General features: G+C 46.7%; 2 protein-coding genes and 1 pseudogene across 3 annotated transcripts; 1 reads left to right on the top strand and 2 right to left on the bottom strand.

The window, feature by feature from the left end:
- Positions 1–204,791: 204,791 nt before the first annotated feature.
- On the bottom strand, positions 204,792–214,823 carry LOC147730619 (histone deacetylase complex subunit SAP30 pseudogene; annotated as a pseudogene).
- Positions 214,824–216,479: 1,656 nt separating this feature from the next.
- Positions 216,480–1,028,409, bottom strand: GLS (glutaminase). Of its 2 annotated transcripts, XM_086955380.1 has the most exons (18): positions 1,028,023–1,028,409; positions 951,053–951,149; positions 892,846–892,967; positions 833,481–833,610; positions 821,993–822,072; positions 801,715–801,878; positions 761,935–761,993; positions 724,473–724,505; positions 684,236–684,294; positions 632,520–632,586; positions 600,780–600,830; positions 585,398–585,574; positions 521,428–521,559; positions 483,673–483,765; positions 317,551–317,612; positions 306,078–306,154; positions 246,980–247,043; positions 216,480–217,904 (listed from the first exon to the last, which is right to left on the bottom strand). In XM_086955380.1, the coding sequence occupies exons 1-18, from the start codon at positions 1,028,274–1,028,276 to the stop codon at positions 217,748–217,750; spliced, it is 1,878 nt and encodes a 625-aa protein (XP_086811506.1). In that variant the 5' UTR covers positions 1,028,277–1,028,409; the 3' UTR covers positions 216,480–217,747. The 2 variants fall into 2 exon arrangements, with proteins under 2 accessions (XP_086811506.1, XP_086811507.1); XM_086955381.1 differs by lacking the exons at positions 216,480–217,904; positions 246,980–247,043; positions 306,078–306,154; positions 317,551–317,612 and adding an exon at positions 453,565–453,788.
- LOC147730618 (GPI-N-acetylgalactosamine transferase PGAP4-like) lies at positions 382,957–385,280 on the top strand. Its single transcript, XM_086958424.1, has one exon. It carries the CDS (start codon positions 384,063–384,065, stop codon positions 385,278–385,280), a length of 1,218 nt encoding a protein of 405 aa, XP_086814550.1. The 5' UTR covers positions 382,957–384,062.
- Positions 1,028,410–1,130,079: the final 101,670 nt, after the last annotated feature.

The following is a 1,130,079-nucleotide window of genomic DNA, read 5'->3' as shown; positions in this document are numbered from 1 at the left end:
AACGGGGATCGAGCAGGCCCTGGGTCCTAGTGCCTTCCACAGGGCTGGGGGGGGGGGGGCGCGGGCGGGAGAGGACGAGGGGGGCGGGAAAGGTCACGGACGTCGGGAGGGAGGCGGGAAACGTGGCGGACTTCGGGAGGGAGGCGGACTCACCTGGACTTCGTTCCGAGGCGGGACATGCTCTTTCCCCGGGGCTCCTCCTTCGCTCGGGAGCCTCGCAGAAGTGCCGGCAATGCCGGACCAGACACGGGGGCGTTCCCGGCGTCCCGTGACGTCGGCAAAAGCCAAAGAATGTCGGGAACGCCCCCGTGTCTGGTCCAGCATTGACGGACAGGCCCCTCGTCCAATGGCAAGGCTCCGTTTACGGAGCCAGCCAATCACGGACGAGGGCCGAACCAAAGCCACACTACGGTTCTCAACAGGATTTCGCCTGCGCGGAAAAGCTGCGCAGAGCGCAGCTTCCGCTAGGCGAAACCTAAAAAATGACTTGCCTTGCTTGCTACACGACTTCGGACATCCTCCTCACTCCGGCCTCCTCGGCCCCAGTAAATTACCTTGAGCGATCCTGGCATTGCTCTCATGCTGGTAACCAGCATGAGAGCAATGCCAGGATTTGAGGGAGCTGCTTCTCTCAGGGCTCTCGAGCACTGGAGGCCTGGGCTTTGTTTGAACCCAGATGTCTTAAGACACCTAGGTTCAGGGCACAAGTCCTAAAAAAAGAAGTGGGGGGGACGCTGTCACCGGAAGTGACGCCACGACCGGAAGTGACGTCACGAAAGGTGCCGAGCTCCTCGTCCCAGAGAGGCCAAAGAGTGAAGTCCATCTGTTTGGCAGGAGGGACGGCGTCCCCCCCGGTAAAATAAGTGGGGGGACGCCGTCCACCCGCGTGGTACCCCGACTCGAGCCCTGCCTAGGTTAGAGAAGTTTAAAATGTGCCAAAAAGGACATGCGCACTTTAAACTGAAGTTCACTGCTGCCACTAACAAGCAATGGCCCCGCCCCGTCCTGACACTCGATTCAGGACCAGAGGATGGGATATACAATGGTAATAAATTAACTTCATTACCATTTTATTTTTCATTCCTGGGGGGCATTTTGGGCAGTTGTGTGACACTCCTCCACTCTCCCGGAGGAGCTGCTCCTATCCCTCCATAACCTCTTTAGGCGCTCTGCTCCTTAGAAGCCCAAAGCTGCAGACTCTTCTTTGGACACACTCTATGCATAAATATGTTGCCTTTCCGCAGTGTATTTGCTGTGTGGGGTAACGTAGGTATTGTTGATTCACTGTATTGCTTGTGCTGACCGCTTCCTACACTAACTAAGCACACCTTATGCACGATGTATAAAGAACCGAGAGAGGATCATACAGTTTGCAGACAAAATTGTAACAAAAATGTAAAAACTCACTGTGAAACGGGAGTACTGCAAAAATCATTTGTATAGTTGAGGCTTTTCCCGCTAGTATGCTATCTAGTTAAATGTTTCTTTTGCTCTACACCATGCATTTGGTACGAAAAGTGGATGCCAGATAGGCTGCTGCACAACTTTTGTCACCAATGGATCATCTAACAGACCAGTGTTACTGCTCACTTTTATCAAGTCAAGTAAAATGAGTGTGCATTCGAGTGGTGCAGAATTTTACTTATGTTTTAATTGTTGAGTTTGCCTAATTTTCTAACTGTATATTATGTTGTAATGGGTCGTTTTTTGGGGCGTTTGTGGGCTTGTTTTATGGACTGGTGGGAGGTTTTTTGTTGTTAATTTCTGATATTACTGTAAACATTGCATCTAGCAGGCACAAATGCATACAGTCTCCCATACCTTGCAAAATACTTATACACCGTCTCTTTACAAGTTCAAAACTGCTCCAGTTTGCAAATGTGGGCAACATTTTTAGCTATCTAATTAGCTAAAGGATGCCACTTTTATTTTAGTCACAGGCATATTTTCTATCCCAGTCTGATTCTTTTTTTTAAAACTTTTTCTTAATAACAAAAAAACATAACTCCATTTGGCAGAATTGGCAACAATCAAGCACAGAATACAATATCACAGTCTGTAAAGCTAGCTTAGGTCCTGCATTGTCTACTTTCCACTAGGACAACCTATTTTCACATCATAAAGTAGCCTTCAGTTCATCCCAGTCTGATTCGGTGGTGTACCTGGACTGTCGTCCGACTTGCACTGGGGTTCCCTTTATGTGGGCATAGCACAATGTTTCAAGCCCTTGTGTTTCTTTTCACAACGTATTGTTATTGGCCAATAAATTAAAACCCAGGACCATAAACATGTTGTTATTTCGTCACCAGTGATGTGGAAACCCTGTTTCAAGCTTCAATACCATAGTACGATACTTAGGTCTAGATTTACTAATATTTGATTCAACACAGCACAGCAACCAAAGTTTCTGCACGGTCTTGCATCAAAGGGAGAGAGAAAAAATGTGTCATATTTTCTAAGATATGATGCATTATTTTCTCTGGCCCAGCGCCGGCGCAAGTTTGGCTGCTATACGAGAATGCACACAACCTTGCACCATAGTGTAGGGGTGTGTGCGTACTCTAAAGCATAGGTTTTGTACTGCAAGGGGGCCCTTTCAGTACAAAAACTATCCTTTAAGACTTAAGACATAAGAGTGCATGTTGGGCTGGCCAAGGAAAAGCACCCGGCCAGCCCGACATGAGCATTGCGCAGTTGGTGTGACTGACAGTTCTACTCCTGAGTCCTAACCCCAACCATGATTAATTTGCCCGAGGCACTAGGCAGCCGTGAACAAAAACTTTTGAGTTGTTACTTTACTTACAATTAATCTCAGCCCGTGGCAGTCAGCTGTCTCAGCCGTGGGCCGGTTACATCACATGACGTCAGCAGGCATAGGGGGATGGGCTGGGGTTAGGACTCAGGGCCAGAACTGTCAGTCACACCAACTGCGCAATGTTCATGTCGAGCTGGCCGGGTGTCTTTCCATGGCCAGCCCAACATGCACAATGTTAATCAGTCTCGCCTGTACGGTTAAAGAGCCGGGGGAGATAGAAGCTGCAGCCGCCCTCGGTCTCCTAATGAGCGACGAGTTGTCCTGCCCAGGCCAATCCAGGCGCTGCTAGGCAGAGAATGCGAGTCTGGGACTGGGCAAGTGCATGGAGCCTGGGGAGCATATTCATCAATCGCTGCATGGCTTGATTGTGAGGCAGTCAGGGCTGGACTGGAAATACCGGGCACAGAGCAATCCCCCGGGAGGCCTGAAGGGGTGGAGGCCGGTTTCCATACAGGGGGCCGGTTTTGTTACTGGGGCCGATTTTTAAAAAATCGCCCCCTAGCAACTAAATAGAAGGCCGTCCTGCTGCCAGGCCTGCGAGCGTCTGACATCTGTGCTGCTCTGCACAGCGCTCTGAACGTAGTGTGCACTCCTTCCTCAAAAAGCACAACTGTACCCGGGTTTACTTTCTAGTGATTCGAGGGGTTATGTTATTTATTATTCCTACATCAATCGTATGCTGAAGTTTCTTGTCGCTACAACAGAACGTGGTTGGCTAAAAGGGAAAAGAGTTTAAATTAACAAAGGAAAAGGAAGGGTCTCAGTGCCTTAAGGAAAACATCACATGAGAGGGTTGAACGGAGAGGCTAGAAGATTATTGGACTCCTGTGCTGCTGCAACCCGCAAACTTCACTGCGAGGTTTGGGAATGTGTAATATGGCCAGTGAATAAAAGGGACCTTCGGGGAAGGTCGAGATGGAATCTTGTGATTGATTGATAGGCTTTATTTTGGTATACAAATACCATAAAAGCAGTACAAAAAATACAATTTATAAAAATGTCATATACAATCTATTTACACACAATTGATAAAAGCAGGTACAAAAATTGATTAGACGAATTAAAACAAAGATTAAATTGACACGGAAAGCCTTCTGTTACGAATCAACCAAGCCCATTTCAAGAATTTTGACACAGCACATACAATCACAGGGGATGTGTCAGTCATTAAAATGCGCATTGCCACTATACACTGACGAATGCCCAGCAGTCTACAGAGTGGTTTAAGCCAACGGATCCGCGGGACCCGGTAGTCCGGGCATTCAAAGAAGATGTGGACAACTGACTCTACGCGAGTGGGACAGAATGCACAAAAAGGTGAAAGTTGGTGAGGCCCCTTCCAGCGGGCGACTACCTCCCCTACTGGTAAGGTCCCCACACGAAACTTGAAATACAGAGTGCGGTCAAACGGGATGGTGATAATGTCTAGATAGGGTTCATATGCCACCACATCCTTGATTCTCACATAGGCTACTGTTGTGTTGCAATGGCGTGAGTCTAGATGTAATTTCGCAGAGACCCAGTTCCAATACAACTTTTTAATAGTAGCCCTGCACTGCCCCTGGACACCCCGGTAAAGTCCACAAGTTTCACCAAGACCTCCTCCGCGATGCGGGACCCGCAAAGCGGGTACCGCGAGTTGTAGGTGCAAAAGTACACGGAGCAGCCCAGCAGGATGGTACACAGCACAGCGCAAAACAAAGAGTTTTGCCATGAGTGGGACGGGAGGGAGTCGTTTAGGCTTTAAAGAGGATTTGTGGCTGCCTGAGGCCACCCGGTGGCCATCAGGATGGCGGACCTGTAGTCGCAGAGGGCCTTCCCCGTCCCCTACCTTAGTCATCCACTCCTCCCCAGGCAGGCGGAGTCCCGGCGGGAGGGTGGGTGGCCCAGTGACGCACGTCCGGGACGGCAGGCAGGGCGAGGGGTATATAACTTCCCCTTGCCATCTTAGGAGCCTGGTTGCGGCTCCCGACGTCGCACGTCGCACAGCAAGGACACTCTTTCGGGACATCGCGGTGAGGTAGGCCTTCGGGCTGTCTTCCCCCCTCTGCCTACTCCCTCTCCTTGGAGGTTGAGCCGGGCTAGGCAGCCCGCTTATCGACGGGCGGCTGTGGAGGATGGGGCGTAGAGTCGGCTTGTGAGCCCTCCTGGTCGGCCTCGCGGTCGCGCCTGCAGTGGCTGGCCAGGCTTGGCCAGCCCGGCCAAGCTCGGCCTCACCGCTTGCGGGTGGGCGCCCTGTCGGTTGCGTGTGTTGCGACCCTCTGCCCGCTTCTCAAGCCCCTGCCTGAGCCCCGGGTCGTGCCCCCTCGTTGGACGAGGTGCTATGTGGCGCTCGGCCCCTCCCGCGCCCATCCAGTACGATTAGCTTGCTGGAATTACGCGCAGGCATAGGTCGTGTGGCCCGGGGGACGCCTCTTGTGCCACCAGTCCGGTGCCTGTAGACCGGGCGGCGTGCTGGGTTGCGAGCATGTTTTCCTCGTCGTGCTCCCTACCTGCACACGTTCACCACGAGAGCCCATGGGGCTCGCCGGCTCAACGGGGCGACGGATTGTCACTGTCTGCCCCCCCGGTCTGCCGTTCCAGTTCCCCTCCTGGCCTAGCCCTGCGTGAGGGGCCTGGGGGCGGCGCCTGGGAGCAGTGCCCGTGCCGGCGAGGGCTCAGGAGCGGGTGGGCCCCCGCGTCGGGCCAGTCGCATGTTCGCGCGGGCCCTGACGTGCTCACAGCGTACTGTTCGGTGGGAGAGCTGCTTCCAGGGCCCGACCTGGGCAGCGGCACTTCCGCAAAGTCATGCGGCGTAGTCATTGGGACCACAGGTTTGCTGGTGCACGATAGGATATGCCTCATGTACGGGTCGTCGGCGACATTAGTCCCGCGTTGATTTACGCCCCGGCACCCAACTGTTATTTAACCGTTTCGCAGCGAAGCAGCTGCAGTATGAGGTGCTCTCGAGTTGTAGAACCTTGAACCTCTCCGAGTTGGAAAGTCTGTGGCGGCCATGCTGCTCTGCTGTTAGGTTTCAGCCCCCTCCTCCCCGTGATGGCGGTGGGCGGCGTCGATCCCTTACCGCGCCCGCCGTGCCCCGCAGACTTTGCCTGGCCATATGGTCGGGTCACCGGGGTCGGCCTCTCCCTGAGAGACGATCTCCTTTTGCCGTAACTGAGGAGAGTGTAGTCCAGGGGAAGGGCCTGGCAAACCCCCAAGATCTCAGCCCTGACTCGATCAGGCCCCGTATGGTTTGCGCATCTGCCAGGTTCCTGGGTCCCGCTCCTCTTCTCCCCCGCCACGCACCCACGGCGGTAGCAGGCGGGGGCGGACCCTTTCGTGGTCAGTGAGAGGATGTGCCTTGGGGCCGGAGCGGTCAATGTGAAGCGGGCGGAACCGGGTCTGAGTCTCGCAAACGATCCTAACATGTTGTGTTCTGGGACACCCTTGCTCTCCCTGAGCCCAAACTGTGCATTTGAACTGTCCTGTGTACGAGTCTGTTGATATGCTGTAGGTGTCATTGCTTATATATGTACCAGCTGGTGCATGCACCGGCTGGCTTCACGGCGCATGCTCAGTATTTGGGGGCCCTAGTGCTGTGTAGCTTCCCGTACCTTCGGTTCTTCCAGGGCATGCAGGCCTAGTTAGAAGCTTTCTCACGTATCAATTTTCCTTTCAGGTGACGTCGTGCCCCCTTCTTTTCTCTTTACGCTTTCTGCTCGCCGCCCCCCCCCGCTCCTGGGCCCACCCTTCTGAGGTATGTATTGGGAGTGCAGGGCTATCTGTGAACAGCTGGAGGGATTGTGTGCAGCGCCCGTAGTAGCTGCGGCTGGCCGGGTACGGGCGAGAATTGGGGCCCACCTGCGGCCTCGCAGTTTGTCCTTTTTGCCAGCTCAAAGTCACTTTCTTTTGCAGGGAGAGAGCCCAAGTCTGGAATGGACAGTCAGGGATCACCCCCACTCTTCACCCAGATGTCCCAAGTCGATGACTCATTGCTAGGACCTTTCCATGATGCGCAGCTGAAAGCAGTTTTGGACTTGATAAAAGCTAAGGGGGTTGCTTGGGCAAGTGAACTATTGAATGCCAATAACCCCAGGGACTCCGGGGTTGGCGTGTCGCCTCCAGTATCGGAACACGAGATAATAGAGGAGTCCAGGCCTACCAGGTCCAAGCGAGTGCGGAGGGCTACAGTGAAGGACTTTCCCGCGGACCCGGCGCCCGCCAGAGTTAGCCAGAAATGAAATCGTGCACGCGGCCGTAACCCCTCCCTCAGCAGCCAAGGCAACACCAACCCCCTCCCCCCTCCCACCCCCGTCCCCCTCCGCCGACAGTTGCACCTTCCGCGGACTTTGCCACTTGTGACGATCTGGGTAAGCTCATGAACACCCTTGCTGACTTCATGGCAGAGGTCAGAGCTGGCTTACGGGCACCTATCCAGCCAGCGGGGGCAGCAGCTGGGTCCGTGGGGCTGGGTCGGTGGCACCAGCACCAACCCCTCAGGCTCCAGCCGACGCAGTTGTTTCACAAGTGTGGGGTGGGCTTCCTGACCTGGGTGGGACTAGCACCAGCAGCGCATTGAACAGCCATCCTCCTGCCCTCTGTACCACGGCGGTCCCGGGTGTCCAGCTAGGTATAGTACCTACCCCGCCCCCTGCTCCAGCGATACCCCCTGCTGCCCCTGCCCTGCCGACGCCACCTGCTGCGCATGTACCTCCTCCCAGCACGGCCACCCCCGCCCCGTCGGCAATAATGACCATGGCCCCCTTGCTGTCGGGCAAATGCTCTCTTGCATGGTAGGTACCTCTGGCTGCCAAGGAAGGCATCTGGTGTAGGGAGTTCATTGAGATTTTCTCTCTCCTTATGCTTGGAGCTGAAGGGGTGGACATCAGGAAAATGGGGGGGAGGGAAGAGGAGGATAAGAAGGTTCGCTTTTAGGCATGGCCTGAAAAATCCATCAAGAACTGGAGACAGGCTTTTTCCATTCTAGCGGCAGTCATTACGGAACGTTTTCCGGAGAAGGCTCAGGGCCTTTTTCAGTATGCGAGTGTCATAACTGAGGAGGCTGAATCCACTGCTGGCATGGGTTGGTACAGATATGATTGTGAGTTCGGGAAAAAGATGGCTGTCTGTCCAGAGTTAGATTGGGACCAAATGGAAGTAAGGCTTCGGATGCAGCATATGGGCAAAGGTAGGGCAGATGTGGTGGACAAAGGTAACTCTTATGATAAGAAGGTGGAGGCAGGTAAGGTCCTGAATCAGGAGAAAAAGGGGCAATTCAAACAGTCCTTTCAGGGGGGACGTGGTAGAGGGGGCCACCTCAGACAAGGGTACAGAAAGGGCGTTTCAGCGACTTGCAGGTTGTACAACGGAGTTAACTGCACGTGGGGTAAGGCCTGCAGATTTGCGCACCCTGCAGCAAGTGCAGCGGTTCCCATCCCGCCTCGGCATGCGACAAGCGCGATTCTGCAGCGGGGTCTGCCAGTAGAGACAAGTAACAGCCCTTCTCCAGATTGGCCTCCCAACCTCCGTCCCACCTCGCCTCCTCCTCTTCCCTCACTCCATCCCGCCCATGCTGCCCCCGTCCCTGCAGCGGTCCCAGCTCTTGTGGGTTCTGTCCAGTCCAAAGGCCCGTCTCCGATCATTATCCCTAGCCTCCTGCCTCTCCTGAGGAGCTATCCCAACGTGAAGGATAGGTCCATTTTGGCGGAAGGCTTTCTCGAAGGATTCAAAATCCCTTACCTGGGTCCCATGGTCAGCAGGGATTCTAAGAACTTGAAGTCAGCTAGGGACCTCCCGGAGGTGGTGTGCGGGAAGATAAGAAAGGAACTGGCTTTAGGGAGGGTGGCAGGCCCGTTCCTATTCCCGCCCCTCCCCGACTTTGTGGCATCCCCCTGGGTGTGGTCCCCAAAGAGGAGCCAGGGTCCTTTAGGCTGATCCATAATCTCTCTTTCCCCGAGGGAAACTCAGTGAATTCTTGGTTGGAAGAGGGTGCTAGCTCTGTTTCATACTGCTCGTTAGACATGGCTATTGACTTGATTAGGAGGGCAGGGAAGGGGGCATGGTTGGCGCAGGCAAACATAGAGGCAGCTTTTAGACTTTTGCCTGTGCACCCTGTGATCCAGCACCTCTTGGGTTTCAAGTGGGGAGGGGAATTCTTCTTTGACAAATGCATGCCCATGGGCTGCGCTGTTTCGTGCGCCTTTTTCGAGGCCTTCAGCTCCTTCCTGCAGTGGGCACTCTCTGTGAAATATGATGTCAAGGCTGTGTCCCACTATCTGGACGATTTCTTATTCATTGGAAGGGATGGTACTCAGAAATGTAGTGAGGGACTACGATGCTTCATGGATCTGGCTAAACAAACTGCCTGCTGCCCGCTGGTCCTTTGTCTGCTGAGGGAGCTAGCTAATAGGAGCCTGCGCTGCAACATTGAATTCAGGGCTAGGCACATTGCAGGGGTCAAAAACGTAGCAGCTGATGCTCTTTCTTGTTTCCAGGGGGACCGTTTCGGGCGGCCTGCCCGCGGGCGAGAGCAGAGATGACCCCCTTCCCACCGGCACTCTGGCGCATTTTGGAGTGGAGCAGGAGTTAAGAGCTTTGGGGGAGCGATCTTTGGCCCCAGGTACAAGAAGGCGCTATGGGAGTCACCTGGCGAATTTCAACAAAGCTGTTGATGACATGGGCCTGTCAGCATTGACCCTCGAGGACAGAGTGCAGGCGTTTGTGGTTTAGGCGAAGAAGCAGGGCAAATCTCACTTCTGGGCCTGTGGCCACCTGGCTGCTATCAGTAATGATGCTAGATTGAGAGGGGCTCGGGACCCGGCTAAGTCTTTTGTCATCAGGGCGGGTCTGAAGGGCTGGGCTAGGGACGAACCGAGGGTTCCTGACAAACGTTCTCCTATTGATTTCCCCTCCTTACAATCCATGCTAGACGTCCTTCATGCAGTGGCTCACTCGCAGTTCAAGGCGTCACTGTTTGCGCCGGCCTTTTGCCTAGCCTTCTAAGGAGCTTTCCGGAGCAGCAAGATAGTGGCGCGCTCCAGGAGCGAAAGCTCAGGGGACGCCCTAGGGCTGGCGGACATTAGCATAGACAAGAGCCTGACCATCACCCTCAGGAGATCTAAGACGGACCAAGTAAGTAAAGGGGCAGTCATTGTGTTGGATCCCCTCGGGGACCGTATATATTGTCCTGTGGCAGTACTGCAGGCCTATCTCGCCCAGCGGCCGGCTGTGCTAGGCTACCTCCTGATACATGCAGATCTTAGCCCGCATACTAAGTACCAAATGGACAAAATCATGTTGGCATGCCTTGGCAGGGCAGGTCTGTTGGGCCAGGAGAAGAAGTTTTCTAGCCACTCCTTCAGAATAGGGGCGGCTACTGTGACCTTCAAAGCGGGCATGCGCCAGCAAGTGTTCAAAATGTGGGACGCTGGGAGTCCCTTTGCTGCAAGCGAAACATCCGCCCGTGAGCGCCCAGTGGCGCCTCAATTGCTGTGTCAATTTAGTTGTTCTGTTGACATGGTGTGCAGTGTTTAGTCTGTGGTGCATGCTTTAGGCCTACAATAGCAGGATGTGTTCTGTGTTGTGCAAATGTTATGTCAATAAAAGTAAGGAAAGTGAATTGTGTCTTTTCTTTTTGACAGTGTCGCGAGTGTGGGTCTTGGGGCATTCGACCATCTCCAGGTTGGGGCATTGGGCAGCGATCAGGAACTGGACGCAGGGTTTCTCTAACACGGAATGTGTATGGTTGGGTTTCCCTGGCATGCGCTAGAACAGTCTTTTATAGAGAGTGAAGGAAGCGCTATCAGCAGTAGGGGCCCCACCTCAGCACTTGGTCATACACCTGGGGGGTAATGATCTCGCGAACCTGGGTAGGTCTACTTTATTGCAGAAGATGAAAACGGACCTTGGTGAAATCTGCAGATTAGTGGGGGAATGTGAGGTCTGGTGGTCAGAAATTGTGCCACGCAGGGTGTGGCGGGGCGCTAAGTCCTGTGAAGTAATGTACAGGTTTAGGAGAAGAATCAACAGCGCGATGAAAAAATTCACCCAACAGAGGGGTATGGGTTTCATCAGACATGTAATGATTCAGGACAAGATTAAGGGTTACTTCGAGGTGGATGGGGTTCACATTTCACCTGTCGGTCTGGACTTGTTCCTTTTAGACTTATGAGAAGCTCTGCAGAGCAAGGGTTGCAGGTAATTTAGGTAGCGGAGTGGTGAGGGGCCCGGACGGCGACTGGGGCCGCCGGCCGGGCTGTGGCGGAGTTACAGGGCGATCCGGAAGCAGAGAGGTGCAGCACTGTACTTCAGCGGGCACATAGGGGTGCCAGAGCCTAAAACCTGGAACCTCATGGGAGGTCCGGGAACCCGTGTCGGCACCCCAGTAGTCCTTCGGGCGGTTGAGTGCCTGTGCAACCGGGGGTTTGCCTAGATACTCCCGCAAGGGGCGTGAGTAGATTCATTACCATAATGGTGCAGCATATGGGTGGTTCGCCACGGTGCTGCTTGGCTCATCAGGCGGGCAGGTGGCAAGAATGCGGCCTGCCCTTGGATCGCCCGTAAGATAACCCACCATGATTACATAACATTGTATGTAATAAACCTGCAGCAATTTTCTCCAAACTAACACTGGTGTCTTGTGTGTTATTTTGCGGGATGTTTGGTTATGTTGCGGGGCGGGGGGTTCTGTTGACATGATGTGACAATGTGGCTGCCCGAGGCCACCCAGTGGCCATCAGGAGGGCGGGCCCGTAGTCGCAGAGGGCCTTCCCCGCCCACTACCTTAGTCATCCACTCCTCCCCGGGCAGGCGGAGTCCCGGCGGGAGGGTGGGTGGCCCAGTGACGCACGTCCGGGGTGGCAGGCAGGGCGAGGGGTATATAACTTCCCCTCGTCATCTTAGGAGCCTCTTTGCCGCTCCCGACGTCGCGCGTCACACAGCAAGGACACTCTTTCCCTCCCTACCTCTTACCCTGAGTATCAGTCTGGGGGGGCACCTGTTGGAACTATTAATGTGTACTTTTTCGTTGCAGGCGGAGTTACAGGGCAATCCAGAAGCAGAGAGGTGCAGCACTGTACTTCAGCGGGCACATAGGGGTGCCAGAGCCTAAAACCTGGAACCTCATGGGAGGTCTGGGAACCCGTGTCGGCACCCCAGTAGTCCTTCGGGCGGATGTGTGCATGTGCAACCGGGGGAGTTGGCCTAGATACACCCCGCAAGGGGCGTGAGTAGATTCATTACCATAATGGTGCAGCATGTGAGTGGTTTGCCCCGGTGCTGCTTGGCTCATCAGGCGGGAAAGTGGCGAGAATGCGGCCTGTCCATGGATCGCCCGTAAGATAACCCACCATGATTACATAACGTTGTATGTAATAAACCTGCAGCAATTTTCTCCAAACTAACACTGGTGTTGTGTGTTATTTTGCGGGATGTTTGGTTATGTTGCGGGGCGGGGAGTTCTGTTGACATGATGTGACTATGTTTATTTATTTTATTTTTTTTGAAAACCTTTATTGACATTTAAACCAAATACAAGTATGGGCCTACAACCCCGGGGGCCGGCCGCTAAGCAGTTAGATTAACAGAGAGCAATTTTAATCACATGCAGCACCCCGGGGAGCAGAATCTCCATGCTAGCGTACTCTTGGCCACTGAACAGCACAATTAGAAAAACAGGATGTAAAAGGTTTTCATTTTATAATAGAAGATGGACGGATCAAGTGCCGAACAATTTCCCAGCAGCGAAAATGGCAGGCAGAAGAGTAAACGTGTCAACAGTAAACAGTAATCGATCAAATCAATGGCGCTTAAACAGGATGTGAAGGATGTGAAGGAATATTACGGTCAATTCGCGCATGCAGTCACCTGCCCTAAGACCCAAAAAACACCACGAAAAGTGAGGCACAGATTTATTTATTGATTTATTTATTTATTTATTGGCATTTATAGAGCGCGACAAATACCCGCAGGCGTCTTGGCGCTAGTAATTTGCATAAATTAAGTTCGATGTTATTTGCTCCCGCAGATTGCCTTCGTTACCTGTATTTCAAATGGACTATTGGGAGAATAACCAGGTCTTAAGTCTCTTCCGAAACTGGATAAGTGTAGGACTTGATCTGATGTCTTGGGGCAAGGTATTCCAAAGTTTTGGGGCAGCAACTAAGAAACGACGGTCACCCCATGACACTGTTTTAGAGCAGGGAATCATTAGGTGATTACGATTAGAAGACCAAAGGTGACGGGAAGGTTGAAATGGGACCAGTTGGTCTGTTAGAAAATGCTGGCCTTGCTTATTTAGCGCTTTGTAGACTATGCATAGAGACTTGAATTTGATCCTATTCTGGATCGTCAGCCAATGGAGTTGTTTGATGGTGTCTGAAATGGCCGCAAATCTTGGAATTCCAGAGAGCAGGCGTGCTGCCGCATTTTGTACCGACTGCAACTTTTTCATAACCCTAGCCTGCGTATTTAAGAAAAGGCCATTACAATAATCCAGTGATGACAGAACCAAGGAACTAACCAATGTTTTTATGGCCGCATCTGGGAAGAACGATCTAATTTTTCTGATCATGCGTAATTTATGGTGGGCTGTAGAGGACACTTTGTTTGCATAATCCATGAAATTTAGGCCATTATCAAAGGTGACTCCTAAATTTCTAACCTTAGTCACCGGCTTTGGAAGTGCTCCGAATGTAGAAGGCCACTAATGGGATGACCAGTTTGGTGAGAGAGGTCCAAAAATAAGTACCTCCGTTTTTTCTGAGTTGAGTTTCAAGCAATTTGTAGCCATCCACTCTCCTATCTCCGTCATTCCATTTTGGAAGCGTTGGGCGACTTCCCCTCCGTCACCCTTAATGGCTAATACCAATTGCGTGTCATCCGCATATGAAGTTAGGCTCATCCCATGTGCTTTGATGACATTAGCAGATGAAAAAGCAGGGATTGATACCAAAGGAAACCCACTGCACTGACCCAGAAAAAGAAAAAGACAAAGACAAAGAAAGATAAGAGAAGAGAAAAAGGCCATAGAAACAAAATAAAAACGAAAGATCCCCTCCCCCAACCCCCCACCCTGCACCCCTGCAGATGACTACGGCCCCCCCCCCAGCAGTGTGCCTGTCGCCCGAGAACCAAACCCGAAATATAGAAGAAGAAGAGAAAAAAGAGAAAGAAAGGAAACCCCACCCAACGGGGAAGCGGAGGAGGGCGATAGTCTAGACGCTCCCGGTCTCTCCCCCCCGCCCTATCAAAGTGGCCCCCCTAAGCCAACACAACTAAAGTTGTCCACCATACAAAAATACCCCGGGGGGAACCACAAACCCCCCGCCCCGGAATCCGTCTGTTAATGAAGCAGTCCCGTTACCAATAGATCCATCGTAAATGATTCAACCCACAATCTCAGCCTTGGCCCCGTCTAACAAAGTTGCTGAGTCCCTCGAATAAGAAAAGCCACATCCCCGGAAAGTCAAAGTTCACACAGAGGCAGCCGGAGCTTGAGTCAGCAATTAGGAGAGGAATAGCAGGTCCCAACGCACACAGCTTGCACCAACGATGTCCCTCCCCGTCCCCGAAGCCAAGCATCGTTCCATCCGCCATGTTGGGAGACCGATTGGGGAGGGGGTGCGACTCGTTCCGACACAGATCAAAGTGTGGGCCAACAGTGTCCAGGATGGGGGAAGCAGCGAAATGCTCCGATAACTGTAGGACCGATGTTTCTGAGAACGTAAGAGAGTCACCAATCTCAGCACACATGATGAATTCCGTTTCTTCGGGGGCAGGCACAGCTTCCCGCACCGGGTCCAAACACACCAGTATGGCTTCTAACAGGGGGCAAGTCGGCTGCCGGGTCTCAAAGAGCAAGTCAGGGCTCGTTCCCGGTCCTATGATCCCATCTGTTGCCAACAGCCAATGGTTGACCTGGGCCCTCACCATCGCGTGAAGCGCCGCAACTTCCGCCATTACCATCCACAAGGAAGGGCCACATTGAGTCAGTTACGCCAGGTTCCATACGGCCGCAGGCATAACGATCCCCACGGAGAGGCCACCTCTCCGGGGCGGGATACGCCAGAGCAGAAACAGGCCGTGAGGGACGGGCCAGCAACATGCAGCAACGCGCGGCGGGACCCCCACCCCGGAGCACCAGCGGTGCTAGTGCCGGGCCTCCGGGCCGGGGCCCCCCGCGACGCAGCACCGCGCACCACCCGTCGCCTCACCTCAGGTACAGCACCAGGCAGCAGATGGTTGCAAAGTAGTCCAGAAAATTTTTCAAAAGTTCCAAGGACCGGACCCAACCACCCTAGGCAGTCCGTTGTTGTTCACTTTGGACCCGGGTAGACCAGCAATCGAGACCCCGGCTTCCAGTCTGGGTTAGGCCTCAAAACATTTTCGATGTTACTTCACACCAGAACATCAGAAAAATTCTGCGATCACACCATCGGGATGCAGACTAGTTCACCCACACGACTCCGGGGCAGGAGATCAGGATATTCGACTGGATAAGCGAGCGTAGGACGGGGGTCAGCGGAGCCGGGAGACTATGCGGCCATCTTGGTTGGTGTCGTAGCTCCTCCTCCGTGACTATGTTTATTGATGGGGCAGTCAGTGGAGGGGTGTGAGGGGTGGAGATGGTCTCGATGATGGGTGTTTCCGATGAAATGCACTGCTGTATTTTGTGAGGCTTGGAACAGGGACTACATGCTTTGGTGAATAACATATAGAAATCATAGTTTCATGCTGTTTGTTCACGTGTTTTTCTCCACAGTGCAGGGTGCTTTTAGTAGCTGGAATAATCTGCCTGTGAAACACTGCCACCATCTGCATTACCGGGGTAGGAGTAATGAGTCTTAGGAGTAGTAAAAGGACATTGTTCTGAAATGTCTAATGTCTTGATTAACGATTCAGCTGTTGTTGTTGAACAGGTACAATAGGCAGCAGTATACAGTTTGTTACACTTTGTGTTTTTAAAGTAAAGCTGCAGATAGTTACCTACCTTGGTACATGGGAGGAGAGCCTTAGGGTGTTGTCAGTTCTAGTGTGAGAAGCCCAAAGAGGACAGAGTCCGGAATTTAGGTTTGTGACCTGGGCAAACACATACGCAGCCAGGGGAGTCGTCAGGCTAGGCATCCCCACACTATGGTGCTTCTAAATTGGGTTGTGTGCCCCTAAGTGGGTGCTGTGCGCTCTAGGGAAGAGAGGGAGGGACTATTAGAAAGAACCTGACCCATGTTTCTAGCATCATAACTCGACGGAAAAGCATTGCTGTTTGCTAATAGTAGATTGTAATCTATAAACATTTATTAATCTATCTGCTAAGGCGGAAACATGCTTAACTCTTATAGCTACACATCTGCTTTCTGTGGGAAGCAGAATGGAGTTTGTTCTCATAAGCATTGGCTCCCTATCCCCCAACGCACAGTATTCAAGACGGCCTGCATAATTTTCAAGGCCCTGCACGATCGCAGCCCCAAATTCATTAAATGTTTTCTACCCAGGTACACCCCCCTCCCGCACTCTTTGTTCCGCCAGTCTCCAACTCTTGGTCACTCCGTCATTCAAGCTACAGTGGCAGGGCAGTTGCAGGTTCGCAACTCTGGCACCCAGACTCTGGAACTCCCTTCCATTTGAAATCTGATCTTGCAACAAGCTCCTGAGTTTTAGGAAAATGCTAAAAACATGGCTGTTTACACAAGTCCATGTGTAAGCCGCCCTAGGTCCCGGTACATGCTAAAGCTAGCGCCAAGAAACCACCCGGTGAACGTGCGCTCTATAAGAAATTAGTAACATAACATAAGCAGCTACAGTTGAAAAAACCCAAGAAGCCACCTTGATGCGCACCTTGAAAAGCGCCTAAAGGCTGAGGCCTGGTCGTAATTTTGTGATGCAGTTGTCTGGTGGGGCAGTCAGTGGTGCAGAATGTCGCTGAAGACAAATGGATGTAGAGGAAGTTCTGCGAAACGAGGTGGAGTCAGAAGTGGAGGGTGGAGTTCTACACCACAAGAGAAAAAGCAGAGGAACAAATGTTACCAGATAGGAAAAAATCTGGCCAATCACTCCTCTGCACTGATTAAAAGGACGGCTGTGCATTTCAGTTATGACCCCAGCCCATGGGCGATGCTGATGTAGGAACATGGTGCAGTAAAAGCAAGGCCCTGGAACTATGCAATTTTTCAGCTGAAGCGTGTTCCGCTTCCCACATTTACTAACACCTATATTTACACATGTGTGGCGAGTTCCAGCACCAGGGCGAAGATTTCTGCACAGAAAAGAGAGGGGTTTGTGAATAGCATTTTGATGAATGTAAATTAGTAGTACTTTACACACTGCAACATAACGTTTTGAATAGGTCCTTCTGTGTTTAGGACACTGTATAGTTTGTTTAACTGATGGCGGCGTTGGAATGCCACATTTACTGAAAGAAATTTGTAAAGTGCTCCAGTACAGTGCATCTTCCTGACACTATAAACTGAGTTCACAAAACACTAAAAAGCAGCTTGGTTTTGAATGGCAGTGATTTCATAATTCAATTCAGCCATATTTATGTGTTGTTGCTATTCCTTAAATCCAGTTGTACAAAACAGGATTATAATGAATTCCATACACAAGCCTGGGTATGGAAAGAAACATATACCCATGTCACATATGGGTTAATTTGAAAGAAATGCTGTGTATTGTTCCATCATCATTATTTACCAATAATTTCTGAATACATAAAGACTACGCCTCTACAAGAACTACTAATAGTAAGCTTAATTATGAATGCCTATATGATGTTGCAAAGATATTTAGAAAACAAGAATAGAAATCATTTGGTGGCTTGACAAATCAAAAAGTTTGAGAAGTCGCAGTGGTCACTGGGTGATAGAACGCAAAAAAGCAGCCTAATGTGGCATGGTGGTGATTTCGTGATTTAACTTGTACATATTTATGTGATGGTGTCACAACTTATATCCATTTGTATTACCAAATATGGGTTGTTACTACATGGGAGGTATACCTTACGTGGGGGAATACTGCTAAACATTAAGTACTCACATGCTGTCATTTTGTGGTTATTCTGCGTATGCAGACTTACTGGTGCTAACACCCCACTATAGCACATTTCCATGGACGATATGCAGGGGAAATTGAGGGCATCCCCTATGAAAAAAGGAAAACCATATAGGCGGTGGGTCGTAAATTGAGCTGCTGAAGGCGATCACAGCATCATTTCGCAGACAACCTTTGCTACCATTCTATAATCCTACAATGCCGCTCTTTTACAAAAATCAGAAAAGGTCGGGAGAAGTGCATACAAGAAAATAAATATACACCAGTGTGCAGGGGGAAAGGAAGCCCACTTGTAAATGATTAAACAGCTGATAGTCAGATAATTCACTGTAGAGAGGTCCTCTGTAGTGTAAAGTCAAAGAACTGTAATTCTGAATACACATTTTTTCAAAATGTTTGCCTATCATTGCCTGACCGTGTTAATATTTTATTTTTAAATTAACGCGTACAGGACGGATAGGACACTTTGCGGAATAGGAGAACACGGCTCTCCTTTTGCCTTCTGGTCGGAACTTATCACAGTTTCGCTTATCATTTACTCTAATATTGAATGGCGTTGATTATATATATTTCAAGGTGGACTCTTTTGGATTGTAGCAGCAGTGAATGAACGTACCTCTTCTACCTTGTTATAGCAAGGTGGTGAGATTAGGGGCAAATTGTGTTAAATAGAACTCTGGTACGAAGAATGTATTTGGCGATCAACTTTTTACATAGGTACGGTCTTATCGAAGACAACTCTATCAGGAACCTAGCCGACCACTAAAGTGGGCACACTATTTTGTCCACAATTATTTCGCTGCATGCCTTGACAAAGTCTAGGGGGAGACGAAACACGTGTTGGCATTTTTGTTTGGCTTTACCGCCAATAAGAAAATTAAAGAATCATGTCCTTTGAAGATATTCATTGATGTGGACTCTGCTTTTTTAGTGAGACTTGCAAATTTGGATCATCCTATTCTTGTCAAAGAAATAAATGCATGTAGTGTTGATTTCATAGACCTAAGGCCTTTACAGTGGCCGTTTCTGTTAATATTTTGGTAAATATAAGGGTGTGCTGAATATCTCTTTTACAACTGAAATAATTTTATTTTTAAAGAAGGATTTGCAGGATTACAGCCACAAATGTTTGGAGGTTGATGTCGTCACCAGAGTCTGAAGAACAAGTGCTTTGTTTCAAACTTTGTATTATGCATGCTCCTCCATGGCCGTCTTGCTAAGTATTCTGGTAACCACCTAACAAAATACTGTTAAAGCATGGCGGTATTTTTCTCTATGCAGGTTTACCTCAGCATTCTGCTTTTCAGATTGGTTAGAGGGATAACCTGCAGTACAAAAGTTTGTGCTCCCAGTTACTGTATTTCTTACCTCTTTCTGATGAGTCTTCCACATGCAAACCACAACAGGATTTTCTTGGCAATAAATGCTGGGTAAAATGTTCAGAAATTTAGCACATCATGTAATAACGAATTTAGTGCAGAAACGTATTTCCACTCAATTTGCAATGACCTGTAGAATAATGTTGTAGTTGCTGGCCCTATGTGAGCTGATTACTGAGTCTTAGCGTACTCTCCCACGTGCAGTGTTTTTCCACGCTGATTGTGGAACCATTTGGTAACTGCAAAGTGTTTGGAAATGAAATTGAAGTCTTACAGTACATTTCAGATGTTCCAGTCACTAGCAATAACATTTGAGTCATCAGGGGGGCCCAGGTCTTGACAGTGCAATGCTGCCCGAAAATTTCAGCTGCATTGATCCTGTTTATTAGCTACAGGGCCATAAAGCTTAGATCCACTGGGACCAACCTTGTAGTGTAGCTCATCTTTAGGTCGAAGCGGCTGTAAGGATGTCTATGGGTACATATGATTGGATAACTTGGTGCTCTTTAAGGTCATCATCTACTATTTACTGTGCTTTACAAGTTAATACAATTGAATATGTAATGAAAAATGTGCTGAAAAAAAAAACCCTTTTGGTCTGTCTGTTTCCAAATTTTCTTGTGGGGAGAACCCCAAACCCCAGTAAGATTGGTCGGGCTCGCTCACTCCCTAAGCGCCAGATGGGGCTGTTCTGGAAAAATTTGCCAGGGGTGCTTTCAGTTCCCAGTCCGGCCCTGACACTCACACTCTTAGTAGTGCAGAGTCACTGCACTTCAAAGTGTGTGAGTGTTTATATAGCGGTCAGGCAATGATAGGCAAACATTTTGAAAATCTGTGTATTCAGAATTACAGTTATTTGACTTTTCACTAAAGGACCTCTCTGCAGTGCATTCTCTGCCTATCAGCTGTTTAATATTTTCCAAGTGGGCTTCCTTTCCCCCCTGCACACTGGTGTATATTTCTTTTCTTGTATGCACTTCTCCCGACCTTTTCTGATTTTTGTAGCAGAGCAGCATTGTAGGATTATAGCATGGTAGCAAAGGTTGTCTGTGAAAGGATGCTGTGATCACCTTCAGCAGCTCAATTTACGACCCACCGCCTTATATGGTTTTCCTTTTTTCATAGGGGATACCCTCAATTTCCCCTGCATATCGTCCATGGAAATGTGTGATAGTGGGGTGTTATAACCACAAAATGACAGCATGTGAGTACTTAATGTTTTGCAGTATTTCCCCATGTAAGGTACACCTCCCATGTAATAACAACCCATATTTGGTAATACAACTGGATATAAGTTGCATCAGAATCACATAAATATGTACAGGTTAAATCAGGAAATCACCACCATGCCACATTTGGCTGCTTTTTTGCGTTTTGTGTTCTATCACTCAGTGACCACTGTGACTTCTCGAACTTTTTGATTTGTCCAGCCGCCAAATGATTCCTATTCTTGTTTTCTAAATATCCTTGCAACATTATATAGGCATTCATAATTAAACTTACCATAAGTGGTTCTTGTAGTCTTTATGTATTCAGTAATTGTTTGTAAATAATTATGATGAAACAATACATAGCATTTCTTTCAAATAAACCCATATGTGACATGGGTATATGTTTCTTTCCATACCCAGGCTCGTGTATGGAATTCATTATAATCCTGTTTTGTAAATCTGGATTTAAGGAATAGCAACAACACATAAATATGGCTGAATTGAATTATGAAATCACTGCCATTCAAAACCAAGCTGCTTTTTAGTGTTTTGTGAACTCAGTTTATAGTGTCAGGAAGATGCACTGTACTGGAGCACTTTACAAATTTCTTTCAGTAAATGTGGCATTCCAACTCCGCCATCAGGTAAACGAACTATACAGTGTCCTAAACACAGAAGGACCTATTCAAAACGTTATGTTGCAGTGTGTAAAGTACTACTAATTTACACTCATCAAAATGCAATTCACAAACCCCTCTCTTTTCTGTGCAGAAATCTTCGCCCTGGTGCTGAACTCTCCACACACGTGTAAGTATAGGTGTTAGTAGTAAATTTGGGTAGCGGAACATGCTTCAGCTGCAAAATTTGCCTTGTTCCAGGGCCTTGCTTTTACTGCACCATGTTCCTACATCAGCATCGCCCATGGGCTGGGGTCATAACTGAAATGCACAGCCGACCTTTTAATCAGTGCAGAGGAGTGATTGGCCAGATTTTTTCTATCTGGTAACATTCGTCTTTCTACTTTTTCTCTTGTGGTGTAGAACTCCACCCTCCACTTCTGACTCCACCTTGTTTTGCAGAACTTCCTCTCCATCCATTTGTCTTCAGCGACATTCTGCACCACTGACTGCCCCACCAGACAACTGCATCATGAAATACGACCAGGCCTCAGCCTTTAGGCGCTTTTCAAGGTGCGCCTAAAGGTGGCTTCTTGGGTTTTTTCAACTGTAGCTGCTTATGAGAGCAAACTCCATTCTGCTTCCCAAAGAAAGCAGATGGGTAGCTATATGAGTTAAGCATGTTTCCGCCTTAGCAGATAGATTAATAAATGTTTATAGATTACAATCTACTATTAGCAAATAGCAATGCTTTTCAGTCGAGTTATGATGCTAGAAACATGGGTCATGTTCTTTCTAACAGTCCCTCCCTCTCTTTCCTATAACGCACAGCACCCACTTAGGGGCACACAACCCAATTTAGAAGCACCATAGTGTGGGGATGCCTAGCCTGACGACTCCCCTGAGGCGTCTTATGTGTGTACCCAGGTCACAAACCTAAATTCCGGACTCTGTCCTCTTTGGGCTTCTCACACTAGAACTGACAACACCCTAAGGCTCTCCTCCCATGTACCAAGGTAGGTAACTATCTGCGGCTTTACTTTAAAAACACAAAGTGTAACAAACTGTATACTGCTGCCTATTGTACCTGTTCAACAACAACAGCTGAATCGTTAATCAGGACATTAGGCATTTCAGAACAATGTCCTTTTACTACTCCTAAGACTCATTACTCCTACCCCGGTAATCCAGATGGTGGCAGTGTTTCACAGGCAGATTATTCCAGCTCCTAAAAGCACCCTACACTGTGGAGAAAAACACGTGAACAAACAACATGAAACTATGATTTCTATATGTTATTCCCCAAAAGCTTGTAATCCCTGTTCCAAGCCTCACAAAATACAGCAGTGCATTTCATCAGAGACACCCATCATCGAGACCATCTCCACCCCTCACAGCCCTCCACTAACTGCAATATCAATAAACAAATCCTCTTTAAAGCCTAAACGACTCTCTCCCGTCCCACTCATGGCAACGCTCCTTGTGTGTTTTTAACACCTGATTCCACCTCGACCTTCCCCGAAGGTCCCTTTTATTCACTGGCCATATTACACATTCCCAAAACTCGCAGTGAAGTTTGCGGGTTGCAGCAGCACAGGAGTCCAATAATCTTCTAGCCTCTCCGTTCAACCCTCTCATGTGATGTTTTCCTTAAGGCACTGAGACCCTTCCTTTTCCTTTGTTAATGTAAACTCTTTTCCCTTTTAGCCAACCACGTTCTGTTGTAGCGACAAGAAACTTCAGCATACGATTGCTGTAGGAATAGTAAATAACATAACTCCTTGAATCACTAGAAACCCGGGTACAGTTGTGCTTTTAGAGGAAGGAGAAGTGCACACTACGTTCAGAGCGCTGTGCAGAACAGCACAGACGTTAGACGCACGCAGGCCTGGCAGCAGGACGGCCTTCTATTTAGTTGCTGGAGGACCATTTTTAGGTCGAGGACCGAAGGCTGGCTTGCCAGCCGGAAGTCAGAGAATTATTGTCTTTGAGTGTTTTGAGAAACGGGGCTTGAACCCGCCTCTCTCATCCATTGGCTGGCTTCTTAAACAGAGGCCAGCCATTGGAGTAGAGGGGCGTCACTCGAAACAAGCTCCGTCTCTTTTGGATTCGGGGGCGTGTTGGTTCTGTTCTTTCCACTTTTAAGACACACCCCTTTTGGGGACGGCCAAACACGCCCGAATCCGAAATTTGCGGAGCTTTGCGGCCGCCATTTTGCCTGGAGAGGTCCTGCACTGGGATGCGTCAGCAGCGTGTTGTCCTGGGCAGCATGGATGTCTCCTCTCTCTCTGTGGCCTCTGGCAGTGGTGATGTCTCGGCAGTTTGTGGCCCTGCACAGCAGAGATGCCGTGGCGGTCTGTTAGTTTCTTGGCAGTAAGGATGCCTTAGCTGTCTGGCCCTTGAGGAGGTGTGTTTCAGCAGTATGTAACCCTTCACAGCATGGATGCTACGGGAAGCTGTGACCCCCTGGAGGCCTCCGCAGTGTGTGCTCCTCGGCGGAAGTACTGGACATCCGACTCAGGCTCCTCAATGGACCCCGTGGCCCTGGGGTGCTGCAGTTTGTTTACAGTCTGTGCAGGCTTTGGGAAAATACGAGTTCGTCACTGGCCCTCGCCGGAGCCTCATTGGTGTGTCACTGTGAGGAAATATAAATGTTATGGTCAAGAAATGTTCCCTAACGTGTACCCCACCGTCTCCATGTACGAGCTTAAAGTGCATGTAACTTCCCTCCTGTGCCAGCTATGAAGACGCAAATACATTTGCGTCCAACGTTAACATGTCCTCTTTCAGATCCACCATGAATGGGTCGGATTTTCCGTTCCTAAGTATGCCTTGCCACCGTCTTTGTATGGTGCACTTTCACGTATTCCTGGCTCTGTGCGAGCTAGGCCCTGTTTTCTGTCATCGAGCCTTTTCTTTTTCAAAGTCATCTCTGCCTCCTGAAACTGCAACGTGGGATGCCCCAATGAACTCTGTCCTACTCCCTGCGAGGCGAGCGGGGCCTGGCTCGGCCTGCTTGCCTGCCAAAGACAGTATTTTACCTTCACGTTATCAGCATAGCCAAGCTCAGCTTCCCGAAAACACATTCCAGTCCAGCAGGATAGATAAACAACCCCTCAGCTGCAGAGCAAAGGGCCCGGCCTTTCTGTCTCCATGCAAGTAATTCATAGCTCCCGTTACCATGGTAGGCCCATGCCCCCCTCGCTTTACACACAGACACGTAGGCACATATGTACGCATTCATAGTCAGTATAGGATAGCCTCTGCCCAAGAGACCTTTCCTTTTAGATAATATGGTTCCCAAACATCAGATATCAGATATGATATAGGAACGAGTTGATCTGACATGCCAGACTTCTGTCTCTTTCCTCTAGTGTAAATGTCAAGTCCCCTGCACCCTCCAGCTTCACGTCAATCACACGTCATGCAGCTGCGCGCGCATCCAGACCTCAGATTTCTGCTGACATTGCAAGATTTCTGCTATGTACCCACCCACTTGTGACACTTTTATGTGACGTTTCTAGCACACACCTCTGTGTACGCCCTAGTTCTCGCCTTCTGATTACGTATTGCTAACACGTGTGTGTTCTTATCTCATTTCTCTCAGCTGTTACGCCTTCTGTATTGGTTAACATTGTGTATTAGGTATAAAAGTTATGTATTGTCAATAAAGTATGCTCTATCCCTTCCTGAACCCCAGTGGTGTCAGGAACCCGATATCCGGTTCAAGAACCATTCCTTTTTAAGGAATAAAACCCCTAAGAACTCTAACACCACGGACTCTGCGTCTTTCTTTCCGATTGAGTTATTTTTTATAAGTACCTACCTGCATAGAAATTAGGACGGTAATTAAATATTTACCACATTAATTTGGCGCCCGAATAGGGACCCCTCCCCCACCCCACGCGCCGGTTGGTGCGTTGCAGCCTTTGCCCCCTGCCACAGTCAAGACGGACAACTACGCGTACCCGCAGGATTTCCTGTATCTCCCTCAGGCCTACGGAGGTGACGGAGACTGCGATCAGCACCCAGACGAGGCGGTGAGGAGTGCGGAGGATCCCGACCAGAGCCTAGCCGAAAGAAGCAAGGTCCGAGGTGTCAAGAGGCCCACCAGTTCCAAAGTATTCACGTATCGAGTCGAGTCGAGTCCAGTCCGGTCCAGTCCAGTCGAGTTTTCCGAGGCCTTCTGTTCCGTGCTTCCCGGTGAGTACCGTTGCTGGGGACGCATCTAGACGGGTGCATTATTATGTATCCGGTAAAGACGGGTTTGGGTACACAAACACGGTCTGCACTGTTTTAGACAGTGTATCTGTACTGTTTAGCAGTATATAAAGTATTCAAGGTTTCGATTTTTTGTTGTCGTTTTCTGGAATTCAAGGGTAGTCCATATGTGTTCAAAATGTTTCATGTGATTAATGTCGTGGTATGAGTGACTGTTTGATGTACATTACTGTGTTTTTGTATAACTAGCTGTGTTCAGAGTAAGTAACAAGTATCGAGTGCCCAGTACCAAGTAACAAGATGCCGTTATTCAATAAATTAAGACAATTAGGAACTAGGAAAGGGATATTAGAGGAAGAAATTCCTGTCCCACCTAGGGACACTCCTGGAAATTTTATGTACCACAAGCATGGCCTCGATGCCATACTGTACCTAGACTTATGGGCTGATTATACCAAGCACCTAGAAGAGAGACACAGGTGGCCTGTTACAGGGACATGGGATGCCGAGTGCATCATGAGAATAGAGGAAGCGCTATGGAAAAAGAAAGCCAGACAATCCCAGAAAGATGCCATAGAATTGTGGCGTAAAGAATCGCATAAACGTACAGAAAAAGCATTCCGAAAAGCCGAAAAACATAGAGAAGAGTCAGATGAAGTCCGAGAAAACGAATTAGTTGCTGAAGGTATCCGAGTACAAGCAGAACAAGTAGACCGCATGCGAAACACTCTTGCCAATGGCATGTATTTAGTGACCGAGGGTTTGCCTAAGGCCACTCCAGAAATACCGAAAGATCTGCCGCCACCATTGGTTCCAACTAAAGTAAGTCACAGGACCACCAAAGACATATTCCTTGCTTCCTATCTAGACGATGTAGCTCCCGCTTACACCAATCCACGTGCCCACGTACCGCCTACTGACGGTGACGGTGGTGGCAACCCACTTCAAGACAATGCCCAGCCCGTACCGCAACAAAGTTCCCCCGTTCGACATCCTGCACCACCTGTTCCTCCACCACTTCCTACACCTAAGATTAATACACTGAATCCGTTTGGGCCTGATCCTGGCAAAAGACAAGTTCAGTTACACATACAGACTCCACAGACAAACCATGCTCAAGCCTCCGCTTCGGGAGGTGCGACAGGAGGTTACCAGACCCCGCCGCAAACACACAGATTAAACAATAGGGACCTAGTAAAGCAACGTACACCCCGAACACCAAGTTACGACATGCTTAAAGAACCCCTTTCAATTTGCAGATACGATCCAGTACCCGGTAAAGACGATAGAATGTTGTTAGCATCACTACGCTTACGAAAAGTTACAGATTACTTAGTGTTATTTCCAGGAATGACTGAATACCTAGATAGAATATATCATTTTATCCAGACTGGGGAAGATCCTGAAAGTATTAAAGAGGCCCTGGCTCACCAGAAAGCTGACACTCAAGGTTGTATATTACGCTTCTTCATAAATTGTTTAATAAGAGAACGAGACAGGCCTGGAGTAGACAAGGACGAGATGGACGCACTAAACAAGTGGGGTCAGAATATAGCCGATGGAAACCATGATAAACAGAGTTCTATAGCAAGTATGTACAAAAGAATCAGAAAAGCAGTAATAGAAATACATGAAAGAAAGGAACAAGAAAAGGAAGGAGATAGCGACAGGAATGACTCCTCCGAGGAGGACGAACCAGAGGAATCTGACACGGCTAAAGAAATGATAGCGTATGTGGGTAAGGGAAATTACCTTAAGAAAGGCATTCGTCCAGAAAGCAAGAGAGTTTTTCTCTCTGGCATCTCAAAAACGAGTTCTCCTGAATATCTGTTTCAGGTTACCGATAAAATTCTTCAAGAACGAATGGGGTACCATGTACTCAATTCTATGGATGAACAAGAACTAGCCCGGTCAGCAGTACAATGGGCTGACAATCCTAGCACATATAATGATGATACAGTAGCACAGACATTTTTGAATCTTTCCCCAGACGAGCAGAAGTTAGCTGGTATGTACATGATTCAGCATCTCATCACGTTATACAGACATCAACATTCTGATCCAGGTCCCTTACCTGATACATTAGAAGCACTACTTATGAATAGATGGAGAGGCCTAAGTACTAAGTTAATTAAAATAATTCTAGAACAACGGCAGAGATATAACGCTTTCTTAGGCCCACAATATGTTTCAGCTCCGCCCCCAGAAAGAAAAATGTTTCATTTTGACAGGCAGAATCCTTTACGAGAAGTACACCCAGTTATGAATGACGATAATACCCTAAGACGTGTGTTTGTGTACACGCCTTTAACAAAGTTGGAATTGTTAGAAATGAAGAAACTAGTACCTTGTCACGATAAAGACCCTGCAGGTTTTCACCGAGAAATTAAAGACATGTTACTCATGGGAGATTACACGTATACGGATATTATGAAATTGTTAAAAGTACTGCTGCCCACAGGCATTTACGAGAAACTCAAGGAAAAAGAATGGGAGGTGGGAGATAAAAAGATTATTTGGACTGAAATAGAAGACGAGGAAAAAGGTCGTACTCCAGGGCTAGGCCTTGGAGAAAAAGCTAAAGCATTACCAGGATTAATAGTACTGGTCTTGCCAAGATTATTGACAACTAAAAAGGAAGACTGGGACGCAATCTCAGCCTGTAAACAGAAACACGATGAAGATACTAGTGACTTCTATTCAAGATTCGAGAAATGTTTCATTATTAATAGTGGCCTGAAACCAGGTAGCGAGTCATACCCGCACCTTTTTGTAACAAAATTAGTAGAGAATTCCCTGACACAAGTTAAGAACCGTGTATATAAAGTCGAAAGTACATGGCAAGCAAATACGCCATCCCAGATGTTACAAATGTTACAATATCACCAGAACAGAATTGGAGAAGAACAAGATCACGAACAGAGACGTATGAAAGACACGAAAATGAAAATGCTAGTGGCCCAGTCGGTTCCAGCCGACGGTCAGAAAAAGGGTGTGACCCAGACCAGTAATTCAGCAGCTCCTGTCAAAGGGACATGCAACTATTGCAAACAACCAGGTCACTACGTAAACGAATGTCCAGTCCTGAAACACAATATATCAACAGGTAAAACTAAAGAAAGACCACGTCAGCCTAGACAAGACCAGGTCCAGCAACAGACTTCACAGAATATACAGCCTATGCATGCTCCACCACATACAGTACAGACCGTAGCGGTATCACAGCCACAGCCCATTGCCGCGACGCAGCAAGTCTCACAACAGATGTACCAGTATGCCCAATCTGATTATCCCGATTATCAGCGATACACATGAAACAGCCTAGAGAGGGAGGTTGGCTTGCCTCTTATTGAGATTCCTGTAGATCAAGAGGGTCCTTATGTACATAGTCAAGTATTGGGAAAAGACAGAAAGTTTTTAATCGACACAGGGGCAAGTCGCACAACGATCAGTCATGACGAAGTTCCAGGGGCACCCCTCTCAGGCTCACAGAATGTTTCCCTTGGTTTTTCAGGACAACCTATTGTAAATGAAGTATCAAAACCTGTCCCCCTAGCAGTAGGTCCATTATCACGTGTTACAGACCTGTTACTCACGAAATCATGTCCAGAAAACTTGCTAGGTATCAAGACACTGAAGGCTCTAGGAGCAGTGATATGTTGTTCTCCGGAGGGAGTTAGACTTTTTCTACGTGACTTTAAGGGTCACTATGTACTACAAGAGTTTGATGTCAGATTGAAAAATGTACCGAAACACCTGTGGGCACAAGGCCCAACCGATGTAGGTTGTATGCACATTACACCATACCGTGTTACACTCAAACTAGGAGTTGTATTACCCCGAATCAGACAATACAAGTTACCACCCGATGCTGTAGTGGCTTTACTGGAAATCATTGAAGAGCTCATTGCCCAAGGAGTGGTCGTAGAAACCGACTCCAATATCTGTAATTCCCCTATCCTTCCGATTCTTAAACGTACTGATCCCAATGCACCGCCTGTATATCGGCTGGTGATTGATTTACGAGAACTGAATAAATGCATTGTACCACAGTATCCTGTGGTTTCCGACATCTCATCATTACTGACTGCTATTGATTCAGAAGCGACGTTCTTTACTGTAATTGACCTCAAGAACGCCTTCTTCAGTGTACCCATTGATCCAGAGAGCCAATATCTCTTCGGATTCAGTTTAAATGGCCGAAGCTTCAAATTTTCACGCGCACCTCAAGGATTCACAGAAAGCCCCAGCATCTATAGCCAAGCACTGAAAAGACAACTTGACTGTATCCAAATGCCAGTTAACACTGCCCTACTACAGTACGTCGATGATCTGCTGATCACCGCACGAAGTGAACCCGAATGTGAACAAGCATCACTGACAGTTTTACATTTTCTGGCTGACAAGGGACACAAGCTGTCTCCTTCGAAGCTACAATTCTGTGTTCAGCAAGTGGTGTACCTTGGGCACTTGCTGTCCAAGTGGGGAAGACAGCTCACACCTGATCGAGTTCAGTTAATTGCACAGTTACCACAACCCAAGACACAAAAGGAAGTGCGGGCCTTTATAGGCCTCACCTCGTACTGCAGACAATGGATTCCTCAGTATGCATTTCTAGCTAAACCACTGATACAGTTGACAACACAGGAGGCAGCGACTTCGACTGTCCTCCCTTGGACTCAGGAACATACACAGGCTTTTGAGGAATTAAAGAAAGCTTTATGTCAAGCACCAGTTCTAGCGACACCATGTTACAGCAAACCTTTTACACTTTTTGTTACAGAACGTGATGGTACAGCGTTGTCTGTCCTCACACAAGATCAAGCAGGTTCACATAAGCCTTGCGCTTATTTTTCAAGTACATTAGATCCAGTGGCCCAGGCTCTGCCTGCGTGCTTAAAATCAGTTGCAGCGACAGCCCTAGCAATCAGACAAAGCGACTCAATAGTATTAGGACATCCATTGACAGTACAAGTTCCATATTCTGTAGAAGTCCTGCTAAACCGAACACAGACTCAACACCTGACTATAGCACGACTGACAGGTTATGAATTGACGCTATTCCAGCCACACATAGAAATCAGACGCTGTAACATTCTAAATCCTGCCACATTGTTACCCTCGATTATGACAGATTCAGCCCCGCATGATTGTATAGAGATCATTAATGCAGTAACAAAGCCCCGACGAGACTTAACAGATGTTGCACTGACAAATCCAGACCTGACACTTTACGTGGACGGTTCATGTATGAGAACAAGCACAGGAGAATTAGTGGCCGCATATGCAGTGACCCATGAAACTGAAGTCAAAGAAACACACCGTATTGATGTACTGTCCGCTCAAGCAGCAGAGCTTATCGCTCTGACCCGAGCCTGTATACTAGCCAAGAACAGAAATGTTAACATATACACAGATTCACGTTATGCTTTCGGAGTCGTACACGACTTCGGAATGTTATGGCAAGAACGAGGTTTCTTGACCTCTCACGGTGCCAAGATCCAACACGGTCCCCTCATTCAAGCACTGTTAGAAGCAATACATCTGCCTTCAGGCATATCCATCATGAAGTGTAAAGCACACACTAGAGTTACAGATTCTATTTCCCAGGGTAACGACCTGGCGGACCAAACAGCAAAACATACAGCATTGACTCACACCCAGACAACTGATGTGACAAAGACAATAGTACCGACACATTGTATGACAGTTAGGGATCCCACACTAGATGTAATTGATATTCAGACACATGCTACTCCAGACGAAATCAAGAAATGGACTGAACTAGGAGGGATCCAAACAGATCAGGGATGGGTGACAAAAGGGAAATCTACATGGTTTCTCCCCGACTCTATGGTTCAAGTCATAATTAATACAGCACATAGTCCAGCATACTTGGGAGAAAAGGCTATGTTAGACAGTTTACAGAATCTCTGGTACAACAAACATTTACGAGCAGCAGCAAAACAGAAAGTGCGTACTTGCATGATCTGTTGTCAGTTCAATCCAGGTAAAAGCGTCCCTGTAGAGCAAGGTGGATTTCATCCTCCCGATCACCCTTTTGAAGTCCTCCAGATGGATTATATCCAGATGGAACGTTGTCGAGGATTCAAGTACGTCCTCGTAGTTGTTTGTGCACTTTCCCGTTGGACCGAAGCATATCCAGTCCCAGATTACACTGCCCCGACCACTGCCAAGCAGCTGGTTCGAGAATTCTTCCCACGGTACGGCTTGCCTCGTATCGTGTACTCAGATAACGGACAGCCATTCTCATCCGAGCTCATGAAGCAGGTTTCACTCCTGCTAGGATATCAGTGGAAATTCCATTGCGTCCGACACCCCGAGGCAGCTGGCCTTGTAGAGAGGCACAACCAGACACTGAAAACACGCCTTGCTAAAATATGTAAAGAGAAAGGGGTCGACTGGATAGTCGCCCTGCCAGTCGCACTATTCTATATGAGAATGGTCCCACATTCGAGATCAGGACTATCCCCGTATGAGGTGGTCTTTGGCCGGCCACCAAATATGTGGGGGACGCCCATGCCTAAGAAAATAACCGATGTTGACTGTAATATGCTGACAGATTACCTTGCTTCCTTGATGTCTGCACTCCAATCATGTCGTTCACAGGTTGCTGCAGCCTTTCCCGACAACACTGATGTGAAGCCACACAATGTCCGTCCCGGGGATACTGTCCTGATACGCAATTTCGATAGGAGGAGTCCGCTGGAGCCCCGTTGGCAGGAGCCGAAGCTCGTCCTTCTGACCACGAGGACTGCAATCAAGGTTGAGGGCCATAAGGGGTGGATTCATACGAGTCACGTTAAAAAATGTAATGAACTATTGCCAGAGACTGACTCTTCCACCCCCTCAAAGGACTGCCCAGATTCTAGTGACTCTAAACTTCCCATGGTAGAGAAAACTTCGCAAGAGGAGTATAAATCAAAGTTGCGGTCTAGCAAGTCAGACAGTTTAATTGTTTAAGTCCTCCCCTAGGTGAATCGGTTAAATAGTTTCTGACATGTATCCCCTAGACCCCAATAGAGAGAGAGATAGAGAGAAACAGATCAAGAAGCAACGATATTGCAAATCTCTCAAAAGTTACTGTATTGTTACCTTATGGATCATGTTTTCTTTAAGTCTTACGATTATTGTCACAAGTGTAATTCTGCATATCTATTTTCCTATTGCTACACATGCACATTCTTCTTCTAATGACACTGCCGAGCATTCTTTTAGCGAGTTACCCCCTCATGAGTTGTCCTACCGACTTGCGCTGCGCAACAACACATTCATTAGTATGTTACATCACTCTCATCAGACCAGCAACGCTACAAATTGTTGGATATGTGGCCGACTCCCTCCCTACCAGAAATACAGGGGAGTTCTGCCCCTCTTCCCGTACCCGTTCACACACAATGGTTCATGCGGAGCATGGTTTAGTTTGATTAATTCCTTAGATTCAAATTCCGTAGTTTATCAGGGTAACTGGGTATGGGGAAACCTGAACACAGTTTTGCATAGAGTATGTTATCCTGACAAAGAGGGACTTCCCAAAAGGACAGGGACTGATCTAGAAAATGAAGTATATGGATTAGGAAATTTTTCACTTAACCTCATGATTCTGAATGTTGAATCTGAAACCGAGCCAGACTTGCCCACTATGTCAGTACTACCAGTCAAAGGTGAATTATGTGTCAGAAAGAATGGTTCAGTACACCTGGGTCATAGTAAATGTACTACTGTGGTTGAATTTAGTGATAAGGGCAAGTCCACATTCAAAGCTACACGTCATTCCTATTTCATTTGTGGTCAGACAGCATACATACGTTTGCCTCTAGATTGGGATGGGACCTGTTACATTGGATTCCTACTGCCACCTGTTTTCCTAGCTCCACCTGATTATCATAGAAATTCCCGTCTAGTTCACAGACCCAAAAGAGATCTCCCAATTGTCGACTATACTGAGACAGCATGGGAACAGTACACAGATTTCAATAAAGGTTTCTTTCCCTATTTAGGTGCTATTTTTAATAGTAAGTCTATCCGTCACTTGACCAGAACTCTCAAAGCAGTAGTGAAAGAGACTACTTCCGCCCTAGGTAACTTGACTGAGGAACAGTCTGCTATGAGACTTGTCGTTCTTCAAAATCGTCTTGTTATTGACGTCATACTAGCCGATCGAGGAGGAGCCTGTAGGGTCCTCGGGTCAGCTTGTTGTGTTTTCATTCCAGATAATGCTGTCCGTCCGTATATAAGGCTATTACACGTCTCCATAAGATAGCTAGTCAGATACATCAGAATCCAGGCACTTGGACTTGGTCCGGTTGGCTCTGGACTACTATATCAGCTTGGGGATGGAAAATACTGTCACTCCTTGGAACAATACTACTTATAGTATTCAGTTGCTGTCTATGTTTACAATGTGGGCCAGCGATTTGCGGCTTGTGCGCCACATCCTGCATTCCCCATTCAAGTCAACGTTCTAAATCCCGTTTGAAAAAGGATGAGCAGATGATGCTAACTACACAAATAAATGGATTAATGAAGATTGATATATCATGAAGGGTCTGTAGGGAACAAGGAGGGAATGAGGAAATATAAATTTTATGGTCAAGAAATGTTCCCTAACGTGTACCCCACCGTCTCCATGTACGAGCTTAAAGTGCATGTAACTTCCCTCCTGTGCCAGCTATGAAGACGCAAATACATTTGCGTCCAACGTTAACATGTCCTCTTTCAGATCCACCATGAATGGGTTGGATTTTCCGTTCCTAAGTATGCCTTGCCACCGTCTTTGTATGGTGCACTTTCACGTATTCCTGGCTCTGTGCGAGCTAGGCCCTGTTTTCTGTCATCGAGCCTTTTCTTTTTCAAAGTCATCTCTGCCTCCTGAAACTGCAACGTGGGATGCCCCCATGAACTCTGTCCTACTCCCTGCGAGGCGAGCGGGGCCTAGCTCGGCCTGCTTGCCTGCCAAAGACAGTATTTTACCTTCACGTTATCAGCATAGCCAAGCTCAGCTTCCCGAAAACACATTCCAGTCCAGCAGGATAGATAAACAACCCCTCAGCTGCAGAGCAAAGGGCCCGGCCTTTCTGTCTCCATGCAAGTAATTCATAGCTCCCGTTACCATGGTAGGCCCATGGCCCCCTCGCTTTACACACAGACACGTAGGCACATATGTACGCATTCATAGTCAGTATAGGATAGCCTCTGCCCAAGAGACCTTTCCTTTTAGATAATATGGTTCCCAAACATCAGATATCAGATATGATATAGGAACGAGTTGATCTGACATGCCAGACTTCTGTCTCTTTCCTCTAGTGTAAATGTCAAGTCCCCTGCACCCTCCAGCTTCACGTCAATCACATGTCATGCAGCTGCGCGCGCATCCAGACCTCAGATTTCTGCTGACATTGCAAGATTTCTGCTATGTACCCACCCACTTGTGACACTTTTATGTGACGTTTCTAGCACACACCTCTGTGTACGCCCTAGTTCACGCCTTCTGATTACGTATTGCTAACACGTGTGTGTTCTTATCTCATTTCTCTCAGCTGTTACGCCTTCTGTATTGGTTAACATTATGTGTATTAGGTATAAAAGTTATGTATTGTCAATAAAGTATGCTCTATCCCTTCCTGAACCCCAGTGGTGTCAGGAACCCGATATCCGGTTCAAGAACCATTCCTTTTTAAGGAATAAAACCCCTAAGAACTCTAACACCACGGACTCTGCGTCTTTCTTTCCGATTGAGTTATTTTTTATAAGTACCTACCTGCATAGAAATTAGGACGGTAATTAAATATTTACCACAACTGGGCCAGCCTGATGCCTGCCCTTCACGGGTGCATGGGAGGTCATCTGGGTATCACGAGCCCACCTCACGGCCTGGCTGTGTGAAGTGGGGTACCCGGCCTGTCCAAAAGGGTGGCCGAGAAAGACCCCCGGAGAGGAGATGGAGCACCGGCCAAGGAAGCAAGGAGGGCGAAGGCCCGCGAGTGCTGGGATTTAAATTCATGCACCACAAAGAATGTCTCTCACAACCCGCCTGTGCCTAGTCAAAGACTCCCTTTAAGGCGTGCCTTGTGCGAATGACTGTTCCAGCGCCTTACTCCATAGAACACGACGGATGGTGGCCGTCGCAGTGGGGGCTCGCCAAGGTCCCAGTAGAGGTCCGAGCCTGGAGCACGCAGCACTGTGGACGACAGACCGCCGAGGGGTCCGCTTCTCAGCAGCGACGGTCTCTGCGGCTTGTCCTGGGCAATCAGGGTGCGAGATTCGCTCTGAGGGGCTGTCTTCGCTCTGGGGGATCTCAGAGGAGGAGCCCCATAAGCAGTGCGCAGTCTTGAGAGCCGGTCTGGCTGCGGCCGTCCGTTTCCAGGCACTGGGATGCAGGGTGGCGTGCGCCGTGCTTCTCGGCTCCCTGCCGCGGCCTGCCCGGGCCCCGCGCGAAGCTCCAGGTGACCCCTGTGCCCTCGCAGGCGGTCGCTCCCTCCACGCTGCTCTGCCGCTCGCCTGCCTGCCTGCTGACTCAGCTGCTGCCTGGCCGCTCCCTGATTGCCGAGACCTCCGCTCACCTCCTCCACGCCGCTGCCCTCCGCATCTTCCTCGGGCTCGCCCTCTGCCCGCAGCCTGCCGCCTCTGCCCCCGCTCCTCACCGGCCCCGCTGCCCCGGTCACCTCCGTGCTTCCTGCCGCTTTCCCGCCGCCGCTGACCCGTAGCTCCGCCTCCCCTCCTCTCCCATTAGTCCTCCCGCCTCCCGCCTCCCGGCCGACCCTCCCTCACGGCTCCTACTTAAGGGGTCCCTGCCGGGTCATTCACTGTGACCCCTGTGCCCTCGCAGGCGGTCGCTCCCTCCACGCTGCTCTGCCGCTCGCCTGCCTGCCTGCTGACTCAGCTGCTGCCTGGCCGCTCCCTGATTGCCGAGACCTCCACTCACCTCCTCCATGCCGCTGCCCTCTGCATCTTCCTCGGGCTCGCCCTCAGCCCGCAGCCTGCCGCCTCTGCCCCCGCTCCTCACCGGCCCGCTGCCCCGGTCACCTCCGTGCTTCCCACCGCTTTCCCGCCGCCGCTGACCCTTAGCTCCCCCTCCCCTCCTCTCCCATTTGTCCTCCCGCCTCCCGGCCGACCCTCCCTCACGGCTCCTACTTATGACGCCCCCTCAGCGACCGCGCAGCGGACGCACGCAGCGGGAGCGCCGAAGGTGCGCCAAAGGTAAGCCCGTCTGCGCCGTCCGCGCCTGGACCGCGCCCAGTGCCAGGACCCCTGGCCCCCGCAGACCCCAGCCCACCCGCCGGACCTACGACGCCACCGAACTCTACGCACTCAACGCCGGAAGAACCCCGGGGTGCTACCGTGCCACCCCGAGACGCACCCACGGACCCTTCTGCTGCAACGCCTGCAAGTTCACCTGCATACGGACCTGCACCACTCCAGCACTGCCCAAGACCTCGACGAGCAACAGCAGCAGCCACCTAAAGTGCATCCTGCTCAACACCCGCTCCGTCCACAGACACGCGTCGAGCTCTGGAACCTGCTTGACACTACTTCACCAGACGTCGCCTTCCTCACGGAAACCTGGATGAACGCCTCTTCAGCGCCCGACATCGCCATCCCAGACGGATACAAGATCATCCGAAAGGACCGCATCAACCACACCGGAGGAGGCATCACCATCGTCCACAGGAACACCATGCGCATCACGACCAACACCGACGACACCCTCGCAACCGCCGAGCACCTGCACTTTCAGGTCCACATCAACCCCAAGACCAACTTCAGAGGCACCCTCATCTACAGACCCCCGGGACAACGCACACAATTCAGCAAAGACATCGCCGACTTCATCAGCCCGCACGCCCTCTGCTCCGCTGACTACATCCTCCTAGGGGACCTCAACTTCCACCTGGAGAACAACAACGACCGCAACACCACCACCCTGCTGGACAACCTCGCCAACCTGGGACTCAAGCAGCTGGTGACCACCCCCACCCACTACGCCGGACACACACTCGACCCCGTCTTCTCATCCAGCAAGGACATCGCCTTCAGCCACGCCACCGGACTCCACTGGACGGACCACAGCTGCGTCCACTTCAGCTTCGGAAGGACCACAATCCACCACCACCAGCAACAGGTTGCACGCAGGAGCTGGAACAAGATCACAGCCGACCAGCTCACGACCTCCCTGAACATGAACCCTCCCACCAGCACAACGAACCCTAGCCAGGCGGCCACCAACCTCACGAGATGGATCAGCGTCTGCGCAGACGAGCTCGGCCCCCTGAGGACCCCGCCTAGCAGACCCGGCAGCAAGAAAGCCCCATGGTTCACAGACGAACTCAAGAGCTCCAAGAAGAACTGCCGAGCCCTCGAGAGAACCTGGCGCAGAGACCCAACACCGGACAACATGACTGCCCTCAAGCTCGCCACCCGAAAACACCACCAACTCATCCACGCCACCAAGAAAACTGCATTCAAGGAACGACTGGACAACAACGCACACAACAGCAAGGAACTCTTCAACATCGTCAAAGAGCTCTCCAACCCCAACGCCGGAAATAACGACATCACCCCTTCGCAAGACCTCTGCAACTCCCTCGCCTCCTACTTCCACAACAAGATCGCGGACATACACAACAGCTTCAGCACTCAACCGACGAACGCCACAACCGAACCACCGCCCCCCACCACCACCCTCCGCGCCTGGACTCCGATCAACACCGAAGACACCATCCGCACGATGAACTCCATCCACTCCGGATCTCCGACCGACCCCTGCCCTCACCACGTCTTCAACAAGGCCGACGCTGTCATCGCACCCCACCTGCGGGACATCATCAACACCTCCTTCGACACCGCCACCTTCCCGGAGAGCTGGAAGCACGCCTAACTCAGCGCCCTACTCAAGAAGCCATCGGCCGACCCGACCGACCTCAAGAACTACCGCCCCATCTCGCTGCTCCCGTTTCCTGCAAAAGTCATCGAGAAGACCGTCAACAAGCAGCTAGCCGCCTTCCTCGAGACGAACGGATCCCTCGACCCCTCGCAGTCTGGCTTCCGGGCCAACCACAGCACTGAGACCGCCCTGATCGCAGCCACCGATGACATCCGAGCGCTGCTCGACAACGGAGAAACAGCGGCCCTCATCCTCCTTGACCTCTCCGCGGCCTTCGACACTGTCTGCCACCGTACCCTAGTACAACGCCTCAGCAACGTCGGAGTCCGGGAGAAGGCACTGGAGTGGATCATCTCCTTCCTCGCCGGAAGGACACAGAGAGTCCTTCTCCCTCCATTCAGATCTGAAGCCACCGAAGTCATCTGCGGCGTCCCTCAAGGCTCCTCGCTCAGTCCAACCCTCTTCAACGTCTACATGAGCCCCCTCGCAGACATCGCACGCCAGCATAACCTCAACATCATCTCCTACGCCGACGACACCCAGCTGATCCTCTCCTTCACCAACGACCCCGCCACCGCCAGAGCCAACCTTCACGAAGGGATGAAAGAGGTAGCCGAATGGATGAAGAACAGCCGCCTGAAACTGAACTCGGACAAGACGGAAGTCCTCATCCTGGGATCCTCACCCGCCGCTTGGGACGTCTCCTGGTGAAGCTAGGTCCTGCTGGCACATACCTCCGAGAAGCGTTGGCAGCAGCATGTATGCTGCTCAGAGGTGCATGCCATGATGTCACAATAACGGAAGACCACCGGTCTAGAGAGATTACTGCATGAGCGTGGAAAACAAATATTACAATCCTCCTTTTAATACAGAACACAATGCTAACATTAATAATCGCATGTTTTATTCTTATCATGACATGTATTTAAACGATGAGAACACGTACAGCAGCACCATATTACTCCGCGCCCCCCTAAAATGGAACATAGTGAAGCAAGACAACATAATAATCTAAATTTCATGCCTCATCTTTGATCTCGTTTACCAGTAATTTGTTAATGTGTGCTTCACAGAAGTTAAATAGGTCATAATTGTTATGGTGGATATGAGCTTGTGGATCACACAATGACGCTATCGCCATGTGGGTCTGCGAACCAAGATCACACCAGAAAGTGCAATCTGAAAGAAACAAGTAGTGATAGATTCCTTACCTTAGAATTACCCCAGGCATCAGACTGGATCCGGAAAGTTTTTCATCAGCAGCACCCCTGCGCGTCGGTAGGTGTCGTCGTGCGGATCCGCGTGCGTCGTTGGCACCGGGATGATGTCGCTGAAGTTGCTTAGACGCGCCCACGCGTGCTGATGTCAGTTCTGTACACGACTTTCTGTGCCAGGAACGTAGAGCCATGAAAGAAACTGACCAATGGTGCCAAGAAACTAGGGCCCTGAAAGGGATGACCTTAACCCTAGAAATCAGCACGCAGAACGGGGAGGATGGATGGGGCGGTAAGGAATCTATCACTACTAATGTTTCTTACAGATATATCATTACCAAAGGTAAGTAACTTGTGCATCTGAAAGAAACATGTAGTGATAGATTCCTTACCTTTGAATAGATACCTCAGCAATACCAACCCCGGTGGGGGGTCTGCGAACCAAGATCACACCAGAAAGTCCTGACGAACAAAACTACCAAAGAAGCCGTCTCTCCGGACTTGGCTGTCCAGACATTAATGCTTGATAAACGTGTGCAGCGAGGCCCACATAGCTGCCTGACAGATATCATGCAAGGGGACTCCCCGTCCCAAAGCAGAAGTGGCTGCCGTCGTCCTGGCAGAAAGGGCGCGCAGCCCCACTGGAGGCTTTTTTTTAGCCAATGAATAACAAGCCTTAATGCACAGAACGACCCATCGAGAAATGGTCCACTTATGCTCTGCCCGTCTTTTCTTGGCGCCCACATAGCCAACAAAGAACTGGCCATCCACCCGGAACTGTTGTGTGCGGCTGAGGTAGAATGAGAGCGCACGTTTTGGGTGCAGACAGTGGAGCCTCTCTTCCTCTTTAGAGGGATGCGGAGGCGGAAAGAAGGTGGGAAAAGAGAAAGGCAGTGACAACCTTTGGCAGAAAAGATCGACGAGTCCTTAGAACAACTTTGTCTGGATGGACAGAGAGAAAACGAGGTTTACAAGAAAGAACCTGGAGCTCACTCACTCTTCTTGCAGAGGTGATGGCAACCAGAAAAGCAGACTTTAAAATGAGAAGATGAAGAGGACAGTTGTGAAGTGGCTCAAAGGGAGCACACATCAGATAGGTCAGAACCAGGTTCAAGTCCCACTGAGGCATTTTGAAAGGAACAGGAGGGAAAAGATGAATAATGCCTTTTAAAAATCTATTTACAACCGGGGACTTGAAAAGGGAAGGCTGATCTGGAAGCTGTAAAAAGGCTGAAATGGCAGAGAGATAGCCCTTAACAGTGCCCAGAGCAGAGACCTGCTGGGCCAAAGAAAGGAGAAATAGAAGGACCTCTGAAAGAGGGGCAGAAAGGGGGTCCACAGCCTTTGCTGTGCACCATGCCCTAAATTTATTCCACCTGCAGGCGCATACAGTTTTTGTGGAGGAACGCCTGGCTGCCAAGATAACATCACTAACTTTGGGAGGCAGGTCAAAAGACATCAACTGCCACTGCTGAATCTCCACACAAGGAGGTGGATGCTAGACAGGTTTGGGTGGAGGACCCTCCCCTGCTGCTGCGACAGAAGATCCTCCCGAAGAGGCAGTCGGAGCGGGGGATCGATCGTCATGCTGAGAAGCTCAGGATACCATACTCTTTGAGCCCAGTCCGGAGCCACAAGAACGACTTGGGTCCAGTCGCGCTTGATCTTCTTCAGCAATCTGGGTTGAAGTGGTATAGGCGTAAAGGCGTATAGTAGACCGCAACTCCAATTGCGACGAAAAGCGTCGAATAGATCTAACCAAGGCTCTCCCCACTACTGAAAGAGACCTCGGCCACGTCCGAGTTAAGACGCCATTCGTGAGCCATCATGCACCGGCGGCTGAGTTTGTCCGCCCTGCCGTTCAGAGAACCTGCCAGATGTTGAACCACCAGGGAAATTCCCTGTAGTTCCAGCCGTGTCTAGAGACTCAGAGCCTCCTGACATAGGGTCCATGACCCCACCCCACCCAGTTTGTTGCAGTACCACATGGCGGTGGTGTTGTCTGTGAACACCTGCACTACTTTCCCTACAACAGAGGGAAGGAATGCCTTCCGTGCAAGTCGGATCGCCCGGAGCTCCAGAAGGTTAATGTAAAGTCGGGACTCCGCCGGAGACCAGAGACCTCTGATCTCCACCTCTCCCATGTGGCCACCCCATCCCAGAAAGGACACGTCCTTCACAACTGTGTGTTCCGGTTGGGGAATTGAGAGAGATCTGCCATTGACCTAATCGCAATTCGTGGCTACCACTGCAATTGTTGTGCAGTGCCCTCCGATATCTGGACGTGATCGGACAGGCTGCCATGATGCTGTGCCCACTGGAACTTCAGGTCCCACAGCAGAGCCCGCATATGCCATCTGGCATGATCCACAAGCAGGAGGCCATCAGGCCCAGTAGACGGAGGGTCATCCTGACTGAAACCGGGATAGATGCTGAAAGATCAGAATCATAGCCTGAATATCCCGGACTCGCTGCTCGGGAGGATAAACCCGAAACTGCGCCGGGTCTAGAACCGCTCCGATGAAGAGGCACTTCTGAGAGGGAATCAGGGGCGACTTTGGCACTTTGATGGAAAACCCCAGCAAATGCAGGAGGTTAGCCGTAGTTTGGAGGTAGAAAATGATTGCTTGGGGCGAACCCGCCTTCAACAAACTGTCGTCGCGATAGGGGAAGACTGGATCCCGTGATCTGCGCAGATGAGCTGCGACCACTGCCATCACTTTTGTGAACTTCCGAGGGGAGCTGGTAAGGCCAAAGGGGAGCACAGTAAACTGAAAGTGCTCGTGGCCTACCCTGAAGAGCAGTTAACGCTGGTGGCCCGGCAGGACGGGGATGTGGAAATATGCGTCCTGCAAGACCAACACTACCATCCAGCCTCCAGGAGTCGTCTCGAAGGGGAGGGAGAAGCCCCTTCGGACAATTTTCAGCACCCACTTGTCAGAGGTGATGTTGCGCCAGTGGGGGAGATGATGTGGTATTCAGCTGCGCACTGGCGTTTATGGCCCTGAAATTCAAAACTAGGATGCTGCAGCGGTGGAGGTGAACTGGCCCGCCCGCTGGCCGCCTGACCTGCTTCAACGGTTCCCACGTGCACGGCTGTGCTGATTTTGCTGCTGCACCGGCCTGTGGCTCTGTAGCAAACCTGGTGGGGCACCCCTTCCGTGGCCACGAAAGGAGCGAAAGGCGGAGTAGGCCGAGTGGCGGACAGGCCCAAGGACTTGGCCGTGGCCCGGGAGTCCTTAAAGCGCTCAAACGCACTACCTGCCTTATAGCCAAAAAGGCAAATGCCATAAAAGGCCATGTCCATCAGAGTGTTCTGGACATCCCCTGAGAAGCCAGTTTTCCTCAGCCAGGCATGGCACCTAAGCACCACTGTCGTGGAAATCACCCTGCCCAGTGAGTCTGCGTGTCAAGCCAACAACGTGTGGTGAACTTAGCTGCGTCTCTCCCAGCCGCAACAGCCTGGGAGAGTACTGTCCGGGCCTCCTCCGGACAGTTAGGCAGCACCTGCACAACCGTGTCCCACACAGAGTGGGAATAACAGCCGAAGAGGCATGCAGTGTTCACCGACCGCAGCCCTTAGCTGGCAGATGAAAACAGCTTCTTGCCAAGCTGCTCCAGGTTCTTGGATTCCCTATCCAGAAGGGCTGAAGGGAACACGCTCTGGGAAGTCGAGGCTTGGACAAACAAGCTCTCAGGGGTGGGTTGTTGAGAGAGAAAGAGCGGGTCACCTGGAGCCAGGCAATGGCGTTGGGCCACGTTCCCTTGTGTTGGGCCTGTGTCAGGTGCCCAAAAGGACGTCAGACAGTGCTTCATTAAAGAGCAGCAAGGGCTCTGAAAAGGTTGCGCCGGCTGGAGCACTTCTGTCAGGAGGTTAGACCTGATGGCCACTGTAGGGAGTTCGAGGTGGAGGGCCTCAGCTGCCCTATGCAACACTACTGTGTAAATGGCTCCCTCCTCCGTAGCCACGGTAGGAGGAGACAGCATGCCAATGTCAGGTGAGGTGTCAAGACCACTGGCATCCCCCAAATCCTCTGCCCAGTCCAGATCATAAGCACACTCTTCTGCAAGTGGGTCCTCAGACCCCTCCCAGTCCTCCCCTTCCTCTGAAGTCTGTGTAACAGGCTGAAAATAAGGAGAATGGACATAGGGAAAAAAGGGCCCCATCGGCGTCGGAATCGGCACTGAGCATCGCCGATCCGGCACTGTGTCCGGTTCAGGGCTGAAACTAAGAACAACGTCATCCCAAGGAGTGGGCAACGTCGGTGGCGGTACCGGTGGGGTCTACATCGGTGGAGGTGGTATTAGGTCAACCGGGGTCCTGCGGCATGGAGCCTGAGCCACCGGCGACGCCGGGCCAGAGCTGCCTGCAATAGAACGACAGGTCCCCCAGTAAGGCCCGTGGGGTCCGTAGGCACACTGGCAGGGCCAGCAGCCCAAAGAGTCTGGCCATGGCAGCAAGAAACTCTTGCACCTGAGCAGGCGTTGATGAGGGACCCGGAAAGGGCTGGTAGGCTTCAGCCACGTCACATGAGGGAAAGTTGAGGAGCAACGATGTTTCTTCGACTTCTTTTTTGAATGCTTCGACTTACCTGATCCCGAGTGCGAAGACTTAGAACCAGACCGGGACCTAGAGTGGCGCGGAGCCGACTGTCGGACTTCCAGCAACTTTCGGGACCGCCCGCGCAAAGTCTTTGGCACCATGGCCCCGCAGTCGGGGCACAACTTTGAGTGGCGGTCGCGCCCCAGTCAGTAGAGACATCATGCAGTGACATTCCCCACAGTTCTTGTAGCCGGGCTTCCCTATGACACCAGGTTTCAATCAACTCGAGAAAATGAGACAAAAGGCCTCGAAAAACCTAGTAAAAAAGTGACTGGGTACTAGATCTTCCCGGATCTGCGCTTGCTGGCACGGAAAAAGAAAGAACCGACGTCAGCGCACATGCGCCCGTCTAAGTAGCTCAAGCGACGTCATACCGGCATCAACGATGCACGCGGAGCCGCACGATGAAGCCTACCGACGCGCAGGGGTACTGCTGACGAAAAACTTTCCGGATCCAGTCTGATGCCTGTGTAATGTAAATGTAAATGTATTGGCATTTATATAGCGCACTACTTACCCGTAGGGTCCCAAGGCGCTTCGACCGCTGCGAAACCCTTCCTGGCTTCCCTGAGAGGTGGTCCCTTAATGGGTATCTCCAGGGTGAGGCCAGGCATCCCCGGCGGTCTGGTGGGGCCGTTAGTGAAGATGAGGCAAGCTAATGCCCAGAGTTGCCGAGTGTGATCGCTGATCAGAGTGGGCACCGAGGCGAGAGAATTATCGAGTCCGCTGACCCTGGTCCAGAAACCTGCCGCGCCGGGAATCGAACCCTGGTCCCGGGCCGTCCTCTGCTCTCGGGTCTGCCGCCTCTAACCAGTGAGCCACACTACTTCACTGGGGGTAATTCTAAGGTAAGGAATTGAACACTACGTGTTTCTTTCAGATTGCACTTTCACATTGCTATATCAACCTTCTTGCTTTCTCAAATTGCTTGAAATAGCATAATTTGCCAATTATTTTTTCAAAATTTTCTCAGGAGGAGAACCCCCACACCAAACCCACTTATCTCGCTCAGGCTCGCTCACCGCGGTGCATTTGGCCACAAATGTTATGCCTCACCACTTTCAAAAGACACCAGCCGCCACTGCTACCCACCCTAAAGCCTAAAAAGCCACCCAAATACCCTTACCCACTCTAAAAATACCCCTGCAACCCAAATATCCTTGCACACCCTAAAAACGGCCTTCCAAGGGAAGTATAAAGCTTATGTATATATATATATTTTTTTTACTTACCTGTAAAATACTTACATATGCGTTGTAATGGCATGCATGTTAAAGGTATATGCATGGTAAACGTTTGTGTGGTAAAGACATGCGTTTGTAAGGATGTGTGATAATGGTATCGCGTGGTAATGGCTGGGTTGTAAAGGCTGTTTTGCCCCTTGTCCCACCTATGGAACGACCCCTTGAAGCAAAGTAGTGTTACTTTTGGAAGCTTTCCTACATAAATCCTTGTTTGCTTTGGATAGTAAACAATCCCAACACTTTAAAGCAAATTAGCACAAAGCATTAGTAAATCTGGTCCTTAATGTCTTCCAATGCACCTCAAAAACTTGGAAAAATGTCCTGGTGAAAATAATATTGGGAAAGGGCTTGGTGATTTTGGAAACTTTGTTTATAAAGTAGTTTCCTTTGGACTGTGCACAGTTGCAGACTGCGATGAGGTAACTGGCTCAATGGAGGCCCGTGCGAAGGTTACTTGCCATGGACATTAATACTTTCTGAAGGGCACGTCTCCCGGAAAAGACTACCAAGTGAATACGTTTTCGCTTCTGGGAACTACTGCTGCATGTAACCAAGAAATCACAATGCAAGCTTTAACTTATTTTTAAAGAGGGTACTGCTGGATATTAAATAGCTGGCAGGGATATATATCATCCTTTTCGCATTACGACTGTGGTATCTAAGCCGATATTAAATAGGATACGTTTTCTGATGCTATACTTGTTTCATCAAATCAAAGAGACTGGCATAGCAATGTGTGCATTGCGGAGCCAGGGAATTTATAGGAAAATAAAATGGTTAATGATTGTTCTGAAGTACTGTTCTAATTAGCTATTATTGCATGTTTGTAGTCTTATGGACACAGTAGACTTTTTTTGCCTTTATATCTAACTGTGCAGTGATTAATGCAGAACTGATAAAGAAGCTTGTTTTCAAAGGTATATTCTGCTTTACCATTGGTCCTTTATACAGATTGCACCTTCTGAAATGTACTTAAATTGCCATCTTGTACAGTATGTCGTGAAGTGTATTAATTTGACCTTCTTCTTTCCAAAGTCCCAGTGAGTAGAATATTTGCATGTGTTTCAAATGAAGTCACAACGGAGCGGAATTATCAACACTTCGACCGATGCATTCCCAAAAAGTGATACACACAGGCGCGTGTAGATAAAGTATTTACTTTCCAGCGAAAAACTTTTTTGTGGTACAAAGAAGCCCTAACATGAATGCAAATAGTGCTTTGCACTACATTTTATTACTTTAGGGGATTTCTTGTGGGTGGTTGATGGGTGTTCCCACGCTACCATCCATAGTTTTTGATGCAAAGCCCTATCTACTGCCAGTGGTAGACAGGACTTTGCCCCCAAAAGATAACGTGGCCTTGAGGCAGGCGCTTACAAGGAGAATTGTGTTTATTCATCTAACGTTTCACACATTGCATGTGTGCTGCACTGTTCAGCACACATCCAATGTCGGAAGAGTAAAAAATTATTTCTGATAGATACTTTGACTGTAGATTCTTCGCTTAAGAATATCCTTGAGGCTCCATACTGAATCTGGAAATATATTTTTAGAACAGTGCTCCTGCACGACGCCAGGTGGCATTGTATTGCTCTGCTTTGGCTCCACACTGCCTCGTAAGTAATGGAGCAGCGCCGCATATAAGCACCAGCCCTGCATGCAGAGTAAGTATGGGCGAAATTTGTGAATTGGCGGTACGCGAATTGGTGAGAAAGCAAATTTGCGATCTGCAAAATCTGCAAATTTGTGCGAATTTGCGGGGTTTTTTTGCGTGTTCAGAGGTTTTTTTCCAGCGCAGCTACCGCAAACGTACCCATGCTGTCGTACATGGGCGCGGCCATCTTGTTTTGAGTGTTCCCGTTGCATATTTCCATTTTCGGGCACTAGTTGCATGCTCGCGTTGTGCATTTCCTACGTGCGGGGCGCAATTGTGTGTTCGCGCCCGTTTTTGCGTGCCAGCGGGGGAAATATCGCGCAAACTTACCCACGTGGTCGCAATGGGAGCGGCCACTTGTTTTTCATTCATTGCTATGGTTCTGGGCATGCTTTTTCAATCCTCCTTTAATCTTTGTAATCCTTTGTTTGTAGGAACTTTTTATTTACTTTTTTACTCATTATCTATCTCTTTATTTTCTACATGTATATTTTGTGTTTTTTTCTACTTTTGGTTACTTTAAAACTACGTTTTTAAACTCTCTTTTCTTTTACTTACTTTCCCTATTCTTTCTTTTTTTATTTTCCTCTGTCCAGGACCATGGCAGAGGGAGCCGTCAAAATCCTTAAGGGGAAGGGTCCTGCACCCCGTAGCCGGCTCCCTTGCGGGCGCATAAGGGGGAGGCAGAACCTGCCCGGGAGATCTTTAGCGCGGTGGAGGTGGCCCCACTAGTTTTCTTTGTCCAGCGCCACCTCCCCAAGACCGTCGCGGGTACGGGCTCCGGGAATGTCGCCAGCTATGGGGGAAGGTGTGCCGGGCCATGTATCGGGAGTATGGGGTCTGGCGTACCTACAACCAGGCACGCACCGGTGGTCCGACATCCTGGACCGGGAACACGACCTGCTCGACCTGCTTGGTGTGGAGATCCCTGGGCTTGGTGAGTACTAGTAGTTATTTGATCACTACTTTGTTTTCTCCTGCTCTGTGTTATGAATGATATTGCAAACATTTCTTTTTTCCGGAGAGCAAGAATGCTGCCGATTACATTGCAGGTAAATTGTGTTTCAAAAGCTTCTGTGATTGCAGGTGCTCGCCTACTCACTGGCAGTGCTACTATGCTTACTTGTTTTCAATTGTGTGCTCATTTGGCCTGGGTGATTATGTATGAGTGTACTTTACAGAAGTGAGTAATGCTAGACACTAGAGATTACATTGCAGGTAAATTTGTTTCAAAAGCTTCTGTGATTGCAGGTGCTCGCCTGCTCACTGCCGGTGCTACTATGCTTACTTATTTTCAATTTTATGCTCATTTGGCCTGGGTGATTATGTATGAGTGTACTTTACAGAAGTGCGTAATGCTAGACACTAGAGACTCAAGTCCAGTCCTTCCTTTGTACTCCTGCTGCCACTAAGAAGAGATGGTGGTGGTGGATTGATAGTTTGAGTATATTATGACTGGTTATTTAGTAGGAAACTTTTTACTGGTCTGCAATCATGATGTACTGTGTCTGTCGCTTCGCGTGCTGCGGAGTGCTTCCTGCCAGTCCTAGTAGAACCTTTTTGTAGTTGGTTTAGTGAGTTACATAACTTTCCAAGTAGACGGTCCGCGAATCCAGCAATACTAATATCCTAGTAGACCACATCAGGTCAATAAATTTAGTGCAATTGTTGTCTATTTCCCCAAAATAATTTGTTATTGTTTTTTTTAAATGTTTGATTTAGCTGACAACAATCATCCATGTTTGTGTCTTTCTTTCATGTTGTACATCAGCTCCCCCCAGGGTCAAGAGGACAGAGGAGGAGATAGCGGCGCCAGCAGAGCAGGAACAGCATGACCAGGATAGGTCAGCCGAGGGCTCCTCTACTGGCCACAGTAAGTTTTCCTGTTAGTATTATTAATTATACTTCCCTATCTTTTACAGCACCTATTTATTCCAAACGTTCCTCATAATTCTAATTTTTCCTAAATCGTCTTTGATCTTCTTGTAGACTGTTTCTAAATTCTTATCCTGCCTCTACTATGACTCTCTGTGCTACTACTAAATTATTATTATTAGTCTGTGTGTGTAGCTAGCTAAGCTTGCACAGTTGGCAAAAGGTGTTAAACAAAACTACTATTCAGCACCAGCTGTAGGCACTGAGTGCAGTCCTCTGGGTTGTCCATAATGTCTATTGAAGTCTTCTCAATGTTTATGCTTTGACAATTCCCAACAATACAATGTCAGTGGCCACCAAGAATAAGATACTAGTTTACTTTTTGATTTGATATGAGGACATACTACTACTGTTGCAGGGACTATTCTGCACATACAGTGTCAGAATTCGCCCCAAGGAGGCAGGGCGCCGCAACACCTTCTCTATCAGCAGAGCACCGCATAACATCAGCAAGCCTCCGAGGCTCGAGAACACAAGACTAAATTTCCCGGCTTGCCGAGAAAAGTGTCACGTAAGTGACGCAGAGCACGCCGTTCCCGGAAATAAAGACCGCGCCAGAGACATCGGCAGCGCCGATAATTCAGGATACTCTTCCGTTATGGGCGGTAAGCAGTGGATGCGGTAAGCACTTGAATTCTGTTTTCCCTTGAATCCTGGGTTCCTTGGACCGAACCCTTTGTGCTCCAGACTTTCGTACACTCACATAGCGTGTGCCACGAACTCCCCGGGCCTCTCTCGGCTGAGAGAGCTGTTACCGTCTGAGTGCTTCAGATGAACTTTGGTAAATTCTGACCGGGGATTTCTTCAGTTACCTTTCATGGCGTTGTCATGCAGCGTTGCCCTGAGGATATATCGATAGCCGGGATTAAGGGTGTTTTGACTTGTGACACTGGCATAGAGGCGTTCAGGCTTCTAGTCCGCAGACTACGTTAAGGAGGAATTAACCCTGTCTGCTATATATGTTTTTCTCCACAACCTTGTTTATCTCTCATCCAAGCAGGAGACACGAGTGAGGGGTATCAAGTTCGAGGGATTTTGTTACAGCTGTGTGTTCACACATAAGATGGTATGTATGGAGAGTTTTGAGCTTATAGCATAGTTGTTCTTGTAAAAGGGTTCCATGCATGTCTTTCTGTTTTTTTATACAGTTGAGCAGAATCCATGGTACCACCTCGTATCTCTTCTCCTCGCACTAGTCTCCATTATTTTCCTTTACAGGTATGAGGATGTATGCATATTAAGTGCCTTGTGTGTAGCTAGTGGGTGTGCTAGACTCAGGAGGGTACGGGGGGATTCGTTCTAATAGCTTGTTCTTTGTCGTTGCAGATCTCCCTCCCTGCTGTTCCCTTCCTTTCCTTCCCCAGTGAAACTGCCTTAGTGGTCTGTGCTCACCTTCAGATATTGGGGTCGTTCTTCGGGGGAAGGTACAGGTGTTTTCAGCACAGCTCCGAAGAGACATGAGGCGGAGCCTGACATACAGAACTATGGACAAGAAATAGGGCATTGGTGAAATAGGTGATGTTAGACTTTCCAGTTTCCACATACCTCAGTCATAACAGAAGTTGAACCCCCAATCTCCTTACACTGAGACTAGCTAGTGTGTCAGAGTCATTATTTAGCTCCCGAATGCAGCGATGATCCCCAATGATTATACAACCCAGAACATAAGACTACGGAGTCAGAGTGCACTCCCGACCTCTCAGAGTGACGGAATCATGCTTGCAAATTGCAAACCCTTTCGCTCACTCACTCCTGACCAAAAAGCACAGAGTTTATGTAAGTTTTAAAGCTTTATTAAAAGTAAAACAACTAGCTCTGTGTGTAATCAGTAGTCAGTACATTACATTTCAATTGTGCATTATATAAAAAGAAAAATGTATTACAATCACATTCATTCATATAAGGTAAACGGTGAAGTCTTTCAAACTGAACAGTGGCTGATTTATTTTACACATTAATTGTGGGAGACCCCTCACCTGGTTGGAACTTAAAGTCTTGGTGGTGATGATGACGACTCCGAGTAACATCTTGCTCTTGTTCGTACTCGTAGAAGGGAAGCTTCTGTCTGTTATGAGAAAAATAGTGCGTGTTAAAAAGCAAGCATTCATCAGTTGTGCCAAAAAGTGTAGCTTCTTATCATGGCTAAGCATAAAAAAACCACCTTACCCTTCCGAAAGGGGAATTTTTAGTTTAGACTAGAGAGTCACAAATAATTACATTTGTTTTGTAACATATTTTTTCATTCCTAGACAAAATAGGGAGTGGTGTATGGCCTGTATTTTCTAGGCGTGACACCATAGGCGCAGCCAACCACCAGAGCCGGGGCCAGCACGGAGGCGGTCACTCCAGGGGCGGATGCAGTGCCAGCAGAAACTGCTGTGGGGGATGCGACGGTGGTGGCGGGCAGTGGTAAGCTTAAGCTATTATATTCCTTCCTTATTGAGATTGCAGAGTAGGCTTGCTGCAGGGGTGTATATGTTGTACAGTACAAGTAAGTACACTTTACTGTTAAGAAGGCTTACAAATGTAGAACTAAGTTTTTGTCAACCAGGTAGAACTTAGAACTGAAGACAGTCACCCTTGACTTCGCATTAGCATTAGCGGCAGGAGTTGACGAGTAACCAATGGCCTACTATAAATTTGACTTCAACTCAGCTGTGAAAGTTTTATCAAGAAGCCAAGTCAGATCAGAGATAAACTTGATGGATGGGATGAACGAAAGGGAAAGAAGGGTGTAAGGAAGGACGAGCGAGTGAAATTAATGACTGCCAAAGAATGAAATGTGTTTTGAATGCAGGCACAGTTGGCTGTGAATCTGATGCATGGCCGGTTGAAGGCTGAAGCAAGGATGGGTGGAAAGAGAAATAAAAGAGGACTGCCTGGGTGGGTGAAACACAAAATGTATGTGTGCGCAATATATCCTTTGGTGCAAATTCAAATGCAAGTCAAGCATGGATGCATGGCTGGCGGCTTTCAAAAAACAAATAAAAAGGGTGTTTTTTTGCTGAGAAAAAGTAAGGGTTGTCCATTAAGAAGAATGATTGACATTTACTTTGAATGGATGTATTCCTGGATGGTATCTTCCTTAGATAGCATAGGTGTATATAGAGTAGACAGAGTAGACGGTCACTGGATAAAGACTAAGAGTGTTACTTTGAAGAGCATGTAACACCGCACGTCCGTGCCAGAGTAGCAAAGCAGAGGAAAGTAGAAGTTGTAATTTTTCAGAATACTCCCTTGACTAACAGTAGTTTGCAAGCACAGCATATATTGTGTATCTAAATTGTATAGTTCACATTATCAAGTCAAGTCACAAGTGCTTTCCTCCGGCGATTACGGGGACCACTCACTACCTCTGTTAATAATTTTTTTATCAACTCTGTCATACATGTGTGGCCTATCGGTGTTCACTCAATCAGTAAAAACAAAGCACTTAAAGTCATCCCTTATATAAGCAAATATCCTGTGAAGGGATAGATGATCATATTATCTTCTTCATTTTCCATTTGTCAGGGGCAGGGCAGGGTGAAAGTTAAATTAATTGAGCAGTAGCCCTTGTATGGACAGTGCCACCCCATAATAGAAAAGTAAGAGCTCAATCACCTGCATGTACTGGACTGGTAACAGTAACGCAAGTCTGCGTCATCATGGCTTGCGTCTGTTTTTCTTGGGTGCAAGCTGGCTGCGCTGGCATTATGCCGACTTCCACAAGTTTACGTACTAATTTCGCAAAACAAGAGAGAAGAAGACTGGTGTACTGTCTGAGTCTAATGTAGTGAGTCCATGTAGTGCAAGTAGAATTCCTGAAACTCCCACTAATGTTAGAGCAGAGGCCGACGAAGTTGGAGGTTCGATAGATACATGCCACACAAATGTTATGTACTGTGCTTGCAAGTTGCTAGTGCTACTGTGACACAACTTTCTGTTGAATTATTTTGTGTTATTCTTAAAGAGTATTGGACTTGGTAACAGTATTTTTCTTTTTCTTCATCTAGATACTCCTTCTTCTAAACTATCTCGGAAGGAGTTGGCTATCCGGGCCAGGCGCCGGAAGCTGGAGGCAATTGTCGCCGAACATCGGTGGCTGGTGGCCCAGGAGGAGGAGGAAGTGGACATCTACAACAGCTGCATCCTCCTCCTCTGCCCCTGGGTCATACGGTCAGTGCAATCCTCCAGCGGTACAGCACCGTGGTCTGGCAGCCACCCACCGCCGCCGAGCAGCGACAACAACAGCTGCCGCCCACAGTGCCTGCAAGGCAAGGATGCACCGTTTGTCCCTAAGAGTGGCCTACCTTGAGCAGCAGGTGGCCCAACTGTCGAGGCAGAAAGCCCTGCTCAAGGCCCTCCGTCGAGAGCTCCGCGACCACCTGGCCACAGGACACCGCCAGCGGAAGTAGATCATGGAGAGAGACTGTCCCTTGCCCCTTTTTTAAAGACTTTTGGGGGGGTGGGAATTGGGCGTTTGGGTTTTTGGACTTATGATTTCATGGACATTGGTTGGGGTTAGGGAGGAAGGTGGGCTGGGTCTTGCGGGATAGTTTATTTTTGTTAGGGACAAAATTATTTATTTTCTATTGAAACGTAGCATACACGTTTTATGTTTTGTGGGGGAGGCAGGGTGGGGCTAACTCAACTCTACGTTTGTTTTCTTAAAACTTAACTGGCTGCTTGTATCTAATTGTCTCCGTAATCGCCCAAATTGCTACAAAAGTGCCACTGACAGAGTTAGTGAATTCAATTGTCTTAGTACTTTACTAGTACTACCGTCAGTCCCTCCTCTCCTCCTACTCCATATTCTTCCTCCCACAAAATGCTTATCTTACCTGTCATTAGAATTTGAGAATAGGGCTAGGCACAGGGCTGGCTGCATGGCAAATGGCGATTAAGGTTGGCAATGGAATCCTGGATGGATGAAATGGCATTGTTGTAGTGGTAGTAGTAGTGGTACACACTGGCAGTAGCAGCATATGAAAAAAAAGAAAATGAGATATTGAGTGGCCTGAGAGGAGCGATAGTACAGTACACAAGAACAGTGCCATAAATTAAATTGTAGCCTAAGCAATGCTAAAGTATTCAATCAAAAGTTTAGTTAACTAGTACTTGCATGGATTATGGCTACTACAAGAACTAGTACTGAAGGACAAAGCAGTGTAAACTTTAGTCACATGTAGGAGGAGGTTGTTGTTGATGAATTCACTCGATGGCGGATATGAAATTCTGAAATGATTTGCAAATACTCATGGGTGTGTGTCAAGCAGAATAGGAACATATCCTCGGATTCCTTCACCTGCCTTTAAATTGATTTTCTGTTGCTTTGACCTTATCCTCCCCAGCAAGCGTGTGGAATTATTGCTGTCATTTACTCACACACCTCAATGAAAACCACACAGCCTGGAGGAAGAGGTTTTAGGGTTTGAAAAATGCATGGGGTTGGGTGGTTTTGGGAAAGTTTTTTGGAGAGAGAAAAGGAAAACACAGCATGGAGAAACAACAAATGAAGAAAAACAAATCTACAATACAACCATATCCAAATCTGTTAAGGGACTTAAAGGAAGTGCATGCATGAATTTGTTTGCTAAGTGGACGGTTAGGTTAATGAAAAGTAGTACTACTTATACTACAACTTACTAACTAGTACTAAACAATTAGACAGTACAGGGCTGCAAGAATTACGCAATTTCACTTGCATATCTGTCCTCAGAGAGAATAAACACTTAGTAGTACATTACACTAGTCTTACAAATAGCAAAGAAACTTATGTAATAGCTGTAGGGATGAATTTGAAGCAGAGAGCAAACGCACTGAGTCGCACACTCATAGAAGTTCGCAAGCAACAATAACATTATTTAAAAGATAAGGACTAGTGAAGTGGATACTGTAACTGTATGTTGTAGTTGTCCTGGTCAAATTGGGAAGTTGCATGCATCCAGCTGTTCCTCTATTTCGCGGTACTCCTCCATTCCATTGGGCGCTCCGTCGATCAATCTTGGTGACCACACTGTCCACTGCCTGCCTGGTGAATTCGAAATTGCGGATTGCGATGGTAAGTAATGTGTTTCCCATCGCACAGGGTAAGTGCCGGCCTGTAATTGTCGATGGAAAAACAGAAAGGGAATGGATATTAAGACACCCCGGAGGAAAAATATATGGTACAGTGTGTAGTTCAAAAATAACACTTTCACTTTCAGAGGCAACAGTATTACATACATGCATCATTTCTAAAGTGCCTATTCTGAGTCTCTGTTTCCAGGATATGAATTAGCACACTGCAAGCCAGGGCCATGCAAACTGTCAAGGCAGGCACCACTGAGGGAACCAACCTCCATGTGGCATACCTCTTGACACAGACTAGACAGACATGTAGTTCTGCTGTGGTTGTTGTTGACTTGTTTACCTGTTTGCCACTCACGAAATGGCCATAGTTCTTCCGTAAACCGACGATGATGATCCATCCATCCCAGTGAGTGACTGTAAAGATATTATGTATCTTTGATCATCGAGACTCATCATCATCATCATGGTATTGGCAAACTCAATGTTGTTCATGCAGTCACAGTCTACACACAGTGAGTCCAAGGACATTTTCCATGTTAAAAAATATGACGTAGTTGCCCCTGCAGTAGAAGTACAATTTGCATTAAACAAGGTAAAAACACTAGTAGACTTGAGCATTTATTGTGTAAAAGATTAAATAATAACAGAACACACAGGATTCATTTCATGCACAACAAACAAACAGCAATTGCTTTCATCCGAGCCAGACAGCCAGTGTTGTCCAGTGCATGCCATCTCACCATTCATTCATGCATTACCTGTTCCACTTTTTGTCAGTAATTCCAGTCCCACTTCTTTTGAGGGGACTCGTCTACGAAGCGACAGTTTCTTGATTCTGCGTAATCCAGCCATCTGCCTTGAGGGAAATGGATAGGGGGAGTCAGAGGAGGAGGATAGAGGAGCATGACTGAGTTGTGTGAACTTGTGAACTTCAGGAATGCAGACAGCAGCACCTTCAAATAGGAAATAAGACGAAGACAGTGCTGTGGTAAAAGTTGCAAAACATAGAAATACACACAGGAATAAAAGTGAATAAAAGACGAAAAAAAAGAAAGTCAGTATTTCAGACCTAGGTGTCAGGGAAGTAGAGCTCGTCCTCAAAGTCTGTGGATTGAAACAGGAGTAGATCAGCTAACAGAGAAGAACTTCCGTCACCTAAGTCGGTGTCCTCTTCTTCCTGCGTGGATTCACGTATTTTGTAATCTGGTGGTATGAAGTGCTGATTCATCTTGATCATTGTTAACCTCTCCACATTTTTGGGCAAGAGGCAGGTCCTTTTTGAAGTTACAATGGCACGAGCAGCACTGAAAACACGTTCAGAAGACACGCTTGTGAGTGGGAAAGACAAATAATTCAGAGCCAGCTTGGTGATCAGTGGACATTGACCCCTTTTCCCATACCAATACAGCATATGGTTGAGATCAATGAAGACCTCTGTTGGGTCATCAGATAGGCCTGCACCATCCACTCAAGGTCATGCAGGGGTGCTCCACTTTGCGTACCATCTGTGGCCTTTGCATCAACACTGGAACAAGCAAAAACCCTTGAGTTATCCAATCCGCATCCGACAATATTATGGCTGGGCCTTGTGCAGGTGATGATAATGATATGGTTGCCGGTGTCGGTAATGGCTCTGAGGGAAAGTGACTGCCTTCGGTCACAGAAGTGGACCTTAACGCTGAATGGCCTGCTGATTCAGTAGTACTTGTGGCGGTTCCTTCAATTTCCTGCCGCTCTTTTATGAACCGAGTGGCTGACAGAGCTAGCCAATGTTTGTACTTTGAAACATCTGCTTCATTAAAAGGAATGAATGTGTTGCTGGCCAGTGCCTTTTTGTACTGTGGTTTCAGAATAGTGACACAAATGTAATGTTGTTCACAATGTATTCCTTTAAGCCTTGCATTGTCAAGTAGGCGGGTTAATAAGCTCTCGGCCAACTGATATGCGTCTTGCTTATCAGCATCATCTTTGAACGTTGAAGACACCGCCTTCAGTTGGTGCTCTAGCATGCGCATCAATGGGATAGCTTTGCCCAAAGTACAGTCCTCCTTGCTGACTTCACACGTGAAGACCTCAAAAGGACAAAGCATGTCTGTCAGGCTTTTAACTAGGTCCCATTCCTCCACCTCTAGCCTCATGTCTTTCATAGAAGCACCCCGTGCATTAAAGACATACTCATTGATTACCAAGGACTGCTCAAACAGATGCTCAAGCGTGAAGAAGGTTGAGTTCCAACGTGTTGGCACCTCCTGGATGAGTCCTCTGACTGGCACTCAGCGGACACGTTGAATGATCCTCAGCTGCTTCCGGGCCTTAAAAGAATGGCGGAAATGTGTGCAGATTCTTCGCCAGGTGGTCAGTAACTTGCTGACTGTGTTTCCTTTTTTCAAGAAATCTTGAACAACAATGTTAATACTGTGCGCCAAACACGGCACTCTGAAATAGCCACCATCAGACATGGACCTAACTATATTTCTGCCATTATCTGTGGAAACATAACCAATCATGCGCTTTCTTGGATGAAGCCATTCAAAGACCTTACTGTTAAACTCCTCCAAAATGTTTACAGAAGTATGAGATTTCTCCATGGCAAACATGGCTACTGTTGCATGTTTCCGAGTAGCTTGAAAAATTGTGGCACTGTGACCACCTGCAGCTATCTTGTCTCTAACCCCCGCAAAAGAGACCCAGTGTGCGTTGATGCACATGTTATCAACGGCTTGGCAACTGATCCACATGTCTGTTGTCAGGTGGATAGTGTGAACAGCACTCTTCTGCAAAGCTGCCCCAATCCCCTCCAGCACATCTTGATTTTTTTTTTAAATCTGTTTATTATTTTCCACCGCAAACAACTTACATAACAGTCAAATATATCCATATTGGCTCTTCAATCTCGCTTGCGTAGTGGTAAAAGCATACAACATGTGATAATACAATTAGGGAAATAGTCCAGTGTACGTATTGTGCCAACTTCAATTAACGGACAAGCTATCCCAATATTCTCATCACAATACCAACACACTCAACTGCAATGTAGATATGCATGTGTTGCAAAGTCATATAATAACAATTCAAATTATTCCACTCCCCCACCTCCCTCCCTCAACCCACCCACCCTCACCGGCGTGTTTTAAAAACAATAGAGCATAGTCCCATAATGATAATAATAATAAATGGAAGCAAACAAAATATACAGGGTACTATACAGACAACAATGTAGAAGTACATGACTACAGCAAGGGGAGGAGCACACTCTCACGTTCCAATATCTTGTATTGGCCCATTCACCTCCGAGGTTCCATCTCCTGCATGCTCACTCAGCTCTGAACTACAGTCCGCATCCATAGTTTTCAATTCTGTGACCAGGGCTTCCCATGCCCGGGCTGCTTCCAGTGCCTTATCCTTGTGGGACCTTTGAGCCTGCTGCATGCGGAATATACTCTCACTCTCCGCCCATGTAAGCAACGCAGCCCTCCATCTGGTAAAGCTGGGCCCTCCTGCTGCCTTCCAGTGAGCTGTGATTTCCCTTTTGGCCAGCACCAATCCCAAATCTAGGAATTTACTTGTTATTTTTTTCTTGCTAGTGTGGGGGAACCAATGCAGTAAGCAGGTACCCTTGTCCAAAGAAATATGCCTCTCCGTAACATTACCTAGTAATACCACTATATCCTCCTAGTATGTATCTAATTGTGGGCAATCCCATAGCATATACAAGAGGCCCGCATCCACCAGCAGACAGCCGGGGCACCGTACTGTGTCGACATGAAAAGATTGGTTGATCTTTGCCGGGGTGAGGTAGGCCCTGTGCAGTATGAAGAAATGAACCAATTGGAATCTGGCATTCCTAGTGCTTTTCCAAGCCCTCTTAATTATTTGCGACCAGGCCAGGTCTGGTATGTCTTTATCAATATCTGTCGTCCATTGGTCGCGTAGTTTCTTTAGAGGCGCCAACCCCTCACCAAGCATACGTCTATAAAGGCAGGTGACGGCCTTATAGGTGCCCGCTGCCATTACTACATATTGACACGCCGAGCCCACCGGTGGTTCCGAGAGGCCCCCACCCCAGTACTTTTGGATGGCAGCTATCAGGGCTGTATGTATTAAGTAATGACCCAGCGGGAGCCCGAATCTCTCCTACAGGTCACTGTAGGGCAATAGAGCGCCATCTTCGTATAGGTCTCTGTTAGACCTGTCAGCCTTAGGGTGGTCACACCTACATTTTTTACCTTATTGCCTCCCATATTTACCTTACATTTTGTTGGACTTAGGACTCTGGGCGCCTCACCACTGCTAAACAGTGCAGAGGTGCGGGTGCTCTCCCCTAAAACCTTGTGAGTCTGGCATATCTGCCACAAGCCACTGCTACCGCAGTAAGGCTAATCCTCCATAGGCTAATATTGGGAACCTCCCCTTATGGGATAACTTCTGACAGACACCTAATAAGTCTGTCATGTTTGGTCTTGTTGGACTCGGGCGGGGAACCCTTTCCAATGATATATAGGGTTTGGGCATTACAACGCTAGGGATCCCACTTTTATAAAGTGGGCCTTTTCCTGCCTACACTTAGATTAGGCTCTGCAGAATCCCCCTCCCCTCTGCATACTGATAGCCTGCCTGGGTTGGGAGGTGGGAGTGGTGATTCACACCTTCTTCCCTGGGATGAGCTGTGATGGGCTGCCTGTCTCGTCAATGTGACAGCTAGATCAGGGAAGGCAGGGAACATACCAGAACTCCCTGGACTCTTCCAAAAGCCCCTGCCCCCAGACCCTTCCAGAGACTTCCACCACTTTCTAGCCCCTTTGAGCCACATTTTAAAGAGTCTTCAACCTTTTAAAGATTGCCTTTTTGGGACTGCACCCTTTTTAAGCTAAAGGAAACTACCTGTCCTTGGACCACAGCATTTTAAAGACTGCCCTTTGGAACAGCAACAACACTCAAGATTTGCCCTGCAACGCTGTGCCTGCCCTCAGCACTGCTTTACCCCGTGATCCTCCCGAGGGCTCTGTGATTGCCTCTGCTTCTGGCGCAAGCCGACTGAAACTGGCCCTGAGGTCACCGCCACTTGGACCGGAGCGCGCTGTGTAGCGCTGAGAAGCGAAGCGCTGCGTGGCAGGAGGCTCTGTCGTTGCCCCGGACTTGGAGGCACTGTTAAGTGCTGTGCTAAAGGAGCGCTGTGTGGCCGTGACCCCCACCCGTGCAGCGCCTGCTGAGCCTGAGACCTCAGGGGGAGAGGAGCCTCGCACCCAGGCCCGCAACCACCACCCCAGGTAACGCCTCAGTGCAACCAGGCTGCTGCGAGGGGACGGGGTGCGGGTTGGCCGGGTACCTGGATTGTGAGCTATGTGCTTGACTGGGAACCGTCCTTCACTGACCGGCCTGCGGTGGCATAATTACTTGGTAATTGACACTGGGCCATTTTTTAGCATTGCCAGCAGCGCCTGGGCAGCCGCACTTCCTACGCTGGGAGCATCATTTCTATGAGAGGCACAATTATTACGCTACAAGGGAACTTTGGCCTAAGAACCTTCCCCCAGTGAATTTTGACCATAAGAACCTACCTCAAGTGAACTTTTGCCATCCAAGGACACTGTGAGAAAGACATTACCAGCAGGAGCCCTTGGCACACCTGAGCTTTTGGTTATTTGATCAGGCCTGGGAACTGGATTCATTCTTATTGGTTATTGATCTTGCTTGGAAACTGGAATCCTTTTTATTATTGATCAGGCCTGGGAACTGGATTCATTCTTATTGATTATTGATCTTGCTTGGAAACTGGAATCCTTTTTAATATTGATCTTGCCTGGAGCTGGATTTACCTGCTTTTGGTTCTCGCATATCTTTTAGATAAAAAATTCTTATTCTTATACAAAACTGGTGTGGTGTTCCTTTTGTAAGTGTTTTTACTGTGTCATCGCCGTTGTGTGTTGCACATTGCCTCTGAGGTGCCTTTGCTGCTCTACGCCAAGCTACCAGGTCGGAAGCGGTGGTCCCTACTTGGACTAGGGTGCATAACCCTGCCAACTAGAGACCCCGGTTCTAACAGTCTCCTACTACTTGCAGCCCAAGAGCTTCCCACTCTGCAAGGGCCGACCAATCCACGCCATGTGGAAGGGCAGTACACATACCTAAGGGTATCTCCGGGGCATAAGGGCGCTGCATCTTAATCCTATTGTGGTACTGTCTCCAGCAAAGCCTTAGAGTATGTTCCTCAGTGGACAGTGAGCCCAAGTGCAATAGTATAACAAACGACAGCACATGCCGGGGTACATCCGGTTTAAATTCCTGCTCGGGGCCTCTGAATTCCAGCGCCACTGCTTGGAACTATGCAGCCAGATAATAATGTAATTCGAAGTCAGGGACTGTGAGTCCCCCCTCCGCTCTCGGGCGTATTAACGTATCTAGCGCTACTCTCTGTCTCCCATTTCCCCAGATAAAACTACCCACCATAGTTCGGAGCGGTCTAAAATAGGCTGCAGTTTTCCAAACCGGCAATGTTCGGAAATAATAAAGTAGCCGGGGAAGTGCCACCATTTTCAGCAAGACTATCAGACCTGCTACTGACAATGGCAAGGTTCCCCAAAACTGCATGCTAGATTTAAGACCACGCATCGCCCTGCCAATATTCCCATCCAACAAGTCTTCCTGAGCATGATAAACATCGTACCTAAATAAGGAAGGCAGTGGGGTTCCCACTTAATGCCATGCATAGATGTAGGCGGGTTGTGTGTAGGGTCGACCGAGAAAACACAGGTCTTCGCCCAGTTGACCTTAAGTCCAGAGATTTCCCCGAATCTATGAAGCAAATCTTGCGCCCCCTCTAAATCATTCTCCGCGTCCTTTAAAAACAGCAAAAGATCATCGGCGTACAACGAGATAAAGTGCAGCTGTCCACAGAGTCCTAGGCCCCAGAACGCCCTCCTCAATCTAGCATTGATAGCCAACGGTTCTATGGCCAAGGCAAACAATAACGGGGATAGTGGGCATCCTTGACGCGTACCAGGGCCCACTGGATATGAGGAGGAGATAACCGTTCCTACCTTCACTCTGGTGCTCGCTGACGAATAAAATATTTCGGTCCAGCGGACATAGCCCTCCCCGAGACCAAAGCCTCTCATAACAAAAAACAAATAGGGCCATTCCAGACCATCAAAAGCTTTTGCAATATCCACGGAGAGAATTGCCGCCAATTTATCTCCATCGTGGTCACCACCTAGTATACGTATCAATCGGCGCACGCTGCCCGCGGTATTACGAGTAGGAATTAAACCAGCCTGGTCAGGGTGCACCAGACGAACCATGTGCGGGAGAAGCCGAGCGACCAAAACACGACTCAAAATCTTATAATCGGTGTATCGGGCCTCTAACTTAACCCGCGTAAGCCCACCCTGTGGGTGCTGGGTCACAGGGCAGGCGCGGGTTCGTGGGCGTCAGCCTTGCGAGTGGTGGCCGGGGGCATATTGTATCTTGGAGTGTTCTTGTCCGAGTCCGCGACGATCTCATGGGAGCGTAACGTGCTGCCGGTGTGGGAGAAGGTCCAAAAGGACGTTAAAACCTGGTCTCGAATGCCCCTTACCATCTATGGCAGGTCCGCGATCTTTAAAATGGTCACCCTTCCGCGCCTCCTCTATCAATTGCAGAACTATCCGCACCCAATCACACCCCAATGGTTCCGGCAGGTCAATTCCATTCTGGGCCGCTTCTTGTGGGCCGGGGGTGCTGCTAGAGTAGCGCTGCGTACATGTTTTATATCTACGTTTTGTGGTGGCCTAGCTACATCAGACATCCTCTCATATTACCAGGCCTCTCATCTGTTGGTCTTAAATGAATGGTGGTATGGGGATGGAGGTGACCCGGCATATGCTCTGGAGCGCTTGCTGATGGGGAATAATACGTTACATACCATCTTGTACTCGGCCGGGCTCAAGAGGCGGCTGCCGTCAGCCACGCAAGTGGTTTATGCAGTTTGGAGACAAGCGCTGCGCTGCATGGGTTGGTGGGGAAGGTTGACGGCGGAGACCCCATTGTGGCATAATGGACGACTCCCCGCGCTGGCCTCACTGACGGGGTTTGGCGGGTGGGACTCTATAGGGATTTCCTCGCTTGGAGGCGTTATGTCCGGTGTGACTCTTAAGTCGTTCCAGGAACTACGGGAAGAGTTCCACATGCCTAAAACTCAATTCTTCAGATATCTACAATTTCGTCACGCACTGGCGCCTAGCCTAATTGGGTTGGAGTCGCTGCCGGAGTTCAGCCCCGTGGAAGCAAAGGTTTTCATGGGTGATCTTGGGGATAAAAAGGTGTCCCGCATCTATCAGACGCTGGTCACTCACTGTTCCTCCTCCCTGCTTCCGCTGAAGGACGCCTGGGAAAAGGACGTAGGGCCCCTGGATGAAGATGACTGGAGGGAGGCACTGGAGTCCCCACGTGGGACGGCTATTGCGGTACGACTCTGACTAATCCAATTCAAATATTTGCACAGGGCGTACTATACACGGGAGCGACTGTGGAAAGCGGGCCTGATTGAGTCCCTGTAGTGCCTGCGGTGTGGAGCTGAGATAGGTTCCCTGATACATACTGTGTGGTCGTGTGCTGGCTTGAATAGGTTCTGGAATGGTGTTTGGAGTTGTTTGTCGGAAGTGCTGGGCTGGGATCTCCCCCGCACTCATCGTCTGGGTCTCCTTCATGTGTTAGAGGGTGTAGGTGGGAATATTTACAAGCGTCACCTTTTGCTGTTGGGCCTAGTGGTGGCCAAGCAGGACTTGGCACGAGCGTGGAAGAATGAGCAAGCCCCCCCCCTGAGTGCGTGGAAGGCTGGACTGGATTATTTTATGGGGTTGGAGCGCCCAGTGTTCAAGGCCTGAGGTTGCCCCCGGAAACATTACAAAATCTGGAAACGGTGGGCAGATTACAGAGGTTTGACTATGGATCCCCCAGAAGAACCTGACGACGATCTGGATTTGGGTGATGGACACCAGGCCTAGAGTGGCGCATTCACCTGGCATACAGACAGCACTTACAGGAGGCTTGATATGATTGTGTGTACAGGGCTATGGAGGGATAAGGGGTGGGTAGTGGGGTTCTGGGTGGCTGTGGGAGGTCGGAGGGTTGGGGTGAAATGTTTCTTTTATTGATTGGGCTACAATGATATATATGTGTTGATAATTTGCAGTGACCTCCTGATTGTGAAGAACTGTACATGTGCCTTTACCTGATCAATCAATAAAATTTGTTGTGAAAAAAAAAAAATCTTACAATTGGGGGTGAGCATGGACTGAGGGTGATATGCAGCAGGGCCAGTAGGGGCCTTCCTTGGCTTAAGGAGAGGGATAATGACAGCCTCCCTAACCGAGGCCGGCAGGACTCCCAACTCCCTAGCCTCCTTAAAACCCAACAATAACCTGGGGGCAAGGATGTCTATATAGGTCGAGTAAAACTCGATGGGAAGGCCATCGATTCCTGGAGTTTGGTTTTGCGCCATGTGTTTAATAGCGCATCTAATTTCAGACAGCGTAATGTCTTGGCCAAGGGAGACAGCCTGCTCCGCATCCAGGGCGGGCAGCTCAAGATCGTCCAGAAAAGCACGCAAGTCAGTTTCACCAGCCTGCAGTTGGCTATCATACAAATCTGCATAGTAGTCGCGAAATCGTCGGGGAGTCCAACATCAGAATAGGTATGCTTCTAGGGAGGGGGTCGGCCAGCCACACCAGCAAAGTACCCACCTTATCCCTTTCGGCATGTGCACGAGCTAAGTAAGCCCTACAGTCAAAGCACCTCAAGCGCTCTACGACTACCGCTACAGCTTCCTTAGTTCTCAAAACCAGGTCTCGCGCCTCAGAGTTAGTTGAGTGGGTGTGCACAGCTTCCCTAAGTGTTTTTTTTCTGTGGAGACAATTTCATGTAATAACATCTTCCGCACTGCCACCCATTTAGTAATGCACAAGCCCGGATCACCACATTAAAGGCGTCCCACTCTAGAGCAGTCGTCGTAGCTGTGCCCTCATTTTCAGTGAAGTATCTCTCCATACCCGTTTCCAGCTCAACGCGGAAGACCGGGTCTTCTAGCATCTCCAGAGGGAATCGCCAGGACGGTACAGCTGGGCGCTCGAAGGCCCAGCAGAAACTCACCAACAGCTGGTTATGGTCTGAAATGGTACGCGAGAGATACGTTCTTCAGGGTGTTGTGCCCACCACACATCTATAAGTCCCCAATTATCTTGCCACTGCGATCTAACCTTTGATAGTTTATGAATTGGGGCGTCAGGTAACAGGGGCTGAGATGTATCCATGGTCACGTCTACTATAGAATTAAAATCTCCCCCTAGCAATACGGGTTTGTGAAAAAGGCTGCCAGTGTTTCGGACATGTGGGCAAAGAAAGTTGCCTATTCCACATTAGGAACCTTCATACTGCAAAGTGTCACCTCTCGTCCGTATAGGCGTCCCAAAACCACCACATAGCAGCCCTCAGGGTCTACCAGCTGGTCAAGCATCTGAAAAGGAACCCCCGCTCTGACCCAAATCAAGACCCCTCTCGCAAAAGCTGAGTATGTAGTATAATAAAGCTGCCCTCACTACATACGCTGCAATGCTAACCCCTCCGATTTAGTCAAATGTGTCTCCTGTAGGAACACTATCTGCGCGCCCCTGTGTACTAGATAGGAGTGGGCCTCATATCGCCGTTGCATGGAGTGTAAACCTCGCACATTCCAAGTCATACAATTCACATCAGGTAATGGAACCATAATCTGAGTATAAGAGCATAGGAAATCGCAGCTCCCTCCAAGACACGCCGGTAAGTACCAACCCCCAATCAAACCTTTCCACAACCCCAACAATCCCAAACCCACCCTTATCACTACCCTCCCTCCCCAGAACAGGCACTAACATAGTGAATCCCATCCAAACTGACCCCAACAATCGCCTTCAGAAGATGGCACAGGTGTACTAACTGGTTACCATCTGGTGGGGTAGGATAGAACCTAGCAACACAACAACATCTAATCCACATCCCCAGCATCAACCCCTTACCAAAGTCCAAACCCCTCAAAATGAAGGCAACAGCGACCCCCAGTCAATAAGACAAAGGTTATGTAGTAACCAGGCGGTCCCCCCGGCCCTCCAGAGTCCCAGACACCCCATGTCCCAGTTGTGCGCCCCACAGCGACTCAGAAAGTGTAGAGCGATAATCCCAACAGGAAGAGTTACAGAGCCTACCTTGTGCATTATGGAGCGTCCACCATGTGGTCCGCTGTGCCTGGCATCACCTCGGGAAGAATCTGGCTGCCAGATTCGGACAACTCAGTCTCTGTGTCCTCAGTTTCTATTTCCGAGCCTGTGGATGCCACTTGTACCGGCACTTCATCTCCAGCAAGGACCGCAACAGCCTGCAGTGCCGCCAAGCGCTCCACCTCTGAGACAGCAAGGGGCCCCCAGGAATCGAGCGCCGTTTCCGAGTCCAGCGGGACCGACAAAGTCGCTGCTCTTTTACCGGTTGCCGCGAGGGCATTACAGCCTCTCCCCTGCCGGCTCGGTATTCATCCAGCCAAGTCCAGGCCTCCTCAGGGCTATTACAGAAGTGGGTTTTGCCGTCCAGAATAATCCGTAATTGGGCAGGGAACATCAAAGAATATTGCAAGCCTGCATCATGGAGCGCACGCTTGAAGCCGTGGTTTGCTGCACTTCAAGCGTGTAATCTGGAAACAAGGTGACATCGCTATTATCCACAGTATAGGGGCCCGAGGTCCTCGCTCTGTGGAGGAGCAGGTCCCTATCTCTGTAGTGAAGGAGCCATGCCACTACCGGCCGAGGAGGACGTCCAGGATCCGGCGGGCGCGCCGGCACTCGGTGGGCCCTTTCCAGGGTATAGAACTGTGACAGACCTTCCGGCGCGACCACTTCTTGGAACCAGCGCTCTAAGTAGGCCACCATATCCGTTCCCTCAATCAGTACAGAAAGTTAATAGGGGTGGAAGAGAAGGCCGCCCCTATTGACTTTCTCTACTGATGAGGGAAGATATCCCGAAACCCAGGCCATGTCCCGGGTCTAGTGATCGGGGGAATAACAAGTATCTACTTGCACCTACATAGGTGAACCACTTACGAACTTTCAGTAATTCTTCGAACTTCAGGCACTTCACATACCAGAGTGCTTAGGGGCGACCCGGAGGAGGGGCTAGCGGTATCCGGTCCATTGCTGTTTTTTCTACATAAGTGCTCCCATGAGCCTCCCAAGCTGACGAGCTTCTGGACGACGCACCTGCGTGCTGGGCAACAAGGCCTATGACGGTTACGACGCGGCCTTCTCTTCCACCCCTATTGACTTTCTCTACTGATGAGGGAAGATATCCCGAAACCTGAGCCATGTCCCGGGTCTAGAGATCGGGGGAATAACAAGTATCTTCTTGCACCTACATAGGTGAACCACTTATGAACTTTCAGTAATTCTTCGAACTTCAGGCACTTCACATACCAGAGTGCTTAGGGGCGACCCTGAGGAGGGGCTAGCGGTGTGCAGTCCATTGCTGTTTTTTGGACAATTTAGCATGGTCGGCTTTCAAGAGTCCCAATTCTGTCACCACTTGTGCAATATCCTGTTGGAGGACCGTTCTAGTATCTGTTATGGCCTGCAGGATTTGTTCCACTTGGTGTTGTGGTAATAATCCAGGCGGAGCAGTCTCCGGGTCTCGTGGCCCCCTCTCCACACCCGGCTCCATGCTGTCTTGGCAGGGACCCCCCTGTCTCCCCGGGGCTTCCCCATGGCAGGACTCTACAGACACAGCCCAGTCCAGAGGGAGGGGCACCCCCAGGCACGCCCAAGGCAGTTGGCCGCTGCATCCCCCGGTAGCAGGAGATAAGAGGCGAGTGGGCGCTGTAGCAACTCACATGCGCCGAAAGCCAGAAAGGGCAAGGATCAGGCAGCGCTAGTCCAGCAAAGCCACGAGAAGTGAGGCTCTCAAACTCCAGTGATGTCAGCAGTTGCAGTCCCAGCGGGCGGCACCACCAATCAGAGCAGCCCAGGCAATAAGTATCCAACGTGGCTCCCCTCCCAGTTGATTTATTGTTACCATCAAGCTGCTGTGCCCCCACACATTACAAGCCAATCATGCCCAGTGCGCTGTTCGCGGGTTCCAAGCACCACAGGGTAGAGGGAGCCCAACTGTAGATACAATGTCCGCTGCTAAACAGGGTTTTGAAATGCACCCCTTTCAGTGGTGACGCAGCCACAGCAACTCGCTCAGGAGTATTCCAGGGTTAACACCGGACACCTCCACCAACCGATCCGCACCAGTGTTCCAGGTCCAGCAGCCCACCAGGCGATTCCCCCAGGTCCCCGCAGCGAGCCCCGCAGTATCGTCCATGAAGGGGGGGAGAGGAGGGAGAGGAGAGGGCACGGTCGGCAACACCGCTCCCACACAGCCCCCCTTCCTTAGTTCACCTCAAAGGAACAGTCTGGGCTTCCAGTGGTAGCACCCCCCCAGGGTTGCAGCCGAGACTGCGTTGTCGTCCTCCACAGGTCACACCAGAAGAGACGGCAGGCCGAATCCACCACTGTTCATCCCCCAATGAGGCCCAATGTCAGCGTCACATCTCAGTGTCCCCCGCTTAGTTACGGCAGAGCCTGGTCCGCAGCCCGCCATCCGGTCCACATCGAACCCCGCAGTGATCTCCGCTCCGCCGCGGAGAGACAGGGGGAGGAGGGAAGGGAGAGCGCACAGACAGCAGCGCCGCACTCACCGGTCCCCCACCGCAAATCACTATCGGCAACAGGTTTAACTTTTGAAGATAGGCGGCCGTGATCCAGCTGAGGCGTGCAATGCTCCGCACCTCTCTCCAATCCAAGGGCCTCCGACGTGCCGCAGGCCGCAGTACAGCCCCCCCCCCCCACACGCCAATCGGCCAGGCTCAGCTCGCTCTCGTCCGCTCACCCCACCGCAGTCCACCACCGGCAGTCAGTGTGACTCCCACTGGGTATTGGCCGTAGTTCCTCAGGGGCGCACAGCGTCCCGCAGATCTCTTCTATTACCAGGCTGTCGGTGCACCGCAGGGCAAGCCAGCCCCCACACGCCACTCGGCCGGGCTCAGCTCCAGCACAGAATCGCGGCCCTCCTGGCTCAATCAGAGTCACTGGAGGGTCCCCACGCCTCCCCCAGAGTCAGGAGTCGTAGGGTCTCAACCCCCAGTTCGCCAGACTATGCCAGTCTGCACCCGGCGGGGCTCCATTAAAGGGGTTGCATCCTTGGTGCCGCCATCTTGAGCGGCGGCAAAGTCCTGATCCGGAAGGCGCCTCAGGTCTGCAGAGCGCTCAGAAGGCCCCCCCTTCCACAATTTTTGCCAGGGCAGCTGTCATAGCCCCAACGCTCGGGCGGGGGCCGGTTTGGGGGCACCAGGCAGCCCCAAAAACCGGAGAACTAGAGGGGTCGGTGCGGAGCTAAAGGCTCATGCTTCCTCAGCCATCCACTCTTAAGCCACGCCCCCTCCAGCACATCTTGATGTAGTGCTGGAACCGCAACTATGGCAACATAGGACCGGCTAGGAACCTTCCATTTAGGGCAGACTGTTGCCACAAATTTTAGAAAACCCACCCCTTCCACAAAAGAAAAAGGGAGAAGGTCCAGCGCTAACATTTTAGCCAGCATTGCATTATAAAGACGTGCCGTTGGGTGGTTGCGTTCCAATGGCCCCTCCGACCAAAACATGCTTTTAATGGTGGTCTGGACCATTTTCATATGTGATGAGGATGAGGACCTCTTCAACCCAGTTAGGCTCATTAATGTACTTTTTCTCATTGGTGTTTCTACCAGACTACTGTGCCTCCTTGATGTTGCTGGGGTAGAGGAGGGTGTGGGCGCTACCACTGCAGTGCTGCTGTCAAGGGTACGGTATGTACCAGAAGAAATGTCTCTCTGTTGTTCACCATCCCCCTGCACGATCAGCTCCTCCTCATCATCAGATGCAATATCAATGTCTACATTTGGATTTGTACTTTTGGCTTTCCGGATGTTACTTAGGTGCGCCTCCTACTGGATAATGTGATGCTTTATTAGATGACCTCTCTGGCCTCCGGTACCATAGTTGGTACCAAGCTTACCCCGACTAACTACTGCTTTACAAATCGAACAAAGGACTAGGTTTTCCGCCTTTTTGCTAATACTAAAGAAGTCCCAAACTGGGGAATGGAGATTTCTGGTGGTGGTGGAGGTGCTACTTTCAATGCCAGAGGAAGTGGAGGATGGGCGTGGCTGAATTTGACTCTGTTGTGCACTTACAGCACCACTACTTGAGGTAATGGAGGTGGAGCTGGATGGAGGTCCCGGCCGGCCCTTTTGATAAGAAAATATGGAAGCTGTAGGTTGTGTTGGTGTAGTAGTTACCTTTGTTGGTGGTGGTACCAGTGCCACGCCGCCCACATCCCGCTCAGCATAATTTTTGGATAGGGTAAGAATGTTTGTATGCTGCATGCCCGCTGGGGCTGGAGTGACCACTGTGATGACTGGGTCGTCATCGTCAGACTGTTCATCAGCAGCAGAATACACCACTTCTACTTCTTCTTCGTCATCACCCATAAGTGAAAGTCTTGCGGAAACCTTCCTTTTAGCTAGCTTTGTCGGCTCATGGCGTGCCTCCCTCTCAGACTGCAATGGCGGGTGCCATTCAAGATCTAGATCATCAGAAGGAAGGGGGCTTGAAGAAGAACTTGTACTAGCCCTCCTTGACCTTTTTCTTGCTGGGGATCTGGAAGACAATGAATCATCAGGAGGAGTGGCTTGCTCAGATGATACCTCCACTGGAATCTCGATTTCCTGATGTGCCCTTACTTCTGGAAGAACAAGCATTGTGGGCATTGTGGGCTCTACTTGCGCCTCTACTTGCACCTCTACTTGCGCCACTCCTTGCGCCTCTCCTTGCACCACTCCTTGCGCCTCTCCTTGCACCACTCCTTGCGCCTCTCCTAGTGTCACTCATTGCGCCTCTCCTAGTGCCACTCCTTGCGCCTCTCGTTGCACCTGTGGTTGAACACTCGTCAGATGAGTTACACCATGCGTTGATTGGATGCTACTTTGCGATGAGTCAACGCCAACATCACTGGTCGATGGTGAAACACCAATTAAAGAGGCTACCTCTGCGGCACTCATGGACTTGGGCCTAACTTGGCATGGTGTCACTGAGACCAATGAAGCGGAGGTGCTGCTCCCCGCTTGGTCCCGGCGGCCACCGCTGCTGCAGGCATAGTTTTGCCCCCCCAAAAAAGTGTCTGTCGGCACACCAGTCTCCTTGGTAAGTGGCGCCACTTGCTTCTTCTGCTCCTTCTTACTGGCAGTGGCACTGGCAACTTTCTTGGTAGAGGAGCTATGGCCTCCTTTCTTTGGGCCCATCTTCTTCAGATGTCAGAACAGCAGGACGCAGTTGCACGAGTTTCAGAGTTGTCAGTGGCCACCACACGTGACGTCACGTGACGTTGTGCACACACCGCAGCAGGACTTCTTCCTGGCACTACAACAAGCGATTATGATGAGGATGATTCCTGGTTGTCAGTCTTTGTGCACCTAAAGCAAAGAAAGCCAGAGGAACATCAGTTAAATAAATGTTGCATCTGTCATGCTTCAATTAATATTTGCAACTAGGCATTTATTATAACACAACACATCCAAAAACGAAAAGGCACTAAATAAAAATTGCAATTCTAATCCAAAATGGATGTTTAAATTAATAGAAGAGAGACCACACAGAGAGAGTTGTTTCATGCACCACTGAGTACCACTGGTCGTAATGGATGAAAGCAAGGCAGACTGGGTGCAGGCCTATAGCACAAAGCACACTGCCTGGCTTCAAAATGGCCCCTAGACCTCCACCCACATGGCCAGGCCCTGGACCAGGCCTCAAAATGGCCCCCACCCACATGGCCAGGCCCTGGACCAGGCCCCAACAACACCCAAAAATTCAAAATACACATAAAAATCACCCCAATCCAAAGGCATCCATGCCCTAAATGATGTTTAAAATCAAGAGAACACACAGAAAGACCTGGCACATGTACCACTGACTACCCCCAGGCATAATGGATGAAAGCAAGGCACACTGGGCATAGGCCCAAAGCACACTGCCTGGCTTCAAAATGGCCCCTAGACCCCCACCCACATGGCCAGGCCCTGGACCTGCCTCAAAATGGCCCCCACCCACATGGCCAGGCCCTGGACCAGGCTCCAACAACACCCAAAAAATCGAAATACACACAACAAATCATCCCAATCCAATGGCATCCATGCCCTAAATGATGTTTAAATTCAAGAGACCCCACAGAAAGACATGGCCCATGCACCACTGAGTACCCCTGGGCATAATGGATGAAAGCAAGGCAGACTGGGTGCAGGCCTATGGCACAAAGCACACTGCCTGGCTTCAAAATGGCCCCTAGACACCCACCCACATGGCCAGGCCCTGGACCAGGCCTCAAAATGCCCCCCACCCACATGGCCAGGCCCTGGACCAGGCCCCAACAACACCCAAAAAATCGAAATACACACAAAAAATCTCCCCAACCCAATGGCATCCATGCCCTAAATGATGTTTAAATTCAAGAGACCCCACAGAAAGACATGGCCCATGCACCACTGAGTACCCCTGGGCAAAATGGATGAAAAGCAAGGCAGACTGGGTGCAGGTCTATGGCACAAAGCACACTGCCTGGCTTCAAAATGGCCCCTAGACCCCCACCCACATGGCCAAACCCTGGACCAGGCCTTAAAATGGCCCCCACCCACATGGCCAGGCCCTTGACCAGGCCCCAACAACACTCAAAAAAATCGAAATACACACAAAAAATCACCCCAATCCAATGGCATCCATGCCCTAAATGATGCTTAAATTCAAGAGACCCCACAGAAAGACATGGCCCATGCACCACTGAGTATGCCTGGGCCTTCTGGCTAGTGTGGCTTTAGCACGCACCCCAAAATAAAAAAAAAACCTTCCACATATAACAGTGAGCTACTCAATAACATGCCATAAATGATATGTAAGTTGAACAAAACTCAGAAACAGTTTTCCATGCACCCATGATAACCCTAGGCCCACTGGATACTGGATACTTACTTGTAAAATCTCAAATCCAAAATTGATCCCCCCAAATACAAATATCCAGCAGCAGCCACAAAGAGTAATCCTTCCAGCTCCAGATCCAAATGAAAATCGACCAGGACATGGACAAAGCACTGGGAGGAGCCCGCTAGACAGTAACAGGAATTTAGAGACTGTGGGGCACTTCCTCCCTCCCACCCCCCCAAAAATGGACTCCTTGCACAAAAAATGCAGCCAAATGTCAATCTGAGGAGTTATTCTGATCCAAATCATCAATTTCAGAAGGTTTATGCTGCCAGCAATAGATTTCTTGTGCAGAATTGCAATTTTTGCTATTTCGGGAAAGGGAGCTGTTCAAATCTCCCGCCGGATGTCAGCTGCGCCGCGCATCTACGTGATCGCGGGTCCTTATGACGTATTCGCGTTCTGAACGTCTCCCAGTGCAAAATGGCGGGACGCTATGACGTACTCGCGGTCGAAAAGTCTCGCGCGATCACGCAGCAAAATCGAAAATGGTGAAGCGTACGCATACCGGGAGGAAAACAACTCGGCGAACTCAGAATCACGGTAAGTCAACGCCGCGAGCACGAGATTGTATTTTTGAAGCGCGACCAAGCAAAAAAAATCCGCCAAATTTGCAAATTGCAAATTCTTTGACAATTTTGCGCGGTTCGCGCACCGCGAAATTGTCAAAAATTCGCTAATTCCACGAGCGGAACGGATTTTCAGCCCATACTTAATGCAGACGTCAGTTCCACTCTTTCTGTGCATTACAATGCAGACCAGGAGCTTTGCTCACAATTTAGTTGGTTTTCTGATGACTTCTGATCTGACGCGCCCTCATGTATCTAAAGGTGATCTGAAAACTGACTTTGCTGAATACAGGAAGAAGTGGTGTCTTTCACGTGGTTTGGTTCCAAGTCATGGCCCTAGGCTCACTTCCAAGCCTGTTCCAGTTGCAGCGCCCAATCAGCATTGCACTAAATTCCTCTAGTAAATCAGAGTCCAAATGCAAGCAGGGGTCTCCATTCGGGTTACTGCACATGTCGGACCCTGAACCGATGTAGGCTCAAGCTTGACCGGCATAACGCTACCAAATGACAAAAGCTGGTCGTCATGCAGCCTGACTCTAACCATGTGCCTCGACCACGTTCTAAATATTAGCAGATACTCCATTATCTATTTGGTTCTGATTTTGATCCTGTACCAGAGCAGGGTGATCCCCAGGATGTTAATGGTGGTGAATGGGATAGCTTTCCCCACATTACACCTATGAATTCCTTGATTTGCAGAATGCTAGTAGCCTCTCTTCAGACAGAGTTTGGCTCTCCATGTGGACCCCCAGTGGAAGAAAGTGATTAATTTGAAGTGATCGTTTTAGAATTATAGCTGCGCATAGAGAACAATAATAAATGCTTTAAATTTAGCATCCTCTTCCTCCTTTTAATGATGCCCTCACAGATACTTTGATTGCTACTTGATCGAAACCATTTTCTAGCCAGCCTGTGAATATGAAGGTGGTCAGGGGTCATAGACCAGCCCCTGATCACCAGATGTTCTCACAGAGCACCCCAATGCAGAGAGCTTTAAAGTGCAGCCTCCGACCAGTAAAAGGAATGCAAACTCATTTCCAACTACTCCTCTGCATAGAAAATCGAAGATTATTGATGCTTTTGGAACACAAGTGTGTTTTCTTTCACCAGACTGGCACTGCAATCTGTGATCGTAGTCTACATGCTGGGTAGCTACATACATGCCCCTTGGGACATGGCTTGCGAGATCTTGGTGGCAGGCTTTTAGAAATGGGAATCTCTAATTGGCAGAGATAGTCACCTTTGTCCAAGTAGGAACCCTTCCTTCTAGTCAGGGTAAGGGCGTTACACACTTTAGATAACCTCTGTTCACCCCTTTAGTAGCTTGGCACAAACAGACAGCCTTATCCCAAAGGCAATTTGTCAAGTATTTGTACCCAAACACACAGTAACACAGTAAATACAACACCAATGGACACCACACCGGCTTAGAAAAAGTATCTTTATGTAAACCAAACAAGACCAAAAGAACAAAAACCCAACATACATCTATCAAAATATGACCTTTAGAACAGTTATTTAAAAAATAGCACTTGTAGAAACAGATCGCTCCAATTGAGGCTATTACTACATTGTGACAGGCATTAATCCACAGTATGGTGCCGACCACTAGGTACACGATGTCAGGCATGGAGTCATATGGACCCCAAACAACAGTACCTTGGAAAGGAAGTCTTCATGCAGGGGAGGTGTCAGTGCTGAGGTGAATCCGATTCCCTGGTTGCCACGGGGAGGCAAGGTGTCAAGTCCGTGAGGAGGCAAAGCGTTGATTCCAGGACAGGGGAAGTTGGCGGCAGCAGTGAGGCATCGGTTACGGTGAGACGATGCGAAGTTAAATAGTTTGTGAAGGCACCCTCATCAGTTATTTGCTCCGCGCTAACAAGATGTAGGTGCTGGCAGTGACAGCGTTGGTGTGAGCGCTGGCATCGGAAAGGTTGATAACTGCAGGCGTCGACGGGCTTCGGAGGTGCATTGCAGGTGGGGCTGTGCGTCACTGACCTTCACCAGCGGTGCCCCTGGCCTCAGTGCAGGTCCGGCATCACTGGTGGTGGGGGAGTTGTTTTTCTCGCTTTGCAGCACCAACCACACAATTCTCAGGGCCCAGAAACAAGAATTGGCGCCCTTTTTAATACAGGAGTCCACAGAGGAGTTCAGGGCTGGTAAGTGGGTTCCAGGTGAAGTCTTTCTTTCCCTTAGACTTAAACAGGAAGCCAGCAGGCCAAGCCGTCAACCAAATGGCCGCACAACATTGAAGCTCCGGCCTCCGATTCCCACATTCGGCGAATAATGGCGTGTTAAGTCCACCGCTGATCATCAGACTGCCACTGATCGTTGCCAGAAACTGCAGGGCTTCCAGTTGATGCCAAAAATCGGGGCATGGGGCACCGCATCAAACTAATCAGGCTCCAGAGGAGCACTGCGGAGGGTGTGCTGAGAGGTCCAGCCCGTCTCGGAGGCCCTGTAGAGACAGGGTCTTTCGGCGAGCCTGAGGCTGGGGTCACCCAACTCCGCTGGGCCCTCCTGCCCTGCCGTGGTGCTTACGCCCTCCACTACTTGCGCAGCAGAACTTGATGCCGCTTGGAGCGAGGGACAGACACCCGCAAGATTGCCTGGTGAGTGGGGGTTGAGGGGACTGAGAGTCAGGCCTTTCTTTACCCGTTCTTTGCCCGGCTCGGTCTCTTCGTGACCGAGGGCCTATTTTGAATAGCCGGTCCCTCTGGCCTCTCCCCCCCTGTCCCCTGCTCCCTTCTTCACCTTTGGCTGGCGCGCTCTGGTTCCCAGACGCCGGGTGGGGAGAGACGGTCCTGGCCAGCACCTCCACTCCGGAGATAACCACAGAGGAGACGTGAGGGCCCCTCCTTTGATTCTACCCAACAGGGATTATACTGAACACCTGGGGGGGCAGGTGGAGCCCCCCTCCTCTACCCTGCCACAGCGGTCCGCACATACTGCTAACGCCGCTTTCCTCCTGTCTGGGCCTGAACTCTCCTTTCTTGGGCCTTGGTGAGCCCCGGCTGCCGCGTGCCGCCTCGCTCCCAATCCCCCATGCATACACCCTGGGGAGAGGTGGTGCCTGAGGTCAGTCTGCCGGCTGTCTCTCGACCCCCCCCCGGACACTGAGTTCGCTTATGTGGCACGATGTGTGAGGGTGTGGTTGCGCATGACTTACCGGTCGGCATTTGTCTTTGCGTACCCCTTCACTACACTGCTACGAACGATGGCTTGGGGTGACCACAAAAAACGGCGAATAACCTTTGAAAACTCAGACACTTTAGAACGATCGTCTCGATCCTTGAATTGCTCCGGTGCTTTGAACCAGACAGATCTTCCAGTGGGAGAGGGGATGGCGGCCATTATGGCAGCGCTCTGGTTTTCGCGGCCTGAACGACCGGCTCGACACCCTTACTTCTCGGCTGGATGGAATGGGGGAACGGATTGACAGCCATCACATCTGACTTGGAGAGGGGGAGCAACGTTTATTGGATCAAGAGAACCAATGCCGGGATATGATACGCCGTTTGGAACGCATGGAGCGCCTGCTGAAATCCATCACTATAAAGAATGAGGATTTGGAAGCCAGGTCCCGCAGAAACAGCTTTAGCATAGTGGGGCTGGCGGAGTCCACCAACATGGGCCGGCCTGAACCTTTTATCGAGGGACTGTTGAAGAAACTGTTCGGAGCCAAGAACTTCTCCGGTACATTTGTGGTGGAGAGGGCACACCAGTCTCTGGGTCCATGTCCTCCGCCTGACGCCCCACCACATCCTATTGTGACTCGATTGCTCAACTACAGGGACAGAGACACAGTACTGCGCCTTGCACTGGAAAACTCTCCCGGGAATTATAAGGGGTCGGTCCTAGCATTTTACCCAGACCACACGGTAGTGGTCCAAGAGGCTCGTGGTAAATTCTTGGAAGCGATGCATCAACTCCGCACCCTCGATTTCAAATGCGCCATGTATTATCCTGCACGACTCAGTGTGATGGTGGACGGTAAGCCTTGTTTCTTCGACAATGCCCCGGACGTCCTGGCCTTTTGTAAATAACACGTGAGTGAGGCCCGTCAAAGTCCTGCTCACTCGTCCAGGTGACCATCAGCTGGCCCCCAGTGCTGAACTCTTTACTGCGGACAGTCCTGTTTATTGCCGGGTCTGGCCCCTTATGCGCTGTTGCTTCCCGCCCTAATGCTGGAAATTATCACGTTGCTCTTTGCTGTTGGGTTTCTGTTTTTTCTTTATATATGGCATCTTTATTCTGATCCATTTTACAGCAAGTCTTTGGTCTGGTTGGTTTTTCCCATTTAAATGTAGTGAAAATGCTACTGTTAAATGAGGGACTCACTGCCTATTTCACTTTTCAATACCCCACTGTAAGGGATGCTTTACAAACTGCTGTATTGTTAAATGATTCAAGGATATCTTTCAGTAGTTTGGGCATCGGCTGTCCGAGGCGTTGCCCGCCCCCTCAAGATGACTCCCAATCTTTCTTTTGTGGGATTTGTTCTAGTTTTTTTAATTTCTGGATTTTCAGGGAGGGATCCAATTCTCGTGGTCCTCGGTCTCGGTTGTGGGTGAGAGTCAGTGAGTTGAGAAATATGTAGTGTATTTTATTTTTTATTGATTGTTGGTGTGCATATTATTTTTTTTGTAAATCTATGTACGAGTTCCTAATTCTGATTGCCTCCACATGGAGAAATGTATGCTGGGTGTGCACACAAGTAACATGTCCATTGACATTTTTGTATATTTTCTTTTCTTGGTCTATTTCTGCAGGTGTTTCTCATGTCGACTGCCTCTACATGGACAAAAATGTGCTGGCTGTGTGCACATAAGTTGTGTTCTCATTAGTTATGGCAGTAGCCCCCGCGGTGAGGCTTAATTTGCTCACGTGGAATATCCGAGGGCTTAATAACCCAGGCATATTTATTCCAGGCATATTTAAAACAACATGAGGTCAAAATAGCTTTTCTACAGGAGACCTCCCTTCCCCTTCAGGGTTCCCCCCTTTGCTGATTCCTGGGGTTCTAGCAGTTCTTCGCCAGCTATATTACATATTCCCGGGGGGTTTGTACTTTAATTCACAGCTCCCTCCCTTTTACACTGCAAGACAAGGCAGCAGAGCTGCAAGGGCGTTATTTATTGATCAAAGTAACACTCCTGGGGCAAACGGTCCTCCTCCTAAATGTCTATGCCCCAAACACAGACGACCCAGACTTTTTTGACAACCTACATACCCTACTGAGCCACTATGATTTTGATATTCTCTTTTTAGGGGGGGACCTCAATCTCTGGTTTAATCACGCCCTTGACTCTTCAATCTGCATGTGACCCCCAAGATCCGGTCTGGCGCGGTGTTCAGCGAACTGATCCGCTGCCTGGACCAGCGCGACATTTGGCGTAGGCATCACCCGCTAGCGCCCGGTTATACGTTTTACTCAGCAACCCACTCTACCCACACTTGCATAGATTATGTTTTTGCTGCAGCTGCCGGGTGTTGTTGGGTTGAGAGAATGGACTTACAGCCCCATACACTGACAGACCATTCCCCCATAATTCTACGTCTGAACGTCCCGCATTCAGCTGGGTGGGAGCGTAGATGGTCTTTCCAGCCTCAGCTCTACTGGACGAGGTTTTCAGCTCAGAAGTCCAGGAGGCTATTACGGAATACTTCCACCTTAATACCGGCTCAGTGGCCCATTACTCCTCTCTATGGGATGCCTTAAAGGCGTTTATTCGGGGAATTGTCATTTCTAAACAGGCTTGCGTGTTGCGCGTTATCCGCGGTAGCCTAGCTATGGTGGAAGCCGAATTGGCATCCCTGGACGAGTCGTCCCCATACCCGCAAATACAGATTGCAACGCCCTCCTGTTGAACTTCAACGAACATGCCGACAGGGAGGCGTCACTCTTTGGGAAATATCAACAAGCTCGGCGAAAGGGCGAGGGCGAACAGCCCGACAGGAAGTTGGTTAACCTGGTGAGCCCACCGAAAGGGGCTAGACATATAACATCCATTAAATGACCAGATGACCAGATGACTACTACCTCCAATATTGTGGTGGAATTGGTGGCCTACTACTGCTCCCTTTATTCAACTACCTTCTCGAAATTTTACACAGCACATGTCATATCTACAGGAAGTGGCGATGGTCTGGCTCACCAAGCTCAGGCCGATTTTTTGGCGGACCCCTTTAAGGTTGAGGAGATCTCGCTTGCCATAGACACACTCACAGGTTCAAAAGCACCGGGCCTTGATGGGCTTACTAAATCTATAAGGATAGTCTGGCACCTAAACTCCTGGAGGGGTACGCTGAGGCACTGGAGTCGAGTGTTCTCCCCCACTCTATGCGAGAGGCAGCTATCTCCTTGTTACTTAAACCGGGGAAAGACCCCACGCACTGTTCTTCCTATTGTCCCATTTCGCTCATTAATTTTGACAATAAAGTTCATGTCTAGATACTCTCTACTCGTCTCTCCTTACTATTAGACCAAATCAGTGGTGGCTGGTGACATTTGAAAGTGGTGAGGCGTAACATTATTGTCTTACTGCACTCTTATAAAGCAGACAAAAAGTCAGACATCCAGCCTCCTCCTCTTCCATTTCGCTCCGGACTCCTGCCTGTCCTCTTGCTTAGTGTACCTCCTTTCTCTGCCTCTTATTTCCCACCTGCCCTTGGAATGCTTGTGCCACCTGCTGCAACAGCAGCAGTGCTAGCTCTCTGCCATCCCTTGACCTCATGCTTCCTAGTCAAATGTTCAAGCTTGTACAGGACATTCAAGGGTGTGAGTGATTGACTTTTAAGAGATAACTATTGCCTCCTGCAGCCAAGGACATCAGAGAGCGCACACTTCTGTCTGTTGCCAAAACTACCCTTGTAATAAGAATGTGCTAAGTGCTAACTCACCTCACCGTGGGTGAAAGTGCACTTCCATCTACTTATGTGAGCAGAGATGAGTGAATCCCAATTCTCTGATGAGAGCGATCAAAATCTATGAATGTTTGCTACAATGGATAAAACACCAGGCAGAATTGAAACCCCTGATCTTCATACCACATACTGTTTGAGAACAAACATATTGGTCTGCCCTAACTGCGCACCTTTTCCTGTAATGCAGCTCATGAACAGTATTTAAGCAATAACCATGCTGCCTTGCCATTAGTCCGTGTTTTTCAGAAGGCTACGAAGTGTTGCATTCTACAACATTCAAGCGCGCACATGTAGGAGAGTAGGATCTGCTTACTATGGTTACCCCCACTTTTTGCTGGTGTTTTACTGTTTTTCAACTTTAGTCTGGCTGGGGCCCTGCTATCCAGGACCCCAGCCTAGCTGCTTCCTCTCTAAATTGATTGCATGTACTTTAGGTACACTCCTGATTGGTTACTGGGTTACACTTGTGAGTCCCTAGTATATAGTACCTTAGGTACTAAGGGCAATAGCTACCCCAGAGGCCTACCAGGGTCTGAAGCATGTATTATGCCACACCTGGGAAGCTTTCCAAAATGGCATCACAGGTCTGCTACTGCAGCCTGGGTAAGGTGGTGCATGCACCCCTTACTAAGATATATGTTATCTATATCTACCTTTAATTACTGACACATATAAATCCTATAAGTCGCTCCTATGGCAGGCCTTATCAATCCTGAAGTGCTTGGTTTTGTGTGAGAGGGTGCCCATGCATGAGCAGGATCCCTCTGCAGCTTTCGGAATCTATTCTCTGAGGCTGTTCTGTGATGCAGTCAGACCATATACTTTTATTGAGGAAAAAACAAATAATCCAGAGCACCATCAGCGATACATTAACACCAAAGTATAAAATGTGTCAAAGTACAGTCGGAAAAGCATAGTAATCATATCCATTCAGGACTCGGTGGTAGGTCCCCCCTGAAAATCAAAACACAATCAACACTACATGATACAATGACATAGAAAAGCATAATATACAAAGGAATGACAGCCAGGTTATTTCAGTTGGGGTCTTGGCGTAGGGGTCTCGAACCATCCATTGTCTGTGGTGGGGGAGCTACAAATCTCGCCCCTATATACATTCCATTTTCCCCACTTTTTATCCCATTTTTTGGGGCACCTTCTGAGTTTGTAAACAGTTTTTTTCAGCAACTGTTGCCCTATCCATCTCCAGCGTCCATTCCACCACTAATGGACGGTCCTGAGCACCCCACTTCATCGCTATCAAACGTTTTATAAGGAGACAACCCAGGGCCAGCCATTGGAGTTCTATCTCCGTCAAATCTGTCGCCCCCCAAATATTGAGGAGACCCCCCCTAGATGTCATTGAGATCCGTTTCCCCAGTGCCTCCGCCATTTTGTTGGTCGCCCTGGTCCATAGGATTTGAATTATGGGGCATTCCCACAGGGTGTGATGGAAAGTATCAGTCAGGCCGCAGCCCCGTAAGCATAGGTCGGTTAAACGTCTACCAAGTTTGGCCAGTAGTGGACCTGACATGTATGTCCTATGTAAGATTTTGAGTTGTATCAAACGGTGACTAATTGCCGATTCCCATGGGGACATCAGCGCCGTTTGCCATTCCTCATCCTCCAAGTGGCCCACCTCCCTCTCCCACTTGTCGCGCAGGCCTGAAAGGAGTCAGGCAAATTATTACAGAGTTTGCGGTAGGTGCAGGAGATGGCCTTCTTTAGGAATGGTTCAGAGAATAACCTATCCTCAATTGGCGAGGCCTCGGGGAGGGAAGAGAGGTCACGTACATTTGTAAGGATAGCATGTTTGGTCTGGAGATATCGGAAGGCCTCCCCTTGTGAGAGTGAATGTTTCTGTTGTAAGTCAGAGAAGGATAGGAGTGCCCCCTTATGTAGTAAGTCTCCCAGCGCGGATATAGCGATGGTGTCCCATTTGTCGAAGCCCAAGGGGAAACAAAGGGAGCCCAGGGCCTGAGAGGACCAGAGAGGAGTAGCTTTGATGAATTTGTTGGCCCAGCCCAGGCTCTTAGTGGCCCGGTGCCAGTTGGTCATTCCCCCTCAGGTCCAGTCTGGTATCTCTCCAAATGGAAGGCCGGGCTTGTGGGTGACCCATGGATCCAGGAATTTGTGGCCACTAGTTGGGTCGCCCAATAGTACAGACGCATGTCAGGGCAGATCAATGCCACCGTCGTACCACCTCTTGGTGAGCTTACGAAGAGCAATACGTGGAGCTTTCCCGTCCCACAGCAGTAAGCGCAATTCCCCCTCTAGTGTGTTGAAGAAAGAATCTGTAATAGGAAAGGGGCAGTTCTGGAAGCCGTATAAGAAGCGCGGAAGTGCTAACATTTTGAACAGGGCGACCCTGCCAGGGAGGGACAGAGGCAGTGACCTCCAATGAGAAACATCCTCATGCAGTCGCTGCAGTGGGCCTTTTAAATTATGGTTGTAAAAGATTTTCGGATCCGGGGAGTGACATAAATCCCAAGGTATTTAAAACCGTACTGTGCCAAGTGAATAGAGTAGCCCCGGGGCAGGATAGGTGGGGGGCCATGTAACATGTATAGGACCGACTTTGACCAGTTGATTGCGTAGCCGGAATATTTCCCAAAATTCGTAACAACATGAAAGAGGCTGTTGATGGAGGTGGTCGGGGATGCCATGTAGACTAAGCTATTGTCTGCTTAGAGGGAGATTTTGTCAGTTATGTCATCATTCCACTGGAGGCCCCGAATAGAGGCATCTGTAATGACCCAGTAAGCTAAAGGTTCCAAAGTGCAGTGGAAATAGCCGGGAGGTATGGCCATTGACTCATACTTGTCCCAGTAGGTCGGTGTACAACAGCCTAACCCACTGAATGAATTTAGGGCCAAAGCCGAATCATGTGAGGACAGCAAATAGATATGTCCATTCGATTGAATCAAATGCCGTTATGGCGTTGAGCGAAAGGATTGAAGTAAGAAAGCCTCAGCAAGGCCTACCAGTGCAAGGGGTTCGCCCTTCTCTGCACAGAGTCCTCGGACCATAAGAAGAAGTTGGCACAGAAACTGGAAAATATAAAAGCATAGTTTATTAAACTTTGAAAGGTGGTACTACAGTCCACACAACACCCTTCAGTATTGCATAGAGTAGCACACCGAACTAAAGCACATGGCCCCTTTTATACACAAAGAGGGGGCTCAAAATAAGGCGGTACAAACATGGGGCATGATTTATGACCATATAAGGACATTTCAGAACACAATCGATACATGGGTGGAGTTAACGGTTCTTGAGACCCCCGAAAGCACATTCCTATCTGATACTAATCACTAACAGATGTGGTCTCTACTGGGCATGCGCTAACACACAAAGGGTGCTAATTATAGCCTGTTTTGGGCAGATTCCAAGTGCAGTTAACAAGGAGGTAGGGCAAAACTCATGGCGAGCACATGGCAATGTATGGCATACAAAATGGCCCCACAAATACAAAATTGAGTCGGTTCAATTGCGACGACAATGGTCAAATACAGCATGTCTTCTGCTAATGCTTAACCTAATCGCTGTTGATTTACAAGCTACTTCATATCAGCTACTTCTTTATTTAAACTATTATGCATCTTGATTTTTGCAACATTTCTTCTGGTCGGTATGCAAGCAGTAATACACATAGAACATATCATCGGACTACACTGGATACACACACAACATGTAAAGATTTTTGCAATTAATATACGTAGAGCAGTCAATACTTTCCAGCACCAAGCAGAGATTAAAGTCCAGAACCATCCTGCAAGAGTCCACGTACCATTCTCTATGTGGAGTTCTGCAGCGATCTTATGGAGTTTATTGATCGCTTTATACACTGATGGTGTGTGATCTGGATGAACACACAGCAACTACTACATATAATGCGACATGCACCACCTCTATCTGCTAACATAACATCCAGAACCATTCGGTTCTGTAAAGCAACAATTCTAGCAATTTGCAATTCTTCATTGAGGTTTCCTAGGGCTACAGCTGCTTGATCTGTAACAGCTTCTACAACTCGAGTTAATCGTCACACTTTTCTACTATTTAATGCATCACCTACAAAAAAGAACAATCCTAAATTAAATTCTATATACTGTTGTAGGCTAGTGTCTGTTTGATCTACATCATCAGTATTCAAGGTCCTCTTATAACGATTTACAGTAATATTGCTGAATAGTTTAAGATCTCGATGATATAATGGAGGTGCCAGAAACACAGGAGGCAACAAAAATGATACATAACACACTCCGGACCACCCAGCTGGTAGTCGGTAATATCCACGATTCCCACATACAAAATACGTGTTATGAGAAGCTAAAAAAGTACTATTATTTAATCCATCTATATTCAAAACAGTAATACAATTACTAATCTCAACAGGAATATGTCCAATGCTCTGCACACATAAATCTGCTTGTGCCTGAGTGACAGAGATAACAAAATGTTCACTTTCAATAGAGTCTCTTGTGTTGGTGAAAATATATGGCGTTGAAATATTGTCCGTTCGATATACCACCCACTGCCATTTAGTTCCATTCACTTGGGGATACCCATCTTTGTCTTGATGACATTCTTTATTCAACCGGAAAAGAAGTCTGCCCACTGTAGGCTTCCTAATTGCAAAAAGAAGGGTATACCAGGCTCGACAGGAGCCAATATGCAAAAAAGGGAGAGGTATAAACGGTGTTCCTCCCTTCTTTTGATGTGCAGGCATCATCCCACAAATCCAACAGTTCATAGCATTTGTAGCAATATGGGTATTGGGTAGCATCTGAATAAAAGTGTTATTAAGGTAGGATTGCCGGTGCTTCAATTCTTGATATGGGAGCGTGAAGAAATAATGCTCCTCAGGTGTCAGTGTAGTAACAACAAACAGCTCACGAGCAGGAGTTGTCTCCTCAACAGACCATGTTATTGTTGCCACAATCACCAAGACAATAAGCCCTACCGCACAAAAAATCGTCTTCTTTTCCATTTTTGACGAAAGCACAAAACAAATTCTTCGTGAAACTAAAGTAGTTGTCAGAGCTCTTACCCCTGGGCAGCCGTTGATTTCTTCACCACGGGCCAAGAAGGGTGTCACTACTCTAATGCAGGGCTGATCCCCCCCCTTGCCAAATCGGCTCTCCGTGTCACTAACCCAGGGACTACTCAGACAACTTTCACAATACTGCAGGCTCTTTTCTTGGCCTCAAATTATATCTCGTTGCTCCAGAAATTGTCGGGTCCGGGAAGAACTCCTCAGATTCGTCAGGTATCACAGCACAGCCTTTCTCCGCAGTCAGAACCTCTTGATGATCGGTCAACACAGCTGGCTCCACCAAAGCAGAATGCACTCTCCGGCAGTGCACACCATGGATCCAGTTCTTCTGATTGGTGACTCGAACCGCTGTCCTCGTAGCGAGCAACACTTGCTCAAGCCTGCACCCCCGTGGTTCCAGACTGCTCGACCTCTCAAAGGACTTCAGGAGAACGAAATCACCAGGTCGGAGATCATGGCCTTCACCATCTGTCAGGGAGTGCTTCCCGAACCTGTTGATGAATAGAAACCAGGTTATTAGTTAATTGTGCAAAATAGTCATTCATTAAGACACGGGGTACATCACACACAGAACTTGGTTTAGGAACTCCCCAGATATTCATGGGCCTACCAAACAGAATCTCATAAGGGGTGAGACCTGTTTGAGAATGAGGCACTGATCTAATAGACAGCAATGCCAGTGGCAACGCATCTGGCCAAGTCAGAGAAGTAGAAGCTTGTATCTTACCTAATTTCAGCTTCAGAGTAGCATTGTATCTTTCCACCAATCCTGCTGATTGCGGGTGGAACTTATGTTTGATCCCTAATCCTTTCAGGACATACTTGATAACGTTCCCTATAAAATTAGGTCCGTTATCACTCCACAAAAGTCTACAAACACCATAACGAGGAAAAAATCCCTTTAAAGGCATCTTTGCCGTAGTAATTGCAGTATTATCCTTTGTAGAGTACGCCTCAATCCATTTACTGAAGGCACATACCACCACCAAGACATACTTCAGATTATTGCAGCGTTCAAGCTGAATATAATCCATCTGCAAAACTTCAAAAGGTGCAGTTGGTGTAGCAAACCCTCCTGCTGGAGTTCGTGTCCCTTTTCCAGGATTGAATTGCAAACAAATCATGCAGGACTGTACTACTCTCTTAGCTGTGCTAGCAATTTCTGGATGCTCCCAAACTTGCGTAAGCAATTTCACTATTGCTGAAGCTCTAACATGTGCTAGCCCATGTGCCATCTGAACCATAGGTTGTACAAAAGCTATAGGCAACTTCCATTTATCCATCTGTTTGTTTCATCAACAACCTTCATCATCCAACTCTCCATCCTTACACCATTGCTCCCGTTCTTTATCAGAAGCGGTCCTCTGTATTTCTAATACTTCTTTCCTAGCATCATGCCACCGCTCAGCTTGTGACTTCACTGCATACATGGAAGTAGTGTCAGGCTGCATCGCAGTTTCACGTGCCACTCGAGCAACAAAAGCATTTCCTTGTCCCACCTTATCAGTCACTCTCTTGTGCGCACTACATTTCACTATAGCTATTTTCTTTGGATGTGTTAATGCAGTCAAAAGATTATGCACTAGTTCTCCGTGCATTATCTGCATCCCGTGTGATGTCAGAAAACCTCTTTCGTTCCAGAGCAGGCCAAAATCATGCGCCATGTATAAATGTTCACACGCAAACCTGTGCTAAGCTCACATGCCCGTGTCAAAGCTATTAGTTCTGCTGCTTGAGTTGACTTCTGTGGTATGCCAGCTGTCTCCACTATCGTGTGAAGCGTAGTAATTGCATATGCGGCTGAAGTTGTACCATCCGGTAACTTCACACAAGACCCGTCAACCCACAATTCTCCATCTACATCTGGAAGGGGCGTATCTTGAAAATCAATACGACCCTTTGTCTGTTCCTCAGTCAGGAAAATACAATCATGTGTTTCTTATGCCTCAGGCTGAGTCACCGGAAATGGCAATAGCGTGGCTGGGTTTAGTGTTGCACATCTCTTCAATGTAATATGAGGGGCTAACAACGTCAACTCATATCCTGTTAGACGAGCGCTTGTTAAATGCTGCACCTTTGTTTGATTCAAAAGGGCATCAACAGCGAGGGGGTACCAGCACCAACAGCTTATGTGATAAGACTATTGCTTTACTCTGGCATATTGACACAGCTGTTGCTGCGACCGAGCAAAAACATCCAGGCAACTCTCGAGCAACAGGATCAAGCACTGCTGAAAAATATGCACAAGGACGTTGCTTATCACCATGTGTCTGCACCAAAACTGACAATGCACCTCCATCTCTGTCGTGTACATACAATGTAAAGGGCTTCGTGTAATCTGGAGTACCTAACACTGGTGTTGAACAAAGGGCTTGTCGTAACTGTCGAAAAGCATTCTCACATTCATCTGTCCATGGAAGGGGTATTGGAGTGTCTTTTGTCAAAAGGGCTAACAAAGGTTTAACAATGTATGAAAATCCTAATATCCATTGCCTACAAAAGGAAGTAAGACCCAGAAATGCTTGAACTTCTTTCTGTGTAGAAGGTACTGGTTTGTCTAAAATTGCCTGAGTGCGATCTGATGTGAGTGGACGTCCCTCCTTAGACTAAAGGTGACCTAAGTAGGTTACCTTTGGTCTACAATACTGCAATTTCTTTTTCGATACTTTGTGATGATGTGAAGCACGGAAAGAAAGCAAGGACAAAGTGCATTTTTCACATTGTTCAGGGGTATCGGCTGCCAACAAGATATCATCGACATATTGTATGAGTGCCACACCTTGGGGCAAAACAAAAGAATCAAGTTGTCTCTTTAATGCTTGGCTGTAAATACTAGGACTCTCAGTATAGCCTTGAGGAACTCTACAAAATCAATACGATCGATTATTCAAAGTGAAACCGAACAGATATCAGCTGTCAGGATGAATAGGGATCGAAAAGAAAGCGTTCTTCAAGTCTATAACAGAGAACGTAGTTGCAGTAGGTGGAACTAAAGTAAGAAGTGTCGTGATGTCAGAAACCACTGGGTATTGTGGCACCACTATCTTATTCACTTCTCGTAAGTCAATTATGAATCGATAAATCCTAGTGTCAGTGTCTTTCTTCAGAATTGGGAGAATCGGACTGTTACAAACATTAAATAGAACTTCTTCAACAACCCCAACTTCAATAAGATCTTGTACAATTCGTGTGAGTGCTTCCTCACCCTCCTGTGAAATTCTATATTGAGGCAAACGTGGTAACACAGCTCCCTCCTTTACACTAATTTGCACCGGTGGAATAACCATCTGTCCCACATCAGTATCTGAAGTAGCCCACAAAGTGTCAGGTAGGGAAGCTAATGCAATATCTTCTTTAACAAGACAAGCTCTTTCCATTACAGGGTAGTTGTCATTCAAAATCACATGTACTCCTTCAGGGGAACATCTTATTGTGGCTCTAAAATACTTGAGCATATCAAGGCCCACAATATTATCTGGTGTATTTGGGGAGAGCGAAAACGGGCATGGTGCAGCAAATTTGTCAACATGAAATGCAAGTGGTTGTGACAATGGGCTATGGGAAGGTGTTCCATCGAACCCTATCGATGTAATCGTTAAGCCGGACAGGGGAGCCCTCGGAACCAATTGTTTAGACATAGGGCTACGAGTAGCTCCTGTATCAACCAGAAACTGATCAGTAGAACCCAAAACATGTGCTGTAACATAAGGACCCCTCTGATCTACTGGAACTTCAACTGATTCCTTACCCCATCCTACGCAATCCTATGCATAAGCAGAATCATGTAAATCAGGCTGCGCATAATCAGACATCTGGTATTGGTTGCGCCTGTCAAAAGTATTGAACCCATTTTGTACCCCCACATTAGAATCAAACCTAGCGCGATCGTTCATGTTGCCCCTAGGACCTGAATATCCCCGACGACGGGCATAGCGTTGTGAGCGCAACAATCAATGGACACTCATTGCCCAATGGCCAAATTTCCTACAATACGCGCATTGATCAACAGCTAGATTCGAACAAGTGTAGGAAGAACCATAAAATCCTCGTCCGCCTCTATCATTACCTCTAGGAGGTGGACCATAAACCTGAGATAACATAACCTTTGTTTTTAATTCCTTAGACTTTTTATCCTCACTACCCTTCGCTTCTAATTCCTGACGCTTGTAATATTGAAGCCTGTAGGTCGAGAGGTGCTGAGAAACAAAAGTTAACACTGGTGTGTTTGCACAAAAGGTAAAATAACTTAAATGACACAAAGTCAAAATAGGCTAACAGAAAATTGCTGATTAAGTCCTATCAGCCCACCTGATGGCGGAGCCTCATCATGTAGGACTTCCGAACCTTGGTCAATGTGCGATCGCCCAGTTGTATTTTAGCAACGCAACACTAGACCGCAGTACGGTCACCGCCATTGTTCGTAGAACAGGGGGGCTGATATGTGCAGTGCAAAAAATAAATCAAGTGAAGTGTCTTAAAATGGCTATCGAAGCAAACAAAGACCTTTAATAGTGTTTGCCTGGATGTCAGATTAAAAGCTAGTGAGGTGACAGTGTGAAAGAATCACTGTCTATATTGCTTGGTAGAAATCCAAAAAGATCTATGTAGGGCCAACATGTTTCTGCCTTTCTGTGAAAAGTCACTGGCATTCGTCAGGGCCAAGCTCTTATCTGCTACTGCAAAAACACTATCGTATGTGCTAGAATAATTACAACCAGAAAATAAAATAAGAGTGATCATTCAAGACCATCCTACCACATCTTCTTAGTTTTGCTCTGATGATGCAATATGTCTTTCCTGTACAAAAACGAGAAAAGGGGAGAGAACCATGTGGAAATTGCATGTGCATGATCCTCAGTATTACATCTTCAACAAGTGCTGTTTGGAAGGTACTATAATTGTGCAAGACCAGTGTTAAATCAAGATAAACTCAGACTAAACCATCACTACTTTATGATAGTCACATTAACAGTGCATTACGTTATGTCACCACAAGTCAATCAGTATACAAAAAGGTTAAACACTTACCCATCAATGTGTGGGAAGTAGCCTCACCTCACCCGGCAACTGCTCGGACGAATAAGCCACCGCTTTAAACATATAATGACAGTCTCTGTAATGGATGCTTGTCTTCAGGATTGGACCTCAGTGTACTGTTTGGAAACCCACTTATTTTCCAATCTGTCTAAAACATATCCCCCACCAGTGTCCCAGATGGCTGCATTCAACGACTAGGGCATATGACCTCCTAAAACTATATTCATGTAAGCGCTCCAAAAGTTGTACAATGGCACTTATTATTTGCCCATGACAACAGCTGTGTAATATTATTGTTTTAAACCAGTGGTAAAAGACCCCACGCTGTTGTCAGTACCTCAAGTGGTGTCAAAGGGCCGACCTACAAATCGTATACCCCCCTATATCCAAACGCCCTGGTCCCTGCTTACCTGTCCGTCGGTACCTCGCGGCAGAATCTCGAGCCGAAGGGGAGGCACCGATGGGCAGGTCGGACGTCTACTTATCTTACAGCTAAGTGGCCAATTGTGTTCAGCTGGTCCACTACGTCATCTCAATGCGTACGCGCGGTGCAGAAACACTACACCGCGCGCATGCGCACTTCCTTCTAGTAGTCCGACGCGCATGGGCGTAAGTGAGTTAGTTTACTTAATCTAATGCGCATGCTCATTAGCGATATACTAGCGCCGCTAGGCGGACCGGATAGCAGGGCACTATCGCCAATGCTCGCGCCTGCGCAAATAACTAGATATTGAGCACTGTGCGATGAGAATGAAGCCACAATTGTGTTCTTTGCAAAAAGCGCGGCGGCGCAACTGATAAATAGACGTCCGACCTGCCCATCGGTGCCTCCCCTTCGGCTCGAGATTCTGCCGCGAGGTACCGACGGACAGGTAAGCAGGGACCAGGGCGTTTGGATATAGGGGGGTATACGATTTGTAGGTCGGCCCTTTGACACCACTTGAGGTACTGACAACAGCGTGGGGTCTTTTACCACTGGTTTAAAACAATAATATTACACAGCTGTTGTCATGGGCAAATAATAAGTGCCATTGTACAACTTTTGGAGCGCTTACATGAATATAGTTTTAGGAGGTCATATGCCCTAGTCGTTGAATACAGCCATCTGGGACACTGGTGGGGGATATGTTTTAGACAGATTGGAAAATAAGTGGGTTTCCAAACAGTACACTGAGGTCCAATCCTGAAGACAAGCATCCATTACAGAGACTGTCTTTATATGTTTAGAGCGGTGCCTTATTCGTCCGAGCAGTTGCTGGGTGAGGTGAGGCTACTTCCCACACATTGATGGGTAAGTGTTTAACCTTTTTGTATACTGATTGACTTGTGGTGACTTAACGTAATGCACGGTTGATGTGACTATCATAAAGTAGTGATGGTTTAGTCTGAGTTTATCTTGATTTAATACTGGTCTTGCACAATTATAGTACCTTCCAAACAGCACTTGTTGAAGATGTAATACTGAGGATCATGCACATGCAATTTCCACATGGTTCTCTCCCCTTTTCTCGTTTTTGTACAGGAAAGACATATTGCATCATCAGAGCAAAACTAAGAAGATGTGGTAGGATGGTCTTGAATGATCACTCTTATTTTATTTTCTGGTTGTAAATATTCTAGCACATACAATAGTGTTTTTGCAGTAGCAGATAAGAGCTTGGCCCTGACGAATGCCAGTGACTTTTCACAGAAAGGCAGAAACATGTTGGCCCTACATAGATCTTTTTGGATTTCTACCAAGCAATATAGACAGTGATTCTTTCACACTGTCACCTCACTATCTTTTAATCTGACATCCAGGCAAACACTATTAAAGGTCTTTGTTTGCTTCGATAGCCATTTTAAGACACTTCACTTGATTTATTTTTTGCACTGCACATATCAGCCCCCCTGTTCTACGAACAATTGCGGTGACCGTACTGCGGTCTAGTGTTGCGTTGCTAAAATACAACTGGGCGATCGCACATTGACCAAGGTTCGGAAGTCCTACATGATGAGGCTCCGCCATCAGGTGGGCTGATAGGACTTAATCAGCAATTTTCTGTTAGCCTATTTTGACTTTGTGTCATTTAAGTTATTTTACCTTTTGTGCAAACACACCAGTGTTAACTTTTGTTTCTCAGCACCTCTCGACCTACAGGCTTCGTTGTTATTGAAGTAGTTACACAGGGGGTATTCGCCTGTCTGGTCGTTAAACACCTCCCTCGGACCCTCTCTTACGAGTTGTTATTATATTGTACTGAGCAGCTTAGGCTGCGGGTCCTTGTTTCACTATTTAGCACCACACAGCGAATGTTGTAGTGCAATCTAGCTCACCCACTTTATCTATTTAGCTGTCTGTCTATCACAGTTCCTCATCATGGAGGACTTTGGTGGTCTAGCATTTGACGATGAGGATCTTAACACCATCCTGAGTAACAACCCTAGCATATTAGATGATTTACCCTCCACCTCTAACCCCACGATAGAGGATGACTGGGTCAAACTTTTTAACCTGAAAAAGAATCACTCTCGTATTTCTTTACACGGTGTGATTATGAATGAGTACCTACATGGCAAATGTGCACCATCAGGCTTGATTGTCACTACGGCACCACAACTTTTTCTAAAAGATGAAGAATTCCTGAAAAATTGGGCATTGATAGCATGGAGATGCACTCGCGACTGGCTGATTTTAATCATCAAAACAGCGAAAAAAACAGCCGATGCCTTATTGATAGAGATCCAAGTCTTGGAGGGCCAAATTAATGCAGCAATTCGGCCCGTGATCTATAAAAAGAACTTGGAAGACGCAAATAAAACAAACAAGGAATATTATGACAACATTCTCTTGAACAAAGTGGAGAAGTTTAAAAAAGACTTGGCACGTTTTTCTATGGAATTGGCTTATCCATATTTGAACGACTCCTATGTAGCTCCTTCTACCAACTCCAAAGGGAAAAGATATGGATCGAATTACTCTTCTTCGGGCTCGGATTCGGGCTCCAGCGACCAAGGGAATTCCAACACAGGCCCTAATATCGGGACACGTGGTGGGGGCTTCCAAAGAAGACCCAATAGAGGCCGAGGAGGGCAACAATATCCTAACCCTGGACAATGGTGGCCCCCAGGACCATGGAATTATCATCCTGGAGCAATGGGACCCCCCACCAATGGGTCACCCTATGCCCATATATCCTCCCAATCCATCATTCTACTATGACCAGTCTTTTTTATGGCAGGGCCGAGGCAGGAACCGCGGCAAAAGGAGAGGCCAACAAACTGTGAATTGGGCTCCGCAGTCCAACAAGCCAGGCCCATCAACAGGAGCTGCGACCTAGTGGTGAACTTGAGTTCGAGGACCATCACACCTATTGAAAACATTGTTTTGAACAAAGGGTTGGGTTTCGTTCCTACGAATACAGGCGATATGTTCAAATTGAGGTGTGAACTTGAAAGCTTCTATAGGAAAATACGCTTGCATTTCTTTTTCAAAACACCCAATCCTAATACGAACGAGACAAATATGTTTGACCAAGGTGAACAGAATACCGGCCTCAGACCTAAATCGACATTTACACCTCTGAACCAACAAGTACCAGCCAATGTCATAGCCTTTGAACAAGCAGTGACACATGAGGTGATGAACACTGACCAACGTCGCAAGACTTTTCACAACATGTCCAATGTGGAGAAATCAGCACTATCGACCTTGGCAAATGATAGATCTCTCATTATCAAGCCCGCTGACAAGGGCGGAGCCATAGTGCTACAGGATACCAGTGCTTACCATCAAGAATGCCTAAGACAATTAAATGACACCAAAGCCTATCGCCGCCTCAATGAAGATCCTACTCCAAGAATCTCGAATGACATCAAGAGTCTGGTAGAAGAAGGAACAGTAGAAGGCTGGATTACTCCTCATGAAACGAGATATTTAATTACAACACATCCAGTCATTCCTTATTTCTACTGCCTGCCTACAATACACAAGGCCCAGAGGCCGCCCCCTGGAAGGCCTATTATTTCGGGTATAGGTTCGTTACTCGAGCCTTTATCTACGTTTGTAGATTTCTTCTTAAAACCCATTGTGAAAGAAACACCCACGTACTTGCAGGACACTGGGGATGTGCTCAGACTTTTGGCAGATGCTGAGTTCAACGTGGAGACAGACCTATTGGTGAGCTTCGATGTCGAATCGTTGTATACCTCTATCCCGCAACAGGAGACACTGGATTACATCAGGAACCTCCTCGAGGCAAGACAAATAGACACAATAACACCAGTTGCCTTCATAATGGAGTGCGCAAGGATTGCCATGATGGAAAACTTTTTTCAGTATCAAAACGATCTTTATCTCCAGGTCTCAGGGACCTCAATGGGGAGTGTCTTTGTGCCTAGCTTGGCAAATTTATACATGCACCAATTCGAACTAGATCATGTATTGAACCACAGTAACCCCTTCATCCATCAGGTGGTACTGTGGAAAAGATACATTGATGATATCTTGGTGATCTGGAGAGGGACAGAAACGGAGGTATCGTCCTTCCACACATGGTTAAATTCCAGGAATCAGTTTCTGAAGTTCACCATGGAGAGCAGCAACGAAAAACTGGCTTACCTGGACCTCCAGATTTTTCCAGCAGAGGGAGGCCTACAAAGTGAACTTTTCAAGAAACCGATGGCACGCAACTCACTGTTGTCATTCCAGAGCTTTCATCCTCAATCGCTCCGTGAGAATTTACCTGTAGGCCAATTCCTCAGAGTGAGACGGAATTGTTCGTCAAACATCTTATACGAGCACCATGCTAAAGAACTGGCACTCAACCTGAGAGATCGGCACTACCCCAATCATCTAGTACGCCGAGCGCGGAAGAGAGCCTTCAACAACAATCGGGAGGCACTCCTGCAACATAAGAGGTCAGAGGCGACAAGAGATCGGATGACCATGGTACAAACTTTCACCACATCCTCCAATCAAGTGAAAAAAACCATACTGAAGCATTGGAAAATTTTAAACACAGCAGCAGGTGCAATACCTCGCCCGCTGTTTGCATTTAAGAGAGGACCATCCATTTGGGACAACTTGGTTCATACCAGACCACGCAGCGAGATGAAACAAACCACTAACACTCTCTGGAACAGCAATCCAGTTCAAGGCCATTACCCCTGTGGGAGTTGTGCTGCCTGCCCTCAGACACGTAAGACCCTGACAATAGACATTGGCACTAACAGACCATGGAGATTAACAAAACATACAAACTGCAACTCAGAAAAATTGATCTATCTGATCACTTGCCCCTGTAAGAAGCAGTATGTGGGCCACACAACGAGGATGATTAAGTCTCGCATCAGCGAGCATAAAAGCACAATCAGGTGCAGGAAGCAATCTACAGGCCTCACCAACCACTTTTTGGAAGCAAATCATAAAGCTGAGGACTTGGTCTGGGTAGTGCTGGAACAGCCACACATCCCGTCACACATCGCTGATGTCTCTCACTTCCTTTTTGTTAAGGAGCAACGTTGGATTTATAGATTGAAATCTGATGTAATTGGACTGAATGACAACATTCCTTGGTTGTCTATCTGAGTGCAACATTTGTCATTGGGAGCTCTTTATTATCACAATAAGGTATGCTAACCTGTTGAGACTGAGATTTCCACAAATCCGTGGCGTTCATTTCATCTATAGGGCGCCCTGTAAATCACTTTTCAGGTTCTAAGCCCAGTGTCCACCGACACATACATGTTGATTATAATCTACATCTCCATCATCAATTTAATGCCCTTTGATATATGTCCAGGGGTCATGATGGGCTAGACTTCGTGACCCCACTTGCTCCCCCAACACACTCTCAGTCACAGCCAATGAGGCCATGCTGTATAATTCCCACTAACTATGTAGTCAATGAATTGGTGGGTTTTGATTGGCTAACATCGACATTTTCTGCCAAACAGAAAAGGGTATATTTCCCAATTTGTTGACAGTTGCGCCGCCGCGCTTGTTGCAAAGAAAACACTCGTGGCTTCATTCTCATCGCACAGTGCTCAATATCTAGTTATTTGCGCAGGCGCGAGCATTGGCGATAGTGCCCTGCTATCCGGTCCGGCTAGCGGCGCTAGTATATCGCTAATGAGCATGCGCATTAGATTAAGTAAACTAACTCACTTACGCCCATGCGCGTCGGACTACTAGAAGGAAGTGCGCATGCGCGTGGTGTAGTGTTTCTGCACCGCGCGTACGCATTGAGATGACGTAGTGGACCAGCTGAACACAATTGGCCACTTAGCTGTAAGATAAATAGACGTCCGACCTGCCCATCGGTGCCTCCCCTTCGGCTCGAGATTCTGCCGCGAGGTACCGACGGACAGGTAAGCAGGGACCAGGGCGTTTGGATATAGGGGGGTATACGATTTGTAGGTCGTCCCTTTGACACCACTTGAGGTACTGACAACAGCGTGGGGTCTTTTACCACTGGTTTAAAACAATAATATTACACAGCTGTTGTCATGGGCAAATAATAAGTGCCATTGTACAACTTTTGGAGCGCTTACATGAATATAGTTTTAGGAGGTCATATGCCCTAGTCGTTGAATGCAGCCATCTGGGACACTGGTGGGGGATATGTTTTAGACAGATTGGAAAATAAGTGGGTTTCCAAACAGTACACTGAGGTCCAATCCTGAAGACAAGCATCCATTACAGAGACTGTCTTTATATGTTTCGAGCGGTGCCTTATTCGTCCGAGTAGTTGCCGGGTGAGGTGAGGCTACTTCCCACACATTGATGGGTAAGTGTTTAACCTTTTTGTATACTGATTGATTTGTGGTGACATAACGTAATGCACTGTTAATGTGACTATCATAAAGTAGTGATGGTTTAGTCTGAGTTTATCTTGATTTAACACTGGTCTTGCACAATTATAGTACCTTCCAAACAGCACTTGTTGAAGATGTAATACTGAGGATCATGCACATGCAATTTCCACATGGTTCTCTCCCCTTTTCTCGTTTTTGTACAGGAAAGACATATTGCATCATCAGAGCAAAACTAAGAAGATGTGGTAGGATGGTCTTGAATGATCACTCTTATTTTATTTTCTGGTTGTAATTATTCTAGCACATACGATAGTGTTTTTGCAGTAGCAGATAAGAGCTTGGCCCTGATGAATGCCAGTGACTTTTCACAGAAAGGCAGAAACATGTTGGCCCTACATAGATCTTTTTGGATTTCTACCAAGCAATATAGACAGTGATTCTTTCACACTGTCACCTCACTATCTTTTAATCTGACATCCAGGCAAACACTATTAAAGGTCTTTGTTTGCTTCGATAGCCATTTTAAGACACTTCACTTGATTTATTTTTTGCACTGCACATATCAGCCCCCCTGTTCTACGAACAATTGCGGTGACCGTACTGCGGTCTAGTGTTGCGTTGCTAAAATACAACTGGGCGATCGCACATTGACCAAGGTTCGGAAGTCCTACATGATGAGGCTCCGCCATCAGGTGGGCTGATAGGACTTAATCAGCAATTTTCTGTTAGCCTATTTTGACTTTGTGTCATTTAAGTTATTTTACCTTTTGTGCAAACACACCAGTGTTAACTTTTGTTTCTCAGCACCTCTCGACCTACAGGCTTCGTTGTTATTGAAGTAGTTACACAGGGGGTATTCGCCTGTCTGGTCATTAAACACCTCCCTCGGACCCTCTCTTACGAGTTGTTATTATATAGCTTGTAATATTGAGCCATCGTCAGGAGAGATGCCGGAGACGAGGTGGTCCAAGAGCTTTCACTAGCTTTTAAACGGCTAGGCACTCCTGGTAATAGATTTGTAACGTATTTATCTACAAACAAATGTCGGCCCGTATCGTTCGTTAGCGACTGGCCACTAAAATCATGAAATGCTTCCTCGAAACGCGTGAAGAAATCTGAAACTAATTCATCTGTCTTTTGCTTACACGATGCGAAAATAGTCCAATCAATCTTTTTAGGGGGAATAATAGTTTTTAACTTAGTATTGCAACAGGAAGATCTAAAATCAACTGACATGGCTTTTTCGCTGGTTCACTATCCTCATTTTCCGTCTCTATCTCCTTCCATAATGCCCCATACGCTGCGCGATCATCAACTTTACGCACGGATCTCCACATATCAGGCGGCAATATTAGCTCAAAGAATAAATCAATATCAGCTAACGTCATGGTACAAGAATTTATGGCTACCTCAACTTCCTCATAGAAAGTTGCTGGATTTTTCCGTGGGGCAGGCAATGCAGCTTTAAGTGCCATGACATCTGCCCTATTCCAGGGAGTATACACCCAATTATAAATAAAATAACCTTTAGCATCTACAGAGGACTTATTATCACTTGTACCCGCTCCCTTAGGAGGAACATATAAAGGCGCAGCCTCTCGCATAGGCTTTGCATGCACTATTGCGGTCTTATCTGTTCCAAAGATAGATGATTGTTTCCCGCCGAGCGAATCCGTCCGTGCATCTGCATCTGTTTTCCGTTTCTCCTCTTGCATATGAAGCGCCTCAGTTCGTAGTTTGAACAACCGTCTTATCATATCAGCCACCTGGGGGAGAGTAAAAAGCCCATTACGTATTTGCTTACAATCGGCTGCTACATCATCAGGTTCTAAAACACCAGAGACTTTCCGAAACATGTCAACAATTTCTTCAGCAAAATGCTCGATAAAATATAATCGCTCTCTGTCCTGCCACCCCTGTAAACTATCTAAGATGTTAGCAACAGTTACAGAATCACGAAGTGCTTGACGAGCAGTCTTTCTAAGTTCTGCCGAACGTTCGACCGACAGTATAGAGCGAGTATCTGGTTTTGTTCCATCTGCACTGGAATCGTCATCTTCGTCAGAAGGAGCGGACGAAACGGCATACGGAGGCGGAGGATGATCTAGCAATGAGAAATCATTAAGGACAGGATAAAGAGGTTGCCGAACAGCATATTGGCCACATATCTGTAATCTGTGCCCCTTCTTCTGTCTCTCTTCCAATTCTTTCACTTCTTTCTTCTTAATTCTAGCGCTTTTTCATACACATTCTTCCGTTGCTCTTTCTCAATCAGCGCTTGCTAACGTTTCTCACGCTCACGTACTTCTTTCACCCACATTCGTACACATTCAAACATATCTTGTCTGGATTTCCGCTCAAACATACACTAATCCACATATTCAATCTTTCGCATATCAAATGACCCATACATTGGCCAACGTAACTCATGATCCAGACGAGTTTATTTCCTCCACAATGTGCTGTACATTATAGAAGAAAGACCATATTTAATATACATCTCTCTATTAGACATCCCTTCTGGGGGAGCCGGTTGCTATTCCTCAAGTTTTAACCGGTTATTTCCACAAAAGCAGCACATCCTACGAAGTGCGCTAAGAGCAGGCATGCCAAAAATAGTGCAAAATATGCAGTATTATAATCAAAGTAGCACTTAAGGTATCTTTAATACGATGTGCCGTTCAAATCACAATCGCAATTTTAGAGAAAAATCTCCTCATTACCTGCCTATATGTGTTGCAACACATATATTCCACTTACACATACACATCATAACTAGTCATGCCGAACCAAAATTGCGACAGCAAGCGTATCCTAAAACTGCCTTGCCAATCCCAGGCTTCCAAAACCCACAGCAAGTACCGTACAACGGTTCTTACCAATCACAGGGCGTCCAGATTCCAACTGCCAACAGAAGAGATCTCAGTCGAGGACCGGCACCACCTGAATGGTCAGATCGGAAAGAAAGGAACAATGCCTTGGATGCCAAGACTTGGGTCTCTTCTGGCAGTGATCACGTCTGCGGCGAGATTCCAATCCTTCGTCATGACCACTCCTTCGGGCATCCGAGTCGCCTATGAGCCCCACGTGTCAGGGGCCAATTGAAGTAAGCAAGCCTCAGCAAGGCCTACCCGTGCAAGGGGTTCGCACTTCTCTGCACAGAGTCCTCGGACCATAAGAAGAATTTGGCACAGAAACTGGAAAATATAAAAGAATAGTTTATTAAAACTTTAAAGGTGGTACTACAGTCCACACAACACCCTTCAGTATTGCATAGAGTAGCACACCAAACTAAAGCACATGGCCCCTTTTATACACAAAGAGGGGGCTCAAAAGAAGGCGGTACAAACATGGAGCATGATTTATGACCATATAAGGACATTTCAGAACACAATCTATACATGGGTGGAGTTAGCGGTTCTTGAGACCCCCGAAAGCACATTCCTATCTGATACTAATCACTAACAGATGTGGACTCTACTGGGCATGCGCTAACACACAAAGGATGCTAATTACAGCCTGTTGCTGGGCAGATTCCAAGTGCAGTTAACAAGGAGGTAGGACAAAACTCGTGGCGAGCACATGGCAATGTATGGCATACAAAATGGCTGCCACAAATACAAAATAAATTCGGTTCAATTGCTACGACAATGGCCAAATACAGCATGTCTTCTGCTAATGCTTAACCTAATCGCTGTTAATTTACAGCAGGATTGCGGCCCCCTCTTGGATATATGACACCCTGCCTAGTAGGTTAATGACTCTACGGAGATTCAGGGCCGTGTTGCGGTCTGGGAGGAATCCCGACTGGTCAGCGTGAATCAGTGAGGGAAGTACCGTGAGGAGCCGTGTTGCCAGGAGCTTGTCTAGCACCTTGGCCCCTGAGCTAATTAACGAGATTGGCCTGTATGAGCTACAATCCGTGGGCGGCTTATTCGGTTTAGGGAGGACCACTATGGAAGCCAGTCTCTGGTCGAGCGGTAAAGTGCCTCTATCGCAAATCTCCTCGAACATGTTTTTCAAGTGGGGAGTAATACCTAAGGCCGTGGCCTTCAGGAACTCAATTGGGATTCTGTTAGGACCCATGGCCTTACCGGATTTAATCGCAACAGACCATATACTCTTAGTGCATTATAACCTCGCGGTAAATGCTAACTTTGGATTGCCTGCATGGAAACATGTTGTGTTTGGTGTCAAACACTCTGGAATCCTACCCCTCCCACCAGTCCTGTCGGCGGGGGTAGAATTCCACCCTTCTAGAGGGAGAAGACATGTACACACCTAACCGGTAATAGTTTAAAAGAGCCCCAGCATCACAAAAGGGATGCTGCAGCCACAGACATGAGTCTGACCTCCTGCAGCTGGACGAAACTCCAGCAGGGGAGGCCTGGATAATAGGTTTCCTGTTACAGGGAGGTGTAACCACCTCTCATACAGGCTTTAGTGTATTGGGGCTGGGTGGGTGCATTCAGAGAATGCTTTTCAGACAGTGCTGGGGGCACACTTGGTGTCCCTGTGCATACCCCAGTTCAAACCGGTTACAGGGGCACTCAGCCCCTGCTCTGGCACGAAACTGGACAAAGGGAATGGGTGTAACCACCCCTCTTCCCTGACCCTCCCATAGGTGGGTTCCCAGAGTATGTCCAACCCCCTAACATAGTATAAGTATAGGAACCCAGTCCTTACGACTTCAGATTACACCTGAACGAAGCTCTGCAACATGTATCCTGGAACTTCGACAATCTATTTCAACTAGAAGACGGAAGACTCTCCCTTGGGGTCAAGGAGTGACTCCCCTGTTCAAACAGGCACCAACAAAGGATCTTGCGGGTCTGGATTTCCAAGGCTTCTGCCGGATCCCAACAGATTTGTAACTCGGGACATGGACTTCCAGACATTTCAGAGGCTGACACGAAATCCCAGCAAAGCTGAGACCGGCAGCCCTCACAAGTGATGTGGAACCGGAACTCCTGGACACTGTGCACATTTGCAAGTGCATAGACTTCCCGAGCTTTACCAAAGTTGTGCATTGGGCTACTTGTAGTCCAAGCCCCGAGTACCATTTGCACTGAAGATTGTGGGCCTACATGCCACAAGTGTTCCGTGGGCCCGCTTCTAGCATTTCCGCTCGAGGCTTCTTCGCAATCCCTGGTCCGTTGGGCTTTCCTAGTTGTTCCAGACGTGCCCTGACTCCCCACCAAGTGGTGAGTTCCTCAGACCTTGCTGGTCTGCACCAAAGCCAAACTTTGCTTTCTGCGTGGGTTGCTGTTGCCAATGCTTGTTGGGTCCAATACGGATACCGACACAGCAGCACTCAACATCCTTCATGGGACAGCTCGAATCCAGCTCCTGGTCATCATTGACGCCTTCTGGTTCTCGTGGCTGAAGAGTCAAGCCTAACCTTCTTCATCTGAAAGCATACGACATTAGTGGGTATCCGCTCATCGCCTTCCTGGTCACTGGCTAGTGATATGGTTTGGTACGCCCCTAGGGCTCAACGTATATTGTGCTAATTTTACTGTGTGCTAAATACGTTTACTATATATACTTTTGCCTATAGCCTCATAAAGAGACTAGAGGGATGTGTTTAGAATAAATACATATATTTTATATATATATACCTGGTGTGGTTCTCCTTTCATTTGGTCATTCATGAGATTATAGACTGGTAAAACAAGCTGCTTTACATTCCTTCAAGACTTAGCCTTAAGGCTGCTCTCCACAGCTACCACTAGGATAGCTTTCTATATAGGTTGTCTTTAAACCTAGCTTCAATAAGGGTTGTTTGAACTGGTGCAAGGTGCCCACTAGAATAGTGGACAGCATATGCCAGGCCAACTTCTCACAGCGCACGGTTCCCGTTGACAAAGATCAATGGGCTGGGCACGCTGCCCGATGATTGGTGGGCAGCGCCTGGCACGCTCTCTCCAAGGCTCCCTCAGCCACCCTCCCGAAGACTACAAAAAGCAATGTCATAATCACAGTGACTGTCTTTTCAATTGGCAAGCTGCACACAAAGACAAATTGACAATTCCCTGCGATGAGGCAACAAATGTCGGAGAGTTAGTAATGATTTTAGATTTCATTTTCCCCCATTTGTGCTCCAAATCATTTGTTGTCACTGATTACTCACCCAACTTTCAGGCTGATGCAACACTTGGGTGTGTGTGCCAGCGGCTGCGGCGGTCCATCTCCCACCCTCCTTCTGTGAATCCTGGGGGTGGGGAGGAATGCTGGAACTTTTCAACCCTCTGCCTTGCGTATCTCACTGTAAACAGTCTCCCAGCCCGGAGGCATGGCAGCCTGGAACATGCTTCCTTATGAAGCGAGGAAATGGCGCCTCCAGTAAACACCGACTCCTTGGGTGCTGGAGCTCCTGTTCCAATGTCCCAGTAAGGGCCGAGGCTTTGGCGGGGAGCTGCTCTCTCCCAACCTCTTCTTTAGCGTCTGCCCCTTTAAAAGCATGGCACTGGCTGGCATGGTGCAAAGCGGGCCGCAGGCACTTGACTTGGCTATCCTCTCCTTAATGTCAATCTAAGAATGCAGCAGTCTTAGATTGACATTAAGGAGAGGATAGCGTATTCAAGTGCCTGTCACAGGGTGCGGCCATACCCGAGGATGTCCTTCACTCTAACCGCCTCCCTCAAAGTTCCCGTTTCAAGGCCAGTGACTGAGACGAAAGGAGAAGGATTCTGCCAGAGAGAAGCCCCAGCAGTGACACCCCAGGGTATACCTTTTAAGCCGCGGCCGGCATACTCGCGGGAGGGAGGGGGTGGGTAATGAAAAAAAGTTACCTACCTTAACGCCGGTACCACTCTGCCTCCGATTCCGCTCCTGGCCGCGTGTTCTGGATCCTGGAGGAACAGGAAGCAGCCAGCAGGCAGCCTCCCTCCCCTACCCTAAGTCAATCATAACGCTGCAATGGCTACCAGGCCATTTTCTCTATGTAGGCTGCATCCTACAGCCTACATAGACATAAAGGGGGAGTGCGCATGACTGCTTTGTTTGGCCATGGTGTGGTATCGGGTTCCCAAGGCCTACATGCTCCGTAGATAACCCACGATGATTGGTGGGCAGCGCCTGGCACGCTCTCTCCAGGGCTCCCTCAGCCACCCTCCCGAAGACTACAAAAAGCAATGTCATAATCACAGCGACTGTCTTTTCAATTGGCAAGCTGCACACAAAGACAAATTGACAATTCCCTGCGATGAGGCAACAAATGTCGGAGAGTTAGTAATGATTTTAGATTTCATTTTCCCCCATTTGTGCTCCAAATCATTTGTTGTCACTGATTACTCACCCAACTTTCAGGCTGATGCAACACTTGGGTGTGTGTGCCAGCGGCTGCGGCGGTCCATCTCCCACCCTCCTTCTGTGAATCCTGGGGGTGGGGAGGAATGCTGGAACTTTTCAACCCTCTGCCTTGCGTATCTCACTGTAAACAGTCTCCCAGCCCGGAGGCATGGCAGCCTGGAACATGCTTCCTTATGAAGCGAGGAAATGGCGCCTCCAGTAAACACTGAAAGAACTGTTGGCACGGAAACTGAAAAGTACAAAGAACAAGTTTATTAAGACCCCATGGGGTGGTGGTACATTCCTACAGCACCCTTCGGTAATGCAAGAAGTATCACACCGAACATCGGTGTGACTCGTTCTTTTATACAATTTACAGGTAATAAAAGATAGGCGGTACAAAGTTACAAAGCTTTATGTACATATATGGTCATTTTTGGAACACAGCCAACTCATGGGAGGGGTTACAACCCCACTGGTCAGTTTGGCGGCACATTCCTGAGAGGTGACTGGTCAGTTGATACTGCACATGTGTGGGCTTGACCGTTACTAAAAATAGCCTGTTGCTGGGCAAACTCGAGTGGTCAGTGGCACGGACAACGGACTAAAGGGCATGCTGGCCACGAGGCCGCTCATGATCTAAGATGGCCGCCGTATCGTACAAGATGGCGTTTTCTAATATGGTCAAGATAAGAAGAATAACGTGTAGCAAAGCTAAGCGCTAACCCGGCCATTGTCAAATTACGACAGACGACCCTTTTAGCGTTTAGCTGAAGCTACCTCATAGTGGACATAGTCGGGGTGTTCGTCTTCAATATCAATTAACATTATTTGAGCCACTTCTTTATGAAGCATCATTTTGTTTTGAGCAAGAGCTCGCCTTGATGGAATGCAAGCCGATAAACATATGGAACATAAGGCTGGGCCACATTGTATACATAAACATATGGAGAACAGTATCCCAACAATGATACATAAAATCGTCAGCAGTTTCCAACCCCAAGTGGTAAGCATAGACCAGAACCACCCTGAAAGAGTCCACGTTCAATTGCCTGGATGTATCTCAGCCGCTATTTTATGCAATTTCGAAATGGCATCATAAACAGATGGCGAATTATCAGGTACGTATACACAGCAGCTGCTTCCGATGATTCTACATGCCCCCCCACGGTCAGCTAGAACCACATCTAGAACCATTCTGTTCTGAAGCGTAACAATCCTAGAAATCTGAAGTTCTTCGGTAATGTTTCCTAATGCAATAGCAGTATCATTGGCTACAGCCTCAACAACACGGGTCAATCGTCGTATTTTCCTGCTATTCAATGCAGCCCCCACAAAAGAAAACAGTCCCAAATTAAAGTCCACGTACTGCTGCAAGGCAGTATCAGTCTGATCGATGTCATCTAAGATCACAGCACGCTTAACACGATTCAGTACAAAATCATGGTAAAGGATGTAATCATTATGGTACATTGGTGGGGCAATGAAGACAGGGGGCAATACAAAGGATACATAGCAAGTGCCTAACCATCCCAACGGGAGCTGATGGTAGCCTTTTGTTCCACAAATAAAATACGTATTACGAGATGCCACAAACAATATGCCATTCGGGCTGTCAAATGTAAGTGTAGTGTTGCATTCACTTTTTCCAACCGGGATTGTACCTTTATTACGTATGCACAAATCAGCTTTAGTTGCAATAACATTAATAACATGTGAACTGGATACATTAATATTCCTTTGGTTGCTGTAAATACGAGGTGCAGAAGCATTGTCGGGGCGGTACTCCTCCCATTCAAATCGAGTACCCTCAGCTCGTGGATACCCATCCCGGTCATGGTAGCAAATTTTATTCAAACGGAAAAGCACCCCCCCTTTTGTTGGCCATCGCAAAGTGAATAGAAGAGTGTACCAGGCATTGCAGGATCCATTATGCGAAAACGGGAGTGGAATGAGTGGTGTGCCCCCTTTCTTCTGATGACCAGGCAACATCCCACACACCCAACAATTGGAAGTATTTGTCATATTATGAGTATGATGCAGAATCTGAATAAAGCTATTGTTCAAATAAGTCTGTCGGTGCCGTTCTTCATGGTAAGGCAGAGTGAAGTGAAAATGTTCAGATGGAGCCGGGGTAGTTGGCAGCAAATGTTCACGTACAGGCACCACAAGTTCCACTACCCAGGCTATTACCGCTATCACCACAATTGTCAAGACAAACAGGATGGCACCAAGTATTCTTTTATCTCGTGATGCAGAAAACGCCATAGTTCAAAAAGTTCACAATGTCTCTCTCAAATATATACCTAAAAAAAGAAAAATACGGTGCTGAGCTCCGAGGTAGCCGTTGTTTTCTTCTCTGGGGTCAAGACGGGTGTCGCTACTCTTGGCAGAACTGATCCCCCCCCCCCCTTGAGATTCCCGGTCTCCGTTTCACAAACCCCAGAGCGGTAACCAACCAGTCTCGAAAACCAAAAAAATCTTCTCCTTATCGTGGCCGCAGATCGTACCGCTGTCGTCCAGAAACAGTGTGGTCCGGGAAGGCTCCCTCGACTTCGGCCGACGTCACAGCTGGGCTCTTTTCTTTATCCAGAATCTCCTTGTAGTCAGTCAGCATGGTAGGATTCACCAGGTCCGGAGAAACACGCCGGCAGTGAGTTGAGTGTATCCACCGCTTTCTGTTGGTCACCCGTACAGCTGTTCGGGTAGCCAGGAGGACCTGCTCGGGGCCACGCCACCTCGGTTCCAAGCTGTTCGCCCTCTCAAATGACTTGATCATAACAAAGTCCCCAGGACGGAGATTGTGAGCCTCTCCAGTAGAATTGTCAGGGAGCGCTTCTCGAACCTGTTGATGAATAGAAAGCAAATCATTTGTTAATCGTGCCAAATAATCGTTCATCATTATGCAAGGCACATCATGTATCAATCGCGGCTTAGGCACTCTCCATATATTCATAGGCCTTCCAAACACCACTTCATACGGTGTGAGGCCTGTTCGAGAGTGGGGCACTGATCTAAGAGAGAGCAATGCTAGCGGCAAGGCATCCGGCCACTTCAATGACGTGGACGCCACAATCTTAGCTAGTTTCAGCTTCAACGTAGCATTATACCGCTCGACAAGACCTGCTGACTGAGGGTGGAACACAGCATGGAACTTCTGCTGGATCCCCAACCCCTTCAGCACATACTCCACAATTTTCCCAACAAAATGAGGCCCATTATCGCTCCACAAAAATTTGCAAACTCCGAAGCGAGGAAAGTACTCCTTGAGCAACACCTTAGCTGTTGTTAAAGCTGTATTATCTTTCATGGGGAAGGCCTCAACCCATTTGCTAAAAGCGCATACCACCACTAGGATATACTTAAGGTTATTGCAGCACTCAAGCTGGATGTAATCCATTTGGAGTACCTCAAATGGTGCAGAAGGTGGAACGAACCCTCCTTTCGGAGTATGGGTCCCTTTTGCAGGATTGTGTTGTAAACATATCAGACAGGTCTGCACTACTCTCTTGGCTGTATTGGCAATCTCGGGATGCTCCCAAACTCGTGATAATAATCGAGTGATCGCAAGAGCTCCCACATGTGCTAATCCGTGAGTCATCTGAACCATCGCTTGCAAGTAAGCTGCAGGCAATTTCCATTTCTCCATGTCTTTGCTTCTCCAACAACCCTCATCGTCTAGCACCCCATCTGCTGCCCATGCCGCAAGTTCTGCTTCAGTCGCTGACTTTTGGATATCTAGTATCTCCGCTCTAGCATCGTACCATCGCTCCGCTTGTGATTTTGTTACGTACATGGGGGAGTCAGTTCGGGACATAGCTGTTTGTCTCGCTATACTGTCCGCAAAAGCATTTCCTTGGCCCACTTTATCAGTGATCTTTTTGTGGGCACTGCATTTAATGATCGCTACTTTCTTTGGGCAAAGCAACGCGTTTAGGAGATCACGCACTAGTTCTCCGTGCATGATGTGTACTCCATGAGAAGTCAAAAACCCACGCTCTCTCCAGAGTAGCCCGAAGTCATGTGCTACTCCGAAGGCGTACCGGCTGTCTGTGTATATGTTCACACATAGGCCAGCACTCCATTCGCAGGCTCTCGTCAAAGCTATCAGCTCTGCTGCCTGAGCTGATTTTTGTGGTATTCGTGCTGTTTCTACCACTGTCTTAAGTGTCGTGATCGCGTATGCTGCGGAAGTCATACCATCTGGCAGCCTCAAACACGATCCATCAACCCACAGTTCCCCATCCACATCTGGAAGTGGCATATCCTGTAAGTCGACACGACCCTTTGTCTGTTCCTCGGTCAGGAAAACACAGTCATGATGTTTTTCTTCCTGACCCTCCTCAACCGGATAGGGCAATAAAGTGGCAGGGTTCAGGGTAGCGCATCTTTTCAGTGTGATATGTGGCGCCAGAAGTGTGAGCTCATATCCTGTCAAACGTGCACTCGTGAGATACTGGGTTTTCGTCTGATTCAACAGGGCATCAACTGCATGGGGAACTAACACCAACAATTTGTGCGATAAAACTATTCCCTCACTCTGTCGTATAGCTATCGCTGTTGCTGCAACTGCTCGGAAGCACCCAGGTAACCCTCGTGCTACAGGGTCAAGAACCGCCGAGAAGTATGCGCATGGCCTTTGTTTGTCCCCGTGTGCTTGCACTAACACTGATAACGCGCACCCATCTTTCTCGTGCACGTACAACGTGAAAATCTTTGAATAGTCTGGTGTACCTAACACGGGTGCAGAGCAAAGGGCCTGTCTCAATTGTTCAAAAGCACCTTGACATTCATCTGTCCCTTCAAGGGGCATTGGTGTAGTTTTGGACAGTAACGCTAACAAAGGTTTGACAATATGTGAAAACCCCATGATCCACTGTCTACAGAAGGACGTTAATCCTATAAAAGAACGTACATCTCTCTGTGTGCGGGGGACTGGTGTATCTAAAATTGCCTGGATTCGATCTGATGTTAATGCACGCCCCTCCTTAGACAAAAGATGACCGAGGTAGGTCACCTTGGGTCTACAGTATTGGAGCTTCTTCTTCGAGACTTTGTGATTATGCTGAGCCAGAAAGGAAAGTAAAGCAAGCGTACTCTCCTCACATTGCGCATAAGTGTCAGCAGCTAATAGAATGTCGTCGACATACTGGATAAGGGCAACTCCAGATTGCAATTGAAAGGAATCAAGCTGTCTCTTCAAAGACTGACTGTAGATACTCGGACTCTCAGTGTAACCTTGAGGAACACGACAAAATCTATACGATTTATTATTTAACGTAAAACCAAATAAGTATCTACTATCGGGATGGATAGGAATGGAAAAGAACGCATTTTTCAGGTCGATGACACTAAAGGTCGTCGCCGTTGGGGGGACCAATGTAAGCAATGTTGTGATATCAGACACCACCGGGTATTGGGGAATGACAATTTTGTTAATTTCTCTCAAATCAATAATAAATCGATATACCTTGTCGTCAGTATCTTTCTTAAGGATTGGAAGAATAGGGCTATTGCAAACATTATAGGGGACTTCCTCCACTACCCCTGCGATGATCAGATCTTGGACAATGCGTGTCAAAGCAATTTCACTTTCCCTGGATATCTTATACTGCGGTACACGTGGCAAAAGCGCTCCCTCCTTTACAGTAATACGAATAGGTGGAATGAGCATCTGTCCCACATCCGTATCCGAGGTCGCCCACAACGTATGAGGGAGAGAGGCTAATGCTTCACATTCTTGTATAGTAAAAAATCTGTCTGAATCTGGATAATTATCATTCAAAATAACTTGCACTCCCTCCGGAGCGCAACGTATCGTTGCTCGAAAATATTTAAGCAAATCAATGCCCAAGATGTTATCTGGTGTATAGGGCGACAGCAAAATTTGACCAAAACTAAAAAATTTGTCAAGACAAAGTGCAAGAGGCTTCGATAATGGGCTGGGAGTGGGTGTGCCGTCAAACCCAATACATGTAATCATATCGCCAGACAGGGGAGCCCTCGGAACCAAGTTTTTAGACAAAGCGCTACGAGTAGCTCCTGTGTCGACTAGAAACTGATCAGTAGAACCCAAGATGCCCGCTGATACATATGGACCACTCTGATCTACTGGCACTTCAACTGATTCCGTACCCCATCCTACGCAATCCTATACATGTACATAATCCTGATGCTCCACATTCTCGCCCTCCGATATCTGGTACTGGTTCCGTCTATCAAAGGTGTTACGCTCATCCTGGCCACGGCCCCTCTCCTCAAACCTGCTACGATCGCCTCCGCTACCTCTCGCCCCCGAATAACTTCCCCTCGACCGTCCACCTCCACGACCACGCTGACTACGCTGCTCACGAAGTACCGGGCAATCATCAGCCCAATGCCCAAACTCCTTACAATAGGCACATTGATCCTCCGCTATATCCGTACGCCCGTACGACGCATTACCCCCTCCTCGTCTGCCTCTATCATTTCCTCTAGATTGCGTTCCCCGAACCTGCACCAACATCACCTTTGTTTTCAATTCCTTTGCTTTCTTATCAATACTTTCCTTAGCCTCCAATTCCTGTCGCTCATAATACTGATACATCAACAGGGGGGTGGTGTGCACACCGAATTTATCCAATTATTCCATATTTAAGCAACTAAATGCATTGCGTGCGAGACCGGGCCGTGCATTTTGCCCAGATGCACCGTAAGTTAAATCAGTGAGGTGGGGAGCGCTGAGTCACGCCCCGCTCCCGGTCGCACTGCTAGTAGGATTATCAGATCCTAATCTCATCTCACAAGTCTGTTTCTCAAAGTTAATCACGTTTTTTTAAACTCATATAGTCCACATTTTATCCACAATATTTCATCTGTTTATCCTTTTGTCTATTTTGATCCACCTTTTTCGATAAGTGCATTTTGTTGTGTTTCACGTAATCCCGGGTGCTCATAAGGCCTCGTCGAGAAAATAATCACTCCATGCACCAAAAATTTCAAAGCAGCCATTCTTTAATAGAACCCAATGCATTTCGGGCAGATCTTTCGCCCTTCGTCAGGGGTTAGCTGTTAAAACAAATTACAAAAACGCCATTACCTCAGTGTTCTCTCATGTACAATATACTAAATATACACGTCTGTGAATCTATGTAGCACTTTTCACAATTCAAAGGTGTTACGCTCATCCTGGCCACGGCCCCTCTCCTCAAACCTGCTACGATCGCCTCCGCTACCTCTCGCCCCCGAATAACTTCCCCTCGACCGTCCACCTCCACGACCACGCTGACTACGCTGCTCACGAAGTACCGGGCAATCATCAGCCCAATGCCCAAACTCCTTACAATAGGCACATTGATCCTCCGCTATATCCGTACGCCCGTACGACGCATTACCCCCTCCTCGTCTGCCTCTATCATTTCCTCTAGATTGCGTTCCCTGAACCTGCGCCAACATCACCTTTGTTTTCAATTCCTTTGCTTTCTTATCAATACTTTCCTTAGCCTCCAATTCCTGTCGCTCATAATACTGAGCCATAGTTAACAAAGAAGCAGGGGTCGCCGTGGCCCAGGAACTTTCACTTGATTTTAATCTTTTGCCAATCTCCGGTAGGAGATTAGCCACATACTTATCTACGAACAAATGCCTACACGTATCGTCTGTTAACGATTGACCACCGTAATCATGAAATGCTTCCTCAAAGCGTGTAAAGAAATCTGACACCGTTTCATCTGACTTTTGTTTGCACGAAGCTAACATGGTCCAATCAATCTTTTTAGAAGGAACACGCGTTTTTAATTTAATCAAAATAGCCGCCGGGAGGTTTAGAATCAACTCACATGGCTTACATGCAGGTTCCCTATCTAAATCCGCTTCGTTTATTTCTTTCCACGTTCCCCCAAGTATTGTTTCATCATTATTTTTACGAATTAGTCTCCACATGTCAGGCGGAAGAATTAACCCAAAAAACAAATCTATATCAACCAGAGTCATGACACAGGACGAAATAGCCCCTTCAACCCCTTCATAAAATGCTGCCGGGTTTTTACGAAGGTCAGGCAAAGAATTTTTCAACGCCATAACATCTGCTCTATTCCAAGGCGTATACACCCAATTATATATAAAATACCCCTTCGCATCCTTCGACATTTTATCATCATCTGTACCCTCCCCTTTAGGCGGAACATACAAAGGTGCGGCTTCACGCATAGGCATAACATGCACGTTAGAATTCTTATCTGAACCCCGGAGAGAACACTCCTTAGCCTGTCCAGTGGTCTCCGGCCCGGACTCCTTATCCTTTTTCCGCTCGTCCCGCAACATGGACGCCTCATCCCGCAGCTGGATCAGTTGCTTATAAAAGGCATCGACATCTGAAAGATCAAATACACCTTTATCCAAATTCTCACGATGAACTGACACAGCCTTAGGTTCTAACATGTCCGAAAATTTACGAAATGTAGTAACAACTTCATCAGCTAAAGTAGTCAAAAAATACAACAATTCTCGCTCTGTCCATTTACCCCTTTCAGCAACAACTTCAGCCAGAGTAACAAAATTTGTATTCACTTTACGGGCCCAACTACGCAAGTTCGCGGCTTTCTCCGCAGAGAACCTGACACTGGACTTGCTCCCTTTTCCCGACTTATCCTGTCCGTCATCGTCCGAGTCCACTGTCGGAGCCGTAGGTGGAACGTACGGAGGCGGCGATCGATCTAGTAACGAAAAATCATCAATTTCATTATTAAGGACAGGATAAAGCGGTCGACGAATAGGGAATTGACCAGTCGTTTGCAATTTACGTTCCCGTTCCTCCCTCTCTCTCTTTTCCTGAGCCTCCTTTTCCTCAAGCTGTAAAGCCTTATCTCGAGCAGCCTTGCGCTGCTCTTTGTCCGCCAAGGCAACCTCACGTTTCATTCGTTCACGCACCGCTTTCTCCCACATTCGCACACAATCAAACATATTGTGTCTAGACCTACGTTGGAACAAACACTGCTCCACAAACTGAACCTTTCGCAAATCGAACGACCCATGTAGTGGCCATTGCAATTCAGGATCGCTTTTAGTGTATTTATGCCATAATTTGCTGTACATTATAGGGGGAAGGCCAAATTTTATGTACATCTCACGATTTGGAGTTCCTTCTGGGGGAGCCGGCTGTGATTCCGCTAACCTAATTGAGGTACCATTTCCAAGACAGCACATCCCTCGGAGTGTGCTTAAAACAGGCATGTTCAGAAAATATCACGAAAGCGTGATACCGTATAAACTGGCACTTACAGTACTTCACACAAATGTGCCGCTCAGAGGAAAAAAAACAAAATTAGAGAAACATCTCTACATGCCTGCCTATGTGAAGTGCACTACACATAAGATTCAAAGGTCACAAAGTCACAAATGTTAGCTAACTCAAATCATAGACACAAATCATAGAACTTCGGCAAGCGTCCGAAGACTACCTTACCGATCACAAATCATAGAACTTCAGTAAGCGTCCGTAGACTACCTTACCGATCACAAATCTTACCCAATTTCAAATATCCAGATTCCAACTGCCAAGGTCTTTAATCAAATCAGCCAAACAGGCACTGCACAGCAACGCAGACGATCAGATCTCAGTCGGGGACCGGCGCCACCTGGAAGGTCAGATCAGAAGGAAAGGAAGAAACACCGTGGGTGCCAAGACTCGGGTCACTCGGTGGCAGCGTACGCGACCATGGCGAGTGTCCAATCCTTCGTCACGACCTCTCCTTCGGGCATCCGAGTCGCCGATGAGTCCCTTCGTGGTCGCCAATTTGTGGTATCGGGTTCCCAAGGCCTACATGCTCCGTAGATAACCCACTTACACTGAAAGAACTGTTGGCACGGAAACTGAAAAGTACAAAGAACAAGTTTATTAAGACCCCATGGGGTGGTGGTACATTCCTACAGCACCCTTCGGTAATGCAAGAAGTATCACACCGAACATCGGTGTGACTCGTTCTTTTATACAATTTACAGGTAATAAAAGATAGGCGGTACAAAGTTACAAAGCTTTATGTACATATATGGTCATTTTTGGAACACAGCCAACTCATGGGAGGGGTTACAACCCCACTGGTCAGTTTGGCGGCACATTCCTGAGAGGTGACTGGTCAGTTGATACTGCGCATGTGTGGGCTTGACCGTTACTAAAAATAGCCTGTTGCTGGGAAAACTCGAGTGGTCAGTGGCACGGACAACGGACTAAAGGGCATGCTGGCCACGAGGCCGCTCATGATATAAGATGGCCGCCGTATCGTACAAGATGGCGTTTTCTAATATGGTCAAGATAAGAAGAATAACGTGTAGCAAAGCTAAGCGCTAACCCGGCCATTGTCAAATTACGACAATGGGGCCGACCAAACAGTCAGTACCCACAACAGTGGGCTAAGCCATTGCCCCCCTGCCCGCGAGCCCACCCGCTTTCCCTCAACCAGGCACTCCAGGAACTTCTGTTTCTCCACTGCGAAAAGGCAGAAACATAAAATGGTAGTTTTACCATTTTATGTTTCTGCCTTCTTGCACTGCGAGAAAGCAGTGCGGCAACGCCCAAACGCCCCTATGGAGGATCCGCCACTGGACCAAATGTTGTCCCCATTACAGTCAGGTTTTATACCCCATCGCTCCACTGCCCTCAATCGCTCCACTGCCCTCAATCTTCGAACAGTATTTTCGGTTAATTACTGCAACGAGCCCACTACTCAGAGGCAGTCGCATTATTAGACGTGGAGAAGGCCTTCAACTCCCCCGAGTGGCCTTTCCTGATTGTGACATCACGCAAGCTTGGCCTTCCTTTTAATTTTATAGCCCTCATCACCCTGCTATACTCCTCTCCCACGGCCCACATCCGGGTCAATGGCTCCCTGTCCCCTCCCATTCCAATTACGCGTGGCACAAGCCAAGGTTGCCCTTTGTTCCCGCTATTGTTTATTAGAGCAATGGACCCCCTGGTCAGACATCTCCAGAAAAACACTTGTTTCGAGGCCTGCAATTCCCAAATGGTCTGCTACTAATGTCTTTGTATACAGATGATGTTCTGCTCTTCGTCCGCTACCTCAAAAAGAACCTGCAACTGCTCATAGATGAAATCGAACGGGTTGGCTCCATGTCAGGTCTTAAGATCAACTGGGGGAAATCTGTGTTGTTTCCCATCACGGACACAATTGTGGCGGACAAGACGGAATACCCCTTATCGGTAGCTAGGGAGACCACTAAATGCCTTGGAGTGCATCTTCATAGGGACAAATGTCAGGTTAAACAGTTGAACTGTGGCCCTGCTGTAGACCAACTCACCTCGCAGGTGGAAAGATGGATAGAACTGCCTCTCTCCATGGCTGGTCTCATCACACTTATAAAAATTAAGGTGCTACCTCATTTTCTTTATTTGTTTCGCACCATACCCATGCCTCTCACGAATTTCTTTTTTTGCTAGACTACAAGGCCGCCTTATCATGTTGATATGGGCTGGTCGTAGACCCGGGGTCGCCTGGGACACTCTGGGACACTCTCACACGTCTATATGCGCAGGAGGGTTTGCAATTCTGGACCCTCAACTCTACTTCTTGGTGGCACAGGCCCAATTTGGGCACCATTGGTTCCATCCAGATGATCGTATACCATACACAAAACCGGACAAGGAATAGGCTGCCCTGACTCCTCTGGCATTGCTGCTCCCCGGGGGAATCCCCCTTGACTCGGCCCTTGGCTACTATGTGTTGGGATTGTCGCAAGCTCAAACTGTTATTCAGGTCTGGCCCTCTTTAGTCACCTGCCCTCCTACTCACCCACAATTTGTTTCTTACCCTTACCACTGAAAAGGGGGTCCTAGTTACTCTCTCCAAATTGGGCTTAGATACATTTGGCTCCCTATTCCCAAACGGGCAGGCACGTAAATTGTCTGCTTTAACGCAGCTCCCCGGGTTGACTGGAGTGTACTCCCTTAATGTGGCTCGACTTCAGGGGACACTACGAGCCGAGTTTTCCACCTTACCCAGCCGCGTAGCTAGGGGGGGGGCGAGGGGGGCGGACCGCCCCAGGCGGCACTGTTTTGGAGGCGGCAAGGCCTTAGTGATTTATTTGGGGACACTCACTGTCTGACACTTTGTCAGTCAGTGTCCTCAGCCACTAAATAAATGATTAAGGCCGCCGCAAGGGGCCACCAGTGCCGTGCCCTCGCCGCGGCACAGTTTGATCAAGTGCAAGCAAACTCACCTGCTTGCAACTGCTGCCTGCAGCCACGCACGTTGCACGCATGGGGGTGTGGTCGCGACCGGGTCACTCCGAAGCCAGGCTGCATAATCATGGCCGAGCCGACGCTTGCCACTGGGGCAGTTGCCGCGGCCACACTGAGGCTGCAAAACCGTAAGTTACTGATAATTACATTTACCTAAAATAGCCATACAGCGCGCAGCTACCATAACACCAGTAACTCACCTCATGTTGTTTAGATACAATGGGAAACAGGGTAGGAGTGTCTGTGGGGTATAGTCCACAGGGAGCGATCAGAAGACGGAACAGACGTGTGATGTGCCAGGAAGTGGTGAGAATGCAGGGGTGATAGGGCAGGCTGAAGCCGGCCAGGGAGAGACTGCGGGGAGGCAGGGCTGGAACGAGTCGGACATACATAGAAGAGGGTGTCATGGGGAAGGATGAGTGTAGAGCAGGGTATGGGTGAGGGTCGGTCTTCGGGGAAGGGTGGCATGGTGGGCAGGAATAGGTGGGAGCAGCTGCATTGGGTGGCTGGTGGTACAACAGCTGGGGTGGTGTAGCAAGAAGTGAGGAAGAGCACGAGTGGATTGTCACAGCTGTCGGGTGCCAGTCCTTAACCTGCTTTACAAAAATGTTCAGTACCAGCCTGTTCTTGTCTTCTAATGCCTGCCTATTCTTGCGCCATTACATATACTGCTGCTGGGGGGCAGGCTTTGAAGGGGCAGTAGTGGGTACAGGGTAGGAGCAGATGTCCCAGCAGTACGGATGCCAGACCTATCCCCCCCTCCCCCTTTGTTGGAAGTCTTTGAACAGAATCATGTTTTGTGCGATTAATAATCCTCCCACCAAGGGGAGCTGGAGGGTGGAGGTTCAGGAATGCCCTGGCCCGGCACCGCCATTACCATCCACTCTCACACTCGCCCATTTTCTCCCTCCAGCTGGGGCTGTCCGAAGAGTGCTCTTTGTTTTATTGTGAGTTTGGAGCCGGGTTGTGACTGTCAGGGAAAGATGCTTGTCGGGGCGGCGCCAAAGGGCCCTTGGTGTCCAGGGGCTGTCAGTTCTCCCAGAGTGAGAGTTGTTGTGGCAGTTCAAAGCTGGCACCTCTGAGCTGCTGCACAGAGCTCCCACATATTGTAAGCACGTGGCAGACCCCCTTATCTCTCCTGCCCCTTGTGCCGCTGCCTCCCTTGACCTGTTGACTCTTTGTTTCTCTCCTGTCACACTATTCTGACTGCTGTGAATTCGCTCTCACGAGTGCCCACAGACAGCTAGGTTGTACAGTTCGCTTCTTACCCTCCCCGTACACGGAATTCCACCCGCTCACGCTCCTCATTGCTGACGACACCGGGTCACACCTGGTCACAAAACTGTATAAAGCGTGTTTGGCGCTTATGGTGGGGCAGGATCGGGGGACTCGACAGCGGTGGGGAGATGACTTGGGACAACCACTGACCGATAAAGAATGGACCTATTGCCTCGAGCAAACTCACAAAGTATCGCCCAACCACAAACATAAATTGCTTCATTTCAAATTAGTCAATAGGATTTACATAACCCCTCGACATTTGGCCACGTTTGACCCTTCCAAACCCACTAACTGCCCCAAATGTAATGCATTAGACGATGATTTTGTGCATATGGCTTGGGCATGTCCCCATATTTTGGCATATTGGCAGGAGGTCTTTTCCACACTTGCACAAATAATAGATACTCCTGTTTTACCTTCCCAGAAACTGGGGCTACTGGGGCTGGTTAACAGCATCAAACTGTGCTATAGGCAGTTCGCGGCGATAGAGTTACTCCTGGCTGGCTAAATGCAAGATCGCTGTCCTATGGGGGGCAAGGTCTCGTCCTACCAGAGCTGCTTGGCTTCGGAACCTGGATTACTGCAGCGTACAATCTGAGTTATACACTACACTTCAACCCCCAACCTCCAGGCCCAGGTTTATCGCACACTCTTGCAGTGAACACTCCTCGCTTCACAAGCTGCTTCTACCCAAACTGCTCCCCCAGCTGTAGATTGACTTACAGCCTGATGGGCGCTGCTCTTCGCCATGTTTTTGTACTGACCCCTCGCATCCCAGCACACTCAGCAACATTTCAATATAGTCAGCTTTTGTATTGTATTTTGCATTAGCCATGTATATTAATCCTCCATGTAATGGAACTCACTTTTTCCCTCTTAATTATGCTTTGATAGGTTTCTTTCATTTAATGTATTTTTAGTGGATGTTATGATTGTATCATGATTATTATATCCGTATTGGCTTCTTGAATTTCCCTGAACACATCATATCTCTTTGTTTTTCAAGTGGAGGGGCTTTTGTACTGTCTGTTTTGTGTATTGTGGTCTATAGTTTTCAATAAAAATCTTTAAAAAAAAAACTGGAGGCCAGCACACACAGGCACTTGGAGATTTAACTTCAAGTAGGTTTCACTGCAAGGTTCTAGTCTCTGTCCTCTCTGTGACAGAAGAAAGCTAATGCGGGCCAACCCAACAAAGCACACACAACAAAGGGGCAGTACTCCTCGGTGCAGCTCTACAGCACTTCATCTTGGCAGAGGTTCCTCCTGAGTGCTGAGTTCTCTTTGTTTTCTTTGTAGCAAGGGTCTCTGAGCCCAGTCCAAACCATTTCTGTCCTCTCTGGTGCAGCACCCCTAAAGGGTGTGCAGACAGCGTTGTGCAGAGGTGATATTGCCCATTCAGATGCTAGTGAAACTTCTCCCACCACTCTAAATGCCACCGTCCAACCCAGCTATGAGTGACCCAGGAAAGGCAGTGCACACCCCAACCCCCTTGTGGCTTACTATAGTGAATGCATATCCCAACTTCTGTCACTCCAAAACCAGTCTATACACAAACCAGCAGAGGCACACAGAATGGTTAAACCAGAAAATGCCTGCTTTCCAAAAGGGGCATTTTCAAACACACAATTTAAAAACCATCTCCCTAAAAAAAATATATCTGATAGAGAAATCTAGCCGCAGGTTCCTTAACTTAAAATATCCCCCCCGGCATCAGACTGGAGCCGGAGAATTTTTTCTCAGCAGTAACTCTGCGCTCCGGAAGATGGCGTTGCATGGCTCTGCCCTGACGTTATCCAAAGACATGACGTCAGTGGAGCCATATAAGTCCCACTGGCGTCAGTTTCCTTCTTTTCCGCTTCCCATTGCGGATCCAGGAGAAGCAGTTCCTCTGGCCTGGTTCTTGTTTTCAGACCTTCTTGATGCCATTTAGCGCCCTGTAACAGTGTGCTATGCCTACGGTCTTTAAGTCGTGTGGATCCTGTATGCGGCAGATGTAGGTGATGGATCCGTATGAGATCTGTAAGTGGTGATTGGGACCAAAGTTTCTGCAGGATCGTTAGATGAAGTTGTCCCATTTGGAGTATTTGCGCTGGCGGCCCCATCTTGAGCTGGGGTTCCTGTTCGGGCCCTGTCATGGAGTCATTCCCGCAGACGTCGCTGGCCTCATGCTGGTAAGTACAAAAAGACGTAACTGAGGTCGCCGGCCTCTCATAAACGCAATGTCGAGGCATGCTGCTCCCGGTCTTCACTGGACACGGGTCCTCAGGAGTCGAACCCCGACCTACCCACCATTTCTAGGTGCTGGGGCGACTAGAGACCATATGGAAGCCTATTCTTGGGCTTTGCCAGCCATCTTTGGGTTACCCCCTCTCCCTGGCGCACCCGCAGGACCCACAGATGGGGGTAGGGACTCAGGTCGGGTCTTCACCGGCTGGTTCACCCTCGGTGCCAATCGACTGTCCTGGCTCCGGATCCCGGAGTCGCTGCGACGTCAGGACACTCAGTCAGGCGTCCAGCCCTTCTGTGGTGTCTCCGCACAGCCCTGTGAGGCTCCCTGCGCCAACGTCGGATGTGGCTGCAGTGCAGAGCTTAACTCAGAGTCGACACCATTCCTCTCACCAGATCCCCATTGCTGTGGAGGTCGAGTCGATGCCGACCCAACCGCCGGGTGGCCGAGACATCTTCGGTGGTCATCGACATTGGGACTACACTGGTTCCGTCCCCTTCTGCTTCTCTGTTGGTGGAAGAGGATGAGGCCCCTGAAGGTTTACTACTATGGAGTCGCATCAATGCTCCTCTGAGCAGGTGCCCCAGGGGCCTTTGGTCGCCCTCGGTCTGCAGTTTCTCTACAGTCTGGCTGAGGGGTTAGCCTCCAACCATCCCCTACGGATGACTTGTTGTCGCCACTTAGAATGGCACGGAGGCTATTTCTGCATTTGAGAGGGCTGTTCACACAGCTGTAGGTCTCTTACAGATGCAGCCTCCCTCGGTCTCTCTGCCTTCTGATCCCTTATTGGATCTACTTCACAGAGGTGGAGACCTTGCTGCCTTTTAGCGGGTCCTTATTTAACACCCTTCTTGAGACTTGGGTGAGACCCTCATCAGGAGACTCCGTGGATCGTCCTATTGCACATCATCATTGCCCGGCTCCAGGTGACCCGGTATGGTTGTCCCTCCATCCTATGGCTCAAGGGCTGGTTGTTCAGGCAGCCTTGGCCTCTGTACCTTCCTCTCCTCCCCTCTTGCTCCCTCCCACTCGGGAGTCTCCCTGGTTGGAGTTGTGTGGCTGCGATGTCTTTATGTCCACCAGTTCAGGCTTTCGGTCTCTGAACACATCTTGCGTGTTTGCACAACCTAACTTTGCCCTTTGGGACTCAGTCAAGCGTCTCCTTCCATCTCTTCCAGAGGGCTCTCAAGCTGACCTGGCTCGGCTGCTTCATTATGGGACACCTGGTAAAGGCATGGTTTTCCATTTGATCGGCCATGGACACCACTGTCTCTGTGGGTCGGGCTATGGCCAGGTTAGTTGCTCTGCATCGCCATGCCTGGCTACGCGATGGCAGTTTCCCTGAAAATGTTCAGGTGCATCTTAGGAATCTGACCTTTGATGAGGGTCACCCTTTTTGAGAGTCATGCTGACTCAGCGGTCCAACGTCTCTTGTCTGCGTTTTCATGAATTCTGTGGTTTCCAGTCCTTGTTGTGGACTTCTACTTTTTGTTGCAGTAGTGTCTCTGTTTTTTCTGGTATTCGTCTCTGGGTTCAAGACGTTATTCCCTGGACGTACTAATTTGCCCTTGTTTGGTACAGTTAGTCAGCTGTTACTCCATTTCTTTTTGATTCCATTGTCTATGAGCTCTTCTCAAGAGGTGTCCCTTGCTTTTTATAGGGATTAGACATACCCTATGTGGGGTATTTGTTGGCTATTGTATAGCTGTTCATCCTTGCAAGGGCATTTTCGAAGTCTCAGGCGGAGTCTTCTTCGGATGGTTATCCTCTGTCCTCTGTCCCTCTGGGGAATTGTCCTATGGATCATTCTGTAGGCTTCTCTGTTCGTTCCGTTCTTCCTCCTGTTGTAGGACATCCCCTCTGGTGCGACTCTCAGGATTGACTTTGTTCTCTCCTGCGGGTTATGCCTGGTAGACTACGGTTGGTCCGTAGCACTCTCACCCCGGCGTGTTCTTTCAGCTTTTCGCTGTACTCTTTAAGCTATGTTGGCTGTCTTCGACGTTAGCCAGTGTCCCTTGTGGGCATGTAGTACTGTCCCACTCCAGAACAGGTCTTCCATATTCTGTGCGGGCAGGACATGTGAGTACACACTGGGTATGTTTGCTGTCACAGGGTGCCTGTGGCGTACCTTGTGCCACTGACTTGACTGTTTTCTTTCTGGAAGTATTGTCTTTATATAGTATCTGTATATAGCTAAATATACATTTTTCTGTCACTCTATGTGTGTGCATTACTAACTCTTTGCTCGTTAGTGTAGTGGTCAGTATCCCCGCCTGTCACGCTGGAGACCAAGGATCCTTCCCCGACGGGCCGGCTGATATCGGTTTTATATGTTTTGACATCGTTATGTCCCGCTATTTTTCACACTGGTGCCATTAGTACCTATTGTGCAGCCTTCTATTATTTAGAACATGCTATTCGAGATCCCCTTGTCTTGCCCATCTCAGAATATTTTCGTATATATTGTATATGTCTATCCGTCATGGGATGTACACACAACGAGAGGGCAAGCATACTAGGTTTTTCCTTTCTGCAGGGGTTTTGCCCCAGGTCTGTGTTTTTTTCTCTTTCTCTCTCTCTCTCTCTCTCTCGCTCCCTTTCTCTCTCTCGGCCGACGCATACGTGCTGTTGATGCTTCATTTCATTGGGCTTTGCATTTGTGTGGTGTGGTTCTCACGGTACAACCTGCCTGCTTTTATGGGTACCTGTCACTACATGACATCTTGTGACATCCACTGTTGTGCATGCTCAGTTGGATGCTTTGACTCTGTCATACTATTTTGACCCTTCTCGGGGTTGTTATCTCTTGCAGATCTATGGGCTCCTGTGCTTAGTTCACTGCTTAGTTCACTGCCTCTTGCAGTACTTTATGGACTATCTTCCATTATGCACTGACCATTTTGGTTCTGTGATTCTCTTCCTCCCTCTGGCGGATTGTGGTGCCTTTGCCTCCCCTTGTTCTGTTTCCTTACAGAGCATACTGGTTCTGGTGCCAGCCACGCTGGCATTGCTGTCCCCACCATGTTTTAGTCAATGTTCATGATGGGTTAGTTCTCTTTGGAACTTGGTTGGTTTCAGTTGCAGACCCTCCTCTACTAGGGTATGACTTTCGTATCTATTTTAGGTTAAGGAATCTGCGGCAAGATGTCCCTATCAGATGAACGAGTTACTTACCTTCGGTAACAATGTATCTGGTAGAGACACAGTCTAGCCGCAGATTCCTTAATGCCCAGCCGTCCTCCCCGCTCTGCGAGGGCCTTTTCAAGTTGGGTTCATACCCACTTGTCTTCTTACAGATGGCTTTCGCCTTCTTTGCCGGGTGGTCTACTTCACCTCCATCGGGTCAGGATGTCTCATTCTGTTTTATATGTTGCTTCTCCACCCAATCTCGCAATTGGGTGGTGAGTTTATATTTAATTCCACGCTTCTTCACCCATGTTCTTCCAGTGTGGAGGTTACTCATGTTCTTCCACCCTCCCACCCTCATCCATTTTTACCCGTTTCTTTTGGGTCTCATTGACTATGTTACAGTCACTTGGTTTGGGGATCTATTTGACTATGCTATAGTCAATAGGGTGCATAGTTGAACATTCTCTATTGTTACAAGACATGCGGTAATTACCATGAGTCAAGTTATCCAAGTCTTGTTGCCCTTTACAGTTACATTCTGTGGTTGCAAACTGCCCTATTGTTTGTCATGACATTAATTTCCATTTTTTTAAATTTATTTTTTTATTTTATTTGCAAGGAAAAACAGCATATACAAAGCAAGGGTTTCAGAAGTTACAAAGTAAATACATTCATCCAAAACAAGAAGATTTAGTGATAAAATGAGAGTGCAATGCTGACAAAGCCTTTACCTAAATCCACTCCGTAATAGGGGCCCATATCTTTTCTCCCATAACCCTCCTCCTTATTCCTTTAGTTTTATATATAGCCAATTCCAAATTATACATAGACAAAAGTCTTTCACGCCAATGGCTCAGTATTGATCCAGTCTTTAGTGATGCACACCCGTATTACAGCTATACAAATAAACAAGAAACATTTTGTAGCCTTGGGCCTTGGCTGATCAATAATTCCAGAGCCACACCCAGTCAGTACTAACTCACCAGTTATACTAACCGTATGCCCCAAAATCATGACCAGAAACTTTTCAATATGCAAAATAAATTCGGAAAGTCTAGGGCATAAGAAAAACATATGGTGCGCGTCTGCGGCATATAAACCACACATGTTACATTTTGTACCTATGGTCAAACTCCATTTAGAAACCCTACTTGGAGTGTAGTATAAATCGTGTATGGCCATGAAGTATTGTGAGCGGATCCTCCCTGTAATAAGAACTCGGTTGGCCAATGTTATAGATTCCAGAATATTAACTTCAGATATCCCAAGCTTAATTGCCCATTTACTTTTACAGTTTTTCAGATCATCCGGAAATTCTTGAATCAAGCAGGAATAATATAGGCCAATTGGTGTCTTTTTCAACATATATTCAATAATGGGAATTCTTATCATTTGATGTTCAGATACAGAGTTTAACGGCTGTAAAAAGATACGTATTTGAAGAAATCTTAATAAATCATTTTTCGATAAGCCAAAATTACTTTGTAAGTCAGTAAAATAAACTAAATGTCCCTCTTTAAACAGATCCCCTAAACAATACATTTCTTTAATCTTCCACCTAGTCGCAGTTTGGTCGTGAAAGATATGGGGTAATAAATCGGATGCGATAAAAGGAGTATGTATTTTTAATTTTGAGATCCCCATGTGATGCCTAATCAGTTTCCAAACTATATAAGCAGCTGTTAGAATCTTAAATTTAGTTCTCTTGAAGTAGCTGGGTTCAATTATCTTCAACAAACATCCCTTTATCTCTTCACCCATCGCCCGCTCGTAAATAGATGGAGTATTACACATTGGAATTTAAGCTTTATCACCAAATAGTGGACTGATAAATTGTAAAGCAGCAGCTACATAGTAAGATAAAAAATAGGGAAAACTCCACCCACCTCGCTCTATAGGGAAAATCATCTTTTTATGAGCGCTACGTTGTTGTTTACATAATATCAAAGGAAATTCAATGGGAATTGTGCGAAACATATATAAAAATGTAGGTAATATCAAATTTTTTTTAGGACATTGGCTCGACCATACAAGGATAGGTGAAGATGATCTACTCTTTGTAATATCGCACTGGTTTTCACCAGTATGGGATTGAAGTTTAATTCTGGGATTTTGGAGACAGGAAGTGATATCTTAATTCCCAAGTATGTAACTTCAGGAACGGTTACTATAGTGGTAGGAAGGTTACCACCAACGTATAAAGTCTGAGTTTTGGATAGATTCAGCTAGTATCCTGAGAAGGACCCAAACTGTATAGCTAAATCACAAATGGCGGGAATTGCAGTTTCTATATCTGTTGTAACTACGACTATGTCGTCTGCATAGGCTAAGTATCGATAATCTGTTTTTGCTAAATGAATTGGGGCCAGATGTAGGTATCCAAATACCAGTCGGTAACGGCCGAAAATACCGATTTTCGGCCGTTACCAACCGGTATCTGGATACTGAGATGTAGGACCACCTAAAATACAGATTCGGTAATTTTACCGAATCAGTAATTTTACCGATTCTGTAAAATTACAGAATCTGTAAAATTACCTAATCTGTATTTTTAGATGTAGGTAGCACTGTAATCAGTGCTACAGGGCTTTAAGAATTCGTTATTTACCACCAACTAGAAGTTGGTGGTAAATAATGAAAAGCCTTGAAAAAGCATTTTTTTTGCTTTTCAAACACTGCCATGTTGCAGACATACATGCCCTTAGGGGCATGTATGTCTGCAACATGTGCACCCATACACGATTGAGGGGTGCAACAGGGTGTCAAAGTGACACCCTGCCACACTTCAATGTTTCCCTCAATTACCGAATCGGTATTTACTGATTCGGTAATTGGCATTCATTCCTTTGGGCCTCCAGGCCCATAGGAATGAATGGCAATTACCGAATCAGTAAATACCGATTCGGTAATTACCGATTCTTCCCGATTCGGTAATTTCAAAAGAGAAATTACCTACTTCCCATTTACCTACTCCTAAATACCGAATCGGTATGATTCGGTATTTAAGAGCAGGTAAATCGAGATTACCTACATCTGGCCCTTGGTTTGATGTTTACAGCCAAATTCAAACGATTTAAAAAGGGGTCTATATAAAAAGCAAATAGTAGGGGTGAGCACGGACACCCTTGCCGTGTACCGCGCGTAATCAGAAACGAAGAAGCTATTTGTCCACCCAACCGTATAGAGGCAGTGGGAGAGTGATACATAGTTTTCAAAGCAGTTAAGATACTTGGGCCAAATCCCTTACTGGTCAGAGAATCCCACATGTATGCCCAGGCAACCCTGTCGAATGCTTTCTCAGCATCCAACGGGGTTACCCCAATAGAAGAGCCAGTTGCCTGAGCCCAATCCAAAAATGTATTTAAACGGCGAATATGATCCGCCGTGTCTCTAGAGGGAATAAACCAGTGTTGAAATTTTGAGACCAGTGGTACGATAATACTGGACAGACGTAAGGCCAGAATCTTAGAATAAACCTTACTATCCCGTTAATTAATGATACGGGCCTAAAGGAAGATGGTAGCTGGGGCGATTTGTCTTTCTTAAGAAAAACAGTGATGATGGAAGACTGCCATGAGGGTGGTGCCTTCCCCATTTGGGCTTCCAAAAAAAGAGTAGTCAGTTCTTTTTTAAGAACAGTACGAAAAATTCTAAAAAAATCTAGAGGGATAACATCTGGTCCCACCGCTTTGCCTGAAGCTAATGACATTAGGGATTGCTCTATTTCTTCCCAAGTAATTGGGGCATTTAATTGTGCAGACTCCTCGGGTTTCAAGATGATATTAGGTAAGGCTTCACTGAACTCAGCTACCCTTCCTTCAATACCACCAATAATATCCTCCGTGTATAATTCATGATAAAACTCATGGAAGACCCCCAGTATTTCCGAAGGAGTGTCATATAATTGGCCTGAGTCATCCATGATTTTATGTATCCTTGCGGAAACCTCCTTCTGTCGCAATCTCTTCGCTAGCAGTCTCCCCGAGTTCTCTCCCACCTCGTAAACTTCGGATCTGAAGGCAGCAATTTGTTGAGCTAGATCTGTGGCAAAGCCTTGATATATTCTTACTTTCTGAATAGCTAAGTTTTTTAAAATTAAATCGGTATTTAATCCTCTACTGCAAGCCGCCATCAACTGAATTTCAATATCTCATAGTTTGCCCAGCTCAATATCTGCTGTCTTTCACATTTCCCGTTGTTTGTGAATTGAGTAACTAAGCGATTCTCCCCTAACCCCAGATTTAAAAGCACCTCACACCATCTCAATTGATGCTGAACCTTGATTAATTAAAAAAAACTCAGGGATCCACTTCCCCATATATTCAATGTAAAGGGGATCAAGTAATAGTTTACGCTCGAAAGTCCAAGGCCTCGGAGGTGAGCTAGAGTTGATATCTAAATCAAAAATAATAGGGTTGTGGTCTGAGATTACTTTGGGGAGAATTTCAAACCTAACATTTTTGTCAAAGTTTATAAAACCAGCTGTTACAAAGAAAAAGTCAAGACGAAAATGTCTCTGATGCGGGGCAGAATAGAAAGTACTCCCCGGAGCACCACCTCCCTTTAAATAACCTATGTCCACCAACCCAAATTCATCGATAATCCCTTTAATAGCCTTGAATAAATTTTTCTTCTTACCACCATATGATTACTAGAGATGTCAAATTGCCCATCCAAATGCAGATTAAGATCCCCACATAGAATTAGGGGAGACGGCCACAATGCTAATTCTATACTTAACTGATTCAACATATCCGGATCATCTGAGTTAGGGCCATAGATAGTACAGATAGTCAAAACTGTAGCTTCAAGCCGTAATTCACTAATTACCCACCGACCCAAGGGATCCTCTTTAACACGTATGCTTGTACCTCGCCCATATCTTATTAATATCGCGACTCCTCTTGTGGTTGTACCCTGTCGAGAACAGCCAATTAATTTAAGACCTAGATCTTTAAACCAATTCCTATTCTTCCAGGCTTTATGAGTTTCTTGAGTACACAAGAGGTCAACTCTCATAGTTTTCAAAATTTGAGCCATAATGCCCCTTTTCCTATCATTTAGACCACAGATATTCCATGAACATATTATAAATCTACCTATTTTCAAGACGGATTATACGAAAGAAGGTCTCACAAAAAATACTTAAATAGACCAATAAAGCAATTAAATGACATGATTTAACAAGATCACAAATTTGTACTGCACAAAATATTCCTTCACTGTTTTTCCTTGCCCCGCCCACCAGACCCCCCCTCCCCTGAGAACCCATCCAACCCACCCTAGAACCCAACCTTCAACCCACCCAAAAGAGACAGAGGGACTGACAAGTCCCCATAGTTGAGGGAAAGAGAAGCTGACTGCCCCCTACCGGTCATCCCTACCCCCAAAAACAAAGAGAAATGCAAGTAAAAATACCTAAAGAAACATGGCAAGATGGCGGACGTAGCGTTGTCCGAGTGAGACAGGCTCTCTGCTGCTCCTCATCGGCATACCCCCCCTCAGGGCTTTAAGTGGGATGAAAAAACTGGGGGGTCTCTCAAAGGGGCGTGATCAGTGTAATTAGGGGCGTGGCTTTAAAACGCTTACGCAAGAAATCTCTGTTTAGCATAGTGTGCCACCCAGATTGTATTTTGCGGTTTCTGTCAGTGCATCCAGATATGTGATAAAAACAAGTCACATCATACTTACAACAAGTAAGGACTATTGGCTTTGTCAATGGTTATTAGTTGCATAAGATAAATAAGCTGCAACTATGGCTTGTTACATATAATATTGAAAAAGCTTCCACTTAAAGCCCTGGTGACCCTACCATAATATTGCTGCTCTTTAAAAAAGAGAAGGGAAATCCATAAAGAACATTACTCTTTAAAAGATTTCCTTCCCCCACAGCGCTCACCTGGCATGACGTCATGCCGCAACTTTTCCACTGGTGAGGAGTGAGCAGTGTGAGCAGCGCACATGACGTGCCTGCTGTCTCGAAACTGGTCTCTAACGGGCTCTGTTTATGCGCCCTGGCACTTTTTTACGGACTGCTGTCAATGCAGTCCGGGAAAAAACATGGACCACCTGTACCAGGGATCAAAACAGAGCCCGATAGAGACCCTTTTCGAGGCTCCCTTTAAAAAACTGCTGGTGCTCAGACCCCTTGAGACCCGGCCCACTTAAAGCCCTGCCCCCCCTCGTCTATTTGACTTGATAACTTGAAGAAAACTTTTAACGAACGGCTCCTGAGTCACTCGTAATCACCGAGGGATGCTGAATGATTTACTTTGTTGTCAGCGGCTTCAGCAGACGCGACAAACTTACCTGTGTTTTGTGCTTCGTTCTGCCCCACAGCACTTTGTGGATTTTCCGCCAAATTCCAGACGCTGCGGTGGTTCGCCGCTCTCACAAGTGCCTGTAGCTGCAACGGTCACGGATTTCTGGCTTGATTCGAGGAAGGCATCTGCAGGGTTCACGGGAAACCCGGAAAACCAGTGCTGGATCGGGATCCCGTTTTTAGGTTTCGCCTATTATCATTCGCTTGCGAATGTAATAGGCGAGAATTGAAGTGCTCCATCGACTCGTCAAACCACTGTGTTTTTTTCACAGTGCATGTGAGTCACATGACCACAAAAGCGGGTCACGTGACCACACAAGCACGCGCATCTCCCTAATCCGCCTACCTCACTTCTCCTCCCCTCGCTCGCATTCCCGGCCCCCCCCCACCAGGGGCTTCAAGGCTCCCTCCCACAGCCCGCACTAATTACCCAAAATCTGATTACGTGAAGCCACCTAGGGGAAAAAGAAAACACGAAGGCAGCTGCAATTTTCACTTAGAATACATTTCACTCGTATCGCGTTTCCTAAAAAAAATGATCGCAGATACAGTTGCTGCAAGACAAACGAAATTAGTGTGAATAACACTGAGTTTGCGAACTAATTAAGAAGCCGCGTTTGGCATCGCGAATACACGCGAACACATAAAGGAAGAAGCTGATATAAGTAGAGTTCGTGAAACAAATAGGTCATTGCCATATAGCCGCGACTCTCGTCCGTCCAAACCAACTCTCCACTGAAGGCGAGTTTTCAAAACAAAGGAAAAGCTTTTATTTACATCTAGCCAAACATTCACGCCCGCAATCGGATGGCCAAGCAGCCACTCGGTTTCGAAAGCAGTTTTCCTAATCTGTGAAACAAGTCATTTTGCTCAAAGACTTCAAAATCATGTTTTCAAAAGACATCTCTCTCTGTCCCCCGCCCTTACCCCCACCCCCGTCCTCCTAGCTAAAGCGTGGATCACATCACTTTTCCCCTCCCCAAAGCAGTCCGAAAAGAACCAGTCAAACCGACTTCGGTTTGCGATCCAAAGTAACGTTCGCGATAATGTCACTTTCTTCGGACCCCGTCCCAGTTCGTTGCCGCAGAAAGGACGATTACGACTTCTGTTTACGGAATGTCGGTGACACCAGCCTGCAATCGAAATACTGGCTTGAGGCTTGCTTTGAGAAGATACTGATAAGACCGACAGATGTTCAGCTTTCTTGGACGCAGGATGTAGGTTTCACAAGAAGCACTGATCATCGACCCTCCCGCCCGCCCATACTCACTCAAAATCTCAAAGATCTCCAGGGAAACATACATAATTCACTTGTTAAACCCAAACCTTTGTACATGAACGGAAGAAAAGCATCACCGGGTAAAGAGAATACGCAATTTAAAAGAACGCTGCAAAACAAGCACTGCAGAACACTGATTTATCTGCAGAAGCGTTTGGAAAGGAAGTGATAAGGCGGAAAGAATAAGTGTTTCTACTATGGTCACTGTCCCGCATAGACTCAAGGGGAGGATACGATAAGCAGACACGGAAACACACAGATAATAACCTTTTTTCCTCTCCCGAGCCAATGGGTCGCATGATTATACAGCGACACAAGCCCATTTTCATGACCAACATTTTTGGTAAAAAAAACTGGACGTTACAGAAGAGATAAATAACTTGATATCTAAAATAAATAAAACGAGCAAATGGCCAAATCTCTTGTGCCCCTGCTTAGGAATTTCTGGTCAACAGAAATCCTCACATATTGACCTGCAAGGGTTTCATGTGTCAATCTTACAAACTTCTTAAGTGAAGGCGTAAGTCAGATACATGTATGTACATCTTTCTCCCTCCCCAGAAGTAATCCGCCTGCCCACGAAGCCCGAAGGACCAGAAACATTCGGAATTAACTGACCAAACTTTCTGGAAACTAACCAACAAAGCAGAACACACTTGGCATTGTCAATAACAATATATAAATATAAAATGTCATTCACAAAACCAATAGCTCCAACTTTCCAAATGCGAAACCTATTGGCAACGCCAGTGCTTGTTCTTTTTGCGCTATACAAGCAGGCTCCATGCCACCAAAGAACACCACCAGCTCTGCTACGACTGGCAGAGGGAAGGACCTATGTACTCGGGACACAACGGCAACAATAACATCTTCTATCCCAGTAACGGCTCCCCCTGGTGTGCCTGTTGTAGTCAGTGGCAACACAGACATGGACGCTCTAGAGAATCAAGTAAGTGCTAACGCCCCCATTGATGATGCAGTGATTAACAGTTCGGCTCGAAGAGCAAGATCCTCTTCTTTGGACTTGGGCAATCCGGCAAAAAATACCGGTAAAGCAGATGATATTAATCCCAGAATACCAGGCATGTTTAAAAAGAAAGCTCAGCTTAAGGGCAAATCTCCTGCGCCAGAAGTAATAAATCATATTGCTCCCGCTTTGCAACCTCAACAATCTGTGACTGTACAACAGAAAACGATGGAGGTATTAGTTAGTAAGGAGGGTCAAACATTTTTACAGATGGATATTGTTTATCCTGGCCAAGGGATTTTGCAACAAGTTATTTCTGATGCAGATTCTGGGGACTCTGCCAGTAAATTCTATTCAATGTCTGATTTATCCAATTTATCAGGCACTGATAGCATCGATAATGACTGGGCTGATGATAGGAATTTGACTACCTCTGCTCCACTGGAGAAAGACAAGGTTAGCTCTGTGGGAGTCAATACGGTTCGAAGGGTTTCTCTCTCAACTTGTCTCCCTATGACACGAACATCTCCTACTCAGCATTTTGTAAATGATGGGTCCCCTCTCTTGGCCCCCCCTCATTTCGAATCCGTCTCCTTTGGTGAAAATGGTACAACTTCATCACTCAGAGAGTCTGCATGGCTTGTTGATAATACTGCTGCAAATGTTGATGAAAATGATGCCCAGCAAGGGAATCAGACTGCATCAGAATCTGAAATTACTCTTCAACAATTCTTTAAGCAATCACATTATATCGTGAAGAGACAAGGGCAGAAGCTTTACGGATACATGGGGCGGTACGTAAACTTCAGAACACAGTACGTCGGATTACCAAGTCAACGAGTGAACTGACGACACGGGTTGCTGAAGCTGAAACCAGAATTTCTACAGTTGAAGATGAAATGGTCCAACAAAAGTCGGAAGTGGCTGCATTAACTGCCCTTAGTGATGATATTAACTGGAAGTTAGTTGACTTGGAGAACAGAGGAAGAAGAAATAACCTTTGAGGTATTCCCGAAGGTTCCGAGGGAAGTAATATTCGGCAGTTTGTTCAAGAGTTATTCTCAGAAGCATTTCCTGACTTAACTCAATGGGACTGGGAGCGTGAATTGCAAAGAGTCCATCGATTTCCCTTTCATAAACGTACTGGCAGTAATTCTACAGAAGAGAAACCTAGAGCAATTTTGATTTGCTTAAAAATTTTCTTCTACGAGAAATTCTATATGATTTAGCTAGACCTGATCGAAAGAGAAAGGGATCGGGCTTTGAGTTTTTTGTTCGTCCTGATTATTGCCAGCGTTGGCATTTCCGACAGTTGATACCCCAGTTTCAAGCTAAGGGACCGTAGCTTTTTTGTTAAATTCTTTCAAGTTAAAAGTCATTTATAAAGAGAAAATGTCTTTTTTGTTTCAGAGATAGCAGCTAAAAACTATCTAGCTACATTAGGTTAATAGCTTGTCTTGTCTTTGACTTATCTTAGCAAATAGAACAAATGGTAATGATGTTATCTCTCTTTTCACATTCATGGCTATAGTAATGATGTTGATATGACATTCATTTCCAATGATGTTTTGCCTCATTGGAGAGCATGGTTCTTCGCTTCTGCGAAACTGTTTCTAGGGGCGGGTACTTTGTTTTTTCCCTTCTGTCCCTTACAGTATTTAAGTATTCTTTCTCTGATTTACATGGTGATGTTTCTCATCATTCTATGTTTTTTGTCGTTGTTGTTTAAATACTTTGTTTTTTTTGGCACACTGTTCCCACATTCTCACAGTTTTTGTGGTGGCTCCGGTTTGCGGCGCGGAAAAGTTTCAACGTAGAAAACTGACATCAGCGCGCCGGGAGGGACTTATATGGCTACACTGGCGTCATGTCTGTGGATGACGTCAGGGCGGAGCAATGCGATGCCGTCTCCTGGTGCGCAGAGGTACTGCTGAGAAAACATTCTCCGGATCCAGTTTGACGCCTGGGGGGATTTTCTAAGTTAAGGAATCTGCGGCTAGAGTGTGTCTCTACAAGATACATCTTTACGGAAGGTAAGTAACTCGTTCGCAATTAAATTCTGAGTTCAGGGAGCCTGAACTGAATTTTTCAATCTTGTCCTTATGGAAAGTTATACTTGTAGGATGTTACAAAGCAACTTCCATGTTAGCCTATCGAACAGATAGTCTTTCAATAGTGTAAAACGAAATTGGTTGTATTTTATTTTATTACCAGGATATGCGACACACACTAGTACATATCCTACCTTTCACATACATTGCAGCCTTCCCATGGGGGTACCTTGTGCCTACTTGAGGGGCGCTTTACATGTAAGAAAATCGAAGGTTAGTGCCTGGCAAGTGGGTGCACTTGCTAGGTCAACATGGCAGTTTAAAACGGTGTGCAGACACTGCAGTGGGAGGCTTGAGGCACATTTAAAGGGCTACTCAGGTAGGTGGTACAATCAGTGCTGCAGGACCACTAGTATAATTTGATTTACAGGCCCTAGACATACACAGTGCACTGTTGTAGAAACTTACCAGTAAATCAAAAATGCCAATCATGACACTTTCCCTAGGAAGAACTTGTACTTTGAGACTGATCAGCAGTGTCAAAGTGCCCAAAGAATCTAAGCCAGCAAAAGAGAAATCCAGCATACTATCAAAAATATTGGAGGTAGAGGCAAAAACTCAGGGGAAATGACACCAAGGATGCCAACCCCAATCTAGAGCACTTTAAAGTGCAGCCTCCGACCAGTAAAATGAATGCAAGCCCTTTTTCAACCACTCCTCTACCTGGGGAATCGAAGATTATTGATGCTTTTGAAACACACATGTTTGTTTTCTTCCACTAGGCTGGCACTGCAATCTGTGAACCTAGTCTACATCCTGGATCGCTACGGACATGCTTCTGGGGACATGGCCAGCAACAGTCTTCTAAGGTAGTAATGCAGCAGACAACTCAGTCCTTTGAAGATTATGGATGCAGATCGGTCAGGCAGTGGGCCGGCCAGCAGAGACATCAGTCTTCCAACTCCTCCTCCCCTGCTACAGTGGCCAATAAACAGATTTAGTTTGTCCTGACTGGTGCATTCCCAAACGATGGGCCTAAACAATGGTTCAACATTTCCTCCCAGGTTGATGATCAATCAAGTCTGATAGATGGGTCTTTGAAAAGAATGTACTTTGCTTTTTCTATCCTCTCCTCTCACAGATGAACACATTTTTCGGAAGATCATCTGCTCATCCTCCTACAGGAGGTGTGCATGCTGCTTCATAAAACTGCCATTAAAAGGGTACCAGTCTCAGAAAGATAAAGGAATTTTACTCTCACTGTTGCCTCAGGCCTGCACCTGTAGGAAAGTGTCCCTTTTTGCATGGCTACCCCCACTTTTTGCCTGACACGTGATGCAGTTTGGTTTGGTGTGTCCTGGCTATCTTCCAATCAGGTTCCCAGGGCCTGTGTTCATTCCCAAAGTTGTACCTTTGTACCCCCAATTTGGCACACCCACTTGTGAAAGGTACCATGGGTACCAAAGACACTGTAACCAGGGAAGGCCTCGGGGGCTGCAGCACCTATTGTGCCATCTTTAGAGGGCCTGTACCTTAACACCCACACACTGCCATTGCAGGCTGAGCGTTTTGGTGCAGAGAAAAGTGAAGCGTAGACACAACACATCCTGTGTGCCATGTCTGCAACCCACTGTCTGGGGCCTATGTAAGTCACCCCTCAAGCAGGGTGCACTAGACTCCAGGTAAGGGTACAGTGTCATGAGCCAAGTACCCCCACAGTGTCTACTTTGGGAGGGAGGATTGGTGGGCATACCAAGCGAGGAGGGGAGAGGTTTGCCCACCTTTGTCAACTCCACCGCTTAGGTGGTAAAGGAGCGGTGAAGCCCACATCTGAGGCCCCTCCATCTTGGAGATGAGGGGACCCAACCAATTAGGAAGTGGATCATGCCCCCCAATCACTGGAGGGGGGGCATAATAGAGAGTGTACCCACATCAAGGAAGGGAGCCATTGGTCCCGACCTGCATACCCCTGTAACGCTCCTAAATTTAGTATTTGGGGCGACCCTGAACATAGCCTCCTCGATTCGAGACAAAAATAAGGCGGACCAAAGAGCTGTGCTGACCCAGGAAGGTGAGGACACCTATTGCTTTGGCCCTACCCTAGCCCTACCGGACTGTCCTGACTTCAACGTGCCTACTGCAAGAACCCCGGTGAGTCCAGCAGCCAGCAACTCTGAGAGCCCAGAGGAAATGCTCTGCACTCATCTAACAGACTATGTCTCCTGTGAGCACTACATTTGCTCAAGCCAAGACTCACTCACAGAATCCAGATCCAGGCGGCTCCGCGATTCTGCACCACTATGTACCTGACACCCCCAGCCCGAGTTCGAGTAGCCCAACACCATGAGGAGGTTTCTCCAGCGATCCTGACTTGGGAGCTGGTGATCCCTGCCCTCCCTAAAGTCCCAAGACCGGTCCAGCAGCCACCGCAACCGGATCTGGTAAGAAGAACCCGATGCCAAAAGACACCCCTGCACCCAACACCCCACAGCCTTGTGTGGCCCAACTAATGGTGTCTAGGAATCCATCAAAATTCCAACTTACCTCTCCAGCCAGTGGTTGCCTCCAGGAAGCCTCCCCACCTGACCCTGCAGCGTTTTTACCGAACCGAAGATCTCCATTGACATCCACTAGGCCCCCGATGTCACATTGGCCCTCTACACCTGGCTGTTCCTGTGCCGTTCGTAGTGCAGTTCCTGTGCTGATTGTTGGTCCCGCAGTGCTGACCTTAACCCTAGGAGCTTTGCTCCCACAGCCAAGTGGCCTGCCCGTGAGCAGTCCCTGACCGGAGGCCCAGTTGGCTCACATTGTGCCTCTGCACCCGGCTGCCCCAGTGACGCTGATGGTGCAATTTGAGTGCCTACCTAAACCTTGGTCCTAACCCCCAAAACATCCACTCGTAAGTCGATTACTTGCCTGTGAAATCAATAATTATTTTTCTCCCATAGGAACCAATATCTGAAAGAAACAGTTAGTTATAGATTCCTTACCTTAGAATTACCCCCAGGCGTCAGACGATCTGGAAAGTTTTTCATCAGCAGTACCCCTGTGCATCAGTAGGTGGCATTGGTCGACTCCATGTCCGCCATCAGTGTTGTGGTTGCTGGGATGACGCTGTGGAAGTTACTTAGATGCCGCCCTCGCGTGCTGATGTCAGTTCTTTCTTTTTCTGCACAAGCAAGTGCAGATCCCAAGAAAGCGGTACCCCAGTCACTTTTTTACTGACTTTTTGTGACTTTTGTTGACTTCTTTTTGAGTCTTACATTGACTCCTGGTGCACAAGGGATGCTCGGTTTCAAGACCTTCGGTTCCTGTTCTCGACTGATGTCGGTGACGGATCTGCACCGCGTGTCCCTCTACTGCCTGGAGTGTGACCACGACCCCAAATCGTGCTCCGGCACGACAAAGGGTACGGGTGGTGCCACTTCTGCTGCTCCGCGTGTGGAGCCTTCAGGGTCGACTCCGCCTTCCCGGGAACGGGAGCGACCCTGGCTGGGGGCCCTAGGCCTCAACGCCGGTGGCTATGGCCTCGGCTCCACAGGGCCCTTCGGATCCAGGCCTGGATCCGGATGAGTGCTGGTTGACCTCGTAATGCCTCCACCGGTGCCGATTCCACCAGCTCTACATACACAGCCGGCATCGACCCTGGCTTCCACCCCGATGTGGATACGGAGCCAGATCGGCTTCAACCGATTCCGGATCCGGCACTGATGGGTACTTTTGTACCTGCATTCCACCCTGGCCATTTTCAGCCAGTTTGGCAGCTAGAGGAGGGTGAAGAAGACTGGGAGGGGTCTGAGGACCCTCTAACTGCTCAGCTGGAATACGATCAGGACTGGAGAGAGGTCCTGGGGGATGCCAGTGGTCTGGACAACCCACCAGACCTCAGCATATTGTCTCCTCCTACCGTGGCTACGGAGGAGGGAGCGTCTTATTCAGTGGTGTTGCATAGGGCGGCCGAGGCCCTACACCTCGAGCTACCTACTGTGGCAGTCAGGACTAACCTCCTGACATAGGTGCTTCAACCGGCAGCAAGCTCTTCTGAGTACCTTCTGCCGTTTAATGAACCCCTCACGAACATCCTTTTGGGCACCTGGTCCATCCTGTGGATAGGAAGGTTGCCCGATGCCATGACCCGGCCCGGGCGACCCCACTTTCCTCTTCCAACACCCCTCCCCCGAGAGCTTGGTAGTCCAAACCTCAGCATCCCAAAGTGCATTCCCTACCCCACCACCGGACAGGGAATCCAAGAAGCTGGGTCAGCTTGGGAAGAAGTTGTTTTCTTCCTCCACCTTAGGGCTGCGGTCAGGGATAACACTGCATGCCTCTTGGGCCATTATTCCCACTCTGTGTGGGATACAGTGGCGCAAGTGCTGCCTTAGTGTCCGGAGGAGGCCCAGGCCGTGTTCTCCCATGCTGTTGCCGTGGGGAGAGACGCAGCAAAGTTTGCCATCCACTGTGAACTGGACACTGCCGACTCACTGGGTAGAACAATTTCAACATCGGTGGCGCTTCGCCATCACGGCTGGTTGAGAACGACTGGCTTTTCTAGGGATGTCCAGAATATCTTGATGGCCGTCACCTGTTTGGCGACGAGGCAGATAGTGCGCTAGAGGGCTTCATGGACACTCAGACTACGGCAGAGTCCTTGGGCCTCTCTACCACGCTCCCTGCGTGGTCTGCAGTTCGCCCCTTTCCTGGACACAGAAGGGGTGCCCCAACATATTCCTTTCAGAGCTACAGTCCAGCGCAAGCTATACAACCTCTGCGCGGCCGGGGATGTGGGAACCACCGACGTGGTTCTGGGGGCCAGCAGGCGGGCCAGTCCCCCACGCAGTGCTTAATTTGTGCTGGTGCTTTCCGGTGCTAAGCACCAGCACTTATTTTTCAGGGCCGGGTCTACACGGGGAGTCTGCTGTTAAGAGACTGGCCAAAGAAAAGCAAACAAAAGAAAACCCCAGGAGCTGTTTCGGGCTGTACGTAACCTGAAACTAAGCACTGTCCAAGTGAATGTACAATGTCCCCCCATGTGTGAACACGGCGAGATTTACTCGCCCGGGAGCCACAAGGAGGTGTTGTACCATCAGGATGGTGTGTGTGGCTTTTTACAATGCCTATGTATTTACTTCCTAATGTGACAGTTTAAGCCCTCTAGCCTAGGGCGGGGTGCACACAGCACGGGAGCCAATACATTTTGCAAATGAGTATTAGTTTATGTCAATTGAAACTGAAATATTGAGGCTTTTTTGGAATATTAGCACTTTTCCCTGACCGACCCATAAACCACATCGAAACAGTGGGCCCCTTCCTCTACAGACATGCCTGCTCCAGTACCTTCAGGGAGAGCTCGCGCTGTTTAAAACTGAAAAAAAGAAACGAAGCACTGAATAATTGATGAAGCAAGAGAGAAGCGACTTTTTTGTTGTTGCAGATTTACATAGCGGGAAATCGACCCGAAGGTATTGAAGCGCTTTACACGAGCACCATTTACAGTACACAGTGACACATTTGGCAGCACTGCTATCAGTGCTGCCAAATGCCCACTCCTTTGGAGCTGAGGTGCGTCTTTGTGGATTGGAGCCAGGCTGCAGCCCCAGACAGTACGTCTTCATTGACCGGATTGACTGTCTCATGGGAGAGCTGGTCATCTGCATTATGTATGTGAAAATAGATAGCAGCTAACACTTTACAGCATTCATGCTGTAAAGTGTAAAAAATTTGTTGCCATTGTGTAGTTTGGTATGGAGATGCCATCCGAAGATGGTCTAACTATGCTCCTGAGCTGGCCTCCTTGCACATTTAAAGTGAAGTTTGCGTAAAGGTTGGGGACGGAGGCCGCGAAGGCAGCGTGCAGTTTCCACTTGAAGGGGATGCCTGCCATTCCCTGGTGATTCAGAAAAGGGGGGTGGTGATGAACAGAGTGTCTGAATTGAGCAGACCACTCTTACCCAGTCCAAAGATCAGGGCTTGATCCATCACCGTTATTTATCTCACTGCCCCATCCCAGCTCAGAACCTGGCTATATGCAAATCAGTCTGTCCCTGGCCCAGTGCATCATGGGAACAGGGCAGACTAAACTACCAAGCCAATTCTTCACCAGAAAGGAGACAAGCTACCGGGGACCGGTTTCTGGCATTTCAGCCGTCTTCGGCCCGGCTTGCTTGAATCCTGATGGAGCAGTGAGAAAGGGACTCATGTCTGAGTATACCCTGCCACACCTATAGTGGCCAAAAACGATTCAGAAAAGGGGGTGGTGATGAACAGAGTGTCTGAATTGAGCAGACCACTCTTACCCAGTCCAAAGATCAGGGCTTGATCCATCACCATTATTTATCTCACTGCCCCATCCCAGCTCAGAACCTGGCTATATGCAAATCAGTCTGTCCCTGGCCCAGTGCATCATGGGAACAGGGCAGACTAAACTACCAAGCCAATTCTTCACCAGAAAGGAGACAAGCTACCGGGGACCGGTTTCTGGCATTTCAGCCGTTTTTGGCCCGGCTTGCTTGAATCCTGATGGAGCAGTGAGAAAGGGACTCATGTCTGAGTATACCCTGCCACACCTATAGTGGCCAAAAACGATTCAGAAAAGGGGGTGGTGATGAACAGAGTGTCTGAATTGAGCAGACAACTCTTACCCAGTCCAAAGATCAGGGCTTGATCCATCACCGTTATTTATCTCACTGCCCCATCCCAGCTCAGAACCTGGCTATATGCAAAACAGTCAGTCCCTGGCCCAGTGCATCATGGGAACAGGGCAGACTAAACTACCAAGCCAATTCTTCACGGAGGCCGCGAAGGCAGCGTGCAGTTTCCACTTGAAGGGGATGCCTGCCATTCCCTGGTGAGCGAGGAAAGGAGGGAGGGAAATGAGGTTAATTTAAAATGATGTGCATATATATATTACTAGTGAGACACCCTCATGCGCGTCCTCTGGGAAGCCGTAAGTTTTCAGACGGCAGATAAGCCCCCAGCCCTGTGTTTGCTGCCACCGTACATGGGGGCATATTACCAAGCAATAGCGATAAATATCGCTATTGCTTGGTTAGAGACAAAAATTTACAGCTGAGCTGCGGCGATTTTTACCGCAAATAAACCTTGGTATTACCAAGGTTTATCGCAAATGCGATAAAAATCGCCGCAATGCATGAATATCGCTGAAAAGTCCGCGATATTCATGCATTACCGAGCTAATGCTCTTATCCATGTTATCCACCTTCCATTGGATAACATGGCTAAGAAATACTCAGGGCAGGTGTTATCTTTTGGAGATATTTTGAATATCTCCAAAAGTTGGTAATAGGAGATAGCGATGTTAGCGACTGTTTTCAGTCGCTAACATCTTGGCACGCCCACTTTGCATGTCATTAGTGATAAATATCACTGACATGCAAAGTGGGGCCCAAGATGGTCGCTATCTCCTACTAGCTGTCGCTAACTGGTGTTAGCCACAGCTGGGTAATATGGAGATAATTTTATCTCCGCTTTCTTGGCTTTTAAAGCCAAAAAAGGGGAGCTCAATCCCCTTGATAATATGCCCCATTATGTGCTCAAGGAGTTAAAACAACAAGCCTGTGCAAACATCTCGCCCAGCTCCAACCCCCATTGCCCCCTCTTTCCAGCTGAGAAAACGAATGGTAAATGACGTTTCCCTCTTTAAAATAAGGAAAGCAGTCCACATGTTTTATGAATGACATTCATTAACACTGGTGCAATTGGGGATAACTCTGACCTACATCATAGTGGTTTCTCCTGTCGGACTGGCTCTGAATGGGGAATAACACCATAAAGTAGAACCCAGCTCCTTTGATGGAACAGACTTCAGAAAAGAGATTTTTTTCATCCTAACGCGTGACTCAACATCTTTCAGTGATTTAAGAATAATATAATTCTGGAACAGAATGCTAAATTAATGAATCTGCATATGAAATGATTCCTACGTGTTAGTGTGTAAGTAATTGAACTACAATGTTTTAGAGCTCTCGCCCCCCACACACCGGGCCTGGAAGTAGAGGCCTCTTTGTTTCCACGGATCCCATTGGGTCTGAAAGGTGGAAGCCCCGTGGAAGTCTGAGCTGAAAAATAATGTTTTATAAGTAAGCTGATTGACAGGTGCTGACCAGTTGGTTTAGGGATCATTACAGGCTTGTTTCCAATTGCTTTTCCAGGTTTTGGACATGTAATATCTGCAGCCCTTGGTTAGTGCATCGCATCGGCCGCCACGAGAGAGTGCAATCACATTCCTAATTATTAGCGCCTCACAGAAAGTGAAGAGTAATTAGTTTTGAGGTCTGCGTGCTGGTGCAGCTGGAGCAGGAAGAAACAAGAACGAGCACAAAATGTAGTAACGTCAGAGTGGTAATTTCCAATGGTGCAGCAAGTGTATTGGCACCAGGACCCAGGAGTATGAGACCCCCCTGATCACAATTAAATAGCTGCTTTTTACTACTTAACCGGAACCTGTGGCAGGGGGCAGGTAAGCGTTCTGTTAGGCTACTGCGTAGAGTACACAAAGGCAGATGCAACACTTAGCAGTCACTTGTAGCTGGGACCCCTTGGACACTTTTAAAATACTCTGTCCACTGGTGGCCTTTCCCTGCTCAATCTATGGGACAAAACACTAGCCAACGATAGTTATCGTCACTTACTTCACTGAGGAATAATTGTAAATCATGTGTGTTTAACATGGCCGAGGGTGCAAGGGCAGTATTTAATTTGAGCCGGTGGCTCCTGGTGGGGACTACCAGCCCCTATTAGTGGGTAGCTGCGCTTATTTTTTCCCATCAGGTATTTACCGACCACAAGACGGGAAAAAACACAGCTTTGAAAGACTAGGGAAGAGAAAGATGACGGAGGAAGAGAAAGACAGGAAAACATTCACAAACAGAGAAAGCCGGGGCCTTTAAGAATGAGATAAAAGGGCAGGGAGTGGCTGATAGTGAATTAAAAAGACATGAGGTGTATTAAAGACCATCAGCCTTGGAATTTGGCACGCCGACATTTAATTGCACCGGCCTCGGGAATCTGAGCTGAGTTTTGAGCACCAGCACCTTTTCTTTTACAAATGAAGCACTGCACTCACAGCCCCATCTGCAGCAGCCTCCAAACCTTCCTAATCTGACCTTTCCGGCCCATCAAACGCCAGTGGGCAGCAGGATTCACCATCACCTCCCCACTGGCGCACCATCACATTGGGTAGGTGGGTTTTGCAGATAGTCCAAAGGGGCTACTCCCTCCCCTTCCAGATTATCCCTCCAGCCATGCCACCCCAGTACCATCGCACACCCTGGATCTTCTGGTCCTTCTCCAACAGGAAGTTACAGCTCTCTTGACAAAGGGAGCCATCGAGCACGTTTCTGCCCCAGACAAAGGTCGTGGTTGCTATTTCCATGCCCAAGAAGGGCAAGGGGCTACGTCCTATCTTGGATCTCAGGGACAACAACCACTTTCTCCGGAAGAAGTTCAAAATGTTGACCCGGGCTTAGTTCTTGTCTGCCTTCGACCCTGGAGACTTGATGGTAGCGTTGGACTTGCAGGACGCTTATTTTCACATCCCCGTCCTGGTGGCCCACCAGCGTTACCTGCGGTTCATGGTAGGCCACGTTCAGTTTACTGTGCTCCCCTTTGGCCTTACCAGCGCCCCTCAGGTGTTCACGAAAGTGTTGGCGGTGGTCGCAGCTCATCTGCACAGATCACGGATTCCAGTCTTCCCCTATCTCGAACGATTGGTTGTTAAAGGAGGGCTCGCCCCAGGCAGTCATCTCCCACCTGCAGACTATCGCCGACCTCCTCCATCAACATACCGAAGTCACACCTGACCCCCTCTCAGAAACTCTTCTTCATCAGAGTGGTTCTGGACACAATGCAGTTTCGGGTTTATCCTCTTGAACAGCGAGCCTGGGATATTCGGGCTATGAATCTGATCTTTCAGCCTCTATCCCGGGTTTCGGTCAGGATGACCCTGAGGCTGCTGGGCCTCATGGCCTTCTGCATCCAGCTGCTCGATCATGCCAGGTGGCATATGTGGGCTTTGCAGTTGGACCTGAAGATCCAGTGGGTGCAGCATCGGGGGAATCTGTCCGATTGCGTCCAGATCTCAGAGGACACTTCACGACAATTTCAGTGGCGGCTCACGAACCAGGATTGGGTCAGTGGCAGATCCCTCTCCCTTCTCCAACCAGAACACACAGTGGTGAGAGATGCATCCCTTCTGGGATGGGGCGGCCATTTGGGAGAGGTGGAGATCAGAGGCCTCCGGTCTCCGGCGGAGTCTGTGCTCCACATCAACCTTCTGGAGCTTCAGGCGATCCGTCTTACACTAAAAGCATTCCTTCCCTCTGTTTGGGGAAGAGTGGTGCAGGTGTTCACGGACAACACCATCGCCATATGGTACTGCAACGAACAAGGCGGGAAGGTGCCGTGGACCCTATGTCAAGAAGCCCTCTGTCTCTGGACATGGCTGGAACATCAGCACATATCCCTGGTGGTTCAACACCTGGCAGGTTCGCTGAACGCCAGGGCGGACGAACTCAGCTGCATGATGGATCACGAATGGCGTCTTCATTCAGAGGTAGTGCAAGGTCTCTTTCAACAGTGGGGGGAGCCTTGGTTAGATCTATTTGTACTGTCAGTAACTCCGCACATTGGAATTTCCAAGGCGGCACTCGCTAGGCGACGCTTTTCGTTGTGAGTGGAGTTGCGGTCTTCTCTACTCCTTTCCGCCTATACCACTTCTGCCTAGAGTGCTGAAGAAGATCAAGCACGACTTGGCCCAAGTCATTCTTGTGGCTCCGGATTGGGCATGAAGAATCTTGTATTCCAAGCTGCTCAACATGGCCATCGATTCCCAGATCTGACTGCCTCTCGGGGAGAATCTTCTGTCGCAGCAGCAGGGGACGGTCCTCCACCCGAACCTGTCCTGCCTCCACATCCTTGCATGTGAGGTTCTGTATTTCACGACTTTGTTCGTGTTTGTCTGCCATTTTGCGACTTGCCTCCATTTTGTGTTGCCCTCACTCAGGCAGCACAGCCAGCCAGGTATTTCTTTGTCATTTCCCTGCATTCACATACTAAGTAACCTTTTCGCCTCTATTTACAGGTCTAGTGTCAGGGTCTGACCGAGCACAACAATCCATGTCTCATTAACTAATCCCCGTCCAGATTATCTGTAGGTTCGCACCATTCTTTCCTGAGGCTATCTTATCTGCTGTTCTTTGCCATTTCCTTTATGGACTCTCTGATTCCACAACTGTCCTTCTTAAACATACAAATGTGTTTCTTCACGTGCAAGTTGGATTGTGTGGGTTCATTTGCGAATAGCTTAAAGGGGTTGGGTAACAAATACAGCCGACAACCACGTTTGTTTGAAGTTACGTAATACTTTGCTTTCCGAGCCCTTCACATTTGTCTGATTTGTATGTCTTGGGATTGTTCATTGTGGATCTCAAATGTATATAAACCCGTGTGCCACGGAGTTCGAGAGCAGTCTCCTTTGAACATACTCTCTGTACTTCAGGGACAACTGTGCTGGCTGCAGCTAATAGAATACGATCTTCTACGCCAACGGAGTGTCCGGTGTCTCTGTTCGACCAGGCAGGAGAACTCGAAGATTTAGGCGTACCCTGCGCCGCCGGGCCCTTAAGGCTCCGGTTCTTCAATGGACGCCCCACGTGGGGCGGCTTCAGTGGGAGCAGGTTCAGCCTGAGGATTGTGAGGAGCCCCGCAAGAAATTCCGGGGGAAGCGCACCACATGATTGGCCCCTGCATGTCAGAAGTGGACCGAAGGTCTTTACAGCGCGGCTTCCCCCTTTTTGCTGACGGCTGCTGACGACTGCTTCCCTGACTGCCGCCCTGCCTTGGTCCTTTTGGTGATAATTGCTATTGCGAGACGGTGGACGAACCTCCGGTGGTGTAAGAAGACACTTAGTTAAGTATTTGGTGAGTCGCTCTCACAAATTTGTTTTCTTTCTGTTTTGGGTTTCTATTCGGCTACTGCAGTGGCCGAAGCCAAGGGGTAAGTACGTTTGTACAGTGTTATTGGCATTAACCCCTTGATGATTGAGAAGAGACCAGTGAAATAACGATGCCTGGTTTCAGTAAGTTTAAACGTTGGTGTTGTTGTTTTTGTAATAGGGATTCCCAGCTGGAGGACTCTTGTCCGATCCCTCCGGTTAGAACTCCCACTTATATTCGAAACATGGTATTGGCCCCATTATTTTTAATAAGACATGGATCCAATATACTAAAAAGGATGGTGTTCAGCAGTGGCCACAGAATGGTAGCTTTGATACTGATATATTAGATTATTTAGAAACAAGTCTATTTAAAAGAAAAGCCCGGCCGGCAATGTTTGACTCTTTCCGCCTCTGGCAAAAAGAAGCCAAACAGAGAGAAATAAAGCAAGCAAAAAGGGATAGGAAAGTGCAAGGTATGACGATTACGCAGGCTGCCCAACAGTTTGTAAATAATGAGTCTGATTGTACGATGGAGATAACGGAAAGACAACATCGTATGGCGATAGATAGGTGTTGTCCGGCGTTGCCTATTTCCCCTCCAGAGAAGAGTAGGGATCCTGAGGAAGATCCTTTAATGGCCCGCTTATTGAGTTTACCTCCACCCTATGCACAAGGTGCTACTGCACCCCCGTTAGCACCTCCCGCTCAGCCAGTTGCCATTCAGTTGCCGATTGCCCAGCCACCTGCACAACCGATCATTGCTGCTTTGCCTGTTCCTATTCTCCCACATTTACCCCTCCCTGTACTTCAGCCCCCACCTCCTCGTTGTCAACTTCTTTGCCCCTGCAATCTACTATGCATCCGCCGGTGTCACCTTCCACTTCCCTTATGTCACCTGTTCTATTAAGTGATACCCCGACTACGCATAAGCGACTGGTAGACGCTGTCTCAGGTTTCTTTTCTCCTTTACTTGGATCGTTAAATATGTCTCTGGCTCTTTCTCGACGGCAATCCCGTCGGGAAATTCCGCTTTCAAACGAGAAAACGGTGTTGGGTTCTCTCGCTCGCAGATGGATTAAGGAAGGTGCAGTATATAGTGCACAAGTTATTATGAGTTCTTTCCGCCAATGGACGAGCCTACCCAGAGATATGTTTTCAATGTTATGTGTGACACTCTGGTTAAGGAATGGGAGGACAGGGAGTGGGATACAGTTCCCCCGGATTTGTTGAGAGTTGAGGCTGATTTTGACAAAGGTCTTATAGTAGGACCAAATATCGAGGAGGCTATAAATGCGCTTGTTGCTTTTAGAACGATGTTCTCTTCCTTGACTCTTCCAGAATGTGATCCTATTGTCGGTCAGGTAAAGCACTATCCGATGCGTGAAGTCCCTCCAGTATGGAGAGACGCAGTAGGTGGCGCCCATCCCGTACCAGCCCACTTTCAGCGTGTATGGGTTCATGTCCCATGGAAAAGGTCTGAAGTTTTGGCTCTTAAACAGACTCTGCCGAACCCTCTCAAAGACACTACAGGTTACTATAAAGAATTGTCCCAGACGGTTGGGGCTTGTGTTATGAACTTAGCCGATATTGATATGTTATTTGGGAACGTAGTCCCGCAATCCTTATGGGCTCGGATTCGTAGAGAGGACCAGGCAGCAGAATTAGGTGGTGATTGGGCTGCTATACGCGCCGCAGAAGCAACGCAAGTGGGCGGTGCGAAGCCCAATGTTCTGATTACGGAACTCCCTGGTAAAATCATTAATTTAATGAAGACAATGATGCCCGCAGTACGAGTAAATTGGGATAAGCTGGCTGCATGTAAGCAAAAGATAGATGAGAGTGTCTCCGATTTCTTTACTCGTTTTGAGGAGACATTTATTGATCACAGCAGACAGGACATGACTACTGAGGGTGGCCAACTTTTGTTTGTGGACAAGTTTGTATTTAACTTACTTCCCGAGTTATCCAACAAATTGAAAAGTTCCGAGAGTTCATGGGCTGGTTCCTCTCCTGCCCAGATATTAGCCACTGCACAATATTATGATAATAGGGATAAGGTGGAGAAGGATAAGCAAGAGAAGAAGAATAGAGATCTGAAAACTAAGGTCCTTTTACAACAGGCTTATCCCCCACGTTTCGCTCAGCATCAGTTCCCCCAGCCTAGGCAATTTCAGAAGGTATTTCAAAAACCTGAGCTTTTTGTTCCACGACATCTGTTGGGTCCTAACCAGTGTGCTTATTGTAAAGAGGATGGCCATTTTAAGAACAGTTGCCCAGTTCTGTTACAGAGTAGTAATGAGATGTCTGTTCCACGTGGTTGCTGTGGTTTTCTGTCACCTTCCAGGGGTAGAGGAAGAGGTGTATTCCTTAAAGAACAGCGTTCTTTCCCGCCTCAGAATGCTACGAATTATTTCGATCAATAGAAAGCTCAGTCTGCACAATACTACACTGATGATTGTTATGTGGACAATGGGAACGAAGATTTCCACACTGAATAGGACAGCCATAGACAAAGTGAGGGAGTTGTATCGATTGCAGTAGACCAGAATGGGCCTTATGTTATTGTCAATACTATGGGTGTTCTAGAACCATTTATTTTGGATACTGGTGCGACAAGAAGTTCTATCATTCATTCTAAACTCCCTGGGGCACCTTTGTCTGGCTCAATGAATACATCTGTTGGATAATCCGGTCTCTTGCCCACTGCCTATCACAATTGGTCCTTATAACTTAAAGGCTCCACTTATTTTGACAGCTAGTTGTGGTGAGAACTTATTGGGTTTGGATTTGTTGAAAAGGTTGTATGCAACATTACATTGTTCTCCTTCTGGTGTGCATCTCACACTAGGAAGTAAATTGACTTCATCAATGTACTTGTCCCGAGACCAATTTCCACCTGAGTTGCTTTCTCTCCCTGAAAAGCTCTGGGCTACAGGCCCAAATGATGTGGGCCGTCTTGAAATTCCACCTTATGTTGTTACACATAAGCCGAATGTCAAATTGCAAACGTATTCCTCAGTACAAAATAGTGATGGTGAGAGAGCGCTTTTGGCTATTATTTATGATTTGGTTCAGAAGGGTGTGGTTGAGGAAACAGGAGGAAATGTGTGCAATAGTCCTGTATTGCCGATTCTTAAAAGAACAGATCCTTCCCAGCTCCCTGTTTATAGATTTGTGACTGATCTACGCGAAGTTAACAAAATTGTTGTCCCACAGTTTCCTGTCGTCCCGGATATCACAGCCCTGCCGACGATGATACCTGCTTCGGCAGCTTGGTTCTCTGTGATTGATTTGAAGAATGTTTTCTTCAACATTCCCATCGCTGAGGAGAGTAGGGATATTTTTGGCTTCTCTTTAGGAGGTCGAAGTTTCCGATTTAAAAGAGCACCACAAGGTTATTGTGAGAGACCCTCCATTTATAGTCAGTCTCTTAAATCCCAGCTTGATACTTTCCCTTTGCCTTCAGGTGCTACCCTTATTCAATATGTGGACAATTTGTTGGTGGCTGCTGATTCAGAGGATGCTTGTAAGGACATGACTGTTGTACTGCTGCACCATTTGTCTGATCTCACTCATAAGGTGTCACCCTTCAAGTTGCAGTTTGCCCGCCAAGAAGTTACCTACTTAGGTCATCTCTTGTCGAAGGAGGGAAGGTGTTTGACCCCAGAACGTATTCAAGCTATTGCACAAGTGCCTGTGCCAACTACACAGAGAGAAGTGCGTGCCTTCTTGGGCATTACCTCTTATTGCAGACAGTAGATCCCCAATTTTTCTTTATTAGCTAAACCTTTGTTAACACTTACATTGAAGGATTCCCCTCATCCAATTCCTTGGACTGAGGAGTGCCAGAAGAGTTTCTCTGACTTACGTACTGCTCTGTGTTCTGCTCCTGTGTTGGGTACCCCAGATTATAGTAAGCCTTTTAGGGCCAGATGTAGGTAGCCCTTTACCGGTCGGAAACGGCCGAAAATACCGATTTTTGGCCGTTTCCGATCGGTAAAGGGCTATTGAGATGTAGGGGCATATTTTCGGAAATTTTACCGAATCGGTATCATTACCGAATCGGTAATTTTACCGATTCGGTAATATGTACCGAATCGGTAAAATAATTACCGATTCGGTAATATTTACCGATTCGGTAAAATTACCGAAAATGCAATGTAGGTAGGCAATGTATCTTCTGCACATGGCTTACAGAATCGGTATTTTACCATGGAATACAAATCCATGGTAAAATACCGATTCCGGTGTGCATGCACATGTGTGCATGCACACCTATGTCATGTGACAGGCAGACCTGCCCTTAGGGCAGGTATGCCTGCCACATGGCACCTGTGCCTGTTTTGGGGGTGCCATAGGGTGTCAAAGTGACACCCCCTGCACCCTTGTGAATTCTTTAATTACAGATTCGGTAAATACCGAATCGGTAATGCCTAATCATTCCTATGGGCTTCAAAGCCCATAGGAATGAATGGCCATTACCGATTCGGTATTTACCGAATCGGTAATTAAAGAATTGTTAAGGATTCGGTAACGAATCCAGATGTTGGGACCTACATACCATTTACCGATTTTGAAATACCGAATCGGTAGGATTCGGTATTTTAAAATCGGTAAATGGCATTTACCTACATCGGGCCCTTAGTCTCTATGTCTAAGAGAGAGGGTTGTGCATTGTCAGTCTTGACTCAACCGTTTGGAGATAAACAGAGGCCATGCGCCTATTTTTCAGCCACCTTAGACCCAGTAGCTAAAGCATTGCCTAGCTACCTCAGAGCTACAGCATTCGCAGCAATCTCTATTCACCAATCTGCTGGAGTAGTATTGGATAACACACTTACTGTTATGGTACCACATGCAGTAGACACTTTGTTAAACAGAACTAAAACACAACACCTCACAAGTGCACGTTTATCTGGATATGAGCTAATGCTCTTGGCAAGTCATGTACATATTAAACGATGTAACACTTTAAATCCAGCCACATTGTTACCCCTCCCAGATGAAAAACATGCTCAGGAGCAGCATGATTGTCTTCTCCACACAGAGGAGGAAACGAAAGGCAGGATTGATCTGAAGGATACACCAGCTAAGGACCCGGATGGTATCCTATGGATAGATGGGTCCTGTTTCAAACTCCCTAAAGGGGAAACAATTTCAGCCTATGCTGTTACTACCCTGCATACGATTGTTGAAACAGCACGGATTAGACATAATTCAGCCCAGGCAGCTGAGTTAATAGCCTTGACCAGAGCGTGTGTGTTGTCAAGAGGGAAATGAGTGAATGTCTATACAGATAGCCAATACGCCTTTGGCGTGGCTCATAGTTTTGGCCACTTGTGGAGGAAGAGAGGATTTCTTACATCTCATGGAACGAAAATACAGCATGGTCAATTGGTGACTGACCTTCTTGAGTCGCTTGCTTTGCCTACACAGATAGCAATCATAAAGTGTAGCGCACACAAGAAGGTCACGGATGATGTTGGTTGTGGAAATGCTTTTGCGGATGAGGTAGCAAAAACTACAGCTAGAGATACCACAAGTCGCATGTATGTTGCGGGCCCTGCAAATTGGGTCAGAGAAGCTGGAATGTGTGAGGACACAGTAGAGAGAGGCTACAGAGAAAGAATTGGCATGGAAAGAAGGCATGGGAATGTTAGATGCAATGGGATGTTGGACGGAGTTGTCAGAACACCAGCATTGGCTGTTGCCAGACACCTATGTGTTGCCTGTAGTTACTATGGCACATGGTCCAGCCCACATCAGTGCAAAGGCTATATGCAATGTTTTGGCTCCGGTATGGCAGAATGAAGGTATTACGAAGTATGCGGAAAATGTGGTGAAACACTGCATTATTTGTCTAATGCATAACCCAGGAAAGGGAACCCCAACGCCAGCAGGTCATTTTGCTCCCCCGACACACCCTTTTTAAGTCTTGCAAATTGACTATATTCACATGGATCGGTGCAACAACCTCAAGTATGTCTTGGTGGTGGTATGTGCTTTCTCCCGATGGATAGAGACCTATCCTTTCAAGGATAACACTGCTTTATCAACTGCTAAAATTTTGCTTAAAGGGTTCTTCCCTAGATTCGCCTGCCGTAAATTGTCTGGAGTGATAATGAGAGTGAATTTGTGGGCCAAATTATGCAAAAAGTGTGTGCTGGTCTTGGTATTAGACAGAATTTCCATGCGGCAAACCATCCCCAATCAGCGGGTTTGGTAGAGTGCTATAATGGCACTCTCAAGCTCAAATTAGCAAAAATTCAGGCCAGCACAGGTCTCGCCTGGCCTGACGCTTTACTTTTAGCTCTCTTGTCTACCAGGACCACTGTGAATTCTTGAGTGGGACTTAGCCCCTACGAGGTGGTTTTCGGACGCCCAGCAAATATCTGGGGAGTCCCTCGTCCAAAGAAGTATTCAGACTAAGCATGTGTGAATTTTGCGAATCTGGCGTTCGCGAATTTGCGTATTTGCGAACTCGCAATCTGCAAAATCCGCGAATTCTCGCAAATTTGTGGATTTTTTTTGTGTGTTCGCAAGGGTTTCTGCCAGTTCGCGAGGGTTTTGTACCAGTTTGCAATTGCGAAATAACTTGCCGGCTCGCAACAGTCGCGACTATGTTGTTTCTACGTCTGGTTCATCATCACAGGTTCCCAGCACCCTCTGTTTCACCACTGCCACCCTCTGTTTCACCCATGCCACCCTCTGGTACATCAATGCCACCCTCTGGTTCATCATCACTGTAGATTATGGGGGGGAAAAGCAAGCACACCTGCCCTGCTTCAACTGACATGAATTAATTTGGGGTTGATTTATTAATGTGTCACTGTTTTAAAATTCCAGTCTGGCACCTGCTTCCTTATCTGTAATTTGCTTTCTGTTGCAGTGCAATTTTTTTTCCAGGACCTTTGTGGCCTACTTGTAGCTATTCTATGAGCCTGCTGTGAGGGCCAGAGCAGGGTCATACAATTGTTGCAACTAGCAACTGAACTCTGGAGGGGCCCAAGTCAGGAAGCACTACAGGGAATGGTTCATAATTATGAGTTTGAACTTTTGCACCTGCTGAGTGCTTTCACTTTTGCAAAACTCGTTTTTCTGCAATTTTGCGGGATTCGCGGGGCGCGAACGTCCGCAAGATCGAATTCGGAAGCCGCGAATTCGTGCGAATAAGCGATTAGTTTTTTTGCGGCGTGTTAGTTCACAAGGTTTTGTGCGTTTTAGCGAGCCGCTTGTAGCGCAACGGCGCGAAGTTACCCTCACGGTCGTTCACGGGCGCGGCCATCTTGTTTGCATGACGTATTTCCGTTTCCGGGCGCGATGTGTAATCTCGCAAAGTGTGCGGCTCGCTAGTACAACTTTGCGTGTGTTCGCGAGGAAAATCTCGCGCGAACTTACCCACGCGGTCGTGAACGGGCGCGGCGATCTTGTTTCTCATTCATTGCTATGGTTCTGGGCATGCTACTTCTATTCTCTCTGAATCTCTGCCATCCTTTGCTTGTTTGAAGTTTTTTTGATCTATTTTACTTATTTTTCTAGCTCTATATTTTTGTGTTTTCTGCTACTTTTGGTTAATTTTAAACTACTTTTTTAAACTCTTTTCTTTTCTTCTCTTCCCTATTCTATTTTCTTTATTATTTAGCTTCCTTTCTGCCCAGACCATGGTAAAGGGAGCCGGGAAGCATCCCGAGAAGGGGAAGGGTCCCGCACCCCGTGCCCGGATCCCGTGCGGGCGTTTGAGGGGGGAGCAGGTCGCACCCCGGGAGATCTTCAGCCCGGAGGAGGTGGCCGCACTAGTTTATTATGTTCAGCGCCGCCTCCCCAGGACCATCATGGCAGGCGGCAGGATCGCTAGCGGGTACGGGATCCAGGAGCGCCGGAAGCGGTGGGAAAAGGTGTGCCGGGCCATGTACCAACACTCTCGGGTCCGGCACACCTACCACCAAGCCACCCACCGTTGTACGGATCTCCTGGACCGGGAACGCGATCTGCTCGGCCTTGAGATCCCCGGGCTTGGTGAGTAGTAGTAGCTATTTCTTTACTACTCTGTTTTCTCCTGCTCTGTGTGTTATTATATTGCACATTTGTATTTTTTACCAAGAGCAATAATGCTGCTGATTACATTGTAGGTAAATTATATTTCAAAATCTTCTGTGCATTTCAGGTGCACTGCTCTCCTTCTCAGTAGCGCTGCTACTATGCTTATTTGTTTTCGATTTTGTGTTCATTTCATTGGCCTATGAAATTATGCATGAGTGTAGTTTAAAGAACTGCGTAATGCTAGACATTAAGGGTCAGATTTTTAATTACCGGCGCATCCCTGCTAAGTAGCAGGGATGCGCCAATAATTGTGCGCCACGCCACCACCACCCATGGTGCGCCGTATTTACAATGCGGCGCACCATGGGCCCAAAACGTCACCAACGCGTTACGCATCTGTGCCGTAAAGGCGGCTCATTGCTGGAGTTGCGTCGCAACGATGGCGCAGCTCCAGCAATGCTCTGGTGTGCCCTATCTCCCCAATGCTGCGTCAAGCCATACGTCTGCTTCAAGCAGGCGCAGGGTTTGAGTCACGCATCATTGTCCTCAAAGTGTAGATTTCCCACAGCCACTTTTAGGATGCGTTCCTGCGCAGGAACGCCCTCCCTTGCGCAGGAACGCCCCCTGATGGCGCAAGGCTTTACAACGTGATGCATCTCCCATATGCGTCACGTTGTTAATATACGCCGCACCATGGCGCCTCTTTTGTTCTGCCGCTGCGTCACAAAATTCACGCAACAATGGAGCAAAAGAGCCGCAAGGGGCTTCTAAATCAGCCCCTACAGACTCAAGTCCAGTCCTTCCTTTGTACACATGGCGATAAGAAGAAATAGTGGTGGTGGATTGATAGTTTGAGTATTTTAATGACTGGTTAATGTAGTAGGAAACTTTAGTGGTGTCCCTGATCTGCAATCACGATGGACTTTGTCTGTCACTTCGCGTGCTGCGGACTGCTGTCTGCCAGTCCTAGGCAAGCCTTTTTAGTACTTTGTTTAGTGAGTTACATAAGTACTTTCCAAGTCGACGGTCCGCAAATCAAACAATACTAATAACGTAGAGGACCACATGAGATCGGTCAATATATCCCGTGGAATAGTTGTCTATTTGCTATTTCGCCAAAATATTTTGTTATTGTTCTTTTGAAATGTTTGATTTGGTTGACAAATATCATCCATGTTTTCTGGTCTTACTTTCTTTCATGTTGTACATCAGCTCCCCCCAGGGGCTAGAGGACACAGGAGGAGGAGGCTGCGGTTCGCCAGGATGCAGGCCAGGATCAGGCAGGTGAGGGCTCCTTTGCTGGCCCGGTAAGTTTTAATTTTAATATAGAGTACCTATTTTTTCCTAGCGTTCCTCATTCGATTTTTTCTAAATCGTCTTTGATCTTCTTGTAGACTGGATCTAAATTCTTATCCTGCCTCAACTATGACTCCCTGTGGTATTACTAGATTATTCTTATTAGTCTGTCTGTGTAGCTAACTAAGATTGCACATTTGGCAATTCCATTGGACTCCCATTCTAGTCAGCAATAGCTCTATGCACTGAGTGCAGTTCTCTGGGATTGTCCATACTGTCTTTTCAAGTCTTCTAAATGTTTATGCTTTGACAATTGCCAACAAAAAAAGGTGAATGACCACCAAGAAAGAATAAGATACTACTTTACTTTTGGTTTGGATAGGAGGACAATCCATTCTACTACTGTTGCAGGGACAAATCTGCACAAACATAACTATGGACACTAAACAATGCATTGCTTAGCGTATCAATTATAATAGGCGCTGTTAGACTTTCCACATACCTCAGTGAGAACAGACTTTGTAGTTGAACCCCCAATCTCCTTACTGACTAGATAGTGTGGTAGAGTCATTTAGCTCCCAAAGTCACCGATGATTGTTCCCCAATGATGATTAGATTATCCAACGCAGGACAAGAGTACGGAGTCAGAGTCAAGAAGTGTCAGAGCCACGGACTCATGCTTGCAAAAATTCCAAAACCTTTAGCTCAGCCACTCTATTCTGGAGGACCAAAAACCACAGAGTCTATTTAAGTTTAAAAGCTTTATTAAAAGTAAACACCTTTATTAAAATCAAGTTTGTCATAAAACTAAACGTTTAACTGAAAATGGAAAATTGCTTAGTGCTGACGATTAATTCGACACATTTCTTGTGGCTGAGCTCTCACCTGGTTTGAACTTGATCTTGCTCGTGTTCTTAGAAGTCAAGCTTCTGCCTGTTAGGAGAAAAAGTGGTGCGTGTTAAAAATAAAAAGCAAGCATTCATCAGTTGTGCCAAAAAGTGCAGCAAGACAACAGCCTTCCCTAGAAAAAGGGACATTTTTACTTTAGAGTAGACAGCCACAAATTATTACATTGTTTGCTGTTTTTTTAACATTTCTTTATTCCTAGACCAAATATTATATAGTAGTGAGTGGTGTATTCTAACATTCTTGAATGTACTTTGTAGGTGGAACATCTGGTGGCGGGGCCAGCGCGGAGGTGGTGGTGGTGGTGGATGAGGGGAACACTTCTGGGGAGGATGCCGTGCAAGTGCCGGACGACACCAATGTGCCTGTGAGGGTTCACACGGTGGTGGCGGGCAGAGGTTAACTATATATTCTTTACTTATTGAGATTGAAGACTGCAGAGTGTGCTATCTGGGGCTCTGGGAGGGGGAGTAGGCGCACCAGCAAGTGCAAGGAGCCTGCGCCCGCTATCTACACGGGTGTATTATAAATCAACCAGGTAGTAGCCTCCTCTAAATGTACTTCGACTTAGCTGTGTAGTTTTTGGCGAGAAGAATCCCAATCAGATCTGAGATGAACTTGATGGATGGGATGAACGAAAAGCAAAAGAAGGGTGTAAGTAAGTGTTGAAGGACGAGAAATTTAATGATGACTGGCAAAGAAGAATGATATGGGTTTGCTTGGTCCCCGAGGTGGCTGGGAAGGAAAGAATATGGTATGGTGCATGGCTGGGTGAATGATGAAGCAAGGATGGGTGGAAGGAGAACAGCCTGGGTGGATGAAACAGAAACTGTATGTGTGCATATACTTTGAATGGACGGATGCCTGGATCATGGTACTATCTGACTCTTAGATAGCATATGTGTATCTAGAGAGAGTAGACGGTCACTGAATGAACTAAGTGTTACTTTGAAGAGCATGTAACACCGCACACGCACGTCCGTTCCAGTGTATGAAAGGCAAGGAAAAGAAGTTGTAATTTTGTCCAAATACTACCATGAATAGTAGCAGTAGTTTGTATTGCAACTGCAAGCACAGCAAATATCTGGTTCTTATGGTGGACACTCCCTAGCTCTCTTAATAACTTTAGTTTAGTAGTAGTAAGTCATTCATGTGTGGGTGTATCACTGTTCACTCAATAATAAGCAAAGCATCTAACGTCATCCCATATGTAATCCAATACATCCCATGTGAAGTGATAGATAATCAGATTATTTAGCTTTTTCATTTTCCTTTTCTAGTACTCATTTGCACTGTAGGGTGAAAGCTAAATTAATTAAGCAGTAGCCCTTTTAACAGAGTATTCTCAGTGCCACCCGTAATAGAAAAGTAAGAGCTTCACCACCTGCATGTACTGGACCGGTACAGTAATGCAAGTCTGTCTCACTCATCATGGTGTGCGTCTGTTTTTCTCGGGTGCAAGTTTACTGCGCTGGCATTATGCCGGCTTGCATAAGATAACGAACCAATTTTCCTAAACAAGAGAGAAGAAGAAGAATAAGACTGGTGTACTGTCATAGTCGACTGTAATGGAAGTCCATAGTGCTCGTAGAATGTGTTCCTTAAACTCCCACTAATGTTAGAGCAAGGATGAAGAAGTGGGAGGTTAGATAGATACTGTCCTCAATAGTTATGTACTGTGCTTTCAATTTACTACTTTTACTGTGACACAACTTTCTGCTCAATCATTTTGTGTTAATCTTAAGGAGCATTGGTTACAGACTATGTCTTTCTTTCTTCATATAGTTGCTCCTTCCAAATCAAACAGACCATCAAGGAAGGAGCTGGCTCGAATGGCCCGGCAACGGAGGCTGGATGCCACTGTCGCCGAATATCGGCTGCTGGTGGCCCTGGAGGAGGAGGACACGCAGTCTACCGGTACAAAATCCACTGGGACAGCTAGATCCTCCTCCGGGCCCCCACGGGCTGCCAGCCAGCGCAGTGCTCCAGCGGTACGGAGCCGGGCTACCAAAGCCAACCGCCACCGCTGAGCAGCAAAGACAGCAGCTGCCCCCCACAGGAGTCGCAAGGCACGCCAGCACCGCTTATGCCTCAGAGTGTCCTACCTGGAGCAAGAGGTCCTAACGTATAAGACCTTGGTGGAGGGCCTCCGCTCCGACCATGCCACCCTCCGCAAGGAGTATGATGCCCTGGCCGCAAAAGTGAACAGCAGCCTGCCGTAGTGTCCCTTGCCCCTTTTTTAGAGACTTTTGAGGGGTGGGAATTGGGAGTTGGGTTGTTTTTGGGACTTTTGAAGGACAATCGTTGGGGTTAGGAACGGTCTTGCGGGAGATAATTTTGTTAGGGCTACAAAAATATAATTTTTGAAACTTTATCTGAGCATACCTGTTTTTTACTGCTTTTGAGTCTGGTGGGTGAGGGTTTAACAGAAAGTTTGTGTTGCTGAAACTTAAGTCTGTGTCATTTTCTTCCTTTAAGTGTAAATGGCTAAATGTTTTCAACACTAAGTGCCTCTCACAGAGTAAGTGAATTCAAGAGTGCTAGGACTTTAGTAGTACTACTGTCAATCTCTCGTCTCTCCTAATACTCCATTATAATACTACCTCCCACCAAAAGCTTATCTTACCTGTAATTTGTGTTTGAAAGTAGGGCTAGGCCCAGGGCTGGCTCCACGGGAAATGGTGATTAAGGTTGGCAATCCTGGGCAGATGAAATGTCCTCATTACGGTGGTACTAGTGGTGTGACACAGTGGCAGTTGCATGCCTATGGAAAAAAAGAAAATGAAACCTGGTTTGTCCTTACTGTAGCATTACAACGGTACGATAGAGAATATAGCAGGTGACAGTACACTAGAACAGTGCCACAATGTAGCCTAACAAATGGTAAAGTATTGAAAGTATAACTAGTACTTGCGTTGAATTTCTTTGACATTGGCTACTACTACAAGAAATAGTACTGAAGCTGAGTAAGTCTAGAATATATCCTCAGATTCCTTCACCAGCCTGTTGCTATGACCTTATCCTCCCCAGCAAGTGTGTGGAATTATTGATGTCATTTAGTCACACATCAATCAAAACCACACAGCCCGGGGGAAGAGGGTTAGGGTTTGGAAATGGATGGGAATGGGGGTTTCTTTTTGGGTAGGTTTTGTTGAGAGAAAAAAAAAAAAGCACAGCATGGACAAACAATAATTGAACATAAAGAAATCTTTGGGCACAAAGCTAACCCTAAATCTTTTACGTGACATAAAGGAAGTGCATGCACTACTGCATGCATTGTTACTGAAAAGTAAGTAGTACTTTCGACAACCGTGAATGACAGAATGCGACAGTACAGGGATACATTAAATTAGGTTTAAAAAATAGCCGGAGTAAAACCTATAGAATGGCTGTAGGGATCAATTTAGAAGCAGAGAGAGATCCAAGAAATGCTGTCACACTCATAGAATAAAACAATGGATACTGTATCTGTATGCTGTTGTAGTTGTCCTGTTGAATTTGGTAAGTAAGTTGCACGCATCAAACAATTCCTCTTATTAGCGGCACTCCTCCATTCCAGCTGACGCTTCGTCCATCAATGTTGGTGACCAGAAGACACCCTGTCCACTGCCTGCCTGGCGGATGCTGAATTGTGGCTCACTAATGTGAAGCCTGACTCCATCCTTTTTTTCCCATTGCACAGACTGAAACCCGGCCTGTAATTATTGACGGAAAAACAGGAAGTGATATTAGAACACCACTGATAAATAAATATAAGGTGTGTACGCTGTGTAGTGCAAAAAGTCACACTTTGAGTTTCCTAATAGACATTAGACAGTTCAATATTTTTGAAAGTGCGTACTCTGTCTGAGTCTCCTTTTGAAGGATAAATAAGTATAGGCAAATTAATTTAGCGGATCTTTCCCCTCAAGCTAGGTGTACTGTAAACTGTATTTTAGAACAAAATTAGACCTTCCCAGCAGAGCTCCCACCCAGACCCTTATTAAAGCCAGTTGCAAAAATGTAGAAGACCCCCAATCAGATCTCAAAAAACGAGGCCTAGTAGAAAACTGGTGACAAAACGTACTTTGAAAGTAAAAGTAGGCCCAAATACCCCCTTATCCACCGTGGATTGTATTCAAACCACTTGCAAGCAAGCAAAAGTATCCATACCCAGCATCGCTTCAAGACTCGCAAACCCCCCCACCCAAACACATGCAATACAAATACTACTAACCCTAACGAGCCCTAAGTTAAGAATAGTGGCAAAGGCTTTCTTTAACTATGCCAAATCCCCCCTTTCCCAAAATGGATTTTCTTCAAATCACTTGCAACCAAAATTACACATTTCCACGAGTGCTCTAAGACCCCAGAACTCAGTTGCAAAAATCTAGAACACCCCGAAACACATGCAATCCTGCTGCTAGGGCTAACCCTAACGAACCCTAAGTTACAAAAAGTGCCAAAAGGCTTTTCCTTATAGATTTTGTCCAAACCACTACTATCCGGTATTAGACCTTCCCAGGAATGCCCCAAGACCCGCCAACCCACCCGCAAAAAGCACAACACCCCCTAACAGCCAAAAAGGAAAATCTCATACTTACAATATTTATCGCCTTCGGTCCAAACGCGCTGTGCAGCTAGGTCATAACTCCCGTTTTCTACCACGGATTTCCTGAAAAGCAAATGCAATCAAGATTAGACTGTCCCATCAGTGCTCCCAGACCCCAAAACTCACCCACAAACACCCGGAACTCCCCCAAAGAGCACCTCAAAGGCAAGCATGTCAGCAAAAACGCAAAAACAAATTCCCTTCCGATTTGGTCCAAACCACTTTTATCCGGTATTAGAGCTAAGCATGGGCAAATTTTGCGAACTCGCAATCCGCAAAATCCGCGAATTCTCGCGAATTTGCGGATTTGTTTTTGTGTTCGCGCGGGTTTCTGCCAGTTCGCGAGGGTTTTGTACAATTTCGCAAACGCGAACTTACCTGTTGGGTCGCAAGTTTTGCGAACTTGTTGTTTCTACGTGTCCAGCCTGTTTGGGACACTCTTCTTCATCACTGCCACTCTCTGTCACCACTGCCACTCTCTGACTACTCATGCCACCCTCTGGCCCACCCATGCCACCCTCTGTTTCATCACAGCACCCTCTGGTTGTCCAGTGTACATTATTGTGGCAAAGCAAAGCACATCTTCCCTGCCTCAAGTGACCTGAATTAATTTGGGGCTGATTAATGTGTCACAGAATATTTCTTTAGCTGGCACCTGCTTCCTTAGTGCTTCCTGATTAGTGATCTTTTGCACTTGCTAAGTGCTTTCATTGTTGCAAAATTAGTTACAACACCTGCCCTGCCCCAACTGACAATAATGAATTAGGGGCTGATTAATGTGTCACTGGATTTGAACTTCCAGCCTGGCTCCTGCTTGTCTCCCTTAGCTGTAATTCAGGACCTTTGTGGCATATGTGTAACTATTCTGAGGGTCAGAGCAGGGTCACATAATAGTTGCAAGTAGGCAACTGAACTCTGGAGGGGCCCCTCAGGAAGCACTACAGGAAATGGCTACTAATGATGAGCTTGAACTTTTGAACCTGGTGAGTAGTTTCAGTTTTGCTAAGATCGTATTTCTGCAATTTAGCGCTTATTCGCGGGGCGCGAAGTTGAACTGGGAAGCCGCGAACTCACGCGAACAGTGCGAGCAAGCCATAAAATCCGCTGCTCGCGGATTTGCGGATTTTGCGGGAAATTCGCGAATCTCGCGGATTGAGAATTTACCGAAAATCCGCAAAATCCGCGAGCGGAACGGATTTTCCGCCCATACTTAATTAGAGCTTCCCAGCAATGGCCCCAGAGCCGTCAACCCAGGCGAAAACTAGTAGAAGACCCCCATACAGCCAAAAAGCAAAAGTACAGAAATGGGGACTTAGTCATTTTCTTCGATCCAGAAAAGGGGGTGGTGATGAACAGAGTGTCTGAATTAAGCAGACCACTCTTACCCAGTCCAAAGATCAGGGCTTGATCCATCACCGTTATTTAGCTCACTGCACCATCCCAGCTCAGAACCTGGCTATATGCAAATCAGTCTGTCCCTGGCCCAGTGCATCATGGGAAAAGGGCAGACTAAACTACCAAGCCAATTCTTCACCAGAAAGGAGACAAGCTTCCGGGGACCAGTTTCTGGCATTTCAGCCGTCGTCGGCCCGGCTTGCTTGAATCCTGATGGTGCAGTGAGCAAGGGACTCATGTCTGAGTATACCCTGCCACACCTATAGTGGCCAAAAATGATTCAGAAAAGGGGGTGGTGATGAACAGAGTGTCTGAATTAAGCAGACCACTCTTACCCAGTCCAAAGATCAGGGCTTGATCCATCACCATTATTTAGCTCACTGCACCATCCCAGCTCAGAACCTGGCTATATGCAAATCAGTCTGTCCCTGGCCCAGTGCATCATGGGAACAGGGCAGACTAAACTACCAAGCCAATTCTTCACCAGAAAGGAGACAAGCTTCCGGGGACCGGTTTCTGGCATTTGAGCTGTCGGATAGATTGACTCGAGCGACCCCGCTCTACGTTGCTGAAAAATTGGGTAGTTTGTGGACAACTAAAGGCTTCGAGAAGTGGGACCTCATTGGCATCAGTAAGGTCGGAGATCTTTAGGTCAAAGATAGGATCAAGACCTTTGAGGAATTGCAAGCAGAATACGCGCTCAGCGTTAGGGAGTATATCCGTTATATGCAGATCCGACATGCACTTGGTTCGGTTTTCCCGGCCGGAACCTTGATCCCGGAATCTTCTCTTCTTGAAGATAGGGTGCTCGACGGACACGTCCCGGATAGCACTATTTCCCTAATATATAAAAAACGTATTAATGATCGAACGGATCTACTCCTGCAGCTTCGGGAAGCTTGGACCGGTGATGGACTGGAGCTGGATGATGAGGATTGGCACGCTGCGATATCTTCTACTAAAGAGGTCGCGATTCCGGCCCGTCTCCGGCTGGTGCAATTGAAGATTCTACACTGTATCTATATAACAGGTCCCCGGCTGCTGCGTATGGGTTATTCTGTGGATGGGTTGTGTAAGGGTGGGTGTGGTAGGATGGGTACCTTCCTCCATATCATATGGGAGTGCCCTGATGTGGTGTTATTTTGGAACCGTGTGCATGCTGTCATGGAGGAAGTTACGGGAGTCTCGTTGTTGCCTGAAGACCGACGCTGTTTACTGAATGTGTGGGAACCAAATGATTATAATGTGGCACAGATGCAATGGGCTACCCTTGGGAATATGGTGGCTAAAAGGGACATAGTGCAACTGTGGGGGTCCCAAAGAGCACCTACGGTCTCAGCTTGGAAAGAAAACATGGACTGGTGCATGTTTAGGGAAAAAACTGTGTATGTCGCACGTGGCAGACCCAAGAAGTGGGGGAGAATATGGAACCAGTGGAACCTATATCGTGGGGAGATCTGTACTCCTACTTTTGTAGATATCCTGGAAATGTCGCAGTACCCATAGCATGACATTCCTTGTACTGTGTAGATTCTTGCTGATGTTGTGATTGCTTGCTTCCGGCCCCTCTAACTCCCCCCCGCCCACCCTTCCCATGGCTTCATCTACTGACATTTGCATAACTTTCTCTTGATACGGCTCTCCCCCTCCTGGAAAGGACACTCACCATATAATCCTTTTTTGCCTCGCTGTTTTTTTTGGTTTGTTTTTTATTGTTTACTTATATATGTTTAAAATACAAAACCTTAATTTCATCCTGTGCAACATCATATGTCTTCAAGAACAATATGCTGCATCGCTGCCGAACCCCCGGGTTGTCGGCTGAAGAGCTGTGTATCAGTGTAATATCATGTTACTGTCTCGTTTTAGCGACGGCCGGCCCCTGTGGTTGTAGGCCCGCAAATGTATTACTGCAACTGTAAATAAAGGTTTTTCAAAAAAAAAAAAAAAGAGAAAGAGTAAAAAGAAAAAAGAAAATTCACAAGTGCCCTGGATAAGAGAACAAAAGCCGAGCTCTACATATAAAGCTCAGTAGAGCCACTATTGTGTCAGGATTTGCGTAATGGCGCCTACAGAACTACAACTCCCATAAAGATAGGTGTGGAACAAAGTCTATATATCTGTGATGTCCACTAGATGGCGCTGTAATTGATTACTCTTTGGAACCTGAAAGAGAGAGTGTGGTCGTGTTCCCTGTTTCGGGAGCTTTATTCCAGGATCAAAGATTTGGGAACCTGTAATTTTGCTGGAGTTCTGAGTGGCGAGATCCTCACGTTTTGCCAAAATAGACTTGGGGAAGGCTTTCCCTAATTGTTCTTTCTGATCGCGAGCGGCTGCCGCGAGGAGAGAAATGCGTGTCATCCAGGAAGACGCCGGGTTTGTGTAACGGCTGTTAAAGAAGGCGTTCCTGTGTTCTAAGGAGAATTCCCGATCGCGAGCGGCTGCCGCGAGGGAAGATCCCCGGTTTCTGGGTGCCCGTTGCAAGGGGCGCTTTTACTCCGAACTTTGTTCTTGCTAGAACGCTTGTCAGCGCTGAGAAGTTCTACTGTGCCTTGGTATTTACCGCAAGCGGCTGCCGCGAGGTGGAAAGCAGCTGATACTGTGACTATTTGGGTTGCTGAAGACTATAATACTCGCGCAACCAAATTTATGAACTATACAAATCTTATTCAAGGGAAGCTGGTAAGCCTCGGATGAGGAAGCATTATTTTGTTCTATTTTTGTTAGTGTTCCATTATTAGTTGGGCCCAGCTAGGAATACTAAATCGAATTCTATTTTTTGTCCTTGGATGAACTGGAAGTGCTTATAAAGATACTATCAAGAATTCCTGATCTTCAGTGTTTTGGAACTGAGGTTTTGGCAGTATCATAAACTATAACCACTGGGTTACTGGAGAAAACTATTATCTACTCAAGGGAAGCATTCTAGGGTATGTGTGGTGAAGGTTTGGCCTTTTGAATGCTTTGCTGAAGGTTGTTGAATAATTAGTAACACGTGGTTTTCTTACAGGGAGCACTCTGATATAGAGAAGTATCTATGGTTTAGAGGAAAGAGGTCCCCTCCTGATTTAATTGGTATGTATCGTTCCATTAGCGAGACTTGAATGAGAGTAGTCAGAATTGATGTGATAATCCTCTCTTTCTTGTCATTTCAGCTATCCCATCCGTTCCAGACCCCTTCCTTACCTTCCCTGATTTATCCCTCGCTTGATTACCTTTACGCTCTGTGTTATTTGTACAGTCAGAGTGTGGGGAAATCAGGAGGTGGACCCCTTTCGGCATCACCCTGATCTTGAGGTTTCCAGAATCGTGACAGAATCAATTACCCAAGAAAATAGTGAACCTCCCGGTCAGGGTGTGCTGAAAGATGACTACACTCGAAGAAGTGATGCAGGCATTAGTTCTTGTTCAGCAGGAGTTGGTGAATTCTCGTGCAGAAGCTACTGCTCTTAAGGAAAGGTTCGATAGGCAGGCTAGGAACCCTTTTGATGCTTCAGCAGGTGTACCACAGGTTACTGTGCCCCCACCGATACCATTGGCTAGTCCGGAGAGATTTGCAGGGGACCCTCTTAAGATTCAGACATTTTTGACGCAGATAACCTTGCATTTTTCGTGTAGGCCAGCTTCCTTCCCTAGCAATCATTCCAGGGTGGCTTTTGCGATATCTTATATGACGGGAGAGGCCGCAGATTGGGCAGTCCCTTTGGTGCGCAAAGACGATCCTTTGTTGACAGATTGGAATGCATTCCGAAGGGAGTTTGATAGACGGGCTACCACCCTTAGTGCAGATCGTGATTTATTGGGGTTACGTCAAGGGAGAAAGGATTTAATAACATATATGACAACCTTCAATAGATTGGTGGGGGAAACAGCATGGCCCGAAGAGAAAAGAATGGCACTATACTACCAGGGGTTGAATGAAGACATGAAAGACGTCCTGGCACAGATCGATCCCCAGCCTACGAGTTGTTTAGCATTGATCAATCTGACCTTGCGTTTGGATCACCGTCTTTCTGAGAGGGGTGGTGAGCGAAAAAGAGGTGGGCGTTCATGGAGTGGGTATGAGGTGGAGAGTGTTAACCATAACAGAAGAAGTGTGGCTCAGGGGTTAGAGGCGGCAGACCCGGAAGCTGAGATCGGCCCTGGACCAGGGTTCAATTCCCCGCCTCGGCGGGTCTTGGGCTCAAAAATTCCACAGACTCGATAATTCTCGCTCCGGTGCCTTCTCAACTCACGGGTTCACACTCTGCGACTCTGGGCAATAGCTTGCTTAATCTCCACAACGGCCCCTCGCGGCGGGATGCCTGGCTTTCACCTTGTGGATACCCTCCCGGGGTTATCTCACAGGGGAATACCAGGACGGGTTCCCTAAGCAAGCGCCGGGAAACCCTTTGTGGGTAGCTGTGCGCTATATAAGCTCAAATACATTTACATACACATAAGAAAGATTCAGGTCCTGAGGCTATGGAAATAGGGGCTGTTCGTCCTCCATTGACCAAGGCCGAAAGAGAGAACAGACGTGCCCTTGGTTTGTGCATGTATTGCGGCAAAAAAGGGCACTATGTGCGAGAATACCCTGCTAAACCCCAAAAAAGGGGTTTGTTTTTCCCTGCCAAAAAGATGGTTGCAGTAGTAGCGGAAAACACCTAAGCTTTACAGGAGGCAGATGAGGGGGCTGAAAGAAGGCCTACACCCCCTAAGGAATGGAGGATACCGTCCTTGGGAGTAGTGGATAGAATGGAAGCAGTGTCTCATGTAATTTTGCCCATGTATCTGGGGTCAGGACAGCAAAAGGTATCTGTGAACACTATGGTGGATTCTGGGGCTACGGGAAACTTCATAGACAATGTTTTGGTGCAGAAGCTAGGCTTAAAGAAAGTTCCCACTCACCTACCTAAGCTGGTGTTGGCAGTGGATGGCACCCCACTTAAATCAGGCCCCATCGTAGAACATACAGAAGCGTTAGAACTGACTCTTTGTGGACAGCCCTGGGATCATGTAGAATACATTGTACTGAATATGATTGAGGCTCCGCAATATGAAATCATCCTAGGGATGCCGTGGTTGTGGAAACACAATCCTTTGATGGATTGGAAGTTAAAAACGATCCAGTTCACTTCGGAGTTTTGTGTATCCGAATGTTTGCAGGAGAATGGGGGATCACATACTCTATCCTTGGCACAGAGTTTCAGGGTGGCCACTGCAGCCGAGAAAGAGGTGACTCTGCCAGTAGAATACCATCAGTATCGAGCAGTGTTCAGCAAAGTGGAGGCTGAAAAGCTTCCACCTCATCGCGACTATGATTGTCGAATTGATTTGGTGGAAGGGTCCAAGATTCCTACTTGTAGGGTCTATGTGTTGTCTGATGCTGAGACGAGATATTTGAAAGAGTATTTAGAACATCTGTGCTCGTTGGGGTTCATAAGACCATCACGTTCCCCAGCGGCATCGCCTCTTTTCTTTATCTCTAAGGCAAACGGTGAGCTGCGCGCTTGCATAGATTTTAGACAGCTGAATAAGATCACGATTAAAAATCGTTATCCTCTTCCACTCATCCCCGTCCTGTTAGACCAGGTGAAGGAGGCCAACATATACACCCGGTTAGACCTTCGAGGGGCGTATCACCTGGTACGGATTCAGGCCGGAGATGAGTGGAAGACGGCGTTCAAGACGCGCTTTGGGCTCTTTGAATATCTGGTGATGCCGTTCGGGCTTTGCAATGCCCCTGCGGCGTTTCAGTTCTTTCTTAATGACATTATGAAAGAATACATTGACCGTTTTGTTGTCATCTATATCGATGACATTCTGATTTATTCCGATGATCCATCTCAGCATGTCAGTCAGGTTATATTGATCCTCCAGAAATTGCAGGAACACTGCTTATACTGTAAACTCAGTAAGTGTGAGTTTGGAGTGACTGAAGTGGAGTTTTTGGGTGTGATCTTGAATCCTCAGGGGTTTAGGATGGCGGATAGAAAAGTGAAGGCAGTACAAGAATGGCCTGTTCCTAGGAGTGTGAGGGACGTACAATGCTTCCTAGGGTTCTCCAATTACTATCGGAGATTTATAGCCCATTTCTCGCAGCTAGCCTCTCCAGTAACCCGGTTGTTGAGAAAGGGTGTTCCCTTCTGCTGGAACTCGGAAGCAGGAGATGCATTTGACCAGCTCAAAAAGGCCTTCTGTTCTGCACCCATTTTGAGACACCCACAATCTGATGTTCCATTTGTAGTGGAAGCTGATGCTTCGGACATCGCCATTGGAGCAGTCTTGTCGCAAAGAGATAAATCCACCGGTCAGCTGCACCCTGTTGCCTTTTTGTCCAAAAAATTGAATCCTGCAGAGGTGAACTATACAGTGGCAGAAAAAGAACTGCTGGCCGTAAAGAGGGCCTTTCAGGAGTGGAGGCCTTACTTATGGGGGGGTCAACATCCTGTCACTGTATTCTCGGATCACAGAAATCTGCAATTTATGAAGACTGCTAGGCACCTTTCACAACGTAAAATGCGTTGGATGTTATTCTTCGCAGAGTACGATTTTACTATCACTTTTCGTCCTGGGGCCGACAATCGAAAGGCAGACTCTTTGTCCCGCCAATTGGATCCGGGAGTGTCGTCAAAGGGAGAACAGTTGTCGATTCTACCTCCCGAGAGAGTGGTGTGTGCTACCTCAGTTGAGATGTTTCTTGAAGCCGTCCGTGGACAACGTTCTGCATCACAATGGCAGGTTTGGGGGGGAAAAGAAAAACAACGTACTCTGAAACATGGATTGCCAATGCGGAATAATGCCTTGTATCTTCCCACGCATGACTTGCGTCTGATGGCCTTTAATTGGTGTCATAACGCCATGGTGGCAGGACATCCGGGACATACCAAAACCCTACAGGCGCTACAGAGACAATTCTGGTGGGAAGGAATGATGACTGATGTAAAGTCTTGGATTGGTCAGTGCGAGATTTGTGCAAGAGCTAAGAGTGAACAAACCAGGAGTAGGGGATTGTTGATGCCTCTACCTACCCCCTCTAGACCTTGGCAAGTGTTAAGCATGGATTTCGTGCTGGGACTACCGTTGGATAAGGGTTGCGATGCCATTCTCGTAGTGGTGGATAGCCTGACCAAAATGGGACATTTTATTCCATGTCGTAATCTCCCTACAGCGGCTCAAACAGCGCAGATGTTGTTGACTGAAGTGGTACGGTTGCATGGTATCCCAAGGGTCATCATTTCGGATCGAGGACCGCAGTTTGTTGCCAGGTTCTGGCATACTTGGTGCAAGGCTCTACAAGTGACGGATGCCTTGTCTACGAGTTTTCATCCCCAGTCTGATGGCCAAACAGAGAGGCTTAATCAAACACTTAAAAAATATCTGAGATGCTACGCCGAAGAGGCTAAAGATTCCTGGGTCTCTTTGTTGTGGCTAGCCGAATTGTCCTATAACAACGCATGGCATAGTTCTACTGGGGAATCCCCTTTTCGGGCCAATACGGGTTATCATGCTGACATCTTGCCTGTTACTATTCCTAGCGATGTGCATAACCATCCTACTGTTGCTGCCAGGATGAAGACTTTGTTGAAGATCCATCGTCGAATACAACAGCATTTGGAAAGGGCCAAAACCTCATATAAGAAGTGGGAAGATCGACGCCGTCAGGAGGGTCCAGACTACAAGGTGGGGGATAAGGTGTGGTTGTCGACCAAAAACATTTGTTTCTGCTACCGCAGTATCTTCCATCCTAGGTTCATCGGACCATATGAAGTGCTGCGTGTAGTGAATCCTGTGGCATACAAACTGAAGTTGCCAGCATCCTTAAGAATACATCCGGTATTCCATTGCAGTCTTTTGAAACCCGCCAAAACAGGGAGGCGTCAAGCGGTCCCTCCAGTGCTGAGAGATGGCCAGCTGGAGTATGAGGTGCGTCGTATCTTGGACTCCAAATACCAACGGGGGAAGCTGTGGTATTTAATATAATGGAAAGGATACGACTCGGAGGATGACTCCTGGGAACCCTGTACTGAAGTACATGCCCCTCTGGCGGTGCGAAGATTTCATGCTCAGAATCCTGGGAAGCCCGGTGCTAGAAGGCGCCGTTAAGGAGGGCATACTGTCAGGATTTGCGTAATGGCACCTACAGAACTACAACTCCCATAAAGATAGGTGTGGAACAAAGTCTATATATCTGTGATGTCCACTAGATGGCGCTGTAATTGATTACTCTTTGGAACCTGAAAGAGAGAGTGTGGTCGTGTTCCCTGTTTCGGGAGCTTTATTCCAGGATCAAAGATTTGGGAACCTGTAATTTTGATGGAGTTCTGAGTGGCGAGATCCTCACGTTTTGCCAAAATAGACTTGGGGAAGGCTTTCCCTAATTGTTCTTTCTGATCGCGAGCGGCTGCCGCGAGGAGAGAAATGCGTGTCATCCAGGAAGACGCCGGGTTTGTGTAACGGCTGTTAAAGAAGGCGTTCCTGTGTTCTAAGGAGAATTCCCGATCGCGAGCGGCTGCCGCGAGGGAAGATCCCCGGTTTCTGGGTGCCCGTTGCAAGGGGCGCTTTTACTCCGAACTTTGTTCTTGCTAGAACGCTTGTCAGCGCTGAGAAGTTCTACTGTGCCTTGGTATTTACCGCGAGCGGCTGCCGCGAGGTGGAAAGCAGCTGATACTGTGACTATTTGGGTTGCTGAAGACTATAATACTCGCGCAACCAAATTTATGAACTATACAAATATTATTCAAGGGAAGCTGGTAAGCCTCGGATGAGGAAGCATTATTTTGTTCTATTTTTGTTAGTGTTCCATTATTAGTTGGGCCCAGCTAGGAATACTAAATCGAATTCTATTTTTTGTCCTTGGATGAACTGGAAGTGCTTATAAAGATACTATCACGAATTCCTGATCTTCAGTGTTTTGGAACTGAGGTTTTGGCAGTATCATAAACTATAACCACTGGGTTACTGGAGAAAACTATTATCTACTCACGGGAAGCATTCTAGGGTATGTGTGGTGAAGGTTTGGCCTTTTGAATGCTTTGCTGAAGGTTGTTGAATAATTAGTAACACGTGGTTTTCTTACAGGGAGCACTCTGATATAGAGAAGTATCTATGGTTTAGAGGAAAGAGGTCCCCTCCTGATTTAATTGGTATGTATCGTTCCATTAGCGAGACTTGAATGAGAGTAGTCAGAATTGATGTGATAATCCTCTATTTCTTGTCATTTCACCTATCCCATCCGTTCCAGACCCCTTCCTTACCTTCCCTGATTTATCCCTCGCTTGATTACCTTTACGCTCTGTGTTATTTGTACAGTCAGAGTGTGGGGAAATCAGGAGGTGGACCCCTTTCGGCATCACCCTGATCCTGAGGTTTCCAGAATCGTGACATATTGCTGGTCTGGTGCGATAGATAATGACATGGATATACTCTTGGGGACATGATGGGAGGAGTACTGTTGTGTCTTGCAACTCGGGAGGAAGCATGGGAATAAATGGACGAGGAGGAGGGGGAAAAGTGGACACGCTGGGGCTGGGGAGGCGACAGAGAGGTCATGGAGGCTGATGGGGGGTGGACAACCGCGCATCCCCACGAATGAGGGAGAAAGTTCAGGAGGTATGAACGCCCTTAGCAGCCCTAGCCTCAATCACCGTTAAGAAATCCTGCCTTTGCACAGGAGTCTGCCGCAGGGGAGCGGCGCCTGCGCCTCAGCCTCGCGAAGATTCATGCCTTCAGAGACCAATGCCCTCCACAGATCCAGCAGCCACACAGCCAACTAGGGGCCTGCCTGCGCCTTCCAGGTAATAGCAATCCTCCGTTTAGCCAGACCCAGAGCGAGAGCCAGAAATGTATTCACAATCTTGTGAGTTGAGTTACGTATTGTGACTCCCAATAGGAAGTGGAGAGGTTCCATGTCCACCCGCCCATCTGCCGCCGCCGTAAGCACAGCAGCCACCTCCAGCCAGAATACGCGAGTGGTGGTGCAAGTCCAGACCATGTGAGTGAAATCAACTTCCTGATGTCCGCAACTAGGACAGACGTCCATGGCAGTAGGGTACATGTGTGCCAGTCTTTGTGGGGTGAGATATGTATGGTGAAGGTGTTTATCCGGGGATCATCCAGTCTAATGGAGGTATATATGGCTGTTATGGCATGACACCAACGGCCATGCGTAAACAGAGTGTGCAGTAAGTGCGAGATACCAGGTTCTGCCCCATCAGCATCCCAGGACTGCAAGGACAGGCGAGTCAGTAGGGCATACAGTAAAAAGGAGCCCTGTGGCACTCCGTATGATTCCACTAGGCTCAAACATCAACAACTGTGAGTTGGCGTACATATCTCTCCATTTATCCAGCCCGCTCTCCCTCCACGATCCCAGCTCCGGGCGCCCATGGCATGTATATGTGACGGGGAGTAACTCCAAGGGCAGACAAGGAGCGTAAGGCAGTGGTTGGCCGTTAGGGGTCATGTACCTAACCCAGTGCCCTCGGGCTGAAGTCATCAACAGATTGCCCTGTCGCTGCTAGGTCGGCGTAGCCGTTCCCTAGAGCCACTCTGGAGCGTTGGGATATCCCAGGTCACGGCGCCAGCGATCAACTCAGTGAGGTTGCTCTTGGAGAGCCACCGCATTGGCCACTGTAGTTGTGCCACTGCGTAATACCTCTCGTAATTTGGCGTGCCCAGGCCGCCGTATGACAGCGGCAAGTATAGTTTATGGAGGGCCACCTGAAACCGTGAATCACCCCACATCAGCGACACCAGCAAGGACTCCAGGTCTCAGAAGAGTTTCCGGGGAAAGCAATACGGGAGTACGCAGAAAAATATAGGAGATGGGGAAGGACTAACATCTTGGATATTGCTACCCGACCCATTGGAGACAAAGGGAGGCCTTTCACGCGAGCGTGAGGTCGTGCCCGCTCGTGTGATAGCTCCGCCTAGGTTCCCGTCCATCGTGTCCGATCCAAAGTGATAAACCTGTACCCTCAAAGTATTTAAAGGTTTTAAATGCCCTCTTCAATGGAGTAAGCGGCGCTACCTGCCTTTGCGCTGGTGTCATAGGTGTCAAGGGGAACACCACCGATTTTTCCCAGTTAATCTGAAGTCCAGATACGCCCGTGTGATTGTTTAAAAGGGTCATGATGGATTATAGGGTCTCGGCCTCGCTGTGGAGGTAAATCAGCTCGTCATGGGCATACAACAAGACAATCTGTCATTGCTGGCCAACCCGTATACCCCAAACCCTCACCTGCAACCGTAATTGACACGCTAACGGCTCCATGGCTAGAGCAAAGAGGATTGGCGAGAGGGGGCAGCCGTGTCATGTCCCCCTCGCTATGGTCAAAACCAGTGAATAAGTGCGGCCTTTTTTTATACCCTAACCTGCGGCCCGCGATATAATAGTCGTAACCATCGCGATATGGGGACCTATGCCAAACCCTGCCAGGGTCGCCTCAAGGTAAGCCCTGCTTAAGGTGGCAAACACATTTTCTATGTCAAGCGAGGCGATCCAAGGCTGTTCTTCCCCACCCCACTCCCACTCCAGGAGCGTGAATAACCGCCACAGATTCAATCCCGTACTGCGGCCTGGAATTAAACCATTCTGGTCCTCATAGACCAGTAGAGGGACAGTAACTAGTAGTCTGTTGGCTAGTAGTTTCCACAGGATCTTATAATCGACGTTTTGCATCGACAAGGGATGATAAGAGTCCATGAGAAGGGGGTCTTGGCCAGGTTTAGGTAAGATAACCAGCGTCCCCTCTCTCATGGTGGGCGGTAACTCACCTGTCTCAAAGGCCTCAGCATACACCTTAGCCAGCCTAGGCGCTAGCTGGGCAGAGTAGGTACAATAGAATTCTGCCGGCCACCCATCAACCCGGGTATCTTGCCCGATGGCAACTGACAGATAGCATCCGTAATTTCTTATCTAAAGCAACGGGCTGTTCCAGGGCGTACCGGTGGGCTGGGGTGATCTGTGGGAGCTGGACTCCCACCAAGAATTCCTGAATGGGAGCAGGGTCGGGGGGGGGGGGCAGGGCTCTGTACAACGCGGTCTAGTACTCGTAAAAGGAGAGATTGATATCTGCCTGTGTGTTCACTAGGGTCCCAGCACTTGTGCAGATGATAGTAATGGGAGGCTGGGCTGTGTCGGATCGTAGTAGCCACGTCAGGAGCTTCCCGGCGTTGTCCCCCTCTCCGTGTCTACGCGCCAAATACGTTTTGTAGTCCAAGGCACACAGATTGTCCATCGTGTTTTATATGCTAATTGAGCCTGGGCAAAGGAGGGGGCGAGCAGGGGATCAGTCGGAATGTGCTGCTCATAACTCTGGATTGCGGCCTCGTGGGTGTCTAGCGCTGCAGTCAGGGTCTTAAACGCGCCGTACGTGGTCTTAATGGCATGGCCCCAAAGAACAGACCTGAAGGCATCCCACTCCACCCCCACCAACGAGGCAGTCCCCTCATTCACCTCAAAGTAAGTGGTAATGGACTCCAGTAGGGTGGCCTGGTAGGAGGAATCAGCGAGTGCAGCGAGTGCAGCCCAGGCAAGCCCCAAGTCGAGATCGCAGGACGTTGAGCACCCCAGGTCAGGTGTAAGGGTGTAAGGGTGTAAGGGTGTATGGTCAGAAAGCTTGCGCACCAAAAACCCAGCATGTACCACACTGTGTAGAGAATTGTCAGAGCAAAACACTATGTCAATCCGTGTATGTAAATCATGAAGTACAGAGTAATGGGAGTATACGCGCATCTGCGGATATAGCCTGTGCCATATATCATATAAGTGTATTTGATGCGCCCATTCCCGCATATGGTGTGCCAGTGTAATAAATAGTGCCCCTGTGAGAGTTGGGCGGGAGCGGTCCAAGGCAAAATCCCATACATCATTAAAATCACCTCCTCAGTATGTGGGGACTGTGGGGTCCATAAGTAGGGAGGGTGGGAGAAGTGGCAAGAAGTTGGATTGACCCGAGTTTGGGGCATACAGGGAAACCAGTGCCAGGGGGGAACCATTCAGCAAGCCCTCCACGGTTACAAAGCGGCCCTGCGGGTCAACCCTGCTGTGTGTGATTTGTAAAGGAGTCCCAGGAGCCACCATGCAAACCCAGCTGAAGCTAATTTGCATGACGACTTTGATCTGGATTTGTGTGGAATCCTATAGGTGTTAAGCTATTGTGGCTGTTCCCACCTCATTACTCCACTATGCCTGTATTACCAGGATTTGAAGTTACATGATGCCGTGCCATTAAGTGCTGCACTCGCTTCAAATTTCGATGTGCAAAAATTATCAATGCTATTGTTTGTGTTGCACTGTGTTCCGTGAGCCCCCCTACAAAACCTTAGCATATCTAGGCTAGAGATTCTAATTTGGGGGAAGGTTAGTCTTAGTTCACAGCACAGATCTTACCTCCAAAACTTCCTTACATCATATGTTGTGCTTAGGGGCATATTTACTAAAATATCACACAGCAAATCACCTTGCTGTGCTGTGTGACAGGAAAAGGGCAGGAAAGTGCTGTATTTAACATAATACAGCGCAATCCTCTCTTTTCCCAGTGTTGACACACAATGGGCTGACTAGTGCCAACGCAGGCACCTTTGCACCATGGTACAAGGTTGCTTGCTTGCATTGTAAGCAGGATTATTTCTGTGCAGGAAGGGGCACCTACCAGCACAAAAACAATCCTCTGAGAAATGTTCTTCTTTCTATGTGTGCTGCAGAATGTATGACACATAGGAGAGGAAGTAGCGAGGAGAAATAAAGAGGTTTCTCATCGTCATGCCTCCCATGGGAAGGAATAGCATTCTGACGTATTTCCAGCCTACCAGTATTGGTAAATTTGGGAATTCTTCAGAATCCATTGGTGGAGGCCTGGGAACACCCACGTTTCATAAATGGAATGCTTTCCCAAGGTAGAGTAATGCAACTCAGCGATTTGCACTGTGTTGCGTTATTCTGGATTTATCAAGCCACTCAGGGCAAAAAATGGTGGACGTTCGTGGCCTGCACCCCGTTGTGCGGTGCAAAAGGGATAAATACACACCTTACTCTCCTGATACTATTTCAACTCAGTTTGTCATAGCTGCATTAATATAGTGTGCTCCAAGAAATAGCTTTACATTTTTGGGCATATCTGACATCTGCAGACTGTAGTCTAGAACCTAGATTATGAGTGACTTCACAATAGGGATTGTGTTCCCAGAGTCCAAATATTCAATAGTTATGTTAATATGTTTTGTATAGCACACAGCTGCCCCAGCAGAGAGGCGTCCCAGCGCACGGTTGACCGGCCTTTTTGTGTTATATGCTGAACCTAGTGTTCACAGCTAACCACAATCTTGGTCTTGTTTTCTTCACCTCCCTAACAAGTTTTATGTTCCTACTCCACATAACGGCCATACCTCACAACCTCTTTCTGCCTTAAAAACATAAGTGATAGAGAGCTAGGGATTAGTTTGGAACAATGAACAAATTACTTACCTTTGGAAACGCATAATCTTGTAGAGACAATATCTAGCTGCAGATTCCTTACCTTTGAATTTCCCAGGTGTCAGACTTTATCTGGAAATTTTTGCATGAGCAGTACCACTGCGCTCTGTCGGGTGGCTCTGTCTGGCTCCTCGTGATGTCACCGGCGTCGTTTGTGACGTTGACGTCACCTATATAGGTGCCACTGAGGCGTGCGACATCAGTTCGTTTTCACTTTTTCCACTCCAGAAGCGCAGAGCCATTAAGTGAACTGACTTGTTTGTCAAAACCAGTGCCCAGTAAAGGGGAGCACCATAGCCCTATAAATGAGTCTGTAGAGTGGGGAGACATGGGTGGGCCCGTAAGGAATCTGCAGATAGATATTGTCTCTCCCAGATAGTGTGTTACCTAAGGTAAGATCCTTGTTTATCTGATAGAGACTTCTCGTTGCAGATTCCTTAACTTTTAACAGATACCCATGCCACACTTCCTGGCGATGGACTGTGGACAGATTTACTAGACTAAAAGGTCCTGCAGGACCGAACAAGTGAAATTCCCTTCCCTATGGACCTGACTGTCAGGCTGTAGTGTTTCGCAAACATGTGCAGTGAAGACCACGTTGCAGCTTGGCAGATGTCCAGGACTTGCCTTCCACGAGCCAACACTGTGATTACAGTCTTTGCCCTAGTGGAATGGGCTTGAAAGCCCTCAGAAGGGAGCTTCCTAGTCAGGGCATAGCAGATTGTAATGCAGATAAAAACCCAGCGTGAAATGTTTTGTTTCTGCACTGTCCAACCTTTTTTAAGCTCCCACATTACCCACAAAGACATGATCATCCACCCGGAACTCTTTTGTGTGGCCACGGCAGAACAACGATGCTCTTTTTGAGTCCAGACGGTGGAGACGCTCCTCTTCCTTAGAGGGATGCGGTGGAGCATAAACAGTGGATAATGTGACTGACTGACCCAATGAAATGGGGTCGCCACTTCAGGTAGGAACGAGGCACAGGCGCAAAACACTACTTGAAACAGGAATATCAAATGGTACAGAGGCTTGGATGACAAAGCCTGCAGCTCGCTCACCCTCCGGGCAGATGTTATCTCCACTAGAAAGGTAGTCTTGATGGTAAGTAGCCGGAGGGGATAATTGTCTATTGGCTCAAAGGAAGCACACATGAGATATGTGAGAACCAGATTGATAGCCTACTGCTGCATGATAATGGGCATAGGGGGAAACATATTTACAAGCCCTTTCAAGAACCTATTTACAATAAGGGGAATTGAATAAAGATGGTTCGTCCGGCAGGCGCAAGACAGCAGACAGAGCAGAAAGATAGTGCATGAGAGTACCCAAGTCAGAGCCCTGATGAGCAAAGGTAAGAATAAAAAGAATATTAGATAGAGAAGCAGATAGAGGGTCAATAGACCTTTCTGTACAATATTTTGCACATTTTTGACAACAGCAGGCATATACCGTCTTAGTGGGGGCCACCTGGCTGCCAAAATGACATTACATACTTCGCGAGGAAGGTCGCTGCTCAATCTGCACATAAGGAGGCGGAAAGTTGAAAAGTTCGGGTGCAGTACCGTCCCCTGCTGCTGTGATAAAAGATCCTTCTGAACGGGCAACCTGATCGGAGAATCGATGCTCATTTGGAGAAGCTGATGTAAATAAATAATTTACTCTCTTAATTTCTATACAGGTAAGTACTTAATCAATAATAACTCAGATCGGATGAAAAAAGACAGAGTCCGTGGTGTTAGAGTTCTAAGGGGTTTTATTCCTTAAAAAGGAATGGTCATGGCCAAGATATCATGTTCTGACCACCACAGGGGTGTCAGAAGGGATAGAGCGCTAACATTTTATTAACAGTACATAGCTTATATACTTATTGTACACCATTGGAAACAGTATAGAGGGCGTAACAGCTGAGAGAAGACAAGATAACAATATACACGTGGTACAAGTGCGTAATCAAGAGGCGTGAACTAGAGGTGTGTGCTAGAATTGTCACGGGTAAGTGTCACGAATGGGTGGCACTAACAGAAAATGTTGCAATGTCAGCAGAAATCGGAAGCTTGGATGCGCGCGCAGCTGCATGACGTGTAATTGGAGGGGTGCAGGGGACTTGACATTTACACTGACGGAAAGAGACAGAAGTCTGGCATGTCAGATCAACTTGTACTTCTATCATATCTATCATATCTGATATCTGATGTTTAGGAACTAAGCTATCTGGGCAGAAAGGTCTCTAGAGCAGAAGCTATTCTATACTTGCTGTGGGTGCGTGTATAAGCGCCTGAGTGTCTGTATGAGAAGCGTGGGGGCATGGGGCCTTCCATGGAAGCATGGCAACAGAAGCTATGAATTACTTGCACAGAGACAGGTCGGCCCTTTAGCCCTGCAGCTGAGGAAGGATGTTTACTGAAGCTAGCAGGCAGGAATGTATTTTCGGGGAGGGAAACAGATAACTCGAAGGTTATAGTCAATCTTGGCAGGCAGCAGGCTGAGCTGAGCACGGAGGGCCGCGCTAGAAGTAAGTCGGAGTTCACGGGTACAGGGGCAGCCTGGGCAGAGATTCTCGGAGTCAGAAGCCAGAAAAGGAGGCTCGGTGGCAGAGATTCAGGGCCTACTTCAGCCAGGGCTGGAAAACATAGGAGTACACTACAAAAAGACGTTGGCATAGCATACTTAGGAACGGACCATTCAACCCATTCATGGTGGGTCTGAAAGAGGACATGTTAACGTTGGACGCAAACGTATTTGCGTCTTCATAGCTGGTACAGGAGGGAAGTTACATGCACTTTAACTCGTACATGGAGTCGGTGGGGTACGCGCTAGGGAACATAACTTGACCATAAAATGTATATTTCCACATTCCCTCCTTGTTCCCTACGGACCCTTCATGATATATCGATCATCATAAATCTATCAGTTTGTTCTTGTAACATGATTCGTTCATCTTTCTTTCTTTGACGATTTGAGAGACAACTGGAATGTTCGATGCAGGAAGTGGCACACAGTCCACATATCGCCGGTCCACATTGTAGACACAGGCAGCAACTGAATACTATGACTAGGCCAATACCTAGGAAGGATAGGATCTTCCATCCCCAAGCTGTTAACGTTGTCCAGAACCAACCGGACCAAGTCCAGGTGCCTGGATTCTGATGTATCTGATTTGCAATTTTATGCAGACGGGTAATAGCTTGATAGACAGATGGTGCGTTTTGTGGGATGAAAACACAGCAACTTGACCCGATGACCTTACAGGCTCCACCTCTATCTGCCAAGATGACGTCAATTACAAGACGATTTTGAAGGACAACAACCCGTATAGCAGATTGCTCCTCTGTTAAGTTACCTAAGGCGGAGGCAGTTTCATGTACTACAGCTTCAAGTGTTCTGGTTAATCTGCGTATTAATTTACTGTTTTGAACAGGTCCTAGAAAGAAAAAGAATCCTTTATTGAAATCAGTGTACTGTTCCCATGCCGTTTCTGTGTAGTCGACAAGTGGAATATCTCTTTTGGGTCTATTCTGTACTAGATTCGTATTTCTATGATAATCAGGGGGAGCTAGAAAAACAGGTGGCAGAAGGAATGCAATATAACAGGTACCATCCCAATCTGGAGGCAAACGTATGTATGCGGTATGACCGCAAACAAAATAGGAGTGACTGATAGCTTTAAAAGACGATTTACCATGGTCACTGAATTCGACCACAGTAGTGCATTTACTATGACCTACGTGTACTGAACCTTTCTTGCTAACACATAGTTCACCTGTGACTGGTAATACTAACATATGGGGCAGAACTGGAGCCGTCTCGGATTCAACAGTGAGGATCATAAGGCTAATTGTGTAATTACCTAATCCATATACTTCATTTTCTAGATCAGTTCCTATTCGAGTGGGAAGTCCCTCTTTATCAGGATAACAGACATCGAGCAGGACTAAGTTCAGGTTTCCCCAAACCCAGCCCCCATCGAAAACAGCAATATCAGGATCTAAGGAATTAATTATTTTAAACCATGCTCCACAGGAGCCATTGTGAGTGAACGGGTACGGAAAGAGGGGCAGAGCTCCCTTGTAATTCTGGTAGGGAGGGAGTCGGCCACATATCCAGCAGTCGGTAGCATTATTTGTCTGATGGGAGTGGTGTAACATACTAATGAATGTATTGTTGCGCAGCGCAAGTCTGTAAGAGAGTTCGTGTGCAGGAAGTTCACTAAAAGTGTGTTCAGCAGAGACATTGTAGACAGATTGTTCACGCCTGAGAATAGGCCAATAGATAGGTAGCAGAATACTGGCAATAATAATTAGAATACTTAGGAAAAACATTATTAACAACGTCACTATACAGTGACTACGTAGTGATTTACAGTATGTAATTCTTTTGACTTGTCTCTCTCTCTCTCTATCTCGATCTAGGGGATACATGTCAGAAACTATTTAACCGATTCACCTAGGGGAGGACTTAAACAATTAAACTGTCTGACTTGCTAGATCGGAGTTTCATACGATATTGTTCTTGGGGAGTCTTTTCTCGTTCGGATACTGTAAAGTCTTTTTCCTCAACACAGTCTTTGGTGGGGGTGGATGAGTCTCGGTCAGGTTTCAGTCCAGAGAATTTCTTCACATGACTCGTGTGGACCCACCCCTTTCTCCCCTCTATCTTCACGGCGGTCCTCGTGGTGAGAAGGACGGTCTTCGGTGCTTTCCAGCGGGGCTCCAACGGATTTTTCCGGTCGAAATTCCGGACGAGTACCAGGTCCCCAGGACGGACCTCGTGTGGCTTTACATCAGTGTTGTCAGGAAAGGCTGCGGCAACCTGTGAATGACATGATTGGAGTGCAGACATCAAGGAGGCAAGGTAATCTGTCAACATATTGCAATCAACATCAGTGATTTTCTTCGGAATGGGCGTCCCCCACATATTCGGTGGTCTGCCAAAGACCACTTCGTATGGGGATAGCCCTGATCTTGAATGGGCGACCATTCTCATGTAGAATAGTGCCACTGGCAGGGCGACTATCCAGTCGACCCCTTTCTCCTGACATATTTTGGCAAGGCGGATCTTTAGTGTCTGATTATGCCTTTCTACAAGGCCTGCTGCTTCGGGGTGTCGGACACAGTGGAACCTCCACTGATATCCTAGCAAAAGAGAAACCTGTTTCATCAACTCGGACGAGAATGGCTGTCCGTTATCGGAATACACGACACGGGGCAAACCGTACCGTGGGAAGAATTCACGAACCAACTGTCTGGCAGTGGTCGGAGCAGTGTAGTCTGGAACTGGGTATGCTTCGGTCCAACGGGACAGAGCACAAACAATTACAAGGACATATTTGAATCCTCGACAACTGTTCATCTGGATATAATCCATCTGGAGGACTTCAAAAGGGTGATCGGGAGGATGAAATCCACCTTGCTCTACAGGGACGCTTTTACCTGGATTGAACTGACAACAGATCATGCAAGTACGCACTTTCTGTTTTGCTGCTGCTCGTAAGTGTTTATTGTGCCAGAGATTCTGTAAACTGTCTAACATCGCTTTCTCTCCTAGATGTGCCGGGCTATGTGCTGTATTTATCATGACTTGAACCATAGAGTCAGGGAGAAACCATAGAGATTTTCCCTTCGTCATCCAACCTTGATCTGTCTGAATCCCTCCTAGTTCAGTCCATTTCTTTATTTCATCTGGAGTAGCATGTGTCTGGATATCAATTACGTCTAGGGCGGGATCTCTAACTGTCATACACTTTGTCGGTACTATTGTCTTTGTCACATCAGTAATCTGGGTGTGAGTCAGTGCTGTATGTTTTGCTGTCTGGTCTGCCAGGTCGTTACCCTGGGAAACGGAATCTGTAACTTTAGTATGTGCTTTACACTTCATGACTGATATGCCCGAGGGCAAATGTATTGCTTCTAACAGTGCTTGAATGAGGGGACCATGTTGAATATTGGCCCCATGAGAGGTCAGGAAACCTCGTTCTTGCCAGAGGACTCCGAAGTCGTGTACAACTCCGAAGGCATAACGGGAATCAGTGTATATGTTGACATTTCTGTTCTTGGCTAGAATACAAGCTCGGGTCAGAGCGATGAGCTCTGCTGCTTGAGCAGACAGTGTGTCAATACGATGTGTTTCTTTAATTTCAGTTTCAGTGGTCACGGCATACGCGGCCACTAATTCTCCTGTACTTGTTCTCATGCATGAACCGTCCACATAAAGTGTCAGGTCTGGATTTGTCAGTGGGACATCTGTTAAGTCTCGTCGTGGCTTTGTTACTGCATTAATTATTTCTATACAATCATGCGGGGCTGGATCTGTCATACTTGTGGGTAACAGTGTTGCTGGGTTCAGGATGCTGCAGCGTCTGATTTCTATGTGTGGCTGGAATAGTGTTAATTCATAACCTGTCAGTCGTGCTATAGTTAAGTGTTGAGTCTGGGTTCTGTTTAACAAAACCTCTACAGAATGTGGTACTTGAACTGTCAACTGATGACCTAAAACAATTGAATCACTTTGTCTTATTGCTAACGCTGTTGCTGCTACTGACTTTAAGCACGCAGGGAGTGCCTGGGCTACTGAATCCAATGTACTTGAGAAATAAGCGCAAGGCTTATGTGAACCTGCTTGATCTTGAGTGAGGACAGACAACGCTGTACCATCACGTTCTGTAACAAAAAGTGTAAACGGTTTGCTGTAACATGGCGTTGCTAAAACTGGTGCTTGGCATAAGGCTTTCTTTAAGTCTTCAAAAGCTTGTGTATGTTCCTGAGTCCAAGGGAGGGCAGTCGAAGTCGCTGCCTCCTGTGTCGTTAACTGGATGAGTGGCTTGGCTAGAAATGCATACTGGGGAATCCATTGTCTGCAGTACGAGGTGAGGCCTATGAAGGCCCGCACTTCCTTTTGTGTCTGGGGTTGCGGCATATTTGCAATTAACTGAATGCGATCGGGAGTGAGCTGTCTCCCCACTTTGGACAGCAAGTGACCCAAGTACACAACTTGCTGAACACAGAATTGTAGCTTCGAAGGAGACACCTTGTGTCCCTTGTCGGCCAGGAAATGTAAAACTGTCAATGATGCTTTTTCACATTCGGGCTCACTTCGTGCGGTGATCAGTAGATCATCGACGTATTGCAGTAAAGCGGTGTTAACTGGCATTTGAATACAATCTAGTTGTCTTTTCAGTGCTTGACTATAGATGCTGGGGCTTTCTGTGAATCCTTGAGGTGCGTGTGAAAATTTGAAGCTGCGTCCATTTAAACTGAATCCGAAGAGATATTGGCTCTCTGGATCAATAGGCACGCTGAAGAAGGCGTTCTTGAGATCAATTACAGTGAAGAACGTTGCTTCTGAATCAATGGCAGTCAATAAGGATGAGATATCTGGGACCACAGGGTACTGTGGAATAATGCATTTATTTAATTCTCGAAGATCAATCACCAGCCGATATACTGGCGGTGCATTGGGATCAGTACGTTTAAGAATCGGAATGATGGGTGAATTACAGATATTGGAGTCGGTCTCGACGACCACTCCTTGGGCAATGAGCTCTTCAATGATTTTCAGTAAAGCCACTACAGCATCGGGTGGTAACTTGTATTGTCTGATTCTGGGTAATACAACTCCTGCCTTGAGTGTAACGCGGTATGGTGTAATGTGCATACAGCCTACATCAGTTGGGCCTTTTGCCCACAAGTAATCTGGTACATTTTTCAATCTGACATCAAATTCACGCAGAACATAATGACCCTTGAAATCCCGCAGAAAGAGTCTAACTCCCTCCGGGGAACAGCATATTATAGCTCCTAGAGCCTTCAATGTTTTAATTCCTAACAGATTTTCTGGACATGATTTTGTAAGTAACAAGTCTGTAACACGTGATAATGGACCCACAGCCAGGGGAACTGGTTCGGATACTTCATTTACAATAGGCTGTCCTGAAAAACCAAGGGAAACATTTTGTGAGCCTGAGAGGGGTGCCCCTGGAACTTCATCATGGCTGATTGTAGTGCGACTTGCCCCTGTGTCAATTAAAAACTTTCTGTCTTTTCCCAATACTTGACTGTGTACATAAGGACCTTCTTGATCTACAGGAATCTCAATAAGAGGCAAGCCACCTTCCCTCTCTAGGCTGTTTCATGTATATCGGGAATATTCGGGATAAGCGGACTGGGCATACTGATACATCTGTTGTGAGACTTGCTGGGACGCGGCAATAGGCTGTGGCTGTGGTATCGCTACTGTCTGTGCTGGAATCGGAGAAGCATGCATAGGCTGTGTATTCTGCTTATTTTGTGAAGTCTGATGCTGGTTATGGTCTTGTCTAGGCGGATGCGGTCTTTCTTTTGTTTTACCTGTCGCTATGTTATGTTTCAGAACTGGGCATTCGTGTACGTAGTGACCTGGCTGCTTGCAGTAATTACATGTCCCTTTAACGGGAGCTGTAGTGTGACCTGTCTGGGTCGCACCCTTTCTGTGACCGTCGGCTGGGACCGTTTGTGCTACTAACATTTTCATCTTTGTGTCTTTCATGCGTTTTTGTTCCTGATCTTGTTCTTCTCTAATTCTGTTCTGATGATATTGTAACATTTGTAACATCTGTGATGGCGTGTTTGCTTGCCATGTACTCTCGACCTTGTACACTCGATTTTTAACTAACGGTAGGGAATTCTCGACTAACTTTGATACAAAAAGATGCGGGTACGACTCGCTACTTGGCTTGAGGCCACTATTGATAATAAAACATTTCTCGAATCTTGAATAGAAGTCACTAGTATCTTCATCATGTTTCTGTTTACAGGACGAGATGGCGTCCCAATCTTCCTTTCTAGTTGTCAATAATCTTGGTAGAACCTGTACTATCAAACCTGGTAATGCTTTAGTTTTGTCCCCAAGGCCTAACCCCGGGATCCGTTTCTTTTCTTCGTCCTCTATTTCTGCCCATGCAATCTTTGTGTCTCCCACCTCCCATTCCTTTTCCTTTAATTTCTCGAATATGCCCGTGGGCAATAATACTTTCAACATTTTCATGATGTCATCATATGTGTAGTCTCCCATCAGTAACATGTCTTTGAGCTCTCTGTGGAAACCTGCAGGGTCTTTATCATGGCATGGTACTAGTTTCTTCATTTCTAACAGTTCTAATTTAGTCAGAGGCGTGTGTACATACACGCGTTTCAAGGTTTTATCCTCACCCATAACAGGGTGCACTTCTCGTAAGGGGTTCTGACTTTCAATACTACCCCCGCATTGCATGTGGTACATTTTCCTTTCTGGAGGTGGGGCGGGAACGTATTCAGAGCTCACAAAGGTATTATATCTGTGTCGCTGTTCTAGAATTATTTGAATTAATTTGGTGCTTAAACCTCTCCATCTATCCATGAGTAGTGCTTCTAGTGTTTCGTGTAAGGGACCGGGATCAGAATAATGTTTTCTGTATTTGATAAGAAGGTGCTGAATCATGTATACACCTGCTAATTTCTGTTCGTCGGGGGAGAGGTTCAGAAATGTCTGTGCTAAGGTATCATCATTATATATGTCTGCATTTTCGGCCCATGATACAGCTGATCGGGCTAGTTCTTGTTCATCCATAGAATTGAGTACGTGGTACCCAACTCGGTCTCGGAGCCTTTTATCAGTTTCCTGGAACTGATGCTCAGCAGAATTCGGGTTTGTTAAGGCAGAGAAGAAAACTCTCTTGCTCTCTGGACGGATACCCTTCCTAAGGTAAGTTCCCTTACCTACATATGCTATGGTGCCTACATTTCTTTCGGATTCTTCCTGTTCTTCTTCCTCCTCGGAGGAAGCCTTTTCTTTCTCTTTCTGGTGTACTGCTATCACTGCTTTCCTAATCTTCTTGTACATGGAGGCTATGCAAGTCCCCTTGTCGTGTTTTCCTTCAGCTATATTTTGACCCCACTTGTTCAATGCATCTAATTCACTCTGATCTGTTCCAGGCCTGTCTCGTTCTCTTATTAGACAATTTATGAAAAATCGTAGTATCAGTGCTTGCATGTCAACTTTCTGTTTCTCCATGGCATCCTTAATACTGTCAGGGTCTTTCCCTGTCTGAACAAACTCATATATTCTATCTAGACGCTCCTTCATTCCTACATAGCATAACAAGTTATCAGTGGCAGATCTTAACCGTAATGATGCCAATATCATTAAATCGTCTTTTCCGGGTACTGGATCATATCTGCAAACTGACATGTTTTCTTTTAATGCGTCAAGGCGGGATGAATTAGAGGAGTGGGGAGACCTGTACGTAAGAGGACTCTGCATACCTCTGAGATTGAATCTGTGAGTTGGTGGCGGGGTCTGAGGACCCGCGGTCGCACCTCCTGAAGCGGAAGCTTGTGCATTACCTCCCTGTGGAGTCTGTATCTGAACTTGAATTTGTCGTTTAGGTGGATCAGGCAAACGTGGTTTCGGTAGGTCAGTTTTGAGTACGGGAAGAGGCGGGGCTGGCGGAACAGGGGAGGTCTGTTGTGGTACCGGCGGAACATGACCTGGGGGTGGAGTGCCACCTCCGTCCCTGTCAGTAGGCAGGGCACGAACAGGCAGATTGGTGTAAGCTGGTGCTACATCCTCTAAGTATGAATTTAGGAATATGTCTTTAGTAGTCTTGTGCATTACTTTAGTTGGAACTAATGGTGACGGCAAATTTTTCGGTATTTCTGAAATGGCGTCAGGTGTACCCTCGGCCAAAAGATACATGCTGTTCACTTTGCTATTTCGGATGCGATCTATTTGTTCTGATTTTACTCGGATTCCTTCAATAACTAATTCGTTTTCTTGGGCCTTTTCTGATTCTTTAAGTCTGTCTTCTCTACGAAGTGCTCTTTCAGCACGTTTATGTGATTCCTTACGCCAAAATTCTATGGCGTCTTTCTGGGATTGTCTGGCTTTCTTTTTCCGTAATGCCTCTTCTACCTTTATGATGCACTCGGCATCCCATGTTCCGTTAACTGGCCATCGGTATCTTTCCTCTAGGTGCTTTGTGTAATCGGTCCATAATTCTAGATACAATATGGCGTCTATGCCATGTTTATGATACATGAAGTTACCTGGAGTGTCCCTAGGGGGGATAGGGATTTCTTCCTCTAACATCCCTTTCCTAGTTCCTATCTGCTTTAACTTGCTGAAAAACGGCATTGTGCCTACTTGATACTGAAATGCTCGATCCTTGATACCTAATTCTGAATTTAACTAGTTATACAAGAAAACACAATAATGCACATAAAAACAGTCACATTCATACCACGACATTAATTACATGAAAAGACATTTGAGACATAGATGACTACCCCCTATATCGGATGTACTGCTAAACAGTACAGATACACCGTTGTAACAGTGCAGAAATTCGGAAATTCGGAATACTAGATATACTGCTAAACAGTACAGATACACTGCCTAAAAACAGTGCAGACCGGACTTGTGTACCCAAACCCGTCTAGATACGTCCCAGCAATGGTACTCACCGGGAAGCACGGAAACAGAAGGCCTCGGAAAACTCGACTGGACTCGACTCGGAACTTCGGAAAACTTCGGGAAACTTCGGAAAACTTCGGAAACCTGGTGGGCCTCTTGACACCTCGGACCTTGCTTCTTTCGGCTAGGCTCTGGTCGGGATCCTCCGCACTCCTCACCGCCTCGTCTGGGCACTGATCGCAGTCTTCGTCACCTCCGTGGGTCAGAGGGAGATGCAGGAAATCCTGCCGGTACGCGTATGGTCCTTCTAACTGATGGCAGGGGACAGAGCTTGCAATGCGCCAACCGGCGCGTGAGGTGGGGGAGGGGTCCCTATTCGGGCGCCAAAATGATGTAAATAAATAATTTACTCTCTTAATTTCTATACAGGTAAGTACTTAATCAATAATAACTCAGATCGGATGAAAAAAGACAGAGTCCGTGGTGTTAGAGTTCTAAGGGGTTTTATTCCTTAAAAAGGAATGGTCATGGCCAAGATATCATGTTCTGACCACCACAGGGGTGTCAGAAGGGATAGAGCGCTAACATTTTATTAACAGTACATAGCTTATATACTTATTGTACACCATTGGAAACAGTATAGAGGGCGTAACAGCTGAGAGAAGACAAGATAACAATATACACGTGGTACAAGTGCGTAATCAAGAGGCGTGAACTAGAGGTGTGTGCTAGAATCGTCACGGGTAAGTGTCACGAATGGGTGGCACTAACAGAAAATGTTGCAATGTCAGCAGAAATCGGAAGCTTGGATGCGCGCGCAGCTGCATGACGTGTAATTGGAGGGGTGCAGGGGACTTGACATTTACACTGACGGAAAGAGACAGAAGTCTGGCATGTCAGATCAACTTGTACTTCTATCATATCTATCATATCTGATATCTGATGTTTAGGAACTAAGCTATCTGGGCAGAAAGGTCTCTAGAGCAGAAGCTATTCTATACTTGCTGTGGGTGCGTGTATAAGCGCCTGAGTGTCTGTATGAGAAGCGTGGGGGCATGGGGCCTTCCATGGAAGCATGGCAACAGAAGCTATGAATTACTTGCACAGAGACAGGTCGGCCCTTTAGCCCTGCAGCTGAGGAAGGATGTTTACTGAAGCTAGCAGGCAGGAATGTATTTTCGGGGAGGGAAACAGATAACTCGAAGGTTATAGTCAATCTTGGCAGGCAGCAGGCTGAGCTGAGCACGGAGGGCCGCGCTAGAAGTAAGTCGGAGTTCACGGGTACAGGGGCAGCCTGGGCAGAGATTCTTGGAGTCAGAAGCCAGAAAAGGAGGCTCGGTGGCAGAGATTCAGGGCCTACTTCAGCCAGGGCTGGAAAACATAGGAGTACACTACAAAAAGACGTTGGCATAGCATACTTAGGAACGGACCATTCAACCCATTCATGGTGGGTCTGAAAGAGGACATGTTAACGTTGGACGCAAACGTATTTGCGTCTTCATAGCTGGTACAGGAGGGAAGTTACATGCACTTTAACTCGTACATGGAGTCGGTGGGGTACGCGCTAGGGAACATAACTTGACCATAAAATTTATATTTCCTCAAAGCTCTGGTTGCCGGACTTTCCTTGCCCAGTCCGAAGCTACAAGGCTAACTTGGGGCAAGTCGTTCTTGATCTTCTGAAAAACTCTGGGCAGAAGTGGTATGAGTGGAACAGCGCACAGGAGGCCTGAGCTTCACACGCGATGAAAGGTGTTGCCAAGTGATAGCTGTTTTGGAAACTCCAGTGCGCAATACTGCTGACATTGAGCATTCTCTTTGGAGGTGAACAGATCTAACCAAGGCTCTCCCCACTGTTGAAAGAGACCTTGCACCACCTCCGTCAGAAGACACCCTTCGTGATTCGCTAGACATTGACGGCTGAGTTCTTCCGCCTTGGAGTTCAAAGAACCTGCTCGGTGTAGAACCTTCAGGTTCATGTCCTGCTGTTCCAGCCCTGTACATAGATGTAGGGCCTCTTGACAAACGACCCAGGATCCCTCCCTGCTTGTTGCAGTACCACACGGCAGCAGTGTTGTCTGTGAACATTTGCACCAACTTCCACTTGACGAAGGGAAGACATGCTTTCAATGCTAGCCTGATCACCCAACCGGTAGCACAGTGTGCATGGCCTATCTTCCACCACAGGTAATGCCTGTGGACTGGCAGGATGGGGGTGTGAAAATACACATCCTGCAAGTACAAAGCTACCAGCCAGTCTCCTTGGTCTAGTGTAAACAAGACTTGAGCCAACATGATCATCCTGAATTTCTTCTTTTTGAGGAAGAGATTGACGGTCTAGGGGTCCAGAAAGTAGCGGGAGTAATAACCACTGCCTACTTCTGAAACCTGAATCTTCTCTATAAGTACCTCGGCCAGAAGAACTGTAACTTCCACTTGGAGTAATAAAAGATGATTCTCTGCCACTAGTTCTTCATTTGGCGGTAAAGGGGGAGGAAAAGACAGAAAAGGAAGACAATAGCCACCGCAGATGATCTGCAAGACCCATTTGTCCGATGTTATGGACCGCCAACAGAGGAGATGATGTTGAATTCTCCCTCCAACTGGACTGGCATGGTCGTGCAGAACCAAACTAGGAATGCTTGGAGGCTGTAGCTGCCAGGTGCTTGGTGGCAGAAGGCTTCTAAATACCATTCTTATGTGGCCTGAATGTACAGAGTCCACGTCCTTGCACAACTTGGGGAGTCTGTGTCGGATGGTGGCTGGGGTATGAATGAAAACACCTCCCATTGCCTCGAAAGGGGCGAATGGCAGTCTGGGTGTGAGGTGTTACAGAGAGGCCCAATGATCTGGTTGTACCACAAGATTCCTTGAAGCCCTCCAATGCTGAGTCTGCCTTCTCTCCAAAGAGACAAGTCCCATCGAAGGGCATGTCCCTGAGGTTGGTATGGACATCACCCAAGAAGCCAGATGTACTTACCCAGGCATGGCACCGCAAGGCCACTTTCAAGGAAACCGCCCTACACAGAAAGTCAGTCTTATCTAAGCCGCACCTAATGATGAACTTTGCTGTATCCTCCCATTTTTCAGTGCCTGTGAGAGCAGGATTTGGGCCTCCTTCCGGGACCTGTGACGCACAAGTTACTACTTGTGTAACGATATATCTGTAAGAGACATTAGTTAGTGATAGATTCCTTACCTTAGAATATCCCCAGGCGTCAGACTGGATCTGGAAATTTTTGCGTAGCAGTACCGTTGCATGTCGGTCGGCGTCGTCTGCGGCTCCGCGCCCGTCGTGGGCGCCGTGATGACGTCGTCGGAGTACTTAGACGCCGCCTCCGCGTGCTGATGTCAGTACTTAGACACAGCTTTTCTGCGCCAGAAACGCAGAGCCATGCTAAAAACCAACACTGGTGCCAATGAAACTAGGGCCCTGAAAGGGGATGACCTTAACCCTAGATATCGGTTCGCAGAACGGGGAGGATGGGTGGGTCGGTAAGGAATCTATCACTAACTAATGTCCCTTACAGATATATTGTTACACAAGTAGTAACTTGTGCATCTGAAAGAGACACGTTAGTGATAGATTCCTTACCTTAGAATAGATACCCCAGCAATACCAACCCCGGTGGTGGGTCTGCGAGTTGGTCATCCACCCGGAACTGACGTGTGCGATCCAGATAGTACGAGAGCGCACGTTTTGGTTCCAGATGGTGGAGCATCTTTTCCTCTTTCGAGGGATGCGGAGGCGGAAAGAAGGTAGGCAAGGTCATGGACTGCCCGATGTAGAAGGCTGTGACAACCTTGGGTAGGAAAGAGGGTCTTGTACGTAACATAACCTTGTCCGGATGGACAGAAAGGAAAGGAGGTTTAGAGGATAAGGCCTGGAGCTCACTCACTCTCCTGGCAGAGGTGATGGCAACCAGGAAAGCAGTCTTCAGAGTAAGAAGGCGGAGAGGACAGTCGTGAAGTGGCTCAAAGGGAGCGCACATCAGAAAAGTTAGAACCAGGTTCAAGTCCCACTGAGGCATCACGAAGGGAACAGGTGGAAACGTGTGTGTGATGCCTTTCAGAAATCGATTTACAATAGGGGACTTGAACAAAGATGGCTGGTCAGGCAGCTTTAGGAAGGCTGAAAGGGCAGAAAGGTAGCCCTTGATAGTGCCCAGAGCAGAGCCCTGCTGGGTAAGAGAAAGAAGGAAGAGGAGAACCTCAGAAAGAGGGGCAGAGAGAGGATCCACAGCCTTTGCTGTGCACCATGCTACAAATCTGTTCCACCTGCAGGCATATACCGACTTTGTGGAGGGACGCCTGGCTGCCAGAATGATGTTACAGACTTCAGGAGGCAAGTCAAATGGCCTCAACTGTCGCCGCTCAATCTCCAAGCATGGAGGTGGAGACTGGACAGGTTCGGGTGGAGGACCGTCCCCTGCTGCTGCGACAGAAGGTCCTCCTGAAGAGGCAGACGAACCGGGGGATCGACTGACATACTGAGTAGCTCGGGATACCAGTACCTTCGTGCCCAGTCCGGAGCCACAAGGATGACTTGTGCCCGGTCACGCTTGATCTTCTTCAGCACTATGGGCAGAAGTGGTATAGGCGGAATGGCGTACAACAGACCGCAACTCCACTCTAGACGAAAAGCGTCACCGAGCGAGTGCCGCCTTGGAAATTCCAATGCGCAGAACTGATGACATTGTGCGTTCTCTTCGGTGGCGAATAGATCTAACCAAGGCTCTCCCCACTGCAGAAAGAGACCTTGCGCCACGTCCGAGTTCAGACGCCATTCGTGATCCATCATGCACCGGCGGCTGAGTTCGTCCGCCCTGGCGTTCAGAGAACCTGCCAGGTGTTGAACCACCAGGGTCACGCCCTGATGTTCCAGCCATTGCCAGAGGCGCAGAGCCTATTGGCAGAGGGTCCATGACCCCAACCCGCCCTGTTTGTTGCAGTACCACATGGAGGTGGTGTTGTCCGTGAACACCTGCACTACACTTCCCCGGACAGAGGAGAGGAATGCCTTCAGTGCTAGACGAATCGCCCGTAGCTCCAAAAGGTTGATATGGAGCCGGGACTCCGCTGGAGACCAGAGGCCTCTGATCTCCGCCTCTCCCATGTGGCCCCCCTAGCCCTGGAGGAACGCGTCCGTCACAACTACGTGCTCCGGTTGGGGGAGGGAGAGGGATCTGCCGCTGACCCAATCGCGCTACGTGAGCCACCACTGCAGCTGTCTCGTAGTGCCCATCGAGATCAGGACATGGTCAGACAGGTTGCCCTGATGCTGGGTCCACTGAAACTTCAGGTCCCACTGCAGAGCCCGCATCCGCCAACGGGCGTGATGCACCAGAAGGATGCAGGAAGCCATCAGCCCCAGAAGCCGCAGCGTCAACCTGACCGAAACTCGGGATAAAGGCTGAAAGAGTGGAATCAGAGCCTGTATATCCCGAACCCGCTGTTCGGGTGGGTAAACCCGAAACTGCGCCGAGTCGAGAAACACTCCAATGATAAGGAGCTTCTGAGAGGGACACAGGTGTGACTTCGGCACATTGATGGAGAACCCCAGCTGGTGCAAGAGGTCTGCCGTCGTCTGGAGGTGGCTGACGACTGTCTGGGGCAAGCCCGCCTTCAACAACCAGTCATCGAGGTAGGGGAAGACTGAAAACCCCTAACCTGTGCAGATGAGCTGCGACCACCGCCATCCCTTTCGTAAACACCCGTGGGGCGCAAGTAAGGCCGAAGGGGATCACGGTAAACTGAAAGTGCTCGTGGCCTACCGTGAACCGCAGGTAGCGCCGGTGGGCCGGCAGGACGGGGATGCGAAAATAAGCGTCCTGCAAGTCCAACACTACCATCCAGTCTCCTGGGTCCAGGGCAGCTAAGACCTGAGCCAGAGTCAGCATTTTGAACTTCTCCTTCCGGAGGAAGCCGTTGACGTTCCGTAGGTCCAAGATAGGGCGTAGGCCCCCTTTGCCCTTCTTGGGTACCAGAAAGTAGTGGGCGTAGCAACCACACCCTACTTCCGGCCCAGGAACGCGCTCGATGGCCCCCTTGGCCAAGAGGGCCGAAAATTCCTCCTGCAGAAGCCGCAAATAAACCCCCGATACGCAATGGTGTTGCGGTGGCATGGCTTGAGGGGTCGTCTCGAAGGGGAGGGAGTAGCCCCTTTGGACGATTTGCAGCACCCACCTGTCCGATGTGACGGTGCGTCACATGGGCCAGCAAGCATGGACTAGGAAGGTTTTGAGGTGGATGCTGCAGGGGTGGGTGTGGACTGGCCTCGCCGTGGACCCCGACCACCGCCACGGCGGTTTCCACGTCCGCCACCGCACTGGATGTTAGTCTGCGACGCGCGGCTGGCGGCACGTGTGTGGCCGCCCCTTCCTTGGCCACGAAAGGCACCCATTTGCTGGCGCGGGGCCGAAAGGCCCAAGGACTTGGCCATAGCCCTGGAGTCCTTAAAGCGCTCAAGTGCATGGTCTGCCTTGTCGCCAAAGAGGCGATGGCCATCGAACGGCATGTCCATAAGTGTGTTTTGGACATCGGCCGAGAAATTGGCGGACCTCAACCAGGCTTGACGACGAATCGCCACCGTCGTTGACATCGCTCTGCCCAGAGAGTCGGTAGTGTCCAGCCCACACCGGATGGAATACCGTGCTGCATCCCGGCCCTCCATCAGGGCTTGGCCGAGTCTAGTCCGTACCTCCAACGGGCAGTTTGGCAGCACGTCCGCGACCGTGTCCTACAGAGAGTGGGTGTAGCGGCCTAAGAGGCATGCGGTATTAACGGACCGCAATCCCAAACTTAGGGAGGAGAATATCTTTTTTCCGTAATTGTCGTACCTCTTAGATTCCCGTTCGGGGGAAGTCGACGGGAATGCGGTCTGGGAATTGGAGGCCTGGTGGGATGGGTAGACAGAAAGCAAGGGTCACTCGGAGCCGGGCGGTGGCGTTTGGCCACGTTCCTATCCACAGGCTGTCCTGTGGCGGGCCTGGACCAAGTGCCCAAAAGAACGTCTGACAAGGCCTCATTAAACTGCAGCAGAGGCTCAGCCGAGCTTGACTGCGGTTTAAGGACCTCAGTGAGGAGGTTAGTCCTCACGGCCCGACGGGGAGCTCAAGGCCCAGGGCCTTGGCTGCCCTCATCAGCACCACGCTATAAGCAGCCCCCTCCTCCGTAGCCATGCTAGGAGGGGGGACAAAGCCAGTGTCTGGCGTAGGGTCCAGCCCACTGGCCTCCCCATGCTCTCCTGTCCAGTCCACAGAAGACTGACACTCACGTGCCAGAGGGTCCTCAGACCCCTCCCAATCGTCCTCATCACCCAAAGCCTGGTACTCAGGCTCAAAGGATGGGGCCGGGTCATTGAAATAAAAATCTCCCAGTGGCATCAAGAGCAGCGCCGCTCCGGCGCCGGGCCCGAAACGAGGACAGGACCAGGGACGACGTGGTCCAGGGACGGTGACGGGGGCGACACCCTAGGGGCCGGCGTCGGAGAGGTCGTCAGGTCGACCGGCGACTACCCGGATCCGGAACCGGACCCAGTGGGACCCTGCGGCGTCGGGACCGAAGTCGCCGACGGCACCGAGGCCGAAGCCCCGGACGGCGCTGGTGCTGAAGCAACCGGCCCGCATGGGGACCCAGTCGGAACCGCTTGGCCCGAAGGCGCAGCGGAACCCGACGAAGGAGCGAGCGACCTCATGGCCATGAGGAAGTCAGCAATCTCCCCCGGCGTCACGTCCTGCCCAGGGACCGGCGGGTGTGGAGCCGGCCGCGACACCTGCGGCTCCTTCTGAGCCGCGTGGGCGGTGTCGCCCGAACCCCCGGCCGCGTCGCGTGAGCGTCAGGGGGAGTCACAAGAGCGATGGTGCCTCTTCGACTTCTTGTGCCTCTTACCTGAGGACTTCGAGCCCGAAGACCGATGACGACTCCCGGAACTGTGGGGGCTCCGGCCCCGCAACCGGTCCCTCAACCTCCTTTCGGACCGGGACCTCGAGCGGCGCGGGGCAGACTTCCGAAGCTCGAGTCGCTTAAGGGACCGCTCCCGTCTAGCCTTATACGTCAGGGCCCGGCAGTCGGAGCAGGACTTGTCGTCGTGGTCCAGGTCCAAACAGTGCAGGCGACGGGGGTCGGTAACCGACATCAGTCGGTTGCAGTCGGCGCAGGGCTTGAACCCGGGCATCCCTACCGGCACCGTCGGAGTCGATAGACTTCGAAAAATGGATCAAAAAGGATCTCAAAAGATTAGTCAAAAAGTGACTTGGGTACAACTTTTTCCAGATCTGCGCTAGCTGGCACAGAAAAAAGAACTGACGTCAGCACGCGGAGGCGGCGTCTAAGTACTCCGACGAATTCATCACGGCGCCGACGACGGACGCGGAGCCGCAGACGACGCCTACCGACGCGCAAGGGTACTGCTACGCAAACATTTCCGGATCCAGTCTGACGCCTGGGGATATTCTAAGGTAAGGAATCTATCACTAACGTGTCTCTTTCAGATAGCACTTGCGCAACTGTTCCTGAAAGTGTGTACGAGAAACAGCCCAAAAAGCATGCAGTGTTCACCGACCACAACTCAAGGCTGGAGGAAAAAATATCTTCTTCTTAAGTGCATCCAGCCTCTTGGATTCCCTGTCCGAGGGAGCGGAAGGGAAAGAGCCATGTGATGTGGAAGTCTGAACTACCAAGCTCTCAGGAGTGAGGTGCTGGCTGAGGAAACTTGGATCACCCAGAGCTGGACAATGGCGGCATGCTATTGTCCTGTTCACAGAAGCCCCTGTGCTAGGCTTGGACAATCTGCCTAGAAGGACATCTATCAGTGCTTCATTAATGGGCAAATGGGTTTAGATGAGGAAAGCCCTGGTTGAAGCTCTTCAGTCCGGAGATTAGTCTTGTCCTGCACTGAGGGCAACTCCAGGTAAAGGACTTCCGCTTACCTCCTCACCACAATTGCATAAGATTCTAACTCCTCCATAGCCACATTAGGCGGATAGAGCATATCAGTATTTGGAGATGTGTATAGTCCACTGGCCTCTCCAAGCTCCAAATACAAGTCTAATTCCTCACAAGGAGCATCAAACTGGTGTTCCAAAGGGTCCAGAGACCCCTCCCATTCTTCTCCCACACCTGAAAACTCCTCAAAATGAACATGCAACAACATAGAACCTCTGCGCTCCGTCGGCGCCAGAGTCAACTTCGACCAATGTCAATGCCAGTTGTTAGGTATTAGAATGGGTCTGATTCCTCTGGTGGGTGCTGGCGGTGTAAGCTTTGGCACTACTGGTGCCGACCCGGTATTGTATCCATGAGACCCCACTGGCACCGAGGCTGGAGCTGTCAGCGTGAAGCCTTTTCCGACCCTGCGAGGCCGGAAGGAGCACCGGAGGGGTCGCTCACACCAAATGCGCAGCTCATGGCCTCAAATTTTTTTTTTATCTGAGTGTGAGTCTCTCCGGCTCCCAGAAATGTGGGAAGGCACAGAGTCGGACCTGGCAACGATTTCAAAGAAGCGTGCCGGGCGTGTCAATTTTCCCCATCCCCACCAGCGCGGTTGACGAACAACAGACAAGTGGAATCTTAAGTCCGTTTGGAGAGTCACACCACCACACACTACAAATGAAGTTGGTTTTATTTTGTAATGTTCTAATCGAGTAATTCACGCACATCAGTTCCATAATATGTTTGCAAATGCTTGCATGTATTCAATGAATATGTAATTCTGGCACTCGGCACTAAATGGCATATTTTAATGCATGTGTTTCCTTAAACTGCTTTGCTATTCAAATGTGTTGAATTCAAAATCAATGAACATTATATTAAAGTCAGTTTGGACTTCTTTGTCTTATACCTCTTTCTCCAGTGTCCCAAGAACCGTGAGTGTGAAGAAGAGAACTAGGGGCTCCTGGAGCGGTCCCACGACCTTCTCTCTCTCGATTGGGCACAGGACCTCCAAGGAGTAGTGCTCAACAGTGTTGACTGCCGGGCCACAAGGAGCGTCATGGACCGCTTCCGGAAGGCCTAAAGCGTCATGGCCCGGAAGTCCGAGCATGACTTCTAATCATGAGCAAACAATATTTGGATCGGTTACCAACATGGTGCAGTGACAGGTGTGACATGGCTTGAAACCTACCCGTCCAAAGGTCATCCCTTGACACACAAAATAAATACTTTGCCAAAATGTCAAAAAAAGCCAGCCAAAAAGACACGGAGGGGTAGCTCTTCTCCAGATCAATGCTAACTGGCGCGGAAAGAAAAGAACTGACGCCACGCACTTAGGTGGCGCATATATAGGTGACAGCGACATCAAAACCAACTCAGATGCCGTCAACGTCACGCGGAGCATGACAGAGCCACCCAATGACACGCAGGGGTACTACTCATGCAAATGTTTTCAGATCCAGTCTGACACCTGGGAAATTCAAAGGCAATGAATCTGCAGCTAAATGTCTCTATCAGATATACAGTACTAGTAAGTAAATATCCTAGAACAAGTAAATACCCTAGAACATCAATAGCTTCTAAGACTTGCTGAACATGATTTATCATAAATGGCCCTCTGCAATGGAGTGTGCCTCACTCAGAACCAGTATCAGAGTTTCAAACAAGTGGTTAAATGGGCTTACTGATTGAGGTGAAGCGATTCAGCTGTACACAGAATTGCTGAGAGATAACCAGGAGTAATGTAAAAGCCATACAACTGTTGGAAAGCTAAAAAGGGTTACCTCACTAAATGCATCAGCATAGGATCAAAACAAGCAAGGGAGATCTTAAATGTCTAACATGAACTCACCAGTCCTTGCAGCCTATGACCCATCAGAATTGTAAGGGTCTGCTGGTAAACAAAATATGGAAAATCATTGATTAAGTCCACTTTGAGCTAAGGTCCGAGGAGGAGCTTCATTCTTCAGCCAAAACCTTGAAGCATCTAATCTGCTTGTGGAGCTCTGCTTACCTGTATGTCCGAGACACCTTTCACTTTGCATTTTTCAGGAATCCTGTAAATAAATCAATCATTACGTCTATTCTTAAAAATCTATTGGGTGACTCAAAAGTCCTGTCTAACTAAAGTTATGTCCTCATATTACCATTGCCCACCAAGATCAGTGAAAAGCAGCAGGCAACCAAGCTGTTTGAAGGCTATGTGGAAGAAAACAACATTCTTTGTCACCAAATGTTGTTGTTTAGACCCAACAGTCACATTACATTCTTGGGGGCTAACATCAAAGAACAACTCTTGCTGCCCCTTAGTGAAAACAAGAAATCATCATGCATACTCTCAGACATTTCTGTAACCAATGCCATTATGAGCTACAACATTTTGGTGATTCGAGCAGTGAGGTGGAATTCCTGGACCCACACTGGAGTAGATTCAGTTCTTCCTCTTTAACCACAGTCAGCAAGTTCTATCAGAGTAAGTGTAATCGTCATCCCATAAAGTGTCTTGCGCACTATCAGAACGATTATATCTCTCTTGTCTGCTTTTAAACTGGTACAACCACCCTTTGACCCAGCATCTGTAGCAATATCTAGGAAAACCTCTAAAAGTAAGCCAACGGCATGAAGATTACATTCTGGATTAAATCCTGGTACTTTGTGGAACATTAGCCAAAGCGCCACCCGTCGAGTAACTATCTATTCAAAGGTGGACTATAATCCATGTAGAAATCATTTTTCATCCTCATAGTCAATATGGAGGTCAAGGGCACTTATGATCTGATTATGGAGTGGAAATATTAAAATACTTGTTTACCACACATTGAGAGCTTCATTGACATGCTACAACTGCTGCGAAACTGGTTTCCCAGATTTTTCCTCCCCCTTGGAATACCTGACCATATTAAACCAGCATTGAAAGTACTGCATTTTATTTGTTTGTATACTCTGGTACAGCTTGAGGTACTAACACCCTTCAGAGGGAAACATAGGGCAAAAGGTAACTACAAACACTACCTATTATTTATATAACAGGTTCCTGTGTTCTGCCTTGGCACACCTAATTACCCACATTGGCATTGACTAGATGCTAGAGGACTGTATTACAAATTAATAACATCTCTCTTCTTGATTTTAGATATCCCCTTTGACCTGCAGAAATCAGTGCTCAACAGAGTGATGAGTCAAAACAATATATAATTGATATTTTAATTTATAACGTGCACTAAAACCCAAAGGTGTTGTATTCCGATTGGGAGGAGAAGAGAAAGGACCGAAGAAGATAAAGAGAGTTGTGTTAGATACGTTTTACTTATTGAACAACCATGTTTTTAGAGATTTACGGAAGGAGAGCAGATCAGACTCTTTCTTAAGAGCAAGTGGCAAGGATTTCCAAAGCCTGTTTTTGACTGGTATGACTGGGATTCTGCCAAACAGGGCCCTGGTCACTGTGCGTTCCCCCTAAATTTGACCATGATCTGTGAACCCATATATGGTGCACGCCAATGGGGTGTCGGCCTCTGATCCCTCGATTCCAGAGGTTCTGTTTGCCAGTAGCCACGCATGACACAGAAATAGCAGAACAAGAATATCATTTGGCTTCAAGATGAGCAGTCAACCAGCGATCCATGCATGTTATATTGAATGTATTTGGGTCTCTTTGTCCTCTGTATAAAACAAGTAACTTACCTGTACACTGTGGTTCTCCAGTCTTTCATAGATTCACATGCTTGTATCTTCCCCGTCGTCATGTTGGGAGTCTCGCAGTAGTTAGAAAAGTAGTACTATAAGAGTACATTATAAACCACCAAAGGGAAAGGAAATCATTAACATTTGCCGTTAATCAAAAGAGAGGTAGAGGACTAGTTAGCTAGTCCATATCCCCAGGGATAATATGTATTATCAATAAGGCACAGCTTTCCAAACTTTTCATGTTGGTGACACACCTTTTTGTTAATTTCTTTTCAGGGACACGGTAACGCAAGTGAGCTAGCCCGTACCACCCACAACACCACACACAACCCACATACATAACCCCACATACACACCCCCACACACAGACACAACCACACACACGCAACCCCCCACACACACAACCCCACACACTACCCCACACACACACAACCCCACCCCACACACACAACCCCCCCTCCCCCCACACACACACACCAACACACACACACACTGCCACCCACCCCCAGATAATGTACATATGTTTTGTATGGATCTGAAGAAAACCCACATGGTTGGTAACAGAGCATGAACAGGAGATTTGCACATTTGTGACATTACATTTTATATAATTACAATCATGTTACATTCCACACATATTTACAATTTTATACACAGTGAGGTCAACTCATTTGCCCAGAATCCCACATTTTAAAGTTAAGTGCCAGAACGGAATTAAAACCAAAAGTCCCAGATTACCAGGTCACCAGTTTCGGCACTAGACTAAATCTCTGTGGTCTAGAATCCCAGAATGTTGCATGTTCTTGGAGGAATTCTGTCTCGTTAAACTCTGCTCTTCATGGCCACACTTTTGATCTAGTATCTTGGCTTCTGCTGGGTTTGCTTTTCCACACAAAACTCAAGCCTATTCTTGCCACCCAGTGGCCTAATGAGCTGTTGCATCTCGTGTTTCTGTACTTTGCCGAAAGTGGACACCTTCGGTTTTGCAATAGTTAATTTATAAGTGCTAGTGGACGGGTACAAAAGTTTATTGTGACACCTGAAGGTCGCTCGGTGGCTGTATTGGTTTGGTCCCCGTAACCTTTCTACATTTGAAAGCCGGGGTTCAGGCATCACACACCCCATGGCGCTTAAATAGCAGATCTGGCATAATTGGAGGAAAGCGGAGTCTGGAATCATCCAGTGTGCAGTTATGTGTCGACACTGTTTGGAGAAAACTGCAATGCTTGTGCTTAGCTGCGTTCTGAGCAATCCCACACGAGAGTCAATAAATCCCGAAATATTTGCGATGCTGCTTTTTAGGACTGCCCCCAAACTTTCATAAATAAGCACCTTTTGTCACAGCAATTTTCTCCTTCTTTTTGCCGGTGCGACACTGTGTGTGCGCTTTGTTAAACACTCTGTGAACACACCCCGGACTGGATTCCTAAGAGCCCCAACCTTCACTCATGTTTTTTTTTTAGTTTTGTTCTTTTAACCCGGCGTATTGCAATGACAACCTTCCACCACTTTCCCCGCCAAAGAGATGCTTACCTTTGGGACACAGTTTACTGAGACTGCCGCTGAGACTCTGACAATGCCCCCACTGAGCCTCGTTATAGCTGAATGAAGCTTCTGACCACGAGGCTCCATGAGGCTTCGCTGCTACTCCGCCTTGCACAACTTATTTATTTGTTTTATATAGCGCTGGCTAGACCCGGAGGTATCAGAGCGCTTTACATGAGGTTCCACAAAATTACCAGATTACATCAGTTCCAAATTACATCAGTTGCTAGACAAACAATTACAAGAGCATAGAAGACGAGATAAGTGAGGTGTAGAGTGGAAGGAGGTAAGGGTAAAGGGGTAGGAGAGAGATATGGCAGAAAGATGGAGGAAAGTCTGCCCAAAGTCCGGCTGGGTAGGTGACGGCCGAGAGGGAAGTCCCAAAACCCATCTCCTCCATAGCTATCAGGTAGCTCGACCGGGCATTGGTCAAATAGCTAGGTCTCAATGGGAAAACATTTAAAGAACAAGGAGGACAAAATAAATGGAGCGTAGAGGGGAGGTGGCAGGGAAGTTGAGAAAGGGAGGACAGGGGAAGAGACAACAAGGAGAGACGTAATAAGTCTGTCTAAAGGCCGACTGGGTAGGTGACGACCAAGGAGGGAATCCCCGACCTGTCTCCCATATAGCTAAACCAGGTAGCTCCATCGGGCATCAGACAAAATAGCTAGGTCTCCAATGACGAGGGAAAATTCACAGATAAGCAGGGTGGGGACTAAGGGCCAGGACAGGAGAGGGCAGAGGTCAGTAGCAGGAACGTGGAGAGGAGTAGAGCGGGGAGAAGGGAGATACAGCGGAGTGATGAAGGAAAGTCTGTCTACCAGCAGGGTAGGTGACGGCCGAGGGGGAAGTACACAGCCCATCTCCTCTATAGCTATCAAGGTAGCTCCACCGGGCATTGGCCAAACTGCTAGGTCTCAACGGTCGGTGGCAAGTTCGCAGATTCAATGTCTTGATGGGTGAGCCGGATAGGGGATATGCTTGAGGACTGGTCGATGACCAATAGTAGTAGCACAACGTGGTAGAGGACCACTATGGATCTGAGGGGGTCGCTGATGTCTTGAGGAGGTGCCGGTATTTGGTAGGTTTTCCGGTGTGGTTTCTGGTCCCGTTGCGTTCTGTGAGAACCTTGGTTTAACCATTATACTGCGTGGAGTTGGTGTCCCCTGATAGTCCTGTGTAGTGCACTGTCTGTTGTCTGTGCAGTTCCCCAGCTCAGAAAATTGTGTGTGGCCTGCCCCTCAGTAGTCACTTCCAGGCAAGCGTAGTACACACCCAACTTCCCCGTGGGTACTCAATACGCGGGTGATGGATAGCGCCTCAGGAACTCAGTTCATCTGGCAGGCGCTGGGAGGCCTCATTCTAAAAATATCAGTAGGGAGGGAGGTTGCATTCTGCCATCACAGGGACACAAAGTAGCAATTGGAAATCCAGCCAGCACTCCGGGAGTTAATCAGGCAGGACCCAGCACCAGGAAATGTGCCTATTTTTAGGTGAATGTGAACACTGTGCACAGGCTTTTGGCAGTCACTCAGTGTGAAGGGAGCCAGAGGGTAAAGTGGACAGTCATACTGCCTGCCCCATGCTGTATGCTGGGGAGAGTGGAAGCGAGACATCAATGTTAAATTAACAAAGCAATAGCTGAAGTCCGCTGACCAAAAGCCCGTCTATTCATGTGTAAAAAGGTATGATATTTTTGAAAAAAACAGAAGGTGAAACAACTAAACCTGTCTCAAAGAGCAAACTTAAAAAAGAGATTGTCTTCAGTGCAACAAAATGGGACCTGGCATCCCCGTAAGGCAGAAACAAAAAATTGTGAAGAGCCACTACTATAGAGTTTTGGCAAAACATTCGTACATTGTCCAGTAATTGGCAGTGCTTTCGACGTTGGAATTCGTGTTTACGCGCACACTCTCGATCTCGTGTTGAAATTAAGTGCAATAATACTTTATTTCACATTTAAAACAAACAGCAAATATGTATAGCTTCAAATATTTTGAATATTAAATTAACCTACAAGAAAAACATCTGTTTATCAGTATTTTTCCTACATTAAAATGTCCAATTCCAGTTTAAAAGACAAATAACAAATCATAACATTCTGTGAAGTATGATAAATTAGGCCGCTAAACAAATCTGAAAGAGGAATTTTCATTTCAAACAATCAACCGTCAGCCAAACACGCAATCAATAAAGAAAGGACAGCTAACAATCACATCGATAATAGGATTAAAAAGATATATACTGTGTCCCACTGAGGCCTAGTGAAGACCGCCCGTGTAGTTTATGTGTGTGTTCCTGGAGCTTAAGTAGTAAAGCAGAGCAGCAGGCCTGCAAAAGCAAAATACTGACGATCGTTTGGACCACAAAAAGTCTTTAAGAATCCCTATATTCTCTTCCAAACACGAAATTAGTGAATACAGCCGTCAGACTTCTGATCTGGTTTATGCTTTTCGTTCTTCACCGAGCAGATGAAATAGGTCAAGGTATCCTTATCATTCACTAGAATCGACCTAAAATGGCAGCCAATTACAAGCTGCGCTTTGTTCAGCCCTTGTCTGGCTTGCAACTTGAGATGTCTTTTGTATCTTTTCAGTGTATTCACTTGTAATTGAAATAAGTCAACCATACAAACTCCTACATCGGTGCTACCGCTCATCTTTGAGACCTCTGGTGTGTCAATGTCATGTAGACGGGAGTCAATTTCTTCATCATCACTGCCTTTTCTTTTCCTTCTATTACGAAGAGTCTGGATTAGACAACAAATCTGCCGCGCTCCGGGACCAGGGGCGGGTAGTTCGGGACCCGCAGCAAGCACCTCCGTCTCGTCGCCATGCTCTTCTGGATCCTCTTGCTAAAACTTGCATTCCCTCCCTCCTCCCGCAGACAACTTGATTCGGCCCGATGCGCATCTGCAAACTGAGCTGAGCACAGAACTCTGCAGCGTAGCACCCTTCTGTCGCTGCACTGCAGCTCTGTTTTCGAGAAGATTGCTTACAATTCAGTTCGGAGCAACGTCACAGAGTCACATTCCCCGATATCGGCTGTCCCTGTCATCGCATTGCGCGACACACCTATGCATGGGGCGCGACACAGTAACGTGTCGCGCCACACAGTTTGGAAAGCTGTGCAATAAGGACTAGCCTGTTTTGTGGAGTGACTCAAGACTGTATGTTAAGGGGCAAACCATTTGGTTTGATCATGAAGCCCTCACCCACCAACCTAGTTGGTGGCATGCTTCATCATCGGGCCCACCCAGTAACACTGAATGTGTCCCGGGTGTGCTTCGACGCCTGGATACAGCGGGGCAGGTATGTTACTAAGTGTGCAGTGTAGTGACGTGGAAGTGAAAGTTAAAAGCTATACAGTGGTCCCAGTACCCGAGGGTAATCAATATTTTCTCTGTTAGCATTAAAAAAGGCTAATGGATGTATAGGAGTGTTTATTCGGGCCTCCTCATTCAAGTGTGGTCTACATGTTTCAGCCAGGTCTTTATTCTTAAAACTGTCACCCCCATGGCAGACCTTTAGTCCTGAAGGCAGGGTACTTGGTTAATAGTGTGAAGATGCCCCTGCGTGAACAGGATGCTACTACAAACCCCAGAGTCGATTCTCCAGGCTTTGTAAGTGTGGTCAGCCATTTTAGTACATATAGTGGACATCAGTCATTACAAGAGGTCTAACTATATAGTGGCTGCACCTAACCTAGTCATGTTTGTTATCAAAGATGTTGGAATCATGCCCCAACACAGATTCCAGTGTTGGGAATATGATGCCAAGTACTCGGGGGTCCCTTAGGGTACACCCCATGTACTCCTGGTTACAGCTTTTCAGGTTCTGACAGCAAGCTTTGCTGCTACCGACCGCTGCTGAACCAAGCTGCTGAACCAAGTTGATAAGGGGAAGGTAGAACAATAGGTTTCCAGTCGCAGGGATGTGTGACCACCTCCCAGAAAGGGCTTAGTGTATTGTGCTGGGGTGGGGGTGCTTGCCAGCACCACCAGACTGCTTTGAAGGGCACATTTGGTGCCCTCCTTACATACTTCAGTTTGAAACAGTTCAGGGAGCCCTTGGCTAATGCACTGGTGCGAAACTGGACAAAAGACATGGAAGTATTCTCCCCTGTGTCCAGCTCCTCCTCTGGTAAGGGACCCCTGAGTTGTCCTAACCTCCTTCCTAGGATATTTAAGGGCTAACCTGTCGGTGGGTCCTTAGATTCATAATGGGACAAGACTCAAGTCTGAAACCACGTCACTCTTTCACCGTCTAGACACTTGGTATTTGCCTGGAACCGAGACTGCATCAAGGAAGACTCACTGTTCTGCAAGTCTTCTTCTTTGTCTATGTCTGTGCTTCCTCCAGGATCTTCAAAAGACCTGAGCATCAAGGACACCAGAAGTAATCTCCCTTGGAGTGAAGAAATAACTCTGCTGCATCTGCAGGCACCACAACAAAGCTGACCAGTCTACTGCTCCCGATGTCCCATGGCGAAACAAAAGGGGATGATGGACGGAGCGTTTGAGCAAATCAAACACTCACCGCCAGTCAACTGATCTGGGTTTAATCCATCACAATTCTTTAGGTCACTCAGCCACCCCAGTTCAGACATGGCCATATGCAAATCAGTCTGACCCTGTGCCTCATGGGAACAGTCCAGCCCGAACTGCCAAGCCATGTCTTCCCTAGACCGGAAACATGCATCCTGGGACCGGTTTCGGATTCATAATCCTCATCAGCCAGGCTATCTTGAATCCAGTGGCCAAGTGAGCAAGGGACTCACGTCTCAGCATACCCTGCCAACTTAGGGCGAACAAAGCGAAACAAAAGGGTATGATGGACGGAGAGTTTGAGCAAATCAAACACTCACCGCCAGTCAACTGATCTGGGTTTAATCCATCACCATTCTTTAGCTCACTCAGCCATCCCAGTTCAGACATGGCCATATGCAAATCAGTCTGACCCTGTGCCTCATGGGAACAGTCCAGCCCGAACTGCCAAGCCATGTCTTCCCTGGACCGGAAACAAGCATCTTGGGACCGGTTTGGATTCATAATCCTCATCAGCCAGGCTATCTTGAATCCAGTGGCCAAGTGAGCAAGGGACTCACGTCTGAGCATACCCTGCCAACTTAGGGCGAACAAAGCGAAACAAAAGGGGATGATGGACGGAGCGTTTAAACATATCAAACACTCATCCCCAGTCAGCTAATCTGGGTTTAATCCATCACCATTCTTTAGCTCACTCAGCCACCCCAGTTCAGACATAGCCATATGCAAATCAGTCTGACCCTGTGCCTCATGGGAACAGTCCAGCCCGAACTGCCAAGCCATGTCTTCCCTGGACCGGAAACAAGCATGCTGGGACCGGTTTCGGATTCATAATCCTCATCAGCCAGGCTATCTTGAATCCAGTTGCCAAGTGAGAATGGGACTCACGTCCGAGCATACCCTGCCAACTTAGGGCGAACAAAGCGAAACAAAAGGGGATGGATGATGGACGGAGCGTTTGAGCAAATCAAACACTCACCCCCAGTCAACTGATCTGGGTTTAATCCATCACCATTCTTTATCTCACTCAGCCACCCCAGTTCAGACATGGCCATATGCAAATCAGTCTGACCCTGTGCCTCATGGGAACAGTCCAGCCCGACCTGCCAAGCCATGTCTTCCCTGGACTGGAAACAAGCATCCTGGGACCGGTTTCGAATTCATAATCCTCATCAGCCAGGCTATCTTGAATCCAGTGGTCAAGTGAACAAGGGACTCACGTCTCAGCATACCCTGCCAACTTAGGGCGAACAAAGCGAAACAAAAGGGGATGATGGACGGAGCGTTTGAGCAAATCAAACACTCACCCCCAGTCAACTGATCTGGGTTTAATCCATCACCATTCTTTAGCTCACTCAGCCACCACAGTTCAGACATGGCCATATGCAAATCAGTCTGACCCTCTGGTTCATGGGAACAGTCCAGCCTGAACTGCCAAGCCATGTCTTCCCTTGACCGGAAAGAAGCATCCTGGGACCGGTTTCGGATTCATAATCCTCATCAGCCAGGCTATCTTGAATCCAGTGGCCAAGTGAGCAAGGGACTCACGTCTCAGCATACCCTGCCAACTTAGGGCGAACAAAGCGAAACAAAAGGTTATGATGGACGGAGAGTTTGAGCAAATCAAACACTCACCGCCAGTCAACTGATCTGGGTTTAATCCATCACCATTCTTTAGCTCACTCAGCCACCCCAGTTCAGACATGGCCATATGCAAATCAGTCTGACCCTGTGCCTCATGGGAACAGTCCAGCCCGAACTGCCAAGCCATGTCTTCCCTGGACTGGAAACAAGCATCCTGGGACCGGTTTCGGATTCATAATCCACATCAGCCAGGCTATCTTGAATCCAGTGGCCAAGTGAGAATGGGACTCACGTCCGAGCATACCCTGCCAACTTAGGGCGAACAAAGCGAAACAAAAGGGGATGGATGATGGACGGAGCGTTTGAGCAAATCAAACACTCACCCCCAGTCAACTGATCTGGGTTTAATCCATCACCATTGTTTATCTCACTCAGCCACCCCAGTTCAGACATGGCCATATGCAAATCAGTCTGACCCTGTGCCTCATGGGAACAGTCCAGCCCGAACTGCCAAGCCATGTCTTCCCTGAACCGGAAACAAGCATCCTGGGACCGGTTTCGAATTCATAATCCTCATCAGCCAGGCTATCTTGAATCCAGTGGCCAAGTGAGCAACGGACTCACGTCTGAGCATACCCTGCCAACTTAGGGCGAACTAAGCGAAACAAAAGGGTAATGATGGACAGAGCGTTTGAGCAAATCAAACACTCACCCTCAGTCAACTGATCTGGGTTTCATCCTTCACTATTCTTTAGCTAACTCAGCCACAGCCATTTGCAAATCAGTCTGACCCTGTGGCTCATGGGAACAGTCCTGCCCGAACTGCCAAGCCATGCCTTCCCTGGACCGGACTGCTCCCATGAGGCACAGGGTCAGACTGATTTGTATATGGCCATGTCTGAACTTGGTGGCAGAGTGGGCTAAAGACTGGTGATGGATTAAACCCAGAACTCTTGACTGGGTGTGAGTGTTTGATTGGTACAGATGCTCCGTCATCACCAATCCCTTTTGTACTGCTTTGTTCGCCATAAGTTAGCAGGGTATGCTCAGACGTGAGTCCTTGCTCACTTTGCCACTGGATTCAAGCAAGCAAGCCGGGCTGAAGACGGCTGAAATGCCAGAAACCGGTCCTCTGAAGCTTGTTTCCGGTCCAGGGAAGGCATGGCTTGGCAGTTCGGGCTGGACTGTTCCCATGAGGCACAGGGTCAGACTGACTTGCATATGGCCATGTCTGAACTGCCATGGCAGCGTGGGCTAAAGAACGGTGATTGATTAAACACAGATCTCTTGACTGGGTGTGAGTGTTTGATTGGTTCAGATGCTCCGTCCATCACCACCTCCTTTTGTACCGCTTTGTTTGCCATAAGTTGGCAGGGTATGCTCAGACGTGAGTCCCTTGCTCACTTTACCACTGGATTCAAGCAAGCCGGGCTGAAGACGGCTGAAATGCCAGAAACCAGTCCTCGGAAGCTTGTTTCCGGTCCAGGGAAGGCATGGCTTGGCAGTTCGGGCTGGACTGTTCCCATGAGGCACAGGGTCAGACTGATTTGCATATGGCCATGTCTGAACTGGGGTGGCAGAATGGGCTAAAGAACGGTGATGCATTAAACCCAGATCTCTTGACTGGGTGTGAGTGTTTGATTGGTTCAGATGCTCCGTCCATCACCACCCCCTTTTGTACCCCTGATGTCCCATGGACTTCGAAAGGCTCAGCAACACAGGTGGTGGGTCTTCAACTCCCTCGAGGCCCGACTGGTCTTTGATAACCTTTGAAAGCTCTCAAAGTGGTAGCTGTGGAGAGCAGCCTTCAGGTTTATCTTGAAGGAGTGTTAAGCAGTTTGTTTTACCAGGTTAATCATGTAGTGTAGGTTAAACTAAAAAGAACCACACCGGCTACATATAAAAATATGTCTATCTATTACACAATACTCACTAACACATTGCTATATCTCCTACCCGAAGATATAAACACAAACACACAATAATACTACAATTGCAATAAGGTAAGTAGCACAAAATACAGTGGTCTCCAGGGGGAGACCAAACCTTATTTTAAGTAGGGATCCTGCAAGGCTTTTGGTCAGTTATAGCACTGGGTGCACTGCCTGTTTATACGCACAAAAGTTACAGAGCACAAGATTTCTAAGGTGCAAACCGGCGAGTGGGAAGGCCTTAGAACCACTCAGATTGAGTAGATAAACTACCAATTTTCTCACTGACTGGGTTGCTGATGCACTCAAATCAACAGTATACAGATTGTTATGTAACAATACAACACTTAGTACAGAAAACAAAACGACAGAAGTCTTTCTCAGAAACTCCAGTGGAAGGGTAATTATCCTTCCACTGGAGTTTCTGAGAAAGATGACAGAAGTCTTTCTCTGTATACTGTTGATTTGAGTGCATCGGCAACCCCGTCAAACCTTATTTTAAGAAAGTGGATTGCGAACTGCAATCAAAGTCAGGACTTTGACCAGGAGACTCAGAGGAGCTGGGGACTCAAGGAACCACCTTAGGTAAGTACCCAGGAACCCCATGGAGACTGTGTGCAGAGTGGAAACACAGCTGTCTCTCCAATAAAAGTCAACAGGGTGGTCACAGTTTATAAGTAGAAAGACCGTTCTCAGTCGACCCTGAAGAAACCCCATGGAAGACAGAAGGTGTGAGAGTCACCCCACCTGTGGATGCCCAAGGCACCAGGACACCTTACACCAGGGAAGCCGGGTGCAAAGGTGTGAAGTGACGTTGGAAATAGCCGTAGACCACAATGGAGAACTTCAGAAAAGACACCGCTGGCGAAGAACATTTCTCCCATCACCTTTTGTATGATAGATATAATGCCCTAAGTGTCCAAGCGTATACCTCGAAATGCGTCCCTTACTCGTTGTGCCACAGGGATCCAAGGTATAACTCACGGATGAGGACTAACTAGGCCAAATCTGGGCTGGAGTTGCTTGTGGTGCCTTACTATCATTCTTGTCTAATCTTAGATGTGGTGCAGGGAATCCTTGGCATCTGAATACGAAATAATGAGATCCTGTAATGTCAATAATACTTTGTTTTTGTTAATTATTTTTGTTTCTAGCACCTTTCTCTCCCAAAATTAGTTTGTGTGTGTTTCACTGTCAAGAGTCAGGTCTTTCACTGGAGTTTAAATTGATTTAAAAGTTGTTAGATCCATACCTACTGTCCGAGCTAGCACCACCAGCGCTGCCATATGCTGATGTCTCTGCTGAAAGTGCCAGAATGCTCTGACTAGTCAAAGAGAAGGATGAAGCTAGTGGTACCATGCTATGGGTGGCTGGCAGCTGATTGGCACCAAGAAAACTAATGCAGGTCCAGAATTCGCCCTTAGAGGATGATGTCTTCTGAGAAGCAAATATAATTAACATGGCCTCATCAAAAGCCTAAAGCTTTCTACAGAGGCACCAGCTGGCAAATCAGCTTAACAATGATCTGTCTCACTGGTCTTTATTGTGGTCTGAGGTGGGTGTCTGATAAGTTCTCTCCTTTGTCAGAACGATGAGATTAGCTGACAGTGCAAGACAGTATCAGACCACGAATATCCCACCCTAAAAAACTCAAGAGCAAGTAACTTCATACTTACTTTTTGCCTTAAAATAGCTCCAAGTGTGCAAGTTGTTAGGGGGCGAAACGTGTTGGCTTAGAGCCAATATTAAATGAAGAAGTACACCTTGGACACTAAAAATATTTCAAAACATTATATGTTTGAACTTTCTTAAGTAAGATCTTTAATCAAAGTGTCAGTGATTTGTATTTTGTAATTCAGTTCACTGCGGAATAACTATACCTCAATTGTGAAGGAAATGCAGATACATGGATAATTTAGAGGTATGATATTTACAGTAAATGGTTCACAAAAATCATTATGATTTAAAGTAACTCGGTTTGGACATAATCATGTTTATTATGCTATAAATCACCACTAAATCTGTTTATAATGAAAATAAATGCCTTCAATTGTCCTCAGACTGAAGATTACATATTTACTTTCCAATTTTAGGAAATTGCTGGAAGCAGATACATTCAGCACTGTCTAGACGCCTCACAAATGCAATATATCAAATATTAAGCCAATCTTTAACATTAAATGGCAACATATAAATGCCATTAGAAATAGTTATGTGCAACAAAACTTTCTAGTACAATACATTATCGTATACAGAATAACAGAAATGAAGTCAAGTTGAAATAAGCACTAAAAAAAGATTAACTATAAATACAACTGTGCAAAACATTTGAACAGAAACTCTTTGGGACATTTTAAGAACACCAGTATTTGAACAACAAACCATCATTTCAATGTCTTACTCATAAGCCATAAATGCAAAGAAAAAACAGTTCACAGCTTTTGAAGATGCAAAACAGAAGACCCTGCTTTGAATAGTGCTTAAGACCATCACTGTGCGAAAACGCTAAACTACTTTTAAAAGAAAACACCAATTGTATTCTAGACTGTCGAAAATAATTCTCTAGATCTGTGGTTGGGAAGCAGGTGTAGCTTGCATTAGCTTTCACATTAATAGAAAACACATAAGGGGAGCTACATTGTAACTTGTTTGAAGTCCAGGGTTATCTGGATCAGTTATCTAGAAATAAGGTTGTCATTATTACCCAGACACAACATGTAATGAATTACAGGTATAGTTATGACACTTCGGTTCCTGGAATCCACACTTCAATGCCTGACTTGACAGCACCAGAATCACTACAAAGATAACTATGACAAATATATGATCACTAGAATAACATTATTTTAAAATCTCACAAAGTATCCAACATACATACAAACAAAACTAAAACTTAAAATAAGCAATCTCTACATGCTGTGTATGTTGCTTTGAAGTATTTTTTTTTGTAACCAGACTAGTCTGATGTGATACTTACTGCACAAGAGTTAGCTGCTGATGCTGTGTTTTATCCAAATCCACTATTTCCTGCCATTAAAATTCATTTTTTTGCACCATCAATCCTGTTGTGTCCAGGCACAATTTTCTGATAACGAAGGCGTTGTGGGATATATATATATATATATATATATATATATATATATATATATATATATATATATATATATATATATATATATATATATATATATATATATATATATATATATATATATATATATATATATATATATATATATATATATATATATATACCAGTGAGCAAGGCCAAATGTGGTTGAAACGTTAGGTAAATGGAAGTAAGCTGTGCTGCGAGATGGTGAATAAAAGCCTCATTGCCAGTAATGGGCCTCAAGTTTTCTGTTACACTTGGTGGTGTTTTAATGGGCTTCTCCATGCCCATTATGTTGGGGTCGCCCTGAAGGGTCGGGGGCTCCGGAACTGGAGAATGCTGTATGAATATATATATATATATATATATATATATATATATATATATATATATATATATATATATATATATATATATATATTCATATATATAGTTATATATATATATATATATATATATATATATATATATATATATATATATATATATATATATATATAAAATATCAGTGGCGGCTAGCACAGGTAACGTTTGGTGATGCTGCGAGCGCAAAGTAAGTGTTTTTATTTCTTTCTTTCTTTACTCTCCACTTTCCCGTTGTATGTCACAAACCCACCCAGCCCAGCCCCACAGCGTTACCTGTGCGAGCTGCCACTGATATATATATTTATATATATATATATATACACATGGTTTTGATGAATATGGATTACATTTTGTACAAAAGGGGATTAAGACTTCTTTGTTTCTATATAATTGTTGTCATAATTGCTAGTGGCAAATAAAAGAAAACTGACACTGTTCCTCCTTAATTCGGAAATGTAAGTAGTTGTCTATTACAAACTTGCAATTCTGACGTCTTTCCATGATTTAAAATGTAACATTGGGTGGGGGATGGGGTAGGGCGGGGTGTCCAGGGGTACAAAATTACAATGTAGAGGCAAAAATATACATGTTATACTTAGTGAGGAAGTATTTCATTATTTAAAAAAAAAAAAAACATGTATAATAATAATTTTAAAGATAACTAGAACAAGTTTGTGAATATTTGCTGAAGACTTGTGGGAGATGTTTTGATAACCATATCAGCAGATCAGCAGTACACCGATTATACAACGTGCGCACCTTACATATGTTTTTGAAGTTTTTTCCTGCACACGTGTCCTGAGAGAAGGTGGTGACATTTATTTGGACCCATTTGAAAGAAGTTTTTAGCCCAAAATTGCCTGTTCTTGGCACCTTTCATTAAAGGTTTTGTTTTACCTTCATTACTCGTTTCACATTAATTACAGTAATGCAACTTGCAACAAAGTACCGGCATAATACTCAAGTACGGCTATTGCACAATCTGGTACTCAGGTGTGTACTTCTCAGAAATGTAAAATATGTTGTATTTATAAGCATGCTGCCTGTGAAGAATTTCCATAAGTGTGTTCAAGTTACTTAATCTCTTGCCTACTGTATACTTTTACGTGCTTCTTGTGGACATATTCAATAGTTTAAAAATACATAGTGATTTAGAAAAGCATTAAGGATCTTTGTGAATAAAGATTAAGTGAAATTGGCAGTATAGAGATAATATACGTGTTTGAGAGCTAATATTTTCAGCCCAATACCACAGTAAGATAGTGTGAACGTGTTACTTTAAAATCTCTGTAGGCTGTAGTTTTATCTGGACTCTACAGAGTTTGTGCTCTGATGAAACCTACCTGTGCTTCCTAAAAATGACGTGCTACCTACCCTACAGTCAGTTACATCCTTCCATCAGACAGTCTTGTCAGCTTGAAGCAAAGTCGCACCATTTTACCCTGAAGGCACATACTTCTGATTGCAAGTCGTGGGTTATATTTCATTTATGCAGCGTACAGGGCAATGCTGGAGAAATATTGATGCATGTGCAAACAATCTCATTTCAAACAAGACAGGTTAAACGCCCAGGTCCAAAGCTATTACAGGAATCAAATTGAAAGAAATGTGATGGTTTCCAGAAATAGCATTAGGATCCTGGAACAGCCAATGGCTTTGTATAATTCAACTTTATCATTCACTGAACTTTGAAACGGTGCCCTATTGTACATTTGTATATTGCCAATTGCTTTTCAAAATGCTCTTAATTAATTCAGTTTCATTTTAAGTGAATGTGTCTGAAGCCTCATAAATGTAACTGAGATTAGTATTAGAGAAAATGGATTGCTTGAACACAGTTGTCTGCAAAAATGGGAACACAGTGGCATCACAATGTTGTGCTATTTACCACCTATTCTCTAAAGACAGATGATGGACTACGTGAGAAAACAATTGGCCTTGGTAATAACCTGAACACTGATCTACATGCAGTAAAAAAGGCACTAAGTACCAGGGAATGCTTCTAAAGTCTTACTTATGGTCTCCCAAAACAATCTCATTTCTGAATATGAAGGAGATTACTTAAACCAGCGTCACTATGTAAGTAGCTAGGTCCTCAGTTATAATGAGACCTTCTTCAGACACTCATGTGCTTTGGTGGGTCGAAGGCTTTATCTAGATTTCATGGAATTGGTTTTTATCACATATTTTTTCATATTGTATTCACTGTGAGCTTCTCCTTGAAGCAGCTTGGGGCAGCTCTTTCGTTCTACTAAGAGTTTTCTAACAATTAAAGCTCCTCCTTGGGCAACCTTTGCTAAGAATGGTTACCATCAGGTTACCATCACACCATTTGTAATCTATTAATCAGGAAACCTGGGGCAAGAAGATTCGAAGCTGTCTCGAGATTTGTACCAGATTAGGAAGGAAGTTAACGAAACATGAACATGGAAAGAAAACTACTTACTTTAAATATTTTGACTAGGGATTCATTTGAAAACAAATTCATACACAAATGATAAATGCTGCCAATGTCCACTCTTCTGTGCGATTTGGTCATAAAACAAAGCTATAAGACGGTTTTGTTCGAAACACCTTTTAAAATAAATATAGTTAAAATAACATATTTGTCTTCTCCTCCAAACGTCTTAAAACCAACATGATTAAGTGGAATAAATAACAAAGTAGTGCAAGTAATTGTTGCTTTGTCACCCTACACCACAAGAAGGATGTATGTGCCATATCTAACATAGAAAATAACACAGTTACACTCATACTCAGAACCTTCAGTGCCCCACTTATCAGAATGAAGGAGTGCATTCAATGTGTAGATACCCGCATGCAAACAAACCAGTTAAATCAGATGACGGCACATCTGTGATTCTATAGAGATCGGCTGTTGTAGAAGCTCGTCAGTGCTCCCATATAGATCTTGCACCAACCTCCCTTATTAACTATACCAGACCTTGGCATATGTGTGGTTACAAGTGCAATCTTCTAGAGTCGCAATATTAAGGGCATTGTGCCTTTCGTCCTCGACCCCTAGTGCATGTTTTATGCCCTTCACGCTAACCTATGTCCTTGTTGTGTGGCTGGGTTTTCCCAAAAGCAGGCCAGCACACTAGGAATGATCACTGCCTTCCGGAACCTCATTAATAATGCTTATAAGTTGGTGCATACTCCGTTAAGTTCTGTATTGGAGTAAACATCTACCTCCAGAAAAAAGTTTACTTCATTATCAACAGCCACTCATCTAGCCACAAAAAAGGTCTGCCAGCAGCATTAAAAGATACAATTCGTACCAAGAGGTGACCTCTCATTTTCCCTTTTACGTGGAAGTCTAGCTGTTCATCCTTTGGTAGCCTTTCTAGGAAAAAGGGCAGACGAAGCGTATTGCACATTTTACAAGGAATAATCTGTCCATCAACGGTTTGCGACTTGCAACAGCTAATCAGTCAGATTCTTTGATCCTAAAACTGAAAGGCAACTCCACATTTGGTTGTATAGTATAGCGTCAGAGCAAATCGACCATTCTGAACATGAGGTAACATTGCTTGCGTTGCATTCTCTTCAGAGATAAGCGAGAAGCGAATTAATTTGCATGATAGTTTCAAATCGCTAAAATGCGCTTAGCAGAATCCACAAATATGGACGCTCTAAGGTTATTCTGTTGGTGTTTTCCGTAAGATCATATTTTTCCTGAGCAAGAACACTGCAGTAACAATAAAAATAACCATACCGACTTCAATAAAATATACATCACTATAAGATAAAAAACACACACGCTCCTTGACAACTTTCCACAATTATACAATAAACTGACGCATAAGATCGACTCGATCAGGACATTATAGCAATCCATCCAGATTTTTGTGTACTGTGTCATCTTCTTTCCCATTAGAGGGCTCCTCTAGAGGCTTGTAATTATTCTGGTATTCCTGAAGGATCTTTACAACATCATGGTGCCCAAAATGCCTAGCTTCATCGAGGGGAGTGTTCTTCCACCTGTCAACAAATAGTACAGCATTCAGTATCTAAAAGTAACAAACGGTAAGCAAGGATAAGAGTGTCAAAAACAGCAGCATGCAGACTATAGGGTGAGATAATAATGGACAGTTCTTATGACAGAAACCTGATAATGTTAGAAAGAAGAATACCAAATAAAAATAGTGACTTATTCAGAAACCATTCATAACTCACTTGACTAGAGGCTGATTTGTCACTTGCGAAAACAATAGCAATGTGAAAGGAAAGATCTGATAGACACTTCTAGCCACAGATTCCTTACCTAAGAATTATTCTAAGGTGTCAGACTGGATCCAGAAATGTTTCGTGAGAAGTACACCAGCAAACCGGTATGTGCTGTCGTTCAGCTCCGAGTGGCATCTGTGTACACACCGGAAATGACATTTGCGGTGCCGATATAGGTGCCACCTAGACGCACCGTCAGTTCTTTTCTTTCCGTGCCAGTCAGCCAGAAGGTAACTAAGGGGTAGATCTGCACTAAGATATATTTTTTGACATTTTGTTAAAGTCTTTTTGTAGGACTCACCTCCTTACGTGGCAGAAATGTAATCAAAGAAGGCCAGCTTCAAGCCCTGTGCCGCTTTTCACCGACAGATGTCAGTGACGGACCCGCACCCTGTTTGCCTCTGGTGAATTGAAACAGACCATGATCCGAAGGCCAGTCCAGGAGAACAAGTTACTTACCTTCGGTAACGATATATCTGTAAGAAACATAGGTTAGTTATAGATTCCTTACCTTAGAATTACCCCCAGGCGTCAGACTAGATCCGGAAAGTTGTTCGTCAGCAGCACCCCTATGCGTCTGAAGGTGGCGTCGGTCGACTCCACGTTTGTGGTTGGCGTCGTGGTCGCCGGGATGACGTCACAGAAGCTCTATAGACACTGACGTCAGTTTTGTACACGATTTACCATGCCAGAAGCGCAGAGCCATGCACGACACTGACCACTGGGGCACAAAACTGGGGCCCTGAAAGGGAGTCCTTAACCCTAGAAGTCAATTCGCAGAACGGGGAGGATGGGTAGTGAGGTAAGGAATCTATAACTAACTCATGTTTCTTACAGATATATCATTACCGAAGGTAAGTAACTTGTTCATCTGAAACAGTTAGTTATAGATTCCTTACCTTAGAATAGATACCCCAGCAATACCAACCCCAGAGGTGGGTCTACAAACTAAGTTCACACCAGGAAGTCCTGGAGAACAGAACCGCCAAAGAAGCCGTCTCTCCGGACTTGGCTGTCCAGGCAGTAGTGTCTTGTGGACGTGTGCAGCAATGCCCACGTAGCTGCCTGACGGATGTCATTGAGGCGGACTCCACCTCCAAAAGCAGTGGTAGCTGCCGTCGCCCTAGTGGAACGGGCGCGAAACCCCACTGGAGGCTCCTTCTTTGACAATGAATAACAAGCTTTGATGCACAAAAAGACTCATCTGGAAATGGTCCGTTTGTGCACGGCCCAATCTTTTTTTACCCTCACGTAGCCAACAAAGAGCTGGTCATCCACCCGGAATTGTTTTGTGCGATCCAAGTAAAAGGAAAGCTCACGTTTTTCATCCAGACAGTGGAGCCTCTCTTCTTCTGTGGAAGGAGGCGGAAAGAAGGTGGGCAAAGTGATGGTCTGTCGAATATGGAAAGGAGTAACCATTTTAGGAAGTAAGGTAGGATGAGTTTGAAGGACAACCTTGTCCGGACAAACAGTCAGAAAAGAAGGCTTGGAAGAAAGTGCTTGGAGCCCACTCACCCTGCGAGCAGAGGTGGTGGCCACCAGAAAAGCAGAAAGCAGTTTTTAAGGTCAGAAGCCTGAGAGGACAGTTATGTAGCGGCTCAAAGGGAGCGCACATTAGATATGTAAGAACCAAGTTCAAGCCATACTGGGGCATTACGAAAGGAACAAGAGGAAAAAGATGAGTAATGCCCTTAAGGAAGCGATTTACAACACAAAACTTGAAAAGAAAAGGCTGGTCAGGAAGCCTCAGGTAGGCTGAAATGGCTGAGAGGTAGCCCTTTAGAGTGCCCAGAGTTGAGCCCTGCTGGGCAAAAGAAAGGAGGAGCAAGAGGACCTCAGAAAGAGGGGCTGAAAGGAGATCCACAGCCTTTGCTGTGCACCACTCCACAAATGTTTTCCATCTGCAGGCGTATACCGTCTTAGTGGAGGGACGCCTAGCTGCCAAGATAACATCACAGACTTCGGGAGACAGGTCAAACAACGTCAACTGCTGCAGCTCAATCTCCATGCAAGGACGTGAAGGCTGCACAGGTTCAGGTGGAGGGCCATCCCCTGCTGCTGCGACAGAAGATTCTCCCGAAGAGGTAGTCTGATCGGAGGATCGATGGCCATGTGTAGCAGCTTAGCATACCAGACTCTTCGTGCCCAATCCAGAGCCCCAAGAATGGCTTGGGCCTGGTAGCGCTTGATCTTCAGCACTCTAGGTAGAAGTGGTAAAGGCAGAAAGGTGTATAGAAGACCCCACTCCACTCATGATGAAAAGCGTCGCCTACCGAGTGCAGCCTTGGAAATTCCAACGCACAGAACTCCTGACATTGCGGGTTATCTTCGGTGGCATAGATCTAACCAAGACTCTCCCCACTGTTGAAAGAGACTTTGCACCACCTCCGAGTGAAGACGCCATTCGTGATCCATCATGCACCTGTAGCTGAGTTTGTCGGCCCTGGCATTCAGGGAACTTGCCAGGTGTTGAACCACCAGGGATATGCTCAGATGTTCCCGCCATGTCCAGAGGAGGAGAGCCTTGTGACATAGGGTCCACGACCCCACCCCGCCTTGCTTAATGCAGTACCACATTGCGGTGGTGTTGTTCTTGAACACCTGCATTACTCTTCCGTGGACAGAGAGAAGGAATGCTTTGAGTGCAAGACGAATCGCCTGAAGCTCCAGAAGGTTGATATGGAGCTCAGACCCCGCCGGAGACCAGATGCCTCTGATCCCTGCCTCCCCCATGTGGCCTCCCCATCCCAGAAGTGATGCATTGGTCACCACTGTGAATTCTAGTTGGGGAAGGGAGAGGGATCTGGCATCGACGAAATCCTGGTTCGTTAGCCACCAGTGCAATTGGTGTGCAGTGCCCTCCAAGATCTGGACGCAATCCCCTGATGTTGTGCCCACAGTAACTTCAGGTCCCACTGCAGAGCCCGTATATACCATCTGGCATGGTCTACTAGCAGGATGCAGGAGATCATCAGGCCCAGTAGCCTAAGGGTCATCCTGACCGAAACACGGGATAAAGGCTGAAAGTTCGGAATCATAGCCCGAATATCCATGACTCGCTGTTCCGGAGGATAGGCCCAAAACTGCGGTGTGTCCAGAACCGCTCCAATAAAGATGAGCTTCTATGAGGGAGTCAGGTGTGACTTTGGCAAGTTGATGGAGAACCCCAGCAAATGCAGGAGGCCGGCCGTAGTCTGGAGGTGGGGGGACGACATACTGGGGCGAGCCCGCCTTCAACAGCCAGTCGTCGAGATAGGGGAGGGCTGGAAACCCTGATTGGCGCAGATGAGCTGCGACAACCGCCATCACTATCGTGAAAACTTGAGGGGCGCTGGTAAGGTCAAAGGGGAGCACGGTAAACCGAAAATGCTTGTGGCCTACTGTGAACCGCAGTTAACGCTGGTGGGGGGGCAGGACGGGGATGTGAAAATTAGCGTTCTGCCAGTCCACCGCTACCATCCAGTCTCCAGGGTCGAGGGCAGACAGGACCTGAGTGAGCGTCAACATTTTGAACTTCTACTTCTGGGACAGGAACGCGCTGGATGGCTCCCTTGGCCAAGAGTGCTGATACTTCTTGTTGGACTTGGCCCATTTTTCCCCAAAATTTTTCGTTTTTCACCCCCCTATTTTAGGATGTCTCCCCCCATGGTAGGGAAATGTATAGGCCATGTGTGGTGTGAGAGGCCCTAGTAAATGTACTGCAATGGTGTGTGCACTTGTTAAACCCCCATTGTAAGAATGTACCCTGGTAACATGCTGCGTTTAAAATGGATGCCATGGCTGTGGGTTGTGCCACCTGACTGTGGTGGGTTAGCAGTCTAGTTGTTGGTTCCCAGCCATCCCAGCTTTTGGAGGGAAGCCTGGCACCCAGGGTGTTCTACTCCTCCCCCTGAGCCAGTTAGAACCAGTTTCCCCAGAGGCTTCTAGAAGCTTCTGGCACTGTCTGGGAGGTGGGGTGAGGGGGCGCATAAATAAGGGGGCTGTGCCACCATGTGCTCACACAGAGCAGGGACATGAACGTGAGGGGACCTGCTGTCAGGGGGTACTACCACTTGGGCCTGTGTGCGGGACCCTGCACCCAACTGAAACCCCTCTGCTGTCCACAGGGCTAGTGAAAGCCCCACTGCAGGAGTCAAGGCTGCTGTACAGGAGGAGTGCCACGCTACAGTGGAGGATGGTTTTTAAAGCCTACCACCCTGTCCTGATGAGTGCCCACTGACTGCTGACCTTGCCCAGTAGTGCCTGTTGTTCTGCTACCTGGACCCTGAAGAAGGAAGGAGCGCTACTAAAAGTGCCAGGAGAAGAGGAGTGTCTGCCCTCTGCAGCGCTGGGATGAGAAAGCGCTATATTGGACTGGACTGCGCTCCCAGGAGGTGAGGAGCTAGCACCTACCGCGCTGTGCTGCGAGAGCATGATAATTTCAGTGACTGTGCCCTGCTGCCTGCTCCCTAGCGCCTTGGGAGAGCTATCTGTCATTGCCCGTGATGGAGAGCGCTTGATCTTTACTACCCAGGAGGTGAGGGGCGTGGGCGCTACTGTGGTGTGTAACTGAGTGCCTCTGGGCCCTAGCGCCTCGTGGGCGCTGTATTTGGAGCGCTAGGAGGAGTGGGGGAGCGCTTCTACGCCCCATCTGCAACATTGTGATTTGTGGCACTGGATGGTGCTGTATTTAACACACCAGGAGAGGGGAGCGCTGTATTTTTGGTCCCCTGTGTTCAGGAGAAAAGCTGGTGCTTACCCCGCGTGTTGCCGCACTTTTGCATAATTAACACTAGTGGGTGCCTACCCTCATGATGCCTCAGTTTACTGAAGACGGGGGTTCCTACCCCGCTTGGTGGCAGCATCCTGCTGATTTTAAACTAGCGGGTGCCTACCCCGTGAGTTTAATACAAATTTGGCGGGCGCCTACCCCGCATTCCAGAGCCGCCGAGATCACCGCTGCGGCCCGACAGAAGAGGCGCCGCAGACGCAGACGTTTTGAAGCCCGTCTGGAGGTGGGCGGGGCCCGCACGATGGAAGCCTCTGCCGGTCAGAGTCCGGGATGGGGAGCAGATTGGAGGATAGGAGCCTACCCCGCCTCCACCCGTCGATCCAGAAGTCCTGGGGCCCATTAGAGGTGGCCTAGGTGAAGAGTGCCCAGTGGAGTGAAGCCCCGGGTCCCAGGAGGGGGACCCGGGTAAAGACACGAGGGGTGCCTATGTTGGCGGGGCTCTCAGGAGGGAAGGAGAGACCTGCGGGTGCCGAAAAGGAGAGGTCCAAGCAGCGGCACCTGTTGGGGGCACTGATGGTGCCCAGGAAAGCAGCGTTGATGCCGACAGGGCCCCGTGGTAGAGGAGAGCCCCGCAGCATCAACCCAGCACGAACGAGTCCTGGAGGACTGCCGGTGAGTGGGGCTCTGTCTGGCTGCGGCTTGGGGGCGCGTCGGGGCATATGGTTGGTGCCCGCCCCCGGTGACCTGGTTGGTTTTACAGGTGCCCCATCTGTCCGCTGGTACCTGCGATGTTGGTCATATTTCATACATAGAGTCCCAGTACGGAGGGGGGGGGGGCGGGGCCTCGAGGCACATTGTCGGTGTCTGCCCCCGGTGCCAGCATTCCGCGGCGAGCTGCCGCCCCCACGCCTGCATAATCCCATGAGGGCAGGGAATTGTTTTGGGCATTAGTTCCTGGTGCCTGAGCCCTGGAGGAGAGGGCTCCCACGGTCCAGTGTAGTTTTGGGGGCTCCAGCGGTCCCAGGACTGACTTTGTTGTGGTTAACTGCCCCGCAGGACAGTGGGCATTGTTCCTCTGGAGAACCCTAGGGAGGGGCCTCCTAGGCACAGTGGCTCCGGGGACTATCCTGTACTGATAGGGGTGATTGTTTTGACCATTCCCATGGGTGCCCTTCTAAAGTTAGGTGGGAGGCCCTGTTGCTAACATCCTTATAGCCTATTTGAAGACATTTATGCCCTTGATGCCTACTGCACGAGGTTATGCAGGTTGTATGCCTAATGTTTGTTCATGCTGTGATGCTATCAGCGATGCCTTCATGCTTGCATGTTTATGCTCCGTGCTAATACGGGTGGAGCTCTGGTTAATGTGATTTTTGCTGATGCTATGCAGGATATGATGCATGCCCATGACTTATGTTAATGCTCCTGTGGCCTATCGCATGAGATTATGCTGGGTGTTTACTAATGTTATCTATGGCCAATGTGTTGTTGCTTCCCCCTAAGGCAACAGCGTTGGACCACATGTTGTATGCCGTTACAGATATGAATAATGTTCTAGAGTTTTCATGCCTACTGTCAGATGACTAATGTGTTCTGTATATTTAGTGATAGAGTTCACCTTTATCCTTCACCCTTACCTTTATCCTTTGTCCTTTTGCAATGGATCTGGCAGCGGCTCTATTGGCCCTGCCATGTAAATAATCCCCTGTACATATTGCCCTGGCGCCAGTTGGCGCAGTCCAGAGACTACTGTGGTTACATCCTTGGTTGCTATTGTATGTTGGATACAATACAAAATGTATTCTTTTCACCTACTCTGGTGTGGTCTCTTTGGGCCAGATGTATCAAGATTCCGTTTTGCGAATCCTAAATAGCGATTTTTTGTGAATCGCTATTTAGAATTCGCAAAATGGAATGTATGTACAAATCGCTATTTTTTAGCGATTCCTTATAATTCTTTATTTGCGAATTCGCATTTTGCGAATTCGCAAATAAAGAATAATTTCCAATGCATTCCTATGGGCCAGATTATTGCGATTCCTTAAATTGCAAATTTTTCATACATATTAAAAAATGCAAAAAGGCCGTTTGCGAGTCGCAAAAGCCTTGATACATCTGGCCCATAGTGTGGTGTGCCTTGTGTGCCTTGTGTGTCGCCTGTGTGTACTGCGTGGATGCTTCACATATGTCCTCGGGAGTTTGGCCCGCCCGCTCTGCACCATGCTACCCCATTTCTAACACTTGTATTGGAGAGGGCCAGATGAACCTCCAACATGCGATGGTACTGAGGTGGCATTAATGGAGGGACAGTATGGAAGGGGAGGGAATAGCCCCTATGGACTTTTTGCAAAACAGACCTGTCCGACGTGTTGGTGCGCCAGTGGGAGAGGTGATGGCGAATCCTGCCACCCACTGGTGTTTGGTGGCCTTGAAAGGTCGGACTAGGAGGGTTTGGAGGCTGCTGCAGAGGGGGCTGTGTTGGACTGGCCGGCCTGCCAGCTCCCCAGAACCACGGTAGTGGTTCCCACATCCACGGCCACGCAGATACTGAACAGCTTGCGCTGACCTGTGGATCTGGGCGGGATGTGGCGGGCACCCCTTAGGTAGCTACGAAAGGGGCTAAAAGCAGACTGCCTAGAGCGGGTGGAGGAGAGGCAGAAGAACCTGGCCGAAGCCGGAGAGTCCTTAAAGCTCTCCAGCGAGTTGTCTGCTTTGTCACCAAATAGGCGACAGCCATCAAAGGGCATGTCCAAAAGGGTGGATTGGACATCCCCTGAAAAACCAGTCGACGTCAACCAGGCGTACCGTCGAAGGGTTACCGATGTTAAAATCGACCTGCCAATGAGTCAGCGGTATCCAGCCCACAGCGGATGGTAAACTTTGTTGCGTCTCTCCCTTCGGCAACTTCACAAGAGTACGGCCCGGGCCTCCCCTGGGCACTGAGGAAGCACTTGTGAACCGTATCCCACACGGAGTGGGTGTAACAGCCCAACAAACATGCAGTGTTTACCGACTGCAGTCCCAAGCGGGAGGAAGAAAACATCTTCTTCATAAGATGGTCCAGCTTTTTGGATTCCCTATCAGGTGGTTTGTTAGGGAAAGCACCCTAGGGGTGGAGGCATGGACCACCAAGCTCCAAGTGGTGGGGTGTTGGGAGAAGAAAGTGAGGTCGCCCGGGGCCCGGCGTTGGCTTCGGGAAATTAACCTATCCACTGGAGCCCCTGTGTTGGGTCTGGACCAGGTGCCCATAAGGATATCTGTTAGGGCTTCATTAAACAGTAGCAGGGGCTCCGAACAGCTTGCTGCCGATTGTAGCACCTCTGTCTGGAGGGTAGTCCTGACTGCCACAGTAGGGAGCTTGAGGCTGAGAGCCTCAGCCGCCCTATGCAACACCACTGCGTAAGAAGCTCCCTCCTCCATAGCAACGGTAGGAAGAGACAACATGTCAAGGTCTGGTGAGGTATCCAGACCTCTGGATTCCCCCTGTTCCTTTCTCCATTCCAGTTCATAGCCTAACTGATCAGTTAAAGGGTCTCCAGAACCCTCCCAGTCCTCCTCACCCTCCTCTGGCTGCCAATCCGATCTAAAAGAGCCAGGGTAGAACAAGGGCACAAAAGTACTTGCCGCTGGATCCGGGATGGAGGCCAGGGTCGACACTGGCTGGGGACACAACCGGCATCGCCTGCGGACGTGGTGGTGGTGGAAGCGCGCCGGGGAGGTGTAACTAGGTCAACCGGCGATGATCAGGATACACGCCTGGATCCGAGGGGACCCTGCGGTGCCGAGGCTGGAGCCCTTTTCTGAATCGTTTTTGGCCACTATAGGTATGGCAGGGTATACTCAGACATGAGTCCCTTGCTCACTGCACCATCAGGATTCAAGCAAACCGGGCCGACGAAGACTGAAATGCCAGAAACCGGTCCCCGGAAGCTTGTCTCCTTTCTGGTGAAGAATTGGCTTGGTAGTTTAGTCTGCCCTGTTCCCATGATGCACTGGGCCAGGGACAGACTGATTTGCATATAGCCAGGTTCTGAGCTGGGATGGTGCAGTGAGCTAGATAACGGTGATGGATCAAGCCCTGATCTTTGGACTGGGTAAGAGTGGTCTGCTTAATTCAGACACTCTGTTCATCACCACCCCCTTTTCTGAATCGTTTTTGGCCACTATAGGTGTGGCAGGGTATACTCAGACATGAGTCCCTTGCTCACTGCACCATCAGGATTCAAGCAAGCCGGGCGGACGACAGCTGAAATGCCAGAAACCGGTCCCCGGAAGCTTGTCTCCTTTCTGGTGAAGAATTGGCTTGGTAGTTTAGTCTGCCCTGTTCCCATGATGCACTGGGCCAGGGACAGACTGATTTGCATATAGCCAGGTTCTGAGCTGGGATGGTGCAGTGAGCTAAATAACGGTGATGGATCAAGCCCTGATCTTTGGACTGGGTAAGAGTGGTCTGCTTAATTCAGACACTCTGTTCATCACCACCCCCTTTTCTGAATCGTTTTTTGGCCACTATAGGTGTGGCAGAGTATACTCAGACATGAGTCCCTTGCTCACTGCACCATCAGGATTCAAGCAAGCCGGGCCGACGACGACTGAAATGCCAGAAACCGGTCCCCGGAAGCTTGTCTCCTTTCTGGTGAAGAATTGGCTTGGTAGTTTAGTCTGCCCTGTTCCCATGATGCACTGGGCCAGGGACAGACTGATTTGCATATAGCCAGGTTCTGAGCTGGGAAGGTGCAGTGAGCTAAATAACGGTGATGGATCAAGCCCTGATCTTTGGACTGGGTAAGAGTGGTCTGCTTAATTCAGACACTCTGTTCATCACCACCCCCTTTTCTGAATCGCTGGAGCTGCCGGCGTCGAAGGCCCATGGCCCCCAGCGAGCTCGCGGGGCCGAAGGAGCCGGGCTGCCCAAAGATGGCGTGCATCGCTTCGTAATATTGACTGTGCTGGGCAGGGGTCGCTCCAGGTCCCGGAAAAGGAGGGAAACCCAGAGACGACCCTTCGGGCTCCACATGTGGTGCCGCAGGAGGGGCACCACCCGCATCTTTCGTCCGACGGACAGGGAGTCGAAAAGAGACTTCTCTTGTGCTTCGACTTACCTGACCCCGAGTGCAAAGACTTTGGAAGAAAAGTGCCCAAATCATCCAGACCAGAAAAATGTAGTCTAACACACAGCAGAAACTCAGGAGGCAAAGGCAAAAAATGAGGGGTGACCCACGCCAAAGTTGCCAGGTCTAACACTTATAGGTCAAAATATGCTTATTATACACACACTCACCAGTGAAGATAATACTAGGTGCTGGTAGAGACTTCTAGATGCAGATTGCTCACCTTTTCAATATTCCCCAGGCATCGAACCGGATCGAAAAGCTTTTCAGCAGTAGCTCTGTCTGCCTGTAGGTGGCTTCATATGGCTCCACACCGACACCATTCCAGGAATTACGTGATGAGCCTATATGGGCGCCACTCCCGCGTGCTGACACCAGTTCCTTTCTTTCTGTGCCACCAAATATGCATCCGGAGCTACTTTTTATCTGTTTGGGACCCCTACTTCTATCACAAAGTGCAAGGGACATGTCTCAAACAAATGTCTGCGACAGATCCTTATTAAATTTCCATGTGGTCAAGCCACAACTCTGAGGCTTGTAGCTGCTGCACGTTGATGAACCTGCAGGGTGTATAAGACCTTAATTCTACATTTCCAAGCACTGGAAGACTCCATGATGAGCCCCGAACAAGTCGAAAGTTTGGTCCCGTTAGAGATCCAGAAGTCACTGCAGTTGTTCCAGTCGGGTCTACATCTCAATCCAAGTCCCCTGTTTATGCAAAGAAAAAACCACAAGGAACATAACCTGAACTCAGCCTCTTCCCAAAGCTCACACTACCCCAATGCGCCTTCAGGCCGCATGGAGCCATGAGGTTTTCCCCCTAGGTTTCCGCCAATGGGCTTGCCCTTAGCGCCAGAGCCCTCCGAGCAAATAACGGGGCTGCCTCCGGCTCCAGTCTCAACCCTGCTGCCACAGCTCACATTGGTTCCTGGCGCCTTGACTCCATCGATCGATCCCAGAAGACATGGCCCCACCTGTCCTCTATGATGTTGACTTGGCACCAGTTCGACCTCGAATGAAGTAGCGCCAGCCCACCATTTAGGCTCCAGTTCCTCCACTCGATCTTATTGTATTCTTGCTTTAAAGAGGTCACCATGACCATGGTGGAGTCTTGTTGTAGGGCCAGTACAGATGATACTATTTTTAAGGTCTGAGCACATGGGTGTTACACGACGGTCTCCTCGAGAGGTAATTTCTTATTTTCCTGTAACTCTACTTGATCTTGATGGTTAGATTACTTTCCACAGAAGACGCACAGACTAGGAATTTTCGGTTGTGAGTACCAGTCACCATTCAGGAGATTTTCTTGGTTTATTTTAGAAGGGTAACAATAATCGTGGCATTGATCAGGTGATATAATCCTTGCGTATACCTATGATATCAGTATACACGTTTTCTTAAGGACCCACAGTGACAAGAGGTTAAATTTTTCACTTTTTGGGGTGACGATTCCTTTAATCTCTGACGTTGTAGGCACATGGTTTCACTTTGAAAAAAAAATTCTGACCTATTTGAGTTGGTTCAGGTTCTGTCACTCGAAATTATATACAGTCCTTTGTGCGCAAATAATTCTCTTAAATAAGCATATAGCAGTATCTTGAGAATAAGCTGCTCGGACACAGCCTTATTACTAGAACAGGTGATATTCCCCCCCCTCTCATCTTATTTCGTTATATTTATATTTGTCACAGTGGCCCCCAAGAAGGGACAGAGATCCTGAAATGCATTGGGCGGCATCATATAAGAAAAACAACAAATTCCTGCTATAAAATTTGTTATTTTAAATAGGCATTCGTTTTTTGAAGTGCATTTATAGTACATTGTTTAATATATCAGTATGAAATTTTAAGATGTATGTACATTAGCAGCGGTACATTGTACATTTTATTTACATGAGTTTTATATAGCGCTGGCTAGACCCGGAGGTATCAGAGCGCTTTACATGAGGAGAGTTACATAGGTTACAAGTTAAACATTGTTATATAAGGTACATCAATTACAAATTACATCCTTTGATTCAGGGCGTGTAGAGGGTAAGGGGGTAATGTAAAAGGGTGACCGGGAGGGAGATTAAGCAGAGAATTGTCACAAGGAAAAACAGAGCAAGTAGGGGGAGAGAGATTCAGGGGAGAGAGGAAAGGAATGGGGGAGGCAAGCAAAGAATGAAGGCGGGAAGGGGTGGGGGTAAGAGACACAGCGAAGAGACGAGGAAGTAACTGTGTCTGATGAATTGTTACATTAAAAATTGAATCTAGAAGATTAATGTAGTGAAACATATCTTTTGATAGAGTCTAAGGGCCAGATGCACAAAGGTTTTATCTGGTGCAAATGGGTTTTAGCCGTCTTGCGCCTGCAAAAAACCTGTGGGCATGTACTAATCCTATTTTGCGAGTCACAAATCAAGTTGTGACTCGCTAAATAGGATTAGTAACTCCTTAAGCTATGTAAGAATGTATTGCGATCGCAATTGCGGTCGCAAAACACTTTCAAGTTTACCACTCTCCTCAGAAGGGTGGTAAAGCACTCACAAACGGGAAGGGGTCCACAGGGAACCCCTTCCCATTTCTGAATGCATGTGCAAATATTTTTTAAGGCCTGGCAGTGGTCCCAGGGAGCACAGCCTGCCCTTAAAAACTAAAACTGAAAAGTTTCATTTTTATTCTTTAAATGCATCCCCTTGTTCTTTAAGGAAAACGGGCTGCATTTAAAGCCCGTTAAAAAAGTAGTCCCAGACATGGAGGTCACCATCCCTGGGAGTGCCAGCCATTCCCAATGGGGTCGCAAATTGCGATAGCCTCATTAATATGCAAGAGGCATGCAATTTGCGACCCAATTGGGAATCGCAAACAGTGTCTCAGACACTGTTGTGCATCACAATTAGCGAGCCGCAAATTGCGAGTCGCAAATGTGACGCAATTTGCGACTGGCTAATTGGCGGGTCGTACATATGGCCCTTAGAGCTGTATGCTCAGATTGCATGTGACAAGTGTTACTTGAAATACAGAGGACACATCCCGGTGTGCAATGCCCACAGACACTGCATGGGATATAGGTAAGACACCCCTCTGTCAGGCCTTATAGTCCTAAGGTAGGGTGCACTATATCTCCTGTGAGGACATATGCGCAAGGGCAGATATGTCCCTGCAATAACCATGTTGAGTCTTGGATAATGTAAGTGAACGGCGAAGCCATAGACAGTACATGAACTGGATACACGTCCTTACGAGTTCTCCAGCCCCATGATGGCTTTACTGTATTATGGGATGTTTGGTGCCAAACATAATCATCTAAATAAACCTGCATGGATTCCAGTGTCATAAAAAATGCACACAGAGGACCCCTTAGAGGGTTCCCCTGAAACCTAACAACCCTTAGTGTAGTCACTGACTGGTCTACGCCAGCCTGTCACCACCAGTCAGAATTGTGACCTCTTGAGGTGAGCACCACTGTGCTCAGAGGTCGAAAATAAAGCCTGTCCTGGGTGGAGGTTTTCACACCTTCCCCCAGTCAAGAACAGCAATCTTTGGGGGGAAGCTTCAAGGCCTTACCACTTTTGAAACTCGAGCCTAGCCTCTCCTACTACAAGGAGCAGACCCCATCATCCTGTCTGCTCTCCTTATGGTGGGAAGACAGGTGAGAAACTTGGAAAGAATAGGAGGTGTGCCCCCTTCTGCCAACTCCACCCCTCAGGTGCTGTAGGTGAGGCAAAGCACATTTTTCAGTGCCCACCATCTTGAAGATGGTGGGACTTCGCAATCAGGGCTAGGGCTATGTCCCCCTCCCACAAGTGTGGGCATAATAGAAGGTGTAGACACCCCAGGTAAGGGGTCCATTGGCCACTACCTGTCACTCCCTTGTAAACAACCCTAATTGTAATATTTAGGTGGCATCCCCAGACCCTGAACTTAGATTCCACGGACACAAGAAGAAGATGAACGAAGAAACGTTGTTGGACCGAGAACTGCCGACCTTGCGGTGGACTTTGGACGCAAACTCCTGCCTGCTGCAACAGAATTCTACAATCCTCAGCCTCAAGCTCGTCTCGTTGCAGTGTGGCATCCACAAACCACAGAGGGTCATCAGCACTTGGCAAATTGCCACAGAACTCCCTTTAGATAGAGGTAGGATCTCCCTGCAGCCACAGGTACCAGAAAAAGGAGAGTCTGGTCCGGAGTCATCCAGCTCCTCAGCTTGACCAATGTCTCAGAGTACCAGTAAACAGTACACCAACACTGGAGGGTCAGCTCAGCCTCTACACCAACCTTTGAGGCCACAGGACCCACCAGAGCTGAAAGGCACCAATACACGGGATTCCAGACCTCTTGCTGCAAAAACCGACAAAACTGAGTCCATGCAGACTCCAACTTTAAGGCGAGCCAGCACCAGACAAGGGACTTCAGGACTCTGGAGACCCTCCTCAGCAATGGCCCAGCAGCTACAGAATAGGTGCTCCAAGTTGCAACTCCCTGACCATGCCTTTGTCCAGCTGCACATCTTTACTGCGCCCAGCCCGCCTGGGGCATCTTCAAACCAGCAGTGCTTTCAAGGCCTTTGTAACCTCTTCTCTCCCTTGAGAGCCCTTGGACTTGCCTGAAAATCTCCCTTTGTTTTTACAGGTGGCCCCCTTCCTTTGCAGCACGCCAGATAAAAAGTCCCTTTCCCTATTGTTTTTCATGAAACCCGGGAAGCTCCTGAAAACTTGGTCTTGGCACTTTAGACCTTGCGCCTGAACCCTCCGATTTTAAAAGGGTAACCACACAACAACTGCACTGCAATGCTCTTTCCAATAGCCTTTTTCATACTATAGGAAATGTATTGTGAGTAATTGCGCACAACTGTAAATATTGAATTTACTGTGATTTTCTCGTATTGCGGAAAGCACTCACATTGTACTCAAAGTTCTTGGGCTAAATATTTATATAAAAAGAAGTACAACATTTCTAATTTGGTCTCGACTTCATTCATTGAGTGTATCATTTATTGCCTTGGTGTGCACAACAAATGGTTAGCACTACCCTCCTATAAGCCTAACTGCTCACACACACTACCACAAAAATAGAGCGTTATTATTATCTACTTTGACCTCTCTGCACAGTTGACCCCATTGTGCACTATATAAAGAGATGGGTTTCCAACATCTACCGTTCAGTTTCCGATCCTCGGCAGAGGTACCCAAATACTGCCAGCTAATCCAACCACAGCACAGTGCCCAGCAGTTTCTCGGTCACAGCCTTGGTGCCTACTGCCCCATGGTTAAGGTCAACTGGTCACCTAGTTCACTACCGACCCCCCCCTGCAGCTCCACCTGCCAAACTACTTTAATGTTCCCTTAGTGGAGCACAGCCACCCAGTAGGAGGTAGGATCCAATGATTCTCATCAGGTTGGCAGGCCATAACATCAGATATATGGGTCTTGAAAATTGGTTTACAGCAGGAAGTGCAAGCCCTTCTGGCAAAGGGGCTAATAGGAGGGTGACTATGCCAGAAGTAAGATGTGGTTGTTATAACACTACTTTCTGATGCCAAAGAAGGACAGAGGCCTCTGTCTGATTTTAGACCTGTGCCCTTTCAATGTCTTCTCAGGAAGGATACATTCAAAATGCTCACACTGGCCCAGGTCTTTTTTGCCTTCGACCCTGGAGACTGGATGGTGGCGCTGGACCTGTAGGACGCCTATTTTCATGTACTCGTCCTGCTGACCCCGGTGTTACTTGCAGTTCATGGTGGAACAGAAACACTTTCAGTTTAGCAGGCCAGGTTGACCAAGAGGGGCACTTCGCCCGCTCAGTCCTGCAGGACTTTCTGGTTGGAGTCCATTTACAGCCCCACCATCAACAGGTACAACTGTCATTTCACTACAAAAGGTGAGGAATCTGTAATAAGAAGTCTCTAGCCGCAGATTCCTCAATGACACTAACATCCTACAAGTTCTGTGATTGGACTCTATCTGTTAATAAGATCAGAAGTCTAGGAATCTGCTCACTGGTCTACCAGTTCTCTTTTTGGGCTCCATATCCGAGGGCGCGAATAGTCTTGAAAGCAACTGACGTCAGAGCTCCGCACATCATTCCCGGATTAAACAGCGTGAGAGTAAAGCCACAGCAAAAGACACACAGATCTCTTGACTGCGGGAGAATTTTGATTTATTGCGTATTCCGTCCATCATTTGTGTGTCTTGCTTTCTCATCCTAAATTCACCGGGTATGCCCAGACAAGGGTCCCGGGCTCACTGTCCAACTGGATTCAAGCTAGCCTGGTTGATGAGGGGTGATACTCCAAAACTGGTCCCAGGATGCTTGTTTCTGGTACAGGGAGAACCTGGCTTGGCAGTTCGAGCAGGACTGTTCCCATAAGGAGCAGAGTCCAGACTTATTTGCATATGGCTGGGTCTAAACTGGAGAGGCATTGTGAGCAAAAGAATGATGGATTTAACCCAGACCTCTTGATTGGGGGTAAATGTTTGATTTGTTCCGCATTCCATCCATCATTTGTGAGTCTTTAGCATAGAGCTACAGGATGCCACCTACGGATAGTCTCTATCAGAAAGAGTATTACCGAAGTTCCTCATGCACACTGTCCAAATTTCTCCCTTGTTTGTATAATGAAGGCGAGGTGCACAATAGCTGCCAACTTTACTCCTTGTTATGTGGGTTATTTAGTCATCCTTTTTAACGAACAGCATACTACAAGCAAGCTGTCTGTACTTAAGCTACGGAAAGTGAAACATCAAATCTCAGACTCTAAACTATTGTTGAATAACAAAACTGGACTTTGCTGAAGATAATCATTATTATTTTCTTAAAGAAAACTACCTGTATATTTGGATTTTAATGTTTGGATCTAATAATAAAAAACACTTTTCAATCATCAGTGGAGTCCGGACCTGTTCCCTATATTATCTTTCCTTGGAATGGATTTAATGTGAAAAAGACTTGTGTGATACTCCTTTGATGGGTGCTAATTCCTAAAATTTGTTTTTTGTATTTTGGGCATTGGCTCAATAGGGAGTAAATAGGGTTGTACTCCCTGGTTTTGTGCACCATCTCTGTATTATTTAGCCACTTATATTAATAGGTGCAGTTCTCTTGCCTCGACCCTTTGGTATTATTCTTTGATAATCATTATGACATTCGGCAAGTCAGCAGCTATGTGGCACAAGAGGAGAGCTCATATTTTCCGTCACTAAATCTATCGCTCAGTGAGAGATGTACAAGGAGTATTACCAGTTAGTTGCATGTTATGTTAATTGGATCTTAGTGCAACGACTTGACCCTGAAGGGACATCTCAGCGCTCTGACATGCAGGAGTTTAGAGATGCAACTAGCTAAAAACAACAACGTTTTAAGATGTTTTTTAAAACCAAAAAAAACTGGGACATGCACAAATAAATAGAGGGGGCTTATTTCAGTGGTCCGGGGCAAGATAGGAAAATGCCAGGCCACCAAATTCTTTCAAGTACGAATGTGCTGAGGATGTAGCCAGAGTTAACTTTTAGATCTTAAGTTCCCATCAGGAAGGTATGGAGTAAGTTTGTACTGAAGGTATTTTGGACCTAAGTATGATAGAGATTTGTAAGTGAGGCAGAGGCTTTTGAACAGTGCTCCTTTTTTTAACCGGAGGGGGGGGAGGGGGTTGGACCAATGGAGGGCTATAAGCGTGGTAGCTGGCGGTGTCCGTAGAGGCAAGTTGTTGACCATGGGGGCGGCGGTGTGCCAGATGTCCAGTGAATGGGTCAGTGTGAGAGAGGTGCATGGAACAGAATGGTTTAGTTTAAGGATCCATAGCTACCAAGTGAGCCCAGGCCATGTGTGACACTGAGGCAGTTCTTGCAGTGTAGGCTTTTAGAAAAACTAAAGTTTCTGAATGCAAACAGAGGTATGCTAAAAAAATCAGGAAGTCAGGGCTGTCACAAGTCCAGACTTGTGCCAGCCCTGCTGGGTGGCACAATTGAAGAACAGTGTAAAACAGACTGATTGGACATGATCATGCTGAAGTAGCAAGTTGTGGGAAGCAGCTATCCTAATAGCTTACAGTCACTGTGTCATTCTTTGAAGTGGTGTAGAATATGCAGGCTGAGTACAGGTATGAGTGAACAACTTCATTCTGTCCCGGATTAAAAGGTGCAATCTGCCTGGGCTCGGTAAGCATATTTGCCTTCTACTTTGAGAATAGACCAGACGTGTCACTTGTGACAGCGGGTGCGATACAAAGGCCATGCACGCCCTGGCTGTTACACAGGCAGCACCCTGTGAACTGCTAGGCTGAGCAGTGGTCATTTTACGACAAGGTACCACTCCACCTCTATGAAAGTTAACCGCTTATGATGGAGTAATATAGCTGCCTAAAATAAAAATGGTGATATGTTAAATGATTCTAACGTCATTTGTTCCCACACACAAAAATAGTAAATTGCAGTCACTGTTAACTCGCAGAGTATACATTTGCACACACATTCTGGGAAACTGAGAGAATTTGGAACATGTTTGGAGCTCTCTATTTTAGAATGCTGCAATCAGTCTTCCAGAAGAGAACTAATACATTTCCACGTTTAACAAAAGTAAAGAAAACAAATGAATAAACATTCTAACTCTTACGGAACATAACAAACCAATTCCAAAATGGCCAAAGCACACGTACAAGGTATGAGATGAAGGCAAGGCTGAGTTTTCTTTGCCTTCTGTGACACCGTTAGCACACCACTTGCTCAAGGGGTGTGCAATTTAATAAAATATCTACTTGTCCATGGGGCAGGTTGCTTTAATAAATCTACTTGTCCTGTAACAAAATCCACTTGTAATGCAAAATCCACTTGTAATGCAGCGAAAAATTATGGAAGCAATCTCATTATATAAGAGTTCTGAAATAGCCTCTATGATTTTGCCAGGGCTTGTTCCATAGTAAGGTTTGAATACTAGCAATTCCCTTATGTTGCCATGTTTCCGCAGATCTACAAACTGGGGCTGAAAGCAATGGTAAGCAACAGTTTTAGGTTTGGAATGACCTTTTGAGTCTGTGCAAAACTAATTTGCATGCTTTAAGGGTTTTTACCAACTCTTCTCTAATGTTTTCCCATACTGGGAAAGGTTGGAAATTTACTCCTGAAAACGGCAGTCATAAAACTTCTTCCACAGTTGGGAAAAAAGTGAACAGGGAAGACTATAGTGCTGACATTAGAAGGCAATTGAGTGATACAGAATGTTACCTCAGACTGCACTCGAACCCTATTAAGGAGGCTAGTCATAGGATAAATTAAAGTTTATACTCCTGGAAGGAGCAGGGTCTGTTAGATGATAAGGAATTCAAGTACCTTAAAGTCACCAATCCAGCAGCAGCATTTATTTATGTGCTGCCAAAAATTCATAAATCTTTGCAGAACCCACCAGGAAGACCAATAGTCAAGAGTATAGGGAGCCTCACAGAACACTTGTCGGAATTTGCTGATTTATTTTCTAAACCGCTGGTAGTGAATCTGCCGGCCTATGTCAGTGACACAATGAACATCCTAAATAAATTACAGGATTTGTATTGGGAAGAAGGCTTAAGTTTTGTAACTTTTGATGTGGTTGGACTATATACGTGCATCAGCAATGCAAAAGGTGAACAGGCTCTGCATCATTACTTAGGCCAGAGAAGTGCCAGTTTACAAGAAAACTCTAAAATGATTATTGAAATGAGCTCTATAATTCTAAGAAATAATTTTTTCATCTTTGAAGGGGAATGGTTTCAACAAATAAGGGGCACGGCGATGGGATCCAGGTTTGCTCCCTCTTATGCCAATCTATTTATGGGTTGGTACGGAAGGGAGCACGCCTGGAGTAGAAGAGCAGGCAAATGGATAGACTAGATTCTTTTCTGGGGACGTTTTATTGATGATGTCTTAGTTATATGGAAGGGTTCGGATGAAGAAATACGAGAATACCATCAGTTTTCGAATAATAATGATTTCAATGTGAGGCTCACTATAACTCATAACACATCCAGAATAGAATATCTAGATGTAGAACTATTCATTGTAGGACATCAAATACACAGTAAACTATTTCGCAAAAAAAACGGCCACTAACTCAATCTTACGGGCAGACAGTGCCCACCCGGCGTCTGTAGTCAAAGGCATTCCATACGGGGAAATGATTCGCATTCTGCGAAAGTGCAATTTAGAAACGAATTTCGAGAATGAACTGGATTTACTGGAAACTAGACTAATTAATAGAGGCTATTCAAAAAAAAGATTGACCCAAGCTAGGCAAAAAATCAGACGAATCAAAAGAGACCACCTTGGTGCAAAAAATTCAAAAACAAAGTGAGGACAAGGTGGCATTCATCACCACGTATAGTGTGCACCATAATCAAATATATAAAATTCTGAACAAAAACTGGAACCTGTTAAAAGGGGTGCCGGGCCTTTTAGAGAGTGTCACAGAGAAACCTAAAATTGTGTACAGAAGAAGTCCAACATTAGGTGGTTTGATTATTAGAAATTGTTTAGAAGCAGTCAAATCATCAGGTACAGACTGGGTTAAACAACAACCGAAAGGTTTTTACACGTGTTGCAACTGTAATGTCTGTGATATAGGGATTAATCGTATCAAAGATTTCAGTTTTAACACAGCCAAAAAATATATTATCAGAGAATTTATCAATTGCAACAGCATTGGAGTGATCTATGCACTCCATCGCGAATGCTCTAAAATATACATAGGCAGCACTAAAAAAGCTTTAAAATTGAGGATTCAGGAGACGGGCCGTGATTAACAAAGATGAGAATTCACCATTATACCAACATATGAAGAATAGTCATGCTCGAAATAAGAGTTTTAGGTTTCATGGTTTACAAAGAGTAGTACCCCATAGCAGAGGAGGGGACTGGGAAAGACTGTTGAGACAGGAGGAGGTGAAGTGGATAAGCAGATGTAGATGCAGGGCCTCAATAGAAACAATGAATTTCATTATTTTTTGTAAGATATAGTTAGTGGAGTATTAACAAGCTAGACTGTAGTGATATATTTAAGGTTTCACTAACAATAGAAATGTCAAATTGAAGGTGGCGTCATGGACAAGGGGTAGCCGGACGGGTTTCATGGGTTCGGAGTGATAATGGAACTGGGCAGATTATCCTCACACGGTAGTATAATATTCGTGGCAAACACGAACAGTATAAGGGAATGAGGTAGTGGGAGAATTTAATCAAAAGATTTTTGTGTGGGAACAGCAAATATAATGAAATGCTTATTCACCTCACCGGACGGATGTGAGGGTGCAGACTGGGACATTTTAATATATGATGCAATGTGATTTATTCCAATATGCACCGGAATATCCGAGCGCATTTTACTAAGACTAAAAACAGAATTACAAGTCTACATAAGGGTATACAAAGTAGACAGATATTTTTTATTAGGCAGTGGTATTGTCGATCGGCAAATGAAAATACGGCTGGTCTTAATAGGATGAATAAATGACCTGCGAGAGTAAGTGGGAGTCTATCGGCTCTTGGACTAAAATTAACACATGACAGTAAGCTCATAAGAGGGAATATATTGGGAGAGTCTGAGCAGACCAACAGACAAACTTGAGGAAGTGAGTGAGTTGAAGGAATATTAGAATGAGAACAAAGAGTTTTTCATAGGTTCAGGAACAAATAGCCGTATTTTTAATTGGCACGTGGATTAAAATTAAGACATGATAACAGGCACACAAGTAGGAATATATTGTTTATGTCTTAACAGATTTCCAGGTAAACTTCAGTAAGTGAGCGAATTCAAGTAATTTCATAACGAGAATAAAGAGTTTGGACATGTCCATAAATAAGTAGCGTATTTTCATTTGGTCACCAATTCAACAGGCTTTTAATGGGGATTGTGGAAAGCCAAACATGTCGAGAGAGGTAGAAGCCTATTGGCTCTTGTAGTAAATAGGGAACAGTAATAGACCATGTAAAAATGACTTTGATTGGCCCGATGTAATGGCGGATCAGAAAGGAAACAGTAGCTTCGGAAGACGGAATATTAAGAGAAAGCTTATCATTGGTTAACATATATATCTAGCAACTAATCTAATTGGAGAATGGTCGTTCATAAGGCCAGGGAGAAGTCGAAGCTTATTGGCTCTTGTAGTAAATAGGGAACAGTGATAGGGCAGGTAAAAATGACTTTTGATTGGCCCGATGTAATGGTGGACCAGAAAGGAAACACTAGCTATGGAAGACGGAATATGAAGAGAAAGCTTATCATTGGTTAACATATACATCTAGCAACTAATCTAATTGGAGAATTGTCGTTCATAAGGCCAGGGAGAAGTCAAAGCCTATTGGATCTTGTAGTAAATAGGGAACAGTGATAGGCCAGGTAAAAATGACTTTTGATTGGCCCGATGAAATGGTGGACCAGAAAGGAAACAGTAGCTTTGGAAGACAGAATATTAAGAGAAAGCTTATCATTAGTTAACATATACATCTAGCAACTCATCTAATTGGAGAATTGTCGTTCATAAGGCCTGGGAGAAGTCGAAGCCTATTGGCTCTTGTAGTAAATAGGGAACAGTGATAGGCCAGGTAAAAATGACTTTTGATTGGCCCGATGAAATGGTGGACCAGAAAGGAAACAGTAGCTTTGGAAGACAGAATATTAAGAGAAAGCTTATCATTGGATAACACATACATCTAACAACTAATCTAATTGGAGAATTGTCGTTCATAAGGCCAGGGAGAAGTCGAAGCCTATTGGCCCTTGTAGTAAATAGGGAACAGTGATAGGTCAGGCAAAAATGACTTTTAATTGGCCCGATGTTCTGGTGGACCAGAAAGGAAACAGCAGCTTTGGAAGACGGAATATTAAGAGAAAGCTCATCATTGGTTAACACATACATCTAACAACTAATTTAATTGGAGAATTACCGTTCATAAGGTCAGGGCGCGGGAATACCTTCACCGCGGCAGGATTTATCGGGCCAGGCCGGAGAAGAAGGAAGCATTATAATAATAATACGGTGAGTGTGGAATAGACTTAGGCTTACAGGGTAAAGAAGTCTCTTTAAATAGAATGATAGGGTATTTCCGGAATTGCACATTTATTAGGATATTTATTTAGCCACTTCTCCTATAGAATAAGAATGGAGATAAAAACCGACCAAAGAAGTGAAAAGAAGAACATGGACCGGGACTAAGTTTAATAAATAGGTGAGATGGAGTTGCTTAAAGTAATTTTTGGAGTATGAACAGTGTTGCCTATTACAAAAGAGCAAAGAATAGGTGAGAGGAACTGGTTCATTTCACGAATATTAGGACAGATTAATCATTGAAAATTAACATATTTTTAGAGGTTATGATGAGAAACTCTGTGTAAAGAGACTTCATTAAGATAGGTGCACCATACAAGGATTATAAGGAAGGGAAAAATAATCTTTATTGACACGCCTTCCTTCATTATTATTTCTTGCTGAATCTTGTCACATAGAGATTATTACCAAAAGGTATTCTGCTCTACAATTTTTAATTTCGAAAGTAGAGAACATGAAAACGAAGGTGAGATTAATTTTGTTTAAATGTTGATCAGTAGGCTACATTGGTCAGACAACTTGGGCAATTATATGATTGATGTTTTATTGTTTTAGGTCTACAGATGTCTGTACACCAAACTTAGAATGAACCTATTGGCATCATAGGAATACTGAAAGTAATGTTACAGTGGATTAAGAACACAGTATTAGATATCAAATACTGGAGGTATGTGAACATGGATATTGAAAGGGATAAAAAAAATGTATGCTTTTGTCCTCTATCTTCATGATAAAGGTTTGGTTCATCTCTTTCTAGAATGGATACAGGCAGGTAGAATGAGAATGTGGGAATTTGCAGAAATATTGAACCTTTAAGGGGGGATCTTAAATGTTCAATGAATAAATTGTTGTGGATCGGTTTTCTTTGAACTTTGTCAATCTGGCAAGAAGACGGCAATTGGTTGATATATTTTGTCTTATTATTTATTTCAGCCCTGATGATGTCCGCATAGGACGAAACGCGTCGGCTGAAATGAATTTGTGAATGTGCTGGTCTAAAATTTATGTGGAAATGAACTGTGACCTTTAAAGTAAAAGAAGAAAAGGACTTGTTGAACAAGAACTTGTTGAAAAGAACTGTGATTTTGTGGAATTAAAGAAGAAGAACATTTATTTTGGAATAACAATTTTCTGCCTATGGACTGGTTATTGAAAAGATTCAAAATATTGCCATAATTTGTTTTCACAGATTGTTGGGTGTTCCTCTTGAGTGTAATTGTTTATTTCATTGCAAGGTGGCCTGAGGGCGGTGGACCACCAGGGTTGTAGCGCCTGTTCTCAAGTTGAAAGTTTATGAAGTGTTTAGAATAATTTACTTGTGCGCCCTAGTGCTAAGCCCTTACCGCTGAGTGATTCTGAATTGTATGTTGGGAAAAAAGTGGTTGGAGGGAAAGTGAACTTGTAAACAATCAGATTTTTCACATGAGCAAAGGTACACCTGTATATTTGCTCCTGCTAAAATGTAGTTCACAAATATTTTCTAGGTGTACTATTTCTTGTCCTACTAATGTAAAGTCTTGTGAATTCCAGAAAGCTATATTTTTGCATATCTGCTGTATGTCTGTAAGGACATGGGTGCACTTTTGAGACTTTATTTAATAATCGGGCCCCTAATTAGGTCTGGCGTTAACAATGAACTTTTGTGTTTATTAAAATTCTGTCTCCCTCTTGCTCTATCAGCTATTCTGTCTTTCACATGGGGCATATCAACACACAGTAGTTTTGTTCAGTACCAGAAACTACTGTGGCAATGTGTGCTTTTTGAGACCAAAACAATTTTTGCTTTTGCCAATGTTTGTTAGAATTGTGAGGGCCAGGCATCTCCCACACTAATAAGGTTTTACAAAAATTATGCCAAAACAAGTCACGTATTAACAAAACCAGTAGGCTGACAAACAATTTCAGATTTACTGGTGTTACCAATGCTTGTTCATTTTCTTTCCCATAATTTTAACAAAACTGGTTACACTGATTTTTCATTATGAATATTTTTGGGAAATACTAGCATACATCAACACATTTTACTATGAGATGTTGCAAAGAAATGGTACCTAAAATTTTACAGTAGTTTAGCGAACGTTTGCATTTTTTTGTGAACATTTTATTTTGAAAGCAAAGAATCCCTAACCGCTGAATTAAACAAGAGTGATCGACTGTGACGAAAGCTGTGGATAGATCCAACAAAGCAAGGGCTGCCCTGCTGCCCCTATCTAATGTGGATCTTATTTCCTCAGCAGCCACAATAAAAGCTGTCTCCGTACCGTGCCCACCGCGGAAACCAAACTGAGTCACATCTAGAAGATCATTTTATTCAATGAATTACATCAGCTGTAAATTAAAAGCTTTATCGACCAATTTGGCAGACAAAAGAAAGCCTCGATATTGGTGGATAGTTATTAGATAGTTATTCGTGTCATAAGGATCTAGGTTTGTTTTGTTTATGAGTGGCAGAACTGAGGCCTTTTTCCACTGTTTAGGGAATTTACCTGTGCAGAACACGGTGTTAAAGATTGTATTTAAATGTCCAGCAATGCTATCTGGGATAAGCTGGTTAGTAGTGGGTGAACAGGGATCAGATGAAGATCCTGTTTTAGTACTGAGAATCAGCTGACTGACTAGTTTGACGGTAAGGCTAGTGAATTCATTGAAGGAACTAAGACTATTGTTGGCTGATGGATCAATGTCCAAGGACAAGTCACTAACTCTACTAATGGCTCAAAAACCATCAAAAATGTTTTGAAATTTGAGCTGGGAAAAATTTGCCAAGGCATTAAAGAAGGCCTGGAAACCTCTAACTGAGTTAGCAACTGGGGCAGATGAAGACTAGTGACTGTGCGAAAAAGCCAATTAGTGGAGTTTTTAGCTCAGTCAATCTTTTTTGAGAAGCATTCACATTTTGCTTTCAAAATGAATATTTTATTTTTACCGATACTGTGTTTGTATTTTTATTTTTCTGCTATATCTCCGTGATCTTTCCTACCTGTGACAATGCTGTTTAAAAGTTCCTAGTTCTTCATTAAACCATGGAGCCGAAGGTTTAATCCTCTTAGGACATTTTAGTTTTAAAAGGGACAAGAATGTTAAAAGCCGACTGGACCCATTTTTCATAACCCTTGATGCAACATCGGGATATAAGGACGGAGCTAACTCCGATTCTGATAAGAAAGAATTTAAATCTGATGTTTGTAGTTTGTTCCAGGGACGAGATGTTTTTATACTACCAGAAATAGATGTTGGATTACTATTAGAGGGAACAGCTATCACAAAGATCACAGCTTTGTGATTAGACCAGGTAAGGTTAACAGCCTATACAAACTTTAAATTCAGATTGTTAGTGAAAACTCCATCAAGAGTATAACCCACAGAATGCATCAGCCCCTCAGTAATCTATAATAGTCCAAACCATGACAAGGTATCTATTAATTCATCTGTGTCTTTATCTCGAATACTTTCTAAGTGATAGTTAAAATCACTTAGAACCGTGAAATAATTTTCATGAGAGCATGATTCCAAAAGAAAATTAATATCTTGAGAGAAAGTGGATCTAGCCCCAGGTGGGCAGTATATCAATTTGCCACTGAAAAATTGAGTTTTTGTAAGTTCAATAATAAAAAGTAATACCTCACAATCTTTAAAAGTAGCAGGTGAGCAGGAGACTGAGAATGTATTTCTCAAAATTATTGCTAGCCCTCCTCTCTTGTGTTTCCTTCAATGCACGTATTGAAATACTTTGTAAAGTACATACAAGCTGTTTGACATTTAGACTGGCATCCCTTAGCCAGTGTGCTTTATGTATGTATCGATTTTACATTACAAGTTTGTGAAGTTCTTTTGCATCAAACAAGACAATATCTGTATAGGAGTCCCTAACAACACAGGCTGAATCTCAAGTGAGCTTAGTCAGATGCCAAAGATCCATGAGGCGCTCATCACATTAATTCCCTTGAGCATCCCTCAAAAAAAAAAAAGAAATTACAACAAAAGAAACCCAAATACATTTAGTTTACCGACAGAACGTTGTCCAACATTTCTCAATGTTAATTAGCATTGCCCAACGTGAAATAGTGATAAATGCAAGTCTCTAACAAGATGTAGCCCTAGGGACATTAAAGAATGCCTCAATAACCCCCTACTAAAGACGCTGAAAGAATATCTATAATATTTGGTGAACATTCACTCTAAATCAAGTCACCTGTTACAACGCAATAATGTAGAAAGTCAGGTAACCTGAAAATGTAATTTTGTGAAAAGTAACAAAATTATTCATGGCCAAAATTTTTGATTCAGACCAGATGAAGAGAGTCTACACTAGCTGCTGTCGGGAAGAAATATTTTCTTCCTTCAATGCAGACCAATTCAAGTCCTAATATTGCTCGATCTATAGTATAGTTAGCGTGCTAAACACAGGACCGCTGGACTACCTGCAAAAAAGGTCTGGAATCGCATGGACAGCCCTTCAGAGGATTTAATCATTCCTGTTCGACTACAGTCAAAAAGACAACCATGTGCAACGACCCTTAATGTAAAGCTATGTGCCATTGCTATTAAACTATTACATCGAGCCGCTGGCAGAAGGGATTGCGCAGAAGCAACTACATCTCCAATTGTATTCTGATGAGACTGAAATTCACCTTCAGCTCAGACATAACACAGTACATCAGAAGAAAATCAATAATTATTTAATACACTTCTTTTTCAAGTTAGAGAACTGTCTGTGCCTGAACAATTTTGTGAATGAGACTTGGATTAGACTATCCCTTTTCGATTTTCCAGGCGAATTTGGATTAGCCAAGAATTTAGGAGTTTTGTTTTCCAGGTCCTTTCTTTCATTGAGCAAATTACAGCAGCAGAAAAGAGCACTTCGCGATTATAAACTTGGGGAGATCTTCTTGGCACTGTAATCAGAACACAACATCAAAATCACAACTGCATGAATCCTACCAGACTACTGCAATACAATCAACGCGAGGACATACATACAGAAACTCGACAGGAACTAGAGTCAGATGGAGAGGCTTTTGTACAGATTATGAAGTTAGGCCACAACTCGCTATTAGTCAGAAATGCCATTCAAATTCAAATTAATGTGCTTGATCAACAAAACATCGACGAACAAAAGTAAAAATATCCACAAAAACTGGCCCCTGTTTGGCCCTGGCAGTAAGCTCAGATCAGAAAACACTATGGGGCACATTATCAAGGAATGGCTTTAAAATTATCGCCGCTTTAGCGGCAGGAAACTGCCGCTAAAACCGAGATAATGGGCTTGATAATATGCCCAAGAGAATTCCAATAGAAGCCTATGTTAACACCAGAACACGGGCCTCTATTGGAATTCTCCACGGCATATTATTAAGCCCATTCTCGCCGTTTTAGCGGCAGTTTCCTGCCGCTACGGCGGTGATAATTTTAAAGCCATTCCTTGATAATATGCCCCTCTGGGACATATTATCAAGACAGATGATAAAATTATCGCACTTTTAGTGGCGAAAATGGGCTTGATAATATGCTCTATGGAATTCCAATTGAAGCCCATGTTAGAAGTCCTTCACATTTAACATGGGCTTCAATTGGAATTCCATAGAGCATATTATCAAGCCCATTATCGCCGTTTTAGAGGCAGTTTTCTGCCTCTAAAACTGCGATAATTTTATCGCCTGTCATGATAATTTGCCCCTCTAAACCACTCTGAAATCTAATTCAGATTGTCCCCTAACCCCACCAAAAACAAAATATCGGAATTTACGAGAACGGAACGGTTTACATTTTAATGTTGAGAAAAATAAAACATAAAAAAACCAACCAAGATATCAGTGTGCAAATTGTGCTCACATATCAAAACCTCACAAATGGTGGTATACAAAGTTCTGAACATACTGTTAGTGAGAGGCTAGCACAAAATAACATACATTTACTGACCGAAGAATAGTAATTTGAGATGATCATTAACTTACCGGTCCTTAGGGAATGGGTTAACTTTGCAGGCTTCCAGTAGGAAACGGACCACCTCCACATGACCTATGGAATTATACAGTGTTAGTCATAAATAGTACGAAAGGTAGTTTGTAAGCCATTATTACACAGTGACTTGCAAATCCTACAGGAGAGATGTCTCCGGTGGTTTCTGGAACACGTTTTCTACATTTCCGCACGTCTGACCCTTCACACCTGTACCTGATATCTCCCTCTTTCTGGGATTGGCATTTCCCACTTTTTAATGCTTAAGTTTGGATAAGACTCCTCCATAAAATGCACGATTGAGTTAGTAAGAAACCTACTTGTTAAGTGGCATTCTGCTGCTATTGTGCTACAACATAACAAACTTGTGCTATAACAAACGATTAAAAAATACATCGCCAGCAGTGTGAGTGTGAATGAACAAGAGAGCAACTTTAACTAAAGCATGAGCACACAGGGATTCTGTTATGTTGTGATTCAAAAAGTTAAGAACACGATTAGGTCCCACTGGGTCACACCGGATTTGATCGCAAGCAGGACCTTGCGATCAAATCCGAGTTTTCTCACAATTACAGCTCTAATGGATGTTTGGCTTCTTGATTTTCGCCAGGTAAACCATAGCGAAATTCATGCTGACAAACATCTCAGCATCTCACCGCAAGAGGGAAAGCATATGGTATTACTGGAAGGTGTTTGCAGTAATATCATATACTCTGAGGGTGAAGTATCCTCAGAAATAATGGTGGGATTCTCAAAACTAAGGTTCAAAGTGGGATATTTACAAGAAACTGTTGAGCCTGGCATTAAGCCAAAATTGCTAATGCTGCGCTCCGACAGTTTCAAAACGCAGGGAGGCGCTGTAGTCACAAAAATGTGGTGCTCCCTTGCGTTTCTCCTAGTGATGGCGCTAAATTAAGCTGCCTACCACCAATGCAGGCATCCTTGCACCATAGTGCAAGGGTGCCTGCATTGCACAGAATGATTGTTTATGTGCAGGAATGTGTCCCTCCCTGTACATAAACGATAAACAAATCACTAATGGCGATTTGTAACTTCTATGTGTGCTGCAGAATGCAGCACACATAGAAGTTACAAATAGTAATTTTCTAATGATTGTTTATGTGCAGGAAGTGACACCTTCCTGCACATCCAATAATCTCCTTGATGCACCTGTTTACGACCAGGTTTTCCCTGGTCTTATTTTTGGCGCTGCCCCCATGTGTCCATGAGTAGCTGTTATCTACTCTTGGTAATTTCGGAGTAAATCCAGAGTACGTCACCGTTACTCAGAAGGAAATGTTTTTTGGCAGGGCTCAGTGCTTTTATTGTAAATAGATATGTAAATAGGGGGCAGTGTCAAAAAGCATGGGAGTTGCGGTGGAACGCCCACAGCATCACCCATTGCCTGCCCCTTTGCTGTAACGGACTGCTGCAATTACAGGGCATATTTACAAGGTTGCATCACAGGAACGTCATTTAAGAGTGACTTTCCTGAGGCACTACGCCCTTGTAAGCTTTAGATTTTAAAGTGAAAATCAACTCGCATACAACTCGTCCAGGTTTCTAAAGGTCGTGGGAGCGGGGGAGTCGTCATTCATCCCTTTTATTTAATATGCCTCTTGAACCATTGAACTAGTGACTTCAGCACTGAGAAACGATGATGTACTTTGATTTGTACACTGTATTCAAACTGAAAAGCTCCTCAAAATCGTTTACAGACAGGGTCATACTATAACTGAAAATAGATCCAGGCCTTAAAATAAAAGTGGCCCCTATTACTGTTTTGGAATGCTAATAAAGTGGCCCATGTTTGCAAACTGAAGCAGGAAGCCTACATGGATTTGAGATTTCTACAGGCAACATTTGTTTTAGTATCAAGGAAATCAACAGTAAAAACGTACCCTGCAGACCATAAACCAGACCCGGAAACAGACAAAAAACCGACCTACACATTGACCTGTCATCTCAGCTTATCGGGGACTGGCCAGTCCAACCCTGTTTACAGGCCAAAGTAAGAAAAACAATCTCAAAGTCACACTATCACCAAATACCAATTCATTTAGAAATACCACAAGCAGTCAGATTCACAAAACTGTCGTCCAATAGTGGGTGTTAGTTACTCTTGGAAATTGTAGAGCATATCCAGAGTAAGTCAACGTTACTCAGAAGGAAATGTTTGTTCATGGGGCCCAGTGCTTTTATTGAGTCTCAAATATGTCTCACACGCATTTTTTGTGCAGTGAAACTAATAGTTCATATGAAAAGTTTTCTCTGGCAAAATGAATGACAAACCTAGATATGCAACTTAAATCATCCAAACGTACAAGAAATTTATCATGTGTATTCACTTCTTTAAAGTTAATGGATCTGACTTCAACAAAGTACTTGGGGAATCCGCACATTCAAATAAATGGCTGAAGAAATGGCTACCAGGACTCCTGCACAGAGATCCAGTCTAGGATGTTGGGCTACAGCTTTGAGTGGACTAGCACCCACACAGGGCAGATGACTGCTCAGTGTCAATACTCACTTCCCTTCTTGATGTTCTACATTTGGACTCTGTTGCATCATGGCAGTATCCTTATAAAGATCATCTGTCCCTCACAGTATATATAGGGCTTAAAGCCTGAATGCTTCATGGGAGAGATCCACCTCTGCACTGAAAAATAATTGTTTTTGAAGTGCTAAGGCATGAAAACTCAGAGAGAGTGAGTTCAGGGCTGGACTAGAACTAGAATTGATGTTGTTGTGCCAGGGTGAATGCTATATGGCTGCAGTGACTTTACCAGCCAGTATTTTTAGTACCGACACTGAGAAAGCGCACCCCCCACCACCTCCCAAACTGGTGTCAAACTAGAATATGCCTCTACCAGATACATCGTTACCGAAGGTAAGTAGCTTATTAATCTGATGGAGACTTCTAGTTGTAGATTCCTTACCCTTAGAATAGATACCCCAGCAATACCAACCCCGGAGGAGGGTCTGTGAACCAAGATCACACGAGGAAGTTCTAGCGGACCGAACAAGCAAAGTACACATCCCTCCGGACTTGGCTGTCCAGGCAGTAGTGTCTGGTAAACGTGTGCAGAGATCTCCACGTTGATGCCAGACAGACAGACATCCAGGACTGGGACTCCGCATGTTAACGCAGTGGTTGCCGCTGTAGCTGTAGTAGAGTGCGCACGTAACCCTACAGGAGGTACTTTTTTTGCCAATGCGGAGCACAATTTAATGCAGAGGACAACCAATCGAGAGATGGTCCTTTTCTGTACTGCCCGACCTTTCATGGCACCCACATAACCATTGTAGAGTTGATCGTCCACCTGGAAGTCTTTGGTATGATTAAGATAGAAAGACAACACACGCTTTTGATCCAGGTGGTGGAATCTCTCCTCTTCCTTGGAGGGATGTGTGTGCGGGTAAAAGATGGGCAGAGTACTGGATTGTCCCATCTGAAAGGGCGAGACTACTTTAGGAAGGAACAAAGATTTTGTTCGAAGCACCACTTTATCTGGATGAACAGACAGATTGGGAGGCTTGGAAGACAGATCCTGGAGCTTGCTAACTCTGTGAGCAGAGGTGATGACAATGAGGAAAGCAGTCTTAAGGGTTAGAAGCCTGAGAGGGCAATTATGAAGAGGCTCGAAGGGAGCACACATAAGAAAAGTCAAAACCAAAATGAAATCCCATTGGGGAATTATGAAAGGAGAGGGAACAAGCAAGTAAGGCTCTTAAGAAACCTATTGACAACAGGAGATTTGAACAAAGATGGCTGATATGAAAGTCTCAGAAAAGCAGAGCTAGCCAAAAGATAATCCTTAAGGGTGCCCACAGCAGAGCCCTGCTGGGCCAAAGAAAGTATGTACAAAAGGGGATCAACAGCCTTTGCTGCGAACCATGTGTAGGAAGCTGGCTCTGTATATACCAGACCAAAGTAAAGTATAGTGTGCACGGAGTCGAGGGAGTCCCCAGACGTATAGCAGAGGCTAAATTAGCTAAGTACAACAGCTCTCTTTGTGGTAGTGTGGGCGAGCAGTTACGCTTATCCAGAGGGTGTGTTAAGCATTTTTTATATTCACTCAATCAAGGACTGATTACACACACTCGGAGACCGAATCCAGAACAATTGGGTAAGTATAAAAAATGTATGTGTATATTTTATTTCTAGAACCAAGCAGGGCTTGGGACAGGTCGGTAAAGTACGAGTTACTTACCTTCGGTAACAATGTATCTGGTAGAGACGATTCTAGCCGCAGATTCCTTAACGTAGAATTATTCCCAGGCGTGAGACTGGATCTGGAAAATTTTTGCCACAGCATCCCTGCGCGCCGGGGGAACGGCATCATGCAACTCCGCCCAGGCGTTGTCCGCGTATGTGATGTCAGCGAGGTCAAATAAGTTCCACTCCGGCACACCTACATCAGTTTTCTTTGGAGAAGTTTTCCACACCACAACGGAGAGCCATCAGATAAAACTGTGAGAGTATGGGAACAGTGTGCGAAATAACAGAAAAACTGGATAAAAGGAATGGTGAGGACACACCATAGAGAGCAGTGCCAGGCCCTGCAGCACCCAAATGCAGGGAAGAATAAAGAACAGAGCCCAGCCCTGAGCAGCAACACTGCTAGTACTGAAATAGTCCCCGTAGAGACAAAGAACATATGTAAAAATGTCATGATAACCTGTAGCAGGACTACAACCCCAACCAATAGCAATGAAGGGAAACCAGTCCGGGACAAACAAGGAACGACAAAGCTACAAGGCAGCCCCATCACAGAGTGTAACAACCCCTAAGGAACAAGGGGCAGAGGCACAGCCAAAAGACTCCAAGAGGGGAGGGGAGGGGACGGGACGGGACGGGGTTGAAGAACAGGCTCCAACCTGGAGCAACCAGAGCATAAGGACACAGAAGGACCCATAAACCTATCCTCCAAAGTGCCAAACAGCCAACGAAAGAACATCTCCCAAAAACCAGATCAACTCACAGGTTCCTGAGTGGGAGGAGGAGGAGGCCGAAGCCCCGCCAAGAACCTCTGACTGGCCGAGTCCGCAGGGGTGTGGAACAAAAGAGCACAGTCGAAAGGAAGATCCAACAGCCGTTCCCGAACATTCTCTGGGAACACACTGTCCCGAAGCAAGGCATGGGGGCGAAGTGCAACCGAGGAAGCCATGGCATGACCAAGCACCTCCGAGATGTCCAGAGCAGAGCAAAGAATAAACGCCTCCAGCTCCGGCCGTCTAACACATGGTGCCTCAAATTAACACAAGCACCTTCCTGAGAAGCGGCACACACTAGGGACTCCGCCGAGTCCCACAAGCAAGAAGTTGCCCTACCCAGAACATACAGAGTGTTAAGGGCCCGCAGAGCCGCACTGGTCGAGGTGAACATGTTGCGCTCCCAAGAGTCCAGCCAGCAGGCCTCCCGTGACGGCGGAGACAACAGCGGCAGCAGGGAGGGAAAGGCATTTTGCAAAAGAGGGCCTCTGGCAGAGGGGTTCAAGGAAAGACACACCAGATCACGCGGCGCCGGAAGGTGGCGGAGCAGAAGGTGTTGAGGCACCGGGTCCTCCGTGGCGGGACGACCCCAAGTTCCCAAAAGAGAAGAATGGAGCTAACCCGCGAAAGGAAGCAGAAGCTCCCTACCACCAGAGCCCTGATGGAGAACCACCAGAAGATGATCCGCGGGGAAATGGGCAGCTGGATCACTCATGCGCAAAATTCAAACAACCGTGGAAACAGCGCGAGCGAAAGCCGCAACCGCCTCCGTAGGGCCCTGAGTAGGGGAGAGCAGCTCCTCGGTCGGCGACCGCTGCAAACTAAGGCGGCCATCCCCCAAGTCAATCGGAGCGAGAAAGGGCAAGGTCTGGATCTGCGGCTCCTCCGGTTAGACGGCGGCCGCGGAGTCGGCGAAGACAACAACAGCAAGCGCTGAACCTCTGTAGAAGAGGAGGCGTCCGAAGACAAGTCAACGACCCGACTTCGGCCTGGCGCCGTAGAGTCCGCAATCTGAGGCAGGACATCATCATCTGGCGCCAGGGGAGATGCCGGACTAGCCTCTGCTACAGCGCAGGGCGCAGGAGACCGGGCTGGACTGGAGCCGGGGCGGCGAAGGAACGGTGACAGAAAGGTGCCGACCTGACCTCCGACGAGGCAGCCTCCTGCGTTGAAGGACGAGAAGGTTCCGGGGAGGGATAAGGAGTCCCCCGCCAGCCTCGATCCAAGACAGGACGAGAGGGGCCCTCCGCCGACCTCTGTGGCGCCGCCAGGGCCAGCAGTCGCAGGCGTCGTAGCGGCGTCACCTCGGCCTCAGACAAGATCACTGCCTGTCCAGAGGGCCGAGAGGGGCTTGGGGATGCATTCCGAGCCCCGGCGCCCACCCGCGACACCACAGGGACTCCCGCAGGAGTTTGTGGCAAAGTAGAGGCGCCGTGGCCCAAAGGCCCGCATCCCAACGGCACCACATCTTCCGAACCTGGATCTAAACCAGTCGGTGACGCGGCCGGAGCCACCGACGATGCCGCGGAGGGCCCACACTCTGCAAGGATTCCGCTGATGACCCAGGAGGTAAGGAGAAGCCAATGAGGCCTGCAAAGTCTCCATCTGGGCACTAGTCGCCCCCACACCGGGAAATAGCGGATAGGGGGACGACACGCGGGGCCGCATCACCCGCGGAGAGCCCACGCCCCCAACAGGCCGGGAACTGACCCTCGGGGACAAACTGCAACACTTACTGACAGGTGAGCGACGCCTTTGTGGCCCGGGAGAAGGATGAGAACGACAACGGAAGCGGCGGTTCCGAAAACCCTCCAAAGGGTCGGTCGGGGTGACGATTCCGACCTGGAAATGAGAGTGGAGAGAAGTTTCATCTGGCGCTACCGCCGGGACTTCGGTTTTATCTGCTGGCACGCCTCACAATCCGTGGAGTTGTGATGCTCCCCAAAACACCGCATGCAGATGAGGTGAGGATCCCTCGCCGACATCAGGCATCCACAAATGGGGCGGGAAAGGGAGAAAAACCTACAAGCAGCTAAAAAGCTAATGGTTGCTTTTAACTTGAGCTGCTCGTAGGCTTTTCTCCCTCTCCCCCCTCGTCCCCGCCTCCCTCCCCACCCTCTAGATGACAGGGCAATATGGTCTTTTATGAAGGATTATTGGTAGGAGTACCTGATCGCGCATGTGTGACCAGCGTTCGTAATGATTCTCGACCTTAAGGAACAAACCAGACCAGTGACGTCACTGTGGAAGGCGTGTCCAGCAAGAGTAAGACACATTGTACACGGGCTCCTAATGTAAGATTTAAGTTTTAAACCTACTCAGAAATATCTGTTTTATGACAACCAGTCCGTGTCATCCATTTTGGCATGAGTAAAACACATTGTACACGGCGCTTAATTTTTGGAGAATAAGCCTCATGTTCTAAACTTACTCAGAAATGTCTGTTGTATGACAACCAGTCGGTGTCACCTGTTTTTGGCATGAGTAGGACACATTGTTCACGGGCTCTTATTGTGAGGATCTACATATGATAAGTAAGAACCAGCAGCAGTGAGACAGTTATAAATATGCAAAGGAATAATGAGCATGGTTATCAATAACTTTTGCTTCTTGGCATAATTTTGGAGCACTTTCACGGAGAGTGCAATTTGGAGAATAAGATTTAAGTTTTAAACTTACTCAGAAATATCCTTCGTCAAAAAAATAAACAAAACACCTTTGGCAATGGCCCACTATTTTCATAACAAGGACGTTATCACCTCTGCTGTCAACACACAAGATTGTTTTACCTTCAGAAGTGAGATAGCTGACCCACTTACCATATACAGGTAGCGAGAGGTTCATGAACTCTCTGACTCAGGTAATTTATACAGTCTGTCCAATTCGTAATCAGGCTCTTAAACGGAAGGAACACCTGAGATTTTATTCTTTCAAGGGTATGTCTAAAAAATGGGGCAATGTAGGTGCTCCCCTTGCCATGAACCTTTCGTAGTTTTTCCTACAGGTTTTTCAGAAGTGACTCGAGAGGGGAGCATTAACTTCCCAGATAGTGGTGAATCCATTTATTCACCGTACCTCACATTATAAATGTGTATTTCAAATGTGCAACTGTGATAAGCAAGGTTATTTGGCGTTGGGTGCTGTATCGGGTCACCATATGCTGCAGCTGACTGTCTCCCAATTTCATTTTTATGTATGGCCCATGGCGAGCTGAGACGGGGCTGACAAAGCCGAACGATGAACCAGTGTACAAAGACATAACGGCAAGGATGGAGCCGAGCATGCCATTGACAGCAGGCTGCATAAAAAGAGCAACAGGAGCGGAATAAGAGCGTCGCAAGAAGGGGGGAGCCGCAGGAAGACGTAAAGCCTCCCTGGCGGCGTGGCGGGTAAGAGAGGTACAGCGGATGGTCATGGAGGCACACCGACAGGGCGGTGTGTAGAAGGAGGGCCACTCACACTGGGATGCCGAACGGAAGGGTGAGTAGGCCTGACAAAAGGGGGTAGCAGACAGAGACGGCGCTCGCAGCCCAAACCCAGCCGGACGGCAGGGCACAAAAAGTAGACTAGCAAGGTAGCGAGTTGGGGCCTAACTCTGAGGAGAGGCTACCCCCCACACGCAAAGGAGCATGGAAACCAACAGAACAAGTTGGACCACATAAGAGAGAAGAATAACGAACTGTCATGGTGATTCATGATTATAGGATATGCAGAGGAGGCATAACAAGCAAATGATTTATGACCAAGAATGATGGATGATAATGGAGTTATGACAATGTAGCACAAATGATTTATGACATCCAAAATATGGCGGTCCATAGGATACTCTTAGTTGATAAACTATATCAAGAACAACTTAATTCATGGATTTTAGAGTTTTTTTCAATTAACACTGGTACTGCTTCGGTCGGTATCGTCTGGGATACATTTAAGGCCGCATTACGTGGCGAAACCAAAAGATTTGCTTCTTATCGCTGGAAGACTGAGCAGCGAGCTGTAAAAACTAGACTCTTAGCTCTTCAACAAGCTGAACTCGATCTAAGCTCTAATATCCGTAGGGGAGAAGACATAGCAGCTAGCATGAAATTAGTCGCCATAGCCAAATCTAATTAATTAGAACCCCTATATAAAGATGTAGCTACTAAATATTTTCAAATTCGAACTACCATGTATGAACTCGGTGAAAATTCGGGTAAGGTTTTAGCAAAACGTCTACGACAAAAGGCCATAGCTAATCAGATAATTAAGCTTAAAGACAGTTCGGGTACTATTCAGGATACAAGTACCGGTGTTTTAGATGTTTTTGTTGACTTCTACACAACTTTATATACGGAAGAAACTAATATAACTCTACAGCAACAAACTGGGCTAGATCAATTTTTCCAATCCTTGGATACTCTCAGAGTTACAGACGACCAGAATCAAATCCTCGCTGAACCTATCAGCTGGGAGGAAGTTCTGATCGCCATGAAATCTCTCTCTAATGGCAAAGTTGCAGGGCCAGATCTTATTCATCTTGAATTTTATAAGACCTTCTCACATTTATTTAGGCAGCAAATGTTAGAAGTCTTTCGTCATGCCCAGTCTGGATCAATTCCCGACTCATGGCGACATTCGACTATTGTACTTTTTAGGAAAAAAGGTAAGGATGAATTAAACCCATCTTCATATCGTCCGATCGCACTAATTAATACAGACAGCAAAATCTATTCAAGGATACTCGCCTTTCGTTTAAATCAAACAATCCTTCCCTTGGTTTCTATTCGCCAACACGGGTTTATTCCTGGTCGGGATACGACGGATCACATTAGGCGAGTAGTGGCACTTCTGGATTGGGCAAAGACCACAAACTCCGCCCTCGGGGTGATCCTGTTGGATGCCGAGAAGGCATTTGACAGGGTCTCCTGGGGGTATCTGTTGTCCGTTATGTCCTGGAAGGGCTATGCACCCGAATTCATCCAAGCTCTACAAGCTTTATACATATCTCCAATGGCCAAAATTCGTATTTCTGCTAATGAATCACATTATTTTTCCATTAGCAGGGGTACCAGGCAAGGTTGCCCCTGCTCCCCCCTTCTTTTTGCTTTATTTATTGACCCATTTTTATCCATGATAGAAAATTCCCATCTCATTACCCCTGTTACAGTGCATGGAATTAAATATAAGTCATTGGCATATGCTGATGATATTGTAGTTCTAACCGACAATGTCTCTCAATCTTTTTCCGCACTTGAGACTTTGGCAGCTCAATTTGGTATATTTTCGGGGTACAAATTAAACATCGCAAAAACCCAAATTCTACAATCCATGGCCATGCCCATTTCACAAGCTCCTATTACCACTGTCGCAACATATCTTGGGGTTCAAATAGCGCCTGATGTAGATCAGATCCTAGATTTGAATTATTCTTCTACAATTGACTCACTTCATAACAAATTGGAACGCCTTGATCATCTACACCTCTCGCTCTTTGGCCGATCTAATATCCTCAAAATGCTTGTTCTCCCCAAATTTTTTTATTTTTTTAGATCTATCCCATTATTAATACCATCTCTAATTTTGAAAAAAGCGGAAAGAATATGCCAACGATTTTTATGGTCATACCGTAAACCAAGACGCTAAATGGACATGTCTTCCACAGGAACGCGGGGGGTGGACAGTCCCAAACTTAACATTTTATTACTGGGCTGCCATGATTCAACATTTTGCTGTCCCTCTTTTAGGGGATGCTGCTGAACTTCCAGCTCATCTTTCTCCTTCGATATATTCAATATCCTTGGGAGATTCTATAAAAGGGGTACTCACACGTATACTCGAACCTAGTTATTTTAAAAAAAAACAAATTCAAGGTACTATGGGCATTATTCTCAATATGGCAAAAAGTTCGACGTCACTTTAACATCTCTAGGATAATGTATTATACCCCATTAACAGCCTCTAGAGTACTTCCAACGATCTTTCAAGAGGGGGTAGCAAATATTTGGATAACTCTTGGTGTAAGGGAGATAGGTGATCTATCCGATTCAGGCCAAATAGCTTCCTTTTCGTTTCATCCATGTTAATCATTTTTTCAAATATCTTCAATTGAGAAGTTTTCTAGATAATAAGCTTCCTCAACACCCAATAATGTTCCAGAAACTTGTTATAGTAGAATCTATCAGAAGGAAACGGAAAATTGGCAATTTATATCAAACCTTTTTATCCCAACTTCCTGATGACCTTAATTATCAGAATGACAAATGGGCGACAAAATTTGGAGTTCCAATTATTGACCTAAAATATCCACTTGTATTAGCCAGATCGGTTTTGGTATCCGGCACCCTTCGATCTCAAAGTTATATGTCTATGTTCAATCTTTATTATACACCGCTAAAACTTGTTAAATGGGGGTTGGTTTGTGGGGGTAAAGAGTCATTCTGTGCCAGATGTAAACTTCCTTCTGCAGATTCTGTCCATATGTTTTTTAGCTGTCCGGAGTTATCTATTTTTTTTAATCAAACTGAAACTTTTCTCATGCAGATTACTCAAACTTCTGTTAAAATAACTGCTGAAATGGTAATCACCGGCTATGAATATTCTACGGCTCCGGAAAAAACAAGATATTTACAAGCTTTTCTTTTTATATCTATGGCAATGATCAGACTGTGTATTATTTCGCTTTGGATTAATCCTGAACCTCCTACTTTTTGTCATTGGAAGGCCAGGATGCTGGCTTGGTATAAACTCGAGACTTCAGTACAGCCTTTTAGAGGAAAGAGAAGACGCCTAATCGCCTCTAAGAACTGGGCACCATTTGAAAAATGGGTTGCAAATTAATTAATTAATTTTTATTGATATGTCCTTATGATGCTTATATAATTTCTTTTTCTATATGTTCATGTTTAATGTATGTTTTGATGATCTACCTCTTCCCACCACCACGGGATGAAAGGGGGAAAAAACAATAAATAAAATAAAAAAATAAAAAAATAAAAAATATGGCGGTCCATCACACAAATGATTTATGGTACACAAATGATTTATGACACATGATGTATGACCCTGGATATGCAAATAAGTGATGACAGATAAATGATTTATGACCGACATAATGATTTATGACCAACAGTATGATTGATGACAAATGATTTATGACAGGCAACTCTAATCATGTATGACGTCCAATTGATCATAACGCTAAATGATTTATGACATGCAGACAATGTAGGACGCATGATTTATGATATGCCATGATAACCATGTATGACCCTGGTCATAAAAGTGATGCCCAGGGGACAAAATGTGTTGGTATATAATTGTAATAAAACTGCGGCCAACAACGACCACAACGAACTACAACTCGTGTAGGCTGTAATTGGGTAACATTGCGTTTTCCGGAGTGGGCCCTGTGCGAGGGTTATTGTAGTGTGGGAATGTATGTTAATTGTGTGACATAATATGCTTTTCTGACTGCCGTTTTACAAAAGAACACCTATTGCTTTACTGTGTCACACCACATACAAAAGTTACTAAATGGCGGCACAGTCAGCTAGGCCGGCTGGGTGAACTGAAAGCTCTCTGTCACGGCCCCTTGTTCCCCAAAGGGACCTAGCGTAACCTCAACACTATTGTTGTGTCACACCTGGCCCTGTCGTTCGACCTGGACCCCACTGACAGTATGAGAGAAAAGACTTAACTACTCGAGGTCAATTAGACATAATAAAATTTAAACAAAACAGATATAATTCCTGTGGCATTCAAAAAAAGTTCTAACTGTGTTTGTGTATGTTAAAAACAATAATTTATTAAAATTTCATCACTTTACAGTACATCATAGTTTGCATCATTTAACAAAAACATTACAATAAAAACCAAAGAGTCGACGCAGCGTTTCGGTGTCTTGACCAGTGTGTCACACCTTCTTCAGGACAGGTTTAAAATTCACTAGAAAGAGAATGCCACAGTTATACACTGTTTATCACAAAACCTCGAGCTATGCCTATAAACCTTATACCCTTATTCAAAAAGAACATTTTTTTAAAAAAACATCAGACATTTTCATACAAAGCTAGTTTCAACATCAGTAAATTTACCTATACTCATACTTTACAATTTCCCATTAATGTAATTTCAGATTTTCATACCATAATGCACATTAGTTTTTAAACAAAACACAGGTATTAACTTCAACCCTTGGCCTATATCTATATTTTACGGTTTTACTTTGGTGTAATTCTAGATTTTCACATTCAGGCCATACTCATCTTATAGGTTTCAGGCCATACTTATCTAATAGGTTATATTCTTCCCTTTCGTATTTGAATCATGTGGCCACAGTTCATCTGTCCAGTTATAAACGCATCTCTCTTATGCATATGGATTGCTTAATTACTGGGATATTTATTATCTTTACTCATCTCGTTGTATTGAGCATTTATGTACTTTATCGATATGCATACATCTCAGGCTGTCGTTATACATACCTTGAACAAGTGAGACAGGTTGTGATAAAATCTCTGGGATTACCCTCTATTTCTCAATCCCATGGGGGTATGTTTTCCATATGATAAAGGAATTTTACACCTACAAAAATACAGATTGAGTCATCTATCATACTTCTCGCCTTTCATTTACCACCAATAGTGTTATTCCTGTGTAAAACATTATTAGCTATTATACCTTAATCCAGAGGTGAGTATGCTGGAAAGGTTTGCTGCACCAGGGATGACCACCGTTCTGATAGACAAACGGTGGTCATCCCTGGTGCAGCAAACCTTTCCAGCATACTCACCTCTGGATTAAGGTATAATAGCTAATAATGTTTTACACAGGAATAACACTATTGGTGGTAAATGAAAGGCGAGAAGTATGATAGATGACTCAATCTGTATTTTTGTAGGTGTAAAATTCCTTTATCATATGGAAAACATACCCCCATGGGATTGAGAAATAGAGGGTAATCCCAGAGATTTTATCACAACCTGTCTCACTTGTTCAAGGTATGTATAACGACAGCCTGAGATGTATGCATATCGATAAAGTACATAAATGCTCAATACAACGAGATGAGTAAAGATAATAAATATCCCAGTAATTAAGCAATCCATATGCATAAGAGAGATGCGTTTATAACTGGACAGATGAACTGTGGCCACATGATTCAAATACGAAAGGGAAGAATATAACCTATTAGATAAGTATGGCCTGAAACCTATAAGATGAGTATGGCCTGAATGTGAAAATCTAGAATTACACCAAAGTAAAACCGTAAAATATAGATATAGGCCAAGGGTTGAAGTTAATACCTGTGTTTTGTTTAAAAACTAATGTGCATTATGGTATGAAAATCTGAAATTACATTAATGGGAAATTGTAAAGTATGAGTATAGGTAAATTTACTGATGTTGAAACTAGCTTTGTATGAAAATGTCTGATGTTTTTTTAAAAAAATGTTCTTTTTGAATAAGGGTATAAGGTTTATAGGCATAGCTCGAGGTTTTGTGATAAACAGTGTATAACTGTGGCATTCTCTTTCTAGTGAATTTTAAACCTGTCCTGAAGAAGGTGTGACACACTGGTCAAGACACCGAAACGCTGCGTCGACTCTTTGGTTTTTATTGTAATGTTTTTGTTAAATGATGCAAACTATGATGTACTGTAAAGTGATGAAATTTTAATAAATTATTGTTTTTAACATACACAAACACAGTTAGAACTTTTTTTGAATGCCACAGGAATTATATCTGTTTTGTTTAAATTTTATTATGTCTAATTGACCTCGAGTAGTTAAGTCTTTTCTCTCATACTGTCAGTGGGGTCCAGGTCGAACGACAGGGCCAGGTGTGACACAACAATAGTGTTGAGGTTACGCTAGGTCCCTTTGGGGAACAAGGGGCCGTGACAGAGGGTATTCCCAGACAACTAGGGACGTTTTTGTGTTTTACCATTATCTCACCCTGTCCCACATTGGCACATAGGGGATCTCCCTCTTTTTTCTTGTGAACTGAAAGCTCAACTGTGAATGGAGCCCTCCCAAATTAAGTTTAAACAGCTCGGGGTAACGTGAAACCGCTGAAGAGAAAGACATCCTTTGATAAGCCCCTAGCATTCATCATAACATTAAGGTCAGTCTTTCTGAACCTTCCCGACCCATCCATTTAACTTAAGCATGAACTATAAACCAAACCAGGCATCTTAAGAAGAAGCACAACCCCTTGACTGCCACTGTCTGCAATTTGTAGGGGTCCCTGCTGAAAGCGGCGAGGGGCCCCTGAGGCTCTCAGGCCCATATCACACAGATAATAGCTTTTAGCTGAATGGAGGGGGGACCCCTGAAGTGTGAGGGGCGAAGCAGGGGCCAGATTTGTCAGGACATAAACACGAAGCCTCGTAACAGACAACAGGACATATGACATGCTGTAGTCTGCTCTGCTGTAGTGTAAACGATATGGCATGAAGATTATCAGCTTTACCAACCACATGCAGTGCAGAGACAACCCTGTGTGCAGGTAAGGTAAGATAATTGAAACCCTTGCTTGTCCCACTAAACAATTTTAATTCAAAAAGATATGAAGCATTTTTTATGTTTATTTTCTTTAAATAGTTCAAGGATGCACTTTCAGCATTCCTTTATAAACCTTATTGCTGCCTAAAATTAGCTTCAAAAAGTACCATTACCCCCACTCTATTTATAAAATGTCCCCGTGATTAGAACCCCCATCAACTCATCTTATGACTGTTAGCGTTGCTTGCTTCGCTAACAGCAAAGCACTCACCCCCAACTTTTACGCCCCCACCACTTTCAAAAGTCACCATCCGCCTCTGGTCCACAAGACGAGCACGTCTTAAAGCCCGAAGGCATTCGCACACTGTTCCCACACACACGCAATAGCGAAAGGGAAAGGCCTGAACAGGCCCGGAGCACGATTCGGAACCGCGTTGCATGCAGAAAAGGAAAAAACTGACGTAGGCGCGCCAGGGTGGGACTTATGTGACCTCGCTGACATCACGTATACGGACAAAGCCTGGGCAGAGTCACGTGATGCCGTACCCCTGGTGCGCGGGGATGCTATGGCAAAAATTTTTTGGATCCAGTCTCACGCCTGGGGATAATTCTACGTTAAGGAATCTGTTCCTAGTAGTCTCTATCAGATATGTACTTTCAATGGTAAAACTTTGCACAGAAATGCAATTGTGAATGGATTTGCAATTGTTACAGTTTGGTACTGTTTCAAAAACAATTTAAGTTACATAGTCATGACTTTTGGAAAGCTTTTCGATTACTTTCTGATTACATTGACTACTCAGGTGGTTTGCTTAGATAACACACCAGGAGATCTCACAAAACAAGGTAAAAAAGGCTTTCTAGGGCTTAAGGTGTAGTTTCTTTTCTTCCATAGAAACAGCAGTTCAACACAAAACATTTTTAGAAAAAACGTATAACATTGGTTCCTATGGGAGAAAAATGGTTATTGGTTTTACAGGTAAGTATTGGACTTACGAATGAGAGTTTTGGGCGTTAGGACCAAGGTTCCTCAAGGTCTATGTAGGCACTCCAATTGCACCACAAGAGGCAATGGGGCTGCCGGGTGCAGAGTGCAGGGGCCCAATGTTAGCCAATGGGGCTAAGGGGGCCTTCAGCCAGGGACTGCTTACGAGCAGGCCACTTGGCTGTTGGTGCAGAGGTCCCGGTGTTAAGGTCAGAACTGCAGGAGCCAATGATCAGCACAGGAGCTGCACCATCAGCGGCACAGGGGCAGCCGGGTGGAGAATGCCAAGAAGACTGTGGGACTCTGTGGTTTCCAATGGATACTTTCGGTTCCTCAAAGTTGCTGCAGGCACGGGCAGGGACATTTCTTGAAAGCGACCACCGGCTTGAGAGGTAAGTTGGGTTCTTGGGGAATGCCTGGACACCAATGGATGGGCCACCCAAGGCAGTGGGGTGTCTGGTGCAGGGGTGTCTTTTGGTGTTGGCTTTCTTTACCAGCTCCAGTCGTGGTCGGGGGATCCTTCAGACTGAGGCTGCAGGTATCATCTTGAGGCTTGAAGGAGGTCGGGAATCACAAGATGCCAGGTCAGGATCGTTAGGGAGACTTCCTCGTGGTGTTGGGCCACTTGTTCTCGGGCCTGGGGTGCAGAGTGGTGCAGAATGGTGGAGCCGCCTGGATCAGGATTCTGTGGGTAAGTCTTTGCTTGAGCAAATCTAGCTCTCACGGGAGACAGAGTCTGTTATTTGAGTGCAGGGCAGGTCCTACAGGCTCTGGGGGTCGCTGACTGCTGGACTTGCCTGGTTTCTCGCCGCAGGCATGTTAAAGTGACACAGGCCAGCAGACTGGATCCAGAGAATTATTTTCGTAGCACTACGCCTGCGTGTCAGTTGGTGGTGTCTGTCGACTCCGCGTCCTTCGTCGGTGTCGTGGTCGCCGGGATGACATCTTGGTGCCTACTTAGATGCTGCCCTGTCGTCAGTTCTGACACGACTTTCCATGCCAGAAGCACAGACCCATGCAAGATACTGACCACTTTGCCCATAACTAGTGCCTGTAAGAGAGTCCCTATCCCTAGAAGTCAGTTCACAGAACGGGGTGAATGGGTGGGGCAGTAAGGAATCTAGAACTACATATGTCTCTTACAGATACATCGTTACCGAAGGTAAGTAACTTGTTCATCTGAAAGAGACCGTAGTTATAGATTCCTTACCGTAGAATAGATACCCCAGCAATGCCAACCGCGGTGGTGGGCCGGCGAACTAAGTTCACACTAGAAGTCCTGGAGAACAGAACGGCCGAAAAAGCTGTTTCTCCGGACTTGGCTGTCCAGGTAGTAATGTGATGGCAAGCAGGAAAGCAGTCTAGGCCCGAAACTGCGTTGTATCCAGAATTTCTCTAATGAAAAGAGGCTTCTGAGAGGGAATCAGGTGAGACTTCAGCACATTGATAGTGAATCCCAAGGAATGCAGGATGACCGCTGTAGTCTGGAGGTGGGAGCCCGCCATCAACAATCAGTCGTCGAGATAGGGGAAGTCTGGAAACCCCTGATCTGCGCAGATGAGCTGCGACCACCGCCATCACTTTTGTGAACTCCCGAGGGGCGCTGGTAAGGCCAAAGGGGAGAACAATAAACTGAAAATGCTCTTTGCCTACCGTGAACAGTAGGTAATGCGGGAGGGCAGGCAAGACAGGGATATGAAAATAACCAATGATACCATCCAGTCTCCAGGGTCGAAGACAGACCGGACCTAAGCCAAAGTTAACATTTTGAACTTCACCTTTCGGAGGAAGCGTTGACGTCCTTGAGGTCTAAGATAGGATGCAGGCTTTGTCCTTCTTTGGTAGCAAGAAGTAGTGGGAGTAACAATCACAACCTACTTCTGGCACAGGGAGTTCCATAGCTCCCTTGGCCAAGAGAGCTGTAACTTCCTGGCGGAGATGGGCCAAGTGATCCTCCGACATCTGCAAAACCAACCTGTCCGACCTGTCCGACGTGATGTTGTGTCAGTGGAGGAGGTGATGGCAGACCTGCTGCCCACCGGCAACTCGTGGCCCCGAAAGGTCAGAATAGGAAGGTTTGGAGGCTGCTGCAGAGGGGGCATTGCTGTATTGGCCTGCATTCTGGCCCTCAGAGCTGTGACACTGGGTTCCACGTCCCCGGCCACGCATAGGCTGGGTATAGTGCTGTGGGCGGAACGTGGTGGGGCACTGCTTCCGTAACTACAAAAAGGGATGAAAGGCAGACTGCACGGGGCGAGAAGTTGCTGCGAAAGCGCAAGGATCTGGCTGGCGCCCTAGAGTCCTTGAAGAGCTCAAGCACGTTGTCCGCCTTGTTACCAAACAGGTGACGGGCATCAAGAGGCATGCCTAAAAGTGTGAATTGGACGTCCCCAGAGAAGCCAGATATTCTCAGCTTGGCAGTATCCAGATGGTGAACGTAGCTGCATCTTGACCCTCAGCAACGGCACGGGTGAGCAAGGCCCGGGCCTCTTCTGGGCACTCTGGCAGCATTTGCGCAACCGTATCCCACACCGTGTGCGTATAACGGCCCAAGAGACATGCAGTGCTCACCGACAGGCAGAAGAAAACATCTTCTTCCCAAGATGGTCCAGCTACTTAGATTCCCTATCTGGGGGAGCAGTAGGGAATGTGGCTTTTGAGGATGAGGCCTGGAACACCAAGCTCTCAGGGATAAGGTGTTGGGAGAGGAAATGTGGGTCGACCGGGGCCAGGCGGATTTCATTGGGCAATCATCCTGTCCACAAGAGCCCCTAAGCTGGCTTGTACCAAGTGCCCAGAAGGATGTCAGTGAGAGCCTTATTAAAAGGCAGCAGAGGCTCCGAAGAGGCTGCTGCCGGCTGAAGCACCTCAATCAGGAGGTTAGTCCTGACAGCCCCTGTAGGAAGCTCAAGGCCCAAGGCCTCAGCCTCCCTACGCAACATCACAGCGTAGGAAACTCCATCCTACGTAGCCACAGTAGGGGAAGAAAGCATACCAAGGTCTGGGGAAGTATCCAGACCACAGGCATCATCTAACTTCTCTATCCTCTCGCCAATCCGGCTCCTCAAGTTGGTCTGCTAGAGGGTTAACAGACACCTCCCCGTCCTCCTCACCCTCCTCTGGCTGCCACTCAGGGTGGTAGGGAGCGCCAGGGATGAACAGCGGTACAAAAGTACCCGCCGGTACCGACGTTCGTCGACGTTGGTCCAGTTCTGTGTCCAAGTTGGGGTTGAGGCTGGGGCAGACGCAGGTTGGGAACACAACAGGCGTCGGGGGCTTCGCCACTGGAATCAGCACCAGGGAAGGTACTGTGAGGTTGACCGGCGCCAATCCGGATCCAGACATGGATCCATGGGGGCAAAAGGGGGTGGTGATGGACGGAGCATCTGAATCAAGTCATGTCTTCCCATGTCTTCCCTGGACCGGAAACAAGCTTCCAAGGAGCGGTTTCTGGCACCCCCTTTTGTACCGCTTTTGGCCGCCATAAGTGTGGCAGGGTATGCTCAGACGTGAGTCCCTTGCTCACTTTGCCACTGTATTCAAGCAAGCCGGGCTGAAGGCGGCTGGAATGCCAGAAACCTGTCCTCTGAAGCTTGTTTCCGGTCCAGGGAAGACATGGCTTGGCAGTTCGGGCTGGATTGTTCCTTTGAGGCACAGGGTCAGAATGATTTGCATACAGCCATGTCTGAACTGGGGTGGCAGAGTGGGCTAAAGAACGGTGATGGATTAAACCCAGATCTTTTGACTGGGTGTGAGTGTTTGATTGATTCAGATGCTCCGTCCATCACCACCCCCTTGTGTACCGCTTTTGGCCGCCATAAGTGTGGCAGGGTATGCTCAGACGTGAGTCCCTTGCTCACTTTGCCACTGGATTCAAGCAAGCCGGGCTGAAGACGGCTGGAATGCCAGAAACCGGTCCTCGGAAGCTTGTTTCCGGTCCAGGGAAGATACGGCTTGGCAGTTCGGGCTGGACTGTTCCCATGAGGCACAGGGTCAGACTGATTTGCATATAACCATGTCTGAACTGGGGCGGCAGAGTGGGCTAAAGAACGGTGATAGATTAAACCCAGATCTTTTGACTGGGTGTGAGTGTTTGATTGATTCAGATGCTCCGTCCATCACCACCCCCGTTTGTACCGCTTTTGGCCGCCATAAGTGTGGCAGGGTATGCTCAGACGTGAGTTCCTTGCTCACTTTGCCACTGGATTCAAGCAAGCCGGGCTGAAGACGGCTGGAATGCCAGAAACCGGTCCTCGGAAGCTTGTTTCCGGTCCAAGGAAGACATGGCTTGGCAGTTCGGGCTGGACTGTTCCCATGAGGCACAGGGTCGGACTGATTTGCATATAGCCATGTCTGAACTGGGGTGGTAGAGTGGGCTAAAGAACGGTGATGGATTAAACCCAGATCTTTTGACTGGGTGTGAGTGTTTGATTGATTCAGATGCTCCGTCCATCGCCACCCCCTTTTGTACCAAAATGCTGTAAAGCGCTTTGTAAAATGCACAAAGTTGGGCATGGGAGGCTCTGGCTCCGGGAAAGGGAGGGAAGTGCGGAGCAGTCCCAGCGGGCTCCAGAGATGGAGCTGCAGAGTGACGATGCTCTGGGACCCACGTCACGTCAGCTGACGGAAGGGGAGAAGATCGAAGCGCGGTGAAGCTTCTTCACCTTCTTTTTGTGCTTCGACTTACAGGAGGAGTGAGACGACTTCGAGGAGGAATGATGATGACCCCGCAACCAGTCCCGTGACCTTCCTCTCAATGGGAACCTCGAGCGGACTTCCGGATCTCCAAAAGCTTCCGGGACCGCTTCCGCAAAGACTTTGGATTCATGGCCTGGCAGTTGGACCACAACTTTGGATCATGGTTGCGCTCCAGGCACAAAAGCCACACGAGGTGCAGATCGGTGACCTACATCAACTTGTGACAGGAGTTGCAGGGCTTGAAGCTTGTGCTACCAGGAGTCAAGGACTCAAAAAAGACATCAACAAAGTCAAAAAAGGGTTAGTCAAACAGTGACTAAGGGGCACACTCTCTCCGGAACTGCGCTGGCTGGGGCAGCAAAAGAGGGAACTGACGTCAGTGCGCAGGGGCGGCATCTAGATAGACACCACAACGTCATCCCGGCGACCACGAGGCCGAACACCGAGTAGACCAACGCCAACTACCAACACGTAGGAATACTTCTACGATCCAGTCTGACGCATGGGGGTAATTCTAAGGTAAGGGATCTATAACTAAGTTCTCTTTCAGATATAGAGGTATGCACCGGCCCTGAGTGTCGGCCAGCTTGATCCTATTTTGCAGTCAAATCACTTTTTAGGGACTGGCAATTTTTGTAACTGGCAGTGGCTAAAAGAAGTGAAAGATGTTTATGTTTGCACTTGGCCTGCTGGGAGTTAGGCAGTCGGTACGCACTACCCATCGGTGTGATATAGGGTATCATTCGGACACAAGGGAAAAATTCAGATCTTGGTGAATAAGGTATAGCTTGTGTCTGGAACAGGGGGCTGATAACTGTCAGGTTACTGCTTTTTCTCCGCACAAAGTGTTGCTAATTTTTATTCTCCGAGTCGAAAGTAACATACTATCAGGCTCTCTTAGCTTTGTGTGTTACGCGGAGCATCCTCTCCCCTCAGGCTGTAGACGCTAGGAGGGAACAAAGCTTTGGAAAAAAATAAGATTTTTTTATGTGAACCTATCTCTCATAGTCTCTATTAGATTTTTCTTTTTTATGCATTTATTGATATGGATATTGTGGTGTGGTTATATTTTGCAATATGCTTCATGTCAAAATGTTATATTGTATTAGGTAAGTTTCTGCTTATATTAACGGATTTTAGAGCTAGTAATCAGTAAATTACATTCTATACCACCACATGTACACTCTTCTCCAAATTTAGAGTAGAATTTAAAATTATTTACAGAATCTCGAGACAATCCAAATTTGCAATATTCGTAAAACAAGTTCCGAAATGCATCTTGAATACTCCATTAAGCCACATGCAAGGGAAGTTCCCCAACCAGGCTAGGAAAGACTGTCAAAAGTGGCACATCCATACCAAAGCCCACACATTTCCCTGACCTGAAGGGGGAACATTCAATACTAACATAATCGAAAACACCAAAACTTACATACAAACTAGATTCAGGGGACGGGAGCAGGCCAACCACCAGGGCAGTTTTTTTTTACCCCAGAGACGTAAAGAATGCCAGCTAACTACCAGGGGAATTACAGCAAGGGAGGTGGGGGAAAGGTTAATCCTCACTTTTTGTGACCTACTCACAGAATGGATAAAGCAGGGGAGCCAGTTCAAGCGGTCCTGGCCTAGAGGGGGGTTGTTTGAGTTAGAGAACATGACAATGGTGGAGGATTGCATCAGATACGGGAAAAGGGAATCCAACTAAAACTTCCCCTATATGCAGCAATGCCTCACAAAATGGTAAAGAAAGCAAGCATAGAGGAAGAAGGAGGTGTAGGAGTCTGGCTCAGTATATGGTGTACAACTATTAGTGAGGCACACTGCACTGAGTCCAGGCAACCCTTAGTGATAGTTGTAGTGGTTCCATATAACCAAAGCTCTCAAGGGGTAGCTTTGAAGAGCAGCTAAGGTTTATCCAGGAGGGTGTAAAGCGGGTCCATTACCACACAGTCAGTCAATGAAGCTTACACACAAAAAAGAACCACACTAATGTTAGAAAAATACCTTGTATTTATTACACACTAAAACTAAAACTACTTTGGTATATCTCCTACCTGGAGATATACTTCAAAACAGTTGACTAAAGCACATAAAACACACAGGCCAATATGGCGGGGGGTTCTGGGGGTGGCGGCAAACCATATACTAAGTGAATGGAATGCGAAGGTGAGTACTAAACCAAGACTAGAACCAAAGGAACTAAGGACCAGGGGAAGCATGGAACAACCACAGGTAAGTAACTTGAATTTACTAGGCGCTCGTGTACAGAGCTGATACCCCAGGTCAGTCTCCATCGGATAACATGGGGAACTCGCGTTTGGAGTTTTACTGTTTGAGGACCCTTCCCAGAGGACTTGGGGGAAACCTGTTGGATCAAGGAAGGTTGGAGGACAACCCCACCCACATATACCTAGGGAACCAGGATACATATACCTGGGAGTACAGGTGCATAGGTGTGAAGTGGTGTCGAAACCGTCCGTTCAAGTCAATGGAGGACCTCAGCTGTCTGATGGCTTTAGAGTCTTGTGGTCCAGGTCGGTGGAAGCCAAGCATGGATTCTGGACGAGAAGTACCTGCAAAGAGAGGGGACAGAGTCCAAACCATCTGGAGGTGTCCAAGAGAAGCAGGAGCATGATTTCAGCCCTGGTCGGAGATACTTTGCTGTTGCACAAAGGTCTTGAAGATGCAGCTGTAGAGCCCAGGCAATGACGCAGGAGCACAGGAGCAGTCAACTGGCTGTACCACACTGATTGAAGAATGTAGGCGGGACAGTGGCCAGCAGGACTACAAACAAGCCTTAGAAAAAGCAACAGACGTGTTACCGGCCCTCACAAGCAAGAGAGCCAGCAGAAATCATTGGAGACTCCAGGAGAACCCTCTGGCAGTAGACACAGGGAGTCACAGGAAGGCCTCAGCAGCACACAGAAGATGGATGCCCGGGTCGCTGGAGGAGCATAGAGGACAACAGCAAACAGACACAATGCACTGGGATGCGGTTCCGGTCAGCTGGAGAAAGATTACAGTCTCCCAAGTTGCAGAGAAGACTGGTCAGACCTCCACAGAGCCAACAAACCACCACATGTATCATAGGGCTGGGAGGTATCCGTGGGACAGTAGGATCCTCAAGTGGATCATCGTTAAGGGGCCTGCAGATGCATGGGAGTTACTCCTTTACTCCAAGGGAGATTCCTTTGTGCTATCTTGATGCATGCAGAGTCGCGGGGGCCTCAGGAGGAAGCACAGCCATGGAGGTTGCAGAAATTGAAAGAGCACAGGGACAAAGTTGCAGTAGGAGACTTCCTACCAGAAGTAGTCATTGTCTTGGTTCCAGGCTAGTTCTAGCAGCAGAGTCAATATCCAACAGCAGAAGAGTCTTTAGACAAATCTTCAGGTGAAGCCAGTCAGTTCTTGAAGGCGAAGTCCGGATGCAGCTAAGGACCCACCCTCAGGGGAGCCCTTAAGTAACCCAAAAAGGAGGTAGGACTACCTCTGCAGCGACCCACCTGTTGGGGGTGTTAGGCTCGCTACTCTGGTGGACTAACCAGGCAGATGCTCCCAGGGGCCTCTGCTCATCTTAAATTTAAGATGGCAGAATCAAGTGGCCATCTGGCAGAGCTCTCAGCACCTCCCAGGGGAGGAGTTGGACAGAGGGGTGTTCACCCCCTGCCCTTTGTGTGGTTTCACGCCAGAGCGGGAGCCATGGGGCTCCTTGACTAGGGCAGACTGGCTTCTGCAAGAAGGGCACCAAATGTGCCCTTCAAAGCAGTCTGGGGGCGCTCCGAAGCACTCCCACCCCAGCCTAAGACACCTCTTTCTAAAAAAGAGGTGGTTACAAGAAATCCCTTGCTCTGCTTTCCCCTGCCCGAGTTAAGCTCAGTAGCAGGAGGGCAGAACAGTGTCTGGGGCTGGCAGCAGCACAGGCCAGCACGCAGAACCTGCAAGGCTACACAAGTAGACATGGAAAGGCCTCTAAGGAGTCCCCCAGTACATGGGATCATGCAACCAGCACCAGGATTGGTGTAGTGGTATGGTTCCAACATGTTTGATACCAAACATGACCGGGTTCGGTGAAGCCGTTATGTAGTGGAACATCTCAACTTGGCCAGTGTCCACTTCATACCTTAAAATGGCGTTCTAGCACTTACAAAGCAAGAGAATGGACTCCAGGGTTTGTAGGGGTATCTCTGTGTGTGCAGGGGCACCCTCACCCTTGCAACTATGCACGCTGCCTGTGGGCTGTAAGGCCTACCTTAGGGGTGACTTACAGGTTTTAATATTGGTTTTATCCAGAGGATAGTTTAGCTGAAATCTTGTTGGTTGTGTCTGGGGAGGGCACTGGGACGCCCCGGGGCTTTGCGGTGATAGCTGCTTTTAGGCACCGCCATTTTGAAGGCAAGGTGGGGGTTAGCGTTCTAGTGCGTCCCAGGATCCACTTAAATGGGAGCACTGACGCGGGTGTGCCGCTGGTGTGCCAAAGGCAAGCCCGTCTGCGCCCATCCACACCCAGGATGCGCACAGCTCCAGAACCCCTGCACCTTTTCCATTGGGTAAGAGGCTTACCTTGAGGTAACTATTTAAACTGAGTCCGGTGGTGGGAAATCCTAGCTGTGTGTGTCTCCAGTTGAGCTCAAGACCCCACTCTTTAGACACTACTAGCTCTAACTGTAACTGCTTGATACCAAGACAGGAATATCAGGCGATTAGGCCCTCTAACAATAAAAAGCCTAAAGGGGAGTTACAGGGGAATCAGTGATAAAATGTACTCTGCTTAATGCTCGATCACTGATAAAACATAGCCTGGAGTGTGCTACCTTTCTAGAGGAGGAGAACGTTAAACTGGCCTTCATATCAGAGACATGGACTGATGAAGCTTCAGGGCCGGATATAGTGAAAGCCACGCCTCCTAGATTTATCTGCTATACTCTTAGCAGACCAGGGAGGAGAGGTGGGGGCCGAGCGATTATCTACCATGATTCTCTGAAAGCTGGGTTTCAGATAGAGTTAAATGCAGATTGTGAGGCACTATCTTTTAGTTTTAACCTTACTAATCACTCCACGTTTAAGGGCATTCTAGTATATAGACCTCCTGGAACCAAAAACAACTTCCTAACCTCTATTGGGAATTTCCAGGAGGAGGGGCTCTGTGTCGACTCATTCACCATCATGGGTGACTTCACTTATCATCTCGAAGTTCACTCTGAGCCAGACACAGTGGCACTGTTAGATCTCATGAAGAGTGCAGAACGGGTGATAGGCCCGACTCATGAAGCAGGGCATACCCTAGATGGAATTTTTTCAAACCATTCACAACTCCATTTTTAGGGATATTGCCCCTTACCTTGACTGGCCACTCTGCTGTGCAATTTGAGTTGGTTTGCTCAGGGCGCGGGCTGGAGAGGGTGGGTCTGAAAAGTCAAATTAAAAGTAGGGCCTGGAAAAAAATTGAAGGCCACGCATTAGTTAATGCTCTTTTGACAAGCGTGGGCCAACTGCCCTCAGGCTTAGAGGAGGCTACTACACATTACACCAATTGGATCGAGACTGCATGTAATGATCTCGCTCCGTAAAAAGTGTGGGTCCCTAGAAGATCCCATCCTACTGCCCCTTGGTACACTTAGGATCTACGGGAACAGAAACTCATTTACAAACATTCTGAACGGACATTGAGAAGACATTATGAGGAAACTGCCAAAAAATTCAAATAAAGTCTCACAACTTATAAAGCAAAATCTATAAAGCAAAAAAGGATTTTTTCTCAAGTCGCATTAATCTTTCTGGAAATTCGGCCAAGGTAATTTTGAAAAACGCATGAATTATGTGAGGATATCGACTTGTTTTTTCAAAAAAGATCGATGTGATTTTTTTTTCAGCCTTTCAACACCCAAGGGGGATGGGGTTGAGGGCATTTTCAGAAGGCAATACCAACATGACCATCCCAGTGGCTGTTTTTGATAAATTTGAGCCACTTTCTATCCCTGAAACAGAGAAAATCTTGGTGACAGCCAGGTCAGACTCTCCCTTTGATCCCTTCCCGGTGTCTGTAATCTAATGGGCTCTGGGTCCATTTGCCCGCTTACTTAGCTCCTTATTCACCTTAATGTTTGAGGTGGGAGGTTTCCCTAGGCGTTGGAAGATCGCCTCAATTCTCCCCCTACTGAAAAACCCAAATTGGATCCTAAAGATCCTAATAATTTCCACCCAATATCTCGTCTTCCGTTACCGGCTAAAATGGTTACAAAAAACAATGAATAGACAACTTACGTCTTTTTTAAGTAAGTCAAACGGCCTAGACCCAACTCAATATGGATTCCGAGAGTGCCACAGTACTGAGTCCGCACGTATTAAATCCACTGAAGAGATTAGAGAAGTGTTGGATATGGGGTGGTAAGGCCGCTTTGATTATGTTAGATCTGTCAGCGGCCTTTAACACGGTCCATCATGATTTACTGATGGACCGGTTGTCAACAAGCGGAGTCCAGGGTATGGCCTGGAAGTTGATAAAATCCTTCCTCACGGATAGGTCTCCAATTGTGGCACTGGATGAATTTTATTCCAGACCTTTTGCCCGGCCCTGAGGAGGCCCGCAGGGGTCCTCCCTTAGCCCAATCCTTTTTTTTATTTTTATGTTTCCTCTTGGGCAACTTTAATTGTTTTTTGTGGTTTTAACCTTACCTCCTATGCAGATGATACTCAAATTGTGGTCGCTCTGCATCCGGGAAGAGAGCAAGCATAGACAGTGTGTTTCACGATTGTATGGAGGCAGTAGGGAGGTGGATGGCGCAAAACTGTTTGAAACTAAGACGGAAGTCCTTCTATTTGGAAATTACCCCAATTTCTGGGTCCCTAGTTGATGGCCAGATTCTCTGGGCACCCTCCCTATTCCTTCTAGGAAGGTAAAGAATCTGGGATTAATTATTGATGATAAGCTCAATTTTAGTGATCACATAAATGTGGTGGCTTCAATCACTTTTTACACTTTGAGAATGATCAAGAAAATTATACATTTTCTGCCAGCAGATAATAGGTGGAGAGTGGTTACTGCACCTATCATGTCTAGGTTAGAGTACTGTAATGGGCTCTACCTAAACTTGCAAGAACGATCCATGAATAAGTTGCAATTACAGCAAAATGCTGCAGCTAGATTGCTTACTAATACTCCAAAATTTAGGCCTATTTCCAATGAAATAAACAAACTCCACTGGCTGCCAGTGAGGAAAAGGGTGCGTTTTCAGGCCCTGTGTACTGTGTATAAGGTTCTGCACGATATTGGCCCAAAATATCTTAAGCAGCGGCTGCAATGGTACCAACCTATAAAAACATTGCTCTCCATGGGGGCAAAATTGGTTTCAGTACCAACCACAAAAAAAGCTTCAGAAACTTTATAGCATGTGCAGCAAGAGCCTGGAACGTGCTCCCCTTTTACTTGAGAAACTCCAGGGATTTGTTAACCTTTAGGAAGCAACTGAAGACCTGGCTTTTTAACTTATAATCCATGTCTTTATCTTAACGCCCAGAGAAAGAAGTCTGCGCCAGAACACCCTTGGGTAATTGTTTGTGCTTTAGAAATGTTAATAACATAACATAAGTGAAGTGACCAGGATATAAGGAAAACCTTACATCTGAAGGAAAAAGAAGGGGACCTGGTCGCTGATAAAATTCCGCATGGGGAAAGGGCAGCACAGGTCAGGACAGCTGTAGCCACAATGGCACAGAAGGCGACGGCGCTAATGGGAGCACCGCAGCAGAGTTCAAGAAGGAGACAGCAAGTAGTCATAAAGTTCGAGGAAGAAGTACAGAGACACCCCAAGGCCATAACCAGACCACCCTCTCCTCCATTCTTGAGATCCTAAGTGAACAACCCGCCCTAATTCCATTGGACGGAAGGGGCCCCCCTGCTCTCTCATGTCCCGTGCTATCACAGCGATCTGACAAAGAGCCCACGGTGACTATACTGGTAAATAACATGCCCCACAGTTTCCTGACTGACACCGGGGCAACAAAGTCCTGTCTAAAAGAAGGGATTGTCCAGGAATTGCATGGACACACAGGGATTCTCAGGTGCGGTCAAAAGGGTCTCCTTCACGAAACCCTTAGAGTTAGAAGTGGGAGGGAGCAGAGTGAGGGGGAAGCTGCTGTATCACCCCATATCACCAACTAACCTCCTGGGCAGAGACTTGATGGCCAAATTAAATATGACATCCACTTCTCAAAGGACGGGACAATGACCTGCTCAACCAGACTCATGTCCCTCGTACGCTCAAGAGCAACATCTAATGATTTACCAGCATTTACCACTGCCGTTCTCACCTTCATGGCTAACACCCCTGAGTTGTTGGGGCGAAAGCTACAATTGCCGTGTGTGCTCGTATTACGCCAGGATGGTCACTATGATGTGGAACCCTCATGGGCAGGCCTACTGCGCTTGGAGGCCATCAAGCTACAACCCAAGCATTGGGTACTACTGTCAACAGACATGAGGGGAGGGGGGGGCAATGTGGGCATGTATCATCTCCACAGTGGCTGGCACCAGCGTATGGGAGATAAGCGATGACCAGCTGTTTGACGAGTACCTGGGTGCCTCAGAGATCATCTTCGTTGACTCTATCTTTCTTAGGGTAGAAGTACGGAGTGAGGCCCGCTGAGCCTGGCAGGGCTCACTACTTGGCAGGACCAGAACGTGGCCACTGTACCACGACAACTATGGACCAAAGGGCCCTATGATGTAAGGCTTATTAACACCACAGACCCAGTGAAAATAACCTTGAGAGAAGGGGCCCTACTACTGTGTGCGCGCTAGTATCGGTTCTCCATAGCGGCAGATGAGGGTATGGCTCTTAAAATCCAGTAACCAGTAGACCAGGGAATTCTCCACATAGGAGTCCCCCAATTTAATACCCTGAGCCTCCCTGTTAAAAAAGAGCAAGGGAGGAGTGTGGCACCTGATTCAGGACCTGTGCCCGCTCAATTACATTGAGATCACAGAATTGTAAATAATGGAACTGCAGGAGACGGGCCATGCAGAAGAAAGGGTAAGGTGGTTGGCCAGGGGCTGCACACAGCCAGCACACTACCTCATATATCGAAACACACCCTCTGGAAAATCTATGATGCCTTGTAGCCTAGTTGACATAGCCTTACCTCAACTGCACCTATCTACACACATGGCCAAAGATAATATGGTAGCAGAGCTTCAAAATAACGGGTTCACTTTCAACATTGTTGAGATAATAACCATGTACCTCAACAACTGCACTGTTTGTCAACTGTACTCTCCCAAACCTACGCTGAAGGTCGTCTCATTGGCCATTATGCAACCGACAGGAGCATTCAAAGCCCTAAATATCAATTTCATCAACACGATGGACCTATGTGAGAACTATCGATACCTGATAGTTGTGGTCTGCCCTTACACCAGGTGGATCGAAGCTGGCCCTTGGTATACTGTGACGCCAAGGCAGCAGCCACATTCCTCGTCAGGGAGGTAATACCGAGGTGGGGAGTGCCTGTCGTCATTCAATCGCTAATGGTACACACTTTGTCAACTTAATGTTAGAACACATCTGCACCCTCCTAGGTATCACTCTTACATTGGTCTCAGTGTATCACCCTCAAAGCAACGGCATAGTTGAGAGACACAAAGCCATTCCAAGCACAACATTTGTAAGATCTGTGCCAGTCTCAATAATAAAAAGTGGCTCAGCTGCTTCACCCTAGCCCTCTTCTTAGTCTGGAACACACCCAGCAGCGATCTTCACCTCACCAAATTGTTACACGCAAACTAATGAGGAGACCCATTCCAATGACCCGGACAAAATCAAGCACCAAAGTGAGCTCCTTGATACTAGGGGATGAGCTGCATGTTTACCTCTTTGAGCTAACTAAGACTTCTAAGTTCTTGACCAAACAAGCCCACCACAGACACTAGCCCACCCTACCAAACCCCTCAGCCAGAGCAACAAGTCTACGTTAGCAACTTCGTACGGAAATGGAAGCAGGCCAAGTTTGAAGGGCCCTACAGAGTAATATTCTCAACATCAACTGCGATCAAGGTGGAAGGAAGGGAAGTTTGGGTCCACCTTTCTGATGTACAACCCAAGTGATGAGCTAGATCGCACCTCCTCAGCTAACCACCAAATAGTTAAGGTTCCTCCAGCAGCCCACAGGAAAAGAGTACGATCCCCATCATAGGAAGGAGAGGGGGTGAAACCAAAATACAAAGAGCATTAAAACAGTTTAATACTCACTTCTCCCCTAACATTCTAGCATCTCTTAAAACAGGTTTAAAACTCCCCATCCTCCTAAAAACCTTAGCACTTCCTTTACAGAACCCAATGAGGAAAACAATTCACTTACGGCTAAACAATCGAGTGCACCGGTAAAATGTAAACACAGGTAGATTCCAAGACATATGCCTAACAATGTGTTTTTTCCAAATTAATGTACAACCCTCAGCTTATATCCTACAGGTCCAGGATTGAGCTGAAAGTGCAACAACACTGCAGCGGCCCGCCATTCCTTCAACCAAAGCTTTTGAAGACTTTCTTTGACAAGGATAATCCCTCAAGTAATACAGTGTACATCGACATTTGCAACAATCCCTTGAAAGACATTGTTTACACTATACCAAGAATAATACAGCTCTGGGCACCCAGACGACAGACACCTCACCTGGAGATGACTCTACAGCTAACAAATGTTTTTAAAGTTTAACCTTTATCAAGAACAGAATCCACACCAACAGAAGTAACGCAAAAGAACTCTTCAACATCATACAGCAGTTCACCAAACCCCCCAGTGAAGCAACGGGCGTCTCACCATCTCAGGACCTCTGCAACAAGCTCAGCTCCTACTTCCACATGAAAATCAAGGCCCTCTATGACAACTTCAGCGAACAGACTCAGGACATCATCCCCCTCTCCACCACCGACAACCAGCCGACCATCACCACCTGGAAACATGACACTACTGAAGACACCACGATGACCATGAAGACCACCCATTCAGGAGGCCCCACTCACCCCTGCCCTCCGCACATCTACCACAGAGCCGCCGCCGCCTTAGCACCCAAACTATGCAGGACTATCAACACCTCCCTCAAATCAGCTACTTTCCCCGACGACTGGAAGCGGGCAGAGGTCAAGCCCCTCCTCAAAAAACCCTCGGCCGACCCGATGGACCTGAAAAACTACCAGACCATCTCTCTACTTCCCTTCGTAGCCAAAGTCACTGAGAAATTCATCAACGTCCAGCTGACCACCTTCATCGAAGAGAACACCATCCTCGACTCCTCTCAGTCTGGATTTCGCAGCAACCACACACCGCCCTCCTCGCCGTCACCGATGACATCCACATGCTATTCAACCAGGGCCACACTGCGGCCCTCAACATACCAGCCTTTTACGCAGCCTTCGACACAGTCTCACACCGCACTCTCGCAGCCAGACTCCGCGACGCTGGTATACGAGGAATTGCCCACTACTTGATCCGCTCCTTTCTCTCCGGCAGAACCCAAAGGATCAGACTCCCTTCCTTCCTCTCTGAAACTACAGAGATTAACTGTAGAGTACCCCAAGCATTGTCGCTCAGCCCCACGCTCTTTAACATCTACATGGCCCCCCTTGCCGCCATCGTTAAATAGCATGGGCTCAGCATAGCATATTATGCCGACAACACCCAGCTCATCCACTCTCTCACGAAGAACCCCGAAGACAACAGACTCCGCTTCCAAGAAGGAATGAAAGATGTCGCAGCCTGGATGAGCGACAGCTGCCTAAAACTCTCTTACTGCATCCTCAATCTCTCTATCCATTCCAGGCCACCAATACGATTGCCGAACCCTTCTCTTAGTCATATTCCTGGCTAAGTGTCCCCCGTGAGCAATATTTATAATTTTCCCTCTCAGACTGGCTGGTGGTACAAATTGATATCTCCTCAATAGTTTTCCTTCACTTACACTCAGTTCAGCCTCAACATGGTAGAAACTTCTGAATCTTACATCTTCAATAATGTTTTGATGCCACCTATGAGAAACACAAGTAATCACTTGTAAAAGTTCTTCATTTGACATTGCATTTGTCCATTCCTCCTTGCTAAAAGCATGTTCCACTCCTTTAACATCATGTACTACATCAATCATGTTGTCTATATTATTTTCCACACCCTCAACGGGCATTCCAAATAAATAGTCTGCTGCTACATTGCTGAGACCCTTAACATATTCAACAACAAAATTGAAATCAAGTACAGACAAGATCCACCTTGAAATCCTAGGGGTAACATTTCCTTCTAATCCTCTGCCTCCTTTGAAAAGATGAACTAACGGTTTATGATCAGTTCACACATGAAAAGGAAGACGCCATACAAATTACTTAAAGTGCCTAATCCCCAAACAACACGCTAAGGCCTCCCTCTCTATCACAGAATATGATAGTTCTGCATCTTGCCATCTTCTGGAAGCAAATCCAATGATCTTTTCCTCACCATTACTCAACTGAGTCAAAACAGCTCCAACCCCAACTGCACTTGCATCAGTAGTAACAAAAGTCTTATCCTTAACATTAAAATGCCCAAGAGTAGGAGCACTAATGATGCTTCTTTTAATGTTATTAAATGCCTTGTCACAACTCTCATTCCAAGTAAAAATAACTCCTTTCTTCATCTGCAGTCTCAGTGATTCAACAAATTCTGTAAAACCCTTGACAAATTTTGAGCAATACTCAGCAAGTCCTAAAAATGACTTAAGCTGATCCCTATTTTTTGGAATGGGAAAGTCTCTAACTACAGCAAGGAAACATTTTTTAGGCTTAATACCATATTTGCAAATTGCGTGTCCAAGATACGTCACACTATCTTTTCTTAACTGACATTTTTCTTTCTTTATGGTCAGTCCACTATCATCCATTCTTTTCAATACCTCATTCAGAACAATATTGTGGTGTACACTGTCTTTTTCTACAATTAAAACATCATCCTGAAAACACAAAACCTCATTCATGTCTCCAAAAATCCTCTCCATCTCTCTCTGAAATACCGCAGAGGCGGATGCTAAGCAAAAAGGCATCCTATAATACTGATATGCCCCTAACGGCGTCACAAAAGAGGTAAGATGTCTTGATCCACTTTCCAAATTTATCTGATGATACGCCGAAGACATATCGATCACACTGAAAACAGTACCACCACCCATAGCTGTTAGCTTTTCAGAAATATTTAGCAAAGGTTGTCTATATACCCAAATATTTCTGTTTAAATCACGTAAGTCCACACACAAACAAACTTTGTTTCCATCCTTTGGCGCTACGACAATCGGGGTCAACCACTCGGAGGCCTCGATTGGTTCAATAATTCCTTGAGCAAGGAGTTTTTTAAGTTCACTTCGCAATGGTTCTCTCATTAAATGGGGTACATTTCTAACTTTGTGTACTACTGGAATAGCATTTCTCTTTAACGTAATTGTGTGCGAGAAGTTTTTCAATTTCCCATGGTCATCAGAGAACACTCTTGAGTACTTTTCAAATAAATAATTTTGATAGATAGAATTAATATTATGCACAACAGCAGACATAACAGATTCTTCAGCATTAGGGTTGAGGATAATAATGTAATCCTTTTGATGGCGCCAGCCCAACAAATTCGAACCTTGTTTGGTTAAATACACTCTTCCATATACTTTCTTTCCTTTAAAGAATATTAACATCCATTTGAGGCCAATTATATCAATAGTTTTTCCTCCATACCCGACAGCTCTGATGTCAGGCTTATTCCATGAGTTAACAACAGATTTACTTTTCCACACTTCATTATACGTTTCCATGGATAACAAAGTGTAAAGACTCCCTGAATCAACTAGCATTTTAACATCATATGAGTCTAATGTTATGATGCAGTGAGGTTTGGTCAACAATTCTGTGCTTTCTCTAACCACATCACAATCCAAAACTGAATTTTCAGAATGTGATTCTAAATCATTACTGTACACTTGATCATATTTAGTAGAGTCACTGTAACCATCAGCACATAACATGCTCCCGAATATTATCAGTAACATCACCCACTTCATGTACTTGATCTGATTGCGTCTGTCCCGATTGGATCTTGGTCCTACACGCTTTGGCAAGATGTCCCCTTTTTCCACAAATTCTACACAAGGCATTCCTCGCAGCACCTTTGGGCATAGAAGCAATGTGACCAGGTGCCCCACAATGGTAACACTTAACAGTCCTCTGTCAAATTTTGGAATATTATTATTACCTAGAGATCTATCAATTTTCACAGGATTGTTTATAGGATATTTCTCTATTTGCTTAACTAATTTAGTTTCATCAACATAGGCTTGAGTTTCACATTTCTTATTAATCTGATCTCTACTTAATGAATCACTACAAACTTCCATTTCCTTAATCCATATCTGAGTATGTTCTAGACTTTTAGCGATTTGAATTGCCTCTTCTAGAGACGGATCTTTAATGAGAAGTTTTTCTTGTATTCTCTTATTGTAAGTACATCTTACTATCTGGTCTCGAATAAGAGAATCTGCTAGGTTTTCAAATTGGCATGTAAGAGATAGACCCCTTAATGCAGCAACATAGGTACCAATATCCTCATCAACTTTCTGTTTGCGACTAAATGTATGCCTCTCAAGGACCACATTCACTTTAGTAGTAAAGCGTAACTCTAACATTTTCATTGACATTTCATATAGATTAATGGGTTTACCATCTCCCATTCCTAGAGAGATCGCCGGTAGACACTCTCCACAACTAGCAGTGTGTCGAACTACATATGGCAGGGATTCATCCGCTTCCCTTCCCCGCATCAGAGCCACCTGTAGCGTCCTCTCATCCGCTCTACCCGCCAGTAGTTGCAACTCCCAGTTGTCTGTACCAGCGAACCATCGTGTGGCTGGCAGAAGTTGGGTCGCATAATAGTATAAGTCGAACCTCGGGGCCTCTAGACCCCCCCTCTTCCCAGCGTCGGACCACTGTGCGTAATGCAATCCTGCTGCGCCTGCCCGCCCAAAGCAAGGAGGTGAGCAGCGTATTAAGCTTGTTGAATATACGAAGGGGGAGTGAGCACAGGGTATTCTGCAGGACGCATAACACTCTCGGCAACATCACCATCTTTGAGATGGCTAGTCTCCCCATGAGGGAGAGTGGGAGCGTATTCCAAAAGGACACGGACTGCTGCAGGGAACTGAGCACTCGTTCGGCGTTCCGGGCCAGCAACTGCTCATCGGACACGGGGGGTCATCCACATTGGGTGCATAGGAATTCAATAGCAGGAAATCCCTCCCATCTAGCTTCACCCGCAGAAGTATATACCTGCCCTCAATATCCGCCTAAGCGAAATGAACCGCCAGGGGAACCCCGGTTACCACCCAGATCAGGACCCCCCCTGGCATAGGTAGAGAAGGAGGAATGAAACACCTGACCCCTCCACTTCTTTGCCAGCTTAAGAGCTCCCTCCTCGTTCAGATGGGTTTCCTGCAAACACGCCACAGAGACTCCATGGCGGCGGAGAAAGGACAGTACTCTGTGTCTCTTAGTGAAGGTGCCCAGTCCACGCACGTTCCAAGTTAAAAATTTGTATCCCATAAGCACAGGCCACGCCCATACGGGCAGCCAAATCTAGCATCTGCAAGCAGCCACCCAGGGGCTCGAACAACAGTACACTCGATGCCAAAAACAGTTTCTCCCCATAACTCCCTCCAATCCCCCATTCCCCCCAACCACTCAAACTCTGAAGAAATCCCCACCCCTCCCCCACCCACAAGCAGGATTAGCGCAACAACAAAACATGCTACCCCGCCCTCCCTCTGCCAGTGCCAGGACGTACACAGCCACCCCATTCACCCCACACCACTCACGCACTCAACAACAAACAACCACCCCCCCTCCAAGCCAACTACCGAACCCAGCAAAGGTTAGTTGTACTTTCCCTGGTGCTAACAGTGCAATTCGGGCCCTGTCCCATCAATTAGCTCCCCCCCCCCCAACCCCCAACACACCTCTCATATGGCAAAACCAATGAAGGTACTCTGAGTCATATAGTCACCAAGTGTCAAACGCTGCCGACAGCAATTATCAATCAGAAAAGCAAACCAGGTACGGGCCAGTAGGCCAAACACACAGAACAGCCAGGAGTCATATCACCTCAGGATGAAACCGGTACCTCCAGCGACTTAGTCCCCCCTGTTTCCGGGATCACAGGAGCAGTGAAGAGCGTGTCCTGTATCGTGTCTTGCAAAGTGTCGGGAACCAGGACCTCCTCAGGCCCGATCAGGCTCGGAACCCCCAACTCAGACTCATCCGGCAAAGGCTCCAGGAGCATAGCACCGTCCTCGCCCACCGTAATCCTAGGTTCCTCCGGGGCACCCGAATCAGACTTGCGCCTCAGTCTGCTACGGCGTCTCCGTGACGGACGTGTTCCCAACGTCTCTAGGGGTTCCCCCCCCGCTCCCCGGGCGGGAGGTCGTCGCCCCTGATATCCAGCCACTCCCAGACCTCCGCCGGATATTCAAAAAAGTGCGCCTTCCCTTGCGAGAGTACCTTGAGCTTTGCAGGATACAACAGCATATACTGCAGCTTCATCTCGCGCAGCTTCCTTTTCACCCCCAAATAGGACTTCCTCTGCTCCTGGACTTGTTGGGTATAGTCGGGGTATATGGACACCCGGCTGTTCTCAATGGTGAAATCCACTGTTTCCCTCGCCGCCCGCAGAATGCAATTGCGATCTTTATAGTTCAGGATTTTGGCGATCAAGGCTCGTGGGGGCGCCCCGGGGCGCGGTGGCGGAACCAGAGCACGGTGTGCTTGCTCGATGACAAAGACGTCTGAGAGGCCCTCCGGGCACAGCGTTGTTCGGATCCAGGTTTCCAGAAAGCGTTCAGCGTTCCCCGCCTCCAGCCGCTCCGGCACCCAGTGGAACCTTATGTTGCTTCGACGGGCCCTTCCCTCCGCATCCTCAGCCCTTCGCTCCAGGGCCTGCGTCGCAGCTGTGAGGTGCGTGACTGTCTTTTTGAGAGTGGCCACCTCACCCTGTAGCTCCGCAATATTTCCCTCGGCATCAGTGACCTTGTCAGCAACCTTACGAAGGTCAGTGCGAAGCAAGTTGACGTCTATGGAGACCGTCTCGATCTGCCTCTCTAGTGCAGTATGTGAGACCTGTATGGCTTTCAAAAACTCCGCTCGGGATGGCTATCCAGGTTCGCCCGCTCCCTCTTCCTGGCCTGATTGGCGCGTAATCCGCTGGGAGGGCAGCCGCTGTGTAGTGTATTGGGTGATGGTGTTTGGCTGCGTGGCACACGACATTCTGTCTTTACGCATGTCTAAGGCCCAGAGCGCACCGTCCAGCACACCAGCCACTCGGGGTGCCCCCTCACGTTTAGGAGCACTAGACCCCTCAGACCTCAAGTCCCAGGTGCCACCCAGCCAATGATTTCAAAGAGGCAGCAACGTAGGGCGACACGCCAGGCACAAAGCGGCGACACCGCGTGCAATGGGTCAAGATCTAGGCCCCAGCAGTCTCAGGCCGGTTGAGTGGACCCACACTAGACACCAGTCCCCGTCGGTGAGTGGCCACCAGGAACAGGCAAGTCAGTGCGGGGGGGGTCAGGATATGCAACACCACTCACCGCAGCGCCCTTCGGGCCCTCAATCCGCTCCCAGCGCGGTGTTTATGGTTACGGAGCAGCTCCTCTCCCAGGGGTCTCAAGCCCCCCCAGCAGCATTGATCGGTAAATTCGGGCCGCCCAATGGCCGCCCACCGCCACAAGAGGAACGTTGCCACAACGGGACAGGCCAGCAGACCACGGGCCAGGCCACCTCCATCGTGTAGAGCCCCTGACTGTCCGCCGGGCACCAGAAGACCGGGATCGCTAGGGCTGACAAGGTCTCACCGCAGCCACTGCAGGTGTCTCCCACGGCCTCCACCTCCTACGCGATGTGGCGCCGGCGGGAAAGGCCTTCCGGTGCGGCCACCTCCGCAGGCGCCGGTCGATACGGCACTCCCGCAGCAGCAACCAGCAGGCTCCAGGGTCCGCCACAGCAGCCGCAGATGGCAGCAGCCTCCGGCGCGGATATGTAGGCACCGGGCCCTCCGGGAGCCACAGGGGATCAGGTCCGCCCCGCCCCGCCTTCTTCACTTCTGCCTAGGCCTCAGACTCAGGACTCACGTAGTTAGAGGCCCGGGGCTCACCCACATCAGCGTCCGGCACGGCTCTCCGCCCAGGCACTCACCGCCGCCACTCGCAGGGGGGGGGTCACCAGTGGGAGGGGGTCCTCCGACCACTGCCGCAACCGGTTCCGAGCACCAACAGGATAATTATAAAGGATTTACGGATTCTCAGGTTGGGAGCTTGCGGAGCTCACGTCCTGCCGGCCATGCTGCTTGGCCACGCCCCTCTCAGTAATGTTTTTCTAATGAAAATCCGCCCAATCTCTTAAAATGGCCGCCGAAAGAAACACTTGGTCCTCTTTTCATGGAAATAGGGCTTGCTTCGAAGAAAATTCAATATGGCCGCAAAAAGAAACACTCGGTCCTCTTTTCAAGGAAGGTAGAGCTTGCTTCCAAGAAAATCCAATATGGCCGCAATCACCATATACCAGTTAGGAAGCAGTTCAAAGAATGCAGTCTTTAACACTCATGATATTTCTCAGGCAAGCAGGAAAATCCTTAAAGTTTCAGTATTAAAACATCCAGGTTCTATAGTAAAACATCCAGGTTCTATATTTAAACAAATCTTGAGAAGTTTTAATAAATATTAAGGAAAATAAACGTTTCCTTTCCTTATTGGAGAATCCAGATTTTCCAATTTCGAATTAAATCTTGGAAAGTGTAGTAAATATTCTTTCATCCAACAAATTTTACTCACAGTATATCCAAAGGAGGTAGGACACGATTTCAGCAGTTGTAGGTTCCAACTAAATCTCAACAGGTAGATAAATCTCCAATAAGTCTATAAATCCAGGGGTGAAGGTATCAATGTCTCTGCCCCCTACGCAGAGAAGACCACCTCGTCGCCAATGTAAAGATCCGATTTCCAGTCAATTTGATGAAGATCAAATAGCTTTATTTGAGAATCAAGGCAGATACCTCCAGCACAGCTTCAAAGCTCAAAGATCAACTCCTATAATCAAAAGCTAACATTCTATCCTAGGAACATAGCTAACATTCTAATGATGACATGCAGATGCACTCAACTCTACACAAAGTTATGTATTTTTGTATTTTCTGTGCATGCCCTATTTAGCCGGAGTGCTCTCGAGCCTCTCCGGAACTAGATGTAGACCTGATCTCATAAATTCTGCTTCTACATTCCTTCAACGCATGGGCAGAAACCTCTCTCACCTCACATACACCTACATTGAACCAAATGCTAGTATTCCTCACACACTATACAGCACACTCCTACACAAAACCTGGTATCAACGGTATACACTCAAAATATCGAGTTTTAAATATCGATTTGCATTAATATCGAATTAAAAATGTGTCCATTCTATATTTTTAATTCGATATTAATGCAAATCGATATTTAAAACTCAATATTTTGAGTGTATACCGTTGATACCACGTGTTGTGTAGGAGTGTGCTGTATAGTGTGTGACACAATATCGAATGGACATAATATAGACTACAAAAATATCAAATAGAATAGCAGTAATATCGAATTCAAAATATAGAATGGACAAAATATCGAATGGACAGAATATAGACAACAAAAATATTGAATGCACAGAGTATAGACAACAAAAATATCGAATTTGAGGTGAGTAAGTTAATATACATTTTGTAATAATATCCAATTTTTTAAAGTGTTTTTTAAGTTAGTATATGTGTGAAAAGTGTATATTTATTTCATAATTTATTTTAATTAATTAATTTTATGGTATTTAATTTTTGCGTAATATAATTCTGTAGCGGGTTGTGGGTTTATAGGGGAATAGGGTGGGAAGTAATTTAATTATAATTAATTAAATATGTTAATTTATTTATTGGTATTTATTTTGAATTAATTGTTAATTGTTAATTAATTAAAATATGATTGGTAATTAATTTTAATTAATTGATGAATTGATAATGATGTTAATTTTATTAATTTATTTTCTGTAGCCGGTTGTGGGTTTATAGGGGAATAGGGTGGGAAGTAATTTAATTATAATTAATTACATTTTTAAATGTATTTATTGGTATTTATTTTTAATTAATTGTTAATTATTTTTCAATTGCTAATTAATTAATTGTAAATTGGTAATTCATTTGTATTAATAGGTAATGATTTTTAATAAATATTTTTTATTTGTATTTTTAATTGATTAATTATTATATTATTTTAAATTGGTAATTATTTTTAATTAATTTGTAATTGGTATTAATATATATTTTTAAAATAACGTATGAAGTATTTACTTTCCCTACTGTTACACTCACTGGAGTGGGAATAGTAAATTGAACCCCTACGCTATCCAACGTTTTCCCTAATGTTGCACTCACTGGAGTGGGAATAGTAATTTTTACCACTACGCTTTCCAATGCTTTCCCTACTGTTGCACTCTCTGAAGTGGGAATAGTCATTTTTACCCCTACGCTATCCAACGCTTTCCCTACTGTTGCACTCTCTGGAGTGGGAATAGTCATTTTTACCCTCCCGCTATCCAACGCTTTCTCTACTGTTGCACTCACTGGAGTGAGAATAGTAATTTTTACCCCTACGCTATCCAACGCTTTCCCTACTGTTGCACTCTCTGGAGTGGGAATAGTAATTTTTACTCGTACGCTATCCAACGCTTTTCCTACTGTTGCACTCTCTGGAGTGCGAATAGTAATTTTTACCCCTACGCTATCCAACGCTTTCCCTAATGTTGCACTCACTGGAGTGGGAATAGTAATTTTTACCCTCCCGCTATCCAACGCTTTCCCTACTGTTGCACTCTCTGGAGTGGGAATAGTAATTTTTACCCTCCCCCTATCCAACTCTTTCCCTACTGTTGCACTCACTGGAGTGGGAATAGTAATTTTTACCCCTACGCTATCCAACGCTTTCCCCACTGTTGCACTCACCCGAGTGGGAATAGTAATTTTTACCCTCCCACTATCCAACGTCTTCCCTACTGTTGCACTCTTTGGAGTGGGAATAATAATTTTTACCTCTACGCTATCCAATGCTTTTCCTATCGTTGCACTCTCCGGAGTGGGAATAGTAATTCTTACCCTCCCGCTATCCAACGTTTTCCCTACTGTTGCACTCCCTGGAGTGGGAATAATAATTTTTACCCTTACGCTATCCAATGCTTTCCCTACTGTTGCACTCTCTGGAGTGGGAATAGTAGTTTTTACCCTCCCGCTATCCAACGCTTTCTCTACTGTTGCAGTCACTGGAGTGGTAATAGTAAGTAAATTTGACCCTTTCCGCTATCCTATGGTAAAAATATTGTATATTTTTTATTAATATTACGTTCATATATATATATATGTATTAACAAATCAATTTGTATGTTTTTTTTACTTACATTAATTATTTATTAATGTTAAGGTTATTTAAGTATTTTTAATTAATTGTTAATTATTTTTCAATTGCTAATTAATTAATTGTAAATTGGTAATTCATTTGTATTAATAGGTAATGATTTTTAATAAATATTTTTTATTTGTATTTTTAATTGATTAATTATTATATTATATTAAATTGGTAATTATTTTTAATTAATTTGTAATTGGTATTAATATATATTTTTTAAAATAACGTATGAAGTATTTACTTTCCCTACTGTTACACTCACTGGAGTGGGAATAGTAAATTGAACCCCTATGCTATCCAACGTTTTCCCTAATGTTGCACTCACTGGAGTGGGAATAGTCATTTTTACCACTACGCTTTCCAATGCTTTCCCTACTGTTGCACTCTCTGAAGTGGGAATAGTCATTTTTACCCCTACGCTCTCCAACGCTTTCCCTACTGTTGCACTCTCTGGAGTGGGAATAGTCATTTTTACCCTCCCGCTATCCAACGCTTTCTCTACTGTTGCACTCACTGGAGTGAGAATAGTAATTTTTACCCCTACGCTATCCAACGCTTTCCCTACTGTTGCACTCTCTGGAGTGGGAATAGTAATTTTTACTCGTACGCTATCCAACGCTTTTCCTACTGTTGCACTCTCTGGAGTGCGAATAGTAATTTTTACCCCTACGCTATCCAACGCTTTCCCTACTGTTGCACTCACTGGAGTGGGAATAGTAATTTTTACCCCTACGCTATCCAAGTCTTTTTCTACTGTTGCACTCTCTGGAGTGGGAATAGTAATTTTTACCCTCCCCCTATCCAACGCTTTCCCTACTGTTGCACTCTCTGGAGTGGGAATAGTAATTTTTACCCCTACGCTATCCAACGCTTTCCCCACTGTTGCACTCACCCGAGTGGGAATAGTAATTTTTACCCTCCCACTATCCAACGTCTTCCCTACTGTTGCACTCTTTGGAGTGGGAATAATAATTTTTACCTCTACGCTATCCAATGCTTTTCCTATTGTTGCACTCTCCGGAGTGGGAATAGTAATTTTTACCCTCCCGCTATCCAACGTTTTCCCTACTGTTGCACTCCGTGGAGTGGGAATAATAATTTTTACCCTTACGCTATCCAATGCTTTCCCTACTGTTGCACTCTCTGGAGTGGGAATAGTAGTTTTTACCCTCCCGCTATCCAACGCTTTCTCTACTGTTGCAGTCACTGGAGTGGTAATAGTAAGTAAATTTGACCCTTTCCGCTATCCTATGGTAAAAATATTGTATATTTTTTATTAATATTACGTTCATATATATATATGTATTAACAAATCAATTTGTATGTTTTTTTTACTTACATTAATTATTTATTAATATTAAGGTTATTTAAGTATTTTAAGTATGTTTAAGTTAATTATATTTATTATTTCAATAATTTTTAATTACTTTAAAGCATTTACAAAAATTCAATATTTTGACTAACTATATTTTTTACATCGATATTTTTGTACTTTCTTGTTTGGAGATAAGAAGTCGATATTTTGGCGTTCTATATTTTTTACTCGATATTATGGTAGTTCTATATTTTTGTCATCGATATTGTTTCAGTGATCCAGTATTAACACATTACTGCCATAGGTGCACAAACAACGAACAGGTCATGTTATATATGTTCACTGATACCCCATGCTGTAGGCCCAGACAGGCTTTACCTGTCCCAGAAGATAGCCCCAGAAAGAGCAAAATGCCTCGTCAATCTGTACCCATGTAGGAACAGGGCGAAAATCCTACCCCATACAGTAGAACCCTGAGGGCACTAATAAACATCACCCAGTAAGAGACTAACCCAGTGCATTGTATCTCCTCCCCGAGCCTAGCGACATCCAATCCGAGGTAGTTAGGATGTACAGAAGGGGAAGACACTGTTTGCACTTTGTAGAAAAGATGTTCTTGGAGGTAGCTAGACAACTGGACCACTGCACCAGGGCACAAATACATCTGCTCCGACCTCCGTCTGCGGTCTCAGAGTGGCCCTTATCATTTCTGGGTTCACCTTCTTTATTGATAAGTTTACCTGGGACTAGGAATTCCAGTGCAGGTCCACTCATCAAAATCACGTTGGGGGTGGATAGGGTGAGGGAGAGAAGGAGCCCCATGAGAGGGTGTCCAATGCTGGCATAGACACCCCATTCCAGGAAATCCTGGATACCGAGACATGGTTGGAGGGGCAGGACAACCCCTAATTGTACGGAAAGTTACACTTGCTCTTAATGTTTCCGAGGCAAAGGAACCATACCATTGGGTAATAATGAAAACTGCAACGTGATTCTGTACATACCGAACCTGCAATAGGGCACCTCCATGCGGATGGATACCTGCTGGCAACATAGATCTCTCAGCAGCGTTTGACAAAGTGTCTCATAAGATTGGAAAGTCTGGGAATGTCGGGCAAGGTGTTATCTTGGTTTCATTCTTTTCTTGAAGGCCGGTCACAACATGTGGTTCTTCCCCCTTTTACTTTAGAAACCAAATGGCTCTCCTGTGGAGTTCCTCAGGGCTCGGCGCTCAGCCCCACTCTTTTTAATATTTATCTGGCCCCTTTAGCTGCGGTGGTGGAGAACTGTGGTCCGAAGATCATTAGTTATGCAGACGATACGCAACTGATGCTTTCGTTTAAGGAAAAAGAGGGTGTGAACTTAGCCAGCTTCAAGTCTTGTCTGTCAAAATATTGTTGCGTGGATGACAGACAATTGCTTGAAGCTGAATACAGAGAAAACTGAGGTTCTTTTCTTTAACAAGTCCTCCCTGCAATCGGCTCTGTGGTGGCCTCCTGAACTTAATCCTCCCCCTACACCGGTTAGGACTGCCCGGAACTTAGGCTTTAAACTGGATACCGCACTCTCAGGGAAGAAGCATATTGCGCAGGTGTCAGCAGTATGTTTTCAGAAACTCACGACTCTGCGCAGATTCTTACATTTCCTCCCCGTAGACAGCCGGAAGACGGGCATCCACGAAGTTACAACATCACGCCAGACTTATTAGAAATGTCCCGATAAGACATAGCATCTCCCCATATTTGGTGAGTTTGCATTGACTGCCGATAAAGAAAAGAGTCCTTTTTAAGACATTGATCTTAGTTCATCGGGCTTTACACGATGTCGGCCCAAAGTATCTGAAAGCTAGAATTCAGAGGTATAGGCAACCAAGGACATTACGTTCTAATCATCAGAACCTTTTGAAAGTCCCCAGATTCTCAAAAGTCTGGATGGGTGGGCGGGCTGTCTCAGTACGTGCCCCTTCGCTCTGGAACTCAATGCCTGAAGAGCTAAGGAAAATTCCTCTGGAATTGGCCCTTAGAAAAGCTCTGAAACATGGCCAATCAGGACACTACATGCACACCATGCGTAGTGATCACATGCTCTTCATGCCGGACATCTGGACACATACACACTGGCCCACACTTGCTCTCCCCGAGGTCGAGAGCCATCTGTGTTCTTATCAGATGGCTAAATTTAAACTTGTTAATTTACAATTAAGATGCTTTTTCAATAATGCAGAAATTGTTTTATTGCATCTCACAAGATGTATATAATACCAGCCAAAACTTTGTTCACCAAGAGACTTTCCTCAGACACATTCTGTCAAGACTCTCCTAGTTGCTGCGTTTAATTAAACTAACTTGTTCCTGTTTTGCCAAACACCTCTTGTCTTTTCATTTCTTTAAGGTAAATTCATATCCAAGCAATAGGCGGAAAGGCGGCCGGGAGGCCTTAGCTCCACTTAAGGCGAAAAGTATCTCTAAGAGAGAAGCCTTGAAAACTCCAGCATGCAGAAGTACTGACATTGCTCTTTCTCTGCAGTTTCGAACAGATCTAACCAAGGCTCTCCCCACTGCTAAAGAGACCTTGTACCACTTCCGGAAGGAGACGCCATTCAGGATCCGCTAGGCATCTTCAGCTAAGTTTGTCCGCCCTGATATTCAGAGAGTCCGACAGGTGTTGAACCACCAGGGATACACTCTGATATTACAGCCAGGTCCAGAGGTGCAGGGCCTCTTGACAAAGGGTCCACGACTCCACCCCAGCCTGTCTGTTGCAGTGCTACATAGCATTGGTGTTGTCTGTGAACAACTGCAATAGCTTTCCTTTGATGGAGGGTAGAAAGGCTATCAATGCAAGCCGGATTGCCCGGAGCTCTAGCAGGTTGATGTTGAGTTTGGATTCTGCCTGAGACCAGAGGCCCCGAATTTGCACCTCTCCCAGATGGCCGCCCCCTCAAGGAGAAATGCATTTGTCAACACTGTTGGGTCTGTCGCTGACCCAATCTCGGTTTGTTAACCACCACTGAAGTATCTTCCAAGATCTGGACCATGTCGGAAAGATTTCCCTGTTGCACCCCCTGGAACTTCAAGTTCCACTGCAGAGCCTGCATATGTCTCAGGTATGTGCCACAAGCAGGATGCAGGAGACCATGAGGCTCAGCAACCTCACAGTCTAACCCAGCATACAGGACGAAACATTAGCATCATAGCCTGAATATCTTGGACTCGGCGTTTGGGTGGGTAAGTCATAAACTGCACTGTGTCCACAAAAGCTCTGATAAAATGGATTGTCTGAAAGGGAGTTAGGTCTGACTTTGGTACGTTTATAGTCAACCCCAGCGAGCGCAGGAGTTCCACATTAGTCTGGGGGTGGTAGACAACTGCCCCGAGAGACCGCCTTTAAAAGTAATCAAACTACTAGTACCTCTGATCTCCACAGATAAGCTGCAACCACCACCATCACCTTGGTTAATACCGGAGGGGAACTGGTAGGGCCAACAGTGAGCATGGTGAACTGTGCTCGTGGCCTACAGTGAAGTGCAGGTAACGCCTGTGTACAGGCAGGACAAGAATGTGGCACTATGCGTCATACAAGTCCAATGCTACCATCCAGTCTCTTGGTCCAGGGTAGACAAGACTTGAGCAAGCGTGAGCATCTTGAAATTCTCCTTTTTGAGTAAGAATTGAGAGGGCGCAGGTCTAGGATAGGACGAAGGCCTCTGTCCTTTTTGGGCACCAGAAAGTAAGTAGTGGGGATAATAATCACAACCTACTTGTGGCTTTGCCACACTCTCTATGGCTCCATTGACCAAAAGAGCTGCCACTTCCAGGCAGAGTAAGGAGAGATGGTCCTCCATCAGCCTGTCGTAAGTGGATGGAATAGATGGATGGGTAGCCACAAAGGGTAGAAAGTAGCCCCGTCGGACAATCTGGAGTACCCAGCGGTCTGATGTGTGGAGTACCCAGCGGTCTGATGTTATCGACCTCCAGTGGTGCAGGTGAATGTGTATCCTGCCTCGGACTGCTTGCTAATTGAAGGTGAACTAAAGAAGTTTGGAGGCTGTGGCTGCCAAGGGGTTGTTGGTGGACTGATCCAACCTAAGGCTGCCCTACCCACGGGGTCGGGTTTGTACTATGCAGAGGCTGGGAAGATTGGTGCTGTGGTGGCTGGGTGGGTAAGGAGGCGGCTAGGAGCCCCTTCCTTGGCCACAAAAGGAGCAAAGGCAGACTGGAGTTGGTGAAGGGCCATGGAAAGGCCAAAGGACCTGCCTGTAGCAATGCTATCCTTGAAGACCTCCAGAGCTGAGTCAGACTTGTCTCCAAAGAGACGGGAGCCACCAAAGGACATGCCCGTAAGCGAGGCTCGGACATCCCCTGAAAAACCTGTTGTGGCGCCCTAAGGCAACCAATGAAGAAAACACTCTGCCTAGTGAGTCTGCCGTATACTGCCCGCATCTAATTGTGAACTTGGCTGCATCTCTCTCATCTGCCATAGCCTGGGGGAGTATTGCCAGGGCCTCCTGAGGGACCATGCGCAGCCAATGTCAAAAAATAAAACCTCCTTTCGCAAGATCAATAACTCAGCTCCCATACACACTCCCAATAATCAATCAATCAATATCACCAACACATAAATTTTATTTAAAATGAGTGAACATATATACACAGTGTTGGCCAAATTATTTTAAACAGTTTAATATGTATTCTTTTAAAAACACAGTACAGAAAATGTAATTACTAAAAACAACAATTTGTTAGATGCCATTAAAAAAGAGCATCAAACATCATATTACTCAAATCACACAATATTTCATAGTCAATAAATCCTCATTAGACAGACAACACAGTGGGAGAACACATTAGACAGTTGTATCATGTCATTCAAAAAACATTCTGTGACAAACCATTTGTTCTAAGTCGGAATATTTCTTATATTTAGTTCTCATCGACTAACAAAATGTCCCAAAGATCTAGTGTATTGCTACATTACTTACCGGTAATCCTCATTACTCCTGGTCCCGTTGTCCTCGGCCCATTCATAACTAATGGAGATTACTATCTCCTGACAGAAAATAAAAACAAGAGGAATGCTGGGATATAACTACTGCCCCTCCCCCCGGGAGTATAAAGGTAGGACCTACCCAGCAGACCTCCTGTACGAACAAGCCCAGACAGGAAGGCCGGCCGCCCGGGAGGGAGGGAGGGGCGTATGAATGGGCCGAGGACAACGGGACCAGGAGTAATGAGGATTACCGGTAAGTAATGTAGCATTACCCCCAGGTCCCTTATGTCCTCGGCCCATTCATAACTAATGGAGAAATACCAAAGCAGGAAAAAGCCGGCCTTCCCAACCCAACAGAAGCCAACCCAGGAAACCACACCAAGGCAGCAACCGCAGAAGGAAAAAGGAAGAACCGGGGAAACCCCAGGCAGAGCCCCCGACAAGAGGGACCCCACCAGACCAGCAGACACCCAACAAGAGCAAGGGCGCACAGCCAGACGACCAGACCGGCCACCACAGAGGCCAACCAGCCCACCGCAGGACACCCGACAGCCAACCAGCGACAGGGTGAACACAGACACCCAAGACACCACAGGCAAGGGGACAACAGCAGAAGAGAGGTCAAACGAAGAGAAAGGCCACGAACCACCAGGCCAAAAAGCCAGAAACGGGCAGGAGAAGACAATCCACGCCAGAACCGGCAGGAGACAAGCGGACTAGAGGAACCAAAGGCCCAACCAAGAAAAACAGCGGAAGCCCACCAGAACCCGACCCGAAAGGCAAGACCGAGCCCAAGGCCAGGGAAAGAGAGAAACCCCAGACACCAGGGAACGAAGAGCAAACCCGAGGAAGCCCAGCCACCAGGTCCCGCAAGACGAGGACACAAGGCAAAGGGAACCCGCACCTCCAGGAAACCCGAGCAGGAACAACCAACAAGGGTAACCAACCGGGACAAGAGACCCGGAAAAAGAGGAAAGGGAACCGAAGGAACCCCAGGAACCCCAAAACAGAAATCCAGCCAAAGCGGAGGAAACGGGAGCAGGAAACAACAGCCCGAAGAAGGCAAACCTGAACACCAAAGCAGGAGAGCAACCGGACGGGCCAAGGACCCGGAGGACCCAAGACAACAGCAAGGGAACCACGAAGGACACAACAACCACAGCCAAGCCAAGCCAAACCAAAAAAAAGGCCAGGCACAAAGACCCCAAACAGCCCAAGCAAAGGGCCGGGGCAGAAACCCAGAGGCCAGAGAGACAGAGGCAAAACCACCCCAGAGGACCTCACAGAAGCAACCGCAGCCAGGGAGGAAAGCACAAGCAAACCACAACCCACAGCCCGGCAAGACCCAAGACAGGGCCAGCACAGGGGACGAACCCCGCACGGCGAAAGCCGCAACCAGGGACACAGGCAGGGCGCACAAGCCGAAGCCAAAGCAACCCGCAGAACCAACCCAAAACAAGGGAAGGACAAAGAGGGCAAGACCCCAACAGAGCACAGGCCCGAGAGCCAACAGCCCCGCCGAAGCCCCAACGAACCCCAGAAGAGGCAAGAAGGGCAAACAAGAAGGCAACAGTGGGACGGCCAGAAACAAGAACCAGACCGGAACACACCACAACCAAAAGCAACCGGAACCCCACGACGCAGGGACCAGACACCCCACAGGCAAACAGGGCACCCGCAAAGAAGCGCCAAGCCACCCATGAAACTCCCAGAAGACACTCCACCCTGCAGGCCAGGACCGCAGAAAGAGCACAACCAGGCAACCCAGAGCAGGACGCACAAACAGAAGGCAGACCGGCCCAGAACAGGAGCCAACAGGGAGGAAGCCCAAGGCAACAGGCCACCACAGAAAGCCACGGCCGAAAGCCAAGCAGAAGCAAACGCAGGCCACAGCAACCAGCGCAGCGCGCCCCCCACACGGCCAAGCAACGGGGAGACGCGCAGAGCGACCCCGAAGAAACGGGGAGACGGTGCCCCCGCCCCAAAGGGCCGAGAACCCGGAACACCGGCCAGGAGGAAGCCATGCCACCCAGCAAGCCCGGCAGGCCGGGAGGCAGACCCAGCAGACATCCAGTGCGATAGAGAATCCACAGGCCCAGGAGAGGCAACAACAACGGCCACCCCGCACCACCACCAAAACCAGAAGAGGCAGTGGAGAAACCCACAGGAAGAAGCCAATCGCACCCCACCGCCCCAGGCGGCCAGGCAGAAAAACCACCAGGCCAGACCAAGCGACCGAGCAGACAGTGGAGCGCGGGGACCACACACCAACCCCGAGACAAGGAGGCAGGACAGGACCCCGCAGCCGCCAGGAGACCCCAGGCAGCCAATACAGCCGATACAGGAGGGGATACCAGGAAACAGCCAGGAAAGGGAAGGCCACAGCACCAGAAGGACCAAGCAGGCCCCCACAAGGCACCACGCCCGACAACAGGAGCAGGCCGGGAGGAGCAGAACCGCCGCACCCAAGGCAGCCAAAAAGCAACCCAAGCAGAGGCAGAGGGGAGAGAGCACCCCAAAGAACCAACGGCACCCACGAGAGGAACCAGGCGCAGCCAAGGCAAAGGAGGGACAGGACCAGGAACCCGGAAGGGCAGGAACCCCAAGCAGGGCAGAGGCCACAACAGCCAGCCAGCAGAGGAGGCAAGACCACCGAGGAAGCACAGGACGGCAGGCCAACCTGAACGAGGGGAGCCCACAGGACCCACCGTGCAGCGGCCCAAGAAGCAGGAACAACGACCCAGCACCAGACGGGGCAGAGAGCCGGAGCAGAAGGCAACCCAAACAGACCGCCGCAAAGAAGAGACACCGGCATCCAGAGGGCAAGGCTCAAACCAGCAGGCAGGGAAACCCCAACCACACAGGGAACCCACGAGCAAGCAAAGGCAGGAGCAGGAAAAAGAACCAGCCACCACAGAGGCGACCGGAACCCCAGCCAGAAACAGAAAGGGCAAACACCCCCAGAGCGCCAAGAGCAGGGGAACCCGCGAAGAAGAGAACCAAGGGAACAAACCCACGGAACGAACACCACCGGAGAACCAGGGTCAGCCGAAGGCAGCGCGGACCCCGAAACAGCAGCAGCAGGAAACCCCCAAAAGGGAAGAAACCGCAAACCCCGAAGGGAAGAGGTCCACAGAGCCACCCGACAGGAGGCAGTAACCAAGGGCGACAGCACCAAGACGGGAGGGGCAGCCGACAGAACACAACCACCCCAAACACCGAGGAACCCTGCCAAGGCGGAAGAAACCGCGAGAGGCGAGAGCCGCCCAGAAATACCGGAGGAACAGCGCCCCCGCCGAGACAAGAACCAGGACCACCCACCGCCAAGGCGTCCGCTCAAGTCGAAAGGGCACGACAGGTAGAGTCACAGGGACAGAGCAGCCCCACCACAGAGGCAGGCAGCACACCCCCTCCCCCCCCCCAGACCCGGGCCCAAGAGAGAGAGGGGCAGAGCAGCGGTCTAGCTGAAAAGCAACCAGCAAACAGCAGAGGCCAAACAAACCCCCTCGCACACCCCCAACCGAGACCCACCAAGAGGAGGCGACCAGAGGGGGCGCAGGGCAGCATGTAAAGTCCCACACACATACGCAGCCCCGGGAACAGGTCCAGCAGCCAAGAGGGGGCATGCAAAGGAACAGACCCCCTAGCAAGAGCAGAACCCCAAGTCCAAGCACAACAAAAACAGTGCAACGGACAACGAAAAACAACAGCAGAACCAGGCGAGGCACGAACACCCAACCCCGGTCCGGCAAGGCCCAGCGTAAGAACTGCAACCGAACGTGCCACAGGAGCCCACATGCAACACACAAACACAGGAGGAGGAGCCCAATGCCGAGGACCGAACACGTGACACCAGCAACAAGACGGCAGCATCAGAAGGAACGCCCCAAGCACAGTCACCACCTGTAACATCACAGGAACAGGAAACCAGCACCCTAGCACCCTCCGGGGGAAGGCAGGGCACAGCAGCCGGAGATCGAGCAGTACGCACCCAGGCCACAGCGGCAGCCTCGCACAGTCACACCAAACACTGCACACAGTATCCCGAGTGTAGGGCGTGGGGGAGTGAATCACGGAGCAGTGTCCAGGGCCGAGCCCACAGAATAGGCTCTCGGTATCCGGGTACAGGAGTCATCCATAGAAACCGCCCTGAACCCCACCAGCACCCTTACCTGGCCCCGGAAGAAAAAGCAGAAAATGGGACACACCTCCGAAGGAACACAAACCCACAAACCCTGGCACAGGAGGATTACAGTTCCGTGGGGATACCGAGCCCAATACCTGCCGAGGCGGGGAATCTAACCCAGGTCCCGGAACAGACCTCGGCACCAGGGGCCGCCTCACCACGTAGACATCCGAGGCATGCAAAGCACACGCTCCAGGAAACCAATGCCCCGCAACAAACAGCGGACAGAGGCATAAAACGTACAAAACACTGCAAAAGCGGGACTCACCCGGAGCGGGGGCCCGAGTAGCACCATCAAGGCCCCCACACACCCACAGCCGGATCCGGGAACCGAAAGTCCGCGCAGCGCGTCTCCCACCCGGCCAGGCTCGGGGAGACGCTCCCAGCGACCCGGAAGGAACCGGGAGGCGGCGCACCAGCCGCAAAGGGCCGGTAAACCGGAACAGCGGCCGTGGAGAAGTCAATCCCCCCCAGCAAGCCCGGCAGGCCGGGGGGGAGACACAACAGGAACCTCACCCCTGCCCGAGAAGCCAGGCAGCCGGACAGGAGGAGCCACAGGAGGACCGAACGCCACTCAAGCCCAGCAGGAGCAGGTGCAGTCCCCCCACACCAACAGCATCCATCAGCCATTTCTGTCGAAGACAGAAAAAAAGAACAGGAGGTCTGCTGGGTAGGTCCTACCTTTATACTCCCGGGGGGAGGGGCAGTAGGTATATCCCAGCATTCCTCTTGTTTTTATTTTCTGTCAGGAGATAGTAATCTCCATTAGTTATGAATGGGCCGAGGACATAAGGGACCTGGGGGTAATAAATCATGTCAAGCAATGGCGCCTTTTCAGTGGGTACTAGAATTTGACAACCACCTTCTTCAGGAAAAGCGATATCTATCAGCCACAATTGGTTCTCTTCAAATTGGTGGAAAGATAGAACCCACCGGAATAATTCTCGATGGAGGAAGCTCCTTTATTATAAATTTCAATCAGCAATAAAACACTCCTATCTCTCAGTGAGGCCATTGTTGCCTAAAATATTTTGCAGTCTACCGGGGTGGTGACCTCTCGGACTTAGGGTCTGGTCTGGATGACAAGACTCCAATCAGTGGCGTGGAGCATCGATATCGAGAACAGAATCGGGGATGGGCAAAGTGGTATGACTGGCGCTGGTCTGGATCCATCCTTGGATCCACTGGGTCAGACTGGCGCAGGGGTAGACGAGCCGGCAGAAAACTAGAAGGTGCCCCTCCCGAACCTGCGGGGCCTACAGGCACGCCAGTGGAAACGGGCCACCCAAATATGAAGTGTATGGCCTCATAAAATTCACAGAATTGTGCAGGGTTAACTCCAGCTCCCAGAAACTCAGAGAGGCAAGGAGCCAGCCCAAGCGCAGGCTCAAAAGCAGAGCCAGGCCATGAATAGCGATGCTCTCTTTTCTCATCGGAAGGCATCAACAGACGGGGTGAAGTCAAAGACCTCTTCAATTTCTTACTCTTTTTCTTCTTGTGGGATTTACCTGAACGCCCTGACAACTTTGACTGCGACAAAGATCAATGACTCCACAACCAATCCCGGGATCTTCCTCTTGATCGGGAACAAAATCATTGCTTGAGGGACCAATCTCTCAAGGCCTTGGGGCACATGGCGCGAATGTTGATGCAGGACTTTGTGTCGCGTTTGCACTCAAGGTACAAGAGGCAAACAAGATGCGGGTCGGTCACAAACATCTGTCGTTGACAGGCACCGCAGGGCTTGAAGCCAACTTTCCTAGTTGACATCACTGCAACCCCAGAAGAAACATCTCAAACACCTTTTACGGAAATTCTAATGACTGGTGGTATATCTCTTTGGATCTGCGTTGACTGGCTTAAAAAAAAAAAGAACTGATGCCAGTGTGCAGGGTTGACACCTATATAGGCACAGCGCATCTCACTTCTAGCACGGATAATGCCACGTGGAGTCTAATGCCGCCATCTTATGGCACGCAATGGTACTGCTCTAGAAAAATTTCCAAATCCAATCTGACGGCTGGGGATAATTCTAAGGTAAGGAATCTGTGGCTAGAAGTCTCTATCAGATATCTCAGCCACCCTTCCCATTACAAGTGCCAAGGAGGAACTTTATTCATAAGCTGGCCCAGGTGGAGAGAGGCCAGATTAGTATCTGGAAAATTATCCAGTCCACTGGTTTCTTGTAGCTTATCATACCAGTTGACCTCCGTATATGGCTAAGCAAATTCACCTCCTTCATCATAATGGTTATTATCAGAGTCTGTGCCAAAAAGAATATGGCTAATCTAAGCCCTTTCTTGAGGCAAGGTCAGATTATCAGGGTGTGATCAGTTGCTGGAAGGCTGCACCTCAGTGAGATCAGTGGAAGTCAAAGCAGAGTCCGTTCGGAGACAGAGAGCACTAACAGTTGCACTTAGTCATCAGGTATTGACAGCGTTGATGCTCCAGTTTCTAGAGTGGGTTGTTGAGCCAATACTGATGTCAGTACTGAAACCACTCCAGGCCCTGTAACAGGTCGAGGGGCTCCATTTGGTGGAGCCAGCTGCATCCCAAAAAGATGCAGCAATAGTTTCATGACACTTGTGGATTTGCTGCTATGTTGCCATAGGACCCGGAATGTTGGGGTGCCACAGGACGAGAGCCGGAATCAGCTTTGTAGGAGAGAAATGCATACACTCACGTGCCTTCTCAAGAGTTTGAGAGTGGTGTGATGGGGATGAGTCTGCTTGGACTTCCTATGCTTCTTTTTTGGACTTACCAGAAGACTTCGACCGTGGCATAGATATGCCACGGGAACAACTTCAGGAGTGGGAATAGTACCTTCCATTTGACCTCAACAGGTTCCAGTGCTTGGCAACATACAGCTTTGCCTCACTGTCCTGGCTGGCCATGAATTCACCAAAGCGCAGCCACTACAGGTCTTGGAGTAGTGGTCTGACCCCAAGAACCAAAGAAAAATCTGGTGGGGATTTGTCACAAATATTTGCTTGTGACAGTCCCAACAAAGTTTGAACGCTGTAGTTTTAGGGGATGACATTTTCCCTTGCACACTGGTATTTAACCAGAACGTTCTAGTTTTGCTTATGCAAAAGCTCGGGATGTAATGGAGGAGTCATTGAGCAAATAAGTGCATTTTTTTTTTACTTTTCTCCTCTCTAGATGCCTCCTTCCACATTTGAAAATTCTTACAGGAACCTATTTGGTGTTAGTAAGCACTTGATCTCGATTGTTGTTTATAGTAGACAGATATTAACACATTGCCAAATTCCTTTGTATTTTCATTTTTCTGCAGAGAAGGTTTCCACAAGTATCTAAGAGTTTTCTATTTCATTAATTTGAATATCAATGATCTGAATATAAGAGAATCTAGCGAAGCCTGTCTGCGTTCCTACTTTACAGTAACTCTGATAGCATATAACAAGGCAGTCATACAAAAACCACTTACCAACTCTGCCCATACCATAAAAGCCACAGTGACTAATTTCCGAGTTACTTACCTTCGGTAACGATGTATCTGGTAGAGACGATACTAGCCGTAGATTCCTTAACGTAGAATTGTTCCCAGGCTGGATCCGGAAAACTTTTTTGCCACAACATCCCTGCGTGCCGGGGGGTCGTCCGCGTCCTTGACATCAGCGGGGATACATAAGTCTCACCCCGGCGCGCCTACGTCAGTTTTCTTTAGATAACTTTTCCGCGCCACAACGCCGAGCCATCACAAACAAAAACGGTGACAATACTGGAACAGTGTGCGAAAGGAGCCCTCCCTGGAAGATGCTGATGAAAAGGCAACAATACGGCGCCCAGTCTCCGGGGAGGAACACACCAACAGATGACAGACCTCTGGAGAAGAAGGGTCCTCAGGAGACGAATCAAGAACCCAACACCGGCGCGGCTCCGTGGAGTCCGCCACAGGCACCTGATCAAGGTCGACCGTCGGTGGAGTGGGCATTTGTGGCGCCGAGTCGACTTCTGCCACCACGTGCTCTCTGGGAGAATGGGGCAGGGTCGACGCCGGGACGGAGAAGGAGCGGCGCTGAAAAGGCGCCGGCTCAGCCTCAGACAGGGCAGGCGCCGCGTCGAGGACCTAGAGGGACTAGAGAAAGAGCCTGAGGTCCCGGCCTCCATGCGAGACTCTACCGGAGCCAGGGAGGATGGCTTCCGGCGCCGAAACGGCGCTGGCTCGACCTCTGGTGAGGCAGCCACCTGCTCAGGGGACCAAGGGGGGCTCAGGGGCAAGCCCGGAGTCCCGGCGATCTCCTGCGACGCCACAAGGAGCCCCGTAGAGATTGAGGCGAAGCAGGGATGCCAGGCGCCGAAGAGGCGAGCCCCGAAGGACTACCCCTCAACGACACCACCCTCCTTCTACCTAAAGCCGAAATCTTCGGCGCCGGGGCCATGCCACCAGCGACTCAGCGGAAGGCCCCGCGCGAGACAAGGGCTCCACAGACGTCTCAGGAGGTGGAGGAAGGGCCAAAGAAGCCTGCAGAGCCGCAGCGTAGGATGTCATTTGGGCATAGTCGCCTCCGTGCTGGGAAACGGCGGGTAGGAAGGCGATGGGCGGGGGCGCATGTCCCTGGGGGAGCCGGAGCCCACCGCGGAAGGAGGACAGGGCCTCGGTGACAAACTGAAGGACCTACCAGCGGTGAGCCGCGCCCCTGGGGCCGTGTTGAGAGACTATGTCGCAGAATAAACCAGCGGCTTCTCGTCTCCAAGGTAGGTGACAGGTGCTGAGATGACCTGGACAAGCGTGCCGACAGCAACTTCATCCAGCGCTCCCACCGCAATTTAGGCTTAAGGAGCTGGCAGTCGTCACAGCTGTCCGAGTCGTGGTGCTCACCTAGGCACCACATGCAAATCGGGTGAGGGTCCGTCAACGACATGGGACGTGCACAGGAGGTACACGTCTTGAAGCCTGAAGGCATTCGCACAATGTTCAACTAATGCGTAGATTGAAAAAGAAGAGAAGGTCTGAAAACAGGCCAGGGCACAATCTGGATCTGCGTTGCACGCGAAAAAGAGAAAAAACTGACGTAGGAGCATCGGGGTATCCATGCTGACGTCACGGGCGCCGATGACGTCAGGGCAAAGTCACGTGGTGCCGTCCCCCCAGTGGCAGGGATTCTGTGGCAAAAAAGTTTTCCGGATCCAGTCTCACGCCTGCGGATAGTTCTACGTTAAGGAATCGGCGGCTAGTAGTCTCTATCAGATACAAGATTGTTACAAACAATATTTATAGGTGTTTCTGCATGCACATAAGGAATTTGTAGTCCTCTACATAACTAGTTATAATGTGTAATCAATCTCTTAAATGGTCTGTATCAAACTAATTTATAATTGTGCTTCGTTATTTTTAAACAAACCTTAAGTGTACTTTTTTTCTCCTAAGTCTTTATCTAAGAAATTATTATCATAATGACTTGCATTCATAAATCTGGCCAGATTTATAATGTTAGGAGCCACATAGTAAATATCAGATCTGGGTTTTTCAACCCCCAGGTCTAAGGGAAGAATTAATTTGTTTATACTAATTTTTGGCTGTTTATGGCTACATGGAATGTTCCAATGGTAGAAACGAGCCTCTGGAATATCTCATCAAGTCTATTTTGAAGGCACTGAGAGTACATTTTGTCAAATCTCTGATGGGTAAGGTATGTTTCTATGTTAGAAAATAAATTACTGTAATTAAAACGACCATTCCTGGAGTCACTGTGTGTGTGCTGTAGAACTGAGTGCCAATTACTTTCTGTTAAGTGTCTACCCGTGTCTTGCAACCATCTGTTATGCAAGTCTGTAAAATTAATTTGAATTTGGAGAGTATAGCTCTATAAAGTATAATTAATCCTAATGCAATATGATATTCATATCAAGTATTTTGCCTAGGACTTTAAAATAAAGCAGTAACAGAGAAAATCACATTTACCTTCTGCTGAAGCTACGTGCAGTGCAGTACGGGAGTCATAATCTCTCTGCTCCATGTCCATTGAAGACAAGGCAAACCTGAGAAAGTAATTTACATGACAATATTTGCATCTGATTTGAGGAAATTTGAGCAAGTCGAATTATTCAAGCTTAAGTTAGAAAATATTACTAACCTGTAATTGTGGTTATGCAGTCTGGTATCTTCCACAGGGTCATATGCTGTATTGAACTATTCTCCTCGCCATCAACATACCCTTACCACCAACGTTCCCCAATTATCACCCTGAAACAATCTAAAACTCCATCTAATTAGGTAGCTGGTAGGTGTCCTTAAGACCAAACTTTCAACGTAGACATCAAAGGGTAAGCAGTAAAACGTTCCACTTTTGGCATAGATGTAGAATTGGTAGGCTGTTCTGTGGAAGCAAAATTTAGGCTATAATTATGGCACAGTGTATTTTGTTATAGCTTGTTTTAGCTAAGCTAAGACAGAAAAGCAGGAGCTGGGGGCTAAGAGAACTAACACCTTCCCTCCAGGATTCTCTGTCTGATCACATGGTCATTGGTTCAATTCCAGAAAATGAATAGAGTAACAATATGCCAACTTCCACTTAATGTTTCTTGCTATTACCTATTACAACATGCCAAGAGTAGGGTTCGTAGCCTGAAGTCCGTTTTCTGTTAAGAGCAATCTTAGGCTCTATACCATCAGCAAAACGTAGTTGTAAACTCTTCGAGGAGCGCCTACTATTCGAGCCCATGCTAGCGTTGAAGACGGCCTCTTAACACCACACACATCTGTCATAGAAGTCAGTCTTGACATTAATTGGATGATTTTTAAAACTTGATGTGGTGCACGAAAGTTGCATCAGCATCCACAGATGACAATTCATCTTAATCGAGATCAGTGAAATATTTCTGTCACAAAGGGCACTAAGCACTGCAGAAAAAAGGCTGAATAGAAAGATTTGCTACTGTCGTCAACATGGTGTGCAGGTAGGAATGCAGATGGTTCTATTAGCAGGCCAGGAAAATGTGATAATACCAATGCGATCAACATCTACCAAGTTCGGACTTCGATCAGGCCTAGAATGCTAGCACCAAACGAAATCAGGTGCAAACACATGGCAAAAGGAAACGCGATATTTCCACGCAAAAAGTGTCATTCTTTTTCAAAAATTACAAAGATTACGTGATTTTTCTTGGGAAGCCATCTGCGCAAAGAGAATTACACACGAGTGTGCTTTCAATCCTAAACACAAGAACGGCATCCGCGGTCAGCTTTCTTGTGCAACGGTAATGTTCATGCACGCAAGAGATGTTTGCGTTTGTGTGACCAACGACGTTAAGGTGTACAATCCGATGTAAATACAATGCAGAGCAAATTTTGCCCATTTGTGCGTTGCGACGAGGGAGATTTTAGCGAGGTGTTTCTGTGGACGGATCTTAGTACATCTGTATCACTTTGTGTATTTAAAACATTACATTCTTCCCCGCCACAGCCTTACATATTGAGCATTAGCTTCTCTCACCAGATAAATTACCAAGTTTAAAGAATATCTTTCCCAACCCTCCACAATATGGCCCCCAGCATACATCCTGTCAGTACAAAAGCTTGGGACACCTCACATCCTATTATTGTTTCCTCGAGTGCATCACCAGACCGCAGGTAAGTTGTGCTCCTGTTTGTAAGGTCTCAATTAGACAGTGAATGTGTTGTCTCTTCGAGACATTTTGATTACTGTTAGTGGGCTTGAAGCCCTCCCATTATTTACAATTAGTGGGCTTTAAAGTCACTCTCCATTGCTTACTTCCAGCTGGTCAGCTCTGCAGTCAGCATCCCTCTACTTGCACGTGGCTCTCCCTTGGAGCATGGCCCAAGTACTTGTGTCCTTCTGCTGCTCACACTTTTGGGAGTCCTTTTTTGTTGAGGCACTCTACAGAGTGCATCTTTTGTTGCTGGCTCTGAAATCTGTTCCCTTTCACCAGTGTTTGCAACTGCAACTCTGCCATATCCTGTCTGTTTTTAAAAAATAAAATAAAAATGAATTTGCCTGAGTTTAAGCATTTAACATGTGACTGAAGGGGACCCTGCATGTGAGTGTTTGTTTATTCTTAGCTCAGGCACTGGTTATTACATTTGTGGAACTGCTTGCCTGTTATACACACACACTGTCACATTCCGTTTTCTTTGAGATAAGAAAATGTGCTTCCAATGCTGATGCTAGACTTTTACGGGTTCCCCAGCTTCAAAGGCCACTGATCCACAGATAAGGAGACCTGCATTGCTATGTGTTTTATTATGTGCAGAGCTTTGGCCTTTGAAGCTTGGGAACCCCATTCAAGTCTCAGCAGCATCACCTGCACAATTTCTAGTGACTGTGATGCAAATTAGTTAATGTGACAATGTTAAAAAAAAGATTAATCCTCTCCCGTCACTTATTTAAGCTTATGGGTGTTGCTAAAGCTAAAAATATCTTCCCTTGATACAGGTGCGGAAAAAAAACTATTGTTTCATCTTGCATCTCCCTAGGACAGCAAAAATCCTCGAGAGGAATTTGAATATTGCTCTCGCTGAGTATTTAGATCAATACGAGATTTTGGATGGAGCACAGTTTGACTTTAGGAAAGGCGATAGTACTGAATCAGCATCGGTAGAGATACAACACATCGTGGACAACGGAGGAAAGGTTGCGTCGGTCCTTTTGGACCTATCTGCCGCCTTCGACACTGTGAGTCACTTAGTCTTGAAGTAGCGCCTTTTGGGGATTGGGATCAGCAGATTAGCCTACGACCTCCCTTGTTAATTTCTTACTGACAGAGAACAATCGACCTCAGTTGGAAAGTTTACCTCCAAATCTTTCTCCTCGCTCTGCCGTGTCCCGCAAGGGTCATCATTAAATCCAAAATTTTTCCACAATTACACGGCTCCCTAGCTAAGCAGATCTGGACCTTTGGCCTCTCAACCATCTCTTACGCAGACGACATACAGATCGTGGTGTTGATCGCAAGTAATGTGAAAGAGTTGGCACATCGTTTAAACAACGGCATGAGATCAGTAGTCAGCTGGATGAGCAGTCACTGCCTGAAGCTAAATTAGGAGAAAACGGAGGTACTCCTTTTGGCAACAACATCTTGTTTTGGAACACTTCTTGATGCCCCCTCCCATGTCATCCAGCCCGCCCCCCATGCCAGTAGGCAAAGTTAGGAATTTCGAACAGGAGCGGAGCTGGAGTTGGTACAAGTGTCTGTGAGGAAGGTGACGTCTGACAAGAGGGTCCCAAACTTCTACTGAGTTTCTGTGCAGGGAGAGTACGTTGAGGAGGAAGCAGCTTGGGGATTTGAGTGCGCTGGAGTCCGATGGTTTGGCAGTAGTTGTCTGGGTCCGGAGGTGGGTGAAGGTGCGGCGACAGTGTCGGCAGGAGAACGGGCCTAGGGAATTGCTCAGCGTCGAGAGTTGACAGTTGTTGGTGCATCCAGAGTTGAGTGCATGGAGAGTGCTGGAGTTGTAGCGGAGAGGGTCAGGGAACCAGGGTCCCTGGAGCTGGTCACGATTGAGTCGCGGACGGGTTGTGGATGGGCCCAGACGGGCGGGCCAAAGGTGCTCCGAAGGCATGCCCGTCCACACAGCGGGTGGCAATATTTAGGAGTTGTGGGATATAGAGCAGCTGGGAGGAGGGAGCAGGAACATGCTGGGGAGGAGGGGCCACAGGAGCAGCATCGGCAGGAAGCCGGCAAAAGGAAAAAAGAGAGGCAAACAGAGAAATCGGCAAAAAGGCAAAGACAGAGGCTAAGACAGAAAAACAAGCAGAGAAAAGGCAGAATAGACAGCAACAGAAAGAGGCTGACAGAGCGGACCAGGAGAAGAGCAGGGTCTTCCACTCGACCACCAGGGATGAGGCGCAGGCAGGGGCCAGTGGGTGGATTAGGGCCTTGAACACCTACCTGGAGACCAAAAGGCACTGGGGCCAGTGCCTTAAGGACAGAGCTGCGTGAGGGGAGAGCAGTTACCCTGACCAGCGGTACACGGAAGGGGTTGGATATTCTGTTGCTCCATTAAAATTACATTAGATTTCCACTATCCTTCCCAAAGCTCCAAACACTTAAGGCCTGATATACGAAAGGTTTTTGCGCTTGCAAAGCCTGCAGTGTGCCAATTTGAAGGTTTTGTGATTGCAAAAACCAAAGTCTTAATGTACTCACGTGACATTAAGAAATGGCTATGTGATTCGCGATGTCCATATTGTTACACCATGTGACTTATAAAGAATAGGTGGCATGCATGAGGTGCACCAACCTCCTTCTGGGACACAAGGATTTCAATGTAATGTAATGTAATGTAATACGTTTCTTATATATAGCGCAGGCTACACTCCAGGGAGCATCTTTGCGCTTTTAGAAAAGGAACCTGAAGCCTGAAACTGGGGGTCTGGTGGATTGGTACAGTTTAGATTAGGGATATTCTTTGTATTTCGGATAGAGTATAGATCCAAGTTTTGAGGGTCTTTCTAAAGATGGATTCAGTGGGGATTAAGCGGAGGTGTGGTGGAAGCGTGTTCCAAGCTTTGGAGCCAAGAACTGCCAGGGCTTTCCCTCTTCTTGTTTTGAGTCTAAACTTGGGAATGGTGAGGAGTTTGGTAGTTTGGGATCTGAGACATTGTGAGGGGGTGTAGTGTTTGAACATACTCTGTATGTAGCTAGGTCCTTTCCCATTAAAGGCTCTGTAGGTGATCAGGAGAATTTTAAAGAGCACCCGTTTGTGAATAGGCAGCCAATGCAGGATGTTCAGTGCTGCTGTGGCTGATGTTCTCCTTTTCCATCCTAACACCAGTCTGGCTGCGGCGTGCTGCACCATTTGTAGTTTGTGGCAAATTTCTCTGTTGGTCCCTGCATAAAGGCTGTTGTGGTAGTCTATACGGGAGGTTATTAGGGCTACTGCAACCATTTTCCTTGCTGAGAGGGGAATCAAATCAAAGAATTTTCTAAGCCCTTTTATAATGCCAAAGCAGGTCCCTGCTACAGCCACTTCTTGCTGTTTGAAACTAAGGGTGGGGTCGAATTTGATCCCTAGGTTTCAGACTGAGAGGGCGGTATTGGGGGGATGAGGAGGGCATGGCATCCTCTGGCAACCAGGATTCGGGATTGAATTGGTTTCCTTTACCAAAAGGTAAAATCTCAGTTTTACCTGAGTTACACTTAAGGTGGTTCATGTCCATCCATTTGAACGTAGCTTTAAGGCAGTTCTTGAGTTTCATTTCAGCTTCACCGGTATTGTTCTCCATGACCAGAATAAGCTGTGTATCATCAGCATAAGATATAGTATCTATGCCATAAGATGATATGAGGGCAATTAATGGGGCCATGTATATATTAAAGAGCGTGGGGCTCAAACAGGAGCCCTGGGGCACTCCTGATCCTAGTAGTTTTTCTTCTGACCTATATTGACCTAAGATGATCACTTGTCGTCTATTTGCTAGAAAGCTTTTAAGCCAGTTCAGCACATTTCTGGCGATCCCTGCCGCGGCTAGACGGTTTATCAGGATGGTATGTGACACTGTATCAAAAGCCGCGGACAGGTCCAGCAGAACAAGGACTGCTTTCTTACCCTGGTCTAATGCAGCTCGGAGAGTTTCAGATGTGAATATTAAAGCTGATTCGGTTGAGTGCTGAGCTCTAAAGCCTGCTTGATTTGGGTGCTAGATGTTATTGACCTCCAAAAAAGCAGTGAGCTGTTTGTTAACTGCCTTTTCAGTTAGTTTACAAAAGGTAGGGAGGAGGGAAATGGGGCGGAGTTTGTGAGGATTGCAGGATCAGGTAGTGGCTTTATTTGCAGGGGTTTTACTGCTGCGAGCGTCCATTCCTCAGGGACTGAGCCTAGGTTAAGTGATGAGTTAATGATATTATTGATAAATGGATTTACGATCTCTATCAATGTATTTAGGATAGATGGAGGGCAGGGGTCAAAGGGAGATCCTGATTTGAGCTTTAGGATCTCAGTCTGGGATTCCTCTTGGCTAACAGGAAAAAAGGAGGGCAGAGTGTTCATCTTTGTGTTGACACTGTTTATCAGGTTCTCCTCTTGGGTTTGAGGTTGGGGGAAAACTTTGATAAGCGTTTGAATTTTTGTCTCAAAGAAGTCTGCTATGGTGTCACATAGACTTTGGGAGGGGGGAATGTCCCTTTGCATGGATTTGGGGTTAATGAAAGTGTTCACGCGTTTAAAAATGTCTTTCTGCTTATTGTTGCTTTTAATGATAGCTTCTGTGTAGTATTCTCTTTTGGCTGCTTTAATCATCCCATGATAAAGGCGGCGGGCGGCTTTATAGTTGTCACGGTCTGAATCTATATAGTTACGGTGCCACATCCGCTCGAGAGCTCTAACCTTCCTCTGTTCTATTTTTAAGTTTGGAGAGAGCCAGGGGGTAGATGGTTTGCAACTGGTATTGAGTTTGCAAACCATTTATGGGATTACTAAATGCATTTCTGATTCCAAATGCTCAAATTCGAACTACGTGTGACCCAAAGGAATAGGTGGCATGAATGGGACATACCCCTTCCTTGTGGCTCACAAGCATAGCAACGGGTTTGCAACTGCTACTAAGTTTGCAAGCCATTCATGGGATACTTATATCCAAAAGCTAGAAGCTCTTGTGATGTACTACTGGATAGGGGTATTACGCAGACCCCTGCATCGCAAGTAGGGGTGAAGAATATTTTGTTTCCACCCGCGGAACTGGTTTTAAGTTAATCGCTCCGCGTTACTTTTTAACATAGAGTTCTGACCAAATTCAGCCAATCGCCGGGTGGCAGAATTTTTCTCCCATGCCGTTCCAGAATATGCAAGATGTCGAACACAAACAAAATCTGGCGTCATTAGCGCGATTTTCTAACGTGAAGACTTGCTGGCTTTTGTGGTCAGATGGCTGCCATTTTGAGTAGATTTGCTGCCGCTCGTGTAGATTTCCTACTCGAGAGGCAGCAAAATCAACTCAAATAGCTGCGCGCTCTTGTGTAATGCAACGTGCAGTTCGCACGATTTTCAGCGCTGCTTGTGCTACAGCACTAAATTGAAGTGTGAGCTGCATATATCCCCGCCCGTTAGAATTCCGCAGAGAGAAACTTTGCGCGCTCCGCCAAGCCATAATCCCAAGGTGGACCGACCCCTCAAGGGGCCCCCATATATTCCAAAATCTAAGGATAACATTGAGATATGTTAATCTTGGAGGCCCTGCATAACATATTGCTTGGGGAATCATTTTTCTTTATGCCACTGCTAATAGACTGGGATGCAGGCATCTTAGGGAGCACACAGGGGTCTAGTGGACAGCAACATGCTCTCCAAGATGAACCTCGCATCGTTTTAAAATGTTGTTTTCAGTAGCCTCATCCCATCATGTGGAAGTCTGCAATCCTTGCCTTTTCTGAATAAAAAGGTAGTGAATGAGGTCTATTTTGCCTCGCATTGCAGTAAGTTTCGTAGGTTTTACAGAGAGAATACTGCTTCAATGCAGTACTTGAAGTAGAATGTCTGCGAATCCTATCAAATGGCCGTTTTAAGCATTGATGAATTAGTACAAAGAGCAAAACAAGCACATGTAAATCCAATAGGTGTCACAAGACCTATTGGCTTTGGCAATGTGCTTTATCCATGTTGTACACCGGTATGGCTGTTGTTCAGCAAGGCCAAACATAAGTGAAGTGGGATGGGGTAGAGTGGACTGTGGTACAGTGTATTAGAGTGGGATAGATTGGGGTTGATTGAAGTGGTATTGACTGAAGTAGAGTGGGGTAGATTGGAGTTAGTTGCGATAGATAGGGTAGGATGCAATGGAGTGAGGTGGAGAGAAGTGGGGTAGACGGAGGTGGGGTAGATTGGAGTGGAGTAGATTCGGGAGGAGTGTGGTAGACTAGAGTGGACTGGCGCACACTGGAGTGGAGTGGGGTTGATGGGGTAGAGTGGAGAGGGGGTTATTGGGGTGAGGTGGGTGGGGGTATATTGTAGTGAAGTGGTGTAGATTGGAGTGGGGTGGGTGGAGTGGGATGGGGTAGATTGGAGTGGAGTGGGTGGAGTGGGGTGGGGTACAGTGGGGTGGAGTGAAGAGGGATGGAGTGGGGTAAATTGGCATTGAATAAACTGAATTGGAGTGTGGTAGATGCAGCGCTACCCAAAATTGAGGCACTTTAAAAAGACACAGTCTTTGTGTTTGAAAAGGCAGAGAAGTGTCCAAAAATGTATGTTGCTTAGTGGCAGGGTTGCTTGAAGCATGTGACTTGACTGCTCGTCTGGGAAGTCTGTGGAATCCCGTTTCAGCCGTGTATGCTTTAAAGAGACACATACTTTGTATGTGCAGAGAGGAGGTGCAGCCTTCAACCACATGCAGTCACACAGACTGCTTTAATATTCCATGCAATTTGTTTGGTGCTATAAAAGGAAGCGCAGAACGGTAAAACAGTCCCACAAACTGCTTCAATAGTCTGTGTCATATATTTGGTGCTGTAAAAGGAAGCAAACAATTCTGAAACAAATTAAGACAACAGCAAATAAACCTGTAAGGTGTAAGTTAAAAGCAACCCAAAGGTGTAGCATGAAAGTGGAAATGATGGTTAGAAAAATTAACAAATAAAAAGGTACCCTGCACCACAGCACGAGCAGTGGAAAAACAGCGAAAGGACACTAATAAAACTAAATCAATAATTACTTGGTCCATGCTTCGGTGAAACATAAAGAAATGACATCAGGCATATGGTGGTCAATTATGAGATAGTTAAAAAGAATGCTAATCAAGCCAGCAAATGGTAACTAATGGGCAGGCTCCGAGCCCATTACTGAATACAATACCCCTCGCAGCAACAGCACAAGCTCGCTGTTAGGCGAAACCTAAAAAGAGGAGGTTGCATCGCAGCAGCGTCCAAAAATAGCAAATACATTGTGATCCAATCCACTGTACATACAGCCTCAATTAACGAAAAATATTGTACCCATGTAGTGACATATATCAATTAATTCTGCCTACATATCAGGATAAAACATAGCCTAGAGTGTTACTAATAAAAAGTTGAGTGGAATTACTACTTAATGGTCATCAATTCTGGGATTTGTCTCTTGGTGTGCCTCACAATTCTTTTGGTAAATAACAGTGGTTTAGGTTTTGAACAAGAAATATTTCCAAATGTGCATTATTTAAAAAACATTCCCAGAATTCTCTTCAATAACAATCTTGTTCTGCTATAAGCGAAACATATTGTGAATTTAAGACCATGTGCAAAACATGGTAGTAGCAGATATATGTTTGGGCACAAGTAACTAACTTTTTTCACAATATATTAGAAATTGAATGATGGATGGTTTATTGCGAATTATAAGCAGAGCAGGGCAACACAGGTAATTAAGAACCTGTAATAGAGTAATCCGCGAGACAGCCGATATAGGCAGCATTTGAAACATTAAGCACTGTAGAAAGTATTTACACAGAAAACGCGGCGTTCCCGTGCTCGTGACGGAACGGCTCCATCACGAGCCTCGGGTGGGCTGTGCTTGTGACGGATCGGTTCCGTCGCAGCCCCGGCGAGCGGGCCTTGAAGGAACCGTTCCGTCACCAGCACAGCCCACCTGAGGTCACGAGCACGCAAGGGGTTAAGCAACAATAAAACTTGTTCACAGTAAATCTTTTACAAAGTCACTCGATCAACACATATTTATATATAATTGATGTACATCGATTGTTAATTTTTCAGGAATTAAATACACTTGTAAATTACATTTCCCCCCAAATACTTTAAAACAAACAAACAGAAACAAATCTGATCATTGGAAGCACCCCTTAGAAGCACAGACAATTCCGAATACAGTTGAAAACTTGTCTAGGTCTTAGATAACTGCACCACCTTCATCCAGGCAAGAGAGTCCAGAAAACAGTCTGACTCTCGAACACAACCATTAGCTCACAACCCGACAAATTGCAAACAACTCAAACAGCAAACTGCTTTCATTATGCATGTAAGCAAAAATAATGCCTGACCTATGGTTCGCCGTAGCATTATATAGAATAATTTTTTTCCATATATAACTGTAATGGTCTACAATAATACTGAAACCATAATACGCAGCGGCCAGAAACAAACTGTAACTTATACCTATTAAATTCCCATAATACATATCTGCTATGAGGGTTGTAAATCACCAGCACTGTACTGCCAATAATCAAACATCACCAGATGAACAGGCATGGAATAGCTGTTGAGATCTGTCACACCTTACTGGACAATTTGGAGAACTTTAATATACTTCATTTACTGCAGGTCTCAAAAATCTATACAATTTGATCATTTCTTTAAATCTCACATAGACACTCAGATATGGGATTATAATAAAAATGACCATCCCTACAGATCTCTCCACTCAGGACCACTGAGAACCACACAAAATTTCAGATTGAACTACAAGTGCAGTAACCAGCTAAGCAGAGTATGGGCCATATGTATCAAAAAGGAGTTTTGCGCTTCTCAAATTGCGATTTTTAGCGAATCGCAATTAGAAAATCGCAAAATGCAATGTATGTAGGATTTGCAAAAAATTATGAGAATCCTACATATTCCTTATTTGCGAATCGCAAATTGAGATTCACAATTAAGGAATACCTTCCCATTTATTCCTATGGGTTAGGAGGCCCATAGGAATGAATGGGAAGACATTTTCAATTTGCGATTACCAATTAGAGAAACGCAAATTGAGAATGCAATTTCAAGGTTGCAAGGGTGCCAAAAGGGCACCCTGTTGCATCCCTGAAATATGCATGTGTGCACATTTTGCACACATACGGCACTTTAAAAACTGTAAAAAGTGCTTTTTTGAAGAAAATCGCAAATTTCCACTAACTTGAACTTGGTGGTAATTTGCAATTTTTAAGGCCAAATAGCACATTTCTGGTGCCACCAGAATTGCATTTGAGGAATCGCAATTTGCAATTCCTTAATTGCATTCACAAAATGGAGAATTGTAAATTTTGCAATTCTCTATTTTGCGACGGCCTTTTGGAATGATACATCCCAAAAGGCTTTTTCTAATTCGCCAATGGGCAGATTCTGAGAATCTGCTCGTTTGCAAACAGGAAAAAGGCTTGATACATATGGCCCCACATCATATGAAATACCATAAAGGGACCTGCAGAGCTGTTTAAAGCATACTGAAAACCATCAAACTGCACACCTGTATCTTACACCTTATCATCCAACTTGCCGCATCCCATAACATGATAACCGCACTTCAGTGGTCCTCGCCCACAACATGGAAACACTTCCCACATATCTTCAATACAAAAACAACATTCCAACCACCCACCCTACATGGTGTACCCCACCCAGGGATAGTAAGCTCTATATAAATGCTGTAATACAACACAATATGGCATCTATCTGCACCACTACACATATGGAAGCAAAGTTGTCACATAGCAAGGCTTATGCTTTTTAATTACCTCCTGAGGGCAGATACATCCCCGGTGAAGGCAGCAAACAGGAGGTTTATCACTGATTTTACCTGCAATTAAAAGATTTTATTGAGAAAAAAATGTTAAAATGTGCATATGCATTTTTATAATGCTTTTATCTGATCTTCAAAAGCAAAATAATGTACATATTATCTCTCTTGCTTTAAATGAATTTATAAAAACGTTAATAATACGTGCACACATCAGCACAGTAGACAAAGTGAATACCTTGCAGAAAACAGTCACATACAGTGTTATGGCGAAAACACCAATTACTGCAGAATCATATCTTAAGTTTATGGAATTGCATTAGATATCACAAAAGAGTGATGATTATTACAAGGTACACAAACCAGGCACAACTGAACTACTATCATGATAGGCTAATACACCACCTCCACCACCACCCCCCCCGCCCACAGGTGGAAGTGACCAGTTTGATAGTAGTGTGCTCAGGGCGCCCCAGGCAAAGCAGGTAAGTATGTAATGCAGCTCGTATATTTCTGTGGCGTGACCCAGGGGAAAGCAACTCTGCATAGATTTCCAAATGTTCACTACAGTGCGCAATGTCCTGAAGCCCCTCTACCCGCATGGGTGTACGCCCCTGTGTATGGCCAGTAGTGATAGGAAAAATGAGATTTACCTCATCAAAATGTAGACTGCAGATGCTGTCACATTTTATATGTTCGCGCATAACTGGTGGAAGATTTTCCTTAGGATCACAAACATATAGAATCATATCCTCAGTATATAGTGGTTTTAATAATTTCCTGTCCATGAAGTTCAAAGCATACTGTGAATAGTGTCATCTCAGTTTGCAAGCGAGTGGCTCCATCAGGGTCGTAATGGATACTCTTGCAGCCCCCAGGGTGGCGGGGACCCGCAGTCTTCCATAAATAAAGGGGGCCCGCCTCTGCTTTGTAGCTCGGAGGTAAGGGTAATGCGAGGGGCCCCTCACCATTTCTTGTAGGGGGGCCTTCCTGAGGCGTCTTTACACCACTGAGCTCGACACTTAAAGCAAATAAAGTAGACGGCGATCACCCTTGTCTGGTGCTTGGCTTTATTCCTATTACATGAGCTATCAATCCATTAGCATGCGTAAAGTAAGATTATAAAATGTGTGAAATGTGAGGGCATTCTCATTGTGTAGAGTGTAGTGAAAAGTAAGACGCACTTCAAGGGGTCAAATACCTTGGTTGCATCTAATAATACCGCCATCGCTATTAGATCTGCCTTCAGCTGAAGTGTCAGAGCAAAAATCGTGCGCATATTATATGATGTGGATCTAGTGGGTACAAACCCAGACTGATCAGGCAGAACAACATTGGCAATCTGTGGAGTAAGACTGTTTGCAAGAATTTTGGCTAATATTTTGGATCAGTGTTGATGAACGACAGTGGCCTGTAGGGATTGTATCCATCAGATGCCTTGCCTCGCTCAAGAAGCATAAGAACAATGACTTCTGTCAAAGAGGGAGGAAGTATCTTCTTCTCACAAGCCTCTTCAAATAGCATTAGCAGATGCTGGGCTTTTAGAGGGATACAAGTTTTATAAAATTCACAATCTAACCGTTAGCGCTAGGCACCTTATTGCTGGTCTTGCTCTGCGCCACCGCCACTATTTCCTCTAGGGTGACAGTGAAGGAGGCTCGCTTAGTATATGGTGCACACGTATTTAAGTAAAGCACCATGCACTAATTCAGACAACGTTAATGGTGATTTTAGTTGTCTTAGACAACCTTAGAAAGCTCTCTAAGTGGTTGCTGTGGAGAGCAGCCTTCAGGCTTAATCGAGAAGGAGTGTTAAGCAGCTTGTTTTACCAGAACTAATCTTGTAGGTTAAACAAAAAAGAATCACACAGTGTAGTTATAAAAATAGTTATATTTAAAATACACACTCACTAACACATTGGTATATTGCCTACCCGTAGATATCAACACAATACACACAATATTCCAAAAGGAAACAGGTAAGTAAGCACAAATACACAGTGGTCTCCAGGGGGAGACCAAACCATATGCTAAAGAAATAGAATTTGAAAAGCGACCGAAGAAGAGACTTGGACCAGAAGACTCAGAAGAGAGGAGGACACAAGGAACGACCTAAGGTAAGAACCCAGGAACCCCGCGGAGGCTGTATGCAGAGTGGAAACACAGCAGCGTATTCAATGAAAGTCAATGGGAAAATCGCTGTTGCAGTTTTTAAGAAGGACCCTTCACGGTGGACCCTGGAGAAACCCTGTGGAAGAGGGAAGGTTGGAAAGTAACCCCATTTGTGGATACCTCAGGAATGATGATTCTTACACCAGGAAAGTCGGGTGCATAGGTGCGAAGTGACGTCGAAAACCTCCGTAGACCACAATGGAGGACTTCAGTGAAGATGCCACTGGCGAAGAAGGTGAAAGAGTCCGGTGGAACCCAAGAATGGATTCTTGAAGAGAAGTACCTTCAAGAAGAAGGGACAGAGCCTATGCCACTTGGGCATGACCAGGAGGCACAGAAGACCAATGACCACCAATAACAGAAGATGAGGAGAGTTGACGGTGATCTTGTTGGTGCAGCTGTGAGGACCAGGCAATGCTGTGGAAGACCACGAGCCATCCCACGTCGTAAGTCGAGAACCAGGGGGTCGGTGTCCAGCGGAAGTACCAACAAGCCTTGGACGCAGCAACAGGCTTGGTAAACAAACTTGGTGCAGAGTCAGGACCAGCAAGGTCAAAGGGACTCACCAAGTGCAGGAGAGTTAGAGCAGGCCAGGAACAAGTAAGGGAGCCCACTGAAGCCAAAGAAGACCATCAAGAGGACCCACAGGCCATAGGCACAGGAGTCACTAGAGGACCTTCGAGCAGCTCATCAGAGCTGCAGGCCCACTGCGCAGAGGATGCGGTGAGGACGAAGATCTTGGCAGGAAGAGATGCTGGAGGCTGGAGCTCTTGTAGCCCGAAGATCTCTAGAGGACAGAGTCAACAAGCCTTGACAATGACTAGTCAACGCAGTTCATAGAGGTTCTGTTCCAGCGGTTCCGACGAGGAATACTGGCTAAAAACTTGCTGAGAAGACAGTGCAGGCCTCGAGGGAGTTGAAGAACCACCATCTGTGTTGTTGTGTCTTTCGGATTTAGTGGGACCTCAAGAGCAGCAGACCGGTTGTTGCAGGGATTCTGCACATACACAGAACTATGTACAGGAATATGGGACTTCGGTGTGTAGGGGCTAAGCCTTCCCACCACCTTGGTGCCCAAGCAACCAGGACCGACTAGCTCTAGTGTCTCATACGCTCTCCTACACACTCACAAAGAAGAAAATGATTAGACACCTGAGAACACAACACTCCTGGATCTCTCAGGAATCGTGGTAACAAAACATACTTTTTTTGCGCTCATACTCTTGCACCTGTCCACAATAAGAACTGACTGAAAGACAAATATAGTTAAAAATGTTTATTTGAACTATCGTGCTCTAAAATGCAGTATACGAGCCACAACCAGCAGGAAAATGCATAAAACTAATACAGTTAGCAGTGCAGCTAGGCCATATATCATACAGGGAGATTTCATCATTTAAAGACAGTGGAAAAAGGACAATAAAGCCTAACCAACCTCTCCTGGGTAAGAAGAAGTATTATATAATTGAAGATCTATGGGCTTTGTTAGCAGAGCCCATACATTATTGCCTAGATGGTATATCGACATTTTAAAAAACAAGTTTTTACTTGAGTTTTATATAGCGCTGGCTAGACCCAGAGGTATCAGAGCGCTTAACATAAGGAGAGATACATAGGTTATAAGTTACACATTGTTACAGAGGGTACGTCAATTACAAGTTACATCCGTTGGTTCAGGGCATGTAAAGGGTAAGGGGGTAATGTAAAAGGGCAACGGGGAGGGAGATTAAGCTGAGAATTGTCACAAGGAAAAACAGAGCAAGTATGGGGGAGAGAGATTCAGGGGAGAGAGGAAAGGAATGGGGGAGGCAAGCCAAGAATGAAGGAGGGAAGGGGTGGGGGGGTAGGAGACACAGCGAAGAGACGAGGAAGTAACTGTGTCTGATGTGCGGCTGGGTGGGAGACGGCTCCCCGCGGTAAATGGATCACTCCCAGTCTTCCATTTTGTGTAATTTCCCTTGTCAACGTGGACTCTCTCAGCGGGGTTGCTGAGACTCCAGGGCATAGATGCTGGATCCCTCCCAAACAGGGGAGAGGAGTGCTTTGGTCATGGGCACACTTAGAAGAATGAAGGAGTGAGGGGGTAGAAAACCCAGCGTGAACACAGTGTCCGACCTCCGGCAGGGTAGGAGACGGTTGCCAGTTGTAAGGGGATCAATCGTAGACCTCCACTATGTGGGACTCCCTTGTCACTGTGGACTCTCCCAGAAGGGTCTCTGAGACTCCAGGGCAAAAATGCTGGATCCATCCCCAACAAGGGGAGTAGGAGTGCTTTGGACAAGGGCATACTAAAGGGGGCAATAATAGGGAGTTAGGCTGGTAGGGTAGCATAGGTTACAAATTACACATTATTACAGAAGGTACGTCACTTACGAGTTACATCCATTTGTTCAAGGCGTGTAGAAGGGTAAAGGGATAATGTTAAAGGGCGACGGGGAGGGAGATTGAGTGGAGCATAGGCACAAGGTTAAATAAAGCAGGTAGGGGGAAAGAAATTCAGGGGAGGGGGGAGGAATAGGGGAGGCAAGCAAAGATTGAAGGAGGAAAGAGGTGGGGGAGGGGGTAGGAGACACAGTGAGGAGACAAGGAAGTCCAGGCTAGACCCGCAGGTATCAGAGCACTTTACATGAGGATTAAGGCGTGTTAAATCAATTGCAGTAACATTGCAGTCAGATCCGTTGCTAGTGCATTCAATAAACATAGAAAAACAAGATGAGGAATAAAACAATGTCTGATGTCCAGTCGGCCCCTCTGCTCACCTTCGGGGACCACACAGGGAGTAGACCTGAAATAGCATGACCGGCGCATTTTGAAGATTGGTGACATCACCCAGTATGTGATATTGGGCAAACATAGCAGGGACCAGGAGTGTGAGTACAGGTAAATTGAATGACTACTCCAAGACGGCCACCATTGTTTGTGGAGGGAGCAGGCTCATTTCTATTTCCATGCTCAGCAGATCATCGAAACCTGGGAAAGGAGCAGGCCCATTTCTATTTCCATGCTCAGCAGATCCTCCAGATCATTAATACAGTATGATACAGAAAATGTGTTACTGATCCCAACCTGCGTGTTTACGTGTGCACCAGATTGTATTTAGGCAGCAGGTATGGCACCCAATTGGGTCTCATTCCTTATCATTCATGTCAGTAGGTGTCTTCCTCATCACCCTCAGAATGTTTCTTGGCAATATAATCTACAAATTATATTTGTTCAGCCTGATCACCAGCTCTCAATGCTCCATTCTAACCTGCACCAATAAGAGATGGCTGTCCGGTGTTGTTACTGCCTCGGACTCCAATCTTCTTAGCCTAGTCTCCAATTCAGTAATATTCCTTCCTAGTTCCACTCTAACAATATATGTCATCCAAATACAGATTCAAGTCATGGTGACCTTGAAAGCTTCCCAGATTTCACTCGCGTCTTCAACCGCTCCATGATTTACTTTGAAGGACTGAACTATGGCTTCCAACAGAGTCACCCTATAGGTTTGCTCAATCACGTAGCCGGTTGTAGTCATGTGGGGATCTTCCGGATCTAGGCTCTCCACTGTATGGATATTATGAGTGGTCATAGGAATCATAGGTGCACTGCTCTCCCAGTAAAGCTCCCACTCCAAGTGTGTGTTACCTAAACATGTATCCCTATAATATCAAAATACAAGTTTCCAGCAGTGCTGCATTAGCATGTTTTGTGCTAGGGACTGACCAGAACAGAATAACAAGGGGCATTGTTTATCGACCTTGCTCACAGTGTTCAGGCTAAACTCCAGGAACAGATACAGAACGAACAAAGCAGACGGTTCTCATGTGAAAGGCATAAACATAGTCTTGCAAAAATAAAACTATGTAGCAACGTGCTCAAAAGCGGCATCATGGCTGCCGGGCTCATGCTAACTTAGCGATGTTGACAATGACCTTATAAGCCATGTGACACCCTCCCCTTGGTAAGTCTGTAGCATATAGAAAAAGAGAATGCAACAGTAAGCAAAATAAAAAAAAGCTTTTAAAAAAGGCCAACTCGTAAAAAAGCAATTCTTAGTTTTAAATGTTTTTAAGGCGAGTCCGGAAAATTCATCAGATTATGTGAACTGTGGAATGCAAGCTGTTCCAAAAGGTCATCCCTGTCGTTCATAGCAAAAAGGGATGCCATTCAATTGAGCAGTTCGAAGGAACTCTTGTGCTCCTCATGATTCAAAGCCTCCAGGAGCATATCTGGGCAACGTACGTGATACTCGATGAAACTCCAGTGTGATACTCGTATTCCAGCCTGCCAACACTCCAAGTAGAGCCGCACACATCAAACGGCCGTCCCCAGAACAGGCCTAGTCATGGGCCAGTGACGGACCCATTAACAGATCATAATCCAGGTCAGCGCTGGATGTATTGGAGAGGCAGATATCCAAGGCCCCACAGAAAGGGCACCGTCGGCAATAGAAGACAGGTTGCATGCAAGTGAAGTAGGTGAAGCGAAAGTTAAGTCCATAAGTCACACCAAGCACCCACAAAGGCAAACATCCAAATAGTTTTTGCATTCTGTCACTGTACAGCTGCAATTGGCCGGGTCTGTGCAGTACCACAAGATGGGCAGCCATTGCGTGACAGGAGCAGAAGCACCAGTACGCCGCACGCTAGTAAGAGAATCAATGGAAGCCCTCCGAAGGCGGTGGAAAAAATAGAATGAATAAAAGCCAGTATTACCCCAAAAATTGTCTAAAAAGAGGAAACAAGGCGTGATCCCATAAGTTAAAAAAAATTAGCACGGCCTTCAGTATCAGACACATTAAATATTTGGTGTATTAATTCTCCAAATGGAGTGGGAGATTTGTGTTCAGTAGCGAGTGTATCTCGCTTGAGGTTCTCGCCACCTGCAATTCGAAGGTCTCTTGCGCTGATGTGAGAGCTACTTCTTGTTGAAACAATAGCGCTTTGAGGCTTGGAAGAAAGAGCTTGTAGCTCAATCACCCTGCGTGCAGAGGTTATGACCACCAGAAAGGCAGTTTTCAAATTCAGAAGTCTGAGAGGACAGTTATGTAGGGGCTCAAACGGAGCGCACATGAGAATGGTAAGAACCAAGTTCAAGTTTCACTGAGGCCTTACCAAAGGAACAGGAGGAAAAAGATAAGCAAGCCCATAAGGAATCTATTTACAACAGGAGACTTGAAAAGAGAAGGCTGATCAGGAAGCCTAACGAAGGCTGAAATGGCTGAGAAGTAGTTCTTTAGAGAGCCCAGAGCAGAGCCCTGCTGGGCCAAAGAAAGGATGAACAAGAGAACCTCAGAAAGAGGGGCAGAAAGGGGATACACAGCCTATGTTGTGCACCATGCCACAAATTTGTTCCATCTGCAGGGGTATACCGTTTTAGTGGAGGGACGTCTGACTGCCAAGATAACATTGTAGACTTCGGGAGGCAGGTCAAACGATGTCAACTGCCGCCGCTCAATCTCCACGCAAGAAGGTGGAGGCTGGACAGGTTCAGGTGGAGGACTGGCCCGGTCGCGCTTGATCTTCTTCAGCACTCTGGGCAGAAGTGTTATAGGCAGAAAGGCGTATGAAGACCGTAACTCCGCTCGTGAAGAAAAGCGCCACCTAGCGAGTGCCGCCTTGGAAATTCCAATGCGCAGAACTGCTGACATTGGGCGTTCTCTTCAGTGGTGACTAGATCTAACCAAACCTTCCCACTACTGAAAGAAACCTTGCACCATCGCCGATTAAAGACTCCATTCTTGATCCATCATGCACCTGCGCTGAGTTTGTCCGCCCTGGCGTTCAGAGAACCTGCCAGATGTTAAACCACCAGGGATATGCCCTGATGGTCCAGCACTGTACAGAGGCGGAGGGCCTCCTGACATAGGGTCCACGACCCCACCCGCCTTGTTTGTTGCAGTACCACATACCGGTGGTGTTGTCTGTGAACACCTGCACTACTCTTCCCCGGACAGAGGGAAGGAATGCCTTTAGTGCAAGACGAATCACCCGAAGCTCCAGAAGGTTGGTGTGGAGCCTGGACTCAGCCGGAGACCAGAGGCCTCTGGTCTCCTCCTCACCCATGTGGTCGCCTCATCCCAGAAGTGATGTATCTGTCACCACTGTGAACTTTGGTTGAGGAAGGGAGAGGGACCTGCCGTCAACTCAATCCTGGTTCGTAGGCCACCACTGCAAATATTGTGCAGGGCCTTCCGAGATCTGGACGCAATCGGATATATTTCCCTGATGTTGTGCCCGCTGGAACTTCAGGTCCCACTGCAGAGCCTGCGTATGCCATCTGGCATGGTCCACCAGCGGGATGCAGGAGGCCATCAGACCCAGCAGCCTGACGGTCATCCTGACCAAAACCCGGGATAGAGGCTGAAAGATCAGAATCATAGCCCGCATATCCCGGACTCGCTATTCGGGAGGATAAACCCGAAACTGTCATGTCCAGAACCGCTCCGAAGAAGAGGAGCTTCTGAGAGGGTGTCAGGTGTGACTTCGCCATGTTGATGAAGAACCCCAGCTAATGCAGGTCGGGCGTACTCTGGAGGTGGGAGACGACAGCATGGGGCGAGCCCACCTTCAACAGCCAGTCGTCGAGATAGGGGAAGACTGGAACCCCTGATCTGCGCAGATGAGCTGCGACCATCGCCATCACTTTCGTGAACACCCGAGGGGCGCTGGTAAGGCCAAAGGGGAGCATGGTAAACTGAAAGTGCTCGTGGCCTACCGTGAACTGCAGGTAACCCCGGTGGGCCGGCAGGACGGGGATGTGAAAGTAAGCGTCCTGCAAGTCCAACACTACCATCCAGTCTCCAGGGTCGAGGGAAAACAAGACCTGAGTGAGCGTCAACATTTTTTAACTTCTCCTTCTGGAGGAAGCGGTTAACGTTCCTGAGACGTTCCTTTGTCCTTCTTGGGCACCAGTAAGTAGTGGGAAAATCAACCACAACCTACTTCTGTGGAAGGAATACACTCGATGACTCCCTGGGCCAAGAGTGCAGAAACTTGCTGTTGGAAAAGGGCCAGGTGATCATCCGACATGCGAGGTGGCATGGATAAAGGGGTAGCCAAAAAGGGGAACGAGTAGCCCCTTTTGACTATTTGCAAAATCCACCTGTCCAACGTGATGGTGCACCAGTGGAGGAGGTGAGGGCAGATCCTGCCGCCCACTGGCGTTTGAGAGCCCTGAAGGTCGGACTAGGAGGGTTTGGAGGCTGCTGCAGAGGGGGCTGCGGTGGCTGGTCCGCCCACTGGCCCCCAGAACCACGGCGGTGGTTCCCACGTCCCTGACCACGCTGGGGATGAACAGCTTGCGCCGGCCTTTGGCCCTGGGCAGGATATACCGGGCACCCCTTCTGTAGCCACAAAAGGGAGAAAGGCAGACTGCGCGGGGCGGATGGTGGAGAGGCCCAAGGACCTGGCCGTAGACCGAGAGTCCTTAAAGCCATCAAAGGGCATATCCATAAGGGTGGATTGGACATCCCCGGAAAAACCAGTCAAACGCAACCAGGCGTAGCATTGAAGGGCTACTGATGTGGAAATTGTCCTGCCAAGTGCGCTAGCGGTATCCAGCCCACAGCGAATGGTAAACTTTGCTGCGTCTCTCCCCTTGACAACTGCACGGGAGAGCACGGCCCGGGCCTCCTCCGGGCACTGGGGCAGCACCTGCGCTACCGCATTCCACACAGAGTGGGAGTAATAGCCCAACAGACATGCAGTGTTTACCGACCACAGTCCCAAGCTGGCGGAAGAAAACATTTTCTTCCCAAGGTGGTCCAGCTTTTTGGATTCCCTATCTGGTGGGGAGTTAAGGATTGCGCCTTTAGAAGTGGAGGTTTGGACCACTAAGCTCTCAGGGGTGGGGTGTTGAGAGAGGAAAGAGGGGTCGCCCGAGCCGGGCAGTGGCATTGGGTCCACAGGAGCCCCTGTGTTGGGCCTGGACCAGGTGCCTAAAAGGATGTCCGTGAGGGCTTCATTAAATGGCAGCAAGGTCTCCAAAGAGCTCACTGCAGGTTGAAGGACCTCTGTCAGGAGGTTAGTCCTGACTGCCACCATAGGTTTCTTGAGGTGGAGAGCCTCGGCAGCCCTAAGCAACACCACTGCGTATGACGCTCCCTCCTCCGGAGTCACGGTAGGAGGAGACAACATGCCAAGGTATGGTGAGGTATCCAGACCACTGACTTCCCCCAGTTCCTTTCTCCAGTCCTGTTCATACACCAGCTGGTCGGTTAAAGGGTCCCCAGACCCCCCCAGTCCTCCACACCCTCCTCTGGATACCAATCTGGCCCTCAAGAGCCAGGGTAGAGCAGGGGCACACAAGTACCCATCGTTATCGGATCCAGCGTTGGTCGACGACGGTCCGACTCCATGTCCATCTTGAGGGGGAGGCTAGGGTCGACATCGGCTGGTGACAAAGCCGATGCCGGTGGCAGATGTGGTGCCAGTGGAATCTGCGCTGAGGAAGGCGTAATAAGGTCGACCGGCGCCGATCCAGATGTAGGCCTGGATCAAAGGGGACCCTGCGCGCTTAGGCCGAAGCCGCTGACGCCATATGCCCAGGGCCCCCAGCCGAGGCTGGGAGACCAAAGGTGCCCTGGCGCCGTCAGGCTGACCAAAGACGGCGTGCATCACTCCGTAGAAACTCCGAAGCTGGGCAGGGATCGCACTGGGTCCCGGAAAGAGAGGGAAACCCGAAGTCGACCCAGCAGGCTTAGCTTGCGAAGCCACAGGAGGTGCCCCACCTGTGTCCCTCATTGCATCAGCTGACCGACGGGGAGAAGTCGAAGAGCGATGATGCTTCTTTCACTTCTTTTTGAGCTTCAACTTACCTGAGCCCGAGTACAAAGACTTATAGGAAGAATGGTGTTGGCTCCGCAACCGGTCCCTCAACCTCCTACGCGACCAGGACCTCGAACGACGGTGAGCCGACTGACGGGCCTCGAGTAGCTTTCGTGACTGCTCCCGCAAAGACTTCGGGCCATTGTTCTGTCATCAACATCAGTCGGTTACAGAAGCCGCAAGCCTTAAAGCTGGGCACCCCTCATGCACCAGGAGTTGATGGACTCGAACAACAAAGTTCGAGAAAAAGTTCTGTCAAAAAATGACTGGGAGTACTGACATCAGCGCGTGAGGGCAGAGTCTATGTAGCTATAGAGACGTTATGACCACGACGGCGAACGAGAAGTCGACCAACACCACCTTCCGACGCTCAGGGGTACTGCTGATGAAAAACTTTCCGGATCCAGTGTGACGCCTGGGGGTAATTCTAAGGTAAGGAATCTATGGGGCCGCTCACCCAGAGATCTTCTTGGGAGATTGTGAAGTGCACTATGGACTACCTACAAATGATTCAGTCAACCCCTACCTATACCTCAGACTCTAGCTGTCAAAGATTGCTTTAAATCACGGTTTGTTCGCTCCACTATAGAACTGCCCTCAGGCCTGTATGGAGACGAAAACTACACCAGCACCCCCAGCAATCTCATTGCGTCCCTGCACGCCTTACAAGCAAACGCAAGACCTTGGTCAGAATGGAAGGTGCCACAGGCAAAAGTCCTGACAAAGACAAGCAAATCTCTAATGACATTTCGAGCGTCAGCACTTCGTTGCGGCCATACCCAAAGGAATCTCGTGCAGGAATCCACTGCAACCAAAATATGTTTATACGCAGTGTCTGAGGTCAAAGGACCGCAGTGATCAAGATATTTTACGGCCAAATGGTTGATTTGAAATGTATACTGTGTATGTGGTGGAGGCGCAACCGCAGAGAGCTTGATCTGTTGACAAAAGTCACAAGAAAGTACATAATTATGGGTTTGTTTTTATAAACCACACCACCAATAACTTTGCTGTAAAATAGAAACAGTTGCAGGAACTCCGCCATGTGTAGAAGCCATGCCTACATGTGCAGCTATGATCAAAGGTAGTCTGCGGTCCTCGTTGGGTATTAGCCGATCCCCGGTATGGTAGCAAATGGGACTTGCTCAAGTGACAAATAAAAGGAATATTTAGAAGGGAAAATTTGTGGGAAATCAGTCCCGCCCTTTATAGCAGCAATGATAGCCGCTAGAATATCATTATCAATTTTAGTCATGGAACTAGAAATTGCCACTACTGAACATGTGGCCTTCAGATTTGGCTGCCTCGTCAGCCAAAGAATTACCAACATCATGTGCTTCCATAAGGTGATGGCCAAGAGTATGAATAACATGTGTGAGTGGCAAACGTTCTTTAAGTTCTGCCACTCTGACCCGAAGCATTTTGTACTTTATTGCACTACCTTTAGAATCTCAATAGTCATTCTGAGACCAAAAGAATAAGTTTTCAGTGAAAGCATGCACACAGTCGTATGAATCTCACACAACAAGATCATCAGGATCAACGAATTCTAGAGCCAAAATCAAAGCACACAGCTCCGCTAATTGAGCTGTACAGTCCCTAAGTCCATGTGTAAGGACTAAAGAACACTTAAATTCACCATTCACAATTGAGCCAGCTACTATGGGCCAAGACACCGAATAAGCGTACTTTGACCCTACGGCTGGCTGAGCTGATCCGCCAGTATAGATGATACATTTGTACTAATGTAGAGGAAGCAAAGACAAGGGAGGAGGATGAACATGTTCATCTTGTAAAAACTCCTGTGTCTGCAAAGAGGAATAAAAGATAAAAGTGACATCAGCCGATGTCAAAGAGGTTGCCCATTGTATCCAACGTGGATGCAAAGATTTAGAAAGAGGTTGCCCATTGTATCCAACGTGGATGCAAAGATTTAGAATTCATAACACTCGCCTTCATCACTGCTTCAAAAGCAGGTACAGGCAAAACCACAAGAATGTAGGTTTACCCTGCGTCAGAGAGTGTTCCTTCAGAATCCCGATCTGGACCGCTATCAAAATGTTCACAACTGTGCAAAATTGCAATTTCCGCTGATACGTAGAAATGTGGTCTATAAGCAATTGGAACTGTTTCACCTTCATTGAACGTCAAAAACGTGAAACCTATAGTCCCTGGCACAATCCTTATGACCAAGTTCTTGAATTGTCATGCGTTAACAAGAAGTTTGTCGCAAGCAGATCAGACTGCAAAGACCGAAAAAACTTAACCCACAAGTAAAAAACGTCGAAGCGGAAAGCTGCATACGCCTCTACAAATATAAAATCAGCTCCAGCAACTGGGAGTCCATGTTGAGTCAAATGAGCAGTAATCGCAGCGCAGTTAGGCGCAGCAATGTTAATCGGTCGAGCCATTAGAAATGCTGGAAATCAAATGTTAGAAACGGTAGCACGATACTGGGTGGAGAACAAAAAAAAAAAAACCTTTTAAAAATTCAAGCTTGAAAAAACCTATCAATCTCATATTGAGGAGGTTAATCCCTCGCACCATGGACATCTCCGAAACTAGTGAGAGGGTATTGTGGACATGCACAAGCGCTACTCAGGGGTCTCGTGAATAAGTCCCAGACTAAACATTGGTGGCCCCGTGTTGTAGGGATTCTGCACATACATAGAACTATGCGCAGGAATATGGGACCGCGATGTATAGGGGTAAAACCTTCCCACCACCTTAGTGGCCACGAGCCCAGGACCGACTAGCTATAATGTCTCACTCGCTCTCCTACACACTCATGAAGAAGAAAATGATTAGACACCCCAGAATACAACACTCCCGGATCTCAGGAATCGCAGTAACAAGACACACCTTTTCGCTTACACTCTCGTACCTGTCCACAATAAGAACTGACTGAAACAAGTATCCTATTCCATGGGGGTCTTCAGTTCACATTTGAGGATCTTGTCCTGAAGATGGTATTGTAGATCTGATTGTTTGAAAAACCACAAATATGATTTCCATTTTAATTAACCCTAAAACGTGTATTTTGGTTTTTGGAATAATTGGTCACAAAGAATTGCCCATGGTGAACATTACTGCAATCCCGTTCCATGATGGTACTGTCTGGGTTAAGGCTCCCCTTATGACATTCTTTAATTAAATAATGACAAGTTTATATAGAACGCGCCAACTGCTCCAGCAGGAGTTTTGTGGCGCTAGTTGCAGGTATAAGTAAAAGGAAGACTAGTTGAACTGTCTAAGAGGGAGACAGGGGGAGCATTCACAATTCTTTGAAGAAGTGAGTTTTCAGCTAGGCTTTGAACATGGTCTCTGTCAATATATTCCCAAGATAATCAGGAAGCAAATTCCACAATTTAGGTGCCAGATAAGAGAAGATCCTAAATCCAGCTCAGGATTGATATATTCTTGGGATGACTAACAGATTTTGGTGGGCAGACTGGAACTTTTTGTGGGGCTGATTTATTTTCACCCAGTTCTGAATGTAGCTTGGGCCTGTCAAATTCACAGCTCTAAAGGTGAATAAAAGTGATTTCAATTTCAATTTAATTATTTGGCTGAGAGGAAGGCAGTGAAGTGTTTTCAGTCCATTTGGAATAGTTGTATTTTTTTGATACTACTGACCAGGCAAGCTGAAGTGTCTGGACCCGTTTGTAGTCAGTCTACAAAACCTTGAGGGGCCCCAAAGAGCAGAACATTTGCATAATCCAGCCTGGATGTTATTAGGGAATGAGTAATATGTTTACGAGTGTTTGCTGGTAGAAATTTGAACGCTTTCCTGAGTGATTTCAATAATGGAAAACATTTTCCAAACATGGCATTTGGTCATGGTGGTATGGGCATTGGAAACACCCAGCTCAGATGGCCATATTCTTTCAATATCCAGTTTAGGCAGAAGCAGTTTTTAAACATCTAGTCTGCCACTGCCAGAAGGCAGCCTTTTAAATTGTCCATAGCAGAGTCGTCTAGGTTGTTGAAGGCAAAGATCAATTGGGTGCTGTCTGCTTCCGACACAACATAAAAGCCCTAGGTTTGTGCCACCATTGCAAGGGGCGCCATATAGACGTTGAATTACGTGGGGCTGAGGGCAGAGATGTATATGAAGGTGTTATCCAGACAGGTAACGTCCCCCAGTTGCAGAGCGTACCTCCAGATGAGGTAATTGATCCATTAAATCAAAGTGAGATCGCGTGGGTCTGAATTATTTTAATTTCAATTTTCAATGTGACTTCATAGTCAAGGTTTCTGAATAATATCAAAGGAAATATGATTTACAACATAGTAGATGAGTAAATATGTGTACATCAGTTGGAGCAGACCCAATGCTTTTCGGGCTGTGCCCTTCATCAGGAGAATTTAATCTAAAAAAGAAACGGGAAACAGTGAGTACCACAAGATGAAGATGAGTCTAGAACAAGACCAGCTTATCGTAAAATATGCTAAATTTGCACACTAGAGGTGAAAGACGTGTTATAAACGGGGAGACATGCTCATAAAGAAATGAGAATAAAAAATGTGAGTGATAAAAAATGTGAGCAACACTGTATCAGATAGAAAGTCTGAAGATTTAAGATCAGCTGAACCCATGTGTAATGATTCAGAAAGAGGTGAAACATGCCCATACTCGTGGATAACTGCGTTCAAAAACAATGCTGAATTTAGTAGTGTGTCAAGGAGGGCTTCATACAGTTATATCAATTGTGTCTGGTTGGAAACTAAAAAACCTCAGGTTTGGCGCAAGGGACATTAAAAAAAACAACATGCTGTCTGGTAAAGCTTCATGCAATAGTGTAAGCGAATAGTGTAAAGAGACTGAAAAACGGGTTGTTCAAAAAATGTATTGCTGTAGGAATACGGAAAACTGAATGATTGGCAAGGTAAGACAACCCAGTAATAACACAATATCCAAAGTGCAGAAAGTGCAGAGGATGCAGTGACATTACCTAGTACGGTGATACAAAACGGCAAACAAAAACATATTCCGGAGTGCAAGACAAATAGTAACATGTAAGTGGCTAACTTGAGAGAAGCATGTGAATTAAGGTGATGCGAGTTAAGGTGACTTACCAATGTGAACAAGGAGACGGATCTGTCTCCGGGAATATCGCGGCGGTGTGAGGAGGTTTAGAAACGTGCTGGAAGCAAATGAGGTCAAGATATATAGAACTGTGACCTGGAAGTGGATCCCCATTCAAGAAAAAAGCGAGAAACGAACGCATAGTGGTGGCCATCTTTAGAAGTGTGAAAATAAAAAGAAAACAAAATGTGTGAAGTTGAGGGATAGTAAAATAAGATTGTAAAAAGAAACAAGGAATGTGAAACCATACAAACCGGATAGTAGACATTACAAGAAATGATTACAAAGGTATGGAAGTATGAACAAAACAACAGGTTTATTTTGGTGAAATAATAAAAGGTAAACCCATGGATAAAGATCCTAGTCAAATTAAATGAGGATGAAAGACACAGAGTAGAGAACACGTTGTGGATTTATAAAGTGTAAAAAAATAAATAAAGGAAAGTGATAAATCCTCTAAAAGGAAGAACAAAGATAGATAGTCCAAATGACATGAAAAGATCGACAGTGTGAACTACATAAAAATAGAAGTCACAGATAGATGACAGTGTGAGATTATTGAAAGATAAACGGCAAGTAGGATACAGGCCAATGATCAACGTTCAAATCGTTAGAGAGAGCAGTTAAACTCAATACGGTCATTGAGTCCATTTGGTGTGGTGGTGTCTAGAAATGTAATCTAGAACAGTTCACGTTGTAGTAAAAATGTTCGATTGTCTCTCCTTCTTGGATGGCGACATTTTCAAGCACCAAGATCCGGAGCTGGCTGATATTATGTTTGAATTCTGCAAAATGGGTAGCAATGACCAATTTCTGGTTGACAGTTCTAACATTGCTCTTGTGTTCATTGAGACGAATTTTAATCTTGCTTTCAGTCTTACCAACATATGTAATGCCACAGGGGCATTTTAAGAAATACACTAAGTTCTTAGTGTCACAGGTAGCTGACACTTTCAGTTTAATTTTGTTGCCAGTGCGTGGATGAGTCACGAATGGTCCCTTAATGATATTATTGCAGTTGTTGCAATTTAAACATGGGATGGTACCCAAGTAGTATGCTTTGGCATTCAGTGGCTTGAATTTCAGTAAGTCTTTGATCTTTTCACTACGTTTATAGGCAAAAAGGGGTGGTGTAGAAAAAAATGTCTTTGAAGTCGGGTTCTGATTATAGCATACCCTTAAGAAGGTGTTTCTGTATTTGCCACTCTGTTGAGAAAACTTAGAAACTAGGACTGTCCGATCTTGTTTCTCGTGCTTGGTGGTGGTTAGAAGATCTTCAGGAGTTTTAATATTTGCTCAGGTTTGGGCAAGATCCAGAATGTTAGAGGGGTAACCACGATTTCTGAAACGTCGGAGCATATCATTGGTGTTTATAGTAAGGTTATCAGGATTGGAAGTGATGCGCTTAACGCTGAGTAACTGGGAATAGGGCAAATGTTTTTAAAGGAGTATTGTTGGAAACTTTGAAAGTGTAACAAGTTATTGCGATCAGTTTCTTTTCTATTAGTATTGTTTTGAGGTTAGTGCCAGTGTTTGATATGGATACGTCTAGAAAGCTTATCGTTGAATTGATGATGTTATGTGTGATTTCAATACGGTCATTGACTTGGTTAAGATCTTGTATAGCGCTGGTTAGTTCTGATTGAGTACCTTTCCATAACAAAAAGATGTCATTGATGTATCCAACATATAACACCAAATTGTTAATCCATAGCTCCATGAATAAAATGTGGAAAAGGTCAAATTTGTACATGAAAAGATTTGCATAACAAGGAGCTATGTAATTCCCCATTGAAGTTCAAGTCAGCTGAAGGGAAAATTCATTGTTGTGTTTGAAATAGCTATGATATAGGGTATAATGCAGTAGTTCGAGCAAGAAAACTTTGAGGTCCTGATCTAAATTAGCTGAATTCAAGGATTGTTCAATGGCGTTATTGCCCATGTCATGAGGAATAGACGTGTATTAAGACTTTACGTCAATTGTACAAAGGCACATGTTCTGAACATTCTGCGGGGTGAGAGAATCGATTTTTTCAGGAAGTCATTGGTGTCTTTAAAATATGTAGACATCTGTTGAACAAGCGGTTGAAGATGTTTGTCCAGATATTTCCTGATGGGTTCGTGGATTGTCCCACGGGTGGGCACAATCGGACGAAATGGAGGTTTTTTTTTATTTTTGTGGACTTTCGGAAGCATATATACGCTGGGGCTTCTGATATTGTCGGAAAATAGGAATTGTTTATCCCGTTCAGTGATGGTGCCATGTGCAACCTTGGTGTCTAGAATGTGTTTCAAAATCTTTTTTAATTCATCAATAGGATTGCTATCCAATTTCATGTAAGTAAGTGTATCATTGATGTGAGATTCAATAATCTCTTTGTAAAAGTCAGAATCCATGATAACAAGTGTGCCACCCTTATCAGCATTGGTGCATGTAATGGCAGGATTGCTAGAGAGTTTTTTCAGAATATCAGGTTCCTTTTGGGACAGGTTGCAATGTAGATATTTCTTGGCTTTAAAAATCTTTTGGATGTCTTGTTTCACTAAGATTTCAAATGAATCTAGTATTTTGTGGCTTGCAGGAGGGACAAAGGTACTTTTGCTCCTAAGGCCTAAGAGGGTACCACTCTCTGGTTGTGATGGATTTTCCGAAACGTTGCGGAAAAAAAGTTTCAAGTGCAGGGTGCGCATAAATTTGAAAAAAACTGATTTACATTTCAAGTTGATTGGAATGGTAAGTTGAGACGAATGATGCCCCTTTTTGGAGAACGTTGATTTCTGAAAAACTCAATGGATGTGAGGAAATGTTGGTAACAAGCTCAGGTTCATAATTCATTTCTGGCTCCTGGTTACTCTCTTGGAAGATAAGTTGTCGGGTCTTTTTTCCGCTTCTCCAGTTGCCCCGGCTGGTTCGTCTGAGGTCTGAAGCCTGGGATGTACTGGGATTTTGTATGTTACTATCAGTTGATAAGTTAGAACCTTAAAGAGTTTTCTGTTCCTCTCTTATTGTGGTTTTGGAAAGTTTGTTCACGGTCAGTGGATGAAGTTTCAGTGTCAGATGTCTTAAATGATGGTCGGTTTTGACAACTGGCATACATTTCGGCCCAGTTATAGACTTCACTCAAGTTGTAGTCAATAGTATCACGTTTAAATTCACGTTTACATTTACGTATCTTTCTTTCTTGTATTTCTTTAGTGTGTTTATCAAGTTGAGCATTGATATGTGTGAGCATTTTTGTCCAATCATCCGCACTGAGTATTGTGGATAGTTCTTGTTTCAGTTGTTCAATTTCACAATTGAGCTCTTCCAATAGTTTAGATAGTTCTTCCACAATAAGTAAGATATGGTCCAGGGAGCACATGTTAAGGAAGGAGTACCATTGTTCTATGAATTTGTATTTTTCTTACAAAGTGTGGGTTTAAGTGTGATTCGCAAACCACGTGGAATGCGCTGGACTCAATGGTACTTAATGAGGGTACTCGCATGTAAGCGCTGGATGATTTCTCTCTTCATTACATAAACAAGCTGTTTAATGTTTCTCTGTATATTGCCTGTGCTGGAACTCTCTGTTTCAATTTCATTGAATAGAGCGTATATCTGATGTGCTATGTCTGCCGAAATGGCAAAAGTATCTGTTCGATTAGCTGTGAGGTTTGAAATCTCCTAGTAAGACATGTTGTCCAGTGGATGCTAAATACCAGATCAGGAAAGCAAGTAAATAAGGTATGTAGTAGAACATGTAGGGCCCGATGTAGGTAATCCCAGATTACCGATTCTTAAATACCGAATCATACCAATTCGGTATTTAAGAACAAGCAAATGGGATGTAGGTAATTTTACCGAAAAAATTACCTAATCGGTAAGTTTCGGTAATTACCGAATCGGTAAATACCGATTCGGTAATTGCCATTCATTCCTATGGGCCTGGAGGCCCATAGGAATGAATGGCAATTACCAAATCGGTATTTACCGATTCGGTAAAAGGGGGAAACATTGAAGGGTGGCAGGGTGTCACTTTGACACCCTGTTGCACCCCTCAATTGTGTATGGGTGCACATGTTGCATGGGTGCACATGTTGCAGACATACATGCCCTATGGGCATGTATGTCTGCAACATTGCACTGTTGGAAAAGCAAAACAAATGCTTTTTCCAAGGTTTTCATTATTTACCACCAACTTGTAGTTGGTGGTAAATAACTAATCCTAAAAGAGGAAAAGCACTCATTTGAGTTCTCCCTACATAGCAAAATCGGTAATTTACTGATTCGGTAAATTACCGAATCAGTAAAATGCCCACCTACATCTCATTTTCCAAATACCGGTCGGTAACGGCCGAAATAACCGAATTTTGACCGTTACCGACGGGTATTTGCCTACCTCCATCTGGCCCTATGTGTGTAAGAAAACCTGTAACAAAGTTCTGCATGCAGCAGGGTATCGTTGGCTGATCCCTGGTTTACCCCACACTCCTCTTCTTTAAATTCGGAAGTAAAAGGGGGTAGGTAAACTGCTTGCTGTCAGCCCATAAGGAAGGACTTTAACAACTTCCAAACAGTGCCTGGTATGCCCATTTCTTCCAGTCGCCTGGGATGATTTATGGTCCCGTTACCACATCTGTACGATTGATACTACAATCTACAGTAGGGCGGATAATTTCCTGACCAGCTGGTATGAGAGGACATGACATGGCTGGTTGAGGTTTCCTGTTTAAAGATGTCCAACACTGGTGCGGTGACAGAGTGGTGAACCCTGATGAATCTGCCAGAAAACTTATTGGGCAGTGAAACATGTTGGTTATAGGTAGTGGTATGAGACAGTAAGCTACCAGCCTTTTTAACTCACCAGTACACACCTGAGTTAGTAATAAAGCGGTACGATTGGTGTGTCTGTTGATTTTAATTTCACTCTGTATTGTTTGTCACATCAGAGAGCTATTTCTTGAGCTCTTTGCTCAGCACCTTCCTGTTTTGCACATTTTGCTTTGACACTGTTTTCTGTTTGGAAAAGGAATGGCAACCGATGATGAGAAAGGGGCATAGTATTGGTCACATTTGCCAAGTTCCCCGAAGGTTGTTCGCCCGTGAGGTCCCTTCCTCTCCGCCACACATTTTTTGTTTTAATTATTTAAGTGTGGGTGGATGGACTGTCTCAGTGGGGCAGACATCATAGTTGAATACACACTGGAATCCCCCGCTTGCTGTTACAAACAGTTGTTTGTTATGGACAGTAGGGCATTAGAGAATACACACCTAACCATAAATTGAGAGGGGGTAAGTCTGGAACTATATAACAGATTATTCCAGTACAATATGCTCTCATGCCTAGTAGACGGATGCTAACTAATGTCCAGGGTACAGGGATTTTTTGTTATTGAATTTCATTATTTACCACCAACTTGTAGTTGGTGGTAAATAACGAATCCTAAAAGGGGAAAAGCACTCATTTGAGTGCTCCCTACATAGTAAAATCGGTAATTTACCTAGCGAATCAGTAAAATGCCCACCTACATCTCATTTTCCAAATACTGGTCGGTAACGGCCGAAATTACCGAATTTCGGCTGTTACCGACCGGTATTTGCCTACCTACATCTGGCCCTATGTGTCTAAGCAAACCTGTAACAAAGTTCTGCGTGCAGCGGGGTATCGTTGGCTGATCCCTGGTTTACCCCACACTCCTCTTCTTTAAATTCGGAAGTAAAAGGGGGTAGGTAAACTGCTTGCTGTCAGCCCATAAGGAAGTACTCTAACAACTTCCAAACAGTGCCTGTTATGCCCATTTCTTCCAGTCACTACAGCAGGATCTCATGAGAGACTGTATCAAATGTGGCTGACAGGTCGAGTAGGACTAATATTAAGTTTTAATGAAGTCAGTTACTTCAAGGAGTGCTGATTCTGGACTGAATCAGGCTTGTAAGTCGGACTGGGAGGGCTGTACACCGGTATTTTCTACTATAAACTTAGTGTTTTGTCCATTTACCCATGTTTCTAACATTTTCGGAAGTAGGGAGATGGGCCTATAGTTGCTTTGGGTTAGAGGATCCAAGTTTGCCTTTTTCAGCAAAGGGAGAACCATTGCTTTTTTCAAATTTTTGTGAAAATTCTGGATTCTAATGAAAGATTAAGCAAATCATTGATCTGGAGATTGAGAGCATTCCTTGCTCACTTGATTATGTGGGGAGGACAGATCTGGTGGGGAGCCAGATCTAGACTGTAGGATATTCCTTTCCGAAACCTCCAATGACATTCTATCAAAGGTGGTTAATTGTCTAGTCCAACAGAAGCATTGCAAAGTCCATATTTTTAAGATTGTTATGGATGATATTCTGACACTAGGATCCCTTTCTGATGAATGGGATGTTATGACTGTTTCTAATATGCTATCTCAATTAGAATCGTACACTGTATTTGAGAATGAAGATTTATATTTGAATTTCGCAAATTATGGTGAAATCTTTTGTTACTATCATCATGCACATCACTTTTTACACTGCGCTAGTACGCCACATGCTGTTTTTAACTATATACAGAGGGAACACTGTGGGTAATTCGAAATCATATTCAATGAAGTTCCCTTAGTTTTTTTCATGTCCTTACAGACCCTGCTTTGTACTTTTATAAACTTACATCTTCACCAGGAGAAAAAAACATGCTCAGGCAAACACATTTGATGTATTCCAATTCATTTGCTTCACAACTAGCCCTGCAGAGTTATGAATATTGAAAGGACAATGTTAAGTTTAAATCCGTTTGGGGTACAAGACCCTGGCAGCTATAGGGCACTGACGCTTTATTTTGGGGTTCTCTGATCCCTCGCCAAATGATCTTTTTAAATAAAACAGTAAAGCAGACTGCATGTCTTGGTTTGGCTAATGCAAACATTGTAAATACGCCCAGCCTTCCCTCTGTTGTAAAATTTGATAATTTATTAATTACACAGCTCAATGAATTTATCATTTTCTAGTTCTGGTGGGTGGTTATGATGGCCCATTGATACTAATGGCAGCAATGCCCATTTTTTAAACTCTCAAAAAGTGTTGGGAAGGTTCCCCTGGTATTTTTCACAGGGAGGGGGGTGGACAGCACATAAAGTTGAACCTTGTGTTTTTGTGTGGGAAAGGATTCCAAAAATGACTAATAGGAAAATATTGTGCAGGGATAACAGACCACCTATGTACATGGGGTTATGTGCGCAGAATTTTTTTAACTCTTCATAAGGGTTTACAGCAAGAAGGCCAGAATCCCGGGATATTCAGTTACAACACTTAGGTGTGGGTACTACTTGTAGCGTAGTAAAGTTACCGTATTTTCCGGCGTATAAGAGGGCTCGGCGTATAAGACGACCCCCTACTTTTCATGATAAAATGTAGGTTTCATGCTATACTCGTCGTATAAGACTACCCCCACTTCCAACGCAGTCCTGCATAGCGATTTTGGTCATTCACGGCGCCATTTGTTCTATTTGCCTATTACTTTTTATTTGCTATCGATACTTGCACAGTGCTTCCACAGTGCCACCATCACCAACGTAACATTAGTTCTTGTGTTTGAGTGCCCTCCATTTATTTCAATATTATACCGTACCTCTACTTGCACACATGTCACTTTTTCCTCCTGTAATGCACCATTTTCTATTGAGAAGCGGTCTGACACCTTCGGGTGTAGTCCGCACTATGTAAAAACGCATGAACACATACCGTAAAGTTTGGTACCCGGCGTATAAGACGACCCCCAACTTTCCAGAACATTTTAAGGGGTTAAAAAGTTGTCTTATACGCCGGAAAATACGGTATGTCAGCAATGGTTACAACATTCTATCTTGCCTGCGGTTAAAGACCATTTAGTATAGCCTTCTAATAATATGGATTAAAACATTTTTTTTGATCCCAGAGCTCCCCATTCTAAGATTTTTCTTTGTACCATATATAATAAACTCAACTGGAAGCTGCTGATCGAATGAGACAGACAACCTGATAAGGAAAATTTGGAAAATGCTCTGGCAGTTGTTGATAATGGGATGACCACATTGTCACCACATATTTGTTAATTGAATAGTATTATTCTTCTGCTTTTGAGATCATACAGAATGACATCTCTATGCTTCCACATGGTCAGCCAGTTGAGATCGATTTTGCAATTAACATTTCAGGTTTTAAAATCAGATCAAGTGCCATAGAAATATTTGAATGCAACTGATTTGTTTTTGCCTTACAGTTTGACACACACATGCAAAAAAGTTATGGCTAAGAAAGGCACACCCAACACTATACTTGAATAGAAAAGTTACCCCTTTCTATAGATAACACTTTGTCTGCCATCTGGTTCATTCACAGGTTCATTTTTCTACTTATTTCAATTGTTAATTTCCCTTCATGTCTCTAACATTTTCTTGTGGGCAGATATGAGAAAATAGGTGCAGATTTTTTACATGTGGCTTGATTTCTTCCCTTCCAGTACCGATGTTTCCACGAAAAGAAAGAGGTCTCTGTTAGTACACATGACTGTAGTACATCTTTGAGTCACTCTTAAGAGATAACACTACATGGTGTGTGCATTTCATCCATGGTTAACCTTGTGGGCTATTTGAAGGGTGTCCCGGTGCCTTTGATAAAGTCTGAATTTTTGCTACTTTAAAATGGCAGCTACTTCCTTTTAATTGATCATAGTTGCGGCGGGATAAAACCAGATGTCCCTTATGTAGTTACTATTTCCAAGAAGTTATATTGTGGCCGACTGTCCTTTCTTCCTAAATTAACTTTGATCGCTTTAGCACACTGAAAGCCTTATTGTTTCAAATAGATGTTGCTTTAACTTCTGCCCTTCTGCCCAACTTTAGATCTCCCAGCATTCTGTTTGTCGGCTGAAGTACAATCACTTTTGCAAACTCAGTTACCGCTGCATTTTGGTAAACTGATACACCGTATTTTTAATCCTTTCAACACCACTGAAATTGCGCACTTTTTTAAGTGATTGGGCCTGGCTTTGTCTCTATGCTCCAGACAGCACGTGAAGTTATCCTGTCCTTTATACATTCATTGTTTTCCAGAGTTTTTGGGGCATTCTGCCTCTTTTTCTTTGATGCTATTTTGGTCCTATTTTTGTTGCTTCACTATGGATGTCCCACAATAAGGTCTGATGGAAATGAAACTACCGCAAGTCACCCTGTGTTGTGAACCCATGATGAAATATTTTGGAGAGTTCTTACTTCTGGAACTGAACGAGAACCGGTCTCTGTCCTTTTGGCCCGTGTGGTTTCAAAGAGTGAAGCATGTGTTTTGATGCCTCTGGTGCTCTTTCGAGGGTGCTATTGAACTGTATCTTGCTATGCAATTCAATTTCAGGATCGGAGGCAAGGATTATGCTATTCTTTCTTTCAGAAGGTGGTTGGAAGGGTGCTCCTTATGAGGATCAGAACATGGATGGAGAATGGAAACATCCTGTCTCATTATCAAGCGGGGTTTAGGCAAAAGGTGGGAACAATGGACCAGGTGTTCAGATTCTTCATGATCTATTGGAAAATAGTGACTATAGGGAAAGGCAGCTTGTACCTGGGCTTCATAGATCTGAAGACTGCATGTGACCTGGTGCCTCGGGATAAGCTCTGGCAGGTCCGAAAACAACTGAGCATTTCACCTCAAATCCTTGATTTTATAAAACGCCTGCATAAGGACACCTATGCTAAAATCAGGTGGGGATCACAGGGGCAATTGACAGAGAGGATCTTGGTGAACAGGGGGGTGCGCCAGTAATAATAATAATAATAATAATAATAATAATAATAATAATAATAATAATAATAAAGGGGTTTGTAAAGCGCCTGGTGACGCCATCCCGGCGTGTCCCCGCGCTGTGGAGAGAGTAGCAGGATGGAGGGCAGAAATTAAAGGGTGTACAGGTAGGTTTTTAAAAGTTTCCTAAAAATAGTTTCTGTTCCAGCTAGTCTGATATTCATGGGAAGAACATTCCAGTTTTTTGCCGCCAGCACGCGAAAGGATCGTCCTCCCATCCTGGCCTTCTTTATACGAGGAATTTTAAGGAGACCAGTTCCCATAGAGCGAAGTGCTCTATTTGGCTCATAGGGTATAGCTAGGTCCTTGAGATATTCAGGGGCTTTCATGGAGTTAATCCTGTAGCATAAGAGCAATGCTTTGAAGAGGATCCTCTTTTTTATAGGAAGCCAATGAAGAGCATCCAAGGTGGGTTTAGAAGGAGCTCTTTTGGGTAACCTAAGAACTAACCGGGCTGCCGTATTTTGTAGGACTTGAAGCTTTTTCAAATTCTTTTCTGTTGTCCCTAAAAGTAGCACATTACCGTAGTCAATACGGGAGGTGACTAGTGCTTGGGTCAGGGTGCGTCTGGCCTCTAGGGGAAGAAGGTCTAGAGTTCGATTTAAGGTTTTTAGCACCCCAAAGCACTTCCCTACCACTTTATGAACATGACTGTCAAAGGAGAGTTTGGGATCAACCCAGACCCCCACCCTGTTTTTGCTATTCATCAATGGGGTGGTAGACCATCTTAAAGAGGAACCAGCTGACGCTCCCACTCTGGCGGGAAAGAAGACACCAACCCTCCTGTTTGCCGACGATACCCTCTTGATCTCCAAGTCACCGGGCGGCCTCCAAAAACTTTTAAATAGGTTTAGCCTTTTTTGCAACTCTCGGGGGTTGACAATCAATACAAACAAAACCAAATTAATGACCATCAACCCATCAAAATGCTTTAGAAATGGCATCACCCTGAATGATACCGCCAAGTCTTTTGACTATCTGGGAATACGGGTCTATAAAAACATGAGATGGAGTTCCCATCTAGCCAAAATGCTCCTAAGCCACAAGCGGGTGTCTGGGGCTATCGTAAGAGAACAACATCTGTCTGCGAGTAGGCCAGTTGCCCCGGCGCTTGCGGTCTATGACGGCAAAGCACTACCTTCGGCCCTATACGGGGCCGAACTCTGGAGCTTCGAGAATACTAGCAAGCTTGCTAAATCAGAAAATACGTTTTTAAGAGACCTTATCTCCCTTCCTATTTCCACCCCGTTGAAGCCCCTATTTTACGATATGGGAAGACGCTCCATCCAGGACATTGCAGGTCTTCGTCCCCTGCTTTTTGGGCACGCATAAGAAGGACCGTTGAGTTGTCCAACTATGCCGCTGCCCTCAATGAATTGGTAACAGCTGACACAGGGAGCAGGATTAAATGGATAGCGGACGTTAGGGAGCTTTTAACAGATATTGGACTCAGAGAGGCTTGGACTGGCCAGATCCCACCGTCTAAACAGGACCTGAAGCGTGCCTATTGGGATTGGGTGCAGATACAAGAGTTATCTAATCCCAAAACAGTGAAATTTACTGAGGTGTTCTTCGAGCATAAATCCATCTGTAAATTAGAACCCTACCTCGATTTCATACAGGTTCCCCGGGACAGGGTCCTATATATGAAGATGAGACTAGGGACCCTCCCGCTTAATAATGTGATAGCATCTTGGAAGGGGCCCAATTCAACACCAGCGCCCTGCCCAGGCTGCGCCTATCACAATGAGTCTATTGCCCATTTCTTCTTTGCATGCCCGGCCTACAGGATGGCTAGAGCCAAATGGCTCAAACCGGTTTGTAAAATGGTAGGCCTAATGAACCATAGTGCTGCACTACGCATTTCAAAAACTGATACTTCTTCTCTCACATTGATATGTATAGTAGCCAAATATTTGGGATGCGCATGGCTGATAAGAACAAAGATCCAGGGGAAAAATGTTATATGTTCCAACACCCTGGATGCTCATGGTTGATAGATAAGATAAGAGCGTAGCACTGAGAGAATAATGTCTAGAGTAATATCCTTCATGGTTCTAATTTGATATTATCGGCCTGTGAAAATGGATGTCCCTTTTCATCCTTCGTTTTCCCTTTTAACTGTATGGAATTTAATGTATAGTATGATGCACTTTTATCTTGTTACATGTTTTTAGTACTTGAATTTTTATATGTACATGCTTTTATGATAATTCTTTATCGAATAAAGCTCATACTACTACTACTGCTATACTTTCTTCAGTTTAATTAAACAGCAGCCATGTTAACAATACCATAAGTAACTTAAATTCCCATGTACCATTGGGAAAAAAATGAATTTCAGTCCAACTAATCCACAGGCAGGCCACACATCATATCTCCCTGTAGACTCTCTTGTCTCCTTTTTCTTCGCTGCTCCAATAGCCGACAGTTAAGTGCTTGCTTAATCATGCTTTCTAAGCACTGAATTATAATGTGTGACTTACCACATTTTTTGAATGCTTTGAGTTGACCTTCATTGATATTGAGCTTTGTTTGTGCCTGCAGGTGCAGCCGTGGGAAGGTTATCGCCTCCTTCGCTGACTTATTTCCTCGCCTCAATGAAGCTCTGTGGCCGGTGTGAGGAAGTCTGCCAACCACCAGGGTGTGCACGCCTACATTAACACGAGTCTCTGAATGCATAGGTGTGCCTTTACTTCTGGTAGTCAGAGCTCATCGCGGGACTTCCTCTTGAGTCTGCTTTAATGTGCCGACCAAAGAGAGCTGGATTAAGGATACGACCTCCTGGAGCATTACACCCTCTATATGGAGTCTGTACTTTGCTCACTAGTCAAGCGCTTCACTCAGGGACACAGCACAGGCTTGTGATTGGTGTTCAAGCCCGTTGTGAAAGATTTAGAGCGTGTGGTGTCCCAGTTGAGATCATATGGCTGGCAGGCCAGGTGAATCATTTAACTTCCACCGGTTTAGGTTGCCATATTGCCTGGTTCTCCACAGCAGTTAAATACCCCCTCATCAAGCAGTAATTATAAGACTTTTTGTTTGTGAACAGGTGATATCCTATAGCCTGACATGGCCAAGGACACCAATGTGTCGTGAACCCTGATCTCTACTGAGGTCCTGACAGGTTGGGCCCAGAGAGCAATCATTTCCCTTGGCAATGCCAACGGCACCTATTCTAATGAGAGGTGCAGGTCTCTCCTCATCAAGACTTACCCGAAGCTTGGTGATTTGGTGACCCGTAGAGGTGGACCAGGTAGCACAAGGGGGCTCTTTGGAGACTCCTTTATAAAAAGCTGAGTAAGTTCATGTCCACCTTTAATTCACTAGACAAAGTCCAGTTTTCTTTCAAATGGATATTTACCCCTTGGTTTATCACAGGGGCGTGCTGTGGCATGAGCACTCAGTCAGCCGTGCTCAGCTCCACACCTCCAAAGACCAGGGCTCCAAACGGGGCCAATAGCAGAACTCTTCCAGGTTCAGGGATCTACCGCACTAGAAATTACTCCTACCACCGAAGTGCTTGAGGTGGTGACTGAGGGAACAAAACTCTTCCAAAATCCACGGTCAGTGTGCATCTTTTCTCAAATGTATGCCTTGGAGGCAGACTAGCTGGTTTTGTTCCTGTTTGAAAGGCCTTGACTTCGGAATAATGGGTCATTCAGACCAGTCAAGGTTTCAACATAGAATTGTATGTTTCCCTTTTCAACCCGCTCTTCTTATTCCACTGGTCTTCTCCGAAGTGGAGGACGCGTACATAGAGATAGCAGAATTGCTTTTCAAAGGGGCTATCACCACAACAGTGGCACACCCCAAAGGCTTCCTCAGCAATCTCTTTCTGGTGGAAAAGCACAATGTGGGTTAACGTCCTGTAATCAACCTACAGGAATTCAACGAGTGGCTAGTTAACCACCACTTAAAATTTGAGAGGATCAACCTGTTTCAGGTTATAAGACCCAACAATTGAATGTCAGATTTGGAACTCAAGGATGCCTACCTGACGATTCCAATCTATCAGCCACATCGTCAAATCCTCCAATTCCAATTGAGATCGAATTCCCTTCTGGTTTATTCTCAGCACCATGGTCCTTTACCAAGGTTGTGAAGCCATTGGTGGAACACCGCAGGATCAGGAGCATCCACAAGATCATGTATTATAACTACATTCAACACAGGGATCAATGTCCACGAACACTGTCAGAACATCTGCACCGGATAGAACTTTTTGCCCCTAGGGTTCCTTATCCCAAAGGGAAAAAGTCCATCTTAATCCTGTCTCACACCCTGACATTCTTGGGGTTCGCAATAGACTCAGCCAAGTCTACACTGAGTCTTCACTTCAGGAAAGTTGCCAATATTTGTCACACGATTCGCAGTACCCTGGCCAGACAGAAAATGTCACTCATAACTTGCGAGAATAGTTGAGCTCCTGTCTTCGTCTATACAAGCCATATTCCTGGGTACCCTACACTAATGTGCCCTCCTGAAGGCCTCACATATCCATAGAGGACTTACATACTTGCAGAGGGTTCCCTCTCTGAAGTGGCAAAAGATGAACTCAGTTGGTGGCTCTCTCATATGAAGGCATAAAATGGATGCACTATTTTCGGTTCCCAACCAGACCTGATAATAGAATCTGTTGCCAGCTGTCCTGGTTGAGGAGCAAGGTGTGGGAAATTTGCCACCAGTGGCAGTTTGCCCACTTCTGAATAGGCCTTATACATCATTTGCCTCAAGTTGCTGGTGGGCTCCTTTGCAGTGAAATGCTGGACGACAATGGAAGACTTGGAGTAAAGTGCCTCTAAGGAAGACGGTAAAGAAGTCTGGTGGAATCCAAGGGTCGATTCTTCAAGTGAAGAGGAGACAGAGTCTATGCCACTCAGGAGTGACCAGGAGGCACGGAAGAGCAAAGGCCACCGATGTTGGATGGTTCAGACGAGTTGACAATGACCTTGTTGCTTCAGCTGTGAGAACCAGGCGACGGTGAGGAAGACCAGGAGCCATGCACGAGCTGTCGGAGGTCGGTGACTAGGGGGTCAATGTCCTGAGGGAGAACCAACAAGCTTTGGTAGCCGCAACTGGCATGGAGAACGAAGAAGGAGCATAGGTGGCACCAGCATGGTCCACAGGACTTACCAACAGCAGGAGCACCTGAGCAGGCCAGAGCAAGCTGGGGAGGAGAAGCACTGAAGCAGAAGAAGAACCTCAGGAGAACCCACAGGCCAAAGGCACAGGAGTCGCAAAAGGACCTAGAGCAGCTCACCAAGAAGGATGGCCCACGGTGCAGAGGATGCAGTGAGGACGCTGTACTTGATAGGAAGAGATGCTGGAGGTTGGACCTTCTTGTAGCCCTAAGATCCCTGGAGTGCAGAGCCAACAAGCCTTGGCAAGTCGATGCAGTGCACAGGGATTCAGTTCCAATGGTTTGGAAGAGGGATACTGGCCTCACAATTGCAGAGAGGACAGGTCAGGCCTTGAGGGAGTTGCAGAACCACCACCTGTGTTGAGCCTTTCGAAGTCTGTGGGACGTCGGGAGCAGCAGGCCGGTCAGCTTCATTCTGGTGCCTGCAGATGTGAGGGAGTGACTCCTTCACTCCAAGGGAGATTACTGTGGGTGTCCTTGATGCCCACCGGTCTGGTGAAGATCCTGGAAGAAGCACAGGCACAGCCGATAAAGACTTGCAGAACAGCGAGACCAGGAGCAGCAGGAGTATTCCTTGGTGCAGTCTTGGTTCCAGGCAAAGTCCATGTGTCCACACGGTTGAAGAGTGATGTGGTTTCAGGCTTGAGTCTGGTCCCATGACGATTCCAAGGAACCACCCACAGGTAAGCTCTTAAGACCCTAGGGGAAGGGTTGGAACGACTCAGGGTTCCCTCATAGAGGAGGGGCTGGACAGAGGAGAGGATTCTCCCATGTTCTTTGTCCAGTTTCACACCAGAGAGGAAACCAACGGCTCCCTGAACTGGCTCAAACTGGAGTATGCAAGGAGGGCACCAAATGTGTCCTTCAAAGCAGTCTAGTGGCGCTGACAAGCTCCCGCACCCCAGGCCAATACATTAATTCCTGTCTGGGAGGTGGTCACACCTCCCTGTAACAGGAAACGTATTGTTCTACCTTCCCCTGCTTGAGTATGTTCAGCAGCAGGAGGGCAGAATCATGTCTGTGGTGGTCAGCAGCCTTATCGTGTTGTCAGACCCTGAAAGGATGTGACCAGTAGTGCAGGGGGTACCCTAAGGGAGCCCCAAAGTACATGAGATCATACTTCCAACACTGGAATCGGTGTAGGGGTATGATTCTAACATGTTTGATACCAAACACCGACCGGGTTCAGTGCAGCCACTGTATAGTTAGACATCATGCATTGACTGATGTCCACTATATGTATTATAATGGCTGACCGCGCTTACAAAGTCTGGAGAATCGGCTACAGGGTTTGTAGGGGTGTCCTGCTCATGCAGAGGCAACCTCACCTTTATAACCAAGCACCCTGCACTCAGGACTGAAGAGCCTGACATAGGGGTGACTTGTAAGGTTTAAGTGTAGTGACCCCAGATATAAGGAAACTTAGATCTGTTGTGAGAGGAGCAAGCACCAACTCACACAGGCTGCTATGGCAGGCTTGTAATCACCGTTTAAGTGGACTCCCATAAGTAGCACAGTGCATTCTGCAGCCCATGGAAGACCCCTGGTTTTCCTATGCCCTGGCTACCTCAGTACCATATACTAGGGACTTACAAGGATACACCAGTAGCCAATTGTGGGGAGCACAGATGTACTTACCATGGCCCATTTAGAGAGAGAGCACAGAGGCTGGGGTCCTGATTAGCAGGATCCCAATCAGACTAGGTCAAAAACACACTGACACCAGGTAAAAAGTGGGGGTAACAGGCTAGAAGAATGCTACCTTCCTACACATTCCCTCCGTCCTGACCAGCCATCTTGATCCATCACGCTGTGCACCATTTCGTTGGTAGAGCGCAGCCATGCACTACTTAGGAATCTGTTTCTACCATACCTCATCGGATATAATTGACTGGAATCTCAGGGCAGCATTGCAAAGTATTAAGGCACAAATGGAATTCTGGCGATCATTACCTCTTGCTCTGATAGAAAAAATTGCCTGGCGTAAATGATGATACTACCTCGCCTACTTTACCAACCTCCCTGCGAACCTGCCTCGCTCCTTCTTTCAAGAGCTCAATTCTCTACTGGGCAATTTGATGTGGGGCAACGGACATGCCATGTAGTGCTTAGCAAATTACAGCTCCTGCTGGACCAGGGAGTGTTGGGAGCCCCGCCTTCCGAGGCGTACTATCTTACGGCACATTTGCATTGGGTACCACAATGGATGATGGGAGATACGATGGAGAGACCTGAAGCACAAATGGAGTGATTTTTTTTTTAGTAAAACAAGAACCCCCTGATTCCGTGTATTGTTCCTAGGACAGGGTAAATGTCAAATATTCAAAATTTCCTAGGCAACATAAGCCATAACACTAGTTAGGTAAGAGATATGGCTAGAGGATAATCAAGAGCCTCATTGTATCAACTAAGGATAGATATCTAGCTTCATTAAAAGTTATTTTTATTCACAAATTTATTTGTGTTCCACAGAAAAAACAATATATTTCACAATAGATAAAAACAAGGACATAAAGTGCTAAAACACATGTAAAAACATGCGATCAATCTAATAAAAATACATGATTAAAATATAAACATCACAATGTCAAAACGTTTGCGAATAAGGCCACTATAACGATTGGAAAATGTAAATGTTCATAATTATACACAGCGTTTCGTCGTCAGTCTGCAAACCTTTTGACATTGTGATGTTTATGAGACTGACGACGAAACCTTGTGTATGGTTATGAACATTTGCATTTTCCAACTGTTATAGTGGCCTTATTCGCAAACGTTTTGACATTGTGATGTTTATATTTTAATCATGTATTTTTATTAGATTGATCGCATGTTTTTACATGTGTTTTAGCACTTTATGTCCTTGTTTTTATATATATCATCAGTGATGTCAAATGAGATGTCATCAGTGATGTCATTTGAGATGTCATCAGTGATGTCATCAGTGATGTCACTGACCATGTCATGAATGATGAAATATGTGACATCATCAGCAGTGGATTGCGGGTGCGCGAAATATAGTTAGTACAACTAACTATATAGGAGCAATTTCAATGTTTTTTTAAATGCTAATTCCTAACTATATAAGGCCTGAAACCTATGGTTTTTAAGTGAATATATATATATATATATATATATATATATATATATATATATATATATATATATATATATGGGGTTTGAACAGAGATTCAGCTTTTATTGCTGTTTTTAAATTTAGCCATCTCCTGTTTGACCAAGAGTTGGATGTTTTGTGGCCTACATTTAGTCGCCACATTGGCTGTTCATTTTAAAATTAGCATAATTATTTTGGTGGTTTGTACATGCTTTCTCCTCTTGCAAAAATGTCATTTGCACGCATATCTTTTAGATCGACATAGTCGCCTTGTAGTCTGTACAGTTGGTTCTAGGGTCGTGCACTTTGGTATACGGGAAATTTTTTATTTTCTGTGCTCGCTGAAGACTACTTTTCTGCTCTAGTCTAATTATCACACTGTTCTGCACCTCTGGCACAGTGTGGTAAGCTTGCTGTTTCCTTATAAAAACAGCGTCCATGCTAGAGTTGGTGAGAGTTTCACTTAATGCCAGACTAGTCATGTAACGCTGCTGTGACTTGTAACTGAAATGCAGCTCAGTTGACCACGATCTTCACCCGGAAAAGGAAGATAGCCATGTAGAAGAAGGGTGCATGCTTGCACACCTGAGACAGTGTATTCTGTAATGCATTATGGCCGGCTTCCTGACATACATGAGGTTGTGTCATTCCAAAAGGCCTTCCGGCAGAAGGATAATCCCTATAGGCTCTCTTTAACATAGAGATATTAGGACTAGATAGGAGTAATATAAGTAACAGTATGAGCAATTAACATGGTTGAATTGTTTGCGCTTTTCACCAGTCTAATAATGCTTAGTGCAATGATGTGTCTCATGTTTTGTATAATCATAGTTTATGTCATCTTTACAAAGATTAGAGCTTTTCAATAAACATTTGAAAATGTAATAGTGTATCTTTTCTTTGTGAAACGTTTGCCATGCATGAATGACAAACGAAAGAGTTTGATCTGTTTCCATGATCTCCTTGGGAATCGGAGTCCTGTTCTAGGTAACTGACAACAACTATAACCCTGTAGGTTTAGGTTTTTAGATGCAGTACTGTGAGCTTACCAAACGGACCAACAATTACTGATCATATGGTAAGACTCAGTCCCTGTATTATGAAGTTTTGTTGGTCTTCACACACAGTTCTACTAGATTTGTAGGAATCATATAACAGGGATTAGTTAAAGAGCCTGGTCTTCAGCCTCTTGCAGAAGTCAAGAAGCAACAAAGAGGGCCTAATGTGTGGAGGCAGGTTGTTTTATGTTTTGGGTGTGGTAGGAATAGGCTAGGCCCCCCACATTTTGGTCTTGCGAAGGTGTCAGGTGGGTAGGTGGAATTGAATGCAACAGGTGAGGTATGTTGCTCCCCTGTCATGCAGTACACTGTATGCACATGTGAGGTTTTTAAATTGGCTGCGTTTGTGTATCAGCAACCAGTGGAGTTCTCGGAGTTGTGGCGTGATGTATGTGCACAACCTGGAAGGTCCAGGATAAGTCTAGCTGCTATGTTCTGGAAGGTTGAAAGTCGGTAGAGGAGGAGGTTGGAGATTCTGGTATAGAGTGCTTTACTGTAGTGCCTAGTGACAACGGCTTGAGTGATGGTGCAACTGGTGCTTTGGGGATCCCTCTGAACGTTTTCTTAGGAAGCATAGTATGAAGAAGCAGGAGGAGCTGAGTGTGTTCACCTGCAAGATCATGCTGAGCTTGTTGTCAAGGATGATTCCCATGCTTCTTGAATGGTTAGTCGGTACTGGTGTTGGGCTAAGCTCAGACCATGTAGACTACCAGGGGGAGGTCTTGTTTCCAAATATCAGTACTTCCCTCTTGTCCGATTTGAGTTTCAGGTAGCTTGTTTTCATCCATTCTACAATGCAAATTATGCACTTGTGGAGTTAGATGTGGTCGTTGAGGACATATTATTTTTGTTTTTTTTGTTTTTTTTGTCCTCATACATGCCAATGGTAAACTCTCAAGATGGAAAATCTCCACTTCCTTTATCCAAGGCCTTTACTGGAGACTGCCCTGATGGTGAGCTTAAAGGAGAGATAGAGTCTTTCCAGAGGTAGGGCTGTATCCTAGTCCCACTCCCGTTCACACCATCTGAGGGCCCACCTGTTACTAGGGAGGACCGGACCAACAGATCTCCGGCATAATCATAGGACTGGTCTTACTTCTCTCTCTTCTTTACTTCTCTCTCCAAGTCTGTAGAGCTGCCCAGATCTTATTGATACTAGAGGTATCACAAGCCATATCCGATTGACTTATCATAATAATGTTCTTTAGGCAGTCCGCAAAGGAGGGAGGTGCTTCAAGCTTCCAAGCTCTACAAATTTCCCTCCTTGCAATGAATACTACATACAGTGCAAACTTTGAGGCAGGAGCATTCAGACTGTAGTCTGGGAAAAGACCAAAAAACATTGCACTTATTGAAACCACATACCTCCAACCAAAAGTGGCCGATCTTCTTTCAAAAACAAACATTTTCATTTACTTTTTTACATTTATTGGTGAAACCTTTATATAAGGACAATTCAGGAGCCCGGGGGACACTTCTCACTCTTGGGGAGTGCTACCTCAGTTCGATCTTCGGGCAACCCATAAACATATGCAGATCGTCGGCAGCAGGATATTTGCATCTGGCGCAGTTATAGATTGTTGTGAACATTTTGGACAGTTTACCTGGAGTCCAATACGCGGTGTATTGGAGGTTTCTTTTAAGATTAGCTGGTTTAACCACTGCCTGCAACATAGAGCAGGAGTCACACCAGAGTCGTCCCCGTTTACGGAAAATACACTGCCCCAAAGCCTCGCCATCTCTACGTCTAGACAGTCCCCAGATTCTATAAATGCTCTATACCAGAAAGACACCTCATGTTTCCATAGTCCTATTCTGGAAATAGATGACCACCATGCAGACAATTGATAGAACTTAAACCTTGTCAGTGTCCCACTGGTTATTCTGCACATTACCTCCCAACTGATACGCTGTGTGTCATCCTGGAGATCTCCCCAGCATCTGATACCTGCTGATCTAAATGGTTGTGATAATTGATCCTGGAGGTGCCCGGGGAATCCCAGATTGGAGCCTGCGATGTTTAATATGGTATTCCCAATGCATTCCTGACATACTTCTAGTTTCTTAATGTAGCTAATAGAACCTTGAGTCTAACCTTTTTGTAGTACTTGGGGTCCCCAAATTTGTAAAGAAAGAATTCCTGTCCCTGAGGGCAACAATGCCCGAAACAAGCGGCCCATAGAGGTAGAATCGACCATATTGGCTAATATTCTAACATTTTTAAAGTGAAAAGCATGGCAATAGGCAAGCAAATCAGGTAAAGCTAATCATCCAAGTTTCAGCCCTCTCCTAAGCTTTTTCCAAGCTACTCTCGGGGTCTTGGTCGCCCAGATAAATGACCCGATTTTACCTTGAAGGGTAGCAAGGTCTTTAGCATTAAAGGAAAGTGGAATTGAATTAAACAAGAACATTAACTTAGGCAAAATAATAATTTTTACCAGGTTCACCCTCCCGTATATATTTAGTGGTAAATTCGCCCAACGTGACAATAAACAGCCTACCTCCTTGGAAACCTTCTCCCAGCTGATTCTTGATGTATCAATCAACTTCTGCGCTAAATGGATCCCCAAGTATCGCATCTGACCTTTTGCCCCTGGTACTGTCTTCACGGAATTCCAGCTCATAATTTCAGTCTTTTCTCTGTTAATTTTGTAACCAGAGACCTTGCCGAAATCCCCAGCTAGCTTTAACAGTCTGGGTATAGCTTTGACATGGTCAGACGTATATATTTGGAGATCGTCAGCATAGAGGGCAAACTTAAGTTTCAAGTCGGCGATCTTAAAAGGTAAGATAGAAGGATCTTCTCTAAGGGAACAAACAAAAGGCTCAATATATAAATTAAGCAATAGGGGTGACAGGGGACAGCCTTATCTGGTGCCTCTTGATATGTCAAACCAATCCGAAAGGGTGCCATTGACCAGAACTTTTGCACGTGGGTTTGAATACAGGGATCTAACAGCCTCAATGAAATTCTCAGGAAAGCCGAAACTATGCATGGTCTCCCAGAGAAAATTCCAGCTGACCTGGTCAAAAGCATTCGCGGCATCGATCGCAACCAGGGTTAATGGCAGCCTCTTGTCAATTGCAATGTCAATTGCCCCTATGGCTTGAAAAGTAAGCTCATTGAGCTGCCTACCCGGGATGAACCTCCTCTGATCAGGATGTATAATAGTTTTGATAATCTTAGCCATCCTAGCAGCCAGAATCCCAGAAAAAATCTTGAGGTCTGAATTAAGTAAAGAAATGGGCCTGTATGCCTCAATCCTTTAGGGGTCCTTATCCTGCTTAAGGATCAAAGATACTGTTGCCTCCGACCATGAAGGAGTGTTTGCTTCCTTATCCAGATATATTTTATTAAAAAGAGTTTTTAGGACCGGAACTACTCTATCTGATAGGCCCAGATATATCTCAACAGGTAGCCCGTCTGGCCCAGAGGCCTTGCCCCTATTCATCTTTTTAAGTTGTTCTCTGATCTCCCCCTCTGAGATACCAGTAGATAGATATGTCCTGTATATCTCAGACAGACAAGGGAGATCTCTCTGATTCAGCCATGTTTTTACAGCATCCGGACTATAATCGGTGTCCTCCTTATATAGGTCATACATAAAGGATCTGGCCTCCCCCTGATCTCATCATCTACGTGCAGCAGGACACCAGACCCTCTCTGGACCAAGTTCTTCATATGGTTCCTGACTCGACCTCCCTGAATTTCCAAGCCAACAAAGAGCTGCATTTTTCGCCATAGGCGAAGTGCTGTAGTTTACTGGCATCCCATCTATCCTTTACAATTTTGTCCATCCTGGCTTGGAAATCAGCTTGCAGGGAGACCAATTCCCTCTCTAATGTTGGCATGAGGCTTCTAGACACAAGGGCTGCCTGTTGCAGCTCCTTCTCCTTTTCCTTGATTCTCCTTAAGCTATCTGCATCTGCTTTTTTAGCTGATCTGCTTTTGTTGATCATTAAGGAACTCAACAGCCCCCTCAAATATGCTTTGAAGGTCTCCCACACTATCTGGTTGCTGGTAGAAGCCACGTTAAACCTAAAAAACTCTTCTATTTTCACATCCAGCTCAGCCATTACCCTCTCCTCTAATCTTAAGGCCCTGTCCAGAGTCCACCGCCTTTGACAACCCCCAGGCTTAAGATTCTACTATGGAATGATCTGATATTATTGTAGGAACATAGGCAATAGACTTAAGATCTGACAACAGACTCTGATCTACTAAAAAGTAGTTGATTCTTGAGTATTGCCTATATTTCTTACTATAAAAGGAATACTCTCTGGTATTCCCCTTATCTACTCTCCATATATCCAACAGCCTGAACTCCTTAATCAAAGTCTTAAATGTGGAGAAAGTTCTAGGTGGCACATTATATTTTGCTTTAGATGCGCAGTTCAAATCTGAGTCAAACACTAAATTGAAATCTCCACCAAGTATTACTGGTGCAGATGTTTCTAACAGGCTAGCCTGGAGATTCAAAAGAGGGCCTGGATTATCCTCATTTGGCCCGTAGTAGACAGCACATACTACTAATGTGCCACTGATAGAGAGATTGGTCAGTACACCATTTCTCCACTTTGATCCCCATATTACGCCTTATAATCAAAGCTACCCCTCTTTTACGGCCCCTTTGATTTGAGGGTAATACCTCCTGAACCCAGCTGAAGCTTTGTTTGCAATCCTGGGCTTCTAGGTGGGTTTCCTGCAACAGATAAATGTGAGCCTCTCTCTTCTTTAAAAACTCGCCTATCCGGGATAGCTTCCTGGGGTTTCTAGAACCATTAACGTTCCAGGAGAGGAACTTAATCTCCCGTAGCCTACTCATACCTGATACCAAAAAGAACTACCCAACTTGAGTCATTAAACTCTGCCATTATTTGTAGTAGGACAATTTTCCAACTCCTCCCACCTCCCCTCCCATACCACAACCCTCCCCTACACCTGCCCATGAGGAACCCACCTTCCATCATTCTGCGCATAAAGCGCCAGATGGGACCCTCCGTGGAGCAAACCTGCGTCTCGCTATTCTTCCACCTACAAATACCAACAGACACATTTCTCCTCAGTCAAATGCCTGGTAAATGTGGCATAGTGATCTCGCAAGGTTCTTGCTACACTCACAAATTTCCTATCCATCCCCTCTCGCTTTATTTATTTTTCTTTTATTATTATTTTTTTTTTTAAAGAAAAGGGACCTCATATTTTTGTATTTTGTTTCCCCTCTTTTTTTTATTTTTATTTTCCCACTCTTATCACATCCCCTTTGTTCTCACTTCCACAGAGAGGATCCAAGAACCCTAATATAGTGACATCATGAGAGCATAGAATCATGAAACATACTAGGCAAGCAGGCAGCAGGCCCTACGGTCCCTGCAGAACTATACATACCAATCAAATCTATCCCCTCATCTGGAGCAAGAGGGCATCTACATCCCATGGAGAGCTGAAGTTATACATCTTGTTTTTCCACATTACCTTAAGTAATGCAGGAAACTTCTTTGAACCTGCGCCCCCAGGCTCCTAAGTTCTGGCATTCTGGAGCCCAGCTCCCACTGCCTTTGTGCTGTTCTGCTACCAATATCTGAGCGGATCCGATAGGACCCCACCTCATGATGTGATGTCTCCCCTTTCAGGGACCTCCCCAGGATCAGCTATTTGACCGCATATGTCTGAAAGTTCACTAGAATTTTCCTAGGTGCTTTCCTATCTGGGTGAGGTTTAAACGGGTCCCTGTGGACTCTCTGAATCTCTGTTTCCAGGTCGATGTCATCACGATCTTTCAGAACTCCTTCCCTCAATAGCTTACATATGAAAGCCTTAATGTCCCCCATCCGCAATCTTAAGAACCCTCAATTTATTTCTGCGGGCCTGTGTCTCTGAACGCTCCAAGTCTGACTGTAAGGCTCGATTCTGAGTTTTAAGTATCTCAATATCCTTCGTATTTACAAGGACCGAATCGGAGAGGGTTTTAACCTCAAGTTCCAACGAGCCTGTGCGTACGCAGATGTCATCCATTTTGGACTCTAAAGCTTCACATTTGTCGTGTATCCCCTTCTGGTTTGCCTCCGAGATTGCAAACTTAGAAAGTAAGTCGCCCCTCAGAGCCTGAAGAAAGGACCCCAACTGCAACTCCTCACCGCTTGCTTCCTCAGGGGACACCATTACAGGAGCTTCATGCACAGACTTTAACATAACCAGAGGACCAGCACTCACTTCCACCAATTGCGGGATCGATTTAGCAAGGGATTGAGTAGGCTCATGGGGAACCGAGGAAAAAACTGCTGTATTTGACGTAACACCAACTGGCTGACTAGCAGGACTAGTAGGGTTAACAGAACCCAAACTAATTTCTGATTGCTGCACCGCAGCCAAGGGAGCAGAACGATTCTCAAGAGGGATGGGGGAAGGCTATCCCAAGTGTCTTGACCTGGCTGGCCTGATTCTTGCGTTCTCACAGCTTGTTCCATTATTTTAAAATAAGATTTAAGGGACCGCAGCTGATATCTGTTTTTTACTAGAGTCCCCACAGGAAGAGACACCTCCTCTTTGTTCTCCTTTTTTTCTCCTTTTTCCTCCTGCCTAAAGAACTCAAGCCCCCAGGTATAATGGCATTGAGGTTCCGTGACAATTGTAAGTGGTGTTTTCGACTCGCACGAATATGGTCGAGTCCGGTATCTATGAACCGCAAATGACGAGTTTAGTGGGTGTATGCAGTTTCGCTGTGTTAACCTAAACCGTTCGTTTGTTACGTGGGTTTCTTTATCTGTACCCACGGGTTCCATCTTAGATATGGCATCCATCTTGTCTCTTGCCCTCAAGTAGCCAGCGAACGGACGTTGTCCGCTTCACGACCCTGGGACTCCCAAGATATCTACGGAAGACACATGTCCTTTGAAAATGTCTTTATGACGAGCGGGATGATACTGTAAGGCAGATGGCCCCGCTCGAGGCTCATCTTGCCGTGCCGGTTTATTGCCTCAGTCGTGCATCTCATTAGGCACGTCCCCTTGATGCCTGTAGCTCGTGTTTCCCGACACCTCCTCTTTTACACCCTTTCCAATCCCCCACTGTCTCCATCTTCCTCTGCACCTGTCCTTGTTCCTTCTTCGATCTGTTTTACTGCTGAATGGAATGTACTAATGGTGGGAAGATGGGTTTTTACAGTTGGGAATCGCCAAATGTTTCTGCACTTATGTTCCGGACCTTGAATGTATCAAAGTGACCAAAGCGACCCCTCTCGGGGATAATTATGGGAACCAAGCCATAAACCTTTGTGTACCATGAAAACCTATGGAAGAAACTTGTATAAAAGGAGCGAGCCACTTGCAGTAATTTGAAGCAGTCTCCACAAGTAGCACGCGTTGTACTTGCCGTGACTTCTGTGTTCCCTGCAGTAAATAAAGCTCGAATCTTTGACGCCGAAGGAAGTGTCCCGTGTCTCTGTCACTTGTACGCCGGAGCAGGTTACCCACGAAGGTTTCAGGTGTTGTCCCCTGACACCGCTGGGTCTTAAATAACCCAGTCCTTCAGTTGGCGCCCAACGTAGGGCTGCATCAGTGGTACCGGTCCAAGCCCGACGATCGTGAGGAACTTCGTGTGAAATCTCCGAGGGAAGGTGCACTCCGCTTCATCGATCCTGTTGTCGAAATAAGTGGCCCGAAGACTTTTCCCGCGAAGATTCCCGCCTCCTGACGGCTGCGACGGACTGCTGCCCTGACTGTAGACCTGTTTTGGCGCCTGGCGTAGACCTTGGTATAGCGAGACGATTGACGGGCCTTCCTGGTGACGCCATCGATCTTTGAGTTAAGTATTTGTGGGTCGCTCCCAGAGTTCTTGGTTGTGGTTACTTAGTTGTTGCATGGTTCCATTGCATTTGTGGTTCTTGGTACTTTGTTGTGATATTTGACGACTGCAGACGCCAAAAACCGAGGGTTTTTGCTCTTTGCTGGGACTTGGTAAATCCCGTAACCCTTGAAGTTTGTGAAACACGGCTAGTGTGCAAGATGCCTGGTCGCTGTACTTTGTTTAGTTGTTTCAGACATTGTGGTACGGATTCCCGACTGGAGGACTCGTGTTCGATACCTCCGGTTGGAACTCCCACTTATGAGCTCTATAGCAAACATGGGCTAGGCCCGATTACTTTTAATGATTATTGGATTCGGTATACTAAGAAGGATGGTGTCCTTAGTTGGCCACCTCATGGTAGCTTTGAGACTCCAATTTTAGATAATCTTGAGGCTAAATTATTTGCGAAAAAGTCAAGGCCGGCCATGTTTGATGCCTTTCGGTTGTGGCGTAAAGAAGCCCGACAGAAAGAGATCAGACAGACTAAACGTAATCAGAGAGATGGTGTTGCTACCATTGTAAAGAAAGCAGAGCAGTTTCAGCGTGATAAGGAGGATAAGGAAAAGGAAGTGTTTGATAGGCTACAGCGTATGTCCATAGATAAATGCTATCCTGCTTTGCCTACGGAGTCGGATAAGAAGGAAGAATCAGTTGAGGATCCTTTAATGTCTTATCTTATGAAGTCGCCACCTCCGTATGTACAGGGTACCGCTGCTCCAGTGGTTCCCCCTGTGCCTGTTCCTCCACCTATTCCTCAGCCTGTTCCTCAACCTGCACCTGTTCTTCCGACTGTTCCTGCTCCTTTGCCTACTGCTATTCCCACTGCTCCTCCACTTCCGCATACTCCTGCACCCGCTACTGTTCCTGCTCTACTAACTCCTGTTGTTGCTTCTGTTTCTACCCCTTCTCTTGTTAGTCCCTTGTGCTATACTTCTTCATCTACTCGTAGTCGTACTTCTCCCGTTGCGGCTAACTTCTTTCATTCTCTTGGACCTGTTCTTGGGTCCGCTGGTTCAGATGGTCCTCAGAGACGTAGTCAGCTTCCCGGTAACAGGGAACGCGCTTCGCTATATAATATGGCGATGGGTTGGATGACGCATCCTCTTAGAAATCCTCCACGTGCTGTACTTGATACGTTCTGCCAATTCAATGTACCGACACAAAGATTTGTTTTCGAAGAAATGTGCAAAGTTTTGCGCGATCAGATATCGGCTGATGCCCCTGACGAGGTGTTGACCGCTTTGTCTGACCTACAGCTTCAGTTCTCGAACGGACTGATAGTGGATACCAACGTTCGACGTGCTGTTGAGCGGTTGTTATCTTTCCGTCCCACTCCTAAACCTCAAGCCTTGTTTGTTGAGGACGTTGAGAGGCAGTTAGATGCGTCTGGTCAGTTTCCCATGCGTGAAGTTCCACCAGTGTGGATGCCAGGCGACGCTAATGCTGTTCCTATTATTCTGCCACATTTCCAGAGAGTATGGATACATCTCCCATGGAAACGATCGGAAGTTCTACAGGTGAAGCAATCTTTGCCTGACCCTCGCAAAAATCCTGCAGGGTATTATAAGGAATTGTCACAGCTCGTAGACGCTACGATAATGAATCTTGCCGATATTGATATGCTGTTTGGCAATGTAGTACCGCAACCGGTATGGGCTAAGATTCGTCAGGAAAACCATCCCAACGAATTAGGCGGTGATTGGGCTGCCCTTATAGCGGCGGATGGGTTACAAACTGGTGGTGCTAAACCCGAACAGTTGATTGCTGCTCTCCCTCAGAGAATAATTACACTAATGAAAACTCTTATGCCAGCTATGAGGGTGAATTGGGACAAATTGTCAGCTTGTAAGCAGAAGAAGGATGAGAGTGTCTCCGATTTCTTTACGAGATTTGAGGAGGCATTCATCGATCATAGTGGGCAGGATATGGGCACTGAGGGTGGTCAACGGTTGTTCGTGGACAAATTTGTCTCTAACTTATTGACAGACTTGAGCAATAAGTTGAAAAATTCTGAAAGTGCGTGGGCCGTTTCTACTTCGGCTCAAAAATTGGCTACAGCACAGTATTATGAGAACAGAGAGAAAGAGGAGAACGACCGCGCTGATAAAAAGACGAAAGAACTTAAAACTAAAGTGTTGTTACAGCAAGCGTATCCTCCGCGTTCGAATCAGAATGCTTCACAGCAAAATAGATCGCAGTCGCAATCTGGCCGATCACAACCTCGAAACGACTCCTCTTCTCAAAGATCTTCGTTAGGGTACAATCAGTGCGCCTATTGTAGACAGGAGGGTCATATAAAATTCAATTGTCCTGTTCTGAACGATCGTAATAGTGGTAACTCATCTAGAGGAGGTCGTGGTGGTTCTCAGCAGACATCACGTGGTAGAGGTCGTGGTGCTCAAAACGACCGATCAGATAACTCATCAAATTCTAATAACTGTTTCGATCAACGTGGATCATCGCAAGGACGATCTGCGCAGTACAATGTAGACGATTATTACGTCGATCAGGGAACTGACGACAGTAATTACTAGGACAGCCATAGACAAGGAGAGGGAGTGGTATCAGTTCCGGTTGATCAGAGAGGGCCTTACGTCGCAGTTGCTACATCGGGCGTCGTTGAGCCTTTTCTGTTGGACACTGGTGCAGCGAAAAGTTCCATTATGCATTCGAAACTCTCTGGCGCACCTTTGTCTGGCTTAACAAATGTTTCCGTTGGATTCTCTGGCGCCCCCGTTAGCAATCCAGTTTCACGCCCGTTGCCTCTCACAATTGGGCCACGTGAGCTTGAAGCTCCGTTGATTTTGACTACTGGTTGTGGTGAAAATCTCTTGGGCCTGGATTTGCTAAAACGTTTGTATGCAACTCTGTATTGTTCTCCTATCGGGTGTAAAGCTTACGTTAGGAGAGAGGGTTGTCTCTCCTATGTACTTGTCTCTCAATAAGCTTCCACCGGAATTGAGTTCTCTTCCTGCATCTCTATGGGCAACAGGTCCCAATGATGTGGGCATGCTTGACATCTCCCCTTATGTTGTTCAGTTGAAATCTAATGTGCGATTGCCACGTATTCCCCAGTATCGTATCTCTCTTGATGGTGAACGAGCACTATTAGCGATCATCTATGATTTGATCGACAAAGATGTTATTGAGGAAACTCGGGGAAACGTGTGCAACAGCCCTGTACTGCCTATTCTAAAACGTACTGATCCTTCGAAACCACCTGTTTATCGTTTTGTTATCGATTTACGGGAGGTAAATAAAATCGTGATTCCTCAGTTCCCCGTTGTGCCTGACATCACGGCGCTACTGACTCTGATTCCAGCTTCTGCATCTTGGTTTTCGGTGATCGATCTGAAGAATGCGTTCTTCAGCATACCGATTGCTGAAGAGAGCAGAGACCTTTTCGGTTTCTCTCTTGGTGGACGCAGCTTCCGGTTTAAACGCGCTCCTCAAGGCTACTGTGAAAGTCCATCGATTTACAGTCAAGCCTTGAAGGGTCAACTGGATGCGTTTACGTTGCCGGCTGGTGCGGCCTTAATCCAATATGTCGATGACTTATTGGTAGCTGCAGATACTCAGGACGTTTGCAAAATTGCTACGGTGTCGTTGCTGCAACATCTCTGAGACTTACATCACAAGGTGTCACCTTCTAAACTCCAATATTGTTGTCAAGAAGTAACCTATCTAGGTCACTTATTGTCAAAGGAGGGAAGGCGGTTGACCCCAGAGAGAATTGCAGCAATTGCGCGAATGACTGTGCCAGCAACCCAAAGAGATGTACGTGCCTTTTTAGGTATCACGTCGTATTGCAGGCAATGGATTCCAAATTTTTCATTGCTAGCGAAACCATTGGTGGCTGTTACGTGCAAGGATGTTTCAACTCCTTTACCATGGACGGAGGAATGTCAGAAGAGTTTTTCTGAATTACGTGATTCATTGTGTTCGGCTCCTGTGTTAGGTACTCCTGACTACAGTAAACCGTTCACATTATATGTTCACGAGAGGGAAGGTTGTGCTTTGAGTGTTTTAACGCAACCTTTTGGTGGTAAGCAACGTCCATGTGCATATTTTTCCTCGACCTTGGACCCGGTAGCTAGAGCATTGCCGAGTTGTTTGAGAGCAACAGCGGCAGCGGCGGTGTCCATCCGACAATCAGCAGGATTGGTCATGGATAATATGCTTACGGTGATGGTTCCGCACGCAGTCGATACTCTTTTGAATCGTACGAAAACTCAGCACTTGACGAGTGCGAGGTTGTCTGGGTACGAGTTGACGCTGCTGGCAAGTCATATTCAGATAAAACGTTGCAATGTTCTGAACCCGGCAACTTTGTTACCAATTAGCACTGAGTCAGATGAAATAGCAGAACATGACTGCTATTTGAGGACCGAAGAGGAAACAAAAGGTCGAGTGGACCTTAAAAACACCCCTTTAGAAGATCCAGATGGAACGTTGTATGTGGATGGTTCGTGTTTTAAATTGCCGAATGGCGATGTCACCACTGCGTATGCCGTTGTGACGTTGAATACTGTTGTTGAAGCTGCAAGATTGAATCAGAATTCTGCCCAGGCTGCGGAACTGATTGCTCTTACTAGAGCGTGTGTGTTAGCAAAAGGGAAACGTGTGAATGTGTTTACCGACAGCCAATATGCGTTTGGCGTCGCCCATAGTTTTGGACGATTGTGGAGAGAGAGAGGTTTTATGACGTCGCATGGTACGAAGATTCAGCATGGCCAGCTTGTGAATGATCTTTTGGATGCACTTACGTTGCCTAAGCAGGTAGCGATTGTTAAATGTAGTGCGCATCGTAAGGTGACGGATGATGTTGGACGTGGTAATGCGTTTGCAGATGAGACTGCTAAGGAGACTGCCCGGAACCTTAGCACTCAAATGTATGTGGCGAGTTCGGTTAGGTGGCCTGCAGAGACTAGTATGTGTGAGGACACTATCGAGAGTGTGAAGGCGATACAAAATGAGGCCACCGAGACTGAAAAGACGAAGTGGAAAGAAAGTGCGGGAAAGTTGGATGCGAATGGTTGTTGGGTAGACTTGTCGGAACATAAGAGATGGATGTTGCCAGATGCGTATGTGCTGGCTATTGTGACAATGGCACATGGGTTAGCACATATTAGCGTGAAAGGTATTTGTAAGTTGCTGTCTCCTGTGTGGAAGAATGATGGTATCACGAAATGTGCTGAGCGTTTGGTTAAGAATTGTATGGTATGTATGTTGTACAATCCTGGTAAGGGAACCCCAACCCCTCCTGGTAGTTTTGCTCCCCCTTCGTGTCCCTTTGAGGTGATTCAATTAGACTTCATCCATATGGAGCGATGCAATAACCTGAAATACGTTTTAGTTGTGGTTTGCGCGTTCTCCCGATGGATCGAGGCCTATCCTCTCAAGGACAACACTGCTTTGTCAACGGCAAAAATCCTACTGAAGGAATACTTTCCTCGGTACGGAATGCCTCGGGTTGTATGGTCTGATAACGGAAGTGAGTTTGTGGGGAGTGTGATGAAGAGTGTGTGCAAAGGCCTTGGAATTAATCAAAAATTCCACAGTGCCAATCATCCCCAGTCAGCTGGTTTGGTTGAAGGGTATAACGGCACCCTTAAACTAAAGCTAGCGAAGATTCAGGCTACGACTGGTCTTTCGTGGCCTGACGCTTTACCCTTAGCTTTACTGTCCACAAGGGCAACCGTACACTCCTGAGTAGGGCTTAGTCCCTATGAAATAGTGTTCGGTCGCCCTGCGAATGTGTGGGGGGTCCCTAGACCGGGTGTGTTCCGCGATCTTGAGTACCCAATGTTGATTGACTATCTTCATGATCTGACTGCTAAACTGAGGTTAATTCACCAACAGGTTTACGAAGCATTGCCGACGCAGACGGAGGGTCCAGGCCACCAGCTCCAGCCCGGAGACTGGGTGGTCACCAGAAATTTTGCTCGTACGAAGAACTTGGAGCCCAGGTTCACCGGACCCTACCAGGTCCTCCTTGCCACGAGAACTGCCGTTCGTCTAGAGGGCCGGAAAAATTGGGTGCATGCCACCCATACGAAGAAAGTTCCTATTCCGTTATCGGCAGACTCGTGGGTGAGGAGGGGCATTGCTTCAGCTGAATCCGAAGGATTGCCGGCGTTTGTACCTTTCAGCGACGCACAACCTGTCGGAGAATCCCCAGTGCAGCAGAAAGACACTGTTGAATATTTGTCATCAAAAGACTCAAGACCAGAACATTCGACTGATCAACAGAACTCTGTTTCTTCAACGGATCCTTTGTTTGACGAACAGACACGTCCTGGGAAAACTCGATACTTTTTGCGATCCAGCACTAAGGACAAATAAAATTCTGTTCTGCCCCTTGGCAATTGCATTATCCCGTTTTCCACGATCAGTCTGAACACCCGTATCATTGTAATTATTCTTGAATATATTGAAGGTTCGTTTTCTATGTATTTTTGCTTCCACAGCTGAGAGACATTTGCATATATATTGTAAATAAAGGCCGTAGGGCCGCGCGTGTACTTCCTTCTGGTTAGTAGGTCTTGACGCTAGGTTAAAGACCGTCGGTTCCTGGGAACTCCTAGGGATTGACTACTGCTACACAGAACGAAGTGCGTCAAGAAACGTTGCGGACGGTCATAGGGGATGGCGTTTTCAAAGCTGATGGACTTGGAAAAAGCACAGGCACAAAGATTCGAGCTACAACAACTTAGCCGTACAAAATGTTTTATGTTTCAGATATCTATATTGCTTTTGACTGTTTCTGCATTACTGGCGGGTGGGGTGTACTATATGATGTCGTACTTCTTACCTTCTGCCATACCTACTCCTACTTCTGACCCTAAACTTACCTCCACTGCATCTCCTCATTCTTTTCATATCTTACCCGAACACGAGCAGGCTAGACGTGTAGAATTCCGCAATAATTCCTTTATCCAGCTCCTTCACCAGCACCAGTTAGTGGTTAATACTACTAATTGTTGGGTGTGTGGGTTGATGCCACATACCACAGATAGGGGAATTCCATATCTGGTTTTACCGTATAGTTCCCAGGGTTCCGCTCGAGCATTTCAAACAATGTTCCGAAGCGCACTAGATTCCTACCCCAGTCGAGAGCCACGTTCTCCCTACTCTGGCCCTGGCTCGTATCACAAGCCTTTGTCTATAGCGATAGAAGACTTAGATAGAGATATCTATGAGCCGTCGCTCATTCCGGAGGAAGAGGTACAAGCCTATAGGGTCCTGAGTAAGGTTGAATATAGTGCGCTCACGAGTGATAAACAGCTTAAAAGCTCACCTCCGATATGGGTCGTACCCCACATTGGTAATTTTTGTTTAATGGGTCGTGGCCGAAGATCGAAAGCTCGACTCGGAGCGAGTGCCTGCACTGAGAATTACATTCTGCCGATGATCTCATCCCCTGTGTTTCTGGCTGCCAAGGGTACATACTTTGTCTGCCATGATCGTGCGTATGCATGGAGGCCCTCCGATTTTGCGGGCTCATGTTTTATCGCAAATCTGTTGCCTCCGACGTTCACTGTAGATGCAGACTATCACAAGACTAGAGTTGTGAGAGGCGTAATTAGCGAAGAGGATACTGCCGGTCAAGAGGCAGGAGACTTTTTCAAGGGTTTCCTCCCGTTTTGGGGGCCTATGGTTAATAGTAGGAACCTGAGACAATTGACTCGAGTGGTAGAATCGACAGCTAATATTACTGCCAGTGCCCTTGGTAATATCACCACAGAACTTCAGGCGGATAGACTTATGACGTTACAAAACCGTATGGTTTTAGACGTGATCTTAGCAGATCGAGGTGGGGTATGTAAGGTGATCCATTCGAGCTGCTGTATTTTTATTCCAGATAACGCTCCGACTGTCTATCAAGCCATCTCAAAGTTGCATAAGATCTCTGAGTCCATACACGTGGATGTAGGGGATTGGACGCTACTTGGGTGGTTTTGGGGCCTGATGTCGACTTGGGGTTGGAAGATTCTGATGATTATCGGAGTTGTTGTGGCATTCCTGTTCACGTGTTGCCTTTGTGTGCAGTGTGGTCCTGCCTTATGTGGCCTCTGTGCTACAACGTGTATAAGACAGCCGCCTGTTACCAAAGAAGCTCGATTGGACAGAGCTATGTTACAGCAACATCTAGATGGTCTGATGAATATCGAGTATGATTCTGACTAGTGCTTGCCTACATGAGGGCAAAAGGAGCGTCTGAGGTTCCGTGACAATTGTAAGTGGTGTTTTCGACTCGCACGAATATGGTCGAGTCCGGTATCTATGAACCGCAAATGACGAGTTTAGTGGGTGTATGCAGTTTCGCTGTGTTAACCTAAACCGTTCGTTTGTTACGTGGGTTTCTTTATCTGTACCCACGGGTTCCATCTTAGATATGGCATCCATCTTGTCTCTTGCCCTCAAGTAGCCAGCGAACGGACGTTGTCCGCTTCGCGACCCTGGGACTCCCAAGATATCTACGGAAGACACATGTCCTTTGAAAATGTCTTTATGACGAGGGGGATGATACTGTAAGGCAGATGGCCCCGCTCGAGGCTCATCTTGCCGTGCCGGTTTATTGCCTCAGTCGTGCATCTCATTAGGCACGTCCCCTTGATGCCTGTAGCTCGTGTTTCCCGACACCTCCTCTTTTACACCCTTTCCAATCCCCCACTGTCTCCATCTTCCTCTGCACCTGTCCTTGTTCCTTCTTCGATCTGTTTTACTGCTGAATGGAATGTACTAATGGTGGGAAGATGGGTTTTTACAGTTGGGAATCGCCAAATGTTTCCGCACTTATGTTCCGGACCTTGAATGTATCAAAGTGACCAAAGCGACCCCTCTCGGGGATAATTATGGGAACCAAGCCATAAACCTTTGTGTACCATGAAAACCTATGGAAGAAACTTGTATAAAAGGAGCGAGCCACTTGCAGTAATTTGAAGCAGTCTCCACAAGTAGCACGCGTTGTACTTGCCGTGACTTCTGTGTTCCCTGCAGTAAATAAAGCTTGAATCTTTGACGCCGAAGGAAGTGTCCCGTGTCTCTGTCACTTGTACGCCGGAGCAGGTTACCCACGAAGGTTTCAGGTGTTGTCCCCTGACACCGCTGGGTCTTAAATAACCCAGTCCTTCAGCATCCCTGGCTAAAATCGGCGCCAATAAAGCTTTGTCAGTAAACAGGGCAGAAACCAATTTAAGTTCTGTAGGAACAAGAGCCATACACCCCGCTCACCTCCCTGAAGTAACTTTCTTGGATGCAGACAGCAATCTGGAAGGCGCTGTAGATCCAACACTTCCGGTAAATATGCGAAGTGTATCCATGAGGACATGTTAGACATTGAGAGGAAGAGCTAGGGGTCATCAGCAGTGGGGATATGGGAGTAGCTATGAGCTCTGATGACACTTCCGGTAAATTTGCGAAGTGTATCCATGAGGACATGTTAGACATTGAGAGGAAGAGCTAGGGGTCATCAGCAGTGGGGATATGGGAGTAGCTATGAGCTCTGATGACACCAGCGATTGGTTTCATTGAGGGACTCCACAGATCAAGTCCTTGGGCTCTGAAGTGTGGGGTAGGAGTTTGTTGGTGTCCTCCCTGTGAGGGAGGAGCATTTTAATTTGAGGGCTGGACCTTGGACACCTTTTGCATGTAATCTTTTGATGAGGCTGGAGTGAGACACTGTGTCGACAGCAGCAGAGAGGTCCAGTAGTAAGTATGAGGGTGGTAGTTTCTCCTCAATCCAGTAAAGTGGTAGGTGAGTTGTTGGTTGATTGCTTTTGCTATCACTTTGGCTGGATATGGCAGTAGGGAGATGGGGCAGAAGTTGCACATCTCATTGGGGTCTGTCGAAGGTTTCTTGTGGAGGGCTGTGACCAGTCTTTGGGAAAGGTAGTGGAATCGATTTAGGAGTTGATAATGTGCATGAGGAATGTGCTACTTAAAGGTTCTCCTAAGCTGATGAAATGATGTGTACTGGGGTCTATGGGAACCCCAGAGTAGACATGCTTGCATGTATGAAGTGGTGTCTTCCTCAGTGAGTGTTCCCCAGTTTGTTAGGTGTCTGTCCCTGTGGGGGGTGAGCAATTTGCTGATGATGTCTCGGAGTTCGCTTGTTTAATGAAGTTATTGTAGATATTTTCAATTTTGCTGTGGAAGAAGTTGAAAAGGTTATCACAGAGTTTCTGGGAGGGGGTGATGAAGTTTGAAGGCTTCTGGGGTAGTGAACTCTTTGATAGCAAAAATCTCTTTACCCTTGTTGGAGCTAGCTTTGATCCGATCTGTGCGGTATCTTCTCTTGGTATCTCTCAGAAGGTGGTGGTAGTGTAGGTTCATCTGGTGTTGTGGTTGGTTCTCTATTTACTTTCCACCTATTTTTTTGTATCTTTTGGAGTCCATTTACTTGGAGGCGTGTTAGTTGGTGCTGTGAATTTTATGAGTTTTGATGGGTGAAAGAGCATCTGTCAGTTTGAAAACCACTGCTTGAAGTTGGCAATGCCCTTGACTAGGTTGTAGGTGGTGTTGGGTTGGACTATTTTGAGGATGCTGCGTATGTCAGTTTCCGTTATTCTGTTCCTGTTCCCTTTCCAGCTGTGTAGTTTGATGCTGATAGAAGCTTTGGCTTGTTTTGTGGAAATTTTGAAGTGGATGTTGGAGGGGTCTGTTCATGTGAGTAGTGAGGTGGAGTGGTAGCTGATTCTGTTGCAGGAAGTGAAGAATGCGTCTTCTAGGAAAGGGCACCTTTTTGACATGGTAACTCCTACTTTCTGCTGACGTCACGTCCGTGGATAACATCAGGGCGGAGCAGAGCAGCGCCAGCCATGGCGCGCAGTGGTGCAGAAAGTTTTCCTGATCCAGTCTGACGCCTGGGGATATTCTAAGTTAAGGAATCTGCGGCGAGATGCCTCTATCAGATGCCCTATACCTCTGGGTCAAGTTTGCGGTATATAAAACTTAGACTACCTTACTAAAGACTAAACGTTTTTTGAACCAGAGCTAATTTCAGTTTTTAAACACATAATTCCCTAGGACGCCTGTAATTGACACTCTGCCAAAGATGCACCAAAATGCAGATCTCCCCAAGGAAGCCTAATCTTATCAGGGTGTGGATCTATTCTTGCAGTTTTTAAAAAACTGCTCATAGTACACAGTCACACTAATCAGTGAACAAAAATCATAATAGTCGAAAACACTGTGGTGCTCAGCCCGGTAAATACAATAGTACACCATCAGGATGACCAGTTACCGGGTTACTCCTCTAGGCCCCCACTCTCCTCCCTGTACTTTCGCCACGGTCCCCAGATCTTTTTCCATTTTTTTCGTGCAACCCCTGTTCTTATAGATGGTTTCCTCAGTACGCTGGCACCAGTCTAGATCCCTCCTCCAGTGTTCCCATGACGGGGGTGTCTGAGACCCCCTCCCCCTTGCGATGTTTCTCTTTGCCACCGCCGCTGCAAGCCATAGCTCCATGTGCCTTGACCAGTCTAGTCACCCCTTATCATCAATAGCAACCATCGCGGCTCCCTTGGGACCGGTGTGCCCACTACCTGTGACATTGTGGCTGCCACCTTCGTCCACAAGGGGACTATGATGGAGCACTCTCACAGTATAGGGTAAAAGGTACCTTCCCCTGGCAGCCCCGCACGGAGAGAGCTGAGAGGCTCCTGCCCCACTTGTACAGATGTGTGAGAGGGTAGTATGTGCGATGCAGTATTTTCAGTTGATCAGCCGAAACCTGGGGCGGATTGCTATCTCCCGCGGGCTTTGTAAATCGTTTTGCCAGTCGCCATTGATCTATGTCATCTATGTCTTGAGTCCACGTCTCTCTAAGTTTTCCCAGTGGGTCGGGCATTTTGTTGATAAGTTTCTGGTAAATGGTGGACCTGGGCTTCTCCAAAATGGGATCCAACAACAGCCTGTCCTCCATAGGGGAGAACTCCAGGACGGACGCGTCTTTGCTCATATGGGAGCGAATGGCGTGTATGAGGCGTAGGTAATGGTAGTGCTGTTACTCGTGAAGGATATATTCCTTCTTTAGGTAGGCAAAAGAACAGGGAGCCAAACCCTTCCACACTTCCCCCAGATAGTCTATTCCAATTAGTTTCCACCCCCCAAAGCCCATCAACCGTGTCACTTCCTGCAACTGGTAACCCAGCCACAGGGGGGTGCGACCAGTTAATTCGTCCGTCTAACCCAGGAATCTGTTTGCTTCCTTCCAACACTGGATCACTGCCCTAGTATGCGCGGGCCAGTCTTTCCCCACTCTTCGAGCCTAGAGCAGGTGCTCACAACGTCCCTTGGGCATAGCCAGTCTATCCACTCTATATGCCGGTTCTGGGTTTTCCTGTAGACCCAATCTTTCACAACCTACAGCTGTGAGGCCCAGTAGTACAGGCGTACATCCGGGATTGCCACCCCCCATCGTACACCCCCTTGGTCAGCTTGTTAAGTGCTATTCGGGGAGTCCCACAATTCCAGAGCAGCGCCCGCACTGCCGGAGAAATCTCCATGAACACTCCCTGGGGGACTGGGTACGGTGTGTTTTGTAGTATATACAGCAATCTCGGCAAGGCGAGCATCTTAAAGAGTGCTGCCCGAACCATGAGGGAAAGCGGGAGGGATCTCCAATGGCTGACATTGGCACCCAGGCGCGCCAGCTGGGGTTCAAGGTTTTTATTGAAGAAATCCCTCACATCCCTAGTGATGTGATCCCTAAATAATTAAAGCCATCCGTTACAATGGTGGCTGGGCAGCGAGAGGGGACTCGCGGGGGTGAGCCCGATAGGGGGAAAGATCATGGACTACCCAAAGTTAATAGAGTATCCGGAGCAGTTGCCGAACAGTTGGAAGAGGTGGAGCGCCTGCGCCATCGAAAGATAGCGCCGTGACATATATAGAAGGATGTCATTGGCGTATAACGATATACGCTCCTCCCAGTCGTCTGTCAGGGCCAGGCCCCAGAAAGACCTGTCCCTCCTGATCCAGTGTGCCAACGCCTCCAATGCCAGGGCAAACAGGAGGGGAGACAGGGAGCAGCCCTGACTGGTGGTCCTCTTGAGGGGGAAAGGTCTGGACACCGTCCCGTTCACTCTAACCCTAGCCATCGGCTGCTCGTATAAAAGACGAACCCATGCACAAAAGGTGGGGCCAAAGCCGAATTTCTGAAGCACCATGTAGAGGTAGGGCCATTCGATGCATTCAACGCATCCAGAGGCATCACTGGCGTCTTGGTGTCACCGTCATCCTCCGTCATATATAGCACGCCGTAGAGGCGTCGTAGATTATGGCGGGTGCTTCGATGGGGCATGAACCCTGACTGGATCACATGTACCAAGTCAGGCAGAACAGACAGCATTCTGTCCGACAGGGCCTTGGCCAGAACCTTGGCCTCCGCATTTATAAGAGAGATGGGGTGGTACAAGGAGCAAAGGCCCGCGGCTTCCCAGCCTTGTGTATAACCACTATAGTGGCTTCCCGTTGATCTGGTGGGAGCGTGCCCCTCTCTCTGGCATTCCGCGAACATCCGGACAAGGGGTTGGGTGATGACATTCGCCTGTCTCTTATAGATTTCTAGCGGAAGCCCGTAGGGCCCAGGCGCCTTTCCCGACTGTAGGGAGTTACGGGTGTTACCAATTCCCTCTGCTGTGAGGTTCGCGTCGAAGCGATTGTCGCTCTGTTCCCTGGACAGCTGCGGCAGCTGGACGTCCCTCAGGAATTCAGCGCAGTCCCCCTTAGTTCGAGTGCACACCGGTGAGTACACCCTTTCAAAATAGGACACAAACACTTCTGCTATGTCCATGCTGTTGGACACTACAGATCCCGATTCATCTATTACCTGTGCTACCCAGGAGCGCTCCTTGTCTCGCCGCTCCAACCAGGCCAGTAGCTTTAGGGATTTGTCGCCCACATCGTACAGCCGACGTTGCATGGCCAGTGGGTACGCCCGGGCCTCTTCTTCTGCAAGGGAGCGGAGCTCCCGTTGTTTGAGTAGAAACCTATGCCGGAGTTCTTCCGAGGGGGCAGTGCCTGCCTCCCCCTCCAATTGCTCAATGTCTTGTTCGATTTGGCTAATCCGCAGGCGTTCTTCTTTCCTTCGGGCCCCAATAAGTGCCTGTGCCTGCCCCCTTAGCACAGTTTTGTAGGCTTCCCACAGTACTACATGGGACTCCACCGAACCCTGTTTTTCTTCTAAATAGAGCCTCGAACCCTCCAGGAGCCTGGCGCTAATTGACTGATCGCGGAGATGCCACGAGTCGATCCTTGGGAAGGAGTCCCTGTTAAAGAACTCGGCCCTGAATCGTGACCCTGACCGGTCCGTGTTCCGAAATGCTGCGGGCCAAGATGCGGGGTTCGTTAACCTCTTCGCCGCTAATGACAAGGGTAACTCGTCATGGAGTTTCCATTGATTTCAATGGAAATTACATTGAAGCACCAGAAGGACCATAGCATCCAAGTGGTTAAAGGCTCCAAGCTGATCGGAGCGGTCGAATAAATAATCGAGCTGAGATGATGACGTATGCTGGAAGGAGTAGAAGGTGTACTGTCTCCTGGTCGGGTTATGTGCGCGCCATAGGTAACCAAGTTCTATCGCCGTGGCAAAATTCTTTCAGGCCTCTTTCACCCCTGTAACCAGTCCCAACCCCCGACCGGTCCAGGGCAGCCGTCAATACCGCATTCATGTTCCCCCCCAACAGGAGAAGCCCCTGCGGAAGATCCGCCAAGAAGGAGCCCAACCGTGAGAGCATAGAGGAGTGCAGGCCTGGCGGAATATAGCAGGAGTAGAAGACTACTGTGTGGCCCTCCCACTTTACCGCAGCCGCGGCAAAGCAGCCCGCATCATCGGACCAAGAGCCCAGTGGAACTGCTGGCATGGGGTTATGGACTAGGATGCCCACCCCCTGGACCCTGACGTGAATCCCAAGTGGACGACCAATTTAAAACCAAAACGGTCAAGGGCTTTGCATTTGTTGCCAGCCAAGTGCGTCTCTTGCACTAGGACCACATCCGGAGCATGTCGCTTAAGGTGCTGTAGGACGAGGGTCCTCTTAATTTTGTTGCCCAGCCCGTTCACATTCCACGTCCATGTGGTGCACTTAGTTTGGGAGCCCATGGCAGACCAGGGAGAGTTAATAGCTTTGGACATTCAATGGGACCTCTTGTGTCATCGGAAAAAGAACCACGCGGTGCATGACTATATTGGACTTGAGCATAACATACCAACCCCCAGAACAACCCTCCCCACCCCCTGCCAACAACACTCCCAGCCCTGCCTCTCTGCCAGATGTGTCCCCAACCTCCAACCTTGTAAACATGCAGAGTGCCTGTCTTCCGGTAACTGTCCCACACAACAGGCAAGAGGAAACGTGAACTCGCATTCAGCCAGAAGAAATATGCAAGACTAATGGATGTCCCATCCCTATGAACAGTGTGACGTTAGGGCAGTTCAGTAAGTCCGTGGAGTAGAAAGTCCCCAACGAAGGACAGCCCCTGCAAAGGGCATACTCCTCACATGGATTCCAGGCCCCCAAGGAAGGACTTTGGGGGTCCAGCAGATCCCACCCAAAGGGACATCACTTGTGACCCGCCGCCTCCTCCCACCTATACCAACCCATACAGTTAAAACACTTAGCTTGAGGGAGGAAAGTCAGTGAGTCACAGCGGTGTCGCACCAGCAGATTGTTGCGGGCCTCTCCTCTCAGGGCCCTGAGCGCCTTCCCGGGGTTCCGCAGCGCCCTCCGGTACCTGCTCCCTCGCTCGCTGATTCAACCTCGGCGGAGGTCCTTTCTTTCTGACAGTTCGCCAAGCAGGCACTCGCCTGCTCCGGTGAGTCGAAAAAATAGGCCTTGGAACCATCCATCCATGAGCTTCAGACGCACCGGGAAGAGCATCATATATTTCAAACCCTGCTCCCTGAGGGCTCTCTTCACCCCCTCGAAGGATCGACGCTGGCACTGGACATGCAGGGTAAAGTCCGGGAAGAATCTGATTGTGGCATTCTCCAACCTAAGGTCCCCTACCGATCTCGCCACCTGCAGAATGGCATCTCGGTCCAGAAAATTCAGGATACGGGCGATGATGGTGTGTGGTGGGACCCCTGCTTGCTCAACTGAGAAAAAGTTTGACAAGCGTTTAGGTTTCAGCTGGTTCAAGATCAGATCTTCTATGAACCAGTCAACGGCAGGCCTCTCCAAGCCCTCCGGCACCCCAACCACGCGGATGTTGTTTCGCCGGGCCCACCCTTCTTGATCCACGAGCCTGGCAAAGATGTCAGCCTGGATCCTGGTGAGCGCCGCCACCTTTTCCTCGAGCTTTTGGGTTTTTGACTGGAGGCTCCCAATTCCTGACTCCGCCATCGCCACCTTGTCGGCCATTTTCCTAAATTCCGCCCTGAGGAGGTTGACTTCCTCCGTGACCGAGTCCAGTTTAGACTCCAGCGTGCCCCTGAAGTGGTGAATTGCTGCCATTATGTCCCGCAGAGATGGGTCAGGGCCGGTGGCGTCAGGGCCCTCAGTTTGGCTCCCTCCTAGAGCCGCGTCGTCTTTCCCAACAGCCACCGTATACCGGTCTATCTGATTGGTCTGCCCCTGGCCCGGCGGTCTGTTGCGGCCCATGGCTCTGGCTGGCCCCGGGTCCAATGCGTCGACAGAGGGGCCCCCGTAAGCCTGTACTGTGGCAACAATGGAAGGCAAAACCAGGTCAACCACCACCACTCCTCCCGTCTGGTCTACACCACAGGACAGCATTGGCGCATCAGGCAGCCCCCTCCGGTTGGGACACCGTCCCTCAGCTGTGTAGGTGCCGCCCCGGGCCCCCAGGGAATTTAGTACAGGCGTGTGCGCACACGCCTGCACCTCCGGGCCTCGTGGGTCAGTCAAGTCAATGGCACAGTGTAGGGAGAGGCCCGGTCTGCACTGCTCCCCACTGCCCAGCAGCCGCATCCGTACAATGTTGGCAGCAGTCTCCGCGGGGCCAGGCACGATCTCTGACCAAGCCTCCGGCCGTGCTCACTTGGAGGGAAGGGGTGTGAGGAGACCCCTTGCTGCCAAGTGAGCACCAGGCCGCACCCTCACAGCACCTAGCCATCCACTCTTGTTGGTTGCAGGCCCCCCCGGCAGCCCCTTTCCCTCACCGGAGCTCAATCACCAGCAGTGAGAGCCACCAGAGGTCCGGTCACGGGATAGGCCTGATCCGGGCTGTCAATTGGGCAGGTTCCGCCTTCTCAGCCGGCCGCGCTGTCTTTGGCCTCCCGCAGCTCACGGCCCCCTCTGCTACCCACCTGCTCCAGTCCTCTGCTCTCAGCGGGGGGGATTCCGTCGGGCCACCTTCCGCAGCGCGCCGCCTCCCAGCCCCAGTCCGCCGACGGTCCAGGGAAAGCGGAACGACACCCAAAAAGACCTCCCACTCTGTGTGCCCGTCCTCGGTCTTCAATCACCTCGGCGGCCAAGCGCCATTTTATCGCTGGCAGTGAGGAATCAGGTCGCTCGCTATTTTCACCTCTGGAGATCCGGGACCACCGCTCTTGACGTCTCAAACGGGTCTCCTGACTCAGCGGTTGCAGTTTGCCAGGTAACCTTGTGTGTGTGTGCCCTCGGATAGTGATGGCTGGAGGGCCTGTGTGCTGACTGAGAGCGGAGCTCTAGCAACCTGTGGCTATCTTCTGAGGCTGCAAGCCACGTTCCTCGGTGTGGATCTATTCTTGAGCCTTTAGACCATTATGTTGACTTTTTTATCAAGTACTTTGTACCCAAAGCTCCATGCTATGTGAGAGATAGCATGGATATGATCAATTAGGTGGAACACCTTCCTTTTGACCCAAATACATGTAATTTCTGTACATTGGACGTTAAGTCCCTGTACACTAATATAGCACAACTGGAAGGCATCAATGTGATAAAAAAAAGTTCTCGACCAGAGGGCATGTCCCCATTCGGTCACAACATCCTTTATTCTGAATAGCTCAACACTATTTGCCGTGGACTCAAGTTCACACTTACACAAAGTAGATCAGAGATTCCTTTCTTGAACCTACTGATAAAAACCTATGATGGCGAGCTATATACATCGCTATATTGTAAGCCTACGGAAAGGAAAACTCTTTTGTCATATAATAACCACAATGCTAGGGCACTCAGGGACTCTCTTTCTTATTCTCAGTTCCTCTAGATTAGAAGGAATCATTTTATCTAAGAGGACTTCTTTCCGGAGGGGAACACACTCTCCACTAAACTGATGACCAGGGGATATCAAAGTAAACTTACAAAATGCTCAATGAAAAGAGCATAATATTGTCCCCATGATGTGCTGTTGACTCCCAAAACCAACATTGACCGACAAGTCTGTGTAACCACTTTCTATCCCATTTCTAACCAACTAGGAAAATGCATTCTTGTCAGAACTCCTTTGCGTCATGCAAATAGAATAGCAGTTTGTGAGTCCAGAGAAGCTGTGTTGCGTTTGCAAACTTATCCAAGGAGCAACAAATGGACTGTTCTAATAAGGAAGCGGAATTCCAACATGGCCGCCGCTTTGAAACAACTGTAGGCGTTCTAGTGTTCAAAGGATTTACAGGTGTTCAGAATTCAGGTGGTGCGCGCGGGCGAAGATTACTGCGCACTTCACTGAATTGAATTCCCTGACAGGCTGCGTTTTTCCTGAGTTCCCAAATTCTAGTTTAACAAAATACCTTTCCGCTGCGTATGAAAACAATACGTGAGCGGAGCCAAAACAATACCAGAGCCCGGTTCACGTTTGATGTGAACGCGTCCCAGTTTTCTTGAAAAAAGACTTTCCGCTGCGTATGAAGGCAATACGCGAGCGGAGCTAAGACAATACCAGAGCCCGGTTTACGTTTTGAAGTAAAACGTTCAGTTTCCTGAGAGAATTCCTTCACCCTGTAGGTAGCGCATGAAGGAATGCAAAAAGACCGCGGAGAGCAGAGTTAAAGAGAGCGAGTTCTTCAGTTGGGAGCAGTTCAAGAATTACTGAAGAGACTTCAATTGAGATAAGTGGATATTCAAAACGCTTGCCATTTATAGACTGTGAGAAAGAGAATATGATTTGCAGAATTTCAATGTAATGAAATACCAAGACTGTTTCAAGATATTCAACGGAGTTGTTTTCAGTCACCACTTCTAGTAAGCCGTCTGAAAACTGTGAAAACACATCATTAGTCAAGAGCTCTTGTAGGTAGTGTAGTTAGGTTGTTCAAAAGAAGAAAAAGTAATTGGGATTATCAACAGTGAAGAGAAAGATACAGTGTGTCCAGAATCTTAACTAGGTAAGATGTCATTCCGGTAGATGGTAATACACAGTGTAGAACGGTGAGGACATTTAGTAAAGAATATGCTTCTTTCAGGTATTCATCGTTAAGAAATAAGGGCACATAAACAGGCAAATTGAAGAGAAGCTCGACACTGGATATAACTAGGTAAAAAATTACAACAATACGAGTTAGTTAGAAGTTAGAGTAGTTAGGTCATGTGTAATGTATTCTCCCAAATCTTTTTGTGTGCATAACAGGTTCCTCTGAATAGAGTCTGCAGGCAGGCTTACAAGAGGAGCTGAGGAACAGGTCCAGTGCAGTCTCTTCTGTGCATTGTTCTTTATTATTTTATCCACTCCCCTTTCCCTTTGTGGGGTTTACTGGAGCCCAGTTTATTGAACAACTGACTCTGGGGAATCCTGCAGGGGGCGTTGGGAACTGTCGTCTTCTGTTCCTGTGCAAGGACCCGAATACAGGTACGCTCTGATAATTCTAAAACACAAGCTAGTCCTGAATGCTGTAGACTTGCGCCTCAGCCGTCGTTTGTTTGCATTTCGCAAAAAACAAAAGCATAAAAGACCATCTTGTCAAGGCTAGTTTACCTTCCAACAGAACTGGCTAAACTTGGACTGACCTCTAGGGCTTGACTCCACTGGTAAGACACTCTAAATGCAGCAATTAGTGTGTGTTAATTTACAATTGAAACATAGGAATTTGTTTATATGGGAATACTAGATTTGTGTTACACCAGTTTTCTAACTAATACAATGAATGTTATTTATGTAATCAAATCTACATTGGCCAGACAATGCAGGCAATCTGCATATGTATTTGTCAGCACAGAAGCCGACAACAATGCAAAATCGCTACTGCACCTCTAATGGACCACTTGGCTAATGGACAAACTGAGAAGGACCTTTATTGGCAAGTGATCACCGTCATCATGCCACCTGTTAGAGGTACCAACATCACTGTAATACTGAATAAAGAGGAACTGAAATGGACCCTGCTTGTTAACAGCCTACAAACTGGCCTCAAACGCTTGGACAATTGGTCCTCTCTCCTCTAAATGATTTTCTTAATTGCTTTTGTCATCACCATACTAGGTTGACTGCATACTCAATGGGGCAGAGTAGAGAATCGTATGGAGGGTGTGGTCTTCCATGCGCCGTTGCTCGACGATGTAGGCGGGGCCCATCCTGTCCCCATACCACCACTTATTTAGGACGAGCAAGTGCGAGGTCATATAATAAGACAAAAAGTCTGAGGTCGCTATTCCCCCACAATATGTAGACTGAAAACAAGTCTGTAGCGCCACCATTGCCGCCCCACCATCCCAGAGAAACTGACCCAGTGCAGCATTAACCTGACGGAACCACCTAGGGGGAATCTGGTACGGATGATTCTGCAGTTGGCACAGTAGGTGCGGTGGCGAAACCATCTTAAAAATGGCTGACCGGTCAAAGATAGACAAGGGCATAGGAGACCAGGTCTTGATGTCTTCACACACATGATACCAAACAGGCGCCAAGTTCCGATCCCAAGCCGTGGTGGGAAAATCCGAAAGGAATACTCCCAGATATTTCAATCCCCCATGAACCACCTACACAGACTATGCCCAGGATCTGCTTGTGCCCCCACCACCCAAGACCTACAGGGTAGACTTCCAAGGGTTCATGTGAAGGCCCGAGGTTTCCCCAAAGATCTGCATTATGTGCAGCAGCTGGGGTCCTGTTCTATCCATATTAGTGTGAAAAAACAGCACATCGTCAACGTAGAACGCTATACGATCAGACAAACCATGTGCCCATTCGAGACCGGTCACTTGTGCGTCAATCTGCACCCAGGCGGCTAGGGGCTCCATTGCTAGTACGAACAAGTAGGGGGATAACGGACACCCCTGCCTGGTACCCCGGCCAATAGAGAATGTATAGGAGATGGAGCCCGCCACCCACACCGACGCAGTTAAATCCGTATACAACAGGTTTACGTACGACAAGAAACTAGGTCCTATGTTCAACCTACGCAAAAGTGCAAATAGATATACCCAACTTAAAGAGTCGAATGCCCTGTCCATATCGGCTAGCGGGAGCGCAGCCCTTTCCCCCCAATCCCTGGGCAGTCGCAACTGCAACATGCGCCCACCGAATGTTGTGGCGGGTCGCCCGTTGGGGCATAAACCAAGCCTGATCTGGATGTACTAACGAGGCTATGTGGGGTCAGAGACGATTCGTCAACACCTTGACCAAAATCTTGGCCTCGACGTTCAGAAGGGGAATAGGGCGATATGAGACATGGTGCTCAGGAGGTCTGCCCGGCTTGTGGAATGCCATGTCTCCAGTCACTGGGCAGGCTACCCGGTTCCCTGGCCTCCTCCACCACCTTGCGATAGTGGGGACCCAGCTGTAGGAAGAATTTTTTTAAAGAATTTTCTTGGGAAACCATTCGGGCCAGGGGCCTTGCCAGGATTCAGATCTCCTCGGGCCGCTCCCCCTCCCTTAAATATTAATTTACATTTTATGTTGTTTTGGTTAGATTTCCTGGTGGTGAGCCTTTTCATTTTTCACCCTCCTCCTTGCTAATTCATCACTACTCAGCCTATTGCTGCCCCTCTCCAGCACAGCAGCAGCTCCTCCGTTACGGCGGAGTAGTTTTGCGCCCCCCCCCCCCTGCCTGCATCTAAAGAACGTGAAAAATAAAATGATAACAAAACAGTTTTAAAACCTGCTTTATTATTGTTTTGTATTACTTGTGCCAAGGCTTGGGTAATGACAGGCTGGAGGGGGAGGATGAGCACTACTATTCACTGCGCAAGTGGGTTTGGCTGTCCGTCTCAGACTGGCCAAACCCACATGAGCAGTGAACCTCTTTCGAATCCCAGCTGCATTGTTGGGTTTGGAGAGAGCAAGCACAGGCAGGCTCCCAGTCAATTCTGGAGCGCAAATCATCAGCGCTCAGGCACTTCCCGAAGCTGCCCTCATGCATGAGAGCAATTTCAGGATTGGCCGCAGGGCAGGCTGGGAGCCTGTGCCTTCTTGCATTGAAGAGGAGAGGAGCAGAAGAGACGGTGTAATGATGGCGGCCGGCAGGTAAGATTTTTTATATTTGTTTTGGTTGTCTCTCTCCCACCCCATTCAATGCCCCGCTTCTCTTCCCTGACACGAGCTGCCTCTGATACAACACAGGGGCCTTCTTCTTCCACATTGGCCTTATTCGGTGAAGTCTACTCTCCACAATGATCTTCCTCCAACACACAACCCCCGCCAGAGTTTCACTCAAACCCGACGGAATACACCGGTTGCACCTTTGCTGACTGCTCAGGCCGGCTGCTTGGTGAGTGCCTGTTGTATTCCTCCCTGGCCCTCCACCCTCCATCACCACATAGCCCATGCGGACCACCTTAACCTTACGATTCTCTCCCTTTCTTTTCAGCCTGATTGTACTGCAGTTGACACTTGGGTTTCATTTATGGTATTACCCTTGTCAGTGATTCTGCACTCCGGTAGGCCTTCTGCCCATACTTCATGTTCTTTTGGCCCCCTCGCAAGTCCTGCTCATTTTCATGTATATTGCTCCGTACTTTCAGGCTCCTTCCCAGGGTGGGACCACAATATTGCCATAGCCCTACGTCTGCGCTGTGGCCCAACTACTGCACTGTGTTTCCATGCCTTTATTGAACCTTATATGCCAGGTCCGAGAGTACCCCTTAATTCCACCGATTCGTACTTCACTATTTCCTCTAGCTCCCGCGGTCCACATGTATAGCTCTATTTTTTCAGTACACCATCCCACTGGCCAGTATATCTAATCTTTCCTACGGTGTGTTCACTGCATTGAACATTTGACTGCAATTACTCAGCTTTGGCACCTAGCACCACATTGCAAGGAGGATAGATTCATATCCGTTTTATTTTGGCAACAAACTTTTTCTTCTCCCTCTCTCCTTTTTTCTTGTCGCGCCTTTCTTTGTTTATTTTCCAGCTGGCATTGGGATACCATTACTGTAACCCTAATATTGTTTCAATGTTTTATTGTAGTAAATGGCCGTAGGCACTGTGCCTTGAAGCTACCTCAAACGCTGAAAGAGACTGGCAGCGCAGAGGAGAAGGGGCTTGAGATGATGGATGCCTGAAGATCCATGGGCCGGCTCCTCACTGACTGCTGCAAGAGAAACTGCAAGACCCACCTGAAGAGACCAGTCTTCAGCAGGCCTAACCTCAGATAATGCCCCTGTGGGCTCTGCATACCAGCCATAGAGGGCGCCATTGGCTTGTCACTGCCGTCCACTTCCTGGTGCTCACAGTGCTGACCTTTCTTGTTTTTGGCCCTCTGATATGCCACCATCTCCATTACTCCTACTTCTATGTCCGCAGATGGCACTTGCACCGCAGGAGTCAAGACTTCTTGCAGCTGAACCTGGAAGATGCACACGAGGCTGTCCAATACTTTGCCAATTTTCACCCACCTGCTATTTCCTCCCCAGTGTTGGCAATGGAGGGCCCTCGGCCAGCTGCAGCCAAGCCGAGGCTGGTGATCACCATTGTAACCTTCGCAAGGAAGCCAGAGTTCCATTATTTGCTGCAGGTGGTGTCCCGTTTACACCGCCTCCTTGCAGAGTGTGGCGATGCTTGTCGGCATCACCAGCTATTCCTCAGCAACGTGGATCCAAATCTAAGAACGCATGAAGACGCCATGCTGCTTGCCAAATTTATGCCCATGGTCGAGCATTATAGTAAAGTGTCGGACAATCTGGACACCAATCTATTTGAGAAGGAGAAGCTGGACTATTCCTTCTGCTTAGAGAGGACCTTAACGACCTTTGACCCGGAGTATGTGATTCTGGTGGAGGATGATGCTGTTCCTGTACCAGATATCTTTCCGGTGTTAAACCAACTGCTGCTGGTGCGCTTCCCAGAAACTCCACTAGGAGGCGCCCTTTACTTTAAACTTTTTCACCCTGAGCGACTCCAGTGCTACATTGATCCAGAACCCATGCGGATCCTGGAGTGGGTGGGCCTGGGTATGTTTACTGGGACAATCCTCAGTTGGGCCTATGGAAGGACTGTTGGGAAACCTGGATCCAGTTGGCCAACGTTTATCTTTTTCGCCCTGTACAGCATGGCACTGGTTGAACTGGTTGGGCGTCACTACCTGCTTGAGCTCCGCCGGCTGTCTCCAGCGCTGTACAATGTGGTGCCCGTCACGGAGTGCTGTACACCCGCCATGTTGTATTCCTCGGAGTTCGCTCGCAGGGTGCTAGCCTACTTTGCCAAGACAGAGTGCCGCCGTGGGTTTGCCAAGGACACAGCACTCTACTATCTCCTATGTCACTCCAGCGAGTGGGCCTTTGTTGTGAAGCCCAACCTGGTGCAGCATGTGGGGCTTTATTCCAGTCTCCAAGGGGACTTCGATGAGCCCAGGCTGCTCCGATATTGCCTTTAAATCATGGAGGCAAGTGTGACACTTGCCTTAGACCATGTGCTACTTTACAAATGTACCATGACCAGCTCTAACTTGTAGGTACCTAGAAATGCAGAACACGCCTCTCCCATGAATGCCTCTGCTCGGTCTAGGAGAGCGGCATTTGGTGATGGAAGGGGGTAGCTCATCGGGTTAAGAATCGGGAACGTGGAGCCATGGTCTGACATTTAATGAAGAAGAAGGAAGCACACACTGTGAAGTTATTTATAGGTCCTTGTGAGTCCATCCAAAACACGATCATGGACACAGATTTCAAAGCGTTTGACACTATATTCGGGTTCCAGGCAGGGGTTGTTTTTCAGAATCCCCCTCACAGCCAACAAGCTGTTCCCCAAACAGTTTGAAAACTTAGATTCCCCAGTTTCAGAGATGCAACTGGAGGTCAAAGTGTATGTACTTAAAAAAACAAAAACAGAAGCTTCAAATTATCACTAAAATATTGCCAAAGTAGATGACAATTGATGCAGGGAAGAGGTGTGAATGCTGTTTCCAAAAGATAGTGCTTTAATACAAACTGGTACCCTGCCTTTTGAAGGCTGTACAAAGAGCAGTGGAAGAGAGTGATATATAGCATGTGTTTACACTGTTTTTTTGGCTACTTGGCTAGCATCAACGTGTATTTCAAGTTTTCCTGAATAGCAAGATGCCAGTGGAAGGTGGGAGCTGACCTCACACCCGAAACGTCCATATGCATAGGGTGGCCACAATAGACTGCATTGTTGTGGTCCTGCCAAGTGTGGATTAGATTGTCAGAAACCAAAAGGTGGTTTAAAAAAAAAATCCAACCCAGTGATTACTTCAAGCGTCCCCTTTGAGTACTGGAGTCGAATAGGGATCCACATTTTTCACCTCAATGACCAAAAGCAAAGAGCTACAGTTTCATATTCAAAACAGTATTGGCAAATCCAATAGGTCAGGCCTTTAATATGCTGACACATGTCAGAGCTATTGGCTACGCTAATGCTTGTGCAAACGGGGGGTTTTAATGTATTTTGGCATACGTCCTCATTGCTTGACTGTTTCAAGATAGCCAACGCTTTTAGAAACTGTGCATTGGCACTCCTGGACCGGTAAAGCATTGCTAAAGGATGTCAAACAGTCCCGGCTGGCAGCACAAGATACTGGTGAGGTGGGCAAACGTGTGGTGGGTGGTTGACTAAACACATTAAACAAATAAAAGAAAGAAATAGGCACTGAGCTGACAAACGTCCTCTGCGCTCCAGTCCGGTTTCTTCCTCTCTGCCTCTAGTGCAGAACCCTCAACAGCTCCCCTAACCAATACTGGCGCTGCTCTCATGCTGTTAACCAGCATGAGAGCAGCACCAGTATTGGAGGGAGTGGCCTTTCTCGGCACACCCCAGAACACTAGAGGCTTGGGTCTAACTCAGCTGTCTTCAGAAAGCCCACCCTCCCCCCGGCTGCTGTCACTCAGCAGGCCCCGCCCTGTCCTAATGCTTAGTTCAGGACAGGTGGATGATTAATAAAATGAAAATAAATTACCACAAGACCTGGCAACCATTCAAAGACAGCTGCCAATAAAAAGCAGTGCCTGTCATGGAAGAGCAGCCCCACAAGAGGCAACACGGGAAAAGAGTGGCCTGGTAGCAGAATGGGGGGAGCTGCCAGGCTCTCCCAAAACATTGTCAAAGAAAATATATATTATCTGAAATCTAAAACAAGCATTTAAGCCAAATTAAGAGGCTTTGGAACCCCAGCCCTAGCGCCAAAGTGAACTTTTTTTTTATAGCAGATATGCAAATGAGCATAGATCCATAAACAAAATAACGCCACTGGCAGAGGGGGCGGGTGGAGAAGGGCTGAAGTGCTTTAACCCATTGCCCCATAATGTGAGTGGAAGCAAAATGTGAAAAAAGTCCAGTGGGCGAAGACCACTGATTTAAAGCCCCCCTGAATATGTATTTGTGTTTTTATGTCGTTTATTTATAATTATTAATATTGTTTTTATTTTTTTAAAGAGAAATATGAATCTGACAAACCAGCTAAAGCTGTCTAAAAAGGGGTTGTTGGCAATGACTTTGATATATTAATTTACTCTCGGCTAGTTCTTCACTGCTTACATATTTATGTAGAGGAGTCCGATGAGCAGTGCACATGCATTTCACCAAGGAGTGTTGTCCACAAATCCAGACCCTTTAAGTGTTTGCCCATATTGTTTTATTTTAATGTAATTGCCCTTTGCCTTGTGCTCAAGATCTGCTGGTTAATTACCAAACAGCAATAGATTAGATATCATCAAGATGTAGTAAATACGTGTTACTTAAATTTGGCCTTGCATTAGCCTATGAGTTATAGCACATACCACCCACTCTAACGAGATAGAAGAACAAACATTTGCAATGCAAAAGGTCTCGCATTTATGGGAGTTTGAGCTATTGACATTGCAAATGACAATGCCTTGTATATTTGTTTTCGTTTTTAAAACATAAATAAAAGGCATTGTCATTATATGGAGAAGTGTGGCTCAATGATTAGAGCGGCAGACCCCGATGCAGAGGTCTAGCCAGGGACCAGGGTTCAATTCCCCGCCTCGGCGGGTCTTGGGCTCAAAATTCCATGGACCTGATAATTTTCTCCTTGGTGCCTATTCCAATCATGGAGTCCCACACTGCAACTCTGGGCAATAGCTTGCTTAATCTCCACAACGGCCCGACAACGCTAAGGATGCCTGGCCTCCGCCTTGGGGGTGCCCAGGAGTGGACGCCTCACAGGGAAAGCCAGGATGGGTTCCACAGCTGTATTCGTACAAGCGCCTTGAGACCCTTGCGGGTGAGTAGTGTGCTATACAAGTATCAATTTACATTTACAAATTTACATTTACATAAATGCCAATAGCTTAAACTTGCATAAATGCGAGACCTATTGCATTGCTAATGCTTGTTTTAAATAAGGTCCATGAATTTTAGTGCTAGGTGTTGTTGTTCAACATGTTAATGTATCTTCAAATATTGTCTCTCCCCTAACCACCTGGCCTGGCGATACTTTTTATCACACTTTTTCTCTTCGCAGGTATTACGGAAATAAAAATTAGCATTCGTTTCGTGCCGTAAAGGAGGGCGTTCCACACTACAAGATTATATTATTTTAATAATTTTAGCTCTGACCCTCAGTGCAAAAGGTATTAAATTATAGTTTGTTTGTATGCGCTAACCAAGGGTAGTACCAGAACTATTTAAATGTGTGGGCACACTCAACTTGCTAGCTGGATCTAGCAACCTATAACTGCAAACAAGAGAATGATCAACTTCATAAAGGTCCATTTCTACACTGTAACCACTACCAGAAAGGGTTGTATAGCAGAGTCACCGGTAACTTCCTGAAATACAGGTAGACTTAGTTCAAAGTGAAAAGCATATTTCTAAACATTTTTCTGCCTCACCACAGTTTAATCATAAAATGTTTCCACTTCCGGAGTATTGCTTTAGGATTGGAAATTGGTGGCAGAAGTGTAAAGGTTAAACGCTAGCCCTGGCACCGAAAAACAAAACACCCAAAAAATAGGTTGTGCCTGAGAAAGGAGCACCCACCTAACCTAGCTCACACAGTGCAAAAACATCAATGGGCATCTGAGTAACCAAGCTTCCAAGCAGGTGTAGTATGGCGATGGAACCAGTTAATAAAGGCTGCTTCCGTATTTGCCAGGTATAATGATACAGGTTGAAATAATACAGAAAGGGGAAATTTACCTATGCCTCTAAAACTGATTGAAGCAATTAATGCATCACAAAGGGTAAACCACTGTTTATTAGTTCACCCAGACATTCGATTTATGTCATTTACTTTTTGAATTTGTAAAACATTAAACATTTGAAGACAGAAAGAGAACATTATCAACTTCACATTAAGCCGTACATCATTGTTGAAACTGAAAAAACATAATATATACAATTAATGTGTGGGGGGATAAACATACAGTACAAATGTGCATTCAGAATTTTTTTTAATTATTATTAAACAGTCGCCAAAAACAGTACAAAAAGAATTTTGATTGACCCATCCATTGAATTGTAGGGGGTTAACCTTATTTACAACCACCCAACATTCCTGTCACAATGTTACTGAAATTCATATTATTTGACACCAGGAATGTACAAAAATGCCGATAGTGAGATTTTCACAAACTACAGATAGTGAAATTTACGCAAACAAAAACAACTTAATGCCGACGCGTTTCGAGTCCTATTGCATTAGTCACAGGACTCTCTTCAGGGCGGGTAAATGTATCCACAGGAACTGTTTAAGGAAAATATAAAGGGGAATATTTTTAGAGTCCTCCTCTCATTGAGTCAAGATTATTTTTATAGAAACGCATCAAAAGATGCAGCATACCTTATGAGACCAGAATTTTCCTGGTCTTTGTAAGAATCTTTTGAGAATGTCATCAAGAAACGTGGGTGTCAACCTGCAGGAGAGTGAGAATATCGTTTAGGTATATTGAATCAAGAATGGAGACTGCCCCCAGTTGTGTGGGCGGAGTGAATGTTCGCTGATTTTACCTTTGATTTTAGTACGTCCGAGTGGAGCTCCAAGGAGCCAGTAAATGAATTCCAATCCCAATGTCGTGTATCCTTTGTAAATCTGCAAAAATTATGTTTATGCAAAATTTACAATCGGGCACTGCCTTATACAATTAAAAGCCACAAAGACAAAAAAACGGGAAAATGGCTTTCTTGTTTGGAGGATTGCAAGAGGTGTCGATTTTTCTCAAGTGTCCGTATGAATCTTATCCTAAACAAAAAACAACGCGGGAATTCAGTGATTTGTCCCGTTGTTAATGGAAAAAGGACTGAGTCTACACTGAATTCTAAAACACAGAGCCTCTTAACGAAAGCCGGCACACCTGACGCGGTCTATTTTCTTTGTCTGAAACCGTCAGGAGCGGGAGGAAGTAACCTCTATTGCATATCCAAAACTCGGTCCTGAAAGAAATTAACGTATGCGGTTCAATTCGGCTTGCTGTTTAAAAACAGAGCACACGTCTGTGCTAAGGTGCGGGGCAAACGAGTCTTACCATAAGTTGACCACCTTGATGCGCTGTCAGTATCTGACGCCAGCGGTTAGGAGCAGCCGCGTTCTGTAGCGGTTTGTGGTTAAACAGTCCACAGTTTCGTCACATGACACGACCAACCAATCAAACGTGTCAACAAGCATGCAGTGTGCCAGCTATGGATTATGGGAATTGTAGTTATTTTAAGGGAATAAAAAATCGACATTGGGATTTTGTTAAACAGTGAGAAGGAATTATATCCTATTTACCTCACTCAGACAATTAAGGCCATTATTTACACTGTTGAATCTCATGATGAGATATGCCTCTTTGCGCAAAAGTGCAGCCTCAATATTTGGTGATTGATGTTTAGGATCAACCCATGACAGAACTGTCCACTTAAAATCATTTCCCCCATGGTTGTTGCTCAGAAAATGTTCAACAATGGGTGCAGATACTACTTTTTTCTTGATTCTTGAACGATGTTGTGTGATACGTACATTTACTGATTGACAAGTTTTGCCAATATACACTCTATTGCAGGGACATACCACGGCATAGATAACATTCTTGGTCCTGCAATTCGTAAACATCTCATGCTTCCATTTGACCCCGTCATGGTCAAACACATTACCTTCTAGTGTGGTTGAACATGAAACACAATTGCCACACTTGCGGTGCCCGCATATAGGTTTTAAATTCCACTGTGTTATCAAATCACTTCTCTGTTTAGGAATGTAGCTGTCTGCTTTTATCAATTGTTCGCCAATGCTCATATTTTTGCGCATGGCGAAAATGGGTTTTTCCAACGGATGTTCTAAATTTTCCAATAGGTGCTAATTATTCAAAATGATGCGTTTAAATTGGTTAGTGTGTGACCCGAAGGTTGTAACACACACCAGTTTGTGGAGTTCACCTTTTTCCTTTTTTTGAAGGAGATTTTCCCTGTTGGGTGAATCTAGCGCGTTTCTTTGAATGATTCAAAAGTTTTTTTGGGTAACCCCTTTTCGCCATTTCCGCACAAAAATGTGTTGCATGCTGTTCAGAATCTGCCAGATCGGTGCAGTTTCGCCTTATTCTCAACATTTGTCCTAAAGGAAGATTTTCTTTCAGGCATTGTGGATGCGAGCTTTTATAATGGAGGATGGTGTTTCTGTCAGTTGCTTTTTTGTGTAAAGTTGCTGTAAGATTCTCATCGCGAACCCCTACTGTGATGTCAAGGAAAGTCATTTTGCTTTTACTAGATTCTATTGAAAAACTGATGTCAATGTGTCTTGAGTCAAGTCAATAATGAAAATGGTCGAGCTCAGTCTGGCTCCCCTGCCACAGGAGCCAGACGTCGTCAATGTATCTTAACCATTGATTTATATGGCCAGAAAATGGATGATTGTTATAAATGAATCTTTCTTCATACTGCGCCATATATAATACTGCCATCTCAGGACACATTGACATCAGTTTTTCAATAGAATCAGTGGACTAACGCTTGGTTAACCAGACTTAGCTCACTGAACACAACCTACGTTATCCATAGTGTAGTTTACAACTACAAGAAGCTGTGCATTTAAGTAATCCTCGAATCTTCGGCGGGGACTCATCCTTTGGCCCGTTCTCTCGCTCCTCCTCCCACCACGAGTGCGATGGCGTCTACCTGTGGGCGGCTGCAGCCGCACTGGCGGCTATATGTGTTGCTGGGCCGTTGTTGAGCTTTTCTTCGAGGCATTCACGGGACATTCTCGGGACACCCTGCGATGCGGGGGTTCTTGCGATGCTGATAGATTCGGCGGCTCTAACGAGGGACAGACCTGCGGGTGGCTGCAGCTGCACTGGCGGCCTTCTGCGTTGCCGGGCCGTTGTGGAACTTCTCCTTGAGGCATTCAAGGGACAATCACGGGAGATCCTGTGATGCGGGGGCTCTTGCAGGAGGTGATAGATTTGGCGGCTCCAACGAGTGACGGACTCAACGGGTGCGGACATGAGTTGTCAATTCTGAAGACGGTGTTCCTCCTCACAATGATGGCAGCATGCTTTTCACGCCCTAAGGGACTTGGTTTTCTCTACTGACACTGCAGCGCGTTTTGGATCAGACATTTGCTTATTCTCTGCAGACGCCGATTTTCGAGATTTCTAGCTTTTTGCTCGTAATGATAAAAGCTGTTGTGTGGTGACTGCGGTGCAGAGTGGACTACGTCTCCCATCTCCCCTTGCTGCTTTGCTTTATCCCTGCCCCCCTGTGGCAAAGTGCGGGAAGAAAAGGAAGTTTGTTGGTGAGTGGACTTTACGTATTATTTTTGCGGACTGCCCTCCTCTAGTGGCCTCCACCTTGCTGCCTTTTGCATTAACTTCTCGGCGCCCCCGCTTCGCGGGGGCGACTCGCAGCTCGAGGCTTGCCGTGACAGGGACCAGGGGAAGGTCCAAAGGAAAAATACGTGCCCAACTGGATTGCTATTCCTGACATTGCTCCTCTGTGGGGGACATCCTTACTGACATTGTTTTGCTGTGGGGAATCGGCGGGTGCGGCGGCCAGGGACTACGAGTACCAGCATTCCCTCTTATCATCAACAGCTGGTACTCTTCCCCGGCCAGCCCGCCTCTTTGTCCTAATAATCCACATATCGTTCCAGTCCCGCGAGACGCACGCGGGTGTAAGCACGGGGATAAGCCCGGGCAAAGGGCGGGCCCTCTAAGGCCCTCATAGGACCGAGTAGGACGGGACGGGACGGGCCACCCCCCTTGGTATCTCAACCAGAGGTTGTACATTGCTTGAACTACACCCTCACTACTCCCTGGTCAGTGTATCTTTTTCCTGAAAGCGGTTTTTACGAGGTTGCACTATGGCACGTAAGGGGTCCAATAAGAAATCTTCTCTAATACTTGACCCAGGCCAGGGGACCCTGAACTTCACTGTGACCAATCGATCACTATCTACTCTTTGTGAAGACGTGAACGAGTCGCGACAACTGATAGACATCAGGCAATCTCCCCCATTGAACCCTGCTAGTTCCCAGAATTTATCTTTTTGGGAGGAAATAAATTCTTTATGCGGCACTAAGTATGCCCCAGTGGCATCCCCATCCCCTGTTAAAAGCAACAGCATTTTTTCCCCAATTAGGATTGAAAGTGGAAATCATTTAAACACACCAAAATCGTGCGCTGGTCCTATATCGCCAGTCACCAACCCCCCCTTAAACACGGCGGAGAGTGGGACCTATGTAGACCAAGTACTTCTACTGTCTAAGATAGAGTTATTGTTTAATTCTATCGTATCACCACTGATAGGAAACATTCATGCCCTGGGTGATAGAATAACGGGCATTGAGAGGATCATTTTAGCCAACCTCCCACCACTTACTAATGATCCATCTACCGGGGAAAGAGCCCCTCCGGCTATCTCTATAACAAAAGAGATAAATACTACAACTATTTCTCCGTCCATCCCCAAGAAGGCAATACCGAATGGTTCTGACATATTCACTACCACAAAAGGTTCCCTGCCTATTGACCTAAGCAAACACGCCCAAACTTCTCCACAGCTTCCTAAAAAACCTGTTATAACCAAAGCCGCTCCTAAACTTGGGTTTAATAGACATACTGCTGCCAGAGCGGATCCATGTAGAGCAGCACCAATACACTTGCCCCCTGAAGCTGCCCCATTTGTTCTTGTTTTATCAGGAATACCGGCACCCTGCCATGGGAAATTTGAAAGCCGTCAGGAACTTCTAAACAAGGTCATATTCTGGCTTTTCAAAAACAGACCACTTGCACCCAATCATGACGGAGGTATCATGAGTGTTAGAAGGGTGGGCTGGCTAGGGTCTCTAACCAAAGATATTAGTGGGGATCTGGTCCTAGTAAAATTTAGACATAGGAACATTGTTCCCCTTCTACGATCCTACACACCCCAAAAAGAAGACGGCCCCATATCCGTCTGGGACTTACACGACTTCTACCCAAAGTAAACTATCCACAAATGTTTCTTCTGTTGGCCTGTTGATGAAATTAACTTTGCACTTTATGTTCTTTCCATATACATGATTAAGGTTATTTTTAATGTATTGTAAATCCTTAATATGCAAATATGTATTGTGGTTTTTATGACAATCTATGTATTTTATATTAGTGTATACTTTTATGACTCCTTTATGGAATCGAAATAAAGTTATTTGACTTGAGGTTAACCCCCTACAATTCAATGGATGGGTCAATCAAAATTCTTTTTGTACTGTTTTTGGCGACTGTTTAATAATAATTTAAAAAATTTCTGAATGCACATTTGTACTGTATGTTTATCCCCCCCACACATTAATTGTATATATTATGTTTTTTCAGTTTCAACAATGATGTGTGGCTTAATGTGAAGTTGATAATGTTCTCTTTCTGTCTTCAAATGTTTAATGTTTTACAAATTCAAAAAGTAAATGACATAAATCGAATGTCTGGGTGAACTAATAAACCGTGGTTTACCCTTTGTGATGCATTAATTGCTTCAATCAGTTTTAGAGGCATAGGTAAATTTCCCCTTTCTGTAGTATTTAAAGGCCCAACCTACCCTCTTTCCTACAGGGCCAAACCCCTCCTTTTCTTTGGTTTAAGCACAGGTTGAAATAAGGCATGTACTGGTATCACGAGCAGAACTAGTTTACAAATATGATGAACCAGGCAAACAAAAAGCAGAGATTAGTCTCATTGGTCGGAGGATGTTGGTACATTCAGCCCAGCTACAGGATAATTTCACTGCAGTTTACGCACCACTAGACACAGACCTTTCAGGTAAAAGGTTATGTAACCTGAAAGCCGGAACCTGTTTGAAAGGGGTGCCATGGTTTCCCCGTTTTAATGCCTGTCCCTGACCCTTTGGATAGTGTTGGAGAATGGACCCCACTCACCACAGGCATGCAAGGAGCTTAAGAGTTAATTTAAAATTTAGCCTGTATATTTCAACAGCAGCAACATTTGCATCCACATGCTGTTTTAGGTCTATACCCAAACCTGGAAGATGCACTATTCTTGGGAGGGGGAATACAAAATATAGCTGTTGTATTAAAGCTTAGCAGAGTTAAACTCACTGCTCCTTTTTTTCACACGGTATCCTTCCTATAGGAAGTAGTGCTGAAATAAAGGTGCTTTCTGTCAGCACTAACTTTGTTTATATGCCCTAAATTGTGAGCCTCCGTTGAGGAGGGTAGCTCGAGGGTAAACATGAACACTATTCCAATATAGTAGTGCGAGCAGCTGACTCATTGAGTACTGGCAAGTTTTCTAGGGTTCCAATTGATTTCTAGAATGTACCACAGGAACGAAGATACGTCCAGGATTAGGCTTCTGAATCCAACTCGATCCTGTAGGATCTGCTAATTCTCCGTCAATTTCTCAAAAGGTAGATTTGCACTGGGGACAGGTTTGTAATGATAGACGGGCAGAGAATGTCAAAACGGCAGCATCTTTCATTCATACTGCAAGTGGCAGGCACCAATCAATCATCTACCCACTGAACTACTGTCTTCTGCCTCTCCTCCCTTATCTCGAAAAACACTCTAAGGCGGTTAGGCTCCTAGAAAGGTTTCCGACTCGGTGCACAAGAGTTAACATTTACACGAACCCCCAACCAAACCAGTTTTCTTTTAAAGACCGTGAGTCTGAATGTTGCCTGGTAACCTGACTGTGCCACACATGCCTACATTTGAACACAGGAAAGTGGGAGAATTGGAAAAAAAATACTGGGAGAAACCTATTCCTCCCATTGACTGCTATAGATGCAGAGGCAATTTCGGGAGTGAGACAGTCAAAATCAAGCATTGACAGCTTAACAAAATGTGAGTATTCCGTTGGAATCGGGACTGTTGGTTTGAATGCTGTGCCAACATCAACTGGAGGGGGGAGTAATGAACTCTGTACACAGCGCTTCGTTCGATGGGTGTCCCGCCTGTGACACCGTATTCTGTCCACGCGCAACAAATTATTATAAATTGTGAGTAGTTAAGTGCACCCAAAACAGAAACCTTACTTTTAAAGCACACTGTGCATCGAATCGAATGCCGAATAGCAGTTTTCCCGTCACAGAGCGCTTTGTATTTTGGCCTGGGCATTCAGTAACGGGTTTGTATGTAGCGCTTAGTCAGAGTCGGCCCTTGCTACAATAGCGAACCAGGCACAAAGAAATATGCCACCTCCGCTAGTGCCATTGAATTATACAAGCGGCCGCCATTACCAAAGCCGAAGTTCCGGTTTTCTTTGCTCCTTGTCTGTTAGCTGGCAATGGCGGTCGCTTGGTTGTATTTGCTGCGCACCGTGGCGCTTTCACATTTTGAAGCAAGTGGTGTTAGGGACTGCAGTGCAGCTGTTCATAAAGTGAAAGCAATTATTGCGCACTGCGAATACAAACAAGCAACTACCATTGTCCAGGCATTTGTTTACGAGGCCGGGGACACTGAGAAGATGAAGTAGTCCCAAAACGAAAGAGATACCGACCTACAGGGTAAATTAACTGTAGTTGGTCGGTGCTGCTTCCCACAAAACGGAAGTGACATATTGCATGGCCAGCCAATAATGAGGCAGCTAAGAAGAGCAAAGCCAGAGTGAACCAATGTCAAGAGGCAGGCGGGATTACCCTCCATATTCTGTTTACTTCAGGTCTTGCGACAGCGCATGCGCTGTCTAGGCTCGACCTAAAAATGAAGGTAAACAAAGACCATCATGGCATCCCCTGGAAAAATTGAGGTCAACCCTCCCCTTTTGACTTTCTTCAATAGAAATTGATCAGTCCCGCTTTCCCAGGGTGCTAGACTTGACTGCAGCGGCGCAGTTGTACCCAGATCGGGAGCTCACAAAGTGCGGCGATCGGACGAGTGTTTTTCAGGTACCTGACAGCCCTCCAAGTGATCAGTGAGGCAGCATGCCCCCCCATCTTGCTTGAGTTCTGTAACCTGCTCCTCTCGTCACAGGTTACTCGTCACTTCACACAGGTCACCATAACTGCTATCTGGACTTACGGTAAGACATCCTTGTCCGATCCGACCCTGTGCTCTTGTCTAATCCGACACTTTGTTCTACATATTTTTGCTCCCTAAAAGTACAGTGTCGAGGGCAGGGCTGACAGCGAGGGCTGTTGGTCGGACCTCCCTGCTCGGATCAACCCGGGAACTTGGCACTCTCTTCATGTAGCTTTCTATGTCAATCACTGTCCCCTCCTGCCCCCGCTATCCTTCTTTCGCTGAGAGGATCTGCACTACATCAGCTTCGGCCTGAATGCCTAGATGCCCGCTGCCTCTCCGCCCTCCTCCCGAGTGCCGATGCTTACTAAGAGGCACAATCTCACGATGCCTCAAATCCCGATCACAACAAACAGGACGATTTTGCATGGGGTATGAGCCCACACCGTGCTGATTGCCAGCATTCATTGGACTCTTCTTGTCTAAAATGGTCGCTCCCTTCTTGTTGAGGCTCACTCCACGCTCGCTTCCACACCTGGCCTAAAATGGCTGCTCACTTCCTATCAGGCTATCGACTGCCAATCGGCCCTCCATCCGAGTGATGATGCCTACTTCTGAGCGCGACTCACTGCACATCAAATCAGGCTCACTATAATCAGGACAACTTCTCATGAGATGGGGGCTTCAGTAAAAAAAAAAGAAATATCTTTAGCAGTCACTTCAACAGCATCTGCACGCCAGCCATGGGAAGTGAGAACAGCGCAGCCCCAAAGCAAATCTGGCCCAGACTTGGGGGTCTCTTCGAGAATGATAGGAAGGAATGAGCAATGAGGTGCAGGAGTGTGAAAGACTAGCAGCAGATCAAAAGTACAGGCCGGAAGACCAAGAAACAAGGCGTTGGCAAGGGATAAACCCAAAATAATCAAACCTGTTTGTGCAAGCACAGACTCCGTGATAGATCCCTCGTCCTATACTTTAAATTCACCAAAGAAGGCAGTGTTGTTTAACAGAGAAGATTTTGTGCCAGTGAGGCGGTCACTACAGCTAGGGGAGCCCTCATCTTCTAGTGAAAAATAAAAAGCACTGTGGAATATCCCACAGATGAGGATGACATGGAGTTCAGTGAGCTGGTGATCACGTTGGGAATGTACTCTTTGAACCTTCCCTCGACTGTGGAGACCGTGCCATTTGACCAATGCCCGGTGGAGCTACTTGCTAGCTGTAGAGGATACAGGCTGTGGATCCACCCTCGGCCATCACCTACCCAGCCGGACATTGGGCAGACGTTCCTTTGTCTCTCGGTCATATTTCCCTCCTACCGCTTTACCCTACCCCCTCTACATTTCCTTCTTCTTGTCTTCTATCCCTTTAATGTTTTTCTGTTGAGACCTAGATATTTGACCGATGCCCGGTGGAGCTACCTAATAGCTGTAGAGGAGATGGGCTGCGGAATCCCCCTCAGCCGTCACCTACCCAGCCGGACCTTGGGCAGGCTTTCCCTTCGTCTCTCCGTTGTATCTACATCCTACCCCTTACCCTTCTCACTCCAGCCGGACCTTAGGCAGACTTTCCCTTCGTCTCTCCGTTGTATCTTTACCCTACCCCTTTCTCTCCTACCCCCTTACCCTTCCCACTCCATTTTCCTTTTCCTTATGCTCCTTAAATGCTTTTATTGGTATCATTGGTAATATGTAACTGATGTAAGTTTGCTAATATGTGGAACCTTATGTAAAGCGATCTGATACCTTTGGGTCTAGCCAGTGCTATATAAAATTCTTTAAATAAATAAATAAGTCATAATTCCTTATGTACTGAGAATGACCCCCTCATCCTTTTAAGGATCAAAATGTCATAGACTGATGTACCTAGATTCAATTGTTATCAGTGATTATTTTGTGTAGGATCATTGGTACTAACAGGCTGTGACTTTACCACTGTGTCTCATTTTGTCACTGTGCCTGAGTTTGGAAACATTACTTGAGCCGTGTTTTTGTTTTCCACTAGTATGACTACCTTTTATTAATAAACATTAATGATTATTCCACTTGGATATTCTTACGTACAATTCATTGTATCTCTATGTATACATAAGCAACTCTATTTGTCTCATAAGGGAGCATTGTTCCTTAAAAATATTACACCCTTAATCCCTAACTATCCATGGGTTTCCCTTTTTGCATAAAAATAAATAAACAAAATTGATGGCATTCAATTCTCACAAAAGGTTTAGAGGTTGCCTAATGCTATGGGCCAAGATACTTGAAAGGGTTGATTCTTTTCATTACTTGGGCATTAAGCTCTCATCAAATATGTCATGATACCCCCATATTAGCATCGCCTCCATGAAACGCAAACAGGCTGTTGGCACAAGTTAAAAAAAAAAATTGTGCGTCTTATACCAAGCCAATTTTGCCATCCCTGTAGGTCTATGAAGGCAATGCCCTGGGTGCCGCACTATATGGGGCCGAGCTCTGGGGGTTTAGTGACATTACTATATTGGAGAAATCAGAAAACCGATTCTTAGATCACTGAGCTCTCTTACAACCAGCTCCCGCTGCATCCTCTATTTTTGGACATTGTGGTAAAAAAAATGTAGCTCTTAAAGCTTCTCTGTACCCTTTTGCTATTCTGGCGCAGAATTTGGGCCACTCCTGAGCTGGTACTTTAGGCTGCGGCCTTAGAAGACATTATTATCGCAGGTAGAGTTTCCAAAATCCCATGCCTCTCCGCAATTAAAATAGTATTGTTCTCTTTTGTCGATGGCTATCTCTGGTCATATCCCACTGGAGCCCAAATTCCCTCGAAAGAGATATTGGAAAAATAATATCGGGCCTTTATATTACATAGAGAGGATCAGAAAATAGTGAGTACCACTTTGGTGGGTGACTTCTTGAACTTTAAATCTGTCCATAGCTTAGACAAGTATAGGGATCTGATTACAATCCCATTGGACAGGAAATTATGTCACCAATTTATAGAGGGGGCGCTCCCCTTGAGAACATTTACTGCAAAGAAGGGCGCCTCAGACTTCAACACCTGCCCATTTTGTGATAACCATAATGAATCTGTAGCCCATGTTCTATTTGTGTGCCCGGTTGCACTCCACTTGGCTGGTGCCTATTTGTAAGCAACTAGGCACCTCTAATTATTGTGTTTCTCTAGGGATACTGAGAGCTGATTCTTGCCCATTGTACGCTTGCGCAGTAGCAAAATCTTTGGGTTTGATGTGGGCCAAAAGAAGAGTTGCAATACTTGTGATTCTAGAGAAATGACTCGTGGAACATGGCTCTTGTACCAAACCACTGGATTACATATTAGTAGGAGACGCTTCGTTGGAGCTGCGGGGGACTGTGCAAACTACCCTCCCCAGGAGCCTGCAGGGAGAGCCTTGGTCCCGCCCCACCCACCAGCGACAGTACATTTGCGCCTCGCGTCTCCCGCTCTGTGGGAGACGCTTCGTTGGAGCTGCGGGGGACTGCGCAAACTACCCTCCCCAGGAGAGTGCGGGGAGAGCCTTGGTCCAGCCCCACCCACCAGCGGCAGTACATTTGCGCCTCGCGTCTCCCGCTCTGTGGGAGACGCTTCTTTGGAGCTGCGGGGGACTGTGCAAACTACCCTCCCCAGGAGCCTGCGGGGAGAGCCTTGGTCCTGCCCCACCCACCAGCGGCAGTACATTTGTGCCTCGTGTCTCCCGCTCCGTGGGAGACGCTTTGTTGGAGCTGCGGGGGACTGTGCAAACTACCCTCCCCAGGAGCCTGCGGGGAGAGCCTTGGTCCCGCCCCACCCACCCGCGGCAGTACATTTGTGCCTCGCGTCCGCGGGAGACTCTTCGTTGGAGCTGCGGGGGACTGTGCAAACTACCCTCCCCAGGAGCCTGCGGGGAGACCCTTGGTCCCGCCCCACCCACCAGCGGCTGTACATTTGTGCCTCGCGACTCCCGCTCCGTGGGAGTCGCTTCGTTGGAGCTGCGGGGGACTGTGCAAAATACCCTCCCCAGGAGATGGATGGGAGAGCCTTGGTCCCGCCCCTCCCACCAGCTGTGACAGGAAGGACTAACTGCCCTGTTCTCCCCGCTGCGCAGGCGCACGCCGGGCGAAGCCCGGGCCAAGGGCGGGCCCGTCCTGCGCCAGTCAGCGACAGGAAGAGGCAGGGCAGGGCCCCCCCCCCCCCTTTCATTTCGGACCCTGGACTCAAGGTACTCTTTTGTTGATCTTTTGTCGCCTTGTGTCCCACTTTGGCCTGTACCTAGGTTTTGGCAGAATTGGACATTCTTTGCTTCCCCCAGATTACATGTAAACGACTAAGGGTAAATTGCTTGTGATTTCCAGCACTGTACCTTGTTAGAAGCATTACCAGCTTATTAATCATTAATGGGTAAAAGGAAGGCAACAGAGGGTGGGGGTGGGAACGTGAATAAGAAAGGCAAAAAGGCAAAAAAGATAACCCATGCAGCAAGCAACTGCATTATAGATAGAATTGAGACCATAGTCAACGAATGCGAAGCAATTTTGGGAGGTAATAACCCTGCACCCGGCATTGAACCAGATTGTCAGGAGGAGGCTTTAGGTAGCGATTCACATAGATCAATCTCCTCAATGTTTAAAAAAAAGTCCCTACCACATACTAACTCCACTTCCCCCAGTTCACTAGTTAAGGTATTGTTATCCCGCCCGCCTTTGACTCTACAAAAGTCACCCCCCCCCAACAAATGATCACAGAAGCATTTCCCTCTAAGGGAACACCCAAGGAGCCTAATCCTTAATCTCTCCCTTGCTCCAATCGCTTTGCGGTGTTGGAGCATTTGGGGGAGGGATCTCCCCCAACAACGGTAACCAAACCCTGTGCCCCTACAGACACTCTGGTTATATGCCCTTGTAAAAAACATTAGAAGGTCTGCTGGAGAAAGTGGAATTTCTGCAGAAAGAAATAGTGTCCTTAAGGAAAGTTATCGAGGTGTTACATTCTAAGGTCAACATCCCTGCCCCTTCCTGTGCTCCGCCGACTCAAATATCTTCTCTCCTGCGGGGCCCCGCTCAAAACAAGCTAGCATTTGGTGCCTCTACTGTGGGGAGTGGCGGAGTCTGTCCAGGGGGGCAGGCCAGAGAGTTCCATCTATCCCGGTGGCCCTAGCCCCTGATCATAGCAAACCTTATTCTAAGTCATTAAAAACTTCCCAGGCCCTAAACATCTCTGCAAAAACCGGGGGCTCCCATGGACAGGGACATGGAGCCACGAATCAGACCACAAACACCCTGGCTATAGTCTTTATGACTAAAGTCCCCAAACCTACAGCTAACCAAGGATATGAAAGTGGCGATTCGCTCCGCAATAAGGCCACCCACTGGTTGCGGCATGTGAGTGGATGCAGATCCATAATTTTCGAGGACATTCTAAGAGCAAGAAGGGTTACATTGCTTAATTCGAAGCTAGACTGCATCGAGCTGTTACTAACTGATGCAGTCCTTGCTGAGAATCTACTAGCCCTGGAATTTCGCACGTCCCCCCTGGAGCGTTCCTCTATTCAGATTAGACGCTTCCCCATATGTGCCTCGATTGGAGTAGAGGCCCGAGAGACATCAGGGAGAACAGGGGGAGGATCGGGTCTGAGCAATGTGGATTGACTAGATCCACGGTCATTTGAATATTTCAGCCTTGATAGTATAGAAGTTAGTTAATCAGAGATTGATACCGTTACAACCCCCAGCCATACTGGGATTCGTCAGGGTGAGGGTTGCGGTGCAGGAGAGGTATTGCCACCATCTAGCACTGGCAACACCCCATCTGGGGAGGCTAGGTCTAATCTAAAAGTGATCAACCTCCTCTCCTGGAATGTGGCAGGCCTGGAGAAGAAGCTTTTGCTCCCGGAATGGAATAACTTTGTTGAGAAATTCGAGATTTGTATCTTTCAAGAGACTTGGAGTTTAACACCTCTCAACAAATCTGGTTTCTCTTCCTACTCTATCCCGGCAACCAGCTCAGGTAAGGGACGACCCTCGGGGGTTAGTGATCTGGGTTAGCATCTCCTTGGACTGGTTAATCAAGGTCCATGAGAGTGCATCACATGACATTCTGCACTTGTCAATTAAAGGTACACCTAATAGTGGTGCACTGGAACTATTTAATGTCTATGCTAGAGGCTCCTCAAGTGCCCAATATATCCCTGACCATAGCAGTTTTGAAATCTCTGCTTGCTGGCATTTCGCCACATTCTAATATCATAATAGCGGGGGACCTCAACTGTACGTATGAACCATTGAGCTCAGAAGATCTGTTGAGTGTCATTGAAGAAGATGCTAAATGGGCCGACCCGCCCCTGAGTCTCCCACCGATTAAAAAGTGGTCACAGAGGGCCATTCAAATTAATGCCCTCACCTTGGAATTCAATTTGAGGGCTGCTAATGGGACGACAAGATCGGACCCAAATGGCGCGAACACCTTTAACAGGATCAGCTCGCCATCTAGAATAGATTATATTCTTCTTGATCTTAGTCTATGGGGAGATCTACAGGATATGGTGGTTAAACCTTCCATAGATAATGACCACAACCCTCTCTGTTTATCTATCAATAATCTATGGTCCCCGGCCGCTAGACAGGAGTACACCCCTCCGGTATTAACAACCAAAGAGGTAAGCCTCTCCAATTGTAATAGGCGCCTTACATGACTGACATTTTCCCAACAGGCTGACACTCTCCAGCATATAAAGTATGTGTTAGAGTTGAAGAGCGCAGAACTTATGGGTTACAAATGGGGGTGGGTTCGCACACTACTCACACACCGGCGGTGTCGCCCCTAAGGACTCTGGTCAATGTAGTACAGTGTTCGCGATGCATCATCTTTCGATCTTCTGCTATCTTCGCTGTCGCACCTGAGTGGTACTAAACCTGGCAGATATTTGGCAGCCATCGGCAACCCCAGAATACAGGGATGGCGAAGACAGCGAAGATATCAGAAGATCGAAAGATGATGCATCGCGGAACACTTAACTACACTAACCAAAGTCCTTAGGGGTGATACCGCCGGTGTGTGAGCAGTGTGCGACCCCACCCCCCATTTGTTGCAGAACTTATGGGCCTCTCCAGTGAGGGGAACCCATTTGACTTCCATCGATTCTACCAGGACGCGATTAACCAACTGGGTTCTTTTTTTATTACCAAAGGGAAAGCAGGCCGAAGGCGTGATCAATCAAGACCTAGTAACCCCTGGTACTCTTCAGATTGTAAAGAAAAGAGAGCGACACTAGCCCTGGCTGTGAGGAAAAAAGATCTCCCAGCAGTCAGGGATGCAAGGAAAGAGTACTCTAGTGCACAGGTAGAAGCCAGGCGCAAATGGGACGAGGCACACTGGCAAGAACTCAACCTTGCCTCTAAACAGAGAGACCCAAAATTATTCTGGGACCTAATCAATAAGGAATCCAGAAAAGGGGCAGTTTCAATTCCTAACCACATAACAGATAATCAATAGCACAAGCATTTTTCCGCTCTTTACTCGGGAGATGATCACCAATGGCTGCAGCCCATGTGTCCCCGTCAAATGTATCAGGAGACCATTTAACATCGAGCTCCTTTGAACTCTTTGAGGTAGAGCAAGCGATATATAGCATTGCCCCTGGGAAGGCTGCGGGGCCTGATGGCCTCCCTGGGGATCTATTTTTGCATGACCCCAAGCCTTGGGCTCATTTTATTCTGAGGGTAATTAACCTTATAGCAGGGGGATTACCAATCCCTGACTCTTGGAAAGGAGCCGAGGTCGTCCAGATCTTCAAGAAGGGGGATAGAGAGGACCCTGCCAACTACCGACCGATCAGCTTGATCGATGTTATGCAGAAAGTGGTTGGCAGGGTCCTCCTTACAAGAATTGGAGCATGGATTGAGGATGACAATGTCCTGTCCCATTACCAAGCGGGGTTCAGGCACAAGGTGGGAACTACGGACCAGGTATTCAGATTTTTTATGATTACTGGAAAGTAGTGGTTTTAGGGAAAGGTAGTCTGTACCTGGCCTTTATAGATTTAAAGACTGCATTCGATCTGGTACCCCGGGAAAAATTGTGGCAGACCATCCACCAACAGGGCATTTGCCCACTGATCCTCGACATGGTTAAACGTCTTTATGACGGAAACTATGCTAAAATCAGATGGGGATCACAAGGGCAAACGACAGAGAGAATCGTGGTGGACAGGGGGGTCCGCCAGGGTTGTGTGCTGGCCCCCACCCTGTTTTCGTTATTCATCAACGGGGTGGTGGATTATCTTGGGCAGGAATCGGCAGATGCCCCAACCCTGGGGAATGAGAAGACACTGACCCTCCTGTTCGCCGACGATACTCTTCTGTTATCTAAATCACCGGGTGGTCTCCAGAGGCTCTTGAATAGGTTTGGCCTTTTCTGTAAAGCTCGTGGGCTAACAATCAACACCGATAAAACCAAACTGATGTCAATCAACCCTTGCAAATGCTTCAGAAATGGCATCACTCTGAATGACTCACCTCTGGACTGCGTTGATTCTTTTGACTACTTGGGAATCCGCATCTCTAAGAACATGAGGTGGGGTCCCCACTTAGCCAAAATGCTCCTGAACCATAAGCGGGTTTTGGGAGCAATTGCTAGGAAACAACGCAAGTCTGTAAGAAGGTTAGTAGCCCCGGCCCTAAAGGTCTATGATGGGAACGTGCTCACCTCCGCCCTGTATGGGGCTGGACTTTAGGACTTTGAGAATGTGAGTGAGCTTGCCAAATCAGAAAATAAGTTTCTGAGAGACCTTACTTCCCTCCCTCTATCAACCCAGCTGAAACCTTTATTTTATGATATGGGGAAACATTCTATACAGGACAGTGCCCGTTTGCATAGCTGACCGAGGGGTTCTTTGACAATAAAATTACTTGTGTCTTGGAACCATATCTTGATTTCATCCAGGTCCCGCGGGATAGGTCTCTGTACATTAAGTTGAGACTTGGGACTCTCCCTGTCAACAATGTGACAGCACTCTGGAAGAGGTCAAATTTGCCATCTGTGCCCTGTCCAGGGTGTCGCTATCACAATGAGTCCATCGCCCATCTCCTCTTTGCCTGTCCGGCCTACAGAAGGGCCAGAGTTAAATGGCTTAAACCAGTGTGTAAAATGCTGGGCCCAATGAATCATTGCGCAGCTCTCCGCATTTTAAGAACTGATACCTCTTCATTATTGATGACCTGCGGAGTGGCCAAGTTTCTGGGTACAGCCTGGCTAACATGAAGAAAGATGGTATAAAAGATGTGCTAGCCTAGATAACCCAGAGGCTTTTGATTGGTATCTCAATAAAATATATGGCCCCCCTAGTAAACATTTAATGCGCACTAGCCTTATGGTTCTGAAGTGGAAATGCAAGTACGAAGTCTGGGTCATTCCCCCCTGGCTCTCCTGTCATCCTCTTTCTGCAGTATACCTCTGAATGAAATGTTTTATCTTTCGGATGTTTGGGAATTATCCCCTTTATATTCTTGCTTTTAACGGTGTTATCCGATCTGTTAAATTTGAATGATTGAGATATGTTTATTTATAATACCTGTGTAAATTTATGCTGTATGTTCTTTTTATCATGGTATTGTTTTTTTATTCTGAAAATGCCTTCATTATATTTTGATATCGAATAAAGCTAATAATAATTAACATTAGTATAATACTGTGAGAACTGTCATATTGGCTCTTTTAGCCTTCTTTCCATCAGATTTATGCTGCTACTGAGATTTCTCTCGTTTTAACTTATTGTATGTTTTAAATAACTGTACATTTTATTGTATATATTGGAACTTTTATGGCACTTACCAAAATAAAGTTATATTTGACTTTGACACCAAGTGGAAGCCTGTCACTACTATTTACCTGTGACCGACCCCCACATGGTTTGAAACTATCCAGTTTCTTAGGTGAAATCCTTAAGAGTAGGAGAAAAATCTCAAAACGTCAAAAAAAGCTAGTCAAAAAGTGACTGAGGGGTAGCTCCGACTGGATCAGTGATATTTGGCGTGGAAAGGACAGAATTGACTTCAGCAGCAGAAGTGACACCTATATAGGTACCACGCACATCACTTCCAGCGCAGATGATGCTAATAAGGTGACACTGGGCCGAACAATGCCACCTACTAGAGTGCAGAGGTACTGCTCGTAAATCGTCCGGATCCATTCTGACGCCTGGATAATATTCTAAGGTGAGAAATCTACGGCTAGAAGTCTTTATCAGATATGCTCATTTTATTCTCGTTGTTTTCAACATGCCTTCTTGTTTTTATGCTAGCCTTTGTGATTATGTTAGATGCACTAAGAAACAGAGTTCCACTGTTGTAATAAATACTTTTGGTTAAAAGTGTCTGTTCTTCTTAGTACTGTGAGTGTGATACTGTAAAGAATGAAATAAGCTTACTGTTACCTTTGTGACCCTAATCCCTTTTTGGGATTTTTAGCAATTTAAAAGCAAGGACTTCACTTTGTGAGTAGGAAAGCAAACCTTGAAGTACTATGCTAGAGTTGTAGTTTATGCAGCACTAAGACTGTTGATCCAGTAAACGTAGAAAGGCTGAAAGGGTAGACAAATAATATTTTACCGTGCCCACTCCAAGTCCTGGATGGGTTAGAGACAAAACAAAAGGATGTTCAACAACTTTCCTTGTAAGGGCTCAGTATACCTGATTAATCCCAATACCCAGTTCGAAAGGATTTTGTTGGAGGGCATTTGATGGTGGTAATGATATTTACCACTTCAGATGGCAAGTCCAATGCGGTCAATTGCTGCTTCTCAATATCCACACATGGAGGTGTAATTTGCAGCGGTTCGGATGGTCGGCCTTGCCCCACTGCAGAGATGGGATGCCCTGGGAGGGCCCCAGGATGCCCAAAGTGGTAACCTGATTGGAAGACAGATGCTCATGACCAGACGTTCCAGGTACCATAATCTCCTAGCCCAATTCGAGAAAATTCAGATTACTTGGGCCCAGTCATTGTAGAGCTCCTTCAAAACTCAGGGTATGAGATGCAGAGGACAGTGTACAGGAGTCACTTTGCCCTTTCTAGCTTGAATGAGTCAACTAATGGAGGTGTCACAGAAACTCGAAAGCACAACACTATTGACAATGCGTGTTCTTGAGAGTGTTGAATATATCTAGCTAGGGCTCTCCTCATTTGGCTTGGTATGCCATTAAGATGCCACTTATGATCTGTTAGATGTCTAATCAGTTTGGCCATTCTGGCATTCAAGAACCGTACCAGTTGGGTGGCAATAAGAAAGATATCTTCTGCTCCAGCTATCTCCAGAGAAGTAAAACCGCACTCTGCCCTTGTTGCAGTACCACATGGCAATAGTGTTTTCCATGAGACCCTGCATCAGCACCCTCTTGATAGACAACATAAAATCATCCAGGGCCAAACAGTTGGGCCGTACCTCCAGTAGGAGTATGTGGAGTTGGCTTTCCACTGGAGATCAAAGGCTTATCTCCACAGCCCCTAGATGACTCCTCTTCCACCCCCCCCCCACCCAAAAAGCAGCAGTGATGCATCAAGCAGCAATTTCAAATATGTGTGTGGAATGGAGCATGAGTTGCTGCAGGACAAATTGTGATCGGTCAGCCACCACTGTGGATCTTGGGCCACCTCAAAACCTGGATGTGGTCAGAGTCGGCTGACAGCTGGGCCCACTGGAATTTCAGGTTACAATGTAGGGTACACAAGTGATTTCTCAAATAGCGCACAAGGAGGACAAATGAGGTTAGGAGACCAAAAAGCCTCAGATCCACTGGGATCCAAGATTGAGACCGAAATGTATGGATCATTGCCTGAATGTTACACACTCTAATCCATTCTACAGAAAACAAATTATTAAAACTACGAGTCACGCACAGTGACTTACCATTGATCATCACCGAAGACTTCAATCTAAACATGGCCAATCACTGCATGCGAAACACTAGAGAAAGGGTCCAAGATCTGAGGCAGTAAATTCAACCGCAGGTGTCGCACTGTATGACCATCAACAAATACGAGTCATGGAGGCCCTGGGGTTGATGGCCTTCAATGGCAGATTTCCAGCTGACTAACCAATGGCCGCAACACACAAATCAAGGAACACTGAGTCTCTGCCTCTAAATTTCATGACATATAGAGCTTCCACATAGAGGGCAGATGTGAGAGTGATCACCACCCCCAGATCACCAAAATATTAAACAACAACCAGCACGTGGACCACATGAAATATCTTGGAACACAGGATCCAGAAAGCCACTGGCTGTGCATAAGATGGTCTAAACTATCCACATAAAATTATGAAAAATGGAAATCTAGCTTACCAACAGTGCAGGGGGCAAACCCGGACAGGATTTCAATTGGGGAGACCATGTCAACCCCTCAAGCAGAGGACTCACAAAATGTAAAGGCTAACTCAGGCCTTAAGGCAACAGAAGCAGCAACTCAGTAAAGCAACCAGAAACCTAAAGACACAATAAACGGAAAGCACCACTCCAAATCTTTTCTTGGAATAAGGCATGGGGTACAAAAAAGGCGGTATGACAGGACAAGCAAGCCCACATGGACCAGGAGTCAGAAAGAATTGTGGAGACATGAAAGGCAAAAAATAGCAAGCTGCTATGTCCCATTATTAATCAACTCAAGCGAGGGCCCAAAGGAGCCATAGGAAACACAGCAACTGAGGAATAGTGGGCAGAACATATCTCCAAACTGTACCAGAACACAGATGAACCATCACCTAGCACGTTCAGTGGAGTACCGCCTTTAAACTTTGCAGAACAAAAGATCGAAGCTAGAATATGGTCCTGCAGAAGCAGAGGTGCCACAGGCCCTAATAGCCTACCCGCTGCAGCATTTAAGACTGAACGAGAATTCTGAAGCAGTCAACTAGGTACAATACACAACTCCTGCCTTAAGGAAAACGAGGTTCTGGACTCATGGAAAGGGGCAATCATACATCCAATCAAAAAGAAGTGCCCATACAGGAACCCCAACAGCTATCACATGATTGCATTGCTCAATATTGACACAAAGTTATTTGAGTAGGACCTAGAATCCTGGGCTACAAAATAAAATTTATTTACGCTAAACCAAACAGGTTTCCACCTAACATCAAACACCACTGATCATCTGACAACCTTGGCCATGCTAATGGAAAAATATTTAAGCATTTGACTTGGTTGGTAAACCTCTCCTGTGAAGAAAATTAGTAGATTGGAATATCCAGCCAAACATGCTAAAAGGAATTTAGTTTCTATACTCTAAGAACTGGGCCAGGGTCACACTTGGCTGTAACAAGAAAGTAAAGTTCAAAAGCACACGTTACTTGTGTAACGATATATCTGTAAGAGACATTACTTAGATAGATTGCTTACCTTAGAATATCCCCAGGCGTCAGGCTGGATCCGGAAACGTTTTTCTGCTTAGCAGTACCTCTGCGCGCCAGTAGGTGGCGTCATGCAGCTCCGCATCCGTCACTTGCGAGATGACGTCACAGAGAGTAATTAGGCGCTACCCAGGCGCGCGGACGTCAGTTCTGTACACAACTATTCACTATTCTGCACCAAAACGCAGAGCCATGCAAGAGACTGACAATTGGTGCATAAAACTAGGGCCCTAAAAGGGGGATGACCTTAACCCTAGTAACCAGTTCGCAGAACGGGGAGGATGGGCGGGGCGGTAAGGGATATGTCACTAACCAATGTCTCTTACAGATATATCGTTACACAAGTAAGTAACTTGTGCATCTAAAAGAGACACGTTAGTGATAGATTCCTTACCCTAGAATAGATACCCCAGCAATACGAACCCCGGTGGTGGGTCTGCGAACAGGATTACACCAGAAAGTCACGAGGCACAGAACGGCCAAAAAAGCCTTCTCTCCAGACCTGACTGTCAAGGCAGTAGTGCTTGGTAAACGTGTGCAGCGAGGCCCACGTAGCTGCCTGACAAATATCCTGCAGGGGGACACCGCGCCCCAAGGCAGTAGTGGCTGCTGTTGCCCTGGTCGAATGCCCTAGTCGAATGGGCAACCCCACAGGAGGCTCCTTCTTGGCCAAGGAGTAACATGCTTTGATGCACAGAATGACCCACCGGGAGATGGTCCGTTTGTGCACTGCCCGACCTTTTTTGGCTCCCACGTAGCCAACAAAGAGTTGATCATCCACCCAGAAATACTGCGTACGCTGCAGATAGAATGCAAGCGCACGTTTTGGGTTCAGATGGTGGAGCCTCTCCTCTTCCCTAGAAGGATGCGGAGGCGGAAAGAAGGTGGGCATAGTGATGGTCTGCCAGATGTGGAAGGGTATGACAACCTTTGGAACGAAAGAAGGACGGGTCCTGAGAACCACCTTGTCCAGATGAACAGAAAGAAAAGGAGGTTTGGAAGAAAGAGCCTGGAGCTCACTTTCTCTCCTGGCAGAGGTGATAGCTACCCGGAAAGCCATCTTGAGAGTAAGAAGACATAAGTGACAGTTATGAAGGGGTTCAAAGGGAACACACATCAGAAAAGTGAAGACAAGATTCAAGTCCCACTGAGGCATAATGAAAGGCACAGGAGGAAAAGTATGCGTAATGCCTTTAAGGAAACGGTTAACAACCGGGGACTTAAAAAGAGAAGGCTGATTGGGAAGCCGTAGAAAGGCAGAGATGGCCGAAAGATAACCTTTGATAGTGCCCAGAGCAGAGCCCCACTGGCCAAAGAGAGAAGGAACGGAAGGACCTTGGAAAGAGGGGCAGAAAGGGGATCCACAGCTTTCGCTGTGCACCATGCCATAAACTTGTTCCACCTGCAGGCGTATACCGTCTAAGTGGAGGGACGCCTGGCTGCCTGAATGACATCACAGACTTCGGGAGGAAGATCGAAAGCTGTGAACTGTCGCCGCTCAATCTCCACGCATGGACAGGTTCGGCTGGAGACCGTCCCCTGCTGCTGCAATAGAAGATCCTCCCGAAGGGGCAGTCGGATCAGAGGATAGATCGCCATACTCGGGATACCTGTATCTTCGTACCCAATCCGGAGCCACAAGGATGACTTGAGCCCGGCCGCGCCAAATCTTCTTCAGCACCCTGGGTAGAAGTGGTATAGGCGGAAAGGCGTCCAACAGACTGCCTCGCGACGAAAAGCGTCGGCGAGCGAGTGCTGCCTTGGAAATTCCAATGTGCAGAACTGATGACTTTGCATGTTCTCTTCTGTGGTGAATAGATCTAACCAAGGCTCTCCCCACTGCAGAAAGAGACCTTGCGCCACGTCAGAGTTCAGATGCCATTTGTGATCAATCATGCACCGGCGGCGGAGTTTGTCCGCCCTGGCGTTCAGAGAACCTGCCAGGTGTTGAACCACCAAGGTAATGCCTTGATGTTCCAGCCATGTCCAGAGGCGCAAAACATCCTGACATAGGGTCCACCTCCACACCCCGCCCTGTTTGTTGCAATACCACATGGCGGTGGTGTTGTCTGTGAATACCTGCACCACACTTCCCCGGACAGAGGGAATGAATGCCTTCAGTGCAAGTCGGATCGCCCGAAGCTCCAAAAGATTGATATGGAGTCGGGACTCCGCCGGAGACCAGAGGCCTCTGACCTCTTCCTCTCCCAAGTGGCAGTCACATCCCAGGAGGGACGCCTCCGTCACCACTGTGTGCTCTGGTTGGGGAAGGGAGAGGGATCTGCCACTGACCAAATCACAATTTGTGAGCCACCACTGCAATTGTCGTGCAGTGCCCTCCGAGATCTGGACATGATCGGACAGGTTGCCCTGATGCTGTGCCCACTGGATCTTCAGGTCCCACTGCAGAGCCCGCATATGCCATCTGGCATGTTGCACTAGCATGATGCAGGAGGCCATCAGGCCAAGGAGCCGGAGGGTCATCCTGATTGCAACCGGGGAAAGAGGCTGAAAGATCGGAATCATAGCCTGAATATCCCAAACTCGCTGCTCGGGAGGATGAATCCAAAACTGCGTCGAATCCAGAACCGCTCCGATGAAGGGGAGCTTCTGACAGGGACTCAGGTGCGACTTCGGCACGTTGATGGAGAACGCCAGCAAATGCAGGAGGTCGACCGTAGTCTAGAGGTGGGAGACAACTGCTTGGGAGGAACCTGCCTTCAACAGCCAGTCGTCGAGATAGGGGAAGACTGGAACCCCTGATCTGTGCAGATGAGCTGCAACCACCACCAACACTTTTGTGAACACCTGAGGGGCATTGGTAAGGCCGAAGGGGAGCAGGGCAACCTGAAAGTGCTCTTGGCCTGCCGTGAACCGCAGGTAACGTCGGTGGGCCGGCAGGATGGGGATATGAAAATATGCATCCTGCAAGTCCAATGCTACCATCCAGTCTCCAGGGTCGAGGGCAGCCAAAACCTGAGCCAGAGTCAACATCTTGAACTTCTCGTTCCGGAGGAAGCGGATGACATTCCTGAGGTCCAAGATGGGGCGCAGGCCCCCTTTCTTCTTCTTGGGGACCAGAAAGTAGTAGGAATAACAACCACATCCTACTTCTGGCCCAGGAAAGCGCTCAATTGCCCCCTTGGCCAAGAGGGCCGTGACTTTCTGTTGGAGAATCGCAAAGTGATCCCCCGACTTGCGGTGAAATAGAGGTGGCATGGCTGGAGGGCAGACTCGAAGGGGAGGGAGTAGCACTTCATACGATATGCAGCACCCACCTGTCCAAAGTGACAGAACGCCAGTGGAGGAGGTGAAGGCGAATCCTGCCGCCCACCGGTGTGGGGTGCACCCCAAAGCTCGACTAGGAAGGTCTTGAGGCAGATGCTACGGGAGTGGAAGAGGACTGTCCCACACACTGGTCCCCTGTCCCGCCACAGCCAGAACCACTTCTGCGGCTGCCCTGAGATTTGCTCTACGCAGGCTTTTGGCTGAACGAACGTGTCGGGCGCCCCTTTAATGGCGACGAAAGGAACAAAAAGCAGACGTGGCCGGGTGCGTGGTGGAGATGCCCAAGGACTTGGCCGTAGCCCGGGAGTCCTCAAAAAGCTCCAGTGCACTATCTGCCTTATCGCCAAACAAGCACGTACCATCAAAAGACATATCCATAAGGGAACTCTGGACATCCCCAGAAAACCCAGTGGACCGTAACCAGGCGTGACGACGGAGGGCCACTAAGCCCTAAGCTGGCAGAGTAAAAGTTTCTTGACAAACTGTTCTAGCTTCTTTGATTCCTTATCCGGAGGGGCGGTAGAGAATGTGCTTTGGGAGGGGGAGGCTCGGATGACCAGGCTCTCCAGGGTTGAGTGGGTCGTTAAAAAGGCAGGGTCACCCGGGGCCGGGCGATGACGCCTGGCCACGTTCTTATGGACGGGGACCCCCCGTGGCCGGCCTAGACCAGGTTCCCATTAACACATCTGTTAACGCCTCATTGAAGGGTAGCAGAGGCTCCATAGAGCGTGCCGCCGGCTGAAGGACTTCAGTGAGGAGGTTCGTTTTTAGAGTTACCGTAGGCAGGTCAAGGGCCTCAGCTGCTCTACGGAGCACCACAGTGTATGTGGCGCCCTCCTCCATGGCCACAGCTGGAGGAGGAAGGAAACCAGGCTCAGAGGAGAGGTCAAGGCCACCTGCATCCTCTGACTCTTCTGCCCACTCCTATTCTGATTTGCACTGTCGTGCAAGAGGGTACTCAGACCCCTCCCAGTCGTCCTCCTCCTCCACTGCCCGAGGCACAAGCTCTGGTGGCGGGGGAGGGACAGGGGAATATAAATGGTCCAACTCCCAGTTAGGGTCTCATCCCGGAGCAAAATTGTCCAGAAACCCAGGCAAGGGCGGAGGTGGTAGAAACAGGACCTACTGCGGCACCAGGAAAGGAGAAGCGGGGCCCAGGAGCCAGAGCCGCCGGACCCTGCTGTGCAGGGGCTAGAGCTGTCGGGGGAGGGCCTTGCGGCAAGGGAGGCCCTTCAGGTGTGACCACGGGGCCCGAAAGTGTGCCGGCAAGAGCCGAGGCCTGAAAAGGAAGTCCATGGCAGCAAGAAAATCTTGCTGCTGGACCGGAGTCGCAGAAGGACCTGGATAAGGTGGGTAGGCCCCGGGACTCACAGGCTCGAACGGAGCAGCAGGGGAGGCACCCCCGGCCCCCTCCTCCGCATCCGGAGACCGACGGGGGGACATCGGAGAGCATAAGCACTGCTTCGACTTCTTTTTGTAACGCCTCTTACCTGATTCCGAGTGTGAAGACTTTGACCCCGAGGAGAGATGGTGATGGCTCAACGGTCGGTCCCTCGATCGACCCCTGTATCTCGAACAGCGCGGAGAAGACTGCCGGGCCTCCAGCAGCTTACGGGACCACACTCGTAAGGCCTTCGGAGCCATGCCCAGACAGTCAGAACATGACTGGGAGTCATGGTCGCGCTCCAAACAGTAGAGACAGATGCCATGTGGGTTGGCCACCGACATCGTACGGCGACAGACCCCATAGGATTTAAACCCAGGCATCCCTACGTGGCACCAGGAGTCAAAATAGTGGAGACAAAAAGTCTCAAAAAAGTTTGTCAAAAAGTGACTAAGGTACGTGCTCTAACCGGATCTGTGCTTGCTGGTGCGGAAAAAGAAAGAACTGACGTCAGCGCGCATGGGTGGAGCCTAAGTAGTCTCCGTGACGTCATCTCGGCGCACACGACACCAGCGACGGACGCGGAGCCGCTCGAAGCCACCTCACGATGCGCTGGGGTACTGCTGACGAAAAACTTTCCGGATCCAGTCTGACGCCTGCGGATATTGTAAGGTAAGGAATCTTTCACTAAAGTGTCCCTTTCAGATATATGTCCTGGAACTTTTCCCCAGCAAGCTTGCAAGCTTCTTGAAAATTACATGGAGCAAAGTCTTCCACCATATATCTCTACTGCCACAAAGTACCTCTCTGGCAGAAATCAGACTATAATTTGGCCTCCAGGATAAAGAATTAGTACAAGAGGCTTAACTGCTGAGGCAGGATCATCCAAACTCATTAATTGTCATGTTATGGCAAGAAATTGTATCTAACATGCCCCAGAATCCAAATGCCTGGTCAGAGAAAATAGCGGTGACAATTAAACCCCTGCAGGCAGATCAACTTTGGCAAAAAAGCACACCTCATCAGGCTTTCAATCTTGCACTTAATAAACAAATCAAGCAGCTTTCCTGGAGCAAAGACAAAGCTAAATTTAGACTGTACAATCACGCATGGATGACCATCAATGCATACTTCAACCGCACAGTCGCACATGGATGCCTACTTAAGAAAGCAAATAAAAATACAAGCAAGACTTGGGCTTCTCCCTTCACTCAATATCGTTACAAAATGGCACCAACCTCCAGAGGACAACGGATGCAGGCTTTGCCAATATCCTTGGGAAGACTTTCTGCACATACTTTGCATTTGCAATGCTCAATTACCTTGGCACAAAATCTACCTTTGAAACATCTTTAACACCAATGGTATCAGATCTTCCTGCTAAGCAATCTTGTTCTGCCTGAATGGGTTGACTCCTCAAATCATGGCATGCTTTGCAAAATTTCTCTTAAAAGTGGACTCTCTGATTAAACAATCCATAAGCAAATATGTGGGAATTCACAATGGAGTACAAACACAATCCCTCTCTCATGACTGATCCGATTCCCAAATTTTTTATTGGATCAATAGCACGTCATATGCTAAATGCACTGCACTTTAACAACCCTCATTAAGCATCCCAGATACTATGCTCTCGGGCCCATGCTACAAACCAAAGGTTCAAACTCAGGAATTTACACCGCCAGGTCCCGCATGAGATTATGCAGTTTATACCCTTCATCTGCATACCTCCTCTAGCGGAAGCTGAGAACTTCAGGACTTTGAATGTTGGCTTTTGCCAGGACTCCCTGTTTAAGCCCACTATAATGATTTTAATACTTTCCTCTTATTTTTTCGCTATGTATCTAATGCATTACCACTCCTTTTAATTCCCTCTTTGTAGCTGATTGCAATGTTTTTTGTTAATTGTGCAAATTAATTCCCAAGTAGCAGCCTCACAAGAATCCATTGTAGGAGTGTTACCTTAAAAGGGTAGCACCCTTTTTGTTGCATGTAGAGTGGGCTATAGGGTAGGGTGACCAGATGTCCTGTATTTTCCCGCACAGTCCCAGTTTTCAGAGGACTGTCACAATGTCCCAACACTTTTCTTAATCTTAAGTAAATGTGACAGTTTTTGGGCTAAAGGTCAGGTCATTCTGCAAAGCAGAATTGAAAGTTATATGCTCCATTTACAGGTGCCTCTGACGACTGAAAGTAATGTATCTGCTTCTGTCGTACAAGTTACTTACCTTCAGTAATGATGGATCTCGTAGAGATGTTGTCTAACCGTAGATTCCTTAACTTAATATCCCCAGGTGTGAGACTGGATCCGGAATTTTTTTTGCAGCAGCACCTCTGCGTGCCGGGGGACGGCGCCACATGACCCACCCTGATGTCATCCTCGTACGTGACATCAGCGGGGTCATATAAATCCCTCCCGGCGTGCTGATTTCAGTTTTCTTCTGAGAAACTTTTATCCGGCACAACGCGGAGCCACAAACTAAAAACTGTGAAAGTATGGGAACAGTGTGCGAGGAATGAAAATTCACTCTGTGAATAAAGAAGGGGGATGGTGGAAGACATAATCCTAAGGACACAATAGACACAGCCTACACATATAAGTGGAGACCAAGGAAAAAAAGCCCAGCAAGCTAAGCGGAGGCCCCTTCCTGAGTGCAACAAGGGAAGAACATCACAATAGACAGACATAGACCGATAGTGCCCTGTGGAACTGTGCCGTCCAGTAAGAACGGAACACAGAAAGAACAACTGTCCACTGTAGGAAAGAAAGAGAAGACTGCCCTTTCCCCTCTAAAAACAGAGGTAGGAAACAGAGCACAACCGACCCTCGAAGAGAATGACCACAAGGAAACCAGGAACCCGAGGCAGTAGAGCAGACTGAAGGGAAGGGAACTTAAGAGGAAAACAAACCTTCCCATGAATGAAAGGTACCATATAAAAGAAAAGAAGTCCCTCAGCAGAGGATACCTGTATATGAAAGCACCCAGGGGAGAGCAACAACCTGATCCCCGTGAGGATAAAACCCTTATGGCAACTGAAGAGGCCAGTGGAGAACACCACCAGAAAAGGTCCTCGCAGAAGAGGGAGGCTGGGTGGGCGTTAAGGAATCTGCAGCTACACAACGTCTCTACCAGATACATTGTTAACAAAGGTAAGTAACTCATACATCTGATAGAGACATTAGCCGCAGATTCCTTAACTTAGAATAGATATCATAGCCATACCCCAAAAGGGACAGGACAACAGAAAGCGCCAGGCATCTGATCCGGCAACAGGAGAAAGGGGAACAAACTGTGGTAGAACAGTCCAACAGCAACCCCAGCAGCTCGAAGAGGAGATGTCACAGGATAGAAGATATCAGACAACATGCCAGAATGGCACCACACTGTACCCATATAAAAAATGACAGGTAGAACCGTATGATCCCCAGAGCAAAGAGAGAGAGAGAGAGAGAGAGAGAGAGAGAGAGAGAGAGAGAGAAAGGATCACTCTCCACTACATGGCGCACGAAAAGTTCATTAACCCAAGCTCGGAATGAACTAGAAGAGATGCAACTAGCTCCCAACAGACCAGTTATAGAAGGAGGCCGTAAGTGTCGGTGGCAAAAGCCCAAAAGCAAGCCAGAACCTGAGCAATGCATTGAAGAAGCATGCCAAGAGCACACTCAGCCCCAAAAGGGAAAAGAGGGGCAATAGCATCAACCCTTAACCCGCAGAAGCAGGTAGGATATGCCGCCGGCAAATGGTAATAGAGGCCTTAAGTGGCTTACACAGGAACAGAAGAGCGCCCGACCGGGCAGCACAAAGCCAGAAGGAGGAACAACCACCATATAGACTTGTCGACAGTAATTAATGACCACTTACATCAGAAGAACTGTCCCACAGGCGTAGGACTAACAAGAGTAGGCCACTCTGAAGGGAGAGGCCAAAAACGCCAAGTCAACGAATGGCGGAAAGAGACTTAAAATCCAATACCAACACTCCAAAAGACACGGATAGTGTCGAACACCAAAAAGGGAGCATATGACCATTGGAAAACACTACAGGAAGTGGAAGCAAGGAGGGGGGGGCGGGGCTATGGCAACTCGCAACCACCTAAAAAGGGCTCCCCCACACATGGAGATATTGGTCCTAAGCTTGCAACCATGACAAGAGGTGGCAGCGTAGGAAGAGGAAACCAAGGCAACCAGCATGTAGACATAACATGTATGCCGGACAATACCCAGCACATTGAAGAGCAGGTAGGAACTGTTTACGAAGAGGAGACCATGAAATCTCCAAAAGAGATGGATAACCATGGCGAAAGCAGATGGCACCAAGGAAAAACATAGAATACCGTACAACGGACATTCAGTCAGAGCATGGAGCCCACAGGGAGATAAGCCAGGCTACATAATAGTGTACAAGTACCCCACATGGAGTATGTATACCCCGGCCAACGGGGGACACTTCTTAGGGCAAAAGCCAGGCCAAAAAGAATGCAGCAACAAACCCAACCCATGAACAGAATTCCGGGCCATAATAACGTTACAGAGCTGAACTACCGGCTGAAAGCAACAAGCAGAGGACACAGCAACCTGTGAAACCCGGCCACAGAAGGCCAACAGGCAACTGAAAGCAAAAATGCATCCAAGAGATGCTAATAAAAGGGTAACATCCTTAACCACAAAAAAAGAAGACGTAAGGCTCACTGCTCATGTTAACACAGAGCGCATCTAGAGTCTCACTGCCTATGTCAAACACAGAGCGCATGTAACGGATGCGAAAATGAAAAAAGTACCACAGAACACAGGCCTAAAAGCACATAAGTGGGAGGACGAAAGCCCGCCAGCAGCTCGGCGTGAGCATCAAAGAGCAAAACCCCATCAAAGGGTGAATCAACCAGGCATACCCGGATATTTTCAGGGAAGACACTGTCTCGCAACCAAGCGTGACGCCTTAAGGCAACAAAAGTCGCCATGGCTCGGCCCAAAGAATCCGCAGTATCTAAGGCTGAACAGATTGTGAATTTGGCCATGTCGCGGCCATCCCGAATGGAGTTAAGAAGATCAGCGTGAGCACCTTCAGAGGTGGCAGTAAGCAAAGACTCTGCAGAGTCCCACAGGGCAGAAGTAGCCCGAGCCAAATCGCAGACAGTATTTAAAGACCAAAGGACGCAGACATTCCTACCTCAGGATTCGAGCCACCTGGACTCTCGAGAGGCATGAAGAGTTAAAGGGGGTGGAGAAGGAAAGGCAGTCTGTAACACAAACCCCTGCGCATCAGGGTGCACAAAAGACAGACCGGATCATGTGGAGCTGGGCGGTGGTGGTCCAAAACTGAGCGCACCACCGGATCACTTCAAGAAGGGCGAACCCAGGTACCCAAGAGGGCATCATAGAGGGATGTTTCAAAAGGCAAAAGTGGCTCCATATCGCCAGACCCATGGTGGAGGACCTCCAGCAAGGGGTCCACCGACAAGGGGGTAGAGGGGGGTTGCATATTCAGGATGCTGGTGGCCGAAGAGACCCCTCTCAAAAAAGCCGCACCAGCCTCAGTAGCCCTCCGTGGAGGGAAAACAGCTCATCAGTGGGGGAGATTGTAGACTGACCCTCCCAAGACATTGAGGGTGCGCCCAATACCCCACGGAAGGGAGCCGCACAGAAGAATGAGGATCCTGACGGGGCTCCTGGGGAGGCGAACAGCCTGCTGGATCTGGGAGCTCCTGAGGGGGCTCCAGAAATTCCAAGGGGGCACTGGTAGCACTAGCTCCGGCGACGCCAGGCGGGAGGGCAGCGCAAACCCTCTACAGAGGCCTCTATAGAAGAATCTAGAACTCGGCGTCGATACGACACGTGTCGGCGCCGATTGTGCCTCGTCAGGCGTCACTATCGCAAGTTCCCCCTCTGAAGAAGAAGAGGTCGCTGAAGCCGGCGAGGCAATCTTCCGGTGCCACTCCGGCCCCGGCTTCGTTTCATCTAGAGCGGGCTCTGATTCCGGAGTAAGCAGCGATGGCAGAGCCGAGGAGGCGAGCCTCTGGCGCCAGGACGTCGCCGACCCCAGCTTCGGACAGGCTCAAGTCAGGGCTAGGACCACGGGCAACCACCTGTGGCACCACATGGAGCCCCACGTCGCTATGCAGCGTGGCAGAGTCGCCATGGGACGAAGAGGGGGACCCAGAAGGGTCGGGCCCCAACGGCCCCACGTGGAGCTAGAGGGGGACCCAGCCGGCTGCGCCCTAACGACACCACATCTCCGACGTTCCTCGGAGGCAAGGGCTCAATAGGCACCGGGGGCAAACCCGCCGGTGAGTCCGTTGGAGACCTCACAAGCGGCAGAGGTTCCGAGGACGCCCCCGGAACGGGAGAGGACCCAAGGGAGGCCTGCAAGGCCGTAGCATAGGCCTCCATTTGGACCCGAGTCAACCCCACACCTGGAAAAAGCTGATAGAGGGGGGCTATAGGGGGGAACGACCGCCAGGAGCGTACCGCCGCAAAGTTCCGGGAACCTGAGCCCTGACAACAGAAGAAGGTGAGGTCGATGACCTAGGCGACAAGAGCCTTACCTTACCAAGTGGAGAACAACGGCCCGGACCCCAGTGGGTGATCAACGGCAGAACCACACAGTAGAGGGACCTGCAGTCAACGACGAGGCCGAGGGGGGGAGGGGCGAGACAACTCCAACTGGGACAGCCATGCCGAGAGAAGCTTCATACAGCTCTCCCGCCTAGACTTTGTTTTCAGAAGTTGGCAGGCTTCACAGTCCGTGGAGTCATGATGCTCGCCGAGACACCACTTACAAATAGGATGCGGGTCTGTCGCTGACATCTTCCGTGAACAAGAATTACAAGATTTGAAGCCCGAAGGCATCGCACACTCTTCCTGTCGCAATGTCAGCTTCAGGGAAAGCACAGCCAAATGTAGGGTGTGTTGACAAAGGCCACAACAAATGTATTAGTCTTTCTAAAGGGCTTAGTTCTAACAATGTAATATGAGAGACCTCTTAACATCTAGAGTGTGAAGGGTCCTTTCCACTACAGACTTTACTTTGAAAATAAGACTGGCAGCTCAATGGTCTGGGTCATTTTGCAAGAATTTGAGATTGGTTCCAGAAACTTCCCATGCTTTTAGAACCTGAATAAATCGTTTCTGTACTGTTAGATCTTGGTGCTCACTAATCCATCTGAGGGAGGGATTGCAATTAGGAATGCCACCTTCCTTAACAAGTTCTGTAGGTCACGAGTATATGAGCTAAAAGGGAAGGCCCATGAGTCATGTGTGTACCACAATGAAGTTCCACAATGATGCAGGAGCGTCTTTGGAGTTATTGCCCTATTTAGATCCTCCATAAAGGTTGTGACTGGGACCTTAAAAAGAGATGAGTGTTGTCTGTTTTGAAGGTAAACCGCACAACAGAGGTCAAGTGTAAGCATATAGAAGCGTAGGCTAGCTTGATGGCTAGCTGCACTAGGTATTTTACATGCGCCCCTGGTCCTAAGGGGTCCAGGTGCTTTGGACAGTTATCTCGCAGAGGTGAGCTTCCCAGTCCACAAGAGACATTGTAATGGCCACCTGAAGGAGGGATTCTGGAAAGGGCCTGCCCAACAAAAGTATTGTTACTGTTCCACCAAAGCAGTGTGCTGAGCCCTGGTTGTTACTAAGTCTAGATCCTCCCAAAGTCCTTCTTCCTCTGTCCACTGCCTCCAGAGGCACTCTTGTCGTGGGTGCCATCATCCAGAACATTTTTATCACAGTTCGAACAGTGATGGAACGGTGTGTCTGAAAAAGAGGGAGCGCTGTTACAATGCCACCACCCTCTGTACATTGGGTTATGCTTTCCCTCTTACCACATTTCAAACTGAGCTGAGGAAGGGCTGATCCAGTGCTAACATGAAGTCGCCTTTACGCAGCAGTAGGGTGATGTGTTGCAAGGCGACCATATGAAAGTGCTTAAATAGGATGAACTTCAAATGGTCGAAGATTGACTTTCGTCCAGAGCAAACTGTCCTTTTACAAAAGGCATTACACCCATGCTCCTCCTTTTTATACTGGTAGCGGTTCTATAGAACCCTATTCTAGGAGTACTTGAACCTCTTACTCCGAAAGGTAAAGGTGGTCTCAACTCAGCACGTTGAGGAGGAGTGGCATGTCAGGAGGGACCTTGTGGAATTTGAGGCAGTACCATTATCGCATAATGGAGAGGGCCATGGGACTGAGGAGTTGTTTTCCCACTGAGCGAGGAAGTGCCTCCTTCTACCCCCTAAAGTAGACCAAAAGGAATGGATGGCATGCTTGAAATAATCTCAGCCACTGGAAATTACTCGGGTCGCATCCCAGTCCATCGTTTTTTGCCCCCATGCCACCTCAGTTTGGACCCAGCTACATGCAAATCAGTCTGGAGCCTGATCCAGTTGGAACAGTCCATCCCTAACTGCCAAGCCAGGACCTCCCTGAGCCGGAAAACAAGCAACCCAGGACCGGTTTCGGCCTTGGTATGGGCTCATCAGCCGGGTATAGCTACATTTCAGTGATACAGAGTGCATGGGGCCCACATCTGGGCATACCCTTCCAACTTAGGGTGACATACTAAAGTATACAAAAAGTAATAGATGGAATGCTTGAATTAATCTCAGTCACTGGTAATATCTTAGGCCGAATCCTAGTCCATCATTTTTATGACCATCCCACCTCTGTTTAGACCCAGCTATATGTAAATTAGTCTTGCCAGTGGCTCAGAATAATTCAAGCATTCCATCCATCACCTTATTTTTGCATTCATTCTTTCCACTGCAGGTGGGTTTTGGTCAAGGGGGAAGGAATGGGGAGTCACTGTTTCCCTGCGGAGGTGCTCCTTGCTGAGCCACCTCCGATTTGGTCATGTCCATTTGGCCTATAGGCCCCTCTTTGGAAGGTTTAGGGTTGCGGGGGCTACTGAAAGAATTGTTGATGCTGTTGGTAATGGGATTTCTGACCTGAGGCCGCGAGTTGTGCCCCGTCCCTGCTTGACTGCCTGGAAAAGGTTCTTCTTGTTTTTTTAAGCATCTAGTTGACGTTGGGCCTGGCACTCTCCATTAAAAGATACGTTCAAGTATTGCTGCACCTAAGGCCTAAACCCTGACACCCTAAACTAGGTATGGCTGTGGAGGAGGATGCAATTATTAATACCTCTAGAGGTCATATCCACCAAATAAAGGGCACATCTAATATTAGCACTGCTGACATTTTCCCCCTCTGCCTCAAACTCTTGTAATGTGTTTATGAGGAATAGCACCTCAATTTACCCTCAGTGGTACTGGTCATAACTGGAGAGGACACCCACCAAGTTTGCAATGAGGCAATGAGTGGTCGCCTCAAGCACTGTCCGCTTCCCAGGTTCATCAATACACTTCGATTGCTTATCAAGAGATAGGGCATTCCTTTTAGCCTGCACTGAAGCTCTTTTTTTACTTGCTGTGTGAACAACCAGGGAATCAGGGGTAATCTGTCCACGAATATAAGCGGGAAGACTGTTAGGGGCAGACTTAATATTCCTGGCCTTTATCGTCTCCTTAAAGTTGCTGGTGGTAGATCTATTCATTCCCTTCAACACTGAAGTTAATGCACTACAAGCACCGTCTTGGAAAGGGTCTCACCTAAGATGTTTTCCTTGTCCTTCACTGTATGCATTTTAACTTGAATGGTGCTGCGCAGCTCGCTGAATTAAAGCATGGTATGCAGTAATTTCATCGGTAGAAAACAATGAGGCGGGGTAGAGCTGAAGACGTAGTCATCTTGGGAGTCTACCACATAGTCCTCTAGGGAATTCCCTCACTCCTAGGGCTTAAAAGGCTTGTCATAAGTGCCCTGGGGTAGCAAGGATCGCCAGCTCTTAGTCAGTACAAAGCGATACAAAAGGGGATGATGGACGGAGCGTTTGAGCAAATCAAACACTCACCCCCAGTCAACTGATCTGGGTTTAATCCATCACCATTCACTTTGTTCGCTCTAAATTGGCAGGGTATGCTCAGACGTGAGTCCCTTGCTCACTTGGCCACTGGATTCAAGATAGCCTGGCTGATGAGGATTAGGAATCCGAAATAGGTCCCAGGATGCTTGTTTCCGGTCCAGGGAAGAAATGGCTTGGCAGTTCGGGCTGGACTGTTCCCATGAGGCACAGGGTCAGGCTGATTAGCATATGGTCATGTCTGAACTGGGGTGGCTGAGTGAGCTAAAGAATGGTGAAGGATTAAAACCAGATCAGTTGTATGGGGGTGAGTGTTTGATTTGCTCAAGCGCTCCGTCCATCATCCCCTTTTGTTTCGCTTAGTCAGTACAAGGCGCATCAGGTGGAGGAGGTGGTACGAGTGGCAGTGGTGGGAATGGTGGAGGGTGAGTGGCCAAATCCCTGACACTTTCGGGACTTTGCGGTCTGGAAAGGGTCGAGTCCTCGTTCCTCCTTGAAAGACAAATGGCATTTCTTTCAGGATCCAGATGAATTATAAAGCAAGAATTTTTCCTGTGTCCAGTGGATAAAGAAGTTCTTTTGCTTTGCATCCAAGACCCCTGATAGCTTCTTGAAGACGGTCCTCCGAGTGCCAGACTTCGGCATTGAGGGATGCGTCAGCACCAGCTTTGATGCTGGCTGTGGAGGAGCTTTTGGCATTGATTTCACCTCTTTGGAGCCATAGGGCCGAGATGGCGTCGAAGCTTGATGCTGTTCAGTGCATGGGTGTTCCCAGGCGTCGACCGAGTCTCTCAAATCTAGGGGTCTCAGTCAGAAGAGCAATACCTGAAGGGTTGTGCAATTTCCAACTGGACTCAGGGCTTGATGCCCGACTCCAGCGGAGGCTGTGCCTTCCCTCTGTCAAGTGTTTCGTAGCTCAAGACTGTCCCTGTAGCAAGTTTCTTGTGTGGCCCGTAAAAACATTCCCCACTCCAAAGATGACCAAAGACAGGCTTACCTTTATTTGCTGGCTCAAAATACCGGACATTAATGACTCCACTTTATCCCAAAAACCTCTGTTCTCAGTGCACTGATAGAACATGTGCACGTCTGAAGCCTTTTCTAAACCACGTTTACCACAGCTTGTTCGACTCCCGTAGCCCATCTTTGATAGCTTTTCGGGTGATATATAAGCCCTGTAGAGCGAAAAAAGGTGGTTCCTTCTTACAAAAGCAGGTTTGACAGTGAGGTAAAGTGTGCACATGGATACTTGCCAAATATTCTGCAGTTGCTTCCTCAGCAAATATGTTCCCCACAGTTCCTCAGCCAGTCTGAAATCTCGGTCCATGTTCTCCATAAGGTGCCAGTACCAGATTGCTACTTCCTTGTTTCCAATGGGTTTTGTTACCAGTTGCTCCTCTAATATGTTGCCAACGCCAAGTGTCTGTTTTCTACTTTGCTCCCAGCTTTTTAATTGTATATATTTAAACTTTGAAAATGTATCTTTCGTCAACCCATTAAGATCTTGCCAGGGCAGCAAGTTCCCATCCCTGGTTAGGTCCCCCCAAACTTTTAGGTTAGAGTTTTTATTGGGCACCACCAGTTTATCGTCCAGGCACTCAGGAGTCCCTGGTGATTCCCAAACTGGAGCAAAGTAAGAGTAGTAGTTCAGTTTTGTTAGGTGTCTAATGTGATAACACATTTTCGCCATCGATTAAAGCACCTTTAGTTTGATTTTTTGATTTTATTTGGCGTTACCAAATTTAAAAAGGAATCCATCTGTATTTACTGATTTTAACATTGCTAGAAACCTTGAACCTATTATAGAGCCGTCTGGTGACTTTGTGAGCATTCTAGAGTTTTTTAATTGGTAGGCCTATGCATAGTAGTGTATATCAGGCAATGTTAAGCCTCCCTTCTCCCTCCTCCTCTGCAACTTTTTCAAGGAGATCCTTATCCCTTTGTTGGCCCAAATAAACAGATTTATAGTCTGCTGCATTTTTGTATAGTAATTTTGTCGAAGTGCAATGGTATGGAAGTAAACATAAAAGTAATCTTAGGCAATATGGTCAGCTTAACCCAACTAACTCTTCCTAGATCGTTAACGGAAGGTGCACCCAGTTCTTCATTAATTGAATGATCTCTTTAAAGACCCTCCTCAGATTGGTTTCTGCAATTTCATTTATATCTTGAACTAGCCTTACCTAAGATATTGCTTTTCCCTTTTAACCTGGGGGTTGGCGCTTACTTGATTCCATACCATGATTTCTGTTTTATGCTCCTTCACCGAGTACCCTGACACCTCTCCAAATTCTAAAGCTATTCTCAAGATGGTAGGTAAGGTAATGCTCAGATCGGATGAGTACACAATTAAATCGTCGGCATATAGCGCAACCTTTCTAATCCAGTCCCCCTGTTGAAATGGGGGGATACCCCTTGCACTTCTAAGTCTAAATCCAATAGGCTCCATATAAAAATTAAAGAGTAGAGGGGAGAGAGGACAGCTCTGTCTTGTGCCCCTAAGTATCTTCAAAGGAGAGGATAACTTCCCATTTATTAAAACCCTTGCTACGGGTTCCTGATATATTAGCTGTATAGCTCTACAGAATTTGTCGCCACGTTATATCTTTTTAATACAGTGAATAAGTAAGACCATCTCACCTTATCAAAAGCTTTTGAAGTATCAAATATTGTTATTGCTAAAGGAATATTGAAGCTTGTCGCTATATCAATAGCTCCAATTAATTCATAAGTGAGTTTGTGCAGGTACCCCGCTTCACAAACCCTCTCTGATCTTCGTGTATTGAGTGGCCTGCAATTTTGGCTAGTCTACTAGCCAATATTTTGGTGAAGATTTTGTAGTCTGAATTTAAAAGTGACATCGGTCTGTACGGCTCACAAACAGCTGGATCTTTATCTGGTTTCAGGATAAGAATAACTGTAGCCTCATTCCAGGACTTCGGTAACTGCATGCCCTGCTCTAGTGCTTCACCCATAACTGTTGTCAATATAGGCGAAAGTACTTCTGCCAGCGTTTTATAAAGCTCCATGGGAATGCCATCGGGCCAGGCTGCTTTACCCCCTTTACGTGATTGAATAGCCCTGATTACCTCCTCCTGAGTAATCGCTCAATTTAAAAGATCTTGTTGGTTAAGATCTATGGGTTGGATTGAATCCGCTAGCCAGCCCTCTATCTCGGTATCCAATAATCTTTCTTTCTCTTCTGTGTATAGGATACGTAAAAACTCTTTAAAGGCTTCTCTAATCTGGGTTTCGCTGTTTAAAACAATATTAGTGTGATCTTCTTTGATCTCCTTGACCCTGTTCTTATTCAGATCTGTCTTAACCTTCCAGGCTAGGAGTTTACTTGCTCCCCCTCCATATTCAAAGTGAGCTAGTTTACTAGCATCCCACCTATTTTCGACCCTTACATGGAGAATCACTGATAGTTGTTTTTTCAGTGACAGCTGCTTCTTCTCTAGTTCTACCTTTTGCTCCTCTGAAACTGGACCTTTCAACTCTAAATTGCTCCATTTTTTTCTCTATCCCTTTCTTTATGCTGTTTGTTTCTATAGTAGGTTGCACTGGTGATCTTTCCTCTGATAAATGTTTTTAGGGTATCCCAAACTATTGCATTTGCAGCCGACCAAACTATTGCATTTGCAGCCGAGTCACTATTAATTACAATGAACTCCCGAACCTGCTCTTTCAATTTATCCATTATCTCACTATCAGTCAGTATTGTACGAACTAGGGTCCACCTCCTTTCCTGACAGCTGGTGCTATTTTTTAATGTTAATAAAACTGCAGAGTGATCTGAAAGATGGGCTGGCTTATAATCTATACTTAAAATATCTTCCCTAAAGCTCCAGTCTACTAAGAAGTAATCTATTCTAGACATACTTCGATATTTTTTACTATAAAAAGATACACCCTGTTGATTGCCTACCCTTTCTCTCCAAAGATCACAGACGGCGCACTGCGTCATCTTGGTTTTTAGAAGTGCTCGCGAATTAGGTGTCGGTGTTGTCCTTGTCCTACTTGACTTATCTAATTTTAAGTCTAAAACCACATTAAAATCTCCTCTCAATATAATTGACGCTGAGAATTCTAACAGGTTAATAAAGAGATTTTTTAATGGTTCACAATAGTCCTGATTTGGACCATAGTAGCCTACTGGTGTTAGTGGATTATTCTCGATTTTTACTTCTGCTATTATCCACCTTCCTGCTTTATCCACCCTCGATTTAGACACCCATAATTTCGCTTGTTTTTCACAATTATGACAACTCCTCTAACGTTCCCACTCTGATCCGTGCATAGCACCTGGTGAACCCATCTTTGTTTTTTAAAAAGCTCAACACATTCCTTTTTTAATAAATGTGTCCCCTGTAAGATGAAGATTTGGGCAGAGGAATCTTTAAAATATTGTAATATCCTATCCCTGCGCCCCTTTATGCGCAGCCCATTAACATTTTAGGTCAAGATTTGAATGGACATATCCTTACTATATTAGTACCATTTTCTCTTTCAAAGGTGTCTGAGGATTTTTTTTCCCTCATATGATCCCCACCCCGTGATGACCTACTTCCCAACCCTCCCACCCCTTACCCTGGAGAACCCACCCCTGCTTCTTCTTCTTGGACCTGATCTTAGTCCAAATTCTTCTTTTGCTCTGCTGTTCCCAGTGAAACTAAACACTTATTGTGTGTCTATCTATAATTGTATACATATAGGATTTCTTGCCTGGCGGTAACTTCCTCCTTAGCAACTCCCACCGGCACCCTTGATATTTTCTAGCAGCTCATCCGCTTCCCTTATGCTCCCTATCATGTGCATTTTATTATTGTTATACATTATTCAGAGCGAGGCCGGGAATTTAAGTTGTACTGTTGCCCCTAACTTCCTAAAGTCATCCATGCATTTACCCAGCTCCCACTGTCTGTCTAAGGTGGCATGTGATAGGTCTAATCTTATTTCAAATGAAAAGTCGGGGCCTTTCAATGATTTTAACTTTAAGACAGATGTAAGAATTTTCTCTTTCAGCGCATATGTCTGAAAATTGATAAGGATCTTCTTGGCTTCGCTCTACCGGGCACTTTTCGAAATGGGTCTCTGTGTATTCTTTGTATTTCTTTTAGGATGTCGGTCTCGCTCTCATCTAACTGGACTGCGGCTTTAATGAGGGCCACCACTTATGATTTTAAATTATCCCTCTCATTTCCTTCAGAAACATTAGGAATCCTCAAATTGTTCCTTCTGGAATTATTCTCCAATTGTTCCAGTTTTTCCTGGAGACCCTGCTCCTCTCAACGCAATGCTTGGAGCGCCATTTTATTATTTGCAAGATCCTTTTTTAGTTCCTCCACTGTATTTTCTAGAATTTCACTTCTCTCAGTATCCAACTTTTTATCTAATGTCTTGCAAAACTCCCGTATTTCACGCTGGTTAGCTTCTGATACAGAAAATCCATTTTTGTTATGTTACGTATGGCTGAGATACCCGCCACCCCCTCTCAACACAATCCCCAAGAATTGGGAAACCGGAAACCGTTCTTGAACTTTTGGAAGTCACCCTTCCCGGCCGTATTTATTAAAATATGAAACAAAATTAAAACATTAAAATAACAGTTTCATATTATGTACAATTTCATTTCCACATTACGATGTTTGGCTAACCTTAACAGATCTCTAATACAGAGGTTCTCCTAGCCGAACTAACATCCTACAAAACATTTGACTTGAAATTGTACATCCTAACGTTAAGGGCCAACGGCAAGGTCGTAACCGGTGTCAGATCCCTAAACCAGAAATACCCCCCTCACTTGTGAGAGGAGTGACCGCACAGAGGCGTACCTCAAGTGCATCTACCAATTTCCCTTTGTACTTGACGGGGGCCCCAATAAACTCGACGCCATTTAACTGTCGTTCGAGGACTCGTGTGAGGTGTCTAAAAGGTAGCGTAAACCCCCTCCCGCACCCCACACAACTTACCCATCTGCCGTCGCAGATGTCCTGGCCCCGGGAAATTCCCCAGGAGGGGCCGTAGCCCCTCCTATCCAGGAAGGGGCCTTGACCACCTTTCCTTTCCTTCCGGCGGCCTCTCCTTAGACAGGACCGCCTCCCCGTTGAGGGGCCAATTGGCCACCTCCCCCGCGCGCTCCCATCCGTAATGGGTGACGCCCCCTCATAGGGATCTTCGAATTACTGCTCACCGATCATGACCTTACCGCCCGACCAAAATAAATACGACAAGTCTAACTAAGCTACTGAGATTACAAAGCAAACATCACTTATTACCAAACGTGAATACTCTTCAAACCTTGCTCCAAAACTTTATTTGCAAAATATACTGAAAATAACCAATCTTTATTGCATCTTAAGAAATTTAGATATCATCACAACCTGTAAGAAAACGGAGAAAACAAAAGATACCATATCAACTGTATTCCCAACGAATCGCTGTCCTCAGGGGCTGGTGGGTGGGTCAAAATTGGCTCTTCGTTCCGTCTCGAGCTCACGTGCAGCGGGGAGGTGCAGCTTCAGAGCACAGGAACAAGAGGATGCTTTCTTGGCTTCCGCTCCTTTTATCCGTCTCCAGGGTGGGCGTGAACCCGCCCCCGCCTGCCTCCGAGGGCGTGGCCGGCCGCGTCGGTGTCTAGGCCAGCCCACTCTAGGGCGGGAAAAAGGCGCGCCCCGGCTACGCCGCTTCGGGCATACCAGCCGAGACTCGCCTCCCGCCCAAGATGGCTTCCCGGGGGGATCGAGGTACTCCACCATACGTTCGGGGGGACCGAATGGTCGCCCCTTTCCATATGGCTGAGATACCCGCCACCCCCTCTCAACACAATCCCCAAGAATTGGGAAACCGGAAACCGTTCTTGAACTTTTGGAAGGCGGGAAGGGAGTCACCCTTCCCGGCCGTATTTATTAAAATATGAAACAAAATTAAAACATTAAAATAACAGTTTCATATTATGTACAATTTCATTTCCACATTACGATGTTTGGCTAACCTTAACAGATCTCTAATACAGAGGTTCTCCTAGCCGAACTAACATCCTACAAAACATTTGACTTGAAATTGTACATCCTAACGTTAAGGGCCAACGGCAAGGTCGTAACCGGTGTCAGATCCCTAAACCAGAAATACCCCCCTCACTTGTGAGAGGAGTGACCGCACAGAGGCGTACCTCAAGTGCATCTACCAATTTCCCTTTGTACTTGACGGGGGCCCCAATAAACTCGACGCCATTTAACGGTCGTTCGAGGACTCGTGTGAGGTGTCTAAAAGGTAGCGTAAACCCCCTCCCGCACCCCACACAACTTACCCATCTGCCGTCGCAGATGTCCTGGCCCCGGGAAATTCCCCAGGAGGGGCCGTAGCCCCTCCTATCCAGGAAGGGGCCTTGACCACCTTTCCTTTCCTTCCGGCGGCCTCTCCTTAGACAGGACCGCCTCCCCGTTGAGGGGCCAATTGGCCACCTTCCCCGCGCGCTCCCATCCGTAATGGGTGACGCCCCCTCATAGGGATCTTCGAATTACTGCTCACCGATCATGACCTTACCGCCACAGGCCGGATAGTTGACCGGCTATCCGGACCCCCCCACAACACTCCTGCCTAAAGGTCATGTCATAAAGTTTTTAGCCAGGCTATCAGGTCTCCTATGAGTAACTCGTTCCCCATCCTGGACAAATGAACACCATCCCTCAAATACATACTGTCCCCTTTAATACAACCATGAGAAATAGACTGCAGTGTACTTGAACGGAACAATCTACTCACTTTATTATTAATCTTCCTTACTGAATGATTCAGAGCAGAAACAGAAATAGCCCCCCGCCACACTTTCCGTGGGATCATATGGGACCATGCAATTGTGCACCCTGGAACTCTTCTCGCCAACCAACTTACCGTGGAAAGCATCGCCTCAAGAAGAAGTCGTCTACCAGTGGTCACCAAATCATTGCCCCCAAGATGTACTATGACTACAGACGGCGGTGACCTCGTCCGCCCTAACAAACCCTCAATAAATGATTGAAACTGGTCAATACAGAGCCCGCCCTTACCGTAGAAGGACACACTGTACCCGTATTCCCCAGCCACGTGAGTCATGTCACCTGCTTTGAATACGTCCGCGGCACGTCTCACGTATGAGTGGCCCACGACCCACACCTCTTTTTTCACAGCCGGTGATGTTTGACCGCTGGCCCCCCGGTGTCGGGTCGACTGCACAGTCCGCCCCGCCTCGTAGGCTTGCGCAACTGAAAACCAAACAAAAACAAGAAGCGTGAGTACATCATTATAGCTTCACAACATGTGCAACCGCACATACCTCTTATAACAGTTCGAGGACCAACGCCCCACACGTTTTACTTGTTCAACATTCAGACCCCTGGCTGTAGCCTCTGTAGCAGCCCCTATCCGAAAGGAATGGGTCCCAAAGTCGCCGGGGTTCAAGCCCGCGGCCGAAATCGACATCGCAAGCACCCGCTGAAACTGAAACCTCGTCAGTGGGGTGGCGTCAGCGTGTCTCAACAAGGTCCCCCCCCATGCTGCCACCCTCTGTGTTAAATATTCCTCCACGCACACAGCAGGGCACATGGAAGACCCGGGGATCCTCTGAATAATTGCACAGTCCCCGATTGCACCCTGATCGGATTTGGACCTGACAAACGAGACCGTCATCGTCTCCTTTCTGACCTGAATGTGTTCCCGGCACAGTCCCCCCATCGTATCCCGCTTGTTCTTTGCCACTAATTCGCTTACCCGCATAGCCCCATGGAATGCTAATGCGAACGCGGCTCGGAACAACACTGCTTCGTACTGGGATGAACATGTTACTGGTAGCACGGATAGTAACAGGGACAACCTATCCAGACCTATCGGGTGCCTATCGTCTACTCTGCGACCCTCAAGGCGTTGCCACCCACGTAGCGCTTTCTGCACAACGAAAGACGCTGTCGGTCCTGCATCCCATGAGCCCTTGCCATAAAGGAAATGGCGGCCCGATGCCTCTGAGCCGTAGCTACTGACTTGCCTGCCTGATGTAAATAGAGCAGGAAACTCACTACAGACTCTTCCTGACCCCAAAGCTCCCCCCCAGCAGTACCCAAAAAGGCCCAATAGGAACGAAACGCCCCTTCATATGCCTTCCTCGTCCTGGGTGCTAAACTCTCTCCCACGAGGTTTTGTAGTTCGGGGCACCGAGAGACCAGAGAGCTTCGGGAAAGGGCGCCGCCACCGGGTCCGCTGTGGGCAGAAAACCCCAGAAGGCCTGCATACGGAAACGAGAAAGCGCATCAGCCGCTTTGTTCATCACCCCCGGCACGTGCCGCGCCCTAAACAGTACATTCAGTTGCAAGCATAACAACACAATTTCTTTGAGCAATCTCAGAATCAATTTGCATCGTGCTGCCTGACTATTGATACACTCAACCACGGTCATGTTATCAGACCAGAACACCACAGAGTGATCCCTAAACCCTTCTGGCCATGTTTTTACAGCCACCAGAATAGGGAACAGTTCGAGAAAAGCAATGTTGCTCGTCAACCCACACTCATGCCACCATGACGGCCATTTTTGAGCCGACCATTGTGTACCCAGTATGGCGCCAAAACCCATACTCCCCGCCGAGTCTGTCCAAAGCCCCAACTCCTCGGAAGACACCGCTGGTTTGTTCCAGACAATTCGACCATTGAAATCCGCCAGGAATGCAATCCAAATGCGCATGTCCTGGCGAACCTCTGCCGAGAGTCTTGTGCGATGATGTCCCTCCCTCAAGCCGACCATGGATTGTGCAATCGAGCGGGAAAAAGGGCGCGCCATTGGCATTATTCTTAGGGCAAAGTTCAACTGACCCACCACCTGTTGCAATTGATGCAGGTTAACTTTCGTTGAACGAATACATTTCTCAAGGGAAAACCTGAATTTTAACACTTTTTCCCTGGGTAATCGAAAACAACCTTCCACCGAGTCGAGCTCGATCCCCAGAAACTCAATCAAGGTCGAGGGACCCACAGTCTTACCTGGCGCCAATGGCACACCGAATTGATTCATTAGGACACAAAATTCATGTAAAGCCTGTCCACACTCAGAATCCCCGGCTGCCCCCAAAATTAGAAAGTCATCGAGATAATGCATAACATGTTGAAAACCTGTCTTCCTCGTGAATACCCACTGTAGAAAACAACGGAACTTCTCGAAATAGGCACATGAAATCGAGCATCCCATTGGCATACATCTGTCCATGTAAAAGCGACCCTGAAACTGAAAACCAAGGAGACGCTGATCGTCTGGGTGTACCGGGAGCAACCGGAACGCTGACTCGATGTCCGATTTGGCCATCAGCGTCCCGGGCCCCAGGCGATTCAACATGGCGACGGCCTCATCGAAAGATGCGTACCGCACCGAACATACTTCCGGGTCTATCGCGTCATTTACGGAAAGACCACGTGGGGCTGACAAATTATGTATCAGCCGAAACTCACCCGGGTCCTTCTTGGGGACCACCCCTAGGGGAGAACACACAAAGTTAGCAACCGGTGGCAAATCGAATGGACCGGCGACACGACCTCGAGTCATTTCTTTCTCAATCTTTACCTGCACCACCGCCGTGTGCTGTAAGACCGACATTTGATTCTTACAGTTTGGTACCCCCTGAAAATCCCCCACCGGGATGCGGAAACCATATGAAAACCCGTTCCGCAACACCCCAGCGGAAGCATGATCCGGGTATTCGCTGAGCCAAGGAATCATTGCCATGGTATCAATCGGGGTCGGTAAAGGCGCCCCTCGGACTATATTAGACCTGTTTGGCGCCTCCCTTACCACCGTTATCACCCGTTTTGGCTCTGCACATGGATTCAGGATGGGATGACTGCCCGCACCCCCCACACTCATGTCTGAATTTGCATGACCCCTGGGGCCTAGTACATTTACCTCTGTTAAAATTCCAACAGATCCCCCTTTTACCTGTGTTGCCACTCGGCTTCGAGTGGTACTCGTTACCTGCGCCCGTCCGAAAGGGTGTCCCAGAGTTTTGGCGGGAGGATTCCCCCCCGTTACTCCCTACCAATGGAACCTTTAACATCCCTGTACTCTCCATTTTCTGCCAAGACACGGAGTCGTAACAATCCCAAGACAACAATGGGTTGTGCTCTTTAGCTTTTCTAAACAGATTGTCATAGCAAAACCACTGGTTGCCCCCATATGCCACAGAATACTCCATAATACGTGACTGATAAATGGGTAACTCGGTCAACAACTCGGGCCTGCGCTCACCCATGATGGAAGTAAAAATACCCCACGCTCTGCCCCAAGTACCAATGGTCTCGTCGACCTTAAAGGCGGCCATTTTCGCGCGCCAAACACTCGGATGCATGAGCTCCTTCTGACTCTTCACATGCTCGATCTCGTAATGATCGGTAAGCAATGAAAACATGTTTACATATTTATCCGCCCAGATTAATTCCTTGATTTCTTGTGGGACATGCTGGGCAATCTTCTCCTTTCGAGAAGGTACAGACTCCTCCCCCGCAATCGGCAATGGCCTCTTACCTGAAGTAGACCCCGCGCTTGTCGCCGAACTTGGGCCTGGTGTACTTCCAGCCGCCGGGACCTGTGGGGGAATAGAAGATGGCGCCTTCGCGGCCTCCCTAGATTCACGCAGTTGCCTCATTACAGCCCGGGCGTCGTCAGCCGTGGCGCCCTCGCTATCGTTTCCCAACCACGCTGCCAATTGTGCTGCTAACTCGGGGGGCATATCCTCCTTGTTCACGGGGGTGACCACCACAGGGATTGGATTCCCCTCTTTCGGCACCGGGGTTGGCTCCTCTCGTAGAGATTCGGGAACCGGGGTCTCTCCCCCAAGTGCTCCCCTTCTGGGCCTCTTGTTTTTTCCACCGGGGACTGTTCCCTGCAAAGGCCGCTTCGATCCTCCCTCCCCGTCCTTGGCCGCAACCTTTTTCTTCAGATCGGCTATCTCCTTCATGAGCATGCGAAGCATCTCCTCGGTACCGACCCGCTTTCCGACTTTCTTGGGCATTCTCAGACGGGATATCTGTAAGACAAAAGAAAGATTACAACGCTCAAAATTGGCTCTTCGTTCCGTCTCGAGCTCACGTGCAGCGGGGAGGTGCAGCTTCAGAGCACAGGAACAAGAGGATGCTTTCTTGGCTTCCGCTCCTTTTATCCGTCTCCAGGGTGGGCGTGAACCCGCCCCCGCCTGCCTCCGAGGGCGTGGCCGGCCGCGTCGGTGTCTAGGCCAGCCCACTCTAGGGCGGGAAAAAGGCACGCCCCGGCTACGCCGCTTCGGGCATACCAGCCGAGACTCGCCTCCCGCCCAAGATGGCTTCCCGGGGGGATCGAGGTACTCCACCATACGTTCGGGGGGACCGAATGGTCGCCCCTTTCCATTAGTGTTCCTAACAGTGCTTCCAATGCGCTAGGCTGTGATTCACTCGGGGTTCTACCATCCAAATTTATATTTCGAACAGATGTAAGCCCACCACAATCTACGGGACCATTAATAAGGGAGTTTTCCTGAAAGTCAACACCATTCTTATTCATACTTCTATATGTGTTTGTAGCCATGATGCTCTCTTGGATACTACCCTGGCCAGGCCGCTCTCCACTCTCCATTTCTTCTCTTGTTCGAATCTAGGGCTCAAGACCTCTATACGTGGTGGTCTCTTTAGTGCTAGTACTGCCGGTTGCACTTTAAAAAAGGTGCGCAGAGATGGTGTATTCTTTAGTTTGGGGCCCGGTAGTGGTTCTCTTTGTTTCTCTCTTTTCCGCCCTTCTTTTTAATATTACTGAGGGGAGACTTTTTTGGCCTTTTTGAGAAGTTGTTATGGGAATGGGAGATGCAGGGACAGTCGAAAACGCTGAAAACGCTGGATCCAGAGCCTGACTCTGTACCAAGCTGTGACTAATTGAGGACCCACTTTCCCCCTCAAAGGTAGCCTCCGCGGCTCTCTGCCCTCCTAATGCACCACATACGCCCCCCGCACTGGCCCCCTACCTCTCGTGTTCTGGGCTGCACTGATGTCAATGGCGGCGGCAGGCAATTCCTCTTTGCCAGCTCTCAGCCCCACAGTTCGAGCGGCTGCAGCACATGTGCTGATGCTGCCTCCACCCGGTCTGAGGAATCCTTGAGCGGCTGCCCTTCGGCTCTTCCTGAGCTTCAGGGCGGCCGAGAATCAGTGCGGACCAGCGTCTGATATCGGGGCGAGAGCAGAGGACCCAGAGCAGTCACGGACGTAAGGAACATCAGTTATCGGTAATTTTTTGAGACTCAATAGTTAGTTAATAAATTATATGCAAAAGCCAGAACCGGAGCTTCGCATATTCTGAATTTTACAAGACACATAGGCAGCACGAATCCTAATCTAACAGCCGGGAAACAGCAGAGCTCGCGACCTGCGCACTACGTGGCCGCTGTGTTCTCCTCCCAGACAAGAAACTTGCTGTTTTATGCAATGCTACTTGCAAGAAGAGAGATCTGTCGTAAATGGGTGAGCAATACACCTCCGCAGAATTCTGATATATGTATATGTCCAGGATGGATTTATTAGGAAAAAAATCTAAGAAGAAAGATTTCTGGAATCTGTTGTTGGCATAGATGGAGAATTCAGATAGGATGGTGTAGAGTTTAAAGGGTATTGATGATTTAAGAATATAGCTATGTCCAATGATTACACCAGAAATTATACTCTGGACTGCCAAAGAGTTTTTCCCCTACATTCCGAATCCTAAAGCTGCGCCGGTGTATGTTTTTTACACCGAGTGAGAGATATAGCCGCAAGAAGGAATATGCCCATTGTAGTAAGCCCAACAGTGGTCAGTATCTCTCTCATGTAAAGGGCTGAAAATCTGGACATTGGAGCCTTCTGAGGTGAATGAGGACAAAAAAAAAAGACTGTCTCTGCAGCACAAAGAAAGCATGTGGAGTCGACATGGTCTTCGGCCCACAGACCGGCATGTATTGTGCTGATGGCTAGAGCAACTCTACCTCTTCTTAAATGCTGGAGCCCTAGGAGAAGACGTTTCTAGACTTTCTTCAGTCTGTCCTGCCGTGATGCTAGAGGGCATAGATTCCTCGTCCTCAGCATCTGGCATATACTTGCCTCCAAAAATATTGGGCATCTCTAATGAGGCTTCCTTTAGCACCCGGTGGTGGGGCCACCTTCTTTCCATCCGGTATCCTAGGGTTTTCTTACAGTGTAAGGTGAGACAAGCCTTGCAGAAAATATACATGTGGTCTGGGGAGAGGTAGAAGTTACATTCCTCGAGATAATATTCAGTGGTACACCTAAGGCAGAACAAGTAGGGTGAACATTCCATACCCTTGCTTTAGATGCATTCTCGAAGAACCGTCAGCAATGATGAGGCTGGTCAAAGATGGTGGTTCAAGGTGAAGCCAGTGTGCTGGTGCATTATGAGTCAATGGTGGAGTCACAACAGGTCTTGCAACTCAGATTCCATTGAAGAAAAACAAGTTGCAAACGTCCGGGCCCAACACTACATGGCAGGAGTATGCATACACATGAGAGAGCTGCCCCAGCACGCGGGAAATGGACAACCACTAAATATAACGTTTACTTTCCCCAAAAGGAAAACGCTTAATGTGTAATTTCATGCATTGGGATGAATCGGCATGCTGCTAACCACTGAACTTGAGAATAATGTGCCTTCTATGGAATTTCCTCAAATTTGGCATGAAGCTTTTTTCTTTTGGGGAAAGTGGAATATATATATATATATATATATATATATATATATATATATATATATATATATATATATATATATATATATATATATATATATATATATATATATCCAGGTCTCTGCTTGAATCGGTTCTGACCACAGGAATCACGGACCACCACGCAGCATTACGAGTGTCACAGGTAAGTTTATTATCCTTTTTACAGGTTTTCTTTGGCACGACGCGTTTCGGGCAGAAACTGCCCTTGATCACATAGCAGACATGCAGTAATGGTCACCTTTAAATAACAAAACACTCTTTTCTCATTCGTGGAATCACCAGGTGACCCAATCATGAATAGTGAAGAAATACTATGGAAAAATGTGCTCTATGTCGACTGGGTTAAAGCACTATTTATCTGCGACTGAAACGCAAATTAAGGCACATCAAAGCATACCAATAATCATATATGCCAGTAACTATTTACATTATCTCCGCATAAATGCGTGGAATTGTGCAAATAAGCAAGCAGCAATAAATTACATCATAATAAAGCACATTCTGCACACATTATTTGACATAAATAACATATTAACTTGAATAAATATGTTAAAATCACTGTACTAAAACCCAGTATAAAAATCTCCATATAAAAAAAAATATCTATATGATAATAAATAAACATTTCTATGTTACATGTGCAAAAATATACGCGGGTTTGTGTGCAAATATTGCTGTTTAATTGTGCAAAGTGGTTTCCCTGCATGAATGCAGAACCAATAGTGCAAATGATGCTGCCTCCCTGAGGTCTATTCTAGATGTTACTGTGGTATTGTATGTGCAACTGCTGTCATCACGAAGTAAAGTGCTAGTGCTAGGATAATTTGTGGATTTCATATCAGCCCCGCTCCCGGGATTAACCAACTTCTCTTCAATTATCTATATATCTCAACAACCCTAGTCTGAAAAGTGCTGAGTGTTAATGGTGCAAAAAATAATGCTAGACAAGTGATGTTAAAAACATGTGAGTGAATGTAGTAAAATAGCAGCTAATATTATAAACCTTCATTTTAAACTTGTTTATAATTTATATATATATATATATATATATATATATATATATACACACACACATCTAAATATATATCTGTGTGTATTATACACACACACACACACACATATATATATATATATATATATATATATATATATATATATATAGATATATATATATATATATATATATATATAATACTTCAATCATTATGTAGGGTCATGAATGTTTTAGCAAGCAAAGCTGAAACAAATTTAAAAAACAACAATGTGAGCTTAAAATAAATTTTATTGCACAATACAAAACGCATGCTGATGAACAGAGGATCTAAAATACATGATATATGGAGCAGGATCAACATTAAGAAACAAGAAATAAGGAAACATGTATAACACAAAAGGAAAATAATGTCAAAAACAAGTTACATATGAAATGAAATGCTGACAAAAGAAGCAAACACTTAAGTAAAAAAATGCTTGAATATCAAGAATCCGTAACGGCATAGTACAGACTGAATCTATATCATCTTCTTGTGCTTAATATTAAACTTTTGTTTTTACATTTAACCATACAAATATTAATTAGATTCTTTAACAACCTTCTAGTCCTCAAGTGAAACACATCTGGAAGAAAGCACACACATTCAAACACTGGTGGGAAAAGAAATATCTGGCATACAGGAAACCTGGCAACCGACCTCTGATTGCTTCCTAATGTCAAGAGTACACTTTTAAAATACGTTTTAAATATATCTTCAAGTATAAGTGCAGAAAAATATATTTTTAATCATTTAAATAATGTGAAATCAATACAGATGTAAAGCCGATAGCACCCATTTAATACATGTATTTGTGTGCAATTTCTTGAGTGCCAAACTATCTCTAAAGTACATTTATTATTTATGAAATCATACAGATTAACAAAAAAAGACCCACACTGCACTTTGATAATACTTGCCCTGCCCATAAAAACTAAGTAGAAGATTTTACTAAACTGATTATTTCACGCCTAAAGAAAGCTTTGTTTAAAACGTGCAATGGCTGCAATGGCCACAAGACCAATCTAATCGTGTTGCCGGATATATAATGAACCAAGAAATGGTGTTCTTGTAATAACAGGTTTTTTTAACACCACTTTTATTCTACAAAACAATTAGTCAATCTGATAAACCAGGGCAGTCATTCTTAACGCGAACCCATCGATTTATACATTGATTTGTCTCCTACAACAGCTACTTAGCACTGAGGTTTCTGTCGTTTTTTCCCGATTGGAACAGGGTTGATTAGATGAGAGACTCATCTTTAGAGCAATACAGTAATAAGGTCCAGTGTCACAGCAAGGTTGCCGTGGGCCTTAATGCAAGCAAGGAAACTTGACATCCTGCCCTCTTGTTATATTGACAGATGTCTGAGTTCCAGTGCCACTGCACATGCTGTACAAATAATAGCCATGCCATTTAAAAGTACTTTATCCTTTTTAGCCAAAACGTGAAGAATGAAAAAAAAATAGAAATACACTTATGCCAAAGATGGCTTATTTCGGTACGTGTATGGTAATAACTATACACTTGTTTAAAATATAAGATTACCATACACACACTTGTAGGATCCCTCAGACTATTAAAGAGGCTGGAAAATATTTTGGCATAGAAAAGTATGCTTCTGATCAGGAGAGAGGGAGATGTTGAGTTTTTTAACTTCGCCTCAGCAGTTTTCATGAAGTGCAGGTTAAAGTTTTAAAGTTTTAAAATTTTAGGCTGTCGGATAGAATTTAAGCACTAAACGGGTAATTATACTGCAAGACAGCAAGTTTGCAAATATTTATGAGTGGAGTACATTTTAGCAATTCTAATCCCTGAGAGAGAATTGTGCAGACACAATTACAAAGAAGCATTCTTGGTTCTTGTGCCACCTTGGCGGCACAATAGGATATTAGAAATCGTAGGGACTCAAATAGTCAACCGAAGGCTACAATGAGCACATGGCCGGATATCAGAGATAAATTCAGTGGCACACACTGGCAGAAAGGAATCAGTGCTGACTGCGTTCCTCAGGTGGCGCAGGAGAGGAAGCCTTTGGTGTGAACATCCCTGCTCATATTTAGACAGTACATAGTGAGGGTAGATCTAACATTATAATGGTCTTTTTCTCTCGAGACCATATCAAGAAAAATGTGTGCGACTCTGCACCATCACTAATAACTAGTAAAAATTAAAAAAAAACATGTTTAAGATCTACACATACATAAAGGTTTGATAAAGCATAGTGAGAGGTCAGGCTTAATGTTAGAAAGGCCCGTATATCTTGAGATCACACCGAGAAAAACGTGTGGAAAAAAAGCACGTGCCACAGCTAAAAATTCAAGAATGCACAAACTCTAGTCTAGACCGTTGAAAACGAAAAGTGGCCACGTGCAATATAAGTAAATCCACTGACTGAGCTTCCCGATTCCCTTGGCAGAACAGTACAAGAATATGACCTCTCCTTGCAAATCACAAGACAAAGGAAGCTAGAGGGTCAAACCCTCACAACAAATACTGCCTTTACAAATGGTACATATTATCAACATGAAAGTGGGCCACGTCAGGCTGCTGCCACTTTATCTCGACAGAATGCCGCCATCAAATGTATTTGAGACTGCATTCAGCACTCCCTTTAGGATCTTCGCCGCACGCCAAAACTGACCGAAATGTAAACCCATTCCACTAAAGGGAAAGTGGGTGGAATGCACGAGCTTTGACGATGTTAACACCTGAACACCGGACACCTTTGTGAAAGCAAAGGGCTGTGCTGCAACCAGGACAAGTAGTCCATTTGACTCGATATTTCAAGCCGTGCTGTCCACACCAATAGAACAGGGACTTTTTCTACTATTAGAGTGCTGAAAAAGTTAACAGGTAAAAAAATTACCATTTTATATTTAAGTTATCCGTTGTGAGATCAACATTGAAAATGTTTTAAAATAACTTTTTAAAATAACTAAATAGCTTTTTAAAAATAACTTTTTTAGTTTCATTAAGTCTCTGAATCTTAAAACAAATGTTTCATTATTAGGTTTCAGTGGTGTGGTAAACTTATCTACAGCCACACACACAGACGAGAAGACAGACACCAATGTACAATAATGTAAAAGCAGTAATACACAGACAAGCCACATAAATAAAGAGAGATTGGTGTTATGTTTATCGCATGGGTTGTGCTATGTGATGCTCTAAGGACATATCGAAGTGCTACAGGTGACAAGAAAGTAGAAAGGAAAAAACAAGAGAACAAATAAGGAAGGTGCCTTGGGAATGGAAGCATTTTCCTCATTACGGAATAGGGCTGGTAGCCAGTCTTAGGCTCCTGACAAGAAGAAAGCGTGAAAGCAAAGAAGAAAGCGTGAAAGCAAAAGGTTGGCAGCAGCAGAAGGTAAGCAATATAAATCAAATGAGGGATCTTCAGTGTTAGGAATCTAGGCATAATGTAGAGTTATGAAAGGAAGACTGTTCGAGAGATACTAGAGTAGGCTACTGAAAGTGAGCACTTATATCTACAAACCAGGAAAGAAAGGCTAACAAAAACAGACAACAAGCGTGCATTCACACATGCAGCAGCAAACAGTTCTGATATGGACAGGCAGCACACAGGCATGTACTCCTATAGTAACAGGGAGAAGAAAAAACAGAAAGAAGGAAGAATGGATATGTGGATGTAAGTTGTGTCCTCATAAAATGTAAATACTTCACTGACATAAAATTTGAGGTACAGGAAAAGTGTTGTTAGTGATTTATCAATCCAGGGCCTTTTTTTAGAGAAATATTTTAATACTTTCGTGCATGTGTCAATTAACTTCTCTTTGGAATGATCATGGGTGAGTAACACTGCAGGGGCTTGCTCTATTGCCATTCTGTCCTTTGCTGTGGTGCTTTAATTAAATATATATATATATATATATATATATATATATATATGTGTGTATATGTGTATGTATATATATATATATATATATATATATATATATATATATATATATATATATATATATATATATATATATATATGTGTGTGTATATGTGTATGTATGTATATATATATATATATATATATATATATATATATATATATATACATGCAATTCAGTACCTGCATTTCTTCTTTAAGACTATGATATAACAAAATGACCACGATTACAACTAAGTCAGAATTCCATGCGCAAATTCCTGGTCTCCAGATTTCCGGTTACCGGCTGGAATCACGGCTGGTATCTCTGCGTGGATTTTCACGAGTTAGACTCCTTGGTCCCATTGACCAGCTGCTCTGAGCAGGTGGTTAAGAAGAGCAAGGGCTTCTCTGGAGAGAGGGGGCTTGGGACTGTAGAAGAGGGAAGGGAGAAAAGTGACCTGGAGCATGCTCCCACCTTGATGTAGAAAGAGGTCGGGCGGGATGGGGTTTAAGGCCTGGCTGCTGTTGAAACCAAAGCCTCAAGTGATTTTACCGGGTGCAGTTTCCTGTGGGTAAAATTAAGTCTGGTGTCTCGACACCTGGAAAGAATGGATGCAAGAGCCTTCTGTGATCGGTCTAAGTAGAATTCCAGAAGGGAATTTAGCACCAGTTAAGTCGAAATCTGTCCAGGAGAGGTTTGCAAGCACGTCCATCTAGGTTAGACAATGCGTATCCAGTCCTGGACCTTCCCTTCAGGATCTACGTTAACTGCACTGGTTAATTTAAGCAAATTAAGACTGCAAAATGAAAACAGAGCATGGTGGGCAGCACGCACGGAGCAGGCTTTCTAAAATATGCTTGTTTTAGTAGTCTTGAAATTAAAGATGGAAAATGACAAGACAGTGCTACACCTTCATGCGAATTCTTTTGATGCACTAAGCATACACCTGCTTGTCATGATTATTATATTCATGTTCTTCTGTCACAGGAGAAACACTTTATATGTGCCTTTCAATTGCTTTACAGTGTCCGATTGTCTGCATAGGTTTATTTTGCCGTCAATTGCTGCTAAGGGATTACTCATTAATTCCAGGATGCAAGCTCTGCTTGAAATAAATGATATGTTCCCTGGTATCACGCACTGATAAGGCTCATGTAGCTATAATAGGAAATTTATGAATGAAAGTGCTTTCTCTACAAATACATTTTTTTCTACTAGCGTGAATGGTAATGGATTGAAAAGACAGATACAAAATGTATCTCTCCCTCGCTTAAACAACTGATGAGCAATGCTACAGAAAGCTATCCCAAATCTTTTTTATTGTATACAATAGTTTGTGATGAATGACGCAAGCACCATTAAGTGGAAACCTGAAAAGGAAAGTTTTCAGGATCCCTAGTCCCTTCATCTGAGTTAAGCCAAGTACCTCACCTTCTCACCGTTAACTTTTGTTGAGCGCTCATCCCTTTAACAAGGCACAGGGCAGAATTTACCTCAAGATAGTACAGGACAAAGTTTCCACCTCAGATATTCTCTTGTGTTTGTGGAAATGCTGTCATGAGCCAAAGATGAGCAAGTGAATTGATAGGCCTTCCTCCTGAACCATTTTTAAGTGGCCTGTGTCACTGGAGGATTACAGAATGCTGATTTCAAGAGACTGGTAAACTATTTTCAAAAGAAGCAAAGTGCTAACTCCTTATGTTTTGTATATGAGCATATCTCTCTCGAGAGTTGACAAACTAGTTCAACTCTAGTTTAGAAGATATTTTCAGAATTAGTTTGAAAAAAAGTAAAAATAAAGGACAAAAGCACCCCCGTCCACTAGGTGGCATGCTTCATTATAGGGGTGCTCCTTCCCCAGCACCTTAATAGTACAAGACCGGCTCATTCAGAGCTATTAGGGACTTTTGGATTTTCTGTGTATGAGAGCTATTTAAATGATGTGCAGGGGCTCTTGACGTAATAATGTGACAATTGTATTAGGGCAGGTATTACAAAACAGGTCTATTTTCTCAAACTTGGCGTGTACCATCCAAGATTAAAAACATTAGTGAGTGGAAGAAAGCTGGTTCTAGTTAAGGCACTTTTCTCACACTTCTGTTCAGGTCAACATGTTTTGGTCGTTAAAATGGTGGCAGAAGAATTTATGGGCTTTCTTCAGGATCAGACAACCTTGAGTCTCCTTCTAGTTTCCTAGGCTGTATTCCCCTGATTGGAAAGATGCCAGACATAATCGTTGGGGCTTTTGGATTTAAATTTAGTTACTAATGATTCAAGGTAATCCTTTTAAATGTTGTTGAATCATGAAGAAAATGGACACTGATGAGGTATACAGGCCGTCAATACAAGAAGAGGGTCAGTGGCCAGCACCGGTGTCCCATGCTTCTCTAACCCCGTGGTTAAGCCACTTGGATTCCAGGAGAGTGACAGCTGCACCCACATGGATGGAAGGCACATATAAACATTTGTTGAAACCAATGGCGGTAACCCTTCAATTGCGTGGGCCTTCTCTTGGGGAGAGAAGGCCCAAGTAAAGCTGTAAGTGTTAAAGCAGTACCTTATTCCCGAAATGGCCACCAGACAAACCTAGCTTGGTTTGGGGTAGGTGATGTAACTGTGGGGCAGCGAACTCTCTTTCTTCCAGAATGAGTTGTAGAGTTTAATTTAGTATGTAGCAACATATGCATCAGCACCAGAAGACTTTGCTGAATTGTGAACTGTTATTTCATGTCACGGACTGAAAATCCTCGAATTATGACTCAATCAAAGTAAGATACCGACCAAGGTTATTGTCAGAAGAGATGCTTTCAGGGCATTCCTAAGTACTGAAATGGTGAACAAAGAGAAGCAATCTAATCTATTAAAAAAAATAGGGTTCATCTCTTGCTCTACTTAATTATCATGATGACGATAAGCATGTTGCCGATCTTGTTTCGATTACGTATGCATCAGATTCTATTTACTGGGTAATCATAGTCCCAAGGATCTGAATAATAATTTAGAAAACAGATCTATTTCATGTGATCAATTCTAACATAACTACATGAAACACCCAATATTCCAATAAACTCGGGAAATACGATCAAAGAACAATGTTCCCAGAGGACTCATTTAAGCTGGATAGAATTATCATGGTGGTCAGTTTTTGCGTTTTTTTGTGTGCATTGTTATTGGTTCGAGTGATTAGGTTACCCATATAGATATTTTTAAGCATGTGCATGCATTTTACACACAGAGCTGTTCACTTGTGCGCCAGGCCATTGACTTTTCTTTTGAAGCATTATAGGGCTTCCCATTTCTGGTTTAGGCAGGCAGTCTAGTAGTGTTTACGTTTCCTCATGCATACATCATTTATATGGTCCTCTCTCTCCCCTTATCTCGGGATGCTGTGAAGGTTTCTCTGGACCGCGCAGTCCAGAGAAACCTCCGACATGTTAAAGGTATTTATAACACCAAAGCTTTATTACTTTTTTCGATGGGCTGAGTCTATTCTCTTGATATTTTGGTCCATCAACAGTGAGCCTCGCATGCAGGCAGACCATGATTCACCTATGGCATATGATAACATTAAGCTCACGAGAGTTGTTACTTTGCACGGCAACTGTGTTCTCGTAAGTTCGAGTGATAATGCCTAGCCTGGTGAGTTTGCATACTACACATTGATACTCTAGTTACTACCCAACACATTTCTGATGGTTCTGAAGTGTGCATTTAAGGCAGTCACCAGGTCTGACTTGATAGGGGTCTTGAGGACAGTTATACGGCCTTGACAGATGCAAACCAGGCTGCCATGGCTCTGCAGGATAGCCTCAATAGAGCTGCCAATAAGGTAGCGCCGGAAAGACTATTAAAAGCTCGGCAAAAAAGGGTGTCCTCACCCTAGTACTCAGCAGAATTAAAAACGGCTAAAATCAACTGCAGACAGAAAGAGCGTGCCTGGAGATTACACTATGATGCAGCCCACAAAAAGATCTATTGTGCGGCACTTGAGGGATATAAGAACCTAATTATTCAAACTAAAACCACCTACTATTCTAGGAAGATACAGGACGCTGTGCATTCCGGCAGAGAACTGTTTTCAACAGTCAGTGCTCTGAAGAAATGCCCTCGTGATGTAACCTTCAGACCAGACCAAGCATTTGTGGATAAACTGGCCTCTTATTTTCAAAACAAGGTACAATCTGTTTATAATGACCTGTCAAATGCAGAAAACAGTTCAGAGAACAACCAAGGCACGCAAGCTACTATTAGCTATACTCAGGGGGGCCTGTCACAATTCTCCCCACTTGATGAGAACACGGTGGTAGACCTGCTGTTGAAAACCAAGTCAGGATCACCCAGGGATCCTTGCCCACCTTATGTACTTCACCTGGCTCCAACAGAGATTAATGCATTACTAATGCCGGTTTTGAACCAGGCTCTGAGTTCTGGAGCTTTTCGGCTAGTATGGAAAAAGGCATGCGTTCGCCCGCTGCTAAAAAATACAAAGCTAGACCCCGTTGATGAACAAAACTATCGCCCTATCTCTTGCTTGCCTCTGCCTGCCAAACTACTGGAGAAAGCCATGAATTCGGAGCTATCATCATATCTTGAGACCAACAACCTGCTCGACAATACCCAACATGGCTTCCGTGCAAAACACTTTACGGAAACAACACTAATAATGGTGGCAGAGGAAATACGAAAGGGCATGAATGAGGGAAGTAGAGTCACTCTGGTCCTGCTGGATTTAACAGCGGCCTTTGACACCGTAAATCATGAGGTACTTATTCAAAGGCTCAGGGACTCTGGTGTCAAGGGTATAGCGCTGGATCTTCTCACCTCCTTCTTGTCAGACAGAGAACAAGTTATCCTCTGGAACTCCTATCAATCAGAAAAATTCACCCTTCCAGGAGGAGTTCCGCAGGGATCTGTTTGTCGCCTACTTTGTTCAACATTTATGTCGCCCCTCTGGCGAAATTAATTAAAGAGCAAGGCCTTAAGCTAGTGTCATATGCAGATGACACTCAGCTGTTAGTGTCAGTTTCTCATTCAGTGGAGGCCAATGCAGCTGACTTTTCCTTTTGTACATCCATGGTTATGTCTTGGATGAACCAGAACTTTTTAAAGCTGAACACCACAAAAACAGAAGTCCTTGAGTTCGGCCAAAAAGCATCCATCTGGAATCAGCTTTGGTGGCCTAGATCAGCTGGGGCTTGTCCGCTCCCAGTGGTTAAAGTTAGGAATCTCAGCATAGTGCTTGACAAAGACATGTCCTTGCGGCCACAGATTAATCAAGTGGCCTCAGCGTGCTTTTTTATGTTAAAAGGGCTGAGAAAGATACTGCCGTTTACACCCTTCTTCCTCAGGAACACAGTTATAATTGCTACTATCTTCTCTAGAATCGATTATGGTAATGTCCTTTATCTGGGAGCTGGCACTGCGCAATTGGCCAAGCTGCAATCAGTTCAAAATGCAGCAGCGAGAGTACTTCTCAACCTGTCCAAACATCACCCTACTTCCCTCTCTATCAGGCAACTACACTGGCTTCCAGTACAACGACAGGCGGAGTTTAAAGCATTATACTTTGTTCATAAGGCATTGTCGGAGATGGGGCTTTAGATCTTCAATCCCTATTCTCTCAATACCAGCCAACCCGTTCCTTGAGGTCTGCTGTGCAATGTCTCGTCAATGCTCCTAAGATCAAAAGATCATGATGGGGAGGCAAGGGCTTCTCCCATCTGGCCTCAAGGTTATGGAACTCAGCCCCCTTACACCTCAGACAGATCTCTAACCGTAGGCTGTTTAGGAAGGAAATTAAGACATGGCTTTTCACCCAATGATGCATCGGTCAGTACTTGTTTAGTTACTTTACTTTGCGCCAAGACGCCTCGGTATTAGTGCTCTTTCGAAATACCATCAGTCAGTCAGTCAGGCAGTTGTTGGTTGAGGGCCTATTATCATCCTTTCTCCTTTTGTTTTTAGATTAATTGCTTGTTTTTAGGCATATACAGAAGGTTGACTATGTTTTGGGTTGGCCCTCACTTGCATGTAGCGACTGAGGGGCAATGTCTCTCCCATTCATCGCTTACAGCTGTTTACTATATCACATAGGTTGCATGCCCAATATGCCATTTTGTCTGGTTTCCCACAATGGGGTTCCTTCTACCGATTGTTCTGTTGATTTATTCTTTCTCAGATTGTATTAACACCACTTTATGGATGTTTCTAGATACAGACCAGAAGTTTTTTGGTCAGGTGAGATTTTTCAGTTTCAGCTCAAAGTACCTTCAGGTTTGACAATACTTTGTTTCTTGCAGGCTGGTACCAAGGCTCATTATGTCCCGATAAAGACTCCATATGATTCCTTGTAATTGGTCGAAATGTTGACTTATGTGGATTTCACCCACATCATTCATTGTTGGACCATTCAAATATGAATGTTGATAGCGTTGGATTTTGAAAGTGATTCTTTGTCTAATCGGGGGTTATCGTTTGTGTACATACTGTACATATTACCGACACTTTAAGTGTTACACGATTTAGGCACACCTTTTTACAAACTGAACTCAGACAAAACGGAAGTCCTCATCTTAGGTACATCCCCCCTCCGCATGGGACGACTCTTGGTGGCCGGAAGCCCTTGGAAAAGCACCCATCCCGACAGACCACGCACGAAACCTGGGCGTCATCCTGGATTCTTCACTCTCAATGAACAGACAAGTCAGCGCCGTATCCTCATCCTGCTTCAACATTCTGCGCATGCTCAAAAAAACATTTCGCTGGATCCCCACCGAAACCAGGAAAACTGTCACCCATGCTCTGGTCACGAGCCGACTGGACTACGGAAACACCCTCTACGCAGGTACTACCGCTAAACTCCAGAAGAAACTCCAACGAATCCAAAACGCCTCAGCCAGGATCATATTAGACATCCCGCGCAACGAACACATCTCTGGTCACCTGAAAGACCTCCACTGGCTACCCGTCAACAAGAGAATCACTTTCCGACTGCTAACCCACGCACACAAATCACTCTACGACATCGGACCCGAATGCCTCAACTCACGACTGTCCTTTTACACCCCCTCCCGCCAATTGCGTACCTCCAGCCATGCCCTCGCCACTGTACCTCGCATCAATAAGACCACCATGGGAGGCAGATCCTTCTCATACCTGGCTGCTAAAACATGGAACTCACTCCCCGCTCACCTTCGCCTTACCCAGAACCACCTAGCATTCAGAAAGCAACTTAAAACGTGGATATTTGACAAGTAATCCTCCTCCCCTTTCTAAGCGCCTTGAGACCCTCTGGGTATGTAGTGCGCTATATAAATTCTCTGACTTGACTTGACTTGACTTGCACTGTGCCATCACTTTGGAGCACCTACTTTGTTTAAACTGTCCAGATGATTTTTTTATCATGCTAAATATAAATATATATATATATATATATATATATATATATATATACCTTAAATCACTGATGAATTAGTGGTGATTTCACGTATTCTAGATTCTGATCAGGTCAACTATATTATTGAAATATCCTTACAAATACATAAATGAGTCCTATGGAAACATTATTCTATTCTAACATAAGGCAATGCCACCCATTCATCCAACATTACCCCTATTGATTGAAGAGAAATCCAGAATATGTAGCAAAACAATGTAGCCTCTAATCTTGCCTCCAAGAATAATTGGTCTTCATTATATAATTACATTAAGACACTGTGGCTAATGGAGCATAAGTACTAAATACTGAACAGTCAACCACTCCACACATTACACAAATTTCACATTCCAATCAGCCACTTACATTCTCAAAAACCAAAAGAAGTTTTACAAAACTCAAATCAAGCAGCATATGAATTACAATGATCTTTTACATCACTCTAGGCTGTAAAAGGTGCACACAGATACAAAAGTTTTGTGAGAACTGCATGCAGAATAATGTATCTAGTATCATAAGTGAAAAGCTGGTTGGTTCTACATCTAGTCAAGCAGATTCAATTGTCTATAGGAGGTAAGATACATTTTCGCTTTAGAAATTAATTTAAAAAAGGTTACAAAATAAAATTGCTTCTATCTCCAATTTTGTAACAAAACATTGATAATCAAAACCCATTTCTCCTCACTTGACATTTCAGTTAACCCGAAAATAAGACTGTGATTTAATCATCTTAATGACAAATGTATGTACACATAGGAGCACCTGACACATTGGATGAGGTGGACAACTGATTTCAGGTTGCCTTAATTAAACTTCTAAATATTTTAAATGTACATCCACTGAATAAATCAAAGGGTATCAGCAGATCCAACCTTTGATACTGTTTTAAACCCTCACATCTAGGAGGGTGATTGAAGGATACTGCTGGCATTATATAAGTTGTTCTTTAAAATATTTGTGGAAAGAGGTGTTCCACATATATCAAGAAATGCAATTCTGAGATACACATAAATTAGTTTCTTTGGTTAAAGGTCATAATTCAGCAATAGGAATCTATATTTCCCACAAACATACATATGATTGACAACACAAACGCATTTCAAATAAATAACTTGGAAAATATACATAGCTATATATCTATATATATATATCTATATATCTATATATCTATATATCTATATATATATATATATATATATATATATATATATATATATATATATATATATATATATATATATATATAAACGAACTCCAGATGCTCAAGGACACACCGAAGAAATTTCAAACATTAGCACTCATTTCTTTAGTTTCTGTCTCCGAGACTTCCCATCCTATACACTACGGTGGTAGTGGAGGTATCCTCGTTTGATTCAGGTGACACTTTTTTCCATATGGTTTCTTTCAAAGCCAGCTCTTGCTGAAGGCTTTCATAGTCCATTGGTCCATACGATTGCTGGTTCTTCAAGCAACATATATATAATGAGTTAGTGTATTTGAATGAAGAAAGGTTTATTGTTATTTATATTATTGAAGGATTAAGTCTATTTCCACCCAGTCCAAAGGATATATTTAATTACAAAGACAAACAAACTTACATAATAAAGGTCCATTGAACAATACTTTATTAAAGACTCTCACGGTGTATGTACGTGTTCTCTCTTGCTCTCTATCTCTCTCTCTCTCTCTCTCTCTCTCTCTCTCTCTCTCTCTCTCTCTCTCTCTCTATCTATCTTTCTCTCTCTCTCTCTCTCTCTCTCTCTCTCTCTCTCTCTCTCTCTCTCTCTCTCTCTCTATCTCTCTCTCTCAAGGCAGTGACCATAAAGATTCAGACTGGACTATAAAATATAATCTGAGTGAAGACCAGAGAATACAGTGATTAATTAACTTACTGAGAATGACCCAAAGAGGTAGTATTTTTACTTATTAATATCATTAGCCAACAAATGTCTGCAATTGACACCACCAAAAGATCATTGTTACAGCATAGGAAAGCCTGAGTTATTTACTACAAGAACCTAAAACCTAATCAGCAAAGCTGTAGACAAATAAGACAAATAAAAAGGCATATGCACAAAATATTGTGAGTCACTTCAAAATAAGACAATTCAAACACCTACTCCAATACAAAGTTCCCAGCAGCATGCTCATTAACATTTTTAAGACTTAGGGGTTCGATTTTGACTTTGATGAACAGTGTTAGTAGTGTTGCCATGGCAAAGAACTTTAATACTGCCAAGGCGAGGTTACTCTGCCTGCCAAATTCAGAGATGTCTGCAGGCAAAGCAAAGCGGACATCTCTTACATTTACAAGACCTACTGTCACGGCCGCTCTTGTAAATACATTGAAAGTGTGCCGTGAGACTCAGGCAACATGATGGGGCTGTACTGCACACACTCATTTTCTTTTTTTTATTTTCAAATACAAAATCCCAAAGCATGATTTTGTTTTTGAAAATAAAAAATAAAAAAACAATGACCCCCTCGCCATGGGAGTTTTCTCCCATGGGTTGGGGGTCATCGAGTAGTTTTTACTTTTACATACTGCTATGTTTTGAGTGGCCGTTTGTGAAAGTAAAAACTGACCATGTGTCTGCCTACTCTAAATCAGGCGGGTGGACACAGCCCAAACTCCCGTCAGCCCTTACTCCCTCAGACCATCGGGGGAGGATATGTAAGTGGCAGAGACTGAGTAGGCTTTGCCCTCTACATACTGAAGGTCCGCCCATCTGTAAATCAGGCAGGCAGACCTTTCGTTTGGCGGTACACGCTCCACCAAACTCTAAATCGGGCCCTCATATAAAAAATTATGTTGACCAAAGGCCTGCAGAGACTGGAAGTATTAAATTCCATTAGCCACTGCTGGTGGTAAATCACATGCCTTCACATATAAGGTGATTATCACTGGAAGAATAGTAAATGTATTTATTTGTATCTAATTACTTTAAAGCATATGCTACAAACAGAAGTGTCACAAAGAGCTAAAGACTGCCCATACTAGATTCAAGAAGGCCACATTAGGTATGGGGTTGTGAATGACTCAGCACTGCTTACAAGTGTGAGGGGACTAAAAGGCGTTTTCTTGTTGTCCACTGGTCATCTGGGTCCTTTGTGGCTGGCGTCCTAAGTACCATTAATATATCCAAAGAAAATAATTCTTTGCAACCACAGAGGAGACAGGAAGAGTAATCCCTCTTTCCAAAGGATATTTCATAATGTTACGCTGAGCAGCTTATGAAGGTCAATGGACTTCTTATCTTAGGGGTGCTTCCCATCACCTCCATGAGTTCACCAGATGAGGAAAGCAGTTTCTCACTCAACAACTAAGAGAAGCTGCTTGAGACCTATTCCTTCACATTGGCAATGGGAAGCAGGCTCTCTCAAAGCGACAGATCAGGCCTCAGAAGGAGAAGACTTGAGCGCAGTTAAGGTAAGACTTACGACGACAGGGGAACAGCGCAAAGTCTACTGCTTGATGCAAGGCCAACTAAGCGATGGGAGAACATTCTAAGAAAAGTTTATGGAGGGAGAAATTATACAGTGGACAGTACTGCAAGATGTGGGGAGGGGTTCTCCTGATTGGGAATTACTGCTGAATATTTGAGGTGATGTTATATCGTAAGGTTACTAAATTACTGGGGAACTATTTCCTAATAAGTAAGAAACTGTTGGATGGTGTCAGTACTGATGTCAGAAATATCATGTGATAGGAAACTAAAATCGGGTGGGCTAATTACCTCAGACTACTGCATGAAGAAGTTTAATATGGGGACTACTTCCTGATTTGGAGCCCATTTCCACATGTAGAGATTTCTACATCATAGGAACCACTAATCTACTACATAATGGGCTCAACGCTAATTTACAGGAGTATACTAGCCTTTCAGGGATTACTAACTAATGTGGTAGCTACTACACAGTGCTGAATGATACAGGATATTCCAGCCTTGCTCTGTGGTCTCCAAGTTTTTGTCGCTTTTCTTCATTGATGATTTTGTTGGTATCTTGACTCTATTCACTGTGAGACTATCAATGAGCTTAGCAGTGGATGTGCTCTGTGCCTCCAAGATGAGTTACAACTGGCTACTAAACGGTCTTGTCTTATTTCACCCTGTAGTAAGGCCACTGCTGGTTGTGGTAGTAAGTGCCCCAGTAATATGAACACTGAATGACAAATCTGAGTTGCAACATACACTCAAACTAGCCACATCCGACTGAAAAACATGATGTCAGGCTCATCATTGAGGCCTATATAGCAGCAGCTTAAAATCCTGCAGTCGCATTTGTCAGAGGAAAGAGATTTAATATGTAGAAAAAATATTTTTATACACTAGACAGGCCACCTCCATGAGTGCTGTAGTCCACAAGTCTCTGGACTTAAGATCTAAAAGTGAGACCTGTTATGGAGGGGTAGGTGTCTACTCTGAATAACAGCAAAATATATAGATAAAGTGGATTCTTCTATGACGATGTTTGGTTGTGATTTAAAGTTTATTTCTACAATTTCGGTTAGGCATACAAGGAAATTGACTTTACCCCTGCCCTCTTGGGTTCTGTGAGGCAGAGCAGTTTTCTGGTAACTTTTTCTTGTCTTTTATTCAAGAATGTACTTCAGTGGTCACAACTGGTAACCACCGAAGGCACGCCAAAGACAAGCCCTTCTGCGCCCGTCTGAGACTGGAACGCGACCAGCGCTAGCCATGCTGCCCGAGATAATACTTCAGCTAGAATATTCTGGTCTAGAGAAGAGTTATTTGCCTTCTCCCGGGTGGGCTGCCTGAGCCCATCTTGCATAAATCTGTCTATATTGGAGGGTGGGAAAGATGAGCCGGGACCACGATGTGAATACTGTTCCTATTTCTTGGCTAGGCGGCCAAGGAAGGTACAGACACCGTGGTTACATATGCAGGCCTGCTTAATCAACTGCAGATCCCTGCCAAAACATGCGGATGAGATTTGGCTCAATCTTGAAGCTAACTCTTGGCATGCCATGTTTTTAACCGAAACTTGGTTAAAAGAGAGCTCTAACCCCGATGTAGGTCTGGCCATCCCTGATGGTTAGAGGACGGCAGCACCTAACTGGGCTGGTAACAGACGGGGGTGGGGATGGGGGGCTGTCAGTGATTTCCCGAAAGGATAGGGATATCTCGTCTAAAAATATTGAGTTGGCAGGACCCATAGAGGCACGGTCCTTTTGCATTAGATGTTCCCCTACTTCCTCCTATGCAGGATTGCAGGTCTATAGACCTGCAGACTCCCTGTCCTCTCATTGGCCGGAGTTGTTTGATACCATAGCAGACTTATCTTTAAAATATTCTAACTTTCTAGTTCTTAGTGAGTTCAATGTGCATATGGACAATGATAACTGCCCTCTGGCCTTACAATTGGCAGATACTCTTAAGGGGTTAAACCTGACACAAAAGGTGTCTGTACCTACCCACGTAGACACCCTGAAAGTAATGGATCCTTTATCGATGACCAGGACGGATCATCGATTAGTTCCCTTCACATTGACTAGCCTTATTGGTACCAATCAGCCTAGTTTAGAGTTTGAAGATAGAAGAAATTGAAGGAAGGTTTTACCCGAGCTCATGGGTCCAGAATTACAGAACTACTCATAGGAGATCCCAATCATGATGTGTCTGCCTTTGATGGCTGGATTATTTCAGCTCTTGATAACGTAGCCCCCATTAAAACCTTGAAACCGGCCAGAAATAAACCATCAGCCCCTAAGTTTTCCCCAGAACTCTGCCAGGAAAAAATCCTATGTAAGCGGCTCGAGAGTCTGCGGCGGAAAAATTACGACCTACAGGCCAAGAGCATATATAGAACAGCATTAAAAAGATTCCACAGGTTAAAACGCAACACCCTGAAGGAATATTTTGCAGATCAAATAAAAGCCTCTGACAATTCTTCAAGAGAAGTTTTTAAGATTGTGCAGGGATTTTTGATGTCACAAGTCTTACAGAGCACGCTTACGCCTTCAGCTAGTTTATGTGAAGATTTAGCTAGTTTCTTCCAGGAAAAAATTCAGACTATCTACTCTTCTTTCTCTAAGATAGTCCTATCAAGTCTACCAGTTAAAACTTTGCCCACGACCCAGCATGTGGAAAGTTGGTCTGAATTTGGTCCCTTTAGCCTGGAAACTTCTATGCTAGAACTCTACAAAGTTAAGTCCAGTTCGCCAGCCGATCCCTGTCCACCTAGGTTTTATAGATTATTAGCCTTTTGGGAGAACCCCCTACTTAACTTAATATGGAATTCCTCTTTGAAAGCAGGTATTTATCCAACAAGGTGGAAAACAGCTTTTGTTCAACCAATTGTTAAGAAAGAAGATGGAGACCCGGGAGAGCGAAAGAATTTTAGGCCGATTTCTCTTCTCTCTGCACAGGCTAAGGTACTTCAGAAAGAAGTCCAAAAACAATTGGCCGAGTTCTTAGTGTCTCACAATCTTCTTCATGACTCTCAGTCGGGCTTTAGGTCGGGCTATAGTACCGAGACGGCTTTGCTGGAAGTGGCGAAAACTGTAAGGGAAACTGTGGACCAGGGTAGCTGTGCGATGCTAGTGCTGCTGGATTTTTCCGCAGCATTTGATACTGTTTAACACCAAATCCTCCTAGAAAGACTTGCACTCCTGGGAGTGACTGGAACTAACTTTAGTTGGTTCCGCTTCTTTTTGGAGGGACGGTCTCAAAAAGTGTTCCTACGCCCGCCCGTGTCCTCATCCAGCCCCCTAGTATGTGGAGTCGCGCAGGACTCAGCCTTGAGCCCTTCTCTTTTTAATGTTTATCTTGCCCCTTTAGCTCCAATAATTGAACAACTAGGGGTGAAGGTCGTCTCGTACGCTGATGACACTCAGCTTGTGTTCTCTTTTAGGGAACACTCAGAGGCTGCCTTCACTAACTTCAAGCAGTGTTTGCTGAGAGTACCGACTTGGATGACTAACAGCTGCATGAAGTTAAATGCTGAAAACACAGACGTTATGTTTTTCAATCAATCTTTTCCCCCCAGGCCAGAACTTTGGTGGCATTCAGAGTTAAATCCCCCACCTCTTCCTGCAACTGCGGCTAGGAACCTTGGGTTCAAGTTTGACTCCAACCTTTCTGGCAAATCTCAGATGTGCCAGGTCTCTTCCTCATGTTTCTGGAAGTTGAAAGCTTTGTGAAGATTTCTACATCTCCTGCCGATGGGCTGCAGAAAGTCAGTGGTCCATGCATTAGTAATTTCCCAGCTTGACTACGCAGATAGTCTGTACCTGGGTATGACAGACTACCTAATTAGGAAATTGCAGATTATACAAAATGCGGCAGCAAGGCTTGTTAGAAATGTTCCATTCTGTCGCTATATCGCCCCCCCATCTCTGGAGCCTACATTGGTTGCCGGTCAAGAGATGAATAGAGTTTAAGGCGTTGACAGTGGCATATAGAGCAACTAGAGGTTTTGGTCCACAATACCTCAAGCAAAGACTCAGGAAATATCATCAAATGAGGACTTTACAGTCAAATCATCAGGAGTTATTGGCGACTCCTCACTTCAGGAAAGCTAGGATTGGTGGCCAGGCCTTTTCTGTAAGAACAGGCTTGTTATGGAACTCTATGCCTGAACATCTACGGAAGGCCAAACCTGAATGCATGTTCAGAAAAGACTTGAAGACATGGTTGTTTGACTTGGCCTAAAAGTCCTCTTAGTTCCTTTGGTCACACAGCTGCTAGCGCCGGGACAGCTCTGTTGGAGGTAGCCGTGCGCTCTATAAGCTAACATTGATGTTTATAACACTATTTTTCTTGTGGTCATGTAAATACTTTCAAATATTGGTTTTCCCTAAATATGATTTTTACCATTTGTGTGCCATTTTACTTACTGAATTTTTCTTGATTTTTTTCTAAAATGGTTCTGAAATTGTATTGTGTTATGTCTTGATTTTAATGTTATTTGATACTGCTTAGATCTTTGACTAATTTTTCTGCGAAAAAGCCAGCTGCTTTTCCAGAGCAACAGGTGGTTGAGTAGAGTTTTCTTAGTAAACTATGTTGTAATCTAACAAAATATTAAGTTGGTCAGGCCCCTCCTAAATTAATAATTGCATTTCCCACAATTACCCTGCGATAACTGGTGGGAAAGGAGAAGTTTTTAACAATAGTGACAGATGGATGGATTAGTACAAAGACTAATTGGTTCTACATCTAGTCAAGCAGATTCCATTGTTTATAGGAGGTAAGATACATTTTCGCTTTAGATAAAATTGCTCCTACCTCCAATTTTGTAACAAAACATTGATAATCAAAAGCCATTTCTCCTCACTTGACATTTCAGTTAACCCAAAAATAAGACTGTGATTTAATCATTTTGCTGTCAAACGTATGTACACATAGGAGCACCCGACACATTGGATGAGGTGGACAACTGATTTCAGGTTGCCTTAATTAAACTTCTAAATATTTTGAATGTACATCCACTGAATAAATCAAGGAATATCAACAGATCAAACCTTTAATACTGTTTTAAACCTTTAAACATTGTTTGTAATCTAGGTAATATCTCTAAAATACTGGCTATGGGTAGAGTAACAACTGTGCAGCATGACTGTATAGACTAGGCCTAAGGCCAGAGGCTGCTGTGCAGGGCGGCAAGGTTGGGAAGATCTGATTTGGGTGGCAGAGGTTTCCCGGCCAGTCTTCAAAACGTAGTTAATACTAACCTGTCCACCTTGGATTGTCAAGACAGGTGTTCCTCAGTTTGTCAGGGATGGCCAGTATAATCTCAGTGGCAACAGCACACAAGTCGTATGTGTAGAGTTCCAGAAGGCAGATGGCATCCATGGACCTCAGTGACACACTGGCAGACGAAAAAGACCCTTTTACTAAATGCATCAATGCACTTCAACTCTGTGAGGATGTGCAATATAGAAAGTGTTGGGATTCACCTTGCTGCTGGAAACTTAAAGCATCAATCTCTTGGGACTGGGATGGTGAGTTAGGAAGCTGGGTTCCCTGGGCATTTCTGCGATGCGTAGCCACTGGACGAATTACATAGGGAGTAGAACATGGTTTTTATCAGGTTGCCATCAAACATTTCTGTCAAAGCCTCGTTAGAAGGTAGCAGGCCCAACCTGCAAGATTTCTGTTAAGTTTGTCTTTATAGTAGGCACCCGGAGATCTAGAACTTCTGCTGCTCTGCAGAGCAGGGAAGGAGGCACTTTAATTAGTGAGGGGCCTTGTTCCCTGAACAGCATCAGAATCCAAACAAGGCCTTCCACCTACAACAGTACTGGTAATGGGGAAGAGGCTGGGGTTCATCCAAAGCTGAGAACTGTATTTTGCTAATCTCATAAAGAGACATTGGCCTGGCGTGGGCGTACGTAGGCACCAGACTTGAGATAGGCATCAAGGTTGGATCCAGGGTAGGCGTCACTGGAGTCGTGGCTGTAGTCGAAATGGTCAGATACAACAAAGTCTCTGTTGCAGGAATGGAGTTATGAGTCAGTAACTGTAGATAACCAAGCAGAGGCCCTTTAAGGCTGCATCATAGGATCTTCTTTGATAGTCATAAATGTTACAATAGTACAGCAAGATAAAAACAGTGTTCCCTCGCACCTCTTTGGCAAAAGGGATGGAAAATCTAAAGTACACGAGACTGACGGAAGTTGTACTGCAGAGTAAACTAAAATGATTTCTCAGGTTGCCCAATATTAGAGCCTGCTTTTGTATCAGAATTAAGACAGCTGTGCTATGTAAAAGTATGGACTGATTTCTAAGTGACTGCTGTGGTAGCCATGTTTCCTTAAGTGGACAGTAGACAGAAGTATACAACTGAGTAATTACTTGGTTAATATGAAATTCTGGATCACTTACAAGAGGAAAGAAGGCTGGATTCTCATTACTACTCTTTTTGCTTGAACATTGATTAGGTTCACGTGGCAAAATAGCTTGTATGTCACTATGCTTCAAGCTGGTGCAAAGGCATACATCAATGTTCATAATAAGATCATTAAAAGGGCATTGAGTCTACACTGGGAAGTCTGGATGAAAAGTCCTGGCATTTTTTTGTTCCAAGAGGTTGAGAAGTGATCTATTTTTGGTAGCCCCTTTCTGCGAAGATTTCTTGAATAACTCGTCAACAACCTATTTGAGAATTTCTTTATGAATCCTGCTTAGGAAATCTGCTGGTTTAGAGTTCCTGGTTAGTGAACTAACTTTATCGACATACTGATGATCAAGGCAGACATTGAGATCTTTTGCACCATCATCCTGGTTTGTTCAAGTACAGCATTGTTGCGGAACTGTCTTATTGAATTATTCATCGTTAGAGAGAATAGGTAAGCCTTGAAAGCAGCCAAATGGACTTTTTCTGAGTTCCAAGCTATTGATGTGATGACTCTCTTTCCTTCACCGAATATCATGCACAGAAAAAGTTCCTCGATGGGATCCCCACACAGAGTGAGGCATCTGACACATTGTTTTGCCTTGGAGGAATATGATAAAAACGGATACCTGGCAGGAGACTGGCTCTTGTGTTCCACCAGGAGAGATACTTCTTTGCTGCTACTGAGATGAGAGGGTTTATCATCCTATCTGTTCTCCTTTTACAACCAATGATCATCCAGGCATGTCTGGAAAAGTCTCAAGGGAAGTCTTTTATTCAAGAAAATAGAAATTCAGGAGGCTATGGAACCCAGTAATGTGTAGATTTGGCAGCGTGTGGCATGGGGAACCTTCAAACTGATTACACTCTCTCCTCCGAAGAAGCACTTTTTTTTGCACTACGTCCACGGATGCCTGCTGCTAAGATAGAATTTGAACGGGAGTTGAGGCAGACTTTTGGAGCTTTATTCTGTAGACCTAATTTGTGTTAGAGTGAAGTTGTTAGCTTCAAAACCTGTGTTACTCTTGCCACTTCTGGCTATTATAATCAGTCATCCAGGTACAAATACTTTTATATTCTTTGACATAGTAAACGGGATGCCACTACTACCATGCTTTGGGAGAATGTCTGAGGAGCATACTTCATGCCAAAGGACAGTACCACGAAATTAAAGTGTGATATTATTGCCTGGAATCTGGGGAATTCCCAGTGTCTTCCAAAATGAAAAGTGGAATTAGGCATCTTGCAGGGCTGTAGCATACATCTGGTCCCTTTCCTGAGATTTGGGAAAATTATATGAATGGCCAATATATATTGCGCCGACCTAAAAGGTGCGTGGGTCAGTCACGTGGGCGGTCCTGTGGGGTTCCTCGATGCGAATAGTACATCAACGCCCACTCATCCTCATTGCTCCCCTGAAGCGCATCATTCAGCCGGATTGGAACTATTACCAGCCACCGGGTTGGCTCGACACTCGCCCGCCCTTCCTCCCTACTCTTCATCCGGAGCTCATGACCCAGCCGGGTTAGAATTATCAACGGCTAATTGACCATCATCCTAACCACGCCATCTCAGCCTTGAAGAAGTCACAGGATCACTCCCACATGTGACGAAACACGTGTCAGCTGGTTTGAGGGGAAATGTGTGTGTTAACCACTTAAAAAACCATGACAGCAAGAGACCTAAAGATGGTTAGTCAGATAAATACAAAAAGGCTGAAAAGGGCCAAAAAGTACACGTTACTTACCTTTGTAATGGTCTTTCAGGTGGATACTGTATCTAACTGCATATTTCTCACCTTAGAATATCTCCCATGCGCCAGACTGGCTACAGACATTTGCCATAACTGTGCTCTAGCATGCCACTAGGTGACGTAAGCGGATCAATTTCTTGTCTTTTTTTCTTTCTATGCCCAGAAACACAGAGCGTGAGCAGATGTTGTTAACGATGTGTGATCTTTTCTAAATATTAAAAAGAGGCCGCTCCACAGCAAAAAGTGGAGAAAGGGAAGTGAGGAATCTTTGGTTAGGTAGCATATCCAAGAATAGAAAGGGCATTACTGAAAGAAAGTAACTCATACTGCTGATGGATACTTCTAACTGTAGATTCCTCATCTTAGAATAGATATAGCAGAACAGCCCCAAGGTGTATGGTTTGTGACTACAAAGTCATGCAGAACAGGGAGAGTGAAATTGCTTTCCCACAGGCCTGACTGTCAAGGCACTTGTGCTTCATGAACATGCTCAGATGCCCATTTTGTAGTCTGGCAGGACAGACACAGCCCCATGGAAACACTGTGCTAGTGGCCTTAGTTCTGATGGATTTGGCTCTCCGGCATTTTGGTGGCGAGTGTTTAGCAGATCTTAATGCTGAGGACTATCCACCTTGATAAGGTCCACTTCCTAACAGTCTTACCTTTTCTTGTTCCAGAAAAAAGCACAAAAAGGTATTTATCCACTTGATGGTCATTAGAACGAGATAGGTAAAACATTAAAGCCCTTTTGGGGTCCAGCCGATGGAGTCTCACTCTTTCAAGGGGAGAGTGTCAGCAAAGAATGCTGGTAGAGTGATGCATTGGTGAACGTGGAAAGGAGTCATGACTTTTTGTTGGAAGACTGCTTGAGTCCTCAGCATCAATCTGCCCTGAAGAAATTTGGAGTAAGGCGTTTGCGCGGCCTATGGCTGCATTTCACTCATGCAACGAGCTGATGTAATTGGCAAGAGAAAAACAGTCTTCAAAGTCAGAGGCACAGCAAACAACTATGAATAGGCTTGAATGTCAAGAGAGAATGGAATAACAATCATTTTGAGAGGGAACATGTGTGCAAAATCTTTAATAAATGTTATTTAAAAAAGGGTTTGAATGCGGATGACTGGTCTGGCAAACAAAGAAAGGCCGAAATGGAAAATAAATAACCTTTTCTAATGCCCACTGCAAGAACTTTCTTGGCTAAAGACAAACCAATCTAAAGGACGCCCAACAACTTCACCTGTAGGGCTTTGTGTCCCGGGTACTGCATCAGATTACATAGTTGTCCCCGTGTAAATTGATCTAGTGGAGGTGTTTATGGCAGCGAGGATGGCATCTACTACCTCAGGCATTGGATCGATAGCAATTAACTACCACCACTCAATCTCCATGCAGGGACTGTATGTTGTACAGATTTGGGAGGAGTACTCTGCCATGCTGCTGGAACAGAGGGTCTTGCCGAAGAGGAAGCTAGAACAGAAGACAGATGCTTATGCTTTGGTGCCCCAGGTACCACACTCTTCTGTCTCAATCCAGAGCCTCCAGGATGTCTTAGGCTCAGTCGTTCTTGACTTTCTTCAGAAATCAGGACTGGAGGGGCAGTGATGAGAAGGAGGATAGGAATCTATTGCTCCATTCCAGCGGAAGGCGTCTTCTAACAAGCGTTCTTAAGGAAACTCCAACGCATAAAATGGTTGACACAACATATTCTCGATATAAAATAAATTCTAACCAAGACTCTAGCCACTGGTGGAAGATGCTTTGTGCCACCTCAGGATATAGAAACCACTTGTGATCAGTCTGAAGACGTAAGCTTGGTTTGTAAGCTCTGGCATTCAAGGTCCTTGCCAGTTGGTTGGCAGCCAGAATGATGGCCTGGCGTTCTAGACATAGGACCCAGGAACCACCCTGCCCTACCTGTGGCAGTACCACATGGTGGTCGTGTTTTCCGTGAGAACCAGTACCAACTTTCCCTTGATGGGTGGCAAACAGGCTATCAGGGTCAGACAAATTGTCTATGGCTCCAGTAGGTTGCTGTGGAGCCAGCCCTCCAATGGAGAGCAGAGCCCTCTGAACTCCCACTTCCTCAGGTGACTCCCACTAACCCAGCAGCAATGCATCCACCAGCACTGTCTGCATTGGCTGAGGGAGAGAGATTGGCCTGCTGCCAGACAAAGTGCTATAGGTCAGCCACTGCAGATCTTTAGCAGTTCCTTTCAAGCCCTGGGTGGTGTTGAAAAAGCCTCCATGATGTTGGGCCCACTTTTATTTCAGGTTCCACTGCAGGACTGGTAATTGCCATCTGGTGTGGTTGACAAATAGGATGCACAAAGCTAAAAGGCCAAGAAACTCAGAGCCACCCTCCTTTGGATCCAGGGCGGAGCCAGAAACACCAAACTCATAGCCCAAATGTCCTCAATTGATGGCTGCGGGGAAAACCCCCTGAACTTCACCATGTCTGGTCCACAGCTGACTGCAGCGAGCCAACCTTTAGCAGCCAGTCACTGAGGTATGGGAATACAGGAACTCCTGACCCCCCAAGATGGGTAGTGATCACTGCCATCACTTTTCTGGACAGCCGAGGGGCCTTGGTTAGCCCAAAGAGGAGTAAGACCAATTGAAAATGCTATTGGCTTATTTTGAAATGCAGATGTCTCTGTTACTGCAGGGCTATGAAAATAAGTACCCGGAAAGTTTAAGGACACATCCAATCTCCAGGGCTCAGACCAGATAGATTCAGATCCAATTTTAGCTTTTTGAATTTGTCCTCCCATAGGAAGGAATTCAGGGATCGGAGGTCCCAGATAGGTCTGAGGCCATCGTCCTTTTCTGGTAAATAGCAAAAGTAATAAACCCCTTTCTCAGAGTCTGGTAACCTCTCTATGGCACCTTTGATGAGCAACAGGCATATCTCCTGCAGCAGGATCAACAGATGTACTGCTGACATTTATTTCGGTGTGAGAAGAACATTGGGTGGGGAGAAGAGAAGAGGTTAGCCAAAGCCTGATTGATCAATTTGTAAGACCCACTTGTTGGACACGGTGGTCTACAAAACCAGGAAGCATTGCTGAACCCTAGCTGCCTGCCGGTGGGATACTCCACTAAGGGCAAGCTAAAGCAGCTTGAGGGCTGAAGCACCAGGGAAAGAGGAGTTAGAAGACTGATGCCCCTATGGACTGCACGCTATCTGTCGATTCCACGCCAGGATCCCCAAAAGGACTGGGATTTTTTTCTTAATCATCAACTGGGAAGGCTGTATCTGCTCTTGAACCAGTGTAACTCATCCAAGCATGACTACGAAGGACAATACTTTCCCTGATTGACCTGGCAATGCAATCTATGGTATCCAGACTCTTAGGCTGGTCTATGACAATTGGCTACCTCTGGGCAACAACATGGTTTTGACCAGGTAGCCATCAGAGTATCTGTGATGGCATCACTGAATGGGAGAAGGAGCTCAGATGTTGCGGCCGAGCCAGTATGATTCCAATAAAAGTATTTGTCTTAGTGTCAATGAAGAGTAGCTGTATTTCTAGTACTTCAGCTGCCCTGTGAACCACCACTGCAAATGAGGCACTTTACTTTCTTATAATGGTGGCCCAGCTGGCAAGTCAAACTCAGTCTCACAGAAGGTATCGAGCCTAGGAGAATTCTGTAGATCAAAGTATCAGGCATCATTAACTTAATGAGGGGTAAGCAAACCATCCTCTTCACCATCATCCTACTCAATATCCTGGGGTGCAGCTCAATTTGTTCTGACACAGAGTTAGAATTAGAGGCAAAAAGAGAATGGGGCCCCTGCTCACAGCTTTGATGTAGGGTTAGAATCATGCTCCATGACAACAGATTACACTTTTGTAATCTCAGAAAGCGACTTCAGTGGAGCTGAAGTTGGTTTGGGATCCAACATGCAAGTCAACAATTTTTCCTCCAGCGGCGTTGGCACTGGCATCTGGGCAGTGTGGACTTTAAGGCTGGGATGGAAGTTTGTAAGAGGGTCATTAGTGGCCGAGTGAAAGGCCCAGAAGGAGGCAGATGGCGCAGGGGAGGCACCTGGAAAAAAAGAAACTAATGTGAAGACACAGGTGGTGGTGCCTGTATGCAGCTCATCTCTGTCACTTCTTGGGTAGCACTGAAGCACTGCAGCGAAAAATCTCCATACCTATTCTTGCACCTAGGGGATATTCTAAGGTGAAGAAACTGCAGTTAGATAGAAGTATTCATCACAAAAAGTCCTACATTGAGCTAACCACACGGCTTTACTGCGCTGAAAAAAAAAACACAAAAAAATAGCATCAAAAAGTTTGGATTGTGAGAGCTTAGTTTTTCGATGACTACACCAAGCACTTTCTTTCTCAGCTTAGATCGACTTTGTGGAAGGACTGGAGCTACAAGGATGGCATCAATCACTTTGACTGGCAAATTAAACACATTCATTTACTGCTGATCAATATCTACACACTGAGGTGTAGGTAGTGGAGACTCAGATGTAGGACTCTGCCCTGCTGCTGAGACAGCAGGTCCTCCCGAAGTGGTAGCCCAATCAGATAAAAATGACTCTAGTTCAGGAGCTCGGAGTAGCACATAATCCCGGTCCAGTGCAGGTGATGAAAATAACTTGAGCCTGGTGTGTACTGATCTTCCGCAGAGCTCGAGGCACAAGAGGTAACAATGGAAAGTAATACAGGAAACTCTAATTTGCAGAAATGTTGACACTTCATGTTCTTGGCAGCTGTGAGTAGATCTAGCCAGGATGTGGCCATTGATTAAAAATTGCCTGCACCACCTTGGCATGGAAACTCCACTCATGGTCTGCCTAAAGACATCTGCTCGGTTCTTACACTCGGTTAAGCAAGTACCCCGCTAGGTGTTGAACAGGAAGACATTCTACTGGTCCAACCATGTCCAGAGACATAGCACGTCCTGGCACAGAATCCAGGACCCCACTTCACTCCACTCCACTTGCTGCACTATCGCATAGCAATCATGTTGTCATTGAGGGTCTGCATCAGCCCCCTTTGATGGATGGCAAGAAGGCTTTCAGTACCGGACTGATCACCCACAATTCCAAAAGGCTGCTATGAAGGCAGACCTCCACTGACGACCAGAGGCCTGTGATCTCCATTGCCCCCAAATGGACCACCCAACATAGCAGTGCCACATCTGGCACTATCCAGAACTCTGGGTGAAGAAGGGAGAGTGTCCTGCCACAGGAAAAGCTGGGGTCTGCCGGCCACTACGTCAGATCCTGTGCGGTCTACCTCGAGATTTGCATGGCGTTGCAGAGCCAACCCCGATACTGGGCACACTGTGATCTAAAGGTTAACTACCTGTCTGCATGTCCCAACGGGAATTCGGTATGAGGATGATTCACCAAGCCAAGAAGTCAAAGACTCATCCTCACCGAAACACAGGACTGATCCTGAAACATCTGTGTGGAGCGCAGTTGGGAATTCAGCTCATGCACGGGAAAGCCAAACGTTGTCACAAATGTACCCGTTGTGGAGAGGTGGTCTAAGACGGACTGTGGCGAGACCACCATTAACTGACCATCATGAAGGTTAAGGAATAAGCATACTGCGGACCACCCAAGATGGGCAGAGTCTACCCTCATCACTTTTGCAGACGTAAGGCAGAAGGAGATATGGGTAAATTGAAAGTGTTCCTGGCCTACCCTCAACTACAGATATACTGTGGGACTGCAGGACGAGTATGAGAAAACATATGCTGTGAAAATCCAAAGACCCCATCCAGTCAGTGCTTAATTGGAGCCGGTAATTGCCGGTGGAGGCCATCGGCACTCAATTTGGGGACTGGCACTCACTTTTCTGTATCAGATATTTATCAAGAGAGGGAAAAACAAACAAGGCAGAAAGACAGAGGAAGCATAAGATGGAAAAACATTCATACAGGGAGAATACAGTAACATGCAAGAGTGAGATAAAGACTGCTCACCCTTGGTATTCAGCAGGCTAAAAAACTAGTTACATACCTGTACACTATAGTTCTCCAGTATTGATATCTTTCATAGATTCACATGCTTGTATCTTCCCCAGCGTCATGGTGGGAGTCTCACGGTAAAAGAATAACCATAGCCGTAAAAGAAAAAACTGCATAGAAAACCGATAGGGAAGTATATAGTTTGGTAGCTTATCACCATTATTATGCGGCCAAAACACCAACCATTCAACTGCCAGTCCTGAGATCATAATCCCCAGCAGAGCCACCATACCTCAGATTTCCAACCAGCCCATTGAGTGAGCCAAGGATGTATCTAAAGATAAAAAGTGGTCATCCGCTAAAAAACGGGGAGGCGGGCGGGCCACATGTTAATCTATGAAAGATATCAATACTGGAGAACCAAAGTGTACAAGTAAGTAACTAGTTTTTTCTTTAGTATTGAATCTTTCATAGATTCACCTGCTTGTATCAGAATAGTCAGCAGTGCATAACCCAACTAGCGTTTGTAGGATAGACCCCTTTTTGTAGGGCTCTGCTTCCTAATATTAGAAATCATAATGAGTTATGATGCTCCAAAAACAAAGATATACATATTTTTGTTTGACACCATGTTAATATGAAATAAGAAAACAAGAATCGACAATCAATCATCAATCATAACATTTGTAAAGCACACTACTTACCTGTGAGGGTCTCAAGGCGTTGGGGGGGCTGTGGAGTGCTGACACTGCTCATAGAGCCAGGTCTTGAGGAGTTCTCTGAAGGTCAACATGTCTTCGGTCTGCCGTAGGTGGATGGGGAGGGTATTCCAGGTCTTGGCAGCGAGGTGGAAGAATGATCTTCCACCGGAGGTCGCTCTTCGGATGCGTGGCACTGTGGCGAGGTCGGCGGAGCGGAGCTGGCGGGTGGGGTGTAGAAGCTGAGTCATCTGTTGAGGTACGCTGGTCCCGTGTTGTGGAGTGTCCTGTGTGCGTGAGTGAAGAGCTTGAAGGTTATCCTCTTATTGACGGGGAGCCAGTGCAGGTCTCTCAGGTGGGGTGTGATGTGGCTGCGGCGAGGGATGTCGAGGATCAGGCATGCAGAGGCGTTCTGGATGCGTGGAAGCAGTTTCAGGAGTTTGGCCAAGGCGCCTGCATAGAGGGCGTTTCCGTAGTCCAGCCTGCTGCTGACGAGGGCCTGGGACAATGTATATAACAGACAATCTAATCAAAATATACAATATATAGAATGAGAGGTACCTTAGTGAAAGAGGTGCCATAGAACTGCTTGTCCAACTGCGGTGCTCGCTTTCCATGCTGTGTCCAGACAATGTTGTCTGGTAAACATGTGTGCATTTGTCCATGTCGCCGCTTTGCAAATGTCTGGGAGCGATACTCGTGCGAACAATGCGGTTGACGTTGCCATTTTTCTTGTGGAATGAGCGCAAACTCTAGCAAGCAAAGGCTTTCCTGCCTTCTCATGACATAAAACAATGGCCGAGGCAATTCATCTTGAAATGGAAGATCTTGATGTAGCTAAGCCTTTCCTGGGCCCAGCAAAGGCGATAAGCAATTGGTCTGTTTTCCGAAATGATTTTGTTCTGTCAATATAAAATTTGAGGCATCTTCTGATGTCCAAAGTGTGCAGCGATTTCTCTGCTACTGATGATGGATTCTTGAAATATGTAGGTAATACAATTGGTTCATTAAGAAGAAAAACTTATGAACTTTGGGGATACATTTTGGAATTGTCCTGAGAATGACTCAGTCCGATTTGAATTGAAGAAAAGGTTCCGAGACAGAGAACGCTTGAATCTTACTGACTCTTCTGGCGGAAGTGAGGGCGAGTAATAATGCCACTTTCCAAGAGACGAACTGTAACTCAGCCTTGTGAATCGGTTCAAACTGAGTTTTCATGAGATATGACAAAACTACATTGAGTAGTCATGGAATGTATGGCTGCTTAAGAGGTGGGAACACTCTGTACTGTCCTTTTCTACGATATCTTAATATAGCTGCCAGATATATTTTTATTGAAGCATGGGATAGCCCATCTTTGACTAGGTGAAGTAGGTACAGTAGAATCTGCTCTGGCGAAGAGTGAAAAGGATGCAGATGTAGATCAGAGCACCTATAGCAAAATCTTTTCCATTTTACAGTGTTAGTTTTGTTGGTAGATATTGCTCGAGAGATTGATAATATTTCCTTGCATTCCTGAGGGATATCTAAGGAATACAATTCATGGTCATGAGGTTCCAGGCTGACAAGTTTAGAGAGGTAAACTGAGGATGAAGTACTTGCCCTTCTCTCAAGGAGATCAGGTCTTGCATCAATGGAAACTGTACTCTGGGATTTACAGACAGCTGGAGGAGTTCCGAGAACCAGAACTGTCTCTGCCAAGCTGGGACTATTAGGATCAGATGGCACGGTTCCGCTCTAATTTTCCGTAGTATCCTTGGAATGAGAGGAAACGGAGAAAATGCGTATGCAAACAGCCCCGTCCAATGAATGTGTAGCGCATTTCCCCACGACCCCGCCTAAAAGAATCGACTTGCAACATGTTTTCATTTCTTGTTGTGCTGATTTGCAAATAGGTCCAGAGTTGGTGTACCCCATAATCTGAATATCCTTAACAGCTGAGTTTGATTTAGTTCCCATTCGTGACAGATTGAGACCGATCTGCTTAGGCGGTCTGCTCGGGTGCTGTGTACTCCAGGAACATGCTGGACCTGCAGGGAAATGTTGTGTTGTAGCATCCAGTTTCAAATCTCCTAGGCTTGCGCTGAGAGGCTTTTTGATTTTGTGCCTCCTTGCTTCAGTAAGTAAAACGTTGTTGTACTGTCTGTCTTGACTAAAACAGGTGAGTCTCGAATTCTGGGTAAGAAAGCCTGCAGACTCAGGAACACCGCTCTTAACTCAAGCATGTTGATGGGCAATTGGGCTTCTTGCATTGTCAAATGGCCCTGTATTTCCAGTTCCTGAAGGTGCACTCCCCATCCGTGTAAAGAGGCATGTGTCGTTATGACATAGCAAGGAGATTGGGGTTCAAACAGTAGATCTTTTGATAAGTTTTCCCTGATGCCCCACCATGACAGTGCTTTTCTGATCTGAGGGTTGATAGGAATTCGATCTTTGAAGGATCCTTAGTTCTCGAGTAGTTCTTGCAGCGGCTGCATGCAAAGTTGACAATTGGGGACTAAAGGAATGCAGGATGATATCATTCCCAGCAATGATTTGAAGATTCTCACTGAAGTGAACCTTTTTGCTTTTAATTGTGCTGTCAGTTCCATTATTTTTTGCGTGCGCTCTTCCAAGGAGTACGCTTTTGGTTTCTGAGTTTGTGATCTGGCTCCTAAGAACTAGAGCGACTGCGCTGGAACTAGGGAAGACTTTTCCATGTTGATCCGGGGTCCTAAACTTTGGAATAAAACCATGCAGCATTCTAGGGCTTGTTGTGCTTCCTTGAACGATGCACCTTTTATGAGCCAGTCGTCCAGATACGGATATATCTGGTGGCCTTGCTGTCTCAAGTGTGCTGCGACCGGTGCCATGCATTTTGTGAATACCCTTGGCACAGATCTGAGGTCAAAGGGTAACACCTTGAATTGGTAGTGGCGCCCCGCCACCACAAATCGTAGATACTGTCTGTTTGATGTGAATTGGAATGTGAAAATAGGCATCTAAGAGATCTAACGATGCCATATAATCTCCTTTGCACAACATTAGGAGAATCTCTTGTAGTGACAGCAAATGAAAGGAGGTCTTCTTGATCTATTTGTTCAGGCCTCTGAGATCAATTACCTGCCTCCATTTGGTGGACTGCTTCTTCCTTATGAGGAACAAATGCGAGTAGAATCCTTTGCCTCACTGTAGAATTGGAACCTCCTCTATAGCCCCTTTCACAATGAGCGCCAAGACTTCCGCCTTGAGTGCTGAGAGATGGTTCTGGTTTCTGTGAATGGGAGGTTGCGTTGAAGGTTTTTGTATAAACTCCAGGGTGCGGCCTTGATGTATAGTATCCAACACCCATCTGTCCGATGTTACTGACAGCCACTGTTGAAAATAGCGAGAGAGGTAATGAATCTGATTGGGGCGTGATGTGGTGGAAAGCGCCTGAATTTCGTCACTGTCTCCTATTGGAGTCCTGTGCCCTTCCCCTCGTGGTAGGCTTTCTTCTAGACTGCTGCTGGTAAGAGGTGTTAGAGGAGCGAAATTGCTGGTTATTGTTGTATTGACGGTATCCCTGTTGATAAGGTTGATACCTGTTAGAATGAAAGGAAGATCTTTGATTAAACTGACCTCTTGATCCTCTTCCACGAAAAGTTTGAAATCTTCCTTGCTGCAGAGAGCCTAAGGCTCTTGTAGTGTCCGTGTCTGCCTTTATTCCTTTCAATGCCCCGTCTATATGCTTTCCGAAAAGGTTCTCACCATCCAAAGGCATATCCACAATCTTAACTTGCACTTCGGGCCTGGAAGAGGGAAACATCCTTTACAACACAGTGCCTTTACGACGCAACTTTTACAATGCAAACCATTTCAACGCATTGCACTGGGGGGCGCTCTAGGATAGGGAATAAGTTTAATTTACTATCCAACACCTTCCCTAGTGTCCACGAGGACTGGAGTTGGAATAGTAAATTAAACTATTGACTATCCAGCACCCCAAAGCGCTATGCGTTGTAAAGGTTTGCGATGTAAAAACAGCGTTGTAAAGGCATGCTTGGTAAAAGCATGCGTTGTAACGTCATACATCCCTGGAAGATGCAGCCTTCAGCCACCCTTGTCGTTGAAGCGATACCGCTCCAGCCATTTGTCTGAATCCAAGAGACGATATGTCCATGGCTATGTCGATGGACTCTGAAGCAGCTCTGGCTCCATCTTGTAAAATTACAGCCGCCTCTTCTTTCTTGTCTTCCGGAAGATGAGCTCAAAGTGGAGCAATGTCCAACCACATCTGACGGTTATAACTACTAACAATTGCCAATGCATTCGCAGCTTTGATAGAAGCCGCTGCCAACACTGCAAAGAGCTTTCCTGTGCCATCCATCTTTTTTCTCTCTTTGTTAGGGGGAGCCGACAAAGTAGAGACCTGGTTCTTGGAGCGTCTCTGCGCCGCCTGCATAACTTCTGATTCTGGTCGCGGATGACCGATCAGACACGCTGGTGATGATTCGGGGTACAATACTTTTTCTCGATCCTCGGAACTGATACTGTAACCGAGGTCGGATTTTTCATAATCTTCAGTCCCTCATTCCAGATGTGATCAATGATTGGTATTGTCCTTATAGATTTTCTTGAAGTTTCCTTAAAGTCGTATTGGAAACACTAATTTTCCTTTACCGGCAAAGGAAGCTTGGACCTTTTGGAAGCTTTCTCCATTAAGTCATGGAAACCACCAATGTCTTCCGGTGGTGAGTTTGCCGGAGATGGCGATGTTACTGGCGAAGCAGTGACATATTGGTTCCACTCACCGACCCCTGGGTCGTCTTTTATTAATTCTCCTTCCTCTGGCTGTTCTTCCGGTTCGCTTTCCGCAAAGTCATCCCTAATTGTTATTATTTTAGGGGTATGCACCGTTTGCACCTGAGGTGGGGGCTGAACTACCGGAGTCTGAACAATCTGTTGTGGAACACTCGTGGTTTAGCTGCACGAGTACTGGCCTCTGGAAAACGACGACAGTAGTCATATGTCTTAAGTCGGAGCATTGGGAAATAGACATAGATATCGCATCCTCTTCATCATATTCGTAGGCTTGCTGTAATGATTCATACCTTGTGGATCCTTGAACTGGCCGATCTTTAAACAACAGTTCTTCCTGAACTTCCTGAACATCCTCTTCATCTGTGCCCTGGCTTTTAATTTGGAGTTGCGAAGGGCTAATAGCAACTCCATACGGGCCCTCATCTTCTGACTCCTGTATATCCAAAATTTTAGAAGGTGGAAGCGGCGAAATCTTTGTCCATGCAGTAAATTCTGCTGTTTTCTGGTCCATCAACGAGAGCGTCGACGGTGGAAAAGTCTTTAATGTGATGGATCTTGTCATTGGAGTTTTAAAGTCGTATTTGACGGTACGCTAGTCGACGAGGTTTGTGCACTCGTCGATGGTTTCATCGTCGGTCGTGTCGTCGACGACGTGGATGGTGTCGTCGTCGATGATATTTTCGCCGTCGATGATGTCGACGATGCAATCGCCGTCGAGATGGTCGTTGACGATGACGTGGTCTACGCTGAGGTCGTTGGCCTCTTCATTGGCGTTGAGAATGAAGAAACCTTGGTCTTTGTCGACCGGAGCGACAATGGAGCTTTTGACTCTGAAAACCTTTTGAGGGGTGTTTGAGGTAAAGACGACAATGAGTCTTTGATTTTTGCTTCTTCCATTTTCTGTTTCTTCACCTCAACTTTCTCTTCAAACAACTTCCTCTTATGTTTATAAGGGGAGTGTCCTTTAGCTCCCTCATCAGACTCAAGTCTGAGGTATTCTTCTTCTTTTGAAGCCATAGTAATAAGCGCGCTTCTCTCTCCTTCGCCCATTGTGTTACTGTACTTGCACTCCTTTGGGACGTGTTTAGGGTGAAGGCAGTATAGGCATTCTTCGTGAGGGTCCTCAGAACATAATCTGGCCTTCCCACAAGATTTGCAAGATCTGAAAAGCCTCTACTTAAGCCTTCAGACAGGGTGAAATAAGAGAGGAAAAACAGTACCTCAATCCAAGAGCTGTAGATAGGTCAAAAGTTCACCAAGTAATCAAGAACTGAGCAGAGCTCAGGGAGACTCCTCACATGAGGGCGGTTGGAAATCTGAGGTATGGTGGCTCTGCTGGGGATTGTGATCTCAGGGCTGGCAGCTGATTGGTTGGTGTTTGGACCACATAATAATGGTGATAAGCTACCAAACTATATACTTTCCTATGGGTTTTCTATGCAGTTTTTTCTTTTACTGCTATGGTTATTCTTTTACAGTGAGACTCCCACCATGACGACGGGGAAGATACAAGCATGTGAATCTATGAAAGGTTCAATACTGGACAACATTTAATTACAATGGCCACAGGCTTCTGAGCAGAGCTTTAAACATTGGCACTCATTATTTTACAATTTAGGCACTGCATTCAGTCACCTGCACCCTGAGCTGATAGGATCTGAACTAGAGTGGGCATTTTGAAAATCTCCTTCCTTAGACATGGGTTAAGCAGGAGGAGGTCCAAAATAGGCCTGCAGCCTCTCTTTTTCTTTGGGACGAGAAAGGAACACGAGTAGCATCCTTTCTTCTTAAAGTTAGGCACCATCTCGATGGGACCCTTGAACAACAGAAGTTATAGTCCTGCATAAGAATTGGGGAGTGTTTCTCAGAAAGTGGCTCTATTGCACCAGGAATTTGGGGTGGGGGAGGAGAGAAGGAGGAGGGCATAGGCCCTTTGAATAATCTGCAGAACCCAAACACTCAAAAAGGCGATTGGAAGAATGCTTGCAAATAGTAAAAACCACTGACAACTACCCTGGGTAGCAGTCCAACCCATCGTTTTTCACCCACTGTGCAGTTCTAGACAGAGATGTGTCTTATGCAAATCAGTACTGATCTTGCTCCTTATGGGAACAGTCCATCCTGAGCTGTCAGGTGAGTTCCTCTCAAGCAGAGAACACAAGCAATCACAGACCAGTTTCAACCTTTTAAGGGCTAGTCTGTGAGGTATAGCTTGGATCCTGTGGCACAGTGATCAAGGAACCCACTGATGAGTGACTGATTCAATTTCAAAGATCCCCCAGTCTGATGTGATGGATTGCCAGGCAGTCGGGAAGGGAATTCCGTAATCTGCCTCATCCTAGCCAAGCATGAACCAAGGAGGGCAAGCTAAAATGACTTTGTAACTGCTGTGGTGGGGGAGACTTTGATTACTGCTGCCTTTGCTGGGTTGCATAGCCTCAAAAAGACAAGGTTGGCTTTTGCAGTAAACTTTGAGAGAACTAGCATCGTCTGCTAGCTAGCCACCCTGAAACAGCCTCTAAATTTTCTGTTCTGCTGGGGTGCTGTGGTGTGACTTTCCCTGAATCGTTCCAGAGCCCAATTAGCAGTCTCCTAAACGCCTAAAGCTAGGGAAGGTCAATTAGGAATGTGTGCATGTCCTCAGAATACCCGACTGATGCCACCCAGTGACAATAGCTCTGCTGATAAAGTCTGTAGTGTCAAGACCAGCTCAGAGCACATACTTTGCTGCACTGTGACCATCCTGTATTGTTTGGCCCAACGAGGCCCTAAGGTCCTTCGTGAAGTCCAGCAAGATGTCAATGGCTGTATCCTATATACATGGATGTACCTACTCAACAGACAAACTGCATTGATAAATCTAAAGGCTAGACTTGCTGAAGAAAATATTCTATTTCCAAAAGCATCAAGTGTTATTGATTCTCTGCCTGGCTGATTGGACTGGAAGGAATTGAGATGTACCTTACTTTCTAAAACTTCAACAATTAGGCAATCTGGTGTAGAACAAGTTACTTACCTTCGTTAAAGCCTTATCTGGTAGAGCCTCTATCTAGCCGCAGATTCCTTACCTTAGAACTATCCCCACGTGTCACACTATATTGGTACCAATAGGCATCTTCGGCTGATCTTTAAGAATAATTTCATCGTTTCTTCTAATTTTAGTTTCAGTTCCAGAAAATTATATTGAATTCACAACTGAGGACAGTTTTTTGCAAGTCGAATTGCGGGCCAGTCCTCTCTCTATGAATATGTCTGGATGGGCTTATAAGCCGTGCGCATGATCCGTTGCTTAATGCTGGTGTCTTTGGTGAAGAATTGGCTTGGTAGTTTGGTCTGCCCTGTTCCCATGATGCACTGGGCCAGGGACAGACTAATTTGCATATAGCCAGGTTCTGAGCTGGGATGGGGCAGTGAGATAAATAACGGTGATGGATCAAGCCCTGATCTTTGGACTGGGTAAGAGGGGTCTGTTTAATTCAGACACTCTGTTCATCACCACCCCCCTTTCTGTATCGTTTTTGGCCACTATAGGTGTGGCAGGGTATACTCAGACATGAGTCCCTTTCTCACTGCTCCATCAGGATTCAAGCAAGCCGGGCCGAAGAGGCTGAAATGCCAGAAACCGGTCCCTGGTAGCTTGTCTCCTTTCTGGTGAAGAATTGGCTTGGTAGTTTGGTCTGCCCTGTTCCCATGATGCACTGGGCCAGGGACAGACTAATTTGCATATAGCCAGGTTCTGAGCTGGGATGGGGCAGTGAGATAAATAACGGTGATGGATCAAGCCCTGATCTTTGGACTGGGTAAGAGGGGTCTGTTTAATTCAGACACTCTGTTCATCACCACCCCCTTTCTGTATCGTGTCTTTGGTGCAACACTCGATTGTCGGACTTATACGCATAAAGTAAGTGTACGGGCGTTTTTGGTTAATAAGAGCCGGAGGACTCATTTTTGAGTTAGGGTAGCTTCCCATTGCTTTGGAACTTCCAACTCCATTACTCTAGGGGATAGTGAACCGGGGTCGGATAAAGTTTGGGGCCTTTTTTATTATACTTTAAGGCGTCTCGTGGTTCTGATTAACAAACACTGAGAGCCTATATTGAGACCTATGGTAGTACTGAGGACTGGAGAAGTTTTGTATATATTTTTTGAAACTGCGGATGGCTAATGAGACGCTTTTGTATTGTGTCTGGGGTCCTGAGGATTTATTGCACACGCAGGCTTGCTTGTCGGGTCTTTGTAAATTAATGCTAGTTGGACGCCTTGCGTGGTATATTGATAAAGGGCTGTGTGCACATTATGCATCACATCTTATTTTCCGACCTGCGAGTTCTACAGTATTGACTTGGCTGCATTAATAGAGATATAAGCCCCTTAGGCACTTTCAATTGCGGTTCAGTCTTAGGGCTGCTATCTATATCCTAGTTTAGAATGGATAAGCAGGTTTATTTCGATTTTCAATTACATGAATTTTATCATTGGATTATCAGTACCCTGCTGAGGTGCCTTAAGTCAGGAGAATGTTGCGGACTGTCTCTACCCTTTAAATACTTAATTTCTTAGTTGGTTTATTACCATTTTTTCTTTTTCAGTTTATGAAATTATCCAAATTTTCTGCTCGTTGGGGATTGTTCATGTAATCTTTTGATGATCGGGTTGGACACTTTTTTGCAAGTTCTTATCTGGAAGGTTTGCCTAATTGTGGCAACTCTGCATTTTGCCAGGTATGGACATTCTTTTGGGGTATTATGAAAAAGCTTTTTTTATAAAAAAAGAAAACTTTAGTAGAATTGTATTTAGTTGTCAGTCCACTAATCATTGGCTCCTGCTGCTTAACCTTATTAATTTACAGGTTCCCTGTTGGAATAACGTTGGTACAACAGATGAAGATTTTCTATACGTGTAGAAAGACCGCCAAGGTTTTTTAACTTTTTTAATTTTCTACATTTTCTCCTTGGTTCACATTGGGATCTGTTCTTCATGGAATTTGGTTCTATTGCCTATTCTGCTTTTTAATCTTTCGACACATTTTTCTTAAATCTTTACTTGCACTTATTCGGTGTTAAGCCTATTTACGTTAACTGCTGTGTCACTAGAAATGGCACTGTTTATATCAACGTGTACATTATTATTATTTTTTGTAGAAAGTCTATCAAGTGGCCGTTCCCGCTCCTGAAACTAATTTGTCCTGATGATGACTCTTAAAGAAATTTTGGGTTGAAACGCAGTTGACGCTTTGTACATGGCATAAATCAGAGATCACATTATTTGTCTATTGTGTATATTGTGATTTGTTTACTATTCTCTGCCACTGTTTTTTGATTTTATATGTTTATGTCTTTTGAATGTAGTAATTGTGAGTGTAATTGTTTGAGTGCCCTTGTTTTCAACTGATTATATTACACTAGCAGCCCGTCCCGACGTTGTCCGAGTATGAATTGCTGCCGGTCAGTAGTATATTGTTTTGTAGGATTTCGTTTTGATAGCATTTCTGATCTGTGACAGGCCTGTGAAACGCTCCGATTCACAGTGCACTGCTGATGCACTTAAGAGTGCGCGTTCAGGTGTGTGTGAACTGGAGTTTCCCTACTTTATTTTTCCGTGCAATATTATATAGCGCGAACTCGACAACATGCCATGAGCACAATTTACATTACAGAAGAACACATTCATTTGTGGTAGGCACGGGGAGACAAATCGATTTGCCTGGAATCACAGGATGTTGAGCTGATGCCGAGATTCGAACGTAGCTCCCCAGCTCTAAAGTTCGCAATTCTAGAACTTGTGGCTGGAGGTGTGTCTAAAAGTGTATGTTGGTGCTGGCCATCAATGAGAGAGACCTGTGCATTTTTCAAATGGGTGGTAAAAAATATGAGTATGTTGCTGGAGATGTGGGCCGCCCTGCCACCAATGTACTTACCGGGGGAGGGTAAACACTCATTATTCCTCAACTTTCTTTCCGCATACCATCACTCCGCATACTTTCATTACGAAAGTACCATGACTCCGCAATGCCATTATAACACATGGCATTACAATTTATATGCTTTTACCACGCATACATTTACAACGAAATTCGTTTTTAATGCATGAATGGTAAAAGCATGTTTTTTTATGTTTGGATAAGGTAAGTATGGGTATAGGGGGTCTATGTTTTGGGGTACTGAGGTATATGTTTTGGGGTGTTTGGGTATTTTAGGGGTTCAGATATAGTTTTGGGTTATGGGGTACAGGGGTAGTTTTAGGGTTTAGGGATAGGTATGGGTTTTGGGGTACAGGGGTATTTTTAGGGTTCAGGGCTAGGTTTGGGTTTGGGGTATAGGGGTATTTTTAGGGTTCAGGGGTAGGTTTGGGTTTTGGGGTACAGGGGTATTTTAAGGGTTCAGGTCTAGGTTTGGGTGTTGTGGTACAGGGGTATTTTTAGGGTTCAGGGCTAGGTTTGAGTTTTGGGGTACAGGGGTTTTTTAGGGTTCAGGGGTAGGTTTGGGTTACAGGGGTATTTTTAGGGTTCAGGGGTAGGTTTGGGTTTTGAGGTACAGGGGTATTTATAGGGTTCAGGGCTAGGTTTGGGTTTTGGGGTAGAGGGGTATTTTTAGGGTTTAGGGATAGGTTTGGGGTTTGGGGTACAGGGTATATTTATAGGGTTAAGATGGGTTAGAGTAAGGGTGGGTTATGATTATGGGGTGCAGGGGTATTTAAAGGGAGCAGGGTGGGATTAGCACACGATATGAGACATGGCATGAAGGGTGGAACGTACCACACGCCCCCAGCGCTTGTCACGCCCCCGGCACACGCCCACAGCACAACGCAGACACACCCACAAGGGACTACTTTGCTGGCACGGTTCTTTTACCTTTTAAATGTATATGGTGGGTGTCTGCATAGCCTATGTCCTTCTGCTGCAACTGCCCTTTCCAACGCTGTATTGGGTGTTGTGATTGGTGATGTGGTTCCTGAGATTACCCGACTCAAAGGTTTAGGCTCTCTCTTTATTATATTAGTATGGATGGATATTTTTTGAGCACTGATTTATGTGAGGTTTTTTGTGACATTGTGACACTCGTAGGCTTTTTTCCTTTTAATTTCTTTTCTTTTAACTTTTCTGGTGGGTTTTTATTTTCCCTTTTGATTATATTGCTCAAGAACCATTGTTGTATATTGGTTGTTATTCCTGATTCTTGCTCTAGGGTCGCCCTTGTGGTTAATTACTAACTTAACACCAGGGCTATAACTTGATCCGGTTGGGCTGTATGTGAAAATAAGCTGTGTCCACTCACTGCTGGGCTGGTGTGCCAGCTCAGGTAGAATCTACTTTATGGTTTGAAGCCAGACTTTACTGTTTATGGAGGGCACAGGTACCAATGGATAGCTGATTTTATTAAAAACTTTCAAAGGCACTATTTGCACACAGAGGAATTAGCATATATATCTGCATTTCAAATTAACACTACTTGAAGCACAATATCTAAAGCAATGACAATTACAGTTTACTAATATCAAGTTGTAACAAAAAATACATTAAAGAGTGACCCGGGGGCAACGGGCTATACGTTTGGTTATATACGTTGTGCATCCCCCCCTTTTTTTCATTTCCCCCCTTTATTTTGTATGCACAGTTCTCAGTTTCTGTTATTTATCAGTGAATCGATTATTGGCCCTTAACTGCAAATGAACTGTGGGACTGTGCACGCACATGTGTGCGTCAATGGACATTTGCCAGCATCTATGCATCAGAGGACGCTCAATCTGTGGACAATGATGTAGCTATCATGGCCCTTATCCTCTTTTCCTCTTAGCTAGCTCATTAGAGCGACCCGCACATGTACCTTTCAGCCACGTTATTGTTTACTTTGTGCACTACCCTGGGCACGATCCGTAAATATGCGACATAACTATGCTCTGCACGGTACACCAATTGTAATGCCCAACATTGCCTGAATTTATAAGATTTGTACTGTACTAATCATAAAACTCTATAAAACAGATTTACAAAACAAAATACAATTAGAGTGCCCCAGCACCTCTAAGTACCAGTAGGAAATGTTGTTTCTTTTTTTACATTATATCGACGTATGGAAAATAGCAACATGTCACAACATTTGCGCTTGCGTACATGTGAGAAATATCACACAGCTTGTTATTCCAGTGTGTTCTATTTTGTCAAGTTAGATCTGAGCATACAAAAGCTGGATGGTATACAGTAGTCACAGAAGAAAGTCTATTTTGAATGAAATAATGATTAGCTTACATTAAGCATTTTATGCAAGTGTAAAAAATATTTTTAATTAGGAAAAATAAATAAACTGGGATTAACCTACCCGCTGATCGCCACCTTCCCTGCGAGGGTCGAGTTTTTTTGCGAAGTGCCTCAAATTATCATAGTTGTGAAAATTGCACAGTGAGACCAAATCCTGGAAAGAATTGAGGGAACAAGCATTTCATTATACTCATCGTTTCTGTGTAATATAGTCGCTTACAATCTCATAAAAGGTGTTTCTGTAACCATACTGCACCAATAAGAAAAAATACGTTCTGTAAGAGCTACAAAAAGAAAAAAACATATATAATAATGCAGGTACCTAAAACATTTACTCTCCATTCAAATAAAGAAACTAAGTTGGATATCTGTAAAGCTGCAACTGAAGCACCTACCGAGAAAGAGACAGTTTGAAGCTAAGCTATGGTCACGCCGTCGTATCCAATTTAGTTCAATATTAGCACTAGGTGATTTTAATCTACGGCTAACAAGAGTTATGGAAGACATTTTTAAAAATGAGGTTTTCACAAATTCCAAATATACCCTCTTTACAAAGATAATACCTGTAATTACATTCTAACGAACAATTTGCGTATTGAAAGCACTCATGTCATAGACGTGGTCTGAACTGGTTAAAAAGAAATCTTTTTTGAGGCCAGTTTAAATAGCACATCACAAAAACAGCAAAGCTGAAAGCAAAACCATTACCAAAACTCTTAAAATGTGAATATAGATCTTAGGGAGCTTCTAAGTAGAAAGATCATCTCATTTAATTAAGGAGGCAACCGTCTAGTGTCAAGCTATAATACATTTCTGATCGACTGAGGATAAGTTATACCTTACTGTGTTGGGGCATGAAGAAAAGCTTGAAAAATAACTGGCTCTCGTGAGGTTGAAATATATGAAGGGACACTGAGGAGAATACTACAAAGATGAAAAGTCTAACTAAAGAGCACCTTCTTGTCCCCAAACCATATTGAAGTAAATCTGAAAAGTTCTTTTGGAGGAAAATATATAATAAATACTCAATTAGACTGAAAAGGTTAGTATATCGAAACTCCTTGCAGGTCCAAAGGTACGCCTCATGAAAGCACATGCCTTAGATCAATGGTGCAATAAGGCTTTTTCCTTTTGTAAGAAATACGAGCTTACAACACACCGAAAATAAGAACAAAGAACAATGTACGTCACAATTTGGTGCAGTAGACAGCTTTCAATACACTTGAAGCCCACACCGATTCAAAGAAAGAGGGAAATTATGACAATATTGACGGCAGGTGAGCAGTTCTTTTTTTTTAATCAGCTAGCCAGGCAAGATTCAGTTTATGAAAAACAATGTGTGCACCTAAGAAAGTAGGATAAGTAGAACTGCCAAGTTCATGCCTAGAATCACGCATGTTTTTTTGCAATTCTTTATATAGTAAACATCAAGATGATAAGACAGAAAATATGTCATGCAATCAACTGGTCTGACAGAGCCAGTTATCTGTCATCCAATAACTGCCATTGTGATCCTCTCCACTCCCTCCCCCGCACATCCAGTGGTCACGTTTGAATCAAGTTGAGTAGCAAACAATAAATCGCTACCAGTCCCAACAAGAGATGTACAGAGATTTCATCTATGTTCGGTCCCCATTCCCCATATCTTTGTCCATTTTTGGGGACAGCCCCTGCCCTCATATAGCACCGGCTCGGCCAGCATACACTAATCCATATCGCGTTTCCAGTCTCAATTGCGGTGTTTGCTCCGCTCCCTCCCCCCCCCCACCGCACCCCATAAATGTGCATCAACCCAATGACCCAATGTCATCCAAGTCCCTTCCATACGATTTTGATCCGATGTGTCCCAAATATTGAGGAGGCACCACTTTGCAGAAGCATCCATGTCACTCAGATTCTCAGTATTCTATCGCAGGGTAGCTCCATACAGTGTGAAAGAATGTACCTGCTTCGCACTGCCTATGGCATTGTGCATCCATTGCTCTGCCCATTTTTACCAAAGTAGTGCATTTATAATAGGACTTATGCAGCTCCCATTGTTCTTGTAAGTGTAATAGGGTATCAGGTGAATTGTGAATTATTACTTGATCGGTAAGGGAGATTGCTTTACGGGGCATTGGCGTTGCAAGCAGCCTGTCTTCTAGTGGAGAGGCCTTCGGGAGCACAATACCCATCAGCAGTGCCTTCCGCAATGCGTGTTGTATCTGCAAATCAGTGGCCTTAACGAAACTTGAAGGGGCCCCCCTGCAATGTACATGGAGGGCCCGCCTTGTGGACTCAATCAGGGGCTCTCTGGTCAGGGTACTGTGCTGAGGGGGACCCTGGAGCTTAAATGCCCCCGCACCTCAGGGTACTGTGCTGAGGGGCCCCTGGAGCTTGGGTCTCCCTGCTCCACAGGGGCTGTGGGGGCCTATGTTATGCCACTGCTGCAAATAATGGTAAGTTTCAGTGGGTGCTAGGTGATACTAGTTTGCAAGTTCCGTAAAAAGGATGACTCCTCCTTGCGCCCAGTTTCCCAACCCTTGAGAGGCCAATGAGGTCAGAATTGCCAAAGCCAGGTTGCATCCCAAACTATCTGTATCCAGCAAGGGGGTGGCCTGAGTTATCTTGTCCCTCCAGTCTAGAGCATGGAGGATTGAGTGCCAAATGTTGAGTTTTACTACTGTTGGGCCTTTGAAAGCTATTTGGCATCTTCTCAGTGTATGGCCCTAAGAGAGCTCTGCTGTTGCATCATAAGCCTGTTCATAAGGCACGTGGGTTAACTGCCAGGAGTTGTACCCAGTGATTAATGGTAGTTAACTGCGCTTCCCAATTATATTTTTAAATATCCAGGAGGGCAATGCCGCCATCATAACAACCCCTCGTTAGTTTTTTTATGGCTATCCGTGGAGGCCCCATCCCAGAGCACCATGTGTGTTTTGCTTTCAATTTCTTTCAAGTAAGAGGTTGGAACTTTTTAAGGTGTGTTGTGCAACACAAAGAAAACAAACAAGGTAGTGCCATAATTTTAAGAAGCAGTGGTAGTAAGTTGTTATTATCGAACCTGTTAGGGTCGGTGGTAATGTATATTCTGAAATATCGGAACCTGTATCCGACAATGCTAGCCTCACAGTCTCGGAGTAATCATGGTACGTCCCAGTGGAGGATGTATATCAGGGACTTCCTCCAGTTAATGGTATAGCCTGACGATCAGCCAAACTGGGTAAGAGTTTGCATAATTCTGTTACACGTAAAGACTGGGTTGGATACACAGAGCAGAATGTCGTCCTCGTAAAGGGAGATTTTAACTTCCCAGTCATCAGTACATTGGTGTCCTCGAACCAAGGAATCGTCCCTGATCCAGGCAGCAAGCGGCTCAAGCATGAAAGTGAATATTAAGGGTAAGAGTGGGTAACCCTGCCTGGTGCCACGTTGGAACCTAAATATCGGGGACACACTGCAATTGACCTTTACCTAGGCCAAAAGATCAGTGTAGAGGAGTCGTATCCAACTCACATGTCGTGGACCAACATGTAGGGCCACTCGACCGTATCAAAATGCATCCATGCATCTTGGTAGTATAAGCAGAAGATAGTATCACCTCTTCATATCCGATGTCTCAGCGAGGGGACACACCGTTCGGTGCAACCAAGCGCTCTACAAATGAATACAAAAATTAAAAAATCCATTTTGGCATCAAGTGAGAGCACAAAAGTGTCTTCTTGAAGCCCTGCAATTTGGTCAAAGACATTATGGAGGCGCCGTAGGTCACAGGCGGTGTTCCTGCCCTGGTATGAAGCCGGATTGGGCCAGGTGAATTAGAATCGCAATTACCTTAATCAGGCAGGAGGCTAGCACTTTAGCCAATATTTTAACTTCGGCATTGAACAGTGAAATTGGCCTATAGGAGGGGCATTCCTCTGGTGGTTTACCATATTTATGTATGACCACCATATTGGCCAGCCGTTGATCTAAAGGGAGGGAGCCCAAGTCACAACTTTCCTTAAACATTCGGAGTAGATAAGGGGTGAGTTTTGAGGCACTCATTTTGTTCAGTTCAATGGAGAGAATGTTGGGATCCACCGCTTTGCCTGAGTTTAAGTCACAGATTGCCCCCACTTTTTAATCTTCAGTGAGCTCCTCTTACAGGAGTGCCCTGCCTATGTGTGATAGGCTTGGGAGTTGTATGTCCGCCAGTAATTCATGAGATTTCTCTGCCATAGCAGCAGAGGCTGGAGAACATAAGTGAGTGTAGTTAGTGGTCAAAGCCTCCGCCACTTCCAAACTCCCCCTCGACCGCTCACCACTATCAGTTTGTATTTCTAGAACCCAGAGTTTTGCCCTCTCTTGTTTGTCAAGCCAAGCCAGAAGCTTCCGAGTTCTGTCTCCCACCTCATAGAGGTGGTGTTGGGTTACCTGATGACAAATTTTGGCCACACTCAACACAGTGTCTCTGTATTCCTTTTGCTTTATGCTTAAAGTGTGTTGGGTACTTTCATGCGCCTGATCGGTAAGCATAGATTCCAGCTCACAGATCTTGCGCTCTAGTGTCTCCGATAGAGCTTTCTTATCCTTTTTGTGGTAACATTTGCATTTTATCACCTGCTCAAAGTAGGTGGTAACCCATTCGCAATTGGGAAGGGGTACCCAAGGGACCCCTTCCCCTTAGTGAATGGTTGTAAAAGCATTTTTAAGAGCAGGCAGTGGTACTATGGACCACTGCCTGGTCTTAAAAAACGAAAAGAAAACTTTTCATTTTACTTTTTGCAAAGCATCTAATTTTCCTTTAAGGAAAACAAGCTGCTGTAATTGTTGCGCTTCCTAGGGGGTCCCAAAGTGCGATCTACCTCATTAATATAAATGAGTAGAGCGATTTGCGACCCCGTAGAAATTGCAACCTGAAACTCTTTGAGTTTCATGAATTGTAAGAAAACAAGTTACTTACCTGTAACTTTAGTTCCCCAGTATTGGTAACTTTCATAGATTCCCATGCTTTGTATCATTCCCCGTCGTCGGAATGGGAGTCTCGGTAACAAAAATACCATAGCTGTAGGTACAAAAGACAATGGAAAAAAGGCCTAGGCCTCATTCCCTTTTGTAGCATATCACCCTTTTTGTGTAAAAGAGACCAAACTTTGGCACCACTCACTTAGAACCTTCCTGAAGGAACCTCAGAGCCTCAGATTTTCGTAGCCATTGTGTACTTAGACACCATATCTGTAGTAGGCTGAGCTTTCCCCGGGGAGGTGGGCGCATGGGAATCTATGAAAGTTACCAATACTGGGGAACTAAAGTTACAGGTAAGTAACTTGTTTTCTTACCCCAGTATTGGAACTTTCATAGATTCCCATGCTTTGTATCAGAGTAGCAAGCAGTTGGCAAGATAATCACATTTTGCATCGTAAATTATAACAATAGATAACATGACATTAGATACAAAATGTGAAAAATGGAAGGTGGGAAAGAAAGGAAAGCTCACCATTAGTGGAAGAGGTTCCTCAGGACAGCCTGTCCTACTGCTGCATCATCTTGTTGCAGAGATTCCAAGCAGTAATGCTTGGTAAAGGTGTGAACGCTGCTCCAGGTAGCAGCTCTGCAGATATCCTTAATTTGCACCCCCGCGAAGAGGGCCGTTGAAGACGCCACAGATCTTGTGGAATGTGCTCGTATCTTTCCAGTCAGAGGTTTTCCTGCAGCCTTGTGACAATGTAATATGGCACTCGTGATCCATCTTGAAACACCCTGTTTGGATAGTGGAAGGCCTTTACTTGGTCCTCCGAAGGCCACAAACAGTTGAGAAGATTTTCGAAAACCTTTAGTACGTTCCAAATAGAATTTTAAGCATCGCTGCACATCCAACGAATGCAATGCTTTCTCCGCTGGCGTAGAAGGTTGAGTGAAGAACGTCTTCAGAATGACCGGTTCATTTAAGAGGAAATCCGAGGGAACCTTTGGCATGAACCTAGGGTTAGTCCTCATGATCACAGTGTTCCTCTTGAATTGAAGGAAAGGTTCTTGGATGGTCAAAGCTTGTAATTCTCCTACACGCCGAGCCGACGTGAGAGCAAGGAGGAGAGCCAATTTTCACGAAAGATATTTGATGTCAGAACGATGGACTGGTTCAAATGGACCCTTCATAAGTTGAGAAAGGACCAGATTCAAATGCCATGTAGGAGGAGGCGGTCTCACCGGTGGATAGACCCTGAACAAGCCCTTAAGAAATTGCTTGATTATTCTGGAAGACCACAATGAAGGCCCGGAGTCTGTCCTTCTGAATCGTGACAAAGCAGCCAAATGGACCTTCATTGATGAGTGGGCTAGTCCAGATTTGGCCAAAGACAGCAGGTAAGGTAGGATTTGATGAGGGTTGGAATTGAATGGATCAATGCTTTGTTTTCGACACCAACAACAAAATCTTTTCCACTTAAGGCGGTAAGTTTTGTTAGTTGAAGGAGCCCTTGCTTGGGACAGAACTTCCCTAACCTCCCTTGACAATGGCAGGTTCATAAATTCTCGCTGTTCAGGAGCCATGCAGTCAGGGTAACGACTGAGGATCTGGATGTAGAATCTGTCCTCCGGACATCGTGAGCAGATCCGGCAGAATCCTTAAAGGTAAGGGAGGAGCTATCGACAACAGATGGAGCTCAGTGAACCAGAACTGCCTCGGCCAAGCCGGGGCTATCAGGATCATCCTGCACGGGTCCACCTTGAGTTTCCTGATTAGTCGTGGTATCAAAGGAATGGGAGGAAAAGCGTAGACAAATGTCTTCGACCAGGCTATCGAAAGGGCATTTCCCAGTGAATCTTGATGGGGAAGCCTGCTTGCGTAAGACCGGTATTTCCTGTTGGTCGGAGTGGCAAAAAGGTCGATGTCCGGCCTGCCCCACAGACTGAAGACTTGTTCCAAGACTAATTGATTCAACTCCCATTCGTGGCTGACCGAGGATGACCTGCTCAGTCTGTCGGCGTTTTCGTTCAGGACGCCTGGCAAGTGTTCTGCCGTCAGTGACATCTTGTGCTGGATCGCCCATTCCCAGACCTGCTGAGCCTCTAGCGACAATGGGCGCGATCTGGTCCCTCCTTCCTTGTTCACATAGTGCATGGCCGTGTTGTTGTCCGTCCTGATAAGCACTCGTGAACCTTCCAGGCGAGGAAGAAACGCTTGCAGAGCTAGTCGTATCGCCCTGAGTTCCAACAGGTTTATGTGGAGGCGTTTTTCCTGGGGTGACCAATGACCGCTGACATGTAGGTCCTGCATCACTACTCCCCAACCCTCCAATGACGCGTCCGTCGTGATCACTTGTGGAGACGGGTCGTTTGCGAAGGATAGACCTTGGGACAAGTTGTTTTGATCTGTCCACCATAAGGCCGCTTCCTTCATCTCTGGAGTGATTGTCACCCTGTCGTCGAATGAACCGTGGACTTGCTTCCACTGATTGTCCAGTTGCTCCTGCAAGGGACGCATCTACAGTCTGCAATGGGGAATTAGTGGGATACACGATGATATCACTCCCAGTAGTGACTTGTAGCGGCGTACTGAAAGAGACTTTCTTGTTTGTAAGTCTTGGGCCATGGATTGTAATTTCTGCCTCCTTTCCGGAGTAGGAAAAGCTTGTGATAGTTTCAATTCCAAGATGGCTCCCAGAAAACGAGCCCTTCTGGAAGGGACCTGGCAAGATTTCTCGTTGTTCAGAGTGAGTCCCAGGTTCTGAAACAAATTGGTACATGCTTGAACCACCTGCAGCGCTGCTTCTCTGGACGGAGCTTTCAGTAACCAGTCGTCCAGATAGGGGAAGACTTGAAACTTGTGTTTTCGCAGGAAAGCTGCTACTGGCGCCAGCACCTTTGTGAAAATTCTTGGGGCTGAGCGGAGTCCAAAGGGTAAAACCCTGAACTGGTAATGGCTGTTGGCTACTGTGAATCGCAGAAACCTTCTGTGCGCTGGGTGAATCGGAACATGGAAATAGGCATCCTCGAGGTCGAGTGTGGCCATGAAATCCCCCGGACTGATCAGCTTCAAGATGTCCTGGAGGGACACCATCCGGAAGGACAGAGAAATGAGATAGGTGTTTAGCCCCCTGAGGTCTAAAATGGGGCGCCACTTGTCGAGCGTCTTCCTCACCAAGAAGAACCTGGAGTAGAATCCTTGACCTCTTTGGTGTGAGGGAACTGGCTCTATCGCTCCTTTCCGGAGCATCTGTTGAACTTCGAGCCGCAGGAGACGCTGGTGTTTTGATGGAGTGGCTGCCGGGGGCTTGGGTGGAGGGACTTGTGTGAATTCTAAGGTATTCCCTTTCCGAATGATGTTGAGCACCCAACGGTCCGATGTTATCTTGGACCAGTTGTGAAGGTATTTGTTGACCCTGCCTCCAACTGATGACTTCCTGAAGGAGGGTCCAGTAGGAAGAGCCAGGAGGCCGCTATTGGCGCTTGGACGAATCTTGTCCTCGTGCCCCCTGTTTCCCTTTATTGTAAGGCCTGGAGTAATTGGAAGACTGGCCCTGCCACTACTGGTAAGGCTGACGGTGTTGCTGGGAACCTGAGCCTGTGTTGGAATAGCGTTGTTGTTGGAAGGATCCTCTGTAATTACCACCCCTGCCTCTGGATCCCTTGAAAGGCGACTTCCTGTATTGAAGTGGCCCCAAGGACCTAGCAGTCTCTGTGTCCTTTTTTATATCTTGCAGGGTGTCGTCAATGAATTTGCCGAACAATGCTTCTCCATCAAAGGGGAGATCCAATACTTTATTCTGGATCTCGGGCCGGAACCAGGTAGCTTTAAGCTTTAAGCCATCCTTGGCGACGGAGTACTGCCGCTCCAGCCAATGAACGGAATGCCGTAGTTGCAATATCCATTGCACAATCGATGATTTCCATCGACGTCGCATCTCCCTCCTGTAAAATCTTCTTTGCCTCAGAAGTAGATTCGGGAGGCAGCTGGTCAAGGTACGGGGCGATATCGCACCAGAGTTGGCGGTCGTACCTACCCAGGATTGTTAAGGCATTAGCCGCTCGCACCAGCAAACTTGCCATCGATGAGAATCTTTTTTCCACGTTATCTAACCTCCGCCCCTCCTTGTCCGGAGGAGTTGCGCAGAAGGGTTGTGTGATTTCCTCTGCGCCGCCTGCGAGATCACAGAGTCTGGTCTTGGATGACCTGTCAAGGCCGCAGGAGCATCATCAGTTGCCTTGTACTTTTTATCGAGACGCGGTAGCACCGGGACCACCGTCGCCGGGTGTGTCATTGCCTTTATGCCCTCTTTCCATAGGTGATCCACAATAGGAATGGACCTGGCAGTTTTCCGAAAGGGTTCCTTAAAATCATATAAGAAACAATCTGTGGTAACCTTAGGCATGGCCAATTTAAACCTTGCCGCAGCTCTCTCCATCAGCTGATGGAAGCCCTCAATGTCCGCTGGCGGGGAGTCCGCCGGGTCCGGAATTGGTGATGCGGGATTGTCAATAACATATTCATCATATTCCGTGTCGGGATTAGAGACATGATCTGACTGCTGGTCCTCATCCGAGGATTCATCAACATCATGAGTCCCTGGCAATCCAGAGGAATCCTGTTGGAAAGACGCTTGAGGCTGTGGAGAAGTTGGAGCCGTTAAAGTAGGTGGCATAAATGAAGCCGGAGTCCTTGAAGGTGTAGCAGGCGTTGACGTAACTGGCAGAGGTCTACTGGCCTTCGATTTATAGTCCTGTAGCATCTTATGCAGATCTTGCAGGAAAGACATTGGCACTGAAACCATTTCCTGTTCAGGTTGCTGCTGCTGCTGCAGCTGAAGATGACCACCCTCCTCGTGGCCGTATTCGCCCTCTGAGTCAGTGTCCTGGCATTTGACAAAAAGTTGGGAAGGACTATTGGCATAGCTATATGCATCCTGTTCATCCTCCTCTGATTCTTCCTCCTGAAGGAGCATGGTAGGTAACAGAGGGGACACAGTCCTCGGAGAAGTCATCTCTGGCGTAATCCGCGTCACAGAAATGGTAATCCGCTTTTCTGTGGATAATATTGTCGGTTCCGTAGTCGACGGTTATATGTATGCCGTCGACATAGGCGTCGTGGACGTCGTCGAGGATGAAACTGTCGACACGCCAGCTGTTGTCATAGTCACTGTAGTAGTCGTCGACGCCCTCGTCGACGAGACCGTAGTCGTCGACACCGTCGTCATCGTCGTCGTCGGCACCATCGCAGCCTTCGTCGTCGACGGGACTTTCGTCGTCGACTGGACTTTCGTCGTCGACGGGGCTTTCGTCGTCGACGGGGCTTTCGACGTCGATAGGGCTTTCGACGTCGACGGGGCTGTAGTCGTCGACGGGACTTTCATCGTCGACGGGGCTGTAGTCGTCGACGACTCCTTCGTCGACACCCTTGTAGCTGGAACCTTCGTCGTCGGCGTCTTTGATTTCTCCGTCGACGGCGAGGACTCCGCCGTCGATGGTAGCGTCGTAGACGAACTTCCTGTCGATGGAGCTTTCGACGACGTCGAAACTGATTTAGATGTCCTCGTCGACGGGCCATCCGCTGTCGACGTCTTCGAGGACTTAGAATTCCTCTCAGAAGACTGGAATGAAGGTGTTTTGAAGGCTGTAGCAGTCTTCTCACCTGTAGAAGGCGTAGAAGGTCCATCCCTCTCCTTTACACTTCCTTGAGGAGATTTGCTGGGACCTGGGCTCTCAGACTCACTGGGGGTCTTTTTTGAGGCCTTTGAAGATCTTCCCAAAGAAGTAGAAGGGGAACCCCTACCCCTTTTCACTGACCTTCTTGTAGAAGACATCGATCCTGCATCTTCACTGTCACTTGAGACAGTATCCTTCCTTGATTTAAGCTTTTGAGGCCATGTCAGGAGCCTACCCTCACGGTCCCGGAGGGTCTTGGTGGAAAAAGTGCGACAGATCTTACAGTCAGCAGCTTGGTGGTCAGGATAGAGGTAATAAATGCAGTCCTTATGCTTATCCTCCACAAAAAGCCTTTTCTTGCCACAGGTGGAACAAGGCTTGAAAAGGGCTTTTTTCTTCTCAATTTCCGACATCCTGGAAGGCAGCAACAATCCTGAAGAGAATCTTGAAGATTCTGAAGAAAAATCCTTTTGAAAATCCTGAAGTAATCCTTTTGAAGAGAAGAAGTTGAGCAGAGCTCAAGGAGACTCCCTAGCACAACGTGCGGTAGAAAATCTGAGGCTCTGAGGTTCCTTCAGGAAGGTTCTAAGTGGTGAGGCACTTCTGATTGGCTGATGCCAAAGTTTGGTCTCTTTTACACAAAGAGGGTGATATGCTACAAAAGGGAATGAGGCCTAGGCCTTTTTTCCATTGTCTTTTGTACCTACAGCTATGGTATTTTTGTTACCGAGACTCCCATTCCGACGACGGGGAATGATACAAAGCATGGGAATCTATGAAAGTTCAAATACTGGGGTAAATTATGATTACATAATTGTGATTCTCAGGAATTCACAATGAGGTATTTGCAATTTACAATGTTAATGCATGTGCCCCTATATCTAGCCCCAGATTCCTTATTTTAAAATTTCCCAATCGGCAGAAGATTTTTTGTGAGCAGTACTACTGCGCGCTGGTAAGTGGCGTCGTTCGGCTGCGAGTGCATTGTCGTCCATGCCGATAGTGAAGTCCACAGCACCTATATAGGCACTACCTAGGCATGCAGACATCAGTTTCTTCCCATGCCCGAAGCATGGAACTATGTGGAAAACTGGCCAGAGGTGTGGAAAACTAGGGCCATAAAAGGGATTAGCCATGTCCCTAGAAAATTGTTCGCAGAGCAGGGAGGATGGGTTGGTTGGTAAGTAATCTGCAGATAGATCTAGTCTCTACCAGATAAAGCATTACCAAAGTTAAGTAACTTGTCCATCTGATAGATACTTCTACCCGCAGATTCCTTACCTTTGAATAGATACCCAACCTCTACGGAGATGGATCAGAGGCCCAAATTCAAACAACGAAGTCTTGCAGTACAGAACGGGCTAAGTGACCATCTCTACAGACCGGACTGTCAAGACAGTAATGTTTGGTGAATATATGCAGGGAAGCCCACGTTGCTCACTTGCAGATGTCAAGGACTAGAACTCCGAGTGCTGACACAGTGGTCGCAGCTTTAGCTCCTTGGAGTGAGCTCGCAAACCTCCAGGAGGTTGCTTCTTAGCCAGTACATAGCAGATTTTGATGCAGAGTATGACCCATTTAGAGATGGTCTGCTTCTACACAGCCCGACCCTTCTTCGCACCAAGATACCCCGTAAAGAATTGGTCATCCATCTAGAACTTTTTTGTGTGGTCGAGGAAGGAAGACAATACTCTTTTAGGTTCCAGACGGTGGAGTCGCTCTTCTTTAAAGGGATGTGGAGGAGAATAAAAGGTAGGAAGGGTGACTGACTGGCCTGTATGAAATGGGGTGACAACCTTCGGTAGAAAGGAAGCCCTTGTGCGAAGCACCAGTTTGTCAGAATAGACAGAGTTAAGGCGGCTTTATTTTATTTACTTTAATCAAGACGTGTGCACACACTCAGAGACTAAACCAGACCAATTATGCAAGTATAAAAAAGGTATACTTATGTTTTATTTCTAGAACCAAGCAGGACTTGGCACAGGTAAGTAAAATATACATCAAATGCAAGACTTTACAAGAAGTGCAGTTGTGGTTGAATTTGCAATTGTTACAGGTTAGTATTGACATTCAAAACAATTGAAATTACACAGTAATTACTTTTGGAATACTTCTATATTACTTTTGGATTACATCAACTACTCAGGGTGGTATGCCTAGATAAAACACTGGGGATCTCGCAATACAAGGTAAGTAAGACTTTTTTAGGTTTGCAGTGGCGTAGGGTGCAGAACTGCGGAGCCGCCTGGGTCAGGGACCTGGTCCGGGAGTCTCTGTTGAGCAAATCGGCTGCTCACAGGAAACAGAGTCTGAAAGTTTAGCGCAGGGCAGGTCCTCCAGGCTCTAGGGGGCTGCTGGATACAACAGTTTCTTTGCTGTAGGCAGGTGAGAGTCGGGATAGGCCAGTGGGGTTGGGGCCAAAGCAGTAGGTGTCCTCTTCATCTTGGTCAGCACAGCTCATTGCCCTTCTTCTTTCCTCGCATCTGAGGAGGCAAGGTTCGGGGTTGCTCCCAAATACTACATTTAGGGGCGTTACAAGGGTGTGCAGGTCATGACCAATGGGTCCCTTTCTTGGGGGGGGGTGGGGACGGGGGGGGGAAACCCTCTCCTGCCACACTCCAGTGTGAAGGGGCCAAGAGCCTCTTCCTAATTGGCTGGGTCCATCATCTCCAAGAAAGAGGGGACTGAGATGTGTGTTTCACCTCGCCTCCCCCACCTGAGGGGTAGGGTTGGCAAAAGTGGGTGCGCTTCTCACCCTAGCTCGGTTTTCCTGCTGATTCGCCAGCACAAAGTGGGGGTCAAACCCGGTGGGAGCCAGTTGCTGGGGGCAGCAAAAGGCAGGGACAGCGTACAAAAGGGACAGGTCTTCAAGCTTCCCCTTTCGTGGACCCCAACCCATCCTGGGCGAGGCGGAATGACACCTCTGTCCAGGATGGGCTTTGTTTCTAGACTCAGAGAGCGGAGGCTCTCTACCCAGGGGTCCAGAAACCTGTCTGGTGGTGGCATATGGCGGGCAGCCATTCAGGGCTGGTTGCTTTTCAGGGGGCATCTCTGTGTGCATTTTACATTAAATCCCACACTGGCACCAGTGTGGGTTTAAAGTGCTGAGAAGTTTGCTACCAAACTTCCCAGGTTTTAGTAAAGCCATTATGGAGCTGTGGAGTTCATAATGACCAACTCCCAGACCATATACTCTTTATGGCTTTACTACACTTACAATGTCTAAGAATGGACTTAGACACTGTAGGAGTACAGGGCGCATGCCACTGTACTCTCACCTGGATCTAGTGCACCCTGCTAGAGGGGTGACTTACCTAGGCCCCAGGCAGTGGGCCGCAGGCATTGCACACAGGGATTCGTATCATGTCGACTCCTCACTTTTCTCTGCACCAAAACACGCAGCCTGCAATGGCAGTGTGTGGAGAGGTACAGGGCCTCTAAGGGTGGCACAATAGGGGCTGCAGCCCTTAGAGGCCTTCCCTGGTCACAGTGCCCTTGGTACTCATGGTACCTTTTACAAGGGGCTTACCTGTGGCCAGAGATGGGTCAATTGTGGGTACCGAAGTACAGCTTTGGGACAGAACACAGGCCCTGGGAAACAGATTGGCAGGGACCCAGGGCACACCACGTCAAAAGTGCATCATGTGTCAGGCAAAAAGTAGGGGGTAACCAGGCAAAAAGGAGAATTTCCCTACACAACCTGCCCCTCCCCTCAATGAAAGAGGATTAAACTAACCTTTCCCAAGCGAGCCTTCATTGTCGAAGTGGAAAAATCTGGAAAGGCCATCTGCATTGGCAGGGGCAGTCCCAGGTCTATGTTCCACTGTGAAGTCCAATCCCTGTAGGGAGATGGACCACCTCAAAAGTGTTGATGTTCCCCTTTCATCTGCATTAGCGATCTGAAAGGTCTGTGGTCAGTTTGAACCAGGAAATGAGTACCAAACAGGTATGGTCTCAGATTCATCAGGGCCCAAACCACAGCAAATGCCTCCCTCTCAATGGCACTTTATCACGGCTCCCTGGGGAGTAGCCTTCTGCTTATGATAGCAACAGGTTAGTCTTGTCCATCATCATTGGACTGGGGTAGGACCGCTCCTATTCCTAGATCACAGGCATCAGTCTGCACAATGAACTGCTTGGAGTAAACTGGAGCAATCAGAATAGGTGCTGAGAACCTTGTGTCTTTTAGTGTGTCAAAATCCATTTGGCAGACAACTGTCCAGTTCACTTTCTTGGGCATCTTGTTGGAGGTGAGTTCGAGGAGGGGTGTCACAATGGATCCATACCCTTTCACAAACCTCCTATAGTACCCAGTCAGGCCCAGGATGGCCAGGTTTGTGTCTGGGTGGTTGGTGCTTCCCAATCCAAAATTGTCTGGATTTTGCTTTGTAGTGGTTATACTTGGCCTCCACCTACAAGGTGGTCCAAGTACACAACAGTTTCCTGCACTATGTCGCACTTGGATGCCTTGATAGGTAGGCCTGCAGATGGCAGGGCCTGTAAAACCTTTTCCATGTAGACTCGGTGATCCTGCCAGGCAGAGCTAAACACAGCAATAGCATCTAGATAAGCTGCATTAAAGCCTTCCAACCCAGAAATGACTTGATTCACCAACCTTTTTTTAGACCAAAGGCATCACAGTGATCTGGAAGTGCCCATCAGGTGTGGAGAATGCAGTCTTTTCTCTTGCTCCAGCGCCATGCCAATCTGCCAGTACCCTGCAGTTAAGTCAAAGGTACTTAAGTATTTTACAGCCCCTAACTTATCTATCAGTTCTTCAGCTCTGGGAAAGGAAGAGACTTCTGTCTTGGTGATAGCAGTGAGGCCTCTGCAGTCCACTCAAAACCTCATTTCTCTCTTTCACCCTGTGGATGAGGTATGGGGAATAGGACCACTGGGCTGGCCCAAGGACTCTCAGAAGACTCAATGAACCCCACCCAACTCCAGCATATTGCGGGCCTCAGCTTTGATGCTTTCCTTAATTTGATCGGACTGGCGATAGATTTTGGTTTTGACAGGCAAGCTATCTCCAGTGTCCACATCATGGGTACATCAGGGAGTCTGACCAGGGGTTAAGGATAAGAGTTGTGCATACTGCTGCAGAACCTGTCTGCAATCAGCCTGCTGTTGGGAAGAGAGGGTATCAGAATATACAACTCTATCTACTGACCCATCTTGGGGGCTGTACAAGAGGAGGTCAGTGAGAGGTTCACTCTCTGTCTCCTGATCCTCATCATTAACCATCAGCATGGTCACATTAGCCCTATCACAATAGAGTTTGAGTTGATTCACATGTATCATCCTTTTGGGGGACCTGCTAGTGCCCAGATCTAGCAAGTTGGTGACCTCACTCTTCTTTTGTAGGATAGAGTAAGGGCCACTCAATCTGTCCTGGAGAGCCCTTGTTGCCACTGGCTCCAAAACCCACAAATGTTGCCCTGGTTGAAATTCTACCAGTTCAGCTTTCTGGTCATACCAGCGCTTCTGGAGCTCCTGGCTGGCCTCAAGGTTCTTTGAAGCTTTCTGCGTATACTCTGCCATCCTGGAAAACCCACCATATCTTGTTTTGGTACATGATGGAGTTTCTCCCATCCTTCCCTAACACTGAGGGTGGTCCCCTTACAGGGTGGCCAAACAAAAGTTCAAAGGGTGATAACCCTACTCCCTTCTGAGGCACCTCTCTGTAGGCAAAAAGCAGGCAGGGCAACAGAACATCCCATCTCCTTTTAAGCTTTTCAGGCAGTCCCATTATCATGCCTTTAAGAATCTTGTTGAATCTTTCAACAAGACCAATTGTTTGTGGGTGGTAAGGTGTTGTGAGCTTGTAGATCACTCCACTCTCATCCCACAAGCGTTTTAAGTATGCAGACATAAAGTTGGAACCCCTGTCTAATACTACCTACTTAAAAAACCCAGCCTGGTGAAGACACCAGTGAGGATATTGGCTACCACAAGTGCTGTAATAGTCCTAAGGGGAATGGCTTCAGGTTACCTCATAGCATGATTCACTACTACTTGTATGAACCTGTTTCCTGAGACTGTAGGAGGTTCAAGTGGACCCACTATATTTACTCCTACCCTCTCAAATGGTACCCCAGCTACTGGTAGTAGCATTAAGGGGCCCTTTGGGTGTCCTCTGTCAATTAACTCAGGAGCTTACAAACTCCTTCACCTTTTGGGACATCTGGGGCCAATAAAAGTGGGTGACCAATCTTTCCCAAGTTTTGGTCTGGCCCAGGTGTCCAGCCAAGAGAATGTCATGGGCTAGAGTGAGTAGAGACTCCCTATACAACTGAGGCACTGCCTCTCTCCTAGTGGCATCAGGTTTGGGGTCTCTGGCCTCTGTGTACAGGAGTCCTTCCTCCCAACAAACCTTGTCGCAGCCACTGACATCTCCCTGCTCCTGCGCAGCAGCTTGCTGCCTCAACCCTTCAAGAGAGGGACATACTTGCTACCCAAGGCACAGCTGTTCCCTAGAGGGTCCCCCTGTGCCCAAGAGCTCCACCTCGTAAGGTTCAAGCTTCAAGGGCTCAGTTCACTCTGGGGCTGACATGTCCTCTCCCTGGGGAGAGCGGTCCTGCTCCTTGTGCTGAGTGAAAGCTGCGTCACCAGTCTTCCTACATTGCCTCTTAGGAAGTTGGGCCACCAATTCAAGCTCCAACTCTCCTTTTTCACCCTGTGCTAAGCACTGTGCTCTTCTTTTCACACACACTATCTCAGGAATTTGCAGTATGACTGCATGTGTCTTTCTTTCTACCTCAGCCCATGCTGAGGTCTCCACATCATTTCCAGGCAGACAGGAGGCTATGACTTTTGGAGAGACCACTACCTGTTTCAGGCCAGCAACACCCCGCGAGTTTAATGTCGCTAGAGCCAAGTGGTGACACTGTCAGCATTGGTAAGTGGATACGTTTTCCAGTTAGGTATTGCTCTGAGGAAACCACTGTATCTTTTACCATGGTGACACTGGCACCTTGTGATCGTGGGGTTATAGCGGGCCAGAATAACAAGCGTGGAGGCTGTATATAGTGGGCAATGTCGGTTTATTATAGAATGTACAGGTGACACTCTGGGGATAGGGGTGGAAACAAAAGATGAGGCTCCAACGGGTGGGCGTTCTGGTCTTCGCCGGATGATAGATCGGGATGCCGTATCTTCGGGGAGGTCTGCTCCTGGCGTAGTCCTCGGAGGTCGTAGGGAACAAAGAAATAATAAAGGAGCCGTTAGTCCTACCAGACTGTAAGGACCGAATACCGTTACCGACACCAGGGTGGGGTGAGGGAGTCGAAAGCAATAGTGAGGAAGGTAGGGAATTGGATACAGGCAGGAAAGGACGAGAGAATAAGTCAGAAGGGTGTTCGGTGAAGGGTTTCGTGAGAGGAATGAGGTCGAGGAAGGTCGTATCAGCAATTGTGTCCAACACGGGTAGTGAATCTCCAAGGGTGCTATACAATATCTTTACAGTGCTCAAACTAGACCCAGCGGTGACACTAAGTTATATAAAATGCACCTAATGTGCTTCAGAGGTTGTTCTCGGGATGTGTATACTCATAGGCTCCGCCGCAACTCTCCAGTGAGTTGCGGCCGCTACCCTGCCACCTCCTGCGGACTCCACCAGTCCTCGCTCCACACGTCTTCTTCTCGGATCACCGTCTCTGGTTCCGCTTCGGTCCGAGCCTCCTGCCACGAGTTCGCTTCTCTGACAAGGCTTCTCTCTCTGCCGCTGTCTTTTCCGGTATCGGGATCCTGGGTTAGGGCGAGACTTCCAGGGTCACTGCAATGTTCTTCCGGTACAACGTCGGTCGTGATTGGTTCCTGGAAGAAAGGACAGAAGAGTGGAGTCCTGGTTGTTAGGGACGCTCCCTGGTCAGCTTCCGAGGAAGGGTACCGTCCAGGTTGACGCTGCTTCAGAGAGGTAGGGGAGGACACTGTATCACACACCTGTATCCCTCAGGGCTTCTATCTCAGTCCCCATTCCCTAAGGGGTACTGCAGGTACTTCTTTAAATTAGGGGGCCAGACAGCCAAAGTGACTAACCCTCCCTCCATTTCAGAAACTAAAACAGCCTCAGTGTGAGCCCCGATTTGCTCTGGGCACACTGTTGATCCCACCTGGAGATAAGCCACATTATTAAAAACTGGAGGAGGACTAGGGGTATTCTTGTTGGAACAGGCAGGCTCTCCAGTTCGGTGTCCCCTCTTGTTACAGTGGAAACACCAGCCCTTTGCAGGATCAACATTTTCCCCTTGCACCCACCAGTGGGCTGGGAAGAGTTCTTGGGCCCAACCCCTGGGCACGATTTCGGGGCCTTTAGAAGACTCTTGTTTTTGTCTTTGGGGTTCTCACCCTCTTTCCCCTGGGGGAGGCTTTGTGACCCCTTCCTTTCACCCCTAGTGGTTGTCTTAATTACCCTTGTCTTGACCTAGTGGTCTCAATGCAAGGGTGGGTCTGCACACCTGCTTTGGTTGTGTGAAATTGATTTAAACCTTAATGAAAGGGTTGTGAAGGTATATAGCGCGTGCGTCCACGTTAAACGGGGTGAGTACCCTACTCCCTGAGAAGTAATAGAATGATCAAAAGAGTCCTTGGAACACAAGGAGTACGTGTCTCACTGCTTGTGGCTACTAATGCCTATTTGCTTATATCGAGATTTACTCAAATTTCTATGTGGAACTACCGTACAATAAACATAAAATTATACAGTCACATTAAATGTTTTATCTTTTTACTTGTACCATAACAATTATAAACAACAAGAGTTTCTTCGGACAGCTTCGAGCTCTGCGTATGAAAGGTCACTCCCTAAACAAATTTCCATAACAATAAAACATTAACTCAAAATCAAATCACAAATTGAAAGTTCAAAACAAATCCCAAAAACAACACCCAATGCATTTCGGGTTCACCCGGAACCCTTCATCAGGGGATATTCATGTAAAAAACATATGTGTTATTAACATTTTCAAAGTTCTGAATCTTCTGGATAGATTACATCCGAATCTACAACACAAAACAAAGTAAATTCAGCGTATAAATCATAGAATGAATATAATTGTTGCCAATTTACCAGTCGTGAACAAGCTCAGGACTTGCATGTGAAAAAAGAGGCTAAAATGAAAGACAATAAGGCCTCGTCCTTAAAAATGAGTTCCGTATGTATCATTTTTTAGCGCTCTCGTTGTATTGTAGGTGGTTTCATTGAGACTTCAGCTTCAGGTACCTTCATTGCCGCATGGCATTACACGTGTATTTTTATAGCATGGTTCCTTTTGGCACATTTCTCAGCAGTTTTCCGTAGAGACACGATAGAAGATCTACCCTCATGGGCTCTTTTGGGGCTATCTCTCACTCCTGTTATTTCCCCATCTCCCTTTTTTTTTTTTTTACTTTATTTTCGAGTTTTTTTTCAGTTACATTACAAAATGACAGCGCAATCAACACCCAGGGATCTCAGCAAATGATCTGGTTCTTTCTCAGTTGAACATGAGCAGATTTGTAAGTCGTCATACATGGTATTTACATATTGATATCATAATCAGTTCTTACAGGGTCCTTGAATCATATACGTGCTACAAATAGTATCACATTATGTACAATGTAGTGACTCGTTCTTTTCAAACATAAAAGATCTGAAGGCATCAGCACTAGCGGTCATCCCCATCCTTAATAATCAGCACGTTGATCAGGTGCTCTGCAGTGCAAATCATTGGCATCCCCATCCTCACCTTCCCCCTCCCTTCCCTTTTCGTCAGCGTGTCCCTGTTGTAATATGCAGTCTTGTAGTGGTCCCCATATGTCCTTAGGCCTCGAGGTCACTGGTTGTTTTTCAGCATATATTTCAACCTGTTCCTGACAATGTGTCACATCCTTGAACTTAGGTGCTCGTCCCCTTCCTCATCTGCATGCAATTTGCCGTTTAGCTAATAGTAAAGCGATATCCCTGAGTTTCCTGCTACCTGTTGATATATGTGCCGTGTAGCCTAGGAGCATAATGAGAGGGTTTTTCTCAAAGCCAACAGTCAGCATGTTCGTCAGTGCTTCGTGTATCTGCTCCCAGTATTGCCATATCAGTGGACACTCCCAGGCTAGGTGATAGAACCCAGCCCCTGGTTGCTTGCATCTTTCACACTGATCTGTGTCAGATAGCTTGAATCTATACTTCCTGGCTGGCGTGTAATAAACTCTGTGTAAGAATTTATAATGTATGATCTTAAATCGATTGCTGGAAGTGATACATCCCGTTATTTCACAACAATACTCCCATTGATCGTCTGTTATCTCTTGCCCCAGGTCTTCGCTCCAGTGTCGCCTAGCCGAACCCATCACCTCTGGGGTGTGAGTACGGAGACTACCATATATTCCACAGACAAGGTGTGTGCTGTCAGTACTATCCAACAGAACGTTCAGGGGCGGTACACCATCCGGCTCCCGTGGGTATTCAGAGAGGAGAGTTTTCATACCCTCCCGTAACCGTATGTAATAAAAGAGATCTAGGGGACTATGAACAGTACCTCCAAAGAATTGTTCTTTAGTCCGAAACTTTCCATTTATAAACAAGTCTCCCCATGTTGACCACCTAAGACGTTTGCACATTTGTTGGAAGCCAGTTTCTTGTATCACAGTCACTTTGGGGTGATATGTCAATGGCATAAGCGGCGCATATAGCAGGGGAATCCGTAGTTTGTGTACTATCCTTTGCCATGCCTCAATAGTGCAAGACACACTTGTTGGCGGTGTTTCGAGAACATTGGCGGGTCTGTGAACGATCCCGCTTAGTAGTAAAGGTTGTACAATCCAGTCTTCAGCTGCTAATTGCGGCATATATCGCGTAGGTTTGACCCAGTGATAGAGATAATGCGCTTGAGCGCTCAGATAATATGCCTCAAAATTAGGGATATCAAAGCCCCCTTTGCTATACGGCTGTGCCATAACCGCCCATTGGAGCCTTGGTTGCTTCCCTTCCCAGACCAGCCTGATCAGTTCAGATTTCATAGTTTTGAAGAAGAAGGCCCTGGGCTGGTATGGTATATTAAGGACAAAATACAGAAACTTAGGTAGCACAACCATTTTAATTAGCGAGACTCTCCCTGCCATAGATAAAGGTAGCGCATTCCAGCGGGTAATGGAGTCCTGAAGTTTCATCATAGCCGTGCCATAGTTCATCTGTAACGTCTCATCCTTGTCTCTTGAAACCCGGATTCCCAGGTATTTAATGTCGGAATGGCACCATTCAACAGGATAATCTAATGGAAATTCGGACACTACTGAGGTCAGAAGAAAAATCTGCGATTTGCTTCAATTCACAGTGATGCCTGACATTCTGCCAAAAACTAGGAATTCCCTCAATAAGGCGTTTAATCTGTGCTGCGGGATAGTGACATACAGCGTCACGTCATCCGCGTAGAGCGAGATCGAGACCTGGCGCTGGAGGCAATGGAATGCACTGTCCCTGTGTATTTGCCGTATTCTGCAGGCCAGCGGTTCTATTGCAATGGCGAATAGAAGGGGGGATAGTGGGCACCCCTGCCGGGTGCCTCTTGTTATAGACACCGCGGTTGAGAGGTGACCATTTACTAGTATCCTGGCCGTAGGTTTATTATATAATAGTAGCACCCACGCGAGAAATATAGGTGGGAAGCCCATCTTTTGCAACACAGTAAAAAGGTAACACCACTCTACGGATTCAAACGCCTTGGAGGCGTCCAAGAACACAGCAGGAAGCGGACATTCCGGTGCTACAGTTTGCGTGAGAGAAAACAGGGTACGGAGGTTATGGCTAGTCGCTCTGGTCGGGACAAACCCTGATTGATCCGGCAGTACTATTTGAGTCATCAGTAATGACAGTCTTGTAGCCAGTACTTTGGCCAATATCTTCGCGTCACAGTTTATTAGGGATAAGGGATGGTAGGAATCACACTCCGTGGGCTCTTTCCCTGGTTTTAGAAGAGAGGTGAGCATCACCTCTTGCATGGATTGTCGCAGTGTACCCACCTCCATTGAGTCTTCAAATACTTCGCGTAGTACCGGTGCCATAATGTCTATATAGCATTTGTAGAATTCCACCGGTATACCGTCTAGCCCCGGCGCCTTCCCATTTTTTAAGGACATAATCGCCTCTCTGATTTCGTCTAACTCCAGTGGAGCGCTCAGAAACTGCCTGTGCACTTCACTTAGCCAGCATAAAGCCACGTCTCCCAGGAAGCTATCAAAGTCTAAATTACCTGAGACCCGTGTAGTGTATAATCCTTGGTAATGCCCAGTAAGTACTTCCATTATGCGGGCATTGTCCCTACATATCTCCCCATTACTGTCAGAAAGTTCATGTATGGTATTGGTGTCTCGGGCATGTCGTATGATTTCAGATAAGGCTTTTCCTGGGCGTTCACCCTCCCCATATTTCCGAGCTACCCAGTATTTACTTCGGAATTTCAACTCCCGGTTCACTTCCTCCTCATATTCCGACAGCTTGGTTCGAAATTCTGTTTGCCCCTGTGCCTTATCTCCCTTCTGTATTCTTTTCTCTAGTTCTTTTAGGTCAACCTCTAATTTTTGTAGTGTGCGCTGGATATCCCGCAGTACTCCGAACCCTTTTGCTATGCACCACCCGCGTACCGTAACCTTAAAGGCCTCCCAGACTATTTCAACACTGTCGACAGTACCCTTATTGCGGGGGAAGAAGTCCTGTATATCTTCGCGTAGCTCCTCTCAAAAGGCTGCATCAAGCAAAACAGTGGGCTGTAATCGCCATGGTGGCCTAGGTCTATCAAAACCAGACACTGTCAGTGTGACTAGTACAGGACAGTGATCAGAGTAAGTGCGGGCAAGATGTCTCGCAGCCGTCACACCGGCCGCTAAGCCACGTGTCATGAAACAATAATCTAAACGTGCCCACGTTTCCATATAGGATGTGAAATGTGTGTCCTTCAGCTTCGTAGGATGTTTATGTCTCCAGCTGTCTACCAATGAGCCTTCCTCCACTATACCCTGCATGGCTTCCCTGGCTTTAGGATTATAGTGTGCCAGCCCATCCTCCCTATCCAGTGTAGGTGTTAATGCCACATTAACATCTCCTCCCTGGATGACGTGAGTGGAGCCAATTTCCAGAATCTTACCCCATAGCCTTGTAAAGAATTCGGGATCATCAACGTTGGGAGCATAACAATTCTCAATGGTAACCGTTCCGTCACCCAGTCTCCTCCATACTATGACATACCTCCCTGCTGCATCGGTCAGGTGACCAAGGGATGTGAATGGGACAGCTTGTTTAATTATTATTGCAACTCCCCTGGCGTAGGAGGAATAGGATGAAAAGAATCTGTTGGCAAAGGAAGGACTAGTCTGCTGGGGAATGTGCGTTTCCTGCAGTAATACCACTTGTGCTTTGTGCCGAACTAGGTAAGACAATACATTTCTACATTTACGAGTGTCATTTAGGCCCCTAATGTTCCAGGATATGACTACTAAAGAGTTATTAGGTGGTTCGCCAGTGACAGAAAGCGGCATTAATGTGCAGGCAGTACCCCCCATTCCATACATCATCACCTTCTGCCCACATATCAGCATCCTGTATAGTGTCCTCTTGTGCATCTGCGCTGTCTAAAACAAAGGTAACATTACCCTCCCTCACCCCCACCCAACCACAGTCCAACCCCCCACCCACTGAAGCAGCCCAATATTTCCCCATCTTCCTTAATTTTTTCACGTACGAGGCCTTATTGTCTTTCATTTTCGCCTCTTTTTTCACATGCAAGTCCTGAGCATGTTCACGACTGGTAAATTGGCAACAATTATATTCATTCTATGATCTATACACTGAAGTTACTTTGTTTTGTGTTGTAGATTTGGATGTGGAGAAGTGTGGCTCAGGGGTTAGAGGTGGCAGACCCGGAAGCTGAGATTGGCCCTGGACCAGGGTTCAATTCCCCGCCTCGGCGGGTCTTGGGCTAAAAAATTCCATGGACTCGATAATTCTCGCTCCGGTGCCTTCTCGACTCACGGGTTCACACTCTGCGACTCTGGGCAATAGCTTGCTTAATCTCCACAACGGCCCCTCGTGGCGGGATGCCTGGCTTTCACCTTGTGGATACCCTGCCGGGGTTATCTCACAGCGGAATACCAGGACGGGTTCCCTAAGCAAGCGCTTAGATACCGACCTCGGTCAGTGATTTGCGCTATATAAATACATGAACATTTACATTTACATGTTATCTATCCAGAAGATTCAGAACTTTGAAAATGTTAATAACACATATGTTTTTTACATGAATATCCCCTGATGAAGGGTTCAGGATGGGTGTATTTTTTGGAATTTGTTTTGAACTTTCAATTTGTGATTTGATTTTGAGTTAATGTTTTATTGTCATGGAAATTTGTTTAGGGAGTGACCTTTCATACGCAGAGCTCGAAGCTCTCCGAAGAAACTCTTGTTGTTTATAATTGTTATGGTACAAGTAAAAAGATAAAACATTTAATGTGACTGTATAATTTTATGTTAATTGTACGGTAGTTCCACATAGCATTTTGAGTAAATCTCGATATAAGCAAATATGCATTAGTAGCCACAAGCAGTGCGACACGTAGTCCTTGGGTTTCATGGACCCTTTTGATCATTGACCTAGTGGTCTGCAATCGTTCCCAATTCTTGGGGAGAAATTGAACCTAGGTCTACCAGATACTGATGCTACTTTTCATTGATGAAGTTACTTAAAATGTGCTCCTTAATAAACAAATTATAAAGTCCCGCATAATTCTGCACTTTACTTCCAGTCAACTAGCCAACTACTGTCTATAAACTCCACCCAGGACAGACTCTGGGCTTTCTGAGCCCTCCTGAATGTAATTCGGCACTCCTCAGTAGTGTGTCGAAATCCATCAATAGGCGCATCCTTCATGAGTTCATAGGACCCAACTTCGGCCCCGGTGAGGGGCTAAAGTCTGCCTCTGTTCTTACCTGAGAACAGATCCCAAAGGAGTGCCGTTGGGAGACTTCTTTACTCAGTGAGACTTCTTCACTTTTCTAGCGTTACAACCCCTCTCAAAGGCTGTTAACCACTTGGTGGTGCCATCACCATTCTCAAATTTAAGGACAATCCCTTTGTGGATTTTGGGATCATAGGATCCTTCTCTCTCTTGGGTTTTAGTATTGCTGGGACCTAGGTCCATATCTGCTCTCTCTTTTTCTAGAGGTAGGAGCTGTGTCTCTAGTTCTAGCTACCTGGTCAGACTTGCTAAAAGGTTGTCCTTGTAAGTGAAGTTGTCTCCACTGTCTTGTGAAGCTGGAAATTCTAGTCCCTCTTCTCCATGGCTTGGAGGTGGGGAGCTCAAAGTTCCCTCCCTCCCTAAGTAGTTGAGGTGGAGGAATAAAGACCGTATCCCCCTCACTACCTTCCCCATCTCCCTGAGAGTCTTTCTTCTCAGGAGAGGGGTGGTCCTTTTCACACTCTGCCTGACACTCGAGGAGTTCTTTTCTGGTAGGGTTGAACCCTGTTCTTATTTGTCTAGCTTTACAGAAAAGCCTTTGCTCCCCAACCCTTAGGTTGGAGTAAATGGTAAGGTTGATCTCCTCAGCCACATTCCCTGTGATGCTCATGTTTCTAAAGTGGGGCTTTTCAGAAGAACTACACTAACAGTACTTAGTACTTCCCCTCTAACGTCAGTGATTTTTACCTTTTCTAAAAAGGCTACAGGGTCTTAACACAAGGCCCTAACAAGATGTTTTATAAATTTGGAGAAAAATAGTCAATTCAAAATAAGAGTTGAAATAAAGACAATTTTTGGGTTTTTGTCATGTGATCAGTGGTTGAAGGAGTTAGCCCAATAAATGCAAGGCTTTACATCCCACTGCTGGATCTGTATATACTTAACCAAAGTACGGTACAGTGTGCACAGAGTCCGGGAATCCCCAGAGGTATAGTAGAGGCTAAATTAGGTAAGTACTAACAGCTCTCCTTCTGGTAGTGTGGGTGAGCAGCTAGGCTAATCCAGAGAGTGTGTTAAGCATTTATCGTATTCACTCCTACAAGACTATAGCACACACTCAGAGACTGAATCCGACCAATTAGGTTAACTATTTAAAAAGTGTACGTGTATGCGGGTGACCCTGCAGAGAGGGCCAAGTCCAACAATGAACAACAGGTGGATGGAGGGGGCAAAGCCATCCTCATTCTCCTAGATCTCTTGGCAGCTTTGACACAGTGAATCACACGGTGTTAGTTAAGCAGCTGAGGGCGGTGGGGATTGGGGAATTGGCGCTGTCCCTTCTTTCTTCATTTCTGGCTTCTAGGCAGCAGAGTATACATTGGGAGAATGTGCAATCCGAATCATTCTGCATACCGTGTGGAGTGCCGCAGGGTTCCACACTGTCATCCACACTGTTCAATGTATATGTCGCTTCACTTGCTGCACTGAGTATGGTTTTTCGCTGGTTTCTCATGCAGACGATTCACAGATTGTCATCTCTGTATCCAAACAGTCTGAGGCCACTGCTGTCAATTTACATGCTTGTCTGACTTATATCATGAGATGGATGAGTCATAACTATCTCAAGATCAATACTGATAAGATCGAGGTGATGGAGTTTGGCAATGGGCATCTTTATTGAACTCAACTTGGTGGCCGACAGAGGCATGTCAATGTCCTGTTCCGTCTAACAAATTTAAGGACCTTGGGGTTATTTTTGATGACCAGCTTAACTTTGCAGGCCAGATTAGTAGTGTAACTTCTTCCTGTTTCTTCGTATTGAAGCTTCTTAGGAAGATATTTCCTTTTATACCTCAAGATCTGAAGAAATCAGTAGTAGTTGCCCTCATCCTCTTGTGGCTACATTATTGCAATGCCTTCTTTGTAGGCATCGATAAAGCCCAGAGGTTAAAATTACAATTGATACAAAACGCTGCTGCTCGGCTATTGTTAAACATCCCTAGAGGGCATTCCACTTCTGCTGCTATTAGGTCATTGCATTGGCTCCTGATCCAGCAAAGGACAGACTTCAAAGCCCTGTGCTTGGTCCTTAAGGCACTACTAGGCGGAGGGGCTGCCGATTTTCGGAATTTCTTCTCCTGGTATATCCCCACCAGAAACCTTAGATCCACAAACGCAAGTTTCATTTGTATTTCTAAAATTCGTAAAACCAGATGGGGAGGCAGGAGTCTGTCACACTTTGCAGCCAAACTGTGGAATCAGCTGCCTATCTCCATGAGATTACTGTCTAATAGGCTTCTCTTCAGGAGGGCACTAAAAATATGGCTGTTTCCCCCTCTTTAAAAATAAGTTATAGCCGCTAAGATCCCCCAGTCTCACTTCTTAGCACCAAGACGCCTTGGCATTCGAGCGCTCTACAAAACTATATCCTATCCTAACAACTAACATTCAGTTTAAGATTTTGAGGATGGGACCCCTTCTTTCTACACAAAACTATGCTAGATTGTTTGAACCAGTGGGAGCCAAGCTATGCTAATGTAATGCCCTTCACATTTGCACCTCAAACGCGAATATCAGGAAACATCAGATTCTTCAAAACACAGCAGCAAGGATGTCCCCAGAAGTATTCACATTACTCGAATTCTCTAAAACATGTATTGGCTTCCTGTGCAAAACAGGATGAAATTCAAAGCAACAGCCTGTTGGCTCAAATTAAAGCCCGGTATGGCTTAGCATGGCGTTAAAATACCTGAGTAACAGTTTAAAATGTAATAAAGAAAGAACCTTGCAATCAAATGGCAATATGTTCTTGAAAAATTTGAAAATACAAAGAAACGGAAAAGGGGTTAAGGGATTTTCCAACAAGGACTTGAACTTCTAAGCTGAAAACCTGAGAACTTCATTTACTTTCTTTCAGGGAGGACTTGAAGACTCATCTATTTTAAAAGAGGTCCCTTTAAGATGCAAAATGCTTGCATGAAGATGTTTAATTCGGATATTGAACCCTGCTGTTGACAATTATTGGCCCAATAGCGCTAATTAAAATGACAATCCTGTCTGCTTTTATTTTCATTTTCTGGCCATCTCTGGTAGTATTCATTCCTTTTTTCACAAATTAGAGAAGGCTTTGGCCTTTTTATTTGAAGCTAAAAAAAGAGTCTGTGAACAAAGTTAAAAATCTTACAAATGAATAAAGAAAGGGGCAGACTAGTCCTTCCAGATTTTCGCTTATATTGTATACATTCCTTTATATCATAGTTGCGTGGTCTCACTAGGAACTCTTATTTTGATAATTCTTTACGAACAATTATGCTTAGAAAATATGACGTACGTGACCTATCTTGGGGAATTAAAACTCCTAATGTACCACAAAAAATGAGATATAAGTCTCTCAGTCATAACTGGATCTTGAGACAGAAAATCTTCACTAAATAAGAAATCCCTTCTATTCACGCAGAAACGCCCATGCACTTCTATAGTTATTTATAGACAAGCTTTCATAGAAGGGACAGTTCTGGTCTGATCTAGCAATAATGAAAATTGAGGACTTCTTTGATGGACCCTAGATTAAAAACCTTTCCCCCGCAAATCTTGTCTATATCCAGTACTAGTATTTTTCCACATCTAAATAAATGTTATTCTATATGATTTATAAAATGAAGACATTTGTTCTAGTAATTTAGTGAAAAAGAATGTTTTCAGGGAAATATCAACTATCCCTTAGCTTTTAGCATAAAGAATAATGCCCAAAATACAATGCTATATCCAGTGACATAAGGGTAAAATAGGAGCGACACACTTGGGTATGACTAGACAAATAGCAGTGGGTAAGCAATTTTAGACTTGGTTCTTCAAGGTTGAGGGGTGAATTTCCATCATATGACTTTCTTCAATGAATGGATGCTATACCACATGCTGTGCAACATAAATCAAACTAAAGTAGCCAATGAATGTCCATAATGTCATCTAGAAGGGGACTGAATACATATGTTTTTATCTTGCAGTACTTTAAGAACGTTTTGAAACAATATATTTAAAGATGTCCACATAAATATTCAGAAGGCTATTCCAGCATACCCGATAACAGCTCTTTTGGGCTTGGTTGATGCATCTATTCTTGAAGATGAAAATGTAAAATATTTAATTTTTATAGCAGTCATTGATAACAACTTATTGGAAGTCTTCAGTCAGTCCAATGTATGATCAATGGGCAATTAAACATGGGGAGATTCAGTAAGCGTGAATTCTGGTACAATCGAGGATGAATAGTATTGCTGCAAATGCCAAAAAATGGAGAAGCTGACTGAGACACATTAGAAATGCTAAGCCTTTTGTGATTAGATCAGGACGATAAAAGCTTCTAAAGTATAGCTGTATGTGAAAACATATTTGTTAGACCTGACTGTCTTAGGGTGTTCTTTCCTCAGAGTTTTTGCCTGCGTGCCTTCAAATTTGCTGGATTTCTGCTTCTGATGACCTTAGGATTATGTGCATTTCATCACTGCTAACCAGGGCTAAAGTGCTTGTGCTCACTCCCCTAAACATGGTTTGATCGGCATACCCCGAACTGTTATATTTAATTCACCTACAAGCCCCTAGTAGAATCTCTAGTAGAGTGCCCTACATGTGCCCAGGGCTTGTAAAATAAATGTTAATAGTGGGCCTGCGGCACGGATTGTGCCATTCACTTAAGTAGCCCTTTAAACATGTTTCAGGTCTGTCATTGCAGAGCTTATGATTTAGTAAAAATGGGGACCCCTACATACAACAATTGGACTTGCTAGATGTAGGGAAAACAACCTAGGGGGGGATTGAGGAGAGAGGACGTTTCTACCGTTCAAGACATGCCGGCATTCTATGAGAAATATTAACCCATCCTTGCCATTGAGGGATTTATATATCAGGTTACGCCTCTTGTGCGTCACATTTTTGTGAATCATAACCTTCAAGCCACCGCATTAAAAAACATATAGAACTGGTGAGAATAATTATGTCCTCAAAAGAAGAAAAAAAATATTATTATAACAATAAGAATCCCTCTTTTTACAAGTTCGGGACCCTTCTCAGGTACATTTAAGGAACCCAGTGAAACACTTTTACTATGGACTAGAGCACCTTGGAGGCCTAATCAAGATCTATTCTATCTACCTTATTCCTTCACGTCTCCCTCAAAAGGGCCCAGTCATTTCCTTGATTGAACCTCTAGAAATTTCAAAAAGCAGACTCTCCTATAACTCTATGAATATACGAAGAAATAGAGAAAGCTGAAACGGTTTCCTGACGAAGGCAACTGGCGAAACGCACGTAGTCTTCTTCTGCCACAGACCCTCCTTTCTGTCCATGAACCATCTCGACCCTGTTTCAAATATATGATAAAGTGTTGTACTATCTATTAAACTGTATTGTTTTGTATGACCGATTGAACAATATGTACATGTTTCAATTGTTAAAATCTGTTTGATGCATTGAAGATTTTAGTAAATAAGTAATACTTTTGCTACTTTATATTTTTTTTAAAAAGATAAGATATCATGAAAATAAAAAAAATGTTGACAATATTTATGCACAATGTTTTGTGATTGATCATATGTTGTCCTGTTAAGTCATTGGTTGTTGAACATTGCAGACTAGCACTTTGCGTTTTTCCCCCTATTGCAGAGCGTGTGTGCCGTTTTAAACTGTCATGTCAACCTGGAAGGTTAAAACTTCTTGCCAGGCCCGAGGCCCAAACCTCCCATCTTTTATACACATAAGTAATTCTCAGGATAGGCCCTGGACAGCCCGGAGGGCAGGGTGCAATGTATTTAAAGAGCAGGACATGTACCTTTACGTTTACATGCCCTGGTAGTGAAGCACTAACAGGTCAAACAGTCAGGTCCTGAGTGCCCTTTGGAATTCCGTAAGTGAGATGCTGGTCCAGAGTTGAGTGGGGAGGCTGTTCCATGTCTTTGCTGTAGAACACAGTCTTCCTGATGGTCGGTGGAAGTTCAGGTGATAGTTAATGTAGGTGGGTCCTTGGTTGTGTAGAACTTTGTGTGTGTGGGTCAGCAGCTGGAATTGGCATTCAGTGGAGTTCCCTGAGGTGAAGTGTGATGTAGGTTCGACTGGGAAGGTTGAGAGCGAGTCTGGCTGCAGTGTTCTGTGTGGTCGAAAGTCTCTGTAGGAGGTTTGCGCCAATTCCTACAAAGAGAGCATTATCGAAGTCCAGTCGACTGATGAGAAGGGCCTGTGTCACGGTGCGTCTAGAGTGAAGGGGTAGCCCCTTAAAGACAAATAGCCAGACTTTGGTGTGTTTCTAGGCGGTGGGAAATGAAGCGGTGCTGATGAAGGTGTTGAGCAGTGTGGTGAGTTCCTGGCTAATCTTTTGGTTTCTGAGATTGGTGTGGGAATGGGTCTGTAGGAGCTTCACAGTGGATGGATTTCATAGTAAAGGTGGTGTTCTGGGCGAAGAGGAGGTTCAAGGTGGTTGGTCCGAGGTTCGCATTGATTGCGCTGGTAGCGTGTCTGTTGAAGTCCGTAGGTGTGGGATGAGGTTTGAAGTTTCTGTATATGTTTGCAATCTTGTCATGGAAGAAGTCGACAAGGTTGTTGCGCGGCTCCTGTGAGGGTGTGATGTTATTTTCGCTGGCAGAATACCTTAACGGCAGAGAAAAGTTCCTTGGTGTTGTTGGTGCTGATTTCAATGCGTGAAGCTAGGGCTGTTATATTTTGTAATGTACCCCAATAAAAGGCCTGGTTAGTCACCTAACCCTTCACCTACATTTGCCTGCCATTGTACTACATAACGGTTATTGGTATAGACCTTTTACCTAGTTACGTAATGCATAAATGTCATGTGGTTTTCCAAGAAAACTAGCCACATTTATTATGCATGAGGATTCTCGAATCACAGCAGGATTACCATCTACTGCATAATAACTATGTATAAGGGTCATCCCTTTCGTCATCTTCGGCTGACATAACAAAGCATGGTAGAACCCCCTGAGGGTACCTTTTGGGTATATATACACACCATATCTTTGCTGGGGCAGGCAGAGGAGAAAGACTTCAATGCTGACAAACTGACGCGAGACGCTGAGGTTCCTGCACGCAGACACTCCAGCTTGCAGTGATCTGACATCCACCACGGAGTGTCCATCTCAAGACCAAGACAGGGTTCCACAGTCTCTCACTTCAGGTAATGGGGTTAGTTTCAGCCTAGGGGGATTCTTGGCTCTACGCCTACATACATGCTAGTACACGTAGGTACATTTAGCTAGGTTTGCATCAGAGGAGTAAGCATTATCACCGATATGTATATATATGTGATCAAGAGCACTTTGATGCTTGAAACGCGTCATCCGTGAAAGGTTAAAAGAATAAATATTGCCTTGCCCGAAGCCGTGGGGTCCGTCCCTTCATTTCGCCGCTCTGGTGGAGGTTTTAAAGATTGGTGATATATATATATATACCGGCCTGTATTCATTATTTTAGCACCTGTTTCTGTTTTATGGTTGTTTAAGCACACCGATTTTACACTAGAATGACGCTGGTTCAATAAATACTTATTTGAAAAACGTCCCCACCGTTTATTCTGTGTATCTTTCTCTGAGGCAAAGTGAGCATGAGTGACTGAACGAAAAGTACTGTACTGTTTCCACAATCCCGGATGCGACAGAGTTGTCATGTTCGATAGTTGCCAAGATGTATTCCCTCCTGGGTAAAAGGAGTTTATAGTGGCACTGGTATACAGGCGAAAATACCCAGTGGGGGTGTCTGGAATCAGTCTGGACACCCATCCCACAGTCTATGTTGTCCAAACATGCAGATCCTATATAGGTTTATAGGAACTACAGGACAGGGATGTCTTTGTTGCCCTCAGCAAGTGATAGTAGAGTTTGAGGGAGGTCTTCAATGATGCCCTGTCGGAGGTTTGACTTCTGGTGTGCCTTCGTCTCTGTAGCGGTTTGCTGCCTTGTTTCGCTGTTCTGAGTTTTTGGGTGTACAAGCCTTTTGGCCTTTTTGGTGGATTTTCTCTATTTTTTGCTCTTGATGGGGACGATGCTATGGGTACAATTCCTGAGCCAGGCTTTGCCGTTCTTAACTCCTTATTCGAGTTTGGTGGCAGTGGTTGGAGGTGTTGAGGACTTCCCTCTAGCTGGTCTCTGAAATTTTGTTCCACCTACGATGGGGGGCGCTGGACATCTTCGGGGTGGGAGTACGGGGGCTGGAGATGCTGAAGTGCAAGATTGAATGATCAGTCCATGGGGGTTCTATGACGTGGCTGTATTTGGCGCAGTTGCTGGAGGTGAAGATGGGGTTCAGCGTGTGTCCAGCGGTGTGCGTAGGGTCGTGGGCGATCTGGGTTAATCCAAGGCTGCTAATACTGCCAATGTGGAAATTTAGGTCATCAAGCAAGATGTAGTCCCTGGAGTCAAAGGTTAGGGGTGTAATGAAGTCTCTGATGGTGTAGCAGGAGCTGGATTGTGAGCACAGAGGTCAGTTCGCAAGGGATTCTCTGATGGTTGTCTTGTCATCACTGTTCAGCTTGAAGTTGAGATGTTCCAAGGGAATTGAGTTGTCGATGGTGCACTGAATGGCTTCTTTGTGGATGATAGCTGCTCCTCCTCCCGGCTTGCTGGTGCGGTCCTGGTGAGTGATTTTATATATGTAAGGTTGATCCAGGTTCGGTGAGGAAAACAATGTTGGGTGCGAGGGTAGAGATAAGGTCTTATAATTCATTGGAATGCTTGCACATGGAAAGCGTGTTGAGGAATAGTGTTGCTTCTGGCGTGGTGTGATGAGAGGTCAGCATGGTGCTTTGCAGCGTGACAGTAGTCATGCTGGTGCGGGAAAAGGAGCATCTGGAGCAGGAGAATTGTCATACTGTGAAGTGCAGTGTGACATGGCAGCAGCGTTCACTAGGTCGTCTGGTGTTCAGGGCATGAAGAGCGATGGTGTCTTATCTGCGGGTAGGCAAAGGACCAGGCATCCTGGTGCTGACACAGTCCAGGCGCAGACTGGCTTGCCTTTGGCAGCCTCCATAAAGTAGGAACTGTGTGGAGGGAGGGGCACTTGGAGGCAATGGTTGGGGCTTGGCAGGAGGCAGGAAGACAGTGCAGTGATCAGGAGAGGGGTTTGCGGGAGGGTGGAAACCGGGAGGCGGGAAAACCGGGTGGAAAGAAGAGCAAGTGAGAATGAATCCAAGATTTAAAAGGAAGGATTGAGCAAAAAAAGAATAGGCGCCCTGAGCAAAAGTCCATAATTTAATATGAAGGACTGAGCGAAAATGCATAAGAGCAGTGAGCAACAGTCCAAGATGTGAGAGCAAGGACTGAACAAAAAAGAATAAGAGCAGCAAGAAAGAAAGCGAGGTGAGACCAGAAGCAAGAGTTTAGGCAGCAGCGGCGAGGGCTGGCAATGCAGCTGGCACAGAGGAGAGCTGGGTCTGGGACCTGCTCAATGGGGTTGCTCTGCGGCCTCCGTTAAGTAGATCCTGGCAGGAGAACGGGGCGCAGGAGGCAGTGGGTGGGGGAAGCGGGAGAACGGTGCAGCGAGCCAGAGAGGGGTTTGGGGGAGATGGGGAAATGGGCGGAAAGGAGAGTAAGTGAGCAAAATTCCAAGACTTAAGAGCAAGGATTGAACAAAAAAAGAATTACAGCAGTGAGCCAGAAAGCAAGGTGAGACCATAAGCAAGAGTTTAGGCAACAGAAGCAGCAGTGAGTGCTGGCAGCACAGCTGGCACAGGGGAGAGCTGGATCTGGGAGCTATATCACTGGGATTATCTCATTACATTTTATCAGCGCAATTTCCAAATGGGAAGATTTACCTGGTCCATGTGTGGTGTCTCTGGAATTCTAATTTCAAACCCTAATTCATGGTGAAGTCGGATTTTAAATAACAATTCTGAAAATGCTACTTTTAGCAAGTTGGCATTTTCTTACCTCAGCTATTTGTTGCCTGCAGCCTTCCTCTGATCACATGACTGCGTGCAGTTGGCAGTGGACTTGATGTATTCCACCTAGACACCCACACACAATAGGAGCGTAGGTGTGCCGTAATGGGCCGCCTTGGCAGGATGGGAGGGAGGAGCTGATCATAGCGAGGGAGGAGCTGATCATAGCCTCATTTATACCTAAATCGGTTGTGTACTGCTCTCACACAAAGGGCTGCATATCCCCTGTAGTCAGTAAGGCCCCAGGGCAGGAAGGGAGGACTTCTGTGCACTTCAAAGGCATGTCTTTAAAGTATCCCCACTTCAAAGGCACCCCTTGATATACGTACTGGACCTCAGACACTACCAAGACAGTACACATCTGGACCTGTGGATACTCTGCCAGGAAGAAGGACTGCCACTCTGTTGGACTGCTGTTCTGGAAGGAACTGATGCCCTGCTATGCTGAGCTGCTGCCCTCCTTGCCTGGGTAAGAAGGACTACACCTGCACCTCTTGACCCCAGAACCAGTGACTCCAAAGGCTAGTTGGCTGGCCTCCTGATCTGAAGCCTCAGGGGCATAACAGGCTTCCAGCAATCTTGCATCTGCACCTGGATTCTGCCATCTGATTACTGTTTGAAGTGTTGCACTAATACTTTACACATTTCCTCTACGTCTAGCCGGACTGCTCTGTGCCAAGCTACCAGAGGGTGCGCACAGGTTAATTTGAGGTTTGCCTGCCTCTTACCGTGTCTAGGATTGTGGTTGCTGCTTGACCAGGGCTCATACCCCAGTCAACTAGTAACCCAATTCCTAACAGTATTTTTATTCTACTGGACTCTGGAATATGATTGATGAATTATGAATACGTATGGGTCTATGCATTTGCACTTTATTAGAATTGAAGACGTTCACAATTTAGATAAAATTGATTGATGCATTACAAATACATATAACTATATATGAAAACGCACTGTCACTTTACTGGGATTAGAGATATGACTAACTGTTTATAAACAACGTATGATTAAGGAATAATGCACCAACTATTGCACCTGATAATGTTCGTTTTATTACTATTATTTGTGATATGTGAAGGTACCTTTTTAATAAAAAAAATAGACTATAGAAATGATCTGAAGTATGGCTGACTGCATGCAAAAATGCTTTTCTGTTTAAAAGGAAGACCTTTGGGAACCTATCATCGAAACCACACTCCGATGCATTTTAGGGAAAAAGACAAATTGAAAAAGCACACACATAGTACTTTATTACTATAAGCATGCAATGGTCCAAACCATCCAGCGTCTCCTGTTCGTAGGATGCTCCACACAGCCCTTCCCTGCGACTAAAAAGGTCAATCTGATACACTCTATATGGTTAAAGCGACCAGGTACTTTCATATTGCGAAATGAAACACAAAGGATATGATGGTCAGGTATTGCAAATGGTCGATGGCAAGGCACATTTGACGCTGGGGCGTTAGAGCATAAACAACCCCACCTAACAGGAAAAAGAAGAGAAAGGAACAGCAAAAAACCCCAAAGAAGAATAGATCCAAAAATACAAATTATAAATACCACAGTCGACGTAGGACATTTACTGAATCTGAGAGAAGGTGGTCCTCATCTGCATTATTTGCTGGAAAATAAAGAAACTACCAAAGGCACTCCTGTACGCAGGGATTGTGGAATGCCCTGTATTGACATATGGATATGTAGGCGCCACTGGCATAAAAAGCTGTGTATTACAACAGCGACAGAAGCAGTTTCCTGTCCTTCCAGTAGGTGGCACCACATAGGCTCAGAACAGGAAACTGACACTAAGTGTAATTCTCTTATTTAGGTTCGGGATCATGGACCCAAGACATGGTGGCGCATTGTGGCTAAAAATATTAGGGTCTCCTCTCCTTCAGGACCCTCAGGATTGAAATGACAATTTTCCTCACAGCTTAAAAAAATACAAGATGTCTTAGTAATGTGAGTTTAAAACTTCCGAATTTAGGAGCTGGTTGAAACATACAAATATTGTAAATATCGCAAATGTTCTGTTGGTATGAAGAGGACAAACTCACCATTAAAGTGCAACACCTTTTACACACTGACACCTTCTGCACAAGGTGTAACATTCATTCTTACGAGCCGACTTTGGCATGATTATTAAGGGAACAGAAACAGGCTCCGAGCTCAGTGCGTAGCGGATGTAAACAATGTGATAAGCAGCAGAAACTATAGTCAGCACAATGACCAAGAGCAATAGTGACGGTGGGCAAGTGAGTGGTCCCACATTCTGCCTAAATCTTCCCGTTTCGTGTTTGCCTCTGAATATAACTGCACATTTCATTTTTCTAAATAAAACGCTAAAGCACGTGTGATGCTTACATGACAAAACTGAATGCCTCGGACACTGTTGCCCAACTTGTCCAAGCACGGAGACCAGCACATCAAGCCCATGACATTTGGAACAACAAGAAGAATCCCACCAGAAACTCCCGATTTTGCTGGAAGACCAACCTAAAAGAAATGTCACAATTAATAACATATATGCTCTCCGTTCGAATTCTTTAGCAACAGTTACGAATGGTAAATCAACATCAATTCATACATTTCTAAAACTACCCGCATTTTCAATTAGTTCATCTCTTATTTAAACTTCAAGGGGATGCAGGTAGCTGCCACACTCGCACTGCATTTCACAGAAAAGTGGATCTACCTTCGGTAAGTCTGTTCATGATCGCACCAAAGATACAACCTTATCCTGGAAATCTCTCCAAGTGTCAAACTGGATCCAGAACTTTTCAACAACATCCTTTATCAGTGCCAGGTGGAGCCAGAGGTGCTTTAAATACAGCTGGAGAAGTCATCACCAGAAGTAAGTTTTTTTTCTTCAATCATATTTCGAGGTGCCTCATGATACCTCCCTCAAACCCACATGATAACAGGCCACAGACTGCACCCGAGGCAGTATTTTGTACACCATCGGGTTCAGACATGTTTTGACAGCTCAGTTACCGCTAGGCAGAGAAAGAAACTTCAGTGACATTTAGCAGCAGACTCCTCGTCTTTGAAAACTTTCAAAGTAGGGACCATGCAGAAATCAGATCTCAGGATTAAACTACCAAAAGCTAGTGAAACATTCTACAAAGCTGTGTTTTCGACCTTGCTTCTATAATGCATAAATGCAGAGGTCGATTGGCACATGTTTAAACCTGGAACTCCTATAAAGAGCGTGGGAGTGGTCGTTCTAGAGTGGATCTAAATCTGATCTCAAATGTACTGATCTAAGAGACTTTCTTCGCAATTGATTCCTCCCATAAATAGCACTCAGCTACACCTTCAATGGCAAAGTATATGGCTGGAGTTCAGAGTTGGTGGGTGCTCTTGAACGAACAAAAATAGGTCAGATTCCACAGGTGCTTTACCCTGCACCATAAAAGCCATTGGTCCCTCAAGCCTGTCAGAACACATAGCCGACGCTCATAGAGGCAGATCAGAAGGCGCAGCTTTAACCAGAGCTGCGCATACAGCTTTTAAGTTTGTCGCAAACAACGGGTTACCGAGTCAGAGAAGCAGCAGCTCCAGAAGAAAGGCGGGGTTGGGGAGGGGATTTTGAGGATACCTCTCCATCCCACTGCCATAAATAGCACAACTATTAGACATATACTGTACATCAAACCTAATGATCAGGACGTTAAGAATACATGAATTTCTCTGTAACGTTCAGCAGACTGCACACGGTGTAGGTCAGAAAAATTAATGTACATGTCTTATGAGGAGGATCCCCACCACTTTAATGTTTTGCAAGTACACAATTCTGGCCCACCTATTCTCAGTCTCAAATACTGAAAACTCTGCTGAGTGCCACCTTTCCCGAGGATGTGTAGGAATGTCTTATGGCGTATACTGTGAGCCCAACGATCATTAAAAGATCTAAGCAGGCTAAAAATGCAGCTAAAAAGGGAAACCCATTAAGACACATAGAAGAAGAGGATGCAGCATGACTAAAGGACAACTAACTTACTTTTAGTAATGCTTGTAACCGCAGATTGCTGACCTTTTGAATTCCAGCCGGTGCCAGACTGGATCCAGAAACTTTACAGACATTGGTATAGATGCATCAAAGGAAAAACCGGTCGCAAACGGGCAGATTCTCAGAATCTACCCCTTTGCGACCAGTATTTTTGCATTTGGGATGCATCATTCGGAAGCTTGTTTCCGGTCCAGGGAAGACATGGCTTGGAAGTTCAGGCTGGACTGTTCCCATGAGGCACAGGGTCAGACTGATTTGCATATGGCCATGTCTGAACTGGGGTGACAGAGTGAGCTAAAGAACGGTGATGGATTAAACCCAGATCTTTTGACTGGGTGTGAGTGTTTGATTGATTCAGATGCTCCGCCCATCACCACCCCCTTTTGTACCATTAATGGTCCATCATGCACTGGCGGGTGAGTACGTCCACGCCATTCACGATCCATCATGCACTGGCGGGTGAGTTCGTCCACCATAGCGTTCAGCAGACCTGCCAGAAGCTGAACCACCAGGGACATGCCCTGATGTTCCAGCCATGTCCAGAGGCGAAGGGCCTCTTGACATAGGGTCAATGATCCCACCTTGCCCTGTTTGTTGAAGTACCACATGGGGGTGGTGTTGTCCGTGTACACCTGGACTACTCTTTTCTTGACAGAAGGAAGGAATGCTTTCAGTGCAAGACGAATCACCCGGAGCTCCAGAAGGTTTATGTGGAGCCCGGACTCTGCTGGAGACCAGAGGCCTCTGATCTCCGACTCTCCCCTGTGGCAACCCCATCCCAGAAGGGACGCATCTGTCACCACTGTGAAGTCTGGTTTGGGCAGGGAAAGGGATCTGCTGTTGACCCAATTTTGGTTTGTTAGCAACCACTGCAATTGGCGTGCGGTGCCCTCCGAGATCTGGATGACATAAGAAAGATTCCCCTGATACTGTGCCCACTGGACCTTCAGGTCCCACTGCAGAGTCTGCAAGTGCCACCTGGCATGGTCCACCAGCAGGATGCAGGAGACCATGGGGCCCAGCAGCCTCAAGGTCAATCTCACTGATATCCGGGATAGAGGATGAAACATCAGTATCATAGCCAGAATATCCCGGACTCCCTGTTCGGGAGGATAAGCCCGAAACTGCTTTGTATCCAGAACTGCTCCAATGAAAAGAAGCTTCTGAAAGGGTATGAGGTGTGACTTCGTCACGTTGATACCCCAGCGAATGCAGGAGGTCTGCCGTGGTCTGGGGGTGGGAAACGACAGCCTGCGGCAAGCCCGGCTTCAACAACCAATCGTCGAGATAGGGGAAGACTGGAACCCCTGATCTGCAGAGATGGACTGCGACCACTGCCATCACTTTCGTGAACACCAGAGGGGCGCTGGTAAGGCTAAAGGGGAGCGTGGTAAACTGAAAATACTTGTGGTTTACTGTGAACCATAGGTAACGCCGATGGGCAGGCAGCACGGGGATGTGAAATTGGGGCGTCTTGCAAGTCCAACTCTACCACCGAGTCTCCAGGATCGAGGGCAGACAAGACCTGAGCTAACGTCAACATTTTGAACTTCTCCTTCCAGAGGAAGCGGTTGACGTCCATGAGATCCTAGATAGGAAGCAGGCCTTTTTCCTTCTTGGGAACCAGGAAGTAGTGGGAGTAGTAACAACAACCTACTTCTGGAATAGGGACTCGCTCGATGGCTCCCTTGGCCAAGAAAGCAGTGACTTCCTTACAGAGAAGTGTCAAGTGATCCTCCGACATGTGATGGAGTGTTGATGACATGGAGGGAAGGGTAGTCTCAAAGGGGAGGGAGTAGCCCCTTCGGACTATCTGCAAAACCAACCTGTTCGATGAGTTGTTTTGCCAGTGGGTTAGGGGATGGCGGATCCTGCCGCCCACAGGCAACTGATGGACCTGAAAGGTCGTTCTTGGAAGGCTTAGAGGCTGCTGCAGAAGGAGCACAGGTGGACTGGCTTGCCCGCTGGACCCCAGACCCATGGCGTTGGGTCCCACGTCCCCGGCCGCGCAGAGGCTGGGTAGCTAGCGCCGGCCAGTGACCCTGGGCAAAATGTGGTGGAGCACTCCTTCCGTAGCCACAAAAGGGGCGAAAGGCAGAATGAGGTGGTGGCGAGGCCCATGGATCTGGCCATAGCTCTAGAGTCCTTGAAGCGCTCAAGCGCGCTATCCGTCTTGTCGCCAAGCACGCGATGGCCATCAAAGGGCATGTCCAAAAGGGTTAATTGGACGTCCCCAGAAAAGTCAGTGGATCTCAGCCAGGCAAAGCGTCGTAGAGCTACTGACGTAGAAATCGTTCTACCCAGTGAGTCGGGGGTGTCCAAGAAGATGTCTATGAAGTCAACCCGTCTCTACAGGTGGAAAGGGAAAATACCCTTTTTCTTTTAATAGCCCTCACTCACTCAAATAGTGAAATGCTTCATGATAGCTTGAATAAGTCCTGGGCTTTCGTCAGGGTGAGACGGAATGAGGTTATCTCAACCAGGCAAAGCAAAGAGAATGTCAGATCATCAACTGAGTAGGCAAGAGGTTTGAGGTTCCTCACTAGTGACCAGTGGTCGAATCTCTTTTTGTGTTTGAACTGTGATCTACCAATGGCCATAACCTCAAAGTTCACCTAGGAGAGACCGAGCAGAGCAACCAGTATCTGCAAAGACGCTGAGTGATGATACAACGCTCTCCAAACCTTTGCAGAAGGGATTTTCTCTGTGGTAAGTCGTGTGCTCCTACAGATCTAAATAGAGCAGGTCTCAAAACCACATTTAGCAAGGTCAAGATGTAGCCAAAAGAATTTTCCGATCATTTATTTATTTAAAAGGTTTTATATAGCGCTAGCTGGATCCAAGAGTATCAGAGCCCTTTACAGGATAGGTTACACATCAAGAACAGATCAACATAGGGCAATTTGTTAACATAGAATAAGGGCTTGGAGGCTTACTAGTGGAAAAGGATGAAGAATAATTCAGAGATTATGTAAAGAAAATGAGGACATTTGAATAAGTAGATAGAGAGGGGCTGAGTAGTTTGAGGATGAAAGAAGGAGAGAGATTATAGGAAAGGTAGTAGGAAGAAGTGCGTAGAGGTAATGCAAAGAGTAAATGGACAGAGAGTTCAGTATAATTAAGGACCCCAAAATTTGTTGAGAAGAAGCAACTTGAGTTTTTTTTTAAAGAGGAGGTAGGGAGGGTTGCAACGAAGATCTTTGGGAAGAGAATTCCAAATACAGGGGGCATTATCTGAGAATGAACGAGTTTGAGTCTTTTTATTTTTGAGCTGAAGGAGGATTAGGACAAGGGCGTTAGGGCTCCTCAGAGATCTAGTACACCCGGCTTTTTGGAGTTTGTCTGAAAGGTACTAAGGGGTGTTTTGATGAAGGGCTTTATGAGTGATGCAGGCAATCTTGTAGGTGGATCTGCCTTCGATTGGAAGCCATTTGAGGTTTTTGAGGAGAGGGGAGATGTGATCATGTCGCTTACAGTCAGAGATAAGCCTGGCTGCCAGGTTGAGAACGGACTTCGGGGCAAGGTGGACTTTGGGGGTGCCAGCAAGGGTGGCGCTGCCATAGTCAATTCTGGAAAGGACAAGTGATTGTACAACGGATTTAAAGTCGCCAGCTGGAATAAAGGGTTTCATTTTTTAAGGTGATGTAGAGTGAAGAGAGCACCGTTAGCCAAGTTTTTTATATGAGGGATGAGATTGAGATTTTGATCGATGCTAATGCCGAGGGATTTGACCGAATTGGATGTGGTGAGAGAGCAGTTGAGCGCTTTAATATCAGTAATCCAGTGTTGGATAGGCAGTGAGTTATTTTTGGGAGCGAACAGGATGATTTCAGTTTTTTGGGGATTTAGTTTGAGGTGGTTAAGGTGAAACCAGGCTTGGATTTTAGTCAGGGCATCGTTGAGATGTAAGATGTTGTTGTGGGATTTGATCTTATAATATAGCTGAGTATCATTGACATAAAGGTGGTAACTGATTATAGCTTGTTTAAGAATAAAGGTGAGGGGTTCCATGAAGAGGTTGAAAAGAGTTGGAGAGAGGACAGAGCCTTGTGGAATGCCCAGTGAGACAGGTTGAGGTTTGGAGAGGCAGCCACTGAGTTTAATTTGTGGGTTTCTATTTTGGAGATAAGAGGTGAACCACTTGAGGATATTGCCGTTAAAACCGAAGCGGTCTTTGAGAGTCTTGAGTAGGGTGACATGATTAACAGTATCAAAGGCAGCGGAAAGGTCAAGGAGGATGAGGAGGGAGGATTCACCTTTATCCAAAGAGTGATGAATGTCATCAGTGATGTAGAACATTGCAGTTTCCGTGCTGCATCCCTTTTTAAAAACCTGATTGGAAAACGTCAAGGAGCTTGAAAGTGTTGATGTGCTTATCCAGTTGAGTCAGGACGCATTTTTCGAGGGCTTTGGAAAGGTAAGGAAGGTTTGAGATAGGGCGCAAATTGTTTAAGTCGTTAGGATCCGCTGCAGTGTTCATGAGGATGGGGATGATTTGACCTAGTTAGAGGGAGGCAGGAACACTACCTGTAGCAAAGGAAGAGTTGATAATATTGGTCCATAGTGGGGCAATGATGTGCTTAAGATCCTGAACCAAATGAGCGGGAAGAGGATCTTTGGTATGCGAGGATGGTTTGAGTTTGGTGATGATGTTGAGAACAGCGCTTTCTGATATTGGACAAAATTCACTCCAAGATGCATTGTTTTTTAGCTGGGGGTCAATGGGGTTAGTATCATACTGGAGGAGAGAGAGGGGGGTTGAGGGGGATCAGGTGGAGGGAGGGAAGTGGAAGAAAGTACTGTTGGAATGCTAAGGAGGAGGTGTTGGCTGAGTGGGGGGGGGGAGGGAGAAAGATTGATCAATCCTGGTGACTTTATCGGAAAAAAAACATAGCAAAGGTATACACAAATGCCCTTGTGCAATCTAGAACCAGACCTGAGAGCCCCAGCTCACTCACTGCCATCCAAGAGGAGAAATGGTAACACACATAACTCAGGTTAGTGGCAGGCCATCTTTGGGTGAATGATCCTGGAATAGTTTGCCGTTCGGGGCAAGTGGAGATACCTACACAGATTGCCTGCTCTGGTGATGATGATCAACACAATGTGGGGGACTAGTAGGACCAAGCTGCACAGTGAGGCCCAATGATCAGTGCTACCCTGCAGAGGTTCTATCATTGAGCTCCCTTTGATTCCTCACAAAGTAAGTGATGTAGTTCTATCTATATCTCACCAGTGGCAGCAAGGAATCCAAAGCAAGGAAGGGTTCCTTTAGCTGCAACACATTTGTGTGTCAGGAGAAATCTGACATGTCCTAGAAAGCACGGATGGAGTTGCATGCAATGCACACCTCCACGTGAGTCACTGGTGATGACAAGCCTGGGATAAAACAGTTGGGAAGGCTCATCTCGAAAGAAGGTTGGTAATCTGTTCCTACACTCATAAGATCAGAACAAGGATAGCATAGGTTTGGACTTGTCCTTTCACTGCTGCTCCTAGTATTAACTTAGAAAGAGATGGAGAAATCACATGCAGAGCTTGATTTGTGTAAGACCCCTGTGCAGGAAATCATTAGTTTCAGAAGCTTATAGAATGATATGTCTGTCCAGACAAGAATAATTTCTCAAATAATGATTCATTTTAATACCCTTTTGGGTGGTTTGGAGATCGATTTGGGAAAGTTCAATGAGAATCCAAATTGCATTATTACCTATGCACTTTCTAGGACTGTGATCAACATGACTGCTCCTACATGGACAAGCCTATTTACCTCCTGCAAAAGTTCTGCTATTTCCTATAGCCTCTTAAGAGACTAGCTGTTAGTCACCAGCAAGACGATATATGCATCTTTGGTGAACTGGGTCCAGTGGTGAAGGTGGAGAGAGGGAGGCATCCACCTGAGATAGTGACAGGGAGGGGACTGGTTCATTGGTAGGATAATGGAACTTCTTGTTCGGTTGAAGCTGGGGGAGAGGGCTAGTTCTTCACCCTCAAGTGCCCTCCTCTTGCCTGCATTGTGCCTGATAAACAGGAGATATTGACCAGGATGTTGGGGAAAAAAGACTCAAAAGTCTAAATATCCTCAAATGATGTTAAGCTGTTTGTCAGCGACAGAGAGGAGGAGCTTTCACAAGAACTGGCGGGATGGTTTTATCAATTTATCCAAGACCTTAGGAAATCAATACCCTTATTCTGGACCTCAAGTTTCAGGTTCAAGTTCATGTGGTGGCCATATCAATGAGACCACTGAACATCAGCAGCATTTGTTAAACCAACTCTTTGTCCAGGAAAAGCATTAACTTGGACCCTTCAGTGGCGCAGTCCTAAAGCTACTCGCCAACCATAAAAATGTGTATCACAGCTAAAAAACGTATCTGGCCATAAAGATGTTAGCACTGGTTTGCTTAAGACCGGGGCACCGGACTGGTACACTATCTTTCCATTTTGATTCTTTTTCATCAGGCATAATGTTGCAATACCCTTCAATGAAGGAATAGCACTTGTTACAACACATGTGTTTTCTACGCATGCCATTACAACGCAAGTCGTTACAACGACTTGCTGTGTGTGGAAGGGGAGGGGGCTGGAGTTTGGAATAGTATAATTTACTGTTCCAACTCCAGTGTGTGCAACAGGAGGGAAGGTGTTGGATTGAAAATCCAACAAATCCAACACCTTCGGCCCCCTACAGCAAGTCATTGTTATGACTTGCGTTGTAATGGCATACGATGTAACAACGCATCGTTGTAACGACTTGCGTTGTAATGGCATGCAATGTATTGCATGCTTTGTAAACAATATTTCACCAATGAAGCCACCATCACCACCAGAGGTTTAGCTGGGGGGTGTTTGAAACACTAAGACTGGGCAGTATTTTGGAGTTTGCTATTTTCTGCGAAAATACTTTGAGAAGGTGGATGCAGAGAACAGCTGCCTGCTTTCATATCTCGCCAGCCTGCTTATGTTATGTACATGGGCCTTCATGGCAGGGCTGACTCAAGTGGGGCGTTGTGGATGCTGCCAAGGAATAGATGCCTTTTTTCTGGCAGCAGCACCAGGATCAAGATGGGTAACTTCAGCAAATCTTATGGTAGCATCTAGTCGGATGCAGGTACTTTTATTAGCACATACTAATCTCTATGTCAGTGTTTACATTGGTGCCAATATGAGCCTGCTTTCAGGGAGAGGGTGCTTGAAGGAATTGTCTATCACTGAAGGATAAGCATGTACAACAAGGACTAAAGTCGGGGTCTGCACCTGGACAGAGGCCGGCAGTGCCGAGTGAATCAGGTGGTTCCAAAGTCTTGTCCACTGCCTCAGGAGCTACACCTGAGACAGCACTAGCAGTATTTGGAAAACAGGTAGATGCACCAGAGGGATCAGAGCTACTCGAGACAGAGGCGCCACTGCCACAATTCCTTCAACTTTGCACGAAGGGCATCATTGATAGGAATCCTAGAATAATTTTGATAATAACATGGGACCCAATCCCACAGCCAGATATGAAAGGAGCTAGGGGGAGTTTGGTAATGCCTGATCTAGTCCAATCTGTCCACCAATGATTCTGTAAACAACAGGAGAGGGACAAACAGGGAATGGCTGATCGGTGCCTCTGTCCTGAGGAGAAATAGAGAAACTTATGCAAACCCTTACTCCCCCTGGTTGCCAAAAAAGGTTCTTCTTACTGTGCAGCTGGGACCCTGTACTTACTTCCCAACTCTCATTTTGAAATTCAAATTTTCTATGGTGATCAATGCACCCTCAATTAGTATGCATATCATGTTGTTTCTCATTAAGATGTCAACACAGTAAGATATAGTGCCCCATATGATTGCTCCCTAAGCACAAGACAGAGGTTACGCATGTGAGCAGATTTAACTATCCAATGTCACAACACACATGGCTTGAAGCCAAAGCAGTTTAGCACAAGCTACATAATCCAGAGAGAGAACAATTTGACAATAGGAAAGAGTCTAGACTTAAGGGTTCTACTATGCCATCTAACAGCATTCATCCAAACAAAGCACAAACCTATTGGTCTTAAGTGAGTACGATTTTTAATGTTATCGATATGCTTCAAATTCATAAAATAAATAATTTAGCATCAACAAAAATGACCCAATTCAAGACCCACAAAACACCAACCAAAAGAAAAGAAGTTACATTGTAGACAATAAAAATTTAAGAAACACAGCTCTACAAACTCAACATTTCTTTCTTATAAATGCACGAAGCAACTAGTAAGCCACACAAGAGCATAGCAACATAGATTTTAAATGTTATCACTAGTGAGGACGTCTTGTGAGGTATTAAGCACATCTGTCAAAAGTCTAATGAAATGACAGAAAATGTTTTCACGAGTAATCCCATTATTCTCTGTCATGGGAAACTTTATTGAGGTTATGTAACATGTTACTTACGTTCCATAACGCCTTATCTGGTAGAGACTGCGTCTAAGTGCAGATTACTTACCTTTGAATATTTCCCAGGAGTCAGAACTGGACACAGATGTTTTTGAGCAGTACCCCTGTGTGCCAGTAGGTGGTGTCATTCAGCTCTGTGTCATTCGCGTCGTATGCAGCGGAAATTACATGTGCGGTGCCAGAAGTGTGGAGCCACGATGAGAACTGATCACTGGTGTAAAATACTAAGGCTCTGAGAAGTTTGTCCCTTACACTAGAATAGTCACGCAGAGTGGGAAGGATGGGCATGCCAGTAAGGAATCTGCGGCTAGAAAGACTCTCTAGCTTATAAGGCATTAATAAAGTAAGTAACAAACAAGTTATTTACCTTCGGTAATGCTTTTTCTGGTGGATACAGTATCTGCCTCTGGAATCCTCACCTTGTGAATATCCCCTGCGCCAGCAGCATTCGGAAATTTGTCGTAGCTCTCCACACTGACGAGGACGACGTCACAATAGCATGGCTCCGCTGACATCACCAGAGCCATAAGAGAGCCTCGTTGGCGTGATGACGTCAGTTATGCCCTTTTTTCCGTGCCTTTGAGGCACACGGGCGGACCGACAACAAATATAAAGTATACACAGTACACAGCATATAAACCAATACACATAGTGTAAAATTAATGCAGGAAAGCAATAGAATAATACACTTCCCATGAAAGAAACGGATAAACATTATAACATTGTCACTTTTGAAGGTATACAAGGGTGGACAACAGGAAGGCGGGTGGGTCAGTGAGGAATCCACAGGCAGATACTGTATCTACCAGAAAAAGTGTTACTGAAGGTAAGTAACTTGTTCTTCTGATGGATACATCTGCCTGTGGATTCCTCACCTTGTGAATAGAGTCCCACAGTAGTCCCCACTCCCGGAGGAGGGGGTCCACCCTTCTATACCAAAAAGTCCTGCAGGATGGAGTGCGCAAAGTATCCATCCCTCCTCACCTCGGAATCTAAGCAGTAATACTTTGCGAAAGTGTGGAGGGAGGCCCAAGTTGCCGCTCTACTAATGTCCTCCACAGGAACAGAAGAAGAAAGGCAAGAAGGCAGAAGTAGAAGACTTTGCTCTGGTAGAGCGAGCTCTTACACCCTCTGGAGGATCCTTACCAGCCAAAGAGTAACAGATCTTGATGCACAAGATAATCCATCTGGAAAGGGTGAGCTTTTGCACCGCTCTGCCTTTCCTGCGACCAATGAAGCCCACGAAGAGCTGGTCATCCACACGAAAGTCCTATCGAGTTAAAAACTCACCGCCCTTATGGGGTCCAAATGCTGAAGTCGCTTCTCCTCCTTGGAGGGGTGAGGAGGAGGATAGAAGGTAGGAAGGGTAACGGACTGCCGCAGATGGAAGGGTGTTACCACCTTAAGAAGAAAAGCAGCCCTGGTCCTGAGTACCATCCTTTCAGCATGAATGGTCAAGAACAGGGGTTTCGAACTCAGAGCTTGAAGCTCACTAACCCTCCTTGCCGAGGTAATGGATACAAGAAAAACTATCTTAAAGGACAAAAGTCTCAAGGGACACTTGTGCAACGGCTTAAAGGGAGAACCCATCAAGTAAGTTAAGACAAGATTTAAGTCCCATTGTGGCACAATAAATGGAGTGGGCGGAAACATGTTAGTAAGGCCCTTAATGAATCGTAACACAATAGGCGATTTGAACAAGGACGGCTGATCCGGCAAGCAAAGGAACGCCGACAGAGCTGATAAATAGCCTTTCCTGCTGGGCTAGAGAGAGAGCAAACTGAAGGATGTCAGATAAACGAGCCCTCAAAGGGTCAATAGACTTCTCTCCACACCATTCGACAAAATAGGACCACCTGTAGGAATAGACAGACTTGGTGGAGTGTCGCCTGGCCAATAAAATAACGTCCACTACGTCAGGCGGGAGAGATAAAGAATTCAGGTTGCCCCGTTCAAGCTTCAGGCATGAAGGTGTAAGCTCTGGAGGATGGGGTGTAGAACATGCCCCTGCAACAGCGAGAGGAGGTCTGCCCTGAGAGGGAGACGGAGCAGAGTGTGCGACGAGAGGGGAAGTAGATCTATGTACAACACAATTCTTGGCCAATCCGGGGCGATCAATATGACTTGGCCCCGGTCTTGGCGAATCTTCCTCAGAACCCGAGGAATCAAGGGTATGGGAGGAAACACGTAAAGGTGTTGTGAGCCCCAACTCAAATAAAACACATCCCCAAAGCTCCCTGCATCTGATACTGGAGACTGCAGAATGACAGCAGTGAACGTTCTCGTGAGTGGCAAACAGGTCCCCCCGAGGGGTTCCCCACGTCCGAAAGAAGTAACGAACCACCTCCGGATGAAGCCTCCACTCGTGGTCGGCAGAGAACTGCCGACAGACTGTCTGCACACACGTTCAGAACTCCGGCCGGATGATTTGCCATCAGGCAAATCTGGTGGTCCTGAACCCAGGACCAGAGACACAGAGACTCTCTGCAGAGACAATGCAACCCTATTACTCCCTGCTTGTTGACATACCACATCGCAGTAGTGTTGTCCGTCAGGACTTGAACCGACTGACCGCAAAAAGAAGAAAGCAAGGCCTTGAGCACCAAACATATCGCCCGCAACTCTAGAAGGTTGATGTGAAGCAAACTTTCCTCAGGAGACCAAAGACCCTTGATCTCCAGGTCCCCCAGATGAGCACCCCACCTTAAGAGTGGATACTTCCGTTATCACTGTGGCCACCGATGGAGGAAGATGGAAGGGCTTTCCTTGAGACAGATTGCCCTCCACGCTCCACCGAGACAGATCCGCTGCAGTGTCTCTAGAGATCTTGATCGACTCCCTAAGATCCCCATTGTGTTAAGATCCCCATTGTGTTGAAACCACTGCCTGCGGAGGCACCATTGGAGTGTGCTCATATGCCAGCGTGCATGGTTGACTAGCAGAATGCAGGAAGCAAACAGACCGAGCAGGCGAAGGACCTTCAGGACTGGAACGACCGCTCCATTGTAGAATAAAGGGATAATTTCCTGAATGTCGAGAATCCATTGTGGAGGTGGGAATGCTCGACACACAGTAGTGTCCAGTACCACCCCTATGAACAGGGTGCGCTGAGAGGGCACCAGGTGAGATTTGGGCACGTTTATCAAGAAACCCAATTTGTACAACAGCTGGGTTGTCACCTGCAGATGATGAAACACCTTCTCTGGCGACTCCGCTTTGAGCAGCCAGTCGTCCACATAGGGGAAAACTGGAATCCCCAATCTCCTGAGATGGGCTGCCACCACTGCCATCACCTTGGTGAAGACTAGAGGTGCAGTAGTAAGTCCAAGCGGGAGAACCGCAAACTGATATTGCGACCCTACCGTAAAACGGAGATACTTCCTGTGCGACTTCAGGATAGGAATATGAAAATACGCATCCTGCAAGTCGATGGACACCATCCAGTCCTCCTGTTGCAGCGCTTGAAGAACCTGCGCAAGGGTGAGCATCTTGAACTTCTCCTGCTTCAGAAAAAGTTTCAAGATCCTGAGATCCAGGATTGGACATAGCCTGCCATCCTTCTTGGGAATCAGGAAATATCGGGAGTAGCATCCATGACCCCTCTCCCACTCCGGGACCACCTCCATCGCACCTTTCTTTAACAATGTAAGGACTTCCTCCTGCAGAAGTAGATGTTTCTCTGAACTTGCCCCTTGGCAAGGAGGGTAATTTGGAGGAAATTCCCGAAAGGGAAGGGCATACCCATTTACCACAAGATTCAGAACCCAAAGGTCCCTAGTGACCGATTCCCAATCTTGAGGAAGCCAACCCCCCACAGGACCCACATGATCCAGGATGGTGGATCTAGGTCTGCTTTGCTGAACCGGCAGTAGGAGGGGAGGTAGAGGAGGAGGAGGGGAGGTAGGGGAGGTAGAGGAGGAGGAGGAGGAGGGCTGACTACCTCATGGACGACCCCTGTTCTTGCCTCTGCAGGTCTTTTGCAGAGGATTCTGCTGTTGCTGCTGCTGCTGAGACTGCTTGTAGGACCGAAAGGACGACCTTCCAAAACCTCAAAATTTTCTGTAGCCAGAGCCTTTAGGCTGCGCCTGCAGGCCCAAAGACTTTGCAGTGGCTTTGCTGTCCTTCAACCTCTGCAAGGCTGCATCCGCCTTTCTACCAAATAGCCCAGAGCCATCAAAAGGGAGGTCAAGAGAACTCCGATGACCGGAGCAAAGCACTTCTCCAGAAGAACCCATGATTCTAGCAACCGAGTCCGCATTGTCCAGACCACTCTGTATAACTTGGCGTGCAGCCGCCTGAGTATCTGCCAAGACTTCATTAAAATTCAGTCTGTCCTCTTCAGAAATTTCAGAACCATCTGCTTCGCCGAGTCCATACTAGCATGCATGTAACGGCCCAATAGACAAGTGGCAAAGGTGGACTTCAAGGCCATACTTGCTGACCTTTTTAGCAGATGATCAAGTCTCTGAGAATCTCTGTTCCCACGGACTTGAGGAAAAGCCCCAGAATGTTTTTTTTTTTAAACAAGCAGCTTGAACCACCAGGCTCTCAGTAGAAGGATCAGATGTAAGGAAGTCCGGGTCTCCTGGAGCCGCCCTGTACCTCCTAGCGACAGACTTTGATACTGCTGGAGCTGAAAAGGGTTTTCGCCAGACTTCCAACACTGGTTCAGTGACAGCATCATTAAAGGGCAATAATGGCTCAATCACAGTGGAAGTAGAATGCGTACCTCAGTTAAAATGTTAGATTTACACTCAGCAGTTGGAAGTTGCAGATCTAAAAGCTCTGCTGCTTTTCTAATCATTGTGTGGTAAGGAGCCACCTCCTTAGAAGGAGCATTAGGAGAAGCTTCCCACTCCGGGGACATATCCAGTCCACTAGCTTTCTTCAGCCCTTCATACAAGTCCTCCGACTCCTCAAGCGCACCTTCCTCAATTTCCTCTTCTGCCTGATAACGTTGTTCCTCCAAAATTCTCTGCGACTCTTGCCTCCACCTCATCTTCGGAATCGGCTGCGCCAGACGCAACTCCGACGGATCCGGAGCCGGCGTCAAACTTGGATCCTGAGGCACAATCGGAGTCGAAGGAGGTCAAACTGACGGCGCCAGAAAGGAAGGATAAGGCGTCAAAGTCCTCGGCGCTGCAAAATGCCAGGACGAAGTCGCAGGCAAAAACGGCATAAATGGAGCCTGAGCATAAGTCTGAGGAACTCCCAAATTAACGGCCATTGGGCCCATGGAAACCGAAGGCGCTCCAGAGGGGTACATGGCTCTAGTGAAGACTCCATGCATTGCATTTAAGTAATGTGATGGATCTGTACCTGGGCCAGTGAAAGGTGGGTAGGTCCCCAGGACAGTATCCAATTGAAGCGTTACCAGATTCGGGCCAACCGGCGCCGATGGTGGAGCCAACGGAGCCGCAGACTCTTCAGGAACTGGAGCTTCAACAACCGGGACAGGAGACTGAACAGGCGTCGGAGAGTGAACCGGAGATCTTTCAGGCGAAGCCGAACAAACTGGAGATACCTGATTCGAGCCTGAAGAAGTTGGTGAAACGAAGTCCTTACGATGTCGAAGAGCTGGCAAAGTCGACATCGGAGCCGCATCCTTGTCAGAACGGCGCCAAGAGAGGTGTCTCTTCTCTTTCTTGTGCTTCTTCGACTTCGAAGCATGACCAGACGACGACTTCGACCTCGACCTTGATCTTGATCTCCTCCGACCTCTCTTTTCCTTTCTCATCTTCGCCATAAAGAGTTTGGCCTCTCTTTCCTTTAAAGCTTTAGGGTTCATCTTGCAACAGCAAGAGCAACCCAAGACATCATTGTCCGATGATAAACACCAGACACAGTTTTCGTGAGGGTCAGTGATCGACATATGACCCCCACACTCTCCACTGGGTGTGAAACTCGATTTCCTCGAAGACATCTTCAAAAGGCAACAAGGAGAACAAGATAAAAATACAAAGTAACTAAACAAGTACGGAGAGTCTCAGAAAACAGTTAGCGTCGACGGCGTGGAAAAAAGGGAACTCATATGGCTCCAGTGGCATCAGCGGAGCCATGCTATTGTGACGTTGTCCTCGTCGGCGAGGAGAGCTCCGAAAAATTTCCGAATGCTGCTGGCGCGGGGGATATTCACAAGGTGATGAATCCACAGGCAGATTTATCCATCAGAAATGTTCATCTGATAAAGATTTCTAGCCATAGATTTTTAAACTTAAAATAGATACCCAAGCAATGCTTCCTCGGAGGTGAGATCTGCTCAGCCAATTTCAACCAAAAAGTCCTTCAGAACCAAAGGGATGAAGTGCATGTTGCGACAGACTTGACTGTCCAGACAGTTAGTGTTTGGAAAAAGTGGAGAAGTGTGGCTCAGGGGTTAGAGGCGGCAGACCCGGAAGCTGAGATCAGCCCTGGACCAGGGTTCAATTCCCCGCCCCGACGGGGGTTGGGCTCAATAATTCCACGGACTCGATAATTCTCGCTCCGGTGCCTACTCGACTCACGGGTTCACACTCTGCGACTCTGGGCAATAGCTTGCTTAATCTCCACAACGGCCCCTCGCAGCGGGATGCCTGGCTTTCACCTTGTGGATACCCTGCCGGGGTATCTTACAGGGCAATACCAGGACGGGTTCCCTAAGCAAGCGCATAGATGCCTGCGATGTGGGCGATTTGCGCTATATAAATACATTTACATTTACAAATGTGGACATGTATGTCCATGTTGCTGCCTGTCAGATGACCAGGACAGGGCTCCGTGGACTAATGTTGTAGTCACAGCCTTAGCTCTGGTGGAAAGGGAACACAAACTCTTAAAGGGTTGCTTATTGGCCAATGCGTAACAGATCTTGATGCAGAGCACTATCCATCTTGAAATGGTCCTTTTCTGATTATGCCTTCCCTTTCTTAGCTCCTACAAACCCCACAAAGAGTTGATCGCCCACCTGGAACTGCGATCAAGGTAGAACGACTTTGCTTGTTTTAGATCCAGTCTGCGGAGTCTCTCCTACTCTTTGGAGGGTTAAGGAAGAGCAAAGAAGGTAGGCAGAATGTGTTTCTGGCCTACATGGAAAGGAGATGTAAGGAGGCACGTTTCAGAGGACCAGCTTTCCAGGGAGGTGTAGGGTGGGGTGTCCTGGGAGTGCCCGAAATTCACTCACCCTCCTGGTCATTCCCATGGCCACCAGAAAGGCAGGTTTGCTGGTCAATAGACCAAGAGGGCAATTGTGCAGAGGATCAACGGCTGTATACCACAAGAAGGTTAGGACAAGATTTAGATCCCACTGGGGTATGATGAATGGCCTAGGGGGTACGTACTGCAAGCCTTTAGGAAACCTAGGTACAACTGTTGATTTGAATAAAGAATGTTTGTCCTGCAACCACAAAAATGTTGTAATGCCCGATAGATAACTTTTAACTGTGCACAGAGCTGAGCCCTGCCGGGCCCACAAAAGAGCAAACAGAAAAACCTTCGAGAGAGATGCAGAAAGTGGGTTGGTGTTGCAAGAATCACACCATGTCACAAACCTATCTCAAAGGCAGTCATATACCGACTATCTGTTCTTGCATTAGTGTAGATATACAGCTTTTATTAATCCACAATTATTTACAGAAGTAGGCCAGGAAATTGTACTCATAGAAAATATTTGTGAACTGCATTTTACCAATAGCAAATATGAATGTGTAGATCATGCAAAAATCTGTTGAGTGTTTACAAGTTCACTTTTACTCTAACAACTTTCTTTCCCAACCCTACAAGAAATGTTACTTATACCCTTGCCAGGAGTAAATTTTCAACCTAAGTATGGGATAACATGTGAGGAGAGCTGGACAACAACACCCACAACAGCAAGGAACTCTTCAACATCGTTAAAGAGCTCTCCAACCCCAACGCCGGAAACAACAACATCACCCCTTCGCAAGACCTCTGCAACTCCCTCGCCTCCTACTTCCACAACAAGATCGCGGAAATACACAACAGTTTCAGCTCTCAACCGACGCACGCCACGACTGAACCACCGCCCCCCACCACCACCCTCCGCGCCTGGACCCCGATCAGCACCGAAGACACCATCCGCACGATGAACTCCATCCACTCCGGATCTCCGACTGACCCCTGCCCGCACCACGTCTTCAACAAGGCCGAAGCGGTCATCGCACCCCACCTGCGGGACATCATCAACACCTCCTTTGACACCGCTACCTTCCCGGAGAGCTGGAAGCACGCCGAACTCAGCGCCCTACTAAAGAAGCCATCAGCCGACCTCAAGAACTACCGCCCCATCACGCTGCTCCCGTTTCCTGCAAAAGTCATCGAGAAGACCGTCAACAAGCAGCTGGCCGCCTTCCTCAAGACGAACGGATCCCTCGACCTCTCGCAGTCTGGCTTCCGGGCCAACCACAGCACCGAGACCGCCCTGATTGCAGCTACCGATGACATCCGAGCCCTGCTCGACAACGGAGAAACAGCGGCCCTCATCCTCCTAGACCTCTCCGCGGCCTTCGACACTGTTTGCCACCGTACCCTAGTGCAGCGCCTCAGCAACGTCGGAATGCAGGAGAAGGCACTGGAATGGATCATCTCGTTCCTCGCCGGAAGGACACAGAGAGTCCGCCTCCCCCCGTTCAGATCAGAAGCCACCGAAGTCATCTGCGGTGTTCCTCAAGGCTCCTCGCTCAGCCCAACCCTCTTCAACGTCTACATGAGCCCCCTCGCAGCCATCGCACGCCAACACAACCTCAACATCACTCCTACGCCGACGACACCCAGCTGATCCTCTCCCTCACCAACGACCCCGCCACCGCCAGAGCCAACCTACACGAAGGGATGACAGACGTAGCCAAATGGATGACGAACAGCCGCCTGAAACTGAACTCGGACAAGACGGAAGTCCTCATCCTGGGTTCTTCACCCCCCGCCTGGGACGACTCCTGGTGGCCCCCCGCCCTGGGCAGCGCACCCAAACCAACAGACCACGCACGCAACCTGGGCTTCATCCTGGACTCCTCCCTCTCCATGACCAGACAATTCAACTCCGTCTCCTCGTCATGCTTCAACAACCTTCGCATGCTACGTAAGATCTTCAGGTGGATCCCCACCGAGACCAGGAAGACGGTCACCCAGGCCCTCGTCACCAGCCGCGGACTACGGCAACTCCCTCTACGCCGGAACCACCACCAAACTCCAGAAGAGACTCCAGCGAATCCAGAACGCCTCAGCACGACTCATCCTGGACATCCCCCATCGCAGCCACATCTCCAAACACCTGAGAGATCTGCACTGGCTCCCGGTCAACAAGAGAATCACCTTCTGTCTCCTCACCCACGCACACAAGGCCCTACACAACCAAGGCCCAGGATACCTCAACAGCCGCCTCGTCTTCTACGCTCCCACACGCCAACTTCGATCGACCAGCCACGCCCTTGCCGCCGTCCCCCGGATCCGAAGAGCCACCACAGGAGGAAGGTCCTTCTCCTACCTGGCCGCCAAGACTTGGAACTCCCTCCCGACCCACCTCCGCCTGACCCAGGACCACCTCGCCTTCAGGAAGCAGCTCAAGACCTGGCTGTTCGAGCAGTAGCGGACCCCCCCTCCCCTAGCGCCTTGAGACCCTCCGGGTGAGTAGTGCGCTATATAAATGCTGTGATTGATTGGTGAAAAAAAACCTTAAACCTGCACGTTAGTAGGTGTGCAAAGACTCAAAAGGGCACTCTAGCCCAGAAACTATTGCTTAACGCTACCTCTAGCCTAAGTATGTAGATCTGCGGAATGGTTGAAAAATAAGGGAATTGCTAGAATTCAAACCATACTATAATAGCAGCTCTGGAATAATCAGAGAGGCTAATTTCAGAGCTTTTATATCATGAGATTGCTGCCATAATTTGTAGCTGCACTATGTGTCACCAAAGGGATAAGTGGATGTTTGTACAGGACAAGTACATTTATGAAGATACCTGTCCCATGGACAAATAGATATCTTTTTAAATTCCACACCCCTGCAGGGTTTTCGGATCTCCACCTCTCTTAGATGGCCGCCCCATCCCAGAAGTGACATCTGTCACCACTGTCAGCTCTGGGGAAGGGAGAGAGGTCTGTCACCATATCCAAAAGTGGTTTGCAGGCACCATTGCAGATCTTTCGCCATTCTATCCGGAGATCTGAACCATGTCGGAGAGATACCTTGATGCTGCGCCTGCTGGGACTTAAAGTCCCGCTGCAGAGCTGACATATGCCAACTGGCATGAGTAACAAGCAGGATGGAGGAGGCCATGAGGCCCAACAACCTCAGAGTCATTCTCACCAAAATCCAGGATAGAGGCTGAACCATCTGTATCAGTCTGAATATCCTAGAATTGCCTCTATGGAGGATAGGCCAGAAACTGCACTGTGTCCAGAATGGCGGCAAAGAAAAGGAGCTTCTGAAAAGAGTCAGGTGTGACTTTGGCAAGTTGATAGTGAACCCAGCAAGTGCAGAAGGTTCACCGTAATCTGGAGGTGGGTAATGACTGGAGCAAGCTCATCTTCAGCAGTCAACACAGGTAATGTCTGTGGGCAGGCAGGATGGGGGGGAATGTGGAAATATGCATCCTGCAAGTTCAATGCTACCATCCAGTCTCCCTAGTTGAGGGTAGGCAGAAATGTGGGAGCAATTTGAATTTCTGCTTTTTCAGGAACAAATTGAGAAGGCGCAGGTCTAGGATAGGACGGAGCAGGGGTGTGGAATTTTATAATATATCTACTTGCCAATGGGACAGGGTGCTTCATAAATCTACTTGTCCTGTCAAAAAATCTACTTATTCCTTTGGTGCCATGTAGTGCAGCAACCTCATTATTTAGGAGCTCTGATAATAGCATCTCTGATTTTGCTAGTACTAACACTAGCAATTTCCTTATTTTGCCACCTTTCTGCAGATCGAAGTACCGGGGATGGAGGTAACAGAAAGCAATAGTTCCAGAGTTGGAATTCTCTTTTGAGTCTGTGCAAACCTACTAACTTGCATGTTTTAAGGGTTCTCACTAGATCTTCTCTAATCTTTTCCCATACTGAGAAAGGTTGGAAATGTACTTCTTCCAGGATAGGAAAAAAAAGGTTGGAGGGAAAGTGAAATTGTAAACATTTAATAGATTTTTGCATGATCAAATCTACACATATTTCCTCGTACTAAAATAAAGATCACACATTTTCTAGGAGTGCGATTTTCTGATCCACTAATGTAAATCCGTGTGAATTCATGAAATATGTAAATCTGCACTAATGCATATACCATGGGTGCACTTTTGTGACTTTCTTTAGGAATTATGCTCCTAATTAGAGCTGCCTTTAACCAAGACCTTTTATTTTTATTAAAATTCTATCTCCCTCACTATCCATGTATGGGGTGGCGTCACTGTGAATGATCATAATCTGCTCTTTCAGAAGGAGCATAGTGTTTAGTGCCAGGAACTACTATGGCAATGTGTGTTATTGAGACCAAAACATATTTTAGCTTTTTTTCAATGTTTGCTACAATAGCGAGGGCCCAGCAGCTCCCACAACAATAAGATTCTACAAAAGCCATGTTAAAACAAGACAGGCATTGAGAAACCGAAAGACTGACCACCAATATCAGACCTATTGGCTTCGCCAATGCTTGTTTAATTTTCATGTTTCCCATAATCTTGTAGAAACTGGTTACACTGACTCCATTAGGATTATTATTTAGAAATACTAGCATACGTTTACCAATAAATTATGTTTTAAAAGTTAAAAATTGCACCTTAAATTTCACAATAGTTTAGCAAAAAAAAATTCCTAGTTTTTTGTGAACATTTTATTTTTGAAAGCAAAAAATCATCAATCTTGCTTTCAAGCTTCTGTAAATATTTGCATCTAATCAGAGCATTCTGGGAGCATTATACATAGCCTCATGTTGGTAAACTTTGCAAATGTATGTACACATGTTTTTTAATGGAACCACTGTCAGTAGTTTAGAGCGCGAACAATATTAATAAGGACTTTGCATTAATGAACCATAAATACAAGTCTTAACAGCATGAACATAGACACAACTATTACCACAACTGCAGACAATTCCTCTCCCGGCTCCATACTGCGGAACTGTAAATTGGCAGCCAAAGGGTTTGTGCTACAGGGGGTAGGGACTACTTGTCCCAAGAACAAAATAAACCTGAAAACGTGTTCTCCTTAACCAGAAAAACAATATGTCCTGGATGGCGAGCTATAGGGATTCCACACCCTTACAAAGGCCTCTGTTCTTTTTGGGCACCAGAAAGTAGCAAGAATAGCAACCACGACCTCTTCTGATGCTGGTACCATCTCTATGGCTCCCTTGACCAAAAATGGCAGCACTTCCTGATGGAGCATGGATAGGTGATCCTCCATCAGCCAGTCGTAAGTGGGGTGCATGGCTGGAGGGGTGGGAGTAGCCCCTTTGGCCCATTTGCAAAACCCAACAGTCTGATGTTCTTCACCGCCAGTGGTGCAGGAGACGACGTATCCTGCCCACTGGAAGCACATTCTGGTCGGAGGATGAACTAAAGGGGTCTGGAGGCTGAGGCAACCTGGGGATGGTGGACTGACCTTACCTGTCCTATGTGGTCAATGGAACTGCACCCTTGTCCACGACAAGGCTGGGAAGCCTATTGACTTTGGTGAATGGGAGGGTTTGGGCACAGCTGGAGCCCCCTTCCTGGCCACGAAAGTAGCAGAAGGCACACTGGGGATGACAAGGGGCCAGAGACAAGCCCAAGTACCTGGCGGTGGCTCTGCTGTCCTTAAAGCGCCCCAGTGCCAAGTTTGGCTTCTCTCCAAAATGACGAGAGCCGGGGGCGTTGCTAGCAAGAAGCAGGGATGGCCGCAGCCTGAGAGAGCTCTGGGACCACAAAAACCTGAAATATCCTGTCATTTATCCGGAAAAAAGAAACGGTTGCGCTGAATCCGGACACCGTCCTGCAACGTCCGGTGCAGAAACGAAACCTGCAGCTGGTACTGGCACTGTGTAGCGTGATTGCAGCCTGCACCCTGCCAAAAAGCTGGGGACTAACGTAGCTTCACACCCGAAAATAGGCCCGGGCGAAGACCGACGAAGAGCGGTGTCCTGAGGAAAAGGGAGAAAAGCGGTCCTGACACGCAGAAGTTGCGCGCCCATTCCCTGAAGATATTAGATACCCAAGGGGGTGGGGGTGTGTGGGGGGGTTTGGGTGGACAGACACACAATGGAGACCAGCGCAGTTGGTGCTGCTGTTTATCCGAAGATCCGCTTTGTGCGCAGAATCAGGGAGGTACGCCTGGCGCCCTTTTCTGCATTAGGAAAGACAAGATCCTACCCGGCCCCTGCGGCCATTAACAACTGCGCCACGGCGGTGGGAAGCCTCGTGTAGGACATAAAGTTGAGGTGAGGGGCTGGGAGCAGGCCCGGACTGGCCATAGCGGGTACCGGGCAATCCCCCGGTGCGCCGCACAGGTGGGGGCCGGTATGGGCATTTTTCTTACAGGGCTGTTTTTGCAACATAGCTGCAAAATCGTCCCTGTACGAAAATCGGCCGAAAACCGGCCCGACAAAGAGCTCGGCGGCACCTCCAAACCCCCCCCCCCCCCCCCCCCCCCGAGTGGGGAGGGGGACCGGCCGAGCACTTTGCCAGGGCCGGTTGTGGTTCCCAGTCCGGCCATGGCTGGGGGCCTTTCCGTGATCAAAGTACCTTGTGGGGTGGCGGACGGCTGCTCTCACATAGCGGACGGCTCTCCTTTCAGCGCACCGCATCGCACGAGCTCCGCTCCCTGGACGCTGGGAGTGGGTCGAATACCTGCAACAGCTTGTGACGGTGTGGGGGCCCCCTACTGTGCTGCGGCTGCACATGAGGCAACAGAAAACCGGCATCGCACAGCGGGATCACTGAGCAGCTGGGGAGGCTCAGATTTGGGCAGAGTGCACGTATAAAAGGCTTGTGGAATGGCCAACCATGAGCCGTGGCTAAGAAATAGTACCAGCCTATTCCGCCCTACTGCATAGTCTTATCTGCCTCAGGTCTGGACGTACTGCCTGGGTGGTAACCCACACACATGTGCACTGGTCCACTTAACAAGAGTCACAGAAGCACTGCATAGCTCCCAGAGGAGGGAGGACATAAGGAAAACCGGAAGGCATAGCGTGGAAAAGATTCCTGTGCTCAGGCTATGGCGACTACAGTGCTCTCCCCAGTTGATGACCACGCATAAGGGCAGTGGAATATACGGCGACATGGGCAGCGTGGGCAGCACACAGTCCAGACAAACAAATTGGACAAATATGCGTACAGCAAGGAACAATTAGTAAACCCGACCCTCCGACACCGGCCTCCACAGCTGACTCACTGACTGATAAGCCAAAAGAGATTACACTTCAAGACATAATGGCCACTCTACAGCAGGTGCAAATGTCCATCGGCACATTATCAACAGATGTAACGTTTCTACGTGCTGTCTTTTCCAAAATGAATACCAGACTTACAGATGTTTTGACAGCTGGTCTCACCGCGGACACAGCGGCATTGCAGAAACAGGTAGATCAACTGGAGCACCGGACCCAGCAGTTAGTCACAAAGCTCGACGACCAAGAAGGGCACTCACGGCGCAACAACATCCGCCTGGTTAGGGTGCCGGAGAGTGTTACGGGGCCTGCAAAATAATTATTCGTGGAAGACTTAATTAAAAATCAACTACAACCACGATGTTGGTCCAACTTCTCCGTAGAGCATACGGAGTTCCAGGAGGCAGACCCAAACCAGGGGTACACCCTGGGCCTATACTGGCACGTATCTTCAACTATCGCGACAGGGACGTGATCCTACAGACGGCACATGTGGCCCCTCCGCTGAAGGTGGAAAATACCACGGTGTCTCTGTACCCCGACTATACTGCGACAGTTACCAACCAACATAGACGCTTTCAGGAAATTAAGAAAGAATCGTGAACTGAAATATGCTATGCTTTTTCCTGCAAAACTTTGGGTCGAGGCGAAAGGGAAGATTTGGTTTTTCTCGACCCCAGAGGAAGTGCAGAACTGTCTGGAGGGTTGGAGACCGGCCCCGGGCCCCAAACGACAGGATCGGAGAAGGCAGCAACAAACTTCAGCATTGGAGGTGACGGCTTCAGCTCCGCGGAAAGAATTGGTCCGCAACACACAACGGGACAACGGTGCAGACTCTGATTGAAACAGACAACTGCTAGAGAACAAGAACAACACAGACAGTTGGACACGGACACACCCTACCAGCACAGATAGATGCATCATGCAACAATGCTAGGCCAAAATTGAAGGACTGTACGACATAGTTACAGGCTCTGGAAGTACAACGGGTCTTTTATATGAACACACCCGACAGCTGCCACAGACTGGGGGAAAAACAAGGGACAGGTGCCAGATGGTCATGAGTACTCTCCACCCTCGACGCAAGTATATAGTTATGGGACGGAATAGCTCTGCTAAGTTGGGGTGGCGGGTATTTCTAAATCCGCAATGCAGGGAGGGGGAGGGGGAAAAAGGGGTGTTTCATGGGGTTATTGTTTATGGGGTTATTGTTTATCTTCAGTTACAATAGTACTAAACACCAATGCATTATACATACGTGTGTGCAGAAAACTACGCTCAAAGGTGATACACACTAAATCCCACGTGAATGACGCCACACTTAAAGGCCACGACATCGGCGCAGGTTCCTAACACGGATGACTCGACACTGCACACACCACGCTCTCCTTTCTCTATACTTTCATGGAATGTAATGGACTGGGGGACAAAATATAAAGGGCTTGGTCCTTCAATACATAAAGCGTAAAGGACCTGCAATAGTTCTTATACAGGAAACACACCTGGTGGGCTCTGCCTGCAAGGCACTAGACAGAACCGGCTACAAGATGGTAGTTCACTCAGACTTCATCTTCGGGTCACGGGGAGTCGGAATATTGTGTAATAAACGTTTCTCAATCATAATACAGGGTTCCTGGACTGACGGTCAAGGACGCTTTGCGGCTGTAGCCTGCCAATGAGAAGGACGCACCTACAATCTGGTATCGATAAATATTCCCCCTGCAGTACACAGCACTGCCAGCCCTGGGAAAGTTTCTCTTATCACTCCCAGAGGGAGAACTCATTTTAGGAGGGGATTTTAACACCACGATGGTCGCATCCATTGATAAACAACCCCCCAGGCACACCGACAGACCGAGCTACAAACTGTCAAATTTCACTGAGGCGACGGGCCTCATAGATATGTGGAGGGCCATACATCCGACAGCAATGGAATACACGTTTCTATCGGGGGTGCACAGCAGTCTCTCAAGAATTGACTACATATTAACATTGGGTAATGGGATCGGCAGGGTGGGGGAGATCACACACCTCCGTGAGGCATCTCAGACCCCTCACCTATTTTCCTCACGTACATCTTACACTCCCCGGGTAGGCGACGCATCTTTCTACTATATCCTGGCTACCTGAAAAACCCCAAAATTGGTAAAGGCCTGATCAAGGCCACACACCCCTTCTTTAGTGAAAACAAACACACAGTGTCGTCCTCGGTGACCCTATGGGAAGTCTACAAGACGCTGATAAGGGGGCAGGTCATATCACTGATTGCTAACCACAAACGTGAGAAACAACGCCAGGTTGAGTCTCTGGAACAGGAAGTATCTCGGGTGGAGGTCGAATATGTGGGAGAGGCGGGAGAACTTGCAGCACATAGGTTGCAATTAGCACAAACAAACATACCGAGCATATGCATGAGAAGAAGCCAAAACAAAAAATGCAGATACTCAAAATACTATACACAAGATGGGAGATAAGGCAGGGAAACTATTGGCGTGGCTTGATAAAAAAGAAAGGGCAGGCTGATGGGAGCGGAGATCAGGATGCAGACGGGAGAACTACAACAGGTCCGCAAAAAATAGTTGAGGCGCAGCGGCACATTTCCAACGGGTATACACACCCCTTGCAACGGGCACGATCAAGGACAATATAGCATTCCTCAAAGACATACAAATGCCAGCACTTAAGCCTCAGGTCGCCCTGAAGCTAGAAGCAGAACTTACGAGTGACGAACTCCAGCGAAAGGTAGGAGCCTTAGACTCGAAGAAGGCATTGGGACCCAATAGGTTGCCAGTGGAACTTTATAAATAGACAGCAACACAACTCATGCCTCATACGCTATACATGTTTACACATAGTCTACAAAGAGGGGAATTGCCAAGGGACCAGCGCCTGGCTAGAATAGTTGTAATCCCAAAACTGGGGAAGCACCTGGGGGACTGCGGCTCCTATAGACCGATCAACCTCATCAACGCAGAGGCGAAAATATTAGCCAAAGCACTAGCCACACGACTTCAGACACACTTTCCCGAGCTTAATTCACACAGATTTGTCGGGGTTCATGCCAAACCGAAATACAGTACTCAACCTGCGCAGATTTAATGGTGTGATGGCAAGATTCAAGAGGATGCTGTGATTCTATCATTGGATGCCCGTATGGCATTCGACTTAGTGGAATAGCACTTTCTCTTTGCCAAGTCAAGTCAAGTCAGAGAATTTATACAGCGCACTACATACCCAGAGGGTCTCAAGGCGCTTAGAAAGGGGAGGAGGATTACTTGTCAAATATCCACGTTTTAAGTTGTTTTCTGAATGCCAGGTGGTTCTGGGTGAGGCGAAGGTAAGCGGGGAGTGAGTTCCATGTTTTAGCAGCCAGGTATGAGAAGGATCTGCCTCCCATGGTGGTCCTGTTGATGCGAGGTACAGTGGCGAGGGCTTGGTTGGAAGAACGTAGTTGGCGGGAGGGGGTGTAGAAGGACAGTCGTGAGTTGAGGCATTCTGGTCCGATGTCGTAGAGTGATTTGTGTGCGTGAGTTAGCAGTCGGAAGGTGATTCTCTTATTGACGGGTAGCCAGTGGAGGTCTTTCAGGTGACTGGAGATGTGTTCGTTGCGTGGGATGTCTAATATGATCCTGGCTGAGGCGTTTTGGATTCGTTGGAGTTTCTTCTGGAGTTTAGCGGTAGTACCTGCGTAGAGGGTGTTGCCGTGCTTTGGCACCTGGGCTTTGGGCCAAAATTTTGTGCATGGATAGAACTAATATACACGAAACCTTTGGCCCAGGTTGTAGTAAATGGTCGTATCTTAACAGACTTCCCATTGGGTAGGCGGACTAGGCAGGGCAGTCCTCTGTCACCGTTGCTTTTCGCAATGTTGTTAGAGCATGGATCCGACAAGACCTGGTCATCCGGTGGCTACGGTGGGCAATGGGGTGGGAAGATCGTATCTCACTGTACGCGGATGATATCCTTCTCTATCTGGCTTCCCCCTGCACGATCCATAAATTGCCTACTAGATATTTGCGCGGCATATGGAGGCGCCTCAGGATACACTATTAACTGGACAAAATCCCTTCTCTACGTGTTGCGTGGCCCCGTGCCGAAACTCCCCTGACACTGCACTATTCAGGTCGAGACCCAGGGATTCAAATACCTCGGTATTTATATCACCCATGCGCGTCAGTGCTTCAAAATAGAAAATCTCACAAAACCGCATGTAAAACTCCAAAACGACGTCAAACACAGGCGCTCCTTGCCGTTAACGCTCCTTGAACGGACGGCCCTTTTTAAAATGATGGCACTCCCTCTATTTTTATACGCCCTCCAAAATACACTGTTCCCCATAGCGCCCACGTATTTCGCAGTGATCAATGCTGAAGTGACCAAACTAATATGGGATGGAAAAACGAGTTGAATAGCCATACAAAAACTAATGAGGGGGTGGTATGACGGAGGCATTGCCTTTCCTAATAATAGGCAATACTATTGGGCTGCTCAACTTACGGTCATAAATCAATGGCTACATGTTCCTAAGGAGGAGCCAGCAAATCCCATGGACAGGCATTTACTTGACCACGAGGGTATCATGGGGACATTATATAATAAGAAACGAAGGCCCAAGCTTACAGACCCAACGGCCCATACCGTCAAGATCTGGTTTGAGGCACAGTGAGCACAGGGTTGGGAGAGGGTAATTACTCAGGCTACACCTATATGGGACACAGGACAGTTGGGCAAACTGAGCAATACAAAAGGAATCTGGCAATGGGATCTAATAGGCATAACGAGGGTAGGGGATCTTTGGAAAATAGGGGAGATCATCTCATTTGACCAACTACAGGGCACATATGGTCTAGCACAGACGGAGAGGTTTAGATATCTACAGGTCAAACATGCACTATACAATGCGTTGCAGCGAGACACACCACTGCCAGAAGCCTCACCACTAGAGAATAGACTTCTCACAGATCACCTACACAAGAAAGCTATATCCCTTGTGTACAGGAAAATAGTGAACACCCAACCGGATCCCGCGCTAGCCCTTAAGGAAAGATGGGAGCCGGAGCTGGGACCCATGGATGCGGCGGACTGGCAGGAAGCACTGGCATCACAGAGGGAGGTAGCAATTCCCTCGAGGCGCCGATTATTGCAATTGAAAAATCTTACATAGGACATACTACACACGCACATTACTGCATAAACTGGGAAAGACTGACACACCACTTTGCCTGAGACAATGCGGCCTCCTGGGAACGTTCATACACACTGTCTGGGAATGTCCACCCATCCAGTCCTATTGGGCATCAATTATGACCACCATATCACGGGTCACAGGAAAAGAAGTTCTCCCACAGCCAAAATGCAGCTTGCTTAATATTTGGGAGCCAACAGACATCAATCACTCGGACCAGGACTGGGTAACACTTGGTCTGACCCTGGCCAAACGGAATATAGCTCTTAACTTGGGATCCAGGCAGACCCCGACACAACAAAAATGGTGCCAAGATATGGACACATCAATGGCGACCAAAGAAGCCGTGTATGTACACAGGGGATGCCCCAAAAAGTGGGCTAGCATTTGGGGGAAATGGAACGCCTACCGCGGCAATGTATGCAAGCCCCTCAAGAAGACACAATATCTGATATTAGTGATACAGTAGGAAGACTGTGCACTAAGCATAAAGCTCACTTAAAGTTATGCCTTGTTTTTTTTTGGTGAACTGTAAAGGACACAGAATAGTTCAAGAAATGCTATAACTGTATACATGTGTGTAACGGAATGCTTACAAAATGTAATTCTATGACAAAGTATTGATTGTTGTTTTTCTTATAAAATAAAAACAAATTGTCAACAAAAAAAGCGAGAGCCATCAAAGGGCATGTTCATAAGCAAGGCTTGGGCATCCCCTGAAAAGTTAGTAGTTCTCAGTAATTTTTTTTTTTTGTAAATCGTTTTGATTAGCATTTTATTGTATAATACAGTACATACAAAACAGTAATCTCAAAGAAACATCATGCTACTGGTACACAATGATGTGTATTATAGCCTGGACATGTTTGAGAATAACTATCAGAACTCTACTAAACTGGGAGTTAGGACTGGGTTACATTGTGACTATGCTTGCGTCGCATAATATGAGCCATCAGATTAAGACTTCTGAAGTAAGAAGCTGGTTGCGTGGCGCTGAGAGGGGGCAGGCACGGGCACCAGGCTAGGAGCATTATAATGTTTGTATGCCTTGTGCTGCCACCTCAAACGCATCAGCTGCCTTATCTACTGCAGTGGACACCCACGGCGCACGCATTCAACGCTGGGGCGCGAGTACTCTAGGACTGTGGCTCTTCCGACTCTACAAGTTTAAAGGTGTGTAATAGGATAGCCCATGAAATGGATATGCGATGCTTGCGGATACCATTATCTCTTCAGAACAAAGCACCTCATCCTCTGCGGCACCCCACTTGCCACCAGCCCCCGCCAGGCCGCTATCGTAGTGTGTAGTGGTGTTCAGTCATGCATGGCGCTGCAAGTCCACCGTCGCTGAAATCACTCTATCCGGCAAGTCAGCCATGTCCAGTCCACATTGCATGGTGAACGTAGTTCCATCTCTCACGTCAGCAATAGCTTTGGACAGTATGACTCAGGCCTCCTCCATGACCATAGGCAGCACTTATGTAACCAAATAAAATCGTAGGGGAATATTGGTCTGGTGGAGTGGTAGGGAGCGAGCTGGGGTTGACCCTAGAGGTGGAGGCTTGGACTCCCAAACACTCTGGGTGGGGAACTAAGTAAGGATCCTGGGGTCCCTATGATTGGGGCACTTTATCCTTTGCACAGGAGCCCCTATGCAGGGTTTGGACCATGCCCCAAGTAGGACGTTGGTAAGGGCTTCAGGAAAGGGCAGCAAAGGTTCAGAGGGGGTGACTACTGGCTGAAGCACTATGGTCAAGATGTTCATCTTGACTGCTACTCAGGGTAGGTGAAGGTCCAAGATCATGGCAGCCCTATGCACCACCATAGCAAAAGAGGATCCCTTCGCCATAGACGTGGAAGGAGGACAGACCAAGCTAGTGTCAGGTGAGGAGTCTAATCTACTGGCCTCTGCAGGTTCCTCATTCTAGTTGTCTTCATTCTCATCCAGAGGATACTGGTATCCATTAGGGTCCTCGGACCCCTCCCATTAGTTTCCCAGTCCAGTCATGTCAAATGCAAAAGGAACTGGCTCCGATCCAGACAGCATGATTCCAGTTGGCGTCAGAACCAGCGCTGGGTGAAACCATCTGACTCCCTGTCAGGAATGATGATCGGGGTGGCGCCACCGTCGGCCGTTGGCACTGGAGAGGACGCTAAGGAAGGTCTTAGTCTCATCTGCAGCTCTGCTCTGGATACAATATGGGATCCATGGGTCAGACTGGTGCAGAAGGTGAAACTCGTTTTTGGAAAAGGTGATGGACAGAGTTTCTGAATGATGCAGAATACTCCTACCCAGTCAAGAGATCAGGGCTTAATCCATCACCGTTTTTTAGCTCACTGCACCATCCCAGCTCAGAACCTGGCTACATGCAAATTAGTCTGTCCCTGTCCCAGTGCATCATGGGAACAGGGCAAACCAAACTACCAAGCCAATTCTTATACTGGGAAGGAAACAAGCTTCCGGGGACCGGTTTCTGGCATTACAGCCGTCATCGGCCCGGCTTGCTTGAATCCTGATGGTGCAATGAGCAAAAATCGATTTTGTCCACACTATGTGTGGGAGGGTATACTCAGACGTGAGTCCCTTTCTCATTGCACCATCAGGATTCAAGCAAGCCGGGCAGACAATGGCTGAAATGCCAGAAACCGGTCCCCGGAAGCTTGTTTCCTTCCCAGTAAAAGAATTGGCTTGGTAGTTTGGTTTGCCCTGTTCCCATCATGCACTGGGACAGGAACAGACTAATTTGCATGTAGCCAGGTTCTGAGCTGGGATGGTGCAGTGAGCTATAAAACGGTGATGGATCAAGCCCTGATCTCTTGACTGGGTAAGAGTATTCTGCATCATTCAGAAACTCTGTCCATCACCACCCTCTTTTCCAAAAGCAGAAGGTGAAACTGCCAGTGAGAATACAGTGGGGGCTACTCCTGACTCAGTGGGTTCCAAAGGAGCTCCAGAGCAGCCATGTCACGCAAATGAGGTACACGGCCTTATAAAATGTATCAATCTGGACGGGTTGCTCCAGCTTCAGGAAAGCCGGAGAAGTGCAGAGTAGACCCTGACTCAGGCTCCGCCGAAGTGCAATGCTTGGAGTGCTGACGCTCCTCACCGCATCAGAAGGCTTCAACAGGTGCGATGAAGTTGAAGATGTCTTCTACTTTTTGTGTCTAAGACTTACCTGACTTCCCCGACAACTTTAGAGTGGGACGACGATCGCCGGCTGCAGTTCCGTGATTGGTCCAGGGACATTCCATGAGACCGGGATCTTAAGCCTCGCAGGTTCGTACAACATCAGGCAGCGAGGAGCTTGAGGGATGCAGGTGCATGGCGCTGCAGTCCTCACATCTCTTGGGATCATGGTCCCTCTTCGAGCACCATACATGAACCAATTGTTGGTCTGCCACATGCAGCTGCTGTGACAGGCACCACATGGTTTGAAACCAGCCGGTTTCTTTGGGGGCATCCTGTCCAATCAATAGAAAGAAATCTCTCAAAAAAGGATTCCGCTAAAGACGATTAAAAAGCCATTCAAAAAAACAACTCAGATAGTTCTGACCAGATCAGCACTATCTGGCGCAGAAAAGAAAGAACTGAAGTCAACGCACCACACACATATTTTCAGGTGCAGACTACACCGACACAGAGCTGATTGATGCCCTCTACTGGAATGCAGGGGTACTGGTCATAAACTTTCGGATCCAGTGTGATGTCTGGGGAATATTCTAACGTTTGAAATCTTTCGCTAGAAGTCTATTACACATGGAGTATTAATCCAGTGCATGTGCACTGTCATTAGCTCTGAAAATATGTGAGCTATAATTGACGGGCGGGTGGGACACGCAGGAAGCGGGTAGCAAAAAATCTAATAAAAAATGTACCTTCTTGCCAGTTCCTTGCCGCGTCTCTCCTCCGTGGTCCTCTCTCGCTGACATAAACAACCAGAAGCACACCCAGGCTCCCAGTCAGCCAATCACAACGCTGCCTTAGCAGTGTTGTGATTGGTCTGAGTGCCGTGTTGCGGCGCTCAGATGCTGACTGGGAGTCTGGGCATGTTCTCCATGCGGGCTGTAATGCAGCCTTCATGGGAGATATGCAAAGTAAGCAAGACTGTTTTGGACGGCCCAAGTGGGCCTGCTAAGCAGTCATTGCGCACTTAGGAGGGTACTACTACTCCTTCCCTGCCCGAGCCAGCTCACTCAAAGCTGCGGAAGCAGGAGAAAATAAAATAATAATAACGCAATTTATGATCCTTTATTTTCTCTGCTAAAATGCAGCTGGACGATGCTCGTCCGCCTTAGCGGAGAAGCTGCCACTGGCTACATTGCACTTGGCAATTGCCTTTCCCAGGTCTTTTCTTTGCTGTTTAAGTCAGTCACCTCCTATGCATTCAGTAGGCACCACTTAGGTACTGGTTACAATCTTCTACCCAATACTTCACTCAGTCCAAAATTGTCTCTGAAAATCGTTTGTTGCACAGGCAGTCCCAAATTATGTGATAAAATGTACCCTCCTGGCCACATTGTCTCCTACACTTTGGATCTGTCCCTCTACCCATCTTAGCGAGCGCTTGACATGAAAGGTATGCTCTATGCAACATCCTAAGCTGTATTCATTTGAATCTCAAGGAGATAGCCACCTCTCAAGGTGAGGCCAACGCTTTCTGCCATTTCGCATAATCAAATTCTCCTATATCGTGTGTGCAGTGTTATCGGAGTTCGAGGATGGAGTCGTGGAAATTATTAATCATTATTTGGTAGGTCAAAGAGATCGCTTTACCATCCTTATAGTTTGTAAGGATTCTATCCTCTAGGGGGGAGGCCTCAGGGAGTTACACCCCCTTGGGGATGGTCGCTTGGAGAGCGTGTCTAATTTGTAGGTATTGAAACGTCTCTGTGGTGGCTAAGTATAGTCCTGTTGTAGTGCTGTGAAAGGAACTACTCCTCACCCAACCACAGATCGCCAACCGGCGCAATACCTATGAAATCCCATCTATTGAAGCCGGGGACTTTCCTCAGGGTGCCCAGCTGTTCCGTATCCCATAGCAGGGTGTCCACCGAGTTATTATATTAGACCATCCCAAACTTTTATTAACCACATGCCAGAGCTGAACAGTGTGTTTACTGGGACCAGTAAGATGAAGGCGTCCTGGAGTGGTATGAAGCGCCTCGCTTTGCTCCCACCCGGCAGAACTAATTTGTCTATTCTGTATGCTGGTTCGTCATGAGTCAATGTATACAGTGCCTGATTACCATTAGCTGTGCAGTACAGTAATATTTCCGTATGTCGGGGAGCCCTATACCCTGTCGTACCACCCTCTCAATAACTTCTGTGTGGCTATTCATGGGGATTTAGCTTCCCATAGGAGCATTCGTTGTCGCTCTCTATGGCACTAAAATATGAGGAGGGGACAGGATATGGTGTATTTTGCAATATATAGAAATTGTGGGAGTGCCATCATATTAAACAGGGCCAATAATGAGAGTGGAAGGGTCCTCCAGTGTTGCACATAACCTTTCAAATGCTGCAGTGGAGGTAGGAGATTTTGTTCATAAAAGAGGCCCAGATTAGTGGTAATGTAGACACCAAGGTAGCGGAAACCATCCGTAACTACTATCGCCCACACTCCTTGGCGGAGGAAGGGCTCCACTCAGCCCATACATAATGGACTTCGACCAGTTTATGGTGTAACCTGAGTATTTTCGAAATTTAGTAAATATATTTAATATTCTATATGTAGAGGATCTGGGCGATGTTGAGTGCAGAAGTACGTCATCAGTATGAAGGGAAATTCTGTCCTCCCAGTTTTCTGCCTGGAGCAGGCCCCGTGTCAGAGGATCCCTACAGATCCATGTTGCCAATGGTTCAAGTATGAGGGCAAAGAGCAAGACAAGGGGCAGCCCTGCTCTGTCCCTCCCTCAAGGGGGAAGGTTTGGGAAGTTCTATTGTTTACCACTATTTGTGCAATTGGGTCACCATATAGTACTTTCAGCCAGGCCATGAATTTGGGACTAAATCCCATCTTATCCAGCACTGCGAATAGGTAAAGCCATTCAATGGTATTGAATGCCATTTGAGCATCGAGTGACATAACCACTGCATCCTCTCTCAGTGTATTAATTCGTCCAGGAACCCCATGGAGCCTGCATAAATTAAGCGTTGTGTTCCTTCCCGACATGATGCTGGACTGGTCGGGGAATACCAATTTTTCGGGATAATCTGTATCAAGAGCGTGGCAAGCAATTTGGCGAGAATTTTAACTTCTGCGTTATGCAGATCGATAGGGCGATGAGAGGAGCAGAAATGTCTTGGCTTACCTTCTTTATTGATAAGAACTATTGGGGCAAGGCGCTGGTCTGTTGGGAACCTAGCCTCTTTCTGAATTTCTACTTACATGTTCTTCAGATGTGGGGCGATCTTATCAGTTGCTAATTTGTAGAGCTCAATTGGAAGGCCATTGAAGACCATAGCTATTTCCAACCGGGTTCCACGAATAGCCTGAGCCACTTCATCATTGGTTATGTCGCTCTCTAATAAAGCTAAGTCATCAGTGGTAAGAGTAGGGAGAGGGGGTGCGGCCAGCCAGCCAACAAGGCGGACGTGTCCTGCTAGAGCTCCGTCCTCCGACCCCTTTGTTCTCCTGCATATTATCCTTTAGAGGTGTCCCTGTGCCTGTGATTTACATAGCGGGTGCGGGGAAGCAGTGCAGAGCCCGGGAAGACCAAAAGACTGGAGATCGAAGTCGCAGCGGCGAAGTTTGAAGGAGTACAGAAGCGGCGCGGCCTCACTGCGGAAAGGCGCGAAACTGCCCCGGGGCCAGACGACCATTAGAAAGACAGGAGCTGCCGTCAGTGTGGAGTGAGGTGCTGGGCGCCGCTTTCAACACGGGCGCCCTGCAATCTTCGCGGAGGAGTGTCGTCTGCAGGGCTGGTGGGCTCCGTGACCCAACGCTGTTGGCGGCCGCTGGCGGAGAGAGAAGACCGGAGCAAGGACCGGAGCTGGGCCAGGAAAAGGCGGCGGTGCCCGGAGCGGCGTAGAAACAGAGACAGGCGCTTGTGAGTAGGTGGACGGAAGGTGTGGCGGGCCCATTGCCTTGCAACACTGCCCCCTCGACATCTGAGGCCTGCGGGGCTCTGCGGGTTCGCCGGACCGTAGCGCTGCCGACCTGAGGAGGAAGAAGGACTGCAGCACAGGCCAAAGCTACTGATCGGTGAGGAGCGGGACCCGGGGCGGACTGGGAAGGCCCCATGGAAGCACTGGCACACTGGTGAAAAAGAGCCGCCTTGAGGTGCCTCGGAGCGGCTGAGGCAGTTTCTAGAGACCTATAGAGGCAGGACGGGCGGTAGAGAGCGGAGGCCTACTGGGATCTTGGTGCTGGGAGAGGAGGCGCCCTCGGAGTCCTGCCTTCTATCGAACAGCCGCAGGCAGGCCCACCTAACTAGCGACCACCCACTGATAGAACTTCTCCAGCACTGGGTCTCTACAGTGGGAAAGCAGCCTCACCAGTCAATGGTCATGGGTAATACTGCCCTCCGAGGTACTTTGAAGGCATTACTTTTGGCAGCTTGTTGGCAAGGAGGCACTGGAGGTTGTGCTGGCACTGAGAGAATGAGTGAGAGGATTAGACTGGTACAGAGATTTGGGTCTGCCTCACAGCGGAGCGGACCTCTATGAGCGCCATAGCTACTCAAATCGGCACAGCGGAGGCCGTGAGAAGGGAAGCTGGACCATTTTGCTTTGACAATTTTCAGCGCATCACCCCTACGCTCTGGCTATGAGTAGGTGGCTGATAGATAACTGACTGGTCGGGTCGCTGCACCAAACCAAACATGGCGAGAGGGGTGATGGCCTGCTGCAGGCGGTACTAGTGATTGAGACACGGCCCAACGACTCTTGGGCACTGTGGCACGAGGGTTGCAAAACTGCGGCCGGATCTACGGAGGACTGGGCGCCATCTTGGGACAGGGGCCATCGCTCCCGCCATCGCAGTTGAGGAGGTTCCTCCGGCAGCGCGGTCCGCGCCGTATGCAAAGGAAGCATCAGGGGTTTGAGACTGGACTGAACAGGTTAGATTCTCTCATCTGAGACACCAAGGCCGCACTGCACGGAGAGAACACAGTTTACTGGCGCAGAGACATATGAGAGACGGCCCCTGAAGCGAGAGTTAGGGGAGTCCCCCCTTGCGACAATGGGACGAAGTGGAGCTGCCGATTGTGACACTATTAGCTGACATGAGACACCTGTTGCCACAACCCTGTTGTGTAGCCGCCTGGCGAGGATAGGCGACAACCCACTGCTGTCGGAACCGTAAAGAAATGAGCGAGGAGGCTTCTCTACTAGCCTTCGAGAGGTGGCCTGCCACAGGGGAGCTGGTTGTTGGTGACCAGCGCGGATGCCTACCGCGCAACAACTGGCAATGGGCAGACTCAGGGACAAGTCCCAGCAACGGCAGCAGGCGGCCGAAGATCCTGGCTCACCCCGCGGGCACCAGAGTGGAAACATGGGACCGACCGCTGCACTAGCTGCTAAGATGGATACTGTGCTGGCGGCGGTGGAACGCATTGGAAACACCCTGGAGCAAACTAAAGCGTCGCTAGAGGCCCCGATCGATAAGGTCACATCAGACTTTACCCTCTTACATGCTGACCACCGCAAGCTGTCGGAGTCAGTTACCGCACGACGTCAGTCACTTCAAGAAATGCAACCGGTGGTGCAAACACATACTTCGGCACTCCAGGATATTATGGACAGAATGCATGTGTTAGAGGATTGCATTGAGGATGCGGAAGGGCGCTCCCGGCGCAATAATTTACAGGTAGTTGGCCTGCCCGAGGGCGAAGAAGGGAAAGTCCCGGAGCGGTTCACAGAGCGCTGGTTGCAGGAGATCTTACGCCCACACGTCGCAGTCGAAAGAGCGCACAGGGTGCCAGCGCAGGCGCCCAGGCCTGGAGCCCGACCTCGCCTGTTCCTTTTTAAGCTCCTAAATTATCGTGACCGAGATGTGGTGCTACGCGAGACTAGAAAACTAGAAGAACTTGCAGTGAGAAACAGTCGCTTGATGCTCTTTCCAGACTACATGGCAGCAGTGCAGAGGTGGAGGAACACTTACATGGCTGTGAAAAAGAAGCTGAGGGAGCTCGATTTGCCTTACTCCTTGCTATTCCCCTCTCGCCTTCGTGCGAGCTCGAAGGACGGCACCCGATTCTTCGATGCCCCATCGGATGTCTGGGACTGGCTGGAAGAGACGGGTCAGTGGATGGGGGAACAGCGTACGGGCTCCGAAGATGGCTGGGGGCAGGAGCAGCGCTCAAGGAGACGCAGGAGGAGAGGAGGCCGCCGGGGCCCTGCTGCACCTAGCCCGCAGAAAATGAGACTGGAAAGACAAGAAGCACTTGATGCGGTTGCGACCTTGGGAGTGGTAAATGATGCCGGCCACATGGTCTCCCAGCTGCATAGAGATCCGGAAACTAGTGGCTCATCATCCCCATCCACGGCGCTCTCTGAGGACATGAACATGCAAGTGGTGACGCCCCAAACAGCTGACCAACTCATGTGACTGAACAGTAGACTATAACGGCCCAATAGGGGCCCCTGCCCCCGAGTACATTGTTTATTGTATCCTTTATATACTGGCAATGTACCTGGTACTGCACCCAGAGGGAGGGGGTTTCCTGACATGTATGCACATGCTGTTATAAGTTGGTATTTAGTCACACACATGTGGAAGCGGCTACTGACCTGCAGCGGAAGGCGCTAGACACTTACCCCATTCCTGGGCTCCGCTACTGCTGACGAGCACTGGCCCTATGTGCTTGCTTGCGCTAGATCCCTCTTGCGCTCCTTGATAGCTCCGGGGTCCGTGACTGGGGCGGGAAATGATTGGGTTGTTGGCACCACACTCACCCAGACAGCCACTGTGCTGACCTACAACTTTTTTAGTGGGTGGATCTTGGTGAAGTTTGGACGTACCCCCTATCGGGACCTCGCCCTTTTAGTTGCAATGTTTTTTAATTGTCTCCTGTTTAATATACGGGACATTGATGTCCAACCCCCCCCCCCCCGGAACCCCCCCAGATGTTGTCCACTGCCCCCCTGGAGGCACTCCCCTGGCACTGCGTGGGCGCGATGCATGCAGACACATGACGCACACTAATATACTGACTTGGAATATCAGCGGTATGTACACACCGTCACGGCGCTACTGAGTCTTCTCCTACCTACAGCGTCATGGGGTGGAGATTGCCCTTCTTCAGGAGACACACACGAGACAGGTCGAACTTGACAGGCTCCGAAGGCGCTGGCGGGGGCAAATTCATGGCACAACCTTCTCTGCGCGCGGCACATTGATATGGGTGAGAGCAGGTGTCCCCTTCATTTGCAAGGACGTGAAAGTGGATCCAGAGGGAAGGTACTGCATGTTACGGGGAAGGTTGAACCGTGAGGAAGTCCTGTTAGGCTCTCTTTATGCCCCAAACACGGACCAGCCCTCCTTCCTAGCGGATCTGAATCAGGTCCTTCACTCATATGCTGGCCTCCCCTGGTTGTTAGGAGGGGACTTTAACATGGTACTGGACGTGAGGCTGGACCGTTCGTTTAGAGATAGGCTTGTGCACTGGGAGATACAAGACCTATGGCGCGCGCAACACCCCACGGTTGGATTGGATAATTGCCACCCAATCGCTGCTCCCTTTGCTTGCTGAGTCAGAGTACTAGGGGAGAACACATTCTGACCACAACCCACTACGGTTTCGACTTACTGGGGAGGCAGACCACTCGCCTGTGCCTACGTGGAGGCTACAACCTGCTGCACTTGAGGATCCCGAGTTCCGCTCCTCGCTGGGCACGGCTGTCCTTGACTACTTTGAGGTTAACAAGGGGTCGGCAAGTAGCGCTGCGGTGGATTGGGATGCACACAAAGAAGCCATCCGGGGGCACTGCATGGGGGCCTCATGGAACATACGCAAAACACTGTCCACCTCCCTAACGCGTTTGGAAAATGAGCTCCTACAATACGAAAGGGAGGACGAAGGGACGGGGGAACACGCACACGCTGAGTGACCTGCGCGCTAGACATGCAGCTCTTATGGAACAGCTGAGGTGCCACAATTATGCGGCGCACACAGCTAGAACACACGCCAGGGCGGATAGGTCTGGTCAACTACTAGCCTGGTTGATACAAAGAGAGGGCCGCTGTGCCCCAATAGGAGCTCTCCACACTGCGGAGGGAGAGGTGGTGTATATGCAGCGCAAAATCCACTGTGCCTTGGTCGGACACTACACGCAGCTGTATAGGGCCCGCGGAACCGGTCCCAGACATGCGCTAGAAACTTTCTAGATTCGTTCACCTTGCCTCTGGTCCCAGAGGAACACAAGGGCGCCCTTAACACCCACCTCACACTGGAGGAAGTGCGAGATGCGACCGAGAAGACACCGGGGCCCGATGGCCTGCCTGCCGAATACTATTAGGCCTACAGGGACATCCTGGCGTCCATGCGGGAGGCATTCCTGGTCTCATTGCCTAAGCCGGATAGAGATCCAACAGCACTGGGTTCATACAGGCCATTGGCATTGCTCAATGTCGACTATAAAATCCTTGCAAAGCTGCTTGCTGAGAGGCTAGCGCTGATGGTTCCACACCTTATACACACTGATCAAAACGGGTTTGTGCCGGCGCGGTCCACATCCTTGAACCTCAGGAGGTGCTTTAGAGTAGCGGCTGAGGCAATGAAGGAATGGCCCAGGGCGGGATGCCTAATGCTTGACCTGGAAAAGGCTTTTGACTGCCTAGAATGGGGGTATCTGGCCGAGGTGCTGATGCGCTTCGAGTTTGACGTAGACTTCCTACAAATGGTCGACCTTCTCTACAAAAACCCTGTAGTACGTGTGCGACTGGGCCCCTACATCTCTGAAGCGGTGGCGGTGGGCAGGGGCACTAGGCAAGGTTGTCCCCTGTCACCCCTACTATTTGCGCTGGCGATAGAGCCTCTGGCGGCGGCAATGCGGCAGACTTTAGGTGCGGGAATTCCTCTGGGAGATGCAATACATCAGGTTTCTCTGTACTCTGACGACCTGCTGGTATTTGTGCGAGACGTGAGTTGAATACCGGAGCAACTGGCCCAGCTGCTGGGTAGGTTCGCAGAAGTTCCGGGACTTCGGGTGAACGGGGGCAAGTCCTGTTTATACGTGTTCGATAGCGGGATAGAAGACCCGGAGTACTGCCTGGGGGGCACGAGAGTCCAATGGAGAGCCGATACCTTTAAGTATCTGGGGATCCAGATCTATCGCCAACCAGCAGACCTGTTCGACGGAAACCTGGGGAGGGCGGTGGCAGCGCTCAGATCCCAGATAGGCTTCTGGTCTACACTTCCGCTGACAATCCCGGGCAGAGTGGCCCTTGCCAAAATGGTCATGCTTCCCAGGCTCCTATACTATTTTGCCTATTCATCCCGGCCCCCTTCTTCTCAAAACTCAATGTGGTCCTGGGGGACTTCATCTGGGGCACCGTCCCGGCACCGGCTAGCGTTGACAAAACTGTTTCTGCCAACGGACAGGGGAGGACTGGTCGCCCCTTGCTTTGAACACTACTACCTGGCTGCGCAGCTTCAATGGATTGCCCGCGGGTTGGCAGATAAGGGTAGGGAGGACACTGCTACGATCGAGCCGCTGTACGCTTTGTGTCGTGTCACCAAGCTCTTCCACCCGTTGGCGGCGCCTGAGAGGCCCACTCCACCGCTGCTGGCGGTGGCATACAAATGCTTTCGCAGAGCCCTGTTCCTCACACGAAAGGTGCTCCTGTACGCGCCTGCTATACCCTTGGAGGGCTCTCCAGGGGGCTATCATACACCCCATGCTGGAGAAGTGGAGAGAGGCTGATATCCAGACATTAGGTGACCTTTTCAGAGATGGAGAACTAGTGGCCTATGAGACACTGGTATCCGAGGACGGGCTACCCCCTGGGGGGTTCCTACTGCATCGCTCACTCGTAGCAAAGATGGCGGCTAGATGGGGAGACATGGCGACAGAGCCTGAACAACATTTGACCACGCAGTATCTTCACGTTATGGAGAAAATTAGGTATCTGGTCCGTTGGTTTGCTGCATCTCTAAGGGCCCACACAAAGACCAGTTTAACTCTGCTCAGAGGCAAGTGGGAGCGAGACATGGGACGGGCGCTTACTTATAAGGAGTGGGAAAGAATTCTTAAAAGCCCGGTACGCATTCCCCAAAACATGCACTTCCACCAGATACAAATCTTCGTCGTTCATAGAGCCTAATTCACACCTAAGCTAATCAATAGGTACTTCCACCGTTCCGATGCGTCCTGCCCCAGGTGCGATGAACTAGACGCAGGACTTCTCCACCTCTTATGGAGCTGCCCAAGACTGGGTGTTTACTGGAATGCGATATGTGGTATGCTTGGGGCGTGCACGGGTCGCACCATTCCCTTTAACTGGCCTGAGTACATCTTACACCACTTCAAGAGATCGCCCAAAGATAAAGCATCTTCCCGCTTCTTAGATCTGAGGTTGGTGGTGGCGAAGCGCCTCCTTACGAGGCAGTGGAAGACGCGTGAACCACCTGCTGCGCAGGCGTGGGTCTCTTCCCTTCAGGCGTGGGGCCGGGCAGAATGGATAGCCATACGGAGGGAGTAAACGACGGGGCTCCGAAAAGAACCTATGGAGAAACAGTGGGAGCGCATGCTCAATGCCTTACAATTGCCGGGGTGGACTGGCGATTCGGATGCTGAAGTGACCTAGGTAGATGTTCTGAGGGGTTGGAGCATACTATAGGCTGCTCTTCTGTCCGGATAATCGGTCATGCAGTCTTCCAGCCTCTGTGTTTTTGCCGCTGTTGTTTAAGTTTCTGTACAATTGTTAGATAAATGTCATTTCTATGTGCAAGTCCATAGCAGAGAGATTCACCCTACAAGAATGTTACTGTGCAAGACTGAATCAATAGATAGTCATGAACTAATCTAGAGGTTGCCGGACTAGGCCCTCCACGTACCAGCCAGCTCTGAGCACATACTCTTTACGTATGAGACACTGTCAGCGCGTCTTCATGGTTATACTCTGTCTTGATTTATGGTGCCTGAATGTTGAACTGGCGTGACTGGATCGCCGTGCTACACTGATCGATCTTTGTAATGTACTTTGAAAACTATAAAATGTTAATAAACAGATTTGACAGAAAAATGTAATAAAAGTTAGATTTTAGGCTGCTAGAATGCCAAATGCTTAAGTTATGCTGAATTATATTTTAACAATGGTTTTTTCCTACCATGTTTTCGGATAATCAGGTAAATTTCCTAATAGTCAATTCCCAAAAGCCTCATCCGCTTAATGTCATTGCTGTACTCCAAGATCAACTTTTGATCTGTTAATCCCTACTTACACAATTAGTCCACATCACCACCATTAGAACGTCTGAAGTTCGGCAGAGCAGTGATATTAACATGGGTTTTAAATCCTTCCTCTAAATATATTAAAGGGCTTGAGAAATCAAAATGCCGATAAAACTATCAGCTTCATTTTATCATAACATTTGCAAAAACTTCCCTGCCTTCTTTCTCGGATACACATTGGAACCTCAACCTGCCTTCTTACATTCCTAACGTGTTCTGTGAGATGTTCCAGCAAAGTTCATCCATAACAACTAAAGCAGAATAAACTATGCAATGGTGCCAATGTTCTCAATGAAAAATCAAAGTCCTTATGGATCTATTTAGTCCTGAAGTACTTTTAGTAAAATGAAATGTTTGGAATGTGTCTTGTTTTAAATGTTGTAATCAAAAATATACACTTTATATTAGTTTCTACATTGGTTTGAAACTTGTTGCGACTCTTCATGTCAGTCTTCTTCAGGTCGGCAGGATCGGATTTTCTGGTGCCAGGGTGTGATATGCTTACTCTTCCATTTTTATATGCCGCATCTCTGATCTACTCCATTACTGTGAACTGTTTTACCCTCTGTCTATTTCTACTTGTTCTCTGCTGCTACAGTAAATTCCATATAGAATGTATATAGATGAAAGTATAGTCTGAGTGGCAGTTTGTTCTGGATGCTCTCTGAACTGGTGGCTAGAGTCATCTATGGATTAAATCTGTTTCAAATCCTCCCAAAAAAAAATCAGTGGTAAGAGTAGGCAGGGTTATTACTGCTAATAGTTCCCTGGCTGCAGCTCCCGCCAAAGTCTAAGTCGGGGAGTAGACCTGATCGTAATAAGTGGCGAACTCATCAGGTATCATGGAGTAGTTCATCTTCATCCATTATAAGCTTGGGAACTAGTCTGCTCGCCCATTCACGCTTGTCAAGCCAGGCTAGCAGTTTCCCTGCCTTATCCCAAACTTCATATATTTTATTCTGTGTGGCTTTGTGTCTAGCCTTCGTCGCCTTATAAATATTACCATTTTGGACAATGTGAGTAGCTGCAGGATTTGGGCCAGAGCTCGGCTGCTACCCATGGCTACCAACCAAGCTGAGCAATTTCTGAAAACTTGACCTCCAGACGAGTCCAGAACGGTGTGGTCCGTGTGGATCCCAATACATTTTCTTACTTACAATGCCTTGCAAACTTGAAACCTTTGCTAAAATCATGCATTTTTCTCACATTCTGTGAAGGAAAGCCCTGAAATCTGCAGGGATCCATAACGCTACTACTACCTACTACTGCTAGCCTGGCTTGACAAGCGTGAATAGGCGAGCAGACTAGTTACCAAGCTTATAACGGATGAAGGCCCACAAATGATACCTGATGAGTTTGCCACTTATTATGATCAGGTCTACTCCCGGACTGAGACTTCGGCGGGAGCTGCAGCCATTAGTTTAGTAAGAACAATGTTAAGTTCCCAAGGCGGAGAAGGAGATCTCTCTGGGGGCTAAACCTTCCTGAGTCCCTCCAGAATGTCCTTGACCACTGGCATTTGAAAGAATGAACCCTGGGTAGGAGACTTTCTGTAAGCTGTAATAGCAGCCAGGTGAACCCTGATGGAGGGATATTGCAGGCCTGACTTTGCCAAGTATAACAAGTAGGGAAGGATCACTTCCTCCTGACCCTTGGTCGGATTAAAAGCGTTGTCCTTGCACCACAGGTAGAATCTCTTCCACTTAAAAGCATAAGATTTCCTGGTGGAGGGTCTCTTTGTTTCCTTGAGAATCTTCATACAGTCCGCAGAGGGGTCTAAGTGTCCGTACTGGATAACTTCAGGAGCCATGCAGTCAATCCTCGGGACGAGAGGTTGGAATGAAATACTCTACCCTCATTCTTGGTCAGCAAGTCCAGGCGGCAGGGCAGCCTCCAGTGTGGAGCTTCCGACAGCTGCAGGAGGTCCGGATACCACCACTGGCGCGGCCACTCTGGTGCGATCAGGATCATTCTGGTGTTGGTCCTGTAAAACTTCTGTATGACCGCCGGGATCAGAGGGAGTGGCGGAGAAGCGTACAGCAATGTCTGCAACCATCTGATCAAAAGTGCATTCCCACGTGATCCTTGTTGAAGGAATCTGGACGCAGACGGGACATTTTGTATTTGACACGTCTGCGAACAGGTCGATGTCTGGCTCTCCCCATTGCCGAAAAATGTTGTGAGCGACTTCGTTGTTTAGCATCCTGTCTTGTGCTTCTACAAAGTCTCTGCTGAGAACATCTGCCTGCACGTTCAAGGTTCCTGGAAGGTGAACGGCTACGATTGTGAGACTCCTCGCCAGAGGCCCCTTCCATATGGTCTGGGACTCCAGAGACAGTACCCGTGACCTGGTGCCTCCCTGCTTGTTCAGATAGTACATAGTTGTTGTATTGTCTGTCTGAATCTGAATGGAGCTGGACTGTAGGGACGGGTACAGAGACTTGAGAGCCAGATGGACTGCCCTTAGCTCTAAGAGGTTGATGTGATAACTTCTCTCTGTCTCGGACCAGAGACCTTGTACCTGAAGCTGGCCCATGTGAGCTCCCCCACCCTGCACTGAGGCATCAGTAACCACAGTCTGGGTCGGAGGGACCTGCTGAAAAGGGATCCCTTGCAGAAGATGTAAACCTTTCATCCACCATTTGATAGAGTCCCTGGCAACCTGAGGAAGAGAGACACGATCTTCCCAACGGCCTGACCGCTGTGTCCATTGATCTTCGAGGGACTGCTGTAGAGGCCGCATGTGAAGTCTGGCATGGGGCACAATGAAGATGCATGAGGCCATCGATCCCAGCAGTGATGACACCTGCCTTGCTATGAGGTGTGTAGTGCTGACAAGAGCGCAGCACTTGATCAGCATTGATGACAACCTCTCCTCCGAAGGACACACACTTGCCCTTGCGGTGTCCAGGGATGCGCCAAGATGATGTATCTTCTGCATGGGGTTGAGGACTGACTTCTTGTAGTTGACTTGCAACCCCAGGCAGTGAAGCAGTTTGAGGCAGTAAGTGAAATGGCTCTGGAGTAGTGAAGGTGTGGAACTCTTTAGGAGCCAGTCGTCTAGGTAGGGATAGACAAAGATTTTCCGCTTGCGGAGGAAAGCAGCTACCACCGCCATGCACTTGGAGAACGTCCGGGGGGCGGATTTGAGCCTCAACGGAAGTACTCGGTACTTTTAGTGCTGTCGGGACACCTGGAACCTGAGGAATTTGCGATGTTTTAATGAAACAGGAATGTGAAAGTAGGCGTCCAGCAGGTCGATGGCACACATCCAGTCTCCCTGGTGAAGAAGTGGGAAAATCTGGTGCAGGGTTAGCATCCAAAATTTCAATTTTCTTAAAAACATGTTTAGCAGGTGCAGGTCGAGGATAGGTCTGTACTCTTTGGCTACTCCTCGTTTTTGGACCAGGAAGTACCATGAGTATACCCTTTGGTTTCCCCAGTCTCGCAATAAAGACACCACTACAGTCACATGTACCGTGACCGCTTGGCATCGTATTACCAAATTGCTACAGGCTCCCATGACTTACTCTTGGCTGCTTCCACTGGTGTATCACCCATGCATATAGCTGTTACAGGAGACTGTGCTCAGAAAAGTTATGACGAAGACAAACAAAGTGTTGGGGTGACCTATACCAAAATGGGAAATTTTGCACCCCAGAACAGATGTTCAGAGTCACTACGCCTACAACAGACTTTTTTTTTACATGTGAGACTTAGGCAAGGCATTGAAGACAATACCAAAACACCAAATTGTACCTGGCAGTCACGAGAGTTTGTTATTCACCAGGAATCACAGCGCAGATACGATGCAACCAACACCAGTGGGAACACACCATGCAAACTAATATGTGTTATTTGGCCCAGTAAAGGCTCAAGGACGAGTGGAAAAAATTCACATCAGAAGCCACACTGTACTGCCCTCATTTACATCATTTGGGTTCTCCTCGCCCAGGAGACAAAACAATGCGGCCGGTCAAATATTACCGTTGCCGAAAGAAATGTGCGAGGGGAGTATTGGTTTTGAGGTGGCGACTGAAAAAAGCAGTGTGAGGTGATTCAGTGATGGTAGTGAGTGATTATAAAATTAGGTAAACAGGGTAGAAAGAAATAGTTTATTAGTGTCTCCCAGTTTCTAAGGTTAAAACAAGTGCAAAAGCGGATTCGAAATAATATCCGCAGTCAGTAGTGGTCAACATGTTTCTGCATTTAAAGAAAAGAGTTTCTATGCATTCTTCAGGACCAGTTCTATAAAAAACTACTGCTTTTGTGAAAGAATAATAAATAAAACAGATATCACCTGAAAGAATCCAGGTTGTGTGCTCAACCATGTACTGTTTGTGCACCGCATCATGAGCATAGGATCCACCATGAAAAACAAAGACAAACAAAACAAAACAAGAGAGTATGAAGATATCATATTCCCACAATTTTCTGATACATTGTCAGGTTAAATCTTAAATTCATGTCACCCAAAGTCGCACATATTAGGACATAGGTTCCATTTCAGGCACTCACCCATAAACGATGGTTGAGGAGCTTCACCCCACCTGGCTACTGCTCAGGTATGAGGAGCACCGCTCTAGGGTAGAAAAATTGAATTTAGAGAAAAGAGGCAACCATGTCTTGGTTAGAAATATCCATGGAATGGTATATGGATAGCTCATGAACAATTACTGTCTCCACTCATACTGTAAACTCATATCAAATTCACCAACTTTCTAAGTGATCAACAAATTATTCCACATGTTACAGCCATCTCACTAGGTGATGCTATACAAGTAGAATACCACATAAATTCAGGTCTAGTGGAACCCATCTATTGATGTACTTGCAGATGTCATAGTGTTAATTGGCCAAAGGTGATAAAATCGCTGTAGCGTTATGTAATATAAAGAGCACTAGAGTGTTTCCAGCTGGGCATCATGTGGGTTTTGGCAAAGTGTAGCGAAACCCGTCTTAAATGAAATGCCACGTTGCTCTAAATGAGAGAACTCATAGTCATATTTAAAACTCAAGATGCCTGTATTGTAAAGCGCATTAAGATTCAGAGCCTCCTGCGTTTGCATAGTGAGCGAACGATACATGGGTTTAATGAAACGTTCCATCATAGACGGGTTTCATTAAACCCATGTATCGTTCGCTCACTATGCAAACGCAGGAGGCTCTGAATCTTAATGCGCTTTACAATACAGGCATCTTGAGTTTTAAATATGACTATGAGTTCTCTCATTTAGAGCAACGTGGCATTTAATTTAAGACGGGTTTCGCTACACTTTGCCAAAACCCACATGATGCCCAGCTGGAAACTCTCTAGTGCTCTTTATATTACATAACGCTACAGCGATTTTATCACCTTTGGCCAATTAACGCTATGACATCTGCAAGTACATCAATAGATGGGTTCCACTAGACCTGAATTTATGTGGTATTCTACTTGTATAGCATCACCTAGTGAGATGGCTGTAACATGTAGAATAATTTGTTGATCACTTAGAAAGTTGGTGAATTTGATATGAGTTTACAGTATGAGTGGAGACAGTAATTGTTCATGAGCTATCCATATACCATTCCATGGATATTTCTAACCAAGACATGGTTGCCTCTTTTCTCTAAATTCAATTTTTCTACCCTAGAGCGGTGCTCCTCATACCTGAGCAGTAGCCAGGTGGGGTGAAGCTCCTCAACCATCGTTTATGGGTGAGTGCCTGAAATGGAACCTATGTCCTAATATGTGCGACTTTGGGTGACATGAATTTAAGATTTAACCTGACAATGTATCAGAAAATTGTGGGAATATGATATCTTCATACTCTCTTGTTTTGTTTTGTTTGTCTTTGTTTTTCATGGTGGATCCTATGCTCATGATGCGGTGCACAAACAGTACATGGTTGAGCACACAACCTGGATTCTTTCAGGTGATATCTGTTTTATTTATTATTCTTTCACAAAAGCAGTAGTTTGTTATAGAACTGGTCCTGAAGAATGCATAGAAATTCTTTTCTTTAAATGCCGAAACATGTTGACCACTACTGACTGCGGATATTATTTCGAATCCGCTTTTGCACTTGTTTTAACCTTAGGAACTGGGAGACACTAAAACTATTTCTTTCTATCCGGTTTACCTAATTTTATAATCACTCACTACCATCACTGAATCACCTCACACTGCTTTTTTCAGTCGCCACCTCAACACCAATACTCCCCTCGCACATTTCTTTCGGCAACGGTAATATTTGACCGGCCGCATTGTTTTGTCTCCTGGGCGAGGAGAACCCAAATGATGTAAATGAGGGCAGTACAGTGTGGCTTCTGATGGGAATTTTTTCCACTCGCCCTTGAGCCTTTACTGGGCCAAATAGCACATATTAGTTTGCATGATGTGTTCCCACTGGTGTTGGTTGCATCGTATCTGCGCTGTGATTCCTGGTGAATAACAAACTCTCGTGACTGCCAGGTACAATTTTGTGTTTTGATTTTGTGTTTGGGGCGTGTACCTGGGTAGTCGTTAAACTGGCCCTCAGACCCTCTTCTCTATCGTTTTTGTGTATATTGAAGACAATACTCCAGCATACCCACTAGAGCCTCCCAATCTGGCTCCACTTCATACAATGCTGCAGTCCACACCCCCTGAACACGCTGTCTCAACGCTATACCAAGCAATACACATTCAATAGTTGATGGGTCAGTGGGCAGCTCGAATACACTGGGACAGGGAATGGGGGTGAGAAATATCAGACAAGCAATAGTCTTATTGCTGCTTACAAACAGAGCAAGTGTCGGCTAGTAGCAGACTGCAGCTTATCCACTTTAACTTTTTACACCGTCTGTCTTATATGCCAGCCAAAATGTACAAATATAAACTAATAGATAATGATAGATGCGACAGATGTGGCATGGAAGGCGACAGATGTGGCATGGAAGGCGCTGATTTATTCCACGTGGCATGGGACTGACCGGGTGTTTATGAATACTGGCGTCAGGTCTTTGGGGCACTGGAATAGATGACATACCTGAAACTGGAAACGTCTCCACTGCTGGCACTATTGGGGTACACTGAACTCATAGACAAACCCTCTTGCAGGTATGTTGCTCTTGCACTACTGATGGCCAAGCGAAGAACTGAATGTAGGTGGGGACGAGGTTGCACTTCCCAGATTCAAGGAGTGGGTCAAGGATTTAATATTCTGCCAAGAACAGATGCTCAATTATGCGGACCTGCTCCCTCTGGCATCACGCCCCAAAGACATTTGGGAACCTCTGAAAGCATACCTATTATCCCACCAAATAGACACAACTGCTGAAAACCTCGGAGTAATGATGGTGGTGACAATATTATATAATGCTCCAAGGGAAATATACATTTAGCAGAATCATCTAGACCGCGTAAGATCGGGTGGACAATTGAGTCATGATTGTAACTAGCCTGCAGGAAATACTAAGGTTTTATATGCTCACTATATAAAGCAAATTGTAATGCCGTTGTTTGTTCATAAGACAGTCATAGTGCACATTCCAATCTATTACCATTATTTAGTATAATGCTCATATATGAATGTTGATAATGTAATGATCTACAAAGTTTTGAATATGATACATATATGATGAAGGTATATGCTTACTGACGCTGCACACATACTCCTGTAATGATTGTCTTTCTTACGGTTATTGCTTCTTAAAAAATTCAATAAATAAAGTTACACAAAAAAAACTTGAGTCGAATATCAAGCCATGTGCCCAAGTTTTTAACTGCAGGAGTCAGAAATGGAACCAGACTTAATTCTGATGACCACCATTGAGGTCCTCAAAGTGTGGGCTGACAGCCGACCATGAGAATTTCGTTTTTGTTGTCATTTGATTTTTAACAATTATTGTCCATCCACTTGGCTACCAACTGAAAGCAGTTTTTACATTGGGACAGATCATTGCCATCATTGGGCGACAAACTAATGATGATCTGAGTGTTATCAGAGTAAAAAAATATATATAGAAAGAACAGAAGCTTTCACTAGGTCTGCTAGAGGATGCACATACATGTTAAAGAGCAGAGGGTTCAGAAGATGAGCTCTGGGAACTCTGTGACAAATCATTCTTACAGATGAGCCAAAGGATTTAGACAACACCTGGAAGGAGTGATCACCCAGGAAGAAAGCAAACCAACTTAAGGACAGGCCAGATATACTACGCTCTTCTAATCTCGAGTAACATCCAATGGAACACGGTGTCAAAGACTCCACGGCGGCCAAAGGAATCACTTTGATCAAGAGTAGCTTTAGGCTCTTTTGTCCCCTCAGGAAGGGCAGACTTAGTGCTATGTCCTGGGCAAAAAACAGATTGAGAAGCATGCAAAAAGTGGTGTCGTACTAGACAGTCTGATAGATGGATATTTATGTATGTTTCAATAATTCTTTCTATGAATGGAAGAAGGTAAATCGGACAATAGTTTTCCAGTTTAGAAGGATCAATTGTAGGTTTCTTCACTAATTGAAGAACTATAGCATGCTTCCAAACCTAGGGGGCCATTACCATATGTACAGACAGGTTATAAAGCTAAAGGAAAACTCAGAAAATTCATAAAGCAGAAATGAAATTCCTTTCTTTGAAAGTGGCCATGTAGCTGGCACTCACATCAGCCAGAAGCGTCCGCAATATTCCAGCACTATTCATCAAACAGTACCTTTGTAGGTTCTCCACACAAATCTGAAATTTGTTCCCAAAGTTCCTTTAGGCTCGCACCTGAATGAACAGATTCTCTCCTTTAGTTTCTTTCCAAATCCAAGTCCTGCAGCAGAGACAGCTCTTTGTTCCTTAGTCATTAGAAGTTGTTTTAAATTTTGCATTGACACAACTAAGAATTTTAGATGTTACAAAAGAATAGAGAGGTGCACTCGATAAAGTCAGCAACGCGGAAAGTTCATTGATTATATGAGTCTTCTGTTCTTTCTTTAATGTATTCTTTATTTTCCTTAAAATACACAGGCACAGCCAACGCGTTTCATTCCCTTTCGTGCCTTTGGGAATTTCGTCAGGGCATACAATGAATGGTCATTCGAATTCAACAATCCTTAACAAAGTTCCATTAATAAGACTGGTACTCAGGTGTAGATAGTCGCAGTACAGTTCTAGTTATTCCTGGATCAAGTTGACGTTGAATTCCAGGTAGAGTATTTTCTGTGATGTCCCACGTATGTCGCAATGTAGGATAAAGAAAGTCACCGAGTATGTATCCTGGCCCACTTAATGGAATAGCATCGCGGCCGGGGGGGCGGTATATGCTGGATGGCGAGTAGCGTCCAGACAGGTCACAACAAAATTCGCTGGGTGCGGGACCTATAATATGGTCTCTGCAGTCCCCTGCTCCTCCCCGTGGATTAGTGGAAGCCAGGTAAACTCAGAAAATTCATAAAGCAGAAATGAAATTCCTTTCTTTGAAAGTGGCCATGTAGCTGGCACTCACATCAGCCACAAGCGTCCGCAATATTCCAGCACTATTCATCAAACAGTACCTTTGTAGGTTCTCCACACAAATCTGAAATTTGTTCCCAAAGTTCCTTTAGGCTCGCACCTGAATGAACAGATTCTCTGCTTTAGTTTCTTTCCAAATCCAAGTCCTGCAGCAGAGACAGCTCTTTGTTCCTTAGTCATTAGAAGTTGTTTTAAATTTTGCATTGACACAACTAAGAATTTTAGATGGTCAACTATTTGTTTCCGATAAAAAACCCAACAAGCTTAGCACTCTAGCTAAACAAGGAGTGGCTGGTGAATAACAGGAGCCAGGATATTTTGTCACACTAAAGCAAGTCCTCTTCTGCAAGGTAAAGTAACTACAAATTGCATAAGAATGGCAGCAACACCATCTGGAGTCCCTTTGATGAATATTAGCAGGGGAGAAGCCTGGAAAAGCTGCCATACTTGAACAAAGCACTTCTGCCACGATACAGAAGCTGCAAGGGATTTACCAGTCTGATAAGTAGTACTTTGCAGGCTCAATACTGAAGGTGATTCTGTCATTTCCCACCTTTTCGGTCTTATAAAATTACTAAAGAAGGTTACTGCTTTCAAGACTGATTCAAATATGTGAAACTATGAAAGATCCAACTCTAGGGAAGAAAAAAGTTTCCTAGCTGTAACTGTGGTTCTCCAGCATGGGCATCTTTCATAGCATCACACACGACCATCCCTCCTCCCCATCTCAGAGGCTCATCAGTTTATCGTATTAATCACTTGTGATTCGAAAACCAAGGGATAGTGGCCTCTAAAGGAGTGTAGTTCCAAACATTTCCACCTCAGTTACTGGTGTCTGGGTTCCAATGAAGTGAACAGGTGATTAAACATTTATTATTAATTTCGAAGGAAAATTGATGTCTATGGCTAACCTGAGGCTCCCGCCTCGAAAAGGTGAAATTATTCCAGGCGTTTGTCGAGACAACACTTTTACTAACCTGCAGTCGCTGCGAAGCACTTTGAAAAAGGTAGAGGTCAAATCGCCAGAGAACAGCTTTCTTGATACAACGTTAACTGTGAATTTTCTTTTATCAGGGTTGTAAATAGTGCATCATAATAATTGGTGGAGAACAGCCAATCTCCTTGCGAAAGTTTATTGAACATCTTATGATGAGTTTTTTGAGGGGGGTAGAAGTGTCATTGCTGGTACTTTTGGCTGAAGGCTTACTTGTAGCTGTGAATAGTTGTTGATAACCTCTGCTTCTTTGTTGTTTCTCCGGTAAGTAAAACTAGCATTGTTAAGACGGCTGCTGACATTGTTACCAGGGCGAGAAAGTAGCCTTAGATGGATGTACCTCTCATCTCATGATCTTGATATTTAGCGATGAAATTCTATTTTCCACTCTAAACTGATAGCTAATAGTGATTCGTTTTCAGTTTTACTTTTATACAACTCATAACTGACTTGTGTGCTAAACAGAGAATGGGACATTTAGGGGCCGACTAAGATCTCTGTCAGAAAGCCTTCAACCTTAGTTCGGAGGCTTACGGACAGATATCGTCCGTTTCACTTCCGACCGCCAAATTACAATTTAGGCGGTCGGAAGTGATACCAGCCTGTTATTCCGGCTGGCTTCCAACAGAGTCTGGCCAGTCACAACCAGCACGTAATCCCTATGGCTGGCGTTTTATGCGAACCGGATTACGATGCTCAGTTTCAGGCAGGCTTTCCATGCTGGGCTTTCCGACATGGAAAGCCTGTGAGAAAGTGAGTTTGGGGGCCCCTAGCAGGGACCCTTCAAGCAGAGGCATACAGTTGGTGGCCGAGGGGACCAGCCTGTCTGCAGCCCAGATGTAGAGACAATCAACTGCTACCCTGAGAAATATGCAGTGGGGCAAAGTTTAGTTATTCTTCGCTAGAGAAACTATTGGCAACCAACTAACAGGCCCAGTGATTATCAACTGCACCTTATGCTTCTTAGAATGATTCCTACCTACAACTTTAAAAATCATATCACTAATTCCCTTTGTTGGATTTTTATCATTTAGGTAGTTATTTGTTTTTTAAATTTTACTCCATATTTTCCGTTACAGTTTGGGATTTTTGTTGTTTTTAATGTCTTCTTTATTACTGTTTTGGTACTAAATAAATTATTGTAATTCACACAGCATTACAAGCATGCTGATGGCCTGAGACAGTTATTATGGCATGACGCTGTAATACAATAACATAGTGGAAGAACTGAAGTAGTCCCAAAAATCTTGAAGGTCAGGCTGACTGTCCATCAGTTTATGGCAGCGACAATAAGTTGCATGATTGAGAGCATGGAGAATGCCTGACAAGGCCGCCGATCGCTGCTAAATACCTTGGATGTCTTCATCTATGTAGCGAAGGGCTGCCAATGTGGGCAAACTTGTACAGTTTGTCATGGACAGTGGTTAACAGTTTCTCCATAGTGAAGATTAACCAAACTTTGCACTACCACATATATATATATTGGGGAAGCAGTTGATTCTGTCCATATCTGGGCAACAGGTGGGCTGCCAGCAACAGATGAGAAATTAGCTTTCCCAGTGTCAGCGGAAAGATGTTGCCTTCACCAGAGTCCCCCAATCGGAGGTTCAGGGGTTGAAACAGTAGAGTCACTCCTGTATTAGCCTTAATAAGGGCAAACACTTCACTCCAAAAACCTTTTATGTGTCTGCATGCCAGGCAAACATGGAGCAACGTACCTCTCTCTCTGCAACCCTTCCAAATCAACTCAGACCCAAGAAAAATCACCTTAAGCCCGACAGAAGGGAGAGGGGGGCATGTCATGTCATGGGTTTGTAAGCATTTTCCTTATGTTGTGTGCTGATGGGAGGATATAAGGGCCTTCTTCTAGATTATATCCCCTGTGCCATCAGAAATTTCTGTGTCAAGGTCTTTTACCCATTATGTAACATGGGAACGTTGTGTTTTGTCTGTGGCTTGAAGGCTTGGATGTATCTATTTAACCAAGATATGTCTTTCCATTGGATTTTATTGGTGAACAAGGACGCTGTGCTTTGGTAGCTGGTCCTTCCCTTTGAGGACTGAATCCACTGCCAAGTGTCAAAGTTGTCCAAGACAAAAGTTCTTGCATTGCTGGAGGCTAACTCACGAAGAGTCTCCGAAACCAGCAATTCGCCATCTTTAAAAAGCTCTCCAAATTGAGGTTGGTTATTCAAATTCCATGTACAGAAGCTGGGGTCCATCATGCCAAGACAAAATTCCTGATTAAATGTAATGGATGTGGGTGGAGTGAGGAAAAAAGAGGTGCACTTCCTGCAAGCGATTCGTTGCCAGCAGTCAAAAAGAGTTATAGAAGCATTAAGCCTCTCGTGGTCCCGAGAATGAACATTTTAAGGGAAGCCATATATGTAAGTTAATGGGACAGAGGAGTAGTGTTGCTCTACTTGGATCCAGGGCTTATTGCCTAAATTATGATTTCAATTCAGAGCGGGTCGAAGCTGGGCTTCTTCCATGTGGACCGTTATCTAGGGGAAGCAGAAGACTCCCTCGGTCAGGAGGCAGAAAGGCGTTGCCGGTGCAAATGTGTGTTGGGGTCTGAACAGGGGAAAGAAGATGGAAGGTCTGATCGATGTAAAGTCGATGTGGAGCAAAATTCATGTTTAGGCTAGCTACACATCCGAAACATGAGGTCTCCAATTTGTCCCAGCAGTACATGTCTCTAAACGAAGTGCGTAGAACAGGGGATATTACAGTCCTATAAGTCTTTTGATTTAGCTTGGATGAAACCCCCTATGTATTTATTGGATATTGTGGTTCAGCCAAAGCCCATGCCTCTTACCCACTGCCCCATCTGCTTAAGAGGTCTGCTACTCATATGCCTTGAGACTCGAAGTAATTAATCATAAACCACAAAACTTCAGAGAACCGATCTAGCTCTGATTGAAGGGTCTAGAAGGAATATTCTGGATCACTAATGAAACAAAGGTTATGATTCACGAAGAGTGTGAGTTTATGTTCAATGTCTCCCACTCACATTCCCTTGATTTTGGGATTGTGCACAATCCTTTCGACTGGGGGTTCCATGGTAAGCACAACCAACAGTGAGGACAAGAGGCAGCCTGTCTAGAGCCTCTGGTTAAGGGGACTGATTATAAAACATCTCATCAAGTTTGGTTTTAGTGTATGGATTATAATTAAGGCTCCCAGTGTTCCATTTTTACTGATTTCTACAGATAAATACATACAGAAAAGAATGTGCTTTCTGTCTGTATTTATTTATTTGTGCTTCTTGTAGGCTACTCTCCATGTTGTCCATCCTGATTTCCTGGACAACAGCAGAGCAGATACAGCATGGGAAGTTAGAAAACAGGTTAAGATTTCCCTAAATACATGCATATGCAAAGATATGTTTGTAAACAATGCTAATATTTACCTCTGGGTGTAGTGTTTCACTATATTTGGCTGCTTAATTTACTAATTTGTGACAGGCAGCAAAATAGGAGTGTATGTTTATCAGTTAAATAAATGTGGAACTATACCATTTTATGACTCCATTTATTTGAAAACACAAACTAAATATGGATAAATACCAATAAGATGGCCAAAAAATAAATATGGAAAAATATAGAAGGAAATTAAAAAAAATTAAAACAAATACCATACAACTGGGAGCCCTAATTTTGATTTAGAGCTTGAGTATGTCTTCATTTATGCCCCATACCCATTTTATCTAAACAGGCAAGGCCAAAGAACGCCACTGAAAGACTTCTCTACATCCAGAAATGGAAGGACCGCATGTTGATAAACCCGCTCCGAGATTTTGATAAGATTCTAGTACAGTCCCCTGCTTGCCAGTCTTTAATGAATCCAGATTGTTGCAGCCCTATCAGCTTAGACCAAATTAAACGGTGTCATTGGACAAGAATAGTTGCATAGAGATTTACATTGCAATTCAATAATTGAATTTGAATTTTAATAATGATTAAAAATAGTTGTATAAATATTTTTCTAGATAGTCTCATTCACGAGATAGAGCATTAAGGTTTTTAATCGGTACTCTGGTCTTCTAAATGAGATAGCTAGGCCTGCCACTGTGAATAATAGCTTTGGGCGGCTAGTCACTGTAAAGACATGTTAATATTCAATTTCTACATATCTTACACCATGCCTTGTGAGTGACAAGCCCTACATAGGGGTTACCTATTAATATTTAAGAGGGAGGTTTTGATCTGTCAAAAGGGTTTATTTTAACAGGCCGAATTTCAGGTTTTAAACTGCTAGATTCAGCTACACTGGTCACCCTGAAGCTTTGCTTTACACTGTCACTGTAGTGGATGGCACAATAGGTGCTGCAGACCACTGGTAATATTTAACTTACAGGCCTTGGATATATTTTGTACCATATTCTAGGGACTTGTAGGTATGCTAAAGATATCAATTAGCAATATGCCAATTTGGCCAAATTTAAAAAAGGAGCACAGGCACTTTACTACTGGATAGCAGGGGTAAATTGTACAGAGTTCTAAAACCAGTAAAAATATTGGGACAAACAAAAGGTGAAAAACACAGGGAAAATACACAGAAAAGGCGAATTTAGTACACATACACAGGTCTTAACACTAATGGAGTCTTCATCATCACTAGGGTCCTCGACATCCTGGTCTTTGATGTCTTCAGTTTCTACAACTTCAAAACTAATCTCAATGACAACTTCGAAGACAAAGACCATTACATGATGACAAACGCTTCTAAACTGATGGCAAATGGCATGATAGGGAGTGCTCAGCCTTGTACAGTTCTTCTTGCGGACTGACTTTCTATAGGTAAAAGGGGGTGGGGGGGGTGGAGTCCTCATCCCAGAGTTTCTAGTGACTTTCTCTTTATTGCATGCTTGTTTGTGCTTGGGACAGGAAACTGGTCTCCAATTTGTATAGGGCTTTGAAGGCAAATGACATAGTAAGACAAGTTAGGGTTAGAACACATTGGAAGAGGATAGTGAAGGCCCCTTTTAGGACAGCCATTGAAGCAAGCATACCTACATGTAATGAAAGTGTCTTATAATGCAAGGTTTAGGTTGGTGCATGTTGGACTTGGCCCTTCTGGCAGGTTCACCCCTGAACTTTTTGCCTTTTAATGTTACATCAGTATAATGATTTCTGGTCTTTGCACACTTTAGCACTGTGGCGCAGTGTAAAGTGCATGCGCTCTCTGAGTGCGTGGGTGAGATTGGCCTGCCCTCCCATAGGAATGCATGGGGCATATGTGTGTCCATGGTAATTCCTGATGCGTGGGGAGTGCAAGGTTGAGTTTGGTATGTGCAAACTCGTGAGATTGAATGCTGCGCGATGATGTGTGCGGCGTTCATGTGTCTAGTGTGGAAGTGCCACTTCTAGAAGTTGGCCTGTCTGTGCAGTGAATGTGCTGGCTTGTGATTGGCTGGGGCTGGCTGGTGTGCCAGACTCCTGGAGTCAGGATGGGTCTGCCCCGGTGGTGAATGGGAGATCTGCATGTTGATGGCCGGGGAGGAGTGCACCTGGGACCTGAATAGGGCTGGGCTTTCCCCTCACAATGCTGGCTCCACACCCTGTGGTGTGTCTGATGTCCCAGAGGGTCTGAGCAAAACAAAGTGCTCAGGAACCAGCTGTATCTGGTTCGCCCCTTGCCTGCACCCTAGAAACAAAGGGATTTTCTGTAAGAGGGGCTGTGAACCCATGAAAATGTTCTTGTTTTCCTGACTAGAATCTACCAGGGGCGTGCTGCTGCTGGGGCCCAGGGGAAGGCTTGCCTCCCTGGGCTCTTCCCAGCCCCTGGATGCATGAGGGCTTATTTTGGACCCTTCTGCCTTGCTGGAGTATTTCAGGAACTTGAGGAGACTCTGAGGGATGCCCCAGCACCTTGGGTGTGCTGGCTATCATTTTCTGTACCCCTAGCTGTCCCTGTGCTATGTCCCCCTCTGGCAGCGCTTTACTTGAGCTTGGCAGCATGGAGCTGCTCTCTGTCCTGCTCGTATTTATAGCAGGAGCCCACCCTGCTTTATCGTCCCCTTCGGAGGGAACCTACCCCTCAATTGCGCTCGTTATCCTTATTATTTACAGAACGGGTTCCCACCCCGTGTTTGTGTGCCTTAGCGAGTGCCCACCTCGCTTCTACACTTTAATTGCCTACCGATACGAAAGAATGATCACCGCCGCGGCCGGGCCGAAGACAGGAAGTCAGGCGGCCGGGCGCCTGGAGCGGGGGCGGGACTTCTGCTTGCTTCCAGGTAGTCCCGCCCGCCGCCGCGCCGCAATTGGCTGCCGGCCTCGCCGCCGAGTCAGAGAAAGAAGCAGGGCGTGTGATGGCCGCCCGGGGCTCCCGTGAGCTGTGGAGAGCCCCGGGGCCACCAAGAGACAACCGCCGCCCAAGGAACAGAGTCCTGCCGCCGCCCCCAGCCGGTGAGTGTCCGAGAGGGCTGGGGGGGCTCCATGTGGCTGAGTAGTAGGGCTGGTCTGAGGCGCAGTATGTTGGTGCCGAGGGAAGGCACCTTGGCAGGGGGCAAATCGAGGGTGGCCCGATGACAGTGGGCTGCTCTAACATGCCCCATGACTTGTAGGGCCCCCGTGGGGATAGAGAGAGCCCGGGGGAGACTCCGTGCCCATTTCTTCAAAGCCCCCGTGAAGGGCTTGGCCTCAGTTGTTCTTCAGAGCCCCGTGGCTCCAACGAAGCCCCCATTATTTTCCGAGTCAAGATGGCTCCTGGGGACACATTACTTTTAGAGCCTAGGTAGCTCCAACGTGGGTCATATCTATTTTAGAGGCCCATATCCTTCCCCCCACAGTTCATTAGAGGAGCACGTGTTAGTTCAAGAGCCTAAAGGGCTCCCACGTTTGGCACATTGTTGTTCTAAAGGGTTAGTGAAAGCCCTGCCGCAGTTCAATTTCACAGCTGCCCAGCAAGTAGTGGGCAGCTGCACCGTTTAGGTTTTCTTTCCAGGAACAGGTACTTTGGACTCAGGAGTGAGTCGCACTCCTTCGCCCCTACTTTGGCCTTCCCCAGCTGCGCATCACTTAGCGCCAGCTGCAGCGTTTAGGCCCCTTGCTATTGTCCCCAGCTGCCCAGCAAGTAGTGGGCAGCCGCTACGTTTAGGTTCTGGCGCCGTGGCGCAACCTGGACTTTGATGTGAGTTATGTGCTAAATATGATTTCTGCACTAAATGTGATTTATTTGCTATTATGATTCATGCGCTAATGCTTTGGGTGTTAGGAAATGTACTGTGTGTAGTATGTTTTGTGCACCCTGTGTACTGACACCGCTGAATGTGTTTTTATGCGTCATCCCTACACCGCTGAATATGTTCTTATGCATCATGTGTTTTACCTACACCGCTGAATGTGTTCTTATGCATCATGTGTTTTACCTACACCGCTGAATGTGTTTTTATGCGTCATGGGTTTTACTGACACCGCTAAATGTGTTTTTATGCGTCATGTGTCTTCCCTACACCACTGAATGTGTTTTTATGCATCATGTGTCTTACTGACACCGCTGAATGTCTTTTTATGCGTCATGTGTCTTCCCTACACCGCTGAATGTGTTCTTATGCATCATGTGTTTTACCTACACCGCTGAATGTGTTTTTATGCGTCATGTGTCTTACCTACACCGCTGAATGTGTTTTTATGCATCATGTGTTTTACCTACACCGCTGAATGTGTTTTCATGCATCTTTGTGAAGCTTTGGTGCTTAAAACTATCTCCAAAGGCTTGATACTGAGCTTCCTCCCAGACCAGAGTCCCAGGACTAGTGGACTCTATTGTACATTCCCTGCCAAGTTGCTGGGACTTGTCTGATCCCCTTGGGCTGGTGGGGCGCCACCTGAAGTGTGGCTCGCTCACCCCCCTTTTGCAGCCCGCACCTGGCCGCCCTCCTGCCTCGAGCCGCGCCGCTCTCCTCTGAGCCGCGTCCGCTTCTCTGGGCCACCCGCACCCTGCCCCCCTCCTCCTCTGAGCCACACACTTTGGTCGCCCCGGCCACTGAAAATAGCCCGGAGCCTTTGAGAGGCGAGAAACGCCCGCACGCTTGTAGCGTGCCCGCGTTTCCCGCCCGCTCCGGCCTACTGAGGAGATCACCGCATTGTCCCGCGCAACCCGAACGGAAGGTACGGTCCGTACCCGCCACCAGTTATTATATGTTCTATGTTCTAAAAGTGTTAATTCTACAAAGTGCCAATTCTACCAACGGCTAGTTCTAAAAGTGCTTATCCCTGACAGTGGTCCAGGTGGCCCTGTCCCATGTATATAATCCCCTGTAAATTCCGCCCGTGCCTATGGCACATTGTAAAGTGTGTGTTTCTTATCTAATGTGTCTGGTATAATACAAAGGCTATTTTTATTATACCTTGTGTGGAGTTCCTTTTGTGGGGGGCCTGGTACGTTGTTGCTGGGGGGGCGTGCACAAAGACTTAACCTACATTGCCTCCGGGATTAGCCTTACTGCTCGTGTCACGTTACCTAGAGGGTGAGCAGGGGTTATCCTTGGCGTGTAACTCCCTTGTCCTGACTAGAGTGGTGGTTTCTGCCTGGCTTTGGCGCAAGCCTTAGCCAACTGGAAATCGCCATTTCTAACAGTGCAATTCATCTAAATGTGGCTGTTGGTCTGCACAGGCTAGTGGGTAGGGGCTGTTGTGGCCTTGGCACTTTTGGCCGCATTTGACACCATTTATCAGTCTATCCTAATTTGCAGATTTAAGGCTATTGTCATTACTGGTTAAGCTCTGAATGGATTGGCCTTCTATTTAACAGACCAGTACCAAGTTGTAGCTCTTCCTTTATACAAATAACACCCCACAGCTCTCAGCTGTGGTGTCGCTCAGGGCTTAATTCTTTGGCCCTATTATTCAACATTTATATGTGCAGCTCTGCACACCTCTTAACTCGGGTTGGAGCACAGTTCTACACGTACACAGACAGCACACAACTGATGGGCTCAACCAGAGTCTATCTTTCACTACATCACTGGCTCATATTCTACACTCAGACTTTCCCCAAAGGAAAATCTGACTAAGACTGAGATTCTGATAGTGCCAGATGGTGCAGTAACTCTAAATGCCCGTTATCACCTACTAATAATGGATCTCTGACCCTCTCCCTCTTCCTCCACCACACAACACCATAATATATAATTGATTTGAAAAGTGCTTTGGGATCCCGCACATGAGCGGGACTAATCTAGGTTTATGATGATCACTGAAGACAGCGTTCGAGAAATAGATTATTCTTTAAAATTTTCAAGAGAAATGCACACGTTATAAGGCAAAAAGTGCCCATAGGCAACTACTATCGTTATTTCACTATAAAAAAACATTTGTTGAAACACAGATGTACAGCATACTCCACAAAATATGCTACAATCTGAACGGTTTCCAGAGGTATGCACATGCATCAATGACAGCATTTTAAAATGTAACTTTACAACTTCTGAATAGCAATAACATGCAGAAGGTGCGGAGAGGCTGGTACTCTTTTCGATACCTTTAATTGTGGATATTACTTACATGAAAGGCAAACTGTCCTGAAAAGTCATACATGCCACAGGAATGCATCAAGCTCAACGTGTTTCTCACAGCTTCCGGGCTTAATACTCTTTCACCTGTGATTGGGCAAAAACCCCCGTTGGCTAGCGTGGCTGCCATTACACTTGCTGACTCACAAGTCACTTCAATTGAGCACAGCTTGAAGAAAAAAATAGAATAGGCATTAACAACAGTAATGTATAGGCAGGAATACTTATTTATATATTATAACAAAAGCGATTAGACATTTTACCTCTTTAGGGTTAGGGGATACTTTTTAGTCAAAGAAATACAGAACACAGACATAAATTGGAATAAAACGGTTGAAATAATGGCATGATACCATTTACTATGCATAGGTATTATAAATGGCCCTCGTTGGACACATACTAATGATAAGCTTCGCCTTCACCATCCAGCATTTGTAAAGTGGGACAAACCTCAATGTCAGGGTCTTAACTGGCTTCAGGAATTATTACTAGGATTATTTATAAATATCAGCAGCCATGCACTGGGTGACTCCTAGACGAGACAGAATCTAACCCTACTAATGACCAACTAAGAAGGCTAAAAAGTACTATGAGGCATGGCATCGAGCAATGTTTTGTACCTGTAGGCTAAGGAAGGCATTATTTTCGCACTAACATCTCTCAGAAGCAGGAATATATGTGGCCCTTGGCCAGGTGGCAGAAACCCCACTGGAAACTATTACTTTTTAAAAAACAAATGTATTAATGGGATTGGGGACAGACCATCATGGAATCAGGCCACACCCGCTCACCCTTGGAGCTCATATAGTCTTGCTGTGCCACTGGGTGGCAGATTAAGTGTTTAAGTTTAAACCCATGGGAGGAGAGCAGAAAGCTCACTGATGCACAAGGGATAGTATGCTTTTTAATAAAGGGGTGGGGCCAGTTTTTCCTGGCGCTGGAACTTAAGTCTTTGGGAGGCAAAATGGGAGCTTACTTTAAATTTGCCCACTACTGGGTGAGGTAGTGGTCAGAAATCCCACTACAAACCAAATAGATAATTATAAAATAGGAAGGGGTGGGGCTGCCTTCCTGAAGTCCAGTCACTCTTTATGCCTATAGTGGGTAGACTGGTGGGTTTACTTCCAATCTGTCCATCCAGGAGGGCAGGGGATGGGGCGGGTAACGGGTTTGCTGAAAGCCCTGTATACCACAAGAGAAACAATTACGAAACAAGGAATGAGTTAGTCCAGATATTGGATAAGAAAACAAGTTACTTACCTGTAACTTTGGTTCCCCAGTATTGGTAACTTTCATAGATTCTCATGCTTTTCTATCATTCCCCGTCGTTGGAATGGGAGTCTCGGTAACAAAATAACATAGCAGTCGGTACAAAAGAGAAAGAAAAAGGCCTAGGCCTCATTCCCTTTTGTAGCATATCCACCTCTTTTTGTAAAAGAGACCAAACTAAGCCAATCAGAAGAGCCTCACCCCATAGACCCCTCCTGAAGGAGCCTCAGAGAGTCAGATTTTCGTAGCCGTTGTGTAACAGTCCCCATATCTGCTGAAGACTGAGCTTTCCTTGGGGAGGTGGGTGGGCGCATGGGAATCTATGAAAGTTACCAATACGGGGCAACCAAAGTTACAGGTAAGTAACTTGTTTTCTTGCCCCAGTATTGGAACTTTCAGAGATCGGTGGTTCTTCGACAGCTCTCTTCGTGGGAGTGCATATCAGAGACATTTGCAGGGCTGCGACATGGACACCTTTACAAAGAATTACTGCTTGGAATCCTTGACACAGGAGGACACGGCTGTGGGCCAGGCAGTCCTGAGGTACCTCTTTCACTAATTGGTGAGCTTTCCTTTCTATCCCACCTTCCTTTTTTCTGCACATTTTGTATCTTCATGTAATGATGGCTATTGCAATGAACTATTCTTTGACTATATGAACAATAACGAATATGGTATGAAGTTCACCATGGAATACAGCGGCACACACCATAATTTCCTTGACATCGAAATATACTTTGAAGAGAACAAGCTTAAGAGACGTTTGTTCCGCAAGAGTACCGCATGTAACTCTGTCCTGCATGCTGAATCCTCACATCCTGTACATCAGATCAGTTCCATACCTTATGGCGAGTACATTAGAGCCAGACGTAATTGCAGCGAAGATTCTGAATTCTACAAATGTATTAATGACATGAAGTCGAGATTTCGGGACAGAGGCTACTCCACTACACACATTAATAGGGCTGAGAGCTGGATCATGAAGATTAAGAGGGTAGACACTTTGAAGCCTAAGAAGAGACAAGAAGCTAGTAATCAGACCACACGCATGATTACTGACTTCAATGGACTGAGTCACATTTTACGCATGAGCCTGAAAAAACATTGGAACATTCTATTAGCAGAAAACACACTAGCTAGTCATATAACTAAGCAGCCACAGATTATGTTCAGAAAGGGCAGAACGCTTTGAAATAGACTTAGCCCTATTGTTCCTAAAGTATTGAGGACAGATACTTGGCTCACCACACCCAATACTGGTTTCTACAGATGTGGATTTTGCAGGGTGTGCCGATGGGCTAAACACAGAACCAAGAGATTCAGTGGATGCGACAACAGAACATACAACATCAAAACCAACATTAACTGTTTGACTAAGTTTGCCATCTATATAATTGAGTGCAAATGTGGTACACAATACGTAGGAAGCACGATTAGAACCCTGAAGGAGAGAATTGGGGAACATATCAGAGCACTTCTACAGCAAGATGTGAGGTACCCAGTGGCTACCCATGCTGCATCTTGCACAGCACAAGGTCCACATAAAGACATTTGTTTTTTTGGAATTGAACACATTCCTATAAATCTCCGAGGTGGTAACAGGGAACTACACCTCAGAAAAAGGGAAGCTAGTTGGATCATGAGACTCCATACAGTGGAGAGGGGACTTAACTGTGATTCCGAAATGCAATATTTCCTGGGTGATTAGCCTTGCTGTTTCCTTTGTAATCACACCATCATATCCTATGCGGTACTATTTACAGATGTGCAATTTGTATATTATCGGATTAACTGTTGTAAACTCCGATAACCACTCTATAGATGTGCCATACTGATATTGAGGATTGTACATATGGCTCTGAGTATTTTGTTATTCAACTCTGATAATGACTTGAGGAACTATGATATTTATAAGTACGAACAAAAGTCACTGTATGTTCTTCACTTTCTTCTCCTTTACTTACTATCCTTTTGATATTTTTTGTTCATTTGAATCGCGAATGGGGGTTCCGACTTTTCTGGTCGTTTTCCCTCGACCTTCCTTTTGAGATTGATTACGTCTTTGTAAACTGAGTTTTACCTGTATTCACCTTGACCATGGTTAGCTCTATGCCCCTGGCTATTTATTGCTAATCCATGGGTGGTGGTTATTGAATATTACCCCTATGGGTTGAATGTACTTTTGTAAAATTATCGGACTCACTATTAATGGCATTTTGACACGGGGACGCTGGCCATTATTGACATTGGCGCTGTGATAAACTCATGTTGACTGGTTAAATGCTACTCAATAATTACCGTATATAAAATGTAGGAATAACATTTTAAGTAATTTTGCTTTTCACCCGTACTTTTTGAGCCACTAGGGTAGCATATTCCCGCAGTATTAAGAGGTCGTGAAGTAGGTTCTTTTTTGTTATATACGCTATGAAGCTCTTTTCTGTTTCTATACGCGTAGTGACTATCAGCTTTTCATTACTGTTCGCGCTCTAGTCTTTTGGATACCATGGGTAATAAGTACACTTACGGGTTTCCACTCCCGTGCACCACGATTGACTCAGACGCCAGTCTGACGATCCCCTCCTTGGGATAGGTAAGGTTGCACTTACTGGTCGAGCATTGTAATATAGCTATTAAGCTTTTTGGTGGTTTAGAAATGGAAGTCACAGGACGTGCCAACACAGGGTCCATTTATACTCCCCCTTTTTTCCTTTGCTTACAGCGAATTAAGAGAACACGCACCCGTGTTTCGCTGGGATTGAACCGGTCCTTTCTGCACCTTTATCGTGATTCCACGTATCGGGCATTTTCTAACAATTCACTTGGAATTTGAATTAACTTAATTTGACTTGAATATATCCAATTCGGTGATTTTGCTATTTATTTTGTAATATTTAGGTTGGATTCTGCCGTTTTAAAATAATTGAAACTCGTTTAAATTCTGGCGTCACTACAATTACTGGCCCAGGTAAGAACTTGTTTCTGTTTCTGAGTACGAGTCATGTAACTGGGTCCCGTTTTTGGGTTTGCTGGAGATATCCCCGAAGCATTACAGGAATTTTAGTATTGGCCAATTTGTGGATTCGGTTGACCGCTAGTGATTTCTATACACATAATGAGGAAGACCATGAGTCTTATAGGATTTCCCGGATATTTGTCCTTTTGAGATTTTCTCTAAGAATACGTCTACTACGGGATGGATACTCTTTATTACAGCTGCATTACCAGTGATTTGTCAATATGATACAGACCTGAGCTACTACACTCGTTTTTTATGTGGTCTGTAGTCACTTGTTAAACAATATGGTTGTGGTATTTGGTTGAACCTTTTATTCTTCTTTATGAATATAGGGTCGCTAATATGGGGAAGCTTCCCGCTATGTATCTTAAAATAATTAGTATATGGAACTTTTTGGGCCATGGGGCTTACTGGTGTCCTTTTGTCTCTCTTTTTTATTTGGTCTTCTTTAGCTTGTATCCTTCTCTTCAAACACTTCTATTCAAGGATTTAGTTACCATGCCGGGTTGGAATTATCACCGGATGTGGGGTAAGTGTATGTTTAGTGACACCCACTAAACTTAGCTTTGAACCCTTAGCCTTACCGATCTAGAATGATATACTATAATCCTTTTCTTTGTTACTTTCTTTTCTCTCTCCGCTCTTTTAGCTCTCCAATCTTGGATTCAGCCATAGAGGTATCTTTTAAAGAAAAAATTGCTTTACAAATCGTCAAAATTAGGTCTTTTGTATAGTTGATTGTGACTTCCACTTACTATCACTATGTTTCTGTACTCATTTTTAAACCTTTTCATTTCACTTTTAGAGACGCCTGGCATTTATTTCACTTAGATTGGCCTACAATGCGGTTATAATATTAGTAACACTAAATTGAGGACCTCTGTGTATATTCCTGATTGATTTTGTCTTATGTTATCCAACGATATGATAATTTCTCTTGTGGTTTCCACTCGTGTTGGGTGATGGTATTTTAACTTGACCCTAAATCGGGAATAACATTTATACTTTGTGAAGCCTTTATATGAATTATTTTTTTGAGGACATGGATTTGCTGTGTCCTGTTCAGAGATTATCTTTCTCTATTTCCCAGCCCAGAAGAGTTGTAGAATACTCTTTTCTACAACAAAACATGTGTCGGCTGGCTGTTTGTAAACTTTACCTGATACACGATTAAAAAGACAAGATAAAGAACAAAGACTCCACCGCTTGGATTGTCCTATTTCTCTCAACATACTCATCTATCGGATTTATGATTGTATATGTGTGTGCAGGACTCTTGCTAATGTGTTATTGTATGGTTTCCTATACAGATTGGAGGATTTTGAGTGTCTCCCCTTCCTGTCAGCACCATTCCCACTATTTTGACTTAATACAGACATTACGTCAACACTGCTTGTCAGCGGCTTACCCGCTGTCGAATGGCAATGGAGAATGGCACTGGAATACTTTGTTTTGTAAGAGGGAAGCCCTTGCGAGGACCACCAAAAGCAATGAACAATAAAAGATTTACGGAATCCTTTGGTGCGATCCAAATAAAATTTTAAGCACCGTTGTACATCCAGAGAATGCAGTGACCTCTTCGCTGGTGTTGAAGCGTGAGGAAAGAAAGATTTAAGAATAACTGTCTCATTCAAGTGAAAGTCCGAGGGCACCTTGGGTATGAACCTCGGGTTAGTTCTTAAGATTACTGTACTCCTTTTGAATTGTAGAAACGGTTCCTGAATTGTGAGAGCCTGCAACTCCCCAATGCGTCTTGCCGATGTGAGGGCAAGAAGGAGAGCCAATTTCCATGTAAGGAATTTCATGTCCGTTCGATGTATTAGTTCAAATGGGTCTTTCATGAGCTGTGTGAGGACCAAATTCAGTTGCCAAGTAGGAGACGGAGGCCTCACCGGGGGATAGACACGGAACAGTCCTTTAAGAAACTGTTTAATTATCCTAGAAGACCAAAGAGAAGGTCCAGACGCAGAACGTCTGTACTGAGAAATCGCTGCCAAGTGAACTTTTATGGATGAATGGGCCAGCCCCGTCTTAGCTAAGGACAAAAGATGAGGCAGAAGTTGATGAGGTTGAAAAGAGAAAGGATCAACACCTTCTTTCCTGCACCAAATGCAAAATCTTTTTCATTTGAAACGGTAAGTCTTATTCGTGGAAGGAGCTCTAGTCTGGGAGAGAACCTCTCTTATTTCATTTGAGATGGGAAGGTTCATGAATTCTCGCTACTCCGGAGCCATGCTATCAGGTGCAACGAAGCTGGATCCTGATGCCAAATTTGCCCCTCGGACATTGTGAGAAGGTCCGGAATGGTTCGCAAGGGAAGAGGAGGAAAAAGCAACAACAGATGGAGTTCTGTGAACAAGAACTGTCTCGGCCAAGCAGGGGCTATCAATATCATCTTGTATGGCTCCACTTTGATTTTCCTGATAAGTTTCGGTAAAATTGGGACGGGGGGAAAGGCGTAAACAAATGTCCCTGACCAGGCTATCGAAAGTGCATTCCCCAACGATCCTTGATGGTGAAGCCTGCTTGCATAAGACCGGCATTTCTTGTTGGTCGGTGTGGAAAATAGATCTATTGCAGGCTTGCCCCACTGTTGGAAAACCTCGTCCAGAACTCGCTGGTTCAGTTCCCACTCGTGACTGACTGAGGATAGCCTGCTTAATCTGTCGGCATTTTAGTTTAAGATCTTTAGCAGATGTTCAGCCTGCAGTGAAATCCTGTGAAGGATTGCCCATTCCCAGATTTCTTGAGCTCCCTGAGATAACGGGAGAGACCTGGTTCCTCCTTCCTTGTTTATGTAATACATGGCCGTGGTGTTGTCCGTCCGGATGAGAACCTTCGAACCTCCTAGTCGAGGGAAAAAAGCTTGAAGAGCCAGTTTGATTGCCCTGAGTTCCAAGAGATTGATGTGAAGCAGACAGTTCTGAGGTGACCAATGGCCACTGACATGCAGATCCTGCAGTACTGCCACGCATCCGTCATCACAACCTGAGGAGACGGATCGCTTACGAAGGATAGACCTTGGGACAAGTTCTCCTGCTTTGTCCACCACAAGGCAGCTTTTCTCATTGCCAAGGTGATGGTCACTTTGTCGAACAAACTGTGAATCTGTCGCCACTGGATGTCCAGCTGTTCCTTTAGAGGACGTATCCTCAATCTGCAGAGTGGAATAAGATGAATGTATGAAGAAATCACTCCTAGAAGAGATTTGTAACGGCGTACTGAAAGACACCTTCTTCTTCTTAAGGCTAGCGCCATGGTTTGTAGTTTTTCCTGCCTCTCCAAGGTTAGGAAAGCTTTTTTGAGATTTGAGTCCAAGATGGCCCCCAGGAAGCGAGCAGTCCTCGACGGAACCAGGGATGACTTCTCCTTGTTTAGAGTGAGACCCAAATATTGAAACAGGTTTGTACATGCGTCGACTGCTTCCCTCGCGGCCTCCCTGGACGGAGCCTTCAGCAACCAGTCATCTAGGTAAGGGAAGACTTGAAAGTGATTCTTCCGTAGAAACGCTGCAACCGGTGCCAGCACCTTGGTGAAGAATCTTGGGGCTGAGCTAAGACCACAGGGTAAAACCCTGAATTGAAAGTGGCTCTTGGCTACTGTAAATCGTAGAAACCTTCTGTGTGCTGGGTGAATCGGTATGTGAAAGTACGCATCTTCGAGATCGAGCGTGGCCATGAAATCCCCTGGATTGATGAGACATAGTATGTCTTGAAGTGAGACCATCCGGAAAGACAGGGAGATGAGATAGGTGTTGAGCTCCCTGAGATCTAAAATTGGGCGCCATTTCTCTAGCGTCTTCCTTATCAGGAAGAACCTGGAATACAATCCTTCTCCTCTTTGGGCAGAGGGGACACGCTCTATAGCATCTTTCAGGAGCATCTGATGAACTTCGAGCCGCAGAAGACGCAGATGTTTCAATGGGATGGCGGCCGGGAGCTTGGATGGTGGGATTTGTGTAAATTCCAAAGTATGGCCCTTTCGAATGATGTTTAGCACCCAATGGTCTGATGTTATCTTGGACCAATTCTGAAGGTATTGAGACACCCTGCCTCCTACTGATGATCTTGCAAAGGTGGGCACAGAAGGAAGAGCCAGGAGGCCGCTATTATCTCTTGGACGTTTCACGTCCTTGGCGAATTTGCTTTCCTCTATTATTAGATCTTGAGAAATTCAAGGACTGGTCTTGTCTTTGCTGATAAGGCTGGCGGTACTGTTGCGAACCTGAGCCATACGATGAGTACCGTTGCTGCTGGTAAGAGTCTCTGTACGTGGTACTCTTGCCTCTGGAACCTCTGAATGGAGCTTTACGGTACTGAAGCGTACCCAGAGACATAGCTGTCTGAGTGTCCTTTTTAATATCCTGGAGAGTGTCATCTATAAACTTTCCAAACAATGCCTCTACAACGAAAGGTAGATCCAGGATCTTATGCTGGATTTTGGGTCTGAACCAAGTTGCCTTGAGCCATCCCTGGCGACGAAGGACTGCAGCATCAGTCAATGAACGAAAAGCTGTTGTGGCGATATCCACGGCACATTGACGTTGCTTCTCCTACTTGTAAAATCTTCTTTGCCTCTGTTTTTGATTCTGGAGGAAGTAGATCCAAATGTGGCGAAACGTCACACCATAGTTGGCGATCGTACCTGCCCAATATTTCCAAGGCATTTGCTGCCCGCACCAAAAGACTAGCCATTGAAGAGAACCTCTTTCCGGCGTACTCTAACCTCCTGCCTTTATCTGGAGGAGTTGTCAAAGGAGCTGAAGGGTTGCGTGACTTCCTTTGTACCGCTTGTGAAATTACTGAGTCCGGTTTTGGGTGTCCCGTCAAAGACGCCAGACCATCCTCAGGTGATTTTTATTTTTTGTCGAGGCGCGGTAGTATAGGGACCACCGTCGCTGGATTCTTCATTGCCTTAACGCCTTCATCCCAAACATGTTGGACAAAAGGGATAGATCTAGTAGTCTTTTTATAAAGCTCTTTAAAGTCATATAAAAAACATTTGGTGGCAACAGAAGGCATTGGTAGCTTGAATCTGCCAGCCGCTCTCTCCATCAGCTTATGGAACCCCCTATATCAGCTGGTGGGGAGTCCACCGGATCCGGACATAGTGAAACTGGGTTTGGGATGACATACTCGTCCGATTCTACACTTTGATCAGGTCTGCCATCAAAGTTTTGATCCTCATCTGAGGAATCATCATGAGTGTCCAGTGGTATCGAAGGTACCTGTGGAACCGGTGTCTGCGGCTGAGATGTCACCTGAGCCGGCAATTCTGGAGAAACCACTGCAGGAGCCATAGGGACAGACAGGGCTTGCATAGTCGGAACAGCAGCAGGCTGTGAACATCTAGATTTGTAATCCTGCAGCATGTTGTGGAGTCCTGATCGTCATCATCTGATTCGTCATCATACTCCTCTATCAGCAGGGCTGGAGGCAAGGGGGTAACTCTCCTAGGAGACGTCATGTCAGGTGTAATTCGTCTCATAGAAATAGTAATTCTTTAGACGATGGAGCTGTATGTGGTAATACTGCTGTCGTCGACGGAGTAGACTTCGTCGATGAACTAACAATCGACGACAAGATGGGCGTCGTCGACGGCGAGACCGTCGACGCTCCTGCTGTCGTCATCGTCAATGTTGAAGCCCTCAACGCCGACACTGTCGTCGTCACCACCGTCGACGTCGCTGACACTGTCGTCGCCGATGATCCCGTCAACGTCGATTGTACCGTGGACGGGCCAGTCGACGGTACCATTTTAAGCTTAGGCTTCAACGCCTTAGTCGACGAAGCCTTCATCTGCGTCGTCGATGACTTGGAACTTCTATCAGACTTCTCAGAAGACTGAGAAGAAGGTCTTTTGAGGGCTGGATCAGTCTTCCTCTCAGAAAAAGGTGTAGATGGTCCTTCCCTCTCTTTTTCACCATGGGGAGGAGATTCGACTGGACCCTGGCTCTCAGACTCTCTGGGTGTCTTTTTTGAGGCCTTAGATGGACGCTCCATAGAAGGAGAAGGGGAAACCCTACCCCTTTTGACTGACCTTCTTGTAGATGAGGCTGAAGAAGAGTCTTCACTGTCACTGGAGACTGTGTCTTTTCTGGACTTCAACTTCTGGAGCCAGGAAAGAAGCCTACCCTCACGATCCCGGAGGGTCTTGGTAGAAAATGTGCGGCAGATCTTGCAGTCCTCAGCCTTATGATCAGGATAGAGGCAATAAATACAATCTTTATGCTTATCCTCAACAAACAATCTTTGCTTGCCACAGGTGGAACATGACTTGAAAAGGGCCTTCTTCTTCTCCTTATCAGACATCCTGGAAGGGACAGCCAACAATTCTGAAGAGAAATCCTGAAGAAAACTTCTGAAAAGAGCAGAGATCGAGCAGAGCTCAAAGGAGACTCCCTAAGCACAATGTACGATTTAAAATCTGAGGCTCTGAGGTTCCTTCAGGAGGGTTCTATGGGGTGAGGCTCTTCTGATTGGCTGATGCTTAGTTTGGTCTCTTTTACAAAAAGAGGCGGATATGCTAAAAAAGGGAATGAGGCCTAGGCCTTTTTCTTTTTCTTTTGTACCTACTGCTATGTTATTTTGTTACAGAGACTCCCATTCCGACGACGGGGAATGATACAAAAGCATGGGAATCTATGACAGTTCCAATACTGGGGCAACAACACTTCGATTCCACATGCCCCAGGCAGTTTTTCTGTTTTCCTCAGGCAGACGCTTGGAGGCAAACCCTTAAAGTCTTATGGTGTGCATGCACAGTGAGATCAGCCTACAGAAAAAAGACCCAAGACGGTACTGTGGGCCCCTGCTTCTCAGAAGCAGAAAGGATTTTGATGAATGGGAGAAAAGTTTTTCTTGTGAGAAATGCATGGGGTTTCATTTTGAGACCATTGGGGGATATAAAGGAGGACGCAGTGTTTTAATTTTCAACCTGATAAACTATTTTGGCCTTAAAAGTTGGCTGAAATGTGATGTGGATTAATTCAGTGCAGAAGATATGAGAGGCACTTGTAGAACCATGTTGAGGCGAATAATTTCAAGTAGCTCAAATAACTAGTACAGACATATTACGCAGATGCTCTTTATTTAAGGGTCCAGGGTTACAGATGAATTTTCCATCACACATTTTGGTACTAGTCCAGAGGGGTGGAATAGAGCTTGAGTTTATATTCGTGAGGATTTGAGCAGAATCAGAAGTAAATAACGTACATTTTATTTGTTCACAATGAGCTTTAGTTTGGGTAAGAGAACATTTATATACCTATAGGTTTGAGTTTGAAAATACTTTTAGAGCGCACGTATACCAGCGGTTTCTTGGCGCTATAGCTAACGGGAACTGAGGTTAGAAATAGGGAGGACAGAGGGAGCATTTATTCAAAGGACTTTGTGAATAAGTGGGTTTTAAGGGATTTGCGGAATTGTGAGTAGAGGGTGATGGAGCGAAGTTCGAGGGGAAGGGAATTCCAGAGGGTGGGGGCAAGGATAGCAAATTTGGATCCACCCCACTTCTTTCTCCGGAAGCGTGGGATGGTGAGAAGGGACTGGGAGGAGGAACGTAGAGCCCTGGTGGGGACGTATGAGACAATCTCGGAGGAGATGAAGGCTGGCGCCAAACCCGATCGGGCCAGGAAAGTGATGGATGCGAGCTTGAATTGAATTCTAGCTCGCACGGGGAGCCAATGAAGTGATTTCAGAAGTGGGGTAGAGTGGTGAAATTTGGGGAGATTGAAGGCCAGGCGAGCCGCCTGGTTTTGAATCTGTTGTAGGCGACGCATACTGTATGCAGGGATGCCGGCATACAGGGCGTTCCCATAGTCCAGGCGGGACACCACCATGGCCAAGATGATAAGTTTGAGGGCAGAGAAAGTGAAGAAGCGGGACACCCTGCGTATGGTACGCAGTGAGAGGAAGGAAGAAGATACCACAGAGCTAACCTGGGAGTGAAGGGTGAGTTGAGAGTTAAGTTTTATGCCTAAAGTTTTGACTGAGGAGGAGGGGACAGGAGAAGGACCAAGGGAGGGGGGCCAAATAAGAGGGGACCAGGGACTGGATGAACCACCCGTCAACACCAGCTCGGTTTTATCAGGGTTGAGTTTAAGGTGGTTGTGGTTCATCCAGTCCCTGATGTGAAGCATGACAGTTTGAAAATTAAGGACAGCAGAGGGAGAGGAAAGATTGAAGACTAGCTGGAGGTCATCCGCATAGTTAAATACGGCGACCTCCATCTGTTGAAGAGAGAAAATCAGAGGGGCAATATACAAATTAAACAAGAGGGGAGAGAGAGACGAACCTTGAGGGACCCCGCACTGAACTTTCCGGATGTCCGCTGTGAAGTCACCCAGGCGGACAGCCTGGGTGCGGTCGCTCAGGAAGGAGGATAACCAGACCAGGGCAGTCCCCCCGATCCCCGCCGCCCTGATACGGGAAATTAAGATGTTATAATCCACCGTATCAAAGGCGGCTGAGAGATCGAGGAGCACAAGGGCCTGGTGCTGATTGGTGTCCATACCCTCCCTGAGGGTGTCAAGAACCGACATGACAACGGACTCCGTAGAGTGTGCGGGGCGGAAACCGGCTTGGCAAGGGGCAAGGGCTCCGTGCTTCTCCACAAAGGAACTCAGAGCGCAGGTGACATGGCGCTCGAGCACCTTAGCCAAAAATGGCAGCAGGGAGATGGGGCGGAAATTGGCCGGGACAGAAGGATCTGCCCCAGGTTTTTTCAGAATGGGCACAATTACCGCGGATTTCAGGGAGCTGGGGACTATGCCTTGAGAAAGGGAAGTGTTGAGGAGGTGAAGGGGAGGGTCTAGGCAAGAAGCAAAGATGTGACGGAGGATGTGGGCAGGGTAGGGGTCGAGCGGGGAGCCAGATTTGATCAGGGGCACCAAAGAGGTCAGACTTTCCCGAGTGATAGGGGGAAAGGTGGTCAGTGCGCCTTTAGGGGGAGGACATTGAGGATCAACAAAAGATGGGGAAGGAGGAGGGATGTTGGCCTTGATGGTAGAAATTTTGTGAATAAAATAATTATTGAGAGAGAGGCAGAGATCTTCGGACGGGGCTGGTTTTAGAGTAGTTCTGTCCGAGAACGCCAGGTTATGGACGATGGTGAATATCTCCTTGGACTGGTTCTCTGCTGCTAAAATTTTGGAGGAGAAATAGGATGTTTTAGCCTCCAAGATGCCTTTTTTGTACTGGCTCAGGATGTTGGTGTATTCCAGTTTCAAAGTGGGGCAATAGTTTCTCCTCCAAGCCCGCTCCGCGCGGCGAACTGTTAGTTTGGTGGTTTTAAGCTCATTATTAAACCACCGATTGGCGTCTTTGTCGAGTTTGGAAGTAATGCGCTTGAGCGGGGCAACGGAGTCGCGGCTATAGGAGAGCCACTGATCTATGGCATCAACCTGGGAGGCGGTGGTGAGGCCCTGAAGAGAGGGAAGAGAGCAGGTAAGGAGGGAGGAGAGATTCTCAAGGTTGACACGGCCCCATGATCGGACCCAGGTGTTTTTGGGCCGAAGGGGCTTAGCTGGGGGAAGAATAGGGAGGAGAAAAGAAATCAGGTGGTGGTCAGACCAAGGGCAAGGGGAAATAGAAAGTGATTCCACAGGGCAGTTCAGGGACCAGATCTGGTCAAGCCGATGACCTTTAATGTGGGTGGGGGAGTGAACATGAGATATAAAGTTGAGGGAGTGAAGAGTTTCGGAAAATTCTTTTGATGACGGACATTCGGCGGGATCAGAGGCCCAGAAATTAAAATCGCCAAGGAGCAAGATGGAGGAATTGTTGACTGTAATGGTGGCCAGGACCTCCAAAAAGTCAGGGAGAAACTGTAGGGGGACTGGGGGGGACGGTAGGTGAGGAATCACCAGAAATTCGGTGGTGGCAATGGTAGGTAGGGATAGAATTTGAAAGGGGAGATCGGTACGTGCAATGACCGCCACGCCGCCCCCGGCTCTGCCTAAAGAACGGTCCGCCCTGAGGGCATAGTAGGAGGCCGGTAAGGTGGATAGAAGGGCAGGGAGGGAGTCGTCGCAGAACCAGGTCTCGGTTAAGAAGAGGAGATCAGGAGCATGAAGGTCCAGCAGGACCGAAAGATCGTGCGCGTGGGCAACAGCAGACCGGGTATTAAGGTAGAAGGCAGTAAAGTTTTTAGGAATTGGCAAAGGAGCAGACTTACAAATCGTGGGAGAAGTGTCGACTGTGGGAAAAGGGCAAGGAAGGGGGGTGGGGGGAGTTATGCCAAGAGCAGAGATGCGAGAGTTTGTTGTGGCCGAGATGGGCCAAGGGCCCTGGTAGCTACGAAGTAGGTTCGGGGTGTAGGTAATGAGTGGGGCAGAGTGAGGCAGAGTGAGGCGCCCCTAGTCCCGGCCAGTCGCGGACGGGCGCAGACGGGCTTGCCTTAGGCGCGCCGAAGGCGCGCAATCGACGCGCCCGCTGCGCTCGTCCGCTGCGCTTCCTACCAAGACATGATTTATAGCAGCAGGACTAGATGTTGGAGGGGGCGTGGCCAAGCGAGGGGGCGTGTTTCATTCATGCGCCGCGCCCTCGAGAATGGCTGCCAAAGAAGGGAGTCGTTGCAGCGTGTAGCGCTGTTCAAAGATGCCAGCAAGTGCAGGTAGGTGGGGGGGGGGGGGGGGGGGGTAATCAGAACACAGTATCACAATCAAATTTTAAAAGTTTTAAAAATCAGCGTTTTTTTAGGTAGCCAGCCCATGCATGCACTAGCCAAACGGAACGAAGACATTGGCCGATGTATAAACTTTAGGAAATACTTCACAAAACAGAATATATTAATTGAAATGTAACAAAGAACGGGCGAATCGCGGATTTCTTTGAGAAAAACAAACTCGCAGAGGAAAAATAATTCAAATCTTGAGGAATCACACAAAAAGTATATATCAGAGAATTGTACGAGCATTATAAGTGATAGGATATGTTCATCAGAAAAAGGAAACTGATGAGTCAAAACGATTAATAAATAGTATGCTTTGTTTATCTGTTAAACATATATAGCCACTACAGTTTGCATGAGATTGTGAAATACAGTCTTTAAACAGGGTACAGATTTAGTCTGCTTTTGTTGTTACCTGGAAGTAGAAGTCTAATGTTCCAACCATGTCACCATGCTCCGGAAAACACTGAAAAACACACGCAATGACTGTTAGCCCATCAATTTAACACACAGAAAAAGTGTGTACTTAAGTCTTCAATCTGTGCTACTTGTAAGGCGTACAGTTAATACTTTTTATGTGCAATGCTTCATTTTATATACTGATAGTTCTAGTACATTTCTCCAGATTAACTCGTTTGAAAATTCGCAAAAACGTTTAGAATTAAATAATAAACTATACACACATAAAAATTACTGTGTAACAGTTCCAAAAGTAACAATGTTTTAAGTTTTCATGATGAGGACTAAACAATGCTGCATGCAATTAGTAGACATTATTACATCTGGCCATTTCGTTTTTTACAAGCTGAATCATCACCTTGTGGGTAAACTAATTCATGAGCTAAAGTAACCAGAGTTATCCATATCTACTCTGTGCTGACAAACCGAATGCAACTAAAGTGCTCTTTGTAGGAGGCTGGCTCAGTTTATGGTGTACACCTATTGGTGAGACACCGTGTACTGAGTCCAGGCAACCCTTAATGTTTGTAGCAGTAATCCCCGATAACCAAAGCTCTCAAGGGGTAACTGTGGAGAGGAGCTAAGGCTTATTCGGGAGAGTGTAAAGGGGGTACAATACCGCATAGTCATTCAGTGAATCTTACACATAAGAAAGAACCACAAGAGTGTTAAAAAAATACTTCTTTATTTATTAAACACAACCCTAAGTACTACCTGGTATAGATCCTACCCATAGTGTTCAATGCACATATGAATATACTTTAAAACAGGTAAGTAAAGAATATAAAACACATGGGCCCTTACATGGGGGTGGGGGGGGGACGGTACATCATTTACGAAAATAATTGGAATGCGAGATGAGAACAAAACCAGGACAGATATTTACAGATGAAGAAACCAGGAGAAGATCAGAACCACATAAGTTAAGAAGCTACAGACCACCAGGTGGCCGGGTGCAGAGGTGTTACACTGTGTATAGGATAACAAAGGAAAAGTCACAGTTGGTATTTTAAGGATCCTTCCCAAAGGACCCAGAGGAAATCAGCTGGATCAAAGAAGGTTGGAGAGCCACCCACTTGTGTACACCCAGTGAACCAGGTACCTACACCAGGGAACCCAGGTGCATAGGTGCGAACTGGTTTCGGAACAACCTGTTGATGTGAACCCGTTGCGTGCTGCCGTCGGCCATTGACCGTCGCGGGCACTACCTTTGTAGTGCTGCGCACGTCCAATGGCCGACACGGCCCGACCGCGCAAGGAAACGCCCGCACCGGGGCGGAATTACCGCTGCGGTTAACAGAGGATCTTAGAAGTTCGTCGGCTACATCATCTCGGGGACCAGGTCGGGTGACCCCAACCATGGATTCTGGATGAGAAGTACCCGAAAGTAGAGGGGACAGAGTGTAAATCACCCAGAGATGTTCAAGAGGAGCAGGAACACAATGTCACCCTTTGTCGGAGGTGCTTACTATAGCATGCAGGTTTTCATGTAGTAGCTGTGGAGCCCAGGAGACGATGGAGGAGCACAGGAACTATCCACAAGCTGTCCCACAATGGTTGAAAACATCGGGAGGGTCGAAGGCGGGCAGAATCACCAAAAAGCTTAAATAAAGACAACAGTCGGGTTGCAGGAAACAATCCTTGGTTGCAGACCAGCAAGGTCTGTGGGACTAAACCAGCAAGGGTAAGTCAGGACACAGGAGAGCCAGCAGGAATCAATGAAGACCCCAAGAGGACCCTCTGGCAGGAGGCACGGGGAGTCGCAAGGAGGCCTCAGCAGCACACAGAAGATGGGCGCCCACATTGCAGGAGATGCAGGGAGGACAACACTGTTGCAGCGGTGTCATGCCCGGGGCTGGGGCTTTTAGGAGCCCCAAGATCTTCCGTCAGGACAGTCGACAAGCCTTGGCGATGACAAACAGACGTGGTGAACAGGGATGCGGTTCAAGTCGTCTGGAGAACATTACAGTCTAAGTTGCAGGAAAAACTGGGCAAGCCTCTGGGGAGCCAACAAACCATCACCTGTGTTGCAGAGGTGGGAAGTGTCCATGGGACAGCAGGGTCAGCAAACCGGTTGTCGACCTTGAGGTACCTGCGGATGCAGGAGAGTGATTTCTTGACTCCAAGGGAGATTCCTTCTTGTTTGGATGCATGCAGAGTCATGGGAGACTTGGGTAATGCATGGCCACAGAGTTGCAGAAAACTTGGAAAAGCACAGAGATAAAGTTGCATTAGGAATCTTCCCACGAGGAGCAGTATTGTCTTTGTTCCTGGCTCGATTCAGCAGCAGAGTCCAGAGTCCAGCAGCAGAAGTGTCTTCAGGCAGGTCTTGATGAGTCTTGACAGTGTCCAGAACTAATCTCAGGACCCAACCTCAGGGAAGTCCTTAAGTAACCCAAAAAAGGGGACGGGCACCTACTGCAGTGAGCCACCTATCAGAGGGGTCAGGGATGCTTCTCTGAGAACCTAACCAGTCAGATGCTCCCAGATACCAAGATGGCAGAATCAAGGAGCCAACCGGAGGAGCTCTGTGTACCTCCCATGGTAGGAGCTGGACAGGGGGGTGGTCGCTCCCCTGTCATTTGTGTAGTTTTGCACCAGAGCAGGAACCAGGGGCTCCTGTACTGGTGGAACCTGGTTTATGCAAGGAGGGCACCAAATGTGCCCTTCAAAGAAGTCTGGAGGTGCTCGGGAGCACCCCACCCTAGCCTAAGACACCTAATTCTGAAGCCGAGGTGGCTTTACCTCTCCTCTATAGTGGCTACACCTCTCCTCTACAGAAAATCCTTCGTTCTGCCTTTCCCTGCCAGAGTTTAACTCAGCAGTAGGAGGGCAGAACAGTGTCTGGGATAGGCAGCAGCACTAGCTTGCACACAGACCCTGCAAGGCTACACAGGTAGGCATGGGGGGCCTCTAAGGAGCCCCCAGTGCATGGTATCATGCAACTAACACTGTAATCAATGTAGTTGCAGGATTCCAACATGTTTGATACTAAACCTGACCGGGTTTGGTGAAGTTATAATGTAGTTGGACATCTCTACTTGGCCAGTGTCCACTACATATTTTAAAATGGCTTCCCCACACTTACAAAACCAGAGAATGGACTCCAGGCTTTGTAGGGCTGTCTCTTCCTGTGCAGAGGAACTCTCACACTTAGAACCATTCACCCTGCCCGTGGGCTGTAAGGCCTACCTTAGGGGTGGCTAATGAGTTTGAAGCACAGTGACCGGGATATAAGGAAAGCCTTATATCTCTGGTGAAAGGTGCATGCACCATTTCACGCAGGCTACAATGGCAGACCTGCAGACACAGTTTGCATGGTCTCCCATGGGTGGCACAATACATGCTGCAGCCAATGAGAGATTGTCTGGTGTACCAATGCCCTAGATACCTTAGTACATATACTAGGGACTTAGATGGGTACACCAGTATGCCAATTGTGGAGTGTACAACGTACTTACCAGCAAATTGAAGGGATAGAGCACAGACCCTGGGGTCCTGATTAACAGGATCCCAGTGTATTACAGTCAAAGCACACTGACACCAAGCAAAACATGGGGTAACTATGCCAGAAAGATCATACTTTCCTACACTCTTCAGCTTCATTCAGCTCATTGTTATGCCCCACTGTGCAGACTATCCCTTGTTTCACAATCTACATGGGAGTGCTGGTGTTATTCAGCTCTCTCCATGTGTTGTTCCATTAGCTAAGTTTTTAAACGTCAGACCTATTTTGCAGCTATTTATTTTAGTTCCCTGGGCTTCTTGGTTAATTATAACCTTAACATTTACTTAAGCAAATTATGGCAGAGTTCAAATTAGAGCTTTCTTAAACTTGCATAACAAGGAAATCGATGTACTCGGTGAGGAACTAGTGAACTCAGCTCATGGAGAACAAGCAAGCAGTGTGAACCTAATGTCCTATTGTATATTGGGTGTTCCCTGGGGATGCTACGACAGAGTTGGTGTCATTGTTGTTCTCGAGGTGGAAGTTCAGGTCCCCGAGGAGGATGTAGTCTGTGGAGGCGAGGGCGTGGGTGCTGACGAGGTCGGCGATGGTGTCGCTGAACTGTGGTTATGGTCCGGGAGGTCTGTAGACGAGTGTTCCTCTGAGGGTGGAGTTGGGGTCGGTGTGGATCTGGAAGTGCATGTGCTCGGCGGAGGTGAGGGTGTCGTCTGTGTTGGTCGAGATTCTGATGGTGACTTTGTGGATGATGGCGATTCCCCCTCCCACTCCGTTGGTGCGGTCTCTGCGAGAGATCTTGTAGCCCTGTGGGATGGCTATGGCAATGTCTGGTGCTGAGGTGGCATTCAGCCAGGTCTCCGTCAGGAAGGCGACGTCGGTGGCGGTAGAGTCTAGGAGGTCCCAGAGGAGGATGCAGCGGAGGTGGTTGGGTTCTCTGGTTGGTGGTTTGGTGGGCTGGATGCTGGTGAATCTGCAGTTCCGGCAGGCGAAGGGCCCTTGGGTGCACTTCCTTGTTGCCCGGTAGCAGGGGTGGTCTCGTTCGGTGTTGAGTGCGTGGAGGGTGCTGGAGTCGAATTGCAGTTTGGCGCTGCGGGGGGCGAGGGGTCCAGGAGTTCTGGCGCTGGGCGCGGTCCAGGCGCGAACGGGCTTGCCTTTGGCGCGCCGCTGCGCGCCCGCTGCGTGGCCTCCATAAGAGGCGAAGTGGGAGGGAGGGGCAGCTGGGAGGCGGGAGCGGGTGGCCAATGGGCGATGGCAGGGGATACAGAGGGCAGGGGCCCAAAAGGAGCGCCTAAAAAATACAGTAAACAATAAAAAGCTACAGGGACAAAAGCACAGCAAAAGAAAAAGTAGGCAGTAAAAGGGGCACACCAGCGGCGAACCACGGCAGTACTCGGGCACTCAGGGGAGTCGTGCGGCGTGTGGGGTGACCTGGGGTCAGGTCACACTCACCTTCGCCGCGCGGCCTTCATAAGAGGCCAAGTGGGCGGAGGGGCAGCTGGGAGGCGGGAGCGGGGCAGCCAATGGGCGAGGTCAGGGGATACAGAAAGGAAAAAAGGGGGCAGCCACGGGGGAGCAGCGGCGGGAAGCGGGGAGCGGCACAGAGGGCAGGGGCGCAAAAGGAGCGCCTAAAAAATACAGTAAACAATAACAAACTACAGGGACAAAAGCACAGCAAAAGAAAATGTAGGCAGTGCCAGGGGCACACCAGCGGCGAACCTCGGCAGCACTCGGGCACTTAGGGGAGTCGTGCGGCGTGGGGGGTGACCTGGGGTCAGGTCACACTCACCTTCGCCGCGCGGCCTTCATAAGAGGCCAAGTGGGAGGGAGGGGCAGCTGGGAGGCGGGAGTGGGGCGGCCAATGGGCCAGGGCAGGGGATACAGAAAGGAAAAAAGGGGGCAGGGCCGCGGAGGAGCAGTGGCGGGAAGCGGGGAGCGGCACAGAGGGCAGGGGCGCAAAAGGAGCGCCTAAAAAATACAGTAAACAATAACAAGCTACAGGGACAAAAGCACAGCAAAAGAAAAGGTAGGCAGTGCCAGGGGCACACCAGCGGCGAACCTCGGCAGCACTCGGGCGCTTAGGGGAGTCGTGCGGCATGGGGGGTGACCTGGGGTCAGGTCACACTCACCTTCGCCGCGCGGCCTCCATAAGAGGCCAAGTGGGAGGGAGGGGCAGCTGGGAGGCGGGAGCGGGGCGGCCAATGGGCGAGGGCAGGGGATACAGAAAGGAAAAAAGGGGGCAGGCTGCGGGGGAGCAGCGGCGGGAAGCGGGGAGCGGGGGGGGCACAGAAGGCAGGGGCGCAAAAGGAGCGCCTAAAAAATACAGTAAACAATAACAAGCTACAGGGAAAAAAGCACAGCAAACGAAAATGTAGGCAGTGCCAGGGGCACACCAGCGGCGAACCTCGGCAGCACTCGGGCACTTAGGGGAGTCGTGCGGCGTGGGGGGTGACCTGGGGTCAGGTCACACTCACCTTCGCCGCGCGGCCTTCATAAGAGGCCAAGTGGGAGGGAGGGGCAGCTGGGAGGCGGGAGTGGGGCGGCCAATGGGCCAGGGCAGGGGATACAGAAAGGAAAAAAGGGGGCAGGGCCGCGGAGGAGCAGTGGCGGGAAGCGGGGAGCGGCACAGAGGGCAGGGGCGCAAAAGGAGCGCCTAAAAAATACAGTAAACAATAACAAACTACAGGGACAAAAGCACAGCAAAAGAAAATGTAGGCAGTGCCAGGGGCACACCAGCGGCGAACCTCGGCAGCACTCGGGCACTTAGGGGAGTCGTGCGGCGTGGGGGGTGACCTGGGGTCAGGTCACACTCACCTTCGCCGCGCGGCCTTCATAAGAGGCCAAGTGGGAGGGAGGGGCAGCTGGGAGGCGGGAGTGGGGCGGCCAATGGGCCAGGGCAGGGGATACAGAAAGGAAAAAAGGGGGCAGGGCCGCGGAGGAGCAGTGGCGGGAAGCGGGGAGCGGCACAGAGGGCAGGGGCGCAAAAGGAGCGCCTAAAAAATACAGTAAACAATAACAAGCTACAGGGACAAAAGCACAGCAAAAGAAAAGGTAGGCAGTGCCAGGGGCACACCAGCGGCGAACCTCGGCAGCACTCGGGCGCTTAGGGGAGTCGTGCGGCATGGGGGGTGACCTGGGGTCAGGTCACACTCACCTTCGCCGCGCGGCCTCCATAAGAGGCCAAGTGGGAGGGAGGGGCAGCTGGGAGGCGGGAGCGGGGCGGCCAATGGGCGAGGGCAGGGGATACAGAAAGGAAAAAAGGGGGCAGGCTGCGGGGGAGCAGCGGCGGGAAGCGGGGAGCGGGGGGGGCACAGAAGGCAGGGGCGCAAAAGGAGCGCCTAAAAAATACAGTAAACAATAACAAGCTACAGGGAAAAAAGCACAGCAAACGAAAAGGTAGGCAGTGCCAGGGGCACACCAGCGGCGAACCTCAGCAGCACTCGGGGACTCAGGGGAGTCGTCCGGTGTGATATCTTTCATAGATTTACATGCTTGAATCTTCTTCGTTGTCATTGAGGGTGTCCCACGATATTTAAACAAAGCTGTACCAAGTAAGTAAATTAACAGTGATAGAGAAAGCAATTGACATTGTTAACCAATCCACATTGTTTTATTAGAACCAAAATCAGTGACAAGACCCAAACCACTCCTCCCATGCAGAGCCACCATACCTCAAATTTCGAGCACAAGTGAAAAAGTGAATAAGATATATAAATGAGGTATAGGAGTGGTGAGCTGCACAGGGAGGTGGGAGAGTCGCATGTGATCCTATGAAAGATACCAATACTGGAGAACCACAGTGTACAGGTAAGTAACTTGTATTTTCTCCAGTATTGCATCGTTCATAGATTCACATGCTTGAATCAGAGTAGCTAGCAGTAAGGAAAGAATAAATGGTGGCGAGTTAAGGGACACCACTCTCAAAGGAAGATAACGAAAAAACATGACCATTGGATACTGAAATGTCGAAAAAAAGAGACATAAGCAATAATAACAAGCATCACAAATTAGGCTGTATTGAAAACGAAACAGCCTTTACCTTACTGAAGGAGGATACATAGTACTGCCTGCCTCACAGCAGCATCCGCCTTCCACGCTGAGTCCAAACAATAGTGCTTAGTGAATGTATGTACATTCAACTACGTTGTCGCTCTGCAAATGTCTGAAAGCAATACTCCATCACACAAAGTCGTGGATGAAGCCATTTTTCTGTGCAGTAATTTTTGCAGACAGCGGTCTTCCTGCTTTGTCAGTGCTAAGTGCAATTGCTGTAATCACCAATCGGGCTTACTGCTACCTGAAAGTGTGCAAACCTTCCTGGGTGGAGCAATACAGATGAAGAGCTGGTCTGATTTCTAGAGAATCAAGAGCCCTCTCTGCTGCAAAGGAAGGGTGTTTAAAATATGTTGATAGAACAACTGGTTCATTAAAGTGGAAAGAAGTTGGGGTCTTCGGATTGGTTCTTAATACCACTCTATGCTCTTTGAACTGTAAGACTGTAAACACTTGAATTTTGCTGATTCTTCTGGCTGATCAGAGGGCCAAGAGAAGAGCTGTTTTCCAGAAGACATATCATTTATTCGCTTTATGGACTGCTTCAAATGGGTCTTTCATAAGTAGTGAAAGGACAGAATTGAGGAGGTTTTACTGGTGGGAAGACTGTTTAATGAATTCTTGAACAGGTCTAGTAGACGACAAAGAAATGTCACCTGTTTTGCTTCGGAATCTTGAAATTGTTGCTAAATGCACCTTTATAGGAGAGTGTGGCAGGCCTGACTTTACTAAATGAAGAAGATATGGCAACAGTTGTCTGGAGAAGAATGAATAGGGTTCTGATCGTTTTTGATACACCAATAGCAAAATCGTTTCCATTTTGCCAAGCAAAATTTACTTGTGGTAATAGTTTGTGACTGATCTAGAATAGAACTGCATTCAACTAGAATACTTAACGATCCAAACTCATTGTCATGAGGTGCCATGCCAATTAATTGAAATATTTTGAGGATGTACTATCTGACAGTTGTCCAGCGGTTGAAATTGAGAGGACACGAAGATAGAAGAAGCAGCTCTGTGTATCAATAATATCTTGGCCATTCCGGGGCTATAAGATTAACGCGGCACGGTTCCTGCTTCATCTTGCGAGTCATCTTGAGAATGAGAGAAAAGGGTGGAAATGCATACAATGGACAGGAATGTTTGCCTGTGTATCTGAAGAGCATTACCCCCAAGACCCTCTCTGAGGGAATCTGCTTGCATTGGGAGAGTTGCGAAGTTTGGATTACCCCATTGTTTGAATACTTAAGACAACAATGTTAGATCCAGTTCCCATTCATGACACTCACTCATTGCTCTGCTTAGAGAGTCTGCCCATTCGTTGTTTACCCCTGTTAGATGGTCACTTGCAAAGACATGTTGTGAGTAAGTAACCCCTTGCTTGGCGAAATAGAACATGGTGGTGGTATTGTCCATTCTCACCAGGACAGAAGAATTGTAAATTCTGGGTAGAAACAATTTCAGGCCCAGAAGCACCGCCTTTAGGTCCAGTAGACTCATGTGCATTTGCTCTTCCTGAACTGACCATTTTCCATGAATTTCCAGCTCCCAAAGGTGAGTGTCCCAACCTTCCAACAAAGTGTCTGTTGTCATTATGAAGAATGGCTGTGTTGCTATGAAAGAGAGGCCAAGAGAAATATGTTCCTTTTGTCTCCACCATGACATTGTTTGCTTCATCATACGGGTGAGGATGATCATGTTGTCGAACAAACCATGAATTTGTACCTATTGTGTTCCAATTGTTTTGGCAATGGTCTCATTTGCAGACGACAATTTGGAATTAATGGAATACACGAAGATAGCATATCCAACTCTGACTTGAACGTTCTCACTGAAGTGGACTTTCCTTGTTTCCTTTATTCACTAAACTCTCTCTGCAGTCGGGTAAGCTTTGGCGACTATTGTGTCCAGAATAGCTCCCAAAAACACCAACTAATGGGATGGGGTCAGACACAATTTGTCTGGGTTAAATTCTAGATCCAGAGGCTTAAAAAGCTGCTGACAGGCCAACGTAAATCTTTTTGCTGAGTGGAACGTAGGACCCTTGACCGAGCAGTTGTAAAGGTAAGGGAATACCTTGTGCCCATTTCTCAAGAAAGCTGCTACAGGAGCCATGCATTTCATGAAGACCCCAGGAGCTGATTATAGGACCTTGAATTGATAGTGCCACCCTGCCATCTCGAACCTTAGGAACTTCCAGTGTTTCACATGAATGAGGCTGTGGAAATGAGCATCTAAGAGATCGAGAGCCCTCATGAAATCGTCTTTGATCATTAGCAGTACCATTTCTTGCAGAGACAGCCTTCTGACACGTTATTTCTTTATATATTTATTCAGCCACCTGAGATCCATAACCTGCCTCCATTTTCCTGACTTTTTCTTGAAGAGGAAGAAGTTTAAATAGAAACCCTTGCCGCCATCTGCTAGGGAGCCTCTTCTGTTGCTCCTTTAGAGAGAACGGAACATATCTCTTGCTTTAAGAGACTGAGATGTTGAGGCGTTCTCATGGGAGGGAGCTGATTGGGGTGCTTTTGAACAATTTCCAGAGTGTGACCATGATGTATGACATCTAAAGCCCATTTGTTTGAATAGATGCTCTCCCATGGAATGTAAAAGTTGGAGAGATGCTGACTCATTGGTTGTTTTTGGGGTTGCGAGGTGACTAGTGCCTAAATTGTCACTTCCTTATAGCAGCATCCTTGGCTTTTTCCTCAACCAGGGATTGTCTTCGCATTGGCTGCTTGGAATATGTGGAAGTGGTGGAGGCCCTGTATTGTTGTTGAACAGGGTATTGGGGTCAATATCCCTTTTGGGAATACGGATGATACCTCTAGGACTGATAGGAAAGCCTTGGTAAAAATGTTACTCTTATTCGTCCTGCATGAACAATTGAAAGCATCTTTGCTGCAACGTTCCCACGGAACACACTGTATTTGTATTGGATCTGATGGCCTGCAGAGCATCGGCTACATGTTTCCCAAAGAAATTCTCACCATCAAACGGCAAATCCAGGCTTTTCGCTTGCCCATCAGGTTGGAATGAAGTAGCTTTTAACCAGCCCTGCCAGCATAATACTGCCACACCTGCCATCTGTCTAAATGCTGTTGAAGAGATGTCCATGGACATATCTACAATTTCCGAGGACGCCCTTGCACCCTCTTGAAGGATTTCTTTAGTTTCCTTCTTTTTGTCACCTGGTAGGAACTCCATGAAAGTTGATAAGTCTGGCCACATTTGGCAGTGGCTGCATCCCTGACAGTGGCTGCATCCCTGGATGACCAGCACATTAGAAGCTCTGATGGATGTAACTGTCATTGTTATGTTATATTATATGAATTTATTACCTGCACGACTACTCGTGAGTGTCCCGGCGCGAGACCAACAGGGTACGGCAGTGGGCTTTAACTGAATAGATGGGTTTTCAGTTTCTTCTTGAATACCGCTGGATCTTGGATGGTACACAGGATCAGTGGAAGAGCATTCCATGCAACCGCTGCTTTCACTGAAAAAAGAGCTGCCCCCTACCCTCCGATGCTTGAAACGAGAGACCTGGTCGAGGCATAAGGACGAAGAGCGCAAGGAGCGCACAGGAGCATAGAAGGATAAACGCCTCTGCTGGTAAAGAGGGCCACTCCCATGGAGCACACGGTGGGCCAAGGTCAGAAGTTTGAATTTCACTCTGGCTACCATGGGCAGCCAGTGGAGAGAGCGCAACTGATGATAGACACTGTCCCTAGCCGACAGACCCAATAAAAGTCTAGCTGTAGTGTTTTGGACCACCTGTAACTTCTTCAACAGCTAGCCCGGGATACCAGCAAAAAGTATATTGGCGCAATCTAGCTGAGAGAAGATCAACGCGCAAGTCATCGTTCCCCACGCTGTAGGCGGCAGAAGGGCAAAGAATCTACTAAAAAGATTTTAGCAGGCCGAAGCAACTGCCGGCCAGCTTCTTGATGTGTACTGCAAAGCAAAGGCCTTCATCAAACCAGACCACCGGGTTTTTACAGGCTGCCCAGTTGATGTCGGTGGTGGGTACTCTGGAGGCCAGAGCAGCTCTCTGAAATTAAGGGTAAATGTGCCAAAGAGCAGAACCGCAGATTTCCCTTCATTGCACTTAAGCTGTGCCTCTGCCAGCCATTTGAAGATAGATGAAAGGCAATGTTGGGCCCGAAGTACAGAGTCTGCACCTTTGTCTCAAGTAAAAAGCAACTGGGTGTCGTCTGCGTAAGCCAACACCTTAGCCCCCAGCTCCTCAGCCAGGTATATCAGAGGAGTCACATAGATATTAAATAAGAGGGGACTAAGGGAGGAACCGTGCGGGATGCCCGTTGTTACCGGCTGAGGGGAAGATGAAGATGATGGAATCCAGATTTGCTCGGACCGCCCTTCCAGAAAAGATCCAAACCAACCCCACACCGTACCTGACTGATAAATCTTGGCTAGACGTGACAAAAGAAGTGAGTGCGGAACCGTATCAAACGCAACGAAAGGTCGAGCACCGTTTCTTTGCTCTGTGATGCCCGGAACCCAGATTGAGCTGGGTGTAGGGGCACCTCTTTTTCCACAAAAAAGATGAGCTGTTTATTTACTACCTTCTCACACACATTTGTCAATGCAGGGAGGAGGGAGATAGGTAATTCCCTGGACAGAGGGGGTCCAGTAACAGTTTTTTCAAAAGAGGCAAGATCTTAGCCTCCTTCCGAGCAAGAGGAATCACCGCTTTCTGGAGGGATTAATTATTGATGGAGTTCACTTCTGCGTTAGTGACCGCAGCTACCGCTGCCAAAATCCTAGCAGGACACGGGTACGAAGGCGTGCCTGACTTTAGACCTTTAAGAATTTTAAGACATTCCAGAGAATCAACTGGCCTAAATTCTGACAGTGAATGACCTATATCAACCGGATGACACTCCAAAGATGTCTTCAAATGCAGACAGCAGGGGGTGAATGCTGCTTGAATAGCCAGTGTCTTATCCCTGAAGAAGCGAGAGAGGATGTTGCACCAAGAAGGTGAAGATGACAACACACTTGCTTGGGCCACAGGAGACATGAAACTTGCGTAGATTTCCTTAGAGTTATTGTTGGCGGATTCAATACGGGCTGAGTAGAATTGCCCTTTAGCCATCTTGATCGCTGCATAATATGTCTTCTGACTATCTCTAAGCTTTCTCTTTTCAGCTGGGCAGTATTCACTCCTTCGCCAGGCACGCTTAAGGATTTTACAATTGTGCTTCAAAGCTTTAAGAGATGGGTTGAACCAGGGTTTGGATGGAGATTCTCTAGCCGGCCTGGTGGAGCGTGGAGGGGCCACCGAAGCAACTGCTGTTGAGACCCATTTGGAAAACCCCGCAACCCGATCCTCAAGCTCTCCTTCCAGTATAGACTTAGAGGCTGCCAAGGCCAAATTTAACTCAGAAGAATCAATTTTGTCAAAAGCTGATTTATAGCCACAGTGTGCTAGAGGCTCTCCCTTGGACACTTCCCAAGAGAAGTGGGTTATAAAATGGTCCAACCAAGTGACTGGGCAAAAGTCCTTTCGTTGAATCGGGAAGTTGGTGCAGATAGGCTAAAGTATGTGTCCAGCTTGATGCGTCGGAAGGCTAACGTGCTGATTGACCTGAGCCAATTGTAGCACATTCAGCAGGTCCAGCGCATCCTTACTATCTGACTGGTCCAAATATATATTCAGGTGACCCAGGACCATATAATGGGCACATCTGACCACCCTAGTGGTAACTGCCTCGCCCCAGGCCTGGAGAAAAGGCCCCGCTGGGCCCGGAGCCTTCTAAAGAACAAGTTACCTTCCTTCGGTAACGCTTTTTCTGGTGGAAACAGTATCTGCCTGTAGATTCCTCACCTTGTGAATATCCCCAGCGTCAGCAACATTCGGAAATTCTTTCGTAACTCCTCACGCCGACATGGACGACGTCACAGAAGCACGGCATTGCGCGCGGCTCCGCTGATTCCACTGAATCCATAATAGGATCCCGTTGGCGTGATGACATCAGTTCCGCCCTTTTTTCTGTGCCCTCAAGGCACACGGACGGACCAACAATAGTATATATATACACACAGTGTACACAGTACAAAATAATCAAGGTAAACACACAGTGTAAAGACAATGCAGTAGAGCAAAAAGAAACAAGACATTGCCTTTAAAACAATATGCACAAAAGCAACAGAAACTATCATAGGTATACAAGGGTGGACAACGGGGAGGCAGGTGGGTCAGTGAGGAATCCACAGGCAGATACTGTATCCACTAGAAAAAGCGTCACAGAAGGAAAGTAACTTGTTCTTCTGATGGATACATCTGCCAGTGGATTCCTCACCTTGTGAATAGATTCCCACAGCAGTCCCACTCCTGGAGGAGGGTGTCCACCCTTCTATACCAAGAAGTCCTGAAGGATCGAACAAGCAAAGTGTCCGTCCCTCCTCACCTCTGCATCCAAACAATAATGCTTTGCGAAAGTGTGGAGGGAGGCCCAAGTTGCCCTGCAAATGTCCTCCACAGGAACAGCTCTAGACAAGGCAAACGTAGATGACTTTGCCCTAGTAGAATGAGCTCTCAAACCTTCTGGAGGTTCCTTACCGGGCGGGGAGTAGCATATCTCGATACACAAGACAATCCAACTAGACAGCATGCGCTTGTGCACCGCTCTGCCTTTCCTGCAGCCAACGAAACCCATGAAGAGTTGGTCATCAATTCGGAACTCCCTGGTTCTGTCAAGGTAGAAGCTCACCACCCTCTTAGGGTTGAGACGGTGAAGTCTCTCCTCCTCCTTGGAAGGGTGAGGGGGAGGATAGAAAGTAGGGAGGGAAATGGACAGACCCAGATGGAAGGGAGTTACCAACTTAGGCAGAAAAGAAGCCCTGGTCCTGAGTACCATTCTTTCAGCGTGAATAGTAAAGAACGGGGGTTTTGAACTTAGAGCTTGAAGCTCACTTACCCTCCTTGCCGAGGTAATCGTAATCAGAAAGACCGTTTTAACAGATAACAACCTTAAGGGACACCTGTGCAAGGGCTCGAAAGGTGAACCCATTAAGAAAGTGATGACAAGATTCAAGTCCCATTGAGGCACAATAAAAGGAGTGGGAGGAAATGTATTCATAAGACCCTTTAAGAACCTTAAAACTACTGGTGACTTAATAAGGACGACTGGTCCAGTAGGCAAAGGAATACCGACAAAGCTGAAAGATAACCTTTCACTGTTGCTACAGCAAATCCTTGCTGAGCCAAAGAGAGTGCAAACTGAAGAATGTCAGACAAGCGAGCCTTCAAGGGGTCAATGGACTTCTATCCACACCATGAGACAAACTTGGACCACCTATAAGAATAGATAGACTTGGTGGAGTGCCGCCTGGCTGATAAAATAACATCCACCACGTCAGGTGGGAGAGTAAAAGAATTCAGGTTGCCCCGTTCAATCTTCAGGCATGAAGGTGTAAGCTCTGGAGGTGGGGGTGTAGAACCTGCCCCTGTGACTGGGAGAGGAGGTCTGCCCTGAGAGGGAGACGGAGCAGCGGACACGAGGAGAGGTGGAGAAAATCTGTGTACCACACCCTTCTTGGCCAATCCGGAGCGATCAATATGACTTGGGCCCGGTCTCGGCAAATTTTCCTCAGAACCAGAGGAATCAAGGGTATGGGAGGAAACGCGTAAAGTAGTTGTGAGCCCCAATTCAACTGAAACGCGTCCCCCTAAGCTCCCTGCATTGAATACTGGAGACTGCAGAATGACGGGCAGTGAGCGTTCTCGTGAGTGGCAAACAGGTCCAACTGAGGGGTTCCCCACGTCCGAAAAACGTGACAAACTACCTCTGGAAGAAGCCTCAACTCGTGGTTGGCTGAGAACTGCCAACTGAGACTGTCTGCGCGTACGTTCAGAACTCCGGCCATATCATTTGCCATCAGACAAATCCGATGGTCCTGAACCCAGGACCAGAGACACAAAGCCTCTCTGCAAAGGCAATGCGATCCCACTTCTCCCTGTTTGTTCACATACCACATCGTGGTAGTGTTGTCCGTCAGGACTTGAACCGACTGACCGCGAAGGGAAGGGAGAAAGGCCTTGAGCGCTAAACGTATCGCCCGCAACACTAGAAGATTGATGTGAAGCAACCTTTCCACTAGAGACGAAAGACCTGTGATCCCCAGATCCCCCAGATGAGCACCCCACCATAGGGTGGATACATCCATTATCACTGTGGCCACCGATGGAGGCAGATGAAAGGCCTTTCCTTGAGACAGATTGCCTTCCACGCTCCACCAAGATAGATCTGCCGCAGCTTCTCTGGAGATCCTCACTGACTCCCTGAGATCTCCGTTGTGCTGATACCACTGCCTGCGATGACACCACTGGAGTGCCCTCATGTGCCAGCATGCATGGTTGACTAACAGAATACAGGAAGCCATCAGACCGAGCAGACAAAGGACCTTCAGGACCGGAACAACCGCCCCATTGTAAAATAAAGGAATCATTTCCTGTATGTCGAGAATCCTTTGAGGAGGAGGGAATGCCTGGCACACAGTGGTATCCAGTAACGCACCTATGAACCGGTTGCGCTGAGAGGGCACCAGGTGAGATTTGGGCACGTATATCGAGAAATCCAACCTGTACAACAACTGAGTTGTAATCTGCAGATGATGGAGCACCTTCTCTGGCGACTCTGCTTTGATCAGCCAGTCGTCCAGATAAGGGAATACTAGTATCCCCGACCTTCTGAGATGGGCTGCCACCACCGCCATCACCGTGGTGAAGACTGGAGGTGGAGTAGTAAGATCAAACGGAAGAACCGTAAACTGGTAATGTTGCGATCCTACCGTAAAACAGAGATACTTCCTTTGCGACTTCAGGATTGGAATGTGGAAATACGCATCCTGCAAGTCGATCAACACCATCCAGTCCTCTTGCTGCAGCGCTTGAAGAACCTGCGCAAGGTTGAGCATCTTGAACTTCTCTTGCTAAAAAAGAGGTTCAAGATCCTGAGGTCCAGGATTGGACGAAGCCTGCCATCCTTCTTGGGTATCAAGAAATACCGGGAGTAGTTTCCCTGATCCCTTTCCTGCTCCGGAACCACCTCTATCGCACCTTTTCTCAGTAACGCCTGGACTTCCTCCAGCAGGAGAAGTAGGTGGTCCTCCGTGCAAAATCCTTGTCAAGGAGGGTAATTTGGGGGAAATTCCCGAAAGGGAAGAGCATGCCCATTCTCTACAAGATTGAGAACCCAAAGGTCTGATGTGACCGATTCCCAATCTTGTAGAAAATGAGTAAGCCGACCCCCTACATCTAGGGCTGCTTTGCAGTGGCAGGAGGTGGGTGAGAAGAGGAAGAGGAGGAGGACGACGAAGAGGAGACTTGACAACCTCGAGCTCGGCCCCTGTTTCTGCCCCTGTACGATTTGTACAGGGAATTCTGATGCTGCTGCTGCTGCTGCTGCTGTAGCTGTTTGTATGAGTGAAAGGAAGACCTTCCAAATCCTCTGAATCTCTTATTCAAAGAACCTCTGGTTTGCAGACCCAAAGACCTAGCCGTCGCCTTACTCTCCTTGAACCTTTCCAAGGCAGTGTCTGCCTTCTTGCGAAACAGACCCGAACCATCGAAAGGGAGTTCTATCAAAGTCGCCTGCACATCAGGAGAAAACTCAGAAGTCTTCAGCCAAGCAGCTCTCCTGGTGGCAACAGAAGATCCCATGACCCTTGCCACAGAGTCGGCCGTATCCAAACCACTCTGGATTACCTGACAAGCGGCAGCCTGCGTATCTGCTAGAACGTCACTGAAGTTCTGCCTGTCCTCTTCAGGTATCTTTGGTATCAACTGCTTCGCGGAGTCCATGAGTGTGTGAATATAACACCCCAGAAGGCATGTCACACTCGTAGATTTTAAAGCCATGCTGGCCGATGAGAAAACCTTTTTAGCTGATTGGTCCAATCTCTTTGGCTTCCTATCACTTGGTACTTGATGGAAGGCTCCGGTAGACTTCTTGGAGCAGGCTGCCTGAACTACCAGACTCTCTGGAGACGAATAGGATGACAAAAAGTCAGGATCTCCAGGAGCAACCCAATATCTTCTTGCTACAGCCTTCGATACCGCAGGAGATGAAAAGGGCTTACGCCACACCTCCAACACCGGCTCAGTAATAGCTTCATTAAATGGCAGCAGTGGCTCCACAACCGAAGATGGAGAATGAAGCACCTCCGTTAATAAATTAGATTTAAACTCTGCAGTAGGCAAATTCAAATCCAGGAGCTCAGTCGCCTTTTTAATGAAAGTGTGGTAAGGTGCGACATCCTTTGATGGAACATCAGGAGCCGAAGAAAGCTCCCACTCTGGTGAGAACTCCAGGCCACTTGACTCTTTAAGCTCTTCAAACAAGTCCTCAGACTCCGCAGTTCTCCTTCCTCCATCTCCTCTGCTCAATACCTTTGCTCCTCCAGTAGCCTTTGAGCCTCTCGCCTAGATCTCATCCTCGGGATTGGCGCCGATGGAGCCACACCCGACTCCAACTGAGCTGGCGCCGGAGTCGTGCTCGGATCCGGAGGTACAGTCTGGAACGAACAAGGTCGAGTCGGAATGGGAGCCGGTGAAGATGGTATCGGTGTCGATGACCTCAGAGCCGGGAAATGCCAGCATGGCGCCACCAGCATTAAAGGCATAAACGGTGCCTGTGCATAAGTCTGCGGCACACCCAGATTGTAGGCCATTGGACCCATGAGACCGGATGGTGCTTCAGAGGGGTACATGGCTCTTGAAAAGACCCCGTACATCGCATTTAAATAATGCGTCGCGTCTTGACCCTGGCCTGAAAGGGTGGGTATGGCCTTAGACACTGCTCCTGTTGAGGTACAATCGGAGCCGGGCCAACCGGACCCGAGGGAGGATCCAATGGAGTCGAAGACCCTTCCGGCAAGGGATCCTCCTCCTCCTCCCGAGATGGAGAGTGCATCGGCGCCGGGGAAGGATTCGAAGCCGGAGCCGGGGAATGCTCCGGAGAAGCCACAGGAGAAGGCTCACACTGCGACTCCGGATTCGATGCAACAGGTGAAGGAGAGACATAGTCCTTCCGATGTCGATGTTTTGGAGATTTCGACTTCGGATCCGACTCTCTTCCAGAGTGTCGCCGCGACCCATGCTTCTTCTTATTGTGCTTCTTCATAGATCGAGAAGCATGCCCCGAAGACGACTTCGAAGCCGATCTCGACTTCGAGCGGGACCTCAAAAGCCTCCTACCTCTCTTCTCCTTCAATTTCGCTACAAGCACCTTGGCCTCTCTCTCTCGCAGCGCCTTCGGGTTCATTTTATTACAGCTGGAGCATCCTTGGACGTCGTGGTCAGATGAAAGGCAACAAACACAGTCCTCGTGCGGATCCGTTATCGACATTAACTTTCCGCATGCCCCATAGGGCTTGAACCCAGGTTTCTCGAAGGCATATCAACAGGAAACAAGATTTAACACGAAACAAGTATTAGTAACAAAGTAACCAAACGAGCTACTGAGGATCCCAAGAAAAACCGTTAGCGTCGATGACGCGGAAAAAATGGAACTGATGTCATCACACCGACGGGGTCCTATTATGGATTCAGTGACGTCAGCGGAGCTGCAGGCGCGATGCCATGGTGCTGTGACGTTGTCCACGTCGGCGTGAGGAGCTACGAAAGAATTTCCGAATGTTGCTGACGCAGGGGATATTCACATTGTGAGGAATCCACTGGCAGATGTATCCATCAGAAGTAAATTGAGTAAAGAGACGAATGCTGAAATCTAAGGCTTCGCAGCCTCCCCAAGAAGTAGCCTCTTCCCTGCGAAGATCCCACTTATTTTTATATATAATCGCAACTCGGCTTCCTCGCCCCACCAGACAATCAACTCAGGAGATTTTGTAACCCAAAGGAGTTGCTAGTGTGACAATCCGGTCCGAAGAGGGATCTAGCCAGGTTTTAGTTAAAAACAATAGGTCCAGTGAGTGATCCTCTAATAACTCAAAGACATCTGCATGGTGTTTCCTGAGCGAATGCACATTAATAGAGGCAGCCCGAATTAAGGCAGTCTTGGACCGCTGCTCAGGTGAGTTGCCAGTCCTAATTGAAAAAACATGTCTCAATGACAACTTAAACCCACAAGAATAGCATGCCTGTTGGGGTGCCTCAGCCACATCCCAACGCCCTGCATGGCAGTGTTGAGTGGAGTCAAGGGCGCGTCCGTGCAGCGCACATTAAAATAGTCCTGGGTATGAGAGGAACTAGACCGCCGACTCTCCAAAATGGCGGTTCCTCTTGGCACCAGGGGAAAGCAGGAAGAGAGCAAGTCAGGTAGGGAAATGTGTAAACTAGCAAAGATTTATTTTAAAGTGCGAGGACTCAGAATAAAAGTATAAACATTCACATTCAATTTAAAAAGAACAGAGTTCAGCAGCAATCGGAGCGAGCACGAGGCACAACTACCCCCTAAGGCGCTCACCTCTGGCTGGCGCACATTAAAAAAGCACTTGGTGTGAGAGGAACTAGACCGCCGACTCTCCAAAATGGCAGGTCCTCGTGGCACCAGCGGGAAAGCAGGAAGAGCGCAAGTCAGGTAGGGAAATGTGTAAACTAGCAAAGATTTATTTTAAAGTGCGAGTGTGAGGACTCAGAATAAAAGTATAAACATTCACATTCAATTTAAAAGGAACAGAGTTCAGCAGCAATCAGAGCGAGCGCGAGGCACAACAACCCCTTAAGGCCTCATTGCCGCAAAACGCTTGCCAAGGTTATCTGGCCTCCTGCCTTCTTTATCTAGTGGTGCAGAACAGGGGGCAGAAAGGTTTCTGGAGCATCGCTGGGCAGCCTGCATGACCTCCAAGTCTGGGCGAGGATGGCCTATCTAAAAGGCCAATGAGGTATTGGTAGCTTTATATTTCTTGTCTAGTCGGGAAATTGACTGCTGTGATTGATGATGGATTCATCATTAATTTAAGGTCTTCTTTCCAAATATAATTCACAATTGGACTGGATCTGAGAGATTTCATTGCAGAATTCTTAAAACTCATAAAGAAAGCATTTTGTTTGTTTTCCTGGGAGAGGCAGATCAAATCTTTTAGCAGCAAGCACGTTCCAGTAATTCGTGGAACCCTCCTGCGTCTTTTGGAGGAGAGGTTGCTGGCGATGGTGAAGATGATGGTGAGGAAGGGGCAATAGTCACCCAAGTCTTGACCTGATGTTGCAGGTCCTGAATTAGCTCACCATCTCCCAGCTGATCATATGCTTCGTTGTCAATATAATCACCCCTAAAGGTGATAGGAGGTAGTAGTGCCCTGTCCCTCTGAGTGCGAACAGCCACCGGATTCTCAGTTAAGGGTATTGTGCCCGGTGCATCTGAGCAGCTCGGAGTGAGTGGTACTTTCGCATTTGCTTCAGGAAAACGTTTAAAGTAGTTATCATGCATATGACTCAAATCCGTGACCAAAGAATTTAGCACTGATATGGTGTCCCCCCTTGGGCCCTGGTGTTCGTCTTAAGGCCCTTCGCAAGGGTAGTGCTCTTGAAAAGAGTCATAACGGTGAGGTGCAGACTGTTGGCAGGCTATAACAAAATAATCTCCTTATAAGTAGGTGGATGTGTTTCTAGCAGGGTCTTCATCCTCATTTGTATCTTGACTTTTTATCCTTAGTTGTGAAGGGTTGTATTCAGGACCGAAAAGTCCTTCGTCGCCTTATCCCTCTGTGTAAAGGAGATGATCAGGAGGCAATGGGAGACCTTGCTTGGTGATGTCTGGCCCAAGCGTAGCGAACCTAAAGCCCCCTCCGATAATAGAAGAGCAGTCTTTTTCTGCCCCGTCGTCGGGCTCGTTAACGATGGTGCCAGCAACGAAGAAGAGGTAAGCTTCCTATGGAGACAGTCATGGGCACGGATGTAGATCTCAACACCGGGGACTTGAAAACTCCAGTCAACAGAATGCTATTGCTGAAGTTGTCGACTAGATAGTCGTCGATCTCGTCAATTAAGCTATCATCGATGTTGTTGGGGTAACCATCACCACTGTAGTGGCTGTAATCGACAGAGAGCGTACTGTCGAAAAAGTTCCTATCGACGCAGCAGCCGTGTATCACAGATCCATCAACAATCAAATTTTTTCTTGCCAATTATGCCTTTTGAGGATTGACAGGCAAAGAAGAAGAAGGACTTTTCTCAGAGCAACTTGAAGAGGAGTCCTTAGAGTTGACCGGTTTCACCATCCCAGAGGTTGTAGTGGTAGCTTTAAGTCTTTTTGGGTCTTTGTCACATGAGGTAGAACCCTCATTTGTATGCTTACACTCAGTTCAGTTGGAGAGCAATTCTGTCTCTCATCCTCCTCAGAACCTTATTCTGAACAAGACTTCTTTTGGAGGCAAAGGAGTAGCCTGGCTTCTCTGTCCTTTAATGTCTTAGCAGAAAAGGTTCTGCAATGTTTACAATCCGTTGGTTTGCAATGAGGATGTAAACAAAATAGACACTCTTTATTGGGGTCTTCTGAGACTTCCCACAAGACTTGCAGGGCCTGAAAAGACTCTTCTTAAATTCCTCAGAAATGATGGATAAAACTGGAAAATACAGTACCTCAGAGCTGTGATATACCAATGTTTCCTTTCTGCGAGAAGGCAGAGGTCAAACGTTGACAGAATCTGAAACAACTGAACAGAGCTCAGGGAGACTCCCTTACACATGATGTGCAGTTAGAAATCTAAGGCTGGCAGCTCTGTAGGGGAAGAGTGGTTTCAGGGTGTTGGACTAGGCCCTTTTTGCAGGGTCATCCCTGAACTTTTTGCCTTCCTCCGGTATTTTTTCTGACCAGTTGTTGGTGGTTTTATGACTCTGGGCACTTTACCACTGCTGATCAGAGCTAAAGTGCATATGCTCTCTATTGTAAATTGATGCATGGATTAGTGACTCCGTGATTGGCTTATTTGGTGTACTGTCAGACCCTAGTACAGTGCACTGCGGGTGCCCAGGGCTTGTAAATCAAATGCAGCTGGTGGGCTTGCAGCACTGATTGTGCCACCCACCGGAGCAGCTTGAAAAGTGTTTCTGTGGCCTGCCATTGCAGAGCCTGTGTGCAGTCTGGTACTGCCATGTTGACTTGGTAAGTGACCCACTTACCAGTCCCTAAACCTTCCCTTTTCTACATGTTAGCCACCACCAAGGCAGGCCGCAGGGCAGGGTGCATTGTATGTAAAAGGTAGGACACGATAGTGGATTACAGCCATTTTCGTTTTTCACTATTGCAAGGCTACCTGTCCCCGTAGGCCAGAATGGACAGTTTGATTATAACACTTTATAATCCTAACTGACCCAGGGAACATGGTAGAAAAATGAATTTAGTATGCCTGAAGTTGGTTTTAACATTCGTCTTTTAGAAAGTACGTATTTTCTTGCCTAACTACCCAAGGCTGCCTCTGCTAGGTTGTGTATTTTTTGTCTGGTTTTTGAGTGACAGGGGCTGGGGGGCTCCAGGAGACAGGGTGAGTCAGCAAAGAGCTGAATAGACCTATCTGCATGTAGAGTGGTGGGAGGAGTTGCACCTGGGTCTGAATAGGGCTGTGCCTGCCTTCCATAATGCTGGCTCCACCTCCTGTGGTGTGTCTGATGACCCTGGCTCACACTGTCAAATGAAAGAAGGAGTCCTGTAAACAAAGTGCTCCAGGACTGCACAGAACTGGTTTGGACTGGGTACAGACACTCTCTGCCTTCAGAGACAAATTATTTTGCTGTATAAAAAGGGGGACCCAGACCCCAGAACTTTAGATCACTTCTGGGAATCAAGACAAACCTTTGCTGAGGAGAAGAACCAGGAAGCTGAAGGAGGAGACTACCCCTGTGCTGCGTGTTTGGGGGTTGGCCTGCATTGGTTGCTTCATTGCCAAAGAAAGGAGAAGAGGACTGAGTGTGCTTTTCATCAAGTTGAAGAAGAATCTCCAAGGGCTTGAACTTGAGCTTGCCTCCTGCCTGAAGTCGCAGGGATACCAGACTTCACCAACCAGCTCCCCCCTGAATTCCCTTGCTGGAAATTGAAGTGCCTGGTGTTGTGCTGGGTCTTCTGAGAGACTGTGTGTCGCTAGGAGATGGAAACACGACTCAACGACGAGAAGCTTGTCACAGCAGTTGCAGTCGCATCGCCAAGGAAGCGTGTCGCCGCTGCCGCCATAGCATCACTGGAGAAGCGTGCCGCCCCCGCAGAGGTCGCCATAACATCACCAGAGAAGCATGTCACAGGGCCTGTCGTGCGAAGAAGATCGAGTCGCCACACGGCCTTTGGGCGGGCACGCATTGCATCAATGTTGTTGCATCGTAACCAAGACGCCATTTTGTCGCATCGCACCGAGGCGCTAGCTTGTCGCATCGTACCGGAGAGCAGTAAGACACTGATGCATCACCTCCCCACACAGTAAGGAAGCGAGCATTAACTCCCCTGCGCAGCAGTAAGGAACGGATGCATCCACTCCCCTGAGTGTAAGGAACCGACACATCACCTTCCCTGCGACCCTTTTGTTAGTTCTGCATTACGCATCCAAGGTACATTGAGAGTAAAGTGTAGCATTTACAACTTGAGAGAACTGAGGTATTTCCTACCATTTTACAGTCTATTTTTGAGTAAAGTATTGTGGATTTTTGTCGTTTGGTCTTGTGTCAAGTCTATATAAAAAAAAATATTTTTATAATACAACCTGTGTGGTGTCCATCTGTAGTGTTGTCACTGTATGACTGTATGTGTTCACAAATGCTTTACACACTGCCTCTAAGATAAGCCTGCCTGCTAGTGCCAACCTACCAACAGGGTGAGCAGTGGTTATTTTAGGAGGGTAGCCCCTTACCCTGACTAGACGCAAGTTGTCCCTATTTGGTCAAAGGTACCTACCTCTGCCAACTAGAGACCCCCAAATCTAACACAGGGTCTTGTCTTTCATTAGTAGAAAATCCAGATCCCCTAAAGGGGTGACCAGGTGCCTATCCGTTGGAGCCAACATACCTTCTCCACTGTTTAGTGTAGGTGACCGAAGGGTTTGAATCATCCCCTTTTGATGAAAATGCCACTAGAGCTGGGGAGCCCTATCTCACTAATGTTCATTCACAGGCATGTTGGACTTCAGATCGACTAGCAGGATGGTAAATCTGATTGAAAGAGATACAAGATGGACTGAATCACCATACAGAAGATTCATCACTGAGTCATCTACTTCAATGATCAAGGGAGAGCTGACGATTACAGTAATCAAGCTGTCATTTAGGGGAAATACAACCAACAGGGGTTACTGGAACTCAACCACGGTGGTTGATTTTGTTCACCACTCATGTCACTGGGACTGTTCTACTATGCTTCTGCAAACCTGGCCTATTACAACCCTTCCTGCAATTGACTCTCAGGGTAGTGGTGATGTGAAATCACAGGCTATGGAGGTAATATACGGTGACCAAGAGCAGCAGACAACAATCCTCCAAAAGACACAATAACTTAAATTTCTAGCCCAGTGCTAGTCTTTTAATGAAAAGAAAGTTATTTTGATCACAAAGCAATACTATATAGGACACTATTCAATTGTTTGTACAAGAAAGTATCCCAGGGTGCGAGCCGCATTTGTGGCGCTGCACCCAAATCTCTTATACGAATTCATCCAGGGTGGGCCTTCCTAGGTTAGTCCCTTCATTGGAAATCTAGTAGTAGTAGTAAAAGTTTTATTTCGATATATTTGTCATATCATAAAAGCATTACAGTACAGAAAATACATTAGAGATACAAAACATTTTAGCATTTTGTTCGTCAGTTAAAAATATTCAAATTGACCATTCCTAAAATACAAAAAATTGACAATCAGACAAACACAATATGGTTTAAGGGAAACTCATTTGCAAAAAGAATTTGCTAACAGCATAAGGATAACAATATTGCCAATACAATTCATTTTAAGGGAGACACAGTTGCCTGGCGGATCTAATCCGCCAAGCTCAACCCAAGAATTTTGCCAAACAACAGGCAAACAAGGGACGGGCATCAGATCTTAAGATGCGTAAGGCCTCCAGCTGAGATCTAGTACCAAGATTCCTGCATAGAGGTTTCAGCAACATGCGGCGCGGGGCTATATAGGCTGGGCACTCAAACATTAGGTGGGCAACTGACTCATGCCTATTGTCACAAAAATGGCAATATGATGTAGTTTGCAGCGGGGGTTTCCAGCTTGCTGTTAGCAGCCCTAGTGGCAATAAGCCCACCCTAAATTTGAAATATAATGCCCTGTCCCATGATTTATGGATCGTGTCTAGGTATGGTTCTCTAGAGGGGAGCTCCTTAACCATCAGAAATTCTATGGTGGATCTACATAATTTAGAATTACTGTTTCTCCCATTAGCCACCCAAGACCAATATAGCTCCTTTAGTGTCTGTTTGGGGGGGGCAGTTCTATTAGCCCAGGCGTCTTCAAGGCCCAGGTCATAAAGAAGCCGCTTAACTTCTTTAAGCCAACGGACCTTGTGCCAGCCAGGTGTTACAAGGAGTTCCCTTAGGCCTTCAGCGTAACTGGACAATTCTGGTACCCTCCATATTCGTGCCCACAAGAGAAGGGGACGTAACCTCGCCTGCTCACTTATTGGGCGTGTGCCCGCATCTAATAAGAGTGGAAGGGAGGGGGTACTATGTGGTAACCTCATGAGGTCTTTGTGGAATTTGTTTTCTAGGTGCCACAGGAAGTCAACTTTCTGCACACCCCACAATTCAGACCCATACAGAGCTGCGCTCACCACCCTTGCCCTGTAGATGTCTAGTACAGTACCAATTGGTTTGAGGGACGAGGCACGTTGTTCCTTCAGCAAGGCCCCTTTTACCCTCTTGTGGGTCAGGAAGATCTTTTGGTGGTGGGCATTCCAGTTCATGGAGTCACAGAGGCAGATACCTAAATAATCGAACTCTTTTACCCTTTTGAGTGGGACTGACTCCAAGGTGGGTGGAATGACAGTTTTTCTTGGGGGGTTTAAGACCAGGAATTTAGTTTTACCTACATTAATAGCAAGACCCCTAGAATCACAGAATTCCTTAAACCTGGAGAGTAAGGATTGGAGGCCTGTTGGAGTTTTTGAGATCAGGAGGGTGTCGTTTGCAAATAGGAGGGTAGGGATTTTTCTGCCAGCCAGGGAAGGTGCGTCTGCTGGATGTTTAAGCAGGTGCTCCACCACTCCATTAACATATAGTGAAAACAGAGTGGGGGCTAGCACACAACCCTGGCAGACACCCCTATTTACAGGGATACGTGGTGTTTTTTGGCCCTGATCTCCCCACCTGATCTGCGCAAAATTACTCTCGTGGAACTTGATAAGCATGCTAAGTAGGTAAGAGTGGATACCCAAACCCTCCAAGACACTCCACAACTGGACACGTGGGACCAGGTCAAAGGCAGTCCGTAAGTCTATGAATGCGAGGTACAGACTGCCCTTGCCCAATACGACCACTTTCCAATATAACATTAATAAGCGGAATGTCTGTTCGATGGTCCCCGTTCCGGATCTAAAACCAGCCTGGAAGTCTGACAGTACTTGGTTTTCTTCAGCCCACTGTAGGATCCTGCCTAAGACTACCTTGCCAGCTATCTTCTGAGTGGAATCTAGCAAACTAATTGAGCGGTAGTTAGCGGGGTCGTCTCGGCATCCTTTTTTAAAGATCTGGACGACCTCCGCGCCCCTCCAGGAGTCAGGCAGACATCCACCCATCAGGGCCGCATTCAGAAGTAGGGCAATAAGTTTGCTCCACACCTCCGGGTTGGCCCGTATTAAGTCACCTGGGATGCCATCAGGTCCTGCAGCCTTATTGGCAACCAGGCACTTAATTGCCCCTTTCACTTCCTTGGCGACAAAAAGGTGGTACTCATTTGCATACTCAACAGGCACTCGGTGTAACAAATCCGTCGTGGCATCTAAAGGACCCACTGGAAGGGAGTAAATCTTGGCAAAATGGGCAAACCACGCCTCCCCTGTGATGTTACATGTCAGTAAGGAGTCAGCGGGTTTATCCCTAGCTCTCAACAGTTCCCAAAAGGCCTTCGAGTCTTTCTTTGAGCTAGCCATCATTAAGTCGTCCCAGAATTTGGTTTCATAGGCAACCCTAGCCGTAATTAAGACTTTTTTATAGTTTTTCCTAGCGAGGCTAATATGACCAGGAACCTTGGATTTCACTGCTAGTATCAATTCACGTTTAGCAGCGCAACAGGTAGGAGAATACCATTTAGCTCTATTCTTAGATGTAGCTCTATTCGTGGCCCTTGCTCTTCCCTGCGGGACAACGAACCGCTTACCTAGTGCTAAAGTTGTTTCTATAATGACATTGGAGACATCAGAATTACTAAATTCCAATGAATCTAGCCTCATCTCCACCGTAGCCATTATGGACTTTGCTTGGGCCATCCTTCCCTCATCCGCGGCAACTTTATTCCATTTTAACCGCCTACCACAGTTTGAAGGGACTAGTTCGTGGGACGATTTCCATGTATGCGGTGACGGAGTTGGAATCATGCCTTGCCATGGGGGGGGGGGTGAGGGTCAGGGCTAGTGGGTTGTGGTCACTATCAGAGGTCGATAGGACCACCATATCTTGAAGATATACCCAGAGCTTGTGGTTCAACAATATATAATAGATTCGTGAAGTGTGCCCCACCCTATTGTAAGTGTGTGCTCCCCTGGTGTCAGACTTGGATCTACCATTAGTAGCTCTAAGGTCATATTCCATACAGAGGGCATTAATGTCTATAGCACTCTGGGTCCATTTTTTAATCGGGTTTAGAGAGAGCAAGGGAATCCCTCTCCTGACATCATCTTCCCAGATATCTAATACGTCCTCACTGGTTAATGGTTCGAAACAACAATTAAAGTCTCCCGCCAGTATAACGAGGGAGTCTGTGTTACAGGATGCAAGCTCTTCCTCAATTCCTGTTGAAGATAACATAGAGACGCCACCCCTTGCCCCCTTTAAGTAGAGATTAAACACTTCTAGCTTTTCCCCCCCTTGGCATTGGAGTGATAATCTCTGCAGATCGGGTGATTTTGTGGGTATGTGCCTTGCGGTTAGCCCCAGAGCTATGCTAACCCAGATCAAAATGCCTTCATTGGAAATCAGATAAAGAATGAACCAAGCTCAGGTTTAGTCGTTATGTTTCCCATAGTCAAAGGCGCACTCAGTTCAAGATAATTTTGTAGTCTTACCCCCATTGGTGAATTGGGTACGTAATGATTTGTTCCTAATTGCTCTTGAGCAGTCCTGATCAGACCTACATTGTTCACGGCAGATGCAGCTGCTGACCAGACCAAAGGCTGATGAAACCTCTATCAGGCTTATTAGGATCACAATAGTAGTAGCCTCAGATTGGGACAACTATTGATGCAGCCACGATTATGTCTACGAGATGCAGCTCATAATCATGACAAAGGAAGATGTAGCTCCAATCGGGCCTACGAAGATTACTGCCACATGTATAGCCGCTTGTACGATTCTCGTCAGGAACCAGATGTGAGAGACCAGGTGGACCCTCTGTCCCCAAGGGGAGGCTGGACCTTTCTCCCTCTGGTCACTTACCTCTGGGAGATTGTTTGTCAGGGAGACACCATCCCTGGTTGTGGAGTAATCACCTCCATGGTGATAAAGGACTTGAAACAGAACAAATTTGGGCCTCACTTTTATACAAGTGTTCTAAACAGGGGATGGAAATCACTGTCTCAAACTGAAGAAATGGTTTGGGGGTGGTTCTTCTTTCATGTGTGCAATGTAAGCTACTCTCCAGAAGCAGCCTTTGAATGATTATACTCGCAGGAGGTATCACTAGAGCAGTCTCCAACTTAAAAGTAACCACAAAGCACACATAATGAGGTGTAAGGTTTCTGCACATGACTGATATCAACCCAATTAAAGGAGTAATCAGGGACAGAGAAAATGGCAGATTGACCTAGAAACTTTCTCATCTCACACAATGGACTGCTGTCCCATCTCTAAACCCTACCATCAATGGCAGTGTTCAGCAAGATTAATCAGAAGTCCCTTGTTAACAAAGGACCTCAAGGAATTTTTAAAAGTAGCCCTGTTTCCATATTCCTCACTTCTCCTCCCTCCAACCACAGGAATGAACTCACTTCACTTCCTCACGCTAGGACAACAGTCCTCTCTGTCCATTGTGTGCTATGTCAGGCTAGAGGCATTCAAAATGGATCCCATTGGCCCCTTTACCCAGACTCACTTACAGACATGATCTACCAATGCACGTGTTACATGTACTATACGTGCGTATGTGTTGACATACAATCAGGATGCCAGTGCAAGGTGCTGAGCATACATATAGTAGAAGATCTTTCCTTAAGTGTGGCCAATAGGACTCACTCCCAGGGACAGATAAAAATGTCTGGCCACACTACAGAGTTTTCGAAAAACACAGTATGCTGCCACCGCTGCTAGACGCACTATACCCAGAAAAGGATAGTAGTTCTAAGCTCATAATAAGAGGTACTTGGTGCACCCCCACCACACAGTCACAAGACAGGTCCGGAACCTCACAATATCAGGGACAGGCCTAGGCCGCTGCACACACGCTTAGGTCAGCATGACACTAAGCCCAAAATAAAAGTATGATACCAAATACACATGCAGTTGGGTACTCTAAGAGTAGGGGGACATGCCTGTATACTATGCCGGAGACACACCCATCAAAACACAAGGAATTACAATTTCCACCTTTAACCGTTTCCTGTGGTTGCAGTGAGCTTCAAAAATGTACAATGCAGAATTAACAATCATTGTTCAATACAAACAGGTCTGGCATATAACTGAAATTGCCGCTCCAGTCACTAGTGAGTATAGACAACTGTTAACTCATAATACATTGATGCTGTAAACCATATATGCACACAAGCACCTATTCATCCTCTCACTGACTCATTTTTTACATTCATATTTGTGATCAATTTTTGCAATCATTATCTTGATGAAGAGACTAAAGTTTGTTCGAAATTGTATAATTTTTTTCTAGTGAAATTTCATGAAATTCTATTAACATTTCCCAAAATTACAATTTTGTACTGACATGTGGTTTGCTGGTAACTATATCACTTATTTTACCCGAGATTGCCCCTTGATCTAGTGAGATCCCAGCAAGAGAGTGGCACAACCAGAAATTGTTACTAGGCAAGACGTTTTCTGTACAGACCAGTAGTATCCTGTTGGTACCTTGCAAGACTTTATATTCGAGGTGCACGCTTGTATAAAAAAAGTACATAGGGCCCCATGCATCAAACCAAACACCGGTCGAAAACGGGCAGATTCTCAGAATCCGCCCCTTTCACACCAGTATTTTTGCATTTGGGATGCATCATCCCAAATGCAAAAATCGCAATTTAAGGAATCTCTAAATTGAGATTCCTTAAATTGCAATTGCATTTAAGAAATCCCAAATTGAGATTCCTTAAATGCAATGCATGAAAGTTAAAAAAATAGCGATTTCGCTAATAGGAGTATCAAATTACCATGAAGTTGAACTTCATGGTAATTTTCTAAAACTTAAAGTGCATTTTTCAAAGTTTCATGTTGCGCACACACATGCCCTTAGGGCATGTGTGTGTGCAACATATGTGCAGAGATCAATTTTTAGGGGTGCAACAGGGTGTCATGGTAACACCCTTGAAATTGCATGAGCAATTTGCGAGTACCTACTGGTGCTCGCAAATTGCTCATGCAATCTCCACTTCATTCCTATGAGCCTGTCGGCCTATAGGAATGAATGGGACAGCATTCCTAGCAATTTGCGTTAGGAATCGCTATTTTTATAGCGATTCCTACATGCATAGGCTTTTACGATTCTTAAATAGTGATTCCTTAAAAATCGCTATTTAGGAATGGCAAAAGCCTATGTTGATGCATGTGCCAGATAATGTTTTATGAGATACCGGCAAGAGACTGGTTCGAGCAAAAATATCTCTCGACTAGACTTTTTTTGAGCGAACCAGTCTCCTACGGGTATTGTAAGACTTAAGGCGAGGTGTACACATGAGGAAATAAAGAACCATCAAATCACATAATGTGATATTTCAAGACATTTCACAAATGTTGATGTCGTAAATTAAAATTTCATCCAGGATTATTTCTAAGCAGCAACACGTTCATGCAAAGGCTAAAGTTAAGACTGTCAATTATAAAAGTAGCAAATTAAAACCTTTTTTTCTTTTAAGTAGTATCCAATTGCAAAATTGCGATCTCCGCTTTCTCTTTCAGACTGGAACCTAAGAAACACAAACACAGAAATAACACTCAGACTTGATTGATTAGTTCCCGAGTTTACAACATCATCAGAACATTACAGGCAGGGAGGAAAACGTATTTACCTGCAACTATAAATCTCCCACAGTCCTGAGGAGCATGCAAATGCTGCTAGATGAATATCCCCCTCAAATTGTCGGCTCACTTGTAAAAGCTAAGTAAAAGCATCTGTTGTGCCTCTTTTCGTAAAACTCCATGTCGAATCTCGCAAATGAATTCACTACCCCCAAAACCCTTTAGAGTGCAAGGCAGTGGCACACTGGAGGACAGTGACTATGGAAGTATGGAACTGGTTACAAAAGATTTTTTTTTTTTTTAAGATAGCAAAATACCTACACTTTGCATAAAACAAGCAAAGAAGGGAAAAAAAGCCATGATGCTGCTAGCATCATAGCATTTCATTTTTACTTTACTTTCAGCCATGTTGCACGTGTAAAAAAAACAACAACAAAAACGGTGGCACTAAGGGGGAGGTTAAGCAAGACGAGGTTTGAGGGTGGGAGAACAGGAGGAGTGCAGGGGCTGGGGACAATTGATAAAGGGGATTTGCGATAGGCCTGAGCGGTTAATTCCGTTCCGTTCGCGGAATTTGGGTAATTTCGCTTTCCGCGGAGAACGCAAAATTGCCCAATATTGTGCGTTCCGCGACTTCGCACATTTTTTTTGCTTGTTCGCATTCTCAAATGCATGTTCGCGAGATATTTCCCCCGAGCACGCAAACAGCGATTGCGAATAGTAAAAAAGCATTGCGAACAAGCAATTCCAAGGGTTCGCGGAATTTCTGCGTGTTCGCAGAGATTTTTTACCGTTTCGCTGAGATTTGCGTAACGCGATTACGCAAATTCCGCCCACCCCTAATTCACAGTCGAGAACACTACACTGTATCAGTCATTCGCCAACCAGAAGTGCTTTTGAAAGGTTGGTAGGGTATTGGATTTAGTAGTCTGTTGGCCAGCTCTCTATTTGCAAACAGGTCTGTGCCTCGATAAGATGGCAGTGCTGATGGACGACATTTGACAGTGACACAACCCCGAGATTGACATGCCTGGCTCTAGCCAAGGCTTACCTTTCTCGCACAGGTACCCGCCTTTTTGACAATCTAGAAGTGATTCATGGGAAAAAATCTGACCTCTAGTAGAGGTAGGCGAGCCAACACAATAACAAGGCGAGCCGAACCAGAGCCGAGCAAAGGTCCAGGCTCGGATCTTGAAACCCATGTTTTAACTGAGCCTTGAAAACATTTGCTTTGTAAAACACACAACAAAAATCAAGTAAAATATCATAAAATCTATTACAAATTTAGAAAGTGTATTTCTTTAACATATGAATGCTTTCAAATGAATACAGCACATTATAGCAATGCACTGATAATTTTGTACAACTGGTAGTCTGAACTCAATTATTTTTAAGTGCCACCGCACACAACAGCTGCTCTTTCTCACCTGTCACACAGTCATTGGCCCCTCCACCAGCAATTCCCCCCTGCCGACCAGCAGCCTCCAGGACCGGGCCAAAAGAGCTGTCCAACCCCTAAAACAGCAGCGGCACGAGTGCCCGCCTGAATACTGCCCCCAGGCAGATTCCCACAGTCACCAAGAGATATCAGTGTGGGCCCCCATCTGGAGTAACCTGGCCCTCCGCAGCATCTCACTACAAGGTCTCACATAGAGTCTGCCTTCAAGGCTGGGAGACCTTACCTACTTGCTCTCCCATAGTCCTGCCTCCAGCAACAGCAGCTGAGATCCTGTGGGTGGGCACCCATCACGGTAAAGATTCACCACAAGGGGCTCCTCCCAATAGCACTCTGCGGCTACCACCTCCTCAGCTCCTGATGTGGAGAGCCGCAGGTCCCCAGGCACTCCACCGGCTCCAGCCGTAAACCAGTAGGTGTACATAACTGCGGCCGACGCAGTTAAACATAGTCCTCCATTTTGCAGTATTCCGAACATAGAAGGCCAAGGCGGGTCACGCAACAGCTGCAGTTCCATGTGTGCGGAGAAGTGTAACTGTACTCATCCTTACTATTTTTATCATCAGAGTATTACACAAACACTGTAGATTCCTCAAGTACCCAACACGTGGTGCCCGGCCAGGCTGAGTGAAGAAACAGTATTTTTCTCTTCTCTTCTTTTTCATCCACTTCCCATTCCCTTTTGGAAGGTCGGCCAGTGTGACAGCGTTCTAATTGCAGCACTGAGAGATGTTCCAAGAGGTATTGGGAGCATTCGTCATTCATCACTCTTGCAGACATCCTGAGATTTCAGGTGAGTGGTCACGCCACATCCTTACACTTGCATCCTACTAAATTTGCAGACATAGTTTTTACAGCAGGAAATCCCCAATTGTAGGGACCCACACAAACAAAAAAACTATGAAAACCTGTATCAACAAACGAGCACAGTCTGAAAAGCCACTGGGGGAGCCAGGAGAATAAATTTGAAAACAACTCCTCCTCAGCGTCACCTCCCTCCTCACTGATGTCTCTTTGCAAACGGTGCAGTGCTTAGATGGCAAGAGTCAAAGTCCCGCTACCCAGGTCATCCCTGGGATAAATAAACAGCAGGATGCACCAATCTTGGCATACAGCTCTCCCTCCATCGCAGTCATTAAGTCTAACACATATCTATGCTGCATCACCATGAGGCGGGCTGATCACAGTTCTTCCTTTATCGAATTGAGGCAGCGTACAGTGCTGTTCATCATTTTAAAATAGTCCCACTTGGTGATTTGTAACCAGCGGGCATCCGCTTTTGCCTGCAAGCTAAAGAAGCACATAGATGCTCCTGCTGCTACTTGTGTGTCAGAGAAGAGTCTGAATTCTTCTGGAATGTTTTTGTACTGAGCTCAACCAAAATACTCTGCAGTTCCTTTTTTAAGAGCCTGATGCAGCAAGGTTGTCCTCTTCCTAATTTCCTTTGTATCATCAAGCTGGACGACCCTACATTGGAACTTCATGTTTGGCGTCCAAATGTTGTTAAATAAGACTACTCCAGATCCACCCTTGGAACACAATGGGAGGCAGGAGAGGATGAGTTTGCGCATTCAGTTGGGGGTTTTGCTACCTCCAAGAATCTCTTCTCTGTGAAGTCTCGTGGCCAAGCAGTATCCTCCCCTATGGTGCCCCTTCTGCGTATCCTGTCTAGCTCAGTTTTAATATTGGTAGGCTTGGTGAAAAAGTATAGAGCTGTTGGGTTGGTCTCGTAAATGGCCAAATTTACTTCTACTCAGTGGGTTTCAACTTTGTTGGTCTGAACTGTGGCCCTGATTCTGCATATGTACAGGTGGAGGAGGCATTTTGCTCTTTCAGAGTCGATCTGTGCCTACTGCATCTGGCATTAGCGAACAGACGCAATACAACCTGGCTAATGTCTTGGAGCTCACGGTGGTCATGTGCTGATACCACATGTTGTGATGAAGGGCGCTGTGTAACGCCAGGGGCGCACCTTTAGCGAATGTTTAATTCCTACTTGCACACACCAGACCTTACTTTCTCTGAAATTCTATACTAGCGCTGCCACGGGGGGGTAGCTGGGGAGTTGGGGGGGTGGTTGTTAGGGGGAGGGGGAGGGGTGAAAACTTAAAAGCAGTCCACGTCCTCCTTTGCTATTGAGAAACGGGCATTGGAAGGAGAAGCAGAAGATGGACATGTTTTCGACGCGGCTCGCCTTCCTGATTGGGAGCACGGGCAGCATGATGGTGGGAGTGGTCTAAATGGATGCCGTCTCGCTGTATTGATTTATTTTTCATTGCTGTAAATGTCTATGCAACTTTTTGGTGCTGCAATAAAAACAATGTTACATAAAAAAAAAAAAAAATGAAGGGCGCTGTGTAGTGCATGTGGAATACTATTGTTTGGGTTGGTGTGATTATAAGTGACATGGGAGAGATCCCTACGCAAGCGCTGTGATTGTTTCTGAACAGATTCCATTTGGCCAGGTGGTTCTTTAGTAGAGAATATAAGCGGCAGTACCTAAACTAGACAGAGGGTACTGTAGAGCTGCAAAAAAACATAACTTGTAATTGAACACTGCAGGTGTTTGATATGGCTTCATGGAAGTATGGTTCTCTGGTCATCAGGTGTTTTTGTTGAAAAAGTTCAATAAAAAAAGTTCACAGTGCAGTTTGTGAATTTGATTCACACTTTGGATATGTGTTGGGTTGATGACGTCGCAGATGAAAGGTGGTGCACTTTTGATGTTCGCTTGCAGCCCTGTTGGATAAGACCGTGGTTCATTGTTAAGTCAGAAAAACATTACATGCGCACCGCGGTTAATGATAATTTCTTTTGGGTTCCTGTATTTCCATTACGATCATGGTATTTTCTTGTGGTTTAAGGCTTAAAAGGTGGTTTATGGGTAATCAGGCGAATTAGTCTAATTTATGAGCTTATGTATCAATCTGGTTCCCGGGTTAGTGATCTACGCTTAGGGAGTGGTCTTGATCATAGGAATGGATCATATCAGTTTTACCTTGGGTTTAATGGGTGCCATCAGCGCGGGTTGTTTTCAGCCTACACGTGCCTAGGATTGAATGAGAAGAGGGCGTGTAGCTACTAGGTGTTGTTTGGTTGTTGCAATGTGCCTCAAGATCACTTGTCTCTCGGCACGCAACTTCAGAGATGTGGAATTCCTATAGCCCGAAGCCCAGGACATATTGTTTGGGGTCAAGGGCAACAAGTTTTAATGTGTATTTTGTTCTTGGAACAAGTAGGCCCAACCCCCTGCAGCACAAACCCTTTGGCTGCCAGTATGCAGTACCACATTAAAGGTCAGGGAAGGGCACTGTCTGCAGTTAAGTTAATATTTGTATGCATATGTTAATGCTGTTCAAATTTGTTTTTATGGTTCATTCATTTAAAGCCTTTATTATTAGGGCGAACGCTCTAAATAAATGTAAATTCTGACAGTGGTTCCAGTATAAAAATGTATACACACGGTTTCAAAGTTTAGCAGTATCGGGCTATGCATAATGCTCCCAGAATGCTCTATGATTAGATGCAAATATTTGCAGAAGCTTGAAAGCAAGATTAATGATTCTTAGCTTTCAATATAAAATATTCCTAAATGAAAGTAGGGGAAAAAAACATTTTGCTAAACTACTGTAAAATTTCAGGTACCCTTTCTTTGCAGCATCATTTAGTAAAATGTGTTGATGCATGCTAGTATTTCCCAAAGATATTCATATTGGAAAATCAGAGTAACAAGTATCAATAAGATTATGGAAAACATAAAAATAAACAAACATTGGCAAAACCAGTAGGTCTGAAATTGCTGGTCAGTGTTTTAGTTTTAGAAATACGTTACTTGTTTTGGCATTGTTTTTGTAAAACCTTATTGATGTGAGAGCTGCCGAGCCCTCACCATTACAACAAACATTGCCAAAAGCAAAAATTGTTTTTGATCTCAAAAAGCACACACTGCCCAATTAGTTATTGGCACTGAACAAAACTATGTTGAGTGCCGATATGCTCCTTGTGAAAGAGCAGAATGCTTTCACTCATAGTGAAGCCAGCCACTACAGAGAGAGAGAGAGATAATTTTAATAAACCCAAAAGGTCATGGTGAAGGCCAGACAAAATTAGGGGCACAATTATTAAAGAAAGTCTCAAAAGTGCACCCTTGGTATATGCACTTGCATTTAGTTTAGCTATATGGTTTTTGTGAATTCACAAGAATTTACAGAAGTAGGACACAAAATTGTAGTCCTTCTTTTATTTATTAGTTTTATGGCAGTGGAAAGTTTCAAAGTACACAGAAATACAAACATAGAATATAACAATGAATAGTTCTTTAGAAAGAATAAACGATATTTCAGATACAAATTACAGTCTAATCAGAGCAACAAACGAAGAAGAGATAAAAATTAGCTTTGAATTTTAAAGCACAGATACCAAGTTAGATCCAATTACTAATAGGTGACCATAATTTTTGACCAAACATCTTCTTTCTCCGGCCCTTGAGTCTGTACACCGCTTTCTCAAGTTGATAAATACTTAATAGTTTTGACTGCCAGTGATAAAAGACCGGAGGATCCGGATCTAACCAACGAGAAGTTATACAATTCCTATATACGGACATTGCTATAAATAGGAAGCCTTCATCTTCGACCGTTCTAATACCCGTTTGATCAGTTTGGATTCCAAGTTTAACTAATTCTGGTGATACTACTGATGATGACTCTACGATAATGTTTAGAAAACTTTGCACTTCTAAAATAAATTGAGCTAGTTTCGGGCACTGAAAGAACATATGGACTGAATCAGCGGCCAAGTATCCACAACGGCTGCAATTGGTACCTTTCTTTGCTTTCCATATCGCCAGTTTTAACGGTGTATAATACAAATCAAAAACGGACATAAAATGCTGGCTTTTAAATGATACATTAAATAAAAACTTACTGGCCGTTTCAAAAGATCTAGATAAATCGACCTTTTCAGTTCCAAAACATCTTTGCCATTTGTGTGTATAATCCTCTAGATTATCTTTTATTCTATTTAGCATCAATTGGTATATCGTGCCGATTCTATTTTTTCTCCTACAACTTTCCAACACGTCTATTTTACTCATAGAACTGGTGTTTAATACATTCTTCGACTCGAGAATGCTTCGAATTTGAAGATATTTAAAAAAATCTCCTCTTGTAAGGCTATATTTATTCTGCAGGTAAGAATATGATACCAATTGATCATCCTGATACAAGTCTCCGAATGAGTAAATTTTAAGATCGTTCCACCTCTGCATAACGGGATCCCTAAAGATTTCAGGAAGCAGAAGATTTTTCAAGAAGGGAGTATAGTAATTCAGATTTATACAAAAACAGAACCTTTTGTTAAATTGTTTCCAGATTTGTTACGCCGAAATCAAAATTTTGAACTTTGTTTTTTTGTAATAGCTTGGTTTTGTAAACTTAAGCAAGCATAGTCGGGCTTCTGCTCCCAGAAGCATTTCATAAATTGAGGGTGCCATTGCTTCGTCCAGATTAAAATCTGGAAAAATTAAGATACCCATAGCTCTTAAGAAAATTGCCCAGTAATATAGTCGAAAATTCAGAATCCCCAATCCTCCTCTTATTTTTGGTACTGTACACCATTTCAAGGATCTTCTGACTTTCTGATATCCCCATAAAAAACCTAGAGATAGTCCTATCTACTTTATTTAAAAAAACCTGAAGAAAACAATAACGGTATAGTGCGAAATAAATACAAAACTTTAGGGAATATAATCATTTTAACGGCATTTGTACGGCCATATAAAGATAGATGTAAATTATTCAACCTCTCAAGGGTCCTATTAACAGAAAATAATATAGGATCTAAGTTAAGCCCTACAATGTCTTCCACTTTAGCAGAGATTGTCACACCTAAATATGAAGCTGTAGATGTGAATGCAACACCATCTGGTCTGCCTTCAGCCGAGTGTATTAACTGAGTCTTCGAAATGTTTAATTTATATCCAGATAGTTCACCAAACTCTTGAGCAAGCTCTATGATTTTGGGTAGAGCAGATGCAACATCTGCAGAGGCAATCGCAACGTCATCCGCATATGCGAAGACTTTGTGTTCAACCTGATATAATATAACCGGGGGGGATTCCAGTTTCTTTTATTAATCTGTTTAAGTAGGGCTCAATATATAGTGCGAACAACAAGGGGGAGCAAGGGCACTCTTGCCTTGTTCCATTTGTGATCGTAAAAGGATCAGATGTCTCCGTGGCTATCCGGATTATGGCTTTGGGATTATTGTATAGTGCCTGAACTGCATAAATATATTCTTTAGGAAACCCTTTCCTGCCAGCACGGACCACAGGAACCCCCAGTCGACCCTGTCAAAAGCTTTTTCGGCATCCAACAGGACAATGCCGACTGGGGATCCCGTGGCCTGCGCCCAATCCAGCAGAGTAATAATCAGTCTGATATGATCAGTAGTGTCCCTTTTTTTAATAAAGCCATGCTGAATCTTAGCAACTATCGTTGGCATTATATCGTTCAAGCTATTAGCTAGTATTTTCGAAAAAATGTTATTGTCTGATGTTATAAGAGATATCGGTCTGTAGGATCCTAATTCCTTGCGATCTTTCCCTTTCTTCTTAAATATTACTATAGTAGCCAAAGACCATGAGGTAGGCTGATGTCCTTGAAAAGCCTGCTGAAAGATCTTGAGTAATTCGGATTTAAGCACGTTTCGGAAGGCACGGTAAAATTCCAGGGGGATCATATCTGGCCCCATCGCTTTACCTAAAGCTAAACCTAGAATAGCAGCTTCTATCTCGTCCCAAGTGATTGGAGCGCCTAAAAATGTATTATCTGCTTCTGTAATCGGAGAATTATCAATATTCCTCAAATAGTCCAGTGGATCCCTATTTTCGTTGATAGCATTATCAGATTTGTTATATAATAATTTATAAAAGCCGCTAAACGCCTCTAATATCCCAGCTTTAGTTTCTTGGGCTACACCTTCTAGGTCGATAATTTTCGTTATATCATCATAACAGCCTTTTGTCTTGGCCTTTAAGCTAAAATTTTACCCGTTTGATCGTTTAGTTCATAGCATTCTGCCTTGTGTTGTTTGTATTTGATAGCCACCTGATCAAATAGCCCATTCCCTAATACTAAGTCTCTTAGGGCTCTATAAGTCCTGATCATACGACCTTTATACCTCCCTGGGGCCCTAATATTGCAGTCAGATTCAACATAGATATTTAAATCGCCACAGAGAATTAAAGGTTGACACTATGTAGCAAGTTCTAAATTAACCGTGTTAAACACCTCACTGTCATCCAAATTCGGGCCATATAAACAACACACTGTAAACTTATTACCTGCTACAATCATTTCTGCTAGTCCCCACCTCCCCCATTTATCAGCTAATGTTCTGAGACATTTTCCAACCCCTTGTTTCATGAAAATCGCAATTCCTCTCTTGACCCCGGTCTGCTTTGAGCATACTAAGAGTTCAAGACCCAAGCTACTCAACACTTTTCGTTTGTCCCAAGAAATGTGGGTCTCTTGTAGACACAAGATATCGATTCGTGATAGCTGGATTAGTTTACGCAAGATCCCTACCTTTTTTAAGTCATTAAGGCCGTTGATATTCAATGTACATAGTTTAATCTTTTTATCCATTGCAGCACAAAATTAACACTAAACTTAACATCATTGATCTTTCCCTGCCAAAACTCATGCCAAGTAAACATAATATGTTGATCTGCCTTGCTGTGTGGACCTTGACAACTGCCACTGCCTTACACCCCCACCACCACCCCTTCCCCCCACACCCCCAACCCAGCCAGCAACCAACCCCCCTCCCCCCCCCCCCCCAACATATGAGGCTCAGGAACAATCAGTCCCTGTAAAGTATGGTACGCCGTGTCCCCCTGCCTGCGAGAAACCCCGGAAAGAAGAAAGAAAACCAAGTTATAAGGAAAGAACAGCATAAGTAAATAATATCAGCTCTACCACTGTTCATCTAGCTATACTAGTAACAGGAAGAGGGTTTACTAAGCTGGAATTTGACATCTTACATAATAATATTCTTACTTCAAACCTCATAAAGAATCTAAATATTCCTTGGCCTTAATTTCTGAGAGAAAAAATGTTGTCTGCCCCTTCATCACAATTTTTAATTTAGCTGGGTTCTGCAAAAATACAGTAGCCCCTTTCTTTTGAAACTCTGGTATTAGCTGCCTTAAGTGCCAACACTGGGACACTGTAGCCTGGCAGAAATCTGGTCTTACAAAAAACGCACAATTCTTGGCCACTACCTTTTCGTCAGCTCGGGCTAGCATATACATTTCTTCCCTAACAAGAAAATTGTTGAAACAGACTAATATTGCCCTAGGGTATTCCTCCTCCCCCTGCCTAGGCTTTCTTGCATTAAACGGGAATCTATGCGCTCTTTGTACTTCTTTAGACCAATCCCATGATGTGACCTCAGGAAATGCTTCAGTTAGTAACTCAATAATAAATCTTCTTGCATCAGCCCTTCTTTTTTATCGGGTATTCCTAAAAAAAGTAAATTGTTTCTGCGCGCCTGATTCTCCAGCCCGGACAGTTTATATGAGATATCATCCTTATGTGCTTTAATGTTATCAAGTTTGCACTTTTGAGACATGTTCTCCTCTTCCAACGCCAGAATCCTTGCCTCCATCTCTGTTACTCTATCAGCCGTTTCGGTGCAGAGTTTAATAGCTCGTCGTACAGCGTTCTTTACTTTTAAGCAAGTTGCCTGGGTACGCAAATTCTCTGCCTTACTTTCAGCACGGTGGCTCATCATAGTATTATAGATGGTGGTTAAAGTTATTTCTTTAGGATTTGGAGAAACATTCTTATGAGTGCCGTGTTCCATTCCAGTTGTTACCCCCCTCATACCACTGATTCCAGGATAGCTGCATCATGACCTTCATGCGCTTCAATGCTCAATTCAATATCCCCACGGCTAAAACTTTGCGAGCCTCTTTTCCTTCGCTTTCTGACAGTGGAGACACTCGTATGAGAGGAAATTGAATTCTGTCTTAACACCTCCACTTCCCCATCGACAGAGCTGCTCTCTTCGCTGCAATCAGCCCAATCTTTGCTGCAATTCATGGCTTCATCCGAGGAGGGGTCGGATAAAGAGAAGACGTTCTCCACTGCTTCTTGTGGCCCAAGTATTTCTGACAGTTCTGGTGTCCGCATTCACTTCTGTACAAGCCAGAGTTCTCTCACCTCCCATAGACGTCGTGCTTTCGATGCTTCCCCCTTCAGTAGCCTTTGATGTAGCCTTTGATGTAGTACTTCTGGTGACAGTTTTGGTCTGCACCTTAGGCGGCATTCTCTTCTTGCAAGACCTTCCGCGACCTCGGACCATAGAGCTTCGGAATCCAAGCACTATAGCTGGAAAACGCCACAGCGGAGCACACCGCGGAGCACACCGCCAAGGAAGCAGCAGGTCGGCCAGCATTCACGGACCGCAGAAACAGGTAACAGGAGAGCGAGCCTCCAGCTGGGTTCAGGCAAAGAAGAAAAAAAAACGTATGGCTCCCCGGTACTGTTGTATGCGGCCTTCTTGCTGCTTTAGGATTTTGCTGAGACCACACGTCGGGAGAAATATTTCCAGGGATGACAGCTGAATGGAAGCATCCGCTATTTCATCTCACGCCAGCAGAGAGGGGTTTGCTTCAGCGCAGTCTTTCCATCCGAGGACTCGGAGCAGAGGGCTGAGCTGCTTACACAGCCCACGCCACGGCAGCCATCTTGCCTCAGAAATTGTAGTCCTAGAAAATATTTGTGAACTGTATTTTAGCATGAGCAATATGCGCATGTGTAGATTTGCTCATGCGAAAACCTGAGTGTTTGCAAGATCATTTTCCCCCCCAACCACTTTTTTCCCAACTGTGGAAGAAGGTTGTGTCTGCCATTATCAGGAGTACCTTTCCAACATTTCTCAGTATGGGACAAGATTAGAGAAGAGTTGTTGAAAACCCTTAAACATGCAGGTTAGTAGGTTTGCACAGACTCAAAGGGGCATTCCAACCCTGAAACTATTGCTTACCACTACCCTCAGTCCCAGTATGTACATCTGCTGAAACATGGCAACATAAAGGGATTGCTAGTATTAAAAAACTATCACGGTATGATCCCTGGCATAATCAGAGAGGCTATATAAGAGCTCTTATATAATGAGATTGCTGCCATAATTTGTCGCCGCACTACAGGGCACCAAAGGGACAAGTGGATTTTGTTACAGGACAAGTAGATTTATGAAGCAACCTGCCCCATGAACGAGTAGATATTTTAATAAATTCCACATCCTTGAACTTGCTCCTCCCTTGTGGAGTGGTTATCTCTCGACCCTACCCTTTATAGAGACTTCTTTTTGTACTAACTTTGGGCTATTTTTGTCGCTCTTTGTGTGTTTCCTTAGATCTCGCGTAATCTGCTATCTCACTTGTCATGAGGCAGAGGGGGCGGAATGTTGCTCTGCATTTCCCATGTACCACTGCTCGTGCCGTCTTGTGGTAACTGCTTTCTCTGGATGGTGTATGTGAGGCCTGGTGCACTGGTGAATTGCTAGGCCTGATATGGGAGTGAGCACCTTCAGCGTTCTACTCTCTCCTGGAGCTGTTATGTGCCCTGCAGCCCCACGCTCCCTGTGGTGTTTTGGTTCTATGGTTCCTAGCTTGTGGCTAGGGGCTTCCTATTAGCAGGCATGCTTTTTTCTTTCTTTTGGGTGGGATATGGCATGGTGCCCAGGCTTTGGAGATTTGAAAAACCCCATGGAATGAAAGAGAAAACACTGCAGATATCCTAACAATGTGGGGGGCCCAGGCCAAGAACCTTGCAAAACTTTGCCCAGAGGTAATGACTCGGCCAGAACTGCCTGGCACTACTGGGACATTTGGCTAACCTGGTGAATCTCCCGATTACTTGACACCCTGAGGGCGCTTTGCAACTTTTGGCTCCTATGCACGTACTGGGGAGTTTATGGGATCTTCACTATTTCAAGCATACAGAAAACCTGGTTACCACCACTTGAGACCAGCTTTGTTTTAGAACTGAAAGGGGGTCTCCATTTGCTAGAGGGCTGTAGTTTATAGGGGTGTTGTTGAGACTACACAGAATGAAGGAATTTTAGTTATGGCCCGGTGCTTTGGAATGCGTTCCTTTTGACCTGGTAATTGGAATCCATCACATTGACTTTGGATACAGGAGCCTGCTTCTTAATAATATGTCTGGGAGCCACCCCACCCTCCTCATAAGACTACCCCCCCCTGCGGTGTGGCCAGCCAATCCCGCCCTAGCGGATCAGCAGCAGAGGGGGAACTTGGCTCCAGCAGGTGCCCTACGTGGCAAACTCTAGTGAAGATACCTGATCGGCAGAACACATGTAGTAGCCCTCAATCCCTGGATACAAGTAAACGTTTGTATTCCCAATGCAGTCTTATTGGTCTTTCTTTGAATTAGGTATAATTAATTCTTGGGATGTAGGTAAATGGGTGGTATTTACTCTGGAGGGTCATCTTACTGCATATTTGGATTATGTGTTTGTGGGAAGGTATTACCTCCCCAGACACTTACCCCGCCCTGCCGAGGCTGTGGTCGGAGTCTTGTAGTGCGTGTAATTTGACACAATAGGACACACCTGAACCCTGTACTCCCCAGAGGAGACAAATGCACTACTTCACCTTTAAATAACACACGTAAAACAGCATTCCCAAAAGGGAGGTGATAAAACAAGACCCAATTCTCTCTTAAGGCGAGGCAAGGAAACAAATTCAGATGCATTTAAAGTGACACACACGGGAGGATGCCTTTATGTTCTCGTGGGGAGGGTGTGAGATATATTATTTGTTTGATTATATTCATTGCAGACTTATTCCTATGGGGATTTTATGGGGCACAGCCTGGAGCTCTCAGAATTTTCCCCCTAATTGACCTTTTTGTTCTTTCTTTTGAATGTTAAGGGCGACAGGCACTCTGCTTTTTCAATGGGCAGTTTAAAGCCTAAAGGGCAGGGCAGTGGGGTGGGGGGAGTTGGGGTGGGAATTTTAGTTCATCAGTTAGATGTATGGTTTATGGCACAGGTGTGTTGTACCTGTTAAACATGCTGCATACAGAAAACTGTCAACTCTCTTTCATACCCGATGATGGGGGGTCGGGAACTAACGGTTTTGAGTTGGAATGTGAATGGGTTGGGGGACAGGATCAAACGAAGTGTGGTTCTTCAGTATCTTAAACGTCAGGCGCCGGATGTGATGTTGCTTCAGGAAACGCATTTAATTGGGAATACATGTAAAGCCATGCACAGAATGGGATACAAACTGTTGGAACACGCTGGATTTACATCAGGCTCCATGGCAGTGGGTATTGTGACATGTAAGGCGTTCCCTTTGGTCATAGATTCCAGGTGGGAGGATGACCGGAGCAGGTATGTTGAGATTACAGGTCGATGGGAGGGGCAGGTTCTTACCCTTAGATTCTGCCCACGTATGCAGTCCACTTCCTTTGCTGATCTAGGAAAGCTTCTGCTTGAGCTGCCGGTTGGACTGTTGGTCTTGGGGGTGGGGGGGAGGGAATTCAACGCAGTGATGTCTGGAATTACAGACAGACATCCCGCCCGTGAGCAGGGGCGCGCCGCGCAATGGCTGCCCAACTTTCTGGACGCCATGGGCTTAGTGGACAGTTGGAGATTGCTTCACCCTGATCAGAGGCAATACACATTTCACTCCGGCGCCCATGGGAGCCTCTCCCGCCGGGACTATTGCTTGATTCCGGCGGCTCAGGCATCCTACCTCGTTGAGGCAACTCATCTCGCCTGGGGTATATCTGATCATTCCCCACTCCGGTTTCGGCTTTATATCACATCAGGAGCAGCGGGTAGGGTGGCCCCCATTAATCCCTGGTATCTTCGTGATCTCAAGCTTCGCAAAGACCTCATTCAAGCTCTAGAGGCCTACTTCGCAGATAATGTGGGGTCGGTCTACTCTTACGTGTACCTATGGGAAGCCTTCAAAACGGTTATTAGGGGCCAGGCTCTTTCATTGATAACTGGAACTAAAAAAGAGAGGAATAAAGATGTAGTGGCTGTAGAAACTGATATTGGTCTCTTGGAGGGGGAACTGGAACAAGAGGTAACACAGGCTAGGTTGCACCCTCTGATTACTGATAGAGCTAGGGCACTTGGCAGGGAACAACCGAGCAGACTTTATGATCTTGGTGATAAGGCGGGGAAACTGATCGCTTGGCTAGATAAAAAGGATTGGGCTGATTGTGTGGTCCCAGAAATTGATACAGACGAGGGTGTCACACTTACAGAAACAAAAACTATAGTAGATAGCTTTGCGGCATACTTTCAAACTGTTTACACCTCGGTCTCAGATCGGCCGGAGGAGTACTCACATTTCTTGCTTAGGGACCTGCAGCTCCCTCACCTGTCTCATGAGGATCGTGATTTGATGGATAGTGCCTTCACCACTGATGAAATAGCCCAAGCTATTCGCTCTCTGAATTCAGGGAAGGCACTGGGACCAAACAGGCTCCAGATTGAACTCTATAAGCTCAGACCCGATAGGCTGGCTCCCTACCTCAGAAATATGTATGTTGAGGCCCGGGAGAAGGGAATTTTGCCTAGAGACCAGAGAATCGCCTCAGTGGTGGTGATTCATAAGGTGGGTAAGCCCAAAACCGCTTGTGCATCTTATAGGCCAATTTCTTTGTTGAATGCGGAACCCAAAATTCTGGCCAAGCTTCTCTCTAATAGGCTGGTGAAGGTAGTCGGCGGGCTGATTCACCCTGACCAATCGGGATTTCTTCCATGTAGAAACACTGCCCTGAATCTACCCAGGTTGAGTGGCCCTACCTATGGGCGGTCTTGACCAAGTTAGGGTTTGGCCCTGAGTTCATAGATTGGGTGCGCCTGTTGTACTCTGAGCCGCTCGGCCAGGTAGTCGTTAATATTCCGGTCTCAGCGCCTTTCCGCCTCGGCAGCGGCACTCGGCAGGGCTGCCCTCTTTCTCCCCTTCTCTTCTCGTTGGCGTTGGAGGCTTTGGCGGCCTGGCTGCGCTGGGAACCGTCTATTCGAGGCATTCAGTGGTCCCACGATTGGGAAGACCAGGTATCTCTATACGCAGACGATATTCTGCTCTATTTAACTTCTCCCCGTAAGTCCTTAATTGTTGTGTGCGACATCCTGGCCTCGTTCAGTAAAAACTCTGGGCTCTCCATTAATTGGGGTAAATTTTTACTGTTTGTCCTCAGGGTAGATCCCCTGATTTCCCCGCCCGATTGCCCCATCCAGATCAGTACAGAAGGGTTTAAAGATTTGGGGTTTTTTATTTCTCTTAACCCGGCGATCTGGTACGCCGAGAATCTCCTGCCGCCTTTGCAGAGGCTTAGGGGTGATATCGCCAACTGGAGGAGACTTCCGCTCTCTCAGCTGGGTCGAGCGGCCCTTTTCAAAATGATGGCTCTGCCTCGTTTCCTTTATGCCCTCCAAAACTCCCTGGATGTAGTTCCGGCAAGCTATTTCCGTGAGGTGGAGGGACTACAGCGCTGCCTTCTATGGGAAGGTAGATCCCGTATCGACTTAGCGAAGTTGACGCTTCCATGGTATGATGGAGGTAATGCCCTCCCAGACATTAAACGGTATTACTGGGCCTCCCAGCTGGCCGCGATTAATCATGGAACATACGTCCCCACTGCGGATCCTGGCTATGCCATGGATAGATGGCTTCTCCCGGATGGCAGATATAATAGGGCATTATACTCTAAATCTTCGAAGTTAGAATTGTCAGGACCGACCCAACATGCTGTTCGGATCTGGCATGACGCCACAAGCTCTCTGGGAAGGAGCAATAAGTTGACGCTAGCGAACCCACTTTTTTACTCGGATCGGCTGGGTAAGCTTTGGAAAACGAGAGGTTTCTTAAATGGGACCTGATAGGTATCTCTACCGTTAAAGACATCTGGAGCAAGGGAAGGATTAAAACAGTTGAGGACATGCAAAATGAATTCCAGTTGGCGAATTCTGAATACTTTCGTACAGACGGTCTTGCATGTGGACGCTGACCTCCCGGAGGCTTCCCTCTCGAGGATAGAATTTTAGATGGTCACCTCCCCGAAAAAACGATCTCCCTGGTCTACAAGAAATTAATCAACCATAGGGCTGACCTACTTGGCGAGTTGAGGGATAAATGGGTCCAAGACGGAATAGAACTCGATGATGAAGACTGGCAGTCAGCTGTCTCATCTCCTAAAGTGGTTGCCATTCCTGCACGGTTGCGGGTCGTTCAATTAAAAATATGCATATGATTTACGCAACGGGCCCCGCCTAATGCGGATGGGTTTGTCTGATTCCGGATTTTGTAAGTGTGGTCTCACGGGGTCGTTCCTTCATGTTATCTGGGAATGTTGATATGTAGCTGAGTACTGGAGTAGGATTCACAAAACTATTCATGAGGTCTTGGGGGTCTCCTTGCTACCTGAGGCAAGGATGTGCCTCCTTAACATATGGGAGCCAACCGACCTTAACTCCGCACAGACACATTGGGTCACATTGAGTTATATGATAGCTAAAAGGAACATTGCACAACAGTCGGGATCAGAACAGCCTCCCACCTTTGAGACCTGGAAGAGTAACCTAGATTGGAACATGTTCCGGGAAAAAACAGTTTTTATGGCAAGGGGCCGCCCTCGAAAGTGGGCTTCAATATGGAGACCTTGGAATCATTATAGAGGAGGAATTTGTGTGCCACCCAGGAACGCTGCTTTTGATGTACCCCCATCCCCATAAATCACTGCCATGTACGTACTTTTGTGTCCGGTACCCCTTGTGGGAAAGGTGCTGAATGCAACATCATTCTTCTGTACTGTATTTTTCACCAATGCTTTGTTTTAATAAAAAGAATTGTTAAATAAAATAAAGTGACACACACATGTTTATTAATTCAATAGTTTGGGAAGGAAGGCAAAACATATCGGTTGATGCAGACTCCCAAATATCAAGTAACTCAAGCACAAAACCAGAATAACATGTAGCATCATTACATTTAGCAAAGAGCAAAGAAACTTGGAAATTGTATACACCTCACTGATCGTTCACTTGACATCCTTGCCAACTCAAGTTGGGGAGCCCGTTGACTGCTGGGCTTAAGACTATCGACCGGGACTCAGGTTCTGTTCGTCTTACGACGGTACGTCTACTCTGTAAGTGAGCTCCAATTCACTGTCAACATTCACTGGCTTTAATAAGTTTTACTCACCATGAGGCGAAGGTTCTAGAAACCTCGCCCCCTTTCTTCTGTGGCGAAAAACCAAGCTGGCCGTACTGGTCTGTGTCAGAGTCAAGATAGAAGCTGGCCAGGCTCCTGTATTTTGACTCAGAGACAGAGCTGTACATTCCACACATTCCCTGAAAGGTACCAAGCACGCATCTCACACAACATGTTCCAGTTCACTCTGATCGGTAAGGAGCGAAAACAAGTGAAGAGCTAAAGCATTCCCTCCCCACTTTGCAGCTACGTGTGAGCACACAGAAAATGGAGTCTGTTACACAAGACGGAGTCAGCACAGAAAATGTAGTCAATTATGCCAAGTGGAGCCAATTATCAATATATCATTCTTAATATCACCACAAGCCCGTCTTGGGCTGAGTTCCCTGACTGGGGCTGCTGTTGCCAGATGTTTGTCCAATTTTCTGATCCCTGTTGTGGGGATGCAGTAGCTGACTGCCCTCCGTGTGGCTGAAAGTAAGGCGCATTTGGGTTTCCCTGGACTTGATTTTGTGAATTAGAAATTTGTGGTGGCTGATCCTGGCCCATCATTCGCTGTGTGTGGTATGCTTTTAACTGGCATCTGTCTGCCAGGTGGTCCGTCCTGTGGCAATAGTAGCATTCCATGAAGTCTGGTTGCTGCCAACCTCCCTGACCTTTGCCACTACAGCTAGGTTGAGTTCCTCTGTGGTTTTCCGTTGGTGCTCCCTTAAAGACTGGTACCATCTGTGCGCTCGCGGCCAACACGGCCCCCTGAAAGGTGGCCTTTTTCAATTTGTGTTGGACCAATTTAGAAGTATCTCCCGGGGCTAGCTCCTGTTGGGGGATCACCCTTGTGGGTCGCCGAATGGGTGTGTGCGTGTGTGTGTGTGTCTGCCTGCTCGTCTCATACTCAACCTTTCATTCCCTGGGATCAGCGGGGACATTTCCTAGTGGCGGGTTTAAGTCTCCCTTAGGCGCAGCATTCTCTACGATAACTACACGCTCAAGTAGAATATTTGACAGTGAAAAGCGGGTCCTTAGGTAGGGAGGACACACTCAGTCGTGCCAGGCAACCTTATCTTTGCCACACCCAGGCACGCGGAGGTGCTGTCACGGAAACATGGCCTGAGCATGTTGTTGCAACTGCCCTTACCACCACATGCTTTGCTCAGTTTCTCACTTTGACCCAGGGTACCAAGAGGATGTGTGCGTAACGTAATCACAATTCTCTTCCTCCTTAACCATCCTACTAGTTAAAAAGGTTTTTGTCCTTTTAGCTTCCTCAACAAAGAGGCAGTGCGTACGAAGTGTCAACTGCCTAACAAGTTCGCCAACACCAAGGAGACCTCCCATGTATGCCAGAAACAATCTCAGTGAAGGTGGCCTGGTTGGTAGGTGGTGTATTTGCTGGTATACTTGTGTTGAGGGGGTGTCTTAATGCTACGGATCGCAGGATGGAAGCCCCTGGGGAAGAGCAGGCCATGGTTCCATCGTTGGTAAACTGGATGGTCATTCTCAGTTTGGTAAGCAGACTGCATCCTAATACATTTGACGGAGATGAAGGAGTATACAGTAATGGTAATCTCATGTGAATCCCTCCTATCTCCAGTTTGAGGGGATTCGTGAAGGGGATCCTTGATGCAGTACTCCATACTCCTTGTTTTGCTGCACTGTCTTTTGTTAAGGGGACCATTCCTTACCTCAGGCATGACCTGGCCACCTCTGTGTCTATTACAAAGTTGTATGGTTTATTGTACACATGTGCCATGACTACTGGTTCTTTCGCTGGTCAGCTAATGGTTGACAGTATGAGGTGGGTATCATGGTGTGCCTCCTCTGCCACGAGCAACGGCTCCAGTCCTTCTCCCTTGGTTGACTAGCCAAGTCCTGTAGTCTCACCCTCATCATCGGTTCCCAGAGGACTGGGCCGCCTTCCTCACTCCCGTTAGCTGTACCACGGTTTAGAGCTCCACAAATCTTCCTGACATTGGCATTTGTTAGCCTGAACTGGAGAGAGAGTGTGTTCCCGGTACTGCTGGAGTTCTATGTGTCAGGTGCAACGAATAAGGGGGGAGGAGGGTCTAACTTCTGGGAGCCCTTGCACCGGAGTGTGGTTGCTCAGCAACTGCCTTGGCCTACTGGCCAGTTAGTCTTTCCCGCCTGGGCCTAACCGCTCGTTGTTTGGTGGGAGGGCTGCCGGCTTCTACTATCAGTGGACTGGAATACCCTAATGCTGGAAGAGTGGGTAAGAGCACCTACATTCCTGCATATGGTAGGGGAGCTGCTGACACCTTCTTTGCTGTTTTTTGTGCAGGACTGTCGATCTGGGTTTTCCTGAAGATGCCCCTTAGCTCTAATAATGCCTCCCTTTTATCTTTCTTTTGACCTGTGTATTTGGTTTATATATGTGCCTCCATGATCAGTTAGCTTCTTTGTTTTTAGGGACTCTCTGGTTTCAATCTGAATTGTGCAGAAAATATACACGGGGTGGTTACTGCTTCTAAGTATGTTACTATCAGCTCAGACCTATCTACGGATGCATTAAAAAATTCAACATGAACGTTTCATAAATTCAAACAACAATGCATATGGATGGTTACAACCTAGAAGAAATGCAGTCGGTAGGTAAAAACTGTATTGGAACGATATTGCTTTGATGTCAAATACATGTTGCGAGAAATAGCAGCATCTTCATATGGAACATTCAATTATCGCCAAAAACACAATACTTATATAAACCACAGTTTTGCAATATTAACAGACACATAACATCGCACATCAACAATTGCACATCAACAATTTGCATATCAACATTTGTACATCAACAATTGCACTCTGTATCACAACCAGGGGCCAAGCATAACCTCTGTATCATGCCCAGCGGTCAAAACAGTTAGCATAATTGCACCCTGTATCACACCTAGGTGTGAAGCGTACCATCTGTATCGGGCCCAGCTGCCCAACTGGCTAGCACAATCATTAAATGCACCCTGTATCACACCCAGGGGCCAAGCATACCATCGGTATTACTCCCAGTGGTCTAAGCAACCAACAGCAAAACACAGACAGAGAAAAAATTATGCCTTTGTCAAAATATTTCTCGGCCTACTCCTAGTGATTGCTATCCTGTGATCAGAGGAAGCTCTGCGCGGTACATGGGACTGAGTGTGTCTGGTAGTCTGTCACTACCGGCTCCAGGACAAAGATAATAAAAATTTGCAGACAAAAATAAATACATCGCGAACCATAGGCCCCTCATGGCCAAACACAAGATACACCCAATCTCCCAGGTCTAAATCTTTTTCCATAAATGTCTGATTCGCGGCCTGTATCACACCCAGGGTATAAGTGTACAATCTGTGTCACGCCCATTGGTCCAAGCATACCATCTGTGTTAAGCCGAGCAAAAAAAGAGTACCATTTGAGTTCCGCCCAGCGACTTACACCTCTCACTTCTTTCAGATTCCAACAGTGGCACTGAAAAACCCTTTAAGACCAAAAAATAAGATTGAGGTGTTGTCTGATAATAAATACTATAAATATTTTCCTGTTCTAGTGTGCTATCGAAAAAAGGTGGCTTACGCGGGATCGCCGCCATGGTCGCCTTGCGACTAATCCGCTAGGGCAGATAAAATAGATAATATGCCATAATTCGGTCAGTGGCATGGTGCTCAGGTTAATATTTTGCACTTCTCCCTTTGTTTGCAATACGCCACATGCTGTACTAAGGTTCTGATGTAGTCTCTTACCCTTTGTGATGGCTGCTTCAGGAAGGACTGCTACCCCGCGGATTAAGCAGAACTTTTAATCAATCGCGGCATCTGCTTAGCTTCCATGCTGCGCAAAAAGGAATATGTCCAGGCAGGGTATCCTTCCTTTGGCTGCAATCGGATTTGAGGTACCAATCAGCTCCGATGGTGGCTCGCCAAAATGATGCTTGAAGATGAAATACCTCCAAAAAACAAGAGGCGTTTGGCAAAACAGTAACAATTTGTTTAACACGGTTTTTCCGCCCGCCGCGGTGCAGGCGTTTCTAAAGGGTGGACGGGGGTGCGTCGGCCGTTGGCCGACAGCAGCACTGGGGAGGGAGTGCTCCCGTCAGCCAACGGCCGACAGGAGCAAGGAAGGGGTTAATTAAACAGTGGGGCCAGGTAAACAGTTACAGACATAGGGTATGAGGACTGTCTCAAGTTACTATGAGTCTAACATAAACTTTTATATAGTTAATTCAGTGTAATTACATGATTCCACCAGACCTTTTTTGGAAAGACATGCGAACCGCTGTTTTGGGGCCAGAAATTTATGTTTGGATGAAAACTCCAGGACCTTGCGTAGACACAATGTGGCCAGTAGATAACGTGCCCAGATTTCCGACATAAGGAGAGCGTGATCACTGCAAGTACTGTGTCCTGATTGGCTGACTGTTCCTAACTTATTTGGCATCTGACTTTAAGGTGTTTTAGGAACAAGCGCACCCCTCAGTTGAGTAATACAGCATGCACTACATTGACCATCAGGCCACAGGAAGTGGTCACGCCCATCAGGGCGGGGAGAAATTGTTCAAATGTAGTGAGTGGACTCTGCCGGTTTCAAACAGCAATATCTCAGCAACCCATGATGAAGTGCTTCTGGGTGTACGTTGTTACAACGCATGTTGTAACAACGCATGCCTTTACCACGCAAGTCTTACAACGCAAGTCGTTACAACGACTTGCGTTGTAGGGCGTGGATTTAGGAATCTTATAATTTTATATTCCAACACCAGTCCCGGTAACAGTAGGGAAGGTGTTGGAATATAAAATTGCAAGATTCCTTATCCTACAGCGCCATCGAGCGCAAGTCGTAATAACGACTTGCGTTGTAATAGCTGCGGGGTAAAGGCACTGCGGTGTAAAAACTGCATCGTAAACGATGTTCCCCAGTGCTTCTCAAAGCACGAAACTCGTTGGGAGGGATCATTGATTTTTTGCTGCGATGCCGGTTCTCTGTCTGCCTTGGTTGAATAAATGGAAATGTATGCGTGGTAAAAGCATATAAAATGTAATGCCATGCGTTATAATGGCATTGTGGAGCGAATATGCTACTTACCAGTATGCATCTGTTCTTGGCATGTAGGGCTGCTGACATTCATATCTGTGCATAGATTGCCGCCTAGTGTTGGGGTCCGGATGATTGCACATTGTTGTCCTGGAAGAGTCTTTGAAGTATCACGAGATAGGTGGCTCCTCCCCTGGACTACAGTGCGCATGGGCATTCTCTCCATCCTCAGATTGTTTTTCGCCATTGTGGCAGAGATGGAGTGTAATACAGTGAGTGATTTCCATGCTACATAGTAATTCTGAATGCTACAGCTGCTACAGGCGCCGGGGAGGAGGGTGGGTGATATAAATGTCAGCAGCCCTACATGCCAAGAACAGATGCATACTGGTAAGTAGCATATTCGGTTCAAGGCATGTGGGCTGCTGAATTCATATCTGTGCATAGATTACATAGCAGTCCCTCCTATTAGCGGCGGCTGCCCGTGCCAGCTGTAGCAGCCTGAAAAAGAGTTTTGAGAACAGCCTGTCCTACAGCTGCCTGCTGTCTTGAATGTACATCTACACAGTAGTGTTTTGTAAGTGTATGTGTAGTGGATCATGTGGCTGCTTTACATATCTCTTCTAAAGGAATATTCCCCAGGAAAGCCATGGAAGCACCTAACTTACGTGTGGAGGGGGGGCACTAGAGGGTGCACTGCGGGATGGCTGCCTCCTGAGACAGCTCCGCCGGACGGTTGCCGTTAACTATCAGAAATACGGTGCTACAGCTGACCACGGCGAGATCTGATGACCACTATCGAAATAGGAATGTGTCCCTAATGCAGCGAGAGGAACTTCGGCCCTGAAAACGGTTTATTAAGGCATATATCGGCGGATGTCCAGTACTTTCAACCGGCGAGTCAAAATGGCGGCGCCCATGATCGCAGTCTGATAGACGCTATACCCCGGTAAGCGAACTTGAAACAGCCCTGTTCCGATGACAAGGAGCGGGGAGTGATAACGTCTGGCGGCAGCTGAGTGCGGTATGGAGCTGCTTTACATTTGGGACATTTAAAGCCTGCGTTGTCTGTGCGTTCCACGCAGTGTGGGTGAGAGCTAAAATGGCGGCGAAGCAGATATGCACACGGAATGGAGGCACTGTCCGCTGTGCGGTGCAAGAAGAGCGAAGCTAAACTGTCTGTAGCTGCTGTGTTCGCACGAACGCGGGCGAGGATACACCCAACATTGTCTTAAAAACGACGGCGCCTGTACTTGAGTGCCGCCACGAAGCTGCAGCGGAGCGGAAATTTCCTGCTGAACGCGCACCGTCACGATGGACCACGGAGTGAGTACTATGAAATCGGCATCGCGCGCATGGATGTACTAATACCTGGCTTCCCCCAAATGTTCCACTCAACGTGTTAATACCTCTCTTATTGTGACTGTTGTTTCTGGCAACCCCTATCTGGCATAATAGCAGCAGACCCGAGCAATGTCTGAATAGCGGGCTGCTGGCGCTGATGCATGTGCTGCTGTCACGTATCTAGATAATCACTGCGTGCAACCATTGACTGCTTCGGAGGTGCCACTGCTGATCGGGCTTTGCGGCACCGCTGCGCTATTAACAAAGGCTATAACAATCTGGATACCGGACACCGCGCCCACTATATGAAACTAGAGTTGGCCTACATTGATGAGAAGGCTGAGCTGCTGATCACGGAGCAGCATTAGACGATAGCGCACTACCAATCGTCGATCGCCCTACTCTCCTGCCCTGATCGCACCACTAAGTGAACGCGCATACGGAAGCAGGAACGCGTTACACGACGCTACAGATTCTCAAGGCATAAAGGTGACTGCTTTGCCGCCAAAACACTCAGCTCCTCTGGATAGCGCGATGGGAAAGCCGGAGAAGCAATAGACAAAGCTCCAGTTTGAAGACAAAAAACAACCCAAAAACAGAACTACACCTTCAGAAACTGAGGGCGACAACGACGCGGAAAGGGGAAACGGAATGGAAGATGTCCTCCGGGCAATACAACATAGCCTACAAGAAATGAATGGCAAATTGGACAATTTAGCGCTAAGAGTGGACAACATGGCTGCCAAGCTTGACAAGCACGGCGAGCGGCTAGTGGAAGCAGAGACCAGACTATCTGCGGTCGAAGACGAATCCAGATCCACGACTATGTCCTGTGCGATCATGGAGAAATCCATGGACACGCTACGCGCTAAGGTCGAGGACCAGGAAGCCAGATCTAGACGCAACAACGTCCGTATAGCGGGCCTGCCAGAATCGACCAACACTGGGAAAATGGAGGAATATGTGGAACAATTAATAAAGGACTTATTCGGTGGTGAAAATCTATCATTGGTGTTTCTGGTAGAACGGGCGCACCGTTCCCTCGCGCCCCGTCCGAAACCGGGCGCTCCGCCACGGATTATAATAGCCCGCATGCTCAATTACAGGGACTTGGACACGATCCTATGGTTGGCACGAGAGAAAGGCGACATCACCCACCAAGGCAACAAGCTCGAATTTTACCCGGACCACACCATGGCAGTTCAAATGGCCCGGAAAGAATACGGCCCAGTAAAGAAAAAATTGCGAGACCTGGGTATTGAATATGCCTTGCTCTATCCGGCAAAACTCAAAGTCGCCAATGCAGCTAAATCCACGATATTGCTGTCGCCGCAAGCTGGACAAGACTATCTCAAGAAATTCGGCCGAAGACGCAGGGCGAGTGGGCGTGAAAACTTGCACAGTGACACTGAATGAGCAGCTCTTTCAAGGTAAATCTGCTATTTTACTTCTTAAGTCACAGTGAGCTGTGGAGCTACACTCTGCAAGTTCATGACGACCTGGCTGTGTAGAGGACTAGACTCTTGTATGTACATTCACCTAAATGCATTTTGTGGGGTACTGTAATCTCCTAAGGACTGATGATGTTATCTAACTATGGGTCGATACCGCCCACCAAGCATAGGGTGATGCTCAACTGCCTTATGACATTGCACACCTGATCACTTGCCATCCCCCACGTGGCCTATTGGACAGTGCTTCTATGTGCAACATATTGACTCAAGTTTGCCTCCTCTTGTTCTAACTATTTCCAACCATACATTTATACATTGCAACTACATAGGTTGCCACACAGCTTAAGGCACCAATTCAATGTATCATGTGTACTATTAGGCACCCGTCCACATCCACACTGTGGATGGAGACGTGTGCACCTAGTTATGTTTGTGTGAATGTGTTTTGTATGATTGAATGGCCAAGTGTGTATGAAGCGTGTAAATGTTTCATTGTTATTGATGTTGTTTCATGTATATATTGTATATAAATTTGTTTGTATTCCCATGCACTAAAACAGTGTTATAATAAGTGAAAGAAAAATTTAAAACAAAAGAGAATAAATCTGCTATACCTTAAGCAAGTTGTTTTTGCTCTATTCAAAACAGCTACTCTTGTTAATCAGTTGCTGGTAAATTGAACTTCTCAGCGTTGGCCCTTGTTTTGCTATATAGTTTCGGTTGGACTCAGCCTGCTGAGTTAAGAGTCAAGGCCCTTGTGTGTTTGTTGTCAGTATAATCTGTGGCACAGGCTCTTGGAACGGTCGGCCCTTGCAAAGGTTTGGTGGTTTCCACCAATGCAGAGAGTTGAATGCCCGACCGCTCACCAACACTAGGACTTTTAACTGTCCTTGAGCCTGATTCCACTGACGTGCTAAGCACTCCTGAAGCGGACGCATATGTAGTCTCGCGTGCGGGACTATGAAGATGCAGGAGGCCATCATGCCTATCAACTGCATGAACACTTTTGCTGGAAGCGAGTGTTGAGGTCTGAATTTTCGTATCAGCAATTGCATGCTGTTTATTCTCGCTGAATTTGGCTGAGCTGTGGCTGCCAGAGTGTTTATTGTCGCGCCCAGGTACTGTCGCACGTGGGCGGGCTGAAGATGTGACTTTGGACAATTCAGCGAGAATCCCAGACTGTGAAGAAGATGAATGGTGTAGGACATGTGGCTGGCAACCTGCTGGGCCGTCTTTGCTTGAATAAGCCAGTCGTCCAGATAAGGGTAGACATGTATGTGCTGTCTCCTTAGGTGTGCTGCTACTGTTGCCAGGCACTTTGTGAACACCTTGGGTGTCGTCGTTACTCCGAAAGGGAGGACTTTGAACTGATAATGTTGATTTTGAATAGTGAACCTGAGATACTGTCTGTGTGATGGGTGTATGGGTATATGGAAATACGCATCTTTTAGATCTAGTGCAGGACCTGCTGTAAGGTGAGCATATGAAAATGCTCTGACAGAATGTAACTGTTTAGAGGCCTGAGGTCCAGTATAGGTCTGAGAGACCCGTCCTTTTTGGGTATTAAAAAGTACAGAGAGTACACCCCTGAGCCTTGTTCTTCTACAGGCACAAGCTCTATGGCCCCTTTTTGCAGCATGCGGACGACCTCCTGCTGCAATAAGTGTAAGTGCTCTGCGGACATAGGACGGTGTCTTGGTGGGATGTTGAGTGGAGTGGACGTTAATTCCAGACAATACCCGTACTGGACAATGTCTCCCACCCACCTGTCTGTGGTGATGGATTTCCAGACTGGCAGGAACTGTTGTAGTCTCCCCCCGACAGGTGTTATATGGTCGGGGGCAGTGACAGGGCGTCACTGTTTGTTATTGGCCGAGGATCAGGAACTGTTGTTTCCTCTGCCTCTGCCCTTGACGTTGTTTCCACGATATCCACCCCGGTTGTTCTTATTGCAGGTGGATTGTGTACTCCCTTTATTGTACTGTGTCTGTTGCGTGGATTGGCCTCTTGAAGGGCCCCTAGTATTGGAGCAACGAAAGGAGCCACCCCGAAAACTGCTGAGACTGCGGAGCCCCTATAGACTTAGCAGTCTCTGTGTCTTTTTTAATTTTTTCAAGGGTGGTGTCAACCTCAGGTCCAAATAAGTAGTCCAGGTTAAGTGGCTGATTGAGGATAGAAGTTTGTATTTCTGGTTTGAATCCCGAGATTCTCAACCAGGCATGTCTCCTCAATATAACGCTAGTGTTGATGGCCCTAGCTGCAGTGTCAGCTGCGTCTAGCGCGCACTTGATGGAAGCATTGGTTATAAGCTTCCCTTCTTGGATTAGTAGTTCGCACCCTCCTTGTACTGATCTGGTAGGTGTTGCAACAGTGTCTCAAGGGTATCATAATGGCACCTGTCATATCTGGCTAAGAGTGCCTGAGTGTTGGCAATGCGCCAGATGTTAGCCGCCTGCGCAGCCACCCGTTTTCCAGAAGTTTCCAGAACTTTTGACTCTTTGTCAGGAGGAGGAGCATCACCTGTAGTCTGGGAGTTTGCTCTCTTACGTGCATTAGAAACAACTAATGAGTCCAATGGCAACTGTCCTCTTATGTAAGTAGGGTCCACAGGTGCCGGTTTATATTTCTTTTCAATCCTTGGGTTTAACACCCTGGCCCTAGTGGTGTCCTTAAAAATGTCACAGCGTGCTTAAGGACCCCTTTTAGCATGGCAGGGTCTTGACTGTCGTTTCTGAAGTGGAAAAGGTGTCGACCAGAAAGTCTTCCTCCACAGGGTCAGCATGTAGCTCGACATCATGATTACTGGCTACTCTTTCAATAAGGGCGTTAAAGGCTGTAGTGTCCTCAGTAGGAGATGTTTTCACACAGTAGACATGAGTGTCAGGGGCAGTCTGCGGATCCCTTGGGTCAGCCGGGTCTGCCCATGGTTGGTTTTGATCATCCGGATCAGTGTCCACATGATAAGGGTCATCCTCATGTTCGTGTTCGTCATCCCCCGCATCCAGATCTGAGTATGCGGGATAAAAATTCTGAGGTTCTTGTCCATAGGAATGGAGGGGTTCCACAAGAGCTGGTGACGTTGTTGAAACCCTCTTCTTCTTCAGGGGAATCTTATAGGACTCCATGGGAGTTACTGGAATTATTTTTCTTTTATATATGGACAGTCTACCAGTTTCTGAGTCGATGAATTGCCTCGACTCCCGTTTTTCAGGCTCCTCTGTAGCCTCCATGTCCGTCGGCACTTGTTTAATGGCGGCAATACCTTTTTTAGGTTCGAACATCCTCGGACGCACCGGCGGTGGCAACCCAAATTTGATTGGTGTCGACGCGGTCTGAACGTTCCCGACCAGCTTTGGTGTTGGGGCCTTCTTTGGCCCGACCGCTGTAGCCTTAACCTTGATGCGTTGGAGGGACAGGGGCATTGGAGCCAGTCTTCGTCTTGTCCGCAGGCCTCGACCGAGGATCGATCCCATCTTTCGGGTCGAGTCTTTTGAGTGCGTCGACTCCTTTCGGCGTTGGCCTTGTTGGTTCGCAAGCCTTGATTTTGGTCTTCGGAGCCCCAACCGTCGGTTCGATGACCTTCTTGAGCTTTTCGGCATCGACGGCCATTTTCTGTTTCTTCGGCTCCGAGGGGTTGGAGGCCTTGGAGCCGACCAGAGTTAGTTGCACTTTCGGTTTCAGCTTTGGCATAGATGCTTTCGGTTTCGATTTCTTAGGATCGACCGATGGCGGTTTTGAAACCGATGGCTCTTTATCAATGTTCGAAGCCGGGCCTTTATGCGGGGCTGTAGAACGAGACTGTAGATCTTGGGTAAGGCCTAGTGGCGATCCCTCGACCTGAGCCTTATTGAGTGCGTCATTGTCGGCCCCCGTATAGTCGGTTGGGCCTAGCTCCTCGCCTGCGCTATCTTCTACGGCCACAAGAGCCTCTGCGTCATCTCCTACCTCTTCAACAACGTTTTCGTCTTCTTCTTGCACCTCTTCGTCTTCGGCGTCATACTCGGAGTCATGGTCCGAAGGTGGACCGGAGCGGTATTCTTGATTCGTTGTGATCCGGGGACAGGCACTTGTTGCACACCAGGTGGACATCGATGTGCGGGTATTTTGCATTGCAAAGTGGACACCTCTTGAATGGGCTTCTTTCCATTGCAGATCGGGTCGAGTGCGGAAAGAAACCGTCTGATTCCTCGATGTCCTCTCGAAACAAAGTTACCAGTACCGAACGAAATGATACAGACGCTGTCGAAAGCCTTTTGGCTTTGTAGAAAGTTTTCCTAACTTGAGCTAAGATAGTAACATCCGAACCCAATGGCGGAAAAAAACAATCTGAGAATGGAGAGGATGCCCATGCGCACTGTAGTCCAGGGGAGGAGCCACCTATCTCGTGATACTTCGAAGACTCTTCCAGGACAACAATGTGTAATCATCCGGACCCAACACTAGGCGGCGATCTATGCACAGATATGAATTCAGCAGCCCACATGCCTCAAACTCATGGTACTTTCATAATGAAAGTATGCGGAGTGATGGTATGCGGAAAGAAAGTTGCGGAATAATGGGTGTTTACCCTCCCCCGGTAAGTACATTGGTGGAACGGCGGCCCACATCTCCAGCAACATACTCATATTTTTTCACCACCCATTTGAAAAATGCTCAGGTCTCTCTCATTGATGGCCAGCACCGACATACACTTTTAGACAGACCTCCAGCCACAAGTTCTAGAATTGAGAACTTTAGAGCTGGGGAGCTACGTTCGAATCTCGGCATCAGCTCAACATCCTGTGATTCCAGGCAAATCGATTTGTCTCCCCGTGCCTACCACAAATGAATATGTTCTTCTGTAATGTATATTGTGCTCATGCCATGTTGTCGAGTTCGCGCTATATAATATTGCAAGGAAAAATAAAGTAGGGAAACTCGAGTTCACACACTACTGAACGCGCACTCTTTAGTGCATCAGCAGTGCACTGTGAATCGGAGCGTTTAACAGGCCTGTCACAGATAAGAAATGCTATCAAAACGAAATCCTACAAAACAATATACTACTGGCCGGCAGCAATTCATACCCGGACAACGTTGGGACGGGCTGCTAGGATAGATAGATAGATAGATAGATAGATAGATAGATAGATAGATAGATAGATAGATAGATAGATAGATAGATAGATAGATAGATAGATAGTATGGGAAGCCACACTCGGGAGGGATACAACACAAATGCTGCCCGTGGCGTTATGACAGCCTGCTCCATGCCAACCCTGTCAGCTTGCCAGACACTTTTCGGGCGTAACTGCCACCCTTTCTCAATGGATGCACAAATTGAAGACAAGACTTGTGTTCACACACTTGTGTTTATTGAACGTTGGTAAGTCCCGCCCATGTGGGTTGTTTCAAGGCATCCTGGATGTTGAAGTGCCTGCCCAAAGACCATTGCAGGTGTATCCCCAGTGGGCGTCTCGAGAGTCCAATTGTAAAATGTTTACCCCAGTGGGTGGAGTGGCACGAGGCAGCGCTGGCACATAACCAATATATACAGGCAGCTCAGGCCCCTCTCGCTCGTTTCACCGCTCTAGTAGTTGAGCAGCGACAATCCGCCTAACCAGTGGCCGGGCTTCCCAGCGACCGGACTAGCCGCGTAATATCCCAAAACCACAATTTGCCCTGTATGGGAAGCCAAACTCAACACAAATGCTGCCAGTGACGTTATGACAGCCTGCTCCACGCCAACCCTGTCAGCTTGCCAGACGTGTTTCGGGCATAACTGCCGCCCTTTCTCAATGGCTGCACAAATGGAAGACAAGACTTGTGTTCACACACCTGCATTTATTGAAAGTTGGTAAGTCTCGCCCATGTGGGCTGTTAAAAGGCATCCTGGTGTCATAACATAATGGCTGCCGGGATCCATCGATAGATACTTTGCTTAGTGAGCCTTTCCTAGGTCGACTGAAAGCCACAAAGAGTTGGTTGGATTTACGAAATGTCAATGTAAAATTTAAGGCAGCGTTTAAGGTCAAGAGAATGTAGAGTACTTTCTGCCGCCGTTTGAGGATCTGGAAAAAAGGATCGCGATACTATAGGCTTGTTGATATGAAAGTCTGATGGGAGCTGAGCATAAATTTAGGATTCTTTCGAAGTATGACCATGTCGTGTTTGAATTGAAGGAAAGGGTCTTGAATTGAAAATGCACGAAGTTCACTTACTCGACTTGCTGAGGTAAGGGCGAGAAGGAGCACCGTTTTCCAGGAGAGATATTTATGATCGGCTCTGTGTATCGGCTCAAAAGGGTGTTTCATATTTATATTTATTTGTTAAACTTGTAAGGTGCGCAGCTACCCAAAAAGGGTTTCCCGGCGCCAAGACGGAGCTTACAGCAGAGCAAAACCTTCCGTAGATGTTACTGATCAAACACGCAGGTTTTGACGTTTTTTCGGGAAACGCGAATAGTTAGCTTCTTTCCGAATGGAGGTGGGAAGAGTATTCCAGATAGATGGGCCTAGATAGGAGAACGATCTCCCTCCCACTCTAGAAAGTTTAAACCTAGGCACACAAAAGTTTGCCGCGGTTTGAGATAGTAGTTGATGAGCGGGTACATAGGGGCGCACTAGCACTTGAAGATATTTGGGAGCGGTGCCAGCTTTTATCCTAAACATATAGCTCAGGGCTTTGAATTTAATGCGATTCTCCACCCTGAGCCAATGTAGGTCACGTAGGTAGCCAGAGATACTGGAAGTTTTTGGAACCCTACAAAGCAACCTGGCAGCAGAGTTCTGGATTAGCTGCAATTTACGTATCACTGCCTTGTTTGTCCCAAGATAGAGAATGTTACCATAGTCAAGTCGTGAAGTAATAAGATCATTGACTACGGTCTTTTGGGTGGAGACAGGCGCATCCAAAGGATTTTCTTGAGCCGTTTTTAAATGGTGAAACATAGAGCAGCTACTTTACCAGTTTGTTGGTTCATAGACAAAGCACAATGACACCCAGGTTACGGACATGGCTGGTCGGAGCAGGGAGATTGCCCATTTGAATAGGCCAGTGGGATGACTTCCAGAGATCTTTATGTTGTCCTAAGATAAGAGCCTCCGTCTTATCTCCATTTAGTTTTGGCTGGTTGGTGGGCATCCAGTTGGAAATATGGGTAAGGCCCTGTTTAAGATTGGAAGGAGCCAATAGACTGGAGTCAGCGAGGGAGAAGATGATTTGAGAATCATCTGCGTAGGTCATGAGAGTGAGACCAGCTTGGTCTGCTAGATCTGCTAAAGGCTTAACATACAGATTAAATAGCAGTGGGCTCATAATTAAACCCTGGGGTACTCCATGAAGTGAAGTAAAACTTTTTGAACAAGCTGGAGCTGACATAATTTGAAAAGTGCGGTTTTCTAGAAAAGAACAAATCCATTCAAGTGCTGCACCACGTATACCAGTGTTTTTCAGTGTATTTATCAGCCTTTTGTACAAGATGGTATCAAAGGCCGCACTAAGGTCTAATAAAATGAGGGCACCTGTTTGGCCGTCATTCATAAGCTGGGCAAGAACTGTGTTAAGTTGCCAAGTGGGAGGTAAAGTCTTCACAGGAGGGAATGTCCTGAATAGGCCTTTAAGAAACTGTTTAATCAACCTACTAGACCAAAGAGAAGGGCCAGCAGAGGATCTTCGGAAATGGGATAATGCTGCCAGGTGAACTTTAATGGAAGCGTATGCAAGACCTGAATTCTTCAGATGGAGAAGGTAAGGCAATATTTGTTCCGGAGAAGATGAAAGAGGGTGTATCTTTTTCGACTTGCACCAGATGCAGAACCTCTTCCATTTTAAGGATTATGTTTTGTTGGTACTGTCGGCTCGAGCCCGAGCCAGAACTGCCCTGCAGTCCGGAGGAATGTCTAGGCCATGGAATTCTCTGAACTCAGGAGCCAAGCCGATAATTTGAGTGATGCTGGATCCTGATGTTCGACTTGTTGCTGGCTCATTGTGAGAAGAGAGGGAAACGGTTTCAATGGGATCGGCGGTTCCAGGGAGAGAAGATGAAGCTCTGTGAACCAGTGCTGGCGCAGCCAAGTTGGAGCTATCAAGATGAGAGTGCAAGGTTCCGCTTTCAACTTCCCGAGGACCCTGAGAATCAGGGGAAATGGAGGAAAAAAGTACGCAAAGACGCTGAACCATGCGATCGAAAAGGCATTCCCTAGAGATCCCTTTTGGGGATGCCAGTTTGCGTCGTGTTGGCATTTGGCGTTCTGCTTGGTAGCGAATAGGTCCAGGTGAGGGGTGCCCCATTGGGAGAAAATGCGGTTGAGAGTCTGTTGATTCAACTCCCATTCATGGCACATTGTTTGTTGTCTGCTTAGTGAGTCGGCGAGAACATGGTCTGTTCCTGGAACGTACTCTGCCCGAAGGGAAATGTTATGATGAAGCAACCAGTTTCAGATTTTTTGTGACTCGTGAGAGAGTGTCAGAGAACGAGTCCTTCCTTGTTTGTTTAGATAGTGCATTGTCGTGGTATTGTCCCGCCGCACAAGCACTAGAGAATTTTTGATCCTTGGAAGGAATACCAGAAGAGCTAGATAGACAGCTCGCAGCTCGAGGAGATTTATGTGAAGTTTCCGTTCGGAAAGGGACCACTTTTCGCTGATCCGGTGTTCTTGGAGGAAAGCTCCCCAACCTTCCAGGGACGCATCTGTTGTGATGATATGTGGAGAAGCTGGAAGCAAGAAAAGCGAGCCTTGAGAAAGGTTCTGAGGGCGAATCCACCACCTTAGAGCCTTGACCATCTGAGGGGTCAATCGGATGACATTGTCGAATGACCCTGTACATTGGAACCATTGAGCTGATAGCGCCTCTTGAATAGGGCGCATGTGGGGGCGACAGTGCGGAACCAGTAGAATGCAGGAAGACATTATCCCGAGCAGGGATTTGAAAAGGCGTACTGTAAGAGACTTTTTGAATCTTATGCGATTTGCCAAGGAAAGAAGTCTGTCTCGCCGCTCTTGTGAGGGAAAAGCGTTCTTCTGGGTTGTGTTGAGTGTAGCACCCAGGACAGTTATATGCTGGGAAGGCTGGAGGACGGACTTGTCCTGAGAGAGAGTTAGTCCCAAGCGATCGAAAAGCTGTAGAAAGGCGTTGGAAGACCTTGTTGCGCCTTCTAGAGAGGGTGCTTTGACGAGCCAGTCGTCCAAATATGGAAATACTTGAGGGTGTATCTGTCTGGGATATGCAGCCACCGGAGAAAGGCATTTCGTAAAAATGCGTGGTGCCGCTTTGAGTCCGAAACGCAGGACCCGAAATTGGTAGTGCCTGCCCGCCACAGCAAACCTCAGGAACTTTTTGTGATTCCGGTGGATAAGGATGCGAAAATAGGCGTCCTGAAGATCTAAGGTTGCCATGCAGTCGTTTGCGTTGAGAAGTAGCAGCACCTCTTGAATGGTACCCATGCGAAACGGCTGCTTCTTTAAAAATTTAAGTCTAGGATTGGTCTCCATTTCTTCTCTTTTTTCAGCAACAGGAAAAAACGGAAGTAAAACCCCTTCCCCCGTTGACGAGGAGGAACTCTTTCTATAGCTCCCTTCCAGGGCATCAGTGAAAGCTCCAGGAGTAGAAGACGTACGTTCTTGTGAAGCATAGGTCGGGGAGGGGTTTGAGGAGGATTTTGTATGAATTCCATCGAGTGTCCATATTGAACCAGCTGGAGGACCCAGCGGTCTGTTGTTATCTTTTTCCGATTGTGTAGGAAATGAGAAATTCTTCCTCCAATTCTGGAGGGTGGAAGGGAAGTGGAGACCAGGGGCAGTGAAGAGTCATTGTCGCCGAGCGGCGTCTTTCTGTCGACCACCTTTTCCTCGAAAGGAGGACTTAGTTGTTGCTGTTGACACTGCTGGTACTGTGACCGATATTGCTGATTGGACGAATAGGAAGATCGGTGGTGCTGGTAGTCTCCTCTTGTAGAAGACTGTCCCCTTCCTCTTGACCCACGAAAAGGAGGGTTTTTGAATTGAAGGGTACCCAAAGCTCTAGCTGTATCGGTATCCTTTTTTATGCCCTGAAGAGCGTCGTCGATATGTGTGCTGAAAAGAAGCTGACCGTCGTAGGGCATGTCAAGAACTTTAGTTTGTACTTCTGGTCGGAATGCTGTCGCCTTTAGCCAACCTTGGCGCCGTAGTACTGCAGCACCGGCCAGTTGGCGAAAACCAGTAGAAGCGATATCCATCGCACAATCGATGATCTCGGACGCCGAACATTCGCCCTCCAGCAAGATCTTTTTTGCTTCTTCCTTTGAATCGTCCGGCAAGGTTCCAAGATATGGGGCAATGTCTGCCCATATGTCTATTTTAGCGTCTTAACAGGGCCAAGGAGTTGGAAGCACGCACTGTTAATGCTGACATGGACAATAAACTTTTCCCAATATTATCAAGCCGTCTTCCGTCCTTATGTGGAGGAGCGGTCAGCGGTGCGGAAGGATTTTTAGATTTCCACTGATCGGCCTGTGTGATAACCGAGTCAGGTTTGGGGTGTCCGGTCAGGCATGCTGGAGCAGTGTCCAGAGCCCTGTGTTTCTTGTCCAGCCGAGGTAGCACCGGGGGTAGAGAAGAAGGGTTGTGCATGATCTTCACACCCTGATCCCATATGTAGTCAATATTAGGTATAGACCTGACCGATTTTTTGAAAGGTTGCTTAAAGTCATAAAGGAAGCAATCCTGTTGGTGGGAAGGCATAGGTATTTGGAAACGCTGCGCCGCTCTCTTTAGGATGTTATGGAAACCCCCGATATCCTCAGGAGGCGAGTCAGCTAGAGTAGGCACGGGGATGCTGGACAGGGAATTACATATGGCGGAAAGGCTACTGAAGGAGGTGGAAACGTAGCCGAAGTTGGAAAACTCTGTTTATAATCAGTGATTAGAAATTGGAGGTCGGAAACCAGGGACGCAGGTAAGCAAACCATAGGAGATGGAGACGGATGGCACTCTTCAGGATAATCCAACTGGTCCTCCTACTCTTGGTCATCATAGTCCGAGCTGTTGTGGTACTTGAGATGAAGTTCAGATTGGCTTGTTGCAGTTCTGAACATACTGCCATGGTCAGAATCTTCCTCCTCCAAGAGGTGAGCAGGTGGCAAAGGTTGGACCTTACTAGGAGAAGTCAAGGCTGGTGTCAGCGTGCGTTTTGTAATCTTAAGATGGACATACGCACTGTGTAGTTTGGGTTCTGTTGTCGTTGACAAGCCCGTCGAATGAGTAGTCGTCGACGGTGAAACGTCGATGGACACCACCAGTGGTAACGGCGATGGCGCTCCAGTCGACGGAGCTGTCGTCAACAGTGTTGACGTCGTCGATGGGGTCTTCGTCAACGGTGCCGTCGTCAACCGTGCTGCCGTCGACGACGTAGTCCTCGTCGGCGACGGGGTAGGCGTCGACGGAATAGTCTTCGTCGACATAAGCGTTGACACGCTCATCGGCGATCTTAGTGTCGACGCTGGTTTTGACGTTGACGAGCTAGAACAACCAGCCGTCGACAACGAAGTTGTCGTCGTCGCCGCGGATAAAGGTGAAGACACGACAGAAGTGGAGACTGTCGTCGTCGACCAGGTTACAGTCAAAGATGGAGACTTCCTCGTCGTTGAAGCCACCGTCTAAGATGGCCGTCGTCGCTGAGGTGGAATCAGGCTTCTTGAAGGTGTGAAAAACCTCCTGAGGAGAAACCTTTGCTGGCAGAGCCTTAGGATGTGACTCTGAAGACTTTTTGAGTGTCTTCTTTTGAAGAGGCCACTCTAGGTCTTTTCAGAGAGCAATGTGAAGACTTGGAGGAACATTCACTCTCCTCAGAAGACACGGCTTGGTCTTTATCTTTAAGTCTCTGCAGCCAGATTAAGAAGTGTCCCTCCCTGTCTTTGAGGGTTTTTGAAGAAAAGGTACAACATACCTTACATTCCTTTGAAGAGTGATCTGGGTAAAGGCAGTAGAGACAGTCCTTGTGTTGGTCATCCACATGAAGTCTCTTTTTACCACAGGAAGCGCAGGACCTAAAAAGGCCTTTCTTATGAGTATCTGCCATGAAGAACCTGATAACTCCACACAGATGAAGGAACTTTGAAGAAAAGAGCACTGGAAATCCAGAAAACAAGGAAAGCTGGGCAAAGCTCAGTGGAAACTTCCTTAGCTCGACGTGTGGTAGAAAATCTGAGGGACTACAGCTCCTTCCTGGAAGGTTCCAGGGGGTGGTGATAGCTGATTGGCTCTTCTCCGAAGTTTGGTCCTTTTTACAAAAGGACCTGGATATGTTACTAATGTGAGGCCCTTGGCCTATTACTCTATATGTCTAATGCCGGGGTCTCCAACCGGTCGATCGCGAGCTACCGGTAGCTCGCAGAGACCCCGGGAGTAGCTCGTCTAGCCCTTTGCTCGGATTGGGCATAACGTGTGAATGGGGCGGGCAAAGAGGATGACGCGATTACGCTTCTCTCCCGGAGCTTCCGACTTCTCTCGTGAGAGTCTGACGTCATCGTCTACTGAAAACGCGCTGGCATCGCACTGTCTGCCATTGTGCGACGGGTGCCAGCGCGGAGCAGTAGAAGACGTGACTTCCACCGCCAGTAGCAGCCACTGCAGGTAAGCGTGTTTTTTTCGTCCCCCCCCCTGAATGTGTGGTTTTTCGTGCCTCTCCCCCCCCTGAATGTGCGTTTTTTAATGTTTCCGCATCCTGAACAATTCTTTAACCAGGCAGAGCATGAGGTTCGCCATGCATGTGTGTCTTTAATGAGGATTTCTATTTTACGAGTAAGCATGACAGCACGACAAGTTGGACATTTCAGGCTGCCGCATGACTGCGTCCATTTCTTGACATAGAGCGCCCCCCGCCAGCGTTCTTCGATTGGCAGAAATAAAAGCCTCGCAGGCCAGGCTCCTGCTTACTATGTCCCAGAAACACACCTTGCATAAGCTCGCGCACAGGGCGCTGACCCGGCGCCACTTCAGTGAAATAAACCATGAACAGCTTATGGCAATGCCGACTCAGGCATTCATCATGACTCCCCAGAGCCCCAAACTCTTGAGGCCTATGTCTTCAAGCACAGGAATAACCAGGGGCGTAAGAGACACTACATTTTCTTGGGGGTGAAGAGGAAGGGTCAGCCTTGAGGACCTTTCATCGACCCAACACAAATTGTCCATTGTCTTAGTGCTGCATGTTCCGATAAACCTTTTCAATCACCATTTCGTAGTCAATAGTGTTATTATAATATGATATTTTTTATACAAATTTCAGATTCGATTTAGTGATATACAACCAATATACAATAGCTCAGAGAGAGCCAAAGTCTCTGCTGCCAAAGGCCAAACGCAGCATAGAAGCCACAGGTTTGAATTGCTACAGGATCTGCTTGTCATCCTTCCAAGGTTGGTAACATGAGCACTGCATTGTCGGTATAATGGTAACCCCTGTGGTTTTCTGTTCTATGAGGCCGTGAAAATGTGTCTGGAAGCGCTTCATAAAAAACGGTTAATATAAGCAGAGAATGGGCTCTTCCTTAAAATACAAAGTGATGCATTCTGAGGGGCATGTAGCTCACCTACCTGGATCTATAGTTGGAAGCATACATCTAATTCGCCAGAATGAATGCTGATAACCTCAATTTATTCTGTCCAAGTTCTCCGAAGTGGCAGAAAATACTTTTTGGGCGCTAAACAAAACAGGTACAGAATACGGCTCAATGCATAGGGGCACTGCTGAGAGAGCCTTTTAACATGCGCCCGAGCCTCACCTGGCGCTGGAAGCCTTGGATAAAGTAGAGCGGCATCGCCTCCTCCTTGTGATCTTTTCTCTCACAGAATGGGGCACTGTTGGAAGAGGCAGGCAGCACCCCGTGCCGCTCACAAGTCTGCTACAAACGAGTTGGGCAGCCAGGTCCGGGTGTCATGGAATCAGGCGCCGCATTACAATGATTATTTCAATGACCACTATTACTGGAAGGTCTTAATTTTGGACCTTAATTTTAGACCAATTAATTGAAATGTCTTGAAGCGTTACAAATCCAAAGTCATTCCTTTTGGTGTTCTAAGGAACTCTTAAGTCAGGCCTGTCTTGGGTATTTTGTTCAAACCACAGTATAGGCTCTGATGAAATTAGGCTTAAAGTCAATGAAACTGGGCGCGGGGGTCTCTCGGAAAAATGCGCGAGTTGATTCGGGTTCAGTAGCTCACGACGATTTTCACTGGCCAGAAGTAGCTCTGACTACACAAAAGGTTGGAGACCCCTGGTCTAATGAGACTACTTTATTTATGTACCGGGGACTCCCATCCCGACGACGGGGAATGATTCAGGCATGTGAATCTATGAAAGATACCCTAATACTGGATAACTGTGCCTCGTGTGTCATATCCTTGTTTGTGGTTCAGCAACGGGAACAAACTGTGAAGGCAGATGGGGTGCTGAAAGGTATACCAAAGTCTGAAGGCCCTAGTGTTGTGATTTTTCTGAAAGAGCAACGTTTATCTGCTTAGGCACAGCCTCTAAATTGTATGGGTTGATGCCAGTGTTTGCAATAATTGTGGTAAAGTGTAATATAATGTTGCAGGGATTCTGCACAAACACAAAACTATGAGCAGGAATATAGGACCTTGGTGTATGGGGACTGAGTCCTCCCACCACTTTAGTACTAATGAGCCCAGGACCAACTAGCTATAGTGTCTCACTTGTTCTCCTATTCACTCACAGAGAAGCAAATGATTAGACACCCCAGAACACTCTCAGATCTCTCAGGAATCATGGTAACAAGACACACCCGTTTGCTCGCACTCTTGTACTCGTCCACAATAAGATCTGACAGAGTCACAAAATAGTTTAAAATATTTATTTTAACTAACGTGCCCTAAAATGCAGTATACGTGCCACAACAAGCAGGAAAATGCATAGTACAAATATAGTCAGTATTGCAGCTAGTCCATAAATCATAAAGGGAGATGTCATCATACAAAAGACTGTGGAGACTATCCTCCATTCCCTTGCTAGGAAGAAGTATTATTATATAGTAGAAGATCTCTGGACTTTGTCAGCAGGCCCCATACCTCAGCCTATAGATGGTAAATCTACATCACAGGTGCGGTCTTGCTCTTCTCCCTGGAAAGGTCCCTCTCCAAGTGTGTCTCTTCTAATTCGCGCACCCCACTAAGAAGCAAAGTACGTTCTCCAAACAACAGTTGCATTGGTATGTTTTGCTTTGTCTAAAGTTCTGGCCTGAACAAAATAACAAGGGGCATTGTTGTTCGACCTTGCACATAATGTTCATTCAAAAACCCCAGGAACATGCAGAGAGCAAACCCAGCGCCGAGTTCTCTTGTAAAACGTGTCCTTTAAATGTTACACACATAAAGATGTCTAGTAATGTGCGCAAAAGCAGCTGGCAAGCTGCAGCGTGCTCATGCTAGGCTAGCGAAAAACAATACTGTCCCTACGGGCCATGTGACAATAGGAGTATGTAGAATTCTGGGGCACTGTCTAAGATGGTTAATATGTGCAGTTAGGTGCAATGTACCAAGTGGCTTCACTGAACAGACAAATGGTGATTAAAGGAGGAGCAACAAGTGTATAATGCATTGAAGGCCAAATGCACAAGTTACTACTTGTGTAACGATATAGCTGCAAGAGACATTAGTTTGTGATAGATTCCTTACCTTAGAATATCCCCAGGCGTCAGACTGGATCCGGAAAGTTTTCATCAGCAGTACCCCTGCAAATCGGTAGGTGGCATCGTGCGGCTCCGAGTTCGTCGGTGGCGTCATAAGAGCCGAGATGATGTCACGGAGGCTACTTAGGCGAACCCATGAGTGCTGACGTCAGTTCTGTACACGACTTTCGGCGCCAGGAACGCAGAGCCGTGCAAGAAACTTACCACTGGTGCCATGAAACTAGGGCCCTGAAAGGGAGGACTTTAACCACAGTACACAGTTCGCAGAACGGGGAGGATGGGTGGGGCGGTAAGGAATCTATCACTAACTAATGTCTCTTACAGATATATCGTTACACAAGTAGTAACTTGTGCATCTGAAAGAGACACGTTAGTGATAGATTCCTTACCTTAGACTAGATACCCAGCAATACTAACACCGGTGGTGGGTCTGCGAATAAGATTAAGGAATCTATCACTAATGTGTCTCTTTCAGATGAGTAGTATAGCCTCACTAATGGCAGAATGCTTTACTGCTGTGTCAAATCCATTACACACCGTTTTGGCTTTGCTGAATATATAGAGAGAATTCTGTGCCATGTGTATGCTAAGATCGTGACATGAAGTAAAATAGAGGAACAACTACAGAATAGATTGTACACTGAATACGTAAGTAGCATAGCTTAGCCCAGTCTATAAAGGTCCTATATGTGCTGGTAGGTATAAAAGTTGTACATTCTCGCAGGGGATTTGAAAACATATAACTGAGTCAACCACTGTCTGGGTTGGAAGGGTGGGGCAGTTAGCATACACACCGGGCGCCATGTTAGACACAAGTAAAGTAACTGAAAATAGAGAATAAGGACAAAGTAAAGTGTTTAAGAAGGAATATCGCAGTAAGGAGGTCACCATAATGTACTTGGGAGTCTTGTTAGGAAAAGTTATAATCTATACCGGATAATATGCAATAATACCAGCTGAGTGTGAACTGTCAACAATAACATGACGAGCTGCCAAGTGTGCACAAAAACCTTGTGAGCGAAAGTGTAAACTCAGGGGAAGCAGAATAGCACCACAGCATATTAAAAGTGATAAAGTGTTATTAATTAACTGCTCTTATGTCTCAACAAACGCAACGTAAAGAATTAGGTGTAGCTGAATTACAAATCTTATGTGATTGGTTATCATGGGCTAGCTCCAAAACTTGTTGAATATCACACAATTGAACGTGCTCAAAGGGCCTATTAAGTAACTTGCTGTATGTCAAGTAAAGAAAAATGTACTAGGTATATTACTATATTGACAAAAGGTATGCAAATATACAATGATCACCAAACATTATTGAGATAATCACCAATTATCTCTGTAAATATATGTAACATACCTTACAGTATAATCACCAAGACATATTGGAACTCAATCTATATTTATCCCCACTTTAAGTTTCAAAATGCAATTTTTAGGGTCGATCAGTATGTATTATTTATCATGAAATGTAATTCCTGGAATAGATTGATGCATCGTGCTGGGCACGTAGTGCAGTGAACAGCAATAAGATACCTTATGTCATTCTGTCGGTATGTTCGTATGTGTTCCGCAAATCTTTTTTACAGTGTTCTTGTTGTACTACCGATATATATGTTTTACATTTGCAAATTCAAGAAGACAACATGATTAGTAGTGCAGGAGATGCTCATCCAATACTTTTTACTAGTGTTATTCTGAAAAGATTTCATTTTGTTGACCGCAAATTTACACATTCTTCCTGTTCCACATATATAAAAGTCCTTTCTCAAGCGTGAACCCGTTTTCAGATGTTTTACGCACAGGACGACTCAGGTCAGTTATTTTTCTGACAAGCTTCCCTTTACGAAATGTAATACTAGGAATGCCTAGTGAACTATTTCGCTGTAGTTTTATTTTTAGGTACATTTCAATGTTGACTAAATTTGACTAGATTTGTACCATAACATTTTATTTATCTGGTAACCTCTGCTGTCCCCCTTTGGTTCACTCTGTTTTTATTTATTAGTGGAAGAGGTGTGGCGCAGCGGCCAGGGTGCCTGAATCTGGACCACAGGGTTCACGGTACGATCCCTGGCTCGATCCCTGGTGCAATAGCTTGCTTAATCTTCCCGACGGCCCCCAGCGCCGGAGGTAGCTGTGTGCGTTACAAATGCTGGTATTTATTAAGGGTGGAGTATGATTTGCATATCCAATAATTCTATGTCAGGACCGGAGGCTTCAGATTATGGCGTCTTCCTTCGCTTTATTTCAACTGCGGACATTTTTTTGTAAACACAACAAACTACTTCATCATCATCATATCATCTTTATTGGGTTCACTTAAGATCAGAAAATACATTGTCAAATATTACATCAACCCACCTATTTCGGGGGACAGTATAATAAAAAGTAAAATATATTAAAAACAATAGAAATCTTCTATTAAAAATATTGAATTTCATGGGTATATAGAGACATAAAACTTAATTAAAAAAAAAGTCGATTCACCTATTTAAAATCTGGAGAAATACAATTGTTGATGGGCACAGTTGTAGCCTAATAATTAAATAATTTGTATATACAAATACGTACTACAGCGCATTTTAAATCACTGTGCTTATGTGGAGAAAAAAAAGAAAAATCCTGATGCCTGGGAGAACGCATCATTAAGGCATTAAGCGGTTAGCAACGAGATATTGACCTAACCTTTCCTTTATCTGTTATCTTCCTGTACAGCCATCGATGTGACTAGCCCTTTTCAATGTTTACAATTATTTCCACGAAATAGCCACATCGAGCTTAAGAATTTACCGACAGCTATTACACATGATACTTCTGTGCTGTTTAATAACATTCTCATAGCTATAATGCTACTCCTAACACCCATGTTTCTGCATAATGGCTGTAGCTATTTTCTCCGAGGTGCCTGGTATGCGGGGCAAACAAATAAATGTGTTGATACGTCTCCTCACCCTCTAGACACAGTTTGCACTTGCTGTCATTTCCTATTGGCCATTTGCAAGTGAATGCATTTACGGGTATTGACCTAGCCCAAAATTGAAAATATAGGCGTCTATCCCTGGGCTTGGTGATAGTATCCCATTCATGCTCATATTGGGGGTAGGGTTTACAGTAAACTCTAAAAATTTACCAGTCAGGGAAATGGGCTCGGCGGTAAGTAAACGCAACAAACTACTACTCCCATGACCACTAGGAAGTAGGACAAACATTTCAGCAATAGTCCTTCGTCACTGTCCAGAATCCAGCTTCCACTTGGTCCCCCCTTAGTGTTTCCTCTTCCTCGAACTTCGCTGCTCAGCAGCAAGGTAAGTCGGTTCTTCGTTCTCTCTCTTTTGTGGGGAGGTGTTCAATGCATATTTTGCGGGCTATTGGTGTTCTGTTTTCTTTACATGCTCTTATTAGCAGGTTCCCTGTGTAGCGGAACGCGTTGGCGTGCCTTACGCGACGGTGTCCATAACTGCAGTGCCCATCTCCTGGTAGCACGAGTTAGCAGCAATCATAAAGTGCTGACAAGCGCTGCCTGGTAGAGAACCTTTTCGGTCCCCAGCCTCCTGAACGACACCAGTTATTGATCTGTAGATCCGCCATTGTGTTTTACGCCCCGCTGGAATTTGTATTGTGTGCTATATTTGACGCCCTACAGGGTAGTACTGGCGGTTGCAGCGCTGCGTGGGGCACTTTCTCGGGAGGCAGAAACCCTTAATATCCACAGGGCATGAGTATCCCTAGGGCTCTGCCCGAAAAAACTGTGTACTTCTGGCACACCTAGAGTTGTCTGGGCCCCCTCCCAGCTTAAAATTTGCATGCCATATATAAACCCAGTGTGCCTGCCACTTGAGGGACTGCCTGCTGGTCTCAGGGGCTATTTAGCAGTTATGCAAGACCAGGACCAGTACCAGGAAGCGGACGATCTGTCCTTCCTACCTTAGAATGATGATTTTTACCAGGAAATTGACGATTCTATATATAAAGCCATGAATCAGGCCATGGAACCTCTGGAACAGCGCCTCCCATCACAGATTGAGCAGGAGTGCACCAAATGGTTGAAACCCTCATCGAACCCCCCCAGACGTCCCTAGGACATCGCAGGAAGATGGGCCCCATCCATCAAAGAAGCTGTGCAATGTTGGGGTGGACACCAATACTTTAGCGCGATTGAAGCAGGCCTTTTTAGCGCAGGCCCCCACCTGGGAGCCCGCGATCCCCAGGTTAGTCCCCAGACCACCCTCCCGGATCCCCAGGACACCAGGGATTCTCCAGAAGAGGACGAGGATACAGGCCCATCCAGGCCATGTCTCCCTACCCCCCTGCCGCCCCAGAGGGCTTCTCAGATATGCCGGACCCGGACGATATTGTCCATCCTAGGTCTACGGACTGGGTCCCGGCGGACAAGGTTGCCAAATATGTAGCGAGCCGCCTTCGGAAACCATTGGGGAAAGCCACTCGTAACTGCCTTCGGGCAGAGTGTCCCCGCCCCTGTCTGGAGGACAAAGTCACTCTCACGCCAGATACTGACCCCAAAAAGGCAACTTTCTTTGCCAAATTCGTCAAGGACGCCATACAACCAGATACCAAAATCCTAAACATGGCTGAGGAAGCCAAGGCAACGGGCGCCCCGATCTCTCCCGAGGTCCTGTCAGGTTGGGCGCAACGCACCATTGTGCTTCTGAGGAATGCCAAATGCACACTCTCTACGGAGAGGCGCAGGTCGCTGTTAATAAAGGTGGACCCTAGGTTGGGAGACCTTGTCTCTCTGGAGGCCAGAGCCGTTGCCCAGGGAGGTCTGTTCGGCGACCCATTTGTGAAGGAACTAAGTTTGTGGCCACCTTCACGTCTGTGGATAAGGCCCAATCCAATATTCGCAGAGTTTTTATCCCTCTGGTTTTCCAAGGGGCCGGTCGTGGCAGGGGCCACTCGACCGGCCGTCCAAATTATTCCAACCCTGACACGGGGCAAAGCTCCGGACGTGGCCAATACCAAGATGGCTCTCGTTTCTACACATTCTATCTCACCAGAGGACAGAAGTTCTGAGGGCGTGAAGGCTTCAAAGAACAAGCCAATAACTCTGGCAAAGGTGAGTGTGCTGCCTTTGGCAATGTCTGCGAGTGGGGGATCGCTTGACACAGTTCCTCCCAGCTTGAGTCTCTCTTACAAGCGATGCTTGGGTACTGCAGACAGGTCAGGGCTTTCAAGTGGAGTTTCATGGCCGTCCCTGTCAAGTATCCTGTCAAGTATCCCGTCTCTGTCCCATTTCTTTCTCTCAGTGCGATGCAGAGCTGATAAGCGAGGACATCTCGGCCCTTCTCCAGAAAGGGGCAATCTGTAGCTCGAGGGAACATCCCCAAGGGTTCCTCATCAATCTCTTCCTGGTCGACAAGGCAGACGGGGGTAGCAGACCGGTGATCAACCTAGAAGAGTTCAACGATTGGGTGGTTTATCGCCATTTCAAAATGGAGGGTATTCACCTTCTCAGAGATGTGTTGGGGCTTCACGACTGGATGGTCCGTCTGGATCTGAAAGACGCGTACTTCACTACCCTGGTGTTTCCCCCTCGCCGCTGGTTCCTACAGTTGGAATGGGACAGTCAGGTGTTGGAGTTTACCACTCTGCCTTTTGGACTTTCCTCAACGCCCTGGTGCTTCACCAAGGTCCTCCGACTGGCTGTGGAGATCCTCAGGGCTCAGGGCATTCGTATGATCATCTATCTCAACAACATGCTCTTTGTGGCCCAGTGCCCCAAGACCTTGACCAGTCATCTGCAAATAGCAGTCAACTTGCTGCAGGGGTTAGGTTTTATCATCAACGAAAAGAAATCTCTCCTTTCCCCAGGGCAAAGTGCAACATTTCTAGGGTTCACAATAGATTCAACCTCTTCAACTCTGAGCATACCAGCCCGGAAAATGGCAAAGATCAGGCCCGAACTTTGCCAAATGTTGGCCAGGTCGCACACCTCGCTGTGCCAACTGGCTTGCTTAGTGGGCCTCCTCTCTTCATCGATTCAGGCCATCCTTTCCTGGCCCTTTGCACTACTGTGCGTTACAGCGGCTCAAAGCACATCACCGCAGGAAAGGCCTGACCTATTCACAGTCTGTCCCTCTCACTCCAGAGGTGAAGGAGGAGATGATTTGGTGGCTTACCCACATGGAGGCGTGGAATGAGCGAGCGATCTTAGAATCCGCCCCAGACACTGTAATAGAATCGGACGCCAGACGAACTGGCTGGGGTGCCAGATGCGGAGATTTTTCAACCAGTGGAGCCTGATCAGTCATTACACATCAACTGTCTGGAATTACTGGCGGGCTCGTTCGCAGTACAGTGCTGGACGAAGGACAGAGTGCAGTCATGTGTTTTCCTCAAAATGAACAACACCAGTCCCGCACATTGGGGAATCTCACCAAGGAGTTTTGCAACTTTTGCCTGGACAATCCGGTGTCGGTCACGGCAGAATATGTCCCGCCCGACTGAACGAGGTATCGGATTGGCACTCTCGTCATCTTCTAGATGACAGCGTGTGGAAGTTGGATCCCCAGGTGTTCTACCAGCTAATGGAGAGATGAGGATCTTGCTCGGTCGACCTATTTGCGTCACGTCTAGATCATCAGTTACTGAGGTTTTTCAGTTGGAGACCAGATCCACTAGCGGATGGGACGGACGCGTTCCTCCAGGACTAGCAACGGGAACAGCGCTATGCGTTTCCCCCCCTTCTCCATGATCACATCACACGAGTGTTGGCTCATGTTCGCCACCAACAGGCAGAGGTGGTGTTAGTCACCATATTTTGGAGGTCTCAAGTGTGGTTTCCAGTTCTGCTGGAACTTTCCTGGGATTTCCAATCCGACTCACCCACTTTCATTACATTCTTCTGGATCCGGACCTCAATCCCCACCGCCTGGTGGTGGAGGGGTCGCTGCAACTGATGGCATGGCGGATCTCTGGCGTCACTGGTCGCTCCCGGGCCTTTCGGGACAAGCTGAGTCCTTGTTATCCAAGGCATGGGCGGGCAGTACAACCAAAAGATACCACCTGGAACAGATGGTGCCATTGGTGTTTGCAACGGGGTGTCGATCCAGTGGGCGCGGATGCAGTCCATGTTCTCAGTTTCCTGGCGAGCCTTGCGGAGGAAGGATTGGCTTACCAGTCTATTATTACCTTCCACTCGTCTATATCAGCAGGTCAGACTCCTATTCAGGGATCCCTGATGGGGGAACAGCCGTTTGTGTGTAGACTCCTGAGGGGCATTCGCGTATGTGAATGTAGTTTTGATTTTTTTCCATCCTGGCAACCAAATAGGTTCCTGTCACGCAAAGAACTCTCAGCTAAATTTGCGACCATCTTATGCCTGGTTTCTAGCAGGCTTGTGTCCAATGTACGAGCCCATGACATCTCGGCCAGAATGTTCTCCCCGGACGGGGTCTCCTTTACAGTCAGTAGAAGGACAAAATGTCATACCAGGGTAATTTCCTACCCAGCATTTCGGGGATCCCCCAAATTGTGCATGGTGCAGTGCCTACGAGCATATGAAGAATTGACAGAGGAGATCCGCCCTCCCAGAGAAAGACAGCTGCTTATTGCGCTACGGAAACCATACAAAGCGGTTTCTTCACCATCTATAGCCAGATGGGTGTGTTGGGTGATACCGGAGGCGGGGATTGACACCAGGGAGTTTGGTGCTCGTTCAGCGAGAGGTGCTACAACCTCTAAAGCATTTGCTCTTGGAGCGCATTTGGAAGATCTTATGCAGGGTGACGAATGGTCCTCGGATTAGACCTTTAAGAGTTTCTAGTTCAAGCCAGTGTTGGGGGACGCTCAGCTGGTGGTGGATAATCTTTGAACGGGCATAATCTGAAGCCTCCGGTCCTGACAGAATTAAAATTTGCCTAGCTCTAGTACAGGTAAGTTTCAGTTCTATTAAGGACACGAAGACGAGGATTATTTCACCCGTTGACCTATGGACACACGGAACCTCCCCGTTCTGTAGTAAGTACTGGTTTTTGGGGTCCACTGAAATGTTGATCAATGTAAACGTTTGGTGTATATTCTTTTATTGGTACACCCTTTTGTGGCTCAGCAATGACTCTTTAGTGTTTGCTCTGATGTATTTTGGACTTTGTTCTGACACTGCCTGTTGCTGCAGGAAATGATGGGTTCAAACATGATGCGTGAAGTTTGTAAAGAGGCTGTTCGTGTGAAGAAAGAGGAAGAGGAAACACTAAGGAGAGACCAGGTGGACGCTGGATAATGGACAGTGACGAAGAACTATTGTTGAAATGTTTGTCCTACTCCCTGGTGGTCATGGGAGTAGTAGTTTGTTGTGTTTAAAAAGTGGCTGCACATAAAGTGAAGGAAGAAGGCATAATCCTCGCCTCTGTGTCCTTAATAGATTTGAAACTTACCTCTAACTAGAGCTAGATAAATTTTCATTCTGCTCAGAATTTTTTGACATGGGTAATCAGTTGTCAGTTGTAGCCCATAACTGCAAATCTGGCTTGCATATTCCCAAGAACCTTCGTGATTTTTTACCTTCACCACTGTTCCTCCTGGCTCTGAAAATGTCCCCATACGGTATTCCTCTAGTTTGAGAACTAGGATGCGCCAGCTGGTGGCATGTAGCAAAGAATTACATGTCTCGTTCTAGAAAATTAATTTTTATCTTGTCCTCTTTCACAGAGTGCAACATCTATAAAATAATAGTTGGTGCCATGGTTAAGAGCAGCACTTAATGTAAGCCTGTGGTTGCAGGGGGGGCCCACTGGCACATATTTCTGGGGATCAGCACTTATTTTTCATCATCAGACTTTGACCAAGAGAGAGAAAGACACAAAAGAGGGAAAGAAGGAAGACAAAAGCACAAGTTACTTACCTTCGGTAACAATATATCTGTAAGAAACAGTAGTTAGTATTAGATTCCTTACCTTAGAATACCCCCAGGCGTCAGACTGGATCCGGAAACTTTTGCGTAGCAGTACCCTTGCGCGTCGGTAGGTGTCGTCTGCGGCTCCGTGTCCGGCGGCGGTGGCGGGATGACGTCCTCGGAGTACTAAGTCGCCGCCCTCGCGGAATAGATTTTTCCGCGCCAGAAACGCAAAGCCATGATAAAAAACAACACTGGTGCCATGAAACTAGGGCCCTGAAAGGGGATGACCTTAACCCTAGATATTGGTTCTCAGAACGGGGAGGATGGGTGGGGCGGTAAAAAATCTAATACTAACTAGTATTTCTTACAGATATATCGTTACCGAAGGTAAGTAACTTGTGCTTCTGAAAGAAACAGGTTAGTATTAGATTCCTTACCCTAGAATAGATACCCCAGCAATACCAACCCCGGTGGTGGGTCTGCGAACCAATGATCACACCAGAAAGTCCTGGAGAACGGAACGGCCAAAGAAGCCATCTCTCCGGACTTGGCTGTCCAGGCAGTAGTGTCTTGCGAACGTGTTCAGTGAGGGCCACGTAGCTGCCTGACAGATGTCCTGCAAAGGGACTCCCCGGCCCAGGGCAGTAGTAGCCGCCGTGGCCCGTGTGGAATGAGCACGAAGCCCCACAGGAGGCTCCTTTCGGGCTAAAGAGTAAAAAGCCTTGATGCACAAGACGACCCATCGAGAAATGGTTTGTTTGTGCACCGCCTGTCCCTTCTTAGCGCCCACATAACCAACAAAGAGTTAGCCATCCACCCGGAACTGGCATGTGCGATCCAGATAGGAGAGCGCACGTTTTGGGTCCCGACGGTGGAGCCTCTCTTCCTCTTTCGAGGGATGCGGAAAGAAGGTGGGCAACGTGATGGACTGCCCGATATGGAAGGCTGTGACTACCTTGGGCAGGAAAGAGGGTCACGTCCGCAACACAACTTTGTCCGGATGGACTGAAAGGAAAGGAGGCTTAAAAGAAAGGGCCTGGAGCTCACTCACTCTCCTGGCAGAGGTGATGGCAATCAGAAAGGAAGGGGAGGGAGAGGGGAAGAAACGGCGGGAACAGACACGGGGAACAAGGGCTAAGCAAAAAATACGATAGAGCACACCCACCAAGCATGAACGAATATCTCCACCTTCCAGACTCAAAGATACATTTTCAGAGAAAAGGCTTGCTAAGTGTTTGACTTTTTACATTCAAGATGCACATAGGGCAGGAAGTTACATTTACAAGAATGAATAGAAGAGAATAAAACTAGCCACAACTAGCCACATAGTCCACATTTAAAAAAGAATAAACTTTCACATGTCCAAATTGTGCAAGCAGTGTATGTTACAGAATGTAATATGAAATGTAATGAGAAGTAAATAACACATCACAAAGGATGCTTCACTCCAGAAAAAAAAACATTCAAATAATTTCAAATGTTGTTAAAGCCTCTGAAGGAAACCAAATATCGGTAAAAACTTACGTGGCATTGCTGAATCCAACATACTCATTACCAGCCATCTGGTTTAAAAACTGCATCACCTGTAAAACAGCAGCACAACATTACAATGTGTAATGGTTAATTACACATCCACAAGTACGTTTTGAAAAAATAAAGTGTGTATGTGAGTGCCTGTTATTAAAGCAATATGAAATGCACTAGACTCACATATAGTTCTTTATACACAACAACGGTGCAAGCTACATGGCCACATACATGCACACAATGATCAACAATAGTGCAGATTATATTTAATTTATGAATACAGATAGCACAAATGTTACAACTATTACACAGTAAGGAGTATAATAGAGTTTACAATAGTAAACACACGTAATGGAAGTGTGTGGTGGAAGAGAAAAAGATATGTATTTGTGGTAGATGGTGCTTAGTGTTGTGCTATCATTGTACAGTTTTGCATAGTTTTGTTGTATTTTGTTTTCGTTCGCACCTTCTCTCATTGTACTAGCTGCTCTGTTGTTTTATTGTTAGGTTGCATTGTTGTGCTGTAGTGCTGCTGCACTACACCAAACGATGTGCTGGGATTAGGGTTGTCTGTGTTCTTTTGTTGTGGTGTTATTATTGCGTGCTGTCCTTTCTTTAATTGTGTCCAGTCCAGATTTTGCAGGTGACTGGGAGTGAACGAGAGAGCAGAGGCGGCAGGAGTGGTGAGACAGTGAAGCGTAGCGGTTCAGCAGGAGGCCAGGAAAACCGCGATCAGCATACTGTACTGCATACCGCCGACTGGGGGTGAACGCGTGAGCAGAGGCGGTGAAGAGGAGCGGATCAGCAGGAGGCCAGGAGAACCACGATCAGCAACCTGCATACCATACCATACCGCCGAAAAATAGACGTGAGCGGCAAGCAGCAGCAGGCCAGCAGAAAGACGCTTAGGGTTTGCGGCTTCACCTGCTTTGTCTGCTTGTCTGTGGCAGCGCATTGGCGCGCTGAAGCCATGAACCACGTGCAAAAACAACAATTGATGGACAGAATGCAGATCAATGTCATACATTCACCCCAGAACAGAGATCTGGGCCTAAATCCATCGTTTTTTTGCAGTCCACACCACCCCAGTTCAGAAATGGCCATATGCAAATCAGCCGTGACCCTGTGCCCCATGGGAACAGTCCAGCCCGAACTGCCAAGCCATGTCTTTCCTGGACCGGAATCAAGCATCCTAGGACCGGTTTCTGGCTATCAGCTGTCTTCAGCCAGGATAGCTTGACTCCAGTGGTGTGGAGAGCATGGGACTCACGCCTGAGCATACCCATCCCACTTGGTGTGACAAATGCAAAAACAATTGATGGACAGAATGCAGAACAATGTCATAAATTCACCCCAGTACAGATATCTGGGCCTAAATCCATCTTTTTTTGCACTCCACACCACCCCACAGCACAGCGCTTTGCTGCGGGACCGTCATACAGAGGCTGCTTACAGGCCGCACACGCAGGGAGGCTGCGGAACCGCGCTGAGGACGTCGGAGGCTTCGAGGGTCTCAGCTGTCTCTGGGATTGATGACCTTGGGGGCAAGGCAAGGCGAGGTTTTCTGAAAACCTTCCATTACCACAGAGAAAACGATCCGAAAAGCATCCTGCTGCGAGTTTAGCTGAGAGTCGTCAGCTGTGGCAGCTCCTGCAGGCTCTTGAGGCCGGAAAGTGGAGCACCTATCCGGACAAAGAGGACCAAACCTCACAGCAGGGAGTCAGCAAGGAGCAACCAGAGCAACCGAAGTCCTCTGTGGTACACCTTCACGCCCCTGCGTCTTTGCACCTTTATATCTTGAGGAAGGTCAGGATCAGTGTCTCAGGCTGTTGGGCCTACTAAAAAAAACGCTCTGAAGCGCAGCAGGGGAACGCCGCTGTAAACTCAATCAGACCCAGGCGGACCCGGGCAGCAATCCCAGGCGGTGAGTGTGGGAAAGGGGAAGGGAAGGTGGACTGAGCCAGCTCTATTTGACGAACGAACCATCCCCATTCCGCTCGCACTCATTTGTAAAAAAGAGTTAGAGTGCACTCTACAGACTAAAACTATCACTAACAGTGAATGCGGTGTTTTTTCCATAAAATTAGATGCATCTAATACGATAACAGCTTTACTTATTTATCGACCCCCTGGATCTTTGGGTCCTTTCTGTGATCAACTTATAGAAGCAACGACTCAGCTGGCAATAAGACATAAAAACCTTATGATCTTAGGCGATCTGAATCTTCATTTTGAAGATATTAATGCAAAAGAAGCACAAACACTAAAGACTGCACTCAACTCATTGGGCTTAAAATTATTGTCCACTAATCCTACTCACCAACATGGACATCTTCTAGGCCCAATATTTGCTAGTTGGGAAGGGATCGACATATTCCCTCCTATTCCGTTAATATGGTCCGACCATTATATGATAAATTTTGAAATACCTATCAGTCTCACTATGCCTGTACCTCCTAAAACATATTCTCATAAACGCCGCAACTGGAAAAACGATACCCCGGAACGTTTCAAAAGCTCATTAGATGAACAACCTCTTGTCATGGGGCAATCCTTACAAGAGACATGGAACAATTACGAACTTTGGCAAAGTAAAGCTTTGGACAAAATAGCTCCATGGACCACCAAACCTCCAGTTAGAAGAAGAAAATCTGAGCCGTGGTTCACTGAAAAACTCCAACTTGCTAAAGCTCAATGTAAATCAGTGGAGCGCAAATGGAGAAAAAGCTATACTCTGGAACTTAAGAAAGAATACACAACTAAGCTTAAAGAATATCATAAATTGATAAGAGAAGAGAAGAGTGCCTTCTTTAAAAACAGAATTGAGGAGGCAAATAATCCTAGGAAGGAAATGTTCTGTATTTTTAAAGAACTAACAAATTCCTCACGCCTAGATACCCAAGACACTTATTCCTCGGAAATATGCGAACAAATAGCAGATTATTTTGTAGAAAAAGTAGAGAAAATCCATTCTACTTTTACTAAATCTACTAATTTGACCAATACTAATGTACCTATTAAAGCTCCTTGTACACACAATCTCACACTTAACAAATTCATTACACCTGACAGAAAGGATCTACTTAAGATCATAAATGGAATACATTCAGGATCCCCCAATGATGTGTGCCCGCAGAAAAGGAGTAAGGACATTATGGAAAGCACACTTATTAATCATATCAGTCATATGATTACGCTATCCTTTCAGGAATGTCTGGTTCCAGAGGCTTGGAAAATAGCCCAAGTAATTCCTTTAAAGAAAAAACCAAACATCCCCATTTCGCAGCTTAAAAACCTGAGACCTATCTCCCTTCTCCCGTACTGTGCCAAAATTATTGAAAAAATAGTTAATAAACAACTCATGGCATTTCTAGAGGGAGAAACATTACTCCATCCATACCAATCGGGATTTAGACCAGGTTATTCCACCGAATCCGCAGTCCTATACTCCACAGAATACATACATAAGATGGTGGACGAAGGCGAGACGGCAGCGCTGGTCATGCTCGACCTCAGTGCAGCATTTGACACCGTGCTGCACTCCACGCTGTTGTCTCGCCTCTCGGATTTAGGTGTGACAGGATCGGCTCTTGCCTGGATGGAATCCTTCCTTACTGATAGATCGTTGCAGCTGTATTGCCCACCCTTTAAGTCATCTCCTCGCAGCGTAAACCATGGGGTTCCACAGGGCTCCAGTTTGAGCCCTACTTTATTCAACATCTATATGGAACCCCTGGCACACATTGTAGAGAATTTTGGCGTGGGCATTGTAAGCTACGCGGACGATACTCAATTAATGTTCAAACTTACACCGGACAGCAAAGACTATGCCGCCAACTTTTCCAACTGTATGGCGGCTGTAGCCACCTGGATGGACAACAATTGTCTCCGTTTAAATGGCGACAAGACAGAGGTACTGGTGGTAGGGAAGGAAACCTCCATATGGTCTCACGCATGGTGGCCAAGTGAACTGGGAGAATTACCCAGTCCCGTTAAATCGGTAAGAAACCTAGGGATCATGCTAGACTCGGATTTATCTGGCAAATCCCAAGTTAATAAAACTACAGGAATATGCTTCGGCACACTAAAGGTTCTTCGAAAAATTATCGACCTTATTCCCATCAAAGCTAGAAAAGCATTAGTCCATGCTCTCATAACTCCCCACCTGGACTACGGAAATGCTCTCCTGATAGGTCTCAATCAAAAAGGCCTACACCAGCTACAATGCGTTCAAAATGCAGCGGCTCGAATGGTGTTAGGCCTCTCGAGAAGAACATCTACCAAAGCAGCCTTAACCAAGCTACATTGGCTTCCTGTCAAGGAAAGAATTAGATTCAAAAGCCTCTGCTATGCCCATCGTATAGCTCATAATAAAGGCCCCACCTACCTTAGAAGTCTTCTGACCATCCATTGTCCGTTAAGAGACTTAAGATCTTCAGGAATGATGCAATTTAAACTCCCTCGCATTACGAGAGCCAAAATGGGAGGTAAATCCTTCCGTTTTTTGTCCACTAAATATTGGAACGCCCTTCCACTTCCTCTTCGGATGGAACCCTCCGAAACACTATTCAGGGCCAAATTGAAAACTCTTCTATTCCCCAAATAATTGCTGTCTTTACTCCCTCAGGTTTTCATCCTCCTCAGTTTATGAATTGTAAGCAGTTAGCGCGGGGACACACAGTTTTGTGCAGCCAGGCGCTCTATAAATGTTTTTATTATTATTATTATTATTCCCACCCCTCGGCCTCAGACCCTTCCGCACGCTGCGCCTAGCCTAGAAGGGAAACTTTGACACTGGATACTGAACTCTGCGCTCTGAACATTGTTAAGCACCCAGCACATTCCATCATACCATCGTATCACTCCACTACATTACATCACTTCATCAAGACTCTAGCTTAGCCAGGGCGACCGGGAACGATAACCAGCAAACGATAGACGACTGAGGCTGTGCAAAAGCGACTGTGGACCGGTGGACTTGCGGCACATAGGCTAAATGAGGTCCGGTAGAAAAAGAGAGGCACTGCCACTAAGGACAAAGGAGAGAAAAGGCAAGAGAAACAATCACGAAAGTGCTGAACCAAAATTAGCTACAATAGATCAGCGACAGAGTGAGATTACAGTACAGACGAGACACAGCAGTGCTACAAGCTCCAGTCAACCTAAGATCTACACTAAATTCAACTTCTTAAGGGATCCAGGGTCAGCCCTTTTCTCAAGCACTGCAACTTTAAAAGGTCTGAAATCTCCGCTGCTACCTCTGCAAACCGTAGTTTTCATTCCAAGTACTGAGCCTAAAGAATCCAACGACGAAGGCAGGGCACCAGACCAACTAAGCCAGCAAACCATGCTACATGGCGCAAATGCCAGAAATAATACCCCCTGCGGGAGCGTACAGGAACTCAGGACTTTCCCCAACAAAAATTAGCCAACAGCGCAGTCCTCAAGAGATCCCTACCGTAGATTATAAACTTCAAAAAACCTCTACACCACTTCCACAATTAGTCGCCAGGGACGAAGACTGGGCCATCACAAAAACTAAGGCTGCAAGCGACACTAAAGAAGTTTCAAGGAGAGCGCGGTTAACTCCAGTCTCAGAGCCAATATCTTTTCCAGCTGACACAGCACCCCCATCAAAAGAATGTACTCACTAAAAACTAAATCACCTACAACCACATCACCCCCCGACCAAGGGTGTCTACTTATACAAAACAGAGGAACAGTATCAGGAGCATGGACAAAGGTTCCAAACCAGGAAGAAGAGGGGAGGGCACTCATGTCCTACTTGAACACACAAGAATGGGAGGACATGTTTGCAACCTACTCACCAAACCACGAACAGGACCAAAGGGTGGATACCATCACAGAACCCTCTGGGAAAGTACTCGCTGCAGAACAAATTACAAAGGGTGCAGAAAAGATTGCGCAAACAAACAAAATGCTGGCGTTTGGGCCTCCCTACTAAATACTATACAAATACACTGCAGTTTCAATCTGATAAGATGGAGATCCAATTATCACTATTGAATACACTGTCGACATTGATGAAAAATTGGGGAATTTGAACGGCTTAATAACAAGACACAACCAACTCAGATGCAATTGCGATCAGGTCATTGACAAATTATCTACCCTGCCCTCAATTATAAGTGGCATGGTAAAGGACATTAAAAGCGTAACAGCAGGGAAAACAACAAAATGCCAGCAATATGCACAGAGGAAACGTCAAGATGGACACTGAGAAAAAGGGCAGTCCCAGAAAGGGAGGATCACTAAAACTCAATGCTAAGCAACGCCGCCAATTGAAAAGGAAGCGGCGTAACCAAAAGCCCTGCATAAAAGCAACAGCTTACTTTCCCATATTCTCAGACCCAGCCAGCAAAGGTGATAGTAACAAATGTTGTTGTAAGCCCTGTAAAACAAGTATAACTGTCTTCAAGTGCCTCCAAAAATCCCCCGGATTAAGATGAAGCTCTAAATCAGACTTCCGCAATTAGGGCATATGGGGAAATTGGAGAAGACAAAGGACAAAGAGCTACAGCTAGGGCAACTATGGAAAACAAAGAAACAAAAAAACAAGATTGCATTACCACTCTTCTCACAACAAAATTGGATAGCGGCCATAATAAACAGCAAATACAATGCCAGGACACGAGGGGAGAGATAAGGGTTCCACCTAACAAACCTGCAGACCCGCAAGAATCAAGGGGAGAAGCGTGCTACATCGAGGCCCAAAAGCCAATCAACAAAAAGCACAAGTTACTACTTGTGTAACGATATATCTGTAAGAGACATTAGTTAGTGATACTTGAATCTTGGGACTTGAATCTTGTTCTCACTTATCTGATGTGTGCTCCCTTTGAGCCGCTACATAACTGTCCTCTCCGTCTTCTGACATTGAAGACTGCTTTCCTGGTCGCCATCACCTCTGCCAGGAGAGTGAGTGAGCTCCAGGCTCTTTCTTGTGTTCCACCTTTCCTATCTGTTCATCCTGACAAGGTGGTGTTGCGTACACGACCTTCCTTTCTGCCCAAGGTTGTCACGGCCTTCCACATCGGGCAGTCCATTACTTTGCCCACCTTCTTTCCGCCTCCGCATACCTCGAAAGAGGAAGAGAGGCTCCACCATCTGGATCCAAAACGTGCGCTCCCCTATTACATAGACCGCACACGCCAATTCCGGGTGGATGACCAACTCTTTGTTGGTTACGTGGGCGCGAAGAAGGGAAAGGCAGTACACAAGCGGACCATTTCGCGGTGGATCATCTTGTGTATTCAGGCATGTTACTCCATGGCGAAAAAGGAGCCCCCTGCTGGATTGCGGGCTCATTCCACTCGTGCCACGGCAACAACAACTGCCCTGGGCCGAGGAGTCCCTTTACAGGACATTTGCCAGGCAGCAACGTGGGCCTCGCTGCACACGTTCGCAAGACACTACTGCTTGGACAGTCAAGTCCGGAGGGATGGCTTCTTTGGCCGTTCCGTCCTCCAGGACTTTCTGGTGTGATATTGGTTCGCAGACCCACCACCGGGGTTGGTATTGCTGGGGTATCTATTCTAAGGTAAGGAATCTATCACTAACGTGTCTCTTTCAGATGCACAATTTACTACTTGTGTAACGATATATCTGTAAGAGACATTAGTTAGTGATAGATTCCTTACCGACCCAACCATCCTCCCCGTTCTGCGTAGGAAACATTGGGGGCGGCAACCACAGTGGGCGCCGGGGGCGGCAACCACAGTGGGCGCCGGGGACGACACCCTTGAGGACGGCGACGGTGAGGTGGTAAGGTCGACCGGCGACGTCCCGGATCCGGCGAGGTCCTGCGGCGCCGAGACCGAAGTCGCCGGCGGCGTCGGGCCGAAGCGCCCGACCCGTTAGAACCTCCAGACGGAACCGTCGGGTCCGAAGGCGCCACTGGAACCGACTGAGGAGGGAGAGCCCTCATGGCCATGAGGTACCTCTCGACCTCCTCCGGCGTCGCGCCCTGCCCTGCCCAGGGACCCGAAGGTGTGGGGCAGGCGGCGACGCTAGCGACTCGCGCGGAGCCGCGTGGGCGGTGTCGCCCGAGCCCCCGGCCGCATTGTGCGAGCGTCGGGGTGGGTCGGAGGATCGATGACGTCGCTCCGACCGCTCATGCCTCTTACCTGAGGATTTGGAACCAGACGATCGGTGTCCACTTCCGGAGCTCCGATGACTCCGACCTCGCGACCTGTCCCTCGACCTCCCGTGGTACCGGGACCGGGACCTGGAGCGGCGCGGGCCGACTGCCTGAGCTCGAGTCGCTTGCGGGACCGCTCCCGCCTAGCCTTCAACGTCAGGGCCCGGCAGTCAGAGCAGGTTCGATCATCATGGTCGAGGCCTAAGCACTTCAAGCACCGGCGATGGGGGTCCGTGACCGACATGAGTCGGTCGCACTTCGAGCAAGGCTTGAACCCGGGCATCCCTGGCACCGATGGAGTCAAAGACTCGACAAGAAAGGGCGATCAAAAAGTTCAGTCAAAAATTGACTGGGGGTAGAGCTTCTTGCGGATCTGCGCTAGCAGGCGCGGAAAAAAGAAGAACTGACGTCAGCGCGCATGGGCGGCGTCTAAGTACTCCGACGTCATTCCGGCGCTCACAACGCCGACGACGGACGCGGAGCCGCAGACGACGCCTACCGACACGCAGGGGTATTGCTACGCAAACATTTTTCGGATCCCGTCTGACGCCTGGGGATATTCTAAGGTAAGGAATCTATCACTAACGTGTCTCTTTCAGATCCATAAACACTCAAACACGAGCTTTACAACGGGCCCAGACGAGAAGCTTGTGGAATGATAGACAGACCAAACCAGGAGCAATGGCTCAAAGAATCAAAAGGGCCTATCACATCGCCCAATGGCAGCGCCAGCTGTAGATTCCCATACAAAGGGACACAGTATGGGGGGAAAGAAACAGCACAAACCTCCCCCACGTCAAGAAAATTAAAAGCCCATCGCTAGAAACCCCACAGCTGAAGTATCATGCAATGAAGTGGAAACACAGTCCAAAGACACAACTAGCAGTATATTCCAATCTGACCCCTCGGCCACAGCAAGCCCGCAGCTGTGGTTAAAACAAAGAAGGCACCAGGAAGCAGATGTTCTATCTAGTATTCTATCCTCTATATACCTCCAATGGCTATCAGGACACACTAAATCGAGGTAATATCCTAAGACTCCCGGCATCAATACCTAATCTTGCGGGCATAAGGACAACAGATCTACTCTCTATAGAGTTTATATATGCCACCAACCCTCAATGTCCAGAGGCCACAAAAACAACGTGGACCACAAGCAAAACCGCATAGGCAATCTTGGCCGAATTGGACACATTTCAAAGCTGGGGCATTGATATTGCCCCTTTCCAAAAACCAGCCTATCCATCGCCATTACTAAGCAACACAACCCCAGAATCAAAAACACGACAAGTACACTTAAACTGCGTACTTAGACGAGCACAGGGAAGATCGGGAAGATCGCGTCAATAGAGTGCAAGCAGCACCCGGGACCGACAAGAAACGGTTTCATGGGCAGCTGCTAGAAGAAGCCAAGGCAGAAATAAGGAAGCAATATCGCGCACCATCATCTTTCACATAGAGGAGCACTGACGCGATCGGTGAGATAGAAGCCACAGCAGAGCAAAGGAGTCCCTTTTCAGACTATGCTCGTGGAATATAAATGGTCTAGCAACTAAAATTGAGGATCCAGACTTCCTGCAGTATGTAACGACTTTTGTTATAATTTTTCTACAGGAAACTTGGCTCGTGGCTCCTCAGCATATCGAGGGCTACACCTGCTTTGCTACTCCAGCAACAAGGATGAGCAGATTTGGCCATTGCTCAGGTGGGCTGGCAACCTATGTCTCCACAACAAGTATACCTTCAACAACTCAACAATAGCAGTTACAATCTCAATCCTTCTTGAGAACAAAGAAATGGAGGTGTGCCTAATCAACTCCTATGTCCAACCCAAAGGAAAGTGAAAGACTCAACAGCAGTTGTAAACCAAGTAGCAAAGCATGCTACAGCGATGAAAAACCCAATCTTCATCTTGACTGGGGACCTAAACCAATATCTTATAGGTTCATCACAAAGAGAGGAGGTAACTATACAAAACGGAATTCACAACATTTCTATACAGTGTCATCCACCGCACATAGCACTGCAACAGTTGCCTACTTACAGATCTAGAACACCTAAACGTTCGAGCTTTAAATCGAGGATTTCCGGATGATACTCCACCAATTGACTCTTTATTCCCCCACAACAAGCTCCATATTGGACTACACCTTTGCAAGCCTCGCACTCTTCCCACATATATCTGGGTATAGAATGGGGGACAAGGGCGACAGTGCCCATCGCCCCCAAGAATTCCAAATAACAGCGACTGTAGCAAGACCAATCAGTATGGATGCAATTTTGGGGACCATCTTTGCCTCCAACTTAAGAAGGATCTAATGTACAACAAACAATACAAACTCTAAGGCCGAAGAAGGTATTCAACTCTTCAATTCACCATCACTCAGCCCAGAAGACAAAATAGATCACCGGGAACAGTTCACCGCCAAGCTACTAGATCGACACGCAGAAACCCTTGCTACAAAAAATACTCCCAGAAAGCATGGGAAAAAAATCATAATTTCGAAGGATCAAAGACTAATGTTGAAACATCTCAAAAAAACCATAAAAGAAACTCTGCGCAGGCTGAGAAGACTCCCAGAGAACGCCACTGTACGAGCCTCCTTAAACGTACAAAGGGCAAAATTAAAAACTCTGAAATGGAAAATAAACAGTGAGCGCGAGAAGGTATTTTGGGCAAAACTCCTATACGATATAAACAGCAAAAACAGCGTCCACTTCTGGAAGACTGTAAACAGTACTATCCACCCACACCATAATGGTTTTGGGTCATACATTTCGGAAGCAAACTGGGTAAAATTCCTCACTACCCATTTCAAGAGCCAAACAGACAGTGCTGGAACTCAATTGGCTAGTAGTTGGACATCTGAAGAACAAGTTGGAGCTAGCAATACGGGGATGAGGGAACCGGAGCAGCCACAAAGAAAACAGACCATCAGGCCCTGATAACCGCTCTTTGCCTCTCTTAATCAAAAAGCAGATTGCCAAAGGGAGGAAGGAAGGGGCTCAGGGACCGAACAGAATTCCACCTGCCCTATTTAAAGCAAAGAGTTAAGATTGGGCTGATATTTTGCAATTTCTATTTCTGGAAGTCAAACGGCTAAACAGAATACCGGAATAATGGAAGGGTTCAACAATAGTACCAATCCATAAAAAAGGTGACAAGGCTGAGCCCAATAACTACCGCCTATTAGCTCTAATAGATAATGAAGCAAAATACTTTGCAAGCACTATACCTGAGGAGCAGACAAACTGGGCGGAGGTGAACTCGATAATACCGGTGAACCAGACAGGCTTTCGCAAAATGGCCAGCACATCCACAAAAATCCACACAATCTCACTAATGATTGATGCAGCTAAAGCCTCATAACTACCTCTACATTTATGCTACATTGACTTCAGCGCTTCTTTCGATAACGTAGAGAGGAGCAGGCTGTGGGGCAAATTTGCGCAATGGGGCATACCACAGCCTACTCTGAACATGCTGAAACTCCTACATACAGATACCTGGGTGCAGGTGAAATTAGGTGGCGGGACCCATATCTCCCCGAAAGTTCCCACAACAAAAGGACTGAAACAGGGTTGTGTGCTTGCACCAACCCTTCCAAAGGCGTTTGACGCCAGTAATTCACATTCGCCGTGGATAGGAGAGAAAACACTGTCCCACCTCATGTACTCAGATGAAGTAGTTCTGCTCAGTCACACTTACGTTGGTCTCCAGCATCTACTGACGGAAATGCAGAACTACGTCACAGAAAACAATTTAAAAATAAACTTGAGCAAGACACGGACAATGTCAATAAACAAAAAGAACCTCCACAGAAATTGGCTCCTTGGCGGCATAAAACTTGATCCAGTTTAGGAATACAAGTACCTTGGAGTTATATTCGACAAGGAAGGGTCGTTTTGGCGCCAGAAAGAGGGAGTTAGAAGGAAAGGTCTGCTGATTGCCCTAACACTGAAAAATATCGCAAATAAACTGATGGGGCCTACCCTGACTCCGCTTTTGAAGGTAGCTCAGGCTAAACTACTTCCCTCAATTGCTTATGGTAGCGAGGCAATGAGGGGGAAGAGATGCAAAGGAGCTGGACAATATGCAGGTTAAAGCCTATAGAATTATGTTCAGCCTTCCGTCCTATACATCACCCGATCAAATAAGGCTGGAGTTTGGACTCCTACGACAAGATCTAGCTAGGTATGGCACTTATATCATCTGCCTGTACAGGATCAGAAGTGCCACACAAACACGTTAAACCATCTGCTGTGGCAGGATATACAGCACAGGGAACGCTCCCAAACCAGAAGCTACCTTCAACTAGCCTTAGAATATACAAAACTCACAGATCCCTGGGATGCACAAATTGGCTACCCAGACTTCAAAAAGCTGGTCTGGAAAACCTTAAAACAAATTTCTTTGGTGGAGGTCAAAGCAACTTTCTCAAATAGAACGCATGCCTGGATGACCCTTAACTCTTTCAAATTACTTGCCCCACAACCATTTTTCAACTAGGGTAACCCGAAGTCCATAAAAATAAACTTTCTGAGACACAGGATGGGAATCTTTCCATGCGCTCAACATTTTCCACCATGGCTAAGGACACAAGTACTAGAGCTGTGCAGGTTGTGAAAAACCAAACAAGGCGACATAGTTCATCTAATCTGCTCATGCACAGAACTGCACCAAGCACAGCAACAGTTTTTCAAAGAACCATTCAAACAGAAAGGCATCCGCACCTGGAGGCAAGCAGTGCTAGCCTGATTAAACCCAAAAAATACACAACTAAACTGTAGACTGGTCAAATTCCTTTTGCTGGCTGAACAAAGAATTTCCCAAACCTACAAAGCTAAACCAGTACACCCTGACAGGAACATGCCTCAAACCAGTCCACTATACGGAGATACTGCTGCAGTAAAGAGATAACCCCCGCAACAAGTGATGAAAATTATGACAAATATAAACAGGATGACCTGCAAAAAGAAGTTCATGGCTGGTCCAAAGGAACACAGGACTGCACTTTATAGCTTTCAGCTATATAAGGACATATACTATGTCTAAAATGTAAGTCTGATTTTATATCTCTAAAGAGGTATCCAATAATGCGATTTAATTTGGTTTTAATCTGGAGATAGTTATCATATTAAAAAAAAACACAAAAAGGCAGCGAAAACTGAGGTACTCATATACACATTGTGAACATTTTATAAATACTGTTGTTTTTTATGCTCTAATTTTGTATTTTATGCACTAACAGTGCAATGCTTTTAAGTAACTATGCAGGAAATAAAGAAACTTGAAACTTGTATTGTGTCCATATTGCTGTGCTCTGTTGCTATTTTGTTGGTTCTGGGTTATGTTGTTAATGTTGAAATGATGCAGCTGTCTTTATCTGGAAGTCATGTTTGTGTAGGCATATTTCACGACGCATTGACAGTCAATAACTCTTGCATTGCAAGCTGGTGTGATGATGTTTTTTTACTACAAGAATATGCCACAGCAATAAATAGAAGAAAGAAAACATGCAGCCACCTAAACATGGCCACAATATGCTTGCTATAAAAATGTTTAAATTCGAAAAAATCACCGACGTGTATGTTTTAAATAAAATGCCTTTTGTTTATGTCATGCATCTTATTATTATTATTATTATTATTATTATTATTATTATTATTATTAATAGTAGTAGTTGCAAAGAAGACTAGAATTAACTACCACCTAACCAAGTACTCAAGTGGTCCACAATGCTACAATGCCACTGAACACTTCATTTCATAAACTTTTAAAAAGGAGATACATGCAAGTCATCATCTCACTTGATATGCCCACAGTGCAGGCAAATTAAATAGGCAGCATTCAAAGGTAATCTATAAAATAAAATAAATAATGCACACTTTGAACCACAGTTGTCACTTGTTAGGAATCCTCGGGCTCGGGCACACGGGTGTTCTTAGCCTCAGGTTCCCCGTATGTCCTTTTTACACGCTCCCTACGGCGAGACTACCATTCCAGAACAGAGAATTGCAGACACTCCCTTGCGCATGTAAAGAGGCGTGTCGGAACGTAGCCATTGCTTGGCTTACTGTTCCGGTATCCAGGCCCCCTTCCTACTTCCTGGTTCCGAGCAGCTCCTTCCCTCAGCCGGCGCTGTTTTGTTCCTGACTCCTCGCTGTGTCTGCAAGGTCTCACTTTCCGGTAGTGCTCTGCCGTCCTTCCTGAGAATGGGTATTCCCCGTCTTTACCGAGGTCCTCCATTCCGGAGAGCTTCTCTCTAGGCCGGCCAGATTCCCTTTCCCGCCCTGTGATTTCTCACGCATTCGGAGGGCGTTCTTTCCCCTTGTCGGGGATTTAAGCCCATTTCTCTCCACTCCCCGTGCTTGGAGGAAGCTATTCCAGGCCGTGTTTCCTGAATACCCTTTTACTTCGTTCTGAGCCCCTGCTCACAAACCACAGTCTGGGCTCATTGTTTCATTTTTCCCTGCTGAGAGAGAGCGCTCCGCTCGGCATAGTTAACCGGGCCGGGTGTCTCTCCTCTTGAGAGTGTAGCTGCTCCGCTCTTTGTCCCTGAGAGAGCCGGCCAGTGCACCTCAAGTCCTTACCCTTTCTGTTTATTTAATTTCCTGTGTGTCTGGTGTGGGTGTGTCCTTTCTCGAGTTCTGCTCCTTTAGGCTTGGTATCACATTCCTCAAGCCATATTTCCTCAGCAAGAACTCACGTTAAGACAACCCATGGACTTCACTGGGGTAAGTGACCTTGTGGTATAATAACGCATGTCAATGTAATATAGTCACTCTCTAGAATAATTGTCTAGTGTGTTAGTGTATGTCCTGTTTTCTTACAGCCTGGACTACACCAACCAGAATTGCACCTGCCCTGTTACCCAACCCCTCGTATGGGGAGAGTGGTGGACACTCCTTGGGTTTTTCCCCCATACTTTTAGGGAACAGTAGTCGGGAGTGTGTTCACTGTTACATTCTTGTCTCAGTTTTCTGGAGGTGTTGGGGATTCCTCTTCGTTCCCGTGGAAATTGGCTTGCATCCTGATATCACTGAAGAGTAAAGAACTATGTGAACAATCTAAACAGGCTCTGTGTAGTCAAAATGAAGGGAGTCAATTGCTATAGTGGGCTAACCCATTGAACCATGTTGTAGGCTGATTTGGACAGAAGGAAATGTGACTGATAATTCAACAGACCAGTAAATGAAGCCCATTGATCAAAAGCAGTCCGTTTATATAATTTGTGGATGAGTTTTAGAACAACAATAGATGGCGAGATGCTAAAGTGGACTCAAGATAAATCCTCAGAGGCCACACCTAAAATATGGACTGTGCACATAGTGGGAAACTACTTGCTGACAATATGACCAGGAGAAGATGGACTGAGAAGCCAAAATACAAGCAAAAACTGACTTTTATAATCATCCATTGCCCTTAGTCCTCAAGCTTGTTTCTATTATCAACAATGTAGGTACTCTCCCAGCTGCTGAGCTACACAGTGCTCTATGCACATGTCAATTCAGAGTATGCATGCTTGCCATACAAGGTAAGCCCCTTTTATTGCGCATATGCACACTTTCAGCAGTTTCTTTTTTTGAAACCACTGAGCAATTAGTTTGTTTTTTCTTCTGATGTTCAAGGCAAAAAATGCTGTACACAGCAACAGCTGCTCAATACATAAACATTTTACAGGTTGTGCAGAGAACATATGGAGCTGGTTATGGAAGTGATGTGTGATGGATGTTTATCATGATCACAAAGTGATGCATACAAATATACATTTAAAGTAGTTACAGTAAAATTTTCAGGCCAAATTTGGAAGTCAGTATGATGTTGGCAGAATGTGTATGGTACGGCCCACATAGCCACCAAGAATACAGGACTAGTACACGCCTGCAGAATGTCACCAACGCCTCCATAACCCCAGTGTAGTGTGCCAAAGCATTAGATGGCAGTTGAGCTCCAAACAAGGTGTAGAAATGGGCGATTGATGAATGTACTTATTAGAAAATGGTAGCCACAGCAGGTGCTCCGGTAGCATCATTGCTTAAGCTACTGGGTCTCTAGAACTCTAGAAAGCAAATCCCTGGTTCCATCAGGACAAGATTGTAAGATGCAAAGCCAGTGCCCCTACCAGGGCAAAGAGCTATGTTTCTGGATACAGGTTGGAACCTGGGATATTCAACAAGTGAGAAATCTAAAGATAGGAGTATCCATCAGAAGTAACTTTAACATTTTCTTCACATCTTGAGAGTAAAGGACTCTCCACTTAGGATGAAGGACTCAGAAAGAATATTGGCAAAGAAATGGACTGGTAGACATCAAAATCTAAAACTACGCTAGGTAGAAAACTTGGATGAATTGTCATTACCGCTTTGTTCTCATGGAATAGGATGTATAGTTCCAGATGCCCAAGACCAGAGTCTCGCTGATCCTACGAGTTGAGGTAAAAGCTACTTAAACAGCAGTTCTCCAAGACGGATGCTGCTTGATGCCTTATGTCAAGGCTCAAGTGGTGGACCCATAAGATTAGAAAGTGCACTGTTAAGCTCCCATGGCGGAGATGAGAACTAAAAGGGGGAAAAAACATTTCTTATACCCTATAAGAATTTTTTCACTACTGTTATCCTGAAGACAAAAGGCTTATGAAGGTATCTTATAGGTTGTAACCATCCCAAGGTATTGAGGAAAAATGCACCCAGATCTCGCCAAATGTATAGGATAGAGGAGCAGCATTGATAAAGGAGTATGGTCATTTTTGATGCACCAGATGCACAACCTCTTCCATTTGAAACTGTATAACATTCTGGCGGAAGAATATTTTGTGTCTCACAGAATGTCCATACAGTCTTGTTCTTCAAACGGGCGTCTTGTATGAGATCAGTAGTCAGGCCGCACATTTTAATGATGGAAGATTGGGTAGTATGAGGTAGCTTCTGAAATTGTAAAGGAGACCCAGTCTGCATGGAAGTCAAAGGGGAATTGTTTTGACAGCTGTGAATAGTCTGTAAACCACCACTGGCCTGGCCACGAGGGGCTTTGGGTATCCTCCTGATTTTGAAGTGGAACAATTTAATCTGTACTGATGAGATCAAAGGGATCAGATGAAATGCGTATAGAACCCTCCCTGACCAGTGTATCAAATGGGTATTTCTCTTTAACCCTTGATGTAAAACCTGAGAATTTATCCTTTCCTATGTTGGCAAAGATCTCTCACTGTGCAAAGTGCAAAGGATGATCTGCCTGTTTCTCCGCCCGTTCTGTTTCCCGTTCCCGCTGCTGCGTCCCCGCCCCCCACTCGCCTATTCGTCCCGCTCCCCACCTCCCAGCTGCTCCTCCCTCCCACCTCCCCTTCTTATGGCGGCCGCTGCGCGTCCGCACAGCGGGCACGCCTAAGGCAAGCCCGTCTGCGCCAGTCCACGCCTGGACCACGCCCAGCGCCTGACCCCCTGGCCCGCCCTTGCGAACCCCACAATGTCCGACGCCAGCACCCTCGGCGCCCTCAACGCTGGCCGATCACACACCTGCGCCCGGGCCACCCCGAAGCGCACCCAAGGACCCTTATACTGTCGGAACTGCAGCTACACCAGCCTCCAAACCATCACTACGTCCACCGGGGTAGGACGCAACAGCCTCCAATGCATTCTACGCAACACCCGCTCCGCTCACAAACATGCCATCGAACTCTGCGACTACTTCTCCCCAGACGTCACCTTACTGACAGAGACCTGGTTGAACCCCTCTTCGGCACCCAACATTGCCATCCATGACAGCTACAAGATCACCCGCAAGGACCGCACCAACGGAACTGGAGGAGGAATTGCCATCGTCCACAGAAATACCCTCAGAATCTAGACTCGCACCAACGACAAGCATATCGCTGCCGAACGCCTGCACTTCCAGATCCAGACCGACCCCAACACCACCCTCAGAGGAACCCTCATCTAGAGACCACGCAGCCCACGACCGCAGTGCAGCGACTCCATCTGCAACTTAGTCAGCACGCACGCCCTTGCTTCCACAGACTACATCCTCCTCGGAGACCTGAACTTCCACCTCGAGAACACCAAAGACAGCAATTCCACAACCCAGCTCGACAACCTCGGACTCAAACAGCTCCTCACGACCCCCACCCACTCCGCCGGACACAAGCTGGACCCCATCTTCTATGCCAGCAACCACGTCACCTTCAGCCACACCACTGAACTCCACTGAACAGACCACCGCTGCGTCCACTTCACCTTCGAGAAGCCTTCCACGCACCAGCGCTCGCAACGGTCCCCTCATCGCAGCTGGTGCAAAATCACCGAAGAACAGCTTGTCACCAGCCTCGTCCGAAGCCCACCAACGGACACTACCAACACCGACTCCGCCATCCTCATCCTCAGGCAATGGATTGACGACTGAGCCAACACCCTTGCCCCGATCAAGAAACCCTCGAACATACGCACCGACAGAAAAGCCACCTGGTTCACCGCCGACCTCCAGGCATCCAAGCAGGTCTGCCGTAGGCTCAAGAAGAAGTGGCACCACGAATACCGGACAGCAACACAGCCCACAAGAGCGCCATCCGCAGAGACCACCAACTCATCTAAACCGCAAAAAGGACCTCCTCCAAAGAGCGCATAGACAACAATGCACACAAAATCAAAGAGCTCTTCAACATCGTGAAGGAACTCTCCAACCCCAGCTCCAACTCCAACGATATCCCGCCATCGCAAGACCTCTGCGACTCCCTAGCTACCTTCTTCCACCACAAGATCGCAGACATCCGCGACAGCTTCAGCAACCAGGCCCCCCCCGACAGACACTGGCACCTCAGACTCACCGCCCCCCAGCCACATCGACCTCCTGCGTTCCTGGATCCACATCAACAACGAAGACACCACCAAAATTATGAAAACCATCCACTCTGGCTCACCTTCTAACCCCTGCCCGCACCACATCTTCAACAAAGCAAGCTCCACCGTTGCACCCCATCTCCGCAAGATCATGAACAGCTCCTTCGAGACTGCCAACTTCCTGGAGAGCTGGAAGCACACCGAGATCCACGCCTTACTCATGAAACCCAAGGCAGACCCCAAGGACCTCAAGAACTTCCGGCCCATCTCCCTTTCCCGGCAAAAGTTATCGAGACGATTGTCAACAAGCAACTGACCACCTTCCTCGAACAGAACAATATTCTGGACCCGTCCTAGTATGGATTCTGCAGCAACCACAGCACCGAAACACACCTCATCGCCACCACCGAGAACGGACCTTTCGGCCGCCTTCGGCACCGTCTGCCACCACACCCTCCGCACATGCCTCCACAACGTAGGGATCCGCGACAACGCACTGGACTGGATCACCACCTTCCTCACCGGCAGAACCCAGAGTGTCCCCCTCCCCCCACTCCGCTCCAAAGACACCAAGATTATCTGCGGCCTACCCAAAGGATCGTCCCTCAGCCCAACACTCTTCAACATCTACATGGCACTGGTCGCCAACATCGTTCGGTCGCACGACCTCAACATCATCTCAAACGGAGACGACACCCAGCTGATCCTCTCCCTCACCAAGGCCCCCACAACCGCAAAATCCAACCTCCACGAAAGAATGAAGGATATCACCGAATGGATGATGAACAGCCGCCTGAAAATGAACTCGGACAATACGGAGGTCCTCATCATCAGATCCACACCCTCCGCCTGGGACGACTCATGGTGGTCGGCCACACTAGGAACTGCATCGATGTCCACTGACACACGCAACCTGGGAATCATCCTGGACTCCGCGTTGTCAATGACCCAGCAAGTAAACGCAGTCTCCTCCTCCTACTTCAATACCCTCTGCATGCTCCGTAAGATCTACAGATGGATCCCCACCGGAACCAGAAGGACGGTCACCCAGGCCCCTATCAGCAGCAGACTGAACTAAGGCAATGCCTTTTATGTAGGAACCTCAGCCAAACTCCAGAAACTACTACAACGCATACAGAACGCCTCCTCACGCCTCATCCTCAACATTCCCGCCACAGCCACATCACAGCTCACCTGAAAGACCTGCACTGGCTCCCGTCAACAAGAGGATCACCTTCAAGCTCCACACCCACGCTCACAAAGCACCCCACAACACCAGACCAGCGTACCTCAATGAACGACTCACCTTCTACACCTCGAACCGCCAGCTTCGCTCTGCTGACCTTACCCTCGTCCCCCGCATCCGTCGAGCGACAGCCGGCAGCAGATTGTTCTCCCACCTTGCAGCAAAAACCTGGAACACCCTGCCCATCTGCCTACGTCAAACCCAGGACCTGCTGGCCTTCAAGAGACTCATCAAGACCTGACTGTTCGAGCAGTAGCAGCACCCCCCTCTCTCCTCCCCCCAGGCGCCTTGAGATCCTCATGGGTAAGTAGTGCGCTCTACAAATGAACTGATTGATTGACTTACGTGGCAATTCCTTTACTATCCTGGTTTACTGATCTTTAAGGCAGTGGCATAACAAAACTTGAGGAGCGTCCCCTGCAAGGAAGAAGGAGGGGCCCCCGTTCCAGATTTAATCAAGACCTTTCAGGCCAAAGAACGGTTCTGAAGGGCCCCCTGCAGCTCAGGCTCCCCACGCTCAGCAGGGGCTGCGGGCCTGTGTTATGCCACTGCTTTAAGGTCATCCAAACGAGCACCAGAAACCAGAGGAGAGGTATCTGTGATAATAGTGTACAATTGGATTTCTTGATGAAAAGAAATCCCCGTGAACATATTGGTGATGCAAATGGATGAGGGGTTAGGCGGAGGCTGTGAGATATTCAGACAAGTGATAGTCTCTCCTCCAAAGGATACACTCTTCCTCAGTGTCTAGAATTGTGTCCAAGTAATGGATTGAATGAACTGGAACTGCAGTTGCCTTATTGTAGTTGACACACATATCTAGTCAGCAAAGAATTGGTAATGACTTGCGGTTTCCTTTAAATTTGCAGCCATGATCAACCAATCGTCAGGATAGGTAGACAAACCTTCTTGGTTTCCATACAAATACTCTCACCACAGACATACATTTGGAAAACATTCTTGGATACGACTTTAGTCCAAATAGAAGAGCTTTAAACTGGAAATTAATTTTGCCCACCATAAACCTTAGAAACATCTGATGCTTCTTTGCACTAGGTATGTGGAAATGGCCATAGTGCACATCCAGTCTCCCAGATATGATTATGGGATGAAAAGTCAAGGTTTTTCTTTTTCCATTTGCTGCTCGTTCTAATATGAAGAATGGGTATGAACTCCTGCTTTGGTTAGTTTTTCTAAAGCAGAAAGTAACTGGAATAAATGTTCATTCCTTTTTGGTGATGGGGGATTCCTCCACTGCCTGTTTCTCAAATAAGGCATTGCATTCTATTCAGTGCTGCTCTCGATGCTACCAAGAAGAAAACAAAGCAAGAGGATTTGAATCTGAGTAAGTATCCGACTTATACAATATTCAGAACAATATTCAGAACCCATCTATTGTCTGGTATTCTTTACCACTTTTGCATTTGATTGCTAAGAGAGGTAGGAAGAAGGGAGGTACTGCTTTGATGAAGGTTTCCACGGAGCAGAAGATGTTGTTTTCCCTATCTGAAAGACCTCCTAGGATGATACGGTTGAATTTGTTGGTGCTGCGGACATAGAGGGCTTTGAATCCTGTGAAGAAATAGCACTTGTCCAATCTTTTTATGGATATTTCCTTTGGTCCTTCTTTTCCAGGTCAACCACCTCCATGGTTTCCATCTCTGGTTTCATACAGAGCACTTCATCATCCGCCTGGGATCCTAAAGAGTACTGCTAGAGTGGAACATTCAAAACATGCTGCTGTGCCTCTGGCTTCAAACCAGTCACGCACAACCAGGAACTACACCTTAGAGCCACACCAAGGAAGCAGCTGTGATGGATATATAAGAAGAACCTGTAGCTGCACATTTGACTTGGTTCACAGCCTGTTTGTGCTCTCTAGGAAGTTTATCTGGGAAGTGTTGGATGGAAACCCAAAGGGCTTTAGGATATATTCCTAGTGATTGGGTGGTGCTAGCTGTCTTCAGTCCAGTTGCAGCAGCCCCACATATCTTCCTTCCCAATGAATCAAGGCACCTGCTCTTCTTATCTGGTGGGATGGTAAAAGATGGCGAAGAAGAATGAAATTTCTAGGCTGCCAACACAATAATTGAATCCGGAGCAGGATACGCGCTCCAGATAAGTGGGTCTTTCCCTGATGCTTTATATTTCCCTAAACGTCTGCTGGTGCAAACTTGGCTGAGGCAGGTGTCCAAAATAACTGTATTGTAGGCTCTAAAAAACCAGAGACCAGGTAGGTGGAAGAGGCCTTGAGGACAAATGATAGAGTAGTCTCAAATATCTCTGACGTTACTGGAGCAGCACCTGGAATTTTTAAACTTAGAAGCATTTCTCTTAGCACTTCTATAAAGGTTATAAAGTCATAGCGGTGGGTGCCCTTAAAGGTGCAGAATCTGACCGAGTGATAAAAGAATAAGGAGAAGTAAAATGTGATAAATATGAACAAGATCTTGATCTACTCCTGCATTGGATGGGCAGCGAGCCTGGTTCTCTGGAATTGATGAGACATTTCTGTATGCCTTTCCTCTGAATCAGAGAAGATCAGGGAGAGTGTGGGGTGTTTCGTGATCCTGCCGGCCTTAGTCTTCTCTCATCTGGATTCATACTTTCATTTGTTCTATTTTCCTTCCAAGAAAAGCATCTGCATCCCCAATAAGAGAGACTTCCTGATGACAGAGGAATGGAGAAAGCTGCTCCACTCTGTACACCAGAAGTACCTCAGAGTTCCATCCGTATGGGCTCTTGGAAGTGCGTGTCACATAAATCGAGTGAGCAGATCTAGTCACTGCATTGTAAGGCTGGAAGTACTTGAGTCAAAGGCAGTGTTTTAAGATCCCTAAAGAAAAAGGTACCGGTTTCTGGCCCAGGACTGGCTTGATTGCTTATAAAAGGAGAAGTCTTTCTACATCAGACATCGGAGCAGATGCTGCCTGCATGGTTGCTGCTGTGGGAGCTGTAGAGTATAGTTATTCTTTATCCTAGAGAATAAAGTCTTGGTAGTTGAGGGAAAACTGCTCCACCCAATGGCCTGAAGTTTGTGTATTGAGGTGGTGCAGAGGAGAGCAGCTGGTCCACAGTTGGTGACTGGGATATCTTATGCTCGGATGAGGGAGGGAGGCAGATTTGTTATTTGTCTTGAAGCATCTCTGCTTTGCTGGTTTTCGAAGAATAGGAGACAACAGCAATTGGTAGAGAGCCAAAGTAGATCCTAACCATCAAAGGAGAGTTGGCCTTGGCAGCACTGCTTGGAGGGCACTAAGTGATTTAGCCTGCCTTACGTTGAAGAAGGCTAGAGCAAGTGCTTTCCAATAAAGGGAAGGGTCGATGACTTTCTGCTAAGCCTTTGGTGTAAAGTCAGAAGACTTAAGCTATTCATTTCCAGTGCTCAGACAGCCAGCAGTCATGGTACTGGGGTAGTATCAAGGCAGTAATGGGATATTAACTGATTTTAATTTGTAGCTTCTGTCCTCACACTGTGTATAAAATGTACTCCTGTTAAACCTGTGCCACAGTTACCACCTGTAACTGGCAATAGGGAAACTATTTTATCGTTTTTCATATGGTATCCTGCATCTCCAATGTCAGATGACTTTTTAACGAGAAAGGCTGAGATGCTGCGGCCGAAGTCCCTATGGTGCATGCCTTGGTGATCAGGCAACAGGGACAATGACAACTGGGAAAAGGTCAATATGCTTCAAGGCCATCTTAAGATGGCACATACAATAGGGAACTTGTAGGAGGCTTTTCAAGAGATTGGAAGACAGGGATAGCTATTTTAAAAGGGCATCAGCCGGCATGATTATTGCAACATATGTAAAATTGATGCAGAAACACATGTTCAGTTTCCTTTCCCCATTATCAGGGATATTTTTTATATTATTCTGTCTAAATTGGTCATAGGGTCCGCCACTGTGACCCCGTGGCCGATGCGCAGTCTTGTCAAGAATTTCAGACTGGAGAGACCTATGAGGACTGAGTTAAATGGCCATGGCAAGCTTCCAAGGAGAAGCTGTGCTTGCCACGAGGGGCTAAATATCCTTATTCTCCAATGGGGACTTCAGGGTATCAAAGGACAGTGTTTATAAGCGTTGGTCATGACTGAAAGGTAGTACCTGGTTTGTTATAGGTACTTCCTGGTCTTCAGTACAAGTGTCATAAGTGTTGGCCAGATCCTACAAGTGTTGCTTCTTGTGAGACAGAGGCTTAAGATCTAGATCTATCAGAGAAGGCCCTCCATGAAGGCTCAGATGTAGCGGATAGATATGAATTCAGGATCAGTAGCCTCATCAAACCTAGATCTGAATCAGGACAAAAGATACACAGTTCTGGTCCTCGGTAGACACAACATGGTCGGTCAGACCAGCTATGGAGATAGTAGTTGGACTGGAGAGGGCAGGAGCGGCACAAGTTTTTCTATTATTTCATTTCATTTCATTTCAATCTTTATTTCGGCATGAATACCATAAAAGACAAAGCATCAATACAATAAAACATTTTTTTTTTTTTAAAATGCACAACGTGCCATATAAAACATTCAATTTTCATGTCAATATTAAGATTCCATACAATAGAGTCAAGATGTTCAAAGCATACCTATTACTTGGTGAGAACATTTATGGGCATCATAGATAGGATTGCATTAGTTAGCCCTCAGTTAATGCTGGACAACACTTTAAATATAACCACATTTTACAGTTTATAGCCCATCTTCCTTCTTAAAAAGAAAATACTGTGCAAAAATCTGCTTACACTAAATACAATGGGTTGACTGGTGTTAGACAAAAGAATCCTTAATGCCTGGGAACACGATCTTACACCTAGTGATAAGCATATAGGTTTAATCCATCTTTTTCTAGCCTGGGCATATGCTGGGCAGAAAAAGAGGATATGTGATTCATTTTCATTTTGGTTACAACCACATATGGTGCACAGTTTATCTTCTACATAATTCTCCGAGTTTGCACCACCAGACCAACGGGCTAGTGTGGAACCAATCTGAAGATTTCCATATCTAAACTTCATGAATAGGGTCTTTGCTAAGGGTGGTTCTATTTCATCGAAGAAGGTCTCGAAGGATAGATCGTCTTTAAAGGTAAGAAACCTTGTTACGAGAGACCCATTTGTAGAAGCGTTTTTGATCATCTCTATAATGTACGACCAGAAACTCTTTTTAATCATAGTTTTTGATTGAGAAGAAAGTGAATCAGGATGTTCCCAGTAATGCGACAACCCTATTATGGTAAGCCAGAATTTAATATGTTTAAACCAGGGTATCACGTTAAAGATGTCAAGCTCCATAATTTCTACTAACCCATCCTTATATGCTTTTAGCTCGGGTACACACCACAACCTAACCCATAACAGTAAAGGACGTAGAATAATATGATGGTCCGTTCTACGAAAGTTTAGGTCGAGCTGGAGTGGGACAAGTGGAGTACTTCTAGGGACTCTGACCAAACTTCGCAGGAAGTTATTGTCCAGGACCCTAAAAGTATCTTTAGACCCTGGGCCCCAAATTTCCGAGCCGTATAGCACTGCAGGTTGGACCTTAAATTTAAAAAGTTCAACTGCAGGGGACACGGCCTTACTTGTACTTTTGCCCTGCTCCCTAAGAATGGGTTTTACGTTCTGGTTATACATCATCTTGCATTTTTCCAATTGGGCTTTCCAAGTGAAATTGGAATCCAAAGTTACACCTAAATATCCAAAATGTGGGACTGATTCCAATTTTAATCCATTCAAGGTTAAACAACCCTTATCAGTTTTAGTTGGATTTAGGACCATACATTTCGTTTTCTTCCCATTTATCTCCAATCCTTTTTGAATACAATAGTCATTAAACGAATTTAAGAGGGCTTGGAGACCTTTTTTTGTCTGGGAGATTAAGATGGTATCGTCCGCAAACAATAGGGAGGTAACTTTTTCGCCATTCAGCTTGGGGGAGTCATTTTTACATCCCTCCAAGTATGTAGGGATGTCGTTTACAAATAGCGAGAACAAAGTGGGGGCCAGTACACACCCCTGGCGCACACCACGTTCAATTGGAATTTTTGGAGTTAGTTCACCTTTGGGGCCCCATCGTACTCTGGCAAAGTTGCCTCTATGGAGTTCTTTTATTTGTGTTATCAAAGTGGGTGGCATCCCTACTAGACTTAATGTTTCCCACAATAAATTCCGTGGGACTAAATCGAACGCCGCCCTTAAGTCGACAAACGCGACATATAGTTGTCCCTTTTTGATCTTAATATACTTCCAATAGAGGCAGCAAAAGCGAAAGATTTGATCGATAGTACTCACTTTGGCTCTAAATCCCGCTTGGTATCTAGACAGGATTGCCTTTTCCTCCAGCCAATCATTGACTCGGAATAGGATATGTTTGGAGTAAACTTTTTGTAAAATATCCATAAGGCTTATTGGTCGATAATTTGAGGGGTCCATCCTATCACCTTTCTTATATATTAAAACTATTTCCGCCCCCTTCCAGCTCTCTGGGAATTCTAGACTCCGGGATAGCTCGTTACATAGATGGTTAATATATGGAGCCCAAATTTCTACTTCATGCTTATATAGATCTCCCGGAATCTTATCTAGCCCAGGGGCTTTACCCGACTTAATCTGGGTTACTGCCAATTCTGTCTCACCTAAGGTAAAATCCAGGGAACTCCCCGTGGTAGCCTTGCTTAAAATTCTATCTAAAATGGGTGCCTCATATTCCTTATACAGGTTAGTAAAGTGATTTACCCATGTCTGTTCGTCTAGATAGACGTCTTTAACCACTCTGCCTTGATGGTTTCCATTAGCTATCAGTCTCCAGAAAGCTATGTTATCTCTAGTTTTTGCTGCATGCAGGAGGTCTGCCCATTTTGCTTCTTCCCATGCCATTTTAGACATTCTTTGAACCAGTTTGTAATTGTTCCTGGCTGAAAGGATGTCTAAACGGTCCTTTGATTTTATTGCGGTTAAAAGTGCCCTCTTGGACTCCCTGCAATCCCTGTTGTACCACGGTTTACTATGGGGCAAATTTTGTAATTTCTGTTGCCCCTTCTTGGGCATCTTAGTGACTAAGGGTTTTAAGGCATCAAAAATTTTTTGGTGTCATTTCGTAAAAAGACCACCACTCCCCTCCCTTGGGCTGATATTTAAATATCCTTCAAAGATGCTGGCAAAAAGCTTATAGATTTCAGCAATAACTTCACCATTATCCAATATTAGTGACCATTTGAGGGAACGTCTATTGTTGCTAATATGTATCTCAATTTGGTCACAATTGGTTGCCTCGCTGGTCAAAGGAAGAACTGAATCCCCTAATAGGGAGTCCTTGATCTGGAGAGCTAGAGGGAAATGGTCACTTTCTAGTCTTTCTATTACCTCCATGTCATGGAGAAATTCCCAAGATGGCACAGAGGCAATGATGAAATCTATGTTGCTCTTATAGTTCCCTCTAAAGAAGGTAGACTTTTTCCTGGCATCTGAAGGTAACCGCCCATTACATGCTCTAGTGCAATGTTCTGCACATAGCCTGTTCAGTTGGAGTGCCTGGGGGCTGCATTTAACTGTTTTAATATTATCTAATGCAGGGATACCATATGCCTCGTCTTCTTCTAAAAAGATGTCACTATACCCCACAACAGGCTCAAAATTACAATTAAAATCTCCAGCCATGATCACATAATTCTCTCTAGTGTCTAAGTTACCCAGTAGGAGGTCTAAATGGGTTAATAAGGGAGATTCTTTTGATTTAGGAATTGGTCTATTATAGACATTCACCAAAAAAAGTTTTTTCCCTCTGGAAGCGTTAATTTTCAAGATCAGTATATCAGGGGAATTGGTGTCCACAACTTCTATATTCACTTTTAAATTAACCTTTGCCCAAATCAACAATCCTCCAGAGGGTCTTCCACTTCTGGAGGGGGTTGCACTGATACCATAGGATTTGTAGCCTAGCCTGTGAGTAATTTCAACTGACCAGGTCTCTTGCATCATACAAAAATCAAAGGTATCAATGAAGCTTGACCATTCCGGGTCCCTTAGGTTTTTTGTAATCCCGGCTATGTTCCAGGAAACCAATTTGATAATTTGCCATGGTTCCTGGATTGGTTGCATCACTACATCTCCCACCACCTCAGGGATAGTGATATGACATTCATGGCTAGTTACATCAACTTCTAAAAGCAAATCATTTTGTGATAAGACACCTCCCCTTTTTGTTAAGCTGTCCCCAATTATGGGGACCAACACCGGTAGTACGATTGCATCATCGGGAAGAATATTTTCAATAGTGGTGACATCAGTTCTTTGAATACACGGTTCACTCCCTATCCCCCCCCCCCCCAACAGATCAGTAATCAACAATTCATTTCCATCCGACCCCTTGGACTGCTGGCATCAATCACAGTCATCTAGACCGCTGAAAATGTCAAATCTGTTAAAGGTTTCCAAGGGGGTGAAGGGCTTTAAGTGATCCATTCTTCTGTTGGGATTATTTTGCCTTTGTGGGACATAGTTCCAGCCAAATGCTCCAGGTACGGGTGGAGGATTTGGGGGAAAGAAGGGCTCCATAGGATTAGGTCTAATAAGTGGTTGCATCAATTGTTGGATATTACCAGCCCTCTGCATAACTGGTGGATAAGTGCAGGATGTAGTTTGAGGTGTTGCGTGAGAGGCTAGTTGATGCTGGGTGGGAAAAACCACAGACCTAGGGTAGAAGTATGTCAATGGCCTGGGTATTATGCAATTGTTTGTAATTCCCGGGGGCCAGTTTAGCACAAATTGTACTGCATTGGGATCCCTGAAATTTACAACCACCACATCTCCCTCAATATTTTTTGGTCGACTTCCCAACCATTGGAGGCGGCGGACATGCACAATTTCTCCATTTATATGTGGTGCTATTGGCCTATATAGACCTAGCCAATGCATGATCTTATTTTTGAGTTGTGCGAAGCCCTCCCTTTTGTTGTTTGGTAGCACTGGGACCCCCGTTAGAACTACCACAAAGGGCACTGCCTCTGGCGGTAGTTCTGGGTTTGGAATTGATTTAGGCCTTCCCCATCCTAGCTTTTGTCCCCTTGCTTCCATCCGATAATTTTCATTTGAAGTGCTAGCTACTTCACTAGATGAGTTGGTTGTAGCGGTAGCTGCCTTAGGAGCAAGTGTATTTTGTGGATTTTTTGGCGGTGGAATCAGTTGAACAGTTGTTATAGTGTTCCCTTTGGGCACCAAATTAGGGGGATTCATCAGCGGTGTGAGACTAGCTGATGGAACTGGGGCAACTACACTGGGCTTGGTCACGTTAGAAGTTTTGTGTTCTATTATATGTGGTGTTTTTACAGCCAATTCGCCCTTATTTCTCAGTGCATGTTCAAGTAAGCTTAGTCTAGATTCTACTTCGAGCAACCTCTCCAAGATAGATGCTGAGTAGGTTTTGATTAAATTTTCTATGGAATCTAAAGTAGCAGAATCGCAGGCTATGTTGGACGCCTTAGATTGCGTCGAGACTTCCATAACGTCCTCCGTGTCTATGGCTACAACAGTAGGTGGCGGAGGGACAATTACAATAGGCCCCTCGTTGCCAACAGGTGTAATAACAGGTGTAATGATGGTTCTGTCAGCAGGACCTTTAGCCTTTTTCCCAAAGTCAGAGTGACTTAATTTTGATGGAACTTGAGCCCCGCCTTTCCGTCGTTTTTTACATGGGGGTGGCCCATGTACCCTTAAAGCTAATGACGGTTTCTTGGCTCTACTATGCACTATTTTTGATGGTTTGGGCGTGGGTGGTTTTGGGACATTAGGGGTACTCGTGTGTGTAATGCCCTCAGGGCCAATCATATCCGGTTGGGGAAAGTTATTTGTACAGGGGGTACTAACTATTGGTACCACATGTTGGCTGTCCATTGTGTGGACTATAACGTCAGCTAACTGTGAATTTACATTAGCAGTCGTGAGAGGTGTGGATACTGGCGACAATGGCCGACTTTTTAAACTTTCCACAGAGCGGCGACGCTCTGCACGACGCTCTGCCAGGACTATATCCAGAGGCATGTCTGGGGAAGCTTTGGAGAAGTAATCATCAAGAGTTTTGTTTAGCAGGGTTCCCTGTTTTTCAGACATATCTGCCACGAAAAATAAACCACTTACGTAAAATCTAGGGACACAAAAACACAACAATCCAGAAACAAAATGGCACGGGATAAATACCAGAATTACAAGTCCAGTCCGGTCTCCTCGGTTCTCGGAGGGTCTCAGAGGGTCCGCCCTTAGTCCGGGCTTTGTCCCGGGATTAGTCCCGCACACGCGTCCCGCTAACGCGCGCTGGGTTCACCTAAAGTACGAAGCTGAGGGCTGAAGGGGAGGAGACCCGGGAAGAGGCGGCAGGTGTGCGAGATGACAGAACGCACTGCCTGGTGGGCCTCGCAGTCCCGGTCTCCCGTAGTTCAGCTCAGGCGCACTTGTGACCCAGCAAGGACAAAGGCGGCTCCAATCCTCTGGTGACGGCAATCAGGACTTCCAAGGGCAAAGCGACTACGAGCGGCACCCGCGGAGCGGGGGCCGCGAGTCGTATTTGAGCAAGCAGGCAGAAGAGGGGAGGAGACCCGGGAAGAGGCGGCAGGTGTGCGAGATGACAGAACGCACTGCCTGGTGGGCCTCGCAGTCCCGGTCTCCCGTAGTTCAGCTCAGGCGCACTTGTGACCCAGCAAGGACAAAGGCGGCTCCAATCCTCTGGTGACGGCAATCAGGACTTCCAAGGGCAAAGCGACTACGAGCGTCTATTAAAAGTATCTGACTTGAGAAGTATAGAGAGGGCGTGAAGGCACAACATACACTTGGATGACAGTGAAGCTGGTAGGGAGTTTGGCAGCTCCTGGTTCTGCTGCTCCTGGCCAAGAGGATAATGTGAGTCTGATATGTCTGGAATGAACACCCTATCCCTGATAGGAGAATAGTCCACAGGATACTATGGACCAGAAGTACAAAGGTAAGTGTTTGCGATTACCAAAGCAAATTTGTGCGAATCGCTATTTGGTAATCGCAATCAGCAGTGTACAAATGTGTTTAACACATTTTGCGATTTCCAGTGGGACATAAATAGACCTATCTCAATAATATTAATATGGAAGGTCTCAGTTTGTGATCCATTGGGATTCGCAAAAATTACAGGGATGGTGAACTGCTGAGGTCCTGCTGAGGTACATTTGCAAAATATAACCATTGAAGTCATTTAATTTATAAGGCTCTGAAAATGATCCCTAATTATAGCTAATATTATAGTATTTATATTGCATTTAAAGTTGCACAGTAGTTTTTCTTGTATATATTTGATAAAGTCTTAGGTACACGTACAGTTTCTGGTGTGAAAATCTGCGGCATGATTGCATATTCAATTTCCCTAAACCTCTTGACACTGGAAGATGTTTTACTCCTGCCCTTTTCAGAAGTAAATGTTCAACCTTTTCCAGTGTGGGAAGAGACTAGAGAGGAGTTGGTGAATACCCTTAAACATATTAGTTAGTGGACGTGCACTGACTCTCACGGTAGTCCAACCCTGGAACTACAGCTTCCCACTTATGTTAAACCCCTGTACACACATTTGCAAAAAGGTGGCAAAATCGGAGACGTGCTGTCAACACTATGTTCAAGTCCCATTGTTGCTTGATGAATGCACTCAGGGAAAAACAAACAAGTCAGAGCTTTGATAAAAAACGAACAAGTGATTGAAATAGAGATGATTCATCAGAAAGGCCAAAATGGGAGCCAGATAACCTTTTAGTGTGTATACTGCAAGTCCTTGCAGGTACAACAAAGTAAACAACCCTTCTGAAAATTTGACTAGCAGACTGTTAGTATGAGCATCACACAAGGCAACAAACCTCTCCCAGCGCCTACCCTAAATGGACACTGTCAAAAGGAGTCATGCTGCAAAGATCATATCGACTACTGCGACTGGCAGACCAAATGCATTTAAATGCCAATGCTCAACCTCAGAGTATGGAGGTGTAGGTTGGGAACATTCAGGTGCAGGAATCTTCCCTGTTGCAATGAGGGGAGGTTCTCCAAAAGTGGTATGGGGAGATAAACTGAACTTCAAAGGAAGAAGCACAGCTGTCATATGACCCAGGCCAGGCTTTACTAACTTGATCCTCAGCCAAATGGGGGCCCCATAAATAGATTAGGAGAGGGGCTGGAAGGAGAGTGTAGAGAAAAGTTAGCCAGACCCGTTGGTTAGGTTAGCCAGACCTGTACTCCAGGGAGAGAATTTCTCCATTTTTATTTTTTGGAGAACTGCGCATTCTGGGCCAAAAATATGCCACACTTCCCAGTAAGTGGTCATAGTAGAGGGTGGCAACTTGAGTCAAAAACTTAGGGGTGAAGCTGGACACCACCCTTTCCATGAGGCCGCAGTTGGTGGTAGGCCAATGCTTTCCAATGCTTTGTACGCTTACGAAATTCCTCCCCCTCCTGCCTCTGAAAGTGAGAAGAGTGGTGGTCCATGCGCTGATCACCTCGCACCTGGATTACGCGAACACCCTCTATCTAAGAGCAGCAGAAGCCCTGGTGAATCGTCTGCAGGTGATCCAAAATGCAGCCGCTAGTCTTCTTCTACGCCTACCTAGGCGTTCTTCAACCTTGACGGCCCTGAAAGCTCTACATTGGCTCCCTGTCAAGAAACAGATTTTTATTCAAAGCCTTAGTTTTGATTCACAGGGCAGTGTATCTCTCTAGCCCTGGTTATCTAGCAGAGAGATTTGTCCAGTACCTTCTCTCCAGAGCGCTCCGCTTCTGCTTCACTTTTGTCAATCCCACACTTCAAAAGTGTACGAAGGAGGTAGCAACGTTTTTTCCTTGCATACTGGGATAAGCTCCCACGCAAACTGAGTTTATTCTCGTCTGAGACGACTTTGACTATGACCATACTCTGGCCATAAGAGCACTGTACAAACAAGCTTAAACCAGTGGTATGCGCGCACCACAGAGGAGCGGCGGAGAGAACGCAGCAGCGACAGTGAGGCAAACATGCGCTGCTGCGCGTGCTAGCCACTGTCTGGAATCGGCACTTCAGAGGCGGGACGCCCAATCGCGTGCCGTTTTTTTTTTTAAAGAGCACGCGCAAGCCAATCCCAGACGGGGAAAGCAAAACCATGTGGATAGCTTTCTAACCCCCGTACAAGAGGTCTCGTGCTGCGCGAGCACTGCTGCGCACTTCAACGCTAGGCGCGAGACCTAAAAAAGGGAAATGTGGTTCTTGAAAACTGGATCCAAAGTTTTGTCAATTTGTAATTTCCGCCAGTGGTAAAAGGCCAATTTTGACAAGCACAGTACATACCATTAGAAATCTTCTGCCCATTTTACCTTTTTTTCTTTTTTTGGTATGAGTCCCTGTAAACACTGCTTTATCGTGGGAGCCACTGTTCTACCCGTACAGTGCTTGAGCATGTTCAGTAAGAAATGCGTTACTTACCTGTAACTGCAGTTATCCAGTATTGGTGTCTTTCATAGATTCACATGCCTGAATCATTCCCCGTCGTCGGAATGGAAGTCCCTGGTACATAAATAAAGTAATGTCCCATAGACATATAGATAAAAATTACATTAGTAACATATTCATGTCCTTTTGTAGAAAGGACCAAACTCTAGAAAAGAGCCAATCAGCATGCACCTCCCTTTAGAACCCTCCTGGAAGGAGCCTCAGTCCCTCAGATTTTCGTACGCACAATGCTAAGTAGGCATATTACTGAGAGAAGTAGGTGAGCCCTTCCAGGGGAGGCGGGAGGGTTGCATGTGAATCTCTGAAAGACACCAATACTGGATAACTGCAGTTACAGGTAAGTAACGCATTTCTTATCCAGTATTAGGGGTGTCTTTCATAGATTCACATGCCTGAATCAGAGTAGCAAGCAATAAACAAAGCACATTTCGGATGGTATAGGATATGTAAGTCATTAGATAAACAACATATCAAGCGACTAATAGAAACATACATTTGCATGCAAGAAATACCACCAAATTATACAATAGAGAAATGTGCAAACATGAGAAGGATGGAGGGATGAAAAGAGGGCTCAACTCTACTGAAATAGATGATGAAGTACTGCTTGTCCCACCGCAGCATCCTTCATGAGTTCTGTATCCAGGCAGTACTAGTGAAGGTATGTGGCGACTTCCAAGTTGCCGCTCTGCAAAGGTCTATGACTGGCACTCTTGCAAAAAGCGCCATGGATGTAGATATTGCCCTGGTAGAGTGGGCTTGCACTTTAGATTGCAGGGGTTGCCTTGCCTGTTCATGACAAAACGAAATAGCTGCAGAAATCCAGCGATAAATGCTTTGTTTGGTGAGTGGAAGGCCCCTCCTGGGCCTACTGTAAGCCACAAATAGCTGGTGTGCCTTTCGGAAGGATTTTGTCTTTTCAATATAAGATTTCAGGCAGTGTTCAAGATCTAGAGTGTGTAATGTCCTTTCCGCTGCAGTACTGGGATTTGGGAAGAAAGAACGCAAGACCACAGGTTCGTTGAGATGGAAGTCCGACTGGACTTTTGGAATACATTTCGGATTTGTCCGTAAAATTACCCTGTCCTGTTTGAATTGCAGAAAAGGTTCCTGTATTGAGAAGGCTTGTAGCTCACTCACCCGCCTTGCGGAGGTGAGTGCAAGCAGCAGGGCTGTCTTCCAAGAGAGGTATTTCAGGTCAGCCCTGTGTACCGGCTCAAAGGGATGCTTCATGAGCTGATTAAGGACTGTGTTAAGTTGCCAGGTAGGTGGCAACATTTTCACAGGGGAAAAAGTCCTGTAGAGTCCTTTCAAAAACTGTTTTATCAATCTGTGAGACCAAAGAGAAGGGCCAGTAGGAGATGTTCTCTAACGCGATATCGCCGCCAAGTGGACCCTGACGGAAGCATGAGCAAGGCCTGAGTTTGCCAGATGGAGAAGATAAGGCAATATTTGTTTCCGGAGAGGAAGAAAAAGGATGTATTCCTTGAGCCTTACACCAGATGCAAAACCTCTTCCATTTTAAAGAGTATGTTTTGTTGGTACTATCCGCTCGTGCTCGAGCCAGGATGGCTCTACAGTCTGGCGGAATATTCAAATTCTGAAGTTCTCTGAACTCCGGAGCCAAGCGGCTAATTTGAGTGAAGACAGATTAGGATGCTGGACTTGTTGGTTGCTCATCGTGAGGAGAGACGGAAACTGTTTCAACCGTATTGGCGGCTCCAGAGACAGACGTGGAGTTCCGTGAACCAATGTTGGTGTGGCCAAGTTGGGGCTATCAGAATGAGCGTACAAGGCTCCGCTTTCAATTTCCTGAGGACTGTGGGAATCATTGGAAATGGTGGAATGGCGTACGCAAAGACGTTGCACCATGCGATCGAAAATGCATTCCCTAGAGACCCTTTCTGGGGATGCCAACTTGCGAAGTGTGGGCATCTGGCGTTGGATCTTGTGGCGAACAGGTCGATCCGAAGAGTGCCCCATTGTGAGAAGACTTGGTTGAGGATCCCTTGATCCAGTTCTCACTCGAGAGACGTTGTCCTCTGCCTGCTTAGTGAGTCGGTGAGCACATTGTCCATGCCCGGAACGTACTCCACCCGAAGAGATATATTGATTAACCAGTTCCAGATTCTCTGCGATTCGTGAAAGAGTGTCAGAGAGCGAGTCCCCCCTGTTTGTTGAGGTAGTGCATCGTCGTAGTGTTGTCTGTACGGACGAGCACCAGGGAATTTGTGATTTTTGGGTGAAAGACCGCCCGCAGTTCGAGGAGATTGATATGGAGCCCTTTTTCGAAGGAGGACCACTTTCCACTTATCCGGAGTCCCTGGAGGAAAGCTCCCCAACCTTCCAAGGAGGCGTCTGTTGTGATGATATGCGGTGCAGCTGGAAGCAGGAATGGTAAGCCTTGAGAAAGGTTCTGAAAAGACATCCACCATTGCAGAGCCTTGACCATCTGAGGAGTCACTTTTATGAGATTGTCGAACGACCCTGTGCATTGGACCCATTGTTTTGAGAGCGCCTTCTGGAGGGGGCGCATCCGCAGACGGCAGTGAGGTATTAATAGGATACATGATGACATCATTCCTAGTAGGGATTTGAAAAGGTGGACCGTTAAGGTCCTCTGAAGTCACGAGAATAGCCAGTGCCAAAAGCTTGTCCTTCCTCTCTTGAGATGGGAAGGCTTTTCTCAGTTGTGTGTCGAGGATAGCGTCTAGGAAGTTGATGCGCTGAGAAGGTAGAAGGACTGATTTCTCCCGACTGAGCGTGAGTCCTAAACGATTGAAAAGCTGCAGACAGGCGTTGGAAGACCTGGACGCGTCTTCTAAGGACGGAGCCTTGATCAGCCAGTCGCCCAGATATGGAAAGACTTGATGGTGGTGCTGTCTGAGATATGCAGCTACTGGGGAGAGACACTTTGTTAAGATGCGAGGTGCAGACTTGAGTCCGAAGGGCAGGACGTGAAATTGAAAGTGTCTGCCTGCCACCGCAAATCTTAAATATTTTTTGTGATTTCTGTGAATCGGGATGTGGAAGTAAGGATCCTGAATGTCCAGGGACGCCATGTAATCTCACTCATCCAGGAGTTGCAAGACCTCCTGGATTGTTACCATGTTACTGCTTCTTTAGGAATTTGGTAAGGGCTCTGAGGTCCAAAATTGGTCTCCAGTTCTTCTCTTTTTTCTGAACTAGAAAGAAGCGGGAATAAAATCCTTTCCCTCGCTGAGACAGAGGGACCTTCTCTATCGCCCCTTTCTGGAGCATAAGAGAGACTTCTCGGACAAGCAGACGTAGATTTTTTTGAAGCATAGGTCGAGGAGGTGTCTGGGGAGGTATATGCATAAATTCCAGAGAATGGCCAAATTGAACTAATTGTAAAACCCAACGGTCCTTGGTAATTTGCTTCAAATTTTTTATGGAATGGGAAATCTTTCCTCCAATTTTTGATGATGGTAATGAATCTGAGACTGGCCGAGGTGAAAGGTCATTGTCTACGTCCATTATTTTTTCGTTGGCCTTTGCCACAAAAGGACGCCTTGCCATAAGAGGATTGTTGGCTATGTTGCTGGAGCTGTTGATACTGGGACCGATTCTGGCCTGAAGAATATGATGACCGGTATTGGTAGTCCCCTCTATCAGAGGACTGTCCTCTACCTCCAGACCCACGAAAGGACTGACTTTTATACTGGAGAGTGCCCAATGCTCTAGCAGTGTCCGTGTCCTTTTTTATACTCTGCAGTGCTTCATCAATCTTAGAACCGAAGAGAAATTGGCCATCATAGGGCTTATCCAAAATGTTTGTCTGTATCTCGGGACGAAAGGAAGTTGCCCTTAACCAACCTTGTCGGCGCAATACTGCCGCTCCAGCCAGCTAGCGAAAACCTGTTGTTGCGATATCCATCGCACAGTCTATTATCTCTGACGCCGAGGCTTCACCCTCTAGCAATATCTTTTTCGCCTCCTCTTTTGATTCGTTAGGTAGATCCGATAGATATAGGGCTATATCCGCCCATAGCTGTCAATTGTAACGCCCCTAAAGCGCTAAAGCATTGGCCGCCTTCACTGTCAATGCAGACATTGATGAGAACCGCTTCCCAATGTTGTCTAATCTTTGGCCTTCCTTATCTGGAGGAGCTGGTAACGGGGCAGAAGGATTTCTGGACTTCTTCTGGGCCGCATGTGTAACAACCAAATCCGGCTTGGGGCGTCCTATTAAACAAGCCGGTGCAGTATCAGGCGCCCTATACTTCTTATCCAAGCGAGGTACCACCGGAGGTACAGAGGAAGGGTTATGCATGACCTTACCACCCTGCTCCCACAGGTATTCAATTATGGGTATTGATCTTACTGATTTTTTAAGAGGCTCCTTAAAATCATATAAGAAGCAGTCCTGCTGTTGAGAGACCATTGGAATTTTGAAATGTTGAGCGGCCCTTTCAACTACATTATGGAACCCTCCAATGTCGCCGGGTGGTGAATCTGCGGGTGCAGGTACTGGAGAAGCGGGAGAGGTAGAGGGAATGACATAGTCATCGTGGTCAGATGGAGTATCTTGTAGTTCTCCCTCCTCCTGTTGGTCTTCTTCCTCCTCCTCATCAGTAGACGGAGGATGCGGTAGATCAACCCGCTCCGGCTGTACACTCAAAGGTGGAGGCCGACTTCTTGGTGAGGGAGATACTAGGGAAGGTTGAGGTGCAGGAGACTCTGGAAACCTCTGTTTGTAGTCCTGTATGAGGTACTGCAAGTCCGAAACTAAAGAGGCTGGAAGGCAAACCATTGGAGGCGGATGATATTCTTCCTCCTGTTCTTCTTCTTTGTCCGAACTCTGACATTTGACATGAAGCTCAGAAGGGCTTGTCGCAGTCTGAAACATGTCCCCTTCATCTGAATCTTCCTCTTGAAGAAGACATGCTGGAGGTAGTGGTTGGACTGTGCTAGGCAATGTTAAAGCCGGCGTCAGCGCCTTTTTTGTAATTTTTAGGTGCACATATATGCTTTGCAGACCTGAATCTATCATCGTCGACGAGCCCGTTGACGGTGTGGTCGTCGACGGTGAAGCGCCGACGGGTGTCGTAGCCGGAGGATTCATCGTCGACGGGGCCGTCGTCGTCGGTGTAGACATCGGTGGTGCCTTCAACGACGATGTTGACTTCACAGTCGAGGTCGTCGCCGATTCCGTCGTCGGCGAGTGCAGCGTCGACGAGTGCTTTGACGTCGACGGGTCTTCTTGATGTTTATCGTCGACGACACAGTCTTACCTGCCGTCGACGATGGGGTCGTAGTCGTCGACGAGGACAATAATGACGATGCCATCGACGCAGAAACAGTAGTCGTCGATGTTGTCACATACAATGCAGTAGGCATAGCTCTCCTCTACGATGAAGACGTCGTCGACTATACCATCGTCGACGGAGTGGAAGTCGGCTTTTTGAAGGTGGCAACTTCCTGAGAGGAAACCTTCACAGAAGTAGCCTTGGAGAGAACCTCTGAAGACTTTTTTGACGCCTACTTTTGAGGAGGTACTGTAGGGTTAGGAGAAGCCACCCATGGTCTCTTTAGTGAAGGCTTGAAAGAGACTGAAGAACCTTCACTTTCCTCAGAAGATTCCAGGTGGTCCCTGTCTTTTAGCCTCTGGAGCCAAATTAAGAGGCATCCCTTCTGGATACAGGCAATACAGACAGTCTTGATGTTGGTCATCTATATGCAGCCTTTTCTTTCCACAGGAACCACAGGATCTAAAAAGACCCTTTTTTGGTGTCTCAGCCATCAGGATATTAGCAATCACAGATGGAACAGAATAAAAAAGCCAAAGAACACTCCTTTTATGTGGGTTTGTAAAGAAAAAAAAAACAACGCAAGGCAGCACATGGCTCTGCCGTGCGTTACATTACGTCAGGTAGGCATTACAATGGTGGTGTTAGGGTGTTCCTGCGCATCCCATCAATTAATTTTGATGTAAACCCATATTTACAAAGACTTGTAAACCTAGGTTTGCACCAAACTGGTGAGTCCACCTGAGGCTGACGTAACAAGGAGAAATATATACATTTCTCTTTGTTACTTCCTCTTTGCATGTGTGATGCATACTGCAGCACACATACAAAGAGGAAATAGCCTAATAGGATAGTTTTTGTGTGGCTTTGGGGAAAAAAATACACCAGGCAGCCCATTGGGCTGCCTTGTGTTACCATTCATCAGGAAGGTTTTACATGGGTGGTGAATTGGTGTTCCCATACATCCAGCCAGGTATATTGTATGCTAATAATATACGCAGTCTTCTTAAGGTAGGCACATTAGTTTTCCTTGGATCAGATCTCGAGTTCTACTTCCCTATGAAAGGATCCAGGTTATTTTTCAGTAGTGCCACTACTGTATTTTTAAAATTTAAAAAAGTTTTTTTTAAATGTTAAAAACACAGCTTTTCGAAATTACATTTAGAAAATAACAGATTGCTGTTTCATGCATGCAGTAGTTAAATTATGTGATGGTCTGAGAAACAAAGTTGTGCACTTACATAGTCAAACTTCTCTGCATTGTTTGCACCTTGCTGTAAAATAAGGAAATACATAGAAACATTTTAGATTATCTTGCTTCTTGAAATATATTGCATCTTATTGGCAAACTGATTTAGCAATAAAAGACAACAATCCTCACAAAAAACTGCTGTAATGGCACACTTCTGCAACTTTACGATGCATGTTGCATGATGAACATATTGTTGAATTGAGAACTTTAAAATATTGAATAGTTAGGCAGGAATAAACAATACAAATTTGATGTTTTCATGTACTGACATCACAATGTATTTTGCAACAGGATATCAAAAGTGGCCCCTATTAATTAAAATACAACTCATGTAATAGGAGTCCTATGTACTTGCATAATTTTAACTAATTGAGCATAACAACTTATTTACTGGTAATCTTCCTTCTTAATTGTAGGAACCTAGGTTCAATTAAGGAACAATGAATAGAAGAGCTCTTTTCCAAAATGCAGCAATTAGGTAGATGAACCAGCGGCAGTTCCTCCTTGAGGGCGCAAGAGTGTTGCCCTGCCTGCTGCGAGTGCATCAACAAACATAAACCAAATGAAATGGTTATTACCATTTTTAGGTCGAGCGTAAGCATACAACCTCTTGTATACTTTAGTATACATATATCTCTGTGGGCCATGCCATTCCTTGCTTCTCGTTATTTTGTTTCAGTGTCCTTTAAAAATCCTTTCTTACTAGTGGCCAGTCCTGCCTCTTTGTCTCTCCTTTTAGGTCTCGCAGAGAGACCTATTGCGGTGAAACCAGAAAGTTAAACTATCCGGATAGTGAGTGCGGATTTTCAACAGTTCACGTGAAATCACGTGACCACAAGCACGCGCATTTCCCCACCTCAAAGCCAGCCATCAGCCTCCCTCCCACAGGCTTCCCCAGCGTGCGCAGTGCGCGCTGGCTTCCCTTCTCCTCCCCCTAATTGCTTGTTTTCACGGCCGCCAGGCCGTGAGCTACATCAAAGGGTTCAGCTCCCCGCCCCCTGCTTCATGGACGCTTCTCTCCTCTCCTAATTATTCACTGCATGGCCGGCCGGCACGTCAAAGGTTGCTGCTCCCCATGCGTCTCATCACCCTTCCTCCCTTGTTTTTTTTTTTACTTGTCATTGCTCGGCGTGGTTGTGATGCGTTTTTCAAAGGCAATAGCTCAGCTCTCCTGTATTACAGCTGGTTCGCACCTCGAGCTGTCACCGCCTCCCTCCCTCCACTCCACAGCCAGGCTCCGTTTCAAAGGCAGCCAATTACTGTTTGCATCTTTCCACAGTACCGAAAGATTACTCTGCTGTGCAGCAGAAAGCGATTAGGTAATATGAAGTACAAATCTGACTACTTGCTGACGAGCTGCTCTTAGCCAGTGCCAAATAACTTGTTTTTAGTGAGTGAAACGGCCCTTCAGTGCCGTGATGTTAGTGTGGAAAGGTCTAACAAAGGGGACTGCACCACCACCTCTCGAGCAGTATGCAGAGCCTTTACTAAGCTTGGGATATTCCTGTCTGTTTTTAAAAGGCGGCCCTGAGCTTGGGATATAGCAGGCTCTGGCTCAGTGTTTAAATGATCAGCGCACAGAAGCAATGTACATAGGGCACGGCATAATGTTTCATTCTGGGGAGCTGTGCATTCAACAATGCTGTATCTGAAGCAATGCGTCAGCATTAAAGAACTGAACGTTTGAAGGTTGAAACCGACGGTTATTGAAAATCCCTTGAGGTTTCTCAGTCAGTAGGCAGGATTGGGATGTCAAATTGTAATATTTACATGGGCAAATTGGTAATGTCTGCGTGCATGTGTGTGTGTGTGGGGGGGGGGGGTGTCATATTTCAAATTTAGAAATAAACATTTTGCAAATTAAGGCTAATTTTATTCACTAAAAATCACTTAAGCAGAGAAGAGACTCCTAAACTATTATATGTAGATGTCAATTATGAAAAGGTCACCACTTGTCACCTTGCTTACCTTTGCGGCTCAGCATAAATTATTAACAAAGACCAGATCAATGACGAAAATATCCGGCTCTGAGTCCCGGCTTCACAGAGCGGGGGAAGCTTGTACACTCAATATAGAAGCAGCCAAACACGAATCACAAATACGCTCTGAAAACCGTCCTCTAAACATGTGCTCTGACAGCAACACTTGGAAAATAGGATTATGTGAACAGTAGCCTAACCTAACAAAAGCCAATAGCTCAGCTCTCCTGTATTACAGCTGGTTCGCACCTCCAGCTGTCACCCCTCCCTCCCTCCACTCCACAGCCAGGCTCCGTTTCAAGGGCAGCCAATTACTGTTTGCATCTTTCCGCGGTACCGAAAAAAACATGCAAACACACACAAACACACATAGACACACGCGCGCTCTCTCTCTCTCGTTGCCTCCCCCACCCTCTCTCTCACACCGAGAACACAGACTCAAATACGGACAGCCACAAATCAGTGCAAACAGATGATAAACACAAAATGAAAGATAAAGACACGAAAAGCACAAGGAAAAATAAATAATCACAGGGCAATGTAAATAGGTGATACACACACACACACACACACCCACACACATACGCGAAATAAACAAACAATCCGAAATAGGCAGTGACAGAACAGAATGTAGCTGGCTTCAATATTTGTCACCCCATCCAACACCCCTCCCGCACCCTTCCTTCCAAGCATCCGGCATGTCTATGTTGGCACTGACATGAGCTCATATCATAGTTCATGTGCAACAGTGTTTGAGGGGTCTTTTGATATTTCCTAGAAAATGTAATAAAATTTCACTTTGTGCCTCCATCGGTCCTTGGGGTCCAAGAAGACCATATACACACAGCTCACATACCTCTAATTAAACCCTTTCTCAAGTCCACAGACGCAGCAGTGCACTGTACAATCATTACACGCAGGAGGCAGGGCAGCCGAGAGTGCACGTTTCTCATGATTGCAGGAAACTCATAGCATCAGTTTCACTCACAGGGTACTGAGGTACACTCTCACACAAGAGGTAACGTTCTCTGTCTTCACTTGCCAGGGGAGAAGTACCTACTCACAGCACCACTCTGCACCACCACAGCACCACTCTGCACCACCACAGCACCACTCTGCACCACCAAAGCACCACTCAGCGCAACCACAGCACCACTCAGCGCCACCACAGCATCACTCAGCACCACCACAGCATCACTCAGCACCACCACAGCACCACCACAGCACCACCCAGCACCACCACAGCACCACTCAGCACCACCACAGCACCACTCAGCACCACCACAGCATCACTCAGCACCACCACAGCATCACTCAGCACCACCACAGCACCACTCAGCACCACCACAGCACCATTCAGCATCACTCTGCGCAACCACAGCATCACTCAGCGCAACCACAGCATCACTCAGCGCAACCGCAGCATCACTCAGCGCAACCGCAGCATCACTGGTTCAAATATGTTCTCTCAATGTTTCAAGCTTTATTACAAATGTCACAAAAAGATGTTAATATTTTTTCCTCAAGGAGCAATCAATCAATCAATCAAAGACATTTATAGAGCAGGGACTTAGTACAATATAATTACACTTTGTTCTGTTGAGCTGCTCGTGGGGGGACTATTTTATTATGTTTTCAAACTTCAAGTTACACTGTGGCTGCTCAGACCTGTAGCTGCTTACATTTTATTGCAGCAGTAACACTTACAGTTCCTTCCTTGTGGCTGGCATCCTTTTGTAGTATTCCAGAAGGCAGCTCCCAGGCTGGCCCTGAATGCACGCAATTAATTATTTCCTTACCTGCTGTTACCTGCTGTTGCCACTGGGCAATTGAGGCGCTATGGACTGTTACAAACACTACAGCTGGGAACGCACATTGCTGGGGGGTCCAGAAGAATACTACTTGTGGTCCGACGTGCGCTTTTGTATAAATGCTGAATCCTAAACTGTGTCTTATAACATGCAATTTACAAATTGTGCAGAATGTATTGGGTTTGAAGAAAAAAATGCACTCAACTCCATGCAATTGCACTCCACTCTAAGCAACACCACTCTACTCTACACAACTGTTCCCCACGCCGCACCATTCTAATCTATGCAAGGACACCCCACGTAACACCACTCAGTACAAGTTCACTCCATGCAACGCCACCCTGCTCTATGCAATGCCACTCCGTTTTATGCAACACCACTCCTTTTTATGCAACACCACTCCACACAGCGCCACTCTGCTTTATCCCACGTAACACCACTCTACTTTACTCCACACCACTATGCTTTATTCCGCTCAACTCTGCTTTACTACACACCACTCTGCTTTACTCCACTCAACTCCTGCCCACTTTACTTTAAATCACTATGCTTTAACCCACTCCACTATGCCTTACTACACTACACTCAACACGGACCTGCTTTACTCCACTCCATGTGACTCTGCTTTACTCTGTTCCACTCTACTTCACTCTCCTTTACTCCACTCAACACCACTCTGCTTTACTACACTCAACACCACTCTGCTTAGCTCAACTCTGCTTTACTCCACTCACCACTCTGCTTTATGCCACTCAACACCACTCTGCTTTACTCCATTCAACAACACTCTGCTTTACTCCATTCAACAACACTCTGCTTTACTCCATTCCACAGTGCTCTGCTTTACTCCATTCCACAGCGCTCTGCTTTACTCCACTCAATGCCACTCTGTTTTACTCCACGCCACTATGCTTTACTCCACGCCACTCTGCTTTACTCCACCGCACTACACTCTACACACTCTACACAAGCGCACTACACTCTATGCCACGCCACTCCATGCATACAAAACTACGCAATACCACTACACGCAATACAATACCGATCCATGCAATGCCACTCTATTCTACGCCACTTCACTCTAAATCATTCCACGCATCACCACTCTACGCCACCCCACACAATTGCACTCCACTCTACACAATGCCGTCCCACTCTACATAACTGCACTCCACGCAACTGCACTCCACTCCACTCTGCACCACACCGCTCCATGCAGCATCAATCAATGCAGTCACCCACGCAATACCACTCTACTTTACACAACACCACTCCAAGCAACCTCAATCCTCTCCACACAGTACCACTCTGCTCTGTGCAACACCACTCCAACCAACTGCACTCCACACAATGCTGCACAGTTGCACTCAACTTTGTATGCCACTCAATGCCTCACTACTCTTCTCTACCCAATGCCATGGAACGCACACCACTCAATGCAATTACAAACCACACATCCACACCAAGCTACATAATATCAATCCACATAATACCACTCCACATAATTCAACTCCACCTAATTACACACTACTCAATACCACAGAAATACATCCCACATAAATCCACTCCATACCACATAACGATCCACATAAAAGCACTCCACACCATGCCACTTAATCCACTGAACATAATTTAACTCAATATCACACTGTTCCATGCAACACTAGTCAACTTCACACAAATCTATTTCACACCACATAGTTAATTAAAAAATTTATTATTCCACAACACAATTCCACTACACACCACACATATCCCATGTACAACACATACTTCAACATCATACCATAAAATTCAACAGCACACCACGTAATTAAACTCTACTACATATCACAAAACAACACAAAATGCCATTCATCATAATTACACTCCATTACACACAATCCCAAACCACATAATCCCAATACAATCAATACCTCATGTTTACTATCCGTATAATTCCACAGTACATCATACCACATTATTCCACTACAGAAATCCAATCCACCCCACAATTTCATGCCACACAATCACATAACTAACTAATCCAATTCAACATACTTAATTGCACAACACACCACATACATAAATTCAATAACACAGATAAAAGACATTGCCATTTACAACGCCAATAGCTTTAAAGTCAAACAAATGCAAGACTGATTGCATTTTCAATGCTTGTTACAAAGTGAAGTGCCTCTGTTCCATCTTGGTGTTTGGGCGGGGTGGGACCATTTCCGCTGACTCTCTGCAGGAATTACTTGCCTAACGCTGTAAAGAGTGCATGTCAGATTGTCCGGCAGTCTTGCGACGGCGAGGCCGACATGCGCACTTCAGACCGCACCAATCTGAGCTGTTTTAAACAGCCAGGCGAATTGTAGGCCCAGGTTCCTACAGTCAAAAGGAGCGCTGCGTTGGCCTGCTCCTACCAATTCTGGCGCTTCTCTCATGCTGAAACCGGCATGAGAGCATCTTCAGGATTGGTTCTTCGCTTCGATAAGGAAAGTCTTCTACTTTCCCTCCTTTTGGAACTGGATCTGCCTCTTCTTGCTGCTCTCAGTCAGGCACAAGGGATCACCAAAACCAGCTGTCAGATGAGGCTACGTATGAGAGCCTCTGAGAGAGAGAGAGGGAGAGCGTGAGAGGAAGGGAGTGTGGGGGAGAGGGGGGGGGAGAGGGAGAGAGAGAGAGATCGTCCAGGGGCAATGGTCGCAGGTGAGCGGCGTACTAAACGAGGTAGTCTCAAGGCGATTCACTGCACGAGGCACAGTTTGGTGCAATGCACCTGTGGGGTTCTGTGGGTTTGTCTCAATGCCTTGCTTCTATGGGTAGTGACTTGTGTATTCAACGCCAACAAAACAGAAAAACATCAGGGTACTGTACACAAGAACATTTTTTTTTTTAAAGAAGCGGGAGAAAATCCTTTAGATTTATTACCAGCGCACTCTACTGCAGTGATTCGCCCCCAGCAGTCCTAGGTCCTGTTCGCAGACATCCTAGAGTTCATGCTCCGGCAGCAACGCAGGAACATCACAACTCCCTGGAGCCAGCTAAGTGTAAACCAAAATACCGTACGAAATCCAACTTGCTCGTACCTACAACTATTCTGTGCTGCAAATTTGACATTTGTTCTATACTTCAATGTTTCAACAAACTGGATTTCACACATAACAGTGCAGTGTCTGATCTTTAAGTCTCGGCATCGCCACTACATTCAGTGATTCTGGGTAAATCTCCTCAAAGTGTAAACAAAAATGAATGTTAAGATATAACATATAACTATGTAACTCATGTGAGAGCTCCAGGCCCGGTTCTAGAGCGTGGGCCAGGCCCGCACAAGGAATACCCGGGCCCACCCTAGGCCATTAAGATCTGAAAATCAAGCGTTTTTCACCTTAATGTTTCACCGGGGCGTAAAGCCCAGAAGACTGGGCCTCGTTTATTTAAATATTAACACCAGGGCTTTGATGTTACTTCAAAGACTGCATTATAGTTCTTTCATAGTCTCATCATTTCAAAACCTAAGCATTTTTAATATGCTATACTGTAACAAAGCCATGGTTGTTGCTTATTTATGTTATGCAACTAACAACCATTGACAAAGCTGATAGTCCTGGTTTGTTGTAGGTGTATTGTTACTTGCTCTATTATATATCTGGATGTAATGACAAACAGCAAATTACTAGTTGGGCGGCACACTATGCTAATCACAGATTTTCAGTTTACATGTTTTTGAGCCACGCCCCAAATTACACCGGCACGCCCCTTTGAGAGACCCTCCCAGTTTAATCATCCCACTTAAAGCCCAGATTAACATCACTGGCATACATTAGTATCCGACCGGGGGGGGGGGGGGGGGGGGGGGGTGATCTGACATTCTGAAAAGATTCTAGCTGCTACGATGTACAAATGAACAGCACGGACATCGTGAAAACTTTCACTCACTCACGCTAAAGAGGCTACAGGCTCCCATCACAAGGTTCCTAGGAGCTGAAAACAGTGATATAACAAACACTTTGCAAAGGATTTTCGTTTTCTCAGAAAAGGGAGTACAAATTTGTATATAATTAGGATATAGATTTACTCGGGGTATTTTTTATTTTCTCCCTGCTTTGAGGCTATTACTAACTAGCAGCATTACATGAAATATAAATGCATGGAAAGTTAACAAAAGAAAACAGTTTTAGCATGTCATTGGGTAAATGAAAGAACATTCTATGCATCATTATATTAATTAGTACTACATTCAAATGTATATAGATGGTTACAAATGATCGAAAGATTCCTTCAGCAGGTACCTATGGGAAGGGCTACTGGAATTATGTGATTGTGCGGATGCTGTGTTTATCTCACAGTTATGGATTTGCCACATAATCCATTTTCTTATGCATAATCTTCAGATTAAAAAAAAAAGTTTCTACCTCAAATTCTATTAAAAAGACAGCAACATGTGTTGATGCACAGTGGAAGGTCCGTTCCAAAGGTTCACAGGCCACCTTTCTGCTGCTTATTGCTATATTTAGGTCTTAAACTGGTACCAGTGAGGTGCATTCTATGCTCAGAATGTTTACAAGTGTAAAAATAATTGAATAATACGATCAAAGAATGTGCCGCATCACGCCGCATAATTTACCTTTTCTTACCAAATATTTTAGTCAACCCTGACCCATAATTTAGCCCTCCCCTGTCGCATAATTTTAGTGGTCATGCCTATGTGTAACCAGTAAGATACTTTAATGATTTTAGGCATGGTCATCTCAGGATTTCATTCTTATGAGGTTGATAAAATGGGTGTCTTAAGGTCGACAAATAGGAACACTTGTGGCAAAGTATGAGGTAGCGCAGATTTCACACAAAAAACAAGTGGCTTTCAACAGACTTTAAAGTTATAGCTACTATGGGCTACAGCACACAAGGAAAAACATAAATTTAGGGAACACAATCTAACCAGTACTGAAAAGTAGTTAAAGTGTTTTTTAAAAGAAAAAGCATTATAATGCTATTATTAATACATCGGTTATTACTAAACTATACAGTAACTTGTATTGTGTAATACTGATGAACATTCAGAATAAGTTAAGCATTTTTTATAGCACTATAATATTTTTTTCAAAATACCTTATCGGATGTATTTCAGTACATTTGAGATATGAGTTTTAAGGTTCATAGTGTGAACCCATTGTGTCCTTAACTCGTGCTGAAAACTTTATATTGAATTAGTGTTTAAGCCAAGCTACGTACTGCACAGTATAGTGTTGTCTAATCTGAGCATATGTGCTTTCTATGTTTGTTTAGTAATAGGCACAGCAGTATTTTTTGCCTGAATGAATAAAGCACCTTTTATGGTCAGTTCACTCGGTACATGCTAAGCACAATCTACACACTTGCATGCCACATAACGGTTACAGATCACCAAAACAACTAAATATAAAGGTGGTGATTGGATTGCTTGAAGTGTCACTACTAGAGGTAAGGCTACCAGAGGATGTTATGGCCAAAAGAAGCAAGAACTCAGACAAAAAACCCAGACAGACTCAAAGCAAGATGGGAGAAAGAGAGGCCCAATACAAAGTGCATTATAGGAGGAAGCATTTATCTACTCACTAGAGCGTTACCAGCAGAATTTGGTTTCCTTAGGTCCAAATGAACATTTTCCAGAGTGCTCTACACAAGTTGGGTGAACTAGTAAAAAAATGTGTCCATGAAGCTGTGACTGGGTGGGTACGTTTGCCCACACACTGGGGAGTTGCTCGATTATAGAGAAATACTGAGTGTAAGCTGAAAAGAAGCTCGGAGTACCACTAGCAAAGAGAGAGGTAGCACAATCATGGGCAGCCCACCACAATATAGACTGGTGTACGGCAGAGGCAAGAGTAGTGTATAAACTAAGAGGATGTCCTAAGAAATTTGAAAAAAAATCTTGGTGGCTATGGGTGAAATATAATGGACCTGACTAAGTGAAAAGAGCACATCAAGTGAATTGGGAAGTTATGTACCATTGTGCTGTTAGCTAAATGCTTAGTCTCTGTGAGAACTAAAAAAATGTATCCTGCGAGTAATATTTCATAGATGAAACAGTTTAAAAAACTGTACGTGTGGATTATTGTGCCATTTTGCTTGCATTATTTCCGTAATGGATCATTACTGCAATATGGACATCTTGCACAGACTCCTCATTTTTCTTTTGTAATGTCATGAAATGTTAACCAATTGTTTGAATAAAAAAAAAAGCTCAATACCATGTATATATATTTTTACAAAAATGTGTCCATCCTATAAACAATGAAATCCTGGATTAAGGTTCGCTTACCGTTGTGAATTTAACCAAATGTACATCCCTGGATGGTAGCAGAAATTTGGTAAACTTTATTAAAACATTTAAAATGTCAGACTCAAATAGATTATATATAATATCTACATAGGATATATTTGGGAACTACGTAATATGCTCCAATATTGTCATTGAGTTTTTGTGGTGACATCATAAATCATGAACCGAAGACTGAGTGGGTTATAAATGTCATTAAAACCATTGGATGGAAATACAGGACCATATTTTATATGGTATTGTGATTTATTTTTTATATTACTTGTTAATTTATGGTTAGTTAGCTTGAAAGAGCTTACTTCTAAGTGCAGCTAACAATTACACTGAAGTTATTGATAACATCCCGGACATGCTGGGGCCACTGCGGGAAAAGTGGGAGACAGATCTAGGGCTGCTGGAGGATGATGACTGGGAGGAGGCCCTGCAGCTCCCCTGGGAGGTGGCGATTCGCGCTAGGTTCCGGCTGGTCCAGCTTTGCACCCTGCACAGATCATACACTCCACGAAGGACACAGTATCAGATAGGCTATGTAGACTCCCGCTTCTGCGTGCGGGGGTGCGGGGAGGAAGGGACCTTCTTCCACATATTATGAGACTGTGCAAAGATCAGGGCATATTGGTCTAGCTTGACAGGCATCATGTCGGAGGTGGTGGGAGCAGAGCTCCCGCTGGAGGCCAGATGGCATGTGTTAGGGCTTACCAGTGACATCACCTGGCCGAAGTGGGATAAGATCTGGTTAGCCCTGGCGAGTTATGGAGCTGGTTGTTTAAATGAAAAAATTAAAAAAAAAAACAATTACACTGAAGGGAATTAGAATGTTTAGGTTTTTTCACATTTCTTGAATAAATGGTTAATAAAAACCAACAGAAATCTAAATGGTGCGGGTCAGTGGATGTAGGCAGTCCTTGGGCTGCAGAGTTTACCACATCTTTATGGATTGATTGTATTTGCCACAATGTGCAAAATTTACAAAGTTCACCAAAAATGTTGTTTATGAGGTAGATGAAAATAATACTAGATAAAGTGCCTCATAACTACCATTTTTGCTGCATCATTTAGATGTGTATAATTTGGCCCTCCAAACTATTTATTCCTAGTCAACCTGACAATGCTAACGCTCTGCTGGGTAGTTTGGGAATGCCATGATGATGATGATAAGATCCATATTTCACAGGTAACCGTGAAATATTTCCCATATTTCACGGTTCCCTTTGAATTATGAGTTTTTTTACTACTGCATGTTGTGCAATAAAAGCACCAAAACATGACATTGTCACACACACACACACATTATCACTCTCTCCTCTTTTCTCTCTCCCCTCTCGTTATGATTCTGGGCTTATTGGATCATATTTTTAAACTCCAATGCTTTTCAATGTAAAAAGCTGCCAAAGCTTCTTTTTTTATGTAAAGCTGGAAAGTAGCCCTGTGTGGCAGAAGAAACCTTTATGTTGCTGTACATGACCAGGAGCACGATTTAGTCTTAACGTTCTGCATCTGCACATTAAAGTTCTGACAAGTAACGTCTCTCCATATTTAGCAACATCATTCCCCTTTCCCCGGGTTGCTCTTTGGGGGTGGTTATTGTGTTAAAAATGTCAAAAGATGACAGATGCCAACTCATAAAATATCAAATCTCTGAAATAGCTGATTTTTGAAAACTCAAACATTTCATTTTAAAACAAATTTTTCGCGATTTGACATAATGTATGCTATGCACAATAGAGGACATAATGTATGTTAAGCATACTTAATGCTGCTGTGTCAAAAGTAATTTCCCAAGGCTGGCAGAACCCCTTAAATGGAATATACCAGCGTGTTATACGTTAGTTTATATGCTTAACTCCCACGGTAATCCTCTAATGCAGCAGGCTCCAGCCACCCGCTCAGTTTATCTCATACAGTTCAATTTTTTCGCCACCCCCTTCTCCACTGACCTTGATCTGACATGCCCTACCCCAATCCCTTACTGGCCTTTTCTGTTACGTGATTCTGGATTAGTAGTGCACCACCAACACAATGCCCTGCTGTTATATTCCCTCGTTGTTTGCTTTAAATAATCACAGGTTTTTAGCTATTTATCTCCATCAATATTCCAGGTTTCCTCTTGTCTCCACATCTTTTTTCCTCTTCTCGTTGATATCTTCTTTTTCATTCCATCCTCTTCTTGCCTCTCATTCTCAGTTCTATTTTCCTCTCCTATCCCCTTTCATTTCTCCTTCCAATTAACCAAGTCACACGCACCAGTTGGTAATAAAGAGCTCGAACTGAGGGTGAAGGAAGCACACGTTTCTCACACTGCCTGTCAGTCAGTTAAAAACGTGTTCAGAATACGTGCCCATCCAATCCTTGGCCTCTTTGCAGAGAGGGCATAGGGCCAGGGCCGGTTTTAGCACTTGTGGGGCCCTGTGCAACAGTGTTTGTTGGCACCCCCCACTGGCACTCCCCACAGCGTCCCTCATTAACACCCTTTAACAGTGCCCCCTCAAGTTTCCATAAACACTCTCTCTCAGATGTATTTCATTAGTTATATAGCGCCTCCTATACCAGACAATCAATCATATGTGTGTAAATCAGTGTTTAGGAAATGTTACATAAACCTGAAGACTACAAGTTGAGTCACATGTCATCCATACTGTTAGAGAATATAGTTTAAGAGTGTACAAAAACGCACAGGTGCACAACACAAAATCAAGCAATATATTAAATTCTAGCTACAATAATCACAGGAATGGAGTTACTTAGTTTTGATTTCTTTTTATTCTAAAGTGTGGTGGAAAAGATTGTACAGCCGACGCGTTTCGTCCCACTTGGGACTTCTTCAGGGCGCTTTCTAATTCAAATAGTCGTGTTGATAAGTCCTGAATAGTGAGGCTGTCGTGCCGAACATAAATCCTGGATCTTGATAATGGATATGTGATATAAGTATCCAAGAGTCTCAAAGGGATGACCAGAAGATATATAGTGAAGGCAGAGACCAGTCTGAGATTCAGAAATGTAGATTGCGCCAATCCTTCAGTATAAAAGAGGGGTATATGCGTCTCGAAATTCCAAATCAGGAATTGTGGCGCAGGGGCCAGTGCCGATTGCTGGATATGTAAATAAAGGTTGTGACCGGTAATTAACCCCTCCCATGCTCATGACGGAGCCGCTCCGTCATGAGCCTCGGCTGAGCTGTGCTTATGACGGAGCGGTTCCGTCATGGCCCTGCCGCCACGCCTGCGCGGCGCGTTCTATTGATCGGGCGAGCCATGACGGAACCGCTCTGTCATGAGCACAGCTCAACCGCGGCTCGTGACAGAGCGTCTCCGTCACGAGCATGCGAGCGCTGCTCGCCCCCCCCCCCGCGTCCCCTAGCGCTGCGGCGGAATTGCCGCCGCAGCGAAGGGGTTAAGAAAGCACGCAGCCAAATTTGGTGATTCAAGGAACTGATCAGTTGATATGATTCTATATGCTATGCTCGCAGTTTCTTAAAAGATTTTTCAAATGGGCCCTATGCAAATGATGCGTACCTGTTGGCCCATTAGTGAGAGGAAAAATTCCCCATCTGATGTCAGCAACCGGCTCGTAATATGTTAGTCACGGCCCGACACGTCCTCCTCCACGAAAACCAACATTAACAGGTTCAGTGTTTCAAGTTAATAGTTTAAGAGTGCTTAGTCTGGAGAAGCACAGACTCAGAATTTAAAACATAACCCCATGGTTGGGGGTTACATTTAATAATACGTTTTTTTTTATTTTTTTTTTTAACGAACGAGAACCCTTTTTGAAACATTAGATTAATGAAGGACCGAGGAAAAAAAATCATAATTCTCTAATCTATACTTTGCAGTTTGCATGCAGCTTTTTGATTACGGTTAGTAGCTCACTGTTCCATGTTAGGATTTTATCATCTACACTGCTAGTAACAAAGGGATCTCTCAGATAAAAATCACTGACCTATTTAAACTATATACACTTTGTGATCTGTATGGGTCTTTGTAGCAGGCATCTTAACCCTATGTGCTAACATAAAATGAGTTAAAACTATCACTACACAAAACTCCTTCTCTTTCCAGGAAGAACATTAATCACTGGAATTATCTTGACATGTTTATTGTTGTATGCAGCAGGTGCTTTTAACACCATAAAATACTTCAAAATATGGTGCTCCCTCGAAGAGTCAGCACCCGGTGCGGTTGCACCGGTCGCACCGTCCTAGAGCCGGCCCTGCACAGGGCAATGGTCACATATGCAAGATGTAATTGTGATTATGTGCAAATGTGTATGATGGGGTTCCAATTATGGGGGTTCAAAGTCTTTAAAATAATGACACATTGAAAGTAAAAGAAAAAGAAAATGCGGTGCTTGTTCGCTACTTAAAAGTCAACTCCAACGTTTACACCCCAAAGCTTTCAAATGTTACTAGCCATTACTGATGAGATCAGACAGAATAAATGTTCTAAGTAATTAGTTTAACCAAAACCCGCGCGGCACGAGTTTTGGGGGCCGTGGCCTCTGACCACCCCCTTCCCCCCACTCTTTCACGCGGCCGCCGCGGACGAATAGGCGGCACACAGGGTAGCTACACCACTGACTGCTGCTATGGCGCTTCTAGTAAGTCTACACAAACTGACTGTCTCCTGGTAAAATGAGCTCTAATTTCACCTTGGAGTGACAATTTACTTTTCAATACCACAAGACTATAAAGGGCACTACTATAAGGATATTATAGATTGTTCAAAGGCAGCAATCTCTTATTTATTGTGCCGCAATTAACAAAAACATGATTTGAGAGCCCAGAATCCTTACATTTCTCTTATAAATAACCGAAAACCCTAATTAAGTATGGACTAATGTAGAAAATGCTTTGGGGGAAAAGTACATGTATAAAGTCAGACACCACTTTCAGTAGAAAGAGGCACGGATTCTTAAAAAGAAAACACACACACACACACAACAAGCATTGGCATAGCCAATAGGTCTCACCTTTGGGACCTTATAAGTGTTTAGCCCAGAAACTATAAGACCCAGAATGCACTGGACACTTCCTGACAATCTCACCCGTTAGCAGCAGTGAGCCAACACAGGTACACCAGAGAGTTTAAGTTGTCCATTGATTGTAGTTTTAATTTTCCCAGTTAATATATAAAACGTGTAGCACAATTCAGCTTAATATAAGGTAACAAAAAAACTGGATGCCAGAACCTCTCACATGGGATAACTTTGAGGCTTTAAGGTGCCAAGATGTTCTGCAGCTTACAGCCAGTTGATGCAGATGGTTCTCAAGTGTCAGAGGTTCATTCATACCTGAGGAGCTTATCCAGTGCAAGGCTCTGCATTCTGGGACTTGTAGTTCTCTTTATACCATTATGAAATGAGGATTGTAAATAAAAATAACTGGACTGGATGAGATATTGACGCACAAGTCTGGGAAGCTTGAGAGCTCAAAGTGGGGATTCAGACTTAGGTGGGGGACACTAAACATTATTGTTTCATATTGTGTACGTAAAAGTGCCTTGTGTTAATATAGTGGGAATGAGAAGCCGATAAAACCTGTGAAAACGAGCGTTGCTTTTTTTCCCTGGGATTGGAGCAGGTCTGATTGGCAAGCAATGGGCACCAGGTGATGTGGCAGACTTGATTGACAGGGTTCCCAGATGAGCCCTCCTCCTGTGCTCGGGATTGGTGGACCTGAGGTCTCAGGGTATAAGGTCACACCCTGAGGGGCTTAAGTCAGGGTTCTCATGTAAGATGGCGGCTGTGAGAACATGCGGTGCGCTGTTACTGGTGCAATGCAGTCTTAGACCTGTCTTTGGTGCTGAGGTGGCACCGCAGGAAGTAGTGCTCAATGAAAAGTCATCCTCGTTGACCTGCGGCCCCCACGAATTGCCGTTTGTGATTCCGCCGCCTGCGATAAAGAAAACAAGTTACTTGCCTTTAACTTTAGTTCCCCAGTATTGGTAACTTTCATAGATTCCCATGCTGTGTATCATTCCCCGTCGTCGGAATGGGAGCCTCGGTAAATAAAGAAATAACATAATCATAGAAACAAAAGATAAAATAGGCCTAGGCCTCATCTCATTTTGTCGCATATCCCCTCTTTGTGTAAAAGAGCCCAAACTTTTCGCAAGGATCAATCAGAACAGCCTCACCCCTTGGAACCTTCCTGAGAGAGCCCCAGTATTGGAACTTTCATAGATTCCCATGCTTTGTATCAGAATAGCCAGCAGTAAATCACCAAAGCACATTTTGTTAGATACATGGCATCACAAAACCATATGACCATTCTTATAGCATACTTTGCTAAATTGTAACAAAGAAATAAAAACATTGCTGTTACCAAAAAATGTGCTTACCGGGATGGAGGGATTGTAGGGAAAGCTCACCTCTTATTGAAAAAGATTCCTAAGACTGCTTGACCAACAGCAGCGTCGTCCCGTCCTGCAGACTCCAGGCAGTAGTGCTTCGTGAAGTTTATGTGTACTGCTCCACGTTGCTGCCCTGCATATGTCCTTGATAGCGACTCCAGAGAAAAGAGCCACCGACGATGTAACAGTTCTTGTGGAATGTGCACGGACCTTTCTGTCCAGGGGCTTGCCCGCCTCCTGATGGCAGAATTGAATCGCACTGGAGATCCAGCGTGAAATGCCACTCTTTGCCAAAGGAAACCCCTTCCGAGGTGGGCTGTAGGACACAAATAACTGTGATAACTTTCTAAATGATTGTGTGCATTCTAGGTAAAATTTCAAGCATCTTTGAACGTCCAAAGAATATAATGTCCTTTCCGCCGGAGTAGAAGACCGCGGAAAAATGACTTTAAGATCAAGGGTTCATTCAAATGGAATTCAGACGGCACCTTTGTGATAAATTTCGGATTGGTGCGAAGGATAAGCACATCCTTTTTAAATTGAAGGAAAGGATCCACTATTGAAAGTGCCTGGAGCTCACTAACCCTTCTAGCTGATGTTGGCGCTAAAAGGAGGGCTAGTTTCCAAGATAGGAATTTCAAGTCTGCCTTGTGAACCGGCTCAAACGGAGCTTTCATGAGTTGAGACAACACCAGGTTGAGCTGCCAAATTGGAGGAGGAGGGCGAACTGGAGGATACACCTGAAACAAGCCTTTCAAAAACTGTTTAACAATTCTAGAGGACCATAGGGACGGGCCTGAAGAAGTGCGTCGAAATTTGATATGGCTGCCAGATGCACCTTTACAGAAGAATGTGCAAGCCCAGATTTAGCCAATGATAGAATATATGGCAAAATTTGATGAGGCAGAGATTTGTAAGGATGGAGACCTTGCCTTTGACACCACAGGCAGAACCTCTTCCATTTTGCCTTGTATGTTTTATTAGTGCTCGGTGCTCGAGCCTGGGACAAAACCTCAACAGAGATGGAATCTGTTGCAAGCGAATCGGATGATCCTGGGAGAGAAGAAGGAGTTCTGTGTACCAGAACTGCCGGGGCCAAGCTGGTGCAATGAGAATCATCTTGCATGGCTCCGCCTTGATTTTCCTGAGTACCCGTGGTATGAGGGGAATTGGCGGAAAAGCGTAAAAGAATGCGTCGTACCAGGCAATCGAAAGTGTGTTCCCCAAAGATCCCTGATGGTGAACTTTGCTTGCGTAGAACCGGCATTTGGCGTTCTCCGGGGACGCAAAGAGGTCTATGGTCGGTGTTCCCCAGACCGAGAACACTCCCTCCAGAATGGACTGGTTCAATTCCCATTCGTGAGTCACTTCTGTCTGGCGACTCAGAGCATCCGCTGTGATATTGAGAGAACCTGCCAGGTGTTCGGCCTGCCGATTGATCTTGTGAAGAATCGCATAATCCCAGATTCTTTGAGCTTCCTTGGACAGAGTTTGAGATCTCGTTCCCCCTTGTTTGTTGATGTAGTGCATGGCCGTCGTATTGTCCGTCCGGACCAGCACTGTTTGATTCTGAACTTTGAGAAGGAAAGCCTGCAAAGCTAACCGAATGGCCGTCAGCTCCAAAAAGTTTATATGGCACTGGCGTTGCTCTGGACTCCAGTATCCGCTGACTTGAAGTTCTCGGAGCACTGCTCCCCAGCCTTCCAAGGAGGCATCCGTGGTCATGATCATAGGAGATGGAGGAATCCTGAATGTCAGCCCTTCTGCGATGTTGTCTTTCACCAGCCACCACTCGCATGCCTTTCTCATTTCTGGCGTTACCAACACCTTGTCATTGAAAGAGCCCTCTGCTTGGCACCATTGTTTGTCTAGCTCATCCTGCAGAGGACGCATTCGCAGCCTGCAGTGCGGTATTAATGGTATGCAGGATGGCATCGACCCGAGCAGGGACTTGTAGAGTCGGACTGAAAGGCATTTCTTTTTCTGCACCTGGCTCGCCGAGATGATCAATTTCTGTTGACGCTTGTCTGACGGACGAGCTGTCCATCGTCTTGTGTCTAAAATGGCCCCAAGGAATTTTGTGGACCTGGAAGGTTGCAGGACTGACTTGTTCTTGTTGAGCTGAAGGCCCAGGTGACTGAACAATTGGATGCAAGTTGAAACGGCTCGGGAAGTTTCCTTGAAAGATGGAGCTCTGACTAGCCAGTCGTCCAAGTAGGGAAAAACTTCCAGGGATTGCTTTCTGAGAAAGGCCCCCACAGGCGCTAACACTTTTGTGAATATCCGTGGTGCAGACTGAAGGCCAAACGGAAGCACCTTGAATTGGAAATGGCTCTTGCCTACTGTGAAGCGTAAATATTGTCTGTGAGCTGGGTGTATCGGTACGTGGAAGTACGCATCTTCCAAATCCAGAGACGCCAAATAGCCGCCTGGGTTTAGTAGACTAAGAATATCCTGGAGAGTGACCATCCTGAAAGACAGTTTGATGAGATAGGCGTTGAGCTCTCGTAGGTTTAAGATGGGACGCCAAGTGTCTGCTGTCTTCCGAACCAGAAAGAACCTGGAATAAAAGCCTTTGCCCCTCTGAGAGAGAGGTACCGGCTCTATTTCCCCCTTGATGAATAGCTGGTGGGCCTCGAGATGTAACAGTCCCAGATGTTTCGTGCGGTTGGCGCCTGGAGCTCTTGTTGGAGGAAGATCTTGGAATTCCAACATATGGCCACTCTGAACAATATTCAGGACTCACCGGTCCGATGTTATACTCTTCCAGCTGTCCAGACAGAAAGAGATCCTGCCCCCCACTGATATGACTGGAAGGGGAGGAACAGTAGTAAGAGCCAGGAGGCCGCTATTGCCTCTTGGCATTGTCGCGTCCCTGGCGGTTCTGACGCCCTCTCTGAGATTGGCGAGAGAAAGACCCCGATTGGCCCTGGCGTTGGTTCGAATATTGAGTCTTATAAAACTGCGAAGACTGCGATGAATACCTCTGCTGGTTGTTGCCTCTATAGGAAGAGAAACCTCTGCCCCGTGCTCCTCTAAATGAGACCTTTTGATAGGTCAACGATCCCAAGGACTTAGCCATGTCAGTGTCCTTTTTTATACTTTGCAGGGCGTCATCAACATGCTTACCGAAAAGCATCTCACCATCAAATGGGAGGTCCAGGATCTTATTTTGGACCTCCTGACGGAACTAGGTGGCTCGCAACCAGCCCTGACGGCGCAACACCGCCGACCCTGCCAAAGCACGGAAAGCCGTAGAAGCTATGTCCATAGCAGAATCAATTACTTCGGAGGATGATTTTTCTCCCTCCAGCAGAACTCTCCTGGCTTCTTCCTTTGTTGAGTCTGGCAGTTGTTCCACAAACGGCTCTAAGTCACACCACATCTGGCGATCGTATCTGCCTAGAATGGCTAGAGCATTTGCTGCTCGAACAAGGAGGCTGGCCATGGAAGAAAACCTCTTCCCCACGTTATCCAAGCGCCTACCATCCTTGTCGGGAGGCGTAGTCAGAGGCGTCGATGGGTTTTTGGATTTGCTTTGCGCGGCCTGCGAGATCACAGAATCAGGCTTAGGCTGCCCAAGAAGACACGCCGGACTGCCATCCGGAGCTCTATATTTCTTCTCCAGCCGGGGAAGAACAGGGATGACAGTGGCCGGATTCTGCATGATCTTGACCCCCTCATCCCACACATGGGATGTGGGGGCCAGCGCTGCAGGCCCACATACTGCTAGTGGGCCTGCAGCGCTGGTGTCGCCACCCACAGAAGCTGCCTTTTAAAATGTGACTAGGGTCTGCCATTGCAGAACCTGCTTGCAGTCTGGTACTGTCATGCTGGCTGGGCAAGTGCACCAACTTGCCAGCTCCTAAACCTTCCCATAACTTCATATTAGTCACCCCTATGGTAGGCCCTAGGGCAGGGTGCATTGTAAGTGTAAGGTAGGACATGCCCTGATGTGTGTGGCATGTCCTAATAGTGAATTACAGCCAAATTTGTTTTTCACGATTGTAAGGCTACCTGTTCTCCTAGGCCAAGATGGGCTGCTGGAAATATTACACCCTATAATCCCAGCAGGCTCAGGGAACATGGTAGAAAGTCAAGTTTAGTACACCTGAACTCAGAATAATAAAATACATCTTTTAGTAAAGTTTATTTTAATATCCCGTGTTTGCAAATGCTACTTTTAGAAAGCTAGCATTTGCTTGCCTAACCATTTCAGCCCGCCTCTGCTAGGATGTGTATCTGACTGTCTGGGTTATGTGAGTGACAGGGGTGGGGGATGACAGGTGGTGAATGCTAGGATTACACCTTAGTGGGAGGTGGGAGTGCCCCTGGACTCTTAATGGGTCTGTGCTCTGCCACCACAATGCTGGCTCCGCCCCCTGGGGAGCGACTGATGACTCAGCCGGCACCTGGCCCAGGAAGGGCGAAGCACTGTCAACAAGCTACTCCTGGCTGCCCCTGTTCACACAATGCTGGCTCCACCTCCTGTGGAGCGTCTGATGTGCCTGCCCCTCACACTGAAAGCAGAAGCCAGATTACACCCCACAAAGTGCTCAGAGACTGAAAGAAGGTATGCAAAGGCCCCCCTGGCCTGAAAAGACAAAAGAAATACTGTATAAAAGTAGGAGCCCTGCTCCTTTTAAATCAGAATCCTGTTTCCCACAAAGAACCTCTGCCCAACTAGAAGGAGAAGAAGACGCTGGAAGGACTGGCCTGCTGCTTGCCTTGCTGAGGAAGGAGAGGAAAGACTTGGAAAAGACTTTGCAGACTTGTGCTTTGAAACATTCTCCAAGGTGAGGTTCCGTGACGATCGTAAGTGGTGTTTTGGACTCGCACGAATATGGTCGAGTCTGGTATCTATGAACCGCAAATGACGAGTTTAGTGGGCGTGCGCAGTTTCGCTGTGCTAGCCTAAGCCGTTCGTTTGTTTCGTGGGTTTCTACATCCGAGCCCACGGGTTCCATCTTAGATATGGCATCCATTTTGTTTCTTGCCCTCAAGTAGCCAGCGAACGGACGCTGTCCGCTTCGCGACCCTGGGATTCCCAAGACTCTTGCGGAAGACACGTTTCCTTTGAAAGTGTCTTTATGATGAGGGGGATGACACTGTAAGGCAGATGGCCTCGCTCGAGGCACATCTTGCCGTATCGCTCTATTGTCTCAGCCGTGCATCTCATTAGGCACGTCCCTTTGATGCCTGTAGCTCGTGTTTCCCGATACCACCCCTTTTTACACCCTTTCCAATCTCCCCACTGTTTCTGTCTTCCTCTGCACCTGTTTTCTGTTCCTTCTTCGATCTGTTTACTGCCAATTGGAATGTACTAATGGTGGGAAGATGAGTTTTACAGTTGGGAACCACCAAATGTTTCCGTACTTATGTTCCGGGCCCTGAATGCATCAAGGCAACCCCTCCTGGAGATTACGATGGGAACCGAGTTGTAAACCTTTGTGTACAATGTTAACCTATGAGAGAAATGTGTATAAAAGGAGCGACCTACAGTAGCAATTTGAAGCAGTCTCCTCGAACCTACACACGCTGTACTTCTTGTGACTTCTGTGTTCCCTGCAGTAATAAACCTCGAATCTTTGACGCCGAAGGAAGTGTCCCGTGTCTCTGTCATTTGTACGCCGGAACAGGTTACCCACGAAGGTTTCAGGTGTTGTCCCCTGGCACCGCTGGGTCTTAGAATAACCCAGTCCTTCAGTTGGCGCCCAACGTGGGGCTGCATCAGTGGTACCGGTCCAAGCCCGACGATCGTGAGGAACTTCGTGTGAAATCTCCGAGGGAAGGTGCACCCCGCTTCATCGATCCTGTTGTCGAAATAAGTGGCCCGACGACTTTTCCCGCGAAGATTCCCGCCTCCTGACGGCTGCGACGGACTGCTTCCCTGACTGTAGACCTGTTTTGGCGCCTGGCGTAGACCTTGGTACAGCGAGACGATTGACGGGCCTTCCTGGTGACGCCATCGATCTTTGAGTTAAGTATTTGTGGGTCGCTCCCAGAGTCCTTAGTTGTGGTTGCTTAGTTGTTGCATGGTTCCATTGCATTTGTGGTTCTTAGTACTTGGTTCTTTGTTGTGATATTTGACGTCTGCAGCCGCCAAAAACCGAGGGTTTTTGCTCTTTGCAGGGACTTGGTAAATCCTGTAACCCTTGAAGTTTGTGAAACTCGGCTAGTGTGCAAGATGCCTGGTCGCAGTACTTTGTTCAGTTGTTTTAGACGTTGTGGTACGGATTCCCGACTGGAGGACTCGTGTCCGATACCTCCGGTTGGAACTCCAACTTATGAGCTCTATAGTAAGCACGGGTTAGGTCCGATTACCTTTAATGAATATTGGATTCGCTATACTAAAAAGGATGGTGTCCTTAGTTGGCCACCTCATGATAGCTTCGAGACCCCGATATTAGATAACCTTGAGGCTAAATTGTTTAATGCTTTTCGGTTATGGCGTAAAGAAGCCAAACAGAGAGAAATCAGACTGTTCAAACGTAATCAGAGAGATGGAGTTGCTACCACGGTAAGAAAAGCGGAGCAATTTCAGCGAGATAAGGAGGAAAAGGAAAAGGAAGTTTTCGATAGACTTCAGCGCATGTCTGTAGATAATTGTTATCCTGCTTTGCCGACGGAGTCGGATAAGAAAGAGGAATCAGTTGAGGATCCTTTACTGTCCTATCTTCTGAAGTCACCCCCTCCGTACGCACAGGGTACCACGACTCCTGTGGTTCCTCCTGTACCTGTTCCTGTACCTGTTCCTCACCCTGTTCCTCAACCTGTTCCCGTTCTCCCGACTGTTCCTGCTCCCTTGCCTACTTCTGTTCCTACTGCTCCCCCGTTTGTACTTCCTCATACTCCTGCTCCCGCTGCTGCTCCTGTTCTACTTACTCCTACTGTTCCTTCTGTTTCTGACTCCTCTCTTGTTAATCCCTTATGCTATACTTCTCCATCTATCCGACGTCGTACTCCTTTAGTTGCTGCTAACTTTTCCAGTTCCCTTGGACCTATTTCTTAGTCCGCTGGTTCGGACGGTCCTCAAAGACGTAGTCAGCTTCCCGGTAATAGGGAACGAGCCGCGCTGTATAATATGGCGATGGCTTGGATGCAATACCCCATTAGGAATCCTCCACGTTCGGTATTGAATACGTTTGGTCAATTCAATATACCGACACAAAGATATGTTTTTAAAGAAATGTGCAAGGTTTTACGTGACCAAATATCGGCTGATGCATCTGACGATGTAATGACTGCTTTGACTAATCTACAGCTTCAGTTTTCGAGCGGAATGATAGTAGGTTCTAATGTCCGACGCGCTGTTGAGCAGCTGTTATCTTTTCGTCCCTCTCTAATGCCCGAGCATTGTTCGTAGAAGACATTGAGGGGCCGTTAGAAGCATCTGGTCAGTATCCCATGCGTGAAGTTCCACCAGTGTGGATGCCAGGTGATAATGCTCAAGTTCCACCGATTTTGCCGCATTTTCAGAGAGTGTGGATCCATCTCCCTTGGAAACGATCAGATGTTTTGCAGGTAAAGCAATCTTTGCCTGACCCTCGCAAAAATCCTGCAGGGTATTATAAAGAATTATCGCAGCTCGTAGATGCTACTATAATGAATCTTGCCGATATCGACATGCTGTTTGGCAATATTGTTCCGCAACCGGTATGGGCAAAGATCCGGCAAGAAAACCATGCGGCAGAATTAGGGGGTGATTGGGCTGCTCTTATTGCGGCAGATACACAACAAATTGGTGGGGCTAAACCTGAACAGCTTATTACCGCTCTCCCTCAGAGAATCATTACCCTAATGAAAACGCTTATGCCAGCCATGAAAGTGAATTGGGATAAGTTGTCTGCTTGCAAACAGAAGAAGGACGAGAGTGTCTCTGATTTCTTTACGAGATTTGAGGAGGCATTCATCGATCATAGTGGCCAGGATATGGGTACCGAGGGTGGTCAGAGGTTGTTCGTGGACAAATTTGTCTCTAACTTGTTGCCTGACTTGAGCAACAAGTTGAAAAATTCTGAGAGCGCGTGGGCTGTTTCTACTTCTGCTCAAATATTGGCCACAGCGCAGTATTATGAGAATAGGGAGAAAGAAGAGAATGATCGCGCTGATAAGAAGACGAAAGAACTCAAAACTAAAGTGTTGTTGCAGCAGGCGTATCCTCCGCGTTCGAATCAGAATGATTCGCAACAGCGTAATCGATCGCAGTCTCAGTCAAATAGACCGCAATCTCGAAATGACTCCTCTACGCAGAGATCTTCGTTGGGGTACAATCAGTGTGCTTATTGTAGACAGGAGGGTCATTTGAAATTCGATTGTCCAGTCTTACGTGAACGAAATAGTGGCAGTGCATCTAGAGGAGGTCGTAGTGGTCCGCAACAGGCATCACGTGGTAGGGGTAGGGGTACTCAAAATGATCGTTCAGATAATTCGACAGATTCGAACAATTGTTTTGATCAACGTGGATCATCGCAAGGTAGATCTGCGCAGTACAATGTAGATGATTATTACGTCGATCAGGAAACTAACGACGGTAATTACTAGGACAGCCATAGACAAGGAGAGGGAGTAGTATCAGTTCCTGTTGATCAGAGAGGGCCTTACGTCGCAGTTGCCACCTCGGGCGTCGTTGAGCCTTTTCTGTTGGACACTGGTGCAGCGAAAAGTTCCATCATGCATTCGAAACTCCCTGGCGCACCTTTGTCTGGCTTAACAAATGTTTCCGTTGGATTCTCTGGCGCCCCCGTTAGCAATCCAGTTTCACACCCTTTACCTCTTACCATTGGGCCTCGTGAGCTGCAAGCTCCCTTGATTTTGACCACTGGTTGTGGTGAAAATCTTTTGGGTCTGGATTTGCTGAAACGTCTGTATGCGACTTTGTATTGTTCTCCTGCGGGAGTAAAGCTTACTTTGGGTGAGAGAGTTATCTCTCCAATGTACTTGTCTCTCGATAAGCTTCCACCGGAATTGAGCTCGCTTCCTGCATCTTTGTGGGCAACAGGTCCCAATGACGTGGGCCTGCTTGACATCTCCCCTTATGTTGTTCACTTGAAATCTAACGTGCGACTACCACGTATTCCCCAGTATCGTATCTCCCTTGATGGTGAACGAGCACTGTTAGCCATCATCTACGATTTGATTGAGAAAGACGTTATCGAGGAGACACGGGGAAACGTGTGCAACAGCCCTGTACTGCCCATTTTGAAACGTACTGACCCTTCGAAACCACCTGTTTATCGTTTTGTTATCGATTTACGGGAGGTGAATAAAATTGTGATTCCTCAGTTCCCTGTGGTGCCTGACATTACGGCTCTACTGACTCTGATTCCAGCTTATGCATCTTGGTTTTCAGTGATCGATCTGAAGAATGCGTTCTTCAGCATTCCGATTGCTGAAGAGAGTAGAGATCTTTTCGGTTTCTCTCTTGGAGGCCGCAGCTTCCGGTTTAAACGTGCTCCTCAGGGCTACTGTGAGAGTCCATCGATATACAGTCAAGCCCTGAAGGGCCAACTTGATGCATTTGTGTTGCCGGCTGGTGCAGCCTTGATCCAATACGTCGACGACCTATTGGTGGCCGCAGATACTCAGGACATTTGCAAAACTGCAACGGTGTCGTTGTTGCAACATCTCTGTGACTTACATCACAAGGTGTCACCTTCTAAACTACAATATTGTTGTCAAGAAGTAACCTATCTAGGTCACTTATTGTCAAAGGAGGGAAGAAGGTTGACCCCAGAGAGAATTGCAGCGATTGCGCAAATGACTGTGCCAACAACTCAGAGAGATGTGCGTGCCTTTTTAGGTATCACGTCATACTGCAGGCAGTGGATTCCAAATTTTTCATTGCTAGCGAAACCATTAGTAGCTCTTACATGCAAGGACGTTCCAACTCCTTTGCCATGGACGGAAGAATGTCAGAAAAGTTTTTCTGAATTGCGTGACGCGTTGTGTTCGGATCCTGTGTTAGGCACTCCTGACTACAGCAAGCCGTTTACATTATACGTGCACGAGAGGGAAGGTTGCGCGTTGAGTGTCTTGACGCAACCTTTCGGTGGTAAGCAGCGTCCATGTGCATATTTTTCCTCGACCTTGGACCCAGTAGCAAGAGCATTGCCGAGTTGTCTGAGGGCAACGGCGGCAGCTGCGGTGTCCATCCGACAATCTGCAGGGTTGGTCATGGATAATATGCTTACGGTGATGGTTCCGCATGCAGTTGACACTCTTTTGAATCGTACGAAAACTCAGCACTTGACGAGTGCAAGGTTGTCTGGGTATGAGTTGACGCTTTTGGCAAGTCATATTCAAATAAAACGTTGTAATGTCCTGAACCCGGCGACTTTGTTGCCAATTAGTATGGAATCAGATGAAGTAACACCTCATGACTGCTACTTGCGGACTGAGGAGGAAACAAAAGGTCGTGTGGACCTTAAAAACACTCCTTTGCAAGATCCCGATGGGACCTTGTATGTGGATGGTTCATGTTTTAAATTGCCGAATGGTGATGTGACGACTGCGTATGCTGTGGTAACTTTGAATACTGTTGTGGAGACTGCGAGATTGAATCAGAATTCTGCCCAAGCTGCAGAACTGATCGCTTTGACTAGAGCGTGTGTGTTGTCGAAAGGGAAACGTGTGAATGTGTTTACCGACAGCCAATATGCTTTTGGCGTCGCTCATAGCTTTGGACGATTGTGGAGAGAGAGAGGTTTTATGACGTCGCATGGTACTAAGATACAGCATGGACAGCTTGTGAACGATCTTTTGGATGCAGTTACTTTGCCTAAGCAGGTAGCGATTGTTAAATGTAGTGCGCATCGTAAGGTGACGGATGATGTTGGCCGTGGGAATGCGTTTGCGGATGAGATTGCTAAGGAGACTGCCCGGAACCTTAGCACGAGAATGTATGTGACAAGTTCGGTTAGGTGGCCTACAGAGACTGGTATGTGTGAGGATACTATTGAGAGTGTGAAAGCGATTCAGAACGAGGCCACTGAGACTGAAAAGGCGAAGTGGAAAGAGAGTACGGGAAAGTTGGATGCGAATGGTTGTTGGATTGATTTGTCAGATCATAAGAGATGGATGTTGCCAGATGCGTATGTGCTAGCTGTTGGCACACGGGTTAGCGCATATTAGTGCGAGAGGTATCTGCAAGTTGTTGTCCCTTGTGTGGAAGAATGACGGTATTACTAAATGTGCTGAGAGATTGGTCAAGAATTGCATGATATGTATGTTGTACAATCCTGGTAAGGGAACCCCTACACCTCCTGGCCATTTTGCTCCCCCTTCATGTCCCTTTGAAGTAATTCAGCTGGACTTCATCCATATGGAGCGATGCAATAACCTGAAGTATGTTTTAGTGGTGGTTTGCGCATTCTCCCGATGGATTGAAGCCTACCCTCTCAAAGACAATACTGCTCTGTCCACTGCGAAAATCCTACTGAAGGAATACTTTCCTCGGTATGGAATGCCACGAATTGTATGGTCTGATAACGGAAGTGAGTTTGTGGGGAGTGTGATGAAGAATGTGTGTAAGGGCCTTGGAATTACTCAAAAATTCCATAGCGCCAATCATCCCCAGTCAGCAGGTTTAGTCGAAGGGTATAATGGCACCCTTAAACTAAAACTAGCGAAGATTCAGGCTACGACTGGTCTCTCGTGGCCTGACGCTTTGCCTCTGGCTCTGTTGTCAACAAGGGCGACTGTACACTCCCGAGTAGGGCTCAGTCCCTACGAAATAGTGTTCGGCCGTCCTGCGAATGTTTGGGGGTCCCTAGACCGAGTGTGTTTTCAGATCTCGAATATCCAATGTTGATCGATTATCTTCATGATCTGACTACTAAACTGAGGTTAATTCACCAACAGGTCTTTGAAGCATTACCGACGCAGACGGAGGGTCCAGGCCACCAGCTCCAGCCCGGAGACTGGGTGGTGACGAGGAACTTTGGAAGGAAACGCAATCTCGAACCTCGCTTTACTGGACCCTACCAAGTCCTCCTTGCCATGAGAACTGCTGTTCGTCTGGAAGGCCGAAAGCACTGGGTGCATGCCACCCATACTAAAAAGGTTCCAATACCTTTACCAGCGGACTCGTGGGTGAGGAAGGGCATTGCCTCGTCTGAAACTGAAGCCTCGCAAACCTTCGTACCTTTCAGCGACGCTCAGCCTGTCGGAGAATCCTCAGTGCAGCAGAAAGACATTGTTGAACATTTGCCATCACGAGATTCAAGATCTGAACAATTGACTGATCAACAGAACTCTGTTCCCTCATCAGATCCATTGTTTGACGAACAGACACGTCCTGGGAGAAGCCGTTACTCTTTGCGATCTAATACCAAGGACAAATAAATTTTCGTTTCTGTCCCTCGACATCTACGTTACCCCTTTTGCCACGATCAGTCTAAACACACGTACAACTGTGATTTTTGTAAATATTGAGTTTTTTCCACATGTGTTTTTGCTTCCACAGCTGAGAGACTTTGTATATATTTGTGAATTAGAATACCTTACATCCAGGTGAGCCGTAGGGCCGCGCGTGTACTTCCTTCTGGTTAGTAAGTCTAGACACTAGGTCTGAGACCGTCGGTTCCTGGGAACTCCTGGGGATTGACTACTGCTACACAGAACGAAGTGCGTCAAGAAACGTTGCGGACGGTTTTAGGGGATGGCGTTTTCAAAGCTGATGGACTTGGAAAAAGCTCAGGCGCAAAGATTCAAACTGCAACAGATTACTCGTACCAAATGCTTTATGTTTCAGGTGTTCCTTCTGTTTCTAATTGTTTCTTCGTTATTGGCGGGTGGGGTGTATTACATGATACAGTACTTCCTACCTTCTGCCATACCTACTCCTACTTCTGAACCTCAAACTACCTCCACTGTGTCCCCTCATTCCTTCCATATCTTACCCCAACACGAACAGGCTAGACGTGCAGAATTCAGAAATAATTCCTTCATTCAGCTCCTTCATCAGCATCAGTTGGTGGTTAATACTACCAATTGTTGGGTGTGTGGGTTAATGCCACATACCACAGATAAAGGAATTCCATATCTGGTCCTTCCTTATAGCTCCCAGGGTTCAGCTCGAGCATTACAAACAATGTTTCGCAGTGCACTAGATTCCTACCCCAATCGAGAGCCACGTCCTCCGCACTTTGGTCCTGGTCCGTACCACAAGCCTTTGGCTATAGCGATCGCTGATCTAGATAGGGATATCTATGAGCCGTCGCTCATTCCAGAGGAAGAGGTGCGAGCCTATAGGGATCTGAGTGAGGCTGAGTATAGTGCGCTCGTGGGTGAAAGACAGCTTAGAAGCTCGTCTCCAATATGGATCGTACCCCACCTTGGTAATTTCTGTTTAAAAGGTCGTGGCCGAAGATCGAGAGCATATCTTGGAGAGAGTGCTTGCTCCGAGACGTATGTTTTGCCGATGCTCTCTACCCCTGTGTTTCTGACTGCCAAGGGTACGTACTTTGTCTGTCATGATCGTGCGTATACGTGGTTGCCCTCCGACTTTGCGGGCACATGTTATATTGCAAATTTGTTGCCTCCAACGTTTACCGTTGATGCAGACTATCACAAGACTAGAGTTGTGAGGGGCGTGATTAGCGAAGAGGACACTGCCGGTCAAGAGGCAGGAGACTTTTTCAAGGGTTTCTTTCCGTTTTGGGGACCTATGGTCAATAGTAGGAACCTGAGACAGTTGACTCGAGTGGTGGAATCGACCGCTAATATCACTGCCAGTTCCCTTGGTAATATCACCGCAGAACTTCAGGCAGACAGGCTTATGACGCTACAAAACCGTATGGTTTTAGACGTTGTTTTAGCAGATCGAGGTGGAGTATGTAAAGTGATCCATTCGAGCTGCTGTATTTTCATTCCAGATAACGCTCCGACTGTCTATCAAGCCATCTCAAAGTTGCATAAGATCTCTGAGTCCATACACGTGGACGTAGGGGATTGGACGCTACTTGGGTGGTTTTGGGGCCTGATGTCGACTTGGGTTGGAAAATTCTGATGATCATCAGAGTCGTTGCAGCATTCCTGTTCACGTGTTGCCTTTGTGTGCAGTGTGGTCCTGCCTTATGTGGCCTCTGTGCTACAACGTGTATGAGACAGCCGCCTGTTACCAAAGGAGCTCAGATGGACAGAGTTATGTTGCAGCAACATCTAGATGGTCTGATGAATATCGAATATGATTCCGACTAGTGCTTGCCTACATGAGGGCAAAAGGAGCGTCTGAGGTTCCGTGACGATCGTAAGTGGTGTTTTGGACTCGCACGAATATGGTCGAGTCTGGTATCTATGAACTGCAAATGACGAGTTTAGTGGGCGTGCGCAGTTTCGCTGTGCTAGCCTAAGCCGTTCGTTTGTTTCGTGGGTTTCTACATCCGAGCCCACGGGTTCCATCTTAGATATGGCATCCATTTTGTTTCTTGCCCTCAAGTAGCCAGCGAACGGACGCTGTCCGCTTCGCGACCCTGGGATTCCCAAGACTCTTGCGGAAGACAAGTTTCCTTTGAAAGTGTCTTTATGATGAGGGGGATGACACTGTAAGGCAGATGGCCCGCTCGAGGCACATCTTGCCGTATCGCTCTATTGTCTCAGCCGTGCATCTTATTAGGCACGTCCCTTTGATGCCTGTAGCTCGTGTTTCCCGATACCACCCCTTTTTACACCCTTTCCAATCTCCCCACTGTTTCTGTCTTCCTCTGCACCTGTTTTCTGTTCCTTCTTCGATCTGTTTACTGCCAATTGGAATGTACTAATGGTGGGAAGATGGGTTTTACAGTTGGGAACCACCAAATGTTTCCGTACTTATGTTCCGGGCCCTGAATGCATCAAGGCAACCCCTCCTGGAGATTACGATGGGAACCGAGTTGTAAACCTTTGTGTACAATGTTAACCTATGAGAGAAATGTGTATAAAAGGAGCGACCTACAGTAGCAATTTGAAGCAGTCTCCTCGAACCTACACACGCTGTACTTCTTGTGACTTCTGTGTTCCCTGCAGTAATAAACCTCGAATCTTTGACGCCGAAGGAAGTGTCCCGTGTCTCTGTCATTTGTACGCCGGAACAGGTTACCCACGAAGGTTTCAGGTGTTGTCCCCTGGCACCGCTGGGTCTTAGAATAACCCAGTCCTTCAAAGGGCTTGATTGAGCTTGCTCCCTGAACTGAACCCCAGGACCAGTGGGTTCTCCTGTGCTTTGGCTCGTCTTCTGTCTGAGGCCGAGTATTTCCTCCCACTGGAGGTGAAGTCTGCCCCTCTCGCCCCCACCTAGGGCCGTGGTACCCGGCAGCCAGCCTGCCCTCTTGCCCTTGAGAGCCTTGCTCCGTTCGGAGTCGCTCTCTGCCCCAGGGCTAAGGCCGGCCGCTCCTCTACCCCTGCCTGCTTCACGGAGCGCTTGAGCGCGACTTCAGCCCCTCCCGCCGGAATCCCCGGGACGCAAGCAGCCTGCCGCCTGGACGGCCGCCCGTGCATCTGATTGCAACCGGCCGCCCCGCTTTCAGCTGTTCCCCCCCCCCGGAGAGGCCGCGCCGCACTGTGAAGGGAGCCCCCCTCGTTATCGTCTGTACTGAGGGCTCCCGTGCTGCGCCTTGCCTCCCGGAGATCCTCCGCTGTAAGAAGAGACCCCATTCACTGACCGGACCGAGTCGCGCTGCTCGGGCACGACTCGGCCAACCCCCAAAGGAATCAAGGCATCCGTAACGAACTGACATCGGGCTCGGGGCCCGCAACTTGTTATTTCCCCGTCCTCTGAGCCTTCCCGCACCACTGAGCCCGGCTCGCATCCAGCTCTGTCACCGGTCCGACCGGAGCCGCTGGGAAGAGCCGTACGCGGCATAGGCGTGCTCACGCCCGATGCGTGAGCCGCGGTAGGGTCTGGGTCAATTTCCCTCGAAGAGAGCGAGGGAAGCGCAACGAAGGCCAAAGACTGGTCTGGGGGCCCCCAAACTTGTGCCAAAGGGTGCTTGGAAGTAGCTGGGACAAAGAAAATCATTTTGAAACTATCTGGAACTGAAAGAACAATTCTTTAAGTAAACTAAGAAGAAACGCTTGCCTATTTTCAATCTGTGGTCCAACAAAAACGTTATTAAGTCTGAACTGCTCAAATATATATATATATTTTACATAAAGGAACGTATTTTTTTACAATACCTGCCTGGTGTCCATTTGTGGGGGGATTTGCATAGATTACTGTGTGTTATTACAAATGCTTAACTAATTAACGCCTGAAGAATAGCCTTGGCTGCTCACGCCACGCACCTAGAGGGTGAGCAAGGGTAATTTTAAGGGGTCATCATTCACCCTGACTTAGAGGAGAGGGTCCCTGCTTGTCACAAGTTACTTGCGCCAACCAGAGACCCCCAATTCTAATAGCAGTTTATTATATTAATCAACACACCCTAAGTCTGTCATTAGCTCGAACGCAGAGATAAAGCATGTCAATGAGGCTGCGATATTGGCAGTCCAAAAGAATCAAACACAGAGTGGAGAGAAGGTCCCATTACAAGGGCTCGCGCTGGAGAAAAAAAAACTGCGAACAGGAGTGCTCTTTCAGCAGCTCTGTGGCAAGCTGTTGAGCTTTCCCTGCTTTTGCAGGGTTAACGCTTCAATTATTTTCAGACTCCTCTAAGGAAGGTTTATGAGAAGGAGACTGTGGTAGAAAGTTGAAGGCTAGGGGTTAGTCTTTCAAATGATTTAGACGTGAATGGCAATGTGCACTTTAAGTTACTGATGATTTGGGGCTGCATTCACAGTGTCCAGCTTCAGTGCACTACAACAAGGATTATCATTGCCACTTGAAAATGAGTGTTACGAAGACTATCGGTTTTTAGGCTTCCGTATGTGCTATCAACTTATGTATATTTTCTAATGCTCAAACTTCTCCCCTTAACTCAAGCACTCTTGCACACAATCACATACTTACCCACACACCCTCAAAAATTCCTAAACTTAAACACTCACCCACTAGTCGCTCAGGCGCAGTTCTTTCAACTTACATATATATTGGCTCACACACTCCATCTGACTTAATTAGTGAGGAAGTGAATTCGGTAGTCAGTGAAAAGATGTCGCTATAGATAATATTTGCTTGTTGATAAAATATGGAAAGAAAAGGGTGCACATGTCTAACGTAGAATTAGCATAACGGGCATGATTGAGCCACTGAAGACCACTACCCCTTCCACGGGCCTTAGTAATGTTTAATTCACAGTGTCCCAATTTCAGAATTTAAACATTTTCAGCATTATTTACAACAAAATCACTGTTACTCATTTATCCTAAACAGATAACAACCATTGACAAAGCTAAACATCCTCTCTGGTGTAAAAAGTTTGTCAGTTGCTGGGTTATATATCTGGATGCAAACACTTTAACAATTGCTTTATTAACCTTCTTGCTTTCTCAAATATGCTTGAAAATGCACCATTTGCCCACTATTTTGCAAACTTTTCTCAGGGGAGAACCCGCCTCTCGAGCCCCTTCCCTTATGACAGTCAGTCTCGCTCGCTACACCCAGTAGACACCAGGCATTCACCAGAACTTTTCCGTCCTGCCACTTTCAAAGGTAACCAGCCGCCACTGGCATCTTATATGTGTATGTATGTGTGATAGAGAAAAATCAAATAGATTTCTTTTCTATCACCACGGTGTCCCTGAGATTAGTCAACTAAAAGCATTGACCCCACTTGAACTATGCATTGAGTGGAGTCTGGCGGGGCTACAAAATCTTGTCCTTCACACTCAGAGTTGGTGCATTGAACGAAGTTCACTAGGGCCACTTGTGGGTGGGAAAGCCAACCTTGTAGGTCGGAGACTCAGCTACACAACAATGCCTCTCTGCAACACTCTACTCTCCACTCTACTCCACTGTACAACACATGCCACTCCACCCCACTTTACCCCACTCTACTCTACAACACAGAACTGCAGTATACTCCACTGTGCTACACTACTCCACTCTACGCCAGAACACTCTACGCCTTTGTATACCACTCCACTGTACGACACTCTATGCCACTCCACTCTTACCACACTGTACAACACACCAGTCCACTCTACTCCACAGTACACCTCTCCTCTGTATGTGATTCTACTCCACTCTACAACACTCCACTTCACTGTACAACTCCACTTCACTGTACGTCACTCCAGTCTATGTTACTCCAGTCCTTGCCATGACACTGAACGCCACTCCACTCTATGCTATTCCACTCCACTCTTCGCTATTCAACTCCACGCCACTACAATATGTATCACTCCACTCTACAATGTTCAACTCTATGCCACACAACTCTACTGTACGCTATTCCACTTTACACTGCTAATCTCTATGCCACTCCTCTCTACAGTACGTTACTCTATGCCACTCCACTCTACACTACTTCTGTCAACGGTATTCCACTCTATGCTACTCCACTTTACTGTATGCCACTCCATTCCACTGTACACCACTCCAATGTACGCCACTCTACACTATTCCACTCCATTGTATGCTACGCCACTCCCTTTACATCAGTGTTTGCCATTCTACAGTGTTCCACTCTATTCCTCTCCACTCTACTGTAAGCTATTCCACTGTACACCAATCCACTCTATGCCACCCCGCCCTACTCTACGTCACTTAACTCTACTCTATACCACTTCGCTCTATGGTACTCCATTCCATTGTATGCCACTCCACGCAATTCCACTGTTTGCCACTCAACTGTTTGCTAATCCACCCTGTGTTACTTCACTCTATGTTATTCGACTCAACTCCTCTCGAAACCTTTGTACGCTACGCCACTCTATGCTATTCCACTCTACACCACTCCACTTTATGCCAATCCGCTCCACTCTACCCCACTCCAATCTACCCTATTCCACTGTACTCCACTCCACTCTAACCAACTCCAAGCCACTCACCGCCACTCTACATCACCCAACGCCACTCCAATATACATGACTCTATGCCATTCCACTGTATGCCACTCCCCTCTACTCTATTCTACAACACTTCACTCACCTTCACTGTACTCTATTCTATGACATTTCATTTACAACTGGACACTTTTTTTATAAAAAAAATTAAAACTATTGAAATTTAATGCAAAAAAGTAAAGTTTAAAGGTTAGTTATAGTTATGGAAACTTTATTTATTCTTTCTATACAAACCAAGCTTAAACTACATGAAGATTTTAAATTCTAAAGTTTTATAATTTGCGCACATCTGCAAATTACTATAACTCACGCATATCCATACACAATGTTGTTAAATCACTAGCCAGCTAGTACATTTGTTTGTATAGAAAGAATAAATACATTTTCCCTAACTATACCTGATGTTTAACCTTAGTTTTTTTTCATTGAATTAATTACTCATTAACTTTTATTATTATTTGTTACTACAAATCATTATGCATGTATGAATGTGGGACTGGAAGATCCGGCTGCGGAATGAGGGAGTGCCTGTTCAAATGATGGGGTGAGCCTTTATCCATTTCTTTTTTGTGTTTGAGTATGTACATATTGCTTTCATTGAGTTCTTAGGGTGCCAAGGTGCTGAAGGCTTTTGTTTGGAAAATCGTGTTTACAATGCTCTATTGGTGTGAATGTAAAAGCCTCATTTTGTTGAGGTAACTCTTCTAGTCATGCATACTGTTGTAGGTAGCTGTTGAAGTTGATGTTGAGGAACGACTAACGCATACTGCAGCCGATATTAGCATAACTCCAAGCTATCGGGTCTACACGAAAGACTTGGCTTCTGTCTGGTATTGGCTCAATTTATATCGACCCGAAAAAGGAACTTGACCTGTATGGAAACTTGGAAAGACCATCAGAAAAACAGCAACAACTTTCCTGAAAAACTACAGGATTTCTAGTTTCTTTTTGGACAGAATGTGTCTATACCGTCCCTTGGTGAAAGAAAATGACGTCCCAGGAGTTTTGTGAAAGACGATCTGCAGACAGAGGAAAGCTAATTTGACGTATGGATCAGCATTGGACCTCAAATCTTTCCAATATTTCCTGTAAGGTAAAATTCCACTTCAACATCACATCACCATGAAACCCTCTTAACGATCGGAGTACGTTTTCTTTTGCGTAAATATCTTTCTATATTGTAAATTATCCACTAGTTGTAGAACTGCAACAGGCTGTGCATCATGTTTAATTATGTGTAGTGCAAATATCCTAAGTAAAACTGGGTTTTGTAAAAAAAAAAAAAAAAAAAAACTTGAAGGTTTCCCCTACCGTTAAGAGGAAACATAGAAACTCAAATACTCATCAAGTCATACATGTACTAAGTTAACAGTATTATTCAGCTGTACTGCACCAAATGGTATTAGGGCTCATTACAGATAGCTCAAATTATCATGGTATATATAAACGGAGAAGAACATTTTGATCTTCAACAGAAGAATCATTTCTTTTACACAAACATTATAGAGAACATCTCACATTTGAATGACAATTTAGTAGGTCATTGGTAGGTTTTTAGAAGGGAAGGAAGTATCTGTTTAGAAAAAGGCATACAGGTGGAGGCTCCTGAATCCAAAGAGTGGGGTTTGGTCGAATGTCAAGGACAGAATTCCAGGTAATAGTTGTGGCTCCAATGAAGGAATGCCTCTTGGCAAAATAAATACTTCCAAATTTAGGGAGGTTCTATTTCTGAGGTTTCTTTGGCCACTTAATATAAAAAGCAGATCAGTTAGTGGGGTGGTGCTCAGTTGAATGGCTTTTAGGCAAAGCAGCAACATTTACAATTGATCATTTTAATAATTTTTTCAATATATTTTGAAAGAATTGATATACAAAAAATTAAATTTTATAATGTATTAGGAGAAGCCATGAATTGCCTTTTTACACATGGAGTTAAACTGAAAACATGAATTTAGTCAGTGACATAATAAAATGCATATGGTGCCTCGATCTCCATTGACAATAGGAAAAGTACACATTATTTGAGCTTTATGGAAAAAAGCAGCAATACTATATTAGCCACAACAATATGCAAACTTACCTTAATTAAAGAAGATATTACAATTGCTCCAGCATTCACCATTGGATTGTGAGGTTGATCTGTGAAATATTACACCAAAACACAACTTTATTACCGCAAAGAATTGCAACTGTTAAATAATTCAACAATTCTGGATAGTAATGAGCTCTATGAGCAACTTAATTAATTCTTTCATGCTTTCATTGGCTCAGATACAAACACTGATAAGAAGAAGCATTATAATATTACAGTTGTCTTTATGGTGACCCCGTTACTCCTATTCCCTTTTCTCGCTCATACGTGTAAAAATGAACTGCCACAATCATGTGATAATAAACTAGAAACGGTTTCTTAAAGTGGTAAAAACCAATGATATGTGTACAACTAAACATCAATCTTAGTACCAGTAGCAAAATCGTGTTGGACAATCTTGGAGATGTGGAGATGGGTGTTGGTAATTGGTTTAGAAATACATGAATTACAACAAACGTCCTAGGCAGCAAATCAAATGCAGTCAACTGCGTAGACTTGGGTGCAACACCTCTGGGATGCTCTAGAAGTAGAGGCCTGATCGGAGGACAGAGGCTCATGCCCAGAAGTTCCTTGTACCATACTCTTCTGCCCTAATCTGAAGTCACTAGGATGACTTGGCCCAGTCACTCCTGATCTGCTCTGGACACTACACCCAGAATACAGACGTTAGGAGAACTTAGGTAAGCTATCTTTACAGCTCCAGCAAGAACTGGAGATGTATTAAAAATCATGCCACCAAAAAAGGTAAACCAATATTAAGCAGATAAATTAACCAGAAGCTGGTGAAACAATTATATTATTATCTAAATATATCAAATGAAAAATATCCGACTTATTTGTACATATGCATTTTCTTTTATAGGTTACTTTTAATTAGCAAGCCCATTTGACCGCATTTAAATGTATGCTTGATAACAAAAATGCGTCATGTATTATTTAACATACAAAATATTTCCGTGGGTAACACCCGTGAACATTAAAATCGAGTAGGAGAACATAAGGGCTCTTGAGTGGACTGCGAAGAAGGTGGCAGCAAATTCCTCATGCTTCATCCCTGGGGCGGCCCAAAGTTTATGATGTTTGCAAAATAATGAATTGCAGCGGATTACCCCCACGAAGCACCAGGCCTCCACACGTGAAGGTGTGAGAGCTCTGGAGAACATACAAAGGGAGAATGCCAGCTCAGATTACTGAAGGCTCTGGAACTATTGCATGGCTGCATGCACAGGACACTGTGTCTGGCATCAGACGAAGGGGAGATGTGAGAACGCCGAGGAAAATCATAGGCAGCTAGAAGGGGCAAGGTCACATGGAGCAGAGACAGAACAGGTAGGAGAAACTATCATCTCATCCCTCATCATTCAGAGAAAGTTTAGCCAAAACGTGGACCCTTGCAACTCGGAGAAAGGCAAGCTGAAATTAAAATGTGGTAAGGGGGAATGGAGGAGTCCAAATGTTGCGGGGACAGTAAAACCTAAATGACGACCCTCAAGGAAGGGTGACAGCACAGATAGGAAAGCAAGCGCCTGGAATTATCCCACAGCACAACTTATTTTTTTATTTTAACTGTGTTTAATGATATTTTTTACTATAATCATACTCAATAATTGGTTTATAACGTATTCAAATGTGATTCAAAGGGCCAATAATACAGTTGACATTCAGTCGGCAGGCAGATACTAGTAAGATTTCAGACTCCCAAAGCCGGCTTTATGGCAGTGCGACTGGTGCAGCTGCACTGGGCGCTGACCTGGGGAGGGGGCGCTGACCTCAGGGGGAGGCACTGTGTTTAGCAATTACTTGTGATGTAAAAACACCTTCAGCAGAGTTGCTTGTGCTTCCAGTTTTCTGGCAGCAATAAGCAATAAAAATGTCAAGATAACTCTTGTGATTAATGTTCGTGCTAGAAAGAGAGAGATCAGAGTTTTGTGCAAGGGCAGTTTTGACTCGCTATAAAGTAGCGCAGAGGGTTAATATGCCTGCTGCAAAGAACGCGTACTGTGCAGATAACAGATCTGTATTTTTTGTGGCAAGCTGAGTGGATTACTGCTTTTGTCAGAGATCCTTTTGTTACTGCAGTTCATAAGATACAAACCCAAAATAGAACAGTGACAGTTACAAAGTGTCATCAAAGAGCTGTATGCAAACTGCATAAAATAGGTTAGGACGTTCAGTTTCCCCCGCCCCCCATCCCCCCAGTCTTTCATTACCTATTCCTAATGATGCTGAAAAGTGTTCGTTTGGGTTGATATGCATTCTTATAAGCAAAATCAGCCTTTACTAGTTGTTTAAACAAATGCAATGTAAGTGAGAGAGGAGCTATGGACAGCTTTCTGTAGGATTCTAGTCATCTCCAACCGCTGCTGGCTCAGTTTAGCAGTGTGTGGTATCTCCCAGGATAATTTTTAGATTAGCAGGGAACATTAGGGAGTACTGTAGACCCTCGGCTCATAGTGCCTTTTTTAATTCCAGGAATGAGGCTCTCTTAGCTTGCACCGTAGCTGTGCTGTCTGGTAACAAGGTCTCCATACTGTTTCCAACCGAAGCAGGTTTCTTGCTCTTGAAGTCTGTAGCAGAGCGTCCCTGTCCCTGTAATGGAGCAGCTTGATAACCACAGGCCTGGGCGGGCAACCCGGGGAAGGGGGTTACGCGGATACACAATGTGCCCTTTCCAGGGCGAAGAAAGGAAACAGCTGCGTCGGGCTCACCTTACCATATCAACAACTTCTGTGACCTCAGGGAGACCCACTACCTTGATATTGTTCCACCTGATGCGCCTTTCTGCATCTTCTGCCCAGCACACCAGCATTCGTACCTGATCGGATAGATCTACGTGCAGTTTCAATGATAGGTGTCCAGGCTGTAGCTCATCTGGTCTCGCCTCAGTATTCTTTCTCTTGTCAGTGAGTTTCTGGTGATCAGTATGTAGAAGCCCTATGTTGCTCGATACGCTGTCGATGTGCTCAAGGGTGGCCTTGGTGTCTGCAATGGCTTCTAGAATCCGATCCAGTTGCGAGACTACAATGTAGGCAACAGTGGCTGCGGGGCTTCTGACTGCAATTCAAGGTCTCGGGTTGATTCAATCAGTCCTGGCTATTGGCTCAGAGCTCGGGTATTTGATTTACCTATGAGTTCAGTACCCCTGGCAGTAAAGCGTAGAGTGAGACATTAGGTTGTCTCTGCTGGCAGGGGCAGACAGGAGCAGAGGAAAGAGAGGAAAAGGGAGGAGGGAGGAAAGTCATGCACCAAGAAATGTGGTTTGTGGAGTTTTTGGGTCAGGCTTTGATCATGAGACCCAAAAACAGAAGGAAAGGCATTAGCGTTCTGCGGATTATAGAGGGGGAATTATCTGCCCCCACTAGCCTCCTCCTCGCTCAAGAGCCCTGTATCAGCTAGGGCTGGATAGCGAGTTCAGGGTCCGTCAGGGTTCAGTCCAGGCCCTTCCACTTGCTTCCCTATGTCTGTGCAGCCTAGTCACAAGGTCTCCCCAGTAGAGTTTGAGCAGGCGCCGGGCAGCAAACCGTGTCCAGATCATCCACAGCTTGACCGTCCCCTCTAGTCAAGGCTTCAAAAGTAGGGAGCACCTCTTTCACAGAGTCATCAACTCCAATCACTCCAGGTTAAAACCGGGGGGCAGCAGGGTGAGCTCTCCTCTGGCTCCTTGGAACTCTCAACGCCTGGGCACAATGATCCTATTGATACCCCTTGAGGCACACTCATTTTGCCATCCTTGCATACTGTTCCTCTCCAATACACACTGGCTCTGTCCCTCTTAAATAACACTGCTTGTTAATCTAACCTTGCCCCCACAGAGTGCAACAATTTTCTTTTTTTTTTTTGTGATAACGGACTCGTTTTTCGAGGACTTGAAGTCAAATGACGCCCCCCATCCAGTATAACCCAGATAAAGACTAGGGCTGAAATGGGATCAGGTAAATTCCCAGGATTCTAAGAATAAATCGTGAGTGAGAATATTGCCCTCATGGAAAGGTGTCTGACATTTGGAGCCGTGCCCACTGCCCTAGTTCAAGATTTTAGGACCCTTTGTTCCTTTGTTAAGCTATCTCTTCGGCCCTATCCGTTAGATGCTCTACTTAACTTGCCCCTCGTGAAAGCTGGTTCAATAGTACAAGTTACTTACCTTCGGTAATGATGTATCTGGTAGAGACGATTCTAGCCGCAGATTCCTTAACGTAGAATTATCCCCAGGTGTGAGACTGGGTCCGGAAATTCTTTCTTTTTGCCACAGCTTTCTGCACGCTGGGGGACGGCACCACATGATTACGCCCTGCGTACATGACGTCAGCGAGGTCACATAAGTCCCACTCCAGCGTGCTGACATCAGTTTTCTTCAGAGAACTTTTCCGCGCCGCAACGCAGAGCAATCAGAAACAAAACTGCGAGAGCATGGGAACAGTGTGCGAAAAAATGTCATGACAGACAACAGAAAGTCTGCAACCACTATCGGAAACAGTAAAGGAGCCACAAGCCCTGACAGATGAGTAGCAACAAGGCACCTCACTACATAATCATCAAGGAGTGTTATACCCCCTGCAAAGGGCTAAAGGGGGCTGAGGCGCAGCCAAGGGACTCCAACCCAGAGTCCCGCAGGGGAATCCGAAGCCTGAAGCAATAAAAAATAGAGATGAGATTATGAGTACGCCCCACACTGAAATAACCAGGGTGTAGGGATGCAGAAGTACACATGAACCCACAGTCCAAGTACTAGAAAGAAAACACAGAAACAGAACGAAGCGCCCTGTCAGGGAGGAAGTGAAAGAGGACACTCGCAGGAGACAAGCCACCCGGAGGGAGGCGAGTGTAGAAGACCAAGCTGAAGGTCCTCACAGAACGGGGAGGAAGTGCGGGTTGTGAAGGAATCTGCGTTTAGAATCGTCTCTACCAGATACATCATAACCGAAGGTAAGTAACTTGTACATCTGATAGAGACTACTAGCCGCAGATTCCTTAACGTAGAATAGATACACTAGCCATACCCAGAGGGGAGGAGGGTCTGCGAGAGAACGTCACTGGCTTGGAAGAACACAGTGCCCTAAAAGGGGCTATGTCATAGGGACAGGGAGGACAGCCCAGCCCCCACCAAGCAGAGATAAGCAAGAACAAGAAAAAGGGAAGGCCAGGATACCACAAGCCTACCCGGGGGAAAGGGGGCCCGACAGAAACCCCGGAGGGACCAACGGCACCAAGAGAGTACCAAGGAAGAAGTAACCACCCTTAAAGTCAAAGAAGCAGAGGTGGAAACAGAGGCAGAGCCCGCCGCAGGAGAACACACACATAGCGAAGAGGACAGCGAAAAAGGCAGGAACCACCCCACAGCCGAGAAGCACAGAAGTGAGAAGGAAGACCCAGTCACGCAAAGCCCCCGCAGAGCACGGGACAGGAGCACACGAGTACTCACCGAGGCCCATGGAGGTGGCCCAGAATGAGTATACATGAGCAGCAGGACACAGGTACATACTAAGAAGTAGCGTGCCCAGAACATGCCGAGCGCAATACAAAACAGAGGCAAGAGAACCCCAAAACAAACCCCAGAAAAGGGCTGTCCCAGTGGCACAACCCGAACCACGAAAGAAGTGGGACCGGCCAGAAGATAAAAAAGAGAAATATGGAGTACAAGCCTAACGCCATCAACCAGAACACAGGAGAACACCAGGAATATCCCAGCCCCCCTAATCCCCCGGAACACAAGGCAGAGGAGCAGTCCAAAGCGCCGGATAACCAGGTGGAAACACCACAACACAACGCCGTAGGTGGCACAACAAACCGGTCTGGCGCTCTAGAGCCTGAAGAGGGCTCAGAAGCAGACGTCCCGCCGGGCAAGGACAAAATGCACGACAGGGAAGTGATGTAGATGAACAATAGAAACACCATCGGAAACTGAGCAGGAAAAGACCTGGAGCAGCGCAAGCTGCACTGAGACAGAAAAAAAAGGGGGACGCACCAAGTGGTATACAGTGAGGCCAGGAAAAGCGAGGAAACAAAAGGGTATCCACACCAGCGCAGCTTAGTACAGAGCCATACAAAAGCCAACAAGTACCCCTCCTAGGGTATGACACGTCCCAACAAAACATGGGAACACCTCTTAGGGAAAAAACCCCCGCAGCTGAGGACAAGAACATAAGGGACCTGTGGGTAGCACCACAGACGGCTTACCAATCAGCCAAAAAATACACGGATGGTCCAACCTGAGGACCTATACAGCTCCACTAACAGCCAAAAAACACACCCACCACAAAAATCAAAGGGCTGTACCAGCAGCCAACAAGACAAAGGAGCCTACTTAAGGATTCTGAAGGGACTCCAAGCCACACAAAACACAAAGACGGGCCAACCGAAACACTAGGCCCAAAGAGAAGTTGGATGAACGCCTCTCATAAGTTACCTGAAGACAGACAAGCAAAAGCTTATGGAGGGGAAGGAGGACTGAGCCCTGCAAGGAGCCGTTGAATGGCAGAGTCCGCATGGGTGTTAAATAGAAGAATCCCATCAGAAGACAGATCAACAAGACGCTCCCTAACATTCTCTGGAAAGATACTCTCCCGCAACCAAGCATGGCGGCAGAGAGCCACAGAACTCGCCATAGTACGGCCGAGAGAGTCGGAAACATCCAAGGCCGAACGGAGAATAAATGCGTCTGACTCCCATCCATCTAGCACATGGTGCCGCAGATCAGTGCAGACACCTTCATGGGAGGGGCGAGACAGAAGGGATTCTGTGGAGGTAGCCCTGGCCAACACACAAAGAGTGTTGAGCGCACGCAAAGTAGCACTAGTAGAGGCGAAGATGTTACGCCCCCAGGAGTCCAACCACCATCCCTCACGTGTCAGAGTGAGCAACACCGAAGGCAAGGAAAGGAAAGCAGGTCAGAGCCCTGGGCAGAAGGGTGGGAATAAATGCAGACTGGATAGTTCGGAGCTGGGCGATGTCGATGGAGGAGCGGTTGAGACACCGGATCTCCGGTAGCAGTACGCCCCCAGTAGAGAGTTGTGGAGCGAAGCTTCGAATGGAAGAAGCAGCTCCTCTCCACCAGAGCCCTGGTGGAGAACCTCCAAAAAATGGTCTGTAGGTTTTGGAGTGACCGGGGCGCCCATGCACATAATACCAGTGGCCGTAGAAATGGCACGGACAAGAAGTAAACTGATGTCAGCGCGCTGGGGTGGGACTTATCTGACCTAGCTGACGTCATGTACGTGGACGACATCAGGGCGGAGTCACATGGTGCCGTCCCCCAGCGCGCGGAGATGCTGTGGCAAAAAATAAAAAATTTCCGAATCCAGTCTCACACCTGGGGATAATTCCATTTTAAGGAATCTGCGGCTAGTAGTCTCTATCAGATGTGATTGTACAAAGGTCCATAAAGAATTAAGAAGAGCTCTAAACACTATCCCCTGCAACAAAGAGATAGTGAGGGCATTGAGAAAGAAATATAAGGCGGTGATAGCCCAGAGAAAGCTGGATCTTAGGACAGAGGCCTGGTCAGATCTGGTGGCTGTCGGGGACTTGTGTTCCTAGATACTTCTACCAAAAATGGATTCCTTGATACCAAGGGAAGCCTGGGTCTAACAATATTCACATATTTTTAACCCTCTATACAGAGCCTTAAACTCTGAGCATAGGGGGGTTGCTATGATTGAATATAGAGAACAAACTCTGATAGTCAATCAATTTATTGTTAAGGAGGTGGAGGCTGCAATAACTCAAGGTACCCACCTCATAGCGAACGGCCCGGATGGGGTTCCCCTCAACCTGTTCATATCTTTAAGGCCTCTATCACAGGTCCTCTGCCTGTTTCATGGAAAGAATCTATAGTGGTCTTTATTTTCAAGAAAGGGGACAGGAATGATCCAACTTGTTACAGTCCAATATCTCTAATAGACTCAACAGTAAAAGGTTTAGGCAGGGTTCTATTCGTTTGGCTAGAAGAGTGGGTCTTTACAAACAATGTGCTTTCTAAAACCCAATATGGTTTTAGACAGGGAATCGGCACGACGGAACAGTATCTGGACCAGTCACAAACAGCTTAGAGGCCCATCTACTGAAAAGTGATCTAGATTGTCCAAAAATCAGCCAAAACATCGTTACAACGTTACTTTACGCTGATTATGCTGTCCTTCTTGCAAGGACAGCTATGAGCCTAGAGAGATTCAAAGATGCCTATGTCGACTTTATGTCTTCCTTGGACTTAAAAGTGAACCATAAACGATCATACATTATGGTGTGTGGCCCCAAATCATCAAAGTCCAAATTTGTCACTGTACAGGGCAATCAGATTGATAAAGGTCAAATTGTTTCTTATCTAGTTACTCTTTTTTCCACCCAGCTATTGTGGGATCCCCTGCTGACCCTTAGGGCACATCAAACGATGAGAGCCACTGAGTCACTGTTTTCGTTTTGCAGCAAAATTAGGCCATAAGCTCATCAAAGAAATGACCATACTATAAAATTAAATGCCTCTCAATTGCTACATAAGGGGATGTAGTGTGGAGTTTCAATAATTGTGGAAAACTCCAATTAGTGGAAAATAATTTTATGAGGAAGCTTTTGATGACCCCTATGAGAGCATCAACATCTTTTTGTGACTCGGAACTGGGCCCTGAGTATATTACTGATCGCTTTGGACTCTCCCCAATGTTATTATGGATGAAAATCTGGCAAATGCCAGAGCTAGATTTTTTAAGATCCATTATTATGGATTGTCTTTCCATTGCCAATATTGAGATGATTCCCTGGCTCGGTTATCTGAAAGGTGGATTTAGAAAACTGGGTGTAATAGAGTTCTTTAATGACCCCTGTAATATGCCTTCCTACGCAAAGTCTTTAATAAAGTGCTAGTGCATCTCACAACTAGCACTGAAAACAGCAAAGAGTCTTCAGCATAGGCAATGATTGTTTTACCAGCAAGCAGATGCAACCCTATTTATATCTTTTTTTAGAAACTCATAATAGATTTTACTTAACCAGATTTCTTCTAAGCACATTGCACATTGCACTTTCTGGCAGCCTTTCCAAATCAACGTAGTTGGTATGAATACCCTTCCACCCTGCCCATATTATATATAACATTGCAAAACAATCTAATCTACACTTGGCTTTGTGTGTTAAAATTTGAGATCCAAATTTTTGCTTCCAATACTGAGGAAGAGCCACCCTTGTTCTTATAGAGAAGGTTTTAGTCACTTACAGTCGCTCTAATCCTTTGATATTTGTGTAGCTGTCTTACATTTTGTAAGAGGAGCCCTCATAATACAATAACAATATGGATAACTGAGTGTATCACTTCATAGCATATGCTATAGTTTTTTTTTTTAATATGCACTTTATCTTTATTGTCCTGGGACCGGTTTCGGATTCATAATCCTCATCAGCCAGGCCATCTTGAATCCAGTGGCCAAGTGAGCAAGGGACTCACGTCTGAGCATACCCTGCCAACTTAGGGCGAACAAAGCGATACAAAAGGGGAAGATGGACGGAGTGTTTGAGCAAATAAAACACTCACCCCCAGTCAACTGATCTGGGTTTAATCCATCACCATTCTTTAGCTCACTCAGCCACCCCAGTTAAGACATGGCCATATGCAAATCAGTCTGACCCTGTGCCTCATGGGAACAGTCCAGCCCGAACTACCAAGCCATGTCTTCCCTGGACCGGAAACAAGCATCCTGGGACCGGTTTCGGATTCATAATCCTCATCAGCCAGGCTATCTTGAATCCAGTGGACAAGTGAGCAAGGGACTCACGTCTGAGCATACCCTGCCAACTTAGGGCGAACAAAGCGATACAAAAAGGAAACATTAAGGGGCTTATTACGATATCGGACCGACTTGCATCTGCCCAACACCGTCGCGGATACGGGTCCGACCGACTTCCGGTCGGTGGTCCCAACCACCTAATTACGTTTTGACCGCATATCACATTTCTCTATGGGAGCATGTGCTACTGCCGTAAACCGGCCGTAGCACAAGCTCCCATAGAGAAATGGGAGGTTGTGTTCATCCCTGCACTGCGTAGCACATGGTGCAGGGATCAACAGTGACCCCTTGGCCCCCAACTGGGGGCTGCTAGGGGCACCCAAACTTGCTTTCCGACATGCTTTTTTATGTCAGAAAGCCCTGCATGAAAAACCTGTCGGAAACCAAGCATTGTAATCCCAACGGCAGAAACTCCACTCATTGGGATTACGGGCCGGGCTCCGACTGGCCGACGAGCTCCTTGAGCCCGTCGGAAGCCAGCCAGAATGACCGTCCGGCAGTAGCAGCTGGTGACATTTTAAAGTGGTGAGGCATGAACTTTCTGTCGGAGTGCACCGTGGCGAGCTGGCGCAGTGTGCGAGCCTGAACATCTAAAAATGTTAAAAAAGAGTGTGTAAATGGTGCATTTTCAAGCTTAAACTCCAAAGGTTTTGCGTGGCTGTGATCATAATACAAGTGGTGTTATCCCCCCTCAGCTCCAGCGCCTAGTGCCAGCTGTGGGATTCCTTTTGTCACTTGAGTCTTGTATAATCCTTAGGCCTTAAGCAGAGGGTGAGCCTCACAAGGTGGTGTCCAGATGTATAACCTGGAGGAGGTAGGTGCTCTGCCTGAAACCTGGCAGCACACACAAGGAATGAAATGCATACTGCAGACAGCATACTGGATACAACAGCTGGAATGGAATTGCAATTTGGAACACACAGACCATAGTGCACTGTAGCACCCAAAGGCACACATAGTTCACAGCACACACATGCAAGCATGCACTCTGAACAGCACTATATACTAACACCATATAGGTTTAGGGTGCGTTAACTCCATCCATGCTGTTGACGAGCTCAGCTCGTCATGGAGTACAGTGGAGCTGCACCCATGACGAGCTGAGCTCGTCATGGCCGTTGGAACGTTCGCACGCGGGGCTAATTTTCCGCTATGCCGAACGTGCCAAAAACGGGTGCGGCCGTGACGAGCTCAGCTCGTCATGACGACAGCTCCGCTGTACTCCATGACGAGCTGAGCTCGTCACCAGCATGGGGGCGCTGCCCGCGGCCCCCCTTCCCCCGCACAGGAGGTGAAAAACCCCCCGCAGCGAGGGGTTAAGCATACAGCAGCTGAGGGAGTTTTTGAAACAGAGCAATATTATTTAATTCAACAGGTAATCCGGTCTCCCCTCTTGAGGAGTCTATCTAATCGCTTATAACCGAAATGACAGAACTTAAGGACCAATGTAACATGGTGCCCTGGAATTTGGCATCACTTGACCGGTCATCATCTGACTGAATCAGCCCTGGCAAACAGTTAAAGCTTTTGTCCTCAGGCTAAATATAATTTTTGTAGGATGTGCCCACATATTAGAATTATCATAATAATATCGCTCTGTTTGGTGTGTGCGTATGTGTGTATTTGTGTCTCTGTGTATCTAAACACAAAGACAGGTAGAGAGCAGCTAATGTAAAGTATATTGATGTGAAAATATAATATAGTGGCAGGGATGACGCGCGAATACGGAGTAAGTGAAAACTGTAGTAAAAGACTATTCCTGATTCTCTTACCTAGAGCATCTTGTTACCTGTTCTAGCGATTTCCACCTAATGTCTTACTCCCTGCGTCACTGGGTCTGTGCATTCTGAAGCTTCAGCAAAGCACGTGAACGGGATCTGCAGCTTAAAGGTTAACATGTTTGGCCAAAGAGTGGATTTTCATAACGCAGGTACATAATAATAAACCTTGAGCAAATAGCAAAAAGAAAAACAATTAAGGCAGCAAGTATTACAATCGAAGTAGAGGGTTTATTATATATGCTAAGCAACATGAAATGTGTGCCTGAAATAGAAGCTAACATAGAAGGAAGCGAGTCTGTGGGACAGGCACAGACATAAAGCACAAGTTCCTTACCTTTGATAACGATATATCTGTAAGAAACAGTAGTTAGTGTTAGATTCCTTACCTTAGAATATCCCCAGGCGTCAGACTGGATCCGGAAAGTTTCGTCTGCAGTACTTCTGCGTGTCGGTAGGCGTAGTCTGCGGCTCCGCGTCCGTCGTCGTGATCGCCGGGATGACGTCGGAGTACTTAGACGCCGCCCTCGCGTGCTGAACGTCAATTCTGTACATAGCTTTCCGCGCCTGGAACGCAGAGCCATGCAAGAAACCGACAATGGTGCCATGAAACTAGGGCCCTCAAAGGGAGATACCTTAACCCTAGATATCGGTTCGCAGAACGGGGAGCATGGGTGGGGCGGTTTCTTACAGATATGTCGTTACCGAAGGTAAGTAACTTGTGCATCTAAAAGAAACAGGTTAGTGTTAGATTTGTTACCTTAGAATAGATACCCCAGCAATACCAACCCCGGTGGTGGGTCTGCGAACCAAGATAACACCAGAAAGTCCTGAGAACGGAACGGCCGAAAAAGCCATCTCTTCGGACTAGTAAATGTGTGCAACAAAGCCCAAGTAGCTGCCTGACAGATGTCCTGCAAGCGGACTCCCCGACACAGGGCAGTAGTAGCCGCTGTGGCCCAAGTGGAATGGGCGCGCAGCCCCAAAGGAGGCTCCTTTTTTGCCAAGGAATAACAGACCTTGATGCACAAATCGACCCACTGAGAGATGGTCCGCTTGTGCACCGCCCGTCCCTTCTTAGCGCCCACGTAACCAACAAAGAGCTGGTCGTCCACCCGGAACTGGCATGTGCGGTCTAGATAGAAGGAGAGCGTACGTTTGAGTCCAGACGGTGGAGCCTCTCTTCCTCTTTCGAGGGATGCGGAGGCGGAATGAAGGTGGGCAAGGTGATGGAGTGCCCGATATGGAAGGCTGTAACCACCTTGGGCAGGAAAGAAGGATGAGTCCGCAGAACAACCTTGTCCGGATGGACAGAGAGGAAAGGAGGCTTAGAAGACAGAGCCTGGATCTCACCTCCGGGCAGAGATGATGGCCACCAGGAATGCAGTTTTAAGAGTCAGAAGACGAAGAGGACAGTTATGAAGTGGCTCAAAGGGAGCGGACATAAGATAAGTCAGTACAAGGTTCAAGTCCCACTGAGGCATCACGAAGGGAACAGGAGGAAACATGTGTGTGATGCCTTTAAAGAATCTATTTACAACAGGGTACTTGAAAAGAGAAGGCTCATCAGGAAGCCTTACGAAGGCTGAAATGGCCGTGAGATAGCCGTTGATAGTGCCCAGAGCAGAGCCCTGCTGGGCAAGAGAAAGAAGGAAGAGGAAAACCTCTGAAAGGGGGCAGAAAGTGGATCCACAGCCTTTGCTGTGCACCATGTCGTTTTTTTGGAGGGACGCCTGGCTGCCAGAATCACATCACAGACTTCAGGAGGCAAGTCAAATGGCCTCAACTGTCTCCGCTCAATCTCCACGCATGTAGTTGGAGACTGAACAGGTTCAGGTGAAGGACCGCTCCCTGCTGCTGCGACAGAAGGTCCTCCTGAAGAGGCACACAAATCTGGGGATTGACTGACATGCTGAGTAGCTCGGGATACCAGTATCTTCGTGCCCAGTCGAGAGCCACAAGGATGACTTGAGCCTGGTCTCGCCTGATCTTCTTCAGCACTCTGGGCAGAAGTGGTGTAGGCGGAAAGGCGTACAATAGACCGCAGCTCCACTAGCAACGAAAAGTGCCTACGAGCAAGTGCTGCCTTGGAAAATTCCAACGCCCAGAACTGATGACATTGCGTGTTCTCTTCTGTGGCGAATAGATCTAACCAAGGCTCTCCCCAATGCTGAAAGAGACCTTGCGCCATGTCAGAGTTCAGACGCCATTCGTGATCCATCGTGCATGGGTGGCTGAGTTTGACCGCCCTCGCGTTCAGGGAACCTGCCAGGTGTTGAACCACCAGGGTGATGCCCTGGTGTTCCAGCCATGTCCAGAGGCGCAGAGCCTCCTGACAGAGGGTCCAAGACCCCACCCGCCCTGTTTGTTGCAGTACCACATGGAGGTGATGTCGTCGGTGAACACCTGCACTATACTTCCCCGAACAGAGGGAAGGAATGCCTTCAGTGCAAGTCGGATCGCCCGCAGCTCCAGAAGGTTGATATGGAGCCGGGACTCCGCCGGAGACCAGAGGCCTCTGATCTCTGCCTCTCCCATGTGGCCCCCGATCCCAGGAGGGATGCATCCGTCACTACTACGTGCTCTGCAATGAAAGCACTTGACTTCTGCCAGTTAGTCGACAGTCCCACACACATTAAAGGCCATATTCTGGACCTTATTTGGTCGTCACTGCCCTTGGCTACCCAGTTACAAATTACCCCGTGCGCTTGGTCTGATCATTTTCTTCTGAGCTGCTGGGTCCCGAGTAACTGCCAACTACTACGGCCACCTCCAGCTTGGAGATTAATTCGCGATTGGAAGAAGGTTGAAGCTAGCCACTTAGCCTCTGCCCTTGATACAGTTATTGGTACCTACCCCCATCCAGGTAACTTGGCGCAAGAGAATGACCAACTTACGGCTACTATTTGTTCTGCCCTTGACCTAATAGTACCAGTGAGAAAGGTAAAAATCAGAAATCAAGAGCATGGCGCCCCTTGGTTTAATGATGAACTTAGAGACCTAAGAAAAAAGCTTCGCCAAGCCGAGAGGAGGTGGCGGCTAGACTATAAGCCGGAAGATCTTAATTTATACAAATCTATCTCTCTTCCTACAAACATGCAATCACAGAAAGGAAGGCTGAATATTATGAGGGTAGAATTCAGTTTGCTACAAATAAGCAAAAAGAAACCTATAAAATCTTGAAAGAACTCAGTCATAATAAGGAGTCTAAGTCCTCAGTTACTCCTATTGACTGTGATGCTTTCAAGGTTTTCTTTTTGCAAAAAGTTGATGACATCCTTCTTGAAATAGAAAATTCCCCTCTGAGCCGTGGCCCTCCTTCTCAATCCACAGCCTCCCCTCCTCCTGAAATTCGGCTCGCCGACTTTCCTCCCTTGGATGTTCAAACCTTACTCTTACTGGCAAACCGAGTGAAATCAGGTTCACCAGCAGACCCGTGTCCTCCAAGAATTTTTCAAATGGCTCTGCCGAGTTTAGAGGGTGTGATTCTTAAATTACTGAATACCTCCTTGGATACAGGCCATCTTCCTCCTGTGCTGAAAGAGGCCAGAGTTAGTCCCCTACTTAAAAAGTCAGGCGCAGATACCTCTGTCCTCAAGAATTATAGGCTGATTTCCCATCTTCCGTACTTAGCTAAAGTACTTGAACAACATGTCCTTAAGACATTGACCATCTTTCTTGAGGAACAAAGAGTGTTACATCCTAGACAAGCTGGCTTCAGAGCCCACCACAGTACGGAGTTGGTGATGTTATCTGTCTTGGATGAGTTGAGAATAATGGCTGACAAGAAAGTATAGAGTGCCCTGATTTTATTAGACCTTTCAGCGGCATTCGATACAGTCAGCCATAAAATTCTCCTGTCTCGCCTGGCTAATGTAGGGGTAGAGGAACCTGCTTTTCAATGGCTCGAATCTTTCCTGACTGACCAAACGCAGAGGGTACAGTTGGGGGATCAGGTATCGATCACCGGTTCCCTGACATGCGGTGTTCAACAGGGCTCGGCCCTGTCACCTCTGCTTTTTAATTGATATCTTCAACCGCTGGTGGAGAGTTTGGCTCAGCTGGACTGCAAGGTTTTCAATTACGCAGACAACACTCAGCTACTTGTACGGATCAACAACACCAGTGTCAGCCAGGATTACGTACAAGAAGTGCTGCGTTTTACAGCGAGCTGGATGACTGACAATTCACTCAAAATAAATCCAGACAAGACGGAAATCCTGGCTGTTCCATGTATCAACAGCCCTTGGTGTGATCTGTTCTGGCCACGGGAATTAGGAGTTTCTCCTACCCCAGTCCCAGTGGTTAGAAGTCTGGGCATTCAAATCGAGGCCGACCTCTCTATGAACAACCAAGTGTCGGCAGTGGTTGATACCTGTACAGGGATATTGAGGAGTTTGCGGAAGCTTGTCCCTCTCCTCACCACTATCTCCCTTCAGGTAATTGTTTCTGCCACAATACTGTCCAGGTTGGATTATGGGAATGCCCTCTACATCGGCCTCCCCTGGAAATTATTAAGAAGACTACAGGTTGTGCAGAATGATGCGGCGCGCCTTATTTTTAATCTTCCCAGACGGTCCCATGCTTCCCCATTGCTCTCCAAACTACACTGGCTACCCATCAGGCAACGAGCATCTTTTAAGGGCCTTTGCATTGCCCATAAGGCCATTTATGGGCAGGTCCCAGTATAGATCAGGGATCGCCTGATGAGTTACACTCCTGCTCGGGCTCTCCGTTCCTCTGCTGCTTGCCAGCTGGTTACTCCACGGTTCAATTTGGCTCGCAAGGGTGGGATAGCCTTTTCCACTTTGATCCCACAGCTTTGGAACAATCTTCTCGGAAATTTGAGTAAAGAACCGGGTCACCTTCCTTTTAGGAAAAAACTTAAAACTATCTTGTTTTTGGAGGCGCTGACCACAATTTAAGCCTGCCCATTCCGACTCAAATGCACTGCCTTTTGTAACTCTCTCCTCTAGAAGCGCGAAGAGACCTGATGGTGAACCTGCGCTATATAAGAAATAACTAACATAACATAACATACCATAACTCTGGTTGGGGTAGGGAGAGGGATCTGCCGCTGACCCAATCGCGGTTCGTGAGCCACCACTGCAACTGACACGCAATGCTCTCCGAGATCAGGACGTGGTCGGACAGGTTGCCCTGATGCTGTGCCCACTGAAAGTTCAGGTCCCACTGCAGAGCCCGCATCCGCCATCTGGCGTGATGCACCCGTAGGATGCAGGATAAAGGATATCAGGATAAAGGCTGAAAGATCGGAATCAGAGCCTGAATATTCCGAACCCGCTGTTTGGGAGGATAAACCCGAAACTGCGCCGAGTCCAGAACCGCTCTGATGAAAAGGAGCTTCTGATAGGGGTCTTTTTACTATCACTTTTCTTCTATCTCTTGTTTTCTAACGTCCTCCTCGTCTTAAATCTCCATATGGCTCAAATGGAGACATTTGGTTTTTCAGATGAGGATTTTGCTACTTTGGTAGGTACTACTGTACCTTCTAGTTCCAACTTTATGTCAAAATCACAGGGGAATAGCGATATAGCAAAGTTATCTAACCTGAAAAAGAAACTAATAAGGATAGAAGCTCATGGCGAGTTTATGCTCAACTACTTAAAGGCTGGAATTATTCCATTAGGATTACGAATTAGAAATATCCCAGGCCTATTTGTAGATATAAAATCTTTTCTACATAAGTGGAGCATGATAGCCAGCAGGTGCTCCAGGGATTTAATGATCCTAATCATAGCTACATCTAAAGAGTTAGCATCAGATATAAAGAAAGAAATAGAGGAACTAGAGAGCAAAGTTAAAACATCCACAGTAATAGCAGAAGCTGATAAACAACTTGAAGCTTTGAATAAGGATATTTTGTCCTTTGCTGAATATCTTACAAAAAGAAAACAAGAAAAATTCACAAAGGATAAAAGATGTTATACTTTGGAACGTACCTACCCTTATTTAGGAGAAAGCTTCTATAAAACAGATAACCAACAAGGAGAAGCAAGCTACAATCAACAAAGAGTGAATAATTTTTCAGATTCCTCAGACCCTGAATCAGACAGTGATTCCAATTACCAAGAAGAGGGCCACTATAATCCCCAAAATGGGCGTAGAAATATGCGCCAGCCTTTTTTAGGATACCGAGGAGCCAAACGGGGACGACAAAGAGTACGATTCCAACCGCCATCCCGGGGTCACCACCAGATATACCAACATCCCATGGAACCCAAACATTATATGGAAACTCGCAGAAGACAATATCAGAGGCAGTGGATGTGATTCCCATTTTTAACCTATCAAAACATAATTTAGAGGCCTCAGATATATCCTTGCTCTCTAAAGGTCTAACTTTTGTTCCACATGCCACTGTAAATTTATTTGAACTCCACCAAGATTTGCATTCCTTTTTTAGGAAAATAAGACTCCAAAAGTTCTTCATGGATAAAATTGACATAGATCAAGATAATATCAACAATAATATTGTAGCTCTACCTTCTACATTTACTCCATCATTGGCCCAACTTGATCCAGAGATGGCCATGTTTGAAAAAGTTGTTTTATCGAAACTGGAACAAGCACTTAGATATGTGCCTAAACCCAAATGCAACATTACCAAAGAAGAACATAACTCTTTGCAGAATCTTAAGAATAACAAATCATTGATAATAAAGAGCAGCGACAAAGGAGGCGGTATTGTCCTCATTGATTCCAATGCATATGAAATGAATATGTTAAGTATGCTAAATGACCCCCTCTTCTATAGAAAGGTTACTACTAATCCAACTGACAGGGTAATTAAAAAAATCCATCAAATTACAAAAAGAGCATTAGATCGAAAGATAATAAACAAGAAGGAGTATGAATTTTTGAACAAATCACAAGGAAAAATAGCATGTATTTATGGGCTTCCAAAAATGCACAAAAACCAACAGGATCCACCCTACCGCCCCATTGTTTCCACGATTGGCACTCCCACCGAAGCCCTATCTAAATATGTGGACAACATTCTCAGACCGTATATTCCATTAACCCCATCATATATCAAAGATACAGGGACAATGATCTCCAAGGTAGAAAACTTACCATTTGATGATAACAGTGACTTATTAGTCACACTTGATGTGGAAGCTCTGTATAGCAATATCCCACAAGACGGAGCTTTAGAAGCCACTATGTGGTTTATTGACTTACATCAAATACCCTGCAATAAGCACTTTATTTTTGAGTGTTTGTCTATAGTTCTGCAGGAAAATGTTTTCCAGTTTGGGGACCAATTGTACCAACAGATAAAGGACGTGAGCATGGGGGCGGCCATGGATCCGTCGATAGCTAATATATATATGGCCCGCTTTGAATCTCGCAATATCCAGAATGAAATGGCCCCATTCTTTGAGTCTGTTTCCCATTGGTGCAGGTTTATTGATGACATTTTTTTCATCTGGACCAATGGGGAACAGACTCTGGGGGAATTCTTGGAGTGGGTCAATCTTGCAGATGAGAACCTACATTTCACGGCTCATATTGATGCAACTCGAGTTGAGTTTCTGGACATATATATTAGAAACAATTCTAATAAGCTGGAAGTAGATCTATATTCAAAGCCCACAACTAGGAATACCTTACTCCATTTCTCAAGTTTTCACCCCAGGAATCAAAAAGACGGTATTCCCTTCTCACAATTTCTCAGGGTGAGGAGAAATTGTACAAATATCAGGGACTATGATGCTCAATCTGTGAAAATGAAGCAGAAATTCCTCGATAGAGGATATCCGCACCGTCTTGTCCGTGAGGCATACAAAAGGGCTCGATATTATGATCGAGAAGTACTGTTGAGACCAAACAAAGATGTTCAGGAACCAAAACTGGTGTGTATTACAAAACACTCAACACTGAATGCAACAGTTAGACAAATAATAAATGCCGATTGGCATCTATTAAATATAGAATCATCAAAGCCAAAACTGAAGAAACCGATGTTTGCGCATCGAAGAAATAAAAATCTGAAAGGTTTAGTAGTGAGATCAAGATACACTGGAACATCAAGTAATCCCCCTTTTGTACAAAAATCCATACAAGGATTGAACACTGTAAAAGGGACCTCGAGATGTGGTTCCTGTCATTCATGTGATGGTATTATACCAGGAGAAACCTTTAGGCTGAATGACTGTGACATTAAGGCGAATGATCTTTGGACATGCAACACCTGCAATATAATCTATCTGATCGTATGCCCATGCAATATGGGATACGTGGGTGAAACATCTCGATCAGTAAAAGTTTGCTTGACTGAACACAGATCAGCCATGAAAACACGCAAACTGACGGCCCCTTTGGTTACCCATTTTTTGGAATTCCAACATGCTCCATCAGATATTAAATGGCGCATATTGGAAAAGATCCAGACACCTAATGCAAAAGGAGGTGAGAAAATAAGAAAAAAGAGAGAAGTTTTCTGGATTTTTACTCTAAAGACTTTCACTCATGGGTTAAACAATGATTTACCATGGGAAAATGCGATTCTGTAATCTAACCAGATATACTTCAAAATCCAAAAAGACTGTTCCTTAAATAATAAAATGCCTTAATCTTGCTCTAAATGTAACATATAAAAATAAGATCTTCATGAATACAATTAATATTGTAAACATGACATACAAATAGTCAGGCTCCGAATACGAGATTAAAATTCATTTTCCTTGTAAAGAATTAAACCTTTCCTACGGGGGACCGAGCATAATAGCCAAGAAAATAAATAGAGTTTCTAACACGCATGCATGTAAATAAACAGTCGCCATTTTGCATAAACGTGCTACTTAAAAACGGGATCTTTCCCTTTAAGAAAATAGGCAAAAGGTGGACCAATTGACATCCTTCTTATATAAGGAGCTTCAGAAATGAGCGCGATGTTATTCCTTTGGAAAACTGAAGCGCGAGAGTGTGTACCCAGATACATCGCACCACAGTGCATCTACCGGTAAGAGATAGTCACCTTCTCACCCCTTAACTTAGTTTAAAAAAGTAGTTTCTTGCTTAAATATTTATGGTTTCCATTTTTAAACTAGATATATCGCATATACGGGCTGGGAACAGTGAAGTAGAAATCAGCATCTCCTCACCCTGAAACGCCGCATTAAAGTGCAATTATCGGTAAGAAATTATCACCGTTAGATCTTCTAACTTAATTGAATAATGGTGGATTATGCCTAAAATATAGCCCCCCCTTTTTTCTCATCAAATTAGATATATCGTGCACACGATTTATAGAAACGGACGAACAAGCTTCACACACCCACGCCGTTTCTCAACACGTTTAGACCAAATAACAAGTTTGAAGTTGGATCATTATGGCCTAACGCCTCATATTTTAGGTAAGCTCTAGCGTATGGAAAAAAACATTTAATTGATGTTCCCCGCGTATTTTGGTCTACAACTACCTGTCATTTTTATGTTTATAGATTAAACTCCTACAAAATTATAATTTGAAGATTTCGCTGATTCGGTTTCCATGGAGTCATAATCTATATGAAATTTTTGGTAATAGAGGTTATGTCTTCGTGTAAATGGAACATTGAAATGATTTCTTTAGAGGAATCACTAACATAATAATATTCTGTGTGTATAGGCAATTGTTGTGTAGGGAACCCTACTGTTTTCATGTTTTCAAAAAGAAAAACCTAAACCTGTAGATAAGATATGGTCATTAAATTAGGGTTGAAATTACCTTTTTTTAAAAAAGTGGAACCAATCGCCATAACCTAAAATTTATAATGTAAAGGTCAGGCCCTGAAAAATCATAACAAAGAAATTTTTTTCGCCTGCAGATTATTGAAAAATTAATTTTGAAATTTTGAAATCGGAACATTCAACTTTATACCAGGTTAAACTATCCTACAATTTTAGAAAGGTAAGAATCTGGAACGGGGTTTTAATGCCACTAAGTACATTTCTTGGAATTAGACCTCTGACTGCGGTAGATGCCCGTACTCAGGTGTGTAAACATCTAGCTTGAAACGACCGTAAGAATAGTAGGAAATCTATTAGGTAGACTGTGGTATATGCCTGTACTCAGGTGTGTGAACATCTAGCTTGAAACGAGGATATGAACAGTAGGATATCTATTAGGTAAATAGTTTCGAACTGAGCTATATAGACACTAGAATATGGATGTATCTAGATAATGAAACTTTAACTTTATAGTACTCTCGGTTCAAAAATGTTATAAAATACAGAGTATAGGAACAGTTCACTCTAACTTACGTGTTACCTATTATTTCTCTCTCCTTACTCGCTCTACTCCTATTCTTCATGCTAAAATCACTCCTATTTTTCATGCCAAAATCTCTCTTTTCTCTAATGTTAGTAAAATATTAGTTGTGTAGATGAATCGTTATTAAAATCCTAAATGGAATCATGAAATGTTAGCGACTTATGTAGCAATGAATGTAACTAGCTATTATGAGCAAGTAAGAAATGTTAACCTTATATGTTAATAAGAAAAAGAGAATAACTTAACCATCGTTTACATTATATCAAGTGTGGCTATAGGTTGAAGACATTTGTGTTTTACTTATAATAGCCTTAGAGAATAATTAATGCATAGGTACTTGATATGAATACAGGCTTTTGATTATTGAGCAGTACATCAGGATCTGGATAAATAGTTGGCAATAGAATGTTTTGGCAAACGTAAACTGATTCAATTATACTGTTACAACATTAAGAAATTAAATAGTAAAACACTTTTTATAATCTTTCTTTACAGAAATATGATGGTAAAAGTCCTGATGAAGGCATAGTGTGTATGTCGAAACGCGTTGACAGGAAACCATCTATTTTTCTTAAAAACTACTTTTTATTGTGACAACATATGTATTAGTACAATGTTATTTTATCAATTTGGATCAATGTATTGATTTTTATCATATGTCTCTATCATATTAAAAATGTATTTTTTCATATTTAATTAGTTGTGTGTTTGCCTTAGTCTAGTGTGCCATTACCTTGGTTGTATGCCTGGGATTGTTACCTCACATATATTGTTTGCCCTGTCCCAGGATATTGATCCACAGCAGGGGGTCCTTGTTTTTGTCAAAGCTTCTGAGAGGGGCACAGGTGTGACTTCGGCACATTGATGGAGAACCCCAGCAAGTGCAGGAGGTCGGCCGTAGTCTGGAGGTGAGAGACGACTGTTTGGGGCGAGCCCGCCTTCAACAACCAGTCTTCGAGATAGGGGTAGACTGAAACCCCTGATCTGCGTAGATGAGCTGCGACCACCGCCATCACTTTCGTGAACACCCGAGGGGCACTGGTAAGGCTGAAGGGGAGCACGGTAAACTGAAAGTGCTCTTGGCCTACCGTGAACCGCAGGTGGGCCGGCATGACGGCGATGTGGAAATATGCGTCCTGCAAGTCCAGCGCTACCATCCAGTCTCCGGGGTCTAGGGCAGCAAGGAACTGAGCCAAAGTCAGCATCTTGAACTACTTCTTCCAGAGGAAGCCTTTGACGCTCCAGAGGTCCAAGATAGGGCGCAAGCCCCCTTTGCCCTTCTGGGGTACCAGAAAGTAGTGGGAGTAGCAACCATGTCCTACTTCTGGCCCAAGAACGCGCTCGATGGCCGCCTTGGCCAAGAGGGTTATAACTTCCTGCAGAAGTTGCAAGTGATCCCGGGACATGCGGTGGTACTGTGGTGGCATTGCTGGAGGGGTCACCTTGAAGGGGAGGGAGTAGCCCCTTCAGACGATTTGCAGCACCCACCTGTCCGACGTGATGGAGTGCCAGTGGAGGAGGTGATGGCGGACCCTGCCCCCCACTGGCGTCGAATTGGCCTGAAAGCTCGGACTAGGAAGGCTTTGAGGCAGATGCTGCAGGAGTGGATGTGGACTGACCTTGCCGTTGTCCCCAGGCACCGCCACGTCAGTTACCAGGTCTGCAACCGCGTTGAGGCTGGTTCTGCGGCCTGTGTGTGTACGAACTCTTGGGGGCGCCCCTTCCTTGGCCACGAAAGGGGCAAAAAGCAGAAGTCTGCTGGCACTGGCCGGACAGGCCCAAGGACTTGGCCGTAGCCCTGGTATCCTTGAAACGCTCAAGCGCACTGTCTGCTTTGTCCCCAAAAAGGCGACGGCCATCAAAGGGCATGTCCATGAGCGTGGCCTGGACATCCCCTGAAAAATTGGCGGACCTCAGCAAGGCATGGCGACGGATCGCCACGGTCAGGGAAATCGCCCTGCCCCGCGAATCCATGGTATCAAGTCCACATCTGATGGAGTAGCGTGCTGCGTTCCGCCCCTCGGCAAGTGCCTTAGCGAGCCGTGCCTGTGCCTCCTCCGGACACTGGGGCAGCACGTCCGCAACCGTGTCCCACAAAGAGTGGGTATAATGGCCCAAAAGGCAAGCAGTGTTGATAGACCGCAACCCCAAACTCAATGAGAACAGTTTCTTCCCAAACTGATCAAATCTTTTGGATTCCCGTTCTGGAGGAGCAGTCGGGAATGCGGACTGGGATGTAGAGGCCTGGATCAAAAGGTTCTCAGGGGTGGGGTGAACGGACAGAAAATGGGGGTCGCCCGGATCGGGTGGTGGCGTTGGGCCACGTTCCTATCCACAGGGGGCACTATGGAGGGCTTGGACCAAGTGGCCATCAGAACGTTTGTGAGGGCTTCATTAAACAGCAGCAGAGGATCCGAATAGCTTACTGGCGGCTGAAGCACCTTGGTGAGGAGATTAGTCCTCACGGCCGCAGCAGGGAGCTCAACAGCCAAGGCATTGCCTGCCCTGCGCAACACCACACCATAAGTGGCACCCTCCTCCGTAGCCACGGAAGGAGGAGAGATGTATCCAGTGTCAGGCAATGTGTCCAGACCACTGCCTCCCTCAACTCATCTGCCCAGTCCTAACTTAACTGGCACTGCTGTGCCAAAGGGTCCTCAGACCCCTCCCAGTCCTCCCCTTCATCACTGTCCTGATAAACAGGAAGAAATGACGGAGCCGGGTCATATGTGAATTGCTCACCCACTGACGCCATAGACGGTGCTGAGCGGCGCCGTTCTGATGCCGGACCAGGACCGGGGCTGAAACTGGGGACGGCGTCGTCCGAAGACGGCGCCGGGAGCGACACCATCGGGGTCGCGCCAGCGGAGGAGTCATGAGGTCAACCTGGATCCCTCGGGGCCCTGCGTTCTCGGGACCGAAGTTGACGACGGCGCGGGTGCGGAAGCACCTGATGGCACCGGGGCCGAAGCCACCGGCCCGCCAGGGCCCCTAGTTGGGTCCGCGGTGCCTGAAGGTGCACCAACAGGCTTCCAAGGAGGGAAGTGAGTCCTCAAGGCCACACAGAAATAATGTATCTCCTCCGGCATCGCATGCAGCCCAGGGACCAGAGAGTATGGGGCCAGATGGGACGCCTGCGGCTCCGGCGGAGCCGCACAGGCGGTGTCGCCCGAATCCTCAGCCGCTTCACGCGAGCGACTAGGGTGCCTCGACATACCGGAGGACTCGGAGCCTGACGAGTGGTGATGGCTCGACGAGCTGCGACAACTGCGGTTCCGTGACCGGTCCCTCGACTTCCTCCTCGACCTGGACCTTGAGCGGCGCAGAGCCGACTGTCGGATCTCAAGAAGCTTACGGGACCGCTCCCGCCTAGGTTTCGAGGTCAAGGCCTTGCAGTCGGGGCACAACTTGTCGTCGTGGTCGGCCCCGAGGCAGTAGAGACACCGATGGTGGGGGTCGGTCACCGACAGCAGGTGGTGACAGGCGTCGCACGGCTTGAAGCCAGGCATCCCTACGGCACCAGGAGTCGAAAAGAGATCCAAAACAGATCAAAAAAGTTAGACAAAAAAATGACTAGTAGCACTGCTCTTCCCGGATCTGCGCTTGCTGGCGTGCAAAAAAGAAGAACTGACAGCAGCACGCGAGGACGGCGTCCAAGTACTCCGACAACGTCAACCCGGAGATCACGACGCCAAAGACGGACGCAGAGCCGCGGGCAACGCCTACTGACGCGCAGGGGTACTGCTGACGAAAGGAATCTAACACTAACCTGTTTCTTTCAGATTCAGAGGTTTACCGTACAGTTTAGGAGGGTACACCATATGGGAAATATTTTGTTGAGCTCATACAATGCAAAATAATTGTTTGGAAGATATAGGGTGCATGAATTCTTGCGTAATGGGTATTCCAAATTAGAGGCATTCTCGGGTTGTTTGCGAACTATCGTTTCGGGTACCTCAGATAGCGGAGCCTTGAAAAAAATATTCAAACCACCCACCAACAGTCTAGACATCTGTGCATTAGACAAGTGCAAAAAGATGTCTTGTGACTGCGCAGGGTACGAGCCAGTACACTTCTGTGGGTGGGGATGTGTCAGCGCCACTTTGGAAGTGCAGAACTGCTCTCGGCAAACAGTAAAAAGAATGAAACGTGTGAAGAAGGCACAGTGTAAAGCGATGTTTCCCAGCCAGTATATTTTTATTCGACAATACCAATGCACCACGTTCCACACACTGACCTGAACCAACATTGCAGTCATGCCGCTAGAGTGCCATATATGGTCTCACTACAAAGTGCTAGGAACAGAAAGTCTCTGCTACTAAGAGAAAAAATGCATTGGAGATTAAAGTAAACAAAACTTACCGGGTCCACCGTCTGCACCGCCTCTGCTTTAACTCCTGCGTTGCCGCCTTCAACGTTACTGCGTCACTGGAGTGACAAGTGGCACTGGCAACCTATCTCAGCCAATATTGATGCTGCTCCAGCAGCGCCAGGATTGGCTTAGAGCAGGTCTGCTCACCTCCCGCCTGCCCATTAGGAGACCGAGGTTTGACCCATTGCTCAACCCTCGCTCCCTAATATGCAGCCTGAGCAGGAAAAATTTGCCGACCATCCCCAGTCATGCGCACTTGTGCACTGTGCTGCTGCATGCTGCTGGTGACGGTCTGGCAATGCATGTCAGTCAACATGATGCCGCACGGCCAACCCCCTTCACACTCTGAAGGGGGTGGGCGGTCTGACATCATGCTGACTGACATGATTGTCAGTTCTCCCTCGCGTCTCTGAACTTAAGTAACTGGAGTTAACGTAAGTTCAGAGACGCCGAGGGAACTGCGGGTGTGGGCGGCTTGTGGAGCAATGCCCCAGTGCCCTAATGGATGCACCGCCACTGCCGTCTGGTTTCAAATACGTCTGCCTACATTGAAATTAGGCGGTCGGAAGTAAAACTGACGATCTAGGTCGGGAAGCCTCCGACGTCAAGTCAGATGCTGTCTGACCAAGATCGTAATCACCCCCTTTTTCTCCACTTTCTATTAAGGCAATTTTGTCTTAATGTTTTATGAATCCCATTTCTTCACTTTAAATTTCTCCCATTTATACAAATGGCTGCTTTTTCTGTTACAAATATGGCACCTGGTCTACAGGCTGGTGGGAGCAAGATGCCTGGTATTCATAAATGTGACACTTGGAAATGGAATTACATTTAAATGATGAGTTTTATGGACTCCATATAAAGATAAAGATAACTCTTTGTAGGAAAGTGCCTCTTTTGACATGGTTAGCCCCACTTCTTGCCGAAAGCATGTTGTAATTTCAAATGTAAACGCACTGGGTCCCTGCTAACCAGGCTCCCAGTTCCAGATCTCTTTCCTAAAACTGTACCATGATTGGCACAATTTCAGCAACCCATTTAAGTCCCTAGTAAATGGTTCCCCCGGGTCATAGGGCATTGGGACTGAATAGGGTCCCTCTAAGGATGCAGCACAAATTGAGCCACCCAGGGACCCCTCACCAACATCATGCACACTGCCATTGCTGGCTGCGTGTCTTGGTCCAGAGAAAACTGAAGAGCCGACATTTCACACATCCCTGGCGTCATTCCTCAATGGCTAACCGCCATTTGCCACCATCAGACAGGTTTCTGGACCCCTGGGTAGAAGGCAACAGCTCTCTGGGTTCAGAAACAAAGCCCATCCTGGGTAGAGGTGTCATGCCTACTCCCCAAAGGACGGGTTGGGTCCATGAAGGGGAAGCTTCAAATGCCTCACATCTTTGTTAGCTGATCTTGCCTTTGCTGCCCCCAGCAACTGGCTCCCACCAGTTCTGACCCCCACTTTGGGCAGGAAATTGGGGGGGGGAAAACACGGTAGGAAGAGAGGTGTGCCCACACATGCCAACCCCACACCTCAGGTGGGGGAGGTGAGGTGAAACACACATCTCAGTACCCCCTGTACCCCATCTTGAAGAGGAGGGGACACAGGCAATCAGAGAGAGGATCATGCCCCACTCCCACTGGAGGATGGCATAATAGGGGGTGTACTCACCCCAAGGAAGGGACCCATTGGTCGCAACCTGCACACCCCTTTACCACCCCTAAATTTAGTATATAGGGTCAACCCCGAACCTTGCCTCCACAGATTCCTGCAACCTACTAAGAAGGACGAAGAAGTCGCACAGCAGAGGAGACTGTAGAGAAGAACTGACTTGGCCCCTGCCCTATCGGCCCATCTGCGGTTTCCAGAAATCTTGCGCCAGAAGTCGACTTGTCCTGCAGCCAGCGACCTCCAAAACCCCTGGGAGAAGTGACTGCCTTCAACAAAGACCGAATCTCCTGCGAACAGGAAACATACTCTGAGCCGGTTGAGGACTGTTGGAACTGGCCCTTCTTGCAGGGTCATCCCAAACTTTTTGCTTCTTCCTCCCTTATTTTTCCTGACCCGTGGCTGTTGGAAATAGGACTCTGCGCACTTTACCACTGCTGATCAGTGCTAAAGTGCATATGCTCTCTGTGTAAATTGTTATTCTGATTGGATATACATGTTTGGCATATTTGTATCACCATGATGTCCCTAGTAAAGTGCACTGGGTGTGCCAGGGCTGGTGATGGCAAATGCTACTAGTGGGCCTGCAGCACTGATTGTGCCACCCACAGGAGTAGCTCTAAAATGGTGTCTCAGGCCTGCCACTGCAGTGCCTACGGGCAGTTTAGAACTGCCATGTCCTCCTGATCAGTGTCCCCACTGGCCAGGCCTAACCCTTCCCTTTTCGTGCACATCAGTCACCCCTATGGAAGGCCCAAGGTACCTCCCTGGGCAGGGTGCAGTGTATGTGAAAGGTAGAGCATGTACTAGTGCAGGCGACATGCTCTGGTAGTGAATTACAGCCATTTCGTTCTTCACTATTGTAAGGCTATCTTGCTCCATAGGTTAACATGGGGGATGCTGGCTACAGTGGTTAACAGCATTTCTTCCCATAGGAACAAGATAGGACATAAGTATCTAGTATCCCTGAACTCAGAATTTAATAACACATCTTTTAGGAAAGGTGGTTTTTAAATCCTGTGTTTGAGAACAGCACTTTTAGAAAATTGCTGTTCTCTTGTCTGACCCTTCTGTGTGCCTGGGCCTGTTTGTGTATTGACTGTCTGGTTTGTGAGTGACAGGGGCTGGGGAATTCCTCAGGAGGCTGGATGAGTCAGCACTGGGCTGAATGAATGCATTGCAACCTGAGTGGTGGGAGGAGTTAGCACCTGGGCCTGAATAGGGCTGTGCCTGCCTGCCACAATGCTGGCTCCACCTCCTGCTGGGCGGCTGAGGACCCTGCCCCTCACTCTGAAAGGAAAGATGCAGCCAGCACAACAAAGTGCTCAGGATCCACCCAGAACTGGTTCAGACCGGGCTCAGGGCCCACATGCACAGAGAGAACAACGACTTTAGGGGTATAAGTACAGGACCCCTGACAACAGAAAATTAGATCATCCTGGAAATCAAGAAGGAACCTCTGCCAAGGAGAAAGCTGACTCTGAAGAAGGAAGACTGTCCTGCTGTTGCTCTGCTGGACTGACCTGCTGTTGCTTTGCTGCCAAGGAGAGGGGAAGGACTTTGCTGTGAGCTGTGTCCCCTGTCTTGAAGGAATCTCCAAGGGCCTGAGAAGAGCTGGCTCCCGGTTTTTGAAGTCCCAGGAACAAAAGGACTTCACCCCCAGTTTCCCTGAACTCTGCTGAGAAGAGTTCTGTCCTTCCTAGAGTGCTAGGATCCAGTTGTGGGGCCTCTGGAAGTTGACCCTGAGCTGGGAAGCTTGAAACTAAGCTTGAGAGACTTTTGAAACTGAAAAGTGTCGTATCACTCGCTTGCGGAGCGCATCCCCGACAGTGCGAGAAGTTTCCCGCCGCTACGAAGGTCGAGATCGGCGCAGCGCCTGACGCCGCTGCCAGAGCCGTCGCATCCTTCGTTTGCGGGACGCACCAGACCGGTGCGGGAGAATCGAACATCGCTGCGAGTGTCGTCGCAGAGCCTGTCGTCGCTGGGTGAGATCACCGCACCGCTTGCTTGCGGATCGCATCACGTCGCTGCGAACATCGTCGCAGAACCATCGCATCGAGGAGCTGCGAGAGAGAGGATCACCGCTGGACCGCGCATCGTCGCCCCGGAGATCGTCGCAGCCCCTACGAGAGCGTCCCATCGTGCCTTTGCGAGAACAGACTTCCTACGGAACCTACGCACCGGAATCCACACAAGTGGCCTTCCTCCCCATACAGACCGGATTCGTCGCAACACGCCCGCTGCTGCAGCGGGGCTGTCGCATTGCCTCCCCAGGGTCTCAGGAGTAACGCCTCGCTTATTTTCCACCGCACCAGCTTCCTGCTTGTGGAACTTTGTTGCATCTAAAAGGTACTGTGAGTAAACGTGACGCAACTGTGAACTTTTCACACATCTGTGGATTATTTTAACGCAACTTAAAGAACTTTGATTGCAACCTTAAGAACTCTTTTGAAACCATATTCTTGAACTGTGTATGTTGGATTTTTGTCGTTTTGGTCTTGTGTAGTTTAGAATAAATATCTTTATTTTCCTAAACTGTTGTGGAATCAGTTTGTGGTGTTTTCACTGTGTTACTGTGAGTGTTGGTACAAATACTTTACGCATTGCCTCTGGTTAGCCTAGACTGCTCAGGCCAAGCTACCTAGAGGGTGAGCAGGGGTTATCTTAGAGGGTTATCTCCTTGCCCTGACTAGAAGCAAGGGTCCCTATTTGGACAGTGGTACCTACCTCTGCCAACTAGAGACCCCCAGTTCTAACATTGGTGGTCAGGCGGTGGGATTTGAACTTGTATTTGTACTTGACCCACAGTAATTGGTGTACATCACTAGTGAGTGCAGACCACTACGCCACCGCATACTACATTTTTTATTTTTGGTTCTATTTTTGATCGTAACCCTGAAAGAATCCAAGCATCATGTCTCAGAATGGTAAACCAGCAAGTGATGCTGCAGAACTGGAGTTTGATATTGAAATGTTAAGTGATTACAAAGTAGGTCAACTCAGGCAGTTCTGCAGGAACTTTGGATGCCCCATGAAGCGCCGCTCCAAGAAGGAGGAGCTACAGGAGGCCTTAAGGGCCTGGTGGGAGACCAAAAAGGCTGGGGAGACAGATGATGCAGAAGTGGATGAGGATGCACAGAGGGATGGTTTCAGGCCACAGGATCTGCCTGTGCCCATAGCAGCCTCAAGGGCTGGCAGCAACCATTCAGCTGAAAGTTTTTCCCCAGAGGAGTTGGAGGAAAACCAAAGGGCTAGAGATCATAAATTAGAAATGTTGAGGCTTGAAATGAAGATGAAGCAAATGGAAAAGGAAAGGGCGGCGGAGGAGAGAAAACATGCCCGTGCCCTGGAGGAATTGAAATTGTCCTTGGCCCATGAATTACGAATGAGGAAGCTTGAGATGGAGCTCAAGAGGCGTCAGGCCATGAGGGTCTCAGCTGAAGAAGAAACATGGGTAGCTCAAGAGAGGAGCTTTGCTGAGTTGGAGGTGGAGTCCAGCTCAGATGGTGGCAGCATGGTTATGATATCTAGTGCTGAGAGAAAGGTACAAACACCCAGAGATGGGGCGCCTGACTTGAGGGAGGGGGTCAACATACACCAGGGGGTTCAGGTTTATGATGTAGTTCCAGTGGAGTGCAGTGTCCCTGAAGTAGATTGGGGGACTGGCACCGGGGACCATATTCCCAGTGGTGGGAGGGACACTCTACTGACTCTAGATGAGAGGTACAGGGAGAGGGGTTCCCCCGTGGAAGAAACCTTGGTGTGTGTGTGTGAAGACCAGCCAGAAGAGTGTGGGTTGTGTGACAGAGGCAGTCAGATACTGTCTTGCCAGTCTCAGGAGAGTGGTGTGGGGTACTTGTGTGAGGCACTGGAGGGTGAGGCAAAGGGTAGCTTGGTTAACAACTGTGGGGGGCTGTGTGAGTCATTTGATGGAGAGCATATTTTAAGTCCCTGTTTTCCAGAGCTATGCCAACACCCGGTGGAGTGTGAGTTCTCTCACCCCAGAGAACTTTCGTTGGAGGCAGACCTCTTGGTGGATTCCAGAGAGTCTGAGGAGGCATTGGGGAGTGATCCCAAAAGAGTGGCTTTGATATCTTCCAGACCTGTGAGGTGGAAGAGGTTCAGTGTAGCCCAGTTAGGTCCCAGTGTAGTGGGAGGGGTGTAGGGGCTCATGTCCGTTCTCAGTGGAGAAGGAATGAGTGTGGGACGGTGTGTCTCACGGTGCCCGAAACCCAGTCCCAGGGCCTGGAGGGTTCCTTAAGGGAACACCAGGTTGGGGACCTAGACTGTACTTGTAGGCCATTTGAGGAGGATCTCCCAGTGTCTGTTGAACAGGGAGTGCCTGTAACCAGGCCTCCATCAGTTCTGGTGTTTGGCAGTGCCGCTCCATTTGGGAGGGTACAGAAGTCCAGACTGAGGGGTGAGAGGGGGAAGGAGTCCCCAGTGGGAGAACCAGTGGGTCAGGGACCAGTCAGAAGGGCTGAGTCTCTCAGGAGTGACCATGGTGACACCACTTCTGTCCTGGGGGATCTTCCCTCACTGTCAGGTGGACAGGGGTCGGGAGATCTGCGCCAGGCAGACTGTCACGGGACACATGAGTTGTGTGTCACCCTCAAGGGGGTACTATGTGAGTCCCCAGAAGTCCTGGTGTGCCAGGCGAATGCACAACCGCACGTTTTGGTCCCTGGGTTAGGAGACCAGGTTCAGGATCTGCCTGACCCGGAAGGGAGGACATCTGTAACCAGTGTCCTGACCAATATGGTTCCCAGGGGTACCCCTCCAGTAGGGAGGGTGCAGCACTCTGGAAGGGGGTGCAGAGGGAGGGAGCACTCGCCTCTGACCCCGATGCAACCTGAGGGGTTAAACCCTAGGTTGGGAGACCAGTTGCTGGAGGGAGGTCCTGAACTGGTAGGAAAGTTGTGTTCTTGGTTGTCTTGGTGGACGGATACAGGTCCGGGACTGGTGGGTCAGTGCCAGAGTGTCAGACCTGAACTGACAAGAGAGAGAGTGGACAAAGGGTGCCAAGCACCTGAGGCTACTGCCCCCCACCCTCTGATGCCACAGGGGTTTGAGAGCCATGAGAGGCATGAGGCCTGGGTCTCATCCCTGATCACTGTTGGTGGTCACTGTGGCTTGCTGTTGGTCTGTTGGGACACACCTGTGACGAAATTAAGGTTAGGTGCTGCACAGGTGGTGTCCACAGGTGAGGTGAAGGGTTCCATATAGATTGGCATGGTGGACCCTGAGAGTATGGATAGAGTGATACAACTAGGTTCAGGAAGGCGTAGAACAGGAATAGTGCCCTGCCGTTTGGGCCAGGTTCCGTGTTCTATCGCCTTAAGCAGGGAATCCCATTGAGGTATCGTTTGGTCTACCCTGGCTTTAGGCTGGAAGGGGGTTGTGTTGGAACTGGCCCTTCTTGCAGGGTCATCCCCAAACTTTTTGCTTCTTCCTCCCTTATTTTTCCTGACCCGTGGCTGTTGGCAATAGGACTCTGCGCACTTTACCACTGCTGATCAGTGCTAAAGTGCATATGCTCTCTGTGTAAATTGTTATTCTGATTGGATATACATGTTTGGCATATTTGTATCACCATGAAGTCCCTAGTAAAGTGCACTGGGTGTGCCAGGGCTGGTGATGGCAAATGCTACTAGTGGGCCTGCAGCACTGATTGTGCCACCCACAGGAGTAGCTCTAAAATGGTGTCTCAGGCCTGCCACTGCAGTGCCTACGGGCAGTTTAGAACTGCCATGTCCTCCTGGTCAGTGTCCCCACTGGCCAGGCCTAACCCTTCCCTTTTCGTGCACATCAGTCACCCCTATGGAAGGCCCAAGGTACCCCCCTGGGCAGGGTGCAGTGTATGTGAAAGGTAGAGCATGTACTAGTGCAGGCGACATGCTCTGGTAGTGAATTACAGCCATTTCGTTTTTCACTATTGTAAGGCTATCTTGCTTCATAGGTTAACATGGGGGATGCTGGCTACAGTGGTCAACAGCATTTCTTCCCATAGGAACAAGATAGGACATAAGTATCTAGTATCCCTGAACTCAGAATTTAATAACACATCTTTTAGGAAAGGTGGTTTTTAAATCCTGTGTTTGAAAACAGCACTTTTAGAAAGTTGCTGTTCTCTTGTCTGACCCTTCTGTGTGCCTGGGCCTGTTTGTGTATTGACTGTCTGGTTTGTGAGTGACAGGGGCTGGGGAATTCCCCAGGAGGCTGGATGAGTCAGCACTGGGCTGAATGAATGCATTGCAACCTGAGTGGTGGGAGGAGCTAGCACCTGGGCCTGAATAGGGCTGTGCCTGCCTGCCACAATGCTGGCTCCACCTCCTGCTGGGCGGCTGAGGACCCTGCCCCTCACTCTGAAAGGAAAGATGCAGCCAGCACAACAAAGTGCTCAGGATCCACCCAGAACTGGTTCAGACCGGGCTCAGGGCCCACATGCACAGAGAGAACAACGACTTTAGGGGTATAAGTACAGGACCCCTGACAACAGAAAATTAGATCATCCTGGAAATCAAGAAGGAACGTCTGCCAAGGAGAAAGCTGACTCTGAAGAAGGAAGACTGTCCTGCTGTTGCTCTTGCTGGACTGACCTGCTGTTGCTTTGCTGCCAAGGACAGGGGAAGGACTTTGCTGTGAGCTGTGTCCCCTGTCTTGAAGGAATCTCCAAGGGCCTGAGAAGAGCTGGCTCCCTGTTTTTGAAGTCCCAGGAACAAAAGGACTTCACCCCCAGTTTCCCTGAACTCTGCTGAGAGAGTTCTGTCCTTCCTAGAGTGCTTGATCCAGTTGTGGGGCCTCTGGAAGTTGAACCTGAGCTGGGAAGCTTGAAACTAAGCTTGAGAGACTTTTGAAACTGAAAAGTGTTGCATCGCTCGCTTGCGGAGCGCATCCCCGACAGTGCGAGAAGTTTCCCGCCGCTACGAAGGTCGAGATCGGCGCAGCGCCTGACGCCGCTGCCAGAGCCGTCGCATCCTTCGTTTGCGGGACGCACCAGACCGGTGCGGGAGAATCGAACATCGCTGCGAGTGTCGTCGCAGAGCCTGTCGTCGCTGGGTGAGATCACCGCACCGCTTGCTTGCGGATCGCATCACGTCGCTGCGAACATCGTCGCAGAACCATCGCATCGAGGAGCTGCGAGAGAGAGGATCACTGCTGGACTGCGCATCGTCGCCCTGGAGATCATCGCAGCCCCTACGAGAGCGTCGCATCGTGCCTTTGCGAGAACAGACTTCCTACGGAACCTACGCACCGGAATCCACACAAGTGGCCTTCCTCCCCATACAGACCGGATTCGTCGCAACACGCCCGCTGCTGCAGCGGGGCTGTCGCATCGCCTCCCCAGGGTCTCAGGAGTAACGCATCGCTTGTTTTCCTCCGCACCAGCTTCCTGCTTGTGGAACTTTGTTGCATCTAAAAGGTACTGTGAGTAAACGTGACGCAACTGTGAACTTTTCACGCATCTGTGGATTATTTTAACGCAACTTAAAGAACTTTGATTGCAACCTTAAGAACTCTTTTGAAACCATATACTTGAACTGTGTATGTTGGATTTTTGTCGTTTTGGTCTTGTGTAGTTTAGAATAAATATCTTTATTTTCCTAAACTGTTGTGGAATCAGTTTGTGGTGTTTTCACTGTGTTACTGTGAGTGTTGGTACAAATACTTTACGCATTGCCTCTGGTTAGCCTAGACTGCTCAGGCCAAGCTACCTAGAGGGTGAGCAGGGGTTATCTTAGAGGGTTATCTCCTTGCCCTGACTAGAAGCAAGGGTCCCTATTTGGACAGTGGTACCTACCTCTGCCAACTAGAGACCCCCAGTTCTAACAAGGACGAAGAAACAACACCAGGAACAACCACTGCACCCGTCGCCTTCACCCGAGTCCAAGTTGCCCACTGGTCCCAGCGAGGTCCTCCAGCGCTCCAGAGTCTGAGTCCACCGTGGTTTGACCCCTCCAGAACTTCCCGACGTCGCCTGCAGCCTCTGCTTGGAGATCCACCCAAGCACTAGTTGCCCGGTAAGGTGAACCCGACCTCAAAAGTCACCCCTGCATCCAGCCGCCCTGCTCCCTGAGCCCACCAACTTACCTGTCCAGCTGTTGGTTCCGCCCGGAAGACATCCTGGACTGAGCCTGCAGCCAAAATTCAAACTCAGCAGCCTCCACAGGATTGCATTGGGCTCCCAACACCTTCTAAGCACCCTGCAACCAGCCGCCCCTATGCCGCAGGTGGTGTGGACTTGGTGCTGACTTGGGGCCCCCTTTGCCCTGACCTTAATCCTAGGAGTTTGGCTCCCGCAACCGAGTGGCCTGCCCGTGAGCAGCCCCCAAAGGAATTGCCCCACTAGTCCCAATGGCTAACATTGGGCCTCTGCACTCTATGTCCGGCCACCCCAGTGTCGCCGGTGGTGCAACTTTCGTCACATGCGCCTCCAAAGTGAGGTTACAATCGAATGGCACACCCAGGTTGCGAACTGTCTTTACAGGCTGAACAAAATTGGGGGAGTCGGAGGGCCAAAAATTACTAGGCAGCGCGGAAGGAATCCTTTCCCTGGCACAGTAAAGCACCTCCATTTTGGACGCATTAAATTGCAGGGCATTATCTCTCAACCATAATGTTGTGTCCCGCAGGCAGCTATGAACCCCATCTAAAGAAGTTGACTGTGCTCCCTCCAAGGAGAGAATCAATTGCGTATCATCTCATAACTAACGACCTTAATGTTGTGTTGCTTGATGATCGCCATCAGGGGTTTCATATAAATATTAAAAATAATAGGGCTGATGGCCGAGCCCTGTGGCACGCCATGCGAGACACAGGTAAAAGCAGATTGATAGGGAGGGAGGGACACTGCCTGCTGCCTACCTAACAGGAAAAACAGGAACCACCTGAGGGCACAGCCCGTCACCCCCACCTCTAAGTCGTCTCAACAAGATTTCATGGTTAACCGTATCGAAGGCGACAGACAGGTCAAGCAGAATAAGTACAGCTGCCTGACCCCTGTCTGCCCGCCCCCGAAGTTAGTCCATCACGGTCATCAAGGCTGTCTCAGTGCCATGGGCTGGCCGAAACCCAAACTGCTCCTCCTCCAAGAGCTTAGCTTGTTCTACATATTTAGACAGAGTGCTACTCACCACCCGTTCCACAATTTTAGCCGGAAAAGGAAGGAGGGAGATGGGCCTAACATTTTTAGGACACTCGGGGTCAAGGGAGGACTTCTTAAGCAAGGGTGTCACCAGTGCCTGCTTCCACTGAGACGGAACCACTCCATCAGTTAAAGACTGATTACAAATGAGACGAAGCGAGGGGAACAGATCTGCCCCAAATTCTTTCCAGATTTTACAAGGCATCGGATCTAGGGACGATCCAGATGTAATACCATCAGCTAATCTACAGAAGTCCTCAAGCTCCAAAGGCAAGATCTCTGAGAGAGAGCCAGTAGTGCCCCCTCCAAGTTAACATCTGCAACCACAGTGCTAATACCCTCTGTGTTATCGGGATTGAGCGGTAAAACATTGACCACAGCAGGAGAATGAGACACCTCACTCAGAACCTCAATGATATCATTAACTTGGTTATGAAAAAACCTAGCCAGATCATCACATTTTTGCAGCAATCTGGATTGGTCAGGCTATTTAGAATATTAAAGATGCTTCTGGCGCTATTAGGGGCATTAAGTATCAAGGTGGAAAATAGTCCGCTTTACACCTATTAATCATCTTTCTGTATTCCGCCATCTTTATTCTCCAGGAAAGCTTGTTCTCATCCTGGTAGCCGTGCCTCCATCTCCTCTCAGCCCGCTTACATTCAAGTTTCAGGATTTTTAGATCCTCATTAAACCACAGGGCAGAGGGTCTACCCCTGCTCCGATGGTTCTTTAGAGGAGCAAGAGAATCAAGAGCCCGGGTGATTTCCCTGCAGAGAGCGGAGTAGTTCTTCTCCACTTGAGCCTCCAGGGAGAAACGGCCCTGCACCTGAAACACCACATCCTTGCCCCTCCTACGCATAAGAGCCTTCCAATCCCTACCCACAAATTCACTCACCCGATTACCACCCCGCTTATCCAGACTGGCAGTGTTCACATAAAATGTAATCAAGAAATGGTCAGTCCAGTCCCTGGGCAAGACTTCCCCAAATATATAAGATTTGGTTGCAAAACTTTAGACATTTATTGACTTCCAAGTTGTGATGGTAAGTCATTCACAAAAAGGAAGAGTCTCCCCAAGACCCATTCTCCATTGTGAATTTAAACAAAAAAAAAAGCTTGTCGGGGGAGCAAGCAGGAAGTGGTCCAGTGGAACACTTCCAACACCCGAACTTTTTTTTTGTTTTAAAGGTATTTTTTTTTTTTTAACACATGCCTCTTCCCTATGAGAAAAATGAGCTGCAATAAAAAAGTTTAAATGCAATCACAGACATGGCGATCTGCTGATCCTAGCAGGTCACCATCCCTGTGATGACATCCAGTTGGAGTGAATCGCAATTTGAGAACTTCCTCTTTAATATTCATGAGGTAGCCCGAACTGCGACTCACTCCGAGTCTACATTTTGAGAACTGACCTATTAGTATATAGGTTGGTTCGCAAAAATTCACACTTGTCACAAAAATATTAGTCACAATTTTTGACCAGGTTTGCGATGGGTGTTTTGAGCCTCAGGCCCCTAGTTATCCTGATCCACGTACCTCAGCCTTAGATACCTAAGAGTTGCCCAGTTTCTCAATATTATGACCAATTTACTTAGATGTGTTATAAGTTTTTAAAAATTCCCATGAGTAGCAGGATTTTTTGGGGCTCCAATTACATATTTTATATTTACACACAATGCAAATATCTCAGTTTATTTCCATAGTCACTGAATTTCTGCCAGATTGTTTTCAGATTTTGCAACTGTACTTAATTTTTGGAGATAACCACTGGCAGCTTTGGTATTTACGGATGCATGTAACGGTTTCAATTGGAACTACGACATCTAAAACTGCCAATCCGTAGGTTGAGGATTCTTATTAAATTCCAAATATTTAAATCTTGTGCAAGCAATGATTCTGGTAATCCATCTTTACCAATACCTGAAATTATTTGTATGAGAGAGTGAGATAAGTAGTGTACGAGAAACAGAACTGATGATGTAGGAAAATGTCGGACAAGATAACTTGATTTTATAGCACTGTAAATAGCAGGCGCAGCTATGACCTACATCAACTGCGCTTAAAGATATCAGGTTAAACATTTTTAAGATGACGCATAAATCCCCACAGGTATCACTCCTGCTCCTTTTTCGTGTATGGGCGCATTGTTTTATTTTTATATCATTGTGTGCCGTTCTGCTGGAATCCCACTCAATTTTGCATGAACTGAAATTAAATCGGCGGTTCCTTGGCAACGCTGCCTGTCTCTAACTGCCCTCACCTAATTGGTGCTCATTGGTTTGGTAGGGGAATGCAGCATTCATTACTTAATGAGTCACCGAAAGGACAACGCAGGTCACTTCCCAACACTGCAGATTTCTCAGAGGCATTCCAGAGCCGCTGTTCGAGAAGCAAGGGGGTCACATTCATCTTCAGATTTTTCTAGAAACTCACCTGGTATTTTAACTACTATCCGCATGTGCGACTTTTAAATAGATTCATTTTATAGATTTGATACAGCCTATCGACAGAATCTTGTGGTTAAGAATCTGTACTGTTTAACTTTGAGCCGTTCCCTTCCAAAACTTGAGAATCTTTAGAAGAGTCATGTTACAATCGAATTACTTTACTTTGAAAGATAGGAAATTATCCATTGTGTGCATATTGTGATTTTAAACTGAAGTAACAATTATTCAGGGTTACTGGATCCTGTTTCACAAGCACATCAAATTGGTTTGAATTTGATTCTGCACATACTCTAACTTCTTACCATCTTCATTCAGGAACAGTTTGTTGAATCGTAATCCACTCGGCTCTTTACCAACATATTTATGAACATAGTCTGTGCCGAGGTCATTAACAGCAATTGCATACTTAAGAGGCTTCACACAAGACTGAAGGCAAAATGGGACTTTGGTATCGCCAACAGAATGCCTAGAAAGAGCAAGAACAAATTATCAAAATAAGTTAACTACAATACACAGTTTATAGACTATTTCACATTTACAACTAGTTAGCAATCTGCGGGATGCCAGAAAGGAAAAGGCATGCATGAGAGTGTGGAACTTTTGCTAGCCTAATAAAAGTTATACCAGACTAATGAGTAAAGTCAAACTTAATGGGTATAGATAACCACAGTCATGGGGGTCATGTCCAAGATGGCGGCCAAGACAGACATGTAGTACTGAGCCCTGTCTGCAGTCGGGCCGACCATCCTACAGAATCCAGACTAACTCTGGCTAGCACAAGTACTATCAATTGCAGCCCCCCGTATCCTCCCCAAGTTGCAAAGCGAAGTTGCTCCTCTTTCGACAGAGTGCAGCCTATACCGCCAGCTGGATGGCCGAGCATGGGACACAACACTTGCGGAAGCAAGAGAGACAGCAGTGAAGGTGAGTCGGCAGTGGCTGCAGCAGGCGTTGGGACCTGCAAAGTAACCAGGCCGTTGTGGTTCCCCGGTGTCCACATCTGAAGTGAGGGCACTGTAGTGTCGCTCCTGTGACGTAACAGGAGTGGCACAGAATAGTTCATACATGCCCTGTATGGAAATTGGGTGGACTGGAGGGGTGGGGGGTGGGGGGATTTAGTGGAAGCCCCCATGAAGCCTGATGGAGTGGTGAAGGCTGCACCATGTGGAGCCTAGGTAATAAAGATACCCTTAGCAGGATGTGACGGAGCGAAGATCCGGGCCGGGGCCAGCAAACCAACATATGGGTGTCTGAGTCATTTATGAACCTGCGTCACTCCCAGCTGCACGTGGTGTATGTTATTGATCACAGTGTATATAATAATACCCAACACCACATTGGCGACGAGTTGGTGTCGTCCTGGAGGCTATGTGGTGGTCGTGCACCTGCTGACATGCGCGGCGCTCGTGTCATGGTCTCGGGCGGCTATTTAAGGTCCTCGGGTGTTGCCAGCTGATGTTGGAGCCCACCAGACATTCAGCTTGAGGAGTGCACTGTAACAGCGGGCCGCAGATGCAAGGAGGATGAGGATCACACGTGCAAACTGCCCTGTTTTCGTGCCAAGGCGCCATCTGCTGGCTGAATCCTGAGGGGGAAGCTGGATTTGCTAAGGGTGAGTAGCCACACAACCTCCCACACAAGAAAAAAATCATAGCATCACGTGAAAAAGGGGAAACATTACCCAGCCAGTCCATCTGGCAACAGAAGTTCAATCATGTGTCTGGGCAGGTGCTACAAGGTCTGCCTTTGAGGTCAGTGGGCAGTAGGAGACTGCCAAGTGGGGCACAACGTAGCACCAAGCAGAGTGATTTATGCAGGGAAGAGAACCCCGGTGAACTACATCTGGTCAAGACCAGTAAAACCAAGCATTTGCAATGCAATCGGTCTCGCCTACGGGAACTTATACGTATTTAGCTATGCAGCATATTAGCCACTGGCGTAACTAAACTTGAGGGTGCCTCCCTGCAAAGTACGTGAAGGGGCCCCCTCCGGGCTCAATCAGGAGCTCTCCGGCCAGAGTGCAGTGCTGAGGGGGCCCCCTAAAGCACAGCGGGGTTGCGGTGACCTGTGCTACGCCCCTGATATTAGCCTGGGTGCTGAAACATCTACTGTTCTTTAATATGGAGGGAAAGTAAGCACCAAACTGCGTGACACGCCAGGTATGGAAACACATGGTGAGAAATATTGCCTTTCAGCGGGAAATTGTATAGTCCAAAGATCTATTTTTATTATATAATCAGGGCCTTCAGTGGTCACATCACTTAAAATACAAGATTTAAAAAAAATATTATTGTCTATGGATGCTTGTGGAAGACAAGTTCTATGGACTGGAATCTAGAGAATGCTAAAGAGATTCTGGTATTTTAGAGACCTCTGCTGTAGTTTTCGCTCAAGGAAGTTAAATAAAGGCAGTTGCCAGAAATTTTTTAAAAAGTGAGTCCCTCAGCAGAAAGCAATTCTGGTATTTTACTTACCTCTACTTGTCATTTTCTATCAAGACAGTTAAATAGAGGCAGTTGAACTGAAAAATAGACCCCAAGCGGAAGCAGACAAGTCTGAGGGATGATCTCGAGAGCCCACAAAGTACATACAAGTTTATAATGTACGAGTTACTTACCTTCGGTAATGATGTATCATGTAGAGACGATTCTAGCCGCAGATTCCTTCATGTAGAATTATCCCCAGGCGTGAAACTGGATCCGGAAACTTTTTTTGCCACAGCATTCCTGCGCGCCGAGGGGCGGGGCGACATCACGCGACTCCGCCCAGGTGTCGTCCGCAGATGTGACGTCAGCGAGGTCACATAAGACCCGCCCCGGCGCGCCTATGTCAGTTTTCTTCAGAGAACTTTTCCGCACCACAACGCGGAACCACCAGATAAAAAACTGTGGAAGCATGGGAACAGTGTGGGAAGAGCTGAAAAATTGGAAAGAAAGGGTGACTAACAACACCACCCAGAATAGTGTCAACACCACAGAACCCAAAGGCAGGGAAAAAAAAGAAGAAGAACAAGCAGAACCCTGCGCAGTCACCCTGCCAGCACATAGACAGCCTCCCATCCCTGTGCCTCGGAGGCAAAGCACAGGAGTAAAAGTCATGGCACACGTAGTAAACCTACCACCCCCATCCTGAGCAAGGAATAGGACCAGTCCCAAGACAGACGGGGACAACAAACCTCCAAACCACCCCAACATAGTGGGCAACCACCCACAAGGGACAAGGCAAGACATGGCCAGATGACCCTTAATCACAGGATAGCAATGGAAGGAAGGGAGGGGAGGGAGGACAGGGATAGAAAGCAATCCCCCCCAAACAGCAGGGCACCGGAGCAACGGAACTCCATCCTCCAGGAGGAAGCACCACTCGCAGACGGAACCACCCGTCAAGAACAAAGAAGGCACTCACAGGAGACACAGCCCCTCACCGGGAGGCGAGTACCGAAGACCAGCCCAAGGGTCCTCGCTGAATAGGGGAGGAAGGGTTGGCCGTGAAGGAATCTGCAGCTAGAATCGTTGTTACCGAAGGTAAGTAACTCGTACATCTGGTAGAGACTACTAGCCAAAGATTCCTTCAGATAGAATAGATACCCTAGCAATAACCCCTGGGTCTGCGAAAGGACCCCACTAGCCAATACAGAACAGAGGGGCCCACAGGGGACCAAATATGTGGACCAGGTAGAACCTCGTCCCTGCCAGGCAATGGGAACCCCCACAAGCAGAACCCCACCAACCCCAAGGGGATGTAGGAGGGAAAAGAAGGCTGAATAGGCCTGTACACCCACAGCAAAGGAACCAAGGGCAAGACTGCAGGACAGGAGCAGGGAGAGGAGGAGATGCCCGGGCACACCACTACGAGCGGCCGCGCGCACGACCTTAGGAAGCAAAAGCAACCTACCTAAATACCATGGAGAACAGGCATCCAAAGGCAACCAGAACCCCCGAGCAGAGCGCAACCCATATGACAGCTACCACTACCCCACATAGGGTACGTTAAGTCCCAAGATATGGGAACCCTCTTTGGAAGAATTTCCGCAGCAGAGGAAAAAACAAAAGAGCCACGGGGAAAAAAACACCCCTGGGAAAAGCTTGACAAGCAGCCCAAGCAAAGCAGAAGGCCTCATCTCAGGGCCATGTCTGCGCAACAACTCCTGCAGAACACCACACATAATCAACAAAAGGGCAGTCCAGCAGCCAACAATGCTAAAGTCCCAAGGAAGGATGCAAACGGCCCGAAAACACAGTGCACAGCCAGAACAAGCTGCCTAAGAAGGCCCAGAATCAAACCAACTCAGGAGTCACTGAGGAGGGGACAGAGGAGGAGGAGGATAAGGCGGAGGAGGAGGACAAAGCCCTGCCAAGAGCCTTTGGATGGCGAATTTGGCCGGGGCATAGAACAACAGGCTGCCATCAAACGGAAGGTCGATGAGTCGCTCCAGAATATTCTCAGGGAATACTCCGTCCCGAAGCCAAGCATGGCGAAGGAGAACGACTGAGGAAACCATGGCCCGGCCCAGCACCTCTGAGATGTCCAGAGCGGAGAATAAATGATGCCAGCTCCCGGCCATCCAAAGCATGATGCCGTAAGTCCACGTGACCAGACTCCTGGGACGCTGCGGATCCCAGAGACTCAGCTGAATCCCACAAACAGGAGGAGGCCTTAGCCAGCACACACAAGGTGTTAAGGGCCCGCAGGGCAGCGCTGGTCGAGACGAACATGTTGCGCCCTCAAGAGTCCAGCCAGCGGGCCTCTCGGGACGGCGTAGTCAACAGTGGTGGCAGGGAGGGAAAAGCAGTCTGCAAAAGGGGGCTGAGGGGTGAAGGGAAAGACACACCGGGTCATGCGGCGCCGGTAGGTGCCGGTGCAGAAGATGCTGAGTGTTAGAAGTGGGATCTCTGGTTGGCTAAGGCTTGCGCCAAAGCCAGGCAGAGACGACCACTCTAGTCAGGGCAAGGGAGTTACATGCCAAAAATAACCCCTGCTCAACCACTTGGTAGCTTGGCACGAGCAGTCAGGCTTATCCCGGAGGCCATGTGTAAAGCATTTGCGCACGCACACAGCAACAACATCCCAGGCACACCACAAAAGGAACTCCACACAAGGTAATATCAAAAATAGCCTTTGTAGTCTCATAACACATTAGAATAGTAATCACACCATATACACTGTGCCAACTGGCACTGGGAAATATTTACAAGGGATTATATACACATGACAGGGCCACATGGGCTACTGTCAGGACCATCACAAAGCGAACTCAGTAAAAGTAAAACAGATCATAAGCGTACAACCAGTAAACACTGATAATCACTGTATTTAGCATCAGCGGGTAACATAAACTACATTATGCACAGTATCACATCAGACGTGAATTACATTCTGCGCCAACCTCACAGCGTAAACACCTTATGCAATCATCTCACAAGCCTAAACACATTAGACCCTAACCTCCTAAGCGCAACTCACAATAGGGGCATAAATCACACAGAGAAACATAATCTCACTAGCATAAACCATGATATGCAAAACAACCTCATAATTATAAAAGGCCACATTTAGAGGTATAACACAGGGTGCGTAATCATACTACATACAGTACTTTTCCTTGCACCACATCACATTAGGGTCTGACACCCTATTTACTACCCAGTCCCCCTGGCCAACTGGCCATCTCAGTAAAGGGGCTCAAATGCCCTGTGCCCCAACAGACAGGGCGCTGTCAATGCAGCGGAATCCAATTGCGCCACTGCGCAAACCTAAACGGTGCAGCTGGCACTAAGTGCTGCGCAGCTGTGAGCGTCAGGGGCAAAGGAGTGCAATTCACTCCTAACTCAGACATGCCCCCAAAGTCAAGAAAGACCTAAACGGTGCAGCTGCTCACTACTTGCTGGGCAGCTGGGAATCCAATGAGGCCTGGCACCACTGTGCCGCTCCTGTCCCACTCAGGGACTCCTAAACAAACTGCCCCATTGTTGCAGCTGCCTGCGCTCTCGCAGGGCAGCCGAGATCAAGGGAAAACAGGCCCTGGCACCAATGTACCTTGAAGACAAATGTGCCCGAACAAGGAAAGCCTGGGCCCCTCTGGGCCGGCCTTAAACCATTATGGCCATCGTTGGAGCCAGCTAGACTCTAAAAGTAATTGTGCCAATTGTTGGAGCCACGCAGGCTCTGTCAACAACTATGCTCCACGCTTGAGCGGCCCGCGGGCAGATGGGGTAGCTCTGACTGCCACAGAGCCTCGAGACACCCCGGTGGCCCTCCAAAACAAATCTCGCCACGTTGGAGCGGCCCGCTGTACGAACGGGCCGCTCCGACTCTTTGCCCCACGGGCACTACAATACCCAAGAGCCGTCGCCCCCACGTAGCCCTACTCACCGGCTCTGGTCAGGGGAGGCTCTTTCTTCGCGTGTGCTCCTCTTCGCCCGGTCCCCCTCCTGGAGCCTCGAGGCTCAGTCACTCTTCTCTTCTGCGCGCGGGGCTTCGGTCACCAACATGGGAGCCCCGGCTTCCACCAGCTCATGGGAGCCCCACTGTGGGCTGAGACGACTTCCTGTCCCACCGGCAGGACCCGCCCACCTCAGGCTCGTCCTGCCTGACTTCGGGGTCGCATTGAGAAGCGACCCAGAGATTCCTTTCGCTTTGGCCCGGTTGCGGCAGTGATTCCTTCCTCAAGGATGGGGTGGGCACCCGCCAAAACAGCGCTTCAGCGGGGTGGGCACCCGTGATGAAAATGGACAGAACTGCGGGGTGGGCAGCCGTTTGAAACCACCACAAAGCGGCAATGCAGGGCAGGCTACCGCGTAGTTCACAGGCAATTGCGGGGTGGGCACCCGCCCTCAAATAACAGAAAGCGGGGTGAGCACCAGCTATCCTCAACAGCAATAAGCTGCGTAGGCACCCGCAATTATCAGCACAACCAGCGGGGTGGGCTCCCCCTCGGTTTCACAGCAGGGTGGGGGAATCCCCACGTTGGTATTACCTCGAGTCGAAGAGCAGCTCAGCGCTTCAGTGCCCACAGGCTTCTCTTTTTTTGGACAATTTTCCAAATATAGAGCTCACAATGCAGCCCAGCACTACAAATGCCAGCTCCTCCAAGCAACACCAAGCAGAGCTTCCAGGTCCCCAGAGCAAATCAAGGTCCAAAGAAAAAGTCCTGGAGGGATCAAGGGGCAAAGCAGGGCCCAGGGAGGCAAGCACTCACCCTTCCTGGGCCCCAGCAGCAAGCCCCCAGCAGGATCAGCACACTCTGAGAACTGAAGAATTTTATGGGGACACAGCCCCTATATTTATATTAGGAAAACCCTTTGTGACACAGGGCTGGGGGAAAAACCAGATGCAACTGGTTTAGGGGAGCTGTTGAGCAATTTGTTTTGCTCAGCTCATCTCTCCCTTACACAGGATAGGCCAGGTGCTCAGACACACCACAGGGGGCGGAGCCAGCATTATTGAGGGAAGGCACAGCCCTATTCAGGTCCCAGGTGCAACTCCTCCCTCTCATCTACATGCAGATCTCCCTATTCACCACCGGGCAGACCCATCCTGGCTCCTGGAGCCACCCACATCATCCAGCACCTGTCAATCACAAGCCAGACATGCAATTCACATCAGGCAGGCAGCCACACTGCACACAGAAATGCCAACTTCTAAAACTGGCACCTCTCCACTAGTCACAATAAATCTGCGCACACCATCGCGCAGCATTTGTGCTCACGAGTTCGCACATACTAAACTCGCCCCTGCACTCCTCTCATATCAGGAATTACCATGGACACACATATCCCCCATGCATTCCCGTGGGAGGGTAGGCCAGTCTCACCAAACATACACAGAGAGGGCACGCACTTTACACTGGACCACAGTGCTAAAGTGCGCAGAGGCCTAAAATCACCAACACCAGGTTACAGAAAAAGGCTAGGAGAACGCAAAAAGTTTTGGGGTGAACCTGCCAAAAGGGCCAAGTCCAACACTGAGGCACCGGGTCCCCTGAGGCAGGACGCCTCCAAGACCCCGTCAAGGAAGGAAGGAGCGAACCTTCAGATTTCCCTCCCACCAGAGCCCCTGGTGGAGGACCTCCAATAGATGGTCCGCCAGAAAGTGAACCACCAGGTCACCCATGCGCAAGATGCCCACAGCTGTGGACACCGCATGAGCGAAGGCCTCACCCGCCTCCGTAGGTCCCCGCGGTGGAGAAAGCAGCTCCTCTGCTGGGCGACGGCTGCAAACTAAGTTGGCCATCCCCGAGGACAAGCGGGGCGGGCAAGGGCCAGTCCTGGAAGTCAGAAGGAGCCGAATAATGAGGGACCTGCCGCTCTTCCGACGAACACCTCTGCCTCAGGAAGGGCAGGGAGCCGCCCTTCGATGTCGGTGAAAAAGACACCCCGCAGCGACCAGTCTCTGGGGAGGACAACACCAATATACAGCCTACCTCCGGAGAAGAAGAAGCATCCGAAGACAAATCCGCAGTACCACCCCTGCGCGGTGCCATAGAGTCCGCTGCCTGAGGCAGGACGTCGGCACCATCCGGAGTCACTGGACAAGGTTCCTCCAAGTCACCCCGCACCAGAGACCGTAGTGGAGCTGGAGTCGCACCGGCCCTGGGGTGGCACTGGAATGACACCGACCTGACCCCTGCCGAGGCAGCCACCTGCATGAGGGAGCGAGACAGGCCTGGGGAGCGACAAGAAGCCCTCCGCCAGTTGCGGCCCAGAATGAGGCGAAGATCACTCAGCAACCCATCTGGCTTGCCAGGGACGATTCAACCACCGACTCGCTCTCCGACGAGGCAGCCGCCTGTGGGGAGGGACGAGAGGGGTTCGGAGAGGGACGAGGAGGGTCCACCGACCCCAGTGGCTCCGCACGGTCCTGCTGCTGCAGGCGCCGTAGCGGCGTCACCTCGGCCTTAGACAGGACCACCCTGTCAAAGGATCGAGAGGGGCTCGGGTATGAGACCCGAGCCCCGGTGACCTCCCGCGACACCACAAGGACTCCCGCAGGAGTTTGCGACGAGGCAGAGACGTCATGGCCTGAAGGAGGTGCACCAGAGGAGCGGCACCCCAACAGCACCACATCCTCAAAGCCTGCATCTGAACCAGTCGGCGCCGGGGCCGGAGCCACCGCAGAGGGCCCTGTGCAAGGCGAGGGATCCGCTGACGCCCTAGGAGGGGAAGGAGGAGGAGACGCCAGCGAGGCCTGCAAAGCCGCCGCGTATGGGGAAACAACATTTACAACACAACTTTTACAACGCACTACCTTTACAGCAAAACTTTTACACCACAACATCCATTACAACGCATGCCATTACAACGCAACCATTACAACGCATGTCACTACAACGCATACCACTACAACGCATGTCATTACAACACAGTCATTACAACGCATACCGTTACAATGCATAGTTACACTATCCAACACTTACCCTACTGTTGCACCCCCTGGAGTTAGAATAGTAATTTTTACCCCTACACTATCCAACACTTACCCTACTGTTGCACCCCCTGGAGTTAGAATAGTAAATTTTACCCCTACTCTATTCAATACTTACCAAACAGGTATGCGTTGTAATGGTATGCGTTGTAAAGGTAGTATGCGTTGTAATGGAATGAGTTGTAAAGGTAGTTTTAAAAGATGCGTTGTAAAGGTGTGCATTGTAATGGAATGCGTTGTAAAGGATGTTGCGGTGTAAAAAATGCGTTGTAAAGGTATGCCTTACATCCCCGCGTATGTCTCCATTTGGAATCTCGACACCCCAACACCGGGAAACGGTGGATAGGACGACACACTGGGCCGCATCACCCGCGGAGAGTCCACGCCCCCAGAAACCAGCCTCCAGGGACAAACAGCGACACTTACCCACCGGGAAGCGACACTCACGTGATATCGGAGAAGGGCGAGGACGACGACCACAGCCGTATCTGAAGCCGTCCGCCGAAGCAGACCGAGGGGAGGACTTCGATCGGGAGAGACGCGCCGAGATAAGTTTCATCCAGCACTCCCGCCGCGACTTCAGCTTCAACTGTTGGCACGCCGCACAATCAGTGGTGCAGTGATCCTCCCCCAAACACCACATACAAATGAGATGAGGGTCCATTACTGACATAAGGGGCCCTAAACAGGCCTGTAGCAAGGACTGGATCCATGTTGGACGCGGAAAAGGAAAAAACTGACGTAGGAGCGCCGGGGCGTGACCTCGCTGACGTCACGTACGCGGATGACGCCTGGGCGGAGTAGCGTGATGTCGCACCGCACCCCCGGCGCGCAGGGATGCTGTGGCAAAAAAAGTTTCCGGATCCAGTTTCAAGCTCGGGGATAATTCTACGTGAAGGAATCTGCGGCTAGTAGTCTCTACCAGATAAGTATATACTAAAGTATATACAAGAGGTTTTGAATGCTCGACTTAAAAAAGGAAAGTGGAACGGAATAGTTCATGTATGCCCTGTATGCAAATTGGGGATTTGGGGGGGGCTCAGGGGAAGCCCCTATAATGCCTGCCGGAGTGGTGTATGCTGCACCATGTGGCACGGAGGTAATAAAGATACCCCTGGCCGGATGTGAGGGACAGAAGATCCGGGCAGGGACAAGCAAACCAACATATGGGTGTTTGAGTCATTTATGAACCTGCGTCACTTCCTGCTGCACGTAGAGTATGATATTGATCACAGGGCTACGGTGTATATAATAATACACAACACCACAGGCACTGCAACATTATCATTAGTTGGGCCTTACGGATATGATACGGGCTGTAGAGTGGCGCCTTGAGAGACTCTCTAGGGCAAGAGCCACCTGGATCCTCTCAGAATCGTAAGTGAGGGGGACCGTGGCTGGGCTATCTCAAGGTGGGTGTGGCCTCCCACGTTCTACATGCAAGCACAGAACCACTTGAGTTGCACCTTCCATCAACTACACCCTCCCCAAATGAGAAAAACAGACAAAGGGCTTGGGTAGCTGCAAAGGACACGGAAGCCTGGAGGACACTTACGGGCCAAGCTCCACCAGACTGGGCCAGCTTAAGGACGGGGAGCACAGGTGCGAAATCAACAGCAGACACTGTCATTACTGGGGATTTCCCCCCCACCCCACCCCAGGCCTGCCGTGGCGGAGGATTGAGGCAGTGGCTGCTGCCAATGACAACACAGCACCGGAGAAGCTCAAGTAAGTGAACTAGACTACTCTCTACTTGACCTGCTTATGCGCCTTGACGCCCTTGGGCTAAGTTGCGCTTTAGAAGACTCCTTTCATTCATTCATTCAGACCTACCAGCAATGGAGGTGCAGGGACACACGCACACTAGTGAGTTCCCTGGGATGGCAGGACTCCAGTGGCATTACACACAAAGCCTTAGAGACCCACATGACCGTAAAGGCCAGTCCCCATAACTGTGTAAATTTAAGCTACAGAACCAGAGGCTAGAAGGGGGAACTGGCGATGCCAGAGCTGGGCCAGCTCCTTCCATGCACCAAACGTAAACCAGGGATACAATGGAGGCTGTCAACCAGAACCCTCGGACCCCGCTGTTCACAGGCCACCATGAAGATTAAACCCCAAGAGACCCAAGCCACCAGATCATGTTGATAACATAGAATCTGTAATAACTTTAATGCAACCAACAGTGCAGGAAATGCATCACCAACTGACCTGCATATGGAAGTCCAGGACCTCGAACGTCGGGAGTAGGACGAAAAGGCAGATCCAGACGGAGCAACATCCGTTTCTTGGTGGAGGGGCCCAACATTCGAACTCTTCAGCGAAAACTGGCTAACAGACACAGTACTAGCCGGGAGGCTTCTTAAGTTATTTTCAAGTAAACACGCTCACACCCCGTGATTTCAGAACTACTTAATTACAGCAACAGGGACCTCATCACACAACTGTTCTGTACGAAAGGTCACTTGCAATATGAAAGTACAACAATAACAGCCTACCCGCATTATATGGCGAAAGTCCAAAAACTCTTTTGGAGTGATAAAAACAACATCTGAGGAACATAGAACTGAAATATGCTTTCATAGTCCAGGCCTTCAAGTGGTGAAAAGGAACATAATTCACTTCTTCACAACACTGGGGGGGCCTGATCATGGCTACAATACAAGGCGGCTCTTGGCTCAGCGGACGAGGATCCAATAACCAACTGCTGGCTATGAGTGAAACCGACCAATCGCAACCACCCCTTGGTAGGACTTGGCATCCAGAGTGAGGACACAAGTGGTTGCAGAACAAGTCATGCAACATAGCAGCAACCCCTTCAGCTCCCGTGTTGATTTCAGGGATCAAGAGCAGCACCACGCCATGCATAGTACACCACAGGACAAAGCATCATTCATTTGATATTCAACAAAACACCACATGCCCGAGAAGGGATAGGGGTTTATGAACACAACTCAAGGCACCGCAGGCAGTATCACACAAACGTCTATGATCACTCACTGACCTGAGGGATGGTGCAGACTGGCGGGGCACATGTCCCTTCTTACAAAATTGTTACGTGGATTATACGAAATATATTGGCTCCTAAATGACGCTATGCAATGTACACATACCATAGGCGACTCCAGATATAAATAGCCTTCTTACAGGAGAAACACTTGGTATAGACAGAAGAAAACAAGTTACTTACCTGTAACTTCAGTTATCCAGTATTGGTATCTTTCATAGATTCACATTCCTGAATACTTCCCCGTCACCGAGGCGGGAGTCCCACGGTATATAAAAAAGCAGTGCCAAAGGTAAATTATAGTAGTAGTAGTCCTAAGAGAAAGGCCTGAGGCCTAAACTGTAGTAAACTATCTACCTCATTATGCCAAAAGGACAAAACATTTTGTCCCAACCAATCAGCTTACAGCACCCTCTAGAACCCTCTCTGCAGAGCCAGTTGTCCTCAGATTTTCGTTAGCACAAGTGGGAACTGAGTATCCCAAAATTAAAGAACTGACTCTCTGGGGAGGAGGGTGGGTGCATGTGAATCTATGAAAGATACCAATACGGGATAACTGAAGTTACAGGTAAGTAACTTGTTTTCTTATCCAGTATTGAGGTATCTTTCATAGATTCACATGCCTGAATCAGAGTAGCAAGCAGTATGCCAGGTAAGAGTTGGTTGTGGATGCTGGGAGACTTATACTGATGCACTCCCATAAACATCATATTTACCAACCAACAAGTGTGAAGTAAGTACATTGCTAATGATAGAAAATGACTAAATTCAAAAGAATAGTCATAGAATATTAATCAGGAGAAGTAACATCACACATAATAAGAAGGCAAATTGAAATATGCCTATATCTTTATAATACACAGATATATCGAAAAGCATATTTTAACCACAAATTGAAGGAACACTGGTTACCTGAAGCTGTTCCTAAGGAAATAGAGGGCGTAAGACCGCTTGACCAACTGCCGCATCTTCTTGACTTGTCGATTGTAGGCAGTAATGTCTTGTAAACGTGTGGACATTCTTCCATGTCGCAGGACGACAAATATTTTCTAACGTCACTCCTGCAAACAATGCTGTAGACGCCGCTACAGCTCTTGTAGAGTGAGACCTGACATTTCTTTGTAGTGGTCTGTTAGATTTAACATGACAGAAATGGATTACGGAGGCTTTCCACCTGGAAATTGTGGCTTTAGTGACCGCTTTTCTCAGCGTAGTTTGACCATAAGCCACGAATAACTGATCTGATTTTCTGAAGTTTTTTTGTCCTTTGAAGATAAAACTTCAAACATCGCTTGGCGTCCAAAGAATGCAGTGTTCTTTCCGCTGGTGTAGTAGGATTTGGAAAGAAAATTCTTAATTTCACTGGCTCATTTAAATGGAACTGAGAAGGCACTTTAGGTATAAAAGTCGGATTAGTTCGGAGAGTGACATAATCCTGAGAGAAATGCAGGAAGGGTTCTTTTATAATGAATGCCTGAATTTCCCCTACTCTTCTGGCAGATGTCATGGCTAGAAGTAAGGCGACCTTCTATGTGAGATATTTAAGATCGGCTTTGTGAATAGGTTCGAATTGATGCTTCATCAGTTGTGAGAGGACCGTATTGAGTTCCCATTCCGGTGAGGAAGGCCTAACCGGAGGATGAGCTCGGAAAAGACCTCTCATGAACTGTTTTATTAAAGATGAAGAAGATAGTAAGGGAATGTTAGCTACCTTCCTGAACCTGGAGAGAGCCGCTAGATGGACCTTTATTGAAGAAAAGGAAAGACCAGGGCGAGCCAAATGTATTAGGTAAGGAAGAATTTTTTCTGCAGGAGCTTCAATCGGCTGTAAAGTGTTTGAGATACACCAAGAGCAAAATCGCTTCCATTTAGGACGATAAGTCTTCAATGTGCTTTGGGCTCTCGCCTTCTTCAAGATGTCACGGCAATCCTAAGGAATTTGAAGGTGTTGAAATTCTAAGAAGTCAGGAGCCATGCGTGTAATTTCAGAGATTGAGGATCTGGGTGAAGTATCGGGCCCTCGTTGCATGATAGCAGTGTTGGAGCCGGGAGAAGTCTGATTGGAGGCTCCTGGGATAGTAACATGAGCTCCTGGAACCAATACTGGCGGGGCCACCTGTGGGCAATTAGGATGAGACGGCAGCTCTCCAGCTTCCTCTTGAGCAACACTTTTGGAATCAACGGGATAGGAGGAAAGGTGTAAGCACAAAACCCGGACCATCGCATGGACAGGGTAATTCCCTCTTGATCCCTGTTGAGGGTATCTGCTGGTGTAATACCGGCATTTCTTGTTCTGCTGTGTTGCAAACAAGTCCAACGTTGGTTGCCCCATGTCTGGAACACTCTGTTTAATTGAGTGTGGTCTAATTCCCACTCGTGGCAGTCTGATAAGGATCTGCTGAGCTTGTCTGCTAGGGTATTGTGGAGGCCCCTGACATGTTCTGCTTTGAGAGTTATGTTGTGAAGTGTTAGCCATTCCCATAACTCCTGAACTTCCTTTGATAGTGTAGCTGATCTTGTTCCTCCTTGCTTGTTCACATAAAACATGCTGGTGGTATTGTCCGTGCGGACCAGGAATGAAGATCCTGCGATTCTGGGAAGGAACGCCTGTAAGGATAGAAAGATGGCTCTCAATTCCAGACTGTTGATGTGACATTGTCTGTATTTCTGAGACCACTTGCCCTGCACTTATAAATCTTGGAGATGACCTCACCATCCTTCCATGGACGCATCCGCTGTCAGAACGAAGTCCAGAGGAAGTTGCATGAATGTGAGCCCTTGCTTCAAATTGTGCAGTTGCGCCCACCATTGCAGAGCATCCACCATGCGTGGTGTGACTTTGATGATGTCGTTGAAAGAGCCTGTCGCTTGTTCCCACTGAAGATGTAGCTCTTCCTGTAGAGGCCGCATTTTCAGACGTGCTAATGGGATGAAATTTATGGCTGAGGAACACATTCCCAGGAGTGAAGCGAACAGGCGAACAGAAAGTGACTTTCTTTTTGACACTTGAATTGGTAATTTCTGCAGAGGGAGTTGTCTTACTTGAGACAAGAATGCTTTGCATTGCATTGTGTCTAGACGAGCGCCCAAGAAAGGCAGGATCCTTTGCGTAAGCAATTGAGATTGGTTTGTGTTCACAGTGAGACCCAGGGATGCAAAGAGATTGCGACATGTTGGTATGTTGTTCTGTACCCTGTTCTTTGAAGGACCTTTGATTAGGCAATTGTCCAAGTACGGGAAGACCTGGATTCCCGAAGAACGTAATGCTGCCGCAACTGGAGCCAGGCACTTTGTGAAATCCTTGGAGCCGATTTGAGGCCAAATGGGAGCACTTTGAACTGATAGTGGGCGCCAGCCACAGTGAATCGGAGATACTTTCAATGTTTCGGATGGATTGGGATGTGAAAGTATGCGTCTTCCATGTCCAAAGAAGCCATACAATCTCCCTTGTTCAGGCAGCTTAGAATCTCTGAAAGAGTGACCATTCGAAACCCCTGTTTCTTGAGATACCTGTTGAGATTGCGGAGGTCCAGGATCGGTCGCCATTACCCTGATTTCTTCTTTATGAGGAAAAAACGGGAACAGAAGCCTGTCCGCCTCTGATGAACTGGAACACTTTCTATAGCGTTCTTGAGGAACATTGAGTGAACCTCCTTGAACATTAAGTGAAGACGAGTGGGAGGGGGTCCCCTGGGCGGAGTAGTTAGTGGTTTGGTGACAAACTCTAGGGTGTGTCCATGTTGAACGAGGTCTAGCACCCATTGGTCGGAGGTAATCTGTTGCCACTGGTGTAGAAAATAAGATATTTTCGCGCCCACAGGGAGGGAAGAAAATATGGATGGCGCCTGGCTGATCTCCCTGCTTTCTGTGAGTATATCGCCCTTGATTGTTTGAGCGTTTTCGGCCTCCTTGGCGAGAGAAACTAGTCGTACCAGATTGGCGGTATGAGGATTGATAATTCTGCCGGTATTGAGGCTGATATTGTCTGTTTTGTTGATAATAACTTCCTCTAGAGTAGTATCCACGCCCTCTAGTGCCTCTAAAAGATCCTCGCTTGTACTGCAGGTAACCCAGAGATCTTGCGGTATCAGTGTCCGTTTTGATTGCCTGGAGGGCTTCATCTATATGTTTTCCAAATAAAGACTCGCTATCGTAGGCCATATCCAGAATCTTTAGTTGGACCTCAGGCCCGAAGGTGGTAGCCTTTAGCCAGCCCTGATGCCTGAGAACTGCAGCCCCAGCTAGTTGTCTAAAATTTGTATTCGCAATATCCAAAGCGCAGTCGATAGTTTCTGCAGCTGCACGCTCCCCTTCCATCAAGATCTTCTGAGCTTCCTGACGTTTATCCTCTGGGATTAGGTCAATCAGACCAGCCATGTCTGACCACATTTGGTGATCATAACGTGCTATGATCGCCAAAGAATTCGCTGCCCTGATTGAGGCGGCAGCCATGTTTGAGAATTTTTTACCAATAAGGTCCAGACGACGTCCCTCTTTATCTGGTGGCGTAGTGATGGGAGTGGCTGGGTTTTTTGATCTTTGTTGTGCAGCCTGTGAACTGACCTAATCTGGCCGCGGGTGTCCAATAAGAAAGAAAGGGCTACCGAACGAAGCACGATATTTTTTATCAATCCGTGGAAGCACGGCAGGCACAGAAGCAGGATTTTTCATTACCTTGATGCCCTCCTTCCATATGTAGTCTATTATTGGAATGGCCCTGGACACCTTTCTAGTTTCTTCTTTGAAATCGTGAAGAAAGCACTCCGATTGTTCCACTGTTGCTGGTAGTTGAAACCTACCCGCAGCTTGCTGCATAACCCACCTATGCCTTCTGGTGGGGAGTCTGAAGGTTGTGGAGTTGGTGGAGACGGCATGGGGATAACATAAGTATCCCACGGATCCAAAGGAGGATTATCTGGTAATTCGCCCTCTTCTACTTCTTCATCTGAAGAAGTATCCGGAGTTTGAGTAGGCAAAATAGGCTGCTGAGGTTCCATGACCAGAGACATCGGTGCTGGAATCTCAGGTTGAGGAATAGGATCCGGAACTGCTGCAGGCTGAGGTGGAGAAATGACCTGCTGTGGTGGAAAGCGTTGTCTATAATCTGCTAACATGGCTTGTAATTCCTGGATGAGGCTCGGTGGCAGATGGCTGGACTCTGAAGCCTGAGACATCCTCTGGTATCCTGTACGATGAGGAACCACATTGTCCTCTTGATAGTAATGCTCAGTGTACTTGTCATCCTCCTCATCATCTTGACACTTAATGTTCAATTCCGAAGGATGGTGAGCAATCCCAAAAGCCCCTTCGTTGTCATCATCATCATAGTCATCCTCCTCTTCATGAGCATAAGTCTCGAGGAGGTGAGATGGCGTAAGCGGTGAAATATAAGAACATTTTTGTCTTTGGAAAGATCTTATTTGGAAAGCCTTTGAGGAAACAGGCGTAGAAAATGCTTGAATTGCTACTGGAGGCTTTGTAGAAGCAGTGTCCATTGTCGTCGGTGGTACGGTAGACAGTGGAGACTGAGTTGCCGTCAAAGGGCTCTTGATGGTAGTCGTCGTCGCTGGTTTCGTCGACGAATCATCGTTGACGGACTCGACGACGACTGGACTCTCGTCGACGGACTCGACGTCGACGGGATCATCGTCGCCGGACTCGCCGACGACGGTCCTGTCGTCGACGGACTTGTCGTCGACAGAACCATCGTCGACGGACTGGACTTCTTCGTTGAAGGGATGGTCGTAGACGGCACCGTAGATGTCTTTGTCGAAACAATCCCTTCGTTGACAAGTGTTTTGACTTAGACGACGAGGCTGTCGTCGACGGATCGTCGACGATGATTCTTTTCGCCACAATGGAAATCCTAGTTGACAGGATAGGAGAGGTGATAGCTGTAGTAGAAATTGTCGCAGTCGATGAAGGAGCTGAGGAAGTGACAGAGATGGTCATCATAGAAAAAGCTGAAGAGACAGAGCAGCTTTTACTCACAGTTTTATGCTTTTCAGAGTCCTTGAGAGCTAAAGTTTCAGTGAAAGATGATGGAGATCTCTGAGAAGAACCAGAAGTGGAGTGGGAGGTTTTGATATGTTTTCTTCCTTCACTTGACGAACCATCTTGAGACCTTGCTTTCTTACTGGAGGTCGAAGCTTTGTTATCATCATCAGCAGAAGAAGATTTGAGCCATAAAAGGACTCTGGCCTCCCTATCCCCTAAGGTCTTAGAAGGGAAGGTGCAGCAGATCTTAAAATTTTTTGCATCATGCTTTGGGTAGAGGCAATAAATACAGTCCTTATGTTGATCATCAACATGGACTCTTTTCTTGTCGCATGTTCTGCAAGGTCTAAACAAGCCTTCTTGTCAGACATCCTGAAAGATAGAAAACTGAGTAGAAACTCAGGGAGACTCCCTTCCTCACGACGTGCAGTGAAAATCTGAGGAGAACTGGCTCTGCAGAGAGGGTTCTAGAGGGTGCTGCAAGCTGATTGGTTGGGACAAAATGTTTGGTCCTTTTGGCATAATGAGGTAGATGGGTTACTACAGTTTAGGCCTCAGGCCTTTCTCTTAGGCCGAATACTACTATAATTTACCTATGGCACTGCTTTTTTATATACCGTGGGACTCCCGCCTCGGTGACGGGGAATGATTCAGGCATGTAAATCTATGAAAGATACCCCAATACTGGATAACTTGCCAAGCTCTGTAGGAAATCGTGGGGACAGTTGTATGGCACAACTTACTCAGCATTTCCCCAAGGGGTGTTATGGGTGGCCCGCAAGGTACCCTTCGTATTGGATACGTACAAGGCAAACATTGAAGGCACATACGTAGTGGTGGAAGGGCGATTAGATGGCAGTATCTGAAGCTTCTGGTGATTTATGCCCCAAATGCAAACCACTCTGCTTTCCTTGACCAACTCACCCCGTCCCTCACACATAACCTGCTAGCCCTGTGCCTATTGGGGGGGGAGATTTCAAGTGTGTGATAGATCTGGACCTTGACATCTCCACCACGCCCCCCTATACCCAGGACAGAATGCCACAGATTAACACAACACCTTCAAAGGTGAGCAGAATTTAGACAGGTACTTGAGATATGGAGGAATATTCACCCCACAGAACGAGAATACACATATTATTCAGCAGTGTACCAGCTACACACCAGACTAGATATGTTCTTCTGCGAGACAGGGTTGTCCTCCAAGGTGACTACCACAGAGTATCTGGCTCACACAATCTTAGACCATTACCCCTTGATGAAATGGTTTTAATGGGGCAGAGACAGAGCCAGAATCCCGACCTGTCAACAGCGCATAGAGGCACTCTGTCTTGTAGGGGGAGTAGCTGGCATACAAAAAGCAAGTAGCATGCAAGGGAGAGTGGAACCGGAGCCTATGGCTAATGTGGAGAAAGCTTACCGCTCAGAAGTCTATTGGGCCTTTGTGCGAGAGAGGGAGAACCCTGAGGGGATGGAGAGACAGCCTGCTGCCACCCAGATCGTACAGCAATTGTGTGGTTAGAGGGGCTTCCAGTAACATCACACGGTGAATTTAGGAACTGCAGATCCCGGTTAATATGACACATTTGTGCAAAGAGGTGTATGTTTTCGCAGGAGAACAAACAACTTCCTAAAAGTCTGCCAGAGCTGGAAATAAAAGCACTTCAAAATCAAAAACCGATAGTGCTAATGACATTGATTCCATGTTCCGCAATAGAGCCCTGCTTTTGCTGCTGTCATTCAGGATAAGGGTGCAGAATCCCGTGACAACTGCCCCATTATGACGGCTATCGCATTTTTTTCAAGTGTGCATGTTTGTTAGTTTTTAAATTCTTAAATAAGCCCAATTATGGTTGTTTGTTCAATACTACTATGTGTTATACAAATCAAATAACAAATCTGTTTGCTGTGTAGTCTCTTCAGCCATATATTTAGTTACTTAGATATGTCCGTAAAATCAAATTTTTGTCCTGAATTTTGCCCCTTTGAATTGTATTTTTACATTTACTATTTGCCTCCATGCCAGGTGATCACCCTACTAATTTTCCAACTATTTTGTCAGATTAGTTATCTTAGTGGTCGTCATTGCCCTTGATAACTATCATACAATTACACAAAATTGTAAATAAAACCTGAACTTTAAAAATTTGTACCTCTGTCCGTCCACTGTGCATAGTGAAACACCCCATAAATCTGGACTGAATTTCGCTAACTGAGGAATATAATCAGCCACCTGCGTAGAAAAAAAGGATTTATTATAACATTTGGTTGAATCACTTACTATCAAACGTTTGTAGCTAATGTTTAGAGTTTGTGTCTAATGTTTCCTTTAAAAAGTAATAACCAATATTTTGCAGCACACAAATACAACATATACACGCGTGAAGTAAAGTGCACTTAAGTCAAGAACATGTTTTAAGTTTAGATGTACAAAAAACTTTTGAGATTTCACATTGTGTCGCTGCAGGATTCCAAGTGAGTTGTATTTTAAGATTTAAAACTAAATCATATCATGACCTGAAATAAATATAGACACTGTATGAGATTAAGAGAAACTCTTGATAATGGTAAAAAATTTCTATAGCATTCTTAATGGAGCAAATTGTTTCCATAAGGTATTTCTTTTGAAACAATAACAGATTACATGTAGATAGGAGCGACTGTGTCCATATATAAAGCAGCGGCAGCTCCTCCGTTATGGCGGAGGACCATCACCCCACAGGAAAAATAAAATAAGAAAAACACCATGTTATCATCATTTTATTTTTCCGTCCTGGCTTTAGGTGTGGGGCGGGGCTATGCTGCCAAACAGAAGGGGGAGGAGTGGATAGCACTTTCTAAGTGTGCATGACTTATTGGCCAGTCATCTTGGGCCGGACAGTCATGCGCACTTCACATGTTCTCCACCTGACTGTATTGCACAAACTGGGTGGAGAACATGCAAAAGCTCCCAGTCAGTGTCCAAGCGCCGAACTACAGCGTTCAGACCATTCAAGACGCTGCTTACATGCTAGTGACGAATGCAAAAACAGCAATTTATGGACAGAATGCAGAAAAATGTCAAATTCACCCCAGTACAGAGATCTGGGCCTAAATCCATCGTTGTTTTGCGGACCATACCATTCCAGTTTCAACCCAGCCATATGCAAATCAGTCTTGATCCTGTGCCCAGTGGGAAAAGTTCAGCCCGAACTGCCAAAACAGGTCTTCCCTGGATTGGAAACAAGCATCCTAGCAACGGTTTCGGGGTTTCAGCCCTCTTCTGCCAGGATAGCTTGACTCCAGTGGCATGGAGAGCACAGGAAACAATGTATGGGCACACCTGGGGTGACCAATGCAAAAACAATTGATGGACAGAATGCAGAATGTCAACGATGGATTACATCCAGATCTCTTGACTGGGGGTGAATGTATGATTTATTCAGCATTCCGTCCATCATTTGTTTGTGTGACATGCTGGTGACAGCAGTGTTGTGATTGGCTAGGGGAGTCTGGGAGCCTGTGGGCTTCCGGTTTCCTGCGTTGAAAGTCAGACGAAGGAGAGGAGACAGCTTGCAGGTACCTGAATTTAAGCCCATCACTACTGCCCCATAGCAGCCACTACTGATATAAGGTACAGATAGGAGTGACTGTGTCCTTATACAAACATGCAACAAATTTCCCCTAGTGGCATGCTTTCATCCCCATCCCAGCTAAGGTCTATTAAAAAAGTTGTAAAAATATACGTTTAAGGTGAAATTTACTTTTGTGAACAAGCCTCGATGCGCACAGTGAGATTTCACCACTGCTGAGGAGCTAGGAGATTTAGATTTCATGTAGATTTAAATATGATATCAGGTGGTCACTGGTTGAGCAATTGTTACTAATCATTAGTGCCATACCTCCGTGTACCAAACCCTTTATATAGGAGTGGATTTACTTTTGTGACTTAGTGAGGAAAAGTAGCTTACTTGTCATCAGTATTGGGGAAATCTTTATCGATGTTATATATACTGAATAGTAAAGCCCATAGGCAGGATCCGATGGCACTTTATAAAAGATAACCTATAACTGTAAATACATGGTCTCAAGTCTAGACAGGAGTACCTTCATAAACCTACAATCTGAACCACTACTTCAAGAAACCACCCTTACTATTATCCCATTATGCTCTGCACTAGCAGTTACAACAGTTAATTATGAATAAAACATCAGGGTCTTGACCTTATATGTAACACCCTTTGAGGTCACAGCCATGCAGAGGCGTGGGTTGTTCATAGCTTCAATTAAGATTTCAATGACGGCGATCTATCGCTAAGTGACATTTCCTTCTGTGATAGGTTCCTCATTGATATTTATTCCCAGTGACTAGAGTAGCAAGACCATTCCTTTGAAAAACTAGTAGAAAAAGAAAGAAGATGGGAAAAATGTCAACAGTCACTCCTTTTCATTCGCAAGGATGCTTCACTCCATTGAGTGTCTGCTCTGAAGTCAGAGTCCCAGCAGCAGTACCTTGTCAATAGTGAATGGATCTCTGTAGTACTGCCTTGGAAATGTACGCAAATGTGGGCTTTATAAGCAAGACTGCAGTGCTAGGTTTTCCACTTGTAGAATGGAGTAGGGCCTTATCAACTTTGCTTGGATTACATGAGGTGCTTGTTCCTGGCTGGGCAGCACAGTAAGACTTGGCTAACATCAAGCAAATGTACAGTTCAGTCTGCAAGAGGAACAACATGGGCAATATGACTAGGTGATAACACACTGGACAAGAAGGCAGCATGTGTTTAGATTATAGCTCTTCTTATGGAATGTTTTTATAAATCCTGGGAGCACAATGCCTCGATTCTGCTCATTCTACTGGTCAAAGTGTAAATAAACAAGTTACCTACCTTCCCTGATGCTTTCTGGTGGCTTGTTTATCTAACTGCAGATTACACGTTCCTTAAAAGATTCCCAGTGGTCCACACTGAATCTGAAGATTTTTTTTAGCCTGTGCTGCTGCACGCCACTAGGTGGTGCCATGAGACTACATGCTGACTTCACACTGTCCCTGAAGTGACGGAGCGGAAGCGCATACAAGCCCCACCCGAATGCTGTGGTCAGTTTCATGATTTTTTTCCCTTTCTGTGCTGTCAGACGCAGAGTGAACAATTGAAGGTAACCGTGTGTTAAATACTAATTTGGAACTTGCATACTAACTTAGGTAAGTACCTTAACTGAACTACAAGTTTCCCACCCTAGAATGGATACCAAAGCAGTATCTCCCCAAGCTGGAGGGTCTGTGGAGAGGGCACCGACCAATAAGTCTTGTAGAAATGAGTGGCCGAAGTGTCCTTTCCACCAGACCTGGCTGACCAAAGGCAGTCTCAAAGGAACTGCGCTGTCATCATTAGATGGGAAGCCTATCTCTGTCCTCTAGAGTAGCCCCTACATTTCCACAAATGGTACAGAAATTGTTAGGCAGCGGTCAACATCCCTAAATGATGCTCTGGTTCTCGGCTATCCTTAAAGCTTTCCAAGGAGGAGTCCATCTTCTCAAATAGTTTGACTGCATGAACTCCCTAAGGTGGCCATTACAAATAGAGCAGCGCTTTCCACTGTGTGTAGCAATTCACTAGTGTGTCGCATGCTGATTTTTGGTGGGTAACGAAAGTCCTGGTCTTCAGAAAGTGAAAGAAAAATAAATAAACCTGGCAAGGAACCCACACACTGTTCAGCGTTTCGCCCTATCTCTGTCCTTAACTTGGACTTAAAGCTCTTTACAGGCGTGCTAGCCGCAAACCTTGGGCTGTACTTGCCTGGGATTCTTGAGTCCGATCAGTCGGGCTTCGTCCCGAGCCGTCAGTGTAGTTATAACACTAAATGGATCCTCCACTTAGTAGACAAGGCCCATTTCCAACAATCGGATTCAGCCCTGTTGGCCATTGACGCCGAGTAAGCATTTGACCGGGTCGACTGGTCTTTCTTACAACGGGTCCTGGCCGATTTCAAGATAGGAGATCGCTTTCAATCCTGGATAGCGAGCTGTTATCACCACCCCCAGGCGCAGGTTCGCCTGGGTGGCGTACGCTCGAGCCCATTCGAGATCCAACGTGGCACGAGGCACGAGTGCCCCCTCTCGCCTCTTTTGTTTGCTCTATATATGGAGCCGCTAGCACAAAAGATCTGCGATAACAAGATATTCGTGGCATCACTTTTGGTGAAGAGCCACACGCGATTGGCCTCTACGCCGACGACATTATAGCTGCTCTCGATCATCCGGAACGCGCGGTCCCCGCGTTTCTGGGGGAGGTGGAATCTTTTGGTGAGGTGTCCGGCTTCAGGATGAACAGGGGGAAATCGCTGATACTGCCACTGGGCAGGAATGCCCGTTTTGATGCGGGCATGCCAGAGTAGGGAGGGGGCCTGCAGAAGAGAACGCAGATTCCGTACCTGGGTATCACCCTTACCTCCTCCACGGACTCGACGGTCGCCCTAAACTACGCAAACCTTACATCCCAGATCCGCGCAGATTTGACACGATGGTCCAAACAACCACTCTCCCTTGTGGGGCGAATTGCAGCGGTGAAGATGTCGGCCCTGCCCAAGATTCTATATATTTTTCAAACTATCCCAGTGATTCCTCCTGCTGGCGCCATCGCAGCCCTACAGGGTGCCTTTAAACAATTCATCGGGGGCGGGGGGGGAACACCCGCGCTTACACAAACAATTAGCCTATCGGGGCGTGGATGAAGGGGGTCTTGGGATCCCCAATCTCCAGCAATACTTTCAGGCATCACAGCTCCGCTACCTCGTGGAGTGGTACAGACTGGAATCTGAAAAAAGATGGCTGTTCCAAGACAGGGCGATGGCCCGGACGTCGCTCTGGAAGATCCCATTTTGCCACCAGAAAGACAGGCCACGGTACCTCCAGTAATCACCTGCACCGTTTTGCGCATCTGGGATACGATCGCCGTTGAGAGAGACCTTACGACTTTCCCCTCCCTGCTCACTCTCCTTTTCGACAATCCAGAGTTCCCACCAGGCAATGACCCTCACGCCTTCTTACAGTGGCGCGGTACCAGCTGCAGGTCGGAAGGTCATCTCTTCGATCTGCAGGGTTTTCTTCCCCTCTCCTATCTGTCTCAGGGATATGGTGTTGTCTCACCCTGACTTTTCCAATATTTTCAACTCCAGCACTGGCTCACACATCCTGATTATGCCCCACTAGTAGGCAGACGAATGACAGACTTTGAAAAGTGGCTAGTGACGAAGGAATCCGATAAAAGTCTCATCTCGGAACTCTATCAGCTGCTTTCACCCCCGCTTGCGTCAGGTCGTGCAGCAGGACAGAAACGCTGGGAGGCAGAGCTAGGGAGGACACTGACAGACCGGGAATGGCACTACATATACTGTAGGGCTTCCCACACGACACGCAACACTGCAGGCAAAGAAGCGGCGGTGAAACTAGCCATTTACCGGCACCTTACCCCAGTTCGACTCAACAAAGGGAATCCAACTCGTAGCGCGCTTTGCTGGAGGGGTTGTGGGGAGCGGGGTACTATGGCTCATCTCCTTTGGGACTGCCGAGAAGTCAGGGACTACTGCAAAGTGGTATTAGATGCAATAGACAGCACTTTCGACACTGAAATCCCGACATTTCCGGCCTACACTATCCTAGGCCTCCCCAATGCGATCACCTTCCCCCTGAAATCCATGCGAGGGCGTCAAATGGGGATTGCCACGCAGGCTGCATCTCAACACATCTTGTCACTCTGGGGGACGACCACTAGACCCACTCACAGGGAATGGCTGCACAAAATCTGGTTCACACTGGGAATGGAACGCATTCAGGCCACACTTACACAGTCAGCGGATACGTTCCGTAAGATTTGGTTACCATTACTGTCCCTTCTTTCGAAGGAATTTAACGAAATTACATGCCCTAGATACTTCCGCTTATTGCGCCTTACAGAGAACCAAGTGACTCTCACAGACCTAATGAAGAGACGAGCTAAGCGAATTGTGGAAGTCTTGATGATTGCTCCACTAATCCGGCACACTGGTTGGGGTGGGGGGGCGGCTGGGGAGGGGAGGGGGTTTTTGGTTTGCGTTCTTGAGACTACGTTCTTTTAACAGGCTCAATACACACGACTTTTGCCTCACACTTATGGTTGGACCCATGTATCTCGATTGTAGTTTGCTCTGTGGAGAAGACATGCTTGTCTGTCTCATACGCTACCTATATGTGGAACCCTTCTTTTGCAATGTATTGCCTGTGTCTTTTCTTGAAACCAATAAAACAAATTTGAATTTAAAAATCAAAAAGGAATTACTAGAAACCGTGTCAAAAGTGCGAAAAAAACAGGAGGGGTGAAGGGAAAGGAAATGATAACCCCGGAAGAAATAAAACTGAAGGAAAGACCATTGGAGGTCGGAAAATCAAAAGTAGTAAAATGTATGAAGAGCAAATATAAGAGAAAAAGGAGAATCAAACTATGATTACCCACTGGGGCGGATCCTAAGAATATTGGAGAGTTTAAGTAACCCCGAAACAACTGGGAACATTGCAAACTTCATAAGAAAACATATGAATTAAAAATAGACACAGATTATATAGCAAAAGGGAACAGCATGAAACGTTTGGCACAGTAGTTAATTAAGATGTGAAGTAACTAAAAGCATAAACTGTGACAAAAGAGTGATGTAATTCCTAAGAGACAAAACACAACACCACGGAAAATAACAAAGATTGTTGGGACATTAGTTATTAGTCATTAAAAGGAAAAAATGGGAAAAAATAAAATAAAAACTACAACCTCCAGAAGGCTTAGAGGCAACACGAACAGTGAGCGGGAAGCAATGCAAGGTCCCTTTAAATGTGTATTCACCCTGTGATCAGGTGATCGTGAGCAAGGGAGAAGACTCCTGAAATACGTTGATCTGTGTTTGCTTGACTTTGTCATAATATCTATCTGAAGGCTAAAATTAAATAAAAAAAAAGAGTAAAATCTTTGGTGCACAAGAGTTCGTCCTAATTATTCACCCTGTGAGGGGTGAATTGCGTCAACATTTGAAGCGGCGTGTTTCTGCCGCAAGGAATACGAACCAACGTTGAGAGCGCTGCATTTCCCTGGCGTGAGAGGAACCGAGTGAAGATAGATATATATATATATATATATATATATATATACACACACACACACACAAACACACATATAAACTAACCAGCGATATTTTGAATTATTGTCTTGTTTTCTCAAATCTTCCTTCTTGGTGTATATATCCTATATTCTTCCCCCTCCCATTAGCCACTTGGGGCTTTAATACTATGAGGCGGAGTTTCTGGAAGTTGGGATATTGGGACATACTTTTCCTGAGGATCTATGGACCTGACGCAACGAGATGGTGGGTGTAAAGTTAAATATGTCCAAGATTGCCAAGAAGGGCCCTTTGAGAACTGCCCCTTTGAACTAGTACACAAGAACGGAACGCCGAAAGATGACTGCACATCATTTACTGAACATCAAGGTTAAGGTCCTGGTGAACGCCCTGCGTAACCAGATACTTAGTTATTAGTAGGCTATAAACCCAGATCAGGTGGGATGTATGCTTAAGAGTTCCACTAGTAAAATCTTCAACGTCTTGTTATTTGTTTCTTAAGGTGACTTTTTATTTACCTTTAAAACAGAAAAAGTAAATAAAATATTACAAAGCTTGACATTTCATATGATTAGGTAAACAATGCAGTCCCTTTACAGTTTTGTCAGGTGAAGGGAACATTCCCTTAACAATAGCCCATAACTTATCTTATTCTCTTGTTATCATACATTTATAAATGGACATTTCTTAAAACAAGCAGCAGACATTCACAATTCTGACCACACATTGTTACCTGGAGGCAGTATTACTTTTTACCACTTCCCCGGGCCCCCATAATTTTGGGGGGCCCTATCTTCCCTTGTAAATATAGGTTTCTGTGGTCATACACCAGTCAATATTGTCCTTCATTTCTCAAGTGTTGATAAGGCTGCTCCCATTTCTGGACTATATCACTTCTGGCCACTATCATGCTCGAATCACAAAATGATATCATATGTGTGGTATTGTCTTCTCCCCAGACTCCCAAGAGTAGGATTTTCTCTTCTTTTCACATCTTTCACAGATAAATACATTTTCTAACAAAATTTGAACAGATCCCTAAGCACTCCAAAATGATATGGATAAAAATTCACCTTGTGCCACACCCTCTCAGATAGTGAGTTCTGCCAAATTTAACCATCTGTTTTTTTTATAGTATGCTCTATTTGGAATCTCGATTTAAATCAATCTAAACCTTACCCTAATGATCACTTCTTGTGGGTGCGGTTTGGCTTCCTCGCATTCCAAATGTTTTAATGCCCCAAGGGACACCTTCACAACTGCATTGAACATGTACAGACAACTAAGGAACTTGTTGTGATACAGACTTTGGATGCCAAAAAGGCTTTTGACTCTATGGCATGGGGCTTTTATGTTCAGGAGCCTGAAGATATATTTGGCTCTGTATATAGGAGTTGGGTCAAAGTTTTGGTTGAAGATAATATTGTCTGCACTTCTCAGGTAGCAAACCAAGGCCCACCAGGTATGGTAAGAGATGGATTTGCAATCTTTCCAGTCACAAATAATAGTTTTGACACCTAGTGTGAGCAACAGGTCAATGTGGCCAACTGGTTTGAGCGGACAAGAGGGTTAAGACAGGGTTGTGTTCATGCCCCTACCCTGTTTACTCTCTAAGTTAATGACCTTTAAACAACTGAATGATTGTGATGGTGATGCCCCAAGCCTGGAAGGTATTCAGGTCCCTGCCTTAATGTTTGCGGACAACACATTGCTACTGTCTAAATCACCAATGGGTCTTCAAAAAAATCTTAAACTGTTTTGAGAACTTTTGCAGTCAAAGGTGTTTGGAAATAAACATAGCAAAAACCAAATACATGATTCTAAATTTCTGTCACTCTACGAGGTCCAGTTCTTAGCTCAAAGGGCCCCCCTGGAATGTGTGCATACCTTTGATTACCTGGGACTGACCCTCACAGAGCAACTAGATTGGCAGCGCTATATCGAAAGGTGCAGGCTTAAATTCGATCAAATCACTGGAGGGCTGGTCAAAGTGCAACGAGGATCACATTTTCACCCAATCTTGCCAGTAATTCAAATTTACAAAGAACATGCCCTAGGAAAAGCTTTTTACGGGGTGGAGCTATTGGGTCACACAATATGACTCAAATGGTATCAGTGGAAAATCTATTTTTTACGACAGCTGACAGGTTTACCAACGAGCACGCCAATGCTTCCCCTAGGCTAGATATAGGTCTCAGACACATCTCAGACAGGGCTAGACTGAGACCAATCCTTTATTGGAGACATAGCTGGGCTACCCCTGAACTCCACTCCTATCGTGAAGGGTTAAAAGAAGTCTTAGACATCCCTGGGTCTGAAAGCATACCGTGGATCAAGCACGTAAGAGAGACACTGGGGAAGATGGGGTGGGAGAACCTGTGGCATGATCCACAGGTAGCTCGCACTACTAACAAATTACTTTTAAAGAGAAATTATGGGCAGTGCAAAATGACACAATTGCAGGCTCATCCTTCGCTAGGCACTCTGACTGATTCTTTTCTTCTGATGAAGAACAAATTTAAGCTAGAACAGTCTCTTGATGAGACTGGAACTCAACAGCCAGGAAGTTATATTTCCAATTTCGTTATAGTACACTTCTGCTTGACTCCTTGGGATAAGACTCATGAGTTAGCCAGGTTGGCATGCCCCTCTTGTGGGTATAGTAAGGGAACAGAAGAGCATGTTTTGTTCTTCTGTCCAGCCTACCTGAATGGAAGGAGAAAACGCTTAGTTCCTGTCTGTCGGAACGTAGGAGTCTGAAAATTTGAAGAGGCCTTTCGTATTTTCAAATCAGATGAGAGGCGAAGCCTGGTTTTTGCTTTATCACATTATTTCCTAATTGTGTGGAGGATTAGGCAAAAGTTGAGTCAACAACCAATCCCCTGACACTCACGAGGCTATGTGTCCTTCCTGACTGTACAGCATTCTAAATAGTACAGGAGGCCAGAGGGTACTGAAATATGGTTATGACTTACACTGTATAAAAAATCTGGTACGTTTTAGGAATGGATTTATAATTCTACATATCTTACTGAAGGCACATCTCTCTCCAAGATTTTTACTGACTGTGTATTTGTAAATTATTTTATTCCATTGAGGTGTTCTGATTTTAAATCAAACAGCTTTGATTGTATTGTATAATGTTTTAATATTTGCATCTGTACTCGTATGGTACAATGAACCGAAATAAAGTTATTTGCTTGCTTGACTACCCATTTCAACTTCAAAAAAAGTATGGTCAAAGATTCATCCCACTTTAAGTTCTGCTATAATTACCCAACCCCTTTTCTTCTTTAAAAACGTTTTTTTCCATACCTCACGATATATGCACAAGATAAAAATGATGTACTACGATAAGTGCTGGTCATGTGAGTCATAAAGGGGTACCTACCTACAAATATTTTTCGCATGCCCTAATTTTGAGAGATGTTTGGAATAACGTTTCTCAAACATGTGGTATATCAATTATTTTCTCGATTGTTTATATTTTTCTTGGTGGGGCTATATTTTATTCAGGTAGTAACCCCTTTCAAGGTAAGTTCCTGGATATATGGATATTGTTTTGCAAGTTATAACTTCCAGTTGGAAATATGTTGATCAAAGAACGCAAACATGCTGGTCGAATTCAATCTTAAATGTGCATACATGTATGTTAAACATTATAAACTAGGGCTTCCTTTGACAAATTATTAAAATGTGCTGCTTCTTCCATTAAGGTTACAAAAGTTTATAAACCTTCTTAGTAAAGCTGTACTCTTAGTTCATGTTCAGCTTAATTTATATTATATATAGATATTTCATTTAAATAGCTCTATTATATAGTTCCTTTTCAAGTATAAATGTATCTCAGATTGTTTGCGATAACATTATCCAAACTACATCAAGCTACCTTTCTAAAATTTGGTATCATCTGTATATTTTTCTTCCTGTTCTTTTCTGCAATTCTTTAATTGTATTTTCTATTTCCCTTTTTCTCCCTATGTTATTTATAGTTTACCTCTTTTTTCAAAACATTCTTGGCGGTCTCTTTAAAATTAGCTACTTCATGCATCTATGTAATCATAATTGCAAACTAGAATTCTCTACATTTGATTGCTTTTATCATGTGTTCTACAAATTATACACTATATGGCAACTTCGTGTTCTGCAAATTATATATTGTATGCTAAATGCAACTTTATAAAGGAATGTTACTTTTTTACTGCATTAAAAACACTGCTAAACCTAGAATATCAACTGAAGGTGTTAAACATGGGCAAATATGTAGTTGTCTAGCCTCCAAAATAAGTGCCCCAGAGACTATGTGAACTACTCCCAATTCTGGACCAGTTACACATACGGGATGGCTCACATACATTATTTCACAATTTTCAATTCATTATTCTGAGGTAAAACCCTTTTCCAAATACATTTTTCAGTAAATAATTTCGAACACGCTATTAGTGTGGCACACAGGAAGTCACTAAATAAACAATACAAACATTTGCAGAAGAAATGTTTGAATGAAAATCAAAAACTTACATTTCCTCCTGACAGTTTCTTACCACAGTCGTACAACTCATCAATGTGCGAGGTAAAGGACATAAAATCTGGAATCACAAATTTTCTTCTAAAGGCCTGAGTCAACAACACAATGTTGCTTTGTACACATCTGCAAAATAAAATATATGATATAAACGGGTGAAAACAGGAAGCCGTTTATAAAATTTAGCTTGCTGTCATTTTTAAGTATATCATATGCAATCAATGTAAAAAAAACTAATGGCTACCACAATCAGACATTACAGCACTGAATATTGACGATATCATGCAAAGAAAAACAAAGACTAGATATGCTAGCTCTAGATAATGATAGACCAGATATATAAATTAAAATATTCAAGGTTTTGCTACATCTTATGAAACAATTAATATTATGGTCGCCACAAAGAATCTTGGGGTCATTTTTGACAACACCCTCACCTCAACTCTCAGGTCAACAAGCGTGTAAGTTCCAGTTTCTTTATTATTAAGAATCTAAAGAAGATCTTTCCCTTCTTGCCTGTTGAACTAAGAGTTGCAGTAGATATAGTGCTCAATACATCTCGTCTGGACTACTGCAATGCTATATATTTATAATCTTAACAAACTTCAGGTAATCCAGAATGCGGCTGAATAGTTGGTGTTGGATGTTCGTAAACATCTCTAAGTCAAGGAAGGTTTGCACTTGCTTCACTGGCTTCATGTTAGGAAAGCGGGTGATTCTCAAAGTACTCTGTATGGTCTACATGGCTCTTCATCACCAGTGACCGATGCCCCTTAGACTGCTTTTAACTGGTACATTCCAAAATGACAACTCAGATCAGCATCCACGAGGAAGATGATCATTCTCAGGGTTCGAAAGGTTAGATGGGGTATTTGAACTTTTTCTGTGGCAGCAGACAGATTATGGAACACACAGCCTATCCATATTGAGAGTCTGAATTCCTGAGCTGAGACATCTACACCGCCATCACTTAGAACCTCTTTTGTGATATAACCCGCTGTGGTGCTATCACAGGATTGAGAGATCCACCAAGCTTCCGCAACATTTTCTGGTCTAACTTGAACCATGTGCTGCTATCTCCGTGCTGACACACCCACAGAGATTTGACAATACCCCTATGATTTGGACAGGTCACATGTCTCTCTTAATGCGCGCCTGTTCTGATATGCATCTTATACCACTATCCCACTACTGAGCCTTCTGTCCTGAGTTTCACTTTGAATATTGCAAATTCCAAACCTCATGCAATGATTTTCAGAGACCATCAAATGTCCTAAAACACCTCTTCCCGACTTGCATCATGTGCTAGCATAAAAACATACATAGTTCTCCCATATTATATGTGTAGCTAAACGGTTACATGTACATATATCACAGTACTGGTATCTCTGTACAGAGACACCCAATGATCTCTTGCAACCAACCACTGTTCTGTCTTTCAGTGTGCAGTGATACAACATTGCTCTTCTGTGGCACGGCCACTCACACCTTCTTAAACAAGCATTGGTAATAAGTTGGTTTCGCCTATGTGATGAATAATGAGTTATTGTTATCAATCACGGTTAGGATGAAGAAAAGACCTCCCTGACAAGTATCATGGATGTGGCGCAGCGGGCAGAGCGGAGGATCGTAGCTCGAGTCTCGGCAGCGGAACATCCTGTGGTTCTGACCAGATCACTTAATCTATCCATGTGATAAATTGTGCTCTGCAGGCGAAACCTAAAAACCAGGCCTTCTTGAAGGTGATGGAGGTGCCAAAAGCAACATGTAGCTTATATCCATATGTTTCTTCACCGACACATTATTACGGTGTTGTGAAAAGAGGTGAATACTAAAATGAATATATTTTTTACAGAAGTACAAAGATGACAGCCATGAACATTTTTTGTAATTAATAATGAATTGCCATACTTGAGAACAGGGCAACAATTGTGGTTGTTTAGTGGAATTATGATTGTTAAAATAATCGTGGTAACAAATAGGAAATTTTTCAGTTTCCCAATCAAAAACAATTGACAGTGCGATATTCATGTTACTTGCATGTTAATGCAATGCTGTTAAAAGGGAGTAGAACACTTTTTGTGAATAAGGATACATACAAACTACATTCCCAACTTCTAAGCAAAGGCCCAAAAAGTATTTGCAAACTTTGTTAACCGTGTAAAATTTCCTATGGGTGTACAATTTTGTGGAAAATGATTGGTGGAAGGATGCACCCCAGGGGGACTTCTCAAAGTAACATGAAGATTCCAGGTTTTGATCATTCCCATTAGAATAAGTTGCTGTCAGTTAGAGATGTAGGATGGTAACCTTTGTAGAGCTGTACCAAAGAAGCTCATGTGAGGATCAGTGTTGGCTTTTCTAGAGTTAAAAGCTGCAGAAAGATCTAGCAGGACCGGAGAAAGAGGGCATCATTGACTAGTGGAGGCGTGGTTATTTCAATTCTGTAGCATGGCCTGAACCCTGATTGATAGTCTTCACGCAGATTATACTTGCTATGTGCTTGTGTAGCTGGGTGGATGTTTTTTCCAACAATGGGAGATGGGTTATAGGACCAGAGTTGGCACAGTTGGTTGGATCAATTGAAGGCTTTCACAGCAGAGGGAGGATCTGTCCAGTTTTAAGGCGGCCCAGTAAGGTTCCCTAGGTTACTGAGGCATTGATAGTGTGGAGAAGGTGTGTGAGGGCTTCTCCTGGGAGAACCTTGATGATGGAGGAAGGTAGCAATATCATCTTTGTAGAAGATGGTTTTCTGTGAGTTGATAATGTTGGAATGGTCTGTGTATGGAGTAGTGTTGACAAATTGCCATTAGTAGTGAGACAGTTGGGTATAGGTATAGGTGTGGATGGCAATGACACAGTGGTGATATTAGATCTGATTTTTTTTCTCTATGCAGAAGGATTCGATAGTATTGAATCTCTTGGCTGATAAAAGGATGGAGTTGTCGGATCACCATGAAGAGAGATTTGCTCCTGCTGATTGCTCCAATGATGGTGGTCTTGTAGGTGGCTTAGCTGTAGGGATGCCAGATTTATGGTTGGACAAGTGAGCTTGTCCCTCCTGCATTGGGGATTACATACCTTTTCATGTGTGGCTGTTTGTAGATGTACATGTGCATGCATGTGCGATGAATGTCCATGTGCATTGATGTACTGTGTGCGAATGTACCATACAGAATTCAAAAACATCATTTTGTCACCGCTGGGATTGAAATTAGTATCAGATACTCTTGACCAAGCAGCACAGGCTGAGTACTTTTGTCGCCCATCTGGATATGGTGTCGGCCCACCAACTGTTAACACTCACCTGGACTCCTTAGTACAATAATTCAAGATCTGACTTCATTCATTTTCAGAAGTGAACCTTGTTAATGTATTATTCAAAGTCCCATAAACACACATTCGGTCTTAGTTTGAGTGACAGCCTAACACCATACAAATGAACAGTAGCCAGCTGCCGATGTCTGCACAAAAATAACTATATTATAAACAACATTGCTACAAATTACAGATTTTTCAAACTTTTACCATAGAGGAACTTCCATCTAGCTTTTGCCCCTATGAAGATTCTTGTAATCATACGCCTAACAATACAGTCACACACTGCAGAGTGTAATGCTCATTCGTGTCATCTTTCTCAACTGGCAAATCATAAAAGCTCAGCTAGTCTTCATAAACCATTGACACATGCACAATTCTACCATGCCAAAAAGCAGGAAGATATAGTTGCATAAAGAATTATAGCAAGTGCTAGTAAAGAAAGTACAGCGCCTTGAGACCCTCACGGGTGAGTTGTTGCGTTTTATGAGAAAATTGATTGACTGAAGAAAATGCAAATATTTATTTAAAAATATTAATTAAAATGTAATAGATCGAATTAATATTGACATTTTTATCACATCAACACTGCATTCAGTAGAGCAGGGTGTTTTTTATCTCCTCCTTATGAGGCATTTCCTTGTACCAGTGCTAGGAAGATAAAGTACCCGCTAGCAGTATGGCTCCTTATCACATTATGGTTGGGGAACAAATCCTATCCATCAGCGCCTCAATATACTAGTACTGAGACCATACCGTTAAAGTAGTGCAACCTGTTCTTACATGTTCACAGAGAGGAAAAATTGAAAGGTGGCACATGCTGCTTTCCATTACACTTTTATTCTTCTGCATTTGTTTCATGACGCTTCTTTCATATAAACAAACTTTATAGTAAAGAAAATAATGTTAATCACCAGGCATTTTTGTCTCACTCTGTAAAAGCCCTAATAGTAACGATGTGGATTGATCATTTGGCCGAAACATTAATACATTTCCTTCCAATGATGTCTCAATGTCCAACCTTCTTCTAAGAGCAAATCAATCAACATTCAGGGAACAAACAAACATTGGCAATCCAAAGGGTTTAATGTTCGGACCTGTTTTACTGAGAAAAGCCCGCTTCCGTAAAAAACAATTAAAAGAAGGATTCGATTAATCATACAGTGCATGAATTAAATAGAATTAAACGCGTGGTGAAAGAGTGTACTTTTCAAATGAAAAATAGTCCCTCATTCATGCCAATAAAGGCGGGAGGATAGATCCAAACAGTTAATAGGATGAGGGTGAAACTAAAATACTCAGGTAGATCGGAGAGATTATGACAATGTCTCAAGTCAAAGGGGGAAGCTTCCTGAGCAAAAGAGGAAGGAGGCTGGAAAAAAATCCCTTCAAGTATGTATAGGACTCAGTATGTACAATATGAATGGCGTAAGGTCCATTACACCTCTCAAACCTAAAACAATATGACTTGAGAGAGGTATTTGAATGAAAGAAATAGCTTCGTCAACAAAACATTAATAGAAACCGAAACAAACATTTTAAAGTAGACAACTGCACATATTTCTTCCAATGAGGTTTGAAAACGGGGAAAAACATGTATTGCTGCTGAGTGTGAATACATTTAATCTCTGGAAAACAAATATTTGTTTCTTACTCCGAAGCAACACACAATACATGGTGTTGGACTTGCATCTTGACGTATTCAGCGGCCACTGCTGTTTCCCCAGTAGCATTTGTCTTCTATGCTTGTTCTCCTTTTTCCTTGCACAGCGTGTTTACCACAAGGTTCTTAGTCTAGTGAGCTTCCAAAAGCACTTAAAGGAAATATTCATCCTGAAGGCAAGGCGTCAAGCTTAAATCAGAAATGAATCATCAGGTGTTAAGGAGTAGCATTAGAGGGCTGTAAAGACTGCTGAGTAGTAGATTAGGTGAGAAGAACTGTGGTGCCGCTAATAGACATCTATAGACGAGAGCTTAGCCTGTTGTCTCTTTGACAACTCTGCATGTCTGACAGCTAAGTTTGGCTAAGGACAACATAAAAGACAGTTGGGCCCACACAGAGTAGGATAAAAAGAGAAAGTAAAGCAACAGCAAGGTTGCAATTTAGTAGCCGCGGGAAGCGCATCAGTTGACCCAACGGACTTGAAAAACTACCGGCCCACCTCTCTCCTCCCCTTTGTGGCCAAAGTCACTGAGTGACTCGTAAACACCCAGCTGACCTCCTTCATAGAAGAGAACTCCATCCGATACGACTCCCAGTCAGGATTCCGTACCAACCACAGCACCGAGACCACCCACTTCGCCGCCACTGACGACATCCACTTGCTACTCGACCAGGGACACACCGCGGCCCTCATCCTTCTAGACCTCTACGCAGCCTTTGACACCGTTTCACATCGCACTCTCGCAGTCAGCTGCACTACGCAGGAATTCAAGGAACCGCCCTCAATTGGATCCAATCCTTCCTCTCCGGCAGAACCCAGAGAATCCGATTCCCTCCCTTCCTCTCTGAAGTCGTGGAAATCAACTGCGGAGTACCCCAGGGATCTTCTGTCAGCCCCACTCTCTTCAACATCTACATGGCCCCCCTCGCCGCCATCGTCAGACAGCGCGGGCTCAGCATTGCATCCTAGGCCGAAGACACCCAGCTCATCCTCTCGCTCATGAAGAATCCCAAAGACCCCAGACTCGGTTTCCAGGAAGGCATGAAGAACGTAGCAGCCTGGATGAAGGACAGCTGCCTGAAGTTAAACTCAAAGACTGAGGTACTCATCCTCAGTCCGTGCACCTCAGCCTGGGACAACACAGGGTGGCCCTCGGGAGCCCTCCCGCCCCTAAAGACCACGCTCTGAACCTCGGCATCATCCTTGACTCCTCTCTCTCCATGAACCGCCAGATCAACGCCGTCGCATCCACTAGTTTCAACTGCCTTCACATCCTCCATAAGACCTTCAAGTGGATCCCCTCCGACTGCAGACGGACCGTCGCCCATGCACTCATTACCAGCAGACTGGACTACGCCAACGCCCTGTACGCCGGAATCAACAAAACTCTCCTTCACAGACTCCAGATCATCCAGAACGCCGCCGCCAGACTCGTCCTCGGTACACTGCGCCATGAGCACCTGAGCCAAAACCTACGAGGCCTCCACTGACTCCCCGTCGAGAAGAGGGTTACCTTCAAATTCCTCACCCACGCCTACAAATCCCTCCACAACATTGGACCCAAATACCTCAACGAGAGAGTATCCTTCCACATACCCAAGAGGAACCTCCGCTCCGCAGATCTCGCCCTAGAGAAGGTCCCCCGCATCCGCAGACACAGACCCGGCGGGAGAGCCTTCTCCCACATCGCAGCCAAAACCTGGAACGAGCTCCCTTTGAACTTTAGACGCTCCCCGACCCTGCACACGTTCAGGAAGGAGCTCAAGACCTGGCTCTTCCACTGATCTGGAGCCGCGCTGTCCCCACCAAACCCCGACCCCTCTCCAGCGCCTCGAGGTGAGTAGTGCGCTTTATAAACCCCTGATTGATTGATTGATTGAGAGCAAACCTAAGACTGACTTACTGCAGTTCAATATCACTGCATAGTCCTCTCAGACAGTGCTTACTGGTGCTGGCCAGGGTGGTACAGTTTACTGGTTCTGCCATTGAGATTTGTCCTAGAGAATTTGTTACTGTGCATATTTATGTCTCTGCATCTGTCGCAGTAAGGAATGCAAACCTGCTGCAAGAAATATGTAGCAGTGTGCTGCTGGATCCCTCACACCAGATACTGTGTATCCCCTACACCGGAAACTGTGCTTCCCCTCAATGACTGGTCTGCCCCTGCAACCCAATATAGGCAAAGGTTGAACAAGAAAGCAGCCCCTATGGATCTGCCCCTATGGATCTGCATGTGCTGCTGCACCATGGAATCGGAAAGAACAAAAGAGACCCATGCGCAGGGCGAAGGCTAAGTGGGGGCATGTAAATCAAACATGGAGGATTCTGTGTGGGAATGAATGCCTCATGGAGAGGACGGACGACAAAGCCCTAAGGTTCGGAGCTCAAGATCCGCTTGTCATGGATACAGAGGTCACACAAGGTTGGTGTCTTCTTTAGGATTGTGCCTGCCCAATATGCCTTTGATAGCAGGGAAGGATGAGGGGCACTTGCCCTCAGGGAAGGATGTAATATATGCAGCGTTAAGCAAACACATTTGCCATTATATAAAACTCCAAAATATATTTTAAAAAGTATTCATTACAGTACATGAAGTGCTTTAATTTGAACCAGTGGGGTCTACAGGCCCGACTTTTAGTCGTCCTCAGTCCTTACCAAATAGCAAGATAGGGAAAAACACAAAGCAAAAGACGGAGGAAGAGAAAGATGTTAAAACCATCACAAAGTGCTGCTGCCTGCTAGAGTGATATAAAGCAACAGGAAGTGTCTGGTCGTGGATTAAAATGACACCAGGTGATTTAAGGCTATGCAGCGTAAACTAGAGGAACTCTACGAACTCTGCCCAGGCTTACTCATTACGTGGACTAAGCAAACTGCTGGTCAATCTAATGCTATGCTGGATGCAACAAAAGGACAGGCATAAAGCACTTCCATATGTACTACTGGTTTCTCGTTTTTGGTATGTCAAGAGTTAGCAAACAACTAACACTATAATCTCTAGGCACCACACCAACAGCCAATGCTGAGTTTTGAACACAACGGCAGATATCTGCTCAGAAAATAAAGCGTAAACACCCAAGTTACTAGAGGGCTTTTAGACATAGTAAAATCGTAAACTTGTAAAAAAAGAAGAAAAGTATTATGGAAGCCAGTGCTTAATTTACTAAAGAAGATAGGTGCCAGGGTCCAAAATTATTCGAAAGAGGCAGCTATCCACTTACATTATTGACACTGCAAGTTCCAACACCAGACTCACCCTAAGACGTCTTTGCTCTCACAACGCCTCCAGCAAGTTATTTGGTTGGCACAAGGTGATCCGGAATGTGTGTGTCAGGATTTGCTTTACATGTTGTGCTGCTAGTTCACCCAACAAAATAACACCTTATGTCTCTGACAAGTATGAACCAAAAGGGTGCAAATATGCTCTGGTCAAGTAAACTGTGCATAATTTTGCATTTCTCAGGCGACAGTCGGTAACCTTTTAAAGTGGATAGGTGCAATTGTTTACTCAAAATGTTGGGCGCACCTTTTTTTTTTTAAACACCAATTTTACTTTTGAGTTTCAAAATTTGTACGTTTAAAATACTGTAGCTATTACATTTATTTTTAGTTCAGATGATCTGGATTATTATAGTTTCGAGTACAGTTACACATCAGAACTCATGGCATGTGCATACAATTGTAATGGCACTACTCTATTTTGCAATTCTTTGCCAAGATGTTTTGAGATGTGGGGATGACTTCCTCTGGGCAATCAACAGTCATATAATAGCAGCTGAAGTATATCATTTTCGTCATTAGTATAGTAAGAGGGCATCAGTATTCTCAATTGTATGCAAATAGTCTCATTAACAAATCTGATTAAAAAAAATCATACTGATTTGGAATGCAAGCGAGCAGGACATAGTAACCCCCTGCTTCAGTAGTCACTTTTTAGGTCGAGCTCTCTCGACCTATTGTCGCTGAGTTGCTCCTCAAGGGAGATAGACTGGTGCACGAGCGCCGATTGCACATCGTGGGCGAGCATCATGCCCCGCCCCCCCAGCCGTGCACATCTTTTGCTCCACATTCCACATTCACAGCGGCAGCCTCTCACAATCACGCACGCACACAGCCACACTCACGGAAGCACACACACACACCCACCCCCTTCCTGGCTCTTTTCGGTGTCCCTCTCCCTCTGCAGCGGGTCAGTGTAGGCAGCAGGCAGCCTCGGAGGTCGGCGTGTCTTGACTCTTCTCCGGCGATCTGATGTGCACGCTCACGGTGACGTGCACTCCCACTGCGCTGTTTCGCGTGCTTCCTGGAACAGATAGGCGCGTGGGTGGAGCAGCCTGGTTTCGGTGTGTAGCACGGGCTGTAGCAGTACAAGCATCCTTCGCACACAACAGGTACAGCACCGGGCCAGGGCATAATTCAGTGCGTTGTAAACAAGTGTATATGTATTCAAAACCCGCGCTAACGCTCTCTTCTCCCCGCAGGCGGGTCTATAAATCAGCACGTTAAGGCTGCGTCAAGCCCCCTGTCACGGACCGCCTGCTTCCGCCCGCCCCGGTCCCAGAATCTCACGGATCTCCGCCCACATCTACGGCGAAGCTGAAAGACCGCGAGAGGCGGGACGGCAGCCAGCACCGCATTATGGAGGCCGCAGACGTTGTACGGTGGCTGGCTCTGCCATTACTCTCTGCCTACTGCTGTTGGTCTGCGGTGTCGCAGCCGAAGAGGAGAAACCACCGCAAAGCAGGACTAACCGGGCAGACGAGGAGTGCCACTTCTATGCCGGGGGTCAGGTGTACCCAGGAGAGGCCACCGAGTTCCAGTTTCTGATCATTCCCTGCACCTCAGCAAGGCAAAGAGTAAGTAGAACCCCCTCCGCCTCCTTTCGTGTTACCTTGTCATAGGCATCTCAAGCGGTGTCCATAGTGCAGTAGGGGCGATAGCAGGAAAGTCACGGAGCTTACTAAAGACTCGAGGAGAAGCTCCGCGTTGACAGCTTGAGTTGGGGCTGCTGGAACAGCGTCCAGGGCTATCCCGGCAACCCCGGGACGCCCGGTCACCCTACATATAGCGAACCTGCTCTCTAACGTGCTAAACGTTCTTCAGCGTTAGTGTCCAGAAGCCGTGGCCTTCACATCATAGCTGCCTCGCGTTAATTACCCTAAGGCCAGTCTTTCCTAGTGCCTCACACAACGCGAGCATGAAATCCCTCTGGGCTGCCTATGTTTATGCTGGTTATTTAAATCACTGCCTTGCACTGGTTTTGAAATGACTCCTTTGTTGCCACGGCACCGTCTCCCGGCAAATTTGTATATTTGAACTGAAAAGCATATCTTTCTCTGGTTAAATGTGTTCTGTGCGGAGCAGCCCTTCGCTTACTACTCGAGGGCTCATCAACACTTACTTCACCGCTTGCTAATATAACGTTGAGAATCCTTGTCTGGCATACACGCTCCCCGCTTAAACTCGATGGAAGTAGAGTAAACAAAAGGATAGTTCAAATAGAACTTCGCAAGGGTGTATATTTTTAAGTGGATACCATAATTCTACCAAACGGTGTTAGTGACCGAAATAGAGCCTTCTAACGAGATTGCATTTGGGGGCTATCAGCAGTACTCTTTGTTTTTCCACTGTTGAGTCAGCTATTAGATATAGTGCAGTGAACAACCGGAGCGTTATTTGAAAATATGATTACCAGCTCTTGGAAAGGACACGTCAGGCAAAGCTCATTGGTCTGAAGCGCACGTCAAGATATCAGCTAGCTAGCTGTGCACAGGGTTGTGTTTTCTGTTGTATGGGGCAGCCAAACGGTTCCAGTTAGCTAATGGCCATTAAGTTAATGGTACACGTGTAACAAACCCCACACCCATTTTAGATTCTCAGGTGCAAACGCTTTGGAGTTTATCACCACGTGCACTGTTTTTGTTTGTAGCCTGCTAATCTCACTAAAGTTGCAGGGTTAATATGGGTTGAAAAGAGCTGAATGCCCCAACTCAAGCCTCGGGCTTTTACGTTTCCATGTTTATGTGTGTGTTTTTCTTTTTTTAGCAATTCTTTGTTTAGGTTTATTTGTCATAACTTAAACATGCATTGACAAAGTCTATTTAGTAAGTGACCTTGCTTCTGCATTTATTTTTATCCGAACGTGTAAATATTTGGATGAATGAGTGATTTGAATCTAGTGCTCCTTCGGTGCCTGTTTCGGCTGAGCCCTAGTAACAGCAAATGCACAGGCAGAGATTGCTATCATCTCTGCATGTCCTGAACTCCTCTTCAGACCATGCTGAAGTTTCTAAATTGTTGCACAACAGACAGTCCACTTGTAGGTCTGCGGAAACCACAACTCCTTTAGGGGCAGTTACCCCAGCCCAGCTGAGATTAACAACCACCAAGGAATGATCAGTCCAGACATTGCTTGCATTGGTCACTTGGTAAAGTTGACCAAGTACGATTTGATCAGGAGACACAAGTTTCTGTCACCATTGTGACACTGGCCCCTATCAATGAATGAATGAATTAATGAATTTTTTATAGCATAATTACTTAAAATCATTGCAAATTGCATCCCAGTATCAATGTGTTAATTAAAACTGTTCTCACACCTTTTTGTATATCGGAATTTTGCCCTAAAATACATGGCTTAAAATGACCATTAAAATTTGACAGCACCCCTGTTTTATAATCGATGACTCTGAGCAAAGAGGCTACTTGATACATCACCATGTGTCCTAGGCCCTGGTGCTCCAACTTTTGGGGGGGAAATCTTGCTGTTCATAACCCTCTATGCCAGCAATATTCCACACTTGTTTTGTTTCCCTGCCTGCAGTTGCCAGATTGTTATGCGGCCTCCATGCCTCTTATCAGGCATGACCCGCGGGTCAAGTTCTGAATCTCAACAGTTTCGGACACACAGTTTGCATCTGGCTTATTTTTATTTAAGTCCCTTCGAGCCATACTCCAAAATTTGCCAAATTTGGCCTGAGCCAAATCCCGTTCTTGCCATGGGGTCCTTCTCCTGCTTCGGCACCCAGGTTTCTTTGTGTAGATTTCTGCCGTTTCTGTTAGCTAGGCTTTCGCTGTAACTAAGTTTCGCCTGTCTGTTTTTTCGTTTTCCATCTTAGCTATCTATTCCCAGAATGCTTCTGTTTATTGTATTTGTACAAATCAAATATCTTGGTCCATTCCTTTTCAATAGTCAGGCATTTTTGTTTATTTGGTGTTTATGGTTCGGATGGGTTTATTTATAGGCACTTTCTGCCCCCGGGATGCCAGTTTTTTAGGTCAAGCTCTCTCGACCTATTGTCGCTGAGTTGCTCCTCAAGGGAGATAGACTGGTGCACGAGCGCCGATTGCACATCGTGGACGTGCATCATGCCCCGCCCCCCAGCCGTGCACATCTTTTGCTCCACATTCCACATTCACAGCGGCAGCCTCTCACAATCACGCACGCACACAGCCACACTCACACAGCACACACACACACCCACCCACCCCTCCCTCTCTGCCCCCCACCCACTCACCTGGCTCTTTCCGGTGTCCCTCTCTCTCTGCAGCGGGTCAGTGTAGGTAGCAGGCAGCCTCGGAGGTCGGCGTGTCTTGACTCTTCTCCGGCGATCTGATGTGCACGCTCACGGTGACGTGCACTCCCACTGCGCTGTTTCGCGTGCTTCCTGGAACAGATAGGCGTGTGGGTGGAGCAGCCGGTTTCGGTGTGTAGCACGGGCTGTAGCAGTACAAGCATCCTTCGCACACAACAGGTACAGCGCCGGGCCAGGGCAGGGTTACAAGATTCTCTCCCCCCCGCCCCGCCCCCGCCCGCCTCTCAATTGGTTTCTTCCAGACTTTCGCTTTCACCCACACACTGGACAGGACAGATGTAAACAGCATGGCAGGCACCTTTTAGCGTCCGAACACGGACAGCACCCGATGGGGTAATGTAGCCATTGGATAAGGGTGGGCGAGTATTAAGAAGGTTCTTGTCATATCAAGTCAAATTTATATTGCTGTGACTTCGAAACATTTTTAAATCAGCTATTATAGTCAACCCCTTCGTGACATGCAGCCCTTATTATTTAGCTAAATTGGGGTTTCGCCTAAACCTCGTTCCCATCATCCTCTCAACTGCAGGGACATGAGCAGCAATGAAATGAGCAGCTGTTTTGTCGGTCATTGTTAATGGGAGAAATAGAGTATGCTTATGTGATACATTTTCAATCTGTTGTGGAGGATCCAGATGTATGTTTACAATCTGTTGTTTTTCACCCATGTATGGTCCAAAGCACACTATGGTGCCTTTTTTAAACGTTTGTCAATGTGAAACAGTATTTTTTTACCAAATACAACTAGCTGGTGTAGCCTTGTCTAAATGGTATAATTTTAAGTATGAATTAATACAGCCATTTTGTTTTTAGTCCAACATTTAGAGATTGTTGTCGATTTCCTAGTCACTCCTTAATGGTTGTCATATCTATGACCTCTGGATCAGTTGCTGGGTCATTGTTGCCTTCTGTATTTGGAAAGACATTTTCATATTCATGTTAATCTGGAACTTTACCATGCAGCCAGATTTTGACAATTTAGTTTATGCAAAATTAGAGCTCAGGTTCCTGAGGCTTTCCCATCTGTGATTACAGTTTCAATATTTAGACACTTTTGTAAGGAAATTCTATGGAATACAGTGAGTGCCTTTCTCTAAGTTATGTAAGTATTTATTTTGAAAAATAGGAGAGAGATGTACATTTCCTTCCTTTTGCTCTAATGAGCATTTGTGATTTTTGAGATTGACAGTGTCCACAAAACCAGAGTAGTTGCTTGTCTACAGTCGAAATATTTTCAATGTCTCTCTTTAGCCTAGCAAAGGGCACAGAGATGCCACTATAGCAGCAGATTGTGTGGCAAACAACTGCCACTTAACATTCACAATAATTGGAGCACTGTAAGACCCATAGGATCGCTGAATTAGTGTCTAGTGGATGACTTGAACTTCTCTTGGGTGGGTTATGTGCTTGGTGGCATGAGTTTAGCTTGATAAACCAGATGCAAGAAGGATAATCAGTCCTGCCATTGGAGGGGTATGAAGGAGGGGTGGGTAATACCTCTGTGACAGTGTAGTCAGCAGAACCTGTCTAAATAGGGCTCATTCCATTTCAGGTAATTCTTGAACATTTGGTAAATTCGTTGTGTTCTCAATGTTTGATTAAGCATGTCATGAAGTGAATGACTAGTGGCTGGCCTCGTTCATATATATATTTTTTTTAATCGGAGTTCATTGTAGTTGATCTGAGCAATTGTACTTGATTTCAAATTGTTGGTGCTAATGTCTTAAGGTTTTGATGATAATTGCCTTAGAAGGTCTTGTGCAGGTTGTACAATAGTTTAACATCAAGGTAGTGGTTGAGTGGGGGGCGCTAGAGGGCGCCGGACAAGATGGCCGCACTTACGTGAGGCTCTGTCGAGACCTGTTAATATTCGCCCATTTATCCTTGAATCTCTCATACCTGCACCCTGAGAGTAAGCTGAGAGAACCCCGCTGACATCGGGGGTTAGATGCGACGCTTCTTTTCTGGCGCCTGAGGCGACACGGAGAGCCCCCGGGGCTGAGACACTCTGGGCTGCGATCACGCTGGTGGAGTCTGGCAGCCTCGTGGAGGAGACGTCCCGCTGCTGCCCGGCCTGAGGACTCCGTTACCTCCTGTGTGTGCTGCCCTGGAGGCGAGAAGTCGGCGAACTGCGGAGGTGTAACTGCGGCGGTGCATGGCCGCGGAGTGACTCCGGAGTGGTGGCGAAGCAGCGACCGGCCTGGACCCGGCCCGCCGGCGCTGGTGAGTGGGGCGGGGCGCTACGCAAGCCCGGGGCTGCGGAGGTGGCACCGGGCATAGCTGGGCCGCGCCGAGCGAGCTGAGGCTGGCGGGGGCAGGGCGAAGGGGGCTACGGCGAGGAGAGGTGGCGGAGCAACGACCCTGAAGAGAGCGTACACTCACCCTGGGCTGAGGCGGTGAATCGCCCCGGACGCTGCTGTATTGCTGAAGTCCTTCGCTGCACTAGAGGACTGGCGGCCTGCATCGCATCCGCCATTTTGGGGGGCAGACATCTAGACAAGGAGGCATCGGGCTTAGATCGGAGCCTCATGAACAGCGGCCACAGACTCGGAGGGAAGTGCTGACAGGAGGGGAGCATTGTGCACGCGATATTGGCGTCATGTTCAACTACATCGGTAGCTACGCTGGCTGTGATAACGTAGAGCTGTGGAGTGCCTGTGCTTGCGAGGAGGTGCACTTTTGTTTTTTCTAGCAGAGGGCTGTGGAACTACCAACGCTGTACCAAAGAGCATTGCGGTAGGCTGGAACTAGTACAAGGCAGTTAGTGTGTGTTCTGGAACCGCTCTGTGAGCATAGCCTGGAATAGCTGCCTTACTACTCTGAGCCCCTTCCTGGGCTATACTAACCGCCACCATGGGCAGGCCAGACAGGAATCAACCAAAAATCACGTTTGAAGCGAATAAAAAAACTGCGCACACATCTTCCCAGGCGCCCGCTGAATCTGACCAGGGGGGGGCTGTAGGGGGCACCCCAAACTTGGACTCCACCCTGGTGGCCATGCAAAAGACCTTACAATCCATTGAGGGCACCATGGAATCGGTCAATCACCGCCTCGATCAAATGGCGACGCAATTCGACCGCCAAAACGAGCGCATGGGGGAGGTGGAACAGAGAGTATCTGCCACGGAGGATGGGCTAGCCACAGTCTCTTCTAAAGTGTTCAGTATGGAGAGGGTGTTGGCGGTCATACAGGCAAAGAACGAGGAGTTGGAAGGGAGGTCCAGAAGGAACAATGTACGGGTAACGGGCCTGCCGGAATCCACAAATGTTGGACGCATGGAAGACTACATGGAACGCATGCTCATTGATATATTTGGGGCTGACCAACTGTCTAGAGTCTTTATAGTGGAGCGAGCCCACCGCTCTCTAGCCAAGCGACCTCCGCCTGGGGCGCCACCGCGGCCAATTGTGGCCAGGATACTAAACTATAGGGACCGAGATACTATTCTTCGGCTTGCAAGGGAAAAGGGTACTATTGACTACCAGGGCAACAAACTTGAGTTCTATCCTGACTTCACCATGGCGGTGCAGACGGCTCGTAAAGAATTTGCCGCGGTGAAACAGATGCTGCGAACTGAAGACGTAGCATATGCCATGCTATACCCCGCACGCCTTCGGATCGGACCCCCTGCGGACAATAAGATATTTTCCTCCCCAAAGGCGGCCATGGACTACGCCAAAAAACTGAAAAAAAGAGCTAAAGGGCCGAAAGACCGCCGGGAAGATGACGATGGCGGGCAGGAAGAGGCCGCCTGATCTGAAATGTACTATCAACTATGGCGGGGGCGCTGCTGCGAGACACTGCGTTATGTCACCTGCACTGTTACACGGGCTGTTGCCGTTACTAGGCCTCGAGACCCACTGGTGTCTGCATTGACTTGTTATGCATATATGTAAACTGTGGAGGGAGGGGCACACTAACAGATGGGGACTCTGCGGAAAATGAGGCACTGTTCTTTTCTAGATCATTTCACCCAAGTGCGCAGTGCAGGGCCGGGCTGTGGACCGCTGGGTTTGTGAACTATGTACACGCACTGCGGTGCGCGTGTGGCGCGCTTTCGCCTACAGGTTCCGCTCTATTTGCTGTGAATTCAGACAGGGGCTAATCTGGCAATGTTCTGAGGTTTACTCGATTATCTGTTACTGGTATAATCACGGAATAGGGCTGCAGGTATGGGGATATCGTTATTGTGTATGGTCTAAGCTCTCGTCAATTCCTGGCGGGAGTGGAGTGCCACTACGCCCCCCAAGATGGGAGATCCCCACACGCAGTTGTTTGTATTGTTGGGGTTTGTGGAAGGGGGGAAAATGGGTTTGCTTTGGCACATTGGGAACGCTGAAGTGGGTGGTGGGATAGGGGTTGGGACTCTGGGGGTTGTTGGGGGGCTGTTTTTTTTCCTGGTCAGAGGAGTGGGATCTGAGATGCTGATAGACTGTGTTTGGAATTTCTGGTTATGGTTCGGCCTCCGTAACGGAGGGACTCATGTCATTTCTGTGCTGAAGGTTGTGGTGGATTGGCCTCTAGGATGGAAGCCGGGGAAGGCCTATTGCAATAAGGGTGGCTTGCGGGATTGGCGATATGGAGAGGGGGGGTAAAAGAAAATGTATTACTTGGAATGTGCGGGGTCTTAATAGGCCGCAAAAGACTAGACAAATGCTTGCTTTTTTGAATAAACAAACAAAACAATTTGCCAGTACTGTGCAATTTTTTTGATTTTTTTGTTGAAGAGCTATTAATTGCTCTCTCGACAATGACCACTCTTTCAGTCCAACCAATTTATGAAAACATAATTTTTTTATTTTATTATTTTATCTGAACTGTTTTTCAGATTTTTCTAGTTCATGTATTTCGCAGTATTTTGTTCTGCGGTGTTTTTAGAATATGTATATACTATCTGTCAATATACATAACACAGAGGAGGAACAGGGAAGTACACGCAGGAAATGATAAATCAATAGGTTATGCAACAATTAGACAATTGACACAAAACATAGACACTGGACAACATTGAACATTCATGGCTATCTAAGGGAGGTTGGGGCGGTAGGAGTTGGTGGCATTTCTCTCAAACTGTTTGTCATAGAAAAACAGATTATAGCTTAATTATATGTACAATTCAGCTTATTTACACTCAAATCATATTTAAATCCAACTGGATAAATGCTTGCAGTGGTATCAAGAACCTCATAGGAGCATCCAACTGGCGAAAGATCCATTGTCTGTGTTGTTTTAACTCAATTCGGGATCGCACCTCGAAACCAAATCTAAAAAGAGAAAACAGCAGCTTTCAGTGCCCTATGAGGTTCTTGATACCACTACATACTAGTGAGTACACAAGATTTCCGTAAATCTGAGTGTAGTCAACCAATTTTTAAATAGGTTCTGAATAAGAATGTTCTTTGATTTTTCAGCTGATCATCGTGCCCAAGTTATTCCATTGACAGGTAACTTTTTGAATGTGGTCTGGATGCTGAGTGAAAGTTGAGAGTCCCTCTGTTTTCCACTGACAGTTTGCTTTTTATTTGTTTTTCCACAGATTGATTTTGTATGGTCCTGAAGAGAATCCTAATCAAAGGTTTAGGATTCGAAACGCGTCGACCAATTGAGGCGCTAGTTGTTAGGTGGCCTGAAATGGATTGTTTCATACTGTGGTTAATGCAAGCATTTATCCAGTTGGATTTAAATATGATTTGAGTGTAAATAAGCTGAATTGTACATATAATTAAGCTATAATCTGTTTTTCTATGACAAACAGTTTGAGAGAAATGCCACCAACTCCTACCGCCCCAACCTCCCTTAGATAGCCATGAATGTTCAATGTTGTCCAGTGTCTATGTTTTGTGTCAATTGTCTAATTGTTGCATAACCTATTGATTTATCATTTCCTGCGTGTACTTCCCTGTTCCTCCTCTGTGTTATGTATATTGACAGATAGTATATACATATTCTAAAAACACCGCAGAACAAAATACTGCGAAATACATGAACTAGAAAAATCTGAAAAACAGTTCAGATAAAATAATAAAATAAAAAAATTATGTTTTCATAAATTGGTTGGACTGAAAGAGTGGTCATTGTCGAGAGAGCAATTAGTAGCTCTTCAACAAAAAAATCAAAAAAATTGCACAGTACTGGCAAATTGTTTTGTTTGTTTCTTGAATTGGCGCAGCCTTACTGTGCCACACGCCAGACCCGGTTTGTTACATGCTTTTTTGAATAGACATGGCGCGCAGGTGGTGTTCCTTCAGGAAACGCACCTTCAGGGTAAGGCGGCCGAAATGGTGGGCAAACAATGGGCGGGGGTGAGACTGGCCACGAAGTACTCTTCCTATGCAAGAGGGGTGATGATTCTGATAAAGAGAAATGTTCCATTTGAAGTTACACATGAAGACATCGACCTAGATGGTAGATACATCATTGTACAGGGTAAATTGTGTGGTACACTGATAACTCTACTCAATGTATATGGGCCAAATGTGGACGACCCTGATTTTTATGTAACTCTCTGGAACAAGCTTTATCTACTTGCACCATCGGCTATCCTTTGTGGGGGGGATTGGAACGTCGCGCTGGATTCTGATTTGGACAGGAAACAAGACAGACCACCTGAGCGTAAGAAGGCAGTGGCTGCGGTATGCGAGGGTATGGATGGGTTGCGACTGTTGGATGTATGGAGATTACGCAATCCGACCAAGCGGGAGGGCACTTGCTACACGTCAGCACATGATACATGGTCGCAATTGGATTACTGGCTGACGACTCGAGATATCAGCGGTTGGGTGATGAGTGCTGAACATCTACCTCGTACTATCTCTGATCATGCACCCGTCACACTGGTACTGCAGCTCCCATCGCATGCCCCCACTCCTTTCACCTGGCGACTTTCCTCGGGGGTGCTGACGGATCAGGTGTTGACTGAGAGATTAAGGCAGATAATTGAGGAGTTTTTTGTGAACAATGTGGGGTCTGTAGACAAAATGAGTACGGTATGGGAGGCCTTCAAGGTGACGGTGAGGGGTGCGTGTATTGGGCTGAGGTCAGGGGTGCTCACGTCCATCAGGGACTCCATGACCAGGTTGGAAAGAGAGTTACTGATTCTGGAGCGGCGGCTGGAAGAGGGGGCGGAAGGCACGATCCTTGCAGACATTCGAACAAGGGTAGACGAATATAACGATTTGGCGGAGCAGGAGGTAAAATTCCTCTCCAAAAAGTCTACAGCTAGGTATTACGGCGAAGGGGGTAGACCGGGGAAGGGCCTAGCGGATCGAATCAGGGATCAATGGGCACGTCACTGCACAGTGCAAGAGATTGAGGATCATGGGAAGGTGGTGACTAGCACGGAGGGTATACTGGCCTGCTTCTCTAAACATTATGCACAACTCTATGAGCATAGGGACACAGCCGATGAGGATGAAGTGAATCAATATTTGGAGGGAGTAGCCTTGGTGTGGTTATCTAGGGGACAGCAGGAATTCCTTATGCATCACATTACCGAGGCCGAATTTAGGGACGCAATAGCAGCCCTCCCTAATGGAAAGGCGGCTGGTGCGGATGGCCTGCCCTCCGAATTTTATAAAACATATGCAGATTTACTGATTCCGCAGCTGGCACAGGTGTTAGAGGAAGCGTTTGAATGCGGACAACTACCGGCAACCATGAGAGAGGCGCTATTGGTGGCACTACCTAAACCGGGGAAACGACCTAATAAGTGCGATTCGTATCGTCCCCTTTCACTTATGAACACAGATGTAAAGATAATCGCAAAAGTCCTGGCCACAAGATTGCGCTTACTGCTGCCTGTTATGGTCCTACCGGATCAATCGGGTTTCATACCCCTCAGATCCACTACGCATAATCTAAGGACACTCTTTGCTGTACTACACCTGCTTAAACCAGAACTGGCTGCAGCCGCAGTCATGCTGGACGCGGCTAAGGCCTTTGATTCAGTGGCGTGGAAGTACATGATAGCTATACTGCACTGGATGGGGGTGCCATTCTTCTTCACGTCACTTATTGCCCTCTTATATACTGCGCCCACGGCGAGGGTCAGGGTCAACGGGCACGTATCTTCCTCGTTTCCGATACAGAGGGGGACGAGACAGGGATGCCCTCTGTCACCGTTGCTGTTTGCCATCATGATGGAACCTCTGGCCTGTATTTTGCGGCAACGGTATGCGGAAGCTGCATTAAAATTCCCGCTCAGATCTCTGGCTGTGTCAATGTATGCGGATGACATGGTCCTGTATGTTAGAGAACCGGCACTTCACCTGGAGAACATCCTACGTGAATTCATTAAGTTTGGTCGTCACTCCGGACTAACTATAAACTGGGACAAATCTGTAATTGTGCCGCTCACGGACGCGACTCACCAGACCCCGTTAGAATTCCCCCTGGAATGGGCGACAGAGTCAGTTCGGTATCTGGGCGTCTGGGTGCATAGGGACTGCCAGGAAGTCATCCGGGCCAACTATGGCGTTGCCATATCTTAGCTAGAAGATCAAGTGGCGCGTTGGACTCATCTCCCATTGACTCTAGCGGACCGAATATCCTTAATTAAAATGGTGGTGTTACCGAAATTTCTTTACCTTTTCATTAACATTCCTATTCCGTTGAAGTCGCATTTCTTTGCAAGGATGAGATCGCTCCTGATAACTCTCACATGGGCCGGCAAGAAACCAAGAGTGAATTGGGAGGTGCTGACCAAGCCGTATGCACTGGGGGGGTTCGCCCTGCCGGACATGAGGCTGTATTATCTCTGCGCACAGGCGCACTTTGCGAGTTATTGGCTGAATGCTCCGCCATACACCCCGCATGTGGCACTTGAGGCGAGTGCGGTTCTGCCATATCCGCTGAGGGCCATGGTTGTTAACAAACATTCGGTTTTTGAGAAGGGAGAGATAGACACTGTGCGGATCACAGCGACAGCTTGGGAAAGCCTTGGTCGACGGGCTGCCCGACTGCCGTTATACGCACCGGCTATGCCGCTACTTTACCACTCTGATGTTTCAGTAACCAGCGAGATTGGAGGATTACAGGTTTTAAGGGAAGCCGGATTACAATCCATGGGGGACCTCTTTCCAGGGGCGACGTTTCTCTCCTTGCAGGCCATGACGGCTAGATCAACTAACACGTGCATGCCTACCTTTATTTATGCCGGGCTGCGGGCTGCGATAAGAGATTTGTATCCAACGTACCCAGAGGAGCCACCGACACTCGGGGCATTGCAATTGCTATACACAGCTAAAGACAGGGCTAAATTGGTCTCTAAACTGTATAAGGTTGCGCAGAAGGATGAGGGAGGAGGGGCGGAACTGGCCAGAGTGCGGTGGGATAGGAGTCTTCCAGACCCTCTAAGTGATGACGAATGGCATGAATGTTGTAACATGACGGGAGGGTATGGGATAAACGGAAACTTCCGTCTTTTGCATTATAAATTTCTACATCAGTGGTATTACACACCAGTTCAACTAGTGCTGTATGACTTCGAACTGCTGCTCGGTGTGTGAGATGCGGTGAGGATGATGCTGACTTTATACATCTGGCCTGGGGATGCTCGCGAGTGTATGACTTCTGGAGGGCAGTGACTGAGTGTCTGACGGTTATGACATCAACTGAGATTAAGCTGGATGTGCGTCTCTGTCTGTTGGGCATAGCCTCTGGTGTAGCAGCGCAATCACGACGACTAGTGGTACTGGCGCTACAATTAGCCAAGAGGAGAGTCGCTATGGGATGGGGGGGGAGGAGGGCACCTGACGTGCAGTTATGGCTGAAAGATATGGCTTACTGCAGGGACCAGCTGCACTGTTATTATGAGGGTCTGCCAGAGAGATCTCGCCCACAGGACATATGGGCTCCATTTACGCTTTATGTGTTGTCTCTGGAGGATTCGGATAGTGAGAGGAATGCGACCACTGACTTGCCGGGAGAAGATCAAGAATCTACTTGAGTGTTGCTCGAATACGGAAGAGATGAATGCGTCATGAAGTGTGCTCGCGCTGTTGTGCTCAGTGTGTTCTATACATTTGCTATGGGAGGTTGACCTGACCAGACTGCCTTCTGCTGTCTGGCCGTGATCTGAGTGTATAATGTAAGATTGCGTGACGATGCATACCCTGGTCAAACACCCTATGCCGACTACTGCGACAGCTAACCCTTGGGCGCTGTATATGTCCGAATCGAAAAGGCTCACTATGACCAGGATCGGGAGGGGTGGGGGGGGAGTTGAGATTGTTAGTCGGTTGACTTTGTTCTGCAAAATCGAAAAAATGAGACCGAGATCACATAAGGGCTACACGGCTGCCATCACTGGTGTCCTTTGAACATTGCAATTAGATCATATGTGGTGCCTACAGGAGCTCAGTCTTTTTTTCTGGGAAATGCACTTGTAAAGATGATGTGAGTTATTGAGCTCTTCTGTGACTGTATAGTACACTGATTGCGGCCGGCCCTACCAGTGGGTTGTAGGCACACCGCTGTGTATATGAATAATGTACAATAAAGGTCTACCAAAAAAAAAAAAAAAAAAAAGGTAGTGGTTGAGTGTATATGTTAATTCAGTTAATGTATATGCTGGCCACTTGAGTCTGTATCTCTGAAACTGTTGTATGCTCAGTAATATTGCTGTAGTCTAGTCCTAAGAGCACCAGATATCTGTTAAGGTCTATGAAGGGAGCAGGATAAGTACGTTTTCAATAAGGCAAGCTAATAACGATTGATGGGAGCCATGTTCACTTTGCAGGCAGGATTAAATCAGCAATTTAGAGTAACAATTTTCTGATGTGAGTGCACTAAATCATGGACTGACGGGGGGGGCGTGGCTAGCAGCCGATCATGGCGGCAGCATAAGGGACGAGCTCCGCAGCTAAGCGGCCTCTTCGTCAATCCGACACATAATCCGGCACAATTTCCAAGCCCTACAGGAGGGTACCAGAGCCCAGGACCGGGTGGTGTAAGCAGCGACAAGCGGCGATACGATCCGACGTCTGGAGACCGAGATACGCCGAGGCTGCGGTTTGGCTACTCCGACCTCCTAAGCCGGGGCCTTCCCTGGTCGAGTGGCCCAGCAGGAAGTGCAGGAAGACTTGGGAATCTGGACCGGAAGTGCCCGCTGGCCGCGGGGGACGGCAGAACGAGTGCCTCCCGGACAGTCAGAAGCAGCGAAGCACGCAGGCCACTTGAGTGTGGCGGACAATAGCATTATCGCCGGTGCCCCGGCCATCCCCGATGTCGAAATAGGCGGCTCTGAGTGTGAAGGAACCTGTGACGGCGGGGGCATCCGCCATTTTCTAGAACGTGGAAGGTGCCGCGCACTTGGCGAATACCGACGCTCTTCGCCCTACGGAACACCCTACCGAGGCTTGAACACATTATATTTGGTTTGGGGGGTGCGATCACACCGCTCCGGACATCCTGGAGCGTAGGGGCACGAGGAGCACGAAATCCAGCGGTATGGCGGGGAAAGGTCCCAAGGGCGGCGCCACACAGACCCGCATTGAACGGTATACCTCCGACAAGCCAACCACCTCCCCGGTGACGGGGAAAGATCAGGGAGGCAAGACGGCTGACACCCCGGGGGGTAAGAAGGCGACACTGGACGATGTAATGCATGCTCTGGCTCAGCTACAAACGACAGTGGGTGCGATTTCCACGGATGTCACCTTGCTCAGAGCGGACCTCCACAAAATGTCGGAGAAGGTTAAGAACATGGAGGTGGTTACGAAATCTCTAGTAGAGGACGTCTCCGAACTCCAACGGGAAATGGGGAAGATGGCGCAGGACAATAAAATGCTCCGGGAGAAACTGGATGAACAGGAAGGGCGTTCGAGGCGGAACAACATCCGTATTATTGGGGTACCGGAGTCGGAAGGAATTAAAGCCATGGACCTCTTTGTGGAGAGCCTAATCACGGATGAACTTAAGCCGAAAGGATTGTCAAACTTTTTCTCCATTGAAAGGGCCCATCGAGTGCCAGGAGGCCAACCAAAGCCAGGGGCAACTCCGCGGCCCATAATAGCCCGTTTGTTTAATTTCCGCAACCGGGACGCCATTTTGCAGGCGGCCAGGACTTCTCCTCCTCTTAAGATACAGAACGCTACCATCGCCATTTTCCCCGACTACACGGCGGAGGTCGCACGTCGGCGACGAACGTTCTTTGATGTTAAAAAGGAACTGAGGTCAAGAGAACTACCGTAATCCATGCTCTTTCCTGCAAGACTTAGAGTGGTAGCTGAGAACAGAACGTGATTCTTCGACAACCCGGAGACGGTACAGGAATGGCTGGAAGGATGGAGGCCGGGTCAGAATCCACGACGGACAAATCGACCCAAGAAGGATCGAAATGCAGGTCAACGCCAGGGTTCCCAGGCTTCGGGAGGTGGACCAGAAAGCAGCGACTCTTTGGGGGCAGAAGGCGGCCAAGAAGAGAATGAGGAACAATGAGCTTCAGACTTTACTATCGTTGTAGACATTTAATGCTGCGTAAGCGCTTCCCACCATTGGACACTGGGTGAAGGGCCTCCGGGGGTGTGAATGAGAGACTGCCGGCAGCGGAGAGTCCCTCACCCCAACGCGCAAGTACACTGTTTTGGGGATGGGGTATGCACTCTGCTCAGTTGGGGGGGCGGGCAGTTTTGAGTCCGTGCAGCAGGGGGGCAGGGAGGGGGGTGGCTAGGGGTTCGGGAAGGTTTGCAATACAGGACCCCTTGGTCCTGCGAGTTTTTGTTCTATGCACACATATGTTTATTGGTATGTTTCATTTTTCTGAGAGCATCTTGTCTATTTGGGACAATGAGGAATTGGAATGTCGGAAAGAGTTACATCTACCCTACACTTGTCTCCGGACGCCACCTCGCCTACGGCGAGGGGGCCTCATGATGGTTCACTGTCTTTCTCATGGCTGGAACAGATAACCACACCACACCGAACCCATTGCACGTCATGTCATGGAACGTCAGAGGTCTGGGGGACAAGATTAAGAGGGGTCTGGTGCTACAGGGGATTAGAAGACAGGGGCCTGCTCTAGTTCTCTTACAGGAAACACACCTGACGGGGGCGGCCACGAAGGCCCTAGATAGGCGAGGTTATCAAATGATAGTGCATGCGGAATTTACTTCAGGATCCCGTGGTACGGGTATTTTGTAGAAGAAATCCTCCCAATTTATAGTGAAGTCAACAGCAGTCGATGCTCATGGCCGCTTTGTGGCAGTCCATGGTCAGTGGGAGGGGAAATTGTTAAATGTAGTTTCCATGTATGTTCCGCCGGCGCTACACTCTGTAGCCCTGCCGGACCTTGGCAGATTCTTGTTGGACCTCCCTGATGGGGACTTGCTCGTTGGTGGGGACTTCAATATGACACTCACGGACACCCTCGACCGGTTCCCCTCCCGAACACACACAGACGGTCCCAGCAGGTTACAAACCTTTCTAGACGCACAGGGATTGGTGGATATATGGCGTACATTACACCCTGGCCAGCAACAATATTCATATTACTCGGCCACCCACAATAGTCTTTCCAGGATCGACTACTTCTCTCGTATTGGGCAACGGGCATCTTACTGTGGCCGAGGCAAGTATACAGCCGAGGGGCATCTCGGACCACTCACCGCTCACTCTGACAGTCACCACCACAGGCACTAAACGACAACGGATATTCCCGATCTTCCCTGGATATCTTAAAGTCCCACAGATAAGTAAGGACCTGAAGAAAGCTACCCAGCTTTACTTTGAGGAGAACCGGTCCTCGGTAGACTCCCCCTCCACATTATGGGAAGCATATAAGACCGTGTTTAGGGGCCAAGCCATTGCCATTATTGCGAACCACAAAAAAGCACATAGGAGGGAAGCATTAGACTTAGAGTTGGGCCTCGAGAGGGCCAACACCGCCCATATGGCAAACCCTTCGGAAGATACACTCCACGACCTACAGGTTCACCAGCGTCGCCTCACCGACCACCTACGAAGAGTCACTTTGGCGGACATTGCTGCGACTCAACACAGGGTCTACGATATTGGGGACAAAGCTAGCAAACTCCTGGCATGGCTAGATAAGAAGCAGGGGGGAGGGAGGAATATTCTACAGCTCACTGACTCGTGTGGCGTCGTCCACACCCACCCAGGCGAAATAGTGGAGGTCCTAGCTGATCATTTTGGTGAGGTGTACACCCCTACGACAGTGGTGGCGGAAGATGAGGCTCGGGATGCCCTCGAACGTGTGCCTCTGCCGAAATTGACGGGCGAGGCGTCGAAGGATATCGACGCACCTTTGACTGCGGACGAAATCCAACTGGCCATTGGCTCCCTTCATTCGGGTAAGGCTCTGGGCCCCAATGGAATACCCATTGAGTGGTTTAAAACCATGTCAGAATCCCTGGGTACGCCCCTTCTTCAGATGTACAAGGAATGTAGGCTGAAGGGAATGTTACCGCCGGACCAACGGATGCAACTATTGTAGCCATCCCGAAACCGGGTAAACCCCCCAGCAACTGCTCGTCATATAGACCCATCTCCCTTCTGAACCCAGAGGCCAAAATAATAGCCAAGGTACTGGCAAACAGACTCTTGCCGTGCTTAACTCAATTGATTCACCCAGACCAATCCGGCTTCATGCTGCATCGAAGTACGGCCCTAAACCTTCGCAGGGTGCATGGGGTTGTGGCGAGGCTCTCACTACTGCGGGATCCGGCTGTGATCCTATCACTAAACGCCAAGATGGCGTTCGACATGATGGAGTGGAATTACCTCTTTGCAGTGCTGGCACGTATGGGCTTTGGTCCGGTGTTCATCTCCTGGATACCTATGCTCTATAAGGACCCCATAGCCAGGGTGGTAGCTAATGGCCATATTTCTCGAACCATACATCTAGGACGTGGCACGCGGCAGGGATGTCCGCTTTCGCCCCTCCTTTTTGCTCTGGTTCTGGAACCGCTGGCGGTTACCATTCGTACCACGCAGCTCCTGAAAGGGATCCAATGGACTCCGCAATGGGAGGATAGAGTGTCCCTATACGCGGACGACATGTTAATATACCTCACTGACCTGGAGAACAGCCTCCCCAACCTCCTGGCTCTCTGTAATGCACATGGGCGAGTCTCGGGTTACACCATCAACTGGGCAAAGTCGACAATTTTTGAGCTCAAAGGGCCACTTCCGCCACTCCCGGACTCTTGTCCGCTGGAGATAGCACCCTCTTCCTTTAAATATTTGGGGGTCCATATTACCCGCGACGAGGCAGAGTTCGCACGGCTTAATTTACAGCCTCCCTTGCTCCGACTTCGTAATGATGTGCTGCATTGGAAGGAACTCCCACTGACATTGCTGGGAAGGGCAGCGCTCTTTAAAATGATGGCCCTGCCGCGCTTTTTGTATATTCTTGAAAACGCCCCACGTTTGATACCGGACAGCTTCCTCCAAAAGATAACGGCACAGATCACGGGCCTGCTCTGGGGGAACCGGCCAGCCTGGATCTCACACGTAAAGTTAAATAGGAGTTGGTACGATGGGGGCATCGCATTGCCCAACGTACGGCTGTATTACTGGGCGGCCCAGCTTAAGATTCTTAATCAATGGATACATGCCCCGCAAGATGATCCAGCGTTCAAAGCAGATAGGGCACAACTGGGCACGAACAGTCTGTTGGCCCCACTGTACCACCGCGGTATTGCGGCGAAACTCATTGGACCCACGAAACATACTGTTCACCTATGGTACAAGGCGCAAGCAAAACTGAAATGGGACGGGACCATCACAAAACTTACACCTTTATGGGACACGAAGGCGCTGGGACATTTGCGACGCACTAAGGGCTTTACCCAGTGGGATAACATCGGGATTTCTACTGTGGGGGACCTGTGGATGAGGGAGGGGGTGGTTCCTTTTGCAACTCTACAGGAACAATACGAGCTGGGGGATAACGAACTATACAGATATGTACAGATTAGACACGCCCTTCAAGCGGCCATTCCACCAGACACATCCCCACCAGAATCCTCTCCGCTAGAGGACCGTCTGCTCACGGACTTCTTACAGGAGGGGGCAACCTCGCTGACTTACCGCAAACTGATTAATAACATGCATGACCCACTAGAGAAGTTGAAGGACAGATGGACGACTGATGTCGGAGACTTAGACGAATCCGACTGGAATGCAGCCATGGCGTCTCCTCGTGAGGCAGGTATATCCTCCAAATTCCGCCTAGTGCAGTTAAAGATTCTACATAGGATTTACTACACTCGCACGACATTACATAGATTGCAAAGAGCAGATCATCCCTATTGTCTCAGGGGCTGCGGGGCAGAGGGCACGTTTATACACACATTATGGGACTGCCCGTTGATTGTTAGCTATTGGCAGCGGGTTCTACGTACCATCGCACAGGCACTTCATACCTCTCTCACTCTGGACCCGCGGATGTGTTTACTGAATGTGTGGGGGCCTACTGACCTTACCTTTTATGCAAGGGCGTGGACCACGATAGGGCTGGTCACGGCCAAACGAGACATAGCACAGAAATGGGGGTCGGCTGACCTCCCCACATTGGCACAATGGATCCGAAATATGGACATGCTCATGCTGACTGAAAGAGCAGTATACAAACTACGGGATAATCCTCGTAAATGGAACGGGGTCTGGCAGCCTTGGAATTCCTATAGGGGGGACATATGTGAGCCACTGGATGAAAAGGATCTTGAGGGTTCTGATGATGAAGAAGAACACTGATTGGGAATGGGGCTGGATATGGGCAACACATTTGGGGAATGGGTTGGGTTTGTGCTGGGAGTCTGTTGAGGGGGGGATGGGGTAGGGCTTAGGGTACGGAAATGTATGATTGGTCCCTCTTATGACTACTATGATGCTAGATGCTAAGTCGAATCTACCTCAATGACATGCCGATTCATGTGTGCAGTTTCTTCTAGTTTATGTTCACTGTTACACGAAAACACAAAACGCAAATTGTAATCTTTACGGTGCATTTATACATTCCGTTCATCTGATCACTTTGACTAATGATGTAGATACACGTTCAGAAAGGGCCGGAAACGTACATACTGTTTTATATTTACCTTATGTTGAGCAGGCCTCAAGAATGTAAGCTTTTATGTGATTGATGATAATGATACTATTTGTATTTGGCAACAAAAATAAAAAAAAACTTTTAAAAAATCATGGACTGACCGTTTTTAGGTCTCGGGCTGCGCTTGCGCAGTCTCGCTGGTGAGACATTTTGTTTTACAGTATGGAGGCTTGAACCCGCCCCTCTTCTCCATTGGCTGGCTTCCTAAACGGAGGCCAGCCATTGGAGGAGAGGGGCGTCACTCCGTTCAAGCCCGGATTTGGGGGGGTGTTTTTTACATTCTTTCTATTTTCTTTCTCTCCTCTTCCAATTGGCTGAAATTTTACATTCCAGCCAATGGGAAGAGGAGAGAATGAAAAACACGCACCCCAGTCCAAAAATTTCGGGGCTTTTTCGGGAGCCATTTCTGCTGGACCGCCGCCGGAAGAAGTAGAGAAGCTGCCGAGTCCTCCGGTGAGTACTCGCTTTTCTTGCCTCTGTTCCCTGATTGTGTCCGTTTTCTGGCGTCTGCCCCCTCGTTGTTCTTGCTTTCCTGCCCCCTCGTTCTTTGTGCTTGCTCTCCTGCCCCCTCGTTCTTTGTGCTTGCTCTCCTGCCCCCTCGTTCTTTGTGCTTGCTCTCCTGCCCCCTCATTCCTTATGCTTGCTCTCCTGCCCCCTCGTTGGTTGTGCTTGCTCTCCTGCCCGCTTGCTCTCCTGCCCCCTGGCTGTGCTTGCTCTCCTGCCCCCTGTTTGTGCTTGCCCTCCTGCCCCCTGGTTGTGCTTGCTTTCCTACCCCCTGTTCCCTCGTTGTGAGCGTTTTTTCAGACCTCTGTTCCCTGTGTGTGTCTCTGTGTGTGTGTGGCTCGGTGTGTGTGTGGCTCTGTGTGTGTGTGGCTCTGTGTGAGTGTGTGTGGCTCTGTGTGTGTGTGTGGCTCTGTGTGTGTGTGGCTCTGTGTGTGTGTGGCTCTGTGTGTGTGTGGCTCTGTGTGTGTGTGTGTGGCTCTGTGTGTGTGTGTGTGTGGCTCTGTGTGTGTGGGGCTCTGTGTGTGTGTGTGTGGGGGGGGCTCTGTGCGTGTGTGGCTCTGTGTGTGTGGGGCTCTGTGTGTGTGGGGCTCTGTGTGTGTGGGGCTCTGTGTGTGTGGGGCTGGCTCTGTATGTGTGTGTGGGTGTCTCTGTGTGTGGGTGGCTCTGTGTGTGTGGGTGGGTGGCTCTGTGTGTGTGTGTGTGTGTGGGTGGGTGGCTCTGTGTGTGTGTGTGGGTGGCTCTGTGTGTGTGTGTGGGTGGGTGGCTCTGTGTGTGTGTGTGGGTGGGTGGCTCTGTGTGTGTGTGTGTGGGTGGATGGGTGGGTGGCTCTGTGTGTGTGTGTGGGTGGCTCTGTGTGTGTGTGTGGGTGGGTGGCTCTGTGTGTGTGTGTGGGTGGCTGTGTGTGTGTGGGTGGCTCTGTGTGTGTGTGGGTGGCTCTGTGTGTGGGTGGGTGGCTCTGTGTGTGGGTGGGTGGCTCTGTGTGGGTGGCTCTGTATGTGTGTGTAGGTGGCTTTGTGTGTGTGGCTCTGTGTGGGTGCAAATGCAATAGGTCTCGCATTTGCGAGCGATTAAGCTATTGGCATTGTAAATTACAATGCCACTTATTTATGTTTTAAAAACATAAATAAAAATAATGTCATGAGCAATGCCAATAGCTCTAACTTTAAGAATAGTGAGACCATTGCATTGTAAATGCTTGTTTTAATAAGATGTGGCAGTGGACCCGCCCCCAGGAGAAACTAAGATCCCCAGTCATGTGAAAGGAGTGCAGGTGCTGGGTACCAGTAAACACCGGCAGAAAATAGGCACTGATTGGTGCTCGATTTAACTTAGCTACAACGTGCTTTCTTTCCCAAATAAAATTCCTGTAAAATTTCAAGTTTGGAGCTAATAGGATAAAGAATTTCCTATACCTTTGGCTAATTTGCTAACATCAAGACCAAAGACGTCCTGAGATTAGGAATCACCTGCCTGATAAAAACAAATGTTCCTGGATAAACATCATCACTGCCTGGAGCCTAGGATGAGAACATTGTAAGGAGATCTCTAATTGGGTGACCTGGAGTTAAAGTCAACAAAGTCTTAGGTGATTGCTCCTGGTGAAATGACATGGTTGGGACCTTAAGTGAATTGGTAGAACAGTCATGCTGCAAACTGAGGATAATCACTTGTTGATGTGGTATTGACACACAGCATCCCACTGTGTTTCATATCAGTTCACATATCAATCCATGCAGGGTGGTCTGCGCATATTTACAACAAGAAAACCACTTGCTGCATAGTTCTAATGGCGGAGGTGATCTTAGTTCAGAATAAACCGGTTATGCTACTCGATGGTTGAACTTTCGTCATGATAATATAAAGTTCATCAGTTACTTATGTTTTTAGTATTTCTTTCCATCAATGAAAAATTGAAATACAATTGAAACAAATGTCCTAGAAGGGCATCAATGTTAATGTATTTTGCGACTTGACAAAGCTATTTCATTGAAAAACATGCATTGGTAATACATCTGGTTTGCCTATATAATACATACTACGCTGTTTTCATCAATCACCGTCCTGGATGACGGAAAGAGCTCCCTAACAACCATCACAGGAGTGTAGAGGAAAGGATGTGGTGCAGCGGCCAGAGATGTTGACTTGAGAGCCGGGATTTCATTACAAGAACGGAGGCTGCCATTATGCATATTTCTTTTAATGCAGTCCAAGCAGCAGCATACATCACAATGTAAGAAGGTTCCAGAACAGAACATTAGAAACAAGTACTAGGCGTGAGCCATCAACAATCTGCCTATTTTAAATGCGGCTCCAAGCAGATAAGTTGACTTTATTACTTGCTAATAACTTTCTCTCCTTTATCATTTTCAGTACCTTCCCTGTGGCTTAACCCCACCCCCCTCTCATCTTTGCCTCCTTACCGATCTCCAATTATGGAGATCTCCTTCCCGCTTTTTCCCTAAATTCACCCCATGCGTGGGCACCCCCACCCTTCCTTACTGCAAACCAACGTAATACCTTTCTTAACCAAAATCTCCTTTCTCTTCACGATAATGCCTTTTAATCACGTTATGGTAAGTATTGCTCGTCTTATCCTTTTCGTCATAACGCACAAGTTACTACTTGTGTAACTATATATCTGTAAGCGACATTAGTTAGTGATAGATTCCTTACCTTAGAATATCCCCAGGCGTCAGACTGGATCTGGAAAGTTTTGTACCCTTCCGCGTCCATCACTGGCGTCGTCAGCACCGAGATGATGTCACGGAGAGTACTTAGGCGCCACCCATGCGCTCTGACGTCAGTTCTGTACACGACTTTCCGCGCCAGGAAAGCAGAGCCATGCAAGATACTGACCATTGGTGCATAAAACTAGGGCCCTAAAAGGGGATGACCTTAACCCTAGTAATCAGTTCGCAGGACGGGGAGGATGGGTGGGGCAGTAAGGAATCTATCACTAACTAATGTCTCTTACAGATATATTGTTACACAAGTAGTAACTTGTGCGTTATGAAAAAAGGATAAGAAGTAACTTGTGCATCTGAAAGACACACATTAGTGATAGATTCCGTACCTTAGAATAGATACCCCAGCAAAACCAAGCCGTCTCTCCGGACTGGACCGTCAAGGCAGTAGTGCTTTGTAAACGTGTGCTGCGAGGCCCATGTAGCTGCCTGAAAAATGTCCTGCAAGGGAACGCCACGTCCCAAGGCAGTAGTGGCTGCAGTTGCCCTGGTCGAATGAGCACGCAGCCCCACAGGAGGCTTCTTCTTGGTCAAGGAGTAACATGCTTTGATGCACAGAACAACCCACCGGGCGCCCACGTAGCAAACAAAGAGCTGATCATCCACCCAGAACTGTTGTGAATGCTGCAGATAGAAAACAAGCACACGTTTTGTGTCCAGACGGTGGAGCCTCTCCTCCTCCCTGCAAGAATGCGGAGGCGGAAAGAAGGTGGGCAAAGTGATGGTCTGCCTGATGTGGAAGGGCGTGACAACCTTTGGCAAGAAAGAAGGACTGGTCCTTAAAAGAACCTTGTCCGGATGAACAGAAAGGAAAGGAGGTTTAGAAGAAAGAGCCTGGAGCTACCTCGCTCTTCTGGCAGAGGTGATAGCTACCAGGAAAGCCGTCTTTAGAGTGAGAAGACATAAATAACAGTTATGAAGGGGCTCAAAGGGAGCGCACATCAGATAAGTCAAGACAAGATTTAAGTCCCATTGAGGCATAATGAAAGGCAAGGGAGGGAACGTGTGTGTAATGCCTTTGAGGAACTGGTTAACAACGAGGGACTTAAAAAGAGAAGGCTGATCAGACGCCTCGGGAAGGCGGAAATGGCAGAAAGAAAACCTTTGATAGTGCCCAGAGCAGACTATGCTGGGCCAAAGACAGAAGAAACAAAAGAACCTCAGAAAGGGGATCCACAGCCTTTGTTGAGCACTATGCCACAAATTTGTTCCATGGGCAAGCGCATACCATTTTAGTGGAGGGACGCCTGGCTGCCAGAATGACATTACAGACTTCGGGAGGAAGGTTGAAAGTCGTCAACTGTCGCCGCTCAATCTCCATGAATCGAGGTGGAGGCTGGACAGGTTCGGGTGAAGGACCGTCCCCTGCTGCTGTGACAGAAGATCCTCCTGAAGAGGCAGTTTGATGGGGGATCGATTCTCATACGGAGTAGCCCCGGATACCATACTCATCGAGTCCAGTCCGGAGCCACAAGAATAACTTGGGTCCAGTCGCGCCTGATCTTCTTCAGCACTCTGGGCAGAAGTGGTATAGGCAGAAAGATGTACAATAGAATGCAGCTCCACTTGTGATGAAAAGCTTGTGATGAAAAGCGTCTCCGAGTAAGTGCCGCCTCGGAAATTTCAACACGCAGAACTGATGACATTGCGCATTTTCTTAGGTGGCGAATAGATCTAACCTAGGCTGTCCCCACTGCTGAAAGAGAACATGTCCGAGTTCAGACGCCATTCGTGATCCATCTAGCACCGGCAGCTGAGTTTGTCCGCCCTGGCGTTCAGAGAACTTGCCAGGTGTTGAACCACCAAGGTAATGCCTTGATGTTCCAGCCATGTCCAGAGGCACAGAGCCTCCTGACATAGGGTCCAGGACAACCTGACCCAGCAAAAAGCCACGAAATTTCAAAAGGATTTAAAAAGATTCTCCTTTGTCAAGACATACCCCTATTCAGATCCCGATTTCAAACCAGCTGATAAACCCACATCTGATTCTGACACATCAAGTGTCTCATCAGGTAGCAGCAACGGATCTAACACCAGCACTAACAGACAAAGGGGTAGAGGAGGGAAAAGAGGCCAAGGAAACTTCTGGCCCGGCTTCCAGCCCCCCATGTTTCAAGATCCTTTCAACCAGACGGCAAATTTCCAAATGTATGGTTGGCAACCTCCTTTTCAACCACATTTTCAGCCTCCCCCTTTCCAATTTCGCCCTCCTTTTTTTCACAGGGGCAGAAGGGGAAGGGGAAAAAACAGACAACCGAATCAGGTACACTGGGAGGAAGACGACCCAGTGAGCAACCGGACAAAGAGCAAGGCGGGCACAAGCAGTGCGAAACCCTAGTCACGAATCTGTCATCAAGACCATTAACAGGCATTGAAGAAAATGTTCTTAATAAAGGACTTGGCTATGTCCCTACGGCACGACTTGACAAATTCCAGTTACATTGTGAGCTGGCCAGCTTTTTCAGAAAATTAAGGCTTAAAGCCTTTTTTGAGAAACAGGGTCAACCTAAAGAATGTGAAGTAGAGAATGAGAGTGGACTAAGATTAAAATCAACCTTTATGCCACCTCCACACACAACACCAGTGGAAATAATGACTTTTGAACAAGCTGTCTACAATGATGTTGAGAAGATGGAAACAACAACCCATTTTCAGAACCTCAGCAACGCAGAAAGAATGGCACTGAAGGAACTACGTGCTTGTGAAACAACAATCATAAAACCTGCCGACAAAGACGGTGGGCTAGTAATCATGGACACTACCGCCTATCGTGAAGAATGTGTCCGACTTCTGAGTGACAGAAATCACTATCAAGTTTTGAGCACTGACCCAACAAGTGATCTGAAGGCTGAAATATGTCAACTGATTGAGATAGCTGAATCCAATGGTGCAATATCAAAACAGGAAGCGGACTATCTGTGTACCACTGAAGGGAAGACCCCTTACTTCTACATCTTACCAAAGATGCATAAGGGCAGACTGCCCCCTCCAGGACGCCCAATAGTTTCTGGCATCGGCTCCTTATTAGAGCCTCTCTCTAGATTCTGTGATTTTTTTCTAAAAACGATTGTACAAAAGTCAACTACCTACCTACAGGACACAAAAAGTCTACTGAACTTACTACAAAATATGGAGGTTGATGAAAACACTGTGTTATTGAGCTTTGATATCGAAAGCTTATACACAAGCATACCCCAAGACGATACCATTCACGTACTGGGGAATACCTTAGAAAATGCAGACTGGCCTTTTCGTACTCCCAAGGCCTTCATTCTGGAATGCGCAACGCTGGCCCTCAAACGCAACTACTTCGAGTTTGAAGGAACACTTTTCTTACAAACCGGGGGGACCTCAATGGGCAGTGTTTTTTACTCCCAGCATAGCTGGTATGTATGTGTATGATTTTGAGAACAAGTTCATTCTGAACGATGTGAATCCATACCGCGAGCATCTGACCTTCTGGAGGCGATACATCGATGACGTCCTTGCTATTTGGCAAGGACCAACTGAGCTCCTGGAACAATTCGTCGCTTGGATCAACACCTGTGACAGGAACCTTAAATTCACGAGCAGCTATGACAAAAGAGAAATTGTTTTCCTTGATGTAGTAATTAACAAAGTAGGCAATCACCTGGAAACTAAAACCCATTACAAACCAACTGCGAAAAACAATCTTTTGAGGTTTGAGAGTTTCCACCCTCGACCACTCAGGGAAAACCTACCCTACGGACAATTCTTGAGACTTCGCAGGAATTGTAGTAAACTATCTGACTACAAAGAACAAGCGAATGATCTTTCTGAAAAACTGGATAACCGGGGGTATCCTAAGAAAATAATAAACAAATGCCAGAAGAGGGCCAGGAACCAGCCCAGAGAAGTACTCCTTGAAGAAAAGACCAGAATTGACACGGAAGTACCACTGACATGTGTGACCACATTCAACTCGGTTTCCAACCAAGTAACCAAAAGCATAAAAAAACATTGGAATATTATAAACACTGGCAATTTGCATTGGGAAAAACCACTTTTTTCTTTCAAGAAGTCTAAGAGCCTAAAAGACACCCTTGTCAACACCAGACCAAAAGCAAAGCTGGCTCCGAGCACCCCTTCAATCACCAGAGCATGGGGCCTTCCGGATGTGACTGGACATTATCGCTGCGGAGATTGCAGTGTATGCCACCTAACCAAGAACACAAAGTCCCTTGACCTAGAGGCTGGAAAAACCTGGAGGCAAGTTGCACATACCAACTGCAACAGTGAAAATGTAGTTTATCTCATCGAATGCACTTGCAAAAAAAGATACATTGGGATGACAACCCGGAAGGTCAAGCAGAGAATATGCGAACATCGCAGCACCATACGCTGCAAAAAAAATGCGACCCGATTGACGGATCATTTTCTTGAGAAAGGTCATACTACGAATGACATGTTTTGCACCGTCATTGAGCAGGTATCTCCAGGACCAAACATACAAAAACGCTTGTACGAAAAAGAACAAAGATGGGTATATAGGCTATCTACAAACAAAAATGGCCTTAATGATAATATCCCCTGGGCCTCTGTCCTCTCATAGACACCTGGCCTTTTAACATCCACAGCAAACATCCCATTTTGCTGTAACCCTGTGCCATCTGCTAAGCTGAGGTACTGATGGGCAACACTCCTCGTGATTACATCTTCCAATGAGTATGCCGAAATACCTGACGGTCACATGTATGCCTCTCTTTTTATCCCCAGCAATGGATTATTCAGACTCCAGACATAGAGTTCTGAGTATAAATTTCAAGCCAGGGGTAACGTACTTCCATATATATTTTATTCCATATTTGCAGCGAATAGCGCGTTATGTTTAAAATCCCCTATGGTTACTTGCTCAATAAACATGCCCAAGTATGCTGAATCACCAGTCATGACCAGCTTATACTCCACGCATGGAGAGCGAATAACGCGCTAGGTTAAGACCCCCCTTAGCCAATTGCTTAGTGCCCAATCGACTTGCCCGCATATGCCCAATATGTGCATGCCCTTCTCCTTCCCCACACACGGAGTTCAAGCATTACGCAAACTGTCTCCGATCACGGAGACTCTCTCTGTCTCCGATCACGGAGATTGTTGTTTTCGCCCTGTCGCCCTGACAACCAGACGCGCGTATGACGATCACGCACGCACGTGACGTCATCGCGCGTTACTGGACCGGCCACGCCCTCCCCGCCCACAATGGCGGCTCCCTTTAACTACAGACGCCGGTTCTTTCTCCAGTGCGGGTGCACGGAGGGAGAGAAGTAGGTTATCGGCCAATTTCCGACCAGAGTAACTGTAAGTAGAATCTGCCCTATAAGGAATACCTCGGATTCCGAACCTCTTTTTAACTACTAAGGAGGGAAATAGACGGTACTGGATACTCTCCTTTGAACCCCTCTCCATGTTCCCTTATCTTTCTCACGCAGAATACGTTTTGAACTCTGTAACTTCCCCTCAAATCCCCGTGAGGCAAACCTTCCTCCATTGAGGAGTAAGTGTTGTTTTTTTCTAACAATATGTGTGTATTGTGGTGTTTTGTTATATGTTATTTGTGGTTCTGGATCAAGTTGGCATTTTTACACGTCGGTAATTCCTGACACAAAAGAGTTAGAATTATGACTGAGGCACGCACAATCAAGTTTGTGACAAAAGTGGTTTAAAAGATAGAACTACGCATGCGTGCTCACCCACACCCATATTGATAGGTGTGCCCTACCAAGGAACACTTGGTTCTAAATATAGAAAATTAGGCTGACACACCGCACCATGGTTTATTCGCATTACTGAATGTGGAATGAGTCACAGACAGAACGGACTACGTCACTTCACTACGTTACAGGCACGTAATTAACCTTTATGAGTGATAATTCTCTCTCTTTTACAGGTTTGTTCCTTTTTATGTAACCACTTCTGGGTTACTATTATTTTTACCCATTTAGCAAATCGCTATCTTTGGGTCTGAAAGGGTTGCAGGTATGGCAGGGTGTTAGTGTACCCTGACCACCCAACTCCTTTACATCATTTTGGTCCTGATGAAAAACCGGTAAATCCCATATGGTTTGAAACATGTAGACCCAGCACATATCACAGATACACTAGGTCTCATTAAAGCCTTTATTGTATCATCACTGTTTTTAATATTGTCCAGTAGCTTTAGAATAAATTATATTTGGTCAAAGTTATACCAGGACAATTTTTAACTCACTGACTTTTTTTCACATTCATCACTCACATACCCGCTCCACTGTATTCAGGTGTTGCAGCACACCTTGGCGGCACTCGGCTGTCAAGGTGGCCCCGATGATGAAGCATGTCACCGACCAGGTCGGTGAGTGAGGGGTTCCTTAAAAACAAAGGAGGACTTCTTCTTTTACACTAGTGTCTCATCCCACCAATATTGGCTGTTTCAGCCTTATCTTTGGTGGTACTCCTTCGTATTGTTATATAGCTACCTGTCTAGGGGACTGGGAGTACCCTTCCATCCACAGCAGTGGATACAATCCCTTAACTCTCCTACCTTGTTAAATATATAGGGTCCAGGACCCCACCCCGAACTGTTTGTTGCAATACCACATGGCGGTGGTGTTTTCCGTGAACACCTGCACTACACTTCCCAGGACAGAGGGAAGGAATGCTTTCAGTGCAAGTCGGATCACTTGAAGCTACAAAAGGTTGATATGGAGCCGAGACGCCACCGGAGCCCAGAGGCCTCTGATCTCCGCCTCTCCCAAGTGGCCTCCCCATCCCAGGAGGGACGCATCTGTCACCATTGTGAACTCCGGTTGGGGAAGGGAGAGGGATCTGCCATTGACCCAATCGTGAGTTGTGAGCCACCACTGCAAGTGACATGCAGTGCCCTCCGAGATCTGGACATGATCGGACAGGTTGCCCTGATGCTGCGCCCACTGGAACTTCTAGTCCCACTGCAAAGCCCACATATGCCATCTGGCATGTTGCACTAACAGGATGCAGGAGGCCATCAGGCCCAGAAGCCGGAGGGTCATCCTGACTGAAACCCGGGATAGAAGCTGAAAGATCGGAATCATAGCCTGAATATCCCGACTCGCTGCTCGGGAGGATAGACCCGAATCTGCGTCCAATCCAGAACCGCTCTGATGAAGGGGAGCTTCTGAGAGGGACTCGGTGCGACTTCGGCATGTTGATAGAGAACCCCAGCAAATGCAGGAGGTCGGCCATAGTCTGAAGGTGGGTGACGACTGCCTGGGGCGATCCCGCCTTCAACAACCAGTCGTCTAGGTAGGGGAAGACTAATACCCCTGACCTGCGCAGATGAGCTGCAATGCCCGCCATCACTTTCGTGAACACCTGAGGGGCGCTAGTAAGGCCGAAGAGGAGCACGGTAAACTGAAAATGCTCCTGGCCTACCATGAAAGCAAGATAACGCCGGTGGGCCGGCAGGACGAGGATGTGAAAATAGGCATCCTGCAAGTCCAATGCTACCATACAGTCTCCAGGGTCGAGGTCAGCCAAGACCTGAGCCAGGGTCAGCATCTTGAACTTCTCCTTCCGTAGGAAGCGATTGACATCCCGGAGGTCCAAGATAGGACGCAGACCCCATTTGTCCTTCTTGGGGACCAGAAAGTAGTGGCAATAACAATCCCTCCCTACTTCTGGTCCAGGAACACACTCGATGGCCCCCTTGGCCAGGAGGGCTGTGACTTCCTGTCGGAGTAGAACCAAATGATCTGCCGACATGCCGTGGCACCGAGGTGGCATGGCTGGAGGGGAGGACTGAAAAGGAAGGGAGTAACCTTGGCAGATTATCTGCAGCACCCACTTGTCTGATGTAATCTCGCGCCAGCGGGGGAGGTGGTGGTGGATCCTGCCACCCACCAGCGTGGAGTGCTCCCCTAATCTCAGATTAGGAAAGTTTGGAGGTGGAAGCATCGGGGGTGGAGGTGGATGGGCTGGTACGCTGGTTCCCTGACCCGCCCCTGCGGAAACCGCGACCACGGCCGCGCTGATGTTGGTTCTGCACAGGCCTGGTGGAGTGGCGTGCCTGGGTGCCTTTCCCCTGGCCACGAAAAGAACGAAAATCAGGAGTGGCCGGGTTCTTCGGAGAAAGACCCAAGGACTTGGCCGTAGCCCGCGAGTCCTCAAAGCGCTCCAATGCACTGTCAGCCTTGTCGCCAAACATGCAGGTGCCATCAAAAGGCATGTCCATGAGTGAGCTTTGGAGATTGGGCGAGAACCCAGTCGAACGCAACCAGGCGTGGCGCCGCAACGCCACAGTGGTAGGAATCGCCCTACTCAATGAGTCGGCGGTGTCCAACTCGCACTGAATGGCGAACTTAGACGCATCCTTACCCTCAGCAATAGCCTGAGAAAAGGCAGCCTGCACCTCCTCAGGACACTGAGGCAACACCTGAGCAACGGCATCCCACACCGCGTGGAAGTAGCGGCCCAACAAGCAGGCGGTGTTCACCGACGCAAGCCCCAGGCTGGCACAGAGAACAACCGCTTTCCAAACTGGTCCAGTCTTTTAGAGTCTTTATCCGTCGGGGCCGTGGGAAAGGCACTCTGCGACGTTGAGGCTTGAATGACCAGGCTCTCAGGCGTAGGGTGAATGGTCAAGAAAGCGGGGTCGCTGGGTGCGGGTCGGTGGGGTATCGCAACGTTTTTATCCACTGGGGCCCCCGTGGCTGGCCTCGACCAAGTGCCTAAGAGGACCTCTGTAATGCCTCATTAAAGGGAAGCAACGGCTCCGACGAAGTAGATGCTGTATCGAGCACCTCGGTGAGGATGTTGGTCTTGAGGGCCACTGTGGGGAGGTCAAGGTTGAGGGCCTTAGTAGCTCGACGGAGCACCATCGTGTAGGAGGCACCCTCCTCCATCGTAGGCGGGGAAAAGGTGAACCCCGGGTCAGTGGAGACATTGAGGTCGCCTGCATCCTCCAAGTCCTCCACCCAATCTTGTTCGGAGTCACATTGCCGAGCAAGCGGGTCCTCGGACACTTCCCAGTCATCGTCCGCCTCTGGCGTAAAGGGGGCCGGTCAGGGCGGCAGAGCCAGAGCCACAGAGGGGACGAACGGCGTCGGGAAAGGCAACGGCCAGGGCTGGACCGGCGCCGGCTCCCAGGTCGGAACACAATGGTCTGGGAACCGGGGCAAAGGTGGGATAAACGGCACCCAGTGCGGCGCCGGGGGTGGAGCAGAGGGTGGCGCAAGGGCTGGAGCCGAGGGTGGCGACGGAGCCGGACACCCAGCACCTCATGGACCGCCGGGCCGGAAGGCGCTCCGGCGGGAGCCAGAGGCCTGTAACGGCGGTCCACATCAGCAAGGAACTCTTGCATCTGTTCGGGAGTCGCCGACGGACCTGGATATGGCGGGTAGGCCGCAGGACTCCCAGGCTCCAGAGGAGAGACGGGGGGACGTCGGAGACCGAACATGCTTCTTCGACTTCTTTTTATGGCGACGCTTACTGGAATCCGAAGGCGAAGACTTGGAGTCCAAGGAGCGACAGCTCCGGTTCCCGCGAGCGGTCCAGAGAACAGCCCCTAGACCCGGAGCGGCAACGTGACAAATACTGGGCCTCCAGCAAATTCTGGCGCCGCTCCCGCAAGGCCTTGGGGGTCATGGCACGACAGTCACAGCAGGCCCGGGAGTCATGATCGGTCTCCAGGCAGTAGAGGCAAACATCGTGGGGGTCCGCCACCGACATATTTCAGCGACAGGCCCCACAAGACTTAACGCTGGGCATCCCTATGTGCACCAGGAGAAAAAAGTGGGGAGACAAAAGTCTCAAAATAGCGGTCAAAAAGTGACCAAGGTACGTGCTCAATCCGGATCTGCTCTTACTGGAGCGGAAAAAGAAAGAACTGACGTCAGCGTGCATGGGTGGCGCCTAAGTACTCTCCATGACGTCATCTCGGCGCAGACGCCCGTGACGGACGCCGAGCCGCAGGATGCCACCTATTGCCGCGCAAGGGTACTGCTAAGCAAAATTTTCCGGATCCAGTCTGACGCCGGGGGATATTCTGAGGTAAGGAATCTATCACTAACGTGTCTCTTTCAGAATAATACCATGCGTGTACTTTTCGAGATAATGTAATGCCAAGATTACCCAAAATCGCTAACCTTTTGTGAACATCTTAGCCGAAATTCAGGCAGAAGAATAATCGGAGTTTCCTCTCCCCTCCGATGCAGACCACGGGCTTCAGCGCGGCTCTGCGCCACATCAGGGATTAAAGGAAAGCTCCTGCGCAACGAGGGAGCGACGCCCCCCCCCGTTGCCAGGAGCCTTTCTTATCCGTACTCTTCTCCGGCCTCCAGCTGATCGCCTAAATGATCGCGCAGACATCTCCATGGTAACTGAAAGCAGCTGATCGCTCGGGCACGCGAGCGTCACTTGCTCGACCCTCAATCGCTATGCTTAATCGCGATCAGCTGCTGCCAACACTACAGATTGAGGCAAGTGCCGATTTCTATGATTTATACATTTTTAAAAAAGGGGAACTATCATTTTTATATTTTAAAAATTACTACTAAATCTGCTCCAACGCCTGCTCAGGCCATAAGCTAAAGCTAACAGATAAACTCTTGCATTTTCACTTTTATGTGGCTTGCTGTTTTCCTTTAAATCTCGGACCTGAGCATTATCAATCCTATATATTTTCAGTGTCCCCTTGCCAAATCTGAATTTATTAATCTAAACTTCCTACCTGCGCCATCTCTGACACGGACTCAGGTGACGCTACTGCTCCTACTCCTAAAATAGACAATGAGGCCTTTAAAAAAATTATACACAAAGAAATGATGTCCTGTGTGCTTGTGACCTTGAGTCAGGTCATGTCCTCCAAAAGGTCTTTCCCTACTGAGAAGGACGAGATTACAGAAATCCTGGACCCCCACAACACTGATATCACCGAAATAAGGGGTAAATAAACGAAATAAAAACATTGAACAAGTAACCCCTAAGAGTACGATGGGAGGTCCAAGCACCTCATCTAATCCTGGAGGTCCCAGCACCTCAATCAATAATGGAGGTCTTCGCACCCGAACTCCCTGGGTGTCCCTAGCGGCACAACTTATACTGGTGTTCTTGGTGGCACAAAACACCTGGGTGTCCCTAGCGGTACAAAATATCACGGTGCTCATTACAATGCTGGAGATAATGATTTGAATGACGATGAATTATCTGACATACCTGGTGAATACGCCCTAGACGAGGATGATCAAGAATTTTACAGCCCTGAGGAGGAACTCCCATCCTTGTCAAAAGACTATATCCTTAACCCCTTGGGGAAAGAAATGTTCTCCCCACTAAACATCAAACACCCCAGAAGCTCAGAGTGGTGGCCAAAAGACCATGTGGCCAAGTTCATTAAAAAATGGGTATGAAACCTCTTAGAGAGAGACACTCGAAATATACTCAGAGCCGAATGCTCAAGAACCTCAATTGAGGACAAGACTTGCCACACAACTAATTAGCTGATTCAATTCCTTTTGAAGCTCGGAAGAGACAGAAGAAAAGAGATGAAAAGATCCCTCAAGGGATGCCAGGACTGTCTCCTTGACGTCCTGGGACCCTTAGCCAGAATAATAGACTCTGCTGAGGGAAGCCACATTAATGGCACACCTCTTAATATAGATGTAATCAGAGGTTGGAGCGAGAGAGTGCTAATACTGCTGGGCAATGCCAAAGCAAGCCTCAATGCCGAGAGAAGATCCGTACTAAACAAAATCAACCCTAAGCTAAGTGACATGGCGGGCAGAGAACCCTTACAAAATCCAAAAGGGTTACTCTTCGGGAAAGGATCTTATAAAATCTTCGGGAAAGTACATGTCAACATTTACGGCCTTGGATAAGGCCCAACAAAATATGAGGCGAGTGTTTAACCCTAACCTTTTTGGCCGGGCCGGAAGAAGGGGCCTCTCTTCCGGCCGCTTCAATCAAAGGCCCTATGCAAGAGCCTGAGACTACGGACGAGGCCATCAGCCCAACAACCCTCCTCAATTCTACCCCAGAGAGGGAAAGGACCTCACAACAGAGGTTTTAGATCACGAGGACCCAACAACAACAACAACCCACCAACTGAGTACTCTTCCCTTCCCCCTTCCCCTTCTTCCCACAAAAGGTGGGAGGCAGACTCAAATTCTTATTATCAGAATAGGAGATTAATTACCCAATACCCATGAGTATTAAACACCATCAAGGGATTTATGATACTTCATAGAAACCCCTTCACAAACCTCTTTCCCGAGAGACATCCTGCTCTCTCTAGATCAACAGAAAATAGTAGAGGAGGAGATCTCCTGCATGCTTCAGAAAGGAGCGATAATGTCACTGGAAGCTTTGAGATTTATAAGCACACTCTTCCTCGTAGAGAAAAAGGACAAGGGTTGGAGACCTGGATAAATATAAGAGAACTAAACAAATATTCAGTTTACAGGCACTTCAAGATGGAGGGCATCCACCTCCTGAGGGATCTATTACTACAGGGAGACTGGCTAGTCAAACTAGATCTAAAAGATGCATACTTCACCATCCCAATGGCCAAAAGCCACCAACTGTTTCTCCAATTCATGTGGAAAAAACACCCATACCAATTTCAGGCACTTTCCTTCGGCCTATCCACTGCCCCATGGTGTTTCACCAAGGTCATGAGAACAATCGCCCCATCCCTAAGAGAAAGTGGTATGCGTCTGATTGTATACCTAGACGACATCCTTATAATGTCCCAAGACCTCTCATAGATAAGATCCGAAGACAGTTATGGACCTTCTAGAAAGCTTAGGGTTCACCATAAACAAAGGAAAATACATTCTGACTCCTTCCAGAACTCTGGGGTTCTTAGGTTTCACCGTAGATACATTGTGTTGTCTCCTGCTACTCCCTTCAAATAAAATAACCAAAATAAGGAAGGAAATAAGACATGTCCTGAAACAAGAAGACCTATCTCTGAGGGAGCTAGCTAGACTACTGGGTCTCCTCTCCTCCTCAATCCAAGCCATCTTTCCGGGCCCCCTAAACTATTGGACCCTCCAAAGGGTAAAAGCGAGAGCCCTAAGATCTCGCCTTTGGTATGGAGATCGCATTACCCTAGATCAGGAAGCCATATCGGAACTAGTCTGGTGGCTCGAGAACCTAGATGCGTGGAATGCAAAAGCGATTTTTGGTTCAATACCAGAGTTTGTTTTAGAATCAGATGCAAGCCTTTATGGCTGGGGAGCTTGCCTTCTCAATCAGAACACTGGTGGTATCTGGTCGCAGGAAAAGTCCTCTCCCCATATAAATAACTTGGAACTAACAGCTGGTCTTTACGCCCTGATGAGCTTCAGATACTCTCTCCAGGGCAGGTCAGTTATATAGAAGAACTAACACTATGTTTGATTCAATCATTAATACACGTTTTGATTTATGCCCAAAACTTTGTGTAGTGGATTGCATGAGCGAGTATGATCTCAGAATGTCTGATCTTCGTGCCCAGGGTGTAAACCAATTACTTATATCCTTTGTTAAACCCAATAAAGGTATAACCTCAACCACTATTGCCAGATGGGTTAAAACTGTCATGAATTTAGCAGGTATTGACTTAAAGAAATTGCAAGCTCGCTCTCTTGGAGGTGCTATGGCCAGTAAATCTCTCTGGTCTTGAGGTAAGTTGGATGATAACCTCAAAGTGCTAAATTGGTCGAATGCTAGCACTTTTGCATGGCACTATTGTAAATCTATAAAACACATGTCTGATGTAGTCTTATAAAGCTACCAACATGCATAATGGTAGCCTCCGTTCTTGTAATAAAATTGCGATTGTCCTATTACCATGACTAGAGAATCTGGATTTCATTACAGACACGGAGGCAAACATTATCCCACCCATCCCTCCTCTTGGATGGCTGAGGTATACAGTGTTAGAAATTTCTAAGAATTCATTTAATAACTTATTTAGATTTATAGTATGTGTTTTTTCTGGAAGTTCTTACCTCTCTCTCTTTTCAGGTAACCTTTTATAACTGCGAGGCGTCTGACCTTTGGATCCTCCTTCTGTGGTACCGCAAATCCGGACCCCGCTGTTTTACAGATATCGAGGTCCAACACTCGTGTCACAAAATATCGTCGTACCATGACGAATTTGGTATCTACATACCGGTAATGATTAGGGCATTATCCCTATGCATTTGCGTCACGATTGAGTGATGCTAACACCCTTAAATCGTAGTTTCCGTCCCGAACCCTCGGATTCCATTTTGTAAACGGCATCCATCTTATGACTTGCCCTCATATAAGTCAATTGATTAAAGCCGAGCTTGATCTAAAAGGACACGTCCTTTGTAGCTGACTTCCCCATGACCTGGCCGAAGCTGCCTCCACTGCCTCCAGCCAAGCCTGTTCGCGCAGCTCCTCGCCCAGTGGCCGAAGCAAGATATCATCAAGGCACAACATGTCATAAACCATCCACTACATACAGACCCTGTTTTCCATACACATACACCTGTCCATGATTCTTGTTTACGACCCGTTTTATGATGGGAGGGTGCCCGACCTTATTGGTGTTACATCGATATCTGATGGGAGTTCTGGATCTGGCGGGGTAATCCATCACCAACTGGACATCTAAAATATGTGCTGACCAGCATGACTTCGCTCTTTGTATTATTGCAGAAATATTTGTATAGCCATATCATAAACTCAAGAATTCTTGCCTGCAGCTGTTATTTCTGTATATAAGGAGAAGGCTGGTTCTGTAAAAACGAACAGTCTCCTGAGAACTTACGGCCCGTGTTGTCGTACTTCTAGGACGCATGTTACTTGGTTGCAGCGAATAAAACTCGATCACTGACTTCAACTAGAAGACTCTGTGTTTCTGTAAGTCCAGAACAGGGAGAACTCAGAGGTCTTCGGGTGTGGTCCCCTGGCACCACCGGGTCTCTAAAAACCCGGCACCTCAGTTGGCGCCCAACTCGAGGCGATATCAAGCGGTGACGGTCCAAGCCAGATGTTCGTGAGGAGCTTCGTGTGAAAATTCCGGAGGACGGCCAGCCACTTCAGCGACCCCTGCATGTCGACGTGGTTCCGAAGGTCTTTGCTGCGAGGTTCCCCGCGTCCCGACGGCTACGAAGGACTGCTGCCCTGACTATCGCCCTGTTTTGGACCCAGTGATCCTTGGTAGAGCGAAACGATAGACGAGTCTTCTAGTGACGTCACCGATCTTCAATATTCAGTTAAGTATAAGTGGAGCGTCTCCCAGTTCTTAGTTTGGTTCTTAGTTTTGGTATCCCAGAGATACGGTTTGTATTGGTTCTTGCAAGCACCAAAACCGAGGGGTTCGTGTATTCACGAAAATATCATAATTAGATAATCTCTTGAAGTTTGAAGCTAGACTAGTGAGCGAAGATGCCTGGTCTCAGCAGACTTGGAAACTTGTTTTGTCTTGGTTGTAGTAAGGACTCCCGATTAGAGGATTCGTGTCCGGTTCCTCCGATCGGAACTCCAACATATGAGTTATATATAAAGCACGGAGTAGGTCCTATCACGTATAATGAGGTATGGATAAAATACACCCGCAAGGATGGTGTTTAAAAATGGCCCCAATATGGTAGTTTTGACTCAGAAATATTAGACAACCTCGAGGTCAAATTGTTCAAGAAGAAAGCCCGGCCGGCAATGTTTGACTCTTTTCGCTTATGGCGCAAAGAAGCCAAACAGAAAGAAATAAAATTAGCGAAGAAGAATAAAAGAGGCATGTCGATGGTACAAGCTGCCATCGCATACAGGGATAATGAGGAAGAGCAGGAAAGTGAACAAATGCTCAGAAGCAAGAAACTAGCAATAGATAAATGCTACCCGATGTTACCACATGGGGGACAAGACTCAAAGGAAACACCCGAGAAGGATCCATTAATGTCCCATTTATTGAACTCACCACCCCCATATACATCGAGTATTGTTGGACCCCCGAGACGTATTGTTATACCGCGCCCCGGCGCACGAAAAGCAGCTCTTGCACAAGCACCAGCTCCTCTTCAGCTGGTTCCTACTTCTCCGGCGCAGCCTTCTCAAGGGCCTCCGCCTTTGCTACATACTCCTTCTACTTCTACAACTTTGCCTACTGCTCCAACTATTCACTACGATACTACGTCTGCTACTGCCTCGACTTCTTCTGCTGTTGCTTCGACTTCCTCTTTACATCAGCCTGTCTTTTCTGGCGCATCTGCTTCGCCGCAAGCTTCTCCTTCTGTCAGACAGAGAGTGGCAAGTACTGTCACTGGTCTATTCTCGCCCTTCTTTGGGTCGCCTAAAACGACCCCTAAACCAGAACGTAGACAGTTGCGTAGTCAACTACCCGACTACGAGGAAAGGGAAGTACTGAATGAATTAGCACACAAATGGGTTACGGATACTGTAAGATATGATCTTCAGTCTGTTATGGAAGTCTTCCGTCAGTGGGATCCATCCACTCAAAGATATGTGTTTGAGGAAATGTGCATGTACCTCTGGGAAGATTTACAAGACAATGACCCATAACGCAGAATGCAGGAACTAGCCCGCATGCGATTCAAATTTTACGAAGGCATGATTATAGGCGCAGATGTTGAAAAAGCAATGGATCTGTTGTTATCGTATAGGAGTAAGGGGAACAGCTCTAGATCGTTTGATGAGGATGATGCGTCTGGTAGGAAAAAAGCGTGACAGTACCCCATGAGAGAGGTTCCTCCGGTATGGAGGGAAGGTGATGCGAATGCACAACCACCTGTTCCACCGCATTTCCAGCGTGTATGGGTACATGTCCCCTGGAAAAGATCCGAAGTTTTAGCACTCAAACAGACGCTACCCGATCCCCGTAAAAACCCAGCAGGATATTACAAGGAATTATCACAGACCGCCAGCTCATGTATAATGAATTTAGCAGATATAGACATGTTGTTTGGGAACGTCGTTCCGCATCCTTTATGGAGTAAAATCCGTCATGCAGATCATGATCAAGAACTAGGTGACTCATGGGCTAATATCACTGCTACTGATGCTAGACAAGTTGGTGGTTCTAAACCCGAGCCTTTAATAGCAGATCTTCCCGGTAGGATTATCGCGTACATGAAAACGTTGATGCCTGAATTACGCGTAAATTGGGACAAGCTATCTGCGTGCAAGCAAAAGAAAGATGAGAATGTGTCTGACTTTTTCACGAGGTTTGAGGAAACTTTCACTGATCATAGTGGTCAGGACATGGCTACCGAGGGTGGCCAAAGATTGTTTGTAGACAAATTTGTACATAATCTGCTTCCTGAATTATGCAATAAATTGAAAGATTCAGAGAGTGCTTGGGCTGTTTCCACGTCAGCACAGATTTTAGCCACAGCCCAGTACTATGAAAATAGACGCAAAGATGAGCTAGATAAGTCAGACAAGAAGACTAAAGAATTAAAAACTAAAGTTCTCCTCCAGCAAGCCTATCCGCCTCGCACTCCTAGTCAGCCCAATTATCAGCAACCACAGCAGTATTCGAGAAAAGCGCAAGGAAACGAGTTTTCCCACCAGCGTTCTCCGTTTGGCCCGAATTAATGTGCATATTGCAAAGAAGAGGGTCATTTCAAAAGTAATTGCCAAGCTCTTGCACGACGTTTAAACTGTGTCTCTGGCACAAGAGGTAGAGGTGTTCAACAGGCTCCTAGAGGTAGGGGCCGTGGAAATTTCTCCCAGAACACCAATTCTTTTCCGCCTCAGAATTCTATGAATAGCTTTGACCAACAGAATAATACATCTTCTAGGTCAGCTCAGTACTATGCAGATGACTATTACGCAGAAACTGAAAATGAGGGTAATAACTGCTAGGACAGCCATGGACAAAGAGAGGGAGTTGTTTCAGTTCCAGTAGATCAGAATGGACCTTATGTCGAGGTAATCACATCCGGAGTGTCGGAGCCATTTCTGCTGGATACTGGTGCTACAAAAAGTTCTATTATGCACTCAAAACTTCCTGGCGCACCTTTGTCCGGCGAAATGAATGTTTCAGTAGGTTTTTCTGGCGCCCCTGTTAGAAACCCGATCTCCAGTCCCATGCCCCTTTCTGTTGGCCCATGCGAATTAGAAGCACCCCTCATTCTTACAACAGGTTGTGGCGAAAATCTGTTAGATTTGGATTTGCTGAAGAGATTATATGCGACTTTATACTGTTCTCCTTCGGGAGTACAACTCACCCTTGGTAAGAAAGTGATTTCCCCGATGTATTTGGCAAAAGAAAGAATTCCGACTGAGTTGTCATCTCTTCCAGATATACTTTGGGCGAATGGTTCTAATGATGTAGGTCGTTTAGAGATAGCACCGTATGTCATAACATTGAAAGCTAATGTCAGGTTGCCACGTATTCCCCAATATAGAATGTCCAAAGAATGTGAAAAGGCTTTGCTAGAAATAGTCCACGATCTAATTGCGAAAGATGTCATCGAAGAGACCACAGGCAACATTTGTAACAGTCCTGTTTTGCCTGTCTTAAAGCGTACCGATCCTTCACAGCCCCCTGTGTACCGATTTGTGATCGACCTAAGGAAAGTGAATAAGATCGTTGTACCGCAGTTTCCAGTCGTCCCCGACATTACTGCCTTATTGACAATGGTTCCAGCCTCAGCCAATTGGTTTTCAGTGATCGACCTGAAGAATGCCTTCTTCAGCATCCCGATTGCCGAAGAGAGCAGAGACATCTTTGTCTTCAATTTAGGAGGACGAAGCTTCCGCTTCAGACGCGCTCCTCAGGGCTACTGCGAGAGTCCATCAATATTCAGTCAGGCTCTGAAAACACAACTAGATACGATTGTTCTACCTGGTGGCGCGACTCTGATTCAGTATGTAGACGATTTACTGATCGCTGCAGATACTGAAGAGATTTGCAAGCAAGCCACGTTGTCCTTGTTGCGTCATTTATGTGACATGAAGCACAAGGTCTCGCTTTCCAAATTACAATTTTGCCGACAAGAAGTAACCTACTTAGGTCACATCTTATCGAAGGAGGGAAGGAGACTGACCCCAGAGAGAATACAGGCTATTGCAGAACTGAGTGTTCCAAGGACACAAAGAGAAGTGCGTGCCTTCTTGGGCATTACATCATACTGTAGACAATGGATACCGAATTTCTCACTGTTGGCCAAGCCCTTGCTGGCATTAATGCGTAAAGACACACCCAATCCTTTGCCTTGGTCTGAATATTGCCAGGCGAGTTTCCATGAGTTGCGTGAGGCATTATGTTCGGCTCCTGTGTTGGGCAATCCCGACTACAGCAAGCCGTTTACATTATACGTCCATGAGAAGGAAGGGTGCGCATTATCAGTCTTGACACAGCACTTTGGGGACAAACAACGCCCATGTGCATATTTCTCCGCGACTCTAGATCCTGTAGCTAAGGCATTACCAAGTTGTTTGAGGGCCACTGCCGCAGCGGCTGTCTGTATTCGACAGTCGGCTGGGTTAGTCATGAATAATACTCTGACCGTTATGGTCCCACATGCAGTAGATATCCTACTAAACAGGACGAAAACACAGCACCTAACTAGTGCTCGACTGTCCAGCTATGAATTGACCCTATTAGCAAGCCACATTCACATAAAGAGGTGTGATACACTCAACCCTGCTACCTTACTACCCATTCCACCAGCAGAGACAGATGAGGTCGACAAACATGATTGCTGCTTTAGGACAGAGGAAGAGACAAAAGGGAGAGTAGACTTGCAGGACACTCCCTTCCCTGAATGTAATGATAATTTATGGGTTGATGGTTCATGTTTCAAGTTGCCAAATGGTGATACGACTGCAGCATATGCCGTGACAACATTACACACGATTGTAGAGACAGCTCGCATCCCCCAGAATTCTGCACAAGCAGCAGAATTAGTCGCACTCACAAGAGCGTGCGTGTTGGCGAAAGGAAAACGAGTGAATGTGTACACTGATAGTCAGTACGCCTTTGGCGTCGCCCACAGTTTTGGAAGATTATGGCGTGAACGTGGGTTCCTGACGTCACATGGTGCAAGAATACAACATGGCCAGCTAGTACACGACCTTCTCGAGTCACTGACCTTGCCCCTACAGGTTGCGATTGTGAAGTGCAGCGCGCATAAGAAAATCCGAGATGATGTTGGCCGAGGGAATGCATTTGCCGATGAGGTCGCGAAAGAGACTGCAAGGAACACAATGAGTCGGATGTATGTTGTAGGTCCTGCTAGATGGACCCCTGATGTGGGTATGTGTGAGGACACCATCGAAAGTGTGAAGTCTATACAAGCTGATGCTACCGAGAAAGAAGTGAATGAATGGAGAGAAAGCAAGGGTAGGTTAGACGCGAATGGTTGTTGGGTCGAACTGTCAGAACATCAGCGATGGTTATTACCTAACGCCTATGTGCTCGCAGTGGTAACGATGGCCCATGGAATGGCACACATCAGTGTGAAAGGAATATGTAAGCTGTTGGCCCCAGTATGGCAGAATAGTGGTATCCCAAAATGTGCAGAGAATCTGGTCAGAAATTGTATGGTGTGTTTGAAGCACAATCCCGGTAGGGGAACCCCAACCCCAGCTGGTCATTTTGCCCCTCCAGCGTACCCGTTCGAGGTCTTGCAACTCGATTTCATTCACATGGAGAGGTGCAATAACCTGAAATATATCCTTGTTGTCGTTTGTGCCTTCTCCAGGTGGGTAGAAGCGTACCCCCTTAAGAACAACACTGCATTGTCAACTGCCAAAGCCCTTGTCAAGGAATTCTTCCCTAGATTCGGCATGCCTAGAATTGTCTGGAGTGATAACGGAAGTGAATTTGTGGGACGAGTGATGAAGAGAGTGTGTGAGTGTCTAGGCATCCACCAAAAGTTCCATGCTGCAAATCATCCCCAATCGGCAGGGTTAGTAGAGTGCTACAATGGCACGTTAAAATTGAAATTGGCCAAGATCCAAGCCAGCACAGGTCTCAAGTGGCCAGATGCCCTGCCTTTAGCACTCCTGTCTACCAGGATGATTGTCCATTCCAGATTAGGACTTAGCCCACACGAGATCGTGTTCGGACGCCCCGCAAATATATGGGGAGTACCAAGACCCAGGAGGCTCAGTGACATAGAATACCCTGCACTGTTTGACTATTTGCACGAACTGACAACTAAACTGCATGCTTTACATCAACAGGTCCACAGCTCCTCTCCACCGGCGTCTGACGATCCAGGCCACGCCATCGAGCCCGGCTCCTGGATCCTGATTCGGAATTTCAGACGTACCAAGAACGAGGAGCCTCGCTGGATCGGACCTTTCCAGGTTTTACTGTCCACCCGCTCTGCAGTAAGTGTCCTCGGGAAGAAACACTGGGTGCACGGCGCCCACTGCAAAAGGGTCCCGCTCCCCCTTCCATATGACCGATGGGTCCGGCAAGGAGTCGCTGACTCCGAAACTGAGTCTACACCTCGTTTTGTCCCCTTCAGCGATGCACGATTAAAAGGAACTGGTACTGACAAAGAGAGCGATTGTATCTTGCAAGGATCTGTGCCTCCGTCGATGCAGTTGGACACTACAGAACCTAAAACATTGTTTGAAGATCACACCGTGCCTGGAAAGGAGCGATATAATCTGAGGCCAAAACCAAGGAACTGACATAATCGAATTTGTGCGATTTCCCCCCTTTTTCCATGAACTATTTTTGATTCCACAGCTCTCTCGCCCAGGGAACTAGCTCATTTTTGATTTTCGAACCGCCATCCGGTTCTGCTGCTAGGGCCGCGGTTGAAGTCTGAGGAGTGCAGCCGGGGACGCCTAGGTCAACGGTTCTGGTCAGTCTGAGGGAATTACCCCGGACTGGACAGAGTGCACATCTTGGCAGAAGCAACCTCCCACCGCGGGCAGCAACCAGAGGATGGAGTTTCCAGGGGTTGAGAGACCTGCTAGACACATGACCTTTGAAAAGAAAATATGTACTGTAATGGCAAGAAGACGAACTCTAGTGTTAAGCATATTAATGTTGTGTAGTATAATAATGTTTTTGATTGGCTTTGCTCTGTCCATTTTTCGAGTTCCATTCATACACAACACACAGCTCGCACCTCCTCCTACTGTTCCCACACACTCCTTTCACCCTCTACCTGAACACGAGTCTGCCAGAAGACTAGAATTCGTAAATAACTCCTTTATCCAGCTCCTACACCAGCACCAGTCTATTATGAACACATCAAATTGTTGGATATGCGGACTCATGCCACACACTGCAGATAAGGGCATCCCTTACTTTGTCCTGCCATTCAGTTATTTCGGTTCCCTGTGGGCTTTCCAGACTATGTTCTTGTTTTCCCTTGAACCCTACGTTCGAGGGGAGAACTCAAACAATAAGGCACTAGTGGCAGGGATCCGAAATATGAGTAGAGATATTGACATGGTTAGAGCAACTCCCAAAGATGAGTTTACCCCATACAGCAGGTGGAACATCACCAAGTATGGGATTTCCTTAAGTGAGAGCCAGAAATCAAAGAAATCCTCCCCAGTCTGGATAGTACCCCACCGAGGTCACTTATGTCTGCAAGGTATTGGCAGGGATCCCAAAGCGCAGTTGGGGAAGAGCATATGTACGGAGACGTATGTGTTTGCCTCCCGAACTTCCCCTCCATTCTTGGCGGCTAAAGGCACCTATTTCGTCTGCCATGACAAAGCCTACACATGGTTGCCCCCTGACTTCTCGGGCACATGTTTTATCTCGTTTCTGCTGCCACCCACCTACACGGCCGGGGCAGATTACCATCGGACAAGGACAGTTAGGGGTGTCGTGAGTCAAGACGACACTGCGGGTCAGGAGTTTGGAGACTTCGCAAAGGGTTTTCTGCCATTTTGGAGGCCCATGGTGAACAGCAGGAACATTCGACAACTGACGAGAATAGTTGAATCCGCCGTGACTGAAACGGCCGGTGCCCTTAGCAACTTGACAGCTGAGCTTCAGTCGGATCGACTTATGACCCTTCAGAACCGGGTTGCCCTGGATGTCATACTTGCAGACCGTGGTGGTGTATGTAGAGTGATCCAATCTAGTTGCTGCATTTTCATCCCCGATAATGCTCCGACGGTATACCAGGCCATCTCCAAATTACACAAAATCTCCGACTCCCTTCACATGGAGAAAGGAGACTGGTCTCTGCTAGGGTGGTTCTGGGAACTGATCTCTGCCTGGGGATGGAAAACTCTGATCTTCATCGGGATGATCTTAGCCGTTCTGTTTATGTTCTGCCTGTTTGTGCAGTGCGCTCCTGCAATATGTGGCCTCTGCGCCACTTCATGTGTAAGGAAGCCTGTGTCAAGGGACGAATTGAGCAACAGAATGATGCTACAGCAGGATCTCCGTGAATTCATCAATACAGATTTGGACTCAGATTAGCGTGAGTTATTGCCTAATATGAGGGCAAAAGGAGGGCCTGTGGTACCGCAAATCCGGACCCCGCTGTTTTACAGATATCGAGGTCCAACACTCGTGTCACAAAATATCGTCGTACCATGACGAATTTGGTATCTACAGACCGGTAATGATTAGGGCATTATCCCTATGCATTTGCGTCACGATTGAGTGATGCTAACACCCTTAAATCGTAGTTTCCGTCCCGAACCCTCGGATTCCATTTTGTAAACGGCATCCATCTTATGACTTGCCCTCATATAAGTCAATTGATTAAAGCCGAGCTTGATCTAAAAGGACACGTCCTTTGTAGCTGACTTCCCCATGACCTGGCCGAAGCTGCCTCCACTGCCTCCAGCCAAGCCTGTTCGGGCAGCTCCTCGCCCAGTGGCCGAAGCAAGATATCATCAAGGCACAACATGTCATAAACCATTCACAACATACAGACCCTGTTTTCCATACACATACACCTGTCCATGATTCTTGTTTACGACCCGTTTTATGATGGGAGGGTGCCCGACCTTATTGGTGTTACATCGATATCTGATGGGAGTTCTGGATCTGGCGGGGTAATCCATCACCAACTGGACATCTAAAATATGTGCTGACCAGCATGACTTCGCTCTTTGTATTATTGCAGAAATATTTGTATAGCCATATCATAAACTCAAGAATTCTTGCCTGTAGCTGTTATTTCTGTATATAAGGAGAAGGCTGGTTCTGTAAAAATGAACAGTCTCCTGAGAACTTACGGCCCGTGTTGTCGTACTTCTAGGACGCATGTTACTTGGTTGCAGCCAATAAAACTCGATCACTGACTTCAACTAGAAGACTCTGTGTTTCTGTAAGTCCAGAACAGGGAGAACTCAGAGGTCTTCGGGTGTGGTCCCCTGGCACCACCGGGTCTTTAAAAACCCGGCACCTCACTTCGTTTATCATTCTCCTTCGGTTGACCACCTGAGGATCGTTTAGAAGATTAACATTTGTGGACTTATTCTCTTCTCCACCACATTTAAAAGAGGCAGATTGTTGATGACTCAAGCCTATTACTTGTTTCTAATGTTCTGTTCTGGAACCTTCTTACATTGTGCTGTATGCGGCTGCTTGGACTGCATGAAAAGAAATATGCAGAATGTTAGCCTCCGTGTCTTTAATGAAATCCAGATTCTCTAGTCATGGTAATAGGAGAATTAGCAATTCCCGGTTCAAGATTTGCCTAGAATCCCATACTGTGATTCTAGGCAAATTGCCTAATGTCTCCCCGTGATAAGTTACAGCTATATAAAACTGCTGCAAGACGAAAAAGCAGAAAGAGGCAAAGTTTATTAATAAAAAAATAATTCCACCAATGCGGATGTTAACAGCATTTCGACAGCAGAAAACTGATAAGAAAAGTAGATGAGGAACAAGCATTGGTAAATGGGGGAAAATATGCAACAGCCAATAGAAAAGGAGGAAAAGTAAGTAGCACATACAGAAACCAATGAGAATCCAGGAAACCGAGGATGTAGGTTGTAACTCCCCTTTTAAGTTTATATTAAAAACAATAGATTTCTCAAGCACAGAGCAAGGCAAAACCTAAAAAAAGTCTCAAATGGATTATGGTGCACTAGCAAGGTAATCTTTCCGATTAGAAAGATAGTTAGGGTGTCAACACATCTAGAGCCAGATGTGCAAAGGTATTTTGAGGTCTCAAAAACTGCATTTCCAAAAATCACAGTATTTTCCACTGAAAATACCTTTTATTAGTTACAAAAGTTATTTTAAAAGTCAGAAAAAACTTTCCAACTCATAAAAGGGGTTTTGCGACCCTGTCTAAATTTCAGATAAGAGGGGGTTTAAACGGGGTCCTTCTTCCTAATTGCGATTCGCAGAGGTAAGTATCAATAGTTTCTGGCTGTAATTGTGATTTCAAACCGTTGACCACATACCAACACCTCAAAAGAAGGGGTATCGGAGTCTCAAATAGGAAGCTATGGCTGTGGGACATCTTACCCTTTGAGAATTGTAAGGGCAGCCCCGGGGTGTATGCAATGGAATAGAGGACCAGTGCCTGTTCCTCCAGATGTCGTCCCAAACTGGGAAATGTATTTAAAAGGCAGCCCCAATCACTTTAATAGGTATGGGCAGCTTTAAAACAAAAAAAAGGTTTCTTGTTTGAAAATGCAAATATGGAGATGGAGGTCTGTAGTCCCTTGCAGGCCTCCAACCCGGCTTTTGAAGCCAAACACACAGTGTTTCTTAATTAATGTTCATTAGGAAGGTCATTTTTCAACCCACTGCAAAGGTACGATTTTCAAAGCAACATATCAGTACATAGGTTGTATCTTAAATTGCAAACTATTCACAAACCATTCAGTGTGCAAATTACATAACCCTAGACTGCAAGTGGGAATGGTGCATCAGGTCCCTAATGCATTGATCTGTGTACCTTATAGGCCGAAATACCAAATGAACACCACCATTATTACTCACCTTAATGAACACTGAGACCCTCATTACAAGTGCTAGGTTCACACTGCAGCAATAATTTTGCACTCAAAATTACAAACACAGCAAATATCTTTATATTCATGATGGCCAAATACTGCAGTATACCAATATATACCTTGTGGAATGGGTTACAACATTGCAAATTGGTGTTTCTGTACCTGTTTCGATATGCCACTCCCAACATCTGGGACATTTCTTGACTAATTCCTCCATTTCAGATCTAGCTAACTTTCCCACATAAAAATCCTCCATGCAAAATAATTGCATTACTAGTAATTCCATCTGGAAGAGATATCCATAAGGCAGGGGGACCCATCTGTGTACTTTATAAGGGCCCCCACTGAGGTTCTGATCATTGGATTGTGGATAGCCTAAAAAATTGACAGGAGTTTAAGGTTACTTGATGAACAGTGTCCAACCTTTACAGCCTGATTATGATCACTTCAATCTTATCCTATACAGAGTGCACATTTCATACATTATAAAGAAAATTAGAACATAAGTCAATTTAGGAATTGGTAGCATCATGCACAAATCTTTGAAACTACCGAGCAGACGATTTCAAGAAATAGTTAAAAAAAGGACTGTTACTTTTTGAAAAGCTCTTTGTCCAGCATGACACCATCTGATGTTGTTTGAAGAGTCAATCTTAACATATCCATACATTCTTTCAGTCTTGGATCAGCAGTACGAAGTCCCGTGGCTTTTAGAGCCTGTTACAAAGAAAACATAGGTATTGTGATTAGTGATTTTAAATTAGACGTTTTAATGAAAAGCTACACATTTAGGCACTGAGTTTTTTCTGGCCCATCCACACAAACCTCTAGTCAAAGGCATTAGGGATATACGTGCAATAAAAACAAACGGTTTTGCAAGCGAGTGGCACTGTTTTTTTTGCTTTTAACTTGATATCTCTGTTCTTTCAACATTAGCAACTAGTTTTGAGGACAGCGAAGCCTAGGAGGACAAGTTACATGCATTTCCTGTACAGGTAAAATAAGAAGGTGCGTATAACGTACAATAAACTTTGATTAAAGACGTTCTCCGTGTAGACTGGGTATTTCTCATTGGGAAAATTTAGATAAGCAGCATTAGTACAGAATCCCACGAGTGTAAAGGGGGCAGCTGTTCCACAAAATAGCGTACCAATTTCAGAAACCTCTCATAAGAGAGACATTGTGTGTTTTCATCCCGACGACTTAAGCACAATTTGATGGGTATGCTAAGGCATTTTCAGTGTACAACTGTTAGTCTCTTTGCCAACAACAGCCCTAGTGATATGAGCTTGACAGTCCAATGCTTGCCAACAGACCCGATTCAGGCAGCAGACCTGCGATTTTACAGCCAAAAATAGCTTTATTTTAGATGACTCCTACCAAAATTTGGCTCAGTTTCAATGTTAATCAATTGAGAAAATAAATTCCCCCGATTTGCTTATTTCAATATCACCCTCTGTCTTTTTCAAAAGCCTGGATGTATGATTGAGTCCACTTATTTTTATGGCAGATTTACAAGACCCTCTACACTCCTCCCTCCCCCACCTGCAGACGACTGGAGGTCAAATTAATTCCTATTGTCGGTAAAAGTAAATTCGCTGTTGCTCCCGGACATCTACAGTAACCCACTTTCAAGCCTACATTACCTAAAGTAACCATCACTTGTTCAGTAACTTGTACCTATTTGACTATTCATGGCAAGTTGCATTACCATAAAGCAAGAATTATAGCGTAAAGTTCCAACACAGAGAAATATTTTGCAAAATCCATTAGCGATTTGCTGATTGCTGATTTATGCTAATTCATTACATTTCTACCCACACAAGCAGAGTACCACGTTCACCAGGAGACGTGGGCATTCAGTAAAGTATCACATTTACAGTGACTTTCAATGGTTTTCATACGTATATTTATTTTTAAGAAATGTATGGTGTAAGGAGCCTCTGAGATCTTTGCTGTGTTCCAGGTTATCTCTCAGTTGAGCCACTGACCCTGGCAAACTCATCAATACATAAGTGTTTTGTGTTATTGAAACCACCAGCATTTTTTTCTGCCCAAAATATGGAAAGTAAGCATACATAACTGGGGTGGTCCTCACTATGGTAACATGCACAGTCTCACACACCACATTGGCTAGCCTGGCAACAAGGCATATGTTATACTTTTAGTAGTGGTCAGTTTGCACAAAAAACGAAACTAACACACACAATTGCGAGAGAGAGGTGGCAAAACTTTTCACAGCGGGCAGTAGTGGGTTAGTATTTCCATTTGGCTATTGTTGTTGTGTTCCTTTCCTCGTGTGAGGGTTTGATCAGCTTCTGTCAGTTGCAGATCGAACCTCTAAGGGTGCGCTGCTCCTTACAGTGGCTAAAGCTGTAATCTTGGAAGAAATGTGGCTCCTTGCCTGACTTACACATGTTGCGACGAGGATGGGATTCAACAGATCGCGCGCACCTCAGTGATGGGCACACCATTTAGTTTGCGATAATTCTGCAAATGGCATTTCACACATTTGTGCAACACGGTGATGCACCCACCCTTCTGTTGGCAATAATTCTGCAAAGTGCAATTCATATATTTGCGCACAACGGTGAGGTGCACACCATTTAGTTGGCAATATTTCTGCAAGGTATATTGCAACAAGCACTCTCGCACTCTCGTATTTAATTGTTGATCATCATTGGCAAGCTGCGTGTCCGGTGACACGCACACTTCTGTCACTTCTACAATCACATTTTGTATAGGAGATTTCAAGTTGTTGTTACTTTACTTTAAGGTGCTCTTTTCACTATGGATACACCACAACAAATCACGCAACCGCCGCCATTTCTAGGGAAACTGGGTAAGCCATGTATGCCGTGGCCAGAGTGGTTTCGTTTGTTTGAAAATCACTTGGTGGCTATTGATGCTACTGAGTATTCTCTTGCCTGCAAATTTGCTCTACTTTTGGCATTTTGGGCCAAGCAGCACTGCACATTTTTGACAGTTTGCCTCCAATTCCAAACTCCCTGTAGCCAATCTGGTGACAGACACTGGAACATTTATTTAGAGGCGATTGTAAGACTTAAAAAACAGTTTCTGAACCACCTAATGAAGTGTTAGAAAGGCACACATTTTACAAACGCAAACAGGGTGAAGAGGAAAAAGTGGAAGAATACATATCAGCTTTGAGGGTACTGGCTAGGACTTGTGGGTTTGGGCCTTTATTGGATGATTTCATCAGGAGCCAATTTGTTTTTAATTGCGCTTCTCACAAGATAAAAGAAAGGAGTCGAGCAATGCGCCACGCTGCGTAGCCGTGATGGAGCAGATATCATCTGCAGTCAGGCATTGTTTTACTTTTTGTGCTTCAGACAGACTGCATTTAAATTGCCACACACATTTTGGTTTGGTGCAAGTTAAAAACATGGCACATGAAAAACATGAAAGTGAGGCCTATTCAGTCTGAAATGCTTTTGCTGAATTAACATGTGTTTTTTTCAGTGTAGAGAAAAGTGGCCTTTTTAGCTTTGTAGATTAATAGAATGTGTTTCTCTCTTCCCAGCTCATCCCTTGTAATCTAAATTTACTATTTCTGTCTTAAAAGACTTTGACTTGTTGCATATTTTGATAAACATTTCCAGTTAATAACACCTCTTTTTATAATGTGTGTGAATTATTAATGCACCAAACACTACACAGGGAGCTAAATGCTTTTTTGCATGAAAAGCTATCTAAAACACTAAAGCATGTTGCTGTGTGTGCTGTATTAACTGTGTGTGCTATATTAACTGTGTGTGCTTTTACATTTTACACTAAAGCATACAAAAGCTATGTTGCACATTTATTTTGCATGTTGTCATAAATAATAGAAAAGCTGCTTTACAGTAATAGCTTGGCTAGGTAAACATTTATTAAGGGTATTAGTATGGAGTTGGGAAACATAATGGGCTGATTTACATGAAATTAATATTCTATTTGTGTTTGTTTTATTTTTGGGCCTACCATTAAATGGCTGCCTGTGAAACCAGCAAGGCTATGGCTTGCTTTGAAAGAGAAGAGAGCATGCGCAGACACCAGTTTGACTCAAACTGCGGAAGGAGTCAAGGACATCTTGAGCTGTACATTCTTGTGATTGTGCCAATGTACCAGTTTGATAAAGTATCCGTCCTGACTGAGCTGTGAAAGGAAGGAAGGAAGAATTAGAATGAAACATTTTTCCTAGTAAATGTTGCAAACGTTTATAAATGTATTATTCATGTATGCTTCTTTTGTTAAAACTGATATAGTCAGGTTTTTAGAATGAGTCAGGGTGGTGAGAACTAATGCTATTGTGGCTGACCAATCACGTACAGGTTTTCCTAAAGATGTAACATTTTTATGTAGTCTGCCAAAAAATAGAGAATAAAAGCCTCTCTGGAGGGGCTTTGGCTTCTAGGCTCATTAGGGGGGTGTGTGAGCTCTTGAGAGAAGGAACAGATTAGACCAGACATTCTTTGGGTTAAGTACGAGAAACGTCCCGGGAGATTGCTGAAGAGCGGAGTTGCGTCCGAGGAGAGTCAGGGGGAGGTTTCTTGCTTTCACGTCATATTTTGGCACTGCAGGCCACATTCCTTTGAGGTCTGGTGAAGGAGGGGCTGTCTCACTCCCTGCTTGCTCTTTAGACACAGACAGATGCAGAAGAACAGAAACAGATAGAAAGGCTTTTTAGATTTAGATGCAAACTTTAAGTTTATGCTTTGACTAATTAATTAGGTCTGAAAAGATTTATTTGACTTATGCATTTATTTCTCTTAATGGGAGATTTTTGCAAACTATTTGATTTTTGATTAGCCTTGCAAGACTATTTTTCTTAGAAACTCTTTAAGAGTTTTGACTGAAATTTTGCGCCACATTTTCTTTCCTATATGTAATGCTTATATGCAGACTGTAATGTGTTCTGTATTAATTCTATTTTTCCTGTTTTCCCAATTCTGTAACCTGATTGATATTTTACTAAAGAATAAAGGGTCAGAGAAAATTAACTTTTGACTAGAAAATAAAACCCTTTAAATACTCAACAACTCTCTTTATTTGCTTGAAATAATAATTGCATTTTTAACTGTTCATCTTTATTTAAAGTCTCCTGAAGGTAATACATGGTGTGAAGGGCCCAACACCTTTTTCAGCGGTAAATTAGAGGTAGCATGAGGGTTTTGCATTGAGAAATTACCAGAAGAAATTACCTCTCCATCAGCCGAAAGTGAACCAAGCACCGCCCCCCAGTGATGGAGATTGTGGATTATATTATTATTATTATGCTGGCGTTTGACTGAGGCTGAGGTTTCTGCGGCTCTGACCAGCGCTTGCTCTAGGTTCAGGTCCGAGCGGAATGCTATTTGGAATGCTTTTTGCTGTTTTTCCATTTTGTAAGGCCCCGTGAAAGCTGGTACCCGACAGCGCTGGATTGCTGCAAAGAGAAGCAGATACCGGAGACGCCAGACACGGAGGTGAGGTGGAGGGGTGAGACGCGGCGTTGAAAGGCGAGAGGCGGCGGCCTCCTTTGATGTTTTAACGCTTCTTTGAACACCTTTTCCCTTCCTTCATGGAGAATCAGATAACCCCCTGAAAAGAAGAAAAAAACAAAGGAGAGGGGTGGAGGGGGGGACTGGTTTATTATTTCCCCGGGAGCCGGAAAAACTTGAATTACGGTGGAAAGACAGTGAGAGATGTGAGAGAGGTGGGACCTTAGGACCTTAAGAAAAAGGAGCCTTGAGAGAAGTTCTCTGCATGGGACTGTGAAGTTGTGAGGTAGTGAGAGCCCCACGTCAGAGGCATTATGATAGCACACTACGACAGCACGCTAGGTGCCATATAGAGGGCTGTGAATAGGTTACCTGTTTTGCCATTGCCCTGGCTGTACTGCCCTACATTGCCTGCACTGCCTGTTTCTGGCAAATTACTGATTGGGTGTGCTTGACATCTTGAAGTATCTTGAAGCAGGGAGAACATTCTTTAAAAATTCAAAATCCTCCTGGAATTGAGATCCAGTCTAATAGTTAACCAGTCCTCTGGGGGTTGCAACTGCTGGGATAAGATAAGGAGCTGCGACCTGGCTGAAGAGAAATTGCACTCTTGTGCAGTACTTTTCTCGTCTGCTGCAGCAATCTACACAGCGTGTGCAGGGGGCAGTCTGTGTGCGCCTCAAGAGCACTCGATTTGTGCTATCCTCCAACTTACATCTTTGTCTGGGAAAAGAATTTGGCTTCAGGAAGAGACCTTTTCTTTTTTTTGATAGTCTTGTCTAAACTAGACTAAAGTGGGAAAAAATGATCAATCAATCAATCAGCAGATTTGTATAGCGTGCTACTCACCCGTGAGGGTCTCAAGGCGCTGGGGGGTGGGGGGTCGCTACTGCTCGAACAGCCAGGTCTTGAGTTGTTTCCTGAAGGAGAGATGGTCCTGGGTCAGTCGAAGGTGGGTGGGGAGGGAGTTCCATGTCTTGGCCGCCAGGTAGGAGAAGGAACGTCCTCCGGCGGTGGCTTTGCGAATCCGTGGGACGGTGGCGAGGGCGAGGCTGGCGGATCGAAGCTGGCGGGTGGGTGTGTAGAAAGTGAGGCGGTTGTTGAGGTACTTGGGGCCCATGTCGTGGAGAGCCTTGTGTGTGTGGGTGAGGAGTCTGAACGTGATCCTTTTGCTGACGGGGAGCCAATGCAGGTGTTTCAGATGGGCAGAGATGTGGCTGTGGATGTCCAAGATGAGTCGTGCCAATGCGTCGTTTCTGGAGTTTGGCTGTGGTTCCAGCGTAGATGGTGTTCCCGTAGTCCAGGCGGCTGGTGACGAGGGCATGGGTGACAGTCTTTCTGGTTGCGGTGGGGATCCACCGGAAGATCTTTCGGAGCATGCGCAGGGTGTTGAAACAGGATGACGAGACGGCGTTGACTTGCTTGGTCATCGTGAGGGAGGAGTCCAGGATGAAGCCCAGGTTGCAAGCATGGTCCGTTGGCTTGGGTGCGGTCCCAGGCGGAGGGGGATGTTCCCAGGATGAGGACTTCTGTCTTGTCTGAGTTCAGTTTCAGACGGCTGAGCTTCATCCATTCCGCGACGTCTTTCATTCCTTCCTGGAGGTTGGCTCTGGCGGTGGCGGGGTCGTTGGTGAGGGAGAGGATCAGCTGGGTGTCGTCGGCGTTGGAGATGATGTTAAGGTTGTGTTGGCGTGCGATGGCTGCAAGGGGGCTCATGTAGACGTTGAAGAGGGTGGGGCTGAGCGAGGATGTGTGTGCTGGACTTGTAAAGCACACAGCTGCCCGTAAGCGTACCGGCGCTTGCTTAGGGAACCCGTCCTGGTATTCCCCTGTGAGAAACCACGGCAGGGTGTCCACAAGGTGAAAGCCAGGCATCCCGCCGCGAGGGGCCGTAGTGGAGATTAAGCAAGCTATTGCCCAGAGTCGCAGAGTGTGACCCCGTGAGTTGAGTAGGCACCAGAGCGAGAATTGTCGAGTCCGTGGAATTTTGAGCCCGAGACCCGCCGAGGCGGGGAATCGAACCCTGGTCCACGGTCGATCTCAGCTTCCGGGTCTGCCGCCTCTAACCACTGAGCCACGCTTCTCCACTGTGGAACGGCGCAGATTACTTCGGTGGCCGCGGATCGGAACGGTGGAAGGCGGACTCTCTGGGTTCTTCTGGCAAGGAACGAGATGATCCACTCCAAGGCCGTTCCTTGGATTCCAGTGTTGCTGAGGCGCTGTATCAGGGTGCGGTGGCATACCGTGTCGAAGGCAGCTGAGAGGTCCAGGAAGATGAGGGCAGCTGTTGCCCCGTTGTTGAGCAGGGCCCTGATGTCGTCGGTAGCTGTGATGAGGGCGGTCTCGATGCTGTGGTTTGCTCGTAAACCGGACTGCGACGGGTCGAGGGATCAGTTTATCTCGAGGAATTTGGAGAGTTGCTTGTTGACCGTCTTTTCGATGACTTTGGCAGGAAAAGGGAGGAGCGAGATGGGGCGGAAGTTCTTGAGGTCCGTGGGGTCCGCGGAGGGTTTCTTCAGGAGGGCGCTATGCTCGGCATGTTTCCAGCTCTCCGGGAAGGTGGCGGATGCGAAGGAGCTGTTGATGATGTCCCGGAGTTGGGGTGCGATTATGGAAGATGTTGAAGATGTGGTGTTGGCATGGGTCGGTAGGGGAGCCGGAGTGGATGGTCCTCATCGTGCGGGCGGTGTGTTCGGTGCTGACCGAGGTCCAGGTGCAGAGGGTGGTGGTTGGGTGCGCTGGTTCGATGATTGGGTGCGTGGTTTGTGCGCCGAAGCTGTTGTGTATGCCGGCGATCTTGCAGTGAAAGAACGAGGCGAGTGAGTCGCAGAGGTCTTGCAAAGGTTATGTCGTTGTTGCAGGCGCTGGGGTTGGAGAGCTCCTTGACGATGCTGAAGAGTTCCTTGCTGTTGAGGGTGTTGTTGTCCAGTCGTTCTTTGAATGTAGTCCTTTTGGTGGTGCGGATCAGCTGGTGGTGTTTGCGGGTCGCGTTCTTGAGAGCTGTCATGTTCTCTGATGTCTGTTCGTGGCGCCAGGCTTTCTAGAGGGTGCTGCAGGTTTTCTTGGAGTTTTTGAGGTCGTTGGTCGTTGGTGAACCACAAGGATTTCTTGCTGTTGAATGCCCGTATTAAAGGTAAGGCTCGTCGGCTCCAGATCAAGGAAGCAAAAGAAGTAGCTCAGATGGCAGGCAAGGAACCTTCGGAAAAACTATTGGAACTCAATCACCCTTGGCTGAGCCATTTAGTCAACCCAGTATTCCAGTAAGCGCGACAGCGACGGCCGATATTAATTTAATCATTGTCAGCCCGGATTTCTCCCAGCCAGATAATATCGGATCTGACAGCCCCAAGAAAGCAAAAGCAGTTACTAAAGAAGCAAAGCAGTTTTCCCTTTTTTTGAAGAAAAAAACAACTCCACAACAAACTACGAGCTCTGCCTTAAGTCTACAGCCCGATGTGGAGATCTCAGGGACTTGTCAATCTTCATCAGCTCCACCACGTGCAGAGTCTGTCATAGCTAATTTGGGAGTGCCTGATGTGGTCACACAAGCGATAATGTGTTCAAATACTGCGCCTCTGCTGGGGCTGATATCCCACCAAGATAAGGATTCATCACTACTTACTGTCCAAAAAGAGCTTTGTTCAGGAAACAAATACCAGCACAAGTCTCAGTCCAGACGGTACCCATCTCTACTCCCTCTGGTTCTTCTGTATATCTGCCGGCTAAATTAAAGATACAGTCTCAATTGGATTTACAGAAAGCAGCCTCATCAGAAGATACACTGTCGATGTCGATGGCTTAGCATATGACTGAGCATATGACCACTCCGCTACCTTCCTTGGTCTGAATACTGAGTCCGCAAGAGAAGTCCAGATGACGGTCAAAGATATGTTACATTTAATTTTAGAGGAGGTTCAGGAGTTGAAAAGAACTCAAGAGAGCTGAGCTCTCCTCTATACATCAGCGTCTGGAACAAATTTAGGATGTAATTTCAAGTTTCCCTCTAAGACTTCAAGAGGCTGAGGCTCGGATCTCTATTCTTGAGGATCAGATGACGGTGGTAAAAGAAGAGGTTAAGGTTGTAATTAAAAACAAGCAGGTACTCGAAAATAAATTGGATGAGCTCGAAAATTACACATGGAGATCCAATCTTCGAATAGTCGGAGTTCCGGAGGGGCTAGAGAGGGCCAACACAGTACAATGGGTCACCTCATTCATTAGGCAAAAAGTCATTCCAGAATTTGAAGGAGACCATACTATTACTCGAGCGCATCGAGTACCTGCTCATCCCTTTCCTAACTCTACGCTGCCACGCACAATTCTATTAAACTTTTCTGACTTTCATATTAAAGAAGCAATACTTTCTAAAGCCTTACAGCAAAGACAGTTTCCTGTAAACGAAACAACAAAGTGCGGCACCTTAAAGGAAGGAATTTGTGAAAATTTTACATTTGTTTGAAGCAAAAAAAAATTTGTTGATAATGTTTTGAGTGGGGGGTGGCTTACCTTGTTTCCCCCTGTGACTCCTTTTGTATTGATGCTTATGGGGGAGGAGCCTGGCTCCGCTGTGTGTGAGGGGATGCCAGGGGGAGGGTACCTTCCTCCACATATTGTGGGAATGCCCATACATAGTGCCCTTCTGGACCAGGGTTGCACAAACTATGGCGACAGTAGTAGTAGTATCGCCGGTACCGGTGGATCCAAGATGGTTACTGCTCATCATCAAAAGAGCCACGGACTGGTCCAGGTACAGCAAGATTCAGCTAGCAACAGCGGCGGGGTGGCTAAACAAAAAATAGACAGTAGCTGGGGGGCGCAGGCGCCCCCACAGTGGGACCAATGGCTAAGGGACCTGGATTGGTGCCAGAGGGAGGAGGAAACGATCTATAAATCCAGAAGTTGTATTAAGAAATGGAGGAGGGTGTAGGGGCCCAAGTGAAGATATCGGGTTATGCGGGGTGCGATAGGATAGGGGGGATTGTTGTTACCAGCCCATGTTACTGCAGATTTTGTCCTCAAATGTACAATATAACGCTGATTTTCGGCAAGCCATTGGAACACTGCTGTGTATTGTATGAGACCTTGAGCAAAGTTAATAAAAAGATTTTTCTTTTTTTAAAAACATTTAAAGGAAACAGATCTCAATCCAGAGGTAGACCACCTCCACAGGAGCCCTCACAAAAGAGGTATAACCTCAGGAACAGGTATCAGGATACTGATACACATTCCTCTCATTCCTTTCAGGGTTCATCGAAAAACTCAGAGAGGGAAGGACAGTCAGACAGACAAGAAGAGCGTACAAAGACCAGAGACCAGCAGCACGCTCAAGATTACACTTATAACAAAGAAGAGAAACCAAAGCAAAAGCCACAGTTTAAAAAGAAGGTTGCAGGTCTAAAGATCAGACATGCACAGAATCCTAATGACTCGACTACTGAACGGGGAATGGGCTTGGACGATGCTAGACACTGCGGCAGAAGTAACAATAGCTCGCCAGGACCTGATGGAATTTCCGGTGATAGCAGACTGGAATGATTATATAACGGTAGAAACACCCGCATAAGATATATGTAATAACGCTGCAGATTGAGGGGGACAAATGTAGAACAATGAGAGGTCTCTTTTGGGAAAACCTTATGTTTGGATATGACATTTTGTTAGCTGAACGGGATTGGCCACCAGCATTCGTCATGGATTGTCCTACAGAAGACATCGTAATTCTACCGTCATTCTCAGATCATATTCCCAGGCACTTGCAACACACATATGCGCAAGAGTGGGCAGTATCCCAGGCTCCAGCATTATACCAAAACCATGTTGGATGAGATGAGGATAAAACACACCAAATAATTTCTTGAAAAAATACTCTAACTGCACAGAGGCAGTATCCATTGTGTGGCAAAAATATAAAACGACACTTGATATCTCAAATGGATTTTTCTGCCAAAATATAGCGCCTGAAAGCAGGTATCTAACAGCATTTTTCAGTAAGACAATAGACACAGAAATACAGATACACTTTGTTGCTTACAAGCTGACATGATCACTCCAGATCACATTTGTACACAAATGCCGAGTTGCGCTTCGCATCTATAGAAAAGATTCTGACGGCGGTACAGACTGCAGTAGTAAGAAAAAGAGCACTGGCACAGAGCAAACAAATAATAGTCTCCGGTTCCAGCCTTAGAGGTAGCAACAAAGGTAAGCGTTCCTAACACTAAAGACCTACATCCGAGATGGATGCAATGGGCTAAATCTCTCTTTGCAACAGATGTAGACTACAGGTACGACCTAAATTTAAAGACAAACGCATTCCTGCAATACGAACAAGAATATCCTCTACCAAACTAAATAATGCATCTAGATCAGTATGAATATATAATTTACACTGACGGATCTGCTCAACCGGCAATAGGAAGTAGGCAACAATATAGCGCGGCCATGTGCAATAGTAAAAGTTTGCATGCGGGATGGAAAGTTCCATCCAAGTTATATGAAAAATCAATCTCTAGGAGACTGCATGGCACAGCTAGCATAGTTAAAAGCCTTGATACTGGCACTGGTAAATACAAATCGAGAATTGCCCACACTAATTGTGTGCGGTTTGTTTTACTGTGTACAGTCCTATAATGAATACTTGCAATACTGTGTTCAACACGGGTTCAAAGATGCAAACGGTGGCAGAATTAAGCATAAAATGCTATGGGAACAGGTAGTGGAGTTGAAAACCGAACTACCGAGGGCTCACATGATACATACACTGAGTAATCAGTGTGATGGTGTTCACGTTGAAGGGAATTCATTGGCTGATGAAGTCGCAAAAGGGGCTGTAGGCACGACTTCCGTAGCTGAAATCACTCGTTCAAAAACAAAAATAGACTGTGAGATTATGGTAGCTGTCCTTGTTTCACGCAAACACAGCGGTGCAGTACTGAAAAGATTTCCACTCATGTACTCCTACATGATAGATGCAAATAACATTCCATTTGCTCCGATTCCTGGATTGGAGGATAGAGTAATTCCAAACATGGATCGTAGGTCAGGTTTAATTCTAGCAGCACACAAGGGTATGGGATCTGCACATGCAGGAGTTACGGCAACTGTTTCCTTGTTGAAACAATGCTATTGGGGCCTGAATTAACAAAGCAGACTAAAGACTAAGTCTTGAAATGCGACATCTGCCAGCAGATGAATGGTTCCACCGTAACACGTCCTGTGCCGACACCATTGTTAATATCTGATAAACCAGTCGCATGTGTTTACTTGGACCACTGCGGCCCCTTAAAAAGAGATGGGGCTTATAGATATATCATGGTAGCAGTGGTTTCCTACTCAAGATTCCTATGGGTGAGGCCCCAGTGCTCAACGAGTCTTCATAGGGGACATACGCAATAGGAACATTACATTCTGACCAGAGCCCTACGTTTAGCTCTCTGGCTTACAAGGGGGCCATGCGAGGATTGGGTGTAGCATTGTGTTACTCCTTTCCGTACCATCCCGAGGGAAATTAGGTCGGGGAGAGGAAAAAAAAGAGACTTAAATCAGTCTTTAACAGCTAGAATATTAGGCCCGGGCGAGAGCTGGGTAAAACATCTGTATGGAGTACAGCGGGCTCTGAACAATATGCCAATATCTCTAGGGTGGGTTCACTCCATTTAAGGACCTATTTGGGACAAGAATGTAGGTACCTGATCTTGATTATGAAGGCGCAGAGGAGGATGAAAAGCCTTTTGACATCCATGATCGTTTGGCTGTTTTACAGGATCTAAATGAATCTGGGACACAACAAAGTAATGTCCACCTGAAGCAGACCGCCACTGGGGAAGTCAAATCAGTCACATCAAGACCTGTCTGGATCCAAAAGTCGGGGACATGGTCATAAAGAAAATAGCGGACAAAAAAGAATTTGGGCCATCCTATAGAAAGACTGTACAGGTCCTAGCAGTAAAAGGAACAAGAACTGTACTTCTACCGCCTCTTGCCGAAAAAAAGGAGAAAAGATTTGTCTCAATCAACCTAATCAAACCACACTATGTGGCCGATACGGAGTAGTAGGCCATGTGGACTCCAAAGTAGCAGACGCCCTCCTCTCGCTACAATTCAAGAAGTTCAAATGGAAAGACTCATCGTGTTCGAAGAGTCCCCTGTATTGAATGAAGGAATATGCAACAATGCTATGGAACTCGTTCCCCTTGAACCGAGAGTCCAACTTCAAAATCAAACTCAAAATGAAAGATAAAATGATATTGGACCAAATACAGATGTCTACATCAACATGCCTAAACAAGAGCAAACTACAATTTAAACAAATCCTGATGCAACACCAACAATTGACCGAACTGCTTCTGGTTGCTTCATAAACTTTGATACGCTTTCTTTGGAGCCAAATGAACCCGAAACAATGCCAGCCCAAATATCACGCAAGCAGCAAGTTAAAGACTTTCTGAACTTTCTTAAAACGACCTACCTGGTATCACCATGGGTAGAACTATGGGTAATAACAGAAATACTTTTCTTTTTTTTCTGGGTAGGTTTCGTAATAGTTTTTAGCATGCTTGTCAATGGCAAATACCTTAGACAAAGCTCTGCAGCCACTAAGGTAAATTTAACTTTGAAACCACATCCATCATCTCATCGAGAACAAAGAGACTTGTCATCAGTGAACATTACAGCGGTTCCTATACCGGATGGTATAGTTTGGGACAAGGTTGATTTCGATATATTTGGCCCAACAGAAATTTCAAAAATTCCAAATTTTTTAATATATCGTTGAGTGATATCATTACCTCAAGTACATTTTCCATTGAATTGGACTTTGAAACTGTAAATAACGTTGTCTGATTTAGAAAAATCTACTGCATTTTCTAATAGTGAAACAATGGGAAGTACATCAGATTACGAATCTATGTATTGTTTTCAACATTATCGTCCTCAATTTTTGCATAAATCTGCTAATCCTAGAAATGTGTTCACAAACCACCAGTGGGAACATTGTCCAACACCGCCAAAAGGCAGTTCAAAAACATTTGCACAAAAGTTTCCATATTTTTCAGAGTTTAATATGTCTCATCCAGCCTCATATTATTACAAGGTTTCACCAACATCAGAACAGAAAAATATGTTAACAAACACCAAACAGATTTACTCTGCTACCTTTATTGCCCAGTTGTCTGGACAAGGATACGACGTATGGAAAGACACCATAGATTTAAAATCATTCTGGCGTAGTAGGGAATGGCAAGTTCAGGGAAATGAAGCTTTGTTTAGGGCATGCTTTATCCATCAACAGATCATGTTTTTGAACAGCCAAGAACAAAGACTTCAACACACCTCGGCTGCCAACACCATCACTAAGGACACATCACAAAAAGGGGTAACATTAGATGACATCCTACAATACAATAGATCAGACCCCAATTGGAAGAAATGGTTGATTCAGCCCACAGACACCAATAGTTGTCAGGCAAGAGTCAAGGTTAGAACCGAAGGACTTAGTATCCATAAGCCAGATCCACGCTATGTACAGAGGGAACATCCAGGGGTAGTGACATCCTACAGTGTTGGGAAGTTGTGCCTCGATTGGCTAAAAACCTCAACACACACAAGGGTGAAACAGCACTTATCCTTACTGTCACAGGATGCGAATCTTAGGGATTTTTTACTAGGTCCCAGGAACCGTATCAAAAACATTTCATATATGCTGGCATTTATACTGATTACAATGAAATATGGAAAATATCCCAACAGGAGGCTGCAGAGAGATTACGGGAAATAGACCGTATAAATCTCGATAAATCTCTAGCAGTGGTAGACAATGGGTTAACAACATTGACCTCCAGGATGTATTCCATAGGCAACATTGTGTAGCAATCACTCGAGGCTGGTTGAGATGTTTTAGAAGTATTTATTGTAGATCAATAGTACAGTAGTAATGCAGCCCCACCAGGAGCAGCCAGCAAGGTGCTTAGCCCTTCTCCAACTGTGGTTTCCAGAGACCAACATTCTATATTAGATCATTCTTACAGAGTTCCACTGGTGGAGCAATGGATGACAAACTACAATATTGCTAGGATATATCATATCCTCCTTTCTTCAAAAAAGGAAAACAGAATAAAACACCACAGTAGACTAGAAAGAGAACAGAAACTAGATGAGCAGAAAAGAGAAGAGATAACCAGAGAGAGACAAGAATAGCAATAAAGGAACAATGGAAATATGAAAAACAGATAAAGATAATCCATTAACCATCCTCCATTCTCCATATAACCAAAGAAAAGTAAGCAAAGGAGAAAGAGAGAAACCATCAATGACTACCCCCTGCACACCTACTGGCCGGGCAACTATGCGAGAAGGCAACCCAAATCAGGAAGAAACAAGATGACAGAGAAGAAGAGAAATACAAAGGATTACTTGTACTCCCCCGTAATATTAAGATAATAAAATGTTAACAGCACTGGGTTAAACAGTTTACTAAAACAAGAAGCAATACATTGAGGATAACATAACACCCAGTGTAATGAAACCCTGCACCTTAGAAATAGGACTAGAACCCAAACTATGCACCCTGTAAGGGTAGAAATAAGTGTGTGCAGGAGCGACCTCAAGTGAAGATGAAACTATTGTGCACTGTAAAATAAAACAAACACCCCACACTAGACACCTTAAGTAAGGTAAGAACCTGCACTGTAGTGAAGGTATAAGTCATGTAATGTCATGTCCATGTAAGGACGCACATCGACTGGAGGTCCTATGTTATGCACAAGAGATTGGGAGACCCAACAAACACACCTCATGGAGAGGTCAAAAGACATTGTGCATTGGAAATGCGGGACGAAATCCTTGCAATGTGTGAGGTATGAGGTAAAAGTGTGGACTGTAATTAAAGAGACATACCTAGTGGAGGTCAGTATTGTGCACTAAAGTAGCGGGACTAAAACCCTTGCGAGACACCTCGTGTGGAAGTGAGGACAGTGTGCACAGTGTGACAGGACTAAAACTCTTGCGAAAAAGACATAGTAAACAATGCTCACATGAAACAAAAAGGCAACCTAAATGGTTCTGTAGTTTGACTTGTCACAGTATTAAAAAGTCACTGAGCAGTTTTAGAAAACGTGGAGTTAACCACAACACACCCTGTGTAGGGAAACAAAACAAGAAAGAGGTCTGTTGATATGCTCTGTAGCAATAGGGTAGACCCCTGCTTAACACCGTCAAACTAAAAGCGTAACCAACATAAGAGAAACTAAACTGTTCAGAGAGGAGGTTGTAATACTGTATACTGTAAATGGAGTGAATCACTGTAAACTGAAACCAATTAGACCTTCAAAATTGGTATACAAACAATGAATGGTGAGAAATTGGCCATGGAGCGTGAAGCTCGTAATGCGAGAAATTGTCACTAGATGGCAGCGTAACATAGAACAGTGAAAAACAAAAATGTCTGAAAACTCAATTTCACAATTTTTAACAATACTACGCTGCACTTGAGAAAGGAATCCCACCTCCAAAAAAAATGAGTCACTGTCCATATTATATGCACATGAGCAAACTCCCAAAATTAACTCATAAAAACAAGTATTTGTGCTGAAGAGTGTAGATTGAAACACTGCAAATCGTCTACATTGTGACAAAGGAAGAAAAGTATCACTATCAAAGGAGAGAGAGAGGATTAGGTAGCTAGTCCGTATCCCCGGGGTTTTATATGCGAGATAAAAAAGGACTAGCCTATTTGTGAATTTACATAGACTCAAGACTGTAAGGCAGGGTACAAACCTTTTTGGTTGTTCATGAAGCCCTCACCCACCAACCTGGTAGGTGGCATGCTTCATCATCGGGCCCACCCAGTGACACCGAGTGTGTCCCGGGTGTGCTTCGACGCCTGAATACAAAGGAGCAGGTATGTTTCTGAGTGTGCAGTGTAGTGACGTGAAAGTGAAAATTTAAAAGCTATACAGGGATCATAGTACCCGAGGGTAAATTATATTTTAATAACTGGGTCACTGTTAGCATTAAAGAAGGCTGTTGGATGTTATAGGAGTGTTAATTAGGGTCTCCTACATCCAGGTGTGGTCTACATGTTTCAGCCAGGCCTTTATGATTAAAACTGGCTTTCCTCAGAACCAAAGTGTGTAGGTGCAAAGTACTTAATTTTAAGTGATTGTGTAATTTTGAAAAATGTGTAGCACTTGCTAAGGTGCTTTACATGTGTGGGGGGATTCCCTCTTAGAGCATTACTGGACATACAACAAGTATGACAAAACACACATACAGGGGAGAGTCTTAGTATGGTAACATATTCACAAAACAGTTTGATTGCCGATATCTATTGTGCTGTATGGACTATAAATAAGCGGCAAATGGTGTAGCCATATTGGTGGTATGGTTAGGGTGAAAGTTATCATATCTACATGAAGTTTTGTGGTGGGCTAAGTATCGTAAGCGCATCAACACAAAAAAACGGTGGTAAGGGCATGGAAGGAAGATTATCCTCTTGTTGCCTTGTTGCCAAATTTGCGCTATGGAGTAGTCCGGCAGAGGAGTGGACCCTGGGAAGATAAAGGGGCCTCAGGGGGTTAGGGACCTGTGGAAAGAGAGCTTACCCGGCTCTTAGCTGAAGCGCTCGGTTTACTCACAAAACTTTCGCTCAGTGTCTGCGTTGAACCTCTTGTTGTCTCTGCGGCCTCCTTAAGACTGTCCTGGGCCGTGTTTGTCCCTTAAATGCAGTCTGCATTATTCGGATCACCTGGGCGGTGAAGGACAGAGAAAACAGACTATATGTGGACACGCTGAGTTATGGCTATGCCTAGCATGTGCGGGAGAGTAGTGTATCCTGCTGTGAGCATGCCCATGTGCGGGAGAGTAGTGTATTCTGCTCTGAGAATGTGCAGTACCGATTATTGGCGCCTGCGCATTGGTTGTGGCTGTGTAAGCTGTACCCAGTGTACACAGATTAGTGTACAGGTGTAGTAACATGAACGGTTGAGAAATAAAGAGCGCTAACTGGGAAAAAAAGGACTTAAAAAGTGCTGTGGGGTTAAGTTATGAGGCCAGGTGTATTATAACTGGCTAGTACAACAAAGGGAAATTTTGACACGGAGAGGAATCAAGAGTAGTGTTTCATGTGAGGAGAAAGAAATTCATGTTTTCAGTGAGCTCCAGGGTATGGAGTCATTCAAGCCCAAACCCAGTTGCTGGGTGGAGAGGCGATAGATCCATCTCTGTTCTTTTGTATGAAGGATCCGGTCATTGTCTGTTTCGTTAATGTCAAATTGTTCAATGACAGTCCAGGACATGTCATTGGGGGTGTGGTGTGCCGTGAAGTAGTGCTCTGTCAGTCTGCTGATGTTTTTGCAACACCTGAAAGTGCTTCTGTGTTCAACCACTCGAGTCCTGATTTTGCGGATCGTCATGCCCACGTAACGGAGCCCGCAGGGGCATGTTATGAGGTACACAAGGTTGCTGGAGTTGCAGTTGGTGTGTTGGCATTGTGTCCAGAATTTGCCAGGTTCAAGGTTGAGAGTTTTCGTTGGTTTAGTGAGATGGCACACACTGCAACTGCTGCATGGATAATGGCCAGTGACTTTGGGGATGCCCCAACAGTTGAGGACTGTATTGTCCATAGATTTAGGACTGGCACACTAGTTTGTCTTTAAGGTTGTTAGCACTTTTAAATGCAAATCTTCCATTGTCTGGTCCCTGAATTGATTATCTTCCAATATTTGCGGATGATACTAGAAACTTGACGCTGTATTATAGGTGGTCACACAGGTCATGGGTGGTGGTTCCTGAACTTTTTTCACCATTTCCAGTAGCGATTCTCTGTTTATATTGTGGGCCCTTTTGCTGGTTTTGGCAATAATGGTGTTGGGGTATCCACGTTCCTGTAGTTTGTTTTATAAGGTGCGGGATTGTCTTTTGTAGTCCTCTAGGTGGCTGCAGTTTCTGCAGATCCGCAGGAATTGCCCAAAGGGTAGGTTTTCTCTTAAGGGTCTGGGGTGGAAGCTGTCAAACCGCAGCAGCGCGTTCCTAGCTGTTGGTTTTTAGTAGGTGGTAGTGCGCAGAGTCCTTGTTCTGCTCGAATGTTGAGATCCAGAAAGGCCAGCTCGGTGGCACTGGAGTTGCACGTGAATCGTAGGTAAGGGTCACGCTCATTAAGCCAAGTGATAAAAATGTTTAGTACCTCCTGTGTTCCCTCCCAAATCACGAAGATGTCATCTATATATCTGTGCCAAGTCTTTAAGTTTTGCGAGTATGGGTTGGTCAGTGGCATGACGTGTTCCTGCTCAAAATGGTGAACGTACAGTCCTGCCACGCTAGGAGCAAAAATACTACCCATAGAGGTTCCGTTAGTTTGCAGGTAGTAAGTGCCTTCATACTCGAAGTAGTTTTCTTTGAGTGCTAGAGCTGCGCAGTCAACGATGAATTGCCGTGGTGTATTGAACATCCAGGGGTTTTGCATCAGTACATCTTGTAGGACTTGCAGGGTATCGTCTTGTGGGAGGCTGGTGCAAAGACTTTCTATGTCCAGTCCCACCAAGAGTTGGGTGGTTTGATCGAAGTTCATTTCATCAATGATGTTCAGGAGGTGTTTGGTATCTTTGATGTAGGTAGGGGTTTCTTGTACCAGTGGGTTCAGGAAGTGGTCACAGTACCTAGAAAGTGGTTCCAATAGCGAGTTGATCCCTGAGACTATAGGTTTTCCTGGGGGTGGTATGGTTCCCTTGTGTACTTTGGGTACAGTATAAAAGTAAGGTACTTTCGCATTTATGGTGAACAGGTATTCCGCCTCTTGGGTTGAGATTTGTTCAGCGTCACTGGCTCTCTTTACCAGGGTGTGTATGGTGATTTGCAGTTCTGCAGTGGGGTCTTTATCCAGGCGTTTGTAACTACGTGTGTCGCTGAGGAGTCTGCGGCATTCTCGATCATAGTCGGTTTTGTCCATAAGGACGATCCCTCTCCCCTTGTCGGGGGGTTTGATGACAATGGTGGGGTTATTTTGTAGGCGTTGTATGATGTCACCGTTTTTTTTTATAAACCCTCGGGTTGTCGCAAAGCTTCAACATTCGATAAACTTTATTGCTCAGACAGGATCCTGGTTGGCAGAGCATAGAATCATGGTTGGCAAATGTACTGAATAAGTAGGAAGTTGAAAATACAAAATGGCCCCATGCAGCAGGACGGAAAGCCGGGTGGCTCTCGGCACGTCAAAGCATCAAAAGCTGTTGATGTGACGAATTTAGCGCTGCAGGGCTCGAGGAGGTTGAAGAGTGAGGTGAAAATAGGGTTGCGCGTGTAGTGACACGCACGCTGTTTTTTTTACTTTAAACTGCAGAGAGGGCGGTTGCACTCTGCCAGGGCTTGGTAGTTAGTCTCACCAGCGGCGCTGCTGTCTGCAGAACCAGTCGCTGCAACAAGGTCGAACAAAGTGGACTTGTTCACTGCCAGACAGTCCACAATAAAGAAAATGTACACCTCAAGCATGAAGGCAGCCAGAAAACACCAACACTCTTGCTGTCAGAGCACGACGCTTCCCACATAGATTGAGTGCCAAATATGACAGGAAAAACAGCAAGATAGGAAAGCTGCTGAAGAGACTGTAAACAGTAAGAGTTTTTAAAGTAACAGAAGCGTGAGAACAGATTACCAGTGATACTCCACAGGCTGGTTCTTAAAAATCAGCAGGAACAGCAGGAACTGTCTTTTTTAGATGCTGTAGGAACAGCAGGACCAGATTAGAACGGGTGGCGCACACATGTAGAAACACACTTCGTCATCAGACAATGTAGACGTTGATGTGTGGCATTGCAGACAGTAAAACTGGCATTCCCTCAGTTCACGCTCAGCACTAAACACGTAGAGTGCAGACGTAGGCTTACCCTCACTGAAGGCACAGCACAGATGACAAACGTTGGCAGGCTTACCCTCACTAAGGGAACAGCACAAGACAAAGAGATAGTGTGGACTAGACGCCCAAACCTGAATGGCAGCTCCAGGAGAAGCACTTCCCAGACATACAGGACCAACTGGCAGACTTGTGGGTGACCGATGGAAGGTCACTGGTGGGGCTCAGGTGTGCCAGTAGTTGAGTAAACGCAGCTGTAGATTGAGGAGTTGATTCAACTTGAGAGTAGGTTCTCTGATACTCCAGACTTGAAATTGAAAGCCTTTAGAGGTAGCACACACAGATTCTTTGCTTCAACTCGTCACCATAAAATTGTAGTAATCACTCCAGGCTGGTTGAGATGTTTTAGAAGTATGTATTGTAGATCAATAGTACAGCAGTAATGCAGCCCCATCAGGAGCAACCAGCAAGATGCTCAGCCCTTCTCCAACTGTAGTTTCCAGTGACCAACATTCTATATTCGATCATTCTTACAGAGTTCCACGGGTGGAGCAATGGATGACATAAACTACAATATAGCTAGGATATAACACGTTGTAGCTTCTGCGATAGACATACTAGAACAAGATTCGGCCATTTTACAACACGGGCAATCTCAATTATGTTCTATTATGTTGTTAAGCTGGAAGCTGCAATCTTTGCGTGCAGGCTATGTGCCTTGGCATTTTATCAACAGTAGGTCTCTGTTCTCTGAATACAATCTAACAGATAAACAGATAAAAATGCCACAAAGGGATGCAAAATATACAATGCTGCGTATTGAAAAACTGGATGGATTACCATTTACAGTGGCAGTATCACCGTCCAAAGAATGGCTAATCCATGACCACATAACTCTACCGGTCACAAATTTTCAGTTTCAGTATTGTCTTGAACAAAAGCAGGCCGGCAGATATGAAAAAATGGGTACGGAATACATTAAGTAATCATGGGAATAATCATACAGATTTCGATGCCAAAGTGGGGATCGAGAAGTGTTTCTAACTCCTTGACGACAGTCAAACGGTTGCCCTCATTCTTCTTGACCTGAGCGCGGCCTTCGATACTGTGTCGCACGAAAAGTTATTAACCACGCTAGGAAAAAACGGGATTTGTGGCGCTGCTCTCAAATGGATCAGGTCCTTTCTGGAGCAGCGGACTTTCCAAATTGCCTCATCCACAGCGTGCTCTGGACTTTTCAACTCCCCCCACGGAGTACCGCAGGGTTCCATCCTTAGCCCGTTGTTTTTTAATCTTTACCTGAGACCTCTGGCAGATTTAGTGGAGAGATCTGGTCTTACCCTCATGACATATGCGGATGACTCTCAGATCATTTTTTCTCTGTCAGAATCCAGTCAACTGTCCCCGTCTCTCCTCAAGCAAGGTCTCCAGAATATCTTCAGCTGGATGACTAACAACCAGCTGAAATTAAATGGAGACAAGACAGAGATTCTCCTCCTATGTAAACAACGAGATCCCTGGAATGCCTTGCATTGGCCTTCCCAGATGGGAAATCTCCCAACACCAGTCACTCATGTAAGAAACCTAGGGGTAATTGTGGACAGTTCTCTCTCCATGAAACAACAGGCTGGTAAAGTTGTAGGCCTTTGTTTTACCATCTTGAAGTGGCTTAGAAAGATCCTGTGGATGCTGCCCATCTCCACCCAGAAAACCGTAGTCAATGCCCTTGTCACATCTCGGCTTGACCACGGGAACATCTTATGCCTTGGTGCAAATAAAGCAGTCATAAAGAGGCTACAGCTTTTCCAAAACTCAGCTGCCCGACTTTTATGTAAAATTCCAAAAACCACCAGTGTTTCCTCCCACTTGCGTGAACTGCACTGGCTTAGGGTGGAGAACCGGATCAGATTTAAAACGCTGAACTACGTGTTCAAGATAAAAGCCGGCACCGCACCTAAATACCTACAGGCATTAGTTCATCCTTACACTCCTACGGTCACAATCAGCAGCAAACTTTTGTGTTCCTAGGTTCAAACTCTCTAGAATGGGAGGCAGATCTTTTGCCCACCAGGGTCCATCTATTTGGAATTCACTTCCTCCCCATATCCGTAAAGAGGTCAGCTACTCTAGGTTCAGGAAAGAAATAAAAACTTGGTTGTTCGATCAATAATCTGGAACGACCCTGCAAACTCTTACCATCTTTCTGTGCTGTGTCTCGGCGCCGGGAAACCCTTTTTTGGGTAGATGTTTGCGCCTTATAAGTTTACAAAATAAATAAATAATAAATAAATAAGCGGTCCAAACTGTGAGAACTCTTTAACACCTTCAATGCTATGGGAATTCCCCTGCTGCGCTGACTTTGGCCCATTTCCATTAGTTCATGACGAGCTCAGCTCGTCATGAGTGTAGCAGCAGGCTACTGCATGACGAGCTGGGCTCGTCATGAGCGTGGAAGGAGTTAAGTGGATCACTCATGTGTCAGGATATAATGCTGCACGGGGCTTGTAATGGTTCTGTAGAGAACTTGTCCTGTTATCTGAGGGGTGCCCCAGCTGCAATGATTACTCTAGCAAAGGGGTACTTTCAAATGGGAGTTACTTGATGCTGAACAATTAAGGCTGCTGCAGAATGCTCCCGGGCATCGCATATCTGGTAACAGTGATCTCCAGGGGGCAAGTATTGTTTCCACAGACACATACAGTCAGGGAGGCGCCGTTATGGTTTTCCCTAAATGTTTCTTTAATACGGTTTGATACTCGCAGTTGAATAAAACCCATGCTTTTACATAGGTCTGTGCCCTTAACCTCCGCTCGAGAGACTTTTGATCTCCAGTTCGCATAGTCTTCAGCAGAGATACAGGCGCTTATTCATAGTAACTGCCCTTACCATTTCCGCGAAATGGTAAATTGTATCTTTGATATTTCTGATACGATTGGCATTGTTCACCTATTTAAGACCATAGGTTCTGGACTTCTAGGCACCTTTCAGACTGTACTTGGAGTTATACCAAACTTAATACACTTCGCATTCGGAAGCGTCTTTGGAGGACTTCCGCTAATCCCGCTATCTGCTTCACAGTGGACGTCCCAGTCACCAAGGAGATGGAAAAAGCACTCCTGGAGCGTAAATACTGTGACCGCATGGTACAAAATCTAGGTATGCCTCACCTAAAAGAGCTAAGTGTATCTTGGTTCTTGACATTTTGACCAGTCTGGATGGACTGCATATTACCTGTTTTGTGGAGAATAATGCATGTTAGACCTTTGTTTTACACTCCCATTATGTGCGCAATCGGACGTGAATGCTCTACTGGACCCGATAATGGCTCATGTTCTGCAGTGTCCTCAGCGTATTCCAATGTTGATGACGGCATTCCTTGAGCCACTGCAGGTAGTAACCACAACTGTTGGTATGGACACCGGCTCCTCCACTGACACCCAGGCTTTGGATGGTGCACAAGCTGTCCCAGCACCGGCTGCGGACAGCGTGGAGCATCATCTGTGCTCAATTGACGCACTCTGCGAGGAGCTACAGAGGCAGTCTACTGCGGAAGCAAGCAACAAAAATGTTGCGTCTACCAGCCAGGACACAAACAATTGACTCATTTGGCTCATCATGTGCTGGAAGAAATTCGCCCTTTTTAAACAAGCTCAAATTTGGCACTCAAAAACAAAATTGACATTCCTTTCATTTATTGGGAATTCATGGCTTTCAAATGCCTATAGTGGTTTGGTTAGCTACAGACACTTTTAGAGCTATGGCTTGCACATTTCTTTTTAAACAGTTTTAAGTCTTTTAGACATTTTTAGAATTTTTTTAAAACATTTTAGCAAAATAAATGTTTTTAACACTTTGTGCATACCAATATCTAGTTTGAATGGTAGTACAATAATATTGTATTGTATTATAATTGTATTTATATAGCGCTTACTACCCCTGACAAGGCATTGAAGCGTTTTGCGGCGAGTAGCACGCTACTCCAGAACCCATAGAGGATTAGTGTTGAATTAGTATAGTGAAACATACAATTACATTTTAAGTGGTGGATTGGTTAGTCAGTTATTTGGATTTGGAATGATAGAAGAAGGATAGAGGAGGACAAAGGTTTGTATTTATATAGCGCTTGTTGACGCACGCTTTTCAGGAAGCCTACAAAGGATTAGTGGTGAATTAATATGGTGAAATGTGAAGTAATTTCAGTGGTGGATATTAGTCAGTTTCTTGGAGTGAGAAGGATAGCAGAGGGATAAAAGGGGAAGAAAGATTTGCATTTATATAGCACTTGTTACCCCTGATGGGTGTTGAATCGCTTTTCTGGCGAGTAGCATGCCACTCCGGAACCCATAAAGGATTACTGTTGAAAATTAGTATAGTAAAAAAAAAAATATGAAGTCATTTGAGTAGTGAATAGGTTATTCAGTTATTTGGGTAGTATATTAGTATAGCTTAATATGGAATTTGAGAAGTGAATATGTTAGTCTGTTAATTTCAATTGAAAAGGATAGTGGGGGGAGAAAAGAGTGAAAGATTTTTTTTTATGTCTTAGCAATAGGAGGAGGCTTTTGGATGAGTAAAAAGGAGTTTTGGAGGGGAGGACTCAGAGGAAAGAGTTTGGAAAGATTTGTTTTAGCGAATCGGTATAGTAAAAGAGGTGTCAGATGATGCAAGGAGGGGTAGAGTAGTAGAGAGTCTAGAAAGGGTTATTTTGGCAATCATAGTAGTGGTATGGGGTTTGGGATAAATGAGAGAGTGGATGTAGAGGATATATTGATAGGTGTATAGGATCAGAGATAGGGTAGTGCATTGGAAGGAGTAGTAGAAGAAGTTTGAGATGAGTCAGAAGGTTGGCTAGAAGATATATTGAGCGAAGTATAGGCTAAGAAATAGGGTAGTGCATTGGAAATGCTAAATTAAAAGAAAGTGATAAATGTATAGATCCATAATTACATTGAAAGTATGTTGATACATAAAGGAGGTAAGTATATGTAGATTAAAGATATTGATAGAGACACAGGATGAGAAATAGGGTAGTGCATTGGATATGCTTTTTAAGGAGAAAAGTAACAGACACACAGATCCAAGTACATGGAAGGTACATAAATGCACAATGGAAGACCAAAGATGATTTTTATTTATTTATTATTATTATTTTTTCTCTTAACAACATAATTATTTTACATGTTTATACAAAGCAGCACACAAAGATAGGTACATATCTATAGTTTAAAAAAAATGCTTGTATACAGAGGGAGACGCTGCAAATTTCTGTTTGCGTATAGTGCTTATGTGGGGAAGAGCCAAATCTTGAGTAGTTTTCAGAAGACAAGGTGGTGGTCAGTGGACCCCACGTTGGGGGACAAAGAGCTCCACAGTCTGGCTGCCCGAACAGAGAAGGATGTGCCACCCATGGTACTCCTCCTGCATGGTGGGATCTTGAGGCGAGAAGCTCCTTTAGAGCGGAGGTTCCTTTGTTGAACGCGCCTTGTTTTCCCTCCTGATGAAGAGCGGTCGCATTCAATGTATTGCTTTGTGGGTGATATAAAGCAGCTTGAACGTGGATCTTCTGGCAACCGGTAACCAATGCAGGGCTTTCAAAGCAGGGGAGATGTGGTCTCGCGGTTTGATATGCAAGAGTAGACTGGCAGCCGAGTTCTGAATCCGTTGTAGTCTTTTCATTTATTTTATTTATTTAATGCGATTTTATATAGCGCAAACTTTACCCAAAGGTGTCAGAGCGCTTTACATAAGAACCAGTTGCGAAACATAAGGGCTTAGGATTACATGCGTTACATAAAAGATACAAGCAGAAAAAAATTGCAAATGTACAAGATGTAAAGTCACACAAGGAAGAGATACAAACAGAAAGAAAAATTACAAATGTACAAGTAGTAATCTCTAAATACCTAAGGAAGGGATACTAATGGATATACTCTAAGAGTCACATAGGAATGGTAGAGAGTACAAAGGTCTACTGCAGGATACAAGGGTATGGACAAAAGGCAAAACACAAAAGGGAAGAAACATTTGAGGATCGTCAAGGGGGAAACGAGGGAGAAGGTTACAAGACGAGGGAATGGACAAGATGGCGGGTCGGGGTCCAGAGAAAGACAGCCGAGAACAGCAGCAAAATGGCAGGTAGGACAAAAGAAAAAGTGAAGAAGTCCATGAGAGTCTGTGGTCCATGATTGCAGATGTGAGCCAGGGAACCAAACTTAGACAGAAACAAGTTCCAGTAAAAACCAAAACAATCCAGTGGCAAAAGGATCCTCAGGTCTTCGCAGTGTATCGGTGACCGGACGCAACCACGGGCGGCAGCTGCCCGACAGGGGTAGTGGATCTGATCAGGAGTCCTATGCCATACAATAGCAATCACTGGCGTTGCGGGGCGCGAGGGCCAGGGTCACCCAAAGCACGGCCCCCCCCCCCTCAGAAGTTGCTCTACCGAAGGCTGTTCGGGGCTGAAGGCAGGTCAGGCAGGTATTGCTGGGCCTTGTCGGCAAAATGAAGGAGAGCGAGGATATGCTACATAGGACGGGAGGATTAAAAGAGATGGAGGACGAACAGCGCAATGCAATGTTCGTGAAGACCACGGAGCCACCGGCAAGGGAGACCGACAGCCTGGAACGGGAGGAGAAGAGTCCAGGAGAAGGGAAACCAGATCTTTCCAGGGAGGTAGCTGCAACCCACAAGGACATCAAAGCGGATGCCGAAGACACCGAAGCAGAGGCCAGGAAGTGACGCGAGTCAGAGTGCTGCACCTGGAGCAGGGGCAGATGCAACAAGAGACCACAATTGACTATGCACATACCTGGTGGGCCAGAGAGGGAGAAGGACGTTCCGGATACCATCGCTGCTGCCCTGGTCTCCCGATATTTTTTGAGTGACAATACGTTTGGCACAATATTTTCTTATCACAATATTTCTCTTTTGATATTTTGGCAGGATACCCTACGTCTTATTATAAATTAACCAGATGTACAGCATCAGTATGCTGCATTTTGATTGGCTCCTAGCTGCCTGACACTTATCCAGGACATTCTTAGTACTAGGGATAAGCCTTTCCCCCCCCACATTTAATTATCCTTCTTCAGCCAGCAACTGACTCTGAACATCAAGGTGTTCTAAAATATTCACCTAGCTCACATAATGTGGCTGCATTAGGATGCATGCTGCCGGAGAAAACAGCATTAGCATGTTCCTGTGCAGAAGGCTCAATGTGAAAATAGAAAATATTTCCTGCTACAGGGTCATGAAATAAACGAGTTGTTAAAAACATTCCGTTCCTAAGTATTTGTATAATATGTTTACAGTCTTGCCAGTCTATAAACATTGTGTAGTCCATGCCAGTTTTCAATGTGTTTTCAAAAATAGCTGTCTGGTTTACAATGTTGCTTCTATTAAATATGTTTCCAATAACTTCCTTTGAATATTGTCATTTATAAGCTATTTGAAATGTCTTTACTATAGACGATGTCTGTTTAAGCAAGTTTTATAATGAAATGTCCCAACAGCAACTCATTCAGAGGGTCTCACAACAAGGATCACAAAAATCCATCCATTTTACATGAGAGATCTATTATAAATAACGTCCTGCACCTCTACAAATCACGACAAGGAATGTAATGAAACATAAAAAAAGGTATTTTGAATGTAAGGAGGAATTAAGTTATAGAGAAGGTGTCTAGTATGTGGAAACAGATGTAGAAAGATGATATTAGAGAAAGGGGCTGATTACGAGTACGGTGGTCTTGAGACCAACGTACCCGAGACGGTGGTCCGACTGCCATAACCTAGGCGGTCCGACAGCCTGATTACAAGTTTGGCGGTCAGGCCACCACCAGCTCACTGCAACACCGCCGGCACCTGAATACAGCAGTGCTGTGTTCGGAGTGGGGAGGAATGGAGGCTGTACCATGCTTGGCACCGCCATCCATATTACGACTTGCCCTTCTGCAAGCCTTTTCATGGCGGTGAAGCGGTCATGAAAAAGCTTGCGGAACAGCAAGGAGTGGGCTCCCTAAAAGGGCCCCTGAGCGTTGCTGCCATTTAGTTAGGTGACCCCCCCCCCCCCCCCCCCCCCCCCCACGCCTGCACTGTGTGGCATGCACTGTGTGGCATGCACAACATGGTGCGCATGCAGACCAGGTACTTCTGGGCTGCTGCATTGGCTTCAGGCTCACTCGGTGAGCCGAAGCATGCAGACAGCACAAACTGCTGCCGGCACACAGTTGGCCCAGCAGTCCAGTCGTAATGTGGCAGTCTTAAACCCGCCGGCATTGCTGTCATTCGGTGTATGCAACTTCGGCTGGCGGAGAGCCTAAGTCGTAATTAGGCCCTTAGGGATGTATATATCTCAGCCTTTACAAAATATATCATGCCATAAACTACTAAAACTGATACGTCCCCTAAATGGATCAACCTCAATGCTCATTTGCTTTAGCCAGCTCTATGGGAAATACTTTAAACTCAACAGCATCTTTTGAGACACATGATGAAATGTAAAAAGCATTTATTAAAAGCGTAGCTACGGGTGGGGGGGGGGGGGGATCCCAGCGTGGATAGCCGTCAACAGTAGACACCACAGACCCACATATGGCATTCTGGGGTGCCTCACTTTTGTCTTCACTATAAAATGTTAAAACTCAGGGTTTTTATAAGAACCCGGAAGAAGCTAGAGTAGAAAACTGGGGAAATAAATAAACTGCTGTTGGAAGTTGGTTCGACTGAACATGCTAGATATTTCTTTTCACATGAATGAAAAAAATATTTGAATATTTGTAGAAAAGAGGTCCTTTAATTTCTGGAATAAATAAAAACATTTATGATGTTTGTTTACCTAAGTCTTATATACCGAAAATGCTTTCAATTCCACAGCTCCTATCCCAGCAATGTGGCCTTCATGTGTGCCTCACATTTGTTTTTACTATAAATATTAGCACTGAAGTTACTCATTAGAACAGTGTGGTGATGGTGCAATAGAACACTGGGGAATCAAGTGATAGACTGCTGCTGATGAAAGTACATGTTTTACTTAGCATGATAAACGTTTTTCTTACATGGTTGAGGAAGACATTTGTGAATTTATAGAAAATATGGCATTTTAGCTTCTGGCGCACGAACCAACCATCATTTCCAAGAGAAAATCATGAAACAAACCCGAGAAAATTGCCTAATAATTCACCACAATGCTTAAAAAAAGTATTGCACCATCAAAAAACTAATTGCATTCAGTCTAAAATCTGATCTCACACTTTCGGTATGCTCCTTTTGTGACTCTCAAAACCTGGCATTCACACAATGCATTTCAGTAGCAAAAACATAGTGTCTTACTGCTAAAACAAAATACAAAAGTGTGTGCATTGAAAGGTTCCACCTAAATAGTACCCCAAACCCCCACATAATTAAAAAAATAATGGTTGTGTATTTCACTTTAAATTTTTTGGGTCTTATTTAAAATATCAATATTAACCAAAGGGAAGGACACTCAAAAGGTACTTATAGACTGGGTGGAGATGGACTCAATCTATGTCAATATTTAGCTGGGCATACACTCCCACCCTGATAACATTGCCCGGTTTTAAACGAGACAGCTGTACACTACAAAAGTTATGTATTTTCATTTCCTCCTAACTTGTCAATATCAACCCGGGAGATTTATAGATAGTATCCGAGACAAGCCTCAATCCACACATCGCCAAGCATCATTACATAAAGGCTGGCTGTGAAGATCACAGACTTCTCATAAAGAACCAGATTCACCTAGCTCACAGAATGTGCCTGCACTAGAGGACATGCTTCCTGAGATAAAAAAGTTTAGGAACCATCCACCTTCCTTTGGAGAAGGCTGAATATGTAAACGAAAATTGTTCTCTTCTCTTTCGCTAGAAGGTTCTGAAATAAATGAGTTCCCGTAAATACTTATTTCTGTGTTTGGATTATATGCTTGAAGTGTTCCCAGTCAATGAAAATTATGCAGTTTTCACTGTTGCAAAATAGTTGCCTCATTGTTGTGATTAACTCTCTAACGTATATTATTAAATTAGTATAATGTTAAAATATTTTATTTTAATAACCTTTGTACGTAGTTATTTATAAGGTATACAGAAAAACATTTTTTTAGACTTAGGTATATATTTATTTTATATTATATCTGTTGGATACTCTATCTACCTGCAAAATCCTCACCTGTTGAAAAATCTGCATCAGACGGGATCTGGATAACACCAAAGCTCTCGGACGTCAGCTTTGTGCTGACATTTGATATGACGTTGAGAGAGTCACTAAAGCCATACAGCCCCTGCAAAAGCTTCAGTTTCCGTCCATTTTTTTAAGCCTTGGAGGCACTCAGACTGAATGACAGTGATTAAAGTGAAGGGCCAAACGCTAATTGAAACCTAATTAACACTATTACTATAGTTCCATCTAATAGACAGGGGAGGAGCTTGGTATAGTACAGGTGAGGAATCTACATGTAGATACTCGTATTCACCAAACGAATCCTTACCAAATGTAAGTAACTTTTTCTTGTGATGTATAGGTCTGTCTGCATATTCCTCACCTGTTGAATAGATTCCCAAGCAGAACCTTTCTTGGTGAAGGGGTTATGGATGGTTGGGGAGGAAATCTCTTCAGAACAGACCAGGTAAGTGCCTGTCTCTAGGCACCTCTTAGTAGTCTAAGCAGTAATGTTTGGTGAAGGTGTGCAAATTGCCACCTTGCAATAGTTTCCCCCAATAGGAATGTCTCTTGCTAGACCAAAAGACGAGGAAGCTCTAATTCCTTCAGGTGTCTCTTTTTTGGTAAATGTGTAGCACATCTTAATGAAAGGAGGATCAAGCATAACAGCATTCCCTTCTGTGCTGCCTTTCCTTTTCTACTGCCACAGTAAATGATAGTTGTACAATCTGATGTCTCTAGTGAGTTCAACATAAATAAAGTCTGCCCATCTCGGATCCAGGTGATGCAGCCAGTTCACACTCTTTGTGGAATGGGGCAGGTGGTAAAAGAATGGACCTTCTCAGGTGGAAGGGATAACCACTTTTGAGAGGAACGCAGCCCTAATTCATAAAAGCAGCTGAACATGTAAACATTTTGTAAATGGTGGACAAGCACTCTGGGTCTGCAACTCACCGCCCCCTTTATTGAAATGATGGTCACCAAAACTGAAGAGGCTCCAATGAAGACCTTATCAAAAACGGTAAAATAAGATTTAGGTCCGACTGGGGCATAACAAAGAATGGTACAGATTGGTCAACCCCTTAAATAACCTCCTTACTATAGGGAATCTGAACAAGGAAGGTTGGGCTGGGAGACAGAAGAACGTGGACAATGCTGCCAAATACCCTTTTATATTGCCCACCACATACCCAATTCTGAGAGGGCAAACTAGAGAACCTCTGATAGTCGGGTTCGTAAAGGGTCAACATTGCTGTCTGCATATTATGACACAATACTGTTCCATATGATAGATTATACAGATTTTGTGGAGGAGCAGCGAGCTGACAGGATGAGGTCCACCACCTCAGGTGGCAGATGAAAAGGCATGACCATGGAACCCTCACATATTGGGGTAAAGTACTATCACTAGTTCTGCCCCGGACAGCAGTCGGAGTGGGAGCATAGGGAGAAACTCAGAATGTCTGTCTGCATACCTCTAGACTTAGGAGTTAAGACTCTACTCACCCTGGTTTGTTCATATATCACATCAGTCATATTGTCAGGATCTAGAAAGACCGACACTGGATGGATCGGAGGAGGGCAGCGAGTGCCAACCAAATCGACCACAGTTCAAGCAGATACATATGAAGCACCTGCTTTTACGGAGACTAGAGACCCCTGATCTTCATGTGCTCCCCACCCTAGCTTGGTGGCATCCATCACTACTATGGTCATGGTTGGAGGGGGACTGAAAGCCACCCTTGGAGAAGGTGCACCTCGTTCACCCAGCAGAGCACATCTGCTGCTGCACCCCGAGAGATGACACTGGTGTCTGATAGGTCTACCAGTGTGGGAACTACTGCCTCCAGAGGTACCACTGTAGAGCCCTTGTACGCCAACATGCATGCTTGACGTGGAGTATACGGGAAGCCAGCAGATGTAAGCTGATCAGGACTGAAACTCTCAAGCATTCCAGGAAGGATGGAACAATCTTCTGGATGTCTTTGAACCTCTGATTAGGAGGAAAGGCGCACATCAGGGTAGTGCCTAGAACCGACCCTATGAATAGGATACCCCAGGAGGCTCCAGGTGAGATTTGGGCCCTGCAGATTGATGAGCCCAGGTCGAACAGCACAGTTGCCATTGAGTGCAGATGCTGTGTCACCAGCTCAATTGACTCATCCTTAAGCAGACCGTTATCCAGGTATGGGATAATTGGACTACTTGACACTCTGAGATGAGTAGAAATCACTGCCATTACCCAGATGAAGACTTGATGTCAATGCCAAACCAAATGGGATTACAGCGAATTGGTAATGGGCAGAACCTACCTTTAAACACATGAACTAGTGGTGAGACTGCAGGAGCAGGATGTGGAAGTATGCATCCTGAAGGCGAAATACACCACCTAGTCTCAGCTTCCAATGCCAATAGGACCTGAGCTAAGGTCAGCATCTTGACCTTCTGCTCTCCGAGGTAGAAATTCAGTACTCTTTGGTCTGGGATTGGACACAGACCGCCATCCTTCTTGGGATCAAAAAGTATTGTGAATAGCACCCTTGCCCAGTCCCCTGTTCTGGCACTAACTCTACGTCTCCTTTCAGAAGGAACACTGCCCCTTCTTGCATGAAAAAGAAAAGAAGGCCTTTGGACACAGGAGGAAGTGAAAGTGTAGCCTATCAAAAAGGTATGGCATAACTCCTTTCCATTTACTCAAGTACCCACTGATCCAAAGTAATTGGCTACAATGCTGGTAGAAAGAAGGACACCCTGCCTCCCAAAGGCTCCTGGTGTATTGGTAGGAGCAAACTAGGACGTATTTGCTTGTGGTGGTGTGCAGGAAGAGAAGGGTGAGAACAAGGAGGAGGAAACGAAGGAAGAAAAGGAGGAGATGGCGGCTGGGTGAACAGGTTTCTTGTCTTTAACAGTCACAAAGGATTTTGCAATTCATCAGGACCATGATTATACCTAATCTACAAATAATTGGGATTGTATAGGTGTAATGTTTAAAACAGTACCCAATCAGAGAGAAGTGGGTCGCTGGATTATTACTGCGTGGGGTGCCTTTCACTTCACAGCTCACCGCAGTGCTCTACCAACACCTAAGGGCAATATTTCTTACCTTAACCGGGTCAGATTGCACATTGTTACTCTTATAAATTATACTCTACACCATACTTTGAACAGTAGAGGAACATTGTCCCCAACAGAGTCACTCTTAATTTTTAGTCATGACAAGAACACATGCTTATCAAAAAGCAGGAGAAGGTATGGCTCAATGGTTAGGGTGGCTGACTTTAAAGCCAGGGAACCAGGTTAGAGTCTGGCGGGAGGCTCAAACATCCTGTGATTCTGGGCAAATCACTTAATCTCCCCATGCCTAAATATAAAAATGAATGTGTCCATCTGTAATGCAAGTGGTGTTCATGTAAAGCGCTCTGATACCTCCAGGTCAAGTTTGTGGTATATAAAACAGCAAAAATACTTTAGGTTCCTCTTAGTCATTTGTAAACCACAGTCACCAATCTGCACACACACTGCACCCTCATGGACATCTCATCACAGGTTTTAAAAGATCTCCAGCAAAGAGTCCCCTCATGGGGCCAACTGGACATTACAGCGCCAGCCCAAAAAGGAGCTGCCCGATGCTGAAGCATGACACCCATCTGGCAGTGTGAGAGCTCTTGCTTCTGATCAATCCGATCCCCTCCAATCTGCTTGATCAGCCCTCTCTGTCCTGCCCATTTGTTCCCTCCTGTCTACTTTGTATATAAACTGCATACCTTTGTGGATACGTATAACCAGTTGGGCTATGTGCCATAAGGTATGAATATACCTAGCTGAAATGAAAAGTGGCATTAACATGTTTGCTCAAAAATGAATAAAGACCAATTAAAAAGAAAACAGGAGGAAAAGGTTCATTCAAAGATTTTAATGCCATATTTTGAGCAGAGAAAAATTTGTTGCAGACGTTTGAGTTTGGGTTCCTTGTCCGACGGTGTCATAGGAAAAGTCCCCCACACCTGTTGCGAAGAACAATTAGCCTAAATAACCAGTCTCTCTGGAGATGGATGAGAGAGTAGAAAGGGTGGGCCCCCAGAAATAGGCCAATAGCGCCTTGCCGCTAATCCACTCACTGTGGGCATTGAAGCAAACTACTCCCATTCCAGAAGGACTGGTTTCAACAAGGGATTATTAAAAGTGAGCAAGGGCTTCATGCTCTGGGTTGATGGCAAGCCGTCTGTGGTGGTATTAATCTTGACATCCATAGAGAAGTGGTAAACATCTTTAAAGAAAGCATGGCTACGGTGTGCTTCTTAGGTCTGTCTGCTCCATACAGACAGTTCTATCAGCAATTTCACCCCTTTTGGTGCTACAGTAGGGGTTGCATGTACCGCCATGGTCAGACTCGACTGCCAGCAAAATGGGTCTCTCAGACCTTTCATGGCTGAGGATGCGGCACGCAAAGGGAACACCCAGGACATCAGGGATAACGTGGAGCATAATGCACAACACAAAACCTGCATACGCAGCTGCTAAACGACCTCAATGTGTCCCTTCTGGCACAAAGTTACGCTGCTGGAGGCAAGTTTCAACATTTACACCAAGAATGGGGAAACCATCAATTCAGAGAAGTGGGTCCTTCAACTTGTACACAGGGATATGACCTGCCTTTTCTTTCCACCTGTCACAATTCCCCCCACCATTAAGGAGGCTGACAGGGGGTCACCGGTCTGTCTTGCAGCAGAAAGTGCTACTTTTTTTTTGGAGACAAAGAGGTAAGTGAGACAGTTATGCTATCATAAGTAGGAGCAGACTGTTACTACTGCTACTTCCCGGTGCTAAAGGGGGATGGAGGCCTTCATCTCATTTTAAATCTCTGCACTCTAAATGCCTTCCAGCATAGGTACAAATTCATGATGCTAAAGCTAGCCCAAGTCTTGTTTGCTCTACACCCCAGATAACTGAGGCTGTTGGGATTGTTAGCCTCCTGGTACTGCAACAAGCAGTGAGGGTTGGGATTCTATGCCAGGAGACTTTGAGCAACTTGGGTGAGTGGTGAGTCACCTAGTAGGATCTCTAAACGCCATGGCAGACACACTCAGCTGCCCAAGCCTAGCGGACCATGAATACAATTACACGCGAGGGGACGCAGGCTGTCTTCCATCAATAGGGAGAACCCCAAAGTGATCTTTTTGCCACAGCCGAAAATACGCAATGTCAGCACTTTTGTGCGTTGCAAGCCATTAGGCCAGAAGGGTCTCTCTCAGACGCAATCCTCCCAGAGTGGAGTTTGGGACTCCTTTATGCCTTCCTACCTCAGCCTCGCCTACCCAGAGTACTGAAGATCAGAAATTACCAGGTCAAAGTCATCTTAACAGCACCACAGAGGGCCAGGAGAGAATGTTACACTGAACTCCAGGACAGGAGCATCTGTCTTCCGATCAAGCTACGGTTTTGGGATGATCTTCTGACGCAGCAGCAGAATAGGGTAATAGGCCTGTGCATTTTGCATCTACATGCTTGGAGATTGGTAATCTTAGTAGACATCTATCTCACCTTCCTCCTGAGGTTGGTTATGTTATCTTGGCAGCGAGGCATCCCTGTACAAAATCTGCCTGCGCCAGTTTTTTCAACAAATTTGTGGCAAGTGCCAAACTGATCCACTACTAGCCAAGTAGTCTGAAGTTTTGCTGTTTGCTTGGCCGCTGGCCTAGAAGGACTTGTTTTGGGCACAGTTCAAGCTATAGATTGGCTCTTTCATCTTTTTGTGGTTCCCGGATCAAACTTCTTTATTTAAATTACCTGTTAAGTTTTAATTTTTCAAGTGTGCAACATTTATATCCAATAACACTCTTTGTGTTGCCACAGTGGTCTTGAATTTAGTACTCACTTTTTTGGTAGGCATTCATTTTGCACCATTGACCCTTGAGACTTTTGATATTGAAAATGGTCTTTCTCACCGTCATAACATTGGCTAGGCCCAAATGCGGCGTCAGAACGCGGACGTGGTTCTCATCTCGCCGATATGGAGGTCTCAAGTGTGGTTTCCAGTTCTTCTGGAACTTTCTTGGGACTTTCCAATCCCACTCCCCCAGTTTCCGACTCTCCTCCTCAATCCGGACTGAGTTCCTCACCCATTAGTAAAGAAGGGCTCTCTCGCTCTCATGCATGGAGGATTACAGGGGACGCTGGGCGGTCCCATGCCTTTCGGCAAGAGTTGAAGAGCTCATGTCCAAAGCTTGGGTCGACAGTACCATCAAGCGATACCGGTCTACCTGGAGAAGGTGGTGTCGGTGTGTGCGACGGAATCTTGATCCCGTGGCAGCAGATGTGACCTTTAGCCTCCCTGACGGAGGAGGGCTTGGCTTATAGGACAATCAATACCTTCTGTTCTGCCATTTCGGCGGGTCACACCTTGGTCAACGGATCCCCGGTGGGTGAACATCCCTGGGTTTGTCGCCTCCTGCTAGGCATTCGCCTCTCCCTACCACCTGAGCCTCGTTATTCCCATCTCTGGGATGTTAACCAGGTTTGAAACCGGTTTCTGTCTTGGCAGCCGAATAGATTCCTCTCCAGGAAAGAATTATCGGCGACATTGGCGATGCTTCTCTGCCTTATCTCATGCAGACGGGTATCGGACGTCAGAGCCCTTGATATTACCAGCAGGATTTTCTCTCCCACGGGAGTCACTTTCACAATTCGCAGACGTACAAAGTCAGGGACACGTTCCATCTCTTATACGGCGTTCCCAGATTCCCCAAAGCTATGTGTAGTGGTGTGTCTCAGAGTTTACGAGGACATGTCCGAGGAGTTTCGTCCTCCAGGAGAGAGACAATTGCTCATTGCACTTAAGAAGCCTCATAAAGCGGTTTCTTCACCCACCATTGCCCGCTGGGTAAGATGGGTCATGCAGGTGGCAGGCATTAGTCTTCAAGCCTTCGGCGCTCACTCGGCCAGAGGGGCGATGGCCTCCAAGGCATTACCCTGGGAGCTCGTCTGGAAGACATTGTGAATGCAGCAGATTGGTCTTCAGACTCTACCTTTAGGCGGTTTTATTTTAAACCGGTTATTGACATGGCTCACTTGGTCGTGAGCAAGCTTTAAACGAGCATAATCCTCGCCTCCGGTCCCGACATAGAATGAAAAATGTCCTAGCTAGCGTGACGGAAAGTTTCAATTCTATTAAAGACTCTGAGGCGAGGATTATCCCACCTAGGGTACAAAGTCTCTGGTCTATTTGCTTCCTTCCCGCCCACGTATTAGGGTAAGTAACGAATTTGATGTCATGGTTTCCTCTGATGTTGCTAGCATGTCTCAATGATTATCGTATCATTTGATATTGGTTGAAGCTTCGATCATCTTTCTTCTTTGCTGTCTAAACCTTAGCCACGCTTGCTGCTTACATTTTGTCTTACGTTTCAGGCGATTCGGGTAAACAGGATTTGTGAAGTCTCTGGGCTGATTAGCCTTCAGCGACGAAAGGGGAAGATTGGGCAGTGAAAGAGGACTATACTCATTTTGGGGTACTGTGATTGGTGCAGAAGACGGAGGACATTCTAGTCATGGACACCCTATTGCTGTTATTCCCGGTTCATAGGAATTTTTTGTTTGTATTGCTGACTCTAAAATGGCTGCTGTATTAAAAGTAAAGAAAGGTAAAGCATTATCCTCGCCTCCGAGTCCTTAATAGAATTGAAACTTTCTGTCACGCTAGCTAGGAAATTTTTCATTAGTATGTAATTCATAGTCTTGTGTTTTTTATATCGGTTTATATTATTTTAGATTTGTGTTTTTAGTACGCCAAATTCTTTGTTATGTATTTTTTAAAATTTGTATATTTCGTTTCAATTGTATATTTTTGTTCGAAAAAAATTGTAGAGGGATATTGGGTAAGAGTGGAGGGAGTTTTAAAATATGTATATTTTAAAATAGAAATATTTTTACAAATTCAGAACATATGTAAATTTATGTATTACATTTATATAAATTGTTTTGTTCTATTAATATTTAGCAAACATTTTATTTTCATTAAGATGTACATTAATGGTTTAAGAAAATATTTTTAAATTAGAATAATTGGGCGGTACATGCAACTCCTACTGTAGTTTTATAAAAAATATTTTGAATTTTGTAATTAACATTTTTTTTAAATGTACTTTTTTTACTATGCTACTTTTGGATATATGTATTTATTAATATGTATGTGGTACTTTATATGTTAGTTTATGCTTATATTTTTTAGAGTTGTATTGGTATACTTTGTTATATATTTTTCAAAAGCAAGTGTAATATATGTGTTTAACTTAAGTATGGGTATAGAACGTTGTATTTTAAGTAATTGCTTTTATGTTCAAAGTGTTTTTTAAATCTTAGTGAATATTTCATTAGCAATATTTTTTTAATCAATTTATTTCAAACATCAACAAGTAGTTACAATCACCACATATGAGAATTCTATTACTGCACCAGATTACGATTTTAACATTCGTGACACTCCTTACATTAGCACAATTAATTGTTCCTGCATACCATCCTCCTTAATAAATTCCCATCCGCATTTCCTCGACCCTCCTCAGAGGCTCTGGCACCGTGCATGGGTTGCCTCTTTAGTCATTCCATTTGCTCCATACCTTCTCCCATTTGCTTGGGCATCCCCTATTAGTATACAATGCTTTTTCTGCCACCATGCACCAGTCCATATCCCTCTTCCAGTCTCCCACAGAGGGAGTCACATCCGAACCCTATGCCGAGCTATGTTTCTTTTGGCGATCATCAATGCCAGTCTCACTCCAATTTGGGCTCCACTACTCAGATCTGTAGCCTACCAAAAGTTTAGGAAACACCATTTTGCAGAACATCGCAACTCGTTCCTATACACTTCACTCAAGCATTGAATTATTTTCGACCAATATTCTTGAATTTTGGGGCAGGACCATTTTATATGGAAGAATGTACCCACTAAATTACAGCCCCTACGACAGGAAGCTTCATTTAGTATCCCCAACTTTACCAATGTAGTGCTTGAAATATAGGCCCTGTGAAGTTGCACCAGACGAAACCGAGCTCGGATCGCCGTCTCCCGGGGAGAGGCTATTGCCTCTTGCCACTCCTTGTCCTGCCAGTCCGGGATATCCATTTCCCATTTCACTTTTAAATGGGTTAAACTGTCGGAAGCATGATTAATTAGTTTATTATAGGTTAGCGCAATCGCCTTTTTGGTGATTTGTTCCTCCAATAGTCTGTTTTCAAGCGGGGACGACTCTAGAAAAGGGTCACCTTTTGAAAGAGTCGCCTGTAGGGCAAAGCGGAGTCGTAAGTAGCGGAATGCCCCAGAAGGGGCTAAGTCGTAGCCTTTCTGTAGTTCAGTGAATGGTCTTACCTTCCCTCTCCTCCACACATCTCGCACTGTTGAGACCGCCTCCCCCCAACAGATCCCACTTGTCAAACACCTGCCTCTCTTTCAGACTCTCAAGGAGTTGAGAGTTTCACAGAGGAGTCGCTTGTGTGATTTTGTTTTTCCACCCCATCTCTCTCAACGTCCTGTGCCAGGTCTGAATTGTGAGCCCCATAGGAGCCATAAAGTGGAGATTTTTTGGCGGGGTATATAGGGCACAAAGATATGCCCTGTACTTTCATGGGCATATGGGCCCATTGGTTGCCCACCGTTAGTTGCACTGCACGATGATACCTTCGGATGTCTGTTAGAGCTATGACTTTGATGAGTATACCCCTGGAAGAGAACTAGGATTACAGGTAAGTAACTAATCCTTCTCTTCCAGGGGATACTCATCAATAGTCATAAGCACTGAATAGAGTAGCAAGCCGATCCCATACCCTGCGGACGAATAGCAGATCTTCTAAACATCACACTACTATATGTATTACCCAAACAAATTCCTCAGGCATGCCTGACCAACTTGGGCATCCGCCTGAGTATCAGAATCAAGACAGTAATGGCGGGCAAATGTGTGAACCGACCGCCACGTAGCTGCCTTACAAATTTCATGCACAAGTACATTTTTAAGCATTGCTATAGTAGCAGCCTTTCCTCTAGTGGAGTGCGCTCTCGGTCTACCCGGGAGCTGCTTTCGTGCCAACCGATAACATAATAAAATGCATGACACAATCCATCTAGAAATGGACCTCTTAGAAGCAGGCAAGCCCGTATTCAGAGGGCCGTAGTTCACAAACAGATGATCAGTTTTTCTGACACTCTTAGTTTTATCAAGGTAAAACTTTAAAACTCTTTTCAAATCCAAAGAGTGCAGAGCTTTTTCTGCTGAAGAGCTCGGATTAGCAAAAAACGTAGGTAGTGTCACTGATTGATTTATGTGAAAATCTGAGATTACCTTAGAAAGAAATATCGGATGAGTCCGAAGCACCACTCTATTCGCATGGAAAACGAGATAGGGTTCTGTTGCACAAAAAGCCTGAATCTCGCTCACCCTGCGCGCAGAAGTGATAGCTACAAGGAAAGACACCTTCCACGACAGATGTTGAAGAGAAGCTTTATGTATAGGTTTGAATGGGGGACCCATCAACTTAGACAAAACCACATTAAGCTCCCAAGGAGGAGAGGGGGCCTTCACGGGAGGATACACCTTCCTGAGACCCTCTAGAAAATCCTTCAGAACTGGCATTTGAAAGAAAGAAACCTGAGTAGGGGACTTTCGATATGCTGTTATTGCTGCCAGATGGACCTTAATAGATGAATACTGCAAACCTGCTTTGGCCAAAGAAAGTAAGTATGGTAACAGGACCTGTTCCTGACCTCGAATCGGGTCATGACCTTCAGCAGCACACCACGTGAAAAATCGCTTCCACTTGAAAGCATATGTCTTTCTTGTAGAAGCTCTCCTTGCCTCTTTTAAAATGAACATACAGTCCTGAGAAAGACCTAGATGACCATACTGGACGAATTCGGGTACCATACTGCTAGCTTCAGGGACGGCAGGTTGGGATGGAACACCCTGCCGTTCTCTCTCGTCAGCAGATCCGGACAGCAAGGGAGCCTCTTGTGCGGCACTTTGGAGAGATGCAGGAGATCCGGGTACCACCATTGACGAGGCCAATCCGGAGCTACCAGAATCATGTCTGTCTTGGACTTGTACAGTTTCTTGATCACCAAGGGAATGAGTGGAATCGGTGGAAAAGCGTAGAGTAATGTCTCTGACCAGTCTATCAACAGAACATTCCCCTTGGATCCTCGTTGTGGGCACCTGGATGCGAAGACGCGACATTTTGCGTTTTCGGCGTCCGCAAAGAGATCGATTTCTGGTAACCCCCAGGTTTGGAATACATCTCTTATTACTTCGTCTTTTAAGACCCAGTCGTGTGCTTCTCGAAGTGTCTGCTTAGTTCGTCTGCTTGGACGTTGAGAACACCGGGCAGATGGACAGCTGAAATTTTCATACCCCAAGCCCGAAGCCACTTCCAGATTGCTTGTGCCTCCAGCGACAGGGGTCTGGATCTCGTTCCGCCCTGCTTTTTCAGATAGTACATCATTGTTGTATTGTCCGTCTGAACAAGCAGAGAGGTTGTCTTGAGCACAGGAAAGAAAGCCTTGAGAGCTAGATGGACAGCTCTGAGCTCCAACATGTTGATGTGATACAACTTTTCTTTCTCCGACCACACTCCTTGAACTTGAAGTGACTCCAGATGGGCACCCCAGCCCTGCAGGGACGCATCTGTCACCAGGGATCGTTTCGGCATGCCCTCTGAAAAGGTACTCCCACAACCAGATGATTACGCTGCATCCACCATTGAATGGAGATCCGCACCGACAGAGGCAGTGACAGTTTGTCTTCCCAACGGTTTGAAAACTGGGACCACTGATCCTACAGCAACTGCTGCAGAGGTCTCATGTGCAGCCTGGCGTTTTGAACAAGGAAAATGCAAGACGCCATGGACCGTAGCAGCGACGAAATCTGTCTGGCCGTTGGTCGAAGAGTCTTTAACATTGTTTGACACTTGAGGAGAATGGAGGATAGTCTCTCCTCCGAAGGATACGCTTTTGCGTCCTTTGAATCCAGAAGTGCGCCCAGATAGTGAATCCTCTGCGTGGGATGGAGGATAGACTTTTTGAAGTTCACGTGCAGACCTAGTCTTCGCAGCTGATGAATACAGAACGTGAGATGCTGCTGAAGTAGAACTGGAGAGGCACTCTTTAGCAGCTAATCGTCTAGATAGGGATAGACGAAAATATGTCTCTTCCTTAGGAAAGCCGCTACGACTGCCATGCACTTTGAAAAGGTGCGAGGAGCGGACTTTAGCCCGAAGGGCAAGACTGCGAACTGGTAATGACTGGTTTGTATGCAGAACCTAAGAAACTTCCGATGCTTTGGGGCAATGGTGATGTGAAAATACGCATATTGAAGATCTATGGAGCACATCCAGTCCTTTTGATGCAGAAGTGGAATTATTTGATGTAACACCAGCATTCTGAACTTTTCTCGCCGAATGAACTGATGGAGGCGCATGAGATCTAGTATGGGCTTGAACTCCTTGTTTGGACCTTTCTTTTGAACTAGAAAGTAACGGGAGTAGATTCCTTGTCGACGTTGTGTCCTTGGGACCTCTTCGATGGCCTTCTTTAGGAGTAACACAGACACCTCCTGCTTCAAAAGGTGAAGTCGATGGAATACAGTCTTTTGAGGAAGAATGGAAGGGGCGGGGACTTAAATCTGATTGTATATCCATTTTGCACAATATTGAGCACCCATTTGTCGTTTGTGGTGTTTTTCCACTCCTCCAGGTAAAAACGCACACTTCCCCCCACCGGAGTGGTCAACGGGCTCAGGGGAAGCAAACACTCACTGCTTTTGCTGTTGTTGCTTGTTTCCAGGAGCAGACTGTCTAGATATGCCGCCTCTTCCTCTACCAGGACGACGCTGGGAGAACTGAGATCTTCCTTGATTTTGCTGCGAAGACCATTGAGGGGTTTGAACTCTCTGCTGGCCCTGTCTCCGATCATAAGGACGGTATTTTCTCTTAAAATTGTCCTTTCTCTTTTCGAGACCTACAGCTCTCACAGTATCCAGCTCTGTCTTCATTTTTGACATCTCATCGTCTACATGAGACCCAAAGAGCGATTTCCCATTAAACGGCAGGTTTAAAATGCGGTGTTGGGCTTCAGGCTTAAGGCCCGTAAGTCTTATCCAAGCTGAGCGCCTTGCGCAAAGACCATGAGCATAGCCATGCGTAGACAGATCGGAAGCATCCGCAGCTGCGCAAATCACCTGATTAGACACTAGCCCACCTTCATGAAGGATTTCCAGGAAGTCATTCTTGTCTTCTTTGGGAAGTTTTTCAGCAAACCGGGATAAGGAATCCTAAAGTGCGCGGTCATAGCGACCCAACAAAGGGGAGGCGCTGGCGACCTTCATGTAGGAAGCAGAAGTGGCACACATTTTCTTCCCCACCGAATCCATAGTTTTGCTGTCCTTGTCTGGGGGAACAGATGAGGACGTCGACCCGTTCTGATTTTTACGTGCCGCTGAGACGATGACCGAATCAGGTTGTGGCTCAGCTCTTAGAAATAACGGGTCATTGTCTGGAGCTCTATACTTCTTTGCGATTCTTGAGGGAACCGCTCCCAAAGAAGCAGGAGTCAAGAACTTATGCTCAGCAGGCTCCAATAGATCTGGAACCAGAGGAAGTAAAGGTCTCGACGATAATCTTTGATGCAATGTCTCGAAGATAACCGTAGTCTTCGCAGTAGAGACAGGCATTTCTATATTAAGTTTCGCTGCTCCACTGCAAAGAACCTCATTAAATGTGATTATGTCATCAATCGGCGATATCCTACTTGGAGGAGTCGACGACGTCGGTGAGTAATTTCTCTTCGAATCCGTAGACTATGTCGAAGATCTCGTATCACGTCTCTTGGATGAACGGTGATGTGAAGACCCCGGAGAAGGTGAAGTCCGCCTTCTCGCTAATGGAGATTTCCTCTGCGGAGTACGCGCACGCCTTACAGGAGACCACTGCGCCTTTCAGTAGGCCGGGTCACCCCCTTGCTCCCGCCGCTACCTGACGATCCGCTGAGGACTGCTGAGGACTCCCGCCCACCTGCTCCTGCCGCCGCTGCCCTCCCTGCACCCGAGCGACCCAGCCACAGGTGAGCCGCCCGGCCGCCAGTTTTCCCTGCCGCTGACCCCCTGCGGCCCCGCCCACCGCCGCCCCGCTCCCGCCTACCCAGCTGACCCGCCCTCCCGTCCCCCTACTTATGACGCCCCCAGAGCGACCGCGCAGCGGACGCGCACAGCGGGAGCGCCGACTGAGTGCCGAAGGTGCGCCAAAGGTAAGCCCGTCTGCGCCCGTCCGCGCCTGGACCGCGCCCAGCGCCAGGACCCCTGGCCCCGCAGACCCCAGCCCACCCACCGGACCTACGACGTCACCGAACTCTACGCACTCAACGCCGGTCGAATCCCGGGATGCTATCGAGTCACCCCGAGACGCACCCACGGACCCTTCTGCTGCCACTCGTGCAAGTTCACCAGCACCCGGACCTGCACTACACCAGCACCGACCAAGCCGAGCACCAGCAGCAACCACCTCAAGTGCATCCTGCTGAACACCCGCTCCATCCACAGACACGCCGTCGAGCTCTGGAACCTGCTCGACACCACAGCCCCAGACGTCGCCTTCCTCACGGAAACCTGGATGAATGCCTCCTCAGCGCCCGACATCGCCATCGCCATCCCGGACGGCTACAAGATCATACGGAGGGACCGCGTCAACCAGACAGGAGGAGGCATCGCCATCATCCACAGGAACACCATCCGCGACGACACCCTCGCACCCGCCGAACACCTGCACTTCCAGATCCACATCAACCCCAAGACCACCCTCAGAGGCACCCTCATCTACAGACCCCCGGGACCACACATACAATTCAGCGAAGACATCGCCGACTCCATCAGCCCGCACGCCCTCCTCTCCGCTGACTACATCCTCCTCGGGGACCTCAACTTCCACCTGGAGAACAACAACGACTGCAACACCACCACGCTGCTGGCCAACCTCGCCAACCTCGGTCTCAAGCAGCTGGTGACCACCCCTACCCACTACGCCGGACACACACTTGACCCCGTCTTCTCATCCAGCAAGGACATCGCCGTCAGCCACGCCACCGGACTCCACTGGACGGACCACAGCTGCGTCCACTTCAGCTTCAGTAGGACCACGATCCACCACCACCAGCAACAGGTTGCACGCAGAAGCTGGAACAAGATCACAGCCGACCAGCTCGCGACTTCCCTGAGCATGAACCCTCCCACCAGCGCAACGAACCCAAGCCAGGCGGCCACCAACCTCGCGAAGTGGATCAGCAACTGCGCAGACGACCTCGCCCCTCTGAAGATCCCGCCTAGCAGACCCGGCAGCAAGAAAGCCCCATGGTTCACCGACAAACTCAAGAGCTCCAAGAAGAACTGCCGAGCACTCGAGAAAGCCTGGCGCAGAGACCCAACACCGAACAACATGACTGCCCTCAAGCTCGCCACCCGAAAACACCACCAACTGATCCACGCCACCAAGAAAACTGCATTCAAGGAACGACTGGACAACAACGCACACAACAGCAAGGAACTCTTCAACATCGTTAAAGAGCTCTCCAACCCCAACGCCGGAAACAATGACATCACCCCTTCGCAAGACCTCTGCAACTCCCTCGCCTCCTACTTCCACAACAAGATCGCGGACATACACAACAGCTTCAGCACTCAACCGACGCACGCCACGACTGAACCACCGCCCCCCACCACCACCCTCCGCGCCTGGACCCCGATCAGCACCGAAGACACCATCCGCACGATGAACTCCATCCACTCCGGATCTCCGACCGACCCCTGCCCTCACCACGTCTTCAACAAGGCCGACGCTGTCATCGCACCCCACCTGCGGGACATCATCAACACATCCTTCGACACCGCTACCTTCCCGGAGAGCTGGAAGCACGCCGAACTCAGCGCTCTACTAAAGAAGCCATCAGCCGACCCCACCGACCTCAAGAACTACCACCCCATCTCGCTGCTGCCGTTTCCTGCAAAAGTCATCGAGAAGACCGTCAACAAGCAGCTGGCCGCCTTCCTAGAGACGAACGGATCCCTCGACCTCTCCCAGTCTGGCTTTCTGGCCAACCACAGCACCGAGACCGCCCTGATCGCAGCCACCGATGACATCCGAGCCCTGCTCGACAACGGAGAAACAGCAGCCCTCATCCTCCTAGATCTCTCCGCGGCCTTCGACACTGTCTGCCACCGTACCCTAGTGCGGCGCCTCAGCAACGTCGGAATCCAGGAGAAGGCACTGGAATGGATCATCTCGTTCCTCACCGGAAGGACACAGAGAGTCCGCCTCCCCCCGTTCAGATCAGAAGCCACCGAAGTCATCTGCGGCGTTCCTCAAGGCTCCTCGCTCAGCCCAACCCTCTTCAACGTCTACATGAGCCCCCTCGCAGCCATCGCACGCCAACACAACCTCAACATCATCTCCTACGCCGACGACACCCAGCTGATCCTCTCCCTCACCAACGACCCCGCCACCGCCAGAGCCAACCTACACGAAAGGATGACAGACGTAGCCAAGTGGATGACGAACAGCCGCCTGAAACTGAACTCGGACAAGACGGAAGTCCTCATCCTGGGATCTTCACCCTCCAACTGGGACGACTCCTGGTGGCCCCCCGCCCTGGGCAGCGCACCCAAACCAACAGACCATGCACGCAACCTGGGCTTTATCCTGGACTCCTCCCTCTCCATGACCAGACAAGTTAACGCCGTCTCCTCGTCGTGCTTCAATATCCTGCGCATGCTACGTAAGATCTTCCGGTGGATCCCCACCGAGACCAGAAAGACGGTCACCCAGGCCGTCTGGACTATGGCAACTCCCTCTACGCCAGAACCACCGCCAAACTCCAGAAGAGACTCCAGCGGATTTTAGAACGCCTCAGCACGACTCATCCTGGACATCCCCCGTCGCAGCCACATCTCCGGACACCTGAGAGATCTGCACTGGCTCCCGGTCAACAAGAGAATCACCTTCCGTCTCCTCATCCACGCACACAAAGCCCTACACAACCAAGGCCCAGGATACCTCAACAGCCGCCTCAACTTCTACGCTCCCACACGCCAGCTTCGATCGACCGGCCACGCCCTCGCCGCTGTCCCCCGCGCCCGAAGAGCCACCACAGGAGGAAGGTCCTTCTCCTACCTGGCCGCCAAGACTTGGAACTCCCTCCCGACCCACCTCCGCCTGACCCAGGACCACTTTGCCGTCAGGAAGCAGCTCAAGACCTCAAGGCTGTTCGAGCAGTAGCGGACCCCCCCGCCCCTAGCGCCTTGAGACCCTCCGGGTGAGTAGTGCGCTATATAAATGCTTTGATTGATTGATTGATTGATCACTCGTAAAAGAGGTGACCTTGATCTTGACGCGGGTCTTTCCGACACCGGCGACCTGGACCTATACCTTGGAAGGTTGATTCTCCTTATCTTCCAGTCTCTTAGTTCTCCCAACCATCGTGGAGAGATATTAGCCCCTGTAGGTGAAGGCACTCTTGAGGGCTCTGGGGAGATTTGTACAATCTTCAGCCCAGGGGAGGAAGAAGAACTCCCAGAAGAAGCCACAGAAACCTGAGATCGTTCTTTAGAAACCGTTCTAGGCCTCTTAGCTGCAGGAGACCTGGACCGCGGTCTCCTCAACGTCGATCTTTCCAAAGGTGATCTTCTCGAAGGTGTCCTTCTCGATGGCGACCTCCTCGGCGGCGACCTCCTCGGCGACAACCTCCTCGGTGACGATTTCCTCAACGAAGACACCCTCGGTGTCGACTTTCTCGACGGCGACCTCCTCGATGTCGAGTGTCTCTTAGGTGTTGGCGTCATGTGCCTCGATGACAGCGCTTTTCTCGGCGTCGTGTGCCTCGACGCCATCTGACCTGGGCTCTTCGACGTCGAAACCTCCAATGCCCGGTTCGACGTCGATGTCATAGCGCCTCTCGACGGCGACCTTGACTGATCTTTCGAGCCTCTCGACAGTGAACATCGACGTCGATTAGACGACGTCGAGTCCCGTCCTCTCATAGCCGTAGGGGAGCCAGACTTGGATCGCCTACGCTCTTGACGTTAGCCGGAAAAAAGAACTGACCTAACTGTCACCTGTGGTGCATGATGGGAGCCTGGAGGCTCATAGAGGTCTTAAAGGCACGGCGCCAGTTTTTTTCCTATTGTTACAATGCAGCCTATCTAGGCTAAAGCTGCCTCTATGATCCTGCCTGTTTTACCTTTGAAAATAAAGGTTGTGTGTTTCAAAGTCAACAAAGGCAGTGCTTTCTTCTTTGCATTTTCATATAATGTAATTTATATGTCTTTATTTAACAAATGTAAAGATTTTTCAGGCATTTGGGGGCAGTCTTATGAGCCTAGTATGGTTATTTTGGGCTGCATATGTATATGTATATGCATATTATCTATATATATATAGTTATTTTATGTACTCAACACAAGAAAAACCTAATTATTGTAAAAATATACATGTTTATTTTCAATAAAAAGACATAAATCAATATATAAATTCATTAAAACTCTATGCAACAAAATGTTAAAAACCACCTAGTGCGGACAGGGAAAAGAAATCTTCCAAATTAACCACACCAAAGACAAAGTGTATTGTCGTGTCTTATATTTCTCCCTGTCCACACTAGGTGGTTTTTAACATTTTGTTGCATAGAGTTTTAATGAATTTATATATTGATTATGTCTTTTTATTGAAAATAAACATGTATATTTTTACAATAATTAGGTTTTTCTTGTGTTGAGTACTTCCCAAACAATAAGTTGTAAATGAATATTTGAGTGAGAGCTTTTGACTGATTGACGTGACTACTTTAATTTGAGAACACTTAACTCCCCAAAAGGAAAAATTATTTTTTACTTGACAGTATACTGGAGCTCTATTTCCCTTTGGGTAAGACGGAGCCCCTTTCTTTGGTTTAAAACCTCGGCGTCTGCCCATGTAGAATGAGGAACACAGTCTTCGACCAATTGATCATATAACTGGAAAACCAACAGTAGGTCGCAAAGACATTTAGGATTCTGGCTATCTAGGATCTGGGCGAAGCCACATACAGGATGATATCATCGGGGTACAATGATATTCTATCCTCACAGTCCTCTGACCATCCCAGGCCCCTTATCAGTGGGTCCCCCCGAATCCAAACCGCAAGTGGCTCCAGTGCCAGTGCGAAAAATAAAGGCGACAGGCGGCATCCTTGCCTGGTCTCACGATGGAGCTGGAACATTCGAGATACCCTCTCGTTCACCTTCATGTGCGCCAGGGGCGCCGTGTATAGGAGTTGAACCTAGGCTTGAAACCTCAGACCCACCCCCATGTGTTCCAACACTGCAAGTAAAAACGGGCACTCAATCATGTCGAAGGCCATGCCTGCGTCGAGAGACAATATCGCCGAGTCTTTCTGTACCCCACTCACTCAACCCATAACCCCGTGCAGGCGTCGCAGGTTGAGGGCCGTGTTTGGGCCCGGCATGAACCAAGATTGATCAAGGTGTACCACCTTGGTAATGATGGCTATCGATCGGCGTGGCAAAAGGTTGGCCAAAATCTTTGCTTCGGAATTTATCAAGGAGATGGGTTGATACGATCCGCATTGGTCTCTGGTTTTCCCTTCTTGATGAATTACTACTATTACTACTATTGAAGCTATTCTCTGCTCCAGGGGCAATTGGCCTGCGACTAGACTGTACTGGGAACACATTCAACAAGTGGGGTGTAGTGTGCCTGGCCATTACTTTATAGAGTTCGACTGGTATCCCTTATGGGCCCAGGGCCTTCCCCTACTTGACCTCTTAAGGGCCTGTTGCAATTCTTCACTGTTTGAATCTTTGTCTAATGTTTGTACCTCCTCCTTGGTGAGTGCTGGTAGGGGTCTGTCCTTCATGAGTGCTAGGGCTTCTTGGGATGGAGTGGAAGACTCAGACTTATATGTGTGTTCATAATATTTTGCGAATTTGTCAGATTTGTCCTTAGTGTCTGTGAGAGTTTTCCCTCCCCTGCTTGTATTGAGGCCACCCAGCGATTTGCTATCTCTTTTTTGTCGAGCCATGCGATAAGCCTCCCCGCTTTATCACCATGCTCGTAGACCTGGTATCTCATTTCCTCGAGGGGAGCACTCGCCGCATTCACCGTCAAGTCTTTATATTCTTGATGTTTTAGGCTCAGCAACTGTTTTGTTTCCTCGTCATCCCAGCTGACCACTTGTCTTTCTAGTTCCATTATACTCTTTTACACCTCCTCGACCTTCTTTGTTTTTCCCTCTTATGCCCTATCATTAATGTGAGTGCGTGCCCCCTGATCGCCTCCCAGAGCGTCCTTGTTGACGCCACAGAGGACTTATTTTCTTCAAAATATCTTTCAGTCGTTTTGCTGAGATTGTCTCTGATTTTTGGAATTTTCAGATACATTGTGTTAATTGCTAATATATTCCTAGGTCTTGGGTTCCCCTTCGAATATTTAGCCCAGACTGGAGTGGTTGGATATTCCTTTCGGGAGATGTCTCACCTCGCGAAAGTTATAAGTCTGGTCTGCAAGTGCAATTTAGATGTCTATCCTAGAGCGGATATTATGTACAATGGAGTGTTAAGTATATTCACGGTCCCTCGGGTGTCGGGCTCTCCAGATATCGCTCTGACCGAGTGCTCTAAGGAAGTCAGCTAGTTGAGTCTGTCCTATATGGGATGTCCGCGCTAGGTGCCTGTTGGAACCTGGGATGTCAGGTCACCTAGGGTAGCCTGGCCTAAGGTAAGACATGCAATTCTAGAGGCACAAGTGTGAAGGTTGCAAACCACCCAGCAGTAAAACCACGCAATAACACACAAAAATGACACTACACCAAAGTATGGAAAAATATGAGCTGGTTTATAAAAATATTCTCTGTTCTTTTTCACTTAGTATTCACAATTTAGACTTGTACATTTGGACAGGAAAAATAATATTACTCTTAGATCTTTGGAAAAATTGCAGCTCAGTACATACAGTTGTCATAAAATCAGAAGTAACACTTTCAGATAAGCTAACTTAAATCAGTAATCAACATCAATAGTGCATTTGATTAAAATATAGAATTACTTAGATTTGATTATTATGAAGTGCTCTAAACTTTTCTCCCTCAGCACCTCTAACCCCCTCCTTCAGATACACAGTCACTGAGGGGTTTCAAATATACCAGAATCTACATAGACACCAGCAACCTCTTTTGAGGAACTTATGCTCTAACTTAACCAGCAAGCACCTTCAGCACTCCCTATGCAGTTGGTTTCCTCAAGCTACTCCCCACCTGGTGTAACACAGTGGTGGAAAAGCGACCAGTGTCTAAGTTATTCCTTTGTGGGCTCTAGCGCCACTCTCCCCCTTCAAATCACCTCCTTACTTGTGAAAGAACGGACCGTTGTAGTCTTGCTGCGCCAGAGGGTGGGGGAAAACACTCGGCAGGACAAAAGGAGCCAAGCGCTGGCAAGATTAACCAGCCTCTAGGGCCCCTCAGCTCTCCTCACCCCGCTTGAGCCTACTCCTCTGCGTGGCGCTTACACGAAGAAGGCAGTTTCCGCCGTATTCCCCAAGCCGCTTTTGGGCTCCACAGTTCTCCCTTCCCGCTCACGCCAGCCTCACTGTGCGGCGCTCGAGCAGGGGAGAGAAGTTGCCACTCGCCTCAGCCGCCGTGGGACTCCCGGCGTTCCTCTCCACCTCTCCCTCGCACTGATCGGGGGAAACACTGCTCCTCACAGTTGGCTCCGCCTCAGAGAGCCGAGCGCACAACCGGGCATGCGCGAAGGGGAAGCGTCTCCCCGCTGAAGCCCGCGCTCTCCTACCGGTGCTCTCTCCACTACTCCGCCCACTCCAGGAAGTCCGCAGGGATTCCTCTAGGTCCGCTCCTCACCTCGAACTCGCTTCCACAGCTACAACTCGGCGCCGATCCCCACGCTGGTACAGGGGCGGAACAGCCCGATTTCTCCTGGCCTCTGCTCCCTCAGCGCCCGCTGCTCTCCTCAGTTGGCGCTCAACCACTGATCCGGCGCAGCTCACCAGGCGCTGGCTTCACTCCACAGCAGGTGAGAGATGACACTCTGTGGGTTTATGAAACTAGGGGACAGTCGCTGTAACCCGGGCAGGATTTCATTGATAACTGAATAACGGGGGGCCACAAGGATTAGCCCCACCCCGTTTGAGGGATTCTCAGCAATAGTCTCTTCACTGGGCAGAGGACTGCACCCCACAGTGCTGTAGTCTCCTTCTCCTGTTCACCTCCCTATTCTTCCAGTCTAGGGATTAGTCAGGCGCCCAGGGTCTCCCTTAACCATACACAGTGGGGACAAGACAAGGATCCCAAAGGAGGAGTAGAGAAGTGGATCAATTAGGCTGCTTCCCAGTCTAGGAGGTCAACCCTTTCACTAGCCTCCCCCCACCTTCCAAGATAGCCTGTCCTCCAGCTGACTCTGTCTGGCAAGACAAAATGGCTGTCCAGCATTCCGTATTTATAGGCTGACCCTCAAGAGTCCAGAAGGGACCAGAAGGTTCTGGAACGCCCTATACTACTCTATGGGGCAAGTTCTGGGTTTGGCAGTTAGGGCAGTTGGTAGCCACCATTTTGTGGCTCCAACTATTTTCCTGTCAGAACAGGCCTCTAGGCCTGAGGTGAAAAACTATGAGGGGGGAAAAGAACACCTATCTGTTGTATTCCTACTTGATGTCATTTTTAGAACTTATGATGTCATCTAGAATGCTGAGTGTCAGGAGCTCATTCTGCTGTGGGCTTCTCCTCCGTTAACTGCTCTATTCTACCTGTGGATGTTAAGTTGTCATTCCTGTAATAAAAGCTGTTTCCATCTAACCTACGCTTGGACCTCTTCACTACATAATTTCTGGCGACGACTGGGTAACTACAGCTACTTCTACTACAAGAAGGACATATTGGATGACAACGTTCACTTTTCAGCTGAAAATCACGGAAACTGCCTTCGTATTAGCACTGCCGACGTTTCTACTATCGAGCTTTGAACTTGCCACCTTCAATGTGTTAGCCGTGAGTTTTCTATACTTATTTTACAATTTGGCAAAATATTTCACATACCGAGTCTTAGGTTCCGTTAAACGCATCCTTTAAACTGCGTAGAACCTCTGCACCCGCTGTATCGGCACCCGCTGCATCCAGGCAACACGGAAGAATCTTCATTGCGCCTAGCAACGCTGAAGAGCTTCTGTCTTCACAGGCCGATCGCTTCATTCCGGAAACCAAGTGCATTCTGGGCATTACCCTTTCAACTTCACAACGTCTGACGTCACAACGTGCCGCCATCTTGCTTATTTACTTCGTGAATCGGAAAGCAACTTTCACGAGGCTGTTCTCTTTTTCATCATATCTTCATCATTTTGACTCGTTTTCCCACCGGATTTGCTGGTTAGTGGTCTACTAACCATAAGGTACTGGAATCTCTACTTTATTTTATTTTTTTTATTTTTCATTTTCAAGTCAATTTTACTTACAAAATACAACAATACAACAAGCATGTCCAATATCTCTGCTCCACCTCACTTCTTGCAAACTGCTGGTGATCCCAATATTGAATGGGATTTATGGCACCCTATATTCTTAGCCTATGTTGATGTTTTAGAAAAAGATGGGTGTTCTGCAAAACGCAAGTTAGCTCTTCTCAGACACTGCCTTGGTGGAGCTGGCATTAAAGAGTTAGAACTTATGATGTCATCTAGAATGCGGAGTGTCAGGAGCTCATTCTGCTGTGGGCTTCTCCTCCGTTAACTGCTCTATTCTACCTGTGGATGTTAAGTTGTCATTCCTGTAATAAAAGCTGTTTCCATCTAACCTACGCTTGGACCTCTTCACTACACTATCCCCTTGACCAACACCTAGAAAAAGTTAGTGGACACAAAAATTATTAGAGGAATGAGGGGCAAAAAGGGGACAAAATAAATAATAAATTGGAGGGACTACGCAAAAAGCCAGACAGGTCTAACAGTGCCTATCTATTTTATGGTCTACGGTCATATTAAAATCTCCCCAACAATGAGGTGTCCTGCCGGTAGTTCTAGGCAAAGTTTCCCAAGGTCCGGGAGGGTTGAGCCTGCCAGACCTGGTGGAACTCACACTGAGACTATGTTGAGGGTCTCCCCCTCCAATTTCCCTGAGAGAGCTGTGTATCTCTCCAATTTGTCCAACCAGGTCCATTTGACTATGAGTGGGAATCGTTTCTTGAGGAGAATTGCAGTGCCTGTGGAACTGGTGGTGAATCCCACATAGCTTTCCATCCTATACCCCTCTCTGTCGAGCGCCTTACATTTATTGCCCAGCAGGTGGGTTTCCTGCAGGAGGATTACATCCGGTGTGTTCTTTTAAGGAACTGGAGTACTATGCCTCTTTTTATTTTATCACCCAAGCCGTTGACATTCCATGCCATCAGTTTGTGTTTATGCCTCACGCTATGTTATGTCCCATACCGCAATTGGAGGGTGCTAAATCCCTGTCGAACCTTGCCACAGCTCTTCTCACTAGGAGCTGCTCTCTCACGCCTCACAAAGGTTGCCATGGTTTCTTGTGCTGTCATGTGGTGCGCCTTCTCTAATGCTGTGTGTATTGTACTTACGTTCAGAAATAATATACCCTCACCCAACAGGGTAACCAACTCCCTCCACCCCTCCAAATCCCCAGGAATAACCCCCCACCCGCAACCCTGCCAGGCAGAGTAAACCATCCCGCCTACCCCAACTCAAAGGGGCCTGTAGACCCACCCCATCTGAATAGAGTCAGGAGTATGTGTGCCGCCCCCAACCCCAATCCCCACCCCCAAGACACGTTCAAATGTGCAGTTGACCCCCTTATTCAAACCACTTTAACCCAGAGTCTGCCTTGCGTGCTGCCTTACGCCCAGATCGGTCCCTTGATTGGGAGTCCTTTCCCCTTTGCCTTCTGCAAGCAGCTGTGGTTAGTTGTGAGAAATCTGCTAAGGGGGGTGGGGGAACCAGACTTCCAAATCACCACTTCAGAGAGACTTACTTCTAGGTCTTGATCTCTCCTGATAGTCACTCTCTCTCCCTGGTTACTGTATCCTGTCTGTCTCTCCATCGTCTTACTTTCTGTGGATCTGGGAAGTTTCTCCAGTTTCGTTCCTTGATTCCATCTGGCTGGGGATCGCCCCACTGTGCCCAGCCTTCCACCAAGGCCCACGCTTCCTGTGGGGAGTCAAAAAAGATGGTTCCCCCCTTCTTCCACTCGGAGCTTCGCTGGGTAAAGCATGGATTACTTCACCTCCCTTTTCCGCAACTCCTGCTTCACTGCGAGAAACGATCTCCTCTGATTTTGCATTTTCTGGGTAATAGTCTGGAAAAAAGGATATTTTGGCATTCTCAAGAGCGACCGGCGGGGCCACCCTGGTCATCTGGAGCACCACATCTCGATCTCCATCATTTAGAAAGCGGGCCAGGATAGGACTTGGAGGGGCCCCGGGCCGCGGCCTACCTCCCGGCACTCGATGGGCTCTCTCCAATGTGAGCAACTTCGATAAGCCATGTGGATGCAGATGCTTGAGGATGAGGTCCTCGACAAATAGTTCAGCGGATGGGCCCTCTGCTTTTTCTGGTACCCCCAAAACTTGCATGCTGTTCCTCCTTGACCTTCCATCAAAATCTTCCAGGCTGGATGTCACTGCCTGGAGTTCAACAACTCTTTCTTGAAGGCTTTGGTTTCTTGAGTGAGAGTCTCTGTTGTGCCTACCACTGCTTGTAGCCTGGACCCCGTGTTGTGCAAGTACGCCCGTATCAGGGTCACCTCCGCCCCAACACTGTCTATTCTCCCTTCCAGCTCCATGCGCACTCCCTGTATGGCGGCCATAACGTCATGCAAGGAGAGGGCTACCCTGATATTTGCTGCTAGGGCGCAGTCACCAGTTGATCCACGGCTAAATCGGGCCCCGTTGTCGCCTCCCAAACCCCACCTGTACACAGCCTCTTGGTACCTCTGTCCCCCTCACACAGGGGGCCTATGCTGTTTTCTCCCCTTGCTCCCGGTGTTCTCTGGCAAAGGCTTTGTTTATTGCCGGTCTGGCAATCCACAATCCCAACACTGCCTGTCTCAGTAGGTGTTGGGGCCTACCTGCAGTGGGGCAAGCTTATCCGACCTGTCCTCCAACTGTTCACTGCTACGCTCAGCCTGGGGGGGGGGGGTGGTCCATGAGTACCAAGTATTCCCCCCTTTTCTTGGCACTATTATCATCGATATTGTGTGTATTGATATTGTTGGTATAGTATATTCTTATTTAAAGGGGTAATATTTTTGTTGTTGATATAGTTAAAAATTAATATTTTTATTAACAATATATTTGTTCTCAATATTTGTGGTTTTACTAGTTAAGTATAGTAAGTCAATATTTTTGTGATTGATATTTAATTTCCGATATTTTTGTGCTACGATATTATATGGATCGATATTGTGTCAGCGATCTGCTTACAAGCAGATTCCACCAGAGCCAAAGCTGCAACCACTGCGCTGGCAAGCGGGGTGCCTGTCCTGCATATTTGTCAGGTAGCTATGTGGGCGTCAGTACAAAACTGGAGGTCTGTTACCGGGATAGAATTGTCAATTTACAAGTGTGAAATTGACATATAAAAGCAGTGAACAGGCTCAGATAAAAACAGAATACTATCCTGGACGAAATCACCAAACCAGTATTCATCATATTTTTTATACTTACTATGTTATATAAAAGTTTATTTTGAAAAAATAAAACTTGCGTAGAAACAATCTACTCCGAAGGGCCTTGGATTTGATGTGTCTATTATAGGATATATAATTGCATGAGCACAAGTAAACTGTATTTTTAAAAGTAGATTTAAAATCTCTCGTTGTGGTGTGGGCTGTTGAGATTGCAATTCTTTTGCAGAGATAATAAACTATAAAGGTGATATTTTAAGAAGTCTTAGATGTCTCAGTCCCTTTAGTGGAATTCTGAGATGTGACAGATTTATACTCTCGAAAGAGATATGCACCAGCTCACGCCCCACCTTTATGAGGCTATCCAGCAAGCCAGCTACCAAAAATGTTTAGACCATTGTGGCTGACACCCACAACAGCAAAATGAGTAAAGATTAGGTACTATTCTACCACACAACACGCATACATTACCATGTGATATCAAGAGCCATCCAAAATGTAAAAATAAACAGTTTAGAAGTTTACAGCTCAAAACTCCATACTGAATGACTTGCAAAAGTAATAATTAAAAGTGAAAGGCACTTACAGTGATGAATTTATGAACAGGTATTTTTTCTTGTCCCTCTGCAATAGTATAAAACAGCAAGTCCTCCAGACTGGGCAGGAGACCCTGCTTTGTCATTCTGCACAAAACAAAATAAAAATAGACAAGTATCACCGAATGTCCCTATTGAAGACATCCAGAAAAGAAAATGCTAAGTCACACATTAATTTAGGCTCAAGGAAATGCCCACTCTAAAGTAAATAGAACTGAAACAATATTTGGCAAAAAACAGGCTAATTTTACAGCACTGTAAAATAAACATGATTCAGAAAAGGGGGTGTCTGAATTAAGCAGACCACTCTTACCCAGTCCAAAGATCAGGGCTTGATCCATCACCGTTTTTTAGCTCACTGCACCATCCCAGCTCAGAACTTGGCTATATGCAAATTAGTCTGACCCTGGCCCAGTGCATCATGGGTACAGGGCAGACCAAACTACCAAGCCAATTCTTATACTGGGAAGGAAACAAGCTTCCGGGGACCGGTTTCTGGCATTTCAGCCGTCTTCGACCCGGCTTGCTTGAATCCTGATGGTGCAATGAGCAAGGGACTCACATCTGAGTATACCCTTCCACGCTTATGGTGGTGATGGATCAAGCCCTGAAAGCTAAATAACGGTGATGGATCAAGCCCTGATCTTTGGACTGGGTAAGAGTGGTCTGCTTAATTCAGACACTCTGTTCATCCCCACCCCCTTTTCTGAACTCTAAAATAAACAAGCATTGACAAAGACAATAATGTTGTTGACTTTAATGTTGTAATGTGTACACATACTTGTCCTGACTCGCAAATGAAAATGACAATAAAAAGCTGATGTAGTGAAGAATAACAAAACAAAAAAAATACTTTACATGCACAATGAACGCACGGCACTGCATTGAATCTGTAACTAGTTAATGTGCTTTTTAGAAGTAAAATAGTACCTCATGCCTTAACTTTCTAAAGGAGAAGGATAAATAAAAACAGCTAACAGCATGAGACAAGCGACAAAACGTTACAGCAGAAGCCCACTCTTTGCATAGGTTGTAGTATTTATTGCTAACAACAGTGCTAGCAGACAACTCCTTTAAAAAGTTGGTACGCTGTGGGGGTAAATTCTCCCTATAGGCAGTCTCGACGGATGTGCACACAATTATTTTTTCCCTTATGAAGATGGATAAGCTTTAAACTCATCAAGTTATCTACGAAAAGCATTTCTAATTTTCCTATTAATTAACCTTAGATGACAATGTGACAGATTATTTCCATTACAGTATTTCGGCTAGGCAGTTTCGTTAGTCCCAACTACAGGCTTGAACGTTTACTTTCAATCAAGCACGTTCAAATGTGTTTCTGTATTTTCCTTCTCGGCAGATTCAAGGGTTAGAGGTCGGAAAGAGAGGGAGTTAAACATTTTGGGCAATCTCTATTATAGGCACTTGGTAGTAAGCAGTGCAGTGGTTCGTGTAAACACTTATCCCTGCTTCATTAAAGTGGGGTTTTTGTGTGGGGAGAGTGTGCATGTTTAGGGTGACAATATGCAGGTGAGATGCAATAGCACGCTATCAGAATAATGGAACGCATCACCACAAACCAACAGTAAATCAAAATAACACAAGAGAAAATTTAACATAAAATACACCAACACAAGACAAAATATAAAACGGTACGACATACACAAAATGCCACACCATCAAAATCAAAACATCAAGACAATACAATAACAGTAAATGCAACACATCAACACAATACGACTAACACAATGATACAGCAAAAAAACAAAACACAACGTACCAGAACACCACATCAAAGAGACACCACAAATTACAAAAACGTGCAACAAACCATCACAATATAACACCGCAATTGAGTTGCAATTGTTTTTTTATACTGTTATAGAGTGTTGCTGTTTTGTGTTGTAGTGTACTGTGTTTTGTGTTTGTGGCTGCATTTTGGTTGTGTTTTGTAATGGCTGTTTTGGTGTTTCCCGTTATGTCCTATTACTCTGTTGCCGTTGTGTTACTGTGTTGTGGAGTTGCCTTGCATATATATGTTGTGTTTTGGTATGTTGTTAATGTCGATAATATAGAGTACTTTACAGAGTAGTCAGTCAAAAAAAACTTTATTTAGTTTATAGGGTACTATTCAACAAATACTTTGACATTTCCAGTGGCACGGCAGCCCATTCAATCAGCACTTCAGAGAAAATAAATATTTGGATATTACAATGCAGCTTGAGCCGAACAACTTTTCAGGACACAAACCAGAACAAAAGCATGCAAAAGACCATCAGCTAGATTCATCAAGCATTTTTGCGAGTGCAAACGGTGCAAATCGCTAAATTCGGCCGTTTGCGCCCGCAAAAATGGCATTTGGAATTCATCAATGGGTCATGAACTCGCAATTTGAAAAATCGCAAATAATTGCGATTTTTCAAATTGCGATCGCATTTAAGGAATCTCAATTTGAGATTCCTTAAATGCTATTCATGAACCTTTGAAAAATTGCGATTTCGCTATTTTTTGCCGCTATTTACCGTTAAGTCTGACTTCGTGGTAAATAGCGAAAACTGAGAAAAATGCACTTTTGTGCATTTTTCTCAGTTGTATGTTACACACACACATGTCCTTTGGACATGTGTGTGCGCAACATCAGTCTACATTTTCATTTCAGGGGTACTACAGGGTGTCCTTTGGACACCCCTGGCACCCTTGAAATCGCATCCTTATTTGCGATTAGCAATTTGCTAATCGCAAATAAGGAATGTGTAGGAATCGCAATTTATTTAGCGGTTCCTACATGAATACCGTTTTGCAAGTCCTTAATAGCGATTCCTTAATAATCGCTATTAAGGACTCGCAAAACGGGACTATGATGAATCTGGCAACATGCCTTGAAGTAGAGTTTCACACGTTGAGGTTACCCAGACTTCCGGCAAATCTATTCATTTCCAAATTGTAGGTATTCTACCAAATTCGTGAGTTATTTCTGTTTCCCACATAGGATTTCACTATCCCACACTCAAAAAGCAGCTGATGTGTGAAACGCATATTTGTAAGTACTTATACATTAAAGCAGTTATTACAATTCATTTAATTAACTGGAAATAGCAAAGCTTTCTACTCCTCGGGATTCGGACAAGCATAGCCTGACAAAGGCCAGAGAACAATCCTGTCTTATTCAGTGCTGGCTCCATATCTGTGCCGTGAACCACGGTACAATGGCATCACGGCATCCAGAAAGCAGCCGCCCCACTATACAGACCTTAGTTTCCCATCTGTTTTTATCACGCTTCAAATAGGATGCGAACATAAATTCTGATAAGTTGCAGGGGAACAACTAAGTTGGAACCCTATTATTATTACACAGATTTCTACAATGGATGAAGTAGTTGACTGATCCACCTTACATGACTTCCGTAGTAGCTAAGGTCGTGTTCCATTCATAGAAGACACGTAGTCCCGATTAAGATGTCGGGCGGAAGCTTCCCGCCAGACACCGTCTCGGATTCGGATTTAACTGACTCGCAGTCCGTGGTTAAGCCCAACCAATTACGATGCGACCAAACACTGTTTGCTCGGATTCCTATTCATTCCAATGGGAGCCCTTGTTCCGACTGACAACATAGGCTCCTATGGGAAAATGGGGTGTTTGCAGAAAACTCCGCACCCTGTCACAGGCACCCCACTGTGCCTACCACATAGTGCCGAGCTTTACAGGTGGTCCCTTGGGTACCCCCTTGGACCCCAGCCGGAGGCCGCAGGGTCAAGGGGGCCCTGCTAGAGGCCCCAAAGTCACTTTCCAACAGTCTTTTCATGTCAGACAGGCCAACTCGGAAAGGCTTTTGGAACCCGGCAACGTAATCGCTTGGTTGGAAACGCTGTCCATAGAGCTGTGCGATGCGGTCCGACCAACACGGATGCTCTGAGAGCTGCTCTAAAATGATTCAGAAACATGATAATCTGTGAGACGGATTGTAAACTGACTGAGTCGATCGGAAGGGTTATAAAACAGTCAAGGAGATTACGAATGTCGGGAGGGAGGGCTTTCCGCCAGACATCCTAATCGGGTCCATAGTGACTTAAGTGGGGATAAACTATGTGGCCCCGATGATACTTATTGAGATCTCAAACACCATACTAGAGTGCGCGTGCAGCACCGAGAGTGGGCTCATGACCTCAGTTGCTACAGCTAAATGCATGAACAAAGCTTGTTGCGTGAGGATGAAGTTGTAGTTCTTAGAGATGCTGGTGAAAAGGACTCGTCCATCTCCTTGCATGTACAAAGTGAATTAGGTCCTGTGGACATATTGCATTGATATGTTTGTGCAGCACCAACCAGAGACAGTGTGAAAGTTTAAAAAAAAACAAATGCACTCTCACCAGTGCAGGGGCAAATTCATGCAGAGATAGTAGGGACGCCTCACAAGTGGGTGCATTATATATGGATACCCACTCAAATCCCTGGGTGGTAATGGCAGTGCTAGGAGTGCCTGGGAGCTAATGCAGTAATGTAATCTAAGCACAACGTTTAGAAGGTCTAATCTCCAATACTAGGGAGCAAACAGTGGTAAAATTATAGTCACTTGTACTCTTTACCCGAGACTACACCAGCCATTAGTTGGGCTACAACTAATAGCACATTTCGACTAGGTCTGTTTGTAATATATTTACGCTGCACCAACAACAGCAATCCTAAACACTGCACAGTGTAAGTCCCATTGATGCATACTTCTCAACCATTAGAGCGTCAAAGGAGGGTAACATCGCATGTTTTTTTAATGTGATCCCATTTAAATCAATGAAGATTTTTTTTTTTAAGAGGATGGGGAAGAATTCCAGGGCAGGTGATGGGAGGCATTTTGCTTGCTAGGAGGAGGAATATGAGTCTAAGGAGGGTGACACTGAACACATGAGGATGAGGTATGTTGAAGCTTGTTTCTTTATTCTTATGTTCGTCGCTGAAACTAGCTGTGAAGTGGTGTTGCGTCAGGAGTGACACTTCTTTGCATTTTAGCAACCAGAGCTTTGTATGCTTTGATATTTAATTCAATATATACTAGGTTAAAAACAAAACTACAAGTCCAGAATATTGAACCTTAAGTACACTACAGTTCTAAACACAGCACAATCCACTTTTTTCAATAGACTGTTTTCAATCCCTGGACACATTTCACAAGCTCAACTACGATTAGAATATGGCCTAAAAAATCAGATCTCTGACAGACATGGTGCACAAGTTAGGAACAACTGGAAGATGAGGGATGCTGTAGACAACACTTTAGCCCATCATTGTTGGGTAGAAACAGAAAACCAAGCCAGGCTAAACAACTTAACTATCAAACTTCTGAAGGAATCCCTCTCAGCATTGTAACTGGAGGAGGCCTGGCTCACCCTCACAACTTACTCCACCTTCAAATACTTGTTGAACAAAGCAATCAAATGGATTTCATTACAGACAGATAAAACTGCCTTTTCAAAAAACCATCATGCATGGGCAGTGATTCAAGGATATCAGACGTTGAAACCTCAACCATACTTGTTTGATCATATTTCCTACCAGAAAAAGCATTATTTAACGCTGCTGCGGCGAGTGTCGTTCCCAACAAAGTACCTGACTCCGAAATGGAAATATTCCAGGCAACCCAAGGAATGCCGCCTTTGCGGATAAGGAGAGGAGTCATTATTGCACCTAATCTGTATCTGCCCCTTCCTATTAGAAATCTGAGAAATGGTCCTTCGGGAAGTCTTAAAGAAGGAATAAATAGGAACTTGCAGAGCCGCAGTCATTCAATGTCTCGGAGGGTCATTTATCCAACAGTCTTGTAGAGCCATACACTTTCTGAATATTGCGGCAAAAGATGTGGACAATAAAAAGTGAATTAACTTAAGCTGCCCTAGCACACACAGTCTATACATTTTTTAGGTCGAAGCCTGCATTGCAGAGCATGCGCTGCTGCAGGCAAGAGTTCTTGTAAACAAGAAGGGGCATGAAACCACGCCCCTTCTGCCATTGGCCGGCCTCGCGGAACGGAGGCCTGCCACTGGACAATGCCCCTGTTTGGGTGATTTGTCCGGCTGTGATCCCGCCTCTCAAGGACTAGGTGACATGACTTACGGTGCCGCAAGCGTGCTCTCTGAAATATCGCCATGGCAACCATGAGCCAGGTCACCAGTCCGGGAGGGGCGGGATTCATTCTCGCGTTTCTGGCCAATTTTATTTTTTTGTTAGCATTTTTGAAGTCATTGCTGCGCATTCCTCGGCGGTGGAGGAGGTAGGGGAGAGGCGGTGCTGGTTATTCATAGTTTTCCTTCATTGTAATGTGATATGCGCACTTCATTGACAATTGTGATGTGCACAACTTTCAGCAGCGGCGGCACACGGAGCATTCTTCTCCCCAGCTCAGACTGCCCCTGTGACTTGTTCTTTCACTGTGTGTCAAGCCTCATTCATTAGTCTGTGAGCCGTTTGTGAGGTGTTTTTCACGAGGCATGCCGACCGTCCTAATTACGGTCATATTGCCTGTTTACCTCCGGTGCTTTGTCCCAGACCATTACATTTTGTTGACGTCGCAGAAAACACGCAGCTCTGTGCATCCAACTAGCCAATGCTAAAATCTATCGAATTGCAGTGGTGTTTCTAAATAGGCAGACATTCACTGAAGGCACTGGCTTCTTAATGGTTTACATAAGCAACTGCGAGACAACTGCGCACTGACTATAACCCACTCAGTTTACAAGCGGCTTCCAAATGTAAACGTTGTGGGGGGCATCTCTCTGCTGATAATATGAGATGCAGCTGTTTGCTCTCCAACTCCTGCATATTTAAATTACATATTCCGCACCAAAACAAGATGCAGAACTGAGGCTACAGGCTCCTATGTTTACCTTGAGGGGCGGCCCAGCGTGGGGGTGGAGATGGGCAAGGGTGAATGTCTATGGTAGACACATGAGGGAGATCCACCGGACACAGTGAAGGCAGGAGCTGGTCCGGGGTTTGAGAGACGAGGATCTGTAAGGACACAGTCACCCGTCCCAACCAGTTATGAGCGCAGCAACCGCTAGGAACACTGCGCTAATTTTATTTATTTATAATTAACTCAGACCTTTATTTTTTTGTGGGTTCAACATAAAGAGTACTGCATACTTAATACTGTTTCCAGTGTTACATATAATTCCCACCCCTCCCCCTCTCACAGAGCCGTTCCTTTATTTATGTGCTCTCACACACGGTTCACACCCCTACGCCCAGTCTATGTCCCCGCCCCTCGGAGCTCTATTTGAACAGTCCACTGTTGTCTCTGCACCAAACTGGGGCAATGGGAGTGAGCAGTGTTCCACTTCTTAGCACTGTGTAGCGGCTGGTGGCGAGGCACACCCAGAGGTCATTGCACTCTTTGAGGGAAACAGCAGCCGAGCGTTCCTCGCTTTCGCACTGTTTATCTTAGGCAAATGGTGCGTGCTGCTCTTCGGATCTGGTAACTCTCAGCATGGGGGGGAACAGTGCTCTAGCAGCAGCACTGGGCAACGTGAGTAACAGCGGCAGGAGGTCTGGCACCGGGGTGTATCCTGTAGGAACAGGCAGCAGTGCCACTATCAGTGCTATGTATACCAAGTGTTGCGTGTCTGTGCTGCTCTTTTATGTGCACATAGTGGGGGTTGGTGTCTCTGTGCTGCTATTCTATGTGCACCTAGTGTGTGTGTGTATATCTGTGCTGCTGCTGTTCTGTGTGCACCAAGTGTGTGTGTGTTTGTGCTGCTGTTCTGTGTGCACCTAGTGTGAGTTTGTGTGTCTGGGCTGCTATTCTGGGTATGTTTATGTGTGTGTGCTGCTTGTTCTGTGTGTAACCAGTATGTGTGAGTGTGTGTGTGATGCTTATTGTTCTAAAGAAAGGGTTACAATTCATTAAACTGGAGGATGCAAAAGGAGAAAAATCACGTATGAGTACAACATTCAATAGTTGAATACAATTTGTATATTCTGGCTCCGCTGTGGGGACACCGATGTTGTATTGCTATTACATTAGCATATCAATTTTGGTGTTGGAGACTTGAATTATACTAAAGAATGCGTTGACGCGTTTCGGTGGGTTCACTTATTCAAGACCACCTTTATCAAGACCATAAATTTGCTGTCACAAACAAGGGTTAGCTGTCGTTGCCCCAACCCAAGGGTTAAGAAATGCTTTTCATGAAAAGGGGGTCAGTTATGATCACCACGTTCAAGGATGGATAGACTTTGCGTCTTATTGGTGTTGCCTATTTTCTGGTCTGTGAGTTTTCATGTGTAGTGTTATTACTCCCCCTGGTTATAAATGGTCCAGTAAGATTAAAAGAACAGCTGATTTATTAGTCGGTCTCTGGGCTTAAACAGTCATTAACGAGATCCTTTTGGCAAGTGGAAATGGAAGTCTGGCTGTAAGTCAATATCGCATAGATCTTCCTTCCGAATTACTTTGTGGAGGCGCAAGGAACTGGAATTTGGTTTTAAGATCCACTGTCTCTATTTCTTGAATAGCCCGTATATGAGGAGTACCGAATAAGAGCCAAGTCAGTCCGCTGTCTGTGGGGTTCTGTGTCGTTTGGAGACACAGAACCCTACAGACAGCGGACTGACTTGGCTACACCAATAAGACGCAAAGTCTATCCATCCTTGAACGTGGTGATCATAACTGACCCCCTTTTCATGAAAAGCATTTCTTAACCCTTGGGTTGGGGCAACGACAGCTAACCCTTGTTTGTGACAGCAAATTTATGGTCTTGATAAAGGTGGTCTTGAATAAGTGAACCCACCGAAACGCGTCGACGCATTCTTTAGTATAATTCAAGTCTCCAACACCAAAATTGATATGCTAATGTAATAGCAATACAACATCGGTGTCCCCACAGCGGAGCCAGAATATACGAATTGTATTCAACTATTGAATGTTGTACTCGTTCTGTCTTTTGAATTGTGCAGGCCGCAATTGTATGTTCTCTTTGTCAAAATATTTTTTAATTGTATTTTAGAAGTAGGGATCTAGATCAGCTTAACCCTTCACTGTGTTTTTAAGTTTTTTTCATAATAAATGTATTTTTAAGTATTTCTTTGATTTTTGTTGTATGTATTTGTGACACTGTAAGGTTGGTATTACAATCTGTACTGAGTTCGTCCCCAGGGGAATCCTCCCTTTCTTCGCTTCATTATGAAAGAAGCAGGTGCTGATACACAGATCTTTGGTCCTCATTCAGTGAGAGGCGCTATGGCTTCGAAATCATATGGTTTGGGTTCAACTATCCAGGATATAATGTGTTGTGCAGATTGGTCTTCTGAATCAACGTTTAAAACGTTTTATTATAAGCCGGTGGGAGATATTACTTCAGTAGTATTTAATCAGCGTTAAACTAGCATAATCCGAAGCCTCCAGTCCTGTAATAGAATCAAAAATTTGCTAGCATTCGCGACAAGAATTTTCAATTCTATTAGGGACACGGAGGCAAGGATTATCCCACCCGGCTTAATGTACAGTATGTCATACGCTTGCCCACCCTATTATTCAGTGATTACGGTGGTGTTATTTCCTTTATTTCAGGATCTGATAAGAAGTCGGATTGACCGACGTCGGATGCCAGGATGTTGATCTGCAGATGTTCTTCCACGTTGGAGGAGTTGTGAATGTTCAAGTTTCGTTGGACTTGTTTCGCCTCAAAGAAAGAAGAAGATGGGAGCACGCAAGGGGTTCCTGTGGACTAGGGGGGCGTGCCTATACTCATGTGCACTCATGGGAAATGAAGTTTGTTTTACTGTCCATTTTCATTGGCTGCTGTGTTTCATGCAGTGAAGATTGAGAAGCATAATCCTCGCCTCCGTGTCCTTAATAGAATTGAAAATTCTTGTCACGAATGCTAGCAAATTTTTGACTGCTCACTATTATGAAACACATTTTTTCTTTTTGGCCCTGCATGAGAGTGCATGTTTTTCCAGCTCTCTTCCTCGTGTTCTTCAGCCCCCTCCCCCCCCCCAAAAAAAACGCCAATTCTCTATGCACACCATCTCCTGCCTTATGAGCTGTAAGCTCTGGTTCATGTGTTACTAATCCTCATCAAAGTCTCCAAGCTTCAAGTTGCTTTCTCCCTCATGTGCATCTACAACAGCCTTTCATGTTGCTTCTCTCTTTTACGCTGCTTTTACCCTCCAACTAACTCCCAGCTCCACATTGCTTCCTACCACTGACTGTTCGCCATTGCTCAACCACCTACTTTGGGGGTTAGGGGCAGGCGATGCTTCAAGTTACAGCCAAAAATCGCATCCGCTTAATTTAAAAAGTGTGTGTGTTGTGACACGTGCACATGCCTATAAAATGGCAAGGCCAGTTATGTCACAGCACTTTTTTAAAATGTCACTTTACTTTTGGTGATGCTATACCGCATAGGCAAAAGACAAACAAAGCCAATAGATCCAAAGGGTGAACCATGTTGACTTTATCAGTGCTGGTTATAGATGGAAAGATGGCAGAGTGCTTTAAACTGTCGATGTTAACATCTGACAGCCATCTCAGCCTTCCATCGTTCAGAAGGTTGTGAGAGTGTAATAACATAACACTCAGAAATGGAAGAAGTGTCGTATGTAACGCGGTATAGGAACCAAGATATATTACTCGAGGTATTGATAAACAGGTTTGATTACTTTAGTAAGAACGTTACAAAAAATCTAGAGGAATGAAGAACTATTGTAGGAAGTACTGATTATCTGTAGTGATGGAAAATTACAACAAAGCCGAAGCAGTTGTTACAGTGTTCTGTGGCTTCATAAAGTTAATAGGAAACTAGTGCGTTATTCGGCCAAGAGAGTCACAGGTCACTTGGCACAAACTAATTAATGCAAACGGCATTAAAGAATCAGATTAGCAAGGTTTAAAGAAGCGATGTGAAATATATCCCTGAAAGAATAAAAATAAATGACATTTCAGCATTTACGTAAACTCTTTTCACGTGTAGATCATCGTAATCCTGATAGAAACTAAACATGCCACTGCTGCGAGCTTTCACAACATCTGTCGCAAGCAATTCATTCGTGAGTGCAGGAATAAACAGAATGTTATACCAAGGGCAGCATTCCACATAAGGTTGTGTTCACTATTTAAGATTAATAAAGATGGGACCAATCAAAGAAGACGGTAAGTATTGTTACTTGTTCGTACATACTACATCAAAAGAGAGCAAGATTATTTTTTTTAATCTATTCTTGAACTTTGTCATAATAGCCATAACACCATTTGTAAAGGCAATGTAGCCGTTTGAAGAGAAAACGAGGTACACAAAAAAAACCTGTGTGGGACTAACTCACAAACCCCTGCATCAAAATTTTGGAAATCTACTCTTGCAGGTATGTTTTGCTTCTGACAAAAGGAGTAGGTTTCCGACTTCCTTGGAATTCACGAAGAATCCTAGTAGTATTTCTCAAAATTTATGACAGATGTAAAAGCACAACTAATCAGTCAAAATGTACTGAACAGCTTTGGCACTAGCTGGAAAATACACCGGGCGAATCATACTGAATGCGCATTTGCACAGGTAACTTTACTTTTTCCTCTACAGGGAAAATGGTTTTCCATTTAGAGAAACCCATTCCCCTAAAACCGATGAAATACTGGGGATGGGAGGAAGTCCCCTTCCTACCATATATGAAAAGACACTTTTACAACAAGCATTTACAATGCAATGGTCGCGGCATTCTTAAAGTTAGGCATTGCTCATGACATTATTTTTATTTATGTTTTTGTTTTTAAAAGGCAGGAGAGCAAGCACAAGCAACGAGTGGGCGGGGGCATCAGAGTAAGCACAAGCAACGAGGAGGGGGCAGGGGAAGCAGGAGAGCAAGCACAAGCAACGAGGGGGGTCAGGGGCAGGAGAGCAAGCACAAGGAACGAGGTGGGGCAGGGGCAGGAGAGCAAGCACAAGTTCAAGTTCAAAAATTTGTATAGCGCACTACTCACCCAGAGGGTCTCAAGGCGCTTGAGGGAGGGGGGTACTTTACTTATCGAATATCCAAGTTTTTAGTTGCTTTCTGAAGGAGAGGTGGTTTTGTGTAAGGCGGAGGTGGGTTGGGAGAGAGTTCCAGGTTTCGGCCGCTAAGTAGGAGAAGGATCTTCCCCCCATGGTGGACCTATGGAAGTGCGGAATTGCGGCGAGGGCTTGATTGGACGATCGTAGTTGGCGGGTGGGGGTGTAGAAGGACAGGCACGTGTTGAGGCATTCGGGTCCTAGATCGTAGAGGGCTTTGTGTGCGTGGGTGAGGAGACGGAACGTTATTCTCTTGTTGACGGGGAGCCGGTGGGGGTCTTTTAGGTGATCGGAAATGTGAGCTTGGCAGGGGATGTCTAGTATGAGTCTGGCTGAGGCGTTTTGAATGCGTTGGAGTTTTTTCTGTAGTTTGGCTGTGGTTCCGGCGTATAGGGTGTTTCCGTAGTCCAGTCGGCTTGTGACCAGTGCGTGGGTTACCGTCTTTCTTGTTTCAGTGGCGATCCAACTGAAGATTTTCTTGAGCATGCGTAGGATGTTGAAGCATGATGATGAGACGGCGTTGACTGGTCTGGTCATCGAGAGGGCGGAGTCCAGGATGAAGCCCAGGTTACGTGCGTGGTCTGTAGGTATGGGTGCGGTTCCCAGGGCCGGAGGCCACCAAGAGTCGTCCCAGGCAGAGGACTTCCGTTTTGTCCGAGTTCAGTTTTAAACTGCTGTTCTTCATCCACTCGGCTACTTCTTTCATCCCTTTGTGTAGGTTGGTTTTGGCGGTGTTTGGGTCTTTGATGAGGGAAAGGATCAGCTGGGTGTTGTCTGCGTAGGAGATGATGTTGAGGTTATGTTGTCGAGCGATGGATGCGAGGGGACTCATGTATACGTTGAAGAGGGTGGGACTGAGTGATGATCCTTGTGGTACGCCGCAGATGACTTCGGTGGCCTCTGATCTGAAAGGGGGGAGGCGGACTCTCTGGGTTCTTCCGGCGAGGAACGAAATGATCCAGTCCAATGCTTTTCCTTGTAATCCGAAGTTGCTGAGGCGTTGTATGAGGGTGCTATGACAGACTGTGTCGAAGGCTGCGGAGAGGTCAAGTAGGATGAGGGCAACTGTTTCTCCGTTGTCCAGTAGTGTTCGAATGTCGTCTGTTGCTGCGATGAGGGCGGTTTCGGTGCTGTGTTTGGCTTGGAAGCTGGATTGTGAGGGGTCGAGGGATTTGTTGGATTCGAGGAAGGCGGCGAGCTGATTGTTGACGGCTTTCTCAATGACTTTGGCAGGGAATGGGAGGAGCGAGATGGGGCGGTAGTTCTTAAGTTCAGTGGGGTCTGCTGTAGGTTGCTTCAGGAGGGTGCTGAGTTCGGCATGTTTCCAGCTTTCCGGGAAGGTGGCGGAGTTAAGGGAACAGTTGATGACGTCTCGGAGATGGGGTGCGATAATGGAGTCTGCTTTGTTGAAAATGTGGTGGGGACATGGGTCGGTTGGCGACCCTGAGTGGATGGAGTTCATCAGGTGGATGGTGTCTTCGGTGGTGATTGGGTTCCAGGCGCAAAGGTTGTTAGAAGGGGGTTTTGGTTCGGAGGTGGGTGGAGTGGACTGGTCTCCGGACTGGTTTTCAAAGCGGTTATGTATGTCGGCGATTTTGTTGTGGAAGAATGATGCTAGGGAGTCGCAGAGGTCTTGAGAGGGAGTGATGTTGTTGGTGCCGGCGGTGGGGTTGGTAAATTCTTTGACGATGTTGAATAGTTCCTTGCTGTTGTGGGCGTTGTTGTCAAGTCGATCCTTGAATGCTGATTTCTTGGTGGATCGGATCAGTTGGTGGTGTTTGCGGATGGCGTTCTTGAAGGTGGCCAGGTTGTCCATGGTTGGATTTTTTCTCCAGGCTTTCTCGAGGGTGCGGCAGAGCTTCTTGGATTTCTTAAGGTCATCGTTGAACCAGGGGGCTTTTTTGCTACCTTGCGTGATTTGATTGTTTTTCAAGGGTGCAAGTTCGTCAGCGCTGTGGGTGATCCATTGTGTGAGGTTGGTGGCTGCTTGGTTTGGGTCCGATGATTTGGCGGTAGGGTTTTGGTGAAGCGATGTGAAGAGCTGGTCGGTGGTAATTTTGTTCCAGTTTCTTCGGGGAATTGGTTGTGTCTTTTTGTAGTTGAAGTGAACGCAGCTGTGGTCCGTCCAATGAAGAGCTGTGGTGTGATTTAAGGAGATGTGCTTGCTGGAGGTGAAGATTGGGTCGAGCGTGTGTCCAGCATAGTGGGTGGGGATATCAACAAGTTGTTCGAGTCCGAGGTTGGACAGGTTGTCCAAAAGGGTGGTGGTGTTGCTGTTGTTTTTCTTTTCCAGGTGGAAGTTGAAGTCTCCCAGTAGAATGTAGTCCTCGGAGGGGAGGGCGTGTGGGCTGATGAAGTCAGTGATGTCTTCGCTGAATTGTGTACGGGGTACTGGTGGCCTGTAGATGAGGGTGCCTCTGAGTGTGGTCTTGGGATCGGTGTGGATCTGGAAGTGAAGGTGTTCGGCGGATGTGAGGTTGTCATCGGAACTGGTCGTGATGCGGATAGTGTTCTTGTGGACGATGGCTAAGCCTCCTCCTGTTTGGTTGATGCAGTCCTTTCGGATGATCTTGTAGCCTTCCGGGATGGCTATGGCGATGTCAGGCGATGATGAGGCGTTCATCCATGTTTCAGTAAAAAAGGCGACGTCCGGCGATGTGGTGTCGAGTAGGTTCCAAAGTTCAATGGTGTGTCTGTGGACCGAGCGGCTGTTGAGCAGGATGCACTCCAGGTGGTTAGTGTCGGAGCTCTGTTTGGAGTTTGTTGATTTGGTGTGGGTCCTGGTGCAGTCGAACTTGCAGGAGTGGCAGGTGAAGGGTCCATGGGTTTGACCTTGGGCGGCTTGGTTGCATTCTGGGAGTCGGCCGGGATTAAGTGCTGAGAGGGTTGTGGCGTCGTACGTTATGCGGGTGGAGTGGGTCTTGCGGGGGCCAGCGGGTCTGGCGCTGGGCGCGGTCCAGGCGCGGACGGGCGTAGACGGGCTTACCTTTGGCGCACCTTCGGCACGCATAGGGCGCGACCGCTGCGCGTGAACGCTGCGCGTAAAAGCATCTGTCATAAGTGGATAGTGGAGGGGGGTGGGGCGAGGGAGGAGCAGCTGGGAGGCGGGAGCGGGGTGGAGGGACGGGCTGGGAGGCAAACAAACAACAAAATGGCAGAAACAAAAGCAAAACCAGGCGAATCAATCACTCAAGCAATGCGGTATAGCGCTACCATATAGCGCTACGATGTGGCACAATTAAAATGCAGCCAATGAAGCAGTCCAGCGCAGTGCTACGATATCAATCTGGCACAATTTGAATGCAGGCAATGTAAACAGTTGAGCGCAGTGCTACGATATAAATCTGGCAAAATTTGAATACAATCAATGTACTAGTCCAGCGCAGCGCTACAATACCAATCTGCCTCGATATTTAAGCATTTACAACAAGGGGTGGTGAGGGACAGAGTCTCTGAATTAAGCAGAAAACTCTCACCCAGTCAAGAGATCAGGGCTAGATCCAACACCGTTTTTTAGCTCACTGCACCATCCCAGTTTCAGAACCTGGCTGTATGCAAATTAGTCTGTTCCTGTCCCAGTGCATGATGGGAACAGGGCAAACCAAACTACAAAAGCCAATTCTTACACTGGGAAGGAAACAAGCTCCCGGGGACCGGTTTCTGGCATTACAGCCGTCTTCGGCCCGGTTTGCTTGAATCCTGATGGTGCAATGAGCAAGGGACTCACATCTGAGTATACCCTTCCACGCTTAGGGTGGACAAAAATATTTACAACAAGGGGTGGTGAGGGACAGAGTCTCTGAATTAAGCAGAAAACTCTCACCCAGTCAAGAGATCAGGGCTAGATCCAACACCGTTTTTTAGCTCACTGCACCATCCCAGTTTCAGAACCTGGCTGTATGCAAATTAGTCTGTTCCTGTCCCAGTGCATGATGGGAACAGGGCAAACCAAACTACAAAAGCCAATTCTTACACTGGGAAGGAAACAAGCTCCCGGGGACCGGTTTCTGGCATTACAGCCGTCTTCGGCCCGGTTTGTCTCCTTTCTGGTAAAGAATTGGCTTGGTAGTTTAGTCTGCCCTGTTCCCATGATGCACTGGGCCAGGGACAGACTGATTTGCATATAGCCAGGTTCTGAGCTGGGATGGGGCAGTGAGATAAATAACGGTGATGGATCAAGCCCTGATCTTTGGACTGGGTAAGAGTGGTCTGCTCAATTCAGACACTCTGTTCATCACCACCCCCTTTTGTAAATCGATTTTGGCCACTATAGGTGTGGCAGGGTATACTCAGACATGAGTCCCTTTCTCACTGCTCCATCAGGATTCAAGCAAGCCGGGCCGAAGAGGCTGAAATGCCAGAAACCGGTCCCCGGTAGCTTGTCTCCTTTCTGGTAAAGAATTGGCTTGGTAGTTTAGTCTGCCCTGTTCCCATGATGCACTGGGCCAGGGACAGACTGATTTGCATATAGCCAGGTTCTGAGCTGGGATGGGGCAGTGAGATAAATAACGGTGATGGATCAAGCCCTGATCTTTGGACTGGGTAAGAGTGGTCTGCTCAATTCAGACACTCTGTTCATCACCACCCCCTTTTGTAAATCGATTTTGGCCACTATAGGTGTGGCAGGGTATACTCAGACATGAGTCCCTTTCTCACTGCTCCATCAGGATTCAAGCAAGCCGGGCCGAAGAGGCTGAAATGCCAGAAACCGGTCCCCGGTAGCTTGTCTCCTTTCTGGTAAAGAATTGGCTTGGTAGTTTAGTCTGCCCTGTTCCCATGATGCACTGGGCCAGGGACAGACTGATTTGCATATAGCCAGGTTCTGAGCTGGGATGGGGCAGTGAGATAAATAACGGTGATGGATCAAGCCCTGATCTTTGGACTGGGTAAGAGTGGTCTGCTCAATTCAGACACTCTGTTCATCACCACCCCCTTTTGTAAATCGATTTTGGCCACTATAGGTGTGGCAGGGTATACTCAGACATGAGTCCCTTTCTCACTGCTCCATCAGGATTCAAGCAAGCCGGGCCGAAGAGGCTGAAATGCCAGAAACCGGTCCCCGGTAGCTTGTCTCCTTTCTGGTAAAGAATTGGCTTGGTAGTTTAGTCTGCCCTGTTCCCATGATGCACTGGGCCAGGGACAGACTGATTTGCATATAGCCAGGTTCTGAGCTGGGATGGGGCAGTGAGATAAATAACGGTGATGGATCAAGCCCTGATCTTTGGACTGGGTAAGAGTGGTCTGCTCAATTCAGACACTCTGTTCATCACCACCCCCTTTTGTAAATCGATTTTGGCCACTATAGGTGTGGCAGGGTATACTCAGACATGAGTCCCTTTCTCACTGCTCCATCAGGATTCAAGCAAGCCGGGCCGAAGAGGCTGAAATGCCAGAAACCGGTCCCCGGTAGCTTGTCTCCTTTCTGGTAAAGAATTGGCTTGGTAGTTTAGTCTGCCCTGTTCCCATGATGCACTGGGCCAGGGACAGACTGATTTGCATATAGCCAGGTTCTGAGCTGGGATGGGGCAGTGAGATAAATAACGGTGATGGATCAAGCCCTGATCTTTGGACTGGGTAAGAGTGGTCTGCTCAATTCAGACACTCTGTTCATCACCACCCCCTTTTGTAAATCGATTTTGGCCACTATAGGTGTGGCAGGGTATACTCAGACATGAGTCCCTTTCTCACTGCTCCATCAGGATTCAAGCAAGCCGGGCCGAAGAGGCTGAAATGCCAGAAACCGGTCCCCGGTAGCTTGTCTCCTTTCTGGTAAAGAATTGGCTTGGTAGTTTAGTCTGCCCTGTTCCCATGATGCACTGGGCCAGGGACAGACTGATTTGCATATAGCCAGGTTCTGAGCTGGGATGGGGCAGTGAGATAAATAACGGTGATGGATCAAGCCCTGATCTTTGGACTGGGTAAGAGTGGTCTGCTCAATTCAGACACTCTGTTCATCACCACCCCCTTTTGTAAATCGATATTTAAGCAGGCAATGTAGAAGACCAGCGCTGAGATAACAGGGAGCGTGGGGAGCGACCGCCTCTGCAGGAGTCAGGATGGTCACCAAGCACAAGCAACGGGGGGCAGGAAAGCAAGCACAAGCAACGAGGGGGGCAGGGGAAGCAGAGCAAGCACAAGCAACGAGGGGGGCAGGGGGAGGAGATCAAGCACAAGCAACAAGGGGGACGTGCCAAGCAATTATAACCAGTGGCCCCATGCAAAAGAGTCGCAAAATATGCCGACACACCTAGTGTAGCCCGCTAATAAGGCTAAAATATGTACCTTTGCCAAGACTGCTATCTTAATTCTTGTGTTGCAGACTCGTTGGCTGATTGCCCGAAGTGTGGGCAACAAATGGACCCTCTTAATCTAAATGAAGACAGGGGAGAGATTGAAGGGTTCTCCCTTGTGGCTGGGAAGAAAATTGAAAATATGTCTATACTGAAATTATCAAGCGTCAGAGCTGAAAAACGACAAAAAGCACACTGTCCTAACTATGTTGAACTTAATCTATTAAAAAAAGCCATATCTCGCTGATTTCCCCAGAGTTACCAATTCAAAGTGAAAGGTCACTTACGGATAAAAAAGCACGCTCATCGGTCCGGAGGACGCAAAACTAATCTTCGACAGGGCTGTTAAAGAAAAAGGGGGTCAAATAAGGCGTGTGGCTATGAGAGTAGCAACTCAACTCAAAGTGAAGGTAAAGCAGGGAAAAAGAAGCCCGTAATGCTGCTTACCTTTCACACAACTGTATCGGGTCTAATGTATGTCTTGCTTGCAATCACGGACGTCTCTCTTCGGATCTATGCGTCACGTAAACAGAAGCATGTCCTCTCTGAGCACGCTGAGGACGGAGTCGGTGGCTTATTCCGCCATCACTACGTAAAAGCTACTCTCACTATAGAAACTGAGAACAGACTTTTAAGGACTGCCGTGTCTTAAGTGCGAAGAGTTCTAATTTTGTAAATGAATTAGGCAACATGACAAAACGCTAGAAGTCCGATAACATTCTCACGAGTATAGAGATGATGGAGGTCAAAATAAATATAAATAAAAATGAAGACAAAATATAAACATAAAATCCATGCTTAATAGAAAGGGATACAAGGATTAAACAAGCACAACGAACATCGGGGGGGTGGAGGGCAGGACAGCAAGCACGAACAAGGGTGGGGGGCAGGACAGCAAGCACAAACAGCGGGGGGAGGGCAGGACAGCAAGCACTCACCTGAGGACGACTTCTTCCGGCGGCGGTCGGGGGAAATGGCAAAACAAAAGCGCCGGCAAAACAACAAAAAAAGTGCCCGCCCACCTCCAAATGACGATGAAAAAGGGTCGGGACTTAAAAAAAGCAAGAAACGCCCACGAATCTGCTCAAGCCCTGAGTGACACACATCTCTTCCAATGGCTAACCTTCATTTATGAAGCTAGCCAATGGAAGAGAAGGTGGGTTCAAGCCCCAGTACTGGGAAAACATAAGATGTCGAGGAGGAAATATAAAATAGTTTGTCCGTATTCCCTACAATTTGTTGAGCCACTTTCCTTTAACACTCCCTCTATAGCCTTACCACCAAACTTATAACAGCAGAAACTCTAAGAACAGCGGAAAAGTTAACAGTAAGGTATTGTACATTAAACATTGGTGGGAACATACTTTCTGAATAAGGTCCCAGAGGCACAGTAAAGTTAACCGTCTATTTACCCACACTATGCAGCTGTCAATCCTAAAAACAGACCCTCAAAACTGCGCGATTTGCTACATTTCTTCAATCCCCTCTATCCATCTTTGGTTACAACATTTTATGTCTTGCATTCAATAGCCACTGAGGGGCAATTAAAAGTTGAGAGGTGCTGAAGCATGGGAATAGAGGGGTTGGAATCACTGTCAACAATTCCATGTTCAGGGGCCAAAATGAGGAAAAACATGTCGGCCCTGCAAGTTTTTCCCTGATTCTCGGCTTGTTTTTACACACACACTTCACTGCTTTCAGCAAGTGGAATCTGTGAGCAGAAAACCAAGGGAAGTTATAGAGCGCAAGGCCCATTTGGCCAATTTATAATTGTGAGGGGTGATCTCGTCTTCCACTCAACTCTTAATCGGCCTATAGGTGCCTACGTTCACCAAGACACACCCTGGGCACACTCAGTGCACTGTACTAGGGTCTGACAAGTGAACCAAATATCCAATCATGGAACCACTAATCAACACATCAATTTACAGTAGGGAGCCCTCGCACTGTGGCACTTGACAGCAGTGGCAGAGTGCCCAAAGCATCTAACACCAGAAAAACACATGAGGCAACAGCAAAAATTGAAGGGAGACCCACGGCAATGGTGCCAGGTCTAACAGTGTAGATCATGGAGACCTGAATAATATGAGAACTCACTGGGCACAGGATTCAAGCTGCGCCAGGCATCCCGTACCCGAGTGTTGGTGGCCCACCTTTGTAGATGTTGTGTAAGGGGATTGATTGCGCTTAAAATAGTGAAGGGTGGGAACGGTCACAGTTTAAATCTTGGAGGCACAGTTGAAATCCCCACCCCAGTAACTTTGTGCCAGAGTGTTGTATAATAGTGCTTGAGTGAAGGAGTATAAACAGGGAGCATGGTTGGTATTGGGAGCATATAATGACATGAGGGATAGGGAAAGACTGTCCAATAGTCCCTTCAACCCAACATACCTGCAAAGATTTGTCAATTTTTGCATGCACCACCTCGAGAGGCACTCCTGGTGCCACCCAGATTAGAATTACCCTACCGTATCTAGAATATGTGGTCCATATCAGTGTGCCCCTCCAACGTATCTAACTGCTAATAGGTCGGGCGGTCAGATGTGTTTCCTGGAGGATCGCAATTTAAATCCGGCATCTACGCAAATACTGAGAAACACAGTATAGTTTTGTGTAACCTGCCAACCAAGGTACATTCCAGGTCATCAATAGAAATGATTTTGTCGCAGTTACCACGTTGGTGGGCATTATTACGTGCATGAAGGAATGAATGAATATTGAATTTTTAAAGAGCGAACTTAGCCAAAGGGCATCAAGGCGCTGACTGCAGAGCATCAGTGTGCGGTGAGAGAGGGAACATGCTCAAACTGACATATCTAGGAAAAGCCAGCTCTTTAAGGCTTTACGAAAAAGCGGAAGGGACACCTGGCTAGAAAGTTCTTCTGGGAGGGAATTCCACAATTTGGGCGCAGCCATAGAGAAGTTTCTGCCACCCCATTTAGCCTTCTTAAACCTTGAAACTGTCAATAAATTTTTGTCTGAGGACCGGAGCGGCCAGCTAGGAACATAATGATGGACTATCGACTTGATGCCCTCTTAGCCAGAGACAGAATAGGTTTCATGAGTCAAGCATAAGGTCTTAAAAAGAATCCTACGGTCCATCGGCAGCCAGTGCAATAGCTATATCGAGGCCGTAACTGAGTGATGTCTGGTTCAATACCAATCTGGCCGCAGCATTCTGCACCATCTGCAGGCGACGCACAAGGCCTTTATTAATGCCCAGATAGGGGGCATTACAATAGTCGAATCTGGACGTGACTAAGGCAATGACGGCCTGCTAGCGTGCTTCGAAGGAGAGGTAGTGAGAGATTTTTCTAAGGATCCTAATGATCCCGAAACAAGTGGAGACAGTCCTATTTACCTGAAGGTCAAGAGAGAGAGAACTGTCCACAATGACCCCTAAATTCTTCCCATGAGGTACTGGACAGGGACTACCACCAAGTGTCTCGGGCCACCAGTCACTGGACCAGATTTCCCATTTACTCCCAAAAATCAGCACATCGGTCTTCTCTCCATTCAGTTTCAAAATATTCTCCACCATCCAAGAGGAGACTGCTTTCATACATCTCCGAAAATTGAAGGCAGAGTTCGTTACATTATGTGAAATAGAGACCATTATTTGGGTGTCATCCGCATAGGACAACACCTCGAGCCCAAAAGATCTCACCACTTTTGCAAGCGGAGTCATATAGATATTAAAAAGAGTTGGGATCAAGGAGGAGCACTGGGGAACACCGCAAAGCAAAGGTTTAGGGGCTGAATAGAACTGGCCCAGCTTCACCATCTGTGCCCACTCACTAAGAAAGGAGGCAAAGAGACCCAGAGCAGTGCTCCCAACACCTATCTCTCTAAGGCGAGCGACCACCCTGGAAGGAGATAAGTGTATCAAAGTCTGCCTTGAGGTCCAATAGCACAAGAAGAGTGGTATGGGCTGTATCCACTGAAGTCCGGATGTTGTTGAAGACAGCTGTCAACTCTGTCTCCGTACTGTATTGTCTCCTGAAGCCATGTTGAGAGCTATCAAGAAGGTGGTGGTCTTTTAGGTATGTGCTGTGATGAAGATTTAGATATGCCTCCAAAATCTTGGCAGGGACGGGCGGCAAGGAGATCACATGTGTTGTCCATTCCAGTTCTACCACCACACCCAAGGACCCTCGTACTTCCCCACCACAAATATATATAAGAAACTCCCATCGCCATTCCCGGCCAGTCCATCAAAGGACGCCTAGCTATTGGCAGTATAATGCAATTTATATAACAGTCTATAACAGTGGTATTTCATATATTGGGTGGTGAGGGGGGGCAGTTGTCCACAACAGTAGCCTACTGTATGTCCGTACTCGATCCTCAGCCAACGCATCAACATTACCATTGCTTACCCAGTCAACTGCAACCGTAAGTGCAAAACATTTATATGAACAGCTTTTCCAGACCCAGACCTGCAGCTTATATCAAGTCCTCAACTGTCTAAGGTGTAAGGTGCGGACCGCCTCCCAACAGCTCTGCAAACTGTGAGATAGTCACCTACGGGGAGCTATCTTGTTGAGTCTCAGTTTCTGAGCCTATGGGGAAGAAGGCCGTGTCGATTCATGTCAGCCACCACCTGAACCCTTCCCCTATCCGCCTGTTCCTGTGTCAGACCAGGAGAGCGGTGCCTGTTGCGTGGTTTACTGCATCTCAGTACTTTCCATTCAGGAGGAGGGTCCATATTAATCTCAGAAAAAGATGCAATGCCTCTGCTTTCCAACCAAGACCAGGCATAGTCTGATGTAGAGCAAAAGGAGATAAATCCCTCATGAATGACCCTGCGCATGGCAGGGAATTGCAAAGCATATTTGATGCCATGTTCACGGCAGCACATCCTTACTATTAGGAAGGAGAACCTGCAGTGTTGCACCACCAGCATGTAACCAGGTAAATGTGTACTTGGGCATTTTCAAACGTCCAAGGACCCCTGGCCCATTCTACCAGCAGGATACTATCCCTATCTCTATATTTGAAGAGGCAGGCAACAACTGGTTGCAGAGAGGCATCCGGAGGGGGGAGGTCTCCCAGGTACACTATGAGCAGGTTCGACAGATAAGCCTGCAATATCGTGTTTGCAAACCAGTCCTCAAGGTAAAGTTCCATATTCGGGCCTTCCCCCTGTTCCAGGAGGCCCACTCTCCTCGCATTATTCTGCTTTGATCTGTCCTCCTAATCATCCACCCTTTTCTGGAGATAGTCTGTTTCTTATGATCTTCTCGAAGAAGGCCCACATCAATGCTTAAAGCCTCTATTTTGGGTTCAAGAGTGGATATAATGTCCAACACAGTCGACAACAGTTCATCGAATTGATAGGCGTGTTCAGATAGTGTGGCCGCTAGGGACAAGCCTGTGGCATCAGTAACAACCGTAGTTTCTTCCTCCCTTCGGATGTCTGATATTGCCACCGGGATTTTATAGGTCTTTGGACGTACCATCGTGCATATGATATATGATCGAGATTTTCAATACTCCATTGGATAGTTGTCTGGACAGATAGCAGCAAATACTAAGACACGGGCTTTTTGTTGAAATCCTATGTATGATCAGCCATTCGTCACAAGTAACTCATCCGTAATGGCGAGGGTGTTGGTCAGTGTCAAAGCATCTCAATACATTAGGTAAAACATTTGGGGTAACAACCATCCAATGTCAGCGCTGTCCAAGCGATCTTCCCTAAAAATGGGTTGTCAGCACATTCCCCAGGATCTCAGGGGCCCCATTAGATGAAATAAGAAAAGTATATGATTATTGACTGTAGTAGGTACTTACTCCAGCGGGTATATGCTCAAGAGGGCTGTGCAACAGACAGGGTCTGAAAGTACTGAGAACGTAGCGTCCGTCGCCAGTGCCGGGACGGTGTGGGAGGCCCTGAAACCCACTCTACGGGGGGAGGACATAGCTTGGTGTGCGGCTGCCCGGAAGCGGCGCAGGGCGGAATTGGTACAGGCAGATGCGAGATCGAGGCATTGGAGCGTCGGGGCAGTGCTGAGGGCGAGGGCCCTGTGGTGGGGCAATTATCTAGTGCAACAGTCCTATGCCTCTCTGCTGCTAGATGAGGTACACTCGCGACCGGGCAGCGCTGATACAAGTAACCATTACGATTCAGCTCCGAGGACACGCTGTAACTGACGAAGAAGATTGATCCATAATACCCGGACGCTACTTGATCTGAAACTGTGTACCTTTGATTGGATAATCACTGAAGCCCCAGCTTCCTACACCACTATGGAACCGACGCAGGTCCATCACCTATAGGCCACTGGACGGCCTCATTTGAAGCGCTCCAGCTCCTCTTTGTCCTGAAGAAGACCCCAGCTTGAGGCTCCAATTAAGCCTTAATCCAGAGGTCGAAACGTAGACTGGATTGCATCTGATTTTCTTAACATAGGAAGCAACCCATGGATTGATACGGATCCTATGTTAAAGACTAGAACGGAACTAATGAACTAAATTAGTCTGTAAAGGTTGCTTTTCAAACCACTGTGATTGTAATAAGGTCACAACACCCTTTACCCAGTCCTCACCTCTACCCAATCACCCCCAACCTACCTAACTGTCTCCCTTTCCTTGTCACTTTGAGCGCACTATGTAAATACTTGACAAATATTGTATTCTAAAGAATCGTCTCCACATGAACGTTGCTATATACGAAAACTTTTGAGACTTATGTCCTTCAGTCCTCATTTGATCCAATGAAGTAATTGGTCCTTCCTTTCCTTTAATGTCTGTGTTTTCGAGTGCATTAGTGTGAATCACAATGTCATAATAATGTTGAAAGAAATGTTTTTGTGTACTACACTTTGGGAGTTTCTACTAAATAATTTTTTTCTGAATAATTAACTCATGATTAATTCTTGACTAGAATCCATAGAACCTGACCACTATATACGTACTTATGTTAACTGACCCAGGTCAGAGAGTTCTTAGGGTATACCCCATTGTAAACTCACTATGCTAGATGAGGTGCGGCAGATATGGCTCGCAACGCGCAGTAGTATATACCAGTGGGGGGACAAATCTGGAACGATGTTACACCAACTGTGTCAGGGCACCTTTCAGGCGCAGGCCCTGCCAGGGATACTGGATGGAGCGGGTGCCTTGGATACAGACCCGAAGGAGTTAGCTGAGGCTTCGCTGCATATTATGCAGACTTGTATGCCCCGAACGAATGCCTTAGTGAAGATGTGGTAGATAAATTTATTGCTGACTTGCCACCTCGTGCTGTATCGAATGATGTGCGAGAACGCCTTGAGCTTCCGCTGACGGAGGAGGAGCTGGGCATGGTCCTGGACGAGCTTAACACAGGAAAAGCTCCCGGACCAAACAGGTTCCCTAGTGAATTTTTCAAGAAATATCACCTACAAGTGGGTACGCACTATAGGGCGGCCTTGGAGGAGGCCAGGGAGCGGGGTAGCCGACCCCCAGATTGGAGACACGCTGAATGGGTGGTGTTCCATAAGCCGGGCCGGCCACCGGAGCATCACGCATCTTATCGCCCCATCTCATTGCTAAATGTGGAGGCCAAAAGTCCCTCCCCGAGTTTAGCCCTCTGGAAGGGAAGGTGTTTATGTGGAGATTTGGAGACGAAAAAGATATCACACGTATACCAGTCACTAGTCACACACTCTTCCCCCACACTGCAGAAGCTCCAGGAGACTTGGGAGGCGGATGTGGGAGAATTGGAGGAGGAGGATTGGAGGGAGGCTTTAGCAGCCCCTAGGGGTGCGGCCATAGCGATGCGCCTACGGCGCATCCAATTTAAGTATCTGCATAGAGTCTATTTCACTAGGGAGCGTTATTGGCGGGCAGGGCTGATTGCATCTCCGGACTGTCTCAGATGCGGCCAGGAAGTGGAGACATTTATACATACAGTGTGGAGTTGTAGCTCTCTAGATCGGTTCTGGAGGGGGGTGCTGAATTGCATGTCTGAGGTTCTGGGGTAGGAGCTCCCCCGAACGCCGCGGCTAGGTTTACTGAATGTGATGGATGGGAAGGCGGTAATGTCTACAAGAGGCATTTATTGCTGCTGGGTCTCACATTGGCCAAAAGAGACGTGGCTAGGGTGTGGAAGGACCTGCAAGCCCCTTCTGTGGGGGTGTGGAAGAGAGGGTTAGACTTTTGCATGGAAATGGAGCAGCCGATTTTTGTAGCCCGAGGATGCCCACAAAAGCACTATAGAATCTGGAAGCGCTGGGCTGACGTCAGGGGCCTGTGGCTTGAGCCTCCGGTGGACCGGGAAGATCTACCAGAGGTGATATGAAGGGGCCTTAGCAGAGTGTACATGTGCGTAGTCATCTAGATGCATAATATATTGGAGACACGTGACGGACTTTGTGCGACCTAGGTGGGCGGGATCCGGGAGGGGGGATTTGAGGGGGTGGGGGGTTTATGGGGGAAGGGTACCTAGTATTGTTTTGTTTTTGTTTGTTCATCAAAGAAAAGTAAAGCTGCTTCCATAGCAATGGATGTGATATTTTGTCCTGCAGATATCTCTGGTGTGCAGAGCTCTTCGGAATGTGTGCAAACTTTTTAATAAAATCGGTTTAAAAAAAAAGGCTAAGAAAACTCACCACACCAACTTGATTAACAAAGAAAAGGCTATCATTTAACGATTATCCATGTATCCTGATATAATCTGTTGAAAAGCGGATGAAGACGGAGCGCTCGTAGTCATGAAGGATACCTTTTACAATCAAAATTTAAACAACCACGTCCTCGATACATCCAACTACTTGAAATTGGACCACAATTCTACAGGAGAATTTGTGAAGGTGTTGAAAAGTATCCTACATATGGCTTTGAGCAAGGGGGTCATCACTGAAGCAGATGAACATTATTTAATACAATTATATCCAAGAAGTCCCGAAATTCACACGTTCCTTAAGCACCCGACCACACCACCTTTCAGGCCAATTGTATCTACTGAGGGATTCATTCACGAACCGATAGGCAAATATTTGGACCGCCACTTACAACCTTTGGTACAGAAGATAACCACTTATATCAAAGACACTACTGAATTTTTACAGAAGATCCATGCATTGGAAATTGACCATAATATCCTTTTGAGTACTATTGATGTCAAAGCCCTGTACACGTCAATTCCCCACGATCTGGGTATTGAATCGGTGGAACATTTTCTGACTAGCACTAGCCTTGACGAAGACCTGAAGGTGTTTTTATTAGAGCTTTTACATTTTACGCTCTATTACAGTTACTTTTGTTGGAACAAGCATTTCTTTTTACAACTTACAGGAACTTCAATAGGCAATTGTGCTGCCCCAAGTCACGCCAATCTCTTCATGCATAAATTTGAAATGGACCATATCCTTTCAAATGACTCTTGGAAAAAACAGCCTCATCACCTTTTTAAGATCCATCGATAACATCTTCTTCTTATGGAATGGAATCGAAGGTGAATTAATATCAGGTATAGAAGAATGACTGTATTGGGTTCACCAATGACATTAGTGATGACTGTGTTACTTTTCTAGATGTATCGATATCCAAGGTCAATAATAAGTTCGAAATCAACATTCACAGGAAAAAAACAGAACTTAATAATCTACTACATTTTAGAAGCCTTCATCAAACCTCACTCAAAACGCACTTAACATACTCACTGTATTTAAGAGTCAAAATAATTGTTTCTAATCCTGATAAACTGGAAGTGAACATACTTCACATGACTGAGCGATTCAAAACTAGATGTTATCCCCCTATCCGCCTGGAGTCTTAAGAGAGATCAGCAACAAAAACTCAGAACCAACTACTAACCTCCACTAAGGAACCAGGCAAATCCAACAGAGTTATTCTAGTGTCTAAATTCTCCACGAGAAGCACAGGATTCAAGAAAATTGTGAATTAACACTGGCCCATAATACAAATGGAACTAGACTCTAAAGGAATCTTTGCTCCTTTTCCTCTATTTGCCTGCAAAAAAGGTAAAAACATCAAAGAACTCATAAGAAAGAAAAGGAGTATTAATGACAGAGTAAAACACAAAAGAACTGTTCCTTGTTTGAATTGTAACAATTATAACAACAACTATAACAACATTATAAAAGGAAATTATATAATCCATCCACTTAAAGGCACTAAAATAAAGATGCACACTACAGCCAGCTGTGACACGAGGACAGTATATGGGCGGACATAGATAGGTACTCTGCTGCTGTTTCTTTCTTGCCACTACGTTTTTTAAACTTTCTTTTATACTTTTAACATTGTTCTGAATCAGAGCGATGGTGGTTGTACTGTGTATTATCTTTGTTAAGTTGCGGCCAGACCAGATTAAGTAAACAACCGTAAGAGACTACTCTAGAAGCTTTTGTAAAACTGGATTGAACTTGATTATGCACTAACCTCTTTTTGGCACGTCTTCATGCATTTTTTGGCATTTTTCCCCTCTCCCGCTCTGCTGTTGAGAACCTCGTTCAGGGAGGGTGGAGTTCTGTGACTTCACCGGAAGTGCGGACATTTCCTATCCGGCTACAGTCTAGTGGTTGATGGCACTTACACCTTATAATGTGCCTGCCACCACGGATGCGCCAAAGGCAAGCCTGTCTGCACCCGTCCGCAGCCGAACAGCGCCCAGCGCAAGCCATGCTGCCAAACTCACTCCAGGTAAACGATTAACAAGAGATACATTACTTAGCTTTAATAATGACTCACATAAATGCAACAATTACTTGCACCCTGAAAAATGGATGGCCAAATTACATGTAGAAAATGCAAACTTGCACTTAGTCCCCTACCGGAACATTCTAAGAAAGTCTTAAGGCCCTCCAAATCACTGCTAGGAGGACTAATAAAAGCCCATTCCCTATAACAGCACACTCAGAACATTCATGATCTTATTGTAGATTGGAATCTCGATATTCTATTTGTTACAGAAAAGTGGCTCCGGGAGGGGTGTGGCCCAGATATTGCTCAGGCTTTCCCTCAAGGATATACCCTGCACAGATTAGAAAGGCCGGAATCACGAGGAGGAGGGCTTTGAATCCTCTACCGCAATATGCTCCAATGCTCTACTTTCAAGATTATAGATCAGAAGGGGGCGGAAACGCAGGGTTTCTGTCACTATGTTGATGAGTCCATCTCTTTCCCTGGAGCCCTGGTCTATCGCACTCCGGGTACGAACACCCAATTTGTAGACACTCTGGGGAACTCCGTAGGTCCTCTAACACTCGGATACTCCAATGTCATCCTTCTTGGGGATTTTAACATACATCTAGAATGCAGGAGCGAATCAGGGGTTAGGAATTTCTTGGATACCCTGGACCTAGAACAGCTGGTATACTCTCCCACTCATAATGCTGGCCATACCCAGGATGGAATCTGCTCCGATCACCTCTCCCTAAAAATCAATGACCCCGTACAGATGCCTTGGACTGATCACTGTTTTATACCATTTGAGATAAAACATAAGCACACCAACACTACACTGGATCGTACCGGTGGCACCCCCAAAACGGTCTGGAAATGGAGTACAATGCTAACCAATCCTGACCTCAATAATAATGTTTATCTGCAGTTGCTGGCATTACATGCTTTTTAACTATCTCGGTTTCTCTGTTTCACCCCGTAAAAAAACCACATGAGTGTCACGCACAGATCGGGGTTAAGATTTGCATTTGTGATGCATATGGAAGCTACGTCATATTGTAGCAACAGAGCATGAGTTCTCACAACCACTCAAACTGAAACTTTCACCATACACTACAAAGCTTTTGGTGATGAATATTCCTTCGCCGTGACAGTCGTATTCTTACTTCATTTTATTCCATCAATTGTTTTTCAGAAATTACATCCCCTCACGAAGAGCTGAACAAGCCCGAAATGCATTGGGATGGTGGAAAATATGTTTGATTCGTCTTATTAATTGATCCATGGAACATCTGATTGATGAAAAGCCATTTACATTGAGAATCTGATTCTTCTTGAATGAAGGAATTCTTGGATGACTAAAATCAACAGACAAAAGAAATTTCATATAACTGGATGTTAATTACCATTGAAAAATTGATTTCTTTCCTCCATCTGGAACCCAGCTGTGCATCTAAGGGAAGCTATCCCTAGAGGGAAGAGCTATTTGTACGAGGTTAACATAGGCACATACGGAGGGGCTGAACAATGAGTGCTCTACACCATTCTGCCAAGATGACAGTTTTCCACAGGGCAACCTAACACCTTTAAGAATTTCCAATTTCCTATAACCCATTTAGAGTCAGACTGTAGCATTTATAAGCCAATGGTAGAATCTACCCCGGGTTAAATCAGCTAAATAAACAGAATATAGGTAACTGAATGTGTTTAATCATTTTATACAATTTCTTGCAATCCTTCAAGCTCCTCATCCACGCACACGAGGCACTCCAAAAGACCGGCCCACCCTACCTCAACAGACGTCTCTCCTTCTACACCTCAAACCGCCAGCTACGCTCCACCGACCTCTCACTCGCCACCGCCCGCGCATCCGAAGAACAACCACCAGTGGGAGATCCTTCTCCCACCACGCCGCCAAGACATAGAACACCCTCCCACTGAGCCTACAACACACCCAAGACCTGCTGACCTTCAGGAAGATACTAAAGACCTGGTTGTTCGATCAGTAGCGGCCCCCACCTCCCCCCTAGCATCTTTAGACCCACGCGGGTATGTAGTTTGCTTAAAAAATGACTGATTGAAATCAAGAACTACAACCAGGTTTTGCATGGTAAGATAAGGGCTGTTGAAAGGAGCTGTAATAATTATTCTAAAGTTCAAAAGACTCCTGAGATCAAAGGTCAAAGAGGGCGGAACTGGAGGGTCACGAGTTGTCCTCACTATTAAATTTATGAAAAACAGTTCCCCTACTTTTTTTGAAAAACAACCATCCAAGAACGGTTAATACTGATAGTTTAAATGCTTCAGTTGAAGTGTCAGGCAGGTGAAACCAAAGGTGGGGAGATAACTAAAAGAATAACAAGTTTTCATGCCAGGGTGCCTACTTGACTGAAAAAAAATGCAAATGTGAACAACTGGTTAATCTGCAAATGTAAAGGGTGCTTGGAAGCCGGTACTAGCTTTACTTGACAGAATCACTTGAAGCTTTGAGATGAGGAACATTCATTCTTTTTGAGCTGTGCTGTGAAGTGTGTACTATTAAGGGACAGTTATTTAAAAAACATACACTACATAGAGGCTGGATATTACTAAAATCTATATTTTAGAAGCACCATTTTATCTTAAACCTTTTTGCACATTTTGTAGCAGTCTATGTTATACTGTGTGCAATGCATGTTTAAAATAATGACTTACATATTCACAAAGCTTTCCGTCACACGCTGTGACTGCGTAGCACTAAAAATATACTAATTCACTTGTGCTACGAGAAACAGGCATGCACCAGAATCGGTCTCTGGCGGGAACCTCAGGGGCACCATAAGAACACCGGTCAGCACTCTAGTGTTGGCTGGTGACGTAATCCCAAGCAGCTCCTATCCCGTTGTGAGCTAGGTGAACAGGGAAGAAGGCGTGCACGCCGAATCTGGGAGGAGAGAGATCCACATGGAGGAGGAAGTGCTGAGGTAAGAGGACTAAGGGAGATGCCAGCTGATGCCATCAGAGGACATCGGGAAGCCAACGGATCTCGTGGGATTAAAGAGGAAGAAGTCCACACCTTGCTGCTAAGCCAGGAGGAGACCCATCAAGAGGGAAAGCTGCATGGGGAGCGAGAAAGCGACCATTAGGCTGCCAAACCAGGAACACAGAGAAACCTGGGCAAGGCTGCTTCAGCCTCAGACAAGTAACAACGGAGGGGTTGCACACATTTTTATGGTGGGGAATCAATATTAATATTAATGTTATGGATTTTATGATAAACTGTGTAATTGTATATGTGCTTTTATGAATTCTTGGAAGTTCGAATAAAGATTTTTGAATTGAAAAATGGTGGGGAATGGCACGGCGGTTATTGATTAGGGTGTGAGAGAGGCACTAAGGGTTGAGCGCAACAGGTATCAGTGAAGCTCCACTATCAACTTCAGGTACTGCACGGGGAGCACATGGGTGAAGTTAGAGGGCAAGATTTATGACCACTGTATAGTAAAGTATCCCAGTCTTTTATAAGCACTAGACAAAAGTATATTATCCGTGTATACCATGCAGGACCCTGATACAGAGACTTCTCCAAGGTGTGGTGGGGATAGTAAGTTCTCAGTTTCTATTGCCTAGAAACTAAGACCAGTTTCCCCAAGGTTGGCCAAGGAGGATCCATGCAAGAAGCCCTACCGACGGAAGAGTAGCACTGGAGCGACAAGAACCGCATCAACCACATTCCCACTGATTAATGTCATTTTTAAAATGTATTTTCAATTTAGGCTGCGCGTTGTTTTATATGTAGTTACCTGAAGGTGAAAGACCAAAAAAACGTGTAGAATATTTAGTTTTTTTTGGCCACACCTTTAAACCCGCCAATCATGCTCACTGACCCTGCCCCCATTACATGCAGCATCACGCTTCTCACACTGTTTTTTAATGCACTTCGGTTGCTGCCCAAGATTTGAATAGTTTGCTGATAAAATGCTTACTACGGTGTTTGACAAAAAATAAGAAAGCAATATAATTGAAAATTTTCCAAACGTTCTAAGATTCGGATGGGACCAAGCATGTATGACAGAACTGAAAGAACAAAGTGTAGCTGGAACAGGCTGATTGTCATCCAGTTTATTTGTATTTATACATTCTGATTCTATTGAACCAGACTACTCCATTACTTTGGATATGTGATCATTGAAAACAACAGGAAATTATAAGTGCAAACCATCAGTGTACTGATTACAAAGTGCAAGACCATGAAAAGAGCGCTCGTTCTAACGACTACAATTGTGATTTATTAACTTCTCGCCACAAGTCCGCCTGTCTTTTGGCATTTTTTGTTTTGTCATAGCTTTTGTAAAACTTTATTGTTTAATAAGCTGACTGGAGTTTGTCAATCTAAAGAAAACATTGACTAAAGACAAAAATATTTTTGGGACTCAAAAAAGCACATATCATGATAATGCTCTTTGGCACTGAAGAGAACTACTTTGTGTGTGGATGTGCTCCTTGCGAAAGGGCAACATGCCTTAACTCATACTGAGGTTAGCCAATGGCTGAAGTGGGGTGACGAGTTGCCAACTGATGCATGCTCCAGTGGGTTGGAGAAATATGTGAATGACAACCACAGACAAATGGATGAAGTGTGGCTGACAACCCAAAGATGTTAACTGTGTCATACACACAATTGTAGTAAAGTCAATAAGTATTGACTATCAGAGACCTAAAAAAGCCAATCATTGTGCCATCTGCCAGCCTCTAGCATTTGAGAAAGCAAGAAGGAAAAGAAGAAAAAAGAAGAGAAAAAGAAAAGATAGAAGGAAAATGAGAGATAGTTAGAAAAAAGAAAGAGGGAAAACAGCAAGAATGAAAGGCAAGAGAAGGAGGGGAAAAGAAGGAAAGAAGGAATGAAGGTAAGATAGGGATATAAATAAGAAAGGAAAGAGGATTGAATGTCGGATAGAAGGAAAGAAGGAAAAAGAAAGCAAGAGAGAAAAGAATGAATGAAAGAAAAATCAAAGCAAGAAAGAAGAAAAGGAATAAAAGAAAAAAGGAAAGCAAGAAAGGAATGAAAGAATGAAACAGAAAAGGAAAGCAAGAAAGAAAGTAGTAATTAGAAAATAAAAGAAAAAGTAAATAAGGAATAAAAGAATGAAAGGAAAGAATTAATGTAGGAATGAAAGAATCAAAGCAAAAGGAGAGAAAGAAAGCAAAGAAAGAAAGAAAACAGAAATGAAAGACAAAAGAAGGAAATAAAGAAGAAAGGACGAAAGGATAGTAGACAATTAAAAAAAGGCATTACCAGGGCTGCGTGTTAAAGGCTGATTTTCTTCCTGGGAAAAGTTGATTAAAGGACTGTTGGTGAAAGGAGTCTAGAATTAACATGCTCTGAAAAATTGTCTGCTTAATTCACATGTATAATATTGAAGCTTTCAATAATTCAACCCCTTCGCCGCAGGGGTAATTACCCCGCTGTGCAGGGGGGAGTGGGGGCGCGCGCAGTGCCCCGGTGCTCATGATGAGCTCAGCTCGTCATGCAACACGGTGGCGCTGTGCTCATGACGAGCTCGAGCTCAGCTCGTCATGACCACACCCGTTTTCGTGGAAAGTTCAGCACAGCAGGGGAATTATCCCAGAGTGTGAGCGCCACTGAGGTCATGACGAGCTCAGCTCATCATGAGCACAGTGCAACCGTGGCTATGAGCATGGGAGGGGTTAATGCAAAATATTTTCAAATTGACGCAATCTGTTATGCTGTGAAATACCAGGAGTCAAACAGTAAACAAAGGACGCTTCAAAAGGAATTTACAACAGCATTGGCAGGGGACAGAAATTGATAAAGCTTGGAATGTAGCCTGTGCTCACATCTTTTAGAAAGCGTTCTACTGTCACATGAGACTCTAAACACATATCAAAGTAGTACATTTAAAAACGTCACCAACAGAGAAGGAAACTAGCTTGTGTGCCGATGTGCTTCTGGTGAAACAGCAAAATTCATGTGATCAAAGTGAAGTTATGCAGCTGTTGCAGTGTGCTGACCCACCACCCCATGCTGTAGTGGGAGGTTCAAAATGTTAGACACACCAATGGATAAACAAAGCTAGCTGAAAGTCCCTTTAACCTTTTGCGTGCGTCAGACGGCCGCTGGCCATCCGGTGTCACGGTGGAATGTGCGGAGGACGGCTGGGGGACGTCCGAACCACACCCAATCATAAAATCACCCGCACCGCGGCGGAATTCGCGCCGCGTTGAATGGGTTTAATAGGCATATTGTACATATATTAGTTTTTAAAAATCAAAAAGGTCTTACCTAAAAATGTGAGTACCTGTGCCCCGAGTGCCGGACTGCGGGTTAAACTGCTATTCTAATATTTATTTTTAAACCTGGCATCAAACTAACCTACTGAGTGTTGCAAGGTCAAGGCCTCTCCCTGCCAATACAAGGTCTAGATAAAGTTTTTGACCTGGACAGGCACACCAAGCGTGCCCTTACAAATAGTCAGCAGACTACTGTCCATTTCCTGTGTGTACTACATTAAGCAGTAGTGGCAACATTTTGTGTTAACCAATGTATAGTGTGATCAAATCTTTTTCCTTTGTCATTATGAGGCTGGTCTACTGACCCCACTTGTGTGAATTTTTGTATGATGTGAAACACAGAACATGGCACCTACCTACTATGTGTATATATGTGTAGTGTATGCATGGTACATCTATGGTAGTAGGCAGTGTATCCATGTGTAAGTTCGATTACTGGGGTCAGGCGATCCATTTTGAATGCTTCTGGTTTAGCATGCCACACGCTAGAGGATAAGGACAGCTTCCCCAGACATTGGAAGTGTACTGCCTGTATTCCTGTGGCTGGAGGATGAAGATTCAGAAACTAACGTGAAGAGGATGGAGACAGGGTCTCCTTTATAAATTCCACGAGGGCCTTGTAGCAAAGGAGTGCTTAGTTCTTCTTGAGCACTGGCATTTGATAGATGGTTGGGAGGGAAAAGGAGGGAACTTTAGTTTCTTTTGTATAAGGTGAGAAAGTGTCTGGGCTTTTTGTGTATCTCGGTTTGCTGTTGAAAAAGGCGGACAACAGCCGTTGCACAGAAATCACACGTCTTTGTGGATACATCTGCTTGGAGCCAGCCCAACTGCTATCAGTTATGAGAGCTATCAATTTATACAAAGGCTATACCTGGGTAGCAGCATCAAAATTACATCTGAAAGAGATCTATTGGAAACTAATTTTGAAACCCCTTAAGGGTCCAACATGTGAACCACCTCAACCACACTTTGAGAGGCCCAAAGTCACAATGCTCTTGGTGACAGATGATGGTGAGGAGATAGAGAGTGGGCCCCTCATCAACGTTCAGCCTTCCAAGGAGCAACATGGGTCAGTATAAGGAGTTGTCCTCTCCCTTATCCTGATCCTAAAGCAACCGAGGGACTGTTGCCATTTGTTAGTGCAGTCTTCCTCTCTTTTCTCACAGACCCCAGGGCTCACAGAATGGGGTACCCATGACCGACACGGGGACAACATGCCTGTCAATAACACATTTTACAGGCTGCCTGACAAGCCAGAATTAAGGATGAGGTTTCCAAGATGCTGCATTAGGGGTGATTGGGCCCTCTTTTAGTCTCTGATCCAGTCCAGTGTTACTACTACCGAAAGCTGTGCAACAGGCACTACTCCAGAACTGATGTTCTGCGTGGAATACAGGAACCTCAGTTCAGCCACCAAGACTGATGCTCAATCTATTCCCTAAGCTGATGAGCACATTGATTAGTTGGGAGCTGCCAAGTTCCAGAGGACCTTTGATATGAAATCAGGGTACTGGCAGACTGTTTTAACTGAGGCAGGCAAGGAGAGACTGGCAATCTCCACCCCAGAAGGCTTCTTTAAGTTGAAAGCGATGCCCTTAGGCTTAAACAATACCTCTGCAACCTTCCAGAGGCTGGTAAAACCAGGTCCTGGCTGGATTGGAGGGCTTTAGTGCCGCCTACCTACAGAACATTGCAGTCTTCAACACTAGCTGGGATGACAACCTGCACATACTCCGGACAGGCTCGACTATAATGGTTAGTAAGTGCAAGATAGGGCAGGGTTCAGTTGTGTACTTGGGCCACCATGTTGTTGGGGGCAAGGTACAGCCTCTCCAGCCCAAGATACAGACACTGTTGGTGTGGGAACTACCCCCCTCTTAACCCCCTGACCCCACACCCCCACCAAATTTAGTGGGTGGGGATGTTCCCAAGCCAGCAGAATCAGGATCTGTATCTCCCGCTCCCCCATCCCAATGCAGGTGGGTAGTGCAAACAGCTTTCTTTCCATCATTTTGCGTGGTACTTCCCCATAGGTTTTCTACCATTTTTGTTTGCTGAACACATTTTTGTTGGCATTATGACTCTGCACACTATGACTGCTAACCAGTGGTGAAGTGCTTGTGCTCTCCCTTCCAAACATGTTAAACTTGATATACACCTAACTGGCACACAACATTTACTTACAAGTCCCTTTTAAAAAGGTACTACATGTACTGAGGGCTGTAAATGTAAACTGCCTTTTTGATATTTTTAAAAGTTACCCCTAAAGTAGGTCCTAAAGGTTCATAGAGCGGTATGCATGATATTTAAAAAGTACGACCAGTATATGGGATTTGCGAGTCCTAGAAGTGGAAAAAGCAAAGACTGCGCTGTACCTCCCTGCATAAACTCATTGACAAGTGCTTCTTGAGCGAAAACTGAACTAAGTTAGAAGGCAAACTTTCCACTGTGATGAACCTGTCCCCTGTATCTGACATGCACTCCAGTCCAGTGCGACCGGATAACCACGATTAGTACTTTGTGCTGCTTGGCCCAATTTTTACTGTAAAAAAAATAATAATCTCATAAAGTCCATTCTACTTACTGGCTTTTTTGTCACTTTAGAATCATTTTGATTACTAAAATGTTCTTTCTTTTTCTAAATTGGTTTGAAATTTTTCTTGTGTTGCGTTTTCACTTTATTACTATTTGAGTGCTTCATAAACACTTTACATATTGCCTCTAGGTTAAATCTCTAAGGCAATATCCCAATTTCTTACAGAACCCCTGCTTAGTCTTTAATGAAAAAAAATGTGAATAAGATTGTCAAGCGAATCAAAAACTGTTAGGCAAATATTGCATATCATATTAGATCATCGTTAATCCAGTTTTTATCAAATCTATTGTTGGATAATAAAACATGAAACAGGTCGAAATATAAGCACACACGAGCATTCAGTGTCTGTTCCTATTGTAGAAGACTGCAATCAGGGAACTATAGACTAATGACTAAGTTTTGTTTAATTAAAAAACAAGTTTATTGTTTTCAATCCAAAACAGTCCAAACTTTTAACAATGGATGCGACGTTTTGGTTGCAGTAACCTACCCCTTTTCATCCCTTAAATGTTGCGAAATTGATTATTTGCCAACATGTGTAGAAGATTACAGAGTCCTAAATGATTGTAGGGGCAGTACCTCCTTACATGAGATGTACGATTGACGGTAACAACACGCTAGAGTCGACAAGGCACATCCACCCAAGAGGTCTTGACTGTTAATGTTGCTCAATACAACTTAAAATGTTTTACCTATATGATAAATCCTTACCACGCCCGGTGTTTGAACACCTTCAGTAGACATGGGACGATGGCAACCATGTGAGTTTAACATCAGGTATGGGAGAGTCAGGGACTTTAATCTTTTGGCCACTGGATACAGCCGAACACAGAAACCCCCATTATTTAATCCCCCCGTAGGATCCATCATGAGCACCAGAACTGCAGTACACAAACTACTGTGCAAACTTCCTTCACAGGTTTAGTATTACGCTGTCACTCACAGAAGCAGCAAACAGACACACTAGCTGTCCTTTGAGCAGTGTTCAGCCTAGGAACAGCTCACCAACGAGAAACACAGCTGTGAGATGACTCCACAGCTTAAGAGCTTCATTATTTTGGCCCCACTCCTCTGAGATTCTGAGATGCATTCCCGCTGCATGGGACCGGACACGCCTCCAACAGTCCCAAACTGTAATTCGCACTAAATTGACAGTCAAATACAGGAACACCAGGATCAATCCTGCCCCACAGGTTCAACCACGGGAGTATCCAGACCCAGGCATCTTCAAATTCTTCCATGTTCCCTTGATTTTTCTTTTTTTTTCTTTTCGATATGTCTATATGTCTTTGATGTAGGACATTTTTCTACAGTCTCATGCCTACCACAGGCCCAAGCTCCAATGGAGACGGAAGGGTAGATACTCTAACCAAACTGCAACCTGTGTCTAATACTAGATTAAACTGTACAGGACAAATAAATCCAACCGTAGCAACAGAGTTTTGCTAACTCAGAACTCAGTGGGTGCCTGGCCAGATGACAGACAAAGCAAGATGTCGGCTTAGTAGGTTTTAAAAATATATATATATTTATTTAATGTGATGTTAAACAGCGCGAACATTTCTCAAAGTTGTCAGAGCGCTTTACAAAAGAACCAGTTGCGTTACATAAGGACTTTGGATTACATGAGTTACATAAGAGATACAAACAGAAAAAAATTGCAAATGTACAAGTTGTAAAGTCACTCAAGGAAGATATACACACAGAAAAAAAATGCAAATGTACAAGTTATAAACTCTAAAATCACATAGGAATGGTAGTTAGTACAAAGGTCTACTACATATACTAGTGGTTAGAGTTACATATATATATATATATATATGTATAGATACATACATACATATATATACACATAGTAAGTTCACCCAGGATTACATTTTAACAGCCATTAGGCTTGGACAATTATATATTACATATTTACAGAGTCATAGTCCAGTCATGGCGTAGAGAACTTCCGTGGAGACAAAAAAAAAATAAAGTTTGTGAAAGTAAGTCAAAACAGTGCAGAGGTGGTCAAGAAAGGTGCGAATGGGCAATCTGGTGAAAAAGGGTGCTGACCTGTGGCAAGGATCTGTAAGATGGTGAACGAGAACATAGACCCCAAAAACAAGATGGCGGGAATGCTGGTAGAACAATAAAACCGAGTAAACAACCAGCAATGAAAAACCTTTGCATATGCCTACTTAAGGGTGAGAGCAGTGCTATTTTTCTCAATAGAGATTCAGCATAGTGCTGTTCCAGGGAGGCAAACTCATCTCATATTGTAACTGGAACGAAGAACAATGACATTATAATGAAGTAACTGGCAATTAAAACGCATGGACCAAAAACACGCCACTCCTACGGGCTTTGACAATGCTCTCAAGTGGCAGTGGAGTATGAAAGGAACAAAGGCAGTGTTATGCATAAGAAGACAAAATCTGGATGTGAGAGAAGGACTGAGCTGTGATATAAATATAAAGATATGTATGGTGTACGGCGAGATATTAATAGTTCATATGTATGAGCCTAAAAAGTCCATATATGTTTCAACCTTCCTTTGGAACCTTTCGGTATATTCAACAGAGAGGAGAACTTTCATAGAATGCATCCCTAATGCACCAAGAATGTCATTTAAACCCTTATTCCACACTACATTAGTTTGTAAATTAGTCTGCGAATCTATTGCACTATGTGTTTTTTTCTTAAGAATATACGTTCGTTAAGTGACTACATAGTAAGCAGTGGAGTATCTCTATGCAATAAAAATTGAAGCACCGATAATGTATTATGTGTACCAATTATTTGCTGCGCTTGCATTCTCCTTTTCTAATCGTGTAATACAGGCGATTTGAAAAATAGTGTTGTAGTATAAGGTTAACCGTAAATCTATATAATCCATCAGAGTTAAACTGCACTGCAAATACGATCCTTCAGCCCCGTGTTGTTAAAGTAATATTGGCTAGCACAGATGCTGTCAGCCTAGAGGTAATCTTGTCCTTATTCACCTTTCAAACGGGTTAACGCCATCTCAGAGTGTTGTAGCAGACGTCTAGGTCAAGATAAGATAATCGTATCTCACTTGAGCGATTATCTTGCTCCTTTTAGCTTCATCTAAGTATGTATGGTAAGGCTCGGAATACCATACATACCGTGCATTTGTTACTCTGACTGTTACATGCATTTTGCTATTATCTGACGGCAGTCCCTTTGCAGAGATGGCTGGCGGAATGTGGCTGCCTCAGCCCAAGTGCTGGAGCAAACATTGCTTTTATATGGGATATACTGTTGTTTTTATTTTTAGTAGTTTTGTAAAGAGAAAGCCAATTAAAATGCTGCTCAGCGTCACATCTTCTGTGTTAACAAGCATTTGCAATGCAATCGGTCTAGCCTTTGGGACCTTATATGTATTTAGCTATGCAGCACATTAGCCTGGGTGCTGAAACATCTACTGTTCTTTAACATGGAGGGAAAGCAAACACCAAACTGCGTGATACGCCAGGTATGGGAAAACATAGAGAGAAATATTGCCTTTCAGCGGAAAACGGTACAGTCCAAAGCTCTGTTTTTAATATAAACTAAGGGACTTCGTGGTCATATCACTGAAAATACAAGATTTGAAAAAAATATTATTGTGCTCGTGGAAGACAATTTCTATGGACTGGAATCTAGAGAATGCTAAAGTGATTCTGGTATATTACTGCCCTCTGCTGGTCGTTTTCTATCAAAAAAGTTAAATAGATGCAGTTGCCAGAAAAATTTAATAAACAAGCATTTACAATGCAATGGTCTCGGCATCATTAAAGGTAGAGCTATTGGCATTGCTCATGACATTTCTTTTTTTTTTTTTAAATCATCAATGGCATTGTCATTTACATTGCCAATAGCTTAATAGTTAAACAAATGGCATTGTCATTTACAATGCCAATAGCTACACCCTACACAGAGCCACCCTCACAGACACACTCAACAGCACTCTGCACTCTACAGCACACAGCACTCTACAGCTCACAGCCCTCTACAGCACGCAGCACTCTACAGCACACAGCACTCTGCGCTCGACAGCACACAGCACTCTGCGCTCGACAGCACACAGCACTCTACAGCACACAGCACTCGACAGCACAAAGAACTCTACAGCACATAGCACTCTGCACTCTACAGCATACAGCACACAGCACTCTACAGCACACAGCACTCTACAGCACACAGCACTCTACAGCACACAACAACACTGCACTCTACAGCACACAGCACACAGCACTCTACAGCACATGTACATGTATTTGAGCTTATATAGCGCACAGCTACCCACAAAGGGTTTCCCGGCGCTTGCTTAGGGAACCCGTCCTGGTATTCCCCTGTGAGATAACCCCGGCAGGCTATCCACAAGGTGAAAGCCAGGCATCCCGCAGCGAGGGGCCGTTGTGGAGATTAAGCAAGCTATTGCCCAGAGTCGCAGAGTGTGAACTCGTGAGTCGAGAAGGCACCGGAGCGAGAATTATCGAGTCCGTGGAATTTTTGAGCCCAACACCCACCGAGGCGGGGAATTGAACCCTGGTCCATGGCCGATCTCAGCTTCCGGGTCTGCCGCCTCTAACCCCTGAGCCACACTTCTCCACAGCACACAACACTCTACAGTGTGTGTGTGGTGTATGTGGTGTATGTGTGTGTGGCGTGTGTGTGTGTGGTCTTATGTGTGTGGTGTTTTGTATGTGTGTGGTGGACTTAGTTTGAGTGTTCGTTTCCTGCACACTCACACACTGCCCCTACACATTCACACACTGCTCACCCTGCACACTCACACTGTTCACCCTGCACACTCACACACTGCAGTCACTGTCACTCTGCAGTCACTGTCACTCTGCAGTCACTGTCACTCTGCAATCACACTCACTCTGCAGTCAGTCTGCACTCACTGTCACTCTGCACTCACTGTCACTCTACACTCACTGTCACTCTACACTCACTGTCACCCTCGCACTCACTGTCACTCTCGCACTCACTGTCACTCTCGCACTCACTCTGCACTCACTGTCACTCTCACTCTACACTCGCACTCACTGCCGCTCTCGCACTCACTCTGCACTCACTGTCACTCAGCACTCACTGTCACTCTTGCACTCACTGCACTCACTGTCACTCTCGCCAAGTGCCAGGAAACAATATGCCAACAGACATGAAGGCCTCAATGCGCCTTTACACGTCACTGAAAGCATGCATTTTGTGGGCTGTTTGTGAGGCTGCCTTTAAACACGTGGCAGGAAAGTCAACAACTGTCCATATGGGGTTAGTGAATAGGGGACTCTCTGCCACAGGTATCACACAAAATCCACGGTATTTCCTCATCTTTTTATTTTATTTTTAATTTATTTTACGCAACCAGTGATGCTTCTCTGTATCCCAAAATGTACGAAACTTCAAATATTCGTTGCAATAAAAATATAATTTACATATCTTCTCCATAGACAATACATGTGATTTAATTTCACTGTCATTATACGTCAGCACGCTATTTATCAGCAAAATGATTGTCTATATGTATGTTTCATAATTATTGTGTATGTATTTGTATTTTAATGCCCCTTGTACGCCCAGCGGCATTTCTGCTGCAGGCACGCTCCATTAAGCTAAAACATTTGACCTCTGATCTTTAAGCACACTCCCCGTCACCCACCACACCACTATAATGACTGTTACTATTAACACCACTACCACTGCTAGGAGATAATGCTATTATTTTCATGTTTCCATCACCGCTGTTAGAAAGATCTTCATTATTATTGTAATTTTTAATGAAAATAATTCTCATGTTGCTAGTTATTTTTGAAATAATGTAGGCGGTAGTTATTTTTGTAATAATGTAGGCGGTTGTGCAAAGCAGCTTACACCGAATACCACAAACGTGGTCTGCCAGCTCCCGGCGGCGGCTCTCTCCCAGGCGGCGGCTCCAGCGGCGGGGTCCTGTCCTCCTCTCGGGGACTCCTGCTCCCCGCTGGACCACCGGGGCTCCCAGCAGCTCACGGGAGCCCCGGGCAGCATGCGGCCATCTTCTCTGCCGGCTCCTCTCCTCAGGCGGCGCCTCGCAATCTCCTCGGGCCGGCAGCCAATCCCAGCGCGGCCCGCCCCCGGCCTGCCTGACTTCCTGGCCGCGGCCGGGCGGCAGCGGGGACAATTTCGCGCACTTTGCGGGGCAAATGCCGGGTGGGCACCGGCTTCAATTAAACTGTAAAGCGAGGTGGCCACTCGCTCGGGAGCCACAACCACTGTAACAATGCCGCTATCTGCCGCCATTGACCTCGGGGAGGCAGGATGAGACAACCGATGTCGGGAAGCGAGCTGCAAAATGGCGGATAAAAGCTCCATGTTTTTTTCGGATTTGGGGGCGTGTTCTTGCTGTTCAAGGAGGCGTGGAAAAAAGTGGAAAGAACAGCAAGGAACACACCCCCAAATCCGAAAAAGACGGAGCCTATTCTGAGAGACAGCTCTCTCCTCCAATGGCTGGCCTCCATTTAGGAAGCCAGCCAATGGAGAAAGAGCAAAAAGAGGGAGGGATAAATGCAGCACTCTAAGAATCATTAAATCTCCGACTTCCGGTTTCTGACTTACGGCAGAACAGATAGTCCTCGACCTAAAAAGGAAGTCCCTCACCAGAAATCAATTCTGGTATTTTACTGACCTATGCTGGTCATTTTCATTTGAGACAGTTAAATAAAGGCAGTTGAAAAGAAAAAAAAAGTCCCTAAGCAGAAGCAGACAAGTCCTGGGGCTGATCGCCAGAGCCCACAAAGTACATACACATATAATAAGTATTTACTAAAGTATATACAAGAGGTCCTGGATGCTCGACCTAAAAAGAAAGGCTGTCTGTGGCAGAATACTTGCAATGAATCAATTTTTAGGTCTTGGCTACAGACAAATTCACCTGTCTTTTAGCAAGATCAGCTGATCCAAAATACATACAGTGGACTTAGGGTCAGCCCTTTGCTGATGAATGGGTGGCTTTGTTGTGTATCTCCCTTCCCTATTCCGGATTTGATTATTTTCTTCTCTATTTGTTTGAATAGAAAAGAAAAGCATTTCGATCTCTGTTTACTACTGGTGGACTTGTACCCTTCCTCTGCTGATCAGGTTTCCAATCGTGTTCTAATTCCCCACCATTTTGCTGCTCCGCCCTTGCTCCACACTGCTAACCATATATACATCTTAAGAGAACCTGGAAGCTGCAAATCACTGCTGGGCCACTCAAAATTTTCCTTGATATTTTATATTAAATGTACATCTGCCATGTTAGAATTAAAATAGGGAGCTGGCGACCGGACATAAGTGCATGCACGCGTCAGGACGCACACTTCACGATGCATTCATGCATATGTAACCTTATGCTGTGGGCCTTCTTGGACTAGGATTTCTTTTATTAAGACTCACTCCAAAACGGACATCCTTGCCATTGCAAAAAAGCACTGGCAAAGCCAATAGCAAGGACTTTTGGAGACATGGCTTACAGACTATGCCAATGCTTACTTTACATTGTGGTGTAGTAGCACAATGAAATGTACAGCAGCAGTATAGAAGGCTGTTTCAAAAAAACTTTTTTCCAACTCTATAAAAATCTGTCTATCGCAGTACAGCATGCCACAATACTCAATGTTTTAAGCCGGGGAGGGGAGCGCCCCTCAATGAACTATCAAATCACAATTTGATTATAATGGAGCAAACCTTGGTGATGAAGTGGTGGAACAATTCCCAGTGTTTAGTGAGTAATAATTAGCATTTTGCTTTTAGCTGAGGTATAATAAAGGATTGAATATGCTCAAAGAGGTGTTATGAAGGGTTAGTGGAGGAATCAACCTGTTTTTTGGAAAACGTTGCATCTATTCAACAGAATGTGTATTGGCGACATTTTCTCAATCATTGTAGCTTGAAGAGGCTTAAATGGGATTTAGATATTGGCAAATATTTTCCTCACATTTCTGATCAGTCATTACTGTAAAAAGATTCAGAAAACGTTTGTTGGCTTGGTCAAAATGTTTGTTTGGTTGGTCAATGGCCACTAAGTTGACTAACGTTTGAATGATATGATAGTCCTTGTCAGTGTGATTGATGTTAGCTACGGTTAAGCTCTATTGTAGGAGTGTTGAGGAGTTGAGTATGGTAAATATTTCTTACTAGGTAAATCCAAATTTTCCTAACAAAGCTATTGTTGGTCAAGGCTGTTGTAGAGGCAAGAATATGGAAGAGAATGGCAACAAGTCTTCTGTCAGTTACAATAGAGAGAACAATTTGAGGATGTCTGGATTGGTGAAAATAATAATGATTCTGTATGTTGTGGAGCAGGGGAACTCCATCCATTTCTGTAATAAGTCTTCCCACTAATATTACAAGTGTTGCAATAGTGACCACATCTGGCAAGAATAAATGAGTGGTCACTATATGCAAGATTACCAGAAGTGATCACCTCAGTGCATCAAGCACGGTTGCCAGCAATAATGGACAAAATGGTTAATATCAGTAATAAGTCTCCCCAATGTCACATGAATAGCTTGTAATTTAGTAGGCTAGGCAACACACAGGTGAGCTACTTACTGGCAGCTGGCAAGCTACCAGTAGCTCAAAAGCTACTCGCTGGAGAAGCTTGTATGTGGAGTAACGATAGTTTATCTAGGATGGATATGATTTGCAGTTGATGTTTCCAAATTGAGAAAGAAGTCCAGTTGAGAGATATATTGTTGGTCATCACTTAGTGTGAGGTAAATTATTCAGAATCCGATCTGTGAAATTGGTTCTACTTTTGGAAGGGACCTACCTGGTGTATTGCTAGATAGACTAATAGAGCCAATTTGTGGCATTCAAATTGGTCAGATGTTGCTTTGGGTATCGATTTGCATTTGAGCATGTATTTATGAATGACAGCCAAAACCCGATTTATGATGTCCATTAGCAGAGTTGATTTTGTATCACTGAAACAACTGTGTGTCAATAAATAATTGGTATTGGGAATTAAACCAGGATTTGGTAATACATACAATGCCTGCAGGAAATTACATTGGAGGCCTCAAAATGAAGAACAGTGGCTGCCATTGAAAGAGTGTATCAAATACTGACTAGGCTATTTGTGTGGAGACATTTGGAATAAGAGCCTCGGAGGTCAAGAAAGAGGTGGCAGGTGTTAAAAAAAAGGCAAATGGGCTATATGTAAACAAACGGAGGAGTCTCTTGGTTATGATTAACAGTGGAGAGTTAACTTGAGTATTGTAGGGTTGTTGGGAGTTAGAAAGGAGTTCCACAGAGTCAAATGACTAAAATGACAACGTTTACAAGCCAGTCTCTATAGTTAGGGAGAACCTGTACATAAGGCAGCAAAAAAATCATTTAAGTAAATCACATGAGAGCTATTTTTGCTTCCAGTTCCATTGAATGACTGTTTGTTGCTCTGCAGCCAATCAGCTACAGTGAAGAATAGGTGGCAAAATCGATTGACTTTGATGAGGAGTAGAGGCAAGAGAAGCACAAGAGTAAAAAAGATGGTAAGGGAAAAGGGGTAGAATTAGGTACAGTAGTAGAGTTAATGAGGCAAAACCAGTAAGCTGAAAAATAAGACGGACAGAAGAACACACAAAGGAAGAGCTGTCTAGCAAACAGCAGGAAAAAAGATTTAGTAAAAGAGAGCAGGATTAGAAGTATGAATCTGAGGAGTAGGCGGAATATGTCTAAGGAGGAGTAAGAGTGGCAGTAAATACAGGTGGGACTGGCGAAGCGATAGTAAGAGTTTGAGAAAGCTTACAAGGGAATGTGAAGTAAGAAAAAATAAAAGAAATGAGTAATGTTGAACAAGAATGAGAATAAGAGTAAGTGCAAGAGCAGGAGTAAGAGTAGGCATAATATGAACGAATATGAATGAGTAAGAGTAGAAGTAGGCATGTGATTAGGATTATGAGTAAATCAGAAAGGGTAGGAGGATGGATATTAACAGTTTTAAGGGTAGAAATAAGCACTAGTTCAGAGCAGCGGTTCTGAGTAAGAGCAGCGATTGGAGAGGGGAGAAGTGGCATGACAGTCTAGGAGTACTAGAAAGGTGGTGTGCTCCATTATAATGCATAACAATAAAAGAGCTCATTAGGTGGATTAATACACCTGATGGCTAAATACGTGTGTGGGCTGGCCCAAGAAAGTCAAAAACGTTCTCAAAGCAACAGCAGGAGGCAACCAAAGCAACCAATTGATGTAGAAGGCCTATGACAAAAGGTTATGAAGACATGCTAGACAAAACTATGCTTTGCTCTGGCGGGAGCCTAAAGAATGTAATGTTTGCAGAATGCATCTATCCTGGGGAGGGTGGGGGGTAAGCATTTGCCATGCTCATTTCTCCTATATGTACATCCCTAAAGAGTACCACCAAAGCCATCTTAGCTCCGATTGATAACAGACCGAGGATCAGACTAACACAGTCCTGCAGGGAAGCGATATAACAAGTGTCCATCTGTCCATCTGTCAATGGTGGCCTAAGGGGGCTGCATCATTGCTACTAAGTTACAAAACAAAATGTTGCCAATAGCCAAGGAAGCTTTTGATTTCACAATGTTAAAATCTAAGAAGGTCCTCACATCCTAGGTGGGCAGCGACTCTTCTTTCAGGGAACGCAAAGACATGAAAAGAAGGTAGGTTAAAAAATAACATTCAAGTGGAATTCTTTCAGTACCTTTTTTGGCAAAGGTGGGACAAGTCTTCAGGCCCACCTTGCCCTAATCAGGAACAGTGTAACAAACTAAAAGTTTTTTTTAAAAACCTATTGCAGTGAAAAAAATATAATAAAAGGCTTCTTTTGGTATATAGTGTATGCATGAGATTGCAATGAGTGATGATTCAATGGACTTGTGAGATGTAAAATGGTGCCTCGTGCATTGGAATGCATGTACCCCGTAGGAGGTGAAAAAATACACTAAACCGCGAGTATTGCCTTCTCGCCTCGTGCTAGCAGAGCCAAACCCACTGTATATAGTTTGAAGTCCAGTAACAATATACTAAACCCATCTTGCATAACTGTCCCTACTCCCAGACAGATCTCAGGTGTCCCCAACCATAACATTTATAATCTGTTGTAAAAGTACTTTATTGGCTACACGTCTAAGCCCGAATTCTGTGTGCAATCTTTGTCACCGAGCGCAAACTACTGAAAATAGATCCTTGAGACGATATTAAAAAATTTACATTTTTAACCAGGCAAGTTAAGTAGAAAACCACGCGGACATTCTCTAACTCGCTTCTTGTACGTAAATGGTGCTACTAATATAACTGCACTTTTGACCTGTGTCCTAGATCAGCAAGCTGAGACAGGATTAACTTGTTCTCTCTAGTTTGAACGAAACAGCACTTCTAGCTATCCATATCACAGTTTTTTTTCTCGTAAAAATGTTTAAAGATAACCTTGATCTTCTATAGTTTGTTTCACTACTGCTGTGCAACATGTGGAATCATACGATCAAACCAGGGAAAAAATGCACAGGAAGGGTTGCACACATACCAGTTCACCAACAGACCATTAATCAGCCTGTCGTTATTGACCTTGAAAGTCTGCTTCAGTGACAGAGGATCGACACATAATTCGCAGGGTTGGCCTTCTCCCTCATGCCAGTAGAAATGAGTGAAGAACCTGTATGTATAGGTGACCTAAAAAGGTGCAAAAATAACTAAAAAAAACAACGAAGTGTCGATTAACTAGGGATGCCATGTGTTAATATTACTTGCAGTCTTTAACAACATTTTCACTGCAGATACTTTAGAAAACCGTTCTGTTTTGTCAAATATTTTGCTGTATTTTTTCACTTTTCTATCAAACTCCCTTCCATTTGTTTCCTAAGACCAAATCGATGAGATAAAAGCTACGAGAGGCCTTTTTAAAAAAAAAAAGCAGTTGGTGGGCAGAAATTGTCTGCACGAGTGAAACAAATTTAGATTACTAATTGGAAGCAGGCCAAACCAGTGTAATTGTTTTGACTGTAAATTGTGTAATGTGAGACTACCTCAACAAATGTATTACTGAACACTTCACAGATTACATACATACATATATATATATATATATATATATATATATATATATATATATACATATACATATATATATGTATATATATATATATATATATACTTATATTTCTATGTATTTTTTAAAGTTTGTGATAGAGAGTTGTTTGTTCAGAACGAGCAGTGGGCGAGGGACATGCAGCCAGATTCATGAACACAAATTGCGATCGCAATAGCTGCGAAATAGCTATTCCGATCGCAATTCATGAAATAAAACCTGACCAAATTGCGAATTCGCAAAACAAATTTTGCGACTTCGCAAAGAAAATCACAGAATCAAGGTGGAACCCCCTTTGCGGAAATTGCAAGTTCCCAATGATTCTGCGATTTCATTTGCGAATTCGCAAAATAATCGCAAACCAAATGCATGAAATATCGTAATTAGCGAAAAACCTAAAAATCGCGATTTGCGAGGCGCAATGTAAGGAGAACCCAAACCAGGTGGTAACCATGAAGTTATTAAAAAATAATTTAAAAAAATAACTAGCCACAGGTGCGGGGCTGACCAAACACACTTAAGGAGACACAGTAGGAGCATGAGGACATTCACAATGCCAGGACTCTACATGGTGGTTAGGCGTCGAAGGCTCCAGGCTGCAGCAAGGAACAGACGCAGGATCCAGGATCGAATTTTCCGCCAGCGGATCACACTACTGGGCCAAACTGAGGAGGAAATCTACTCAAAGTACCGGCTGAATGGGGCAATGATTACAAAGCTCATCCGGGACCTTGACCCCCCTGATGCAGCACCCAACGAGGAGGACCAATGCCGTGCCCACCCATGTCCAGGTCTTGTGCAGCCTGCACCTCCTGGCCTCCGGAAGCTTCCAGGGGATAGTTGCCGTTGCAGGGGGGATGTCCCAGAGCACCATGTCCCGCTGTCTAAGGAGTTTCCTGGAGGCCATTCTGACCCGGCTACACCATTACATAACATTCCCAACCACCCAACAGGACTTGAATCAAACGAAGCTACAATTTTACAACATTGCGCAATTCCCCCATGTAATTGGATGCATTGACTGTACCCACATCCACAGCTGCCCACCCGCAGAGACCGAATACATGTACCGGAACCGCAAGTCCTACCACTCACTGAACATCCAGATGGTGTGCAACGCTAAGACAATCATCACCGACATAGTAGCACAATACCCGGGGAGCACGCATGACTCCTTCATATTCCGGCACAGCGGCATGCACACACGACTGGCCAGAGGAGACTATGGCGAAGGACACATTCTAGGTAAGTAGACATGCCAACAAACAGTACATCGAGACCATGTAGCTGCGCATGACAGGCACTCACCCTTTGCTCCTTTCATTCAGGTGACAGCGTATACGGCCTCCGTGAGTACCTCCTCACCCCATACCTCAACCCTGCCACACCACAGCAATGGCGTTACAATGCTGCACACATTCGCACTAGAAACTGCATTGAGCAGACATTTGGGCTTTTAAAGAGCCGATTCCGCATTCTACACAAGACTGGTGGGGCCATCAAATACCAGCCTGGGGTCTGCTGCTGCATCGTGGCCGTGAGTGCAATACTCCACAACATTGCTACCAAGCGGAGGATACCTGTGGATATCTCTGGCAGTGAGTCGGAAGGGGACAACCGCCAACCTGCACACGTGCATCATGCACGCGGGGAGAATCCTGCTGAAGGGCACAGGCGCGGCAACCAAATCACAATGAACTGTTTCTAGTGCACCCATTCCCCTCACACAACAGTGCACTCATGCATGACGAATGTAATAATGACATGAGTCGGATTTACTTGTGACCATAAATTCTTATTGTTTTTTCACAATAATGGGTACTACAATTTTTGTAAATATTACATGCAAACTGTATTCCCTCATACAGCCCCATGATAGGGTAGAAGGCATGCTTGTGTAATCAGCATGGCTCTGCTGGTAGAGTTCAAAGTGTCACTGGCGCCTCCGGCCGGACGCACCTAGTCGCCTCTCCACGTCCTCCACGACACTATTGGCCCGTGATGCTGCAGTGGGCCTGGTGCTGCGGCGGCATTCCGTTACCAGCGGCAGTAACAGGCTGCTGTGACTGGAAGTGTCCTCGCTGGCATCATCCCCCCCACTTGCTTGGCCATGGCCAGACGCCTGCAGACTCTGCACAGCTGTTGTCACCTGTTCAAGGGCCCTGGCGACGTCCTGGCAGCATTGGACCATCTGCATCTGCATCGCAAGGGAGCGGCGCGAAAGTTGGGAGGTGGCAGTTCCTATGATGTGGTTTGATCTGGTGTAGGCTGACAGGCGGGTCAGCAGCTGGCGGTGGCGGCGGCGGGTGATATCCTGCTGGGACACCAGGATATGGCTGTTCTCACGGACAGCTGCGGTCATAACCTGCATGCTTTCTGTGAGCTGGCCCACATTTCGCGCGGTCTTATTCAGCTGCAGGTGGATGGCTGCCAAGTGCTGTGCCTGCTTCTGGTGTACTGCAAGCATCCGGCGTTCTATGGCCAGCCCAGGATCCCAGACATGTACCCCCCTGTCAGCGCGTGTTGCAACGTCGCGCTGTGGCCTCATCAGTCCGCTGGCCTGGGATCGCACAGTGGCTGTGCGTCGTGTCTGCCTCCTGGGTGCTGGTGGTGTGGCCTGTACCACTGCCATGGGTGTCACTTGGGGTGGTTGCTGGGCACCTGTGGCTGCAGGGGGTGCCCTGTCCATATGGGGAGGTGGTGGTACTGCTGCTGCTGGCTGAGATGGTCCGGGTCGTGGGGCAGGATGGCCCTCTCCCTCGGTGTCCTCAGGGTTCTCCTCTATGTGTAGGGCCTCACTGTCTGTGCTGGGTTGTTCAGACGCACCTGTGATGTAAATGGGTGCATGATTAATGATATGTATCTTGCACATGGGATGTTGCTACATGCATGCAGGCTTGCATTCCCTGACTGGCTTTAGGAATAACTTTCATCTGACAGTTCTGGCTGTGTGGGGCTATCCGGGAATTGTGGTCACACTACAAGTCCCACATTGCAATAGGGCATTTCAGGTGTGCATGGCCTGCATTACTGGGGTTATCAAATAGCTAGCTCTGGAGTCATGGGCATTGTTAGGAGACGGGGTCGCAGTCGCATGGCAGTTACCTTGGGATTGTTGGGTGGGTCGGGAGGAGTCCAGCCGGGTGACCCCCACGCAGGCTGCAGGATTTAGGGTGTCCTCCACAAGGTCTTCCAGTGGAGTGTTGGGTGCATGAGTGGGGTCTCCTCCTCCGGTGGCAAGTCGCTCCCCCAGCCTCTCAGCGATGCGTTCTTTGGCACGCCCTCTGAGGTCGTACCACCTCTTTTATAGTTCATCGATGGAGCGCTGGGTCACTCCGACTGAGTTCACCTTTGCGCGGATGCGCAGCCAGATGCACCTCTTGTCCGCCTCAGGCACCCTTCGGGACTCCTTTCCAGAAAGGCGCTCATGGTCCTTAGAGACTCCCTCAATGAGGTACTCCAGTTCCTGCTCTGAGAATTTGATTTTCCTCTTTCTTCTTGGTGCACTGCTCCCTGCTGCTTCCTGGGACATTTTCAGGTGTTCTTTGTGTCCTGCTGTGGTGCTGAGAGTGGTAGCAGCTCTGGCCAGAGCTCCACAACAGACTGGAGCTCTGGCCAGAGCTGCTACCACTCTCAGGCTCAGTGATCAGAATGAGGGAGGGAACTGCCTACTTCCTGGTTGTGATGTCATCATTGCGCTCGAAATGAGACTTCCCGTTTTTGCGATCTCCCAATTAGCGAGATCGCAATTTGCGATTTCGGTAATTGCGAGTTCGCAATTTCTACATGGAAAACAGGCGATTCTGCGATTTTTATGCGATTTTGCGAAAATCACATTCGGCAATTGCGGCCGATTGCGATTTGCTTTTTTTAATCGCTTTTCTTGATGCATCCCATTCTGCGAATTCTAAATTGCGATTTGGAAATTTTTCGCTATTTAGAATTCGCAGAATATGGGCTTGATGCATCTGGGGGCTAGTTCTTTCTGACTGATACAATACACAGACAAAGCAGACGTAATCGTTTACAAAGCCAAGAGTTAATGCCTTGCAAGTTATGCGATGGGTAAATATTCAGGCCTCACCTATCAGGCAGCACAAGGTGCCTAGTTTCGTAAGACCTGTTGTGAACTTAGGGCCACATGTATCAACATGTCCTTTCCAGAACGGAATCAAGCATCCGAGGACCGGACCGGTTTCGAGGTAACACCTCTCATCAGCCCGGCTAGCTTGACTCCAGTGGTGTGGAGTGCCTGGGACCCACGTCTGAGCATCCCCAGCGCACTTATGGCGGAATTTGCAAACAAAACAGGTGATGGACCGAAGGTGGATCAATGTCACACATTCACCCCAGTCCAAAGATCTGGGCCCAAATCCATCGTTTTTTTGCACTCCACACCACCCCAGGTTAGACAATGGCGATATGCAAATCAGCTCTGACCCTGTGCCCCTGACCCTGTGCCCCATGGGAACAGTCCAGTCCGAACTACAAAAGCCATGTCCTTCCCAGAACGGAATCAAGCATCCATTCTGTCCATCACCTGTTTTGTTTGCAATACCGCCATAAGTGCGCTGGGGATGCTCAGACGTGGGTCCCAGGCACTCCACACCACTGGAGTCAAGCTAGCCGGGCTGATGAGAGGTGTTACCTCGAAACCGGTCCGGTCCTCGGATGCTTGATTCCGTTCAGGGAAGGACATGGCTTTTGTAGTTCGGACTGGACTGTTCCCATGGGGCACAGGGTCAGAGCTGATTTGCATATCGCCATTGTCTAACCCAGGGTGGTGTGGAGTGCAAAAAAACGATGGATTTGGGCCCAGATCTTTGGACTGGGGTGAATGTGTGACATTGATCCACATTCTGTCCATCACCTGTTTTGTTTGCAATACTGCCAAAGGTCTTAAGCAAAATTTTACCTAGTTTTATTTATTTTTATTTTTTTTCTTAAACTATTGTCATGATGTTTTAAATGTGTATTGATGCTGATATTTTCTCTAAGGTCACATTTTCTGTAAGATTTTAATTAATCAAACAAATAAACTTAAACTTGAAACCCTGATTAAATATGTACCAAATTTTACAAGTTGAGATAATGTGCACTATTCAATGTTCAGAGTATTTATAGGGAACAGTTTTTATGGGAAGGTTGGAAGGAGAGGGCACCCTTTCAGCCAAGCAAAATAGAAGTCCCAAGTGTCAGGATATATAAAATTATGGAATGTCAGGATATCAAAGTTATGGACACTATGGAGGAAATCAAAAGGTACCCAAATTTATCCCCAACAAAGGAGACGAGGAAGAGGTACATCTTGTAGAGTAGGAGGACAAAATACCAATCATGGTTAAGATGCGTATGAGGACTGTTATTAGTCCTATCCCGAAAAAGGTGTGACAAAGGTTAAGATTTTTCCAAGATCATTGGAGGTAAATAACAAAGGATACATGGGTGTTAAAGGCAATTGAAGGCTATCAAATAAGAGTTCAAATCAAAACCATACCAGATGATAGAACCACATGAACTGATTTTTAAAAAACAATTAGAAATGTTTGTACAAGAGGAAATGTTACAAAATGACAGTCGAAAGATGGAATAACAAAAATAGGAGAGGAACAGAAAAGTTGGTATATTGTTTTTGGTGGAGAAAAAAAGACAAAGGCTGTAGACCTGTGATACATTTGAGAAATCTAAATCAATCTGTTACCTATCGACACTTCAAAGTGGAAGGGATACGCTTATTGAGAGACATGGAAAGGACAGTTTATATCAATTCCACTGTCTTTCATTCGGGCTGTCAGCAGCACCATGGTATTTCACAAGGGTTTTAAGACCTATAGTGGATTTCCTAACATAAACAGTAGTAATAACTATCGTTTATTAGGATTACATTTTGATAATGATGAACCAAAGTGCAGAAGAACTGAAAGATCAGTTGATGTTGGTGAAGAATGTGTTAAAGACATTGAGTTTTCTAATTCATTCTGAGAAATCAATACTAATACCATCACAACGATTGGAATTTCTAGAATTTGTGGTAGACACCTTAACAAGTCAATTACAGTTACCAGAGAAGTAAAAAAAGAGGTGAGACAAGAAGTGAGATTGTTGTCAAAAGAAGGAGAAAGTGAAGTTGAGAGAATTGGCATAGGTGATCGGTCTATTATCATCAGTACAAGAGGTATTTATGGGAACTCTTCATTACAGGACCCTTCAGCATATAAAGACTTTGGGTCTGACTAAAGGTTTGTGGTATGGTGATATAATATGTCTGGGCAAGGATGTGAAAGAGGAGATATTATGGTGGAAGGAAAATTTGGAAGTCTGAAACAGATGGGTAATTTTTCGGACGAAACCAAATTTTATTCTGGAGTCAGATGCAAGCAATTCAGGATGGGTAGCCATATGCTCTGGGCAGGAGACAGGTGGAGTTTGGAAAGTGGTAAAAAAAGAGGAATAAATAAATTATGTAGAGATGAGAAGGGGTTTGTTTACCCTCTGCAGTTCATGAAAAAGTTTAAGAAAAATTCTGTTTTATTGACGATGGATAACATAACGACAGTAACATAATAAACAAATTGGGAGGAAGCAGGTCAAAGACTTTCAGACTTAGTTAAAGAAATGTGGGAATTTTGCTTGGAACAAAAGATAGGCTTGAAAGCAAAATATTTACCTGGGATACACAATGTAGTAGCGGATTGGAATTCTTGAAATTTGACAGATTACAGCCATTGGAAGTTACGGTAGGGTTGTTTTCAGAGGAGTTTTTGCATCCTGAATGACTTACCAGCTAACACATTATATCATATGGAGACCAGATCTAGGAACAATAGCAGTAAATGCATTCTTGCAGGATTGGAGGATAATGAAAGGGTATGCATTTCTCCCGTTCTCTATGATTCAGAGAGTATTGGTGCAGAAGAGGAAGCAGAGATGTCAAATAGTACCAGTCCCATTTTTTTGGGAAAGCACAGGCATGGTTAAAACCAGTAATGGAAATTGACACAGAAATACCATATTTGATAAAGTCATGTGAGGTATTTTACAAGGAGTTGAGAAGGAAGAACATCCTTTAGTTGAGTCAGGTTTATTCAACCTTCTAGTATAGAGGATATCAGGCGTTCCAGTAGATTCCCAGGCCTTTCAGGAACAACTATGAATTTACTCATTGAGTCATGGGTGCCAGGAACTATGAAGAGATATAGACGTGCATGGCAAGTTTGATTACGTTGACGCGTGGGAAGGGATTTCGATCCTGTGGAAGCAGCTGAAATAGAGGTGTCAGATTTCTTGGCAGAACGGCTTGAAGAAGGGTTATAATATAGAACAGTTAATAGTTGTGAATCAGTTGTTGCAGCAGGACGTTCATTAAAACAAGGAATGCCAATGGGTAGAAGTCCCTTGATATACAGGGTGACAAAAGGAATTTGGTTAAAGAGACTGCCTAGAACAAAATATCAAAAATTATGGAATGTGGATTCGGCATTACAGTTACTTGAGAGACGGCCAAGCAACAAATACCTGGGAGTGAGAGAGTTTACCTAGAATTTGACAATGTTATTGTGTTTGATTTAACTCAGGTGAGTTTCAAACATAGGGGTGTCAAAAGTGTTAAATAGATTTTTTCAACCAGATCGACTAATTTTCAAAAATTATAAAAGAACTTAAGACTATGTCTGGTTCAGTATTTTACCCAAGATTTGAGCATTTTCCAAATGTGAGTATGGTTATATGTATAAAAGAGTCTGAAAGTAGAATGATGGACAAAAGATGTGCTGGAGTGGATCAGTGATTGATCTCATATGGAAAGCCTTTTAAAGCAGTTATGAATGCAACAATTGCAAGATGGGTAAAGGCTGTGATGAAGGAAGCAGGCGTAGATATGTCAAAATTCACTTCACATTCTGTCAGGGGCATCAGGGCGAGTAATGTTTTTATGATGGGAAAACGTTTGGAAGTCATTTTGAGAATATCAGATCGATCTAATGCTGAAACGTTTAGGTTATATTTCAAAACGGTAGAACATGTTTCAAGTGGTGCTTTGAAAACCTTCGAAAATGCACAATGCTAGCCCCCTGTCTTGCCATAAACAGACGATTCTTATAGGTTAACTGAATAAAGAATCACGATTTTATTAAAGACAAGGAGGCAAGCATTATCCTGCCCACACCTCCCATAAGAGAAGGAGGTTCCATGGTGGGAAATAGAAAAAGTTTTACGAAAGAAATTTTGGAAAATGTAATTGTTTAGAGTAAAAGTTTGTTTACTGCAGTAAGTTAATGATTAAATTAAGAAACAGATTATTTAGATTTATTTTGCAGATAAAGAAAATGGTAAAGAAGAACAAACAAGATTGTAGAGAAGAATCAAACAAAAGAAGAGGAATATGGCAAACAAGAAGTATTTATGGGAAAGAGGATTCTATGTTGCATTGTGATATGTTAAAGTTCTAGTTTGGAAGCTTTTAAGAATGGCTGCTTAGGAGTGAATAAAAGGTTAGTGTATACTTCTGGCCACTTATATTTAACAAAATTGTGATTCTTTATTTAGTTAACCTTTAATAATCTTAATATTCACTCGAATACAAGCTGATAATTGCATTCAGAAGGCTTGTGGTAATGCCCCAGGCCTACTGTTACCCCCAAAGTATACCACACTTTATGGAATCAAACGCTGTTTTGAAGCCAATAAAAGCTATATACAGAAGATTGCCCAATTTAATGGTGGTTTGATGTATAAACATGGATAATACCACTATGTCGTATTTGATGCTACTACATGTTTTGAAGCCTGTTTGATAAATAGGCATCAGTTTTGTTATGCTCGGGCCACACCTCCAAGTGCTTTAGAATGGTTTGGCAAAACATTTCCCTTCTACGTTCAGTAAAGTTATTAGTTGCTAATTGCTTGGAAAGGGTGCTGGCCTTTTTTTAGAGATGGGCATCAGGAAAGATCAGCGCTAGCTGTCTGGGACTGCTTTTACTTTGAAGCAGTGAGCATATAGCGGTGTTGACACTTCTGCCCATAAGCCAACATTTTCAGTGTAAAGTAGCACAGGTAGCCTGCTAGGACATGCAGACCCATGCTTACAAATATTCCTTAGAATATTTTTTAATTTCTGATTTTGGGATAGCAATCTCCTGCTGGTGGTGTAACAAATTAAAGTTGTGAAGGAAGAGCTATAGTTTATTCCATGTGGGCTTTTTATGCAACATGTCAGTTCGTGCTGTGGTACATTTTATATGTTACTTCTTTTGTCTCCGTAAATTATTCTATTTACGTAAATTATTCTATTTACGTATAGCCAGTATTTCAGATGATCATTAGACTGCCAAGCGTTGTGTAACTGCACCCATCTGACTTGCACTTGTTTACATTTCTCATCCAAAATTAATTTCCTATAACTAGCTATTGTTACTCTAATTTCTTCACTTACATTTTGGTCAATTCTCTAGTGTTTAACTATTTTGAGTAGATGATTAAGCACTTTCTATAGTAACTTAATTTCATTTGAAAATCAGGTTTCCTCTATGAAACCCTTTTGAGGCTTTGGCTTAAAGAGGCTTTGGCTTAAAGCGGCCTATTTAGATTTCCAGTATGGCAGACATGCTCCTTGGTATTAGTCCAGTATCTTCTGCAAGATCCCCTAATAGAAGCATTTTTGTGTTGGGGTAGATGATCACTACCTTGAACCTGAATTATTCTATTGTTTGAAACTTCTGCACAGCAGCCAGTATATAATCCAGTACTGCAGTCTTGTTTGGTGAAAAGTGTGTTTAAGAGGATGGGTTGTCTCCTGCAAACAGATCATTTAAGATTTGCAAGCCCAGTGCACTAAGTGAGGACATTAGGTTTGTACTTAGGCTATTCAGTCTTTCAATGATAGTGGCCAGCTAAGGAATCTTTCAACATTTCTAGTCCAAGGCAGTCCCTCCTCTTGAATCGTCTCTGGTGAACAGGTTTACATTGAAATCGCTGCAGATTTTTTTTTTTAACGTCCGCTAGTCCCCTCTCAATTTACATAGGCTATCCAGAAGTGACTGCACTGTCACCTTCTTAAGTGCTGCAGAAGGGTTTACATATGTTACAGATGGGGGGGCGTGGTCTGGAGCCGTCAATGGTGGACGTGTAGTTCTCCAGCTCCGTCCTAAGCCCTAAATACTGGCGGAATATCCTGCACTCCCCTGCCTGCAGCCCACCTGATTCCTGCACAGGTTGTCTCCGGGAGCGAGCGGCGTGAGGCGGTGCGGTGTAACCCCTCTCAGCCCGCACCATCGGCGAGTTCCAGCGGCGGAGCCTGTTGCGGCCTGTAAGTCGGAGTGAAGCCTCGACCTAAAGTGATTGGCCTGCCCGACCTACCCCCTGCTGCCTTTGCGATCCAGTCAGGACCCCGGAATAGACTTATCCTGCACCGCCAGCCGGGACTCCAGCGTGCAGAGAGGTGCCCCACCCTGACTGAGGCTCCATTACCCCCCTCTCGGTCGCTTCGCCCCTGGCCGACCGCCCTGCTGCGAGGCCCGTTGGGACGCGGGAGCACTCCCGGACCGGCCTGCCGCCCACCCGCGAAGATTGCGGAACTCCTGCATTCAACCGCATAGGCGAGGACTGTGCAGCGGGCGGTACACGCAACCCGCTGCTCCCACCGTGAGCCCGGTTTCACCCTGCATACGCTGAACACAGCGCATCGTGGATCGGCCCGACCTCGCCAGTCTCTTGGCGCCATCTTGTTTCCACACCAGGGCTAGGCCGAGACCCTCGGGCCCTGGCAGTCTCACCTCGCCTACCCCTGATCCGCCAGCCGGAGGACCTAGAACAAAGACCCAGCACGGGGTGTCGCGCATAGAGGACACGCGCACCTTGAGGCGAGACGCGGACCCCAGGTACACGGGCCCGAGGTGAGGAAGTGCGCCACGCGCCTTGGCGCCCTACCACGGCGCTACAGTCCCGAACTCTACCGCGCTCCTGGCTGGTGCAACAAACTCACTCTGCAGTGACCTGGACCCCACCATCTCTCCCCCCCCATCCGCCTCTACAGGACCGGGATCACACCTGCCCATAGGGACACCAGTGGAGAATCGGCCCACCCTACGTTGGCGCCTCGCCTGGATAGCCTACACTGTCCCTGCCAGCGGACCTTCCATAGCCACTGCCCAGCACTTTGACCGGACACTCAGAGGGACAGCGGCGGTCTGCTGCATCCACTACAGCGCCACCCTGCTAACGAGATCCATGGGCAAACACAGGGGAAAGCCTCAGGACCAGGGCGCTCCGACGGACATACAGTCCACGGGCTCTGACGACCCGCTGGTCTCCTCCAACATGGACATCATCCCACCGATTGGTAAGGGATCGCAGGACGCCAAGCTATATCTTATCCTGAATGAAATACCTGAGACGCGCGAAGCGCTAGAATCGCGCATGGACAGTATGGCGACTGGCCTGTCCCTACTGAAGGCTGACCATAACAAGTTGGCGGAACGGGTGGCGGAGCAGAAAATAGCGCTAGGTGACCTCATCCCACAGCAGACGGAACACTCCACGAAATTGGAAAGCGTGGAGAAGCAGCTCAAGCAACTATGGGATAGAGTAGACGATGCTGAAGGACGTGCCCGCCGCAACAACGTCTGCATCCTGGGCATTCCGGAGAGAAGCGAGGGGAGGGACCCCACCCAGTTTGTGGAGGATTGGCTACGGAAGCTGGTGGGCCAAGAAGACCTCACCGCCCTCTACAGTGGGGAACGGGCCCACAGGATGCCATTGCGACCCCCACAACCAGGGGCACCTCCTTGCCCCCTGATCGCTCGTCTCCTCCACTTCAAAGACCGAGACACCGTCCTACGAGCTGCCATGGAGAAAGCGCCACTACGCTTCAAGGATAAGAATATACCGGTCTACCCTGATTTCACACCCACTGTGCAGCGGGCCAGGTCCACCTTCATGGGAGTGAAACGCAAATTGAGGGACAGGAATATGAAATATGCACTTCTGTTCCCTGCTCGGCTCAAAATACTACATAACAACAGGTCCCACTTTTTTGACTCGCCTGAGGAGGCAGAGGAATGGATGGAAGTCACTCTGACCCCACCGGCCTCACAGGACCCATTCGCAGATCACCGCAGCGAAACCCACAGGGGCTCACCAGGCCGACGGACCAACACTCGAAGCCCCGCCCATCATTCATCCCACGGAGCATCGGCGACGACGCATCCCCCTGGACGTCAGACGGCGGGCCACTCGTCATCATCTCCGCAGCAACGACTAACAGAGGAGGCACTGGCCGCACACGACGCGGGAGCAACCGGAGACAGACTCACCGTTACCAATGACACCCACACTGAGGTATCTGGTTCAGTGGACAGCCTGCAGCTATTCCCGAAGATCACAGCCCAGATGGCGGCGGAGTTCTGAACCACGACACGATTGATCCCCTCCGGGTGGTAACGTATGACTGATCCCCTCCTTCACATATGGTGGGTTGCATAGGGGCCCATTATATCGTGGGCTATCATGTCCACGCGGGCCGTTCAGTGACAGTCGACGGAGGCCTACCGCCCCCGGTATGCACACGAACTTAACTGACTTGTGCCCACGTTGGGCACCATGGTTTGGCTCCTGGGCACGTTGGCTCGGGGACCTTTTTGTTCAGGGGTTACATGTTTGCGGGACACTCTCACTTTCTAGCACAGCAGGACATATGTGGTCACCCCGTTGTTTCACATTGCCGCACCACACAGATGGTAATGGGGCCTCTTAACAATTACCAATTGTGCACCTGGAACGTGCGTGGCATGGGATCAGTGCACAAACGACATAGAATTCTTGCACAACTTAACCGCAGAGGGACACAGATTGCTTGCTTGCAAGAGACACATTTGAACGCTGCTGAAAACGTGAAATTGCGCAAGAAATGGAGAGGACAGCTCTTTGCTACCTCCTATTCTGCATTCTCAAGGGGGGCGGCGATTTGGCTCCGTGGCTCTCTTCCCTTCCAGATGCTAGAGCAAAGGGTTGATCAGGAGGGTCGTTATGTATTTGTACGGGGACTGTTGGATGGGGAGGCGGTTGTCATTGGATGTGTGTACTCACCGAACGCAAACCAGTCGGAATTTTTGTTAACGGTCAACAGGGTACTTGCAGATTGGGCTGATCACCGCTGGCTCATTGGGGGTGATTTCAATGCTGTGTTTGATGTTAGACTGGATAGGTCACACCCCCCCTTACAGGCTGCCGAGAGCAGGAAGCAGGCAGAAGCGCTTACGAGTTGGGCTGAGGGCTGGGATTTGGCAGATGCGTGGCGCAGCACACACCCACAGGAAAGGGAATACACTTTTTTCTCCCCACCTCACCAGCTTCACACCAGAATTGACCATGTTTTCTGCTCCCGCTCCCTTACAGCATTGATTGTCCAGACCCAACATATGGGAAAAACCCTATCAGACCACGACCCCGTGGAGATTACATGGCAGTGGGGTAGGAGGCTGGCTCCCATCCCAACCTGGAGACTGTCTCCTGATCTCCTTGAGGATTCGGTCTTCCGGTCCTCCCTGTCCGACACTATAGACACCTACTTCTCCACGAACGCGAACATAGCCAGCACCCGGCAAATAGAATGGGACACTTTCAAAGTCTGTCTTAGGGGGACTGCTATGACCACTAGGGTGGGCAGGAAACAGGAGGTGATCAGCCAACTGAAGGAGGTGGAGGGCTCACTAGCGTCCCTAGAGAATGAAGCAGCGGACACCAATGCACCCTTTACACCACTGCAAGAGGCTCACATTAGGCACGCAGAACTACTGGAAGACCTGCGGCTTCTAGACTATAGGGAATACACGAATAGGCAGCATACACAGGCAGACCGAGCCGGTCCCCTACTAGCCCGCCTCCTACGGGACTCCCCGATCAGCCACCCCATTCTGAGGGTCTTAGACCAGACAGGCCGCCCCGCTACCACCCAAATAGGGATTAATACGGCGTTTAGGGACTATTACACCACGCTGTACGGCCCCCCACAGCCCCTATCAGAGACCGCATTCGTAGCCTTCATGAGGGGTCTAGACCTCCCACAACTCACTGACAAACAGAACAAAGACCTGAAGCGTTCTATTTCAGTAGCAGAAATTAGGCAGGCAATACGAGCTCTCCCGAAGGGTAAGGCCCCCGGAACAGATGGCCTACCAGCTGAATTCTACGCAACATTCATAGACCTCCTGGCCCCGCGGTTACACACTGTTTATCTGCAAGCCCTACGTACAACCTCTCTACCGCAATCATCCATGCACTGATCACGTCCCTCTTGAAACCGGCCAAAGGTGGTCTGCAGATGGCCGATTACAGACCCCTGTCCCTTCTCAATACTGACTCCAAAATATTGAGCAAGGTGCTGGCGACGAGGCTCGTGCAATACGTGACACAGCTGGTCCACCCGGATCAATGTGGTTTTGTAACGGGCCGTAATACAGCCATGAACCTTAGGCGCTTAGCCCAACTCATGCTCGGAGACCATGTGGACACAGACTCCGAAGGCTGCATATCTCTGGATTTGAAACAAGCGTTCGATTCCTTAAGATGGGACTATATGTTCACCACCCTGTTAAAATTCGGGATACCGCCCGAATTTCTCGCCTGGGTCAGATTGCTATACACCATCCCCACAGCTAGGGTGCGTACCTCCAATCAAATCTCAGGTCCCATAGCTATAGCAAGAGGCACCAGGCAGGGCTGCCCGCTCTCCCCTCTCCTCTTTGTCCTTGCCCTCGAACCATTGCTCTGTAGGCTCAGGTTGATGGCCCCCCGCTATGGCATACAACGGCATGGTACGGCGCACATTGTTTCCGCGTATGCGGATGATATTATATTATATCTTCGTGACCTGAGGGGCGACTTGAGCCCTGTTTCCCAGGTTTTTGAGGACTTTAGAGCGATCTCTGGCCTCACCATCAGCGAGTCTAAGTCCTATGGGTTCACCTTTGCAGCCACAGGCGGGTCAGCCCCCCTACCATTCGCCCCTCATGAATTCCAGATGGCAGAAACCACCTTCCGATACCTTGGGATGCAGATATACAGAGAGGCGGACATGATGATAGACGGCAACCTGGGGAGGGCCATCAGAATGCTGAAGTCACAAATTCAGTTCTGGCTAACATTGCCGCTCTCAATACCCGGCAGGGTGGCAATATCCAAGATGGTGATGCTCCCTCGTCTCATCTACTACTTCACCAATTTGCCATTCCAGATCCCAGCAGCAACATTTAAGGCCCTCGACTCCCTACTCACCGAACTTGTGTGGGGAAATGGCCGCAGGCGCATAGGACTGGCCAAATTGCAGCTCCCCTCCGACTCCGGGGGCATGGGCTTACCGGACTTCAGAGCTTACAATTATGCGTGTCAGCTACAGTGGCTGGCTTACTGGGTGGCGGGCCGCAATCTTCATGAGATTAATGTTTCAAAGGACGACCATGCTAAGGGGAGAGTGCACATCTTGCTCCTGCCTGGCTCGGATCTACCAAGAAACGCCCCGCCGCTTCTCAGGCTGGCGATAACATACTGGCGGAAGGCATTAAAGTACACGTCCCCCGAGACAACTTATGCCCCCACGGTCCCACTCTTGGGTATACCACTGGGCTCGGGAACACTCACGACGACCTTGCTGGAGCCCTGGCATGACGCAGGTGTGACACATGTGGGTGACCTGTTTGCGGAGGGACACCTATTATCTTTCGAAGACTTCAGAACCGCACAGGGCGTCCCCGGCGGCTCATTCCTTATGCACGCCGGACTCCGCCATTATGTCACACTCAAATGGTCACCCGAGGGGCGGGAGCCTGTTACGAACCCTCTCGTCACAATGCACTACCTCATGGGCACAGGCGGCCATCTGACCAGGTGGCTCACGGCTAGCATCAAAACGGGGAGGGCGCTTACACTGTCGCCACTTCGGGCGGCATGGGAAGCAGGTATCGGAAGGCCACTGAGAGACAAGGAGTGGGAGCGCATACTTCAGTTCCCCAAAAAAGTAGCTAGGAACCCCAAATACAAGTTCATTCAACTGATGTTGCTACATAAAGCCTACCTTTTCCCGCACCGCCTCCCTGTGATGTTCCCTGAATCGAAAAGCAACTGCCCCCGATGCGATGCTGACGACGCATCGCTGGTACATATGCTGTGGCAATGCCCTAAACTGGGGTATTTCTAGTCAAGTCAAGTCAAAAAGGCTTTATTTCGACATATAACAATATCTTAAAAAGCATACATACAATAAAAAATAATACTTTTCAGTACATTTAAAATAAACTGTAACTTTCTGCTATCAGAAAATGGATCTATAGGTTTTAAAATGAGCATTTAAAACAGACCATATTAAAAAATGTAATTAAACAATTTGCCTAAGTCTTTTTGACCGGATTCGCCATGCCCACCCAAGGTACTTCGAGGTGGCACATGCGTAAAAAGTACGAGTGTCCGAATAGAGGATCCTTAAGGCCACGTTGCAATGTCTAGTGCCCAGAGTACGACACATGGGCTTGAGCCATTTTGACCGTGGAACTGTATATGCAGGACACTCAAATAAAAAGTGGGGGACAGATTCTCTGCGCTGTGGGCAGAAGGGACACCACGGAGCAGTCTGGTATGGGATTTTCCAGTGACAAGTAAATTCCATTACAGGGAGAAGACCAGTTCTGAATTTGAAGTACAGGGACCTTTCCCAAGGGGCTGAGATGGTGTCCAGATACAGTTCTCTATAGGGGGTATCTTTGGACTCCATGAAGTTTCTAGTCGACTTGCATATCGAGGTGGAGGAATTCCTTCTGTTTGTTATCCAATTCCAATAAAGTTGTTTTATTGTGGATTTGGGGGGGGCTGACTGTTGATGCCAAGCTTCTTCCAGCCCCAGATTGATCAGTAAGGCTTTAATATCCGTTAGCCACTTTATTTTCGCCCACCCTGCCGAACTTAGTATCTCCCGTAGACCGTCCGCATAACTTGAGAGTTCAGGAACCCTCCAGATGCGAGCCCACAGAAGCAAAGGGCGTAACTTTGCTAGGTCTTCTATAGCCCGACAGCCCATGTCCAATTGCAGAGGCAAGATGGGGACAGACGGGCCAAGGGACATCAGGCTTCTCAAGAAGGAATTCTCAGCTCGAGTAAGGTCTTTCAAATTCGACATTCCCCATAATTCCGCCCCATACAAGGCAGCACTTACTCCTCTGGCCGCGTAGATGTCCAATACTGCAGCTATGGGTTTAGTTGAGGCTGCTCTCTGCTCTTTTAGCAGGGTCCCGGTTATTCTTTTTAGGTTTAGCAACATTTTGAGCAGATGCTGGTCCCATTTCATGGAATCCACCAACCTGATGCCCAGATAATCGAAGGTTTTAGTCCTGTCCAATGCCACAGAGCCCAATGTTGGCGGAGGGCCCAGTTTTTGCGGAGGGTTCAAAATAAGGTACTTTGTTTTGTCTGTATTTATACAGAGTCCTCTTTGTTTACAAAAATCGTCAAAGCCAGAGAGAAGCTGTTGTAGGCCCATTGGCGATTTTGACAGGAGCAAAGTATCGTCCGCAAAAAGCAGGGTGGGGATGGAGCGACCTGCCAGACGAGGGGCATCTGCTGGAATCCTTGACAAGTGGTCCACCACCCCATTAACATAGAGCGAAAAGAGTGTTGGGGCAAGAACACACCCTTGCCGCACTCCTCTGTTCACATCTATTCTTCGGGTTTTTTGGCCATTGGGACCCCAGCGAATTTGGGCGTAGTTGTTTTCATGAAACTTCATGACCAGGTGGAGCAGGTAAGGTGGCAGGCCAAGATCATTAAGAACCTTCCATAGATTATTTCTGGGGACCAAATCGAAGGCCGTCCGGAGGTCGATGAAGGCCAGATATAATGTACCCTTCCCAATTGTGACGACCTTCCAGTGGATCATAAGAAGCCTTAGCGATTGTTCAATTGTTCCAGTACCAGCACGGAACCCTGCCTGAAAATCCGAAAGGATCCTGTTCTCATCTGCCCATTGCTGTATTCTTGTTAAAAGAACCTTGCCTGCGACTTTTTGTGAGCAGTCGATCAGGCTGATTGGCCTGTAGTTCCCTGGGTCATCTCTCGAGCCTTTTTTGTGAAGGGGAACCACTTCAGCGGCCATCCAAGAGGCAGGCAGAGGTGCGCCTTCCAAAGCAGCATTCAAAACCGAGGAGATCAGTGTGCTCCAATGATCTATGTCAGCTCGGAGTAAGTCACCCGGAAGACCATCGGGGCCAGCCGCCTTGCGTGGAACCAGAGATTTTATTGCACTTTCTGCTTCTATCTTAGTAAACAGACTTTCCTCGAATCTTTCCATCACTCTAAGGGGCTGTGGTAAAACGAAATCCAACGCTTCAACTGCGGTTGCCGTATACAATTTCGAGAAATGTGTAAACCATAAGTCCTCGGTTATATTACAGGTGATAACTGTGTCAAGGGGTCTGTTCTTCTTGTGAACTAAGTCCCAGAAAGCTTTTGCGTTTTTTCCGCTGCTGGCAGCTCGGAGATCCTGCCAGAACTTGTCTTCCCAGTCTCTCTTTGCTGTTTTGAGCTCAGATTTATAGCCCTTCCGTTCAGCGGATATTAGGGTGGCATTTCCACTTTTCACCGCCAGTATCAGGGCTCTCTTCTTGGCACGACACTCCTTCGTGTACCATCCTGACTTGCCTTGTTGATTATTGCGATTAGGGTTCCCTTTTTTTGCTTTGGCCTTGAAAAGGTCCCCAATTGAGAGTGAGACCTCACAGAACAATGCTGTAATCTGAGTGGGGCAAATGGGCTGACTTTTTAAAATGGCACAGGCTGTGGAAGTAACAGTTCTGATACATGCCATTTTCTCCTCATCTATTGCCACTTTGTCCCATTTCAAGCGTCTTAAGCAGTTTGTTGGGACCACTCCTCCCAGTGGCCCTGTTGCAAGAGCATCATGGTTTCCACTTCCAGGGAGGTTCTCTTTCCACCAGGTTGATAGGGTCAAAGAAAGGGCGTTGTGGTCGCTGTCCAGGGAGGGTAGGACTACCATATCCTTCATGTGAGCCCACAAAGAAAAGTTTAGAAGGATATAATCGATCCGGGAAGAATGGCCGACCCTGTTATATGTATGAGCCCCCACTAGGTCTGATGGTGTCCTCCCATTGGCTGCCCTTAGGCCGTGCTCTAAAGTGAGGGAATTTAGTTGGATGATTCTGGGGGTCCAACTATTTATAATGGGCAAGTCAAGTGACGGGACACCTCTCCTAGAGTCTTCATCATTTAGATCCAGGGATTCATCGGGTAACAAAGGCTCGAAAGTGCAATTGAAGTCCCCCATGACCAAAATTAGGGAATCGCTACAGCACTCACCCAGGGCTGCCTCCAGGTCCAAGAGCGTTGGTGACAAAGCTCTCCCGGAGGCCCCTCGTGTATAGATATTAATAATCTCCAGTTTTTCTGCTCTCCTCGGGCAAGTTACAGTGAGGTGCATCAAATCTGGAGTTTTTTGGGGGTGATGGTGTACCCTCCATCCCAAAGTAATGTTTATCCAAACCAAGAGACCTCCGAAGGGGCGACCTCTTCCCGAGGCTGGGATTTCTGCCGGGACAAAAAAGGTGGCATTACCTACTCGGTGCCTTGGCTCTACGCACCATGTCTCTTGAAATGCGCAAACTGAGTGGGGTTCAACGAGCGCCACCCAGTCTGGGACATCTAGCTTACTGCTTAAGCCTGCCACATTCCAACTAATGATTTTCAAAGGGGCATGATGCTGGGATTCATTATAACCGCTTATCTCACCCTGAGGACCCGAAATTTGAGGACTATCCACTAGTTCGAGTTTATCTGTCCCATCACCTGAAGAAATGGGTAGGATTGGGATAGGCGAGGGATGGGGCACAACAATGTTGGTCAGCGGTACCTCCCCTACCAGAGAAGTTGTGTTAGCCCTTTGGGGGGAGACATTTGTTACCTCTAAGGTGTTAAGTCACCAGCCCCAACCCTGTGAGGTGGTTGGTTGGGAGGGGGTCCATGCCCTTGCTCTAGGATCCAAGGTTGGGTAATGAGGGAACCATACACCTCTACCCCCATCTTGAAAGAAATTATTATTATTATTAAGCCCCATTAAGGGGGGGGGGTGATAAAAATACCCCAAATCCCTAGTTTGTATGTCGCAAAAGTTGTGCTGCGACTGTTGGCTACAAATCATACCAGCAGCTCTGGGATCATTGAAATTAATCAACACACAGTCCCCGGTAATAGCCTTACGTCTGTTACCGATCCAACCCACCCGTCGGACGAAGGCTATTCTGCCATCGATGTGCCCTGGGAGGGGTCTATTAGCTTTTAGCCAGGAGAGTGTCTTGTGTTTGAGTTCAGAATAGGACTCACAAGAGCCCTCTTCAAGCTCAGGTACCCCTGTTAAGATAACCACATAGGGCTTGCAGCCAGGAGGAAGGCTAGCATTTGGCGTACGCCGTTTTATCCTGTCTTTGGCTGGGGATTTTGTTGTGGTTTTTGCTGGGGATTTGGGCGCTACATGCGAAGCAGAAGTAGGAGGGGATGTGATTATGATTGCGGCGCCCTTGCTTACGGTCACTGTATCTCCAGTTGCCTTAGTTTTGGAAGTGGTGGGCTTGGGATTTGCAGCAAATTTGACCTTGGGTGCCTTTGGTGCATGGGTGCTGGATTTGTTCATTGGACGAGCCAAACTAGACTCAGGGGTAGGGGTCGATGGGAGGGGTATGGTTCCAATAATAGGTTTGGGAGCCTTAGCCAAGGCAGGCGTTTTTTTTAAACTAGGTGAGGGATCAGGGCGGGCTGTCGGATTAGACGGAACTGTTGGAGCGGCACCGCTCCTTAGCCCACCGTTTTCTTCAGCCTGGGTTTTAGCGTGAAATTTAACTAACGATTTCACTGCATAAAAGTTGTCAAGCATTGACTGCTCAAGTGAGGCTAGTTTGCGTGTGAGGCCATCGATCTTATCTACAAGTGGCATCACCACAGACTTAATGATGCTCTCGACTTGGGGGAAAATGCTAGCATCTATAGGGGCCAATTGCCCAGGAGTGCCCTCGACAGCAGCGTCTCCAATATGGGACGCTTGGGGTTTTGAGTGAGGAACCTGATTCGGAGTAATACCCCCTTTTGGTGTGATGTTCCTACTAACCTTACTGTGAGGTTTTAGAGAGCCTCCCCTACGGGGACTAGTGGGACGCTTTCTCTTCTTTTGAGGGACGGTGCCTAGGGTTAGATTCCCTACAGGTACAGTTTCGGGGACTACCACTCTAGGAGTGTTAGTATCAGAATGGCCTGCAGTGGATGGGGAATTCACCGCTATATTAACAAGCACATGGGGGCTCGAATCATCAGGGGTATTTGCAGTGCGATCTGGAATCTGCCTCTCTGGTGATGGAACACTAAAAAGAGAGGAAGTGGAGTGTGTCGGGTCGAGCACAATACTTGGAGCTGTAGTGGTTACCCTTTCTAAGCTAGCCCTAATCCGACTCACTCTCTCGTCAATGGTGGGGGAATCAACTATTACTAAGGGAGTTGATGGGATATGACCAGGGCTATCAGCTAGGGCAATGGCGCCCAAAGAAGAGCGCTTATTAGACGTGCTAAAGGAGTCCCGAGACAACCTTCGCTCAGCCAAGATTATCTCCTTCTCAACTATGGAAACAGCACGGGTTATGAACTGGTCCATAGTACCTAAAACAACGTCTCCAGCAGATTTCTTTGTCTTGCAAGACCGGGTTCCTGAAGCCATAGTCCTGGTGGCTGGATGTCCGCTTTGTGGGGCCAAGGGATGTGGCCCAGCCCGGCCTCCTCCGGCCCCGGACGGCCACAGACGGTCCCGCCCTTGTCCCGGGCTTCGCCCGGCGCTCCCGCTCGCTCCCGCGTAGCGGTGGAGCAAGCGTTGGTATATAGATGGTGTGATTGGTGAAGGGGCGGGGCTTGCAGGGAGAGCGGCCCAGGTGATTGCAGGCGGGCTATCAGGGACTCCTGGGATATGGAGTCCCTGACCACGCTGCTCGCAGCCCTGCAAGGCTTACCGGCACCCTTGGCGTCTGCACGCACTCCCGAAGTTCCTCAGCTCCCAGACACGAAGCGGGACCCGCGGAGCGGGTCCGGCGAGGAGTAGCCTGGGTCCACAAGAAGGAAGCTGGTCCACCAGCAAACGGGCAGCAGGTACGCACAAAGAGAGTCCCAAAGAGGTAGTGGGAGCGGTGGCTTTTAGCTCCGTAGGTGAAGGGGCGGGGCTTGCAGGGAGAGCGGCCCAGGTGATTGCAGGCGGGCTATCAGGGACTCCTGGGATATGGAGTCCCTGACCACGCTGCTCGCAGCCCTGCAAGGCTTACCGGCACCCTTGGCGTCTGCACGCACTCCCGAAGTTCCTCAGCTCCCAGACACGAAGCGGGACCCGCGGAGCGGGTCCGGCGAGGAGTAGCCTGGGTCCACAAGAAGGAAGCTGGTCCACCAGCAAACGGGCAGCAGGTACGCACAAAGAGAGTCCCCTCTGGACCACTGTCCATGACTCGCTCGAGAAGGCTGGTACTCTATCCCGATCACCTACACTGGAACATACACTCCTAGGGCTGGGGCCATCAGCACGCACCAGAACCGTGGCGACGCGCTTTTCAGATCTAGCCCTGTTGCTGGCAAAGCGTGCCATCACGATGAGATGGAAATCATCCAAACCGCCCAGCCCTGACCTATGGAAAGCGGAGGTAGTACGATGGGGTAAGGCAGAAGGTGAAGCACTACAGCGGGAGGAAAGCAGGGGCCTCCGAAAAACGCCGATCTCGCTGGAATGGTTTGACACATTGGGGGCATTCGAGGTTGGAGATGACGAGGATGGAGAGGATACACATGACTAGCCACTTGTGGTACAATTATGCCCTGATTCACTCTTCCATGCACGGACACTGCCCACGGTGCACTGCGATGGGGTACGGGTAGCCCCGATCCATCGAACACACTACCCCATCCTACCTGTGTGTTCAATCTAAACTACGTTTTACTGCATCGGGGGCGACCCAATTGTCGATAATTCAGTTATATGCCTGTTGAGAGAGTGTTGGGTGGGAATTCTCAGGGGTGGAGGGTGGGACCGGGTACAAACGGGGTTCGTTTGTTTGCTCTAATTCAACGACAAAATGGAAAATCGTTTTAACTATGTCTATATATGCTCTGGGCAAACGCATGCATGTACCACCAGGATAACTACTGAGCTCGTATATGAATATGTGTGCATGTTACTGCTCTACATACTATGCTAATAAAAAGATTTAAAAAAATATATATATATGTTACAGATTACCATGGTTTTAAGTACATGGTCCACTATGTTAGTGAGATCTATTTTAGAAAGAAAACAACATCTACTTTAGACTTACACAAGTAAGGGTATAGTCTAAATTACCTTTGATGCACAAAGCAAGATACCCGGCGGGGCACTCCCGCTTGCTTTTTTTTCTGCTGAGATTTATACTTCACTAAAACCCACCAAGGGACAGGATTCTATGCTCCAAGTTTCTTATCAATAAACTATATCATAACCTTTTATGTGATCCAATAGGGCAGGGTTTGGGTATATTGTTTGCACTCCACTAATATTCCAGGAGATGATAATAACAATACGTTTTGAGGTCACCTTTTATTTAATTTATAGCAACTCCTCAGCATTAGTGTTTTCACAGTTAGTGATAGAAAAACCGGTATAAAGTGCTTTATTATGCTCTAAACATGGTGCATGTTTTCAGGTGCTTGGATTTCACCTGAAAATCATCTGATTCTGCATGTCACACAGTGAGGATTTGCACAAGTAAATATATAGAGCAAGAAAACTGAGCCAGAGTAATTGAGAGGAACTTCTTTTACGGCTTTGGGTGGTTACGTGACTGTCACAAACCACTCATTCACTCCTCTCTAATAAATGATGAAGGACCTCAATCGGATAACCCTGGTTTTATCAGCAGATAAAATCTCCCCAGGGAAAAAACATTTCTAGAACCAATGTTTTTCTACCCTCCAAGTTTCGATTTAAGGAGAGGTCAGAATGTGTAGTAACTAATCATCAAAAACCGACCTCGAAATCAAAAAACAGGCCCAAGCAGCCTTTTTCGATAGGCTTTAAATACTTTTATCAGGCTGTAATCGAATGCTATCTCAGACTCTTCGCTAAACGTTAGCGCCAAAGCAATTTCTAAGCTCAACTGCCTCTTCATATATGGAAACGAACCGACTTGTAATAGGGAAATTTCCAATTATTCTTTTTTCCCATTTTATGGTTATTTTTACTTCGTTTGTTGCTTATCTTCAGCACGGAACCACTCAAAGATGTTGGCTGTAGGAACCAACGAAAACACTAAGAATACATGTATTTATTTAACTTATTCTTTATTCAGTAAATGCTACCATAAACGTTCACATAGATACAGTTAACATACTAACTTTAAAATCAAAAAATTGTTGGATCCAACGAAAACACTAAAAATATAACATAACATTCCTCAGAGAGCTCTGGAAGGCAAAATGCGCTATTTTCTCCACTCATGCTTGTAATATATCAGAAATGTCTAACTTTGACATAATATGTGATCCATGATAAACGTTTGCGTTCAAAAATCTCATTTATAGAATGAACGTGCAAGACTTCTAAAACAATTTTCTTGCATGGAAGGTATGAGTCAAAGTTGATAATTGCATGTATTGTTTTCTTGGAATACATGTGCAATTTTGCAGTGATGAGCAAACTAATCAACGTGAATATGATGCATATGGGTGCACACAAAGAATGCATTTATAATACACATAAGTGTACACCAACGAGGACTAGAAAATAGGTTCATTTCCAGTAAACAAAAGGGTGTATCTTACGGTTGTATTTAACATCTTTTGTAGATAACTGACACTGCACATGTTAATTACCCCCAATTATTTTAAAAGCTTTGCTAAGTGCTTTTAACATACAATGAAAAACAGTTTTTAACTGGTTGTGCTGGTTAGCGCTATACTAAATTAATAAGCAGTGGCAAAGTCATTGATTCTGTCTTTAATGTGTCTATGCCGGTAAAAGCAGGCTTTTACAACACTTTTAAAATGCATTGAACGCCACATGGGGGCCGATTCCGATCCAGTAAAATAACCATCCGTACGATTCGCATCCGGAGCCGTCTCCATACGACTCGTACACATGCCGTACGACCCGACGAGTACGATCCGGACCGGGAAATCAGGACGCGATTCGTACGGTCCACGTCAGGTAAGGGCAATTCGTACGGAAAAGCGCACAATCACATACACACCGTATGGCGTGTACAACCCATGATCGCAGGGGTATGCGCCGTACCCCTGCGATCATGGGGGTAAGCGCCGTACACTCAGCGTACATGGGGTACGCACTGTACACCCAGTGTACATGGGGTACGGTGCGTACCCCATGTACGCTGGGTGTACGGTGCGTACCCCCCATGATCGCAAGGGTACGCGCCAAACCTCTGCGATCATGGGGGCACGCGCCGTACCCGGGGGGCCGTTACGTACCTGTTTCGGCGCGAACTCTGCTTTTGCAGCTGTTTTCAGCTCCCGCAGAAAAAGGGTTGTACGGTGCGTACCCGACACGTATCGTACTTGCTGGGTCGTATAAACCAGCCGCGAACCGTACATATGTCGCGTACAGCGGGTTCCGAGTGACAATCGTATGGAGATTAGAGCCGTACGGTCTCTGTACGATTCGTACGGAGTCCAGCTGCTGGTACGAATCGTACTTTGTCGTACGTACGGGATACGTTGCAGGGTACGAATCGTACGGAAAAAACGCTCCGAACGGCTATTCGGAGCGGTTTTTACCTGATCGGAATCGACCCCATGGTGTGTGCAGCACTGAACCCAGCCCTACTGGACTTGGCAATGAGGAAAAAGTACCAAAGAAGGATTGTTTTTACTAGAATTCATAGACAACTGGATGTGGCAAATAGTGGGATGAACGAGTATACTTTTCGAATGTAAAACAGCCCCTTGCCCATTGCAATGGAAACTAAAATAGCATAAAGTTACAGTCGCCTCTGTGTGAAGTCAAAGCTCATTCTAGGTACATTTTTAAATAATTGTAAATAGGTCACGCCAGACATTAAAAAAACAAGCTGTTTAAGCACATCTGAGGGACCTGCACAGTGTGGTCATTGACAGATCTTTTTACATGACGCATATAGATCGTGGTATCTCGTGGGCCGGATTCACACCTCTCCTCAATGGGGCTGCTTATATGACTAGGAGGGGCAGCACCAAAATGTATAAGAAGCTCCCTCCCGTGCAAATAGGCCACACAGTGGAAGTCAACATGCCAGGATTATCTCAGCAGCCTTTATACCAAAGGTACCCACCCCACACAAGTATGTCAAGTCCCACAATAAGGCCCAGATGTATTTAGCACCCAAACTACGCCGTATCATAACGGTAGAAGAAAATAGTAACGGGCTGTAGGGAACAGAGGCTTCTGGCAGAGCTACCATGGATAACCCCCGTCAGCATGCCTTTACCACACGGCGGTCGCACTTTGCATAGTGCTATGTTCAGATGTCAGTGGACCGCCAGGGAACTACTCTCTCACACGTGCACCATCTGAAACCAGAGCACAGTGACTCATCGTCAACGGCGGTGACCTTGCCGGATACACGCAGAGCAGCGGAATAACAGGATCACGGCGCGCGGCTGCCACGCTTTCCCTTAAGCCTTCCTACTAATAAAGACTGTGCCTCGAGACATGCATGGGGCAATCCACTGACTCCTCTCCACGCCCTGGGTGTCAATCCCTTAGGCCTCGGGCCTCACCACCCACCCCTGCTGAAGAGCAAGAGACACCCACGCGTCACGTGGGGAAACAGACGCACACTAAACGTCTCTTTACATTCAACCGTCTATCCTCGCGCGCGGCGGTTCAATCAAGTTGCGCATCTCGCGCTTAGGTGAGGCAGCGCAAGCTTTTTATATATATCTTTTGGAATAGCACGTTGTTTTTCCTTGACAGTGGACGCGCCCACAACCACCCTGTACAAATGGTACCTCCCATGTACTCACTTCTCGTCAGGCACATCCTTGTGCTTAGTGCTGTCAGTCGAGTCCTCTGAGCCCCCTTCTGTCTTGGTGCAGAGCCTCCGGACGGAACAAAGCAGCGGCGCCCGCTGTCCACAGGACTCCCCGGGACAGAACGGAGCGAGGGCGGGTGGAGACCCGGCATTCTCTCTCACCAGCCACTGTGCAACAGCGCTAGTTCTCAGAGTGGGCTGTAGCAACCCCCGAAGAAGCACCACCGAACTGCCCAGACGCAGCATACTGTCCTTGCTGTAACGCGCAATAAACGCGTCTGTAATTAGACAAAACAGTAGCAGCTAAGCACCTCTAAGCAAGCTCTCTACAAGGTTGACATGCAGACTTGTATTACGATCCATGTATAAGCAATACCGAGCCCGCCCATATCCCTCGGCTATTGGTCGTTTATTTGTAGCTGTCACCATAGTTGCGATTAGATTGGTTGAACTCCCTAGATCCCCCGCCCTCCAATGACGTTAACCGTCCAATGTGATGTCACTTCTGCTGTGGCGTTCTAGAACTGGGGAATTGGAAATTCGATGTCATCACTGACTGTGTGATGGCCAGGAATAGGGCACGACTTGTTGCGCGTCTTCTTTTTCTTGCCTTTGTGAATGAGTTTCGAGTGTTCGATGCAGTCGAGGCTCACTTTGTTTCTGAGATTTACGAAGCAGTATTCCTGGTTGATGGATTATACCTGGAAATTTGACAATTCCCAGTGTTGCCGTGGCTCTCAAATATTCATGACTAATTTTGGGGGGCTGCGTGTCTCGTGCTGGAAATTGTTATAATGAACGTGAAAACTTCCGGAAGCAAACAGACTGATGATCTTTCTTTCAGAATTTATTCCCATCAACAATACAAAGACGAATACAAATGTAGTTCAAAATCAGCACCCTTGCAAATACAGACTTTAGGCATACAAAGGTGTTACATTACATGAGTAAGATATATTCCTCTGTGTGTGGTTAAAGCAGTACAAACAAGCATTTGCAATGCAATAGGTCTCGCAGCATTAAAGTTTGAGTTACTGGCATTGTAAATGACAATGCTTTGCATTAATTTTTTTTAAATTTGCAATTGGTATATTGGTAATGGTTAGCTGTTGCTTATGCTAAGCTAAGTTGAGAGTAATATAGAGTTCTAGTCTTGCTGGTTATAAGCATGCTGATTTAAAGCGCTCTGATACCTGCGGGTAAAGTTTGCGCTATATAAAAGTGAAAACTAATAAATAAATAAAAAACAGCCTACCTGTACCACGTCCGTTCTTATGACAGTAGCATGCACAAAGAGATAAGGGATAGAGGTGTGCACACACAAGGAAGCTGGGACGTGCACACATGAAACAATGGAAGCGTGCAAACAGCTGGCGGCAGAGAAAAGTGCACACAAGAGATCCTAAGAGGGTCAACACGAGGGATGAAGCAGATTAGTGCACACAGAGGGACGGCGACAGGGGGGTGTACAGGAGCACACAGGAGGGCATAGGGAGGCACAGAGGTCACACGGCAGAGGCAGAGCGGAACGCACAAAAGCAAGGCTGAGAGGTGCAACACGAGGGATGGGGCAGATTGGGGCAGACAGAGGGAGTCGTGAAACTTCTCAAAGCACAGATCGAATCTGATGCACTAAGAATAAACACTCTGCGTGTTAAAGAAATACACTTGCGTTTCAAGGAGACTTTGCCATATGTTTTATATGGTGTTAGTTGCATGCTTTTACAGGCCAAAGAGTCCCGAGGCTCGGCTCGTGTGTGGGCTCCTAGAGCCAGAGCTGACCCTTGACTCGGCTCTGCCTCAGCTCTCCTTGTTCGTTTGTTGGCTCGCCAGCCTCTAGTAAATAATGCACCCCCTGCCGAGACCGTGTGTGACCTGCAGGACATACTTTTGAATGTCAGCAACATATCTCATTTGGTTAATGCACCTGCTGAAACAAACGTGTGACCTGAAACCTGCACATGTGCATTCCTGCAACAGAGCCCAGCAGCTTTACTCCTGTATTGTACAGATGTTTGTGCACCAACAAAGTAAATAATGCACCCCCTGCCGAGACCGTGTGTGACCTGCAGGACATACTTTAGAATTTCAGCAACATATCTCATTCGATTAATGCACCTGCTGAAACAAACGTGTGACCTGAAACCTGCACATGTGCATTCCTGCAACAGAGCCCAGCAGCTTTACTCCTGTATTGTACAGATGTTTGTGCAACAACAAAGTAAATAATGCACCCCCTGCCGAGACCGTGTGTGACCTGCAGGACATACTTTAGAATGTCAGCAACATATGTCATTCGGTTATTGCACCTGCTGAAACAAACGTGTGACCTGAAACCGGCACATGTGCATTCCTGCAACAGAGCCCAGCAGCTTTACTCCTGTATTGTACAGATGGTTGTGCACCAACAAAGTAAATAATGCACCCCCTGCCGAGACCGTGTGTGACCTGCAGGACATACTTTAGAATGTCAGCAACATATTTAATGAAGTTAATGCACCTGCTGAAACAAACGTGTGACCTGTGCAGAGTGTGATGGTCCTGAGATGTGCAGTGTAGCGACTCACATGTGCAGTGCGAGGGTTATGAGATATGCAGACTGTAAGGGCTTGGGTGTGCAGTGTGGGGGCTCTGAGCAGTGCAGAGAATGAAAGGCAGGGGGTGAGGGGCAGAGAAAGAAATAGTTTTGTGTTTGATACAGAATTGGAGTTTCAAGATGTAAAGGCAATCAAAGGTTTAGAGGCGTTGTGAGGGCTCCTAGGTGTGAAGTGTCAGGGTACTGCGAGTTCTGGACAGAATGAGGGTTCTCAGGTGTGTAGTATTAGGGTTCTAAGTAGTGGAGAGTGTGAGAGTACTGGGAAGCAGAGTATGAGCTATGCAAAGTGTGAGCATATGTGCAGGATGAGAGGTCCCTGAGATGAAGCGAGTGTGAGGGTTCTGAGATGAACAATGTGAGCTGTTCAGAATAAGCTTATATGCAAAGTGTGAATGTTCCGAGATATGCAGATGCTGTGAGGTCCTCAGCTATGCAGAGTGAAAGAGTTCCGAGATGTGAAAAATGTGATATTCTGAGATTTGCAGTGTGTGGTTATACAGTGTGGGAACTTCCCGATGTACAGTGTGAGGACTCTTGGAGTGTTCAAATTAAGTTTTCTGATGTGCAGTTAGAGTATAAGGGATCTCAGATGTGCAATGTGAGGTTCCGAGATGTGCAGTATATGATGGTTCTGAGATATGTAGTGTGAGGACTCTCAACTGTGTAGTGTGTGAGGGCTCTTGAATATGCAGGGGGTGAGGGTACTGAGATGTGCAGTGTGATAGGTCAGAGATGTGTACTGTGAGGACTTTGTGATGTGCGTAGCGTGAGGGTTGTTATATGTGTAGATAGATTATAAGGCCTTTGTAATGGGTAGTGTGGGGGTTCTAAGATGTGCAGTGTGGGGGTTCTGAGAAAAGCAGTGTGGAATATGTCTGAAGATGGGCAGAGTGAGGAGAATCTGAGATGCGCAAAGTGTGAGGGCTCTGAGATGTGCAGTCTGACAGCTCTTGAGATGTGCAGAGTATGAGATATGCAGTGCGAGAACTTTTGAGATATTCGGCGTGTGAGAGCTTTTGAGCTGTGCTGAGTGTGAGAGCTTTTGAGATGTGAAGTGTGAGTTCTGAAATGTGAAGTGTGATAGTTCTAATATGTGCAGTGTGAGAGCTCTTGATATGTGCAGTGTGAGAGCTCTTGATATGTGCAGTGTGAGAGCTCTTGTTATGTGCAGTGTGAGAGCTCTTGATATGTGCAGTGTGAGAGCTCTTGAAATGTGCAGTGTGAGAGCTCCAGAGATGTGCAGAGTGAGAACTTTTGAGATGTGCAGTGTAAGACCTCTGAGAAATGTTTGCTTCAGTTTCCATCTCTGCTTTACAAAAGCAAAATTCACGCGCAACCAATGAGCAGCACAGAGAGCAGAGAGGAAAACGGAGGAGGCAGCGGGGAAGTGAGACAGTGAGCAGCGGTGAAGTGAGACAGTGAGCAGAGAGGGAGCATAAAATGACACCTAATTAAAGATAGGTGGGTTATTCGGAGCTGGGTGGATCAATATACAGGGAGAGAGTAGAGTGTTAATAGGGAAGGGAGAGAAAAAAATGAGATAATGTGTGTGACAGACCCACAGTAAGCGCCCTAAATCGAAATCCAGGAATACAAAGAAAACAGAGATGGAAAGAGATACAAACATAAACGGAAACAATGCTGCAGAAGAAGCAACCTTCCCAGCACAAAGAGAATTTTGCATTTAGGCATGAGGTTTTCATGCTGAATAGCTGGCGATAAGGAAATGGTTTATTCTCGGTCTGTGTTACATATGGGACACCCCGTGTCTTTCCATGTGTCTGTGTAGCGCCTATAACCAAGACGGGTTCACAATCGTCGCTCCTATAACCAGTGACACGACGAGTCCTCGGTGGGCTCACAGGGACTGGACACAGCTTTGGTACGAAAGAGGCGGCTTGAAGGCAGTCAGAGACACCCGGTCCTTGTGTAAAAACGCTGTATGTTCGGAACCCGCCCGAGCTGCCACACACGTGCAACCTAACACCCCAGACGACCGAATGGAAAGGCGCATAGTTGTGTGGATGAACCCCACAAATGAAGCAACTGGGTAGACACATAAGAAGCTAGAAAAAACAAGCAGTGAGCGAAACCGAAACCTTCCGTGGGGCGGGACTTCCGTCTTCGGAAGCCCGCGCACGCGCCCATGGAGTGCCACGGAGAGAAGCAGTGCTGGTGACGCGGGGCTCCCATGCCCGAGGGAGAGCCCCGCAGTGCCGGCTGAAGTCTGGAGTGGCGGTAAGTGGGCCTTACTTGTGGCGGGGGTGGGGGGAGGGTGGGTGCGCTTGTGTCTGTGTACGCGCTTGTGTGTGCGGCGGGGGGGTCTATGTATGTGTGTGTGCGTGTGTGTGGGTGCGCTCGTGTGTGTATCTCTGTGTGTGTGCTGCGGGGGGTGGGTGGGGGTCTCTGTATGTGTGTGTGCGTGCGTGTGTGCAGGTGCGCTCGTGTGTGTGTGTCTCTGTTTGTGCGCATGCGTAAGCAGGGGGAGGTTTGGCTGTGTCGTACAGCTTTCCAGGAGAGGAGACAGGAGCTGGCCACAGCGAGCGCGTTCGCGTGCGCGTGGCCCGCTCAATACCGAGCGTACGGCCAGCTCCTGTCCCTTCTCCTGGAAAGAAGAATCCCTGACAATACGTCTCTGGCGAGGCCGCGCTTCGCGCGGTTCAACGCCACGAGACCTAAAAAGGGTGGCCAAGTAGGGGGTAAAGCCAGGAGGGCACTGGGCACTACGCCAAGGCTGAAGTAGCCTCTCTCCATAGACCAAGACGTCCTGTGATGCGGGTTTGCAGGGAGCGTGTACTTGCAGAATTCTTTTGTTTCTGTTTAAAAGGGGGAAGGTGATGTAGTAGACTAAACATAGTAGGTCTTGCTGCTCAGCCAGAGTAGAATGAGTGGAATGTTGGTGAGTGGTTAGAATGGAGTGTTTGAATGTCTGAGCATGAGGATCAGTTGTGAACGGGCTGAGCAGCAAGTGAGCTGCTCCTGGCGGGGTCTCCCTCTCTGATACTTACCATCTAATGTAATAAATAGATCTTCACATGCTACACCTCGTCTTCCAAGCCTCTCATCTTTTATTACAGAGCGCTTTTCAGTGCGTTGCTGGAAGAAGTGTTATATATAAATTGTCTAGAAATGTTGGCAGGTCGGAATTCTTTGAAGAGCATCCATAACACTTTGAGGAACAAGGTACTATAGAGGCTCATCCACAATGTGTCTGCAGGTGACTTGTGTAAACAAGCATTTGCAATGCAATAGGTCTCTGTTAGACCTGTCAGCCCTTTGGGTGGTCCCTCCAAATATTTTTATCCTCTTTTTGCCTTCTGAATTTTTTTTGTGTGTCCACTACAAATTTTTGATGTTGATCCTAGGTCTCTGGACGCCCATGGTTACTCATTAACAATGTGGCGTAAGGGCTCCTCTAAAATGGAGGGAGAGTAGGGGAAACACAAAATGGCTGCCAGTCCAAATCACCTCATGACCTGGGGCCATAGGGAGGCATTGAGGTGTTCCAGAACTTTCTGGCCCACTCTGGAGTCACTGGCCTCAGGCTATAAAAGGTGGAATGTTTGGCGGCCATTTTGTCAGTATGAGGGGAGTGAGACTAGTCAGGAGTTAAGGCTGCCTGTGGGGAGGGTGGTGCACTAAGGGGGGGGGGGGTCTGTCTGTCTCTAGACTTGCTAGCCATCTGTGCTGACGCTACCCCCTGCTGGTTGATCAAGCCCTGACAATACCCACTCCCTTGGGGGCCATTTAATCCCTAGATCTCCCCCTTAGCGAAGCTCTGGTTTTTATCCTGTAGAGCGGAAGATAGCTGACCAGGGAGTTGAGGGGTGCGAGCTGTTGATGCTGACAAGGGCTCCTGACCTCTGTCCTGGCCCTCCTTAACCTTGCTGCCGCCTGGAGTCTGGGTGAGTAAAGACTTTTTGGCTGTCCCGCCAAATACCCACCTGAACCATCTCCTCAGAACGTAAAGCAGGATAAATCACCGCCACTGCCCTAGGTTCATTGGCCCACTCGTCGCAAACCTCACCTTATTGCTGCTGGCCCGCCAAAATCCCTGCCGCTGGGTTGCTGCCTCATGCTTGGGGCTGATAGCGACTGCGGGCGCCCACTGAGGAGATCCAGGGGTGAGGTGGGCCCGGTGTTGGCAAGCGAAGTGGTGGCGTTGTAAAGAGGCAAAGGCGGTGTGGAGGCGGCGGCGCGGAAGCCTATGCGAGCGCTGAGGAAGTAAGTGTCCGGAAGAAGGGGGCGGGATCGGAGGAGGCCGGGCCCGGGCTAAGTTCCCTCCCTCTCTGAAGAGTGAGAGGGCAGGACGCGGAAGCCATCTAGAACGCCAGGAGTGACGCTGAGAAGCCCCGACTCAGACCAGCTACTGGGAGGCTGCTCGCGTTACAGAGCAGACGCTGACATCGTGGCAGCCTAATCGCGATGGTGGCAGGAAGTGGCTCAATAGTCTGGCTGGGACACAGAACTGACAAAAACCCGGTAAGATCGCCGGAGTGCGTGTGGGGCCTCAGGTGGTGAAAAAGGGTCCCAATACTACCTCCAACACTTGACTGGGAACCGCTGGAAGTAGCGGGAAGAAGGGGAGGGGGAGTTATTGAGACAGCACTACTCCCTCACACAATTTCCCAAGGGAGGGACTTATCAGAAGAGGGAACTTAACCGGCAGGAAATGAAAGTTGACCGAAATTGCTGAGACTCTAAGGGCACTGCCAATGATTAAAAGACAACACACTGCTTGAACTTACTGCTTCTGAATGTTACCCTCCCAGAACAGTTAATTGCTCACAACGTTGGAATACAAGGAAAAGCAATGGAATGGATCACATCGTTCCTTGCCGGAAGAACCCAGAGAGTCCGCCTCCCCCCTTTCAAATCAGAGGCCACCGAAGTCATCTGCGGCGTACCACAAGGATCATCAATCAGTCCCACCCTCTTCAACGTATACATGAGTCCCCTCGCATCCATTGCACGCCAACACAACCTTAACATCATCTCCTACGCAGACGACACCCAGCTGATCCTCTCCCTCACCAAAGACCCAAACACCGCCAAAAACAACTTACACGCAGGAATGAAAGAAGTAGCCGAGTGGATGAAGAATAGCCGTTTAAAACTAAACTCAGACAAAACGGAAGTCCTCATCTTAGGGTCAACCCCCTCTGCCTGGGACAACTCATGGTGGCCACCGGCCCTGGGAACCGCACCCATACCTACGGACCACGCACGTAACCTGGGCTTCATCCTGGACTCCTCCCTCTCGATGACCAGACAAGTCAACGCAGTCTCATCATCATGCTTCAACATCCTACGCATGCTCAAAAAAATCTTCAGTTGGATCCCCAACGAAACAAGAAAGACGGTCACCCACGCACTGGTCACAAGTGGACTGGACTACGGAAACACCTTTTACGCAGGAACCACAGCCAAACTACAGAAAAAACTCCAATGCATCCAAAACGCCTCAGCCAGACTCATATTGGACATCCCTCGGTAAGCTCACATTTCCGGCCACCTAAAAGATCTCCATTGGCTCCCTGTCAACAAGAGAATAACGATCCGTCTCCTCACCTACGCACACAAAGCCCTCTACGACCTAGGTCCCGAATGCCTCAACACGCGACTATCCTTCTACACCCCCTCCCGCCAGCTACGATCGCCCAATCAAGCCCTCGCCGCAATTCCGCGCATCCACAGACCGACCATGGGAGGAAGATCCTTCTCCTACTTAGAGGCCAAGGCCTGGAACTCTCTCCCCACCCACCTCCGCCTTACACAGAACCACCTCTCCTTCAGAAAGCAACTAAAAACTTGAATATTCGATAAGTAAAGCACCTCCCTCCCCCAAGCGCCTTTAAACCCTCTGGGTGAGTAGTGCGCTATACAAATTCTAGAACTTGAACTTATATTGCAGGGAGACATTAACTTAGTTAAACTTTCACCGCTAGCCTGCTCTATAATGCTCTGACTAAGTAAGATTTGCCGGGGAAGTCAAATCTTATGTCACAGTTTATGTTTACAAAAGCATGTAACCCAAATGAAATGTCTGAAATGTGAATTTATTATTGGTGATGCAACTGAGAAACAAACATAAAGGAAATATAAAGCTTTTCTACCTTTTCTAACTACGGTGTGATGTCATTTTTAAGTGGAAGTACGCTGTGCTACTGTATTGAGTGTGACGCAAGCACAACCCAATTGCCTTGGAGTTAGGCCTTACCACTCTGTGCTAAGCTACCCTCGGTGGACCGGAGACCCCGGGTCTAACAGTCTCGCATTTGTGAAGGTCAAAGTTTTGCCGTTGAAAATGACAATTTTTTAACTTTAGTCTTTTTATCTGCAGTGGGGTGACTATATTTGCATAGCGCTATTGCCATTTTCAAGACTTTGTTGCTCTTAAGAACCTGGAAATAGGTTATAAGGGAGGGGAGACAACAGTGATATGCTGCATAAAAAAGAGTATTTACAACAAGGGGTGGTGAGGGACAGAGTCTCTGAATTAAGCAGAAAACTCTCACCCAGTCAAGAGATCAGGGCTAGATCCAACACCGTTTTTTAGCTCACTGCACCATCCCAGTTTCAGAACCTGGCTGTATGCAAATTAGTCTGTTCCTGTCCCAGTGCATGATGGGAACAGGGCAAACCAAACTACAAAAGCCAATTCTTACACTGGGAAGGAAACAAGCTCCCGGGGACCGGTTTCTGGCATTACAGCCGTCTTCGGCCCGGTTTGCTTGAATCCTGATGGTGCAATGAGCAAGGGACTCATGTCTGAGTATACCCTTCCACGCTTAGGGTGGACAAAAATATTTACAACAAGGGGTGGTGAGGGACAGAGTCTCTGAATTAAGCAGAAAACTCTCACCCAGTCAAGAGATCAGGGCTAGATCCAACACCGTTTTTTAGCTCACTGCACCATCCCAGTTTCAGAACCTGGCTGTATGCAAATTAGTCTGTTCCTGTCCCAGTGCATGATGGGAACAGGGCAAACCAAACTACAAAAGCCAATTCTTACACTGGGAAGGAAACAAGCTTCCGGGGACCGGTTTCTGGCATTACAGCCGTCTTCGGCCCGGTTTGCTTGAATCCTGATGGTGCAATGAGCAAGGGACTCATGTCTGAGTATACCCTTCCACGCTTAGGGTGGACAAAAATATTTACAACAAGGGGTGGTGAGGGACAGAGTCTCTGAATTAAGCAGAAAACTCTCACCCAGTCAAGAGATCAGGGCTAGATCCAACACCGTTTTTTAGCTCACTGCACCATCCCAGTTTCAGAACCTGGCTGTATGCAAATTAGTCTGTTCCTGTCCCAGTGCATGATGGGAACAGGGCAAACCAAACTACAAAAGCCAATTCTTACACTGGGAAGGAAACAAGCTCCCGGGGACCGGTTTCTGGCATTACAGCCGTCTTCGGCCCGGTTTGCTTGAATCCTGATGGTGCAATGAGCAAGGGACTCATGTCTGAGTATACCCTTCCACGCTTAGGGTGGACAAAAATATTTACAACAAGGGGTGGTGAGGGACAGAGTCTCTGAATTAAGCAGAAAACTCTCACCCAGTCAAGAGATCAGGGCTAGATCCAACACCGTTTTTTAGCTCACTGCACCATCCCAGTTTCAGAACCTGGCTGTATGCAAATTAGTCTGTTCCTGTCCCAGTGCATGATGGGAACAGGGCAAACCAAACTACAAAAGCCAATTCTTACACTGGGAAGGAAACAAGCTCCCGGGGACCGGTTTCTGGCATTACAGCCGTCTTCGGCCCGGTTTGCTTGAATCCTGATGGTGCAATGAGCAAGGGACTCATGTCTGAGTATACCCTTCCACGCTTAGGGTGGACAAAAATATTTACAACAAGGGGTGGTGAGGGACAGAGTCTCTGAATTAAGCAGAAAACTCTCACCCAGTCAAGAGATCAGGGCTAGATCCAACACCGTTTTTTAGCTCACTGCACCATCCCAGTTTCAGAACCTGGCTGTATGCAAATTAGTCTGTTCCTGTCCCAGTGCATGATGGGAACAGGGCAAACCAAACTACAAAAGCCAATTCTTACACTGGGAAGGAAACAAGCTCCCGGGGACCGGTTTCTGGCATTACAGCCGTCTTCGGCCCGGTTTGCTTGAATCCTGATGGTGCAATGAGCAAGGGACTCATGTCTGAGTATACCCTTCCACGCTTAGGGTGGACAAAAATATTTACAACAAGGGGTGGTGAGGGACAGAGTCTCTGAATTAGGCAGAAAACTCTCACCCAGTCAAGAGATCAGGGCTAGATCCAACACCGTTTTTTAGCTCACTGCACCATCCCAGTTTCAGAACCTGGCTGTATGCAAATTAGTCTGTTCCTGTCCCAGTGCATGATGGGAACAGGGCAAACCAAACTACAAAAGCCAATTCTTACACTGGGAAGGAAACAAGCTCCCGGGGACCGGTTTCTGGCATTACAGCCGTCTTCGGCCCGGTTTGCTTGAATCCTGATGGTGCAATGAGCAAGGGACTCATGTCTGAGTATACCCTTCCACGTTTAGGGTGGACAAAAATATTTACAACAAGGGGTGGTGAGGGACAGAGTCTCTGAATTAAGCAGAAAACTCTCACCCAGTCAAGAGATCAGGGCTAGATCCAACACCGTTTTTTAGCTCACTGCACCATCCCAGTTTCAGAACCTGGCTGTATGCAAATTAGTCTGTTCCTGTCCCAGTGCATGATGGGAACAGGGCAAACCAAACTACAAAAGCCAATTCTTACACTGGGAAGGAAACAAGCTCCCGGGGACCGGTTTCTGGCATTACAGCCGTCTTCGGCCCGGTTTGCTTGAATCCTGATGGTGCAATGAGCAAGGGACTCATGTCTGAGTATACCCTTCCACGCTTAGGGTGGACAAAAATATTTACAACAAGGGGTGGTGAGGGACAGAGTCTCTGAATTAAGCAGAAAACTCTCACCCAGTCAAGAGATCAGGGCTAGATCCAACACCGTTTTTTAGCTCACTGCACCATCCCAGTTTCAGAACCTGGCTGTATGCAAATTAGTCTGTTCCTGTCCCAGTGCATGATGGGAACAGGGCAAACCAAACTACAAAAGCCAATTCTTACACTGGGAAGGAAACAAGCTCCCGGGGACCGGTTTCTGGCATTACAGCCGTCTTCGGCCCGGTTTGCTTGAATCCTGATGGTGCAATGAGCAAGGGACTCATGTCTGAGTATACCCTTCCACGCTTAGGGTGGACAAAAATATTTACAACAAGGGGTGGTGAGGGACAGAGTCTCTGAATTAAGCAGAAAACTCTCACCCAGTCAAGAGATCAGGGCTAAATCCAACACCGTTTTTTAGCTCACTGCACCATCCCAGTTTCAGAACCTGGCTGTATGCAAATTAGTCTGTTCCTGTCCCAGTGCATGATGGGAACAGGGCAAACCAAACTACAAAAGCCAATTCTTACACTGGGAAGGAAACAAGCTCCCGGGGACCGGTTTCTGGCATTACAGCCGTCTTCGGCCCGGTTTGCTTGAATCCTGATGGTGCAATGAGCAAGGGACTCATGTCTGAGTATACCCTTCCACGCTTAGGGTGGACAAAAATATTTACAACAAGGGGTGGTGAGGGACAGAGTCTCTGAATTAAGCAGAAAACTCTCACCCAGTCAAGAGATCAGGGCTAGATCCAACACCGTTTTTTAGCTCACTGCACCATCCCAGTTTCAGAACCTGGCTGTATGCAAATTAGTCTGTTCCTGTCCCAGTGCATGATGGGAACAGGGCAAACCAAACTACAAAAGCCAATTCTTACACTGGGAAGGAAACAAGCTCCCGGGGACCGGTTTCTGGCATTACAGCCGTCTTCGGCCCGGTTTGCTTGAATCCTGATGGTGCAATGAGCAAGGGACTCATGTCTGAGTATACCCTTCCACGCTTAGGGTGGACAAAAATATTTACAACAAGGGGTGGTGAGGGACAGAGTCTCTGAATTAAGCAGAAAACTCTCACCCAGTCAAGAGATCAGGGCTAGATCCAACACCGTTTTTTAGCTCACTGCACCATCCCAGTTTCAGAACCTGGCTGTATGCAAATTAGTCTGTTCCTGTCCCAGTGCATGATGGGAACAGGGCAAACCAAACTACAAAAGCCAATTCTTACACTGGGAAGGAAACAAGCTCCCGGGGACCGGTTTCTGGCATTACAGCCGTCTTCGGCCCGGTTTGCTTGAATCCTGATGGTGCAATGAGCAAGGGACTCATGTCTGAGTATACCCTTCCACGCTTAGGGTGGACAAAAATATTTACAACAAGGGGTGGTGAGGGACAGAGTCTCTGAATTAAGCAGAAAACTCTCACCCAGTCAAGAGATCAGGGCTAGATCCAACACCGTTTTTTAGCTCACTGCACCATCCCAGTTTCAGAACCTGGCTGTATGCAAATTAGTCTGTTCCTGTCCCAGTGCATGATGGGAACAGGGCAAACCAAACTACAAAAGCCAATTCTTACACTGGGAAGGAAACAAGCTCCCGGGGACCGGTTTCTGGCATTACAGCCGTCTTCGGCCCGGTTTGCTTGAATCCTGATGGTGCAATGAGCAAGGGACTCATGTCTGAGTATACCCTTCCACGCTTAGGGTGGACAAAAATATTTACAACAAGGGGTGGTGAGGGACAGAGTCTCTGAATTAAGCAGAAAACTCTCACCCAGTCAAGAGATCAGGGCTAGATCCAACACCGTTTTTTAGCTCACTGCACCATCCCAGTTTCAGAACCTGGCTGTATGCAAATTAGTCTGTTCCTGTCCCAGTGCATGATGGGAACAGGGCAAACCAAACTACAAAAGCCAATTCTTACACTGGGAAGGAAACAAGCTCCCGGGGACCGGTTTCTGGCATTACAGCCGTCTTCGGCCCGGTTTGCTTGAATCCTGATGGTGCAATGAGCAAGGGACTCATGTCTGAGTATACCCTTCCACGCTTAGGGTGGACAAAAATATTTACAACAAGGGGTGGTGAGGGACAGAGTCTCTGAATTAAGCAGAAAACTCTCACCCAGTCAAGAGATCAGGGCTAGATCCAACACCGTTTTTTAGCTCACTGCACCATCCCAGTTTCAGAACCTGGCTGTATGCAAATTAGTCTGTTCCTGTCCCAGTGCATGATGGGAACAGGGCAAACCAAACTACAAAAGCCAATTCTTACACTGGGAAGGAAACAAGCTCCCGGGGACCGGTTTCTGGCATTACAGCCGTCTTCGGCCCGGTTTGCTTGAATCCTGATGGTGCAATGAGCAAGGGACTCATGTCTGAGTATACCCTTCCACGCTTAGGGTGGACAAAAATATTTACAACAAGGGGTGGTGAGGGACAGAGTCTCTGAATTAAGCAGAAAACTCTCACCCAGTCAAGAGATCAGGGCTAGATCCAACACCGTTTTTTAGCTCACTGCACCATCCCAGTTTCAGAACCTGGCTGTATGCAAATTAGTCTGTTCCTGTCCCAGTGCATGATGGGAACAGGGCAAACCAAACTACAAAAGCCAATTCTTACACTGGGAAGGAAACAAGCTCCCGGGGACCGGTTTCTGGCATTACAGCCGTCTTTGGCCCGGTTTGCTTGAATCCTGATGGTGCAATGAGCAAGGGACTCATGTCTGAGTATACCCTTCCACGCTTAGGGTGGACAAAAATATTTACAACAAGGGGTGGTGAGGGACAGAGTCTCTGAATTAAGCAGAAAACTCTCACCCAGTCAAGAGATCAGGGCTAGATCCAACACCGTTTTTTAGCTCACTGCACCATCCCAGTTTCAGAACCTGGCTGTATGCAAATTAGTCTGTTCCTGTCCCAGTGCATGATGGGAACAGGGCAAACCAAACTACAAAAGCCAATTCTTACACTGGGAAGGAAACAAGCTCCCGGGGACCGGTTTCTGGCATTACAGCCGTCTTCGGCCCGGTTTGCTTGAATCCTGATGGTGCAATGAGCAAGGGACTCATGTCTGAGTATACCCTTCCACGTTTAGGGTGGACAAAAATATTTACAACAAGGGGTGGTGAGGGACAGAGTCTCTGAATTAAGCAGAAAACTCTCACCCAGTCAAGAGATCAGGGCTAGATCCAACACCGTTTTTTAGCTCACTGCACCATCCCAGTTTCAGAACCTGGCTGTAAGCAAATTAGTCTGTTCCTGTCCCAGTGCATGATGGGAACAGGGCAAACCAAACTACAAAAGCCAATTCTTACACTGGGAAGGAAACAAGCTCCCGGGGACCGGTTTCTGGCATTACTGCCGTCTTCGGCCCGGTTTGCTTGAATCCTGATGGTGCAATGAGCAAGGGACTCATGTCTGAGTATACCCTTCCACGCTTAGGGTGGACAAAAATATTTACAACAAGGGGTGGTGAGGGACAGAGTCTCTGAATTAAGCAGAAAACTCTCACCCAGTCAAGAGATCAGGGCTAGATCCAACACCGTTTTTTAGCTCACTGCACCATCCCAGTTTCAGAACCTGGCTGTATGCAAATTAGTCTGTTCCTGTCCCAGTGCATGATGGGAACAGGGCAAACCAAACTACAAAAGCCAATTCTTACACTGGGAAGGAAACAAGCTCCCGGGGACCGGTTTCTGGCATTACAGCCGTCTTCGGCCCGGTTTGCTTGAATCCTGATGGTGCAATGAGCAAGGGACTCATGTCTGAGTATACCCTTCCACGCTTAGGGTGGACAAAAATATTTACAACAAGGGGTGGTGAGGGACAGAGTCTCTGAATTAAGCAGAAAACTCTCACCCAGTCAAGAGATCAGGGCTAGATCCAACACCGTTTTTTAGCTCACTGCACCATCCCAGTTTCAGAACCTGGCTGTATGCAAATTAGTCTGTTCCTGTCCCAGTGCATGATGGGAACAGGGCAAACCAAACTACAAAAGCCAATTCTTACACTGGGAAGGAAACAAGCTCCCGGGGACCGGTTTCTGGCATTACAGCCGTCTTCGGCCCGGTTTGCTTGAATCCTGATGGTGCAATGAGCAAGGGACTCATGTCTGAGTATACCCTTCCACGCTTAGGGTGGACAAAAATATTTACAACAAGGGGTGGTGAGGGACAGAGTCTCTGAATTAAGCAGAAAACTCTCACCCAGTCAAGAGATCAGGGCTAGATCCAACACCGTTTTTTAGCTCACTGCACCATCCCAGTTTCAGAACCTGGTTGTATGCAAATTAGTCTGTTCCTGTCCCAGTGCATGATGGGAACCGGGCAAACCAAACTACAAAAGCCAATTCTTACACTGGGAAGGAAACAAGCTCCCAGGGACCGGTTTCTGGCATTACAGCCGTCTTCGGCCCGGTTTGCTTGAATCCTGATGGTGCAATGAGCAAGGGACTCATGTCTGAGTATACCCTTCCACGCTTAGGGTGGACAAAAATATTTACAACAAGGGGTGGTGAGGGACACTCTGTTCATCACCACCCCCTTTTCTGAATCATTTTTGTCCATCATAAGCGTGGAAGGGTATACTCAGATGTGAGTCCCTTGCTCATTGCACCATCAGGATTCAAGCAAGCCGGGCCGAAGACGGCTGAAATGCCAGAAACCGGTCCCCGGTAGCTTGTTTCCTTCCCAGTATAAGAATTGGCTTGGTAGTTTGGTCTGCCCTGTTCCCATGATGCACTGGGCCAGGGTCAGACTAAGTTGCATATAGCCAATTTCTGAGCTGGGATGGTGCAGTGAGCTAAAAAACGGTGATGGGTCTAGCCCTGATCTTTGGACTGGGTAAGAGTGGTCTGCTTAATTCAGACACTCTGTTCATCACCACCCCCTTTTCTGAATCATTTTTGTCCATCATAAGCGTGGAAGGGTATACTCAGATGTGAGTCCCTTGCTCATTGCACCATCAGGATTCAAGCAAGCCGGGCCGAAGACGGCTGAAATGCCAGAAACCGGTCCCCGGTAGCTTGTTTCCTTCCCAGTATAAGAATTGGCTTGGTAGTTTGGTCTGCCCTGTTCCCATGATGCACTGGGCCAGGGTCAGACTAAGTTGCATATAGCCAATTTCTGAGCTGGGATGGTGCAGTGAGCTAAAAAACGGTGATGGGTCTAGCCCTGATCTTTGGACTGGGTAAGAGTGGTCTGCTTAATTCAGACACTCTGTTCATCACCACCCCCTTTTCTGAATCATTTTTGTCCATCATAAGCGTGGAAGGGTATACTCAGATGTGAGTCCCTTGCTCATTGCACCATCAGGATTCAAGCAAGCCGGGCCGAAGACGGCTGAAATGCCAGAAACCGGTCCCCGGTAGCTTGTTTCCTTCCCAGTATAAGAATTGGCTTGGTAGTTTGGTCTGCCCTGTTCCCATGATGCACTGGGCCAGGGTCAGACTAAGTTGCATATAGCCAATTTCTGAGCTGGGATGGTGCAGTGAGCTAAAAAACGGTGATGGGTCTAGCCCTGATCTTTGGACTGGGTAAGAGTGGTCTGCTTAATTCAGACACTCTGTTCATCACCACCCCCTTTTCTGAATCATTTTTGTCCATCATAAGCGTGGAAGGGTATACTCAGATGTGAGTCCCTTGCTCATTGCACCATCAGGATTCAAGCAAGCCGGGCCGAAGACGGCTGAAATGCCAGAAACCGGTCCCCGGTAGCTTGTTTCCTTCCCAGTATAAGAATTGGCTTGGTAGTTTGGTCTGCCCTGTTCCCATGATGCACTGGGCCAGGGTCAGACTAAGTTGCATATAGCCAATTTCTGAGCTGGGATGGTGCAGTGAGCTAAAAAACGGTGATGGGTCTAGCCCTGATCTTTGGACTGGGTAAGAGTGGTCTGCTTAATTCAGACACTCTGTTCATCACCACCCCCTTTTCTGAAGCATAAAAAAGAGAACATAGGTAATGCAAGATTAATTAAAGCATGTGAAATGTAACCAAGAACAACATGGTTACTTTAAATGTTTTGGTTAATTAGAGCCAAATGTACTTTACCTCCAGCCCAAAACTTCTCGCCTATAGCTTAATGCACAGCTTTCCAAACTGTGTGGCGCGACACATTACTGTGTCGCGCCCCAACCGTAGGTGTGTCGCGTGAGGAGATGATTTCTGCCGGGAATCGGCAGAGTCGAGCTGCAGGGGCTTTTAGAAGGGGTGAAACAGCAACAAAGCCCTATTATAGGGCTTTGTTGTTGTTTCACCCCTTCTAAAAGCCCCTGCAGCTCGACTCTGCCGAGCATTTCACAGCTCTTTAAAGACCTTGTGCATGTTAATAGGGCCTATTAACATGCACAAGGTCTTTAAAGACCTGTGAGGTGCTCGGGTGCAGCTGTGAGCGGCCCCGGGCTGCCACACAAGACGGGGGGTGCTGATGAGTGGGGGCTGAAGCCAACTGATGCCAATGGGGGTGGGGGCTGAAACCCTTTGATGACTACATCAACCTCTTCTCAGTGAGTCCCCTAAATTAAGCGGTTCTGGAGTTCCTGATTTCGCCCCTTCCCATGGGCTTTGTCAGCAGTTTGTCCACATGAACCCGGGCCCAGTGCAGAGCGCGGCACATACTTTCTCCGATATTAAATCTGTGGTGGGGGGCTCGCCAGGGGGGCTTTGCGAGAGCAGGAAATGACATGCAGTTTTAATTTCTGCAAGCATTGTGAAGCCGAACACAAAAACAACCCTCCAGACTGCATCTGCAGGCAGGCCGCACCCCAGGGCGAGCAGCCGTCCCTGGTAGCTGAAAGTCTTGGACTTCCGGTAAAATGCGGCGCTTTCATGGACCTGAGCCAGTTTTAAAATTTTAGTGTGAACTTGTCGCTGTTGCTAAAGAAAGTCGGTGATTAAAGCGCATCTTTGCCTCCGGTCTCAGGTTCTCTGACGTTCATTTAGTTCAGTCTCCGGTTCTGTGATTGGTCAGTTCTGGAGTCCCCCACAGATCCTGTGTCTGTGTTTTGAATACATTATGTGTCACTTTTAGCTTCCTCGCGGTGTGACAGTCCTCTCCCAGGCCCTTCCAATGCTTGTTTGTCAAGAGTTGAAGTGTCTCACAGCTGTGGGGGGGTGCCTCTGGGGGGGGTTGTGTGGGGGGTGGGGGTGGGGGGGTGTAGGGGTGTGTGTGTGGGGTGGAGTGTCTGTGGGGTGGCATGTGTGGGGTTGTGTGTGGGGGGTTGTGTGGGGTGGGGGTGGGGGGGTTGTGTGTGGGGGGCTTGTGTGGGGTGTGTGTGTGGGGGGGGTTGTGTGTGTGTGGGGGGTTTGTGTGGGGTGTGTGTGGTGGGTTGTGTGGGGCATGTGTGGGTGGGGTGTGCGTGGGTGTAGGGGTGTGTGTGGGGGTGTGTGTGTGGGGTGTGTGGGGGGGGTTGTGTGGGGTGTGTGTGTGGGGTGGTGTGTCTGTGGGGTGGTATGTGTGGGGTTGTGTGTGGGGGGGTTGTGTGGGGTGTGTGTGTGGGGGGGTTGTGTGTGTGTGGGGTTGTGTGGGGTGTGTGTGTGGGGGGGTTGTGTGTGGGGGGTTGTGTGGGGTGTGTGTGGTTTTGTGTGGGGGGGTTGTGTGTGGTGTGTGTGGGTTGTGTGTGTGGGGGGGGGTTGTATGTGGTGTGTGTGGGTGGGGCGTGGGGGGTGTAGGGGTGTGTGTGGGGTGTGTGGGGGTGTGTGGGGGTGTTTCTGTGGGGTGTGTGTGTGGGGTGGTATGGCTGTGGGGTGGTATGTGTGGGGTTGTGTGTGGGGGGGTTGTGTGGGGTGTGTGCGTGGGGGGGGTTGTGTGTGGGGGTTGTGTGGGGTGTGGGGGGTGTAGGGGTGTGTGTGGGGTGTGTGTGGGGGTGGGGGTGTGGGTGTGTGTGGGGGGTTGTGTGGGGTGTGTGTGTGGGGTGGTGTGTCTGTGGGGTGGTATGTGTGGGGTTGTGTGGGGTGTGTGGGGGGGGTTGTGTGGGGTGTGTGTGTGGGGCGGGGTTGTGTGTGTGGGGGGGGGTTGTGTGGGGTGTGTGTGTGGGGGGGTTGTGTGTGGGGGTTTTTGTGGGGTGTGTGTGGGGGGGTTGTGTGTGTGGGGGGGTTGTGTGGGGTGTGTGTGGGTGGAGTGTGGGGGGATGTAGGGGTGTGTGTGGGGTGTGTGTGGGGGTGTGTGTGTGTGGTGTCTGTGTGGGGGGTTGTGTGGGGTGTGTGTGTGTGGGGTGGTGTGTCTGTGAGGTGGTATGTGTGGGGTTGTGTGTGGGGGGGTTGTGTGTGGGGGTTGTGTGGTGTGTGTGTGGGGGGGTTGTGTGTGTGTGGGGGGGGTTGTGTGGGGTGTGTGTGGGGGGTTGTGTGGGGTGTGTGTGGGTGGGGTGTGGGGGGTGTAGGGGTGTGTTTGGGGTGTGTGTGGGGTGTGTGTGGGTGTGTGTGTGTGGGGTGTGTGTGGGGTGGGGTATGTGTGTGGGGCCTGCACCCACCATAGGTGGTTCGGGCTCGCTCGCTGCGCTTCCTCGCGTTACCATGTCCCTGAAATTTTTTCCACAAAAAGGTGTGTCACCAACATGAAAAGTTTGGAAAGCTGTGGCTTAATCCGTCAAACAACTGCAGCGGAAATGGTCTCAAACTGTGGATTCAAGATAAATGAGATGATGAGGACAGCTATGTTAAAGAAGCGGGAGGGGGAAGTGCACCACACCATTGTCTGATGAGATGCAAATGTCGTGTGCGCACTTGGAAGTCTCTGATGAGTGGGGAAAGTGGAGGGGGGGAGGCTGGTGATGAAACTGTGCCTGCAGCCTAACAAACAAAGCTGCTGACTTTTTCCTGGGGAACCGGGTTGTATTCTTGGGGTGGACTGGTTTAAAAACATGTGAATGTTGAAAAATAAATGTAATCCTAAAATAAATATGATTAAATTATGATTATTAATATTTAGAGCTTTATATAGCGCTAGCTAGATCCATAGGTATTTTAGCGCTTTACATGTTATGTGATAATAATACCATACCAGCATTAACAGTTTAGACATGGTTTTTAAAAAACATACACATACAAATAATTATGAAAGTTTGAAAACCACAGTTGACAACACACCTACTATATAGTTGAATTTTAACCATCAAACTTCCACTGTATTACGAGTTAGTTAATTCGGTATTGTTTTACATAAGAACTTTTGGGTTGCTACTCTTTTACCAGTATTACGGTCTTGACAGTCCTACTACAGTATTAATGGCACTTTTGGCCAAGGCTGCTACGCTTTTATGCGCTATCTATCGGTTGATCTCAGCTCACAGCTATGTGAGGGCAGGTCAAATACAGCAATTCGGTTAAGTGTGTGGTCCTCCCGTGCACATATAAATATAAAATATAGTTAATAAAAAAGTTAAAAACAAAAAACATGAATTTAACCCCTTAAGTGCTGCGTCGGTGCGTTGGCCGACGGCAGCACTACCTCCCCAGTGCTGCGCACGACCATTGGGCGTCCATTCAGCACTAGTTCCAATGGACAGCGCAGCACTGGGGAGGGATGTTTACTAGCATCTATGAGGTTAAAAGCAGCGACAGGAACGTGTAGATTAAAACAAACTGCACCTGGCCAACTGATAAAGTGTTATGAGCACCAGGTGAAATCAACTTGAGCTACGCCGGTGCCGGCTGTTGCTTCTGCCGGTATGGTGCAGGAATAAATACAATGAAAGAAAAGGGAAACAAAGGGACACGGGCCAGATCTAAAATAAAAAGCTAAACACTCACTTGCATGTGACCGCCTTTACCTAAGTGTCAGGATCTCGTAATGGGAGATGGGTGACTCTTTGCCCGGCTCGCTGATGCATACAGACACAGTCTTTTCTGTATTTGTTCTTCGTGTTATGATCTGCCCCATCAGGGAGATGAAAATTAAAGGAGCAACTCAAGCTCTCAAAGTTATATCGAGGCCTAGCATCACGTGTAATCAAGTATATCACAACGGACGCGTAAATATTAATTCCTTTCTTTTCTCCAGCCAGGGTCTCTGCACACACAACCCTTTACTGCGGTTGCTTCGTAAGTCACCATCTGCACTTCATCATGGTACAAAAAGTTTTCCTGCTCAACTTATTGAAGTGTTTTCTTGTTGGCACCGCTCCAGCAGACACTTGTAGTAATTACACCGTCGCTCTCAGCAGCAATGCCCATTTCAGACTTGCGTGAAGTGCCAGTGTTGAGGAGTCCGTGCCGGTCTTTCCCGTTGAAATGCAGTGCCCGTGTCTGCCATGGTGTTATCCTCCAAGTCCTCGGAATCAGCAGGTTGATGTGACAAGGCCACCTCCTGATCTAACCGAACCCAGAAGGCTATTATAGCCTGGGTCCAGGAAGGATCAAGCGAGGGCAGAAGGACAAAATAATAAACAGGAAGGAAAGGAAGGGAACAGCAGGGAGGGAGTACTGTAACGACAAAAAGAGAAAAGAATGATCGTCTCGATTTCATAACAAGACACGGAGGCTACATTATGCAAAGTCTTTTATTTGCAGCTCCAAGCAGCCGCCTACATCACAATAGACTAAGCTCTAAAGAGAACAATGGCAACACATAAAGCCCATGAGACAGCAATAATCTGCCTCTTTTAAATGCGGCTCCAAGACAGATAAGTTGACTTCTCCTTCTTCTTGCTAATATGGCTTATAAGAAATATTCTGTTAAATACCCTTAATCATTGGCTATTTAATGTTTTCTATAGCAGATAGACTGTTTGTGTACATTCAGCTAGCGATATTTCTAACTTTTTTACCTAGCATGTACTGTTTTATGGGAGTGTGTTACTTTTGAAGCGTGGTTACCCCCACCCTTTCCGCTACCCGTCCCCACCGATCTCCATTTTATGGTGATCTCCTTTCCTCCCACTCCCTCTCCCTTGGATACACAACCGGAATCACGGTCAACAATCCCCTGCGCGATGAGCGCTCCTCATGTTAAAGTCCCTCGCCTCTCCCCACGCTACTGGAGCGAGCGGAACGGCTAAAGCCTTAATCCCTTTACAAAACACCCCCCCCCCCCCAACAACGAACGGGGATAACCCTCGGCGTGCCTCTCCTTCACGCCCTTACCGCTTCTCCTCCTGGGAACGCTTCTCTCTGCAGAGCACAGCGTGCGAGCGGAGCCTTCCCTAACTCCCGACGGGAACCATTTCCCAAAACCTTACCCTCGCCGCTTTAGAAGAAAGCCCGCTGGCAACACACGCGCTGCGCGTTATTGTTGCACAGGGCCTTTCCTCAACCCCCTCCACTCGCTCAGCGTTGCCATGACGACGGCCGAGCAGACTCTCGCTGAAACGGTTTGCCTCGACAGAAACCAACTGCTTTCATCGGAGACACGCGTTTTAACCCTTAAAAGACTCATTTTTTTATATTCACCATAAACAAATGATAATCTAAGGGAAACAAGGAATATCACCCTTGCTGTAGAACGTTAACACTTAGCTAACACCTACTTTCTAAGTGACTTCTATCTTCCCTGCCTGTCCCTTTCTCGAAATGTCAGAATCTGATTCTGATGGGGCCGCAGCCCCTACTCCAGGCTTGGGTGATGGATCTTTCAAAGCTATGCTCCACATGGAAGTTAAGTCCTGCATGATGGAGAGCCTATCTGAGCTAATGGGTCCCAAACGTCCACTCCCTTTGGAGGACGTCGCTCACTCCCACCCTCATTCCGGTGGGAACCAGGGAGGTAAGAGACTGAAGAAAACTAATTACACCAATACCAATACTTCGGGAGGTCTTGGCACCTCAACAAATAAAGGAGGTCTTGGCACCTCAACTAGTAGTGGAGGCCTTCGCGCCTTTAACACCCAGGGTGTCCTTGGCGGCACTTCCTTTGATATGGATGATGACATTTCAACCAATTCCTCTGAATTTATTGATGAATATGTCTTTGATCTTAACGATGGTCAAGACCCTCTCGACGAATTTACAGATAATCTCCCTTCTCCTTCCAAAAGCACCATTCTGGACCCCTTGGGAGAGGAAATGCTCTCCCCCCAAAACCTTAGACACCCCAGGAGTTCTGACTGGGTACCCCAAGACCATGTCTCGAAATTTATCAAAAAATGGCTCAGAAACCTCCTTGACAGGGGAACCCGAAATATTCTCAGAGCTGAATGCTCAAGACCTTCCCTCAAAGATAAGGTTTGTTATACACCCAATCTGGACCCAGAGCTTATAAAATTCCTATTTAAACTTGGGCGTGACCCAAGAAAAGGGGTCGAAAAATCCTTTAAAGGATGCCAAGATCGCCTCTTGGACGTCCTTGGCCCTCTGACCAGAATCTTGGATTCAGCAGAGGATTCTCACATCAATGGTACTCCTTTGGATACTGAGATGATTAGAGGTTGGAGCCAGAGGGCCATCATCCTCCTGGGGAATGCTAACGCTTCCATTAACTCAGAGAGACGTAGGGTGGTCCTGAACAAAATCAACCCAAAACTGGGAGATCTGGCTGACAAAGAACCCTCAAGGAACCCTAAAGGACTTCTCTTCGGGGAAGACCTAATTAAATCCCTTGGGAAATACGTTTCCACCTTTACCGCCCTTGATAAAGCGCAACAGAACATGCGCAAGGTCTTTAACAACAACAACCTTTTTGGTCGGGCCGGAAGACGAGGCCAACCTTCCGGCCGTTACAATCAAAGGCCCTTCTCAAGAGGTCGTGGTTTCGGAAGAGGATACCAACAACAACAGTTTAATACCCCGCAATTCTACCCTCAAAGGGGTAGAGGCCAAGGTAGAGGCAGAGGCTACAGATCACGTGGATCGACCAACTCTAACACACCCTCAGGTGAGTGTTACCTCCCTCCCTTCCCCTTCTTTTCCACTAAAAGTGGGCGGAAGACTCTAGGACAATTGAGGAATGTTCTTGTCTCACTTTCTGAAGGAGTTTCTGGATCATTGCGAATGGAGGGAAGGCATAAGCGTTGATCCCTTCCCAAGATTGGAGAAAGGCATTCACTGCTAGAGCACAGAGATCGGGCATCCAGCTGAAATAGGATACCAATTGGGTAGTCAATTGGCTCGCAAATAGGTCTATTTGGAATGGGCCCCAGAAATGATTCAGGGAGTAGAAAACAGAAGTGTTGAGTTTCCAATCGCAGTAATCCAAGATGAATCTTGAATTCCAATCTGCACAAAGATTGGATTTCCCGGGAAGGTATTCTGCTCTCACAGAGATTTTGTGTTCTAGGCAGAAAAACCAAAGCTTCTTTGCTAGATTGGAGAGGTCTTCTGACTTGGTCCCTCCTAGACGGTTTATGTAAGCGACGGCAGACATGTTGTCCATTTTCAATATGACTGAGGCCTTTCCTATCGCTCTATTAACTGCTTCAGATCCGCAATCTCCGCTGGTCACGCTCCTATCAACGGTAAATCGGTAGGTAAAAATCCTATCATTTGTAGGGTCCTCAAGAGTATAAGACTTAGGAGACCCCCTAGGCCTAAATACCAGACCCTTTGGGATGTCAAGTGCATTTTAGACCTTTTTTGTTCCTGGCCAGATAATTCTTCCCTTAATAGAAAGTTCCTCTCCTTTAAGCTTGCTACACTCTTGTGCTTAATTTCCTGTAGGAGGGTTTTTGACATCAGAAGTTTAGACATTTCTAATAGATGTTATGATATGTTTGGTGTCAAGTTCGAATTACTTAGAAGAACCAAAACGATGTCAGATTTTATCTTCTATCCTCGTTTTGACACCTTACCTAAACTTTGTGTGGTTGCTTGCATGAAAGAATATGACGCTAGGATGTCTCTCCTGCGCCCCAATGGCGCAAATCAACTCTTAGTTTCCTTTGTGAAACCTTTCAAACCTGTTTCTTCCACCTCCATTGCTAGATGGGTTAAGTCTACCATGAAGCTCGCTGGTGTTGACCTCTCTAAGTTCCAAGCTCATTCTGTCAGAGGAGCTATGGCCAGTAAGTCCTTCTGGTCTGGTGGTAAGTTGGATGATATTCTGAAAGCTGCTGACTGGTCAAATGCTAATACCTTTGCTCGTCATTACTGTAAGCCTATCGAGCGTATGTCTGAGGTGGTCCTTCGGGGCTACGAACATGCATAATGTAGCCTCCGGTCTTGTAATGAAATTGCGATTCTCCTATTAACATGGATGTCAAAGCTCTTGAGATTTCAAGACGTTCTTACAATGTCTTTGGCGTCAAGTTCGATATTTTCAGAAGGACTAAAACTATGTCCGATTCTATATTTTACCCTCGTTTTGATCTTTGCCCTAAACTCTGTGTCGTTGAATGCATGAAGGAATATGATCAAAGGATGGCTCTCCTTCGTCCCCAGGGCGTTTCTCAATTGTTAATATCTTTTGTTAAACCGCATAAAGCGATTTCCTCCACTTCTATTGCTAGATGGATTAAAATTGCCATGAGTCTTGCCGGCGTCGACTTACATAAATTTCAGGCTCATTCTTTAAGAGGCGCTATGGCCAGTAAGTCTCTTTGGTCCGGAGGTAAGTTAGAGGACATCCTAAAGGCTGCGGATTGGTCTAATGCAAGTACATTTGCTCGTCATTATTGTAAACCTATTGAGCATATGTCCAATGTTGTTTTAAGAAGCTACCAACATGCATAATGTAGCCTCCGTGTCTTGTTATGAAATTGCGATTCTCATATTTACATGTCTAGAGAATCTGGATTTCATTAAGGACATGGAGGCTGACATTATCCCTCCCTCCCACCCTCTGGTGGTGGTGAATGTTCTAATTGATATTACTGATTACTGTTTATAATATCTTTCCTATCGTAATGCTTCATTACACTGCCTTGTTTATTACACCTGATTGTATTGTACTTTATTGTATTGCCTTTGCAATCCCCTTTGCCAGAACTTACTTCTGTTTTCCTTTACAGAAAATCCTTGACTCCTACTTCATTCATGATCTTCGTTGGATTGGATTCCGTTCCACCATCCAGTTTTTCATCCTTTCACTCTCCATCCCTGTTGGATCTGGACTTCGCAGTTCTTCATTAAAGTTCTTTCTTTCTTGGACTATTCATTTAAAAGAGGCAGATTATTGCTGTCTCATGGGCTTTATGTGTTGCCATTGTTCTCTTTAGAGCTTAGTCTATTGTGATGTAGGCGGCTGCTTGGAGCTGCAAATAAAAGACTTTGCATAATGTCAGCCTCCGTGTCCTTAATGAAATCCAGATTCTCTAGACATGTAAATATGAGAATCGCAATTCTTGCTGTATTTTAGACCCTACAATACTCAAGGAAACACTGCACCCTATACCTGTAACAAAACTAAGAGTAGGCCCTGAAGATATTTCTCTTCCCCCACTATTTGGTCCGAGGTATAGGTCTGAAGCGTATATAAACTCCACCTGTAATACACAAGCAGATGAGGGCTTAGCGTGGATATGACCTTCCTGACACCTATTTAAGAATATTAATAAGTACCTACCATGCTTACTCTGATGGTGGCTAAGAATGTACAACATCCCAATAGCAAGGACCAAATCTTCTACTGAACCAAGAGTCAAGAAGAAAAAAAAATGAGATCGGGTTACGTCACCCCAAACAAAGAGAAACTACAGTACCTGATAAGAGGATCTCAGGTCTGTCCAAACAGGAACGTGGCGCACCCTGCACGAGCCGGTGCAAGAAGGCTCAGCCAACAGGGGCGCCGAAGGATTGATCACAATCTGGGCGTTCCCCGCACGAGCCGGTGCAAGAAGGCTCAGCCAACGGGGACGCCGGATAATTAAACAGCCAAAACACCGAAACACCTTGTTTTATGCACAAGACGTGAAAGTCCAGACCGTACACTATTATCACTCCCAGCACTCACACGCCACCTCCGAATGCGTGCTGGAACACTGAATCGTCAAACAATAAAGAACACAGCCTCACCAAAACGAGCCGTTGATAGCAAGACTCCGCCACTGAAATAACAACAAGGCTGAATGGTAGAACGGGGAAACGGGCACAAGGTAGCAAACAGGAACTCCAAGAAACGCACTCACCACACCAGGTCCAGAACCAGAATATCCGACGCCCAGCGTTGTCCGATTCCCCCTTTTATTTTCCGCCCACAGCGCCAAGGATTCTGGGACATGTAGTTTTGCGAGCAGAATAGTCTTTAAGGGCGCTCTTTCAGGGTACTTCTAGGCACTTGACACACGGGAAACAAAACAAACATGTCTTTATAGAGACAATGTTTAATTTTACTGTCCGGCACATCCATGCTTTCACCCTGATGCTGTGACGCGCAACCAATAAAACACCACGTCAGCACAGTCCTTACCAAAAGAAAATACTGTTTCACTCCTAAGCATGAGGAGTGCAGCAGACAACCTAGAGAGAGGATGTAATACAAAAAGGAGCAGAGAGGGAAGTACGGGTACCAATGGGATAGCCCTCCACTCAATTCAAGTCAATACCAAAAATCCCTGTACCCTGGACACAGATGAGTCTTCTTCTAATGGCATGAGAAGCTACGTAGTTGGAGGAACAACTGTTTCAATCCAAAATCACCCCCTCTATATTTGACGTTGGGTGTATTTTCTCTAATGCCTATCTGTCCATGACAACACACTATTTGTGTACTGCAAAGGGGAGATACCAAACAGTGTTCAACTCAACATTATCAGGAGTGTCTATTTACTGAGATAGTACATCCATACACATTTAACCCATAAACCGAAATGAAAAAATGTGTAGTGAAAAGGAAGGTACCTCACGGGCGAACAACCCTCGGGGAACTTGACAGATGTTACCAATACTTTGCCCCTTTCTCATCATCGGTTGCCATTCCTTTTCGGAAAAGAAATAAGTGTCCAAAACAAATAAAACAGATGTTCCTTGATGTGACTAACAAAAAAGTGATTAAAATCAACAACCACACCAATTGTACACCTTTATTATTGAAACAGGTGTGGACTGTTGGAGTAAAAAGGCTGGTAGCTTACTGTCGCGTACCACTACCTGTAACCTAGAGAAAACAAAATAAAATAAGCGGGCACACCTGTGCACATTTAACCATGGTAAAACTGGGTGTGAGGCAGGAAACAATGAAAGCATGCACCCGGCTAAATTTAAAGAGCTGTGCCAGGGAGGAAACAATGATAATGAAACAAGCGGTCGCTGCGCGCCCGAGCATATTTAACGTATGTGCATGGTAATGCACCATGGTGAAAGTGGGCCAGAGGCAGGAAACAATCAAAGCACGCGCCGTGCTAAATTTAAAGCTCAGCGCCAGGGAGTAAACAATGAGCACAGATACAAGCAACAATTAACAAAGAGTTCTCCAAAGAACAATTACGCTTTGTTAGTGTAAGGAGACTGTAGTTAGGCAGTGCTGCTTCCGGAATAAACCGGAAGTTAGTATCGGAGCAACAGCCAATGAAAAGGCAGATAAGAAGAGCGATGCCACAGTTAAACTAATGGCAAGTGGCAGGACAATTTTGCCGGCAATGGGCGGAGTTTCACCCAACTTCCTGATTACTTGATACCTTGGAGAGACAGCGCATGTGTGCTGCATAGGCGAGACCTAAAAACATTGGGTGGATGCAGATCAAACCATGCAGAAGATATAGCAAAGGAACTTTGGTATTTCTGTTTATGGATTTAATCTTTTTATTGATTTATAACTGAGCAAGCAATTTCAACAGCAGATAGCATACAACCCCAACTGGGCCAGATTGCATATTCGGAAGCGTGTTGGTAAACAGGGTTCGGTGTGTTGGCTGGGGGGGTCAGTGGGTGAAGGTATAATACACAGCAGTGCGCCTACAACCCGACTCGTAGCTGCGTAGGGGAAGCCCCCGACATAAGCAATTAACAATAGATTTATGTGCCCAGTGGGGTATACCAAGATAGAGGCAACCAATAAGCTGTATGTAAAGTATGTATAGCCTGGCTCCAAACAAAAAACAGAAAAAATAGTTTAAACACAGTTAACTTTACGAAATGAACAAAAATCCCACCCTCTCTCCTTCCGAGGATGTCTATATACATGTAATCCAGTAATGGAAAAAGCAGGAAAATTGCAAGATGCTCCATCTCCAGAACCCACCTATACCTGTGTAGGTGGGTCCGGCTACCAGCTACCAGCTACGCACGTAGCCGGACATGTCAGCTCTCTGAATTCCCTGGATAAGATAGAGACAAATGGAGCCCATATTTTCGTGTAGGTTGCATAATCAGCGCCAGCTGGCATGGATAAGTGTTCCATGCCTCGCAATGTCCACCATTGATGGAGCCATTGCCGGTGATCCGAGATCCCACCTGTCCCCCACCGTGCCAGGAGAACTGTATGTGCCGCGTTAAGGGCCATAGCTATCTGATGACCTCTAATGGACCACAGTGGGTAAGTAAGTGCGTTGGGAAGGCCTAAAAGTATATATGCGGGGAAGCGCAGGATCTCCATCTGAAAGGCGTCGTCCACGCCGTCTAGCTCCTGTTCCCAAAACCTTGTTAACTTGAAGCAGTTCCATAGCAGGTGTACCAATGACCTCGGGTTCCCGCATCCCCTCCAGGACTGGCCATCGCAATGCGCATTCCATCATTGGGTGCGTGAGGGGGTATATTACTAGTAGGAGGTGATTTTATATGCAGTTTCTGTGTGACCTACATTAAACTTTGTGTGGTGAGTCCTATGAAATATGTACCCCCACTCCTTATCAGAAAGACTGTGTCCCAGCTCTGCCTTCCACCGCCTCTGGCCCGCGGTACTCTGTACGAGTGATATTTTTATTAGGAAGCGGTAAAGCTCGGATATTAGTTTCTTATCATCCGATTTTAGGATTAGCCATTTCTCAAAAGGGATCATAGGCCTACCTGCCCAGGGTGTATGTTAGGGCCAAGGACCCAATAGGTGAGCTGTTGTAGTGAAGGCAGGGCCTTACGTGCACACATTGCTATGTTAGCCTAAGCTTATTAGACGTTTAAACGCCATTTTGCAGCTTTTGCACATGACACTGCATGTAACTGTTGTTGTAAGTTAGACTGCTTGAATTTCTTCACATGAGAAAGGCTTGTTTTCAACATCCCTAGACTTACATTGCGACCTCAGTCTGTAGAGTGTGTGCAGAAGCCTCCAAGGTTACCATAACAATGTAAGCTGTTAGATGTAAGATGTTACCATAACAATGTCTGCACGTAAGGCCCTGCCTTCACTACACTGTGTGTGTGTGTGAACCTCTCCTGTTCTGACAAAGAGTATGGGAACTTAAGCTCATCAAAGGGGATGGGGCCTTTTGGTCAAAGAGGCAGCCTAGTCTCTTACAACCTCCCGCCACCCACCTTTTGGCTACATGTGGCGACAAACCTGGTGGGAAGTCCGGGTTGGAAAACAATGGGGTAAGTGGGAAGGGGAACGAAGAAAGGCCTGCTGCAAGCACCACTTTATCCCACACCTTGAAAGTAATATTCTTTACCAGGGAAGAGTATAGACCCCAATATCTATGGGCTCGTGGGAGTCAGGTTTCTCTCCAGATGTCCGAGCACGCAACCTTTTGGTCCATAAAGACCCAGTGCTTTTCGGTCATGATGCGATTCCACTCAACCAAAAATCTAAGTCGGGCGGCTTGGAAATATCAGGTTATGTTGGGGACCACTAGGCCTCCTTCTAGTTTTGAGCATTGCAAAAATTGTCTTTGAAGTCTAGGTTTTGTCCCATCCAAAATGAAAAGGTCTATGCATTGTTGGAGCTGACGTAGTTCCCCAGGCGCTGGAAAGAGGGGAAGAACCTGGAAATCATAGAGGGCCCTTGGGAGTATATTCATGTTAACCGCAGCTATTATGCCCAGCCAGGATTATGGCAGCCGTCGCCAACGATCCAAATCTTTGCAGATCGTGTTTCTCAGAGTGGAGAAGTTGGTTCTCTCTGTCATAGGAACGTTTCTGTCCAGCATAACACCCATGTATGGGAGTGTGGCGTCAACTCATTGGAATTCATATTTTGCTCGTAGAGCTGATTCGGTATCTGTCTGGACTGTGAGGTTTAGTATTTGTGATTTGGACAGATCCATCCTGACGCCTGAAACTGCCCAGAATGAGTTTAGTTTGGAGATGATCATTTTGAGTATGAGGTGCGTTTCCTGGAGCAGACAGATATCACTCTGTGAATACTCCAGTAGGGAAAGTATAGCTGCTCTATTGGTGGGATTATTAAGGCCCTTTACATTTAGATTAAGTAGTTTGACCCATATATTGTCACTGGTAGAGGCCTATCCGGCACAAAGTTAGCAGAAAGGTCCCTGAGCGTTCTTAAGGGGGGAAAGATAACTCATAGGACAAGTGTGCAATCAAATTCCTACCCATAGTCCATCGGAAGGAGAGCCCAGAAACAAATACCCTACCCCAAAAACAGGTGAAAAAGAAGTACAACAAGCAACATATTGTAAAGTCTTTCATAGGAATAAAGTCAGGATCAGGCGAGGCAGTCACAGAGCCAATGGCTGAAACGTGAATTGTCCGTGGGACTCATGCCGCTGCTCCACCCCACCCGGGGCCCAGCAATATGGAAGACAGGAAGATATGCATGTAAGCTGTTGAAATACCCCAAAGGGAAATCTATAGGATCTCCCTGTGGCCAGTGTCAGTTAGCATTAGGAGTGTCTTCTTCAAGGGTAGTAATAACTGCTTTGCATTCTTTTGCAATGGTTTCATGGTCTGGTCAGAGGCGCAGGGGGGTCCTGCCCACCCTCTGCAATCTCCCTGCCTTCTTCAGTTTGTTGTCAGGTTCTGTGGGAGTAGAAAGGCCTGAGCCCTCCTCCAGTAAATTCAGCAGTTGCTGCGCCTCATTTAATGATCGGATGTGGAGGGTTTTACCTTCCCATTTAAAGATCAAATGGAATCGATGTCCCCAGGAGTATGGAATTTTGTTAGCTCGCAGATGGGTAGTAACACGTTTAAACTCCCTTCTCTTTTGTAATGTGGTGGCTGCCAGATCCTGGTACAAAAGAGGGCGTGCCGCCCGCAACTGTGCCGTTGCTTGTATTAATATCTGTGCCAGATTGTGCCCCCGATCTCTTCCTGCATTGTTTTGTTTTCGCCGTGGTGCCATTTTGTTGTGCCTTGTAGCCCGATCCCCTCCCCACTCGCCACCCCACTCCCGCCTCCCAGCTGCTCCTCCCTCGCTCCGCCCCCTCCACTCTCCACTTATGGCAGAGTGGCAAACGCGCAGCGGGCGCGCCCTATGCGCGCCAAAGGTAAGGTAAGGTCTACGTCCGTCGGTGCCTGGACCGCGCCCAGCGCTAGACCCCCTGGCCCCCACAGAGGCCATCCCACCCGCTGAACATACGACGCCGCCACCCTCACTGCACTAAACAATGGCCGACTCCCCGACTGCCACCGAGCTGCCCCAGGACGCACCCATGGACCCTTCACCTGCCAATCCTGCAAGTTCTGCTGCACCAGCACCTTCACTACAACCACAAACGCCAAACAGAGCTCCAACAACAACCACCTAAAGTGCACCCTGCTCAACACCCGCTCGGTCCACAGACACGCCATTGAACTATGGAACCTACTCGACACCACAACTCCGGATGTCGCCTTTCTCACGGAAACCTGGATGAACGCCTCATCAGCACCCGACATCGCCATAGCCATCCCGGACGGCTACAAGATCACCCGAAGGGACCGTATCAACCAAACAGGAGGTGGCATCGCGATCGTCCACAAGAACACCATCCGCATCTCGGCCAGCTCCGACGACACCCTCACAGCCGCCGAACACCTTCACTTCCAGATACACACCGACCCCAAGACCACTCTCAGAGGCACCCTCATTTACAGACCCCCAGGACCTCGCACACAATTCAGCGAAAACATCGCTGACTTTGTTAGCCCACACGCCCTCCCCTCCGATGACTACATTCTCTTAGGGGACCTTAACTTCCACCTGGAGAATAACAACGACAACAACACCTCCACCCTGCTGGACAACCTCGCCAATATCGGACTCAAACAACTGGTGAACACCCTCACCCACTACGCCGGACACACGCTCGACGCAATCTTCTCCTCCAGCAAGAACATCTCCTTCAATCACACCACGGGACTCCACTAGACAGACCACAGCTGCGTCCACTTCAGCTTCAGTAAGACCACGACCCACCACCACCCGCAACAGGTTCCCCACAGAAACTGGAACAAAATTACCACCGACCACCTAACCACATCACTGAACCAAAACCCTCCCGCCAGATCAACAGACCCAAATCAAGCAGCGATCAATCTCGCACAGTGGATCATCCACTGCGCTGACGAACTAGCACCTTTGAAAAACCATCCCAACAAGCCAAGAAGCAAAAAATCCTCCTGGTTCAACGACGACCTCAAAAACTCCAAAAAGAACTGCCGCACCCTTGAGAAAACCTGGCGAAGAAACCCAACCACAGACAAGAACGCCACCCGCAAACACCACCAGCTGATCCGCACCACCAAGAAATCAGCATTCAAGGATCGATTAGACAACAACGCCCACAACAGCAAGGAACTCTTCAACATCGTCAAAGAGCTCACCAATCCCAACGCTACATCACCCCCTCTCAAGACCTCTGCGACTCTCTAGCCTCATTCTTCCACAACAAAATCGCAGACATACATAACAGCTTTGGTGACCAATCCACTCCTCCCACCACTAAACAGAAGCCCCCCACCACCACCCTTCGCGCCTGGACCCCGATCAGCACAGAAGACACCATTCGCATGATGAACTCCATCCACTCCGGATCGCCAACCGACCCTTGCCCCCATCACATCTTCAACAAGGCCGACTCCGTCATCGCACCCCAACTCCGGGATATCATCAACTGCTCCTTCAACACCGCTACCGTCCCGGAAAGCTGGAAGCATGCCGAACTCAGCGCCCTCCTGAAGAAACCTACAGCAGACCCCACCGAACACAAGAACTATCGCCCCATCTCGCTCCTCCCATTCCCCGCCAAAGTCATAGAGAAGACCGTCAACAGTCAACTCGCCGCCTTCCTTGAATCTAACGGTACCCTCGACCCTTCACAGTCCGGCTTCCGAGCCAACCACAGCACCGAAACCGCCCTCATCGCAGCCACAGACGACATCCGAACACTGCTCGACAACGGGGAAACAGCGGCCCTCATCCTGATGGACCTCTCCGCAGCGTTCGACATGGTCTGCCACCGCACCCTTGTACATCGCCTCAGGAAAATCGGGATACAAGATAAGGCATTGGATTGGATCATCTCGTTCCTTGCCGGAAGAACCCAGAGAGTTCGCCTCCCCCTTTCAGATCAGAGGCCACCGAAGTCATCTGCGGTGTACCACAAGGATCATCGCTCTGCCCCACCCTCTTCAACGTCTACATGAACACCCTCGCATCCATCGCACGCCAACACAACCTAAACATCATCTCCTACGCTGACGACACTCAGCTGATCCTCTCCCTCACCAAAGACCCAACTACCGCCAAAACCAACCTACACGAAGGGATGAAAGATGTAGCAGAGTGGATGAAGAACAGCCGCCTAAAATTGAACTCAGACAAGACGGAAGTCCTCATCCTAGGATCATCCCCCTCTGCTTGGGACAACTCATGGTGGTCCCCGGCCCTAGGCAGTGCACCCAAACCAACGGACCATGCCCGTAACTTGGGATTCATCCTAGACTCCTCCCTCTCGATGACCAGACAAGTCAACGCCGTCTCTTCATCATGTTTTAACATCCTACGCATGCTCCGAAAGATCTTCCGATGGATCCCCACCGAAACAAGGAAGACGGTCACCCAAGCTCTTGTCACCAGCCGACTGGACTACGGAAACACCCTCTACGCCGGAACCTCAGCCAAATTACAGAAAAGACTTCAACGCATTCAGAACGCCTCCGCGCGACTCATCCTGGACATACCTCGACACAACCACATATCCGAACACCTGAGAGACTTGCACTGGCTCCCCGTCAACAAGAGAATCACGTTCCGTCTCCTCACCCACGCACACAAGGCCCTACATGACCTAGGACCCAGATACCTCAACAATCGCCAGACTTTTTACATCCCCACCCGCCAACTACGATCGTCCAACCAAGCCCTCGCCGCAATTCCACGCATCCGATTAGCCACCATGGGAGGAAGATCCTTCTCCTACCTGGCGGCCAAGTCCTGGAACTCCCTCCCCACCCACCTCCGTCTTACCCAGGACCACCTTTCGTTCAGAAAGCAACTCAAGACCTGGCTGTTCGATCAATAACATACCCCTCTCCCTTAAGCGCCTTGAGACCCTCTGGGTGAGTAGCGCGCTATACAAATTTCTGATTGGATTGGATTGGATTGAACGTTTGTTGTATTTTAGTGAAATCCCTAAGGGTGTTGCTTTTGAATTAGGATCTTCAAGGATTTGGTTTGACTACTCCGAGTAAACTAAATATTTAAGATATGTATATATGTATATATTTAAACAGAACCTTGATCTCGTAACATGTATAGTGTTTGATGTATATAGTTACTTATGATTTCTTGATTTCTTAGACAGATTTTCATTAGCCCGAGTCCTGATGAGGCCCGTACTCATTGGGCTGAAACTCGTCGACATTTTGTTAAAAAGACTCCAGCCCAAAAAAATGATGTTGTGTTAATATATTTAATAAGGAGTAAGGAATTAAAAAAGGTTGAAAGAATATAGATAGATAGATAGTTTATATAGCGCACTACATACCCAGAGGGTCTCAAGGCGCTTAGGAAGGGGAGGAGGATTACTTGTCAAATATCCACGTTTTAAGTTGCTTTCTGAATGCTAGGTGGTTCTGGGTAAGGCGAAGGTCAGCGGGGAGTGAGTTCCATGTTTTGGCAGCCAGGTATGAGAAGGATCTGCCTCCCATGGTGGTCTTATTGATGCGAGGTACAGTGGCAAGGGCTTGGCTGGAAGAACGTAGTTGGCGGGGGGGGTGTAGAAGGACAGTCGTGAGTTGAGGCATTCTGGTCCGATGTCGTAGAGTGATTTGTGTGCGTGGGTTAGCAGTCGGAAAGTGATTCTCTTATTGACGGGTAGCCAGTGGAGGTCTTTCAGGTGACCAGAGATATGTTTGTTGCGCGGGATGTCTAATATGATCCTGGCTGAGGCGTTTTGGATTCGTTGGAGTTTCTTCTGGAGTTTAGCGGTAGTACCTGCGTAGAGGGTGTTTCCGTAGTCCAGTCGGCTCGTGACCAGGGCATGGGTGACTGTTTTTCTGGTTTCGGTGGGGATCCAGCGAAATGTTTTTTTGAGCATGCGAAGAACGTTGAAGCAGGATGAGGAGACGGCGTTGACTTGTCTGTTCATTGAGAGTGAAGAATCCAGGATGACGCCTAGGTTCCGTGCGTGGTCTGTCGGGATGGGTGCATTTCCAAGGGCTTCCGGCCACCAAGAGTCGTCCCATGCAGAGGGGGATGTACCTAAGATGAGGACTTCTGTTTTGTCTGAGTTCAGTTTCAGAGGGCTTTGTTTCATCCATTCGGCAACTTCTTTCATTCCTTCGTGTAGGTTAGTTTTGGCGGTGCTGGGGTCATTGGTGAGAGAAAGGATTAGTTGAGTGTCATCCGCGTAAGAGATGATGTTGAGGTTGTGTTGGCGGGCGATGGCTGCGAGGGGGCTCATGTATACGTTGAAGAGGGTGGGGCTGAGTGAGGATCCTTGTGGTACGCCACAGATGACTTCAGTGGCCTCGGACTTGAATGGTGGAAGGCGGACTCTTTGGGTTCTTCCGGTGAGGAACGAGGTGATCCATTCAAGTGCTTTTCCTTGTATTCCGATGTTATTGAGGCGTTGTAAAAGGGTGCTGTGGCAGACTGTGTCGAATGCTGCAGAGAGGTCGAGGAGGATGAGGGCGACTGTGTCTCCCATGTCCAGTAGAGTTCAAATATTGTCTGTTGCTGCGATGAGGGCGGTCTCAGTGCTGTGTTTTGCTCGGAAGCCAGATTGTGAGGAGTCGAGGGATTTGTTGGCTTCGAGGAAAGCGGCGAGCTGGTTGTTGACAGCTTTCTCGATGACTTTGACCGGGAATGGAAGGAGCGAAATGGGGCGGTAATTTTTGAGTTCGGTGGGGTCCGCTGTGGGTTTTTTCAGAAGGGCGGTGAGTTCGGCGTGTTTCCAGTCTTCCGGGAAGGTGGCGGAGTTGAAGGAGCAGTTGATGACGTCTCATAGGTGCGGTGCTATGACGGAGTCTGCTTTGTTGAAGATGTGGTGAGGACATGGGTCTGTGGGGGATCCTGAGTGGATGGAATTCATCAGGCGGATTGTGTCCTCAGTGGAGATTGGGTTCCAGTCGTTAAGGGTGTTCACGGGGGGAGAATGTTCAGCAAATGGTTGGGTGGGTTGGTCTCCGGGTTGGTTGTCGAAGCTGTTGTGGATGTCTGCAATCTTGTTGTGGAAGAATGAGGCTAGGGAGTCGCAGAGGGCTTGAGAGGGGGTGATGTCGTTGGAGTTGGCCGAGGGATTGGAAAATTCCTTGACGATGTTGAAAAGTTCCTTGCTGTTGTGGGCGTTGTTGTCAAGTCGATCCTTGAATGCTGCTTTCTTGGCCTTTCGGATTAGTTGGTGGTGAGTGCGGGAGGCGTTTTTGAAGGCGTCCTTGGTGCTAGTGGTTGGGTCTTTTTTCCAGGCCTTTTCAAGGGAGCGGCAGAGTTTCTTGGACTTCTTAAGATCATCGTTGAACCATGAGGCCTTCTTGCTGCCAGGTTTGCTTTGACGTTTTTTCAGTGGTGCTAAGGTGTCGGCGGTGTTGGATAACCATAGGGTGAGGTTGGCGGCGGCTTGGTTTGGGTTAGAAGACTGGGCTGGGGTGTTGAGAAGGAGCGATGCGGAGATCTGGTCGGTGGTGATTTTGTTCCAGTTTCTTTGCAGAGTTGGTTGGAGGTGGTTGGTGGGTTTTGGCATGTTGTAGGTGAAGTGAACGCAGCTGTGGTCAGTCCAGAGGAGATCCGTAGTGTGGCTGAAGGAGACATGATTGCTGGAGGTGAAGATGGGGTCGAGTGTGTGACCTGCGATGTGGGTGGGGGAAGTGACTAGTTGTTTAAGTCCGAGGTTGGCGAGGTTGTCCAAGAGGGTGGTGGTGTTGCGGTCGTTGATCTTTTCAAGGTGAAAGTTGAGGTCTCCCAGAAGGATGTAGTCTTTGGAGGGGAGCGCGTGTGGAGTGATGAAGTCCGTGATGTCTTCACTGAATTTTGCGCGGGGACCTGGTGGTCTGTAGAGGAGGGTGCCTCTGAGTGTGGTCTTGGGGTCGATGTGGATTTGGAAGTGAAGGTGTTCGGAGTTGGCGAGGTTGGCGTCAGAGCTGGTTGAGATGCGGATTGATTTCTTATGGACGATAGCGATTCCTCCTCCTGTGTGGCCGGAACGGTCCTTGCGTGTGATCTTATAGTCTTCAGGGATGGCAATGGTGATGTCTGGGGCGGAGGAAGCGTTCATCCATGTTTCTGTAAGGAAGGCGACGTCGGGAGAGATGGTGTGTAGTAGATTCCATAGGTCAATGGCGTGTCTGTGGACCGAGCGGGTGTTGAGAAGGATGCATTGTAGGTGGTTGGGGTCGGGAGTCTGTGGAGTGGTCGTAGCGGAGTAGTTGTCGGTGCCGCTGAGTTTGCAGGAGTAGCAGGAGAAAGGTCCATGGGTGTGTCCAGGAGCGGCTTGGACGCAGTTGGGTGAACGGCCGGGGTTAAGGGCTAGTATGGTGGTGGCGTCGTAGGTAATGCGGGAGAACTGGGTAGGGCGAGGGGCAGGGGGTCTGGCGCTGGGCGCGGTCCAGGCGCGGACGGGCGTAGACGGGCTTACCTTTGGCGCACCTTCGGCGTGGCCGTAGCGCGTGGACGCTGCGCGTGGGGACATCAGACATAAATGGATGTTGAAGGGGACGGAGCGTGGGAGGGGCAGCAGCTGGGAGGCGGTAGCGGGGAGGAGGGGCGGGCCAGGAAACTGCAACAAACAAAATGGAGGGTGAAAGTGAAAGTGAGGCAGGGGCAGCAAATGGACCAGCAGGTCGGATAACAAACTTCTCAAATAACGAGCTGCCAATCGAGCAACACGGCGCTATACAGGGGAACACAATTAAAGAGCACAGCCACAATGTTACAGCTGTTGGTGATCACGCACAGCGCTAGTTAATGTTAGACGCTCGTAGGAACTAAACACAGCGTCAGCACATAAGTACAGCGCTAGTCAGTATTGGAAGCTAATGGGCAAACAAATACAGCGTAAGCACACAGGCACAGCGCTAGTCAAAATCGGGCGCTTAAGGGCTAATAATACAGCGTAAGCACACAGGCACAGCGCTAGTCAAAATCGGGCGCTTAAGGGTTAAAAATACAGCGTTAGCACAAGAGCACGGCGCTTATGGGGAGAAAACAAACACAGCGTCAGTCGCTTTCAGAGTCTTTCAATGCGCAAGTAACGATACCCAATTTCGAGCTGCGGCGCCCACAGTGCGTGAGACCAGCGAGGGAGGGAGGGAGGGAGGGAGCGACCGTTCAGGAGCAGGTCCAGGCGGTCCTTATACTCCTTGTTTCAGTTCTGGTTGATCTTACTTTAGAGGAATGCTGAGTTTTACATGTAGTGAGCATCCTTTTGTGAAAAAATTGAGCTACAATATTTAAAAAGAAATGTCAATGTATCAATGTATGCATATTGTATGTATATATATGTGTAAAAAGTGATGTATATATATGTTTGTTTGTTTGTATATTTCAAAATGGGTTTAAAAAATTATATAACCCTAAGTTGAATTTTTTCAATTATTTCAATTTACTTGAAAAATAAATAAGGAATAAGAACATTGTGTTTTTGGTTTGGATGTGGGAAGTGCAAAAATAAGATTTAGAACTTATTCTGTGCAGATGATACATTTCTTTTAGGAGGAGACAATTGAGTTATCTCACCTATTATAAATAGTATGTCAATTACGCCCTAGGCATCATTTGCTTTATATATTGCAGGGCCTAGCCTGCAGCGCTAACTCCAAGTGGTCCCCATGAGCCCTGCTGGGCTCCCTTTGACGCCGGTATCTGATGATAGGTCAGTGAAGTGGGCTCTTCAGCCCTATTCAATGGGTGTTTTGGAACCGTCCCAACTGGCTCTTATGTGGGCTTCTGGCTGCAGGTCCTCAAGAGTCGTGTGTGTGCTAGGGTAAGGCCTGTGAAAGGGGCCCACACCAAGATGCTCGTAGACGTCCGCAAGGCTTCTCCAGAACGTAGCAGTGTCCTTGTCTCGCTTGCAGGGGATTCCTCCACACCTGAAGCGGAAAAAGAGCATTTCCTGCTCCTGAGGGCCCATTCGCCCCAGCAACACCGGGGCCTCCTCTCCTTGTACCCGCGCGGCGAGCGTGCAGATGACATTTCAGGCAACGGCCCCCTGACCTTGGAGCTGATCACGCCCGCACCCTCCGTGAGCCTTACATGATCCGGTGAGTCGGGCCCTCAGCCCATGTAATTCAGCAGCCTTATCACAGCAAGCGGTGTCCGTGCTGTTGTAAATGAGGGGGGAACGACACATACCCCCCTCTGGGCTTAGAACGCGGCGCTGGCTCTTCTCTGTCCCTCGAAGACCCAGAGAGTTTCACTCAGGGCGCCCCCGGTCCCCAGGCCGTCCGCTCTCCCACGTGCGGAGCCCCTACCTCTCGTCTTCTACTGACTCCGGACGCTGATAGTTCTCCACTGTGATGCGGGGGCTTCTCTTTGTCCACGGCGGGGTTTGAGCAATACACCGCTGTCCCCAGCGCACGAATGCCGGAGGACGCAGCTCCGCCCCAGTGCCGCTTACCCACTTGATTCGTCCAAGGTCTCTACGCTGGCAGGACGGGGGCAGATTCTGGGGTGGCATGGGCCAGTTCGCCGAGCCCGGGCCTCCAGGCCTCTGAAACCATTGCTGGGGGTAATTTCAGAAGTCTTGGCATCCCCCCTGAGCTTCTTTTCAAGGCTATGACGGCTGGGCCTGGCAGTAAGACGGAGCAGCAAACAGCCACGTCCTATCCGTCCGCCAACTTGGCCATGCCTCTGTGTGGTATTTCTGTTCAGAACACAAAATTGTTGTGACAACAGAATTGCAGGAACCCCTGGCACGCCAAGAAAGACTGCAGAGCCGTTGCGTGAGGATTGGGTTTCTTTATTATGCGGAGCGCCGGAGCAGCACACCTCTTTCTCCCGGTCTCGCGCCAGCAACAAGATGGCCGCCTTCCGGTTCCTGTACCCCTTTTCCGGTTCCGGTCCTGCTCTAAAAGACTAGACCGTCACCACAAGAGTATTTGCCAGGTAGAGAGAACTTGGTTGCATATTGGAATTCAATATATCTGAAGGATTACAGCGATTTGAAGTTAAACAGCATATATTTTAAAAGAATAGTTCTGGAATGGGGTTCGATGCAAGTGGATTTGTTTGCAAGCAAATTGATTTTCAGGTGGAGTATTATAGTTGGAGAGCGAGGAAGGAGCAAGAGCTGCCGATGCTTTCCAATAGAATTGAAATGGCATTAACAGATATGCTTTTCCTCCTTTTTCAAAGATACCAATGGTTTTGTCTCATTCTACTGACTAACTTTTGGAATGCTCAAACATGGTGCAGGGATTATGAAATTGACATTAGAGATTCTGTTTTTAGTACTAGTGACACAGAGATTGTTGTTAGGCACAGATGAAGAAGTTCATCCTTTGGTTATGGCAGGGATTCTGAACCTCACTTTTTGGAAAATATCATAAGTTTCTGTAGAGACTCATGTCTTCCTTTTAGGACAGGTTGTACAATTTTTGCAGGAATCTTTGGTCCCTGGAACAAGAAAGCGTTAGAAAGGAGTATGGAAAACATGTAGTAGTTGGTGGTTGAGACAAGTTTGGATCCTGTTGAGGCTCCTGTAATCAAGGTAGCACATTTTCTTGAAGATTTGTTTAAGAAAGCTCTGAGCTACAGGACAGTGAATTGTTGTTGATCTAGAATTTTAGCTTGCCACTCTGTGTTTAATGGGTGTTGTTAGAAATGGGGGTCTCTAGTTGGCAGTGGCTTGCACCCTCTCCAAGTAGGGACTCTTCTACTTTAATCAGGGTAAGAAAGTTACACATCTAAAATACCCCCTGCTCACCCCCTTGGTAGCTTGGCATGAGCAGCTAGGCTTATCTCAGAGGCATTCGCACATATCACACAGTAACAAAGTGAAAAAACTGCAGATGGACACCACAACAAGACCAAAATGATAATAATCCAACATACAGATATCAAAATGTGACTTTGAAAAGGTAAAAATAGTTTTGTCCATAGAAAACTATGGATGTGTCCCTTTTGTTGCAAAGTACCTGGGATGTGTCAAAAACTCACAAGCAAAACAGACACAGAGAAGATCATGCATTGGTCCCTTACTCGCACTGAAGGTGATGTATCGGTTCCTCACTGCCACTCAGGAGAGGTGATGCATCTCTTGCTCACTGAAAGTCCAGTGGTGTGTATTTGACTCACAGGTGCACTGTGTGAGAAAATTTAGCCGCTATGGTACGATGCGACGGCGATCCAGGCGGTGCCTCGATTTTCTAAGCGGCTGACAGGCGATGCGTTGATTCATTTAGCCGCACAGCGGGGCCTGCATCAGAGTCAGTGATCTCAGAATTCAGAGATTGGTACTCGGGACTCAGCGTGTGGCGTTTTTCCAGGCCATGGGCAGGTGCTGTGTTGGTTTCTCAGGTTGCATGGAGATGCGGGTCTGGATTTTCTCTGGCACTGTGGTGTAGCATCGAATAAACCAACTGCAAGAAGAGCAAAGCGTTGATTTTTCAGTTTCTTTAGTTCTTCACAGCTTTCTGTAGCAGGAGCAACCTCCAGGGGCCAGCACTGGAATAGGCACCCCCAGGCAGGTCGGAACTCCCAGCAGTGGAGTTAAAGAAGGCTGTAGGTAAAGTCTTTGTGTCCGTGATACTTCAGAACAGGAGGCAAGTACACACAAGCTCTTGGAGGTTCTTCATAAGCAGGTTTCACAGAATAGTCCAGTCATTGTCCTCTCCTTACTGGAAGCAGCAACTGAAGGCCAACCCAGCAAAACAACACACAGCAAAGGGGCATTACTCCTCCTCACAGCTGCTCTTCTGCCTTGGCAGAGGTTCCTCTTGATTCCAGAAGTAATCTAAAGTTCTGGGGTTTTAAGTCTAATACCCTTACCCCTTTTCCCTTTGGAGTCTCTGTTCAGAAAGTCTCTCGAACTCAATAAAACCATTTCTGTCCTCCCTGGTTCAGTTTAACTACAGGAGGCAAAGGCAGTATTGTACAGAGCAGCCATAGCCTATTCAGGTGTCAGTGAATGCACAAATAAGGCCCTGTCAGTCTAAAACCAGGCAGTAAATCCACAAGCAGGTAGAGGCACACAGACAGGTTAAGCAAGAAAATGTCCACTTTCAAATAGAAGCATTTTCGAATACACAATTTAAAAACCACCTTTACTAAAAGGTGTGTTGTTAAATTCTGAGTTCAGGGAACCCAAACTCCAAGAGCTGTTCCCAATTGAAAGTTACACTTGTAAACTGTTACAAGGCAGCTCCAATGATTGGCTATGGGAGAGCTAGTCCTTGAAATAATGAAAACAAAATTGGCAGTATGTCACTATCAGGTCATGTAAAACACACTACCACACGCCCTAACTTTAACATACACCGCACCCTGTCTATGGGGGTACCTTGGGCCTACCTGTAAGAAAAGTGAAGGTTAGGCCTGGCAAGTGGGTGCACTTGCCAGGTCTACATGGAAGTTAAAAACTGCACATTCAGACACTGCTGTGGCGGGTCTGAGACACATTGGAGCGCCGAGACGCCTCCGGGCATTTGTTCGCGCTATACTAAATGTTAAAAATAAATAAATAAATAAATAAATAAATTGGAAAGGCTACTTGTTTGGGTGGAACAATAAGTGCTGTAGGCCCATTAGTAGCATTTAATTCACAGGCCCTTGGCACACACAGTGTACTTTACTAGGGGCTTACTAGTAAATCAAATATGCCAATCATGGATAACCAATCATAACACACATATACAGTAGGAGCACTTGCATTTTAGCACTGAATAGCAGTGAAAAAGTGCACAAAGGCACTAAAACAGCAAAAACGAAGTCTGGCATACCAACAAAAACAGGAGACCAGAAAGCAAAAATAGAGGGGAACACACCAAAAGATGCCAGGTCTAACAGTTGCTTTTTAGGAGGTTGTGTACTGATTTGTAGAGTTAGGAAAGGCCTTAGACTTGAGACCACCTAAGTCACATTATGAGTCAGTTTGGGATGTAAATTTGATTTTTAATCTTTTTTGTTCTTGGGTGACTAATGATAATTTAAGTGTGAAGAATTGAGCCTGCCACAGTTATAAATGGCCACTCAGCAGGCGGTCATTTATAATGCATTGGCAGGAACTGCCGTTATGGCGGTTCCCGCCAAAGCACTTTGCTGTTTGGCTTTCTTTTCAGAAAGAAATCCCTGTTTTTGAAAATAAAAAATAAAATGCTCCCCTCACCATGGGAGTTATCTCTCATGGTGAGGGGGGCATTATTTATATTTATTATTTCTATTTTAAAGTCCCTCGCTGCCAGGTTTTACCTCGTGGAGACGGACAGGTAAGAAATGGCTACATGTCTGTCCATCGTAATTGGGTGGGTGGACATATAGCCATTTAGTAATTTCTCTGACAACCTTTACTCTGTCGGGTCATCAGAGAGATTTGGCTATGGCGGTGATGGACTAGTCACCGCCACAGTCAAACCTATGGTCCACCGGCATCAAAATCTGACTGGGGGGGCCATTATTTTGGCAGTATAGGTACTCTGTTGCCATTTTGTTGGAGTACCTATACTCCCAAGATATAAATCGGTCCTTGAGTAAGAAAGTATGGGCCTTATTATCAAGAACTGCTGCTAAAGCGGCGATAATAGGCTTGATAATATGCCCTTGTGAATTCCCATAGAAGCCCAGGTTAACACCAGAACCTGGGCTTCTATGGGAATTCACAAGGGCATATTATCAAGCCCATTATCGCCGCTTTAGCGGCAGTTTCCTGCCGATAAAAGCGGCAATAATGTATTGCCCTTTCTTGATAATATGGCCCTATGTTCTGTCCTATTGTTAATGATTGCACAAAAGTATGTGTAATGCATTGCATGTCAGTTTATGAAAGGTGGATGCAGGAGTTCAGAGCATGTTGGGTTAATCAATTACTGATTTCTTATGTTAAGCCTTTTTAGACCGTTTCAACGCTACTATTTCTAGATTGAAGAGATGAGTGATGAATGAAGCAGGTGTGAATCCATCTAGTTTCGGAGCACATTGATCAGGAGGAGGGATGAAAAGTAAAGGTTTTTGATCAGGTGTTAATTTGAATGACATTTGGAAAGCAGCTAGTTGGTCTTAAGTTAGTGTCTTTGCAAACTTTCTTTTAAGACCAGTTGAACCTGTAACTAATGTAGGCATTAGGGACTTTCAACATGTTCAGTAGCCTCCAGTCTTGTAATAAAATGGCAATTCTCCAATTAATTTGAAGATTGAATCAATATTTCATTAGCATTATCCCTTCCTCCTAACTATTGGGGGTGCTAAGTTATATATACATGAGTTTGTTAAAACAATGGGAAAAAAATTTAAAGAATTTTATGTTCTATGTTGTATATTTATGTGGTGAAAAAAAGACAAAAAATGTTGTTTAAGGTTTATTTGTTTAATTTCGGATAATCTTAAACAGCAGACTTCACAGAAGATTTTCTGTGTGACAGGATGTTTGTCTTTTCTTATTATGAGTACTTTCATCAGGAATTCCTTAGATTTAAAGTTTGTCACAGCTGATTACGCAAATTTCCTCATTTCTAAATGAAAACACATGTAAATGAAGAGTGTAAATGTCAATATAAATAACTTGTGTATTGCAAATAATACAATATTTGTAGAAGGTAAACATACTTTGGTGTTACAACCACATGAGTGAAATAACATAAAGTACCTACCTAAGTTAGCCTAACTGTCAATGCCATATTTACAGAAATTTTTATGCTAACTTTGAAAGGCCTTTTTTCCACATAGACCTGTTGTTTTGCACAAAATGTGTTTCTTTCCAATGCATATGCTGTAACTTTCCAGAAGCCTTCTGTTAGTTAGTGAATAGGCATTTTTTTATGTATTAGACAACTGATAATGAGGTTCTAACTAGGAGGACTGGAGATCGCAAGAAGGATGATGCATCGGAAGAACTGTCGGAAGTGCAAAATGTTCTGTTGGATACTACTATGGAAAACTGCTTTTGGAGTAAAAAGGCTTTAGACACATCATGATCCGTGTGTACTGGAATTGATATTGGACTATCAACATGAGATTTAATTTGTGACTTTATTAGTGTGTGCTTGAGTGCTACTTGTGTGTCATTTGAAAGCAATCTGTTGCTTTATTTAAAAGCAAACACAGACATAGTAGTCTGCTCTCCCCAGCAGGCCAGAATCCCAGTGGGTCACATATTGCATCATACCTCATGAATATTAATGAGGTAGGTCAATTGCGACCCACTGGAAATCACAAACTGTGTAAAACACACTGTTGTACATAGTTGTTTGCGATTTACTAACAGTTAATCGCAAACGGAAATGTTAGTACATGTGGCTATAAGTTATTAAATATGAATCTGTTAAAAAAAATGGAAAAATATTTAACGGAATTTTATGTTATATATATTTATTTGGGGTAAAAAGAATAAACGTTGTTTAATGTTTATTTGTTTAATTTCAGATAATCTTCAATAGAAGACTTCACAGAATTCATGCTTTGTAACAGGATGTTTGCTTTTTCTTATCAATCAAGAGTTCTTTATTCTGGAATTGTTTGGATTTAAAGTTTGTAGCAGCCAAAAGTGGAAGGGGAGAGTGACCATAAGTTTATATAGACTGAGGTTGCATTCTATTTGGAATTTATTTGCTTTATTATGTTATGATGTTCTTTAAAGTTTCCTTTGAGGGGTGACACAATACAAAGATTGATGCATATAGCTACTCTCAGTGTCTTGAAATCTTGATTCTCTCTTCATAGTAATTGGAGAATCCCCATTTTGTTAGAAGTCCACAAATGATGAGGAGCTTGGCTAAATATGTGGGATTGTTCAAATGTAAGGCATTGTTTGAAAGCAACATCTTTTGAATTTATTTTTTGCTGCTGTAATACCGATCGCATACAATCAGCATAGCATGGTTGAGTTTTTTAAAATGGTCACAAATCTTGTCTTGCAGTGTAATATTGCCTTGCTTGGGACAAGCACGGATATGCGTATGACAAGATCATGTACAGCAGCTTTCAAGTGATCAACATGAGGATTATGTGCCTGAGTTTCTTTTTTTATTTTGGTTGCACGGTGTTAAGTGCTTGCAGACATATCAACCTGGTTGATGTATGGTAGGAGAGTGAGGGTAGGCTCCAAGGTGAATCATAATGCTGTCACTTAGGGTGAAAGTAAAGGTGTTTTCAAAGTGCCTATTTTCAAGGGTCATATTGTTTCTGTGCTTGAACCATATGAGGAGGAAATTAAGGTTTTTATTTGGTTGGGCATAAATAAATAATTGTGCAAGTAGGGACAATAACTCGCAAAGAGCAATGGGCACTCACTCCCACTTGCCTGCAATCCACACAACTTGTTAGAAGTATATTTATAATTTCGATCAGTGTGAAAGTTTGTAGTTGCAGAAATAGTAGAGCATTTGGTCAATGTCTTTCCAAGATACGAAGGAACGACTATTCTTTCAATCACCAGAATTTGGTCTCAAAACATTGATATTTTACTAACCACCTCAAAGGAGGTTGTAACTCATTCACAAAAGGAACCCTTTAACAGGAGAAAGTGGGCCACAGGACCATTGGCTCCCCTTAAATAAACAAAAGAAAGTTTCTATTTAAATATATACCCCTTTCCTATAAGGGAAACTTGGTTCATAAAAAAAAGTTTGCTTTATTAAAAAGAAATCACAGACATGGGGGTCTGCTGACTCCAGCAGGCCACCATCCATGAGATGGGCCAATACTAGTGGGTCTGAATTTGCAAACTAGCTAATTACTATGCATTAGGTAAGTCAAATTTTGGCACACTACGATTCTGCATTTTAAGGAACAACCTATTATTACATAGATCGATTCTTAAAAACTTTACAGGTTGTAAAATGACTTGTCGCAATTTCCGTATATATATCACCAAACTTGAATCTATCTTTCACCCATGTGACAGGCCCTATCTAAAGGATTTTCTTTGGGATCCTAGGATTCCCCTACTTCGAACCAAATTGTCTTGCAGTCCAACTACGGTGACCCATGAGATGAGTCCAGGAAGGGAGGAATATAGAAAGGCTTGACCTGGAAGCTATACTCACTGCTGATTCTCTACATGAAGTGATGTTTGACTACAGTAGATTAGCATTCATTTATTCTAGGCTGACCATTGCCACCAGGCACTGTTGCCAAAGTTATCTGGACCACCTGGGACACACCTCGGCAAATGTACCAGATAACCCAATTTGACCCCAGCGCATTTCTGAAAGGTGTCCCATCCATAAGACCAGCATCCATGGACTGATGCAGGAACCTATATGACTAGCACATAATCCACACATTTGAGAGCATAAAGAAAATGCTTAGTTATATGTCAGGCCATACAGTGCGCGAGAGCTGCATATTTGATGTGTCTGAAAGACACGAACGAACCCACAACTACTAACCTGTTACAACTCATATTGACACATGGGGAGGTTAAAACGGCGCCCTCCTGCTTTGTGATGCACCAATAGAGTTGTTCCCGTCAGAAATGACAAAACTAAAACCACTATGAAATTTGCAGATGACGAATGGGCAAAATCACTTTCATAACCAAAAGTATGTAAAAAATTCACAGGCTTAAATGTATTCAATGTAAGCGTATGCACCAAACCTACTAGTTCCATAAACGCTTGGGAAGTATGTAGAACGGAGCTGGAGATACCTACCCTAGAGTCAGGCCACCACCCACTTCCCCTGAAGTCCCCCCCCCCAGTGTAGATTTTAAAAGATGGTTTGAGCATGTCCCACAACCAACAATTATTTGTATAAAATAGGATCCCTGCAGTAGGACATCATTTGCAAATGCCTTTCATGCAGACTGGTGTCTTGCTTATAAGGACATTTACCGAAATTAAAATGGTTCAGCTCCACAAATACATTTGCTGAACTAGCCTATGTCCTTGTCAAGAGGAGGCTGGCTATGACGTCAATTGAGCCACACATATTTTGAGGATGAAGAACTTACAATGATGGGCAATTGTGGAAAATGCAACGGCCGAAAATGGCCCAAGTGGACTGCAACACATGGTACACTACTTTGTTTGGCAAATAAAACATATGTAATGCCAGCAGAAACAGTCAGTAATACTCCACAGGGATGCACATGAGATCAAGGCAGCAACAGCATAGTGTTTTTTCAAGGAGGGGCCATCAAACATTCTCCTGGCTTGAATGTTTCTTGTGACATGGAAAAAAGATACAATATAGATACATTTAACATATATTTGTACTTACACTTTGATCATTAGGTTGTACTGAATTGAATTCTGAAAATGTATTGCAAGCACATGGATTGACTGAGAAAGACTGGTCCTTTCTCATTGTTCTCTTTCGGAGTGACCTACCTGAAGGAGATGCCATGCATCACTCAGCCATAAAGAACACATCATGACTGAGTTATTGGATCAGGTTTAATTGGCTTCATAGGATTGGGTTTAGGATGAATATTTATTATTCTACACACTGATCATCAAGAATGTTTCAACAATTCAATTATTGCAAAATTGATATCGACTTTTATCTGCATAATACCACAAGGCCTATGAACCATGAATAAACAACAAAAGTGTTTGTTTTAGAGAAGACCTGACTTGTAGGTGAGTCACAAGGGAGAGCCTAAATACATATGTTCCTCAATGAAGGGTGTCAATCAATCAATCACTGCATTTCTAAAGCGCGCTCAAGTCTCAAGGCGCTGGGGGGGGGGGGGTTGCTACTGATTGAAGAGCCAGGTCTTGAGAAGTCTTCTGAAGGCCAGCAGGTCCTGAGTCTGTCGTAGCCTGGTAGGGAGAGTGTTCCAGGTCTTGGCCACGAGGTAGGAGAAGGATCTGCTGCCGGCAGTGACTTTCCGGATACGAGGAACTGTGGCGAGGGCGAGGTTGGCTGAGCGGAGGCTTCGGGTGGGGGTGTGGAAGCTGAGTCTGTTGTTGAGCTATGTAGGCCCGGTGTTGTGTAGTGCTTTGTGTGCGTGGATGAGGAGTTTGAAGGTGATCCTCTTGTTGACGGGGAGCCAGTGCAGGCCTCTCAGGTGGGGGGTGATGTGGCTGCGTCGGGGAACGTCGAGGATCAGTCGTGCAGAGGCGTTCTGGATTCGTTGTAGTCGTCTTAGGAGCTTGGTTGTTGTTCCTGAGTAGAGGGCGTTCCCGTAGTCGAGTCTGCTGGTGATGAGAGCCTGGGTGACGTTTTTTCTCGTGTCGGCGGGGGTCCATTTGAAGATCCTGCGGAGCATTCGGAGGGTGTTGAAGCAGGACGCGGAGACGGCGTTGACTTGCCTGGTCATGGAGAGGGTGGAGTCGAGGATGACCCCCAGGTTGCGTGCGTGGTCTGTGGGTTCCGGGGCTGTACCTAGAAATGTGGGCCACCAAGAGTCGTCCCAGGCTGATGGGGTGGGTCCGAGAATGAGGACCTCCGTCTTGTCTGAATTCAGCTTCAGTCTGCTGTCCTTCATCCAGTCGGCAACGGCCTTCATTCCTCTGTGGAGGTTGGCTTTGGCGGTGTGGGGGTCTTCGGTGAGGGATATGATCGGCTGGGTGTCGTCGGCGTAGGAGATGATGTTGAGGTTATGATGTCGTGCGACGTGGGCAAGCGGAGCCATGTAGATATTGAACAGCGTCGGGCTGAGGGAGGATCCCTGTGGGACGCCGCAGATGATTTCAGTGGTGAGGAAGGATGTGGTCCAGGCCAGGGCCTTCTCTTGAATTCCGGCGCCATGGAGGCGTGCTGATAGGGTTCGGTGGCAGACTGTGTCAAAGGCTGCTGATAGGTCCAGGAGGATGAGGGCGGCTGTTTCTCATTTGTCCATCAGGATCCTGATGTCGTCAGTGGCGGTGATGAGGGCGGTCTCAGTGCTGTGGTTGCTGCGAAAACCGGATTGGGAAGGGTCCAGGATGTTGTTGTCTTCAAGGTAGCGGGTTAGCTGTTTCTTGACAATCTTCTCTGTCACTTTAGCCGGGAACGGGAGCAAGGAGATGGGCCGGAAGTTCTTGAGGTCTTTGGGGTCGGCCTTTGGCTTCTTCAGAAGGGCGTTGTTCTCGGCGTGCCTCCAGCTTTCCGGGAAGGTTGCTGTCTCAAAGGAACTGTTGATTGTTTTCCGGAGGTGGGGTGCGATGGTTGTGCTGGCTTTGTTGAAGACGTGGTGAGGGCAGGGTTCGGATGGGAATCCGGAGTGGATGGAGTTCATGGTTTTGATGGTGTTTTTGTCGCTGACGTGGGACCAGGCGGTCAGGCGGCTGGTGCAGGTGGTGATCGCAGGGGTGGTGGACTCGGTGGTGGGTGCGGGGGTGTCGGAGTTGAAGCTGTCGTGGATGTCGGCGATCTTGCGGTGAAAGAAGGTGGCCAGGGAGTCGCACAGGTCTTGTGATGGTGGGATGTCGTTGGTGTTGGAGCTGGGGTTGGAGAGTTCTTTCACGATGCTGAAGAGCTCTTTGGTGTTGTGGGCGTTGCTGTCTAAGCATTCCTCTTGTCGGTCCTCTTGGCGGTCCTGATGAGTTGGTGGTGTCTGTGGGTGGCGCTTTTGTGGGCTGTGTGGCTGTCTGGTGTTCGCTCGTGGAGCCATTTCTTCTCCAGCTTCCGACAGGTCACTTGGAGATCCGGAGGTCTTCGGTGAACCAGGCGGCTTTGTTGTTGGTGTGGTTGGTTGTGGAGGTCTTGAAAGGGGTGAGGGTGTTGGCGCAGTCGTTGATCAATTGTTTGAGGTTGGTCGCGGCGGTGTCTGGGTCGGTGGGGTCGGCGGGTGGTCTCAGGGCGAGGGTGGTAGTCAGTTGGTCCTTGGTGACCTTGCCCCAGCAGCGGCATGGTAGCTGTTGGGTGCAGTGGTGTGTGGTGGGTTTCCTGAAGGTGAAGTGGACGCATCTGTGGTCGGTCCAGTGGGGTTCGGTGGTGTGGTTGAAGGAGACGTGGGGGCTTGTGGAGAAGATGGGGTCCTGCGAGAGTCCAGCGGCATGGTTGTGTGTCATCACAAGCTGTTTGAGTCCGAGGTTGGCGAGGTTGTCGATCAGGGCGGTGGAGTTGGCGTCGTTGTTGTTCTTGAGGTGGAAGTTCAGGTCCCCGAGGAGGATGTAGTCCGTGGAGGTGAGGGCGTGGGTGCTGACGAGGTCGGCGATGGTGTCACAGAACTGTGGACGAGTGTTCCTCTGAGGGTGGTGTTGGGGTCGGTGTGGATCTGGAAGTGCATGTGCTCGGCGGTGGTGAGGGTGTCGTCGGTGTTGGCCGAGACTCTCAAGGTGTCCTTGTGGATGATGGCGATTCCCCCTCCAACTCCGTTGGTGCGGTCTATGCGGGAGATCTTGTAGCCCTGTGTTGTGGCTATGGCGATGTCTGGTGCTGAGGTGGCGTTCAGCCAGGTCTCCGTCAGGAAGGCGACGTCAGGAGCGGTGGACTCTAGAAGGTCCCAGAGTTCGATGGCGTGCTTGTGAGCGGAGCAGGTGTTGTGGAGGATGTAGCGGAGGTGGTTGGGCTCTCTGGCTGGTGGTTTGGAGGGCTGGATGCTGGTGAATCTACAGTTCCGGCAGGCGAAGGGCCCTTGGGTGCACTTCGGGGTGGCCCTGTAGCAGGGGTGGTCTCGTCCGGTGTTGAGTGCGTGGAGGGTGCTGGAGTCGTAATGCAGTCTGGCGTTGCGGGGGGCGCGGGGTCCAGGGGTTCTGGCACTGGGCGCGGTCCAGGCACGGACGGGCGTAGATGGGCTTGCCTTTGGCGCACCTTCGGCGCCAGCAGCGCGCCCGCTGCGCGCATCCGCTGCAGTTCCGCACGGCGGCCTCCATAAGAGGCGAAGTGGGAGGAAGGGGCAGCTGGGAGGCGGGAGCGGGGCGGCCAATGGGCGAGGGGGCAGACACAGAAGGCAAAAGGGGGCGGGCCACAGGGGAGCAGCGGCAGGAAGCAGGGGTCGGGGGGGCACGGAGGGCAGTGGCGCAAAGGAGCGCCTAGGCTGGGAGACAAAATGTAAAATGTAAAATCCAAAGACAAGTTACAAAAGGCAAGTTACAAAAGACAAGTATGGGAGGAATAAAAAGATTAGCAGTTCAAACAGTCACCAGGGGTGGCGAACCCTCGGCAGCAGCTGGTGGGAGACACGGGCACCCAGGAGGAGCCGTGTGGCGTGGGGAGCGACCCGAGGTCAGGTCACACTCACTGCCGCGCGGCCACCTCCATAAGAGGCCAAGTGGGAGGGAGGGGCAGCTGGGAGGCGGGTGCGAGGTGGCCAATGGGCGAGGGGACGGACACAGAAGGCAAAAGGGGGCAGGACGCAGGGGAGCAGCAGCAGGAAGCGGGGGGCGGGGGGCACAGAGGGTAGTGGCGCAAAAGGAGCGCCTAGGAGCTGGAGGGAGACACGGCACCAGGAGGAGCCATGCGGCGTGGGGAGCGACCCGAGGTCTGGGGTGTGTATATTTTGTGGCTCTAAAGGAATATGGGTCATATGTACTAAGAATTGATTGACAAACAGATTAGCAAATTGTGCACCAATGTTTTTTAAAATAATCCTGATTTTGAAAACCAACCTATATACTAATCAGTAGGTTTGCAAAATCAGTAGTGGAATTGAGTCGCAATTCAACTTACCTCTTCAATATTAATGAGGTAGATTGCAAATTGTGCCTTATTAGGATTGGATGCCATCACAGTTATGTTGGCCTGACGGGGTCAATAGATCACTGTACCTGTAATCTCATTTGAATAAAGTAAATTTTTAGGTCAAGCATTCGAGACCTCTTGTATATACTTTAGTAAATACTCTATTGGGCTTAAAGCTATTCCCCCTGCTTTTCTATTGTTTGTTTCTGTGTCATTTAAAAATCCATGCTTGCTAACGGTCAGTCCTGCTTCTTTGTCCTTCCCTTTTCTCTTTCATTTACACTTTGGTTCTTTATCAGTTCTTTGGGGAACAATTTTCTCGTTTCTTTCCTGCTCGTGTTACACTGTGGGTGCCTGTTCAACTTCAGGCCAGTAGCTGCTTCTATTTAATTGCAGAAATCGCCCCCACCGTCCAGGCCCGGACTGGTAAATTCGGGCACCGGGCAATCCCCCGGTAGGCTGGATGGGGTGGGGGCCGGTTTTGCGACAGGGGGCCGGTTTTGTGGCTGCCGCCTGCCGCCGGGGCCGATTTTCAGTCCGAGTTGTATTGAGTGAGTGTGGCTGGTGATGAGTGACGTGAGTCAGAGAGTCACTGCAAGCAGCCTGCAGGCTGCAGCCAGGAAACCAAGCAAAGCAATTTAATCGAGCAACACACATTGACATAGATTGACTGGCCCGACGCCGTGCAGTGTGTGCACACTGTGCAACCTAACCTAACGTTTCAGGAGGCAGAGCAGCCTGTGGGCAGTGCGCACTGTCTCCTCCTTCGCCCTGTAGACTGCGCGCCTCTCTAGGTCCGGGCCGAATGCAGGCGGACGATGTCGTTTCCACACAGCGCAGATTGGGCCCTAAAATAAGTGTGTGTGACTAGAAGCATCATGAGATGAGTGACGAGGAGCAGAGGCATTGATTTGACCACCGCCGGATGTACTTGTGGGCCGCCATAATTTAATGTTATTCCTAGGCTTAGGCTAGCCCGCTGCCCGCCGACGTAGACCCCTGTCTGCCACCAACACAGCAGGTGAGTTTCTCCGAGTTCGGCACCAATTGATTCCCCTGATTGATGATGATCATGGGGGGTGGTCAAGCAGTTATGCTGCCTATAGTGACTTGAGACTTCTTGAGCAGGGCGCCGGGCGGAGGGTGGAGGGAGGCAGTTCGGAACGAAGTGGCCTACCTCTGGTCACTGAGGACGTCTTCTACTAGATGTGGGCTCGTAGAAGACCTCTGTGGGGCCGTCTTTTGAGCTGTCGGGAGGGGAGGCCTGCAAAGATGAATTTCAGCTGCCACGGGCCGGGGGTCAAGACCTGTGTCCAATATTTTGCTGGAGCACCCAACGGCGCAAAAAGCAAAGCAAACACACTTGGATAATTTTCGCTGACATTTGGGTGGATGGGACAGTCTTAACAATAATAGTGCTTAGAGAAGGTAATTAGCTTACTGAAAACCGTGATATTCAACAGCTCACTGTGTCAGGCTTTTGGTCACGGTGACAAGGGTGTTGCTCAGGGTGAAGGGACTGGTTTAGGCTAAATTGCAGACTAAGGCCTCAGACATTCGAGTAACGGATAGGTTACAGATATACTTCACTTGTAATGTGAAAGTTTATACATTGCCCCCCTGTATGTAAAGAACCACTGTGATGGCAATAGCAATATTGCCTAAATGTAAAACAAAACACAAACCCATCCCAAAATCCACATTGTCCAGTTAGGCACAGCAACTTTTTCAGAAGAGCAAACGAATTTCTCTGACGCATAAAGCACTATTACAATGCAAGCATTAACAGTGCCAAGCATTGAACCGTATATTGGTAATGATACCAGAATTCATATTGCCTCAAGATGAGGTTCTCACTCTCTTTCCTCTCCTTTCTTTTATTTACTCCCCTGTGAAATGGATCCAAAAAAGAAAATCACTTTTTCTGGAAATCAATGTCGTATTTTTCTGTCATTTTATTCCAAAATGCAGCATCTGGAATAAAAGTTTAACAATATGACAAATAAATAACTAAATAAAGTAAGAAAGAGTGGTAGCAAACTGACCTGATTGATTTTATTCACACCCAAACACATTAGCGCCACTTTTACAGAGTTTGCCAGTGAAGCGCTATTTTTGTAGTTTTGGCTTTGTTTTCCCTGGGCTTGGAACTAGTGCACCAATCCTGGAGGTACTGCAATGTGAGGATTGAAAAATAAAATTTGTACTGCTGCTGCTCTGCGTCCAGGGATGTTGTCTTTTTTACCATACTGCTTCCGTTTTGTAAGGATATAAGCAATGGCCATTAAAATGGGTCCAATCAGGGCCCTGTAGTCATGTCTTTAACTTTTCAGGCAAAAGCACTCACTGATTTCTGAACAGTGAGTGTAAAAGCGTTAAGGTAGCCATGTTGTTCCTGCTTACATTTCACATGGTTTGCAAAATTTAGCATTCCTTATGATTGGTTGCTTTTTCCAGGATGCTGTCATTTTTTTTTGTAGGCCGCATATTGCTCTTGTCTAGTGCGCAATTTAAATTGAGCCGCATCGAGGTGTTTATAGCTGGCAACAATTGGGTTGGAGTTGAAGCCAGTCAGAGTTTTTTTCAGTGGGGCAGTACGGTGTTCAGTGGGGGAGAGGATGTGGCACTATGGCCAGAGCTGCTGAATTTGGAAATGGGGAACCAGGTTCAGCCTTAATAACCAGTCCGCCAGACCACTCTCCTGAGAGAGCACTATCTCATGCTGGACCTTAGAACGCTTCGCAAGACATTAGAAGCCTAGGTGTCATAGCACCAGCAGGTGGACCCTAGCATGACAAGTGTAGGTTAACCTTCAAGGCTTGTCCACCACTATCCATACTGAAGTTCACCTCCAGTCTTGCGGGTAGGCCTATGAAGCAGCACACCCTAGAACAACAGTGACGCTGTCACTGAGATCACAGGTCCCTTGAGAAGGGCCAGCTCTAGGGCGGTGCAACCGGTGTGACCGCACCAGGTGCTGACTTTAGGTGGAGGCATAATTTTTGCAAGTATATTATGGTTTTAAAAGCGCTTGCTGCCTCCTTCCTGGTCTCCAGCAATTTTCAGTAACAATAAAAATGTCATGATGACTCTGGTGAATAATGTTCTTCCTAGAGAGAGATCGGAATTTTGTCTAATGGAAGATTTGACTCATGGAAAGGTAGCTCAGAGGATTAATGTACCTGCTGCAAAGAACATATACCATGCAGATCACAAAGTGCACATAATGTAAATAGGCCAGTGGGCTACTGCTTTTGTCAGAGAGATCCTTTTTGTTACATTCAGTTTACAAGTTAAAATCCTAACATAGAACAGTGAGTCATTCACTGTCATCTACTCCGCAACAACACAAGTCACATTTTTGTTAACTTTTGATACGTTTGAGCTACAAACAATTTATTAGTTTAAATGGTCAGATCATGCAGCAGATCTTGCATTATGATGCAAATATGGCAGAGCCATTATTATTTAGAAAACATTTGCCACTAGGATATTTAGCCATTCATGTGGAAAAGGGAAAAGTGCTGATGACAGAATCTCCATGACTCGGAGACAAATGGCTTGTGCTTCCACATTTTATCGTATTTGGGGACATTCTGTGATTAGAAGCCTATCCCACTTTGTGAATACATTTTACTGTCAATAACTCATTATAACCTTAAATAATCATGGTTGATAAAACTGGGCAGTGAAACCAAACAAATACTAAAAATTGGGAGGTTTGCACATTCTGGCCACACCTCTGGCTCCACCCACTGATCCAATCCTTGGGTTATTCTCGTCCTCTGATTCTCCGCCCACAGTTCCCCTACTTTTTTTTTACCACACTTCGACCACTGATATATAAAGTACCATACCTATGACATTATAAATTACAATAAACTGTTGACTAGCAGGTAGCCCACTGTACAACCTGATTAATGAGTCATTATCATACTGTTGTTAACAGGCACAGGCTCTCTGTCTGCAGAGGCACGGCTGGGTGCTCACTGTCTACAGAGATTTGGGTGGTAGTAAATATGTCAGAAGCTTAAGCAAGCCCAGGAAAAAAGGAGCGCACAGTAGGATGCTCACACATCGGGACACCATGGAGTCTGCATGCTGGCATCTGATTGAGCCCAGTTTTCTGCTGAGCTCGGCTGCCAAGCTATCCCTCAGTGCCAGGGATCCAGGAGCTATATTTGGTACAAAGATGGCTACATTCAGAAGTATAGTCAAGGGGAAATTCTGTACTACATTATTGAGCATATACTGCGGTACCGTAATTACATGTTATTCAGTACGTTGATACCCGTTTTGTTATAATACAATAAGATCTATATTATCTAGTTCAACTATTCCCTTATTCTGCAGTGAAAGAATATTGCATTATGTGGAACAACGATGGCGCTTTGGTGTAGAGAGGGTAGAATTATAAGTAAATTAGTGCTATGTTCTGTAGTGAAATGATGGAAATCTCTCTCTCTTTCTCTCTCTCTCCTTCTCTCCTTCACTCTCTCTCTCTCTCTCTCTCTCTCTCTAAATCCTTTACTCTCCTCTTTCTCTCTCGCGCCCCCTCTCTTTTACCCTCTTTCTCTCTCCCTCCCAATCTTACTTTCTCTCGCCCCCATCTCTCCCTTTCTCTCTCTCCCTCTCTTGCTCCTTCTCTCTCTATCTCTATCCCCTCTCTCGCTTCCTCATGCGCTCTCTATTTATCCCTCTCAATCTCTCTCTCTATACCTATCCTCTCTCGCTCTCCCCCTCTCTATCCCCATATCTCTCTCGCTTCCTCTGTCACTCTATCCTTTTCTCTATATCATTTTCTCTCTCTCCCTCTTTCTATACCTCCCTCTCTCTCTTTTCTATCCCTGTATTTCTCTCCCTCTCTCTCTCTCCCTCTCTCTCTCCCTCTCTCTCTACCCCTCCCTCTCTCTCTCTACCCCTCCCTCTCTCTCTCTCCCGCTCTATCTTCCCCTCCCCCCCTCTCTCCCGGTCTCTCTGTCATTCTCTTCCTCTTTTTCTCCCTTTCTCTTCTGTCTTTCTCTCTCTCTCCCCCTTCCTTTCCCCCTCTCTCCTCCCCACGTAAAAACATAGCCAGACCTATTGCCACAGTCAGTGCTTGTTCATGCTCCCAGTGTTTCTATATAATATTATTAGTCAATTAATGTATTATGCAGACGTCTTCATTTGTTTTTCATGAGTGTTCAGACCTCTTGGCGGATCCGCTTGGAGGTTGGGCTAAAGGGGGCAGGGAGCCTTGTCACTATTCAGAACACCTGGACCTGGAACACCTGATCTTGCACAAACTGCTTAAATTCAGAGGAATAATTATAATTATTATTAAGAGATACACTGCATGGGTGTGATGTTTCCATAGCTTCTGGCCTCTGTGCCCTAGGTGCTAGTTATCAGATGCTTATGTGTGACATTTTCACAGTTTCTGCCCTCAGTGCCTAGGTGCTTATGAGTGACATTTCCCTAGTTTCTGGTCTCGTTGGCCTGTGTGACATCACATCTCAGTGCTTAATATGTGACAATGTGAGTGACAATTTATTGAAAATACAAAAAAGTTATGACGTTGAAACAGTCTTGAAAAAAAGAAGCCTAAAACGCATAGCACTTTTTGTTGAAAAGACAAGAGTGGCCTGAAGGGTGTTGTGATCATCACTTTACGGCCCCTTAAAGAGTCCTGGGCAGCATTGTATGCAATTTCACACTCTTTGACACCTACCCAAGGAGTCCGTAGGTTGTGATTTCACCCTGGCTGTACTGTGCGATCTCTGAGCATGTCCTAGGGAGTAGTCTCTTGACTCTCTTCTTCATTTGCCATCCTATTCTGTTTCACACCATGTTGAATATGTAATGAAAAATGTGCTTTAAAATTCCCTATTTTGATCTGTCGTTTTCCAAAATTTTCTAGCAGGGAGAACCCCCCCCCAAACCACCCTAGTAGGGATCAGCCTCGCTCGCTGCGCTCGTTCGCTACGCGCCGGGCGGGGGCTGGTCTGGCAAAATTTGCCAGGGCTGCTTTCAGTTCCCAGTCCGGCCCTGCCACCGTCTCCCATGTCCCTGAAATTCTTTTGCATTCATCCTGGTGTTGTCCTCCTCGCCCTGTGGCTCCTCCAACATCTGCTCCACCATTAAACCCTAACAAAAGGTAATTCTCAGGCTCAGCTTGATTTCTTTTCTTTCAGGCCAGCCCAGCACAACGCTGTTTTTGGAAGCGAGCATTCTGTGTTTTCACTTTAGTGTAAACAGCAGTAAATCTTATCTCGTAGCTCACTGAAACTAACAGAGGAGCTAGACTTCCCCCGTCTGTTGCCGGCTAAGCATGCTTCCAAGAGGCTAGATGGCCTGGAGAGCACCTCACCTTGCCTCTTCCTACCTTGTCTGTTGAGGAAACCCGCAGGCAAACTGTGTCGGAGCGCAGGCATATAAATACCCTCAAGATAAGTGGAAAGCTCTGGATTCTTTTTTTTTGGGGGGGGGGGGGGGGGGGGGGATGCATGAGTAAATGTTTTACAGCTGTCTTCTTTGTTGCACCTGTTCTGTGTCGTTCTCAAGCACCGTGTGCTTCTGTGCACTCCAAGCTCTGTTACTGGTCGAGCCCCCACGTCTTTACTTTGCATTCTGTATAATGTGGCAGACAAGGTAGACCACTACGGCAGCTAGACCCCTGAGATTGCCTTTGCTTCCAGACTCAGACAGCAGGGTATCTTTACATCGCCTCGCCCCTGCTTTATGTCCTAACCAGCACTCCAACCCCACCTCTCTTCCACCGAATGCCCGTGCCCCCATGAAAAGAACAGTACGGCTTTTATGCTGTTAGTGTCTATTTTCCTTATGTAGAAATAATGATTCCCGACAGTCACTTAGTACTGACCATTTGCTTTTCTCAAAAAATGTTTCTGTAATTGTGTGTTTGTTTTCATTAATATGCTAAAACATAATCAAGACGTGTTGTACAGGAACTGAGTGCAAATCTTGTTTAGGGACATACATCAGCCAACAGTCACCCAAGTGCCAGAGAAGGAGCAACGTGTGACATTAAAAGAACACAGAGAACCTAACTCATGAAGACTATGGGCACACAGTGGTTAGAATGCAATTTCTTCGAATCAGTTGGGTCTGCATGCAGATCTTGCTATTGGCCCTCTGCACTGCTGCTCCATGGCAGAAGTAGGCTCATATTGCTTAAAGCTCCTTAAAGCCATGAATTGTGGGTTTCTAGGCAGAGCAAGCCTAAGAGATGGGAACCCTAGGAGGCTGAGTCTGCCGCTAATGTCTTGGCTGGATCAGCATTGAGAGGCTGCATCCTTTTATTGGTCGTGCACAGTCAGCCTACTGGATTGCGCAGTTTAGGAGGGAAAAGCAATGCAGGCCGACCGACACGTCCCCGCAGGGGACACTAGTAAGAGGGCGGCCCCCATAGTGCCACAAGATGGCACACAGGGCAGCCCAGTGCTCTGAGATCCCGTACGAGTCCCGCTTGTCACTTCCGGCCTGGTGGGGGCGGGGGAGAGTATATATTCCTTCCCCGCCCACCTAGCTGCCTCTTTGTCCACTGTCCCCTCACCCTGACGCCGTTTGGGTGCCCTCTGGTCACCGTCCAGAGGTCTGGTCTTGCGTCGATGTGCTGGGTTTTCCAACGTTCAACTGTTTGCTTCTCCTGCGGTGAGTCGGGGTGATTTGGTTGTGGGTCGCGTTCCCACGGAGAAGCATTTGTTGGCGAGTTTCATTGTCCGGGGGCATGTGGGGTCACTTGTGCAGGCTTGTGCTTTGTTTTAGAGCCTGATTACGCGGTGAGGCCAGTTCTTGCTGGGGGAGTCCTGCCGACCTTCTTTCGCGGGAGTTTCACTTCTTTTCTGTGCTGCGCTGAAGCACTTTTAAAGTTGTTAGTGTCCAAGAGTAACCATCCATCTGTATATGGTGTTAGCTGCCCCTTTCCACTCCATGGTACAATTTTCCATTTTGGGCTGTTTTCGTGGGGGTCGCGGCGCGTTCCCCGTTGAGGTGATGTTAGGCATAGGGCTATTTCCCTGGTGGTGCGTGGGATCAGGTTAGTTTCACCCCTCTCGTGCCCGCTCCCTCCTCCGGACGGCTTGAGTTGGCCGGGCTGCCTTTTGCCGAGTGCCTATGAAGTGGGAAGCTTTCCTGTGCCTGGTGCCCGGGGTAGCCTTCTTTAGGTACGTGTCTTTAGCGGGGGTGAGAGGGCTCCTTCCTCCTCTGTGAGAGTTATGTTTCTGGAGGGGGGGGGGGCAGCTTGTTGGTGCTGAGCGCTGCTCTTCCCCTTCTATTGTGCGGGTGTCACCTACGGTGCGAGCCTTCAAGTGCCGTCCCTCGGCCCGCGGTGTAGGTCAGGTGTTCCCGGGCACGCCGCCTTGGGGGTCTCTGGTCGTTACCTCCCGCACCCTGCGACTCCCCTCCCTGGCGGCGTGCCCACCGGGCCGTGTTTCCTCTGGGGGCAACACTATTTCTTGGCTCCTCCATCCCCGAGGGTCTACCGCATTCTGATCATTTTGCTCCGCTTACGGTGGTCGCTCCAGCGGGCCCCGTGAGGGGCTCGGCTTGAATCCGTGTGCTATGCCAGCTACCCCCCTCTAAGCATATGTTTATGCACAGTCGCGCCCTGCCCCACGCACACAGTGGCAGGTACGTGGGCGTGGAGGGGCCTCATTCGTGGAGTGGCTTAGGCGTGCGTGGGAACATGGCTTGAGGGGAAATGGCACCCCCGCTCAGCGGCCATCTTCCCAGTTTTCGGCGGTGTTGTAATGGCGCTTAGCGTGGCGGCCATGCTCCCCCCCCTCCCTGTGGCCATCTTGTTATATGGGGTCGTGTCTCCGACTCTTTTGCCGGGCGGGTGCTCTTAATTAATTTTCTAGCTGGTGGTTATTTTAGAGTGTACTCCACCCGAAGGTGTATGCACGTTTCACAGTGGTCTCTCCTGCTTTATGATGTGATCGCTTCTCGAGCATAGTTTCGGCGGCTTTGATGTGCTTTAGCCCGGGGACACCATTCGGGGGAGTCCGGCTTACCAGGGGTCACGCGTGGTGCATAGGGGATGTTGTGCTTTACTAGGGGTACCTCGTGTCCGCCGGGGATACTTGGAACTTACCTTCATCGAGCATGCAACTTTTTAAGGACATTTGTTTTCTTCGAGTGGCTAGGCTCGACTCGGTCCGCTTTCTGCACTGGTAGACGGGCTTTTTAGGCATTTTTACTTGTTTCAGAGAGCTCTGTTCAGTAGAGCGAGGGGGCTATGCATGCGAGTGGTGCTGCCTTCGGAATATGCCTTATTTTAGTGCTGACGGAGTTGCTGCTCCTGGCCGATCGGTTGCCCATCCTCTCCAGCAGTTGCAGGAGGGCAGGAGTGCCACTGTAAGTTTGTGGTCTAGCTTCGAGACCGCAACCTAGTAGGGCAGGTTGCAGCAAGCTCATTTTTACGCTCTGCGTCCAGTGCTCCGGGACTGGGTTATAGAAGATTGTTGATGTGTATTTGGCCATTTTGTGAACTTGAGAGTACACCGCTTCTTGTTGTGCTAGATGTAGGAGCATGCTTGGTTTGTACTCGCTGCCGGGTATGTTGTTAACAGGTAGGGTCAGCTCTAAGTCAGTTATCAGGCCCGCGGACAGCCTTTTTCAGCACACCCTATGACCGGCCAGTTGGCCTATTGGCTAGGGCGCCCGCCCTGGAGAGCGGGGTTCGAGCCTCGGTATCAACGCCAACTGTCCTGTGCCTCTGGGCATTTAAATTTTTCGCCCCATGCCCAGATTTGTTGCTTGCTTGTTCTCATCAAGGCCTATTTGGTAGCGCTTTCATCACCTTTCGGCTAGGGACGATGATATTTTGACCTATTTCCTAGGCGTTGTCAGACGGTGCCTTGTAGTTAATTATCTTCTGTCCCTACCAGGCGCTACCTCGCCTTTCCTGCTTCCAGCAGTTAGGTTGCGTCTTGTAGTTTTTAGTTTTTTTCTTCGAACATGCTTCGGTGGGCAGGAAGCTAGGGATTTTCGGTTTGAGGCTTTGCTTCTGAGGTAGGTGGCCTTCACCCGTTCCGGTTTTGTTTGGCTGTCTCTTTCGTAGCCATTTGGCAGGGCCAGTGAGCATGTGTTACCGGGTTCCATTGTGTTACGTGACGCCCTTCCTTTTGGTGGCTAGAGATTTTACCTTGAGGAATAGGAACCAGAGGCAATGGGGGAGAGTCTACCTCTTCGTCTACCCTGCCCTATAAGTGAGACCGGCTCAGTTGTGTTGACTTTAATCAGTCGCATTTTTGACCATTTCGCATCAGTTGCACTAATCCATCAACATAGATGAGGTACTGTTTCTGTCGCAGTAGTCTGTGTGACTTGCACCTTTAACTCTGGGCAGGGAAAGGTGGTGGTTTTCTCACAAGTCACTCCACCCGGAACTCCTCCAGTTGTGTCCATTGTTCAGAATTACTTAGGGTTGGTAGGTTTTCTTGATGGCAACTACCCGGGGCACAAATACTGCATCTATCTGCTACCAAATATGCAACCCAATACAACACTTCCCTCCTCTGCTTGCCACAGTAATTAGGCATTTTCTGTCCTGGGAAATGCACGTGTGGGCACACTCGTTGGCCCTTACTTACGCAGAAGTTACCTATAGGTGTCCGAGCGCTCCTCGATAAGAACAGCAGATGCATGAGTGCACCACATGTGAACACCTCACAATGGATAAGGCTAAGTTCATGAAGTAAAGTGTTATACGTGTGCAAACTATACAAGTAATAGCAAAGGGTTCTTTTCAGGGGGAAAGGTGACATGAAGGCTAATCAATAGCGTATTAGGTACAAAGAGAGGTATCCAACTGGAATACTGGCAGGCAGTTAGACAAGTACTGATATTGCGAGGCACTAATGGCACTTGTGCCAGTTTTGGATGCATAAACCATGTTAGAGGAAGCATACTGTGTGTTACATGAGCAAAGTGACGGTCGCATGTCACATTAAGAGTACCCCTCACAGGTAGAAGGATAATTCGGCAACCTTTGGCACATTCTCTAAAACTTGAACTCTACAGGTAGACTCTCCCTTAGCCAAGGAGATTAGAACTTGCTATATCAAATGGTCCTCCTTCAGATATTAATGACAAGGCCATTGTTCCATTTCAAATGATTTTAATGAGAACGGTGAGGACAGTTTGTAGGCCTGGAATGTGGAGGTTTTCTGGCTTGAATGGTTTAGAGGATGAGGTATGATGTGAGTCTACGCACGCACACGCAAGTGCTTTCGCCATTAACAGCTTCGCATTTGTTTATTTGACTTAGTAGCAAGCCACATCACTACACTACTGCCTCAGGCGCTGGAGGTACGCACACGTTTGCAGTGCCCTACCCCTGCGAGTATGTAATATGGTCCTATTTGGTCTCGTAACTGACAGACAGGCATGGCCTGGGTAGCAGGGGGTATTCATAGCCCCAGTCCCTTGGTAAAGAATTCAGATTGTTGTTTGAGGGGGGCGGGGCTTCTAATGGTTTGTTTTATGTCCCATATGCAGGAACCGCGCTGGAGAACTGCCCCCTCTCATGGGGGGCCGACTGAATTATCAACAGGTAGAAGGGTCATAGCGCACTGTGGGCGGTGAACTAGGGGCTGGGACACCGAGGTTCTTCCCAGGAGTCCTTACTGCCCTGTTTCGGGGCGCGCAGGTTACGCTCCGTGGAAGTAATACATCGGTAGTCAACCGCTGGGTATGAGGCGAGCAGGTAGTTCCTGTGCTACAAGGGGATGTTTTCCCTGTTAAACATCTGACGAGCTGGACACGTTGTTGATGTACTAGGCAAGTATTTGGGGGTTCCCTAAGTATGCAGTGGCAGAATGTGGGCAAATATTGCATCCCCTGTGGCAAAATGGGAATGCTTTTTCTTTTTACAGGGGTGTGGCTAGACTGTCATGCAACCCCTGGTGCAGTATGGAAGGGGTTCCTTTTCTCAGCAACTGGTGCGCAAGTATGGACTCTGATCCTGGTGATCGAGGTAGCAATAGGCTAACCGGTCATTGCTGATTAGGGGCTGTTTTCATGGATTTGTTCTCTCTTCCAGACATGCACGGGTTTCGTCCCATATTGATCAAACAACGCCTAGTAGAAAGGCCTGTCAAGGCTTGGAGCAGGTACATGGGACGAACACACTGGGACCAGTGTGAGGGGTTCTGGGTCAGCACGTCCAGGATTGGAGTGTAACCTTTTTTCTAATTTCAGGACAATCGGATCAAGCACACAGGCACCACTCTGAGATGGACAGGTGGAACGGGAACATGAGTTGCCAAGGCTTGCTCCGGGCCAGGAGCCTGAATACTGTTCCGGGTTAAGTGCTCTTGGTGGGCAAGGTGGCAACTCGGTTCAGACTTCTCGTAGGGGAGAAGTAGAAGTAGTTACAAGTGTAGCGGTCATGCATTTGTCTGACTTCCCTACACTTTAGCTCAGTTGTGCTCATTTACCACTTTCAGTCACTGGCCTCTATTCATTTTTACTTGTAGGGTCAGGATGGAGGCAGGCAATAATCTTCAGTATATCTTTCATCAGCTTGGTTTGACACGCAGTGGAGGGCCCATGGCCATGGCCACTGGTAAATCTTTCACCTATCAGCACTCTACTAGATGGTTATTCATGTAACAATGTAAGGTTCCAGTTGCAGCCTTCACATGCCGGGCATTTCGAGGGATGAAGTAACAGTTCCCCTAGCTGCACAACATTTTACAGTTGATTCGTTGCCTGTTTAAAGCCCATAGGGTCCACTCTAGTGCCAGGGAAAGGAGGATGAATAGCACATGTGATAACAAGAGGATACCCTGCACGCATTGTTAGAAGGGCGTTGTCTAGGCAACAAAAATATCATACTGGCTTTCTCCCATGTCAGAGAAGTTAGCGCCCAGACAGTGGGCGGTCCTACCAGTGTATTAGGTTAAGGTTTACAGGCATGCACTACGAGATGGTTCTTCTAGATCATCCTAGACAGTCTACAACTCCCGCCCTGTAGACAGGTTTTGGCAAACGCAACCAACTGTCTTGCTTAGTTGGGGTGCATTATGTTGAGGGGAGCATGGGGGAGAGCTTAGTTTGGCACATTTTGATGGAAGTAGGCTTGTGGGGCATCTCTCTGCTCTCTTTTCTGGCATGTTTTCGGTCATTGACCCTCCCTTCGGGTTTCACTGCAAGTTCACTTCCCCAAGGCTTGGTAGTCAACTAAGATTGGGGGGGGGCGTCCTCTGACAGGCCTTGCCAGGTCAGGGGCAGCCAATCTTTAGCTAGAGCCTGTGGTGGTGATAGTTTTCGAAACTCAGTCTGGGGGTTCTGGGCCAGTTTTCCCTCGCCTGAGCTGCGGGGTGCAGCGGGCTCTAGGTGCCTTTTGAGGATCAGGCAAGGGTATTCTGGACTGAGGTGCGTGTCACTGTATTTACACTTTCACAGACTGGTTCCAGCGGATACTCCTTGTCCACCAAATAGGTCACTTTGGGACGCATTATCTTTTAATCAACACCATTCTGGTGTATATATCAAGGTCTCAAGCGGTTAGCAGGGTCCAGGCATCTGTGACCAGTCTATGGTTCAGCAAGCAGTACAGGTTGACACTTTGCAAAATTTTGCAGTGTCTTGTGATCGGACACTACTCTTTATTCCACAATCCTGACTGTGACTCCTTGGGTGTGCACCACGTATCTTTTTACTATGTATTGCGCTGGTCATTGCGGTCACTGACCCCCCCTCTTCGGGTTTTACTGCAAGTTCTCCTTCCCCAAGGTTAGGTAGTCAACTAAGGGGGGATGGGGGGGGGGGGTTGGCCTTCGACAGGCCTTGTCAGGTCATGGGTAGCCAATCTTCAGCTAGAGCCTGTGGTAGTGATAGTGTTCGATTATCAGTCTTGGGGTTCTGGCATTAGACTTGGGAGGCTTTACGCCAAGCGCTAGGGGCTATGGGAGGACATTTTGGCACTCCTGCCCGATCTAATGATGGACATGTTCAGGCTGGTTAGGGGAGAGGCCCTAGATATAACGCGCTAGGAATAGTAGGAGGAATGCCGGCCTTGGTGGGGGGCCCTGGCTGCGACGGTCGCCACACCCAGGGCTGTGGTGGAGTTGCAGGGTGATCCAGAGGTGGAAAGGTACCCGGAAGTACCCTCTTCAAGAGCACAAACGATGCTGAGGCCTAATATCCCCAGGAAGTCTGTGCGGTGGACCCTGGGGTGCGACGGCGCTCCGCTATCCTACGGGCGGTTGGAAACCTGTACAACTGGGGGTCGCTTGAACGCTCCGCCCCTCGTAGGGGGGGCGTGAGGAAGAGGGTGGACCAATGGTTCACCGGAAATGGGAGGGGCTATCTCCTCACCACAACCGCTAAGCAACGATTGGCTAAGGCCACGTTGCAAATTGGCCCATCAGGTGGTAGGCCGCGAGGGGCGGCTTGCTTGCCATTGGATCGCCTGTAAGATAACCCACCATGGTGGCATGTGTATATGCTAATAAACCTGCAGCAATTATTCCTCCAACAAAAAGTTGTCTTGTCTGCTTATTTCTGCAACATGCATGTTGCTGCGAGAGGGCTGGTGGGTGGGCCGATATTGGCACTATGCCAGTGCTAGTTTTCTGTGAAGAGTTTCTGCATGTAAAAGATTGGCATTAAACAATGTTCAGTTTTTATTCAAGATAAAACAGGTTAGCATTTTCTTTGAAAGCCCAGGCTTACACAAATGAATGCTGTTCGCTGAACGACACCCTCTTAAAAAGGATTGTAATGGTTGCAAGATTTAATAGAGATGTACTTTTACATTATTATTTCCAGCACTCATCCCGCGTACTTCAAGATGCTATACAATAGTCATGTCTTAATAAAGGTATAGTAATATTCAACATAACAAATCTGGCAGGAATTGGAAGCTGTACTACAAGAATAACTTTTTTTATATCACACTGTTTTATTGTAGGGCTTTAAATGGGAGCGATTTTAACTATTTTTTTTAAAATGAGTGTTGAGTTTATATTGTACCACCAGATCTAAGGATGAAAGTGATTATCATTCTTTTTATATGTACTTTGTGATGAATTGTGTTTAGTGGCTTTAGGCACTATTTCTTCCGTGTGTGAAAGGCAATTTTGTTTACGCTTAAGCAGAGAGCAATTTACCATAAATCTAAATCAAAATCTGAACTTTGAGAGGCTGGGGGGGAGGTGGTATGTATAATCGCTTCACTCAGGCAGCGCACAATTGAGCGAGATTTGTCTGCAGCGTTGTCCGGACTCTGCTTCCGAGGCCTCATTTGAGCTATACCATGATAACTGCAAGCTTTTCAAATCCACTTGACCTACAATACAGTGGTCTGTCCACCAGTAGAGTTTCATTTGTTTCTTGAAGGGCTGCTGGTAATCATTGCACACATAGCTGCTGTTCACTTCCTAGATTTCTTTCAGTTTTCCTGTCTTTTACTTCATCACTCACTCCTTCCATTTCTGAACATATGAATGAGTGCAACACCACCTCGGCACCAGCGCAGCACCACATCAGCACCAGAGGAGCACCATCTTACCATCAGCAAAGCACCATCTCAGCATCTGCACAGCACCACCTTTGCATCAGTGCACCACCACCAGCGCATCCCCACCTCAGCACCAGCAATCCTCCCCTCAGCAGCAACTCTGCACCAACGCAGCACCACTTCAGCATTAGCGAAGCACCACCTCAGCACCAGTGCAGCATCACCTCTGCACCAGCACAGCACCAACTCAGCACCACTTAAGCACAAGCACAGCACCACCGGAGCACTACCAAAGCATCACTCAGCACCACCTCAGCATCATTCTGCACCACTTCAGTATCACTCAGCACCACCTAAGAACCACCTCTGCACAAGCACACCACCCCCTCAGTATCTCTCAGCACCACCTCAGCACAGCACCACCTCATGATCAGCACAGCACCATCCAGCATCAGCACAGAACCATCTCAGCATCAACACAGCACCCCCATATGATCACAAAACCACCACCAGTGCAGCACCAACTTAGTATCACTCAGCACCAGTGAAGTACCACCTCAGCACCCGCATAGCATCAGCGCAGCACCACCTCCGCATCAGTACAAAGCACAGCATCACCACAACACCACTTCAGCATCCACACCGCACAATCTCAGCATGAGTTCAAGTTCAAGTTAAAGTTCGTGGATTTGTATAGTGCACTGCTGTCCCAGAGGGGCTCAAGGCGCTTGGGGAAGGGGTTCATTATTTGTCGAATATCCAGGTTTTAAGATCTTTTCTGAAGGAGATGTGGTTTTGAGTAAGGCGGAGGTGGGTGGGGAGTGAGTTCCAGGTCTTGGCGGCAAGGAAGGAGAAGGATCTGCCACCCATGGTGGATTTTCGGATGCGCGGGACCGCGGCGAGGGCTTGATTGGACGATCTAAGTTGGCGGGTGGGTTTGTAGAAGGATAGGCGATTGTTGAGGCATTCGGGTCCTAGATTGTAGAGGGCCTTGTGTGCGTGAGTGAGAAGGCGAAAAGTAATTCTTTTGTTGACGGGAAGCCAGTGTAGGTCTTTTAGGTGTCCGGTGATGTGATCTTGGCGAGGGATGTCTAGTATGAGTCTCGCTGATGCGTTTTGGATGCGTTGGAGTTTTTTCTGTAATTTTGCTGTGATTCCGGCATATAGTGAGTTGCGGTAATTCAATCGACTCGTGACCAGTGCGTGGGTGACAGTCTTTCTTGTCTCTAGGGGGATCCAACGGAAGATCTTTTTGAGAGTGCAAGCAAGAGGATGACGTTGAAGCAAGAGGATGAGACTGCATTGACTTGTCTGGACATCGAGAGAGAGGAGTCTAGGATGAAGCCAAGGTTACGTGCGTGGTCTGTGGGTGTGGGTGCTGTGCCCAGAGAGGAAGGCCACCAAGAGTCGTCCCAAGCAGAGGGGGAGGATCCTAGGATGAGCACCTCAGTTTTGTCTGAGTTGAGTTTGAGGCGGCTATGTTTCATCCATTCGGCTCCTTCTTTAATGCCTTCGTGAAGATTGGTTTTGGCGGTGTTAGGGTCTTTGGTGAGGGAAAGGATTAACTGGGTGTCGTCGGCATAAGAGATGATGTTAAGGGTGTGTTGACGCGCGATGGATGCAGTAGTGTTCGGATGTCGTCAGTAGCTGCAATGAGGGCAGTTTCGGTGCTGTACTTGGCTCGAAATCCGGATTGAGATGGATCAAGGGAGTTGTTGGATTCAAGGAAGGCGGCGAGCTGGTTGTTGACGGCTTTCTCGATGACTTTGGCTGGGAATGGGAGGAGGGATATGGGCCGGTAGTTTTTGAGTTCGGAGGGGTCTGCTGTGGGTTTCTTCAGGAGGGCGCTGAGTTCGGCGTGTTTCCAGCTTTCTGGAAAGGTGGCAAACCTGAACGAGCAGTTGATGACATCACGGAGATGGGGTGCGATGATGGAGTCCGCTTTGTTGAAGATGTGGTGGGGGCAGGGGTCGATTAGCGAGCCAGAGTGGATTGAGTTCATTAGGCGGATGGCGTCTTCAGTGGTAATTGGGTTCCAGGTGGTAAGGTTGTTGGTTGGCGGAGTAGGATCTGAGGGGGGTGGGGAGGGTTGAACGCTGGGAATGTTCTCAAAGCTGTTGTGGATGTTTTCAATTTTGTTGTAGAAGAAGGAGGATAACGCATCGCAGAGGTCTTGGGATGGAGTGATGTCGTTGGATGCTGCGGCGGGGTTGGTGAATTCTTTAACGATGTTGAAAAGTTCCTTGCTGTTGTGGGTGTTGTTGTCAAGACGATCCTTGAGTGCTGATTTCTTGGCGGATCGGATCAGTTGGTGGTGTTTGCGGGTGGCTGCCTTGAGGGTGGACATGTTGTCTGTGGTTGGGTTTTTTCTCCATGTTTTCTTCAGGGTGCGGCATAGCTTCTTGGATTTTTTAAGGTCATCATTGAACCAGGGAGCCTTTTTGTTGGCTGATTTGATCTGGTGTTTTTTCATGGGTGCTAATTCGTCAGCACTGTGGGTGATCCATTGCTTGAGATTGATGGCCGCTTGGTTTGGGTCCAGTGAGTCCAGTGAGAGGGTGGGAGGGTTTTGGTTGAGTGATGTGAGGAGTTGGTCAGGAGTGATTTTGTTCCAGTTTCTCCGAGGAATAGGTTGTGGGTTAGGGTGGTTTTGTAGCTGAAGTGAACACAGCTGTGGTCCGTCCAGTGGAGGACTGTGGTGCGGTCGAAGGAAATGTGCTTACTGGAGGTGAAGATAGGGTCAAGCGTGTGTCCGGCTACATGGGTGGGGGTGTCAACAAGTTGTTTGAGTCCGAGATTGGCCAGGTTGTCCAGAAGGGCGGTGGTGTTGCTGTCGTGTTTGTTTTCAAGGTGGTAGTTGAAGTCTCCTAAAAGAATGTAGTTCACAGAGGTGAGGGCATGTGGGCTGACGAAGTCTGTGATGTCATCGCTGAATTGAATGCGGGTGCCTGGAGTTCTGTAGATGAGGGTGCCTCTAAGTATGGTCCTAGGGTCGGTGTGGATCTGGAAGTGGAGATGTTCAGCGGTAGCGAGATTATCATCGGAGCTGGTCGTGATTTTGATGGTGTTCTTATAGATGATGGCGATGCCTCCTCCTGTTTGGTTGGTGCGGTCTTTACGGGTAATCTTGTAGCCGTCCAGTATGGCAATGGCGATGTCGGGTGCTGATGATGTGTTCATCCATGTTTCGGTAAGGAAGGCGATGTCCGGTGATGCAGTGTCGAGTAGGTCCCAGAGTTCAGTTGCGTGTCTGTGGGCCGATCGGGTGTTCAGCAGGATGCACTTCAGGTGGTCAGAGTCGGGGCTGTGTGTGGAGGAAGTGGGTTTTGTGAGGGTCCTGGAACAGTTGAACTTGCAGGAGAGGCAGGCGAATGGACCGCGGGTACGTCCTGGGGTGGCTTCGCAGCATTGAGGAGCGCGTCCGGGGTTGAGGGCGAGGAGAGTTGTGGCATCATATGTGACTCTAGTGGGCTGGGTATAGTGGGGACCAGGGGGACAGGCGCTGGGCGCGGTCCAGGCGCGGACGGGCGTAGACGGGCTTATCTTTGGCGCACCTTCGGCGCGCATGGGGCGCGTCCGCTGCGCGAAAAAGCATCTGGCATAAATGGATAGTGGAAGGGGAGGGGCGAGGGAGGGTCAGCAGGGAGGCGGGATCGGTCGGAGAGGACGGGCTCCGATGCACAAACAACAAACAAAATGGCATCCAAGTCAAATTGCCTAAATCAAGGGGCACACCGAGTGAATGGCGGCTTCACAACACGGTAAAATGAAAGTTAAACACTCGCCAATGCTTACACACACGAGCGCGATGCTAAGTGGCAGCTGGCAGAGACAACAGCTGGGCATGCGCGTGTAGCACCACGATAGTGCTTCTATCGGCAAAGCGCTAGTTAATGAAAATTATGCACACGTTTGGTCTACTGTCACATGCAGCGCAATGACAAGCATTGGGTTTAAATGCACAAATATCACAGGCAGGGATCACAGGCTGGGCAGCAATACGATACCACTGGAGCAGGGAGCAGGGAGCGACCGCTTCTGAGAGCGTCAGGACGGTCACGACACTTCCCGGGGTAGGGGCTAGGTTATGTACTTCGTGGGAGGGAGGGTCAGCAGGGAGGCGGGATCGGTCGGAGAGGACGGGCTCCGAGGCACAAACAACAAACAAAATGGCATCCAAGTCAAATTGCCTAAATCAAGGGGCACACAGAGTGAATGGCGGCTTCACAACATGGTAAAATGAAAGTTAAACACTCGCCAATGCTTACACACATGAGCGCGATGCTAAGTGGCAGCTGGCAGAGACAACAGCTGGGCATGCGCGTGTAGCACCACGATAGTGCTTCTATCGGCAAAGCGGTAGTTAATGAAAATTATGCACACGTTTGGTCTACTGTTACATGCAGCGCAATGACAAGCAGCACCCCCTCCTCATCAGTGTCCCACTACCAGTGTAGCACCAACTCAGCACCAGCGCAGCACCTCCTCATCATCCGCACAGCACCACCTCAGCCTCAGCACAACACCACCTCATCATCAGTGCACCATCAGCTCAGCATCACTCAGCACTACCTGACCATCAGCTCAGCACCACCCAAGCACAAGCGCAACACCACCACTTCCACATGACTCAGCACCACATCTGTATCTCTCAGCATCACCTCAGCAACGCTCATGATCTCTGCATTAGCACAGCACCACCTCCGCATCAGTGTACCACCACCTGTGCAGAACCACCTCAGCTTCAGCACAGCACCACCTCCACATCAGTGCACCACCTCCAGCGCAGCCCACCTCAGCACAAGCGCAGTTACACCTCAGCAGCAATACAGCACCAACGCAGCACCACCTCAGGATCAGCTCAGCTCAGCACCAGCGCAGCACTAGCACTGCGGGAGATGCGGATGAGAGCCGAATATCCCCACTTATGAGACCACGGTAGAGACCTGGAGCGGGGAGGCGGAGCTGCAATACCCGCAAGCCCACAGCTCGAGGTGGAAAAGGAGGCCCGGGCCCGACACAACTGCAGCGTGAAGCACCGCCGGCGGCGCCACTTCAACATTGGGAGATGCCTTGGTCCGCAACTGCATCCCTGAGGTGAGGTGTTGTGGAGGGGGAGATTAGCATGTGGCCAATGCGCCCATCGCATCAGGCTGCAGACCCCTTAAAAATCGCCTCTGGCCTGTGCCGAAGTATCGATGGCCCGTAGCTGGAACTCCAAGGAGCTCTGCCAACGTGTGCCGCCCTTTGCTAATGGTGTGGGGTCTGTGAAAAGTTACTGGCTATCTCTGTGATGGATGCCACGCTGAGGGCCTGGTGCGAGGGGACAGAGCCATAACCATGTGCATGCCGAGGCCTAGGGTGGCGGAGTAGGCCCCGATACAACCGGAACGAACAGCATTGCAAGTGGCACGGCCCCGAAGAAAGTAGACACCCTCGCCTGCCACCACATCCCTGAGGCGAGGGGCTGCGGGGACGCCATTCCTTTCGATTTGTGTGGCCAGACACCACTGCCCACCTACTGTGAGCTTGCGCCTGGTGTAAGGGGAAGGCAGAAGCTCCATTATCTACCCCACGCTGCCTGGCCACAAGAACTGGTCGCGCTGTGTGGGGACTATACCCTAGAACAGAAACCCATGATGGGCGAAGCACCCTTTTCCGCAGCCACAATGAGGTTGCAAGGTATTGATCAGTAGCGGCAATTTGCGACCAACCTCCGGTACCCAAATTACTATGATACCCAAGGGCCTGATACCCATTATATTCCTGTCAGGGGGATCCACTGACCTACAGAGAACGCAATGGGAAGAACCTACACGAAGCAAACCAAAATCCCTTTTGAATCACACAAGGCGTCCAAGCCTGGCTCCGTGGATCATGCTGACTCGCACACACGAGAAAGCCAAGGTGAATATTGGAAAGCACTACTATTCAGCATGATAAACAGTTCGACATTCATTGACACAAAAATAGACACCATGAATGCGAGACTTAACTCAGTGGTGCATAAACTGGATCAGCATGACCACAGACTCAAGGAGGCAGAAACCAGGATTTCTGACCTGGAGGACGGGGCCATGGAGAACAGAGAGCGGGTCTTGCAGATGGGCAAACTCCTCAAAATCATCGCAGACCAAAATGAGGATTTGGAGGCCCGCTCTAAGCGATATAATGTTTGCATCCTAGGTCTAGTGGAGACGACCAATATGGGCCGAATGGAGGACTTCATTAAGCAGTTTCTAGTGGATTTGTTTGGGAAAGAATCTTTCTCTGCCCACCTGATGGTAGAAAGAGCACTTAGGTCTCTGAATGCGCGCCCACCTCCAGGTACACCTCCACACCCGGTGATAGTCTGATTCCTCAACTGCCGGGATCACGACACAGTGTTACGTTTAGCCTGCGAGGAGAAACAAGTCCGCTACGACAATACTACCCTTGCCTTCTATCCAGACTTCACACAAAATGTACAGGAGGCAACATGCAAATATGCTACTGTCAAGAAGAAGCTGCAAACCCAAGACCAAATGCGATGCTGTACCCAGCGAAACTTAGTATCACTCACAGAGGAAAGCAGATTTTTTTCCAAAATCCTCAACAAGCTGAAGACTACCCCAAACGTTGCCGTTGGCTGTCCCCTATGGAGTATGGAATATGGATACGGCCGCCCGTTCTCGCTCCAGATACCAATCTCCATTGTCGGCCATGAACTGATGATGCACTACCCACTCTGTTGAACTGATGCTTTTTTCTACTTGGACTCCTAATAGTACTCTTACTTGATTTTAGACAGTGATCCCTGGACCGCCCGGGCATTCACCTTCCTCCCATTAATGCTGCAAGTCTGACGAAGACTTGCTGGCACGTGGGTGTAACACAGGAAGGGATATGGCAAGTTGTGGGCCCCTAGTGTCTTCCCCGTGCGGGCGATCCCCCATTTTTCCGTGATCTGTTAAAAGTTACTCTAGTTTGTAGTTGAACAGGGAGGGAACCTATGCCTGACAAGTTGGGGAAGACGGTATGGGAAGAGGAGAAATGCAATGCCCTGCAATGCCTGGTTTTATTAAGCAGCCCAGCCCTTAACACACATATGCAATGCTACTCTATTTTAGGTGGAGGAAATGACAGACACTCCAGACATAAATAACAAGATGCACATCCTATCATGGATTGTCCAGGGTTTAAATAATCCACGAAAAAAGAGGCAGGTCATAGGATACCTAGAGAGATACCATATACACTTAGCCCTATTGCAGGAAACCCACCTAGACCCTGCGGCCACGCCTATGTTTGCTGCTAGATGGGCCTCCCACCGTTGCTTCTCGTCCTATTCCACGTACTCCAGAGGGGTTGCAATCCTTATCAGACATAATATAGCTTTAGTTCTGGGAGGAACTGATGTTGATCCTCAGGGCCGATATTGCATGATTTGGGGGCTCCAGGTTTCACAAGACATCACAATAGCAAACTATTGTGGTCCCAATACGGACGACCCCCAGACCCTAAATTTACTATGGAGTAAGATTCAGACACTAGGCTCCACTTACCTGCTATGTAGGGGGGCGACTTTAACACAACCATGTGCCCAGAGATGAACAGATCCCATGCTACTGCATTACACTATACGACCACTCAAAAACTGCTAGGACCTTGTGTCTACCAACTATCTCCTGGAGACATGGCGCTACACGCATCCCGCTCAAAAGGAGGGTACGCACTACTCCGCCGGCCACTCTTCATGGTCAAGGCTTGACTATTTATTTGTTTCAGTGGGCATGGCACATTGGGTATATGCGGTCACTCACCTAGCACGTACATACTTGGACCACTCGCCCTTTCAAATTGGTATTAAAACTTCCGGTAGACTAGACCCCTTATGCCCGATGGCGCCTTAACCCCACGCACCTCCTAGATATGGTCTTCAGAACTGAACTCGAACAAGAAATCCAAGATTTATTTGCACAAAACGTGGCATCTGTGTCCCGCTTTACCACAGTCTGGGAGGCCTTTAAAGTCGCAATCAGGGGTTATTGGATCTCTAAGGGTGGGGGGATCCTAAAAGGCATACAGATGGAACTTAGCCGGCTAGAAAAAGACATTAAAACACTGAAGTGGAACCTTGCTTTCACAGGGAAGGAGGAGGAGAGCTGTTCCAAGTTGCACCTACAAGCTGTCTGAGGAAGGTTTTGGCACACTTAGTTTGCCCACCCAAGTTCGCCAACTATATAGCTGAAATCCAGGACTCAGACGGGGAGACCCACAGAAATCTTCCAGACCAATTACATACATTCATGAGGTTCTACTAAGCTTTATACACCTGAGCGACTGGTTCTGCTGGACCAGTCAGGGTTCATCCTCAATCACACAACATCGCATAACCTTAGGACGCTCCTTGCAGTCCTACAAGACATAGATCCCAATAGCTCCACAGTGGTGGTGTTCCTTGATGCCACCAAGGCATTCGATTCAGTGGAATGGGACTATCTTCTTGGCACCCTGCAGTACATGGGAATGCCTCCTGCTTTCCTGGGTTGGGTGGAGTTGTTGTAAAGACAGCCGATTGCCACTGTGCTTCTAAATGGGCACGATCAGCTCATTATGACAGTTTTAGGGGCAAGGCTGCCCTCTTACCCCCATTTTGTTTGCCTTAGCAGTAGAACCCATGGCCGCGAAAATTAGACAACATCACAAAGAACAGGCAATGGTGTATCCCTCCAGACAGCTTTTAGTCTCGCTATATGCGGACGATGTTACGCTGTACATTAAGAACCCACAGGACAATCTTAACTGCAAGAAATCACTAAATTTGGGGTCATCTCTGGCATAAATGTTAACTGGGCCAAGTCTGCGGTATTCCCACTTAATGGTTCGACAAAGCCGCACCAATTAGACTACCCCATAGTATGGAAATGCGACTCGATTAAATAACTGGGAATCTGAGGCACTAGGGACAAGGAGGATCTGCTGCGCAGAAACTATGGAGTCACAATAGACAAAGTGACGGACACCGTCCCTACCCCTCTCTATGGCCGGGAGGATTTCATTAGTTAAAATGATTCCATTACCCAAATTTCTATACCTTTTCACTAATATCCCGTACAATCCTGGGAGCTTTTTTTCAAGACGCTAAAAATGCAGGTCACTCGATTAATTTGGGGGAAGACGGGCGAGACTCAGCATAACTACACTGATGCTGCCATATACACTACGGGGGTTCGATGTCCCAAATTTCGAATTCTATTACTACTGTGCCCAGGCACATTTTTCAGTGTACTGGTTTCACTCTCCTCCCTTTATGCTGCATCTGGCTGTCGAAGACGGCCACATGGCCCCTACCACCCCTTCGGGTTAATTGTTCACCTCGGGGGGATCAGGAAGGGGACTGGTCCACGGTTGACTGCACTAACATGGCCTGGAGGAAGATACCAGCCAAACTGGAGGTCCCAATGATGAATTCACTTAAGATGCCCTTAGTATATCACCCACCTCTACAGGTTATCTACGAGGGGCAATGATGTTATATGAACTAAAGTACACCACATGGGGAGACCTTTACATAGGAGGCACTTTCCGACCTAGAGAACAATTTTTAGCACTCATGATCCTACCACAATGGACCTCTTTATGTACATTAGAATTAAGCAGAATGTTAGAGCTGCCACCGCTACATGCAGGTTAACAAACGGAACCTCCTAGACAGGTCACCTCGCTCTTGTGTAAGCACATACAAAAGGCCCGCTATCTTACACCCCAATTACCCGGGCAGAATGGGACAAAGACCTAGAGACGCCCCTGACAGATGACCAGTGGGAATTCAGTTGTAAGCAGTTGTAAGCAGGCAGAAGCCCTCACTTCTAGCAGCTGTCTGAGACTCATTCATTATAAGTTCCTACACAGATTATACTGCATCCCAGCTAAACTCCACAAATTCAAGCTATGGGAGTAGGACAGGTATGCAGGTGCAGGGGAGGGGGTGGATTTTTACCACCTGGCATGGCAATGTCCACAGATATATGACTACTGGCTACAGGTGTTTGAGGGCATGTCACGTATGTTAGAAATGCAGTTGCAGCCGACCCCACTAGTAGCACTGCTGGGATGCACACAAGATATAGAATGTTCCTTGCATTGGGATTCCTCATAGACAAGCGCAGAGTGGTTTGCAAATGGGGACAGGGACGTGCCCCTAAATTCAAGGAATGGATACAAGACCTGACTACCTGGCAGGAACAATCGCTCTGTTATGCTGACTTGCTTCCACTCTCGTCACGATCAAAAGACATATGGGGTCCACTAACCACATATCTCCTCTCCCAGGTGACTGCCATAGAGACATGCCAGGAAGAAGGAGATGACCGACTCGCATCTCCCCCCCTGGGAGTTAGCGGTACGTAAGAGATTTGGGAGGCGGGCTTACGTGGGAATGTAACAATGCCTACACTGGGAAAAGTGGTTCCCGGACCCTACATGCTGGATTAATGTAGGGCCTGTTCCTCGATGATTGGACGTTTCCTATAGGTCATGGGTAACATATTCCTCTAGACTAAAGGCTTGGATGTGATGTAGCGTATGTTAATAAAAGACAGCACAAGCCAAACACTGCAATTTCTTTTTCTTTGTAATGACAACCTAGTGATGTACACATTGGTAAATCAATAAAGACATTTAAAAAACAAACAAAAAACTAGTGCAGTAGCAACTCACCATCAGTGCAGCACCACATTAGCACCAGAGCACCATCACCTCAACATCAGCACAGCACCACCTCCACTTCAGAGCATCGCCACCAGCCCAACCCCACCCAAGCACCAGGGCAGCCACTCCTCAGCACCAATGCAGCACAACTTCAGCATCAGCACCTCAGCATCAGCAGAGCATAACCTCAGCACAGTACTAACTCAGCATTACTCAGCACCACCTGAGCGCCAAAGCGGCACTGCCACAACATCACTCAGCAGCACTAGAGCATCACTCAGCTGCACCACAGCATCACACAGCACCACATCAGCATCACTCAGCACTACCTCTGCATCAGCACAGCACCACCTGAACACCAACAAAGGACCACCTCAGCATCAGCACAGCACCATCTCACCATAAGCACATCACCACCTACTCACCAGTGCTCTACCACCAGTGCAGCAGCAACTCAGCATCAGTGCAGAACCACCTCAGCACCACCTCAGCAACAGAACAGCACGATCTAAGCAGCAGCACAGCTCCTCCTCATCAGCAATTCAGCACCAACGTAGCACCACTTCAGCATCAGTGCCGCACTACCTCAGTATCAGTGCATCATCAGCTCAGCATCACTCAGCACCACCTGAGCACCAGCTCAGAACCACCCACGCACCAGCGCAGCACCACCACTTCAACTCAGCACCACCACAGTATCACTCAGCAATTCCTCAGCATTACCTCAGTATCACTCAGCATCATCTGAGCACCCCCACAGCACCACCTCAGCATCACCACAGCACCATCTCAACATCAACACAGTACCGCCTTCTCGTCAGTGCACCACCACTAGTGTAGCACCAACTCAGCATCAGCGCATCACCACCTCAGCACCAGAGCAGCATCACCTCAACATCAGGACAGCACCATCTCAGCATCAGCACAGCACCAGCTCCGCATCAGTGCACCACCACCAGCACAGCCCCACCCCAGCATTAGGGCAGCCACACCTCAGCAGCAATTCAGCACCACATCAGCCTGAGCACAGCACCACCTCAGTATCAGCACAGCATCACCTTAGAACACCACCAACTCAGCATCACTCAGCACCACCTGAGCACCAATGCAGCACAGCCACAACATCACTCAGCAGCACTACAGCATTACTCAGCACCACCACAGCATCACTCAGCACCACCTTAGCATCACTCAGCACTAACCCAGCATCAGCACAGCACCAACTGCGCACCAACACAGAAACACCTTAGCATCAGCAAAGCACCATCTCACCATCAGCACAGGACCACCTACTCACCAGTGCACTACCACCAGTGCAGCTGCAACTCAGCATCAGTGCAGAACCACCTCACCACCAGCGCAGCACAACCTCAGCACCAGCACTGCACCATCTCAGCATCAGCACAGCTCCTCCTCCTCCTCATCAGTGCAAACCAACCAGTGCTGCCCCACCTCAGCACCAGTGCAGCTCCTCCTCAGCAGCAACTCAGCATCAACGTAGCACCACCTGAGCATCAGCATAGCACCACCATCTCAGAATGACTCGGCACCACCACAGTATCACTCATCACAACCTCAGCACCAGTGCAGCATCTCATCAGCATCATTCAACACCATCACCACAGACCCGCCTCAGCATCAGCAAAGCACCACCTTTGCATTAGTGCACCACCAGCAGCAAAGCACCAACCCAGTACCAGCACAGCCTCACCACAGCATTAGCGCAGCACCATTGCAGCACAATCTCAGTGGCAATTCTGCATCAATGCATCACCACTTCAGCATTAGCAAAGCACCACCTCAGGATCAGCAAAGCACCACCACAGCACCACCTCAGCATCAGCACAACACAGCACAGCACCATCTTGGCATCAACACAGCGCCGCTACCTTATCCGTGCACAACCACCATTGCAGCACCACCTTAGCATCACTCAGCAGCAAAGAAGCACCACCTCAGCATGAGTGCAGCACCACCTCAGCATCAGCACAGCACCACCTCTGCATCAGCACAAAGTACGAGAATAACATACGATATCCCAACTGGTATCATTCAGAGACAATTAGGCAAGATATGAATACAACATCATCATAAGGAGGTAGTTTACTGTATGTGCTCATGGCATCATATTTAATGTAGACATAAATAAAAAAAAGAAACAGGGCAATTCGCAGTTATTACAGCACTGCAATATGCAAATTAAGACAAATATTAACAACCCAAATTGTACTTGGTGCTCAGTGTAAGTGAGTGAAAAAAACGGTAGCGACGCAAGTGACAATAATCAGCGACGCGTAGTGACTGGTGGTAAATATATACAGTGAATAGATGACAAAATGTGGTTCAAAAATTGCTTTAGAGGTTCGTTTAAAAAGGATTTGTTTGTGTAGTTCGTGAAACACTTTGTCTATAGCGCCTATGTTCGCGCTGAATCGTCTACGGCATTTCGATCCACTTTAAATCAGACTCATCGTCAGGACTGGGTTGGGTGCAGTGCTGTACATGGGAAGGGGGCAAGGGAATAAGGTTAGTCAAGGGATTGGGCTGGATAACAATATGCTAATCGAACAAGAGTGGGGGGCAACAGGGACCTCCTCTGGGGTAGGCCTGGGTGACCCGGAACACTCGGGGTAGTGGATATGTAAATTGGATGGCGGGGTGGCCGGGGTGGGTGCATGGGGGGTGTGTCAAACCAAAGATGGCGCAAAGTACAGCACCACCTCAGCATGTGAACTGCACCACCTCCTCATCAGTGTACCAGCACCAGTGTAGGACCAACGTAGCAGCCTTGCATAATCACGTCAGCACCAGCTCAGTTCCACCTCAGCACCAGCACTGCACCGCCTCATCATCAGCACAGCACCACCTCTGAATTAGTGCACCACCACCAGCGTACCCCCCACCTCAGCACCAGTGCAGGCCCACCTCAGCCTCAGCAAAACCCCACCTCATCAGCAATTCAGCACCAATGCAGCACCACTTCAGCATCAGTGCTGCACCACCTCGGCCTTAGCGCACCATCAGCTCCATCTAAGTACAAGCGCAGCACCACCACTTTGACATGACTCAGCACCACCTCAGCATCACTCAGCATCACCTCAGCAACACTCAGCACTGCCCTCAGTATTACTTAGCTTCACCTGAGCACCACCGCAGCACCAGCACACTATCATCTCAGCATTAGCACAGCACCACCTCCTCATAAGTGTACCACCACCTGTGCAGAACCATCTGAGAACCAGCCCAGCACCAACTCAACATCCGCACAGCCCCATCTTAGCATCAGCACAGCACCACCTCCACATCAGTGCACCACCAGCACAGCGCCACCTCAGCACAAGTGCAGCCTCGCCTCAGCAGCAATACAGCACCAACACAGCACCGCTTCAGCCTCAGCTCAGCACCACCTGAGCATCAGCATAGCACAACACCTACTCAGCATAGCTCAGCACCAACTGAGCACCAATGTAGCGCCACCTGAGCATCACCACAGAATCACTCAGCACCACCACAGTATCACTCAGCACCTCCTCAGTATCACTTCAGTATCACTCAGCATCATTTGAGCACCACCACAGCACCACCTCAGCATCACCACCATCTCAAAATCAACACAGTACGACCTCCTCGGCAGTTCACCATCACTAGTGCAGCACCAATCCAGCATCAGTGCAGCACCAGAGCAATATCACCTCAACATCAGGACAGCACCATATCAGCATCAGCATAGCACCACCTCTGCAACAGTGCACCACCACCAGCACAGCCTCACCCCAGCACCCGTGCAGCCACATCTCAGCAGCAATTCAGCACCAACGCAGCACAACTTCAACATCAGCGCAGCACCACCTCAGAATCAGTAGCGGCTGCTACCGGACAACGGTAGTGGGGGCAGGGTAGAGGAGGGAAAATAAAAAAGACTTACCTGATACAGACGGATGGACGCCTCTCCCCTGTCCTCTTCATCTTACGGTCCCTGTCTCGGAAGGCAGCAGCAGCAAGGAGCACCTGGGCAGCAGGCTTTCCTGAGCTAATCACAACACTGCAATGCAGCGCTGTGATTGGTCTGAGCACTGTGCTTCGGCGCTCAGGAAGGTACAGGGAGGCTATGCATGGTCCTTACCAGGCTGTGTAATGCAGCCTGCTGGGTACCATGCAAAGTGCGCAGGACTGCTTGACCGGCCCTAGAGTGAAAACCACTTCTCCTGTGCTGCCCAGCCTCGCCCCACGAACCACTGACTTCCAAAGGAAAAATACAATGATAAAAATAGTTATCATTTTATATTTCCTTTTGTTCAGTGGGGTGATGCTCCTCCACCTTAACAGAGGAGCCACCACTTCTCAGAATCAGCACAGCATCACTCCACACTACCTGAGCCCCAGCTCAGCACCACCTGAGCACCAGTGCAGCATCACCACATCAGCATGACTCAGCACCACCTCAGCATGACTCAGCACCACCTCCGATCACTCAGCACCACATCAGCATCACTTAGCACCACCACAGTATCACTTAGCATCAGCTGAGCACAACCACAGCACCACCTCAGCATCAGCACAGCACAGCACCATCTCAACATCAGCATAGCACTACCTCCCCACCAGTGCATCACCACCAGTGCAGAACCAACTCAGCATCAACACAATACCACCTCAGTACCAGCATAGCACCACCTCAAGTTTAGCACAGCACCACCTCAGCACCAATTCAGCATCACTCAGCACCACTGAGCACCAGAGCAGCACCACCACCTCAGCATGACAGCATCACTTACCATCACCTCAGTATCACTCAGCAACACCTCAATATCACACAGCATTACCTGGGCATCACCTCCACACCATCACCTCAGCATCACTCAGCACCACCTTAGTATCATTCAGCATCATCTGAGCATCACCCCCTCACCAGCACACTACCACCCCAGCACCACCTCAGTCTGCCCTCCATCCGGTGTGTGTGTTTTAATCCAGGTACTATTTCCCAACCTCCACCTTCCCATTCTTTATGTCCCCCCATAACAAAAAAAAGCTATATCAAACAAGCATTGGAAACGGCAGGAAGAAGTTGCCAGCATTGCAAGGACAAAGTAACTAGAAGACCTTTTTAATGTTAATTATTTTTTTTAAAAGGTCGGTCAGTTGTATATAATGTCTTCTTGGCTATATATAAGGTAACAAGAAAAATGATTATAACACTTTTTTATTATAACTTTTCAAAATTCTGCACAGTGGCCACACTGCTCTACAACATAGCTAAAAGACAATAGCTTTGGCTAAATACTTATAAGGCCCCAAATGTGCTTGTTTTAACCCCTTCACTGCGGCGGCAATTCCGCCGCAGTGCTAGGGGGTGGGGGGCGCGCGGCTCACCTGCGCTTGTGACGAAACGCTCCGTCACGCGCCTCGGGTGAGCTGTGCTAGTGACGGAACGGTTCCGTCACGAACGCGCCCGCTCAATAGAACGCGCCGCTCCGTCCGTCACTAGCCCAGCTCACCCGAGGCGCGTGATGGAACGGTTCCGTCATAAGCGCCGAACGGGTTAAAGATTTTTTATTTTTGCTGAACCTGATTTTGTTGGCCTTAGAACTCTGTGCATTTTACCAGTGTTAACCAGTGTTAAAGTGCTTGCGCTTGTGCTCTCTCCTCCTTAAAACGTTTTAGAATTGGTTATAACCAATTGGCATATTTAATGTACTTGTATGTCCCTAGCCCAGGGGCACTTCATATGCCCAGGGTCTGTAAATTAAATGCTTCTAGTGGGCTTGCAGCACTGATTCAGCCACTGACTTAAGTAGCCTTTAAACATGTCTCAGGCCTGCCATTGCATAGACTGTGTGTGCAGTTTAAACTACCATTTTGACCTAGCAAAATAAACCTTTTGCCGGGCCCAAATCCTCCATTTTTATACAGAGAATTCACCCCAAAGGTCGGCCCTAGACACCCCAGAGGGCAGGGTGCATTGTATTTAAAAAGTAGAACATTTACTTTTAAGTTTTACGAGCTCGGGCAGTAACAAACTCTTAAATTTGTTTTTCATTACTGCATGGCCTATCTCTCCCATAGGATAACACAGGAGTTGCTTTATTACATTTTGTAAGTGTAATTTCCAGATGGGAAGAGCTAATTCTTTCAAGTTTGGTGTTGCTGGATTCCTAATTTAAAATCCTAACTTATGGTGAAGGCATTTTCTTGCCTTAGCCATTTGGTGCTTGCAGTCTGTCTCTGGTCACTTGACTGGGTGAAAGTTGGCAATTGGACTGTTATGTATTCCTCCTAGACAGCCACATACAATGGGAGCTTAGCGGTGACTAGGTGGGACATCACTGGCAGGATGGGAGGGAGGAGCTGGACCCAGCCTCACTTAGACCTGAATAGAGTGTGCCCCATTTCCACACAGAAGGCCTAATGACCCTGCATTGTTCCTTCAGCCCCCTCGAAACCAGGGCAGGGGAGGTAGGGAATTCCTAACACTTCAAATACACTGTCTAGAAGTGTCTTTCACCTTCCAGAACCAGGGCACTAGAGTATAAAAAGGTGGCCTCAGCCATGAACTATTCAGCACACTTTTGGAACTGTGGATACTCTGCCTGGAAGAAGGACTGCTGTGCTATTGAAGGACTGCCACTGCTGGACTGCCGCTCTGAAAGAGCCTGCTGCCCTGCTCTGCTGACCTACTGTCTGCTGCCCACTTGCTGGGGTGAGAAGGATTGGACCTGCATCCCTTGAACCGAGAGTGACTCCAAGGGCTAGTTGACTGACCTCCTGATCTGAAGACTCAGGGACATACCAGACTTCTAACGACCTTGCACCTGCACTTGGATTCTGCCATCTGTGTGTCCACTCTGCCAAGTGGTGCCAACCCAGTCCTGGACCCTTGGAAGTGGGCATACGGTGCTTGCTAGTCCCTGTTGATCCAGGGGAATCACCAAATCTTTTCTGCTGAGCGGCACATCCCAGAACAGAACTGATGTATCCCTTCTGCTAAGCGCCGCATTCCTGAACAGAACCAATGTATTATTGCTGCTGCGTGCTTTAGACCATCACAAAGACTAGGCATTGCTGCTGCAGTATCGATGCTGGACTCTGCATTGCGGCCTCGCAGCTCATCGGAACCAAAGCATTACCTGACTGCACGCCGCATCCCCGATACCGGACATCACATTGCAAACACCATTAACAGGACCCACAATGACGACACAACAGGACCTCACACCGCAGCCTTGCTACATCTCGGAACCGATGCAGCACTTTGGCTGTGCCGGCATCTTTGATACTGATCATTGCAACCCTCCGCAACCTGATTTGATGTACTTTGTTTAGCAGGCCTAGGTGGGTTCCTGTAGATGGCCCATGCTCCATTGCGATCGGCCTGAACTTGTGACTTTGTCCCTGTCCGCCGCACCAGATATCCAACGTTGGCGCTTTGTGCTTTTTGGCACAACTGTGACTAAGTTCTTTAAAATGTAGTATTTTCAGTTCTACTAATTGGATTTTTGTCATTTTGGTCTTGTTCTATTTATTTACAATGACTCCATTTTACAAACTCTTTCACTGTTTGAAGTGTTGCACAACTACTTTGCACATTGCCTCTAAGTTAAGCCTGACTGCTCTGTGCCAAACTACCTAGGGAATGAGCACAGGTTAATTTGGGGTTTGCTTGTGCCTTACCCTGACAAGGATTTTGGGTCTGCTTGATCTGGTCTTACTCCCCAATCAACGAGCAACCCATGCCTTTAACGCCCCTCTTAAATTGCAACTCGTAATGCATTTCTAAATCCGTTTTCCAGTTTGATAATCAGCCAGTTTGATAATCAGTGGCTAAATTGCAAAATGGGTCTAGCGCATGTATAAAATCCACTTAGTAGTTGCTTATCCTGTGATTTAGCAACTCTAAAAATGTGCTTAACTTTGCAAATTACAATGGATCCATATCAGGGCTCTCTTCATGTCAAAACATTCAGCAGCATCCCAACTGTACCAGCTACTGTGCTTTCTACTGATGGGACAGTCTGCCTTATCTCCAACCGGATTTGACCACAACAACTCCAGTTCTTTTGTCATGGAGTCATATGCCATAGTATATATTGCCATTGCTATCAATCGGATTATTCAAGATTGCAGTTCCATATTTTGTCATTATAGTTACAAGGACTGGAATTTCATTCTGGTATTTCTCTTCATTCCACCTTATGCTCTTCCTGCCTTTAGTTGGAATGATCCCAGGACTTTAGTTCACCTTACTAAGCATGCCAATATCTGTGTACCTCATAGGGGAAACAATCATTACAACGCAGTCATTAAAACACAACTTCCTTTACATCTCATGCCATTACAACATAGCCGTTACAACGCATGCCATTACAACGCATGTAACTACAATGCATGCCATTACAACGCATTATAAGGTAAGTAATGGGGAATAGTAATTTTTATCCCTACACTATCCATCACTTACCTTACTGTGCCACTTACAGGAGAGGGAATAGTAATTTGTACCCCTACACTCCAACACTTACCCTACTGTTGTCCTAAAAGTATTATGCGTTGTAATGATATGCGTTGTAATGGTATGCATTGTAATGGAATGCATTGTAAATGTAGGTTCTAAAAATTCGTTGTTATGGCATGCGTTGTAAAATTATGCGTTGTAATGGATATTGCGATGTAAAAACGCTGTTCTAAAGGCATGCGTTGTAATAGTTTGCATTGTAACGTGTCCTATTCACCTCATAAGGCTCAGTTTCATGCATAATACCACAGGGTCCTTATCAGTCTCAACTCTTTTAATACCAGCCTGGCCATGGACTCTCTCTCGGGCTTGGCGACTGCAACATGGCTTTGTACAGCTGCCCTATGATTCTACACTGTTGCACTAGTTAATTATAGTTATTACCATAAACCCTCCTTGCTGGTGGGATTTATTAAACTATAAAACCAAAAAGCATTCAAGAGAAAGAAAATGCTTACCCGTTATGTTTATATAGTTTTACGAGAATCGAATGTATCTATTTGAGATGTTTTGTCCCTTCCCAACCTGCAGTTCTCAATATGAATTTATTGAGGTTGCACCTTCCGAAGCCAAGGGCATTCAATACAATGAAGGCCCCACATATTACTAAAAAGTACTTTTAAAGTTTAATATCTGGTTACAAACAACCTATAAACATAAAGCATCATGTGTTAATAATAGTTACAATAATATTTACAAAGTATTGAAAAGCCGCAGTAAAAAATTGAAGCAAGCCATGTAGCACAGTCGTATTGTCTGAGTTTGAAATATCATTTAAGATCTGTAACATTGTACTTTTTCAAATTTAAAATCTGGAAGAATACATTGTTTCTCAATTTTGATAGTACTTGACATTCTAATAATAGATGTTCGTATAATTTACTTTTCCCACCACATAAACTGCTCTTGGAGTGACTCAATCTTCTTAGAATTTCCACAAATCCTAAAACTAGCTGGTGATTAAAACACATTATTACTCATTTTCGAATTTTTGGGCTACATTGTAAGAGTTTGTAATGCGCCTAATTAAAATAAGATACATACCCATGGTTATAATTGCTGCAACATAATCAACCAACATTGGCTTGTGTAGCTAAGTGATATAAATTAGATTCAGATGCTCACTCGAAAGTCGTTTTCCCCACTCTATTAGCTGACAAGGGCCCCCCATTAAGTCTAACGTAATGGTCTACAGCGCGCAAATTTGAAATAGACACAGGCCAGAGCGGACATACCCCGGAGGCCGTGAGGGTAACGGCCCCGCTGTGGACCCCACCGGCGCTTCCCTGCCTCTTTCCTGCCGTGAGGGCAATGGCCAATACCTGGACTACATTCCTCAGCTGCCCCAGGGGACAGGCGCACCTCTGACGCTCCTGCTGTGCCTGGAGGCGCCAACAGAACTCGGAACTCCTCCCGCCGCGCGGGACGCGCGAGGGCAGCGCCGGGCTAAACCCGGGCAAAGGGCGGGCCGTCTGTGGCCGTCAGGGGCCGGCAGAGGCTGGGCTGGGCCACCCCCCTAATGTCTTAACAAGTGGATACAACATCTAGAAGGTACTGTTTAGAACTATTTGTGGTTATATTATAATATTTCTACCGCACAAGTTTTTAGCCGGGGCAACAAGAACCCAGTGGAAAATGTATGCAATACCTTGGACACATACTTAGTCAAAGTATTTAGGGATCTGACTAAGGAAATTGATCGCACAGAGAGACGATTATCCTTAAATTCCAATGTAGTGCTTGAAGATAAAACCAGGGAAGATTCCAATATGGCAAACACAGAAGATGTACCTAACATAGGGTCACCGATTATAGTGGGAGATGTAAGTTTTCATGCTGTTGATGTAACTGATACCAGCCAAGAACTTTAACGCATCTGGAAGACACCTTCATTGTCTCATTGTCTCTATTGGATACACTACCCACTAATTCCCCTACACTGCCACCAAAGGATACAGCTTCTAAGAAAAAAACTGTTAATCAAGGAGGTATTAAGACAAAGAAAGTCAAAAAACATTTTACTTGTGGGAGTCTGGCAACACCAAATAAAGAAGTGGAGCTCACTGACGTTTCAAGAAGTTTGTATATTGAAGCTATTTTTGATAAGTTGATAGTACTGTTAAGGCCATTGCATGACAGAATAGATAACATAGCCAAAGAGGTACATAAAGTTAGCGGCTGTATAGAGAAAATTTACACTAAAATAGAAAAAGGTATTGGGGGTGTAAGTAAAAATGGTGGGGGTGAACCTAAATTGATCCCTGATAAGAATGACAATATTCCCATAATTAGTAAGAACAAGGAATGTAATGGGAATCAAATTCACATGATAGAACTGACGGAAAATTCTAAACGGCCATTAAGTGAGTATGCCGCTGTAAATCATTGTGAAAAAGAAAAAAGGGATGTAATAGTATTAGAAAGCAACAACCCTCCTGCACTAGTCACAGAGGAGTTAGGTGCTAAAAATACTGCTTCCACAGAACCCCCATTTATTAACCTACCTCCTGAGTGTGGGCCTTATGTGGCGGTGTTGTTAAATGTGCCTAAACTGAAAAAAGACCAACGGGAAAATCAAGTAACACTAACAAATAAAACGACCCACTGGTTGTCTGAGAAGTGTGGTTTCCCACTCGCGGGTGTGAATCAAATATTAACACAGTTTGTGGGTTGGATTGGCACCTTGAAGAAAAAATTAGAGGGAGATTGTATTATAATTAACTTTAAATCTCCCGCCTGGGCAAGAGATGTATTGGCAAATGCCCCCCCCCTCCATCCCAATGGGAATATAATATGACTCTTTTGCCACTAGATTATTTCTACAGACACCTAAGGGGGAATTTCATTCAAGGTGATATTGCTTGTAATCCCAAACCCGAGTACCAAACTTTTTTACCACCACCGCCATCCTTTTTACACCCTAGTATCCCCATATCCAATAGATATCAGATACTGGGATCCTTGGAGAATAATGATTGACTTATGAAATGTGAAAGAATTTCATTTATGTCAGCTTTGGATATTATAGGGAACAGTCTGGGATTGAGCAATAAGAAAATAGCTAAGGAGAATCTGGAACAGACTCTGATAAATGTTATGCAGGATAATAATACATTTAACTCTGTGGTAACCCCCGGAAATATTTCATTAGCATCAAACATAGCGGGGGCAGTAGTAAACCAGTTTTTAACCAAGAATGTTGTAGTAGAACCTACATTTAATATAGGCATACGGCATGAGTACCCAACTGCAAGATCACACGCAGCTAACCAACTAGAGGGCGGCGTGATAAGTGATCACGAAGGTTATTCCTTCATGAGTTGGAATATAGCAGGTCTGAACAGTAAGTTAAATACACCACACTGGAAAGATCTTATTGCGTCCAAGTATGACGTAATTTGCTTACAGGAAACCTGGCATAAAGACCCAGTTTACGTAGAAGGATACACATCTAATTGGATTAAAGCTATCGACTCTACCTCTGGTAGGGCAAAGGGAGGCTTGCTGACACTGGTTTTAAATAAATTAACAGAGTGTAAAATCATTTCCTGTACAACTATAGACTCTAATTGCCAGTTAACTAGATTTAGATTTAACAGGGGCAAAGATTTGCTGCTAATTAATTTTTACAAAAATAATTTTGGTAAGAATAGAGGTGGTGCTATCCATGTTATCGAAAAAGCAATAGATAGTGCACTGGCAGTGCCAAATAGACAAGCAACCCTCTTATGGATGGGTGACTTTAATGTCCAAATGTGCCCACTTGCTCACACAAAAACGTGTGGTTTTACTAAAGGTATTAGCCCAGATGAAAACATAGATTTGTTACATTTTCCCCATGGCGATTATGGAACTGTATTAAACTCCTTGTTATCTAAATATGACCTCGATCTTTTAAGCTGTACAAGGAATACGAATAATATTATATGTCCAACTTTTACTGGCAGAGGCGCATCAAGAAATATAGATCATATTTTATTATCATATAATTGTGATTATAAAAATGTATTGATCACGGAACAGGTGGTGAGCGACCACAATAGTATTTCAATAGCCCTGTTATGCTGGGGAAGCAAACAAGTAAATACATCTAATTGTATTACTGATATTATCCCCGCAAAATCAAATGGTATGATATTAAAATGGGCAGCCGTTGATCCAAATAAAATACAAAAGGAAGTTATCACGCATTGTAAAAAAGAAATAGATTATTATTTAGGGGAAGAGGCGGACTCATGCTCCATGATCCATAACTTTCAAAAGATTAATGGATTCATAGAAGGACTTCTTATTAGGAAACATAAAGCTAGGAAACAGCCACACATAGGATGGTTTAATAAGAGCTGTACCAATGCCTTGCATAATTTATAGCAAGCACTGGATACAAAGTCCCGTAATAAAGAGAGCATTAGAGTACTACGCCTCAATTATAAACATATTATTAAGGCTCGGAAAAAAGAACTGCAAAATGAGGCTAGGGATAATTTTAGCTTGGCGGCAACAGCAAAGAATAGCAAACTTTTTTGGGAAACGGTTAATTGTCCCTTTTTAAAAGATGATAGCCGACCAGAACTTACCTCATACGTAAATAGACATAATTGGATTGAACATTACACATCTATTTTTAACCCAGATAGGATTGATATAAACCAGCCATTTAGTTACATCTGGCCCATATTACCACTAATGATACAAATAGATGAAGTCCATGAAGGACTATCTGACAGCAAAGGTGGGAAGGCCCCGGGGCGGATGGAGTACCCATCGACCTATATAAATGTGAGGAGGATCTTTGGGCACCAATTCTAACAAAGATTTTTAATGCAGCTGTTGAAGGCCAAATTCCCCTAGCATGGGGTCAATCATTAATTATCCCCCTTTTTAAAAAAGGTTGCAAATCCGTGGCCAGCAACTATCGACCCATATCGTTGCTGGACTCATCACTTAAAGTAATGAGCAGGGTCATGCTGAAACGACTCGAAACATGGGCCGAGGACAATAAAATTATTTCGCAAGCCCAATATGGGTTTAGGAAAGGCATGGGCACCTTGGAACAGTGTGTGAACCTGGACCTTCTTATAAATAAATATACTGTGGCAAAAAGGGGCAAACTATTTTTATGTTTCGCTGACCTAAGCAGCGCTTTTTACCTGTTAGATCATTGTATACTGTGGCAGATACTTCTGGACACCGCCTCCCCAAAGGAAATTGTCTATTTTTTGGCAAGGATGTACGAGAAGCTGTCCAGTAGAGTGCACTATGGTCCCGCAGGCGAGTGTAATCCCTTATTTAAGGTAAAAAGGGGCATCCGTCAGGGATATGTACTTGCACCATTTTTATTTTCATTATTTACTAACCATGTGGATAGTACACTAAAACAGATTCTTGCTAACGCACCCTCTATTGAGTGTATGGCTGTTCCTATTTTATTATACGCAGATGATGCGTTTTAATTTCACGCACCCCTATTGGCCTTCAACGTCTTATAGATAATTTTACTATATTTATTAACGACAGGAAACTCAGAATTAATAAAACAAAGACATTTGTAATGTTGTGCGGGAAACCAAAAACTAAATCAGGAAAGGCCTTTTACCTAGAAGGAATAAAAATGCAAACAGTTAAATCATTCTGTTACCGGGGGGTAATTTTTGCAGGACACGGGAAATGGTCACAGAAATATGATAACATCTGCCACAAAATGAGTAGGAATGTAAATGGCATTTTCCGTTTCGCTGCAAAAGTTGGTGCACGAAGAATCCAAGATATGGTGACTATATATAAAGCTAAATGCATATCTTCCGCACTTTACAGTGCGGGAGTTTGGGATCACCATCTTCAACAATCACTACAGCAAGACGAAAATGCATTCATTAAACGCCTGCTGAGTGTACCATCGTCGGCTTCTACTGAAATAATACACCAAGAAGTGGGTCTAAAATAAATCTCAGATTTGGCAGGACTCCGTCCCCTTTTATTGTGGCGATCCATTTGGGCAAAACCTGAAACTGCATTCACACAAAGTATAATAAAAGATTGTATTAAGCTCGACCACAATTTGCGCATCCCCTGGCTGAGTTATATTCGATACTAGTACAGCCTTTTATTCAATTGTTCGATCAAGCAGACTCTATACTTAGAGGCACAACAGTTATCGCCAACTTGCGATTAAATCATTAGTCGTTTTCTTATAATCACATAAGTACTCTGTGGTTTTGAATCAACTTGAAGTTCATTTTATTCAAACATAAATCAGATATCTTTTCTTTATCCGCAGAAATGTTGTTTCCGTATCCAATGTTTATATATATAGTTCATGTGGCATACCCAATGCATTTCGTGCATCCATGTGTACTTCTTCAGGGGAATATCTAAATCAAAAATTAAATAACTCTCATGAGGATACTGCTCATATCATTATTCATTATTCATGACATATTTAGAAAACAACATAATCACAACTTGATCTGTATTTTATCATCAATGTTCAATTTCTGAGCATTATAATAGGTTTTCAGTCATATCTGGATGATGTAACCATACCCTCCCACCGTTTTGTTCTAACGCGTTTAATGTTAGGGATTGTACATCATTTAGTGTCCTTTCCTGTCTTGAAGAGAAGCACGAGTTCAGTATGTCCATGTGACAATATGTCCACGCAAAGTTCCTGTCATTTTTTATTGTTTTGTAAATTTTATCACTTTTTAAGGAAATTTTATCTGAAGCCATTGTTTTTAAAAGAAGATGTTCAATCCACTAAAAATGCTTTGAAGCTGCTATTTACATTGGAAAGCTCTGATATCTGTTTTTTTACGGCTTCTTATATTTTAAAAAGTATTGCCGTAAGGAAATCAATTATATTTTAAAAGCCTTACCTGTGAAGTTTGAATTTTGCATTTAAATATAAAAATAATTACTGTAAATGAAATCGAGAAACATATGCACTTCTCACTTTATATTTGTTACTCTAGCACATTTTGCACATGCCTTATAATCTAATAATTTTTACTCGTGTATCCATTTGTATAAAAGTATAAGTCACTTTATTGCGCTTTTTGCACATTTTTCGAATTGTTTTTGTAAATTTATTTGTTGTAACTTCTATGCTCAGCAACTGTACAATATGCAATAGAAGTTGTATTTTATGTTTTATGCAAGCTTTTATGGCTGTTACAAAACACCGAATAAAGCTTTGAAATTGAATTGAATTGAATAGTAGTAATTCCCAAAAACTGGATTCTGTGATATCCTTTCTAGTTTCCTTCTTGATTGCCTGAGGAAAGTGATACTTCTCTCAGTAGCCATGGTGCCACCCACACATATATACATGTGAAAAGGTGACCTTAAGAGAAGCCCAGTTAGGAGGTAAAGGCAGCAACGAACTGAAAAACCTACTTGGGAATATTGGTAGTTCTTGATTGAAGATGATGAATGATGCAGTAGTTAATAAGCAAGGAACCAACATTCCCTGAAACATGGTTGAGAAAGAGCACAGCAATAAGTCTACTGGTGAGGAAATGCAATAAGGAATTCTGCTGTAGAAAAAGGGAGCAAAAATCAACGATAAAAGGCAAGAATTGCCATCACAAATAAGGTCAAAACCATCTTTGTTTGGGAAATTCTGACCACAAGCACCCCAGATGCAACCATCTTGGATAGAAATTGATTTAAGGCTGGCCATGGCTACATCTTCAGAAGACTGGTGTTTCCTCGACACAAAAGTCGTAAGAAGAAGATCGTTATGTTTGACATCCTTCTTTACATCCATGCACCTCTGCTTCCCCAGCAGATTATTCAGCCCACTCAGTAGAACCAAATTCAGCCTGACTAATAAAAAAAATCACATCCAGGCCAAGAATAATGCTTCTACCCAGCTCGATCTTAAACTAAATTCTAAATTCATCATAGCTGAGGGTGTATTTTTATAAAGTCTAAATAATTTACAGAATACCGTATCAGTTGAGTATTCTACTAAACGTAGCCATGCATGAACCTTCCCAGTAAATACAGGAGTAATCTGAGCATGATAAACGATTGAATAGTATGACCACAATAAAGGCATTGTAACACTGTAAAGCATGCATATAGAGCTAAACCAATTTTATTTGGCCTTAATAAGATCCTTCAAGCTTAGAGACATATCAAAGTGGATACAAAAAATGTAAATTGAAAAAATTGATACTTGTATAGCGCACTACTCACCCGCAAGGGTCTCAAGGCGCTTGTACGAATACCGCTGTGGAACTCATCCTGGCTTTCCCTGTGAGGCGTCCACTCCTGGGAACCCCCAAGGTGGAGGCCAGGCATCCTTAACGTTCTGGGGGCCGTTGTGGAGATTAAGCAAGCTATTGCCCAGAGTTGCAGAGTGGACTCCATGATTGGAACAGGCACCGAGGCAAGAATCATCAGGTCCGTGGAATTTTGAGCCCAAGACCCGCCGAGGCGGGGAATTGAACCCTGGTCCCGGGCTAGACCTCTGCATCAAGGTCTGCCGCTCTAATCATTGAGCCACACTTCTCCACCACAGATAATTGTAGGTACTCACTTTCACCAAAGCTCTTTCCTCCCGCTTCCATTGACCCTTAAAAGGGGACCACCCAGGTAGAGTGATTTTAATTTCATCAGTGTTCTCTCTTAAAGCATTGCAACAGGCATAATTATATAACTCAGTCAACATATGCTAGAGTTCCACAGGAGTTCTATCACAACAATATATCATCGTAATTAATCTGCAAACATTCCATGACCTGAGATTTGGGGGAATACTCATAGTAACAAAATACTGAGATCAGTTAAATACATAATAAAAAGTGTATGTGCCAGTGCATATCACTTTCCCACACCAACAAGGAACCTTGTGTCCTTGTATTTCAGATTTGGCAATATGAAGGTAAGTCTGAGTATATAGGTGTGCATTCAGCAAAATATTAGTTAATGGGCAGATACATTTTCCAAGTCATAGTTCATTCCAAAGAATAGTCCTATGAACAAAATCAAAAGCTGTGGAAAAATCACTAAGACAGTGGATTACCTGTACTATTTCAAAAAATGAAGAAACTCCACCACGTACAATGGAGTGTGCTTGTCAAAATCTTAATTGCCTAATAGGAAGAATTCTATAAATGTTTTATCCATGTCTGTAAATCAGTTACTATTATTGCAGAGAAAAATTTCAAGTGTGGTGGGCATAACACTGAAAGCAATCAGTAGGACCGTGGATTTTGTGGATTGCATTTTTTTAAATTAAAGTTTTAATGTTAACAGGGAGACAAGCGGTATAACATATAGTGTATCACCTACAACCCCTGTCGGGCCGGCTACATGTCCAAGAGTGAGAAATCCAAGAGGGCAGTACAAGTAATACACAGCATGCCGCCTACAACCGCTTTGGGCCAGCCGCGTTAACATGGCAAATGTAGCTTCACAAATATCGTGCCACCAGGTAAGAGTAAATATGATACAATTAAAGCTCCCTCACCTTGACTGGAAGGGATTACATTTTTCAAACACTGCAACATGCACTGGTCAACTGCATAGGCATTGGTGATATCAATATTAAATCCTACCCCCAAATGAAGCAAATTATAGGACTGATGAGCAGATGCAACAGTACTGAAATAAGGGGATGTCACTTGTTGGCTCCACATATATAACTGACTTTTATACATTTAGAATGTTCGTCCTTAAATATTCCATTATTGACCAACTTCTGATCTAATTGCTTATTAGAAGAATATGCAGTATTCAACAGCAGGTCCCAAGTCTTCCCTCTCACATTCTTTTTTTTGTATTAAATCATGTGATTTTAAATGTTGATTTCGTTTTTTTTATATAGGATGAAGTTGACTTTCTCAAATTCCAACAGTTTTTTCCTCAAGATATGGAGAAACTTCTTTAATTGCATACGAGTCTTATGAACTTCTTTGTCATACCAATCAGGATGCTTTTGCCCATTGTACAGAATTTCACGCATGTGATTGATTAATGAGTTTTAAAGGTACAAAGGTACACAATATCAATAGGATCAATGATTGGATCTTGGATCTTGTCATTGAGGTGTGTTAATAAGTTTGCTTTTACTCAGTCTTTCAAAGTTAACAGGTTATAGTTTAGATGCAATTTTTCCATTCCTGGATTTACAGTCTTATACTGAGGAAATAAAGATTCAATGAGTTCTTTAAGGTAAATGATCACTTGAGTCAAGGAATGCATTAAACAAAAAAAGTATAATCAATATGTATTATGGTAATAAGGTATCAAAAGCAAGCTTATTCAATCTAAAACAGAAAAGTCCAAGTTTTGACTGAAGAAATATCTTTAAAGATTAAATAATTATCCCCTCGAAAATTAAAGGATGTTAAATCCAGAAGATATTTTTACTAAGACTTTAGTGATATAATTAGTGCTGTACATTTACGATTGTGTATCAAGATTAGTTGACAGAATCTAATAAAACTAATTTCAACCTTCCCATCAACATTTTTGCTTGGAAGTTAAACACTGTGCAACAGAAATGCTCAATCGCAAGAGTGTGAACATCCCACCCAAGAATATATATGCAAATCAGATTGACAGTAAAATAATATTTGAGTTTACAGCAGTAGAAATCACCATTCCTCTGGAGTTAACATGTCAGCAAACAGTCAAGATGAAAACTCTGAAATATGTCCAGGAGAACAAGCCAGCCCGACCAGTTTTCCCTAATCACATATATGCCCTCACTCATTAATAGTGGGCATTCAAAAGGGGATGTTCAGTTTCCATCTCTTACATTTGTTTATAATATAATTAGTCCATTTTGAATTTGGCACCTGAAAGTACCCACTGTTGCCTGTGTGGGAGTTTAATCTAGCATCCTAAAACAAGTCGAGGTGCTCTGTTATTTTTATTCAGCTACTCTTTAAGCAGAAATTATGCAACTGCCAGAAACAATGTGCAGTAGAATTGTGGCAGACAGGCAAACAAAGATGTTTCTGTGTCATACTTACTATGCTAATGTCCCCCCAGCAGTCCATCAAGGAGGCTCTTATTTATAGAACCCCTGGTCATGCAGAATATTCCTGAGATTGTTAAGCAGCACTTTAGCCAATTTTTGAGGATAAAAAGAAACTCCAGTAAAAAAGAAGACTACTTTTTGAGTGCAGAAATCCTCAAAGAAAAATTAGTTAACAGAGGTTACCCAAAGAGGTTAGTGAAAAACGCTCTCAAAAGAGCGTGGTTTACTCCAAGAGAAAATCTATTAACACCTAAAACAATGGAAAAAGAGTCTCCATTAACATGTGTCTTGACCTTCGACCCAAAAGCTCACAAAATCAAAAAGATTATCCAAAAACATTGGAAAATCATAGAACATCTAGGAATCCAGAAACCTCTATTTGCGTTTAAAAAAGGCAAAAATATAAGACAAATGCTTGTGAGAGCTGAGAGAAAAGAGGACAAAAAAAAAACAGATCTGAGAGGAATGTTAAAATTGCCCCCTATAATTGGCCATTATAGGTGTTTGAATTGTGTGGCCTGTAATTTAACATCTGACTCAAAAGAAATAGAGATCAATGGATCAATGCACCAACAAAAGAGTTTTTCTAATTGTAACACAAAGAATGCAATTTATTGTATTACTTGTCCGTGCAAAAAGACATACATTGGGCAAACCACCCAGATGGTCAAGAAACGCATCCTGCAACACAAGTCACGTATCAAATGCAAAACTACAGGGGCTCCTTTAGTACAGCATTTTGAAACGCATCAACATTCAGAGGAGGATATAATCTGGTCAGTATTATGTGTACTAGATAAGACTAAACCAGAAGAACTTGAATCTAAACTAAATAGATTAGAAGCAAGACTAATTGAAAAATACAAAACAGCAACCACAGGGTTGAATGAAAAAGATGAAATCTGGTCTTTATTGTAAAGCTGTGTGAAATTGGAATGTAACAAACTGTAAATTTGTTCCTTGATATGACATGTAACGGATACTGTGGAAATATAGTAATGAAAACATTGTTTAGATTGTGAGGAGCGACTGACCACTTAATTAAGTATATACACTATTATTTGAGACTATATGATTAAATAAGCCTCAAAATATAACATGGTCTTTAAGTAAAAAATAGAACTTATAACCTGTTTTTTTTTTATAAATCTGTTGTATCCTAATGAGGGTAGTCATCAGTAATGCCTTTCTTAATAGAGAACCGAAATAGTCCCTCGTTTGTGTCAATGCAGGTAAACAGGAAGCACTAAAAGTCCCCTTTTCAGTTTCCATATAAACTACTCCGGAAACGGGAGTCCTTCCTTAGTGTCGCCAAATTATAGAGGCGGACACGTACAAACACTCCAGAGAGACGACCTATTTGAAAACAAAGAGAGACACCACAAAACGTAAGTGTTGTGTGCCTGCTAAAGACTGAACAAACGTGGTATGCACACAACGCGGTGCCTATGAAAGCGGGTCATGTTTATATATTTTTCAGACCCCGGGGAGAGAGGAACGCGCATGGCTGAGGTTTTCACCCGTGATTGAGCAATAAGAAATATTTAAAGAAGCGCTTGGAGCGCGAGCTGAGTAAGTTCGTTTCCCCATTCATTTAGAAACCTTGGTTGGAACCGTGAGCCAAATGGTTGTTTTACTTACAGTGGTCTCTTTTCCCCAGATGCTGAAGTCGTGAGGTTTATCGACCTAGCAATAGTACCATTATTTGGATTGCCAAGCGAGCAGAGAGTGTTTACACTTATAAAAAGAGCCCATGAAAAAGTTGTAAAGTGTTTCCGACTCTAATACCCGGTAAATACCACTCCATTTCGATAACGCTAACTGGGTTAGATAGTCTTTTGTAAAATATATGTGACCAGTAACAACAGAGAGTATCTATAAAAATTAGCTAGATCAAGATACCATGCTCTGACTTGTTCAATGAATTTAATTTAATTGTACTAACAAATGTCAGGTTATAAGGGTCAGTCCGCTCACAGAAGGAATATCCTATAAACTATGTTCAATTGAATGTCCACATGTAAATATGTAGATAGGTATTTTTGTTATTAATTTTTG

This window comes from Lissotriton vulgaris, chromosome 2_1, assembly GCF_964263255.1.
Source record: "Lissotriton vulgaris chromosome 2_1, aLisVul1.2, whole genome shotgun sequence".
NCBI lineage: Eukaryota > Metazoa > Chordata > Amphibia > Caudata > Salamandridae > Lissotriton > Lissotriton vulgaris.
Note: the sequence above shows the minus strand (reverse complement) of the source record. Positions and strands in the feature narration are given on the sequence as shown.

What these genes read in the sequence shown, in the direction of transcription:
- LOC147730618 (XM_086958424.1), top strand. Translation starts at nt 384,063, where the DNA reads ATGCCCCTGTGGGCTCTGCATACCAGCCATAGAGGGCGCCATTGGCTT.
- GLS (XM_086955380.1), bottom strand. Translation starts at nt 1,028,276, where the DNA reads ATGCTGCGTCTGGGCAGTTCGGTGGTGCTTCTTCGGGGGTTGCTACAG. An exon ending in AAGGATGTGCCTGACGAGAA is followed by an intron (nt 951,150 to 1,028,022) that starts GTGAGTACATGG and finishes TGTTTTGTGCAG; the next exon opens with AATGACAAAGCAGGGTCTCC. An exon ending in TGCACAGTGGACGGACAGAG is followed by an intron (nt 801,879 to 821,992) that starts GTACAAATTTTT and finishes TGCTCTTTCTAG; the next exon opens with GCATTCTGTTGGCGATACCA.